This window comes from Anabrus simplex, chromosome 13, assembly GCF_040414725.1.
Source record: "Anabrus simplex isolate iqAnaSimp1 chromosome 13, ASM4041472v1, whole genome shotgun sequence".
Lineage (NCBI taxonomy): Eukaryota > Metazoa > Arthropoda > Insecta > Orthoptera > Tettigoniidae > Anabrus > Anabrus simplex.
Window position 1 is genome coordinate 74,122,433 of NC_090277.1, and position 1,153,433 is coordinate 75,275,865.

At 40.6% G+C, this 1,153,433-nt stretch overlaps 3 protein-coding genes and 1 long non-coding RNA gene across 4 annotated transcripts; 1 reads left to right on the top strand and 3 right to left on the bottom strand.

Moving 5' to 3' along the window:
- Positions 1 to 30,790: 30,790 nt before the first annotated feature.
- Positions 30,791 to 136,487, bottom strand: Nep4 (Neprilysin 4). The gene is made up of 12 exons (XM_067157399.2): positions 136,286 to 136,487; positions 123,672 to 123,932; positions 119,211 to 119,413; positions 77,803 to 77,982; positions 60,503 to 60,714; positions 58,154 to 58,376; positions 49,442 to 49,618; positions 46,192 to 46,354; positions 42,725 to 42,934; positions 41,243 to 41,349; positions 36,311 to 36,486; positions 30,791 to 30,906 (listed from the first exon to the last, which is right to left on the bottom strand). The coding sequence occupies exons 1-12, from the start codon at positions 136,485 to 136,487 to the stop codon at positions 30,807 to 30,809; spliced, it is 2,214 nt and encodes a 737-aa protein (XP_067013500.2). The 3' UTR covers positions 30,791 to 30,806.
- A 78,135-nt stretch (positions 136,488 to 214,622) lies between these two features.
- On the bottom strand, positions 214,623 to 232,918 carry LOC136885110 (uncharacterized). The gene is made up of 2 exons (XR_010861460.2): positions 227,346 to 232,918; positions 214,623 to 219,612 (listed from the first exon to the last, which is right to left on the bottom strand). It is a non-coding gene; the product is annotated as an uncharacterized lncRNA (long non-coding RNA).
- Positions 232,919 to 234,009: 1,091 nt separating this feature from the next.
- LOC136884946 (uncharacterized) lies at positions 234,010 to 769,900 on the bottom strand. Its single transcript, XM_068230060.1, has 9 exons — positions 769,694 to 769,900; positions 768,929 to 769,088; positions 483,814 to 484,034; positions 370,744 to 370,867; positions 336,898 to 337,047; positions 299,336 to 299,479; positions 271,480 to 271,713; positions 245,185 to 245,436; positions 234,010 to 234,362 (listed from the first exon to the last, which is right to left on the bottom strand). Exons 1-9 carry the CDS (start codon positions 769,898 to 769,900, stop codon positions 234,010 to 234,012), a joined length of 1,845 nt encoding a protein of 614 aa, XP_068086161.1.
- LOC136884624 (hemolymph lipopolysaccharide-binding protein) lies at positions 615,601 to 624,946 on the top strand. Its single transcript, XM_068230188.1, has 4 exons — positions 615,601 to 615,755; positions 617,587 to 617,707; positions 618,074 to 618,346; positions 624,618 to 624,946. Exons 1-4 carry the CDS (start codon positions 615,603 to 615,605, stop codon positions 624,767 to 624,769), a joined length of 699 nt encoding a protein of 232 aa, XP_068086289.1. The 5' UTR covers positions 615,601 to 615,602; the 3' UTR covers positions 624,770 to 624,946.
- Positions 769,901 to 1,153,433: the final 383,533 nt, after the last annotated feature.

The following is a 1,153,433-nucleotide window of genomic DNA, read 5'->3' on the forward strand; positions in this document are numbered from 1 at the left end:
TGGAGGAGCGGAAAGGAACTGGCCACCCTACCGCACGTAAACTCCGGCTCAGGAACACCTCTGCGGAGGTTCGGACCTGCCTTCGGGCAGAATAACCCTTACCTACCTATATATATAAACAATATGAGTAAAGGAGTGGAATCAGAGATAAGGCTTTTAACGGATGATGTTATTCTGTATAGAGCAATAAAAAAAATTCAAGATTGTGAGCAACTACAAAATGACCTCGATAATGTTGTGAGATGGACAGTAGGCAATGGTATGATGATAAACGGGGTTGAAAGTCAGGTTGTGAGTTTCACAAATAGGAAAAGTCCTCTCAGTTCCTCTCAGTTTTAATTACTGCGTTGATGTGGTGAAAGTTCCTTTTGAGACTCATTGTAAGTATATGGGTGTTAATATAAGGAAAGTCCGACTCGTTGGCTGAATGGTCAGCGTACTGGCCTTCGGTTCAGAGGGTCCCGGGTTCGATTCCCGGCCGAGTCGGGGATTTTAACCTTAATTGGTTAATTCCAGTGGCCCGGGGGCTGGGTGTTTGTGATGTCCCCAACATTCCTGCATCTCACACACCACACATAACACTATCCTCCACCACAATAACACGCAGTTACCTACACATGGCAGATGCCGCCCACCCTCATCGGAGGGTCTGCCTTACAAGGGCTGCACTCGGCTAGAAATAGCCACACGAAATTGTTATTATAATATCAGGAAAGATCTTCATTCGGGTAGTCACATAAATATGATTGTTAATAAAGGGTACAGATCTCTGCACATGGTTATGAGGGTATTTAGGGGTTGTAGTAAGGATGTAAAGGAGAGGGCATATAAGTCTCTGTTAAGACCCCAACTAGAGTATGGGTCCAGTGTATTGGACCCTCATCAGGATTACGTGATTCAAGAACTGGAAAGAATCCAAAGAAAAGCAGCTAGATTTGTTCTGGGTGATTTCCGACAAAAGAGTAGCGTTACAAAAATGTTGCAAAGTTCGGGCTGGGAAGATGTGGGAGAAAGAAGAAGAGCTGCTCGACTAAGTGGTATGTTCCGAGCTGTCAACTGAGAGATGGCGTGGAGTGACATTAGTAGACGAATAAGTTTGAGTGGCGTCTTTAAAAGAAGCAAAGATCACAATATGAAAATAACGTTGGAATTCAAGAGGACAAATTGGGGCAACATTTATAGGAAGGGGAGGTAGGGATTGGAATAACTTACGAAGGGAGATGTTCAATAAATTTCCAATTTCTTTGAAATCATTTAAGAAAAGGCTAGGAAAGCAACAGATAGGGAATCTGCCACCTGGGCGAGTGCCCTAAATGCAGATCAGTATTGATTGATTGATTGATTGATTGATTGATTGATTGATTGATTGATTGATTGATTGATTGGAGTTGTTTACCTGGTCTTTTCTTAAACAATATCAAAGAGCTCGAACATTTTCCTTGATAAATTATTCCAATCCTTTACTCCACGTTTTACAACGTACCTTGACACTATCTGCACTATGGAACTGTACATTGTATACAGAATCGTACGTGTAGTAGTCCACAGGTGGTGCATGGCTCTTTGCCTTACCCGAGAAACACCACAGGGTTGTCACCATGCGCCGTTCCTAATGTCAAGTCTGGGTTGCGGCATTTTCGTTATAATGCCTGTTGCCAATCACAATCGACTTGGCGTGTATTAACTTTCATTATAATCTCAGGCCCCCTTGACTGCTGCCAGTCATAATCGAGTTGGGGACTTTTCATTATAATGTCAGGCCCCCTCGCCTACTGCCGGTCACAAAACCAAGACAATGAGACCAAGGATAAGGCATGCGCTAAAAGACAATAAAACATGTTTCTTGAAAATTATTAGAGATACCAAGATCATTCATTTAAACGTTTCTCTAAAAGAGCGAATTTCAGTTGTTCTTGGTGTGGTTCACTGTTCAATGGGACTAGACGTTTAGGCGGCGTATTCAATTTTAAGAGTCTCGAGCGTACATTTTCCGCTAACTTACTTCATATTTTCTTCCGCTAGATAGCGTAGCTCACTTAAAAGATAGTGTGACAGAAAAGAGCCTGTGAATGAGCTATAACCTGCCAAATTTGGACTCCATCAGTCAAGTAGTTTTGACGTCAAAAACACAGACACGCAAACATACAAACTTTGAGATTTGTTCTTGCTGACATGTTTTCCTTAAATCACGGTTATCTCGGGAACCCTTAGATATTCTGGGATGATGCACACATAGCCTACGTTACCCTGAATAACATTTTCTTTCAAATGGTGAAATAAATTTCAAAATCGGTCTTGTAGTTTCTGAACTAAATTAATTACAAAAATGCCACATTTAACTAGCCTGATAAAGTACACAAATACGTAGCCGAGAGGCCGTATAATCGTCCCCATCTCCTCACTGTCTATATCCTTTACCCACCTCCTTAATCCTTCACTTATCCCCAACCAGCCTGAATCTCCCGGCTAGAGAGCGGACGTTACACTCTTTCCTATTTGCTTTACGTCGCACTGACACAGATAGGTCTTATGGCGACGATGGGAGAGGAAAGACCTGGGAATTGGAAGGAAGCGGCTGTGGCCTTAAGTAAGGTAATAAGGTATAGCCCCGATATTTGCCTGGCGTGAAAATGGGAAACCACGGAAAACCATCTTCAGGACTGCCGACAGTGGGGCTCGAACCCACTATCTTCCGATTACTGGATACTGGCCGCACTTAAGCGACTGCAGCTATCGAGCTCGGTGACGTTACACTGTAGGTGGCCCACATTTCCCCTTTAGGGATGGGAATGAAAATATTTAGACAGATAGATAGATAGATCACAGACTCTCTTTATATATTAGTATATATTAGGTTATTATCTTTGCTACGTTTAAAAAAACTGTATTCAAGCTCACTCGTCATTCCACGCCACTGACTGTTGGAAAGCACCCAGAAAACATCGTTTTACTTTCATTTGGATCTTTTTAAGTTCTCGAATCAAGTAAGCGCCCCAAACACTGGAACCGTACTCTACATCCTTAACATAATCCTGAATGTTGATTTACTTGACAAATAAATCATAAGTAGACCCTGGATGTGTAGGCAGTAGTATGTTAGAATACAAACGTACTAAAGCGAGTAACAAGTATTACACTAGCCTGCGCAACGGTTATGTAATGAGCCTTGCATAAACATTAGGGGTACGGCCCACCAGAACCCCTAGAATTTATGTTAGTCTCAATACATTACGAAAGAGCGGGCTAGTCGACGCTTGCTAATGACCAGATTAGTTCGCATTCTAACCTATTATTGCAAAAAAAAAAAAAAAAAAAAAAAAAATCCGGTGTCCTATAATAACAGAGTGTGAACACGTCGTAGTTGCAGCTGGAGTAGCAAGTTAGAAGGCGTGCATCTCTCTCATTTACAGGAGAGTTGACACGACTGGACTAAGCAGAACTTCACAACGCAGCGGCATGATTAACGGACTGGTGTAAAAACAAACGCTGTGTCATACGCTAGGAATTTCTCGTCATCGACAGCGGAGAGCGCTGATATCATTCATAGATGACGTTCAAGGTCTCTGCTCAATGATTCAAAAGAGGACGCACGTCAGTTTCCTCTCTCTGGCATTTCATAGATCCGAACGTCTGATTATTTAATGAAGAACTGCCTCGTGAACTTTCTGAATAGCTAGGGAGACACAAGGAGAAGGTAGAGCCGTAACTTGTTTTGGCTTTAATGATAAACATAACAAAGAAATTTAAAAAATAATTTTGAGATAACTTTTTTTGGTGGGGGGGTACAATTTGCTTTACGTCGCAGAAGCCCTCATCTAGCGGCGGAGATAGAAACTGTGCCGGCTGCCGAAGTCTGTTGCACTCTCCTGGGACAATGATTAAAGAGTGACATGAAATTATACTGGAGAGAGTTGCTGGAATAAAAGATCACTGGGAAAACCGGAGTACCCGGAGAAAATCCCGTCTCCCCTCTGCTTTGTCCAGCACAAATCTCGTTCCGAGTGACAGGGATTTAAACCATGGAACCCAACGGTGGGAGGCCGGCGCGCTGCAACCTGAGCCTTACGCGGAGTATGGGGGGAAATTGTTGTTGTTGTTGTTTTTGTTGTTGTTTGAGTCATCAGTCCATAGACTGGTTTGATGCAGCACTCCATGCCACCCTATTCAGTGCTGACCATTTCATTTCTACATAACTACTGCATCTTACATCTCATCTAATCTGCTTGTCATATTCATACCTTAGTCTACCCCTACCGTTCTTACCACCTACACTTCCCTCAAAAACCAACTGCACAAGTCCTGGGTGTCTTAAGATGTGTCCTACCATTCTATCTATCCTTCTCATTAAATTTAACCTAATCGATATCCTCGGACCAATTCGATTCAGTATCTCTTCATTCGTCATTCGATCTATCCATCTCACCTTTAGCATTCTTATGTAACACCACATTTCAAAAGCTTCTATTCTCTTTCTTTCGGAGCTAGTTATCCTCCAAGTTTCACATCCATACAATGCCACGCTCCACACGAACGTCTTCAGAAAAATCTTTCTAATTCCTATATCAGTGTTCGAAGTGAGCAAATTTCTTTTCTTAAGATATGAATGGTAATAATAATAATACAAGTAATAACACATTTTAAACGGATCTTTTTGCAAATAGATGCTTTTATTATTTTATTTTGTTTTAGAATCGTATTTATAACTAGCAGTTGTACCCGTTCTTCGCACGGGAATTTGCAATGCATTACATGTTTCCTTCATGAATTTATGCCAAGTTAAACGCCTGTATTCGAACGTTTAATAAGGCATGTTAAACAGATATTTTTCTACGAAAGCACGTAAAACTAATTGTATCAAAAAAAATTATCTCAAAATCATTTCAAAATGTTTTGTCATGTTTATCATTAAAGCCAAAACAAGTTACGGCTCTACCTTCTCCTTGTGTCTCCCTATAGCTATTCATAAAGTTCAGGAGGCAGTCCTTCATTAAATAAATTTTCTAGTTATAAACAATGGATAATTCTAAATTCCCATGGAGGGAATTAGATATTTTTCACCAATAGAGCATGTCAAAAACATATCAGACGTAAGGCTTTTCAGGCGTTTGCTCTATTAACCAGCGTTTCGTCTTACATCTGATATAGTTATAAACACTCAGAAAAACGGGTAGACACCGAATCTAGAAAAATGCAACTGGTTATTATTGGACCTGAAACGGACAACTACGAAAATTTCACCAAAATATTCAATGTAGGCTACAGACACACGGTCGTTACTATTTTATTTATACAGATAATGAGTACAAGCTCCTCATGGGGGGGGGGGGGGGGATATATTCCCATTTCACGCACGCCACTGCAACTAAGCAACCATCTTCTATTAACACTAATCAGGGAGAAACAATGAAAGGGGCCCGACACTTAGAAAAATGAAGGTATCTTACTTCTTCGGCTCATTCCTGAGGTGGTTTGTAGATTTAATACAGTTGTGAGCACACTGTTGTCAACCTAGAGACCATGAATGACATCCACTAATAGTCACACGGTTAGAAGAAACGCTTTACTATGCGTTGGTCATCGGAAGCACAGGCCAGCCACATCCGCAGCAGATGGGACGGGCAAACCTCTCCAAGCTTTGATTAGCGCTGTTATACGTAACCGAATACTAACCGACGTCAATCTTCCCGGGCTGACCCCTGCTACTTGAAAGCAGAGGTCATTTTTGATGTTAATGTGTGTGGCGTTGTGTTACAGTGTCCTCTTGTTACAAAGAGGTCACATGCAATTAATGGCCCCTTTTAAGGACCAACGACTTGATGTCATATTCGCTAACGTACATTCACGTTGGGCAATTTTCATCGCAAGCCCAGGAATCAGTAGCGCATTCAGGATCGACCAATAGGTCGGTTATAGTTACAAAATGATAATAGAACATATGAAGGTGTTGAATGGACCCCGTTCCCTCGTACCACTTTCCACCACTTTTCAAATTTCTTGGCAGAGCCGCGAAACGAACCCGGGCCTCCGGGGTTGGCAGCTAATCACACTAACCACTACACCACAGAGGTGGAGTTAAAAAATATCTTTACATATTCTAATTCACTACCATTATCTAATAAACTGCAAGTACTGTTCCAAAAGAAAATGACGGAACAGAAAATTACCGGTATAAGAACTCTTGTATAGTCTACAAAATAATTGTAATACGAGGATAATAATAATAATAATAATAATAATAATAATAATAATAATAATAATAATAATAATAATAATAATAATAATAATAATAATAATAATTTTTTTGGACATTTATATCGAATGCAAGATAGTAGATTAACCAGTAAGATTTTCAGATATTTGTGGGGTAAGAAATCAACGACAAGCTGGGTCAATGAAGTAAGAAAGGATTTAGAAAAAAACAATATAACAACAGAAGAAATAAATAATAGAGAAGGCTTTCGGGAAAAAGTATTGAAAATAGAAGGATTCCAAGGTAGGAAAGTAAAAAAGACTGGTTCAAAGTGGTCTGAAGACAGAAAGAAGAAACATAGTGAACAGATGAAAGCGTACTGGAAGAAAAGGAAAGAACAAAGAAGAAGGAATTGAAATTAGCACGTGGTCCTCTGGTGGCCCATTCGAAAGAATAATAATAATAATAATAATAATAATAATAATAATAATAATAATAATAATAATAATAATAATAATAATAATAATAATAATAATAATAATAATAATAATAATAATAAGTCAACCATAACAGGCCAGACATCATACTGGTAAACAAGAAAACTGGGACGACTTTCATTATTGACATCGCTATCCCCAATGACACCAACATTGACAGGAAGTACAGTGAAAAAATCTCCAAGTACAAAGAACTTGCAGAAGAGATAAAGAGGATCTGGAAGATGAAACTGGTACGAATAGTTCCTGTGATTCTGTCAGTCAACGGCTTCATTCCACACACACTTCACAAGAGTCTGCGAGAACTGGGTCTTCCACCGAACATCTACAAAATTATGCAACATTCTGTCCTCCTGTCAACATGCAACATTGTGCGATAATTCCTCTCGCAAGAATGAAGATCCCGTGATCTACAGTTTTGTATATACCTGTACATCAACGTTTGTATTATAATGTGTAAATAGTTTAATTATGTAAGGCACTTGGTGCATCCCGTGCCCCATTACTACCCATATTTCCTGTGGAGAAGTGTATGAATAATAATAATAATAATAATAATAATAATAATAATAATAATAATAATAATAATAATAATAATAATGGTGTCCGGCTCCATGGCTAAATGGTTAGCGTGCTGGCCTTTGGTCACAGGGGTCCCGGCCTTGATTCCCGGGAATGTTAATCATAAATAGTTAATTTCGCTGGCACAGGGACTGGTGTATGTGTCGTCTTCATGATCATTTCATCCTCAACACGACACGCAGGTCGCCTACGGACGTCAAATCGAAATACCTGCACCTGGCGAGCCGAACTTGTCCTCGGACACTCCTGGCACTAAAAGCCATACGCCATTTCTAATAATAATAATAATAATAATAATAATAATAATAATAATAATAATAATAATAATAATGGGATAACTAAAAATAGAACAAACCAAACCCCATGGTGCAACAGCCCCGAAGGGCCTTGGGCTACCAAGCGACCGCTGCTCAGCCCGAAGCCCTGCAGATTACGATGTGTCGTGTGGTCAGCACGACGAATCCTCTCGGCCGTTATTCTTGGCTTTCTAGCCCGGGGCCGCTATCCCACCGTGAGATAGCTCCTCAATTGTAATCTCGTAGGCTGAGTGGACCTCGAGCAAGCCCTCACATGCAGGTAAAAATCCCTGACCTGGCCGAGAATCGAACCCGGGGCCTCCGGGTAAGAGGCAAGCACGCTACCCCTACATCGCGGGGACGGCTTAAAAATAGGACACCTAAAATGAAAATGTGGTGTGTCATTCACCTAACCAGAGCCTGGGGCGTGGCGTGGCAGAGGGTCAGTGGACTGACTAGCCAGCTGGACTCGCGCCAAACACCTCGCATTCTATACTAGAGTAGAGAGAAAGCGGAACTTCATTAAGATAATTCCCATATTTCACGTTCCTAAGTATTTAAACAGAAATAAACAGAATCTGATGATGTTCTTTCAAGAATGAAACATGCCATTCAATTATCCTGGACAGTTTTCGGTAGTGACTTTCTGTGATGAACGTGAATACGAGGATTGGCAACACTGCTGTGGAGACGCTATGCAACGGAATCTAAAATTGTCGCTGATAGCACACGTTGGTCACATATCTACCTTACCTCAGAGCAAATGGACTCGCCCTTTCCACATCACCTGCGTGCGCACAAGCGAGAGAAACACAGTCACTTGTGAGCTGGCGGTCTAAAGGCCGGTCTCCACTGTTTAACATTTAACACCAACAGTTGACATGTATATTGTGATTGTGTCTTCCAACTGACTTTGCATGTTAACTCAGAATGTTGAGTTAACACTTTTAACATGTTGGCGTGTTTTATGTCAAGTCAATTCGTTGTTCGTGCGATGTCGACACAGCTTCGGCAACTTCCATGATGTTTCCATGTCAACACATAATCTAAACGACGCAAACGACGTGCTCCTCATGTAGTAGGATTATAATTACAACACTCCGCAACACTCCTTCTCTTTGTTATGAGCTACAAATACAGTACACGCACGTGTGTCGTTCTCTCTGCACTATACTAAAACGTATAGCCAGAAATGGAGTAGAGCAAGATTACTCTGGACTTAATTAATGATATAATAGAAAGGCCTTATTTGTGGGATGTCTCATCAGAGGAATACAGATATAAAGCGAAGAAAGCCGACAGTTTCCAGGAACTCGAAAATATCTATAATTGTTCCCGCGAGTAAATCGAAAGAAAAAAAAACTAGCGTCCCTCCGCTCCCAGTACAGTCGAGAATTGCAGAAAGTTCAGAAAATTCGGTAGTCGGGAGCGGACGAAGTTTATACTTCAAAGTGGTTTGCTTTTGAAGCAATGAGCAGAGTGAGGGGAGGAAATGTGCCTAATAAAACTGCATTTCTAAATCATAACAAGAAGCAACAGTGGCAATAACAAAGGCCAATTCCTCTTCATCTGATTCCATTGTCCTTATTTAAAAATATTAGACACCATCTAAATGTAATACCATAAATTGATATGATGAACTACCTGTATATAAACAAAGGATGTCAAGTTTAACATGTTTATTAAGTGTGGACACAATGTTAAATGAAACAGTTTTTGACATTTAACATTTAACATGCTGATGGTGTCACCAGTTAACATTTAACATTTTTAACATTTAACATGTTGTTGTTAAATGTTAATCCGTGGAGACCGGCCTTAACGTAGCGTTGTCACTATGTTTTCCAAACAGGAACAACGGAGTTGGATCAAGATTGAATGTGCCAGAGGTCGTACAGCACGACAGTGTCATCAAGGTCTTCAAGAGGCTTGCGGGGAATCTGCATTGCCTTGCAGAACAGTGGCACGTTGGCTAAAAGCCTCAACGATTGTCGGCAAACTGTGGTGGACATTCATCGGGCAGGTCGTCCTACGAGTGAAGAAGAAGTGCATGCTCTTGCCGCGTTACTGGACAGTGATCGAAACCAGACGATTCGTGAGCATTCGCTTCAGAACTGTTGCAGAGATTCGACAGGCAGTAGACCGCTCCATTCGCACCATCAACAGAACAGGCTCTGCTAAAGGTCTTCCACATCGATAGCAACGGGTTATACACAACGCTGGTGACTACATTGAAGGACAGTAAAGGTTGCGAACATGTAACTCTTTTGTATCTGTTGTAAATAAATAGTTGCCACTATTTAAGTTCCAACCTTCGTAAACTAGTGTCTTCATCTATACTAAGACTTCATGTGTCACACGGACGGGATTTCGTGAATATATCTTCCTAGTGTGAACATAGCGCCTTGGCTCTGACAAAATGGTCGCTGTTATACTTCTCTGTGCGGTAAATGAACGTGTGTGCGTATCCATCTATTGCTTAGGTTTTGAATAAATTTGTGTAGGTATATAAACTTCAAACACAAGCTGTGTGAGTTACTTGGTGCTCAGTTTTCCTTCATCCTGTTCCGTTCCTATTAAGGTTCTAGGTTCGTGGTTGGGAAAATTGCTTATGCAAGTCAAGTGTATCAAAATTGGTAAATATGGGTAATTTATTCGTTATGAAAAAATTACCAATCAGAGTTATTTATAAATTTGCATTGCGGAATGCGTTTCAGAGCTTACAGCACACTCTATCGTCAGGTAGTGAAATTGTGACATTTAATTGTTGCTCTATTTAATATACAGTTGTTTTCTAAGAATATTATACTATTTTATTGAAGCATCGCCCTCTACTATGACTGCTCTAATACGCCTTCTCATTCGCCCAGCCACACATGTAAACGAGCGAACACGGCGTAGTTACAAGTTCAGGCGCTAGGAGCGCTGAGAAGCTGGCATTAGTCTGCTTGACGAGACACACTCAGTGATCATTGCTAATAGTGCTGGAGTAATTTGAGCCAGTGTTTTCCTTATTTGGCTTGTTTCTTTGGTCGTGAACCGTTTTAATGTTTATGTTCATAATATTATTTACTACTGTGTGCCTTAATGTAAGATGAAAAGCAGATCGGCAAGTGGGATTTGGTTTCATGAATTTACTTTGAATGAGTAACGTCATAAATGGCTAAATGTTACTTCAAAACAGAATTTATCGTCGAATTTCAATTCAAGATCACCGAAACGATATGTTTGGCACAGGTGGTGGTGGTGGTGGTGGTGATTATTGTTTTAAGAGGAAGTACAACTAGGCAACCATCCTCTATATAACACTTATCAGAAGGAAAAATGGAAGGGATCCGACACTTCGAAAAATGAAGATATCGGCCAAAGGAAGACAACGGCCACGGAGGGCGTGAAGATGAAAGACTCACTAGCCCTCGCAAACCTAATAGCGTAGGGGGCCGAAAAGAACAAGAGTTGACCAAGGGAGGTCGGATAGGATAGATGAAAGTGAGGAGCCTGGCACAAGTAAGTGGAAGCAATGCCAGGACTCAGCTGGGGGCCCCGTGGTCACCAACCCACGCTCCAAAGTTCAGAGCCCCTGGGGCCTCTTTTAGTCGCCTCTTACGACAGGCAGAGGATACCGTAGGTGTTATTCTACCTCCCCCACCACAGGGCGATATGTTTGGCACACCGAATAAATCCACACTTTCACGCTACGTAGGAGATATAAACTGCGAGACTGGAGTAACACTCTCAGTAAAGGAGCGCCTCTTAGCAGAAAGTCAGCGCCTAAATGAAGCAGAGAGATTGTGTTTGTTGGTAGTCCATCGAACAGCAGTTGTTATATAAACTCGACACCTTCTTTCAACAGCAAGACGCTTCATTCCATGTTGAGCGAATAAATACTACTCAAGAAGATTGACGTGCTAGCGAAAGTAGAAATCGAATTACCCTAGTCAATAACCTTTTCTGTTTTATAATTTCTGCTGTGACTACAAAATAAAGGTTACAGCAGCATTTTTCTTGTTTAGGAGGCTTTTAGGTACAGAGCTGTATATTAACACTCAAAACAATAAAGAAATTCGAAGCTTGCAGTTTTTTCATGCTGCGCATTGTGAGTGACAATCGTAAGACTAATGTTAGCAGGATAAGAAGAATGTCTTCTTCAAAACACATTAAACCGAAGATCTGTTATCCTGTTGATAGTGAAATGCCTTTTGCTTTTGACAAATGGCACATTCTGAAAAGTAAGAAATCTCTCTCACACAAAAATATCTATGTTTGATGTTTCCCAGGATATAAATGGTGATTTTGTCAAGAAACTATATCAGATGCAATCAAATTAAACTGTGAAGTTTAAGAAAATGAATGTGCTGCGCCCGAAAGATATTTTCGAGACTGAAGTAATAACAGCCTTATAATATTTAAAAGACCATTCGTATACATATATTCACGATTTTTAATGCAGGTACCACTGTCAAATACAAGTTATCGATAAAAAATTGATTCGACATACGTGTCCGTAGCACAAATGTAGCAACATTGCAGGCGGACAAGATGCTTGATTCTTTTGACAAGACCAAGGTGCTCAACAGTGCTAATGGACTTGTGATTTATAAAAGAGATTAAAACAGCAGGCTGCAGTACCCATCTGATTTGCCACTGTGGATTTTGAAAGTTATTCATGATTTTGTATTGAAAGCACAACAATTTGTGCATAAAAATCCTCTTGCATCTATGAGTGACTATTTAGTGCCTGTGTTGCGTGATTTTCCTCACTTAAGTTGTTCTGAAATCGGACATTCATAGTTATTGAGTGAAGTTATTTTTCTTTCTGCTAGTTGCCTTACGTCGCACCAACGCAGATAGGTCTTATGGCGACGATGGGACAGGAAAGGCCTAGGAATTGGAAGGAAGCGGCCGTGGCCTTAATTAAGGTACAGCCCCAGCATTTGCCTGGTGTGAAAATCGGAAACCACGGAAAACCATCTTCAGGACTGCCGACAGTGGGGTTCGAACCCACTATCTCCCGGATGCGAGCTCACAGCTGTGCGTTCCTAACCGCACGGCCAACTCGCCCGGTAGCGAAGTTATTTGCGAGTGTGCTATTCCTGTATTCTTAAATAACATAGTCACATAAATAACAGAGATCTTTGAAAGATTTGAACGCGAGAACGTGAAACACTTCAACAGAAAATTGTGTGAATATAATTCTCTACAGTATTTACTACCAACCGTTAACATTATTTTGTACAGCTTCTCCGATGCGGAGGGGTACGTTCTTCACTGAATTTCTTTATTAAGGTGTAAGGTGTGATTCATATATGTTTTTTGAGTGATTGGCTATATATTTGAACAGAAATATACTAAACACTTAACGTGTGCTGTAATGAACAATCGTGTTTCAATGCCAGCGAAGCAGCGCTCGGTGGTAGGAATGGAAACTAGGCCCATATCGCTCATATTGCTGTATTGGGAAGGCGTATTAGCGCAGTCATAGTAGAGGGCGATGATTGAAGGCTAGGGGCTATGTACATCATTCATGTGTTACATCTATGTTGAGTTAACTATAGGTGTGTGTCATCTCAGAAATGTTCACTTGTTGCTGAAGCTTAGTTTTTTTTTTTTCAATTTTATCATTGAGTCTTTGTTAAGGATCTATTGATTGATGCCAATAAATTTCTAGAGATTCTAAAATGTTTTGTTTTATTCCTTTCGCGTGTATCTGTAAAACAGTGAGAGAAGATGCCTAATGTTGTGTCAAGTAGATGTGCAACAACTGCTGATATTTCATGCTTATGTAAATAAAATAAAATGCATATTATTATTATAAAATCACTTTCAATATTCGTAAGACTTAGAGGCGTAGCCAATTTGGCGGGGGGGGGGGGGGGGAGCTGGTGTACTGGGGAAATAGAACACCCCCTCCCGTGGAAGTTTTACAAAAGAAAATAAACTGACAATAAACAAGTGAAAGTCGACTCTATGTGTTGGCTCTTTTGAACGTTCACAGACCAACAGATATCTTGAATTTTCTACGAAGCCTCGAAGGATGGATTTTGGATTGTAATCTGAACATACCATTCGCTGTAAAACTGTTAACCTTGATCATATTGTTCTTATTCAAGGGCTTAAGTCGCATTGCTTGTAATACCTAAATATTGTCTACTAGCAATTTAATTTAAATTGTTTAAGGGGAGTGGGTATGTCCTATCCTATCCTTCCAGCATTACATTCCGGAATTTTGATGTACATTTCTCGGGATGTATTTCACTCAGCTCTTTCATATTTCATGCCTTCAGAATTAATTTAACACAGCCATTTATTTAGAAAATAATTTACAGATTTTTTTTTTCAAAATTTGAATCCCACCATTACATTCTTTTACTATTTTCTTATACATGTTCATTCATAAGAAATTTTCAAAATAAGCCGTGCTAAATCATGAAGTACACTTTCAACAATAGATACTGAAAATTTCAGCTTCTCATGTAAAATAGTTCTCCAGGTAAAGGATTTTACATGTCCAAAAATTACTTTCTTTGGGAAATTGCTATCAAAAGTTTTTGTCAGGTTCTCAGTATATGCCGGCACCATAGGAATCATCTTCCTCCATCTCAAATAAAATCTTTCTCTTCCGCATTTTTCTTATCCCCGATGCCTTGATTTGTAGCTCCCCAACTGTCCTGTCCGCCTTCTTAACCCTTTCACTGTCAACGGACTGCACAGCTTAACACATATAGGTTCCCACACTAACGATGATTTTATTGATCGCCTTGCATTTTCCAATGCAACCTTTGTTAAATGCTAAGATTGCGTCGTAAACACCAAACTGCAGGACTTATCTGCACAAATGTTGTCTTGGGGCGCCTCGACCATGGTACATTGTTTACGCTCTCATCGGGATTTTGCGTTTTACCGTGAAGGCATTTTCTCAACAATGCACTGTCTGAAAAATCTTTGAATATTGGTTTTATCACGTTCATTGTTCATATCTCCTTTTGAATTTTCAAAAAATGTTTTATACTCTTCTTCTGATGACTTCAGTTTCTTTTCAGAAGAACTGGCATGAGGATTCACTTCATATGAGGAATTGCTTAGCGATCCGCTGTTGAGGTTATGGATTTTCTGGGCACTCTTAGGTTTCCCAACATGGCTTCCTTTCTTAAAAACCTTCAGAGTACTTCTATGCATGGTGTCCACTAAAGTACGCGCAAGACAAGACGGAAATTACTCTGTATTTCAATGAAATTATAACACAATCAAGCCAGACACAAATTGGCGTGAGAATTCAACAGTTCCATGGAATCCCCTTCGAAGATGTAACTATGCAACTGAAAAACAAACAAATAATCTAAAGAGCATAGCTTACCACCGCAGTCAACTTCAACAAAGAAAAATACGTTCAAGTGTGACTAGATGGTGAAAGTGTTTTTTTTTTTTGCTTCCAAGCCATAGCCACTCCATTGTCATATGTCATTGTTTTTCAGAATTTAGTGTCGTTAGGAATGAGATATGACAAAATTACAGGTACCGTTTGAAAGTGCAAAGTCCACAAAGTAATTTGACCCCCATTTCGAAAATTTCGGAATTTTTGGACATACTCACTCCCCTTAAAGCGTAGGTATAACCAGTAGCGGCTGGATCTAAAGGGCATAGGGGCACGTGTCCCTCCAGCTAAGAAACTATTATTGTATGGTTTAAAAAATACTAACACTATGAATGATAATGCTTTCAGTTTTAGTACTAGCCGCAGCATGCAACCAGTGGGGAATGTTTTCATCTGACGCGTAGTTCGTTTCCTCTAACTTGCTGGCCGTGCATGCTGAGCCTCTGCCCTTCTCTGTAGACACTTTCGTAGTTGCGTTCACAAAATACTACTCTCCAACTGCGAGTAAACTCAATGTTCACTCTATCCGTTCACAAAAGTAAAGAGTTAACTCTACAAGGTGTTCAGAAAATACATTCGAGTTAACTCAGAGTACAGTATACTCTTTTTACTCCGCGTAAATAGGTGGATAGATTTAACTCGATATGCGCAGTACTGCATTCATTGGTGGTGGTGAAAACTATTAAAATGGGAGTATATTGACATGCAATGAATTAAAATTATTTTATAGTTGTTGACAAAGAAGGGCGTTATGTATTCGAATAAAGAAGGAGAAATCTTCGTTTAAACAGGAAAAGTAGGTACCAATTTTAGTAATCGGCTGAAATAACATGAATGAATTTTTATAATATTACCCATGTAATGAATGATCAGCTGATTTATTAACCTCAACTTTCTAAGATTTCCTTGGTAAATGTATAATACGTAACTTTTTAAAATTTTAGATGACCTTCTGAATGAGACCATTTAATTATATGATCAGAAATACCACACATAGCATAACAACACGAAACGGATCTGTACGAATCAGGTGCTAAGAACCGAATTACAACCAGAAGTTGCTTTCGTGGGTCTTGCAACGGTCTTCCTCGTTCCCCGATTTTGTGTTTAGAAAGTTTAGGGCCAATGACTCTGAGTAGATGTTCGAATGATGATCCGGGCAATCGGAAATGTTGTTTAAATTCAGTTTCGTCGTAGTTGTTAACAACATAATCTACATAGTCATTTGTCCTAAATGGCTTATCGTGCACCAGTACGGTGCCGATGTATTGGTATTCATCATCAATGTAATCAGATTGTTCCTACGAGATAAAGAATAACGGATACTGCTTTAAGGCACAACTTGGTGAGGGAAGTAGTAACAACTCACATAGCACGCTGCTACGAAGAAACTCACTTGGAAATTAGACATTAAATTCCTCCAAAATGAGGTTATGGTAAAACAAATAACCTTCCTTAATTGATTAGCCATATTTTGTTACTTTGTATTCAATCCAAGCGTTCACGAAATACCGTTACTCACAGTTAACCTTACTAGTTACTCGGCTATACTTTACTCTACTCCAATTCTACTCGGAGTCGTATTTTGTGAACGCAGCCCCTGGGTAAGTTTGGTTCGCGCTTGCGTAGAACCTACTACTTCTTAACACGCAGATAATGGGAGATTTGGGCACTGACGAAGCCAGCCCCTGCTAACGGAAATACACGAAGGCTTATCGCTCCGAGTTCAGTATGTGTTTCAAATGCAAGCGTTGCAAATCTGTCGTCTGAGAAGCGCGTTATGCTGGCTAATGAAATAAGCCAATATCCTATCACATAATATTTAAAGTGATTTAGCGATAATTGAATCTGTCGTATATAGTGTGCAGATACAGCAGCTCATTTAAAACGAGAACAAGTGTGACAATATTGTACCAGTAATGCGCGGTACATCTCCTATTTTTTTTTAGATAAATAATAATCATCATGCAAGACACTTACTGCGAGCTTGGTCTGTCTACGCTCGGTGAAGCGAGCCGGCTTGAGGCAGCTACAGCTGTTCGAGTGACGTCTGACGTTGACTCATTAGCAAGATAGGCTACCCGCTTGTTCCGCCACGTGCTACCCGGCAACAACTGGCGTGTTCTGGAAACAACGTCACACCTTCCTGAATGTTCGACTGGCAAATTTTCAAAACTCCTGTAATAATTATCGTATCAACTGGAGAGATGCGTCATTTTGTAGAGAATCATGTAAACGTCTCTAATAATAAGTTTCAAGTAAATCCATCGAGGGATTCTCGAGTAATTCCACTTCATAGAAATCATGATATCTGATGACGCGCACAAATCGTATATAAGACGAGCTCGACCCAACCAAGTCAGTCAGTCATAGCTGGGAGTCCAGTCTGATTCACCACGCTGCACCATTACTCTGTTCGTCGAGACAAAGTGCTGTCCAAATTTATCTTCAAATTGCACAAGTCTTATAGTGGACATCGATTCTGTCAGTTGATTGGAACTTACAATCTGTGCGCGAGTAGAAACTCCGATATGTGACAAGTCTGACAGTGGACCTAGATTCTGTCAGTTGATTGAAACTTAGATTTTGTGCGCGTATAGAAATTTCGACATGTGTCAAGTCTTTATAATTGTGGAACTTTGTTTCATACCACTTTACCATTGTGAAGCTTAGTTTCTTATCAACGAGTGTTGTAAATTTCGAAGTGACACACTACTACATTATATTATTAACTGTGGAATTTCTTGAAACTCAGACAGCCTATTTTCTTTCATTTATTAAGTAGAAGTAGTCATGAAAATGTTTAAACTTTTCACTACCATGAATGCAAGTGATTACCTATTACACAATTTATACTCGTGTGCTGCAACACAAGTGATTATGGTTAGGAGTGAATGATACTCAATGTATAAAGAATTGCATTTACAATTGTGTATAATAATTGCTAACTTCATTATTTTTTTCAAATTTTGGGTTAAAGTGAACGATACTTAATTCAAACTGAGTTGAATTTTGAACTGTGCAGAATAATTGCCAGCGTTTTTATTTCCTCAAAGTGTTTAATAATTTATTAGTGCATTACTGACAGCAGTGTCCGTTGGATAAACTCTTGAGCAGTCGTATGTTTATTCTAGTGTCAAGTGTGACCATATTTCTGTGGAAAGCAACCATGAACTGTGCATAATATGTGAACAGTCTTCAGTTTTGTTATTTCTAAAGCTTATGTTCATGAACTGTGATTTATTTGTTTTCTTAATTTGATGCTATCCGCATCTTCATCTTTAAATTCTATCGACAAGGGACTAGTGAAGATCGACGTCATATTACGTCAATATTAAATCAAAACGTTGTTGTCAAATAAGTGTCGGGGGACTGTGCAATTGTGTGACATTCGTGTGAGTAATAAAACGAGTGATTGCCCCGCAAGATCGTCGGAGAACGTCTGAGACCCTCTAAAACTTCAGAGGTACGAGTTCGATCTCCTGTCGGACAACGTGGGTATTCCAGCTCCATTCCATGGTGACGAGGAGGCCTGCAGAACGAGTTCCAGTCCAGTTCAGCATTGTGGCCTGGGGTACTACCTGATAGACGATGTTTAAAACGACGAAAATCCACACCAATGTGATATGCAATTCACCATGCATTTATTTGAATAAACTTCAGTTTTTAAAAGAATGTTCAAGTTTTCTAGTAGATAGGACCCTTCCTCCTCTGTATCAAGCCCTAGCTATAATTTACCTGGAATTTCCCTGACACATAACTCGTGCGATTATAAATTAATTAGTAAATCCGGGCTATATTTTACTGGTGCAATATAAAGGTGCGAATATCGGCGTAAATTCTAGCAAGGGTTGTATAGAGAACACGAATGCTTGTGTGGCTGGGAGTCAAATACTTAATGAGTTTTTCTGTTTTCCATGCATGTTATTCGAACTACTTGGACGAAAGCTGGAGTAACAGATCTCAAACACTTGAAAGAAAAAATTAAAAACACGACAATTCTTTACAACATATTAATTCATGCATGGAGTAAGTTATAGGAGTATGGTGATTCAACTGGATTCTGCTTGTCGCCAATCGATTAACAAACATAACGATAAGGTCAAGAAAAACAGAGTATGCATTTGTTTACTTGTGTGTGTTCAGTAAGAACGCAAATTTGTAAACAAGAAAAGTAATGCCCTTACTACTGCCTCCCTCAACAGCCGTTACTGGGTATAACAATGCTAAAATCATTTAATAGAAGGTTAGGTTTTATAAACTGCATTTAGTTCTACATTTAGCACTGGATTCTACTTTTAGCATTGTACTTATCAACAATAAAATGAACTGCCATAAATCTACATAACAAGAAGGAAGTCAAAAGCAGAACACACCCTCAGCTCGGAAAAATGAGTGAAACATACTCATGTATTCTTCGTAATAGTTACATTTTTGGTTAGGATTTTCGTTTCCCATAAGTTTCCCCTGCCCTCATTCGAAAGAAAGAAATGACAATATTGGTGTATAGTCACGCGTATAGTTAGCCTAAATATTCGTCGTGATGCGCACAACTTTCTGGCATTGTGGCAATTTATTTAAATTATTAACACTATATTTCCACAAAAATGTGCTATACGGAAAGTATTCAATGATTAGATTCCACGAGAAGCATTACGTTCCTTGAATTTACATTACTCACCACATGAAAATAACGTACCTAACCTACACTCTGAGGTCTCATTACCTATATCATTAAGAGCTCTTTATGTAAATTCTGATGCGATAAATTTAGAGAACAAGTATGCAATATACTTAAAAGTAAAGGTCTGCCTTTCAACGGCATGTTACATTTATTTATTTGTTTGTTAGTTATAGAATGTCCCAGTGAGCTAGTGGCTAAAGATGGGACTGCCCTTTACAATCACAGCTTGGCAGCTTTCAGTTTCAGTTAAGAGGTAAGATATATATACCAAGCAATGGTTTACAAATATTGACTTACATCATAATATCATTATTTTACATGGAAAAAGAAGATATTCAAAATAAACTAAACCTAGGTTGAAAAATAGGTACACAGTGGTTATCGATTTATTCTCCAACATACTGGTCAAGGAAGTATCGTACCTGCGTACAACTTATTGATTTGTTTCAATTTTGGAGGTAGATTGTTAAAGGCTGTGCTTGCCGAATAAGAAATGCTTTGTTGTCATTTAAGTCATTCTCCCAAACAATCTTGCAAACTGTCCGGAACTATTCTTGTAGCCTACGGTACCTCTGGAACTTTTATGTTATGTAAATGTAAATACTCTGTAATCTGTTCTTGTACCTCTGCAACTCTGTGTTATGTATGTGTACTGTAAACACTCCGTAATCAATTCTTGTACGTCTGCAACTTTTATGTTATGTAATAGTAAATAATCTGAAATCTATTCTTGTACTTCTGCAGCTCTTATGTTATGTAAATGAAAATATTCTGTAATCTATTCTTGTACCTTTGCAACTTTCATGTTATGTAAATGTAAATACAGTCTGAAATAATTATCTGTAATCCTCATATTGTTGATGTACATATTTTATATATTGGATGTTTTTATATGCTCAACCGTTTACTAATAATCTTATATACACAACTATATTTTGATATGTAAGTGCCCGCCAGCATGTAATGTCCTGTTCAATTCCTATGTATGAGCCTGCAGGCTCGTTGGAATTAATTGAAATGAATGAATGAATGAATGAATGAATGAATGAATGAATGAATGAATGAACATCATATTTGGTAGTGTTAGTGGAGTCTTTGTAAAACTGGTTTGCTGATCTTGTGTTATGGGTGTGAATATCTTTGCTGTATCGTAGTTCTGTGTTAACAGAAATTATATTACTTTTATACCTGAACATAAATAAAGCTTGAGTATATTTAATCTGGCATTGCACTGGTAATATGTTTGTTTGCTGAAAAAACTTCCACAGATGGTTTTAGAAAATCGTATCCATACATAATTTTTAAGGCTTTCTTTTGGTGTATTTCTAGTTCCTTTACAGCTTCCCGTGTACAATTTCCCCATATTAAATTCATGTACATAAGGTGTGAGTGTATGAGGGAGGTATATATGTTCTTAAGTGTTGGTGGTTTATTCCATAATCCTTCAATCTTTTTAATACCGGTACTCCAATCACACTAATAATTTTTTCTTTACATTTGAGATATGCTCATTCCAACTTAAGTTATTGTCTAAAGTCAGGCCTAAATATGAAAACTGCTTTACTTTTTCATTGGGCTCATGGCCAATTTTTAGTACATTACAGGTATTGATAATTTTTGTTGGTTTATAGAATATCATGTATTTTGTTTTTGAGGTGCTTATTACTAGATTTGTTTTGTTCAGCCATGATGTTAGTATGTCCAGATCTTCTTGCATATAATCCATAATCGTTTGTTCGCAACTGCCCTAATCGATCAGGTGATGGGCCAAGACCAACTAGAATTACAGGTATTGTAGTTGGTTTTGGTGGTACCGGTACATCTCTTGTTGTAGGCTGAGCTTTAGGGGTGTCAAAAATGACAAGAGAACAGTCTCTCTGACTCAATTTTGCTCTGAACAAAGTTCTCCTAGAGTGAAATGTAATTTACTTTATGTAATATGCAAATTTTGCACAATGAGCGCAATAAGATTTATTATTTTCCAAAAATGACAAGATCCCTTTTCGTGTATTTTGCAGCCCTCGAAACCTTTCTCATTCTTTACTCCCTGTGTCACACAGGACTCTACCAAAGTAGCAGAACAAGAAATGCTAAGTCTAAAGGATCGTCTTGTGTTAATTTGGCCGCAATACTCTTCTACGGGAACCATTCTCAATATAACCCGGACAAAAGCGAAATTTGAATTGTTTCACATTGCATTCCTTGCATTCTTACAAACTTGTCTATACACGGCTACCACCACCATTTGTTCGCTAATAAATCGTACCGCGAACCCATAAATATGTGTGATAACGTTTGGGAACAATAATACAGTTATATTATTAGTACATTTTTTCTTCAAATATTTATTTGTACATTTATGCACATTGAAGGCTACCGTCAAGGAATATATAAGAGAAATGCTACGATTAGCCAAATGGACTAGTTTGAATGTTGGCAACTCTGTGACATGCTGCTGTACTCTATATTCCGTGCTTAAAAGCACCAAAATGGCGGTGCTTTTAAAAGTTCGTTAGCACGATCAATGAGTCTGAATTTCTTGTAAAAATCTGTCTGGGTACGTAATCTCACAGTATAAAAATTAGCTATTACTTTCAATTCATGAATAAAAACTGCTCCTACTACTGCCTCGTACCATGCGGGGCGTGGTTCCATGTTATACATCCGTCATAAATCACTAGGTATTCCGAGCATGACAGTAAAAGATCCACATCCTTCTTTCTAAATATCTCTTTAACCTGGACACTTTTGCATACCCTATTATACGATTGATAATAAATAGGCTGACCGTAACAGTATAGGCTACTGGACCGGCAGTCAACAAACTATAAACCTAAAGAAATACCGGTAAGTCACCCTTATGTTTGTGCAGTCACATTAAGTAATTACGAATTGTTAAATAATTCTACGTAAATTGTACACACGAATAGATGTATAATTTACTCACGGTTTAGCCTACTATATTAAAATTATATCCAACCAGCTCCTTGGCTTCTGCTCTTAGCCTGCTATGCAACTCCATGAATTACTGTTTTCAAAAAACTTTCATGATGCAACCTCTGTTAGGATAGTTATTGGCCGAACATTGAATAACATGCATCAGTTTCTTATGTTGTATTGACTATTGTTTGGGATATTAAGTGAAATGCCAGTTGAGGTATGTTTTTCTGAAACTGAGCAAGTTGACTGCATGGCAAGTCATGTTGCATTCTAGATGTGGTGGCTTCAAACCTCATCATCGGCAGCCCTGAAGATGTTTTTCTGTACAGTACGCGCACCTTTTCTTGAGCCCTGGTTCCCATTCGTTACTATGGAGATCCGGGCTCAAGAAAAGGTGCGCGTACTATACTTTACCATTTTCACACTAGGCAAATACTTGGCATATATCTTAATCAAGGCCATGGCCACTGCATTCTGTCTCGGTCTCTCCTACTGCATATGTATTATTGTGGTGTAAAGCTGCTTTAAAAAAAGGGAAAAAAAAGTGGTGTTAGTTAAAAACACATGTGAACTCAAGCATGCCACGTATTATTCTGTTTAATGCGTTTTAACTATCGTATCCGAATTTTAGTGCTGAGGAATGTTGAACAACTTGATAAAGGGAAGGTGTTAAAGACTAGGAACACACAAGTGGACAAAAGGATCATAGCAGAGAGGAATAAACAAGGTAATAGGAAGAACACTCAATACTTCAATGATCTTTCCTAACCCACCTTCCAACTCTCATTAACAATATTAATAGGAGACAAGAGCTTGATATTGCATAAAGTTAAAGTAGGCTATATTCGAGGAGGGTGTAAACAGTCTCTTGAGGATAAGTTGATTGTGAAGTGGGTATACTGCCATTTTGACCCACGCCAACTTGGCTATGATCATGGACATTCTCTGTACGATACTGTACAATAAACACAATGGCAGGTCAGTAAGAAAAGAGGAGACAACGAGAGAGCTATCTTCACGTTTTCAAATAGATAGGTTTTACCTTCATCAGTTCCTGTTCTTCATCCATTTCTTCTCAGCCCCAACCAAGCTCTTTTTTATTTCTGAGCTGGATTAGGAGGAAGCATCTTGACAGCTCTTCAGTCTTGATGTGGAAAGTGGAAGATAAGTAGAAAGCTGGATAAGCACAGGTAAAAGGGAAGGTGGTAAAGACTAGAAATACACACATGGACAAAAAGATCCCAACAGAAAGGAATAAACAAGGTAATAGGATAAACAATCAATACTTCAACAATCTTTCCTAACCTGCTTCCCAACTCTCTTTAATAATATTAATAGGAGACAAGAACTTGAGATAGCATCAAGTAAAAGTATATTCGATGGGGATGTAGACAGTCTCTTAAGCATAAGTTGATTTTGAAGTGGTTATACTGCCGTTTTGACCCATGACATCTTGGCTATGAACATGGACATTCTTATGGTTTTCGATTTGGACAGTTGTTATTAGCAGTCTCTGTACCTGATCTTGTTATCTTTTGTTATGTTTGTTATATTTTATCATGAAAGTTTATACTTGTTAATTAGTCTGTTGACAATACAAGTGAAATTTGCTCAGTGTTGCTGTATCTTGTGCTTCGTGAACAAATAAATAAATAAATAAATAAATAAATGGCCCCTCAGTGAATGTTGATGCCTGGGAAGCAGAAACAAGTTCACAAGGGGCTGATCAGGAGAGAGCCAGTCCATGTGCCTCCTCTTTTTGTTGCTCTTCTCACACTTATCTATCATTGTGTAATATTAAAGTTTGTTTGTTCCTTTCCATGACCTGTCATGTTTATCCTATTATGTGTTCCCATCTTTCCACACTGACTTGCTAAGGAAAAATAACTCATGGTTTAAAACGCATAAAATCTAAAGTATCGTATGTCATCCTATTTGTGTCAGATCTTAGGAAACCATTATATGAAGATATTTTGCTTTACGTGTTCTGACTATCCAAACCAACTTATTTTCTTAGTGAAAGTTTTATTGAACACCTAATCAATACAAATTTTTTATTCTACTGGAACTAGTTTTGGCTGATGTAAATGGCCATCTTCAGATATTCATAGCAAGATAGTTTAAAGAAGGACATAGTGTCATTAAAATTGAAAGTCTTAATACAAACGTCAAGTAGAACTTAATCTTAAAAAGCTATAACTACAAACTTGGTCGCAAAAACACAGACTTGTACCCAATTAAAATATTCAGTATGGTCCATATACAAGGATTTTTATCTTGATGAACACGTGTTAATTAAAAATTACATTAATCTATCATCCATTGATGCTCATAAAAATTATAAGTTGTGGACATGCATTGAGGACATTAAAATACACTCCTCGTAAACACCAAAACTGCTGTGTTAAAATTATCACAGTGGTGAGCTTGAATAATAAGTTTCAACTATATAGTCCACTGAAAACACTTGCCAGGCTGAGTGGCTCAGACAGTTGAGGCACTGGCCTTCTGACCCCAATTTGGCAGGTTCGATCCTGGCTCAGTCCGGGGGTATTTGAAGGTGCTCAGATACGTCGGCCTCGTGTCGGTATTTTTACTGGCACGTAAAAGAACTCCTACGGGACAAAATTCCGGCAACTCAGCGTCTCCAAAAACCGTAAAAGTACTTAGTGGGATGTAAAACAAATAACATTATTGAAAACACTAAAAAATGTGCTGTGTGCTGTACATGTGACTGAAGTACTTGGATCAATCTTCTATTTTAAAAATATAACGTTGCCATATTACACTGAGGGATATCCTGATGTTTAAGAAACTAAGTCCGGTGGTGGTGGTGGTGATTATTGTTTTAAGAGGAAGTACAACTGGGCAACCAACCTTAGAAATTAAGTCCGTCTGTAAGGGTGATATCCCTCGAGGTTCCGGTAGTACATCTTGTGCAGCTGTTAGTGTTGTGTCATGAGCTCGGCATTCTCTTAGAATTCGACATTTTTCAAACATCCCTTGGTCTAATGTCTGTTTTCATTGGTGATTTATGGGATTTCAGCCTTTGTCTCCAGAGATCTGCAACATCTCTGTGGATGGGCAGAGTTGGATTGGACATGATCTTATCATATTCTTGAACAAGGGCTCTTGAACGTCACAGACTTGGTGGAGCAATGTGGGACAGGACTGCCAGCCAGTGCGTTGCAGTAGGCTTCAGAGTACCAGAGATGATACGCATGGTGGTGTTAAGTTGTACATCGACTTTCTTCACGTGGCAACTGTTAAGCCATACTGAAGAGCTGCAGAATACACGAGGCCAAGCGCCATACGTCGTAATGTGTCCGCTGAAGCACCCTATGAAGTTCCACACAATTTAAATAGAATATTATTACATGATCTCAACTTAGATCTAAGGTTTTCAAGATGCTTTCTATAAGATAGGGTTCGGTCAAGCGTTACCCCGAGGTACTTTGGATTAGGATTGTGCTTTAGCACTGAGCCATTGAAGCATACTTTGAGTTTTGTATTAGCCAACTTGTTGTGGACATGGAAGCAAGCAGATTCTGTCTTATTCATGCTGGGTTGTAGTCTCCAGTTTCGGAAGTAAGAGCTAAGTGTATTCAGGTCAGACGTCAGGATGGCCTCGGCATGGCTGAAATCTGGATGTTGAATGGCAATGACTAGGTCGTCTGCATAAGGGAATTTTACTGATTTTGTCTCAGGAATATCCGATATGTAGAAATTGAATAGAAGAGGTGCCAATACTGATCGCTGGGGAAGGCCATTTTTTTAGTTTTCTAAGACGAATAATGTCATCATACATGACAACATGGAAGAGCCTTTCGGTTAGTATATTGTTGATCAGTGTGGTTACAGTTTTGCAAGGGATAACTCGTTGCAGCTTCAACATCAACCCTTGCAGATGTTTTAGTACCCCTTTGAAAACCAGCCTCAATGTGAGTTGTTAGTGCTAGCACCTGGTCAACACAGCTTTGGTTCTGCCTGAATCCAGCTTGCTCTACTGGGATCACTTCATTAATGGCCGAACTAATTCTATTGTACACAAGTCTCTCAAGGAGTTTATAGCAAACACTCAGCAATGCTATTGGTCAGCAGCTATCGACTTGGTCTTCCGGTTTACCGAGTTTCAGAATTGCAATGATCTTGCTTACCCGGAATTCATATGGCAGATGTCCAAACGATAAGATATTAGAGTAGAATTTAGCCAACCAGAGCCTTGTGTTTGGACCACTATGTATCAGAAACTCAGGAAATATCCGATCAAAGCCAGCAGCTTTATCAGGTTTGAGGCTTTTAATAGCAGTATCTACTTGCAGATGTGAAAATGGTTCCGAGTATATAGAGTTATCCTGCAAGTTGCTTTTCTGTTGTTTGAGCAACTTCTTTACTTGGATGGTATGTTTCTTATCAGAGGGCGCTCGTGACATATTAACAATATGTTTAGCTACTAGTTTGGGGGTGACGCAACCATTTCTCTTGTGGCAGGTTCTGTTTCAGGTAAGTTTCCTGAGAAGACTCCAGGCTTTTCTGCTGGACTGTTTGAAGTCCATAGTCTCAACCATATTGTTCCACTTCTGCTGGTGAGATTCATCTAAACTCTGTAACAGAGCACTTGCTATTTCAGGATCTCCACCCTGTAAATATTCCTCCATCCAGGTATATACTCTTTCTGCAGCCCTCTTGAAATATATTTCTTGGCAACTGAGATAATAAGTCCAGCAAAACATTCGTGGTCATAGCTTTTTAAGATTCAGTTCTCTTTGACATTTGTTATTAAGACATTCAGTTTTAATGGCACTATGTCCTTCTTTATGCTATCTTGCTATGAATAGCTGAAGATGGCCATTTACATCAGCCAAAACTAGTTCTAGTAAAAAAAAAAATTGTATTGATTAGGTGGTCAATAAAACTTTCATTAAGAAAATTAGTTATGTCCATCAATGGGTCTAATAATGAAATTCATTGCTTATCCAAACCAACCATGGTATTTTAATGAAATGCTAGAGAAAAAGATAATGGCGGTGGACAAGTTCTTTCCGTTGCTCTTCTCACACTCACCTATCATTGTGCAATATCAAATGCAAGTTGTATGTCTTCAGCTGCTACATTTTAATTTGACACCATCTAAGCTACATGCTCGTTAGTTTCGATGTTCTGTTTTCTGGTAGAGAAAACCAAATCTCTGTTGGGCGATATATGGCTGGTAATGGTGTGACGAGAGCTATTTTACGACATGGAGTATGTGACTACCTCTGCCAGGTATGAACCACTGATCAGTGTTCATGTAAGGTTACATCTTTGATGACTTGCTAATTTACATTGCAGATAACCTATCGAACAACAGTAGTGGGTAGGCTGTAGTGTAAACAAGTAAAGATTAATTCCATACACAAACATTTACGGTATATTAATTTTTATTCAGGTACATAATGAGACAAAAAATACAACTAGGCCTGTTTTGATAGCAGATGATGTCTTATACAGAATTAAAAAGATAAATTTTCACATATTATACAGATTTAATGGTTCATATGTACACATTTTAAAAATAAAAGTTAATTGAACTTCATTCCTATGATTATTGAAAACAATTTCTTTTTAACTACACAACCTTCCTTCACATGTGTTTGGAGAACAGTATTCACACTAGATAATTCCCTAATCAATATATCTATTTTAATTTGCTTTTGTCTTATAGACTGAAAATTATTCTAGTCAAATTAGTTCTACAGTAGATCATACAGTTTTGATCGAAGATAGCTTACAGTATCAGTTGCAAGTTCAACTGCATGTGATGTTATACAAGTTGGTACAGCAAGTACAAGGATGACTTTTGATTATTTTAATTTTACATACTTGTATTGAGTGTAAAATGGAGTGGATTCAACATAGTTAATCATAGCAGGATTTTCTCCTGAAAGAATCTGAATATCCTGGACCACAAAATAAGTTTAATTTTGGGGTGGTGCACTGCTTTCCTTCTAAAGAAATAAATTTGACTATGATTCCAGTTTAGATCACATGACCGTTAGCTCAGCCAGCTGAAATGTTAAGAAAATATCAATGTTGACTCCAACATGATCTGAAGAATGCTGGTTCATCATCTTTCACTAACTCTAGGATCTTCAGTTCTCTCACATTCACCTACTGTGCAGCTATGCGAGGTTTGGTAATGTAAAGTACCAAGTGAAGTCAAAACATCAGCAGAATATTGATGTGATCATGCAGTTCTCTCTCACAGACATAATAAGTATTCACCTGGTCTAAGTGTCAGCTACATTTGTAAATACTTTGGTCTGATCTTCTTGTCCTTTCAGTATTTAACTCATTTTTAATCTTTCACTCTTTTTTTTAAAAAGTCATTTGAATGGAGTCTGTTACTTGATGTAATCGGAAATATATTTGTAAGAAGTAGTAGTTTCTGGGGGTAAAGAAGAAGAAAAATAGCTTAAACGTGGTAATAATCTTTGGAGAATATTCAAGGAAGAACCATGATTGATAACATTAGTGCTAGGATTGTGAAAATTATTCAGATTATTTCAATAACCCTCACTTCTATGTGTTACCATTGTCTGCAATGTTTATGGACCATGTGCTAGTGTTTGAATAATATCAATGAATGATCTCTGAAATTCACTTTTTGAAGTCATGAATTAGAAAACATATTTTGTGTTAAATACAACAGTGGAAGGAAATAAAATGAGGACAGATCATTGTGGTACCTGATTCTGTAGAAGGCAAACATGTTTTTAGGACCGCCATGGATGTAACTGATTATACGGAGAAGCTATCTATTGAAATTATGAAGAGTAATGTAGAATGTGAATGACCTGCCTAAGCAAAAACGTATCAGGAAGAAGAAGAAGAAAGAATGCAGAATGCTATTTATTTCAGTTTCAGGAATTAGATGGAACACAGTTCAAAATGAACAAGAAATATGAATTTTCATAATTTTCCTTGCTTTGGATAATGAGAGAGAGAGAGATTTTAGTAGAGTACAAGTGAGTGGAATGAAACTGTAGAAGAAGAGGCAGAGTATATCAAACAATGATACCCAGAAGAATGTACAAGATGGAAGCGGGCAGGTGACAGATGCGACTGAAGGAGTCTGTTTAGAAGAGAGAAGAAGACTGACAACAAAGTGTTGGAAACAATGGAGAGGCTTATAATCCAGACAGTGGCTTCACTGAACACTAAAGACTTATTCTAACATCTACCTCAAAGGTTACCTCAGTAGGTCTGTATTTGTTCATTATTTCCTTTCTTTAAGAAACATCCTTACCTCATTAAGTTTTTTCTGAAGTTTATTGTGTCAATATATTTGCTTATCTGTTTGATTATAATGCCTTTCAAGTAGTCATCACATAGCCTGAACAGGACTGGAATTGATAAACAAAGAATTCCCTCAAGACCATCGGAAGTTAACTTTGTGCACTGGACAATAGTGGAGCTAAGGCTGTCCAGACCAAAAAGAGTAGCATAAGAGAGTGAGGTACATAATAAAGAAGAGAATGCCCTTGATGAAAAAAGGGATGGAAATATATACAGAGGATTAACACAGTGTTAGCTCACTGTGTGTAGAAGTCACTGGAAAAAAAAAAAAAACAGACAAGGGCATAGGACGGAATGCCAATTTCATGGTTTTGTGTTTTCAAGATTTTATTATCTGCATTGTCAAATACTGCTAGTTAATTTTGTGTTCAGAACCTTGAAATTTTAGGACTCAATCTCATGAGGCTCTATTTAAGAATATATTTCTTAATGGCCTAAGGAGAACAGAAGTCAAAAGATTGAGTAGCAACCAAATGCTTTTTAAGATAATCTGTCTACAAGTAGAATTCTGCCGGGCAGACAAAAATGTCACGGAGTCAGTCACGCTCTCCAACTGTGAGAGATGCAGTAAGTCAGTGGTTTTTTTTTTTTTTTTTTTTTGCTACATTCATACATAACTGAATAGCTATTGTTCTGATACAGAAACATTGGTATGCTGAATGCTATCCTTATCTGAAGATCATTCCATTTCAATCCCAACCAGTGTTCCTGGCAATGAGAACCTGAAAACTAACTGTTAGACAGAAGTAACAGTCTTCAGTATTTGGGTTACACCACTGAAGACTGAGCTGAATTTATGAGGCAGACAATTCCTGGTCAACTTACAATTGTCTTCGACATAATGCTTCATATTTGTATTATTGTAATTAACTGTTATGCAAGTTCGAGATGAATGGCAGAAATCTGGTCACCACACCTCGCACTTCTCTATGGGGTTCATGGGTGCTCCAGGCTCACAGTTGAACACCCTAGCAAAGTCTTCTGAATTTGACAGTGTTCCAATCACCCTGAAAAGAAGAAACTTGCATAGTTAAATGGAGGCATTTTTTTTATGGAGTACATTAAAAGCAGTATGTTAAGCAGTTGTAGAGATTTACATATTCTCATCAAACCCTTTTTAAGAGTACCAAGGAGAACTAAAGTTTCAAAACTTATCTTTATTTCCCTAAAGAAAAGTATTTGTTAGATTCTTACATTTGAAAATTTTTAAATTTTAGCTGTGTGAGCTATTTTTAATGCTGTTTAATTATGAATCTATGGAGTATTTTTCTCTCCTAATCACGAACGATCAGGAACTAGGCAGAGAGTATTCATTCATTGTAATCATTATTAAAGGTATTTCAAACAACATAATGTTATAACAAAATTAAATATAATTTACTAGTGTATACAAGGGCTGGAAATAAAGTAGTGGCAATGTAGAACAGACACTCGCAGGAGATCGAGCGTGCGCAAATAGGACATGGGAATGGTCAGGTGGCGCTGTTGTTGATGTATAGTGTGCATTTGACGGGCATTCAGTTGGGAGTGTTGTTGCTGTGTGACGTTGAAGTGAAGAGTGTCAATTTCACCCTTCTAAACCATATGGCAAAAATGCATCAGAATGTTATCGAGGATTACATGAAGCCTGTGGCAAGAATGCGTATAGGATGGTTGCATGAAGGGGTCAAAGCATTCCGTGCGGGTCAGAATGAGACTACGGATTTGCACTGTACAGGTCGGCCGTCCATTCCTCAAGATCAGATTGACATTGTGAGTGGTCTCATTTCCATACACCATTAATAGACTGTCCGGGACTTATCCATAGAGGTTGGTCTCAGTCATCAAATGATGTGGCACATATTGACGAAATGTCTTAACATGAAGAAAATTTGTGTCTTGTTTGGTTCCTCATCAGTTCACCGACGTATCGAAATGGGACTGGTATCCACTAGCTGGCATCCACCTGGACAGATACTCCAACGAAGGAGACACATTTCTGCAGCTTATTGACGCCATTTTTGAGATATGGACACAAGCCTAAAAGTTTGAATTAAAGCGTCAATTGAATGGATGGCTTCACCCAGGTTCACCATGTCCACAGAAATTTTGGGTGAAGCTTATGCTGATTTGGCAAACAACTACGAGGGTGTTATTTGTACGCATACCAAGCCTGAGGGACAAACTCTCAACAGTGTCTACTGTTGTCAATTTTTGGAGCGACGTCTGCGTCTGGCTATGCGGTGCAACTGTCTGTATTTATTGCGAGACAATTACAGTACTGGTACACTGTCATGATGCATGACAAGGCATCTTGTCATGTCGCAAACAATGTCAAGGTCTTATTGCAACAGTGGCACTGGGAACTCCACCGTACTTAGCAGACATGAGTCGTTGTGACTTTGACCTGTTTCTGAAGTTGAAGGAAGCTGTCCAAGGCAGCCGATTTCCTGTTGTGGCATCTGTACTCTGCGCAGAAGGGTGCTCTGTGGCTGTCATCAACAGAGAACGTCTCCAACGTTTTCCAACACCTTCCTGACATTTGGCAAAAGGTAATAGACTTTGCAGGTGACTAAATTGAAGGAATGTAATGCAATTGTACTTGTTAGTTCATTAAATATTGCGTTCTATCAATAATGCCACAACTTTATTTACAGCCTTCATATAATATCCCAGGTCAAAAGAATCCAGAGAATCCTTCCCAATTAAACTGTTTATCAAGAAACTGACCCAATCACCAGCACAATGAAGAAGAATCGCTTTTTCTTTCACATCCTGCAGACGTTCTCAAGAAGAACTAGTCCGTGGTAAGGAGAGAAGCAGACAAGCAAAGATGAAGTCTCACCGTTGTGTTATTGTGTGTGGTCAATTAAGAAGTAGATGAAGAAGAGGTGAAAGAATCCTATTCAAATCCATGAAAAACTCTCCAATATCACAACTTTTCGAAAGTACAGTTTCAAGGTGGATAAAAATGTGAATAACTAGCTTACCTGCCTGCGCTGAAGTAAGAGTTAGAAATCAGACTTGAACACTATTGGTAGCAGTCCGTTAATAACTAATAAGTTACCTCTTTGTCATGTATCACCTCTCTCCCTAGCCTCTAGTATGTCAGTTCCCATAGCCAGGGAATATTACTTGCTTCTTCTAATAGAATAAATAGTACCTTTAAGAGTCCCAGACGTATACAGTGAATGTTCTAACAGACAACTCTGAACAGCGAACGCACATAAATGACTACATTTTAAAATCCCCTGGGAGAAATACATGGGGTTTAATGGCAATATTACTTCTAAATAACAGACGTGGGCAATGAAAACTTTCTCCCCCATGCAATTAAAACTTCCTAATATTGGAGAGCCTGAAAGAAAATGGTTCTGATTCCTAGACTAGGACACAATAACGATCAGTATTTTGAACTAGCATGTTGTTTCATGTTACTATTGAACATACTTCTTTAAATGTGCAGACAGTAGACAATATTCATTGTAGTTATCTTGAGAATGTATGCTACAATGTCGCATAAACACAAACAACTGACTTTAAAGGAAAACGCTAAAGTTGTCAACGTCTACGAGAAAGAAAAACTTAGTGTTCACAGATGAGTGACATTTTAAGAAACAAAAGAGACATCCTTAAAAAGCACTTGAAATCACTGGATAACGCTACATCTCACTGCAATGCTACTCTAACGAATGTGAGACTTGTCCTTTTGCTGCAGAACAATATTTCATGCTGCCAACCCTTGGATCAAGGGATTATTCATAATTTTAAAGTCTTTTATAGGCAGAAAGTACTAAGACATATTTTGTCTCTTGAGAAATTATAGGATTTAAAAATTAAATTTCCTTCAAAAATGTCCACATACATTTTCCTCCTGAAGCTAGCAATTTTCCAGGAAAATGTATTTGTCTCTTTTTTGATGTATGCTTTATCAAATAATAACCAAAATAACATGTAAACTGTTAGTCGTATCAAAGAAAGGAGCAGAAGAATAGCTTTTTAGCAGATAAGAGGTTGTCTCACAGGCATGTTGTTGCTACGAGCACAACAAAACCATTCAAATGTTAAGTTGTCGACTTTCAAGCCTAGTGTGATGGAAAAAGAGCATTCACCAGGAAGATTTTTCATTTCCAATCCACATTTTAAGGATGTCTCTTTAGTTTCTTAAAATGTTACTGATCTGTGAACACTAAGTTTTTCTTTCTCATACACGTTGACAATTTAATCTTGAATCTGCAGATGAGCTGGCAAAATGCACAGTGTATTGGATGTGATTCTGTGGATATTTTCTGCCTTGACTACAGACAGCAACTGCTTCAAAAAGCTGGATTTAACTGGAAGAACAATGTACCTTAACCCATCGATAACAGTGTCCAAGAACATGTCAACGAAGGTGATATTCATGATATACTACATGTGATTGGTGATGAAGAGGAGAACAGTGAACATGATGTGATGACAACAGTGCTGAACATGACTTCCCTGAAGAGGTGAGGAAGTTAAAGAATACTTTTTAAGAAAAGCACATGAACAGGGACTCAGTTTAGTATCTCAACTTGAACCACATTTTGAAAAGAATGTAAATAGAGTCATATTTACAGAGAATTTGGCAGTACAAGTGCACTTATCGGTAGGACGTTGCAACTGTTCTGGCCTAGATGTATGCACCTAAGGTTCAGAGAAAAGATATGATTATTTTGGACAATCTGGATCTGGTCAGAAATAGTTGAAGGCTATTGAAAATGAAAGAGCATTTTTAATGCAGTCATTTAGCAAAGAATTACACTACATGTACTGTACTGTACTTTCTTTTGTATTTTGTTCTTTGAATGTAGGGAAAAGACAAACCATTACATTTGTGAAGTACTGTAATAAGCTTATTGTATTGTGCAACATCCTACACTTTTTTATGAATAGTGAACAATTCTTAATAACAGACATTTATTATATCCTTGGGCCTGCCCTTTATAAGAGAAGTTTCATTGTATTTCCTTCCGCTTGTGCCACATTTTCTTTCACTGCTCCCCTCCCTGCCTTGCACCTTAACTTTTTTTTTGAAGGCTTGAACCACAAATGGATACCAATTTCATCCTAATCTGCCCAGCTTTACCATGTCTGTTGTGTGTATGCTAGAAATTCTCCTTTAACAAGTAAAAGCATAATTATCTGGCAAATTGTCTTAGTTACAAAGAAAAAGGAAATTTAATTTTAAATCCTATTCTTCTGCTCCTTTCTTTGATATGACTAACAGTTTACATGTTATTTTGTATTTTATTAGATAAAGCATACATCCAAAAAATAGAGAAATACGTTTTCCCAGAAAATTGCTAGCGTTGGAAGGAAAATGCATGTGGACATTTTTGAAGGAAATTTAATTTTTAAATCCTATAATTATGTACCTCTTTTAATATGATTAAGAGTTTACCTGTTATTTTAGATGTGTTTGGATAAAGAATGCACCAAAACACACAAAGGTACTTTTCCTGGAAAAGTGCTCGAGTTATGAAGAAAATGCATATGAAGTTTCGATTTCAAGTGGGTTTCATTTTTAATGGAACTAACAGCTTAGGCAGTGTATTCACTTTTAATGGTTCTGGACACATACTTGTTCTGTCTTGCTGCACATTTCTTATCTGGTAAGCTATGATATAGACTACAATAATGTGGATGAAATAAGCCTTTTAGTGGTGAAATAATTACTGAAATCAGTTAAATGGTTCCCGAGACTACCTTGCACATACAAACCAACTTGCAAACTTTCTCTCTTTGTAATATTAGTAGAGACTTGATCTCGTTATCCACACTGATCACCTTTTATACTCTTTAACTGTTTTTCATCTTTACTTTGTCCGGCTCCTTGGCTGAATGGTTAGTGTAGTCACCTTTGGTTCAGAGGGCACGGGTTTGATTCTAGATAGGTTGGAGATTTTGACCTTAAGTGGTTAATTCCTGTCTCAGGGAATGGGTGTTTGTACTGTCCCTAATTTCCCTGCAACTCACACACCACACACAGGACGCAGTTTACTAGACACAGCAGATGCCGCCCCTCCTCGTCAAACGGTCTGCCTTACAAGGGCTGCACCAGGCTAGCAATTCTTTTTATACAGCTTTTTTCCATGCCTATGGGGTCATGCCATTTGGATTTGGCCCTGTTTTATGGCCAGATGCCCTTTCTGATGCCAATCCTATATGGACGGGTGTAATCACTGTTTCTGTGATGGTTGCTAGTGTGATGTGACAATGTTCGGACAAATACACACATCCAAACCCCAAGCCAGAAGAATTAAACAGACACATTTCAAATCCCTAACCCAGCCAAGAATCAAACCCAGGGCTCTCTGAACCAAAGGAGTAGGACTGCAGCGGGCTTGCAATAGTTCATCTTGTCTTACATTATCAACACCATCCACATCCTGGTATAATGAAACAAACCTGAACTTGCCAGGAGCATGGACTGCCGTCTTCAACTTGTTGATTATGGCCTCAGGTCTTGTTTCTCCACACCAAACTTGGGCAAAGTTGATGAAGAACAGCTGGTAGTTGTTAACGTTGAAGTCAGGTAGAGTCTCATAGGCGTCTCCATGTTCTGTGACCCAGCGTTGGTAGGCCTGTACAACAAGGTTACATTTCTTGTAGTGAAAGCCATTTCTTTCCAGTTTCAATTCAGTCAATTTATAACTGTTAGGTTTTTCAGCCTGTTGAAACTATACATATATACAATTTAGAAAATACCTGAAACAGTAAATATATAAAACCTGATAAACACAACTTAATTAAAATGTCCTGCTTTTTAACTTATCCCGCTAAAAGTCCTGCAAAATATAATTTTAATTAAGCTGTTTCTTTATCAGGTTCAATCTTCTGTTATATGTATTATGTTCGTTAAGACTGCTCACGCCTCCCAGTCATATATGGATATGCAGTATGTATTCACATTCTTGGCTACTGTCATAAAGGGGAACTGCTTAGGAACATGGACGTCATAGGATCAGGAGTACTATTGCTGAATATCTGAAGAAATGTTATGGATATGAAATGTATGGAAAAGTACCCTATTTATTATCCAAAAGCTATACTAAATGTGTGGATATAATAATTATTTCCTTTGTTACATATCATACTGTATTTGTAAACTTGTTTTACAAAGGAAAATTTTTGTAAATTTGCCTTATGTTGATACTGTTTATTATTTTTCATACATTGTTAATACAATAATTTAGGGATGGTGAATGTCGAAATGGTATGGTGGTGGTGGTGGTGGTGGTGGTGGTGGTGGTGGTGGTGGTGGTGGTGGTGGTGGTGGTGGTGGTGGTGGTGGTGACAATATTACTGTTTTAAGAAGAAGTACAACTGGGCAGCCATCCTCTATTAATATTAATCAGAGGAAAAATGGAAGTGGTCTAACACTTCAACAAATGAAGGTATCGGCCAAAGAAAGGCAAGGACCATGAAGGGCGTGAAAATGACAGACTTCCTAGGCCTTGCTACCTGACACTGTCGGGGATGGAAAAGAACAAGATTAGATCAAGCGAGGTCGGATAGGGTAGATGAAAGTGGGGAGTCTGGCACAAGTAAGTGAAAGCAGAAAGGGGGTGGCCCCATATACAACAAGGTGTGTCTATCCCCAATTAAGTTATGTTTTTAAACCAAACTACAATAATAGGCTGCAAAATGTGCTTGTACAATCACCATATTTACATAACGTTATACATTATCAAGTAATTCTATTAACACACATGTGAATCTCCACATATAATCCAGTTAGGCTGACTCATTCACATTTCAAATCACATAAACATTCATCCACCCTCGTATGCATACAGAAACATTCACACAAGTAATAAAATTACCTTATGTACCAAAGGTTTAGTTGAACATACATTCTTTTTACCATGTTAGAAAATTTTCGGCCAGGAAGTTCTTTTTTCTGCAGCACTTTGATAAGGTGCTGTTCTTAGAAGTGGAGGGAAAGGGCTACTACACTTCGACCTCTTTGAACGGAAAGGTAGGTGAGCTGTAAAGTGGTTAAAAGGGTTGAGGTTGGTGTTTTCTGCGAGGCATTTACCCAGAAAAAAACAATATCTATGTATTTGTTTATGGAGAGCAGTTATGGGGAGCAGTAAACTGACTGTGTTGAGCAATTAGCAGTTCTGCTCAGCATTGAACTCCCTCTAGTTTCACCAAGTTCTCTACTGTAGGGGGATACCAGGAAGGAAGGCCGTATTAAAGTCAAGTAGGCCATGTAAAATGCTTTCTTTATAGCATCCAATAGAGATCTTCTAACACCCAGTAGAGGAGGAGGATGTAAATAATAAAGTCAAGAAACGTATTTTCACAGGTAGCTCAGTGGCGTATACTGGCATCAAGAAGTGGGCTACCACTAGACTTAGGTTACCCCTTTTCAATGGTTCGTTTAGTGCAGCCAATAGCCATTGGAGTAGCCTGCTGTGTTGTCAAGGCTGTCTCACAAGCTACTGCCCTGGCCTCTGCTACTGTCAATACTCCAACACCTGATCAGTGGAGATTGTAGCCTAAGGTTTAACAAATAAATGTCCTTGGCAAATTAAAGTCCGGCTTTGTGGCTAAACAGATAGAATGTTTGCCTGTGGTCCGATGGCCCCGGTTTAATTCTCAGAATCAATCCCCTCATACTCTTAATTCCCCTGGCTTGGGGTCTGGGTGTTTATCACATCTTCGCCATTCATTTCATCCTTATTAGGTCACCACCAAGCCTATACAGATGCCATGCACCATTATTATTAAATTCAAAACTTGAATTTTACAGCATTACAAGCGGTCATACCCATCATTCACTGGTTTGTTAGCTTCCTCAGGAGATCAGTGGTGGTGTCCGACCCATGATCATGAGTTCAATTCCAAACAACAAAAGAGAACACTAAACCTGAAAGATAGCATTTCATTTTAGCAGAATTACCTATAAAAAGAAAAGTGTATTACACCTATAACAGCAGCCCTGCAGTGTTTTCCTACAAGGATGTAGAAGTATACGGGAGTGAAATACCAGCACTCTGTTATCTATATAATTAAGTCAGAAGTATGAGGTGATGAAATATATACGATGAGTAATGCATGACTGTTAGTCAGCAGTGGTGATCTTACGGAACAAAGCCTAACATACTTATACCCCCTGGTCCCCGCACCTATCAGACATACAACAGCAAGCTGCACAAGGAGGGTCGAGGGGAGAGAGACGCAGAGCCTGGGCTGCAAGATCAGTCTCTGATGCCTTGCTCTCAGAAAGATGTGCAATGGTTTTTTCTCATTGCTTTCAGCTTTTGTAAATGGAACAATGTGTCAGATGCTCACATTATAGTGTGCTTTAGATTTCCAAATGTTCTCATTTGAGGTTTGGGCTTCACCGATAGCCTTGGTAGTCTTCAGTATAAGCCACTGGGGTTTCTTTTGAACAGGGAACATTTAGAAACTCACTGTATGTATTCACGTTCTTGGCTTCTGTCATAAAGGGGAACTGCTTAGGAACAATGGGCATAATAGGATCAGGAGTACTACTGCTGAATATCTGAAGAAATGTTGTGGATATGAAATGTATGGAAAAGTACACTGTTTATTATCTGAAAGCCATACCAAATGTGTGGATATAATAATTATCAATAGAAAGCAGAACAGCAGCTTAAAACTTGACCCAACATTAAGGTCTGAAAGAGAGAGCTCCTAAGGCAAAGAGGCTAATGGTGAAAAGGAAAGGGACTATGAATCTTGTTTAGAATATCTGGAGGCAAAGTAAGAAGCTGGGAAGACTTTTGTTTCGTGCTCATGGGTCAGTTCCAAATTCATCTATTAACTTTTAGAATGCTTTATGATTAATTCATACACAATACAAGAAGCATGTTTAAGAGACTCTCTCTCACCAGGCAAGTTGGCTGTGTGGTTAGGGACGTACGGTTGTGAGCTTGCACCCCGGAGATAGTGGGTTTGATTTCCAGTGTCGGCAGCCCTGAAGATGGATTTCCGTGGTTTTTCATTTTCACACCAGGCAAATGCTGAGGCTGTACCTTAATTAAGGCCATGGTCGCTTCCTTTCAACTCCTAGGCCTTTCCTATCCCATCATCGTCATAAGACCTATCTGTGTTGGTGCAACGGAAAGCCGCTAGCAAAAAAAGAGACTCTCTCTACATTGTACACTATCATCTGTACGGTTTCAGTGAAAAGTAAAGTAAAGCCCTTCTGTTATGGAGTAGTTGTCTTTAGATTTATCGTATATTATTAAGTGAACATTGGGCTGTACTTCATGGTAACCCTTTGTAAAGGCAACTATTGGTTGAGGATTCTCTCCGTCTATTTTCGAAATCACACTCTCTTGCTTCTATACATAATTATAGGCCTTATTCATCATTTGCCATTGGAGGTATGCAGTCTCTCTCTTTAGCAATACAGCTCTGCTGTGTTCATGGACTACCAGAGACTTTCAGTATGAGAGTTTTAAAGTGCATGAAAGTGCAGCTGTACTGGCCTAGGTTCATCATCAAAGCACGGGAGAGTGGGATGCTCCAACATCCTGTAGGTTTTCAGTTTCTGGAACATCTCAGGTGAAAGGTGAAGACCGCTCCCACTCCAGGGCCAGTCTCTATTTAATGTCCGGTCCTCTCTTGTGGAGCTAAACTTGTTACAGCAGTATTCACGTGATTGAGATGTTTCCATAGTTTTAACAATTTCTTATATTGGAGATCTTCTATAGAACGATATGTATGTCCAACCCTGATGATGGTGTCAGACCGTATTGACCTGATGCTGTAAAGATCATGAGAACAATGAAAAGGAATAATAGGATAGATGCAATGACAGGCCAGTGTGGGAAGAAGGAGCAACAGAAAAGAGGAGACAATATCAAAAATTAAAACAAAAAAGGATAATGACAATCTTCACATAGATCATTCCCAGTTGTTCTCATCCCCTGATGAGCTTGTTTATACTTCCCAGCTTCATCAGGAAGATGTGTAGATTATCCTTTTCCTGTTTGTCCTAGTATCTCTTCCCATAATATCCTGTCACTGTTACACGTTCCTTTTCTTGTACCTCTCATTTTATTTGTCACTTGTTTGTTCCTTTCCATTACTGATATACTTCCAGATGCACTCAGATGGGAATTTGCTCTTGCAGAAAGAGCAAGAGGGAGACCTAGAACAAGATGGATTGATTCATTAAAGAGGAGTCAAGAAGAAGAAACCTGGACTGGGACAAAATGATGGAATAGGAATGGTGGAAGGAGAGAGAGGAAGGTGGGGAAGTGCCATAAATGCCTGACCCGGCAGGAGCTGTATAAGGAGAAAGGAGGATGGGAAGGAGGAGGATGATGATGATGAACCCCTTACTAAATGACTTACTCTGAAAGCTTCCTTTATTCCTCCATTGTCTGCTATGTTCTCTCCTTGCGTGCTCATCCCATCAACTGCAACATCAACCTCCTCAACGACATAGCGGCTGTATTGGTCTGGAAGGAGAAATATTGTCATGCCTGGTCAGTAATGATTATCAGTGAAGGAAAATAATCTGGACTCATTCCATAAGGGAATATGTTACACTTGATTAACCTTACTTGGATTCTGAGATGAAAGAGCTCAAAATGTAATGAATTTTCCCTTTACTGGGGTCTCCAAAGACAACCAATTCAACATCAAAGAGCTGATTGTGTCTGTCTCAGGCACTGGTTGTTCAGGTTCAAGTCCCAAAGGCCTGTACATTTCTGGCTCTTTCATCTTAGAATCATGACTGCTTTAAAAGGAGCTATCTTCTAAAATCATTTCTAAGTTTACTCAATTGCTTTCCATCTGCCTATGTGTTAATATGAATTTGAAAGTGCAGTATAACTTAAGATTTATGATTTAAAATTCTTCATCTTGGGTATCTTCAGTGGTTAGTGCCGAACAAGCTCATTTCAACTTCCCAGCTTCATCGAGGGGGAGGTAAAGTGAACTCATGTCCTCTTCCTGAGGTGGTGCAGCTCTTTGCAGGCACATCCTGAATGGAGGTGAGCTGTATATACCACATATGAGCCCTCCTGCCATTGTTAAATCTCTAGCAGTACTGGGGATCAAACCCAGCCCTCTGAGGATTGCAGCTAATAACGCTAGATACTACGCTACAGAGGCGGACAAGGGGAGGTGCACACCTATAAGTGAGGCTATTTTCGAGAGGACTTCAGTTTTGATATGAGGAGTGTAAAATGAGAAGAAAGCCAGATAAACAAGAAAAGGAATAGGAAAAACAAAAGATAAAACAACTGATAAAATGAATGAATACAAGAGAAACATATGGCTCTAAACTTTCTATGTTCATATGTTTGATTTTTATAGATATTTTATTTCATTTTTTTATTTTCAAGAAGAACAAGAAAGTGTGTTTTGTACAGTTTTCAGACACACATATCTAAAATGACTTTATTGTGTTTTGTTGAGGAAGGGTAAGAGGCATTATATAGGACCTGTGCAGAAAAATAAACGTTAACTGAAGTGCATACTTTATAATATTATGAGACAAAATGGTCATATCTTAAACATATCCCCCTATCACCAAGTCAACGATTGTGACCTTTGTCCTTATTTAATTGAGGCAATTACTGGGATATTCTAGCTACCTTTATGTCATGTTAAGTATCTTTGCTGTTGCACTCATTGTCACCCAATTCAGCCATAGTATCTGTTCCAGTATGTCGGCTTTTGTTGCTCGACAGCAGCACATTTGGAATATTGAAACTGATAGGCAGGCCACTTAGATAGAACCTCTTCAGAAGATCTGCACCATATGATTATCATTATTTATTACTGGGATATTCTAAAGAATAGTGGCAGGCCATTTAGCTAGCTCACCAATAAGGCACTGAGCTCTCTCGTGGAATCTTGTTATAGCCTTATCATGCCACCAGCGGTGGAGGTTGCCGTCCTTGTCGAAGAGACGACCTTTATCATCAAAGCCATGGGTTATCTCGTGACCAATCACCACTCCAATTCCTCCATAGTTGAGACTACGTGGGAAGTACCGGTGGTAGAATGGAGGCTGCAGAATACCAGCTGGAACCACTGTGAACAGTTTAAGGTATTGATTGCAATTCGGATTAAAAGAAATGTACAGAATACATATCAGATTGTATAAAAAAGATGTAGAATATGGCAGGTCATACCTTAAACTACCTACTTCTTACCTTCATTAAGAATTTGTTACAACTTCACAGGTAGCTAATCTATTGACCAAGAATGTACATTCTTTAAGGGTCAGGAGGACCAAGATTGTATGGCAAAGAGATTTCAGGAACATTTGAAGTTCCGAAGGCTTTTATTCAATCTAGTACTAGAATGAGTCATTAGGTTTGCAAATAAATCTCATAATAACCATAAAAAAATTGAGATGTCTTCATTGTGTTGAGCCAAGATAAATAAGAGCTGACAGAGATGATTGCAGCTATCAGGCAAAAGTTTGTGTACAGTTCAACAAAAATAATACTAAGTACATGGTGATGTCAAGCTCCGATCAAGATCAGGTACATTATTTCAAGATAGAATGAGTTTCAAAACAGTGAATACCTTCAAGAACCTGGGAGCATGGTTGACTTATAATGATGTTACAGCCTGTGAAATAACCTGTCAATCAGCAACATCATCATTCACCTGACTGTATTGTATGGCTCCAAAACATGGACAGCTACGAAGAGACAAGCTCAATTTCTTCAAAAGGAAAGTGATGCAAGGAATCTTTGTGCTAATCAAAGATGTAGGAGAGACAGAGAGATACACACAGCAAGGGGCAGATGTTGGATCATAAACATCTTCAGAAGGAGATAGATCCAGTGGGCTGGTCTTGTGGCAAGGATGATCACAGGGAATACCACAAAAAACTTGACATCTCGGTAGACCAAGGCTGTGATGGGAGATGGGCTGGAAAGAGACCTAAAGCCATTGGGCATCATGGGAGAAGCATTAGATCAGCAGAGATGGTGGAAACCTTCAGGGCTGACTAGAGTTTACACTCTTACATTGTACATTTATGATGAAAAATTGCCATCGCATTCAGTAGCCTGTAACTCCTTGGTTAGTCTGGGTTGAACAGGAATGATCAGTCTCTTCTCAGGCCTAATGTTCTGAGAAGTGTGCACTTACACATATAATCATTATAAAATATCAAAGCCATTTCTTATTAACAGTGCTAATGTAGTTAATTTTATTGTTATTATTAATAATTATATACAGTCATATCAGCACACACTTTATTAAAACATAAGCGGTTTTCGGACACTAAGGTCCATCATCAGTGTTAAAATTTAAATTTAATTTCACATAAGTGTGTCATCAAAATTGGTTAAATTGAGTTTAAAATTAGGCCTGTTGACATCCTCGTTCTCAGGCTGTTGCTCGAGAACCAATTTTGACGATACACTTATGTGAAATTACATTTAAATTTTAACACTGATGATGGACCTTAGTGTCCGAAAACCGGTTATGTTTTAATAAAGTTTATGCTGATACGACTGTATATACCTTAGACACATACACGAGTAAGCAGGTGACATGATTCTTGCTTGGCATCCAAGAGTTATTTATGTTCAACATACCTTATCCTACACCGCATACGACAAAATTGAAGTTCATAAGTTATGATTTTTATTTCCATGTTGGCGTATAACTTATATACAGTAATAGGAATTAATTGAGGGATGTTCCACCATTCAACACAGTATATAATACATAATATTTATTAAGTGGAAAGTGGTTTCGATTCCCTTGGAATCATCATCGGTTCACAGTAAGTAAAAGTTGAATGATGGTATGGCCGCTAGAAAAGTAGGTGGTGCACTACTCGTCTGTGTCTGCATGGAGCTTATTGCTGGCTTTCAGAGGAGGGGGGGAAGGCCAGTTACTTGCTTTGGATTGGCTGTGGTGTAGAGGGGATGTGAGAGAGTGGGGGAGTGAAGTTTTGAGGAGATGACCTGCTGTGCTGATGGAGCTCCTCGAAGGCTGAGAAGAGATGGGGTGGGAGCCTGTCTGTTTGACCATGTGTGTCCTCATTATGTGTTTCTGTCTCTCTATATGACTTGACAATTGAAAAACATAGTAACAAGCATTATATAGGCTAGGAACCTGTCAGAAGGACATTTGATTGCTTTCAAGTCTTGCAAAAAGAAAAATGGAAGACCGTAACGGGACACATGGCCCAATACTTGGAAGAAAGATGATAATGATGATGATAGAATAAAGGGTAAGAACACAGAGCAGACATGAAAGAAGAAAAGTAGCCCAGTATGTCAATATAAGCCATAGAAAGGACAAATCAAAACAGATATGGAGATGTGAGAACTTGAAAAGCAACGCATAATAGGATAATGACCAGTCAGTTGAAAAGCAACACATAATAGAATAATGACCAGTCACTTTCAGTGTTCAACATTTTCTCCTCTTTCTACAATGACAGTGACAACATTGTAAGATATATAGAAGTAATAAGTTAGGATAAGAGACTTCTCTCTGTCTGGTCATGGCACTTCAAGGAGATGATGTTCTTACTCCGTAAAAGTTTAATAACACTGAGCGTGTTGGCTGTGAAATTTGGGTTACATACCTGTCAGATTGTATTTGTAGTCCACCTGGTGGCCATGATCATTAAGGCGTTGAAGTCTAAACGGTCTGACACCGTAGTTAGGTGTTCGAGTCCCGTTGGTCGAAAAAATTTTCACCATCAGAATGTTGGCTGGCAGGTTAGGAGAGGTGGTGGTATACAATTCCTGAACACTAGATTGTGTGCCAAAAGTCTGGATTAAATTCCAAACCTTTTTGCAGTGTTCATATGGGTGAGAGCATATGAAGCTGGTGATGGTGATTCATCCATCGGATGGGGACATTAAGCCTTGAGCAGACCTCTTGGTGTTATTTGACAGGAGTAGGCTATATGCTGGCACCGGGTTTCACCCTCTCCCTTCCTACTATCATATATCACATCATTCATTTCACCTCATTAACTCCTCTGATGAGATTGACATCAAGAAGAGCATCCGATCATAAAAACCTGATTCATTTCACCTCATACCTGACCCCATACAGAAATGGGACAAGGGTTGGACAAACAACCTGTCAGATTGTATTTGGGAGATGGTGGGTTCAAATCCCACTTTTGACAGCCTTGAAGATGGTTTTCCATGGTTTTCCACTTTCACACCAGGTAAATGTGTGCCTTAACAAGGCCATGGTCGCTTCCTTTCCCATCATTGCCATAAGACCTGCCTTTGTCAAGGTGACATGAAGTGAAGTTTGATAACACAGATCACAAGTGAACCACTGGGTATACTCACTGATCTGATTCTTGTTACGACTGTAATATGCATTCACAACCGCTGGAGCTGTGTTCCACGTAGATTTGTTCACCGTCTTCCCGAGACGATTCTGTTCTTTCTGAGTGAGGTACACCAGAAGGTTCAGGACATTCTCAAAATACTGTCTTGGGTCTATAGTCACCTGAAAGGAGACAGAGCACATCAGGTTACTGAACCCCAAGTTGAATAGTCTTGTAGAAGTGTTGCCATAGGACTTCCATTTTTACATAGAATACAAAACACATGTACTGATCAGGATTTGAACTGCAGCCAACTTGTTTTATTCTTCTTTCCCTAGCCTATAGTTAGAGGTTGTGTGGATTGACAAAGCTTACAGTAACATTAAAGATGGCACAAACATAATGAAGCATTCACAACTAAGACAACAAACCAGTATTGGAAAGAAACAACAATTATCAAATCAAGTCATGACTAAACTTAAATCATCATTAATTTAGATGAAACTGAAATGATATTAAAGCTACTGGTATAAATTTCTTTCATTTTTGTTTGTAGACTATGAACCCAATGAATTTCACTTAACTATACAAATGGTTCCTAAGGCTTCTTTGTTAATCAAAGTGCATTTCAGGCTGAACTTTTTACAACCTATGATTTCAACAGATGTTTTTCTTGATAGCCTCTACAGGCTCGTGTTCACTCATTTGCAGTCTAGTGAGATTCGAGAAAATGAAAGACAAAAGCAGCAGTCTTCCATGTTTCTCAAAGAGAACTGTTTGGGTTGGACCAGACAGTTAATATCTCCTTAACCCGCGAGGATTTGCATAACTGTCGTTTAGACCGGGCGCATACATTTTTAATTCTTTCTTAATAGTTTCATGCTTCCCCTCCTGTACCTTTCAATGGATCGTCCTCTGCACTTGTTGATGTTTGCTGTTCCCCCTTCCTTCACCAGCCAGTGGAGAGCTTTATCTGTAAGCCTGGTCGTTTCCACCATGCGCGACTCCTGATGTTGCTTTATTACCTGGTCCTTTTTTGTTTCATGAACATATTTTTCCTTAGTAATACAATGTGCTTTGCTTAAAAAACTGGTATTTTATACCCCTTTCAGACCCTACCCACACGTTTGTGTGGGTACGTTTCAACAGTTGGTACAATTCATTGCAGTGACCGAGAGCATTATGAACCGTTTAGTTTTAAAGCGTAGGTTTATGCGAACTATTTGATATGCATTAATTGGTGCTGTGCTCCTGTGGAAGACCTATGAAGTACGTTGATTCTGCTGGTTTTGGCGGTCATCATGGCAACTGGTGTATTATCAGGTAAGTCTGTTCATAACTACCTCATTTCGTTAGATATTGATATCAAACTGCATAATGTGAAACTAATACCATATTAGTATTTTTGATGCATAGATACGGTAATTATAATTTGTTTATTTTCCTGTAGAGCTTCACAAAATTTTACCCACACGTTTGTGTGGGCTGGGACTGAAGTGTGCTAACCTTATTCTTATTCCTCAACTAACAAATGGCCCACGGAAAGGAATATACGGTATTATTTCCTTAATGTATGAATACAGATTACAGTGTAATTAAATAACTGCTATGTTTGCAGCAATTATTTAACATACACCATAGTTTTGCTTTCACATAACCTTTAAATTTCAGAAATATATTGTTCTTCATCTATCAAGAACCCAATGTACAGGTCAAAAAATTATTTTGACAGACATTTCACAACTATACACCTTCTTGATGCCCTATGTGAGAAAGAAATCTATGGAAGTGGCACTATTATGATGAAAAGAGTGAAAAATAAAACATTTAAACCCGACCAAAAGATGGTAAAAGGTGAAGTTGAGGAGGTATGCCGATCAGATGATGGAATGTGTTTAATTTGATGGAAGGACTTGAAAGTGGTTGACCATGGCCTCAAATTTACATGGAGAAACCCCTCTTCATGAAGTAGAGAGATGAGACAAAAAGGAAAAGAAGTACATTAAAGTACCAATTCCAAACGCACACAAAAATAGAATGAAAAGATGGGCGATGTCGATACCTGCTATCAGCTGTTGGAAGAGTACCTGAACCTTCTTTAAAACAAAGAAGAAGTGAACACTGAAAACCACTATTCGCCTTATTGATCTGGCGACCGTTAATGCGTGGATGGAGTACAGGAAAAATGCTGTATGCAACGGAGTTGCGAAGAAAGACAATCTTGATCTAATGAAATTTTGATTAGCCTTAGCTGAAATACTTATTGCATCAACAGACTTAGTGTCCTTTCAAGAGGAGGAAGAACAAGAAAGAGATCCACCAATAAGAAGATGTGTGCACCACTCCCATGTGTGGACAAAATGCTCGAAGGTTTTGAGCACTGGCCAGCTGTTAATGAACTGCCGACGGCGCGCATGAGTCGCATGACCAACTGATTCAGCCGAACCAGAGTGCGATGTACTAAGTGTAACATTTACCTTTGCCTAACAAGTAAGAATAAATGTTTGAGGGAATTCCACAAGAAATGATGTAGTAAGCGTAAGCATTTTTCACAAATATATATTATTTTCTTCAAAATTTGGGACAATTTCTCACTGATTGCATTGTGTATATTAGATAAATAAATAAACAAATTTGATGTGATAGAACGTGTATATTATATCTACCTTCAATCTCCTTCTAGAAAAAAATTATTTCATTGCTACATTGATATTAATAAATATAAAGTGAACTTTACAAACTTTACTACTTCTCCACTATAACGACTGAGTATAGACCCAGCCCACACAAATGTGTGGGTCATAAAAACATCAATGGAATAAGATTTCTTTGCTGCAACAGCTTTTTTATGTTTCTGTGATCAATTGAGGTATTAAACAACGAAAATTGCCAAAAAAAACCCCTCTCCTCTGCTTAGTCTTGGGTCTGAAAGGGATACTCTCTAGTCAAATCAACCATGCGCGACCTATCACGTAATCTTTTTGACTTGACCCCTTGTGGGTTAATTTTAATGGTAATCATAATTTTGACATGAAATAAATGGAGTGTTATAATTAGCTTGGTGCAGTTAGTGGGTGACGACAGGGTCTACAACTTTTATGTGGAATCTAAGCTATCTACACTTGATGGCCAGTCTACTAAAGTCACATACATTGCCAACGATTTGAACTTGATCTTCCTAGAAACAACAGCATTAGATGGAATGTAAATTCTTTTTGATTGTTTAGTTTTGATGACAAGAAACTCGTAAGTTGTGCTATTACACTTACATGATAATATCTCTCGTCAAGTTTCTCCTTGTCCAGGATGGAGTCTGGATAGCCTATTCTCAGCTTCATGGCATCCACCTTTACATTTGCAAGCTTCTTTGTCTCTTCATCTATCCAAGTAGTCTGACTCAACAACTCTCGAAAAGATTCCATGATGTCCTCTGTCATTACAACTGTCTGCAAAGATTAGGAACAACTGTATTCATAATGATGTTATAAGTCAAGTAATATTTGAATTACAAACATTTCAATTATACTCTTCAAAACCATCATACCGACTTTGCTGTATGGAAGTGAAAGCTGGGATGCCTCAGGGTATCTTATTTATAATTTAGAAGTAGCGAGAATGATTGCTGGTATGAACAGGTGGGAACAATTGCAGGAGGATATTTAGAATGAGGCAATAAAGGATAAGTTATGAGAGAACTTTGTGAATGAAGCTGTACGCAAGAACCGGCTTCAGTGGTGGGGGTCGTGTGATACGAATAGAAAAGGATACTTTACTTGGGAGAATACGGGGATTGGCCATGTAGGGTAAGAGAAGTAGAGGGGGACCAAAGCAGCAATGATTAGACTCAGTTTCTAATGATTTAAAGGTAAAAGGTCACAGAGGTGGTTAAAAAAAAAAAAAGAGGATTTTTGAGGTGTTCAGTAAATTCACAGAGGCTTGCAGACTGCGTACAGTCTATAACGAAGGTGTATATGAGTAGTCCAGTTACAAACATGGCCACCTCCATTTCTTAAAATTTTTCAGGAGCGGCAAAAGACTGTTTAATACATTTCCTACTTACCTCCTGAGTTTTTGAATGCAGATTCTCAGCAACATCAGGATCATATTTACATAAATATTTTCATATGATATTCCATAGTTAAATAGAAAATCACTGTTGAAATATGGAGTTGGCCATGTTTGTAAGTAAACAATGGAGCTGGCCACAATTGTAACTGAACTCCACGCCTAATGCACTGATTTAACGTAGTAAAATGGTCAGTAATTCTAAAATTTATGACAGGTGCATTCAACAAACATGTAATATGTAAAATTGTCAATTTTAATGAAGAAAATGTGATTATTTTATAAATGAGACAAATATAAGAAAGTTGATCTTTCATACATTCTATGATAGTTTTCAGTTTTTTGAAACTACACAATCACTTCAACAACTTCAAAATCACCCTCAGTATTCTGAATGAGACATTCACAACAATCAGCCTCTGGTGTCATTTTTGTCAATAATCTTTTGAAACCATTTCAGTTTCTCATGTTTGTTCCACTCCTCTCCATAGTGTTTCTGAAGTAAATTTCTCACATCTTGTATCTTCAATGGCTTTACTCTGATGCCAGGAACTAGTTCTGTAGGATTTATATCTTTTGGTCGTTTACCTTTTTTCGTAACTGACAAAGACTGCGCAATCTCCAAATTATAGTTGAGTTCCCCACTAACAGTAATCAAGTTTGACTTCCTTGTAAGCACAAGTATTTTAATTTGTGAAATTTTAAAGTGAAATACTCCAGGATCTTTCACACATGTTTTAGCTTCAGCTTTCCAATCAAGATTATTCCAGTGGGTTTTCAGGAGCTTTACCATTCCATGTTTCCTAAAAACATCGTGGTAGTCTTCTAGTTGAACAATTGTCTCCACTTTCTTTAAATCTCTTTCAGTTGTTCCAAAAACTCTATCGCTCGGCATGTAAGAATGGCCAGTGACAGGGAAAACAATTTCCATCATCCGAATGTTTGGCAAGGTACGGAATAACCATGAAAGGTACATTGTCAAAATTGTAGTGTTTTTATTTTGTCCCGGGCAGTCATCCGCGACAAGACGGACAGTGTGTACGTCATTATTGAAAGTACCTGAATCTGCTTTACTCTGTAGTTCATTAAACACTGCGGAAGCCACTTCATTAGATGACTTTCTCATTTCGTGCTCCACCCACGAGTACATTGCAACATTCCCTTTACTTAACGCCCATTTCCCAGTAGAATGTCCAGAAACAACAGTCGAATTGTAACAGTATAACTGTCGGGAATAGTATGCAATTTGATCAGGCAACTATGGTATGGGTAAATTCTTCTGCATGTCGAATGATATGATGAACACGCCAGGGGTTTCCTGTTTTAGAAGCTTGAAAAATCCTTTTTTTCGCTAGGGGCTTTACGTCGCACCGACACGGATAGGTCTTATGGCGACCATGGGATAGAAAAGGCCTAGGAGTTGGAAGGAAGCGGCCGTGGCCTTAATTAAGGTACAGCCCCAGCATTTGCCTGGTGTGAAAATGGAAAACCACGGAAAACCATCTTCAGGGCTGCCGATAGTGGGATTCGAACCTACTATCTCCCGGATGCAAGCTCACAGCCGCGCGCCTCTACGCGCATGGCCAACTCGCCTGGTGAAAAATCCTTTAGCCTGCATTGTGTATAACGTCAAATCAGTCTGTAGTTTCTTCAATACTGCCTCATCTTTTTCATGCTTTATTTTCTCGGTTAGTTGTAGGCAAGTAGAACAAACATCTGTGGATGGTGCTTTAAAACTGCCGTTAAAATTGGTAACAAAAATTTTTCGGAACAGCGATTGTTTAACTTTTAAATCATTGGAGACTGTTTCTTGGTACATTTTCCACATTCTAACTATGCTCAGATTAGAGTCCAAATAAATACGGGCACTTCTTGACCTACAGTAATGCGATTCACTTCCTTTAAACTGTTTAATGAAACTTTTCATTGACAGAATTTTGCTATTGTAAACAGCAGTCTTTCTGTAACCGCCGTGGGTTTCAGTGGGTATAAGGCATCCTTCTTTCTTAAAACGTTTGAAAACCCCTTCAACCCGATGTTTTGTAATGCCAAGTACTCCTAAAAAGGTTTTTCTGCAAACTTGAATTCTATTTCCTGCGATGTTCTCAATGGAATATTCAAAAGTGTAGCCTTTCTCACCCCGTTATCTGGTCGGTGTCTAGCTGGAGAATTTGACGAACAGTACTTCGTTATGAACGCATCTTGACTCTGCTTTGTCAGTACAGCATAAAATGCTCTGTGGAATTGCTTTATGTCCATCAGTCTCAGGAGACTGCAGTTCTTCTTTCCTCTATGACCACAGCTTGGAAATACTGGTATTTTCTTTGGTCCATACTACACAAAAACAATTAAATTAAACAGTAACACAAACTCGTGATTCTACTAAACTATTACCATAATAAAAGTTAGGTGGAGCATTATTAATTTTCAAATAAATGAAACTACTAACCTCACTTTCTTTTCTTTTGCACGTTTCCATTCTTCTGGTCTGGCGACTTTCTTCCTGCTTTTATCAGGAGGAGTCTCTTCTACATTTTTCTCCGTATCACAAAGTAACCTTTTGATGTATAATTAATTCCTTTTACGGTACAATAAAACTATTAACAACAGCTAAAAATTTCTAGTACAGCAATCGTTCATATCACACAATATCAACAACCAGTCTACTCCCAGTTCCCACAAACATCTGTGCCAGTCACGTGATTAAATTGAAACTTATGATTGGTCAACGAGGAATTGGTCGATTTTGTTACCAATGCCATTAGGAGTTGGACGTTTATGTAACTTAGGTTGATTTTATAATGCTAAATTAACACTGTTATGGCTGATTTTGATACTAACTAATCTCGTAATTAGATTCCCCATATTCTTTACTCTATGAATCGGCAATAACCTCGATTTAAAAAAAAAATGGAGTTGGCCATGTTTGTAACTAGGCTACTCATATATTAAGAGCTTCATCAAGGTAATGATAAAAATCAAGTGTACAATTTAACTATATCTCTACACTTCAGATTTCAGCCTCATACTTTGTATGTACAGTATCTCAGATTAGGAATCCAAAAGTTGAAAATAGATTTGGTGCAATTTTTGTGTTTTGGGATGTTTGTGTGAACATAACTTAAGGCAATTACTCGAAATTCAGTATTTCAGTGAAGGGATATCTGGAGAGTTCACTAGTAAACAGCAGCATAGCAATAAGAGGACTAAAATATAAAATGTCAAATTTCTTCATTGATAAAAAATACATTTTGTTGCAAAATATCATTTCAGATCTTTCATATTCTTACCTTATGAATAATAATTATATATTTAAAATGATTCCAAAAATTCCAAATATTTTTGGAAATATCAGTTCTACAGTATCAAAAAATTGTTAATAGCAAAAATTGAAGTGTAACCATGAACAAGGGTCTATGTTGCATTTCAGGAGTCTTGTGAAAACACGCTCCAAAGCCATTATTGCTTGCTGAGTCGGAATGCCTGGTATAACACAGAAATTTATAACATATACCGTATATTCTTATTTCAAATCAATTGTAGGAATACAATACTTGTTATTTTATGTTTAATACTCAAAGTAATGCAAGAATGACTGAAAATTACTTAGGCCTGAAAATGTATTGTAAACCAAACATTTGAAGCAAATACATTCCTCAGCACTCTTATCTTGCTTGCTGATGTAACCCTTTAAGTATTCAGTAGCTGTTTTAGTTTGACTTCTGTCCCTGATCAGATTGCACGTTCAATTTGGAAATGAGAAAAATTTCACTTTCCAAAGATAGAATAACACTGGCTAATTATTGCAGAGTGGATTGTCGCTTGTGATTGTTGAAGCTTGGTGTGGGGGAAGCAGGCCTGTTACTTCCATGCTCAACATAGACCCTTGTTCTACCATTGTCTAAACACATTTCACTTCAGAATTTTCTGCCTAGTGATGTCATCTGTTTTTATATTACACGTAACAAGGTTTAACAGCTTCATTTTTGTTAAAAACCCATATTGACTATAAAATCACGAAGCGAATATTTAAGAATAAACTTAAATATGGTATTTAAGCGGTCTATCTATTCAATACATACATAATTTATTAAATCTAAAACATGTCTCTTCCCTTAAGGGTCATCATCAGCTAGAATATTTCACTAAATACATCAGATATGGACTTTTTCATCAAGAATTTTATGAACAATTCACATCAATATTATTCACAACATGACTTGGAACTTTAGTCAAGTTTGCAAATATTTTATTTTAAATGTCCTTGCATATGAAAGTGTATTTTAAATTATGTCTTGCCAATCTATTAATGTGATCAGTAGCAGCAATTACGGGGGGGGGGGGGGGGGGGGGGGGGCAGTTGAGCTGAAACTAGGAATTATAGTAATTATTAAGAAAAAAGCAATTTGTACAAGCCCTGTTGTCTTGTCAGCCAATTCTTTATTATTAGCAGAAATACGGGAAAAATGTCGTTCGTCGCAGCTAACCGATTTGCATAGCGCCACCGCAAGTAGCGAAGACTTTGCATGTGCTCTGAGAAAGGGTAGCAGGGGTATACTTTTTGCCAAGACTTGCTGTGCGCATTCGTCCATCTGGCAGTCTTTTTAGTGTCTGTTAGTTTCTTAGTGTGTAGTCAAATGTGAAATTATTTTTAATTGCATAGGCTAATCATGCCATACATCTATTTAATAAAATTATAATATATGTGTATATTGTTCCTTTGGTGAAAGTTTTATTCTATAGTCTAGTATTGAATCAATATCTCAAAAACTATTACCACACTTAAGTTAGTAAAACCTTTACCTCTCTGTGGAAATTTGCTCAGGGAGCATATAAAACTTACCATCAGATTTTCCCCCCAGTTTCCATGCATATACCCAGCCGTGCACACCCCCCAACCGCCCGCTATATCTGACTAACCCGGGTACTTTTTGTTGTCTGTACATTTTTTGCCCCTCCCCCACACACTTTTAATTCCCAATCGCCGCTGCTGAATGTGATTTTATATGGGATGTATTTAGTGAAGTAATCTAGCTGATGATGACCTTTAGGGGAAGATACATATTCTAGATTTAATAAATTGTATATGTTTTGAATAAGCAGACCGCTTAAATACAATATTTAAGTTTATTCTTAATATTCACTACTTGATCGATTTTTGTAAGCTAAAGTCCTTATGACACTGCTGATGATTATTAGTCAGTGTTGGTGTTATTCTACAGAAGTAAGCTATGTGCCGACACTAGGGTTCTTGCCCCCCCCCTCCCCCCGCATTATCATCATCATCCCATCCAGACATGCAGGTCACCTATGGCCATCAAATAGAAAGACCTGCACTCGGTGAGCTGAACATGTCCTTGGACACTCCTGGCACTAAAAACCATTCGATAAATAAGAGGACAGAAAAAGGCCTAGAACAAGGAAGGACGAGGCCATGGCCTTAATTAAAGTACAGCCCCAGTATTTGGCAGTATGAAAATGGGAAACCATGGAAAACTATCTTCAGGACAACCGATGGTGGAGTTTTAATTCACCGACTCCCAAATGCAAGCTCATAGTTGTGTGGCCTGAAATGTGCAGCCAGCTTGCTTGATAACATGAATATAAATCAATCAAATATACGAATGAGGATAGGAACAAATGTAAAGAATGGGGGAAATATTACATATCTATACACATAAAGTAAGAGTTTTGTCTGTACATTGCTCAGAATTTAAAAAGAATGGTATTACTATATCGGATGTGTCCACAGTAATAAGAAAATGCACTTTTTAATTTTCCGTCATTTCTGTTCGTCTGTGTGTGTGTATGTATGTATGTATGTATGTATGTATGTATGTACGTACATTTGCGTATCACGAAAAAATGGCTGAAGAGAATTTAATGAAAATCGGTATGTAAAGTCGGGGAATGAGCCACTACAATCTAGGCTATAAATCACTTTATTCACGCTGAGTGAAATTGTAGTTTAGGGGAAGGCCTAAAATGTAATTCTCAATTATTTATGTTATTAGTGGCCCTATCGATAAATACTACACAACTTAGATTATAAAGAGTTAAATTTCCCATCATTTATGTTTTATACATTTTTACTGTACTGGTACCATCTATGATAACAGAGATAACTTATCCATGAATTTGTATTTATGTTGCTAAGTCCATATCAACGCCGAGCCACGAGAAAATAGGTTAACAGAATTTAATAAAAATTGGTATGTAGAGTCAGGGAATAAGAAACTACAATCTAGGCTATAAATAATTTTATTCACCCTTGATGAAATGGTAGTTTTGGAGAAGCCACCTAAAATTTCATTTTTAAATGCCTATGTTATTGGTCCTATCGAAAAGTAGTAAATAACAAAAGTTATAGAGAATACAATTTCCAATCTTTTATATTTTATTCAGTTTTACCATACCAATTATGATAAGAGTGGTATTTCGGAGTCGGAAGGAAACTAAATGTGAAGGCCTACAATATTGAAAGCCCATAAAATTGATCAACAATAACATTACATTGGCCATTGTTTGTTGTGGTGTTCTTTGTCTCTTATGCTGCCATTCATCTCTGATAGATGGGATTACTGTTGCATACCGAGTATAACAGCTTGCCTGAATATAGGCGAAAAATAGCTGGGGAGTTAGATAACTTTCTTCGATAGCAAGCCATTACTTTGGTTCATACATTTTCTGATACTGCTGGTATATAACACACTGGTTCATCATAATATTTCAGCTGTTTGATTCCTACTCTGAGGCACTGATTGGAATGAGCAGTATGCACACTTTATGAAATAATGGCAGGGAGGAATGAAAACATTTAGTAGTAGTAGTAGTAGCAGTGGAGCCTCCGTGGCTAAGGCAGCGCGCCGGCCTCTCACCTCTGGGTTCCGTGGTTCAAATTCCGGTCACTCCATGTGAGATTTGTGCTGGACAAAGCGGAGGCAGGACAGGTTTTTCTCCGGGTACTCCGGTTTTCTCTGTCATATTTCATTCCAGCAACATTCTCCAATATCATTTCATTTCATTTCATTTCATCTGTCATTCATTAATTATTGCCCCAGAGGAGTGTGACAGGCTTCGGCAGCCGGCACAATTCCTACCCTTGCCGCTAGATGGGGGCCTCATTCATTCTATCTCTGACCTGGTCGAATGACTGGAAACAAACAGGCTGTCGATTTTCATTTTCAGCAGCAGCAGCAGCAGCAGCAGCAGCAGTAGTAGTAGTGTTCACAGCTGCCTGCGACCTGGTCATTCCAGCTCTGGAACTTTATCGACTGTTAGATTGGCAGCGTAGTACTGTTCATTAAAAGTGAGAAAATGTGTGGTTTTTAATTTGATCAAGTATTTCATTTTACAATGCTTTTAATCGTGACATTCCTACTGATGTCATTGTAATGACCAATGCTGCTTTCAGTTGGGAAAACCACAAAAACAGTCTTTCTGAGGATGTAAAAAGGCAGGTGGAGAGTGAGTGTCTGCCATTATAATGAAAACTCCCTAACTTGATTGTGACTGATGGTAGGCAAGAAGGCCTACAATTACAATGAAAATTCCTTAATTCAGTCTTTATACGAGAAAAGATGTATTGCGTTTCTGGGATAACATTAAGAGCTATGCAATTTAATACAATCTTATTCACAACATGTACGCTCCTTAACCTAGAATTCTGTATGCAATGTAGAATTCCGTAGCGAAGCACGGGTACATCAGCTAGTTCAAAATATAATTGCACTTTGTTGAAGTGTTACTAGTGTTTGTTTATGACAGTGAGGAGAGCAGCAGGCATGTCACTGTTTACAAAAAGTCTATTTTTATCTTTGTTTTGAGTGAAGCAGGCAAGTGGAGACTGTTGTGATGCATTATAATGGGCCTAACATCAAGATTATTGGTCCTTAAACTTAATAAGCCACACTTACATCATTCTTGCTGTTCTCGTCAAAATATTTCTGAACGAACATGGCTCCTACAGCCATTCCCATGTTGTTGTTGACTTGAGTCACACAATTTTTCCATCGTGGAGGGGATTGTTCTTGTCCAAAGAGAATGTAGTAGAACCTCTGTTTTGCATGCTCAAATCGGTCATCCAGGTTGTTCACACGATGTCGTACAAAGCGCCACATCAAGTAGTTGGAAACAGTGCTGCAATGACAAACAGTCACGGAACACTGAATTATGTGTGATATATGTAGAAAACTTGAGAAAGATTTGAAATTAATTTTAAATCCAGTCTATTCTATAACTGTATTGTGTTAGTGAAGGTGCTGGTACCTGTACTCTGTTTACCAGTGTCAGTCTCCATATCTCTGTTGTTTACACACAATCAGTAATAGGTTGCCCCAACCATCACCAAAGTGAAAAATCAAAACATGTGCATATGGTAGCTGAGCCTGCTGGGAGAGAGAGAGAGAGAGAGTGTGCATGCGTGCGTGTGTAGAGGCAAGTATTATGGCAAATACAAACATCCAGTCCTAAATCCAGATGAATTAACCAGACAAGGTAGTGAATTGAACCCAGGACCCTCCAACCTGAAGGCCATTACACTGATTATTCAGGCACAAGGTAGCTGTTGTCATACGATTATTATTACTATTAAAAGAGAAAGTCCAAATTAACAAGAACATTAAATTAAACTGACTGCATGCGATAGCTGAAGCCATTGGGGGTAAGAGAAGCCAAGAGAGACAAAGATGACCATTGTTAGACTCGGTTTTAATGATTTAAACATACAAGGTCAAAGAACGACTTGCAAATAGAGGACAGTGGCTAATTCACACAGGCTTGCAGACTGAACAATGAAAGGCATAACATTCTGTAATGGAAAGGTGTGTATGTTGTTGTTATTATTATTATTATTATTATTATTATTATTATTATTACTGTACCACAACTGTAACAGCTGTGTGTATATTGGGGATGGCCATTCCGAATAGTTTAATACCACACAGGGTGTCCAACAAGGGAGCGCACTCTCACCATTACTATTCTTTACTGTCACGGACAGTGTTCTTAAAAACCTGAAAAGTGAACAAGATGGAGAACTACTACGTTGGTGTGTGCTTACGATGTAGCTATCTGGGGAGAGAGAGAGGTAGGGGTACAAACTAGGCTATCAAAGGGTAGAGAAGGGTCCACCTATTCAGTACCATTAGCTGGATAAATGGGTAGCAAAGTTCTAACAGTATCAGATGAAAGCTAACACAACAAAAACTGTTACACTGAAAATGAGTAGGAAAAATACTGGCTGCCACATAAAGCATAAAGTGAAAACATTCATTGTGTACAGGCATTCAAATACTTCAGGAATATGATTTCCAGCAGGGGTACTGCAGGTAAAGAAATAATAAACAGAGTGTCTAGCAGTTAACTTCTACAACCTCGTAAGACATCTACTTCGGGATAACAAAATGCCCATGAGAACCAAGATGGCTCTGTATAAGTCATACTTTGTGCCCATTCTCACATATAGTCTAGAAACACATACACTGAAAGGGAGAGAAGTTATTAAATTTCAAGCATGTGAAATGAATTTCCTACAAACTACCCTTCAAAAAACACGCAAGGACCATGTAAGGAATGATGATGTCAGAATGGAATTGGAAGTGGAATCGATAGAGGAGAAGCTAAGGACTTTGAGACTAACATGGTATGGACATGCCACAAGAACACCACATGCATGACTAGAAAGAATGGTTGAAAGAAGAAGGCCAGTGGGAAGACCTAGGAAGAGATGGCTATACCAGCTGAAAGACGATGTGGAGAGAAGAGGAGGGAACTGTGAGTCAGTGGCGAGAGGAAAGCCATTTCTGGACAGACAGTGATGGCGAAGACTCATTCAACACCTCCCTACCCAGCACGCTGGAAGGATTCCAGAAAATCTTGAATTAACTTTCAACAATCTATTACAATACATTCAATTTCAATGAGATGGTAATATAAGGGAATCTCTTTGAAAAATATACTTGTTTGAAGGAAATTTAAACACAAAGTATCTTACGTTGCCCCGACACAAGTCTTATGGCGATGATGGGATAGGCTTGGACTAGGAGGGAATAGACCGTTGCCTTAATTAAGGTACATTTGCGTGGCATGAAAACCGTCTTCAAGGCTGCCACTGTGGGATTTATGAAATACCATACGTGATTCTTAAGCCCTAAATGACCTGCATAAGCAGAAACATATCATGGAGATGAAGAAAAAGAAGATTCTTAAGCCCAAAAGAATCCAACATAATTGACACAAAGTGTTTTTTTTTTTTTTTCAAATACCTGGGTGGAGTCCTCCCCAACAGTTCAACCAGATCCTGCATGTACTTAATGGCGAACATGACGCAGGGCTCAGAGGACGTGATCGGCTTAGGAGTGATGATGTTGAGGTAGCGGATCCACTCAATCTGCGGCACCATCTGGCGTAGTTCTCCCACGGTCAGCCGCTGGTATAAGTGACTAACGTTACGCTTCTCGTCTGGTGATGAGGTAATCTGTTAGCAGAGAGAGTACTGGTGAACACTAGCTTCTTACTTTCTGAATATTTGGTGATATGAATCTTACTGTAAGAGTACATTAAGATGATGGCAATACAACTAATCTGAAATCCGTTCTAACCTGAAGTGAATGCGAAGTGTAGACATTTGAAGTAATGGATGTTCAACCATATATTCCATATTTATGTGGTTATAATACGTAACATTTTCAACAAAATCTCTTGGAAAAATGGTTAAGAAGATTAGACTTTCAGACGAATTAATACAGTGGTCCCTAGAGTGTGTTCTGTGATGCTGCAGAATAGTAGTTTCCAGAGAAATGTAATAGGATGTAGCATCTAGCAGTCCAGGTACTGCCCCTGTAACTTGGGACTGCCCTGCTCTTTTACTTTTTACAACAATAATACTCTTTCACCGTGGAAGTGAATTTCATGAAATTCATAGTTTGTTAGGAACACTTTTTAATTTCTTAATTATTCTTAAGACGTAAAAACCTAGACATAAATTAGGCACTGTAAATGAATTATTTTCCTGACTGTACACAAAGACCATGCAATTGCACTTACTAGGACTAGGTTTGACCTGCAGCGAGCCACATGGTTATCACTCTCTCATTATAGTTGTTGTTAATGGAAGTAACAGCATGGACACAATGCAGCTGAGCTTTGGTAGCAAGTGCAGCAAAGAAGTAAAGAGTTTTGTTCAAGCTGCGATTTATAAGTGATCGAATATGAAAAGGAGTCTTGCACTTTTTTTTTTTTTTTTTGCTAGTTGCTTTACGTCGCACTGACACAGATAGGTCTTATGGCGACGATGGGACAGGGAAGGGCTACGAGTGGGAACGAAGCGGCCGTGGCCTTAATTAAGGTACAGCCCCAGCATTTGCCTGGTGTGAAAATGGGAAACCACGGAAAACCATTTTTCAGGGCTGCCGACAGTGGGGTTCGAACCTACTATCTCCCGAATACTGGATACTGGCCGCACTTAAGCGACTGCAGCTATCGAGCTCGGTGCACTATTTAAAAAAAAAATTCCAGGAATGAATTTATGATGTTCCAATGAATATTCTGGAAATGATTGCAATTTGGCAGTGTCAATAGCCACAGTTCACAAAACATTGCAGTAGTAGCACCATCATCACCAATCAATACTGGTAATAGCACTGATGCAGGTTTCCATCCATATGGTCCGATGGACAATGGCTGGAATGTAAAGAAAGATACAGGCTTATTCAGGTAAGATGTCCACTCAAATAACTTGTGAACAGTTGAAGATACCCACTTCCTGTTTTCACTTTCAGTAATGGTACCAAGGGGGGGGGGGGGGGCTCATAATTGGACTTGCAGTAATTTTCCAGGGTTTCAGCATCTGTCAAGATAATGGTACTAACTTCGTTTTCTCAAATATAACTACACTGTTTTGTACACTTAGAATTAAAGCGTAAAGTATTATAAATATATCGCCAAGATTATTTTGAAAATCGAACCAATACTTCTCGAGAAAATGTAATGTATTAAAAAATGCTTAATTTGCCAGTCGGAGGCTGCCCTGTTCAATTCACTTTACGTATGAAACATGAGCTAGCTGTTGTCAGACATATTTCTTCACCTTCTCCTGATAGCTAGGTATTCGCTCTACTATTCGAACTATGCCCATGAATACACTATGATAAAGTGTTTTTTAAATTAGTAGTAGTAGCAGCAGCAGCAGCAGCAGCAGCAGCAGCAGCAGTAGTAGTAGTAGTAGTAGTAGTAGTAGTAGTAGTAGTAGTAGTAGTAGTAGCAAATTCTCCACCATCAGAATGTTGGCCAGCAGGGTAGGGAGAGGTGGTGGTATACAATTTCTGATCACTAGATTGCGTCCCAGAAGCCTGGATTAAATTCCAAACCTCTCCGCAGTGCTCATATGGAGTGAGGGCATATGACGCTGTTCTTCCAACGACTTTGGACTGTACTGTTTTTGTTGTGGTTCCTCTGATGTAGCTTCCCAATTGTTTACTTTGTGTCTACTAAAGATGTATCTTTCTAGAATGTCTGTTGAACTTATGTCTGAGTTGTTATTATTATTATTATTATTCTTTCTTCGTTATACCCATTTACAGAGCGCATTGGAACTTGTTAGCTAGTGTCGTCCATTCTACAGATGTGGCCATAGAATTTCAATCGTCTCCTGCGTACGGTATCGATGAATTTGTCGATTGCTTTGTACAAATCTACAGTTTTCCTTTTGATCCATATACCATTTACATGAAAGGGGCCATATATTTTCCTAAGAATTCTCCATTCTTGTTTTTCAATTTCATCAATTATAGAGTGGCCTCCTAGGAATATGGTTTCTGAGGCGTACAAGGCTTCCGGAAGAACAACAGTCTTGTAATGCCGAAGTTTTGCATTTCGTGACATCACTCTTTTATTGTAGTGCTTCCATGTTATTCGGTATGCTTTCAGGAGTTTGGTGGCTCTTTCTAAATTAGATTTCCTGACCTTTCCGGATGGTACAATTATTATTATTATTATTATTATTGTCTTTATTAATGGCAAAGTTAGTGTTCCTAGCCCTCTCTTATGCTTAACCCTAACATTACAATTAAATTAATAATCTATTGTAGTTCCACCTATTCAATACACTATCTCAGTTCAATGCAGACCAAATGAAATTGTTATCATTCAATAACCCTAACAAAAAAATACATAAAAATATATCATGATAGTATATTAACAAACAAAAGTTTTAAACTTAACTACAGTAATAATTTTACATTACAAATGCAACTTAATTGATTTACTGTAACTACTGCAAGTATATCTATACTGTCTAAGTTAAAATCTTAAGAATACATATAACCATTTACTCATACAATGATGCATCACACACTCAGGTAGTTTTACAGTTTAGGGAATAATTTCAGCAAATAGATCTAAAGTTCTTAAAGTTTGTAGATTTTAATTGGAGAGTTCCAGAGTCTGGTACTGCACTGGAGGAGAGTTCCAGAGTCCGGCACTCGATACTTTGAACAACCGGTTGAAAATAGTTTTGTTGCTGGGAATGGCGATGGTGTGGGAGCAGAATGTGTATTATAGTCGTGCAAGGATGAAAGTTAGTTAAACAAAGAAAAAAGGTTATGGCACTGTCTATAAACTACAGTAGCTTGCGTAGTTCATTCATTTTTAACCACCCTAGTCTTTCTTTCAAAAGAGGGTGTCACGTGAGCAGAGTAATTTAATGAAAATATGAATCTTATATGTGAATTTAATGCTTTTTATAGCTTACTGGTCTGTTTAATGGTTGCATCAATAAGAACAACATCACAATAATTAAATAACGGGAGTGTGAGTGTCTGAACCAATCTAATTTTTAAATTTAGTGGGAGATAGGATTGCTGTATGGAATTATATGAATAGGAAGGAAAAAGTTTATACAAAGCTTATGAAAGAGGAAGGTGGAGAGTTGATAACACATCCAAAGGAAGTAAAGAGAAGATGGAAGGATTATTTTGATAAACTGCTGAATATAAGAAATTGTGCAGAGGAGACGGTAGTAATCACGTCAGAGGTGGAATTAGCTGTCTGTAAAGTGAAGATGGGGAAGGAACCAGGAATGGATGACATTAGTGTGGAAATGATAAAGGCTACTGGACCCATATGCTACAATGGGTGTACAGATTATTGAAGTGCATATGGAGACAGAAGTATGTGTCAGAAGATTGGGGAAAGGGAATAACAATACCAGTCTTTAAGAAGGTGGACAAAAAAATGTGTGATAACTATAGAAGAATCACACTCATTATCACAAGTGGCAACAATACTGGAAAGAATATTAGAGAGGAGAATGAGAAAAAGGTAGAAGGAAGAGGAACAGTAAGGCTTTAGAAGTGGATTATCTACAATGGACCCAATCTTCAGCATGAGGCAATTAAGCCTCAATTGGTCGCACCACGGTCATTTAGACTGGGCCTACTGTTTATTTCTGCTGTGTGTACTCGATTTGGCGCCAAGTCTTTCCACTTCCTAGTACCTTCCCTACAACCATGTGCATCTCTTATCAGTTTCACTCCACGCACTCTGTTGTTGCAAGCAAAAGCTTCAACATCCTGTATAAAGCTCCGTGTGCGACCAAGTGTGTGTGTGTCATTTTTACGGTCTAAAGTTCCGTGCGTGACTAATTAAGACTGTCAAATTTGTGTGCAGTTTTGTGTTTGTTCCCATCTTTTGACTGTTATTTGTGGTAAAATGGACACGAGAGAAGAATAGTGGATCAGGGAACTACTTTTGGAATCTCATTCATACCGCATACATTCTGCTGAAGACAGCGATGATGGAGAGGGAGACGAGGTAGGAGTAAGTGATCATAATACAGATACTGAGCAGTTGGAAGACGAGTATGAACATACTATCTCGATATATGATGTAAACAATCAATCCAATTTTATTTTGGGGAAGAACAATGAAACTAAATGGTATTTGTGCTCTCCACCTCAAACTGTGAGGTGACCGCCACATAGTTTTTTTTTGTATGCATTTACCAGGTGTTCCGAGGACCAACAAAAAGTGTAGTTCAGGTTTTGGGGTGTTGGAATTTATTTTTTACCAAGAAAAAGATTGACAAAATCATATAAAGGAATATAAAGATCGCAGACGTTAGGAGCAAGTATGACCAAAGGAGGAATGCCAAAGACACTAACTTCGCAGAAATGAAGGCATTTTCCAGACTTCTATACATGGCAGGTGGCAGGTGTCCTTTCATCATCTCACCTAAATCTTGAAGATCTGTATCAAACTCATTTCACAGGAGTCGAATATTTCAAGACGACAATGTCTCAACGGAGGATGAGATTCCTGCTAGGCTGTGCTAGATTTGACAACATAAACACAAGAAATGTCCAGCGTCAATATGATAAATTAGCACATTCGTGAAGTGTTTGAACAGTTTAATAATAATTGTAAACAGCATTACTTTATTGGCGAGTACGGAACAGTTGATGAAATGCTGGAGCTGTTTCGAGGACACTGCCCTTTCCGATAATATATGAAATCAAAACTGGCTAAATATGGTATAAAAGTGTACTGTTTGGCCGATGTAAAAATGTTTTATGGCTTAAATATGGAAGTTCACTGTGGGAAGCAACCTACAGGACCATACGAATTTAGCAATTCTGCAGAAGATATTGTTTTGAGAACAAATGATTCTATTTCAGGCTCAGGATGAGGGATTATGGAAGACAATTTTTTCTTTCAGTACCATTAGCTAATAAGTTGGCAACACAGCATAAACTGTCCACATTGCACCTGCTCACCTCCTGAGTCCCAGACTAGCCTTAATCTCAAGGTTGATCAGTTCGTAGAAGATGTTAAAAATTTTAATCAATAACAATAAAAAAATATATGTAGGCACACCAATGAACACAGGGATGAACGGGGCATGCCAATTAAGGTAAGTGGAATGGCTCATTCATAGATACTAATTATAGAGCTCCACAATAGGACTGGGAAGTGACAACTTAAATTCCATGGGCATACTGGACTAACTACAATAAAAAGATATGAAAACTGTTTCCTATTGAATTTGTAATAAGGAGCAATTTATTTACTTAATTCACAAACTGCAAGTGATGACAATTATTACACTTAGAAATTTCCATCCTGAAAAAGAATACATAATTAAGACATGTGCCGTCCGTGGGTTATTTCGCACATACCGCCAACTATCACCCACGTGGAAAACCAACATTTGGTTCCGACCAAATAGACACATGACGACTGTACCTATCATATCTTCCTATGATTATTAAATAATTATCAATATCATTATTTATCTGATCATTATCGTATTTTATGATTACCATTAATTATTTTATGATTATCATTTATTTCAATTATCATCCTATATTTGATCATTATCATTATTATCATTATTATAATTTTTCAAACGAAGGGTCGTGTTTCCTTGTAATAAATCTGCGCAAATTAATGATCAGTTACATAACAAATTATTATTATTATTATTATTATTATTATTATTATTATTATTATTATTTTCATCAGAGGAGATTATCATTATTGTATCACTTATTCATCATGGATTTAATATTTTGAATCTATTTCACCATAATTATTATTCTCAAAATAATCTAACAAATTCTACCTATTATTCTTCTTCGAATTATTATTATTATTATGATTATGATAACTTAATTTCACATGTTACAATACTGCTAACGATATTTATGGTTAATGCATAAGCTTTTACAATTTCGGTCTACTTGGGCACTAAGCAGTCAATTAAGACAAGATTTACTTGGATTATTATTAGCATTAAATTGAAAGTTTTATATTTTAATTTCCAGTCTTCAGAATTTAGTCACATATGTTGAGAGTCCCATTACGATCCACCAAGATCCGACTTACATCGGTCGGGACACCACGGTATTCGGAACCGCAACCTTCATTTTCGTACTGCCGTTAATTTTATGGGGACACCATGTCCTCCCAAGACACATCTCAAATCCTATGGCACATCGTGGCTGGGCAAATATATCCAATACCTGCGATTGCTAAATTATTCCTTCCTTTTTCATTTGAAGTCCATTTATTCCACTGGAACTCTTCAAACATTTAATTCAATAATTAATCCTTGGTGCATGGATTCTGCCACTCATAACACCAGAATCAGCATATTATATCATCTTAGGCCTCGAGATTTATCTATTTCATCATCAAAAACAGTACGGCTCAATTTTCACCTCATGCCAGAGTTTTGTCCCGCACGACTTCCAACATTAAAAATGGGCTCAAACCACTCTGGGCTTTCAACATATCATGACCATCCTATACACGTGCCTCTATCGCTTCTAAACAAATTTTTACGGTTATTATAGACTAGAGTCCAAAAATGTGAAATCAACAGTTTAAGTAAAAATTAAATTTACTGCCCGAATTAAAGTCTTTTACACCACATGTTATCTCTACATTGATTATTACTTTCACCAGCAAACTTTCACAGCATTATTATTATTTCCTTCACTTTAACTTGCAAATTCACAAAGCATTATTATTATTATTTCTCATGACCTTCTGTACCCAAACACATAATTTATACACTCTGGCTGTCTGGTAACAAATATGCCTAACTAAGGTACAAATAATCACCGCAGTGATTGAGAAATCAAAATAAACTGGGTTAGCATAAAAGAAAAATCTGACACTTGAAATGAACTTCAATCAAAGTATTTACAAACAGCATGCATTAATTGAAAGATATATTCCATAAATACTCAATTAATTAGTCTAACCCATAATTACATTAATGTAAATTAGTTCGTCTGTCTATCTTAAATAAATCATGGATTTGGGAAGCGATCCATGCGTTACGTTAAGTAACCATGATTAATTTACACCGAGTCCCGTCTTATCATGATAACATCCCCAAATATATTAAATTTGTGTACTCATTCCTGTGTAGAATTCCACTGTCTCGTGGCGATTGAGAAGCCTCATGGCCCCATAGTGGTTTACTCATTCATCTTGTGAAATTTTATAATACTAACTAAAAAACCACTCCTGGGCTTTTACCCATTATTAATACCTTAATTATGAATTTACAATGATTTTACAATAAAACACTTATAGGTGCCTAAAGACCCATGACACTTTCACAATTCCTTTCTTCACTTGCGCCTGGAACCAAAAGCTGTGACACTTTACGACGATGTGTTGTTTTATTCGACCTGGCGTGTATCCCGGTATTTAACCGGCACTTCCTGACGTATTTCTAGGCTATCTAGTGATCGCCTCGCTCCTACAGTTCCTTGCTCCGGATAATTGTTTCACCGTCTATCTTGAAATTATTACTTCAGGCTCCGCACACTGCTTTAAAAAAGTACTATCGGCGTTCCGTTAATTATTTATTTTCAATTACATGAAACCTTTATAAATGTTTTAACTCTCACTGTTCGTCTTCACTTTCATAACGACTCGCGTACTTTCAACTCTAACTGACTTAGAATGCGTCCCGGGGTACTGACTTGCAGAGTCAACATGTCAGAGTATCAAGCTATTTCAAACGACTGATGATGTGAGGTTCCACTCCCTGTTATTTGTGGACGATATGGTTTCCCCGCCTGGATCACCCGCGGTCATACGAGGGGGAGGGGAGTTGGTTATCCTAAATCGGCACTTGCAGGTGGATTTGGATCTCTTAACTTATCCCACTTAATAAACTGGCGATACACATTCACGTGTCGTATTCTGGTCTCATATCGTTCGGCGATCACGAAGATATTACTTGATTTCTGTCTTCCACTTTGTTGTGCACTAAGTCGGCGTCTATGCTGGTGCAATCTTGCTGACCAATAGCAATACAGCGTGGGTCTTTTCCTAGAGTTCATTATTTTAATTCATCAAACTTACAATTAATCAACATGGGGACGATATCTAAAAAATCCCATCTGTTCAATTCAGTGGTTGGAATATTTTAATTATTATTATCTGGGGAGATAACTGGAGTTCATATTGTATTCTGTCATTTTGGTGCATCTGGGAGCTCTTTAGAAATTTTATCATTCGCTGTCACTGCAGAGGTCAGTTTAAATATCTCCCCCTGACAACTTAACAACAAGATGCCTGGAGGCACGAGAAACTTTATTGCAACATTTTCTCTGTATTCGTGACGCACGGGCTGCCCCTTGTTCAAGAATAAACGCTCCCTGATTTCTTCGTAGCAATCAGCACTGTTGTTCTGAATGCTCGATTTAATCCTCTTAGCTTTCGACAAGGAAATATATCACCCATTATGACAGGCTTAACTCTTGGCGACAGATTGTCGCGAGCACACCTGACAATGTTGAAATCTTTCTGTCCACACCAGACTGACTATGTGTATCTTTCAATATTCTCATATGCCTTACTTTATTTTATAATATCAAATCATGATACCTATGGGCCATCTCATCCTGTTCAATATTAGGAACTTTAAGAAAAAACAAGAGAGAAATCCTTCCACAGTCAGTATACACCGAGCATAAGGAATAGCAATTGTACAGCAGTTTGTTTGTTTATGGTAAACATGCTACTCTTGTGTCATACAAGTTCAAACCAGATAAAGTGGTTTTGTTGCTGTCGACTGAACACCGTTCTGATTCCATAGGTGAAGAAAGTGGTGATGAATGTAAGCCCATAATTCTAACACATTATATTGGAACCAGAGGTGGCATAGACACCTTAGATAAATTATTGAAGGAAACCTATAATGTCACAAGAAAAACAAACAGGTGATCTCTTTCCTTATTTTTTGCTTTGATGAATATTGCTGGAGTCATCTCACATATTGTTTACCTTGGAAATATCAAACAAAACATTTGTAGATGTGAATTCCTAAAAGCTCTCTCACGAGAACTGTGCAAGGATTACTTGATATACAGGTCAACTCTTGAGAACCTTCCATGTCAACTAAAAGTCAAAATAAGACAGCTGGCTGGAATTGAAGAGGATCAAAGGCCCCGTGCTGCAGGTGCTGTTGTTCTTACTGTTCACGGCGGCAAAATCTCAAGACAAAGGTCACCTATTCTTCATGTTATAGGTATTTATCTAAAGAGCACACGACGAACATTTGTAACAAATGTGTCGCAGAGAACAGAGACGTTGAGGACAACGGTGATGCAGATTTGTGATTCAGCGAACCTGTCTTTGTTTCTACTATAATTAAATAGTAATTTGTTGGATGCTTAAATATTCACAGAAGAAACCAGCTATCACTCTCTGATTTTCAAGGTAATTTAAGCTTTAGAGGGTTACATTATTTCATTGCATTTTCTATTTAAAACAATATAAGTGATTTCTTTTACATAAATGCCTTTCAAAATAAACGTTATTGTCTCACATGGATAAAAAAAGAGGGATCAGTAACTCTAGCCCGCTTTTAATAATGCCAGGTCTTTTTGACCATGTGCGACCAAATACGTTTCTTTTTTCGCACGACTACACAAGGGTTAATGGAAAGGAGTTGGGAATATGGAACAGATAGGCCATGACATTCATAGATCTAACAAAGGCATATGATAGTATTTCCAGGGAGAAGGTGTGGGAAACCATGGTCAAAAAGAGACTAGGTACATGAACAATGTACAAAAACTGTCAGCAGCGTACAGACTCCGTTTGGAAAGACAGAATGGATTAGAAATGAAACTGGACTAAGACAGGGGAGTGTGATGTCGCTTTTTTTTTGTTTTTGTTTTTTGTTTCAATGGTTATGGACGAACGAAACATATGGGCATAGGGAGATGAAGTTGTACGTATGAACGTATTTGCAGACGATGCTTTGGTCTGGGGTACAAACAGCAAAGAAGTACAACAACTTAATGCACTGAACAAGAAAATTGAAAAGTATGGTATGAAAATCAGTGCAGAGAAAACCAAGATCATGGTGATATCAAGAGGAGAAAGATAGGGGAAAGGCATTGTGGAAATTGGTGGTTAAAGCCTTGAAATTGTTACAGTTTCAAATACCTAGGGAGTGAATTAATGCAGAATACAAGGCTGGACATGGAGATTAGCAAGAGGGTGCAACATGAAAGAAGACAAAAACAGATGATGGAGAGGGAAAGAGAGTGAGACCTAGAACAAGGTGGATCGATTCGATAAAGAAGAGTGCAAGAAGAAAAAAACCTGGACTGGGACAAAATGATGGAAGAGGAATGGTGGAAGGAAAGAGGAAGGTGGAGAAGTGCCATAAATGCCTCCACTCGGCCGGAGCTGGATAAGTGGAAAAGAGGAGGATGATGATGGTGGTAGGATTGTTGATATTTGAAAGGATGAAGAGAAGTACGCACTCTCCTGCATGCACTCATTATGTGTTTTGTGTTCATTCCAATTTAGATTTTCAGCCACAATAATACGGAGGTTTTTTATTGTGTTTGATGAAGTAATATTAACACCACTAGTTCTAAGTTGGGGATATTGCAGCTTTTGAGTTCAGTTAAGAGTCTAGTTTGTCCAAGAATTATTGCTTGTGTTTTATTTGGTTTAATAATCATAACATTTTTGCTGGCAAATCATGCTAAATTGTTGAGATCGTCATTAATTTGCTTGATTGCAAAATTGGCATTTTCAACTGGGGAATGATAGTGTACTTGGAAATCATCAGCATAAAGATATTTAAAACATTTAAGTAGTTATGAAATGTCATTTAAATGTATACTAAAAAGAATTGGGGCTAGGACACTGTCTTGGGGATTCCAGGTTTTTTTTTTTTTTTTCACTCCACTGAGATTTATTATTGTTAATGAAACATGTTGCCTGTGATTTGTAAAATTTGTATGATTTAACATTTTTAATATTGCTGTAGATATGAGGTAAAGGAAAAGTAGATATTTGATTGGTTTCCTATCCGCCTTCCCATGGTCATCCCTTGTTATTTTTTGATCCTGGTGGTATTAGGCTTGCAAAGCCTAGGGGGTCTTTCATTTTCATGGCCTTTGTGGCTGTCCTCTGTCTTTGCTCATTCTTCCAAGGATCGAACCAGTTCCTTCTGCCTTTCTGATTATTGCTAAGAAGGTGTGATCGCCCAGTTATACTTCCTAAAATGATACATCCACTATCACATTATTTTCAAACATTCAGTGTAATTTAAATTTCTTTCACACTAGGCCTTTTTAATGTTATGTTTATTAATGTTTTTGCTTCTTTCTCTGCCACTTTTACCACAACTTGGTGGGGATGCAGTTGTTCTCCGTGACATGCATGTTTATTTGACCAGTTTTACGACCAGATGTCCTTCGCATTAACTCAAGTGGGTTTTTGGCAATCATAGGATAGGGAAGCACTAAGAATGTAAAGGCAGTGGCCATGACCTTAACTGAAGTACAACCCCAGCGTTTGCTGGTGTGAAAATGTCAAACTATTTTAAACCATATTCAGGAGTGCCGATGGTGGGGTTCAAACCTATCATCTCCCGAATGCAGGCTAACAGCTACATGGTCTGTACCGTGCAGCTATCTTGTTCAGTCCTGTGTAGTTTAATGCCATGCGAGGATAATAATGTTGTCCCTTAGAGAGCGTCGCACATCCATTTTTCTTTTACCTGTTAACGCACGACAATATGAATTCTTTTTTTTTCAACCTGCTTTATGTCGCATCGACACAGATAGGTCTTATGGCGACGATACGACAATATGAAAGGTTGTATGTAATAAACTTCATGGTTGGTCTGTATTGAAAATTGTAAATAAATATGAAACAAGTAAGTTTATTGAAGTGGTCAACCTATTCAATACAATACATTCGTGTGAATGTTTATAACTTAAGCATGGCACTTAAACTGGGATATGTTTCACCCTCGTTGTGGGCATCGTCAGCCTGTCTCTCAGCCTCAAAATCAATTGATATCGGAATCCTGATACATTCATATTAAACCAACGTATAACTAAAATAGTAATATGGGTTAAAAATACCATGTGACGGTCCTTTACTGACAGGTGTAGTGGAGTTCTTGAAAGAGTCTTTGATTAAATTGTTAAGATATCTGGTGTTGGCACTTATTAAAATAATGATCATGTGGTTAGGCACTCTCAGTCTTATGAAACAATGTATAAGAATACATTAACACTTGATACAAAATAAAACACTACATTAAGACACTATGTACAATACATTAACACTGTCTGGCTCCATGGCTAAATGGTTAGCATGCTGGCCTTCGGTCACAGGGGTCCCGGGTTCGATTCCCGGCAGGGTCGGGTAATTTCGCTGGCACGGGGGCTGGGTGTATGTGTCATCTTAATCATCATTTCATCCTCGTCATGATGTGCAGGTCACCTACAGGTGTCAACTCAAAAGACCTGCATCTGGCGAGCCGAACTTGTCCTCAGACACTCCCAGCACAAAGCCATATGCCATTTCATTAACACTTGATATAAAATAAATACCATGTATGTTAAGACAATAGGTTATTGGAAATTTCCCTCTTCAAATACCCCTATAGTTTCCAATAACATAACTTTCCCATGGTTGCTCCACACTAACACGCTGTCACCGTCCAGGCTTCTCCAGTCATACTTTTACGCGATATCACTCGATATCAAGATTATCTGACATCGGCAATTATTTATATGACATATTTATTTTAACTTCAATCATTTGTAAATAAGGCTCTTGGAATCACATTGTATATATTAGAACATAATTTATTATTTAAATTATTATATTACGTAGGATAGGAATTCATTATGTATTGTAAATATGGTTAATGTTGAGACAGAGTTGTCATTTCATCTCATACTTGTGTGCACGGAAAAGTTATTCTTGAAGCGGGGAAGCTGGATGAGTCACTGGGTTAAACTCATGAGCAAAGGCACTACACAGCTACCCGCATGCAAGGCTAGCAGACTACACCATCGCCACACCTACTGGACTTGTCAAGAATAAAGAGAGGGAGATGATAATGTGATCTACGAATCAGATGCTTTGTTATACTGAGATTTGTTTTTTAGCGGTTATTAAGAGTGGGGAGAGCCTAGAGATATATTATCTAACACGGAGCAATCCTCGACACAACACATCACTACCAGAACGTCAACTACTTTATTGATTTTTGAAACAGTGAGTGGTCGCTCTGAGACATAGTATTGTTGTACAGTGTGTTGTCGCTTTGACACAGTACTTAGCTGCTGTGATGCTGTCGGATCTGCGTGAGACGAAACAAGCCTACGGCTTGTGAGATATTCAGTAATTATTCTGGATGAAGAACTACATTTAGTTCAAGTCCATGGCATTTGGTACAAGTCTGTATAGTATCAGTAGATGAGCTAAGTTGGATTGAGATTTCTGCTAACATGGAAAAATTCATATCTCTGAATTTTCTCCTCCTACGATCAACGCTGATCAATTTTCACAAGTATAGGGCCAATGTCTAATTTAAAGACTAGGCAATTAGGGAGTGCTAGTCCAGATAGCCCAATTCACATCACAGACAATAAGGAAGGATGTCCATGGAGCCAATTCTACAACGAGAAGAGGGGGGCGAGTAACCACGGAAAATAGATGACCTCAACGGAAACTGCAATTGGTGAGCTTCAATTAGATAAAGCAAGCAAGAGTTAATTTCAGTAACGTAAATTCTTAAATCCCTCCACGCTTAAAGGAACTTTTTCAATTCATCTAATTTTTTTGTATAATAAAATCATTTGTATTTTATATTGCGTTAATTTTCTTTCTTAAGCGATACTTAATGGTTAATTATTTAAAATCCTACCCCTGTGATTTAAGTATAAGTCTGTATGCTAGTAAATATACATTTTTCCTTACAGTTTTGTTTAAAACTGTAATGCTGGCGCCCAACATTACATAGAGAAATGGGAAACCATGGAATGATAATTAATTCTATTTGCGTGGCAATTTGCGGGCAAGCCACATATAGTTTATATTTATATTCATGTGTCCCCAGGTATTAACTTTCGTCTCCTCAATTGTGAAGTTAGGAGAGCGAACAGTTACAACGCCCCCACTGACCAACCAGACATGTGACACTCCGCCCACCCCTCCTACCCCTACCCACCCTCCACCTAAGAAGTCACACCGCTACAACACACGAAATATGAGAGCTGTAACTGTCAGTCAGGCTGGCAACAAGAATGACATGATGTTGCTACATACAACACAAGGAGGTAAGCAAAAAGCTCCATAACTTAGGTCTTTAAGTGATCAATAACACCTAAGCGGTCAATAACACCATCTTTCTATAAAACATCATTTTCAGTTTTGTTACAGACATTTCTAACAACTTCATTTCCTCGATGGATATTATTCTTTCGACTAAAAAGTTAGTATTTCGTGACTGTCTCATTCAACCAACATCAAGACAGTGGCCGACACCACACCTCGAACACTTTGAAACTATTGTCGTTCTACCTATCCTTATTATTCGCTTATTCTCTAAACCATTACAGTGTGCAAATTAGGTCGCCAGTCAACAATTACCATTTTTTTAAAATAGCATGAACCAAGGGCTTGACTACAACATAACTCACAACTGTTTCAGTACAATCTGTTGATATGCCTTTTGTAAAGAAGACTTTAACTTAAAATATCACCACGATTATAGAAACATCAAGAGTTTTTATAACATCCCTCGAGGATGATTACAATATGTTATCAGATATCAAACATTGTATTTAATAATCAGACATCTTAAATCTTTACCCTGTGACTGTACATAGTGTCTTAACATGGTGTTTATATTATATCAAGTGTTAATGTATTGTACTTAGTGTCTTAACGTAGTGTTTTATTTTGTATCAAGTGTTAATGTATTCTTTAAATGTTAAACATTGTTTCACAAGACTGAGAGTGCCTAACCACATGATCATTATTTTAAAAAGTGCCAACACCAAATATCTTGCAATTTATTTCAAAGACTCTTTCAAGAACTCCACTAAACCTTGTTCACTTGTCAGTAAAGGACCCTCACATTGTATTTTTAACCCATACTACTATTTTAGTTATATGTTGGTTTAATATGAATGTATCGGGATCCTGATATCAATAATTGATTTTGAGGCTGAGAGATGGGTTGATGATGCCCACAATAAGGGCGAAACATGTCCCAATTTAAGTGTCATGCTTAAGTTATAAACATTCACACAAATGTATTGTATTGAATAGATTGACCACTTCAATAAACTTACTTGTTTCATATTTATTGCATGTTTTGTTGTGTTAAATATGTGTCGGTTATTTTTATCTGACTTACCTAATTGTACATGCAAGTTGTAATTAATAGGGCTACCTATCTTCACCTCAGAGATTTGACTTCACTGATGAAGGGAATTCATATTGTTCGTGAAACATGTATGATAGAATAAATAGTTTTCAATCATTAAAAGTGTATTGAATAGGTGGACACAACAAACTATTTTTAAATAGTTTCCTTAATAGATTAACCAAAGATAGTAAGCACAAATAAATTGAATAGTTGTAGATTTAATACACAGGATGCATGCATGCACACACAGACACAGAGAAAGAGAGACAGTGAGAGTAATACTTAAGCAAATTCTTCTGAAATTCTCCTTCTTGACTGAGAATAGAGAACTCCACTCTTTTTATAAACAGGTGATATAAAATGCCTTGAATAGGTGTTATTTATTTACCATATAGATTTTAGTGCTGGGAATGTCCAAGGACATGTTTGGCTTGCCTGGTGCAGGTCTTTCTATTTGACGGCCATGGGTAACATGCACGTATTGATGTGGGACGATTATAATGAGGTAGAGAGAGGGTGAAACCTGGTGTCAGTACGTAGCCTACTCCTGTAGAAAAACACCAAGGGGTCTGCTCAAGTCTTAACGTCCCCATCTGATGAATGAATCAACATCAACAGTGTCATGTTCTTACTCCATATGAGCTCTGTGGAGAGGTTTGGAATTGAATCCAGACCAACATTCTGATGGTGATTTTTTTTTTTACTAATGGGATTTGAACTGGCTAACCACGGTGTCAGACCATATAGACTTGACACCTTATTGATCATGGTCACCTAGGGTGTTTTTGAATAGGTGTTATCATATTATATTACATACTCAAAATATGATTCCACTTGGGTGAAGTGGCGCTAGTGTTTATCGGAGGAGAACAGCAGGCATGTCAGTGGACCGAGTAAGCCTCACATTACCGACAGGACAAGACAAAATTTAGAGAGTAATTTGTGAGTGCTATAAATATAAAAACAATAGGACGAATTCAGACCATTGATCATTGAAGGGCAAGGAACCACTCTATCACCAACGATGGACTAACCGAGCAGTCGTAGATTCGGCGTGCTCCTGTCTGACAACAGAGCACCAGACTTAAACAAGCAGTAGTTCCTAGCATGGCTGAGTGCAATGTATTTTGAACACATAATAGCTTCATTTGTATTGTACAATAATTCTGAACTTATTCAAATAAAGCATTTAAGTTTGTAACAAATGTGGTTGATGGATTTAAAAAAATGATAATAGCATCCAAAAGCCCATGAGAATCAGATAACTTAATAGTCTTCAGACATATTTTCTATTTCAGCACTGTGCATTCTTCTTGATATGTAAAGATCACATACCTTTGCCAGTTCTGTCTCGAAGTCTATAATCTCATCTGCCACGGCTGTGGCCCGCATTAGAGGTGCCCCCATGAGGTTTGCAACTTCGATCAAGAAGTTCTTATAGGCGTCAAGAAACTTCTTATTTGATGTGTGGAGGTAGTAGTCTCTTGTAGGCAAGCCCAGGGTTGTCTGGTCGAACTGAAAATACAGCAAAATATTCTGGTGGTTTACTACATTGCCATGCGCAGGGGATGGGAAGAAAAGAAAAAGGTCAGTACTGTACGAAATTGCATGCCTAATTGGATCAAAGTCATGCTAGAAACACTCATACAATTACTTGATCCTCCACTTGTGTTGTTTCCACTCTTAGGTAATAGGAAGTTACTGAACATGAGAACATGGATTCTCATTTCTTGTTCCATTTTCTCCTGAAATCTCCATGTGGAGTCTCACTGAACTCCTTGTTTCTACGATAAAATTCTAAAAGAATTTAATTGTATAAAATCCACATTTTCAATACATGTGTGCCATTTGATAAATGGTCTATCTAAAATTCTATATAGGACATGTTTCAACCTAGCCTAGAGGTCATCATTAGCTAATTCCTTGTTATTTTCTAACACTGCAAGGTCTGGGACTCTTTCAGTTTTCTGTCCTCATGTTTCTTGCTCCCTCATTCCTTGAGAATTTAGAAGTCTTTGGGTTTTCAACAGAAATGACTTCACCAACAACAGAGTGATAGCCAAGTGGAAGATCTTTCATAGGTGGAAGAAAAAAAAAAAAAAGAGCAATTGTCAGCAGGTGTTGATGAGTTCAGTGTGGACACAATTAAGGCACTATGTCCAATCGGTGTGCAGTGGATGTACACTCAAGTGCACAAGAAATGGCCATCACAGAAGATGAGTTTATTTCAAAATCCTCTTGTTTGAAATAGGATACACATATTGAGTAGGTGGTAGGATTCCAGGTATGCTTTTGGCCAGTAACTATCCACAGTTTATGAATACCCTCGTGTTTTGAGAATTTATGAAATTAAATATAACCCTCGCTAGCTAGTTCTTGTGCAGTTGAGTGTATACATATTTACAAAGCTACAAGGATGGAGAATGTTGTACCAAATAATTGGAAAAAACTGTTGATAATTTCTTTGTTAAAAAAGTGGGGTAAGAAGGAACTGTTCATATTATAGAGGTATCTCATCTTTCCCATGTTATCTAGATCTATAAATCTGTATTTTCCTCACCTGGTCAAATGCCTGCAAACAGGCAGTGGATTATCAATATCAAATCTATAAGAGGAACAACATAGATTTAGACCTGACTGATCCATGTTTGACCTCATCTTTGCTTGTTTGATTCAAGCTGCAAGATGAATAAGTCTATAAAAGTAGTCTTTCTTCACACAGATCAATCCCTCCTGATTACATTTGGGTGAAAAGTAGGTGCTAGAAGACAATGTGGCTACACCAAGACACTAGCTGCTGTGTTCAAGTACAAGCATCTGTCCGGATGGTTTAAGACAAGAAGTGGAGTAGTCTTTTTATTGTATGGTAAGGGTGAGATCAGTAAAACAGTCAAGAAGACTGGATGATGTCATGATATGGAGTGAGAGAAAGGTACACCGACTGAATCGGTGAAAAGAGGATTTTGACAAGTAACCAAAACAGTGATAAGCAGAGGAAGTGAAGCAATCAAGCTGAGATACGGATAGCATTAAACTGAAATGGTTTAACATTTAAAATATCTTGGAAGTGTTCTGTCAGCTGACAACAGAGTTACGGTTCATATGAAATTAATAGCAGGGTTAAAGCCGGTGCAACCCAACTTTCCCCAAGAAACAGACGTGTCACCTACTTGCTATCCATTTGACCTATGGGCTAGATATTGCAACACTGACTAGTAGGGAAAAAAGAAAGTGCCTTAGGTTGAGCATACAGAAAACCAATGGAGTGTGCTTGATATTTGGCCACACAATGAGAATGCTCAAAAGAAAGATTAATGGAAAAAGACCAAGAGGCAGATAGGGATGGCTGTATGAAGCAGCCCAGAATAGGAGAAGACTCTGGAAGAGAAGTGGTACCAAGATATGGGGGAATCTTTTCATTCCCACCCCGGGCCTGCTGAAGTGGAGAATCGATTATGATGATGGTGATTAAAGGGGCTGATGGCCTTGATGCTCATGTCCCCTGAATGAATTGTCACTGGATCTCCCCTTGATATCAACTGATGTGTGATGCATTTAGTATGTCTTTTCAGATTTGAGTAAAATTTGGAGATTTGATTCTGAATTTCATTGTGTTACAGATTCTATGGTTGGTAAAATATTGTTGTAACCACAATTGTTGATTATCTCATCTGCAGGTTTCATGATTCCACTGGCAAGTCCAAGTCATCAGCATTTTCATTTCTCCTTGTCCAGCTCTTGCCAGATCGGGATGATAGTATTTCCTTCCACCATTCCTCTTCATTAATTGTATTCCATTCCAGTCTTCTTTCCTTAGGCTGCCTTCACATGTACCACTTTGCAACCACACCACAGTGGGTGGCTGTGGGCGGTCTCAAGCTCTTATGGAAATGCAATATTGCTTTCACACGTACCACACACTGCAGTCAAGTTCAATCGCTTTTGCAACCTGTGGGCAATATTATCCACAAAACCGTTACTGTCAGTGGTTGAACACAATTCTCCAGGGCAACACGCCAACCACACTCCAGTGATAGTGCTGCGAACCTCGCACTCACCTGCTCACTTCAGTCGTTCCCTTTGTTTCCAGCGAGTGGTACATATTTCCACTCCAGTGCTGCTGCAAAATGGCAAATGAAAGTGATACAGTTGGTATGGAATTGTTTCTTGAAGAGGTATGCAATTTACTGTACATTTGGGACTATGCAACTGCTCCTTATAGCAACCGAATAAAAAAGGCAAAAGCTCCTGTTTTCTATAATATGATAAATCCAATAAACTCTATTTCGATGATGCCATCTTCTGTTGATAAACTTAACCATAATAGGTATTTTATTTGAACCTCTATTGACAAGGTCGACCCATCAAACTATTTTAAATAGTTTCTTTAATAGACGCCATCTCCGTCGACATAACAAAAACCACAGGTACGCTTCCTCTTCAAAATCCATTTCAGTACTGTATATTTACGGGTGTAGAGTGGTTGGAAAATTTGTGGTCGATACAAACTTCAAATAACCACAAAGAACCACAAGTGCTCAATTATAACCACAGCTGAACCATTCAAGAATCACCGTTTTGCAGTTGCAAAGTGGTACGTATAAAAGCAGCCTTGTACTCTTCTTGACAGAGTCCATCCATCTTGGTCTGGTCCTCCCTATTTGCCCTCTTTCCATCCATCTTATCCTCCAACACTTATTTTGGTATCCTTCCTTCCTTCTTCCATCCTCATAACGTGCCAAAACCATCTCAATTTATTCTTCTTCATCCTATCATTCAGTTTTTCTATCCCAATTTTCTTTCCTGATCTCAACATTTCTTATTCTGTCTGTTCTTGTCTTCCCTATCATACTCCTCAAGAACTCATTGGCCTGAATTTCACTCTCATCCCTTGCTGTCAAAGTCCAAGTCTATGATGCATATATTTATATAGGGGTATAGTACATCTTGCACATTATCTTTTTATATTTCATAGGAATTTCTTTATTCCACACCATTCTAGTAGAATGTGTTTCCACTTGTGCCCTTCTGCTGATATCCTTGTCCAACCTTGCATCTTACATTATTTCACTTCCCAAATATTTGAAGCATTCAACAACCTCAAGGTTTTGACCCCTGATACTACCTATTTCTTCTCTTTCTCCTCTTGTCTTCAACACTGTTCTGCTTTTCTCCACACTAATTTTCATACCATATTTCTCAACATTGTCATTTAAAGCCTGTAGTTGGATTTGCACTTCTGTATTGTCGACTCCTCAGATCACTATGTCATCCACAAACAACAATATTTTCACATCCCCTCCAAACCATTATAAATTGAAATGAAGACAATACATTTTCCTGTTTTAGTCCAGTTTGGTTTCTAAACCAATCTGTTGTGCCCGCTGGGGTCTGGACACAACTGGAACCATTTTTATACATTGCTTTCACTAATTCCATTCACTGCTTTCCATATCTTTTTCTTTCCAGGGTTTCCCACACTTTTTCTCAATTAACACTATCATATGCTTCCATTAGAGCAAGGAATACCATCACCAGATCTTTTCCATATTCCCATTGATTTTCCATGAATACTCTCATGGTAAACAGAGGGTCTGTTGTAGACCTGCCCTGTCAAAAGCCATACTGCTCTTCTTCTAAATTTCTTTCCACCCTTCCTCTCATCATCTTATTATTCTCTCCAATATTTTGGCTACTTGTGACAACAGTGTAATTCCTCGATAATTGTCACTTACCTTCCTATCACCTTTCTTAAATATGGTATTGTTACACATTTACACCAATCATTTTTCCTCCATATATGCCTTAGCAGCCTACGTAACCAACGTTGTCCAATAGGTCCTGCTGCCTTTATAATTTTCACACATACATTTCATCCATCCCTGCTGCTTTTACTGTTTTAATTTGTTTAACAGCCATTTCCACTACTGCCATTGCAATACCACTCTCTGTTTCTGAATCATCCTCATTTACCACTACACTCTTCTGCATCATTTCCCACATTAAGGATTATATAATATTATTTATTTTATGTTCCACTAACTTTTACGATTTTCAGAGTAGTAGTTTATTGAAGTGATCTTTCCACCTATTCGTTATCTCCTCTGGGTCTGTTATTTCATTTCCACTCTCTTCCTTAACTTGTTTTGTGTAGATTTTTATTTTCTCTTTTATTTTTTATCAATCCATACATCTTTTTCCAACTCTTTTGCGAATCTCTCCCAATATTATTTTTTCTTTTCCTCATTTACTATTTTTTTAAATACTTTTAATTTACCCATACTTAATCTTACTTCCTTCTTTCCTATCCCTATTCCATTCTTGCCATGCTTTCTTCTTTTGTTTAACAACTCCTTTTCCTTTTCGCTCACTGAAGTTCAGCCACAATACTTCTCTCCACAGCTTACAAACGTGTTTTTGAATTTGGTCCAGTCTCTTCTACACTTTCCATTTCTGATATTAAGGGTGTGCTGTATTAATTCCTCCTCAAAATTTCTCCTGGGTTCGTTTATCTTTTAATTTCCATTCTTTCATTTTCTCTGTCTTATTCCTTTGACTCTCACAATTTTACCTATTTTCAATTTTGCTGCCATTACTCTGTGGTCTGCATCAAACGCCTCACCTAGTAGTGCTGTTACATCCATTGTCTGTTTCGATTTGTTTCCTAAATAAAAAAATAATCGATAACTGTTTTTGTCCTTCTTTCAACCCAGTGATCTTTCTACTATTCTTCTTTCTAAACCAAGTGTTACCCACAGTCACTCCCTTTCTTTCACAAAAATCGATCAACTTATCACCCTCGCTGTTTCTTTTTATGTATCCAAAAGGACCAATCACTTCTTCTTTCCCAACTCTCTCATTTCCAACCTGCACATTGAGGTCTCCCATGACTATCACTTCCATACCGGTGATTGCTTCCTCAAATGTCTCCAAGAATTTCTCTATATTTTCCTCACTGTTTCTAATTTTGGGTGCATAAACTTGGATTGAGTCTTCCATCCTTAGTGTACTGTGATGATGATGATGATGATGATGCTTGTTTAAACGGGCCTAACATCTAGATCATTGTCCCCTAATGGTACGAAATGAGACGAAATGCAATAACAATTTAAAAGTACAAAATTCATCCACTGACCAGAATTCAAAATGTGATTATGAAGAATGAATGGATGAATGTGAATTTAAAACAATCAGTGGATCCGACCTGCAATGCCTCACCTTCCCAGAAACTATATTACTGACCAAGGGACTGCTTCCAAAGCACAATCCTGAATCAATGATGCTTGTTGTCTAAAGGGGTTCAATATCCTGCTCAACGGTCTCTCATAATGGCATTTATCACTAGTAAAGTAGAACCATGGTATTTCTTAAGTTGCGGTACTAAGCAAAGGTAGTGTAAACTCACAGTGTTTCAAACATTATGGTACTACTCACAAGTATTATATGTCGTACAGGTAACACAGACCTATAGTGTTTCTCACATAATGCCACCACTTGTCGGCAGTGCAAACCCATGGTGCACCTCACAGGTGTACTAATCACAGGGACTCGTACTATCCCGTAGTGTTCCTCACATCATGGGTACAAATCACAGGCAACGCAGACCAACAGTTTTGCTCATATAGTGGTACTAATCACAGGCAGTGCCCAGACCCATGGTGTTTCTCACATAATGGTATAAATCACAGGCAATGTAAGCCCGTGATGTTCTACATATAGTGGTACTAATCACAGGTACTGGAAATCCAGAGTGAATCCAGTGCTGCTACTAATCACAAACATATTGTGTACCTAACATAGTGGTACCACTCACAAGTAAAGGTGACCCATTGCTTTCCCTGCGTGATGATACTAATCACAAGTAGTTTCATGGTTCTAATTTGACAGTCCCTTGGTCACCCCTTTTAGTTGCCTCTTACAACAGGCACGGGATACCGTGGGTGTATTCTTCGTCTGCATCCCCCACCCACAGGGGGTTGTACTGTGATGATTCTGTCACTAACATAGTCTACCTTATCAACATATTCATCCAGGGTTTTGCTAACAATCACGCATACTCCATTCTTTGCCTCACCTCCTCCACTCCAGTATACAGCAGGGTGTAACCTCTACTCATTTTCTTCACTCCCTTTCCCTTCCACTTAACCTCACTCAGTCCCATCATTGCAACAATCTTTTTCTCCATAAAGTCAATCAGTTCTTCTGCCTTTCCTGTCAGGGTCATAAGATTAATTATTCCCACCTTCATAATATTGATTGGTGGGTGCCCACTTATCACAGCTCCCCCAGCACAAGAACTGCGCTTCATTTTTGCAGGGTTTGCCCTAATCTTATCCGAGGCTGACATTTACCATCAGTTAGTTTAGGCTATTGTTACAATGGGGTTACCACTTCCAAAGGCATTTTAGAGCTACTGTGAGCAATTATTCAGGCCGCCCCTTACATGGAGAACAGACACCCTTGCAGCCACCCCTAACATGGGAAACAAACACTGCGGACGAATAGTGTGCTCATACTATTCCCTGAATATTGGACTGCCTCTTCCGCAATCTCCACCATTCTGAAGTCCATTTTCTCTGCTGTAGATTCTGTTGAGGTCTTCACTCGTAACCTTTAGCTGGGACCCTTACCAGATGATACACACCAGGTCAGTGTGCTCTGGGACTCGCATAGGCAGGGGCACCATTTCCTGTGCAGGGAGGGTCCCTACCTTCTACCTTAAACTACACAGCATTCATCATCATCATCATTTCCCTTTATCCAGCTGTAGCCGGGTAGGGGCAAATATGGTTCCTCTCCACTTTCTTCGGTCTTTCCACCACTCCTCCTCCAACACTGTGTCCCAGTCCAGGTTTCTTTCTATAATGCTGCGTTGGATGATATCCTTCCATCTCAATCGTGGTCGTCCACGGCCTCTCCTTCCTTGGATTTGCATTTTCATCACCTTTTTTGGCATTCTTTCGTTGCTCATTCGCTTTATGTGCCCAAACCATCTTAGTCGGCTCTTCTATTCTATCATTCATTTTTTCCACTCCAATTTCTTCCCGGATTTTCTCATTCCTTATTTTGTCTCTTCTACTCTTCTGTATCATACACAGCATTATCCACAATAAATACATTTAGGTAGCTCAATCATAAAAATAAGTGCTTTTCCCCTGTGCAGCTTGATTTTATCAATTAGGGACCGCATCACTACAAGACACTGTCCAGCTAGTCATGATTGTGACATCACTGCAAGCTATCCTGTGCTAAGCACAATGCAAATGGCAGATATGTCCCTCCCCTTGCTATATATGCCCTCGTAGGCTTCCATGATAAAAAACACTGGTACTCTTATGATTGAATTCCGTGAATTTATTTAATGTTCTCAGTCGGAAGCAATAAATTTAAGTTTTTGGGAATTTAATTTTTGATCAGTATTCGCAATACCCTACTGGCTATGACTGGATCTTGGAACCCTCTTGCTTTGAGGAACATTAAAACTTAAATGAAATGCACATATATAAAACTTAGGATATTCAGAAAATGTGATCCCTAGGAGACATTGATCTCTTTTACATTACCTATTGGGCGTGTGAAGTCCTAGCAGAAGTATGTACAGAAGGAGTTTAAAATGAGAAGGTTATTTTCTTAATAAATGCTTCCTCTTATTCTCATAGTGATGACAAAATGTAAGCATTCTAAATAATGGAAAGAGAATAGTATTTTTAAAATAAGTACAAGTGCAGTGTTGACCATGTTCATTCCTAACAGCTAGCATTCAGGCTCAGCAGCTGAGATTGTAGAGCAATGCAACTTATTCACAGGTACACTTTTCTGAGAAATTATTGTACCTATATAATGTTTGTTGTGAGTATCCACAGGGTTTGTATCTATTTTTATATTAAATAAAATTATGATAAGACATTAAATGTGAGGAACATCCAATACCATGTTCTCATTCCTTTTTACTTTTTTGTGACTATACCTCTGTCAATCATCAACAATCTGCATATAATCTGTGTATGGGACCCTCACCAGGATTACTTGATTCGAGAAAAGGAAAAAATCGAAAGAAAAGCAACTCGGTTTGTTCCGGATGATTTCCAACAAAAGAGTAGTGACCTAATATATACATATAGGTGCTGATTAGGTAGAACATCTTTTACTAATTTAAGTAAAAGAGTAGTGATACGAAAATTTTGCCGAGTTTGGGCTGGGGAGAGTTGGGAGAAAGGAGACCAGCTGCTCCACTAAATGGCATGTTCCGAGCTGTCAGGGGAGAGATGGCGTGGAATGACATTAGTAGATGAATAAGTTTAAGTGGTGTTTCTAAAAGTACGAAAGATCATAACATGAAGATAAAGTTTTAATTCACGAGGACAAATTGGGCAAATATTCATTTATAGGACGAGGAGTAAGGGATTGGAATAATTTAGCAAGAAACCAAACCCCAGTGCACAATGGCCTCGAAGGGCCATGGCATACCCAGCGAAAACTGCTCAGCCCAAAGGCTTCCAGATTACAAGGTGTTATGTGCTCAGCACGACAAATCCTCTCGGCCATTATTCGTGGCTTTCTAGAATGGGGTCACTATCTAACTGTGAGATAGCTCCTCAACTTTAATCATGTAGGCTGAGTGGACTTCAAAACAGCTCTCAGACCCAAGTAAAAATTCCTCCTGACCTGGCTGGGAATTGAACCTGGGGCTTCCGGGTAAGAGGCACGCATGCTATCCCTACATTGCAGGGCCGGCAATTTACCAAGGGAGATGTTCAATAAATTTCCAAGTTCTTTGCAATTATTTAAGAAACGACTAGGTAAACAACAGAGAAGGAAACTGCCTCCTGGGCGAGTGCCCTAAATGCAGATCAGTGGTGACTGATAGGGCTATTGCCCAGGTGGCAGTTTCCCTATCTGTTGTTTACCTAGCTTTATCTTAAACAATTTTGTACACACTGTTCATTGAAGGTTACCTAATGTTTAAATTTATCTTTACAGGTAGTGTGTAATGGAAGAACACATGAAGATCCCGCATCAAGCCATCACTTTCCTCCCCTAGATGTCAGGAACAGTTAGCAGTTGTCCACTTCAAGATGTGTGCCCTCTTTTAATTTTTTAGGGACTAGTAAGGAAGGATAGGTCAATGTTCTCCCCAGAAATTTTTGTCAGTTGGGTGGCAGGAATGAGTAGCCGGGCGGGGAATAGGCCCACTACATAAAAGTGAAAATAATAAAATTTCAGTTTCATCCCCTCAGGGCAATAACAATAATATTAATATCAAAATTGAACTATTTCAGTGTTATTATCATAAACAAGATATGATGGAATGTTTTCAGTTTTTCATGTTCTATTGCTCGTTCACAATCATGTAACATCGGAACTTACCACTCAGTTACTGTGGAATGCCATAGGGGTTTGTGACGTTGGGCGGAATCGAGTGCTCGCATGCGATTCCACACTAATCCAGACACTGCTCGTGCACTACACTATATGTTATTCAAACTAAACATTTAAACTCCGAGGTAATTGATGCAGTTATACTGACAATAACAAAGATTTATCACTTAAATAAACAGTTTTACAGCAGTTACTTTTTTAATTGGAACACCTAATTACTCAAATATATATTAATATTATGTAACTAACAGTTATCTAGGTTATGTTAGCCAAGTGGTCTGTAAAAACGGCAGGGCAGTGCACCCATTAAAAAGGTCCTGGGGAGAACACTGTAGGTTTAATAGAAAGCAGACAGATTTGTAATTACATAGCTATACCCCACATCAAGAGAACTTCACCCTCCACTTGCTATACTTGCATTTGGTCTGGTTTACGTAGCTGATAGGATGGTGGGGTATGCAGACAGACATCAGGCCTTCCTTACTAGTAGGATGACAGGCTTTATGAAGAAGGGATTGTGGGATGTAATCAGATATCCACATCTGATGTAATATTTAGGGCTAGCACTAATGTTAGGACAGTTACACACACATTCACATACACACATGTAATCATTGTAGTTCTGACAACCGAGTGGATCCTAACGGTGCCAACTAAGCTGGGCTGTCTAAAGAACTACTTTGTTTACGCCCTACACTAGCATCAAGAAAGAAGATTCTTCACATCGCATCGCTTTACTTCGTGGAACCTCAGTCGGTGAGTGAACATTGTGTTATAGCACTTGTCCTCCAGAACTGTTCTCTTCAAGAACAGTTTGATAAAATGTACCAGTTCCCCTTAGGAGCTGTTTGATACCTCTAATGCAGGACCTCTCAGGGTCCATGCACCAGTGCATTGCATGGTACAAGGTGCAAAAGGTGACTACGGCAAGTTGACCAGAGTGCAGACCCCCATTCCTCAATGTTAAGCAATAGCCCTGTCTTTCTTTCCCTACGTCTGTCTCACTCGCTCTGCCTGTTTCCCATTTCCTCACTTTCTCAACAGCACTCCACTTTCAGAGCAGAGTTGAGCCGCGCTTACCCGAGTCACCCCGAGACAAAACACTGGTACGAACCGAGCCAAGTCGGACCAATGCACGGTGCAGAAAACCTCTGTGCCTCAGTTTTCATGCATGAGATTTTGGGCATTTGAGAGGCCCTGGTGTAATGGTTCCCCTCAGGAATTGTCTGATGACTGTAACAGTTCCCCTCAGGAGTTCTCTGATGACTGTAACAGTTCCCCTCAGGAGCTGTCTGATGACTAACAGTTCTCATAACTGTTCCCATCAGGAGCTGTCTGCTGCCTGTAACAGTTCCCCCAAGAGGTGTCTCATGACTGGAACAGTTCCCCTCAGTAGTTGTCTGATGACTAATAATTCACCCGAGGGGTTGTCTGATGAATGTAACATTTTCCCTTAGGAGCTGTCTGATGACTGTAACAGCTCCCCTAAGAGGTGTCTCATGACTGTAACAGTTTCCCTGATGTGTTGTCTCATGACTGTAACAGTTCCCCTCAGGAACTGTCTGATGACAATAACAGTTCTCCTCAGGAGCTCTCTGATGACAATAACAGTTCTCCTCAGGAGCTATCTGATGACAATAACAGTTCTCCTCAGGAGTTGTCATCTGATGACTGTAACAGTTCCCCCACGAGTTGTCTCATGACTGTAACAGTTCCCCTCAGGAGCTGGCTGATGACAATAACAGTTCTCCTCAGGAGCTGTCTGATGACAACAACAGTTCCCCTAAGAGCTATCTCATGACTGTAACAGTTCCCCCTCAGGAGATGTTGCCTAATGACTGTAACAGTTCCCCTCAGAAGGTGTTTCATGGCTGTAACAGTTCTCCTCAGAAGCTGTCTGATGACAATGACAGTTCTCCTCAGGAGCTGTCTGATGACAATAACAGTTATCCTTAGGAGCTGTCTAACAGTTCCCCTCTGGAACTCTCTGTTTTACGTTACATTAGATTGCAGGAGGACTTGTGCTACTTAACAAAGTTTGTGGATGCTGGTGGAGTTGGTTGCCATCAGTCCCTACACACTTTGTTAAGCTTGTTGTAGTGGGATTTGTTGAGTGTTATTTTAAAGCACAGCATACACTTCACTAAATACCAATGTTTTTTTCAAAATAACCTGCTCATTATCGGGTTTGTGCTGTGCTCTGTTGTTTTATTGCAGCCGTGCAGATGAAGACAATGTCACTGATTGGTGGAGGGGTAGCAATAGCAGCGACACTGTTGAATCTGTGCCAACGAGGGACGCGCGGGTAGCAGTCCTGGATGAATGTGAGTCATAGTTGTAAGTCTAGAGAAAAAAACACATTAGAGACCGCGTACCCATAGCTCCGCGCATGTGTCCACTCCGCATGGGTGGCACCCATCGTTGTGGGGGGAGGGGGTCGACCTTTCCGCTTTGTTTCTTATTGGACAGGTGGCTTGGTCGTTAGGGTGACTGAAGCTGCATTCCCTGTGTTCTCGATAGGCCTGTCCAGAGTCCATCCAGCCCTAAAGAATGGACACCACTATTTATACGGCTGGGGTGTTGCTAACATCACTCCATTGTGTGTGGCTTTTGTCACCGTGGGGTGCGCCCTAACGCACCTCGTTTAGTAATATATTTCTTCTTTCTCCACAGGTCTGTTTGTTTGAGGACCCAAGGTTGGTTGGTTGGTTGTTGTTGGCACTGTGCTGACCTTCAGTGTATGGGTGGTGATTTAGTCTGATCATGCTCAAGTTAGGTTAAGTTAGACACGGAGTTATGTTCAGACTGTTTCTCTGCCTGTCTTGGAGCAACTGCTCAGTTACTCTCAACTCAGTGAACCTTCGTTGGGTCTCTGAGATATTCAGTAAGCTAACACCCAGTGTTTTCTTTTGCAGGAAGGCTTCGGTCGACACTTTCCACTTTGTTTCTTCTTGGTCGTGAACTTGTCATTAGGAACACTGGAGCTGTATTGCCAATGCCCTTCATATGCACCTCCTGCCCTGAAGAAACAGATATTACTATACAGCTGGCATGTTGCTATAGTTTGCCGTTTAATATTGTTGGGCGTGTACCGTAATACGCGTCCCTTACTAATATATTTCTTTTTCACATGTATATTTGTGTCAGGACCCAAGGTTGGTTGTTGTTGTAAGCACTGTGCTAACCTTCAATGTCTGGGCAGGGATTTATTTCATTCATGTTCAAGTTAGATTTAAGATATTCTGAATTATATTCAAACTGCTTCTTTGTCCGTTTTGGAGTGACCACCACTCTGTTTACATTCAACAACTCAAACCTTCTTGGATCCCTATGATCTTGAAAAGACTAATAGTGTTTTCTGTTGCAGGAAGTGTTCAACTCTTATTTATTGTTCTAAACAGGGTACCCTTATTTTCATCAACATCAAACAACTAGGAATGGAAGTAAGTATCTTGAAAGTATCCGTCTATTAAGAGCCTTGGATAGGTTAATTGTAATACTGTCTGTTCAATCTGATTCTACACATGGAAAATTCCACAGTTTTTCTTTTTGTCATTTACTACTTTTGTACACTTACTTTTAATTTCCTGATACTTAATGTTACTTTCTTCTTTCCTATCCCTATTCCATTCTTGCCATGCTTTCTTCTTTTGTTTAACAACTACTTTTCCTTTACACTCACCGAAGTTCTGTCACAAAACTTCTCTCCACAGCTTACAAATGTGTTTTTAAACTTACATTCTTCTTCTACACTTTGCATTTCTAATATAGGGTGTGCTGTTTTAATTCCTCCTGGGTTCCTTTGTCTTTTAATTTCCATATTTTTATTTTCTTCTGTCTTATTTCTTTTACTTGCACAATTTTACTTATTTTCAAATTTGTTACCACTACTGTGTGGTCTAAACGCCTCACCTGGTAGTGCTGTTATATCCATTAACTGATTATTGTTTGTTTTCTCAATCAAAAAATAATCAATACCTGTTTTTGTCCTTCTTTTAGCCCAGCCATCTCTAAAACCAAATGTTACCCACAATCACTCCATTTTTCACAAAAATCAATGAACTTATCTCCATTGCTGTTTCTTTTTCCTGTATCCAAAAAGACCAATCACTTCTTCTTTCCCAATTATGTTATTTCCAACCTGCACATTGAGGTCTCCCTCAGTTATCACTTACACGTCGGTGATTGCTTCCTCAAGTGTCTCCAAGAATTCCTCTCTATTTTCCTCATTGTTTCCAGTTTGGGGTACATAAACTTGGATGAAGTCTTCCATCCTTAGTCGTACTGCGTGATTCTGTCACTAATATCTACCTTATCCACATTTTCATCCAGGGTTTTGTTAACAGTCACTCCTACTCCGTTCTCCAGTATATGTGTATCCTGTACTCATCTTCTTCACTCCCTTTCCTTCCACTTGACCTCACCTCAGTCCCATCATTGCAACATTCTCTTTCTCTATAAAGTCAGTCAACTCTTCTAATTTTCCTGTCAGGGTCATAACATTAATTACTCTATTGCCATTTTAGTAAGTCTAAAAGTATTGAACTTAATTGAAGAACCAAACATCTTAACTTTGCTCGAGGCAGAATCAAGTTCCAAGAAGGATATTGCAGGAATCATTGATGAACAAATGGAGTGTGTATGTGAGGTCTTACAGAAGGCAAAAGTAGTCAGGAGTATGTAAGGATTGTTGGTTACAAAGATAATGTCCAGATAGAGGAGATGACTAATATTTATGAAGATTTGAAATTTACCTATGATAACAAAGACATTTATAAATGCCCGCCTGGTAGCCATGATCATTAAGGTGTGAAGTCTATATGGTCTGTTACTGTCCTTAGCCATTTCGAGTCCTGTTGGTTGAGAGAATTTCACTATTAGAATGTTGGCCGGCAGGGCAGGAGAAGTGGTGGTATACAATTTCTAATCACTAGATTGCAAGCCAAAATCTTTGATTCAATTCCATAACTCACCACAGAGCTCATATGGAGTGAGGGCATATGACGCTATTGATTTGCCCTGAGCAGACACCTTGGTGCAATTCGACAGGATGAGGTTATGTGCTGGCACTGGGTTCCCCCCCCTCTTCCTACTATTATGTATCAAGTCAGGATACTGGAAAGCAGGATAAGGTTGAGGGTTGAAAATCAGATACAGGAAAATTAGTTTAGTTTCAGAAGTGGAAGGTCAACAATAGAGCCCACTTTCATTATGAGACAACCAATGAAAAAGCAATGGGAGTATGGGAATGATATGGTGATGACATTCATTGACATTGAAAAGGCATATGACAGTGTCCCCAGGACTGGGGCAGTCTGGTGCAAAAAGCAATTGGACAGGGATTAATGAAAATGATCATGGCAATGTACAGGGAATGTTGTAGTTGCGTGCAAACACAAGTTGGCAGGACAAGTTGGTTCAAAATCACTAGTGGGCTGAGACAGGGAAGTGTTCTATCGCCAATCCTGTAATTACAATAGTAATGGATGGCATAATGACAACAGCAAAAGTAGCATATGGAGGAAGAGAAATGAACATCATGTTATTTGCAGATGATATTGTGATTTGGGGAGAAGAGGACATGAAGGTTCAAGAACAGTTGGATGTGGTGAATGGGAAGATTGAAGAAAGTGGATTGCAAATAAGTGCAGAAAAAAGTAAAACTCTTGTTATAACTAGAGGGGAAAAAGGAGAGAAAGGTCAGATTAGACTTGCAGACAAGCCTCTGGAAGTAGTGGAGACGTTCAAATACCTGGGGAGTGAATTGATGGAGAATGCTCGACTGGATGCTGAGATTAGTAAGAGGATTCAAGCTGGGAGCTGTTTTTATCATAGTGTAAGAAACATGTTATGGGACAAAGATGTGCCAGTGGAAGCGAAGGAAACTATGTACAAGATGTATTATGTACCCATAACGACTTACGGAGCAGAAACTTGGACACTGACAAAGAAGGATAAGAGTCTAAGAGCCGTTTTCCTCAAATGAGTTTAAACTAGGTTTATTTTAATCTGGTTTAAGTCTGAGTTTAAACTAACATTCATTTTCCCCATATTGGTTTAAACTTTGTATCAAGTTTAAACCTGGCTCAGAGTTAAACCTTCTATATTGTTGGTTTAAACTGCTGTTTATATTCAACCTTCTTGACATTTTATTAACGTATCTGTGATTTTCCTAATAGAAGGGTTAGTTTCGACTACCAGTACTGCAGCACTTTAATGAAAAACGTACTAAAATTATAACCTAGTATTAGCATTAGAAAAATGGGAGAATTTATTGAAGTCTTTGGTTAAATAGGAAATAATTTTGATGTGCAAGAGAGGTTAAGAAGCCGCGTTCCAACAAAAGTTTACAATCTTGGAAAATCGGATGTAACGGAGTTCTTTGATGGATTTATAATTCATAAGCGAACAGCAAGGATTGTCTAGTATCGAAGAAGGATTCATTTAAAACGTCAACTGCACGAAATAATGCTATTTCGCTAGAAGCAATGATTCTGGTTGCTTTAAGATGTGATGCGCAGGCATTTTTTTCATTAACAACGGGGACCACAGACCTTAAATTGCAGTCTCCTTATAATATTATATACTGTAAAATACTGTTCGTGGTATGAGTACTGTAATGTGAAGCATAAAAATATTCCTACATAAGTCGTGTAATACGTCCGCTCTTCATGCGGTACGTGGTGGCTGTGGTCGCTAAAGCATGAAGTCGGCATCGTCCGAATCCGTGACAAGACGGTTCGAATCTAATTTGTCGAAAATATTTTTACCATCAGAATGTTGACCGGCACGGTAGGAGAGGTGGTGGTATACAATTTCTAATCGCTAGATTATATATTTATAGGATCAGAAAAACAATAAAGTATTTCATGCTTGCTAGTAAACTTGTAATAGAATAGATTATAGTTAAGAATGCTTCATCGTATCTATTGCCAGCATACCAGCAATAGAAATATTAATGCTATAGGGAGAAGAGTATTATGCATACAGTACGACATATCGCGAACTTGGTTATGTTATAAACGAATATGGAATCAAGTAATACATCTCCAAATAATACATCCTCAGTGGTCTGTCTGCTGGATCCAAGGTTTGTGAGATTGATCCCGGCCGAGGGCGATGGATTTTGATAGGAGATAGATCCCGAGCATGCTTGGAATTTGTTTACTTGAAATTCACATAAATGTTGATTTTCTGAGGAAAGGAATACCGTAGGCCTATTGCTGAAAGACCAGGATTTTAATATTTCAACGTTCCCGTGTGTTCCGTAAGACAATAGACATCAAAAGACACGTATTAGGCCCACGGTACTTGTTTATGGTAAAGCATGACAGAGAAAAATAAGAAATAAAAGTGCGTTCCAATAAATTGTAGACAGCAATAGGTAGAATTATATGACAACACTTCGCACAAATGTAAACAATTTATTTATTAGTAAAGCTAATATCCCGCCGAATTTGTTCTTTATTCACTACGTACGATAGCATTAACTCGCCACAAACAGCTGATATTATTACAAAAATGTCGGTCATTGAATTACTTGGCTCTGATTGGCCAATTCCAATCGACCATGCCTTCGACTATTCCTTCAGTGCAGCCAACGTTAGCGCCAACGACAGCTCGCCCGTTTAAACTAAACGAGTGTCAGAAATTGGTGGAGAAAGTGGACGCAACTTTAAACTAGGTACTAAAGTTAAACGGGTTTAATTTATACCAGGTTTAACTCGATTTGGAGAAAATGGCCCTAATACAGGCAGCCAAAATGAAGTTCTTGAGGAGTATGATACAGAAGAGTAGAAGAGACAAAATAAGGAATGAGAAAATCCAGGAAGAAATTGGAGTGGAAAAAATGAATGATAGAATAGAGAAGAGCCGACTAAGATGGTTTGGGCACATAAAGCGAGTAAGTGATGAAAGGATGCCAAAAAAGGTGATGGAAATGCAAATGCAAGGAAGATAGGCCGTGGACGACCACGATTGAGATGGAAGGACACAATCCAACGCAGTATTATAGAATGAAACCTGGACTGGGACACAGTGTTGGAGGAGGAGCGGTGGAAAGGCCGAAGAAAGTGGAGAGGAACCATATTTGCCCCTACCGGCTACAGCTAGATAAAGGGGAATGATGATGATGATGATGAACTCCTCCGATGTGGATGACATTAGGAGGGGCATCCGGTCATAAGAACTCGCTATGAAGATTCATCTCACTTCATACCTGACCCCATAAAAATGGGACAAGGATTACACATACATACAGTCCTGACATAATAAGATACAAAAGTTGAAAATTAGTAAAGCAGCTGGAACTGATAAGATTTCTGGGAATATAGTACAAGCAGTGGGTTGGGATGTAGTACCGTATGTGAAATACTTGTTTGATTACTGTTTGCATGAAAGAGCTATATCAGATGAATGGAGAGTTGATATAACAACCCCCTGTATCATTCCATGTTTCCCTTTTCTGAAGTTTGTGGATGTTTCCTTTTTAATGGATACTGAGGCTAATGCTCATAGACGATCCTTAGTCCTAGAATTGCTTAAATACGTCTGAACTTGTTTCATGCAGGAGAAACGTCTTTGCACAGAAGCACTTGTAGCTGTGATTGTGGATAGTAAACAAAAATGATCTGAAAGCCTCTGGGAGAATTTCATTAACCCATTCACATCCTATTTAAATACCATAGCACTTCACTGAGCAAACACATTTAAATCCCGCACTACGGGAGTCGTCTGCACAGTAACTTTTTCAAAAACTTATTACTAACCCTGCTGTATTCACTAAATGTATGTACAACAGGGATATTGTCACTTTTTGTCTAGTTCCAGTCATTCAAGTTAGTCTGCGCCAAGATACGAACTTGTTTCGAAAGACTTGGCCCACCGTCGTCATTTGTATCACTTTCATGCCATCAGCAATATTAGACGCATCACTCAAACTCGAACTAAGACCTTCAGGGTCTATTTCATCGTCACAAACATCACTATCTTCATAATCATTCTCTAAAACATTATCTATTAGCTTTCGTATTCCATCTTCATCAACACCAACACATCTGCTTGATGCCATGATTGCAACTGACGTGAGTGAAATAAATTGAACAAAAATTCTTTTATCGCTTGTTCCAGAAGTGTGTGATAACCTGAGCACAGAGCGCAGGAAATAACCAAAGCCACACGTCTAAACTTCAGCTCAGAATGCATACAAGTGGCATCTGTGAGTTAGTAACTGAACTACATGTATTGATATACAGCAGTGCATCGCCGCGAGCTGAGCTCGTCATTGGATTCATATGCCATGAATAACTTTTGCGAGCTAGGGTTGTCAAATGATGCGACTGGGTTAAATTCATTTTGAATCTTTGCTTTATTAAGATGTTTCCCCATGCTGTGGCGAAAATACTGTTTCGAGTTCAGTTTGTAGTTTATCTTTATTGAAGGACTCACCATAGCTCTGTATCAATGAAATTAATGCTTCCAAAGGGAACTTCTGACCATATACTGAAAACTAAGTGGTATCACATGTTGAAAATCTAACTTCCGATTGGGTTATAATAGTGTCCAGTATTTCGTAATACAGTTTCTTAGATATGCCGGTCTTATGATGTAGGGGTAGTGGTAGTGCGCCTGCCTCTCACCCAGAGGCCCCAGGTTTAATTCCAGCCAGGTCAAGGATTTTCACCTGGATCTGAGGGCTGGTTTGAGGTCCACTCAGCCTACACGATTACAATTGAGCAGTCATCTGATGGTGAGATGGTGGCTCCGGTCTAGAAAGCCAAAAATAATGGCCGAAAGGGTTTGTCATACCAACCACACGCATCTCGTAATCTGCGGGCCTTCGGCTGAGCAACAGTTGCTTTGTAGGCCATGGCCTTTCAAGGCTGTTGTACCATGGGGTTTGGTTCCTAGATATACAGAAATGTACTTCCTTCAAATCAAAGCAAGAGATGGTACAGATCCTGTGGCCCTTTTGGCAAATTGAAGAAACTCGATGCATTTATGCTCATTTTGTAAGTTTATTCTGAAACAGAGGTAATACGCAACTGAATATCATTCAATTTCTTCTGAATCATGTTAAAGAGTATTTCACTTCTTTTCTAAATATATTCCTACCGCAAGAAATAAATTTCATAGTAAATCTGTATTGTCGGTCTCAATAAGAAATAAGTTCTAATTGAATGAGTGACTCCACCTTTACAATACAATACAATGTTGGAAGCCTGAGTACGTGAATATCTGATCAAATAGGGCTTGTTTGTAGGTGGAATAACTCAGTTGAATTGTATTCTATGGCTGGACAATTTTTGCAATCCATATATTATCTGGAAAATCTAAGAAGAAAAAGGAAGGTACGAGACTTTTACAGAATATTGAAATAAACAAAGTGTTTTTACGGCGTCTATTGTTTGTGTTTTGAAAAAATGATTCATAATTTCTTCAGAAAGGATGTAGTGAGTTTTGGAAATTTCATTTTAATTACTGTTGGGGTTAATTCTTTGATCAATGTTAATAAAGATATTTTCATATATATTGAGAAGAGCGCCTTTATTAATTATTTTTAAGATGGAAAGATCTTGTTCAATGTTGGAAAAAGAATGATTGTGTCAGATATGTGACTACTCATGGCTGAGAATTTATCATATTTTTGGCTTAAAATGTTCTGAATAACGAATAGAAAAGCTGCGTCTTGTTTGCCCAATATAGCTGGCGGGACAGTGGGTACAATTCAGTTTATAGACTCCTGAATTAGAGAATTTAGATCTGGTATTGATTTTATGATGATTGAAAAACAAAGTAGAATTATTATTAAAGGTCTTAAAAGCTATATTAAAGTTCTGTCTTTTAAAGAGATTTGTAATTTGATATATCTTATCCTTATCGTTCATCATCATCTTCATTTCCCGTTTCCAGCTTCCTGGGTCGGGTTGTGAAAGGACCTCCATCGCTGCCTGTCTCTCCAACACTCTTCTCCTTTTTTAAGTACATCTTCTGGTTTTCCCCCCCTCTTCCCTATGCACTCCCACACTGAATCTGTCCACCTCTTTTGGTTCTCCTCGTGGTCTCTTTCCTGTTAACTTCTCTGAAAAAGCTTTTTTTGGCACACTCTCTTCTCCCATTCTCATCATATGCCCATACCACTTCAGCTTTGCTGTTTCTATCCTGTCTTGAAGTTTCAAGATTTCTGTCCTTTTCTTTATCTCTTAATTTCTAATTCTATTCTTTCTGGTCTTGCCGTTGATACCTCTTAGGAATTTCATCTCCGCTGCCTGCATTCTGCGCTCCTCTCGTTTTGTTGTAGTCCACGATCCAGCTGCATAGGTTAGTATGGGTTCATAATAGGTTGAATATAATACTTTCTTACATTTCTTCGGGACCATCTTGGTTCCACAGAATACCCCTTACACTCTGGTAGAAGCTATTTGCCTGTTGTGTTCTTTTCCCAATTTCCTCGGTTATCTTTCCATCTTCTGTGATCACACTTCCCCAGTACTTGAAACTTTTAACCACTTCCAGAATTTTACCATTCAGTTTTATCTTTCCTCTTCCTTCCTTCCTTCCTTCCTTCCCCTTGTCATCACTAGAGCCCGTGGCTCAGGTGGCAGCGCGCTGGGTTCCGTGGTTCAAATACCGGTCACTCCATGTGAGATTTGTGCTGGGTAAAGCGGAGGAGGGACAGGTTTTTCTCCGTGTACTCCGGTTTTCCCTGTCATATTTTATTCCAGCAACACTCTCCAATATCATTCAATTTCATCCGCCATTCATTAATCACTGCCCCAGAGGAGTGCGACAGGCTTCGGCAGCCAGCACAATTCCTATCCTCACCACTAGATTGGGGGCTACATTCATTCCATTCCTGATCCGATCGAATGACTGGAAACAGGCTGTGGATTTCATAAAAATGAGAAATATGTACATAAATATGTAACTAAAATTGACAAAATACAGGGTGTTTACAAATGAATATCGGAGATTTAACGCCTTATAATATTGAATACGTTAAACTTACAGTTATACATTATATGTCAAACGAAAGAGCAACTCAAACAGTTTTGTTTATTGGCACCAGTGTGCATGTACGTGCAATGGTTTCGCCGCAATCCGCTAGACAGCGGTAGTAGTACGTTGTTATGCCAGTGAGGTGGCGCACCATCTTGATGGAAAATGAAGTTCTCTGGCTCATTTTCTTCCAACTGAGGGAAGAGCCATTGCTCTAGTGTATCGAGGTAAGAAGTACCAGTTACAGTACGTTCACCATAAAAGAAAGGCCCATAAACCTTTCGCCGGGATACGGCACAAAAAACATTCACTTTAGGGGAATCTCGTTGCATTTGTACCAACTCGTGAGGATTTTCTGAGCCCCAGATGCGCACATTATGAGTGTTTACATGTCCACTAAGGTGAAAGACAGATTCATCACTGAAAACAACACGATTCATAAACTCATAATCATGTAACAACATGTCGTTTGCGAAGTTGGCACGTAATCTGTGGTTTGCCGGCTCTAGAGCCTGTAATAACTGTTAACGGTAAGGACGTAGCTGTAAGCGTTTTCTTACAACTTTCCAAACAGTCGACGCAGGAAGTTGTAATTCATGACTAGCCTTCCGGACTGATTTCTTTGGGCTACAAGTAAACGACTCTCTCACTCGCTCAACTGTCTCTTCACTTAATCTTGGTCGTCCCTTGCTCTTCCCTTTACAAAGGCATTCGGTGTCTTCAAACTTATGATACCATCTGCAAATGTTATTATCACTTGGAGGATCACAACCGAACTTAATGCGGAACGCACGATGCACAGTAACTACAGATTCTGTCTGTGCAAACTGCAAAACACAAAAAGCTTTCTGTTCACTAGTCGCCATCTTTGCTACTACCGCTGTCTAGTGGATTGTGGCGAAACCATTGCACGTACATGCGCACTGGTGCCAACAAACAAAACTGTTTGAGTTGCTCTTTCATTTGACATATAATGTATAACTGTAAGTTTAACGTATTCAATATTATAAGGCGTTAAAACTCTGATATTCATTTGTAAACACCCTGTATGTAGTTAAATATGTAACAAATAAAAAATATTTAACTTGATATCTAAGCTTTATTTGTTGTATTCTTGTACACAGAAAAGTTAAAAATGCAGATGTTATTCAACTTCTAAATTTCATTTGGAGACACAATCACTGTAATAACTAAATAGTTTTCCAAATTTTCTGCGGTCATCGAATGCCTTCTGTCTGTTAGGATGTTCTTATATATAGAACAAGACCTTTCAACTTCATATGAAGTCACTGGCACGTATTTCAAATTGCCTAGCAAAGAAATATTTAATTGTAGACTTGCTCAAGCAAGGAAGGTCATTATCAAGAGCACAGAAATTTGATCTTATCAAACACAAATATGCTTATTAGAAAAATGTTTCTGAAGACTTTGTACGGAGCCCTTTATGGAAGTGAAGCATGGGCAATAACCGAAAAAGAAAGAAAAAAAGAAAGAGAAATGGCGCTTTTGACAAATGGCATTAAACTGAAGACTGACGAAGGGATCACAAAAGAACAGTCACTAAATCTGAGAGCAGAACAATGTGACAAAGTTTGTGCAAGGGAAGATAGATAGACACAGCTCAAGACTTCCAAGAATTGCTACATCAACACAGCTAAGGGATGTGATTCTTTGACAGCATACCTCACTTTAAATTGTTAAATTAGTTTTAGATGTTAGAGATGTACAGGCTTTTAAAACTATTTTCAAGTGTTTAATTAAAAAACTGAAATCAATGTAAAATTAGTGAAAAAGATAATTGTTTTGTTTCAAATGAGCTATATCCTTCAAAATATTTTAAAAATGTAATATTTATCAAAATATTTATTATGCATCAAAATATGTAAAAATATGTAACTTTAAACTCATGGAATAATGGTCCTTTTAGCGTGATTCACCGATATTTTTGTTTTTGTTGTAGCTACATGTATGGGAACAGAATATGTAATTACATATAATCCGGGCTGTAGTCATCACATCACTATTGTTTTACTTTTCTCTGTGCTTACTGTCATCCCAAATTTTTCTATCTCTTGATTCCATACATCTACTTGTTTTTGCACTTCCGTTTCATCCTCACCCCATATCACTATATTATCTGCAAATAACATGGCTTTTGTTGCCTCTCTTCCCAATCTCAGTTTAATGTTCTTATGAATTTCATCCATGACTATGATGAATAGTAAGGGGGATAGTACACTTCCCTGTCAGAGACCAGTTACAACTTTAAACCATTTTGTTCTTCCTATACTACACTAGTGTCCAAAAGTTAAGCATAATCTCTAAATGAGGCCATACCGCCTGATAGGAACAAACAGAAGCTGACTCACACAACATCCTGACACAACTTGTCCACAAAAACAGTGTCAGAAAGGTTCTGATAGCTAAGGTACACCTTTGACAACAACTAACGAAACTTGGCAATGTTTTCCACAACAAAATATGCTGTTACTAGGGTGTACGGTTACCCGTAACGGCCACACATGCTTCGTAGCATTGTGGCATGCTCTCTGTCAGATGGTCAAAGAACTCTTGTGGCAGTTGATCCGATTCCTCCAAAAGGGCAATGTGAAGGTCTTGGAGGGTCCTTGGTGGAGGCTGAGGGGATGCAATTCGCCTTCGCAATGCATCCCAGGCATGTTCTATAGGATTCAGATCCGCAGACCTCACTGGCCAGTCCTTGTGATGAATGTCTTCTCCAGCCAGAAATTCATCCACCAGAGCAGCACGGTGCGGTCGGGTATTATCGTCCATTAAGGGGAAGTCTGGACCAACCGCACATCTGAAGAGTCGAACATGTGGTCTCAGTACCTCATCTCTGTATCTCCGAGCGTTAACAGTGTTCCTCGGACCACCCATGAAAATGTGCAGTTCCGTACGACCATTCAACATGATGCCGCTCCACACCATGACACCACCACCACCATACTGGTCCCATTTCACAATGTTCCTGTGGTTGTATTGGCTACCCGGTTCTCTCCAGATTATAGTGCGACGAGAATCATTCTGCAAACTGAAGCGGGATTCATCTGTGAAGAGCACATGCCTCCATTCATTTATGGTCCAGTTTCGATGTTGATGGCTCCACAATAAACTCACACACCACTCTGTGCTGGAGTGAGCAGGACACACACCGCTGGACGTCGGGCAAACAGCCCTGCTGTTCTGAGCCTCCGGTACCCAGTTTTCCAGGAAACGGCAACCCCTGAGATGGCTGCAAGCTCCACCGACATTTGTCTTGCAGGTGCACTCAGATTTCGTCGGGCGGTTAAGGCCAGATATCGGTCCTGCTGTGGGATGGTTACCCTTGGTCGACCTGGTACTGGCCTACGACTAACATCTCTTGTGTCTTGAAATCATCTCCAAAGCCTGTAAATGACACTTTGTGGCACATTCAAGGATATGGCAACTGTGTCTGGCCTGCTTCCAGGCAGCCGAGTATTCTACCCTGCAAAATGGGGTCCACATGGCATTGTTGTGCCATTATGTTGTCACGTGCACCACAAGGCTACACTCCGCACACTATACCAGGGTAAACACGACTGAGGGAATATGGGGCGCAGGCACAGGCTGTGTTTACCTTGTGGTTATGCCGCTAGTCAAAGCAGGGAACAATCCTTTACTATACAGAGTGATCATGTAAGGTTGGTAGGTGCATATGTCGTTCGATTTTCGGTCTATTTCCTGTTACCTTGCTTACTCGTAACTTATGCTTAACTTTTGGACACTAGTGTAGTCTTCACACTACTAACACAATTTTTGTACATAGCTTTTATCATATCTTATAGTTATTGTAGGTAAATGTGATGTGATTCTCTCTTTTTTTTTTTTTCTTTTCGTTTTTGGTTGTCTTGTAAGAGTGATCATAGGCTTATCTCTGATTTTATTGATGATTTTGTCAATAAATGATTTATTGAAACCATTCTTAATACTTAGGTTATAGATTATGTTAATTTCCTTCTTTAAATTGCTAGATTCCAACATGAGATCACATCGACATTTTTCAAGTTTGAACTCTGATTTTAGCACACTATGACCATCTTTTCAATTCATTTTGTACATTAAAACTCAATGGGACTTTTACTATCCAAATAATTGGTTTTATGACTTACACGAACTGTGTTTTTTTATAAATCCATGTTTAAATGTGACAGATTGAGTCACCTTGACTCTTTAATATTTTGATATATGTCATCGTTTTTAGTATTAAGATTATCATGGGTTTTTACCTCTATAGCTTAGGCTGAAGATGTTTCACAATAGAAGAGACGAAACATGTCCCTTTTCTTAAAATAAAATAAAAAGAGAATATTGTATAGTTATAGTATTGTATTGTAAAGGTGGAGTCACGCAATCAATTAGAACTTATTTCACCGGGCGAGTTGGCCGTGCGCATAGAGGCGCGCGGCTGTGAGCTTGCATCCGGGAGATAGTAGGTTCGAATCCCACTATCGGCAGCCCTGAAGATGGTTTTCCGTGGTTTCCCATTTTCACACCAGGCAAATGCTGGGGCTGTACCTTAATTAAGGCCACGGCCGCTTCCTTCCAACTCCTAGGCCTTTCCTATCCCATCGTCCCCATAAGACCTATCTGTGTCAGTGCGACGTAAAGTCCCTAGCAAAAAAAAAAAAAAGAACTTATTTCTTATTCAATATTTCCTGAAAAACTGAGAGAAGAAATACAAAATTGAAGTCAAAAAGTCTATTTTTGTAGCCTTGTGTTTCTTGGACTGTTAAGGCATTTGAATATGCGCAGTTCATTAATTCAGTGAAAACGTGTATTAATTTCACTCTGTTAGTATGCACAGCAAAAATTAATTTAGCAATTGAGTTGCACCTTACTTCATAATGCTTGGGTATCCTTTGCTCTGCCACTATCCAGCACAGCAGGACATTTTGTTGATCGGTGGAAGAAAGCCATATGCCAGTAATAATAATAATAATAATAATAATAATAATAATGGTGTATGGTTTCCGATGAGGCCTGGTGCAGGTCTTTTGATTAGACGCCTTATAGGCAGCTGCGCATCTATAAGATGAGTTCTAATTCTGAAGTCGGCCCAAACATCCAGCCCCTGAGCCATAGGCTAAAATCCCTGACCTGACCGGAAATACCCCTTTGGGCCAGCAAGCTATTTAGCCATGAAGTAGGACATTATGCCAGTGCACCACATGGCCTCTGTGGCCAGAATGATAGGTATCTCTGCTGAAGTTGACTCCTAGCATGGGGTTCACTGGTTACTATGACAACGATGTCATGTGCATATTTATGAGTGGCCAAGCTTGGCCGTGCGTCTACAACGTCAGTTGTTTTAACTTTTAGAGACTTTACACCATCAATCAGCGTACATACCAGCCTACATACTATGTTAAATTACATCAAATAATCATTATTATACGAATCATTAACATACATATCGCATTGAACATAAGAAAATATTACTTTATTATTAGTTACACGGGAGGAATCTGAACAAAAGGGTACGAAATTTGGCTGTGAACTTCTGATAGGAAATATATTAGGTACTCCATTGGTTTACAGGAAAATCTGAAATGTGAAACAGGCCCGACCTCCCATGCTTCTGCCCAAAAACTGCCCTTGTCCTGTAATTATAAAGGGAGGAATTCCTCAAGGCAATATTATTGGAACTTTATGTTTTCTTATAATTATATACGTGTGAGTAAAGAAGTGAAATCAGAGATAGGACTTTTTTGCAGATGATATACTGAAGATTGTGAGTGACTGAAGAAAGAACTCAATAATGTTGTGACATGGACAACAGACAATGGTATGATATTAAAGGGATGAAAAGTCAGGTTGTGAATTTCACGTAGGAAAAGTTCTCTTGATTTTGATTACTTGGTAGATGGGGTGAAAGTTCCTCATGGGAATCACTTTTAGTACCAATGTGTTAATACAAAGGAAGATCTTCATTGGGATAATCACATAAACGGGATTGTAAATAAAGGTTGCAGATATCTTCATATGGTCACGATGGTATGTAGGGGTTGTAGTAAGGATGTAAAGGTTTTGCTATTTGCTTTATGTCGCACCAACACAGATAGATCTTATGGCGACAATAGGAGAGGAAAGGCTTAGGAATGGGAAGAAAGTGCCCGTGGCCTTAATTAAGGTACAGCCCCCAGCATTTCCCTGGTGTGAAAATGGGAAACCACAGAAAACCATCTTCAGGGCTACCGACAGTGGGGTTCGAACCCTCTATCTCCCGTATGCAAGCTCACAGCTGCGCATTCCTAACCGCACAGCCAACTTGCCCTGTAGGATGTAAAGGAGAGGCCATATAATTCTCTGGTACGGTTCCAGCATATGCGACCCTCACGCGGATTACTCAGTACGAGAACTGGAAAAAATCCAAGAAAAGCAGCTCGATTTGTTCTGGGTGATTTTTGACAGAAGAGTTGTGTTACAAAAATGTTGGAATTTTTGGGGTGGGAAGACTTGGGAGCAAGGAGACAAGTTGCTCGACTAAGCGATATGTTTCATAATTTATAGGCTTCAGGTTCTGTATTGATGGTGTATAAATAAGATTGGTGAATGTTCCTCCTAAACAATACAGTTTATATTTGGTACACAATATTATATAATGGTGCTAGTTTTGGCCCTCAGCCATATAACCATGAATATCTTAAAAATTAATTAACCTAAGCATAAAAATGTTTCTCAACATATACAATTAAAATCTTGTCAGTTTGTTACATTAGAGCTTGGTAAAATGAGTCTATACTTGTGGTGATGACGTTTAAAATAGTCTTGTACACTTTTTAACTCTTACAGTGTAGGTTACTTATGCTTGATGTTGATGACATGTAATTTATGTTATCCATATGTTAAAAAGATGAAAATTCACAATGTGGTACAAAAATATACGTAGGTATTGACAAATGATTCACATCATTGTATGGTGAGTGTCACTTCAAAAAACGTTTGATGATTAGGAGGGAACTTCATTCTCAATACTACTATTTGAGTTGATTGAATTTAACATGTAGTGTTATTGAAATCTGAGGTTGTAGGTCAGTTGTGTATATCTAGCTGAATGTACTGGATGTCTGTAAATACAGAGAATTTATGTAAGAAACTGGATACACAAGGTTAAATGTGTGAGAGGTATGTTAAGTAATGTATTTACTCTGCCTGGTTCATGTGGAACTTCTTAACACTGCGTTAAAGTCATATTGCCTGTTATCATCTGTGTGAGATTCGCTGTTAGGGGAGAGGCCTTGAGCGAGGGGAGGGGAAGGCGAGGTGAAGTTTGTATTCATGGTCAGGGTTGATGTATGTTATGTAGGTTGGAGAACTTTTTGAGAAATGTTTTGGCAATTAACAAGAGTGCAGCACAACATGAATGAAATTGCAGGCCCTACCACTTTAATAATCTTTGATTATGTTGCCATTGATTCTTTTTCTTCTTTGATTATTCTTACATTAGAAGAACATTAATCTATTTAAAAACGGTACATGTTTCATTTTCTTTTGAAAATATCTTCAGCCATGTTCATAGTTCAAGTATAGCAAATAGAAAGAGGAAGTGAGAGCACTTTGACTCGCTTCCCATTACAGCAATGGAGAAACTAGTAGCTATAGTGCGGAGATTTGCCACTGCAGCACAACGATCACTTTGGGTGAACAGATGGCATTGTTTATACTGGGTGCGCACGCTTTTACTTGTAGCAGGAGTGATTTTTTGAGTGTAATAACTATATTTTGGAATATAGTGAGTGTGAATATGCCATCGTGCTTTGTGCCAGGGTGTCGGTCTGCTTACAGGTCAGGTGAAGGTAAACATTTCTTCTCTCCATCTGAAAATGAGGAGCATTTCTCTCAGTGGGCTAGAGCGATCCCACGAAAAGACATGCAGCTTACGCCTAAGTCTAGGATTTGTGAATGTCATTTTTTGGAAGATCTTATTATAAAGGTAGACTCGTTTATTATTAATGGGGAGAAAGTTGAAATTCCTAGAATAAGGTGGGAGCTGTCCCTCACATTTTTCCTAACTTACCGTCCTATTTAAGCAAGTCCCTGAAAATTCGAAAACCGCCATTAAAATGAGAGTTACTCAAAGAACATGTTGGCAAAGACAATATTAACAGTAGTAGCTTAGAATGTGATGAACTAAATTTTCCCTCGACATCTAAAATACTTAATAGTGTCAATAATGTAAAAATAAAAGAACCTGGTCTCAGTTTGCCTTGTAAAGTGGCTGATAGTGACGTTGATGCTTCTCGAACTATTCTAAATTTGAGGAGTCAAGTTAAAAACTTCGGTAGGAATTTAATTAGAACCAAAAAGAAATTAGTTGCATGCAGAGCTAAATTAAAGCAGATTGCAAATAAAGTCAATGTGTCAAGCAAAGTTGAAGACAGTCTTAAGTAACCTTAGCAAGAAACAAAAAAATAATTGTGGACACAATGCTCAAAAAATGTAGCACCATCCCGAAAGGTGTGCGCTATTTTAATGAATTTGTATTAGATAGTTTGCTTTTGAAAATCAAATCCCCTAAGGGTTACAGACATTGTTTGAAGCATGAGTTACTTCCTCTTCCTACCGAAGCTCACTTGAAATGACTATGCAAAGGGTTCAAATGTAATTATGGTGTTAATGGAAATGCCGTGAACGCAATTAAAGAATTTTATTTAAACGAGCAAGATGGAAACAAGCGACTAGGTATAGTGATTAGTGATGAAGTGAAATTGAGAGAAGACATTAGATTTAATACAACTACTTTAACAGATTCACAACTAAGTATTTTTTATTTTCCACTTTGTCGATACATTAGCTGCTTAAGGCAACTTATTGGTTAAAAGTGGTACTTGTTTCATATTATTAACATTTTCAGCCACATAAAAGTGTTTAGATGAAAATTTCATATATTGACAAAGTATCATAGCTTTGAGAGAAAGTGTCCTTAAAAATAGCATAAGAATATTAAATGACAACATTAAAAACAAAATACTAATGAGAAAATATATACATTCTTTTTACAATTGAAAGCGGTTGTCAAAGAAACACTTGTACAATAAGCCCATAGAGAATATGTCCTGATGAATATTCTTTGCTTAAAAAGTTCATGTTAAAGATTTAAAAATATATATATATATATATTTTTTTTTGCTAGGGGCTTTACGTCGCACCGACACAGATAGGTCTTATGGCGACGATGGGATAGGAAAGGCCTAGGAGTTGGAAGGAAGCGGCCGTGGCCTTAATTAAGGTACAGCCCCAGCATTTGCCTGGTGTGAAAATGGGAAACCACGGAAAACCATCTTCAGGGCTGCCGATAGTGGGATTCGAACCTACTATCTCCCGGATGCAAGCTCACAGCCGCACGCCTCTACGCGCACGGCCAACTCGCCCGGTTATATATATTTTAACTTAAGCCAATTTATAAATTAAAAATTATACATTTTTTTTTAGTAATTGTCGAAATGAAGAAATCTAGGTTTCATAATGTGGCTCTTATTATTGTTGGAGATGATAATATCAATAATTCCTATTTGTCAATTCTTTTTAAACCTGCTTTCCTCTGGAACAGTATCTCTTGTCTTTTTATGGTCTTGTGTCTGGTGTAGTAGTGATGTGTTCTTTTTTGTTCAGGTACTTGAGGAGGTGGAGGAGCAGGGGATATTGGTGTGCCATTAACTTCCTTGTTGTTACCTTCTGCTTCAAAGGGGGAGAAAAACGTCGTAGGGCTGTCTGGAGGTGGAGAGATTCCAATTCTTTTTTTCATAATCTCTTTCAAGTATTTTTAAATACACCAGAATTTGATCATATAATGGTTTCTTATACTCTATAGCCTTATTAAGGTTATCATTATTCTTTACAAGTTGGTCTAGATGAATGTACAGATCTTCATATGTGTTCATTAAGCTGCCCTTTTTTAATATTTTTTATGATGGTGAGGTCTTGTTCTTTATGACCTGTCATGTGTGTTCCCATAACTGAGAAGAATCTTCTATGTTTTTCAGCATTCACATGTTCTAAATATCTTACTTTAAAATTGAGACTGGATTGTCCTATGTATATATTCTTGCACTCAAAGCATGTAAGTTTATATATTCCCGAATCAAAAAAAAAAAAAAAAAATTATCTTTTTCAGAGAGATTTACTGTATCATGGTTGAAAATACTCTGACTCATGTTGTTATTGGTGGAAAATGCGATTTTGAATTTTTTTATCTTAAATAAATCTGTTATTACATGTATGTTTGGATTATTATATGTGATTTGATGTATTTATCAGTTTTACCAGGTTCGATTGCTAATTTAGATTGTCGCTTCTCCGAAAATGTATTAATTATTTTATCCATCATGTTATTGTTGAAACTATTCAATAGGGATTTTGCAATCTAGCTAAAGATTTTAAACTTAGATCATCTCACACGACATGTTCGTTTGACATAACCGACATGTATACAAACATTCCAATCAACGAGCTAGAATAACATAGAGAGGCGGAAGCGCTGCCTGGGTGAAGCTAACAGAACGGACGTTCGTCATGTTTCCTGTGGTCACACAAGCAAGGGGGCATGGCCCTGGAATGGCGAAAAGTGTAGAAAATACGCAATTTAGAACCACTGGGGAAGAATTAAAGACTGTTGCCGAAAGCTTAAAGCATGATATAGATGTTGATTCCCATAGGGAATCTGAAATGAGCTAGCTGGAAAATTTATAATGTCCAATAACGGACCATTTATATTGGTATTATAAATTTGCTCATTCAGGACAAATATTTCAGATTCCCTATGGGAATCAACATCTATATCATCTGATGGCCAAGCAGGCATCAATTTTTAGTGATGAGACAAAGTCTCTTAGTGCATTGGCACTGCTGGTGGCTCCAGTTAGCCTACGCAGTGGCCTCCACGGTATGCACTAGCCAGCGTATTGGTAGGTGTGCTAGGTACCAACTGACGAGCCCACCCTAGCACACGAGGGCGAAACGCTGGCAACCAAGAATGAGCTAGCTGGAAAATTTATAATGTCCAATAACGGACCATTTATATTGGTATTATAAATTTGCTCATTCAGGACAAATATTTCAGATTCCCTATGGGAATCAACATCTATATCATCTGATGGCCAAGCAGGCATCAATTTTTAGTGATGAGACAAAGTCTCTTAGTGCATTGGCACTGCTGGTGGCTCCAGTTAGCCTACGCAGTGGCCTCCACGGTATGCACTAGCCAGCGTATTGGTAGGTGTGCTAGGTACCAACTGACGAGCCCACCCTAGCACCCGAGGGCGAAACGCTGGCAACCAAGAATGAGCTAGCTGGAAAATTTATAATGTCCAATAATGGACCATTTATATTGGTATTATAAATTTGCTCATTCAGGACAAATATTTCAGATTCCCTATGGGAATCAACATCTATATCATCTGATGGCCAAGCAGGCATCAATTTTTAGTGATGAGACAAAGTCTCTTAGTGCATTGGCACTGCTGGTGGCTCCAGTTAGCCTACGCAGTGGCCTCCACGGTATGCACTAGCCAGCGTATTGGTAGGTGTGCTAGGTACCAACTGACGAGCCCACCCTAGCACACGAGGGCGAAACGCTGGCAACCAAGAATGAGCTAGCTGGAAAATTTATAATGTCCAATAACGGACCATTTATATTGGTATTATAAATTTGCTCATTCAGGACAAATATTTCAGATTCCCTATGGGAATCAACATCTATATCATCTGATGGCCAAGCAGGCATCAATTTTTAGTGATGAGACAAAGTCTCTTAGTGCATTGGCACTGCTGGTGGCTCCAGTTAGCCTACGCCGTGGCCTCCACGGTATGCACTAGCCAGCGTATTGGTAGGTGTGCTAGGTACCAACTGACGAGCCCACCCTAGCACACGAGGGCGAAACGCTGGCAACCAAGAATGAGCTAGCTGGAAAATTTATAATGTCCAATAACGGACCATTTATATTGGTATTATAAATTTGCTCATTCAGGACAAATATTTCAGATTCCCTATGGGAATCAACATCTATATCATCTGATGGCCAAGCAGGCATCAATTTTTAGTGATGAGACAAAGTCTCTTAGTGCATTGGCACTGCTGGTGGCTCCAGTTAGCCTACGCAGTGGCCTCCACGGTATGCACTAGCCAGCGTATTGGTAGGTGTGCTAGGTACCAACTGACGAGCCCACCCTAGCACACGAGGGCGAAACGCTGGCAACCAAGAATGAGCTAGCTGGAAAATTTATAATGTCCAATAACGGACCATTTATATTGGTATTATAAATTTGCTCATTCAGGACAAATATTTCAGATTCCCTATGGGAATCAACATCTATATCATCTGATGGCCAAGCAGGCATCAATTTTTAGTGATGAGACAAAGTCTCTTAGTGCATTGGCACTGCTGGTGGCTCCAGTTAGCCTACGCAGTGGCCTCCACGGTATGCACTAGCCAGCGTATTGGTAGGTGTGCTAGGTACCAACTGACGAGCCCACCCTAGCACACGAGGGCGAAACGCTGGCAACCAAGAATGAGCTAGCTGGAAAATTTATAATGTCCAATAACGGACCATTTATATTGGTATTATAAATTTGCTCATTCAGGACAAATATTTCAGATTCCCTATGGGAATCAACATCTATATCATCTGATGGCCAAGCAGGCATCAATTTTTAGTGATGAGACAAAGTCTCTTAGTGCATTGGCACTGCTGGTGGCTCCAGTTAGCCTACGCAGTGGCCTCCACGGTATGCACTAGCCAGCGTATTGGTAGGTGTGCTAGGTACCAACTGACGAGCCCACCCTAGCACACGAGGGCGAAACGCTGGCAACCAAGAATGAGCTAGCTGGAAAATTTATAATGTCCAATAACGGACCATTTATATTGGTATTAGCTTAAAGCATTCCGTGGCAGAGCCGGGAATCGAACCCGGGCTTTCGGGGGTGACATCAGTGGCCCACAAGTACTGTACCACTATTATTGTTTAATGTATTTATTATAATATTGGGAGCATATCATGTTTTTCCCATTACCATATCATACTGGGAAGTTGTCCATTACGAAGTATAGCCTAGTTTTAAATACCAATACCGATACCAATGTGAATACCGCCACTTCATCACATTGTGACATGAGGCCATCACGATCAGTTGATTGTAGGGTAGTTCGAAATCATCGCACAGTGACATACGAATAGGCCTTGAAATTGGAACAAGAGTGTTACTCTGCTTGGCTGCTGTGGTTAACCATAAATTACAATAAAAACCGTGGAGTTAAATATTTATAACAGAAAGTCTTGAAATGATAGGGACCTACAATAGGTTACAACTTCATTCTGATCATATTTTTAAAAGTATTGCAAGCCTATGGGTACTGTCTTTCTTTCTTAATCTGTTTACCCTCCAGGGTTGGTTTTTTTCCTCTGACTCGGAGAGGGATCCTACCTCTACCGCCTCAAGGGCAGTGTACTGTAGCGTGACACTTTGGGTCGGGGGATACAGCTGGGGAAGAGGACCAGTATCTTGCCCAGGCGGCCTCGCCTGCTATGCTGAACAGGGGCCTAGTGGGAGGGATGGAAAGATTGGAAGGGATAGACAAGGAAGAGGGAAGGAAGCGGCCGTGGCCTTAAGTTAGGTACCATCCCGGCGTTTGCCTGGAGGAGAAGTGGGAAACCACGGAAAACCAATTAGAGGATGGCTGAGGTGGGAGTCGAACCAACCTCTACTCAGTTGACTTCCCGAGGCTGAGTGGACACCGTTCCAGCCCTCGTATCCGTTTTAAAATTTCGTGGCAGAGCCGGGAATCGAACCCGGGCTTTCGGGGGGTGGCAGCTACTCACGCTAACAACTACACTATAGTGGCGGCCCTCAAGTACTGTACCACTATAATTGTTTAATGTAATTATTTATTATAATATTGGGAGCATATCATGTTTTTCCCATTACCATATCATACAGGGAAGATGTCCATTATGAAGTGTAGCCTAGTTTTAAATACCAATGCAACTGACATCTACAATAAAGGCTGCATAAATTTCACAAATAGCAGTAAAATACTGTATTTGCCATACTTGGTGTACGCTTGACCGAAATAGATGACTTTTCATGGTTGCGTTTCCTTGGTGGTGGGTGCTCCATTGTCTTTGTTTGTAAATGTGAATGAAAATTAAATAGGGTGGGAACGGCATTTGCCAGCAATCGCCGTTGATCATTTGTTTCATACATGTACTTACTGTATCTTCAAAAGATACAGAGCATAAGCGACTGTATTGAGTGGGGTACCATTTATCTCTTTTCGTCCTCACAACTTATTGTTCTGTTAATTTCTTGTTCTTTAAAGGAAACCTGAAACATAACCTGACAAATAATTACCGTGGCTATCCGTACTTTTGCTGGGTAAAGAATAAAATGGGTTTAATTACAAACAGAAATTACAAAAAGTGATCTCGGCTATCATTCAGTAATACTTAAAATACGATATATCCTTGGTTTTATTACTCCGGTTAGTACAACCATACGCTGAGCATACAGCTGGCATTCTTGAAAGCAAGAATCTATCTTTTCACTTTTTAAAACTTACGGAAACTTAGGAAATTAAATTGGCATGCACAATCTCCCTGTCACCTCAACATTATGTTCTCGTGCCAATTCGCTTTGTTTTGACTACCGTTAACATGGCTGCCCCTTATCAACTTGCTTCTGCAGGTAGCGCTGATGTCAGGCATAGAGCCCCTCTGTGTTATTCTAGCTCGTTGATTCCAATAGAAGACACTATCAGAATCATTAAAATCTTCAATTTCTGGTATGCTTATTAATTTGTTCTTTATTAAATTCTTCTTAATGTTTTAGAATTTGTGTTACATCAAAATTATTTTACGTTTAATAACAAAATTTACCGGCAAAAAGGACTCTCAATGGGTGCCCAGCATCAGGAATATTGGCTAACATAGACTATTTGGAACACACAAAGATTATTAATCAAATAGAGGGATTGGATTTTTGGACATGATATGTGGACGATGTTTACGCTATAATAGATAACAGACTCACCGATAGTAAATTTTAAAAAAATATATTGAATAATTTGGGTTCCAATATAAAATTAACTTTAGAAGAAGAAGAAAGATCACTGAATTTTCTAGACGTAGTCTCGAGAGAAGAAAAAGGATTTTCTTTCAAAATACACAGAAAATCCACTTTCACACAGACCACTATCAGGAACAACTCGTTACACCCTGAGGCACAAAAAAAGATCAGCATTTTATAATTACGTTAACAGAGCGTTCAGTATACCATTGTCCAAATCAGAAAGAAATAAAGAACTATTGTTTATCCGACAACATGCCCTATTGAATGGTTTCAACAATAACATGATGGATAAAATAATTAATACATTTTCGGAGAAGTGACAATCTAAATTAGCAATCGAACCTGGTAAAATTAAAAATACATGAAATTCACATATAATAATCCAAACATACATGTAATAACAGATTTATTTAAGATAAAAAATTTCAAAATTGCTTTTTCCACCAATAACAACATGAGTCAGAGTATTTTCAACCATGATACAGTAAATCTCTCTGAAAAAGATAATTTTTTTGATTCAGGAATATTTAAACTTACATGCTTTGAGTGCAAGAATATATACATAGGACAATCCAGTCGCAATTTTAAACTAAGATATTTAGAACATGTGAATGCTGAAAAACATAGAAGATTCTCAGTTATGGGAACACACATGACAGGTCATAAAGAACAAGACCTCACCATCATAAAAAATATTAAAAAAGGGCAGCTTAATGAACACATATGAAGATCTGTACATTCATCTAGACCAACTTGTAAAAAATAATGATAACCTTAATAAGGCTATAGAGTATAAGAAACCATTATATGATCAAATTCTGGTGTATTTAAAAATACTTGAAAGAGATTATGAAAAAAGAATTAGAATCTCTCCACCTCCAGATAGCCCTACGACGTTTTTCTCCCCCTTTGAAGCAGAAGGTAACAACAAGGAAGTTAATGACACACCAATATCCCCTGCTCCTCCACCTCCTCAAGTACATGAACAAAAAAGAACACATCACTACTACACCAGACACAAGACCATAAAAAGACAAGAGATACTGTTCCAGAGGAAAGCAGGTTTAAAAAGAATTGACAAATAGGAATTATTGATATTATCATCTCCACCAGTAATAAGAGCCACATTATGAAACCTAGATTTCTTCATTTCACCAATTACTAAAAAAATGTATAATTTTTAATTTATAAATTGGCTTAAAATATATGTTTTTAAATCTTTAACATGAACTTTTTAAGCAAAGAATATTCATCAGGACATATTCTCTATGGACTTATTGTACAAGTGTTTCCTTGACAACCGCTTTCAATTGTGAAAAGAATGTATATATTTTCTCATGAGTATTTTGTTTTTAATGTTGTCATTTAATCTTCTTATGCTATTTTTAAGGACACTTTCTCTCAAAGCATTGATACTTTGTCAATGTATGAATTTTTCATCAAACAGTGTTATGTGGCTGAAGATGTTAATAATAAATGAAACATGTACCACTTTTAACCAATAAGCTGCCTTAAGCAACTAATGTATCGACAAGGTGGGGAAAAAAAACTTGTGAATACACTGACAGTTGACGGATTTGTTGATTTAGGAGATGAAACTCCCTTCGACAGAAAGAACGTCCTTGCCAATCACGCACTTGTATTTACGTTTGTCCCTTCGTTGCACAGCTGAATCCAGCCTGTAGCAGTGTACGAGTATGCTAGCAAGAATGCAACTCCTGGAGAACTATAGTCCAAAATAATAATTCAGGTCATAATTGAATTGGAACAAGCTGGGGTGAAAGTAACTGGTTTTACGTATGATGGAATTCAGTGTAATAAAAGGACGTGGATGAATTTGGGAATTTCAGGGAAGAATGATAAATTAAAATGCTCCATTGAAAACCCCGCAGATCATCGAAGATGAGTGTGGGCATTTTCTGATTCCGTGCATTTCCACGATAACGTTCTTTGGCTGTATAAAGGCAAAGAGGTGAATTACAACTTTTATAGACAGTTATATCAAATTGACACTTCTCCTGAGTTTGCTGGTCTTCGCAGTTGTCCTAAGATAACATCCTCTCACATAGACCCAACCTGATTTCAGAGGATGAACGCTAGGTTAGCTTTTCAATTATTCAGTAATAGTGTAGCCGACGCAATTAAGCTGTTTAGAGAAATCAAGCCTGATGAATTCAGTGATAGTGAGCAAACAGAAATTTTTCGCACGTGACATCAATAATCTTGCAAATGCTCGTAACTCCACATTGCCCGTAAAAGGGCTTTATAAAGGTTCTCCATCACACAAAATATTGCTTAAAATTTTAGAAAACATCACATCTCAGAAAAACACATTTGCATCTTCAAGAACCTTGGAATCATTAAGAGTAACCTTGAAAAGTACTCTGAAAATGGCAGACTACTTGTGAAGCAGAGGATATGTCCTGACAGCAAAATTTAATCAAGATCCTTTGGAGCGCCATTTCGGTACTTTACGTTCCCTTAGTTGTGACGATCACCCTTCCACTGTGGACTTTTTACATTTACACATGTTGCAGTCTGTGTATATACCTACCAAACTCGCTTAAATTTGACTGCAAATTGTGAGTCAGTGATAGATTCCCCTCTCACTTCATCTGTTAGTCACATCTGTGCAATGGTTAAAGAAAGTGAGTGTAAGAATAAAGAAATCAAAGATTTAGCAGAGGTCAAAATTAAAGAAAAAATAGTACTCATAGACTGGGAAAATGAAATAACTCTTCCTTACGAGGGAAACCTCACAAAACAGAATTTAGTGTTTCACTTGGCAGGCTACATAATAAGAAAAAGTGACAAATACGTTGACTGCTTAGATTGTGCTCGCACTCTTTGTAGTGAACAGGAACTTGAGCTTCCACTGGCAACATTTATCCTCATTAAAGTTTATGGCACGAAGAAAGGCTTGCGATACTTGACATATCCTTCACCGTGTGTGTTTAGGTTGCAAGTAGAAGAAGTTGTCTCAGAAAAATAGCGATCAGAACAAAATTTATGGGGTGATATATTTTTTGCATGTTCGGACAGCATAGACTCTGTAGTTGTCTGACCCACAGACTTTGGATGCTGCAGTAATCACAGATATGACCTTATGGGAAAATTAGTGTTTCATTACATTAAATGCTGATTCTTCTTCCGTACGAAGGAAATAAGGAAAGAGGTGCTATCGTCCAAATCAGCAAAATCGTCCCAGAATTTCTCCAAGGTTTCAAACAACTAACGCTTTCGAGGGTGAGTTAAAACTGTTTGTATATGTCTTAGATTATGTGAAATGCATAATAGTTTCAACTATATCTCAATACTTTGTAAGTCATTTCAGAATTACTGATGTTCAAATCTTTTCAGAGCATAACATTAAGCCATTAAATTAGTGTGTTTACCAGCTTCCTCTATTCAAATATTCCTGGACTGTACACACATGGCACATTAAAGGGAATAATTCAAAGGTCATTCTGGCAACTGGATGTCTTAGAAAATTTATTTCATGTACGTTTTGTATAGTGCCATGCCCGCTTATTGTATTAATGTGAGCAGCGCTGTTCACCCATAGTTACACTAGCGCAATCTGCCGCCACGCCTATTAACTATGAGAGAGTACTCACTTCCTCTTTCAATACACTATGGTTCAAGCATAAAATATGCACAAAGTACAGGTTTCATAGATACCTGCAATTAACAACACACTGTTAAGAACATCTTGTCCTAATTATGGAAAAGGCTTAAAAAACAATGGTCTTTGATTCTTGGAGCACGACATATCTTGTTCGTAAAGGCACATTGCTTGTGAAATCCACTTGATCTTTTGTCTTAAAATTTATCTTAATAACCTTCTGAAGAATGAAGCATTACAACTACCGGTATATACAATTATTCAGGAAAAGAGCGATCAGCAGGTCACTTGCTGTGAGTGGAAAGGGAAAGTTTTTTAAGCCTTTTCCACGATTAGGACAAAATGCTTTTAACAATGTGTTGTTAATTGTATGTATTTATGAAACTTTTACTTTGTGTGTACAGTATTTTAATCTTGAACTATGAACACGGCTGAAGAGGTTTTCAACAGTAAACAAAACATGTACCTTTTTAAAATAGATTAATGTTCTTTCGATGTACGAATAATCAAAGATTATTAAAGTGGTGGAAAGATGGAATTGTTTAACTTGTTAGTTGAGATTTTTACATAGGAATCTGCTTGTCGGGCAGACTCTTGAACCACCTAGCCACAAACTTCATTCCTTGTAAGTGTACCTGAATAATAAATTCTGAAGAGTTTTTGATGTCTGGTCCAATCCATTCTGAAATGAGGATATCGTTATTGTACAGTCGTAGCCTGGCCATGAGGTAGATCCAGTCGAACCTTGAGCCATCCCAGTTAGGCTCCAAGATAGGCCAACCTCCCAGCTCACTCAGCAGTCTCTTCAAGGGCTCCGATCCTCTCCTCTGGAGTATTTCTGTGAAGGCAAAATACAATTCACTTACATTTAGAAGTGACAAAACATCAAGTGATATACAGAAAAGGAACACGTAATACAATAAACGCAACGACAGAACATTTTCGGAAGAGGAGCCAAGGACATTTGGATTATCTCCACCAATATCAGTTCTTCTTGGTCCACTTCATTGTAGCCCATGAGAAGCTTGTTTCTGCTTCCCAGCTTCAACACTCAGTGAGGACCATCTTATGTGGGAACTCTAAGATAATTACATGTTCCTTCTTAGCATTTGTGTCATTACATGGGATCCCAACTATCTCTGGGATCACTGGAGCCATCCAGGCTCACTTGCAGATTTTGGCCAGAGGTTTAAGGCCAGATGCCCTTCCTGATGCCTTGTGATTTTTGAGATGAAAATCTCTGCCCAAGATCAACCAAGATTCAAACCTCAGCCTTCTGGGGGGGAAACCCGCAGCTAAGCCACTGAACTAATGACATCCCCCATCTTCACTTGATTTGTCACTTTTTGTTCCATTCCATTACTTGGGATCCTTTTCTCCTTTTGTGTTTGTCCTATGTTGTAAGTTTTTTACAACCAATATTCTTGTGTCTTCATTTCTTGTCTTTATCCAGCTTTCCTCCTAATCTACACTTCCTACATCAAAATTGAGCATGTGACAATGCTCGCTCTCCTGATGAAGATGGGAAAAAGAAACAAGCTCATCAGAGGCTTAGAAGAATAGGGCTTGATGAGGGGGACTTGAAGATGTGCAGATTGTTCATTCTTTTTCCTTTTGTTCTTGCCTCATTCTTCTGATGCTGCCCTGCCATTCTGTCTGTCTTATCATGCATTCCTTTTCATATACTGTACTTATATACAGAAAATACCTCTGTAGGAGATACACTAAACCACAGATTAATTAAAGCAGTTCGTGCTGAAACATTACTCTGGAGGAGATTCTGGAGATTCTTCTCATTCCCCAGAAATTATTTGCTAGCTTTGCCCTATTTTGAGTACAATTTGTAAGATAATTCAGAAATTACTGTAGCCAGGAAAAATTGTAATTAATTAGCCAAATCATATGAATTGGAGTTACTTATTGCTGGTATAAGAACAGAATACAACAGACTGCACTGAGCTGGACATGTGCTGAGTATGCAGGATAACAGAGCACCATTAGATCTACATAAGGGATCTCTTAATGGGAAAAGACCTTCAGAAAGACCCCAAAGCACCTAGAAGGAGGAGATCAACAAGGTATGCCGGACCCTCCAAATTGATAACTGGGAAGAGCGGGTTCAAGATCGAAAAGTATGGAAGAGGATTGTGAGATTTGCACAGGAACTTCACGTCCCTCAGAAGCCTATGGAGTGAGTGAGAGAGTGAGTGAGTGTGGTATACGAACAACATAAACCACATTTTTGTGTCAGAGTTACGGAAGTCAGTGGACAAAACCTTGACTCAAGTTTCCGAACCATGTGTTTATACTTGCTTTTTGTAACCTGGAGTTAGTAAATATAAAGTATTGATTTGGGCTTGAAAATATTCTGACATTGTCTACCAACTTTTGAAATGCTTAATATCCATACAAAGTATATGTACTGTACTGTATATATGTCTAGGAAAGAGAGTTACCATGTATGCATTGATAGAGTACATATAAAAGCAGCCTTGGTTGTCATTGCTGACAAAGAGACACTGTTGAGAGGGACACAGGTGATGTGTTCCCGTAGACCTGAACACCAGGTGATGTCCCATTTGAGGACAAGAGGGTGGGAAGTTGCAGGTTACACTGTAGAACAATAATCAAATATGATTTCAGATCCATGTTATGGGTTTTGCAGGTACTGTGGTGGTCGCAAATTTGTTTTGGTAGAGTGTTGATAATTAAACTGGGCAGTCTGCATTAAAGCTGGTAGATGATCTCAAATGAAGTGCGGTCAAGATGACATTGTTGGTGTTGTTGGTGCTACTGGCAAGTCTCACAGCAGTTGTGTTTGCAGGAGAAATTCTGCATGCACATACATAATTTTATTGCATTATAATAATCACATTACTTTAGCTATCGTGTGTCTGTGTGTCAATACTCTATCAGATGACAGGTGACCTACTGCTGAGTTTTAATTAATTTTGTTAATAATTGTTTATAGGAAGGGAAGTTAGGGATTGGAATAATTTACCAAGGGAGATGTTCAATAAATTTCCAATTTCTTTGTGATCATTTAAGAAAAGGCTAGGAAAACAACATATTGGAAATCTGCCACCTGGGCAAGTACCTTAAATGCAGATCAGTGGTGACTGAGTGAACACAGATTGCTTCATCCGAGATCTTTTACATGTTGACATTAAACGACATGATTGCTGGATGGACTCTTCCTGCTTCAAAAACTTGACCTCTAGAAATAAACTTGTGATCTTGGGATCTGGAGACCAACACACTGTCAATGATCCTCAGAGACAGGTGGTGTACTATATTTATTTAATCCTAAGGCAATCACACATAAATACAAATCTACTAAACTACACTTTGAGGTCCATATTCTGCAGTCAGGTCAGGGTGCCGAAGGCAGTGCTGGATAGACTATTCATCTAGACCACAGTTGAGCAGCTGTGTTCAGTCCGAAGCCTGCTGAGATGACACCAAAGCTTTCCTGGGAGATCGAAACCCTTTGGTAGGCATATGATCCAATGTTTTTATAGATCCCTCATCTTCCCAGTTTTGATTTAAATTAAAGCCATTCACAATGAGTTTGCCTGCAGTGACACAGGCTAATCTTGTCGTGATGGATGGCAGAAAGAAACTGACGCTGCATAGCACTTGTGGCTCAGCACAGGTAGCAGGTGTCAACACACTGTATCTCTCTGCATGTACATACAGATGCACAGTACTCAGCAGCCAAGTAGACAGGAAGTACCACAAAGTACTTAGATTTTCCCATGAGGCTTATAATCATGAAGTTTCAACCCTTTCAATATCACATATAATTTACAAAGTTTATGTAATCTTAATTCCATACGGAACCAATAATGAAATTTATAACTTTCAATATCACCTATATACAGTATATGTGTATATATATATATTTACCATTTTCTTTTGCATCACACCGACACAGGCAGGTCTTATGGCAGCAATGAGATAGTAAAGGGCTAAGAGTGGGTAAGAAGTGGCTATGTCCTTAATTAAGGCACAGCCCCAGCAATTGCCTGGTGTAAAAATGGGAAACCACTGAAAACTATCTTCATGGCTGTTGACAGTGGGATTCAAACCCACTATCTCCTGAATGCAAGCTCACAGCTGTGCCAAGTAAACTCAGTGTACCACCTGTATTAAATGGTTTAAAAGTTAAAACTGATGACCTTTCAGTTGCCAACCAAGGAGCATGCCAATTCTCTAATTTTCACTATACCGTACATGATTTTTGCAGATTTTATAACATCTGAAATAGACTCGATGATGGGCTGAACAAGGAAGCAGACAGGTCAAGAACAAGAGAGCTGGAAGTAGCGTACCAACTACAGTACAGACATCACAAACACAAGAGTCTTTCTGGCACAGAATGTACTATTGTATATGTACTCAATGAAAATAGGAGAAATAGAAACAGAGAACAAGGAGAGGAATATCCTGAGAAAAATACAGGGACAATAGAAAATGGAGAAAGAAGAGTTTAGGCCTAGGAGAAATGAAGATCTATACAAGGGCGAAGAAGACGAAAGGCTGTTGTACATGATTAGAAAGAGGAGAATAAATTTCTTCGGTGACATAATGAGGATAGATAACAACCGACATTTATAAGAGCAAGAATGGCGACCAGTAGATCTGTGGAATGAAAAGAGATCTGGTAGGGAGATGTAATAAAAACAGGGCAACTTTCAGAAGACTTCAAGGCTTTCCAGGAGGCGGAGAAGAAGCAGTACAGAAGAAACAACAAACTATAAGGATGAGGAGCTATTGGAAAGCAAGAAAATAATCCTTGAGATAAATGCTCAGGGTTACTTTTTGCAGTTCTCAGCTGATTAGTTTCCAGTATTAGGTGAATATTAAGGGACCCAGCTGGTGGTCATGATCAGTAAGATGTCAAGTCTTACCGCCTGACACTGTGGTTAGCTGGTTCGAGTTCCATAGGTGGATAATATTTTCACCATCGGGATGTTGGACAGGAGGGTACGAGAGGTGGTGGTATACAATTTATAATTACTAGAAATAAACTGTACCCATTATAAACCTGAAACTAATTGAAAAATTGAAGAAAGAATTCTTGTAGAACATACCTTGGTTCATACAGGACTGGTACAACTGTTTAGCCTTGGTGATTGCATCCCCTCCGATGCCTGTTGGCTTGTCGGACTCAGAACACTCTTCTAGCAACTCTTTGAGTGCCACATCAAGGTTCTCTCTGAGAATCTCGAATGTATCGAACGTACTCTGATCCTTGGGAATGGGGTTCTTCTTGGCCCAGTTGCCACAAGCGTACTGGTAGAAATCTTCACAAGGATTTGTGTTGTTGTCCATGTACCTCTTCATGTTCACAGCTGAAATCATTTAGCATTGATATAATGTTATCGATTCCCTCACAGTGGAGAAGTTGATCGTTAAGGCATCAATATGATCTGACAGTGTGGTGAACGAGTCCCTTTGAATGAAGAATTTTTTACCATCAGAATGTTGGTTGGGATGGTAGGAGAGATGAAGGTATACAATTTCTAATCACTAGATTGCGTGCCAAACACCTGGGTCTCTCTCCTGTGCACGATTGGGAATTAAAAGTATGCGGGGGAAAAAATGTACAGACAACAAACAGTACCTGGGTTTGTGGAATATACGTCAAAAAGAAAAGCTACAAAAGGATAAGTTTCTTATGCTCTCTGACCAAATTTTGACAGACAGGTAAAGGCTGACAATTTACCAATTTAAGTGTGGTAATAATAGTTTTTTTGAGATTTTGATTCAATACTATACAATAAAACTTTCACCAAAGGAACAGCATTACACATTTATTACAATTAAAAAGAAGTACGGTGTGATTATACAATTAAAATTATTTAGTATTTGACTGCACTCTAAGAAACTAACAGACAGTAAAGAGAGTATCAGACTGACAAATGCACATGACAAGCAGGTGAATCATACCTCAGCGTTCATGACGTTGGCAAAAAATTATAGCCTTGCTACCTTCCTCACAGCACATGCAAAGTGTCCACTACTTGCTGTGGTGCTTTACAAATCGGTTAGCCGGGACAAACAATATTTTGTACGTATTTCCGCTAATAATTTTGTTAATAGTTAAACAAAATAAAGGAAATAATTCGCTTATAAGACAACAGGGCTTCTACAAATTGCTTTAAAAAAAAAAAAAATTCATGTAATTCCTAGTTTCAGCCGGCCAAAATGAAATAAAAATGTAATATTTTCTCCAGAAAGTGGAGAGGCGACTGCCGCTACTGCTTCTGTGTTCATATGAAGTGAGGGCATGTGGAAACATTAAGTCTTGAGCAAACCCCTTGCTGTTATTTAGCAGGATTAGGCTATGTTCTGACACTGGATTCCATCCCCTCCCTACATCATCATCATCATCATTACCGGTCATTACTGGTCTGCATTTAGGGCAGTCGCCCAGGTGGCAGATTCCCTATCTGTTGTTTTCCTAACCTTTTCTTATCATCATCATTGTATAGTTCCAGTTTCCCGGGTACTGATTATGAGCCTCTTCCACTTCTTCTTGTCCATGTACAACGTGTCATAGAGAACATCATCCACTGTCCATCCCCTGGTAACTACACTGACTGACAGAGCAAATGCAACACCAAGAAGGAGTGGTCAGAACTTTATGCCAATTGCAGGGTAGACTGACGTCACTGAGGTATGCTCATGATGTGAAATGCGCCGCTGTGCTGCGCACATAGCGAACGATAAATGGGACACGGCGTTGGCGAATGGCCCACTTCGTACCGTGATTTCTCAGCCGACAGTCATTGTAGAACGTGTTGTCGTGTGCCACAGGACATGTGTATAGCTAAGAATGCCAGGCTGCCATCAACGGAGGCATTTCCAGCAGACAGACGACTTTACGAGGGGTATGGTGATCGGGCTGAGAAGGGCAGGTTGGTCGCTTCGTCAAATCGCAGCCGATACCCATAGGGATGTGTCCACGGTGCAGCGCCTGTGGCGAAGATGGTTGGCGCAGGGACATGTGGCACGTGCGAGGGGTCCAGGCGCAGCCCGAGTGACGTCAGCACGCGAGGATCGGCGCATCCGCCGCCAAGCGGTGGCAGCCCCGCACGCCACGTCAACTGCCATTCTTCAGCATGTGCAAGACACCCTGGCTGTTCCAATATCGACCAGAACAATTTCCCGTCGATTGGTTGAAGGAGGCCTGCACTCCCGGCGTCCGCTCAGAAGACTACCATTGACTCCACAGCATAGACGTGCACGCCTGGCATGGTGCCGGGCTAGAGCGACTTGGATGAGGGAATGGCGGAACGTCGTGTTCTCCGATGAGTCACGCTTCTGTTCTGTCAGTGATAGTCACCACAGACGCGTGTGGCGTCGGCGTGGAGAAAGGTCAAATCCGGCCGTAACTGTGGAGCGCCCTACCGCTAGACAACGCGGCATCATGGTTTGGGGCGCTATTGCGTATGATTCCACGTCACCTCTAGTGCGTATTCAAGGCACGTTAAATGCCCACCGCTACGTGCAGCATGTGCTGCGGCCAGTGGCACTCCTGTACCTTCAGGGGCTGCCCAATGCTCTGTTTCAGCAGGATAATGCCCGCCCACACACTGCTCGCATCTCCCAACAGGCTCTACGAGGTGTACAGATGCTTCCGTGGCCAGCGTACTCTCCGGATCTCTCACCAATCGAACACATGTGGGATTTCATTGGACGCCGTTTGCAAACTCTGCCCCAGCCTCGTACGGACGACCAACTGTGGCAAATGGTTGACAGAGAATGGAGAACCATCCCTCAGGACACCATCCGCACTCTTATTGACTCTGTACCTCGACGTGTTTCTGCGTGCATCGCCGCTCGCGGTGGTCCTACATCCTACTGAGTCGATGCCGTGCGCATTGTGTAACCTGCATATCGGTTTGAAATAAACATCAATTATTCGTCCGTGCCGTCTCTGTTTTTTCCCCAACTTTCATCCCTTTCGAACCACTCCTCCTTGGTGTTGCATTTGCTCTGTCAGTCAGTGTAGATCAACTTTGATCATGTCCATCCATTGGGTTTTAGATCTTCCTGCAGGTCTTTTCCCCTCCACCTGTCTTTCCAAACTTATTCCGGCTGTTCTTGTAGGCTCCATCCTCATCACATGCCCGTACCACCGTATCTGGACGTGCCAATTCGGTCTAATAGGGATGTCTTTATTCCAGCTTCTTTCCTCACTTCCTTATTTCTTAACTTGTCCATCTTGGACTTCTGGATGGTTGATCTAAGAAATTTCATCTCTGATGCATGCAATCTTGATGAATCTCTTTTTGAGAGGGTGCACGCTTCAATACCATAGGTCAGTATTGGTATGAAATAGCCGTTAAACATTATCAGTTTAGCCAGTTTTGAATCATGTCATCCCATAAGAGTGTTCTTACTTGTTGGTAGAATTCCAATCCCTTTTGCGCTCTGTTTGTAATTTCCTTTCCTACCAAATTATCACTGGAGATTACACTTCCAAGGTAAGGAAAACTATCCACACACTCTAGCTGGTGGTCTCCTAGTTTTACACTTGCTGGACGCCCTTCTCTGTTGACTGCCATCACCACTGTCTTGGTCTCGCTGATGTTGAGGTTATATTCCTGGAACTGGGTTTTCCATACGTTGAGTCTGGTCTGTACTTCCTCTTCTGTTTCACCCCAAATCATGATATCATCAGCAAAGGCCACTGCATCCAGTTCACCTAATTTTTTCTTGACGTTCATTATATTGTCCATAACAGTGATGAATAGTAGTGGGGACAAAGTGCACTTCCTTCTTGAACTCCACTCTTGGTCTCAAACCATGATGATCAACCTTCCCCAATTTGTACACAGCTAGTACAGTCTTTATACAACATCTGAATTTTCCTTACCAGTCCTTCAGGAACATTTCTTTTCCTCAGGCACTCCCAGATCTTATCTCTTATAACACTATCATAGGCCTTTTCTATATCCAGGAATACAATGACCACGTTCTTGCCTTTCTCTCAATACTTTTCCATCAGCATGCAGGTGCTAAAAATGAGATCTATTGTTGATCTGTTACTTCTGAATCCATAATGCTCCTCCTCTAACTGTGGTTCAATGATGGTTCTCAATCTTCTTTCTATGATCTTCTCTAGAATATTTAGGCCATGAGACATCAGTGTTATTCCTCTATAGTTGGTGGGTTTCCGTCTGCTGCCTTTCTTAAACAGGTGGATTATAATGCCCTTGCTCCAATCTGCAGGTATTTTATTGTCTGTCCATATGGCATTTAGTATTCTGTGCATCCATTGTATACCCTGGATGCCTGCTGCCTTTATCATGTCTGCATTCACTTCATCTGCACCTGAAGAGTTTCCTTTAGGCATAGATTTTAAGGCTGTCTTAGTTTCTGTCCATGTGATGGGAGGTTCCTCATTGTAGGCTTGGATTTCCATTTCTGTATTTTGTTCTTGAACTGGTCTGTTCTGAACTGGTCGAAATGGTTCTTCAGGACTTCTCTCATGTCACTTTCTGTCCTAACCAGATTTCCATTTTCATCTTCAAGTGCCTTTATGGTATTCATTGGTTTCCTTTTACCTCTGATAACACTATACAGTAGTTTTTTATTGCCTCTGCTGTCTTCCTCCAGTTTTTGAGTGAATATATTCCATGCCTTGGTCTTTCCTTTTGTAACTGTTCTTTTAACATCCAGTTTCTTGTTTCGGTATAATTGTTTGAGGTTTCTGATCTTTGTCTTGTCTCTAGTAAGATCTGGTTTATTTTTCTCCCGATCCCTTTCTTTCTGCAAGAGATTTGTTTCCCTGATTGCTGCTCTCACTCTTTTATTCCACTACAGTGTTTCCTTCCCCCTTGTTTTCATACTTGTCTTTCCACAAACTTCAGTTGCTTCGTTAACCATTGTGTCCCTTAGTCTGGTCCATTTTTCCCCTCCATTTTTTCCTTTCATCTCTTTCTTAAATGATTGCAAAGAAATTGGAAATTTATTGAACATATTCCATTCCCTTCATCATCATTACACATCCAGACATGCAGGTCGCTCAAGGGCATCAACTACAATGACCTGCACCCTGCCTCCCTAGAGGCCACATGACATGACTGAATATCACGGAAGAACAGTAAACATTAATGCTGATGAACTTCTCTAAGCTAAACAGGCTGGATTAATCTATCCAAGTCGGTTATACCTAGGCAAGTTGCACAGCTCAATACAAGTGGTCCATCTGCTAGTATGTAGTCCCACTTTCAGGTAGTCCATCACACCGTAGAGTGCGTTCAAGTCGCCCGTTGTGGGCCAAGTCAATGAATATTGAATTTTCACGACCGCATTGTCTTCAAAATCGGGAGGTTGTGGGTTCGGATCCCACTGGTGTCCAGTTGGCCATTTTGTTCTGTACTTAACATCTCTTCTACACGTACTAATTGTACGTAACGCGACCTAATAGGTTGAAAGTCTGTTTCGATGACAATGCGGTCATGAAAATTCAATATTCATTGACTTGGCCCACAATGGGCGACTTGAACGCACTCTACGTTATGATGGCAGTAGTGCCAGACCTGTAGCTTAGAATAACAGAACAAGGATGACCTAGGCCACCATAGCTCAATTGGTAGAGCAACCGACACAAAATCCGGAGGTTGTGGGTTCGGATCCCACTGATGTCCGGTTGGACATTTTTGTTCTGTACTTAACATCTCTTCTACATGTACTAATTGTACGTAACACGACCTAATAGGTTGAAAGTCTGTTTCGAAAACATATTCTGAATGTCGACAATACTTCATGTACTCTTGGAACTAATGACGATGTCATGTCTGATGTTCATTCAAGATGCACGAGAAGAACCAATCATAGAAACAAGCTTCGGATTGGAACCTTAAACATATGGCTCTAATAGGAAAATACAACAAAATCATGGATTTAATGAACCGTAGACATATCCTAGGGTTAAGTGAAACCAAATGGAAAGGTTGCAACACAAGAAGAATGTTAGAGGACGGATATAAATTATACTGGAGATTGTGAACGAAGAATGGTTCATGGACAGAACAAAATGGAAGGGGCTTGCATACCACACCTCGGAAACTGGAGTTGGTCAACGATGATTATGATGAAAGACATTGATAGTGTAACAGATGTCTCATTCATCAATGAGAGATTAATCAAAGCTAAAATATGCCTAAATGGAGAAACTCAAACTGTGATCCATGTTTATCCTCCCCAACAGGGTTGTAGCGATGACCAAAAAGCAAACTTCCTAGAAAAACTAGAGGACATCATTGATGAAGAGAACATAATGACAATTGGGGATTTTAATGCCCAGGTAGGATCTGATAAGTCAGGTTATAAAGGAATTATTGGTCCATATGGATTTGGTAATAGAAATGAGGAGGGTGAACTTCTGCTTGATCTATGTAAAAGAAACCAGCTTCTGGTGAAGAAACGGGATAGCCACAAGATAATGAGATACAGCTGGGATGGTCAGTATAGATCAGTGATAGACCTTATCATCACAGGCAGGTCAAGTGGAGAAAGTGTGCTTGATGTAAAAGTGATACCTAGTGAGAGCCTTGATAGTGACCATAGGTTCTCACTGCAGACCAAAGAGTCACCAAACCTATTAATAAAGTAAACAAGAAAAAAAAAAAAAAAAATTCAAGACTGGAAATTGAAAGATCTGGAAGTCAAACAGCAGTTTCAAGAGGAACAGAGCTAAAATACCAATAACAGACACAAAGAAAGGTAATGAAGAATAGAATGATTTTAAGGCAAGTCTGGTTGGTAGTGCAGATAAAATATGTGGAAGAACAAGCAGAAGAGTTAGACAGAAAAGAACATCTTGGTGGAATGATAAAGTGAAAGAAGCCATAATGAAAAGTAATAAAGCCAAAAAAGTTCTTGATGTGGCTAAGTCCGACAGAAGAATCAACATCGACTGAGTTTTACAGTGTCTACCCCCGTTCATTTTTATATCGCCTCTTCTACTGATCCGGACTGTACTTGATCTTTCATTTCCTTTTCCTATGCATTGTTTTTCATGTTTGAATCGGCTGATGATGACCTGGACTAGGGTCGAAACCGGTACCATTTCTACTTATTATTAAATAGGAATGTAATTCACTACATTTCTTATTCTTTTGTATTGAATAGGTTGAATCTCTTCATCAATTATTTCAATTTTAACTGAATAGACAACAATAAATTGGAAGACATGGCAAAAGAATATAGATACAGGAAGTTGGAAGTCAAGACAATTGTACAGGAAGAAAAAGAGAAAAGTTGGTAATAATTTACACTAAACTGGAAGAAGACAGTAAAGGGAATATGAAAATGATATATGGAATAGTTAAAAGTAAAATATCAGATAAAGAAGCAATTACAGCTCTGGAGACAGCAGATGGTAATATAGTTCGCAATATGAAAGATATCACAGATACAATGCGACAGTATTTTGACAAGCTCCAAAATGACCCTAATGAGATCTCTGTTGAGGATGTAGGACAGAAGACAATAGAGGAAGATATCCCAATTACTTGGACAGAAGTAGAGCAAGCTCTCCATAGGAAGAAAAGTGGTAAGTCAGTAGGAACTGATGAAATTACAGCTGACATGATTAAAGCTGCTGGTCCGCCAGGAATACAGTGGCTATATAGAGTTCTCAGAACAATATGGAAGGATAATGAAATACCTCTCCGACTCGTTGGCTGAACGGTCAGCATACTGGCCTTCGGTTCAGAGGGTCCCGGATTCGATTCCCGGCCGGGTCGCGGATTTTAACCTTAATTGGTGAATTCCTTCGGCACAGGGGCTGGGTGTATGTGTTGTCTTCTTCATCATTTCATCCTCATGACATGCAGGTCGCCTACGGGTGTCAAATAGAAAGACCTGCACCTGGCGAGCCGAACCCGTCCTGGGATATCCCGGCACTAAAAGCCATACGACATTTCATTTCATTTCATGAAATACCTGAATATTGGACAAAAGGGGGGATAGTCTTTAAGAAAGGGAGTAGAAGGAAAAGTGAAAATTACAGAGGCATTACCCTCTTATCACATGGCCTTAAAATTATGGAGAAGATCATTGAAGCCAGAGTAAGGGATATACTAGAGCGTATCTTAGAAGAGGAACAACATGGCTTTAGGGCTGGAAGGAGCACAACAGACTTGATATTTGCTTTGAGGATGTTGGCAGATGAATACTGAGAAAGAGGAAAAGACCTAATTATTGTGTTTATGGACCTTGAAAAGGAGTATGATAATGTTCCTAGATCAACTATTTGGAAAAGTCTTAGAAAACTTGGTGTACCGGAGTACCTTATTAGGAAGATCCAAATGCTATATACTAATTGTAAAAGCTGTGTCAGTATTGGAGATGGTCACTCTGAATGGTACAATACAACCAAAGGAGTACAACAGGGAAGTGCCTTATCACCTCTTCTATTCATAGCAGTTATGGATACCATTTTAAAGGAACTAAAAGGAAAAGGTAATAAAGATCTTCAGGCTCTGGTGTTTGCAGATGATGTGGCAATATAGGAAGAAATAATCTGAATGCATGTTGTAAGAAGTTTGATGATTATGGAATGAAATTGAACCCATCAAAAACAGTAGCATTGAAAATCAGTAGATATAATACAGAATGCAACATAAAAATACAGGACCACCAAGTTGAAGTAGTACATCAATTCAGATATTTAGGAAGCGTAATGACTAGTAATAATAGAACTGAGATAGAAATAACAAACAGAGTAACCAAAGGCTCTAACTTTTATAGTATCATTAGACACCTACTATGGGATGAGAAGGTCCCATAAAGAACAAAAATGACCCTGTACAAGTCATATTTCATTCTCATCCTTGCACATTCTGTGGAAACCTGCACACTAACAATAAAGGATTGTAGTAGGATTCAAGCCTGTGAAAAGAAATTTCTTAGAACTGCCCTCCAAAAGACATGACTTGATCACGTGAAAAATTATGAGATCCGATCTAAACTTAAATGGTTTGTGCGTGTTAAACGAATGAATAGCACAAGGTTACCATGTGCTTGTTTGGAAAAGAGAATAACAGGTAGAAGACCAGCCGGATGACCAAGAAGAAGATGGATGGACCAACTGAGGGAAGACATGGAAAGAAGAAGATGGAATTGGGAATCTATCATGGACAACAAAATCTTTTTGAATAGGCAACTTTGGAAGACGTTCAGTTTCAAACACCCTACCCGGCTCACTGGAAGGGCAAACCGATGATGATTATGATGATGATGATGATGATGATGTAATATAATACTGATTTACACAAAAACACATAAGCAAACCAATCTGAGGCAATGAAAGCAATTAATTTTGACAATTAAACATGATTTACAAGCAAACAATGTAACTTTCATTCAGTATCTTTATGAATTCATAAATGTGAACAAAATAAGCTTTAACATTCCAAGCTGTCCCCTTGGAATGAACGCTTGGCTGCCCAGCGTCTGACTGCATCAAGTTTGTGTTCTTTTTTCAAACACCAACAGTAGTCGGCCATTATTGGTTCATCCCACCTCCCCTGGTATCCTCTTTCTGCCTCCTTGATGTCCTGGTGGAATCTCTCTTCCATCTCTTCACTAACAGCCCCATACATTTCCGGAAAGTGATTGAGATGAGAATGAAGGAAGTGCAGTTTCAGCCTTATTCTACACCCCAACTCTTTCATATCATCCAACATCGTTTTCACTATTGTTTCGTATTGTTCATCCTTTACATTTCCTAGGAACTTTGTTATGATGTCTCTTATTGAATTCCATGCAGCAAGTTCCATGACATTCATCGCCTGTTCAAAGTTTCTGTCTTTCAGAAGCTTTCTAATTTGTGGTCCATTAAAAATGCTTTCCTTGACTCTTGTATCAGATAAATGTGGAAATTTGCTTGCAATGTACTTGAAACCAAACCAAACCCCACGGCACTTAACGCCCTTGAAAGGGCCTTGGCCTGCCCAGCGACCGCTGCTCAGCCCGAAGGCCTGCAGATTATGAGGGGTTGTGTGGTCAGCACGACACATCCTCTCAGCTGTTATTCTGGGCTTTCGAGACCGGAGCCGCCATCTCATCATCAGATAGCTCTTGAATTCTAATCACGTAGGCTGAGTGGACCTCAAACCAGCCCTCAGGTCGAGAGAAAAATCCCTGACCTGGCCAGGAATCGAACCCGGGGCCTCCGGACGAGAGGCAGGCATGCTACCCCTACACTACAGGGCCGGCATGTACTTGAAACAAGGGCTATTTTTGTCCAAGGCCTTAATGAACTGCTTCATGATTCCCAGTTTGATGTGTAGCGGTTGCAAAATAATATTTTGTGGGTCAACTAAGGGCAGCATTTGTAACATTTTTCACACCAGGTGTCAAAACTTGTCTCTTGGGCCTGGAAGGTGTTGACCAGTGTTTGTCCCTAGCTCTGCTGTCCCATCCGCATAAATAACAAGGGAATTTAGTGTAGCCTGCTTGTTGTCCTAATAGAATACTACACACCTTCAAGTCACTACACATTTCCCACCGGTGCTCATGATATTTGATTTTATCTAAAACAGTTTGCATTGTGATATAATTTTCTTTTAGTGAAACGGAATGTGCCACAGGAATCGAAGCTAGAATGTTTCTGTTATGAAGTAGTACAACCTTTAAGCTCCTCTTAGAGGAATCCACAAACAATCTCCAGTCTTCAGGATTGTAATCCCTCCCTAGCTGCTCTATCAATCCTGGAATGTCACAGCAGTAGGTCAGATCATCTTCCTCCTTTAAATACTTCCTGAACTCCTTATCTCTATGTCTACACCAAGAAAAGGTAGTTCCAGGTGCAAGAAGATTTTTTTCTTTCAGTCGTGACCCTAGCAGTTCACTTTTTTTTCCTTTGTGAGACCAAGGTCTTGTATCAGATTTCTCAACTCTGACTGTTTAAACAATTGTGGACCTACTGCATCTGCGGCAGGTGAAAAATCCATATCAACTTGCTCGTTATCAGAATTTGAGGAATCGTCAGAGTCAGGTAAACTGGTAGGAGGAGAAGGTATTGGAATGTCTGGTCCATGAGGAACAGGTCTCATCGCCAACTTTAAATTTGGGTACACAATACTGTCCTACTGAATCCCGCTATTTACACAGGCAAAAGTAACAATCCCTGGTATGGTCCTGGGGCTCACGTCAAACCATTCCTATTACAAATGGAAGGGCCTTACATTTCCCAATGCTCCACTGTCGTAGGTTTTCAAGGCACGTTTTATAAATTACGAGGGGAGCCCACGACTTGTCCAAGACTCCTAATTTTACCTTAAAAAATGCATAATATAAACGTTTTATTGATGCAGTTATTGGCCTACTCTGCTCCTTCATAATATAACACCCACACATGTAACACAATGACTCTGGCTTATTCACACATCTAATCCTGACACACTTGCCATTTTCACAACACAACACAGTATAAAAAGGTCAGACTTCCACCACACTCTCGACGCAAATGACTGGCCTCACCGCATTGCTGCTACCACGAGCTAAAAATATACTCCGTTATTTGACTAATTCAATGGATGGGACATAGTCGGTAGATGAGGTTTGGATTGACAAACGTACGCAACATTAACAAAGCAAACCACAGCCACTCTAACAACAGCCGATTTGCTGTTATCCCAAAGCAGCACTGCGCCACAATGACACATTTTCAGACAGTAAATGGCAAATAACACGAAACCTAGATGTGATACAATAGAACCAATGACATTTCTGACATCAGAAGACCTTATTTAGTTAAAATCACGTATCAGATGCTTTGCCGCAAAAATCATGCTGGGTAGTCTCGTTTGCTACCAACTCATAAAATTTCCATCCAACAAATAATTCAAAAAGGCTTTTCCTTAAACTCCCAGAAGGTAAAAAAAGGTGATTTGGACCAGCATTGTTCTCCCATATTTTCAGTTCATCAAAATGATAATCGTGACTCCAGCTTTCACTAGTAATATTTCTCTGAAGCCCTGTCCCTCGGTCTACACATAATATTCGTTCACAGTTTTCATATGTCTTGCAGTCATTATCACTACTGCATTCATCAGATTACAGTTCTGAACCAATACTAGAAACGAATAATTTGTAACTGGAAGATGATGTTCATAAACTAGGTCTGCTTGTGAAATACACACAGGAGCTCAGAGCTTACTTGGTCACGGGAATACAACGTGTTATGTGGTTCATAAGCAGAATATTCATCACTGCAATCTGTTTCTGAACCCGCTCCTCCCTATAAAATATCCAAGATATCACTATCATCGGGCCAGCATGAGGAAATGTGTGTACAGTAATACAGCTTACAATGCGACAGATTTGGCGCTCTCAGCACCCGGCACATCGAGTGTTTCAGTAGAGGTCACAGCAAGGAACAACTACCTTCTTTATCATTTAGGTTTCAAATTCCCAATAATTGCTACATTCTAGTGGACACTAGATAAACTACTATCTCCAAACAAGGGATGGGAACCATATGACCATATGGTATATGTACAGCTGCCTATAAACACGTGCGAAAATAACGCCCGTATGGTATATGGGTGCCATCCACAACCTGGAAAGCAGTGCGCCCATATCCCATATGGGAATAGTGTTGAATGCGTTAAAATGTTTTGGGCAACTTTTACTAGGAATAGATTGAAGCAATTTGGGCACTACAAGAGTTACTCACTTTGTTTCTTACGGAGGGAGTAAAACTTCTCCAGTTCTGTTTTATTTTCACTGGGAACAGTGTACGGTGACTCAGGCCTCTCGGTGGAACTGATCACGTCGTCTTCATCCAGGGAATCCAGAGCATTGATCTTCGAGGCCTTCTTCTTCTTCTTCTGATTCAGAGTGTTCAGGTACTCCTCATGCTTGAGGCTGGAAAACATACTAGCTTTGTAAACATGTCTTCAACAGTGAATAAGGTATGTTAGGATTTAATGAAGTGCTGCTATGCAGAGGGCGACAAGTGATTTGTATGAGCACATGTAGAAGGATCTGAACACAATGACAGATCAGTAAGTGAAAAGGAAGCAAAGAAAGATGAGACAACAAACATGAAAACACAAAAAGACAGGGACAAGATATATTGCTGTAGTTCTTTTCAGTCCCCAGTGAGCTACAATCTGCTTCCAAGCTTCATCAGGATAGCAGGCAACAACATTTACTGAGGGACATCTTGATGTGGGAAGTGTAGGATAATTTCAAGAAAAGGGATCATAAACAAAGGAAGCATTAAGACTGGTATATGTTCTTATTTTGCTATATCTGACTGGATTGTATGTTATCCTGCCGTTTGTAAAGGCTGATTATTGCAGACTACCTCCTTATGGTACTTCTTGGGTAAGAATTATACCTACTCACACGTTTCACTCATGAAGCAATGTTTTCCAGGAATGGAGTTCACTACTTTTATAACACTTTTTGTATTAAGGTGAGCCCAGCAATAATAAAACATAGATGTTCATGACCACTAAATGACATTATTTTGGGGATATTAGGTCATTTTATAATTATTGTATACTGACGCTTTTCCAATCTGCAACCAGGATCGTCTTCAGAGCCTACTCAGTATGTAATCGTCCCCTTTGTTCAAATGATTTGGGTGTTTAGCAATTTCTATCACCTCACAAATGATTCTAGGTGTAAAACATTTCTCTTTAAAAATGGCAGATTTTGCATAAAAAATGATTTTATGGTCATTATATAAGGCATACTTTGCCACAATAGACTTCTCTGCCTGGAAAAGACGTAAGTGACTGCGATGTTCCTTGGAACCCTCGTAGCTATGTTTCTATGTGTTTGGCCAATATAAACTGATCCACAGTAACAAGGAGTCATACTGAATCATACTGTATATACGTAATACAGTCATTAAGTTCTGAGACTTGGCGCCTGGAGGATAGGCACCCACACGACTCTGTATGTTGCCCACGATGCCGCATTACATGGCATACACCAATACAGAACCACAACCACCTTCAAAATAGTCACCGTTGGCCCTTGACCACTTAAACAGAACCATCTACCCTCAAAATAGTCACAATTGGCTGTTATGCACGTTTGCCAATGTTGTTATAGCTGCTGGAAGCACCGCTGAAAGCAGTTGGCAGGAAGGTCCGTATGGCTTCTCTTGTGGCCGTCATGACCTCTTCGGACGACTGAAATCTGCACCCATGTAGGCATGCTTTCAGGCGAGGAAAGAGAAAAAATTGTATGTTGTGAGATCAGGTGAGTACGAAGGGGGTGGCTAAACTGTCACCTGTTGCCTTGCAAGTTCCTCTTGGACAAGGACAGAGTGATGTGCAGGGGCGTTGTCATGTAGCAACAGTCAATTCTTTGTACGCCAAAGCCGAGGTCACTTATGGCGAATTGCTTCACGTAAATGGCCAAGGATCTCCTTGTAGCGGGTTTTGTTTACCGTTGCACCATCTGGGAGGAATTCCATGCTAACGATTCCATTTGAATTAAAAAACAGTTCCAGCATCACCTTGCCTTTTGACCTGTCTTGTCGTGGTTTCTTTCTGTTGTGGTGATGATGGCGTTTTTCAGGTGGTGGATTGTCGTTTCAGTTGCAGATCGTAAAGGAAACATCATGTTTCGTCTCCAGTTATTATCCGGTTGAGAAACATTGGATCATCGTCAGCACTACTGATGAGATCACCACAAATCGTCATGCGATCATCACATTGGACTTGCAACAAGATTCGTGGCACATTGTGCAGGGTAGGAGACATGTTGGTGACATGTCAAGGTCCGATTGGCGCATTCAAATCACTGTCACTACAACGCCCATATGTCTGCTTCCAGTGCATGCACTCAACTGTCTCTTGCAGGGACGAGAGACTGACACGGTACCATACCACGGCGCCACCTATGCGCTATAGTGCACTACAGTGCCATCATGTGGCCAGTTTCAGAACTTAATGACTGTACTATATATATATACTAGCTGATGTACCCGTGCTTCGCTACGGGATTCTCAGAAAGACTGACTTTGTGGTTTTCCTAACCTGAAATCAACATAGGTCATTACAAAAACGTAAGTATGAATGTAGTATGAATGCTATCATATAAAATACTCGATCAAATGGAAAGCCGCACGTTTTATCACTTTTAACGAACAGAGCTGCGGTTAGATTGCGGTGCCAATCTAGTAGTCCAAACTTCTAGAGTTGGGATGACCAGGCCGCAGATTGCCATTATTCCGCTAAATATGCACACTGTTCATTCCAATCAGTGCCTCAGAGTAGGGATTGAATAGCCCGAATGCTATGATGATCCAGTGTATTACGTACCAGTTGTATCAGAAAATTTATAAACCAGGGGAATGGCATGCTAAAGAAGAAAGTTATCTAACTCCCCAGCTACTTCCCATCAATATTCAGGCAGGCTGTTACACTCTGTACGACTGGGCGAGTTGACCGTGTGGTTAGCGGTGCGCAGCTGTGAGCTTGCATCCGAGAGATAGTGGATTCGAACCCCATTGTCGGCAGCGCTGAAGATGGTATTCCGTAGTTTCCCACTTTCACACCAGTCAAATGCTGGGCCTGTACCTTAATTAAGGCCTAAGACACTCCTAGCCCTTTCCTATCCCATTGTCGCCATAAAACCTATCTATGTCGGTGTAACGCAAATAAAATAAAAATACTCTGTACGCAGCAGTAATCCTATCTACCGGAGATGAGGGGCAACAGAAGACACAAAGCACATCACGACAAACAATGGTCAATGTAATGTTATTGTTGATCAATGTTATGAGCTTTCTATATTGTAGGCCTTCACATTAAGTTCTTTTTCGACTCTGTGATCTGTAAACCATAAATTCTAGTTTCTTATTCTCCGACTTTACATACCGATTTTCATCAAATATTGTTTACCCATTTTCTCGTTACTCGGCGCTGATATGGACTTAGTAACAAAAATCCAAATTCATGAATATCTTTGTGATTATAGCCAGTACGGTAACAATGTATAAGACATGAATAATAGGAAATTTGATACTCTATAACCTTAGTTATGTAGTATTCATCGATTACACCTCTAATAAGAAATATTTCAGAATTACATTTTAGGCCTTCCCCTAAACTACCATTTCACTCAGCGTGAATAAAATAATTTACAGCCTTGACTATAGCGACTTATTTCCTGACTTTGCATACCGATTTTCATCAAGATAGGACTACTAATAACAACAATATTTGAGAATTAAATTTTAGGCCTTCCCCTAAACTACCATTTTTCTCAGCGTGAATACAATTATTGATATCCTAGATTGTAGCAACTTATTCCCCAACTTTGCATACCCATTTTCTTTAAAATACGACCACTAATAACATAAATAGTTGAGAATTCAATTTTAGGCCTTCCCCTAAACTGCTATTCACTCAGCGTGAGTAAAATGATTTATAGCCTAGATTGTAGAGGCTCATCCCCCGACTTCACATACCGATTTTCATCAGACCACTAATAACATAAATAGTTGAGAATTCAATTTTAGGCCTTCCCCTAAACTACCATTTTACTCAGCGTGAGCAAAATGATTTATAGCCTAGATGGTAGAGGCTCATCCCCCGACTTCACATACCGATTTTCATTAAATTCTCTTCAACCGTTTTCTCGTGATGCGTGTACAGACAGACAGACAGACAGACAGACAGACAGACAGACAGACAGACAGACAGACAGACAGACAGACAGACAGACAGAAATTACGGAAAAGTAAAAAGTGCATTTTCTTGTTACTATGGACATGACCGATACAGAAATACCATTATTTTCAAATTCTGAGCAATGTACAGACAAAACTCTTATTTTATATATATAGATATATTACCAGTTTAAACCAATAGGATGTTTTGTTAAGAAGGAAGCCATACTTTCCAGTGTTGATTCATTTAAATGCACAAATATGAAGTTTTGAAGCTTCCACCTAATCAATACATATATTTATATATTATTGTTCTACAGTACCGGTTTCGACCTTGTGAAGGTCATCTTCAGCTGACAATCATAACATACAATTAAAACATCACAATAAGAATGTCACATGATATGGGTAAAAACATTGTCATTACAAATGTTCTAGTTTAAATAATCGTCTACATTAACTGATATAATAATTAAAACTTAACATTACTATATGTACATGAATGATGTTGTCTATGTTAAAATACATTTTTCTTAAATTATAAAGGTGTCACATAGTATGGGTAAAAATCAATTTGCAAATGTTTTTCGTCTTATCTTCGTCTACATTAATCGGCAATACTATTATGTGCGTAGGTGATATATATTGAATGTACAATATTCTTAAATTGTGAAGTGTCCACTGTTCCACATTAAAACTTATGACTAGATGAATAAAACATTTTGAAGTACAGATTAATTCTTGCGGCGTGTTGTATATGCGACTATGTTGTGATATATGATCAGCCATGTTCGTCTACTGGTGTTATAATAGTATGAGTTTCTTGAAGTAATATGAACACTTATGTTGAAATCAGGCAGTTGTCTGGTGTTTAGTGCGGGACTTCATCGATATATACACAAAGCTTATAGTTTATGTTAAGACTGGTTGACCATAAAATTTGATAGAATACGATATATAAATATAGATAAGTTGTCGTTTTAGCGACGTGCTTCCCTTAGTCTTTATGTTATTTGATTTTGTCAAATGTCAATATGTATTACTTGATTTCAACATATTCTGTGTTTTTTGGTTAGCGTGAAAGCTTCTTGCTTCACTTTGTGTTGTAGGACGTATTTTGTATCTGTAAATATTTACAACATATGTATATTATTGTTCACGAGCACTAGCATCAACTGATGTAATTCATAGCCATAAGATTCTACCAAGAAAGAAGAAGATATGTGCAAGACATAAACACATAAATTATTTGCTTGCTAGTTGCTTTACGTCGCACCGACACAGATAGGTCTTATGGCGATGATGGGACAGGAAAGACCTATCATATTCTTTTCGTAGAGATCTGACTAGCACACCTGCGGATTGTGCAATTCGACTTGAACAGTATTACATACGGTAGTAATAAAATGATCAATATAATTGTGAAAGATAGGGTCAAGCCTGATGTCTGTTACATAGCAGGCCACTCCTGACATGGAGTACAGATGCCATTTGTAGATGTCAACCTTGAATCAGAATCTATATAAAAGTGGTACTTTTCTCTTATTAACCTTTTCTGCCACTTCTGCTGTACTGAAGTCAACCTCCTTTAGTGTACCTTGGCAAAGGACCCTCACAAGCTACTACCAGTCAGATGTTACTCACCACTTTGTCCTGGCTTGTGACAGGTTCCCACACATTGGACCCAGATAGAAGTAGTGTGTTAATGTGAATTCTTTCAATGGCTTATAAGCCCTCTTCCAATTCTTTAAAGGTTTTCCATCATTAAACTCCTGTAAAGTCAACTTACTGTGAATATGTAAATACTGAAGACTAATATTCTCTTACCAGTTAATGTTGTTGCCATGAGTTTGCACCTTCTCCATGGTGGTCATCCCTTCAATGTAGTTCTCCCCATTAAGTAGCTCCTGAGGCATCCTGGCTTCTGGCTCTCGGAATGAGTGTCTGGCTACAAGCTAACGGGGAAGAAGAAAAATTACTAGCTAAAACTGCATATTGAAAGATTGCCATCTAATGGAAACAACCATAAAGGAAAAAAAACAAAAAATTCAAATTATAATTTTGTTTGTATGTACTGTTCAGATTTTGAGCCAGCCCTATGGTGTAGGGGTCTCTTACTCAGATGACCTGAATTCAGTTCCCAACTTAATACTGGATGGAGGTAGGAATAGGGTTCAATCAGCCTTGAGAGTTCTGACAAGAGAGGCAAGAGTCAAGAAAGAAAAGTGGTACGACTGAGGCTTGGCAGCAGTCAACACAGGTTTTTATCGTAACTTAATATATAGAGAGATAGGAACACATTGGCAGGTCAGTATGGACAATCCGAACTCAGTTTCTTGTTATCTATGTTGGGTGCTGATGAACACAGGTAGGACATCAGGGGAGATAGAAGTGTGCATTTGTCCTGTCTTTCTTTTTACTCTTGTTTGCTTTTAGTGTGTACTTACCCCACACAGTGGCAGAGTGGTATCTTTCATCTCACCATCATCTGTGGACTCCCTGATCTTGGTCCCCTTGGCTTCCTTATGGCTAGTGGAGCTCTCACTGTCCTGAAAATATGTTCGTTAGTCACTGAATGTCACTCTTATATGTATGTATCTTGTAGTTAATGTAACAAGCACTTACAAAGTCAGAGATTTCAAAACTACTTTCTCTGCTCCTACTGTACTGGTCCAGCAGAAATGCTAGTCGTGGAGGAACATACTTTGTTTGAACATCTGGTAGGACTCCTTTCTCCTCAAACTCTGGGCTCTCATATCCATATGTGTATTCTGAAGAAAAAAAAATTAAGTGTAAAAAAAATAAAAATAATAGGACTACAATTACAACTGGGAAATTTAACTGCTTAAATGTGGTCATGAAAAAACTTATGATCACTTCACTAACACCAATCAGAAAGCATTGTTTGTCGTGACACTTCTTTGCTTTGAGAGACCTGTAGGTTGGACATCAACTAATATTAAGATACATAAAAACAGCTGACATTAATATCACATAACTGGACCAATGTGTCTTGCTAAGTAAAATAAATCTTTCCATTCATATATTTTGAAAACAAATTAGTTAGAAAGTGGGAATGGGAAGCAAAACAAAAAAAAAAGGACATCATGAGCACCTCCTTGTGTTGTTTCCCTGGACATCCTAAGAACAATGCCGGCAGTGATTTCACACATTTTAAAAATTCCTCCTACTTCACCCCACTTAATTATCTTTCTGTACAACATTTCAAACTTATTGCATTAGTGTTTAATGAATCCCACAGGATGCTACTCTGACATAAATGTCTGGAATGTGGGTTAGGATATTCTTATCTGTAGTAAATTCTCTGAGTTTATGCAGCATCTTTACTACTTGAATCAAAATCATTAACTTACATTTACTCCCTAATACACAAAAATACATTATAACATGAAGAAGTAGCAATTCTCTCCACCCTTCAATGAACAGAGTCAATGCCCACAATACCCCCCCCCCCCCCCACACACACACACCTTTTCCCCCTCCCTCTCCATGGAACAGAGTTATTGTCTACAGAATTTCACCTCATCACCTTACTCCTAGCTACCAAGACTGGAACAAGAAAACTGGCTTCAGTCCAAATGCAGTTGTTGAAGGTAACATATGATTAGCAGCTTGGATAGATCATCATCATTTTACAGTTCTAGTTTCCTGGGTACTGTTGGTGAGTCTCTTCCACTCTGTCTTATTAAGATAGGTTCTGTTGTTAATGACGTCCTCCAGTGTCCTTTCCTGGTCTGTAATGTCCATCTTTATGATGTCCATCCAGTGGGTTCTTGGTCTTCTCACCATCCGTTTTCCTGCCACATGTCTCTCCAAGTTAAGCTGTCCTTGTTGGCTCCATCCTCATTACATGCCCAAACTACCTCAGTCTGGACATGCTGACCCGATCTAACAACGATGTTTCAATCTCAGCTTCCTTTCTAACCATGTCATTCCTTAACTAGTCCAGTTTGGTTTTTTGAATTGTTGACCTGAGGAACTTCCATCTCAGATGTCTGCAGCCTTGATGAGTCTTTCTTAGTGAGGGTGCAGGTTTCGATACTGACTGAACATCACCAGCTTTGATTTTGTTGGTACTTTGGGATCCCAGAGAAGAGGCACTTACTGGTACTTCTGCACTCTATTTGCCACCTCCTTTGTAGAGAAAAATTCTAAAATTTAGAAATGACAGTAGAGGACTACTACAATTATTATTTGTTCTTATTGCTCATAACATCACCAATTTACATTCATTGACAAGTTTATGCAATGTAAACAATATTGCACATATATATGCATGATTTAAAGTGATTTATAGAATCTGAGGATGTTTTTGTAGAACAAAACATGTCATTCTTTGTTTAACCCGGCATTACTCGCTAGGTCTTTACGTGCGCCATTACTCGCTGGTGAGCGCAGCGCTCACCTTTATGTTTGAAGGCTATAATATGTCCATATAAAGATGGAGGTACTTTTAATATGTCAATTTAAGATATTTTTTTATTTAGGAACACGGCTGAGTGGAGTGGCTATGGAGGCAAGCTCTACATTCGGGGGACACGTGAGTTCGATCCCCACCTTTAGATGTCCTGAGAATGGTTTTCTGTTTACGCTTCCAGGCAGATACCGGGGCAGTTTCTATTCATAGACTACAGCCGATTCCTTCCACCTATTTAGCCAAATTCATTCACCATCATTTATTTCATTTTTATTAGCTTCTCAACTGAGGTTGGCGTCAGGAAGGGCATCCAGCTGTAAAACAAGCTATGTATATTGAAACCACAGATTGCTATAAATGAAAGTTCCTCTCCTTCCTCAGAACTTGCAGACACTCTGAAGCAGAGTTATGATCACTTCCGTAAACCTCATCTGTTTCATTACCATCAGTCTCGATGTTCAAAACCTTTCCTCCTATGTTTCACACAATCATGAAAGTATCTGATCACTGGATACCACAATAACTTGTAAATATTGTCTAACAACAGCCACAGTATAAACATTTCACATTAAACACAAGCATAAAACAAACCCTGACTTATTACAACGAGCGAAATATAAGTAGCACAGTTCCTCGCTACTGAGCGCACTGCTCACCAAACATACACTGCCGTGCCTAATAATGAATTGCGAGTGTTTATTTTCAAAGATAATGAAAATGACTGAGACATCCCCTTCATAAAAATCTGTTACAAAGGTACAGGGACTTTCAAAGGTGGAGGTCTTGTAACATTCCAACAAGAAGCAATGTACTACGAAGGTGAGCGCCACGCTCACCATGCGAGTAACCACGGGTTAACAGTGAGTATTTATTTTTACAGTTATGTTATAGTGTTATAACTACTGTTTTTGACAGAGAAAAGCTTTAAAGTTACTGAAAAACTTGGGGCCACTGAGTCCTTCTTGAACATAAGACAATGCAATGCCCTTCCCTGTACTTCCTTCCTTGTCTACCTCTCACAATACATCTTAACCTACAACTTTTTCAACTTTTAAGGGACAACTTGTCCACCAGATTCAAGGCACCACTACGGGCACCTGGATAGCCTCCTTCTGTGCCAACTCTTCATGGGAAAACTAGAGAAAAAATTTCCTTGCTACTGAGCATCTCCAGCTTCTAGTCTGGTGGAGGTCAAGTGATGACATCTCTCTACTGTGGTACCATTAACCTAAACTGCACTGCCCCAACTAAAATTGTAGTGTCTAGTTCACTTGACAGATCTCTCGCACTTATCTCACTTTCACCTCTGTCTCCAGAATGGCAGAATTAATACCTCTGTACATCAAACACACCAGCCGTCAACCACTACAACAATTTCCACACATATTACGTGATACGGTCTCTACCATTCAACTTAGCTATTAAGGGCAAAGGGATTTGTTTAACCCCTAAAGCCTGTGCTTCCCACAACAACCTAAGGAAGGCCTTTACTTCTAGTGTTTCCCCACCCAATTTGTTGAATGCCAGATTTATCAAGCTTTGAACTCTATCCCCAACTCCCGAAGCAACCTAACCCAGTACCCTTCAAAACAACATATCATCCTGGTTTCCACAAAATCAATCACATTTGAAAACTAGCTTTCACTGTTTTCTCATCCTCACCCTACTCCTGTAATCTTCTTCCTTGAAGCCCCACAGTCACATTCAGGCACATGCCAAACCTCAAAAATATTCTCACTTGCTATGAACCACACCACCCCAAAACCCCTTCTTGTTCTTTACCCTGTGAACACAACCTCTGTAAGACATAGCACCACTTTCAATCAGCGGTACCTCCAGCACCTACAAGTCTTACCCCAGACAACTTCATCGAACAGCTTCATTGCAAACTCTGCTCTATTTTCTAGATTGCCTTAACTAACAACACTCTAAAATATATTAACATTTCTTTAATAATAATAATAATAATAATAATAATAATAATAATAATAATAATAATAATAATAATAATAATAATAATAATACATATGACAATCATATCAATCAATCAATCAATCAATCAATCAATCAATCAATCAATCAAGATCTGCATTTAGGGCAGTCACCCAGGTGGCAGATTTCCTATCTGTTGTTTTCCTAGCCTTTCCTTAAATGATTTAAAAGAAATTGGAAATTTATTGAACATCTCCCTTGGTAAGTTATTCCAATCCCTAACCCCTCTTCCTATAAATATTTGTCCCAATTTGTCCTCTTGAATTCCAACTTTATCTTCATATTGTGATCGTTCCTACTTTTAAAGATGCCACTCAAACTTATCTGTCTACTAATGTCATTCCACGCATTCTCTCCGCGGACAGCTCGGAACATACCACTTATTACATGTGATAAAATTCATTTTTGGGTCTGTATTGGAAGTATTTGTATTAAATAACACTAGTATGTTTTTATTATTCACCCACCTATTTAATAGAATACAATGTCGAGCAGTTCGTCTTCTTTCTACCAATTCTTCCCAGCCCAAACTTGGCAACATTTTTGTAACGCTACTCTTTTGTTGGAAATCACCCAGAACAAATCGAGCTGCTTTTCTTTGGATTCTTTCCAGTTCTTGAATCAAGTAATCCTGGTGAGGCTCCCATACACTGGAACCATATTCTAGTTGGGGTCTTACCAGAGACTTATATGCCCTCTCCTATACATCCTTACTACAACCCCAAAACACCCTCATAACCATGTGCAGAGATCTGTACCCTTTATTTACAATCCCATTTATGTGATTACCCCTATGAAGATCTTTCTTTATATTAACACGTAGATACTTACAATGATCCCCAGAAGGAACTTTCACCCCATCAATGCAGTAACTAAAACTGAGAGGACTTTTCCTATTTGTGAAACTTACAACCTGACTTTTAACCCCGTTTATCCTCATACCATTGCCTACTGTAAATCTCACAACATTATCGAGGTCATGTTGCAGTTGCTCACAATCTTGTAACTTATTTATTACTCTATACAGAATAACTTCATCTGCAACAAGTCTTCCTCTGATTCCACTTCTTTACTCATATCGTTTATATACATAAGAAAACATAAAGGTCCAATACTACTGCCTTGAGGAATTCCCCTCTTAATTATTACAGGGTCAGATAAAGCTTTGGCTACTCTAACTCTCTGAGATCTGTTTTCTAAAAATATAGCAACCCATTCAGTCACTCTTTTGTCTAGTCCAGTTGCACTAATTTTTGCCAGTTCTCTCCCATGATCCACCCTATCAAATGCTTTAGAAGGGTCAATCGCGATGCAGTCCATTTGTCCTCCTGAATACAAGATATCTGCTCTTGCTGGAATCCTAAAAGTTGAGCTTCAGTGGAATAACCTTTCCTAAAACCAAACTGCCTTCTATCGAACCAGTTATTAATTTCGCAAACACGTCTAATATAATTAGAAAGAATGCCTTCCCAAGGCTTACATGCAACGCATGTCAAACTTACTGGCTTGTAATTTTCAGCTATATGTCTATATCAGCCTTTCCTTTATACACAGGGGCTACTACAGCAACTCTCCATTCATTTGGTATAGCTCCTTCTACCAAACAATAATCAAATAAGTACTTCAGATATGGTACTATATCCCAACCCACTGTCTTTAGCATATCCCCAAAAATCTCATCAATTCCAGTAGCTTTTCTAGTTTTCAACTTGTGTATCTTATTTAAATGTCATTGTTATTATATGTAAATTTTAATACTTCTTTAGTATTAGTCACCTCCTCTATCTGGACATAATGCTTGTAACCAACAATCTGTCTGGCTCCATGGCTAAAGGGTTAGCATGCCGGCCTTTGGTCCAGCGGGTCCCGGGTTCGTATTAATGGTTGGTGCTAGAGAAACCATTCCTCTCTTTTTTGTGAAGTTCTGCAAATCATTCAATGGCTGCCTTGGTATATTCAATCCAAATTCTGAAGAACCATATATCTCAAACTTTTTGTCAAATGTGCTTACCGACCATCAAGTAATCATCTCACAATTACTTTTGAAATCTAACCTGTTTCTTTTTTTTTGGTATACTTTTTCCTCAGGGGCAATCTCCAGTTAGGAAAAGTTGAAATAAGTGAAAAATATTGATAAAATCCACTTATTCAATAGTAAAAGTAAAAATATTGAATGGGTGTATGTTATCAATATATTTTAATTTTTAGTCATTATGGAATGCAATATGAAATTTATTACGTGCATGGCCGAATTTAACTACTTTCAATGCCTTTGGGCCCAAGTAATTTTGTGCCCCCCTTTCCTTTAAACTTGATAAGACAAAACTGCAATTACTATTATTTTTACACCTAGTATAATGAATAAAGTAATACAGTGGAATGATAACCAAGGTAAAATATCGAACTATTAATACCATTAAATAATAATAATTCCAGCTGAGAGAGCAGACAGCCATCAACTATGCACAATTTACTACCCCGTCTTTTTTAAACATTACAGCATAATCATGATGAGAGTGGAAATGCTCATGTTCCGTTAACCGCTGATTTCAGTCTTTCCATTCATTTGAGCCAGTTGTTGCAAACTGGGATGTCCCTCAAAAAAGTTTACAAGTAGCACAAAAAACAGATCTTTGGCTCCAGGAATAAACCAGATATTCATGTTTTATAATTTCTCCATTTAAAAACATTCTTTTAAACAGCATTTTTATCAAAAATCACTAATTGCCTGTATACGTCTGCACAGAATAGCAAAAGTTGTCCTGATTCTGTTTCATTCCACTTTAGCATAGTAGTATCTAGCAACATTGTTCATAACCCAAAAATAGGGGTACAGTAATCGTTTGGTTGAAAAATACCTTCTCTTGGTACTAGATCATCTTAATGATTTTCACTTACAGTACCAACAGGAGACCAATGGAAACCCAGCTTAAAGTGGGCATACACTCATCAAACTTTCCTGTGCTAGTACCATCCTTTTTATTTTCATCATTGCATGAGAAGTTGTTTGAGCTATAGTTTGCAGATAACATGTCTAATTTTGGTGTTTGAGTGAACAATTCACTTTTCCTCCTCATCTTCTCTTCTGCTAATCTGCGATAATTTGCGTCACTTCATTTTAGACCATCCATGTTGTGTGCGTAACATGAAAAATACGAAATGAACTGGAAGAAAAAAAGCTTTTACAACCTTTTCCAGACCTCTTTGTGTTATGGGTAGTCTCTAGGTGGCATTGATTCCCCGCTCGCTTGATTAAGATGCAGCCCGAAGTCATCTTGATACCTGTATGCAGAACCAAGGGGGCTGTGTTTCAACATTGTGACAGTATTTATAATATTATTACCAACAGATCTCACATAAGTGGAACAAAAATTCCGTTATTCATGTCGAGAGCTTTTGCTTTTGAATACTACGAAAGTGCGCGCATTCTAAAAACTCGTTTACAAACTACTAGACCTTTTCATTTTTGTCGCTCTGGTTCCAGGCCCATAAGGCCGATGCCTAAATACGGCTCTGATTACATGCAATACCAACACTCTAGCCACCGGGCGAGTTGGCCGTGCAGTTAGGGCCGCACAGCTGTGAACTTGCATCCGGGAGAGAGTGGGTTTGAACACCACTTTCGGCAGCCGTGAAGATGGTTTTCCGTGGTTACCCATTTTCACACAAGGAAAATGCTGGGGCTGTACCTTAATTAAGGCCACGGCTGCTTCCTTCCCACTCCTAGATCTTTCCTATCTCATCTTCACCATAAGACCTATCTGTGTCTGTGCGACATAAAGCCAATTGTAAAAAAAAAAAAAAAAAAAAAACTACTCTATCCAAATGAAAATGCAGTCACTGAAGTATCTGAAAAATCCATAACATTGGTCTTTCTGTCCCCATTCACACCTGGCACCATCAGACCACATTTAACTATTTTTGCACTGCTAAAGTCATTAAATATTTACCCTCAACTTTTCACCCTCTTATCCTCAAATTGGACATCAAATGATGCTCAAGTCTATCATCAGCATCCAGCTTTAACATTAGATAACTATCCCTTTTTTCTATTACCTTTTCTCACCTATCTTCCACCCCTTCCTCTTACATCACAATGGCATCTTCTCATCAAATTCAAATATGACCATTATCATTCTTACTCTATCTTCCAACCGAGCTCGATAGCTGCAGTCGCTTAACTGCGGGCAGTATCCAGTATTCGGGAGATAGTAGGTTCGAATCCCACTGTCGGCAGCCCTGAAGATGGTTTTCCGTGGTTTCCCATTTTCACACCAGGCAAATGCTGGGGCTGTACCTTAATTAAGGCCATGGCCGCTTCCTTCCCACTCCTAGCCTTTTCCTGTCCCGTCGTCGCCATAAGACCTACCTGTGTCGGTGCGACGTAAAAAAAAAAAAAAAAAAAAACCAACTCTATCTTCCACTGACAAAGGCTGCAGCCAAATATTTTGAACCTCCTGTCTTTCTTTTACATGTTCTCTATCTACAGATGCTTACATGATGTCAAATTAATAAGGTGCCCAATTATATTGAGAATTCATCATGATTGTGTTGACTGACAGATAAGCTCAAGTTACTGTGTTATATTATTATTCACAATTATTTAAGAAATCCAGGTCCGTGAGAAAGTGTCACATTGTCGTTATAAATTTAAGGTCCTCTCTTCCATCTCCGCTCATCTTATGGCTCATTGCATAAAGTCATGTCCTTGTCATGTGTCCAATTTATTCTGGAGGTTCTTGAAATAAACAGCCAGGGAAATGTAGCAATGCAAAGTAGATTTAATGAAAAAAATGGGTGGTGCCCATGGTAAAGTATATTACTTTATGATACTCTGAACACAGATGATGTCCCTGAACTCTAACCTTTACCTCCATGTTCTATTCCATAAAAACAGCCAGTGGAGTTGAGTGGAGAAGCAGCTTCTGACTTCTTTACATATTAATAGTTTGAATTTTCAACATTCATGTTATTGTATGCTATTGCTCCTACCTGGACGATGATCCTTGTACTGGAGATTGTCCTCCACATACGACTGCTGTCCTTGCAGTTCACTCCTCTGTGTGTCTGCTCTCTTTTCCTTATCCACAGCCTCACTGTCCTAAAAGTGTGCAAAGAATTTTAAATCTATAAGAATAACCTGAAACAGATCTTGGAAGGACAAAGAAGGTGTGGAGATTGTCCTCAACATTTTATATTTTTATGTTCATCCTCATCTCTTCTTTTTGTTGCTCCCTCTCTCCAGACTGACCTGTCACTGTGTTTATCTTTTGTATTTATTCCTACCTTCTTCCCTGCAACTCAAGCAACACTAGAGTCTTTCTTTTAGTAACATTTTTGATTTCAAATTAAGTGTCCCATTAGTGAAGTTCATTACCACAATAAAATATTTTAAAACCTTTTCTTTTTGGTAGTTTAATGTCACACTAACACATCAAAGATTTTTGGCAACAGAAGGATGGAAAAAGGTTGCATTTCCCTGGTGTGAAAATGGGAAACCACAGAAAACTATCTTCTATGCTGGCAATGGAGAAATTCAAACCCAAAATTTCCAAAATTCACGGTCACAGCTACGTGACCCTAACCACATGGCCAACTTGCTCGGTTATTACATTTAAAAAAAAAAAAAAAACTCTTGTGAATCTAGAAGGTTGGCTGAAATTTGCTGTGGTATATTCTAGTATTATGCTACAGTTAGAAATTTACAAGGTAAGAATGACATGCTAGGTGCTTGTAAATAGTGTTCTGCACTATCCTTTCAGCCAGACTTCACACATCCAGTCAAGAACATGGCGTGTTGTTCTCAATATTATCAGAGTTGAACAATAGTCTAAAAAAAATATGTGTAATTTAAAATAATACTAGTGATTTCTGCAGTAAATCCTTCAAAACAATTCATGGTTTCAATGTATTTGGGGGAAACTACTGGTGGTCTTTAGCATCTAGTAATTGTTGTGAAAAGTCTCCGAGCTCTATTTCTCTCTGTAGGACCAATCATCCCCAAGCAGACATCGTGATATATTGATTTCTATATTAAATTTTATATAGTGAAGATAGCAATGTAAGTTCATAATAGGAAAGGTTCAAGCCACAGTTTGTAGTAACTTCACACATGGTGCCTAGTGGGAGACCTCAGAAGTAACTGCAGAAAATATGAGGAAATTAAGAAGGGAAAATTGTCACTCATAAAAAGAACTACTACTTTTCCAAGGACTTTCAGATCATACGCTTTAAAATGAGGAGTTACACATAGAAATCTGTTTGGCCATTTTTTTGCAGTTTCCATAACTGGAAAATGGCTGAATCATATTTTTTCCCTTAACAGATGTCACCCCATAGTGGGTGTACTTTAATTTACCCCTTAAAATTTTGAAAAAGATTCACCACTTATTGGATGCATTCCATTTTCAATTAAAATTGTCTTAGCAAGATGTACTCAATCAAAAAAAAGTGTCCGACTTGTTGACTGAATGGTCAGCGTACTAGCTTTCGGTTCCGAGGGTACCAGATTTGATTCCCGGCCGGATCAGGGATTTTAACCTTCAGTGGTTAATTCCAATGGCTCGGGGGCTGGGTGTTTGTGCTGTCCCGAACATCCCTACAGCTCACACACCGTACATAACACTATCCTCCACCACAATAACACGCAGTTACCTACACATGGCAGTGCCGCCCACCCTCATTGGAGGATCTGCCTTACAAGGGCTGCATTCGGCTAGAAATAGCCACATGAAATAATAATTATTATTATATATAAAAAGAATTAAGCATATTTGAAGTTCACCCACCAATGTCTAATGTTTATCATTTTGGTTAGGTAGACAGTACATTGTTCAAATCATGGCAACCCTGCCTTCATCACAGCTAGGGGCACTTGACCCACGACTGGTAAACAAATCCAGTACACTAGAGCTGAGGTGACGCTCAAGCACTAAGCACTAAAAGGCCTTGTCATATGCTGTCTGTGGCAGATTGCATCAAATCAGCAACCTGATGCAACAGAACATGAGACAAGTTGACATTGCCAACATTGTTTATGTGAATCAAAGTACTGTCTCCAGGTTGTGGAAAAAGTTCCAAGACAGCTATTCAATAGCGGATCGATATTACGTGGGCCGTCCATGCAAAACAATAGCAGCTCAAGACCGGTATATGTGCATATAGATACCCTGAATTTATCCTTTCTAGTAGCTTGATCATAGTTCTAGTGAATCTCATTTCTGTAAGAATTTTCAGGTAAGATATATAAATGATGATGGAGTTTAATTCCAAAAACCAGTTTTAACAAAGTGTGATCTCATTTCCGTAGCCTGAATTCTGCTATGGTCAATGTAATGAAAACTGAGCAAGTGGCTGTGCGATTTGGGTCACGTAGTGCACAGCTTGCATCCAGCAGCTCTGAAGATAGCAATGTAGCTGGTCCGTTATTGGACATTATAAGCTTTCCAGCTCATTCCTGGTTGCCAGCGTTTTGCCCTAGCATACTAAATTGGGCTCATCTGTTGGTATATAGCACACCTACCAAGACGCATGGCTAGTGCATACCATGGAGGCCAATGCGTAGGCTACTTGGAGCCACCAGCAGTGCCAATGCACTATGAGAGACTGTCTCATTTCCAAGAATTGATACCTGCCTGGCCATCAGATGACATAGATGTTGATTCCCGTAGGGAACCTGAAATATTTGTCCCGAATGAGTAAATTTATAATACCAATACCAAATATTTCACATACCTGCCAAGTATTCAATTTTTTTCCGTAAAATGTATGGATTTTGAGTGTGTTTTACGCTTGTACGGATGAACAACGTTATTGTATGGATTTTGAATATCCGCGCTTGTTTTTGCTTTCTGCAGTCAAATCGGATTTGTTTGACTTTCGATAGTAGCTGGTAATACGAGATGCAGAGTTTGAAATTCGACCGGTAAATGTATCGATTATCACCATGCTTTTGTCATCTGTTCGACCTCAACTGCTATTTCATTCACTGAGATGTTCTGAAACAAGTAGTAGGCTGTGATTTTGAGGAAAATAAATCAGTGAAAAGTAGCATAATAATAATGTTATTTGCTTTACGTCCCACTAACTATTTTTACACTTTTCGGAGACACCGAGGTGTCAGAATTTAGTCCTGCAGGAGTTCTTTTGCGTACCAGTAAATCTACCAACACGAGGCTGACGTATTTGAGCACTTTCAAATACCACCGGACTGAGCCAGGATCGAAGCTGCCAAGTCGGAATCAGAAGGCCAGCGCCTCAACCGTCTGAGCCATTCACCCCGGCATAAAAAGTAGCAGGCTGTGAATTTATATATAACAACTTTAGTAACTGTGTCATGCTTCGTAGCAGCTGAAAGGCTTTGTGTGTGGATGTGTGTAACATAGTTCTGAAACTTGTGCAATTGTGTGACGAATTTGTAAGTGATTTAGTATTTTTTAGTGGTGTTTGTAATGAGTTCAACTAAGAAACGATATTTTCAGTCTTTAAGCCCAAAAGAAGGCGTGTTTCTCTATTTTTAAAGGAGATTCTGTTACCTTCAGTTTTGAGGTGTAAGTATCCCCATAAAAATAATTCACTTTTTTCACTTCTTTTCACAATTCCCCCCTCCCCAAGTGAATTTTCCGGCAAAAAGTACTTGTTTCTTTAATAGTAAAGGATCTTCTAAATACCAATTATCACGACTCTATCATCTTCAGTTTTTGAGGTATGTGTCCCTCATAAAAGGAATTAAACACCTTTTCACTCCCGTCCCCCAAGATGATTTCCCTCCCCCAAAACACGTTTTTCTTTGTTTTTCCAAAAATACATGTTTACTTTTAAAGCATATTCCAAATACCACATTTCACGTCTGTAACATCTTCAGTTTTAGAAATATCAGTAACCTAATTAAAAGAATTTAACCCCATTTTCAGTCACTTTTACCCACCTCAAGTGGTTTTACCAAAAACAAAAATACACGTTTCTTTATTTTTAATAGAGATAAAAATACCATTTTTCACTTCTGTAACATGTTACATTTTTGAGATATACTGTAGAAATTCTTATTTTAAAATTTCACCCCCTTTTTAGTTCCACTTAAGTGGATTTTCCAAAAACAAATCACCTATGTTTCTTTTCTTTTACAGGAGATTTTTACGTCTGTGATATTTTACGATTCTGAGATATACTGTAGATAAAGTCTTTCTAAGAATTCACTGCAATTTGTCACTCCTGTTTAATCCCCATTAATTGGATTTTCCCAAAACAAAAAACAAAAAAAATATGTGTTTCTTTATTTTTAAAGGACATCCCAGATACCAATTTTCAGGCGTGTAATATCTTCAGTTTCTGAGATATAAGTATCCTCATTAAAGGCATTCAACCCCCTTTTCTTCCTTTTTCACCCCTTCTATTGGGATTTTCAGAGAACAAAAAATACATGTTTCTTTATTTTTAAAAGGGACTCTAAATATCAATTTTTTCATCTGTAAACTTTTAAAGTTTTGAGATACAGATACACTCATTTTAAAAATTCACCCCCTTTTCACTCCGTCCTCCACTAATTAATTTTTTTTTTTAAATTACGTGTTTCTTAATTTTTAAACGAGATTTCAAATACCAATTTTCACGTCTGTAATATCTTCAGTTTCTGAGATATAAGTATCGTCATTAAAGGAATTCAACCCATTTTCACCCCTTTTCACCGCTCCTATTGGCATTTTCTGAAAACAAGAAATACATGTTTCTTTATTTTTAAAAGAGAATCTAAATATCAATTTTTACATCTGTACACTTTTAAAGTTTTGAGATATAGATACACTCATTTTAAAAATGCACTCGCTTTTCACCCCCCATTATTTGGATTTTCCAAAAACAAAAAAATACATGTTTCTTTATTTTTAAAGGAGACCTTAAACACCAATTTTCAGGTCTGTAATATCTTCAGTTTCTGAAATATAAGTAGCCACATTAAAGGCATTCAACCCCTTTTTCAATCTTCTTCACCCCTCCTATTGGGATTTTCCGAAAACCAAAAGATATGTGTTTCCTTTTTTTTTAAAGGAGATTCTAAATTACCAATTTTTACATCTGTAAACTTTTAAAGTTCTGAGATATAGATGTACTCATTTTAAAATTTCACCCCCTTTTCATCCCCTTAGCAACGGAATATCCAAAAATCCTCCCTTAGCGAACACCTATATAGTGATATATATGTATCCTCAAAATTTCATTTCTTTATGTCCAATAGTTTTGGCTCGGCGATGATGAATCAGTCAGTCAGTCAGTCAGTCAGGACATGTTCTTTTATATATAGAGATGATCTTGACAGTTAGCATTTAAAAAAGTTTGAAAAATTAATATTGATACAAACCATGATTTACACTCTCTAAATAAAAATACAAAAATGAGTGCTTCTGAAATAAAGTGAAAAGGGAATTTAAAAAGGGTGCTAACGGGCTATTATAATAAACCCCTCCCATATCTCACAGACTTATTTTGTAGCACAATTACTTCACACTTCCAGCAGATGGAATTGTTTGTTCCTCATGGCACCTCCATATGGCCATGAACAGACCTGTCTTTTTGGGTCCTCACTGCCAATTTCTTCATGGATTTCAATTTTTCCATTGTTGACTGAGCTTCTCTTCTTGGTGTGGTACAAAAGTTATCAATCACCTTGTTTGCTAAAGTGCTGCAGAATTCAAAATTAGATTCTGGCTTTTCTTTGTTGTCCTTCAGTTGCCAAGTCTCCCTATACAAGACATACATTACTAGCACCTAGAAAGTAATAAAAAATCTTGAACTGAGCTCGATAGCTGAAGTCGCTTAAGTGCGGCCAGTATCCAGTATTCGGGAGATAGTAGGTTCAAACCCCACTGTCGGCAGCCCTGAAAATGGTTTTCTGTGGTTTCCCATTTTCACACCAGGCAAATGCTGGGGCTGTACCTTAATTAAGGCCACGGCCGCTTCCTTCCCACTCCTAGCCCTTCCCTGTCCCATCGTCGCCATAAGACCTATCTGTGTCAGTACGACGTAAAGCAACTAGCAAAAAAAAAAAAAAAAAAAAAAAAAATTATCTTGACATACCAGCTTCTCGATTTTCAGGTCACTGAATAATACAAATCTATCCACTGCTCCCATGAACTTATTACAGTCTTTTGTCTATGTCACCAACAAAAACCCATAATAATGGTATATATACTGATTAGACTACACATATCTAAGCAATAAGGTCCAATATTCATTGAAGAAGTAATGAAAATCAGCCGTTATATTTCCAGTACATGTATATTTACCAGTAACACTTACAGGCTTAAGGGAAAGTACATTCGGATAACCGCCCTTTCTTAACTCTAATGAGACCAACAGACAAGGAGAGTGAGGAGCCAGGCATAAGTATAGCCTCAGCTCTGAGCCCCATCTTGGCCTCCCCACAATCCCATCCCTTGGGGAGTTGTATGTTACGATAAGCAGTGAATACCGTAGATGCAGAGTGATCTGTTAGGGATGTTACAAAAATAAATATCAGCGGAACATAAACGACTTTGTAACTTGGTACACTTACATTTAAAAGTTACAAGTCTAGCCCTCTACTTCTACCATGGCGAACTCTGCAAACTTCATACCTTCCAGACAGATTGTGCCACCTGGACTCGAGGTTTTCTTGTGTGATTTGTGCAAACGTCTGTGTGATTTTTTTAAAATTTTTACAGATCTTGCAAATCCATTAATTTTTGGCCATACTTGATGTGTGGCGACTGGAGTGGGACACTGATGATGATGATGATGATGATGATGATGATGACTTGATGTGTGGAATTTCCCTTGAATTGATTGCACTATATGTGTCCACATGGCTGCTGATATGGAAGGTGGCTTTTTCAGTAAACTTCCAGCTATTTAGCTACTGCTCATCTGCCATGTCTTGCTCACACATCGTGTTGCAAAACATGTACCCGGCCTCGTAATTCCTGTTGTTTATTGTGGGCAAACATTGATAACAATAGGGAAATATCTAGAGATACTGCCAGATGTGGTGAAAGGTATGTGTTTCTTGGCTGATAGTAGTCTCTATGTCATCGCCTGTCGATGTCTTGTTCTCTGTTTCTGTCATGAACTTGTCCACCCATGTTCACCTCTTCATTATATCATGGTATGAGGGTACGCGATGGCATAAGACTCGCTGAGCTCACTACTGTGGAATGCAAAACATAGCAGAAAACCTCACCTACACAAAACAAGCAGCTCCATCATATTGAACCATCGTGTATTCCAAACCCAAACATTTTAATTTCATGTCATCCCAAATGGATCATCCTGTATTGCTTTGACCTAATTACACATAACATGATATTCTCTGCCAACTACACTACACATACCTGGGGATCAGTGCACTGTAAAAGGCGCTCCTTTGAGAACAGGAAGAAGGGATTTTTGATGGAGGTGGATTTACTTCTTTTTCTGAACAATGTTTTGATCCCTTGAAGACTGTTTTTCTGTATTTCATTGGATTCTGGAAGAGAATAAACAATGCAAATGTATATTCAAGTCTTCAAGATGGCTGTTTGTACTGCACTCTATCTACAAGTTAGAAAATCCAAATTTAGATATAATTCATGCAATTTTCTCATTAACGACCAGCATACTTTTGAAATCTGACTGGATGTTTCTTTTGTGTGGGAAAACAAGGCATTACCCAGCTTGAAACACAACACTGTCAACTCTTGACCTAACACTGTAGGTTGGATGATGATGATGATGATGATGATGATATTTCAGAGACCATGAAAAAGAGTAGGTTATAATTTCTCAGATGTTTGTACAGAATGGACAAAACCAGACTAACAAAAAAGTTATTTGATTACCTGTGGAACAAAAAGAAAATGACGGCATGGATTAAGGAATATCGTAAAGATTTAGTCCAACAGCCAGGAAGTTCAGATGTTAGTCAGGAAAACATTTTGGACCATGATTCAGAATTTGGAAGGGTTTCAAGTTGAAAGAACTGCAAAGATGGGAAGAGCCTGGACGGATGAACAGAAGAAGCAGCATAACACCCATATGAAAGAGTACTCGAGTAAGAGGAAACTTCAGACAAAGAAACAATTTCAGTATTTTTTTGTTTAAATTGAGGTGTCGCTAACGAGGGGTGTGTTATCTGCGTTAGGTTTCAAACATAGGATTTACAATGAGTGTAGTTTATATATTTGTCTTTATTTTCCCAGAACAGACAGGTAGCAGGTTTAGAAGACCTGATTCCAAGAGGGAGCTGCTGTATGGACATTTTTTAGCACATCTTTGTGGACAGGTCAGATTGCAACACTATACGCGTGAGCTCACGGAATGCGACGATAGTGTGTTTCTGCCTTTGAATAGGATGTCACTCCAGTAGATATATTTAACTGGTGTATTATCACTGATCGCGTCTTGGCACTTAAGATGTTTAATGTTAGTAATACTCTAATACTTGCTACCTATCCCTGAAATTCATGTCGTATTTGATCTTTTTTAGGTCATGTTTTATAATGTTTAGATCATATTTAGGTAGTTTTTTAGGGCATATTTGCTTGCACATTTTGTAATTCTTTAGGTCATAAACTTCCAAACAACAACAACAACGACGACGACAACAACAATAATAATACTGTAGTATTACTTTTGTAATAATAATAATAATAAAGTCCTGAAATGGTAATTATATTAATTGTACTTTTATTATTTTAATGGTATATTGCACACCTACCTTAGTCATCTTCAGAGCTGCTTCAGTCCTAATTTCCACTTTCTTGTAGGTTCACCACAAAAGCTTTGTTATTCTTTTCAGTATCCTGTCTTATACTCTATATTTATAGTGTGTTGAACACATTTCTCTCACAACTTAATTATCATATTGTCTACATTTTCATGGATAGCTTTTGCAAACACTAGAGCTTAATGGTGAAGTTTGGTTGCTTTTCCTAACTTCAGTCTTAAACATACCCAGATCATTTTGATAGGAATAAAAATACAGCATTAAGGGAACATCCTAAACACCTCATGTGTAATGGTTTTCCAATGTCAACTAATACAAATGCCCTTTTTAAGTTGGCATCCTTAATAATTGTGAGTAATATGAACTTCAACAAGATTAGGCTTGATACTTCTGTATTATGTTCAGGTACCTTCTTCCTTTGTAGACATGGTAGGAATTCAGAATTTTAACCTGGAGAGGTAGCTCACATTATCAAGAATATTACGCATTTCATGTCTTGAGGAAGATTTTCAGTAATGTAATTACAAACCAATTTTCAAACATATCGGTGTTCATTTCATCATCACATCCTTCTTTTGCACCACCAATGTTCTTTGCAGCCAGAAACAAGCAGCTGGGAACTCACACTGTGTTCTCCACACCATGCAATTCCATTATTCTTTTGCATCTTGACACAAGAACTTTGAGGGTGCATGAACACGAGCCATCGTCCCAACACTTTTCACATCATGTGTGTCATACCACATTTCATGTAAGTAAATAATGCAATGTCCTGCAGCCCTCAGTGAACAAATTTTTGTCAAATATATGAATCTCCAAGCCACAATTCATGCAGATTCCATAATTACACTCCTTTTGTTCAATGTGCAAATGTGAAATCCAACCTTCTGTAACAATTATTTCCTAAACATAGTCTGAGAAAAAACAAAACAAAAAAACAAAGGAAAAAACAAACAAAAAACACACACACATTCAGTAATTCTCCAAGAGATGGCAGGTGCCCTTTCGTGGAAAACATATACAGTAGAAGTCCGTTATAGCGAGATTTACAACAGTGGAACATTTACTCGCTATAGCGGATTGTCGTTATATCCAATTTTTGTATAAAGGTCGTAAAATTCCCCCCATACACATTAAAATTGGTGTAAAAATGCAACCAGTTTGTTCAAAACGTGCGTTTCCGTAGATGATATCCACACTACGGCTTATTTGTTTGTTATTTTTCGAAAACCGATACTACGTAAAAGTGTATGTTTAATTTCATTCTGAAAAAACTACAATACTGTACTTCTCCGAATCCAGGATGAACACCACATTTTCCTTCAAAAAATTTAAATCAGGCTCAAAAAGTGCTTTGTAAAATAATATGAGTGCCTTTGTTGTACAGTATGCATTTTTAGACAATTTTTAGACGCTGAACATCGGCTTTTGTTATACTGCATTTTTTGGGGCTGCACAATTATTCTTTATTTCCGTGGGTTTAATGACCATTAACTTAAAATTGGCATCATAATACCGAAGAGAACCCATTGAAAATTTGCCGGCAATACCTATTCCATGCGTCCCTACAATACGGCAATCCGTCAGGAAAGTATTCTTGCTGTCTAATAAACTGTTATGGTACTTTTACTCAGCATCAGATATAACTAGCCACCGCTACACCCACATCTCGCTTGCTGGGTTCGGCCAACTTCAGCGGCTAGCGATGTATAGGCCTAATCGCGGACGTTGAAGGTCAGCGAACTAGTTTATTGCGCCACGGTATGGCCATTCGACCCTTGCATTTTTTGTGCACATACCTCACAATTTCATTTTCGACTTCTTTAAAGCATCCTTGTTGCGCACCACTGAATGTATTTTTTGTTCAGTACACATTTTTTTTAGCTATCTTTGTCTTCACACTGACGCCAAATAATTGGCTTTACTTAGGCCTATGCCATATTTTCTTGTGGCTGCACAATATTATTCTACATTTCAGAGTGTTTAATAACAATTAATTTAAAATTGGCATCATAATATCGACGAGAACCCGTTGAAAATTTGCCGGCAATACCTGTTCCACGAACATCTTTATGACTGTCCTTCACGAAAATATTGCTGCTGTCTATAAAAATTTTACTAAGAGTCAGGTACAGAAGACATGTTATAACTCTGCCACTGAGTAGCCGTGGCCTTTCTAAGAATTCGAAGGCTCGCATGTTTTGATGCCATTCTGCAGATTTGAGAAACGTTTTTGTAGAGTCTAATAGAATGTAATTCTCTCTTCACTATTTCCCGAGATCCAATGACGTTACACACAGGCACCGTACAACCGGTTGTCATGGCTAGCGATGTATAATAAAGAGGCGGTCGTTTATTGTCAACGAATTTTGTGTGTTCATGCGCGTGCGGGGGTGAAAAGAAGCAGCATGGTTACTGCGGTAGTTGCCAGTAGTATTCATTACTGTTAGGCCGTGAATGCAAGACAACCCTTGATTTTTTGCATGAGATTCTGAGGAAAAAAACATCGTCTTGAATTCGGAGAAATACAGTATCACTCCAGAGTTTCCTTCTTCAAATGGCGTCACCTAACCTAACTGTAATTATATGTGTTAAAAAACATATTTGAAACGCATGTAAAGAAATGAGTTATCCTCGCTAAAAATTTACATGTGAATAGCCTTTCCGAAATTTAACTAGACACGAGAATATATGAACTACCCTCTGAAATCAGTGATGTACTCTGCCATATCTTGAGGTGTATCGCATTCTTAATTAATTTCAGTATATAACATTAAAATTAAAAGATCGCTTACTTCAGCTGTTATTTTTTGTTAACAACTACTGTCAGCCACGTTATCTACGCATTTATTATGAAAACTTGTTATCCTCCTTCATTTCAAACTTTTTTTAGAGAACAGCAGTCGTTGGGTATTACTAATCGACTCCGACACTGCCTTCGAATGTCAATGAGAGAACTCGCTAGTGGACATAGCGAGGAAACGATACCAAAGATGATCGATTGCATGCAACATAATCGCTGGAGTGCATAAATATCGGTACCGCAACGGAAAAAATCGTGCGCGCTTAATCGCTTGTAATAACGGATGCTCTCACTGTAATGGAAGGATAATACACAGTTTAATATGTGAATTTTGAAGGGACAGCAAAAGATTGTCGGCATAATGGGGTTCTCGTTATATGCCACACTCGCTATAGCGGACTACTGTATATGTTGTGCCTAATAACATCTGTAATATTATTATGATACCTCATGCTTGGGCATAATTTGTAACATGTTTTATTAAAGAATTTGGCCAATTATAGACCGCTTGGAACCTAAGACTATGGTACAGTATTTTTCTTTATTCTTTTCATCCCAAAACTTCTTCATACGTTGGCTGATGGCCTGCCTCTGTTCCTCTTGTAACACTTCCGAGGTTGATGTTGAATTTTCAAAAGCGATAAATCTGCAGAAGTGATCTATTGCTAGAAGTCCACTCTTAGTTACGATGTGATCTTCAGTCTTTGTAAAACCCATCATATCTCTTCCAGCCATCCGGTGGTGATTTTTAATTTGGCGATGTAATAAAAAAAATCATCTTAGTCTGTCGTTCATTCTGTTAAGGTGACCATCAAATCATAGTCTTCGTCTTCGTCTTTTAATTGTGTCTGTAATTTTCTGTGGTAAGGTCTTCACTTTTCTCTTCATCCAAATATCTTTATTCTTCTAGGACCACAAAATTTTCCCAAGTATTTTCATTTCTTTCTTTTCTGGCTCCTGTTCACCTCTTTTGTTCAATATTACATTCTGATCCATATAATACCTCTGGATCATTTACAGTTGTGTAGTGCCCAATTTTTGCCTAGAACAATATTGATCGATTGTTGTAATGGTGTTGAGTGAGTTTATAAGCCATGCCCATTTTTTTTCTATCTCCCTTTGCAGGTTGTGTTACGAGTCCATTTGATTGGATCCATTCTTATAGATATTTAAATTTATCAACTCTTTGAATAATGTCCATGTTGTGTTGTTAGGTACTTTTCTCTGTTGTGTCTATGTTCAATATTTTTAGTTCTTTCATATGAAATTTGAAGACCAGTTTTAATGGCTATGTCATGTAGAGTTTTCACCATTATTTGTGCTTGTAATTTGTTTTCTGAAATTACTGCTATATCATCAGCAAAGCCAAGACATTTAATCTCAAATCTCCTTTTTCCTTGCCCCAAATGGAACATGTAATCTAATTTCCTATTCCCTCATGAGTTTGTTTAATACCAAATTAAAGAGAATTAGTGAGGGTCCATCACCTTATTGAACTCCAGTCTTGATTTTGAAGGGATCTGAAAGTAATTTAGAAACTTAACTCTTGAGCTTGTATCTGTGAGTGCTTGTTCAATCAGTTTTCTAGTATTTCTATCTATCCCTAATTCTGCTAGAGTTACGTATTGTTCTGATCCTAAGTACTGTTTTAAGATTGAAAATCTGCTCTGGACAAAGATTGACCTTTTTGAAAACCAGCTTGGCACACACCGATGGTGTGTTCTGCTTGTTCTGCTAGATTGTGTAACAATGCTTTAGAAATAATTTTGTAACCTACTGGCTGTAAGGAAATACCTATATGGAATATGGACGAGTATAATTAAATTTGCTGATGATCAAGCAATTTTGGCTTGCGGTACATCATCCTTCTAGTGTGTGCGGTTATTTTTTGCTATTTGCTTTACATTGCTCCGACACAGATATGTCCTATGGAGACGATGGGATAGGAAAGGCCTAGGAAGTGGAAGGAATCGGCTTTGGCCTTAATTAAGGTACAGCCCCAGCATTTGCCTGGTATGAAAATGGGAAACCACGGAAAACCATCTTCAGGGCTGCCGACAGTGGGGTTCGAACCCGCTATCTCCCGATTACTGGATACTGGCCGCACTTAAGCGACTGCAGCTACCAAGCTTGGTGCTGTGTGGTTAGAGACGCGCAGCTGTGAGCTTGTATCCAGGAGATAATGGGTTCGAACCCCACTGTCGGCAGCCCTGTAGATGGTTTTCCATGGTTTCCCCTTTTCACACATGGCAAATGTTGTGGCTGTACCTTAATTTAGGCCATGACCACTTCCTTCCCACTGCTAGGCCTTTCCTATCCCATCGTCACCATAAGACCTATCTGTGTTGGTGCGACGTAAAGCAAATTGAAAAACTAAATGTGTGAATGTAGCAGGTTTTCCCAGTAATCTTCACCTTAAAGTACATGGAACAGATATTCAGCAAGTAAAATAATTTACTTAACTTGGTCAAAAATTCATGGAAGATGGTAGATGCTCAACTGAAATCAGATTGCCGGATAGCTCAAACCAAAAGGAGCATTCTGTGCACTTCCACCATGAGGCTTTGGCTACATCTAAGAGCATTTATCTTGTTTGTTTGTCCAACCCCTTGTCCCGTTTCTCTATGGGGTCGGGTATGAGGTGATACGAATCTGTCATGGCGGGTTTTTATGACCGAATGTCCTTCCTGATGTCAACCTCATCAGAGGAGTTAATGGGATGAAATGAATGACTTGATTTATGATAGTAGAAAGGGAGAGAGTGAAACCTGGTGCCAGCACATAGCCTACTCCTGTTGAATAGAACCAAGCAGTCTGCTCAATGCTTAACGTCTCCATCCAACGGATGGATCACCATCAACAGCGTCATGTGCTCTCACTCGATATGAGCACTGCGGAGAGGTTTGGAATTTAATCTACGCTTTTGGCATGCAATCTAGTGATTAGAAATTGCATACCACCCCCTCGCCTACCCTGCTGCCCAACATTCTGATGGTGAAAATGTTTTCGACTAACGGGACTCAAACTGGCTAACCATGGTGTCAGACCATGTAGACTTCAATGCCTTAACGATCATCGCCAGCAGGGGCGGGCTGCTATCTAAGAGCATTCATCTGGGCTGTATTGTTATATGCATCAGAAACTTAGGCATTAAATAAAGGCAATACCAGCAGACTTGGGGCATTTGAAATGTAGTGCTTCAGACGAGTGTTTTAACATTTCATAGCAGTAAAATGACAAGTGATGAAGCAGAGGAAATCACTACTCTAAAGAATTAAAAACCAACATCAAACATGGTGGGGCCATATTCTACAACACTCGCTAATGATGAAAGTTATAGCAGAGGGCTGCATTACTGGAAATAAACCAAGAGGAAGGTCAAAGAAAACAGCGATGGTGCCATCTTGAGAAATTTCATGGCAAAAGAACAGTCTTAGGGCTGAAAACAAGAAAGCAAAGGGAGAGAGGGTGTTCCAGTATTATAAAAGCCCCCAGGAACTGGACTGCCTCTTGATCCATGGCTCTAGTTCTGGAGTTGTCTGAAGTCCACAAATCTGTGGGCACTCTCTCTGCTATCTGGGAATGCATTCTCTAAAGGTTTACAGGCTAATGCATTGTAACAAGTACATTGCAGGGGTGTAATAATCATACTATTGCATATGGCAAATAAAATTGTCTATAGTGCTAAACAATATTCTTTTATTTGCATTTCTTTTGTGGAGGGTTTATGTCCCCTATTAACATATTAATTAACATTGCCATTAATGCTTTCACGGCCCGTACTTATAGACATGATGCTGTATAGACTTGTGGGCTTATGCCGTGTCAAGAAAATAAGGTGAAATTCTTAACGTTTTGCAGAAAACTGTGCTCTGCGTCCTCGGAAGAAATCTTGACTGACCACGAGAAAGGCTTCTTAAACAATGTCCCTTTGAAATTTTGAATGTTTTCCACTTCTAGTATAACGTTCAAAATGTCATTGTTTAAGAAGCCTCTCTCGTGGTCAGTCAAGATTTCTTCTGAGGATGCAGAGCACAGTTTTCTGTGAAACAATAAGAATTTCACCTTATTTTCTTGACACGGCATAAGCCCGAAAGTCTATACAGCATCATGTCTGTATTAACTAACAGTTGGTCTACTCGGTTTAAGAACTTCTGCTGTCTTTATAGTTGGCTGCTTGCCTAACGTATGTTCCTTAACGTAGTCATATGTATTGAACACGAACCTCTGAGACTGTTTGGATAAAACGCCTGTCAACATCTTTAACTGACCTGTGCAGTTTATTTTCCTCACTCTCTGAAGCAGACCTCGTACAATCATCTGATCTGCAGCCACTAGTTGAAGAAGTATGGCATCTAACACTACTCTGCAGTCATTAATATTAACATTTAAATGTTCATGTCAGGTGAAATTCTTTACGTTTTGCAGAGAGCCTACATCATGTCTGTAATTACGGGCCATGAAAGCATCAATGGTAACACCAGATCTGTTGTTACCCGGTTTCTTCTAAGCCACCTGTGGTTCAATCCAGCTCATTTTTTTTAATCCACCACTGAACCTTATTTTCTTGTCAGGTGAAGTTATTCCACATCACTAATAACAACACAGAACAAGTTAACAAAGAGTGCAAGCAGCGAGACTGAGCTCCATGCAACTGTGCAACAGTCGAGCCGACACCAGATAGCCATATATCTGATTACTGTTGTCGCATAGTATTTGAGTTGCCAGTCATTAAGTATTAATTGTAAGAACTTTATAAATAAAGGCCTGGAAAAATTCAACCACTTTGATGTTTGAGACATCTGTGGTAAGTGATATGAACCTGACTATAGAGAAATGAATATGAAGAATAGGAGCATCGTAGTTTTGGACCACCTCATACAAAACAAGCTAAAAGAGATTGAGCATTGATTAGTAGAAGCTTAAGACACTGTAAGGGAAAGTGAAATACAGTTAAGTCAAACTGAATAGTATATTCCAGGACACAACAAAGAGTTTACCATGTAATCTAGGCCTATATGTAAGAATGTCACTATGTTTGTTCAGAAATGAGAAACACCATTTTAAATCATTTTTTAGGCAGTTAACAGAAAAACTATTATATCATTTACTTCTTTGTATTTTCTGAGAATTAAATCATTAATGCATTGTGTTAGGCAAGTGACAAGCAGTGTTTAAGGCAAAACTCATTCTAAAAGAATAGAAGCAGACAAATGTAAACAAAGAAATCTCTGTGGTAGTGTGTGCCTTTCTTTTAGTTGTGCTTGTACTTACAGAAGGGAATCTCATTATTTAAAAACATGAGCTAGTGTAAATCCAGTAATTACAGGGGTATTATCCTTTAGCTACATGAACTCCAGAGGGAAATTGCAGTGGTGGATAAAAAAAACTGAGCTGGATTGAACCACAGGTGGCTTAGAAGAAACTGGGTAACAACAGATCTGGTGTTACCATTGATGCTTTCATGGCCCGTAATTACAGACATGATATAGGCTCTCTGCGAAACTTAAAGAATTTCACCTTATTTTCTTGACATGGCATAAGGCATATATCATAAGCTTATATCATGTTTATAACAGATCAGGTGTTTACTATAAAGATGGTGGAGAAGAAGAGAAGGAAGGATGTGATCTTTATATTCCTTAATACTGAAAAGGTTTATGATAGCATTCAAAGAGGAGAGAAATTGCACTATTCACTAGTGTTACCAACAGTGTTCAAACCAAAGTTTGACTGTAACTTATTCTAGTTAAGAACTTCCATACCTTTCATGTAATCTTTGTATGCTTTTGGTATGTGTACAAAATCATCTATACGACTTATTCTTTCACATTTCTCATCAATAGACTCCTCATCTGAGGGAACTTGCACACTATCATCAACACGACTTATTCTGTCACCATCCTTCACCTTGTCTGCTGTGTTTTCTTCTTTTATCTCCCTTGGTTGTGGCATCTTTTCTGGAAGTTGATTAGCCTACAACAACCGAAACCTTAATTAGAAGATTGAATTCATAATTACAGAATTTCAAAATCTAGCATTTTGAATTCATTTTTATATTCAAACTGCTCTTGATTTTTGATGTTGTTATAGGAGACTAATTCAGATGAAATGTTTTGTGTAATATAACTTCGAAATGAGAATTATTATATATAATTTCATAACAAACACAAAATTGTGAGAGTTCAGTACACCATACCACCTTGGGAGATGGCTCATTCTTCAGATCATAATTCAAGACCTCGGTAAAAGTAAAATTGTTCCTTTAGTTATCATATTTCCTGAAATAAATATGTACTGAGTTAAAACTTCTTCCTATTTTTTATTCAGTGACTAGCCAGAGGTGGTCTGGTGGAAGGGAGAATCACAGGAACACCTGATAGTTGACAGTTATCAAATAAGGTTGGTGGTGGCTGCTCAGTTCTCTTGGAGCTTTGCATGTATCTGCATTACCTGTGATTACTACCAAAATGTGAAGAAGGCTGGCAAAATACAGCAGTGTTCAGAATGACTGAGCATGGGATTCTTTTCATGCCACAAATAAAGCTAATATTAACCAACCCAAACATGTCAATATTCCATTTCCCATTAAAACTAGAATTTCCTATGATTATAAATCCCAAGGCCAGACTTTAAGCAAAGAAAAGTGGAGTCTGTTGGCCTACTGTAAGCTCACATGTATAATAATTTTGTGTGGCTATTTCTAGCCGAGTGCAGCCCTTGTATGGCAGACCCTCCAATGAGGGTGGGCGGCACCTGCCCCGTGTAGGTAACTGCGTGTTATTGTGGTGGAGGAAGTGTTATGTGTGGTATGTGGGTTGCAGGGATGTTGGGGACAGCACAAACACCCAGCCCTCGGGCCAGTGGAATTAACCAATGAAGGTTGAAATCCTCAACCCGATCGGGAATCGAACCCGGGACCCTCTGAACCGAAGGCCAGTATGCTGACCATTCAGCCAACGAGTCAGACAGCTCACATGTGATGTTCAGTCAAGTGAAGGCTCCAACAGAAGTACAAGTAGTGAGCAAGGTCACCATGCACAAACAAATATCACCATATGACCAAAAATACTGTTACAGGACCACCTTCTTTGCTGACTCTGTATCTTAATAAATAATGGTTTCTCACTCCATTGAGATGTGTTTAAGATTTGCAATAAATTAGCATATAGTAGTTTTCCCCCAAAAGCCACTGGTATAATAATAAACTCGTGTCCTCATACCGAGGTAATGCAGCTCTTTTCAAGCACATCCCCAATGGAGGTGAGCTGCCATGTACCATTTTAACCACATACCAGTACTCCTGCCATTCTTAAATCTCTGGCAATACCGGGAACCAAACCCAGGCCAGCTAATAGTGCTAACCGTTAAGCTACAGAGGTGCATACTGGTATAATATTGTTATTCTTGATGTGGGAAGTGAACAAATGAGTTCTCTCGCATATTCACCTCATTTTGTTTCAATTTATGAGCCAGACCACTCCTTTACCAGTGACTCTAACAGCCATATTGTTCAGGGATATGACTATAAAATTTTGCAATTCGCGGTGTTTTTTAGCAACTGCTGGTATGTGAAAGCTGTAAAATTGTGAATGGTGCATTTTATTGACTCTGGTGAGGATGATGGTGTCTGTCCCAGTCATGATCAGAAGCTACATTATAAAGGAAGTAGGAGAGTGATAATTACCACCACTCACTCTAGGCTATTGTTATGATGGGGTTGCCACTCCCAAAGGTACTTTAGAGCTACTGCCAGCAATTATTCAGGCTGCCCCTTACATGGGGAACAGATACTCTTGCAGCCGTCCCTAACATGGGAAACAAACACTGCTGATAAATAGTGTTCTCATACTATTCCCTGAGTACTGGACTGCCTCTTCCGCAATCTCCACCATTCCAAAGTCTATCTTCTCTGCTGTAGATGAGGTCTTCGCTCAGAACCCTGGGACTCTTAAGAGATGATACAGACCAGTTCAGTGCATGATGGAGAAGTGCCATAAACACCCGACCTGGCAGGAGCTGGACAAGGGGAAATGATGATAATGATGTGTAGGGAAGGGAAAGAAGACCAGGACAGTGTAATTTCTTACCTGTAAAGTTGGGCATCGTGACTTCCTCTGGAAACTCTGCATGATACGTGACCATCTTGGAGACATACACGTGTTCCTCAGTGGTAATTTATTACACATCAAATTGTGTTCTTCAGTTTCGATGTTATTTTCTGAAATTATGAATTATTCTCTTTACTGGAGAAATATTTCTGATAAGACAAATGCAAGATATATTTAAGCCTTTGTTTAAAGATCTTACAATTAACGCTCCAGTAACTAAGGAGAAATTGTTTCCATCACTAAATGTGAAAATTTCTGATTGACAGCCATATCCTTTGGCAGAATTTTTGTTATGATAGTAAACACTTCAGTTTTCCTAGTTTTTATTATACTTGAAGCAGGGTAGTGCTTTTGAATGTGATCAGTAAATCAGATCTTTATTTGCAGTCAGAGTTTGTGTCCTGGAGGCTAATTGCAAAACGAGAAGAAGAGACGCAAAATAAGAATTAGCTTGAATAAGAAAAACTCAGCACAAGACCTTGGGACTATTGGCCACAACAGAACTAGGAAGAGGATCTGGCGCTGCTCTTTCCAGTTGACCTGTGTGCCAAGGTGTGATGATGATGATGATGATGATGATGATGATGATGATGATGATGATGATGATGATGATAGGCACATTGCCTACTCCTGTTGACTAACACAAAGGGGTCTGCTCAAACATCTCCATCTGATGGACGAAACACCATCAACAGCGTCATATGCCCTCCCTGCATATGAACACTGCGGAGAGGTTTGGAATTGAATCCAGGCTTTTGGCACGCAATCTAGTGATTAGAAATTTTATACCACCACTTCTCCTACCCTGCTGGCCAACATTCTGATGGAGTACTTTTTCCAGTGTCGGGACTCAAACCAGCTAAACACGGTGCCAGAATATACAGACTTGATGCCTTAACGATCATGGCACCAGGTGGGCTGCCTAGTCAAGGTGGTAGAGATGTCCTCAGTTCACTCAGGAAGTTGAGAAATGAAGGGTTTAGTCAGCCTACACCAGGCAGTGGCTCAGTAGTGACCACTGGGGTGAAGCTAATGAAGCACCACTCCATCTGTTCATAAACATTTAAATACAAAATGTCTAAACTTTTTATTCCAGTATTCAAATATAGGAAGAGGGTGTAAAAGAATCCCTTAATGTATTCTTTGCCTTTAGCCTGCAGGCTGAATTTCTTTCCAAAGCCATGTTTACCATTGGTTGCCATGACAACTAAGGAAAGTTTCTGCTTGGCTAAAGTAAGTTTCAAGTTGAAGTGCATCTCTGTTTCCAGATCTTTCTGGGAGTTTCAGAAGCACATTGTAGCCTCCTTTAACTGTCACTTTCACTGACACAAACAAAAGCAAAGTAAAGGTACACTTTAAGCAACCCTTTCTCATTGTAGATATCTCAGTGAACCCTCAGAAGTTTTCAGTGTGTGATTTTCTTTTGAGCAGAGAGCTTAGTTTTCTACTTTGTTAAAATGATCTATTGTGCAGTGAAGTTTCTAAAGAACAATTTAACGTTCAATTGTGTCTTATTGTAAGTGGCAGTTTAATGTGAATATGATAATGTAGATGTGGAAAGAATCTGAAAAATGATGTGGTATGTAGTGTATTACAGACACCATTTTGATACTGGACTTGACATTCATACTATGTAAAGCACAATTTCAAGCAACAGTAAATCTTCTTCAGGTTGATCTTTATGCATATGAATGAATTCAGTTGGGGAGGGTGGGTGTAGAATCCCTGCTTCCTGTGGTTCAGCAGTCGGGTATAGAACTAAATACCGGTACTCTAGTAATGGTGAGGGCTTCTACTCCTCCAGAGGCCTTCATGCCTTGGCTTGCTAGGAGTATGCAGTTATCCACACAACCTGCAAGCAAAAGGCAAGCAGGAAGTTCTAACAATCTGCCAGCTTGGTGATTCTAACTGAACAGAATGCAGATTTGTAACTTACTAAGAGGATTCAACATTCTGTAGACTAATTCATTAGCTTTTCCCCAGTAGCTGCCACTGATGCACACACAAATGTTTGCAGGCAAGAAGTTTGTATATGTGACATGAAACTGAAATTACCAACAGAATAACCTGTTAACACATGTTTTACTCTTCTTCACCACCTTATCCCTTATCACAGCTGCAACAATGAGTCTCCTCTGTTTTTGTCTGTCCCTTATGTCTTCAAATCCTTTCTCCTTTAGTTCCTTTGCAGTCCTGTCCTTACATCACAATGAGCTCTTCCATGTTCTCTTTTCCACAATGGCCAGCAGTACTGGTCTTGTTGCTGTCCTGTATATTTTTACCCTTAGCACCACAGCCATTTTTCTATCACATACAATTTCTGACACTTCTCTCCATTTCATCCATCCAGTTTTGATCTGTTCTCTTCCTCATCTATGACTGATCAAAGATATACTGTACATGTTTCAGTAGTTCTTATTAGGTGCCGAATGATATGCATGTAAAGTACTCAGAATTAATAGATTCGTTTATCTATAATATGGCTTCAAAGATCACACCGTACAGAACATATCTGTACCAATTCTAACACACAGACTGGAAGCAGCAGCTCTGACCGGACCTGCAAAGAATCGCCTACAGGTCACTAAAATGAAGTTCCTTCATTCTTGTCTCCAAAAGACAAGGAGAGACAAAATAAGCAATGAGAATATCGGGCAACAACTTGTGTTGGACAAGAGTCTGTTGGAAACCTTAGAATTAAGCAGATTATGATGGTGTGGAATCAAGAAAGATGGCTCCAAATATGACCCAATGGAATGTTGCTGGTAAGAGGCCGAGAGGGAGACCTCATGATGGTGGCGAAAAGCATATTTTCAATGACCTTGCCAAATGTGATGTAAATTGGCAGCAAAAAGTAAGGTATCAGGATGAACTGGAGGAGGCTCATAAATACTTGTGCCTGCTTCTGGAGTGGAGAATTTTGATGATACTGATGGCATTACAATGGCGTATGACAAGGAGGTTTTATAGCCACTTATGGTGTTGCCAATAGAAATTCAGACAAGTCCTTATCTTATATTTGGACACAATGTGCTGAATAGTCTGTATGGTAGCACCACAGTTGTTCTAAAGAGAACAGCCTTGTACAGTACTTGGGATTCAGACCAATCATAGGGATTGGTTTATGTTTCTTGAATTTTCTATTAAACAAAGATTTTCTGTTGGGACTTTTTATTATGGACACTTGAGTTTAGGCGTTAATTACAAATGAACTGACAGTCCTATTTCAAAATGACAACAAAGACAAAGACACCTCCGTACAGGCCATGAAGGCCCTTGGAGGAGCGGAAGGTAAAGGCTTCCACCATTGTTAACCACGGCACATGATGGGGTAGAGTGGTTAGCTCTACGCCCGGCCGCCTTTGCCCCCAGGAATTAACCTGGTACTCATTTTTGGTGTAGGCTGAGTGAACCTCAGGGCCATATGCACCTCCGGAAGTGGAAATCTCGTTTCTTAAATTTTATGACTTCCTGATGGGGATTCGAACTCACATCCTTCCGGGCGAACCGAGCACGCCTTTACCGCCTCGGCCAGTATTTCAAAATGAGTTATACCAATATTTCCTTATTTGATTCTGCATTAGAGCATACAAGACAAATTGTTTTTGAAGCCCATTTTTTTATTTGTGGTTGTAATAAATATTGTCTGGGTGTTTGGCTTCTTCTCTAGGAACTGCTCACTCAAAAATATATACATGGACAACTACTTGTATAAGGGTACTGAAATTTTTATAAATGTTATAGCCACATGTATTCGTAGTGAAATACTCAAGTTACAATTTGTTTCAGCTACCCCAAGAAAAGTTCTTATCAATTTTTTAAAGCAACTTTTTCTCAGCCCAGGATAACGTACAATGTAAAAAGAGGTATGCAGTATCACATTGTACAGTTACAGTGGTTGTATTTTCTGACTGAGTGCTTCAAAACAAACCCGTTTCCTGTTGTATGTTTACCCTTGGCTGAGAAAAAGTTCATCATCATCATCATCATTTCTTTGCTCCAGCATGCCAGGTGCAGTTTGAGAAAAAGTTGCTGAAGAAAAATGATAAGAACTTTCTTTGGGGTGGTTAAAAATAAATAAAATTGTAACTTGACTAGTACACTACAAATATATGTGGCTATAACATAAAGAAATTTCAATACCATCAGATAAGTTCCATTTATATATTTTTAAGTTAGTGGTTCTAGAGAAGAAGGGTTAATAATTAAAGCCTAAACTCGAGTGTCCATAATGAAAAATCCAACAGTAGGCTGGGGTGCGCTTGTACCTTGCTTGGTTATCAGGGGATTAGTACTTTATTCAGAGGATTCTATCTGTTCATAGTGTCTTTTAACTTGATAAGCTAACTGTTATTTAACATAGACTGTTGATAAATATCTTCTGTAGAATTAGAGTTCTTCACACAAGCTATCTTGTCATTTATAGGCACAAAGAAGCCCCAAGTTGTTGATCTGTACTGTGAACAACCAATTCCAACATTCCCATGCAAAATAAAACTGAAGCTAATCTTACCTGTAAGATTCTGCATTGCAAGTCTCCTGTGCAGCAATGTGTGCAAAGCAGCAGTGAAAATGAGACCAAAGGTAACTATCACGATTGCAACCAGTATTATAGTCTGTATTCTTGCTGTGTGTGAGTAGACCGGGCACGGTGCATCTTGTAAGTCTGAATGCCTTCCACTGGAACCAGTACATGATAATATGTAAGTCAGTAATTCTCAGTAACACTACATTGTACAGTATGACCTTGGGAGATAATTCAGTATCTTATTGCTCCTCTAAGTATCAACAATAAATTGAGTGATAATCACTGGATGGATTTCATGGTTAATGGCTTGAATGAAAGCCCTGATTTTCATTATCAATTCAGAAATATTATTTTCTTGAACTCTAAGTACTGTGTTTTATATATGGAGTTAAAGTTTCTTCTGAAATGGATGGAGAACTTGAGTTGGTCGAGCTTGAGAGAGAATCATGATTGCCCGATGGTTGGCAGGTTTGAATTTAAGAAAATTAGAATCTATCTGCCTGTCAGCCCAAAGACTGGTTGGATCCTCAAATAGCACCGCCACGTGTTGTAGAAAAACAACAAAAGTTGATGGTGTCACCAAAATGAGGTGTACCTTGCAAGACAGTGAGTGAGGTAGTTTGCCATTGCTTTCCTCATTGGGCTAGGAAGTGCCATTGGAGCACGGCTCACCCTTTCATAACACTCAGACGCAGAAGTCGTTACTCTGTAGCGTCCATCCTGTCACAGCCACGGACGAGACTGAGACTTGAGTGGAAGCTACATTTTGCTCTGGACTATGCTTAAGCAGGTATGTGGTGTTCATAGTGAGCAAGACCAAGATGGCGATATGGCAAACATTGTGTACTCAACCAATGCTGACTTTATTTAAGAACCATTCATTTTATTGAAATATGTTTAAACATGCTCAATAAATAGGGGCTTTTGTCCCAACAGGCCATTTGTCTTACAGGGCTGCCCTGCAGTTACTTCTCCCCAAAAGCTTAATTCATCTTGTAGCAAAGTAAACAATCTACTCACTAAACAAAGCCATTTGTACTTGAAAGTAAATCTCGTAAAATGCGTTCCATTAAAAATGTATGCTTTGAACGTTATCGGGAGGATTATAAGAGGCTGAATAAAACTTGTAGCGGCAAGTTTGAGTCCAGGCATAGAATCTCAAGGATAATTTAATAAAACCACCTATTCAATACTTTCCACGTTTAATGTGGTTTGAATCTACATGAATTTATGTAGACTTATCAGGTCAGGTACATGTTTCACCCATTATTTGGGCATCTTCAGCCTGTAGACAACCTTTAGGTCAAGGTTTGGGGCCTTTTTAACCATATATAATATAATATACGAACGTTAATAATCTCTTAACACTAACATGCCAGGATAATAATTTTAAAAATGTGAACAAAACATAACTGTGGGTAACATAAATTAATGGTGTTTTAACACAATTAAAACTTGTCGGTCCTATTCTATCTAACTTAAAAATATGTCCAAAACTAAAATGGATCTTCTTCCTCTATCATAAGTCTTGGGTAAAGAGGATATTACATACCGGGGTTCATTTGACCCACCTATATCATTTCATGTTCTTGACGTACCGTAACTAATGTCAGAATGAGTTGTCAACCACATGGGGAAATTTAGAGCTGATTTTTGAATCAGTCATTTAAGAAAGGACACATGTCCAAATTGTCGATTTAAAAAAAATTGCAGATTAAAATTCTTCTCATCCTGGAATATATTTTCACAAAAGGAACGACACTTATCGAACCAGTAACATGCTGATATTTAAAGTTGATTTGTGTGTGTTTTGGAAGTAATTTAAGAAAAGGCACATGTTCCTGGAAGAGTGCCCCTTCTTGAATTACTTCGTTCTTTATAGAAAGGAACAGCTGCCCTACTCTTTGATCAAAACAACTGAGTACACTTTCACTTGTTTACTAACTTTAATTACAAAGATTATGGCATCGGTTAATGCAGGTTTTGAGTGTTCTGGTGTCTGTAAAAAGCGTAAGAAAGGCGACACTATTTCATAAGAAGGGAGGACTGTTGGATGAATCTGGAGGAAGCGGAGTGCTTACCAACTAAAAAATTTGTTTCCAGCCAGCATCTTTCTTGCACTTCCATTACTCTGACAAAGATACCGTACGGACAAAACAGCTTACAAGTAATAAACCTCATTGTAGACCATATTGGACATCAGATTATGAACATTAAAATAAGAATAATAGTTAACACCACCTTTCCAATACTTAACTTTCCTTATATTTAGGAAATAAACATTACAACAGGCGTTGTAAGATGGGACATGTTTCGCCTAACTGTCGTAAGTATCATCAGTCGAAAATAAATCTTAGCCTAAAGTTAGGTCAGGGCCCCGAACCTAGTGTCCTTAAAATATATGGTACCCTAAGAAACAACATTTACATTTAGAAAATCAAATAGGCTTAAAACTACATACATACATACATACATACATTATCATTATAGACTGTTATGCCTTTCAGCGTTCAGTCAGCAAGCCTCTGAGAATTTACTAAACGTCGCCACAATCCTCGATTTGCAACTAGTGTTGTGGCCTCATTTAGTTCTATACCTCTTATCTTCAAATCGTTAGAAACTGAGTCTAACCATCGTCGTCTTGGTCTCCCTCTACTTTTCTTACCCTCCATAACAGAGTCCATTATTCTCCTAGGTAACCTATCCTCCTCCATTCGCCTCACATGACCCCACCACCAAAGCCGGTTTATGCGTTATGCGTACAGCTTCATCCATTGAGTTCATTCCTAAATTAGCCTTTATCTCCTCATTCCGAGTTCCCTCCTGGCATTGTTCCCACCTGTTTGTACCAGCAATCATTCTTGCTACTTTCATGTCTGTTACTTCTAACTTATTCATAAGATATTCTGAGTCCACCCAGCTTTCGCTCCCGTAAAGCAAAGTTGGTCTGAAAACAGACCAATGTAAAGATAGTTTCGTCTGGGAGCTGACTTCCTTCTTACAGAATACTGCTGATCGCAACTGCGAGCTCACTGCATTAGCTTTACTACACCTTGATTCAATCTCACTTACTATATTACCATCCTGGGAGAGGCTAATTTTCATACCATACTCATTGCACCTATTTTCAAGTTCCAAGATATTAGACTGCAGGCTTTCGGCACAGTCTGCTATTAAGACCAAGTCGTCAGCATAGGCCAAACTGCTTACTACATTTCCACTTAACTGAATCCCTCCCTGCCATTTTATACTTTTCAGCAGATGATCCATGTAAACTACAAACAGCAAAGGTAAAAGATTACAGCCTTGTCTAACCCCTGTAAGTACCCTGAACCAAGAACTCATTCTACCATCAATCCTCACTGAAGCCCAATTGTCAACATAAATGCCTTTGATTGATTTTAATAATCTACCTTTAATTCCATAGTCCCCCAGCATAGTGAACATCTTTTCCCTCGGTACCCTGTCATATGCTTTATCTAGATCTACGAAACATAAACACAACTGCCTATTCCTCTTGTAGCATTTTTCAATTACCTGGCGCATACTGAAAATCTGATCCTGACAGCCTCTCTGTGGTCTGAAACCACACTGGTTTTCATCCAACTTCCTCTCAACGACTGATCGCACCCTCCCTTCCAAGATGCTAGTGAATACTTTGCCTGGTATACTAATCAATGAGATACCTTGATAGTTGTTGCAATCCTTCCTGTTCCCTTGCTTATAGATAGGTGCATTTACTGCTTTTGTCCAATCTGAAGGTACCTTACCAACACTCCACACTAATTTTACTACTCTATGAAGCCATTTCATCCCTGCCTTTCCACTATACTTCACCACTTCAGGTCTAATTTCATCTATTCCTGCTGCCTTATGACAATGGAGTTTATTTGCTATCCTTTCCACTTCCTCAAGCATAATTTCACCAACATCATTTTCCTCCTCCCCATGAGCTTGGCTGTTCCAACAGCACCATGATGATTTCCTTTTACATTGAGAAGATGTTCAAAATATTCCCTCCACCTCTCCAGTGATTCCCTGGGATCTATTATGAGTTCACCTGAATTACTCAAAACACTGTTCATTTCCTTTTTCCCTCCCTTCCTAAGATTTTTTATAACTGTCCAGAAGATTCAATTATTTTACTGTGTGATCAACGTACCAAGTGTATATTTGCATGATTCTATTGTATATCTAGATTAACATCTGTGCTGAGGTTTTGATGTGTTGCAATGTTTAGGGACTGGAATAATTTATTAAGGGAAATGTTTTTTTGTTTTTTGTTTTTTTGCTAGTGGCTTTACGTTGCACCGCCACAGATAGGTCTTATGGCGATGATGGGATAGGAAAGGCCTAGGAATTGGAAGGAAGCAGCCATGGCCATAATTAAGGTACAGCCCCAGCATTTGCCTGGTGTGAAAATGGGAAACCATGGAAAACCATCTTCAGGGCTTCCGACAGTGGGATTCAAACCCACTATCTCCCGGATGCAAGCTCACAGCTGCGCGCCCCTAACTGCACGGCCAACTCGCCTGGTAGGGAAATGTTTGATAAGTTTCTAAGTTCTTTGAATTCATTTAAGAAAAGACTAGGTAAACAATTCTTAGTCGGTACATATCGTTACATAAGAGCCGACGTCAAGATGCTTACAGTTTCATTCACAACAAGGTTCTAGACCAGTCTATATATAACAATCGGTTTTAACTCTCCACTAGTGTTTGACAACACATTTCAACATTAGTTACATCAAGAACATGAAAATAAAATATGTGGGTCAAATAAGCCCCAGTATCAATATCCTCTTTTCTCAAGACTTATGATAGAGGAAGAAGATCCATTTTAGTTTTGAACATATTTTTAAGTTAAATAGAATAGGACTGACAAGTTTTAACTGTGTAAAAAACACCGCTAATTTAAATTTATATTTTCATTCACAACAATCTTGACCAGCCTTGAATCGGTCATTTAAGGAAGGGCACATGTCCAAAAATCTAACTTTTCAGGAGGAGCAAAAACTGATTTAAAAGTCAGTCTTGCTATGTACATTAAATGTATGTGTTTTGACCATTAGTGTTAATGGTTGTGGCTAGGTTACTTGATAAAATATGGAGTAAAGATGAAGGACTTTATGGAAACTGGCAGACAAAAGAATGGATATGTGCCCTTTCTATAACAATGGCTGAATGGAAATCAGTTTTGCAGCAAAAACACATTGTTTACTCAGATAATTTTGGTACTCAATGCCGTTATTCTACAATAATAATCATTTGAATTATGACAGTCAATCAAAATCATCGTCAGTCACACAAACAGTTAGCCATACAACTATTTTGTTGAAGGAGTCTTTGTACTGCCCCAGAATGTACACTTCTATACACTTTACGTCATTCATCTTATTCCTGTATTAGAAATTGGTTCTTCATTGGCTAGTTCGTTAGGAAGCTGGATGTTGCTGTATAGTTTCAAATAGAAGGTGTGTTTAATAAGGCCATGGATAAACAGACCCCCTCGAACGGCTAATCCAACATAAGAGATTTCATTTCACGCACTTGGCATCTTATTTTTCCATTTCGATCGTGAACTCCCAATAAAAATGAAGTGGCTTCAGGCGTGATCAATTCCTATTTGAAGTGTTACTACTCCATGTCTGCTACAATATGTAATTTCTCTTGCCCGCCTCACATATGTATACAAGAGTGGGATTTAATTATATCTTCATTCAAAAGAATATAATCATCATTTTTTGTTATGGCGAACATTCTTATTAACTGACTGGCAGCTATGAATTTTATTATTACACTGCCAGCTCTGTGTTGTACCTTATGTTTTTAACCTCTGGCAACACGATTACGTGTTTTTTTCTCACTTAGGCATGATGAACACTTATATATTTTCACTCTTGTTTTATGTTTGAACATTCTGATTGACTGACTGGTAGCAATGATACCCTAATGATTTTAATTATTTCACTACCAGCCCTGTATTGTACTTTCTGTTTTTATCCTCTTTTTCAACACGATTGTGTGTTTTTCTCTTAGCCATGTTGTAATATTCTATTTTTTTTTTCATACTGATGGTTCATGTTGTGGGTTACTGTAGTCATGTCCTAGTTCGTGAACCATGGGCAACGGCTGAGTGGCCTAGTAAGTGGTCCTGAGAGTCGGGATACCAGTTGCTATGGAATGGGAGTGGGCATCTCGGACATATTCTGAGTCATGACCCTCCTTGTGCTCAGGCGGCTAGGACTATACAATTCACCGGTGGTCCATAACCCGTTAGAGGAGAGATCCTCACTTGGACTATGTGCAAGTAGGACAGCATCCTGCTTCGTGAATTTACCGAGCTCAGAACACTTTAAGCAAGCCTCGGACCTATGGGAGTAATGGAGTCCCACTCCCATTTGACAGGCGAGGGACTCCTTGGAAACAACTTGGCGAACAAAATGGAATTCGATGGGGAGCTATCAATATTAATGGGGCTTATGGAAGAAAGAAGGTAGAACTGGCTGAGTCAGCAAAGAGGATGCATCTGGATGTGCTAGGAGTAAGTGATATTCGGGTAAGGGGAGATAATGAGGAAGAGATAGGATTATAAAGTGTACTTGGCGGGTGTTAGAAAGGGAAGGGCAGAGTCTGGGGTAGGGCTCTTTATCAGGAATACCATTGCACGCAACATAGTTTCTGTTAGGCACGTAAATGAGTGAATGATGTGGGTAGATTTGTCAGTGGGAGGAATTAGGATAAGAATTGTGTCCGTGTATTCACCATGTGAGGGTGCAGATGAGGATGAAGTTGACAAGTTTTATGAAACATTGAGTGACATCGTAGTCAGGGTCAACAGCAAGGATAGAATAGTGCTAATGGGCGATTTCAATGCGAGAGTTGGGAATAGAACTGAAGGATACGAAAGGGTGATTGGTAAATGTGGGGAAGATATGGAAGCTAATGGGAATGGGAAGCGTTTGCTGGACTTCTGTGCTGGTATGGGTTTAGCTGTTATGAATACATTCTTCAAGCATAAGGCTATTCACCGCTACACATGGGAGGCTAGGGGCACCAGATCCATAATAGACTATATCTTAACAGACTTTGAATTCAGGAAATCTTTTAGGAATGTACGAGTTTTTGGGGGATTTTTCGATGATACAGACCACTATCTGATCTGCAGTGAACTAAGTATCTCTAGGCCTAGGGTAGAGAAAGTGAAATCTGTCTGCAAACGAATAAGGGTAGAAAATCTCCAGGATGAGGAAATTAGACACATGTACATGGATATGATTAGTGAGAAGTTTCGAACAGTAGACAGTAAGCAGGTTCAGGATATAGAAAGTGAATGGGTAGCATACACGGATGCTGTAGTAGAAACAGCAAGGGAATGCCTAGGAACAACTGTGTGTAAAGATGGGAAAAGGCGAACATGAAGTGAGAGCAGCCTGTAAACGTAAAAAGAAGGCTTATCGGAAATGGCTCCAAACAAGGGCCGAGGCAAACAGGGATTGGTACGTAGACGAAAGAAACAGAGCGAAACAAATAGTTGTTGAATCCAAAAAGAAGTCATGGGAAGATTTTGGTAATAACCTGGAAAGGCTAGGTCAAGCAGCAGGGAAACCTTTCTGGACAGTTATAAAAAATCTTAGGAAGGGAGGGAAAAAGGAAATGAACAGTGTTTTGAGTAATTCAGGTGAACTCATAATAGATCCCAGGGAATCACTGGAGAGGTGGAGGGAATATTTTGAACATCTTCTCAATGTAAAAGGAAATCATCATGGTGCTGTTGCAAACAGCCACGCTCATGGGGAGGAGGAAAATGATGTTGGTGAAATTATGCTTGAGGAAGTGGAAAGGATAGCAAATAAACTCCATTGTCATAAGGCAGCAGGAATAGATGAAATTAGACCTGAAGTGGTGAAGTATAGTGGAAAGGCAGGGATGAAATGGCTTCATAGAGTAGTAAAATTAGTGTGGAGTGTTGGTAAGGTACCTTCAGATTGGACAAAAGCAGTAAATCCTTCAGTTCTATTCCCAACTCTCGCATTGAAATCGCCCATTAGCACTATTCTATCCTTGCTGTTGACCCTGACTACGATGTCACTCAATGTTTCATAAAACTTGTCAACTTCATCCTCATCTGCACCCTCACATGGTGAATACACGGACACAATTCTTATCCTAATTCCTCCCACTGACAAATCTACCCACATCATTCGCTCATTTACGTGCCTAACAGAAACTATGTTGCGTGCAATGGTATTCCTGATAAAGAGCCCTACCCCAGACTCTGCCCTTCCCTTTCTAACACCCGCCAAGTACACTTTATAATCCTATCTCTTCCTCATTATCTCCCCTTACCCGAATATCACTTACTCCTAGCACATCCAGATGCATCCTCTTTGCTGACTCAGCCAGTTCTACCTTCTTTCTTCCATAAGCCCCATTAATATGATAGCTCCCCATCGAATTCCATTTTGTTCGCCAAGTTGTTTCCAAGGAGTCCCTCGCCTGTCAAATGGGAGTGGGACTCCATTACTCCCATAGGTCCGAGGCTTGCTTAAAGTGTTCTGAGCTCGGTAAATTCACGAAGCAGGATGCTGTCCTACTTGCACATAGTCCAAGTGAGGATCTCTCCTCTAACGGGTTATGGACCACCGGTGAATTGTATAGTCCTAGCCGCCTGAGCACAAGGAGGGTCATGACTCAGAATATGTCCGAGATGCCCACTCCCATTCCATAGCAACTGGTATCCCGACTCTCAGGACCACTTACTAGGCCACTCAGCCGTTGCCCATGGTTCACGAACTAGGACATGACTACAGTAACCCACAACATGAACCATCAGTATGAAAAAAAAAAAATAGAATATTACAACATGGCTAAGAGAAAAACACACAATCGTGTTGAAAAAGAGGATAAAAACAGAAAGTACAATACAGGGCTGGTAGTGAAATAATTAAAATCATTAGGGTATCATTGCTACCAGTCAGTCAATCAGAATGTTCAAACATAAAACAAGAGTGAAAATATATAAGTGTTCATCATGCCTAAGTGAGAAAAAAACACGTAATCGTGTTGCCAGAGGTTAAAAACATAAGGTACAACACAGAGCTGGCAGTGTAATAATAAAATTCATAGCTGCCAGTCAGTTAATAAGAATGTTCGCCATAACAAAAAATGATGATTATATTCTTTTGAATGAAGATATAATTAAATCCCACTCTTGTATACATATGTGAGGCGGGCAAGAGAAATTACATATTGTAGCAGACATGGAGTAGTAACACTTCAAATAGGAATTGATCACGCCTGAAGCCACTTCATTTTTATTGGGAGTTCACGATCGAAATGGAAAAATAAGATGCCAAGTGCGTGAAATGAAATCTCTTATGTTGGATTAGCCGTTCGAGGGGGTCTGTTTATCCATGGCCTTATTAAACACACCTTCTATTTGAAACTATACAGCAACATCCAGCTTCCTAACGAACTAGCCAATGAAGAACCAATTTCTAATACAGGAATAAGATGAATGACGTAAAGTGTATAGAAGTGTACATTCTGGGGCAGTACAAAGACTCCTTCAACAAAATAGTTGTATGGCTAACTGTTTGTGTGACTGACGATGATTTTGATTGACTGTCATAATTCAAATGATTATTATTGTAGAATAACGGCATTGAGTACCAAAATTATCTGAGTAAACAATGTGTTTTTGCTGCAAAACTGATTTCCATTCAGCCATTGTTATAGAAAGGGCACATATCCATTCTTTTGTCTGCCAGTTTCCATAAAGTCCTTCATCTTTACTCCATATTTTATCAAGTAACCTAGCCACAACCATTAACACTAATGGTCAAAACACATACATTTAATGTACATAGCAAGACTGACTTTTAAATCAGTTTTTGCTCCTCCTGAAAAGTTAGATTTTTGGACATGTGCCCTTCCTTAAATGACCGATTCAAGGCTGGTCAAGATTGTTGTGAATGAAAATATAAATTTAAATTAGCGGTGTTTTTTACACAGTTAAAACTTGTCAGTCCTATTCTATTTAACTTAAAAATATGTTCAAAACTAAAATGGATCTTCTTCCTCTATCATAAGTCTTGAGAAAAGAGGATATTGATACTGGGGCTTATTTGACCCACATATTTTATTTTCATGTTCTTGATGTAACTAATGTTGAAATGTGTTGTCAAACACTAGTGGAGAGTTAAAACCGATTGTTATATATAGACTGGTCTAGAACCTTGTTGTGAATGAAACTGTAAGCATCTTGACGTCGGCTCTTATGTAACGATATGTACCGACTAAGAATTGTTTACCTAGTCTTTTCTTAAATGAATTCAAAGAACTTAGAAACTTATCAAACATTTCCCTACCAGGCGAGTTGGCCGTGCGGTTAGGGGCGCGCAGCTGTGAGCTTGCATCCGGGAGATAGTGGGTTTGAATCCCACTGTCGGAAGCCCTGAAGATGGTTTTCCATGGTTTCCCATTTTCACACCAGGCAAATGCTGGGGCTGTACCTTAATTATGGCCATGGCTGCTTCCTTCCAATTCCTAGGCCTTTCCTATCCCATCATCGCCATAAGACCTATCTGTGGCGGTGCAACGTAAAGCCACTAGCAAAAAAACAAAAAACAAAAAAACATTTCCCTTAATAAATTATTCCAGTCCCTAAACATTGCAACACATCAAAACCTCAGCACAGATGTTTATCTAGATATACAATAGAATCATGCAAATATACACTTGGTACGTTGATCACACAGTAAAATAATTGAATCTTTTATATGATGATGTCATCCATTCAGTTGATTCCGACTATCAGTGATTATGAATTAGCGCTCTCCAAGTTGTCCTGTTCCACACTGCCTCCTTTAGTTGTTCCAGGGTGAGGGTGGTGCCCGTTTTAATTGAGTATGAATGTCCTCTGGCGACTTGATCTACTAGTACTGCTGATCATTCCTAGCACGATTGCTTTTTCCCATGCATCTGATCGCATAACGTGACCAAATTTTGCTAGTCTCAGCTTCATAATCATACCAACCAATGATATACAGGGCTTGATGCACTCTCTCATACTGCCTTATTGCTGAACTTTGCACTCCATGGTATTCGTAGAAGTCTTCACCAACACCAGAGCTCAAAAGCATTGATCTTCCTCTTGTCTGCCTGTTTCAGTGTCCACCTCTCACATCCATACATGAAAAGTGGGAATATTATCACATTGACTAATTCGTACTTGGTAGCCAAACTGATATCTCTGCTCTTCCTGATCGGGGACATAGTCATCATAGTGAATCGCCCAAGCGAAATCCGTCTTTTAATTTCAGGACCGCAATCTCCAGTTTGACTTATTGTGGCTCCCAAGAAGATGAAATCCTCCACAATCTCTATCTCCTCCCCATTTAGCTTTAGACCACACTCATCCGTAGCCACAACTTTGGTCTTTTTAATATTGAGATAGAGGCCCATTTTTTCACTTTCATCTTTGAGGCAGGAAATTAAAAACTTTGGATCTTCTTCTGTTTCTGCCAGCAGGGTTGTACTATCAGCATATCCCAAATTGTTTATAGTTCTTCCTCCAGTCTTCACACCAATGTCGAGTTCCTTTAAATTTAACTTCCGCATAATTATTTCTGCGTACAGATTGAAAAGGAAAGGTGAAAGAATGCAGTCTTAACGGACACCCTTTTCAATTTTAAACCATTCATTGTCACCATATGGCATGCAAACTGCTGCGTCTTGTTTTGTATAAAGTGAATGTACCAACTGAGTCAGATGTAAGGGTACCCCCAAATCCAGCATGGCTTTCCACAGTCTGTCATGCTCAATACAGTCAAAGGCTTTTCTGTAGTCAATAAAACACATGTATACTGTTTTCTGATATTCACGTGCTTTCTCCATGATCCACTGTAGATAAGCAATATGATCGTGGATGCCACGACCTCGACAGCAACCATCTTGAACATCAGGTAACTGAGTTTCAAGGATAGGTGCAAGACGTTTCTGCATGATTTTTAGAAGAACTTTGCTAACATGTGGAATTAGAGCTATAGTATGATAATTAGAGCAGTTACTGACATTTATTTTCTTAGGCAGTGGGATAAAGATTGATCTTTTCCATCCCCAGCCACCACAGAAACACAAAATAGTGGGTAGCCCAACATACCTCCATATAGGGTTGGCGTCAGGAAGGGCATCCGGCCGTAAAATAAGGCCAAATCCACATGTGCGACGCAATTCGCACCCGCGATCTCACTGGTGTGGGAAAAAGCGGTAGAAAAAGAAGAAGATAAGTTGGACTGAAATGAAGAGCAATACCAAAGTCCATAGAATGATAGCAGCAAAATGGAATTTGGTTATTGAAATTGAAGAAAGAATTTTTTTTTAAAAAAAAGAACATTTAATGATCACATTCTTTCGCAAAATCATTCAAGGAAGAATTCCCAGGAAAAGAGAACGGCATGATCCAGAGTGTCTTACTTGCAGAACCTGCTTCTGAGGATTAACTGCAAGACTTACGCCGAATTGAATAGACTGGCTCAAAACACCTCCGTCTGCAGAGACTAACTTTCAGCTCAGTCTGCAATGAAATTATCTAACAAAATATTTATTTAAAAAATTAGCAGTACTTGTACCTGGTAATTCCAAACCTAGCTGCACTCCTGGTAAGTTACTCGTATGGGTGTTTTGAGGCTCATGGAAAGTATTTAATTACATTTTTGAAAAAGTTTTGTAGATTTTGGTCCAAGTCACACACGTTTCGATCTTCGTAGAGAAACCTTGAACAAACACCTTAGTACAGTAACAATACTTGTGTTTAACATCCCTTCATCTGCTATAAACCGAGCTCGATAGCTACAGTCTCTTAAGTGCGGCCAATATCCTGTATTCGGAAGATAGTGGGTTCAAACCCCACTGTCGGCAGGCCTGAAGATGGTTTTCTGTGGTTTCCAATTTTCAAACCAGGCAAATGCTGGGGCTGTACCATAATTACGGGCACGGCCGCTTCCTTCCCACTCCTAGCTCTTTCCTGTCCAGTCGTCGCCATAAGACCTATTTGTGTCGGTGCGACGTAAAGCAAATTGAAAAAAAAAAAAAAAAAAAAAACCGCTATAGGTACAGGAAGGGTGACCTGAAGAAATAAAGATTATTACTGATGTATGTATGTATGTATGTATGTATGTATGTATGTATGTATGTATGTATGTATGTATGTGTCTTTCAGTCCTCAGCCCTGAAGGTTGATTGCATCCTCAACAGCTCCACCATTAGCTGTCATAGATAGTCTAAGAATCACTGAAAGGGCATATTAGGGAAATGAGGAGTTAGATAGTTTCCCGTTCCTTTCCTCACAATGCCAGAAAATACTATTACATATCAATCAGTCAAGCCAACTGAAATGCATGCACCAACCGAATGTATGAGCAACATTTTCACGCCGTTCATAGCAGGGACTGGCTACATTAGAAATCGTTACTCATACCTCAGTCACGTTCATAGCCAAGGATAAGACTGTAGCAGAACAGTGGAAGTAACATTGTTCTAGCCCATACCAGAAGACATAATGTCACTGTAAACACTAGGTCTCGTACCATTTAAGCTCTCTTACATACTAACCGATTGTACCCATATTCGATTTAGCATCCTTCTATCCTTCTGGAGAAGAGGCAAGACACTCGTTACAACTACGGAAGTAGCCATGTAGGACATAAAATGACCAATACGGTACTCAAAGTTATGTTATGTTATTTTCTGTTTTCCACGACTCGCTCTTTTTGTGGCAGAATATATTTCCTCTATATTGCAGACACAAATTGTAAAAAGCAGCGGAAGACACTAAAAATATCGATGTGCTGTTGTATTATTGCATTTATACACTAGTTACTCACCAATGACGAATTCTTGGTATTACATAGGTCCATTTAGGCTTCGTAAAATGACCTTCTTCGTCAAGATTTCCTTGCATTTTAAAAGATAAATACAATTCTGAGCAGTTGCAAAATTAATGGTAAATAGTAGTACCAAATGACTGGACTCTGTGGGGAAACTTCACTAATAAACAATATACTGAATGACTGCCCAAGAATTGCAGAGAACGCACATGCTCACTGCCGCCAAGTTACACGTTTACTATATAATTATAACGGTTAAGCGTATATTTGAGCGAGCATGATATTGGTAAAGATATCACAATCACAGGTTCTCATAAGTAAAACAAAACTTTAACTGCGATATAAAATTCCGTAAATTATAACTCTCGCTACGGAAGAGTACTTCCATTGTTTGTGACTACAATAACAATGTGAATATCGCAATTCTTGGGACCAATCACGTTTCGATATTCGCTTCTTATCAAATTCAAATTTAAAGCTTATAGTATTATTTTAAAATCTCCATTCTTTCGAAGATGAAAAATGGAATGTTTCTAATATCTCACAGTCAAAAATTCAACTATTACATTTCGCACCGATACAGAATATATTTCTTCTCCATTTCCCCTTGACGATGCCCATAAGCACAGCTGCTAATAAACAATACAGTTGTTCGTTCATTCTGAAAGTAAGTCTGAAATATTTGTACAGCCAGTTATAGTGGCTCTTTCCCGTAGTTGAAGAGGTCCTACTAATCGCCGGCCCACGGCTCAAGTCACCAATGTTCAGGCAGCAGCTGGAGATAAAATTCTACGAACATCGAAAATTATGTTCGCATTCTGACTTTGTAAAGGTGTTGCGATGAATACAGTGCGAATCATACTTCCGAGACCTCAATTGATCCTTGGCTTCAACTTGGGTCTCATGTTTCAGTGATGCTACCTAAAGCCACGTCATAACCAAAATAAAACCTATTTTATTTCTCGGAGTTGTTCGATTCCTGACGATAATTGTGATACGAATACAGGAAAAACACTGACGTCAGAGAATTATCAAATTTCATCAGATTCTAGGCCTGAATTCCACCCCTATTTACAACAGAGTTGGGCGCCAGGAGTTACCGATCACGCGCCATTTGCAAGAGAGCAGAAAACTCTGTCGAAGAGAAAGCCAAAAACAGACAACTACAACACACTTCCTCGAACTTGCATAGTCCAGGAAGGGACAAACTTAAAAGAGTTTATCGGAGTTATTTGTTCTTTGATTAAAGATTTTTCGAACTAATTCCAAGATTTGTCAGCTGATACCAACTTTTGATTTGGTTGTCCAACCATTTTCTATACCGGGTGGGTATCTGTTTAAAGTCTGACACATAATTTTCGACGGCGGTACTTTAACTACTACTTAGGCATAACACTATACACTGAAGTACATGTTCCACTCAACGTATGTTTTGCAAAGTACCTATTAAGTATTAATATCTTCAGTGTTTTTTTTTTTTTTTGGTCTGTTTTTATTCTTAAGGAGGTGATAGCTGTTGCACAGTGGCGAATATAGAATATATTTTTGGGGGGGGCCAAGATTGACGTAAGGTTAGATTAAGTAATTTTTAAGAGGTCAGACGATTTAAAACACTTTAGAACGGAAAAAGGAAACATTGATTTGGGTTGATACATACAGTACATACATACATACATACATACATACATACATACATACATACATACATACATACATACATACAGTACACCAATGGTTACAAAACGAAGTCCAGGTTTCTTGGGACACTTGCAAACTTATCAAGAACTTCTTCATCACTAACTATAATGTCTCTGTGGATAGAGAGTAAAGCAAGCCCGTTAAGCCTACTTTCAGATGTGCTGTTCCTTAAGTAAGTCTTCAGTCTCCTTAGGCTAGAGAAAGTTCTTTCTACGGTTGCGATAGAAACAGGAAGAACGGCGAGTAATTTGAGAAGGGTATAAATGTTGGGGAAGAAAGTCTTGTCACATTTTTCTAGAGAACTTACAGCAATTTTGGGAAGATTTGAAGGATTTTCCTGACTCCACTTTTCTTTCCACAACATAAACTCACTTTGCACAATCTCTTTATGTGACTGATCTTCTTCGTAGAAGCTAAAAGCAGCCTCCAGTGAACCGAAATCTGTTACGATACACAATTGTGGAAGGATGTTTTGTAAGGATGCAACTATTTCCTTGTGAGATTCAAAGCATTATTTTAGTGAGTTACAAAAATCGTCCAGGTATGGCACATAAACTGCTAACTGTTGGCTCGGAATCTCAACAACGATCGAAAATTCCCATCATTTTGGTCCGGTTCTTCAAGGCTTATACACTTTTTCGGGGGGGGGCCCAGGCCCCCTGGGCCCCCCCCTTATATACGCCCCTGCTGTTGCATCAGTCATTATTCTACACTGGGAACAAACACAATTATCTGTTGGATTGCCGAATTTTGTCTTTGCTTATATGTTTACTTATATTTTGTGGTGAAAACCCAACGACATTAAAGATATAATGTCGTCGTGAAAACCATGCATCGCATATCTTATAATATGGCTTTGTTCTTGAAGTTCTTTGGTCCAGTTACGTTCGATCGTGACGTCACTGTCGTACAATTCACGGTCTGTCTCAGCGCGTTTTCTTAGTCGTTGCCTACGGGATGGGCTACGTTATACACCGTTGCCTACGTTATAATAAAAGGCCTGGAAATAGAGCCCGTAAAACGCTATCGAAGTGGTCACTCTGAAGTTCAATGCCTGACCGCTAGGATCGCTTTCTTGCCCCCTGTCTACCAGGTTCGCACCTTTAAACGTGTTTATAAACTGAGTTGGTTGTGAATGTATTATGTATTCGTCTGATGTTAAGCATTCGCAGTTCCGGTCATGGATTATTCACGAGAAATTAAAGGTAGTGGAATTTCGTTTCACAAGTTTCCAGTGAATGTTCAGTATTCGAAACATTATACAGAGGAAGTATTACGCATGAGATACGACTTCATGTTGATGAAATTAGGCCTCTGTTCCTAAGTTTTGATCCGAGTTACGTCATAAGAATCGGGCGATCCCAAAATTTGTCACTGGACTTTTTTTTGTAAACAATGCTACCGTGACCGGCGATCATTTGAGAGGCCTCTTCAAACTCAGAAATCTTAAAATAGAAAACCAACAAGAAAAATAATTTGCCTAACAAATTTGGAGAAAATGAATGTAACAAGAACTAAAAATATTGTATTTTCCCCTGAAACAGTCTCTGGTTTGAAAAATATGGAGGTGGTTTGTCCCGAGAGCATTAAATACAGTTTAAAATAAACCATTTGTTTTATGGAGCATTTTATGAAACTGCTCGATGCGCATGACGTCTGCAACACCTCACATGAGACATATTCCAGAAATGAGAACAAACGAGCTTCTTTTAGCCTCAGTTGGTTAATTAATGATTTCCTGTCATATATTAAGAACATTCAAATGCATTCAGAGAAAGTAAAAAAGATTCATGAGAAAAATGTATCTGGCATAGATCTTGACTACCCAATCCACTGTGGCCTGCGTAAAATACTTCGTAAGTATACATTTCCATTATGTATTGACGAGGAACCTAACAAGCGATGACATCGAGCTCTTCTTCAGCTACCTAAGACGCCAAGCGGAATACAATGACATTATGGTTCGTGTGGCAAAACAACAAACAGACTGTAAAGGCTATTTAGAACATCTCTTCCCCAGTTACTCGAAGTCCAACATTGTGTCTTATTCGTTTTCAAGATCGAGGAGCCCTCAGAATCATCGTCTGTGGCACTTCTGCAGTGAACGACGGAATTTTTCACCTCCGCTACGTAGTACTTGCCCCGAAGAGAGCTACTAAAAGGTGTACGTTTTTTTTTTTTTTCGAAAAACATGTTCAACAGTGAAATTAAGTGTAAAAAGTGTAAAGACAAAAAACCACCTCTTTTTCTACTACGAAAATTTGTGAGACCACTATTGGACAACATTGCTTCGAGCGACTCAAGTAGACGAGAGAAAGTTTTGAAACTTGATAAGAAGCCTCTCAAAGGGAAAGTTTTGAAACTTCGATGACATATCCAAGCCAATGCAGCACCGCTCTATAAATAAAGTACTTTATTATTTATTTATCGTATGATGAAAGGAGGAATATCAGCTATTTACAAAATATGTACAAAAATACACACTCTCAAGTTCCTAAAATTATTCACAATACTATGTCCAGATGGTTAATCCACTCAACGGCTTCTTGTGTTAGGTTGTGGAGATCCTTCATTGAGCTTCTAAATGCTCTGAGGGGACATTCGAGCACTATGTGATCCATGGTTTGCTGTTCTTCAGCGCAGTCGCAATGAGGAGAGGACTTCCATCCCCACTTGTACAGTAATGCACCGCATTTCCTTGGCCGGTCCACTGTTGCTCACGTCCGCAGAATTTACCTTTTCATTACTCTGCACGTGTCCCCCGGGTGGTGCTAAGCGAGCAACAATAATCACGATGAGACCGAACTGTATTAAACGACCTCTCGGTCAAAGATTAAGGAGAAATAATACCCGAATAGGTCCTTCTCAGGACCCTCAAGTTCGTAAGATTGGACCATTTGTAAAGTACTTTCAATACTCGCAAAAATATTGTTCTTTTTTTATTTAGGATATAATTTATGTATTGGCATATACGGCCATGCGAACACAAGGGGGCAAGAACGCGATCCTAGCGGCTGAATGGTGAACTAGGAAGCAACCCGTTTCCATGAGTACATTTAAAGCCCTTGTATTATAGCGTAGGCTACGTTATACACTCACAAGGCCGTGAAACAGCCGTTTTGAAAAGCGGCCCGGCGTTGTTTGGGAATGCACCGCTAGATCGCATTGTTTAGACCTGTTAACCGTAGGGTTTTGAATTGAATTAATGCATATAGCACATTTATGGGAATAACAAAACATTAACTTCACCTTTTAATAAATAGCTGTTTTAATGATAGGCGTTAAATACCTGTAAATACTCTTGTGCAGTTTCCGACTTAAGAGGCTTTGTCATAAAACTCTTCATGAAATCAGTGTCATTTGTAACATTTCTTGCATATTTGTAAAATATTGGTTTGAGGAACTTCGTTTCAATAATGTCAGGGAGTGGCTGCAGATTACATTCCTCACATATAAATATTTGTATGAATTTGGGAATAACAAACACTTTCAGTTTTTAAAGTAAATTTTCATTTTGTACATATTTTATGGCATACGAAGTGAATTTAAGAACATTTCTTAAGAAGAAAACAAACTTTCTCGATGGGTAACGCAATGCGCCTCGGTCTTGTGCCTTAATTACACACATCAAAGGGCTGTTGGTATTGATATTGATTCCGGGAAGTTACTCTAGACAGAACGAACATTGTGCGTTTTCCTCGGCAATTCGAACCAAGTATCTACGTATCATAGCCAATGATGCCAGTTCTATTGAGATTGGGCATTCTGCAAAATACAAGTTATGGATTGTTTACTTAATTATTTCTAGCTAACAGATAAGCAACACATCTTCCAGTGATAAGTCAAGCAACTCTAAAAATAGCCTTGGGCAGATAATTTGAGTTAATTTTCTGCATCTCTACCTAGGCACGTTGTTGTTTGATGGCATGTAATGTCTTGATGTACCGGTATTCCTTTCGCATTACTTGTATTGAACGTATTTATCCTGTCGATTTTTAATGTTGTTTCCATTGCATACAAGTATGTTCTAATATCCATCATGTCATTAAATCAACCTTTCCTTTGTAAATTACTGAAGAAGAGTTCAATGTCATCATTACTCAAGTTGGGACTTGAAATGTAATAGAAACCAATTGACACATTTTACAGTCGAATTTATTGTCTGTTGGATACCTTCGTGTGTTTCTTAGCTGTTTTTGAATGTTTGGTCTGCATAGGTTTGAATTTTTTCAATAAACGGCAGAAAGGTCTCCGTTAACCACATCAGCTTGTAATCGTCTACTGCGGAGAATATTACTTTGTCAGAATTTCGTGAAACATACGACTGTTTTATGGTATAGACTTCGTGTATGCCATGCTACTTGCGGACTATGTCTAAAAATGTAATTGTTTTCTGGAGATCGGCTAAGGATAGCTTTTCCCAAATAATTTCGATACCAAAGGTAGCAACACGGTTGATTACAGCGTGAAATAGTGTTAGTGCTGCTCTTATAGACAGTTTATGGAGGTTTCTAATTTTAGATATTACTCTGATGGATGCTCCCTTATGTGTATCCCGAGGTAACTGAAGGAATTAGTTAATTTTAGATCTTTACATTTTAGAAGACAGGAAGGACCCACTAAAATGCTTTGGAGAGCTATCTTCACAATGTTAATTCTCGACAAGGACAGGACTAAAACCTGCCACCTAGCGGCAGAAAGGCATAATAGCTGTGCCCGCTTTTTTTTCCTTTCTTTTTGGCTTGAAAAGACCTGCATTTCACGGCCTTGTGAGATAAACGTAGGCAACACGTTAGTAGATAGATTGCAACGATAGGTTGAGTCGTAGTTCTTCAATGAAATAAGTTTCGTGGGCCCAGGGGCGTAGCTTTAGGACCTGAAATACAGGCGGGCCCAGGCTTTTAAGGAGCCCAGCAGATTCCTTGAAAAAAAAAAATATATATATATATATATATATCTGGTGGATTTTAATTTATGACTTGATAAATTTGGTGATCCAAGTAGCCATAAACACTGACATAGCGCTTCGCGTAGGCGCGTTATGCAATATATTAATCTACGCATTTGCTAAGTGCATGAGTCATTCACACATTCGGAGCCTGAGTTCATATTATTTATGAAAGGGTTACCAGAGACCGATCGTCCCACGCACACACGTCCTGTAAGGGAAAGGGGATAGGTAATTTTAATTTTCCCGGTGATGTTGATGAGTTGATGACAACATTTGGATGTTCTGACCATGTCAGCATCAACTCTCCCGCATGCAATTGGAAGCCTTACGGGGATTATTTCACATATAGAATTGCACTTAAAATCGAATGTGCCTATAGTTAGGCCCACGAGAGTTGGAGAAAACATGTAGGCCTAACGCAATTCAATAAACTTTGACCCGTTCCTAAGCTCATGCTAATAATTCCAGCGTTTAAGACAGAACACGCCATTGCCGATAAATATGAGATTTCATAATCACTAAACTGACAATAACCTCAACAAATGCACTGTAAAATAGAGAATAGAACTGTACAACTAGCCACTGATTAAGTTACAAAAGAATAATAACAACGAAAATAATATTCGGGAAACTAACATAAACCGGCAACAACGAACACAGCTAACACGGTACTAGTCCGAATAATATCTACCGTATCACAAAAGCGATTGAGAGCAAGCCAACCCGCGTGGCGATAGCTTCCTTAAATGTGGCATCTCTGTTGTCGTTGCCATAGCAACAGACCATTTTCTAGCAGCGTTAGTAAAGTTTTCCTCGCCGGTAGCGCTAAACGTCAGTCTCCAACTCTCGTGGGCCCAACTATACATCGTAAATTAACTGGTACCTAGCTTGTAGTGGCATATACTGAGGGCTACCAAGGCTATCGGTGAAGCCCAAACCTCAATTGAGAATGATGGAAGTCTAAAGCACATTATAATATAAGCATCTGACACGTTGTTCCATTTACAACACTTGAAAGCAGTTAGAAAAAACGTCGCACGTATTTCTGAGAGCTAGAAATCGGAGACTGATATCGCAGCCCAGACTCTCGTCCCTCTCCCCTCTACTCAGCTCTTGCAGCTTTCCCTTTCTTCATACTTTTAAGGCTCTTCTCTATCTCCAGCCATGTGATTGGTGGCTCCATATTTTTACTGGGCTCTTCACTTTTCCCAGATTCTTCTCTGTTTTGAATTACATTTGATGCCTCTCCATTCTGGAGCTTGTCAAAGAAGGTCTTGAAATCTCTCCTGATTCCATCTTTCTCTCATACTACTGATCCACTGTCCTGCTCTATTACCTAGGTTATTCTAGGTTGTTTCGCTTGTTTTTAATTACTCCGTAAAGAAGTTTCTTGTTTCCTCTGCTGTTCTCTTCCAACTTTTCCACAAACTCATTCCATTTTTTCTCTTTCTCTTCTCTTACTATCCTCTTAGCTGTAAGTTTTTTGCCCTGTCGAGTTCCTGTAGTTTAGTTATTTCTTGGCCACCTGGATCTTGTGCATCTCTTTGTTTTTCTTTGTCTAACATGTTTTCTGCCCAATTTCTCTCTTTTATAGCTAATCTGACTCTGTCATTCCACCAAGATGTCTCTTTTTCTTTCATGGTCGATCCTGTTACTCCACACAGGTCTTTAGCTTCACCCGCCGAAGTATCCTTAAAAATTTTCCATTCTTCTTCTACTGTATTCATTTCCGCTTTTGGCAAGTGTCTCTGTATCCTTATTTTATATTCTTTCTTCAGTTTGGCTTCTTCTAATATCCAAGTCTTCACTTTACGTTTTCTTTTTTCTTTTCTTCGGGGTTGTGTTAGCCACATGATTTAGGTCTGCGATCACTAATCTATGATCACTGTCCATACTCTCACTTGGGATAATTTTGACATCAGTTACATATTTCTCTCCTCCTTGGTTAGTGATGATATAGTCGATGAGAGACTTATGTTTTCCATCCCAGCTATATCTTGTTATCGTGTGGCTGTCTTGTTTTTGGAAGAAGGTATTTTTGATGGTCAATCCATTTCTTCTGCACATATCAAGCAGTTGTTCGCCTTCTGCATTTCTGTTCCTAAACCCATGTGGTCCAATGATTTCCTCATAACCAAGTCTGTCTGTCCCAACTTGTGCATTTAAGTCCCCAATGATGATGACATTTTCTTCATCAATTAAATCTTCTAGATCTTGACAGAATTGTTCCTTCTCTTGTGTACTTCATCCAACCTGTGGTGCTATACCTGCACTACCGTGTAATTTGTGGACTCTAGCTGCATAGATAATTTAATGATCCTATCATTCTTATAGGATACTTCGGTAATGGCGTCCATGTCTTTTGTTATCAGGAAAGCTACACCATTTCTGGCCTCTTTCTCGCGTCCACTCCATACTAATTTGTAGCCATCTCTGAGAATCTTGCTAGCTACCTTTCTCCATTTTGTTTCACTCATTCCCAATATGGATAGATTTTTTCCTCTTCATCATATCAATAAGTTCTTGAGTTTTTCCAGTCAGGGTCAAAATATTCATAGTCCCAATTCTTACATTGTTCTTCGGACATATCTGTCTTTCATCAGAGCCATGTTGGCCGTCATACCTGCCAGATCTGCTCGAAGACTTTGTCAATTTCAGTATTATTTTTGATCTCCATCTGAGGCTCGTTTGATTGTTGAAAGCAATTCGAAGATGCTACCACTGGCTTGCTAGGCCTACCATGGATCTTCGTGTTGATACTTTGTTATGCACTAGATGGTCAGTGCCTGACACACATTTCCTCATGTCAGTTAAGTCTATGGTTTATCCGCCAATACTCGGTCACAATTGTTTAAATTATCAACCTAATGACTCATCCATACAGTTGGAGAAGTTCCAATTTAAGCTTTGGTCAATTTGTAGTCAATGTGAACACATTTGTATAAACTATCAACCTAATAATTCATCCATTCAGTTGGAGAAGTTCGATTTTACGCTTTGGACAATTTCTAGTCATTGTATGATAATTTTAATTGCTTCCCTGTCACAAATTTGGGGTTTTAACTAATGCACACATTGTAAATCTATGTAAATATCACTTAAGCACAACTTTTTGTAAAAAAATTTTAAGCATAAGACCATAGTATTTAGTTTTACGTTCTAATGCTTAATTGGTTTAAAGACTTGACCTTAAGATTATTATTAGGCTGAAGATGTCCAAAACTAGGGCAAAAAATGTTCCTAATTAGTATATCTAATACATGTAGGATTTAATCACTGCAGAATATAATTGCATTGAATAGGTGGACACAGTAAATTTTATTCTTGAAAGAAATTGACTTACATACCACTTAGTCGAGTAGCTCGTCTCCTTTCTTCCAAGTATTCCCAGTCCAAACTTTGCAACATTTTTGTAATGCTACTCTTTGGTCAGAAATCACCCAGAAAAAATTGAGCTGCTTTTCCGGATCTTTTCCAGTTCTTGAATCAAATAATTCTGGTGAGGGTCCCATACACTCAAACCACATACTCTAGTTGGGGTCTTACCAGAGACTTATATGCCCTCTTCTTTACATCCTTACTGCAACCTCTAAATACCCTCATAACCATGTGCAGAGATCTGTAGCCTTCATTTACAATCCCATTTATGTGATTACCCCAATGAAGATCTTCCCTTATATTGACAGCTAGGTACTTACAGTGATCCCCAAAAAGAACTTGCACCCCATCAATGCAATAATTACTACTGAGAGGATTTTTCCTATTTGTGAAACTCACACAACTTGACTTTTAACTCCGTTTATCATCATACCATTTGCCTACTGTCCACCCCACAACATTGTTGAGGTCATTTTGTAGTTTCTCACAATCTTCTAACTTATTTATTACTCTATACAGAATAATAACATCATCCACAAAAAGCCTTATCTCAGATTCCACTTCTTTACTCATACAATTTATATATGTAAATCATTTGAAATCATTTAAGGAAATACTAATAGTAATGGATGACATCATGAGAACAGCAAAAGCAGAACATGAAGAAAGAGAAGTGAACATCATGTTATTTGCGGATGATATTGTGATTTGGGGAGAAGAGGGCATGAATGTTCAAGAACAGTTAAATGTGGTGAATGGGAAGATCAAAGAATGTGGATTGAAAATAAGTGCAGAAAAGAGTAAAACTCTTATTATGACTAGAGGGGAGAAAGAAGGGAAAGGTCAGATTAGACTTGCAGACAAGCCCCTGGAAGTAGTGGAGACATTCAAATGCCTGGAGAGTGAAGTAATGGAGAATGCTCAACTGGATGCTGAAATTAGTAAGAGAATTGAAGCTGGAAGCTGTTTCTATCAAAGTGTAAGAAACATGTTATGGGACAAAGATGTGCAATGGAAGCAAAGGAAACTATGCACAAGATGTATTACGTACCCATAACAACTTATGGAGCAGAAACTTGGACACTGAGAAAAGAAGGATAAGAGTCGATTACAGGCAGCCGAAATGAAGTTCTTGAGCAGGATGATACAGAAGAGCAGAAGAGACAAAATAAGGAATGAGAAAATCCAGGAAGAAAATGGAGTGGAAAAAATGAATGATAGAATAGAGAAGAGCCAACTAAGATGGTTTGGGCACATAAAGTGAATGAGTAATGAAAGAATGCCAATAAAGGTGATGGAAATGCAAATGCAAGGAAGGAGAGCCCGCGGACGATCATGATTGAGATGAAAGGACACAATCCAACGGTATTTGAGAAACAAACCTGGACTGGGGCACAGTTGGAGGAGGAGTGGTGGAAAGACCGAAGAAAGTGGAGAGGAACCACATTTTCCCCTACCTAGCTACAGCTGGTTAATGGGAAATGATGATGATGACTAGGTTAACAACTGATAGGGTATCTCACACCTAGGCAACAGCACTAAATGTAGTCCAGTGATGATTAATTGATGAAAAACAAATAAATAACTAAATTTGAGGAGGATTACCTTAACGTTTGCTGGCAGTTTGTTCTTGCAGTTGATCGGCACCTGTCTCAAATTGTCATATATGGTATATCAAGGTCAAGTTTCAGTGATTCATCTCCATGACCATTGAGAAGAGCAATAGTGTTTATACAATCTTACCTCATCATAGACTGGATATAAGTTTTCACCCTCCGCAGACAAAAAATTGATCAGTCATCAGTATAAGGCATTAATGGAACAGGCACCACTATTCATATGGCACTAGTTTTGGCAGTATGTTAATAGGTATATTTCTTTTTTTCAAGTATGTTGCTATTTTATCCAAGGAACTAACATTTGCGGAATCACTACTTTGGATAATTTCGTAAACATGTTTCGATGGAGGAGTAAACATTTCTTGACAATGTCTGATTCATAGAAAGATAAAATATATTCAGAATGTTAGTGATCACCAAGAATAAATTGTCTAAATCAGCTTGCAGACATGAACAATGGAGTACTGAAGTGTGATTTCAAGAAGCTGAGGGATAAATCCATTGTTTTCTAGTAAATTCTTCTGTATTTACCACACACTTCAGTAAATGAGAATTGTTGGAGTTCATATTTTGTAGGATTTTTTCTTTATGAGATAGTTTGGGTGAATCAACATCCAGGTCTACATTTTGCTGTTGTTTCAATCCAGAATCATTCAAAATTATTTATCAGAAGTTTAATCAATGTTGTAGCAGTCGAATGTCAAACCATACACATTATATACGGTTCTGCAAAATTTTTAAATGAACATTTTTTATTATTAAATGTTCAGATTTTGTGTGGAAAATTATTTTTTCTCCTGTTTGAACATACCTAATTTCCTGGACATGTATGTCGTAGCCTCCATTTCTACAGGGGACTTCCTAGTTTGGAATGTTGTGATTCACCTTTGAGTTGGTTTCAGATTAACCGATGAAGCGCCTGAATAATATAACATGTGGGATTTTTCTATCTCACTCTGCAGCCGGGATTACCCTATTTCAGACTTTATCAACTGTGGATCTCGTAGTCAGTAGTTGTATATTTGTCCACAGTCACACTCTTGAATCACCCCACATCAAACTCCGTCAATTGTTTCATAACCAGTGTGAAGTGTGGTGTAACATCAAACAGGTAACAGTGCAGCGTCTGGTTGTAAGTCTTATGGATAGTGTGATTTCGTTAAACGTATGAATAATATTGTGATGTGCTTACAAATTCTTTTGCATCACAGTGCAGTGCTTCAATTTCTTGTTGGTTAGCTTACTATGTATTAATTAAGTATATATTATTTTCTTTGGCGTTATTTTGAATGGTAAATAACTAAGGATGCCGTTAACTTCTGATTCCAAAAATAAAGTTGGTCCCTTACACTCAAAAAATTAAAACTTTCTGTTAAAACACCCTGAAGGAGACAAAAGTACAGGAAGTCGTGAGAGAGCATAGACAGTATATGAAGTGGCTGCGTCCTGATCCAACATGTAAAGAAAGTGCAAAGTGTACATGTTTAATTTTCTTACTTCTAGTGATATATTTCAGTTAAGTATTCCTATTCGATATTATTGCTGCTTGCTATTATTCCACACATTCTACTGAATTTTAGTGTATTTGGGTGAATATAGTATTGTACGGTTTTACGATAAAGAATTCGTTTTCTTTGAGTTTCTGTGCGGGTTTTCAATATTCGGAGGTTGGCAACGTTGGTTGTAAGGGTCAAAATAATCTTATTGGTCTCTGCAAAGTGTGGAGACTTCCTCTGTAGTGCATGTTCAGTGTACGATTGTGGCTAGACAGTTTTACCAAAACGGAAAACTTGAAAAAGAAATCAAAAAGTCTGCATATGAATTAAAAAGCTGTTTGCTTTGGCTCCAGCATCTAAATTGTCACTTTCTGACACATTTAGAGACATTGTTTTGAAATTCTGTTCAGCTGGATAAAACTGAAGAAGTTGCCAAATATTTTACTGCCCACATTGTAGGACAGAATAGTTTCAAGTTTGTAGAATCCTCTGCCTTTGTGTGAACAAATAGGCCTAGTCTTTCAGGTGAATCTTAAATCTTAACACTCAATACATTTTGACATTCTGGGATTACTTACACAGTTAGGTTTAAAGAGTGTGCAAGGCAGTCCACAAATACAACTTTTTTCAATTTCAGTCAATTTTGCTTGGGCATCATTGTATAATCCAGCCATGTTAGTTGAACCATCAAAGCAATGTCCTCTGCAGTTAGATAAAGGCAGATCAAATTGCCGTAAGATATTCATAACAATATCAAATTGAGCCTTAGCTGTGGTGCTTTCTGTTCAATATAGCCCTAAAAATATTCTTCTATCTCGGACTAAACATAAAAAAAATCTCATGGAAACACCAAATTGTTCTTTGGTGGCTATGTCTGTTGTTTCATCTGCTATGATTGCAAAATACTCAGCACTTTTGATGTAGTCTAACAATTTTCTAAGAAGTATATTGCTAAAAATAGCAAATATTTCATTTTATATCTCATGTGATATTATCTTATCCACTTATAAGTTTTTCACTGTAAACACATTGAAAGGTCTTGTCTATCCTCACACCGAAGGTGCAATAAATTGTTTGAAGTTACTTGTTTCCAGTAGGCCCTTGTAATGCAAGCCCCTACACAGCTAAGTAATGAGGGAGGATTTGTTTTTTTTTTGCAATCAAACTCAGTTTTTATTTGTTTGTTTCAGTTTTCCTCATGAAATGTAGCTAAATACATTAAATACAGTCCTTCTTCCTCATCACCCTCTTCTCAGTAGCCAACCAGTAAATAATAATAATAATAATCATCATCATCATCATCATCAATGTCCCACTCCACTGAAGCCAATTATGAAGCCTTCCTCATGCAAAGAAAAGCTACAGCTAACACCATCCGCAGTGCCAAGAGAAATTACCTCAGGAACCTACAGTAATGCAACAGGCTGAAAATAATTTTCAGAGAAACAACTCAAGAGACCTGTACAAAGGACTTAAGAAGCAAATGACCCAGTACACAGCTCCTACCCTCATCCTTCACGGACTAGATGGAAAACTTCAACTTTAATTTAATTTCGTGTGGCTATTTCTAGCTGAGTGCAGCCCTTGTGAGGCAGAGCCTCTGATGAGGGTGGGCGGTATCTGCCATGTGTAGGTAACTGCGTGTTGTTGTGCTGGAGAGTAGTGTTATGTGTGTTGTGTGAGTTGCAGGGATGTTGGGGACAGCACAAACACCCAGCCCCCGAGCCACTGGAATTAACCCATGAAAGTTAAAATCTCCGACCTGGCCGGGAAAACTTCAACTGAACAATAAAGACTGCATCAAAACTCTTGCAGATTATTTCCAGAAGCTACTAATGCAGAGAAACCCAAAGAGAAGCTTATTTTCCATGAGCCTTCACACAGGAACCCTAATTCTCAACCACCTACGAGAGTTTTTTTTTTTTTTTTTTTTTTTGCTAGGGGCTTTACGTCGCACCGACACAGATAGGTCTTATGGCGACGATGGGATAGGCAAGGCCTAGGAGTTGGAAGGAAGCAGCCGTGGCCTTAATTAAGGTACAGCCCCAGCATTTGCCTGGTGTGAAAATGGGAAACCACGGAAATTCATCTTCAGGGCTGCCGATAGTGGGATTTGAACCTACTATCTCCCGGATGCAAGCTCACAGCCGCGCGCCTCTACGCTCTTGGCCAACTCGCCCGGTACCCACGAGAGAAGAAATAATGGACATCATCGGTAGTCTCAAGAACAACAAGGCTTCAGGTGAAGACGGCATAGTTGCCGAGATGTGGAAACATGCAGATGACCAGTCTTTGCAGAGCATCCATCAAATCATAAAAGACATATGGACAACAGAGTCCCTACCCGAAGGATGGACGTCCGCCGTGATTCATCCCCTCCACAAGAAGGGAAGTAAGACAGACCTCAACAATTATAGAGGTATTTCCTTGTTACAAATTACCTACAAAATTCTCTCTGTAGCCCTGCTCAATAGTCACCACACAGCTAGACTCACAGTTAGGTGAATACCAAGCTGGTTTCCGTAAGACTAGATCTTATAATACCAATATAATGGTTCGTTATTGGACATTATAAATTTTCCGGCTAACTCATTCGTTGGTTGCCTGCGTTTCGCCCTCGTGTGCTAAGTTAGGCTCGTCAGTTGGGACTTAGCACACCACCCAAGACGCAAGGCCAGTGCATACCGTGGAGGCCACTGCTTAGGCTACTTGAAGCCACCAGCAGTGCCAATGCACTATAAGAGCTATGTCTCATTTCCAAAAATTGATGCCTGCCTGGCCATCAGATGATACAGATGTTGATTCCCATAGGGAACTTAAAATATTTGTCCTGAATGAGTAAATTTATAATACCAATATAATGGCAACCAACGAATGAGTTAGCCGGAAAATTTATAATGTCCAATAACGGACCATTATATTGGTATTATAAATTTACTCATTCAGGACAAATATTTTAAGTTCCCTATGGGAATCAACAACTGTATGAGACTAGATCTTGTCCGGAACAGATACACAATCTTAAGACAGTTCTCAATTACAAAAGCTGAGGTGGCCATCCCTGGGTAGTGGTCCTAGTAGATTTTCAGAAAGCTTATGACTCTGTGGACAGAGACACCCTTTTCTCCATACTATGGGAACTTGGTCTGGATGGGAAGATCCTACGATTATTTCAAGCACTCTGAGGAATATGACGTCCAAGGTCAGGTTCAGAGGTGAACTATCCGAAAGCTTTCCAATCAGAACAGGAGTTAGACAGGGTGATGGTCTCTCCTGCATTCTCTTCAACTTTGTCCTGGAAAAGATCATTAGGGAATGGAGAATGATGCTACCACCGGGAGGTGGACTGAAGCTTGGGTACAAGAGAGACAACCTCATTGTCCCGTGCCTAGCCTTTGCCGATGACCTCGCTCTACTGGCAAACAATATAGAAGAGGCTACCTACAAGTTACAGAGTCTTTATAGTGTAGCAGTTAAGACTGGTCTGAAGATCAACATCCAAAAGACTGAATTTATGACCAATATCAAGGAGTCCCCTTCTACAATTCCTCTCACAGACGCTACCATATGAAAAGTACCTGCAGCTAAGTACTTGGGAGAATGGATCTCTACTAATCAAGCGAGAACCTAGCCATAGGTGCCAGATGTACATAGTTTGAAAGAGCTTATCACTCGTGTCGTAGTATCTATTCATCTAAGTGTCTCTCCAAGAACCTCGAACTCAGACACTACAACTCGGTCGTCAAACCATTTGTTCTGTATGCTTCCGAGTGCCTTGTAATGGCCGGGAAGGGCCCACTAAGAAAGCTGGAGTTAAAAGAGAGGAAGATCCTGAGGAGGATATTAGGACCAATCAGAGAGGAAGGAGGCATTTACAGAATCCGCCATAATGATGAACTGTATGAACACCAGGAGGACATCGTCACATCAATAAGGAAAAGGTGCCTGACCTTTTATGGACACTTGGCCCGTCTGGATTCCGAAAGACTCACCAACAGGATATTCACAGTAACAGGAAGAGGCAATGCTTATAAGAACAAATGGATCATGTCAGTTAAGTCGGATATGGAACAACTAGATATCCCACTGGGACAAATTCATGACCGACTACTGTTCCATCAAGCCATCAGACACAGAGTTTTCCCAACGTCCCTTACAAGTAAGAAGACTACAGGAATCACGTGGACAGAGGAGAAAAAGCTGGCTCATAGTCAGCAAATGAAGGAGTATTGGAAGAAGAAGAAATCAACAACTTTACCGAAGAGTAGATACGAGCCCCGTGGTCCTCAGTAGGCCTAAACGACAAAGAAGAAGAATGTCCCACTCCAGTCGCCCGGGTGTGGTTTACAAGCCTCCTCCACTCCTTTCTGTCCTTCTACTTTTCCCGATCCATTACTTCCGCCACATCCAATCCAGCTTCTCTAATGTCCTTCCAAATCGGATCCATCCAACTGGTCTCTTTCTCTTAACTTCTCTTTCCAATTCCCTTCTTGCTACCCGTTCCTTTCCCATTCTTTTTACATGTCCAAACCATCTCAGTCTTGCTTTCTACCAGTAAACAAAGTTTTAAATTACCTGCGACAATAAATAATGGGGTGGCATGATTGAACTAGCTAACAATATGTGAACTTATTTAAAAATACTTTTGTTTGGAATAATGTTTGAATAACGAGTATTACTGTTACGAACACTTGTTGGCAGTTTGGTGACTAAATTCAGTTGTAGTCAGTGAATGTTTAATTACATATATACATACATTATCATTATAGACTGTTATGCCTTTCAGCGTTCAGTCTGCAAGCCTCCGTGAATTTACTAAATGTCATCACAATCCTCTATTTGCAACTAGTGCTGTGGCCTCATTTAGTTCTATACCTCATATCTTTAAATCATTAGAAATTGAGTCTAACCATAGTCGTCTTGGTCCACTTCTACTTCTCTTACCCTCCATAACAGAGTCCATTATTCTCCTAGGTAACCTATCCTCCTCCATTCGCCTCACTTGACCCCACCACCGAAGTCAGTTTATATGTACAGCTTCATCCATCGAGGTCATTCCTAAATTAGCCTTTATCTCCTCATTACAAGTACCCTCCTGCCATTGTTTCCACCTGTTTGTACCAGCAATCATTCATGATACTTTCATGTCTGTTACTTCTAACTTATTCATAAGATATCCTGAGTCCACCCAGCTTTCGCTCCCTCGAAGCAAAGTAGGTCTGAAAACAGACAGAGGTGCCAGAATTTAGATCCGCAGGAGATCTTTTACGTGCCAGTAAATCTACTGACATGAGGCTGACGTATTTGAGCTCCTTGAAATAGCACCGGACTGAGCCAGGATTAAACCTGCCAAGTTGGGGTCAGAAGGCCAGCACCTCAACCGTCTGAGCCACTCAGCCTGACAAGTGTGTAATTTAAATGTGTGATATAACTGATAAGTCAAGAGTTGTTTTAATATTGGAGAAACAAACAAAGAGCAAAACAGATTCTTGAAAGTAAGAAATTAATATCCACTAGGAAACGTGCCAAGAATATTCAAATGTGGCAGGGCATAAGTGAAAAATGCACCATATTGCCACTGTGTCATGTTTTAGATGAATAGTATGGCAAAAATACAGCCTCGCAACTGAATGAACGTTTAGAATCCGTTGAAGCTTCTAAAAATGTTATGTGGAAATACTGCAGAAGAAATCACACTGAATGATTTAATTGTAAATGAAGTGAATTAAGAAAATTTCATTTTACAGCACCTTTAAATTAGCCTACTCTTTATGCACTGCTGTACTCTTATTGTTCAGTACAGACATACTCTTTGTTTTACTGAATTCACATAAATTATATAAAGTGTTAACCAGTCAGTGCTTATTTAACTTACTTTTAATATCTTGTAGCCGGCCGCATGGTGTAGGGGTAGCTTGCCCGCCTCTTACCCGGAGGCCCCGGGTTCGATTCCTGGCCAAGTCAGGGATTTTTACCTAGACCTGAGGGCTGGTTCGAGGTCCACTCAGCCTACATGATTAGAATTGAGGAGCTATCTGACGGTGAGATGGTTGGCCCGGTCTAGAAAGCCAAGAATAACGGCCGAGAGGATTCGTTGTGCTGACCACACGATACCTCATAATCTGCAGGCCTTCGGGCTGAGCAGCGGTCGCTTGGTAGGCCAAGGCCCTTCAAGGGCTGTAGTGCCATGGGGTTTGGTTTTAATATCTTGTAGATCCTACCATTGCTAATCATGTAATGAAACAGACTTCTTCCTCGATTCAAAAATTTTGTAATTTTAACACCACAAGGGTGATGGTTTGGTTATTACACGGAGGACCAAGAGGGGCTTCTGAGGCCCATTCTGAAAAATATGTAATAAACCTGAATTTACTGATATAAATTATGAAACAGCATTTAATGAATCATTTGTAAGGAAAACTTCAGTATAAAATATTAAATTCAAAATTCAAAATTCAATTTGCCCACATATTGGTCACAAAATTGAGCCTCCGTGGCTCAGATGGCAGTGCGTCGGCCTCTCACCGCTGGATACCGTGGTTCAAATCCCGGTTACTCCATGTGAGATTTATGCTGGACAAAGCGGAGACGGGACAGGTTTTTCTCCGGGTACTCGGGTTTTCCCTATCATCTTTCATTCCAGCAACACTCTCCATTCTCATTTCATAGCATCTGTCAGTCATTAATACATCACTTAGGGAGTGGCGACCCCATCATACTAATAGCCTATATCTGCTTCATTCATTCCATTCCTGACCCGGTCAATAACTGGAAAACAGGTTGTAGGTTTTCATTTTCATTGGTCACAAATTTAAATCAATCACAAATATCTTTCTTGTCGGTCAGCGTTATTTCCGGGCTCATATTTTAAGGAGATTATAATTTTGTTGCTTCTGTCACAGAGTTACCTGCCAAGGAATGTGTCTCATTATCAATCATTTTTATTATTAATCTCGATTGACCCCAAAATTAAATTCACCCATTTATTTGTCACAAACGCAAACCAGACATAAATTTTTTCGTCTGAAGAATCAAAATATTTTGCTCCACATCGTCCTCCTCTTCCAACATTCTTCTTATTTCTTCAACACAAAATTTCATGTTGACTCACAGCTTATACGAGTACATCACCTAAGGAACGATACAGAAACAGACTATTTTATCTGTAACATTACAAGCACACACTCAGTAGCGGCGATTAGGGGGGGGGGAGGGGGGGCAGTCACAGTTCGTATTTTAGCCGGCTGGAAGTAGGAATTAGAAGAATTATTTTAAAAAGCAATTTGTATGAGGCCTGTTGTCTTATCAGCAAATTCTTTCCTTTATTTTCTTTATTTATTAACAAAATGATTAGCGGAAGTATGCACAAAATGTTGTTTGTCCCAGATAACCAACTTGTATAGCGCCACAGCAAGTAGTGGAGACTTTGCAAATGCTTGTGAGGAAGGGTAGCAGTGGTATTTTCTTCTTTCGTTTCATCCTCTTTGGGGTACGTCGAATCGATCATTTCTGTGTGTTGTTCTTTTCTTAGTACCCAGTATTCTTCATTCTTTCTGATCTTAGCTTCCTCTCATCTTCCGAGATAATGGATTTGGTTTATAATGTAGATTTGTCTTGGAATCTTATATTTTTGTCTTTAGTTATTACCTTAGCTGTTTGCTCGAATAGTGAATTTTCTGTAATTTTCAGTTTCTTTGAACCAGTTGGGTTTTGCGGTTACGAAAAAATTAAAAAAATCAGGAGTATATATATTTATTTGCCAAGGTCATGGACACTGAGGTATGATTAACCCGCTTGCCGTGCGCATTCGTCAGTCTGACAGTCTCTTTAGTGTCTCTTAGATTCTTAGTGTGTAGTCAAATAGTAAATGATTTTATTGTATAATCATGCTGTACTTCTATTTAATTGTAATGCGTAATATTGTTCCTTTGGTAAAAGTTTTATTGTGTAGTATTGAATCAAAATCTTTAAAAACTATTATTACCACACTTAAATTGGTAAATTGTCAACCTTTACCTCTCTGTCAAAATTTGCTCAGAGTGCACCAAAAAATTTATCATGTAGGTTGCTTCTTCAGTTTTGATGTATATAACCCCCCACCCCCACTTCCATCTGCTATATCCCGTAACCTGGGTAGGGCCTACTGTTTGTTGTCTGTATATTTGTTTGCCCCCGCACTTTTAATTCCCAATCGCCACTACTGCACACACTAACTGTTAATCTAACAATATCCATCTTGTTGCTTCAATAATCTGGTTGTTGTCATTCTTAATTTTCTTGTTGTCATTTTTGTGTCTTATTAGAAACTACTTGGGCAAGGCTGATGAGAAAAAATCAATGGTATTAATGTAGACAAATTGGTCTTCACTTAGATTAAGGGAAGGCCTCGCAGGCCCATAGTGGTTTTGATTACCATTTTAAGGTAAGAAAACAGCTTCAGAATAAATTAATTCACCAATTGTGTTTTTATCAGAAGAGAATTTCTATTCCTTCAGTTAGAGCCCTTGTCAATTTACAAGCCTTAATGGCCCACTCATTTATAATGCAAACGATAAGATCATCAGTATTCTTGTCACTGGCTAGTATGAGATTGAGTGTGTTACATGTCAGAGAGCTCCACATGTTCATTTCATAAGCAGTGACCAGCAGAGCCTGCAGTTATGATGTAAGAGTCAGTCAGACACACAGAGTCTGGCTGAGTAGGCAGGGAAGTCATACTATACAGGCACATTTGAATGGAGATGGACCAGGCTCAGACACACTCTCCACTATTATATAGCACACTAGTTGTCACCGGGTAGCAAAACAATTGAGTCACTCATAGAAAAACGTTAATCATTACCTTGCTGCAGCATCTACATATTCATATGCTTCGACAGCCATGGCTGTTAGTTAGCATTGAAAATTATGGTATTCGAAATGTTTAAAAGCAGCAGTGGCATATGAACAAGTACTAAACTGACATTCAGCATTAAAAATGGCAAAACATGTATAAAAATATTCAAATAAATTACTAAGTAGTGACTGGCACATGAATCGTTCAACTTTATTATTTAAAATAAAAAATGTGGTTTGTCTACAGGAGTGCTTTTTTCAATCAATCAATCAATCAATCAATCAATCAATCAATCAATCAATGAATCAATCAATCAATCAATCAATCAATCAATCAATACTGATCTGCATTTAGGGCAGTCGCCCAGGTAGCAGATTCCCTATTTGTTGTCTTCCTAGCCTTTTCTTAAATGATTTCAAAGAAATTGGAAATTTATTGAACATCTCTCTTGGTAAGTTATTTCAAGCCCTAACTCCCCTTCCTATATATGAATATTTGCCCCAATTTGTCCCCTTGAATTCCAACTTTATCTTCATATTCTGATCTTTCCTACTTTTAAAGACACCACTCAAACTTATTCATCTGCTCATGTCATTCTACGCCATCTCTCCACTGACAGATAGGAACATACCACTGAGTCGAGCAGCTCGTCTCCTTTCTCCCGAGTGTTCCCAGTTCAAACTTTGCTACATTTTCATAACGCTACTCTTTTAATACACAGATATATGATAATGTTTTTATAATTCTGCCAAAAGACAAGAAATAAAGTATCGATTAGGTGGTGTTTTAAATTAATTTCTTTAACACGTTGGGTGCCACGTGACGCCATATGGTGTCACACTGGTCTTCAAATTTGAGATGGCGTGACGCCATATGGCGGCTCACAGATCTTGAAATCAGAGTTGGCGTGACGCCATATGGCGGCACAGCAGAGTTTTGGGTAATGCGCTGTAGAAAATCAGCTGTGACATCTATGCGTGTAAAATTGATACTACGTGAAGTGCAAACTACAGGGTCTATTCCAGCTATGTATTGCTACTATGTGCCACCATATGGCGCTACAGTATTCTTCCAAAATCACTGAGTGGCCAGTGATCATTCTCACAAGTGAAAGTGCCCCAGGCCTTGTTTTTTTCCTTGTTTACATGCGAATTATCATTCGGTTTTTATAGCTGTGCAAAAATATAAAGAAATGGCAGATATTGGTAATATTCTTGGTAGAAATGATAAGTGACTTACCAAGAAGAGAATTAGTGAATTGGATATTTGTGAATTACGTATGGATTCTGATGGAGAGAAAGATGTAAGTGTTGATGACAGTGAATACAACGCTAGTGACGATGAGTGCCCTGACAGCACGATGGATGTATTGAGTGATGTGGAAGACAGTGGCGATACTGATAGTGACTTTATAGGTGGGGACGATGCTGGTGCAAATGATGTACACAATCATGTGAACAATGATGACTGAGGTCCTTGTGTAGGCACACAGAAAGGTTTTCCATTTACAACCCAGGAGCACGTGCATCAGGAACTTTGAATCAGTCTACAACTAACCCTAAAAAACATAAAGAGCAGACTGATGGCAGGAATTACCTGTGGATGTATTCAATCCTTCCCAACAACCGTTCCCATCCACAGGCGGTCCAACAGATGGTACCAAACAACAATTCGTGTCCTAGGCTGGGTATACCGGGTCTGTATTCTTCATCTGCATGTAATATACGGACTTGTTTTGCATTTCAGCAGGTTTTCATAAATATTGTGTTAGTTTGAATTATTACATAACTTTGACACATTTGAAATTTGTGTTGTACATTCCATATAAAGCATTGAGGCATTCTGTGACACCGTATGGCATCACGCTATATTTTATGCTTAGTAAAAATTTATGTGACACCATATGGTGTCACACATGACCTTGGTATGATGAGATAAAGCTTACTTAGTACATCACATTAATATATCCCAAGATTATATAAACAGCCTACAAGACGTATAATTGCTGTGGCACCAGTGGAATACTATTTAAATTCATGCCTGGCACCAGTGAAATAGTGTGCTACAATCTGTTTGGCACTCAATGTGTTAATAATTTGTTGATTGAATTCATCGATACGGTCATGAAGTGGACAGCTTGCAATATGCTACTCTTTTGTCGGAAATTCACCCAGAACAAATCGAGCTGCTTTTCTTGGGATTTTTCCCACTTCTTGAATCATGCAATCCTGGTGAGAATCCCATACACTGGAACCATATTCTATTTGGGGTCTTACCGGAGACTTATATGCCCTCTCCTTTACATCCTTACTACAACCCCTGAACATCCTCATAACCATGTACAGAGATCTGTACCCTTTATTTACAAACCCATTTATGTGACTACCCCCAATGAAGATCTTTCCTTATATTAACACTTAGGTACTTACAATGATTCCCATACGGAATTTTCACCTCATCAACGCAGTAATTAAAACTGAGAGGACTTTGCCTATTTGTGAAACTCACAACCTGACTTTTAACCCCATTTATCATCATACCATTGCCTGCTGTGTATCTTACAGCATTATCAAGGTCATTTTGCAGTTGCTCACTATCTTGTAACTTATTTATTACTACTCTATACTGTTTTGCCTACTCTAATTCTCTGAGATCTATTTTCTAGAAATATAGCAACCCATTCAGTCACTTTTTTGTCTAGTCCAATTGCACTAATTTTTGCCAGTAGTCTCCCATGATTCACCCCATCAAATGCCTTAGACATGTCAATCGTGATACAGTCCATTTGACCTCCTGAATCCAAGATATCTGCTGTATCTTGCTGGAATCCTACGTACAAGTTGAGCTTTATAACTGTCAGGTACATGTGGAAGGGAGTGGTTGGTAAATAAATATAAAGACTTTTATTATAATGGGTTCCTGGAAATGTTATTTAACCAAATACGTAATATCCATAGTTAATTGTACATAAATAACTCGGTACCATGCAGTTCGAACAGGAAGGCGTATAACAAAGAGAATTGTTGAACTGTTTGTCTTATTTGGCTTGTAAGGCATTTCACCATTTGACTATACAAATATATAATGTTCCAATATCACTTAACATTGACAATATAATATAAATAAATTAATTATAATAATGACTACAAATCATACATAAAATACAAGGCCGAATCAGAAAATTCTTTTAATAAATTTGAGACATTTTCATTAAACATGTTCTCACCCTCCAAATTTGGTTTCACAATATTTACTCCATGGGACAAATTATCAGCTTTTTGAGGGTGTTTTCATTCTACTGAGTGGATCAAAATGATGGTGAACATAGCTCTAGTATGAAGCTTAATTGTCAGGCATCAAGAGGATAACTTTTGGCGAGATTGAAACATAAGTGCTACTGTGTCATGATTTAGATGAACATTATGGCGTAAATGCAGCCTTGCATCTGAATTATAATAATGTTATTTTGCCTTATGTCCCACTAACTACTTTTACAGTTTTCAGAGACACGAAGGTGCCAGAATTTAGTCCCACACGAGTTCTTTTACGTGCCAGTAAATCTACTGATACAAGGCTGACATATCTGAGCACCTTCAAATACCACCAGACTGAGCCAGGATCGAACCTGCCACGTTGGGGTCAGAAGGCCAGTGCATCAACCGTGTGGAGCCACTCATGCCGATGCATCTGCGTGAATGTTAAAATCATTTGAAGCATGTTCTACTAAATGGGCACTGCCCGCTTGGCTAATTATTTAGAAATGAGCACCATCATGAGGTCACACACTGTCAACATTTCCTATGATGGATGTTGGTAAGTTTATGAGAAAGTTCATTGCCTGGCTTCAGAAGAAAGTAGAAGAAAAGCTAACATTATAGCTCTAGCTACGCAAAGACACCAATAGCATGGCTAGAATTAAGCCAAAACAGCAATAGCATGTGAATCTTGAGAAAGAGTCAGTTTGCTTGTCAGTGTCCTCATATATCAAGGAAAAATATCAAACTAAGAGAGTCACTGTTTATGATTTATTAGTAGGTGTGAAAGAAACTGTACAAATGTTGATGGTTGATATCTGGAAGAAATTTCAATTAAAGGAGAGCTTCCTATCGATGATTGCAAAGGGTCTGCCTACTTCCGAGAATATACACCTATGCACAGCAATACATTTGTTTTAAATTGGTTTCTTTAAGGAAGAGTGATATGTAGAAGCAGTACAATTTTTGTCTTGGTAAATCAAAGGTAGTATGTCTGACTCGTTATCCAAATTCAGAGGTTGGATTCCGTTCTTAGCCATGAAGGTTTCTCTCTTTAAATCACAACCTTTTTGCAGTTACACAAAATATTCTTTCATGGACCAATAAGATTTACCACTAAATAGACAAGGTGAAGTGTTACAGGCATTTTCCCAATGAATAACCAGACAACTTCTATCAATGCCCCAACTGTTTTCTATTTTAAACAAAATACTAACCCACTTATTGCAAACATATGAAAAGTATTTTCTGATTCAGTTTCTGAATAGCACATTGAGTAACTCTGTTCTTACAATATTAAAATGTAATATCATTGTCAATTACACATAACATAGGATAGTTCTTAAATGTACACAGCCTGCGAGTTGCACAGACTAAGACAAAGTCAGTTGTAGAAAAAAAAAAAAGTTAGTGATATTTTGTCTTTTACCAGTCCCAGTGATATCTCATGATTATGACTGAAAATCCAGAATATCCACAGTCTGAGTTGGAAAATTATGCCAGATCAAACTGAATTGTCTTACATGCAGACACAGTTAACCTGGGATAGGAAGTAGTGGTATTGGGCTTACTGTTAGCTTGGAAATGACACCCTCTGAATGCACAAAGCAGAAACAAAAACTAAACAGCTTACAACAAGGATGTTTTGTGGAACTTGACATAATGTAAATATTCCAGTCATATTTTACAATTTGTTAGTATATGAACAGACTCATAATATAAAGTACTTCAAAGAGTGGCATAGGGTTTATACTAATATAAAATATAGAACAAAAATGCTCATAAAAAGTATTGAAAATAACAAAACAACATAAAATCAATCTACATATCTTAATTCTGTTTAGTTCTTTCTGCATTCCATGATTTTGTAAAATCTTAACTCAATACAGCATATATTATTAGCTGTATAAAACCTAAGAAATTTATTAAGAAATTACAGTAACATTTTATATATTTTAAAAAAATTCAGTGGTTCACTGGGACTGATAAATATTTACCTTTGAGAACAAGTTCTGAAATATATGGGAACTATTGGATTCTTTACCAGGGTAACCATAATTTAACAAGAGGTTTGCTGCTACCAATACTGAGAAAAACAAACCTGATTTGTTGTTCTCCATGCTTGATACCCATTTGGAAAAATTCTCATAATTCGTGCCGTTATCATAACCTCATGGTTTTTTGACTAAAAGAAAATATACTTAGGGTCTCTTAGTCTCAGCAAGTAGTAGTAATGCCACTACTTTTGACCTGACTGAATGTTCATAATTTTGTGTATCAACCGTTTTGCTACTGTGATTGAGTTTACACAATTCACGCTAAGTGGTCTGCCAATGCTGCAGTCAAGTTAACTTGATTTGCTCTTGCGCTGTAATTGAATAAACTTCATTAACTTGGAACATGATTGTATTCTGCTGCAGTCTGTTGGCTACATTTTCAAATACTTAATTTCTTTGTTGAGTAAATATGTTTAGCTTCTGTTACCTAGGCATAAACACACTACTGTGCATCATCCCTTTCACATGCGACTGAAGTACGCACCCGGGGGTAGATATTTTAAAAGAAATGAATTTGGATGTGAATTTCAGTAGTAGTAAAAGTGATGAGCTGAAGTTGGGGAAACTATAGAAAATAATACTGTCAACAAAGTGCTATGGGTTAAGATGATAAGTGGTTGTGCAGTCCAGGTACCTTTCACATGGTCTGACTGAGTTTGTACCAACTCCCATGAATGTCTGACAATAACTTGATTCCAGAATCCTCAAAACTAGAGTATTTTGAGATTTCTGTGATCCAGAAAATTTTAATGAATGTCGCTGACAAAATGAATAAATTTTTATAAACAGACATTTGTGGGTAAGCAAAAAGATCCAGCTGTTGGAATGCATGATCCCATCTGAGAATCCAACAGTGAAAAGGTTTACTCAGCTCACTAATTAAAAGATTACTGAAGTCTTTAAAGGTCACTAGTAGAATAATTTGCTGCCGTGACATTGATTTTCATAACATTGAAGATGGCTTAGTATGTTAAAGTGGAATATATTCAATACTAGAATAGCACTCCCTTGGATACTGTGATTGAAAAGCTCAGAGTTTAGTAATTTAAATGGCAAACACTTGGAATTTTATTTCTGTTTTAAGAGTGATTATGAATAATTTAATTACTGACATTTGAGTTTGTTGGTAAATTATTTTACTAGAGGCTACTTAAGGAGTACTATTGGTCCCTGTATCACTTCACAATGATGCAATGTGAAAGAGAATATATACTTATTAGAATTATGAGTAGTAAAAAACAGAAAATAAAAGGAATATCTATTTGCCCTTTAAAACATAATAACTGTTTGTGGTCTTCCAGCTTGGCATTTAGGCTTCCAATTACTTAGGTTCAAGTCTGTTGTTTGCACAGAGCACACAGATTTTCTTAAAATGAATTGCTCTCTGTGTGTACCTCTGCTAACTTATACCATGATGAAATGTGTTGGAGGAAGTTCAAAAAGAAACTGATAAAAGATAAGTGAGAAATTCAATATCCAACCAGAAAAACAGAGTATTATTATGTCCAGATGAAGAAGAGACAATGGACAAGAAGCACCTCAAGATAAGCATTCTGAAAATAAGGAATATGGATATGAAGTAGGAAAAAGCAAATGACAAAAAACAAAAAGTGAGAAATAGAAATGTCAGTAAAATTCTATTTTCAAATATTATTACGGTACATCTCTTGAGAGCATTTATCTTTTTTTCAACACACACTGCAATTTCCCTTTTAAATTATGCCAGTAAAAAGAAATGGACTACAAAGTGTAAATATATTTCATAGCCTGGCAGTGAAATTTAATTTCTGTTTACTTGTTCTTTGTCTTCATGGCAGAAATCTACTCCAGTGACCAGGAAATGCTACTTTCTAGACTTATGTTGCCCAAGAGTTGCCAAAGACTAAAATGCTGGCATTAATTCACATTGTTATTACAAAAATTATATGCTGGGAGAGTTCTGATAAACAGAATTATGGTTCCAGTGTAGAGGACCCTCGCCAAGATTACCTGAATCAGGAACAGGAGAAGATCCAAAGGAAAGCTGGGCGATTCCTGACAAAATAGTAGTTACGAAAATTTCAGAAACTTTGGGCTGGGAAGAATTGGGAGAAAGGAGACGACCTGCTCGACTAAGCGGATGTTCTGAGCATTCAGTGAGGAGATTGTGTGGAATGACATTAATAGATGAAAAAGCTCGAAATGGAGTTTAAAAAAACAGAAAAGATCACAATAAGAAGATAAAGCTGGAATTTAAAAGGACAAATTGGAGCAAATATTCATTTATAGTACGAGGATTAGGGATTGGATATTCAATAAATTTCCAACATCTTTTAAATCATTTAAGAATTATCTATATGAGCAATTAACGGGGAATCTGCCACCCGGGTGACAGTCCTAAATGCAGATCAGCAGTCATTTAATGAGCGAGCCATAACAGCAGGTTTACTTCTAACATACGAACATTAAGAGTTAAGTTGATGAAAGAAAATGTTTAAAATTTCATAAAGTGTTGTCTTGTGCTGCATGAAGAACTCTGTGCATGGGAGTAACCAACCTCTTGTTAATACTCATTTCAATCATCATCTAGAACTCGACCATCTGGAAACACAACATATGTGTAAGAATTAAAATAAGAAACATATTCTTTGTACTGTTACAACATCTAAAAAGTTATGAGCTAAGACATTGACCCTAGGAATTGTTTGAAAATTCTCAAAAAGGGTCAAAGGAATTCAAATTGTACCAAGTTCATAAAATAAAATATAATTACATAATTTTATGGCACCTGAAGACTGTAGCAGAAGAAACTTAAGAAATGATACACATTTATACACTACCAATTATAAACATTCAGTTGCTCAACAGTGCCATAAATACACATTAGCTGTTGCTGTCCTGTTGACAAAAACGGTCTGCTATCTTGACCAACTGCAGGTCACCAAAACAGAGATGGATTGTGCATTATGGAATTTCCCCAGATTTTGACGGAATGATCTGTCAGTTAGCTGATAGTTCTAGCATAGATCATACAGGTGGGTCTGATGATGATGATGATGATGATGATGATGATGCTTGTTGTTTAAAGGGGCCTAACATCTAGGTTATTGGCCTCAGAAAGGTCAGTCTCATCTGAAGTGAACACAAACTAATATTGGTAGAAGTGGTACAAGCATAACCCCCCAATGGAAATGAGCTGCATATACCATTTTAACCACATGCCAGCCCTCCTGCTAATCTTAAACTAGTGGCAATAACGAGAATCAAACCTGGGCCCCTGAACGCTACCTGTTACAATACAGAGGTGGATGCTACCACTGGTAAAAGAATTTGACTAGAGAAGTTCTTGGGATTGAATAAAAATTTCTTGTTACAAGATATTAAAATCATGTATGACTAATATTATTTCATCTAAAGATGGAGTATGGATTGAATAGGAGGACATACTAAATTTCCTTTGTAAAGTAAACATTTCTTGTTCTGTTATCACTGTCTAAATAGTTAGTGGAAATGGTATGACACAGAATAAGGAATAGTGGTAGAACTAACAGGGGCTGCCTGGCCGAGGCGGTAAAGGTGTACTCGGTTCGCCCGGAAGGATGTGGGTTTGAATCCCCGTCAGGAAGTCGTAAAATTTAAGAAATGAGATTTCCACTTCCGGAGGTGCATATGGCATACGGTTCACTCAGCCTACACCAAAAATGAGTACCAGGCTGGGGGCAAAGGCGGCCGGGCCTACTCTACACTCTATCCCATCAAGTGGCGAGGTTACGAATAATGGAAGCCTTTATCTTCCACTACTCCCAGGGCCTTCATGGCCTGTACAGAGATGACTTTGCTTTGCTTTGGTAGAACTAACACAATTCCTTTTCCTTTCTTTTAATTACATTTCTGATAGCTTCAATAAATTGCGAGTGCAATTGTGCTAGATGAACATAATCTCTTGTGCTCAAAAATCTCCTCCAGTTGGAAAGGACAATAATGTTTAAGGTACTGTATAGCTGATAACACATCTAGTAATCTTAGTTCAGAAAAGCCCCAAACTTTGTTAAAATGGAAGTTATATTAACTGAGTCAATGTTGAAAAAGAATGGCTTCCTTATTAACAAAACAAAAAACATATTAAAATGGACCAAACATTTCTGTTGTATTCTGGAGAAGTGTGTTCGAGGACTGGAGTGGATATGTCCGCAAATGCGAACGTAAACTTCCTGTTCATTGTCTTTAGAATACTCTGGAGTTTCTCCATCTAGAGCAGAATTCTAATGACACAGGTATGATTGCACAAGGCAACTAGTGTTCATCAAACAGAATTAACAGCTAAAGAAAGGACCAGTTTCATTTAGAAGAAATAGAGGAACTAGAGAGGTCATAATTAACATAAAGAGTACCGGTAGACAAAATGCTGGACTTGAGGTAAACACTATTTATTACATCTGTGGATCTAGGAAAAGCATTTGATGTTGTAAATTGGAAAAATTCTTGAAAATTATGATGAATGAACAACTTGGCTTCAAAAAATAAAAGAATATTGCATAAATTACATGAAAACCAGAGGGTCATAATTAACGTAAAGAGAGAAATACGAGAGGCTTGCTTACAGAAAGGAGTGAGTCAAAGGAATACCCTCTCACTAGTTCTCTTTAACACACTTAGTCCAACCCCATATTTTGTACCTATTCCCAGAATTCAAGAAATTTTAGCGATTTAAAAAGTAATCCTGCTTCTTACCTTCTCAGTGGATTTTAACTAGTGATTTACCATCTAAACCTGCAGGCTTTTAGAACTGACAGCATTCAGACGTTCTTAAAAGTGCTTAAATATTGTAATGTTCTTTATTACTATGTAAACTGAAAAAAAGTCATTTCAACTTATTTGTTTTTCTATTTATGTTAAATAGGGATTGTGAAAGTCATACAAGCAGCACATGAACTAATTCACAAGCTACCATATTGTTTCTTGGTGTGGTAAATTTTATTCCTTATTGACATTCTTATTATAAAGCATAGACCTGAGCTTTGAAATGTTTGTTTCAAAATGCTAGGATTTAAGCTTTCAAAAAATTATTTACAGTACATAACCCATAAACACACAACCCTCCCAAGTCATCCATTTTTCTATAGGGTTGTCTATATTACCTTCTGCATTAACTATTTCATATATTTTGTCTTCTCTTAGCATTTCTCACACTTATAATCATAGATGCATTCTTGGTTTGTGAAAAGTATACCCTAATGTAGACTGCTATCAAGTACCATCTAGTGCAGAACTTGTTGCTACATACTCCATTTCTGTTTTACTCACAGATAATCAGTTATAAGGAACAAATTATATATTTTTGTTTGTATTTTTACAATATTTACACACATTGTGGAACAGTTTTGTCAACTTTCCGAGTTGACAACATTCCTTGAGAAGGAAGCCCACTACTCTTGGAGATAAAGTAATATTTGACTTTTTTGAATCTCAGCAACTTGCACAATCCCATCCATGTTTTGGTGTTCTGAGATGTAGTCAGTTGGATGAGGATACATTATGACTGACGAGTTTTTGTGAAATTCACCATCCTCGACAGAGAGGAAGGTGAGAGTGCGTGTGTCTTATATCATTACACAGAGGAACAACGAGGCTTGCTAGACGTTAAACCTGTTGTCAAGTTACTGAGCCCCTGGCCTTGTAGTAAACAGTTACTCTCGTACACGATATTTTGTAATAAACCAGTAGCTGCAAATTTGTCAGTCTATGTTCTGAACTCAGCCTGTTTCCTCCAGAGACTCAGTATACTTGACAAAATGGATTTCCAGTCATGTGAATTGAAGTTAAAATTATGAATTGTGCTTTCTTATATAATAGAGATATCAGGAGTGAGATGTGTCTCCTATGTCTGTCACCAGTTTTAACACTTTGAGCAGAAAGGAATAAGGTTAGCAAAAAATTAACCGAGTTTGATAAGTATTCTCAGAAGCCTCAAAGTTATTTGTACGTAGACTTGATAAGATATGGAGATAAACATTCTGCTCTTCCGTTCCTTTGATATCTATAAACACAGGAGAGGATCAATAACTAAAGCACATCCTTCTCTGACACTTTTCCCGTAAGTTGAGAAGCTATTGTACTTCACAGTATTTACAAGTGAATTGTCCTCCCTGGGCCGTGGTGATTGCAATAAAAAATGTATACATGCTAATATTTCTATGGTATGGTAATAGTTGCTTGTCACTATTTTGTTATTAGTGACAAGTAAAATTGTAACATTTTAATGCATAATACAGATCTGATATCTGCCATCAGAATGCTAACAGAGAAGCACTGGGAATATGGTAAGAAGTTAGTGATGGTTTTTATGGACATTGAGAAGGCCTACAGCAGTGTGTCTAGAGAGATAATCTGGGAATGCTTAGAAGGTATAGGTGTGCCAAACTTCCTGATTGATAAAGTAAAGATGCTCTATCAAAAATGCTTTAGCTGTGTCCAAGTAAGGGATGGAAGATCATATTGGTTTGAAACCAAAAGAGGAGTCCAGCAGGACCTTGTCACCACTCCTGTTCATCATTGTTATGGATCAGATCATAAAGTCTATTGAAGACCATTGCAAAGAGCCTAACACTTTAATATTTGCAAATGATGTTCTGATCTGGGGAGAAATTGAAGCAGTACAGGAGAAACTAAATCTTTGGAATGGCAAGTTTAAATAATATGGATTAAACATCAGTAAAACAAAAACAGTTTAATTGACTGTCAAAAAGAAAGGCATAGTTTCAATCATTTTCTTGAAGGGAACTCTGTTGCAATTTGTTTCTAACTTCAAATACCTTGGAAGCATCATTTCAAAAGATAAAACAATAAACTATGAAATACAGTGAAACCTCGGAATGCGAGTAACTTAGTCTACGAGTGTTTTGCAAGACGAGCAAGCATTTTAAATAAATTGTAACTTGATAAGCGAGTGAGGTTCCACAATATGAGCGTCACGTGTGCCTACGTTTTCCCCTCCCCTGTGAATTTGTTGAATGGATGAACGAGGTCTTTGGTCCTGTAGTGAAGAAATACGTTTCAGAAAATAATCTGCTGGTTATGGATAATGCTCCTGCTCATCCTCCAGGCTTTGAGACCTTGAGGGCGACTTACTGACGGAGGAATTCAAGTTCGTTAAGGTCAAGTTCCTTCCTCCCAACACTACTCCAGCCTATGGATCAGCAAGTCATTTCGAACTTCAAGAAGCCATACACCAAAGCACTATTTCAGCGATGCTTCGAAGTGACCAAAAGAATAAACCTTACCTTCCGTGAGTTTGGGAGAAATCATTTCCCCATTGTGAACTGCCTGAAGATCATTGATAAAGCCAGGGATGGAGTCACCAAGAGAGCTCCACTTCTGCTTGGGGAAAGCTGTGCCTGACTGTGTTTTTGGACGTGACTTTGACGGGATTGTTGGTAAAAATGAGCCACCGATTGTTGATGAAATTGTGTCCTTAGGGAAGACTATGGGGCTGGAGGTGAATTACGTGGACATTCAAGAGCTGGTGGAAGAACATAGCCAGGAACTGACCATCAACGAACTGATGGACCTACATCCCGAACAACAGGAGGATGCTAGGGAGGAGATCTCTTCCAGGGAAGAGGAGGAGGAATAGTCAATGGAATCTCTCACTTCAACTGAGATTCAGGAGAAGCACAAAATGTGGGAAACGGTGCAAAATTTTGTAGAGAAACACCAGCTGAATAAGGCTGTAGCAGTGCGAGCGATGAACCAGTTCAATGACAATGCAATGTCACATTTTCGTGAAATCCTCAAAAAGAGGCATTGTCATTGGACAGGTTCCCCGTTAAAGTTGCCCAAAAAGAAAACAATTCAAATGAGCCAACACATAGCAGTGATTCCGTTCGTGAAATTTGTGCTACACAGTAAGTTTTCTCATGTCATCTCTCGTCTCCCTCACACCAACAGTAATTCAATGGTAAGGTAAAGTGCACTTTAATTTGTTTTACATTATATTTTGTTTTAAGAAATGGTATGCGAATAAATATTTTTGTGTTGTAGACGAATCATCTGCGTTTCAATTGTTTCTTATGGGAAAACTTGCTTTGATATACGAGCGCTTTGGATTACAAGCATGTTGCCGGAACGAATTATGCTCGCAATCCAAGTTTCCACTGTACTTAATAGGACTTCGAAAGATTCTCAATTTTATTTTCAGGTGAGAAATCAAGTGAGAAAAGCAAAACTGACCAGGTTTCATACTCAGTTCATTCCAGTTCTCATCTATGGACTTGAAACATGTACCCTGCATATCAAGGCTAATAGTAAAATCCAGTCAACAGAAATGAAATTCTTTAAAACAAAGAACCAAAAGACCAGGAAGGACAAGATTGGAAATTAAGCAAACAGGAAGGAGGCTGGCATCAAAATACCTGTTACTGAGCTTTTAGGAAGACTTAAGGCTACAATGGTTTGGACAAGTTATGAGGATGGACAGAATGAGAACAGCAAGGAATTACTTTGACAGAGAAATGAAAGGGGAGAGGCCAGAGGGAGATCAAGAAATTGATGGATAGATACAGTGAACTCGGAGGTGAGCAAGAGGACTGTCAAGTGGGTGGACATAGAGCATCAGAAACTATACTTTGACAGTAAGAAGTGGCGAGTGCTTGTTCACCACACCCAGGAAACTGGAGCTAGAAAATGATAACGAATAATGTAATTGGAGAACAGAAGACTACTTTGAACACAAAAATTATAATTGAAAGTTATACAGAACATTTATTTACAAAATAAGGATCCTAGAAGGAAACCATAATTTAATTTCATTCATTGCAAATGTTAAAAACATTTAAGTTCTTTAGGTTTTTTCTACCATAAAATGACCAGCGTTTTGCCCCAGTGTAGCCGTGGGCTCATCAGTTGGAATGCTACACCTTTCCACGACACTGGTAGCTAGTGCACTGTTGAGAAAATTTATTTACAAAAAAAATTACATTCTGTTGTCTGTCATAAATTATGTTCACTTTACAGCAAGACATGTTAGTATACACGTACGTGGTGGAAGTCTGTATTCATAATGACTAATGAATCTGAATTTCATTAAAGGTGCTGTTCACAAGGTCAGTTGGGCTGTAATAACACCTTCTGGTCTAATGAAAGACAATGCTGAACTACCTCACTCCTCATTATGGCAGTGGCATGATCCTTGCAGTTTATTTACTCCTAACCCCTTGGTAGTACCAGCCTCCAAGCTGAAGAGTAAAGATTTAGAACTTGTTGCTTGTTATATTGAGTGGCATACCAGGTGTATGCATACATCTTTCCAGTTTCACCAATAGATGGTACCTGCGAACAATATGCAGCGTATGAATTTGACACATACGTCAGTTTGTTTGTCTGACATTAACCTACCAACACATACAAGTTGAGTCTGCCAAACGCTAGCTTGTGTGTTGTATTGTTCAGTGATCATGTCAACGTTTGTGCCTGAAAAGGAGCATTTGCAGCACGCATTGCATTTCTTATTTGATCACAAGAAAAATGCTGTGGAAAGTCATCGCGTGCGGGTAGAAACGTACGGTGAACACGCTCCATCAATTAGAACATGTGCAACATGGTTTAGACAATTTAAATGTGGGGATTTCAATGTGAAAGACAGTGCACTCTCTGTATTATAAACTCTTGAAGCCCGGTAAAACCGTTAATGCACAACGCTATCACCAGCAAATGATTAACTTAAATCATGCATTAATCGAATACCGACAGGAATGGGCCAGAAGACATGGCAAAGTGATTTTGTTACACGACAATGCGCTGTCTCACACAGCAAAACCAGTGAAAGACACCTCGAAATTGCTTGGATAGAACATTCTTCCACACCCGCCGTACTGCCCCGACCGGGCGCCATCTGACTATCACCTCTTCCCATCAATGGGTCATGCTCTCACAGAGCAGCACTTCAGCAATTTTGAGGAAGTTGGAAAATGGTCGGCGAATGGTTTGCTACAAAAGGCAAGCAGTTTTTCTGGCATGGTATTCACAACTTACCCAAAAGATGGGCGAAGTGTATATAAACCAATGGCCAATATTTTGAATAAACAATAATGAATTTCCCTTGAAAATTACATGTTTTCCTTATCACAAAAAATGGCAAATACTTATGCATACACCTGGTATCTACGATCCTATTGTAAGTTTTATATAGGCTAGCATAAAAATAACAGGGCTATTACCATGCAACAATAATTAGCTTGTATATTTTTTAATTGAGTTCCTGAGGCCCAGGTGTGATATTTCCCTTCTTAGCATCACAAATATTACAAATTCGATTCTGGTTCCTCTTCATTTCATACCTGTTCAGGTTGTACTGGTGACAGTGGATGTCACCCCTGACACCTCCCATTCTCACTCGGAAGTCGTGTTATTCTCCTTCGCTGTTACGTTATGGCCCCTATGCAAGTCTAAACATGTAAAAAAGGAAGAGAAACAAAAGGGTTATTAAACTGGAAGTTTCTTGTTCACTATTTTATAAGATGATTAACCCCCCCACATTTGGTTTATTGCTTCTCCACAAACCAGCAGACTAAGTCTGATTGATAAACTCGTTCTTGTGAAGAACGTCTCATAAAGTTGGTTGAACCACGTACACACACTCGCATACACACTGTCAGTTTTTTGTGATGAAACACAGATTATTTATTTATGAACTGTCTCATCCGCTGTGTGGACAATACAGAAAACAATGGACACTGAAGACATTGTATGTCTCTGGAAATGACTCCAGTCTTTGGCTGCGAGGAAATGCTACCCAACACATTGTATCACATGTAACATATTTGCAGTAGGAAGCAGTGCGACACATTGTGAACACCCTCGACCACAGTCACCATCAAGTTTGTCTGTTCGTTGTTCTTAAAGCCGTCCTTCACCTGAGTTTAGACTGAGCAGTTTTCACAACAGAGCAGAAAGAAAGTATAATATTCTATAAGTAATCATTTTTAATGCTTAATTTACAAACTTCATAACATATATTATAGGTACACAAGTCACCACATTGGATCACATTCTGATCTGAAGACAACGGAGGTGCTCGGAATAATAATGACAGATCCCAACCAACATTCATTTTGAATAAAATGATATTTTATGTTTAGTTTTGCAGCTCAGCTCCATCTTTTCAGGATTTGAAAAATATGGTGTTTAAATATTAACCCATTAAATCTTGATCCCTTGCCTTTTGTAGTTTCTATGTTTTTGTGCTGTTTAGTTAGAAGGAATACATGGAAGTGAAGGAAATTAGATAATGAATCTTTGTTTACTTAACATACCAAATTAACTGGCTCATTTCCGTGTTTCCACACTGTTTTGCAACATCAACTCCATCATGAACAATATATTTCATACACAGTCGTAGATAGGTGATATGTATTTCAATATTTTCAGCAGACCTTTTACTGCACCTTTCTTTGCTCATTGCACTTATGCTCTGACAAAAATATTGAAAGATCTAAAGTTTAATCTCTCTTCCAAAAATTAACATTTTGATGCAGTTTGAGTATACCATTTATTCACTGAGGATGTTTTCTTTCCCACTTTGGACAAATTTTCAATATTGAATGTAAAAGCTCTTACATATCTCAATTCACTTCATACTTAAGCACATGAAAGGTTTATTACAGGATTGTACAGTCCTACTCTTGCCTAAGGTTCAATAGTGGTTGGGATTTTCTACTATTATTCTGAGCACCTCAATCTGAAACTCAGAGTAGTGTGGTCTGTAAAGAAATGTTTTGTTATGTAATGATGTGAGAATATTCTCTTTTCTGCATGTTCTGTGTTGTGGTACAAGATGCTGTTTACTGTGGTAAGCACTCAGTTAAAAAAGCTAAGGAAGCCAAAAAGGTTCCACCCATTCAATACTTTATTAGAATGTTTTAGCTTTTACATTACTAATAAAGTATTGAGTAGGTGACAACGTTTTAGCTTCTTTAGCTTTTTTAATTGCCTTTCAATACGAATCTTCGAAAATCACTCCTTACGATGTATTACGCATTCACGTAATAAATTTACAGTATCATGAATGTTGTTAAGATGATCACAATCTCCTCCTGATAGTTTGTTTCCTTCCTTTCATAGGTATTCCTGGATTCTTGTACACTTTTAAATCTCTTCCATTGACTATTAAAATGTAGCTTGCTTCTCGTTCCATGTCTGAGTGTATAGTATTTGAGTTGTTCTGTGTTTAGTGAGAACTGAGACTCCTATTATGTGACAGGTGTAGTTCTAAAAGTTGGTAAACATTGACACAGCTCGAATGGTGCTAGTTTGTGTATGTTGCAAGAGGGATTAGGAAAACCAGGATTCAAAAGGGAGGTAGGGCAGACATTTTTTACAATTCCTCATTTTATTCTTCCTCGCATTTTCCCTGGTCATCTTCGATCTGCTTTCTTAATCTTGACTAACTATTTATTATATTTCTTTGAAATGCATCTTCTTTACCAAGATCCACATTTTTCAGTCCCCATGGACTGTAGTCAGGCAGGTAGTAGGTCTACTTCCTCTTTGTTTCTTCTTAATGATGGATAAACATTTCTTCATGATTTTATTATTGGGTTTGTGTATATGGAACATGGTTCTGAGAGTTTATCTTTTATGGGTGCTACTTTTAGACTTCCCCTGCTATATCGTTAAAAACGACCTCACTGGCCCACAGGAGCATGCACATTTTCACATTGTAAAGTTTATGTTCATTGATCTTACTACCATACAACCTGGCAGGCCTCACAGCTGCCTTTTGCTCAAACAGGCATTCTTGTGTTGCATAAAACTCTCGTTAGTGAGTGGCATTTGCTCCAGGTTGTAGTTACTTTGTGCGTAATGTCAACATCCATTTGTTGCACTTTCTGTAGCTGGTCAAGGGTCTTGAAGGTCATTTATTCTCCTTCCTCACCACCAAACTGGAACATGAATCTGATAATTTATCTGTGATGGGAGCGGGAAATGTGTCTCTACTCACTGAACATGGTATAGCTAAGATTGGACATTGCAAAAGAGAAAGATGATTTACTGTAAAAACCTTATTTATAGGCAGCCAACAATGGATTATACAAACACTGATTTACATATACCGTATTCATATAGCTAACTTCAAGTGTTAAATACAAGTTTTTTGTGATTTTTCAGTGAACCAGGAATGACAGCTACTAAAACATGTAGCAAAGTCGATACAGTACCGCACATCCCTAGCATCAGTTTAATTGCTTCCATTTCCTGAAGATTGTACTAATGTAGGAAGAGGCATCCAATTAATCTAGCTCCCTCTATTTATGGCAGTATTCTTTCCCACTAACTATTTATCAATATTTAGTTTCTGCAAGAGATTTAAAATTCCTTTGTCATAGCAATTGCATACAAAACTGACTGGACCTCAGTTTGCATTGTGGTCTTGTCACCAACAGTCTCGCATCATATCCCTTGTCTAGTGTGTTTGGCAGTGGCAACACTAATCTGCATAAATGTCCTCAGAATCCGATTCTTACACTAATTATTCATACATATTATGCTAACGTCGAGAAACGTGGATCATTGGTTTTTGTTGTTGTACAGAGGATTTATTGAGGCAAGTTTAGGTGTATAAAATATTAATCTATGACAAAAGAGAGCCGAACAGAGGCAAGTTTAGTGAAGGAAGTCAAAGAAGGAACAGCTATCCAATTGCTGTACTGATGGTGGCTATTCTGAAGAAAGATATTCTTCTTCCAGTTTTTTCCAAACATTCACCAGAAGAATGCTTCGATAGACAGAATATAAGTGATCTGGGTCATGATGCTGGGCAATAACAGCTCAATACTGCGCATGCTAATGTTCACATATCATTTCTAGATTCCTCAGCATTGTTGTTAAAGAGTTAAAGAAGCTCTTGGTACACAATAGTGCCCTTAGATATACAGTACACAGAGAATACAGATTTTTCTCCATTGATTTGGGAATGAACTGTGATGGAAAATTTAGATTTTACATTTTATAGTGTTGATTACAGCATTGACTTGGCAAATTTGTGTCAATAGGAACATTTTCCTATAATTATTGTTGGAATAAATCTTCTTGCATCATCAAATGCAATTCACTAGGCCTATGTCACAGGCTGTTGGCTTACTGTTGAATGTTTAGGAATGTTATTCAGTAGGCTGTATTAAACACTTGTGAAATAATGTTCTTGCTATGTCTTTTCCACTATCTGCTAAGAAATAAATTAAACATGAGCTGAAGTAATGATAATTAAAAATATATACACATGCGAGGAAGCTGCCAAACTGAGGAGGTGAAGGTGTGCTTGATTAAGAGGGATGTGGGTTCGATTTCCTTTCAGGTAGAAAAAAGTTTAAGACACCAGATTTGGACTTCTGGAGAGGCACGAAGTCCTGCAGTTCACACAGCCTACTCTTGAAATGAGTACCATACCAAGTTAATTGCTGGAGGCAGAGATGGCCTGACATACAGCTAAGCTTTCTGTCCTTCATAGTGCCCAGGTTGTGTAGGTCTCCAAGGATCATGTCAATAATGTCATTGGTTTTTGCAGACGTCAAAATGCCGGAATTTTGTCTCGCAGGAGTTCTTTTATGTGCCAGCAAATCTACCGACATGAGGGTGGGGTATTAGAGCAACTTCAAATATCACCAGACTGAGCCAGGATTGAGCCTGTTAATTTAGCACAGAAGACCAGTGCTCTTCCGTCTGACCTACTCCGTCAGGGATTCTCATTGTATGTACTAATATGGCTTTGATATTATACAGGGGGGGGGGGGCTCAAAATTACGGGTTTGTACAAACTGCAGGGCTGTACATGAAACAAGGAAAAACTCCTGATAAAACATAGGTCTACAAACCAACAGTTCTTGAGATAATTACGCTATTCCAGGAACCAGGCTCCACACCAGATGTCAACAGCATCTTATAATTGTACTGCATTTGAAGCAGTGGTCTTGGCACGTCCATTCATGAAATGGAAACACATGAGTTAAAATGATACCTGCTTCAAATGACGCAACAAATACAAGATGCTACCGGTATCCAGTGTGCAGCCTGGTATTTGGAATAGAAAGTGGGTGCACCATTATATGATAAGTCGTATCTCAGAAACTGATGGTTTCCCAATCAATGTTTATTAGGAGTTTTCATTGTTCTCTACTCCCCCATGTAGGTTGTACCTATAATTTTGAAATACACTGTATGTAAAAATAAAAAAAGTAAATTCCTAGATAATTTCAAATTTTTCCTAAAAAATTATTTCCATCGGCAGAGATGACGTTTTGATAATTAGGCCGACAAGACGAGGTTGCAAAGAAATAAGCTTCACTCATGTTTTGACATTTTCATTGGAAAAGCAATAGGTAAACTTTGTTCCCAACAGATGTTAAATATCGAATACCGGATTTCAGGATCTCACCGTATAGATCGTAGGTCCGATTAGGCAAAGTAGAAAGAAGGAGCGTGTTGAATTACGAAGAGTAGATTAGAACTACCTACGACACTGCGATGGGAAGACTGAATTCTGAAGTTCTACAGACACTTAACTAAATACGTCAAGTCAGCAGACTTAGCATTTTGTAAGCTTTTGAAAACTAAAAAGGAATCTTGTAATTTTGCAAATCAAACCCACTTGCAGGGTTTACTTCCTAACAGCGATCACTTGAGGAAAAAAACGTTAAGCTAATGAAATGAGATCTAAACATATATTTTCATGCTTACCCCTGTTGTAAAAGGTAAATTAAAAATAGACAACTTCAAACCGTTGCACGTTTAAATTCCCACCGGCGACTTTTAATACGTTCGAAAATGAGTCAAATTCTTAGTCGACAGCACTGCAGTTCCCTGGTTACGAATATTCATGATACGAAATTATTATTACGATCACGCGAAATCAACGCAGAACTGGAGAAGGTACGGTAAGTCATTAAATGAAACTGAATTAATTCCAGTAGAGATGGAAGTACTGTTGTTTCTTAATTTCGACTTCGCTGTATTTATTGTTCTACTTTGGAGATCATAATTTTCTCTTCAGCTAATGTACATTGATGATTTATAATGTCCATGAAATCAAGCGTGTCTCGACATTTGTGTAACAGATATAAAGCCAACACTTCCAGCAATTTTTATGAGGTAGGCCGATGAACTACCTACCGTATTATTTATTATTTAGGTGCATATTTTCATGTAGACTCACATAATACCGTACACCATTATTAAGTTCAGTTATTGTTCCCAGTGTCATGGGAAATTCGCCCCTCGCGAATCCTTCGTGCTAACCGCGGCTAGTAGTGTTTTCCTTGCGAATTCTGTACTTCCTGTAAACAGAACTTGGAAGAACAATCACATATAGGCAAATACTATTTTTGTAAAATTCTCGGGGTGGGTGCCAATTCAGTGCCGTGATGAAAGTTGGATAAAGCATTTAACTCCCTTCAGTGGGTATATAAGGTTAGACTTCGTTCAGCTGTGTGCGTGTATTAATTTACCACCATTGATCTGTTTATGGGATATAGTAGTAAAGTGAAGAATAAGGGGTTTAGACTTCGTTCAGGTGTGTGCGTGTATTAATTTTGCATCATTCATCGAGAAAAAAAGAGGTTAGACTTGTTCAAGTGTGCGTGTGTGCCTACATTTAAACATCATCGTTGATCCAAACGGGTAACCAGTGGTCGGGATGCCAGACAATATTTGAACATTTGCGGATATCAACAGCCACTACTGCGACTGAATCCCGATCTTGGGTTTTGGAAGTCTGTACTCAAACATGGGACAAGACATGGTGCTACAATGTTGGCAACGTCCTTTGAGACCCTCCCACGTGCCAGGGGACTGACTGCTTCCTTCTTCACTGTGCCTGGAAGCTTCCTGTTAGCCAAAGAGTTAGAGTTCAGTGTTCATGGAGCACTGCTAGAAGCAGTATGTGCGTGTTCCCGGGCAGATGCTGTTGCTGGGTTGTTCGTGGGCTCTGGGCGAGCCCGGAACTCCTCGTCAGCCGTAGTAATACTGGCTGTTCCCGCCGCGGTTCAGACTCCTGGGGGCGTCCTCTGGCGGGCCTCGTCTTACGGTGCCAAACCGCACCACCTCCGAGATGCTGGCCGACGGTGAATGTACCGCCACCACGGGGACGGGCGTTGTCAGGTCGATGTCGGCCTCCGCCTCGCTGGCGTCGTCCGCGAACCCGTTGGGCAGCGTCTGCTCTGGCGGGACGGGCGCGTGGAACTTGGTGTCTCGCCGGGCGCGGTGCCTCTGGACCAGCAGGCGGCCTATTACCAGCCCCAGGAAGAGCACCAGCCCCGCCGCCACACTCAGTATAAGGTACAAATAAAACTTCTCCTGATTCTCTGCAACATCAGACAAAATTCTGTTAATATTCCTCAATTAAGACCTAAGATTACAACATTACATAGACAACATAGCAATTATTCACTGTAGGCAACTTATTTTAAGAGAAATAAATAATTAAACATTAATGAGTAGTCTATTTCTGAAAGAAAAACCAGTAAGTAACTTTGCTTATTTTATCACTCCACGGTGATCGCCGGCACAAGTTCCACTACCAGGTAATGCAATCGTCAGTGCAACAGGACCTAGCTGCAAGGATAACAAGAAAGTCAAGAAGGAAGAACAAAGGCAACCTGTACAGATTACGCGTCAGGTGCTTATGAACTCGAGGCCTGTTCTAAAAATAACCGAACTTTGAAAATTACTGTGTAGGGGGATATCTGGAATCTAGTTAGCTTTGTCTCCCTTATCTATAAATACAACGCTTCCAACCCCGTTTCCACTTATACGAGCAGTCTTGATCGGGAATTTAGGGTTCGCGCACAGTTCTGCCTGCAATTTTAGTTTGATTTCTTCAAATGCAGGGTAAATTTCAGTCGGAGAAATAGAAAAAATTCTGCCGGGGCTAGGTCAGGTGAGTAGGGTAGATGAAGAAGCACAGTTATCTTCGTGTTGGTAAAAAATTCACTGATGCGCGAGCTCGCGTTTCGTCATGGTGGTAGCTCAAGAAGTTGTTTCTCCACGTACGTTCGCAAACCAACAGCTGCTGATGAAAAATAATTGTTTCAGATTACAATTTGCTTTATGTCGCACCGACACAGATGGGTCTCTTGGCGACAATGGGATAGGAAAGGGCTGGGAGGGGGAAATAAGCGGCCGTGGCCCTAAGGCACAGCCCCAGCATTTGCCTGGTGTGAAAATGGGAAACCGCGGAAAACCATCTTCAGGGCTGCCGACAGTGAGGTTCGAACCCACTATCTCCTGAATGCAAGCTCACAACTGCGCGACCCTAACCTCACGGCTCGGTAATTGTTTCAAAAATGCGTGGTAAATGGTAAGCTCTTTAGGAAGTACCATGGGCGCCCACATGACAGTTTGTGGGGGTGGGGGTGGGGGGGCAGACCTGGGGTTACGTAGTATTTTTAATATTTTGGAAGATAAATGGCGACTTGTATTCTGCGGTAGAATAACCCACGGTATCCGCTGATTGTTGGTAGGGGACGGTACTACCGCTTTTACGTAATATTGACTTTTAAATCATTTCCTTGAAAGGAAAACACCTGACTACACTCGATTTTTGCCTTTCCCTGAGAGCTGGGGGGGGGGGGGCACCTTGTCCCCGGGTATGGGCGCCCTTGGGAAGTACACCACTAAAGAGTGCCACTTATCGGAAACAGCTAAGTCTTAGTATTTTCAAAGTTAGGTCATTTTATGAACACGCCTCACATACTATGGAAACACGTCAGTGTCTGAACAAAAACACCATATAAAATGATCAGAGAAGTCTTCGCATTTCATCTTTTTTACAGTCCTTCGGAATTTTCCTGGACATATCCTGTTTTTTTTATGGTGTTCGGAAAAGTCCAGGGAGATTTCCAGTTAAATCTTATTTCCTTTCTAAAGAAGTGTCCTTATACCATGCATATATAAGCTATTTATTTTCTGGGAATGTGGGTTGATGGTTTTCTTTAAATAATAATGTTGTAGTTAAAGTTGGCAACAACGAGTGATTGCGAAAAACAAAAAACGTCATCCCCGCTCGTGGAAAAAGGGTGAAATAGCTGCCGAATACTGAAGCCAAGGAATAAACGGAAGCTCCGACTGTGGTCAGATTATTTCTTGGAATGTCCATCTAGAGTGTTAAGTTCAGAATTGTTAGAAAATCATTCGTCTTTTTTTTTAATTCCAAGGCAGGACGGAGGGCATACTTTTGCGACTGAGTTACAGAGTTTTATGACGCTGCACAAGTTGAACTGAAGTACCTTAAACCTTGAAATATGTCTCATGGAAACAGATGTAAGGAGTGGCTCAGGAAGTTTAACTTTGGAAATAGATCGGGAAGAAAATTATTTCTCTCAACAAATGGGTAAAACATCCAGATGTTTCATTTGTGGTATTGTAATATAGAGCAACACTATAAAACTAAACGTTCTACACCGCATAATTTAATCGAAGGAGATTGGGGGCCTGAAGACAGCGTTGTTAATTCGGAACCACAGAGATTCAATTCGTTTAACATAATTTTATTAATTGGTCCCACCTGTTCAAAACTTATGGTGATGATAATACTAAAAGTTCTTTAAAACGTAAGGACATGTTTCGGCCCATCACATTTGGCCATCTTCACTTGTATTCAAAATTGATCCGAACACCGAAATGTAATTACAATGATACATATTAAAAACATACTAACACTACTCACTGATTAGCAATAAAATGAGTGTCCACATTTTTACGGGCGTTACTTTACTGATTTGTGAGATAGAGAATGTTCTAGTAAAGTCTTCCTTGCAAATCGAATGATACAATGTAAAGACGTCAACTGTAATACATTTCTGGCATGATGTTGTGATGAATGCCAGTCGTGATTTGACTGGAAGCATTGGACTTTTAGAACATTGACAAGTTTTCTGTGGCAATGTATTAGATTACGTTGCCAGTTGGGAACTTGATGGCATATTGATTAAATGGGTAACTTCTAATAATATTGATTTTTGTCAAATGTCCTGTCTTCCAGCCCTCGATGTTGTTATTGTCAAATGAGGTGGTCATCTCACAAATCAGTAAAGGAACGTCCGTAAAAAAGTGGACACTCATTTTATTGCAAAATCAATGCGTAGTTTTAATACGTTTGTTTTGATATGTATCTTTGTAATGACGTTTCACGTTTTAAAGTGTTCAGATCAATTTTGATTACTGCTGAAGATGGCCAAATCTGATAGGCCGAAACATGTCCTAAAGTTTTAAATAACTTCTATTATAATCACTAAGTATAGAACAGGTGGACCTATTAATAAAATTATTTTATAAGAACTGAATTTCTGTACATTATACTGTTAGTAGGCTACGGAACCAACATGAAATTCATAAGTTGTAATTCGGAAGCATTCAAGTAGATCGATCACCATTATCAGTCAGTTCAATTAATGGCCACTTAAATTCTGTAAGGAAGATAATTATGTAATAGTTCTTTCCAGGAAGCACTGCGATACAATTGCTAATGATTACTCGCGGAACTGCGGTTCGAAAGACTGAGATGGCAGTTCGTCCATAGTAGCGGCGCCAAGTCTATCAGCCAAGAATTTCCCCGTCTCCCTACAGATCGTCTTCCTTCCTTTCTCCCGTCGAGGATGAGCTGGAGCACGGCAACTAGAAAAGAGACGGTAGGTGTCACGAGACGGATGCGCAGTAGACTGGCGTGGTTGTGACGTCACTGGACACCCTGTGGGTGGGGGCGGTAGAATAACACCCACGATATCCCCTGCCTGTCGTAAGAGGCGACTAAAAGGGGCCTCATGAGCTCTGAACTTTGGAGCGTGGGTTGGCGACTACGGGCCCCTTAGCTAAGTCCTGGCATTGCATCCACTTACTTGTGCCAGGCTCTTCACTTTCATCTATCCTATCCGACCTCCCTTGGTCAACTCTTGTTCTTTTCAGACCCCGTCGGTATTGCGTATGGAGGCCAGTGGAGTCTCATTTTCATGCCCTTCGTGGCTTTTGTCTTCCTTTGACCGATACCTTCATTTTTCGAAGTGTCGGACCCCTTCAATTTTTTTCTCTCTGATTAGTGTTATATAGAGGATGGTTGCCTAGTTATACTTCCTCTTAAAACAATAATCACCACCTGACGTCACTGGACTCTCTCTCTCTCATTACACTACGCATGGTTTTGCGCGTTTATGTTAGTTTATGTACTCTTTGGCGTCAGTGTTTTCATTCTAAGCAGTGAAGTTCGATGCACTGCTGTTCGACTGCGATCTGCACATTGTTTCTTTAATTATTTAATTACTTTCGAATTTTGCGAATGTTTTAAAAGTCGTGAACTCGTGCGTATCGTTCGTGAGTGAAGTGAATTTAATTGTGTATGTCAATACAATCAATACAATCAATACTGATCTGCATTTAGGGCAGTCGCCCAGGTGGCAGATTCCCTATCTGTTGCTTTCCTAGCCTTTTCCGAAATGATTTCAAAGAAATTGGAAATTTATTGAACATCTCCCTTGGTAAGTTATTCCAATCCTTAACTCCCCTTCCTATAAATGAATATTTGCCCCAGTTTGTCCTCTTGAATTCCAACTTTATCTTCATATTGTGATCTTTCCTACTTTTATAGACGCCATTCAAACCTATTCGTCTACTAATGTCATTCCACGCCATCTCTCCGCTGACAGCTCGGAACATACCACTTAGTCGAGCAGCTCTTCTTCTTTCTCTCAGTTCTTCCCAACCCAAACATTGCAACATTTTTGTAACGCTACTCTTTTGTCGGAAATCACCCAGAACAAATCGAGCTGCTTTTCTTTGGATTTTTTCCAGTTCTTGAATCAGGTAATCCTGGTGAGGGTCCCATACACTGGAACCATACTCTAGTTGGGGTCTTACCAGAGACTTATATGCACTCTCCTTTACATCCTTACTACAACCCCTAAACACCCTCATAACCATGTGCAGAGATCGGTACCCTTTATTTACAATCCCATTTATGTGATTACCCCAGTGAAGATCTTTCCTTATATTAACACCTAGATACTTACAATGATCCCCGAAAGGAACTTTCACCCCATCAACGCAGTAATTAAAACTGAGAGGACTTTTCCTATTTGTGAAACTCACAACCTGACTTTTAGCCCCGTTTATCAACATACCATTCTCTGCTGTCCATCTCACAATATTTTCGAGGTCACGTTGCAGTTGCTCACAATCTTGTAACTTATTTATCACTCTATAGAGAATAACATCATCCGCAAAAAGCCTTACATCCGATTCCACTCCTTTACTCATATCATTTATATATATAAGAAAACATAAAGGTCCGATAACACTGCCCTGAGGAACTCCCCTCTCAACTATTACAGGGTCAGACAAAGCTTCACCTACTCTAACTCTCTGAGATCTATTTTCTAGAAATATAGCAACCCATTCAGTCACTCTTTTGTCTAGTCCAATTGCACTCATTTTTGCCAGTAGTCTCCCATGATCCACCCTATCAAATGCTTTAGACATGTCAATCGCGATACAGTCCATTTGACCTCCAGAATCCAAGATATCTGCTATATCTTGCTGGAATCTGTTTGTGCTGTTAAAATGCCGTGTGTGCGATTACAGGTTGTATAAATCATCCTAACAACGCAAAGAAACGGTAAGGTGTCCTTTTTTAGTTCCCAAAAGAACAAGCAGTGGGTAGATTTTTGTAACATAAAAGATTGTTAAACTATGAAATCAGGGGCGCGCAGCTGTGAGCTTGCATCGGGGAGAGAGTGGATTCGAGCCTCACTGCCGACACCCCTGAAGATGGTTTTCCGTGGTTTCCCATTTTCACACCAGGCAAATGCTGGGGCTGTATCTCAATTAAAGGTAACGGCCGCTTCCTTCCCTCTCCTCGCCTTTTCCTATCCCATCGTCGCCATAAGACCTGCCTGTGTCGTTGCGACGTAAAATAAATTCTGAAAAAACAAACTAAAATCGCACGTATATGCTCCGAACATTTTCTGCCCCCTGATTTTGAAGATATGAACTGTTAGGCACTTGCTGAGAAGAGGAACAGTTCCTTTCCAAAGCATTCCCGCACTTTCTGCATCACCAGAAAATTCAGATAGTAAAACACATGCATAGGGCATATATTTTAAATTCTTTCAAGTAACTGGAAGTAGTAAATACTAACATTTCCGGTATACTGGAACATTTAAAATTATATTAGAACAGATTAGCAAAAGGTTTCACTATTCTGGCTTTCAAAGTACTGTAGGTCTGCAATATTTACAAAAGCATACAAAGAAAATAATGTAACGAATAGTTTATATGCAATGTCTTAGTGGTTTTCATGTGAAAATATTACAAAATAAACGTGTTTGTGATGAAGATAAGGGGGCGCTCGACACACTGATTTGCAGTAAGTTACAGCGCTTGGCAGGCTATGAGTCGCTGACGTCATATGCTCCTGGCCGACTGCGCGTGACACCTACCGGTGAGTTGGAGAAGCTCATATCGTTCCCCTCGCTTGATGTGCCCGATACATCTCAGTTTTTGCTCCTTGATGGTTGTCGGAAGTTATTTTTTTTCTTATTGAACAAGTTGACAACTTCCTTATTGGTCTTCCTTTGTAGCAAGGATATTCGGAGCATTCTTCTGTATATTTCGAAAGTTTCAATCCGCTCTCCAGCAAAGGGTTGAGCGTCCATTCTTCGAACCATACTGAAGGACAGGGAAAACATTGCATCGCAACATCCGAACTGGGAGCTAAAAGGTTGAGATCTCTCCTAGTGAATAGGGCCCTCATAATGTTGAACATATTTTTGGGTTGCCCGATCCTGGATAATATTTCATCCTTGGAATCACAATGCTCGTTCACTAAAGTTCCAAGGTATTGCTGAACGATTGTGTTTATGTGCAGGGAAGCCTGTTTTCGAAAATACAGTCAGTTTGGTCTTGTCACTAATCATGAACAGATCAAATGCCGCACTGATACCTACCATGTTATTACTAATACCATCAGCAAAACAGAAAACATCGACATTGATCCTGCCAACGGCCGTAGCCGTGTTGAAACACCGGATCCCACGAGATCTCCGAAGTTAAGCAACATTGGGCGTGGTCAAGATTTGGATGGGTTGCCACGCGCTTTTGGTGGAGGGTAAGGGAATGGCCTTCAGGCAGAATACAGTCTTACCTTCACACTGATCCCGATGCCTAAGTTAACATTGTCGACAGTTGTTAAAAAGAAAAGGGGAAAGGATATTAGTATATTTATGGTTCCCTCTATTTCGGTTCCAGTAGAGCTGAGTTATGCCTTTGCTGACAGGACCTAGTGTTTACAGTGCACTATGTCTTCTGGTATAGGCTAGAGCAATTTTATTACTTTCATAGATCTGTCTCTGTCTTATCCTTGGCTTTGACAATATGAAAGTGGCTGAGGTATGAACGATGCTAGTAATGCCAATCCTTATGCAGCCGGTCCCTGCTATGAATGGTGTGAAAATGTTGCTCATAGGGTCGGTTGGTGTATGAATTTCAGTGGGCTTGGCAGACTGATATGTAATAGCAACTCTGGCTCGGTGAGGAAAGCAACGGGAAACTACCTCACTCCTCATTTCCCTAGTACGCCTCTTCAGTGATGCCTAGGCCATCTATGACAGCTGATGGCAGAGCTGTTGAGGATCCCACCAGCGGAATCGCTGACGGGCTGAACATACATACAGAGCTGAGTAATGATACGTAGATCACCAGTATTAACAACAGTAGTTTTTAAAATCTCCTACAACAATTTCTGCTTGAGATATGCAATCGAAAGCTTTTCGGTATTCGATGAAGCACACGTAACGTCGACATTCATGTCCAGGCATCTTTGAGTAAGCGCAGTCAAAGAGAAAAGAACCTCGCGAGTTCCCAATTTCTAAAACCAAACCGGGCAGGACCAACTTGGCGTTCACAATTCGCTTAGATACGAATGTGGATGATACGCCGGAATACCTTTAAGGTATGAGACATTAGGCTGATCGTACAATAATCATCACCACGTAATGATTTGGACTTTTCAGGTAATGTAACGAAGTTGATCTTAACCAGTCAGATGGAGTTCTCCCAGCCTTATATCCTACGTTGAATGGTGCAGTTAGCAGGTCTAGGCCTCTTTTATCACCTTGAGCGACGAGTTTATAAGTTTCTGCTTGTATCTTGTCCGGACCCAGAACTTTAATATTATTCTAGAGCTTGGTTGCATACTATACTTCCTCTTTTGTTATGTCAGGACTCGCTTTGTTGCATTCATTTTTACAAGGTGGTTTGTCTGGCCGCACATCTTTAAACAAGACTCTCGACATACTCATTTCAGCATTCCATCTTTTCTTCAGCTCCTATTGGCATCCCTCAGTATAGCTCTATATGACTTGCGATTATTTCTCCGCTAGTTCCTTGATTTTCCTATGGAGGTAAAGCGAATCATGTTTCTCTTGGGGATATTCTATTTCTCCACAGTGTTCCACCAATGCACAGGGATAGATAGCAGCACGACTCAAGAAACAGACATTGGATATTCAAGCGGCCCAAAGAAGCAGCCATGGATAACGGATGAGATATTACAACCTGTGAAAATTTAGATTTTATAATTTATAATTAAATGTAATTTAATGTAGTCTTTGTAATAAAGACAATTACAGTATTGTAAGGGTGGAATTATAAAATCTAAATTTTCACAAGTTGATACTTTGACAATACGGGCTCTAATATGAAATTTATAACGTGCAATATTACAACCTATAAAAAAACACTGTCGTGTGGTGAGAAGCCATTCTGCTACCACGCCCCAAGAGTATTTCTTTTATTAGGACATTTCAAAGGATAAAGGGGCCAAATCTAGAAATGCAATTTTTTTTTCCAATCTCTGCCTCTCCCCGTAAGTATCTTAACCAGAATCGCTCAGATGGTTAAAATGAGGCGAGACAGTGAATCAGTTTAAACACGTAGTCGTTTAAGCGTTTCATTTTCAAATATCCTTTAGGAAGATACACGAACCCCACCCCAGCAAAGGGCGGCTGCTTTAAGGTACCCAGCTGATTGTATTAAAACAGTATTTTCTCACAACGAATGTAATGGAGCAGAAATATTACAATATCAGAGGGACCTAAAATGGAGAGCATAGTAATACCATATTTATATAATTATTTTATTTGTAAAAATATGTAAAATTCTTATTGAGACATACATACTGACCAGAATTACAATTAGTAAAAAAGTGCCATCAAATACTGACCAATAATAATCTTAGTGGAATACACATAAGTAAATACATGAGTTACAATATCTTTGGCTGTGAGCTCTGTATTGGTACTAAACAATCCTTGCTAAAAACAGCACAATTATTTCTTTGTATCAGTTTTTTTAACCCAGTATTACTGTTTTGCTTATATGCACTACATCATGAAAATATTTTCTGAAAGATTTTTATTTGCACATTTCTTCCCCCAGTTCAGTAATGCAGGCGGTGCTGTTCCGGAAGTGTTCAGTGACTTGCCCCAAAATAGATGTCTACCTCCATAACCTGTCATTCATGACAGGTCGTTTAAGAGCACGAATATTTTGCCTTTCAATGATTTCTTCCGGCATCCATTTTATAGGTTAAGTCGTGGTTAAAACTGAAATGAGTCAAAGGTCTTCATGACTTGATAAAATTAAACTCATTTCATAGAATAAGTAGCACTAAATGACTATGCATTGCAGGAAGTTCAGCTCCATAAAGGTTCGACTCTATGAAGTGCATCGCTGTCACGTAAGACTTATTTGCGCCGAATATGGAATGAAATGGAGATTTAAGTTCGACTTGAGCGCACACTGGATCAGTACTCGTACTAAATTACGTCGTACGAACACGCGCCAATATGTAGGAACAATCCCGACGCTAGCAATGCTATGTGGGCTCGCACACTGCAAACGAGTTACTCGTGCGTTTAGATACGACGTCCAATCTTGTTCCCAACTTGTTGGGATTTTGCCGGATCTTTACGTACGAACTCCGAACAATATGGGTGTTTGAAAAGTTCATAACGTTAATATACGAACGAAAATATTTGGGATCAAAGTGATTGTAAATATTGTGATTGCAAATATTGCGTGACTACCGACGTAATTCATGCAAAGAAATCTCTGAAGAAATGGATATGCCTGCTAATTGGTAATTACATTTTTCATTTAGGCCTACACTTGAAGTGATGCACATTTTTGTACGTACACAAACAAACAAGGTTACTAGGTCTGTTGTGAAAGTTATGATACAGTTTTTATTGGTCATTATATACTTTGTTTTAATATGTCATAATGGTAGAGAAGGCTCTATGGTCGTATTGTAATTGCTTTGTCCGTTGTCCAAGTAATATTTGCATGCTTTGTGACGCGAAGCGATTTTGTTCGAGGTTGGTTATTATCTTCCCAGATGTGATGGAAGTCCCCTAATTCTTCCCTTTTCAGATATATTTCATTAAACCCCTCAGTTCTACAATGCCGTTTTCTGCGACTCCGAAGATAATCCTCCAACAAAAATGGGTTATTTATGTTGTTGACAGTGGAAGACTAAAGCGAATGTTGAACGATTGCATTGGACGAGCTCGCAACCAATGTGCGAAACATACGGAGCCAATGTGCGCTCAGCCTAAGTATTACGGTATTGAATGAGTCTATGAATGCCGGCGTATACATATTTCTACACCCTGTACCCATTATAAAACGTGGTCTTATGCTATTATTATCACACAGGTATATGCTACATTTCATAAGCAATACAGTACGTTGACTTGTTCAAGTGAATCTTCCCAACATCAGAGGAAATCAGAGCCAGAGATATTGCATTAATACCAATAATAATAATAATAATAATAATAATAATAATAATAATAATAATATGATTATATAAATTCTGGAACAGCACACCCGAAGACCTCCTGAATTATATAAGACACAAACAAGATTACACTAAAATGTACTGTTATTTAGTAAAGATGCAAAACACAAAAAACAAACACACATCAAAACTTGGGTTATGAGAGATTTAAAACAACTGTGAGAACAACATCTACTTACAATATCATTGTTACGTTAGCTACGAAGTTGAAGTATTAGTTGAAGGGAGGAAACCAAACCAAACCCTATCACCAACCAAACTGCAGAACTACTTACGTGAAATAAAATTGTACGCATTAATCCACTCGGATATGAAGCCAATGACGTGCGTGTTCTCCGTGCTATAAATGGTTGTGGTGGTTGTGGTGGTGGTGGTGGTGGTACAGTTGGTGCTATTGTCAACCACTTTCTCATCTGAGACATCGTCTCCCTGCATTTCTTTGGTAGTGGCGGGGTCCACAGGATAGGCGGAGGGTATGTGGTTATAGGGGAAACGAGAGGTGGAGTGGGGGCCAAACTTTCCTACGTCTGCAATCAAAACAAAAAACCAGTCTCCTTTTTCAATTATGCAAACCAAAGAAATAAGAACTTACGAATTCTATAATCTCCAGAATAATGTTCTCTCTAGATACCAAAATTTAGTGAACTTTCAGTGCAGGAGAAAAAAATAAATAAAGAAAAGAGGGTTACTTACACTAAATGTAAGGAATTTAATATATATAATTGTCAGCAAAAGTCAATAATAGTTTACACAACTATTTGATGAGAGGAAATTTCTCCATTTGATATCAGTTGTCTGTAGTGGTCTGTAGATTCGTAATCTGTTAGAGCATTTTTAGAACATATTTTTACCGGGCGAGTTGGTCGTGCGGTTAGGGACGCGCAGCTGTGAGCTTGCATCCGGGAGATAGTGGGTTCGAACACCACTGTCGGCAGCCCTGAAGATGGTATTCCGTGGTTTCCCCCCAGGCAAGTGCTGGGGCTGTACCTTAATTAAGGCCAAGGCCACTTCCTTCCCATTCCTAAGCCTTCTCTCCCATCGTCGTCATAACACCCATCTGTGTCGGTGCAATGTAAAAAGCAAATAGAAAAAAAAAAAAAAGAGAAGTTACCAAGTTAGGTTCACTGCACAGACACAGAAGACCGTTTCACCTTTTAACCTACTATTGGATGCAATATTGTACCATTGCTAGTGGTTTAACGTCGTACTAACGCAGAGATGGGGAAAGTGGTCGTCTTCGCGAGTTCTCTAAGCCTAATCTACGAGCAGTAACATGATGTTTTTTGTGTAAACAATATCACTTTATATTTTAAATGGAAAACAGGTACTATATGTTTAGTGAGCTGCTGCTGTGGATAGGTGGTAGAGTGTAGGCTTCGGGATCATGGGTTCAAACCTGGCAGAGGAAAACTGATTGTTGAAAGCTGAAAAAAAGGTCACCATGTCGCAGGATTTCGGCATGTAAAAGTTCTCTGGTGACACACAATGTGTTTATACGACAAAATGAATTAGAATAATAATGTTATTTGGCTTTTAGCCCCTCAATCAATCACTACTGATCTGCATTTAGGGCAGTCGCCCAGGTGGCAGATTCCCTAGCTGTTGTTTTCGTAGTCTTTTATTAAATTATTGCAAGGAAATTGGAAATGTACTGAACATCTTCATTGGTAAGTTATTCCAATCTCTAAATCCCCTTCTTATAAACGAATATTTGCCCCAGTTTCTCCTCTTGAATTCCAGCTTTATCTTCATATTGTGATCTTTCCCACTTTTAAAGACACCACTCAAACTTATTCGTCTACTAATATCATTGCACGCCATCTCTCCACTGACAGATAGGAACATGCTACTTAGTCGAACAGCTCGTCTTCTTTCTCCTAAGTCTTTCCAGCCCAAACTTTGCGACATTTTTGTAACGCTACTCTTTTGTCGGAAATCACTCAGAACAATTCGAACTACTTTCCTTTGGATATTTTCTATTTCTTGAATCAAGTAATCCTGGTGAGGGTCCCATACACTGGAACCACTCTATTTAGGGTCTTAAGAGATTTATATGCCTTCTCCTTCACATCCTTACTACAACCCCTAAATACCCTCATAACCATGTGCAGATATGTACCCTTTATTTACAATCCCATTTATGTGATGAAGTTATTTCCTTACATTAACACCTAGGTACTTACAGTGATCCCTATAAGGAACTTTCAACCCATGAACGCAATAATTAAAACTGAACGGAATTATTCTATTTGTGAAACTCGCAACCTGACTTTAACCCCGTTTATCATCATACCATTGCCTTCTGTCCATCTCACAACATTGTCAAGGTCATTTTGCATTTGCCCATAATCTTGTAACTTATTTATTGCTCTATACAGAATAACATCATCCGCAAAAACCTTATCTCAGATATCACTTCTTTACTCATATATAAGAAAACATAATGGTTCAATAATACTGCCTTGAGGAATTCCCCTCTTATTGCCCTCCTTTTAGACGCCGACCTGCTAGAATTTTACTCTACCGACACGAGACTGACATATTTGAGTGTCTTCAAAGACTACCGAACAGAGTCGAACCTACCATATTGGGCTCAGAAGAAGAATGTATCTACCGTCAGTGTCAATCAAGCCGGAAAAATGAATTAAAACTCAGCTATGCAGTCCGGTTTCTCTGCTGTTTGAGACAGTTAAAGATCCGCAGTCAGGTCTCAGTAAACATCTTTATTCTGTCTAACTTTCAGTTTGTGTGTACAAGTTTGGTCTAAACTGAAAAAAAAATCACTACCATTCTGTTCTGCAGTTTTGCAGAGTTTAAAACAATAGGCTACTGTTAGAAAAGAAGAAAACGAGCAAATGTAATTGTAAAGCGGTATTCATCACCAAGAAATGGAACGATTAAATAAGCAGTATAATATTCCCCTTTTGATGATGATGATGATGATGATGATGATGATGATGATGATGCTTGTTGTTTAAAGGGGCCTAACATCTAGGTCATCGGCCCCTAACAGCATGAAATGAGACGAAATGTAAGGACAATTAAAAATCCATAATCCTCCACTGACTAGAATTCAAAACGTGAGGACGAAGAATGAATAGATGGATATGAAGTTAAAACAATCCGTGGATCCGACCCGCAATGCCCCACATTCCCAGAAACTAGCGATAAACAATAGTATTACTGACCAAAGGACTGCTTCTAAAGCACAGCACTGAAATCGATGATGCTTGTAGTCTAAACGGGTCCAAAATCCAGGTCATCGGCCACTTATCGCTAGGAAAGTAGAACCATGGTATTTGTCATGTTGCGGTACTAATCAAAAGTAGCGTAGACTCGCGGTATTCCACACATTATGGTACTACTGACAGGTAATGTAATGCGCACATGTAACACAGACCTATGGTTTTCGCACATTGTGTCTCTATTTACAGGCAACACAAACCTATGGTGTTCTTCACATAAGTGGACTAACCACAAGGACTCGTACTATCCCGTGGTGTTTCTCACATAGTGGGTACTAATCATAGGCAAGGCAGAACCGTGGTGTCGCTCAGATAGTGGTACGAATCACAGGTACTGTAAAATGCATCCTGAGCACGCACTGTCGCTACTAATCACAAATCTACTGTGTACCCAACATAGTGGTACTACGCGCAAGTAAAAGCGACCCATGGCGTTCCCTGCGTGGTGTTACTTATTACAAGTAATTTCATGGTTCTAATGTGATCATCCCTTGGTCGCCCCTTACGACAGGCAGGGGATACCGTGAGTGTATTCTTCATCTGCGTCCCCCACCCACAGGGGGTTGTGTGTTTGTTCCGCGAGATGAATTTTATTTCCCTCAAGTCCGCCGGCAAGCCGGTGAGGACCCCCCTATCCGCCATCTGGGGCGCGCCACGTGGGAGTATCACCTCTCCCCCTGCTACTATTCCCCTTTTAAAATGCTGGTCTGCACTGTTATTAAGTGCCTTTTGCAAACTCAAGCCTGTCATTTCGAAAATAAAAATACAAATTGCTAAGAGTAAAGGGCTACTGTACTCCGGCAGAATAAAGATTTCTTGCGCTGTAGATTACTGACATCCGATATTCTCTGTACGTTGCTTCTGTCATTATGGGCTATGCGGTTTGGATCACACAGCTGCCAGCTTGCATTCGGGAGATAGTCGGTTCGAACCTCACTGTCGGCAGTCCTGAAGATGGTTTTCCGTGGTTTCCCATTTTCACACCAAGCAAATGCTGGAACTGTATCTTAATTAAGGCCACGGTCGTTTCCTTCCTATCCTATCGTCACCACATGACCTGTCTGTATCAGTACAACATAAAGAAAAACAGAAAAAAGTACATTAGTGTTATTAGAGGATGATTGTCCAGTTGTATTCCCACCAATATAGAGACAAGCAAGCTTATAGTTTTCCGTGACTGTTCATAGCCAGTAGCCACAGCACCTGCAGGATCAATTAAATGCAAGCTGCGATATATTATAAACAATCCCAAAGATTGGGAATTATTCTGTACTTCTATATTTCCTCCGACTGTTTTTACATGATACGCCAAGGTAAAAAAAATAAAAAAATACAACTTGCTAGTGGGAAGGAAGCGGTGGTAGCCGTAATTAATGTACAGCCTGGTGTGAAAATGAGAAACTACAGAAAACCATCTTCAGAGCTGCTGACAGTACGGTTCGAACCCACTATCTTCCGAATCCAAGCTCACAGCTGCGTGCCGCTAACCACACAGCCAACAGGCTCGGTACACAAGGTTTCAACCCTTCCACTAGCTCAGTGGTTGCGTATCTGTTTTTTTTTTTTTTACTTGGGGGCACTAGGTTCGTTTTCCGCCTAGTCTAAGGCGTTTAACCCCTGCTCTATATAACCATTTTTCAATTTTTATACCCCCCGTGAGGGAAGAGATAAATTTCCGGACCCAATGCTAGAAGCGCTGCTCTTCCGGTCGTGTAAAGTGTGTCTTGCGCCGTATTTTTATTTATTTAATTTTTTTTCTAAGTGGAAACTGCCCTTGAGGACAAAGTATACAGAGCTACATTTTGAAAGTTTACCTTTGAGTTTCGATGTGTGCGTGTTTGTGGTTGGTATTCTCTCACAGTACCTGTGTATTTGATGTCTCACGGTTATCCCATGTGAGAATGTTCTGTAACCAATGTATCACGACGATGACCAGGTGCATGTGTCTTATCAACCGTATGAGACAGCTTAGTAGTCCTCCTTTAACAACATTCCGTTCTAATCACATTTATTTTCAACTGCGACGAAAACAGCTTCGTGATCACTTGAATTTCTCTATAGTTCGGTTTTACCAGCAGCACGTTTGGGACTCTTATTCCCTCTGGTTTCATCACTTTGTGATTGAGCTGTCCTTCCCAGATTAATTTATTTACCATTGCTTAGAAGTGGAATCTCCTCGTTATCAACTCCCATGCCTGGTTCTCAGCTAGGACCGACAATTTCCGTCTCTGGATCCATTCCCAAGTCTGACTCTCTCTCTCTCTCTCTCTCCCTCTCTCTCTCTCTCTCTCCATTACCGTACTTGGCTTGTGTTTCGCTGACAATGAGCTTTTGAAACTCAGTTTGAACAGTGTCGACTGGGGCAGCGTTAGTCCATTCTTGAGTAAGAAAAAGCTTCGTCGACGAACTGTATGTCTATTTACAGTTCCAGAAGTGAAAGTCAACTTACGTCACAAGATAAACAAAACAGCGTCAGTCATGAACATTCCAGAACAAAAGGGAAATTTACAACATTTTAAAAACAGCTTTGCACATTCATCTGAACACCAAGGCAAGTTGGGTTAAACTTCTCAGTGTGTTTCCTTTTTGAACTAGCTTCTGGTTACAGTTAGTCTTAAGAGGGAGGTACAATTTCATGAATCAAAAATTACATTCATCAGTTGGGTTTTTCATTGTGGAATATATTCTCCTGTGTAAAGTGTAAAATCTGAAAAAAAAAATAAATTGGTTTTTTGACTTTGGACTTTTATGTACAATGTGGTGTATAATTTTTATGAAAATTCCTATAAAAGGTATTTTTAATTTAATTTTTTCTTTACATCTACGCTAGACGGATCTTGGTTTCACGTTGCACCAATTTGCATTTTCGTTGATATATCAGGAAGTTCTCGATCTAGAAGGCTGTGGTTTGGCTCGTTTTAAGCCTCCGGAATTTATTCTGTTGCGCTCTAAGATAGCTGCGTACTGTTGTTTACGAACATGTATTTTGTGTTGAAATTATATATTTTTTATTGAATTCTTGTTGTGGTTTCACATTTCCTTTAATTTTTTAAATTAATTTCCAATGCCATGGAGTACACGTGTGTACAAAATATGTAAGAACAAAGGTAATAGATTCTGCAAAATAGATAACTGTGAACCATGTGTTAATAAGATGCTCGATGTTTCTAAGGAAATAGATATTACTAATGATAGTGAAACTGTAGCCACGCCCCCTAGTGCTTCTGAAAGAAAGCTTCCGCCTGAAGGATATTTTGAAGGCAGTAAATCTTATTCTGTTAATTAAAACAGTAATAGATTTAACAAGTTTAAGTGCTGTGTTGATTGAATGTGTATGTTGTAGTTCTATGAGTCTAGGAAATAGTGTAGGGCAAGTTTACGTTATTTTTTTTTTCATTCTTCCACTTAAAATCTGATTTTCTCGAAACTACAAAATATCCCACTTTATCTCTGAGACCAAACAACATAATGTCATGTACTTTTAAGTAACTTAACGTGTAATACACCGGCAAATCTACAATCAGGCAATTTTGACAAATACATTTCGACTTATGCCTCATATTACATTATTTTTTAATTATAATTTAGCTTTTCCAAAACAAAAAGAAATACTCCCTCACTTTTTGAAGTAGAGTATCAATTGTAGATCGCAGCACTTAAGAAGAATTGAGGAATGTAAATGTAATTTTCAAATACTGATCTTACGATTTCTAAGAAAAAGGAATATAAATGATAGAAAATTAACATTGGTAATAGAGGGCATTCGGTCTCCCTTAATCAAGTGAAGAAAAATAAATATCTCCACTTCTTCAAAAGACATCGAGTGTAACAAAATTTAACACTCGAAATTCGAGGAAGTATGGAAGTGACCAAGAAAACGTGTTTTATTAATTAACTGTAGGTCGTTCATCTGACTTTTCTGTACGGGGACAATTGAAGAGCCTGGTGTATGAGACTCCATTTGAATCGGAGGAAGAGCACATCGGGTTCTTCTACAGCAAATGCTTGGACATCTACGACAAGCAATGGTACGTCATTGCAGAACTTGTACTGCAACAGGAGGCCGCACATTTGAACAGTTCTTGTGAAGGATTGTAATTAAATTGAAATTCTCAATCACTCCAAAAACGATTTCAATGATAAATTTCCGACCTATGGTTTGTTTTCGTCTCTTCTATCGTCCCTAGAAGTTCGTGTAAAATTTATATCCCACTGCCACAGGCTTGTTGCTTATTTTCTCAATCACTACTGATCTGGATTTAGGACAGTCACCCAGGTGGCGGATTGCCTATCTGTTGTTTTCCTAGCCTTTTCTTATATGATTTCAAAGAAACTGGAAATTTATTGAACATCTCCCTTGGTAAGTTATTCCAATCCCTAACTCCCCTTCCTATAAACGAATATTTGCCCCAATGTGTCCTCTTGAATTCCAACTTTATCTTCACATTGTGATCTTTCCTACTTTTAAAGACACCACTCAGACTTATTCGTCTAGTAATGTCATTCAACGCCATATCTCCACTGACAGCTCGTAACATACCACTTAGTCGAGCAGATCGTCTCCTTTCTCCCAAGTGTTCCCAGCCCGAACTTTGCAACATTTTTGTAAAGCTACTTTCTTCTCAGAAATCATCCAAAACAAATCGAGCTGCTTTTCTTAGGATTTTTTCCAGTTCTTGAACCAAGTAATCCTGGTGAGGGTCCAATACACTGGAACCATACTCTATTTAGGGTCTTAAGAGACTTATATGCCCTCTGCTTTACATCCTTACTACAACCCCTAAATACCTTCATAACCTTGTGCCGATCTGTACCCTTTATTTACAATCCAATTTATGTGATTATCCCAAAGAAGATCTTTCCTTATATTAACACCTAGGTACTTACAGTGATCCCCATACGGAACTTTCACCCCATGAATGCAGTAATTAAAACTGAGAGGACGTTTACTATTTGTGAAACTCACAACCTGACTTTTAACCCCGTTTATTGTCATGCCATTGCCTTCTGTCCATTTCACAACATTTATCGAGGTCATTTTGCAGTTGCTCACAATCTTGTAACTTATTTATTACTCTATACAAAATAACGTCATCCGCAGAAAGACTTATCTTTGATTCCACTTCTTTATTCATATCATTTATCTATGTAAGGAAACATAAAGGTCCACAACTCGTTCACGATTCTCACCACAATTCGAAACCTATAGAAGGTATTTTCATGGTAGTGTGTTTTATATATATAACATGCTCTAGCTTGTTTCTTTGACAGAAGTGATTTAACTTACGAAAATTTAGTAATACAAAGAGTTGAAAATTGATTTGAAAGCAACAGTACTTTCCGAAGGAATATACAGTACAAAAAATTCCAAGAGTATGATGTTAAATCGTTTCAGCAAAAGAATCGTGCAAGTATTCAATGGATTGTAGTATTTACTGATGAAACACACTTTAACCAAACCCAAACCCCATGGTGCAACAGCCCCAAAGGGCCATGGCCTACCAAGAGACCGCTGCTCAGTCCGAAGACCTGCAGATTATGAGGTGTCGTGTGGTTGTTAGCACGACGAATCATCTCGGCCATTATTCTTGGTTTCCTGTACCGGGGAAACCCTCTTTAGTCAATGAAAATTAATATAAAAATTGAACCTTATTTCGTAACTGGTAATATAAGCAGGCAAAATTTCGTTTAAGTGCATTTCCTTGTTGCTGAGCTAAAAAAACAAACAAACAAACAAAAAACCCAATAAATTAAGTCTAGTGAAAGGTGTGCGTCCTTCCTCAATGGGAAGTCGTTTCTCACGCTCTGTTTCGTTGTTTGTATGTCTGAAAGTGTGTTTCATTTATCATGTGAAGTTTTCAATGCATGAAACAAAATTAATTTTATGGCAAGCTTTGAGCCCCAGTCCCAGAGTCAGTTCTCTGAAAATCTTTGTTACAAGTATAGTGAGCTGAGGTTCTTTTCATTAGTGAATGTGGAGGAAGATCATGCAGCTTCCCATCTCTATAGTGGAGCTCGGCTACGAACAAAACCTTTACAGAGTAGTAATCAGAATAATAGATAGAACTATATTTAAACTATTTCAATAACAGGTAAATAACACTGAGAATTCACTAAATTTCAGTAAAATCTGTTAGATTTTTACAGCATAAAAACAGTCGAGTACAAACTTTCATTTTCAAAGAACTTAAATTATTTCAATGCGCTATTTACAGATTACTAGTTTATTACTAAAGCTCAAAAAACAAGTAAGCAATAATTTACAAATTTTGCTTGCAGAATAAAAGAACAAAGTAAAATTGCTGTAACTTGACAAACAAAAATAAACAGAAGGAAAGTTGCTTTGAAGAGATCACCCGAACCTCTTGTTATGTACAAGATATTTACAGTACCAAGGTCACGTGAATAAGTCTTGGCATCAGTGTGAGAGTGCAACCGTTTTGAAGTTGAAGATGGGTAAAGATACGTAAACAAAACATGGAAGTGGGTACAATCTGAAGGTAGAGGTCTCGTTGTAGGTTTTTCACCAGGTGGGAAATACAAACCTTTCTTACTCTTTTGGGACGACAATACTGAAAGGGAACTGTCATTCTGTTTAGGGGGAATCCTGCTGAGTTACACTTAATGTAGCCAAAAGAACATTTGGCCTAAATTGGGCAATTCGTTTTGGAATTATGACTTCTTTTTCTAAAGAGTATATTATTTTTCAAAACGCTTCAGGCGGACCAATGGTTTGTTTTCTAGTTTGAAACTAGGTTGTTAAGCTTTAGAAAGAAAAATACAGTATTTTTAGTATTATGAGGCATAGTATTTTAAAAACAGTCAATTTTTCTTGTACTGACTCACAGTATTTTTGAAAAAAGCTTTCAACCGTTTAAAAAATGGATTTTACAAATGATGAAAAACAGGTTTGTACAAAGTCTGAAGCTAATCAGGTTAAAACCGATTTGTCTGGAGCATTTTAAATTCTGGACGAAAGTTTATTTCGAGAAAAATCAAAGCTAATGGACGTGCCCAGTTAAAGGGAGGCGCGGTTTTTTCGCAGGACCTTTAATAATGGCTGCACATGCAAACAAGTGTTCCTATGTGTGCTCTAATGTTTGTTTCTGGCCTGTCTTCTAGTACCAAAAGGTCATTTTCAGTTTTTTTGCCACTTTAGGTCCAAATCTCAGTAGAATGGCCCGTTAAAGATCATCTCCTTCATGCCTGACACAGTTCTGACGAATTTCGGGCGTCCGTAAGATTGGTTAAAGATTACGTATTAATTTAATGACGTCTACCTTACCTCCTCTCTGGCTCACACAGACGATCTAGCTCTCGTAACATGACGAATGCTTAACGAGGCTTTATGGACTGTGCTTATGCTGTTTCAGGGGTTTCGGACATCTTTTGTCATCCCGTGTTTGATAAGCAGTGCAGTAACATGTGCTATTGCGGGGTCTGCAGTAGCGGCTGGAATTGCAATGATTTAGGCTTAGTGTAGAGTTAAGTGTACAAGAACTTAAAATAGTCGTTGCACAAGCATTTCTCTGTGTCGTATCTACTGCCATTGTGTGTGGAGATGTGTTGTAAGGATTCTTCGGACTCAGGGCATCGAGGCTTACACACGTGGAGAGGTGGCGAGCCAGCCTTCTTACCTGGAGTGTTCGGGCTCGAATCCCGGCCGGCCCAGGGGTTCTAATTGTGGTCCGAGAGCTCAGCCTCGCGAGGAGCTGCCTAATACGAGAGGTAGCGGACCCGGTCACAGTGTTCTTGCGTATGAGATCCACCTCGCTGGGCAATGCAATGTTATATTATTTTCTGCAACCAATAGGCGTGTGTGAATAACTTTGAATTACCGAACGACTAAGACGTTATTTTTACGCCTTTCATTTCCCTCTCTTCTTACCCGACGAAGTCATTCTTCAAGGGGACAGAATATTCACTTGTATTTCCCTAGATCCAACGCTGATAACCTTGGCGTTAATTAGTTTGACAATCAATCCGTCATAGCATCTACATTCTCCAGCTAGCTCAGTCACTCAATTTTGAACTCCAGATATAGCAATGGAAGCTAACTACTATCTGAGAGCTTTACCTTACAAAAAGTTCAGTGCCTCGGGACGACTTTTTTTCCTAGCATTTAGCAGTCGTCGCTATCACATAATATGAAATAGTTCTCCGACATAATTTGACAAATTTTGATGACAGAAAAAACAGGAGCATTTCAAGAACGCAGAAGTTGAGCCACAATTCCATGACCGCGTACAGTTTATCTGAGAGCGTCTCTTCTAACGTTTTATTACATTCCTCCGCCGTCGCATTAACAAATTACTGCATGTCCTTGTCTGCACTCCTAAGTAACGGGCCCGCATTAATTCTTCCCCAAGTTTCTCAGATTGGTCCTCATCGCATTCCATTTGTCGAAGAAAGCTTGTTATCTTGGCACGCTCATTCCGGAGATATTTCCAACAACTGCACGGCACAGTAAAGAATGCCAGTGTGGGTCGCAACGTACATTTTCCGATACAAAAAGTTACGTACACGAGATGTGCATCATGTATTGTAAATATAAATAATAAAGTACACATTTTCGTATTCTTGTATTTGTTCTTGTTAGGGTCAGTCCATAGACTGGTTTGATGCAGCTTTCAATGCCTACCTATTGTGGTAAACTTTACATTTCTACGTCACAACTACATCCTACATCTACTCTACTCTGTCGTATACCTTGGTCTACCCCTGACGTTTTTACTCCCTACACTTCCTTCAAAACCTAACTGGAAAGACCTGGGTGTCTTAAGATGTGCCCTATCATTGTGTCTCTTCTTCTGGTCAGATTTTGCCAAATCCTTCTCCTCTCGCCAATTCAATTCAGTATGTCTTCAATATTCGATCTACCCATCTCACCTTCAGCATTCTTCTGTAACACCACATTTAAAAGCTTCTATTCTCTTTCTTTCTGAGCTCAATATCATTCATGTTTCACTTCTATACAATGCCATGCTCCAGACGAAAGTCGTCAAAAACGTCCTTCTAATTCCTATATCAATGTTTGAAGAGAGCAAATTTATTTTCCTTCCTTGTGCTAGTCTGCATTTTATGTTCTCCTTACTTATGCCATCATTAGTTATTCTGCTTTATTTCCTGATTAAAATTTCCTCCATCACCAGACTTCATTCGATTTCACTCCATTGCCTTTGTTTTGGATTTATTTATTTTTATCGTGTGCTCCTTCTTCAAGACTCTCTCCATACCATTCATCAATTTCTCCAGATCTTCTGCAGACTCTGACAAAATAACAATATCATAGGTAGATCTCAAGAGTTTTGATTTTCTCTCCTTGGGTTGTGATTCCTTTCCCAAATTCTTCTTTGATTTTTTTTTTATCGCCTGTTCTACGTAAACAGTGAAAAGAAGACGGGACAAACTGCAGCTTTACCTCACTCATTTCTGCTTTCTTAAATATCTTTGATTCTCATCTCTGCAGACTGATTTTTGAAGTTTGTAGATATTTTTTTTCTCGGTATCCAGTCTCGACCACCTTGAGAATCTCAAATAGCTTGGTCCAATAAACAACATTATCGAATGCCTTTTCTAGATCTACAAATGCCACGTACAGTACGCGAAACTTTCAGTGATACTTCATTTTACGGGGGCGAGGAGTAAGGAGGGAACTACCCCGGTTCAGGTAATACTGCCAACTGAATGGAAATTAAATCTGAATTGAATCGATAGTATGATCGATCGATATGAATTTTCTAAACCTTTATTATTTTAAGTCAACAACTGTGTCACACACACATTATATAAAATTTCTCGATTCGAATCTTGTTCCTAGCATGAATTCTATATTTTGGCTTTGCTGTGTCAACAACAACAGTACTAGTACGTAAAGTGTACGCCAGATGTCTCACGGCGATACATAATCGATTCATAGTTCGTGTGTCAAAGGTTGCCAATACGAATCTCGAAGACGACCGAGGTCTACCGATTCAGCACTAGCGAGCCGAAGTATCACTAAAAGTTTCGCGTACTGTAACGTATGTTTGTCTTTCTTAATTCGGTCCTCTACGATCAGACGTAAATTCAGGATCACTTCACGTGTTCCTACATTTCTTCTGAAGCCAGACTGATAGTCCCCCAACTCAGCTTCAGAGAATATCATAAGATCTTTTTATTTATTAATTTAAATTTTCATTTGCTCAATTTTAACGATTGTCAAGATGTTAATGAAGGGTGGTGAATGAGGTGAAAAGTAAGAGATGTATTTGTTTTTACAAGAGATCAGCACTGCAGTCTCATACGTTCTGCAGATGTACTTTTAGCCCTACTGAATTCCTCCTGCATAACATTCTGTCCGACATTTCGACACTTTAGTAAAATATGCCAAAACCTTCAGTCACGAAATAATATGAACTATGAATAAATATCAAAATAACTATAGTTGGAGAATTTTTTCAAAGAATATTATATAGGCCTTGAATTAGGTGGTTCTTTATTTCCATAGTGTCGTAACAAACTGCTAATATCACAGCACATATACATTAATTCTTTACGGTCCGATATTCGACACACATCAAAGTCATACACCCACCTACACCTGGGGTAGAATTCATCACAAACGCTTGTGATGGGAACAGGGAGATTTCACTGGAAATCGAAATGTATGGTTTCTGTGTCATTCTCATCTTCTGTTGGCATTCGATAGTGGTGCCAAGTAGTGAGAATATTTATGGAACTCGCTAACTCCATGGAATAACTTGCTTTGTGATTTCCACGAAGTAAACAAACAGCTTGTAGCTGACTAGTTACATTCGGATTTAGGCGTTTTTGCTATACATGGATAGTAGGCTATGCTTGCAATATTTTTCCATCATAACATAGAAAATTACAAAAAGTTCAGTTAGGTGGTTTTTGATTTCCATGAGTGAATTACATTTATAGGGAACCTGATTCTTAAAGTTTAACTTAAACATCCGAGAGAATTTTCAAAATCAACACGAATGGCCCGAAATTGGATCTGTGGGGAAACGGAGGATATGTCGGGACCAACATTCTTGGGCGTGCATGGAATCAATGATTTGATCACTGCTCTTCGCGAAGGAAATATTTTACCAATGCGGCTCCACGTCTTACCACACCACTAGTCATTCCATACAGGAGGTTCTATTTATCATGATCCGAAATAGTTTGACATATGTTTGATGATGCTTGTTGTTTAAAGGGGCCTAACATCGAGGTCATCGGCCCCTGACATATGTTTAAAGATTCATCTGTGAAGAAATTAAGTTTGTGTTTAATGATTTTAAATTATCAAGTAAATGAACATAAATGACAAATTTATAATAGGTGAAGTTTGGAAAACGCTTTAGAGGTCGATACTGTAAGAGGGAACTGAAATTGTGATATCCTCTCTGCAGATGAGTGCTATAACCGATTTCAGTAGGACGGTAAGCATGAGATCGACACACTTAGCTCTTAGATGTTGAAATGACTGTCTTTTGAGACATTTCCCGAACAAAGAAGTTGCCATTTTTTAGGTATTCTGTGTCATCCAATTATTTTGGAACCGGAGTAGCGACTGGGAGTAACTAAACCGATAGCTGCGCGGGAGGGAGGGGAGTCTGTGTTTGTTTCATTTTCCAGTGAGTGTATGCAAAGTGAAGTGGATAGCTCCATTCCATACTGTGAGTATGTCCCATAAAGAATCTGCTCGTGCTGTTAGGAGATTATTTCAAGAGGAATTTCCAGGAGTTAGAGTCCAAGTCCTGGGGCGGTTCATAGATTAGTTAATACATTTCATTAAACGGGAAACAGAGGATAGCAATAGCACGAAGAATATTTACAAAAATGAAATCTTTCTTTTGCAAAAACTACTTAAATTTAAAACTTAGACAGAGGATGGTCAAGTGCTATATATGGTCAGCCTTGCTATATGGTGTGGAAACATGGACTCTCAAGAACATATCACTGAAACGCTTGGAAGCCTTTGAAATGTGGATCCACCGTAGGATGCTCCGGATTTCGTGGGTTGCACGACGAACGAACCAAGAAGTACTCAGAAGGGCAAGTGTAAGTCGGGAACTCGTTCAAACATTAAAGCACCGGAAGATCTCTTACCTTGGCCACATCCTTAGAAATGACCGTTACCTCATCTTACAGCGGATTGTACAAGGTAAAATACAGTGTCGGGAGGAGGCGAACGTCATGGCTTGGAAACATCAAAGAATGGACTGGAATTCACAGTGTTGAAAGACTTTTCCACCTAACAAGGTGTCGTACTGCATTCGCCACTGTGATCGCTAACGTCAGGGGGACCTGATATGGTACTGTGAAGAAGAAGAAACGGGAAATATTAATTATAAGAAGAAACTCTTGAAGACGTTGGATAACGCCTGAAACTTTCTCCTGTCTCTTAAAGGCCCGGTTTCACAGTTTGAGTTTAAGCCGAAGCTTTAGTAAGCCACGCACGCCGCTTAAGCAAGACTTACTCTTTGGCATAAACACTACGAGTTTCACAGTAGGGGGACCATGTGCAGCTTTACTAAGCAGAACATCTCCGAAGTTGGTAATGCTTGCGCATGCGCAATGATTCAATTCTCATCTTTGTTTACATCCGTAGCCTATGATTGATTGACTTGTAGGTTATACATCGTTTATCAGCCAAGATAATTTAGAAAAATGAACGGAAAATGTGATTCCAATAATAGTAACAAAAATAAAGTTTAAAAAAGGTCACTCGCCCGTCCTGCTGACACGTATTACCACTACAGTCTAAAATGGCCATAACTTCTGAACCATTCATGCAAATAATGTCCTGACAAGGTTATTGAAATCCTTATAAAATACTGGAGGAGGTCAAACAATTTATTTCGATGAGGAATTCGAGGATAATATCGAAATATTTATTTAATGTTAAGGAGTTGTATTTTTTTACCGCTGAGTATAGCATAAAATCGCTTCTAGAGGGCAAACGGTTGGAAATACGTATATACCATCACGGACATTTTTGTAGAGGTTTCTATGCTCTACAATTCGTACACTTACACTTGGGGTCTATCGTTGATGGTTCACGCAGCGTAAGCCAAGAAAGCAAGTGACCGACCGACATTTTTGTCTCTTTTTACTGTATATCGGAACACGGAAACTGTATTATTTCACGAGCGTCGAAATATATTCAGAAATATAAGTTACTAGCAAGATACCCGTGCTTCGCTACGGTATTATACTGAAATTTATAATTGAATGCTTATTGTTTTAGATATATAATCCGCCGAAATTCGCGATCTGACTCGTTCTCTGCGAGAATCCACCAAAATTCCCGATCTATTATTTTACGGCACGTTTCCTCCCATTTTTAAATCTTCCTTTCCAGCAATCGATTTCGTACTTCCCGGGTTAGGCTCAGGTATTCCTCCAGGTCAGTTGGGTCCGTAAATCTTTGCCATCTTTTCCTATAATATTTTTAATACGGATATAATCCTTCAGGAGATCCGGCGTGCTGTCATACTGGGTGCCTTGGCGGCACTGAACCCGCGACCGGACTGCATTCTTAGTCATTACCCCTCCAGGAGCCGTTTCCATCGCGGTCCGCAATTTGACGACGGTCCGGAATATTATTATTATTATTATTATTATTATTATTATTACTATTATGTGTTGCTGGAATGGCTGATGACAGGGAAAACCGGAGTATCCGGAGAAAAACCTGTCCCGCCTCCGTTTTGTCCAGCACGAATGCCACATGGAGTGACCGGGATTTGAACCACGGAACCCAGCTGTGAGAGGCCGGCGCGCTGCCGCCTGAGCAACGGAGGATCCTTATAAGTACATTAATAACAGTAAAATCAATTGGTCGCACCTCCTTCTACACCCCACCGCCGTTAAGTTTATTTACAGCCACCCCCCCCCCCTCGAAAAAGAATTAAAAGGATGCTTGTTTCTTTATGTTTAAGGGAGATTCTAAACACCAATGTTCACGTCTATTACCTTCAGTTTTGAGATATAAGTATCCACATAAAAATAATTTACTTTTTTTCACTTCATTTCACAATAATCTCTCCTCCCCCTAAATGAATTTTCCAGCAAAAAAATACTTGTTTCTTTAATAGTAAAGGATCTTCTAAATACCAATTGTCATGACTCTAACTTCTTCAGTTTTTGATTTATGTGTCCTCATGAAAGGAATTCAACTCTTTTACACTCCCGCCCTCCAAGATGGTTTCCCCACCAAAACGCCTTTTTCTTTGTTTTTAAAGGAGATCCAAATACGAATTTTCACGTCTGTAACAACTTTAGTATTAGATGTATGTATTCTCATACAATTAAGTCAACTAATGTTTCAATTCTTTCACCCCCCCCCCCCTTCATTGGATTTTCCGAGAATACGTGTTTCTTTACTTTTAAAGCAGATTGCAAATATCAAATTTCACATCTGTAACATCTTCATTTTTGAGATATCAGTAGCCTAATTAAAAGAATTCATCACCATTTTCAGTCACTTTTACCCCCCTCCCCGCCCTCCACCCAAGTGGTATTTCCGAAAACTAAAAATACACTTTTCTTTATGTTTAATAGAGATAAAAAAATACCATTTTTCACTTCTGTAACATGTTAAGTTTTTTAGATATCCGAAAAAATTCTCATTTTAAAATTTCATCCCTTTTGGGTTCCCCTTAAGTAGAGTTTCCAAAACAAATAACCTATATTTCTTTACATTTACAGGAGATTTACACCCACTTTTTACGTCTGTAACATTTTACGATTCCAAGATATTCTGTAGATATAGTCTTTCAAAAAATTCACCCCAATTTGTCACTCCTGTTTAACCGCCATTAATTGGCTTTTCCAAAACTAAAAAATACGTGTTTCTTTATTTTTAAAGGAGATCCCATATGCGAATTATCAGTTCTATAATATCTTTCATTTCTGAGATATGTGTATCCTCATTAAAGGCATTCAACACATTTTTCACCCTTTTACACCCCTCCTATTAGGACTTACTGGAAACAAAAAAATACGTGTTCCTTTATTTTTAGAGGAGATTCTAACCACCAATTTTTACATCTGTAAATTTTAAAGTTTTAAGATGTAGACACACTCATTTTAAAAAATTCACCCCCGTTTTCACCCCCCAATATTTGGATTTTCCAAAAACGAAAAAATACCTGTTTCTTTACTTTTAAAGTAGATCCAAAATACCAATTTTCAGGTTTGTAATATCTTCAGGTTCTGAAATATAAGTATCCTCATGAAAGGCATTCAACCCATTATTCACCCTTTTACACCCTTCCTATTGGGATTTTCCGAAAACAAAAGAATACGTGTTTCTTCATTTTTAAAGGAGATTCTAAATACCAATTTTTACATCTATAAACTTAAAAAGTTTTGAGATATAGATACACTCATTTTAAAAAATCACCCCCTTTTCACCCCCCCATTAATTGTATTTTGCACAAACAAAAAATACGTATTTATTTATTTTTAAAGGAGATCCCAAACACCAATTTTCAGGTCTGTAATATCTTCAGGTTCTGAAATATAAGTAGACTCATGAAAGAAAATCGACCCCTTTTTCAACCTTTTCCACCCTTCCTATTAGGATTTTCCGAAAACAAAATATACGTGTTTCTTTATCTTTAATGGAGATTCTAAATACCTATTTTTACACCTATAACCTTTAAAAGTTTTGAGATATAGATACTGTACACTCATTTTAAAATATTACCCCTTTTTTACCCCCCTTAATTGGGTTTTCCAAAAACAAAAAATACGTGTTTCTTTATTTTTAAAGGAGATCCCAAACACCAATTTTCAGGTCTATAATATCCTCATTTTCTGAGATATAAGTAGCCTCATTAAAGGCATTCAACCCCTTTTTCACCCCTTTTCATACCTCCTATTGCGATTTTCCGAAAACAAAAAAATACGTGTTTCTTTATTTTTAATGAAGATTCTAAATACCAATTTTTACATCTGCAAACTTTAAAAGTTTGGAGATATAGATTCACTAATTTTAAAAATTCACCCCCTTTTCACCCTCCCATTAATTAGATTTTCCAAAAACAAAAAAATACGGGTTTCTTTATTTTTAAAAGAGATCAAAAGTACCAATTTTCAGGTCTGTAATATCTTCAGTTTCTGAGATATAAGTACCGGTATCCTGATTAAAGGCATTCAACACATTTTCACCCTTTTTCACCCCTCCTATTGGGATTTTCTGAAAACAAAAAAATACGTGTTTCCTTATTTTCAAAGAAGATTCTAAATACCAATTTTTACATTTGTAAACTTTTAAAGTTTTAAGATATAGGTGCACTCATTTTAAAACTTCACCCCCCCTTTTCACCCCCTTAGCAACGGAATATCCAAAAATCCTCTCTTAGCGAGCACCTACATCTTAATATGAATGCATCCCCAAAATTTCATTTCATTATGTCCAGTAGTTTTGGCTCGGCGATGATGAATCAGTCAGTCTGTCAGGACAAGCTATTTTATATATATATATAGATTTAATGTTAATGTCATTGGTTTTACGTCCCACTAACTATGAATTTGAGCACCTTCACCACAGGACTGAGACAGGATCGAACCTGCCAAGTTGGGCTATAAGAAGACCAGCGCTCTACCTTCTGAACTGAATCCTTAGCTTAAACCTCAGTTTCATACAGCTTAAGCCAGCCCCAGATAAGCTCGGCTTACCACTTGCGCTCCCCACTGTGAAACTCGTCCAGAGTTTAAGCTCCCGCTTAAGCCCGATCCAAGGCTTAAGCGTATACTGTGAAACCGGACCTTAGTCGTCTTTCTCAGCAAACGGAAATTTCTTGAGGTTCTATACAATGGGCTACGAAGCTAACGAAGTTAAACCCCTATAAATGTACTGTGGTGCAATAACTTAAACATGGTGATTTTGACCCCAATCTTATTCCCTTTTCAGAAGAAGCGTTCTTCGTTTACACGTGTACGTAAATTCTCAGAACAGCCAATAGCGGAGTGCCATGCTCCTTGAGGAACCCCTTCATGACGAGAAATTACGAGCGAGTATTTTTAGAGGTGCATTAGAATTTATCAGGCAGTCATTCCAGCTTGCTGTCGTTTTTCCCGGACGGCGGGAAGCACTGTGTATTTTGTGGCATGCTGTATGTTTGATATCAGAGCTTGGCAAGGTGTTTTCATATTATGATTCCTCTATACTTAGTACGCAGTTCATGGATGTATGCTGAAAGGTAAACTTGACGATTATACCGAACTGGATACATTGCTATCCAACTGAAATTGAAACATTCTACTTCAGAGAAATTGTTGGTGTTTGGTAAGCAACATGCACTGTGACTCTACCCTACACTGAAAATACTTTCAAAATGATGAACAATGATGCCCATTTTGTCGGCAGTCATTAATGCTCATAGAAAAAATGTAGATGTCTTGTCGTAAACTAGTAAATGCCAAGGAAGAGACTAAGCTACATGATGTTGTCCACCTTAAACTGAGAGAAGAGAAACATTTTTGGCACCAACCGCAGATTCACACTCGACCTTTGATTTCAACTTCAGGTATATTTATGAATGTCTGTTTGGTTTCAGTTGTCTTGTAAGAATTAATGGACATGGCTAATGCGCTAAGTGGATTTATTTTTAACAATTTTCACTATTGCAAACTTCACCTGTTAGAGAATGGACACGTTATTAATCTTTGAAGTTTGAATCACAATACAGATGTCAGTTCTACCTGTAAATAACAGACTGTAAACAGTAGACTTTAAATAAAGGGAATTATTTTTGAGATACCCGATCAACAGTATGATAATAATCGAAGTGCATTCAGTGATTAGTAACACCAGGAAACCAAACATTTCTACTGTACATTGAGTTGAAAGTATTTTCAGTGACTCTATAGTTTCTTCAAAATCGGCGTGTATACCTTGGATAGTGTCCCTGTAAGGTAAATGAAATGGCATATGGCTTTTAGTGCCAGGAATGTCCGAGGACATATTCGGCTCGCCAGGTACAGGTCTTTTGATTTGATTCCCGTAGGCGACCTGCGCGTCGTGATGAGGATGAAATAATGAAGACGACAAATACACCTAGCCCCCGTGCCAGGGAAATTAACCAATGATAGTTAAAATTCCCGAGCCTGTCGGGAATCGAACCCGGGACCCCTGTGACCAAAAGCCAGGACGCTCACCATTTAGCCATGGAGCTAAGGAGAAAAGAACAGATCGAACGAGTTGAAGCAGCCATTACAGTTTAAAGTATTACTCTTGTCAGACATCCTGCGCCACTATGTAAGAGGAAGGATCGGGGATAGGGCGACAGTATAAAGTTGGTAGAAAACAATCGACTCTTCACACACTTCAGTCATTTCTGGCCAAGAACGAACATACATGAGCTAGGCAGAGGTAAGACCGCGAAGTGTTGTGTCGATGAAACAAGAATATATGCACTGGACGCTTTGAACGAGCCGCTCGATAGACACTTGTAAGAGTACAGAATTCACGTGCATTCCCGGGATAAACCTAACCAACTTCATGTTACTTCGCTACATAGAGGAAAAAAGCAGGTATACTAACATTTCTCTAAAAGAAGGTTATGCGCTACAGTGAGCACTTGCTTTTCAAATGACGTATTTTGAAGACAGCTCTGTTTTAAGTTCCTGTTGTTGACAGTTAACTTCAGAAGCAGAAACTGCAATGACAGCATTTTGGCCAGCATTTCGAAAAGCTATTTCCTGGCGATGGAGCTTGGGAGCTATTTCGATCCTTATTCCAACGTTCAATATTTAAGCAAGACCAGAATATGTACGGTGCTGTTAGTAATGTATGCTTTGTAGACTACTTTACAGCTCTATGTATCGTAGTTACTATTCTAGAGGCAAGGGTTAGAGATGCAATTGAACTTGTAAATTAGAAAACGTCTCAAATCCACTTTTTTAAGAAATTAACTTTATAGCATACTTGGGATACATGTTTTTACATATAGAGAATATCTCAGCTCCGAAGTGAAAAGCTGTTCAGAATCGTTCTCAATTTTAGAATGTTCCATTATAATGAACTCGAAAGTAGCTTTCCCCTATCAAATATCACTGGAGCTGTATTGTTTTGTGACTGACAAAATGGAATTTAGTAGTGGTGATATGCATAATAATGAAGAATGTTCAGAAATTCAAGAAAAAATTGAAACGAAAGATGGAGACGTATTGTGGTTGCGTTCAGCATTTTGAAACTAAATCTGATGTCAGATTAACTGGGGACATGATACTTATTTTTAAAGTTCCCTTCAAACTCTATAACCAAGACTTTTTAACGGTTTTCGGAGGAAGAATGAAGAGAAATTTAAGGCGAGTGGTTTTCGCACATTTGCACAAGTATGAAGTATTGGTCACTAAAATGACGCCTTCCATTATTAGAATATATAACTTTCCTTTGGGAAAGAGTCATAATGAAATGAAATGGCGTATGGCTTTTAGTGCCGGGAGTGCCCGAGAACATATTCGGCTCGCCAGGTGCAGGTCTTCTGATTTGACTCCCGTAGGCGACCTGCCAGGGAAATTAACCAATGATGGTTAAAATTCCCAATCCTGCCGGGAATCGAATCCGGGACACCTGTGACCGAAGGCCATTACCCTAACCATTTAGCCATGGAGCCGGATGGGAAAGAGTCGTGTTATCCCAGAACCCGCTTCACAAGTTAAATGTTATGAAGCCAAATAGGGTTTTCAATTATAGCTAACACACATTCATTTATAAATAACCTGAAAGAAAGCAGGATATATAGTAATGATCATTTGGAATTAATTAAATTGCAGAAATCGTTTGCAATAAATATTAAGAAGTACGATTTTTTACTACATTTTGGTTTAAAAATGACCAACCGCTGTCAAAATATACAATATTTTTAGCAAAATGGCATATGTAAAGTAAAATCTGCCTTCTACACAAGTATGTTGAGAAGTTACTATTTCATTGCATAAATAAATTTCATGTTATTGCTACTGCCGGTTTTTACGTGTTTTTTTTTTTTTCACTTCTGAAAAATTATAGTCTCCAGGATTTTGGACATTTCTGAATTCACAAGTTCATTTTACTCTTTAAGGTATCACGAGGCGATTCTGAATACAAGATAGGCTATTTCAAAATGGCATTTTTGTTAGTTCCACGTTGATGGCAGTACAGATAAGTACAAAGTAAACTCGTGTCCATCCTTAAAGTAAGAGGAGGATATCAGAAACCTAACAGAATGATCTTCAAGTTCACCGACTCTTCAGAGGATTATTTAGATACATTAGAGTACATTTTATATTAACATAGATGTTAGTTTACAGAATTACATCGTGAAGTAAAGTCTAATATGAAGAAATCATGCACAGAGATTTAACTGAAATCACAGTGGTCTCAAAGTAGGGAGATCTCGTGTCCAACCAAAAATAAATATTGTGAGATAGATTCAAATTTCCTTATCGTGTTCTCAGAGCAACTGCACTCGTAGAACAGTCTTTTACCTTTTGTAGTCGCACGCATGAATGAATGATAGTGTTTGACCTCTTTGAATCGTAGTACTTAAGAATCATAACCACTGAACTTTATCGCACACTGACAAGTGTCCTACATGCCTATAGGAAGCATTTTGTTATCTACATTCAAAGATCGCAAGAACAAAGTGAACATTGTTATAGGAGAGCCAGGTTACTGTGCCATGTTACCGGTGTGATGGTAATAAAATGAAACTGAGTGCGAGTTCTTGTTAATAATAATAATAATAATAATAATAATAATAATAATAATAATAATAATAATAAGCCTCCGTGGCTCAGACGGCAGCGCGCCGCCCTCTCACTGCTGGGCTTCGTGGTTCGAATCCCGGTCACTCAATGTGAGGTTTGTGCTGGACAAAGCGGAGGCCGGATAGGTTTCTCTCCGGGTTTTTTTCTGCCATCACTCATGCCAACAACACTCTCCAATATACGTTTGTTTCATCTGTCGGCCATTAATCATTGCCCCAGAGGAACGCGACAGGCTTCGGCACCCGGCACAATTCTATCCTCGCCGCTAGATGGGGGCTTCATTCAGTCCATCCCTGACCCAATCGTATGACTGGAAACAGGCTGTGAATTTTCAATAAATAATAATAATAAGCCGGAGTGAGTAGCTCATACGTTTGAGCACCGGCCTTAGGAGTCCAACGATGGTGGGTTCGATCCCGGCAATGTGAGGCTGCTCAAATATGTCAGCTTCGTTTCGGTAGATTTACCGTCGCTAAAAACAATTCCTGAGGGACAAAATTTCTTGCATCTCGGCGTCTCCGAAAACCATAATTGTAGATAGGGGAATACCAACAACAACAACAACAACAACAACAACAACAACAACAACAACAACAACAACGGAAGTAACATTCTTCCTAGGTCTGAGAAGCAAGTAATTTCGTATGAAATGTGGGAAAATAATTCTTTATTTACGCTGAATGGACATACTTAATTACGCATTTTCCTATGTGTAGTATATAGAGGGACGATAGTTGGACACGAGCCTCGAAGTGGAAGTTCTTATTATTTGAAAGCCGTATCTCAGTGCTAACCAGGAAACGGGCACATTTGGAACGTCTCCTTCATTCCTCGTGGTAAGACGACAGTGAGAAGAGTGCAGAAGCGGACTACGGCTACTCAAGCTACACAGGCAACAGAAGAAGAGGAGAATGTACGTCAAGCATGTGCAAGTGTATGCCTGGACGACATGGAAGTGAACACAAGCTCCACTGGAGAGAAGGAAGAAAGAATATCAACATCAAAATTCAACACCTAGAAAAAACACTTACATACTGCATCATACATTTACATTGAATCTCATCTTTTGAAACAACACATCATCGCAGGGAAACACTTCATTATACATTCCTGTCTCTCACATCTAAATTTCCTTAACAGAGGTCCGGAAGCTATAGCATTTAACTAACAAATTACGGAAACAGGTCTAAGCCGCGGGGAGAAAATTTCGTGCTTTGAAGAAAATGTACAAATTATGATTTTACTAAGCCGGTACAATGCTTCTTTTGCCCTGTCTAAGCTACTGAACAAACTACTTTAAGACAATAATAATAATAATAATAATAATAATAATAATAATAATAATAATAATAATAATAATAATAATAATAATAATAATAATAATAATCTATGGCCTCAGCTACCATGTCCAGACATTTCAATTTGACGCCATCTGGCGGTCTGCTCGTCAATTTCGAAGTTCCGTTTTGTTCTATGCCTACTAGATGGCAGCCAAAGTAAACTGAAACCCTCTTGGGCGTCTATGGCTGAGATTTAATGAATTTTGTCGAGTAAAATGAAAATGTGTCACCAGAGATCTTTTAATGCCGCCATCGTACGACATGGAGTGTCGAATGGAAAATTTATGCCCTTCAAAAGTCAGACTACCTCCGCCGGGTTTGAACTCGCTATCTTGGGATCCGGGGGTCAACACTCTACCACTGATCCACAGAGGCAGTCCAGTTCAAGGTAAAGGAAAGACGATGAAACCACGATAGCAAAATATAGACGGCAATATCAAACATAAGTTTCAGGAGAGTAAAGTATGAAAAAATAAATCAGGATATCAAAGGTACAAAGACAGGGCAAAGTTGAGACAAGCAGTAGCTCATATAAAGCAAATATTTATAGCTTAAGATATACAGCTAGTGGCGATGACATTGTGAGCTAATAGCAGTGTTGAGGATGACCAGTAGGTATACATGCATCATGCGACTTCTCAGTTTTCGTTTCTGCGATAAAGAATTTAAATATACTAACGACTGCCTGACTCATTCTTTCAAAGCAAAGTAATCTCCGTACAGCCCATGAAGGCCCTTGGAGGGGTGGAATGTGAAGGCTTCCACTAGCTATAACCTCAGCACTTAATGAGGTAGAGTGTTTAGCTCTACGCCCGTCCGCCTTTGCGCCCAGAAATTAAACTGGTACTCATTCTTGGTGTAGGCTGAGTGAACCTCAGGACCGTATTATGCACCTCCGGAAGTGGAAACCTCATTTCTTAAATTTTACGACTTCTTGACGGCGAATCAAACCCACGTCCTTCCTGGCGAACCAAACGCGTCTTTACCACTACGGCCAGACAGACCCTCATTCATTCTTGTATAAGAACATATTCCTCTTCAAGAGGTTTCTCCGCTACCCGGATATTTAACTTTTAAAACTTTTAAAAAGACATTTTCTAGAGGCTCCATTTTCCTTACACCAACAGGCGTCACTTTTAGTCAGATGACTGAGGAATGTGCACCCTGTTAACAATGATGTGTTGTTTCTACGGCCATCAAGACCTTCTACTATTAGCTGGCTTACCTGAGCCGCCGCCTGTCACCTTGGCGTGAGGGGGCGGTCTAGGTGTTGTCCTGTGGGGCGGTTCCCTCGTCAGGTTACCACTGTCACCACGGGGGTGGCCGCCCACTACGTTTGGGGACGGGGAGAAGCCTGAGGGATCGTCGGGGTCGAAATCCTCGTCGTCATCGTCGGTGACGTCGTCTTCGTCTTCGCCTCGGCCTTCCACCAGGTGCTCCCGCAGGACCTTGCGTGGAACTGTGAAAAAAAAAGTAAACATTTTATCTGCCGCACGAAACTACGAACAAAATTATAAGTGCCACATATAAAATTAATTTTGGAAGATCTGACATAAGAAAGAAACAAGCTTTTAGTTTTACGTGGCTTCTGATATTGTGATCATAAGCATGGAAATCGGAATCAAACTATAATAGAGTTGGCCCTACTCCCTTCTCCCAGTACATATTAGAACCAAACTACCCTTACAATAGAATATTCCCTTTTCCTAATTTAGGACTAGAATCAAACTACAATGGAAAACTCCCTTCTCCTAATTTCGGATTAGCAGAAACTGAGAAGGGAGTATTAGTTTCTTGTAAACCAATTGTTTTTAAACGAGCACTTAATAATCATGCTGATTCTTCTTCTTCTTATTATTATTATTATTTTTCCCCGTGCGATCCACTTTTTGTTTAACCCTGTAGTTTGAAAATTGTGCGAAATTCCTTCCATTTTTGTGTTTTAACTTTGGATTTGCTATCCAGATAATTTAACTCTAGGAGACTATCTCCCCACAGATTCGTAACAATTGTTTTTCCACACAGAAAACACGTATATTCTTCAACTTTATTTTTGGCATATGTTCTTGTATATTTCCATTAACCACCACGTCGTATATCGAATCTGAACCACGAGAGGTGACTTTTCGTTTCAGAAGTCCCACATACATAGGCCGGGAGGAAACTCTGATACAATTCCATGCCCCAAGTACTCTCGTAAAAAAAAAAAAAAAAAAAGACTACACAGCTTCTAGAACACAAGAGAGAAAGAGACACTTATTCTTCAGAACAGCAGTCATCTCTGTCTAATGTTCACATAGTACAGAATACAGACTGATGGTGGTTATTGTTGTGCAACTGCACAACCATTCTTTCTTAACACTAAGAAAAAAAACCCACGAAGAGTTCCAACTATGAGCGTATAAGAAAAGAGAAGAACAGGAAGGCGTGAAAACGAAAAAATCTTTCGGTTTCGCAACCATAATACTGTCGGTCTTAAAAGAGAAGAAGGTCCACTAAGGTAGGGCGACCAGAATACAAGCATGAAAATACGGGGCACTTCGATTGCAGTAGGCGCTATTTAAGATAGACAGTGTGTACGTCAACCCACGTCCTGTTTCTCCACAGGGTTGGGTATGACGTGAGATGCATCTTCATAGAGAGTTTTTACGACTGGATGCCCTTCCTGACGTCAACCTCATTCGAGGAGTTAATGAGATTAAATAAATGGCGTCATATATGATAACAGAAAGGGATGGGGTGGAACCGGGTGTCGGCACACAGGCCACTCCCATCGAACAGCGCCAAGGCTCAAGGCTAAACGTCGCCATCCGACGCGCGAACCACCTGACTCCATATGAACACTGGGGAGAGGTTTTGGAATTGAATCCAGGCATTTGGCACGCAATCTAGTGACCAGAAATTGTATACCACCAGCTCTCCTGCTGGCCAACGTTCTGATGCTTGTGAAACATATTTCAACCAACGGGACTCGAACCTGCTAACCACGGTGTCAGACGATAAATACTCTAAATGTAAGTTCGATTTCGACGTAAATGTCGCTTTGAAGAAGTTAGTTCTTTTTATTTTTTTTATTTTGCAAGCGTACGAATAACATCGACGACATATGAATTTTTTCACACTTTGTAGGCTGTACTTCAGATAGCGAACTTCAAGTAGTTTAGAAGACTTCGTGTCGGGTCCCTTCCATTTTCCACCTCTGATTATTGTTTTAAGAGGAAGTATTAACACTAATCACCACCACCACCACCACCACCACGCACGCTCCAGGACACTGCCCTTGAGGCGGTAGAGGTGGATTTCCTCGCTGAGTACGGAGGAAAATCCAACCCTGGAGGGTAGAACGGATTAAATAATATAATACAGTTTACAAAGTCCGCCTCTGTGGTGAAGTGGTTAGTGTGATTAGCTGCCACCCCCCGGAGGCCCGGGTTCGATTTCCGTCTCTGCCACGAAATTTGAAAGGTGGTACGAGGGCTGGAACGGGGAGGTCAACTGAGTAGAGGTGGGTTCGATTCCCACATCAGCCATCCTGGAAGTGGTTTTTCCTTGGTTTCCCACTTCTCCTCCAGGCGAATGTCGGGATGGTACCTAACTTGAGACCACGGCCGCTTCATTCCCTCTTCCTTGTCTATCCCTCCCAAACGTCCCATCCCCCACCAAGGCCCCTGTTCAGCATAGCAGGTGAGGCCACCTGGGCGAGGTACTGGTCATCCTCCCCAGTTGTATCCCACGACCTAATGTTTCACGCCCTAGGACACTGCCCTAAAGGTGGTAGAGGTGGGATCCCTCGGTGAGTCCGAGGGAAAAACCAACCCTGGAGGGTTTACCACTAAAATAATGTGTGTATACCGTGTAATTCTCCTGTATTAGCCTTCTCATTAAATAATTAATAAGGGAACAACTGTTCTCCCAAGACTTACGCAATGTACCACACTTCGGAACTGACTACTGTGCGGAGAAATACATAACCTGCCCTCTTGTAGCGCTACGCTGAAGTAACGCCAGTTGTACGTAAGTACCAGCTCTTGGCCTTTCCCAGCGCCTAGCTACTTTGGCCGAGTGGTTTAGGTGTTGGTTATACGACTGGGAGGGGAGAACTTTCGAGGTTCGAGTCTCCAGATTTCCGTGTCGGATATAGCGGCCATGTATCCTTCATGGAAATCGCCGTTGTATAACCTTCTTCATCGGCCTGTGTGAATGTGTGTGTGAAAAAACCTCTGGGCGGTGAACCCGGGGATTACCTTTCCCTTTCCCCTTTCACCCTGGGTTCACCCTCAGAGGTTTCTCTCGAAGGAGAGTTTTGCACAATTTTAATAAGGTGGGATATAACCGTGAGTGTTCTTAAGATGCTGGTTGTCAGATCCATATTTTTGACAAGTGTATTTCTAAAATATGGACCTCTAATTGATTAAATTAAGGTGATAACAAAATGATGACAATATATTTTTATAGGGGTATAAAATAGTTCATTGGAAGTTAGGCTAGTGATGTAAATAAAGAATACCAAGATTAGGAATAGAATATAAGAAAATCAAAAGGAAGATTACATTATTCCCTTGGAAATCATACAGGTTTGTACAGGTTTGTGCAAAGATTAAGTTGTTAAGAAAGTTGAAGGTAAGGATTTTTAATTTATAATTCAGAGGGTAGTTTAGTGTAAAATATTAATTTTGGGGATTAATGAGAGGAATGTTTTTTCCTCTGAGTTTTAGAATAGATATCTTAATATTGGTTTACAAGAAGAGTGATCGTGATGGTGATATTGATCAAATGATTCTCGAAATGAGAAAGAACGTTCACTCGAATGACGTAACTTAGAACTTTTTATTTGCGCCTGCTATTTCATTCAATATTTCCATCTTAACATTCACCCCTCCTATGTGATGGACTAATCCAATCACTCCTTCAGAATGATGTGCTCCATATCCAAGGTCCTATTTTGGACAAAAAGACTGTCTTGTCGCAGCGACCTGCAATATTATGTATTTTTAGCATGCCCCTGTTGTTGACTTTTTCTATGTAGAAGGCAATTAGATATTGAGTTTCAATACAATTTGTTTTACGTCGCACCGACAAAGATAAGTCTTATGGCGACGATGGGCTGGGAAACCATGAAAAACCATCTTCAGGACTGTCCACAGTGGGGTTCGAACCCACTATCTCTCGGATGCAAGCTCACAGCTGCGCGCCTCTAACCGCACGGCCAACTCGCCCGGTAGATTGAGTTTCAGAGTATGACTAATTTCAAAACCTCTTTTCCTGATAAGAAAATGTAGGATATAGAATTTAATTTTCTTGGTGATTTTAGAACATTTCTGAAGGATTCGAAATCCTTAGTGCCTTATAGGCACACAAATCCAACAGAGGTCTGGTAGACTAAACGTCGAAACTGACAAGCAGGTAGCCTAAATGGCTTCCAAATCACACACACACACACACACACACACACACACACACACACACACACACACACACACACACACACACACACACACACACACACACACACACACACACACTCTCTCTCTCTCTCTCTCTCTCTCTCTCTCTCTCTCTCTCTCTCTCTTCATTTTCATTATATACTGTTATGCTGTTATGTCTTTCAACGTTCAGTCTGCAAGAATCTGTTGAATTTACTAACAGTCGCCAAAATCCTCTGTGACTAGTTCTGTGGCCTCGTTTAGTTCTATACCTCTTATCTTTAAATCGTCAGGAACTGAGTCTAACTATCGTCGTGGTGGTGATTATTGTTTTAAGAGGAAGTACAAGTAGGCACGCATGCTCTATATAGCACTAATCCGAGAGAAAAAAAAATGGAAGGGATCCGACACTTCGAAAAATGAAGATATCGGCCAAAGAAAGGCAAGGGCCACGAAGAGCCTGAAAATGGAAGACTCCCTTGGCTTCGAGTGTTCTAATACCGTCGGGGTTGGAAAAGAATAAGAGTTGATGAAGAGAAGTCCGATAGGACAGATGCAAGTGAGGAGCCTGGCGAAAGTAAGTGGAAGCAATGCCAGACTCGGCTAAGGGCCCCGTGGTCGCCAACTCACGCTCCCAAGTTGGGAGCCCCTGGGGTCCCTTTTTCGCCTCTTGCAACCGGCAGGGGATTCCGTGTGTGGTATTCATCCGCCATGTCGTGGTCTCCCTCTACTTCTCTCACCCTCCACGACAGAGTCCATTATTATCCGATGTAACCTATCCTCTGCCATTCGCCTCACATGACTTCCTTACGCTCCAACAAAGTAAGGAATGACACCACTCGAATTAATATAAAAACAATAGATATAACAATATCTAATATTATTATTAACACTTCTACTATCAATATGGCCGAACTGAGTGGCACAGACTGTTGAGGCGCTGGCCTTCTGACACCAACCTGGCGGGCTCGATTCTGGCTCAGTCCAGTGGTATCTGAAGGTGCTCAATTTCGTTAGCCTCGTGTCGGTAGATTTACTGGCACGTAAAAGAACTCCTGCGGGACTAAATTCCGGCACCTCGGCGTCTCCGAAAACCGTAAAAGTAGTTAGTGGGACGTAAAGCAACTAACACTATTTTATTACTATCAATACTATTTGCAATATTCTTACATTTTTGAATTCTAAATACAATGCACTATTATGCGAACATATTTTTAAAATATATTTTTCATCTTAAAATTTTTAAGATATTTTGTCCTTTCGTACTAAATAACAAAAACTATAACGATAGAAATCGACCTGCTTACACCGCTCTGAACTCAGATCATGTGAGGATTTTAAAGTTGAACAGACTTATTAAACTTCTACATCTAAATATATTCCTTTCCACTGTCGGCAGCCCTGAAGATGGTTTTCCGTGGTTTCCCATTTTCCTTTCCTGTCCCATCGTCGCCGTAAGACCTATCTGAGTCGGGGCGACGTAAAGCAACTTGTAGAAAAACCCATCATATTGCTTAATCCAAGATCGAGGTCGCATTTTTTTTTTTTTTCGATGAGAACACTCAAATATATTACGCTGTTATCCCTAAGGAAACTATCTTATAATGGCTAATAACGGATCAGTCATTCATAAATCAATATTCCAATTATAAAGAGTTAATTTTATCTTCATGTCATCCCAGCAAAATACGATAATGCAATTGTTAATAACACCACTAGTCCGCCTCTATGGTGTAGTGGTCAGTGTGATTAGCTGCCACCCCCCGAAGGCCCGGGTTCGATTCCCGGCTCTGCCACGAAATTTGAAAAGTGGTACGAGGGCTGGAATGGGGTCCACTCAGACTCGGGAGGTCAAATGAGTAGAGGTGGGTTCGATTCCCACCTCAGCCATCCTGGAAGTGGTTTTCCGTGGTTTCCTACTTCCCCTCGAGGCAAATGCCGGGATGGTACCTAACTTAAGGCCACGGCCGCTTCCTTCCCTCTTCCTTGTCTATCCCTTCCAATCTTCACATCCCCCCGCAAGGCCCCTGTTCAGCATAGCAGGTGAGGCTGGTTATTCTCCCCAGTTGTATCCCCGACCCAATGTCTCACGCTCCAGGACACTGCCGGGGATCCCTCGCCGAGTCCGAGGGAAAAACCAACCCTGGAGGGTAAAAAGATTAAGAAAGAAAGAAAGAAAGAAAGAAAGAAAGAAACAAAGAAAGAAAGAATAACACCACTAAATAAAACAAATACACCCTCATGTAACGACCTATAGGTTCTTTGACTCAAAAGTAAATTCTACGTATTATAAAGAGACATACCGCTGCCCTTTAATTTACGTTAGGGGGCATGCCCAATTAAACTCAAAAGGTCATGTTTTTGATAAACAGGCGAACATGAAATTTGCCTAATTCCTTTGCATAAATTAACCACCAAAGCCGGTTTATGCGTGCAGCTTCAGCAATCGAGTTCATTCCTAACTTCGCCTTTATCTCCCCCATTCCAAATACCCACCTGTTTATATCAGCTATCATTATCGCTACTTTCATGTCTGTTACTTATAACTTATGAATAAGATATCGTGAGTCCGAGCTTTCACTCTCATAATGCAAAGTTGGTTTGAAAACAGACTGGTGTGAAAATAGTTTCGTCCGGCAGCAGACTTCCCTCTTAGGATACCATGACGCGATCTCACTTACTATACAACCATCCTGGGGAGAACACATCCTAAATACTTAAAATGATCTACATGTTCCAGTTAGATTTCTTTAGTCTTTAGGGCTTGGAAAGGCTATTTTTTCAAGTTGTAAGATATTAGATTGCAGACTTTCAGCCAAACTGCTACTTCATGTCCACGTAACTGAATCCCTTCCTGCCACTGTGTACCTTTAAATAGATGTAAACTATGAACATCCAGAGGCGGATCAAGGAAGCAGTGTTTTCTTTTTGGCGTGGGAGAGGAGGAGGGGATGAACTTCGACCGTCCAAGACCCTAAACTGGCGGGTTCAAAGTCGGCAGAGACCTCACAGAGACTACCATTCATTTATAGAAAAGTAGTAATTATTATTTTATTATTATTATTATTATTATTACTATTATTATTATTAAAATAGAAGCGGTCCATTTCGAATTGATAACGAACGACTTATTTGGTTCTTTGGTGACCAAGGCCTACGGTAACGACTAATGTGACGTCACTTCCGTCATACATTTTGTCCCGTTACACACACTTTCAGATGACCCCCAGACATAAGACATTCATGTCAAAACAATGTTCAGTATGCAGGATAAGTTGCCATTTTTTAAACATTTTAGTACACCTGTCTCACTGATTTGTTACATTTAGTGCCAAACTGTACTTACTTTACATCACGTAAAATAAGGGACGTCTGGCCACCCTACACTAAGGGAGGTCGCCGAGGAAATATGCCACAAGTAATTGGAAGCTAGGGGAGAGCTATGCTCACGAGAAAAACATTCAGCAGGTAGATGACCTCGCTGTTTCACCCTGTTCATTTTTACACTGCCGGGCTGATTGCCCCAGGCGGTTCAGGCGCTGGTCTTCTGACCCCAACTTGGCAGGTTCGATCGTGGCTGTCTAGTGATATTTGAAGGTGCTCAAATACGTCAGCCTCGTGTCGGTAGATTTACGGACACGTAAAACAACTCATGCGGGACAAATTTCCGGCAACTCGGCGTCTCCGAAAACCGTAATAGTAATTAATGGGACGTAAATTTAACGACATTATAAACTTTTACACTATTTTTCTATACTTAGTTTAAAATCCTGGTCTTTTACGAGCAGTAGTCGTGCTCCGAATATCATCACCGCATGTCGCAAGAAGCAACTAAATAAGGTGGCTTGGAGATCACTGGTCCCCTACGTCACTTGCTTAAATCGGACTACCTCTTCATCTCTTCCGACCTCGAGGCCTACGGAGTCTTTCATTTTCACGCCCCTCGTGGCCTTTCCCTTCACCTTTGAAAGTTCTATTTCTACCTCCCTTAAAACAATGACCACTTCCACTTACTTTTAAGTTCGAGCTGTTTTCACCTTTATGCTGTATTTTTTCAACAACATATTACCCCTTAAGAAACTCCATTGCACTACAGCTTTGATGTTGAAATGACCCCTCCTCAGCCTGAAGGCCTACACATTACGAGGTGACACGTGGTCTACACGACAAATTCTTTCTGCCTTCTAGACCGGGCGACAATTACACTGGAATCTCGATATCTCGGGAGGTAAATTTGATTTCGAATTATTGAAATTTCGAAATATAGAGAATGCAGATTAGATTTTGAGCATGTGTAGCACGTAATTGAATCATATGTACCCGCGGGCTTATACCGAATACATGATTTTTAACAGTGTTTACGACATCACGTTAATTATAACACTTATTATAATAACTTCTTAGAAGACAGGATGCAGTACATACAGTAGTGAAACAAGAAACATACCTCGATCAACACCTTTGGAGAAAATCCGGTAGTCTCTTCTGTTTGTTACTGTTAACACTTCCTCCCTTCGCGTTGACACTTCTCGTCAATACCATCCAGCCAAGATTCGTAAATGGAGCTTGTCATCCGCGACTTCGGGGGTTGCTTTCGTAGGAGACCGGTAATTAATTCGCACCCGACAAACAGCAAGGCTTCGCTGATTTTCCGACCACTACAAGTTTTAGTTTTGCGGTTCCCGTCATATTAGCTCCCAGCATCACAGTAACCCTTTCTTTACTTATTAACTGCTCTCCACAAACAAATGCCGTATTGCACAGTTAATGTTACACAAAATTCGAGTTACAGATTATTTTTTTTAGCTTCAGGGGAGGAAATGTTTGCTTCCAGAAATCGAGAAATTCATCTAACCGAATTTCGAGTACTAGAGAAATAAGTACACGTGAAGAATAGTACAAATGACTGGGGAATTTATTTTTTTGCTAGTTGTTTTACGTCGCACCGACACAGATAGGTCTTATGGCGATGATGGTACAGGGAAGGGCTAGGAGTGTGAAGGAAGCGGCCGTAGCCTTAATTAAGGTACAGCCCCAGCATTTGCCTGCTGTGAAAATGGGAAATCACGGAAAACCATATTCAGGGCTGCCGACAGTGGGGTTCGAACCTACTATCTCTCGAATACTGGAAGTTACTTCGATATACTGAAAATTCGAGTAATCGATGTTCGACTGTAAATACCTGGCAACACTGTCAAATACGTTAGTTATCACTGGAAGGGAAAATATTACCGTACAGGCTACGGCATATTACCTCTGAGCGTGTCCAGCCAGCGAGATATCCAGCCACTAACTGCAGGCCACAAGTGTCTCACAAGGGCGTATTTACTAACACTAATGTCCTAACACGTCCTGTAAGTGACGTCACGGTGGAACACGATCCGCGGGGAATTACCGAACAAGGTCTCGGCAATAACAAGATTTGTTTACAGTCTGTAATACAATTAGGAACGACGAGGAGCTGGCCCATAATTATATTACGTAGCACAAAGGGAATGGATGCATATTATTCCCTGTGATCACGATCCTTCGTGACGTCACTGTGGAGCAAGGTTAATGCCTCAAAGAGCAAAACGGATTCTTTACGGCTTCGTGTTCACCCGGGTTCATTTACAACGGGTGGTGGATTTTCGCGATCGCGAGTTCCCCCAGCTTTAACCAAGGCACATCTATTCATAAGGAATAAAGCAGATGCAGCACCGTATATTCATCAACAGTATCGTCTTAATTAAGAGCACTGACAGAATTTCCTTTAGAGAATATTTCTGAAGGGGAGTTTATAACATACATATTATAGACCGTTATGCCTTTCAGCGTTCAGTCTGCAAGCCTCTGTGAATTTACTAAACGTCGCCACAATCCTCTATTTGCAACTAGTACTGTGGCCTCATTTAGTTCTATACCTCTTATCTTTAAATCGTTAGAAACTGAGTCTAACCATCGTCATCTTGTCTCCCTCTGCTTCTCTTATCCTCCATAACTGAGTCCATTATTCTCCTAGGTAACCTATCCTCCACCATTCGCCTCACATGACCTCACCACCAAAGGCGGTTTATGCGTACAGCTTCATTCATCGAGTTCATTCATAACTTAGCCTTTGTCTCTTAATTCTGAGTACCTCCTGCCATTGTTCCCACCTGTTTTTACCAGCAATCATTCTCGCTACTTTCATGTCTGTTACTTCTAACTTATAAGATATCCTGAGTCCACCCAGCTTTCGCTCCCGTAAAGCAAAGTTGGTCTGAAAACAGACCTATGTAAAGATAATTTGGTCCGGGAGCTGACTTCCTTCGTACAGAATACTGTTGATCACAACTGCGAGCTCACTGCATTAGCTTTACTGCACATTGATTCACTATATTACTATATTACCATCCTGGGAGAACACACCACCAAAATACTTGAAATTATCGACCTGCTCTAGCTTTGTATCACCAATCTGACATTCAATTTTGTTGAATTTCTGACCTATAGACAAATTTAGTCTTAGAAATGCTCATTTTCATACCATATTCATAGCACCTATTTTTCAAGTTCCAAGATATTAGATTCCGGCCTTTCGACACAACCTGCCATTAAGACAAAGTCGTCAGCATAGACCAGCCAGACTGCTTACTACATTTCCACCTAATTGAATCCCTTTCTGCCACTTTACACCTTTCAGAAGATAATCTATGTGAACTACGAACAACAAAGGAGAAATATTAAAGCCTTATCTAACCCCTGTAAGTATCCTGAACGAAGAACTCATTCTATAATCAATTCTCACTGCAACCCGATTGTCAACATAAATGCCTTTGATTGATTTTAATAATCTACCCTTAATCCCATAGTCCCTCCTCAGTATGGCGAACATCTTTTCCCTCAGTACCTCGTCACGTGCTTTCTCTAGATCTACGAAACATAACCACAACTGTTATTCCTTTCGTAGCATTATTCAGTTATCTGGCGCATACTGAAAATATGATCCTGACAGCCCCTCTGTGGTCTGAAACCACACTGGTTTTCCTCCAACTTCCTCTCAACTACTGATCGCACCCTCCCTTCCAAGATGCCAGTCAATACTTTGTCTGGTATACTAATCAATGAGATACCTCGATAGTTGTTGCAATCCTCCCTGTTTATATGATGATAATGATGGTGATGATGATAATAATGCCGTAAATACAATTCGATCATGCAATGATTAATTAATTTAATTCTGTCATTCATTCATTCATTCATTCATTCATTCATTCATTCATTCATTCATTCATACAGTCGTTGAATTAATTCATAATGTCTTTTGTAAGCTGAAGAAAGTCTAACTCTGTTCAGATTCGTGACATAAATACTTGCGCTAATACAAATTAATAAGGACTGGGTGAGTTGGCTGTGTGGTTAAGGGCGCACTGCTGTGAGCTTGCATCCGGGGGATAGTGGGTTCGAGCCCCACTGTAGGCAGCCCTGAAGATGGTTTTCCGTGGTTTCCTATTTTCACACCAGGCTAGTGCTGGGTGTGTACCTTAATTAAGGCCATGGCCGCTACCTTCCCACTCCTAGGCCTTTCCCATCCCATCGTCACCATAAGACGTATCTGTGTCGGTGTGACGTAAAACAAATAGCTTACGACAGACAGGCCGGTTCCCCACTCTTATGGGGAAACAAACGACTGGAAAAACTTAGACTATACAGAGAAAAGAAGAGAAAAAGTAAGATATCGAATGAGATTATCGGTAAAAGGAAGGGGATGAAAGACTCAACCAGTGGTCTCGTGGTCCCCTGTCGACGCTCCTAATTCGAGAGCCCTTCGGGGAACCAATAAGGAGGCTGTTCTTCTCATAACGTAACTGTCTCATACATTTTTTCCCCTGTGGTTGGTATCTCCTGCGTGTCTTAAGAGGTGACTACAAGGGAAACTAAGGGCTCTGAACTTGGGAGCATGGGTTCCCATAGTCAAGTGTGACACTGCTTCCAATTACGTCTACATTCTCCTCTATTTCATCATTCCTATCTGACCTCCTATTGGCTAGTTCTTGTTCTTTTGCGACTCCGACGGTATTACGTTTGCAAAGCCTAGGGAGCCTTTTATTTTCACGTCCCTCGGGGTCTTTACTTTTCTTTTTCCGACATCCCCATTCTTTAAAAGATAAGACCTCTTCCGGGTTTCCCTTCTGATTAGAATTAAGAGGGGATGGTTGCCCTCTTAGAACCACCACCATCACAATTTTAGCACTTATAAAGTTTTACAGTCTCTTCCTTCGTGAAGGCAATGCATTGTCACTGTTAGTGGGTCACTATTAGCAGCTGTTCATTTTATATCTTCGTAGGTCGAAGTTGTATCAAAGGAACACCTATCCAAGACATTTGTCACCAAGAATGTGTGTTCCTTATAGCGTGAAGTATTTTATATTCTGAAATGTGAAAACTCACCCCTCGAGCCTTTAAAAATTATTTGTTTATTTTTTCCCTAATTTGCCTTACACTTCAATGCTGAGGTTTTTTATGTGCCTTAGTTTACCTCTGATTTTGTACAAACCAAAAATAGCCCTTCCAAACCCCCAGTTTTTAAAAATTAATTTGCAGCTTAGTTTCCTCTGCTTTCTATCTTGAACTTAAATACCGAATTTCATAAATGTGTGTACCCCCATTCTCCCGTGATGGTGTTGGCCAGAGCCGTTCGATATTCCAACCCTGTTGTCATAAGAGCAATACTGGTTTCTTAACATGGAATGAGCCATAGTAGATGTCACAAATCCACATATAGTTGGGACGGGCAATCGATCCTCAGCTGGCAGTAAAGAAAACTGCTTACGTTTGATCTCCTGACCCCTCGCTTGCCCAACAGGGTGTGATTGATGACGGTACTGGGCTTTAAAACGGAAGTTTTCATTCTCCAACAGAATGTCCTCACAGTTCTGCTGCCAACGCACTTCTTAAGAATGTTTAAATAATCGACGCGATATATGACAACAATGCTCTTGACAGTGCTCACGACACGCGCCCCTTGTGTGCAGAGGAAGGAAACCGAATGACAACACTCATAACTACGGTGGGCCAGGTTTTGGGGCTCAGAAGCTGCCGCCTTGGGATACATTCGCCTTCCCAACATTACCTGTAGCTTCTAGATGAATTCCCGCCTTGTAACACCGGCATATACTATGCTGTGGAAGAGGAGGAGGTAACGCCACATGCTGGCATCTTGATGGCTGAGGGGATCAGAAGTTGACAGAGCAATGAAAGGCGGGAAATTGGAAGATTTTCTCGGCCTCACTAACTTAATACCGTCGAGATCGGAAACGAACAAGAGTTGACCAAGTTAGATCGGACTGTGTCTCCAATTCTTGTCCCTTTTCTCTGCGGGGTCTGGTATGAAGCGAGGTGAATCTTCGTAACGAGTTTTAACGGCCGGGTGCCCTTCCTGACTACAGTCTCATCAGAGGAGTTAATGAGTTGAAATGAATGACAGGAAAAATTAAAGTGAGGAACCAGGGACACGTGGAAGCAATTCCGTACTCAGCTAGGGGCCCCGGGGTCACGAGTTCTTAACTGAAATACCCTTAAAGGACCTATTTTAGGCCAGGTTTACTGTTGGGTGAACTCAGCACGTTCATTCATAAACTGCACACAACATACATATACACAGCGAAGATGACTGCTAGTACGAGCAGGTGGAAACAATGGTAGGAGAATATTCTTAAGTCATTGGAACCTTAATAAATTATTCGCATGTAGACCCACATACTTTCTATAATTTCTTGGGAAATGAAAACATATACTTGTAAAATTATAACACAACGTACTTAAAAGGCTATCTTTGCAGAAATCAATGTTAGTATTCTTTAACAGTGATCCAGACTACGGTAATGGCGTATTTCTGGTTGTACTGAAAGTGTTTGACAATTTCAACAACGCAGTCCCTGCTTCCAGCATTGTTAATATTTCAGGCAAGTTACTTCCAAACGTTCTATCCTAGTCTCTGTAATCATTATCGTCACAAAATTCGTCTTACTCTGGCATGGATTCATCGTTACAGTCATTTTTAGGCCACTTCTAAGTATCTTTAACATAAGCTGTCATATTTCGTTGTTTACTGATTGATGAACGTGGATCTTTTATTCTTAGCCTTTCTTTGCACATTAAAAATGTGTTCCATTTAGGAATCTCCTTAAATTGTTTGGAGTAAATTAAAACCGCTTGCCACATCTCACGCCAATGACATTTACTTTAAAAACTTATACCGAGTAGTTTCGTACGTCGGCGTCTTGTCCACAGTATGTAGACGGATACGGGACGGTTTCGTAAGGAAGCGTCAATGCGTTAAGGAAAATTTAATCGACTACTTAGCAAAGAGCACGTTGGAAGAACTTGCATCTTTGTCATGAGAGACGTATAGAGGATGTAAACGTGCTTAGAATAAATAAGGGTTTATCCGTGGAGAGTACGATTATTTTATTGTTAGCAGTTTTAAGGCGCACTAACGCAGACAGACGATAGGCTAAGGAAGGGCTAAGACCGTGGGGAAGCAGCTGAAATCTGAATTAATGAAAAGCCTCAACATTTGTCTGTGTGAATATGGTAAACCACTGAAAACCATCCTCATCCTGCCGATGATGGGGGTTCCCACGATATCCCAATGGATATCCGAGTGGATGTTCAAATTTCATTCACACATGCTTGCATATTGAATACTGAAAGGAATAGCATTCCATTATAAAAATGAATGTAATGTCTGGTGTATTTCATTCTCAGTAAAATAAACAACTGCATATGAACGTTAAAACAAATAAAGACGTAAATTAATTCCATGTCCCTGTTCCATGGCGGCGACGCAGTATAAACAAAAGGCTGACGCCAGAAATGGTATTTTCATGTCGAGCGGTTGTTCTACACAATGGTATTAATTTAAACTTCCTTACTTGTGTCAAACAAGAGCTTGGCACGACGTAAATATAGACTGAGTTGTTGCTATGGACCATACGAGACGTATGCAGTTCAGCAGACGCACAAGACGACCGAGAAAATAAATTATCCGTACTTCAATCTACAGTGTATCCCTACACATTTTCATCCCATTATTTGTACAGCAATTCGAAACAACGATGAACATTCCTTCGCAGATAAAATACTCGTTTTGTTGTATCTTGTTGTCCTATTGTGTTAATATTCTTGTTCTTATTGTTAATAACTGCCGTAACCTCCGAAGATCTTGGTGCAGGTCTTTCGAGTTGACGCTCGTAGGCGACCTGCGCGTCTATGAGGATGCGGCCCGACCTACAATAGATTATAATGTTGACAATCGCACGAACACCCATACCCGAACCAGATGAATCGGCCAATGAAGGTTAAAATCCCCGATCCGGCCCGGAATCCTACCCGGGATCCATGTGACAAAAGGCAGCACGCTAACCTTTTAGCCATGAAGCCGGGCGAAGGAGGAGGAGGAGGAGGAGGAGGAGGAGGAGGAGGAGGAGGAGGAGGAGGAGGAAGTTGCCCAGCTGTTATTTTTCTTAAAACAATAAGAACCACCACCACCTCATTGTACCGCTCAATCTACTGCAAAATTGTAATGTTTAAGATTGAAAAAATTAACCTCTTCTGAATCTCCTAGAAATCTCCAGTCTATTCAGAGATTATGAAATTATATGCTTTAAAAATACCTGGTACCGAACTTTTAAGGAAGATGCAGGGTGCAATGGTTTGGGCATGTGAGGCTGGACAGAACAAGAACAGCAAGGAATTACTTTGAACGAAAACTGAAAGGGAAGAGGCCAGTTGGGAGGCCAAGTAATCGATGGATACACACAGTGAAATCAAGAGGTCAGCAAGAGGAATAACGGATTCGTATCTTAAGGCCACGGCCGCTTCCTAATCCTCGCCTTGTCCGATCTCATCGTTAAAACCCTGCACGGATGCGGATATCCGCGGATAAATAACGACGCTCATTGGTTTTCAGTCAGGTATGCTCTTATTTTTGCTTGTGGTTAGGCGACTCTTGGCAGTGGTATGGGAGAATGGTGACATATGAAGAGCCTTGAGACCATAAAGCCGTAAATCTGCCCGCAGTTAATGGAAGGAAGGAACAAAGGTCATTACGTCGGACTACATTGCAAGAGAAAATCCCTCATAAACCTGTGACTGTAGGGGTTCTGGTGCCAGGTGGCAGGCCTATTGTATTATGTTAACAGATCCACCCTGGGTGTAATATGCTGTAGTTAAATATTTACAATATCCGCGGATAGCCATTAACAGATTCGGATAAGCATTTTGTATATCTCTACTCATCGTCGGCGAAAGGCCTATCTGTGTCGGAGCGGCGTAATACAAACAGTAAAAATGTACTTAATTGCTTCCACTTACTTGTGCCAGGCTCCTCACTTTCATCTATCCTATCCGGTCTTCTTTGGTCAACTCTTGTTCTTTTCCGACCCCGAGGGATTCTTTCATTTTCACGCCCTTCTTTGGCCGATACCTGCATTTTCGACGTGTCCGACCTCTTTTATTTTCTGCCTGACTGACGTTAAGAGGGGATAGTTATCCCTCTTAAAACAATAAGGTGTGTAGCCCTGAGGCTAGCTCGCAGCACCCATCTCTGCATTCATGAGTCATTCTTCCAGCTATGAATTCTAGTTTTACCCACCGAGCGCCGCCCGTGAAATATGCCCTGCCCAGAGTCATAAATCAATGGTGAAACACCTCTCGGCCTATTACGGCCGCTAAGCGCACGTCGAACATAGAAATTCCAATAATCCTCGTCTTTATCTGCCGCCACTCGTCCTGCACAACCTGCCTACCAAGCAGTCTCGCCGGCTCGATGTTCAGTCGAACTGTTTGCAAGATGCTTGAACTATTTAACTAGTAATAAGACCCCTATTTAAATCTTGTCTGTACACTCGGAATCTTTAGTATCTCGTGGCCAGAAATTTTCATTTCAGGCAAGAAAACAGTACAGCCCTCAGAACCAGCCAGTACCTGCTTACACACTCTCTCTCATTGGTCACATCCATTAGACGCGTTAACAGATGCACACATCTGAAGAGTGAGGTGAGGTAGAGAAAACTGAAATACGAAGATATCCAGCATGAACGAAACACACGCGGAGGGGAAGATAATTCCTTCGCCGCCTGACCACACGTCCCACTGGCTCCACAATGAATGTAATGTGTATGTCAACTCACTGAGGGCCAAATTCTCCAGTTTCTTTGTGATTCTTATGTGCGAGGTCTGGCTGAAATGTTAGCGGTGTCGACTATGACTTCATTATGAAATGGCATCGCGCTCAACCACTGTAAGAAAGAATGAAAGAATGACCCTTATTTTCGCCAATAAAAATAAAAGATTAGTTCAGTTTAAATGGAAGGAAATTTCGTTATTAACCTTTTTTCTTTGCTATTTGCTTTACGTCGCACTGACACAGATAGGTCTTATGGCGACGATGGGATAGGAAAGGCCTAGGAGTTGGAAGGAAGCGACCGTGGCCTTAATTATGGTACAGCCCCGGCATTTGCCTGGTGTGAAAATGGGAAACCACGGAAAACCATCTTCAAGGCTGCCGACAGTGGTACTCGAACCCACTATCTCCCGATTACTGGATACTGGCCGCACTTAAGCGACTGCAGTTATCGAGCTCGTTATTAACCTAAACTAAGCTTGTCTTGTCACGACTTTCGTACGGTTTGCATACTTAGCCTTTATGCATTCTTATCGACATACAACATATGCACATGTAATATTTCCTTGTGTGTATTATTACAGCCTGCTTTAACATCCGACAAGTAGTAGCAAATTTCAAGAAAGGAGCCGAATTATTTACACCAGCCAAACACCGAAGAATACGGTTATAGTAATGCATATATCAAAAGTAAGGCAGAAATTAAATTGAGTGAGTGTCAGAGAGAGTGTTTATCATATATATTATTTCAGTAGTATAAATCCGTTTTGCGGTGCTCGCAAGTAACCGATTGTAACAGATTAGCATTAAAAAGAAAGAGAATAGACAGTGGCAGTGACAAATTGCACTCTCACTTCATAAATACGGATAATTTATTTAAAACATGAGTTAAAAAAATGTACGAAGTGTGCGATTTGCAAATACTGTTGCTGTAGGGAAACGCGCCGTCATTGCTGTCCACTTCACATTTTGGCCGCTGAGATGCTTGTTTCCTTAATTCCTTCCTGAGCTTGAAATCCAACTTATTATGAATATCTTGATTAATCCTCCATTGTTGTTACTTGCATTGAGATTAGTTTGTTAATGATGATGTCTCGTGATTTAAATATGAAACTATTCAAGTTGGCAGCAGTGATAAGCCATGAAAAGACAGGGCGGCGACATTTGCTTTTTAGTGTATAGCCTTACGTAACGAGTACTCTACACTGGATGAGGAGAAATCCAAACGTCTGATCTCCCAGCTCTTTTGCGATCTCAACAATCCACGGATTATTTAAGAGTAGAATGTGGGAAGATATTCAATTAAAAAGCACTCCACTGAAAATCCCTTCAAATAATGTAAAACGTTGTCCTCGTCTCGCGAGAAGACGTGCTAAGAAGTTCTCAAGAAACTTTTTTCTCTTTCAATAGAGTGTATTTTTTCCTTTTATCTTTTTGTGCTCGCGCCTCACCGCGAGTTCGCTCCTCTTCTCAGAGAGCGTTTGATTTTGAATAAATTCTCGCAGCGCTCGAAGTTCGTGACGTCACAAAGGTCTCTTGGTGGGGCGAAAGGGGAGCAGCTCTGCAGCGCAGCCAAGTGGCCGAGACCGGCTCGTAAATCTCTCCCATGACGACGCAAGTCTAACAACAAACGTGCATTCTAGGAGGCCATGTCTCGAGAACTTTTGGATGTCAAGCAGAGGAGACGCGTCTCATGAACCTCTCGAGACAACCAACAAGCAGATCTGCTGCAGATAAGTCAAGACTATGCTCAACCAAAATCTTACGGTGCAGTGTTGCCAGGTCATCCGAAACTTGGAAACAAATCTGTGGGTGGGGGCGGTAGGATAATGCCCACAGTATCCCCTGTCTGTCGTAAGAGGCGACTAAAAGGGGCCCGGGTACTCAAATTGGAAGCGTGCGTTGACTACCACGGGGTCCTTAGCTGAGTCTTGGCACTGCTTCAACTTTCTTGTGCCAGGCTCCTCACTATCCTGTCCGACCTCCCTTCCTCAACTCTTGTCCCCCCCTTTTTTTTTTTGTTTTTGCTATTTTGCTTTAAGTCGCACCGAGACGGATAGGTCTTATGGCGACGATGGGACAGGAAAGACCTGGGAATGGGACAGCCCCAGAATTTGCCTGGTGTGGAAACGGGAAACCATGGAAAACGATCTTCAGGGCTGTCGACAGTGGGACAAATCCTATTTAAACAAAATATTGCATGCTTGATACAGTATATACATAATGTTCAAAGGTCTCCGTGTTCGATTCCCGGCCGGTTCGTGGATTTTTACCGTAATTAGTCATTTTTTCTCGCTTTGGGATTTCTGTGTGTGTCTCTCGTCGTAGTTATTAACAATTATTAGCGGAAATATGCACACAATATCGTTCGTCGCGGCTAACTGATCTGCATGGCGCCACAGCAACCAGCGGAGACACGCTCAGTAGCGAATACCATGTGCTAATCGCCGCTCCTGGACATGCAAGTCGATTTTAGGCGTCAGTTCGGAACACCTACACAAAGCATCTCCGGAGACCATACGGTATTATTATTATTATTATTATTATTATTATTATATATTTGTCGTGTCTCATTTTAGCTTCGAGTTTGATATTTACACAATCGACAACACTATCCGAGATCGAACCCGCTATGTTGAACGCTCGAGGGCTGCCTCGCAATAACCACCACCAGCACCACATCACCTCAGAGCAGTATTTTATAATCGTGTGGTCGTGAAAGGCTCTCATTACACGGGAAGACGAGAGAAAAGCTGACCTAAGATGACGTCACCACGGTTTAATTACTGTCGCTATGGTAACATGACTTGTGACAGCTGCAGTGATAATGAAATTTTATTAAAGTTCACCGGTGAGCGGAACCTCTCACACAATCAATACCTGCTGAAAGAGGACCTTACATTAACGTGTTCTCAGTCCGCACTACTGACACGCAGGAAGAATTGCCTAAGCAGGAGGGGGTTCATACAAACCTTCCTCGATAACCCGTCACAAGACTCACATGAACAGAAGATAGGTTGAATCCCCTCCTGTTCCACTCTCATCTCTCATGGAAATCTGAAGAGTCAATGAAGAGATGTACAAATGAGTCCGTTTCGCTTCCTTACATACAGTATCAGTCTGTCTAGTCCACTGCAAGGAGTATAGATGTCGAGATTTCCTTGGCTTTGCGAACCTAATATCGTTGGAGTGGGATGGTACCGCAACGAGAGCCTCGTACTAGTGTGAGGCTTAGCTCGGGAACCCAAGTTTAAAGCTCCTGGAGGTTCCACATTCGGGTCGTCGTTTACGACAGGCTGGAGATAGCCCGCCCTCCCTCACCCACAGAAAGTACTGATCAATAAGTTCTTAAATATTATTAAATATAAACAACTTATTACCCTGTTATATATTATTAATCATACGCTGTTATGTGTGCGGTGTAGGGTTAGCGTTACTGCCTCTTACCTGGAGGTCCCGGGTTCGACTCCCGGCCAGGTCAGGGATTTTTACCTGGATCTGAGGGCTGGTTCGAGGTCCACTCAGCCTACGTGATTACAATTGAGGAACCATCTGACAGTGAGACAGAGCCCTTGGTCTAGGAAGCCAAGAGTAACGGCCGAGAGGATTCGTCGTGCTGACCACACGATACCACGTAATCTGCAGGCCTTCGGGCTGAGTAGCGGTCGCTTGATAGGCCATGGCCCATCGGGGCTGTTATGTCATGGGGTTTGGTTTTTTAGACTGTTATGTTTACAAGCCTCTAGTTCCACACCTCTTACCTTTAAATGATTTAAAACTGACGTGAAAATAGCTTTCTCTTTTTAAAAAGAAACACTTTTTTGTTTTCGGAAAAAGCACTTAAGAGGTGGAAGATAAAAGGAACTGAAAAATGGGTTGAATGATTTTTATGGGGATACTTGTATCTCAAAAACTGCAGATGTTACAGACGTGGAAATTGGTATCTCCTTAGAAAAAGGAAACTTGCATTTTTTGTTTTCGACTTGAGAGCGGGACAGTTTCTCACATGCACAGGTCTATGTCGTATGATCCAGCAGCCTGGTCATCTTAGCCCCAAAAGTCAATACCACAAACGTGGTTTGCAAAGAGCTACTAAGGTAAATGAAACTCAATTTTTCGGTGAGTTTTTTCACCTTAGAAATTTTCAGAAAATGTCTTAGTGTAGTAGCTAGGAACGATTACTTTTATCGAATTTCGGAACACACGCGAGCAAAGCCGCGGATAACAGCTAGTCTTTAAAACTTAAAATGGTCCAGCTGTTCCAGTTTTGCATTCCCGTTTCTTTACTGCTGATATCACTTTATTCTTGGAAATGTTAATTTGAATATACTCGCTGCTCCTCTTGCTTCTGTGCGAGCCAGGAGATTAGACTGCAGCCTATTTCACCCATTAATTAAAATATTCAGAAGCTTGGATGGCAGTAACTCTTGGGGATCAGTGTACGTATCTAGGGGTCAACATCAACTGTCTTGCTTTAGTTGATTTAGCGACCCTTTATAGAAACACCGATGCAGTTGTAGAACAGATAAATCTTTTTAGGCATTAATCAGAAAAGGCTCGACTTAGGATCTCCTTTAAAAAAAAGTACTTAATTAGCATTGCCACAGCTCCCCAAAACTAAAGACAAGGTATGGTAAGATTGAAAGAGTTAACAGCTTCAAATATCTCGGTGAGAGGGAAGTTAACAGCAATAGGCGAAATAGAATAGGATGGCCGCAGCGTACGACCTGTACAAGAAAAATTGCAAATTCAATGCAAGCTAAACTCAGACATTACAACACGGTGATTAAATCCGAATGTCTCTATGGAAGTGAATGCCTCCGAGTTACTGGAAAGGCTGGTCTGAGAGAAGCTGAGAAGTTTGAGAGGAAGATCCTCCTGAAGATAATGGGCCCCAAGATCGTGGCTGGACAATACAGGTTGCGAAGACGAGAGGAACTTTATCAGAAAACCGAACGACTGATGGAATCCATCAAGAAGCGGCGACTCAAGTTTTATGGCCACCTGTTTAGGATGGATGACTAAGAACATGTTTACCGTACTCAATAGAAGACCTAACACATGCCATAAGCGGTTCAGGGAGGTGAAGAAGGAGCTGAAAGAAATTGCACTAAATCGTGAAGACATTGTTAACAGAACCAAGTTCAGACACCAGATCAATAACTTCAAAGGCTTTCGTGAAGAAGAACAGCGGAACAGCGGGGAAATAGCAGAAAGGAGACAGGCTGCCGGAGAGAGAATGGGGCGATATTGGGCTGCAAAAGAGGCTGTGTAAGTGTTGCTTATTGTCGTCTGTAATGGCAGTAAACGCGCAAAGGTTACAGTTCTCTGCATATGGTTATGAGGGTATTTAGAGGTTTTATTAAGAATGTAAAGGAGAGGGCGTATAAGTCGCTGATAAGACCTCAACTAGAGTATGGTTCCAGTGTATGGGACCCTCACAGGGATTACTTGGTAAGAGAACTGGGGAAGATTCGTATGAAAGCAGCACGATTTTTTCTGGGTGATTTCGGACAAAAGACTAGCGTTACAAAAATGTTGCAAAGTTTGGGCTGGGAAAACTTGGGAGAAAGAAGATTAGGTGCTTGGCTAAGTGGTAAGTTCCGAGCTGTAAGTGAAGACATGGCGTGGAATGACAATAGTAGACGAATAAGATTGAGTGGGATTTTAAAAACTAGGAAATATATTATTTTGAGGACAGTGTTGGAGTGAAAGAGGACAAGTTGGGGGAAATACTCGTTTAAGGGAAGAAGAATTAGGGACTGAAATGACTTAACTTCCCTTGATAAATTACCAATTTGATTGAAATAATTTAAGAGAAGGATAGGTAAACAACTGTTACGGAATCTGCCACCTGGCAACAGCCTTAATGGAGATCAGTGGTAATTGATCGGGTTGAGACATGCTTAAGGATGAAAAAACTTGCGAGTTGAAGGGTTAAAGAAATGCATTTATTGGTAGCAATAAGAAAATAATGGTATCGTGGCAGCTATCAGCTGCAGTTTCGACTTTTTGATTTACTTTACCAGATGCAGCTGATCTCAGTCTGTTGATCTATGCCAGAGTTTTGATTCATTGTGGCGGGTTAACACCAAATTGACACCAGTGATCTTTCACATCGTTTGTTGTGGAATGTAGAATGGACCTGTTTTCTGCCTACTTTTGAAGCCGCGATCTTGGTATTGGTGTGTCGACACTTTCAGTGAGGGAGTTGGTAGGAAGTGTAATTAGCGCCTCTACTGCTAACGCCTCCTTGCCCTAACAGTCCAGTGAAGTTTAACAGAAGTGTATGTTGAGCTTTATTAAATCGAGACTGTATCAACACTGTTTGAAAAGGCCCTTCAACAATTCCAGAGGATGTTTATACATCGATAACTAGTAAATTGTACTTTGCAGAGCCCCTCAGCTGTCCAAACAGCTCCCTGTTTGTTTTACACATTTATTGACAGACTATTTAATATGAAGCTGATATTACACAGAGATTAGTTTATCTCTCTCTTTCTCCCTCCCTTGTGTCACAATCCGATCTCTCCGTCTCACTCCCATTGTCAGTACAATGTGCGGAAAGAATACAGTGCGTTCCACTCACAATAACAACGAAAAATAATAACACAGATATCAAGATTAAATGTGATTGACATTACTGCGGATGACATCCTGATTCAATAACCTTCCACGCCTCAATTAATAGATAAACAGATGCGCATGGCGGTGACATATCCCCATGCGTTGATTATGTGACCGTCATGTAAAAGGGGGAGGAGTGGATTGTCCATGGACGGACGGTGTCTCGTACTTGTCCTGAGATTGGCCCTCTTTTTTTAAAAGAATTTGCTTTACTTCGCACGGACACAGAGAGGTCTTATTGGGATAGGAAAGGGCTACGAGTGGGAACGAAGCGACCGTAGCCTTAATCCTTTTCTAAAAGCGGCTCTCAACTTGGAAGCATGGGCTTACAACTACGAACAGGGTTCTTTTTCCTCTACCGGAAACTGTACACAGCAGAGCTCTATATGGTATCGTTGCGATGATGATGTTTGTTGTTTAAATGGGCCTAACAGCTAGGTCATCGGCCCCTAATGGTACGAAGCGTAATGAAATGCAAATTAAGACTTCAAAATGTATCCACTGACTATAATATAAAACGAACTGTGATTAGAAAATGACCGTGAAACAAACACAATCAATGGATCCAATTCGCAATGTCTTAATTACTGAGATGATGCTTATTATCTAAAGGGGTCCAAAATCCAGGTCACCGGCCCATCATATTGGTACCAATCACAGGTAACGCAGGCCCTTGGTGTTCCTCACACAGTGGGACTAATCCCGGGCGCCGGTATTCTCGTGGTGTTCCTCACTTGGTGGTACTACACTCAGGCAACGCAAACCAATGGTCTTCATGACATAATGGTACTAATCACGGGCGCCAGCCAAACACGTGGCGTTTCTCACAAAGTGGGTACAAACCACAGGCAACGTAAACCCATGGTGTTTCTCATGAAGTTGAGTAGGTAACGGAGACCCATTCTGAACAGAGTGGAATCGACCACTGGAACGCAAATGATGACCATTATCACAAGCAACACTCAGATCCATAATGTTCCTGTTCCTACCATGATTTTCCTCACAAGTAACGCCTCCCATTGTGCTCCGCACGTAATGGTACCAATTACAAATCATCTCATGGTTCTAATGTCATCATCCTTTGGTCACCCCTTTTAGAAGTCTCTTGCAACATACAGGGGATACCGTGGGTGTAGTCTTCGACTGCGTTCCCCACCCACAGGGGTTTGAGCTCGTTACAATCTATCCATGCATGTTTCTCTCGGCACCCTCTGATGCAGCAGATCCAGGACCTGCTGGCCGGGTGTTAAAGTGCTAACACCAGAATCACTCACGTTTTTACGGCTCCCAAGCTACATGGGTATAGGAAAGCGAGTTAAGCTGTTAAGGCTGTCAAGGACGCGGTCACATTGTCTCCGTTAACTTACAAGGTTCCAGTCAGTGATATTCGTTCTCAGCTCAGACATTTAGTGATGTCCCATCGGGAGATGGCGTAGCAGGCCACCCCTCTCCGAAATAACCTGAGGACGATAGGAGCTACGAAACTATGGAATACTTCCCTTATGGTTTCACGGAGAGAAGCAGTGGTATTATGTCGTGTTAGGATCCACCACGGTATCGCACCGCACTCCTACGTACTGAAGGGAGAAGTCCCCCGGTGTGTACTTGCGGCGTGGTACAACATCCTTATGGAGTGCGAGGACCTGGCCGACCTGCGCCGTAGTCTAAAACTTCCGAGTACAATCTCCTTCATTCAACGAGATGACGAGGAGTCAGCAGACAACATCCGTTCGACAAAAAAATGCTCTCCTCAAAGAGTTCAAGAAAGTAATGAATAATTTCCAATTACCAATAATAATCTTTAAATCTCTATAACAATGATTAATTGTTAAACAGTATCCTTATTATTCAATGCATTATGGTTAACTTGAATAACAAGGCTTATATGAGGAATGACGAGCAGGCAGGAGCGTAGCGATGGGGGCGGGGTTTTACATGGTAGAACACAATGAAGGTGCGTGTGTGATGTACGCATGCGTGAGAGTCATAAGAGCACTGAGACAAGTGAATTATGTTGATATTCAGGTTGCAGTACACTACAAAATATGTAAGAACAATACCATCAAGTATTTAAAGTTAAACATCTCATTATTGTTAGAGAAATATACAAAATTAAATAGAAGGAAGGATCCACCTTTCAATAATCCGTTGTTAAGTTGAACCAAATAGAAGTTACAACCTGTTCATTAATTACTGCATTGATGGGGTGAAAGTTCCTTTTGGGGATCATTGTAAGTATCTAGGTGTTAATATAAGGGAAGATCTTCATTGGGGTAATCGCATAAATGGGATTGTAAATAAAGGGTACAGATCTCTGCACATGGTAATGAGGGTGCTTAGGGGTTGTAGTAAGGATGTAAAGGAGAGGGCATTTAAGTCTCTGGTAAGACCCCAAGTAGAGTATGGTTCCAGTGTACGGGACCCTCACGAGGATTACCTGATTCAAGAACTGGAAAAAATCCAAAGAAAAGCAGCTCGATTTGTTCTGGGCGATTCCCGACAAAAGAGTAGCGTTACAAAAATGTTGCAAAGTTTGGGCTGGGAATAATTGAGAGAAAGAAGGAGAGCTGCTCGACCAAGTGGTATGTTCCGAGCTGTCAGCGGAGAGATGGCATGGAATGACATTAGTAGACGAATAAGTTTCAGTGGCGTTTATAAAAGTAGGAAAGATCAAAATATAAAGATAGAGTTGGAATTCAAGAGGACAAACTGGGGCAAATATTCATTTATATTAAGGGGAGTTAGGGATTGGAATAACTTACCAAGGGAGATGTTCAATAAATTTCCAATTTCTTTGAAATCATTTAGGAAAAGGCTAGGAAAACAACAGATAGTGAATCTGCCACCTGGGCGACTGCCCTAAATGCAGATCAGTATTGATTGATTGATTGATCGATTGATTTGGGACCGGTTTCAACACATTTGAAGTGTCATCATCAGCCAATGAGCAAAGCAGTGCAAAAATTAAGTCACAAAGGTCTAAAAACAACTAACACAATGATCATAGTCAGATGTGTTGAAACCGGTCCGAAATGAACAGGTTGTAACTTCAATTTGGTTCAACTTAACAACGGAGTATTGAAAGGTGGATCCTTCCTTCTATTTAATCTTGTATAATACCATCAAGGTCAACAGTTTTACAGCGAATGCTATGTTCAGTTTACAATCTACAATCCAACTTTCGAGGCTTCTTAGAAAACAGATTCCATGCGGGGGATAGTGGGTTCGAATCCCACTGTCGGCAGCCCTGAAGATAATTTTCCGTGGTTTTTCATTTTCACAGCAGGCAAATGCTGGGGGCTGTACCTTAATTAAGACACTGACCGCTTTCTTCCCACTCCTAGGCCTTTTCTATCCCACCGTCACCACAAGACCTATCTGCATCGGTGCGACATAAAGGCAATTGTAAAAATATAAAATAGATTTAACAGATCGGTTGGTTCTATATGTCTCTGAATTTGTATTTAATTTATTGTCAATTTCTGTTTATTTTATTTTCGTAAAATTTCCATGGAAGGGGGTGGATTCTAACCCCCAGTAATCCTGCATTGACTAAGCCCCTGCGAGCAGGTTATGGACACTTGAGAAGTAATGGAAACGCGAAGGAAGGTAAGATGGGGAAGATGTAGTAAGAACTCGGTGCAGGAGAGACAAAGTAAATGATATGTGCACAAATATCCACTCTTGTCTTAGGTGATTTTAAATATCAATTTATTAAGTATGGCGAGCCTTTTAGAAAGACGTAAACATACAATCAAGACGAAAAGACTTCAACGCTTTACAGAACATGTGTCTATTAAAATGGTTTTTCTTAACATAAGGTAGAGAAACACTCACTGTTGTAATTTGTACAGGTTTTGGATGTATGACAGGGTACTCACCGCAGGTGTAGACGACCTTGAGGTACATGCGAGACTCTGGCCTGCAGGGGTTCCCGAAAGTCTGCGCCCCCGCCGTCAAGGCACATCGTCTCTTGCCGTGGCATATCTGCATCACCGTCTCCGTGGCGTAGCTCACCAGGCACGCTGTAAGAAGACAAGGTCACTTTACATCCAACAAGTGTGAGTCGACACCCGCTAACGTTACCGGTTTGTGAGAAAATACCACACAAGTTTGTCACTTAATACCACGGATAGACAGACTAATAATAAGAATAATATAACAGGGGGAAAATAAGACTTCAAAAACGCTCATGACTCGCAGACACTCTTCAATGTTTTGGAAGAATTTGGAACTGATGGTAAAATAAGGGCAATTATAACTCAAACTTTAACGAAAACCATTTCCAAAGTTAAATTTCATGAGAAAATCTGAGAGACCTTTAGATTAAGACAGGACTCAGGGAAGGTGACGGATTATCACCGATTTTGTTCAACATTGTCGTAGAAAAAGTCATGAGAACTTGGAGGGAAACCATGAAGGAAGAAGGGATATAAGGAATCTATTTAGGTACAAAGAAGCAGAATATTAAGGTGGATTGCTTAGCATTCGCTGATGACATGGCATTGCTAGCAGAAGATAAAGAAGTAGTCCGAGACATCGCAGAGAAAGGAGGACACAGGATCTCATAGGAAAAGGCAGAGTACACAGAATACAAACATAATGAAGAAAAGCATCTGGAAACAAAGTATGGGAAAGTCAAGAGGTCAGATAAATTTAAATATATTTGTGAATGGATCCAGCGCAATGGCCTTGATAAATAAGCAAATACGTGAAGGGCGAAAGATGGAGTTAGCCTATAGATTAGTAGAGAATAGATACAATAAAGGAATGATATCTTACAGGGTAAAGATCAGACACTCTACCATGGTTATAAAGCCAGAGGAACTTCACAGTTCAGAATGTCTGATACTGAAGAAGAAAGGGGAAATAGATGAGATAGAGAAGAAAGAAAGAAATATCTTGAGAAAGATTTTAGGACCCCCCCAAAAGAAAGAATGGTGCAAAGAGGAAGAAGAGAAAAAAGATCTATACAGAGAGATAGAGAAGATCACAGATACCATGCATAAGAGGAGACTGAAGTTTTGTGGGCACCTCAGAAGAATGTACGAGAGCGGAATAACAAAGACAATCTTTAACTACATCAAATTAAAAGCAACTACCAAATGGGTAGAAGAAACAAGAAAGGATATGTTGGAAATTCGCATCAATCCAAAATAAATCGTTCATAGAGATATGTTTCGAGTTAAAATTGATAGAACCACAGCGACATGATGAAGTTCTGGGGTAAGAAAACAGGACTAACCAACAAGTCAATTGTCCAAAGTAGGCCAAAATCGAAATAATAATAATAATAATAATAATAATAATAATGTTTGAAGTGTTCGCTCCGGAGAAGCCTTGGCGACCTGCGTGTCTGGGGATGTGGAGGGATAATAAGTCAGGGAGGAGGTGAAACCGGGTGTCGGCACACAGCCTACTCATATCAAATAACACCAATGCCTCTACTCAAGCTTTAACGTCTCCAAGCAAAGGACCAATGGCCATCACTTTCTTTTGAACAGAATCAACGAAGTAAGCAAGGAGTTGGCCTTAAAATAAATATGCTCCGAATAAAAAACATGGTCTTGGCGATTTTCCTTATTCAACACTGAATAGCAAAACACCTTTGAAAGTGTTTCGCATTTCAAGTACCTAACACAAGAATAGGATCAGGATACATAAATTAAAACCAGAATCAGGTATGTATGAAGCGTGTTTCTGAAACCAAAACTTGTCGTGTTCAACCGTGAGCTCCTAATGGAAACTCGCGGGCGTGTCGTCAAGTGCCGTGTGATGCCGATGTTGAAGGGAGACTTCCTCAGCGAGCCGACTGCAGACCTTTGAAGAACGTGGATGTATCGCAGATCGCGTCACCAACGACGTCGTGCCGGAAAATCACGTACAGGAGATCGCATCTTCCGAAATGGCAAACACAGATTGATAAGAGTGATATATAGGTCGTGGGCAGAAAATACTATATTGGACGCGGAAACTCCGACAGTGGTTCGATATGGTATCGAGGAAAAAAAATACTCCACGATGGTAGACAGAAGAAGAAGAAGAAGAAGAAGAAGAAGAAGAAGAAAGGAAATGCCATTTCAATTGCGTGTGCAGTCCAACGAAGTACGGTATTCTCCGATCTCATTATCTTTTTTCTCAAGAGCATCGGAGCGACATCTTTATTATTTGCTGGTCTGTGATATTCTCTATAAACGATGAACCGCTGCAGGTGATCGTCTCAAAGAATATATTGTGCCATTAACATAAAAAGAGCTCCTGAGAAACGAAGTAGTCTATTACAAAAGCTTTGCGGGTAATACCGGTACTGCGTATGTTAAAATGAATAATGATGAGAGGCCTGATGAAGGTCTTCCGAACTGACGTCTTATAGGCGAACTGTGCGTCTGTCATCACGGGCCCCTCACTCAAATTAATTCGAATGCTGAATGAATATGATCCATCCACCTTCTTCTCGTGCTTCCAACTGGTCTCTTTCCCTTAACTTCTCTTTACAATTCCCTTATTGCTACCCGTTCCTTTCCCGTTCTTTTTACATGTCCGAACCATCTCAGTCTTGCTTTCTGTATGTTCTGTACTAACAGTTCTGTATTTAGCTCTTCTCTGATTTTAATATTTTGAATTCTATCTCTTCTTGTCTTTTAGCCGATGTTCTTAAAAATGTCATTTCTAATGCTTGGATCTTACTATCTTGTCATTTATTAGTTACCAGCGTTTCTAGTCCGTATGTTACAATTGGTATGAAATACTGTTTATCTAATGTTAATTTCGTTCTCTTGGGTACTTGGTTACCCCATAAAAGCTCTCTGACTTGATGATAACATGTTGTGTTGATTTCATGACTTCCATTAATAATGCTACCCAGATATGTACACTGTTCTACATTCTCTAACCGTTCTCCGCCCATGTTCACTTGGCTTCTCTTTTTCTCTTTTTCACCGTGCATGACTACAGTTTTCTTTTTGCTAATTACCATTCCAAACTCCTTCAGATTTTCATTCCAAATGTCCACTTTCTTTTGTACTTCCTTTTTGCCCTTTCCCCAAATCACCACATTATCTGCAAATTCACTTCATCACTACTGATACTCTGTTTTACACGTTTTATGATTTCATCCATCAATATAATAAACAATAATGGCGACAGTGCACTTCCTTGCTTGAGACCTTTTTTGTATAAAATGTTTCAGTCACCACTCCCCACCCTCACGATACAACATTTTTATCTTGTTAATTAATTATTTTGGTACATTCCTTTGCAGTAGGCATTCCTATACATGTTTTCTCTTAACTGTATCATAAGCCTTTTCCGAATCCAAAATTATGAAGACGATTTCCTTGCTCCTTTCTAGATGTTTTTCCATTATCGTTCGCACTGTAAATTAAACGTCTATTGTTGATCTATTCGGTCTAAAGCCATATTGTTCTTCCTCAAACTGTATTTCTATTATATCCCCCAGTCTTTTGTCTATGACTTTTTCCATTATTTTCATCCCATGTGATAATAGGATTGTACCTCTATAATTTTCACATTTCTTCCTATTTCCTTTATTGAACAGTGGTACAATGCTTCCTTGTTGTCAACCTTCTGGCATCCTTTCATCCTTCCTTATGGCATTGAGGGCTCTGTATAGCTACTGTAGTCCAATGCTTCCTGCTGCCTTAATCATATCAGCATTGAATTCGTCTTTTCCACTTGCTTTACCTTTGGTCATTGCTTTCACTAACCTTTCAATTTCCAACCATGTTATCGGGTTCTCTTCTTTTTCTCCGTCTATTATTTCCATTTTCTTATCTCCTTCTTCCTCCTAGCAGTCATCCTTATTATAAAGTTTTTCAAGATACTTTGCCGTCACTTTATGAAGTCCCTTTTCGTCATGTACTATGGATCCATCTTCTCTCTCTAATGCCTTGATTTTTTCTTTTCGATTTTATTACTCTGTATACTAGTTTCTAATTTCCTCGGCTATCTTGCTCAACTTTGTTGGTAAACTCTCCCCAACATTTCTCCTTTTTTTCCTTGATACTCCTCTTGTAATCTCAATCTTTTGTATTCCACATGTAACCTTTGTATCTTATTCTTATCCCTCTGATATGTTTTTTTGCTTTTCTTTATCCATTTCTTTCTTCACCTTGTTCCTTTCTTTTATTCCTTTTTATTTCGTCTGTCCACCACTGTGTCTACTTTCCCTTAAGTTTTGCTTTTGTTTTCCCGCATACCTCAATTGCTGTTTCCACAAATGTCTGTCTTAAATTGTCCCATTCTTCTTCTCCACTTCGTATTTCCATGTTAGGCACCTTCTTTTTTATAAAATCTTGGAATGCCATTCTTTTATTCTCCTCCTCCAATTCCCAAATCCTGATCTTTGGTTTCTTCTTGAATACAATCTATGATCACCTTCCATATTTTCACTGGTGATTATTTTCGTATTCATGACGTATCTTCCCCATCCTCGGTCTGTTATAAAATCGACAAGTGTTCCATACTATCCATCCCAACTACGTATATCGACTGATCTTGTGGCTATTCCTCTTCATAAAATAAACCATGTGTTCTTTATTACCAGGTTATTTCTGATACAAAAGTCCAACAGTTTCTATCGCCATATCCATGTGAGCCCAGAACATTCTCGTACCCAATTCTATCAGTTCTCTCATGAGCATTCAGATCTCCCGTTATCATGATCCTATCTCCAGCGATATGTGTTTCCAGTTCATTGAAGAAATCTTTTTCTTCCACGCTACATCCTGTCTGTGGAGCATACACCTGTATTATCTTCAGTAGTTCCTTGCTTACATGTATGTGCATTATTATAATTATTTCATTTACATACTCAACTTCCGCTATTGGTTCAACATTCTGATTCACTACAAATACCACTACATTTCTTTTCTTTTTACTGTTACCCATCCAGTACAAGGTGTACCCATTTCTTAGTTTCTTCATTCCTTTCCCTTTTACTTCACTTAATTCCAGGATGTCGAGTTTTCGTCTCTCCATTAGGTCAATCAATTCATTTTCCTTCCCATTTATTGTTAAAATATTTCTCGTTCCAAATCGGGTTTTGTTCTCTGATCTAACACTTGCACGAACATCAGCAACTTGTCAATTCCAGTTCCATTTTTAAACTTCCATCCGAGGCATGTATTATAGTTGAAAGCAAATACAATTTTACTCCTCTGCTGACCTGCTAAACTTAACGCATCTGATGATTTTCTTTCGGTGTTTACTCCCTTAGCCTTTGAAGATCCCTCTTCTCCAGAACGCAGTGGTTTCCTCTTCTAATTTTCACCAGAGAGGATGGGTTGCCTCATCCACCATATTCGCCATTCCGAAGGTCTCCATCTCTGCCTAAGATGCTGTTAAGGTCTTCACCCGTAACCCTGGGCATGGGTTCCATGTTATACCCTGTGAGACTGGGTCCCTGCCTGAAGTTAGCTCTCCTTCACACCGGCATACTTATGAGGAAGATACCCACCCCCGCAATGTGGATGCGCCAGACAAGAATTACTCAAGTGAAGGATAGGGAAGATGACCCTATCTCCCTTGAGCCGGGTTAATGGTTGTGTATGATGCCACAACCAATTCCCATTGCAAAAATCCCTTGTGCATTAGCTGAGATTCGAACAGTGACCGCGTTGGTGACAACTCAGTGAGAATGTCACTCTATATGGGGGAGGGGGTTGGATTTTCATTATAATAATATTTTCCTTGGTTAATTTTATGTGAGGCGTAGTTCTACTTTTTTTATACAGTCCATTTCCTTGGTCAGCATCGGGTCTTCGGTTCAGAAAGATTGCCATTCGACTTCCGCCGGGTCGGGATTTTGTCGGGTTCTGGAGAGTTGTTCTGTGTTTGTGTGTGTCACAATATACATCTCTTCATAAACACAAACACCACTCTATCAACCGCTAATACTGAAAACATTCCTCCACAAAGGGTTGGCGTTAGGAAGGACATCCGATCGTAAAATCGGGACAAGTCTATGTAAAGAACACAGATATTACAAGGGCAGAATAATAATAATAATAATAATAATAATAATAATAATAATAATAATAATAATAATAATAATAATAATAATAATAATAAGAAATCTATTTTGCAAGATAAGCTCTAGGCGGCTTTAAAATGTTAATATACAGATCATCAAAGCCGTTATGGAAAGTTCTCTTTCCGTTTGGCCGTTTCTTTACTTGGATCACTGTGCCACGTAATGAGAGCGGTCTTGCTACTTTGTTAGATTGCTCCCATACTATGTTCAGAACTACGGCGGGTGGCTGTTGGGCACACAGGTACACACATTTGAGCTTCTACTAAATTAATATTAAATTCCTCCTGTTTTGAACTTGTTCTAATCTAACTAGAATGAAACTACACTTCAGACATTCATTTGCAATTAAGAACGAAACATACTCTCCGAACTAGAATTTCAAATATAAATAATGGGATTAAAATGAATGACTCTGTTTGAGAAACACAAGGTTTGTAGTATCAGTCTAAAATTTTTCTTTGTGTATTCCTAGGAACTTTCTGTGTGTAATAACATAGATTTACTATCGTAGTACCAGCCTGAATTAATAAGTCAAAGAGAGCTTTTCTGTCCGGCAGCTAATATTATCATCTTGATTACGAAGCAATATATGTACTTGTCATGGAAAAACGTAGTTTACAAAGAAGGCCATGTTAAACCTCGGTGTTATTTCATGACCTCCTGTGTTACCTGTAAACGAGATTTTAACCACCTCCCGTCGTCAATAACAACCAACTACAGTGAACACATCCTTCTAGCACACTTTCTGCAGTGTCTGTCCAACCCTTGTCCCCTTTCTCTACGGGGATGGGTATGAAGCGAGATATCTTTGTTGCCAGTTTATACGACCGGATGCCCTTCCTGACGTCCGCCTCATCGGAGGAGAGTGCAGTTCTTTCAAGTTTACGCCTGTAGGCGACCTGCGCGTCTGGCGCCTTACTTATGATGAATTCTAATGATGAGGACGGCGCACACACCCAGGTCTCGAGCCATCGGTATTAACCAATGAAGGTTAAAATCCCTGACCTGGCCGGGAATTGAAACTGCCACCCCCTGACCACAGGCCAGCACACTAACCATTTAGCCATGCAGATGGTCAGAGGAGTTCATGGCATGAAATGAATAACATGATGTATGACAGTAGGAAGGGAGAGGGTGAAACCGGATGCCGACACATAGCCTACTCCTTTCGAATAGCACCGAGGGGTCTGCTCAAGGTTTGGCCAACCGGACGCCAGTGGAATCAGAAATATCTCCAGTAAATACTTGAAACCATTGCCTGAACGTGCAAAATGGCTTCAATTCCAATATTCAAATCTGTGACTGGGTGCGGTAGAATACATACCCGTTATCCCCTGGTTGTTGCAAGAGGCGGCTCCAGGCTATCAGGCTGGCGACCACGGCAGCCATAGCTGAGTCTGGTGGAGTTAACAATTACTTGTGCCTGGTTCACGGGTTTCATCTTCCCTAGCCGACCTGTCATGTTCAACTATAGTTCAGAACTGGCCGTCACGTGAAATTGGATATGCAACAGATATCTACAGTAGCACGGCAGGCAGTATACTACACAGGAGCCAGCGTGGATGAGAGATATCTCGTAATAGATTCAAAGCATCATCATCAATATTTTAATAAGGCCACCGCAAATTGTTGATGGAAACGAATAATTCCGTGCTGGTGTGCATGATATTGACCTCGGTTAGTCGAACTTAGAGGGACAATTTGTGGCTGAGCTGAAAGACCCACGGAAGAACAAAAACCCTTCAGACAAAATATTTAATTCGGACTCTTTCCTAAATTTCTCCTGCAACGGCAAAATTTTTCTCAACAAAACTATCCTACAATTTTCTGTAAGAATGAAGTCAGCTCCCGGTCTGTTTTCAGACCAACTTTGCTTTATGGGAGCGAAAGCTCGGTGGACTCAGATTTTCTTATAAATAAGTTAGAAGTAACAGACACGAAAGTATTTGGCATGATTGCCGGTACAAACAGGTGGGAACAATGGTAGAAGGGTACTCGGAATGAAGAGATAAAGACTAAGTTAGGAATGAACTACAAGCTGTACGCATAAACTAGCTTAGACGGTGGCGCCATGTGAGGCGAATGGAGGAGGATAAGTTGGCTAGGAGAATAATGGACTCTGTTACGGAGGGTAAGAGAAGTAGAGGGAGACCAAGGCGACGATGGTTAGACTCATTTTCTAACGATTTAAATATACAGTAAGACGTGTAGAACTAAATGAGGTCACATCACTAGTTGCAAATAGAGGATTGTGGCGACGTTTAGTAATTTCACAACCGCGCTCGATAGTTGCAGTCGCTTAAGTGCGGCCAGTATCCAGTATTCGGGAGATAGTGGGTTCGAACCCCACTGTCGGCAGCCCTGAAAATGGTTTTCCGTGGTTTCCCATTTTCACACACAGGCAAATGCTGGGGCTGTACCGTAATTCAGGCCACGGCCGCTTCCTTCGCACTCCTAGGCCTTCCCGATCCCATCGTCCCCATAAGACCTATCTGTGTTGGTGCGACGTAAAGCAACTAGCAAAAAAAAAAAAAAAGTAATTTCACAGAGGCTTGCAGACTGAACGCTGAAAGGCATAACGGTCCATAATGATGATGTATGTATGTATGTATGTATGTATGTATGTATGTATGTATGTATGTATGTATGTATGTATGTATGTAACTATCCTCGTACCGGGCAAGTTGGCCGTGCGGTTAGAGTCGCGCGGCTGTGAGCTTGCACCCGGGAGATAGTGGGTTCGAATCCCACTGTCGACAGCCCTGAAGATGGTTTTCCGTGGTTTCCCATTTTCACACCAGGCAAAAGCTGGGGCTGTACCGTAATTCAGGCCACGGCCGCTTCTTTCCCACTCCTAGGCCTTCCCGATCCCATCGTCCCCATAAGACCTATCTGTGTCGGTGCGACGTAAAGCAACTAGCGAAAAAAAAAAACTATCCTCGTGAACTGAAAATTTCAATTTACTTAGTTTTATTTTATATTTTAAAATTATTTAAAGCGATTTCTAAAATATGATCAGCATACTATCCCGAAGCTGATGAAGCAGTTTGTTTTTAGATTATCTTAGAGATACCAGGAGGAACTTGACGGAGAACGCTCTGCCTTACACACAGACTACGGTCTGACATTTCTTATCCAGTGCCTTGTATTGGGCCAAATAGCATGCAGGAGGAGCGCAGTGGACAAATGCACTGTGAGCTATTGGTACAATAGACGCGTTATAACTCTGCCTACGGGTAGCCGTGATCTTTCTAAGAATTCGAAGAGTCAAACGTCTGGCACCCTTGCTATTCCAATTCGAATGACATTCCCTGCGCAGCTGGGGCTCGGGAGCGTGTTACGGTCGACCTTGCCAGTGTAATGATACCAGCTCACCTCTGCCGTTTTCTTCCTGGCGTTTGAACTCCGCACACTGCTACTGCTAAGGGAATGCTGCCAGCTGATCGACTGTGTCAGACTCAGACGACGTCATCGCCTCTCTACTCTACTTTTGGATATTCTCGAAATTTCCAGCGCCGTGTGCCGTGACTTCCCCTCTACCTCTCCTTTCCAACTTGCCTACATAACTAGCTTGGTTTGCCTTGTAACTTGAGGCGTTCTTCGGCTATTGGAGATAATGGAACGCCTTTGTGTTACGCTGGTGTAAATTTTCACCTCAGTATGGGACTTTAGTATTCGACCATAAGGTCGCATGGTTGTGTTTTCGAGTAGCTGCATTCGATCTTTATCGATAACCGAGCAGGTGGATTTCTAATTCCTTTAACTTATACGCCATTGGAATTTATGTGAAGATGAATATTTTGTGAATAAGCTCGAAAACCTTTTGTACTTCTGTGCTGTAAATATGTCTCTACTTTGAAGATTTTTATGCTCAAGTTGTGGACTGGTAACTTCACCCTATTGCGCTAAATACATCTGTGCTTCAGGGAGTATTTTCTTGAATTTGTTATTCGCAATATCGCTTATCTTCTAGTCAGGCGTATGCCCGGACTTTGTAATTTAAAATGTTGTGCTTTGATTTAGTCTCCATTGTTTTCCTAATACCCTACCCTTTTCTTATTACTATTTGTACAGTTGATTGGGAAACGTCTGTGCTGTTTATTGTATGTATTTGTTAATTTTATTAGTACGAGTATAAAATCCAAGTTAAATTGCTGTAAAATTCCTTTCTCATCTGCTGTGAAACGAGTCGTAATGTTTCTATTCTGTTCATATCCTTTAGTTGCCAACTGTTTGTGTTTATGTGAGAACACATCTGTTTTATTCACCCGAAGTTGGCAATTGTTCATCCCCCAGTGTCCTTGCATTTTCCTAACAACTCGTACTTATTGCTATTTTAATGTTCCCCCTTTGTACTATACATTGTTATCGTCTCCTGATCTATTCTCTATAAATAATATATAAAACCTTCCGCAACTTAATACTAACACTTGGCAATCGAGTAATGATTTTATGTCGCTCCACGGATTTGAGAAACGTTTTTGAACAGGCTAGTAGGATGTCGTTCTCTCTTCACTCTTCAGCGAGAACCAGTGACGCTGCACAGAGGCAGAGTTATAATGTGGGCACTGTATCTCTACTTCGCGATAAAATAATAACCACCATCACCGAACTTAAACACACTCGTGGGAAATATAACTGACAGTGCATGACTCATTCATGGAGTATACTGTGAACGCTGTCCTCCACCTTGCTGACAGCTGAAATAAAATTCCACATCCTCCTCCTGTTTATAGGAAGCGACACCATTTATGATAAGAATTTCTCGGTCACGTTCCTAGCAGTACGACCGACAGCAACTCGTGCAATACGAGCTTCCATTACATTCCCTTCCCAGTTCACTTCGCCGTGACGTAAAATTGTATATGCAACACATCGTCCACGAGAGCGCAGCAGGCAGCATACTACGCTCTGGATTAGACATATCTGGTAATAGGTTCAAGGTTCGTTGGAATGAAAGTACCCCGCTATCACGGAAGAAAGCTCCGCCTTGTACGTGTGCGAGATGCGTCACCTCACAAAATTTGGTCCTATTTACATAGACATGTGCAGGATGTTTCCTAACGCGTTTTGTTATTGAACGGGTGTCATGTGAACCGCACCTGTTCTTATAAAATGGACTGTTACCACGTCCCTTCCTTATCCGTTTTAGTGCCAGAATGTCAGGATTGTATGTCCAACCCTTGTCCCGTTTCTTTAGGGCTGGGTATGAAGCGAGATGAATCCTCGTAGAGATTTTTTACGAAAGGATGCCCTTCCTAACGTCCCCTGTGGGTGGGGGCGGTAGAAGTAACACCCATGGCATGCCCTGTCTGTCGTAAGAGGCGACTAAAAGGCGTCCCAGGGTATCTTAACTTAGGAGAATGGGTTGTCGGCCACGGGACGTTTAGCTGAGTCCTGACATTGCTGGGGCTGTACCTTACTGAAGGTCACGGCCACTTCCTTCCCATTCCTAGGCCTTTCCTATCGCATCGTCGCCATAAGACCTATCGGTGTCGGTGCGAAGTAAAGCAACAAAAAAAATCTACTGCAAAATTTCTCTGCCTTGTAATTATTATCCTGGATATAAAGAAGTATTTTTTTGATATGTTTAGAAAATTTCACATTCATTTCTGGGCAATTAATATTATACTACTCGCAATCAATCTTTTAATTGTCACTTATTTTTCGCTTGTTCCTTTAATGCATTTCTTGTTAATGCTTCTTTCCTTTTCTGAATTTTCGTGTTTTGACATCATTCCTGGTAATATTTTGTTTTCATGTCATTGTTCGGCGTACTTTTTTATTACGTAATTGAAGTTTTGATTGAATTTCACTGCTGTAAGCAGGCATTGCTACTGGGATGTGTCCTAATTCAATGCATTTTTAATACAGTAAAAATCTGTCTTCAATGGAATTGCAAGGGACCGGGAAAAATTTCCACTGTTCATAGTACCAACTCACCTAAGTATTAAACAGCTTACTGAAAATACACACTAACCCCAGTCCTTGAAAACGGGTTCTGTTGATTTTACTGGGATAGAAGTATCAACACTGACAATAACACGTAATATACCAGATATTGTGTTACTTGATAACATGAAGGAAACCTGCTACAGCATGCGCTAGTTCCCATAAACTACAAGCAACATACGCGAGTACACTGATTTTTCGGTGGAAATTACAGCAACGTGGAGAGCCAAGAAAGTCACCAAAGTACAAATGATCATAGCGTGCAACGACAACTCACAACAGCCTCAAAATTCTCAATCTACACCTCCCCTCAGCTCCTAAATATAACTACAAAAATCAGTCATATTAACCGCCTGCCACATCGTCCGGAAGTGAATGATCAGTAGTTGTTTGTATATACAGTTATATACAGTGCCTCTTCCTTGTATTTGGTACCGAAGAGGTATTCTGTAATAGTAAAATATTGTGAAAATAATATGTGTAGTAGGTCTGAGTGAAGACAACTGCGTAACAGAATTACCTAGACACAACTCAAGCGTTACTTAATTTTACATGCGACCAGTGCTAACAACGTCTACTTTATAAAATGGTGAGGTGACTTCCTCCCTGGTTGGAATTTATTTTCTTTCTTTTCCTCTTCCACTGTGAAGTGATCTTTATTGGAGGGTGAAGAATTGTAACGACCCTACATGCACAGGGGGTGGAATTACAACAGAATTATTTTACGGCGAGAAGAAATTTATAGGAAGCACAAGTTAAATCCTTACGTGACTTGCATGTAGCGACATTCAGGAAGAGAACGCGGGCAGATTTAATTGTTTGCACCAAGCTCGCTGTAATTCACTCTCCATTTTTCGACACTAACGGTGGCTTTTCAAACCGCAACAGATACCGAAAACCTGCACGCAAGCTGAATAATAAGAGTAATATAGCTGAGCTGGTGCCATGTGACGGCGCACGGAAATTGCAGTTCGCTCGCGTCGCCTCTGTCTTTTTTTGGTCGTCCTACTTGCCATGTTGGGCGGCAGATGGCTCTGGCGCTATGGGGGAGTTGACCACACAACATGAAACACACAAACTAGAGGATGGAAACAAGACTAGTCCTTTTTAGAGAACACACACCACTGTCGCTTTTAATTAACGTGGAAAATAACAATATAATACCAACGCAGCGTGTACAAAACGAAAATGAAGAGTTACGGAACAGGTGCCTGCGACACAACTGCGGCTTTACAACTTTACAGAACGCGGGTTTGAATTCAGAAGAGGCAGTGTATTTATTTTTGGATTCCGGAAGGCCCCTGGTTACGTTGTCATGGTTACTTCTGCCGTGCACTTTGTGTTAAGTGACTGACTGTCACTCAACAATCAGCTGAAGGTGGCGGCTGCGAAGAGAGCAAGACTATGGCCATAGTGAAACTAATCCAAGAATAAGAGGATGGTAAAAGTAGGGAAGGAAATAGAGAAAATTCACTCGAAAACTCCAATACCGTTGAAGTAAAAACAAAACTCGCCTGAGGCTTTTTTATGAATACAGTTTCTTGCATCTGTTTCTTGGCACAGGACAGTCTGTCTCATTTATACTTGTGACAGTATGGAAGCTGTCGAGTAGTGAGTCTAGATCCCGGAAATTTTGGCAGTAATAGCTTGCAATGCAATGTACTTTCGTTAGTATGTAGTTGGTATGTGAAGTATAGCCCGCTCTTTCGTAATGTAGCGGGAGTAACATAAATGGTAAATCTATACCAAACTCTCACCAGCGGAGGCATTGCTGTTTGATATTTATTTGTCGCTACGGCCGTACGTAGTTCCTTGCGACGGCTACCAATTGAGAGGGATGGGCGCTGGGCGAACTCGCTGTTTAATGCATTCGTTACTATATGAGTATTTATTTAGATGTGAGTACGAAATAATAATTTAGCATTCGTCTACCCTGGACCAATAGTTCTACTATTTAGAAAATTATGGCTAACCCTGGACCATTCACAGATGTTATTATTCCTCCGGTAATATATATATTATTTTCATCATTTCCCTCGTAACTTTTATAACAGTGACATCAGCGCAAGCTATAATTCACAGCGTCGAGATTTTAAATTAATCACACGGTTCGTTTTTCCTTGACCAAACATTATAGATAGCCCCGCCGGACCATTTAAAACTATTACAATTTATCTGGGAATGCAGCACTTTTTCGTCACAAAGCCATTGGTCTGGATTGGTTAGGTTCGGTTAGTGACAAAACCATTGGAATGTGATCAAGGGAAGGGAGTCTGGGTCTGGGAGCGTAAGCCCCAGGTTAGACTAGGCCTCTTGACACCAGCGCAATCTATGCCTCACAGTGTCCAGATTTCGAATTACACACTTAGTTTTTCTTGGACCAAACATTACGGTTATCCCTGGATCATTTACAAATTTTGTTACTTCTGTACAAATACGTTACTATTTTTATCATTTCTGTGTCATGAGTTAGAAGAGTGAAAAAAGCGCAATCTATGCTTCACAGTGACGAGATTTGAAATTACTCGTACGCTTCTTTTCCCCTGGACTAAACATTATGGTTAGCCCTGGACGATTTAAAAATGTCATCATTTCTCCTTCAAAACTAATTACCACAAGAATGACAGTAGCGCAATCTACCCATAACAGTGTTCATTATTGTTATTAATGAAATGTGCATATTCTTTCCATTTTTTCTCCCGACCACAATGATTAGTGTGTCTTAAACATTGCCTCATCGCTTTAGGACTTTTTATACAGCTTAAGTTGGTCATAACATTTCAGTGTCTTGAATTATGGGAGTGACATTTCAATGGGGAAATCTTCAGCCAATCGCTGAGCCCGTTGGCGCCAGCCATGACTATTATTTTCTTGTTGCCACTGATGCTTTCCCGCCCCGTACTTATAGACATGATACTGTATAGGCTTTTGGGAAGCCTTTCTCCTGGACAGTCGAGATTTCTTCTGAGGACTCAGAGCACAGTTCTCTGCGAAACATAAAGAATTTCACCTTATTTTCTTGACACGGCATAAGCCCAAAAGCCTTTACATTATCATGTCTATTATTTTCTTTATACTGGTCAGAGTTTCGTGAAGATTTGCCACATAAATTCTAGGAGTTCTGATGAACTGCACCTCTGATATTTATGCAAATCTCATAGCACGACCGTTGTGCAGGCTAGAGTATACTTGTGTTTCAGCGCCATAACTCAAAGCAGGAAGGAAAACCATTCAGAACCGCCATCCTCCGCAAATTGGCAGACTCATTAAAATGAGATTAACAGAACATGGCAGATGGGCAGACCTCAACAGGGATTAACGTAGTTTGTCAGCTCCTGGGGGAATTACGTCAATTAGACACCCGTGCGTTCTCGTTTATTAGACCAGGTTTTTTTTTTCATCAGCTGGAATTATCAGGTGACGAACAAACCCACGCAGGTCAGCTTGTGCGGCTGTATCTCTCTCTGACACGGACTGGTGCTATCGTGCACTAAGTTACCATACCCTGAAGATCTCCCAAACTTTGAGAGGTGACCATAGGATCTTCCTTAGCCTATCGACTGAGTAGCCAAATTAGCCAGGTGCTCGCCTGCTGCGCTCGACGTTGCAAAATAGTGACCCAGCGGAGTCAGCTTAGGTGCGAGAGAATTGTGTCCGAAGATTTCTTAGACAAGTCCTATCCATTACTAACCGTGAGTTCTTAGGTTCGCCTCTCGAGGCCGTTCCTTTACTGGAAGGAACCTAGCTTACAATTTAGTCAGTTTGTAGCACGGCTGCCTACCTGTAATTGAAGTACGCCACCGAACAAGGCTGTATGGCACATTTTCCATTTCGTACAGTAGAGGCAAAAAACAAGAAATAATAAAAATAAATAATAATTTAGTCCTTATATCAAGGAAGCAGGCACGTTACATCATCACAGTGCATATTAACTCTTAATTATCTGTCTTTAATCGAACGTTTCTACATCGAAGTATATTTAAAGCGAATATGAGCCGAAAAATTATGTATGTTACTTAGTAGAACAATGCTGTATGTTATTTATTGACAAACTTGCTAATAAGACATGGATTTCTAATCTTATAAACATAAAAAACAAAGAAAAGCCTCAAAAATAGCATAACAGATGTAACATTTTAAGGTTATGAAGCATGTAAGTACCGTAATTACTTGTGGAAGCACACACTCCTAAATCAAAACCAAATTTTGCAAGCACATCACTTCAAAACTAATATAACAGTTTTAACATATTTCAAAGAGTACACACTTTTTCTTCAAATGTCACAAAATGGTAAATCAGTTGGCAAGTAAGGACCAATTCGTATCAAAAGTGCAGACCGGTGATTCAGTCTTGGTCAAGATCGACCCTGCGTGTTTTAAATGGAAGTGTTCTCAGTAGACCTTCCCTGCCGTGGAATGTTGACCGTCCCGCCGCCTTCAGCTCCTGGATATAAACATTTTGCCTTGTTTATGGTTAATTATCAGTACATATGAACAATAAAACAGGAAATAAGAAGAACCCTTCTTTCGTTCGAAAGTCGTCAAATGTAGTGTGGCAGCTACCGTGTTATAATTATAATCCATCTTTCACAATGGTGCCTACGTCCGATATCAGTCGTAACATTTGAAAAGAACATAAATATAGCACACACATTAATGTATAGGAACACGAATGTCATAAATTGCAATCTGGAGACCGAAAATTGTTGTATGCATTATTCGTACCTTCCAGTGACTTTCCCATGTGTAAGACATGCCATACTTCAATGTTCCATTAAAAACTCAACTTCACCAAAAATGTGCCATAGAGCGTTGTTCGGCGGCGTATTTCTATTTTTTTCTGGATAGATGCAGTATCTCATACCTGCCTCTGGGCACAGAGCGGAACAAAATGTGACTTTAACTCACAAAGAATATTCGCAACTGCCTCACTGATAATGGGTTGGCGACCATGGGGAACTTAGCTGAGTCCTGGCATTTCTTCCACTTGTGCCAGGCTCCTCACTTCCGTCTATCCTATCTGACCTTTCTTGTTCTTTTCCGACCTCGAAGGTATCAGGTTCGTGAATGCTAGGGAGTCCCATTTTCACGCCCTTCGTGGCCCTTTTATTTCTTTGGCCGATACCTTCCATTTTCCCCTCTGGTTAGTGTTTTATAGAGGATGGTTGTTGAGTTGTACTTCCTCTTAAAACAATTATCACCACCACCACCACGACAACGTTCGACGAACTTCCTTTAATTACCTAGAGATAATATACATGGAATGGTTTAACAAGGGAACTTACACCAGGTTGAATGGTTTTCCCTGTGTGTGTGTATTCTGAATTACGAACAGATTTTGTTCATGGAGTGAAAATGGACAAGTCGGTATGGGCAGCTAAAACATACGTTATTGCCATCTAGTGGGTCATTTATGTACATTTACTGAAGGAGAGATAAAGCCCGCCTAGTGGCCAAGATCGTTAAGACGTTGAAGTCTAAATGGTCTGACACTGAGGTTAGCCAGTTCGAGTCCCGTTGGTCGAAAAAATTGTCGCCATCAAAATGTTGGCCGGCAGGGTAAGAGAGGTGGTGGTATACAATTCCTAATCACTAGATTGCTTGTCAAAGGCCTGGACTGAATTTCAAACCTCACCGCAGTGCTCATATGGAGTGAGGGCGGAGACGTCGGATGGAGACGTTAAGCCTTGAGCAAACCCCTTGGTGCTATTCGACAGGAGTAGGCTATGTGTCGACACCGGGCTTCACTCTCTCACTACTATCATACATCACGTCATTCATTTCATCTCATTAACTCCTCTGATGAGATTGACGTTAGGAAGGGCATACGGTCATGAAAACCCGCCACGATAGAATCATCTCACCTCACACCCAACCCCGTAGAGAAACAGAACAAGGATTGAACAAACAAAACAAAACAAAACAAAACAAGAAACAAAACAAACCAAACCAAACCAAGGATGAAATAAATGCGCGCCAGGTACTTCCTTGCATTTCTCAGTGTCGTTTATGTCTGTCACTGTACGGAACTTACCTAGGTATGACTGGTGTTGAGTAATGACTTACACAGTACCTTCTGGCTCACTGAGGAGCTACCTCACTCCTCTTCATGCCTATAGAGCCATAATCGGGTTTTCGGTTTTCTTATAACTAGAGTCCGGGTGTTTAGGCATTTATAGGTTAGAATGCATATTTACTGAGGCGAGTAACAAGTACAACACTTCTCCTATGAGATTTGCATAAAAGTAAGGGGCCCGGCCTCTTAGATACCCTAAACGTTATGTTACTCTTGTTACATTGCCGAAGAGCTGGCTAGAGAGTACCTCCTTCTCGACACATAAGTTTGCAAACAAACCTATTACTGCCTACTTATAACCGCTGCTATTGGAGGATTCAACCAGCCTATGGGCTGGTAACTTCACGGTCATTGGCACGGCTCTTTGAGTTCTCATATCTGTAGTGAGTTTAGAATAAGCCGTCTACGAATAATATCTTCATAGTGCCGGGCTGAATGGCTCAGACGGTTCAGACGCTGGCCTTCTGACCTCAACTTGGCTCAGTCTGGCGGTATTTGAAAGTTCTCAAATAAATTCGTCAGTCTCATGTCGATTGATTTACAGGCACGTAAAAACTCCTGCGGGACAAAATTCTGGCACCTCAGCTTCTCCGAAAACGGTCAGAAGTAGTTAGTGGGACGTAAACCATTGTTTTTATTTCCGTTTGCGGCAGCGGCACCGGCCTTAATGAAGGTATAGCCCCAGCATTTGCCTGGTTTGAAAATGGGAACACGAAAATCCAGTGGAAATTCAAGGCTGCCGACAGCGCGGTTCGAACCCACTCTTTTCCGCACTGCCACTTGCTCGGTCCTAAACGTCTAATAGCACATTTCAGTGCCTTACTTTCTCGGCACTAGATTTACCACTACTACTCTCTTCTCAGCTGCCAGGTATAAGCTAGCAGAATGCAAGGGCAAGTTGCGGAATTCGGGTGGGAAGATTGGTGGATACTTCCTGACCTTTTCTGACTTGCGCAGTTCATGTCCGTCCATTCTTTTTCCTTTGATAAAGTGTTTGATTCTTCTACTTTTCAGAATTTCAATTTCTTCCCCTAAATCCTCGACGTCTGGAAACTTTATTACTAACTGATCACCTCGGTTATTACCATTGAGGGAACGGCAGCCTCCACTTAGTCAACCAGCAGTGCACTGGCGGCCGGTGGTCTCTCAGGTCGGGGGTGCGGCCACAGTTCTTTTCCCCCCACAACACTTTCTTTTGCTTCTGACCAGTACCACCGCACTCATTCAAGTCTTCCGCGCGAAAACAAACTAATTCACTGCTGCCAACCCTCACAAAACGCGGGATACAAGCCGAGGCCCAATTTGAATCAAAATTACTGGTCTCAAATCTTACACATCAATACAATTATCTATTATTTTCGTTCTTAAAATATAAATAATATGGCAAACAAGGTCATAAATTATTGTTTAATTTTATTGCATGCGACCATGGAGATTTGGCTGGCGCATGCTCGTATAGGGGTTTGTGGGGACATCTTTACTGCTACACTACTACGGATTCTGCCCAAAGTGAAAGCCTCTTCCCGCAAACTTCCCCCCCCCCTCCCCCGCCCTAGAAACCGTCCACTGCCCGATTTCTCCTTACATCTCAACCCCCTCACCTACATTATATCCTCGGACGGAAACTCGAGAGTCCGTGCCTTATCTTCAACCCGAAAACATTCACCAGTGAACTGCGCGCTGAACGTCAGTCACCTAAGTTTGATATTATCAAACACTCCTTCCTTAATGATGAGAATTTACAGTTTTACAATGAAATGTACTTTTTAAAAGCATTATTCGAGTCCAATATTTGACTTCAAATGTCGAGAGAAAATAAAAGAACCGTTTCGTTCTCTAGGGAGGACACCGTCCAGGAGTCCTTAAGGGCCGGTTGCCACTGCAGCATTGCAAACAGTGAGAAGACATATGAAATGATTAGAAAAGCTTTTCTTGGAAACTGTCGCCCGAGGAAACCTCTAGGAGGAAATATGGGAATTTCGCACTCTGTCAGTTGAACAGACGGAGCCCCAGTTAATAGAGAATGCACATGCAGTTAATTAGCAAGAGCACACAGGTAAATTTAATTGCCCTAAGAAGCTAGGGCATTCCCAAGTGATGAGGTGGCAGGTGAGACGATGACATCACGTCATTATAGTGAGTACATGTAGGTGTGGTTGTAATAATGTAATGTACCACGAGATGCGTGTGTCAGTGACATGACTGGTGCTAATTTTAGTATATGTGATAGTGACTTCATGTTTTATGACCTCCGTGAATGACATTTATAAACTGAACTTTAGCGATAAAACGCCGAACAGGGTACAGGTTTTACTGCTATGGTATATGACCTTCCTAGCTGTTACCTGCGGCTTTGCTCGCGTGGAGTTTTTAATTTATTTGCTAGCTGCTTTACGTCGCTCCGACACCGATAGGTCTTATGGCGACGATGGGACAGGGAAGGGCTAGGAGTGGGAAGGAAGCGGCCGTGGCCTTAATTAAGGTACAGCCCCAGCATTTGCCTGGTGTTAAAATGGGAAACCACGGAAAACCATTTTCAGGGCTGCCGACGGTGGGGTTCGAACCTACTATCTCCCGAATACTGGATACTGGCCGCACTTAAGCGACTGCAGCTATCGAGCTCGGTGATTTCATAATTTGATAAAAGTAATCACTTCTCGGTACTGTACAAAGACATTTTCTCAAAATCCCTAAAGTATAAAAACTGACCGAAAAAAAAATTGAGTTTCATTTACCCCAGAACCAATTTGTAAACCACGTTTGTAATATTGCCTTTTGGGGTTAAGATGGGCAGGCTACTGGCAGAGATAACTCTGAAACATGTGACATGTGAGAAACCGTTGAAAAAAAAAAAAAAGTGTTTCTTAATATTTTTAACTGAGATTCCAAATATCTATATCCTCGTCTGCAAAATATTCATTTTTTGAGATATAAGTATCCTCATAAAAATAATTCAACCTCCCCCTTTTTAGTACTTTTCACCCCCTTTATAAATGGATTCTCCGAGAACGAAAAGTAAAAACTTGTTTCTTTATTTTAGAGGAGATTCCAAATACGAATGTATACGTCTGTATCAAATTTAGTTTTTGAGATAAGCGTCTCAAAGGATTCAACCTCTCTTTCAGTCCTCTTCAACCCCTCGCCCCGCTGCCAATCACCGCTCTATGTAGATATTCCGAAAAAGAAAAGTACATGTTTCCTTGTATTTAAAGGAGATTCCAAGTACAAAACTTTTAGGTCTGTAACATTTTCAGTTTTTAAGATATAAGTATCCTCATAATAATAATAATAATAATAATAATAATAATAATAATAATGTTATTTTCTTTATGTCCCACTAACTACTTTTTATGGTTTTCGGAGACGCCGGGGTTCCGGAATTTTGTCCCGCAAGAGTTCTTTTACGTGGCAGGAAATATCCTCATAAAAGGGACTGAACACCTTTTTCACTTATTTGTAGCCCCCTTAAGTGAATTTTCCGAAAACAAAGAAATAAGTGTTTCTTTATTTTTAATGGACATTTCAGATGCCAATTTTCACGTATTTATACTGTTAAGTTTTTGAGATATAGATATACTTCTGAAAATTCACCCCCTTTTCACCCTCTTAGCAACGGAATATCCAAAAATCCTTCCTTCATTTCTTTATGTCCGGTAGTTTTGGCTCAGCGATGATGAATCCGTAAGTCAGTCAGAAAATGTAATTTTACATAGATATTTTAGATTAAGAGTATGTAGCCACTTCGCTTTAGCGATAAATTGCCAAACCTATAAAAATCAAATTATTCGTATTAGCTTTCTATTGATTTCTTTGTATGAAATGCAGTCAAGAAAAATCCATAACTCTCCCTAAGATTTCAGGTTGTCTTGATATACCATCTGCGAGCGACATTTAGTCCTCCTATGGGTGGGGGCGGTAGAATAACATCCACGGTGTTCCCCGTCTCTCGTAAGATGCCACTAAAAGGGGGTCCCAGGGCCACTTAATTCGGGAGTGTGGGTTGGTGACCACGGGGCCCACAGCCAAGTCCTGGCATTGCTTCCACTTGTGCCAGGCTCCTTACTTTCATCTATCCTCCCTCAGTTCACCCTTGTTCTTTTCCTACCCCGACGCTATTGGAGCACTCGAGGAGTCTTTCATTCCTCGCCCTTCTTTGGCCGATACCTTCATTGTTTGAAGTGTCGGCCCCTTCAGTTATTTCTCTCTGATTAGTGTTAATAGAGGATGGTTGCAGAGTTGTACATTCTCGTAAACCAATAATCACCAGCTGTGGCTTAAGCGATAACTTTATATGTATGCTCAAAAAGTTTTGGATATTAACCTTTGTGCGAGATATTTAGCCATTTCGCTTTAGCGATATACTGCGAAATATTTGAAGTTACGAATCTTGACTTCTAGAACGTCTACGTGTGGTATTAAGTCATTTCGCTATACCGTAAAAGTAAAGAGTACAACTTAAGATTGTTTATTATACAACCTTTGTGCGCGGCATTTCAAATTTCACTTTAGCAATACAATGCGAAATATGCCCAAGAATTGCAGGTTATGCATCTTCTTATCTGCGTATGAAATACAGAACTCACCCAAGGACTTACGAGTAATGTTTCTTCATGGTTTTTGACATCTGTGTGTTTCATTTAGCCATTTCGCTTTACCAGTGGAATGACGATTACGCTGTAAAGGGCGAACTTTTCCCGTCTTCAGGTTTTATAACCTCAGCGTGCGATATATTTAGCCTTTCCGCTTCAGCGAAAAAATAGAAAGAAAGCTGTAAGAACTATAGGTTTTAAGTCTTCGCGTTTTATGAGCGTAGCGCATGACATTCAGCCATTTCGCTTCTGCGATAAAATGGAAAAATATGCTCATAAGCTACTTGTTTTACTTCTTTGTGCTTACGAACTCTGTGAGAGACATTTAGCCACTTCTCATCAGCGGCAAATGCAAAGTTTGTGCAATGCATGTTCGAGTTATATGATGTGAAACTGAGCCACGTCGGTTTAAGAGATACGTAAGATGCTAAATATGACGAGAAAATAAGGTTATTTGCCTTCCTGTTGTGAAATTTAGCCATTTCGGTACAGTGAAAGAAATGCAGAACTCGTTGTGAGTCTTCAGGTTTCCATATTTCAGGACATTCGTGCCTTCAATTCGGGAAGGCCGTGGAGACCAGAGCGGGAAAATACTGTTATAAACCCTTTACACAATGAGAGAAATGAATGAATAATGGATGGAAGAGTGATACGAACATAGATAGACGAACAAAGAAAGAGAGAAAGAAAGAAAGGGAGATATTGTACTGAATCGAAATTGGGTGGTTGAAACCAGTGAGGAGGAGAAGAAGAAGAAGAAGAAGAAGAAGAAGAAGAAGAAGAAGAAGAATTACTGGGTACTAACTCAGGGAAGAGACTGTGAAAGAGGTGTTACGTTATAGAATTTGAGTAGCATATTGGCTTTGCCGCAAAACTTCCTATGACTAGGAGGCCCTGCGGTGTAGGGGTAGCATGCCTGCCTCTCACCCGGAGGCCCCGGATTCGATTTCCGGCCAGGTCGGGGATTTTTACCTGGATCTGAGGTCTGGTTCGAGGTTCACTTATCCTACGTAATTCCAATTGAAGAGCTATATGACGGTCTAGAAAGCCAAGAATAACGGCCGAGAGGATTCGTCGTGCTGACCACACGACACCTCATAATCTGCAGGCCTTCGGGCTGAGCAGAGGTCGCTTGGTAGGCCATGGCCCTTCGGGGCTGTTGCGTCATGGGGTTTGGTTTGGTTTGGTTAGTTTTCTATGACTTCATTCTATGTACATTGTTACTCTTTACTTGATCGAACATGTTTGTAAAATTACATTGTGGTGATATAGCTAATATCAGACAGTTGTACAATCATAAATATGTGTCGCAGTCGTGGCCATCCATCAACGGCTGCCAATTTCAGATAGCAACCAGCCATAAGACATAGCCTGCACGGTTGCTAGGTAACAATACCTTACATCACAGCCTGCACGGTTGCTATGGTTATACTTCCGTCAAACTTTGTGACGCTAACTTCCGCAAGATTTTCAGATGAGCTCCAGCCATAAGACATATTTATTTTAAAACACTGCAGCAGCATCTGCTTTTGTATTGTGTAACGAGTCGTTGGAACTGTTGATCGAGGAATGAAGGAAGAAAGGAAGAATATAGTTAAGAGGCTAGATGCACGAAAAACAGGGACCTTCTGCAAATATCCTATTAAAGTAAACTCATGTCCTCATCCCGAGGTGGTGCAGCTCTTTTCAGGCACACCTCCCAAGGAGGTGAGCTGCATGTACCATTTCAACCACGTACCAGCCCTCCTGAGCCTCCGCCAGCATCTCACCGCTGGTTCCGTGGTTCAAATCCCAGTCACTCCATGCGAGATTTGTGCTGGACAAAGTGGAGGAGGGACAGGTTTTTCTCCGGGTACTCCGGTTTTCCCTGTCATATTTAATTCCAGCAATACACTCCAATATCAGTACATTTCATCTGTCATTCATTAATCATTGCCCCAGAGGAGTGAGACAGGTTTCGGCAGCCGGCACAATTCCTATCTCCGCCGGTAGTTGGGGCTTCACTCATTCCATTTCTGACCCGGTCGAATGACTGGAAGCAGGCTGTGGATTTTCATTTTCACCAGCCTTCCTGCCATTCTTAAATCTCTGGCACTATCCGGAATCGAACCCGGGCCCCCGAGGACGGCAGTTAATAGTGCTAACCGTTATGCTACGGAGGCGGACTGCAGGTATCCTAGGAGAGCTATTACATCAAGATGCTCATAGTTGTAAAGAGGCTTGTCGGATGGGAACGATAAGCCTTGACCAGATCCCTTGGTATTATTCGACAAAGCAGGCTATGCGCAGGCACCGGATTTCACGCTCTCGTAGCCGTTGTCGTCACACGGCATAGGTCGCTTGTGGATAGACCTACATCAGGAATCAATCAATATCCACGAACTGAGACGCACCCATTATTCACGCAATGACAACCGCCATTCACTGCTCGCTGGTGTAAATCACTCTTTTTATTCATACAGCAGTCATTCCTTTTTGTCTGTCCAGGCCAGGTGTTGACTATCCCTCGAGTCATTCGCGACCTATCCAACACACATACTAATTCACCTGACTAAAGTTAAGGAAGCAGCGCAACGAAGACACGGTTTGTTACTGTGTGGTAGCAAGGTCCCCTGCGGGATTCAAAACAACGGCATTGCAGTTCTCATAACCTCACTTTTCTGGCACTGTTCTAAACGAGATAGACGGCACTGAAGGGTGTGATGTATATTCCCCAAGAGGCTCGCAAACTGCCAGTGTAAATGTAGCAAGCCTGTCACTTACCCGAAGGCTCCAGGTTTGATTCCCGGCCAGTCCAGTGGATAGGGATGGAACGGTATTCATTCTGCATCGTGAGACGAACCGAGGAGCTGTTTATACGAGAGGTAGCGTGTAGTGGTCTTCGATTCCGAAGGCCGTACGTTCGATTCCCGAATGGTTTGGGGAATTATATCTTAATGGTTAATTCCCTTTGGCCCGGCGACTGGGGGTTTGTGCTGTCCACAACATTCCTGCAACTCATACACGAGACACACAAATATCCCCCACCACACAAACACACAGTTTCTATACACGGCATCGACCTAGGTATAACCACATAACATTATTATTATTATTATTATTATTATTATTATTATTATTATTATTATTATTATTATTCTTTTATTACCAGCAATCATTCTCGCTACAATCATATAGGACTCTGTTATTTCCTACTTACGAATAAGATATCCTGAATCCTACCCAGCAGTCATTTCGAAACAGTCCAGTGTAAAGATGGGTTTCGTTCGAGAACTGACTTCTTTCTTACAGATTATTATTATTATTATTATTATTATTATTATTATTATTATTATTATTATTATTATTATCATATTATTAATGGTATAATAATAAACGGGGTTAAAGTCAGGTTGTGAGTTTCATTAATAGGAAACGTTCCCTCAGTTTTAATTACTGCGCTGAAGGGGTGAAAGTTTCCTATGGAGATCACTAAGTACCTTACAAGTTTTTTTTTAACATGGCACCGATACAGATAGGTGTTTTGGCGGCGATGGGAGAGGAAAGGGCTAGAAGTGGGATGGAAGCGGCCCTGGCCTTAATTAAGGTACAACCCCAGCTTTTGCCTGGTGTGAAATTGGGAAACCACAGTGCGGTTCGAACCCACTATCTCCTGAATACTAGACACTGGTCGCACTTAAGCGACTGCAGATATCAAGCTACTAAGTACCTAGATATAAGAAAAGATCTTAATAATAATAATAATAATAATAATAATAATAATAATAATAATAATAATGCCGGGATGAGTGGCTCAGACGGTTGAGGCGCTGGCCTTCTGACTCCAACTTGGCAAGTTTGATCCTGGCTCAGTCCGGTGCTATTTGAAGGTGCTCAAATACGTCAGCCTCGTGTCGGTAGATTTAGTGGCACGTAAAAGAACTCCTGCGGGACAAAATTCCGGCACTTCGATGTCTCCGAAACCAAAAAAGTAGTTAGAATATTATTATTATTATTATTATTATATATTATTATAATATTATATATATTATTATTATTATTACTATTATTATTATTATTTTTGTTATTATATTGCTGTCGTAGCTTAACGCATAGTGAAAATGTCCTGACAGTCCTTCTGCGGTCTGAAATCACATTGGTTTTCATCCAACCAATGAGAGCACCCTTCTTTGCAAAATAACTGAATACGTTGCCTGCTGTATTGTTGAATGGAATACCTCGATAGTTGTCCCTATCCTTTCCGTTCGCTTGCTTTAATGAAACACTGACACTTATTTCTTGCTGTCTCCATTAATATACTCTATACTTCATAATCCCTTCGCTACATTTAAGTCCGTCAAAGAAGAATGAGCAGTTATCTGAAAGGGAGAAACTTGAAGTTTTCTTAAGAATATTGTTAGTCTTTGATGAGACTTCAAATTAGGGAAGAGGCGAGGCTCGTCAAACACAATGGCATTAGTCCTGGAAATCCTCTTGTAACGGAATAATTAGTTCCCTTTTGCTCCCTCAGGCAGCGCAGCGAACATCATAAACTTCAACGGCATTAATTTTACAGATCGCTGGAGTATTACTGCCTCCTCCCACGTCAAAGAATATCGGTACTCAAACATTTGTTCACTGTCAAAATTATTAAGACTGAATGACAGGATTATATAGATTGGGTCGTTTTGTCTGGATATTTGTAACTGTCAGTCTTGAGTGCTGGCCATGCCAAACAGCAAACATAAAATCTGGATGCGTTTCGCCTTTTAACGTAGAGTTACGCTTTTAGTGTTTGGGTAGGATGCGTATGTCGCCGAGAGAATTTAAATAAATAAATAAATAAATAAATAAGAAACATATTTTTCATGAAATAGTGCTTCAAATAAGGCAAAATTAGTGCTAAATATGTGACTTCACACACATACTCTGTTGTAAGATGGCGCTGTGTTGACTCGCGCGCTCAGCTGGAGGTTAGCTGAAACAGCGAAACGAATTTAAGTAAAGAAGTCTATGAGACCCTCAAAGCCCTTCCGCCGTTACAATAGTGACAACCTACTGCCAATTTCTTGTTGTTGTTGTACTAGTTTTCGCCCTCTTCATGTAACGTCCCGTTGGACATAGAAACACACGTTATGATCTTAGCTTCCGAGGCAAGAAGGTTTTGTTTTGTTTTGATTTGATTTCTGCTGTTTGTTTAATGTCGCACTAACTCACGGAGTGTTTGCAAGGACGGACGGATGGATGGGAAAGGGCTAGGACTGGGACGGTAGAGGCCTTCATTGAAGCAGAACCCCAGTAGTTGCCTAGTGTAAACATGGGAGTGCCCTCTATTGTGTAGTAGTTAGTGTGATTAGCTGCCACCCTCGGAAGCCCGGATTCGATTCCCGGCTCTGCCACGAAATTTGCAAAAGTGGTTCGAGGGCTGGAACGGGTCCACTCAGGTGGGTTCGATTCCCACCTCAGCCATCCTCGAAGTGGTTTTCCGTCGTTTCCCACTTCTCCTCCAGGCAAATTACGGTACGGTACCTCACTTAAGGCTATGGCTGCTTCCTTCCCTCTTCCATACCTGTCCCTTCCAATCTTCCCATCACTCCACAAGGCCCGTGTTCAGCATAGCACCTGAGGCCGTCTGGGTGAGATACTGGTCCTCCTCCCTAGTTATATCCCCGACCCAAAGTCTCAGGCTAGAGGACACTGCCTTCGAGGCTGTTGAGGTATGATCCCTCACCGAGTCCGAGGGAAAAACCGACCGTGAAGGGTATACGGATTAAGAAAGAAAGAAAGAAAGAAAGACAGAAGGAAGGAAGGAAGGAAGGAAGGAAGGAAGGAAGGAAGGAAGGAAAGAGAGAAAGAAAACATGGGAAACAACGAAAAACAGCCTTCAAGGCTGCCGACGATGGTATTGGAATCCATCATCTCCCGAATGCACAAGCCCACAGTTGCGACACGGCCATTTCACTCGGCGAGGTAAGGAGTTGAACAAAAATAGTGTGCACAAATAAATTATTGCAAATCGTCCATCATCGCGGATAACGGATTATTTTTTTGCTAGTTGCTTTACGTCGCACCGACACAGATAGGGCGACGATGGGATAGGAAAGGCCTAGGAGTTGGAAGGAAGCGGCCGTGGCCTTAATTAAGGTACAGCCCCAGCATTTGCCTGGTGTAAAAATGGGAAACCGTGAGCTTGCATCCGGGAGATAGTAGGTTCGAATCCCACTATCGGCAGCCCTGAAGATGGTTTTCCGTGGTTCCCCATTTTCACACCAGGCAAATGCTGGGGCTGTACCTTAATTAAGGCCACGGCCGCTTCCTTCCAACTCCTAGGCCTTTCCTATCCCATCGTCGCCATAAGACCTATCTGTGTCGGTGCGATGTAAAGCCCCTAGCAAAAAAAAGGGAAACCACGGAAAACCATCTTCAGGGCTGCCGACAGTGGGATTCGAATCCAGTATCTCCCGGATGTGAGCTCACAGCTGCGCGCTCCTAACCGCGCGGCCAACACGCCCGGTAGATTAGTATTATTATGTAAGGAACACCATGGAATTGTGTTGCCTGTGGGCGTTACCATAATGTGTGATGCACCGTGGGTCTACATTGTATTTAATTACGGCACCTCACTAAAAGTCCAGAATAATTGGATAGTCAAAATTGACAAAAATATTCAAGATATCAGCATAACAGATGAAATTAAATGGGACAGGACTAACTTTACAACGTTGGTGAACAAACATTTTGCTGAAAAACCCAAGATGAGAATTACGATTGCATGGACAGAAGAACGGAAGAAAAAAATACAGCGATAGGTTGAAGAAAGTCTGGGAAGAGACGAAAGCAAATTCATCTGCTAAATAAGTTCAATCGCGCTCGTTAGTTGGGCACAACGTTGTGAAAAAGAAAACAAGATAATAAATATTGCTCTGACGCTCCTAAACTGCTTTTACGGTTTTGAAAGACGTCACGGTGCTGGATTTTTTTTTACATGCCAGTACATCTACGGCACGAGGATGGCGTATTTGAGCACCTTCAAGGACTCGTCTTCTAGAAGAAAAATCAATCTCTCTCTCTCTTACTTTCGATAGCAGGTGGCCAAGAGTGTTTGTTAGTATATAAGGTGGCCATGTTGCCATGACGCCCTTAATCTGGCGTGACTAAACAATAATTCCTGATCTTTTTCTCTTTTAGTGGGGTTGGGCGGATTCGGCCCATTTTTACGGTATGATGCCCTTCCTGATGCGAACCCTATGTGGAGGAATGTATTGACACGTGCTTGTTTCTGTGGTGGTTTGTAGTGTGCTATGTTATGTGTATTACGAGAAAAACCCAGTGCCCGAACCATACGAGTTAACCATAAGCAGTTTCAATTACCGACCCGACCGGGAAAAGACAACTCTTGACCGAAGCCCAGCATACTGATAATTCAGCCAGGGAGATGAAAAAATGAAATGGCGTATGGCTTTTAGTGCCGGGAGTGTCCGGGGACATGTTCGGTTCGCCAGGTGCAGGTATTTCTATTTGACTCCCGTAGGCGACCTGCGCGTCGTGATGAGGATGAAATGATGAAGAAGACGACACACACACCCAGCCCCCGTACCAGAGAAATTAACTAATGATGGTTAAAATTCCCGACCCTGCCGAGAATCAAACCCGGGACCCTGTGACCAAAGGCCAGCACGCTAACCATTTAGGCATGGAGCCGGACCGCCAAGGAGATTATACACTGAGTGACCAGAAGTCACGGCAAGGGCTGTCCCATGTGAAAATGTGCCGTGTATAATCCCTGAGCGGCAGTCTGTCACGGGCACCAGTGTTGTTAAGACGGCAACACGTCGCGAGATAACAGACTCTGAACGTGGGATGATCATGAGCGCACAGCGCATGGGCCATAACATTGCGGAGATTACACGCGAATTGGGGTTTCCCAGATCAAGAGTATCGAGGGTGGATCTTCAATATCGCAGAGAGAACGTTACCACCCGCGTAAACCGCCGCACGGGAGCACCGGAGGTGTTTAAAGAACGGACATCACGTCGCCTCCGCACAACCATACTGGGTGCTCGATGGGCTACTGAGAGTCAGATCACCGCCCAGTTCAACGTTCGGAGTCTGCTATCAGGAATGCAAGGAGGCAACTGCACTGCATAGGCTTCACCAGCCGACATCCAAATCGTGTCCCTTTGCTGACACCTCGACACAGAGCTCAACATCGGCAATGGACCCTGTAACAGTGGCGGCGTGTGGTATGGTTCGATGAAGCCCGGTTCCAGTTGTATCGAGCTGATGGGCGCGTGAGAGTGTGGCGTATGCCCCATGAAACTATGGATCCTGCGTGTCAATAAAGTTGTGTCCAGGCGGGAGGTGGCTCAGTTCTGGTCTGGGCGGCGTTCTCATGTTCGCAATTAGGCCCCATTGCCCGACTGAAGGGAGCGCTGACTGGTGCATGTTATATGGACATTCTTCCAGACCATCTGCGTCCTTTTCGCAGAGTACGCTGTTGGAGATGCCATGTTTCAACAGGACAATGCGCCATAGCACCGCTCTGTGGTGGCACGCAGGCGGTTGGAGGAACACTCCATTGAAGTTGGATTGGCCCTCCAGATCTCCCGATCTTAATCCTGGTGTCGATGCTGGTGTACGCTCCAAGAACCTCGCACCAACTACACAAGACAAACTGTGGGTAGCAGTGCAAGATGGGTGGGTCCAGATCCCTCCAGAACGATTGCAACACCTTGTAGAGTCGATGCCTCGCGGAGGAGCAGCTCGTTATGAACGTCATTTTCAAGTGTCTTCTCGTGACTATTGGCCACTCAGTGTAAGTTGGTAGTAAGCTACAAGCCGGTGGTTGTGTGGGTGAACGTGAAAGTTCGACGAAAGAAGGAATCTGTAAATCAAGTGTTACGTGAGCATTTTATAAAACATTACTTACTGCAGTATAAATTAAGATCGTTTACGTGCGAAAAACTGTGAAATAATCTACTTTGGGTAGTCGTTGATTTTGAAAATTTGTAGTGCCAACCTAAAGCTTTTTCAAGGAAGAATTGAAGAGTTAGATATCGATATTTACACAGATACAATGATACCAACAGACTCTAGTGCACTGATTGACCACACTGACTGTAAAGCGCTAGTGTCGTATAACTGAAAAGGCTCGTAAGATAAATGCCACGAAGAGGCAGAATTTAAAGTGCGGTCAGTTTCTCTTAACTTCCAGCGATGAGGGAAGTGTCATCTGCAAAGCGCAAGTTGCTAATTTTTCTGTCACCAATCGACATTCCGCCATTCCAGCCATCGAGAGCTATCTTGATGAGACACTCTGCATATATGTCGTAGAGTTGAGGTGATAATATACAACCTTGCTTTACTCAATTTCTCACACTGATAGTGTCTGAGATCATGATCCACCTTTATGGTTGCTGTACGTTTTTGTTATGGAGGTCATTCAATTTCAACATTAAATGCAGTAGAACCCTAAGTTTCTATAGCATCCTGCCACAACTTTTCCCCGTATAACACAATCAAAGACCTTTTTATAGTTAAGGAAGCAAGAAAAGGCAGATACAGAAAAAAATAATCAGTAATGCAGATAAATGCCTTTGCTGGCGCGAGCGAGTGTTTACAGTGCACTGTGTCTTCTGGTGTAGGCTAGAGCAATTTTGTTACTTTCATTGATCTGTCTCTGTCTTATCCTTGGCTTTGACAATATGAAAGAGATTGAGGTATGAGCGATGCTAGTAATTCCATCCCTTGTGCAGCCAGTCGCTGCTTTGAATGGTTTGAAAATGTTTTCATAGGGTCGGTTGGTGAATGCATTTCAGTGGGCTTGCAGACTCATATGTAATAGCAACTTCTGGCTCGGTGAGGAAAGCAACGGGAAACTACCTCAATCCTCATTTTCCTAGTGCTGATGGAGGAGCTGTTGAGGATCCAGCCAGCCTTAGGGCTGAAGACGGAACATACACAATGGAGATAATACACAACCTTTTCTCTCATGTATTTTTATTTATATTTCTCTTAAAATCATAATCAGTTTTAGCCTGTTTACCAGCGGTCACCACTGGTAAAGTAACGACAGTACCGCACGAGTTCGTCAACATCTGCAGCAAGTCCACAGAGAGAGTCTCGGAAGGTAAGAATAAACAAGCGCTCCCGGCGGGGAGAAAAGTGAACTAATTATTCCATTGTAAGAGGATTTGGCAGACGTTGTCGCTAATACCACTGCGTCTCTCTGAGGAGACTGAACAGCTCTGTTCCGCCTTGTTTTTACAGTCTTTGTATCTTAGACAACCACGAGCCTTGGCTGCTGAAAGGGGCCCTTCTCTTTTGTGTAACATTCTTTTTTGAGGCTCAGTGGAAGAAGTGTAAAATGAAGACTTGTTTGTCGGTCTCTTAAGGATAAGTGTGTTCAATAAACTGGAAAGAAATCAGATAAAAATACAGTTGTATATTTCATTTACCGCAGAGCTCATATGAAGCTGGCTTTGCTTCCACTTGTACTATGCTGCTCACTTTGATGTATCCTATCCGACCGCGCTTGATTAACTCTTATTCTTTTACGACCCCGACGGTATAAGGATGCGAGGGCTAGGGATTCTTTAATTTTCACGCCCTTCGCGGCCCCTGTCTTTATTTGACCGATACATTTCATTTTTCTTTCTGATTGCCGTTATATAGAGGATGATTGCCTGGTTCTATTTCCTCTCAAAACAAGAGTCACCACCACTTCAGCTTATCCTAGTCTAGAGAACTGACAATTTAATTCGTGTTAGTTTCATAGGCCAGGATTTAGTTTCACGGGGCGAGTTGGCCGTGCGGTGAGATCTGGAAGATAGTGGGTTCGATCCCCACTGTCGGCAGCACTGAAGGTGGTTTTCCGTGGTTTCCCATTTTCACACCAGGCAAATGCTAGGTCTCTACCTTAATTAAGGCCATAGCAGATTCCTTTCCACTCCTAGGCATTTCCTATCCCATCGTCGCCATAAGACCTTTCTGTATCGGCGCGACGTAAAGCAGGTCATAACAAACGAAAAAAAAAGAAAAATCATTATGTAGTGTGTGCTTTCAAAACAGCTCTGAATGGTTGGAATGGCGGAATCTCGATTGGCGGCGGAAAAATGAGCAATCTACGCTTTGCAGACGGCACTTCCCTCATTGCTGGAAGTGAAGAGGAACTGATCGCACTTTAAATTCTGCCCCTTTTTGGCATTTCCCTTACGAACCATTTCAGCTATAAGACACTAGCACTTTACAGTCAGTGTGATCAATCAGTGCACTAGTAGTCTGTTGGTATCACTGTATCTGTGAAGATATCGATATCTAACGATTCGTTAGATGCAAATAAATTAATCGTTGTAAATTTGAGTTTCATTTCTTGAAAGACATATTTACTGTCATATGATTTCCAATTACACCCTGTATGTTGCTACCTTCTGTGGGGAAAAATATGTATTATTAAATAAATGAGTAAATAACGAAATATAATCTATATATTAGAAGAGTTTACTAAAAATAGCTTTGGCATATCCACCCGTCCGCCCGTTCTACTGGACCGATTTGCTTAATTTTTGTTTCATTCTCTCCGGAATTACCTGCCGGTGAATCGCGAGGTATTAATAGGTTTGCTGAGTAATATGTATTATTAAATGATCACTCCAAGAATTGCAGGCGAAGGCTTACCCTAACCCACAATGCATTATGTACTTAGCAGGTTGCTAAGCGACTAACACTTTAATTAATACTCTGACTTATACTATTTTCATCCTTAGTAATGTCATTGTATGCAGCCATGTTTGATTATTACCTGTCAAGGCAGAGAGTATACATACTTCCTCTGATCACGAAAAAGTACTATTCCCTGCTAGATGCTCTTTGATTGTTTAAGCTTTTGCAGCTTCCAAATATATTCAACAGATGGCAGAGCGTTCCTAATAACTCACATGCTGCGAAAAGAAAAAAAAGTATACGTACAAACAGACACCATCATGATGTACGCCTTAGACATTACCTGGAAACACCTATCGAAGAAAGAGTGAAGGCCATGAATCGTAGAAAAGTTTTCTGCCTGGCAAAAAAAAAAAAAAAGTTCCTTCGATAGTGGACTATGAGCTGACAAGATAACTGTTCAACTGTTCTATATAGAGTATCCCCCTGTGGTTGAGGGGGCGGTAAAATAACATCCACGGTATCCCCTGCCTGTCGTAAGAGGCGACTAAAAGAGGCTCCAGGGGCTCTCAACTTGGGAGCGTGGTTTAGCGATCACGAGGCCCTTAGCTGTGTCCTGGACATTGCTTCTACTTACTTGTGCCGGACTCCTGACTTTCATCTATTCTATCCGACCTACCTTGGTCAACTCTAATTCTTTTCCGACCACGACGGTATTAGAGCACTCGAGGCCTAAGTCTTTCTATGGCCGATATCTTCATTTTTCGAAGTGTCGTATCCCTTCCTTCTCTCTGATTAGTGTTCTTTAGAGGATGGTTGTACTCCTTCTTAAAACAATAATCACCACCACCAACTATAGAACTGCGATTAAAAATAGCGTTATCTTCTAGTAGAGACGTCATCACGTAGTTGCTCTAGGGAGCCGGTGTTACTTGTTCCGCTCGGGACGGCTGTTTGTCACGTGACAAGAGAGCAGCAGCCAGGCGGGTTGCATAACGTGGCCGTACTGTACTTGCGCCACTGGCCTTCAGCACATATAGTACTACGTCATGCACTTCCCCCACTTCTTCCCCTACTTGCTCGCTAACCTGCTCTCGTTCCTCGAGAGCGGGGAGCAAACTGGCTCCGAAGGCATTTCGCTCTCTATTGACGGTGCCTGTTCTAGTAGGACACAATACCAAGCTTCACATCAAGAACTGCAGGATAAAAAAAGTGAATATATGGATAGACTTTTACCAAACAGACGGCATTGACGTCAGAATGGATGAATTCTGACTACGAACTGCGGCATAGCATAGCGCGCTTCTTATTAAATGTTCATAAAACCATTGTAAAGGGCAGGCAAAACACTATGACCACGACAGACATATCAAGACGAGTTATCTGACATACTTATAAGGAATGTTATGGACCAGCACGGGTCCTCTAGTTTATTATTAAATAAATATAGGTTTAAAACAAAACTGTGACGACCTCCTGCCAAGAAGATAATACCTGTAATGTTTTATTCACGACTGCGTTAAATGACTTTTACAAAACAGACATTTTATTATCCAATACGATTAAACATATTAATTAATAATTCAGGGACTGTAATGGTCAGACTGGGAGTTATTAGCAAGTGATATGAGGGGCATGTACAAAAAGTAGCGGCAGACGCATTATATGTGTCAACAAAAACAGAGCAATCGGTTGGTACAAGTTTATTAGCGCGTGGAGCTCTGCAGCTGTGTTGAATATTCAGGGGACATATTGGCTGACTGGGGACAAGCGCAACATGGTTCATTTCTGGTGGCGGACGCGATTTATCGTATCGATAGCACGACAAAACATGTGTCCGTTTTGGTAAACTGGAGTGGAGCACTACTGCTGCTACTGGCGGAGAATCTTCTTTAATTTGGGGGCAAAACAGAGAGGCTAGCGTAACATGTAGTGAGAAATAGTTCCGGCAACAGTTGAGTGACTAGGTTTAATAAATTGGAGTGTAGCGCTATTGTTATTCTCTTTTAAGGAGGGAAGAACCTGTCGTAAAATGAGAGGGGGAAATAGTTTTGACAGCTCAAGGAACGACCTAAGAGAAGGAAGGTTTATCCTTTGTTTGCTACGAGGGTAAGTCAATAAGTATATGGAATTTTGCTCTAATTGTCTGTAGGTTGGCTCTTTGGCGTTGTGTGCTCACCAGCCTCTAGGTGGCCCGTTGTCTGCGTCTGTGGTAGGTTTCAGCGAGCTTGCGCTGCTGGGACGTAAATATGTCCTCGCCAATCTCTGTTTGCGCCAAGTTAAAACAGCGTTCCGTAATCCGTTTTTTTAATTTATTTTTAATTGTGGTCTGAGGGTGAGCCAGGAGCGGAAATTCATACATGACTTTCTGAACAAAATGGGGACAATGTTTTGCCACAGCGAAGTGTTTACCAGTAGATTGAGCAGTTCAAAAGGGAAGGATGAGGAAAAATCCGGGAATAAGTGCGTGATATGATTCTGAATAACAGACGAGCGACTGTTCTGTGCATTTCCGTTCCTGGTACATCCTTCGACCACAGAAAACGGATTACGGAACGCTTGTTTTCCTTGGTGCAAACATAGAGTGGCACGGCCATTTTTACGTCGCAACAGCGCAAGCTGTACTGATCTGATAACGATGTAACCTTCCACATACGTACACAATCTAGCGGCTGGTAAGCACACAACTCAACAGAACCAACCTAAAAGACCTGGGAAGACTTGGGTGAAAAGAGACAAGTTACTCGACTAAGTAGTATGTTCCGAGGTGTCAGTGGAGAGATGGCGTGGAATGACATCAGTAGACGAATAAGTTTGAGTGGTGTCTTTAAAAGTAGGAAGATCGCAATATGAAGATAAAGTTGGAATTCAAGAAGACAGATTGGGGCAAATCTTAGTTTATAGGAAGGGGAGTTAGGAATTGGAATGAATTACCACGGGAGATGTTCAATAAATTTCCAATTTCTTCGCAATCATTTAAGAAAAAGCTAGGAAAACAACAGACAAGGAATCTGCCACGTGGGCGACTGCCCTAACTGCAAATCAGTTGTGATTGATATCACATCCTGATATGTATGCAAACAGTATAACAGGATCGCTATGCGGGTGGAGGATAACGTAAGCTGTACTCACTCTCCTCGGGGACTCCCTGAGGCTGTGGACACTGGATACTCTCGTACTCGGTGCGCCCGAAGCTGGCTGAGTACACAGCGATCCTGGCGTTCGGGTTACACTTGAGCTGCACCGTGTCGTCCTCACAGGCGACCTTGCTGCGGAACTCGTCTGCAAACAAATCACAAAAAATATCATGAACATCACATCACAAAGTGAATGAATCAATGATTGAATAGAATACCAGGTGTATGCATAAGTCTTTTCCGGTTTCACTAAGAGATGGCGCCAGCGAACGGTACGCAGCGTATGAATTTGACACATACGTCGGTTTGTTCGTCTAAAATTAACCTACCAACACATACAAGTTGAGTCCGCCAAACACCCTCTTGTCGACGTTTGTGCCTGAAAAATAACATTTGCGGCACGCATTGCTTTTCTTATTTAATCGAAAGAAAAAATGTCGTGGAAAATCATCGTTTGCTGGTAGAAACATATGGAGAACACCCTCCATCGATTACAACATGTGAGACATGGTTTCGACAATTTAAAGATGGTGATTTCAATGTGAAAGACAGTGCGCTCTGGTAGACCACAAAAATACAATTGCAGGCGTTACTGGTTGATGATCCAACTCAAACTCAACGCTATCGCCAATAAATGATTAATTTAAACAATGCATTGATCGAAAGACGATCGGAATGGGCCAGAAGACATGGCAACGTGGTTTTGTTACACGACAATGTGCCGTCTCACACAGCAAACCAGTGAAAGATACCTTGAAATCGCTTGGATGGGACATCCTTCCGCACCCGCCGTACATATCCCTGACGTTCACTCCTTCGCATCAATGAGGCACGCGCTCACAGAGCAGCACTTCAGCAGTTTCGAGGGAGTAGGAAAATGGCTCGACGAATGATTTGCCGCAAAGGACAAGCAGTTTTTCTGGCATGGTATTCATAACTTACCTGAAAGATGGGCGAAGTGTGTAGAAGTCGATGGCCAATATTTTGAATAAACAAAAAATGGTTTTCCCTTGAAAATGACGTGTTTTATTTGCCATAAAACAGCCAGAAACTTATGCATACACCTGGTACAAACTTAGCACTTTAGGTACTATCTAGACCTTAATGTCACGGAGTCAAGGATACCTCCATGAACATGTTCTTACTACAAGATATATGAATCCTCTTAATTTTTTCCCCGCATACCTCCTATAATATTACACAGTTTTATCTAATCTCCTTGCTGTCTTCCATTCTCTGTTTAGTAACTTAGCAATAGTGTGAAGTTTAGGTTCATTTTCTAGTTTACTTAGCTCTTTCGCATCTATATATTTCTCTCTGATTTTTCTTGTTTACTTACAGTCTTTTAGCAGGTGAGCCACTTCCATATCTTCATTGTATAAAATGCATCGATTTTCCTAATTTTTTATTTTAAAGCTTTATTCTTATGTACTCCCATCAGCCACGAAATTATCCCTCCTCCCATTTTTTTAACATTTCAGTCCTTACTCTCATATTTTAACTTTACAAGTGTTCTTTTGTTATTACATTCTGTCCTTAATATTTGTCTTTCAATGTCTTTCACTCTCGGGACTACCGTTTTACACGCTTCCACATAATCCCTAGATATATTTCTTTCCCAATAGTACTCCATTCTTATGTCATCTAGTAGTTTCTTCACCACATCGACCAAGTAACCCTTATTTTGATGTTTCGTTTGGTGCTGGTATGCTATCCTTAGAATTTCACCCCCTCCCCTCGTCTTTAGCCTCAACCAATATTTCATTATTCGTTTAATAATTTCCGCCCTATACTCATCTCTTCTCACACATCTTTCTCACTCTACTGTTTGCAGTACAGCTTGGCAGCCCCATTATTATTTCGGCAAATTTACTTACAACTCTATCTGATGTTACGATACCCTATATTTCTGCTCCATACAATAACTTGGTTTTAACTATTGAATTAAATGCATTTTCCTGAACATCATATTCGATGTTCGGCATCTTCCTGTCCAATATTTTTATACTAGCCAGAGCACTTACCTAATGTTTGCTCTTTTTCTCTGTTGTGTCCATCTGCCATTGCTGCTTATGATCGTCCCTAGGTACTCAATTATGTTTTAGAAACCTCTAATTTTGTCTTGCCCATCCCCTACTGTTCACTTTTTGAGAGTTTGTCACCCCTTTTACACACCATAACTCTTGTTTTCTGTGGATTTATCTTTAGATAACACTTTTTACATTAATTTACTATCCCATTAATGCTATTTTGTATTTTGACAGGTGTTAATGTGAGCAGTAGGATTATTATCTGCGAAGGTTAGACCCGGAATATTATTTCTCGAGATATGGAGAAGCTCCTTTCTCAAAGCCTGACATCACAAAGTAAAATTAAAACTCTCTTTCATGGGTCCACACTAAACTTCAGCTCAGCCCAGTTATTTCTGGGGTTGCTCGAGCCACTCAGATTTTGGTTTTGTTATGTGCGCGGGTTTAAGACTGGATGCTCTTCATGGTACCACGTGATATTGAGAAGAAAATTTCAACCCAGTACTGACTGGGTTTCGAACCTCAGCCTTCTCTGTGGGAAGCCAACACTCAAGCTACTGAGCTTATCATAATCCCGCCCCATTATTCACTTACATTGAGACTCTTATTTCTAGAGCCATGATATTTTTACTGTAACTGGTTAGAATACAATCGTATGTGGCAAATTGCCAATCATCCAGCCCGCTTTACCATTGTGCGAGGAGAGTTGCATATATTTCAGAGGTTCGAAATTGACGACCAGACAGCCAGCTGGCGTCAAATTAAAATGTCTGCACACGGTAGCTGAGGCCATACGATTATTATTATTATTATTATTATTATTATTATTATTATTATTATTATTAAGGCTGTTCATCTAATGTTTATGCAAACTCGTTGAAGAATCGTTGTGCGGGCAAGAAGATTCTTACTGTCGCTTTTAGTAATTTTTCTATTCGGTTTACGTCGCACCGACACAGATAGTCCTTACGGTGACGATGGGATAGGAAAGGCTTAGGAATGGGAAGGAAGCGACCGTGGCTTTAATTAAGGTACAGCCTCAGCATTTGCCTGGTGTGAAAATGGGAAACCACGGAAACTGCCGACAGTGTGGTTCGAACCCACTATATCCCGGGTGCGAGCTCACAGTTGCGCGCCCCTTACCGCACGAGCAACTCGCCCAATTTAAGTAAGTTTGCAATGCAGACTACTACTGTATATAAGGCCCTAGTCAATTCACATTTTTCCGTTCGCTCGCATTATATATCCACGAAACATACAATGGACTTCGAAACCTCATCACCGGGCGAGTTGGCCGTGCGGTTAGAGCCACCCAACTGTAAGCTTGCATCCGGGTGATAGTGGATTCGAACTGCACTGTCGGCAGCCTTGAAAATATTTTTACGTGGTTTCCCATTTTCACACCAGGCAAATTCTGGGACTTTACCTTAATTAAAGCCACGGGCGCTTCCTTCCCACTCATAGGCCTTTCCTATCCCATCGTTGCCGTTGCCGTAAGACTTATCTGTGTCGATTCGACGTAAAGCAAATTTTACAAAAAGAACCATCATTTGTAACTAAATATCTCCAGCTAATTTGTAACATTCGCCAGCAGGACCAAACTTCAAAAGCCAACACATGTATTTTCATTTCTGCGAGGGTTGACCAACTTCCACATTTGAATCGCTTCCGAACTTCGAGGCAAAACATTTCGATGTTGAATGGAGTTGGTTTTATTGCAATACACTTTTTGTACGTTTATCAGGGAATTTATTTCTCTTGAAATCTTCCATTTACTGTCGTTTCTTTCAGATCTTTGAATTAATGAAAGACATATTAGTAAGAAAATATCATCTTTGAAACAAAATCCTCTACACAAGGACAAGACTTCATGAGATTTCTCCAGCTGGTTTCTACTTTGAGGGTGGGGAAGTAACATTGCACATAGTGTCTTCTTTTCCTACCGCTTTTCCCACACCTGTGGGGTCGCGGGTGTGAACTGCGTCGCACGTGTGGATTTAGCCCTGTTATACGGCCAGATGCCCTTCCTGACGCCAACCATATAGAAAGAGATTGCGTGTTTCTGTGGTGGTTGTTAGTGTAGTATGTTGTGTGAATATGAAGAGGAGAGTGTTGGGACGGACGAAAACACCCAGAAGAACGAGCCAGAAGCGATTAAAATCCTCGACCGGCCGAGAATCGAACCCGGGAACCTCTGAATGGAAGGCCAGTACGGTGACAATTCAGCCAACGAGTCGGACAATGTATCACATAGTGTGTTTGGTGAGAAATGAGACTCTTCCCACTCTTCTTTTCAAACGGTTCTCACGTTAAGAGTAAGAGAAAGGGAACAGAAAGCCGTCGTCACGAGAAGGTTCTCTGGGAAAATGAAATGATCATAAAAATGTCTTATGGCGATGATTGGTCAAGAAATTGATAGGAGTGCGAAGGAATCGACTGTGGCCTTGATTAAGGAACGAAGCCAAAAGTTACCAGGCGTGAAAGTAGGAAACGACAGTTATCCATTTTCATGTCTGCCGCCAATGGCGTTCGAACCCACTATCTGCAAAATGCAAGTTGATAGCCACGTGACCCAAACTGCGCGCGATGTTACCTAGCAGGCTGTGATGGATGACCATGACATACAGATCCACGGCCTGTGCCGCTCTCAAGGTACTGTTGCTAGGTAACATCCTGTCACACATTTTGTTACACAGATTTTCCGGTGACCCCAGTTCCAAGATATATTTACGTCAAAACTGGTAAATGTTTACATGGCTGGAATACTGGCAGATCACGATCAGCATAGGTTTGTAAGAAGGGATAAGGAAAGCCCAAGACCCAAGGCAGGCAGAACAGGAATTTAAGAGCTCTTACAGGTGCAAAAGTATCTTGAAGGTCATTCATACTCAACCGCCACCACTAAACTGCATTGAACTTTAGGTAGGAAGGAGACTCTTTATTCGACAAACAAGCTATAAGACAAATTCTTCGGGACGTTTACTGGTCAATAATTACGAATATACTGCAGTGCTCTGATGGGAAATATATAATGGTAAGATCAAGCGAACAACTGAGACTGAAATAAATACATGTTAATTCAAAAATTGCGTAGGTGAGGCAATTTGATCTCGAAAACACTGTCGCCGGTGATAACAGAAGAATCCCTGAAGTGAACAAATAACATTCGTGGTTAAGAAAGCCTCTGTTTGTCCAACCCTTGTCCCGTTTCCCTACGGGGTCGGGTATGAGGTGAGATGAATTTGTCGTGGCGGTTTTTTATGCCCTTCCTGACGTCAACCTCATCAGAGGAGTTAATGAGAGATGAAATGAATGACGTGATATATGATAGTAGGGAGAGGGTGAAACCCGGTGCCGGCACATAGCCTACTCCTGTCGAATAGCACCAAGGGGTCTGCTCAAGGCTTAACGTCCCCATCCGACGGACGAATCACCATCAACAGCGTCATATGCCCTCACTCCATATGAGCACTGCGGAGAGGTTTGGAATTTAATCCAGGCTTTTGGCACGCAATCTAGTGATTAGAAATTGTATACCACCACCTCCCCTACCCTGCCGGCCAACATTCTGATGGTGAAAATTTTTTCGACCAACGGGACTCGAACCGGCTAACCTCGGTGTTAGACCGTTTTTAGACTTCAGCGCCTAAACGATCATGGCCACCAGGCGGGCTAAGAAAGCCTCTCATAGCAATAAATATCTACTAGGCAGTAAGCACATAAAAATGGAAACAAGGAAGGTATTCGTGAACACACTCATAATGATGTTAAAGTAGTGTACTGGGGAAAAATGAAAGACAAGAAATTTAGAAGCAACACTGATGTGGATGTTAAGAAGCATGAGCCGAACAAATTGGACACAGAAGAGAAGTTACACCCAACTTATTCAAGAACTGCGTGAAAGAAACAGCTTCATTAAAGAAATTGAAAGAGGAAACGATGACCACCTCTGCAGCATTTTCGAAGGAAGAGTTGTTGGCGAAGGGAAAGAGAATGCTATTCCAAAATATTGGCCAAAATAATGATCTGCAACGCTTATTTAAAGTTACAGCGGCAAACCTTTCAGAGTATGAATGTGATATAGTTACCTCTTTGATAAAAATGAAGGTGCCATTAAAATGGTGTGAGGCTTTGAAAAGACCATCTTGTGACGTCCATCCACACCTAGATCCCTTCCGCTTTGCAGACTGTCCACGATTATTGCCAATGAAGTCTGTTTACGGAGGCAGATGCGCATCTCAGATTACTCTGGAGATTGAGAGCAAGTTCGGTAACAGACCCGGCCAGAAGTGCGCTCTGTCTGAAAGTTGGAGTGAGAAATTGGAGAAGTTTGAGTGTCTGACCGCCAGAGCGTGAGTCTATTATCACAGCGGAACAATAACGAGAGGGCACTGCTCCAAGACAGCAAGGTGGCAATTTCCTACAATAAGGCTGCCTCATGATGTAGGGTAGACCGTTAGCCTCTTGGCCGGAGGCTGGGGCTCTATTTCCGACCAATCCAGATACAGTCAAAACCTGTCCTCAGCGGAAACTCAAGGGACCGGACAATTTTTCTGCTGAATGGAAGATTCAGGTTCATAAAGGTGGTTGAAAAATAAAATAAAACCATAAGTACATACTTTCGTTCCATAGCCCAGGAGTAGATTTGTAATAGTATTATTTTTGGGCGGTAGTAAATGAAATTCCTATGTTAATGTGGCTTGTTACTGTCTGCTTAATAGACAATTCGTCTTTATTTGGTTAGTTTCTAAAACCTTAACTTTTGTGTTCAAATAGTCTACCCCGTTCTTCCGTAATGTAGCGGGCGTAACATAAATCGTAGGGGTTCTGCTGGGTCGCACCCCTAATGTTTATGTAAAGCACTTAGCACGACAGTTGTGCAAACTCACTTCGGTAAGTTTGTATTCTGACATATGACTGTCTTAACATCCCAGCTCCAGTTAACACAACGTACCATTAGTGTCTCTATAACAGTACCTCTCGGAGGAATATTGTTCTTGAATTTTATACACACTTCAGCAGAGTATTTGTAAAATAAATCACCGTTATTTTTGAGACAACCCTTAGTAAATTATAGAATAAAGGGCGGTCGGAAACAACGTGAACCGCGTTAGAGAGTTGGTCATACTGATAAATAAACAATTGGATGAAAATAATTCGATTGTCGTTTTTTTCGGCTGCTGAAGTTAGAGAATCAGATGGCTTTGCACGTGACATAAGCTTGGCTCGAGAGAACCAATCGAAGAAGAGAAACTTTGCCACTGGAAGGTTCTGAGCACGGACCTCCTGGCTGACAGGATCGCGCCTCAGCATGGTATTTTTAATCGCAGTGCTATATAGAACGGTTGTCTTGCGAGTTCATAGGTTAGTCACGAAAGAGCGTTTTCTGCCAGGCAGACAATTTTTTTAACATACATGGTCTTCAGTCTTTGGAGCGTAGCTAGGTTATCCTTCGAAAGATGTACCAGATATTTTTTTTGCTATTTCCTTTACGTCGCACTGAGACAGGTAGGTCTTATGGCGACGATGGGATAGGAAAGGCCTAGGAGTTGGAAGGAAGCGGCCGTGGCCTTAATTATGGTACAGCCCCAGCATTTGCCTGGTGTGAAAATGGGAAACCACGGAAAACCATCTTCAAGGCTGTCGACAGTGGGACTCGAACCCACTATCTCCCGATTACTGGATACTGTACATCATCTAAGTTATTAGGAACGCTCTGTCATCTGTTGAATATATTTGGAAGCTGGGAAGGGTTAGAGAATCAAAGAGTATCTAGTATTCTTCCGTGATTAGAGGAAGTGTATACTCTCTGGCTTGACAGGTAGTATTCCAACATGGCTGCATGCAGTGACATTACTTCTTCTTCTTCTTAATCTGTTTACCCTCCAGGGTCGGTTTTTCCCTCGGACTCAGCGAGGGATCCCACTTCTACTGCCTCAAGGGCAGTGTCCTGGAGCTTCAGACTTTGGGTCGGAGGATACAACTGGGGAGAATGACCAGTACCTCGCCCAAGCAGCCTTACCTGCTATGCTGAACAGGGGCTTTGTGGAGGGATAGAAAGATTGGATGGGACAGGCAAGGAAGAGGGAAGGAAGCGGCCGTGGCCTTAAGTTAGGCACCATCCCGGCATTTGCCTGGAGGAGAAGTGGAAAACCACTTCCAGGATGGCTAAGGTGGGAATCGAACCCACCTCTACTCAGTTGACCTCCCGAGGCTGAGTGCACCCCGTTCCTGCCCTCGTACCACTTTTCAAATTTCGTGGCAGAGCCGGGAATCGAACCCGGACCTCCGGGGGTGGCAGCCAATCACCACTACACCACAGAGGCGGACAGTGACATTACTAAGTGTTAGTCGCTTAGCAACCCGCTAAGTACAGAATGTATTGCGGGTTAGGGTAAACCTTCCCCTACAATTATTTGAGTGATCATTGAACGATTTGGTTGTATGATTACTCAAAGTTGGCTGAACTTAGAAACCTATCAATGTCTCACGATTCACGGACACACAATTCCGGAGAGAATAACACACAATTGAAGCAAATCGTTCCATAGAACGGACGGACGTATTTGTCAAAGCTGATTTTAGTAAACTCTTAATATATACATATATTATATTTAATTGCATTAAGCTAGGTAATATCAAGTTATGATTATTAATAACTTTACTATATATGTAAGGAGTGCTGCTGCAATAGGCATAATTTATTGGCAGGCAGTAAATTGAAATTAATTCAAATTAAATGATGGGGGATTGGAGGATGGAGCTTTGCGGAGGTCCAACAGGAATGCTATAGAACGTTCCATTGTACATATCTTGTGTACACAGACCTCTGTGGGGTTGGAGAATAAGCTTTCCCGAACGAGGGTACTATGTTCAGGCAGGCGGACAGCTTGCCCAGATCGGAGTGATTCCTTAAAACAAACGTCAAGAGTAAAACGCAAGAAGCAATGGAGTACGATCATCACTGGAGTAGAAATCTCATACATAATATCGAACAGAGAGGCAGCTTTTTTCTCTCAGATGTATGTACATTTCCTGCGAGGGAGATACCAGTTAAAGTGTGCGTGGAGGTGTAATTTGCATGAAAAATGGCCGCTATCGAACGAGCCAGGGCGGGATCAATGGTGCGAGGGCGAACATATTGCAGCATGCATCACTGGCCCACTCATCTGTTTGGAACCAATTTCTCAAGAGCGTACACATCACGAAATATCAATACATATACTTCAAGAGGCAGATTCTCAAAGCCAGAACGACAAAAGAACGTCACAGATGATAACTTCGCCACGACTGAGCTCCATCTCTGGATCAGTATCGGAGTTTGAGTCGCAAGAACGCGGGTTTAGATCAGGGCGTAAAAAGAGTGGGTTCGGCACTCTGCACCTGCTTATAAAAGTTATTTTTTCCCAAGTCGCTTTACGTCGCACCGACACAAATAGGTCTTAATGGCGACGATGGGACAGGAAGGGGCTAAGGCTGCGTGCACACCGAGCGTGCTTCGCATAGTGTGTCGCGTGTAGCGTGATATGCTATGCATAGCGCGAGGCGTGCTTGCTGTTCACACCGAAAACTCTACGCCGTGTTCTCAGCTTAGTTTAGCGCAAGGCGTTTTAGGGTGCTCATAAACTAATGCCGTTGTCCAAGTACACTAGAAACAGTTGAAAATTAGAAAGAAGAATCGAAAGTGGGTTCATGAAATTAATGAAGAACGAATTACAGTACTTTCGGAGAATTCCATCGTTTGTACGGAGATGCAAGATTTTATCGCGATAAATTTTGATTACTTAAGAGTGACAAAAAATACTTTTGACCTTCTAAACCCTGCAACTGAAATGTGGCGACAAGTAGCAGAGAAGTATTGAGAAAAATTCAATTTTCCAAATTGTCTAGGAGCACCGGGCAGCAAACACGTGGAAATTAAATTTCCGGCTAAATTACGCTCTTTATATAATAATTATAAATAGTATTTTGCAATATTGTTACAATTAGCATACACAATTTTTCATCGTAGCAAAGGTGGAGTAAATGTGTGACAAATATAATTCATAAACAGAAATATTTACTTCCAAGCACACTACTAGCCTGCAGAGTGATATTCTTCACGTTACCACCCTCCATTGGCAAAATTATAAGCCGATATGACAGAATTTTAGAGATTCTATGCACTTTGTCACAAAGTGTCCGGCTACATGGCTAAATGGTTATCGTACTGGCATTTGGTCACAGGAGTCCCGGGTTCGATTCCCGGCAGAGTCGGGAATTGTATCATAATTAGTAAATTCCATTGGCACGGGGGCTGGGTTGTATTTGTGTATTCATAATCATTTCATCCTCATCACGACGCAGGTCACCTACTGGCATCAATTCAAAAGACCTCCACCTGGCAAGCCGAACTTCTCCTCGGACATTCCGACACTAAAATCCATACGCAATTTCATCCTGTCACAATGTTAAGCCCAGTGAAGTGTGACGGTAGAAGTAATATTACTGTATGTGTTTACTGTAGGAATGCGATAAAACTGTTGTAGATACTTAAGTCCACTTATTTTGCAAAACAGTTACATTTTTATAGTTTTTGTGTGTTGGGTTCCATATTTCTTCTCTTTGAAACACTGCATGAATTTTTTTCCATGGCTTCAGAACCAGCTAGGTAACGCTAAGCAATTAACCAACACTGCGCGTTGTCTGGCGCTTCGCTTAGCTGTAAGGTAGGCGTTCAGCGCAGCAAAGCGCGGACGGTGTGAACACCTGGATTACAAACAAAGCACTGGTTATGCTTAGCGTGACGCTTAGCGTTGAGCAACACGCGACACACTATGCGAAACGCGCTCGGTGTGCACGCAGCCTAAGAGTGGGAAGGAAGCAGCCGTTGCCTTAAGGCACAGCTCCAGCATTTGCCTGGTGTGAAAATGGGAAACCACGGAAAACCATCTTCAGGGTTGCCGACAGTGGGGTTCGAACCCACCATCTCACGAATACCGGATACTGCAGCTATCGAGCTCGGTATAAAAGGTCTCAGGCGACATTTTGTATTTGCGTGACAAAATTAATTAAAACTCGGCCATAGATAGCACAACTAAGATTCGTTTCTCTGTCATCTTGTGGAATAATAGGAAACGTCAAAATGACACACAGGCTGCTTAAATGGCGTCAAAGCAGCTGAGCTGACACGATGATGATGATAGATTCGTATATCTCTTTCTCTGCCAATTTTGTGGGGAACACACTTACAAAAGTTCCAGGAGGTGTCACCTGGTCGTAAGGGGCGCATATATGGGGGTCGAGGGGCGTAGGTGCGAGACCACGGTTTACCCGCTGTATCTGGCATTCCTCCTACTTACTCGTGCCAGGCTCCTCACTTTCATCTGCCCTATCGAACCTCCGTAGGTCAACTCTTGTTCTCTTCCGACCCTGACAATATTATGTATCGAGGCCTACGGAGTCTTTCGTTTTTACGCCCTTCGTGGTTCTTGTCTTTGTGATTATTTTTTAATTTTTCGAAGTGTCCCGGACCTCTTCTCCATCTTTCCCTCTGGACAGTTTTAACAGAGGACAGTAGCCTAGCTGTACTTCGTCTTAAAATAATAAACACCACCACCTGAAAATTGGTCACCCGGCGCAATAAAGGGATGCACATTTGTTCTGGCTTTTTTTCTATGTATCTTGAGTGATGTATCGAGTATTTCTGTGCTGTTGGTAGTGCGATGTGTTGTGTGTGGACGCCGTGCTGGGCTGAGTACCTCAGCCGGTTGAGGTACTGGACTTCTGACTCCAACTTGTCAGGTTCGATTCTAGCTCATTCCGTTGGAATATGAAGGTGGTCAAATGCTCCGGCCTCGTGTCGGTATATTTACTGACACGTAAAAGTACTACGGGAGAAAATTTCGGCACCTCGGCGTCTACGAAAACCGTATAACTAGTTAATGTGACCGGTAGCGGCGATTGGGAATTAGAAGTGGGGAGGGCAAAAGATTGTACAGAAAACAAATTTATCCGAGATTGTGCGATTTCGCGGACTGGCCCGGGGGGAATGGGGGGGGGGAGAAAGGAAGGCACAGGGAATTTCAACAGAGCGGTAAAGGTGACAGTTTACCAAAAGTACTGTATTAATAGTTTGAGATTTTGATACAATAAAACTTTCACCAAAGGAACAATATTACACATGTGTTACTATTAAATAGAAGTACGACGAGATCATACAATTAAAAATCATTTAGTATTTGACTACACACTAAGAACCTAACAGACACTAAAGAGACTGCCAGAGTGACGAATGCGCGTGGCAAGCGGGTGAATCCTATTTTGGTGTCCATGACCTTGGCCCCCCTGCTACCATTGCTCACAGCACATGCAAAGTATCTACTACTTACTTTGGCGCTATACAGATCGGTTAGCCACGACGAACGACATTTTGTGCGTATTTCCGCTAATAATTTTGTTAATACTGAAAGAAAATAAGGGGAAGAATTAACTGATAAGAGAACAGGGCTTGTACAAATGGCTTTTATGCCTACAATTCCTAGTTTCAGCGGGCTGAAATGGAATAAATATTTAACGTTTTATCCACAAAGGCGGGGCGGGGAGGGGAGCGACTTCCCTCTCCCCCCCTAATTGCCGCTACCGAGTGGGACGTAAAAGTATTATCATTATTATTATTATTATTATTATTATTGAGCTTTATTTCTTTCCCATTTTTCCTTCCACTTTTTGCCTGTTTTCAACTTCAGCTTTTCTTGGAATCGCGGGTACGCTCGAACTTTCTTCTGGAGAGGAACACGTTTCTGGATGGCTTCATGTGTGATCCCTATTTCTTGAAGGACTTTTTCAACTTCCGTGAGCCAGGGTCACTTGGTTTTCTTGTTTACAAAAGTGGAAAGTATGCGCTTGGTCAATCTCTGCGATCTCAAACGTGTTCCGTGGCCATAAAAATTATTCTTCCGTTTCCGAATCGTGACCGTTATCCTTTCCATATGCAGGTACAGTTCACTGTTAAGCCGTCTCATGTCTGATTGGTACTAGGAGCTTCCTGTTCAATGCAAGGCATCCTGCTGCATACAGGGCTTCTGGACGAATGCTTCGCGTTGATCGACACTTGATCTTTTGTTGAAGATATTTCTACTTCGTGGGTATGCCACTTCTATCTTAATCCTAGATATGAATGCTACTTTCACAGAGTTGTTAGGTACTATCCCCTCACCTAAGTACTCGTTTCATTTCCCCCTGTTCTAGAATTAACTCTGTACGAGCCGGCTTGATATAAGTTATAAATTCAGTTTATTCAAAGGATGTTTGGAGGCCAGTCTATGTTGCTTGGGTTTTATGTTGTTTGATTTGTTTGACAGCAGAATCCAGGGAATCAGAGAATATCGCAAGATCTGCAAATGCTATGCAATCTATTATAAGGACAGTTCTCTTGTACCCTATTCGAAGTCCAGTGTCGAACTCTTCCTTGCACATCTCTTTGCGACCTTCGCGAATGATTTTCTCTAGTTCGACGAAATATCCGCCCTGAATTTCATTCTAGAGGTTGTGTTGGTTAGAGTCTGTTGTATAATAAAACTATCACAAATACCTAGTCCCCATCTAGTGGGCCTAGAGTATAACGGAACGTCGAAATTGACGAGCAGACAGCCAGATGGCGTTAAATTGAAACGTCTGCCCACGGTAGGTGAGGCCATACGATTATTATTATTATTATTATTATTATTATTATTATTATTATTATTATCATCACCTAGTCCCCAACCTAGAGTATTGAGGATGGTTACCAAGTTTTATTCCCAACCTTGGACCCTCTAAACTGAAGGCTGCTAAGTTGATAATTCAGCCAAGGAATTGGACGGACATACGTCTGGAATATGTTCGGAGCGTCCGTGGCCTTAGTTGACGTACAGTCGCAGCATTTTCCTGGTGTGCCAACAGCGGAAAACCATCTTCAGGGCTGTCGACAGTGGGGTTCGAACGCACTATCTCCCGAATACTGGATACTGACCGCACTTAAGCGGCTGCAGCTATCGAGCTCGGTGATATGTTCCATGAAATACATGGTGACCTGTTACTTTCTTAACCATTTCTGCTTCAACCCAGTGTTGCGGATTTAGGGTGTATGTTACCGAGTAATAAAGTTAGTGTTTTCAAGTGCCACTACCTCTATTCAGGTTTTCAGAAACGTTGATGTGGCGGAATTTTCTCTCCCAGGAGTTCTTTCACGTGCCAGTAAACCTACCGCCAACAGACTGACGTATTCCAGCACCATCAGATTGCAGTACGCTGAGCCAGGATCGAGCCCACTAATTTTGGAACACAAAGCCAGCACTCTACTCCCTGACCCTAGTCATTCCGGCTGCCTGATTCTTAGTCGGAGGCTCTGGCTTCGATTCTTGAGCTCGTTCAAGGACAATGATCCTGATCTTCGGGCTGGAACAATGTTCACTTAGCCTTGTGAAATAAAGAACCGGACTGTTCGTGTGAGAGGAAGGGAATCTGGTCAACAAAGCCAAGCAACATCAATTAAGTCGTCTTCTTTATAAATACATGGAATTCCAGTATCAACACCTGTTCTGGGTGCGCAGTAGTCGCCTTGAGCTGTAGGTGTCATAATTCACATTTCTTTATATACGAGGTATAGGAGGTGGCGGTTAGAGTGCAGAAGAGCTCTCACTTTTGCTAGCAAGTACGAACAGTCCTCTGGAATCCGAAAGTAACCAATAAAATCAAAGCTGGTGATGTTCAGTCAGTTTCGAAACTTGCACTCTCACTAAGAAAGACTCATCAAGGTTACAGACATACGATATGGAGTTCCTTATATCAACAATTCAAAAAACCAAACCGGACAAGTTAAGGAATGACATGGTTAGAAAGGAAATTGTGATGGAAAGAAACATTATTGTCAGATCGGGGCAGCTTGTCCAGATTGAGGTCATTTGGGCATGTAATGAGGGTGCAGCCAACAACGACAGTTTATGTTAACTTGGAGAGACATGTGGCAGGAAAATGGACGGTGGGAAGACCAAGAACCCACTGGTTGGACATTGCAGATCGGGGAAGGACACTGGAGGACGTCATTAACAACAGAACGTATTTCAATAAGACAGAGTGGAAGAGGCTCGCGAACAGTCCGCGGGAAACTTGAACTGTCTAATGATTATGGTGTATACGACTCTGTCGCATTCAGTTTCCGAGTCGTTAATCTTAATCTTCCCATATACAGTAGATAGGGTACGCACTTCCTGTGGATTTCGGACAGTTTTACGATCGTATGCCTTTCCTGACGCCAACCGTATATGGAGGAATGTATCGACTACTACGTATTTCTGTAGTGGCTGGAAGTGTGATGTGTATACGAAGAGTTATTATATATTTAGTCGAATAGAAACGAACCTCTCGCTCTACACGTTGGTGTTGGGAGAGCTGCGTAATTGGTGGTAGTTCTACGGCGAGGGATTTCGTGTCGAAATAGGTTAGTATGCAAACACATTTCCTCACTCGCTCACGGCAGTTTTGCTACGAGATTTGGATAGATATTTGGGGTACAACCTGTTTTAACCCCTACTATTTCTGCAACTCTTTTTACACAGCCATACTGCGTGCAGCAGGAAATTTGAAACTCGTTCGCACTAACTTGTTTCTGCACGACAATCCCCCTCCTTGATAGGTAATTTGCATTACTACTCCTAAAATATATATTCTTCATTGCACGCAAGGCAATTTCGGTATTTACAACAGCTGAATATTTAAAAATTAATCAGAAGCCGCGCGAGTAGAGCAAAGAACATTCATTGTTCCCAAGTCCTAAAGAGCTTTTGCAACTTTTTTCTTATTCATCTTTTCATAGAAATATTTCCGACGAGATCGCATGTTAAGAAGGAAGGGGTTTAGAAAAGTTGTATCAGAATATAAACCGAATTAAAAGTTGCAGAATATGAATGGCTTACATTATTACATCTTTCTCTTTTTTATCATGTTGAATTCATTTCGAACTTTATTCTCCTTTCTCGTCCCCTTTCTTCCCCTTTCAGAGAGACTGAGGGAAAGTTCAGGAGGCTTATGTCCGCCACTCCATTTAATACATCTCTCGAAGAGAGTTTATTTCTATTAGTTCTTGGAATACAGAAAAATGCGTATATATAAAACAGGGTCACCGAAAAGTCCATTAACATTTGACGAGGCAATACTTCGCGGAATATACAGGCCGAGTTGGCCGTGCGGTTAGGGGCGCGCAGCTGTGAGCTTGCATCCACGAGATAGTGGGTTCGAACCCCACTGTCAGCAGCCCCGAAGATGGTTTTCCGTGGTTTCCCTATTTCACACCAGGCCACGGCTGCTTCCTTCCCGCTCGTAGCCTTTCCTGTCCGATCATCGCCTTAAGACCTATCTGTGTCGGCGCGACATAAAGCCAATCCATCAATCATCACTGATCTACATTTGGGGCAGTCGCCCAGGTGGCAGATTCCCTATCTGTTGTTTACCTGGTCTTTTCTTAAATAACTGCAAGGAATTTGGGAATCTACTGAACACCACTCTTGGTAAATTATTCCAATCCCTAACTCCCCTTCCTATAAACGAATATTTGCCGCAATCTGTCCTCTTGAATTCCAAATTTATCTCTGTATTGTGATCTTTCCTATTTTCAAAAACACCACTCAAACTTATTCGTCTACTAATGTAACTCCACGCCATCTCTCCACTGACAGCTCGGAACATACCACTTAGTCGGGCATCCCATCTCCCATTTCTTCCCAGCCCAAACTTTGCAATATTTTCGTAACGCTACTCCTTTGTTGGAAACCATCCAGAACAAATCGATCTGCTTTTCTTTGGATTTTTTCCAAGTCTCGAATCAAGTAATCCTGGTGAGGGTCACATACCTCTAATCGACGTCTTACCAGAAAATTATTTTCCCTCTCCTTTACATCCTTACTAAAACTCCTAAATACCCTCATAACCATGTGCAGAAATCTGTGCCCTTTATTTTAGCCGTTTATGTTACTATTCCAATACAGATATTTCGTCATATTAACACCTACGTACTTACCGTGATCCCCATAAGGAACTTTTACTCCATCAACGCAGTAGTTAAAGCTGAGAGGACTCTTCACAACCTGACTTGACCCCGTTTATCATCATACCATTGTCTACTGTCCATTTCAGAACATTATCGAGGTCATTTTGCGGTTGCTCGCAATCTTGTAACTTATTTATTACTCTATACAGTACAAAGTCATCCGCAATAAGTCCGACTTTCATTCCAATTATTTGCTCATATCATTTATATATTTATGATAAAATATAAAACATATTTTCTCACATAGGTATATAAATATATATAAACATCCATTCTCTGATCAAGGAAAAATATTGAGTTGGCCGCGAATCGACCCGAGGACTTTCGGTAAGAGACGCAGGACGGACAAGTTCAACGAAACTTCATCTAACAGTTACGATGAAACGGTACATGCTGTATATATGTGGCCTTCAGTTTCTCGTGGTTTTTGCTTTGGAAGGTTAATTTTTTAATTACATCTTTAAAAACACCCCTGCAATAAAGTATTTATGTGTTCTAAGAGTTCTCAAACATTATTTTACCCTCAATGCGCAGTGTTCCTCCTGAGACCCAAACCCCTTTTCAAGCCATAATCTTCACATTTTGTAAATATATTTTTTAAAAACTATTTTTCCACAAATTAGTACATTATAAGTAATAAAATATATTTTTTCATCAAAATTTGAAAAATTGCGCAGTGAAGGGTTAACAGCGCGCGAACAAGAAACTCAATCTTTCGTCCTGATTAACGGAGTCGCTAGCGTGCGCTAGCCTTTCTCGCTTGTAGGACGATCGCCGTCCCGAATTCGCAGCTGTAAAACACACACGATGCTGTAGTGAGTGGAAAACAATACACGAAGACGATGGGCGTTACACTTGCCAAATAAATACACTTGAAAACGAGGTTGCGTAAATTACACAAGCACACAATAATTTATCCTAGGGGAGGAGTATTGACCTCGGATTGGTCAAAAATACGAAGAAGTAAAAATAAATTGGAAAATCGGAAGACGAGGTAAAAAACGGAAAGTTTCCGGGTAAATCGGAAGGGTTGGCACGTATGCAGACCGAAATAGCTTAAAAGAAAGGCTCACATAATTATTAAACAAATATGGTGTCCTCGTCCTGCTCTTCATCTTCAACTGCACTACTGGAGACAGCAGAAGATGCACTAGCAGTATTAGAGGCACCCGCTGCTGCGATGACAATTATTTTACGGAGCTTGTATGAATGGCAACAGCTATTGGTTTTTCTGGGACCAAAACGTACGAACAGAATGTGATCTAATGTTTATGTGATCATCATCATTCTTCATTTTGATTTTACAACATTAACGTGGCCAAAGACATCAGCATTTTAATATGGTAGTCTTAATAAAGGAAATGCCAAGAACACAAATTCTTGACAGGGATTTTCTTCACCATCCTCTACCTCAAACCGAAACTCTGTTGTATTCAAGTATTTTGCTATTTGGTGTAAGTAATATTTCTTCCACTGGATTTCCAGTAAATCTGCAACATCAGAAACACCACCAAGATCACGTGCATTATCAACAATTGAAGGTTTCAGTACTTTCAGGGTTTCACCAGCAACAACAAATCTTGTCATTTGCGTGGTATTTATATTGTGCCGAAGGTGTGACCGCAGTTCATCGCTCAATTGTCCATGTTCGGCGTACAATAAACTCATTGTGAGTTATGATACTATGCCTGGTCACTTGCGAGTAGAGCACAATGATCTGGCACAAACATTTTACCTTCCGCCTAATGAACTTGCAGTGTTGAAGTCTGTTGTTCGTTGACGCAGGCTCGTGAAGGGACCAGCCGTGTATGTGATCTTTGACTTTATTCCAGACTTACAATATAAAAAAGTCCATGAATCAAGTCCCCCTGTGGATGGGGGTGGTAGAATAACACCCACGGTGTCTCCTGCCTGTGTACTAAGATGCGACTAAAAGGAGTCCCATGGGCTCTGAGGCCGGCCCCGTGGTGTAGGGGTAGCGTGCCTGCCTCTCACCCGGAAGCCCCGGGTTCGATTCCCGGCCAGGTCAGGGATTTTTACCCGGACCTGAGGGCTGGTTCGAGGTCCACTCAGCCTACGTGATTAGAATTGAGGAGCTATCTGACGGTGAGATAGCGGCCCCGGTCGAGAAAGCCAAGAATAGCGGCCGAGAGGATTCGTCGTGCTCACCACACGACACCTCGTAATCTGCAGGCCTTCGGGCTGAGCAGTGGTCGCTTGGTAGGCCAAGGCCCTTCAAGGGCTGTAGTACCATGGGGTTGGTTGGTTGGTTGGTTATGGGGTCTGAACTCGGGAGCGTGGGTTGGCAACAACGGGGCCCTTATCTGAGTGTGCTAGGCTCCTCACTTTCATCTATCCTATGCGACCTCCCTTGGTCAACTCTTGTTCTTTTCCGACCCCGACGGTATTAGATTTGCGAATCCTAGGGAGTCTTCCTTTTTCACGCCCTTTGTGGGCGTTTTCTTTCCTTGGCCGATACCTTCATTTTTCGAAGTGTCGGAACTCCTCTATTTTCTTTACGATTAGTGTTATATAGAGGATGGTTGCCTAGTTGTACTTCCTCTTAAAACAGTAATCACCACCATCACAACCACCACCACTATCACCACTGATAAAACGTAGCTATGAGGTAAACTCAAAATTTTGTAGCAAATGTTTTTTCGAAACAGCAATAAAATGGATGAATTGGCAAGACTGGATGGGGTGACATTCCAGACTACAGTGGATTAGATTTCCCTCAGCGTTCCGACCGCCTGTTTTTGAATGGAATACCGGCCAGGTCAAAGGTATGACCCATATTAGAATGAATGAGATTCCACTCTGGTCCGCCAGGTGTTCAGAGAATAGCATTCCGCTCAGGCAGGCGGCGGTGGAATGTAACCCTACCGGACTGTGAGGATGGCGCGTGCCAGAACAGAGAGAAATGGAAGAGAAGCAACTATTCAGAAAGGAGTGAGGAAAGGTTGGAATTTACCTCCCCCCCCACCTAAAGATGTATAATTATGGAAACGTAAAATATACTCGTTTGTTTAAGTCTTCCCAATCTCTAAGCAATGTGTTATTTTAAAATACTGCGTGCAACACATTCTGCTCCTGAATTGGTACATAGAGCCGGTTAGAATATGTCCAGCAAATTTCTCGTCAAATGAAACAAAAGAGTGAACGAATACACTCACGGGAAACATGAAAAAACTCACAAACATAGAACGAAACAAACACAAAAACACACAGAAATAAACAAGCTAGCAAACAGAAACAATACAAACAAACAAAAACCCGTATTATGGACTACTGCAGTCTATATCTAATCTGAGATTAGTATAAGTTACAAACAAAAATAACCGAAAAGACACACACTACTAAACCATGGGTAGTGAACTAACGATGGCAGAAGTTTTTTGCTAGTAGCTTTATGTCGCACCGACACAGGTATGTGTCTTATGGCGATGATGGAATATGGAAGCCTAAGAGTTGGAAGAAAGCGGCGATGGCCTTAATTAAGGTGTGAGAATTAGAAACCACGGAAAAACATATTCAAGGCTGCCGAGAGTAGGACTCGAACCCACTATCTCCCGGATGCAAACTCACAGCCGCGCGCCCCTAACCGCACGGCCAACTCGCCCGGTGATGGCAGAAGTAAGGACGACATAAAATGCAGACTAGCACAAGAAAGAAAGCCCTTTTTTCAGACAATAAATTTGCTCTCTTCGAATATTGATATAGGAATTAGAAAGATGTTTTTGAAAGACTTTCGTCTGAAGCGTGACATTGTATGGAAGTCAAACGTGGACGAACACTAGCTCAGAAATGAAGATAATAAAATCTTTTGAAATGCGGTGTTACAGAAGAATGCTGAAGGTGAGATGGATAGATCGAATCACGAATGAAGAGATAATGAATCGAACTGGTGAGGGGAGAAGGACTTGGCTAAATTTGAACAGAAGAAGAGACACAATGCTAGGACACATCTTAAGATATCCAGGACTTGTTCAGTTGGTTTTTGAGGGAAGCGTAGGCGTAGACCAAGGTCTAACAGTAAATAGGGGAGTTTCTACTTAATATTAAAAGGGCTCACATTTCTGTTTCCTCTTCATCCATGTGATTTCACTAGGAAAGTGGCAACGGAAATCAACATTGAAATAGTTCGATGATTTTTATTTCCATCAAGAGTTTGCTGAAAATCTCGAGAAAATGCTGAATGGTATGAACTTAGTATTTGAAGCGGGTAAACTACAAGACATAATGCCTAATTTGCACGATGCCAGTTGATGTCAGAAGACACTGGCTTACAGTTACTGGCTACGTGTGAAAACTTCGGTCTAGTTGTCTAGGCGACTGCCCTCACAATCGATTGTCTCCAGGAGCAGACTGAGGACAACCAACTGGGCCTAGCTGCAACCCCCACACTTTGTTCTAGCGCCTCTCATGCAGCAGCCGTCATCGTCTATGTTCGTGCACGATCGTCGTGGCAGAATATTTAGCCACAACCGCCCTCTGCTTGAGCTTTTCAAAACTAAGGATTGCCACTTTCCACGAGCTCACTGTATTGTGAACAGAATTACAGGCTCAATGATATAACTGAACGCTTACAATGCTATTGCGTGCTCAGTTTATAATCGGTTCTAATGCCGCTTGGTACACATTCATCTTTTTAAATAAAGTTCTAAGGGGTCCACTGTTTCTTCAAATACTTATCCGACTTAGGTCAACGCAAGGCCGTACCAGTGGTTTTTAGCTTTCGTGTCTGACCGTCTGTTCTACCATCACGGCGAAACGGTTGGGTAGATCTCGACCAAACTTCATATATAGAGTACTAGCAAAACCCGACAGACGTCCTGCCTGTGCACATTTATTTACCTCAGCATATACGATACTAATATCGGTCGTTTTCGATTACTTCTACATTTCATTCTCTCACCTTGGGTTGGGAGGGATGTCCTGCCCCCCACACTATTTGATAACAGCAGAAATAAGTTTTAAGGAACACATCATAATCTTCACATACTGTTCCGTAGGCAACCCGCTGATCGGACTTGTCTTGCGATTTTCTTATTTTCTCCTATTTTATTTTTCACCCCTTAATGCCGAACTACCAATCAGATTTCGTTTAAACCACTTCATAATCCCTCTCAGATCTAATAAGAACAAACTGTGAACATTTCAGCGAAATTGGTCCAATAGTTTTTGAGTCTATAAGCTTCAAACATACCAACATCCAATTTTATATATATAGATACTCATCCAAGCGAAGGTTTATATATGCATATGATTTTAAAATCACTGAATAGAATGGGGGTTTATAGGGATCTCTATTTTCTCTTATACTATTGATTTTCTGCAAAATCCGTGGAGTATACGTGAAACGTCGCTTCATATTAAACGAATTTTGTTACGTACATAATTTCGATTGGTCAGTGGACACTCTTTCCTTTGAGGGAAAATGCCCGGCTGTTCAAATGCATTACTTTTAGGCCCCGGAAAATATCGAAATATGGAGGCAATTTCAATGACGGCGCAGACTATCGTTTCCTGGTAACTGCTTTTTAAACGGCAAGTCATTTCACAAAGCAGATTACACAATTTCTGCTCAGTTTGGAGAGATCTTCAACTTTTGTCCTATGCTTTATTGTCGTATCTCGATTCTTTATACTTTAGATAGCGCAGCATTTCTCGATTATAATCAGATCGCTCCAACTCGATTGTGTCTGGAATTGGGAAAAAGGGTCTGTCATTATAATGAAAACTCTCTATCTATTGTGAATGGCAATAGTAAATGTGGCGTGCCATTATCATAAAACATTCCCCAACGTGCACCTTACATCAGAAACAACGTACGGGGTCCTCCCCGCTTTGTTTCTCAGATAGTGCTAAGAGACATGCAATTTAATGTAATCTTACTTACTGCGTGTAAACGAAGTCAGTCCAAGAGAGTGACACCCGCTGACCATCGCGGCATCCGCATTTACGTTACATGCATTTGCTGATCATGCTTCTTTTGCCTTGTCCAACGCTCGAAGCCGTTATTCATTACTATTTTAGAATTAAATAATACACTATCTTAATTAATCATTTCACTCCAAGATTCTCAAAGAATCGAAGGTGAACGGCACTTGTAACGACACGATGCGTTCGGCGCAATGACCCGAGTGACACGGAATATAGCCTCTAACGGCTCCTGAGTGCCAGTCGCTGCACGGAAATCAACCCCCACCTCCCGGAGCTCAGAACTGTCGAGACAACTGGCGCCGTGTGAACGTGGCAGACCAGTAGCTGTACTCTGTATTTAATTTGTGCTAGTTCCCTTGTGTCATCCGCCTGCGTGGTCTTGATAATTTAAATGCTTTAATTTTGAAAATACTTGTAGCTTGTTCACGTAATTATGACTCCAAAGTGGGGTCACGATACTAATGTCGCATCCGTTGATCTTTATAGGGAACGATGATGTTTCTAGGATCAGCACGAAGACCTGTACAAAGACAACAGTGCTCTTAAAGTGGCACTTTCTGAGATTCCTATAAAATTAACATTCAAGGATTCGGTATGATTGAGGTCAAAACTTTGCATGACTCAGAGTTGCCGAGCCTCTTCCATTATGTCTTATTGAGATACGTTTTGTTGTTAATGACGTCCTCCAGTGTCCTATCCCGATCTGCAATGTCCATATTTACGATGCCCAACCAGTGGGTTCTTGGTATTCCCACCATCCGTTTCCCTGCCACATGTCCCTCCAAGTTAACATATGCTGTCCTTGTTGGCTTCATCCTCATTACATGCCCAGACCACCTCAGTCTGGACATGCTGACCCGATCTAACAATGATGTAACAATCCCTGCTTCCTTCCTAACCACATAATTCCTTAACTTGTCCAGTTTGGTTTTTTGAATTATGGTACTGATTGAACATCACCAGCTTTGATTTTGTTGTTACTTTGGGATCCCAGAGGAATGTTCCTACTTGTTGGTAAAAGTAAGAACTCTTCTGCACTCAATTTACCACCTCCTTTGTGGCTAGTGTATCTCGAAATACTACACTGCCGAGGAAATCTGCCACCTGGGCGACTGCAGATCAGTGATTGATTGATTGATTGATGTAAAGCTTTCCGCACTTTTTAGTGGATGGTTTCCTAGCATTATGTTCGCGGGTCGTCCCTCTCTTTTTCAGAATCGCTTACCTTCCATTCATTGAGTCTCGACTGTACTTGTTCTTCAGTTTTCTCCCCAAATCATAAACATCATCAGTGAAAGCCACCGCATTTAGTTCACCAGAGGTTTTCTTGATGTTCTTCATTATGTCACAAACAATAAACAATAATGGGGAAAGTGCACTGCCTTGCTGGACTCCGCTTTTGGTGTGGAACGAGGATCGATGTCCGTCAGCCAATCGCACACAGCTCATACAGCATCTGAACTTTCCTTTCCTCACCAGTCCCTCCGTCACATTCCTTTTTCTCTGGCATTCCCATTTCTTATTTCCTGCAATGCTGTCATATGCCTTCTCAATGTAAAGGAAAACCATGGACAGATCTTTGCCTTTTTCTCCAATATTTTTCAATTAAGATACGTACACTGAGGATTAAGTTTTTTGCGGACCAGTTAGTCCTGAACTCTTCAAACTGTTGCTGATAAACTCGCAATCTGCTTTCTAAGATTTTCTCAAGAATCTTAAGCGCAAGGAGTGTTATTGCTCGGTAGTTGGAGCATTTTCGGCGATTTGCTTTCTTAAACCGGGGGATAATGATACCCTTGATCCAATCGGTAGGTATATTTCCAAACTGCACTGAGCATATACAATTACAAAATAAATTTAATTCCTCACGGGACAGTACAGACGCGCGTACTCAGCCATTTCTCGTCATCTACTGCCGTGGCAATAGCTTCCTCGTGTGAACGGGTACTCGTTGAACTGGACTGGTCAGCGACTGTCGCGCAGTAATTAGAGAACAACTGTCTCATCCACTGGCATCGTGTGAACTAGGCGTAAGTAATGGAAAGTAGGCCAATGAAGCATGGCGACGTGGAAAATATTGTTCTGAATAATGTTACTAAGAGAGAAACACGATCGCTTCAGTTTCAGGTGTTTGATACGGTCGGGTATGAATTCTAGATAGGTCTACAATTTGTTTTTCGTCGAACCGACACAGATAGGTCTTTTGGCGACGATGGGAAAGGAAAGGCCTAGGAGCGGGAAGGAAGCGGCCGTGGCCTTACTTGAAGTAGAGCCCGAGCATTTGCCTGGTGTGAAAATGGGACACAACGGAAAGGTATCTTCACGGCTGCCGACAATGGGGTTCGAACCGTCTATCTCCTGGATGCAAGCTTACAGCTGCGCGCCCCTAACCACACGGCCAGTTCGCTCGGTACATGTAACTAGACATAGCTAAGTTCTACGATGTGTCCTCCATCCCGCCCTCTTGCCTTTAACATTACTTGCTCTTCCACTCCATCCTCGCTTTATTACTTCTGAATATGATTCTGCCTTGTCTCATCCCATGAGGAATGCCGGAGCAGATCCTAGAACCGCGGACGTCTCAGACTCAGGAAAGGAATTTCTAATAACGTCTGTTAAGAAGAAGGCTTTATTAAAAAACACTGTAAAAGGTACCGTCTGCTGGATGTACAATAATAGATGTTCTGAATATCTTATTGCATTTTTACAATTCTTTAAAGTCGTCCTTAACTTTCTAGAGGTGGAAGAAGCATCTCTCCGCAGTTCCTTTAAAAAATTCAAATTTTGACCTCACTCGATAAATGACTCTTTCTTATTGAAAGTTCCAACCTAGTTAACAAACGACCCCCTGTGGTTGAGAGTAGAGAATGTCGTAAGAAGTGACTAAAAGGCGACCCACTGTGAACGTGGGACAGTGTGTTGGCGACCATGGAGCTCATACCTAGTGTTGCTTGTTGTTCGGCGTCTAATGGTACGAGGTGCTGTTAAATGAAACGATAGTAAAAACTTCAAAATATATCCACTGACTGCAATCTAAAACGAATGATGATGAATAATTATCATGAATCCAAAACAATCAGTGAATCCAATTCACAATGCCTCATTTTCTGAGACGATGTTTGTTGTCCAAAGGGGTCACCGGCACCTCCTAATCACACCCACGGTGGTCCTCACATAATGGTACTAATCACAAGTAATCTCATGGTTCCAATTCGATCATCCCTTGGCCTCCCCTTTTAGTCTCCTCTTACGACAAACAGGTGTATTCTTCATCTGCGTTCATCACCTACAGGGGGTCTGGCCGAGACTGCCATTGCTTCCACTTTTTTTTTCTTTTAAATGCTATTTGTTCGGGGCGTCGATCTACAAAGATCTTTTGTCCCTTACCTTCCACTTACTTACACCAGGTTCCTCAAATCTTTCTTATCCCACCTCCAACACCTACGGTGTCCCCTGCCTGTCGTAAGAGGTGAGTAAAAGGGGTCACAGGGGCTCTAAACTTAGGAGTGTGGGTTAGCGATCACTGGGCCCTGAGCTGAGTCCTGGCATTGCTCAATTTACTTGTACCAGGCTCCTCACTTTCATCTATCCTATTCGACCAGCTTGGTCAACACTTGCTCTTTTCCCACCCCGACGGTATTAGGTATCGTCGCCTAGGGAGTCCCATTTTCATGCCGTTCCTAGCTCTGCCATTTTCTGCCCATACATTCATCTTTCCTCTGACGAGAGGATGATGATGATGATGCTTGTTGTTTAAAGGGGCCTAACATCTAGGTCATCGGACCCTGATGGTACGAAATGAAATGGCAAATTAAAAGTTCAAAATCATCCACTGACCAAAATAAAAAATGTCCATGAAGAATGAATGGATGGACATAAATTTAAAACTATCAGTGGATTCGACCCAAAAACTATCACAAAAAGGTATTACTGACCAAGGGACCACTTCTAAGGTACAATCCCGAATCGAGGATTCTTGATGATGAAAGGGGTCCAAAATACAGGTCAATGGCCCCTCATAATGGTTTTTATCACTAGTAAAGTAGAACCATGTTATTTGTCATGTTGGGGCACTAATCAAAAGTAGCGTAGACTCAGGGTATTCCCCACATGATGGTACTCACAAGTATTGTACGTCGTACAGGTAACGCAGACCCACGGTGTCGCTCAAATAGTGGTACTAACCACAGGCAATGCCCAGACCCGTGATGTTTCTCGCAATAATACTTGTACCGGGCGGTACACCTCTACTCTGTTTATTTAAAAGTTGCGCCGGTTGAAACTCCTCTTCTGGAGGAAGGTTGAACTTTATCTATTCTATTAATTCTCTACTTTCTCAGAAGATGTCACCACGTGGAAAATTTTGAGTTTTTGAACTGTGTCACTTTTGAGGTGTTTTTGTTTCGCTTGAAGTAAGAAGTGTGAACTTTCTCTTCTAGAGGACACTACTGAAGATCAACAATAGTGCGACCTAGTGCGGAGTTAAAGAACTATTTTGTTGGAGAAATTTTTATTTCAAGAGTTTGTTCTTTGTTAAATTTCCTTCTGTCATTGTTTAAGTTGGCTGTATACCCCTCTTTTCCCCCTTAGTTTGGATCTAGCCAATCCCGAATTTCTTTAATTAATTTTCCACCAATAATGTGTTTCTTTTTCCTCTATGTAGGGGTTTCTTTTCCCGAACCAATAAAGATTTTGTGGGAGGGTGTTTTCTTTCCCCTAACGCCTAGAATCTTCCGCGAGAGGATATAAACTGCTGATTTTGGGGTCTCCGGGCCACTTCTGTTCCATCTTTCAGTGTATTAAGTACATAGCAGGAGGCGGGAAGCGCCTCTTTCTTCTTCAGCCGTTCAACACCAGGTAATGGCCTATTAATAACTTCTTTTCTTGCTAGGTCGGCAGTTTAACACTCGCGGCGGGTTCGAAGCATTTCCATCATGTAACTTTTTCCTAAAATGTAATTACTCTTTTCATCTTTTTCTTGTAAGGCTACATATTGGGATAGAGAGTGCTAACCCTCTCGAGCTCCCACTCACATTTGTTTTGAGGTGAACTTATTTTCTCAAACTATTCTTCGTTTATGTAATGTAAAGTGTTCTTCTCTAAGTCACCTCTGTAGTATGGGATTAGCCCTTGCGTTAGTGGCCCAGAGCCAGATTAGGTTTTAAAAACAAGGTGTATTAGGAGTGCAAGTTCGCCTCCTCTCAAATTGTTATTTTAGAGGTCATGTAATCAACCTTCTTTTCATGTAATAGACCTCCGTAGTTTGGGTATTTTACCCCTGTAAATACGTCCTTAGAGGACAGCTTGAAGGTAGAGTTTGGTGTGGCCTTGTGATAGGCTTACAATTTTGAGAGCGGATCGCGCTTTGAAATTTGTTTCTGTATGCCTCGTGCAGGCTTTATGTGTAATGTTTGGAGCCAGTGCTCCTGGGAATGAATGGGGTTTTCTGCCCCTTGGCTAAATTTTTTTTTTTGGAGTAAGGCGGGGCTGATTGCCCAAGAGTTATGAAGTAAGGGCACTGAGCCCGAACCCAGTAATATTGTACCTACATTTGTGCTACTCTGTACCTGTTATGATTGTTATCTCTTGTCTTTGAAAAGAAAATATAACCTAGTTAAATTTTAAATTAATTTTACATTGCACGTTTATTTCGTAGCTTGAAACCCATTCACACCCGCACCTTCTTTCACCTCTACCTACCACGGATATCTCCGTAACAATACTAATCACGGGTACTGGAAACCCACAGTGAATCCCTCTCTGCTGCTACTAATCACAAACCTATTTTGTACCTACAGTGGCACTACCCGCAAGTAAAGGCGACCTTGGTGTTCCCCGCGAAATGGTACTAATCAAAAGTAGTTTCATGGTTCTACAGTCATCCCTTGGTCGCCCCTCACGACAGGCAGGGGATATCGTGGGTGTATTTTTCGTTTACATCCCCCACCCACAGGGGGTAGACAGAGAGAAAAAGGAAAAGAATGGATCCGTCACTTCGAAAAATGAAGTAAAAATGAAAGACTCCCTAGACCTCGTAACCTAATAGCGTCGGGGTCGGAAACGAACTAGAGTAAGGTGGGATAGGATAGTTGAAACTGAGGAACTAAGTGGAAGCAGTGCCAGGACTCAGCTAAAGATCCCCGTGGTCACCAATTCACGCTACCAAGTTCATCTGAGGGCCCTTTTAGTCACATCTCATGACAGGCAGGGGATACTGTGAGTGTTATTCGACCACCCCCACCCACAGGGAAATTTTGAAATTTCCACCTTAGAGCTTTTATGAATACTAAGGAATGTTATTTATGTCCCACTAACTACTTTTCACGGTTTTTGGAGACGCCGAAGTGCCGAAATTTTGTCAAGCAGTTCCTTTACGTGCCAGTAAATCTACTGACATGAGGCTGACGTATTTGACCAACTTCAAATGCCACTGGAATGAGCCAGGATCGAACCTGCCAAGTTGAGGTCAGAAGGCGGGCGCCTCAACCGTCTGAGCCACTCAGCCCTGCTAGTACGGATCTAATATCACATTACCACTTACACGTTTTCCGTGACGATGGGAAAGGAAGTGCCTAAGACTGGGGAGGCAACCGTCGCGGCTTTTACTGAGATGTTCTGAGCTGCTGAACTCCTGAATGATAACACTTCGGTGGCCCCGAAAACAGTACAAATGGTTAGTGGAACCTAAAGTAAGTGGCAATTATTTATAAGAAATATAGCCTTATATTTACCTGGCCTGAAAATATGAAACCGTGGGGTTCGAACCTACCGTTTAATCCATACTTTCAGGTGCACAACCCGTATCGCGTACCTAACTCTTTCGCTGCCCAAATATAAACTCGGAAAGAGAGAGTATTCGCGTTTCTTGATGGTATTAATGAGATTCGTTTTTCCTCCTTGTAAATACGTTTTGGTTTTCGGAGACGTTGACATGTCGAACATTCTGTCACACAGGTAAATCTACCGACAGGAGCGTGGCGTGTATGAGCACTTTCGTATGCCTCCAGACTGTTCCGGGATCGAACCCTTCACCTTGGGCTCTGAAACTCATCGCTCTACCATCTGAGCCATTAAGCCCATTTGGCTGTGTTTGACTTAGTCTCATACCTTGTTCAGCCGCTAACTAGAACTCAAAATGAATCCATATGCACACACCGGACTATTTAAACTGCACAACCAAATACACTCCAATCATATAACGGTGCTTCGAACATGAAAATAAAAAAAACAGACAGTGAATTACAAAATTTAATGTGCAGCAATCTGATAAAAAAGAGTTCTCAGTTGAAACACACAGAGGAATATAAATATTTAAAGCGGTTGTAATATTTTCATTATTTTTCTCGTGAAATATGCTATTATTTTTTGAGCTCTGCAGATGCAAATTCAATTGAGAGTTACGGTACTGTGTCTTCATAGTCAGTGACCTGAATAATTACGTGAGTATCAGAGAAAGTGGAGTAGCGCGAATTATTAACCTAGTGCGGTCAGCATTTTATTCTCGGCTCCGGTCATAAATTGCAAGCGACAAGAAATTGGTTTATAAACGCACGTACGTACGGTTGAATTTCAATAGGGAAGCAGAGTTGTGTAGCGATATATATCCTCCTGAGTTACCGAGCTAGTAACCTTTGTTTATTGTGAACGAACGCTATTTCCCGGATATCGAAGGATATGTGTGAGTGTGCATACGCGGACAATCCCATTTGGGTAATGGGCAAGCGTGGGGGCGCCAGCAGCTGCATTGCAGAGCAGGCTCAGCACGCGGAGCGTCCCCACAACAATGGGCAGGTTTAAATTATTGCAAAGTAGGTGTCGATAGTTTTTGACAGTTTCCTTGTTCGTCGGTGGAAACTTTATGTGCAACACGTTGTGGCACGTACAAGCGGACCTCGCTGGAGAAACCAGTGGTATTACGTTACTGTTTATAAGGCGATCAATAATAATATGTATATATTAAAAAATGATAAAAACTAAAGTCAGTCAGTCCGGCCATTCTATCCGATCGATTTACTTCATTCTTTTTTTAACTGAAAGGTATTCATGCACAGATTTGTTATCAGGTACTATAAATCACTTAACTTCCGCCTTCCTCAAATTATTTGATTTGTTCAATTTTTGTCTCTTCAAAGCAGTCATCTCTTTGGTTCTAATTGAGGTACGGAGTTCGTTTTGGCCTAAGAACACTCAGTGGATCAATCGCTTTCCTTTGAGGTAATAACTACTTAAATGGGTAGATTGTGAGAAAAGTTATGAGTACATTTGTCTCCATGACGAAGATCTTTGAAGGACTTTTTAACAGTTCGGCGCGTAGTGTTATTCGAAGGAACGTTTAATTCAATTTCTTTGTGTGATGTCTTTTCAAGTGTTTTGTTGACATACTATTACATTCTATTACCACAGCAGATCATGTGTTTTATTTCATTAACTCGAAACTTTGCAAATACACTCGTGAGGATAGTAACGAACACCACCCTACTTTGTACATTGTGGGCGGAGCCAGCGAGAAACTGCTATAATAATAATAATAATAATAATAATAATAATAATAATAATAATAATAATAATAATATTGTCCGCTCTGTGGTGTTGCGTGATTAGCTTCCATACCCGGAGGCCTGGGTTCGATTCGCGGATCTGCTACGAAATTTGAAAAGTGGTACGATGGCTGGAACGGGGTCCACTCAGTCTCGGGAGGTCAAATGTGTAGAGGTGGGTTCGATTCCCACCTCAGTCATCCTCGAAGTGGTTTTCTGTAGTTTCCCACCACTTCTACAGGCAAATGCCGGGATGGTACGTTACTTAAGGCCACGGCCACTTCCTTTCCTCTTCCTTGCCTATCCCTTCCAATCTTCCCATCTTCTACAAGGCCCCTGTTCAGTATGGCAGGCCAGGCTGCCTGGGCGGCGAGGGACTGGTCCTCCTTCCTACTTGGATCCCTACGTCCCAAAGTCTCACGTTCCAGGACACTGACTTTGAGGCGGTAGAGGTGGGATTCCTCGCTAAGTCCGAGGGAAAAACCAACCCTGAAGGGTAAACAGATTAAGAAATAATAATAATAATAATAATAATAATAATAATAATAATAATAATAATGAGTTATAGGTATCGGAGACGCAGATGACTAACAGAAGACGTAGAAAAGCAAGCAAGGAAAATTCTCAGAAAAAGGTTTCGCTCCAGTCTGCGCAGAGTGGATATCGATGAAAATGAACCGTCATTAGCTATATCGGCATTCTAAAAATATCGCAGACACTTTCAGAAAAATGTTACTGAAACTGTACAGTAATCTTCCCAGCCTGAGAAATGACAGGCTGACCAAAAGAACATATGACTAATTGAAAATGAAAGGTACATAGCTCGATAGATACAGTCGCGTAAGTACGTCCAGATTCCAGTTTTCGGGAGATAGTGGGTACGATCCCCAGTGTCGGTAGTCCTGAAGATGGTTTTCCGTGGTTTCCCATTTAAAACCAGGCAAATGCCGGAACTGTACCTGAATTGATTGATTGATTGATTGATTGATTAAGGCCACGACCTCTTCCTTCCCACTCCTAGCCCTTTCCTATCCCATCGTCGCCGCAAGACCTATCTGTGTCGGTGCGCCGTAAAGCCACTTGTGAAAAAATGGAAGGGGACCATGACTATTGACCGAATACAAGCTCACAGCAGCCCGCACATAACCGCACGGCCAACTCAATCGGTATAATGGAGAAGTTCTGAATAACGCAGCTGAGAACAACCCCCACGTTAGCTCGCGAACCACAGCACATGATCTAAACATCCGCCTGGCGTCTGGACTGCACGAACGAGAAGACGTCTGGTTTTCTGTCCAGATTCACTTATATTCTCTCGCTGTGGACAGCCTGTATAGCAACAGCGAGGGATGCCTAATGCCTACTTCACACCATGATAGTTGATGAGACAATTGTCAGAAGACAGTTAATTAGCTTACAATTACTGTCTACGTGTGAACACCTCGGTCCAGTTGTCTAGGCAATCGGTTGTCTCCAGTAGACTGAGGTCAACCAACCGGGCCCAGTCGCAACTCCCACCACCCGGAGCTCAGTATTGTCGGGACACTTGGCGCCGTGTGAACGTGCCAGGCCAGTAGCTGTATATTTATTTTGTGCCAGTTCATTTGTGTCAACCGACAGATCCAACCGCCTGCGTGGTCTTGTTAATGAAAATACTTCAATTTTTAAATTATTTACAGGCTGTTCGCGTAAATCTGGTTTCAAAGTGGTGGTGACGATACTATCGCAAAATTCGTTGAGCTGCACGACGATGTTTGTGGGACCAACACGAAGACCTTGTAGAAAGACGAAAATGCTCTTCAAGCGGCACTTTCTGAGATTATTGATAAAATTGACATCATATGATTCGGTGTGACTGAGGTCAAAACTTTGGGTGATTCACCAATGAATTACCGGCACATAACATTACAAAATACATTTAATTTATCACGGGACACTACAGACGCTGCGCACTAAGCCATTTCTCGTCATCTACTGCCGTGGCAATAGCTTCCTCATGTGAACGGGTTCTCGTTCAACTGGACTGGTCAGCAAATACCCGCATTACTTAGAGGACAACTGTCGCCAACAATTGTCTCAGCAACTGGCATCGCATAAACTAGGCGTAAGCGTCCATGACCCGCTGTACGCATTTGCCGAAAGTTTTGCGTAAGCCCCAGGGTTTTTGTGCTGTGGGCAACAACTTCTACAGAATTGAAATGCGGGTTACATAACCATGAGGGCTCATACTTAAATCACTCCTTACTGCTAGTGTTAATACTCACATGGACGGCACTTGTAGGCAACTTCCACGTACTTGCGGACGCCAGGACACGGGTCACCACCGAACGTCTTGGGCGACGTCTGGAACTTACATTGGCGCTTCTTCTGGCAGGCCTCCACGACAGTCTGCAACAGAGAGTACTAAGCACCGTCACTCAGGATGGCTGTAGGGTGGCCTGGTAGGGGAGGATTGGCAGCAGTATGGGGTGGACGGGATATTGTGGGCGGGTGGCTGCACTGCTGGGGAAGGAGACCAATCCAGTCAGGATGGGGAAACGTTAATAGCATCGCGCACAATAACATATACTAGGACGATAATTTTTCTCCAATGTTAGTTGGATTGTTTGGACTGTACACAACCATGAGGGACTAAGGTAACGGTTAGTCTAGATTGAAAAGTGACTGTTTCAATATCTGTAAAAGAAGTATTAGAAGTTGCGTAATTTTCTCCTCGTTGAAATGTGTTTGGTGCCCACAATTAAACTGACTGTGTTTAAGTGCGGTAAAACGCGGGCTGTATTCATCGTATGAGTCTGAAATGCGCTCGCCACAAAAATATTAGTTCCACGTCTTGCCACCAGGCGAAATATGGCGTTCGAAGCAATAGTAGGGTCGTAGAAAAAAGGCATGAAAGATGAAACACATGATAATGGAGGTTTTGCCATGTTTATTAAGACGTATGGTTACACAAATGTTCAATATGGCCTCCCCACTCAGCAACATAACACGGCATGGTCGACAGTCGCCCGCAGGATATCGGGTGAAATCAGAACGACATGTCGTTGTATGCTAACCTTTAGATCAGGCAGAGACCGGATATGTCACTGACAGACACGATCCTTCAAATATTCCCACAAGCAGAAGTCACATGGATTCAGGTCGGGGGATCTTGAAGGCCACGCATTTGGAAAATGCCTAGTGATGATGCGGTCGTTACTGGAGGTTTCTCGCAGCAGAAAGGAATCAATATGCGTCACAAATAAACTGACCGTCAGAGTTAAGAAATACTGCACCTTATGGTACCGGGGGAGTTGGTCGTACGGTTAGGGGCTCGCAGCTGTGAGCTTGCATGCGGGAGATAGTGGGTTCGAGCCCCACTCTCGGCAGCTCTGAAGATGGTTTTCCGTGATTTGCCGTTTTCACACCAGCTATGTGCTTAATTAAGGTTACAGCCGCTTCCTTCCCACTCCTAGGCCTATCCCATCGTCGCCATAAGACCTATCTGTGTCGGTGCGACGTAAAACAAGTTGTAAAAATGCACCTCTGACTGCTTACGGCGCCATATTCTCGCCTGGTGGCAAGAGTTGGAACTGATATTTTTTGTGGCATAATTCGTGAGCGCATTGGTTTGTTAGCATATCTACGAATTTTCAGACTCCTACGAGCAGTACAGACTGCGCTGTGCCCGCTCAACCCCGTCTGTTTAATTGTGGACACCCGGTATGTTGACTACGCAGCCCGAAGTTTGGTTAGATTCTCAACACCTTCACAATCATCTGTCACAGATGGCCTCTTCGTCACTGAAGAGGTGCACTAGAGAAATGAGGAGAGAAACATTTTTCCGTTTCTTTCCTCACAGAGCCAGAAGTTGTTATTGCATATCAGTCTGTCAAATCCACTAAAATGCACGCAACAACCGTCCCTATGAGTAACGTTTTGACACCATTCATCACAGGGTCTGCCTTCATAAGGAATGATACTACCAGCGTTCATATCTGTCGCTTTCCTATCGTCAATTCTAAGGGCAAGGCTGAGAAAGGTACACATTGTTCTAGCACATATAGTTTACTGAATTACGTTATGGTTATTGTTTCCTGTCTGTATTGCGTTCACTTTAATACGGCATTGGCACCTGCCTATAGTGCATCGATATTGCTCCACGTTCGGTTGACGCACTCACCTACGTACTACCTATTATCGGCACACTTTATCTGGATGCATTTTAGTACGGGGGTGAGGAGTAAGGAGGGAGCTGTCCCAGTTCCGGTAGTGATGCCAACTAAATGAAAATGTAATCTGAATTGAATCGAGAATATAAAGTTTCTAAACTGTTATTATCTTAAGCCAACAACTGTGTCACATACACATTATATAACATAACATTTCTCGATGCGAATCTTGTTCCTAGCATGAATTCTATTGTTTGGCTTTGCTGTGTAAACAACAACAGTAATAGTACGTAAAGTGTACGCCAGATGTCGCACAACGATGCTTAAGCGATTAATAGTTTGTGTTTTAAAGGTTGCCAGTACGAATCTCGAAGATTGCCGAGGTCGGCCGATTCAGCACTTGGGTGAAAATGCATCCGGATGAAGTGTGCCGATAATCCACTTATCACTCGCTCAGCACTCTGCGTCCTTTCACTCAGTCATCCATCCATCCATCCGTTCATTCATTCATTCATTCATTCATTCATTCATTCATTCATTCATTCATTCGGGCAGTCAGCCAGTCAGTCAGTGTATCATTCATATACCAGGTAGGTCGCAAGCGCCGTACTTTCTAATTATAAATGCTCCGCATGCACAAATGATAAATGGGATGTCTACTAACTGATTTCACAGGGGTACTACTGCCAGCAGGCAGATTACGTTAGAATATAAAGAGATAACAACCGGACGGTCGCTCGCAGCATGTTCCTAAGCGCTTCGCGTCTAATGCAACCCCTTGGATTAGTAAACCTCGTTTACGACCGCATAGTACTAAGCTGGTGTATGTACTAGTGTACAGCAGCACTACATTTGCTGTCTGCATATCGGCAATGGCTGTTGTGTTCAGCAACGACGAATACACAGATATCATTTTGATCCATGGAGAATCTAGTCGGAGCTCCAAACAGACGTCCGACTTCAACACACGTATTTCACCGCACATTATTAGCTTTTGTTTCATACAACAACTCCTTTATAGAGTGGAATGTCTACACGTTATGGAACATGCTCAGTAAAATAACTGCTATTTGTTTAACAACATTCACAATACAGCACATTGTAGCACTCCTTCGAAAAAAGCGATTAGGCATCCCATGCAGCACTACTGCATGCGGGACAATTGTAAGTCGAAAGTACGACGCTCATGAGTCGCCTGGTATAAAGGTAAGGTATAATTCTGTGAGACTTGTGGCACATTAGTAAGCACTAATTAAACTACGCAAAGGGAAGATTACACGTTGTCCTAGACTGTATAATAAAAATAGGGCTTGGAAGTTGATGGAAAATCCTTTTTGTGTGTGTCAGAACAAGAGGTCCAACTTAATATACATTCATTCTGGGTGATTGCAGGCAAGAAAATTGTGGGTTCTATTTGCCCTTTCTTCCTTTTTCGCCGTTCTTCGCCTTGGTCATTTTTAGCCTTTCTTAAGGCCTTAATGCTTTTTTGCAACTTCATCTTTCGACTACATTTTTACTCTCCATTCTCAACTCGAATAATTATCAGTTTATCCATCACCTCTTGAACATCTTTACTCTAGTAAATACATATATATGAATCCTATCTGAAAATAATGTAAATGAAAATGAAAAAAATGAAACTAGTGTTTGAAACCACCAGGGGTATCAAATTATGTGCAAGATAAGTAAAATATTGAAAGGAGAATATTTTTATGTCGGTAAAATCTCCACTTTTGGAATTGCATCTCCATGGGGAGTACATATTTATGTAAACGGAGAATTCACTTCTCCTGTAGCGGGTTAGCAATCTCTACTTGCTAACACGGCGGGACCACGTACTTAGTCTATCCACCCGGCCAGAGAGAGAGGGTGTTGCCGTCTGGGTGGCCCGCCTCATCCCTTCAGGGTGAGGAATGAAAGCATTAAAGGAAAAGTAGGAATGGAGACATGGCTGGACCCCACGGCTGGCTCAAACCGTCGGCTGTCCTGAGAATGGTTTTCTGTGCTTTTCCATTCTCCTGCACCAAGACGAATGCCGGGTAGGCCACGGCCGCCAACCCCCTCACCTTCTCCGTGCATCTTCTTCAGCGTAACAAATCTTCCGGCCTGAGAGACGGCGTTACCGTCTGCCACTGCTCGGCAGAGTCTAGGAGGGGCGTGTCAGCCGACTGATGAGCCCAAATGGCACCTCTGCGCGAAATTCTGCAAACGCACATGGCCTAACCACCCAGAAGATGGCACTATTCCCGATATTTTAAGATCTGCGGCCGTGACAGCCATTTTTGAACCTTCTATGTGAGTGTTTTTGAAGAGAGAGATCTTACTTGCTTCAATTATGAACCCTTATCATCCGTTGGTGTGGAGAGAATTTTATCGAGGTTTGGCAAGGTGGTGTCTGAAAAGCGACGATCCTTTACACCTAAGAACCTGGAGATGACTGTTGGGACATACTGCAAAACCAATTCCATTTATACCAATTTCAATTTCTTTCTCCAGGATGTCCATTACGGATTCCCTGAATTCATTCTAGGCGGAAAAAATCCGCAAGTACTTTTATTTTAAAGAACAAGGAATTACTTTCTTTAAATTATGTTAATATAAAAATATATCATATGTCTAAATGAAGAAATATTTCACTCATATTTATGCACTGCATGCTACATACCACCGGAATTTTGTACTTTAAAACATTATGTTCCTTCAATAATTATATCATTAAAACTAAAATTATGAATGGATTTGGATCGAATTTGACGTCCTTTTTGCCGGTGGTTAGGTCCTTTTTCCTGGACATTTTTAGGTCTTGTTATAGAGGATACGGAAAGGTCAAATTTGTCAAAAACACTTTTATAGGTATTTTATGAATCTCTGAACTATGATCTTTAAAATGCTGGGCAATACATTATAGTTTAACCATTAAAAGTTGCTACAATTTAAATTTAAATTTGCACTAACAAGAGAAAATCGTCAGTAATGGCTGTGAAACTGAATTGAATTACAATGCCATAACTTCGCGCTTATGAAAGGCTAGGATGTAGGGACTTTTTGCAACCAAGAGCACTTTCTTTACCATTTAATTCTGTGGTGGCTAGACTGCACTGTTTTTGATTGTCTTTTGTTTAATTCTTTGTGTATTCCTTGACATGTTTTTTATGGTTAATACTTAGAGGTTTTTATTTTTGATGTGATTCGAGGTAATTAGCTGTGAATATTCAGTAACTTAAGTTATACCAAGAAGTAATCTTTTTTTTCAAGAAAAGAAAGACACATTGCTAAATGCATGGTATTATAGGAGTTGGGGTTGAAAATTGGAAGGAATTGTGTAAATGCCATGAAGGAGATGGACCGAGAAAGACTATAGAAAGCAGAATGAACGGATCGGGAAGTGCAGAAAAAGTCTAGGCAATCCAGGGACAAGGTTAAACGGAAGCTAGAAGACCTGTACGAATCACAGGAAGATCCAGATTCTCCTGCTTAACATTGGTAAGATAGGCGGCTCCGTATCCCCTTGGCAATTTATAGATATTAAACTTCCGAGTCCTAATAATAACACTGTTAACGTCTAGGACAAAATAAATAATACTTAGTGTAGTAAAATGATTGTAAGAAGGGGAATGAATTGCATGTATCGAATTTAATGAATTGCAATAAAAGAAGGCTCGCTCCCTAGTTTCAGGCGATTCGGAACTAGGGGATGGAAGTATTCTATTCCATACGGTTTATTGTAAACACTGGGTCTCACCAGGAGAGGTAGATTTATTTAATATTACGTGAAACACTAAAATGCCTGCAAGGCGGTAGCGGAGGACATCATCACCAGTGGCGTGCGGTGAACACGTTCGTTACCCCAGCTGCAAGCAATCGTAGCCCGCACTACACTCTGTAAAGTGAACATCACCATTTTGTAAGGCTGTACTTTTCGTGGAAAGGTCTACCTGAGAAAGGTCTTTCAAGAATATTTTCAACCACCCACTCGCACATGTTTCCGAATTGAGATGCACGGCGGTGACACCACCATCATAAGTTACTCTAGAGCAGATTTTAAACAATGTACTTGCACAGTTTCACTCGGCGACGCTTCGTGGTAGTACAGTCATAGTTTTCACAGAAATACACTGGGACTACTTGTTTTTAACTTAAAAAAGCCTAACCTAAACTGAATCAGCAAAATTTGACTGGTATTTTACCGTCGCGGAAATGTTATGGTTTCACTCGCTTACTGAGTGTACGCGCGTCAACGGCAGACGAGGGAAAGTATTCGTCACGACACACGTTATATTAATGAAGAATGCCAGAGAACTCGCGAAACCGTTATCTATAATCCAAGAGGAACACTACAAAAATTCACTATATACCACCATCCCAGACAACCAAATACAGAATTATTTTAATTCGACCGAGCTCGATAGCTGCAGTCGCTTAAGTGCGGCCAGTATCCAGTATTCGCGAGATAGTAGGTTCGAATCCCACTGTCGGCAGCCCTGAAGATGGTTTTCCGTGGTTTCCCAGGCAAATGCTGGGACTGTACCTTCATTAAGGCCACGGCCGCTTCCTTCCCACTCCTAGACCTTCCCTGTCCCATCGTCGCCATAAGACCTATCTGTGTCGGTGCGACGTAAAGCAACTAGCAAAAAGCTATTTTAATTCGCGCTTAACTCTTTGTTCATGCTGGGCAACCTAAATAGTTTTCTGCGGCTATCGGAGAACATATTCTACACGTACCATCAATGAATCGCTCGAAAAAACTTTATACATTCCGAGTTCCAAACATTTATCTTCTTCTGTATTACAATTGATTTCATAAACGGGCTCTATTTTTATCAGCAGGGCGATGTGCAAGTGGCTATACCGTTAACATGCTGATATTCTTCTTGTAGCCTCTAGCGTGTGGCGCTGAATACTTCGAGTGTCAGGTATTAAAACTAACATGCCTTATCCAAGCTATCTGGCCTGTCGCCGTAAATTGCTGTCTGGGGAGGATCAACAGCCCCGCCCCGCTCCCAAGACAAGGAAGCTTCAAGTCCATGCGTCAACCAAGCGACTTAAATTTCGCTTGGGTAGCTCTCTTTTGCGCCAGCAAGGAAACCCAGCTCGCTGGAGAAGCTGAATTGCGGCAGTGCGAGCGGATTGTCGAGATATCTGTACTTGGCTTGGCTTAGATGTTCGCAGTTTTTAAATTTATGAAAAGCTTTCTAAGGAATAATAAGAAAAATGTAATACTTCCATCTGACTTGTGCCATTAGAAACCTACTTCAAAATCGAAGTTTCTTCGTTGAGTTCCAGGGAAAAAGAAGCAGGTGGAGGATACAGAAGAACGGACTACCTCAGGGAAGCGTGTTGGCACCAATGCTTTTCAATATTTACACAAATGATCAGCCTCTTCCTGCCGGGACGAATAGTTTCATCTATGCTGATGATTGTGTCATCACATCTCAGGGGGATAACTTCGAGGCGATTGAACAAACATTGTCCACAGCTCTAGACACTCTTGCTGGCTATTACATGAAGAATCAACTAACACCAAACCCAACTAAGACGCAAACCTGTGTTTTCCATCTAAACAACAGAGAAGCTTCCCGAACTCTGAAGGTCACTTGGCAAGGCATATCATTACAACACAATCCTACCCCGAAGTACCTCGGAGTCACTCTGGATCGTGCCTTAACCTACAGAAAACATTGTTTGAACATCAAGCAGAAAGTGGCTGCTAGAAACAATATTGTGCGGAAGCTAACTGGAACATCTTGGGGAGCACAACCAGACACAGTGAGGACATCTGCCCTTTCACTCTGCTATTCCGCAGCTGAATACGCATGTCCGGTGTGGTACAAATCTTGCCATACCAAAGCAGTTGATGTAGCACTCAACGAAACCTGCCGCATTATTACTGGATGTTTGAGACCTACACCTTTGGAAAAAGTGTATTGCCTTGCAGGGATAGCACCTCCCGATATTCGCCGTGAAGTGGCAGCCAAGAAAGAAAAGAGAAAGGTGTTGACATCGGAAGCCCACCCTTTGTTTGGATATGAGCCACCACGCCAGCGGCTTAAGTCTAGGAAAAGCTTCTTGAGAGTAACCGAAACACTTGCAGGAACAGCGCAGCAAGCAAGAATTCTAGAATGGCGCGTCAGGAGTCAACATACGAGGATCAGTCAATGGATGACCCCAAAAGAGGAACTCCCTCCTGGCCATGTCACAGATTGGGTGAATTGGAGAGCACTGAACAGACTGCGCTCTGGTGTTACGCGGTGCAGGGTAAACCAGAAGAAATGGGGTTTCGAAGTGGACAGTACCTTGTGTGTATGTGGAGAAGAGCAGACCACAGCCCATTTGCTGCAATGCAGTTCATGCCCATTCAGCTGCACAACAGAAGACCTGGTTAAAGCGAAGCCAAATGCACTTGATGTTGCAAGGTTTTGGGCTCACATAGTTTAATGTGGCTCTTCGCCATTGGAGTATTTATGTTATGTTTTACGTTTTTCCTTATGTTTAATTTTAAACTTATGTATGCTTCTGACACGATATAAATAAAATATAAATAACCATCATGTGATGAACACGAACTCAGCTCTCGACCTCTATTCGAAGATTGTTCGTACTAGCGTCCCAAACTGTGTTATAAAGAACGGAAGAAATCACGAAGTTATTTTATCTTAGTCACATTGTAAATATATTGGATCCATAGCTCGTGAAAATGGGGCAGAAGATGTCGTTTAAAAAGGTCTTAAGTCTCATAAAAGCGAAGCAGAAAAATCTCCTGACTTTTTGATTGTTGGAAGTGGAATGGCAGTAAGGAGTACTCCTCCCCAATCCAATCTATCACGACTCTAAGTTCTTGTCCGCGAAGACGAGCACTTAACGGAATTTCTGTGTTCTGCCGTTGAGCAAATGAGAGCCGGTCACTTCTTGTACAAAGTAAAACTTGCGTAACATTTATCAGCGCACACTTCTTGCAGTTTAGAGGACAGCCGATGGTAGGCTGGTCGCTGCTCTGCGCGGCTCGATCTCATATGACCTGCCCACATAGATCAGCCTGTCGTTGGTGTAGGGTGCCCGGAAAGCAAGTTACTAAGTACTGCAGTGCTGCGTTCATAATATTGTCGGGGCGCTTTGTACCACGCATGTCAGGCCTGACTACCATGTCGACTGCGATCGACCGATCGATTACAGAATTATTATTGGGTCGATTGTTTAAAGTATTGCGACTTTGTTTGCCTGTGAAATCTGTCTGAGATACTAAGTTCTCTAATGTAGAACTCAGAAGACTATCAGAAAGGGCATTCGGCAGTAAAGCGGGGCTAATCCCCATTAGTGGCGATCCAAGAATGTGGGAAAATGCTAGGAAAGTAGAGTAGAATGTAAAATAGCAATTTTCTCTTTTTGCCGCCCTAAGAAGCGGGAAGTAAAGGTTGTAACTCACGGCTGGTCTTGTATATCACACCTTACAACAAGTTGGCGAGGCCTGATCTATGCCAAACGTTCCATAACTGGTGATGGAGGAAAACAAAAGCCTCTCCTGAAATCAATATATTGCTGCCGAAATTTTCAGATGTTCTTCTAAGAATCCCTAGAGACCTCCTTCTGGCATTTTCTGACTTAGCTTTATGGACAGCTTTGAGCATTTCTATCATATCTCTCAACGCTCCTTTCCTCCTTATTTTCCTGATTTGTCACTGTGTAATTTCTTCCCCCCCCCCCCTTTTGAAAACACTGCTGCAAAATGAGATAGCACAGAAACATTGCAGCCATCCAGAAGTGATTGATGAGTTGAGAACCAGAATATACTTCGCAAAACCTCCTTAAGGTTGGCGCAGTATATAGTTTGTGTAAGTGATTAGTTTGAAGCAAGCATAACGACGGCGATGATTACTGTTTCGAAGCGCAACTAAGGGGAAGAGAAACGGAAAGAGATCCACTCTACAAATAATCAGAGTATCGGGAAGAGCCGTGAAGAGCATTGACTTCCTACGGCTCACAAACTATATTCCCCCTCTAGGTGCGGGAGGTAGAATAACACCCACGGCATCCCCTGCTCTCCGTAAGAGGCGACTGGGGCTCTTAACTTGGTGACCACGTGGTCCATTGCTGAGTCCTGGCATTGTTTCCACTTACTCACTACTCACTTTCATCTACCCTATCGGACCTCCTTTAGTCAACTCTTGCTCTTTTACGACCTCGACGGTATTAGGCTGTGAGGCCTGCGGAGTCTTTCATTTTTATGCCCTTCGTGACCCTCGTCTTCCTTTGGCCGATACTTTCCTTTTTTGAAGTGTGCGATCCTTTCCATTTTTTCTCGCTTATTAGTGTTATGTAGGATGGTTGTCTAGTTGAACTTCCTCTTAAAACAACAATCACCACCATCCCGACTACCGCCACTGTAATGAAATAGTTTAATTCTTTCTTTCTTTCTTTCTTTCTTTCTTTCTTTCTTTCCTGAGAACCGGCCAATCTTAGGACCACGCCAATACCACTTCACTTCGTTCTTATCATCCCTTCTTCCTTCCTCTTTCTCCACAGTGCCTTCATTCTTTCAGAATGTTGCGCTCTTTTCTCTTCAGTCCATCTTCCCCCTCTGCTTTCTTTCTTTTCTTCCACAAGAACTTTTATGTTGGAAAGTCTTTTCCTGAATTGGTCTCTATCACGACATTCTTCATCTGCAATTTCTAACCTCTCGAGTTCTTCCTTCATCTGCTTGGCCTATCCCCCCTGGCTCTTCAAGTAGTATATTTTATTAAAAAATTGTTTATTTAACCTTGCTGGATCCATTCCGACCATGTGTCCATAGAATCCCAGCCGTCCTTTCCTTATTGTTGTTTCCAGGTCTTCTCTTCTTTTGTATATCTCCTTATTTGATCGTAATCTGTAGTTTCCCTCTACCACTCTTGGGCCGTAAATATTCTCATTTCAATCTTTAGTAGTTTTTCCAGGTTCGTTAGTGTTTCTGTTTCCACCCCATACAGAATCACTGGTTTTACTACAGCATCATAATGTCTTAGTTTGGCATTAATGGAAAGATTCTTCTTGTTGTAAATGGCTTTGGTGGCAGTGTTTAGCCTCTCCTACTTAAGTCTCCTATTTTCCACGGCCTCTTTATCCATACCGTTGCTACTGATCATCTCTGGGAGGTATTTAAACTGCTTTGTGACCTTCACTTCGCCATATTTCGTCTTCATTGTTCTTTTCACATAATTCCTGTGCGTGCTCATCATCTTGTTTTTATGAAGGAGATTTTTAAACCTGTTTTCTCGGCTATCTCCTGTAGTTCATGTATCTGTGTTATTGCTTCCTGTTCTGTCTCAGCGAAAGAGTGCCAAATCATTAGCAAAGGCCAAAAACACTTGGGTTTGACATGTTTATTTTTAATGTCACCCTGGCTCAGAGCTGTTTTTATCTGGAAGGGTTTGCTGATCTCTCCTCGAAATTTCACTTTGGATATGGTGTTTGTTAGTGTTAAGTTAAGCAAGTTGAGTGTTTTTTGATCAATGCCATATTCTCTCAAAATGTCCATCAGTGTTTAATTCATTATTATTATTATTATTATTATTATTATTATTATTATTATTATTATTATTATTATTATTTCGATGAACGCCAAAATATGCCATTACGAAGCTTTTGTCAGACCACAGTTCTTATATGCCGCGGATACCTTATGGATCAACAAGAAAGGCGCCATGGACGACTTGGAAAAAGGTCGAAAGACGTACCCTCCAGAAAATTCGTAGACCAAGAGTGCTGCCGAACCGACTGAAAGAGAACTCTGAACTGTACCAACAGCTGGATACGGCTAACACTAGCATGCGACGGAAGTTCTACGGGCACCTTCTGAGATTGGACAACGGCAGGCTTAGGCTAAATGAAGTAAAAAGCAACAATAATTTAGCTTTCGCTGGAATTTCGGATACTGATGTCTCAGACCGCCCTAATTTTTGTAAAATGGTAAACTCGAGGTCTCCGCTACCAAAAGTTGTTAAATCTCGCCAAACACTTTCACAGTAAAGAAACGAATGTCTAATAACAGGACTCAAGAGGTACTGGGAAGGGAAGCGAGCATTCAAAAAGAACTAGTCATCAGCGCTCCCTAGTAGGCTTAAATCAATAGTGATTATTACAGCCCTGATCACAACATTTTCTGAGATATGCCATCTTGAAGGAGACCCTTGACATCTTTAGTATATTCTCGAAGTTATTCCTTATTCTGTAAAAGGGCCGTACTTTTTTCTTTTGCGAACAACAGTCGGTGACGTGTGTGTGGCGGGCTGCTCCTCAGGTCGATTTGCAGACTCAAAGAGAAATTTAATTCGTTTGTCTTTCTTGCCGTATATTTACCCAATAACTTGTGTGTTTGTTGGGGCGCACTATAATTCTATCTCTCTTGTGCATCAGTCGAGGCACGCCAGTCACTGGATTGGAAACCCAAAAGGTGGGGTTATAGATCAAAGATCAAGCAGATGCTCTTGTGGAGTATGTTATGTTGTTCTTGGTTCGTCGTTAGATGTGAGCATGGAAGCCTTCGGTTCAGAGGACCCGCATTCGATTCCTGAGTGGGTTTTTAGATTTCTTGAAATATCCTCTATATATTCATCCATTCACAACATGTAACGCTTCAAACCACCGCATAAATACGGCGTAGTGACTAGATCGTTCCACGTAGAGTTGCGTTCAGACCATAGAACTGAGCTTGCTGCATATTAATGATGATCCCAGACAACTGTAGAAGGGAAAATGAAATTGCGTATGGTTTTATTGCCGACAGTGTCCGAGGACAAGTTCGGCTCGCCAGATGCAGATATTTTGATTTGATTTGACGCCCGTACGGGATCTGCGCGTCGTGATGAGGATGAAATGATGACTAAGACGACAGAGACAAACACCCAGGCCCAGTGCCATCGGATTTAACCAATTAAGGTTAAAATTCCCGAACCTGCCCGGAATCGAACCCGCGACCTCTATGACCAAAGGCCAGTACGCTAACTATTTAGGCATGGAGCCGGACATAGTCTTCTTCTCCTCCTAAGTGTAAAATCTGAATTTACATCTTGCCGATCTTTTGCCTTAAAACGAAACCCCATCGCGCAACAGCCTCGAAGGGCCATGGCCTACCAAGCGACCGTTGCTCAGCCTGAAGGCCTGCAGATTACGAGGTGTCGTGTGGTCAGCACGACGAATCCTCTCGGCCGTTATTGGTTTTCTAGACCGGGGCCGCCATCTCACCGTCAGATAGCTCCTCAATTGTTATTGTAATCACGTAGGCTGAGTAGACCTCGAACCAGCTCTCAGATCCAGGTAAAATTCTCTGACCTGGCCGGGAATCGAACCCGGGACCTCCGGATAGGAGGCAGACACGCTACCCCTACACCACGAGGCCGGCATCCTTCGACTTACAGTTTTCCAAAATAGATTCAGCTTTAAAATGGAAATAACTGTTGATTTTCCGGCTAAAATGTTCAAGAACATCTTATGTTTCTGATTGGCAAGGAACAGATGTATATACAGGGCGGTCGGAAACAGCGTGAACTGGGTGTACATGCGTTACAAGGTTGGCCATACTGATAAATAATTTGTCATTTTATCAGCTGCTGAAGTTAGCCAATCAGATCACTTCGCGGTCGAATAGACGATCTAACACCACATTGGTTTCCTTCCTGACCTCTTTTGAAAATGCCAGTGAAATGCCTTGATTTACTATGTTCGTCCAATCAGAAAGTACCATCGCTTTGCGAGGTGGTGTTGCTCAAGTCCGGCTTGAGAGCCATGCCGAGAAACACACCGTGGGTGTCAGTGGCGCGATCCTCTCACATTACCTGCTAACTTTACAAAACCAAAAATCAGGAGATTTTGATATGAAAATCAGGAGAAATCACGAGAAACGATTGGTCAAAACTGCTTACTTATTCTACATGTCTTGCATAATACGGGAGTACTATGGCATATATTAATACTTATTGTCTGAAAACCCGAATGTTGCTGTACGAGGCTACAAGGCTATTCCCTCACAGGAGTATGGGAGTGAGATGATCAATCTCGGATAAGCCTTCCGAAAATAGTATGAACTCCTGCTCCACACATGTGAATCAGTCAAGTACTTAGATGACATTACTTTGCAAATACATTGATTCATGAATTGAATCACGTGAAGCGCAATGCTATTTTTACCAAGTAGTACATTCAAATTCGTCAGAATTGTCTCCAAATGGCTCCTAAAATCTCTAGAAAAGTCACTAGTCACTATTTTTGAAATTCTGTCACTAAATTACTAAAAATACTACAAATCTAGCGAACACGAACATAGAACGCGAAAACAAGAGATTGACTCCACAAAGTAACACTTTGTGTCCATGGATTTTCAGCCACCCAGCAGGTGCAATTGCGTCGACTGTTGTAAGTATTTAACTTAAAGGTAGGCTCATCACTCTGAACAATTTTGAACATTTATGAAAATGCAGGGGGCACTAGACCTTTTTTCTGGACTGTATTTCTTTAATTTACTGCATTTGGTCATGTTTAATTTCAATGAATCCATTAACATAGTATCTATATTAACAAACGTTCGAATTTATTTGTCGTGTCAAAAGTAGGGTTACATATGAAGATGTACAAAAAATGTCTATAGAAAATAAATAAAAATAAACTGGGCTCCAGAAATGAGCAACGTATAGTCCATTCTTTGTCGCCTCAAGCAGCTCTTGCTCCGTACACGTGGCAGGACAAAGATGACAATCTAGCAGATGGGCCGTAGTCTGCACTTCACCACAGCCACACAAACCAGAATCCACAGAATATCCCCACTTGTGCACATTGGTCTTGCACCTAGTAACACCCTAGCGTAGCCTATTTAGTCCAGTTGGAAATTCTTCACGAAGTCTTTTCCATTCTCAAAGATGTTCAACCCTAGCTCTCCACGAAGTGAGTCTTGCGTGCTGTTGTGTTCCTTCAAATTTCTGCGTGATCTTCAAGAAACTTTTGCGTGAACTTAACTGTGATGGTGTTCGTTGGAGTCCATACAGTGGATGAGCTTGGGATTTTAATGTACGTTGAATTTATTGTCATTCCAAGACTGAATACCCTTCTTTTGGGATGTCTTGTATTTACTTATTTTAAATTAAATATTTATTGTAAATAATTATGACTCGTCGCCACCCATGGCCGTGGCAAGAAGTACGTAAACAAATGATAAACGAGGAGGGAAAATTGGTCCAATCAGAGAAGCTGTTGGTATGTGTACCTGATTTCAACCAATAAGAGACGCTTTAAATAAAAGTGAACGGAATAGTAGCTACAGAAGCATAAAAGGTCATTCTCCGTACACTTTTGTATGTGGAAAGAAGTCAAATTCGTCATAGTATGGAATAAAATGAATGATTCATATGAATAATTTCAAACATTTTTTGCAAATTTCATATTAATGTTATTTCTTTGAAGTTTAAGCTCATATATTTGTATGCTCCACAAATTCATTATTTTTCAGACCTACTGCTTTTTTATACCCTACATACAGTATTCCTATTTATCCTATACAAGAGACTACTTATTAAATGTGACTGACAAATAGTATTGGTATTAACTAGAGTCCGGAAATTTAGGCAGTAATAGGTTAGATAATATGCTGGTCCGGTGGTGTAGGGGTAGCGTGCCTGCCTCTTACCCGTAGGCCCCGGGTTCGATTCCCGGCAGGGTCAGGGATTTTTACCTAGATCTGAGGGATGGTTCGAGGTACACTCAGCCTGCGTGATTAGAACTGAGGAGCTATCTGACGGCGAGACAGCGGCTCCGGTCTAGAAAGCCAAGAATAACGGCCGTAAGGATTCGACGTGCTGACCACACGACACGTCGTAGTTTGCAGGCCTTCTGGCTGAGCAGCGGTCGCTTAGTAGACCAAGGCCCTTTAGGGCTGTAGTGGCATGGGGTGAGGTTTTGATAGGTTAGAATGCAACCTTATTGAAGCGGGTAACGAGTATAGTCTATCTTGCACAACGGTTGTGGTATGAGTGTTGCATATACTTTAGTGGTAGGGCTCATCAGGACCCCTGGGATTTATGTTACTCTTGCTACATAACGGAAGAACGGGCTAGACGACACTTCTTATGAACCAAATTAGTTTGCACTCTGACCTATTACTGCCTAAAAACCGAAACTAGACTAATAACTACATTATATATGCAAGTATCAATTACATTTACTCTACCATTACAAAACAGTATTACATCATGTCTTCGTTATATATACATTCTGGCATGGGCTAGAATAAATTTGTTTTCATTGACCTGTCACAGTCTTTGCCAATATGAAAGTGACTGAGGTATGAGCGATGCTAGTAATGCCAATCCTTATGCAGCCAGTCCCTGTTATGTTGGTGTGAAAGTATCGTTCATAGGGTCGGTTGGTGCATGCATTTCAGTGCGCTGATATGTAATAGCAAACTTCTGGCTCAGTGAGGAAAGCAACGGGAAACTACCTCACTCCTCATTTCCCTATTATGCCTCTTCAGTGACACCTAGGTTCTCTATGACAGCTGCTGGTGCGGCTGTAGAGGATCAAACCAGCCTTCGGGCTGAATACCCAACATACACATACATTACATTAAAAACAATTTATTAAGGGACAGACTGTACTCACTATGTTAAGATACAAGTCGAATAGCAAACTGGAAATGTAGAATCTGAAACTAAATATCATTTCAGACGATAATCTACACAAAATCATTCCATAAATTCTAAACAACCGTGTTGCTGAAACACAGGGAACAGCAATTGCCATCGCTACAAACGAATTTGATAAATGCAAGCCGCTTGAAGCTACTGTGAATACAATGGGTTGAATTGAAGTGTGCTTGTTTTCTCAAAATTGTCCGGCCGGAATTTACAAACTCGCTGGGGAAAAGCCTCTAGGTATGTTCCTTATTACATTTACAAAGCACAAATAAACGTTTGTATGAAAAAAATCACATTTAACAGCATACTCTTTGTTTAATCCCGTGTTTGTTTACTTCATATTAGCTCAAGCATGAGGATCTTAAGAGGAAGGTACAGATAAAAAGTGGCTTTTATATTTTTCTCTCTACGTAATATTCTTTTCTCTTCAATCTGGTTGAATTCTTTCATTAATTATCTGCACTTCTTCAAAAGATACACATGCAAATGTCCATGGTATGCCACTTATTAAATTGTACTATGTAATATGATTGGGACGTACTCCATCTTCACTTACTGTCGTTGATCATACACAAATATAATTTTACAGGAGGATGGAAAAACCTACCAAGGAATCATTGTACATCTGATTAGTTTTCAGAGGTTTTAGCACAGAGCATATTAACATCTACAGTAGTGGCGTGCATTTTTCGAACTTGAGACGGGTAACCAAGACTGAGCCAAGATTTGCCTTGCTGCGTATGCAACCACCATCAGGCATGAGTAGGCTTGTATTTTAAAATGCCCGAGTTTGCTCCAATTCGTTCGAGAGGGCATGTTCCAATTGAAGTTGGCTGATTAGGGACAGATGATCTTGCTTACTTCAATCAATCAATCAATCAATCAATCAATCAATCAATCAATCAATCAATCAATCAATCAATCAATACTGATCTGTATTTAGGGCAGTCGCCCAGGTGGCTGATTCCCTATCTGTTATTTTCCTAGCCCCACTGACGTTGCAGGCATCGTGGTTCATTCAGAGATGTGTAAGCCCTTGTGTACAAAGAGCGAAGTCCGGGAATTTGGAGGTGTAAAAGGATGATGGAATCGTTGAGCTTACTTTTGAGCTGCTACATGGATCGACGGACAGCGTTATGGCTACAATTCAAAACAGCGAATATAAACTAGTGAAGAGAGATGGGCTCAGTTCCGATGTTTAGAAGAAGTTCCTGCTTGTGGTTGCTGCAGACAGTTAGCAGACAGTGTATGTTTGCTGCGAAACGTGAAATACACTCATTTAAGGAAAACACGCTTGCAAATTTATTCTACAGCGTATTGCCAAGCATTGCCCAGTAATACAAAGTAAACCATAACTAGTGCCTGTGTTTTCATGTGTCTCAAAGATTTCTGATCGTTGAACACGGTTGCCGGGGAATGCTTTAAAGAACTACGGGAAGAACTGATTAATGTCAGTGCTAATTTTGGCAAAGTAGATATTTTTGTTCTTCGCTGGTTCATTACAGAGTAACTGCATTTCGTCTAGTTTGTTGCCACAATTAGCTTTCGGAAGATAGTGCGTTCGAATCCCACTGTCGGCAGCCCTGAAGATGGTTTTCCGTGGTTTCCCATTTCCACACCAGGCAAATGATGGGGCTGTATCTTAATTAAGGCCACGGCCGTTTCCTCCCTATTCCTAGGCCTTTCCTGTCCCCTCGTCGCCACAAGACCTATCTGTGTCGGTGCGACGTAAAGCAAAAAAGAAAAAAAAGCTTCCTATTTGCATTACACTGACAATTATAAATGCTAGTTCTTGCCAAACACCGGGGTGTCGGAATTTTGTCCCGCAGGAGTTCTTTAACGTACCTGAAACCAACAGTGCCGTGGTCGACATTTTCAACAATATCTGCAAGGGAAAAGTTCTGCATTTTTTTTACGTACTGTACATTACAGTAAATTGACAGAACAGATTGAACACACTGTGGCAAAAGTGTACATGTTTCGTCTGAGGGTTGATGCATTACTCTGTGTTTTATATTGTACATTTTGGTTACTGCATATTACAGAATGTTTCACTGATATGATGGTTTGCCCCCCCCCCCCCCCCACTTTTCAACGCTTATGTAGAACAGACAGCAAAGGAAATCAAAGAGGAAGGTAACCACAATCCAAAGAGAGGAAATAAAAACCCTGAGATTTCCTGATTATATTGTTATTTTATCTGAGACTGCAGAAGATCTGAAGGATTTGATGAACAGACAGAGTCTTGAGTAAGGAGTGCAAGATGAAAGTAAGTCCAAAGCCAAAGTAATGGAATGCAGTCAGGTGATGCAGGAAATATTAGATTAGGTAATGTCTTAAAGGAAGTAGATACTTGGTACTTGTGTAGTAAAATAAATAACTATTGCAGAAGTAAGAAGGCTATAAAATATAGATTAGCACAAGCAAAGAAGGCATTCCTTAAGAAAAAGGTCGCTCACTTCGAACACTGATATAGGAATTAGAATGATGTTTCTGAAGAATGTCGTATGGAGCGTGGTATTGTATGGAAGTGAAAGGTAGACGATAATTATCCCAGAATGAAAGAGAATATAATCTTTTGAAATGTGGTGTTACAGAAGAATGGTGAAGATGAGATAGATAGAGTAAAGATATACTGAATCGAATTCGCGAGAGGAGATCTGTTTGGCTAAATTTGACCAGAAGATGAGAGAATGATGGGACACATATTAAGACACATGGACTTGCGCAGTTAGTTTTTGAGGGAAATATAGGCTGTAAAAACAATAGGGGTAGAACATGGTATGAATATGACAAGCAGAGTATAGCACATGTAGGATGCAGCGGTCACGTAGAAATGAAATGTTTAGCACAGGATAGGGCGGGCGGCATGGAGTGCTGCATCAAACCAGTCTATAGACTGATGACTCAGACAAAACAATGAAGGTATTTTCACAGAAATAAGACTTTTTACAAGTTGCTTCACGTCGCACCGACGCGGACAGGTGTTATGGTCACAGAAATAAGGATGACTGGGGGTAATAAATCGAATAAATCATAATTACGTAACGACCCATCGGAGACCACGGGTCCCTTATACCAATATACTCACAAAGTATCCCTGAACAACCTCTTAAAGTTGGTATGTGCCGTTCGCTTCACCCTGTATATTCTTGTAACACATGGAAAATGCACCTGTAAATCAAACATACTTACCGGAATAATACATTTTACAAAAATGTTATTAACATTGTACTTTACAGTCACGAGCGCTGGATACTCATTCTTCTGCGGGATGCAAAAATTGTCAAACTCAAAGGAGCGTAATTCAAAAACTGGTTTGGTATGTTTGTGTGTTTGAATTTTGTACTCATTAACACTTTTTAACTGCAGGCTAAGGACTGTCATTGATCATGTTTCAAGGTTTTTGACCTATAAATATTTATCAAAGATTCAGCAGGGTCCTTTTTTGTACTAAGTCTAATATATTTCAAATCTCCGTAAAAATTACGATCTTAATCTTCTTGTCAATGGCGAATGTAGAAAGTGCAGCATAGGCAATCTCCCTTACATCTGTTCCAGGAAGAAAGCCTACTGTACCATCCTGGGCAGACTGTGCACTTGGTAATTCAAGAATAACACACTGTGACTGTGATAACTTCATTATGATAAACTTGGTGAATAAAACAGTGCTAGTGGATATTAGAGCTCGTGTGTGACTGACTGTCCACAGATGCCCGTGATGTGAAGCGGTGTTTGGTATTGAATGCGAGTCACTCTCTGTTTTGTGTTGGAGCGTGGGCCATGCAGTGAATTGGAGATTGGTGTTCCTATTCACAAGAGTGTACAATGTCCAACCAACCACAAGCATGCACAATAAGGTGTATGAGCACGTGACTACGGGTATACTGTAGCTACGAGAGAGAGAGAAGAGATTCATATTGAACTAACTAGAAATAATAATAATTAAAAAACTAGAGACACAATCTGCTTTGAGACAAGGATACACAATTAAGCGCTCTAGTCTAAAACAATACAACAGGGAGCCTTTACCGACGTCAAATCCTACCAACCTTTAAAGCAAAAGGCATGTAATAAGAAGCCAGCCAGCTATGTACACCAACAATGATAGCAAGAGGATGATCTAACACCCCTACAGCTAAGAGAATACATTACAAGATCACGAAACGAACTGAAAATGATTTAGAAATTCGCGAAAAGCTGGGCTGAATTTTGTTATTAAATATATACTAATTAAAATATAATTTTAAGAAATTTCAAACTGATGATCGTTTGTTATTCGATATTGTATTTTAAAAAGTTGGCAGTAAGTCGTCACTATTGTAACGGCTGCAGGGTTTTGAGGCTTTGCTAGATTTACTAATTAGAAATTAAAGACCAATATTACGCGGATAATAAATTTAATTCGTAAGAACGTGGTGCACTTGGAATGTTGGTAATAACTCGGTGTAGTACGGGTCTGTGATATGAAAAATAAGATACGTTATTTGAAGAGATCGGAAGTAACATTACGAGCACGATGTATTCACAAAGGCAGTTAACCTCCAACTAAATGCGCGAGTCAACACAGCGCCATGTTATAACGGAGTATACGTGTGATGTCACATATTTAGCAAAAATGTTACCTTATTTTAAAACGCTATTTCATGAGAAGTACGTTTCAGTGGTTTTTTTTTTTTTTTACAACAGATAGTCTCCTCTACTGAAACACTAAAAGCGTCTTAAAATATTTATTTCCAAGAACCCGTTGTCGAGGAATGTAAGTCTACGTTAAAAATGATGCTCTTCAAAACAAACCCTAATGCTTACAGTTTGGTTTGGTTTGGTTTGTGATAACCTTTCACCGACCAACGTTTCTTTTTGCTATTGGCTCAATATCGCGCCGACACTTTGAGTGTGTAGGGCGATGTTGCGATGGGAAAGGGATGAGTGTGTGAAAGTGTGAAACCACGGACAACCATCTTCAGGGCTACGGAGATTGGGATGTGATTCTAACACACCATATTCCGAATGCAAGCTGACCGTACACGACCCGACCAAGAGATGCAGCTTCAGAAGACGTGATGGAACTTATTCTGTTGTAATCACTAATTTAACACCATACACGCAGCCTTGGGGATAAACAATAAACGAAGGCTTTGTAGCTAATGATCATATTGATTTTTAAATTCTATCCGTATACATTCTATTAGGATATTGGAAACGAGTTCTTTAAGAAAAGATACACCCTAAATCTAAGAATTAACGAGAATTTAATTCCTGACGCCAACCTTATATGTAGGGGTGCATTCATGCGGAGTTTTTTTGTGGTGGTTTGCAGCGTGGTACGTTTTTTACAATGAAGATGAGTATCGTTAAGACGAGCACGAATAAGCAGGCCAGTGCTGGAAAAGATAAGAAAAACGGTTGGGAATCGAACCCGAGCCCGCCTGATTCGAAGGGCATTCAGCCCAGGAGACGAACTGTGTGTTGCATATCATTGATATACACAAGTTAAAAAAATACTAATGAATTGACTTCCAAGGTGGTTGCGAAAACCAAGTGTTATATTGATTCTTCTTGATTTAAAAATATGTTCTGTTGAATGGTGACGTTAGCAGGAGGTTATTAACTCACGATTCATTCGGAGTGAGAGAGGGTTTTTTTTTTTTTTTTTTTTTTTTTGGCTAAACCACCTTTTGTCAGAGTGAAGCAGTCTTCGAAGGAATTCTTGTTCCCATGAAGATTCCTATCACTGTTTTAGAGAATTTTCTGGGCGAATTCTGAAACCATCCTACAGCTCATTCTTATTCGAGTGCCATAAATTGCTATTCTCTGAGTAAGTGAACTCCTGTTTTTTCCAGACGAAATGGATGGATATGAAGTGGTATCCCTGCATACATCTGAATCTCCTAATTTTAGAGTGAAAATAGTTTAGACTCGATACATTATCATTATTTTATAATATCATGGAACCTCAGAGTATTGGAAAACTTTGAGATTTACGATACTTCGACAAAATTCAGTTATGATGTTATGTAACTAGTTCGTTGACATCGAAGATAAATGAAAGTCCCTTCGACAACGACCACGATAAGGATGTAAATTTGACTACGTGTACAAGTTTATTATGAATGTTTCTTACTTAAGAATGGGATAAAATCACTGATGCATTTGTTTCATTGACGGCTGTTAAATGAAGGATTTATTTAGAATATTTCTGTGTTGATAATCTATTATTGATAGTCAGGTTTGTTAGAGAAGCAGAGTTAAATAATACCTACGAAATAATACTGAATTACCGCACATACCAACGTTACAAACAAAATTAATATACAATCAGAGTCGGGAAGCGGTGTATTTTACATATCTGTACACATTATTGTACGTGAGGTAGAAACTGATCAGAGACATTTTTAATTGATTTAGATAATACGTATTTATTTATAACGCAATGGAATTCAAATATTAGAATTTGTATGACTTCAGCCCAGCGATTTTTAATAAAAGAGAAATTAAAGGGAACCAATTTATCAACTTGTTTTATCTGCATCAAACGCACAACTAAAATTCTAATCTAATGACGTGTGCACTGAGCAATTTGGTTTCAGGCTGCCATGAGCCAACAGCAAAGAATACAGAGAGGAAGATATGACACTTACTCGACCCCATGTGCCTTGCGGAACAGCCTGCCATTTCTCCTGAAACAGCAATACAGGCATTTTTTTTACAATACACAGAAAAACTCATGGTAAAGGATACGCGACAGGGAAAGGAAATTATCAGGGAAACATGTCAAGTTGTCGCTGAAGAGTCAGAATGTGCTTGGGATTTCACAAAGCATGGAATGTATTCATGAATGTTTCCTTTAAAATATGCCAGTATATATGTTGATGTTAAACCAGCATTATGTTTTAGGTCTTGATATGACATTTTGGCGTCACAATAGAGCTAATTTCGAATTCCCCTCCCCAAGTATTTACTGTAATAATAAGTGTACTTTCTATTAAGGCTTTGGATTCCTCAGTAAAAATGTCATTCACCTAGCGAGTACGGGGACTTTCGTGGCTGTGGCCTATACATTAAACTACGTGAACATCGGGATTACTTCCGAAATGAGAGGTGCAATTTGATGTACTGTTTTCGTAGACTTGAAGTAGGCTCACAGATGTGCGACAGATAGTAATAGGCCTTCCAATAATAATAATAATAATAATAATAATAATAATAATAATAATAATAATAATAATAATAATAATAATAATAATTGTACCGGGCGGTACACCTCTACTCTGTTTATTTAAAAGTGGCGCCGGTTGAAACTCCTCTTCTGGAGGAAGGTTGAACTTTATCTATTCTATTAATTCTCTACTTTCTCAGAAGATGTCACCACGTGGAAAATTTTGAGTTTTTGAACTGTGTCACTTTTGAGGTGTTTTTGTTTCGCTTGAAGTAAGAAGTGTGAACTTTCTCTTCTAGAGGACACTACTGAAGATCAACAATAGTGCGACCTAGTGCGGAGTTAAAGAACTATTTTGTTGGAGAAATTTTTATTTCAAGAGTTTGTTCTTTGTTAAATTTCCTTCTGTCATTGTTTAAGTTGGCTGTATACCCCTCTTTTCCCCCTTAGTTTGGATCTAGCCAATCCCGAATTTCTTTAATTAATTTTCCACCAATAATGTGTTTCTTTTTCCTCTATGTAGGGGTTTCTTTTCCCGAACCAATAAAGATTTTGTGGGAGGGTGTTTTCTTTCCCCTAACGCCTAGAATCTTCCGCGAGAGGATATAAACTGCTGATTTTGGGGTCTCCGGGCCACTTCTGTTCCATCTTTTAGTGTATTAAGTACATAGCAGGAGGCGGGAAGCGCCTCTTTCTTCTTCAGCCGTTCAACACCAGGTAATGGCCTATTAATAACTTCTTTTCTTGCTAGGTCGGCAGTTTAACACTCGCGGCGGGTTCGAAGCGTTTTCCATCATGTAACCTTTTCCTAAAATGTAATTACTCTTTTCATCTTTTTCTTGTAAAGCTACATATTGGGATAGAGAGTGCTAACCCTCTCGAGCTCCCACTCACATTTGTTTTGAGGTGAACTTATTTTCTCAAACTATTCTTCGGTTATGTAATGTAAAGTGTTCTTCTCTAAGTCACCTCTGTAGTATGGGATTAGCCCTTGCGTTAGCGGCCCAGAGCCAGATTAGGTTTTAAAAACAAAGTGTATTAGGAGTGCAAGTTCGCCTCCTCTCAAATTGTTATTTTAGAGGTCATGTAATCAACCTTCTTTTCATGTAATAGACCTCCGTAGTTTGGGTATTTTACCCCTGTAAATACGTCCTTAGAGGACAGCTTGAAGGTAGAGTTTGGTGTGGCCTTGTGATAGGCTTACAATTTTGAGAGCGGATCGCGCTTTGAAATTTGTTTCTGTATGCCTCGTGCAGGCTTTATGTGTAATGTTTGGAGCCAGTGCTCCTGGGAATGAATGGGGTTTTCTGCCCCTTGGCTAAATTTTTTTTTGGAGTAAGGCGGGGCTGATTGCCCAAGAGTTATGAAGTAAGGGCACTGAGCCCGAACCCAGTAATATTGTACCTACATTTGTGCTACTCTGTACCTGTTATGATTGTTATCTCTTGTCTTTGAAAAGAAAATATAACCTAGTTAAATTTTAAATTACTTTTACATTGCCCGTTAATTTCGTAGCTTGAAACCCATTCACACCCGCACCTTCTTTCACCTCTACCTACCACGGATATCTCCGTAACAAGTGGTAGCAGAGCGTGGTTGAATGGGTCTCAATTTAGCCCCTTTTGACGGCTAAACATTGCTTTAATTCGAACTCTAACAATTTTCTCAGTTGCTGGAATTTTTTGAGTTTTTCAAAATTGTTCTGTCATCATGCCCGGCCCTCGCGATGTTCTCCTCCTTAACTACTTGCGCAAAGAGGAGTTGATATATGAGTTAACTATCAGAAACGTTCAATCTGGAGGCACGGTTGCAATAGATACTAACAAGCTTAGAGAGTCCCTTGATTTGCCCATTTCCATCCCCAATTTGGGAGAGAAAGAAATTGATGACTCTCTTTCCACGATTGTCGAGAATATTACTGGGCTAGCATCGGTAGTCAGCTTTTTTGATGAAAACGATCCATCTCCTAATCAAATTAAGCGTGTGCAAGGCAGGCTGTATCACTTTGCAAATAGAGTTAATGATCTGTTGTCTCTAAAGGTGAATGACGTTCAGAGGAAGGACGCTAATACGCTCCTTGAAACTATCTCTGAATTGTCTAGTAAAGTCACTCAATTGTTAACTGGGGAAGTTCCTCCCAAATCTGATCAGCCCACCATAGTGAATGTATGTAGTGAGGAAGAACCTGCTAAGGGAGAAGTCAATAGGATAACCGTTGCTGCTCAAACTATCTCTGCCCCATCGAACAACGAATCTGAACGCCGTGCGTCATTGAGTAACATCCGCTCTGAATTAACTTCTTTGCCATTGAAACCTTTAACGACTATGTCACCTGGGTTCAGCAGCTTGCCTCATCCATTGGCAATGTTGCTTAGAGGTATCTCTAAGTTTTCCGTCAACACCACCAGTGACGTAATTTCATTTTTAAGATTTCTAGTGGAATTTCAGGATCATGCCCTTGTGTTTTCTCTTTCCCCATGTCAAATTTTGCAAATTATCTATCCTTATGCTATTGGTGTCCTATCTGACAAAATAGTTAGAGCCATCGCCGAGCAATCTTCTATTGAGGATTTCCATGCCCATTTGCTAGCTAACTTCATCCCGGCTAGGGCCAGGTCCTCCCTTATTCAGAAATACTATTATCGGGTACAGCGCTTGGATGAAAACCTGGCAGACTTCATCCAAGATATTAAGTTTTATACTAGGGTGTTTGCTCTCCACTTCCCTGAGGATCAGATCGTGCAAGCTATTGTCGAAGGGATTTCACCACCCTACAGGTCATATTTGTGTTTCGCGGCGTGCCCGCAAACCTTCTCTGAACTGGAAGCATTAGCCGTCTCTGCGGAAGGAGTTAGGTATGCCGATTCCTTGCGTGTGGCGAAAGAACCCCCGCCTTGCTTTAGTAACACTCGGCCTCCACCTCGCCGACCAGTCAATCCCCGTAAATGTTATGCTTGTGGGTCGCCTGACCATCTGCGGAATAAGTGTCCTCTGATCAAGTCAAGTGGGACAAGGAATGGAGCAGGGTCATCACAAGGCTGTTTTAAGTGTGGGGCCTTCTCACATATCGCCAAGAATTGCCCAAACTCAAATAGCACCCCCTCCTGCTCAACTTCTGGTGCAAATTCCAGCTATGCCAATAATAAAAAGTGACTAGTGGCGTCGGCTGAGCCGACTAATCCATATTCCCGAGACTCAGCCCCTAGTAAACAGGTTGTAAATGCAGAGAACGACCAGCCTTCAAATTCATCTTTTGAATGCCCTAAAGAGTGTCTTAGGATTGCGGCGGATACCCCCGCACCTGTTCCTTTTCTTAAGATTGAGTTAAATAACGAGCCTATAACAGCTCTCTTAGATTCAGGCAGTGTTTGTTCCATTATTTCGGCTGATTGGTATTCTAAATTGAAATCTGTTTGTAAACTCCCTGACTATGTCTCTTCTCCTGTTCAATACGTTTCGGCTAATTCATCTCCATTAGAAATTCTAGGTTCCTTACTGGTCAAAATTCGTGTTTTTAAGTTTACATGGAAAGTTAAATTGTTTGTGGCCAAGCAATTGTCTTGCCCCATTATATTGGGAGCTGACTTTATTTCTCACACTGGTCTTGTGCTCGATCTCCAGAGTAGGTCGTGCACATTCAAATTTGCGTCCAATTGTAGAATTCCCTTGTTAAAGTGTAATTCTGTATCATGTTCATCTATTTCGCCTACCCAGGATGAGATGTTGTTAGACCTTAGACATCTACCTGAGGAGCAGGCTGATAGTATTCGCAAACTGTGTCAGTCGTTTCCCGAGGTGTTCTCTGATACTCTTGGTGTTACTGACCTTATTGAATACAAAATTGAGGTTACGGATTCGATTCCTGTCCGTTTTCCACCGTATAGGCTATCTCCACCTAAAATGAAGGCTCTGAAAGAAATCATCGATCAGATGTTGAAGGATGGTATTATTAGGCCCTCTACGTCAGCGTATTCTTCGCCTATTTTTCTAGTCCCGAAACCCCAAGGAGGCTTCAGGCCTGTCATTGATTACAGGGCTCTCAATCGGAAGGTGGTGTTGCAATCTGTGCCCCTTCCCGACCTTCATTCTTGCTTTTCATGGTTTCGTAAGGCCAAGTTCTTCACCATCTTGGACTTGAATCAGGCCTATAATCAAATTCCCCTTGCCGAGGAGTCTAAACATCTTACAGCGTTTGCCACGGACTGGAACTTATACGAATACAACCGCGTGCCTTTCGGGCTCCCCACGGGGGCAGCTGTGCTCACTAGGCTACTAGATAGGGTCTTCTCCGACATCAAATTTGAGTACTTATATCACTACTTGGATGATGTCGTCGTATTTTCCGAGACTTTTGAAGAACATCTAGATCATCTGCGAGAAGTTCTGAATCGCCTTCGTAAGGCTGGGTTAACTGTCAAGTTGTCCAAGGTTGCCTTTGCTAAGCCCTCTATGTCATTCCTAGGGCATATTGTGTCACCCGATGGGGTAGCTGTCGATCATTCTAGAACACAGGCCATCCGTGATTTTAAACCTCCTAAGGACATCAAAGGTATCGCTAGATTCATTGGTATGGTGAATTTCTTCAGGAAGTTTATTCCTAACTTCGCTAATAGAGCGGCGCCCTTAAACCTTCTTCGTAGGAAAGGCATCAAATTCGAGTGGGGACCTTCTCAACAAGCCGCTTTCGAAGATCTTAAATTAGCTCTCTGTAATGCCCCTGTACTTGCTATGCCTGATTTCTCGAAGAAATTCATCGTCCAAACGGACGCGTCGTCGTCAGCTGTAGCTGCAGTCCTTCTTCAAGAGACTGAACTAGGGAGGCGTCCCATCGCCTATGCATCTAGGACTCTATCGGTTCAAGAAGCCAAGTATTCCATCTATGAGCTCGAAGGGTTGGCAGTCTTATTCGCCTTAGAAAAGTTCCGTCTCTATCTGGAACATGTCAAATTCGACCTGGAGACAGATAATCAAGCCTTAAGCTGGGTCTTAGGTAGGCCGCGTCGTACTGGTCGTATAGCCCGTTGGGCCATCCGTATTTCTGCCTTCCAATTTGATGTACGACATATCAGAGGTACCGAAAATGCTGTTGCTGATGGACTCAGCCGTATGTTTCATAACGACGTCGAAACCCACGAACCGGTCGATAGTTCATCACCTTCCGAGTCCATACTATCTGGTGTTAATGCCATCTTAACAGATGCTCCCATGCTTTTTAGGGATATTGAGAAATACCAACGTGAAGATCCGACGCTGGCTCCTATAATGGAAACCCTTTCTTCTGGGGAACATGCTGTCCCTTATGTTCTGAGGAATGGTGTTCTATGTTGCCCTTCGAGGCATGATAAGTTGATGAAAGTTGTTGTTCCAGCGGTTCTTGTACCTATGATCTTCAAATACTATCATGAGACCCCATTGGGGGGGCATCTTGGAATCTTTAAAACTCGTGAAAAGATTCGTGAAATGTTCATATGGAAAGGTATGGACGGTGAAATCCGTGAACTTGTAAAAGCTTGTAAATCTTGTTTGCTCAGTAAACCCACCATGTCCACTAAAGTAGGCCTTTTGTCTTCTCATCAAGCGTCGCGCCCCATGGAACGCCTGTATATTGATTATGTGGGACCCTTCCCCCAGTCAAAGGGCAATGCCAACAAGTTCATCTTTGTGTGTGTAGATGGTTTTACAAGATTTTCCTGGTTATTTCCGACTAAGCTGGCTACCGCTCAGTCTACAATTACTTGCTTAAATTCTATTTTTGCTTCTTTTGGTCCGTGTCAATATATTGTATCTGATAATGCTAAGGCTTTTACATCTAATTTATTTCGTAAATTCTGTTTTGACTTGTCCATCTCTCATGTAACTACATCTGCTTATTATCCTCAACCATCTCTGGCTGAACGGGTTAACCGTAATCTCAGGTCCGCACTCATTGCCTATCATCATGAAGATCCTTCCAGGTGGGACACGTCCCTGCATTGGTTAGCTTTTGCTTTGAATTCGGCGGTTCATGAATCTCACAAATTTACTCCAGCTTCTTTGATGTTTAAGTTCGTTCCCAACACGCCGCTCTCTAACCTCTGGTCTCTGAATGACATTCTGCCCGAGACAATAGATCCGGACAACATTAAAGATCTTTGGAAGAAGGCTAAAGCTAATCTTAAAGTATCTCATGAAAAGGTTAGGGAAAGGTATGATCGTGGACGGAGACCCACCACCTTGAAGGTAGGTGACCAGGTTATGGTCAAAAATTTTGTTCCCGCGGGCAAGCTTGCCCCCAGATTTCATGGGCCTTGTATCATTCTCGATTTTCTTACGCCGGTTACCTTATTGCTAAGTAATCCAGCCACCGAGAGGATATTTAGGGTTCACCTGTCCCAGGTGAAACCGGTGTAATTTCTGTGTTAACTTGCTTCATATTATTTTGAAAGGATATGAAGGTTATATTTTTTTTGAGTTTCACTTTTAAGGCATTCTGCCCCTTCTATAGGATTTTGTTTCTTATGTAAGCATGTTTGTGAAACCTGCCCCGACCCATTAAACTGCCATCCTGTCTTTGCCACGGCCATTACCACGCTCCCGTCTCCTGCTCCACTCTACACAGTGGCTTAATGAATACCATGAATATCTGCACGCCGCTGGCCCCTCACTCTCTCTACAAGCCTGTACCCTCAAAGAAAATGATTGTCCAACACAATTCTGCCGCCTAGCTTTAATGTTTCAGCGCCCCCGCAGCCGCGCAGCGCCGTGCAGCCACTGGGGAGGGGGATGGGCCCCCTCCTCTCCAGCGAGGACGACATGTGCACGGCGAGCCGGAGCTCACCTCCCGGCCAAGGCTGATGTGCGGCGCACGACCTGCTACATGCCCGCAGCCTGTATCTGTTCACCGCGGGCGCGGCGTACTTCAACACCTCTGCTCCCCTCATAGTGCGGGCGAGCGGTATCTCAGGGTACTTGAGGGGTCCGAGCGGCCTCCGTTGGACGCAAGCTGCAACGGCCGGTCCGGCCATTCGACTCAATCTACATCAACTACATGGACAGTCACCATAAGCAATAACTACACTTGGGAATTCAACTACAATATTTGGTGGACATTGCAAAACTTTTCTTCACTTTTAAGCATTAAAGGTTTATCTTCAGAAATTCAACTATTACAACAGGAAAACTTTACTGCACCGGCAACAACAAAATTTTGAAATTGCAACCAACCAAATTACTAAAATCTTATAAATGCTTCCGCAATTAATCTTAATATCAACATCAAAACTTGGACCTTATTTTGGAAACAAAGCTTATGTTCTTCTGTGTTACCCCTTGGAGGAACTTTTGGGGGGGGAGGTCTGTACCGGGCGGTACACCTCTACTCTGTTTATTTAAAAGTGGCGCCGGTTGAAACTCCTCTTCTGGAGGAAGGTTGAACTTTATCTATTCTATTAATTCTCTACTTTCTCAGAAGATGTCACCACGTGGAAAATTTTGAGTTTTTGAACTGTGTCACTTTTGAGGTGTTTTTGTTTCGCTTGAAGTAAGAAGTGTGAACTTTCTCTTCTAGAGGACACTACTGAAGATCAACAATAGTGCGACCTAGTGCGGAGTTAAAGAACTATTTTGTTGGAGAAATTTTTATTTCAAGAGTTTGTTCTTTGTTAAATTTCCTTCTGTCATTGTTTAAGTTGGCTGTATACCCCTCTTTTCCCCCTTAGTTTGGATCTAGCCAATCCCGAATTTCTTTAATTAATTTTCCACCAATAATGTGTTTCTTTTTCCTCTATGTAGGGGTTTCTTTTCCCGAACCAATAAAGATTTTGTGGGAGGGTGTTTTCTTTCCCCTAACGCCTAGAATCTTCCGCGAGAGGATATAAACTGCTGATTTTGGGGTCTCCGGGCCACTTCTGTTCCATCTTTTAGTGTATTAAGTACATAGCAGGAGGCGGGAAGCGCCTCTTTCTTCTTCAGCCGTTCAACACCAGGTAATGGCCTATTAATAACTTCTTTTCTTGCTAGGTCGGCAGTTTAACACTCGCGGCGGGTTCGAAGCGTTTTCCATCATGTAACCTTTTCCTAAAATGTAATTACTCTTTTCATCTTTTTCTTGTAAAGCTACATATTGGGATAGAGAGTGCTAACCCTCTCGAGCTCCCACTCACATTTGTTTTGAGGTGAACTTATTTTCTCAAACTATTCTTCGGTTATGTAATGTAAAGTGTTCTTCTCTAAGTCACCTCTGTAGTATGGGATTAGCCCTTGCGTTAGCGGCCCAGAGCCAGATTAGGTTTTAAAAACAAAGTGTATTAGGAGTGCAAGTTCGCCTCCTCTCAAATTGTTATTTTAGAGGTCATGTAATCAACCTTCTTTTCATGTAATAGACCTCCGTAGTTTGGGTATTTTACCCCTGTAAATACGTCCTTAGAGGACAGCTTGAAGGTAGAGTTTGGTGTGGCCTTGTGATAGGCTTACAATTTTGAGAGCGGATCGCGCTTTGAAATTTGTTTCTGTATGCCTCGTGCAGGCTTTATGTGTAATGTTTGGAGCCAGTGCTCCTGGGAATGAATGGGGTTTTCTGCCCCTTGGCTAAATTTTTTTTTTGGAGTAAGGCGGGGCTGATTGCCCAAGAGTTATGAAGTAAGGGCACTGAGCCCGAACCCAGTAATATTGTACCTACATTTGTGCTACTCTGTACCTGTTATGATTGTTATCTCTTGTCTTTGAAAAGAAAATATAACCTAGTTAAATTTTAAATTACTTTTACATTGCCCGTTAATTTCGTAGCTTGAAACCCATTCACACCCGCACCTTCTTTCACCTCTACCTACCACGGATATCTCCGTAACAATAATAATAATAATAATAATAATAATAATAATAATAATAATAATACGTAGCAAATAGGGTACCTACTAGGAGCAGGAATCGACTCTCTGTATCCCATCATACGAGGATTTTTATCACGTCTGAGTCGGGACTCAGCACCACTAGTGCGTCTCTTTATACCTCCAACGCGATCTCCAAGCGCACCGAGGAACACTGTTCGAGCCAACCACAACATACAATACTTTCTGGACAAGCACAACTTGCAGATCATCAAATTGACAATTCTCTTTGTTGATTCTCGGGAACTAAAAGTTTGTCCTTGAATGGAGAGGGCACTACAAACTTACCAGAAACATTCCACATTTGAAAGCATTCGGATTTTATTCTAAGAAATCATTTGTATGATTTTCAAGATTTCTAAATAACACAGCAGAATGTTTTGTTTTACTACATGAAAAAGTATATTTTGTATTTTGTGTTTGTAACTGGCCAAGTTACAAAATGAAGTAAGAATTATGAAAAATAAATTTAAATTTATCGTTCCTGCGAATAAGTCTTACAGATCTCTGTCGAAAAGACATCGTATATGAGAAAATCAAGACATCTCCTAGATGCATGACTGGTTAGATACTGGGCTGACGGAAAAAGAATCAATGGGAGATCAAATAAACAAAATGTAATCAGCATACAAACTAAATATGAACGTCTACAATACGAAGAATATTTCGATTAATGAAAAATTGAGACATTACCAGACTGTGATCCGCCGTGAAGCCTTAAAAGCAGCAGAAACTATTAAGCTAGTAAAACAGGAGTACGTAAGGGATTAGAAATGGTGGAACGAAAGATTATCAAGAAGATATTGGGACCGCGAAGAACGGAGGACGGTCAATTTAGAAGACGAGCGAACCAAGAACTGTACACCATGAAAGAGAAAATCTCGAACGACATACGGGAAAGGAGCGTGTTCTTCGGACACATCCTGAGAATGGACCAGGGGAGGTCAACACGGCAAATAATACCGTGTCCTGTGAACAAGAGAACCGAAGTACGCTGGATCTAAGAGGTACAAAGGGACCTAGAAGAAATAGGAATACAGGAGCCAGGGATATACAACAGAGTGATTTTTAAATGAAAAAACTGGTTTACATAGGTTTTCAGGACAGAACTAGGCCAAGAACAAAATCAAGGGCAGAAGAGCGAAGAAGTTTGCAGAAGAATATTTGGCAAATAGAAAGTAAGAAGAAACGAAGCTGATACAAACTAACGTGGTCCTCTGATGGCCACAACGAAAAGAAGAAATGAAAGATTTTAAGAAAAATGTTGAAATAATGATAATTAAATTATTATTTTCATCAATGTACTTGTATTATCTCGAGGGACTGTCAAAATGGTTTATCTATAATCTTCCACCTCGTGTGGTCAGATATTTAAGCTGGTTTTCAAGTTCAAAAAATATGTATCAGTGCAAGGAAGAAGAGAACGATGACGATAAATCTGTCACGGCCTCCTACGTGAGTAAGACTAAGCCGCCATATTTCACGGGGCATGTCAGCGGGCGTCATGGCTAACGATTTGTTTAGAAAATGCAGCCGTTCCCAAAGGGGTTGTAAATCAGAAGAAACCTCAGGAGAGAACACAGATCGCGTCTACAATTTATCTTAGAGTCCTTCAAACACATCTGATACCATGTAAGGAAATAAATCTTACATAGACACATTAATCATACGGAACGATTACACGATCGGTCCAACTGTCTCACTTACAGCGATGTTAGGCTGTCTCAGGTAGGAATTTCTACCTGTCGCTCAGGGTCATTAGGCGATAATGATAGGGAGGAAACTCTTTCCATACTTTATTACTAGACATCGGGTATTTAGTCAGTAATAGTTTAGAATACAAGCTGATTTGGTTAGTAGGAAGTGTCGTGCAATCCGCTCTTCCATAATGTAGCAAGAGTAACATAAATTCTAGGAGTTCCATAGGCCGTACCCCAAACGCCTATGCAAATCTCATAGCATAAGTGTTGTAGAGGGTAAAATATAGTTGTTGCCCGGTTCAGTAAGTTTGCATTCCAACCTAAAATTCCGGACTTTAAATCATGGTCTTCTGCGTCGAAGACGACTCATATACACTGGAGAGGTCATAGAGAACAGGACTGGGTTTAAAACTATATTTTTAAAAGATCTGGAGTAAAGATAAGGAGAGCGTATATTGGGCATATTGGCCGATTGCGCAGCTCACCTGCGTTGATATTCCACGTTGTGTGACTTGTAATTTCCATAGCAAATGGAAGTAGATGGGTTCAAAGCATAAATAAGGTGGTGTTACGATACTTGTAACAAGACAAAGTTATTTATGAAGGCTTTTTGCAAGAGATATATCATTTTTACCTAGTTGGCGATTCATTTCAACAGGACGGACTCACAACTGGCGAGTTGGGTATTTATGCATTCCATTCCTTCTATTATTATTATCATCATTATTATTAACAACATTATTATTAGGGAATAAGCCCACTAGGATTACGCAAGATACTTAGCGGTGTGTTTTTGCCTTCCTTTTTGCCCATATTTCTTTCATTGTTCTACTGTGAGCTTCCTTTCTGCCTTCAGACCGGGTTCTTGCAGTATTATCATTTGGTCTTTCCTCTTGGTCAGCTTGATATTTGTGAATTTTGGATCTGAAGATTACCCTGTTCGGGACAACTGTTGGTGAAATTCCTGCCTTTTTCAGATCGGTTTTGCTTTCGCCAATCCATTTCATTGTCTGTTTTGGTTTTACTCCTGTTTTCATAGAATTCGACTATTTGTTTAATAAGTCTGCCTGCGCCCGTTCTTGTACTGTGTTCATAGAATCTCAACCTTTGTCTTCTAAAGTCGCTGTGAATATTTGTGTACTGTTTCATTTCCTGTCTGCCTCCGATTCGGTATTTTCCGTCGGCGAGTTTTGGGCCTAGAATTTTCGATATCATCTTGCATTCTTTTAAAAAGAAGTTTTCAAATTCCGCTTTCCTGTTCAAAATTAGCGTTCTGATCCTTAAAGGCATTCTAGTTTAATGACTGTAATGTCCTAGTTTGTTGTACTTGGAGATACAATTCTGTTGGAGATATTTTGGGTTATTCTTTATGCAGTTTCCATCTTTTGGCGTGTAATTTCGGTGGCTATTGTTTGGAGAATATTGTTCTGAATTTTATCACTAAGATATTTAAATTGTGATATTCGTTTAATTTCCCCATACTTTGTCTGCATGAGTTTTGGTTATTGTTTGTTTCAGGTGTGTATTCTGCATTTTCGAAAGATACCTGGTGGCAGACTTTTTCTGGAATTGCTTTCAGGAGTTCAGTGGGAGTTTGGGCTGTTGAAATTTGTCCAGGTATTATTATATCATACCACCAACTACTTTTATGGTGTTCCTCCTACGAGTGACACTCTACACTCATCGCGCAATAATAGAAACGACAAATCGGATGCTGCCGTGCTAACGATAGCTTCAAAGTATACGAAGAATGCCCAAGTGTAGATCAGATTGTTTAACAACACATCAACACAGACAGGTGTTATGGTGACGATGAGCTAGGACTGCAAAGAAAACAACTGTGGATTTAATTAAAGCACCGTCCCAGCATTCACGTGGTGTGAATATGGGAGACCACAGAAAATAATCTTAAGGGGTTGCTGACGTTGTCGTTCGAACCCACCACCTCCCGAATGTAAACTCACAGCAACGTGACACAAACCGCGTGGTAGATAATAATAATAATAATAATAATAATAATAATAATAATAATAATGTGGCCTCAGCTACCGTGAGCAGACATTCTAATCTGATGCTATAAGTTGCCAGCGCGTCTCTTCGAGTGTGACAATCGTCGTTTTCGTCTCCTACTTCTCGTACCCGCCATGGTCGAGTCTCTTATTGTTATAGGTAATTTATCCTCCTCCATTCACCTCACTTTACCTTATCAGAATTTGGAGTAGTCAAATTTACACGTCGTCAAATGACATCGACCTAATCGCAGGTCGAGCTTGCTATAATGGGAACAGTACCACTGAAATCGGCCATCAAGAGGATGCAGTAACCTGCTGATCGTGGTCTCACGATATATAATTTAACGTGGGCGGTCTGCTCCAGATGCTGATACTGCGAGCTACGGTCGTGAATCAAATGAAATCGGGAGAGCGTCCGGGAGGGATTTATCGCCTGTGATGCTGGAACGCCACCTGCGGGCTGTGTCAAAGTGTCTGGAGCACAGTGTCAACAGATTACCGCCGCGTCCTTATTTACATGAGCTGAGCTCTTCTCCTTCATTACTTGCCATTTGTTTCTGTTCCGCTCTACCGAAGCAGGTGTTTTAGACTACCCAAGGCGTCATTTTTTAAATTCATTAGGTTTCAGTACTTCACGATACAAAAAGCTGTAGGATAAGGTTGTGTCCTTTCAATGAACCCTTTGATCTTACACTTACACTTACGAGACCTGGTTTTTTGTGTTCTGTAATCGGACATTTCGAATTTTTATTTGTACATTTACACTGAGTGGTTAAAGGCCAGGGGAAGGAGTGTCCTATTAGAAAATGTGCCGTGTATTACCGCTGAGCGTTGCGGCTACCTGCGGTCTACCTGAGCAGTCTGTCACAGACACCAGTGTCGTGAAGACGCCAACACGTCGCGAGTTAACACACTTTGAACGTAGGTTGATCATCGGCACACGGCGCATGGGTCATAGCATTGCGGAGATCACGCGGGAATTCGGGTTTCCGAGGTCAACAGTGTCGAGGGTGGGTTCTTCAATATCGCAGGGAAAATGTTACCACTCGCGTAAACCGCAGCACCGGAAGACCACCGGTGATTAATGAACAAACATCCCGTCGCCTCCGCAAAACGATACTGAGCGCTCGACGGGCTAATGTGAGGCAGATCACTGCCCAATTGAATGTTCCGATTCAGCTACCAGGACTGTAAGGAGGCAACTGCACCGCATAGGATTCACCAGCTCAACGACGTGCATGGGCCCGCGAACATCGCCAAAGGACCCTGGAAGAGTGGCGGCGTGTGGTATGGTTCGATGAATACCTGTTCCACTTATATCGAGTTGATGGGCGCGTGAGAATGTGGTACATGCCCCATGAAGCTATGGATCCTGCGTATCAACAAGGTTGTGTCCAGGCGGGAGAGATGGCCCAGTTGTGGTCTGGCCGGCGTTCTCTCGGTCACAATTATGCCCTTTTGTCCGGCTGTAGGGAATGCTGATAGGTGCACGATATATAGACATAATGTTTTAGACCATCTACGTCGTTTTCTGACCATAAAGTAGCCTGATGGAGAAGCCATGTTTCAACAGAACAATGCTCCATGTTGCCGCTTTGTGCTGGCATGTAGGTGTTTGGAGGAACACTCAAGCGAAGTTACGACCATGGACTGGCCCTCCAGATTCACCGATATTAATCCAAATCGAGAATTTATGTGATGCTGTAGATGTTGGTGTAAGCTCCATGGACCCCGCACCAACAACACTAGACCAGATCTGGGTAGCAGTGCAAGATGTGTGGGTCCAGATCACTCCAGAACGATTCCAACACCTTGAAGAGTTGATGCCTTGCCGTAGAGCAACTCGTTATTAACATCACATTCAGTGTCTTCCCATGATATTTGGCCACTCAGTGTGTAATTTTTGATAGCTGTAACTAAGCGTTTTATTGGGTTCTGAAGAAAAAGCAACATAGAATGTGAGTTGATTTTAATATTTGTGAACTGTTCGTGGGAAACAATATACAGCACGTAAGCTCACCGGACGAAAAAAAAGAAGTCACTCTAGTGCGCACGTACAGATGGATCGTTAAGCTTGTATAGATGGCGCAGCGAACGAGTACTGTGCTCAGCCGCACACGCACGGCCTAAACGTGAGCGTAAGGCAATCAGTGACACATTATGTTTGAAGCGGACAGTGTACGTCAACGTGGGTAGCTGTAAGGATGTGACAGAGGGCCGTGCCCATGGCCATATGGTGCGTGAAGTTGCTGGCGTTACGCAGCGGACTGTTGAACGTGTACTACATGTGGCCATGGAACGCGACGTCAGAATTGTGGTCGGGAAAAGATCCTGACTGGGAGGGACCAGAGACACGTGAATGCACATGCTACAGAAGCGAGATATAGTAGCGGCATAGTATTCCGTAGTATTCTGGTTCATAATTGTTCTTAGAAGTGTTGAGAATATTTGGCCCTATAAAATAAATACCTTTCATTTGATACTTCCTTGCTAATGGCAACCTTGAAAGTAGTTTTTTTTGGTGCCCGTTGATTACAAAGCATGATGTTCGGCACATTTTATACAAACGCCGTGTTGAACTCGCTTGTTTATGTACGTCACACGTACTGTCCGGAGTATCGTCCTGGACTAGCGCCCATGAACGCAGCTCGTGACTTTGACATCCCTGCTCTAAATTCTTTATTGCGCGATATTTAGAATTGCCCAAAGGGCATACGCAACGGTTAAAATGATCAAAATCATTATATTTTATGAATCCCTGAAGTATGCCCTTTAAAATTATGAATAATGCATGATATTTTAACCATTAGAAACTGCCATAAATTTAATTTAAGCATGCGCTAGCAATAAGAAAATTGCCAGCAATGCGAAGGAAAACGAGATGAATTACACTGCCATAATAACTGGTGCAAATATCTAAAATCAAAAAGAAGGACCTTCCTGTTGCCTATATGGAGGAAATGAAGCCCATTTTGAGAGATCTGTCCAATGCTTTGGAGTTCTGGACACAGTGTCCAATTTTAATAAAGGTAACATTGTCAAATATCTGGTGTTGCAGGAATTCGGACTAAAAGTAGGAAGGAATTGTGTCAATCCCATGAAGGAATTGGTCCGAGAGAGACTACGAAAAGCTGAAAGAATTGCTCAGGAAGTGCAAACAAATGCTAGGGAATCCAGAGACAAGGCTAAACGAAAACTAGAGACTTGTATGAATAACAGGAAGATCCAGATTTTCGTCCGTAAGGCACATGGATGCACTAAGATATGAACACGTGAGAGAAGTTTTAATTGCAGTTTTCTCAGTTTCTTATTTTTTAAAATGTATGTTCCTTTTTCTGTATGACTATTTACCGCAGAGCTGTGTAATTTTTAGCATCAAACTGTCTTATATCGATTGGAATTTTAATGGAGGTATTTCTTTATTTAAGAAAAACTCTTTGAGATTTGGTTGTTTATTTTAAGAAAAAGTAATTAAAATTTGGCACTTTAAAAAGAAATATTTTCTGACTCACCTGAATCCCAATCAAATAACGGCCGTGTTAATATGTTAAGTTAGTTATGAACAAAAATGTGAAAGAAATTTCATTATCATACCTTTATTAGATGCTGAGGAAAAGGAACAGAAAGTTAAATTTAAAATTGGCGAGATAGGCGGTTTCGTATCCCCTTACGGAAAACATATCCGACTGACATCAAACTCACACTATCGGGAACAGAGTTGACCCGTCTTTTGTATCGGATGACGGACACAGAGTAGCGCAGATCAAGAGCTCAGATACAATTAGTTTCGCTGATGACATACCAATAACAGCGGAGAGTAAAGGTCAAGTAACGACAATGCCGGAAGTAATGGACAGTACTTCCACCTATGGACGTAACATGGCAATAAATTCAGACAAAACGAAAGTAATGATGATAAGTAAGCAACAAAGAAAAATAAAGATAGCTCTGCGTGGGAACCAGCTCAGTAATGCAAAATAACAACTGATAACCGAAGTAAGAAAGATCTGGTCAGCGGAATTAACCAGGCAAAGATAGCCTTCAATGAAAGGAGAAAGCTCTTCACATCTTAAAACTATTAGTTTAAAACTGAGGAATGTATTTCTGTACGGAAGCATACCTGGACACTAGGGGTGGGAGAGAGGAACAATGGTGCTGTAGACGAATACAGAAAATTCCTTGTACAGATAGAGTTACAAACGAGGAAGTACTGGAAAGAGTCTGAGAAACCCCCAGCTTGTCAATGAATGTGAAGAAAAGAAGAAATATATGGATAGGATATATAATGGGGCATGAGAGTTTACTAGCCTCCATCTTGAAGGGCTCAGTGGAAGGATGAAATTGTAGGGGAAGGCCTAGATTGGAATATATTGGTCAACTGATGGAGGAGCTGGGATGAAAATCTTATGTAGAACTGAGGAGAATGGCACAAAACCGGAACCTTTGGAGAGGTGCTGCCAGCCAACCTTACGGCTGTAAACATTAGTAACAGATGCCAGATATTGAGGAAGTAATACGTTAATAATAATAATAATAATAATAATAATAATAATAATAATTGCTTTAATAATTTCGTGTGGCTATTTCTAGCCGTCTGCAGCGGCATCTGCCATGTGTAGGTAACTGCGTGTTATTGTGGTGGAGGATAGTGTGCCATATATTGGAGTGGGATTACATCGTGCACACTTCATCGCAATTAAATTACAGTTAATCGTTTTCCTTGATTAGGAAAAACCAGTATAGCCAGGATGTTTAACTATAGAAACATCTCAATCAGTTCCCGAAATAATGGAGTTGGGAGTGACCTCTGAGTGCGCAACGTCTCAAGCCACACCTCCTGGATGACGAACACATGTGACGTTGCCTTGGTTACTTCTCCTTCGTCCTCAGGGTTGGCCAAAACCTTCGCCCAAACGTTACCTTTTGCCTTTTCCACCTGGTATTCTTGTGATCGTGATTGTTCATATCAGTACCTGGTGGAAATTCTCTCGAACTGGCTTTAATACCCGACATTTCAGCATTTCAGACTTCTAACAAAGGTCGTAAGCGAGCACTCATGATAATGCTAGTTGTTTAAAGGGGCCTAACATCTAGGTCATCGGCCCCTTATGGTACGAGGTGAGACGAAATGGGATGACAATTTAAGATTTCATCCACTGACCAGAATTCAAAACGTGATCGTGAAGAATGAGTAAATGATTATGAACGTGAAACAATCAGTGGATCCGACCAACAATGCCCCCACCTTACCATAAAATAACTTAAAACCATGGTATAAACTGATCAAGGGATTGCTTCCAAAGCAAAATCCTAAATAGATGATGCTTGTTGTCTAAAGTTGTCAAAAATCCAGGTGATCACAAGCAACGTAGACTCACGGTGTTCCTCCTATAGTGATACTAATGGCAGGCAACACCCAGACTCGTAGTATTCCTCACATAGCGGTACTTATCACGAGTACTGTAAACCCATAGTGATCCACCCCCGATGATACTAATCACAGGCCAATGGTGTTCACTTCACATTGTGATACTAATCGCAAGTGAAGTCTATCCATGGTGTTCCTCACGTATTGGTGCTAATCACAGGTAATCTTATGATTCAAAAGTCGTCATATCTTGGTCGCCCATTTTGGTAACCTCTTACGACAGGCAAGGGGTGTAGTCTTCATCTGAATCCATAGGGATTAATCGAGCACTCAGAGAGGTGATCTCGTAGGGTGGTTTTTTCTAGTTGCTTTACGTCGCACCGACCCAGATAGGTCTTATGGCGACGATGGGGCAGGAAAGGGTTAGGACTGGGAAGGAAGCGGCCGTGGCCTTCATTAAGGTACAGCCCACCCAGAATTTGACTGGTGTGAAAATAGGAAACCACGGAAAACCATTTTCACGGCTGCCGACAGTGGGGTTCGAACCTACTATCTCCCGAATACTGGATACTGGCCGCACTTAAACGACTGCAGCTATTGAGCTCGGTCGTAGGGTAGTGGTCGTGAAGCTGGCTCCAAAATATGGTGAAATAGTAAGGTTGTAAATGAGAGGGCGTGTGGGTCACTGGGATGACGCCAGTTAGAGTATGGGACCTTCACTAGGATTACTTGATACGAGGACTGTAGAAGGACCTGAGAAAAGAAGCACGATTTGTTCTGGATGAGTAGTGTTACGAAAATGTTGCACACTATGGGCTGGGAAGATTTGGAAGTAAGGAGACGAGCTGCTCGACTAAGCGGCATGTTGCAGGCTGTCAGTGGAGAGACGGCTTGGAATGACATTAGTAGACGAATAAGTCTGAATGAGGGTTTTAAAGGTACGAAAGATGGAAGGATGGAATGTTTTACCAATCTGGATGATCGATGAATATGAAATTTATTGGAGACTTTTTTGGGAAATGTAAATAATGGACAGGGAATCTGTCATCTGGGTGACACCGGCCTGAATTCAGAACAGTCGTAAATGAATATAACGTCACAGGTTCCGGATGCCTGAAAGTCTTTTTAATGGGATGTAAAATAATTGCTACGGGACATTTAAGATCATTAGCGCTAGTGTAAAGTGAAAAGTAAAAGTTGTAAAATACGGACACTGAATTTGTGATTTTCTGCTTGATTTAGAATGTGAAAGTAGTAGTAGTTCTTGTAGAATTCTCTTTCCAGGATTTTTTATTGTTGTACTCATGTTGTAGTTGGGTAATTACCTATTTTTTAAATTTTTTTTGCTAGGGGCTTTACGTCGCACCGACACAGATAGGTCTTATGGCGACGATGGGAGAGGAAAGGCCTAGGAGTTGGAAGGAAGCGGCCGTGGCCTTAATTAAGGTACAGCCCCAGCATTTGCCTGGTGTGAAAATGGGAAACCACGGAAAAGCATCTTCAGGACTTTATTATCACATTAGTGTAAGTGACTATTGCCACAGGGATAATTCCCAATTGCGATGTAGTTGTTAATAATAATAATAATAATAATAATAATAATAATAATAATAATAATAATAATAATAATAATAATAATAATAATAATAATAATAATAATAAATTCCAGCCTCGCGGCATCTCCGAAAACCGTTAAGATAGTTTCTGGGATGTAAAATTGTTATTATAGTATTTCAAAATTAGGTGTATTCCTTGCTGTCGATTTTAACAGACTTTTTCCATAGTTATGGTCGTACTACTACTACTACTACTACTACTACTACTACTACTACTACGTTTTCATCCTCCCTTGAAGGGAGAGGCGGCCCTCTTAGACGGTGACGCCGTCTCTCGGGCCGCGAGATTTGTTACGGCGAGGGACATTCACGGAGAAGGTGAGGCGGTTGGCGGCCGTGGCCTATACTAGGAACCGTCCCGGCATTCGCCTTAGTGCAGGAGAATAGAAAACCACGGACAACCATTCTCAGGACAGCCGACGGTTGGGGAAAGCCATGAGCCCTGTACCGTCTCCCGAATGCAGACGCGCAGTGCCACGGCTGGCCGGTCGGACTGCAGAGCTGTTGGACCACAGATCAGCCGTGGCGCAATCTTCATCAATCGACGTACTAATAATAACTGGTCACCGAGCAAATGGCTGTGTGGTTTGTGTCACTCAGCTATCAGCTTGCATTCGGCAGGTAGCGGGTTCGATCGGCAGCACTGAAGATGCTTTTCCGTGGTTTCTGATTTTCACATCAGGCAAATGCTGGGGCTGTAACTTAAGGTCCCGGTCACTTCCTTTCCACTCCTATGCCATCGTCACTATAAGACCTTTCTGTGTCCGTGGCACACAAAGAAAATGGTAAAAAAAATGATAGTGAACAACTGGCCATGTTTTGTTTGGTGCATAAAATAAATGTGGTAATTTTTTAAGGAAACTGCCTAAACCTCGAGAAAATTGTGTTTGTTTCTCTCCACTTTTACCTAAGGCACAGAAGATTGAGGAGCTGGTCTTCTGACCACAACTTGGCAGGTTCGATCCTAGCTCAGTGCGGTGCTATTTGAAGGTGCTCAAATACGTCAGCCTTGTGTCTGTAGATTTACTGGCACGGAAAACAACAACTGCGGGATAAAATTCCGGCATCTCTGCTTCTCCGAAAACCGTAAAAGTAGTTAATGGGGCGGAAACCCAATAACTTTATTATACTATTTGAATGTGTTCCAACGGCACTGCCAGCATAAGGTCGGACGCTGGCACAATCAATGTTGAGTGAACCCAGAGTACAGGAGGAGAGGTAAGGTTCCTTCATGTGGTGGGAAGCTTGCAGATATTCCTTCTCACTGACTTCTACGCTGTTCAGTTTCGTACTCTTCAGAATTACAGACGAGCGCTAGGATAAGCCGCGGAACCCAGTCAGCCGGTGTCCGAGGTCAGGCTGTAAATCCTTGGAAGTGTTGCCTGTGAGTGCAACAATAGTCTGTAAACAACAAAGCGCATGACGAACTCATTGGAAGAATGAATTTCTATGAGAAATAGGGAGGCTAGCAAGAAAAAAAAAAAGTAGTTCATGATCGTTAAGTTCCTTCCTCAGTCTGATTACAGCACGCAGTCCTTAATTAAGTTCTATCTACCTGCGGTAGGTGACCTTTAATGAGTCTGATTAGGGCCAAACTAGCAAACCGGTCCTGGGAGTGATGACGTCACTCTAGTTGCCATGGTAACGCTACTTGCTGCACTGTGCGGTGCGCTTCCGACTATGGAAGATTAAAATGTGAGCACTCTAAACATTTGGTGTGCGCATATCATTGGACTGCATGTCCATTACGGCACTAGAGAAACCGTTTCATAGGATGAATAAGCAAAAATAAATGAGAAAATTCTAGTTTATGATCTGTAACCCATTTCCTAATGAATTTAAGGCTCCAGTTAAACAATAACAATAATCCTGGCGGGTGGGGTTAGACCAGTGGTATTAATACTTTTTCGATGGCGTACCCCCAAAATCAAATTGTTTTATCTTATCTCCGACGTAAGAGTATCTTGCGATTATACCAGAAATGACAAATGATTGTTGCTGGATGCGAAATAATATTAACTATAATCACCATCATCCGCAGCTTAATCCGCTTCCACAGGGTCCTTGCGTACACTAAGGCATGAAAGATTTGTGGTGGTGGTGGTGGTGGTGGTGATTATTGTTTTAAGAGGAAGTACTACAACTAGGCAACAATCCTCTATATAACACTAATCAGAGAGGAAAACTGGAAGGGATCTGACACTTCGAAAACGAAGGTATCGGCCAAGAAAAGACGAGGGCCACGTAGGGCATGACATTGAAAGACTCCCTAGCTCTCAAATGCTCTAATATCGTCGGGGTCGGAAAAGAGCAACAGTTGAACAAGGCTGGTCGGATAAGATAGATGGAAGTGAGGACATTGGCACAAGTAAGTCGAACCAATGCCAGGACTCAGCTAAGGGTCCCGTGGTCGCCAACCCACGCTCCCAAGTTCTGAGCCCCTGGAGGGGGAAAAGAGTTGTGTCCGGAGATTTTAAGGTCGCATATCCTTCCCGACACCACAGAATTTTCAATTGAAAATCCCACCAGAGGAACAGTAGGAATCATACCACGGTCGACGAGATGAAAGACAAGCAGCTATACCACCCTCTTCCCCAATAACAATAATGTATTGTATCGTCGCTAGGGAAAACAAACCTCGGAGTAAAGTTTACAGAAGGATCCAAAACTGAGCGGTCAACAATGGCCGCAGAACTGTTCCCGGCATTTTCATTGTTTAACGACAGCCTAGTTATTCTATCACTTTAGTATTCTCTTCCCTTGTCAGGCAGTGCGGCAAGCCTTCAAGAGACAGACGGAGAAACGTGGCTTTCTTATGAGTGGGATTACGCGGTTTTGATTGCCTAGGAACGATTTATTCGAGTATTTTTAATGCAACAATTACTATTGTATTATATCCTGCTACTGAAAGAATTGAAGTGAATGAGTGGATTTCGAACAAACAAGAGTAATGTAACTCAAGTACCAGCTGTATGCAGAAGTTTTGGGTGGGTTTTGTGGAAAAGAAAACACGTAATTTTCAAGAGAAATTCATTTCGTTGAAAATATTGGCCATCGGCGGTTTGTATACTTCGCCCATCTTTCAGGAATACCATGCCAGAAAGACTGCTTGCCTTTTGCGCCAAACCATTCGTCTGGCGATTTTCCAACTTCCTCGAAATTGCTGAAGTGCTGATCTGCGAGCGTCTGTCCCATTGATGAAATGGCGTATGGCTTCCAATGCCGGGAGTGTCCGAGCTCACCAGGTGCAGGTCTTTTGATTTGACTCCCATAGGCGACCTGCGCTTCATGATGAGGTTGAAATTATGATGAAGACGGCACATACACCCAGCCCCCGTTCCAGCGAAATTAACCATTGGGGGTTAAATTTTCCCGACCCTGGCGGAAATCGAACCCGCGACCCCTGTAACCAAAGGCCAGCACGCTAACCATTTAGCCATTGAGCCGAACATATGCGGACATTGTAAATATTTAACAACAGCATATTACACCCAAGTTATTGAAACTGATAGATCTGTTAACATAATACAATGGGCCTGACACCTGCCACCAGAACCCCTACAGTCACAGGCTTTTGAGGGATTTTCTCTTGTGACAACTACCGTCGTATTGGCCTTTGTTCCTTCCTTCCATTAATTGCGTACGGGAGCCAGTTAGGCTTAAGTCAGATTTACGGCTTTATGGTATCAAGGTTCTTTGTATATCACTGTTCTCCCATTCTAACGCCAAGGGTCGCCTAACCACAAGCAAAAATAAGAGTGTACCTGAGTGAAAACCAATAAAAGTGATTATTTAGATATTATCACTGCCATACGGTTTGTATCCGCCAAGAAAATAACTTCGGGGATATCCGCGGATTTTTGGATATCCGCATTCGTGCAGGGCTCTAATAACAGGTGGTGCCAGGTCGGGGCAGTACGGCGGGTGCGGAAGGATGTCCCATCCAAGAGATTTCAATGCATCTTTCACTAGTTTTGCTATGCGAGACGGCGCATTGTCGTGTAAAAAAATCACTTTGCCAGCCTTATGGCCCATTCTGGTCGTCTTTCGATCAATGCGTGATTTAAATTAATCATTTGTTGGCGATAGCGTTGTGCATTAACGGTTTCGCCGGGCTTCAAGAGTTCATAATACACAATACCGCTCTGGTCCCACCAGACACAAAGCACGTGCCGATTAGAACATGTGAATCTATGCAGCGTGTTCACCATATGTTTCCACCAGAAAACTATTGACTTTGCACAGCCTTTTCCTTTTGATTAAATAGCAAAAGCAATGCATACCACAAATGTTCTTTTTCAGGCACAAACGTAGACATGATCACTGAACGGGACAACACAGACACTAGTCTTTGCGGACTCAATTTTTCTGTGTCGGTAGGTTGATGTCAGAGAACTAACTGACGTATGTTTCAAATTCACACGCTGCGCCATCTCTTAGTGAAACCGAAAAATACTTTTGCATACACCTGTTAAGCATTCTTACATGCCTAGTCGGTGGGAGTTACAAACTGACACAAATTTTACAATTAATAGTTCCTACTCCAAGATACGTCGACTGATGTTACAACAGAGAACATCTCTAGCAGATATCAATACTTCACGGGGTGTAATAATTTTTTTAGATTTCCGCGGAGTAAACAAGATTCTGACGGAACATTGATTAGATTTGCGCGACAACATTCTGTATTTGTGTGCCTCGAGGGTAAAGAGCTTCGCAGGGAATTGAAAATGCGCCCAGCCAGAGGTCGCAGTGATGATAAATGCTCCTGGCAGGAGGGCCAACCAATAAAGTTGGTGGGAAATTTGTCTCCATACGTCTTCTTCCCGACTGCTCCTGCAGACGACGGGATTACAACCAGCTGCCCGCGGCACTCAGGCGGCTTCTCGAAGGTATAACTGCTGGGTGCATGTTGCGTAAAGTTTCACGCATCGAACTCTAGGAGGATTTCTTCTTCTTCTTCTTCTTCTTATTAAATGCAGTAACACTCACACATGACGGAAATAAACAGCGGTATGAAAAATTAGTTCTGGAAACGATTCAAATGAGAACACCCCGTGTGGGTGGGGGATGCAGACGAAGAATACACCCACGGTATACCCTGCCTCTCGTAAGAGGCGACTGAAAGGGATCCCAGGAGCACTGGCCCCAGGGGCTCTGAACTTTGGAGCGTGGGTTGGCGACCACGGGGCCCTCAGCTGAGTCCTGGCATTGCTTCCACTTACTTGTGCCAGGCTCCTCACCTTCATCTATCCTATCCGACCTCCCTTGGTCAACTCTTGTTCTTTTCCGACCCCGACGCTATTAGGTTTGCGAGGGCTAGGGAGTCTTTCATTTTCACGCCCTTCGTGGCCCTTGTCTTCCTTTGGCCGATACCTTCATTTTTCGAAGTGTCGGACCCCTTCCATTTTTCCCTCTGATTAGTGTTATATAGAGGATGGTTGCCTAGTTGTACTTCCTCTTAAAACAATAATCACCACCACCACCTCCCAGGAGCTCTCAACTTCGGAGAGTGGCTTGATGACCACGGGTCTCGTAGGTGAGTCCTAGCATTGCTTCCACTTACTCGTGCCAGGCTCTTAATTTTCATCTATCCTGTCAGACTTCCCTTGGTCAACTCTTGTCTTTGTCCGGTACTTCATGTTTCGAAGTGTCGGATTCTTTATTTTTCAACCCCTGTCGTTACAGGCGAATAAAAAGGGGCGACCAAGGGATGATTGAATTAGAAGCATGATACTACTTGCAATTAGTACCATTACGCGATGAACACCATAGGTCGACTTTACTTGCGATTAGTACGACTACATGTGCCTGGTTATGCTCCCCTTTAGGGCAATAATCACTACTACTTGAGGGACACGTGCCGCTACAGCCTCCAGCTGGATCTTTGGTTAGTATTAATCGGGAGAAGATTACTATACGAGTAGTACCACTATATGAAAAACGCCATGGGTTTGTGTTTGGTGGCTCAGGTGCTCTTAACTTGGGAGCGTGGGTTGTCGACCACAGGGCCCTTAGCTGAGTCTTGCCGGGCTGAGTGGCTCAGACTGTTTAGGCGCTGACCTTCTGACCCCAACTTGGCAGGTTCGATCCTAGCTCAGTCCGGTGGATATGAAGGTGCTTACCTTGTGTCGGTAAATTTACTGGCACGTAAAAGAAATCCTGCGGGACTAAATTCCGCCACCTCGGCGTCTCCGAAAAGCGTAAAAGAGTTGTTAGTGGGACGTAAAGCAAGTAACATTAATTACTTAATTATTAGCTGAGTCTTGGAATTGTCTCGACTTACTTGTGCCATGCTCCTCACTTGCATCTATCCTATCCGTCCTCGGTTGGTCAATTCTTGTTCTTTTCCGACCCTGACGATATTAGAGCACTCGAGGTATAGGGAGTCTTATTTTCATGCCCTTCGTTGCCCTTATCTTCCTTTGGCCGATACCTTCAATTTTTGAAGTGTCGGATCCTTCCATTTTTTCTCTCTGATCAGTGTTTCATAGGGGATTGTTGCCTAGTGATACTTCCTTCTTAAAAACAATAATCACCACCACCATCTACCTCTAATTCCTCTTTGTCTCATAGTGTGATGTGGCGAGATGAATTATATGGCTTGTTTTACAGCCCGATGCCCTTCCTGACCTCACTTGGGTAGTTAATGAAGATGAAATTAATTATGGTGGCTGTTACTTGGTAAGGAGTTGGAAAGAATCTGCTGTCGCCTGTTAATAGGGACTGAACTGGCATTTGCCTCGCAGTGCAAATGAGACAGCCCAGAAAACCGTTCTCAGGACAGCCTGGCGGTGGGTATAATCTGGTGTTAAATGGTTTCTGGCATAAATCAACAGTTCCCGTGCAGCTACGCATGGAAATTGACTTCTCACATTGTGAGCGTTAAGTGGTGACCACTTAACCCCAGCTGAGTCCGTCATCGCTTCCACTTAATTGGGCCACGCTCTACTTAATATTTTCTGTCCTACGTCCCTCCGATAATTTTAGAGTTCCGTGATCTCTAGGGAGTCTCACACTCACGTCCTCTGAGGCTGTTCTTTTTCTTTTTTTAAAGGCGATACCTTCCTTTAGGCAGTAATAGGTCAGAATGTCTACTTACTGAAGTGAGTAACAACTATAGTCATCCTTCACAACGGTCATGGTGAGAGTTTTGCATAAACTATAGGGGTATGGCCCCTCAGAACCCCTAGAATCTATTTTACTCTCGCTACATTACGAAAGAACGGGGTAGACGACATTTCCTAATAACCGAATTAGTTGATATTCTAACCTATTATTGACAAACTCTTGGGTCTACTTATTAAATTGATATTCTCCTAATGCACTAGGCTTGAACATAAAAATTACTTTAGAGCACTCCCTCGCGAAATGAACAACTCTTTCATCGTTCAGTCATTCAATGTGATGGATTTTTTTCCTCTGTTATGAACATTTATTTCCTGCCCCTGGTGTCATCAGTTAGGTAATGAGTTTTTGTACGCCATATTTGTGTGATTCATAGTGGGTCACGTGCTGCGACTTGAATGAATGGGGGCGACATATTTCTCGCAGTGACACCGACACCGAAAACGTTTCAAACCATTCATTTTGGGATTAAATTGAAAGTGCTACAAAATAAAAAAAACACAGATAATGGTGTATTTGTAATGATTTTTAAAATATCACGTTTGTCAACGTCATAACGAGTAGCAGGCCGGATAAATCAACAAACTGGTCCGAGGTGAGAAGCCATCTTATTTTCACGAACTGGACGAAAATATGTACGGAAACTTTCTCAAGTCTTGGGCAGTTTCCAAGGTTTCACGAAGGTACCGTCATGTAGTAGTAGTAGTAGTAGTAGTAGTAGTAGTAATTCTTGCATTTCGTCATTGAAAATATTCCGATCACAACGTTAACAGAGCATACATACACTGAATAAAATCGTGCTCTTACAATCTTTGATACGCGATGCTATACACAGGGGTTCAGCAAAATGTAGACACTCTTTGATAGCTAATATCTTTGGAACAAAATGAATGCCATTCCAGCTGATGAGTCCAAATGGCACGTCTGGACGAAACTCTGCATTATGCACACGGCCTAACCACCCAAAAGCTGGTTCTATTGCTGTGATTATAAAATGAAATATGCTTACAATTCTTACACGGTAGCGTAGTACATTGTTTTATCAACAGATGATGAAGGTTACGCGAATGGAAATGAAAGATTTTAACTACAACAGGATGGCGCGCTCCGCCTCACTACCACAGAGATATGAGAGCCTGCTTGGATGGAAACCTACCTGGACGATGGATAGGTCGAAGAGGAGCTGCTGAGTGCCCACTACTGTCTCCAGACCTTACACCTCTTGACTTCTACGTATGGGGGACGCTGAAATATGAACTTTATCGATAGAAGCCAGCTACACTGAACGAGCTACGAGAAACTACCGAGGCGTCCTGTGCGGCTAATCACAGGGGCAACAGCGACAGCAGTTCAGCTGCATCGACGTTGTTTGGCTGCAAATAAGGGACACTCTCAGCACATAAAATAACCTTCACCCGTGCAAGAAGTGTAACGGTATGTCAATTTGTTACATTAATATTGACTATCAAAGAGCGTCTACATTTTTCTGGACCCCTTATACAGCGAGAAACTGGCTGTGTGTTTTGGAGCGTGCAGCTGTGAGTTTGCATCCGGGAGATGCTGGGTTCGAATCCCACTGTCGGCAGCCCTGAAGACGGTTTCCGTGGTTTTCTATTTTCACACCAGCCAAATGCTGGGCCTGTAGCCCGTTGTTGCCATGAGACCTATCTGTGTGGGTGCGACGTACAGAATATTATTGTGAAATAAAAGTTTATCTTCTCTCCTTCTACCGATTTTCCTACATGTGTGGCGTCGCGGGTGCAAACTGTGTAGCACTTATGGATTTCGACCTGTTTTACGTCCGGATGCCCTTCTTGATACAAACCCTTTCATGGAGCTAGGTGATCGGCATTGCGTGCTTCTGTGGTGGATGGTAGTGTAGTGTGTTGTCTGAATATGAAGAGAAACGTGTTGTCGTAAATACCCAGTCCCCAAGCCAGAAGAATTAGTCATAAGAGACTAAAATCCCCTATCCGGCCGGTAACTGAACCCGGAGCTTTCTGAACCGAAGGCCTCAACGCTGACCATTCAGTGATTTAGTCGGACGAAATAAAAGCTTATATATAGAACTGAAATAATTTATGCGATGTTATTTTTCCGCTGGTTTAAGATTTCTCTCATCCACATTCCTTCACCTCCCTCTTTCGTTCAGTACGTCCTCTTGACGAATAGCTCCCCCTTTCCTCTTTGTCTTTGTGCGTTCGTTTAACAGTTGCCTCATTGTTGTCCCCTGTGGGTGGGGCGGTATAACAACACGGACTGTATCCCTTACCTGTCGTAAGAGGCGACTAAAATGTGCACTAGGGGCTCTCAAGTAGGGAGCTTGGGCGAGGGCAGGTTGCGTTCTATTTCAATACGTCAGAGGTGTTTGCGCTGTCATCCTCAACTGATACGGTCTGCATACAATATAGGTTGCCAATAATTCGGATATCTCTACAATCCACGCCCATGTCAGATAGGATATTCCACAATGTTTCACGTACTGTAGGATCGAATATTACAGAACGATCTCTTCGTTTATTAATGGCTAGAATATCTACTCTTCCCGTGCTAATCAGTTCACTTCTTCATGTACTTCCCACCCGTTATGGCGAAAGGCTTTTGCAGTAAGGCCACGAATTGTTTGATGGCGAGTATTCCTAAGCAATGAGCCGAATGGACAGTAGCCGAGAACATGGCCCAAAGTTTCAATGTCACCGCAGGCACTTCTGTAGCGGTTGTTCTCCTGGCTTCTGCTATACAAACTTCTGCCATCATTTTGATGCTTTCAGTCCACTCTCATAATGAAAAGCCTACCTTTTGTGCGAACCACTTAATTCCTTCAGGGTGCTCTGCGAAGAGGACAGTACCTTTACCCCCCCCCCTTTTTAAGAAGGAAACACCATTTCTTGAACTCCTCGTTTCTTAGCCTTTCGCTAACGGCTTTGCTATTTGTTTTTGTTTTCCTCGCAGTAATGTTCAAATTACCGAAACAGTCCGCGTTTTCTTTCTCAGTATTTCCCCATGCAGTGTGCATAAACTTTGTTAGATTTTCGAGAATGTTTACCACGTTAACATATTCGATAAATGCTTCCCATTGGGCCTTAACTTACAAGGGGAATGGCAGAATTAGGAATAATCAGATACGGAGTGACCTGCAGATGAGCCTGTCCTTGGAAGAAAGGCTGAGTGTTGTTGCTAGGACACGTTGAGCGGATGCGGCCTACTCTTATTCCAAGGCAGCATTTTGAGAAGACCATTCCGGGACGAATACCGTTTGGACGCTTTAAGAAAAGGGTGGTTAGATCAGATTACAGAAGACTTCAAGAAGAGAGGAGAAACATGTTATCTTCTAGAGAGAGAGAGAGAGCAACAGCATAGCAAAACCGTAAAAATGTGGAAGCACTTGGTTCTAAAAGAATCCTACCCGGCTCGCTGAAAGGAATTACCGATGATGAGCTCAGTCGTTGGCTACTAGCGTGTTCAAATACTTCTGGGGAGTCAAAATTCCGTAACCTCGGCATCGTAAATGGGCGTTAGTGGACGTCAAGCCGGAGTGTACAGGGTGTTGACGGAACCACACAATGTGAGTGGGCCAACAGCGAGTAACGTAGTTTGGTTGATCAGTATACATACTGGTTTCATGCTGCCGTCCATGCCACCCTATTCTGTGGTAACCTTTTCATTTCTACGTAACTATGACATGTAATCTAATCTTCTTGTCGGGTCTACCCCTGCCGTTCTTACCGGCTACACTTGACAAAAAGTGAAGTGCTGGGCGTCCTAACATGCTCTCTCCGCTTCTCGTCAAATTTAGCCAAATCGTTCTCTCACCAATTCCATTCAGTATAATTATCTTCATTCGTGATTCGATGCACCCATCTCACCTTCAGCATTCGTCTGTAACACCACATTTCGAAAGCTAATATCCTCTCTCTTTCTGAGCTTCTTATCATCCGTCATCCCTTTCCATACGCGCTACTCTCTCTAATTCCTAAAATAATGTTCCAAATGAACATATTTTTCTCCCCTGTGGGTGGGGGCGGTCGAATAAACCCAAGGTATCCCCTGCCTGTTGAAAAATGCGACTAAAGGGTTCTGAACTGGGGAGCATGGGTTAGTGACCACGGGGTCCTTAGCTAAGTCCTGGCATTCCTTCCACTTGTGCCAGGCTCCTCACTTTCATGTATCCTATTTGACCTCACTTGGTCAACTCTTGTTCTTTTCGACTCCGACGGTGTTGCTAATTCTATGGAGTCTTATTTTTTCATGCTATTCAAGGTCTTTGTCCTACTTTCATCGACATATTCATTTTTCGAAGTGTAAGATCCCTTCTATTTTCCTCTCTGATAAGTATTGCATGCAGGATGGTTGCCTAGTTATACTTCCTCTTAAAACTATCACCACCACCTGTGCACATTTTTGTTTTGTTTCGGAATACATTTCTTCCTTGCTTGTGCTAGTCTGAATTTTATGTCCTTACTTCTGCCATCGTTAGCTGCTTTACCACTGAAGTAACAATATTCATCTTCTTCGTTTAAGCGTTCATTTCCTAATCTAATATTTCCTGCATCACTGACTTCGTTCGACTGCACTCCATTACATTTGTTTTGGATTCATTTATGTTCATGTTGTACTGCTTCTCCAAGACTGTGCGCATAACATTCAGTGAATTTGTCCAGATCTTCTGCAGACTCAGATAAAATAACAACATGATAGGAAAATCTGAGAGTTTTAATTTCCTACAAAGTGGTGAAGTGGGTACTTGACCGTTAATTCTTGCACAGTCTGACAAATTACATACATTCATCTCCCATATAACACGTAAAATAGTGGGAGGTGGAACGTTAAATATTGGAAGATGACGTTTGTAGATTGTCTCTCTTCAAAATATTTCGAATATACACATAGTTAAAAATTATTCCATTTTGTCATCTGAAATGTACGAGTTTCTAAAATCGAATGACGCAGAAGCCGATGGTTTGTAGAGAACAAAAATGCATTCTTTATGTTGTTAGTTTGGTATGGTAACGTGATTTGTGGTATTTGCTTTGTAACTCTGTTTTCTCTGTAACAGAATTATTTGAATGCAATTTACAGCATTTGTCATTGTCATTTGTGTGTGTGTATTTTTTGAACTGCCGCATCTTTGATGTTTGAATTTTTCAGACAAGCTAGAAAGGAATGACAAAGAGGTAATGGAATTAAAATAATTCCAAACGGCTTCTTAGTGCCTAAATAAACCCCATTTTCCTGTTAAAACTGAATTAAAATTAAACAACGTTTAATTCTAAACATTCCACTGACTGAATTCTGGTTCAGTGATCTTAGATTACAAAGGCCCGCGTACTTAAGCAGTTTTATTTCTAAACTAGCTGCACTACCCGTCGTTGACAGGGCAAACATATAGCAAATGCGAAGTAATCTAACCTCCCATCTATCGGAGATGAGTGGCAGCAGAAGAGAATGTGTAATGTTATTGTTGATCAGTTTAATGGGTTTTCGATTTTGTAGGCCTTCACATTTAGGTTTCTTCCGACTCTGTGATATTACTGCATCTAATATAAAGGGAGACCTTCCCACTTGTCTTATAATTTCCGGGCGAGTTGGCTGTGCGATTGGAAATGCGCAGTTGAGATCTTGCATCCGAGAGATAGTGGGTTTGAACCCCACTGCCGGCAGCCCTGAAGATGGTTTTCCGTGTTTTCCCATTTTCACACCAGGCAAATGTAGGGGCTGTACATTAATTAAAGCCAGAGTCGCTTTCTCCCCACTCCTGGCCCTTTATATCCCATCCTCGTGTTGGTGGGACGTAAAGCAATCTTCAAGCAATCGTTGCTTTTCGTATTTTTCTCATTATATATAATCATCTTCAAAATTTTCTTCTCGATACGGACCGATGACCATGCGGTTTTACATCTTAAGGCAATCATGACAGAAATCATCGACAGTTAATACAACAGAACAATATTTCCACGTTATCAATGCTCGGCGTTGTTATGGACTAAGCAACAGAAGTCGACATTCATTCATGAATATCCCTGCTGCCCTAGCTGGTTCGGTAAAAATGTGTAACATATAAATGATCGGAAATTTAATTTTATATAACTTTAGTTTAGTATTTATTAATAACAAATATTTGAGAATTACATTTTAGGCCGTCCTCCAAACTACCATTTCACTCAGCGTGAATACAATTATTTATAGCCTAGATTGTAGCGCATCATTCATTAATTCCTCTCCAGCCATTTTCTCGTGATACCCGTACAGGCGACGGAAAATTAAACAGTGGATTTCCTTGTTACTGTGGACACAATCAATACAGAAATAATTTCTTTTTATATTCTCTGCAATGCATAGAAAAAATACAGTTATTTGTATATAATAGTGTTTAGTGCCGGGAATGTCCGAGGACCTGTTCGACCCGCCTGTTGCAGCCCTTGATGGTAGACCCTCCAACACGGGTGGGCGGCATCTGCCATGTGTAGGAAACTTCGTGTTGTAGTCGAGGATAGCATTGTGTGTGGTTTGCGAGTTGCAGGAATGTCCCTTCCCGAGCCAGAAGAAATAACCATTCAAGGTTAAAATCTCAGATCCGGACGGAAATCGAATCCGCGGCCATCTGAAACGAAATATATTACCCTGTTCTTTCACCCAAGGAGCCGGACATTTCAGCAGTGAGAAGTTAGAATGTAAATGAATGTGTACTAGCAAATGTCAGCTAGCCCGTTCTTCCGTATTGTAGCGGGAGAACATACATTCTAGGGGTCCTGATGGGCCGTGTCCCTGATGATTATGTAAAGCTCATAGCCTAACCGTTATGCAGGATAGGCTATACTTGTTACTCGCTTTAGTGAGTTTACACCCTAACCTTCTCTAGATTACATTCCAGCAGATGCTGTATATTTTTCAAAGTTGTAGCTGAACAATATCTAGTGATACAGGAAACTCATATATTAGACAAGTTCTATACATCAAAACCGTCTTTTTTTATTTTTTACAATTTGTTTTACGTCATACTGACAGAGATAGGTGTTACGGCGACGACGGTATAGAAAAGGGATTGGAGTGCGAAAGAAACGTCCGTGGTCTACATTAAGGTGTAGCCCCAGAATTTTCCTGGTGTGAACAAGGAAAACCTCGGAAAACCATCTTCAGGGCTGCCGACAATTGAGTTCGAATCCACTATCCCCCAAGTGCAAGCTGACAGCTACATGACCGAAACCGCGCGGTCTCTTGTCTGGTAAATCATTTGTATTACCGTACGCTCCAAATAAATAAATAAATAAATAAATAAATAAATAAATAAATAAATAAATATCGAATAACAGCAATAAAACCTGCTGCCAGCATTGGTGGTTCATATTTTACAGTTTGTTGTTTACTTCCATTTAATTATTATGCATTTTTATTCCATTTTTACTTTCAAGCTCCCTGATTTCTTTCCTTTTGTTTGTTGAGCTTTTCTTCCTTCATTGAATGTTCTATAAATCCTTTATTTAGCTCAGTTGTCTTTGATTTTGTAGTATAATAGTATGCTTGTTATACTGTAATATACGAAGTTAAAGCTAATGGTGGGCCACGAATCCCAACTTCCCCTCTGGCTAATGACACAATTTTAAAATATGCGTTTTATGGAGACGGCTTATTACAATTAAGGGAGCGAGTTTTGATCATGAAAAATTCTGTCGAAGATTGTTGCTATGAAGTGTCAACACATTAAATTTACCTTTTACGGTTAATTTATACTTAATCACATCATCATCATAAATTTCTTAGTATAGAGTATACGGTATGAATTGAGCTGAGATTACGAATAAACTTAAATTCTATTTTAAATTTAGCAAAAGGAGGTTTCAGGTTGCGTAACTACTGGGAATAGTTCGAGGTTTTCCTTTGAGTAACTGGAGGTGGAAAGAGCTCAGGAAAAACCTACTTCACTTATGTTACCTTTCTTTCTTTCTTTCTTTCCTAACCCGTTTATCCTCCAAGGTTTGTTTTCCCCTCGAGATCAGCGAGGAATCCCACCTCTACCGCCTCAAGGGCAGTGTCCTGGAGCGTGAGACTTTGGGTTGGTATACAGTTGGGAGGAGGACCAGAACCTCGCCCAAGCTGCTTCATCTGCTATCCTGAACAGGGGCGTAGTGGCGGGGTGGGAAGATTGGACGAAATAGACAAGGCAGCGACCGTGGCCTTAAGATAGGTACCATCCTGGCATTTACCTGGGGGAGAAGTGGAGAAACTACAGAAAACCACTTTGACGATTGCTGAGGTGGGAATCGAAACCCCTCTACTCACTTGACCTCCCGAGGCTGAATGAACCCCATTCCAACCCTCGGTCCACTTTTCAAATTTCGTGGCAGACCCGGGAATCGAACCAGGGCCCCCGGGGGTGGCAGCTAATCACACTAACCTACACCACAGAGGTGGACACGTGTTACCTTTACTTCAATGAGAGTATTATTACTAAGTTTCATAAAAGTCAGAACCGGGAAAATCGCGGGTTTCCCTTCTATCAACCTCGGCTTTCCTCGTCAAACTTTAACTCAAAAGGCCTTCGTTTATTTCGTCCGCAGCACTGTTCACTATCATGCCCGCACACAGATTGTCCCCTGTTATCCGGCCTGACGTCACTATGCATCTAGACTGTTGCAGAATGCGATTTCCTGCGTGTTGTTTCTCAGTGCTTTCATAAATCGAGGAATAAGCACCCCTCTCAGTGCGACTCACTAATCTAGTGACAGTGGCCGGGGGGTGACTCTCACATTTAATTCCCTAATTCGTGGAAACTCTTGATCTTTGGAGTGAGAGGGAGCTGATCCAGATATGCAATATCGTTAACAAACCCGTCAATTAGAACAGTGTGGATTCTGGCAACTGACCTTGGGTTCTCAGGGTCCCGGTTCGATTCCCGGCTGGATCGTGGCTTTTAACTACGGATAGGTAATAATTTTTGCTCGGAACTGGGTGTTTTTGTTCACCTTAATACAGTCCTCTTCATCTAAATACAGCACACCTCACTCCAGTACCACAGAAACAAGCAAAAGTGAATAAAACGCTTCACATCGGGTTGACGTTGGGAAGGATATCCGACCGTAATACTAGCCCAACTCCACATGCAGTTCCGACTGCAATAACTGAGAAATTGGTCTGGGTGAATAATTAGAAGAACGTGACATAGTTTTAAACTTCTCTTGATTTCCTGAGACATGCCTCTCGCAAATTAAAATCAATGTTGAAAATAAATAAATCCTACTTCGTATAGTCAGCCCCTTTGATATGCTAATAATAACCAGTGATTGACTGGCGCATCGTAAAACACAGTGCCGCAGATGATAAAAAATACAATGCCACTCCAAAAAAGCTTCATGCGCTTAAAATGAATTGAAAGGTAGACGCTTTTTTGTTGGCTGGAAGTTGATAAAAATTGTATAAAACAGGCGAGACTACACAAAAATTGATATTAAAAAATTGAGAACTCTCGCCGTGGGACTGTTATTGAGTTTGTACAGATTCCCGATCCAGTAGTCTATGATTTTGTTCTGTCGGTGGAATGGCAATTGGAGGGAAATTATAGGAGAAACGAAAAGCTTTCTCTCACTGCGAAGTGCGGGACCGCAGTCTGACACAGGTGACAGATCTCCTATTAAATAGAGGATGTAATTAATTAATGGCGTATGGCTTTTAGTGTCGGGAGTGTCCGAGGACAGGTTCGGCTCGCCAGATAGGTCTTTTGATTTGACAACCGTAGGTGGCCTGCGCGTCGTGATGAGCATGAACTGATGATGAAGACGACACATACACCCAGCCAGCGAAATTAACCAATTATGGTTAAAATTCCAGACCCTGCCGGGAATCGAACTCGGGACCCCTCTGGCCAAAGGCCAGTACACAAACCATTTAGCCACGGAGCCGGACAGAAGATGTGATGTTTTTTTAGCGATGAGAGAAAGTTTGACTAACAGATATTCATTGCGTAGGGAACTGAAGCTGAAAGACATTCGTGCAGTGAACTATGATTTCCTTTTTTAACATGGATGTGCTCTTTCTACCTGGAATTAGTGCCATACATTTTGTGCGGACAGAAAACTCACAGTGTGGTAACCAAGCAACCCGTGTGCGTCGTCTTCCTCGAGTTATTATCGTGCGCCAGAACACTGCCTTCTATATACAGTAGGTACAAGTGGCGCCGTGTTTTAAACGAGTTTCCACCGATTTTGAGTAGCGTTTGGTCTAAGTCACAGCAAAACCCCTCATAGTAAGCATCTTGCTTATACAGGGTGTCTCATATAAACCCACACCGAACGCACGGTGTTTGTACTCTGCGCTACGGCAGCTGCAGTATGGAAGCCGCGTGCAAAGTCCTTCACCTTGCAAGCAGCTTGCACATGTTCGACCTGACATGCATGAGTCGCCAGTCTGAATCTTAGCTGTTGACACGGTGAGAGAGTTTGAATCACCGTATTTTAGTATGTAAAAGTTCTGGTTTCTTCTTAATGGTCATGTGAACAGTCATAACTCTTGCTAGTGGTGTGCAGAAAATCCTATTGGTGTTTATGAAGTCCTTCATTATGATAGGAAGGAAGAGTGGTGTTTGGTGTACTGTTAGTGCAAGACGAAAAACTGGGACTATTTTTTCGAGACGACAGTAAATGCAGAGAGGTACAAAGATGGCATTTGGACGCCATTCATCCATCAGTTAACGGAAGAAGAAAAATCGCGTGGGTGGTTTCAACAAGATTCATCCCCTGCTCAAACAGCAGAAGATTCCCTTCTTGCAATATCATAAGTGTTTGCAGACAAGAGTGATCAGTGCTGGTCTATTTTCCCCTCGTTCTCTAGATCTAGATTCTTAATAATAATAATAATAATAATAATAATAATAATAATAATAATAATAATAATAATAATAATAATAATGTCGTAGGTACGACATCGTAACTGGTGTAAAACCTTCGATTAGTATGTTTAATATATTTTAATTATAGTTTATTTAATGCTAAATTATCTTTTATTAAGTGTTAAACGTAACTAGTATATGGTTCTGCTGTAAATATGTAGAATAAAATTGTATAACCTCAAATACGTATTGTTTAACCTCAAAATCTATATGGTCCAAAGCCGTAGAAAATTCCATAATGTTCGTATGTTAGACTTATTGCATTATAATTTGGTATATATGAAGGGTTCTGGAAACTTACTGTAAGGTTTTATTATCCAGATACATGTAGAGACATAACGAATGTTGTAGGATGGTTCGAGTACCCATTCGACTCGCTGGTCGATCGATGTTTCGAGTGTGTTCCATTAGAGTGTTGTAAGAACTCTTCCATAAGTCGATCATTCTAGATGGTTGATCGAATGGTATCGAGCTGTCAGTCAGTGAATGCAGTTCTTAGTTCTAAGTTTGCAGATCTTGTTTCTTGGAACTCAGGCAAGTGATGGACTGGGAGTGACTGTTGGGCTCCGAGGTGGAGTCTGAGTACTGGACTCAAGTGAGTCAGGCGTTGAATTCAAAGAAGAGAATGTTATAGTGCGCGCGTCAGTGTTGTTGATATCTGTACTTGTCAGAATCGACTTCAGGGCACTCCGCTATTGAGTGCTGTATATAGTGTCATTTGCGACTGTGTAACAATTGTGTGTTGTGACGTACAGTGTAAATAAAGTAATTTATACAAGGAAGTGAACGTGTTCTCGTGTGATATTTATTTACATTCAATAAAATCGCAACGTAGAACGGTAATAATAATAATAATAATAATAATAATAATAATAATAATAATAATAATAATAATAATAATAATACTAATAATGCCATTGGATTTACGTCCCAATACATTTTCTGGTCTTTGGAGACGCTGAGGTGCCGGAATTTTGTCCCGGAGGCGTTCTTTTACGTGCCAGTAAATCTACCAACACGAGGTTGTCGTATTTGAGCAATTTCAGATACCATGGGACTGAGCCAGGCTCGAACCTGCCAAGTTGGTGTCAGAAGGGCAGCGCCTCAACTGTGAATCACTCAACCCGGCTAGTGTTATTTTTACTTGTGGGGTAAACTGAAAGAAAAAGTGTATCGAACAAATCCTCACACATTGGAGGAACCGAAGGAAAACATTCCAGTGGCAGAGCTCACTCGTGTCAGCCAGAATATCGTTACCAGGTACAATGCCTGTATAACCCAGGAAGGACGACATTTCCAGCATCTTTCATAAGGTAGGACTTCATATCAGATTGTATACAGGCTTAAAGCAGTGCGGCCGCGCGCGACGTAAGTTCGGCTGCGGCAGCTGCCGTAGCGCAGAGTATAAGCACGGCGCTGCTCGAGACTCGTTTGTGCTCATTCTTATCAGTAGAGGCTGGATTTTTAGGCAGTAACAAATTAGAGAAGCCTCCGTAGCTCAGGCGACAGCCTCTCACCGATGGGTTCCGTGGTTCAAATCCCGGTGACTATGTGAGATTTGTGCCGGACAAAGCGGAGGCGGGACAGGTTTTTCTCCGGGTACTCCGGTTTTCCCTGTCATCCTTCATTCCAGCAACACTATCCACTATCATTTCATCTGTAGCACATCAAACCGGCCGTTCGCTGGGGTCGCGATGCCAAAGAATGTCACAGACAGCTCGTGGAAGTTATGGGGAGTAATGCGCTTCCGGAACGAACCATTGCGAGATGTGCAGCAGCATTTTAGCACGGACATGAAACAAGTAGCGAAGTGCAACGTTGCGGAAGACGCTGCTAGTGTCCGGACTGATGTGTCACATGCAGGGCGCGGACGTGGTCAGGCCGCCTCCTCCATGACAACGCCAGACCAAATACTTTAATACACCAATACCGGACAGCTGTATCTCAACAGCATTGAGTGGAGTGCGAACAGCGATGGTGGTGACATCTAGCGTGTTGGTGTGAACTGCATACTTGTCTATGCTGCAGCTGAGCGGAATGCACCACACTCATTGAAAATATTTTAGTTAAAATAATTGAGTAATCACAATAATTAAGAATGAAATTTTAAAATATGAAATTCCTCCTTCATAAACCTCCAAACGAGCATTATGTTAGCCGTGCCTTTCGCTATGTCTTAAAATTTATAAAGCAGAATCTGTTTGAGGATCCACCCAGCCTCTGGGGAAATACTTAATAACTACACTCTCCTCTTCTTTCTAACCTTTTCTCAATTACCTAGCGCAGGATGTTGTATGGACTTAGCCTAGTTTTCCAGCCGGATGCCTTTCATAACAGGAATCGTATGTGGAGGGTTATATACCGTATTCACTAGTGTTTTTGTGGTTGTTTTTTGCATGATGTGCTGTATATACTTGAAGATGCGTATGAATACGAACACAAACCGTAGCCCTCGATCTACAGGAATTAACAGACGCGATTAAAATCTCCGATTTAGCCAGGAATCGTACCAGGGCCCTCTGAACCGAAGGTCAGTACGCTGACCATTCCGTGGTGGTGATTATTTTAAAAGGAAGTACAACTGGCCAGCCATCCTCTATTAACACTAATCAGAAGGGAAATAGGCCAGCCCCGTGGTGTAGAGGTAGCGTGCCTGCCTCTTACCCGGAGGCCCCGGGTTCGATTTCCGGCCAGGACAGGGATTTTTGCCTGGACCTGAGGGCTGGTTCGAAGTCCACTCAGCCTACATGATTAGAACTGAGGAGCTATCTGACGGTGAGATAGCGGCCCCGGTTTAGAAAGCCAAGAATAACGGCCGAGAGGATTCGTCGTGCTGACCACACGACACCTCGTAATCTGCAGGCCTTCGGGCTGAGCAACGGTCGCTTGGTAGGCCAAGGCCCTTCAAGGGCTGTAGTGCCAAGGGGTTTGGTTTTAGAAGGGAAATGGAAGAAGTCCAACACTCCAAGAATAATGGTATCAAATGGGGGGGGGGGGGGGCACGAAGAGCTAATCAATCAGCCAAAGAGCCAACGGGGACAGATAACCTAACAACATCCATGATTTATTAAGATTTTGGGAAAGAGAAGAAGCTGTAATTTAGAAACAGTAGTTTGGTCCATTATTTTGACTTCTTTCTTCTTCTTCTTCTTCGGTACGGCCAATCTTTCCGAATTCTACAGAGCAACTCAACCTCACGCTGACATCTCGCTTTTGCCGTTCTTTGAATTTTCTGTTTTACCTCTGAAGACAAAAATACATAATATATAACACATATTGGGGTTACGTGAGTGAACTACGATGTTCATGACAAGGATGAAAGGTCCAGAATTTTCTCAAGTCTCTTTCACAAATTAATTCATGAAGAATTACCATACACACGTTTTAAATTAATTGGACTGGTGCTCAAGCCTATGCCAATAATGCACTGAAATAATTTTCTTACGCCGGGCTGAGTGGCTCAGACGGTTGGTGCGATGGCCTTCTGATCCAATTTGGCAGGTTCGATCCTGGCTCAGTCCGGTGGTATTTGAAGGTGCTCAAATACGCCAGCCTCGTGTAGGTAGATTTACTGGCATGTAAAAGAATTCCTGCGGGATTATATTCCGGCACCTCGACGTCTCCGAAAACCGTAAAAGTACTTAGTGGGACGTAAAGAAAATTATTATTATTTTCTTACAGTAAAAGAAAAGGTGACTGGATTCGAAACTCATGGCTTAGAATTTTCAATTTCAAGACTACCACGATAACCATTACGCTACAGACCCGCAAGTTTTCGATTGTGACATTTATGGCACTGTTTAACAATATGGACCCTCAAGCTTGAGTATACTAGAGTTGCATATTTGTTAATATTATTGGTTTTACGTCCTACTAACATTTCAGTAGGGTATTTGATTGAATTTCTTAATATAAGGGGCATAGAATGTAACCTCAACACAGATGGAAGGTCATTACTTTTTGTAATACTTGCGGTCCTTATCATTTCCCACGCCCATTATCTTGCTGGGTAATTTGTTCAGCGCATAACACTTTTCTTGGAATATAACTGCAATGTAAGATTATTTAGTGACAAACACTGATACATTATAAACAACACGGCAGTGCGCCAAGAATCATGCAGATGGCAATATGTTTTTGACAACGAGCTAGAATAACATAGAGAGGCGGAAGCGCTGACTGGGTGAACCTAATAGAACGAACGTCCGCCATGTTTCCTGTTGTCACACAAGCAAGGGGGCATGGCCTTTAAATGACGAAAAGTGTAGAAAATGCGCATTTTAGAATCGCTGGGGGAGAATTAAAGTCCGTTGCCGAAAGCTTGAAGCATGAAAGCGAATACCGCCACTTCATCATATTGCGGCACGAGGCCAACATCACGATCAGTTGATTGTAGGGTAGTTCGAAATCATCGCACAGTGACATACGAATAGGCCTCGAAATCGGAACAAGAGCGTTACCCTGCTTGGCTGTTGTGGTTAAGCGTAAATTAGAATAAAAACGATGGACATAAATATTTATGACAGGAAACCTTAAAATCATAGAGACCTATAATATGTTACAACCTCATTCTGTTAATATTTTTAAAATTATTGTATCCTCATGAGTACTGTGTTCCTTTCTTAATCTGTTTACCCTCCCGGGTTGGTTTTTCCCACGGACTCAGCGAGGGATCCCACCTCTTCCACCTCAAGGACAGTGTTCTGGAGCTTGAGACATGGGGTCGGGGGATACAACTGTGAGGGAGGGCTGCACCTGCTATGCTGAACAGGGGCCTTGTGGGGGGGAGAAGGAAGCGGCCGTGGCCTTAAGTTAGGTACCATCCCGGCTTTTGTCTGGAGGAGAAGTGGGAAACCACGGAAAATCACTTCGAGGATGGCTGAGGTGGCAGTCGAACCCACTTCTACTCAGTTGACCTCCCCAGGCTGATAGAATCCCGTTACAGCCATCGTGCCCCTTTTCAAATTTCGTGGCGGAGCTGGGAATCAAACCCGGGCTTCCAGGGGTGGCAGCTGCTCACGTTAACCAGTGCACCACAGAGGCGGCCCATGAATACTTTACCACAATAATCGTTTAGTGTAATTATTCATTATAATATAGGGGGGTATCATGTTTCTCCCATTACCATATCATACTGGGATTACTAGCTTGAAAGTTGTCCATTATGAAGTGTGGCGTAGTTTTAAAAACCAAGGCAACAGACATCTACAATAAAGGCTGTATAAATTTCAAAAATAGCAGTAAAATGCTGTATTTATCATACTTGGTGTACGTTTGAAAGAAATAAGTGATTTTTTGTGGTTACGTTTTCTTGGTGGTGGGCGTTCCATTTCCTTTATTTGTAAAAGTGAATGAAAATTAAATAGGGCTGGAAATGTACAGAGCATAAGCAACTGAATTGAGTGGGATACCATTTATCTCTTTTCTCCCTCACAACGCCTTGTTCAGTTAATTCCTTGTTCTTTAAACGAAATCTGAAACATAATTCGACAAATAATTACCGTGGCTATCCGTACTTTCGCTAAGTAAATAATAAAATGGATTTAATTACAAACAGAAATTACAAAAAGGAATCTCGGCTATAATTCAGTAATACTTACTTAAAGTACGATATATCCTTGGTTTTATTATTCCGATTAGTACAACCATACGCTGAGCTTACGGCTGGCATTCTTGAAAGCGAGAATCTATCTTTTCACTTCTTAAAACTTAGGGAATTAAATTGGCAAGCACGATCTCCCTGTCACCTCAACATATGCTCTAGCGCCAATTCGCTTTGTTTTGACAACCGTTAACATGGCTGCCCCTTATCAACTTGCTTCAAGCAGGGAGCGCTGATGACAGGCTTACAGCCCCTCTATGTTATTCTAGCTCGTTGGTTTTTGAAGAGTTGGTCACACCAAGCCATGTAGATAGCAGCACTATCGGCTTTCTCGCTGAAAACAACAAGCTGTCCGGTATTACCGTATTAAAGTATTTGGCCAGACTACATGCTGTGGAAGGAACTTCGTCGGCTGGTAGTGGGATATATAGGAACACCCGCCATATTCACCCAACCTGTCTCCGTACGAACAATATCGTGGGAGACGGTTTGGTACACGAGAGGACACTGCGAACGCTGTGAAACACGAGACTGGAAAATTCACACATGGTGAAGCCACTGATATCAGAAGTCCCCAGCAACGTGTTGTGGACAATCTAGGGAGTACTTTCAGGGTTTACCGTATAGGTTGCTGTATTCTCTGAGAAAAAATATGTAGCACAAGGTTTCCATGGCTGTCAGATTCCTCCCTTACACCTGGTAAACCAATTCGGCGTTTTTTTCGTATTTTGCTTTACGTCGCACCGACACAGATATGTCTTATAGCGACGATGGGATAGGAAAGGCCTAGGATGGGAAGGAAGCGGCCGTGGCCTTAATAAAGGTACAGCCCCAGCATTTGCTTGGTGTGAAAATGGGAAACCACGGAAAACCATCTTCAGGGCTGCCGACAGTGGGGTTCGAATCCACTATCTCCCGATTACTGGATACTGGCCGCACTGAAGCAACTGCAGCTATCGAGCTCGGTTCGGCATTATTCACATATTCGTCATACCCTCACACACACCCCACTACTATCTGTATATTTCCATTTGTGTTCTAGATTCCTGCGAAAAAGAATGATGATGATGATGCTTGTTGTCTATAGAGGTTTAGCATCTATGTCATCGTCCCTTAATGGTACGAAATGAGACGAAATATAATGACAATTTGAAAGACCAAAATCGTCCACTGACCAGAATTCAAAACGTGATTAAATGCCGTGTGGCGTGCGGAGAGGCCTGGTGCAGGTCTTTTGATTTGACGCCTGTAGGCGAGCTGCACTTCGTGATGAGGATGAACTGATGAAGACGGTACATACACCCAGTCCCCGTGCCAGAGGAATTAACCAATTATGGTTAAAATTCCAGGACCTACCGACAATCGAACCCGGGACCCCTGTGACCTAAGGCCAGCACGCTACCCACTTAGCCATGGAACTGGACCAAAACGTGATGATGAAGAATGAGTGGATGAATAGGAATTTAAAACAATCAGTGGATCCGACCCACAATGCCACATCTTCTCAGAAACAATCTTGAAACAACAGTATTACTGACCAAGGGACAGTCCTGAATTGATGACGCTTGTTGACTAAAGGGATCAAAAATCCAGGTCAACGGCCCCACTCAGTTGTACTTACGCTAGGAAAATAGAACCATGGTATTTATCATGTTGCGGTACTAATCAAAAGTAGGCTAGACCCACGGTGTTCCAAACATTATGCTGCCGGGCTGAGTAGCTCAGACGGTTAAGGCGCTGGCCTTCTGGCCCCAACTTGGCAGGTTCGATCCTGGCTCAGTCCGGTGGTATTTGAAGGTGCTCATATACGTCATCCTCGTGTCGGTAGATTTACTGGCACGTAAAAGAACTCCTGCGGGACTAAATTCCGGCACCTCGGCTTCTCCGAAAACCGTAAAAGAGTAGTTAGTGGGACGTAAAACAAATAACATTATTATTATTAAACATTATGCTATTACTCACGAATATTCTACTGTACGTTGCACAGGTAGCGCAGACCTATGGTGTTTCTTCTATAATGGCGCCACTCATAGGCAACGCAATCCAATGGTGTCAGGGATTCGTACTATCCCATGGTGTTCCTCACATAGTGTCTACTAATCACAAACCTATCGTTAGAGCCCTGCGAAGTTAGTGTCTTGGCGGATGCAAACTGTATGGCGGTGCGGATAATTTTGCTGATAATTTCTGAATAATGAAGTTTATTAATTTTCACTCAGGTGTATTTTTACTTTTGCTTTTGGTTAGGCGGCCCTTGACGGTGGTATGGTAGAATGGTGATATAAAATAGCCTTGAGATCATAAAACCGCAAATCTAACCTAAGCTTGACTGACTCCCCCCCACAATTACTGGAAGTAAGGAACGAAAGTCAGTACGTCCGTTGTTGTCGCAAGAGAAATCCCGGATGAACCTGTGACTGTAGAGTATCTGTTTCCAGGTAACAGGCCTATTGTGTTATGTTAACAGATCTATCCGTTTCAATACCTTCGCTGGTGTAATATACTGTAGTTAAATATTTACACTATCCGCGGATAACCATGCGCGGATGTGGATAATATTTTGTATATCCACGCAGGGATCTACCTATCGTGTACCTATTACAGTGGTACCATTCGCAGGTAAAGGCGACTCATGGTGTTGCCTGCGTTATGTTACTAATCACCAGTAGTCTCATGGTTCTAATACAATCATGTCCGACTCGTTGGCTGAACGGTCAGCGTACTGGTCTTCGGTTCAGACGGTCCCGGGTTAGATTCCCGGCCAGGTCGGGGATTTTAACCTCAATTGGTTAATTCCAATGGCATGGGGGCTGGGGTTTTTGTTTTTTCTTCATCATCATCATTTCATCCTCATCATGACGCGCAGGTCGCCTACGGGAGTCAAATAGAAAGACCTGCACCTGGCGAGCCGAACCCGTTCTGGGATATCCCGGCACTAAAAGCCATACGACATTTCATTTTCAATACAGTCATCCCTTGGTCGCCCTGTCAGTCGCCTCTTACGACGGGCAGGGGATACTGTGGGTGTATTCTTCGACTGCGTCTCCCACCCACAGGGGGTGCGAAAAAGAATAGTGCAACAACCCTCGTAATTTTTGTATACAATACAACCTTCAGCGGTAAAGATACAATTTACAATATCTGAGTCTATAAGCAGCACGCCTATGTTCAAAACCAACTCCACTTTTTAATTTAACGCACAAAAGCGTGCAGTTTGGGAGCGGAGTGTTAGAAATGCGGTTTTTAACATCCGAACATCTCAGCCAGCCCTAGAGCGAAACACAATTGATGGACTGGCAACACTGTAACAGGCTTCATTCCCATGAAATGAATAAATCACATTAGTTGCTAGGAAGCTTATAAACATTAAATGTTACCCAAAACAACAAAAACGCGACGCTTGAATTGAAAGGGTGGAAAAGGCATTAAAAAATCGCGAGCTGTTGATTTAGCCCCGGCAGTAGAAAGAGGCGAGTTATTGAATCACCCGATCTGTTCATTCAACGCACGTGCCGCACAGTTTGAAACGTAATGTTGTTTACTTACCGCTCCAACTCGGTACGTATGGAAATAAATTCCTTTCTGTCCTCTTCCATTGTCGAGGAGAGCAGTTGTCATGGTGACCGCACTTGCTGCGAGCTTTAAGAAGCGACCACTCAGAACATAAACCCTGTCTAAATAACAGTGACAAGTGTCAGGCCTGTGTTTTACCGTCCATATATTGTATTGACTTCACGTCACAGAGGAGTGTGTTATAAACTTATGCAGGCGATGCTGGTCTTTTTGTGCTCTTTCCTCATAGGATTTTTATTTATTAGGCTTGGTTTGCTTGGTGTAGTTAAGATTATGAAGTCTTTTGTTACACTAAACCAATGCTAACACAATTACTTGGAACTAATGAATCTTAACCTTACTACGAATTAAACTTACAAAACATATAATATTAATAATAATAAACCAGAATAACTTCATGGATCAGAAATTCTAATTTTGAACAGAAAAGCAGATATTGAAAACTATGAGATAAAGGAACGTAAAATCATAAGAAAAATTCTAGGCCTAAAACTCACCGACGTACAATACCGACTCAGAGGCAGACAGGATATCAAGCAATACACAAATGTTCACGGTGACATTAGAAAAGCCAGGTTAAGATTCTATGGACACATTAAAATAATGCATAAAGACAGACTTACAAAACAAATAGTTGATTTCTATGAAAACAGCAATAAAGCCAAATCAGACAATTAAATGGATTGACGAAATCAAAACTGATCTGAAACAAGCAGGAATTACACCACCAGATGTCCAGAACCAAGTAATCTTCAGATCAAAAGATCAAAAATAGCAAGTTGACCAGGAGGAAAGGTCAGAGAAGAAGACTGGAACAACTTGGTCTGAAGACAAAGGAAGCTCACAGTAAAAGAATGAAAGAAATGTGGGCACAGAGGAAGGCGAATGTACGCCTGTAAGTACTCTCGGTGGTCTTAATGAGACTATTCGCAAACATTTAATAATAATAATTGTTACGGAGTTTCCGTGGAACAGATAGAGGTGAAAGAAGGTGTGGGCTGGAAGAATGGGTCTATCTACGAGAGTCAAAGATTCATTTAAAATTTTAAAATAAAGGTTATATTTCTTTTCAGAAAATTAAATATTAACAAAATATATTTTCCGGTACAGGTAATCAGGTACAAAATAGCAATTTAGACACAAGAATAGAAAACCTAACGATAGGTAATTTACAAGTTTTCTAAAGTCGCTAATTTTGCGTTTAGATTGATAAGGAGAGAAATCTCTCAAAACATAATTTTCTAGAGCACTTTGCTCCAACGGTAACAAATCTGGCCTTCCAAAGGCTCCACTCAATAGTACACAGAAATCTATTACCGAACTTTACAAGAGCTTACTTGCTCTACAATTTTTACCAAGTAGACTGCGCTCCGAAACTCTTATAGCCTACTCAAGGCAACTTTGCACAATACCTTTCAATTTATGGCCTCTCTAGGCACAACCTACAATTTACAATTTAGATTACACAGGGGAATCTAGTACCCATCCTACTGGGCGAACACTTGCACTCTTTGACAACCAAGTTTAAAACTCTACTTGGGCTCGCGGTCCGATGATACAGAGGCTAATCCCAAACTACAGAGGTGACTAGAAGGACATGTTAATTAAAGATTTACAGGAGAAACATAGTCACCTCAAGATAAATTTAAGGGAAATTCGAGAGCATAGCGCACTCTCTATCCCCGATTTACAGTTCAAGTATTTATGAAATTCTACAGGAGAAAGTTTACATTTTAGAAAACAGGCGGTTACATGATTAAATACTAGAACCTGCCCCTTGGGTCAGATTGCGGAGATAGCTACAGAGATAGAAACCTGGTGCCCATTATCTGGGCTGATATTCTGCCTGCCGAAGAACGAGGCACCCCGCCTCCTCTCTTAACACACACACTCAGTAATTCGACGATCTATAAGACAAGTTGACTTGAAAAAGCCGCAGCTTTTATACCCGAGAGGAGGGTTCAAGAAGACGCTGGACTAAATCCGGACACACCCTCTCATTGGATAATCAGAAAATTACAAGAAACTTACGATTGGCCGAAAAATAATTACAGGGAATTTACCATTGGCCAGACTCGAAAGCTGGTGGGATGAGGAGGAAATTTCTTTAAATCACTAATTTTTCCACCTTGCACCAAAGTGCATGACCTCAGTTTTTAGTAGAGACATCTATGGAGAAGAGTGCGAACTTCTGGATGTACCGCAAAACAAAACCAAAGAAATCCAGTCAGTTTAGGAAACTTTAAAATAACATATTACTGTGTTGTTTAGTGGTGACATCATCTTATCAATGTCCCAACTTCATACGCTAGCTGTTTCAAGAATCGTTCGATAGATAGCGTTCCTTAAGGCGCTTCTTTTAAATCTGCGGGGTTGAGGTGTACCTCCCGGCACAATAATAATAATAGAAATGATAATACCGAGAGAGTTGACCGTGCGGTTAGGGGCGAGCAGCTGCGAGCTTGTATTCGGGAGACAGTGTGTTCGAACCGCACTGTCGGCAGCTCTGAAGACGTTTTTCAGTGATTTGCCATTTCCACACCAGCGAATGCTGGGGATGTACGGTAAGGACATGGCCACTTCCTACTCCTTTCCTATCCCATCGTCGCCAGACGACCCATCTGTGTCGATGCGACGTAACGCAAATTGTGAGCAAAAACATATGATTCATCATAAAAATAGTCTGCAAGCCGATTACAACAATGGGCGACGAATCCTGTGTTCTCAAGCCTGTGTTGTTGTTGCTGTTGTTGTTAGTGACCAAATACATACCAGGGAAGTGCAAATAAAATATTTATTGTCAACCTATCACAATGTTTTCATACTATACTGATACTATTAATATTATTTTCAAAATTGCGTCATAGTTAATAATTACTTCTTAACTTCGTTAAATGTGAACGTTAAGAAACTGCAAATTATTTGCGTCGAAATTGGTTGGGCCTTAAATTTAATTAACCATCGTCTCTTTTATATAGGTTTCTATTGAAGCGGTGAACAACAAGCAGAATCACTTGCGACCGCAGAATGAGATATCATCTAATTTCAGAAAAGAAAACCACATTTCCGTCTGCGAAAATCAAATTATCATGAATATGTTTCTCAGTCACGGCTGCTAATTTCAATTTACCACTAGCCATAAGACAGCCTGCAAGGTTGCTAGGTAACAATACTTCACATCGCAGTCTGCACGATTGCTAGGTTACACTTGTCACGCTAACTTCCGTACCGCAAATTTTCAGATGACCCTCCAGCAATAAGACACATTTATGTCAAAATCTACTGTAGAGTTATCCACTATTGCTGCGAAAGCTGGTAGACTATGACTGACACAGAACGCCAGCTGAGACTAACGGAGATAAAAATGCTGAGGTGGACAGAGGACACCACTAAATAAGATCACGTTTCCAACGACGGCATCAGGAAACTGTTTCGCGCTCCATCAATCCCATAGGAAATGCGCGACAATCGTCCCGATGATTAGGGCATGTTTTACGAGCAGGAGCCGGCACTATTGGCAAGAGGGGCTACGACCTAAAGATCGTCGGCAGAAGATGAAAGGGACGACTTAACCAACGTTGGGTCGACTCCGTACGTTAAGACCTGAAGAACGTCACTACCCATCCAGATGCGGCCCGAAATAGAGACAGCGGGTCCATTTAGCGAACCAGGCAACCAGGCGGGATAAATGATACAGAAAAAAGCCACTTTTTCCTTTGCGAAAATCGAATAATTATAAACATGTCTCTCGGTCATGGTCGTTCATCAACGGCTGCTAATTTCAGATGACTGCCATTCATAAGACATTTCCAGCTCAGTTGCTAGGTAACAGTACTATACATCACAGCCTGCACGGTTGCTAGGTAACTTTGTATGGGAATCCGTACATACCTTACATCAAAGCCTAAACCGTTGCTAGGTTGCATTTCCGTCCCGCATTTTGTGGTGCTAACTTCCCTAACGCAATTTTTCAGATGATCGCCAGCCATAAGACATATTTACGTCGAAGGAAAAAAAAATAGTGTTCGGATTCTAGTGTTTAGAACGGTTCTGACAATTCAAGTGCGAAGTCGGAATAATTACTTTCATAACTTGCCAACTTTCCGCGAGGAGATGGGACCAGAATTATTATTTTATTCCCAAAATGAATAAAAATATCACCAGCAACTCGTCTCTCAGTAAAGGATAGAACCTATTTGATATGCAATGTAGCTGCTTAGTGCGTGACATTCTCCGGGACAGAAATACCACCTGGCCGTCACGTTACCAACCTGGCGGACATTCAGGGATTAGGCCGAGATCACTGGCCATTCATCATGGCGCTGCATACATTTTATCTCGCTCACAGGCGTCCATTGTAATGAGTTTCTCTACGTTATATAATAGATGGCATCGCTGACAGCGACACTGAAAACATTTCAAACCATTTATTTGGGATTAAAACTGAAAGTGCTGTGAGGCACACACATTCACGCACTTGTGAATAAAATATATTAATGAGTGCTAGTGACAATTTTTATATATACGTGTAAGTCGTGATGAATACAGGACAGTTCTCTGTTCCGTCAACATTGATTTGCACTGCTAAAGAGTTTTTGAGCACCTCTGGTTTTAGGGTAAGAGTATTTTTCTAAATAAACTAGACCAGTCCAGAGCCGCGCTAAGAGGCGCTTGGCCTTCTGACCCCAACTTGGCACGTTCAATCCTGGCTCAGGCCGGTGGTATTTGAACATGCTCAAATACGTCAGCCACGTGTCGGTAGTTTTGCTGCCATGCAAAAGAACTCCTGGGGGACAAAATTCCGGCACCTCGGCGTCTCCGAAAACCGTAAAAGTAGTTAGTGGGACGTAAAGTCAACATCATCATCATCATTATTATTATTATTATTATTATTATTATTAGACAGGGAACTTTGGAAGAGGAATTTTTCCAACTTGAGCAAGTTGACTACTCTATCTGGGTCGTGTAACTGTAAGCAAGGCTCAAAAACTGAAGATATCTTTCCGAATTTTGTGATTTTTAAATTCCTAGAATTCCTTTGGCGGCGACTGTAGCTATTGTCTTCGAAGTGCATCAGTGTTGCCATTTATGATTTCTTACCTGGCTGAACACATTTCATCTAGAACCTGAAACATGATCATGACAGAGACATATACATACCTGCCAACTTTCCCGATTTAGGTGGGAGACTCCCAGATTTTTGACAGTTTTCTCTGCCTCGCGATTATTCTATTATTTCTCCCGATTTTAGCTTATTTTTTGGTGAAGCTCAAATATTTCTTTTCAAATCCCATCATTCCAGCATTGTACGCCAGTTGCGGAAATCCTTTGCTCATTGGCCGCTCTGAAATGAAATATCGACCTTTTAATAATACGAGAAATGCGCGCGAATGTGCGATGTTTATTGAAACCAGTAGGCCCTATATCGCGATGAGTACATCGATTGTACATCTCTCGTTCTCGCGTGGTATGTTCGTGTTCGTTCACATCATTGAATCGTTGATGCTTTTAGTCTAAAGAACTCCAAAATCCAAGTCATCGGACCCTCATAATGGTACTGATCGCTAAGAAAGTAGAACCATGGTATTTGTCATGTTGCGGTACTAATGAAAAGTTGCGTAGGCTCGCGGTATTCCACACAGTATGGTACTACTCACAGGTAATGAAATTCGCACATGTAATATAGACCTATGGTGTTTCGCACATTGCGGCTCCATTTACAGGCAACACAAAACTATGGTGTTCATCACTTAAGTGTACTAACCACAGGGACTCGCGCTAACCCGTGGTATTCCTCATATAGTGGGTACTAATCATACGCAAGCCAGAACCATGGTGTCTGTCATATAGGGGTACTAATCACAGGTACGGTAAAAGCCGGCACCGTGCTCTTTTGCTACTAATCACAAACCTATTCGGTACCTAACATAGTGGTACTACGCGCAAGTAAAAGCGACCCATGGTGTTCCCCGCGTGCTGGTACTAATCACAAGTCGTTTCATGGTTCTAATTCAATCATCCCTTGGTCGCCCCTTTTAGTCGCCTCTTACGACAGGCAGGGGATACCGTGGGTGTATTCTTCGTCTGCCTCCCCCCACCCACAGGGGATTGTGTGTTCGGTTCGCAAAAGGTATTTTATTTCCCTCAAGTCCGCCGGCAAGCCGGTTAGGACCCCGCTATCCGCCACCTGGGACGCGCCTCTCCCTCTGCTCCGCCAGCGTTCGTGGCACAAGAAATGTAGGAACACGTGAAGCAATCCTGACTTAAAGTATGATCTTAGACGGTCGAATTAGGAAAAACAAGCTCACGAACATGGCGTTCGTAGATCCAGAAAGGAATTCGATAATGTTGATTGAGACTCTGAAGGTTATTAGGATCAGTTTCCATGGACGAAGAATAACCTATAATCTGTGCAAGACTCACTCGGAAATCCTATGAATCGAGGGCTGTGAAAAATCAGCAATCCAGAAAGGAGTGAGGCAAAGATGCAGTTTGTCCCGCCTCCTATTCAATACGTATGTGGAACAGACAGTGAAGAAAAGAAAATAGGTATCTGGAAAGGGAATCACAATTCAAGGAGAGAAAATCAAAACTCTGAGATTTGCCGATGATATTGTTACTTTATCTGAGACTGCAGAAGATCTGAAAAAATTGCTAATTGGTATGAACGGAGTTTCGGGTAACGAGTACAAGAGGAAAATAAATAAGTCCAAAACAAAGGTAACGGAGTGCAATCGAACGAAGTCGGGTGTTGCAGGAAATGAAATGAAAGGGGCCGGGCGAGTTGGCCGTGCGGTTAGAAGCGCACTGTCAGCAGCCCTGAAGATGGTTTTCCATGGTTTCCCATTTTCACACCAGGGAAATGCTGGGGCTGTACCTTATTAAGGCCACGGCCGCTTTCTTCCCACTCCTAGGCCTTTCCTGTCCCATCGTCCCCATAAGACCTGTCTGTGTCGGTGCGACGTAAAGCAACTAGCAACTGCGTAGTAAAATAACTAACCATGGCAGAAGTAAGGAAGACATAAAATGCAGAGTTAGCACAAGGGAGGAAGGCCTTTCTTAAGAGAAATTTGCTCGCTTCGAAGACTGAAAATTATCTTGTTAGATTCAAATAAATTAATTTTTATCAATTTAAGTTTAATGTATTGCATAGGAAACTGTACTGCTGAGTAGGGAGTTATATCCTTCAATTGTGAGCCTCCGTGGCTCAGGCGGCAGAGCGCGCCGGCCTCTCATCGCTGGGTTCCGTGGTTCAAATCCCGGTCACTCCATGTGAGATTTGAGCTGCACAAAGGGGATGCGGGACAGGTTTTTCTACGGGTACTTCGGTTTTCCCTGTCATCTTTCATTCCAGCAACCCTCTTCAATATCATTTCATTTCATCTGTCATTCATTAATCGTTGTCCCAGAGGAGTGTGACAGGCTTCGGCAGCCGGCACAATTCCTATCCTTGCCACTGGATGGGGGCTTTATTCATTTCATTGCTGATCCGGTCGAATGACTGAAAACAGGCTGTGGATTTTCATTTACATTTCATCTTACAATTGGTCATGTGATATTCGAGATCATATAGGCCTATTTTACTTTGAAACATGACATGAAGAGAAAATGGTTTGAGAAGATCCACAAAATCACAGATATAAGCGTCTTCAGTACTAATTTTGAAGCTTTCGAAATAGCACTTAAGGTTCCATGGCAGGAGATGGTGGTGGTGGTGATTGCCTAGTTGTACTTCCTCTTAAAACAACTATCCTTTATATAACACTAATCACAGAGAAATAATGGAAGGGATCTGACACTTCGAAAAATGAAGGTGTCGGTCAAAGAAAGGCAAGGGCCACGAAGGGCGTGAAAATGAAAGACTCCCTAGCTTTCGAGTGCTCTAATACCGCCGGGGTAAGTAAAGTACAAGAGTTGACAAAGGGAGGTCGGATAGGATAGATGAGAGTGAGGAGCCTGGCACAAAAGTGGAAGCGGTGCAAGGACTCATGTAGGGCATCCCATGCTCCCAAGTTGAGAGCCCCTGGAACCCCTTTTAGGCGCCTCTTACAACGGAAAGGGGATTCCGTGGGTGTTATTCTACCGCCCCCACCCACACGGGGACATGGCGGGATAGAAACTGTGTGGAAATGAACTCTGACACTAATGTTTTGCAGTTGAGTTGAATGTAGACATCGGTAAGGAATAGTTCGGTTCCCTTATTACTTGAAGTAGGTATGTTTTCACCTGCGTAACTTGGGAATGATTTACTGTAGCTATAAACCTTCAGGGTACGCCTGTTAGGACACCCAGAATATTTCCCTATAGAACTGTCGAACAGGCTAGACGATACTTTATACTCAACAAGTGAGTTCTTTGATGAGCTAGACCCCGGATATTTAGCAGTAATAGGTTAGGATGCAAACTAATTTGGTTATTAGGAACTATCGACTAGCCCGCTCTTCCGCAACGTAGTGAGAGTGGCATACACACGGTATTTCCCCTACACAAAGACGTGTCCTCTAACAACAATGAAATACTGACGCAGGTTAATTCAATTAATGATATAGGAGTAGGCATCGCAAACAACTTGTCATTTAACTCACACAATTAATGATGCCAACAAAAACTGGGCTTCTTAACCCAACACACAAGAGACCTGAATAATATCCAAGCTCTCAAATGTTTGTTCAATTCACTGGTGAGGCCCAAACTTGAGTCCGCGTCGGTAATTTGGTTGAAATGCAAGTGTACCGTTACTCAGGGAACGCACGTTCCCTATCGATTCCTTAGTAATTTTTCGGCTAAATTCAATAATTTTTTGTTTTTTTTATACTTCGTTTCCAAATCCTTTCGTTGAATAAGTACTTTCCAATTAATTTGTTCAGAGAAGATGATTACCTAGTTGTACTTCCACTTAAAACAAAAATCATCACCACCCTCCCCTGTATAAAACTTATCAAAACCATGTGGAGAAAGTCCAGAAACGTTTCTTACGTTGTTTGGAGTTTAATAAATATAACTGGTTTGTCCTTACAGGCATAATTCACTACAAAGATCTCCATAAAAAAGAATTTAACTGCATTATTAAATATACGTGTAATAAATGATGAAACCTACCTCCAAAGGGTTACCAATAATGTGGTAGATTACAATTACTTTCTACAACAAGTCTCGCTGAAAAGAAGGGTTATGAGTAGAGTCCGGATTATTAGGTGCTGATAGGTTAGAATGCAAGCTTACCCTTCACTGTACAGCGGTTATGCAATGAGATTTGCATAGAACTCCTTTAATTTATGCTACTCTTCCTACATTATGGTACAACAGGTTGCATGACACTTCCTACAAACCAAATTACTTTGCATTGTAACCTATTACCACCTAAAAATCCGAGGTATAGTTATGAGTGGGAAAGAAGCGACTGTGGACCTAATTAAGGTACAGGCGCAGACACATGTAATAGCAATAGAATGAAACGTTTTAATATGCTACGTGTGTTTTGTAAGAAGGATGATGAAGGGATTAGAATAGAATCCCGAAACAAGTACTGAACTAAATAAAATGTAAATAACAATTTGTAGTCATAAATAGGTAGTGACTAGGCGGACCCGTAGAGCAGATTACTATATTACGGTACGCAGTTTTGTATCTCATACTGAGAGAGTATAATACGCAAACTGCCTGCAATTGCAGAGTGATTTCTGTTGGTATAAATAAATAAATAAATAAATAAATAAATAAATAAATAAATAAATAAATAAATACGTCTCTAGGGTTTCTGATTGGCCGTACCCCTAATGTTTATGCAAGCCTCACAGCATAACGGTTGTGCAGGCAGACTTCACTCGTTACTCGCTTTAGTAAGTTTGAATTCTAACCTATCACCGTCTAAACATCCGGGCTCTAATTATGGTAATACTTTCATTCTACTCCTAAGATTAAGTTAACCTTTCAGAAGGAAAGTAGGGACGAGAGGAAGGTGAGCGAGACAGAAGAATATCACGAGTGAACTCATTTTCTACGCATACACTTCCAGTAGAGATTGATGTGTCCGCACTTCTCGGGTTATTCATTTCACCTCGGCGGCGCCATTTGTTCCAGATCCAGGACCATTATTTTCTTATCCACAAGAAGTGGTCTCCGCATCGATTGAAAGAAACTAATTACTTGGATGTGCTCAGTTTCTTGTGCGCAGGCAACCCAACCAACACCATTAGTCACCGTCCGCGATGATAGAGTGCGCGCCCCGCGTCACACACGTGTTTATTAAGTTAAAAGAAACAGGCTGTATTAATCCAACGAAACGGCTCTCTGTTTGTGTGGTCATAAATTCTGGGCGGAACGGCGCGTGTCAGCCATGTATCACATCCACGGTCTCTGTGTTACAAGAAATGAATTTCACGAGTAATAACCGGGAAATTGTCCTCACCGTCTCGATTTCAAAACGAATTTAAGGAGTTATAGCTTTAAGTACATCTTATTAATCCGGATGACAGTTTGGAAAGTTGAGCGACACGAAGGTGGGTAAGATTTGAAAACGTAATGAAATACTGCGTGCATCAGTGGCGGCGATTAGGAGGGGGGGGGGGGGGCGGGGCGGGCAGTCCCCCCTTTGTGAAGAAAACAGTGTAATTTTATTCCATTTTATTCTGCTGAAGCTAAGAATTACAGGAATATTTTAAAAATCAATTTGTACAAGCCCTGTTGTCTCATCAACTAATTCATTCCTTTATTTTCTTTAATTGTTAACAAACCCGGGTACTTTTCATTGTATTATTTTTTCTTGCATTTTAGGAATTAATTCGTAGCGCAGAGAGAAATGAAATGGCATATGGCTTTTAGTGCCGGGAGTGACCGAGGACATGTTCGGCTCGCCAATGCACGTTTTTGATTTGACACCTGTAGGCGATCTGCGCGCCGTGACGAGGATGAAATCATGATTAAGACTACTCATACACCCAGCCCCTGTGCCGGAGAAATTAACCAATGGTGGTTAAAATTCCCGACCCTGCTGGGAATCGAACCCGGGATCCCTATGACCAAAGGCCAGCACGCTAACCCTTTAGCCATGGAGCTGAACATGCAGAGATAAGAAAAATATGTACAGTATGTGAATTTCCCCACTAATCGGAAAATCGTAGAATCGCGGATATGTTTTTGTATACAATCTTCGTATCCCCTCTTAGTAGCCTGTTATGACACGTAGGGGTACATGTATTGCATCCTTTCGACTCCACCCACAGGATATAAAGAAATATATAACATCACGATCTATGCCCAACAATATCGCAGCTGATCGAGCACACAACATTCCCATACCATGTCACAAGATGGCGCTACCTGTCAAGATCTACGTCCAACAAAATGGTCGCTGATTTAACACACGATTTTCTGGCCATACATATGCGCAAGATACGTATTACGTGAACATTTTTGCGATCTTTGGTGACGTTACCGTGTGTAAGGGGATTGGCTGTGGCTAGTCAAAGACGGTGGAAACTCGTTTAAAACACTGTATATAGAAGACAGTGTTCTGGCACACGGGAATAACGCGAGAATGACGAAGACTTAGTATAGATCTAATCATTATACAATTTCTAAGCCATTATATTCAAAACAGTGATGATAGTTGTATTGTTAAGATCTAACAATCATATCAGCACACAAATATTCACTTCATAACTATTTTATCGGACACCAAGGCCCATCTTTAGTGAATTAAAACGTGTTTAAAACATGTTGATCCACCTAGATGTGTCGTCCTCCTTTGAGGGAGATCAACCAGCGGATGTATCTTGGCGTAGAGAAGGTGAAAAAAATTTCAAGCAAGACATGGGGTTGAGAATCAGGTGGGGTGGTCTATTTAGCTCCAGAAAGTTCCGAGAATGTTTCACAACTCCACGTCTATCATCGACTTTTGGGTCCATGACATCCCCTCTACCCTGAAATTTCTAGAATGGAAATACTGCGTTTAATGACTTTCGCGATATCATACCTGTGTGAGTGTACAAATGAAAAACCACAACCTGTTTTCAAGTCATTGACTGGGTTAGGGATGGGATGAATGAAGCCCCTAACTTGCAGCGAGGATAGGAATTGTGCCGGCTGCCGAAGCGTGTCGCACTCCTCTGGGGCAATGATTAATGACTGACAGATGAAATGAAATGAAGTGATATTGGAGAGTGTTGCTGTAATGAAAGATGAGAGGGAAAACCAGAGTACTCGGAGGAAAACCTGTCCCGCCTCCGCTTTGTCCAGCACAAATCTCACATGGAGTGACCGGGATTTGAACCACAGAACCCAGCGGTGAGAGGTCGACGCGCCGTCGCCTGAGCCACGGAGGCTCCCTCAATGAAAGTAAATATTAGTCTTAAATTATACGATTAAAATCAAACATGGTATCATCCCCAAATTCTGTTCTTGTTTATTGAATGCAGTATTATGTTATGTGGCTAAGGGACATGCAAGCGATATGCTCAGGGGGCTCAGAGACAAAGCGTTTGGGAAACCCTGTCTTAAAGAATTAAAAGCCAGAGACATGAGTGTGCTGGGAAGGACGATGAGGTAGTGAAGTCACCTTGATTACGGGTCTCGCTAAACGACGGGCGCAAGGAGCTCTGTTGACGAGTTCAAGTGTTCTATTCAAACGGCCACTTCTCACTCTCAACGTTGCTAACACACATACCGGTACTGCATTTATAGCTGCTTAAATTAGAGAAATATCCGATAGCACTAATTTGATTTTTATCTTAGTTATGTTGTTATAACTGAAATTCGTAAGCAGCAGGAAAAATCTCAATCGTTTTGTAGGAAGGGTTGCATAAATTAGGGTTTTTAATAAGCCGTGCACCTTACGCTTATGCAAATCTCATAGCGGCCATGCTCTGCCTGCTGCAGCTCCTTATTTCTATTAGCTTGCATCCTTACCTACTAGGGCAGACTACGTGCTGTAACACACAGGCAATATAACTTAATTATGAACCATTATTCCTTTCAACGTATCTCTGTAAATTAATTAAGACCCTCACAATCCCATATTTACAAGCAGCTCTGTGGCCTTGTTTAAGAAGAAGTAAGAGTCTAATCATCGTTGCCTTCGTCTCCCTTTGCTTCTCTTACCCACCGTGGTTGAGTCCACTATTCCACTACTCTCCTCCATCCTATCTACATTACCCCACCACCGACAGCTTCTTCCATGGAGTTTTCTTTATTACTAATGGCTTTAGGCCTCGCAAGACGATGCGGCCAGCATTTACAGAGTGAGCATACATTTATAGTACACACATTTCGTGGTTGAAAAAAAAAGTCTTATATATTAATACTACAATCTGATAAATACTGGCAAATTAGAGCGCATAATTGTGGAGTTAGGTTTGATAACAAGATGCCAATTGAAGTTAGCAGTGGAATATTTAACTTCTGCTGTCTTACATGACAGTATGATGTTGTTCAAGCCGACTATTTCTCCAGGGTCTTCTGCGGGGTATCCAAGACTCTGATCTTGTGTAAATGAATCGGATAGCATCCATGACCCAGACGCATTCTTATTAAAGATGAAAGGTATCTGCGAGTTAGTTTCAATTTCTTGAACCGGATTTGCGTTTGTATGGTGGGCTGAATTTTAGCATAGAGCTTTCCTGTTTTATAAGCAGTGACATTTTCCAGTACCCAGAGCATTCCCTGTAGATCTGTTGTTTGATTATGGGCAGGAAGTCCGAATATGGTAACTGTTTTTAAAGGCGAAATTCACAAGTTGTTGCTTCTTTCCTATATGGAGTTCATTCGTAACTTAGCCGTTCTCTCTCACTGCGAGTACTCTCCTAGCATCCTCCACACCTACTTGTACCGGCAATTCTTCTCACAGTCACCTGAACCTGAGGTCCTTAGTCTACACCAAAAATGAGCATCAGATTACAACCTCAGTGAATCATAGCTACCTATTATAAGAACCACAATGTGATGCCATTCGTTGTCTCTAACATGGGGCTATTAAAACGTAGGGCACCATTTTAACTTATTTGTTGCTTTCTCTTACGTCTTGTTTTCCGTTTTATATTTTATCCCGATGAAGAAAGGCGCGTTGAGTGTGTTTATATAGTTTATTACAGGCACAATCTCAAACTTTTACATCATGAGTAGTTACACGGGCCGAGAAAATATAAATTATAATGTCTACATTCTTTATCTTTAATTGGGCTAAAAACTTTGCTCAAAATTTTAATTTCTTTAATTTCTAATTTTTTATCAGATCCATGATCACGTTTTTCTATTATATTATTATTATTATTATTATTATTATTATTATTATTATTCTTGTTTCGTTATGCCCATTCATAGAGCGCGTTGGAACTTGTTCAATGGCTTGGTGACGTTCGCTCCCTATTCCTCCAAAATCTCTTCAAAAACTCGCCGTGTTCTTCTGACCACTTTGTACCAGTCCTCCTGCTAGTTTTGACCACAAATGTGTGTCCTGAAGACTTCGCGATTTTTCATTATGTCTTTCCCAATGTTTAATTCATTCATGTCTTCTCTTGTTTCCTCCAGCCAATTTATTTTCTTGTTTTGGGAATTTATCACATTGGATAAACGTTTTGCTAGTCTATTATTACCCATCCTAAATATGTGTCCAAAAATTTCAAACTACTTCTCTGTACAGTATTGATGAAACTATCTGTGTAACTATAGAGTTCTTCAGTTTGCCATTTAATCCAAATTCCATTTTATTTTATGGGGATGAAAATGGTTCTAAGAATTTTCCGTTCTTGTTTTTCAATATCAAATGAACCGATGCATATAGAGCTTCCGGTAGAACAACTGTTTTGTAATCTATCAATTTAGCATTACGTGACATTACTCGTTTATTGTAATGATCCCATGTCAGTCTAAATGCCTTCTGAAGTTTTGAGGCCCTTTCTGTATTAGCCAAACTGTCTAATCCCGAAGGAAGAATTCTTTCTCTAAGGAATTTAAAAAAGATAGGTTTGAAATTGTCCCATATGAAGCTTAATGTTATCTTTCTTGCACTTTTGCTCAAAATTCTGCATATAGTGAACTTGGTTTTTTCGAATGATATCTGAAGGCCTGCCTGTGATGCTATTCTGTGTGTCATTATTATTATTATTATATTATTATTATTATTATTATTATTATTATTAGTATAGAAAAATTACAGTAGATATCGTGAAGTAGTAGGGACACCGACAGGTAGCACGAGCAAGCAAGTTGAAGCACAACTCCGTAGCGAGCACTTCGATCCTCTTCTGTCTTTCTAATCTCCCTCCCTCCAGCCGACAAATTGTAGCAAACCCACTCTGTATGCAAAAGAGGTAAGAACTCGTAGCGCTGAACGATATTGGAGCAAGGACTTGATTTAGCCTCGCCAAACACAAGTGAATATAACCGGGACGCAGAGACAATTATTTTGCCGTCAAGACGTGATGATATTGAACCAAGAGTTCATCATAACTATGAGCTCTTTGTTTATTGTGCTAGGATTAAATTGAAAAATAATAAGATTCATTATAGGCCTCTCCACAGGTGATGGGAGGGCGAATAAGGTATATTCTGAGACACAAGAAAGTGATCGAGTGAGTACAAGCTGGACCGAAAAGAAGGATGGTTCATCAGCCCCTTGATACGCAACCCATCTGACACAGATGCTCTGTACACTCTCACTTGCTCAACAGCAGGCGTCGAGCAAGCTTCTGCTCATCCCTCCACGTCTCCAGGTCCCCGCTATTCTTAGTAGTGATGGGATTTTCGTTTCATTTTATTGAAACGATTAATTTGATTCCGTTCATGTTAGTGAATCGATACAGTGATCCCATTCACGGCACGTTGGAGTCACCGTTCCTATTATATCTGTGTAGTATGTACTGATGCGACAGCAGGAACAGCATTCTATGCTTACTGCTGCCATCTGTTTTCATTCTATGAACTGCTTTCCTATGCGTCATCGAGCTTTCAGATTCAGGTTTCTCCTGCAGCCAACTCCTCGCATCAAGTTTGATGTTACAAAGCCTTTCCCCTAATTAAATAAGTATTTTAGAAGAAAACCTTTGTACACACAATCATTGATGGTCTGCATTTAGTGCTGTCGGCCACGTGGCAGATTGCCTATCAGCCGTTTGCCTCGTTTTTTCTTAAATTACTTCAAAGAACTTGGAAATTTCACTGTATTCACGGTTTTCTGATTGAACGTCTTTTTAGCTAAGTTACTGCGTCAGTCGTTTCACTTACTCACTGTCACGTACACCGATTATCTTGTGATACGATGATTGAAGTCTTGTGCAATGTGACCATGACCCATTGTCATAGGGGAGGCTAGAGATCTGAATTGAATTAACTCTCAAATATCAACTAAGTTGTAATACTAAGTTTCAAAGTTTCATTAAACTAATACATAGAATAACCAAATAGCCTACTTACCGGCTACTTTGGAATTATGTTTTCATGAGTGGTACCTTTTTAACACTGCAAATTAGTGCAACTGTTGTTTAAAACTCCCTGTAAGAAGAGGACAGTGAATGCAAGTGGATATTATTTTTAAATGGGTTGAGAGCGGGTCCGTTATAGCGTACGATTCTTTCAGTATGCCATGGCTCTATATGTCTCGCCCGCAGCGGGAGTTCTGCTCCCAGCGAATGTCCAATGTTCAGATAATGAAGCGTGTGTGTGTTTTTTGTGTCTCACTGATCCGTGAGTGCGCTGTTCAGCACTGTTCGCAGCGAGTCAACTGAAGCGTGTGCCGTGTGATCGCCGTTACTGCAATTCGATTCACTCGGCCAGTCGAATGAATCGACACACTGCTTCGAATCATACATTCAGTAGCCAACACTAAATCTCAGCACCTGAGCTATACCCCAAAACACTTTCCCCTCAACCACTACTTCAACTCTGCTTGCCCAAGACTTCCGAACACACAGAGCCATTCCTTGCACTATTTCTTGTCTGGCATAACAAAATTCGTAAGATAATAATGAACAATAATGTTGTATAAGCTCTTTTCGAATCTGTACAGTCGATACTGGTCATTACGACGCCAAAGGGAACTTTAATTAACGGTCGTTATAGGCGATAGTCTTACAATCCGGTATTTAGTTGTATTTCGTATTGGAGTTAAAAAAAAAAAAGTAAGTGAAATAAGTACAGTATTTTCAATACAATGAAGGGTGACCCAAACGTCCGTTAACATTTGACGAGACAATACTTCACGGAGTGTTGGAGGTAGAGCGGTAATGACTGACACACGTGACTGGCATGGCATGGAGTTTCATTGACACCAAAATAAAGTACACCAAATGACCAACAGATGGCGATTCATAGGATAGATAAGCAATCATTAGCATAACAATCTGGGTTTAACAAAGACGATGTTTTTCAGAACACACGCTTCACACGTCGGCCGTCATTCATCAACAATACCTGTAGTCGAGGGACAATGTTGTGAACAGTACTGTACGGCATATTCGTAGGTATGGTGAGAAATTGCCGTCGGATGTTGTCTTGTAGCACCTCTAATGAGGTCGGACGATCCCGGGAGACTTGCTACTTCACATGGATTGAGGTCGGGGGACGCGATGCAGGGGCATCTGACGGACTCTCTCACGACAGCTCCTTTTATACCGTACTGAGTCTCATGCGGCATCACTGGCGTGTTACTGTCCAGCGCCAACTGTTGGCCTGTTTGTGCACTCATTGATGGTTTCTATAAAACCCTATGCTATGCCAATTGTGTGTGTCAATTATTATTACCCCTGTACGTCCAATATTCCGTGAAATGTTACCGGACTTTTGTATCATCCCGTATTTGTGGAGTCGGACTGAGTAGAAGTTTTCGTCTAATGTTTACACCAGAATTGCTCAGCTGGGCACCCATTGAGGCTAGCCCAGTGCGGCCGCGCTGGCGTGACGTAAACGCGGACAGCTTACGTAACAAACATACGTCACAGTGAAGCGAGAGAGAGCGCGTACACTTTGCAGGGAAGCGAGGGAGCATTGACGTTCAGTTGTGATTACGAAGCTCTCCTCCACTACTCCCGATTGGGATGCAATATTCAAAATAAAGCGCTATAAGCGCAAAAGCTCCATGGCTAAATGGTTAGCGTTCTGGCCTTTGTCCACAGGGGTCCCGGGTTCGATTCCCGGTAGGGTCGGAAATTTTAACCATCATTGGTTAATTTCGCTGGCACTGGGGCTAGGTGTACGTGTCGTCTTCATCATCATTTCATCCTCATCACGACGCGCAGGTCGCCTGCGGGTGTCAAATCAAAAGACCTGCACCTGGCGAGCCTGTCCTCGGACACTCCCGGCACTAAAAGCCATACGCCATATAAAATAATACGCGGGGAAAGTAATAGCAACAATGTAAATTGAACAATAATGTCGCACACGGTCTTGGCTAGTAGATGAGATGTTCTCTCTGTCCTCACAATTTGTAGAAATCGTTGATTGTGACACACACAGTTTGTTCGCGATGATGACGTTTGTTTCCCTTTCTTTCTTTCGGCGAGGCTTGTCTCGACTATTTTACAAACTGATTTGAAATGTACAGTACACTGAGAATAAGAGTTTGAAAAAAAGCTTTGCATTGTTATCAGCAATCGCCGAACGCGTAACAAAGAAAAATCGGCATTGGGCGTGGTAGTCTTCACACTTCGCCGAAAATGTGATGAAAATACGTCGTATACTATGTCGTATTAAGCGATTATTTTTAAATGCATTAGACTCGGCCATTAGATTTCGCTGATATCTGCAATTCATCGTTAAAAACGATGTGGCAATAAACTTGAAAATTCCTTGAAAATTGTATGTACAATAGTGTAAATGAAGGGTCATTAAGCGAGAGAAGATATGGAAAATTAGGGAAGGCAAGGACTCGCGGTTATGATCAAGGTGGGGAGGAAATATAGTTCACGATGACAGGTCAGAGATGGGAGATTAGTTCTCCGTGCTCGCCGAGATGCGTCCGACTAAATACTGGTCTGCAACTTGCAACACCTGCCAATATTCCAGTCCGGCACAGACTCTACGTGCTTCCAATATATCTTTTATCGATATATCTACACCGAAATAATCTTGTTTACATTCTTCGCATTTTTTCATGAGTAGAACCGTTTCCACTATAGCATATAATAAAAATAGAAAGGGCGATCATCTTGACCATCTCTACGGCAACGAACCCCCAATCTGTCTCCTGGTGGCTGAAAACTTACGAGATTACAGCTCAAATTGATATTGTTTTCATATATTTGAACCACTCTTTCATCATTTCTGTGACTTACGTTAGTATAGACAAGTACCGGTATGGGAGATATTTCAGTGAATAAGTTGAATTTTTCTTTGCTTTTAGTTCCTAAACTCAGTTCATTGTGTGTTGTGTACTTCAAGCATGTATCTTGTGTGGCTTGATTAATTTAATAGTTCATCATGCCGTACTGTTTTGTGCCTGGCTGTAAGTCAGGCTATGGTAGAGTAGTTGATGATAATGCGTTTTTTTCACCGCCGAAAGATAGAAATAAATTTGAAAACTTGGGCAGAGCTATTCCAGGGAAGGATACCGAGTTAACGCGTAATAGCAGAATTTGTCATGTTCATTTCTCTGATGATTTTATAGTGAATGGTGAACAAATGGATATCTCTCGTGTGAGATAGAAATTGCGTCCAGGAGAAGTGCCTCAAATTTTCCCTAATTTGCCGAAATACCTTTCAGGTGAGATTAAGTCCCGTGCAACTCCCAACAGGGAAAAGAACCTAGACACCATCAGGAAAACAAGACAGAAGATTGAAGACGAGAGTGCAACAGTGAATGAGGAATGTTAGCCCGGAATGTGGAAATACATAACAAGACAGAGAAACAAACAGTCGAAACTTCCATTAAGCATAAAACTGTAGTTCAAGATGCAGTAAATATCAAAGACTGGGAAAGATCTGTACTTGAATTTGATAGCGTAGTTCAAAGCTATTCGATTGAGAAGTGTTTAGTGTACCGTATGGCTGGGTACGTTGTTACTCACTCTTATTGATTAAGTGTTCGATCTGTGCCCATTATCTACGCTAGAGTAATCGAGGTAAATTTTAAATTCTCACCGAAATAAAAGATTAGGGTTCAAGCAACAATTAAGTGTTTTTAATACCTCCTTCGAAAATTGTATGTGGCATTCTTTTCCAGACCGAGGAACTAATTAACGAAAAACTGTACTCAAAATCGATGTGGGGCGAAATAATTCTTTATTGTATCGATTCCACAGAAAAAATTTCGGTTGATCCTTCAGAAGCTGGCTGTTGTATTCAGCATGTTATGGACATAATCCCCAGATTTATCATCATTTGAAGTGCCGATTTTTCTTCAGAACAAAGGAAATCCGGCGATATTTACGATGTCGAACATCTTCCAAATCTTCACGCAAACTTTCGAAAGTCCAGTAAGCGACAGATTGAGTTGGTAAGTAGAGAATTACCTTTAAATATTTCATAGGTGTTTGTTTTAATATGCTGGGAGTTATGTGCTTTCTCTCTGTATATGTACACTCCAGTAATCTGTGCTTTCCGCAACGTGTGATGAAGGCTGTACCTCTTATTTTCATGTACGATTTTTTCCATTGTACCCTGCCGTGGTATTTTAATTGGAATATCTCCAGCTGACCAGCTGATCGGTATTGTGGAGCTTACCCACTCTAACACTGCCCGGCGGGGCGCGGTTGAACTCGAGGAATCCTCACACTTGTTCTTATATTCGTCATGTTATTAGGTTCTGAGGGCTAGGGAGGGTTTCATTTTCGCGCCCTTCGTGGCCCTGGTCTTTCTTTATTCGATAGCTTCATTTTTCGCAGTGTCAGATCCCTTCCATTTTTTCTCTGTGTTATTATAGAGAATGGTTGTCTAGTTGTACTTCCTCTTAAAAAATAATCACCCCCACCACTATCTCTCTCTTCTTTTATGACTTCTATTTTGCAACTAAAGTACTATTTACTATTCTGTTTCCAGGAACAGTGGTGGACATATCCTTTCTGGGGGTTAGCCGGGGGACTGGATATGTGTGAATTAGTGGTCGTTGGATATAGTCAGCAGCGGAGACGGAACTGAGAGGCAAGCGATGGTGAGTCGAATATGTTTTAAGTTGTTACAGACGTTGCAAGTAGTGTGAATTATTGTGAAAATACTCTGCATTTTATGAAAGGCGCTATTCATAGGGCTCCAATAGCAATTTGAACTATCTCACTCTTTATCTTACCTTGTATGCGCTTCAAGATACCACAATTTGTTTCTGCAACTTCCCAATAATATGAGCATTCATCCAGCTTCGAGAATGAAAACTTAGCAGACCGAATCTCTTGAATACGGTGTATAGAGGGCGCATCAAAATTAAACTGCACAATTACAGGAATGACTTCCTGATAGAGATTATAAAAAGTATAAAAGTGAGGGTATATATATTTATAATTACAGAGCGCATATTTACTGAGTGCATAGAGACACGTCCTGGTTGCCAGAATAGAATGAGAGACTCCAGTTACAATTGTGACCCACCGAGCGGGTTGGCCGTGCGGTTAGGGGCGCGCAGCTGTGAGCTTGCATCGGAAGATAGTGGGTTCGATGATAAATTTCTTTTGTTTCCCATTTTGCACATCAGATAAATACTGGGGTTGTACCTTCATTTAGGCCACGGTCGTTCCCTTACCACTTCTATCCCATCGTCGCCATAAGACATATGTATCTGTATAACGTAAAGCAACCTGTAAAAAAAAAAAAACTTTGAATTTTATCACATTCAAACTATTACTCCGATTGATTAGATTAATTTTAACGATATTAATGTACCCGCTTTCTAATTTTGGGGAGACACATACGAACATTTGTCTGTGAGAAACTGTGTGTGAGGTACTCTTATGACAACATTAAACTGTGAATGTCTGATATTTATATATAAGTTGAATGAAAAGGTGGCAACTCTGTCCCTTGCGGAACTCCTATGGTTGACACAAATATGACTTCCGACTGGCGAGTCTTCTGAAATTAGGAATACAAAATATATAACGCGACGTTACCTAGCAACCGTGCAGGCTATGTTTTATGGCTGTCGGTCATTTGAAAATAGCAATAGAAAATGTGTAACGCGATGTTACCTAGCAACAGTTGATAGATGGCCATGACTGAAAGACATGCAATACGTATTTATGTTCATTTGATTTTCCTAAAGGGGGTATTTGATGACATTTTTTCGTGAGAGTGCATAAAGCTGGGCATTACGTCACTGCTCGTCAATGCTTTCAAAGACATAGCAAGGTCAGTGATAAATTGGTCCATCGCCATTCTACGCTATTCCTTACATAAGTCTGAGGATTGATATAAAATCTCTTTTTTTTTCCAAGTAGCCTTTGGAGTTCTACTGCAGACTTCTAGGCGATGATGTTTGACGTGTATATTGGAGGCGCTAGTTTTTCAGAAGACACAGTGCCTCACAAAGCGAAGGGTATTACGCTAGAAAGACGCGAAGAAATTAAGCTCGTTACAGTACAAACTGTTACAGACTTCTTCAATTATTTCCGTCCTATTTAGGCGCGAGAAGTCCCCATTACGAACTGTTTCTAAACGGAAATAAATCTTAAATGATAAATTCCTTCCGCGATTTCTGACAAAAGTGCATAGTTAAAAAGGAATTAGGATAAGACGAGAGATATTAAGAGCGATTCTTCATCTCGGAGAAGGGAGGAGATGTCTGGCGTTGGACCAAGCGACACTTTTCCACGTCATTCGCTCCTGGTGTTTGGGGATGAGCGGCTCCAGTGTGAAGCGCGAGGAGAGGTTGTTTTTGTATCTTATGTTGGCAACAACATGATACTCAGAGAGAGAGAGAGAAAGGGCATGGAATGTGAACCCTACACGTGCCTCAAGCATGCCTTAGAGTCACTCCTTCATATCTGGCCACTATTGATCAATACTTACTCTCAAAAGTGCTCGGATATTAGGTTTTCCTTTACTTATTAATTAGGGCGATATTAAAGGTTTAAATTATACAAATCTATCACACACTGGGCGGCTGAAGAGTTCAGACGGTAGAGTGCTACCCTTCCGAGCTGAAGCTGCGGGTTGGATCCCGGCTCAGTCCAGTGGAATTTCAGAGCGCTGAAATACGACAGATTCGTATCTGTAGGTTTATCGGTATGTAAAGGAACAGCTTTGGGACAAAATTAGGGCATCTCGATGTTTCCGAAAACCGTAAAAGTGGGACCAATATAATATAAGATCTCTCAATGTTTTCAGGGGCACAGTAGAGTGAATAGCTATCAGTCAGAAGAAGAACTGTGCGTAGCCCGTTTTCAGAGATTCATTCCAAAATGGGATGAAACCTGACAAGTGTCAGTCTTTTTAATGTTTAGGGTTTCAATCCACCTTAACTTATTAATGTACAGATCATTTGCAAAATTATGCTTTTTCTATCCGATATTTTAATTGCTTAAATAGAATATTTCTTGAAGTACAGAGACATTGGTAACAATGCAACTATTTCTGCGATATGAACAGCGAAACATGAGCCTTAGCAACGTCCCTGTTTTAAAACTACTAGTATACTGAACAGTCAAGTAAGACATCATTGCTTATATGTGCTATATTGGACTCCTTAGACACGTTTCTGGATTCCTTTCTGTCACTAAATGTTAGAATCAAATTCTTCGCCACGGAATGCATTTCGAAACCAGTAAACAAAAATCAGCTGCCACAACGGACCGGCTGAGTCACAAATATCCACTGGCGGTTGAGCCAGAGGCATCTATTGGCGAAAATGAAAATCTAAAGAAAACACTAATATCTGACGGAAATATCAACGAACAAGTATATTCACGCTTCTGAATTATATACACAGATCTGAAAGGTGTATTTCCGAGTATACTCGAACTCCTGTCATTCCCGTCCAACCGGTTAACCTACCAGTTCGACCCGGATGTTGTCATCGAGTGATTAGGTTACGCTTTGTTGCCATTTGTATTCTAACGCCCTTATTTGATAATATATATATCTGTCTTGACGAGACCTGGGATTTATACGTTGTATAAATCACCAAGCAACTATGCTGCAAAAACTAGTGAAATACGCATTTAATTATGCACTTATTTTCAAGCCCTGTGATCACTGAGCATCCTATTTCATACTCCCTGTATAAAAAGGAAATTAGGACCAGCTTATCCGGTGCCAGTTGAACTTCAGTGCAACTTCACGAAACAGGCAATTTGGACACTTATTTTCAGTATACATCTGGCTAATTTCTAGTTAGTGTTCTGTCATGCAGATAGAACTGTGGACTGCACACATAATTTATGTAATTGTGCTTCTCTACACATGAGATTATAAAGTTCAACACTCATTGCCACTAAACAGCTATGAATTGTACGAACATCATAAAGTAATTTAAAAGCTGAGGTGTTTTATTATTGTAAATCACTTGGAATGTTCTCCAGTCTGATCGCTTAATGTAGCACAATCTACGTTAGGACCACAACAAGAGATAAATCTCGCTTAAAACTGTTTATGGACGAGAGGTTTTTTTAAAGCGGCCGACGAACTTTATGACTTTAAAACTAGAGCAATATCTGCAAGAATTAATGTGCCGCACCAGCAGCTTATGAATAATTATGTGCACTATATGAGATTTACGGAAATTTATTTATTGTGCTGGTGGATACACTCGTGAGCCGTTTAAACTGTGGTGGAGCGATGAACCTCGATGCTGTGCTACACAACCGTGCCAGGCATCTCCTGACCAAACTCCTCGGTTCGATATCCAGGTTGTCAACTACATAGTTTGTAGGCTTCCAGCTGTAAGCATATATTGCGGAGATGGTGGGTTCGAATACCACGTCGTCGACCGTTTAAATATATTTCTGTAGTTTCCCCAATTCCACACCAGAAAATGCTAATACTGCGCCTACATTAAGATGATGATGATTGTTTCTAAAGGGGCCTAACAGCTAATGGTAAGAGATACGACAGGAAACGAGAATTAAAACTTCAAAATGTATCCAGTGACTAAAATATAAAACGACCGATGGTGAAAAAATGACCATGAACCCAAAACAGTCAGTGGATCCAATTCACAGCATCTTATTTTCCGAGATGATGCTAGTTATGAAAAAGCAGTCCAAAATCTAGGTCGTCCGCTCTTCATAGTGGTACTAATAACAGGTGAGGCAGACCCATGGTGTTCCTCACGTCAGGGCACCACTCGCAAACAACGCAGACCCATGGTGTTCCTCACGTCAGGGCACCACTCGCAAACAACGCAGACCCATGGTGTTTCTCACGTAAGGGCACCACTCGCAAGCAACGCAGACCCATGGTGTTCCTCACCTAAGGGCACCACTCGCAAAGAGCGGAGGCCCGTGGTGTTCCCCACATAGTGGTACTACAGATAGGGAATTCAGACCCATTCCAGCGCATGGACATTAGTCCGCGCAGCCGACTGCCCACTCCACCCCTCCCCCCCCCCCCCACGGCCCCTGCCTCGGTGGGATACACACGATGGTTCTAACCACAGGCAACGCCGAGACCTATGGTGTTCCTCAGATAGCGGCACTATTTGCAAGTAGTCTCATAGTTCATCATCGCTTTGTCGCCCCTTTTAGTCGCCTCTTACGACACGCAGTTAATAATGTGGGTGTATTCTTCCTCTGGGTCCCCCTCTCACAGGGGGTCCTACATTAAGAGAACCTGGAATCTTTAAAAATAGAAAAACTGACATTTTACCCCATAAATAAATACCGGGTGTCTACAATTAAACTGACGTCGTTCATCACGGCCTGTAACGATCGTAGGAGTCTGAAATTTCGTAGATATGCTAACTAAGCAATGCGCTCGCGAATTATGCCATAAAAATTATTAGTTACAAATCCTGCCACCAGGTGAAAATATGGCGCTCTAAGCAGTGAAAACTTGCTGTTTTCCGTAACTCTGACTCAGAATGTTCTTCCGGTGGAATTACGTTGTGTCAGTTCCTTCGTTGTTGCAGTAACAAGTGTTGCATTGAGACTGGTGTGGTTTTATAAGCTCCTGCATTCTTGGTCCTTTTTTCTTTGAGGAAATGACCTTTCGTGTGCCTGTTAGGTGTACAGTGGCATCTTCACGTTATGGGGACCTTCTTGTGCAACATGTGATTCCATCTTTGCAAGAACTCAACTGTGACCACGCCGTTATTTTCATCCAAGATGGGGCAGCACCACATGTCGCCCGTCAGGTGAAAGATTTGTGACTTCTGGTTCTCGGGATATTTGAAGGATTCTGTCTATCAAGGACATATCAGGTCTCTCTCTGATCTAAAGCCTAGCACACGACGACATGTCGCTCTGATTTCACTGGATCTTTCGACAATGCCGTGTTACGCTGCAGCATGTTGCCGAGTTGAGAGGCCGTGTCGAACGGTGTTTGTATCCGCAAATCCTAATAAACGTGTGAGAACCACTGTTGTCATGTGTTCGATCTTAGCCTTAGCCCCTATCTCCTTATTCCAAGTCCATCCTGCCATTGTTTGTAGGCCTACCTCTTTGTACCAGCAATCATCATCCCTACTTTGCTGTCTGTATTTCGTGTCATGATTGTATAAAATTAATTCAATTTTTGCATTGGAATCACTACCTAAATATTTAAACCACATTAAGGCTGTTTCACTGCATGCTCTGAACAGAACTAGTGAGTTTGCCGTGCTGTTTAGGGGTCCGCAGCTGTGAGCTTGCATTTGGGAGATAGTGGGTCCGAACCCCACTGTCGGCAGCCCTGGAGATTGTTTTCCGTGGTTTCCCATTTTCACACCAGGCAAGTGCTGGAGCTGTACCTTAATTAAAGCCACGGCCACTTCCTTCCCACTCCAAGCCCTTTCATATGCAGTCGTCGTCATCATAACACCCATATGCGTCGGTACGACGTAAAAGCCAACTGTAAAAAACAAAAGAAACTCTCAACAGATGTGCCTCTTCGATTATTTCTCCACATATCAAACAACAATTCTCTTCAGGATTTTATTTTTGACCATTATTCTTACCCATTAGTCACCACACCATTCCTCTTATTTCTCTATTCATGAGACTTTCTTTCTTTCTTTCTTTCTTTCTTTCTTCGTTGACGACCTTTTTGCTGATTTCATGCAATTCTAGTAATTTTCTTTTAGTCGTACATCCTGAAATGATCATCTGCTTCTCAATAAATTTCAGTCGAACAGTTATTTTCTTATTTGGATTCTTTTCTTCGTTCTTTTTATCTCTTTTATCTTTTATCTCTTTATCCCACCAGTCTTCCATTCCTGTTGTATCATGCTTTTCACCTTGGTTACGCAGTAACTCCCTCATTTCCACTATTGTGACGCGACTTATAGAGACGCAGATTACAATGTGCTCAAAATTCGTGTGTGAGATATGACCAAGTGACTCCTTCATATAACTAGAAATCCGTCGCAGTGTACATGCTCTATGCCGTCTCCATAAAATACTTGATTCTTCACAGCTTTTCAAATACCTCTCGTCTTATCACAGTCTTAACGCTAGATCTAGTAACAATTCCATCCTTGCTTTGCCTAATCATAGAACTGCCATCTACGATAATTCATTCTCAGTTGTTGCATGCCGTGAGTGGAACGTCCTTCCCGACAGTATCAGAGGGTTAAGCGCTATTCGCACTTTAGAGACATTTTATGCTCCAGTAAGAATCATATGAAAACTTGATGCTGCTACTCACAACCATTCTATTGTCATAGATGCCCTGGTAGAAGATTCGTTTAACATTCTTAACAGTGTTTTTTTTAAATTTTATTAAATTTTATGCAGTAACTCTTTATTTCCACGTAGGATATTAGTTTTAAAAATTGTTCCCTATATTATATTTAATTTATTTCAACTTAATGTAATTTCATCTAATTAGTACGAAGTAATACATTGCAGTGTATGTATATTTCAGTGCCTGGTTAGATGAAAGAGAAGGCCCGAAGGCCTTAATCTTGCCAGGTAAAATGAAACATTACAAATTATCGTGTACATGTTTCATCTGATGTTGGTATGCTAACTTCAATATGTACCTTCCTGTCATCCCCCCCTCCCCTCTTTAACACAACAAATATTTAGTTACCTCTTTAGCTATATATGCGTGTATACTTTAACTGTATATTTTTCATAATATAGGCATTACGTAGGGAAGTAGGCCTACCTGTTCCTTGCTGTAAAACTGTAGCAAGAACGGAGTTTGAACCTGAAAGACTTTTCAATTCCCCAACCCCCACTAAAATATACAACTTCCCTCCAGTCCTTCACGTTTTACTACCAGGCTACACCTTGGAACCGAGAGTCCGATTCAGTGAAGCAGCTCAGTTTCTGGAGCTTAAGAGCTCCGAGTCTTGCTGACAATCGTCAGTAACGGCAGACTCTGATCCGCAAGCCGGGACATCAAATCATGTGGCGAGTAGTCTCGTCCGGCAATCCCCAGTGGTAATTGATTTCCCTCCCCCTCCCTATCAACAAGAAGGTCTTAAGAATAAGGCGAGCGCTGTATCAGCCTGGCAAGAGCAATCCGATTACGTGGAGCGAGGTACGGCAAGTGGACCTTCTCCGACTGAAGCTCGTATCAAGTCTTAATAAGTTGTATTAAGAGGACATACTGGCTCGCAAACTCCGTATCTATTCCAACTTCTCTGTTGCTCTGTCTCCGTTCGCCCAATTTACGAGATCAGAACTAATACCATCCTCCGAGAGACCTGCAACTTGTTTGACTAGTTTCAGGTTTTCAGTAACGATCGAGGACTGAATACTCCATCTCCCGAATGCAAGCTCATAGATACAAGACTAATGCCACGTAGCTAAAACTAACAACTTCACTGTTGTAGCCAGGGTGAATGGAACCTCTTTTCACAATAAGTCAGAGTCAGAGTGTTCAGAATATCTCCATGGGATGTGATCGTGGAACTACAGGTCGTCTCTACCTGGCATCCATGGTCAGATTTTGCAGAGTACAGTTAAGTGTCAGGAGGTAATACACTGCGTTACTTGCTAAGGCTGTACGGTCATAAGAAAATGTGTCACTAGGATGGTGGATAACATACGTCATGTAATAATAATAAAACGACCTAGCAATCTTAACTCGAGACGTATCAGACTGAACTCCGGACAGAGGTCACGTGAACGAATTGCATCCATGATATTTGATTATAATTTTTGTCCTGAATGGAGAGTAATTGCTGCTTTCACGCAAATCAGCAATAAAATTAGCGGTAAATTTATAAATACCATTGTTGCTAGAGAAATATAGATACGTAACTACGAGGACAATTTCGCTGTAGACAAGACTCTCTTCTGTGGCATTGCGCTTCATCGTGCCGTCTTTTGTTTCATTCCCAAGGTCCGGGGCTAGCAAGGACGAATGGGAGTGCTACCTCTGTGAATTCTCAGTATCTTTGTCCAGCGCGGGCAGTTCAAACGGGAAAATGGAGGTCAGAAGTATATCGTAAATAACAGAAAAAAATATTTTTGTTGAAAGAAAAATAGCACGATCCCTGGACCAAAATTGTTTTAATAAGTAATGGGCACAACTCAACAAGTCGGCCCACCAAGTAACATCAAGTGAAGCAAAGCAAAGAAGTTCAGTGAGCAAAGACTTCACTCACAAACGTATTACATAAAGAAAAGACGCTGTGACTTAAAGTAGTAGAATTCATACTCGTAATGTAGCAAAGTTTGTGTGCATAAATTTCTCTAGTAATAATTGCATTTATTAATTTTCGCAAATTTTACTCTGAATTTCCGTAAAAGCAATTATCTTCCATTTAGGACAAAAATGATCATGAAATTTCCGTTCACGTGCCCCCCTGAAAGAAATTGCGAAAAAAAGTGGGCCTTTTGAAAAGACAATACATGACGTGCAACAGACAAGCAGCAAAATTAAACGAGTATCACAATTTAAATATCTTGGTTCAACTATTCAACATTTAACACCATAATCAACAAGAACCTGCGCCATAAGCGCCGAGTTCACAAACTGTTTCCTCGTCACACACACGCAACGAAGCTGTGCGAGGGCAATCTGGCAGGAGAGAGGTGGAACAATGTGGTGACAGACGAAGCATATGTGTACCTTCGTGGTTGTAACAAACCCCTCTCGAGCTAATACCGTCCTAGAGACAAAAAAAATGAAACATTGTATAAAGAATGCCAGGAAAGTTTTCCAAGGGTTTTCATGATCATCGCTGGATACTGTTACAATGGCAAGTTAACCATTGACCGTGTCGCTAGTAATGTGAAGGTGAACTCTACATACTAACATCCATTTACAACACAGATATCCCAGCAGTGTATGGGAGGGCGAAAAATTTGGTCTGGGTACATAAAGATAAAGCATCCAGCCACACCTCTCACTCGACTAGTCTGTTCTTAGAGAGAATGGAGATGGAAACTGGAATCCGTGCAATTCCCTTTACTGACATTCCGGTGAAGGCACCCGTCACCCGCGGAGTTCTGTGCGTTTGGACTCCTAAAAGGGGCCTTAGGAAATAGATATCCACGTACTATCAATGGCATTTCGAAAGCCTGTCAGGAGGAGTGGAGTAAGACAGCTCTACCAAGAAGTCTGCTGCAATGGATATTACGTTGTTGGCTTATAGCTAGAAATGCTGGCTTTCCAACTGAGCATGACCATCCTTGGAGACATGGCTTTTCATAAGGTAATTACTTTTCAAACTTTGTCCCCAGAGACTCCGAACAACCTTCTGTATTCATTCCTGTGATTCAAATCATCCCTTCGGATATACCGTTTCAATTTAGAAGTCAGCAGTTCCCCGTTTGAATTTCGTAAGCGCAAGGACAATCGCTTCAAGTTGTGTGACGTACCCACTTGGCCCACAGATGTATGACAAAATTATAACGTGCCGAGTCACTTTAATATTAAAATAAATAAATGATATGTCATTGTTTCTCCATAAACAGTATCCCAAGGGCGCCAGTCTTCAAGCTTATGGCTTGAAAACAAAAGTAGATAATAAATAATAATAATAATAATAATAATAATAATAATACGTAATGAGACTCAAAAAACTCCCAGGGGTGGGGTGACGGGACACAAATTCATTAAGTACACTAACTTGGAATTTAAGGATCATTAATAATAATTTCATAAAATACAAATTAAAACAGCTATTTATTAAGATGAAAAACGTGACGTAACGGCGTTTTAACGAAATCTGAACTTACGGAAGCAAAAGAAAAATTGAATGAAATTAATTTTAAAAATGAACTGTTGCGCGAAGACTTGCAGTAACTTATGCCATAAGCTCACCATATGTAGACTCTGTTGTCTTGAAGCTGAACAAGGGTGGATCTCTCGTACCGGCTGCCTCATCTGTTGTTGGATTCCAGTCCTACTTCTACATTTCCTGTCTTTAATACTTCCTACTGTACTCCTTACATAAAGTGGTAATGAGTCCTAATTTTAAATGCAAAACCACCATGGGTTATGTTCATGGAGAGAATACATTCGTATTCTTCCGTATTACGGAACAGTAGCATAGCTAAATTCATAATAAAAGTTCTCCTCCCCTAACTAGTCAAAACCGGTCTCCCGTTGACTACCTCTCGTCATTGAGATAACAAGTCCCAATGAGAGTAACTTTTGAGTAGAATATACTCAGATGCGAAGTGAACTAAGTTAAAATCTTCTCCGACGTGCAGACGTAGAATCGTAGTAAGAGTCTCTTCCAAGAGTGAGAATCAGAATGTCCAATAAGAATGTGAATCTGAATCTGAATAAGAATGCTAATGAGAGTGCTAATAAGAATGCTAATAAGAATGTCCTCTCCAGCTCTTGTCGGTGGTATATATCGGTTCAAAAGTCTCCTTCCATCAGCCATATCACATGGTCCAGTAAGATTCGAGGTCTCATCCCTTCTCCGATGTATTGCTGTGAATCCATCACGTTGCTTCATTACGTTCATTCACATAGGCTGAACTTTCCCGCTGAAATAAAGCGTCCCGAAGCGGAGTTTGAAAAGTGGGTGTTAATAATGTATCAACTGTCTCTTCATGAGGTAGAGAGGGTAAGGTCTCTCGTAACCTAGATGACGTACTTTTCTTGGAATTGGGCTGAAATTAGCCTGCTGACTCTGGTAACCTCACAACGGCTATTGGAAAATTTACTGCAAGTTATGAATATGCATGATGTTGAAATACTTTACCCAATAATTTGTTCGTTCAGAATACGTTATAGCCGCGATACAAAGAAATGAAATGATGATTGAAATGGATGATAAAACCCTATATATATATATACATATTAATTTAAACATGACCTAAAAGTGATTAAATATACACATCTTATCAATTAATTACATAGTTCAATAATTAAAACCATTGTAGGAATCGATCTTCTAAAACCGGCCTTCTTCCGTTGTCAACTGTACGTGGGTTGTTCAAGTGCTGGAAAGACAAAGCCACTATACATCTAAGCTCCGAATGGAAGAACGCTTCATATAGTTTATTCGGAAGATCTATAAGGAAAAAATTAGTTTTTTTAAAATACATTACTGCCTTTTATATTGTTTTAATATTATTTGCACAATCTACAACCCGATTTCTTAAGCATTGAAAGTAACAATATAGTTAAAAATAATGCAATCCATGCCATTTATGCAAACACGGTCTGTGTTAATAACAATGTTCATTTTGCTTTTAACTACATGGTTTAGAAACAGTTCAGGATTGAATTCATTAACGCGGGTGGATACGTGGTAGTAGCTAATAATTACGATCCGGTTAGGCAATTTTTAAAAATATGAACTTTTAATTTTATTTCCTTACCAGCTATTATAGAGCTAATTTGCGTATTGAAAATAACCCATTTCACTGATTTAATGACACCACGGCAATATGATATCAGTCTTTGAAAGCGACTCCTGTAGATAAAAACCTTTAAGGGAAGGTGATATGGACATTTCGAAAGAAGATCTGAGGAATGTGTTCCGAAAATATTCGAACGGTTGAAGGTTAAGTGCTAGCCAGCGACGACTAAGGAGATCTAGGGAGAGCACAAATTCCCAAGGATAACGTCTAAGACAGGATATACATTCCATTTCTTCTTGGTTCGAATTGGCCTACTTTGGACTAGGCTTGTTCAACTGTTGGCGTTTGATCTTTGCCCAGTATTCTAGCACTTTCTGCCGGTGTAACTCCTTTCTTTCATCTGTCGAGGGGGTACCTTTCTTCCGGGGTTTTCCCTGAAATGCATGGATTTCTTTCAGGGTATATCGTGAAAATGAACAGGCGATTGGTCAGTCTTTTGGAAGACCGTCTTACTATACGGCAACAGAAAACCACTTTTCCCAGCACAGTCTGAGAACCTCTCTCTAGACCTATGTTCGTAGAGCTCGGAATTGTGCCGTCTACGAAATTCCTCATTTTCCTTTACAGGACCTGACCTTAGATTTTGCTGAGAACTCTCCTGTCTCTGACTTCCAGTTTCCCTTCAGACCTTTTTGCTTCAGTGAAAGACGCCCCATGCCATACAGAGCTTCTGGTCGCATGACGTGTAGTGCTTCAGTTTCAGGTTGTCTGACAGGCATTTCTTGTTATTGTGTGTCAGTTTCAACATGAATTTCTTCTTCTTCTTCTTCTTCTTATTATTATTATTATTGCATGTAACCAAGTTTTAGGTCCTTCTAGCCTGGCGGTCGGTAGCGTACGTACCTCCTCACCAGGAGCCTCGGGTTCGATTTTTACCTGATCTGTGAGGTGGTTTGAGGTGCACTCAGCCTACGAAATTACAGTTGAGGTGTCTGACGGTCAGATGGCGGCCCCGGTCAAGGAAACCAAGGATAGGGACCGAGAGGATTCGTCGTGGCGAACTCATGGCACCTCGTAATTTGCAGACCTTTCAGTTGAGAAGCGGTCGCTTGGTAGGCCATGGCCATTCGTGGCTGTTGTGACACGGGGCTTGGTTTGGTTTTAGCCATGTTGTAGAGATCCGAGTCTTTCCTTTTCGCATTTAGGAAATCTAACTTTCTGACCCGACTGCGTACTTTTGGAACACACAAAATATGCAGAAATGGATGTTCTCTTCTTTCCATGACTTAATTTTCTTTTATGTAATCTAGACCCCGGATGTTTAGGCATTACTAGGTTCGAATACAGTGGTGTTCAAAGTGTGGTCCACGGGGTTATTTCTAGGGGTAGTACAGAAACGAGTTGAATCTGCTCATTTTCAATAACATCTTGTTTTCATTTAGTGTTTTTGTCTACCACTACAGAGTCCCCTTTACGAACTATTCATTGTAAAATGTGCGTCAGTTTGTAGCTCTCGTTGGCTAGGTATGTAAAAATGCTTGCTTACGCTGCATTGCCATTTTTAAAATTTCTTGTTTCGAAATCCACTCATTCACTTCAATTTTTTTCGTTATCATTATATATAGCACAAGAGTAAATTGTTGCATTAATAATCATACTCGTTCCTAGGTAATGAAAACCACGTTTCTCCAGCTGCCTTATGAAGGCTTGCCGCGTTGCCTGAAAAGGGAAGAGAAGACTCCAATGGTGGAATAAGAGGGCTATAGTTTTCCGGCCATTGCTGACCGCTCAGTGTTGGACGTCTTCCGTAAACTTTAGTCCAAAGGAATTACGAGTTTTTTTTTCCGGATACGAACAATTTGACGGTGTAGTCCGGCTCCATGGTTAAATGGTTAGCGTGGTAGCTTTTGGTGACAGGGGTCCCGGGTTCGTTTCTCGGCAGGGTCGGGAATTTTAACCATAATTGTTTAATTTCGCTGCCAAGTGGGCTGAGTGCACGTGTCGTCTTCAACATTACTTCATCATCAAGACGCGCAGGTCGCCAGCGGGTGTCAAATCAAAGGACCTGCACCTGGCGAGCCGAACTTGCCCTCGGACACTCCTGGCACTGAAGGCCGTACACCATTTCACTTTTTCAGGGCGGTGGAGCGGCTTAGCTGCTTGCCTGTCATCGCGTCGACTGTAGTTTGGTTGCTGGGGTGGGATTTTCAGTTGAAAATCCGGTGGTGTCAGGAATGGTATGCGACCTTTAATCCCCGGCCACAACTCTTTGATGCCTCAGTGCGTGCAGGGAACCTGAACAAGCGGGATAAGCTGTAGATCCACCAACAATAATTTTCTATTTTTTGGTATAATCGCAGTATACTCGTGCTTCGGGCGTACGAAGGCAAAGCCTTTGGATTTTGGGGGTACGTCAACCAAAAACTTTCAATACCACTAGTCTAGCACGTTCTTCCGTAATGCAGCGAGAGTAACATTAATTTGAAGGGTTCTGAAGAGCCTAACCCCTAATATTTATGCAAAACTCTTAGGATATTCGTTGTGCAGGATAGACTATACTAGAGACCCGCTTCTGTAAATTTGCATTCTAACCTATTACTCCAGAAAAAAAGAAAAAAAACAGGTCGTAGTAATCTACAACGACGTAGAGAGACCTCCGGATAGAATCAGATGTATCTCAACTTTATGAAAGTTACAGAAGATTAATTATTCGATTTTTCATTTCTTTCTTATGAGATATCTTGTGCCATACTTCTGTGCGATTTAGTAGTGACTTATGATTAATGGATGTCTTGTCTCAAGCGCTTAGCTACAGTATCTCGAACAGTGTTTTACTTCAGATTTGTGACAAGTGTATGTTATGTTTGTTTTGTATCAAGCTATCTAGCGGAAGGAACATTAATGTGTTTCAGAACTAGACAAGACTTTAAGGAAGGATTTCTCTTTTTTTCTTCTGCCTTTATAGAGAAGTTAATGCGTTAAGAGGGGAACAGGAAAGGTCGTGTTGTTCCCGCTAAAATCTGTCCGAACGTAGCAACGCCTCGCTCCAATATGCTTCATCGCCTTCCACCCCAAAACCGAGAAGTGGTCATCGGAGCATGTAATAGCAACTGTAGGGCATCCTACTGTGAAAGAATGGAAAACCCGACTTTATAAACGAGCAATAATTACAAGAGGGTAGAACAGTGTATGAACTAACGCTTGTTTCTGATTCAATGTGTGGAACAACACGTTAATTTCAACTTGAGTTGCTCTCTTCTGGGGGGAACAGAAAAGCTCCTTCCAACATAGCGGCAACTAATTTAATTAAAAGCACAGGCTGTCTCCTCAAGTTGGAGTTTACAGATGACTACGCGCATTTTGACAGCTGTCCTGCACCATCTCCCATACCGCCAAGATAAGACCTGTCTTCAGTAGGACATTATGGAACACAGGAATAATTGGGGTATGCCACTTTCTCTCTTTCCCAATCTAATATTTCCTTCATGTCTATAATACACTTCATTCCAATTTTTAACATAAAAAATCAGTGGCGCGCGCCGGGTTTTGAGGGTGCTGCAACTTACAGTCCGGAAAGCGGGAAAATGTCCAAATGTAACCTTCAGAGAAATGCAAGTTTTTGATCGACAATATGAACCATTGTTACAAGGCGCTCTTTCAACAATATGAACCATTGTTACAAGGCGCTCTTCCAACAATAATGAACGAGTAGAAAAGAAGTTCACATAATTCCACATACACTCGACATTACATTCACATAAAAGGCAAAGGTGTGTTTTAATAATGAAAAAGTAAGCGATTTTACATTTTAAAATACAGTATATGTGAATTAAAAAGGTGAAAGCTGAAGAAATGCAAACAGTGTCTCTAACGTCTTAAGCTTTAGTCTACTAACATGGAAAAAAGTACACACCACAGCTAATACGTTAAAAAACTGTTTTATCCTTTGTCCCACATAGAACAAGTTGCACCAAAATTTCAGATTATTTTATTTAATTGTGTGGAGTAGAATTTTTTATCGTACCCAGTTAAAATGTTAGCCCAGGCTGAACAAAAAGAGTGCCGGTATTTTTTCCATTTCTGACGGAGTGCTCACTTTGAAAATTCGTAACTTCAAACATATTACCCTGATCGTTACCAAACTCGAATATGTCTTAAAGTAACTTATTGTTGATCTGTATACTAAGTGTTTATTTCATCTGACATTTGTGGAGAAGGTTGTCATAAATTTTATGAAACAAAATGTTCTCATTTCTGGGTGATCATAGTCGAAAAATATTCGCCTTGTTATGAAGCTCGTGAGAATGTCAGGCTAAAATTAAAACTGTTTTTTGCCTGCATCCATTTGTTGATTTTATATTGATTTACATTTAAGTGAGTGGTTTTGGATCGTATCGGCGGAGCGGTGTTGCCCAGTTGGCCTGTTTGCCGCGCCAACTGAACTCTGTCACTGCTCTGCATCAGCTTTGAGTCATGAAGAGCTGCTTAGCAATGAATGCGTAGTGAGGTGAGAAAGTGGAATAAGGAACGTGCTAGATGAGGAGGAGTGGTATTTCACACACCCCTCCTCCCTCCCATCAACCCAGAACTTTAAAGAAAAGACTTTTCAAGTGTTGAACGTATCCCACCATTACTAGTGATACCGTCCGACTCGTTGGCTGAATGGTTAGCGTACAGACGTTCGGTTCAGAGGGTCCCGGGTTCCATTCCCGTCTGGGTCGGGGATTTTAACATTCATTGGTTAATTTCCAATGGTCCGGTGGTTCTCAACATTTCTGCAACGCACACACCACACATAACACTATCCTCCGCCACAATAACACGCAGTTACCTACACATGGCAGATGCCACCCACCCTCATCGGAGGGTCTGCCTTACAAGGGGTGCATTCGGCTAGAAATAGCCACACGAAATTAAAAACTAGTGATACCCTGAAGAAAGGATACACTACAAATAATTTCAATGACCTGACCAATAATCGAATCCGGGACCCTTATATGCGAAAACCAACACGCACACCGTTCAGGTACGGAGTCTGAAGAGTACAGCAGGGAACGCCCAACTGATGTTCAACCCGGCAACGTCGCTAGGGTTTCCAGGGCCAACTGCATTATTCTCGCCGGCCGATAAGCTGCTTTCTTCTCACCCACCCATCCTAGTTCTATAAATGTATAATTGGATGTTGGTATATTTGAGATTAATAGACTCGAAAAGTACTGTACTGATTTCGATGAAAATTTCACAATTTGTTTTTAGTACTTCTGACAGGGATTATGTGGTAGTTTGAACGAATTGGGTAGACAGTTTTATTATTATGAGTAATTTTATGAAATTTCATTAAATTGCAAAGCCGCCCCAAGATTGGATCGACTTGATCGAAAGATTGTCGCTAGGCGACAGCAACGTACGCTAATCATCATAGTCCGGTAATTATAAAGCTGTGTACAGGGGGCCGCAAAAAAAAAAAAAAAAAAAAAAAAATCAAACATAAATGATCCGAAATGTAATATTTTAGTTACGTAATACTAATAACAAATATTTCAAAATTATATTTTAGATCTTCCCCTAAACTACTATTTCACACAGCGTGTATAAAAATGTTCATGGCCTCTCAGGGTGCAAACGACTTCGCTTGGTTGACCAGAGTGCAGTAATTCACAATGAAATAATAAATGATCAATAGTTTGATCACTGGCATATGGGACTGTCCAAAATTTTAAATTTTAAAGTTATGTAAATAAGCTCTTAACTGTCCATGACCCGTTATGGTGAAATTTGGCGTAACATAAATATGTTGGGAAAGTCTGTCCATTAAACTGGGGAAAGAAAAAATATTTTGTCACTGAACCCTTTTTCATTTGATCCCATTCACTCTGTCATTTTCTTAATCGCTCAATTCCCTAATCAAAACACTTGGGTTATTGCTGTAAACACCTACAGTTCTAATTTCACTGTCGTGCGCTGCTTCCTTGGCCAGATGATCCCCTACTTCGTTACCGCATTTCCCAGCGTGGGCCTTTATCCAGGTGAACTCTATTTTCCACTTGTTGCTTTCAAGAATCTTAGTTTTGATGATTTGAAGAATTAGGTAGTTATTAAATTTTAATGAGTCTACTGACATGTTACTGTCAGTGTATATCTTGGCTTTCCGCGAGATATTTTCCTTCAATACCAAGTATTACAATTGATTCTCGTGCTTTCAGAATTGCGAACTGTTCTGCTTGATTATTCGAACATCTTTTATGCAGTTTATACCCTGCCTGTCATAAGAAGCGACTCAAAGGGGCACCAAGGGCTCCGTACTTCGTAGCGTGAGTTGGCGAACACGAGACCCTTAGCTAGTTGCTTTACCTCGCACCGACACAGATAGGTCTTATGGCGACGATGGGACAGGGAAGGGCTAGGAGTGGGAAGGAAGCGGCCGTGCCCTTAATTAAGGAACAGCCCCAGCATTTGCCTGGTGTGAAAACCATTTTCAGGGCTGCCGACAGTGGGGTTCGAACCTACTATCTCCCGAATACTGGATACTGGCCGCAATTAAGCGACTGCAGCTATCGAGCTCGGTAGGCCCTTAGCTGAGCCCTGTCATTGCTTCCACTTACTTGTGCCAGGATCCTCACTTTCATCTATCCTATCAACTCTAGTTCTTTTCCGGCCGCGACGATAAGTGTACCTAAAATTAAAGTTTTAGCAGGAGTAGTGAAGATTAAAAACGAGGACAATCCTATTTACGGGGTATGAACCCATTAGCTTATATTTAGCTTACCTTTTTATTAAAGTTTATAAATATATCTAGGTGTATGAAGCACGAAAGTTTTTGATACTTTAGGAAATAGTTTAAATCTATTAGATATAATTAGTGTTAAACTGATTAATTAAAAAGGAATTTTTTTGAAATATTTTTTTGAAAAGTGCGCATTTTTTGCATTTTTGGTAATCAAGGATTTTTGGAAATTTTGAGGTTAGTGAAAAAATGAAGGCCTAATTTAAGATTGTTTTTGTTAATAGTAAGAAAATTTTAGTGGTAACGAAATCTTTATAAATTCCAAAATAAAACGAACCATGTTGTCATTATTGGGGGAGGGTTATGATTAACACAGGCATGTGAAATGAGGAGAAACTATTAATGGAAACGATAATAGAGCTTGTTAAATATAAATCTATATAACATTCGCAATTGCATACAGGAAAAAAGTTTTAATTTTAACCTGACATTGTCCCTTATTCCCTTATTATTTCTTACACTTCTCAGCTCATTTAAATGATAATGAACGTTTTGTAAGGTTAAACAAGGAGTTGCAAAACTCTCTTTCGAGAGAAACCTCTGAGGGTGAACCCAGGGTGAAAGGGTAAAGGGAAAGGTAATCCCCGGGTTCACCGCCCAGAGGTTTTTTCACACACACACATTCACACAGGCCAATGAAGAAGGTTATACAACGGCGATTTCCATGAAGGATACATGGCCGCTATATCCGACACGGAAATCTGGAGACTCGAACCTCGAAAGTTCTCCCCTCCCAGTCGTATAACCAACACCTAGACCACTCGGCCAAAGTGGCTAGGCGCTGGGAAAGGCCCAAGAGCTGGTACTTACGTACAACTGGCGTTACTTACTAGCAGCGCTACAAGAGGGCAGGCTATGTACTTCACAGACCAATAGCTGGTACATACGTACAACCGGCGTTATTTCAGCGTAGCGCTACAAGAGGGCAGTCTATGTATTTCTCCGCATAGCAGTCAGCAGTTCCGAAGTGCGGTAGAATAAGTAAGAATTGGTAAAATAGTTATTCCCTTATTAATTCTTTAACGAGAAGGCTAATACAGCCGAATTATATACACATGATATTATTTTAGTGGTAACGAAATCTTTATAAATTCCAAAATAAAACGAACCATGTTGTCATTATTGGGCGAGGGTTATGATTAACATGAACACAGGCATGTGAAATGAGGAGCAACTATTAATGGAAACATTCCTATATAATAACAATATTCACAGACAGAACAATAATAGAGCTTGTTAAATATAAATCTATATAACATTCGCAATTGCATACAGGAAGAAAGTTTTAATTTTAACCTGACATTCTCACGAACGGCTATGAGCACCCAGCCAGGAAAAAATATTGTTTCGCAAACTGTCCGAAACCTTTTTCATAAATATCAGATGAAAAAATACCTGGGTATACAGATTAAGGCGTACTAAAGTTTGGTAACGATAATAGCGTCCGCCTCTGTGGTGTAGTGGTTAGCGGATTAGCTGCCACCCCCGGAGGTCCGGGTTCGATTCCCGGCTCTTCCACGAAATTTGAAAAGTGGAACGGGGTCCACTCAGCCTCGGGAGGTCAACTGAGTAGAGGTGGGTTCGATTCCCACCTCAGCCATCCTCGAAGTGGTTTTCCATTTCTCCTCCAGGCAAATGCCGGGATGATACCTAACTTAAGGCCACGGCCGCTTCCTTCCCTCTTCCCCACAAGGCCGCCTGGTCATTCTCTCCAGCTGTATCCCCCGACCCGGAGACTGAAGCTCCAGTACACTGCCCTTGAGGCGGTAGAGGTGGGATCCCTCGCTGAGTCCTGGAGGGTGAACAGATTAAGAAGAAGAACAACGATAGGAGCAATACTTTTAAAGCGCTCCGTCGGAAATGGAAAAAATACCGGCGTTTTTTGTTCAACCTGTGTTTAAATTTAAACTGGATACGATAAAAAATTTCTACTCCACACAATTAAGTGTAGAATATAATAAGCTAAATTTTGGTGCAACTTGTTTCTATGTGGGACAAAGGATAAACTTATTGTTAACGTATTATTTTGAGTGCTTATACTTTTTTTTACCACTACAGTACTTTCTCATAGAATGATAGAAAACTCAGTTTTTAAAAGTAAAATGCATGAAGTTTGGTGCTTATTATTAGTATTATAATAATAAACAGTGCTTTTCTTCTAAATAATTAAAAGGGGTATTCTCAGTTGTCCTAGACAAAACATCACTATCTTAAAATTTTCGGCAATTATGCATAGTCCGGTTACCACTTTTCGGGCTGACATGTTTATAGAAAGATTGATTACGCTATTTTATTTGTGGACAAAATGTTAAAATGGTAACTGCGTTTAGTATTTTTAATCATTTTACTTCTTTACTTAATCTTTTTGCTTAATGCCGAGTTGCCAACTGAGAGGAAGTAATTCGATAGGTCGATTTAAATCGATGATTACTCAAAATCTTCTCCAGTTGTTGTGAATAGCGCGTTGGCGCAAGTTAATCGATGAACTTTCAAGTCGGAAGTTATATTTGACGGACTAGATAACAATTTACCAATATTTTTTCTTAAACAGCCTTCAGATGTTTAAGGGGTACGAGTACGTCCGCCCCCCCCCTAAAAAGCCCTGATAATAAATGGAAAACTGGAAGTCTCAAGTCTTTAGAAGAAAATTCAAAATCATGTCAGTGTTTTTCAGGCTTGTAGGCCGTGGTCCAGGACCATCACATGCTCCCATGTACAGACTTAGCAACAGCGCCTCGATAAGTCCATTTGAACTCGCCCGCGAAGCGATCTCATTGGCTGACTTCGGCAACTGATAAAATATGTGTGTGAGATATCGAATTATTTCTTTCAAATTATTTATCAGCATGACCAACCTTCGAACGCTGATATATCTGGCTCACGCTGTTTCCAACCCCCCCACCCCCCGTATAAATATTCCCTTCCCGGTGAACTTAATACTGGAAACAAAAATTAAGGGGTGCACTGTAATGTATATTGCATATCAAGACAATGTTACACTCTAATAGTTAAGGTTACAAGTTACAGTGGGCAGTAAGGTGAACACTAAGAGATGTAGAGCTAAGAGACTGACCTGGAGGGCTTGAGGCCAGAGGCACGTTGAGTTGGGTCCCATGTCGACGGAGGGCGGCACCTGTCGACCACTGGGCTGAGGACACAGGCTCTTGGATGGTGCCGACTTGCCGTACTGCGCCACTTGCACCGAGATGCTGGTCCCCTGCGGGCACTTGAGGGTCACCACTTGATCGTCACAGCCTGCGCGCTGGTACGTCCGTAGCGTTCCTGACAAGAGAGCTGAACAGTAGCGCGGCGTCGGGACGTCCGTCACATGGGGGCAGAGAGAAGAGAGAGACGCCACAAGTGAGCAAGCACCGCCACCAACCAAGTACCAACAGAGATAGCAATGAGTGGATAGAAGAGGAACATAAACAAGGACACTGGTGGGAGATTTGTCGGACCTAATAGAATGGAAGTTCATTAGTCGTTGGAGGAACGACCATGCATTATTTGTTCTGACCAAATATAAATTGTCGTCCATTCATCCACTATATGGGCTGCCTATCCAAGGTCGAAGTTTCTGTGGGTGGGGGTAGCAGAATACATATTCTCTGCTTGTCGTAAAATGAGTCTAAAGTGGGAACCTCCTGGGCCCCCTACTTGGCACCGTAGGTTGCGACCATAAGGCACCTGTGTGAGTCTGGCATAGCCTCGATTTTTTCCAGTCTTCTCGCCTGGAAATTTCCTTTCCGACCTCCCTTGGTCAGTTGTAGTTCTCTTCCGACCCCGATGGTATTAGAGTTGCGAAGCGTCCCATTTTCACACTCTTCCCTTTATTTTGCTGATATCGTTATTCTACAAAGGACTGGAACTTTTCCTTTTAACCGTCTGTAGTACAAGAAATGAATTTCATAGTTAGTCCGTACCTTAACAATTTAGGAGTTCTTAATTTTCATTGGGGCAGCCACATAAATAGGATTGTAAATAAAGGGTACAGATCTCTGCACATGGTTATGAGGGTATTTAGGGGTTGCAGTAAGGATGTAAAGGAGAGGGCATAAAAGTTTCTGGTAAGACCTCAACTGAGTATGGTACCAGTGTATGGGACCCTCACCAGGATTACTTGATTCAAGAACTGGAAAAATCTTAAGAAAAGCAACTCTATTTGTTCTGGGTGATTTGTACTAAATGTTGCATAGTTTGGACTGGGAAGACTTGGGAGAAAAGAGACGAGCTGCTCGACTAAGTGGTATATTCCGAGCTGCCAGTGGAGAGATGCTGTATTGACATTAGTAGACGAATAAATTTGAGTGGTGTTTTTAAAAGTAGGAAAAATCACAATATTAAGGTAGCGTTGGAATTCAAAAGGACAAGTTTGGGGCAAATATTCGTTTATAGGAAGGGGAGGTACGAACTGGAATAATTTACCAAGGGAGATGTTCAATAAATTTCCAATTTCTTTGGAATCATTTAAGAAAAGGCTAGGAAAACAACAGATAGGGAATCTGCCACCTAGACGATTACCCTATATGTAGATCAGTAGTTATTGACTGTATAGTATTATAAGGTCGAATTCAATGTTGCTCTTTTTTCTATTTAAAAAGAGACGTGTTTCGTCTCTCTTACATGAGATAACTTCAGCCTTAATACAATTATAGTAAAAACACATAATATTCCTGATAACAATTTAAAAGAATGACATCCATAAACTTAGGAGTCAATATCACTTAGTGAAAACATGACAAAAATAACTACAAGCAGTTCATGTTGTTAAAATATCTTCTAATGAAAGTATTATGTCATGAAGGTAGACTGCTGGAAATTGTAAGTAAGTTCCACTGGATTTATATTTCTTGAATTAAAAAGTTTGACATTAGAGTAACAATGTTCTCAATACAATAATATTATATTATCAAATGTGACTAACTGAATTCGTCACAGGCTTACTGGTGTTTAATAATAATAATAATAATAATAATAATAATAATAATAATAATAATAATAATAATAATAATAATAATAATAATAATACAGTAATAATAATAATAATAATAATAATAATGTTATTGCCTTTACGTCCCACCAATTACTTCGACGGTTTTCGGAGACGCTGAGGTGCCGGAATTTAGTCCCGCAGGAGTTCTTTTATGTGCCAGTAAGTCTACTGACACGATGCTGACGTATTTGAGCACATTCAAGTGCCACCCGACTGAGCCAAGATCGAACCTGCCAATTTGGGGTCAGAAGACCAGCGCCTCAACCGTCTGAGTCACGCAGCCCGGCTTTCATTGGTGTTTTGAAGGAAGTATGTTTGTAGTGGAACGAGTCTTATTTTATCTACGTGACATACCAATTCATTAGTTACATAATACTACAATATTATTGTATTGAGAACATTGTTACTCTAACATTAAACATTTTAATTTAAGAATTATAAATCCAATGGAACTTACAATTTCCAGCAGTCTACCTTCATGACATAATATTTTCATTAGAAGATATTTTAACATGAACTGCTCTTAGTTATTTTTATGCTTGATTTGACTCCTATATTTGTGGACAAGTCATTGTTTTTGATTATCAGGAATGTTACGTATTTTTCACTATAATTATATTTGAACTGAAGACGTCTCACAAGGAAGACGAAGCATGTCCCTTTTTAAATAGAAAAAGAAAGGAATAAAATTGTGTAGAATTGTAAAGGTGGAATTACCCAACCATTAAGAACTCCTAACTTGTCATATGAGTAATGTTAATAGAGGATGGTAACCCAGTTCAATTTCTTTTAAAACAATAATCACCACCACTACTAACCGTGTTCTATTCTCTCGAAAGGACGTCGTTCTGGAAGTCTGAACATTTATAAACGAGATTTCGACTCCTGGAAACGCATATGACCCTGAGGTTTACTCATCCCACAGCAGAAATGAGTACCAAGTTAATCCCTGGGGGTGATAGGCGTCCAAACCTAGAGCTAACCACTCCAACCTAGTGCCTAGTTTACGGGTACAGTTAGCCTGTACGGAGATGTCTAAATCCGCTATATCTCGTCACGTCCCTGTCCCGACCAATCCTTGTTCTCTCTCAACCCTGATGTCTCGTCTTGTCTTTCATATATCTTCCCTTTGGCTAGCCACATCCTCATTCTCTTGTCAAAACTCATCGTTTTGTAATAATTACTTGTAAGTGGAGTCCAGTGTCATTGTTATCTCTTTATAGACAATTCCAATCATTATTATTGAACGTTAATTCACAATATCTAAAATTAGGGACTACTGGAGAATCTCCAAGGGCACTATCTAAAGTCCTTAACTATAGACTAAATATTCCAAGCTGTATACACTGGAAAACACAGGCTTCAGTCATTATTTTACCCCTGTACGACGACTATCCTCACTAGAACAGGACTAGGTGTTTATGACACCGAGTTGATAATTTTGGCCTCAGTTTTCCTCTCGAGTCGGAGTCAACTCAATTCACGAGGTTTTAAATTTAATGTAGAATATCCCAAGACTACAGCATAATCCGCCATCCTCAAATCGACGTAAACTGTCGTTACAGTGATCGTGATTAGGAACCGGATATTTATGCAGTAAAATGTTAGAATGCAAGCTTTAGCGAGCAGGAAGTATCGTTTAGTTTGATCTACGGTTTGTGTGAGAAAAGTTTCTAAAAGACTGTTCCCCTAACATATATGTAAATCTCATTGCAGAATCGTCATGTACGGTAGAGAATGTATTATTTGTTAAAATGGTTTGCATTCCAACACACTGATACATATAAGAAGGTGCGATTGCTTTGATCTTCGATGAACCAGGAAGTGTGATAGGCTCAAAAATATAAATTTTCGTTTTTGAGCTTGCAAAAATCTCCTACCTTTCCTGAAGAATTGGGCGTATAAATTACTGTGCTGAAGTTATATGTGAAATAATAAAATTAGGTTTAAACATCAATCTGCACGCTCAGTATCATTAGATGCCAACTACCAGTCAAACATTATTTTCGGATTTTCCGTGTGATATTTTTTTTTGAAATTCTGTGAACATTTTTCTCAGAAACTATCACATCAATGTATTTGAAACTTAGTAGTCTCTTGGACACTATATAGATCTGCTTGTTGAAGTCAATTTAATCAGATATGTTGATTAGTTAATGGAGGCCAGCTTGAAGAGCGCTGGAAATTATACAAAAAAATTTCAGTTTTCAAGTAGGATATAAAAGCATAATTCTCAACTCATATAAATAATAAGACAATAATTTTAGTTCAGAAGCTCAAAATGGGGTTATATATTATGCATGCAAAATTTCTTGGGCCTGGTTTGACAATTTTCCCAAAATGAGGTACATCAGTAAGGGAACTTAACAATTTTTTAAAAATATTATATTTATAATGCTCCTTCTAACCCAAAATATTAAACACAGAAGCTTCATATTGTTCCCAAATAATGATGAATATATTCTGAATATATGAAAAAAATCAAGGAAATACCTCGTATAGTTTCTGAGAAATGTAACTAAACATCGGAAGTTTCACACTTTGTGGTTCCCTTCATTGCCTAGGATCAAGGCACATGCGGTGTTTACTGGAAATCTACTCAACTGAGTACAGCGATTCTTAACAGCTCGTAACTTCCTGATAATGAATTACTAGGGTGTTGCGCCTGGCTTCGTTACACCATTCTTCTTTCGCAGAGGATGGTTGTACGGTGTCTTCGGACAATAATAACCACCACCTTCTCTTTCCTGGATAGGACGAAAATGAGAAGGAAAAGAAGAGATAGAATATATAAAACCAAAGCAAGCAGTGCCAACTAGGAGTCAGTGAAACACCACCATGTTTAAAACTAGGGAGATATGAGTGGGAGACAAGGAACATTGAGGTCACAAAGAAAGAAGCACACACACATAGATTTGAGAAGAGCAGAGCATACCATCACAAAGACACAATGAAATCATCATCATCATCTTCATCAATAATAAAAATAATGCAGGATTAATGAATGTTTCGTGATCCTTTACATCCCGGTGGTCAATAATTCCTGTTGCCTTATCTTTAATGAACATTTTCTGTCGCAATCTTCTCACATTTTTGTTTTGTTTTCAACGTTCACTAGGTTCAAAAGAAATTAGGGAGAAAACTCTCAGTGGCCAAATAATTTATTACAGAGGTTGAAGAAATAATGCCGTCCAATAATAGCGAATTGTCATTAAAAGTACCAACACATTTTTTTTCCGACTGAGATCTTATGGCGATATGAAATGGCATATGGCTTTTAGTGCCGGGAGTGCCCGGGGATATTTCCTAGCAGTCAAATTAGTTTGCATTCTAACCTATTACTGTCGAAACATCCGGACTGTAGTTATTTTCTAAATATATATCACCTGCCATGAAGGTATACTATAATCACACGGCGAATGCTCAGAACAAACACATCTCTAAGATCAATTGCTGTGTACCTGCGAAGAACTTCTACAATAATCCTTTGGTTTTTAGCGACTATACTTTTGATTTTATTCGATCCGATATTGAGATACTTTACCCCTGAACAGGTTTTCTATATATCTGGACAATTCCGCGAAGCATGCCAATTGTTTGTTCTTCTTCCAATACTGAAAGTTGAAAAATTCAAAAATTAATCCACTGACAAGAACTCGAAAAGAAGATGAACAATGAGTATGAACTTACAACCTTCCCAGAAACTAATTTAAAACAATTGTAAATACTGACCAAGGAGCTGCTTTCAAAGCACGATCGTAAATCGATGATGCTTGTTGTCTAAAGGGGTCCAAAATTCAGGTCAGCGGCCCCTCATAATATTTCTTATCGCTAGTAAATTAGAACCCTAGTATTTTTCACTTAGCGATACTAGTCACAAGTAACGTAGACTGACACTGTTCCTCACATAGTGGTACTACTCACAGCGACCCGTATCCCGTGATGTTCTTCACATAGTGAGTACTAATAACAGGAACTCGTACTATCCCGGGTTGTTCCTCACACAGTGGGTACTAATTACGGGGAACGCCTAGACCAGTGGTGTTCCTTGAAACGCAGATCCATGATGTCCACAACCAGACGCTGAAGTACCCCAGCGAGAATAGCCAACTGAACCTGGACAGAAGGTAGCCTCCGTCTGAGTGGCGTATATTATAAATGGGTACTCTAAGCCCATAGTGATCCACCCACAGACCCATGGTATTCCTCACACAGTGGTACTAATTGCAAGAAAAGCGGATTCATGGTGTTCCTCGCGTAGTGGTACTAATCACAGGTAATGCCATGGTTCAAAATTTATCATCCCTGGTCGCTCTTACGACAGGCAAGGGATACGCCGGTGTATTGTTCGTCTGCGTCCCCCACCCACAGGGGATTTGTAGCACAGTTCTAAGCGCTGAGGCAATTTCCAAATTAGATGCAGTTCAAATAGTGTCAGAATGTACAGTATTTCCCTGGACATTTCAAATGAGAACAGAGCAGAGCTTGGGGCGCACCGGAGAGCTGGTGAAAAGTTAAAAGGGAACTCGGCAGGCAACAAGTCACGCTAACACAACTTTAATGGATATCTGAGTGACGGAATAATGAAGCAGCAACGGATATTAAATAAAGCGGACTATGAACAAGAGAGGTACGGAATTACAAGCAGCGTTTCGTGTATTTTTTTCCTAATTTAATCCTTCCTAAACCTCACTCAGCCCTTTCAACTGTAGCACATATGCCCATTGGTGTAATATTTAACTCACGAGCTATTGGTGAGCTTTGGGCAACTTCTGGCATCTCTTTTATGGGTGGAACACTACTGAAATATTGCCCCATATACGCCCCGTCCCTCCCTCCCGAAGAGAGATTTCAGTGCAAGTAGGTTCTCCGAAATCTCCCATATTTTTCTTCGTAATAATAACTTGATGTCGAGGGTTCCACTAAGCCTCGGATGGTCAACTGAGTAGAGGGTTTGATTCCCACCCTCAGTCGTCCTCGGTAGTTGTTTTCCGTGGTTTCCCACTTCTCCAGGCAAATGTCGGGATGGTACCTAACTTAAGGTCACGGCCGCTTCCTTCCCTCTTCCTTGCCTATCCTTTCCAATCTTTCCATACCTCCACAGGGTCCCTGTTCAGCGTAGCAGGTGAGGCCGCCTGGGCGGGACACTGGTCGTCCTTCCCAGTTGTATCTCCCGACCAAAGTCTCACGCTCCAGGACACAGCCCTTGAGACGGTAGTGGTGCGATCCCTCGCTGAGTCCAAGGGAAAATCCAACTATGGACGGTAATCGAATTAAGATGTAAAGAAGAAATAAATAAAAAATACTACTTTTTATTGGTTTCCGTCCGGCAAACGAATTTTTATGGTTTTCGGAATCGCGAAAGTGCCTAAATATTGTCCCCCAACTGCTCTAGTGCACAAGGCCGCCGTGCGTGAGCATTTTAAATACTACTGGACTGATTCGGGATCGAATCACCATCCTGAGCTCAGAAGCAACCCAGCCGGGCTATTCTTGATTAGGGGTGCTATTTCTAAAATGTCCCGTGTAGACGTTCAAATCAAGCCTACCAATTTGAAAGCTTTCTGTGTTGATAGAAGATTATATGTCAGGCTTTTCAAGCGTTCTCTCTATAAAACCTGAGTTTCGTCCTTTTTTTCTATGGTATATTGGTGTGAAAATTTAATTCCCGCATCCAAAACGTAGCCTGTCCATAAGCAATATGTTTTCTTATCAAAATCGCTGGAGGATTTGTCAGGGAGGAGAAATCAGAAGGAATAATGCCAAACGCAGAGCGTTATGTAAAATTTGAAAAGTTCTCAAAAAATTTTGAGACAATAATAGTTTAGAGTTCAATCGGGTCTGCAATGGAATGAATGAACCCCCATCTAGTGGCGAGGATAGGAGTTGCGCCGACAGCTGAAGCCCGTCACAATTCTCTGGGGCGATGATTAATGACTGACAGATGAAATGAAATATTGGAGAGTGTGGCTGGAATGCAAGGTGATTGAGAAAACCGGAGTGTCCCCAGAAAACCCTGTCCCGCCTCCGCTTTGTCCAGCACAAATCTTACATGGAGTGACCGGGATTTGAACCACGGCTCCCAGCGTTTAGAGGTAGGCGCACTGTCGCCTGAGCCATGGAGGCTCTACGAATTTGTGATATCTTTATCTCAAATATGAATGTCGCGATGTGCTTCTTAGTGTGGCAGAATCTTTGTTATCTGATGTGAGACATTTATAGTGTGTTATATTAAATCATTAGGTGATATGCAGCATCTTGCTCCTTGGGAGAGTGTATTGAGATTGATTCTGTCGTATTCACAAAGACGCACACACGAGACGCTGTCAGTTGTGTAAACTGTTTTACTTAAAAATCATATACACGTTAATGGTTCCACATCAAATGAACCGCCATATTGAAGTTAATCGACTACGGAACACTTGACAAGACCACATGTGGTACCAACACGACATAACCATTGCAACAACAAAACCACAACATGAGTTCACATAATCGACTAACGCCTTCCACCAATAACTCAACTAAACAAGGTCCAAGTACCAAGGGGGAAGTTTTCATTCCCCTCCCCGAAGGGAAGGGGCGGGCCACCTAAAAGGTTACGCCTTCTCTCTGGCCAGGAGATTTGAGGGGGGTTTGGGGATTTGATGGGATTGGTAGAGAAGGTTGGAGATTTGCTAAGTTGTAGGAGTTTGGAGGGGGTCTCGACCTCTTGGCTAAGTATTTATTGATCTTTTCAACATGTACAGTCTGGTTATAATGTTTACAATTTTACAATTTTAGAGTTTTACTGGTGTTTTTACATTGAGATTTTCCTTCATGTGTTGTTTCATTTTTTTTTTTTGTTATTCCTTGATTATTTGTGATTCCCACAGTGTTTTCAAATATATCCCAAAACTAACCAACCCAAGACTGTTCCTTTATATACTTTGCCTGGCCAGCCTTTCAGAAAAGTATGACACAGCATGCTTTCTTGTGTCTTCCCGAGTCTCCAATAACCTATGTACAAATGATAAGAACATTTTGTGATACTCGAGTGACAAAGGTGCGTTGTGTTACACAACACTACATCGGATTTATAAATCATATTTACAGGTAATAATAAATTATATACTAATTAGTTACGTGTTATTACATTAAATAAAGTCATATTAATAGACACACAGTGAAGTATCGTGACAATCTCACATGTTCTGTTACACAATAATAATAATAATAATAATAATAATAATAATAATAATAATAATAATAATAATAATAATAATAATAATAATAATAATCGTATGGCCTCAGCTACCGTGTGCCGCCATGTGGCTGTCTGCTCGACAATTTCGGCGTTCTGTTTTACTCTAGACTCACTAGATGGCAGACGGAGTAAACCGGAACTCTCTTGGGCGTCTATGGCTGAGATGTAATGAATTTTGTCGGGTTAACACCAAATGCGTCACCATCTCGCCAACATCGTACGGCATGGAGCGTCGAATGGACTTTCTTCTGCCCTTCAAAAATCCCACTACCTCTGCCGGGTGTGAACGCGCTATCTTGGGATCCGGAGGCCGACATTCTACCACTGATCCACAAGACTGATCGTACAAGAGAAAAACAATAAATGGTACGAGCAGATTTATACCAAATAAAGTCCGTACGTAACTACGTAAATAATAATAATAATAATAATAATAATAATAATAATAATAATAATAATAATAATAATAATAATAATAATAACTTATTGAGTTCGATATTTTCACTATTTACCCATGGGTTTAGATAATTGTTTCCAAGTTACACTAGTCCATTACACTCTTGCATCACTAGGTAAGTGCCCAACAAAGTATTTCATAAAAAGAAACACACACACACGTGGTGCTGTAGCCCCTAAGCTCCTAGGCCTGCAAAGAAAAGTGCTGCTCAGACAGTGGTCACTGCTTCTCGTATCTGCTCGGTTCGTCTCACAAGGCCGCATGAACCCGATCCATCCCTCAATCTGGAATTTAAATTCGTGGGTACACCCGCTAATTAAGGGGCATACACGCTAACCTTACTAGACGGGAGCTGTCTGTGGGTGGGGGTGGGGGTTGAGGTAGAATAACACCGACGGTATCCCCTGCCTGTCGTAAGAAGCGACAAAAAGGACCCCAGCGCCTCTCAAATTTGGGGCGTGGATTGGCAACCACGGGGCCTTTAGCCTAGTGCTGGCACTGCTTCCACTTGTGTCAGGCTCCTCACTTTCATCTATCCTATTCGACCTCACTTGGTCAACTCTTGATCTTTTCCCACCTCGAGCATTGGAGGTCTAGGGTGTCTTTCATCTTCACGCCCTTTGTGGCCCTTGTCTTTCATTGGCCGATGTCTTCATTTCTGATCCTGTCTGATTCTGTAGAGGTGGAATAGTTTCGAATGCAATGTGTTTGAACGAGGCGCAAGTAGCATCTAGCCGCTCTACCTTTATGTTGGTGAGTTGCATAAATATCAGGAGGTCTGATAGTTCAGATCGCTAATACACTGGTTGAAAAAAAAAATCCGAACACCAAGAATGGGTTGTGCTAGATTAACGAACGTTGGTAGGCGTATTTATACATCTGAAAGATGACGATGATTCAAATTTCCCTTAAATCGCAGTAGCGTGGCGCAAGTAGAGGCCCTATTACGTTGCACATCAGGTTTGCTTTAAATAAGGGCTGTACTGTGTGAGAGCGTCAGTTACCTGTGAGATTGGACGGAGTGACTGAGTGGGTCAAGAATGCCTGTACGATGACGAAGAGACCGTTATCAACAGCCCACTGCGGTCGAACAAGGCCGCATATTAGGGCTACGTGAAGGTGGATTTTCCTTGCGCGCTATTGCAGAACGACTTAGTAGGAATGTCTCCACTGTGAATGCGTGCTGCCAGCAGTGGTCACAAGAAGGTGCGCTCGCAAGAGGACGTCCCCGTGGCACCACCGAGAGGGAGGACCGCCGTATGGCTGTGCCGTCTGCAGCACCAATTCGAGCGGCAGTTGTCACCATAGTGACGCAACGAACTGTTCGAAGTCTGTTACTTGAAAGACTGCTCCGAGCCAGACGCTCTGTTGCGTGCATTTCACTTACCCCAAACCACCGCCGTCTGCGATTTCAGTGGTGTCAAGCGAGAGCTCATTGGAGGATGGAGTGGAGGTCCGTTGTGTTTTCCGATGAAAGCCGGTTTTGACTTCGCACCAGGGATGGCCGTGTGTTGCTTAGGAAGAGGCCAGGTGAGCGCCTGCATTACAGCTGTCTGCGGCGTCGATACACTAGACCTACACCGGGAGTTCTGGTCTGGGGAGCAATTTCTTATGACAGCAGGAGCAATCTCGTGGCTATCCCACGCACCCTGACTGCAGATGTGTATTTTAATTCGACCTGTTGTGCTGCCATTCATGAACAGCATTCCCGGGCGTGTTTTCGAACAGGATAATGCACGCACCCACGCCGCTGTTGTAACACAACGTGCTCTACGGTGTGTTGACGTGTTGCCTTGGGCTGCTCGATCCCCCGATCTGTCCCCAATCGAGCACGTATGGGACATCATTGGACGACAACTCCAACGTCATCAACGTGTGCATGCCTGCATTCAACAGGCAGGAGACTGCACCGGGCATTAATGGACCAGCGAGGCACATTTGCGGTGGCTTTTCTCGCTCGGATATTAACCTGTAGTCTCAGACCTTTAATCAATTAAATACATTGCCAACATTTCTGTATTGTGCATTTCTTATCTGATGGTGTTTGGATATTTCTTCCGCCAGTGTATTTATGCAAATCTAAATGCTGAACCGTTGTGCGGGTAGAATGCACTTGCGCCTTGGTTAAATACGTTTGCATTCTAATTTATACGTGGCTATAATTCCCATCTTTACTGCTTAGTGTTACGTAGAGGGTGGTTGCCTATTTGTACTTCCTATTTTTTTTAAAAAACCACCACGAAGCTAAGCAGGCAAGATATCCTTTCAACAACTTACGGCTGATAGTCTTGCAATGTGGAATGAAGAGAATTAGACGAATGGAAAATTTATTGTTCTAAGAGATCGTAAACAAACTAACAAAATGTACAGTTTTCTTTTCCATTGAATACGAACCGAAAGAAGATGGATTCACTTTTCCGGGTAAGCATTTATTGGGCACTGAACCTCGGTTGTCTAGCTCATGCTACTGATTGCAGTTAGAAAGGGGAAATTGCCAAGCGAGGAAACAGAGCCAGGTGAATAATCTCCGAGGTGGGATATTTCTGAACTCAGTGCCCCTGAGGACGTAGGCCACTTAGCATTACTGGGGTGTGTAAAGTGATGTCCGCGTCGAGGAGGCGGCCCAGAGGGAGAATATTATCACGATATACAGGGAGCAAGGAAGTGGGCTATTTTATATTCGCTTCGATAAACAGCGTTCCTGTAGTCTGGCGTTCTGAAAAATTAAAGAGAAGCAGCACAGAACAACATCTCATGTTTAAAAAAAAACCAAGGCCAGGAAACTTTAGTGAGTACTTGACTGACGGGATTACAAAGTAGCTCCATGAACTAGGCCAGTACTCTAGGAAATTAAAAGGTAGCAGAAATACTTCACGTCCTTATGAACTCTTATCTTATAATCCTCGGAACACATCTCCTAAATGAACCCACTCTGTAATTACTAACATAGGGGGATGTAACACGCAGAAAAATGAAAAAAATCACTGAATTAGGGCTCATATCAAAAAGTGCTGCAGTATTCTGAGAGTATGTTTTGTAACGATGGTGAAAAATGTATTGCAGTGGTTGTGAGGTTACGTAGCAGAGTGTTCAACGGATTACAAAACATATCGATCGAACTGTTCGATTTGAAATGTCACCCGCGGTATCATCTGAGGTCAATGAGGAGAAGAGACAGTGTCGTAACGTTATGGTCTGAAATGCAGGCGAGCCTGCGCCTTTAAGGGGACCCGCAGACTCATGACAAAATAATAAAAATAATAATATATACATTATATAAAATAATATGATTGCTTCAGTGACAACAGTCATGACTGTTATCCTCTGCGACATATTCGTCCGCCTCTCTGTATCAATGTTTCTGTCCACTCCATCGCTTCAATCATCTCCCTTTCTTCCCTCAGCAGGTGTCACCTCTGAAGTATTTTCTACGACCTCATTGGACTCTGTTACTCCCCTTCCCTCATGCCTCCCCTCACCGGGAGGGTTTCCATCATCCGGCCTTTCTCCCGCCTGTTTCATATTTTCTTCTAGGTCCAGTAGTTTGCTCACAGTCCAAATTCTTCTCCACATGCCATTTGACACTACTACTTGCTGTCCCCGGATAAAGGCTTTCAAACCTAGGTGTCTAGCCCTTATCAAATGTTTCTTAAGAGTTTTAGCATTCTTGATCCCTTCCCTTCGCATGTCTCTCTTAATCCAAATTTTTTCCCTCTGCATGTTACCCGCATTTCTAATCACTATTTCCGCCATCAAAGTGGATAACAGTTTCACTTCAAAAGGTATATTTCCTTCTACTTTACGTGTTCTCTCCATATCGTCTATATCTACTTCGCTAAAATTGGTTTTCATTTTCCCCTGGATTAACTCCACCACTTTATGAATTGTAAACACTTTGTCCTCATCTTCTCCTCTGACACACCGTATATAAATAGGCATTTCTTTCTACGATTTTGACTACTGGCTTCTACTTCTGATTTAAGCTTCAACACTTCTTTTTCTAATCATCTTATTTTCTCCCTTAATGATACATCTTCTTCAGCGTTGTTTCTTGCATATAAAATAATCCAGCAGAATTTTAATTTCTGACTTGGTAAATTAGGTGAGGTAAGTAAATGCCAGCATTGCGGATGATGGATTTGCTAAGGAATGGCATTGGAGTACATGACTCATTATTTTTGGAAAGCTTATCAGAGATCGATCGCACCACGCACGCGTCCTGTAAGCCTGTCAGGGAATGGAGGTTGGTAATTTTAATTTAAATTCCCTGTGATATTATTGATGAGTTGATAACATTCGGATATTCCTACCAGGACGGAATCAAGCTAGGATCCAATTGTAAGACCCATAATTTTTTTTGAAATCTTGCAATACTGAATAATCCCTTTGTTTACATAAGTTTACAATATATTGCATTAATTCTTTCTGCTGTTATTAAATTTGTATTAGTTATTCAAAGGTTTTGCGGTCATTTGGTACGCCACGGCTCTTCGCGATTGTTGTGCGATGGAGCTTGGTTATATTCATAGATTTTCATTTCATTTGCAGGGGCCTCGAATTGTAACTTTTGTAGGCCCCTATAACATTCGTTACGCCCCTGAGAAGAGAGACAGGAATGAGTCATCTATAGCACATTTTCTAGGCAACTACCATCTACACAGCATCCGAGTGCCTGGTCTCTCTATTGCTAGACCGTATACAATCTCAAAATTTTTCGTGGACTTGAGAGGACTGGGCAAACTCACAGAAAAGTTACAGGACGAAATCGTGTCAGTGTTATAAATAGGAAACGAATTAATAGGTTAGAATTCAATGAGTCGAAGGCGTACTCCATCCCGGAGCTAAGTTCAGTGAGAAAAGTTGCGTAAATGTTATGGGTTTTAAGGTCCTTGCCCCTGATGTTTATGCAACTCTCGAATCATAAGCTTCGCGCGGCCTTTAACAAGCCTTTTTCTACTTGTTGAAATCTAACCTATTACTGCTTACATATCCGTTCCCTGGTTATACAACATTCTGTAGTAATCCTACGCAATTTTAATTAAAATGTGATCTTTTTTATATTGTTATACAGCTTTACCGCAATATAAACCATCATTTATATATTTACACAGATTGATCTCGGTTTTACAAGGAAAATGATGGTTGGCTTGTGCGGTGTTTTTTGATTCTAAACATTGAGATTGATGCTGAAATGTTCATACTGTCTCAGGAATATTTCAGACAGAATTCCAGGCAATACAACGGGCAGTTTAATAGATTAACAGGACAACTGTAATGTACGTACACTGGCCGATTCTCTGCCTGCTTGTAACGTTATTCAAGACTAACATAACCTCACGGGTGGGGGACGTAGACGAAGAACGCGCGCCTGCTTGTCGTAGGAGGCGACTAAAAAGGGCGTCCAATGGATTATGGGTTTAGAACCGGAAAATTACTTGTAATTATTACCATTACCAGATGGAACCAGGGGTCTGCGTTGCCTGTGATTAGTTCCAGTATGTGAGGAACACCAGGGGTCTGCGTTGCCTGTGATTAATACCACCATGTGAGGAACACCAGGGGTCTGGGCGTTGCCTGTGATTAGTACCACTATGTGAGGAACACCAGGGGCCTGCGTTGCCTGTGATTAGTTCCAGTATGTGAGGAACACCAGGGGCCTGCGTTGCCTGTGATTAGTTCCAGTATGTGAGGAACACCAGGGGTCTGCGTTGCCTGTGATTAATACCACCATGTGAGGAACACCAGGGGTCTGGGCGTTGCCTGTGATTAGTACAACCATGTGAGGAACACCAGGGGTCTGAGTTCCCTGTGATTAGTACCACCATGTGAGGAACACCAGGGGTCTGCGTTGCCTGTGATTAGTACCACCATGTGACGAACACCAGGGGTCTGTGTTACCTGCGAGTGGTGCCATTATCCGTAACATACTATGGATCTACATTACTTATGATTACTACCACCATTCGAGGAACACCGTGATTCTGCTTTATCAGTGATTAGTACAATTATGAGGGGTCGGTGACATGGATTTTGGACCCCTTAGGACAACAAGCATCATCTCAAAAATGAAGGCACTGAAAATTGGATCCACTGATTGTTTTGGATTTATGGTCAGTTTTTCATCAGCATTCCTTTTAGATCCTAGTCAGCTGACACATTTCGAAGTTTTAATTATCGTTTGGTTTCGTTGCACGTCGTATGAATAGGGTCCGCTGACTTTAGCTGTTAGCCCCCTGTAAACAGCAATCATCATCATCATGATCATCATTTTATAAAAAGAGGATTACAACATTAAACATTGTTTTTCAAAGGTTAAAAGTCTGAAGAAAAAGATTTTATCTGTTGTACATGCCATTCTCTGACAAATAACATTCTAAGCTCAGCTCTGTCTGGCTCCATTGCTAAATGGTTAGCATGCTTGCGTTTTGTCACTGGGGTTTCGGGTTCGATTCCCGGCAGCGTCGGAGATTTTAACCTGAAATGGTTAATTCTGTAGGCTCGGGGACTGGGTATTTGTTTTGACCCCAATATCCCTGAAACTCACGCACAACACAGAACACTATACTCTACCACAATAACACGCAGTTATGTACACATGGCAGATGCCGCCCACACTCGTCGGAGGGTCTGACTTACAAGGGCTTCGCCCGACTAGAAATAGCCACACGAAATTATATCTCAGCTCTGAACTAATTTTTATTTATAGTTTGTGTTAGTCCGATTGCGATGTTTTAATATTCTCACTGGAAACAAATTCGCCCCTAAAAGCACGGATCTCATTCAGTCATATTTCTATGAGGACAAATTGAAATACTTGTAGCAGAAATTGCAAACAAGGGAGCAGAAGTAAATTACCAGATGCAGATTGTGAATGCAAAGGGAACAGATGGAACTCTAGAAGATTGCAAGGAGCAAAGAAGGGATTGTATGTAAAATGTATGAAGAGCAAAATGAAAGAAAGTGCGTGTGAAGAAAATTCAAAGGAATACAAAGTAATTCCAGGAAGCACAAAGTGAATTTCCTTGAAGCTCTAAGGGAATTTAATACATGAAGGATGTGATGTGTTGGGAGTGCGACGGCTCTGTGCAAAAATAACCTTTAAGTTTCTCAGTCCCTCGTACACAGGGTGGAAATGTATTAAAAAACTGCATATCTAGAAATTTGTATTAATAATAGAACGGCGCAGGTCCTTCAGTAAGTTCATCCTCAGATTCTGTCAGATTAAATTAACATCTCACTCATTCATTCCCCCTGTGGGTGTGGATGGTAGATTAACACCCCCGATATCCCCTGCTGTCGTAAGAGGCGACTAAAAGGACGCCAGAGGGGCTCTGAACTTTGGAGAGTGGGTTGGCGACAACGGGGCCCTTGGCTGAGTCCTGGCATTGCTTCCACTTACTTGTACAGGGCTCCTAACTTTAGTCTGCTCCAGTGTACGCACTCTGGTGTAGCGTAGTTGACTTGCAGTCTGTGCATTGAAGTGTTCCCCGTGAAACATGCCTCGAAGACAGAGAAGACCAAGCTATCAACAACTGTCGCCGTTTGAGACGGCTCGGATAATTGGGCTGTGTGAGGCTGGATTATCGCTAAGGACTGTCGTTGCACGTGTTGGCCGACAGGCATCTACGGTACAACGTGTATGGCAGCAGTGGTCAAATGAAGGTACCCACACTCGTAGACCTGGCACAGGCCCAGCGCGACGGACAACTGTGAGAGAGGATCGACGCATCATTCGGATGGTCCGGATGGAACCCCATGCAACAGCAGCGCAAATTCGAGCAGCTGTGGCACTCCACGTTACACAACAAACAGTTGGTAATCGCCTGCGTGCAGCTGGCTTACGAGTCCGTGTCCCTGCAGAAGGCGTTACATTGATCCCACAACAGCGACATATAAGGCTGGCCTGGTGTCGAGAAAGTTCGACGTTGGTCGACGAATGGCATAGGGTCGTCTTAAGTGATGAATCGCGCTTCTGTCTTGCCCGCAGTGATCGCCGGAATCGTGTGCGCCTACGTACCGGGGAGAGGGGCCGCCGAGATTTTATTGTCGAGAGGCACACAGGGCCAACACCAAGCATTATGGTCTGGGGAGCTATTGGCTTTAATGTGAAATCACAATTAGTGCTTGTTGAGGGCACTATGACTGCTCGACAGTACGTCGATAGGGTACTCAATCCAGTGGTTGTCCCTATGATGGCGAACATTGCTAATGGGATGTTTCAGCAGGATAAAGCCCGGGTTAACACTGCACGCATATCCAGAGAAGCTCTCCACGACATCACAACCTTAGAATGGCCCGCCAGATCCCCGGACCTCAGTCCTATTGAGCATTGGTGGGACATAATGGGTCGACAACAGGCCAACCGTGCTCAGACACCCACAACTATGGAACAACTGACCCGTGCAGTGCAGCAAGCATGGGCCACAATTCCTCAGGAAGCGATCCAGGGCCTTATTGACTCCATGCCTCGACGAATTCATCAATGCATTGCAGCTCGTGGTGGGCACATTCTGTATTGATTGTTGTCCAAACTTGCGGTCAGAGGGACCTAAAAGTGTAATCATCGAATCACAACCGAACACTCGTCCTGCATGTTCAATTGCTGCAATGTAGCACCACTCCTTCTGGGTGTTGCAATTTCCATCCGCAGAACGGCCCTGCTGTCAGATTTGCATAAACTGTAGGGGTACGGTCTATAAGAACTCCTGCAATTTATGCCACTCTAGGTACATTTCGGAACAACGGGCTAGGCGACGCTCCCAGTAACCAAATTAGTTTGCATTTGACCTGTTACTGACTAACAGTCCGAGCACTAATAATATGTATAAGCCCACCTGGTAGCAACGACAGTTAAGGCGTCAAGTTTCTACGGTTTTGATACCATGGTTACCTGGTTCGAGTACTGTTGGTGGAAAGAAATTTTGCCATCAGAATGTTGGCCGACAGGCTTGAAGAGGTGGCGGTATACAATTCCTAATCAGTTGACTGAGTGCCTGGATACATTTCTCATTCTCTCCGCAGTGTTGATAAGAATGAGGGCATATGCTGTTGATCGCGATTGGTCTGTTGTGTGGGGATGATAATGGTGAGTCGTGATGAGGATGAAATGATGATGAAGATGACACATACACCCAGCCGCCGTGTCAGCGAAATTAACCAATTATGGTTAAAATTCCCGACCCGGTCGGGAATCGAACCCGGGACTCCTGTGACCGAAGGACAGCACGCGAACCATTTAGCCAAGGAGACGGACTTAGGAAGCGATAATCCCATGCCACTGGGAGCAAGGTGATCAGTAAAGGTAAAATTCCAGACCTGTTCACGCAAGCTTTATAAGAAGATGAAGGTAGAAAAGATCCAGAAATTACGTGGAATTCCCTTTAGAGAAGAGAAGTGTTCATTGCCAACAGACCACCCTCAGATGTACATTTATTTTTATAACCTAATGAAGAGTAGGAGCCTACACTGCTATTGGCTAACATATAATGGGATAAGATGTCCGACTCGTTGGCTGAACGGTCAGCGTACTGGCCATCGGTTCAGAAGGTCCCGGGTTCGATTCCCGGCCGGGTCGGGGATTTTATCCTTAATTGGTTAATTCCTACGGCACGGGGGCTGGTTGTATGTGTTATCATCATTTCATCCTCATCACGACACGCAGGTCACCTACGGGTGTCAAATAGAAAGACCTGCATCTGGCGAGCCGAACCCGTCCTGGGATATCCCGGCAATAAAAGCCATACGACATTTCACATTTCAATGGGATAAGACGTCATATTGATCAGAAATTCATAGCGTTACCAACCCGCGCAGGCAAAACAGAGGAACTGAATCAACAATGGACAGATGCACTGCTGTCTCGATCTCGAGGCGCTATCACTAAGAGCAATTGAGTACGCTTTGTTCCTCTCCGATCTTAATAAATAAGCTTGTGACCACTAGCAAATAAAATATATTTCATCTTTTCACCACTACGCTACATAGAACGCGATGCTACCGCACGGCAAATAAAAGGCCGGTAAGAAATAAAAGATCATTTTGGTCCAGGGCCCACCAGCCGGAAAGAAGAAAGTGCTGATATAAATTAATTTGCGTTTTCACCACTAGGCCATATACAATGCGCTGGTATCGCCGACAAGAATAAAGGTAATTTTGGTCCAGGTCTGACCAACCGGTAAAACAGCCGGAAGGAAACATGTGCTAATACAGATTAATGCAGCCTTTCACCACTACTAGCCCACGCACAATGAACGCTGCTATCGCACGGCAAGAAGGAAAGTATTTTATTTGGTCCAGGCCAATCTGTCATTGGCAGCCTGTCATTAGAACACACTTCCTTCAAGGAAAAAGGTCATTGCACTCCGTTTTAGTTCTTGAGTTCCTTCTGCACCGTGCGATCACGTTGCCCGCGAGAAATTAACACACACGGCAGTCATACTGCGCGAAGATATTGGCGATGCAAGTGAAGTGGTGACCAATTGTCCTAATGTTGCGTGAACAGGACTGGAGGAATGATATCAGTAAATCAGCCCTGTGTTTCTCCTAGAGAAAAGCCAGTGTTTTAACGAGAAACAGGACAATGTGGATTTTTTTTTTTTTTTTTTTTTTTTTTTTTGCTATTTGCTTTACGTCGCACCGACACAGATATGTCTTATGGCGACGACGGGATAGGTAAGGCCTAGGAATTGGAAGGAAGCGGCCGTGGCCTTAATTAAGGTACAGCCCCAGCATTTGCCTGGTGTGAAAATGGGAAACCACGGAAAACCATCTTCAGGGCTGCCGACAGTGGGGCTCGAACCCACTATCTCCCGAATACTGGATACTGGCCGCACTTAAACGACTGCAGCTATCGAGCTCGGTCAATGTGGATTTTGGCTAACGGGTAGTACGTATCCTATCACACCGGTTATTTTTAAATATAGTGGATCATACAGAGCCCACCACCGGTCTCATCACGCTGGTGTATTCTTCTGGCGGCTCAATTTAGAAGCTGTCATCAAAAATCGTTGACAGCCAAACGAGAAGAGAATGTCACGGCTCGTCATAGGTAACTTTGCGAGCCGGTATCCATCAATCTCCTGCCACACCCTAGCGCGTTATCTGCGTGAAACATGAGCACGACTGCCAACATGACTAACTTATGTATCACTGCAGCAAGTGCGGCTGCCAGATAGAACTGGGGAAGTTTCGAAAACTAACGTTATTAATTCCGAGTCATTTGTTGTCGCCGTTTGACGTGCACGCCGCTGCGACGCATGATGGTGCATAGGACATGAACTGGAAAGGCAACACTACAGTGCTTGCACAGTGGCGGGAGCGACCCGCAACAATGGATCTGGAACACGAGGTGCATCTAAACTGTATTTATTTATTTATTTATTTATTTATTTATTTATTTATCCGGTTTAGTGATCAAGTCAGTGGGTTTCGGGTTTAGACGGTCCTGAATTTGAGTCCTGATAAGACGTACGAATAATTTATTTTCTTGCTAATGGTTTAACGTAACACAAAGTTAGACTTGTTTTCGGCCACGGCGGAGTAAACATAATGTATCTTAGAGCTTATACTGCATAGATTATTTTAAACAGTATTTAAAACATACAAACTACTTTACAGCATCACTTTTTAGAAGTCCAGGTACAGTACACAGAGTTAACACGTTTGGAAAAATATCCGTTAGTCTCTTCTGTTTGTTACTTGCCTCCCTTCACTTCTCGTCAATACCACGCAGTCGAGATTCGTAAATTGAGCTCGTCATCCGCGACTTCGGGGGGTTGTTGCTTTCGTACGTGACCGGTAATTAATTCACAGCAGAGGCTTCGCCTGTTTTCCCATCACTGGAAGTTTTGGTTTTTCGGTGCCCGTCATATTAGTTCCAAGCATCCCTGTAACCGTGTCTGTACTTGTTAACTGTTCCTCACAAACCACAAACGCCGTATTGCACAGTTAAGGTTACACAGAATTCGAGTTAGAGTATTTTTTTGCTTCAAGGGAGGAAATGTTTGGGCCGGGCTGAGTCGCTCAGACGGTTAGGGCGCTGGCCTTCTAACCCCAACTTGGCAGGTTCGATCCTAGCTCAGTCCGGTGGTATTTGAAGGTGCTCAAATACGACAGCCTCGTGTCGGTAGATTTACTGGCACGTTAAAGAACTCCTGCGGGACTAAATTCCGGCACCTCGGCGTCTCCGAAGACCGTGAAAGTAGTTAGTGGGACGTAAAGCAAATAACATTAATTATTAGGAAATATTTGCTTCGATAAATCGAGAAATTCGTGTAACCGAATTTCGAGTAGTAGATAAATAAATACACGTGAATAACAGGACAAATGGCTGGGACATTTAAATTACTTCGAGATACTGAAAATTCGAGTAACGTAGGTTCGAGATATGGAGGTTTGACTGTATTTACATGGAAATCTCATATGTATGATTTTTAGGATTTTCAGTCTAAAATATGGTAAATAACTTATCTTTTCTGGGCTAAATTTATTACCGTGATTAATTTAATATATTCGGAGTAGTAAGCAGCTTATCTTACTCAGTTAAAGCTATTTTGAACATGGTACTCTTTTTGGCTTGAGAGGACATCACAACATCCGCCGTTGCGTGGTTTACTAAATATCAGATCTACAATGTTAGTAATGGCTCGCGGTGTGATTTAGGAGGTTCTGTTTCTGTTCGCAGTCCCATTCTCCTAATGGTGTTAATATGCTAATTGCTACACCGCCAATAACGGCCGCACCTTGATTGGACACCACTTAAGGACGAGCTCATTTACATGACCATTAGTGACGAGACTCGCTTAAATGTAAACAGACAGACAGCTGGGAGAAATGGTGATTGTAAGACAGCTTGCTCACGATGCCATGACACAATATGAGGGAGGTCCAGCGCCCTCTCCCTACCCTCTCGTAGGATATGATCCTCCTTGCTTTTCGGGTAGAAAGAACAATTACTAAATAATCACATATAATGTATCATATGGTTCTATTCTGCTAGTCCCAGTGCTAAACGCAGCAGTCGGGCGCAACCCGTCTGTGACTGAAGGAGCTATGTATAAGGAAACCTTTCCGCTACTCTGCCGCTGGGCATGTGGAGAGAGCGAGCACTGCAAACATTACGGGAGCCTCGGTCACAAGCTCACCACGACTGGCACTGTGGTTTCTAACGGTACTATCTTTTCACCCTGAAATGCTGTTCGAAGGCTAAAAACTTTCTGTTGTAGTCAGTGTGTTAATAATTGTGAAAGCAAGTGGGAGAGTTCTGTGTGTGATATTTATAAATCCAACAATTTAATCGTTATATTTAGTACATCTTCGTAAGGAAGAAAACAGTCCGAATGATGATATTCTCTTTAATTCCAAGCCAAACTCTATGGCGCTACAGCTCCCAAGCGACCGCTGCTCAGTCCGAAGGCCTGTCGATTTTGAGGTGTCGGCCTTTATTCCTGGCTTTATAGATCGGAGATGACACGTCACTGTCAGATAGCTCCTCGATTGTTATCACGCAGGCTGAGTAGACTTCGAACCAACCCTCAGATACAGGTAAAACTCCCTGACCTGGACGGGAATCAAGCCCGGGACCGCAGGGTAAGAGGCAGGCACGCTACACCTATATCACGGGTCCGTCTTTCTTTAATTCAGCGTTCATTATTTACTATATACAATTATTATTATTAGTTTCGTCATCTATATCTTTGAACTTTACAACAGTGTTATGAATAAACAGAAAAGTGAGTTGGAATGCACAGAATAGAGTACGTTGAGTAGTAAATAGTCACCTAAATACACTAGGTACATCGTGTGGAAAAAGTCCGTATACCTCTACTTTTAATTTCTATTGTCAGATAACCAAATTATTGACAGCGGTATGTTAGAATTGATGATCTGAAAAATGCGTTGCGCGAAGCTTTCCAGACAGTGACCCCAAGGATGCTGCTTAATATGAGCATCAGAACATGGCGGCGTATTCAGCTATTCAGAGGCCATGCAGGGACACATATGGTTGTTTTGAATTCCTAAGATGTAAGTAGAAATACATAAATAATGAGTATGTGTATGTTTAGTCCTCACACGAAGGCTGGTTGGATCCTCAGCACCTCCGTCATCAGCTGTCATAGATGGCCTAGGCATCAGGGAAATGAGGAGTGAAGTAGTTTACCGTTGCTTTCCTCATCGAGCCAGAAGTTGCTATTACATATCAGTCTGCCAAGCCCATTGAAATGCCTGCAACAACCGACCCTATGAGCAACATTTTCACACCATTCATAGCAAGGACTGGCTGCATAAGGATTGGCATTACTAGCATCAGTCATACCTCGGTCACTTTCATATTGTCACAAGAATAAGACAGAGACAGATCAATGAAAGTAACAAAATTGCTCTAGCCCGTACCAGAAGACATAGTGCACTGTAAACACTAGGTATTCCGGGAGATAGTAGGTTCGAATCCCACTATCCGCAGCCCTGAAGATGGTTTTCCGTGGTTTCCCATTTTCACACCAGGCAAATGCTGGGGCTGTACTTTAATTAAGGCCACGGCCGCTTCTTTCCAACTCCTAGGCCTTTCCTATCCCATCGTCGACATAAGACCTATCTGTGTCGGTACGACGTAAAGCCCCTAGCAAAAAAAAAAAACACTAGGTTTTGCCAGCAAAGGCATATAAATAATGAGTATATGTACTTTTATATCAGTTTGAGTTAAATGAATATACTAAATACAAGCTGCGCGCGAAGTCCGTATGGCCCTATATTAAATTAGAGTATTTACTACTCGACATACTCTATTCTCTGCATTCATAACAATGTTTTAAAGTTAAACGATAGATATAATAATAATAATAATAATAATAATAATAATAATCATCATCATCATCATCATAGGCTGAGTATTTCAGACGGTAGAGCGATGGCCTTCTGAGTTCAAGTTGGCAGGTTTGAACCAGCCTCAGTCTGGTAATATTTGAAGGTGCTCAAATACGCCAGCCTCGTGTCTGCAAATTTACTGGCTCGTAAAACAACTCTTGCAGGACAAAATACCAGCACTTCGGCGTCTCCAAAACTCGTAAATATCTAGTGTCGCCTCATGAGGTATGAATTTATTTTATTTTTATTTATTTATTTATTTATTTATTTATTTTAGTTCTGCTCTCGTCTATGTGATCCCCTCCTTCAATTCAAACTCACGAGATGCCATTGGTTCTGAGTTAAATTATATCGTCTACCCGGTGAGGTGCTCCCATGTCAACAAGTAGCAAGAATCTACTTCTACAGAATTTGCGTTTTTAAGTCAGAATAAAGGTAGGGTATGAGATGACAGAAGAAAACAGAATTGGAAGTGGCGTGTCACAAGGATGGTCTCTATCTCTCATAGTATTCAACGTTTACCTGGAAATCATAGAGAAATCATTGGGAGGAAGAAGAAGAGTACGTATTGGTGACATGAGACTAGAGCGTATTCGATCTGAGCAATATGGAATGAAAATTAAGAAGAACAAGACAAAGAGTATGGTGATAAGTGCACGAGAGAACAAGGCAAACGTCAAGATGAACCAGAAGGATATTGATCAAGTGTCAGCTCTGAAGTATCTAGGAAGAATAATAATAGGCCTAACGGATGATATGGGGAGTGGTAGGAAGGTCCGAACTCTCACTGCCATCGCTAAAGACGACTCCATGTCGACACTTGGACTTGAGGTTAAGGAAGCAGCATGCGAAATGGTTCTTAGTACCGGGCGAGTTGGCCGTGCGGTTAGAGGCGCGCGGCTGTGAGCTTGTATCCGGGAGATAGTGGGTTCGAATCCCACTGTCGGCAGCCCTGAAGACGGTTTTCCGTGGTTTCCCATTTTCACACCAGGCAAATGCTGGGGCTGTACTTTAATTAAGGCCATGGCCGCTTCCTTCCAACTCCTAGACCTTTCCTTTCCCATCGTCGCCATAAGACCTATCTGTGTCGGTGCGACGTAAAGCCACTAGCAAAAAAAAAAAAAAAAAATCTTAGTTGGAGGAATGGCTCCTATTCAATCGCTACAATATACATAGACTCGGGATTTTAGGCAGTAATAAGTTAGAATACAGCCTCCGTGCCTCAGGCGGCATCGTGGCGGCCTTTTATGGGTGAGTTCCATGGTTCATAACCAGGTCAGTCCATGTGAGATTTGTGCTGGATAAAACGGAGTTGGGACAGGCTTTTTCTCCGGGTACACCGGATTTCCACGTCACCTTTCTTTTCAGGAACACGGTCCAATATTATCTGTCAGTTATTAATCATTGCACCAGAGGAGTGCGGCAGGCTTCGGTAGCCGGAACAACTCCTATCCTCGCCGCTAGATGGGGGCTTCATTCATTCCATTCTTGACTCGATCGAATGACTCGGAACAGGCTGCGGATTTTCATTATGTTAGAATGCATGGTTATTAGGAAGTGTCGTCTAGCTCGTTATGCTGTTATGTAGCAAGAGTACATAAATTCTAGAGGTTGCCATGAGCCGTACCCCCTAAGGTTTATGCATAACTCATTACATAACCATTATGTGGTGTAGACTATACTTGTTACCCGCTTCAATAACTTTGCATTCTAACCTATTTCTGCCTAAAAATACGAAGCCTAATAACAACTGAATCCCTTTCTCTTCTGCTATTTCAAAGCCCGTTCACATATTACATGGTATCTAGAACACTGCGCCGGTAAAAAATACAGGTTTTGTTATAAACACCCTGTTAGCTCGTACAAAAAGCAAACGAGCAAAGGTGGGCCCTCGAGTCCATCATAGACTGGAGGGAGTTTATCAGCATCGCAAATAAATCCATTTGCTGCGTAATTACGTAATGGTGATACGTATTTTTAAAAATTGTAGCAATGGAGGCCAATGATTTATAAATTTATGAATTCATATGTTTGTATTATATTTTACTTATTTCTCGAAAGTCAATATTGAAATCCGAGGTAAAACCTCCGTACTGCCTGTAGAACTAGAGTAGTTGCTGGTAGAAGTGTTCAATCACTTAACGCGAATGTCATTTCAATCTACACTAGTGGATCCCTGCTGCTGCGCAACATTCGTTATAAATAGGTCAGATAACTGGTCCTGATATTCCTGTCCTTGTGCTTCGACCATTCGGGCGTTTTTTAAAACGATCTCGCCCGAGAAATCGCAACACACAATTGGTCGTAACTGAATAGTCCTTTGGGTAAGTAGATAGTAGAGTTTGTCCTTGAGCTTTACTAATTGTCACACATAAGGCTAATCCATTTGATATCTTCCCGTCTGTGCGTACGTCGACGGTTTTCTTTTACCACCATGTAATTTATTAGGAACGTTCTGCCAGAAGTTGAGAAAGGTCAAAGAATCAAAGAGTATCTAGCAGAGAATAGTATTTTTCCACGATCAAAGGAAATGTATACTCTCTGGCTTGACAGCTAGTAATCAAGCGTTGGTCGCTTAGCAACCAGCTAAGTACAGAATGTATTGCGGGATAGGGTAAGCCTTCGCCTGTAACCACTGGAGTGATCGTTTTATCATTTGATTTTAGGATTACTCAAAGTTGTCTGAACTATTCCTATTTAGAGAAAGGTATTTCAACCACCCTCTGTTTTTACAATTTTTACAATTAGCTTTACGTCGCACCTACACAGATACGTCTTATGCCATCGAAGGGATAGGAAAAGCCTAGGAGTGGGGAAGAAGTGGCCGTGGCCTTAATTAAGGTAAAGCCCAAGCATTTGCCCGGTGTGAAAATGGGAAACCACGGAAAACCATATTCAGGGCTGCCTTTAGTGAGGTTCGCTCACACCTGCACGCCCCTAACCGCACGGCCAACTTGCCTGGTAGTTCATGCCTTAATATTCCTCATACGATAATACATCGTCCCTATTGCGATTGAGTTCAGTAGGTTTGAATGTTGTGGTGACAAGCCAAAATTTTTTCTGTGCGTTTATTAGCTAATTCTTGTTTACTTGATACACAATGCCGTTGTGTGTTCTATAAGCAATTTCAGATACAATCAGATGCGCTGGCTACATGTGGCCCAGCGATATCACTGCCTTAATGAAGCACCTCCAAACGAAGCTAATCTACGGAAACTAGAGATGAAGACTTTCTTAACCCTCTCTTGCGCACAAACCTCACATGGTGTCGCTAATAATTATGTTATGCAATACGCCCTTTGCAATTCCCTTTATATCTCCTGTGATGTGTATCACCATTTCCAGCTAATACCAAGGGAAACATTCTGGGGTCCCTCGAACTGTTGTCTTATATGTTAGTTAATTTAGGGAAGTAAACGTGTTGTCTATAGTAGAAATATACCTGGTGGTTCTCCAGCCCCACATGCACTGATGTTGACTGGGATGCCTAATCACTCGTTTACTAAGGAGCGCAGCACTGTCCTGTATTTCGGGAGTGAAACAAAGAGTGGTCATTTTACTACAAACGTTCTGTAAAAGGATGCATTTTGGTATGTGCCTTGAACGATCCGTTAGGTCTTAATTTCAACTCTGTTCGCCAGAATACGTGTATAATAAAAAGGCAGGGGGCTATTTGGAAACTCCTGCGAGCTTCGGATGCAGTCCGGCCGTGTCTTCGTCGATATGTTGACAGTGTTGCTGTGCCGATGCCAGCCTACTAAAACGAGGCTCACTAATGCAAGGGGGCCGCATTACATGGACACCGCCGGGCAGAGGGGCTCAGACGGTTGAGGTGCTGCTCTTCTGACCCCAACTCAGCAGGATCGATCCTGGCTCTCCTCCGCTGGTATTTCAAGGTGCTCAGATACGTCATCCTCGTGTCGTTAGATTTAATGCGATGCAAACGAACTCCTGCGGGACAAACTTTCGGCACCTCGGAGTCTCCGAAAACCGTTAAAGTAGTTAGTAGGACCTTTAAACAATAATCAGCGCTACCAATGGGCATAGGGGTCGCCACGTTCCACACGCCTCGGGGTGAAGTCCACTGTGCAAGCAGCGAGCTTACATTCCATTGAAGTTGCCGGATTTTCTTGCAACAGTGAATGCTTCATATCGGCATTTACTTGGGCACATTGTTGAACCGTCTAAGTTGGAGTTAAAAAAAACTGTCGTTACTTTTAATGGAAAGGCGAAGCCGACAAAGTTTGAAGTAGAATGAGCAGTCGCGGTCCTACAAGAGGCTTACCAACTTGGAGAACATTCAATTCCACTCAACGCGCCCAGCTACTTAAAGATGTCGCGAACCCTCTCTGTCTTTCTCCTTTCGGGTCAGAAAACACAAGTAATTCACTTTGCAGGAGAAAGAAGGAAACATCACGGAGCTTACGCAGGTCCTCCTGACAACAGAACACACAGCTTAACTGGAGAGACACCACGATCATCAGCAACTTCCTTACCGTGCGGAGAAGATATAACGTGTATACACTTCCGAGCAAACCTGTTTCTCACAGTCCACTGCTCGCTACTCGTATCAGTTTTTCTCTTACCAGAGTATCGTCTGCAAATCCCGAAAATTCGCCACACTTTTACAAATACAGGAAAGCACGTATCTCATCTCTCCTCTTGTTTTATACTGGGACGTACGACTTCTTCGCGAATGGATCACTTAGGACCACGCGGAAGTAGAATTTGTTGACCTTTCTTCATTGCCCAATAGTTCTTCGTTTTCATCGATTATTGTAATTTCTGCTCCTCCGGCCAAGTACGTCGTGTTGTTTCTTCTTGTCTTCCTCAAATCCTCTTCCGTGAACATTTTTCCTGATTACATATCTATCCTACAGATTTGGTGATCCTAATTCGGTTAGGTCTTTCCCTACTACGTATAGCATTTTCATCTCGTACGTTTGAAGTCTGTTGTTATTCATTCTTTCCACATGGCTTTTATTTTTTTGCTAATGGCTTTACGTCGCATCGACACATATAGGTCTTATGGCGACGATGGGATAGGAAAGGCATAGGAGTTGCAAGGCAGAGGTCGTGGCCTTAATTAAGGTACATCCCCAGCATTTGCTGGGTGTGAAAATGGGAAACCATGGAAAACCATCTTCAGGGCTGGCGACAGTGGGATTCGAACCCACTACCTCCCGGATGCAAGCTCACTGCCGCGCGCCCCTAACCGCACGGCCAACTCGCCTAGTCAAATGGCTTATAAAATGAATTCGTCGCAGCCTCATTGTATCAGTAAGTTTAGATTTTTTAAATGTATTTCTGAGTTGGGTTTGGGACAACTTATCCCCCTAGTTGTTCGATAACCCGTCACAACGAGTGGTACAGATAGTTGCTTCATATAAACCAGTTCCAAGGGTCTACAGCCCGCATTGTCATCCTGTAGGGAGAGTTGCATATGCAGCCGAGCTTCTAACAGAATGCACTCCGCATATTAATGCAAATCTGTACACATTACAGTTAAAATATACACGTTTGTTGCCACACTCCTAACATTTAAGTGAGGTTGAGGGCAGGTGCTGCTTGTAAATTAGTATCGAAATTTAACCTTTTAGCGAATAAAATTCCGATATAAGGTAATTAAATTACAATGTAAAAATAATGGAGCAATTTATATGGAAATTAAGGAAATTACTTCTATTTGGAATATATAAATACAATTATTAATTAAAATCGGATTTAATAGGAATGTTAACGTTGAAATTCCCACGCATATGACACCAACCTAGAACCCCGTGTGATCCAGCCAGTGTGACTTTATCGTCGACATTGTTTTGCTGTGAACCTCTTGCAATATTCTCTGTATACTCGCGTACATAGATCCAGCTTTTTAGGCAGGGATAGGTTAGAATGAAAACTAGGAAGTGTCGGCTAGTACATTCTTCTGTAATGTAGTGAAATTAACAAATTCCAGGGGTGCTGTAAACAGATGCAGGATGACTTACTTCAGTAAGTTTACATTCTAAACTACTACTTACCGAGCTCGGTAGCTGCAATCGCTTAAGTGTGGTCAGTATCTAGTATTCGGGAGATACTGAGTTCGAACCCCGCTGTCGGCAGCCTTGAAGAGGAATTTTACATGCTTTCCCATTTTCAAACCAGGCAAATGCTTAATGAAGGCCACGGCCGATTCCTTTCCAGCCCTATCCCTTTCAGTCCCATCTGTGCCCGTCCGACGTAAAGCAAGTTGAATAAAATACTACTGCCTTAAAAATCCGGTCTCTAGCGATTACCTAACGCATGGACTAATCTTAAATTTGATTTCTACGGACCATTCCTTCCTCGCAGTTTCATGGAGAGACAGCCGGTTAGAATTGAAAATTGTTAGTGAATACGAGAGCTATGGCCAGCCTACTGATCTTCAGTTCAGCGGGCCACGGGTTCGATTCTCCGCCAAATAACGGAGTAAAACGCAACGTCCAAACTGGCACTCACGCAGCTTAAATTACGTTATACCAAGGCGTCAGCAAAACTATCTTGAGTCGTCTTTCCTGCCAGACTTCAGTCCCACAGGATTTATTGAACGTGACAACTGTCACTGTTGCGTAGCTTTCGTCTTACAATATCCTGAACGACGTCAACGGCCTTAGTAGTTCAAACCTGTTTTCCTGCGACCACCTGTGCGACTTGTTTACCATCCTGTACTATGTAATCACAGTCCGAGATAAAACTGAAAGTTAAGTCTCTCTCCAGTTTAATTCTCTTGCCGCTCCCTTTTCTAAACGAATCACTCCACTTTTCATTCGGCGCTGTGTCCATCCGCTGCGTCCCATTAGCGAGTGTAACAAGCAGAAGAGAACGAAAAACCCTGTCCATTGAGAGGGTCGCCCATCAGTCGAGCTGGGAATGTTACAATCAGCGAACATGCTCGCCAGAATTAGTCGTGACACACTAATGGCACACAAATTGTACGACAAAGGGAGAGAGAAAACGTGTGAAAGCGGCATAAAAATACCACAATGGCCTCGATATGAAACATCACCTCGTACTTTACGTTGTTGTGACGACCCGCAACAATGAGCACTACCTGTGGTATCCATGGCAACAGGCGGACTGAATGAGCACACATAGCGGTAAACATATACGAGATGAAGACATTGTTTTGGGGGGCCGTGACAACTGACTTCTCATCAATGCAGCCACAGCTCGAATTTTAATGTTGAAAACATTTCTTAGCAGACAAAGTACGGGTCCCCAGACTATGAAAAACGTTACAAGCAATTTTCTCAATTGTCCCTAAAGTTTAAGTGCTAAAGTCTTGGATAGTTATATCAAACTAAAAAAAAAATCCAAAATCACTCCCGCCCTAAATGCAGTTCCGAAAAGAAAGAAGCCTAAAATAGCTGGTTTCTTTAGTTTTCTTTTTTATTCAAAACCTAGGCAAATTAACTTATATATAAAATTTTCCGTTATGTGTTCCTTGGTTCAATATCTTCAGGCGTTTTTTGATTTTTGAAAAATATCTACACCAGTTGTAGTTACAAGGGCTTAAGTGAAAGAGTGCATTGACTCACATTAGCGCTCTTAGTAGAAAAAGGATAGCGTTGATTATGGAAAGGACTGTAATTTTTAGGAATAAATAAAGAATATACTCTCATGCTTTATTATACTGTATTTACCTAAAATTCGTAGCTCATATCCCTAGGATGTCTTCAACATTCAGTTGCCTGCCGGAAGACCTAGAACTGTAGATTTTTGAAATCAAGTATCACATTCGGATGGTTAGGATTGTGGTTGCGATTACTCTTTTAAGAGGAGGTACATCAGGGTAAACATCCTCTACTAATACAAATTCCAGGAAAAATTGAAAAGGAATGAACGTATAGCCACAAGAAATGGAAGAGATTTGAATTATTGAACGTCAAGGATTTCCTTTGTCGCGCGAACCTAATACTGTCCACGTCGGGTGAAAACCAGAGTTGACCAAGGGAGGTCGGTATGAAACACACAAAAGCGAGAATCATGGAACGAGAAAGTTAAAGTAAAGTCTTACTCATCTAGAAGCCCTGCAGTCGCCAATACAACTTAGTGCCCTTTTAGTCGCCTCTTACAACATACTGTCCAGAGATGAATAAGCTTAACTTTTAACACCGAATAAGAGCAAAAATCTCGTCTGGTTAATTATACATTTTCTGGCATGTACTAGAGAAAAAATTCTTCTTCGTTTTATTATTATTATTATATACGCTCCGTCTTCGTCCTGTGTCTACTAGAGTCTCATCATTGTCACTGATTTCACATAATGGCCGAAACGTCCGACACTTAAGAGAACCAAATTTTATTCACTCTTATGCATGCTCATTGTTATCTAAAGGGGTGCAAACTCCAGTTCATCGCTCCTCATAATGGTACTTATCGCGAGTAAAGTAGAGCCATTGTATCTCTCATGTAGGGGTACTAATCACAAGTAACGTAGACTTACGGTGTTCCCCACATAGTGCGTACTACTCACAGGTAACGCACACCAATGGGGTTTCTCACATGATGGCGCCGCTCATAACCAACGCAGGCCCATGTTGTTCCTCAGATAGTGGGTACTAATCACAGGCAACGACCAGATCCGTGGTGTTCCTCGTAACGCAGACCCATAATGTCCGCAACCAGATACTGAAACACCCCGGCAGAGGGTGAGCCTCCGTCATAGTGGCGGATGCTATACACGGGTACTGTAAACCCACAGTGATCCACCCACAGACCCATGGTGTTTCTCACATAGTGGTACTAATCGAACGAAAAGTCTACTCATGGTATTCCTCGCGTGATAGTACTAATCACACATTCTCATGGTTGAAAATTCAGCATCCCTTGGTCGCCCTTTTTAGGGAATAGAATGGGTGTGTTATTCGTCTGCGTCGCTCACCCACAGGGGGTTTTACAAACTAGAGAATACTCATTCGACAACTAGCCAGCCGGGAAAGCTAGTCGTATCTCACTGTGCTGAATATTGTGGGTCACAGTTCACTCTGAGCTGGAGGGATCAGAGCCCGTTATCCAGTCCATTGTTTCCAACAGGCAGGGAATGTGCGCACCCCACCGCTAGGGGAGAGAGGACATATTTTCCTCCACCACCACATAATCAGTTAATGAACGCTTGTTCTCCGGGGAGTCCGGCTCGCATTCTGGTGGTGAGGGATTGTGGAATGAATGCGTAACAGAGCCATGTTTACGATGCTAAAGTTCAGCAGGTGGTGACATCTCTAAGTGGCCGCGATGGTTATCTGTCGTAATTACACCGGGGGAGAATTAGCGATAACATTAGTGTTGGCATAAAGTTAACACGAGTGCTGCTCTCCAACTACTGGCTCGAGAAAATAATAATAATAATAATAATAATAATAATAATAATAATAATAATAATAATAATAATAATAATAATAATAATATGTTTAAAGGGGCCTAACAGGTAGGTCATCGGCTACTAATGGGACGAAGTGCAACGATATGAAACGACAACACTGGATATGCATTTCAATTTTTTTCTGCTACAAGGAAAAATATTAATGATTCTTGTTACTTAAAGTGGGTTGAATCCATATGTGTGTTCAGATTTTCTATATCAAGTCATTTTTTTTTGTCATTTTGACAAAAAATCGAAATACATCAAAATTGGCAATGTTAATTATTTAAAAAATGTTCATATAATTTAATAAGACAATATACCAGAAATGACTGCTTAGGTATTGAGGAATGTAGAATGAAAGTCTGTATTCAGATTTTTCTAACATGCCGTATTTCATGTAATTTTTAGAAATAAGAAGGAAAGACTTCAAAATTTGAATAATAATGAAAAAACGTAAAATTACGTACATTCGTTTTAAAAACGTGTTTTAACACCGCAATATAAAATTAGAAAGTATAAAATTAACTACAAAACATTGAATTATATTAATAAAAAGTACTTACAGCCACTCAGATATTCAATTTGTCGGTCGAAATTTTGCGCCGTGTTGTTTCCCTGCCGTGTGACTTTAAGATGTACTCCTCTTTAAAGCGCGAGCAATAATCCGCTAACAATGCTTCATTCCATTTATTCAGTTATCTTACTTCCATTGTTATAGTGTATTAATGAAATCTTTCACTCTGCTCCTCTCTCATTGCACCAAGATTTTTGGAGAAGTTGAACTAGAAAATTAAGTTTCACACTCATGTCAGACTCATGTCGAAGTCAGCTAACATTTCCTTGGCGATTTCCTAGTAATTTTCAGATTTCCTGTCACCTAGGAAGTTTTCTGTCGAGCATTTAAGTGAACGCCATGCACGATTTTTTGTTTCATTCTTCGACGACTGAAAATGTAGATCCTTAATAAGGTCGCGTATCTCCGGTCAATCAAATACACCAGCTTTACATTTTGCTTCATATTTCTCCAGAAATTTCAGTGTTAAATAAACAAAAGAACAACGTATTTTATGAACACATTTTATTTACTGGGCTGGGTGAATGCACTAAATGAATGAATATACAATTAAGGCTTACACATCCCAGTTTCAAGAATAGCATTCGTACGATGCACAATGCCGTGGTGTTCCTCACATAGTGGGATGCCGCGCGCCCAGGCTCGGTGACATGGTGAGAGTTTGTCGCATCTGGTGTTGTGCAATATTTGCCGATTAGACACAAAGGCAAACTGCGCTTTGACAAATATATCGTATGGCTAGGAGTCACCTTAAAATTATGAGACTTCACTTCCCAAGGATGACTTCTAAATTGAGTGTTGGAGTATCCTTTTATGGTAGCGACTGTGTTGCAGAAGGCCATTTAAAGCGTTCCTTAGGATCACGCACATTTAGTGAGACGCCCCACTTAGATGAGTAAAATTTTGCTTAACTTTAGACTAGATCGTATCCGGAAAATGGTTCTTTTTCTCAAATCGACCGATTTGCCGTCATACCTTAAAGTTTGTACCATCATCAAGGATACGCCCTGTATATTCATTACTGATGCATTTTAATATACCAATTTTCTAACATTAGTAGCATTTCCGTTTCTTCGAGAACAAATCATTTCTAACAGTTAAACCGCGTTATAACTACATTCAATGACAATATATTAGAGTTACTCATAAAGACTTGAAAGGGAATAAACTCTCCACAGATTGTATCCTTAATTTTATAGCCAAATATTTAACCCGTTTCGTTCCAGTGAAAAGCAAACATAGAATAAGCATTTCGCACTACGCGGACGGGATTGAAATATTCTTTCAATTTGCTTTCCTGTGTACCAATTAGCATATCATTCTGAATATTGGTTAAGCTTTCCAGTCCATTAGATTGCCATAACATGAGCTCGTTATACTCTGGCAAAGAACCCTAGGGAGATGCTAGAAACGGATAATGCGTTAGCACTGAACGCGCCAGAGGAGTTTTAACATACCATTAAAAATATAGTAGTATTTTCAGGAGACATCAGTTCACAAACCGTGAATGACCACAAATATATTCATTTTTAAAATTTAGACAATGATAATCGAAAATATTAAAATGAATGCACAGAAAAGAAACACTAAACGGCATATCATTTAGGATCAGTATAATATTCAAGTATCTTGCTTCCACAGTAAGTTGCTTTAATGATGTTTCAACTGAATTTAAGATCTGGCTCGTCTCAGCATATAAGGTATGCAAGTTATTCCGGTCACAACTTCTCAGCCGCCCAACAAAACTTACTATTTATAAAACCCTTGTTAGACAAGTCCTCACTTACGCCTCAGAAACGTGGCTCTTGATTGACACCGGCAAAACGTTGCTTGACGGATTTGAGAGGCAAGAGTTCTGAGGAGGATAATTAGTCCCGTGTATGATAAAGAACGATGGAGAAAAAGGTGCAATGCAGAATTGTACACTATATACAGCGATCCAGAAACAAGTGAGGTAAGGCTGCAGTTTGTCCCCTCCCCCTCCTTTTCAATATTTACAGAGAATAGGCAGTAAAGGAAATCAAAGAGGAATTTGCAAAGGGTATCACAATCCAAGGAGAGTAAATGAAAACCCTTGAATTGCCGATGATATTGTTGTTTTATCTGAGACTGCAGAAGATCTCGCGAAGTTGCTGAATGGTATGGACGGAGTCTTGGGTAAGCAGTACAAGATCAAAATAAATAAGTCCAAAACAAAAGTAATGGAGTGCAGTAGAACGAAGGAAGGTAATGCAGGTAATATTAGATTAGGAAATGAAGTCTTAAAGGAATATTTTTACTTTGGTAGTAAAGTAACTTACGATGGCAGAAGTAAGGGCGCCATAAAATGCAGACTAGCACAAGCAAGGAAGACGCTTTTCAGAAAAGAAATTTTCTCGCTTCGAAACTGATATAGGAATTACTAAGATGTTTCTGAAGAATTTCATCTGGAGCGTTGCACTGTATGGAAGTAAAACATGGACGATAACTAGCTCAGAAAGAAAGGGAATAGAAGCCTTTGAAAATGTGGTGTTACAGAAGAATGCTGAAGGTGAGATACATATATCGAATCACGAATGAAGAGATACTGAAACGAATTGGTGAGATGAGATCGATTTGGCTAAATTTGACGAGAAGAAGAGATAGAATGTTAGGACACACCTTAAGACACCCAGGACTTGTTCAGTTAGTTTTTGAGGGAAGTGTAGGTGGTATGAACGGTAGAGGTAGCCCAAGGTATGAATATGACAAGCAGATTAGAGCAGATGTAGGATGCAATAGTTGCGTAGAAATGAAAAGGTTTGCACGGGATAGGGTGGCATTGAGAGCTGCTTCAAACCAATCTATGTAGACAGATGACTAAAACAACAACATACAATGATGCTCCAGTAACGAAAATCATACGATCAGGAAGGATAAGGTGGGCAGGTCATGTGGCAATAATAGAGGAGGCCGAGGTGACAAAGATTCCGTTTGGAACCCAGGAGGATAGAGAAAACGAGGAAGAAGATCTATGGGAGCAGGAATGCATAAACTGAAGGAGGGCACCATGTAACCGTGATGGATGATGCTCGTTGGAAAGACCAAGCTTCACCCTGGATTGTAGCGAAGAAGAAGATAAGATTCTTTAAAATAGTCACTGAATCTTTTGAAATGTTCAGTATAATTATTTTTTTCAGTGCTGTGTGCGAGATCCGTAACTTTTTGAAGATTTTCCATGTATGCTTAGGTGCACTGACTCTGCTTCTGTATGCGTCTACTCGACTGTACGTAAACCAAGGACAAAGTTGGATCCAAGAACGAAATATAAATTTAACTTAATATTAGTTTAACAGTGTAGCCTCCGTGCCTCAGGCGCCAGCCCCTCACAGGTGGGTCCTGTGGTTCAAATCCTGGTCACTCCGTGTGAGATTTGTGCTGGACAAAGCGGAGACAGGACAGGTTTTTCTACGGGTACTCCAGTTTTCCCCTGTCATCTTTCATTCCAGCAACACTCTCCAATATAATTTCATTTCATCTGTCAGTCAACCATTGCTCCAGAGGAGTGCGACAGGCTTCGGCAGCCGCACAGTGCACAAACTCGCTTCAAAACCTGGACATAATATAGAAAAACGGATTTAAAATCCTAAAAAAAGGTTGTTTTAAGATTTCTTCGATCCCTGATTACGAATTCGACGTCGTAATAACAAAATTCAATATGGCGGTTTAATATGGCGGATCAAAAATTATTAGTTTGGCGGATTCGAGTTAAACTTCCATTATAAGACATTTTGAGGTCGCTGATAACGAATTAGAAGTCAGAATTACTGTATTGATATGTTTATTCGTTACTTTTACATCGAAATTGTATTCACATTCGTCGCTTGCGTCATTATCACCATCAGAAGGGTCTCTGTCGGGTTCGAAACGAAGATCTTTTACCTCAGGTGGAATCTGTTTATCTTCTTCAATTGCCATTTTCTGGAAGCTCGAGATAAGTGGATCCGAAGATGCCAAAAGCCGACGGAATAAGTCATGCATAGTTTTCTTCCGTGAATATTTGTGCGTAATTATTAATTATTGTGCATTGCTGCACAATAATTTGCACAATTTTGTGCATTATTGCATTTTCTACCGCGTGGCATTGCCACAAAGTAGAAAAATGGCTGTCCACTCAAAACGGGCAAATACACATTTGAAATCTGTAACTATACTATTAAGGTAGTAGGATATCGATTTACAAAGGTGGATAAATGGGGTCTTCATCCATTCCATTCCTGTGTGCATTTTCACTTTTCATGAGTTTAACATGCCGCTGAAGCTTCATCTCTAGGACAACTCCACTGTGTTCTATACCTTAATTCCCATTAGGTGTCGTATGAGGAACTAATTACTCCAAGAGTACAATAAAAAGGCTGAAGATGGTGCTGTGTTAGAACCGTCAACACAGACTTGAGAGAGCAGTGTCTACTCCCAGATTAATAGAGATTTCCGCGCGAAGACAGTGTGTAACGATATTAGCGCTCCAAGTGACTGACAGCTCCTTCACTTGCAATAATTGGCAGAATCCCTCGGGGATGACGGTATGTAATATGGAATTAACCCGATGAGGACGGCGCAGACAAGACAGCTTTGTAAGATCAGCAGGGCGAGGAAACTACTCGATCTCTCCGTGGTTCAAACCCGGATATTTGAAGGCAAGAAGGAAGTGTATTGACGCTCCAGGTCGTATGAAGTCTACATGTAAAACATCTTCAGTGGCACATTTCTTGTTTACGCTATGGAATGAATTAGCTATGGATCGCCCGGTAGCCTCCGTGGCTCAGGTGGCAACGCGGCGGCCTCTCAATACTGGTTTCCGTGCTTCAAATTCCCGTCACTTCAGTTTTCCCTATCATCATTAGATGATAATGATAATGATGATTGTTGATTAAAGGAGCCTAACACCTAGTTCATCGGCCGCTAATAAGACGAGCTCAAACGATCATTTAATGTTCCGTGGTTTCCCATTTTCACACTATGCGAATGCTTGGGCTGTACCTTAATTAAGGCCACGGCCGCTACCTTCCAACTCCTAGGCCTTACTTATCCCATCGTCGCCATAAGACCTATCAGTGTCGGTGCGACGTAAATCCACTAGCAAAAAAACAAAAACAAAAAAAAACAAAAAAAACATTGAAGTTCAAAATCCACTGACTACAAGCTAAAACTAACGATCATGACTGCAAAACAATCAGTGAATCAAAATTCACAATGCCTTCTTTTCTGAGATGATGCTCGTAATAGAAAGGAGTCCCAAATCCAGGTCAGCGGCCCCTCATAATAATACTTATCGCTGGTAAAGTAGAAGCATGGTATCTCTCACATGGTGGACCTAATCAGGCCACGTATATTCTTGCTGGCGCTCACCTAGTAGTACTAATCATAGGCAATGCAAACCCAGGGCATATCACACTTTATGGCACCACCCATAGGCAACACAGACCCATGCTGTTCCTCATATAATGGTTTTAATTTTAATTTCGTTTGTTCATTTCTATCCGTGTGCACCCGTTGCAAGGCAGACCCTCCGATGAGGGTGGGCGGCATCTGCCATGTCTAGGTAACCGCGTGTTATTGTGGTGGAGGATAGTGTGGTTTGTGAGTTGCAGGGATGTTTGGGACAACACAAATACCCAGCCCACGAGCCACTGGAATTAAACAATAAAGGTTAAAATCCCCGACCAGGCCGGGAATCGAACCCGGGACCCTCTAAACCGAAGGCCGGTACAACACTGACCATTCAGGCAACGAGTCGGACACATAGATAACGGAGATGTATTCTGAACACAGGCCAACAGCGTACGGCACCTTTTCTCGCATGGATATTAGTCAGTGCAGCCGAGTGCCCCCCGCCGCCCCCAGACCGCGCCACGTTGGGGTATACCATAGGCAGCTCCCAGACCCATGGTGTTTCTCATGTAACTGTACAAATCACAAGTAGTCTCATGATTGTAATTTCATCATCTCTTGGTCGCCTCTTACGACAGGCAGGGGATACCGTGGGTGTATTCTTCGTCTACGTCCCCCGACCGCAGGAGGTATACTTAGCTATAGATAGGACAATAGTCTCCATGGCTCAGGCAGCAGCGGGCCGGTCTCTCAACCCTGGGTTCCGTGGTCCAAATCCTGGTCACTACATGTGAGAGGCGGGACAGGTTTTCTCAGAGTACTCCGATTTTCCCTGACATCACTCATTCCAGCAACAGTCTCGAATATCAATTAATTTCATCTGTCAGTCATTAATCATTGTTCGAGAGGATCGCGATAGACTTCAGCAGCCGGCACATTTCCTATCCTCGCCGCTAGATGGGAGCTTCATTCTATTCCTGAGCCTATCGAGTGACTGATAACAGGCTCAGGATTTACATTTTCAATATAGATTCCCCAACAGACATTCGCTCTTATTAATCTTCTAGAGTGAATCTAAATGTTGAAATTGAGAAACAGGTAGAGTAAATGGCGTTGAATTACAAAGCATGGGCACTTTAATTAATTAATTAACATTAATTAGTGTATCCTCCTCTGCGAACCATGTGACCTTACCGCGGTGGGGAGGCTTGCGTGTCCCAATGATGCCGATCCGCAGGTGCAACCATATCGGATGGGTATCTGTTGAGAGACCAGACTAACGAATGGTTCATCGAAAGGGGGGTAGCAGCCTTTCGGTAGTTGCAAGGGCGGCAGTCTAGATAATTGACTGATACGGCCTTGTAATCATACTCAACATGGCTTAGCTGTGTTGATACTGCTACACGGCTGAAAGCAACGGGAAACTACAGCCGTAACTAACTCCCGAGGACATGCAACTCTCTCTGTATGAATGATGTACTGATGATGGCTTCCTCCCGGGTAAAATATTCCGGAGGTAAACTAGTCCCCCATTCGGATCTCCGGGTGGGGACTACACGAGAGGGGGCGATCATCAGGAAGATGGATACTGACATTCTGCGAGTCGGAGCGTGGAATGTTAGAAGTTTGAATCGTTGTGGTAGGTTAGAGAATCTGAAAAGGGAGATGGATAGGCTAAAGTTAGATGTAGTTGGTATAAGTGAAGTACGTTGGCAGGAAGAACAAGATTTTTGGTCAGGCGACTACCGAATTATCAACACAAAATCAAACAGGGGAAATGCAGGAGTTGGTTTAATAATGAATAAGAAAATAGGGCAGCGGTTAAGCTACTACGACCAACATAGTGAAAGAATTATTGTCGTCAAGATAGACACCAAACCAATGCCCACCACAATAGTGCAGGTCTATATGCCTACTAGTTCTGCGGATGATGAAGAAATCGAAAGAATATATGAGGAGATAGAAGATTTAATACAATATGTAAAAGGTGACGAGAATCTAATTGTCATGGGAGACTGGAATGCAGTGGTAGGCCAAGGAAGAGAAGGTAGTACAGTAGGAGAATTTGGATTGGGACAAAGGAACGAAAGAGGAAGTCGACTGGTTGAATTCTGCACTGATCATAATTTAGTGCTTGCTAATACTTGGTTCAAACACCACAAACGACGGCTGTATACGTGGACGAGACCTGGAGACACTGGAAGGTATCAAATAGACTTCATTATGATTAGGCAGAGATTCAGAAACCAGGTGTTGGATTGCAAAACTTTCCCAGGAGCAGACGTGGACTCTGACCACAACTTGTTGGTCATGAAATGCCATCTGAAGTTGAAGAAATTGAAGAAAGGAAAGAATGCAAAAAGATGGGATCTAGACAAGTTGAAAGAAAAGAGTGTGAGGGATCGCTTCAAGGAACATGTTGCACAAGGACTAAATGAAAAGGCTGAAGGAAACACTATAGAGGAAGAGTGGAGAGTCATGAAAAATGAAGTCAGTAGGGCTGCTGAAGAAATGTTAGGAAGGAAGAAAAGATCAACTAAGAATCAGTGGATAACTCAGGAGATACTAGACCTGATTGATGAACGACGAAAATACAAGAATGCTAGAAATGAAGAGGGCAGAAAAGAATACAGGCGATTAAAGAATCAAGTGGATAGAAAGTGCAAGGTAGCTAAGGAAGAATGGCTGAAGGAGAAGTACAAGGATGTTGAAGGCTGTATGGTTCTGGGAAAGGTAGATGCTGCATACAGGAAAATCAAGGAAACCTTTGGAGAAAGGAAATCTAGGTGGATGAATATTAAGAGCTCAAATGGAAAGCCACTTCTTGGGAAAGAAGACAAAGCAGAAAGATGGCAGAAGCATATCCAACAGTTGTATCAAGGTAAAGATGTAGATAATTTGGTTCTGGAACATGAAGAGGCTGTTAATGCTGATGAAATGGGAGACCCAATTTTGAGGTCAGAGTTTGACAGAGCTGTGAGTGACCTCAATAGGAACAAGGCACCTGGAATTGATGACATTCCCTCTGAATTACTGACTGCCTTAGGAGAAACCAGCATGGCAAGGTTATTTCATTTAGTGTGTAAGATGTATGTGACAGGAGAAGTCCCATCCGATTTTCGGAAGAATGTTGTTATACCTATTCCCAAGAAAGCCGGTGCTGACAGGTGTGAAAACTACCGCACCATTAGTTTAGTATCTCATGCCTGCAAAATTTTAACACGTATTATTTACAGAAGAATGGAAAAACAAGTTGAAGCTGAGTTGGGAGAAGATCAATTTGGCTTCAGAAGAAATGTAGGAACACGTGAAGCAATCCTGACTTTACGTCTGATCTTAGAGGATCGAATCAAGAAGGACAAGCCCACGTACATGGCATTCGTAGATCTAGAAAAGGCATTCGATAATGTTGATTGGACCAAGCTATTTATGATTCTGAAGACGGTAGGGATCAGATACCGAGAACGAAGAATTATCTACAATCTGTATAAAAATCAGTCTGCAGTGATAAGAATCGAGGGCTTTGAAAAAGAAGCAGCAATCCAGAAAGGAGTGAGGCAAGGCTGCAGTTTGTCCCCTCTCCTTTTCAATGTTTACATAGAACCGGCAGTAAAGGAAATCAAAGAGAAATTTGGAAAGGGAATCATAGTCGAAGGAGAGGAAATCAAAACCTTGAGATTTGCCGATGATATTGTTATTTTATCTGAGACTGCAGAAGATCTCGAGAAGTTGCTGAATGGTATGGATGAAGTCTTGGGTAAGGAGTACAAGATGAAAATAAATAAGTCCAAAACAAAAGTAATGGAGTGCAGTCGAACGAAGGCAGGTGATGCAGGAAATATTAGATTAGGAAATGAAGTCTTAAAGGAAGTAGATGAATATTGTTACTTAGGTAGTAAAATAACTAACGATGGCAGAAGTAAGAAGGACATAAACTGTAGACTAGCACAAGCAAGGAAGAGCTTTCTTAAGAAAATAAATTTGCTCACTTCAAACATTGATATCGGAATTAGAAAGATGTTTTTGAAGACTTTTGTGTGGAGCGTGGCATTGTATGGAAGTGAAACATGGACGATAACTAGCTCAGAAAGAAACAGAATAGAAGCTTTTGAAATGTGGTGTTACAGAAGAATGCTGAAGGTGAGATGGATAGATCGAATTACGAATGAAGAGATACTGAATCGAATTGGCGAGAGGAGATCGATTTGGCTAAATTTGACGAGAAGAAGAGATAGAATGATAGGACACATCTTAAGACACCCAGGACTTTTTCAGTTGGTTTTTGAAGGAAGTGTAGGTGGTAAGAACGGTAGGGGTAGACCAAGGTATGAATATGACAAGCAAATTAGAGCAGATGTAGGATGCAATAGTTACGTAGAAATGAAAAGGTTAGCACAGGATAGGGTGGCATGGACGGCTGCATCAATCCAGTCTATGGACTGATGACTCAAACAACAACAATTAGTGTATTTATTTAGCGCATGGATTTCAGTGTCAGAAGTGTAGTTCAGTTCTGTCGCTCAAAATTAATTGTATGACCAGTATTTTGGTCACATCATTCGAAACGAAAAGTACACACGGATGCTTCTGATCACGGAACGCAAGATAGGACGGAATCGTGGATGTGCGCGCAAAACATTATCCTAGGTGTGAACCCCGTACAGTTTGTAACCCTGACACCGGAAGCACAAAATAGGAAAACAAACTCCATGTAAAAGATATTTCCCTACCTGTCAGTTGCCGTATGCATATTCTCGCTTTTCTTGGAGCACTGCGCAGCCCGCGGACTGCCAAGTACATTACCATAGTAACCCCTCCTCTGCAGCGGTCCCTCATTAGCGGCTGACTGGCCTCAGCACGCTCCAACGGAGATTTACTACACACACACATGAATATGCTAATCTGGAGTCGAATACATGTGCCGCCGTCGCCGCAATTCGGACAACCACTTAGCGTTCGACAATACCACCAATCTCGATATTAGAGATTTGCAATAACGTCTTCATTTTTAAGCACGGTCATATTAAGTCACAAGAAAGAATAATAATGTGGTGTTTGAGTTGTTCGGATTCCAAGCCTGGTATCGTGTGTAATTGCAGCTGTGCTGGGGTAATCAAGGATTATTCCTTTTCATTGAAGAGGTTGGAAATTGGAGGGCAGAAAACGTAGGGATTAAGAGCACATATATATTTTAGACTAGTACAAGGCAAAATACAGGGTCGAAGAGGTGTCGGGAGGAGGCGAACATCATGGCTTGGAAACATCAAAGAATGGACTGGAATTCACAGTGTTGAAAGACTTTTCCACCTAGCAAGAGATCGTTCTGCATTCGCCACAGTGATCGCCAACGTCAGGGGAACCTGATACGGTACTATGAAGAAGAAGAAGACATTTTCCACGCCAACACACACCACTACTCTACAAGACCCAGGATGGTTAGTACACCAGTACCACGTCTTGCCTTTTTACTGAGAAATGTCGCATTCGACATATAACATGTCTTATGGCTGGGGATGATCCGAAAATTTACATTACGAAAGTTAGTGTGACACGAGGTATAACCGCCTCGAATCTGGCTGACTTATCATACACTAGCGAGACGGTTGGCTCACCGGTCCGCCAGTCTGTAAGTACACCCCAATCTGGGAAGTTCTCTACGACCGAAAATAATACGCGCATTGCCTAGATTTTCATTATCACCCAAGTAAAGAAGCTGTAGCATCATTGTGCGTTGATGAAGAAGAAACGCGTATGGAATGGTTGAGAGCTAAACCACGATTTTCCCATGAGAACTCTGCCTGCAGATGACAACTTTGTGCGTATGGACAACAGTTTTACGAACTGTCCAGAGTTGTTTCGGCCAAACATTTGAGATAGAGACTCCCACGAGAGATACCATCAATGCTGAAGAAAGGTTAATTGTAACATTGCGATTTCTAGCGACAGGGAAAGGACATAAAATTTAGCAGTGTAATATCACCTCAGCTATTAGGAAACGAAGACTCCCGCGGTACATTTCAATAAATTCCTTCCAGAACTGCTTATTATAAATTTCAAATATATTTTTATTTGTGTTAAATAACATCACAAATTAACTCATTCAGAAATACTTGAAAACTACATGGAGCTACCGACAAAAGCACACACACTGACGGCCTGGCGCACCGGTCTGGTTCGCCGGTTTATCTGTAAAAACCCCAACACGGGCCCAACATCGAGCCCATTTTTTTTTGCTAGTGGCTTTACGTCGCACCGACACACATAGGTCTTATGGCGACGATGGGATAGGAAAGGCCTAAGATTTGGAAGGAAGCAGCCGTGGCCTTAAGTAAGGTACAGCCCCAGCATTTGCCTGGAGTGAAAATGGGGAAACGAGGGAAAACCACCTTCAGGGCTGCCGACAATGGGATTCGAACCCACTATCTCCCGGATGCACGCTCACAGCGGCGCGCCTCTAAATGCACGGCCAATTCGCCCGGTAACATCGGGCCCAACCACGAACCACCCCGCATGCACATTCGAGCCGGTCAGTGCCACTAAGGTCTTATGCCGTTCCTACAACTGCTGGTTTTGTTGGGCCGGAACCATTTGGTGACCTCACACCAGGTTTCTATGCACGTATGGGAAACCTCTGGCAACATGTTACCACACATTCATTCATTTTCACCGAGTAGTTATGTGCTATGTTGCCTCATCCATCTCGTCTTTAAATTTCGCACAGTAGTGTAGTTTTACTATGCTCTTACTCCTCATGTAAAAACATTTAAACCTCGGACTTGATTACGTAAGCAATAATACACTCTCGCGGACATCGAAACAAAAGCGTAGGGAAATGAAACAACGCCTTGGTCAGGTTTAGCAAGCACGAGCCAAGTGCACTGAGAGCTCATTCTCAATTCCAGGGAGTGAAGCTGCCGAGACTTGGCGAGCCGGTAGACGGTTCCGGTCGGCGGTGAGAGTAAGTACAATATAGGGTGGTCGTAAACAACGGGAACCGAGTATCTGAGCATTATAGCGTTGGTCATACTGATGTGTAATTAGAAAACATTACGTCGCTACCTCGCACCGTTGTCATTTTATCAGCTGCTGAAGTTGGCCAATCAGATCGCTTCGCGGGCAAATTCAAATGAGCTTTGCGAGGCGGTGTTGCTAAATCTACATGTGGCCTGGTCGGGTTTGAGAGCCCTGCTGAGAAATGAGCATCAAACACTGACACACAATGCCACCGTAGCGTGCTTGTTGTGGGCCGAGCCTATTAACAGGGAGGTCCTTGTTGAAGTCCCTCCCCTGGAGAAGTTTATTACTTCTATTGGTGCTGTCACGCCGGTCATAAGCCACGTGCAGATTTAGTAATACAGCCTCGCAAAACCCATCAGAAGTCGCCCGGAAATAGATCTGATGGTTAACTTAGCAGCTGACAACAGCGGTAGATACTTAATTACATTTTTTCAATTATTTTTCAGTATGACCAACGCTCTAATATTCACGTTGTTTCCGATAACCCTGTATATGTAGCGGAACAACGAATGAAAATGACGGATAAACACACTGTAATGCAGGGCCTCTCAAACGACCAAAATCTCACGCGTGCATCGAGGCGCAAGAGCTCCGTGGACTGTGCATCGGTCCCGTTCGGCTCGGACCAACACTTCGTCTCTCGGCTACTCGCCTAAGCTCGGCTCAACTCGGCTCGGATTTGGAACGCTACGGAGCAAGTGAGGAAGAGGGAGACAGGGGGAGCGAGCGAGACAGGCGTGGGGAAAGAGAGAGACAGCGCTATTGCTCCAAATCGAGGAGTAGGAGTCTGTACTCTGGTCAACCAAGCGAAGTCATATTTTGCAGCGTGCACAGTGCATGCACCCTGAGAGGCCCTCCTGTAATGTAACGTTACAGTTAAAAAAACATTTTCTTTTGACTTTATTTGGGCGTTGACTCATAACATACACACCCTGAGAAAACGCCACTGCTACCCCTACACCGCGATCAAGCACAATACAGTGTGCTTTGAGAGGCTAAAGAACTGGTTGAAAATTTATACAAACTACCTTATCAGCAGCTAAATCGCGAGCACCCGTCACGTTAACGGCGGTGAACGCGTGAATTATCAACAATAAACTGAAGTTTCTGCTCGTAATCACGTAACCAGTGGAAGGAGGTAGATAAATTTAAAGTGTTCATATTCTGGAATAATCCTTGAAGTGAAAGTTGGTAATTTAATTGGAGCGGGTGTAAAATCCGTCGCACTTGCTAATATCGTACAAGATTGCGTCCTTCTGCCAATAATTAACGGCAGAAGTGCTACCTCACAGTTTTACTGCATACTGTAAAGATAAGAAAATGAACTTGGCGCAGATATGAGTCGCTCGTTAAAGTCTCCACATTATTTCAGACGTCAATAAATGGAAACGGGAGACCAAGATATTGTGCATAATAACAGACCAATGCAATTAGATGCCAAACAAAATGTAAAAAGCAATTTGACTCAAGCACAATATATACAAGACAAATGTATTTTGAACCGCACGAAACTAAGCGTTAAAATACGGCCATTAGACCAGAGTATATCTCTATCATTTTGCTGAGGAAAGTGGGCATATAAAATGCTGAGGGAGAAGAGTGTAACTGCATAAAAAGTGTCGCCTACTAACCCAGCGCACCTGAAAAACTGTGAATTCAACTCTAATCTTGGTCAATTTGGACATTTCCTTTCTCACCCATCTCGCCGATGGAACTTAAATGGCATCCAATGTGTCACAATTCATCACAAAATGACACCCAAAAAGTTTTGATTTGACAGTAATACTGCTAGTTTTCCATTATTTGTGGCCTACATGTCACTCCCTCCCGCCGCAACAGTAGGAGTGCTAGGGGTGTCTTACCCCGCAAGTGTTTTACTGCAGGTAATAAGTCATCTGTGCATTCGATTGAGAGCTAGGTTGAAAAACAAAAGCACACACATAATCTCGGTCATTTTGGACATTTTCTTTTTCACCCCTCCACACTCCCCAAGCCGATGGTGACTGACCTTGGTCTTAAATGCCATCCGGAGTCATTATTCGTCTCATGACTACGAAAAGTATAGGTTCAGCACTACTAAATGTAGTTTTTTTTATTATTTTTACACGCCACTCCATTCCCACTCCAACCCTAAAGGTACTAGATGTCTTACTCCCACGGTATGTCTATCTAGATAGTATTAAGTCCTATTATTATTATTATTATTATTATTATTATTATTATTATTATTATTATTATTATTAAAGCGACTTCATTGTGGCGAAGTTAAGGCTCCCGGCCCTATGTTACACTTAACCATTTCATGCATATAAATGAGTACTAATCTACAATATATAGTTTACAATTTTACTATTTAAGAATTTCAATAATTTACATTTTAATATTTACAAAACAAAGATAAAAACCGAAATGACCTCATTTAAACATATTAAATATATACAACCTAAAGTATAAAGTAAACTAACTAAAGTAGGTAAAGTATAACCAAAGTATAAACTGGAACACGTTACAATATACAACCAAATTCCCTCTCATTCGGCCATCCCATGCGCACTGAAAAGACTGGAAGTACTTATAAGATGATGCTCGCAGAGGGTTTTAAACTTTCTTAGATTTAGCGTCCCTGAAGGTTGCAGTTCGATGTACAGGAATTTCTAGCTTACAGCCTGTACCGAGATGTGTACCACGTTTGGTTGACATTGCAGGTTTGCCAACAGTCGCCATCATTTTTAATCGTTTATCTTCGCCGGTATCTGTACGTAAAGATATTGCTCCTTAACTGAATGAAACCCGCTAAGAAGAATGTATTGCGGCGTAGGGTAAGCCTTCGCCTGCAATTATTGGAGTGAACATTTAATGATTTTATTCGATCATTTCTCAATGTTCGAGAGTTATCAATGCCGCATGATTCACCGGCAGGTAATTTTTGGAGAGAATAAAACATAAATGAAACATGTCAGTCCAGTAGAACGGACGGACAGACAAAGCTGTTATAGGTCAACTTTTAAAATATACAGATAATAATAATAATAATAATAATAATAATAATAATAATACTAATAATAATGCTAATAATAATAAATATGAAGTAGGATATATTAATGACCACTCATTGAAGTCTCTACTTACGTAAGGCAACAGGAATATGTTTAAGGACCACGGAAAGTATCTACCTGTTTATGTTCAGTAGATCCGTCTTACCTGAAACAGAGAAAGATAAATACGAGTCAATAATCAGCATCAACTCTGTCAAAATGTCTGAAACTGGAGTGCAGATATATGGTATGGTGCGTAACAGGCTGCTGTGCTCTTAACTAGCGTGACAGTTGTTCCCGTTCTTGACGGGATTTTTTTTTGAGACATCTAAGGTTTTGTGTGCTATTACTATCCGATCACTGTGGATACATTTCGAACAATTATAAGGGAAAGATTTATGCACTTAAAGTAAATATTACCGAGCGGTCAGGAGCGCGCGCCTGTGAACTTGCATCCTGGAGATAGTGGGTTCGAATTCGACCGTCGGCAGCCCTGAAGATGGTTTTCCGTGATTTCTCATTTTCACACCAAGTCCTACGCCTTTCTTTTCCTTATCCTATCATCGCCGTAAGACCTATTTGTGTCGGTGCGATGTAAAGCCACTAGCAAAAAATGATGTAAATATTAGATACAGGAGGTGGTAATGAATATCCTTTGTGCGATTTGTAGAAATATCGGTTATGTAACGAAGGCGTTACGTTTGTGAATGACGTGACATCTGTAAGGCCTAATATTTACTTCACGTTGAATTTAATAGAATTGAAACCATTTGGAGTATTATTCACTGATGAGTATTACACGAGGCTGACCTTAGAAAGGAGTTCATGGACTGTCAATTAGTTCTGGGACTCAATCACCACCATAAGCGGAGTCATTAATGAAATGTAGCGATTTTTGACCAATCGAGGGCTTTGAAACAGAAGCAGCAATCCAGAAAGGAATGATACAGTTTGTCCCCTCTAATTTTCAATGTTCATATATAGAACAGGCAATGAAGAAAACCAAAGAGGAATTTGGAAAGGGAATCAGAATCCAAGGAGAGGAAATCAAAACCCTAAGATTTGCTGATGATACTGTTATTTTATCTGAGACTGGAGAAGATATGCAGAAATTGCTTAATGATGTGGACAGAGTCTTTGGTAAGGAGTACAAGATGAAGATAAATAAGTCCAAAACAAAAGTAATGGAGTGCAGTCGAACGAAGTCGGGTGATGCAGGAAATATTAAGTTAGTAAGTAGATGAATATTGTTACCTGGGTAGTAAAATAACTAACGATGGCAGAAGTAAGGAGGACAAAAATGCTAACTAGCAGAAGCAAAGAAGGCCTTTCTTAAGAAAAGAAATTTGCTTATCTCGAACATTGATATAGGAATTAGAAAAATGTTTTTGAAGACTTTCGTCTGGAGCGTGGCATTGTATGGAAGTGAAACATGGACGATAACGAGCTCATAAGAAAGAGAATTGAAGCTTTTGAAATGTGGTGTTACAGAAGAATGCTGAACGTGAGATGGGTAGATCGAATCGCGAATTAAGAGATATTGAATTGAATTGGTGAGAGGAGAACGATTTGGATAAATTTGACCAGAAGAAGAGATAGAATGACAGGACACATCTGAAGATACCCAGGACTTGTTTAGTTGGTTTTTGAGGGAAGTGTATGCGGTTAATAACGGTAGGGGTAGACCAAGGTATGAATATGACAAGCAGATTAGAGCAGATGTAGGATGCAGCAGTTACGTAGAAATGAAAAGGTTAGGGCAGTGTGGAGGGCTGCATCAAATCAGTCTACGGACTGATGATACACACAAAAACATTTGGATTTTAACCTAAAAATCTCCCAAATCTTTCTCTTCAAGTGCCATGATCAGATTTTCCTCAGCGGTATTTTAAATATCTAAATGCTGTGTTTAAAGGGTGGCGGTTAGAGCGCACAGCTCTTTCTCCCACACTGCCAGACAAGGTTCTTTCGGACTGCCATTTCAATAATCCCGCTGGAATGTATTTACCTTGTAGTAGGCCTACTCTGTAGCCTAGGAGGAGAAAGATGTCTGAGGAAGTAACTTACAGTCCAGGAGAGTTTTAATCCAAATATGTTTCTTAAAAATTTGAATTGCTTTTTAACTACAATATTTAGCTCTTTCCAATGCATAAAATGCTCCTGGCGACAGAGTTCTTATCAGATTCAAAGAATGCTTGAAAATGTACAGTAGTTCTGTATTTCACTATCAGTTCAATGTTGCTCTGATATTTGTTTTACTACTTGCTTTACGTCCCATCGGCACAGGCAGGTCTTACGGCGACGATGGGATAGGAAAGGCCTTCGAGTTGCAAGGAAGCGTCCGTGGCCAGCATTTGCCTGGTTTGAAAATGGGAGATCATGGAAAACCATCTTCAGGCCTTCCCACAGTGGGGTTGATTACTGTGAAATCATCTACAGTATATCCACCACCACTTTGAAATGCCATACACTTTTTTCGTGTATGACTTGCCCATTTTCTTTTACAAAATACAATGTGTTATGTTCCTCTATAACGTCACCCTTTTAAACTCGCATCAAGAGCAGGATGTTTATACTCTGCGCTACAGCAGCTGCCTCAGCCCAACTTACGTTGCGCGCGGCCGCCCTGCTGTAAGCGAGTATAAAATCCTACCTAATAAACGGTGCTGAAGTGTCATCCTTCGTAATGAGGGACTTCATAAACACCATTAGGACTTTCTCCATACCAACAGCGAGAGTTAAGACTGTTCCGACAACAATTAAGATGAAACCAGGCCCCACAAGTTGTGGGTCGAATAAACGATCATTCAACAATGCAAGGTAGGTAAGGGTTAGTCTGCCCGAAGGCAGGTCCGAGCCTCCACAGAGGTTTGCCTGAGGCGGAGTTTACGTACGGTAGGGTGGCCAGTTCCTTTCCGCTCCTCCATTCCCTTACCCCCCCCCCCACCAACAGCGCGTGGCAACCCATCCAAATCTTGACCACGCCCAATGTAAAAATGCAAGATGCCACTATAATATCGCACTCTTTTGGCTGGATCAGCAGCTTTTAAAACGATGGGCCCGTTAAACCTGGAAACAGCTTTGTAGCTCAGTTTTCAGAGCAAATCGAAACCTCTACTTTTTGTGTTAATTTCGTGAGTGATGTATTTGGTGACCGTTCAAGATTCGCTCCAATCTCATCTAGCTTTTCCTCTGTTAAAACTGTTCGTGTGTGAGCACTGAGCCAATAGTTTCAAATGTAAATCTGTGCTCATGAAGGTGGCACTTCACCAGCAAATTGCTGAACAAATGCATCGCGTACTCGTCGAGCCGACTCGAACTTAAAACTCTCTTACCATGTAAACAGCTGAGATTCACACTGGCGACTGATGCTTGCCAGGTCGAACACGTGCACGCTCCTCCCGTACAGCTGCTTAGGTCTCGGAGAGTAGAAACGCCGCTGGACGGTCTTTACAGTAATTTATAATGTGGTTTCTTTATGAGCGTGCAAAAACCTAAATTTTGGGATTTGTCAGGGCTTCGAAAACCCGACCCTCAAACAGTGACAATCCTCAGTGTCCCCTTTCTGATTCTGACATCAAAGCCTCTCCATGTAAATTTTACTACGATGATTTGGTACAGAGAAACTAATATTTATTATTAATCCGTCTATTTACAATTGCATTGATATATATGCGATGTGCACAGGAACATTCCAGCTGCTGTTCAAACATAGTATCTACCCCGGATTACATGTTGGAGGATCATAAATAATTCAGTTATTATTTTAATAATGTAATTTAACATTCCATATCATTAAGAGCCCCTGCCCCTAATTGCGGTTGCAATATGTGATACGCTATCCGCTGGGCATTGCTGGCTGCCGAGGGATGATTCAGGAAACACCGTGGGAGGATACCGCACCTGCCATGTATTGCACTGTGTATTACTGAAGTACAGGTTCATCTCAATGTAAAGGAAGTCTTACAAAAGGCAAACATAGATTAAGCTAAATTTTTGTCAGTTTATTTATTACGTCTCTCGGCAGTAAGATTAGGGATAGCCCGGTTGTTCAGGGTAATTGGGAGATAAGTACAATTAAGCCTACAGAAGAAATGAATGACTGTCCGTAGTTCGTAATTTTTCATGTTACTTTGGCGAATAGGTTTGTGCGAGGGTGGAACCTAAAGTAGAGTGCAATGTGCATGAGGTAGGTAGTAGCTTCGTTTGCGCCTAGGCTTATACCAGCCTCCGTGCCATGCTTCAGGATGTATTCTGCATGCTTAATGTGATGTGGCAGGAATGTATGGTGATGACTTTCTTATAAAGTTCTCAATAATTTTATTAAGGTTGTTTCATTAATTTCGCTGGTTTGCGCGTATCATTATTGACGTTTCCTTCTTATAACGCTTTTCGCCACACACCTGTGGGGTCGCTGGTGCGAACTTTGTCGCACATGTCGATCGGGCCATGTTTTACGGTCGAACGCCCATTATTTAGACGCGATTAAAATCTCCGACCGGACAGGGAATAGAACCCGCGACCCTCCGACCCGAAGGCCTCAAATTTCACCATTCATGCAAGGAGTCGGACGGGTACAACTATTGACTTATGACTGAAAAATAAGGAAACAATGAATAATTATAGGATTGTTGCTATTTGCTTTACGTCGCACCGACACAGATAGGTCTTATGGCGACAATGGGACACGAAAGGTCTAGGACTGGGAAGGAAGCGGCTGTGGCCTTTATTAAGGTACAGCCCCAGCATTTACCTGGGAATCCACGGAAAACCATCTTCAGGGCTGCCGACAGTGGGATTCGAGTTCACAGCTGCACCATACGGCCAACTCGCCCGGTAATTATAGAGTTAACATACTAACACACATGTTCGAAATTTCATAGCGAAATGGTGACATTTATGCATATTTGGTATTAGGCATATCAATCAATACTCACGACAACAGGTAGTGACGTTTTCTTTTCTGGTAGTTGTTCTTTCATCTAAATCAGACCACAGAGGGGCTGTCAGGATTAGCTTTTCAGTACGCGGCAGGTAATTGAAAAATGCTACGAGAGGAATAGACAGTCATGTTCATGTTTCATAGATCTAGACAAGGCATATGACAGAGTAGCGAGGGAAAAGATTTTCGCCATATGAGGGACTATGGGATTAAGGGTAAATTATTAAAATGAATCAAAGGTATTTATGTTCATAATTGAGCTGCGGCGAGAACTGCCAGTAGAATGAATACTTGGTTCAAGGTAATTACAGGGGTTAGACAAGACCAAGTTTTCAGCATAGACGGGATTCCTTACTACATTTTTTCGTAACTGAACTTCATCCTGCCACTTTATACCTTTCAGCAGATAATCCATGTAAATTACGAACAACAAAGGTGAAAGATTACAGCCTTGTCTAGCCCCTGTAAAGTGGTGTAGGTGGGGAAGTTACGCTCGTATCGAGTCAAGGCCATTCAGGAGCTGAAGCCGCCTGATTTAGAGAAACGTCGCTGCTACTGCCAGTCGTTCTGCACCTCCATACGAAAGGTAGCCATTCTGAAGAATACTTTTTCACAGATGAAGCATGGTTCCACCTCAGCTGATGCATTAACTCCTAGAACACCAGAATTTGGGCAACGGGGAATCCTCATGCATTGCATGTAGTACCGCTTTATTCTGAAAGAATCGGCGCGTGGTGGGCAATATCGCGCGAAAGGATCGTTGGACCTCTGTTTTTTGACACAACAGTTGGTGGTGCCGGGTACTACGTACAGCAAGACTGTTCGTGGCTTTATTCGAAGAGGGTGAGCACTATTCCTGGTTAGTGCTATGTCTGAACATTTATTACTCTCAACACTTCTAGAATACTCCACCGGAGTTTAAAAAATATTTCTCTTCACTTGAAGGTATGTAGAAATATTGTGTGTAATCACTAGATTTGTTTGTGTAATAAAACTTCAGAAAAATAATCATAAATATTGAGTCTGGTGACTTTATCAACACATTTCTTCACAATAGGTTCTCAGTGAGCTAATTCGAGAAAAAAAAAGAAGGTGAACTGAGATTAAAGATTGGATCTGATATTAACCTGCGATTAGCAGAAACGAATATTAATGTTGCGCAGTATTTCAGATCACTAAAATAATTATCTAATACATTTTGTGTAGGAAATGAAAGATATAACATCTTTTCACGAGTGATATTTGCAATTGCATAAAAATATTTAGCAAGCTACACCACTGAATGAAACAAGCGAGATGGCGACCTCAGTCTAGAATGACGAGAATAAAGGCCGAGAATATTCGTCATGCTGACAACAGGATACCTCGTAATCTGCAGGCCTTCGGACTGAAGAGCGGTCGCTGGGTAGGCCAAGGCCCTGTCACTCACCATGACTGCTGGAGTTACAAAATATACCCCCTTAACGACAGATACGCAAGGGTTTATAACAATAATATAATGAGAGAAGGTTTATCTGTTTGCTGGTTTGTTGAGGGCAATCTTATGAACTACTCTACCGATTTCAATAGTAGAGCCCGAATAATTAGGTCATAGTAAGTTAGAATGCACACTAATTTGGTTAATAGGAAGTGTCGTCTCTCTTTCGTACTACAGCGAGGACAACAATTCTACAAGTTCTAATTGGCCGTACCCCTGAGGCTTATGCAATCATCGTAGCAGATATGCTGTGACATATCGCTATTGCATTCCAATGTCTAAATATCCCGGCTCTAATAATAAGTTTCGCTGTTAGAGAGACAACTTTCTTTAAAATTGTCACAGGTTATAATACGTCGTCATGCTAGCCTCAACGCAATGCTCTATGACGTACCCTACAGGCCAATATTCTGCAGCGGTCACTTCAACTCCATGTTAAATTTCACTTAACAATTGTTATTAATTCAACACCAGTTTCACGAACGCATTTCCAAAATTTGTTACGACACAACTGCTAAAGACAAATCAACACGTTTCCGTGACATTTCTGAACGCGTTTGGCAGTGAGTATCTTTTGTTTCCATACATAGAGTGGCTGTAGAGTAGTATCTTGTCACATATGGTTGACATTATTACAGGTTATGGTTAGCGGAGACCGCTAAAACGTAAACAATTCAAGTAAGAGGCAACAAAAGCTTTATTATGACGAATGCGAGACAAATGTTTTAGATTTAATTTGAAAGTATGAGACTCTGCTTGAAAAATTAAAGAACGGGCTGTTATATCTTATGTAAGTGATTTTCTGCCTCCTGTCATTTCTTGATGAATACAGTACTTTTGCGTCCATCTCATGGCGCAGGCCAGAGCAAAATGTGATGATTATGATGATGATAATGATGTTTAAAAGGGCCTAACATCTAGGTCATCGCCCCTAATTGTACGAAATGTAATGACAATTTAAAGGTCTAAAATAATCCACAGACCAGAATTCAAAACGTGATGAGGAAGAATGAATGGATCGATATGAATTTAATACAATCAGTGGATCAGACCCGCAATGCCCCACATTCCCAGAAACTAGAGTTAAATAATAGTATTAATGACCAAGGGAGTGCTGCTAAAGCACAATACTGAAGCGATGATGCTTGTTATCTAAAGGGTTCCAAACCGGGCGAGTTGGCCGTGCGCGTAGAGGCGCGCGGCTGTGAGCTTGCATCCGGGAGATAGTAGGTTCGAATCCCACTATCGGCAGCCCTGAAGATGGTTTTCCGTGGTTTCCCATTTTCACAGCAGGCAAATGCTGGGGCTGTACCTTAATTAAGGCCACGGCCGCTTCCTTCCAACTCCTAGGCCTGTCCTATCCCATCGTCGCCATAAGACCTTTCTGTGTCGGTGCGACGTAAAGCCCCTAGCAAAAAAAAAAAATAGGGTTCCAAAATCCAGGTCATCGGCCCCTCATAATGGTACTTATCGCTTGGAAAGTAGAACCATGGTAAAAACATTGAAGCTTTTTGACTTTTTTCAATCGTGAAGTTACCAGAATTTCGCCCCAGTCTAGCAGTGAGATCATCAGTTGGATTGCTACACCTTTCCAAGACGCTGGCGGCTAGTGCACCGTTGAGAACACCACTGCAAGCCTCCTGTGTAGGACAACGCAGTGACGGTGCACTAGGGGAAGAACCATGGTATTTGTCATGTTGTCGTACTAATCAAAAATAGCGTAGACTCGATATATTCCACACGTTATGGTACTGCTCACAAGTAATGTAACACAGACCTATAGTGTTTCTCACAGTGCGGCGCCCTTTACAAGGAACGTAATACAATGGTGTTCCTCACAAAGGTGTACCATTCACAGGGACTCGTACCATCCCGTGGTGTTCTCCCGATAGTGGGTACTGATCATAGGCAAGGCAGACCCATGGTGTCTCTCATATGGTGGTACTAATCACAGGTAGTGTAAAACCCACCCCATTTCATAAGCTGCCGCTACTAATGATAAACCTGTTGTGTACCTAACATAGTGGTACTACGCGCAAGTAAAAGCGACCCATGGTGTTCCCTGCGTGACGGTACTAATTAAAAGTAGGCTCATGGTTCTAATTCGAACATTCCTTTGTCGCCCCTTTTAGTCGCGTCTTACGACAGGCAAGGGATACCGTGGGTGTATTCTTCATCTGCGTCCCCCACTCACAGGGGTTAGAGCAAAGTATAGCTTCCACTGAAGTCCAAGTCTCAATCATGAATGTGACAATATGGAAGCTGCTGGTGTATGGGCGGTGCTGAGTAATGACAATAGAGCACAACCAGTGCGTCTGAGTGTCATGAAAGGTGTTGCTCAGAGGGTTCGTTGTGCAACAACAGCCCTTTATAACCCAGTGAGAAAAGCAATGGCAAACTACCTCACTCTTCGTCTTGCCTAGTACGTCTCATTTTGGTACTGTCATTGTTTTTGTGATTTCCCTATAATTGCACAGCCTTTGTTGGCGCTATTTGAGGATCCAATTAGCTTTTGGGCTGATGACGTAACAGACAGACATAAATGCAATCTAAGGCTCCTACAACACCGAGAAAATGTGATAGTTGATATGCCTTGAGTGATTTTTGAGTATATCTAAGAACTACAAGCAACTGGTGCAATGGATTCAGTGAAAACTTGTAAACTGTGGCAAACTCTGAGATACTTCCCAAGTACCTTCTTCATTATGACTTTGGTGATCAGATATCTTTGCAGAAAACTTCCTTCTGACAACTCTAAGAGGTCGTTTATTATTAGTATGGGTCGTCCTTTGCCTTCTTCAGTTTATAAATAGCCTTCATGCAACAGTAAAGCGTCAAACTTACGTCATCTATATGATGCCACTTTGAAATTCTAACAGCTGTTAAGGGGTTTAACACAATGTATTAACAATTTGTTAAAGTTAACAGGTCTTGACGAGACGCCTATTTTGTTATATTGTGTTTAAAGTTAACATTCGTTTAAGAAACTAAGCCTGTTTCATTCAGGTTTATGCTTGGTGAGGGAGGCAGAATATGAGAAAGGTAACACAAGGTCCGAACTTCCTTCTATTCCTCCCCGTTATTTGCTGGCGGAACTATTATGCGTTTCGCTTCCACCAGCTTCCGGAACACTGACAAGTTTTTTTCTTGCTGGTGCTTTACCGTCCCATAAACCGACTGGCTCTCGAGCGACGATGGGATGGGAATAGCCGTGGTGCATTTGTCTCAAGTGTAATAACGAACTTCTGCTAAATTTAGAAATGGAGAGTTTCGAATATCGGAGACAGACAGGGTTAAGCTCATTCGCAAATTGATACTGTATTTTTTTTTTGCTTCAGACAGGTATAAACCTAATAATGTAAAACACTTATACTATTCATTAAAAGAAAAAAAATCAACTTAAAATCTGCTATCAAAGTCCCTCAAAGATAAAGTCACATATGAAATAGCAATACACTCGTTTCAGCAGCATGATACCATTACAAATAATCAGTTATAAATGCACAGAATGTAATATTCTTGTCCTTCTGAATTTCCATGTGCCCAGCCAAAATTCGTAAATAAAAAGTTCAGAAAATTTGCCCTTCAAAATTCACCCCTTTTCAGAGTATGTATAACAGCGCATCTGAAATAATACTGTCTTGGTTTCAATATTTTAAAAAGAATTCGGGGATAGCATTGACAAATAATTTTGATTCAGCACTGTTTGTACGTGTACATTAAACTATTTTGGGAGAATGTGTTGTAAGCCCAAGCCCATAATAATAATAATAATAATAATTTTAATTTGATTAGATTTAATTATATAAGGTTAGGTAACATTAAGTAATAATTATTTGTATTTTTATTCTGTGTTACAAGGGAAAGAAGGAAAGAAAGAAACAAGGAAAGGTTAGAGATCTCTGCACATGGTTAAGAGGGTACTTGGGTTGTAGTAAGGATATAAAGGAGGGCGTGTAATTCTCTGGTAAGATCCCGATTTAGAGTTTAGTTCCAGTGTATAGGACCCACACCAGAAAACCTTGATACGAGAACTAGAAAGTATTCTAGAGAATGCAGCACCATTTGTTCTGGGGGATTTCTGATAAAGGAGAAGTGTTAATAAAATGTTGCAAACTTAGGGCTGGAATGACTTGACAGTGAGGAGACGAGATGCTGGACTACGGGGTATGTTTCGAACTGTCAGTGGAAAGTGGCCTCGATGCACATTAGTAGATGGATAAGCTTCAGGGGATGTTTTAAAAGCAGAGATGATCATAAATAATATGAAGACAACGTAGGAATTTAAGAAGGCAAATGCGGACAAATGTTCATTTACAAGACGAGAAGTACGGGATTGGAATAAATTATCAGGAAGTTGTGCGATAAACGTTCGATAAATTTCCAAGTTTGTTGTGAACGTTTAAGAAAAAGCCAGGTAAACAATTGTTAAGGAATCTGTCACATAGCCGACATCCCTAAATGCAGATAAGGGATGACTGATGGAAAAATGCTGCTGTAATTGGAATAAAATTCTTGTAGCATTCAATAAATTAATATAAACCGACCGAGGGGTCGTGCAGATGTCAACTTCCATTGGGGATTTCCCGTGGTTTCCCATTTTCACACGAGGCAAATGGTGGAGGCTGCAGCTAATTCCTCACCAGCTTCCCCAACTCGCTCACTCAGACCCTTCAGATCTCCAAGACTTTCTGCAATTAGTAAGGGTCGTCTGCAATCCTTAGGTTGTTTCATTAACTGTGATTCTTGCCATTCTGCCAGAGATGATTGGATTATTTCTTCTGAGCTCATGTTGAACATCAGAGGGGCAATTACAGATCCTTGTGGCACACTGGATTCCTTTCTTATTGTAGCTTTCTGATAGTAATAAAGAAGATATCTTTCAAGTCTACAATCCCATGATTAGGAATATATAATTGACGTAAATTTACAGTTACGAAGGGACATGTTTAACCATTTTGACCATTCAGCCAAGCCCCTGTCTAACACATCACAGTGCACTGCCCGGGTATCAAGTGCGACTCGGTGATGCTAAACTCCTGTCGTGTGAAATATCTAAATGAGCCGCAATTTCAAATCGCATTATTTAATAGAGCTTAATAAATAATTCAAAACAAAATAAAAGCCCCGTGCGCGCACATTTAATGTTGGCCAACTCCATGTCAAAGTACTTTGTGCCATATTTAAATACTCTTGGAAAGAGTCAAAGTAATTCATTCTCGTCCAGAACTCATTTATTTCGCATTTTCCATCGGTAAACGATAACTATATTTTTGTACTCAATTACTCTGTTGCCCATTTATTTATAATTTTTTTCTGAAATCCAGTTATTTATGCAATGAGTCTTTAATAGGCTTTGTTTTTAATGGTATCCGCCATTCGACCATATGGCTATCAAAAGCATTCATTGGCAGTTTGTGCTGGATTGTTTGTTGATTTTCAGTTGGTGGCTTGTGTTACGGTTTTAAAGTGGATTTCTCTTTATGGGCTTGAGCCTGCGAACATGTGAACGTCGAAAATCATAGCTGTATTACGCGGGGTATGTTCCCTCTGGGTGGTCGTTACCAGGCATACCTCGCCATCCAAATGGTCTGAGTTGATTCACTCACTACCTAAATTGCTAAAGTGATTATTATTTCTTTTGTGAATCTCAGAGCAAGCGAGGCACGCATTAAAGACCTAGCACTTTAAAAGGGGTTGACTACGACGAACGTAATACTCCGATTAATTTAACGTACGGTCCACAAACGTACAATTTTGCAGGCCTTTATTAAGAGATACGTATTTGCTAGCGGGACTTAGTGTTTACAGTGCATTACGTCTTCTGGTATGGGATAGAACAAAATATTCAAACTTTCAGGTTGGCGAACCCCCAAAACCCAATTGTTTTACCCCAAAGTAACAGTATATTGCGATTATAACACAAATAACAAATGATTGTTACTGGACGACAAATAATATTAACTACCATCATCATCATCCGCAACTTATCCCGCTTGCTCAGGGTCCCCGCACTGACTGAGGCATGGAAGAGTTGAGGTCGGGGATTTAAGTTTGTATGCCTTTCCACGGGATTTTCAGATGAAAATCCCATCCCAGCAACACCAAGAGATCGCCGGGATGACAGGCAAACAGATAAGCCGCTACACCACCCTGTGGAAATGAAAATTCGCAGCCTTTTTCCAGTCATTCGACAGGGTCAGGAATGGAATTAATGAAGCCCCTTCTAGCGGCGAGGGTGGGAATTTTGCCGGTTGCCGAAGCCTGTCGCACACCTCTGGGGCAATGATTAATGAATGAATGAATGAATGAATGAAGGATGAATGTGTTGCTGGAATGAATGATGACAGGGAAAACCGGAGTACTCGGAGAAAAACCTGTCCCGCTTCCGCTTTGTCCAGCACAAATCTCACATTGAGTGACCTGAGACGCCTGAGCCACGGAGGCTCTCGACGCCACCATGTTCCCTAATAATAAAGTATTGTATGTAATCGCTGCTGTACAAAGGAAACCTCGTTTCTCCTTAGGCGCAAAATTTACAAAAGAAGCCCAAAACTGATCGGCCAGCAATGGCCGGAGAACTGCTCCAGGCATTTTCATATACGTATTTGCTACTGAGACTTAGTATTTATTCGACTATTGAAGTCTTGTGTTCCCTCGTCAAGCAACGAAGCAAGTCGTTTTCTCGAGGTTTTCATTGACTAGCAACGAATATATACGGTACGAGTATTATTAATGCAAAAATTACTATGATACTACACACGGCTACTCAAAAAATTGCAACGAATGAGTGGATTTAGAAACAGATAATTAGAAAAAAGAGCAATACAGCAGAAGTCAGCATTTGTACATACCTAGTCAACGGGACCTACAAATTGACATATTTTAGGATGAATAACTCGGAAAGGGGATTCTGTGTAGTGGTAGACGAAAACACTAAATAAAAAATATTGAAAATGAGCAGGTTCAGCTCATTTCTGAACTGCTCACTGGAAACAGAAGCTACCACACTTTGAAAACCAGTGGCCTAGAACACTGACCTGCCTCAGTCTTATTCTTGGCTTTGATAATACGAAAGTTACTGAGGTATGAGTTTACCGGTAATGCATTTACGTATGCAGCCTGTCCCTTTCATCAATGGTGTGAAGATGTAAATCAAAGGGTCGGTCGGTCCGTAAATTTCAGTAGGCTTGGCGGACAGATATGTAATATATACTTCCGGCTCGATTAGGAAAGAAACGGGAAACATTCTCACTCATTTCTCTAGAACACCTCTTGAGTGACGCCTAGGCTACCTACGACAGGTTTCAACCAGCCGCTGAGCTGAGCACTCAACCGACGACGTAGTAAGAGATGTGATGGTGCACCATGCCTAAACGCCATAATTCATTCTCCCCCACCCCCCCCACTGGAAGTAGTGTACAGAGTACTTTTGTTATTACTGTGACGCAAGGACGTTAACACCTTTGAGAATGAGTGTCGGTGAATGGGATGCTGTGGCTAATATTCTGAAAACTTGATTTAATAAACCACCGCGCTAAATTTTACTACATTTTCAGTAACTGAGACTTTCCTAACTGTCTGACTAAATTTACAAATATTATATATAAAACTGGATTAAATTGAAAAATCTTAATATCTGCATTTAAAATGGAAATTATGAAAATTAACATTCATTAAATAAAATACACACTCGTCGGACCTTGTACTCAAACTTACTTGTTACCTGCTTACTTACACATACGTTATTTGAAGGGCGCCAGCTACCACTCAGTGCAGCAATAATAGAATGAGACTTTTGACTATCTCTAGGGTGTGGGGTAATAAGCTTACTTTTGACAACATACCATATAAGTTCTGGGAAAAGGAGATTGGCGTTCGGTTTCCCCATTAATTTTGAGGTTAAGATATTTTACTGTCAATGAAATAAAACTATGAATTCGTTTGATAGAACAATATATATTCTTTAAATAATATATCAAAAAATAGCGAGTCTTGTTACGATAAAACAGATGAAAATATGAAATTATGACATTGCAACTGAAAGAAACTAGGCATGAATTTGAATTCTTCTTGACCGGACATTTAACAATTTATACGAAATATTTCCCTCACTGATTCACTTGACTGTACCTTCAACACTTTGAGTGTAATTACGACGTATTCCTTTGATCTGGTGTTTACTGTAGATGTGTCACGCCTAACTTGGTGATACATCCTTGTGACTGCTTCTTCTCCATATCATCTGAATTCTTTGTACGTCAATATGGTATTACCTCTTGGCAGGTCCAGGGTTGCCCTCTCTGACTCCATGGTAAGCCTTGCATCCGTGTCTTCAACTAAGTGACCGACCAACTTTGTCCTCACTCTCTCAATGACCAATAATTAATGGCTCACTGAGTCTTCTCCATCTCTCGTTCACTCTCGTTGACTGACCGACTGAGGCCTCTTCATCTAGTAGACTACTTCACTGTTCAGCTTCCGTTTAACTAATGACTGACGCTACAATGTGCATCCACCTTTTATAGACGTTGGTTGACACAGCTACGTAATCTCCAGAAATAACAATGACATACTCCCACAACGCGGCAAATATTACATACAGTTGTGAAACCGCCGCCGGCTCGTTGGGTTTCTCAAAGAAAGTGAGCTCAGTGCTAACTAAATACGATGACGTAGCCATGGCGTAGCAATGACTTGGCAGAATCGCCAGTAGTATAACAATATAACGACGTCACATCCACATCTGATACATCGAAACTCTCACTGTACAGGTATTTAATTATAATCTACATATACGTATATATGCATACACTCAATTACAAATACGCATGCGACAAGCTTTGCGTACTGGAATTGAATAATAATTATAACAAAATAATAGTAATCTCACAGATAAAATAATAATAATACGGACATAATAATAATAATAATAATAATAATAATAATAATACAGATAAAATAATAAAATAATAAAAATACAGATATCATCTTGTAACGGGATTTGAACCGTTACATAACCTTATTGCCAATTCAATAAAAAAAATGCTTCTGCACCTTCCGCATAACAATACCGCAGTTAAAATCATTTCGTACTACGCCAGAAAATATTTAACTTCTGGTTTGCAAACCTGAAGCCTATGTAGCTGGCTGTTTATCTGACAGTCGTAGTACAGGTCTTAAAAATAATGATTATTATTTATTTTATGGTTATTAAATGAAATTATAAACACTCCGAGATCAAGACTGAACTGCGTAGAAGTACATAATCCTAAGCAAAGACATGTTCTCTGCTTGCACTCACGTTGAAATCTCCAGGTAATCACAAGCTTCGACAGAGTAGTGGAAATGTTAATCGTGGAAGGACGGTATGGATATAAACTGCATTTGGAGAGGCGAAAACTCTGTCATTACACTGATGATTACATCGACCAGTTTTAATTGATCAACCAGTACGTGATGACATGTGTGGGCAATTGAAAATTAGTGGTGGAAGGGACAAAAGATATCAATGGAAGGGCTGTTTGGTTGGAAATTGAACAGCTGCGTCGAGAGCAATATCCTATTTGATCCTCATTCACAGCATTATTATTCTACAACCAGTCTACGTAAATTGAATCAATCATTAAAGAAATAAACAACTAATTGCAATTTTGCACTCGAAATGCGGAGATTACCGCTTGGTATCGATATATCCTGAAATAACAGTGATAAACAACTCGGTAATGTATAATTCTCGTTAGAGCGCTTAGTATTTTGTGGGTCTCACACATTGTCAGTGGAGTGTGCCAACCACGGGAATTGTAGCTATCTCTCGCATTGATTCAGTGTACCAGTCTACCAACCTATTCACCCTAATTTTCCCTACACAGCCTCTATTAGTCAATACTTACTTTCATCCTTTCGGTTTTAGATTTGTGAAGCCTTGGGAGCCTTTAAATGCCATGCCCCTTGTTACCCTTCCCTTCCTTTGACCAATGCCTTCATTCTTCGAAGAGTCTGACCATTAACTGTAAACTATACGACTGAAGCAAGTGACTATTAGCCCCTTGGTCCACGAGTGCAACGCAACACAACTTAAAACCAACTTGTTTACGACAGTTGTACGAGAGTTGCGTTGCACGTTCTTCGTCCATTGACGCAACTTTCGTCTGGCGGTCAAATCAAAAGTTTGTCAGTCTGCTACAGGAGTCTACAGTCCTATTCTCATCCTCAAATTCAATGGCAGCTGGTATCTCCCATTATTACTCTAATTGCCTCATTTAATAAATTAGCTACGGACTATGGCATTGATATGCTTTCTTTCTGATATAAACGAATTTAGTAAATTGAAACATTCTGGTGTGTTTCGTTTGTACACGTAAGTTATAAATCGTATTAAATTTCTTAATGAACTTCTGTACGGTAGGATAGGACCAGTAATGACAGATACTTGAGAAATAAATTTTAGACCTTCCCCCTAAACTACCATTTTACCGATACAAAAATACCAATCTTATTTAATTCTCAGCAATGTACAGACAAAACTCTTATTTTATATATATATACGCCATACGATTTAGCACCCAATTGTAGAAGAATATTAAACACAATATAATGTACTTATCACTCGTATCTTCTTTGGCTACAGCTTCCCATGCCTTTTCTTGAGCGTTCTTGTTTGAGTATGGGTGCTTTTCCACTGCTTCTACAAGTTGCATACACAACTCCTGATCACGATTTAGCATAACAGAATTCAATTCTTCGAGTGGTGAATCATGAAAAATAGCCGAGTGTCTCAGATGGTTGAGGCGCTGGCTTTCTGGCCCCAACGTGGCAGGTTCTATCCTGGCTCAGTCCGGTGGTATTTGAAGGTGCTAAAATACGTCAGCCTCGTGGCGGTAGATTTAGTGGAACGGCCAAAGAACTCCTGTGGGACTGAATTCCGACACCTCAGCCTCTCCGAAAACCGTAAAAGTAGTTAGTGGCACGTAAAGCAAATAACAATATTGAAAAACAGCTGGAGCATCTGACTAGAGTAGCGCCACGCAATTGGTAAGCCAGTCGTTTGTGAGTTCGTCGTTCGTGAGTTGACCGACGAGTGCGTTTCAGTCGCGCAGGTGGACGAAAGGCCTTAGACCCTCCGCACACGGATCGACTGTTTTGCAACGCGAGTTTCAAACCGTTTGGCGACCCTTCACTTTTAGGAGAGTGGGTAGCCTCACATGGGTTCACGGAAACGGGACCAGTTTGAAGTGTTTCGAACTGGTCACATGCGATAGTGCTTGCAGGGTTGTGAAACAGTTCCAGTTACACGGTTGCGTTGTAGAATATTGTTGAAGACGTGTTACTGCAGTGTTGTTATTGGTTATATCCCTGATAATCGGGCGAGTTGGCCGTGCGGTTAGGGGCGCGCAGCTGTGAGCTTGCATCGGGGAGATAGTGAGTTCGAACCCCACTGTCGGCAGCCCTGAAAATAGTTTTCCAGATTCAGTCGCTTTTGTTTGTGGACGGAGAACATCAATCGATTGCAAACCGGCTGCAAAAAAGTTACATATGCAACCGGTTTCAAACTCCCGTTGCTGAACAGTTGACTCGCGTGCCAAGGGCCTTAATATCAAATCATAAGCCACAAGAACACGTACATGAAACTGAACTTCTGAGACCTACATCTTCCTGCACATTAACCATAGCCATTGCGGTCAGAAGTCAGCGAATTAGTACGATATTACGCACAATATATAATATGAAGATTACAGACGTTCAAAGTACAATCATTACGTGTGATAAGCGCAGTAGTTCACCTGCATACCTTCCAACGTGCCGGTTGACTCTATCGCCTCATCCACAGGGGATAGAATGAGTTCCCATACAATTTATCGAATATTATCGTGATGTTTTTATTATCTTGAGGGTGAACTTATTCCGCACAGGTATAGAGAGAATTCCAAGCCCTCGCCGCTATAAAAGACTTGAAATTTAATACCGTTTGGTACGGAATGAATACGAGTTGATCCGTGGAGATTGGACAGGGAAAAGGAAAAAAACGGAGCTTCAGAAACTCTCAGAAGTCATTGGGAGTTTCCATGACAATATAAATCGTTTTGTTCGACCCCGACGAACGTTCTGAATTAGCGGGGATAACAAGCGACACACAGTTTCTCCAGAGAGGAGAGTGTTGACTGCTGCACACGAGGGAACGCAGCGCTCATCTCTTAATGAATGAATTTTAGATGCCGTTCGCGTGACGGGATTTATCTGTCACTTCAGGAGATTCGCTGGATTAATTCTGACACAAAGATGACGGGTTAGTTAGAGATGCAATTATCAGATTAATGAGGAGATAGTCTTACGATGCACTTCAAATAGTAATGTAGGTTGTTATCGCTGACTGCAACAAGTTTAGATCAGTTTACGAGGTTCTCTTTGATTTCACAATTAATATTCTAGAAAATGCTTAAATTTCTTATGTTTTTACAATGCCAGCAATCTAGTCAGTGTGGAAGAGGGATGCCTCCTATTCATCCGGAAAGGAGCATATTTATAATGGAGTCACAATCAGTGCCATTTTAGTGTAATGACGAACACTAAGGCCACTAATTTATTTTTTTAAACAAGCCACTTTTCCCTTTGCGTAAATCAAATTATCGTAAATATATCTCCGGGCCATGACCATCAATCAACGGCTGCTAATTTCAGATGAAAACCAGCCATATTACATAGCCAGCACGGTTGCTAGGTAACACCACCTTACATCACTGCCTGCACGGTTGCTATGGTTACACTTCCGTCACACGTTTTGTTGCGTTACCTTACACAGATTTTTCGTATGACCCCCAGTCATCTTCTATGTACATCAAATACGTATACTGCTTGTCATTCACAGAGAAAAAGAGTATGTTTTAAGAGCTGACACTGGTACCAGTTATGGATGTTGCGTCTTATTAACCAGAAAACTGCAACGAACCTTTTACGACCACGACGTTTGCACTTTAAAGATAAAGTACGTTTCTGTCAACGAAGTTATTGTTTCATCGCCACGATGACGTAAGTACAAAGCTATATCTATCGGAATGAGTTCGAACTACGTGCATCCTGACTTCCGTTGCCTTCCAGCTGGCCATATATGGGGTACAAGACCAATTCAATGCTGATCATCAAACTTTTTAATGCAAATTACTATATTTCAATAAAAATTAACTTTTTCCATTTTAGGGCATGAAAGCACATTATCTCCATCAGTAAGCACGAAAGTAAACAGCCATGGTCGTTAAGGCATGGACTCTATATGGTCTAAGAACCGTTGTTAGCTGGTTCGAGTCCCACTGGTTGAAAATATTTCTATCATCAGTATGTTGGCCGACAGGGTAAGGAATGTCGTGGTACGCAATTTCTAATCACCCGATTGCGTGCCAAGAGCCTGGATTAAATTCCACACCTTTCCGCAGTGCTCATACGGAGTCAGGGCACATGACGTTCTTGGTGGTGATTCGTCCATCGAATGGGGACGTAAAGTCTTGAACATACCCCTTGGTGTTATTTGACAGGAGTAGCCTCTTCTTTTCTAGTATCATATATCACGTAATTAATTTCATCTCATTAACTCCTCTGATGAAGTTGACGTCGGGAAGGGCATCTAGTCGAGAAAGCTCACTTCATATCCGACAAGGGTTAGACGTACAAGCACAAGATAAAACACTTTCTGCTGAGTTTGAGGAATGACATCTCCACAAATGTTTGCCTTCGATGCTTCGTTGAAGATGTTTCTATGGTCTATGGTATAGATATGATTAGGCTGAGATGGAACTTCGTATGCTTGTCTTTTTCTCGACAAAATAGCTCTCAATGAACAAGGTGAAGTTGTCATTTTTACGTTTGGAGAAAGATGAGCATTGAGTTAATGACTAAATTCGCAGACCTCAACATCTAACACAAGAATTTCAGAAGATGCGAAGTGAATGAGACAGGCTAAGTTAATCATACAGGACGCGGCAGCCATGGTTCCCCATTACGCTCTTACAGTGAACAGTTCCTCACTATTACAGAACAGCTGTTACCCAAACAAGTTTTAAATAGTCTACTTTACGGCCCAAAATTAAGATCTAACTTCACCGAATGGCTTCTAAAACTCAGAAACTGAGTACTAGAACAAATGGCACTATCGAGATTCCACAAAATCGGATTTCAAAAAATATTGTATGAGATTCGCTTGGTTTCTTTTTATCCAAGTGAGAGGACAATGTTTTACAAAGTAGCAATAAGTTTGCCGAAAAAAAAAAAAACGAACAAGTGAACTTCATCAAACAATAGGTTCTCAGGAGATTGATAGGTAACCAAATAACGTACATTAGCATTGACTCCATACTGTAGGATAATGGTAATGAGGTTTATGAATCTGGTTTGTGCAAGGGAACGAGAATAAATCTAGGAAATCCATACAAAAATATCGTTCATGCAGAAATTCAGACGGGCTCGGTTCAGGAAGAAAGAGTTTTATTGCAATAATAGATTTAGCACCTGTGAATTCGGACATAACATACATTTTTAAATAGAGGCAATTTCCTGTAAAAGAAGACTCGGCCAACTTGGTTCAAGGAGGTGACGAGGGACCTACAGGAGATCGGGATCACATATGAAGATATACAAGAACACAACTCACTCAAAAGGAAACTGAATGACAACCAGGGTTTTCAAAGAAAGGCCCAAGTTAAAGACGTGGACAGAGGAAAGGAAAAAGCAACACCGGTAACAAAGGAAGGAGCAGTAAGCAAAGATCAAAGCCTGGAGAAGACAGATGGAATAGCGCGGTCCTTAGTAGGCCGATAAGAACTAATAATAATAATAATAATAATAATAATAATAATAATAATAATAATAATAATAGCGGAATGTGACATCACAGCAATCGAAGTCCTCAAGGAATGCGCTAAAAAATTGAGCTACAAATTTCACTTGAGAAAAATAAGCTCATTTGTACTATATTCAGAATTCAGGAAGTAACACAAACACGGACAGACAAAACGAGTTCCACACTTCAAATATGTTGGAAAAATTGTAGAACGAACAGGGTTAGAAAAGGAAGCACAGAAAGTTCGCCTGCACGAACTCAAGAGAACGTACTGGAGAACATAAGACAATGCATGTCCACAAACACAAAGATCAGGCACTGGAATACTGTGATCAAACCTGAATTTTTGTACGCGAGCGAAACGCTGGTATTCAATAGAGAAGGAGATCTAGAGAACATTCTCAAGGAAGAACGAACGATCATGAGGAAGATTCTTGGTTCAGAAAAGACCGAAGACGGACAGACTGAAATCCCGCAAAGGAACGGAGAAACTGGCCAATCTGGCAGCAGATATTAGAAAATTAAGACTCACAACAACAATGTTTACACACTAGATCTTAACATACAGCAGAAAACTGAAGAGTCCAAGAAGTCAAAAGTGGATCTGGAGAAGGCTCAGGTAGATATATCAGAAAAAGTAAACAGCGAGATGAGGAACCAGGTGGACTGAATCATTGTTAAGTGGGCGGACTGGCAGGCGATGAGCGCAGCGTACGCTATTCAAGCACAGTGACTACAGGCCGTGAAGGATTGGGGAGGTTCTCCCAGTCACTCTCGATCACTATTCCGATGGAGGCAGAAAATAATGAAAGAAGGAGGGCAGAAATCCCCGTCATATTCAATTTACGTTATAAGAAAAACGCTATTTATGTTCACTGCGGTTCATGTATTTTGATTACGTGCGCACCACTAACTCAGACACAATTGTACATTAAATGTGTTCTATCTCGAAAACCACCCGGAACAGGGCTTATGTCCATATGAAGTGCTATGCATCAAATGTTCTTTCCTGTCATATCCCTGAACACTGACCATTTCTCCGGGGAAAGCCTGTATTTTTCTACAAACAACAACAATATTCCATTTGACCATTTACTTGCGTTTCACTTTTGTGGCAGTGTTCCCATTCTCTGGTTCTGCAACCAGGATATTTTTAGTTTACATTTCTATTGACTCGATCTTGTTGGCAAGGTCTTGCCTAGTAGACTTTGGAAAAGGGAAGTATCCGGGCCGCAGACCATCAAAGGAATGAAAACCGCGACCCCATTTTATCGCTCTGACTATTAATTCTTCATGCTATTCGATCCAGTTGACGGGAACGGGAATTTAATCTAGCTAATTGAGTGAATAGGACTACAGTTCAAATAATTCTGTTGCAGGAGTTTCCCAGTTCGGTCCGAGTGAACAATTACTGTAACTTCAATCAGCTTATATCCAGACACGCTGTTCATCAAGCTTTGAACTCGCATGGCGTCTGTATTAATAGTGGAGTTGCTTTAACCACGCTTGGAGTTGTGACAGTCGCTATTGCGACGACTCCGCTTTTATGCTAACCACGGATATTACGATACTTCTGTACTACGCATCGCTGGCCAATTATTGAACAACTGACATTCATAGGGTGTGTTCCGATTGCGGGTGTTTATTATTCATGTAACGAAGTAGTGTATGCCACAGAAATGTAACCTAGCAACCATGCAGGCTGTGATGTACAGTACTGTTACTTAGCAACCGCGCAAGATGCCCAGACCTAGGCTATATCTTATCGCTGGCGGTCATCTGAAATTATCAGCCATTGATGGATGGCCACAGAGTTGCCAACCGTACATTCACGGCTTTCAACTCTCTATGTACGGTGTACGATTCGAATGTTGTGCGAATTTTTATTATTTTATTATTGCAAATGTTCACCTTGCGAACGACCTGGAAAGCTTCTAGGTACAAGTTCACCTTTACTTTCTACGGGGGTCGCATATTAGTCACTTTGAGCACCTCCGTCTTCCCCCTCCCTTCTCTGACGCACAACAGGCAGCGGCTGGCTTTCTGGCACAGCAAACACGGCAAGTTGAATCATGCGCCCCCAAGTAATCTTAAGAAACATTTTCTCCGCCAATCCGATTTCACCATCGCTCTTAACATAACACGAAGAGCATCCCTGATTTTTTTCTTGTCGGTATAGCTCTGTTATACGCTGTATGTAACACACTACAGAAATGAGTAGTGTAACGTGCTCCCTAAAATCGCTAATATATATATTTACCTACTCAACACTCTCGTACAACCGCCATCTTCGCCTCCCAACTACCTACTAAGCATGTTGAGCTTCCATCGGTTTCTCTGACATGTTACTAGTGACGTCATCGAACTTTCTTGAAGCTACTCCAGCCTTGCACTTTTCAAAGACATTCCATATGTCCTCCTATAAATATGCCAGTTGTTTCCCTGTCATTTATTTATTATAAATAATAATAATGATGCTATTTGCTTTACGTCCCACTAACTACGTTACGGTCTTCGGAGACGCCGAGGTGCCGGAATTTAGTCCCGCAGGAGTTCTTTTACGTGCCAGTAAATCTACCGACACGGTGCTGTCGTATTTGAGCACCTTCAAATACCACCGGACTGAGCCAGGATCGAACCTGCCAAGTTGGGGCTAGAAGGCCAGCGCCTTAACCGTCTGAGCCACTCAGCCCGGCATATTTATTTATTAAAATTCACTTAAACTGCATACTAATCAGTTAAGCAATATCGGGCGTGGTCACTCACTGGATGGGTGGCCAACGTCCGCACTTTTTACACATCTCAAATTTCTCTTTTCACTAATAACTAACAACAACCACTAAAACACACTATTCCATTATATATTTTCAACTAAATATTATATTTCCGCTAAACGGCTGGGTGAGGAGTATTAAATTGCTCCGGTACCAGCAACTCTAACCAAACTCTCAAGTCAGTCCGGCTTTCATAGCAGTCTGGTGTGGAGGGCAGACGTGCGTATCTTGAGCGCGTTCTTCTTAATTCCGAGCAACTGGAAATGTGGGTGAGCCAAGTGTTGTCTTTATTTGAAGCATTGAACATTGGGAGCTTGTTTCCCGTTTTGCCCTTCAGGCTTTAACTTGAACTACTACTACTACTACTACTACTACTAAACGTTTTCATTCCTCCCCTGAAGGGGGAGGCGGGCCTTTTAGACGCTAACGGCGTCTCTCAGGCCGGGAGATTTGTTACGGTGAAGGAGGTGTGCGGAGAAGGTGAGGGAGTGGGCGGCCGTGGCCTATACTACGAACTGTCCCGGCATTCGCCTTAGTGCAGGAGAATGGAAAACCACGGAAAACCATTCTCAGGACAGCCGACGGGTGAGACCAGCCGTGAGGTCCAGCCCTCTCCCGTCTCCCGAATGCAGAGGCGTAGAGCCACGGTAGAGCCGTGGCCACCTTTGCTCGGTTGCCCGGTCAGAGTACAGAGCTGTTGGACCACGGACCAGCCGTGGCCTCTTAAGGGACGAAACCCACTCATCTACCGACGTGTTAACTTGAACTCTTTTTGCTTTCTTCATCTAATATTACACTCAATCTTCTATAGTGAGAACTTGATCTGCAATCATCTAAAATTTATTTCTGTGGAAGTCATAGTGCAAAAACAAGGACCTGTTTTCTATACTACTACACCAAATCTTAAACACTCAACTGTGTTATATTGCGTCTCCTTTGGTTTAATTTAATGAATACTGATGCAGGATTCGACCTCATCCCCCCCCCACCCAAGTTGCTCTCTTCCTGTTCCCTACTTGTTGCTTTTAGGTAATTCTTTCTGGTGTGCATCTCCGCTGGTAGGAAAAGCTTTAATTGACACGCTTGCGTTTTATTCGATTGTAATTCTCTGTAGCCGATTTGATCAATTGTGTAACCTCCTTTATGAGCATCGAATTCTCTCTTTGATTCATGTTGTTCTATCGACTTTAATGCTATTAATTTTGTTACTGCCTGTTGTCTTTTAAATACGTGTTATGTTTTGCTGTCGAGATTCGTGTATATTTTCTCTTTTCCTTTATATTCGCATATTTCTGTACCTACCACGCATCAGCAGCTTCCTGATATTCTGCTGTTAAATACTGGATCACCGAGCTCTATCCAGTATTCGGGAGATAGTAGGTTCTAACCCCACTGTCGGCAGCCCTGAAAATGGCTTTCCGTGTTTCCTCATTTTCACACCAGGCAAATGCTGGGGCTGTACCTTAATTAAGGCCACGGGCGCTTCCTTCCCACTCCTAGCCCTTCCCTGTCCCATTGTCGCCATAAGACCTATCTGTGTCTGTGCGTCGTAAAGCAACTAGCAAAAAATACTGGATCGGCTCTTTGAATGACGGAGCATGGCACGGTCATGGGTTTTCTATTGGCGTGTTTGAAAATATAATCTCTGATGATCTTCTGAAATTCCACCGTACGTAATAGTAGCAGGAACTGTATGTTTTCCTGACAATATTGTTAGGAACATCAAAGACAACACAATCAATTAGAAATACAGGTTTCCTCCAAGTGAGCTAAATCACCTTACTGAATACACGTGAGTGCTGAGCGGGTTATGGATTTATGCATTAAATAATTATGGCTTTGGAATTAGATATCATCTTTCTCACAGTAGAGTTTAAAACAGTGAGGCAACACCTCGTTGAATGTCTACGTGTTAACATGGATGTCATGTCGCCGACATGGCGCACTCCACCATCCCCATACGGAAGGGCGAACGGTCCGAACGAGAGTCGAACCGCGACCTCTCAGTACGAAAGAGACATGAGAAAAAAGGATTTAAGAAAAGGGAAACTCAATCACAAGACCTACGACAGTGTTATAGTGAACTGCATAATCAGTAAAAGTGAAAGTATATAGTGTTCCGTGTGATGAAGAAAAGTATGTGAGAATAATTTAATTATTACTAGCAGTTTCCCGCTGGTTCCGCCCGCAATGTACAAAGTATGGTGTTGTTCGTTACTATCCTCACGAGTGTATTTGCAAAGTTTCGAGTTAATGAAATAAAGCACATGATCTTCTGTGGTAATAGAATGTAATATTATGTCAACAAAACACTTGAAAATACATCACACAAAGAAATTGAATCAAACGTTCCTTGGAACAACACTACGCGCCGAACTGTTAAAAAGTCCTTCAAAGATCTTCGTCATGGAGACAAATGTACTCATAACTTTTCCCAGAATCTACCAATTTAAGTAGTTATTACCTCATAAAGCGCTTGATCCACTGAGTGTTTTAGACCAAAACGAACTCCGTGCCTCAAATAGAACCAAAGATATGATTGCTTCAAAAAGACAAATAATTGAAAATATCAAATAATTTGAGGAAGGTGGAAGTTGAGTGATTTATAGTACCTGATGACAAATCTGTGCATGAATACCTTTCAGTTAAAAGAAAAATTAAGGAAATCGACCGGATGGAATGGCGGACTGACTGACTTTAGTTTTCATACATTTTTTAATATATAGATCAATTTATTACATATATGGAAAACCATGAAGACAATGCAGTTCATGAAGGCTTGGGACAAGCCAGGGCATGGCAAAATATTAGGACACATCACAGGATTGTTGTGCCAGCCTTATCAATGGTACGTAAATATTTTAAGATCAGTAGCTGGGAACTTCAAAGACGCACGTAGGCAATGGAAATATCCATGTTCTCAATATTTCTAGAAAGCGCGATAGTAATATCCTCCCTTGGTGAGGGAAACGTCAGCCAATGAGGAAGGGCCAACTCAGAATCACGAGCAGGGCGAAGTCGATTCCCAAATAGTAGATTAAGAAAATAAGAGGTTATTTAAGGAGGTGCAGAGGACGAAATAAGTCAGTCACAGTTAGTCAGAACCTTAGAGTTAGAGAGGTTGGTCGAGTGACGGTCCATGGAGGGGACTGAGAGGTTAGCCTACAGAATTCACGGAGATAGTTCGAGCGAGGTCCACGGGAGGTCGATCTCAGAACTTTACGCGAATAAGCTCAAGAGAGAAAGAATGACTTGTCCGACATAGCACGGGAAGCTGGTGATGGGAAACCACGGATAAAGACGAGAAGTTCAAGTAGCAACAGACGTAGAGAAGTGAGAGTCCAAGTTTATTGGGAATTCGGACCTTTCACAAGACAAGTGAATTGTGGCTCTAGTAACGTATCTTTCAGAGCCTCTTGAAAGAAGTTATCGCAGTTCAAGAGGGAGAACTACAGACGACTACTACTACGAGATTAGTCTGACAGCAACCCTGGGCAGGTGAAGGCAGCCTACAACAGGGAAGAGTGCCGTAACACAGGAAGGTGAACCGAACGACAGACTCCGAGTTTAAAGGAACTGCATTCCCTTGACGGATAGCGAGGTATGAAGTGCTGAAACGCTCGAGCGCCAATGCGTACAAGAGGAGCGAGGAGAAAGAAGAAAGAAGACACCGCAAGGAAAACATCCCTCTCGGAAGACAAGTATTCACTGAAACAGACATTTTGAGGAGCAAAGGGAACCAAGGACTTCTTAAGTAGCTTTGCAGTGTTGTAAGGTTAGGAAGTTCCCTTATTGAGAAGAGAGAGTACCGTACATTTATACCTAACGATGTACATTTCTGTGTATATGTATATTGTATAAAACTTCTTGGTGATTCTAATATAACTTCGCTCGGCAGAAGGCCATCTGACTGGTGTCATTTTCGTTTAATATAATTGTGTTCCGAACCCAAAAGTCCTCAACCTGTCTCATCCTTAGGATACGATATGGAATCGTAAACAGATTTCTTTGAAAATCCATTGCCTGCTTCCAGTTTCAGCGGGATGAGAAATGGAATGAATGAAGCCCCCATTTAGCGGTGAGGATAGGAACTGTGCCGGCTGCCGAAGCCTGTCTCCCTCGTCTGGGGCAATGATTAATGACCGACAGATGAAATGATATTGCAGTGTTTTGCTGGAATGAAAGTTGACAGGGAAAGGCGGAGTGCACAGAGAAAAACCTGCTCCGCCTCCGCTTTGTCCAGCAGAAATCCCACATGGAGTAACCGTGATATGAACCGCGAAACCCAATGGACAACTACCGGCGTGCTGCCGCCTGAGACACGGAAGCACCTAAACAGATTTCTTTGTTGTTGTAAAAACAATTTTGTTTCATTTGTCAGAGGAAGATTTATTCCCACCATATCAGCGGAACCCTTTGTTGCCTGAATAGTGAAAAATAATAAGTATACTTGATTTTTTCACCTTATTCTAATGGAATATGTTCAAATAGTAAAAGCTAATAGTTTCAAATCATAATTTTAATTCTTGGTATGTTTTTGCGGCTTGGTACTTTTAAGTACCGTCAGGCATATAGGAGGCTTCATATTTGGGTAGATAAGAATGTTCACATTTTGGAATTATATCACATTTATTGTCTCAACATATTAGTAGAACATGTTTTTCATACCTAAAACTATTACAAAAATGTAAAAGCAAAATTTAAAACAAATATGTGCAATAAGACTGAAGTTCCCTAATATTATTGTTCATATGTAGAACATCTTGCATACATCCTATACAGCTGACACATTATGATACTCTGCAAAGCAGTTCTTTTTTTCATTGCAGCAAAGAAAACACTACATGTAGTACACTTTGAATGCGGTCTTGACTGCACCTTCTTTCTCGAACACACCTAACATCGAGCACGGTTTTTTACAAAAACAACAAAATGATTTCCACGATTACTTAGTCCGACATCGCTGGGCACGGAATATTCTGTTTTCCTCCTTTTTGGTAGACAAGTTTGCTCTGGTGACTTTGGTGACCTCATATCACGTGAGAGTTTTCCTGGAAGAGGAATTTCTTTCTGGTTCATCAGTCCTAGGGCCACATTATGCCGGAATGCCATTAGAGGGACTTTTTCATGCAAATTACAGTATATGATGTAGGCATTGACAAATGTTATCTCAATCATTCCCCAAAATAATCTATGCCACCATTTTTGGATCGACGGTCTAAACCATATACGCCTCGAAGTCTATCAGCATGATCCACTCCACCCGTATGTGCATTATAGTCTTGCACAACAACCGGGAAATCAACAGTAACATTACTTCCATCCTTCTGTTTCCTAGAAACAGTTGTGGCTTCTGTTCCATGGAAATTAGATGCTTAGCACACACCTTTACTGTCTTTCCCTAGAAAAACACTGATGTCCATCGAAGGAAAGCATTATTTTCGGTTTTGGATATGACTAACATGAGACCCTCCATATGGCCTGACGGTACTTCTAAGTACCTCGCCATTTACTAGCTATATATCCATACCAATTGCAAATTTCATCAATTTGAGTATTTTATTGCATTACAGAAGCATACTTACATGTACTAAGATCACTCACAGGTCGAATGTAACAATAGGAGCTATGAATTAATCAATCAAAATGTCATTTGTTTACAGTGCTAACACTATGACTACACTCCTAAGAATAAAACGATCTCCCGCGTTTTTCATCAATACCAACACCAAAAATGAAATATCTATGTTTCAAAAATTAGTTACTTGAAAGTACCATGAGGAAAATACAAGGGTAGGATTTACTGAATAATTCCAAAGCCATGAAATATGAGATGGTACTTTAAAGTATCGTCAGGCAACAAAGGGTTAAGGCTGTAAAGAACACATTACTTTCGGCTCAGAAAGCCACTTGAGCCACTGAATCTAGTACCTCCAGTTACGCGTGGAACGAAGACCACAGGAAGCAACTTCTCATCTCAGAAATTACGCTATGCATTAGTGGGGATTTAAACAGTGAAATGGAGCATTCTAGATTCTCTTAAAAACAGAACAGTTCTATATACACCATAGCAAGTGATAAATCGACCCTTGAATTTTGCCCCAGTGATTTACTTACAGAATAAGCATCCAAATGCTCAGAGTTTAATGGACAAGAAAAGCTGTTCTCAATTTTTTCTCGGTTGCGAGGTGATGGACGTAAAGGCAGGGTGGTACACTCTCTGTTGGGCGAGCCGTGTGATGGAGCATCGGTCCTGCTAGCGGGCGAGTGGGTGACTAGAGCGGGAGGGGGCGGATCCTGGAACTGAAAAATCACCCTGCGGCAAGAACAACCCTCCAGTCAAAACCAGAAATGAGCGCGAGCGGCTAATGGTATTTTTAAAGGACAGAAATAAGCCGAGAGGATCACAAGATACATTTCGCTTTCAAGTGGCTCTCCTTTGGGAAAACAGCCCAGCAATTTACATAGGGCCCATCGGCGTTCCTAACTGACTTTATATTTTGTATCTGGAGACCTGAATTTACATAGAACATCAAACAAGGAAGATACGTCTGTTTCAGAGTGGCCATATCTTTTCTCGGACCAAAGGGGCACATTTACGAACGCACACTGACTGTATATTTCAGAGCTTTTCACACTTCTGTATGTTATTCGGATTGGACAGAACATTTACTAACCCGGTGGCTGTAAACGGTTTGTTTAATGAATGACCTGCGGAAGAAAACTGATCTCCTTGTATTGCAGAATCTCTGTTAACCGGAAGAAAAAATGGGGCGGGGAGGGGGGAGTGGTCGTATAATAATGACAATATCGGATAATAATTAAATTATCGTTTTTTAGTTAAGCATTTCTTGATGTTTTAGATTAAATTAAATGAAAACAATGCATATACAGTGCTAACAAAACATTTTAATAAACCAAACTACTGTACATGTTTAGACCAAACCATGAGTGTATATGCTTAGACTGTAGAGGAAGAGTGCCAAATACGGAAAATGCTCCTTATATGGAATACCCCAACTTCTGTTGTGTTAAACGTGGCATCGCTGCATGGAAGAGGTAGAAGGTTGTAAAAAGAAGGGCTCTGAGTTCGCAAGTTGAGGGAAGTCATTGGAGTTGAGTTATTTGTCTGTGACAGTCGACCGATTGATTTTCACCCTCCAAAAAGTTTCGGGAAGGTAAGAGTTGCAGGCCTTTACAAATCAAAGTCTTACCTAAACTTTAAAACGCTTGTTAGCTGTGCGTAGATGGTGAACCAACCATACAAACTAGATAGAAATTAAATGCGGCTGGGTGTTCCACTTATGGAATAGTATTTTATATCAGGAGCCGGGGTGGCCGGATTAGCTCAATGGCTGTATGTATGTATGTATGTTTGCGCATCAAGAGAAAACAGCTGACGATAATTTAATGAAAATCGGTATGTAAAGTAGGGGAATGAGCCACTACAATCTAGGCTATAAATCATTTTAATCTCACTGAGTGAAATGGTAGTTTAGGGCAAGTGGCTTAGCAGCTGGCTTCCCACCCGGAAGGCTGAGGTTCGAATTCCGGTCAACCCTGGGTCAAGATTTTCATCTCAAGAATCACGTAGTGTCAGGAAAAACTTTAAACACCCAGCCAAAACAAGCCAAGGCGGCTCCAGCGACCCGAGAAATAACTGGGATCAGCTGAAGAAAGTTTTATTTCATATCAGGAGCCATACTTTTGCAGTATGCATAGGCAGTTTTTTCTCCTTCAGAACCATGGCCGGTCCGAAGGACAGTTCGCGGGGAAAGGTACGGAAGACGTGGAAGGAAGTAGACATGCAACAAGCTGTCACTGCAAAACGGACAGGCAATACAGGGTAAAAAAAAATTGCAACAAGAGCATATGGTGTACGAAAAAAAAAAATGTTTCGTTTGGGAACAAAGAAAGCGACAACAGCAGAGGAAAGATACTTTCTTCAAAGAAAGCTAGATGTACAAATGCGACAAGAGAATACATTCAAGAACTCAATGAACCATCGTGCAGTGCTTTTAGCAGATCCAAGCCAACGCGAAAAGGAAAGAAGAGAACAAGGCACGACAGTTCATCTTCGGATAAAGAATCAATCGGTGACGAATCATCTGATCTCGATATAGAGGAACATGGAGAAGTGGTCTCAAGTGACGAAGATGCCACATGCTTCCACTGTGACGGCAAGTATTCCAGAGACAGAAGGTTCGAGAAATGGATTAAATGCTTAGAGTGCACTTCATGGTGCCATATCAAGTGTTCGAACGCAGATGACCTTTTTGTGTGTAAATATTTGCAAATAATTGTCTAATATTTTGAATTCTATTCACGAGAGTCTTATTTTAAAAACGCAGACTGCGAATTTGCATTAAAATAAGAGGCTTAGGAGTAGAATGATAGTATTTGATATTAGGGACACTTTTTTTCAGAACAAGAAAAGCACAATTTCCATTGTATGTTGTAATTTACAAAAGTATTAAGTGTTAATGAGATTGAAAACCAGTAGCTGGAAAGTGGACAGATTTTAACAAGAAGACACACATTTCACTATTTTGAATAAAATTTTGTAATTTTTGTTAGCTCGAATATCTCTACCAAACCCCGTGGTACATCAGTTCAAGCGACGGTTGCTCATTCGAAAGGCCTGCAGATTACGAGGCGATGCGTGGTCAGCGCAGAGAATCTTCTCGGCCCTTATTCTTGACTTTCTAGACCGTATAGCTCGTGAATATTTCTCAGGTAGGCTGAGCGGACTTCCAAACATCATTCAGATACCAGTAAAACACACAAAAACCTGGTTGACGGCAAATCATATGAATATTTTCCGGCCTCTCAATAGGCTCAATTTTGTTTTATCATCCCGATATAAATTCCGCAGTTCTTACTCGAACAGCGCGATTTAGCTTTACGGCTCAACCAGACGGGGGAACCCCCACTGAGTGTATGTGGCACGGCTCCTCATTAATGGTCTACCAGACCCCAACAGAGATTTAGCGGACATGAATATGCTAATCCCTAACTCGTACCCGACTCAGTTCAAGGCGAGGTTCACTTAAGAACGAAGGCAGGCCGGCCACTAAGTTCTCACTCCCCATCTGCTTCCCTGTCATTCTGTTAGAATCCTCTCCCGGTTTATGGGCAGAGTGAAAGCGGTCAAGTGTTTGTTCACATTTCTCAAAGAAATTATATTGCTTCGCACAGGTATTTCATCTCGGATATCGCACTTTAATGCAAGGCAATGGTACACTCATATAGCACAGGGTCACTAAATTACAGCCACACTTGCTGTTTGTATAAATTTGATCCATAGAAAATTTCTTGAAGATAACGACCACGTCCCTACGATGACAAGCAAAATCTTTATTAAGGACTGTTGTGACTTTGTGTTCAGTCTGTAAGCCTCCGTGAACGAAATAAGCACCTCCCCAATCCTCTTTGCCACTAGTTCTGTGGCTTGGTCGAGTTCCACACCTACTGTAATTAAATCGTTAGAATCTCAGTGTAGTCCGCCTCTGTAGTGGAGTGGTTAGTGTAATTAGCTGCCATCCCCAGAGAACTAGATTCAATTCCCGGCTCTGTCACGAACACGTGGTACGCGGACTGGAACGTGGTCCATTCAGCCTCGGTGGTTTCCCAACTTCTTCTCTAGGCAAATGCTGGGATGGTACCTAACTTAAGACCACGGCCGCTTCCTTTCCTCTTCTATTCCTTCCAATCTTCCCATCCCTCTGTACAGTCCTCAGTTGTATCCCCGACTCAAAGTCTCACGCTCCAGGACACTGCCCTTAAGGCGGCACAGGTGGGATCCCTCAATGAGGGACGCTAAACTGATTAAGAAAGAAACTCAGTCCAACAACCATCCTTTTGGTCTTCCTCTGCTTCTCTTACCATCCATGGCAGAGTCCGTTCTTTTCTTTTTTTGCTATTGGCTTTACGTCGCACGGACACAGATAGGTCTTATGATGACGACGGGACAGCAAAGGGCTAGGACTGGGAAGGAAGCGGCCGTGGCCTTAATTAAGGTACAGCCCCAGCATTTGCCTGGTGTGAAAATGGGAAACCGCGGAAACCATATTCAGGGCTGCCGACAGTGGGGTTCGAACCTACTATCTCCCGAATACAGGATACTGACCGCACTTAAGCGATTGCAGCTATCGAGCTCGGCCCGTTCTTTTAGCTAAGATATACATCTCCATTCGCCTCACATTGTACCACGATCGAATCAGTTTCATCCATCAAGATTAATTCAAATTAGCCTTTATATCCTGATTCCGAGTACCTCCCTGACATTGTTTCCACCTGTACCAGCGATTATTCTTCCTACCTTCATGTTTGTTTCTTCCAAGATATGAATAGGATGTACTGAATTTCCCTACCCAACTTTCACTCTTGGGCAGCAACGTCGGTCTGGAAATACATCCATTGATACGTTCTTTTGTCCGAGAATTAATTTCTTTGTCGCGAAATACCTCTGATCGCAACTGCAAGCATTAAATTTAGTGCCCCCATATTTAGTATCTTCGAAGAACACACTTCTCTGATGCTTGAAGCGCTGGCCTTCTGAGCCCAACTTGGCAGGTTCGATCCTGGCTTAGTCCAGTGGTATTTGAGGGTGTTCAAATATGACAGCCTCGTGTCGGCAGATTTACTGGCACGTAAAAGATCTCTTGTATGACTAAATTCCAGCACCTCGGCGTCTCCGACAAACCGTACAAGTAGTTAGTGGGTCATAAGCCATAATAATAATTATTAAAACACCTTCCTAAGTAGGCATACTTGAAATGACCTGCCTTGTCCAGTCCGCATCCGTCACTGCATCGTCTTAGTTTTCTTGCCACCGGAAGAGTTGGCTGTGCGCGTAGAGGCGCGCGGCTGTGAGCTTGCATCCGGGAGATCGTGGGCTCGAGCCCCACTGTCGGCAGCCCTGAAGATGGTTTTCCGTGGTTTTCTATTTTCACACCAGGCAAATGCTGGGGCTGTACCTTAATTAAGGCCACGACCGCTCCCTTCCAACTCCCAGGCCTTTCCTATCCCATCGTCGCCATAAGACCTATCTGAGTCGGTGCGACGTAAAGCAACTAGCAAAAAAAAAGTTTTCTTGCCTACCGACATCTCGAAGACCCGGATAATCAGGCGCACTCCCGGAAGTAACGAAGTACTATAATTTTCTCTCAAAGTAAAATTTGCTCCGCCAATCCGATTGTACCATCGTTCTTAATATAGGACGAAGAGAATCCATAAAATTTGTCCCTGTAGTTCTCATACATCCTGTATATAAGAGTGCTGAGAATTAAGAAAGGAGGGTATTTCTGTATCGGTCGTGTCCACAGTAACAAGGACATTCACTTTCATTATTTTTTCATCTCTATCTGTCTGTATGTATGTAGGCGCATTACGAGAAAATGGCTGAAGAGAAATGAAAGTAAAACTGTATATAAAGTGGAGGAATAAGGCACTACAATATAGGCTTCAAATAATTTTATTCACGCTCAGTGAAAATGGTAGTTTAGGGGAAGGCCTAAAACCTAATTCTCGAATATCTATTGTCCTAGAATTAAATTTATGATCGTTTATGTCTTATAAATTTTTTACCGTAAAACAGAGATATTCATGACATTCGATTTTTGTTGCTAAGTTCAAATCAACGACGAACCATGAAAAAATGGGAGAACAGAATTTAATGAAAATCGGTATGTAAAAGTCAGGATGAAATGGTAGTTTAGTGGAAGGCGCCTAAAATAAAATTTATCGAACTCGATAGCTGGAGTCACTTAATTGCGGCTAGTATCCAGTATTTGGGAGATAGTAGGTTCGAACTCCACTGTCGGCATCCCTGAAATAGGTTTTCCGTGGTTTCCCATTTTCACACCAGGAAAATACTCGGGTTGTACCTTAATTAAGACCACATCCGCTTCCTTCCCACCTCTAGCCATTTCCAGTCCCATCGTCGCCATAAGACCTATCTGTGTCGGTGCGACGTAAAGCAACTTGTAAAAAATGTATGTAATTTTTAAATAACTATGTTACTGGTGTGATTGCTGCCTGGGTGACTGATTATCTGGGATCGAGTAGGAGTATTTCAGTCGCCTTGACAAGGAATACTGCATTATATTCGAAACGTCGGCAAACTGTCTGGAATGTACAGAAAACAACAACATGGTTCGATCCGGACACAACGCGGAAGCTTCACTTCTAATAATAGAAAACACGAATTTAAACTTATAAACGCGGAGCATTGCTGACATAGAAATATGGCTCAATAGTGTTAACTGGCGATGGTTTTTGTCATGACTGTCTTAAGGCGTAAAACCGCGTGGTTATTGGTCCACATCGACAAGGAAAACTGTCAAGACTGTTGTATACAAGGAACTTGGTATACAGTAACACAACATAAAGTTTATTCCTTCAATAGTTTTATACAGTATTTACAAGAAATATAATGAAACTTGTCTTGAAGCTTGATTGATGGCACGCAGTTAACGCTGTTATTAAATGCTAGATTGAAGGTCTGTGGCACAAATATAGATTTACAGAGAGAGAGAGTCCTATATACACATTCACACCTATCTTGAGGAGATAGTCTATTTCACTGGGAAATGTCCTTGGATAGTCGAAAACTATCTGTTGTGGGATAACAAGTGTAACTTGTAGGAAGAGTCGCGTTAGTAGAATGTTAGTATTGGACTTAGACTTGCAAGGAACTTGCATCAATATCTTAATTCGCAGAATGCTAAGATAGTTGTTGGAGCACTGGTGAGGACTTGAGAGTGTAGCAGAATGTTTGACTCGGGGCTCGACGTGGCTACGGGAACCAGGGAAGATGAGGCAATGTCCGGAGGTGAGACCTCACGACCAGCAATCAGTCCACCTGTTCAATATACATTTATAAGAGGAATGCTTACCTTTGCTGGCGGGACCTAGTGTTTACAGTGCACTATGTCTTCTGGTATGTTCTAGAGTAATTTTGTTACTTTCATTGATCTGTCTTAGCTTTATCCTTGGCTTTGACAAAATGAAAGTGACTGAGGTATGAGTGATGCTAGTAATGCCATTCCTTCTGCAGCCAGTCCCTGCTATGAATGGTGTAAAAATATTGCTCATAGGGTCGGTTGGTGCATGCATTTCAGTGGGCTTGGCGGACTGATATGTAATAGCAACTTCTGGCTCGGTGAGGAAAGCAACGGGAAACTACCTCACTCCTCATTTCCCTAGTACGCCTCTTCAGTGATGCCTAGGCCATCTATGACAGCTGATGGCAGAGCTGTTGAGGATCCAATCAGCCTTCGGGCTGAGGACTAAACATACACACAAGAGGAATGCCTCCGTGTTTGACTTGCGGTGTGGGCTGGCCGTTGGACACAGGGGTAGTCCTCGGTAAGGCGAGGAACGTCCCTCCTTAATAGGAGACTAGCATGCCAGGCGCAGTGCAGTCCTCTCGTAGGCTCTGGAAACATCGGTGATGCGGCGGGTTGCGGAGCTTGTAGGCGCGGAGCTGAGCGCGGAGGACACACACAACAAAGATGATGATAAAACAATTTCAAATTCATGATATTGTATAGGCTTTTGGGCTTACGCCGTGTCAAGAAAATAAGATGAAATTCTTTACGTTTCGCAGAGAACTGTGCTTTGCCGTAACAGAGGAAAACCTCGACTGTACACGAAAAAGGCTTCTTAAACAATGAGCATTTGAAATTTAGACGTTATAATAGAAGTGGAGATGATACGTTCATTCGTCACCAGATGGCTCCCCGCACGTGGCACAGTGCTAGCGATCGAAGCGGAAGCTGACCGAACCATCAGAATCAGTCTAAGAGGGTCACATAGCATGTGTACGTAACATATGGCATTGATAGGTGTATGACATTGACACAAGCCTGGAATGAAACATATGGCGATGAGGAACGTACGAATTTAGAAAACACCGAGACGAATTAAAAATTCGTAAGTGAATGATCGCTTGAAGAGTAAGACAAAAGAGAGTAATGAAAGAAGTCAGCACTAATATCACAGAGTCGGAAGGAAACAATGTTAATGCGTACAATCTCGAAAGTCATAAAACTGATCGATTGACCATTGTGGTGATGTTATTTGTCTCTTCTGATGCAGGTCACCTCCTATAGATGGAATTATTGCTGCGTTCCGAGTCAAACAGCCTGCTTGAATATTGGCGGAATGTAGGTGGGGAGTTAGATAACTTAGCACAACCCATATGTTTGATGCGTCAACTACGTGTACTGTAGCTAGTAAGCTCTGAACTTAACTAGCTATTCTGAAGATAAGCACGTTATCACAAGTTTTAGTACCCAGTTTCCGAAAAAGCCACTCACAGAAACAAACTTATGACTAGAGATAGGAATTATAGACACTAAGTCACAAAGCAAACGTATCTAACCAAGGCGCAAGAGTTTTCTACTAGCACAATGGTTGTGCGGTGAGATTTGCATAAATAATGATCTGAACAATCAGAACCCCTACAATTTATGCAACTCACCGGCTTAACTATAGAGCGGCTAGATCATACTTGCGCCTTGTTCAAATGCGTTTGTATGCTAACCTATTAGTGCTTATAATTCCCACCTCTACTTATGTCCATTGTTGTTCCAAACTTCCAATTGAACTAGAAACAAGAACAACACTATAAAATAATCTAATACAGTCTCCATAGAGACCATTTCCAACTTCGTTACAGCCATCGAAGTGTCCTCTTCTAGCAATAATACTAGTGTTACCACCCGTCAATATTCGTTAGTAGTATTACAACGAACACACATAATTTGAGAACATAACGATTTAGCAGTAAACAAAATATTTGACAAATATAATATTGCAAATGGCAGAGATGTCAAGTGGATAAATCGTCAGGAAAAAGCGATTCATCCTCTAGCAGTACGATGATAGATCAATGATTAAAACAGAGGCCAGGCCGATAATGACAATCCCATGTATGAACCCTGAGCCATCAACAGAATTACGGGTCGTTGGTTCGGTGATATCTGTCATGGTTCACTCAGTATCATATTACCACATTTCACGATAAAAACGTTGAACATCCAGTCCATCTGCTAGATAAATTGTCAAAGCGAATGTACACAGCGCACAGACAGATGTTAACAAAGCGGCTATTTTTAAATACATGTATTGATGCTTGTTTGTATGGTATATGTTGAAATTGAGGGTTCCTCACGGAGTATGGTTAGGGCCTTTCTTACTGATGATAATTCGATAATAATTTTCGTACAAAATCACCATAGCCCCTTCAGATGATGATGTATAGAGTAATAAATATGTCACAAGTTTATGAGCAACCGCAAACATACCTCGACAATGTCGTGAGATAGACATCGGGTAATCACTAACTGGAAAAGTCCTCTCAGTTTTAATTAATGCGTTGATGGGGCGAAAGTTCATCGTGGTGGTCACTGTAATTACCTAGGTGTTGTTATAAGCAAAGTTCTTCATTGTGGTAATCACAAACGGGATTGTAAGGAAAGGGAACAGATCTCTGCTGTCACAGACGTATTTTTCATGAGTTATTTAAAAATGTATAACAATTAATTACCTTCGAATTATTCTCCAAGACTCAAAGAAATTTGCACACACTTGAAGTGCGCCTGCGCTATGGTTTACTGGTGTGTTATTTTCTGTTTCCCATCCTGTTCCTACACCTTCCCTTCTCTTCCCAAGCGTAGTCTACTGTAGGTGGCTGGTTGTGTCCAGCGGTAGACATTCATTATTATTTGTCACTTGATCAGAGCATCAACTCAGGGGGCATTCTTTTCGAACCCGAGGCTGCTGGGCTGCGAGCATCGGAGTGTAAGTCGTGAGTGTTATGTTGTATGTGTATATTGAGTGAAAGTTTAATGATTGTGGCAGCGAATGGGCGTGTAATTGGGTGAGAGTTGTGCTTCTGTGTGTGCTGTGCTGTTGGCATGTGCTGGGCTCGTAGCTAGATGGAAGCCGTTCCTTTTTAGTATTTTGTATATATTTTTTTGTACTACATTCACTTGGTGAAATACGTTCTTTTCTGTTGTAAATCATGAATCATACGAGGCAGATTGAGGTTTATTGGTGACTGTGATTGCTGTAAAGTGCTCCAGCAGTTTCGCGTTCGTAAATATTTTGCTATCTTGCTAAGTTTCTTTTTGATGCGTTATAATAAATGAATTTGCAGATTGTACACTCCCTAACGCCGGTTCACCTCGCTTCCCTCTGGGTATTTTCCTTCTCCCTAGGCCCTAACGCTGGTACCTTTCCACTGCACATGATTTTACGAACAATGAATTACTTTTTACGATTTTAGGAGACGCCGCGGTGCCGGAATTCAGTCCCGCATGAGTTCTTTTACGTGCCAGCGAATGTACCGACACGAGGCTGACGTATTTGAGCACTTTCAAATACCATTGAACTGAGCGAGGATCAAACATACCAAGTTGGGTCAGAAGGCCAGCGTCTCAACCGTCTGACCCACTCAGCACGGCATGAGGGTATTTAGGGGCTGTAATAAGGATATAGAGGGGGGAAATAAGTCTCTGGTAAGACCCCAACTAAAGTGTAGTTCCAGAGTATGGGACCATCACCAGGATTACTTGATTCGAGAACTGGAAATATCCGAAGAAAAGCAGCGTAATTTGTTATGTGCGATCTTCGACAAAAGAGTAGCGTTACAAAAATGTTGCAAAGTTTGGACTGAGTAGACTGGGAGAAAGGAGACGAAGTTCTCGACTAAGTGGCATGTTCCGAGCTGTCAGTGGAAAGATGGTATGGAATGACATTAGTAGACGAATAAGTTTGAGAGGTGTATTTAAAAGTAGGAAAGATCACAATATGAATATGAAGTTGGAATTCAAGAGGGCAGATTGGGGCAAATATTCGTTCATAGGAAGGAGAGTTAGGGATTGGAATAATTTACCAAGGGAGATGTTTAAAAATATTCCAAATTCTTTTCTAATACTTACAGACAGGATAAGCAAATGATAGGGAATCTGCCACCTGGCTGACTGTCAACGGTGATAGATTGTAAACGCATGCTCAGCATTACAGATATCACGTATCAAGTGTGGGAGTGTTCTGCTTGGAATTACCGGCCCAAGGATTTAAAAACCAGGTTGGCAGTCTCAATTGAAGACGGGTATCATAATCATCAATTTACAACGCTCTGAAGCTAGAATTATCTGTGATAATGTTTACCAACTTCCGGCAGTGACTGAGACAGTAGCCAATAACATCGCTGTGGGCGGGCTAACAAGGACCAATCGCGAAGTACGCGACTGATCAAACACGTTGGAAATTTAAGCTGAAGTGAAAGCTTACTCTACCGATTTTAGATGTCCATAGCGGTAAATAAAATTGTTTATGACCTCGATAGAAGTCGATTGGAAACTCAGCTATGAATGATAATTATTCTACTAGTTTTAGCTGTCCTTGCATATACTTACACATGTTTGTGGTTCTCGAAGTAGAAATGTATAAAGTACGAAACGGGAAACATATTTCCAAAATATACCTAATCCAAAAATTTCAAAATATAGATTATGGAAAATATGCGTTGGCAGAAAGCTCCATGATATTAAGGGAAAATAAATCGATGAAACAGTCCAAATGCATGTCAAACAAGGAGTTGAAAACTACATTTGATGGCAATAAGTACCAAATTCCACGGGGTGAATCGGCCCAGGCCGCCTCTGTGGTGTAGTGGTTAGCGTGATTAGCTGCCACCCCCGGAGGTCCGGGTTCGATTCCCGGCTCTGCCATGAAATTTGAACAGTGGTACGAGGGCTGGAACGGGGTCCACTCAGCCTCGGGAGGTCAACTGAGTAGAGGTGGGTTCGATTCCCACCTCAGCCATCCTCGAAGTGGTTTTCCGTGGTTTCCCACTTCACCTCCAGGCGAATGCCGGGATGGTACCTAACTTAAGGCCACGGCCGCTTCCTTCCCTCATCCTTGCCTATCCCTTCCAATCTTCCCATCCCCCTACAAGGCCCCTGTTCACCATAGCAGGTGAGGCCGCCTGGGCGAGGTACTGGTCATACTCCCCAGTTGTATCCCCCGACCGAGAGTCTGAAGCTCCAGGACACTCCCTTGAGGCGGTAGAGGTGGGATCCCTCGCTGAGTCCGAGGGAAAAGCCGAACCTGGAGGGTAAACAGATGATGATGATGATGATGATGATGATGATGATGATGATGAATCGGCCCAACTACAACGTACGTATCCGTGACCCCCTGTTGGTGGGAGCAGTAGAATAACACCCATGGTATCCCTGCCTGTCGTCGGAGGCGACTAAAAGGGACCCAGGGGCTCTTAACTTATGAGCGTGGATTGACGACCACGGGGCCCTTACCTGAGTCCTCAGATTGCTTCCACTTACTTGTGTTAGGCGCCTCAATTTTATCCATCCTATCCGACCTTTCTCCGCGAACTCTTGTTCTTTTCCGACCCCGAAGCTGTTAGGTTTCCGAGGGCTCTTCGTGGCCTTGTCTTCTTTTGGCCAATACCTTCATTTTTCGAGGTCTCGCATCCCTTCCATTTTTTCTCTCTGATTAGTGTTAACAGAGGATGGTTGCGTAGTTGTACTTCCTCTTACAACAATCATCAACACCACTAACGTATCGATGCAGCCAATGAGGAACCATTTCCATGGCGCGTGATCAGCTGTAAGGAACACTTTGCTTAATCTATATGTTTGTGTTATATGATTTCCTGTCATCTAATCGATATCTTCATGGTAAATAACTTAACTTTGATCATTGTATGTTTAAATAGTCAGTTTTCGGACGGAAACATTTAACGTTTCAGTGCCAAGAAGTTCCAAATCCATAGGCTTCTTTTTCCTCGAATAATTCTTAAACTGCGCTAGTCTTGGTGGCTCAGGTGGCAGCGCGACCGACTCTCCCCGCTGGGTTCCGTGGTTCAAATCCCGGTCACTCCAGATGAGATTTGTGCTGGACAAAGCAGAGGCAGGGCAGCTTTTTCTCCGGGTACTCCGGTTTTCCTTGTCATCTTTCATTCCAGCAACACTCTTCAATATCATTTCATCTGTCAGTCAGTAATCATTGCTCCAGAGGAGTGCGACAGGCTTCGGCAGCCGGCACAATTTCTATCCTTGCCGCTAGTTGGGGGCTTCATTAATTCCTTTCCTGACCCTGTCGAGTGACTAGAAACAAACTGAGGATATTCTTTTTCACTATAATTTAATGTTTGGTTTAATGAGAACAAGGGAATTTCAGATTAATTGGGTGGGGGAGGGGAGTTCTAATCTACGAACATTGAACATTCTATTCCGACCGCGACGCTATTAGGTGTCTGGTGCCCAGGAAGTCTTTCATTTTCACGCCCTACGTGGCCCTGTCTTTCTTTGAAGGATACCTTAACTTTTTGGAGTGTTGGATCCCTTCCATTTTTTCTCATTGTATTGTAAGCTATACCTCACTTGCACTAATGCCATCTTTGTTCACTTTAGCGCATATATGTCCAATGTTTCATTCTCCTTTCTACCGCGCTCCCTCACTCTCTCTTAAAGTACTACTTGCTGTGTCTGACTCGCGTCGCGTCAACAAATCAGTATCGCTCGATCAATCCCTTTGGTTCCAATCTTAGATCGAAAGCCTCATCTTGACTTGACAAGCCATTTCCCTGTATATTTTCTGGGCTTTTATTTCCCGTTTTCCCCCCCATAAAATGCATACCCTGTCGTCACTAAAGCAACGACTTTATTTCGGCTGATGATTAGTCCCATGCATTCAAATCCTTCTAGTCAAAGATCGACTCGAGATATAAGAGATTAATGAACTACGTCTCGGAACATGCAATCATGCACGAACATAATGCTGAAAAAGCTATGCGAGATTCGGAAGGTCACCGGATACCGAAAAGGAAGAATTATGTACCATCTGTATAAAAATCAGTCTGCAGTGATAAAAATCCATGGCTTTGAAAAAGAAGCAGCAATCTAGAAAGGAATGAGACAAGGAAGTAAGGAAATCAGAGGAGTTTGGAAAGGGAATCACTATCCAAGAAGAGGAAATCAATACCCTGTTATTTGCCGATGATATTTTATCTGAGTCTCTAGAAGATCTGGAGAAACTGCTCAATGGTATGGACAGGGTTTTGTGGAAGGAGTGCAAGATAAAAATAAGTAAGGAGGACATAAAATTCAGGCTAGCAGAAGCAAGGAAGGCCTTCCTTAAGAAAATAAATTTGCTTCGAACGTTGATAAAGGAATTATAAATATGTTTTTGAAGACTTTCGTCTGGAGTGTGGCATTGTATGGAAGTGAAACATGGACGATAGCTATCTCAGAAAGAAATGTAATAGAATCTTGTGAAATGTAGTGTTACAGAAGAATGCTGAAGGTGAGATGGAAATATCGAATCACACGTGAAGAGGTACTGAATAGAATTGGTGAGAGGAGATGGATTTGGTTAAATTTGACGATAAGAGATAGAATGACAGGACACAGTTCGGTTGATTTGTGAGAGAACTGTAGGAGGCAAGAACGGTAGGGGTAGACCAAGGTATGGATATGACAAGCAGATTAGAACAGATGTAGGATGCAGCAGTTATGCATAAATAAAAAGGTTAGCACAGGATAGCATGGCATGGAGAGCAGTCTATGGACTGATGACTGAAACATCTTTGAAAATTTACTTTGAAAAATAATTTTTAAAAATAAATCCTCAAACAAGAACACTGGGATTGAATGGGTTAAAAATAAAGAGAATTCAATTCTCTTTCTTTCCTCTGGCCGTTTATATGGTATTAATACTTCAAGTTCACAGCCGTTATTTTAATTGATCACACTTCTTTACAAAATTCGAAAGAAAATAGCTGGTAGTTAAGTCAGAGTATTGTAGTTAAAAACATTCAGAAAAGCATGGCTGGTTTAAAATAATATTTAGCAAGTAAGTTGGCAATACCGCTTGGAGTTTCAACATAAACCGGTAATGAAATCATATTTTTCTCGCGATGAAATCCTTTTTTGTTAGAGAAGTGGAGTTTATTTAAACCGTGTATCCAGCATGTCACAGATGGCGCTCAGTGGAAGTTGTAGCATTGCGGAATGAATCTCAACTTCCACGGCAATGAGCGAAGTTTGTAATTTCATTTGTCGACTCGACTATTGGGTCGTCATATCCCCGCCAGCCACTCTGTTTAATTGTCAATAACGCTCAAGATTGTGGAGTTCCCGATATAATCCAGGCTTAATGGCTCGGCGGGGTTGGGATATATATATCACTACCTAATAATGCTCCTCATATTTCTCTGCGACCTGTGGACGTAAGAAGTCGCGCTGATTTGATGATGATCCCTACAGCTCTGGTTTTAGGCAGTGACCGATTAAAGTACAGACTGATTTGGCTAGTCGGAAGCGTAATGTTCTAATAGGTCGTACCCCTAACGTTTAAGCAAATTTCACAGCGGGGACGTTGTGCGCTTGGACTACATTTGTTATTCGCCTCAGTAATATTGCAATCTAACCTTCGTGACTAAAGTTTACTCAACGTTTGAGCACATATCGCAACTTGCTGTTACCAAAAATCAAACCAATTAGATATTGTACAGGAAATTGAAACTCTGGCTGATTTCGTACGTAGTAGAGTCATTAAGTTCGGGGACTGACCGTTTAGTGTCACTGTGGTGCAATACAGCGAAGAGTTTGCACCAAAGGGCGTTCCCTTGACAGTTCTTCGTTGGTCCCAGCTGCAGGAAGTTGCGGGCATAGAGTAGAAACAGAACTGCGGTCTCTGTTGTGAATAACAGTTGAATGTGAACAGCGGAACTTGAGAATGTCGTAATTTGAGAAACGGCAAAATTTCGAGTTCTGCCAAAAATCAAGCAAACAGCTAGCGAAACGTTTGAGGTGCTCAAGTCGTAATCGCTCGGAACACTGCGGCGGTAAAAAGACAGGCCAAACATTTTTGATCGTTCAACTGTTAAGCGCCAGTCCACGAACATATTGACTGCGATACGTACACAGGTGTACACTGTGTTGCCTACATTGTAAACGCCGGGGAGCAACCTGGTGACGAATGAACGTACCATTTCCACTTCTATTATAACGTCTAAATTCCAAGTTCATTGTTTAAGAAGCCTTTCTTGTGGAAAGTCGACATTTTCTTCTGATGACGCAGAGCACAATTCTCTGCAAAACGTAAAGAATTTCACCTTATTTTCTTGACACGGCATTAGCCCAAAAGCCTTTATCATGTCTATAAGGGAGAGCTTTCTTAAGAAAAGAAATTTCACTTCGAACATTGATATAGGAATTAGAAAGATGTTTCTGAAGACTTTCGTCTGGAGCGTGGCATTGTTTGGAAGTGAAGCATGGATGGTAACTAGCTCAGAAAGAAGGAATTGAGCTTTTGAAATGTGATGTTACAGAAGAATGCTGAAGATGAGATGGATAGATACGAATTACGACGTACTCAATCGAATTGGTGAGTGGAGATCGAATTGGCTGAATTTGACGAGAAGAAGAGATAATATGATAGGACACGACACCCAGAACTAGTTCAGTTAGTTTTTGAGTGAAGTGTAGGCGGTAAGAACGGTAGGGGTAGAACAATGTATGAATATGACAAGCAGATTAGAGAAGATCCATGATGCAGTAGTTACGTAGAAAAGAAAAGGTTAGCACTGAATAGGATGGCATCGAGAGCTGCATAAAATCAGTCTATGGACTGCTGACTCAAACAACAACGTTATTATTATTATTATTATTATTATTATTATTATTATTATTATTATTATTATTATTACATTGATTGGAGACACCTCGTTACAAGGAAGTATAGATGAGACATGACTTAAAAGAACTTACTAAAACCCCTCCCAACGTGTAGCAGATAATCACTAATGACAGCATGCAAAGTGACTCAAGAGGACTGTTCGCCACATCTGTTTGTAGCCGTCTAGTCTGCTCAACTTACCTGCAACAAACAAGAAAAAAGACCAGTTTTAGGGGATGAACACTGACATGCAGCAGCCATAAGGTTAATTGCCTTATGTCTTGTCTGAAAATAGCTTGAGGGACTGTTTATGTTCTCCCTCGTTCCAAATATTATCAAGATGGAGGAGGGTGTCCTCAGTAAACAGATGTGATGAGGAGGGCGGTATGCTCGCAGGGTGATGGGGGAGCGAGATAATGATGACTAAAAAATAGATTATGGCATAGGGGGAAGAAAACAGATGGAGTGAGGAATGTCGGAAGAAGGGACAGAGGAATAAGTGGATATAACACAAACATACACTTTCTTAGAGAATGGACTTAAGGAAGCGGACAAATAAATCAAGCGAGTGAAGAAAACTGCGCGGTTGTCAGATAGATCATAGCGCCGTCCTCTGACAATGTAAATTGCAACGTCGCTTTGCCTACATCATACGACAGGCCGGGCCTCCGGACAGAACACGAAAGAGCTTGTATTTTCTTTTATTTGATTTTGACCTTCATTTTTCGGACTAAGCCAGGGATCCCACCTCTAGCGCCTCAAGGGCAATGTCCTGGAGCGTGAGAATTTAGATTCGGGATATAGCTGCGAAGGAGGATAAGTACCTCACCCAGACAGCTTCACCTGCTATGCTGAACCGTGGCCTTGCGGGGGGATAGGAAGAGGGAAGGAAGCGGCCGTGACCTTAAGTTAGGTACCATCCCGACATTTGCCTGCAGGATAAGTGGGAAACCACGGATAAGCACTTCGACGATGGCTGAGATGGGGACCTAATACCCCTCTACGCAGTTGACCTTGCGAGACTGAGTGGACCTCGTTGCAGCCCTCGTACCACTTTTCAAATTTCATGGCAGAACAGGGAATCGAACCCACGTTTCCGGGGATGGCAGCAAATCATGGTATCTACTACACCACAGAGACGGATTTCTACTTTCATTTAATCGGTTTATTGGAAAGAAATTCAGGGAGATGGATTGGGATGTAAAGGAGAGTACACATATAAATGGCGTCCCCCTGTGGATGGGGGAGTAGAATAACATCCACGGTATCCCCTGCCTGTCGTAAGAGGCGACTAAAAGGGGCTCCAGGGGTTCTTAACATGGGAGCGTGGCTTCGTGACTATGGGGTCCTTAGCTGATTCCTGGTATCGCTTCCACTTACTTGTGCCAGGCCCCTCAATTTCCTCCATCCTATCCGACGTCCCTTGGTCAACTCTTGTTCTTTTCCGATCCCAACGGTATTTGAGCATTTGAGGCCTATACTCGGAGTAGATTTAAGTCCTAAGCGGTGATTTAGATGCTATGTATGTTATATATAAGCCGCTTACATAACCGGCAGGTTCAGGAAAAGAACCGTGGTGCAGAAGGGGAAAGAGGGGATGTGTTTACAGACGGAAGGATATTTTCTTCAGTTCTTCAGTTGACGCCGACTATAGGGAGTCTCATTTTCACACCCTACGTAGCGCTTTACTTTCTTTGGCTGATACAATCATTTATCGAAGTGTCGAACTCCTTTTATATAGTTTTGTTTCTCTCTACCTGGTTGAGGCGTTGGCCTTTTGACCGCAACTTGACAGGTTCCATCCTGACTCAGTGCGGTGGTATTTGAAGGTTCTAAAATAACTCAGCTTCGTGACGGAATATTTACCGGCAAGTAAAAGAACTCCCGCGGGGCTAAATTTCGGCATTCGGCGTCCTCGAAAACCGTAAAAATAGTTAAGGGGACGTGAAGCCAATACAATTATCGTAGTGGTAGTAGTAGTAGTAGTAGTAGTAGTAGTAGTAGTAGTAGTAGTAGTAGTAGTTTGCCCCAGAGTAGTGCGGCAAGCTTCGGCAGCCTGCACAATTCCTATTCTCGCCGGTAGATGGGGGCTTCATTCATTTCATTCCTGACCCGGTCGAAAGGTTAAAAACAGGCTGTGAATTTTAACTTCATTGAGAAGAATATTGGATGCAATTGAAACTGATTCTGCGCAGAAATTCTTCGTCGCGAACTTAGGACTACACGGAATCAAAATCTATTGGCTTTTTTCTTTTAGCCGACTCTTCCTTCATACGTAGCGAATGGGCGTGTTTTCCTTACAGGGACAATACAAATCGGTTGGTCTCTCTCTCGTCATCCTCAAAACCCCGCGAGTGTGATTTTTCAAATTTCATCTCGGTCCAGTAGATTTAGTGATCTGTTTGTATGAATTTGATATGCGTATATACGAGTTTTGTCTGTACATTGCTCCGATTAAAAAAGAAGGTTATTTCTGTATCGGCCGTGTTCACAGTAACAAGAAAATGAAATTCTGAGTTTTCTGTCATTTCTGTCTGGAATAAACTTTTAAGTAAGTCGATTTCTGAACCGAAGTTCGTTGATATGAAGATTGTAACTTTCTGGAAGTGCGGCCTAATTTTACTCTCCGCTTTATTTTCCACAAGCGTCTATTGAAACTGAGAAATGTATTACAGTGAGTAAGAGCTGAAACAATAATTCACAGCACGAACAGCACTGGAAGTGCATCTTATTATTATTACTTTTCTTTTTGCTAGCTGCTTTACGTCACACCAACACAGATAGGTCTTATGGCGACGATGGGACAGGAAAGGGCTAGGAGTGGGAAGGAAGCGGCCGTGGCCTTAAGGTACCGCCCCAGTATTTACCTGGTGTGAAAATGGTAAACCACGGAAAACTATCTTCAGGGCTGCCGACAGTGGGGTTCGAACCCACTATCTCCTGAATACTGGATACTGGCTGTACTTAAAGAACTGCAAGTACAACTTAAATTTGTTGTGTTTTTATATGCGATACCTAGCATTAGCAGACCGTTTATACTTAGTGACTTTCTACCTATATTTGAGGTGATTCCTCGTGACATATGAGCTTGGCGTGTTGGCAACACTGTTGAGAGTAGGAGCGGAAGTGGTAGCTATACTCACTGTCATGTACGCCTGTACACTAAGGGTACAATCTTGTACATTCTCGCCTGTTAATACTGAAGGTAGTGATGTATAATTATTTTGTAATTCTTGGGTTCGATTCAGTGTCACTAATCGTACAGTTAAGGGACACTACTCGCCGAAACGACGTTTTGCAGTGACAGTTAATCTTGCATGTTGGCACACTGTAGTAATGATATTTTCGTGACTTGTGCGATTTACATACTGACAACGCCGTAGTGTGAAGATCGCTAGTCTTACATTTGCGGGTATAAGGATTTTATTTTTCTGTACGATTAATACGGTCTTATTTCGTCCGATTCGTATGAATAGAACTCTACTAGGATGTATAAGAAGAAAAAAATCTTCTTGAACTCCACCAAAAAGGAAACGAATGTTCAGTGGAAATGGAAGGACATTTCGGCATCAACCTAACCTAACCTTGTTTTGTCTCGTCTAGGTGCGACCTTTGCACGGTTTGCAGCCTTAGCGTTTGTGTATTGTTATCGTGTATTATTACTCTGCGGTTTCACTTCGGTCGGACACGTAAAAGCAAATTTCAAGAAGTGAGCTGAATTATTTACACCAAGCAAACACCGGAAAATACGGCTGTAGTCATGCGTGTATCAGAATATAGGCAGACATATATAACAAACAAATTGAGTTAGAAAATGGAATTAATTATAAATATCTTGATTGATAATTTACTTGCGTAAGGAAACCTTCATTATTGTTATATTAATGTTAGTTATTGACGGTTATGTTTTGGGATTTTATTATGTAACTAGTCAAGTTGGCAGCGGTGATGAGCCATTAAAGAAAAGAGAATAGGGTGGCAATATTTGCTTCTAAGTGTACAGCCTTAGGTGCCAAGTACTACAGAATCTGGGCATTCCTCCCCCAGTAGAGTGTTCAAGGTTGGTATCTCCAGTGGCAGCCGAGGAGGACGGACGCCCTCATTATCGCGCTCTGCTTGTCGGAAGATTTATGCAAGCTCATGATAGCGGCTCCTCCATTTTTTTTTCACGAGAGACACTCCACGTTATATTAAATAAAACACGGCTAAGGAGGAACGGAATTGTGCAAGTCACACTGTAGACCTATTTTGCGCAACTGGGCGAGTTGTAAGCAGTACACTCGTAGAGCTAGCGTACAACAAAACAGAACAATGAATCGGGGGTTAAAGTATGAAAATGGTTTACGATAAATCCTGTAAATGTAGTTTTGTTTAAATTTCAGTTGTGTAGGATGTACAGAGCAGGTTTATGCGCAATCACGTGGAAAGGGAGTCTGCGATCGAGGGATAATTTAAAATGTTCTAGTAGAAGATCACATAAAACGCATACACGATGGTACAGCATTCGCACACACTAATTAAGTAGAGTGAAAGAAAGATCGAGATATCATTGGATAAAGCTGCGAACGGCTATGGTTGCGCAGCTGTTACCTTTCACTCCGGAAATAGTCGGTTCGAACCCCACTGTTGGTAGCCCTCAAGATGGTTTTCCGTGGTTTCAGAATTTCACACCAGGCAAATGTGACTACGTTAATTACAGCCACGGCCGCTTATTTCCCACTCCTAGGCGATGGGATGCATCGTCGCCATAAGACCTATCTGTCGGTGCGATGTAAAGCAAATTGTTAATTACGAACTCAGCAAGTGCAGATTTATGCGAACAAATTTAAACGAGCTTGGATAGTCGTTCATCAATCAACAGAGCGGAAAAACATTATCGGAGGATCACCTATTTTCTATTTGGAACATTCTGTGTAATTAAAATTCCATTGTAAGTCGTTAAAAATGACAGTACAGGGACAACATGTACCAGATGCATTTCATTTTGACAGAGTAGAATACAAAGGAAAACAGAAAACTTTGCCAAAGTTAAAATTCAGTTGCTAGAAAGTTCAAGTTGGCGGTCTCGATCCCAAATTAGTCTCGTGGAATTTGAAGGTGCTTATTAAAGGCCAAGTTCGTGTTAGTAAATTTTCTGGCCTGATTACAAAAGTGAAGAATCTTTATTATGGTGTAGACCAAACAAATTTAGATACCTTACATTTCAGGGTAATATCCTTCTTCCTAAAATACGTCACTTCCTGATGCACTCCTTTCACTGGAACTGAGGTTGCAACCAGTGGCAACGGGAATAAGGAAGGACTAGGATAAAAGAGAGGGAATCCACTACCTGGGGACAGTCGTAAATGCATATTAGATTTCTCGTTAACCCTCGGTTGGGCACGTTAGAAACTTACGTTAATGGGCACTTCGGGCCTTTCATGACCCCACTAATTTAATTTAGAAAAATACGCATCATTCTATATTTTGACTAAATTCACATTTAAAATGTATTTACAAGCATTAATAAACCTTAACACTGAAAGGAAATAATTAATGATTAAGCTCTTTTACATACATGGGATTTTATTTTTTACATTTATTGGAGCGTTTTCGAAAAGAGTTATTATTTCGGGATCCTCTTAGGTCGGGATCAGGAAGTGGACGGAGTAACAATAAGAGCATTGTTTCACTGACCTACAATTGGTTCTGTTTATTTGTTAACCCCTTCAGTGGCACGCCCGAGAAATTCTCGGGTGGCGCACGCCTGCCCATAACGTCACCGCCCGAGAAATTCTCGTTTAGCTGCAGTGTTCATTTTGCGATCGCCCAATAATTTCTCGGGTACTCTAATCGTTTGGGAAAATGTTTTCAAGTATTCTCAACAGATGGCGGGAGGATTTCCAGCTGTATTCACGTAGCGTCTGGCTTAAAATATGCCTTATCTTCTCTACTTTACATATACAACCTCTGGCCAGCTGACGAGGTAAACAGAAATGGCGAGCGCGAAACGGAAGAGAAGTTTGTCTGAAGACAAAATAAGGAACTACATCAAAGATGAATCACTAAGTGACATTAGTATTTCTGATAGTAGCTATAATGATTCTATTGATTCTTCAGATGATGACCTTAGTAATTCTAGTGAAAGTGAAGAAGATATTACGTCAGACGGTAAGGTGATGGTAGATGTTGAATATACATTCGTTTGGAAAAAGTGTAAGCCTGGGGATAGTGTGTGAACTAATTTTATTCAATTTACGGGAAATCCTGGTGTGAGGCTTAGCTTATTACCAGAGGTGAGTGCGATTGACTGTTTTGAACTGATTCTAACAGATGAAGTTGTAAATTTGACAGTGACCGAAAAAAATTCGTTGGCCCTATGCTAAAAGTGCATTGAAAACCTTGTAAATAAATCTCCGCATGGAAGGGTACAGTTTTGGAAAAAAGAAGCTCTTACAAAATTTGGCAATTTATTGCGTTAGTATTGCTGATGGGAATAATACAAAAGCCTGAAATAAAAATGCATTGCTCACAGGACAGTATAGGCCCTACTCAAAACACCAATATTTTATGAAACTATATCACAGGCCTACTCTAAGAAGTGTAAATAGAGTGTAAAGTAAGTTTTTATTAACCTTGAATAATATATGAATGTGTTCCCTTAATAATTGTTGCTCATTCCTTGCTTCCTAAAAATAAATAAATGGCTCCGAAAAAAACCTCACTTTTCTGGCACAGGAGGTCTGCCAAAACCCGCCACCGAAGGGGTTAAGGCTTATTTTTTCTAGTGGTTTAAGGTTTTTGGCGACGTTCCAGGGAACATTGCCTTAAGCTCAGGAACACGAAGGCTGTTCAAGAATAACAAAAACTTCTAAATAAAGAAAAAGGGTTACTAATTACACTGTTCTATAAAAAAGTCCTATTTTTGGAGGAAATATGTTGAAGTGCTGACATAATGTTTTCACTTTTTAACAGGCATTCACAGAAATGTTTATAAATGTTTACAAAAATGGAAAATATGGACAGAAATTTGCCACCAGAAAATTTGTGTGTCTTATTTTTTCCTTTTGAATTGAGCTTCCTTCTTGTCCCGAATTATAGACCAGCAATAATCTGCTAACACTGTGGGCATCCATTTCCCTTCATACCGTTTGTCCATGATAACTATGTCTTTACGCTCATCTGATACATCGCTGCAACTCTCCGGGAAGAAGTCTACATGAGAGTCCATGAAACGCACTTTCAAGCACATATTGCATCCCAAATCTTTGTAAGCATTGATCATTTCTTTCACAAACTCCTTATATTTAGGGTCACTCCTATTTCATTGGAAGTGTCGTGTTTCTTTATTGAAACATACCGATGATCGATGTCAGAAATACTGAATAAAAATACAAAAGAAGAGGGTATTCATAGAAATACTCACTTGGTATATCTGAAGGAGGCAAAAAAATAAATACATTTTAAATTTGTACAAATCGTTACATTCCCTCTGTGATTTTGAGGTTCACATGTCGCACTATCTGAACAATAACATCAATTCTGAAAAATAATCAGGAAGAGTTAAGTTAATGTTGCCAACTTTTTTTTTTTAAGTGCCATATTGGCCGCAAACTGATACCACATATGATATATGCATACGTTCAGATTAATGGAAAACTATCATCGATAGCGAAATTCTGATTTCAGATTTGAATGTAGCAATATAAATTCCTTTAGAATTACGTATTACGTATTTTAATCCCAGAAGTACAACCTTTGTAGAGCAGTGTACCGAAACATTTAAAGCTCATTACAACATTTTCCGTGTGAACATTACATATACATCTTCCACACTTGTTTACTGTTGTCTTTATATTTTTGTCTAAACTTTGTTTACACAAGTTTTGTCCTTGTTGTATAGGATGAATTCCAGCTGGAAGTTCATAGTCGTATCCAAGGACAAGAAGACCACCCTTCTGAATAAATCTTCTTTCCAGAAACCGACTGTCTATGTGGGGATAAACTAGTTGTGTTCCTAGCTCCAGCAGAAACTTTCTCCTCTTCTGGGTGTAATGTCCCAGACAACAGTATCATGGCAGCAATCGCTTCCACATCTCTAACTTACTGTAGAACGAAACAAGGGGTCAGCGTTTGGTGCTGCGGTTTACAGTGCATGTGTCTGCCATCTGACTCAAGGTGTTGTCAACACCTCCACTGCTACATTCCTGGCTAACTTACTGTACTTGTTCAATGACAAGATTTGTAAGTTAAGTCAACAAAGCAGTATCTATTAATCCACAGTCCAACCAGCAACGAAGCTTTCTAGTAAGTCACCACAAGCACACAACAAAGAAAAATACCTTGGGGTCCTCAGAGGCCCCATGTGCCCGTCATAGGGCAACTTGAGAGTTTTGCCTGTACATTACAGAGAATTTAAAAAGAATGGTGTTTCTATATCGGCCGTGTCGACAGTAACAAGGAAGAGCAGTTTTTGACTTTCCGTCATTTCTGTGTGTATGTACGGACATCACAAGAAAATGGCTCAACAGAATTGAATGAAAATCGCTATGTTAAGTCGGGGAATGAAGTGTTACAATCCAGGATATAAATAATTTTATTCGCACTGAAATACTGGTAGTTTAGGGGAAGGCCAAAAATTGAATTCTCAGATATTAATGTTATTAATGGTCTTATCGATCAAAAATAAAGTTATATAGAATTATAAATTTCCTATCATTTATGTCTTATACATTTCTACCGTACCAGCTATGATAATAGAATTCATGAATTCAGACTTTTGTTGCTTAGAGGATATCAACGCCAACCATTGCCGACATGGAAATGTTGTTCAGTAGAGTTAACTGGTGATGGTTTTGTGACGAGCTTGTCTCAAGGTGTTAAACCGCGTGTTCATCGGTCCATATCGACAAGGAGAAATGTAAAGATAATTATAAAAGGTGAGAGAAATCATGAAGGAACGATCGCTGGAAGAATAAGATAAGAGAGAGCCATGAAAGAAGGAAGGACTCCCTTTACATTAGATGCTCTAATATCACAGAGTCTGAAGAAAACTCAGTGTGAAGGACTACAACATTGAAAGCTCATAAAACTGATCAACAACAACATTACATCGACCACTGTTGCGGTGGGATTTGTCTCTTCTGCTGCCATTCATTTCCAATAGAGGCGATTACTGCTGCGTTCTTAGTGGAGTAGCCTGCCTGAATATCGGCGGGAAGTAGCTGGGGTTGTCCCACCAATGTCACAAGTATAGATCTTAGCAAGTAAATGTCGGTCTACACGTGTCGTGAAAAATACGTGGGGTCTCTAAAGAACCCTCATGCCCAGCCGACGGAACAGTGTTATGAACGTGTAAGGAAAAGTGTCAAAAACGCATTCTTTGGAGCTCGTTAGCTGACATGGACCTCCGCTGGTAGACGAGGACAGTGCGCGAGTAGTATCATGTGATTGGTCGCCTTGAATCATTCTGGACAGTAGGTGAATAGTGAATGTTCCAGCAGAATGCCTTGTGACAGCGGCTTACTGCACATTTCACAATCCCGGGCAACCCATAGCCCGTGCGTTATGAATTATTCAATTATTTTAATAACATTATTAAAAATTCCATATCATGAAAACGGCTCCCGCTCTAATTGAGCTGCATTACGCACCTGATGCACTGTTCCATGCACTTGGCGTTACTTGTTCATGATGAGCGACCTCTCAACTAGTGAGCGAGAAAAAAGGAAACCGCTTCTTCCTTTACGAAAATCAAATGATCATAATAATATCCTCCATCAACGGCTGGTACTTTCAGATGATCGCCAGCCATAAGACACAGCCAGCACTGTTGCTAGGTAACAATACCTTGCATCACTGACTGTATTCTTGCTATGGTTACAATTCCATCGCACATTTTGTCGCGTCACGTTCATAAATTTTCGGATGACCCCCCCTGCCGTAAGACATATTTATGCCTAAGGGAGGAATTTCTCCATGAAAGCCCCGCAGAATCTGACTGCATTTATCCGAATTTATCAGCTCAGAATGCAAAGCGAGGTAAAGACAGACAACTGATACCACCATTGGCTTTACATCAATGTGTCCGTGATTCGCAAAACGACACATTCCCGAGGTACGGATACGACGTAAAACTTGTGACCTAATCAAACAAACATAAAATCATCCACTAAAACGAAATAGTAGAATCTGAAGTAACAAGCGCTGGTTTTTAAAATTCATCTTTACAAGAAATTTCTTTTAAATTCCGAAATTGATTTATCTCTTCCTAAGTATCTACACGAAAGGAGATTAATAATAAAACACAGTACATAGACTCCAAGGACACAAACGTGGGATCACTTGCAAGCACGAACGACAAGATCACACAAGAGCTTTAAAACCCCATGCCATGCCAGTAAATTGTTAATTACTACCTCTCTACCTCCAATATTGGATGAAGTATTGTCTCGTCAAATGTTAAGTGACGTTTGGGTCATCCTGTATATAAGCATTAGGGGACTGCCTATCTGAAACCCCAAAAATTATGTTACTCTCACAACATTACTGAAGAGCGGGCTAGACGACGAGAGAAATTAGTTTGCCTTCTAACTTATTACTGCCTTACAAGGACATCGTTCAATTTGGTTCTCTTAATTCTTTCCTTTTTTCTTATAACTCCCATGATCCGAAATTTAAAGAACTTCCATATAATTTCAAATCGTTGTATTCTGAAATATATATAGAGGTATTTCGATATGTTTTTATATTGATAATTTAACTATCGATACTATAAAATATCGATATGGAATCAAATATCGATATCTCTGATGGACGTGATGACGCACGCTCGTTTCGAAGTGCCACAGCACATTCCGCCACAGTGGAACACAGACTAGTAGAGACACTATCGACCTATCGATACGCTGACTCATTATAAGGACCGTGTTTCCCTCTACCAATTACAGTGCCGATATTTGGTTCCGGCTTAACATTTGTATGCTTTCAATAGCAGCACAGTTCCATGGACGTAAAAGGGAAATCAGGTTAAGGGTGCAACAGGCCGGACAAATTAAAAAACCAGCAAACAAACACGCACACAATGCAAATTCCTTGAAAGCAAGAACGTCACTCAGGAACGATCAGGGCACAAGTGATATAAATACGATGAAACTGTCCCCATATCAAGGTACAAACAAGAGGCGAGTCAGGTGCACTCTCACCTACGAGTACAGAAACTCTCGGTGTATATTGATTGTTTCTACCCCATATTCAAAGAGCTTGACAATATTGCAATTTGCTTTACGTAGTACCAGCACAGATAGGGTCTTAAGCGAACAATGGGAGAGAGAAGGGTTAGGAATAGGAAGAAAGAGACCGTGATTAAGGTACAGCCAGAGCAGTTGCTTGGTATGATAATGGGAAATCGAACCAGTTGTCCGTGCGGTTAGCGGCGTGCATTCGAGAGATAGTGTCGGCAGCTCTTAGGATGGTTGCGCATGGTTTCCCATTTTCACACCAAGCAAATCTGGGGCTGTACCTTAATTAACGCCACGGCAACTTCCTTCCAACTCCTAGGCATTTCCTATCCCATCGTCGCCATAATACCCATCTGTGTCGGTACAACGTAAAGCACATTTCAAATAATAATAATAATAATAATAATAATAATAATAATAATAATAATAATAATAATAATAATAACGGAAGAAGCAACAGAGGGCGATTTTTTAGAAAGGGAGTGTTAAAAATGGAAGGATTCCAGGATCGCGAGGGAAAGAAAACAGGCTCAAAATGGTCCGAGGAGAGGAAAGGGAGGCAAAGTGAGCAGATGAAGGAGTATTGGAGGAGGAAAATGGAAGCATTGAAACTGTCTCCTGGTCCCTAGAAGACCCTAAGGAATAATAATAATAATAATAATAATAATAATAATGGGAAATCATGGAAAAACATTTCCAGGACTGTCGACAGGAGAGAGAGAGAGAGAGAGAGAGAGAGAGAGAGAGGGGGGGGGGATAAAGGGTTATTTGCGACTGGCATCCATCTTCCCTCAAATCAGAAAACCTACAAATTCAAATAATTTGCATAGATAGTTTATCACTTATATTAAACATGTTTTAGTTATATTTACGAACAACGCACGAGTGAGGTATCGGGTGTTTGAATGCGCATAGAAATGGTAACCTCAAAATGTGATCAGTGAACACGACTGTAGGGTTATTTTCCGTGCAAAATTACGCATAGGATCAAACGAGTTACTAACATCGTGCTCTGACGTTAGGTCTCAATGTAGAAGATGGCATGTTGCTTCACAAAGTTCTATACTTCGGTAAATTCGCATTAGTTAATCTACAGAATTACTAACGTCTTAAACATGATAATTAATTCCTCGTTTTCATGTCCTACTTACCACTTCTATACGGATTTCGGAGATGCCGCGGTGCCATTATTTTGTCTCGTAGGAGTTCTTTTACGTGCTAGTAAGTCAACCGACACGATGCTGACGTATTTGAGCTCCTTCAAATCCCACTCGACTGATTCAAGGTCGAATCTTCCAAGTTGGGGTCAGAAGTCCAGCGCCTCAACTGTCTGAGCCACTCAGCCCGGCCATTTGGATAATTATTTCGTATACAATTCTAAAATAAAATTGCGTAAAATGTGCAGAAAGTTAAAAAATACTCGCAATAAGGACAATACGTTAATGTTTGAAGAGTCTTATCGAGCAAGAATCCTCGTCCTAACAAGGAGTCTATACATCAAAATGTTCGCAGCTCCTCAGTTCACATATTCACATCATAATCCGTTCCAGTCCATTGGTAGCAGCACGACTGAACTTGGAACTTCCAATAATTACGTTTGTTTCGGCTGTACACGCTCTCCAGTCCGCTGCTACTCCTGCACGGTGTAGTGGTTAGGCCACCCATCAATCGGAAACCCGATACTGGTTTATAATTACATTGAAGAGCCAATCGCTCGAGAGTGATGACATGCGTGCCTCGATTAAAAATTAAACGGTAGTGGCTAGAAAAATAATCCATATAAAAAAGACTTTCGTGCGTAGAGAGTTGAAATTGATTAACCAAGCTGGCCGTAATATTTAACTAAATACTCGTTTAACACTATGGTTTTTGTGCAATTATCTGCGTAAATCCACCGGCCTGTAAAGGAATATTCTAATTGCAACGTACACATTCAAACTGCGAAATTCCCGTTTTCCGTTTCGCAGGATACAGCGCAAAATCCACCACAATATTAGTAATAATCAAGTAAGCACGCATAGTAAAGAGGGGAGTGGGGATAGTAATCCCAAACAACGATATATAATGAGGTGCACAGTATCGAGCTGTTACAAGCCATTAACACACGAAATGAAGCTAAGTACTGCAAATTCTGAAGCTAACGGACGGCGAAGATAAACGTGCATTTAGCCTTGTGTTCTAAAGGAAGAAATGTAGTACTTACAGGACTCGTAAACATATTTTAAAACCGTTCGTTAAGTTTTGTAAAACTGAAGTGTTCACCCTTCAAGGAAACAAAGTCAGGCCACCAAGGGTGGAAGATACAGTCTGCTACTGGCATCATCTTCTAAGAAAATATTTTACATCCTCAGCGTGAATTATTATTGAATGCTACGATCAGGGAACCCTTACCCACTGAATTTATTAAAAGCAGAATAATTACACTCCCCCAAAAGAGGAAATGCATGCGATTGTTCGAATTATAGAACATTAGCGATCACGTTTCTAAGATTGTATTTATCATTAAAGGCAAATTTGGACGAAAACAGAACAACTGGATAACGATCAATATGGCTTTAGAACACAGAAAGGAAGTAGGGAGGCTATATTAGCATTACGTCAAATTTTGGAAAGAAGGATAAAAGTCAACAGGAAATCTTATGTAATATTTATTGACTTAGAAGAATTGTTCGATAATGTTGAGTGGAAACTGCCTTTTCATGTAACGGGGAATATGGGACTTGACCGGAAAGTCAGCCGCCTTATTCTGAATTTGTGTAAAGCTGTAACCACGGAGGTTAATATTAATGGAAGTACAAGAGAAGCAAAAATTAGAAGAGGAGTGCTACAAGGCTGCCCGCTGTCACCATATCTCTTTAACCTGACCTTAGAAAATGCAGTTAGAGAAATGGTAGGGCATACTAGAGGGGTGAATTTTAATGGTATTCAGTTTCTCAGTATCCGCTTTGCAGATGATATTGCTCTCTTAGGTAATTCTGAAAAGGATTTGAGTAAGATGCCAAGGACATTCGATAAATCCTTAGAAAAATTTAAACTAAAAATAAATATAAATTTCATAAAATTCATTATAGTAGACAAAAAGAAGCCTACCAAACCAAACCCCATGGTGCAACAGCCCCGCAGGACCTTGGTCTACCAAGCGACCGCTGCTCAGCGCGAAGGCCTGCAGATTACGAGTTGTCGTGTGGTCAGTACGACGAATCCTTACGGCTGTTATTTTTAGCTTTCTAGACCGAGGCCGCTATCTCATCAGCCCTCACAACTAGGTTAAAATCCCTGACCTGGCCGGAAATCGAACCCGGGGCTTCCGGTTAAGAGGCATACACGCTACTCCTACACAACGGTGCCGGACAAAGAAGGCTGCAGGTATGAAATAACACGCCGATAGAACAAGTCACAAAATTCTCCTATTTGTGTAGTGGTGTAATTACCTCTGATAACATATCCCTTTCAGAAATCAAGAAAAGAATAGTGGTAGCAAAAGACGCCTTTTGAAATAAGAAAAACGTATTGCTAAACAACCTTCTCAATTTGGCGACCAGAAAATCATTTCTCAAAACATACTGTGCTACTGTATGGATGCAAAACATGGGCATTAGGGCAACAGGGAGAAACAAAACTTGAGGCTGTAGAAATGTGGTTTTGGAGAAGAATTACAAAAACAAGTTGGATGGATTAAAAAACAAATGTCTTTGTTTTAAAGAACGTAAAAGAGGATCGATGTTTATTAAATAAGATAAAGAAGAGGAAAGCAAAATTCCTTGGACATGTACTAAGACATAACTGTCTTCTCCACACCGTCACTGAAGGTAATGTACTGGGAAAGAGACCCAGGAGACGCTCAAGAATGTCATCCATCAGGAACTGGCATATGACAACATGAAGAGTTTGGCACATGATCATCAGATGTGGCGATAGCGACAAGGCAAGCAGATGATGTGCGTGAATACGCATACATATTCTTACTTCTTTCTTTCTTTTTCTTTCTTTCTTTCTTTCTTTCTTTCTTTCACTGCCATCCATTTGCGAATTACGGAAAATTCTATTAATGTTCTTTTGTTCTTAGATTCTAAACAATACGAACATTAAAAACCTACAGTTATTCACCCTATCGCACCGTTAGATCACACGAATCCAGAGTTCAGCAATATAACGAGGTTTGAACACATTACCCCGTACGTATCACAATTCAGATATTACTGTCTAGAACATTTGCTGCCGTAACAAAAATAAAAACAAAGAGTGCAGTATTCTCTAGGGGTGGAGAATAATTATATTTTTACAATACATGCACAGCACCAATGCTATTCTCCGAGGGCAAATGTTCAACTGTTGTCGGACTGCACAGAGAACAGTTTCCATTTATCGTGAGACACCTTGTTCACTAGAAATGTCCTATTATTTATAGAGGGTGGATCATTTGACTAAATTAAGGAGTACCCAAAAGAAAAAGATTCGTTTTGTACTCCGAAGAATTGATAATTAGAATTACATGCAGCAGTCTTAAATCCAATCCTAAACACATATTTTGGAAAGGCTCCAGATGGGTATTCGTCTAAAAATTGAATATTCATATACATCTCCATTATTACCCGTCGTACAATAAATAGGTATATGGCAAGGAATAGGAAAGTGCGATTCCTATAAAGTTAGTTATATTGCTTTTTTTCAATAGATGTAATATTAACACGGGTAATAAATGATAACTAGTGGACACGCTCTGTTCTGCAGCAGGTCAGGTAACTCGTCTTGATACGCCTGTCGCTGTCATAATGTTTTGCCTGTGCTTTTCAATAGTTTTATGAGCAATTAATACCGGTAATGTAGTTTATAATATTTTCGCTGCTTCGACCATTTAAGCGTATCTGTACCTTAACATTTTCAAACGATCTTCCTCGAGATATTGCAACTTGGCTGTGGCTGGGTACGTAGACGCCCACTTTTTCAATAGTTTGTCCCTGCGCTATACAGAAGGCTGGCCGACTTGATACCTTTCCATCTGTACGTATGTAGATAGTTTTTCTTAGCAACATGTAAGTTATTACGAACGTTCTGCCATCTGTTGAGCATACATATATGTATATTTACAATTTATTTTATGACATGCCGACGCAGATAGGTCTTATGGCGACGATGGGATAGGAAAGGCTTTGGAGTGGGATATAAGTGGCCGTGGTCTTAAGGTACAGCCCCAGCATTTGCCTGGTGTGAAAATGAGAAATCACGGAAAACCATCTCCAGGGCTGCCGACAGTGGGGTTCAAACGCACTGCCTCCCGGATGCAAACTTACAGCTGCGCGCCCCTAACTGCACGGCTAACTAGCCCAGTTGTTGAGTATATTCAGAAGTTGTGTAAGGTCAGCCAATCAAGCAGAGAATAGCAATCTTTCATCATCGGAGGAAGTTTATACTATCTGACTTGACAAGTAGTAATCAAACATGGCTGCATGCAATCACATTATTATTAGAATATAATTGAGAGTGTTAGTCGCTTAGCAACCTGCTAAACACAGCATGTATTGCGGTTTAGGGCAAGCCTTCGCCTGCAGTTACTCGTGTGACCATTTAATGAATTACACAAAGCTGGCTGGACTCAGAGACTCATCAATGCCTCATGAATAACCGGCAAGGTATTCCGGAAGGAAAAAGAGAAATTAAGCGAATCGGTAGAACGGACGGACGGATTTGTCAAAGCTGTTTTTAGTAAACTCCATGTGACAGCCTTGAAGTCACATGCACCCTATAATACAACTCTAAAAGAGAAGATTCCAATACAGAGTTCGGGTAACTTTTGTCCAGCCCTTTCTCAGTTTTAGAAACAAGACACCAAACGTTCAGATGCTCAGTGTAACGTAGGTATCAAGGAATTTTGCTGAAATAATAAATGCAGACACGCATAACCCTTGTAAGGACAAAGACATTGAATTATTGCTTGAACAGGAGTGAAGAGCGGACAAAAGAATCGCGGTCTTTTAAACAAAATGTTTCTAGAAACGTGTTCCACAATGAATACTGAATTTTTATGACCCCATTGTATTCGAAATAAACTTTCAACATTTACAGTTTGCATTCACTGCATTTTAAATTGTTCCTGGAATATATGTTTTGAGAAACTTGACAACAGGCAAAGCCTACTGTTTTTACATACTACTGCAAGCGAAATGTCACTGCAGGTCGGTAACCATGGCAACACTATCGACAGTGTTTATTTCGAATGTTTCACATTATTTCATTTCAAACTGTTAGCCATCTTGACATAGGAAGGTATTTCATGTGAACAACACACAACGGATGTACTTCCGCAGAAACTTAATTTATTCCCTCCCCTGAAAAGTGAAATGAAGTGCCGATCCAATGTTCTTTTCAAATTTGAAGTTCTGCTAAAACAGTGTGATTTGAATGAATTTCAGCAAGCAATGGCTGATAAAAAAATAAGTATTGTTACGTGCCCTGTGGTAGCCCCTTTCGGTACTTCTTGGAAGGGACTAGTGAACCAGCCGACTGGGGAGTTCTCGGCCGGCCTTGAGGGCATGGCTGGCATTTTCGTGTATTGTTCTCGTCGGCTGGCTTACCTCTGTGTTTCTTGGAGATTCAACGGGAATATTCCGCCTCTAGCCATCTCGAGAATGTTCTGGTTCACGTTACCCGAGGTGTAAAAAGAGAGGCTAGCCGCGGATAGTCAGAGTTGAGGTCCGTGGTGCAGTTAGTGAGACTTCGTGTGTTGGGGTTCGGTGGCTGGGCTGAGGGTGACTGAGGTTTTCAGTGTCGCTAGTGTCCTACTGAGGTCTGAACAAGGAGCTGTTGTTGTGGTGTCAGAGAATCCAGTGAGTAGGTAGACTGTAGACGACGTGCGGAAGGGAAAACTAACAAAATTTAAAAAAAATGTTATTTGTTTTACATCCCACTAACTACTCTTTTACGGTTTTCGGAGACGCCGAGGTGCCGGAATTTAGTCCCGCAGGAGTTCTTTTACGTGCCAATAAATCTACCGACACGAGGCTGACGTATTTGAGCACCTTCAAATACTACCGGAGTGAGCCAGGATCTAACCTGCCATGTTGGGGTCAGAAGGCCAGCGCATCAACCGTCTGAGCCACTCAGCCCGGCAAGAAGGGAAAACTTGTACTACCTGAGAGTCCTGTGTGTTTGTGTATTTCTGTGGACTGATGATTGCCGTTAATGTTCGCTGTTGTGAGTATCGTCCTGCTGTTGAATACTGCTGAGATGTTTAGTTGTTCACTGAATGTGACTGTGTGAATTTCAGGGCTGTCTCTGGAGTAGTCACAGCAGGAATAGTCATCGCATGTTGTGTAATCAGTAACACCGTATTCAGATCCAGCGGTCTACACACGGCTGCTGTATGAGGTGATTGGACTTGGGGAGGTCAAAGTAAGGATTAGGCGTCCCCAGATAATAGCAACGGGCCGGACCGCCTGCTGTGCCGTACAGGAGAGAGACTTGTAAATATACAACAATTAGTGAGTTTGGCCGTTCATGGTTGATTAGAATTGTGTGTCTGCTTTTACTGAGTCATCCTGAAATAAATTATATGAATCAAACAGACGAAGTTTTATTCGAAACAGTAGTTTTCAGAACTTTGATTTTTACCCTCTTCTAGTAACTCGATTACTTGATTTAAAGCAGGTCAAAAGGAACTATTCAGCTTTGAACTTATTTTATTATGGAGGTTACGCCAATTATATATATATATATATATATATATATTAGATTTTTAATACGATTTTCTATATATAGCCCTGGGTCCTAGGTATTGCACTAGACTACTCTGGTAACTGCATATGGCCATCAAAGCGAACTCTTTGTTCGGTCTGACAGTAAATGAAACTTCTGTTCGAGGATGGTTTTGTCTCTTGTTGACATGGGGTATGTTAATTCAATGCTTGCTGTTTTATAGTTCTATGTGCAGAACGTTGCTGCCAACGCGGTTTGCTTCTATTTTGTTTATGCACAGTAATATGATGCTAGGACTATAGAGTTATTGAATTTCCATGATCGGATATTGGGACCTGATTTCCCACCCTCTTCCCCCGAGCAACACACTGTGCCTGGTATATCAAATTCCATATCCGATAATCATTATTTGTGCCACGTATCCGATGGCCATTTAAAGACGACAACGGCCTCAATCTGTGTGTTATCATTAGGGCCGCATTCTTATGTGATTACATATTCCATTCCTTTACTTGTAGACATTGTTATACCTGTTTTTCAATTTACAATTTTTTTACATATTCTTAGTAACATTACATACTTTTACATATTAAGTTAAGAATTTTTTTTTGCTATTGGCTTTACGTCGCACCGACACATATAGGTCTTATGGGGACGATGGGACAGGAAAGGACTAGGAGTGGGAAGGAAGCGGCCGTGGCCTTAATTAAGGTACAGCCCCAGCATTTGCCTGGTGTGAAAATGGGAAACCACGGAAAACCATCTTCAGGGCTGCCGACAGTGGGATTCGAACCTACTATCTCCCGAATACTGGATACTGGCCGCACTTAAGAGACTGCAGCTATCGAGCTCGGTTAAGTTAAGAATATTACATTTCTGTACATATCTAGGCACTTATTCAAGAAATGAAAAATTGTGTCAGTTTCTTTAATGTTCAGATTCTAGTAACATAATTAGTAAATTCCATTTCATGTTGTGTGTTTAGAGTCATAGACTGGTTTGATGCAGCTGTCCATGTCATCCTATCCCGTGCTAACCTTTTCATTTCTACAGTACGTAACTAGTGCATCCTACATTTGCTGTAACCTGTTTATCATATTCACACCATGCGCTAACCCTACCGTTCTTACCGACTACACTTCCCTCGAAAACCAACTGCACAAATCCTGGGTGTGTTAAGATGTGTCCTATCATTCTATCTCTTCTCCTCATCAAATTTATCCAAATCGATCTCCTCTAACCAATTGGATTCAGTATGCATTCATTCGTGATTCGATCTATCCATCTCATCTTCGACATTCTTCTGTAACACTACATTTAAACAGCTTTTATTATCTTTTTTTCTGAGCTAGCATGTTTCACTTCAATACAATGCCACGTTCAGACGAAAGTCTTCTAAACATATTTCTAATTCCTATATCAATGTTGCAAGACTGAAAATTTCTTTTCTTAAGAAAGATCCTCCTTACTTCTGCCATCGTTAGTTCTTTTACTATCCAAGTAACACTATTCATCTACTTATTTTAAGACTTCATTTCCTAACCTAATATTGCTTACATCACCTGACTTTGTTTGACTGCACTCCACTACTTTTGTTTCTGACTTATTTATTTTCATGCTGTACTCCTCACCCGAGACTTACCTATACCATTCAGCGTTTCTACAAATCTTCTGTAGTCTCAGATAAAATAACAATATCATCGGCAAATCACAGGGATTTGATTTCCTCTCTTTTGACTTCTCTCTGACTTCTTTTACTGCCTGTTTAATATGAACATTGAAAAGGAGGGAGGATAAACTGCAGTCTAGCCTCACTCCGTTCTGGACTGCTGCTCCTTTTTTTTTTCAAAGCCCTCGTTTCTTATCAATGCAGACTGATTTTTGTACAGATTGTAGATAATTCTTCGTTCTCGGTATTTGATCCCAACCACCTTAAGAATCTGAAATAGCTTGGTCCAATCAACATTATCGAATGTCTTTTCTAGATCTACAAACGCTATGTAAGTGGGCTTGTCCTTCTTAATTCGGTCCTCTTAAAATCAGACGTAAAGTCGGGATTGCTTCACGTGTTCCTGCATTTCTTCTGAAGCCAAATTGATCTTCACGGGAAGGATCGAGAAGGCAGTGACTGATGATGTTCGCGAGTAATTATCTTACTAATGTTTTGCTATACAATAGAGGTTCGTAATTGTTCATTAGCCTACGAGTGTCAGAAGAAAATATCTTTATCACCTACTACATTCTTGTAAGTAAGATACCTAACATTATATCCGTGGTCTTTGTGAGAAGTGAAAAACTGTACAGATAACCTAAAACTCTTTGTTACCGAGCTGGATAGCTGCAGTCGCTTAAGTGCGGCCAGTATCCAGTATTCGGGAGATAGTAGGTTCGAACCCCACTGTCGGCAGCCCCGAAAATGGTTTTCCGTGGTTTCCCATTTTCACACCAGGCAAATGCTGGGACTGTACCTTAATTAAGGCCACGGCCGCTTCCTTCCCACTCCTAGCCCTTCCCTATCCCATCGTCGCCATAAGACCTATCTGACGTAAAACAAGTAGCAAGAAAACCCTCTTTGTTGACGCACTCAGAATGGCCACCTCTGTTGATAGAGGTCGGCCTTTATCGAATTCAATGAATGAAGAAACCAATAATATTTTCCTCAACAGACACCAAGTAAGCCAACAAATAACACCGTAAATAACCCTGCACATCCTAACAGTGCATCAAGTAACCAAATGGCAAGCGTCACAACTTGTAACGAACGTAATTCAAGGTTAAGCTATTCTGCCGCAATACAGTCGTACCCCTCCAAAGAACAAGCTATTGTAATCGAATCTCATGATGGGATCAGTATCGAGGATTATGTGCTAGCTGCAGGGAAACTTAGAACCCCTAGCAACATTCGGTTTGTTTCAAGTATGTCGAACGGAAGGATATGCGTCTTTCTTTCTAGTAAGAAAACTGTTGAAGATCTGATATTGACAAACCCTAAGATCTTATTAAACAATGTATCACTGGAAATACGACCCCTTCTAACCAAAAACAAGCGTATTGTATTATACAACGCCTGTCCTGTGATCCCAAACTACGTTATTGAAGAGGAATTGTTAAAGCTCGGTGTGAAAAACATGTCTAGTATTACCCCAATTAGAGCAGGCTTGTCGATTCCAGAATTCTCCCACATGTTAAGCTTTCGAATACAAATGTACATTCAAAATGAAGACCTTGATGAACTCCCTGAATTCCTTAATATTGAATACGATGGTACTAACTACTGGATTTACCTATAATCCGACTCGCCCACTTGTGTTCCTTGCCATACCGAAGGACATCTGGCCAAAGATGAACCGTCTTCCAATCACTTTCCTCAGCTCAAAAAGAATTCACAAAAATCCGAGATCGAAAACCCCAGAACTGTCATCGGTACTTCTAGCTCCCTCCCAAAAGATAAGCCATTTCACTGATCAACCCTGACTTAGCACTTAGCCCAGTCTGTAATGCTCCTACCTTCTCCGGAATTCAAATTGAGAGAGAAATTGATGCACCTATGGAAACATACTCCACAGTGAATTTTCCTGGATGTAAAAGGCCAATTTCACTAGCTAGTAGTGAAAAAACTAATCCAAATCCTCCTGACAGCAACAAATCCATACTGCCCTCTCCTGAACAAATCGAAAACCGGAAGACAAATCACACTTCCAAGAAACCCAGGACAGACACGCAAAAATAAACAATAAGTGATATGCTCCTGCCAGTAAAACAAGTTCTGTAAGCCGACCCATCACCATTCCCCCTCAGCTACCTACAGCTTCAATCGTTCTTAGAAAATACAGTGCCCTAAGACCTATCTGTGTCGGTGCGACGTAAAACAACTAGCAGAGAGATAGAAAATACAGTTGGTGCCAAGGACATCTCAGCAATTGCTTCCAACAACACCCAAGCCGTAGAAGGTCTTGCTAAAGCCCTACAAAAACTCTATCCTTACTACACCGATAAAAGCATGAAAAACAAAAGCAATGGAATAGTAAAAAAAAACTACTGAAATCCGCCAGTCAAAGTGAAGACCCAACCCATATCAATGTAAGGCCAGACTATTTCAGTGACGACAATTCCTTCCCAGTATAATGTCTACATAGTTGCTTAGCAACGCGACTTTCCCTTTGAGGCACTCGGCTACAGCTTGAAGAAGTTACCAAAACAATGATGAACGATGTTAATGAATGATGCCATTTTCTTTACGTCCCACCAAATACTTTTACGGGTTTCGGAGACACCGAGGTGCCGGAATTTAGTCCCTCAGGAGTACTTTTACGTGAGCACCATCAATCGGACCTGCCAAATTGGAGTTAGGCCAGCGCCTCAAACGTCTGAACCCCTCAGCCCCGCAATGATGAATGAAAGAGAGAGAATTTGAGGTGTAATTACTTTTTAATTACGGTAATTAATTAATTGTTTATTAAATAGATGCAGCCGATGGAGGGCCATATCCCACTAATGAGATAAGTATAATAACTACAGCCCGGATTTTCATGCATTAATAGGTTAGAATGCAAACTTCCTGAAGCGAGTAACGAGTATAGTCTACCTTTACAACGACCATGCTATGGCGTTTGCATAAACATTAGGGGTACGCCCATCAGAACCGCTGTAATTTATGTTACTCTTGCTACATTATGGAAGAGCGGGTGGCCGACACTTCCTACTAACCAAATTAGTTTGCAATCTAACCTGTTACTGCATAAAAATCCGGGCCTTAATAATAACTATAGGTAGGCTATAAACAACAATATTAAATATGAACATTAAATTAATAATAAGTAGAGGACTCGTGTAAAATAACTCGTCTTGATATATCTGTCGTACTCATGTAGTTTTGCCTGCGCTTTTACGAACATTTAATAAGAAGCGCGTTATGGAATGTCGCAGTTCGTAGTCAGAATTCATCCATTCGCCATACATTACCTTTTTTAAATCCTGCAGTTCTTAATGTAAAGTTTGGTATTGTGTCGTAGAAGGGAATGGTATTTTGAATCGCAGTTCTCCTATAACGAAGGATTGTCTTTTGAGCTTGAGGAGCGCTTTTTTTTTGACAGGCAGTGCACTTTAACATACATCACCTTCACTCTTTCTAGTGTAACTAGTTTATCCTGGGATAGGTGTTCCTAGATAATGATGGGGTCTGTTTGTACATAAAGTGTTTTCTCTTACCAACATGTAGTTATTAGGAACGCTCTGCCATTCGTTGAATATATTTGGAAGCTTGGAAAGGTTAGAGAATCAAAGAGTATCTAGCAGGGAATAATATTCTTCCGTGATCAGGGGAAGTGTGTATGTTCTCCGGCTTGACAGTTAATAATCAAACATGGCTTAATGCAATGGCATTACTAAATATATTCGAATAATAATGAAAGTGTTAGTACAGATGTATTGCGGGTTAGGGTAAGCTTTCCCTTAGAATTATTGGAGTGATCGTTTAATGATTTGATCTTATGATTACTCAAAGTTGGCTGAACTTCAGAGACCTATCAGTCTCATGATTCACTGCCAGGTAATTCCGGAGAGAGTAAAAGAAAAATGAAGGAGATCGGTCCAGTAGAACGGACGGACGGATTTGCCAAAGCTGCTTTTAAATATTTTATTTAATGCGCACAATGTGCAAAGAATTACTATAAAAAATATCTTCGTTACAAAATTTCACCAGTGATTCCGATCGCTGTTTACAACTTAAAACATGGTACCTAGTACAGTGTGCACCACATCTTGAACATACACAGTTCAAACCTGGTTCATGATAACGCTTTATATTACATAGTTTATAATGGAACCCATGAACGGAGAACCTTGTCAGCAAGTGTCGCAGTTCATATCCACCTTGAACCCACTCGCGATTTAGCATGACATCGGTAGAGTAGAAATCTTCCCAGATGGCATCCTTCTTCGATCGTAGTAAACTCTTAATATACAAATGACAATGTACAAGGGGCGGTTACGGAGTTAGCAAGAGGAAAAGTGATGAACGGAAGAATATGGAAACCTAGAAAGGAATTCAAAGGAATCTTTTATTTCTTGTTTGAAGGATGCTAAGAATATGAATATGCCAATATCGAGTAGTGAGTTACCAAGAGTTGGGAGACGATGGAAGATAAAGCGTTGTTGTAAGGTTAGACCCCGAAGGGATACATGAGGAGTATACCGGTTGCGTGTTGGGGTGGGGAAACTTGTATAGGGGCGTACGTTGAAGGAGTATTTCGTTTGGTACAGCCATTGATTATTTTATGAAGGTAACATAATATATGACATCTCAGGTCACGTATACCCAGGTAGTTCGAGATATTGTGTTCGAAGTAATCTCTGTCCCTGACCTCAGCGAGCACAAATACTGTAGATTTTACTTTATTATTGGTCGTCTTCTATTAGTTTTATACTTCATCCCCCTTCAACCCCCCCGCCCAAAGGGGTGTTTTGGATGTCTTTCAAAAACAAGCCATGTGTGTACCAAGTTGGGTTGACAGCTATGTTGAAACATACACACATACATCCGTAATCTCAGCCATTTTGGACTTTTTCACCCCTTCTCACCCGCATACTGAAGGGGGATGAACATGGACTTAAGCGACATCCGGAGTATTTCCGTTCATCTGAGCTACCGCGAAAACTATGGATTCGACACTATTATCGATTATTTTTATATGCCACTCCGTCCCCACCTCCCCCCCCTAGGGGCGCCAGGGGAGACTTGCCCCCACATATGTTTCCTCCAGATAATTAAGTCATATATATACCAACTCATGAATTTAAAATGTTTGAACAGAATCTTTTGTAAATACCGTAAATGCAATTTATAATGATCATCGTAATGATAGTATGGACACGTGCTGATAAGAATATGGGCAAGTTGTTCCTGAAACAATAAGAATGAGTTTGAAATGTTAAGCAGAATCTGTCCTTGGCCTTGTCTACACTCACGCACCTGCATAACTCTAACACCAGGCCTCTATTCCACTCTAGAATCCTTGCCATGATTACGGCCGGTCATTTCTTCATCCAATTCCTAGGACGGTGGTAGTGTGGTGGCAGTATATCTATAACGGCTGGTTTTAGGGCTTTAAAACACGGTTGTCGGTCCCAGCGACGCTTAAAATGGGCTTTGTCTCGTCTTTGCACGACAAATTCCATATTTCGCCTATATTACCCTGTGTAATTACGCCATAGAGCCTAAGTCTAAGCGATGCAGAGGTTTGTTCAAATTTCTTGAATGCAGGGTTACCCGCAGGGTCCTAAAAGGCAAGTATGCAACCTCTGATTCAGGATGGTGGAGCGGTATTGATTTTTGTAAGGAACGGACACTCTGCTTTATATATAGATTCCACAACAGCAAGTGATCTGAATAACAGGTGGCCTTGGCTAAAGCGGGTTATGGTAAGGCTACCTTTCCTCTGTCAGACTCAATAGGCCGTTGTAATTAGCATGACATGTGTGTGTGTCGGAATGTTCCTATAACTAGTGGCAATATTTTAATTGTAATATCTTGGTTTCAAAAGCGCTGGGTTTCATTCCCGTCATCCCGTGAGAGTTTGTAGCATGTCTTCTCATATAACACTAGTAAAAATAAAGAAAAATCAACCCTTAACCTACTTTTACAATCGTGATTTTTTTTGACAGACAGTGCGAGCTAAAGTTGTCCATTTCCAAAATTAGGTCACAGACATTAGTCAGAAAGACTATTGTTAATTTAACGACGCAATTACTATATGTAGAGTCTTGGTAATTCTCAGTACACCATACGCATTTCTAGCGAATTTATTTGGCAACATTTCCAAGTATTTGAAAAACATCTGAGTTCATGTATTAGTTTGTAACGAAACGAAGTAGATATGAAAATCATTTCGGGTAAAGAGAAAGGGGAGTTGAATACCTTGAATAGTGAACTAATTCTTGGGCACTGAGACTCTAGTTAGCAATCTTCACAAACGAGCGCTTCAGTTCATTTGTATTCCGCACTAATCGTCCGTGTGCAAGTCTACACGGAGCGCCTCTGATATCTCCTGCTGATTATGCACACTCTCCTACACATATGCAGAACGGGGTGAAAGGCGCTTGAGAGTTGAATGGAAAAGATTGCAAATTACCCTATTGCTACCTTGAAAAATCCACTGCTTGTTAATTACAGGCGTGGTCTCAAAGACTAGATTTGTAAAACTTCTAAAAACATTCTATATTTAAAGTACCTTTACAACAAGAAGAGAACTCGCGGAATTCTTCCAGCAGAGCGGCAGCAATCTTCGTTAATCACTCTGACACGCTCACAAGGTTCTGAAAGGAATCCTCCCACTCAGCCGTGTTTTCAATCGCAGGCCAAGTCAACCGAAAAAGCTTTGAGGGGAGACGTCGACCGCAGCTTTGTAAAAAGAGAAAGAGGGTTGAATTTCCATCCGAGTGCTGTCAAAGACCATGTATACCCTTTGGAATGACAAGTATATGCCGCAACACTGTTTGTTATATTGCTAGTGAGCAGTAAGTAAGTATTGCTAATAATAACCTCTGCTACACTACGTATTCGCTATATTTTATAGTGTTCTTGCTGTCTTATTTTTATTACTTGCTCTTCTGCAGCTTTTCCCACACATATGTCGCACTTGTAGATTTGACCATGTTTTACGGCCGGATGTCCTTCCTGACGCCAACCCTATATGGAGAGATGTAATCACTATTGCGTGTTTCTGTGGCGGTTGCTAGCGTAGTATTTTGTCTGAATATTGAGAGGAAAGTGTTGGAACAAACACAAACACCCAGTCCCTGACCCAGAAGAATTAATCAAACACGGTTAAAATCCCCGACTCCATCGGGAATCGAACCCGGGACCCTCTGAACCGATGGCCTCAGCGCTGACCATTCAGCCAATGACTCGGACCTATAGTGTTCGTACTATAATTTTTGAAAACAGTGACAACCAAAGCCTACTGCTATTACTCGTGTAAAAGTAGTTAGTGGGACGAGCAATTATTATTATTATTATTATTATTATTATTATTATTATTATTATTATTATTATTATTTTCTTTTAGTAGTATATAAGTTATTAGGAATGTTGTGCCATCTATTGAGTATATTTAGAAGCTGGGGAAGGTCAGAGAAGCAAAGAGCATTTAGCAGAGAATAGTTTCTTCGATGAACAGACGAAATGTATACTCTCTGGCTTCACAGGTAGTAATCAAACATGGCTGAATACAATGACATATCTCAGAATATTAATGAAAGTGTTAGGCGCTTAGCAACCTGCTAAGTACACAATGTATTGCGGGTTAGACTAAGCCTTCGCCTGCAATTATTGGAGTGATCATAATAATGATTTGATTTTATGATTAGTCAAAGTTGACCATCGATGTCTCATGATTCATCAGCAGGTAATTCCGGAGAGAATAAAACAAAAATTAAGCAAATCGGCCCTGTGGAAAGGACAGACGAATTGGCCAAAGTTGTTTTTGGTAAACTCTTTTGATATATAGGTTGTACTTGTAATATAAGAGAACTGGTGGTAGAAATCATTCCTTGTAAGTACGTACGATTGGTCATACTTTCCATTTTGGGGGTCACACTTAGCTATTTTTAATAGCATTTCAGGTCTTAAAAATCCGGGGTCTAGTTATTACATACTACAAGTGCAGTTATCCTGCAAGTCTGTAACCATAGTAACAGTGCTGTAAGCTTCTTACGTAGCTTCACATCTCCAACAAAGTTAAGATCGTTTAAATGGCTGAAGATTACATCTTGAGTGTCTTCTGAGGACAAGGCTAGAATAACATCCAAAATAGTTACACGTCAAGATATAATAACAGGGGGTGCCAACGAAATGCATACGTTTGATTTTGGGGTACAGTCACATAAAAAATAATCCTTAAAATCAATGCTTCGTAAGATGAACTCTACTGAAGTCTATACCATTTTTGCGATGAATGAATTCCAATATTCATTGTCTAATCAGAACTATGCTCTCGTCTACAGGAAATTGTATTCAGATTGTCCTTGTGATGCGGCAGGTTAGTTCAGTCCCAACCTTTTCCTTTGTGGTTCACGGGGGCATTTTCTACAAGCCAACTGAATGTCAGCTGAGCACTTTCAGCCAAGTACGTGGCCTTGGGGGTATAGAGCGAAGGTGCTGTGCGAGAACATCTCCAATTTTCTGGCTCTTTCAGCTTTTATGCACCTAAGCTACTACTTCATGCAACCATAAATAGGGGTTTATGCACCAAATATCCACTTCAAACTACTAAAATTATGCTAACTGTAATAATGCAATTTTTAAAAATCAAGTATTATGACATAGCCTACTTGACAAACACTGTAAACATTGTGGTCAGAAGTAGTTTCGCCGCCGGACAGAGCCGCTCGAAGGTCCAATATATCACCGTCGTGTCAGTAGATTTACTGGGACGTAAAAGGAATCCTGGAACGCAAAATTCCTTCAACTCTTCGTCTCCGAAAGCTATAAATATGTAGTTAGTTAGACCTAAAACCAATATTGAAAATCCACAGCCTGTTTCCTGTCATTCGACCGGGTCAGGAATAGAATGAATGAAGCCACCATCTAGCGGCAAAGATAGGTATTTTGCCGGCTGACGAAGTCTGTCGCATTCCTCTGGGGCAATGATTATTGATAGACAGATGGAATGAAATTGTATGAGTGTGTTGCTAGAATAAAATATGACAGGGAAAACCGGAGTACCCGGAGAAAACCTGTTCCGCCTCCGCCATGTCCAGCACAAATCTCACATGGAGTGAACGGCATTTGAACCATGGAACCCAGCGGCGAGAGGCCGGCGTACTGCCGCCTGAGCCAAAGAAGGGCTGCTAAAAGCAATATTATAATTAATAAATAATCTTAAACTGTTTTATTAATCCTTAAATTATATTTAATTGATTGATTAATTCTAATGTGATTTGAAGCGCTTAGAATCTCTTGAAATGTGGCGTTTCTGTAAAGTGTTAAAATTGCATGGACAGATAAGATGGCAAATATTGGCGGTTAGCGTTGTGTTCAGCAATATAAATCTGAGCTGAAATTTAACATGGATTCGTCAGCATCAGAGTCGAGTTTCTACTGACCCCTGTTCCCTTAGGCTACCACATCTTGAAACACCTGGAACGTACCTTTCTCTCGGCAGTCACCTGGAAATTGAGTGTTCGTCTTGTATATTCATGCTCTGACCTGTATATTGGCAATCTGCGTATAATAAATAAATAAATCCAAGAACTGCCGATTTTAAGCCGGCTTTTAAATTCGCACCGTCCGTGTGTTTATTGATTTCTAAGGACTCTTGGATTTTTCTTTCGAGATTCCGCGTCTTGTTTCGCGGGAATTGTTAGCGTATGATATTTCCGTGTCTTATTTCTTGCTGAAGAGGGGTACAACATCAGTCTCCTTGACAAGTAATAATGCAATATATTCGGCAGAGTGCACGTAAGGCACATAAAACAACAACTAAGTTGAACCAGCAAAGGAAAACAGAACTAAGTATCGTATTGGTTCGCATACAGTGAGTAGAGATTTTATATTAAAGTCTCGCATTGCCGTTCTTTATAATGTTTTAAAGAAAAGTTTTCCAAGTTCTGCGACAAGGTAGACGCTCTGATCACGTCATGATTCTATTGAGTTGAAAAGTTCTTCTTTGATCGGCAGGAAGTAGTGCGAGAACAATGCTGGCATAGCGTGAGGCAGGCCGACAAGTGTTCAGAGCAGAGCACGCGAGATGTCGATCACAGCAAGTACTATAAGAACAAGTGAAGGTCTGTCAATAGCCTGTGCGCGTTTCTACCAGGTGAGTGTTAGTTCTTTAACGGTAGGTGGTCATTATAAGAATGGTGTAGTTAGAGAGAGTGATGATCACTCGGTGGACATCTTAGAACATCACATAAATAAGTCCTATGACTGGGGGAATCCAAACATTTGTGTAACATGACGTGGCAAAATTTGTGACGAAACTGTAACCATAGCAACCGTATAGATAGTGAGGTAAGGTGGTGTTGCCTAGCAAGCGTACAGACTATGATGTAAGGTACTGTTACCTAGAAATCGTGCAGGCTGGTTGTCATCTAAAATTAGCTGCCGTTGATGGATCGCCATGACTGGCGGACATACTTTTATTTACGATCATTTAATTTTCGCAAAGAGAAAAGGGGTTTCTTTTTTTCTCTCCGCCGGTTCAGTGATATTAGGGTGTTCGGAATGTTTCTCAATTCTCTCCCCTCATTCTTAATCCAGAGATCCTTCGCATTTTCCTCCTCATTTCTTCGTAGATAATTGACCACTCTATTTTGGAGCCTACAAGAACAATTACGGCAACAGTCATTTCTCTACCAGGACAACTGAACAAAATTTCCACACAGACGATGCTCGATCTTGTTGCAATTCGTGATAAAAATCTGGAATCTCCATTATATTATACCTTGTATAGTAAAGGTGCGTCTAAGATAAAACGTACCATTTCCATTCCTACTTCTATGATAACGTTCCAAATTCAAACGTGTCATTGTTTAAGAAGCCTTTCTCGAGGACAGTCGAGAATTCTTCCGAGGACGCAGAGCACAGTTTTCTGCGAAACGTCAAGAATTTCACCTTATTTTCTTGACACGGCACAAGCCCAAAAGCCTATACAATATTATTATTATTATTATTATTATTATTATTATTATTATTATTATTATTATTATTAATCGTTTTCGGAGAGTCGAGCTGCCTGAATTTTGTCCCGGGAGCGTTTTTACGAGGCAGTAAATCTATCGAATCGAGGTCGGCTTATTTGACATCTTCAAATAACACCGGTCTTAACTGTGATCAAACCCGCGAACTTCACCTCAGAAGGCTCTATTACCTGAATTACTCGGCTCGTCCTTCATGATTGCAGACGGTGGGTGTTCAATGATGATCTATCATCATCATCATCATCATCATCATATGCCGGGCTGAATGGCTCGAGTGGTTAATGCACAGGCCTTCTGACCCCAACTAAGCAGACTCGATCCTGCCTCAGTCCGGTGCAATTTGAAGATGGTCATATACGTCAGCCTCGTGTCAGTAGATTCACTGGCACGTAAAATAACTCCAGTATGACTAAATTTCGGCACATCGACATCTCCGAAAACCGTAAAGTAGTTACTGGAACCTAGAGCAAATATCATCATCATCATCATCATCTCTTGATTCCTAGAACATGCCTACACGACTGGTACCGCGAAGCCAACTCGCTCAGTCTTATCAACTGGTTTGCCCAAGTGGTACCAACCTTGAAATGGTGTTATATGGTTGGGATGAAATTTATAGGTACGAACAGGTTAGACAGGAAACGTATTTAAACAAGGCGCAAGTGTAATCTAGCCGCTCTACAGTTGTGTCAACGAGTTGCATAAATGTTAGGGGTTCTGATAGTTCAGATCGCTAATATTTATGCAAATCTCATTTCAATACAGTTGTGCGGGTAGGTGACACTTGCGTGTTGGTTGAATACGTTTGCATTCTAACTTGCCCATCCTTATATACCACGAGCAACTACGAACTGGATATACCAGCTGTTAGAGCCTACTGGCCAAGTTCAGCACTCTCGACAAAATCAGGTTACCACTAGTCCAATCCAACCCCATCCTCCTCCAAAATAGTTTTCAATCAGTCGCAAACCAAGGCCAGTTTAGGTCGGTGGACTGAGCAGCTGAGCGACTTGCAGTCAAAAAACCCCGTCCACAAGCCAAGATTAACCCTTTCCTCCTCTAAATACTGCAAGCTCCCAAAAAACATCTCCCAAGTACCGCACCTTCCGAACCCAAGGACGTGCCAACAGAGGCAGTAAACCCATAACCAAACTAATCCCATCGAAAACCCCCCGAAATTACAAAAGCTACCAAACGTCAACGCTCTACGAGCCACGGGACAAACACGTCTGTAATCTGTCACTGTACCGCAGCTGCCGCTCTCGGCGAGGCTCAGGCTCCAGGTGCTCCAGACCTTGTCACTTCTATAGAATTGAAATTCACGGCATTTGCTCTGTTCGCACTAAGATTACAACCCTGGCTTCCAGACTGCGTAGCTTGTTAGTGATTGAATTCAGACTATTTCCCCACCATTGATCGGATTCGAACGTCGGGACGTATGATTGTGTAGCTCCTTAGCAGCAGGGAGAGACTAGAATCGAACGAGGACCAATCGGTTGGTAAGCTGATCCGGTAACCCTTGCGGTGCAGGAAATGGAAGCCATGCAACTGGGCTTAGAGCTGGAGCTGCTCGGACACCAGACGCGCAGAGTATTACTGCATAAAAAATGGAAAGAGGATTTCCGGAAAGGATGGAGAACGCAAACGAGGAAAAAATAAACCGGGTTGTGGGAGTAAGCTACTGGATAAGGAATTTTAAAAAGAGTGAGAAAGGTTTTAAGTGTGTAACACAGGGAATAAAATGAAGGGATTACACGAGATGAGGGGAACAGTGTCGAGGATATTTGGAGAGGAGCAGAGAAATTGTTATTTATTATGAATGGAGCAGAAAAGCTTCAAGTGACTGCACAGAACAACTGTAATTAGCTCTAATTCGGGGGTGATTGAAATTGAACTTTTATACATATTTATATTGAGACAATTAAGAGGTTTTATAAATTTAAAAACTCTTTTTGTGTTCATCTAATACATCATATCTTCCTTTTTCTCACGGAATAATTTCCTTTTTTTTAATCTTTTCGTAAATAGTTCTTTGCTCGAGTCAGAACTCGAAAACATAACAGTTCTATTACTGGTCGGAGGAAACAAGGAGCAACGGTATTCTGACGCAATATTTAAGATCTTAATTTCATAATTTACAAAATTCTTTAGGCGCAGATATTATTCAGAATGAATCAACATGGTCAAATGTAATTAAAAGAAACTTCTCCCTTCGCGAAAAGGTAATGATCCTGAATAGGTATTTAAATAAATCAAACTCAAATACCGACAACGATAGCCGTAGCATCTTTGATGACCAAGGCCTACGGTAACGACTAATGTAACGTCACTGACGGTACACTTTCTATTTCAACACACACTATTTATACAAATCCACAGCCGTAGCATCTTTGGTGACCAAGGCCTACGGTAACTACTAATGTGACGTCACTGAAGGTACACATTTTGTCACGTTACGTTCCACACATTTTTAGGATCCCCCCCCCCCCCCAGTCATAAAACATATTTATATCAAAACTGAAGGTCTTACGGATGAAAAAGGACGAATAATACTATGGTTTAAAATATTAGTATTAGAATTTTATAACAAATATATATGCGCTATCCGCCAAACTTTTATTGACCCAGCGCCAGTTTGTTGTGCGGTGAAGGTCACAGAGCTTCGAGCGTGCATTCGGTAGATAGTGTGTTCGAATCCCACAGTCAGTAGCCCTGAAAATGGTTTTCCGTGGTTTTCCATTTTCAAACCAGGCAAATGCAGGAGGTATGCCTTAATTAAGGCCACCAATCCTAGTCCTTTGGCATCCCATCGTCGAAAACCTTCGGATGTGTTAGTGCAACGTTAAACGACAAACAAACAAGAATGTATATTTTACAGGGTGAGGAATTAGTCTCAGGTTTAACGCTCCTCCATTGCTTTGAGTTGGGATCGGCAGATTAGAGCAGCCCCAAGAAAATGGTGGATCCGTGATTCGTTCAAATGTTTAGATGATGACAAAAAGGATATTCAGTCTTAGTAGAGATAGTTAAGGAAAACCGAGTGAGGTGGTTCGAGCTTGTAGAAATATAACACGAGGAAGAGGAAGTATTACATAGACCAGAAAGAGATGTTTGGAGTAAGTGAAGACTGATTTTACGACATTAGGAACGCAATTAAGACTCAAAGCTTGCACCGACAATGATAGACAAAGGTTATGAGACAGGTCAATGCTTTGTAAGAACTGTAACAACACGTGGTGAAAATTCTCTGCACCGGAACAACCACACGTGAAATGGAGTGAGTTATTTATGTAATAAGGAAGTTCAAGTTTAAGACACAGTTATGTTTTTAATGGAGACTTTTGATCAATTCGGGAACGTCATTTTCAATCTCCTCCGAATTATTTGTGCATTATTTTAAATAGTTTCTTTACATCTCATGGGAAACCACGGAAAACCATCTTCAGGTCTGCCGACGGCAGTGTTCGAACCCACTAGATCTCCCGTATGTAAGTTCACAGCTGCGAGCCCCTAACCACACGGCCATCTCGCCCGGTAATTTTGAATAGTCGTGTGGCAATTTCCTTGGTAATGTTTACGTTTCATTCGCAGAATGTGGTTGCTCAACACAGCTGTGCTGCTCGGCTGTCTACTGGTCGCCTGTCCTGGCGAAGGCAGCTCCAGCCAGTGCGGCTCGACGACCAAGAAAGGCTACAAGATCTCGATTGTCAGCCATCACAATGAGAGTGGCTACCACGTTGAGGAGGTGAGATGCTTATTTTAATATTGTTATTAATCGAGTCAGCCGTCTGAGAGTTTGGAAGAAGACAGTATTTCGTTCCTTTCCTTTCCACCAGATATACTGCAGTCTCTGATTTCTACTTCTTAGCCGCTCTTCTCGAGGGAGTTTCTTCAGCAATGTGACTTTCGCATGAATATCACTGTTCCAGAAAGCTTCCGTTGTGGTTTTCAATCTCTTCATAGAAATATGTTTTATGGCTGAGGGTCATCCGAAAATCTGTGTAACGTTACGCGACAAAGTGTGTGACGGAAGTGTAACCATAGCAACCGTACAGGCAGTGATGTAAAGTATTGTTACCTAGCAACCGTGCAGGCTATGTCTTATGGCTGGTTGCCACCTGAAATTAGCAGCCGTTGATGGATGACCATGACCGGGAGACATATTTATGATCACTTGATTTTCGCAAATGGAAAGGTGGTTTCTTTTTAATTTCATTATTTCTTTGCGTTTACTCTTCCTCTGCTCTGACTAGACTTCTTGGCCTACTTATTTTGCTTTTCCCGGAACCCGATGAATTTATCAATCTTATCCGGAAACTTTTTTTCTCTATACCAGATCTCTGTAGGATTGATACCAACTTCCTCCATGTCCCTTCCTGTTTCTTATACCCATTTGGTAGTTTTGAGATGATGATGCTTGTTTAAAGGGGCGTAACATCTAAGGTCATCGGCCCCCGTTTGTAGTTTCTGTTACCTTGATGATGTAATTTTCTTCTTTAGCTGACTCTCGTTCTTTCTCGCGAGGTGTTCATAGAACATCAGCCTTTTCTTAGGTCTGGTATCTGATCTTTTCTATCTGTACACATCTTCATTTCTCCTCTTTCTCCACTACCATATTTGGACTTTTCAGGTCCTGTCTTTCTCAGTATTTTCTCTCTTCTTCTTTAGATCCTCCGTTCCCCTTTCTGTTTCACTATCGGACATTCTGAACCATCAAGTATCTCTGATTTGACAACCGTGTCTAATATTTCCCCTGATTGATATCGTTCTCTTGTATATATTCTGCATTAATCTATATAATATAATACCTTTATTTCCTCCTCGATCTATATGGATTCCTCCCATATAGATGCTTACTCATTTGGAAAACCAAGGTATAAATGCCTGTCTATGTCTTACTTCTTCTGAGGGTGTGCCTGCATGGGTGTAGACACCTTTCCCCCGTTGCGCATAGCCAACAACCTGGGGGCACATACCCCTCTTAAAATCCACCAGTCTTCTGTCATAACAGTAACCTGCCTTGTATACCTGCTGGGAACCTCCTCCCGATCCACCACACTATAGCGCTAGCCTCCCCCTCTACCCGTCCTAAGCACGGATAACCAGTAGCTGAAGAGGCCATTCTTATAAAGTGCATGACTGGCACTAAAAGTCCTTCTACCTACCTCAACATTACGATTGTAACACCCACTGCTATTTGCATTCTTCTGAACTTCTATTAGCATAGGTAGCTTTACTGGCTAATATGACCCATGGATATTCCAACATTCCCCCGCTCGGATAGCCAACCTTTGTCTTTTGTGCTGAGTTAAAGTACCCCTATTTGTTTTTACATACTACTTTCGCTCTATTCTTCTCTAGCTTCTATCTGTGCTTCTCCTTTAACCTCCTTACACTCATCTTTCTAACTACATCTAAAATTATACTTATATTACTAGTGTTTTTCCATTCTTTTATCGTCCAATCTATGATTTCATGTTCGTTATTTTCCTGAACGTTAATCTATACGCTGGATACCTTACTTTATATTCTTCTTCATTATTATTATTATTAAAATAACTTTGATGTGGTCGCAGGTGGTGATAGAAGACTCTTCGGGGAAGCCCCTTCAGAAGAACCTATGGAGCATGAACGTGAAAGTCGGAAACACCTCTTGTCTGGGCAAGACCTGCGCCCTCATAAAGGCTCACCTCTCCCGTAAGTATACCTTACTGAATAAGAAGCAAGTGGCCTGTAAACTGCAATGGTGTTCTGTAAAGACATGACAAGACATGAGAGTACATCGTTTAGGACTCCTGCAATTTATGCAACCCACGCTGCATACCCGTGGGGCGGGTAAAAAAATACTTAGACTGTTCGTTGTATCTTATTCCCGTAAGTAATTTAGTTATTAGGAAGTGTCGCCTAGGCCGCTCTTCCATAATGTAGCGAGAGTAACGTAAATTGTAAGGGTTCTGATGATCCGTTCCCCTAATGTTTATACAAACCTCATAGCATAACCATTGTGCAGGCTGGTCTATACTTATTACTTCCTGAAAACAGCACGTGTCCTGCTGTTCACAGCTGTGTCTGCTGTGTCCCCACCTGCGGGCTACGTGAGCATCCAGGATCTGGGCTACTCCTACAAGTTCCACTACGAGAAGAGGACGTGGGGCGAGGCTAAGATGATCTGCGAGAGCGAAGGCGCACACCTGGCGGTGATTGACGGCGAGCTCGACAGGTACATCATACTGGCGCTCTACCAGCGGTACGACGCCAACTCGGCGGCCAACAACAAACCGCTCATGGTGGGCTTCAGCGACGTCATCAAGTCCGGAGACTATCGCACTGTTCTGGGTAAGTGAGGATCAACTGCCTGCAGTGGTAAATTATTAGTTATGGTAATATAAACTCAAGACCGCCTACTCCGCTGAATGGTCAGTGAACTAGCCTTTGGTTTTAGAGGATCCTGGGTTCGATTCCTGGAAGAGTCGGTGTTTTAATCTGTGTATGGTTAGTTCCTGTAGCTCAAGGACTGGATTTTTGTTTCTTCTTGATACACAGTATGTGTTTACCATACTAACAACCACAGCAGTAACTGGTGATAGTGAATGCGTCCCTTCATATACGGTTGGAGTCAAGAAGGGCATCACCGAAGTCGATAGCTTCAGTCGCTTAAGTGCGGCCAGTATCCAGTATTCGGGAGATAGTGGGTTCGAACCCCCACTGTCGGCAGCCCTGAAGATGGTTTTCCGTGGTTCCCCATTTTCCCACCAGGCAAATGCTGGGGCTGTACCTTAATTAAGGCCGCGGACGTCTCCTTTTCACTCCTAGCCCTTTCCTATCCCATAGACGACATAAGACCTATCTGTGTCGGTGCGACGTAAATCAACTTGCAAAAAAAAAGAAAAGAAAGAAAGAAGGGCAACCGACGATAAAATTGGGCGGACCACCCCATCCTCCTGAAATTGGGGGGGAAAGTCTAAGAAGATTAAGAAAAAGCAAAACAAAGCCCACTGCGTCATGGACTTGGCTTATGAAGCTGTCATTTCTCAGCCTGAAAGCCTGCAGACTACTGGAAGAGGCGTGGTCTTCGTGCTGAATCATCTCGACCATTATTTTTGATTTCAAGATTTTGGTGGCTGACTCCTCAATTTTCTCACATAGGTTAAATGGACTTTCAACTAGCCTATATACGTAGGTAGAAACCTTTGATCTCCGAGATTCGAACCCGGTGCTTCCGAGTAAGAGGCAGATATTGAGCTGCCACATCAGTCAGGTAATAATAATAATAATAATAATAATAATAATAATAATAATAATAATAATAATAATACCAACAACATTGAGAAAATGGAACGTAAAATCACAAGAAATATTTCTAGACCCAAAATTCACCGACGGACATTACCAACTTAGAGGCAGGCAGCAAATCAAACAATACTCAAATATTCACAGTGCCATTAGAAAACGCAGGTTAAGATTCTATGGACACATTAAAAGGAATGCATCCAGAACAGACATACCGAACTTTATGAAAACAAGAATAAAGACAAAACAGACACAAGGAAAGCGATTGGCGAAATCAAAACGAATTTGAAACAGGCAGGAATGTCTAGAACAGGGTAATGTTCAGATCCAAAATTCACAAATAGCAAGTTGACCAAGAAGAAGGACGAAAGGGGAAGAATAGAACAACCTGTTCTGAAGACAGAAAGGAAGCCTACGGTAAAAGAATGAAAGTAATATGGGCCCAAATGAAGGAAAATGCACCTCTGTAAATACTATGCGTAGTCTTAATGGGGTTACTCGCATATAATAATAATAATAATAATAATAATAATAATAATAATAATAATAATAATAATAATAACCGTGCCCGGTCAGCTTGCGTGGGGTCTAGCTCAGACCTGAGTAGGAGTTAGGCATAACTCTATGTAAGACACTGGGGTGGGGGCCCTCAACCCCGACACGGCGCGTCCCAATGGCTGATAGGGAAAGTTCCTGTAGATATGCAGGACAGGTGCGAATAAGGCATAGCCAAATAAGCACCCGCGGATCAACTGAGGGAACAAGGAAAATGGTCAACGGCCTCGACGGCATAAGAGGATTCATCCCGATGGCGGAGAGGGCGGAAGAACTGACTGAAATCCACTTCGCGTCTGACTTGCAGCAAGCGGCAAAGTGGTCAGCGTCTGTTCACCAGAGGTGCGGCTGGAAATGTATGTTCTGGAACTATCCACTCCAGTCCTATGAAACTGGACTACGGTCCAATACTTGGATAATCAAGTACCATGAGGCGTGGCAGAAAACAAATTTGTACCCCAGGTGGTAACCAATCCACTGCTGACATTAGCAGCACAACCAGACTATCGGATTCTGGGGAGTCTGGCTGGACACGCAAACAGAGGGAGTCGGAGACCTCTGGCAAACTTCGCCCAAACAGCAAAACATTTTTCGGAACACTGAACATAAATTCTCTCTTGCGGGCAGGGAAGTTGTACGAACTAGAGCAAACCCTACATGATCAAAAAACAGAAATACTGGCACTCCAAGAAACGAGGCTGACTGACGAACACGCAATGGATTTCGGGAACTACAGACTCTTCAAAAGTAAAACAGACAAACGGATTCTCAAAAACACACCCCATTTAGGAGTTGCATTTGCAGTCAAGAAGAGCATACTTAACTCAGTAATAGGTGTGAAATGTGTAAACAATAGGCTAATGACAATCACCCTAAAGTGTGCAAACAAATCATACACACTGATCAATGCACATATGCCAGTCAATGAAGACAATAAAACAGATCGCGAGAAGGTAGACAAATCCTGGGAAATACTAGAAGAAACAGCATCAAAAATTCCTCAAAACCACGTCAAAATTCTGTTAGGAGATTTCAACGCTCAGCTAGGCAAGGAAAGGAAATACAGGAAAACAGTTGGAAAATTCCCAGCACATAAATGGACGAACCAAAATGGACGGAGATTAGTCGAATTCTGCAGGGCATTCAACCTTAAAGTCATGTCGACTCACTTCAGGAAGAAACCTTCTAAACAAATGACATGGAGATCACCCAACTCCCTCTTGGGCGAGTTTCAAATTGACCACGTGGCAATTTCGTACCCAAACCACAGAGAAATTATGAATGTCCAAGTAAGGAAGGGTGCAAACATAGACTCAGACCACTATCTGACAAGAGTCAAACTACAGTTGATACCCCAAAGGTTCAGAAGAAGGAAGCAAATAATTCCGAAATTTGATACCAGTCGGATCCAGCCATCTCTCACCGAAGAATTAGAGAAAAAGCAGTCCAACAATTGGCAGCAACTCAAGACCAAACTAATTGAAACAGCACAAACACTGATTCCTCTGCAGAAAAGAAAAAAACACCCTTGGTGGAACGCAGACTGTGAACAAGCCATCCAATCCCGGCAGAATGCATACAATAAGTGGAACAGCAAAAAGACCGATAAGAATCACAAAATGTTTTTGGCAGTCAGGAAAGAGGCAGCGAAATTAATCCGACAGACCAAAAGGAAATTCGAGAAAGATCAACTACTGGAAATTGAAAAGGACTTCGAAAAAAACCACACACGAAATTTCTACAAGAACTTCAAAACAAAGCTAACAGGGTATCAGCCACAAAACCTTTGCTTTAAGAAAGTAAATGGGCAATTTGCACTGAACAATCAAGAAAACTGCACCGAACTTGCAAGGTATTTTGAAGAACTGCTTAACTGCCCAGAGCCAACACAAAGATTTCCACCGCAGGAACCTGACTTCACAAACCCAAATTCAGTACCACCGGATGAAGAAGAAATTACCAGACAGATAAAACGACTTAAAATGAATAAAGCTGCAGGTGAGGATGGGATCATAGCAGAAATTCTCAAATCAGCAGGCCCAAATACTATAAAAGAATTCACCGGTATCATCCAAGAGATTTGGGAAACAGAACAAATTCCAGAAGATTGGAAAAGTGCACTAATTCATCCTTTACATAAGAAAGGAGACAGAACAGATGTAAATAACTACAGAGGAATCTCATTGGTATCTGTTGCCTACAAAATTTTATCTCAGTGCCTTCTCGATAGAGCCCAACAGCAACTAGAACCAAAAATTGGAGAATATCAAGCAGGTTTCAGACCAGGCCGTTCATGTCCAGAGCAAATTTTGAACCTAAAGTTAATCCTAAGGCATCAGAGAATTTGTAGCAAAAATGTAGTTTGTACTTTTGTTGATTTCAAAAAGGCCTATGATTCAGTTGATCGACAATCACTGTTTCAGATATTAAAAGAACAGGGTCTAGACCGGAAAACACTCGCAATTGTAAAAGAGACATTGACAGACACAAAATCTAAGGTTAAATTCATGGGGAAATCTCAGACCCTTTTCGATCAAAACAGGAGTAAGACAGGGAGATGGGCTCTCTCCACTACTCTTCAACTGCGTCCTTGAAAAGGTAATACAGGAATGGCGCAAACAGAAGTCTGCCCTCAAGATTGACCAACCAATCACTCTTGGTAGGGGCAAATTAGCAGTAGACTGCCTGGCATTTGCGGACGATCTGGCAATCTTAACTCGTGACGTTTCAACAGCCATAAACCAGATCGAACTCCTGAAAGAAACAGCGGAAAAAGTCGGCCTCCAAATATCGTTTGAAAAAACTGAATACATGACCTGCAGCAAAGAAGCCCCTAAATTCATGGAGACAAAATATGGCAAAATAAAACGGGTCCAGCAATTCAAATATCTCGGTGAAATAATTCAGGAGAATGGAATGGAAACAAAAGCCAATGAAGTTAGATGCCAAAAAATGGAAACTGCGTATAGACTCACCCAAGATATCTATAACAAAAAGTGTCTCTCCAAGCATGCTAAACTAAGACACTATAATACAGTTATAAAACCAGAATGCCTCTATGGATCAGAGACACTAATTTTGAACAGGAAAACTGATCTAGAAAATATTCAGAAAAAGGAACGCAAGATCATTAGAAAAATTTTAGGCCCAAAACTCGTAGATGAACAGTACCGCCTTAGAGGGAAACAGGAAATCAAACAATTTTCTAACATTCACAGCGACATCAGAAAACGCAGATTAAGATTCTTTGGACATATAAAAAGGATGAACCCAGATAGACTTACCAAGCAAATAGTAGAATTTTATGAAAACCGAAGTAAAGCTAAAACGGACACAATAAAATGGATTGGCGAAATTAAAACAGATCTCAAACTGGCAGGAATTACACCTGAAGACATCCAAAGCCGGGTTATCTTCAGAACCAAAGTTCATAAGTGGCAAGTTGACCAAGAGGAAAAACCAAAGAAGAAGACCGGAACAACATGGTCTCAAGAGAGAAAAGAAGCACACAGCAAACGAATGAAGGAAGTGTGGGCACAAAGAAAGGCAAATGCCTGTCTCTAAGTACTTTGCGTAGTCCTAATGGGCTCATTCGCAATATGTATAATAATAATAATAATAATAATTCGTATTATAGTTATAATCATAGCACCTAGGGATATGGTAAACTTAGAGGCATGACTTTTTCTCACAATAAGAATAAAAGCCGTAACAAATATATCGAAGCGATTTCGAGATATCTTAACGAGCCCTGTGATTCTGGTTAAGAAATTACTGATTTTGTTTTCGCGAATTACAGCGAATTAAAGCGACAAGGCCAGTTTAAAACGAAATGTAGTTATCTTGCGATAAGTACGAAAATACAGCGAAATTCATGGAAAGTAACGAGCTTGAAATTATATTCCAATATAATGTGGCGAAGGGAAAAAGAAGACAGGTTAAGGATTTCTCATTTCGACAGAACTCTCTCTTCGTATTAATACTGTATAAAATCCCTCAATGGTATGCGTGAAAGGGTAATTTATTATGTAATCTTAATATAGGACTATCTTATAGTTCTAATCGAGATTACGTAAGGAATACTGAATAATGATCACTTTCACAAGCTGCCTCTGTGGATCCGTGGTAGAGTGTCGGCCTCCGGATCCCAAGATAGCGGGTTCAAACCCGGCAGAGGTAGTCGGATTTTTGAAGGGCGGAAAAAAGTCCAGTCGACACTCCATGTCGTACGATGTCGGCATGTAAAAGATCTCTGGTGATACATTTGGTATTTACCCGACAAAATTAATTAAATCTCAGCCATAGACGCCCAAGAGAGATCCGGTTTACTCTAGGTCCGCTAGATGGCAGACAGAGTAAACCGGAACGTCGAAATTGACGAGCAGACAGCCAGATGGCGTCAATTCGAAATGTCTGCAAACGGTAGCTGAGGCCATACGATTATTATTATTATTATTATTATTATTATTATTATTATTATTATTATTATTATTATTATTATTATTATTATTATCACTTTCACATAAATAATTGACAAATTTCACGAATTAAACTTTTTTGAATAACGTTAGGAAAGGAATAAAGCGAAATTAAAGCGATGGGTTCAGCTCTATTTCGCGAAATGACGCGAAAAGTTGTTTCTTTTTCGCGAAATCGAACATAAATTAGTGCGCAAAAATCATGCCTCTAGGTATACATATTCACGAATAACCACTCGTTGAAGTCTCCAAATATTTATACAAAGTTTTGTTATTGTTTTCAGGAGAACCCATCTCCTGTCTGGGATACAAGACGTGGGCCAGTGGCCAGCCTGACGCCACTGCAGGCAACTGTGGAGCTATCAACGGTAAAGGAGAACTGACTGTCATAAGCTGTGGCCTGCAACTTCCGTTCATTTGTCAATGGCAAGCATAAAAAAATAAAATATATCCATTCACTCCTACTGCCTCTTCCGACACATTGAGAATCCTAACGGAAACCTGCGTATCTCTGAAGACATGGAGGTTATAGTATTTACTGTAAAATTACCACGTACATTTCAATGTCATGTAAGAAACTTAAACCACGAATTAAATAAGGTCCAAAGTACAACTCTGGAATTAATTCGCATTTTTACCCAGCCCAGTATTACTTCCGAGCGCGGTGCATTCTGTATTATTATTATTATTATTATTATTATTATTATTAACAAATATATCGAAATTGGGAAATATCTCGGGGGCAATGGACACTTACAGTAGTGTGATAATAAAGTTAAAGCATAATTACCCAACAACAACAACAACAACAACATGAGTACAACAAACGATTCCCTGGAAAGAGAATACTAGAAAAATACTACTAGTTTTTAACTTTCTACATCAAGCAGAAACTCACAAATTCAGTGTCCGTAATTTTCACTTCACACTAGCACTAATGATCTTGTTAAATGACTTGATACCGGAAGGGAATCTGTGAAAAACTGCTGCAGGTAGTTTATTACAATCCCGTATGGTCCTGTTTACGAAGGAAAAATTTCCCTCCTCCATATGTTGGTTTCTGGCCCTAATTTTATGCTTGTGATCATTTCTCGGTAAGTACGAGGGAGGTTCCAACCTATTCCTAAAACTACTCCAAGGAGTCCTTCCCGTATAGCTCTTATAAAGACCACACAGGCGAGCTCTAGTTCTTCAAGATTCAAGACTTTGCCAATTAATAGTACTCCTCCTACTCCCGGTTACGAAACGCATCGCTCTTCTTTGAAGTTTTTCTAGAGAATTTATTAAACCTACCATGTACGGTGCCACTTCACTGTTCTGAGAATAGAATTCATTGGAGTTAAGATGGTCGCAATTGTCAATAACAAATTTAAGCAGAACGTATAAACTCGATAATATATATATCAAGGAGATACGATATAGTAAATACGAATTAGTAAAAATCAACATGGCAGTGGCTGAGACAAAACAAGACTCAGAATTGTTAAAGACAGTACTATTGCAAAATTATAAATGAACGAACCATCGTAGAGAACGGATGTATTAATTCGAGGAGGCTAGACACGAATTTGTAAGTTCATAACTTAGAAGATCATCAGAAAAAGAGGGATTTACAATGTTAAAACTAACTGGAAAGCTTATAAATATAATAGCAGTAATATAATCTGCGAGATAAGAATATTATAAAGACAATACATATATTGGAGTTCATTACGGTGAAGTAGGCCTTGATTCAGTCAGAAGAAAAGGGAATTCTTTATGAGGCAGCAATAACTAATTGAACCTTAAAAACAGTAATACACGATATATATAAAGCTGAAACAACGGCAGATATATTGGAGATCTGCAACATTATTATGATAAAATTCGAGCTAAAAGAATTATGATTGAAATTGTAATGTTAGAATTCAACATAATGTCACAACTAACTTCATACAACTACCTTTATATTCCTATCGCGCAAGACCTAGCCGCCTTGCAGTTCTAAGGAGACTATGGGGATATTGTCTGGACGAGGCCAAGCTGAGATGACGGCAAAGAAGGACCACATATCCGAGAACATCTCGATGACCAGCGGCGGACTATGAACGTCAAGCCAAAGTGGCAGATGACGATGCACAAGTAATCCAATCCCGGAGCCGAAGGAAAAATTTGTTTTCATTAAATTAAGGTAAATGTGTGTCATATAAATTCCAAAGTAGACATCTTATAGACATCTTAGTTGTTTATAAATATATGTTAGATCGTTAATATCTTCGAGATGATTGCGTTATGTTAGATTCTCGCGAAATAGTTTCACATTTGTGTAAAAATACATGGAGATGGGTAGTTATCCTAAGGATAGGACCAATTCTAATTAGAGAGTGTGAAGTGAGCAATATGTTAGTGGGATTATAATGAAACCAAAGAATATTGGAATGCGCAGTGCAGAGTGGCAGAATATGTTAGGTTATATGTGAAGTGATGATTATTTGGAATATGAAGGTTAGATATTGCCATAGGAAATCAGAGTAGGATTATATACATGGATATGAGAATAAATCGAAGACCTGTTGAGAACAGATATGAAGATATTGATACAATGAAGCGAATAATTGGTAATGAAATGATTTTAAGCATCAAGATGAGTTAAATATCAGGACTATTGGAATAAAAAGGGAAGAAATGTGATATGTGAGATGAAGGTAATATTATATGAGTATAATGAAGAATGGGAAGATAGAATATATGTTGCTACGTCGAGGAAAGAAGATCCGTGGTGTTCATCATGTAAGGGTACTACTCCCAGGTAACACAGATCCATGGTGATTCTCTCAGGGTGGTACCAATCGCAAGAAAAGTCGACCCTTGGTTCTCCTCATATAATGGTACTAATCACAAGTATTCTCACAGCTCTAAAATCATCATCCCTTGTCGCACCTTTTACTCGCCTATTACGACAGGCAGGGGGATATAGTGGGTATATTCTTAGTCTGCGTCTCGCACCCACAGGCATATTTATTCACGCGTCACCCTATAGATATGATTTACACGATTTTAGCTGTCAATGAGACGGTCGTCAATCAGCCGAATGAATCCGATAACATTCGTTTTCACTCCCCGTCTCTCCAATAACTACAGGGGATGAACTTGGAACGGAATCTTGAGTGTCAAAATTCATTTCAGCGAGCCCGAAATGTATGGAGTCGACAGTAGTGTTCGTCGTCTTCGATTATTTTTACATGCCACTTCCTCCCTACTCCATCCGTAGCGCTTCTGGGTGAGTTTTACTTACAGTATTTATCTCCAGATAGTATTATGTCCTGTGTACCAAATTTGGTAGGACTTCCTACAGTCGCTGTCATTTTAAAGGTTAGCGTCGCCGATATCCTTTACGTGAAGATATTGCTCCTTAATGGTTTGCAACCCGCTAAGGTCAGAATGTGTTGCGGGTAGGGTAAGCCTTCACCTGCCGTTATTGGAGTGATAATTTAGTGATGTGATTTGAGGAGTACTCATTATTGACTAAACCTAGAGACCTATAAATGGCAATGGTCTACCGGTAGGCAATTCCGAAGAGAATTTTTTAAAAAAATCTGTACAGAACAACGGGTGGACAGGACAAAACTGTTTTTGTAAACACTTATCATATATTTAAATGCAAGGCTAATTTTGTGTTTCTCCTGAGCGCAGGGTCCTGGAGGTAGATGGTCGACGCCCGCCGGTCACCCCCGGGTTAGATTAATGTCTCCGTTTCTTGCTGCTGGCCTGTTATTAATGTTCCGCAGGTCTCAGCTGTGCTCCATCAGTCGGAGCCCGTGATGAGTCGCCAGGTGGCGAGGCAGTTAGCGGTGACAAAGACTTAACCATTAGCTTAATTAACAATATCACCTGTGGGCAGGGAAAAGAGCCCTCGCTGAAGACTGCCCATGCTACAGTAATCCTCTTAACGGTCTGCTCCATAATTCCGCTAATGTATCGAACTCAAACCAGAACAAAATCAAATTTCCCGGAAGCTCACCACATACAAGCAGAAGTATTGTTCCATTAAATGAGAAACAGTACAGATCAAAGAAACAGAAATAAACCTCGCACCTCTACGACTTTCTGCTGATCATCTTTCTTTCTTTCTTTCTTTCTTTCTTAATCCGTTTACCCTCCAGGGTTGGATTTTCCCTCGGATTCAACTGGGGATCCCACCTCTACCGCCTCAAGGGCAGTGCCCTGGAGCGTGAGAAATTGGGTCAAGGGATACAACTGGGGAGGAGGACCAGTGCCTCGCCCAGGTGGCCGCACCTGCTATGCTGAAGAGGAACCTTCTGGAGGGGGGTGAAAATATTGGAAGGGATAGTCAAGGAAGAGGGAAGGAAGCGGCCGAGGTCTGGAGAATTGAGAAACCACGGAAAACCTCTTCAACAATGACTGAGATGGGAATTGAACCTCTCTCTTGTCGGCTGACCTCCCGAGGTTGAGTGGACCACCACGTTCGAGACTTCTTACCACTTTTCAAATTCCGTATCAGAGCCGGAAATCGAACCTGCGCCTCCGGGGGCAGCAGCTAATCACAGTAACGACTACATCAGAGAGGACTCCTCGTGCAGACCATAAGAAAATACGTATTTTTAAATTATCGACTTTCGGGACCACTGCAGGTCGCGTTGCAACTGAGGTATCGGCCCTGTGTCATGAGGGTAGCGTTCCTGCCTCTTACCCGAAGGCCGCGGGTTCGATTCCAGGCCAAGTCAGGGATTTTTATCCGGATCTATGGGCTGGATCGAGGTACACTCGCCTACGAGATTACAGCTGAGGAGATATCTCACGGTGAGATGGCGCCCGATCTAGATAGCCAATAAAAACGATGATGATGATGTTTGTTGCTTAAAGGGGACTAACAGCTAAGTCATCGGCCCTTAATGATACGAGGTGCAACGAAATGAAACTATAATTAAACTTCAAAATATATCCACTGACTGGAATCTTAAACGAATTATGAAACAATGACCATGAATCCAAAACAATCACTGGATCCAATTTACAATGCCTTATTTCCTGGGATGATGCTTGTGTCCAAAGGGATCCAAAATCCAGGTCACTGGCCCCTCATGATAGTAATAGCAGGTTGTGTAGAGCCGTGGTGTTCCTCATATAGTGGTGCTCTTCATAGGTAACGCAGACCCATTCTGAATACAGTGGAACCAACCCATTCGAACGCAATGCTCCGCACCTACTCTCGCTAGATGCTAGTCTATGCAACCGAGCGTCCGCTTCCCCCACACGGTGGAATACACACGATGGTACTTATCACAGGCAATGCCCAGACCCATGGTTTTCCGCACATAATAGTACTGTTCCTAGGTAATGTAGTGCCATAGTGTTCCTCACATGGTGCTACTGATCGCAATTAGTCTCGTGGTTCTAATTTCATCATCTCTTGGTCGCCCCTTTTTTGCCGCCTCTTACGTCAGGCAGGGGGTTATTTCTTATTTAATTTACTGGTATTTGTATTATGTGATCATAAAATCTACCACTTAACCTATTTAAGTGTGCGCTTCTGAAGCGTATGTGTTGCAATAGTGTAGAATACATGAGGTGGTTAATGTACGTCCTCCTGATAGAAATTGTTTCACATCCACGCTTAATTTATTTTGTGTGTATGGTACTCGTATGAAGCAGCACTTCACGGAAGAAATGTGTAGGCTTATCAAAAGATAATCTGATATCTCGCTAATTGAGGATTTCCGGGCCCATGTTCCTATTATGTCTCCTCTATAGATGAGCAATCCAACCCTGAAACACTTCGTATATGAACCAGTATCTCTTCGTAGTTTTTTAATTACAGATTCTTTCGTATTTCACGGAACGTATGTGGATAAAGTTACAGCTTTCAGGAGAGAAAAAAATGACAAATTGATTGTAACTACAGTATTACGAGATTATAATCAAATTCTAATTAAATATTTATTTTCGCCTTTATATAATCATTGATTCAAACAGAACAAGATCCCTTTGCAATCTCCTTTGCATTGCAAATCAAATTCAGTTCTTCAGTTATTCGTCTATTACAACAGCTCTGTACACGGTGATTATAATCAAATGGCTCAACGAACCTGCAGCTCAACGCCGTGAAATGAAATATAAGGCAACCAGCTCTACGAAAGTGTACAGCGGTCTGCAGGCACAGAGGATGCAGGCGTCTTTAATGAACGTATCAATGTGGTTGACTAATCACGACATCCGGAGTACTGTTTCTTGTTAGGATATTTATTATATTTCCTTCGCAAGGAGTTGCGGAATTGACAGGGTATTAATCAATGTGTACGGCAAACTGAAATAAAGGAGAGATCAAACTCCCACTGTGCTCAGTCATTTTGATTTGACGCTATTCATTCTGCATGTGAATCAATTAGTCGAACTATGGGCAATATCTATTTTTTCCGATAAATAAGAGGAGTTTTTCTGCTTGGTTTGAAGCCACGATAGTGCGATCCAGAGGTCGCCATCCAACTAACGGTGGGAACAATGGCAGAAGGGTACTACGGATGAGGGGACAAGAACTGAATTGTGTGTATAAACCAGTTTCAGTAGTGGAGCCATGTGAAGTGAATCAGGAATGTCGTTTATCTAGAGATATAAAGGACTCTGCCATAGAGGGTAGGACAAGTAGTGGGAGATCGGGGTGATTGTTGTTCAGATTCTAATGACTTGAAGATACGCGTCGTAGAATTAAATGAACTACAGGAGTAATCACAAATATAGATTTGTGGAGGAGAAAAATATTTTAATGAGTCTTGCATACTTAACAATTAAAGGCGTTAACAGTCTGTAATGAAGAATGACCAATTGTTTGCCAAACGGATGTTTACCATTACTTTTTCCGGCCATAGTGGTCAATGTATAGTTCTATAGTTTATATAGCACTTGACTATTACAGAATTTTGTCAGCGAGATTTGTCTGCTTTTGCATTTTATCACATGGTATCTACCACATTGGTCGCCACTGGCACAATTCACTTGGATCATGGGAGGTATCCCTCTTGCAGATTTTGTAGTGGAAACCATGGACCGCAAAGCGAGAATGGTGTGCCTCAGTTCATCGTTAGCCGTTATCCATTCCCTGTTGATCATCGCGTCTGTGGTCTGGATTATTGAGTACACGTAAAAAGAAGGGTCGGTGTATGTGATCACTGTATCAGCAGTCACGTTGAGACTATAAAGTTACTTGCTAACTAGTTTTGTCTTCCGTCCGCTTCGCTCCACGCACGGTTCTTAGTATTTGTGTTCATTATACAGTGGCGCTATCACTTTGCAGGAAGGAACTAATTGACAATGCAGCTGGACGGGAAAGAGGTCATTTTCCATCTAGAGACTGTGTCGTGAAAGCTTGTTTTATGGACGAAGAGTTACTTAATGAGCCCGATACCGTCCACAACACGCAGTCGAACTCACCGCTTTACTCTTCCTTAACACGCGAGTGTCCTCGCAGAGTGGTTTGAAACAACAACCTCTAGATTACAGGGTAGCTTCAGAAAATCCACGCAATATGTTTATATCTCGAAATTTAATAGCTAGGGGTACATTTTCTATGCGTTAATCGAATAGATTGCATTAATATTTTATCTCGTGTTACGGGTCCTTCGGCCCGCATTTAAGGGGTGTTCTGGAGATAAATATATTTGCCTATTATATAGATCTGCACGAAATTTTCTGAAAATCAAAAGAGTTATTCTCAAAACCAACTGGAAATATAATTTCAAACAGTCCATAAAAATAGCATTTATTTGAAACAATCCACTCTTCGGATAAGTCCCATCGCGCTGTTAATGAAAATGCTGAATGTATTACTTAATTAAAGGAATAGCACTTTTACGGACACGTTACGTCTGTACTTCAATTCTTGCTATGTTTCTTCTTCTTCTCCACCCACATCTTTCATTCGTTCTGATCTCTGTTTCCGGAGATGTTACACGGCTGTTTTCTTTTTTTTCTTTCTTGTTCATCGCTGAAGATCACTTTTTGCATTTTGTCCCTAAAGAACTTCCTATTATGTGTATCCTTAATATCAATGTTTGCTTCTTCGAGATCATTTAATGTCCGTAAACCATGCTGGTTGTACTTCAAGCTTTATGATTTTATTAGAAATTTGGTTTGTTAGTCTGTCATTATTCATTCTCTTCTGAAACGACAATCTTTTTTGTGTACTATATTCTCCACACGTACGTAGATTTATTAGATCCTGCCATGTTGTAATCTTCTTCTGTTGTCCGTGGGCTAAGAATGTTTCTAACGAGCATTTTTCTTCGGAATGTCCACTTAAAGGGAAGGGTGCGTAAAGAAGTGAGAAAGGTGTTGAATTATTTTTATGAGGATACCTACCCCTCAAAGAGTAAGGATGTTCGTTCGTTCGTAATAGGTTTACCCTCCAGGGTCGGTTTTTCCCTCGGACTCAGCGAGGGATCCCACCTCTACCGCCTCAAGGGCAGTGTCCTGGAGCTTCAGACTCTGGGTCAGGGGATACCAGTACCTCGCCCAGGCGGCCTCACCTGCTATGCTGAACAGGGGCCTAGTGGAGGGATGGGAAGATTGGATGGAACAGGCAAGGAAGAGGGAAGGAAGCGGCCGTGGCCTTCAGTTAGGTACCATCACGGCAATTTGCCTGGAGGAGAAGTGGGAAACCACGGAAAACCACTTCCAGGATGGCTGAGGGGGGAATCCAACCCACCTCTACTCAGTTGACTTCCCGAGGCTGAGTGAACCCCGTTCCAGTCCTCGTACCACTTTTCAAATTTTGTGGCAGAGCCGGGAATCGAACCCGGACCTCTGGGGGTGGCAGCTAATCACGCTAACCACTACACCACAGAGGCGGACGAGAAAGGTTCTGAATTATTTTTATGAGGATACCTACCCCTCAAAGTGTAAGGATGTTACAAACGTAAAAATTCGTATTTGGAATCTCCTTTCAAAATAAAAAAATCTTTTTGTTTTGGAAAATCCACTTAAGGGGGGACGGGGGGTGGAAAGGAGTGAAAAGTCTAGCGAGGCGCACGCAAATGTGAGCTTGCATTCATTGAAGAGATAGTGGGTTCGAACCCCATGGTCGCTTCCTTCTCACTCCTGTACGTGTTATATCCCATCGTCGACATAAGACCAATCTGTGTCGGTGCGACGTAAAGCAGATTTTAGCAGTGAAAAATTGCTATATTTTTTAAAAATTAACGATATCGATCCATATATCTCTTTTTTTTTTTTTTTTTTTTGCTAGGGGCTTTACGTCGCGCCGACACAGATAGGTCTTATGGCGACCATATATCTCTAAATGCGAAGGTGTTACTCTACGGATGTCAATGTATCTGCCGTCCTGGACTCATTCGCAAGGGACGCTTTACCAATGTTCTGTATGCTGGAGGAAGTTTCCTCTAAGACAGTACCTAACAGTGATATGGAGATACGGGGTGTCGATGGATACTAAGGGTAATTCAGTTCACTGTTTGAAATCAGCTTTCCTATTGGAAGAAATTATGAATGCCACCACCAGTCCTCAACGGACAAGGCCTACAAAGGAACCACACAATTGTAGGACTGATCAGACAGTCACCAGATAAGTACGCAAGTTTCATAGAAATCTATGCGAGCTAAGAAAGTACTAACTATTCCTCTCGTTGTGTCGTCACTGTGAATAAATATCCTTGAACGGAATGTGGTAACAGACTAACCTGAGGCTGCTCCATCAATTGAGCCGATACAATTACCCTTAACACAAAATTAGTTTGCAGTGAGAACCTAAACGACGTTTTCTGTTGACGCTGGTATCACATGACTTGCAGGATGATCAGTCATAGTTTGGGCTGTCTCTAGCTACACGTTACAAAAAAGAAATGGAGATATCTTCCAAAGCACCAGAGAAAAGGCGCCTGATGACTCGTAGGCGACACCCGTATATAAATTGGGTTGCCTAGATCATTACATATTAAGAAAAAACGTAGAAGAATTTTTATTTCGATGTGTCTAATCTTAGGGGTGAAGAGGATTGGAGTTCCTCGGACGAGGGTTCACTATCGCATACAAAATTACCGAAAAAACCCACGATATTTCAGACAAGTGATGTTTATGACCTCCAAAGCCCTTGGTCTTTAGAACTTGCACAGCGGAGCACATATTGTAGGGTAATAAAAGTAACACTAAAAAAGTGTTCGGTACGCGTCGTAAAGTGCGGACTCGGGTCGTCTCTGATTAAAAAGAAAATTACGAGCATACACCGGATATTTAAAGTGATTTGTGTAGATACATATTTTTCCTTCCTTCGTTTTTTGTCTCTTTGTGACATAAAAAGGAGCGAGTGCTAGGTGTTAACGGTGCATGCGGAGGAGGACGAGGGCTTGCCAGTTGAGCGGAGACACTCAAGAGCGAGCTACATCTCACTTCCAGAGCAACATGCCCGACCTGAAACATGTGCACAAGATTCATAAAAGTTACGTAGTAAAATGTATCGCAGTTTAACGGATTTTGTGAAGTAGGGGCCGAGTAATCTCGCCCCAGCAGTGCTACAAGTACTAGCAAATTCATGCGGGAATTTTGATGTGAAAAGTCATGTCGCTACCATCCGGGATTAGACATAAAACTGGATTTTATACCGCTGTGATCGATAGAGCTCTGATTTTAAGGCAGTAATAGGTTAGGATGCACACTAGTTTGCTTAGTAGAAAGTGCCATCTCGCCTGTCCTTCCGCAATGGAGTGAGAATAGTTCTAGGAAATCTGATGTGGCCGTACCCTTAATGTTTATGCTAACCAAAACCCTGTAATTTATGTTACTCTCACTACGTAACGGAAGAACGGGCTAATAGGCATTTCCTAATTAACAAATTAGTTTGCAGTCTAACCTATCACTGCCTAAACTTCCAGAGTCCTCACACAACATACACGGAACACACATAACTTGCCTACAACTACAGTTTGACTGTCTGTCACAACGAGCCACGGCACTGTCGGTCGTACACTACAAACAGCGTTTCTCATAATCCCGCTCTGCACACAAAAGACAGGACACAACACTCGAGGGACTCACAGACCGACTCGACTTCACAACAGGTAGAAGGAGAAATCAACTCTAGGACAGACAACTACTGACCGGCTGCCTGGCTCTGGTTTTTAAATTTCCTTTACGTCGCACCGACACAGATAGGTCTTACGGCGACGATGGAATAGGAAAGGCATAGGAGTGAGAATGACGCCTCCGTGGCCTTAAGGAACAGCCCCAGCATTTGCCTGGTGTGAAAATGGGAAAGCACGGAAAACTATCTTCAGGGTACCGACAGTGTGGTTCTAACCCATCCTTCACTATTATGTATGCGTCACTTTAGTTCGTATCCAATAGGCGAGAAAGTTTACAGTTTATCTCACTAATTGAAAATCAGAATATCAACTGTGGAAGACAATATGGTAGCCTTCTCTAAACAAGCTATTAATTTCCTTCATCCCCCATTGATCTCCTGTCGAAAGGCGAGTATAAGCATCAGGGGTTTTGACAAGCTCGGCATACATGTAGAATGCTGCTGTTAAGGTGAAGAGAAGAGACGTGGAAGAGCGCACACCGCATCATTTTCTAAGAGCCACAAAGTGGGATACGATCCACTTTTGATACATTCTCTCAACCCGTGAGCTAAATATGCACCACCTCTCTAAAAATCTCAAATACTGACGGCCTGAATGGCTCAGTTTACTGAGCCCAGATGTGATCTAGGCTGAGTCTGGTGGAATCTGAAGGTTTTACACGCCAAGGAAGTGATACGGGGTAAAATTCATGCAATCCATCGTTTCCGATAAAAGTGAGAGTAGTAATTTGTACGGACATATCGTCGTCATCGGTTCTCTAACTATCAGAAGGTTTTCGCATGCATTATCAAAGCCGATCTGTCTTCTGCCATCCTTTTAGTCTTCCAGTATCTTCCATTAATTTTCACACTGTCCATTATCCGATACCTCTTCCTTCCTCTTAAACTCCTCACTGTAACTTTTCCTTCCAATGCCTGTGCTAATAAATGTTTCCTTCATAGAAGTGACCTAACCAATTCTTCTTTCTCTTTTGAATGGTTTCCAGTATTATCGTACTTTTTCACCTACTCTTTCCAGTACTACTTCATTCCTTAATTTGTCTTCCCAGTTGATCATCTCCATTTTTCTCCATACACACATTTGAAAAGATTTCTATCTTCTTTCTTCCTCGCAAGTCTCGGACCTATTAAGAGCAACGCTCCATACCAAGCACTTCACTAACCTCAGTGGCCCATTCATGCTTCAAGTATGCTTCCTTGGCCATTGCGATTCTGCTCTTCACCTCATCCAAACAATGTATATCACTTCTGATTGTGCTTCCTAAATATCTGATTACAGACACTTGTTCTATTTCTTGAGCTGAAAAAACTATCTTTGCTGTTACATCCTTCTTCTTACTCATGATAATTGCGTTAGTCTTCTTTCTGTTAATTTTTATACCAACGTTTTCACATGATCCGGTCAAATTTTCCGGCATGATAATCATTTTTTATTTGGAGCCCACGGTACATGAACTATTTTACCTTCCTGAACGGCATCTGCCTAGAATGCACGCTTTGTATCATTCTGGAGCAGATTCATAACTCACTTCAGCAGTCAAAATTAAGTAACTGTGGGGAAGAAGTATTTCTGTTCTACGCTCCCTCGACTTGCTCCTGCACAGTGAATGACAGCCTTGATTTTTATAGTAAGAACGATTTAGAATCCACATGTTTCTTCACTCGCATGAAGCTGGTACACCCAGGATTTAGAGAAAGATGTCAGAACCTTCATACAACTGCATACGCCTCCACTGATACTCCTGAGAGTATAGTCCACCTGTACTACTCCGAGCCACATCCAGCAATATAATTCCACGGCGCTACATGCAGACTAGAAGCCAGCAGACCGAGAAGGGAGCAGTACGTGCTAACGGAGTGTATACCGCGACGTCCCGAGCAATAAAATCTTGGCCACGTCGTAAAAAAAGAAAACAGACCGAAGTTCTCATGTCATGGCACAGTCTCGTTTACGACATCTCTCAATTCTATTCTAGAAAGATGTGTCCGAGGAAGGAGATTATGAAAATAATAAAGTTGGAACTGCGAAGACGTTACAATATTTCTTTTATAAAGTAACTGGAACACTGGTGGCACTTACAGTCAGTCAGAGTTTTGAATAGCGCTACAGTGTTCAACGCCTGAATGTCGGCAACACTCCTCTCATACCAGGGAAGTTTGTAGTCTTATTATTGTTCCATTAAAATACACGAATGAGATTTACAATAGAGAAGGGTAGAATTATTCTGTCTCCTGCTCGCGTATTCACTGCTCGCAAGGAACTGTATAAGTAATTAAACTTTACGGGGAGTATATATGGCCTATCCCGCTAATGTTAAATTTGCTAAATTCATGACCCATTTTCTCAAGAACTACTTCATGGAAAGTGATGAAACTTTTACAGGTTAGTTATACCTGCTTCGTGTACTTAATCCTCTAGATTGATTGCAGTAAGCTGGATATTCTACGAGTTAGGATAGATTTTTCCTGTTGTTTTTTATACAAGTTTTCCTTACATTATACATTTTACTGCAAATGTACAAGCTATCTTTTCCATTCCAGAGTTATAGTATCATAAGGGTATTGTAAATGAACTGAGTAAAAATTAAGAATATCTTCTATAGTTCCTGAGAAAACAGGGCCCTGTTCCACGAACGAACTTTGCAAATTTTCACTTTGCTCTTTGCACTTTTCAGTTCAGATTTTGTTCCATCATCACTTTTCAGATTTGGCTTGCAAAGTGAAAAGTTAGGAATCTTTTCACTTTTCAAGCCTGTTATGTTCCTCCATTGGTATAGAAATGCAGAGTGCAAAGAAATGAAGTGAAAAGTTTTCATAAATCTTATGAAGAGATGATTCCCTTTTCATATGTTAATTAACAAGTATGTACACTAGTTTCTCGGCGTAGAAATTTGTTTAGTGATATGAACACGTTACGACGTGAGCTTTTGTTAGCATCAAGTGAGGACAGTGATGAAGAATACAATAAGCGAACGTACAAAGACGAGATTAATTTTCATAACCTCTCTTCGACGGACTTTCGCGAGTGATTTCGTATAACCCCTCAACAGGCTGACTATATTCTTGAAATTATCGGTCAATTATTGAAACATGGAAAAAAGAAGTAAATTCCTATCCGAAAAAGAACAAATTCTTATATGCTTATATACATTGGTTAGTAAATGGTGCCCAGCTGCACGGTGTAGTTGCAATGCATGGGACATCAAAATCAATTATTTCCAGAACTGTTACCAAAGTCGTAGATGTTATAGTAAATGTAATATTTGCTAACAGTACGTTGGCCAGATAATCCACATAATATACCGACGGGATTTCTAATGAAGTGTGGATGTGTTGACGGTACTCTCGTTAACACTGATGTGTGTCATCATTTGAGAGGTTATCTTTAAAGTTGTCAAAAAGGATGTCACGTTCCTCCTTGACAAGTTCCAGCACAGCCAGCTTCTTGCAATACTAACCTTTCTTTCCGATGATAAAAACTTTAACTGTACGACAATTATACCGTCAAATTTGCCGCGAAAAGTAAAGCATTAAAATCATAGAGTATTAGGCCTATACAATTTGCTCATGGAATAAACTGGATCGGATTGAAAAATACAACCTAGATCAAGGTGGAACAGAAAGACTTTGCACTTTGCAAGAATTGAAAAGTGAAAAGTGCAAAGTTGAAAAGTTGCGAAGTTAGTTCGTGGAACAGGCCCCAGGGTATTTGTCAGAAAAAGTAAGTTTTTCAAAAATTGCAATTAAAAGTATATTTAAATTAAATCTCGCATTTTAATACAACAGCTAAACGTGCCAGCACTGCAGTCTTCATCACCTTGTACATTGTCCGAGTGCGTTCTCATCCTACTCAAAGAGTTTTTGCAGCAAAAACAGCAAAAGAGAAAATCAGAAAGTGGCGGAAAAGGAACACGAGTACAAATTTTAAGTGTGCATTTCTTTCATTATTTTGCTGTCGTGCTAGTGTACTATTGATCTTGTATGTTGATTATTACATTTGATCATGACAAGAGCAAAAGGAGGGTTCGAGAAAGTAAAAAGAAAAGGAGATCGGTACTTCAGAACTTGTGCTGGTATATCAGAGGTTGCGAGTGAGGCTAGGAATGAAAGTTCACCCAGTACTTCAGCTCCACACACACAATTTCACATGAACATCTTAAACAAGAATCACAACTGTTATGCCAGTGCTATCAACTTCTGATGCAAGATTTCCACTGGAATTTAAATCAAACCACAGCCTTCTAGGCCTTATGGTTCTCGAGATATCAATTGTCAATTGCCCAATGGTTTATGATATCCTAAAAAATTAAATTAAACTAAATTAAATATAATTCCAGTCAACCGAATTTAATAAATCATACATCGAATTAATGAACAAATTCCAAATAATGTTTCTGCATTTAAAAAAATATATACAATTTTCAATGGCCATTTATACTACCCTCAATTTACTTGTAAGGACCCCTCGAGTCTATCCAGGAAATGTCTTGTAAAGGATCATTATGTTCAGCATAGGAAGCTTCTTAGTGGTTTTAGTGGTGGGGTCTTGGGAGGCAAACGGAGAAGACTAGGAGAATAACGGACTCAGCCATGGGTAAAAGCAGTAGTTGGAAACCATGATAACGATGGACTTATTTTTTAATCATGGCACGACATATGCGATGATGGCAGTGATTACTGTGCTGAGAGAAGGTGAAAAAGACAGTTTTGGAGTCATCTAAGTTTCACTGAAGAGGCATGCTAGCGAAATGAGGAATGTGAAGATGCCTTATATACCAGTCTGAAAATAATAGTTAAATATTTAGGACCTGAATTGAGACTATCCGATAAACTTCCAGATATGTGGGTTGCAGGTTTGCAATCTGAAAGATAAATATTTACTTGCATACTACCAAGGGATTTTAACTACAGTATTGTTATGCGAAAGGTTTAGGAACATTTGTACTGCATTGGCAATAATATTACTGAAAATGTAGTGACATTTAGCCATGTAGTTTATCTGATGATGATGTCTGTTGTTTAAAGGGGCGTAACAGCTAGGTCATCAGCCCGCTGTAGTCTATCTGTTCCCGGGTGTATTGTTTGTTTAGCGCTATTTATTTCGAAATCGTGTTAGACACCAATGTGGAAGTTCAAGCCAACAAAAAAATTAAGACTAGAATCTACACATGTGAAAAAAATTTAAATTGAATAAATCTTGAAATACATAAATTGTTGTTGAAAATAAAAAGACTGCAAATGTCACGTGGACGCAAAAGGTAGTATTCGAGTTATGCATCTTATTGAAATAATTTGTACTACACGATATAATTCTTGTTTTTCTCTAATAGGCCTACTGATTAGCAGGATACGCGTTAGGATGAAATTAAAGTTTATCTTCATAATCAATAGAGTCCGGATTATTAGGTACTGATAGGTTAGAATGCAAACTTGCTTAAGCCGGTAACAAGTATACCCTACACTGTACAACGGTTATGCTATGAGATTTGCATAGATATTACGGGTACAGCCTATAGAACTCCTTGAATTTATGCTACTCTTCCTACATTGTAGTAGAACGGGTTGCATGACACTTCCTACAAACCAAATTACTTTGCATTCTAATCTATTACCACCTTAAAATCCGAGGTATAATAATCTATGCCATCAGTTTTGTGAAGATGTAAAATCAATTGGAAAACAAGTACAGGTAAACCCCGTTATATGCGAATTCGTTATGTGCGATTTCGCATAGACGCGATTTTGTTTAGTGCTGCCATCTGTTAATAGTAAGCTTAAGTGGAAGCTGTAATGCTTTAATGCAGATAGACATGTGTTCTGAACTCTGTAACGTACACTAGATTGCGCGCCAAGGTTAAACGGGGCAAGCGCATTTTCTGTCGTGTTTGTCGAGACGTAGAGCTATGAAGTTGCACTTGAGAGGTTTCGTATTTAAAATGCCGGGTACAAAAGAAAGAAGCGTATACGAAAGTCGCATTTGTTAGAAGTAAAGTTACAAGTTTTAGATCGCTATGAGAAAGGTGAGCTTATTGTTGACATTCAGCGTGCTTTGGGACTCCACTGAAAAGCACTATTCGTGGCAATTCGCAATCAATTCGAAAAACTGCTCGATCTTCCACTAACATAGCTGTGACTAGAGTGACCAAATCTTGCTCGGAAGCGATGAAGAGAATGGAAAAACTGCTAAGCCATTGGACTGAGCATCACTACCTCTGCTATTCCAGCTAAAGCAAGAGCTTGTATGCAGAGTTTAGTTTATAATTGTGTGTTCCAGTGTTAAATTTTTGCATTAAAATGCATTTCAGAAACATGACAATGGGTATGTTTTTTAAAAAAATACTAAGAATCTCTGCTATTTTAAACTTAATATGTGAGTAAACTGAAACGTAACCCTGTATTTCACATATAAAGGACCCACGATTTACACGAATTCGATATGTGCGACAATTCCGCGGAACATAACTATCGCATATAACGCGGGCTATTTGTAGCACGCGGTGGGGGGTCGGTTATTGTATTATTAATTATTCGCTTCATTGTTGCAAATTCAAAAAAAAAAAATTATTTTAGTTTCTTCCAAGACAATGCTAGCGTAATACCTAGAAAGTGCCATAAGAGCGCCGCGGAGAGGTCGGGAAACGAAAGCACCTATTTTTTTTTTTTTTGGTTGAAAGTCATTTCGTCCACGCTGTGTGAAACTGTAGCCGGCTCCGTGGTGTATGGGTAGCGTGCCTGCCTCTTACCCGGAGGCCCCGGGTTCTATCCCCGGCCAGGTCAGGGATTTTTACACCGAGCTCGATAGCTGCAGTCGCTTAAGTGCGGCCAGTATCCAGTATTCGGGAGATAGTAGGTTCGAACCCAACTGTCGGCAGCCCTGAAAATGGTTTTCCGTGGTTTCCCATTTTCACACCAGGCAAATGCTGGGGCTGTACCTTAATTAAGGCCACGGCCGCTTCCTTCCAACTCCTAGCCCTTTCCTGTCCCATCGTCTCCGTAAGACCTATATGTCGGAGCGACGTAAAAAACTAGCAAGAAAAAAAAATGATTTTTTTACCTAGACCTGAGGGCTGGTTCGAGGTCCACTCAGCCTACGTAATTAGAATTGAGGTGCTATCTGGCAGTGAGATGGCGGCCCCGGTTTAGAAAGCCAAGAATAATGGCCGAGAGGATTCGTCGTGCTGACCACGCGACACCTCGTAATCTGCAGGCCTTCATGCTGAGCAGCGGTGGTTTGCTAGGCCAAGGCCTTTCAAGGGCTGTAGTGGCATGGGGTTTGGTTTGTATGAAACTGTAGTTTAGAGGAAGGAGTCTAAATTTTGATTTACCGAGCTCGATAGCTGCAGTCGCTTAAGTGCGGCCAGTATCCAGTAATCGGGAGATAGTGGGTTCGAGAACCTTTGTCGGCAGCCCTGATGATGGTTTTCCGTGGTTTCCCATTTTCACCACACTGTGTCGGTTTTACGTAAAGCAAATAGCAAATATAAATTTCCCTGTAGTACAGACCCTTATTGGAATGACGGTGACAGGCTACATTGCCACGTATTGATTTCACTTTGAAGGAGCCTAATAACCTGACAATATTATTAACTCCCTTCGATAGAATTGTGGATGTAATATGAATTTTGCAAGTTCGAAACGCTCCCTGGTGTGCACGGACAGACTCTACAGCACGTCAGAAAGCTTATAGGGAGAGAGATCTTTAGGGCGGTACACCGAGGTCTACACAAAGGACAAAGGTTACCACACAAACACCACAAGTATTCAACAGAGAAGTTCCTGTGTCACTTGCACGAATATTTAAACAAAAGTTCTCGCGAATGCCATCGCCACAAAAGAGTGTGTCTTTTTTCTCTAAACTTCCTGAGCCTTTTGATCGCGGAATAAAACAGAGAGGAAGTCGTTTAAACTCTCAAGTCAGGAAGCAGGTTTTGATAAGAGAGATTAGCTAGTTCCATTCTTACCGAGGTGTGCACCGAGCGCGTCACTAAGCGAATACATTAAGGAACAAACACTCCTCACCGATATTCTCACTCTTTGTGAAACAGTCAGGTGGTTCTTGTAGTAGAAAGCAACAAAGTGCCACTCGAACGAACTAAACGGCGTTCACCAAGTCGACCGGGGTGTGGTAGCTACCTTCTCACCAGGGTGACTACGGTTCGAATCCCCACCAGAACATATAGGATATATGAAAGGAAACAATCATCAATGATCTACATTTAAGGCGGTCGCCCAGGTGGCAGTTTCCCTATCAATAATTTACTTCACATTTACATTTATTTATAATTGTTCACCTAGCTTTTTCTTAAATAATTTGGAAATTTATCGAACATGTCCCTTGATCATTGATTCCAATCCCTCCCTCCCCGTTTTATATAATTGAATATTTGCCCCGATCTGTGCTCTTGAATTCCAACTTTATCTTCATTTTACGATCTTTTCTACTCAAGGTTATTATCCAACGTAAGTCACTCAACGTCAAATCTCCACTGACAGCTCGAAACATATCACATAGTCCAGCATCTCGTCTCCTTACTCCCAAGTCTTCGCAGCCCAATGTTTGCAACATGTTAGAAACACTGCTCCTTTGTCAGAAATCACCCAGAACAAATCGTGCTGCTTTCCTTTGATTTTTTTTTTCATTTCTCGTACCAAGTACATTAGACCCGGTGACGGTCCCATACCCTGGAGCCACAGTCTAATCGCAGTCTTGCAAGAGACTTATACGCACTCTCCTTTACATCCTCAATAAACCGCCTACTCCCATAACCATGTGAAGATATGTGCAACCTTTCTTAACTACCTTGTTAATATGAATACCCAAATGAAGGTCATTCCTTATATGAACACGTAGCTACTTACAGTGTTCACATGTGGTACTTTCACCCCATCAACACAGTAATTAAACCTGAGAGGACTTCTCCTCTTGGTGAAACATACAACTTGGATTTCCATCCCATTTACATTCATACCATTGCCCGTACTGTTGTTTTTTTAATTTGCTCTACGTCACACCGACACAGGGAGGGTCTTATGGCGACGATAGATAGGAAAGGGTTAGGAATGCGAAGGAAGTGACCGTCGTGTTAATTAAGGCGTTTGCCTGGTGTAAACATCAGAAACCACGGAAAGCCATCTTGAGGACTGCCGACAGTGGGGTTCGAACCCACTTATCTCCCGAACTGAAGGTCACAGCTGAGCGCTCCTAACCGCACGGCGAAGTCGCTCGGTCTTTTATTGTTCATTTTCAAGTCCGCATTCTCCTAGGTAACCAATCCTCCTCCATTCACCTCACATGACTGAAAACTAACACGCCATGAAGTTCATTGCAAACCTGGCCCTCCTGCCACTGTCTCCACCTGCGGGTGCCTGTAATCATTCTCACAGCTTTCAAGTCTTTTACCTCATGATTTTATGTAAGATAATCCTCAGCCCACCAGATTTTCATTCACGTAGAGAAAGTAAGCTTGAAATTAGAGCGGTGTAAGAAAATTTGTCGTTTCGTAGAAAGAAAATAGTGTTTATCAGAAACACTCCAAGACCGTGCTTCATTTCTCCTTACTACCTGAAAAATACGAACACGAAATACATATGATAATTCATCTGTTCCAATTCTCCTCGGAATTTAGGTGGTTTCACGATCGACATCGATTTCGTCTTCGGAAAGCTCGATTTCACCATTATTTAAGCAGAATAATATGGACTAGTCCATCTAATAGCTTCATATTCTATGCTACTACATGCATGTTGATGGCACTGCATTCATTCTTTACACGTAAATGAAAATAATTGCATCTCCTAAGAGCAGCCGCCTCCTTCGGTATTCTCAAATACTTTGTTCAATATCTACAACTTAGATAATATTGATTTTATGTCCCACTACTTACAGAGACGCCGAGGTGCCAGTATATTTTCTGCATCACATTAAATCTACCGACACGAGCCTGATGTATCTGACCACCTCCAAATACCACACAGGACTGAGACGGAATCACAAGGCTAGCACCTTAACCGTCTAAGATACTAAACCAGGTGACAACGAATTTAAATTTATAATGTTCTAATAAGCACAAATAATGGTAATAAAATTATTATAAAATGGATGTTTCAAATCAATTTTTGCTTCAATACATTAATAGTATCTCCTTAGTCCCCGGTGTTGCGAAACTTGGGGGAAGGGACAATTGTATTAATTTTAGGGGTTCAACAACTTAAAACCCCTGAAATATATGCAACTTTTCGTACTGAACTTTAGTGCAAGTTGGAGGACCCGTAACACCGGATAAAATATGAATGAAAATCGATATTATAACTGCACAGAAATCAGCCCCTACTGATGACATTACAGTGTGACCTTTTCAGCCATTCTGGCAGTAAGTAGGTTATCCTTAATCGAAATCGAACACAGACAGACGTTGGCCCACGACACGAACCACGTGAAATCCATTCTAGTTCACGTCCGACAAGGTAGCGAACAGCTCCCTTGAGAGCCGTAAACAGGCTTTTTACCGACAAGGCCATAAAAATACACACAGTACACCGTGGTAAATTTGTTCTCGGCCATAACCACGAACACAGCAGTAAGTCTGGGCGAGACGGACATTAGCTTTAATTTTTACTTGGGTCAGACACACCGTGCGATGTCTTCGTGCTCCTTTGAATCAATAAATATGTCACACGTGTGCCTTTAATGAGGAGATGGTTGACTGCTATCGCAAATTTTAAGCTTATATTTAGAGCCCCGAATGTTAGGCAGTAACAAGTATACATGAGCCTACACAACGGTTATACAATGAGTTTTGCATAAACATTAAGGGGTAAGGTCTATCAGAATCACTAGAAATTATGTTACTGTTCTTACATTACGGGAGAGCGGGTTGTATAACACTTCCTAGTAACCAAATTGGTTTGAACTCTAAAGTATCACTGCCTAAAATTCCAGAGTCCACTTATATTGGAGAAACAGAAAATCTGAACAGAGAGACGGACAGAAACAAATTAATAAAGGAAGTTGTATTGCATCTCAGCATCATGTCCCCTATATCAAACTAGGCAACAGAGTATTCATCTTGTATTGGTAATAATTAGCTGAAAGCCGTCAAGACTTGACGGACAATGGAATAAATATTTACTTTATATACTTGCAATTTTCTCTTCGTTGCACCGACACAGGTGCGTATTACGGCGACGATCGCGTAGGAATGGCTAGAAGTGTGAAGGCAGCGACCGGTACAGTCCCAGCATTTGCCTGGTGTGAGTGGTGGTGATGATTATTGTTTTAAGAGGAAGTACAACTAGGCAACCATCCTCTATATAACACTAATCAGAGGGAAAATATGGAAGGGGTCCGACACTTCGAAAAATGAATATATCGACCAAAGGAAGACAAGGGCCACGAAGGGCATGAAAATGAAAGACTCCCTAGCCCTCGCAAACCTAATAGCGTCGGGGTCGGAAAAGAACAAGAGTTGACCAAGATAGGTCGGAAAGGATAGATGAAAGTGAGGAGTCTGGCACAAGTAAGTGGAAGCAATGTCAGGACTCAGCTAAGGGCCCCGTGGTCGCCAACCCACGCTCCAAAGTTCAAAGCCCCTGGGGCCCCTTTTAGTCGCCTCCTACGACAGGCAGGGGATACTGTGGGTGTTATTCTACCACCCCCACCCACAGGGGGACCTGGTGTGAGAAATGGGAACGGTGAAAAACCATCTTCAGGGCTACCGACAGTGGGGTTCGAACCCACTATCTCCAGATTACGCAGCCACTTCCGCGATGCATTCTTGTTGGCACTATTGCAACATTTAACTGGCCATGGCTGAAGGCTGACTTAGGTAAATAGAGACCTTCACGTCCCGTGAGATTTCTTGATGTGATGCCAAGGGAATAGGAAATAGATGCTTCTTAAAAGAAAACCGGAGTGTTTTATTGGATGTTGTTAAATCAGTTCGAGGGGTTAGAGCTCCCATCCAGGTATATCTCCCTTTATTATTTCAAAGTTCTGAGCGCAATGCCATATCAGAATGCTACATTTTTAAAATAATTGAACACTTATCGGCAAGAATGTTTTATGCTTTTAAAGATACTTTGCATACGATGTCAATCGATTAAGTTGTTCTCTCGAACTTGCGATCATAAAAATCAGCCTATTGTTTTATATAATAATAATAATAATAATAATAATAATAATAATAATAATAATAATAATAATAATAATAATAATAATAATAATAATACTCGACCTGCTGTGGAGACGTTATTTCAGCCGTTTGCATCCCTGAGCTTTAATTCTTCCTCAGTATTCCCACTTTCGCTTTCAGTGATTCTCATTTCTATCATCAGTCCAGTTCTTGCCTGTTTCCAAATTTAGTTTTTCTTGGAATCGCTGGTATTTACCAACTTTCTTCTGGAGTGGAACACGTTCCAGGATATCTTCATGTGTAACTAATCCCTATTTCCTGATGGTCTTTTTCAACTTGGGTGAACCGTGGTCCCTTGATTTTCTTGTTTACAAAGTGGAAGGAGATGCGGTTGGTCAATCTCTGCAAGCTCATACGTGTTATGTGGCCATAACATTTAGTCGTCCTCTCCCGAATGTTGTCCGTTAACCTTTCTACGTGCACATACAGTTCATTGTTCTACCGTCTCCTGTACTCACAATTTTCTCTGATTGGTTCCAGGATCTTTCTCAGAATTGTTCTTTCTTTGGTCTCTGTTATTATTATTATGACACAAAATGAGAACGATATACAACAAATACCTGCGTTAAACTGAATATCGTTCAGGATAGTGCGCAAGCGCGCAATTGGATTCCAAATACGCGAGTCCTAGTTTCGAATATGTGTGGGAAATAAATACATGTTCATTGCAGACTGTTATGCCTTTCAGCGTTCAGTCTGCGCGTCTGTATGACTTGAATAACTGCCGTAACAACTGTACCAAATCCTGAAGTATTGCCAATTCTAAAAATTAAGATGACTAAACTAGCTTACTGCTCGCTCTAGGTTCGATTTCAGAATCGTAAGAGCGTTCTAAACCACCAATGATTGTTGTTTAAAGGGTCCTAACAGCAGGTCATCGGGCCTTAATGGTAATAGGGGAAACGAAATGACATGATAATTAAAACTTCAAAATATATCCACTGACAAGTATCTAGGACTAATGATGATGAAAAATATGACCATGAATCCAAAACAGTCTGTGGATCCAATTCACAATTTCTTATTATTAGAGTTGATGACTTTTTATCCAAAGGGGTCCAAAATGCAGGTCGGCAGTCCCTCATACATGTACTTATTACTGGTAAAGCAGAACGATGGTGTTCCTCCTACTAATCATAGGTAATGTAGACCCATGGTGTTTCTCATACAGTGGTACTATTCACAGGTAACGCATAGCCATTTTGAACACAGTGGAACCGACCGGTGGAATACACACGATGACACATATGACAAGCAAGCCCACACCCGTAATATTCCTCGTATAATGGTACTGCTCCTATGTAACGTAGACCGACACTTTTCCCTGCAAAGTGGCACTAATCACAAGTAGTCTCATGGTTCTAATGTCATCATCCCTTGGTCGCCCCCTTTAGTCGCCTCTTACGAAAAGCAGTGTATACAGTGGGCGTATTTTTCATCTGCGTCCACCATGCACAACGGGTACAGAGAGAAAGAAAAAAAGAAGAGATCCGACACTTCGAAAAATGAAGTACCGGACAAAGAAAGACTAGGCCACGAAGGGCGCGAAAAGGCCTCGAATGCTCTAATACTGTCGGGGTCGGAAAAGAACAAGAGTTGACCAAGGGAGGCCGAATAGGATAAATGAAAGTAAGGAGCCTGGCACAAGTAAGTGGAAGCAACGCCAGGACTCAGCTAAGGGCTCCGTGGTCGCCAACCCACGCTCCCAAGTTGAGAGTTCCTGGGGTCCCGTTTACTAACCTTTTACGACAGGCAGGGGATACCGTGGGTGTATTCTTCATCTGCATTCTGAGCCAGCGGTCGTATATCATATTTTTCCATTTTCTTCTGCCCGACAGCTCGTTAATACTCGGTATAAATTGGAGTGAAGGCTTCGGATGGCCGTATTCCCATCAGATTTAATGAAGTTCAATGCATATATTTGTAGCAGTTTGCGTTATAATTACAAAAATACTCTGCATATTAGACATCGATCAGAGCGGTGGGTCGACCGAATATAGGAACTAATACCCTGATACGTAGATATTCCTGCCCCTCGATCGCGACAGCCAGCAGCTCTCACAATGAAAGCCAATGGAACGAACATTTATATAATACTAGCGAATGTACCCGTGCTTCGCTACGGTATTCTACATTGTATTCGAATATCGAAGTAAATAGTGTACATGCAGTAAATAAGATTGTTTTAAAATTGCATGTCTCTTAGCGTTATCCGAGAAAGAGCATAGGGAGGTCCTCGTACGTTGTTTCCAATGTAAAGTGTTTGTTACGGATTTGTGATATAACGGCAGGCTCACTTGCGTACTGCCATTCACAATCGAGTTTTAAACAAAACTGCATGCTCACTTGCCTTCTGCAAGTCAAATCGAGAAGGGAAATATTCATTACAATTGTAGGCCTTCCTTACTAATGACAGTTACACAGGAGTTGGAGAAGGAACCCTTTCCTACTGCCAGTCAAAGTCGGTGTGGGGAGTACTGATTACAATAGCAGACCCACCCTTTCTCGATCGTTAAAAATCGACATCAGTGAATATATATATAGATAGACATACGAAAGTATATGCGTGTTTACAATATTGAAGACCTTCATTTACAGATTAACTGCTACTAAACGCACGTCATATCGACAAAGGATTATACCATAAGACACGCCGGATTTAGTGGCCTAAATGGCTGGTCCTATGATATGTCGTCTATTCTTGGGTCAGATTGAGTTAGAAGCGTGGACCAGGGTAAAGTTTTTGTAAGATTATCTCACATTACATTACTTTTCGGATAATTATGTGACAGCTACGTACATAGCATTTGGCTCATATATGGCTACTGGGTGGGCCAATTTTCGTGAAGAGTTTGATGATTCTGTATTTCATATAAGTAAATGAAAGTATGAATTATGCATGTGAAAATTCCAAATTGATTTAACATCGATTAATAGAGAAAAATCAAACGTAAAAGAGATACAGATACGGCAAAAAGTCATAAGACCAAGGATGTAGATCATTCTAAATTGAACGGAGATTGTGCAATCCGTTATGTGATAGGAATTTCCGAAGGTGTGCACCATCATTAAAACTGCCTGCATATTTCGATATTCTTCTGAGATAAAAAGTGAAAAAATTAATGATTTTGGTAGTTTTCCGTTAATTACAGGCTAAAACGTATAATTTTGTCAAATTTCAATCATCTTCTTTTTCTTCTGGCAGATTATGCCGCAATCTGGATTTTGGGCGAGGCGGGTAAAAATTAGGACTTTCAGGAAACTAAACCAAAAAATTATGCAGATGGTCATTATTACCCATTAAACGGAAAGCTGTACGAAAATTTCGCCAAAATAGTCAGTGTAGAGGCACACAGTCGTTACGATTTGATTTATATAGATAAGGAATCTGCTCCATGTAAAACACCTTTTGGGCTATGTCCGCTGGACTTAACCTGCAAAAGTGACCATTCATGATATCTCCCTTATTAATCGTCCTGACGAAAAAATGCACATGAAAGAAAGGTTCAGAGGTGGAATTCCATCACGTTTGGTCGATTTCCAGTCAGGTTGGTCTTGTTCTGTATATATTGTGGAAGAGTAAAATCACCATTTCGGTTCCCTATAAACCACCAGTCCATTCCGGAATATGAAATGTTATTTACGTTTAAAACCTACCTTTGGACAGGTGGATGCTAAATATAAATTTTGGTTCGAATGTCTTCAGTAGTTTTCAAGTTGTAAGGAATACGCTTTACACGCACCCGCTCGTGAGTTAAGTCCGATGGGACTTGTACAGAAAAACGGTCCGTTAATGATATCTCCCTTATTAATCCTCGTATCGAAATGATGCACATGAGAAAAAAAGGTTTAGAAATTAATTTCTACCAAGGTAGGTAGATTTCCATTAAGTTTGGTTGTGTATATTTTGTGGAAGTGCAAAATCACTGTTTCGGTTTCGTCAAAACCCCCAGTCAGTTCAGAGATTTAGAAACAATATTTGCCCTAAAACCTATCAAGGACAGGTGGTTTCTACATACGAATCTCGGTGAAAATGCATCCAGTAGTTTCTAGCACTCATGTACATATGGCGTAATTAAGGAAGAAAATAATACAGTTAAGAAAGTTGAAACTAATAGAAAATGGATTAAAACTGAGGACAGCCGGATAACGACAAATATGTAAATGCCAAGTTAATGTATTGGAAAATCAAATGCCCCTCAATAAATTATGCTAGTGTGAGTTATGGATATAATAAAGCGGTAACAGAGGAGAAATTTAGGTCCAGTGATTCTTAGGTAAACAAATAAGAAGACGACTAATGGTGTTATTACTTAATCTATTCGAGGGCGGTTATAACCTCCAACGATATTCCGCCAATATCCCGCAGATGGGCCGATTGACGCCTCTCTTGCCATCTACCCAAGGAACAACCACTAATTTAAAAGCACGATAGGAAAATGGCAATACGTTACTTCCCTACTGGGATGCAGTCAGACGTTGCCATGGTAACCTGTAGGTTTGTTGTCGGTCTGTCGGTCACTAAATGCAGAGCATGATACCAGCAGAAAATTGTAAATTTCTCCGTCATGTGAAGAGTAAGGTAAATTATGAACATAACGAAAGTTGTTTATAATGAAGAGAGGTTTCACGTACGGTAAACGAAGTTTACAGAAAATCAATAGTATAAGAGAAAATGGAGGAAAACCATTCTGGTTTTCCTATAAACACCCTGTCTATTCAAAGATTTTAAAATTATATGCATACCGAATCCTTCCTCGGGATGAGTATACTCTAAATATGAAGTTTGGTTGAGATCTATCCAGCCGTTTCGACGTGATGGTGGAAAAACTTTCTGGTTTTCCTATAAACCCCCCGTCTATTCAAAGATTTTAAAACGATATGCATATCGAAACCTTCTCCGGGATGAGTATACTCTGAATATGAAGTTTGGTTGAGATCTATCCAGCCGTTTCGACGTGATGCTGGAAAAACCATTCAGGTTTTCCTATAAACCCCCCGTCTATTAAAATATTTTAAAATGATATGCATATCGAATCCTTCCTCGGGATGTGTATACTCCAAATATGAAGTTTGGTTGATATCTATCCAACCGTTTCGACGTGATGGTGAAAAAACCATTCTGGTTTTCCTATAAACCCCCGTGTATTCAAAGATTTTAAAATGATATGCATATCGGAACCGTCCCCTGGATGAGTATACCCTAAATATGAAGTTTGGTTGAGATCTATCCAGCCGTTTCGACGTGATGGTGGAACAGACAAACAGACAGACAAACAAACAAACAGACACGAAACGTAAAAACCACCGATTCGGTCTTGAGTTGACCTAAAACGGATAAATATCTGAAAAATTGGCAAAACAAAAGAAATTACAGACAGCGGACCCCCTACAATTTTATTTATATAGATAGTTCTCTTATATTATGATATTAATCTTAAGTTAGAAACATTTAGTCTTCGTTTGTATGCATATCGCGTTGTGCAGTCCAGAGAATGTGGTGGGAGGCACCGCAAAAAAAAACACACACACTCTCTCTCTCTAAATTCCCAACAGCCATCCACATGCATAGATTTTAGAGTAACAATTAGGGAAAAAAAATGGTCACTACACATCCTAAGGAAATTCTGCATTTCAAGAAAGTGTGGCCTGCAGTACCTCCTGTAAGGTACGGGACCCATATCTCGTCCTTTTAGCAGATTTGGACTTGTAGACATTCAGGAATATTACGGACAAGACTAAAAATTGGAATATTCTGTATGTTACTGAATATATTCTCCACTAACGGGCAAGTTACATTGAAACTGCTATAACGTAAATTAGTCAATATTTGACATAAACATAAGCACTATAAAGACTAGACTACCAAAAAAGGTGTTCGTAATTTCGTCCCCCGCCTAATGTATGAAAAGTAAAATTAATTGTAACATACTATTCCTTTCCAACCTTACCAGACACTTTCCCTGTAATGAATTACTTAAGGACCATTTATGAAAAATGTTTTCTTGGTATTCTTTTTAACACAGCCTTCCAGCGTTGCTCGTGGGATGTTACGTATCGATACACGAAGACTGACTTATAGATAGAATCTGTTAATTTACGTTCAAAAGACCAGGGTTCATAGTATGTCATCTGAGCCACTCAGTCTGACAGGAAATCATCTCATTCGAGTGTCGAACCCTTCCTTAAACGCACGCGTAATATAGATTCTTTCCGTACGGTTAAAATAAACGTTAGGTGGTTTTACAATCTGGTGCTTGTCCAGGGAGAATGGTATCTAAGCTGTAAGTTTATGAGGATCAGCTGCCTGGTTGTGTCATAACGGCCTTTGTTCATAAGATTTGTGGCAGTGCCCATTACAGTTTTATGCAGTGAACGCGATAATAGGGACAAAAATGAAGAGTTATCCAGCTGTTAGGTCGTTATCTTTGAGTAATAACAGCTGAAGGGTAAAATTGAAGGAGATTATCTCAAACCTCGGTTAGTGGGCATCATGTTTAAGGGCGCTAAACGTGCCGAGCCAGTTAAATACCTTATTATCCCCATTGAAGTTGGTGGATTCTTTCAGCAGAGAAAATACGAACTGCAGAGTCTTGTAAGCTTGTAATTACACTGTCAAGATATTAAGAACATATGAAATATTGCTCAACATATTTCCACCTAGCTTAATCCAATTCTATAATTCCTCTCTTCCAATAAAGTGGTTCTTTCATGAAAGTGCTTTTTTTTTTCAAACCCTTCCTCAACTTGGAGGCTGCCTAGGACAAAGAATACACAAAAACAATTTCATTCAAGAATTAAAAAAAGTAAGTACATTTTGTCTTAGTCTGGTGTCTAAGCATCAGAAAAGAACCCCTGAGCGCTTTCAGCACACACTCTATCAACTCCTTGGAACTGATGCTGAAGGTCTTCCCTCACTTTTACATCGTCCAGCTCTTAATACGTCACTGTAGGCAGGTAGATAGGCTTGTCTGTCTGCTTTGACTGGTTGGTCAGAGTGCGTTTCAAATTCTACTGTGGGGTCTAATATATATCTTTTCTTCTCTTCAAAGGCGATCATGTCCATCCTTCACGTGCTGCCACCTACTCCGATGCCATAGACTTCAGCCATTCATTTGAAATCCTTTCTCAAATAATGCCTGTGCTATGGACGACCTAATGTTGTGATGTGTGGTGTTTCGAAGAGCTTCACCGAAGGCACAGTCTCACTGCATCTTCTGCAGCAGTTGCCATCAAGGGACCTTCCCGGTACGGCTCTTACAGCTGCAAGGCGTCTTTCCACTCCGTGCTAAAAAGGCCATCGTGGTTTGCGGGAATAAACTCCTCGTACAGACACACCTTCGCTTCTAAACTGGCACCATTTCTCAAATTCAGATTCTCGTAATTTATTTCTGAGTTTCTTGGTCTCGTACCCAGTGTGCCTGTTCTTCACATCCTCAGTTTTATAATTTACGTTTACCTCAGTTAAGTATCTGTTACTTTCTTCAGCTACATTTCTAGTGGCTTCAATATATTGGTTCCTCTCCCATTTCAGAATGTTGCAGCTGTTTACGTGCTAAAGCAAGGCTTTGCAGGTTTCCCTAAAAACACCTAACCCTTTGTATCTTATCTGACTAAATCATGGAATGTAGAGTGTCAGTAGGAATATCTCCTTCGGTGTAATCTTAAAAGTTTATCAGTGAAGAGATACTCTTAAGTCAACGTAGGGCAAATTGAACAATTTAGAATTGAAAATTTCTGATCCGGATGTAGTCAGAGGAAGGATGATAACAAGGTGAGTTTCTGCCAAAGGAATGGCGCTGTATTCTTGAAATCAAATAACATAGTATCTGCGTAATTTACCGCTGACTATTTGACACATTCGTTCCTCGAAATGCACTTAATCTCCATACCTTTATCGACTGTAACGAGCCCTTCGTTTATTTCTCCTCTACTTGATATTAATAACTTTAAGAATGTTAAGGGTTTACTCTTAGCTGAGTTTCACCAAACCGTTTGTAAAGCCAGTTTCGTCAGTTCTGCTAAAATAACCATATCATATGCGAAGCCCAATATTGTTAGTGGTTGATTTTTTGTTTGCAAGAGAATAAAAATGCATGCCGCATAGTTCTATTTCACCGATTTATCGAAAAATGCGATCTGATGTGAGATTTTATAAAACTGGTGACAGTGAAGATCCTTACATTACATCAGCTCAGTTCTTCCTGAGCGCTATTCATGGTGTCTCCCTAAACTGTAATCACTTTTGCATGCGACATAAAAGCTCGTCTCCAATTTGCTACAATGCCAAATTGTGTTTACTGGTGTGGGATTTGATCCATTGATTAATTAAATCATTTGTTCCGTTCACCAGAAAGTCGATAGTGCACTGTGGCATGTGTGAAATGTGATATGGAATGTAGGAGATGTATCGTTAGCGGAGTACAGATTTCTCCGCCTGCATTCTCCGAATACTAACTGTTCATTAACGGGACACTTGTTCGATCTTCTGGTGTCACTGTTGGTTTTAATGCCACTTCCACTACATATTGTGCGGTTATTGAGTTGCGAATTACACACAAGAATGGAGGAGACCCCGCATGCATGAGATAATATGTTGTAAATAGAGCCGGGAGTTTGAAGCACTCATAGGTAAGAATGTGAACTAACTTATCCAGCAGGAAGTGTCGTCTACCCGCCCTTCAGTGGTCTAGCGAGAGTAACATAAATTGTAGGGGTACTAATAGGCCGGGATGCTATTATTTATGCAAATCTCATAGCAGAACTGTTGTCCGGGTAGAGTATACTTATTATAAGCTTTAGTACACTTGCATTCTAACCTATTACAGCATAGACATCCTGGCTCCAGTTATAAATATTGAGACAATTAAGATGATTAAGGGAGTGATTCGATTTCAATATCAGGGATACCAACCTTTGACACACGTTTCATTTTTACTAAACTAAACGTAGCAGATAGTGATGGAGGAATAAGGAGAAAATATGGATTTGTCCCAGTTTTACGACCAAATGCCCTTCATAACCCCAACCTTATGCAAAGGAATGTATTCAATACTGCATACTTTAGTGATGGTTGGTAGTTGGTGTGTTGTGAGTAGATTTAAGATACGTGTTAATGGCGAGTATAAAAGATGGTACCAGTAAAAAAGGTTGATTTAAATTTTTTGTAGAAAAATATTATTTGGAGTTTCCTATTTAGTTTGATACAAATTTCACTGATTTTGGATGACTGCAAGTATTTATAAATTTAAAAATAATGTCTTACTGCACAAGCCATTCCTCCAGATTTCGTGAGCAATTTTTCAGTTAAAGTTATCTCTGGAACTATTTGCACTAGAAGGCGCTTGATAGTCAAAATCCTGCTGCGTAAGTTGGCTACATTGGCTGGTAAGATATCAATTCTTTGGTGTTTATGTGATAAGAAACATGGTAGCATCCACGTTTTGAAAATTGTATTTACCGAGCTCGATAGCTGCAGTCGCTTAAGTGCAGCCAGTATCCAGTATTCGGCAAATAGTTGATTAGAACCCCACTGTCGGCAGCCTTGAAGATGATTTTCCACGGTTTCCAGTTTTCACACCTGGCAAACGATAGGGCTGTGCCTTAATTAAGCCCATGGTCGCTTCCTTTTCACTCCTAACCATTTCTTTTCCCATCGTCGCCATAAGACACATCGGACAACCACAGCAAGCACAACAGAATGACAGTCTTCAAAGCGTTCTCGTTTTTCCATGTATATCTGTGTCGGTGTGACATAAAGCTAATTGTGAAAATAAAAAAATAAAACAAAAAGATGGCATCGCACTTAAGTTTCATTTCTTAGAAACTACCTTTTTCCCCAATGTTTCCCATTTTCTCAGAAACTACTTAAGGTAGAGCTCTGGAGTTTGTACCTCTCATTAACAGCATTATTGTTTTATATGGACGTACAACGGTAGAGGTAAAACACATATTTTGATCATAAATAATTTTAAAAATACTTAAATAAATTTAAATTTTCAAAACTTTATTTTTAAAAATCCATATCTTCATTTCTTATAAAGATAAAACCAAGAACGCAGATCAGTGGATGTATTAGATATGAGTCTACATCGTGTCAAAATTTCGTTTTGTTACCTTGGACAGTTCCAAAGAAACCGCTGTGTAAATATGTTAAATTTAACATTATCAAGGTAGACCAGTGATACTCCCTTTAACATTAATACAACCCATTAGTCCCCGAGCCAGATGATTTAACTTTAAGCAGTCGAATCCGAGACCTGCTAAACCGAAGGCTTGTATCCTGACCATTTACGAAAGGAGATGGCTAAATAATAAACAATATATCACGAACTATATGAGCCCAGAAGCTTCTACTGTGATAATATGAGTAAGAGTAAGGCGATCAATGACTGATCAGAAAACAGCTCGACCAACTGCGCAATGCAGCGTTCACAGGTCATCTCTTTGATATCAAAATATTGTCATTCGACCTCGCTGACAAAGGACACCTTAGACTCCCTAACGCTTTGATGATGATGATGATGATGATGTAAAACTCGTGTCATCATCCCGATGTGGTGCAGCTCTTTTCATTCACACCAGCAATGGAGGTGAGATGCACTGTATTGTTATACAGTATTCTGCTTAGTGGTAGGTCCGTGCCTTCGTACAGAGAATTTCTGACGCCAATATTCCCAGTTTCCAGCTCCAACCTTCAGTCTGCTGTATCTCCTCCCATCTTTCATATCATCCAGATGTTGAATTCCTCTTCTTCCTCGTCCTGCATTTCCTCTGATCTCCCATTCGATGACGTCGTGTATGAGTCCAATCCAGTTGGCCTATCTCTGTACCATTTTAACCTCCTGGCATTCTTTAATCTCTGGCAGTACCGGGAATCAAATCCCAGCCTCCGGAGATGGCAGCAAAAACAGTTACGTTACGGAGTCGTACCTGATGTTGATAGAGTGAACCACATTATCTTTAGCACGGAGACACAAATCACGGAAATATAGATCACTTATGCAGTTTTGCGTAACATTGACATTGGGGTCAATCACACGACAGATGTGAGCAAGAATTCACCAGAAAAGTATGTGCGTTATACAATAACGCGTGCTCATCCCACCGGCCTGAAAGTTTTACCACACTGAAAGAGTTCCATTTTTACTAGTCCTTACAAGGTTTCATTTTTCAGAGGCTTCTCATCAGTTTGTACGCTTGTTACTTTTAAACCATTAAAATCTCTGGGTAAGCATTGCCTCCTAGTTATATGTATGCGTCTCATACCCCCTATTATTATAGTTATTGATAATGTATTTCCCATCTTACAGCATCTCATATGAACTTAGTTCAACTTTCAACACATTATTTATGTAAACGATAACCCGTGATTAGTTTGAACTACTACCGATAACTCCCTCTGTAGTTTGACTGTCAACACTGTCGTCTCATATTGCTATTTGTTTATGTCACGCCGATTCAAACAGGGATGGAAGCATCCGTCGCATTAATTAAAGTGCAGTCTCAGCATTTGCCCGGTGTGAAAGTAGGAATTACCCTCGATCCCATAATCCCTTACTGTCACCAACATCAGAAATTTATATTTCTATCCACTTCTACGAGAGAGAGAGAGAGAGAGAGAGAGAGAGAGGACCTCAATTTCACCACAAACATGGATAGCTGCCTTAGTCGACGATGAGTAGTGGTTTGTAAACTCCTGACACGGCCGCAACCCTTCCAACAAGACTGTACTGCTGGCTGCGGGATCCTGATGACTCGCAGGAAGGATGGAATTTTATTTATTGATTTATTTATATAATCCTGAGACATAGTTTTACTCCAATTACGACAATCATTCGGTCTACATAGTTGATATCACAATAACGCAATTTGGAGAAGTAACACAGAAATAAAGAGTAGATTTAAATAAATCGACGTACACAGATCAGGATAAGATTTTACTTCGAATCTACAAGTATTTATTATTATTATTATCATGCAAGGAAGCTGACTTTATTTGACCTAAAATTATGTTAGGGCTATAGTTTATAAGTACAATATTAAATGTTATTAATGCTTTAGTTAGTAGAAGAAAATACTGCAAATAATATTGCGAGTTAAAAACAATGTCTAAAAGCAGAAAAAAGCTGAATTGCAACACCTATTCCCAAATATCTCAGAAATTCGCGGGGAAAAGTTTACATTGCAGTAACTCAGATGTCCTAACAAACTGTGTCTTTTGATGGCGTGTAGTGAACAAGAGAGCATCAAAAGAGCTGCGGTTTGTTCTGATTGGCACTTACCAAGGTATCCTTCTGGTTATGTTATTTTAAACAGTTGAAATGGACTTCTAAATTTACCATGTCCAGTAATGAACTGTGAAGTATAAAAGTGGTTCGAAGAAGTTAAACGTAGATGATGGTTTGGAAACAACAACTCCCGTGTGAAATGTCCCTTCATGCTATTTGTCGATACAGAGTTTCCACTCTCTGCCATTTCACTTCTAAATATCTTCTTCATATGAGATACAGGACACGTGGGGAAGCTGAAGATGTTGCTAACATGTCCGCCCTCTCATCTCCAACAGTGAGCTTTTACCCAACTAAAACAAGTATGAAAGTTGCCGGATAAGATTAAATTCGTAATGTTTGGGGCCAGTGGCTGTAGGTTATATTTGCCTCTTATGGCGGTGATGGAAGATTGACTATTACGTCTGTAAGTTACACAATATACAGTATGTATCAGAGATATACCGACAAAAAAATCAGGGATGTTTTTTGATTTTATGTTAAGAGGACTGGTGAATATTTTCTTTTTCGCCGAGAAAATTAGCTTACTTTGTTACTTCCGGACGCGCAATTCAAACTGACGAGCCCGCTACCTGTTGCTGTGCGTCATAGGAGGGAAGGGAGGGGAAGTGGGAAGTGGGAGACAGAGGTAACAATTTTCTCGTTCGTTTCGCATTGTCAATTCCCAGCTCCAGTAGGCAGTGTACACTGTGTTCTGAACATACTGACTACTGTACGAACCTCGTAGAAAGAGAAGACAAACATTTAACAAGAATGCAGGCAGCTTTCCGGGTCGTTGGCAACACACCACACATCCTGAGCTACACCGTTGTGAACTGTGCATCGGAGTAGGACGGGGAATAGTGAACATTTACTGTAACAAAACCATAGGGCGTATTGTTTCCTTCAGTATTTCATTCCATTTACAATGTTGTGAGTGAACGAATACACAACCATGACGCATCTTCGAGCATTTTAAGTAATAAAGAATGTTACTGCGACCAACAGACGAGAGGTGAAACGATCTGGTGCATTCCTTGACTGACAAGTGTGTCTTAATTACAGTGTGTTCTTGTACTCTTGTGTTTAATGACCGAACTGGGGATATTGCCTGTAAGGAACAAGCACAATCTTGTGCGAGTCGAACGAGGAAACTTGTGCATACGCGCGGAACATTATCTCTGTCCGCATTAGAACCCCTAATGTTTATGCAAACCTCATAGCACTACCGTCGTGCAGGTAGACTCTACTTGCATTCTATCCTATTACTGCATAAACGTCCGGGCCCTACTAATCACAAACCTATTTGGTACCTAACATAGTGGTACTACGCCCAAGCGAAAGCGACCCATGGTGTTCCCCGCGTGGTTGTACTAATCACAAGGAGTTTCATAGTTCTAATATAATCATCCCTTGCTTGCCCCTTTTAGTCGCCTCTTATGTTCGTCAGTTTGAATCGCATGCCCGGAAGCAAAAAGTTAACCTCATTTTATCGAAAAGAAAAAAATATCTCCGCCAATCCGATTGCACCGTCCTTCTTGACATAACACGAAGAGCATCCCTGATTCTTTTTCTCCGTATAGTTCTGAGGCAGCCTGTATATCTATAAGTATGTTTATATGTGCAGGCACGGAGTGTTGAAGGCAGATGAGGTGCATAGTTGATTAATTTAATTAAATAACATACGAATGATTACATAATGTTGAAATTCATTGCGATGAATCTGAATAAATTTGTATTAGTTTCTTTTAATCTATGTTGTTTTGTAAAGAACTTATTTATATTTCCTGAGATTACTTAGTAGACAGATTTAGAACTCTGACAGGGATGTTGAGAAGTCAAAGTCGTGGTTTTTAACTAGCATATTAATGCCAGAGCACATCCTTAATAACAGCTAACTTCTGTGAATTAATATATATTAGATACGGGATTGTAGAAATATTTTAGGCTACGCAATTTTGATTAATTTACTATAAAATGAATTCTGGGAAGCAAGACACCACAATCTATGCTGGCACTTCCTGCGTATTCTTCATGTGGGTATTTTGGCTAGACTGCAAGCAACTGTCATGTCGCACGGTATCTGCCTCAATATAAATATCGTTTCCTCGGGACTGGCTTCCCGTCTACAAATTGTGAACAGGAGAAGTCAAACAGAAAAGTGCAGAGATGCAATGGCTGTGACCGGACCTCGGTCGTATTTCGTGCCTGTACCGGGCGCTGGCCTCCTCTGGGCAGAAGCCAGGAGCATCCTTCAAGTGTGATTTATGTCCGCACAGAGATTGCGGGATTGTAATGACAAAGTGCTTGGATTATCGCGGACCAAGTACAAGATATAAACTGCGGACTTCCAACAATGCTGCATTCTCCATCATTCTTGTAGCAACCACTAGCACTGCATGTAATGCGCCAACTTGTCCCTTTCTCTTTACCACGTTCTTTGCTGGAACAAAAGCCACGTCATCTACAAGATTTGTGCTCTGTTTTAGTAACGGGAACGAGACGTAATTTATGACTCTTAAATTGAGTGTATAGCGGAGATTGTAGAACACTTTGCCCAATCCTTTCTGAAGCACGAATTATCGGCTAATTGATGTGTTTTGAAACATCATTTTCTAGTTCTTATTCATCCCGTTTCCTGATACGGGGTCGCAGATTAAATTATATGCCATGTTTTGTGACTGGATGTACTTCCCGTCGCAAATCTCAGTTAAGGAGCTAATTAAGACGAAATTAAAATGATGAAGGAAATTGGGTAAGCAGGTGAAAAGAACCGTCTGTGGTTTATGGATGGGGACTGTCCCAGCATTTGCTTAGAAGTGAAAAATGGGCAAACCACACAAAATACTAACACGGTTTCTCATATAAACTAAGAACGTTCAACGAGCGTTTGTACTCTCCGATGCGTGAGCGCGCATATAGTTCTCGACCTTGCAAGCAGCCTGCAGGTGTTCGACCTAGCAAGCGTGAGTCGCTACTCTGAATTTAAGCTGTTAACATGGTGAGACAGTTATCATTGCAACACCGTATTTTCGTGTGTAAAAGCTATTTTAAGTATGAGTCGGCTCGACGCGTACACGATGCATTTGTTCAGTAATTTCCTGGTGAAGTGCCACCTTCACGAGGACAGATTCAGGTAACTTACATAATTGTAAATAAATTTGAAACTACTGGCTGAGTGCTCAATAAAAAAAAACATGCGTGCACACGAGTAGTTTTAGCAGAGGAGAAGCTAGATGACACTGGTGCGAATCTTAAACGGTCACCGAACAAATCACTCACAAAAATAGCACAACAAGGAGGGGCTTCTACTAGAGAACCCATGCTCTCCGCAGTATTCATTATAAATAGGAAAAATAACGCGTCTTGATATGAAATTGTTGCCCTGGTACTCTTTTAAAAGTTTATTCGTAGGATTTTTATTACCTGTTAATATGTCAAGTTAATTTTTTGTGGATATTTTAACGCGACATTGATTGATATTTTACAAAGATTTTCTACTTTTAAAATTATTGTTGTGTGTTGAAATTGACGTTTTATTTATTTGTTAAGTTCTTAAACTTTTAGATTGTCTGTAAATTAGAAGATTATTTCAGACAAATAATAATAACTTAAGTGCGGCCGGTATCCAGTAATCGGGAGATAGTGGGTTCGAATCCCACTGTCGGCAGCCCTGAAGATGGTTTTCCGTGGTTTCCAATTTTCACACCAGGAAAATGCTGGGGCTGTACCTCAATTAAGGCCACGACCACTTCCTTACCATTCCTAGGCCTTTCCTATCCCATCGTCGCCATAAGACCTATCTGGGTCGGTGCGACGTAAAGCAAATAGCAAAAAAAAAAAAAAAACTTAGTTGATGGTTTTGTGTGTTTACGCGTTGCGCAGTATGTATGATGTACACGATTCCAACTGTCATTGGGACTGTCACTAATTCGTGTAGTCAACCCGAGAACAAATCTTCACACATTGCAGGAATTGGAGGAAAACATTACGAATGAAATCAGAAACATTACAGTGGCAGAACTCACTCGGGTCAGCCAGAATGTCTTTACGTCACACCGAGTCAGATAGGTCTTATGGCGACTATGGGACAGGAAGGGTCTAGGAGTGGGAAGGAAGCGGCGTTGGCCTTAATTAAGGTACAACCCGAACATTTGTGTGGTGTGAAAGTGGGAAACCACGGAAAACCATCTTCGGGGCGTCCGACAGTGGGGATCGATCCCACTATCTGCCAGAATGTGGTTATCAGACACTAGGCCTGTCCAGGCAGGAGATACTACCTTTCATAAGGTAAGATTTCATATAAGTGCTCATGCTGGCTGCAAGGGGCACCAGTCCTTAACTACTGGTCACGTACCTACGACACTTTGGTGTGCCGGACGAGACCATTGTCAACTGGGCCATTCAAACACTGCAAGCCTCGATAGCGATCTTGAGCCATCACCTCTATGCTCCGCCCACTTAATTTAATCAATTAATGTAATTTATCTGCTGCTTCTTTGTTTTCTCTACATTTTCAACAGAATGATTGTTTTTTACTCTGTATTGTAATTCGATTAGGTACTAAATTTATATTGTTTGATATTCTTTGTCGGTTTGGCAATTTGGCAATCCCAGTCATTGGAGGAAGAATAAATATTATGTTATACGAGGGGTTACCCAAAAAAACGGAATTATTGCTAAAAGCTGTATATTTTCAATATTTCTTTGCAAAACAACCTTATCACTTTCAAAATACTCTGCATTACAACTAATAAATTTGTCTCACCAATGATTCCACTGTTCGAAACATTTTTTGTAATCATCTTGAGAAATGGCTGACAGCTCCTTCCATTAATAGCCAAAAATTGTGTAACAGAGATGGCTGTGTGTGCAGGTGCGTTGCGGTGGTGGTGGACGAACCAGTCTCTTGTCTGCCATAAATCGGGCCCTTTTTGATGAATTTTCTTAAATCCTCCCAATAAAAGGGTGTCACGTTGTTCACTTAAAGTTGCCGTCATAAAAAAACGAAACAAAAACAAAACAGCGCTAGCAAAAAAACAATTACTGCAGTTGAACAGAACAAGCCACGTCGACAACAATGGCGGCAATGAGTTGCGCTGTACACGCCTAGCGGCAGAAATGCGTACTACACAAGCTTCGTCCACGCCAGCCAATGTTATTCCGGTTATTTTTGGGTACCCCCTCGTATTTACACGCTTAAAGCAGGGCGGACGCGCACGGCATGAGTTCGGCTGAGGCAGGTGCCGTAGCGCAGAGCATAAACACTGTGCGTTCCGTCTTAGTTTATATGAGGGACCCTGTAAATGTAATTGTTCTCCGCTACACAGAATCATGGATATGTTTTGTGGCTTACAAGACGAGAGAGTGGACGCAGGATGTCCTTGTGTTTTCATCACAAATATACCGTACCCACAGACACAGTGGTGACACATAGGGGCGGGAACCGGAGCGCAGTGCATTGCCGAATTAATGTCCACCATGTAGGAAGCGCTTCTTCGTCTTTTGTCATGTACGACATGCCACGTTATGTTCTTGCCACCACGCAATCATCATTGAGCTCAAACTGGATCGAACCCACACTCTGAGGTTATGAGTCCAACGCGCTAAACACGCACCCACCCACCAGCCCTGGCTATCACAAACACAACTCGATTACCTGAAAAACAAAGGTATCATTCTAACACGCCTATATTGTTGGAGTGTAACTAGAACATACGACTTCAATACTAAAAACGATGACGATGAATAATTAAAAAACGAAACATTTTAGAGTGTATGTTCATAGTAATTTTTTCCTTGTATTGGTTTCTTCAAGTATTCCTGATAGAGTTGACCAAGTTAGGTCGGATTCGATAGATGAAAATGAGGAGGCCGGTACAAGCGGAAGCAATGCCAGAACCCAGCTATGGTCACCTTTTAGTCGCCTCTAACGGCAGGCAGGGGATACCGTGGGTGTTATTCTAGTGCCACCACGCATAGGGGGAAATATTGTTTTGAGAGGGAGTACAGCTAGGCAACTATCCTCTATTAACTATAATCGGAGAGAAAAAAATGTAAAGTGCACAACACTTCGTATAATGAAGATACCTATCAAAGAATGACAAGGGGCACCAAGGGCGTGACAATTTAAGACTCCCTAGGCCTGCACACGTAATACCGTCGGGATCGGAAAAGAACAAGAGTTGACCAAGGGAGGTCGAGTAGGATAAATGTAATGGAGGAGCCGGGCACAAGTGGAAGCAATGCCAGTGCTCATCTAAGCGCCGTATGGTCGTCAACCCACGCTGCCAAGTTAAAAGCCCCTCGGGCCCCTTTTAGTCGCTACTCACCACAGGGGGTATTTCCAATGTATCCTGTATATCTCTGGCTATTTTATTTTTTATTTTGCGACTTTAGAATAGGGAAGTGTCCTTGCCTGGGGTGAAAATGGAAAACGACGGAGAACATCCCCAGAACCGTCGGCGGTGGTGTTCGAAACTACCATCTCCAGAATACTAGACCATTGTCACGCAGCTCCTCGGAGAGGTGAGGATTAATCCCACTGCTAGTATCTTGACAATCTGTCTGGGTAACTAAACAGAGCGGCTGCGAGGAGGACAACGGACGTATTGGCGGGAGAGAGAACTCACCGGAGCAGGTGCGGCGGCGCTTGGGTAAATGTAGCCAGTAGTAGTGTCTTCTCATTACCATATTCCATTGGTTATGCAAATTACCAGCCACTTGTAGCGCTGTGTGGGCCCTTTAATGGACTGCAAAGCGACCTTATCATCCCTACGACCGCCTTCCCTTCGCATCTTTGAAACTAATACAGGAGTAATCCACCCTGGTGCACATTCCACTTGTAACTGAGTTAGAAAACAACTTTCCTACTCCCTATAATTCAGAAAAAGGTTGGAGATATTTAAATGAACATCCGCTCCTTTATACCAGTAAATTCACATTTCTTGCAATATTATTCTCAAGTGTGGCCATCTCTGTTAAGGGGAGTTAGGGCTGAATCATGAAACAGTTTTTATCCGATTTTAACCAATTACAGGTATGTGGCTGCATTCGTTCAAATGTTATTTCAATTGTTTATACTTAAAAGTAGTCCCGTAAAAATCGTTTTGATGATGATTACGATAATGATGCTTGTTGTTTAAAGAGTCCTAACATCTAGGTCATCGGCCACTAATGGTACGAAATGAGACGAAATGTAAAGACAATTTAAAAGTCTAAAACTCATGTACTGACCAGAATCCAGAACGTTATGATGTACAATGAATATGAATGTAAAAGAATGAGCGCATCCAGATCGCAATACTGAAAGCTAAAAATTATTTCAAAATTAATCCACTGACTGGAATTCAAACAAAGACACGAACAATGATTATGAACTTAAAACAATCAATGGATCCGACCCGCAATGTTACTGATAAAGGGGCTGCTTCCAAAGCACAATCCTGAATCGATGATGGTGCTTGTCTGAAGGAGTCAAAATCCAGGTCACGTCCTCTCATAATGGTACTTATCGCTAGGTGAGTAAGAACCATGGTATTTCTCATGTAGCGGTACTAGTGAGTAACGTGGACTTGCGGTGTTCCACACAGTGTGATAATACTCACAGGCAACGAAAACCTATGGCATTCCTCACGTAGGTTCACTAATCATACGGACTCTTACTACCCCGTGATGTTCCGCATATAGTGCTACTAATGACGGATACTGTAAAAGCCATACTGATTCACCCACTGTTGCTAGTAATCAAAAATCTATTTTACCTTACATAGTGGCACTGCTCGCAGGTAATGGTGACCCATGGTGTTCCTCCCGTGATGGTACTAATTACAATTAGTCTCATGGTTCTAATTCAATCATTCCTCGGATTCCCCTTTTAGTTGCCTCTGATGATAGGCAGGGGATACCGTGGGTGTCAGTAAATGTATTAAGTATGAATCTATATATCCTTTCAAAATTTGATTTTATTACCTTGCACATTTCCAGATAAACCGGGATGTAAATCTGTTAAATTTAACACTACCGAAATAGGCCTTTGATAACTTAAAATTTTTATTTCCTTGTTCCCGTTGTTGAGGAACGTACGTCTTCGTTAAAACTGTTTGTTGAAAATTAAATTCGTTTGATCCTCCCTCTCAAAGGAACAATCACCGGAGAGGACGATATCATCGCGGCTCCGCTGCCTCGTGCAACTCGAACCAGTGCAGTGTTTCAAAAAACGTGCTTGCTAAGCAACACTTGGCTTGTTTTCCTCTATCGCTGCCCTCTAACGAATACTGGCTGGCTCAGGTGGTTCGGTCTGCGCCGGAGATAAAAACTCGCGCTACACACACTCAGTAGATATATCACGGGGCAAGGAGCGAGAGAGATAAATCACGACCTCTGAGAGAATAGCATCTGCTGCAGTCCACTGCCACCGCAGCCAGTGATACGACGTTTAGTGGCCTGGCTGCTTACATCCACTGTTGGTTTCTAGGGGGCGCCCGTTGTTGAAATACCTTTTTTTTTCACTTTGCATAGAAACGTTCCTCAGTGGTACAGAAATTCTGTCTGCGGTATAACGAAGGATAATAGTGTTTTTATTTTGCATTATTTCGTATTTTTTGCCGATTTCAGATGAAAGGTTCTATCTCACTTTTCAAAAAGGTTTTTAGATCAATATATAGCATTCTCAAGAATTTTAGAGTATTTGTTTATTTTAAACATGTGTTCTCTATTAACAGACTGACAAAAGTCCACTGGTGACAATATAAAAAAAATATACATCTTTGTTATGTCTTTTTTTAATTTACAATTTTGTTTAATGTCGCACCGACACAGATGGGATAGGAAAGGGCTAGGAGTGGGAAGGAAGCGGCCGTGGCCCTTAGTTAGAGCCCCAGCATTTGCCTGGTGTGAAAATGGGAAACCACGGAAAAGCATCTTCATGGGTACCGACAATGTGACTTGAACTAGGGCGTAGCCAAGAAAATGAACAGAAACTTAAAATAAATAAGTGAGAGTCGACTGAAAGTGTTGTCTCTCTGAAAATTAACGGAGACAAAATTGAAAATCCAACAGATCTCTTAAATATATTTTCTAAGAAACCTCAAAATTTGGATTTTAGATTGTAATCTGAACCTACACTGGAAAACTATTCACTTTGATCGTATATCTGAATATCAACATAATTTACTCGTGTAGTGTCCTTATGTCTCCCGCGCATGCGAGCATCACACCCGCACAAGCATCTTCATTATGTTCTATCATAATTGTGTAACTCTAACACCCCTCCCCCCACCTCCATTGGTCATTTTGACTACTGGTTCGAACCCATTATCTTCGGATGCAAGCTCACAGCTGCGCGGCCCTAACCGCACGGCCAACTCGCCCGGTTACATGTGGTTAAATTTGCCAAACATCTTTCATGGCCAAGTCTTGTGTATGCAAGATATGTCCAGAAACATAACACAGAACTATGATAATTAGGAGAGAAAGTACAGGGTGATCCAAAAGTTGGATAACATTTGACGAGGCAACACTTCGCGGAATACTGAAGGTAGAGAGGTAACAACTGACACACACGATCGGCATGACATTAAGTTTTATTGACATCACAACTCCCCAACAATTAAAGAAAAGGTATAGTAAGATTGAGAGAGTTAACAGCTTCAAATATCTCGGTGAGATTGTGCAGTGAGATCTGATGAAAGAGAAGCTAGGAAGAGTAGGCGAGATAGGCTGGCCGCAGTGTTTCGTAGTACAACAACACGGTGATTAAACCAGAATGTCTCTATGGAAGTGAATGCCTCCGAGTTACTGGGAAAGAGAGAAGCTGAGAAGTTTGAGAGGAAGATCCTCCTAAAGATAATGGGCCCCAAGATCGTGACACAACAATACAGGTTGCAAGAGGACAGGAACTACATCAGAAAACAAAACGACCGATTGAATACATCAAGAAGTGATGAGTCAAGTTGTATGGCAGTCTATTTAGAATGGAAGACAAGCGGTCGACCATACTCCATAGTAGACCTAACACATGTCCTAAGCGGCTCAGGAAGGGTCCGAAGATATTGTTAACATAACCAGGTAGAGACACCCGATCAGTAACTTCCAAGGGCTTTCGTGAAGAACAGCAGAACAGCGGGGAAATAGCAGAAAGGAGACAGGCTGCCAGAAAGCTTCCAAAAATGTGTGAATTGTGGTGTCTGATGGCCGTGAACATCTATAATAATAATAATAATAATAATAATAATAATAATAATAATAATAATAATAATAATAATAATAATAATAATAATATCTAAGTTATGAATTGAACTAAAGGAACTAATATCTGTGATATGATCACGATATCTGTAGTCATGTAGAGCAGAAGTTCCTTACTAGCTCCTGATACAGCGGTCAGAGAATGAGTGGCACCTGTCGAGTATGCAACTGAATATGCAAGGAGAATATAGGGACAGCATACCTATATTAATACTAGGGGCTGCCTGGTCGAGGCGGTAAAGGTGTCCTCGGTTCGCCCGGAAGGACGCGGGTTCGAATCCCCGTCAGGAAGTCGTAAAATTTATCAAACGAGATTTCCACTTCCGGAGGTGCATATGGCCCTGAGGTTCACTCAGCCTACATCAAAAATGAGTACCAGATTAATCCCTGAGGGCAAAGACGGCCGAGCGTAGAGCTAACCACTCTACCCCATCACGTGCACAGGTTAACGTTCCACTCCTCAAAGGGCCTTCATGGCCTGTACGGAGGTGACTTTGCTTTGCTATGTTAATACTGAAGTAGTTACCTACAATATATATATTTTATATACTGACTTAAAAAGCAATTATTTTGAGTTTACATATGCAAGGAAAATGAGTTAGTTTACGTTGATTTAAAACATTTCAAAGTAGGCTATAACATGTTTTGTATGAGATGTCATAAGAATACTTGTCTGTTAGGTCATCAGCCCCGAGGCTGGTTGGATCCTCAAATAGCACCACCAAAGGTTATGCGGTTATAAGGAAATCCCAAAGACCAATGGCAGCACCAAAATGAGGCGTACTAGGCAAGATGAGGAGTGAGGTAGTTTGCCATTGCTTTCCTCACTGGGTCAGAAAGTACTATTGCAGCACGATTGACCCTATGAGCAGCACCTTTCATAACACTCAGATGCACTAGCCATGCTCTGAATGTCATTACTCAGCACTACCCATACCCCAGCAACTTCCATATTGTCACAGCCATGGATGTTGACTGGTACTGCGGTGGAAGCTACACTTTACTCTGGCCTGTGCCAAGAGATGGATGCAAAAGTACTGTATCCATCAAAAAATGACAGCAGGCAGAAGAATGGCCAAGTTAAAAAAGGGGGCGATCCACACTAAAAACTAGTATAACTTTGTGGTTGGAAAGTTAGTCGTGGGTTCCCATTGAAGGTGAAAATAAAAGAAGTAGGGGAGATTTGTGCTCGTAGGAGAAGTTTTGACATGGCGAGAGAGCGGAATTGTGTTCGTAATTTACAGGAACGAAAACAAGAACTCTAGAAATATCTAAACAAAGCTGCTACATGTGGGGCAGCGCTGAATGCAACAAAACATGAATTAGACCGCACGTAAATCAGGGCCAACAAAGTTCTCAGCTCTGTTCGCCAACAGTTGCACGGTAGAGAAGACTGGTCTGTTTTTGTTGGTTTCGATAGCAAACGAACAGCGTATGGAGATGGGATGTGCGAGACGCACCGTGCACGTGACACATCTACTTGTTGTCCACCTATTTCATACACAGCCGTCTGTCTGCAGCATGTGCCTCTGATGTACGGCCGCAATTAACCTGAGCAAACTGCACAGTGCTACTCTGTGGCATCACAATTATTCTGCGTGGCATGCAAGATCTTCACCGCTACTTTGGTAAAAAGGAACACAATATTCACCGAACTTAATGATTCACGAACGAGATAAATAAAAGGTCAGGTTAGTGGCACCTTAGTCTTTTCCACACACAACCAGTAAACTGCTACCAATCTTACAAGTGTATGTGTTACATTCCATCTCAGTTATTTGTCTTCAAGGAAACACAAAAGTCCATTGCTATTATTATGTCAAGGTCCGCCTTGTCAATACAGTTCTAGTATACGTACTAAACTATCAAATACGTAAATATACGTAGGCAAGTCAATAATTATCTGCAATTTTGATCTAGTTTTCTTACTAGCCGCTAGATGGCACCGTTGTCTACGTCTGTGGTAGGTTTCAGCGTTATCAAATTTGTACAGATTGCACTGTTGCGAAGTAAAGATGGCCGCGCCACTCTGTGTTTGCGCTAATCAAAGAACACCGTTCCGTAACCCATTTCTTGTGGTCTGAGGGTGTACCAGGAGAGGAAATGCATAGATGCCTTTCAGCACAGTACGGGGACAAACTTTTGCCACAGCGAAGTGTTTACCAGTGGAATGAACAGTTCAAAAGGGATCGCACAAGCGTAAAGCATGAGGAAAGATCCGCGCGTCCATCTGCAGCCGTAACTGATGCCAATATTGAAAAAGTAGTGATATGATCATGAATAACAGACGACAGGACACTGATGTCGTGGAAAACCATATGCACATTAGCCATGGTTCTGCATAAGAAGTCATGCATAACAGGCTTAACTTTCACAAAGTCTGTTCGAGATGGGTTCCTACACAACTCAATGAAGATCAGAAGCGCATCCTGCGTACAATACCCTCGCCCCGCCGGAATACCACCTGCTTTGTCCACTTAAAAATGCTCTAATGGGTCGTCAATTCAGTTCCGATGAACAGGTGAAGGAAGCGATGCATACGTGTCTTGCTGCGCAACCCAAAACCTTTTTTTCAGAGGGTACCATAAAGCTTGTGAAAGGTGAACCAGATGCATTGAAAAGCAGGGTGACTCTGCTGAAATATGCTATCAGCAAAAAGTGTGCACTCTTTTTGTATTAAATTATAAAAATTGACTAGGATAATTATTGAATTGCCCTCGTATGTAAGTAGATGTTTCGAGAGTTAAAATTCTCTTCTTCAGCTTAGAGATTAACATCACATGGATGTAAAATAGCTTATTTAAAACGATTGTATGTCCTAACAAAATACTGGATAAAGATAAGAATACAATAACATTAAAAGTTCAAACATGTATATCATTCATGTAAGAAGTGTGTATATGGTACTAAAATTGAGCTGGTTAATTATCTAATGTTATTGTGGTGTGGCATCTTTATAACCATAGTCCCACCACCCTGCATGGGTCTCATGTTGTTATACTTGTCTGTCTGTTAGGTCATCAGCCCAGAGGCTGGTTGGATCCTCAAAAAGCACCACCAAATGCTATGCAGTTATAGGGAAACCGCAAAAACCAATGGCAGAGCCCAAATGAGGCGTACTAGGCAAGACGAGGAGTGAGGTAGTTTGCCATTGCTTTCCTCACTGGGCCAGAATGTGCCACTGCAGCACGACTGACCCTATGAGCAACACCTCTCATAACACTCAGATGCACTAGTCATGCTCTGAATGTCATTACTCAGCACCACCCATACCCCAGCAGCTTCCATATTGTCACAGCCATGGATAAGACTGGGACTTCAGTGGAAGCTACACTTCGCTCTGGCCTGTGCCAAGAGATGGATGCAAAAGTACTGCATACACCAAGGAATGACTTATTGAAGTTAAAATGGTATGGGTCTGCTTATACCAAAACAATATATCGACGCATCTAACAGAAATGATTATATTATTTCTTGGAGATCAAGCCTACCAGGTTCAATTGGACTCTCTTTGTTTTGTATGACAAGGCGGATCAAGTCAATACGGACCATTGGTGGCCATCATGGTCAAGCTTATAGATACAAACGTCCGGTTACATTTGCTGAGGCAATACTTCCGGAATTTTAGAGGCAGAGAGTTAATAATTGACACAAATGATTGGCATGACATGGGGTTTTATTGATGCCATAATAAAGTACATAAAATGACTGCGGTGGAATTTAATTGTCCCGTGCTCTACTGGACACTCCCCAACAAAGCAAGAAATGGAGCTCAGGAAAAAGAAAAAGCTGATGGAATTATCACTGGAGTAGATAAGAAGGAATTCTGAAGGGCACGCTTTTTGTACAGGATAATTCATGTTTTCTTTCATAAAAAGAGTCCCTTATCATGGAATTTTTGTCTGTTGTAGTGAAATTTTACAGATTAGTAGTTAGATAGTTGGTGCATAAATGACCATGTCCATTTTACAGTGGAAGGCGATTGAAAATATTTTTGACCTACGAAAGGTTTTGTGTGCGCATTTTTAAAAAATTGAACATTACATTTTTAAAAATTCTACATGCCAGTATATTTGTCAAATAAACTTGACACTAATTTGTTTGAGACAAAAATTGAAAATCCAGGGACGTTTTTTAATGATGCTGATAAAATGGAAGTAAACAAATGCCTACTCAAAAAGTTTGATAAGTACAATATTGAAAATTTGCAACACTACTGTATGTGAGGAGGTATAACACAGAAAAAATTCATTGACAAATATAGAAGTTAGATATTTCACTATAGAGACTTCTTAAGGGTGCATTGTCTCAAACCCCTCTGCTATATGTAATTTTCCATACAGAACTTAATGCTGGCTAGAGAACCTGCACACCAGGTTAGACATGAATGCAGTCTATCCTGTAACTGGATAGATAACCACCCCGCTGGGAATTTCGTAACAATGACTCACCTACGTGGTTGTTATACCGTAACGAAATATTTAATAAAGTCATACAGTAAATCAGATCACGGACAAAGTTTCTTTGTAAGTCAGTGGAGCGCCTAATGGAAACAGCTGCTCGCCATTGTGCGAACTAAAAACACACACCGCATCTCGTGGATTTCAATAGCGTGCTGTAACATTTGGACGAAACAATATTGAGAGATGAAAAAAATAACAATAATAGAAATACAACCGACACAATGTGGGAGAGATTAAACTTGCTGAATACCGTTGATGTCAAACAAGCGCCACTGGTTGTTCTGGAGGGTAACTTTGTGACACTCTGAGAGGATTTACCCCGAGCAGAGCGAGGGAAACATTTCCTAGCTTCTGCTGAACAAAAGGTGAGGCAATTCAGCTCTGTATCTAGCTATACAAAATAACATGTCCTGGCTGATTCGTCATAGCCAAGCGAAAACTACTGGACATAAAGAAATGAAATTTTGAGGATATATTTATATTACGGTGTAAGTGCTCACTAAGGAAGGATTTTCGAATATTCCTTCATTGAGGGGGTGAAATTTTAAAATGAGTAACTATATCTCAAATACAGAGTTTTAAGAGGTCAAAATTATTTGGAATCTCCTTTAAAAATAAAGGAACACGTATCTTTTGTTTTCAGAAAATCCACATAAGGAGGTTGTTGTGAAAAGGACTTGAGAAAGGGCTGAAGTATTTTTAAGAGGATACTTGTCAAAAACTAAGGATGTTACAAACATGAGAATTTGTATTTGAAATCATCTTTGAAAATAAAGAATTAGCATTCTCTTGTAACTTATACAATTACTCACAGAAATATGAGCAGATTAACTATTGCATTATCATGGTATTTTTGGGCTATTTAACACACGTAGCACCTCGCAATTTATGAGTGCCCGAAAAGGGAATAAACACCAGATGCCACTGATACTCGCTGACAATTTGGAAGACCTCAACCCTTTCGGCAGAGCCTTCATGGCTCAGGCAGCAACGCGCCGGCATCTCACAGTTAGGTTCCGTGGTTCAAATCCTGGTCACTCCATGTGAGATCTGTACTGGACAAAGCGGAGGCGAGACAGACTTTTCTCTGGACAGTCCGGTTTTCCCCTGTCATCTTTAATTTCAGCAGCACTCTCCAACATAATTTAATTTCATCTGTCACTCATTAACCATTGCCCCAGAGGAGTGCGACGAGCTTCGGCAGCCGGCACAAATCCTATTCTCCCCGCTAAATGGGACTTCATTCATTCATTCATTCATTCATTCATTCCATTCCATTCCTGATACGGTCGAATGACTGTAAATAGGATGTGTAATTTTAATAGCTTTATTTTTTTACACCTTGCTTTACGTCGCACCGACACAGGTAAGTTTATGGCGACGAGGGGAAAGGAAAAGCCTAGGAGTGGGAAGGAAGCGGCCGTGGCCTTAAGGTACAGATTCAGCATTTGCCTGGTGTGGAAAGTGGGAAACCACAGAAAGCAATCATCAGGGCTGCCTATAGTAGGGTTCAAACCCCCTATCTACTGAATGAAAGTTCAGAGCTGCGCGCCCCTAACCGCACGGCCATCTCGCCCGGTGACCGTAAAAGTAAGAGGTGGGACGTAAAACCGTCGTAACCATTATTATTATTATTATTATTATTATTATTATTATTATTATTATTATTATTATTATTATTATTTCCTATATCTCCAAGTACACAAATCCTTAACGAGGTCCTGATGACACCCCCTTCCCCACTATTGATCCCAACACGGAGCAGACCGACGGCTCGCCTGAGATTAGAGGTGACAGCCTCACCAGGAATGTGGGTGACATCCCGGGAGGGTAGCAGGTGGGGTGGGGGCGGACACGGCTGAGATATTGGATAGGGCTAATAACACAGCTGTCACTTGGATTTGGGACGACATGTGCTAACACGTAGAGTGCGGCCGCTCGCAACCACATCTCAGATATAATAATAATAATAATAATAATAATAATAATAATAATAATAATAATAATAATAATAATAATAATAATAATAATAATAATAATAATAATGTTCAAAACTTTTCACAAAGACGCATCATAGACCTTACCATAAGGTTTGAGGCATACGTCAATCAGCCCGAGGAAGCCAATGCACAGAAGAAGACTAACAAAATCTATCAACCTATTGCTGAATATTTCAAGGTAGAGGCGGAAAAGTATCGATAGTGCTATCGATAGTTATCGATAGCGACCACTATCGTCTGATATCGATAGTCAGTTGCGTACTATCGATAGTCAAGGATAGGTTTTATTTCCCTCATTGGCTTATTTTATACCCTAATAGAAATTGTACCGCTATTTGCAATTAACTGGTGAGGAGTTTGTTCCAATTCAAAGGTGTGCATTTAAGTATCTCTGTGTACCTGCGACTTCAGTGCCGCCAGAAAGACTATTTAGCATTTCGGAAGGTGGGATTCTCCATTCAACCTAACCTTAGTTGAGTTGGTACCAATACGGGACGAAAAATGAGATTTATAAGTTGTCAGAGATTGTATGTTGGCGAGAAAAGATAAGGCACATTTTAGGTCAAAGACAATGAAAATAACTGAAAACTCTCCTGGCAGCTGTTGAGAATGCTGTAAAACATTTTTCCAAATATATTACAATATCCAAGAAAATGTCGGGCGATCGCAAAATGAATACTGCAGCTGAACAAGAACGTTATGGGCAAGCGCGTGCAGCCCGAGAATGTCTCGGACGTGATTTATGAGTGATTCCGATTTGAATTTCAGAAATTACATGGCATGAAATTGTTGTGCTTTGTAATGATTTTTTGTAGATTGTGTTTAATAAATGTTCTATTTTCAGGCATAATGGTATGATTCGCTCCACTTTTTGAAAACTATCGATTTTTTAAATGCTGTTCGTTCTGGGCGTCGGCCTATAGAGATCTTTTGCCCCTACTTGCACTATGTGATATGAACCTGCGTGTAATCGGAATGGAGGAAATGTAGAGTGTTGAATGTGAGGAAAGGAACGTTAAGGACGACACAAACACCCGGTCCCCAGACCAGGGATATTAATCATTTACAATTAAACACCCCTGACCCAGCCGAGAATCGAACCCGGGTCACCAGGTGACAGGCGGACGCGTTGCTCCCTACACCGCGGGGCCGGATAAACTATCGATTACTATCGATAGTAGAGCTCATAATACCGGAAAATATCGATGGCAATTACTATCGATAGTTTGCCGCCTCTATTTCAAGGTAAAGAATCACTTCACAGATGTATCAGCCAGCGGTTTGATCATCGGGACGAGAAACACTGTCCCCACAACTTTTGTAGACTTCCTAAATCAGTTCGGATTTGGCAAACCTTCATCACTGCCATAGCAATTAGTGTATTTATATCTCCATGTTTAGGAATCGTGCGTATGAACCTTAAAAGTTATCTATGGTTTCTTTGTTCCTTTTGACATGAATGTGTCTTACGGCTGGGTGTCATCCTAAAATATGTGTAACGCGATAAAATGTGTCACGGAAGTGACGTCACATTAGTCGTTACTGTAGGCCTTGGTCGCCAAAGATGTCTTGTGAAATGATGCAGATCGTTCGTTATCGGTATTTAAGTTTCATTTGTTGAAAGACATATTCATGATCCTTAGCTTTTCGCAAATAGAGAAGTTCCCTTTTTTCTCTCTGTCTTTCTTTGATTACTAAATTTATGTAAAGGATAGGGTCATGCTTAATCTAACCCAAAGAAGAGCAGGTCAATTTGTTCTGGGTGATTTCGAACAAAAGAGTAGCGTTACTAAAATGTTGGAATGTTTGGGCTGCAAAGACTCGAGGAGAAGGGAGACGAGCTGCTCGATTAAGTGGTATGTTCCGAGATTCGGTGGAGAGATGTCGTGGAATGACGTCAGTAGACAAATAAGCTTGACTGGAGCTTTTAAAAGTAGGAAAGATCATAATATGAGAATAAAGTTGGAATTCAAGAGATCAAATTGGGGCAAATAATCATTTATAGGAAGAGGAGTTGGAAAAACTGGAAAAATTCACAGGGGAAGATGTTAAAAAATAATCCGATCTTTGCAATCATTTAAGAGAAGGCTAGGAAAACAACATATAGGGAATCTGCCACCTAGGCGACTGCTCTAAATGCAGATCATCGGTGTTTGTTTGTTTGTTTGTTTGTTTGTTTGTTTGTTTGTTTGTTTGTTTGTTTGTTTGAACGTGAATTAGTGAGGTGTTCTTTGTCACTGTGGCTGCCTTTAGATCGTGTACGAAGATTTTAAAACTGTGTTTTGCAGAATGTTGGATTTTTCTAAAGTCTTCAGAGATTTTGTGGTGGAGTCCTCTCAGATTACTTGATAAAATTGAATTCCAAATTGCACATGGTTTCCTTCCTGCTGATGTGCACAGTAGTACAATAGATACCGCAACACAGGTCTAACAATTTTGGGAACTGAACTACGAGATCCATAATGAAGCACCGACGACTGCGAGCTTAAAAACAGAACTACTGTATGTTGCCTCTTAGAGTACGACCTACAACTTTATTTAGTTTAAGCGTGCCCTCTTTGTCAGCAATAATTCCTTAAATTTCTTTCCACAGATTATTATTCGGTCACACTTTCAGTCTTCTCAAAATATCTAAGTAGAACAATCTTCCTTCTTTCCTTCAGTTATTTAAGCCCTCTGCTTCCCAACTTCTTCTTATACTCTTCTTGTGTTCAATGGCCCACCATACCTCACCTTGATTGCTTTCCTCTCTAAGCAACCGCACTGGATCATCTCACCGAGAAATTGCTTTTTTATTTGGTTGTCTTTCCTTCTGATGCGTCTGGACTTTTAGAACCTATTTAATTTATCAAATGAGATCTACAGACTGAATCTTCATAACCACTATTGTTTCGTTTCATTTCCGACTCGAAGCTAATCGGAAATACCGGGTGAACAGAATAAATGAGAACCGCTCCATCCTGTGCACGGGAGTTCTTGGGTGAGTAAGTTGGCCGGTGACGAAACGCAATACCGGGTGTACTGAAGGCCGCGCTACCGCGCTAGGTTTCAGTCTTTGCAAACATGGCAAGTGTTTCGTTGGTGACATTAATACACTGCGTGTGAATTCAGTGAAATGGTTCAGGTGGCTCAAGTCGGGTATCGGTAATCTGTTCCCCAAAGAGTACGATTCATAAATCTGTACAGAGAGTGCGAGGTCCGTAAGGAGATTTCAAGAGAAGTTTCCTGATGTTCAAGTTCCAGGTCGGGCTTCGATTCATAGATGAGTAAATAAACTACGTAAACTTGGTAAGAAACGTAATAAACTTCTAAAAATCATTCGTCAAGAAATTGCTGCCATTTCTCAGAGGAAACTGCAGAGGGTAATCACTGTCGGGCTGCGGGACAGGTTCTGCTTTATGTTGCTCATCCTGTATTACCAAATCTTCTGCAGAGGAAAGCCACTTCATGTACATTCAGTTATTCTTTTCCCAAGGTATTTTATGTTATTTTATATTCCGTTGTATTAGTAACATGTAATCCCGATTTCCTGCCTTTCTTTTGACTGTCTATTGGAAGAGGATTTGTGATAGGCTATCTCCGCCCGTAAATCCTGACTTAATTTGGAAAATATACAATACTATTATTTTTCGCTTCGGCCATGTATGGAACACACTTTCCAGCCTTTACTTCATGTTTCTCCTATTCTGCAGCATATAGGACATTTTCTTGTTTATCGGCTCCTCGCACGTCTCTCACAAATCGTCTGAACTCCTGTATTTGTTATGTACATTCATCCGGTGTGTTATTCTTTGACTCCGAAATTCTATAATAATAATAATAATAATAATAATAATAATAATAATAATAATAATAATAATAATAATAATAATAATAATAATAATAATAATAATAATAATAATTATTATTATTATTATTATGTTTTTACGTTCCACTAACCACCTTTGAAGATTTTTGGAGACTCTTAGGTGTCGAAATTTTGTCTCGCGCGAGTTCTTTTACGTGGCAGTAAATCCACCGACACGGGGCTGACATATTTGAGCTCCTACAAATACCATCGGATAGAGCCAGGTTCGAACCTGCCAAGTTGGGGTCAGAAGCCTGATCTTCTTCGAAGTCAGTCACATTTCTCGAAATCACTTTGACCGTGTTTTGCATTTTCATTTTTGGGTCCATCTGTTTTCTCTCATTTTGAAGAGATTTTCTATTATTATTATCACCATGACAGTTCCGTGATAGTGTTTTGTAAAGTAATGACTTGGGCGCTGCAACATTGGTTCTCAATAAAAGCGCTCACGCTTGCACGAAGCCGACAAGCGGCTTTGCGTGTTGCGTAGCAACGTCGCGTCGCCCAATGTCAAAAAGTCCGCACGTAGCTAAAGTGACAGCCAGAGATCGAAGGCATTATGGGAGCGTCAAAAAGTCCGCACGTAGCTAAAGTGACAGCCAGAGATCGAAGGCATTATGGGAGCTACTAAATGAACGTCATTAATAATTCCTGCCGATGGGTGACAGCTGGTCGCCGCTAAGCACCTGATTTCCATTTCCGGCCTCGTGCGCGCCACCTAATGGCAATTCGCCCCTCTGATAGGTTCCGGTCACTTCCACAGTGGAATCAACGAACACGCAGTAATGTTTTGGTCGTGGGTGGGGCACTGCGATCTTGATAATGTTTGGACGGCACATCCGTCTCTCTATCGATCCTGCTTTTCGAACAACATTGAGTTTTATACTATCCTCCTTAACGAGCGGTACATAAAGCGACCCAGGTCCGCGCCATCTACCGAGTTCCGCAGAGTTCCTAATACGCTCATGTGATTGTTAATCAGAAGTCTAAACGGAAGACAGTTGGTTTCCCGTTCTTAACTGATGAAGACAACACGCTGACTGTTCTTAAGACATTCTACGATACATGGACCGTTCAAAAGGCATTCACTGACGAAGATTCAATGTCCATCCTTCGACATCCTAACTGTACGTGAATATTGGTGCATTTATATGCTAGAGCAGCCATTTCCAAACTGTGGTCCACAGACCCCTGCAGGGGGGAGGGGGCCAACGAATACCGAAGGGGTCCGCAATAATAATGTAAGTTGTAAGTACTTAAAGAGCGAAATCTTAATTGTACGCACACACTTCATAGATCAGTATACTAAATTTAGTGACTATGTCTTCACTGTCCTATAACTTACATGCAGTATATGTGATAGCAAGGCAGCGTAACTGATGTAATTGTGACACTCTTGGTATTGCTAGTATTTTACCTCATGCCACATGCCACATTTTCCGCGTCTGGTTGAGAAAATATCGTGGGTCAGAAATCTCTTCTTTGAAACTGAACATAACTGCCCTCCCTTAAGGAATAAAAACTAGCCGAATTATCTTGACTGATAGAAAGTGAAAAATAAATTGAAGTATGATATGGGTGGAGAATCAGATGTTTACCTCCAGGAAGTTCCATGAATGTACCACAAGTCCACGTCTATGATAGAATTTTGGAACCATGACATTCCCTATACCCTACAATTTCCAGAAAGTAAATAGTGCGTTTAATGACTTTCATGACAACATACGTATGTGAATGTACCTTTTCTGCTCTCACACAAATGAAAACTAAGTATAGAAAAAGGAGCTATTTTGAGGCTGATCTTCGATTCGATTGGTTACGTTTGTAAAACGTCTGGTCTTTGGAAAAGAACACCATCCATCCGATTGACCCAACAACCGAAACACGTAATTTTTTGAAGTACGTTTCCTGCCGGGCCGAGAGGCTCAGGCGGTTCAGGCGCTGGCCTTCTGACCTCAAATTGGCAGTTTCAATCCTGGCTCAGTCCGGTGGTAATTGAGGGTGTTCAAATTCGTCAGCCTCGTGTACATTTAATAGCACGTAAGGAAACTCCTACGTCACAATTCCGGCATCTCGGCGTCTCCGAAAACCGTAAAAATTAGTTAGTGCGACGTAAAGATAATAACGTTACTACTAGTAAATTTTCATCTCGACTGTTGTATTAGCCAAGTGTGTCAATGTTTTATCCTTTTTGTGTGCATCTATAAACCATCTTTATGTAAATGAAGTTAAATTTAATTTTTCAAGGAAAGTAAATATTAGTCCTAAATTATACGAACAGTATCAAACAAGGTATCATTAGAAAAACCTGTTTTTTGTTTACTGAATGCAGTGGATAAGGGCTCCTTGTACATGCGTGCGATAAGCTCAGGGGCCTCAGAGACAAAGAGTTTTGGGAAACTCTCGAGTTAGAATGTAAAGTTACTGAAGCGAGTAACAAGTATACTGCTCAACAGTTCTGCTACTGGATTTGCATAAACTGTAGGAGCCTGGGCAAATGAGAACCCCTAGAACTTATTCTAATCTCGTTACATTACGGAAGAGGAAGCTAGCCTACTAGGCAAATAAGCGTTTACATTCTAACCTATTACTCGCCACACATCCGGACTGTAGTGATAATACACGCCTACGACTTATCGAAAGTCATGGTTGCACACAAGATATTTAAATTTTAAAGTCACAGTTCGAACCTTGCCGATTCTGGGTTTAAAACTAGCTGTGTCGGTGTGACGTAATTCAGATTGTGAATGTAAATAATATCATCATCATCGTATGGCCTCAGCTACCGTGTGCAAGAATTTTAATTTAACCCTATGTGGCTGCCTTCTTGTCACTTTCGACGTTCCGTTTCACTCTAAGCCTACTAGATGGCAGAGTAGAGAGAATCACACCTGGACGTCTATGGCTGAGTTTTTAATGATTTTTTCGGATCAACACCAAATGTGTCACCAGAGATCTTTTACATGTCGACATCGTGTCGAATGGACTTTTTCTCGCTCTTCAAAAATCCCATTGCCTCTGCCGGGTTTGAACCCATTTATTTTATTTCCTTAGCGTTTGATGTTTTTAAAAATAAACTGAAGGTCTTCTAAATGACGGTGCCTTTTATGTGAATTTCTAATGATCTTTTTTATCGTGGGGACATAATACTCCATTCCACGATGACCCCAAAATAACTGCGGATAACGCCAGTAAGATAATGACAAAATACTTCACTCGCATTGCTTACAAAAGCTCCATTCAAGAACCTGTTGCAGCGTCCGAACTTATTTCGAATTGACATTTTGTTCATGTCAAAAATTATATCCTGTTTATATACACAGCAGAACAGATATCACTGTCACACTGGCCCTATAATGAGGCACCGACAATCTTAAGTTCAGAGATGTAATGCTCGCGTATGCACTTGCTGTTATAGTGGTCGCATTGTTTCTCGCAACCCACATTCAGTAATTAGGAAATAAATCTAGCATCACAACGCTGTGTAAATCATGAGAGCGCCTGATGGAGACGTGATCAATATTTTAGCCACTGGAGATTTATAACGAGCTGTTAGATTACAGCAGCTCACACTTAGACTGATTACTAGCCACCGTGTCCAACCGCTAATTAACTTGTACTATTTAACATTCTTCTAAAACAGATATACTTCTAAAATTACACCACTTTCTGACACGGTTTACAGAGAGCACTCTGGATATCAAGCGGATTCTCTGTAACAGCTTGATAGTGTGTCATCGCCACCAAAACGACCGGAGTTCGAATCCCGGCCAACGCATCAGAAATCTTTAAAAAGGAAAAGTCACCTTGTTGTGGGCTAATTCTACGTAAAGCAGGACTTACCGCGGCTCTGACCACGTTAACAACAATCACGGCAAAATGCGAAGTTACTTTTGGATTCACTGATATTAAGATAAGATGTTTTACTTATCCTGCCAAAGTTAGGGATGCATTTCCTTTCTTTCACTTGACTAATCTTAACGTAGAACACTCTTATTGAACACATGAATATTAAATACTACATATACTAATTAAAAATAACTTGTCCAAATATAAATTTCAAGAAGATACCGAAATATCGCTTTCAATTGTGAGCTTTAGAGAAGGAATAGTACAAAGAGGAAGAAAATGATCTGTGAAAATAAGATCGAAATAATGAAGAGGTAATACGAAGAGCATACGATTCATTTTCATGTTTACCTAGTATTTTGACACAGACTGGTTTAAATCCGAGTTTCTACACATGGTTCTGACGTCCACTTGTAGGAGATTGCATTGTCTGGCTTCGATAAGCCCAGATTGTTGTTCTGTGTACAGGAATGGTTAAATACAAGGTGATGTAGGATCGGGTATTAGTCCTACGGTACACGATTAATGTCCCGAATAGCAGTTAATTGAATTTGAAAGAACTGAATGTGATTCTCTTGAGACTCGATCATCTTACTGTAAACGGATGATGTACCAATGTAGAGGGTGCCGAATTTCGGTCAGAGCTCCCAGGAGTAATATTTATAATAAAATGCGTTCATCATAGCATTAATATCGTATCCCTGCATGTGTAACCTCGTACTACGATCCTAACTTACCTAGTTTTGCATAACCGTTAGAAATTGAAATGAAAATACGCCAGTCTTTCATACAACAAGTCTAACAGAAAATCAGTGCGGGTTACAGCCCCCAAGACAGAATGCATGGACAGAACATTCTTCTCACGGATGGGATACAGGGAATTATTGCACTCTACACAAAGTATTATTATTCCATTTGGTGGGGTGTCAGACATTTCTCCTCCCGTGATCCACAGTAGGTCCAAGCAGCCGATAATTAAAAAATGATGACCTAGCTCAGGCAGGAAATGAGCCTCCATACACTAGTTCCGCTGTGATTATTTCACCATTGCGATCGGCAATACGCAGTGGAGCCTACTTTATCCGCAGTAAATGGAGTGTGAAATGGTGCGGATGAACGAAAATCCACGCAATCCGGTGATTGAGGGGTGGGGTTGGAATAAAATATGAAACACGCATTACTAGGGTTCGGTTAATTTTTTTTTACAGCACATCACATTGACTTTTACAGGAAAATTTAACTCTCAATTAATTATGAACATGTGTATGCCACGCCTCCCCCCAAATACATGCATTCCATTTCGTATCTACCGGGTGTTTTTGTGATGATTATACAGAATCGGTATATAGAGAGAGCGATATTTCAGCCCGTACTACGATCATGTTCGTAGATTTGCATAAACCGCAGGGAAGTGAAATTACCATATGCTAGTTTTTTAAAGAAAAATGTTTTACATATTTACAAATGTTCCCGGACAAGTGGGTAAGAAAAGGTTGTCCTGTTGCTTGGCCGCCTTGTTCGCTTGATCATATACCGCTCGATTTCTTCTTGTGGGGGTCATGTGGAGAGAGTTATCTACGAGACACATATAGAGACGGAAAGGGAGCTCCGGGCAAGAATCCTCTCTGCCTGTAACCTTGTTAAAACGACGCCAGCAAATTAATGCAATGTTTCTACCTCTTCATCGGAGCTGTAGTACGCCTGTTTCAACTGTTGTAAACGTGTGTGTGTTTAGCAGACAAAGGTATTGCATCACCAAACAAACATTATTAACGTGTTTTATCTTACGTTCATAGGTTCGCGAAAGAAATTTTAGCTTAAACCGAGGCGTTTCCGGATCGGAATTCCCTATTTCAAACTGATAGCAAGTTGTACCCCAGTCCAGCATCCCTAAAAGCCTCCATCCTCCTCCTCATCATCATCATCAGAAAGTACCTTGTACTGGCTATGTATGTTCCAGGCTATCATCAACTTAGTGTTGTAAATTTTTTGCATGTCTGGTCCTTGAACGAAGAATAGTAACCTTTCTTGCTTTACGTCCCAGTGAACTACTTTTACGGCTTTCAGAGACGCCAAGGTCCTGAAATTTAGTCTCGCAGGAGTTACTTTACGTAAATACCAGTAATTCTACTTTCACAAGGCCGACGTATTTGAGCACATTCAAAAACCACGGACTGAGCCTGCCAAGTTGGTGCCAGAAGGCCGCCGACTGTAGGTGTAAGAGGTGCAACTCCCTGGTCTATGCTGTTTGCTAATAATATCGGATCGGTATATGAAAACAAGAAGAAAGTGGAGAGAAAGCTGGAGCAGCAGAGAATGTTGTTGAAGAAGGGGGACTTAAGGATAACAGCGGGAAGACTGAATAGATGTGGTTTGGAGAAGAGATAAATTGAAATGTAAGTATAGTAGAAGATAAATTATCACGAATGAGGGAGTTTAAGTATCTTGACGCATACACCATGGAGAATGGAGGATTGGACAGAGAAATCAGCCACAGAATTCAGGCTGGATGGAGAAATTGGAACAAGATGAAAGGTGCCTTAGGTGACTAGAGGATTGGGAAAAAGATGAAAGGATCATTGAAATCGGTTGTATGGCCAGCCATTATACACAACAGTGAAACATGATCAGTGAGAAAAAAGTCCTAGAAAAGCTAAATGTAGTGGAAATTCTGATACTGAGGTCGATGATGGCAGAAGACACGCAAGGAGACGATACGGAAGGAAAGGATACGAGAGGTGTGCGGTGTATCGAGAGAAAAGACAGCTGTGGTTTGAATATGATGGGAGGACTGCGGGTGATGGGCCGAAGATGAGATGGAAGGACAGAGGACATGAAAGAGAAGGGAGTACACGAGGAGGACGCACTCGACAGGAACAAATGAAAGAGTAACACAGACCAATAATTAAAAATAATGAAAAATTGAACAGGAAAATTATTATTATTATTATTATTATTATTATTATTATTATTATTATTATTATTATTATTATTTGTCTTTACGTCGCAGTGACACATATAGGTCTTATTGGCGACGATGGAATATGAAAGGGCTGTGGAAGGAAGCGGCCATCTTCAATTTCTTCAACAGGGTTGAAACTGCATATGAAGGGTGTGAATATGCAGTCGGAAATTACACGACCAAAATTGAACTAATCTACTTCAAGTTACCGACATTGGTCCAGTATTATTGTAATCTCTGACGGTAACAACATTGGATGCAATATCGATCATCATCTAGCAACGCGGAGAAAGTTGGTAAGCTTGCTCAGGAAGTGGTCAGCGCCTCCTGACAGTTCAGTTGATGCGCTGTACAGACTTGAAAGAGACGTAATCAAGCCGAGTCTTTGATCTCCATGGCAGCGGATTGCCACACCGAGTTCGGAAACTGCATAGGGCAGGGTAGCGGAAGATTTCACCTCTTTTGACTACTCAGACGTGAAGTTGATCTGAACACGATATTCTGGCTCATCGGCCGGCTGGATGTAGAGAAAAATACAAGGCAGGGCGCAAACTTTCAAACATTGAATATTTTCCACCTTCAGATTGCCTGAAGCGCCCTACATAAATTCTTTAACACATTGCTTTTAATGTTAAAAAGATTTTACTGTTTATTGTTAAAGATTAAAGCGAAGTTATCCTCTGTTCCATCAATCAATCGCCTCGAATTCCAACGACGAACACTACACAGAACAACAATGTACACGAAATCATTGATCGTTACCGCAGCCCGACAATGGAATCACTTGCCAGTGGACGTCAGAAGCTCGTCTAGCAGCTCACTTTTAAACAGGCCTGTATCGAAATACTCGCTAAACATGCATGAATCATCAAATTTTGACCTAAAATATTATTAAAATGCACATATTTTCTAAACTTTCCTTAAAGGGGTGTATATATAGAACCGTATATATTTTAATGTAATCTACGTACAATGTGTATTTTATAGATGATATGATTTGTTTTTAAGTATGACTATTCCTTAATATCACTACGTTTGATTATTTTATTAATAATATTACTGTTATTTATTGTTATTATTGTTTTCATGTTATTGTCATCAGTAATATTATTATTAACAGTATTCTAGGATAAGACTGATTAAGTGTAAGAAAAGGAGTACATCCATAATTTTGCAAGAATAAATTTATTATTATTATTATTATTATTATTATTATTATTATTATTATTATTATTATTATTATTATTATTATGTCCTTACCGCAACATTATAACAAGAAATAGCTTGTGTAATTATATATTTCAAAACAGGATTAGTAGGTGAGTACATTCGAGTACAAGCATAAAAATGACAGCAGTTTATACAGGATCAGAGGCAGTGAAGGACATACCGTGAACGTGGGGCATATTGTTCCCTGTCGAGGTCATCTGCTAACGAAGTGTCGGCAAATTATATACGCTCTCCATGCAATAATACTGTCGACATGTTTTAAGACCTTAAGGGAAGCACTCATTTTCGACCTGATGAACGAAACTACTCGCAATCTGTAACAGCTAAAAGAGAACACAGGCATCCCTTCACTTGTAGATGGTAAATAGCAAGAGCATGCTATTCACACCAAATTCAGAATTCACTTTGGTTAATCCGACATTGGATTATTCAAAAACAGGATAATAAATCATAATAAACGTTTATTATGCTTCAAATTCCTATTATAATCAAAGCAAGACAATTGTATTTAATTCGAATTTTTGAAGCTTAAATTTGGACAATTCGTAGTAAGAATTTTATCGTGAGTTACATTTGTAAGGGTTCCACGAATTGACGCATTCGAATAATTCGCAGGAAATTATATTTTTATTGTATCTTCCTAGTGGTGGTCAGGTAGTGGCTATTGTTAATAGACTTAACCTTCATCTGTGCAACTGTCAATTAGTGTATTCGCGCTGTGGATGGGACCGGTAGAATAACACCCACGGTATTGCCTGACTGTCGTAAGAGGGGTCCTAATTGCTCTTAACTTGGGAACGTGGGTTGGTGACCACAGGGCTTAGCTGAGTCTTGGAATTGATTCCACTTACTTGTGCCAGGCTCCTCACTTCCGTCTATCCTATCCGACCTCCCTTGGTCAACTCTTGTTCTTTTCCGGCTCCTACGGTATTAGAGGCCTAACGAGTCTTATCTTCACGCCCTTCGTGGCTCTTGTCTTTCTTTGACCGATATCTTCATTTTCCAAGTGTCGGATCCCTTCCATTTTTTCCTCTGATTAGTGTAATATAGAGGATGATTGCCTAGTTGTACTTCCTCTTAAAACAATAATCACCACCACCTTATTGACTGTAGGATCAACATGAACTTGACCATCGCTTGTCTATGGGCATTCGCATTTGGCCACCGGAAATCTTCGCCTTCCCCCATTCGGAAATCGTCAACCTTGGAATAAAGAAAGTAATGCAGAACATGTTCCAGAAGAAGTAGAAATGCATGTGAAACCTGGGCGTTCGCAATAAGTAGTGACGTATCAGTTACGACGTGTATGTGATGCTGAGTAACAGTATGTGGAGATCTGACGAGAGAAGAAATCCATCCAATGACGAAGAGGAGAGCCTGCATCGACCACGTATGAAGCTTAAAAATTGTAGGAAGTTTAAGAAGATTTGTTGAAGCTCAGTCAAATTTTAATGTTGGCACGTTTGAAGCTTTAAATGAAATTGAAGATTTTGTCTACTCATGTAAATATTCTCCTCCGTAGCGCACCGTCTCCATACGAAGGTTGGCGATCCAGTTGATTATGATAACTCTCAAAACAGCGGCTCAAAAGATTTCAGTGGTAGTTCGCCCATACCAGCGGCGCAGGACTTTAAGCCACTAAACAAATCCAAAATAACAAATATCACAAACTGTTTTTAAGTGAGCAATGGAATTAATGTATTGTTACGTGTGCTAAACTGTGTGTTAATGCTATTTCACTAGTGTTTATACAGTATATTTTCGTGTGAAAACTTTCATCCACAGTACAAGAAAACACGGCAGCTGTTAAGGTACGGTAGAATGAACAGTACTGTAATAATCATTCATGATAATTAATTATTATATTTTATATATTTATACAGTACTGTACTACTTTGGGAGACGCCAAGGTGCCGGAATTTGGTTCCGCAGGAGTTATTTTACATGGCAATAAATCTAGCAACACGATGCTGACGTATTTGAGCACTTTCAAATAACACCGGACTAAGCCACGTTCGAACCTGCCTAGTTGGTTCCTCAACCTTTTTGCTATTTAAAATTTAATTTCAAATTATTATTATTATTATTATTATTATTATTATTATTATTATTATTATTATTATTATTATTATTATTATTACCACATAGTATCTGAACTCTTCTTGGCAGTCGCAGGCTTGTATTATGCTGTATTTGCCCCTTGTCTTCTTAAAAATGGGTCAAACATCAGAAAGGAAGGCTTAAGGGTGGTTGGGAGACTAAAATTCTGATCTTTTAATCCTTGTAGATTTTCAACGCGCAATTAAATGTGTATTTTTTCTGTTTAAATTGGTGTAATCATTATTACGAAGTTCCTTCCAGAAATAAGTTCGGATGTTTATTATGTGATAGCTCTGCAGGCTGTTTTCTCAAGCTTTTCATGGAAAACTTCGCACCGAGAAAGTTGGCCGCGCGGCTAGGGTCCTGTAACTATAATCACGCATTCGGGAGGGGGTCGGTTCGAATCCTACCGTCGGCATCCGTGAAGATGATTTTCCAAGGTTTCTCATCTTCACACCAGAAAATATCGGGGGTGTACCGTAATTAAGATCATGCCTGCTACTTTCCGAATCATAGTCCTTTCCCGCCCTTACGCAATAAAAACCTATTTGTCAATCCGACGTTATAAAAGTAGAAAAAATGAACACCCTGCGCATTTTAAAAATCTAAGTGTCACGGATAGCCTTGAAAGTAATAATGCGTAGAAACGATTTAATTATTTTCAATTACAGCATTGTTCTAAAATATGGCTTGGTCTGTAGCTCAGTGTTCCATCGTAAAAGTGCAGTGGTGCGCGGCTGTGATCGGAAGTTCATATGTTACAAATTACATCTCCTCTGTGAACAGTTATTGCTACTCTCAGATTTTCGCTAGAGTGAAACAAGTTGCCCTTCGCCAGATTACGGTCCTCGCAACCGGTAACATTTCAGAGTTACTTGTGATATTAAATCTTCAGTACCTTTGAGTAATTCAAACACAGGGTTAAACTGTTGAAATTAGATGTATTTTAGATTGAACTGTAATTTACAGTTCTGATTTTCTTTTCTTGATAATGCGCATAATTTTATAAACGATCATGCATTATTATACATTCGTTGCAGTTTAATTTTTATCATTGTTTCTCTATTTCTTTATAATCTTCACCTGACTCTTAATATCATAATTTGCCTGTCATACTAATATATTGGGTCCGTACTATTCCTTACCAGTTTTTAAGGTACAAAATTGTTATCACGCTCCTCAATAGTTGGCCTAAACCTATCCCATAGGATCTGTATATTTTATTTTCCATTTATCATTAATTGATTTTTTTTTAAATTTTCCCCAAGGTTCCCTAATCAACCATATAGTCCCACTTTCACAACATTCCTTTGTATCGCATTCCTTTTTGTAATTATTTCGCACCGGCACAGGTATGTTTTATGGCAACGATGGAGAGGAAAGGTCTAGGAGTGGGAAGGAAGATAGCATTGCCTTAAGGTACAGCCCCAGCGTTTACCCGGTGAGGTTCGAACCCACTATTTCCCGGATGCAAGTTCAGAACTGTGCGCCCTTAACGGCACAGCCAACTTGCCCGGTTCATTTATTTTTATCTACGATATAAAATAGGTCCATGATCATTTATGCCATCCATCACTTCACTACAGAACTCATATGGCTTTGTCAGCACCACTTCTATAATAATTTTCCCTCTACTCAATTCCGTTACTTTCTGATTCATGTGTAGGACGAGGAGTACAGACTGGAATCATGTATCAAGGGAAAAGTTCGATACATTTCAAAGTCCTTTGAAAACATTGAAGTGAAGGCTAGGGAAACAATTCACAGGGGATCTGCTACCTGGGTGAAAATCTTAAAAGCAGATCAATGATGAAACATTTTTGAGCGCTCTTCTCAGGTATTTCTGAAGACAGGGCAGCCACTCTTCCTCAATTTGGATTCGTCTAGGAATTAAATGGAGGATGCGTCGCTCCCTGACGCACGTCATTTTTCACGTGAAAATCCGAACACATCGTGTCACAGGTACTCGAAGCTTAACCATCCAAGTGCGAAGTTAGCAGCAAAGTCGCTGTGCTATCATGCCTTCCATTATACTATTATTATTATTACTACGACGTCCGGCTTCTTGGATATACTGTCAGTACTGATACCTTCTGTTCAGAGGGCCTGGGGTACGAATTCCAGCCGAGTCGAAGATTTTACTCTTAAATGGTTCATTCCCTTGGCTCGGGGACTGGGAGTTTATTTCTTACGATCTCTGTAGGACCACGGGCAGTTTTGTCATGGTTTGTTCTTGTTTTTCTTCTTCTCCCAGAACCTCTTCATCCTCTCTCTGCTTCCCTCCCGTTCTTCAGCTCATATTTTCAGTACGTTGTCTCCTCCACTGGACCTTCTCTATCCTACTCCTGTACCTCTCTCTGTCATTGAGCTCTGGCATATTGCTTGGTGTGTATTTACTTCCCCAGTTCTCTGTCCCTTCCACCTTGATCCCCATCTGAGTCCAGACAGCCCACTTAGCCCCGTCTTTACTCTCGTCCCACCTGTCATCTCCCATACTATCCATCTCCATCCTAATCACATGTCCAGTAAGTCTTGCTCTTTTGAGTCTTATTTCTTCTGAGATCGTCCTTACCAATTTTCATTGACCATCACTCATTACCTCCTTAACTGAGATTGCTTTTTTTTTTGCTAGGGGCTTTACGTCGCACCGAACTGAGATTGCTGACAAGCAGGGCATCCGGGCTTAAAATACGTCAGACATTAATAATAATAAATAGTACACGCCAACAACAGCTCTGCTATGAAATTTGCATAAACATTAGGGGCTCGGATCTAGAAGTTATGCTACTCTCCATACATTACGAAAGAGCGGGTTAGCCTACTAACCAATTGTTTGCAATCTAAGCTATTATTGCCCAGGCTCTCATAATTAGATAGGTACAAACAGAAGATTTCTTGAGGTTTTTCTTTTTGTGAACAGCGTAAGTAAACGACAAGGAAGGAAGGAAGGAAGGAAGGAAGGAAGGAAGGAAGGAAGGAAGGAAGGAAGGAAGGAAGGAAGGAAGGAAGGAAGGGTGAAATTTACAAAAAGGGGGAGCAGGACATAAGAAGTTTCCGGGCCACTGGTTACGCAATGCGTTACTTCGACAAAAATTGTTGACGTATGTTACTTTTAAAATGATTAGGTGCAGTCGCTCAGAAGGAAAGTATTAGAGTATGGTATTTTATGTACCTCACATTTAATATTTTGATCAGACTTAATTATCAAAGCATAATTCACCTACATGTAGATACAATCCCTGTGGATATCCACAGCAAGCATATCCGTAGGTTCAGTTGTTTCTGCAACTTTTTGAACAACTGTACCTGTGGCTTAGTAAATGTCTTTGATTTCTGAAAGTTTTCTCAGCCATCGCTCTTCTTTCCCTCCCCTCATGAATACTTCCGTTGCGCTGACAACAGTGCTTCCGAGAAATCAAAACTGGCTTACTTGCTCAGTTTTTGGATTACCAATTTTAATTTCAACTTCACGTATTTGGTTGTCCTTACTTACACAACCACTGTCTTCTCTGTTAATTTTGAGGTCCCACCTGAAGAGGATTTCAGCTATTTATTGCCTTTTTTGTCGGCAACTATTGTAAATGTCATTCGCGTGTCTTATACATACAATGCACCTGTTACCACTTAATCAGTTCTTTCTGTTTTCATCACTGCTATTGCCTCTCCTGTGTAATTGCTAAGAGAGATTTAATTATTTAAGAATTATAGATAAGTGGATCTCAGAGATATAGGATCATTAATTTAGTCCTTTAAATATTTATTACCGAAGGCACTGAAACTTCCTTAAATAACACATTTGTGAAGCTTTAGGTTAAGAACAAGTTGATATGAAGGATGGCGTGATAACTTGTGGAAGGAATGCGAGATAACAGAGCTAGGGTAAACGAAAATCCACAGTCTGTTTCCAGTAATTTGAACGGGTCAGGAATGGAATGAATGAAGCCCCAATCTGGCGTTTAGGATAGGAATTGTGCCGGCTGCTGAAGCCCATCGCACTCCTCTGGGGTAATGATTAATGACGGAGATGAAAATAAATATAGGAGAGAGTTGCTGGAGTGAAAGATGACAGGGAAAACCGGAGTACCCGCAGAAAATCCTCCCACCTCCGCTTCGTCTAGTACAAATCTCACATTGAGTGACCGGGATTTGAACTACGGAAGCCGGCGGTGAGAGGCAACCTGAACCATGGAGGCTCAGAGCTAGGGTAAACTCCATATGAAAGTATTAGAAGAGCGAACATCTCCATGAACGTATTTTTTCCATAAACAAGATGGTAATGATTTGTTGATGTCTAGGATGGACATAAAATCTATATTTTAAACTGATCACTTCAACATGCCTCAGGAAGATCGTGTGCTAGTAGCAGAAGTGTTCTTCCCACTTAGCTTCCCGGCCTGAAATTCACCCCACTTTTCTCTATTAAGGGGAAGGAGGATGCTCTTTAATCCCAGCTCAGCTCGGGAGATTATAATGTCAGAGCTCATTTGGGGCGCTATCCATCCTCATAGTATTATACACATAACATCCACTTCTTATTAAAAAGTCACTTAGAGAAGCATTAAAATGATGGAGGAGAAAGTTAACACTGTGCAGCCGCTGCGGCTATTTTGGAAGTTGAAGTTTACCTTCAACTGGTCAACAACCTTGAGTTTCTTACCGGGAAGATGCTGGTTATGTTATTTGTTTTACAAATGCTGTGCACGTTTAGGCATGAACAGATAAGGATGTAAACTTATCAACCGAGTAACAAATATACTGTATAATGGACAACAGTGCTGCTATGAGATTTGCATAAACGTCAGGGGCACGCCCTGTTAGAGCACCTGTTAGAACGTTACGGAACAGCGGGGTAGACAACAATTCCTAACAACTAGACTCCGGATATTGATACAATTAAGACGGAGTTCTATGCATGAAAAGGCCAGAATGCACCATGATTTAAGATTCAATAAAGAAGGGTCACTATGGAAACAATAGTGGAACACTTCGTACCTCAAAAACAATCACCAAAACTCTTAAGAAATGTATGCTACTGGATGATAAGTAGACTCTTGATTTTTAGGTTAGATTGCAAATTTACTGAAGCGGATAACGAGTATAGACTACCTTTTTTTGATTTTTTTCGGGGCGTCGAACCATGAGGATCTTTTGCCCCTACAGGCACCATATATAGACTGCCTTACGTAACGGTTATGTTATGAGTCTTGCATAACTTTAGTGGTCATGCCCATAAGGTTTCTAGGACATTTCGTACCACGTACATTTCGTACCACTTGGCCGGCTGGTTACCTGCGAAGTGTCAGTTAATGACTTAATATTTAGGAGAGGACATTCCGTACCACTCGAGTGAGAAGTATTGCGAAGTAAAAACGATATCCTAATTAATGTGTTCATTTGTATATCAATTGTCCACTAGCGGCGCAGAAGCCTCCGCACGATGTGACCACTAGTGATGTTAACCTCCCGTCGGGCGCAACTGATCTGACTGGCACACGTCTTAATTCTTATCTCGTAATCACCATTCACAGGGACCTAACTACTTCCACCTTCCAGTAATTTCCTGTTTCCGCGTGACCTTCAGCTCATGCATTAACTATTAGTGACGTCGAAGGCAGTAATATGTCTGGAGATTTCGGTGCCGCAGGTCATTGAGGATATAATTCATTGCAAGAAACAGTTGAATATTTCTGCTATGATGGTGATCGTTTGGAAGTTCCTGATTTACTAATCGGTCCGCAAAACAGTGTACTCAAAAGACATCAGCCTAAAGATACGCCACACCTACACTGTCACGTTCAATTGTTCCTTTCTTCAATGTCTATTCAATAATTACGTAAACAGAATTATATGGCCTGGCAGCAGAGATCGCGAAAGATATGTTGTAGATATTACAGTTATGTAATGGTATAGTGAGAGAGAGAGAGAGAGAGAGAGAGAGAGGAAAATAATTTCAAAGTGAGAAAGAACGTAAATTTTTTGATCTCAATTTAGTATTGTGTGGAGAAGGGCTCATGAGTTCAGTTTACGACGGACCTGCATTCGAACCCGTATCAGCAATAACAACTATTGCTTCTTACTACTTTTTAAGGTTTGAAGACGCAGCTGTGCCAGAAATGTGTCCCGCAGGAGTTCTTTTAAATGTCGATAAAATATTGACGTAGTGTATATGAAAACATTCACCTACCACTGGACTAAGCAAAAATGTATCCACTAACTAAAATCTAAAACGAATGATGATGAATGAATGACCATGAATCCAAAACAATCAGTGGATCCGAATCACAATTCCCCATAATATGAGATGATGCTTGTTGTCCAAGTGGGTCCAAAATACAGGTACTAATCACTGGCAAAGCAGATTAATTACGGGCGCCGGTATTTCCGCGGTGTTCCTGACATACTTGAACTAATCACAGGGCAGGTATACTCACGGTGTTGCTCACATAGTCGTACTAATCAAAGGCAATGTAGACGCACGGCGTACCAAACATTATAGTACCACCCACAGGTAACACAGACCCATGGTACTAATTACAAGTAGCTGCATGGTTACAATTCCATCGTCCCTTCGTCGCGCTTATAGTCGCGTCTTACAACAGCCAGGAGATACTGTGGGTGTATTCTTAGTCTGCGTTCCTCACCGACAGGCGGTTGTGATGTTTTAACGTTCCTTCAACTGTCATACTTTAGGAAATGATGGAGTGCCGGAATTTTCTTCAAGTGTTTAAACGAAGTTCAATATCAATTAAGGACCAGCCCAGCAGAAGCACAGAAGGCGTATTTGGTAGAACGTGGATTCGAAAAAAGTAGAAACGTGTGTTTTATTTTCAGAGATGTATTGCTTTGAGATTCACTCAGTCTTCACACAAGTGAGTACGCGTTTGTTCCTGGGGACAGCTGCGTGCAGAGATAACTATTTCACTCACTGTAATGCCGAGGGTACGAACAGTGGAATCCTTTACCATCAGTATCGAAGAGTAATCGTGGCCTTTAGGGAGACGGCTGTGCCCCTTTATAGTATGAATCCACTGTCCCAGAATTCGACACCGGAACTTTCAGCAAACGTGAATTGTGCCCAGCCAATTATGTTACACAGTTGAAAGCAAGCGATTTTGCTCGTATATATTGTGATGAACGGTTGTTTGCTTGACCAGAAAGGAATTGCTCAGAAGAACTTGTGCTGTACGCTAACCCACAATGCCACTCCGGCCGACGTTTGACCCTTACTGAGCGATCAATGAGACCTCTCATACGCTAAGTTATGAGAACTCGCGGAACAGTCGAGTTCCTGGTCTCCCGAGAGTTGAGATACGAAACTCTGTGCTGCGTCTTTGATCTCCATAGCAGCGCTCAGCTGCAAACATATAGGCCGCAAGCATGTCGGTAGTTGGAGAATTGGTTCAGCCAGCACGAATTGAAGTCTCTGTACAGTTTACTTACCCGCACTGGACGGATAATGGCTGCCCTCATAACTTGGAGAACCACATAATAACGGGACACCACAGGTGACTTACTTAGGTCCATAGGTAATTTATATTTGTGTAGAATATTGTTTGGTACTCTATTCTGTCTTTACTTGTACTGTTGTAAGGGTGGGTTTTTTGGGGGTGGCGTGGGGTGGGGTGAAAAGGCGATGGCTTTCAGATACCTTGAAACTGCACCAAAATTTTCATCATAATCATATTCAGGGACGCAATGCCTTTTTCTTGCACAAAATGTTAAATGTTCGTTGAACATGAAAGTTCACTGACTTGCATGAGAATAGCATTTCCTTGATGTAATTTTTGCCCATAATCTCCAAGAAAGTATTCACTTAAAACATGGAGTCGCCCATCACATCCTCTGCATTCTTCTCCAGATCCACATCTCAATTGCCTATAGTCTTTTCCTTTCCTATTCTCGTATGTCCAGCTTTCGCAACAGTACAGAAGCACGCTACGTACAAAGGTTTTCCCAAAGGCCTTCCGAGTTTGAATATCTATATGTTTGTTGGCCGGCAGATGCTGTTTATCTTGCTAGGCCTTATGATAGGCTCCGATTATCACTCGTCATTAGGGTTCCTAGGTATGTTAAATTTTATCATCGCAAATTTCGATGTGTATTATGTTTCTTGGATCTATATAGTGACATGGTTTTTGTTTTCCTTCCATTAATTTTGAGGTTTCATTTGCCTGAAGTTTCTGCTAGTATGTAGATCATTCTCTGCATACTTTTGCCTGTTTCTGCCAGTTTGGCAAAATTATCAGCAATCTTATAGAATGTATTTGTTTACCATTAATTTTGATCCCAACTGTATCTCCTTCATTACTATGATGGCTTTCTCGATGCACATAATTTTTAAAGAGATAAGGCGAAAGTTCACATTCTTGCCTAACTCCTTTTAGTATTTGTCTTTTTCCAACTAATTTCCACATCATTGTTCTGCATTCTGTATAGATTTAGTATATATATATGAATGAAATAGACTGTCCTGGACTTTAAGACGTTTACAATCAGATAGTAACAGTGGAAGTTTTATATCACATTGTGATTCGTTACTAGTGCTAGCCAGTGGCAAGCGGGCTCCCTCAAGAGAACATGTAAACTTCCGTAACGATCGGCGGTTCTCTCCGGACTTGAGAATCACGACAAGGCTTTGATTTCAGCAGGATCGCTCAGCTCCAAGATGTGGGCGGCTACCAGATAACGAGTCTGAAGCCTGCTTCGGACAGGGAGAATTAAGTTCTCTGAGCTGTCCTCGCTATTCACGCGTACGATGGCTGCGATCGAAGTTCTCTTGCGACAGGCAAGTTCTCGTTTCTCGTGAGGCATCCCTCAAGGGACAGATCTGGGGCCCAAACTATTTTATATCTTAAAACAAATTCTCTGAAAACTGCTTTATATTTTTATCACTCCACGCAGTGCTATAATGCGGTAAAAATAACGATACAGTTCAATGCCGAATTTTGTCGATTTATATCGAATAACATCAGAAGAACGATGATAGCTAACACTGCTAACAAAAATAAAGGAAGTGAAATTAAAAAGGCAGCGAGGCGAGAATGATGTTTAAAGTTGAATGTTTTAAATTCAGACTTGTAATGTTAAAGCTGTAGAAAGCGGAGACAGAAAGAGGACGAGCACAGTGTTTACTGAACGGTACAGTTCCTTGTCCGAAGATGTGCGTAATTCTCCGTACTTCATGGTTACGTGTTGTGGTTCATCAGAACACCGGGAGTGGCGCTGTGCCTCAAGTGTCCGTTTGTTTGTCTCAGTTGTTATAACTGGAAACTATTTGATATACTTCTACCAGACTACATATTTACAATAAACCTGCTCTTGAGCAAGTTTTGGGGCCAATATTGTTTTTAAATCCCCGAAGTGACTGGAGGTTTATACGAAACTGAAACAGTGATTTTTCACTCCCACAAAATATACCACGAAACTTAATGAAAATCGCCCTACCTTAATGGAAATAAATTTCTAAAACCTTTTCCTCATGTACATCATGTCGATAGGAGGATTAATAAGGCAGATATCACTACCGGACCTTTTTTCAGTCTAAGTGCGAGCGGACTTAGCCTAAAAGCGGGTCCCTGTAAATCATATTTATTTAACAGCAAAACTACTGGAAATGTTTTAGTCATATTTCATGTTTAGCATCCTCCTGTTCAAATGTAGGTTTTTGAGTTCTGTAGCATTTCAAATTTCCGGAGGGGACGGAGGATGTACAGGAAACCGGAACGTGATTTTACTCTCCAACAAAATATACCAGACCAACTTGTTAGGCACTCTGCACAGCTGCCCCTATATCTCATTAATGCCAATCTAGTTCTTTTTTGTGTAATTGGCATTAAAAAACTGTGGTATTTTCCTAAAACGAAGTGTGAGTTTTAATCCTGCCCGAGTAGGTCTTTTATACCAATAATTGTGTTTACTTTGAAATTGCCTCATTACGCCTACAGGTGACTGCAGTTTCGCTTATGCACTGTCTCTCTCTCTTAAAAGAAAGAAACAAAGAAAGAAAGAAAGAAAGAAAGAAAGAAAGAAAGAAAGAAAGAATTCGTGGAACTGATAAAGTTCTTCATACGTACACTTTCCAACGAAACAAATCGACCGATATATGTGTGTCCTGGGTATTGTATTTACATGGTCCGTTAATTATATTCCGATAATTAAGTGTAATAAAATATTAAAACAATACCATTAGCTCCTTTTTTAAAGTTGCTATTCCTATGTAGAGATAATTAGAATTTTTGAAGAAAATCTTATCCCCTTCTATAATGCATAATGCAGCCCTTCCAACAGAGGCTTTGTGCGGGTTGCAGCTCTTTCAAGATGATTGCTATCTAATGTTCGCTGTTACAGCAGCCAAGTACCACGCCCACTCCCCAAGTTTAGATAATAAACTCATTACTTGCTGATAGTGTAACTCGTTTACAAATCAATAATGGTTACTCCCACTTGTATGTGTGTGGGTCGATAAACTCGCATTAGCACGAGTTTTACAAGAAATTAAATGAAGCGCCCGAGCTAATTCAAACGTAAGCTTTCATTTACAAACCAATTTAAATTTAATTACAACTTAATACAGGGTGCAAGCTCTGATTGGTGGGCTCTCTCGCCACCCCGTAATGTAAACATTCATTCTATTACGGACGGAAGTTCCGCTTATGTTCATGATCGTGTACCGAGGGGAGATTTTTCTGTATCCATATCGCTTGGGGTTAGTAAACTGTGAATGATAGGCTCGCGTACTGTGAGGGTGGTTATTGGAGCCCCCCTCCCCCAGTTCATAGTGGTTTGTTAATTCAGAGATTGTTCAAATGCCTCATCTCGTCTGCTACTTCCACATACATACAGTATATTATACACCGTTATGTCTTTCAGCGTTCAGTCTGCAAGCCTCCGTGAATTTATTAAACGCCGCCACAATCCTCTATTTGTAACTAGTTCTGTAGCCTCACTTAGTTCTATACCTCTTAACTGTGATTATTAATATTATTATTATTATTGTTGTTCAAAGGGACCTAACATCTAGGTCATCGGCCTCTAATGGTACGAAATGTAGTGACAATTTAAACATCCAAATCCCATCTACTTACCAGAATTCAAAACGTGATGAAGAACGAATGGGAGAATATTAATTTATAATAATCAGCGGATCCAGCTCAAACTATTGAAAGTTGGAAATAATTCGAAAATTAATGCACTGACTAGAATTTTAAAAAAATAGACGGTGAACAATGAGTATGTACTAAAAACAATCAGTGAATCCGACCTGCAATACCCCGTCTTTCCAGTAACTATCTTATAACAATAGTATTACTGACCAAAGCACAATCCTGAATCGATGATGCTTGTTGTTTGAAGGGGGTTCAAAATACAGGTCAACGGCCCCTCAGAATGGTACTTATCGCTAGGAAAGTGAGGACCATGGTATTCCTCATGCAGCGGTACTAATCAGGAGTAACGTGGACTCACGGTGTTCCACACATTGTGGTACTGCTGAGAAGTATTGTACGCCGCACAGGAAACGCAGACCTTTGGTGTTACATAGGTGTACTAATCACAGGAACTCGTACTATCCCGCGGTGTTCCTCATAATGGGTACTAATCACAGGCAACGCAGACCCACGGTGTCGCTCATATAGTGGTACTGTAAACCCATACTGATCCACACACTTTTGCTATTAATCACAAACCTATTGTGTACCTAACGTAGCGATACTGCTCGCAAGTATAAGCGACCCATGGTGTTTCTAGCGTGATTGTACTAATTGCAAGTAGTCCTATGGTTCTAATTCAATCATCCCTTCGTCGACCATTTTAGTCGCCTCTTACGACATGCAGTTGATACCGTGGTTGTATTCTTCGTCTGCGTCCCCCACCCATAAGGGTCGTGAATTTATTAAACGCCGCTACAGTCCCCTGTATGTAACTAGTTCTGTCGCCTTAACTATAAATCTTTAGAGACAGTCTAACCGTCGTCGTCTTTGTCTCCCTCTACTTCTCTTACCCTCCAAAATCAAGTCCATTCTCCTAGATAACCTACCCTCCTCTATTCGCCTCACATGACCGCTACAGCGAAGCCGGTTTGTGGGTACAGATAGCGGGCTAGACGACGGGATCAAGTTAAAGAACTGTCAATTTCATGTTCCTGTATCTCTGTAATCATTGCAACTAGAACTGTGAAATTCATGACGCTGCTTTTAGTATTTGCTTGAATTTCACTGAACTAGAATTATAGGAATATATTTTCTCTTCACTTTCGATAAAGTTTCAGGCTCATTGACTTGACGGTGAAGCGACTGCCCCTTCGGTTAAGAGAGCCCCACGTTCGATTCCAGACCGGGTCGGGGATTTTAACTGCATATACTTAATTTCTGTGTCTCGTGGACTGGGTGTCTGTGTTTTCCTTAATAAACATCTCTGTTATCACAGAAAGACGTAATAGTTAATACATTACTTAGTAGTGAAAAAGTCGAGTGTTACACGGAGCTGAACTACGGGGGGTGAGATGCTGAATCTGGTAATGAGCAAGTTCTGTAAAATTATAATAGGGTTACCAAATTGTATAGCAAATTGCAGAGTTAAGATTAAAATGTGAAGAAAGTATTCAAGTTGACGTTCTTATAATATTTTTTAAATATTAGTTGAAGTTGAAAAGAAGAGAGAGTGGCCAGCTTCTGCAGACAGCATGATTATCAACACCAAAGATACAATATTCGGGGAGAATACTGGTTAAATAAAGTGAAAATTATACTAGAGAGTTTGGAATTCGTAAATTATTAGGAAAAGTACATGGAGAGGTTTGAGGTGCATGCACAATTCAGTCCTCAACCCGGAGGCTGGTTCGATTCTCAACAACTCCGCCATTAGCTGTCATAGATGGCCTAAGCATCAATGGAGAAGCGTACTAGATAAATGAGTGCGGCAGTTTCCCGTTGCTTTCCACATTGCGCCAGAAGTTGATATTATATATCAGTCTGCCAAGCCCACTGACGATGATGATGATGATTGTTGCTTCAAAAGGGCCTAATAATAATAATAATAATAATAATAATAATGTTATTTGTTTTACGTCCCACTATCTTCTTTGACGGTTTTCGGAGACGCCGAGGTGCCGGAATTTAGTCCCGCAGGAGTTCTTTTACGTGCCAGTAAATCTACCGACACGAGGCTGACGTATTTGAGCACCTTCAAATACCACCGGACTGAGCCAGGATTGAACCTGCCAAGTTGGGGTCAGAAGGCCAGCGCCTCAACCGTCTGAACCACTCAGTCCAGCAAAAGGGCCTAACAGCGAGGTCATCGGCTCCTAATGATACGAGGTGCAACGAAATGAAACGGTAATTAAAATCTCAAAATGTATCACAGAATAAAATATGAAACGAATGATGATGACAAAACAATGACCATGAAACGAAAACAATCAGTGGATCCAATTCACGATGCCTTCTTTTCTGAGATGATGCTTGTTATGAAAAGGGGTCCAAAATCCAGGTAACCGGCCCCTCTTAACACTAATCACTGCTAAAGCAGAACCATGACTTTCCTCCTATAGTTGTAGGCCTACTAATCACAGGTAACGTAGATTCTTGGTGTTCCTGGCATGGTGGTACTACTCTCAGGTAACGCAGACACACGATGTTCCTTAAATAGCGGTAATAATCACGGGCAACAGCCAAACGCGTGGTGTTCCTCACATAGCGGTACTAATCACGGCCAACAGCCAAACCCATGGTGTTCCTCACATAGCGGTACTTATCACGGCCAACAGCCAAACCCATGGTGTTCCTCACATAGCGGCACTAATCACGGGCAACAGCCAAACCCATGGTGTTCCTCATATAGCGGTACTTAACACAGGCAACGTAGACGCGTGGTGGTCTTCATACAGTGGTAACGCATAGAACACAGGGCATCGACATATCCAACGCAGCGTACGGCAATTTTTCTCGCATGGATGGACAATAATCCGCGCAGCCGAGTGGTGTGCTCCTCCTCTTCACCCCCCCCCCCCCCGCCTCCTGGCTCGGTGGGATACATACGATGGTATTAACCAGAGGCAACGCCCAGATCCGTGGTGTTCCTCACATAAAGGTATTACTCTCATGCTATTGCTCACATGGTGGTACTAAACGGAAGTAACGTCGACCAATTGTAATGGTTACTAATCACGAATAGTCTCATGGTTCTAATTTCTTCATCTCTTGTTCACCCCTTTTAGTCGCCTCTTAAGACAGGCAGAGGATACCGTGGGTGCATTCTTCGTCTGCCGTCCCCAACGCAATTCCAACAGAATATTAGTGGTATTAAGATCAATTTGATACAATATAACATTTTAAATTATTAAATTTGGAAGAAGCATGCTTGGAATTTCTTTTAATAAATTGGAAATCAGCAACTGTTGGGGAAAGCAATTTTGAGAGTAAATGTATTGTGAAGCATGGATTGGGAAGAACGTCCCCCAAACAAATAAAGAAACAAGTAAATTTTAAAAATATGGATACTCTCACGATGACCTGATTAAGAGTAATCATTACAAGACATTAAGTTCTCCAGCCAAATAAGTGAACTTTCCTTCACCAATGTACTTCAGGACCAGGGCGGAGAAAAATATGGAAACAGATCTATTAGTTCGTTATGAAACTGCTGGTGGATCTGTTTGGGACATTTTACATTCCCGACACGGAAGACATTTATGTTTTACCCGTGTTCGAATGCTAGATCTACTTTCCGTTGGAATCACCTATATGGATTCCTTATTCATCACTACATACGCCAGAGTAACAGACGATATCAATTGGGAAATTGATTTCATTCTAGTAGAGCTTCTAAAGCCAATTTTCTTGTAGTAGAAATGAAAGCCGCGGGTTTGGGGATGAAACAATACCGTTGACTCTTACGTAATGAGGAAATGGAAGCACTGCCCTTCTTAAGAAAACAAAGTGACATTAAATACTTACGGAAGATTTATGGGTAAGGGACCTAAATTTAACCTCAAGGGGAGGTAAAATTCCAGTCGGTCACGAAGGTAATAAAGGGGGAAGTGACTCATCTCAATAAACAAGTTTAAGTATTTTGAATTATCAAAGGGGAAAGCGAAGGGGAAGAATTGCAGTAATCAAGTCTGTAATTTCAGTCCAGGTCGTCGTAGATAGGTAATTATTGACTGAGAGCAGGATAGTAATTCGAGTTCGGCTCATTGCCTTTTGTTGAATGTGTTTTTGTGTTCGTCGTAACATGTTCAAACATTGCATTAGAAACCACCAGAAGGAACATGACATTGTGAACATATCCCTAAACATAAGGTTGGCGTCTCGACCGACAACCGGCCGGAAAACTGCGCTACTAGTTCGAATTATTTCGAGCAGTCAGTGAGGTATCTTGTGCAATACACTTGTGAATGAAAGGTTGCATAAACTACTCGGCGTACATAATTCTATAACACGCACTGATAACGCTAAATATGAAAGGCATAATCAGCGTGTGTTTAACGTAGTCGAGCAAACTCCAAATCTGTCATCAGAAACCTTTATATGACGTTACCAAAAGACGTGAAGTGCATTGTGAGAACATTTTCAATAGTCTAATTACCTGTGACAGGTATGAACTAGAGATCTTGAGAACAGAAAGCCGACAGTCCACCACTGATCATACGAATGTAGCTTTGACAATAAGAGAGTGATGGGCGGTGCTAACTTCTGAGGCAAGTCACAAATGATGTGCAGGTGTCATTCTTAGGATATTGGTGTACTTGGCAGACTGGTTTTCAACAGCGCGTTCTGGCTGGGTAAGGAAAGCAAAGGGAACTCGTTCACCCCCACACTGCACTAATATACGTCCTTTATGGTGCCTAAATAGTGGGATATCCAACTAGCACCCACAGAGGATTAAGGCAAGGTACTCCTACCGAATAGGCAAACTTTTCTGCATCAGTGTGTTTTAGGAGCCACGAAAAGAAAATTGTTACGTGGATTTATAAGGAATCGAACCAGCTTCATTCTGATAAGGTAACAATATTCCTGTTGGTAACAAAGATTTTCACATTTGTATATTGCAGGAGCTCGAGGACAAATAAAAGTGACCTACTTGTTCGCTGTGAAACGGCCTTAGCTCTGATAATATTATTGGCTTTACGTCCCACTAACTACTTTTACTGTTTTCGGAGAAGCCAAAGTGCCGGAATTTTGTCCCGCAGTACACTAATTCTACCAATAAGAAGCTCTCATATTTGGGCACTTTCAAATAGGACCGGACTGAGCCAGGTTCGAACCTTCCATGTTGCACTCAGAAGGCCGGTGATCTAAAGTCTAAGCTACTCACCCCCTCCTTTCGCCCTGAGAACACAACACAGCGGTCCAAAAAGGCTTCCATTATGATGTAAAACTCAGGCGGAATGCGCGTGGCAGAGCAAGCAAGAAGAGCAGATAGCTAACCTGTGTTTGGTGCTGGAGTTCATTAAATTTAAATTGAATTGCTTTCTCTACGATAGGTTGGGAAACGTTTCCTCAACGATGTCCGAAGAATTCTACACTAATTCGTACCCACACATTTCCGAGCGGCGAGTGTGGTTACTCGGAAGTACGCTGAAATAACGAAAGAGAACGTACTCCTAGTTATGCAAACATTCCTACACTGGTGTACTGCAGGAGAGGGATAAAGCCGCTCACTAATTATGGCAGTAGGTACACGGAAGCCAAGCTGAGAGTAGTGATAGTGGGTGGACGGACGAATTAATTATTGTAAATGAGTATTTAGCGAGATAAAAAGGGCCGGAGATTTAACATCACTCTTGGGTAATGAATTGCCGGATATAAGACAGCTCAGTTCCTCCCCCCAGTTATCTGGCGCTCCCAGCAGCTCTTGTTAATTAGTTCTCGTTTAACCGTTATCAGGAACGGTGACAGCGCCACAAAGAATCAATATTCTCCTCACTTCCGACGTAACGCTGATATACTCAAGCGCGCCCCGTAATTCAAATCTCGTACTGAGATACGGTACCGGGGACAGGAAACGGTCGCGCGTACGAACCGTGATTATTACCAGATCCAGGGGAGTTCTGAGGAGCTGTTCGGACACTATTGAACACCTTGTTCATGCCGATTGGTCGTAAGAACGCCAAGTCTCATGATATCAGATGATATCAAGAAAATTATCCATGTAGCCGAGAAAATGTACATGTGCAAAATTTCTTTCAACATGATTTATCGATGATAATAATAATAATAATGGTTTAATGTTTCTTTGTCGGGACGGGTCGTTCAAAAGGTAAAGCTCAGCATTCTGAACCTAGATTGGACGGTTCCATCTCAGATCAGTCAAGTGGTTCTTAAAGGTGCTGTTATACGCCAGCCTATTGTTGGTAGTTTTACCACAACGTAAGAAATCCTGAAACAAAATCCCGGCTCATCAACAACTCCGAAAACCGTCACACTAGTTAGTGGGACATAAAATAAAAACTACGGCTATTCTTCTTCTTCTTCTTCTTTCGTTTCACCCTCTTCGCGGTACGTTGAATCAATCATTTCTTTGTGTGTTGTTCTTTTCTTAGTGCTCAATATTTCTTCATTCTTTCTGAACTTCGTTTCCTCTCATCTTCCACATTATAGGTTTGGTTTTTAATGTAGATTTGTTTGAATCCTTACATTTTCGTCTTCAGTTATTACTTAAGCTGTTCGATCGAAAAGTGATTTTTCTGAAATTTTTAATTGTACTAGGTCTCTTTCCGTTTCTTTAAACCAGTTGGGTTTTGTTTTGCGGTTACGGAAGAAGTCAAGGTTTTGTTTGGTAAATTTATTAGAGTTCATTCTGAGAAGATGACCGTAACAATGTGTCCTTCCTTTTTGCAAAATATTTGACACAGCTTTTCAGTTTTCTTGTAGAGTCTTTCATTCTTGATGTGAATTATCGTAATATCCTGAAATTTAGGTCCTATGATCTTTCTTAACTTTTTCCTTTCTTTTAGCTCGAGTTTCTCCATCTGGCCTTTGAACTTCACGTTTAGAGTTTCTGCTGCATTATAGGCTTCTGATTTAATCACGGTTTTTTGTTTCATTTTGGACCCCCATAAAAGGGATTTCTTGTTGTGTTTTTTGTAAGTTGGAAGGCCAGTTCAAGTTTATTTTTCCTGGATTCCATTTCTTTTTTGCATTCCACAACATTGAATTATTTTACTATTCTAATCTTTTGTTGTTGGACTTCGAGGTATTTGTGTGGGTGTTTATATATTTTGTTTTTTCGAAGGAAATGTAAAGACCTATTTTAGCTGCTTATTTTGTTTGTTCCCTTCTTCCTTTAATTTTTTAAATTAGAAAATGTAATTGAAATATTATTAATAGTAATGCGTGTTTAACATGAGAAGCGTTAAGTGTAATAAGTATTCTCAGACTTAAAGATTCCTAACCTGTGATTTGAATATGTGAGTATTCGATCCTTCTACGTTGGTCGTAGGAGGCGTGTGCCTTACCATCACCCCGAGGCAATCGGTAGAACTGAAATGTCATCATTTTCCTTCAACATGTGAAATGGTTGGTACTTAAAGTCGACTCGGTCTGGCCATACAGCATCGATTTTCCATATCGCAAATTCGGCAGTAATTTCAGGTTAGTAATCGGAGAAAAGTGGCTGCACCAGCTCGAGTTACTGTTCAATCACATAATGGACTTTTCTCTGATCTGCAGTTTACGAGAAGAAGTTAGAATCACCCGACCCGGCTAGCTACAAATTTAGACAGCTAACAGCTCGTGCGTGAGTACAGAATGCACACCTCAGATATTCGAGGTTTGCATCACTGCGAGATTTCATCTTTTCACGACTCTGGAAGAGTTCTTACGCTAAGAATACTGTGCGACCCCGCAACATCCCTTTGAAATAAGATGCATAAGCAGCAGGGAGTTTGTTCTACTGGGGCTGATAATTCATATATGAACTTCCTGTGATTTTATCCCGCACCAGTTACGCGTACATTCTATATTCCAAACATCTTCTGGCAAAAGAGGACTTCCTTTCCTGGAACCCTTATCTAATCTCGAGAAGAACCTGTGGTATAATAATGCTATTATTTACAAGTTCTTTCTATTAGTAGCGGTCTTTGCTGGTACCGGAGACGTACCTGAAAACAGATTCTGACGTTAGTAAGTGGCTACTATCTGAGACAAAAGCCATCCAAAGACAAAAATTCTCGTGTTATTTAAAATAACCTTTTGAATCTGTAACTGATTGAAGAAATTACTTCACATTAGATAATTGAAAATTATTAGGCCTTTTACATGGTACAGGGTCTTCGGGATGTACGAATTGTGGTTTTATTTTTAACTGGTAATTACATAAGGTTCAGTTCTCGCCTCCAAATTGTAATTTAGGTTATGCATAAAGGCAGTGCTGCATATACCGAATGGTTCACCAGCCCCTTATCTTTCCGAAGGTAGGCAACCCAAATAACGCACATAAACTAAAGCTCCTCTTAGTTTAGTTTTACGAACAACAAATAACTTGAAATATCTCCTCATTGTTGATATGGCTCTCCCAAACCTGTGTGTCATCACGTTAAATTGATACAAGGACCTAACAAACGGAGAACTACTATGCAAATTCCACGCCAAATACTAAGGACCATTGTGCAAACATACGATTTATTGCGCGTTGAAATAACTCTGGTGCCCGTGATACGATCGAATTAATAGGTTATGCCACGTGCTCTGTAATGTAAAGAAGTTACATGAAAACTGAAAAGCTTCGCTGAAGACTTTGGCACGGATATTAACTTTAAAGGTGGAACGGCCGTACTTAAGTAATAAACCTCTAGCACGCATTATGTATGTTGACATCGCGGCTGATCGGTTACGGGCTGGAGCGCAAAGTGTTTGAGTATCGACAGCGTAGTGGCAAATTCTTTGAACGACAGAGGTGCTCAATTTTAGCGGGGAAACAATAATAATATATTTTTGTTATTGGTTTTACGGGGTGCGCTCTGATATGACGTCTTTCCCTTAAGGATGGTTGGGGGAAGGATTGGGAAGGAAGTCGGCCTTGCCTCGTTTGTTTAGGTGCCGACCGGGAGTTTGCCTGGTCGTGGGAATGGAAAACCGAGGAAAACCATTTACAGGACGGCCAGCATGGGATTCGAATCCACAAACTCCCGAGTCTAACGCTCAAAAATAACAATCCATACCTACCGTGATGATGATGATTATGATGATAATTGTTGAAAGGGGCCTAATATCTACGTCATCGGCCGACACATCTACCAGGTCACATCACAGCACTTATTTATTTCCTCACGATGCATTCTTATGAAGAGTGCGTTGAGTTGTTGCCTTTTATGGAGAAAGTACGGTCGAATTAATTAATATGTATGCCACGTGCTCCGTAATGGTAAAATGTTAAATAAACACCGTAATGAATTATTGAAGACTTCGACACGGATATTAACTTTGGATGTGGAACAGCCGTAATTAAGTAGTAATCCTTCAGCGATTGTCTTGTATGTTGTCTTAGTCGCTGAGTCGGTTAAGGGTCGGTGACACAAAGTGTGTGAATACCGGTAATGTAGTGGTTCGATTCCTGACCGATAGATCGTGCCGCATGTTAACGGACACACATTGTTTATGCACACTTACCAGGTCGCGTCACAGCACATATTCATTCAATCACGATGTTTTCCAGTGACGAGTACGTTGATATGTTGCTCGTTTATGGAGAAACAAGACAGAACGCAGTCCAGCCTCAACGTCTCTACCACGATCGTTTTCCTGACTACCGATAACCTTGAAGGAAGATTGCGGCCAACTGATGCACTGGTCCAAATGAAGAGGCTGTTTTGGACGCTGTCCAGAATAACGCTCTTCTTAATGCACGGAAACTTGCATAACAGACCACCATCGGCCGGTCATCAGTCAGCGCGATTCTTCATTATCTTCTACTGCTCGTTCCCATTTTTCATCTGATGTGCTCGAGATAAGTTTTCCTAAGTCGAGCAGCCCCATTCTTCCCTAACACTCTCCTTTAGAAAATGTTAGTGATAAAGTCGGTGTCGGCCTTTGTTATATGCAAGTTAATTTTAAAGGATTTCCTAATTTCCATGTCTATGTGCATACCGGTCAAAATGCTGTCTGTCATCAAGGCCTCGTTTGTCGGTGATTTCCTTCCTTTCGTTCCATTAGTTCAAGTGTTGACGTTCGTATTTCATTTCTCAGATAACAATCTATGTATTAATTTTTTTTTTATGAAAACTGAAGTCAGTCATTCCGGCCATTCTATCCGGTCGATTTCCGTAATTTTTTTAGCTGAAAGGTATTCATGCACAGATTTGTCATCCGGTACTATAAATCACTTAACTTCCGCCTTCCTCAAATTATTTGATTTTTCAATTTTTTGACTCTCTGAAACGATCATATCTTTGGTTCTAATTGAGATCCACAGTTCGTTTTGGTCTATTACCACTCAGTGGATTAAGCGCTTTCCCTTGCGGTAAATTGGTATATTCTGAGAAAAGTTATGGGTACATTTGTCTCCATGACGGGGATCTTTGAAGGATTGTTAAACATTTCGGCGCGTAGTCTTGTTCCAAGGAACGTTTAATTCAATTTCGTTGTGTGATGTATTTTCAAGTGTTTTGTTCACATAATATTACATTCTATTACCACAGCAGATCATGTGCTTTATTTCATTAACTCGAAACTTTGCAAATACATCCCTGAGGGTAGTAACGAACAACACCATAGTTTGTACATTGCGGGCGGAGCCAGCGGGAATCTGCTAGTACTAGTACTTCTTTATTTTGGTGCCATTGATCTGTATAATGGTTTTGATTTCTCGGATATGCTTTACTCCATTATATTTGAAGATAATATTTTAGACGTATAGACAAGGAGACGACTTGATATGTATAGCATTTTTAGATAGTCATAGGTTAAAAACAGACCTCTATAGTTGCAGTCGCTTATGTGCGGCCAGTATCCAGTATTCGGGAGATAGTAGGTTCGAACCCCACTGTCGGCAGCCCTGAAAATGGTTTTCCGTTGTTTCCCATTTTCAAACTAAGCAAATTCTGGGGATGTACCTTAATTAAGGCCACGGCCGCTTCCTTCCCACTCCTAGTCCTTCCCTGTCCCATCGTCGCCGTAAGACCTATCTGTCTGTGCGACGTAAAGCCACTAGCAAACAATAAAAAATGGACGAATACTACTATCTGCTAGATACTCTTCGATTCTCTGACCTTCCCCAGCTTCTGAATATTCTCAACGGATGGCAGAACGTTCGTAATAACTTACATGCTATTGAGAGACAACAGTCCACGTACGCACAGCCTTCTGTATGACCATTAATACAGCGCCGGGGCATACTCTTGAAAAAGGCGGTGTCTACTTACCCGAACAAATATTCGATCACTGCCAACTCTATGTTGCACTATAACGGGCAACGTCGTTTGAAAATGTTAAGATCAAGATACGGCCGAATGGTTGAAACACAGAAAAAGTTGTATACAGAGAAGTGCTTTATATTGCATCACGAATGAAACCGTTATTATGTACCGGTATTAAATATTTATTAAACTATCGAACATGGCAGGCAAAAAGCACGACTGCGAGAGGCATATGGGTTATATGACCCATTTATAAGGAAATATGCGGAAAAGCACTCGTCCACGAGTTCTCTATTAATTTCTTTCTCATAGAAAGGAGATGGGAGTAAAGTAATCAAAATAATCCCATTGTCCCATTGTTCAGAAAATGTATATTGTGTACGATGACATTTCTCTAGTACTGTCGGAAATGAAAACGTGTTTCTATAACGGAAGGTGGAACGCGATTGCAGGTGTGTGACAAGTTGTGGTGGCGGAATAAACAAACAGGCAATGGCAGTTAGGTTGGAAATTTTACTAGACAGCGGAGCAGCATAACGGAAGAATTATTTTGGGAGGGAAAGAACAGCGCAGGTATGAGAGTATGACAGGCTAATTCACAATGGTCAGGACAGCGAGGGTTATTTATTTTAGAAGGTTAATTGGAAACAGAGTGGCCCGACACGTAGATTTAAACAGGGCGAGTGCAGCAGGGTGTAACTGAGGGTGACGTCCAGCGCTTGGCACAGCAGTGTAAGCCCGCCTCTGGTTGTGGCACAGTTTGCGTGGGAGTTTTAAATCCCAATGCTACCTCGTTTGACATATTAAATTTGACTTTTCAGCAGTCCAGATTCTATTAAATCCACTGAAATACTAGTGACAAACAAATAATATAAAATAAACGGAGTCGCTGATAAAGAGCAGTTTCTCGAAAATGTTTCCTTTAATGTGCTTGCATCGTCCAATTTCCTACAGAATTGACTCCTTGTCACTTCACAAAACCACACCTGTTTTAAAAATGAGTGGACAACGGACTATCTAACTGCGAAATGTCGTCTAGCCCGTACTTCAGTAATGTAGGGAGAGTAACATACGTTGTAGGGGTTCTGATGGACCACACTGGTAATGTGTATGCGCGAAGTTAGCCTTCATAACAAAATTTGTTAATGAATTTCTTTCTGAAAGTAAGGAGATGGGAGCAAAGTAATCAAAATTAACCCACTGTTCATAAAACGTTTTTTTATATGATGACATTTTCTACCATTGTAACATTTCGACTGACAATTCGGCTAACGAGAAATTTAGATTAGAAAATGAGGTGTTAAAAGAAGTATATGGGTAATGTTGCTTGGGTAGCAAACTAACTAACGATGACAGAAGTAAGGACATAAAATGAAGACTAGCACAAGCAAGGTATTTCTTAAGGAGATAAGTTTCCTCACTTCGAACTTTGTTATAGGAATTAGAGACATGATTTTGAAAGAATTTCGTCCGGAGCGTGGCATTGTATGGAAGGGAAACGTTGACAATAACAGAAAGAGAGTAGAAGCTTTTGTAATGTAGTGTCACACAATTCTGAACGTGAGAAGGAATCGTGAATGAAGAGATACTGAATTGAGTTGATGAGTGGAGAACGATTCTGAAAAATTTGACCAGAAGAAGAGATAGAATGATAGAACATACCTTAAGACACTCAGATCTTGTTCAGTTGGTTTTTAACGGAAGTGGAGGCGGTAAGAAAGGGTAGACCAAGGTATGAATATGACAAGTAGATTACACTAGATGTAGTTACGTATAAATTAAAAGGTTAGCACAGGATAGGGTGGCATGGAGAGCTACATCTGACCGGTGTATGGACTGATGATTTAAACAACAACACGAGATATTTTATAAAATAAATAGTACCACGAGAGATTGACCATAGCTTTATAAGAAAACACAGCGACGGTAATGTTAAATTAAAAGCGCACATGTAAACATTTTTATTGTTTTTACCCTGCGTTTATTGTCCTGTCTTTCTTGTTTCACTGCTATTAGTCAAGGAATTAGCAATTATTATTTAATCATTATTATTGTTGTTATTTATAATGGTGTAATAATTAAAATTTGTCAATCTGTACATTGTCTGAATGTTTTAACTATCGAAGACTTCAATATAACTGATGTAGATTTATACAGGTTCATTGACTTCATATTACATTCATATTCTTCGTATTCTTATTCTCATTATTAAAGTCCGGATGTTTAGGCAGTAATGGGTTAGAATACAAATCAACTTGTATGGTAGGAAATATCGTCTACCCGCTCTTCCGTAGTGTAGCGGCAGTAACATAAATCGCAGGGGTTCTAATAGCTCGGGACCTATACTTTATGCAAATCTCATAGCAGTACTGTTGTCCGGGTAGAGAATACTTACTTACTTTAGTATGTTTGCATCCTGACCTATTACAGCTCGTACATCTGGACATATATTATTCTACGAAACACTAGTGAGGTAGCGGATACTAACTATTTCGCAGATGTGGTCCTGTTTTATGACAGACAGTCTTTCCTGACGCAAAGCCAATGTGGAACAATATTGTCTGTCAAGGTTGGTGATCATTGTTTTGTCTACATGAGGAAGTGTGCATTGAGAAAAACGCAACCACTCAGCACCCCAGTCAGAAGAATTACTCAAACGCTGGTAAAATCCGTGAAGTGACCTGGAATCGAACCCTGAGTCATCCGAACTATATGGCCGGACAATGAGTCGCAAGAAGCCAGCGCTCTGCTATTTCCGAGGGCTGCCTGATATTGAAAACTGACGCTCAAAAGACGAGTAGAGAAACGAGACAGGTTCACCCGATGTTAAATTGAAGATTTTCAATAGTTAAAGATCGATATTTTAAAAGGGATAGATTTCTATTTCATCAGAGAAATAGCGGGTGGCAGAAAATTCCCACGGGTCATCTGCTTTAACATGCGCGCTAGAAGCATTAGCAGGGGCTTTGGAATGAGAGAGAGTTGCGTACAATGCAGGGAAATCACATCTGGGGAATTACATCTGAAAGCTGTTACGTGTTCGCTCCGTTGCATTCAAAAGGCGAGTGACACACACTGCCGGATATTATTATTTACCTCCCACGTCTGTTTGCTTACACGACCACCAAAGTGGCACAGCAACCACCTCCACAGCAGTTGCCTTCTTTCCGCGGATCTGACGTTCGAATCTCAGCCCTCACAAAGTGACTTCTGGCGAGTGCTGGCAGAGAGAGACTATATATCGTCGCTATCAGTACAGCCTTCAATGACGTCCTGTCTGCATAGCGCCTAATGACGTCACCACCAGCAAAGAGCTCGTGAATAGAAACTCTGGGCAACAAACGTCACGTTCCAAAGTGGATAAGCATGCGAACTATACAACCGCCCGCAACCCCTAGAATAGCGTCGTGAAAAATTGCCACTGGTGGTGTTCGCACTTGTTTTGCCACAAGCGTGTTTTGACAGTTATTCATTGGCTAGACTTCCGTCAGTCCTTTCGCCACGGCAGTAAGTGGAAGGTAACACTGCGTCAATATTGCCGTATGTTCCGGTTTCTCGCAGTAAAGGGAATATAATTACGTGATTATTACTGCTGTAGGAATAATGATAATAATAAGTACCCCCCCCCCTCAATGTCGTCAACAGCCTTCTCCGAGGGTGGATGAATGAATTGAGGTCAGAGCACCCTCTTGTCCTTGGGGTGAGAAATTGCCCCAAAAGGCGGATGAACCTATACATATTGGTCAACGGCATGGAATGGAGAAGGCAACGGGAAACCACTTTGTTAATGATCCTAAGGATATCCCAAGTAGAATGCAACCATGGAAGCTGACATTAATGAGGAAACGTTAATTACTGATCATGTATTTCGGAACCCAAGATCTGGCAGGAGAGGTAAGAGGGCTTCTCAGGTCATTAGCAAGCGAAACCCCTCTAAAACCGCCATGAAGATGGGAACATGGAATGTACGAACGCTATTGAAAGCGGGAAAACTGGATGAAGTGAAATTCCAGATGAGGAAGAATGAGATAGATATATTAGGTATGTGTGAGACAAGATGGGAAGGAAATGGAGACTTCTACAGTGATGAGTTTAGAGTAATTTAAAGTGGTAGAGAGAAAAGAGAAAAGCATGGAGTGGCAGTTATAATAAGAGGAAAATTGTCAAATAATGTTTTCAGTACCTACCATGTCAGCGACCGGTTAATGAGGGTGAAAATTAATAGTACACCTGTGGACTTAGTAATAATTCAGACATATTTCCCAACATCGGCTCATGACTTGGAAGAAATGGAGACTATGTATGAAGATACTGAAGAACTATTAAAACTAACTGAAGAAAAAAAAATGTAATAATTGGCGATTTTAATGCAATAGTGGGATTCCATACAGGCAATAAGACAGTAGGAAATTTTGGTCTGGGGGAAACAAATGAAAGAGGTGAAACGTTGGTAGATTTCTGCAGTCAAAATGATATAGTTATTACAAACACATTATTTGAAGTTCCTCTTAGGAGAAGGTACACGTGGGAGGCGCCGGACAAAAGACGATTTCAGTTAGATTAGATACTAATGAAGCAAAGATACAGGAATCAGATACTGTGAAATCATGCCACAGCTACCCAGGACCTGATATAGATAGTGACCATACACTTGTGTTAGCCAACATTAGATTTAAAAGAACCAAAAGATCTATCAAAAAGAAGTGGAGACTAGAAGGACTGAAAGAAGCAGCAACAAAGGCGGTTTTTGAAGAACGAACCAATAAATTAGATAATGGAAGTGAAGAGCCAATGCAGTGGAATAACATGAAGACAAGGATAATTGAAGCAACAAATGAGCTTTTAGGAAAAAGGAAATTGGAGCCCAGAAGAAATACTAAACCTAATTCAAGAAAGGAATAAGCTCAGGAAGGAAAACAATGTAGATGACTACAAAAGGATTAAAAATCAGATCACAACCAAATGCAGAGAAGAAAAAGAGAAGTGGACCAAAAACATTGCTGACGAGATAGAAGAAGATATAAAAAAGGGAAAAACAGGATAAAATTTATAAGAAAATCAGTGCCCTTCAGTACAAAAATAGAACCAAATCTGCAGTAGTAAAAAAATAAAGAAGGAATGTTACTGATAGACAACGATAAGATATGTGCTCCATGGAAAGAATGCATAGAAGAACTGTACGATGATAAGGACTTCATGAATGAAAATAAGCTAATTGAAGACATCAATGAGTGTGGAAGAGAAATTCAATGTCCTCCAATCATGAGACATGAATTTGAACATTCCCTTCAGAGTCTGAAAGAAGGAAAAGCAACCGGTATAGATGACATCCAAGCAGAATTACTAACAAATTTAGGTATCAGCATGAAAGACCAGTTATTCAGAGTAATAAATGAATGCTACAAAAGAGGAATCGTGCCAGAAGACTTCACACAATGCAGAACCATTACCATACTTAAAATAGGAAAGGCAGTTGACTGCACCAATTATATAACATTATCAATATTAACACATACCTCCAAGATACTCATTAACATAGTTAAGAACAGAATAAAAGGAAAAGTAGATAAGTATGTTGGAGAAGACCAATTTGGATTTAGAGAAGGCAGAGGAACAAGAGAAGCAATTCTGGCCTTACGCATGTTATTGGAGAGAAGGATGGAAATGAATAGAACGACTTATCTTACCTTCATTGACTTAGAAAAAGCTTTTGACAGTGTGAACTGGGAAGTACTGTTTAGAACTATGAGGAAAATAGGACTGCACTGGAAGGATAGAAGAATGATTAATCAACTGTATCTGAACCAAAGCACAAAAATAATCATCATTCAGCTAGAAGAAAAGGCCAGGATTAGAAAAGGAGTTAGACAAGGTTGTCCCCTATCACCGAATTTATTTAATATGTTCATTGAGGAAGCTATTCAAATCATGAAGGAGAAGACAAAGGGAATAGAAGTCAATGGTGAAAGAATACATTGTATCAGATTTGCAGATGACATCGTATTAATTGCAGACTCGGAAAAAGAAATGAATAGAATGCTGAAAGTCCTCTCAGGCACTCTTAAGACTATGGAAATAAAAAGTAAACAAACGGAAAACGAAAGTAATGGTAGTACGGAAAAATATGGAAGAAATTAAAACCAATATAAAAATTGATGACTTCAGAATTGATCAGGCGAAATAATTATGTTATGTTGGTAGTATGATAACGGAGTATATTAGATGATTCATTGAAGTAAAGAGAAGAATAGCATTTGCAAAACAGGCATTTATGAGCAAGAAAAGACATTTTAACCAGAACACACATGAATATAGATGTCAGAAAATCCTTTGCAAAATCATTTGTATGGACTACACTTCAGTATGGAAGTGAGAGTTGGACTCTGTGTAAATTAGAAAGGAATCTACTTGAAGCTGCTGAAATGTGGATATGGCGGAAATTGACCAGATCGAGCTGGATGGAAAGGAAAACCATCCTGGAAGTCTTAAGGGAAGTTAAAGAAGAGAGAAAATGTTTAAACGAAATGGAAAACAGGAAATTAAAATTTATTGGACATGTCATCAGACAATACTTTCATCACTAACATACTTGAAATGAAAGTGCTGGGAAAGAATGGGGGAGGAAGACCTAGGATGAAGTATTTGGACGACATCAAGTAGAGGTTAGGTTGTGTCAATTACATGGAACTGAAACGAACAGCCAATGAAAGAAAAAGTGGTTGCATCGACAAGGCATTAGCCTTTAGAATATTATTATTATTATTATTATTATTATTATTATTATTATTATTATTATTATTATTATTATTATTATTATTCAAATATAGCATAAGTTTAAATATATCCAATTACTAGCTTTTGTGTTTATGTTTATTGGTATGTATTCACTGTAAGTTTGTTTTACAAGGGGTCGCCAATTAAATGTACCTGCTGCACTGATAAGCTTTGTCCCTACTCTTTAAACCTGCTGCTGTTACGTTACCTGCCCGGAATTTTCAGTTCCTCAGAGGTACGAAAATGGCATGGCGAGAGATCTGGGCTGCAGAGAGTTTGTTGAATACTGTCTCACCCAAATCTCCGAAGCGTATTAGCAGTGAGATGTTTTCATGAAGAAGGATACTTTATAGCACAACTCACTTTTTAAAACGTGTCTTCATGGCGCTGTGCTTTGACCGTGGCACCATGTTCGAGCTGAAGAAAGACATTAGTGGACATCAGTTTACATCAACATGTAATGGGCAAGAGGCCTTTTACGGTCATGATACAACAGGACGACATCCTCTGGGCAGGTTTTGTAACATCCCTTCTCCCTCTGCTCACAAGGTCCTTACAGTTCTTTTGGTATTATCCTACGAATTTTAACATGGGTTCTACCTTCAGTTCTTTCATCACCTATTCGTTCCTCTTGTGGTAGCGCATATCAGTGCAGCAGCAGCAATTTATTGCCTACACCATGTAAAACTCTCTTCCAAATGTTTTCTGTAAATACATTCAAATGATTGGATTTAGATGCGGTTCCGTCGATAACAGCAAGCTTTTTCAAGAATGGGATCGATCATCTTATCGGCTAGTTGGATAAATACGTATATCAACAGTTATCGTGAGTGCATTTAAGGAACGGCATTTTCTACAATAATATTTGAAAGGTGACCCGTTTCCACTTGACTGCCCTTCATAACTCTGGATTAAGTTATACTGGACACACATGTGGGTCTGTCTGTTAGGTCATCAGCCCAGAGGCTGGTTGGATCCTCAAATAGCACCACCAAAGGTTATGCTGTTAACACGAAACCGCAAAAACCAATCGCAGCACCAAAATGAGGCGTACTAGGCAAGACGCGGAGTGAGGTAGTTTGCCATTGCTTTCCTCACTGGGTCAGAAAGTGCTATTACAGCACGACTGACCCAACGAGCAACACCTTTCATAACACTCAAATGCACTAGTCGTGCTATGAATGCCATTACTCAGAACCACTCATACCCCAGCAGCTTCCATATTGTCACAGCTATGGATGAGACTGGGACTTCGGTGAAAGCTACACTTTACTCGGCCATAGATCATTACATCTACTTGAATGTTTCTTTGGACCCAGCTATTCTGTTTAGGATTCCCGTTTATTCCCTCATTTAAGTCTCCGACCTCTGAGAACAGCCTACGAGGCAGCCTTTCTTTCGATGGAGAAATGTACCTCAGAAATGTCTTGTCTCCATTCAGCTCCAGACCAAACGTCTAGCTGGCCAGGGTTCATAAACACTTGTATGCCCTATACTTCTTCTTAGCTAGAAAGTTATCACTGTACTTGACCTATCTTAGTCTCCTCTCGTCCTTGGCTTTGGCAGTGTTTGAGGTTTTGAGTGATGCTAGTACCACAATTCCCTCTAATGAATGCTGTGAATTTGCTGCTCATAGGGTTGGTTAGTTTGTACATTTCAGCGGCCTAGTTAGACTGATACGTAGTACTACATTCTGGCTCAGTGAAGAAAATAGCAAGAAGGTGCCTCATTCCTCATTTTACCTCTTATTTCTATGACACCTGACGATGCATCTGTTTATATTCCAACTAGCGTTCGGCTAAGGATTCATAATATAGAAGCCCTCTGTGGTGGTGATTATTATTTTAAGGTGAACAACCATGTAACTATCTCCTATTAGTAGCAATCAGAAGTGCAGTAAAGAGTAGGTTTGAATCTTCTAAGAATGAAGGTTCCCACAAAAAAAAAAAGGAAACGACTTTAAATTACAATATAATTCCGAACTCACGAACTCTGGAAAGTAGTAACAGAACAAGAGTTGAACAAAGGAGGTGACGGAGTGAAGTATCTGACAGGTAGGATCAATGGCAGACTAAGCCACGTGGCCTAACAGCCTTGCTCTCTTCTCTCAACTTGAGACGAATAAATTAGACGACTTACAGGTGATTCATTAACATCATTTATCAAGGATAGTGACTATATAAGAAAATGTTTTACTATTGTTTTTTTCAGATACCTACTTCAATAATTTTCATACTGATATAGGTAGAACTGATCCAAAGGCAGAGGTGAGAAACTTGTCCGCCCTCACCATAAGACATACTTCACTGTGAATATTTCACGAAAGATTGGTCTAGGCCATAGGTGCTCACGCTGGGCATTCTGTGCCGTGGGCGCCCAGCACTGTAAGTGGACCGGCAGGCAGGCGATGAGCCACGGTGACATGTTACATCACAAGCCGTGAAGGTTGGGCCAAGTTCTCCCGGTCACACTGCGGCGATACACGAGTTTGAAATGGAGGCAGAAAATAATTAAAGAAAGAGGGCAGAAACCCACGTCATGTTCAATTTACTTTGTAGGAAATAAGTTATTTATGTTCATTGCGGTTTATGTATTTTGACCGGATAAAAATAAACAGGCCTACAACCTGAACTATGTTTATAATGTACGTAATTAATTTTAATTTTCACTATAATATTTTAAGATGTGCTTCAGAAGCATTTCTAATATAATACGAAGTCAAGGTGGATAAGCTATGACTTCTGGTTGCTTGGGTTTAAATTATCCGATAAACTCACCAGCAATGCAACTCTGCTTACCGGGAATAACATCAGTTAGGCTATTTCTCTGAAGGCATAGTGTACATCTGTTTGATAGATACATTTAAATTGTTGTAATTTAATCATGGGTAGTAAATATCTATGTCCACATTCGTGATGAATAGAGCCCGGATTTTTATGCATTAATAGGTTAGAATGCAATGTTTCTGAAGCGAGCAACAAATATAGTCTACCTTCACAACGATCATGCTATGGGGTTTGCATAAACATTAAGGGTTCGGCTCATCAGAACTCCTGTAATTAATGTTACTCTTGCTACATTACGGAAGAACAGGTGGCCGACAGTTCCTATTAACCAAATTTAGTTTGCAATCTAACCTGTTACGGCATGAAAATCTGGGCTTTAGTGATGAAACTTCCTCGCTATTTAGAGGCTACCTACTATCATCAGACGCCTGAAAAGTTTAAAAAACTATTTTCAAATTCAGTGAACAGGGAAATTCAAACAACACTGTGAAAAATCAAGCAGTAAAATTGTTGAATTATGTAATTACTGTATATTACTTTTCGCTTAATGAATAACATGAATTTTACTTTTTAACACATCGATATACTGTCATTCCCATCCAAGGAATTGTAAATCGTAGTTTGTACGTTTAAACCCTGGACCTTTGTAAATTATAAAAAGAATTAAAACGTGATAGGTTTCTTTGAACGTGTAAATATAAGAAAGTAAAACTGGTTTTTTATATTGAGCGCAGTATATATCAAACCGGTATATCTTGGAAAGGTTGGTTTTCTTGCGATTATAGTTTCTTTTCATTTCGACGAGGAGTAGAGAAGAGCTTTCTTAATGACTATGGAACGTCACTGTTCCCTTCCTGCAAAGTGTGTTCGCTCTCCCGCTTCACTGTGACGTATGCTTGCTATGTAAGCTGCCCGCTTTGACGACACGTCATCCCGGCCGCACTGGACTAGCCTCAACGGGCGCCCAGCTGAGTACCTCTGTTCTAGGCATAGTAATGTCACAGTTTACCAATGTCCACCACCACCGGGACTGCTATGCCCTCCCTTTGAATCCTTAAACGCTACTTCAGCCATATAGATAGAATCCTTGTTTTTTCATACGAATTGTACGCAAGGAGGTGAAATTGCTAAATTGTATTCCTTACATAAATTCACTTTAGTTTTATATTTGAATCAAAGTGAACAAATTGCAGACAGTAATTTTCCTCCTTTGAGCACGGTTGCAGCCCACATATGATAGAGGTCGCATTGCCCGAGGAGCTACATTACATTAGATCAGGCTGCGCACAGGTAACATCCAATAAAGCAGCTATTACGAGGAGCAGCAGTATGGAGATAACAACGCTATTGTGGTTAATGGAAACAGAGCGAGTTAATGGTGAGTTCAATACAAACCACAAACCGTCAAGTAACTGTTGCACACAAATCGTAATGCACATCGTGGGCGTGATTTTACTTGGATATTCCTGACCAATAGTCGACGTAATATATAAAACTACCTGTTACCCGCGGCTTCGCTCGCGTGGATTTTGTAACTTGATAATCGCAATCGTTACTCGGTGCTGCACTACGACATTATGTGGAAATCCCTTAAGTATAAAAACTCACCGAAAAATTTAGTTTCATTTACTGCAGAATCTCTTTGTGAACGACGTTTATGTTATTGCATTTTGGGCTAAAATGACCAGGCTACTGGCAGAAATAACGTCTGTTAGGTTTTGATATATATTCATTCAAAACATTTACCGTCACATTTTCCAAATCTTTTCACCCACTTCGGTACATTTTCCGAAAACAAAAAGTGCGTGTTGCGTTAATTTTAAAGGAGATTGAAAAATATCAATTTTTACGTCTGTAACATGTTAATATGTTGATATACCGGTACACGCAAACCCTTATTCACTTCTTTTCACCCCTCCCCCCCCTCACTTCAGAAAACAAAAATACGTGTTTATTTTTAAAGGAGATTCTATGAATCAATTTTCACGTCTGTAACAACTTCAGTTTTTGAGATATAAGTATCCGCATAAAAAGGAATCAATCCATTTTCACTTACTTTTACCCCCTTAAGTGGATTTTCCGATAACAAAAATACGTGTTTCTTTATTTTTTAAGGAGATCCCGAATATCAATTTCCACGTCTTTAAACTGTTAAGTTTGTGAGATATAGATACGCATTTTAAAAATTCAACTCCCTTTTCACCCCCTTATCTATAGAATATTGTGAAATCCCTCTTTATTGAGCATCTAAACCGTAATATAAATGTACTTCTAAAATTTCGTTTCTTTATTCCCAGTAGTTTTGATTCGGCCATGATGAATCAGTCAGATAGAACATGTTATTTATATATACCAAAATCGAAGTTTTGCCTGTAAATTGCTCAGAATTTAAAAAGGATATTTCTGTATCGGTCGTGTCCCAAGTAACAATGAAATGCAGTTTTTAATTTTTCCATCATGTCTGTCTGTATGTATATACGAACACCACGGGAAAATCGATGAAGATAATTTAATGATAACCGATATGTAAAGTCGGGGAATTAGGCTCAACAATATAGGCTATAAATAATGTTATTCACACTGTATGAAATGGCAGTTTAGGGGAAGGCCTACGGAGGAATAGTGATATTTAATCAGAAATTTCGACGTGAGTCTTGGGAGAGTTGTCCCGTAACTGGCCGTGACACTGTCTCAATTTCGATTAATTTCCGAAACTGGTACCTTGGGTTCAGAGCTGAGACTTAACTAGAGTCCACAGAAAACGTCAAGTGGGAAGTCGTTAGAGATGATAGTTTATTTAGAGTTCCAAGTATATGTCACTATCCGCACCCGAAATACGTAAGAAGCATTAGAGTTTGAAGGGGAAAAAAGATCAGAGTTTTAAGTGAAACTTTGTAGTGAACAAGATACAAGCAGCAGATGTTACGGTTCACTCACCGTGTTGATAATTTTACACCGGGCAAGTTGGCCGTGCGGTTAGGGGCGCGCAGCTGTTAGATTGTATTCGGGATATAGTGGGTTCGAACCCCACTGTCGGCAGCCCTGGAAGACTGTTTTCCTTGGTTTCCCAGTTCCACACTAGACAAATGCTGGGACTGTACCTTAATTAAAGCCACGGCCGCTTCCTTGACACTCCTAGGCCTCTCCTATCCCATCGTCGCCATAAGACTTATCTGTGTCGGTGCGACGTGAAACAGATAATAATAATAATAATAATAATAATAATAATAATAATAATAATAATAATAATATAATTCTACAGGTTGAAGTCGAACTCCACCGACAAACTTTAGGAGGTGGCTCAGGGATACTCAATGTGTGGTGCGCGCACCACTAGCGGTGTGCAAATTTATCGTAGCTTCTGTTTCCAGTGAGCAGTTCAGGAAAGAGTAGCGCCTCGTTATTTTCAATAAAATCTTGTTCTGATTTTGTGTCTTTGTCTATCGCTACAGAGAGTCCTCTTTCAGAACTATATATTCTGAAATACGTGTCAGTTTGTAGATCCCATTGACCAGGCACTGCTCATTTTAATTTTTTTTGTTTCGAAATCCACACACTTAGTAGCACTGTATATAGTACAATACCCACCTGTGTGTGGGGGCGGTAGAATAAAACTCATGGTATCCCCTGCCTGTTGTAAGAGGTGACTAAAAGGGGCCCAGGGGCTCTTAACTTGGGAGCATGGGTCGGCGGCCACCGGACTCTCCGCTGAGTCCTGGCATTGCTTCCACTTATTTATACCAGGCTTCTCACTTTCATCTTATTCTTTTCCGATCCCTTCCATTTTTAAAAAATCTGTGATTAGTTTTACATAGCGGGCGGTTGCCTAGTTGTACTACCTCTTAAAACAATAATCACCAACATTAGTACAGTAGTAATTGTTGCATTAACAATCATACTATCGTTATTAGGCAATGGAAATCTCGTAATTCCACTCAAGAAAAAGCTACGTTTCTCCATCTGTCTTGTGAAGGCTTGCCGCGTTGCCTGACTTCAATGGTCCAATAACTGGCCAATCGTTAAGCAATGAAAAGGACAGGAACAGTTCTCCGGTCATTGCTGAGGGCTCAGTTTTGGGAAACTTTTGTAAACTTGACTCCAAAGGAGGATTCCTTTGCCTAAGGACGATTATACTCAATACGTTATTATTCGTGAACAGGGTGGTGTAGTGCCTGTGACCACGGCGAGCATGGTTTGATTCTCGGTGTTGGTGGGGTAAGATTTTTAGTAGATCCCATGGTGTCAGGAAGGGCATGCGACCTCATATCCACAACTTCAACACTTTCATGCCTCAGTCCGTTAGAGGGCCCTGAGCAAGTGAGATAAGCTGCGCAGGATTATGGTCATTATAGTTAATATTCACTACCTCACTCCTCATGTCTCTAGTATGTCTATTCAGTGACGCCTAGGCTGTGGCAGCTGTTGGCGCAACTGTGGAGGATCAAACTAGCCTTCGGCCTGAATACCCAACAACATAGTTAATATTATTTGGCATCCAGCAACAGTCACTTGTTATCTGTGGTATAATCGCAACAAACCCGTACTTCAGCGGTACGAAGGTAAAACGAGTGAATTGTTGGGGGTGCGCTAAACAAAACGTTCACCGGGCGAGTTGGCCGTGCGCGTAGAGGCGCGCGGCTGTGAGCTTGCATCCGGGAGATAGTAGGTTCGAATCCCACTATCGGCAGCCCTGAAAATGGTTTTCCGTGGTTTCCCATTTTCACACCAGGCAAATGCTGAAGCTGTACCTTAATTAAGGCCACGGCCGCTTCCTTCCAACTCCTAGGCCCTTCCTATCCCATCGTCGCCATAAGACCTATCTGTGTCGGTGCGACGTAAAGCCCATAGCAAAAAAAAAAACAACAATACGTTCGAACACCACTGTTATAAGAAACCGGGGACTCGTTACAGATTAATAATGTTAATTACGTTTCTTTGGTTTGTTTCCCAAATCATCGTTGTTTTTGTGAAAAAGCTGTAATATGCAATAACCTAAACATACGACACGAAACAGAGTAATGCAAAGTCTGTAATATGCATTACCAACGGCGGACTTTGCAATAGGAATTGGGAGATTGTGCGCTAGACAACATGCGGATTTACTACAGAAAATTAAACGAAATTATAACATCACACACAAGTTATAAATCAATACATTCTTCAGTGTTCTCCCTATCCCCTTTTTAATGGCCGCACCCCTCTCCCGTTTTTACAGACCACCTGACTATCATAACCTACATATGTGTTACTTACATGATACTGATATATAATTGAGTCATTGGGTGCTCAAAATTAACATGTAAATACTGTAAAACTGTTAATTTAAATTACAGATGATAATTCTCAGCAAAATTGCATCAATTACATAAGAGATCAAGTGTTTAGCTTGATCACCACATAGTGTCGTGCACGAGCGGGGTCTCGATTTGCGGGGAATCGCATGCGTGCCCTCTATTCCGCATAGTGTCACAAACTCGTATGGCAATCCACATATCTACAGCAACGGAGTGGTAGGCCTAAGTCCCCTGTTACATGATCTGGAACGAGCAATAGAACACTAGAAGTTCAAAATACTGTGTTATGTCTTGTTCGTGATAGTAACACTAAAATAGTTCTATTTTATTCTACCTGTCTGATATTGTTAATGCCCTGAAGGAAATGGATTTTTTGTTTTTTTATATTGAAGATTTACATAGTATTCCCCCGCCCGGGTACTTATTCCTACCACCCTGCTGACAAAAAATTTCTGGGGATAATACTATTCATGAAGTATTTAATATGTGGACGGAAGCGGCGCCTCGAACACATCTATGGGCACTACGCGCCTGTATCCCATATTATCATATGCTGCAGAACTTCCGGTCGCTGAGACTCACAATGCAATATGCCGTATTGAGATACCCCACCAAGTGTGAGCGAAGTTTCCTCCCGAAGAATGTACAGGAAGAGGCGCCGGTGCTATCTACTACCCACAATGCAGTACAGCTTATCGGGAAGCCTACTCCTCGGCGCTGGCTGGGACAAGAGCCAACTACGAGGCTGCGGAATGCGAGCCACGTCTCGACTGTAAACACAAGACTACAGGACGACTTGGAAGTAATGAACTTGTCTATGCAGCCAAGACGAATTACAATCCCTCCGCAAAGAAATTAAGTTGTGGACTGCTGCCATGAGATGGGGCGGAAACTCCATGCGGTAAGAATTCCTCGGTGGAAGGAATGAGTTTCTCTGTTTGTACTTCCTACATTGAGACAATTGTGGGGCTTCTACAAGGAGTAGCTACAGGAAAGATGTGCTGGGAGAAAAATCGCATTAAAAGGAAAAAGACGTCTCCTTTCATATAAAGTTGTTGCGAATATTTTTAGAGGCAACATCGTGAAAAATACAACAAGACAAAAATAGAACGAGAAAAGATGGGAACACGTTTTCATTTTATTTTCATTTTTTAATAGTTTAACGTCGCACCGACACAGTTGGGTCTTAATAATGTTATTTTTACTCCCCAGTAACTAGTTTACACGGTTTTTGGAGACGCTGAGGTGTCGGAATTTTACCCCGCAGGGCAGTGGCGTATGCTGGTTTCAAGACGTGAGCTACCACTAGGTTAATCGTTTTCTATAGTTGATTTCGTGAACGTCAATCCTTGCGTTTTGAGCTGCAGCCAATAGCCAACGGAGTAACCTGGTCTGTTGTCAACGCAGTTTCACAAGCTAGTGCCCTGGCCTCTGCTACTGTCAATAACCAACATATGATCAGTGGAGATGGTAGTCTAATGTTTAGCGAATTACAGTAATGTCCGGCTTTGTGGCTAAATGGATAGAATGCTTGCCCTAGGTCCGATGGCCCCGGGACTGCGTGTTTTTGTTTACTTCGCCATTCGTTTCATCTTCTCTAGATAATCACCAAGCCTACACTGATGCCATGCATTATTATTATTATTATTATTATTATTATTATTATTATTATTATTATTATTATTAAATTAACATTTGGAATTTTACAACTTTGCCAGCAGTCGTCGCCCCGGTCCCCGCACCTATCAACATTCCGCAGAAACCCGCATGAAGTGAGGCGAGGTGAGAGGGATGCGGCGCTTGGTCTGCGATATCAGTCTCCGATCGGCGCCTTTCCCTCAGAAATACGTGCGACGTTTTTTCTCACTGCTTTCAAGGTTTGAAAATAGAACAACGTGTCAGATGCTTACATTATAATGTGCTTTATATTTCCATCGTTCTCATTTGAGGGTTGGGCTTCACCGATAGCCTTCGTAGCCCTCAGTATACGCCACTGGTGCAGGAGATTGTTGACGTGCCAGTAAATCTACAGACACGAGGCTGACGTATTTGAGCACCTTCAAATACCACCGGACTGAGCCAGGATCGAACCTGGCAAGTTGGGGTCAGAAGGCCAGCGCCTAAACCGTCTGAGGCACTCAGCCCGACGATACGTAGTATGGCAGCGATGTGATAGGAAAGGGCTAGGAGTGGGAAGGAACCGGCATTGACCTTGATTAGAGGACAGCCGCAGGATTTGACTGGAGTGAACATGGGAAACCATGGAAAACAATTGTTAGGGCTAATGAAAGTGGGGTTCGAAGCACCATCTCCCGAATGCAAGCTCACAGCTACGTAACCCAAACCACGCATCCAACTCGCTCACTGAAATGAAATAGCGTATGGTTTTTAGTGCCGGGAGTGTCCGAGGACAAGTTCAGCTCGCCAAGTGTGGTTCTTTTGATCTGACTCCCGTAGGGGACCGGCGCTTCGTAGTGAGGATGAAATGATGAAGACGACACATGCACGAATGATAGTTGAAATTTCCGACCCTGCCGAGAATCGAACCCGTGAACTCAGTGACCAAGGCCGCAGCACGCTAACCATTTAGTCATGGAGCTCTGTGAAAGAATGAAAAGATATAGGTAGAGGGATAGTAAGGCTCTAAACAAAGCAAAATAAGAGACAGACAAATTTGTATGACGAAACACAGATCCTTGGAGTCCTATTTGGACACTATCCGGTAAAAGCTCTGTGTAGCCCGAAATATGTAGCAATTGTGTACGGAGCGAGTTGGATGCGTGTCATGTGCGGCGTAGATGTTAGATTTCACTGAGGAGATCGTGGCTTCGAGTCCCACTGTCAGCAGACCGGAAAATGGTTTTCCGTGGTTTCCCTTTTTGAAATGTTGTACCGTAATTAAGGCTACGTAGTTTCCTTGTAGCCCTAGCTCTTTGCATTGTCACTACAACATTTCTCTGACCTGCTGCCACTAGCAGACAAGACAAGTGTTTTAAAATGATGTTGAATTTTTACGCCGACCATAAACTGGTGACCCTAGTAAAATGACAATTATAATTTAACACGTGTAATACCTTTCAGGGAATTATAGGTATATTATTGTTGTTGTTTGAGTCATCAGTTCATAGGCTGGTTTGATACGGCTCTACATGCCCCAGTATCATATGCTAACCTTTTCATTTCTATGCAACTGCCGCATCCTAAATCTGCTCTAATCTGCTTATCATACCCAGACCATGGTCTACTCTTACCGTTCTTACCCCCTACACTTCCCTCTAAAAGTAACTGAGTAAGTCCTGGGTGTCATAAGATGTGTCCTATCATTCTACAGAGTGCGCACGAAGTCTGTACACCCCTACTCACTTGTAACTACTGGCAGATACCCATTGTTATAGAGGTCAATTGTTGACAGCCAAGACATTGAAAGAATGGCTGATACAAGTGATTATATTATATTGAGGAATGATTGCTGGCTACTGCATGGATTCGTGAGCGTAAAATTAGTGGGAAATCAATTAAAAATTCAGGGGCGATTTCGTTGCGCGGTTTGTGAAAGCAGCATCGACAAACGACGTTAGCGTGGGAACAGAAAGCCTTTTTAACGAGCAGTATTCGCGACGCGCCGAGAAGTGGAAGACCATCCACCAGACTTTAAATTTGTGCTGACGTGGAAAAATTCTGTCGAACAGTCTCCGGTGAAATCAAAACGGAAACGTGGCTCAGAGTTGGGGATAGCGGAATCAACCATGATAAAACACATACGGATGTATTAAATTCCTACGATGCAAGACGTAAGTAGAAATACTGCGCACTGTATATGTACTTTTTATCTCATGTCAGTTTGAGTTTAATTTAATGTAGGAGTACACGGACTTTGTGCGCACCCTGTATCTCTCCATTCGTGACCACCTGTATTACCCGGCGCTGCTCCGGCACTTTACTGGTTGTTTACTTTTAGCTATTTTATTACCTGTTAATTATGTGTGAAGCGAATTTTTGTACATTTCGTTATTGTGCTTTGGCTGATACTTCTCTTCCCACCCCTGCCCAGAGAGGTGCACACACATAAATCCATAATCTGGGCCACTGTGGACTTTTTCACCGCTTCTCCCCCCCCCCCCGGCCTCATGTCGATGGGGAATGAACTTGGACTTAAACGACATGCCGAGTGTCACTGTTCATTTTAGCAACCCCGAAACAATAATTTCGATTATTTTTATATGCCATCCCACCCCCACCTCCACCCATAAGGGTGGCTTACCCCCGCCGTGATTTTTTCGAGACAGTGATGTGTGTAGTAGAATCTCTCCTTGGTCTAGCCTATATTTACGCACGTGCCTACTTCGATCCGCAGGCCTGCATTCTACTGTGGAATCCATGAGCTGACGTTGCCATGGTTACGGCTGGTCATTTCTTCATCCGATTCCTAGAGCGGGTTAGTGTGATGGCAATATCCCATTAACGGTTGGTTTTAAACCCTTAAAACATCATTATCGGGGCCCGTAGGGCCTTACCGGGTTTTGTTTTTCTCGTCGTGACGCTTAAAATAAGATGTCTCGTCCTTGTACACAAATTCGATATTTCCTCTATATTGCCCTCTCATGAATTTTATTGGCAAATTTTTGGTACCGTGAGTTACATTATTTCAATTTTCGTAGGGATCTTTAAAGCTGTTTTGAAAATAAAATATAGCCCATGTTACTCAGTGATAATGTAGCTTTCTATAGGTGAAATAATTTTTCAAATAGTTTCAGTAGTTTTTGAGTTTATCCATTACAAACATACAAATCTTTTTTTCTCTTTATACTATTCGTATATATTTTGTCTCACCTTCAGCATTATTCTGTAACGCCACATTTCAAAAGCTTCTGTTCTTTTCCTTTCTGAACTAGTTATCGTCTATGTTTCATCGGAATATTATGTTTATGAAATCTTGAGAGATCTTCACTACTTTCCCAGTAAACTCAAGAAGATGCAGTAGATACGTTGCCGTCATCGTCGATTCAGATGTAACATCGATCTGCGACTTGCTTTAGCTTCCTCGTATGGTGGAGATGTTCGAACAAGGTTACACACTCAGTATCGATTTATCTGAAGTGGACCCGAGGGTTTGCCGCAACAGACGACTTCAATTATCGTGGACATCGTCCTCGTCATAAAACAGAAACCGTCTTCTGCTTATAATGTTTCAATTATGTAATTAATGAAAAGCGGCACAAGAGTTGGTATGTGAAGCAAATGTGTGCATTTGGTCATCAATAATTCGAGCGTATCAGCAGTAACTTCGTCTTCTTCTTCTTCTTCTTCTTCTTCTTCTTCTTCTTCTTCTTGTTATTACCGAGCTCGATAGCTGCAGTCGCTTAAGTGCGGCCAGTATCCAGTATTCGGGAGATAGTAGGTTCGAACCCCACTGTCGGCAGCCCTGAAAATGGTTTTCCGTGGTTTCCCATTTTCACACCAGGCAAATGCTGGGGCTGTACCTTAATTAAGGCCACGGCCGCTTCCTTCCCACTCCTAGTCCTTCCCTGTCCCATCATCGCCATAAGACCTATCTGTGTCGGTGCGACGTAAAGCAACTACCAAAAAAATTATTATTATTATTATTATTATTATTATTATTATTATTATTATTATTATTATTATTCTACGACTCATTGGCTAAATGGTTAGCATTGAGGCCTTCGGTTGAGAGGGTCCCGGGTTCGATTCCCGGCCGGGTCGGGATTTTAATCGCGTGTATTCCATTCTTCTGGCTCGGGGACTGGGTGTTTGTGTTTGTCACAACACTTAACTGTTCATATTCGGACAACAAACTGCACCACTAACCACCACGGTTACACGCAATAGTGATTACATCCCTCCATATAGCGTTGGCGTCAGGAAGGGCATCCGGCTGTAAAACAGGGCCGAATCCACATGTGCTACGCAGTTTGCACCCGCGACCCCACAAGCGTGGGAAAGGCTGTAGAAGGAGAAGATTATTATTATTATTATTATTATTATTATTATTATTATTATTATTATTATTAACAGTCCACTATATTATTACATAACCGGTTTTAGGACTCGAAGGTACGTCATCAGTGTTAAAACAGATTGAATTCAAATGAGTTTAAATGGAGCCCTGTTGAGATAGTAATAATAATAATAATAATAATAATAATAATAATAATAATAATAATAATAATACATATTCTGATCAGCAATGGCTTTGATATTTATATTGATTATAATCACTAACTACCTCGTTTTTTACTTATAAAGCCGCTGCCACCGTCGTCGTCCTCGTTCTGATTTAACCATTCAACCGTTCTACTTGTCCAAACCTCCTTAGGCATATCTGGATCACCCTGCTTTCGTCCCCATATTTACTGGCCCTCCAGTGCATTAATTCCTTATTTAATCCCTCCAGCCATACTTCTCTGCATCCTCTTTCACCGAATTCCAATATCTCTTCTTGGGCTCGTGTAAGAGCAATGATGCCAACCTTCAAATGTAGTAGTCAGTAGTATCATGGTCTATTGGCCCAATCCTGTTCCTACAATATATTGACATTTCCCGCACCAACAATATCCACACAGCCATTCACGCCGACGACACGATCATTGTAGCCAAAAGCAGAAAGACTCAGACTACAAGAATACAACGAGCTAGACGGCATATAACCTCATACACAAATGTAGCAGACTATCACAAAGAAACGTAGAACTAATCTACACCACACTAGTACGACCTGTACTAACATATGTAATCCCAGCCATTGGCTTTATTACCCGCTCCACTACACAAAAATTCAAGTTATTCGAAACTCGGTACTTCACCTAACAGTTAAATACTACACCATCCACATAGTACAGTTACATGACAACGCAAAAGTACCTACATCCTAGATTACGCCCTGACACTCACCACAAACTCTTACCACAATCCCACACAACACAGTAACACATTACTACGAAACGTAGGCCAATACGAACCAGACCAACGAGATAAAATGAATAGTCACCCCAAATACATATTTTAAATCAAAGACATCCATGAACCCTGAACGAACAGACCCCACTCATTGCACACAAGTCTTAACACACCAAGCATAAATTCTCCAAATAAACCACAAATAATCCGTAATTATCCGTAAACTATCAAACCGACCATAAAGATGAGAGCCGTTTTTACATCGTCTGCCCCCTCACCACCACTGTCCTCTCAAACAAGATGCTACACATTAGCCGAGGCGAAGGGCAACAACAGTTGCAAGCAAAAAGCTCCCTTGAAATAACATCCGATATAACTGATTTAGCTTCTGCAAAACGTAAGTAGCGCAAATTCACGGTGCAGTCTTTGCAACCCTAAAGCAACATTGGGCGTGGCTAGTACCTGGATGGATCACCGTTCGGTACTACTGCACCGTAAAAACTAATTCACTGTGTCAGCCATACCACAGCGAGCGAGCTTTGATCCCGACAACTCAACACACACACATAAATAAACGCAACTTAAACGCCTTACTACACTCAAAATGTTAACACAAACTAAATTTACCTTAAAATTTAATAAAACCTCAGCAGATTAATAATTCACACGCATACACGATCGACAGAGGAGTGCCAGAAGCGCACCCAGAACGGTACCACTCACACCACGAATCTCTTCGGAGATGGGCGACACATTCGAATAACCAGAGTTTCTACACATAAGGGAAGGTTCTGCTAAACCAAAACACGCATTAAATAACATTCATTGCGTTTAACAATGTTAGGTTTACTTTTTTGCTGTAAAAGGGACTAGCACTTCTTTCATTGCTCTTTTTTTATATCCGTACACATAAACGTTTTTCTTTTACATGGCCGGACAGTGACTGCGTGCTCCACATTTAATGAACAAAGTAACACCTGTATGTTTCACAAAACACACACTTCTGTGAAATATTCGATGCTGCTTGGGATGAAAACTCTTCCGCATACTGCTTTCGGTAATACTGATTCGCTGAAGTTCCTTCTTGTCCACGGTCACTCGGCCTTTTAATGTTCTTAGGTTTACAGATCATCAACGCATTTTGTTTAACGTTACTCTTCTTCTTCTTCTCCTCCTCCTCCTCCTCCTCACAAGGAAACCCTCCCAAATGTAAGTCTCCGATCTCATTGAGATTTTGTACGACGACTTCAGCCATATCAAAATTAAATGTCCAGTCGTGTATTTAGCTCCTGTTTTGGGGTGTCAAAGTTTGCTCATTTAAGCACTGCGCAGATAAGAGTGAGCGTCGGGAAGCATGTAGAGGTGGGGCAATAGTGAGAGAGCGAGAGTGACAGCGTGAACCTGACTGCATTGTTGGGGATTTTATCAGCCAATTTAAACGCAAACAACCACAAACCACAGCTTATCAACCTTAACTGCGTATTACATTATATTATATTATTATATTATATCTGTTTCTAAATCATTCATAACGTACGTTACAAAAATATTTGATTTTTTATACCTAACCCTTTAGCTTATTCGGTCAAAGTACGAAAACTGCAATGAACACCGAAAATGACGTGGATGTTCGCACTCTTTCCTTCATTATTTTCAAACTCTGGTATCGCCGCTGTGATCGGGAGTGACTGGGAGAACTTCGCTCATCCTTCACGCAACGACGTCACAGTCGTGCCTGCCCGCCCTCCCACTTACAGTGCTGTGCGCCCGCGGGGCGAAATGCGCAGCGTAAGCACCTCTGGTGTAGAGGATATAGTTGTTTATTGTCGAAGTGTTGTATTTTTAATGAAAACCACATTTAACTATAGCTTCAAAAATTAATAAGTGGTTACAATTTTTTAGTAATGTTATTTTGTAGTTACTTACCAATACAACAATGTAAATTGAATCGTGTATTGTCTCGTTTACGTCGGCATTACTGAGTTTCACACCCGGCTACATTAGCTACCCACACAACACACTCTTTATATCATGTCTTTGCATCAACATAACGAGTGTTTACTATCTGTTGAAGTGAAATGAATGGAAACATTGAAAGTGAGTTCTTCCTACTTTTCAATCATGTTTGAGCATGGTAAGGACACCAAACTTCCAAGACAAATTGATGTCATATTGAAACATCAAGTGCAAACAAGGGGCCCGCTCATGCACATCCAATTCATTACGAAGGCATGTCAACAAATATCGAACACTAGTGCAAAAGACTTTGCAGACCGTGTTTGTTATTAATTGAGTACACAAAGTGCATGTTGTATACAAACTAATAAATGAAGCTTTTAGGAAATTAATGTGTAAACGTATGACTCACATCCGGCCCTCATTTTCACACCGCTGTGTATTTGTTGTCTCTGCCAGATGTAAATTTCACCGAAAGGGCTTAGTTAACAAGAAAACAAACTTCCGGTCTGTCTTCAGTGTTGAGAGTAACAATCCACGACGTAGGTAATGCCGAGTTAGAGTTGACGACCGCTATAAACAGTTGAGCATGTTTGACTTTTATAGGCTGTAACATTAGGTTACTACCACTTCACCATAATCTCCCGGTATCTATGCAACTGTTCTTACAGTAGCGTTGTGCTGTTTTAAGACATCTCAAACACATTCACACCGAATCTACTCCGTTCATGAAAACAGCGGAGTTCGACAAGTTAAGCCTAGAGTGATAACGTAAATAAAACTTTCATCATTGATAACGTTGGGTCTGTGAGACTCATTTTGATTTTATGCTCTAAAATGAAGCGAAACAAATATAACCGGTTTTAACTCACAATTGTATAAAGCACACACAACTAAAAATATGATTAAAACTTTTCTTTCTCAATCCGTTTACCCGCCAGGGTTTGTTTTTCACTCTGACTAACCGCGTCAAGGGCAGGGTCCTGGAGCGTGAGACTTTGGGTCCGGGCAATACAACTGGGAGGAGGAGCAGTAGCTCGCCCAGGCGGCCTCACCTGCTATGCTAAACGGGAGCCTTGTATTGGGGATAGGAAGATCGGAAGGGAAAGAGAAGGAAGAGGGAAGGAAGCGGCCGTGGCCTTAAGTTAGGTACCATCCCAGGATTTGCCTGGAGGAGAAGTAGGAAACCACGGAAAGCACTTCGAGGATGGCTTTTCAAATTTCGTGGCAGAGCCGGGAATCGAACCAGGGCCTCCGGAGGTGGCTGATAATCACGCTAACCACCACACCACAGAGGCGGTCTATAAAACTTTTAATAATTATAAAGATCATCTTTGAAAAACTCAACATAAACTATTTGGAATATTTATTGCTATATTGAAGGTTTTTAATGAAGTCTATTCTAAAAACAAATACATGCATACTTCTGAATAGAGGTTAATTGTACATCACGCATATCAAGTGATATTTATGGAACTGTTAGCTTGATATAACATCACAGCACTCAAAAAGTTGTCTTGTGGCAACGATGGAAAAGGAAAGGCCTAGTAGTTGGATGGAAGCGGCCGTGGCCTTAATTAACGTACATCCCCAGCAAATGCCTGGTGTCAAAATGGGAAAACACCTTCAGGGCTCGAACCCACTATCTTTCACCCGTCTTTTGTTGTATTTACACAGACATCAGCGTCCTCTCTTCCCTTGCTGGGGAACTGGTAGACCGTATTTTTCCAGGGTCCTTCCACCCAGTCTAGCAGCTGCCCTTCTCAGATCCACAGGACTGTGTTTGTTTTGTACCCTTTCGCGTAGCTGATCTTGTACTAACGACTTCGCCAGTTCTCTCAGATACTTTCGCCTTTGCAGTTTAGTACTAGTGTTTACTGAATGGGTAAGTCCATTTATTGCAGTCACATTCAAGCTATGGTAAAATAACACCATGGGCCGAGCCTCCGTGGCTCAGGCGGCAGCGCTCCGGCCTCTCACCTCTGTGTTCCGTGGTTCAAATCCCGGCCACTACGTGTGAGATTTGAGGTAGACAAAGCGGAGGCCCAGGTTTTTCCTGTCATCTTTCATTCCAGAAACACTCTCCAGTATCATTTCAATCCATCTGTCATTCATTAACCATTGCTCCAGAAGAGTCCGACAGGTTTCGACAGCCAACACAGTTCCTGTCCTCGCCCCTAGATGGGGGCTTCATCATTCCATTCCTGACCCGGTCGAATGACTGGAAACAGGCTGTGGATTTTCATTTTATTTCAATACCATGGGCCGCTGTCTAGTATTTATACTAGTATTATGTTCCTAACGCATCTGGTCAACAGAATCCACTCCTACTTTTGTGTCATTGTACATTATTATCTCCTCATATTTTAGCTTGTCTCCAATAGTGCAATCAGCGCAAGACACCTGTTTTACTTCGCAGTATAGTACAATGATCTTGAGATATTAATGCTAAGATCGAATCTTGGTAGAAGAGAAGATTGTACTTGTTTACCTTCATAGAAAGCACCTCATATAAATAAGGCGTCGAGTTCCAAAGTCCACCTGTGTTTATTATTTACGGAATATAGTACAAGCTATGGAGATCACCGCATAAGAAACTTCCTACATCCATGTGCGTTTTGTTAAGCACCCGCACACCACAACGCTCGACTTAGTAGCTTCTATGAGAGTGAAATATGGTTAATGGCGAATGCAAACGAAAGATAACAAAGTTGTAAAATGTGTAACTACGCCTTTAACAGTATAGGGTATTTCAGTAAATTTAGAGATCAATTATTTTAGTGCATTCTTTATTTCATATCTTGTATAACCATTTAGTAGTCACAAATGTTTTGAAGGGAAGTAGCACAAAGTATCTAGGTGAAATTATTGAACCAGCAGGATTAAATCAGCAAGCTAACAAAGAAAAAATTGCAAAACTTCAAAGAGTATACAAAATTACGTGGAACAAAAACAATAAAAGAACTATATCACAAATGTCAAAATTATGACATAACACATTTTCCATCTAAAACTATGATTTGTGGCAAATTTCGAATAAGAAAGATCGAAAAACAAGAAAGGACACTGCTCAGAAAAATCTTAGAATCAAACGGTGAAAACGGAATTTGTATGAAAACGAAATCACATGAGATCTATCACATTACAGACAAAAAAATTACGGATACAATCAGAAAACGGCGATTGCAATTTGATGGATAATAACAGGCTCACAAAGAAAATTTTTAACTTAGCTTTATCATTGAAAAATCACAATAACTGGCTAAAAGAAATCAGTGAAAACCAAAATGAAATTGGTATTAATGAAGAAATGATTCAAGACATAACAAGCCCGCCCGACTAAATAAAGGATTGGCTGAACAACGTAAAATGGAACAGTGACAAGATGAAGAGATATTGAGAAGATAAGGAAAAAAGGAAGTGCTAATAAGTTCAAACGACCCCCTTAGTTGGTAATAATAATAATAATAATAATAATAATAATAATAATAATAATAATAATAATAATAATAGCGGATCATCTTCTACGCCCAACGTAAGACAAAAGGGGCCTGGTTCAGTGAAGTAGAAAAACATCTACAAGAGGTGGGCATCACACATGACGACATCCTGGAATTCAACCCACTTAAGAAGAGACTTCAAGAACACAAGAATTTCCAAGAAAAGCCGAACCCGGACAGAGAATGTGGGAACTGAAACAAGAAAGGAACCACACGAATGCGGCAGTAGTGGGCAAATGCTAAAGCCCGAGGAAGGAGAAGTGCCCCTTAGTTGTCCGAAACGACATGAATAATAATAATAATAATAATAATAATAATGTAGCCAGACTCTGTGGTGTAGTGGTCTTGCACTACGGAGGCCCGGGTTCGATTCCCACCTCAGTCATCATCGAAGTGATTTCCGTGGTTTGCCACTTCCGCACAGTAGTGTTGGCTACTGAATGAATGATTCGAAACAGTGTATCGATTCATTCAAGTGTCCGAGTGAATCGATTCACAGGAACGGCGAGCTCACGGCACACGATTCAGCTTACTCCCAGCGGACAGTGCAGTGGCGCACTCACTGGACGTTGACGGGGAGCCGAGCTTCCGCTGCAGCGAGACATACAGTGAATCATGGCACACCGAAAGAATCGTGAACGAGCACGGCTCAGTGAGACACAAGATACACACGGCTCCTTATCGGCTCACTGGACACTGACGGGTGGCGGAGAGCCGAGCTTCCGCTGCATCGAGACATACAGTGAATCATGGCACACCGAAAGAATCGTGAACGAGCGCGGCTCAGTGAGACACAAGATACACACGGCTCCTTATCGGCTCACTGGGCAGTGGACACTGGCGGAGAGCCGGGCTTCCTCTGAAGCAATACATACAGAGCCATGGTACACAGAAAGAATCGTACGCTAAATGGACTCCCAAGCTCAGCTCATTTGAAAATAATACCCACTTGCATTCACTCTCCTCTTCTTACAGGGAGGTTTAAATACTAGATGGATTTATTTTCAGTGTTAAAAAAGTAGTCAAAACATAATTCTAAAGTAGCTAGTAAGTAGGTAGGCTATTAGGTTATACTATTTATTAGTTTAATGAATCTTAGTATTATAACTTAGTTGACATTTGACAATTAATTAAACTCGACTCTAGCCTGCCCTATGACTATGAGTCATGCTCATGACCACTCAAAGGTACCTGTTTTATATTGGCTCATTATTCTTTCAGTTCATGTCACATCGTTGCACAAGACTTCAATCATATGTGGACAGACGCAATAACAGTATATTGAATCAGAAAACCAGCGGGCTACTGTACACCTCGCGTAGCCTATACAAAATATGACGATTTAAAAAAATCCTCAGCTGATAGAAAAATACATATTTTCAAAAATGACTGAGCGAGTTGCCGTGCGGTTAGTATCGCGTAGCTATGCGCTTGCATTCGGGGGATGGTGGGTTCGAATCCCACCATCGGCAGCCGTTAAGATGGTTTTCCGTAGTTTCACCAGGAAATGCTGGGACTGTACCTTAATTCAGGCCAGGGCTGCTACCTTCCTAATCCTTTCCCACCCTGCGTCGCCGGAAACCTTCGATGTGTTAAGAGTGACTAGCATTTTTTTCTAAGAAAGAAGTTCATAGTATGAAGACCAGATGGCAGCTGCGAGCACTGAATGCTGTTGCTGCTGTCTTACCAGCACATACTACACAGATGCTGTAGGAGCGGTGACTAATGTGCCGTGAATCGGATCACTGTATCGATTCGGTAACGTGAACGGAATCAAATGAATCGATTCAGTAAAATGAATCGAATGTCCCATCACTACCGCACAGACGGTGCCAACTAATCACACTAACCACTGCATCACAGAGATGGACTACACTACTGTTGTTATTTTCTTTACGTCGTACAACACACATATGTCTTACGGTGACAATGAGATAGGAAAGGGCTAGGAGTGCGAAGGAAGCGGCCGTGGCCTAAAGGTACAGCTCCGGCATTAGCCTGATACGAAAATGGGAAGCACCAAAAACTATTTCCAGGGCTACCAACGGTGGGGTTTATTCCCCCAATCTCGACATTGCAAATTCAAGGGTGCGCGACCCAAGCAGTGGTGATTCATTTAAAAGGAAGTACAAATGGTCTGCTACGAGAACGAAACCGCGCAGCCAAATCGTTCGGTAAGGGAAATTCCTTTCTTCCAAAAAATGGTCTCCCAAATTATTATTATTACTATTAATAATAAATCACTAATCGGCCAGCTAGAGTTCACGGTAAGTTTCATTAGACATTCTGGCGTTTATTCAGCTTTCCCTTGATCCAGCAGGTGTTCATGAGCTTGCTGTGTCGAGCGCGGCGTTCATCCGACCACTTTGCACCACTTGTCCAGTGCTCATCCCGGAAAGTCCCAAAAGTCACGATGCTTGTTCTGAAGATGTCTCGTTTGTGTGAGGCATCTGGTTGTAGGTCCATTTCTTAGAGGTCTTTCTTGACGTACCTGTGAACTGTAGTTTTTCATTTATAGACAAAATTCTTAAAATACATTTTGTCCATCCATCCATCCATCTATCTATTATTATTATTATTATTATTATTATTATACTTTTTCACCCTTCACTAACTACGTCTACGGGGATTTTGGAGATGTCGAGGTGCGGTTATTTTGTCCCGCAGGAGAAATTTTACGTGTCAATAAATCTAGTGACATAAGACAGACTTATCAGAGCGTCTGGCCCGGATTCGAACCTGGCATCTCAAGCCTAGAATGCCAGCGTTCTACTTTCTGAGCCATTCAGACCAGCTCCATCCATTTACAGCAGTAGCCAATCTCATGACGACCCTACAGAAATGACTGTTGGAGTGCCATGTAAATTATCAATAATCCTGGTTGGGTCTCTCTCGATGTAATTCGCACATTGTTAAAAATGTATTCGGAGGCGACTTTCCCCCTGGAGGGTGATGAGCCTATTAAAGCCGGATGACATCCACTAAACCGATTACCAGCTTCTCCCCTCCCTGTGTGCCTGCTGCGTTTTCCCTCCCCTAAGAAACTTCTCGACATAAAAAGCTGTCGCAACACGCCGTTACACTGCCCTCGAGCTCGTAAGATGAAAGGGAGGCCCCCGACAAACTAGAGTAGCACCGAGTTTAAAAATACCTCAGATCAGTTCCACGGTCAGCAACCCGTGAAACGCCGCGGTGAACAGGGGGAAGGGGAATAAAGGAGATGCCTGGATTCTAGTGCTTTTGCATGTGAATCTAATATGAACAGCACCACTACATATGCCTACACACATATACTCATTATGTACCCTTACCCTTTCAGCCTCCAGACCCTGGTCTCCCTAATATACAGTGCTAGGTACCTCACGTAACATACTCTGTTGAAGGTATCCGTAATCGGTTTTCATATTCTTAAAAAAAGAAGTAGCCTAAGAGAAGATGGTTTTATTTATTGCCTTTCGACATTGGAAATTTTGCCGTTGTAGTGTTAAAACAGTGATTGTAATTCTATACTAAGGTTTTTCTCTATGTCGAAACGAATTCAGTATATCATTAATTTAGAAAATGCCTGAAAAATCAACCATTAATTAAAAAATGATACGTTTCGTTCTTTAATTAAAGGGCATCATCAGATTTTATGAAATCAGTTTTTTAATATTATGAAGTGATGAATATTATTAAGAAATGTAAAAACGTTTATGTTTAACTATGCTTTTGTGTTGTGTGTGTTTCATCAGTCCATAGACTGTTTTTTTTTGTAGCCTCCATGTCACCCTATCTTGTGCTAACCTTTTAATTTCTACGTAACTGCTGCATCCTACATTTATAACTTGGGCTACTCCTACCATTCTTACCGCCTACACTTCCTTCAAAAAACAACTGTACAAGTCCCGGGTGTCTTAAGATATGTCGTATCATTCTATCTCTTCTTCTGGTCAAATTTAGCCAAACGGATCTCGTCTCACCAATTCGATTCAGCATCTCTTCATTTGTGATTCGATCTACGCATCTCACCTTCGGCATTCTTCTGTAACCCCACATTTTAAAGGCTTCTATTGTCTTTGTTTCTGAGCTAATAATCGTCCACGTTTCACTTCCATACAATGCCACGCTCCACACGAAAGTCTTCAGATACATATTTCTAATTCCTATGTCAATGTTCAAAGTGAGCAAATTTCTTTTCTTAAGAAAGGCCTTCCTTGCTTGTGCTAGTCTACATTTTATATCCTCCTTACTTCTGCCAGAGTTAGTTATTTTATAACCCAAGTAGCGTGGAGTTGGATGGGTTGCCACGCGCTGTTGGTGGGGGGTAAGGGAATGGAGGAGCGGAAAGGAACTGGCCACCCTACCGCACGTAAACTCCGGCTCAGGAACACCTCTACGGAGGTTCGGACCTGCCTTCGGGCAGAATAACCCTTACCTACTCTCTCTTTACTAGTCCCGCAAAGAGCGCAAGGTGATCTGTCAGCCGGCTAACATTTCGGTAACTGCTGCACAACGATTTATATGAAACATAACAATTAATTATAAAATGGTTATTTACAAGATTATTGTTCTATTTTGGTTTAGAATATCTCTCATCACCAGTTCCCTTTCGTCCAAGACGTGCTCTTGTCTAGTTCTTCCATCTACCTTCCTCCTTACCAACGTACTCCTATAAAATGTGTTCGATTTTCTCTTCACTTTCTCCGCAGATTCTGGACTTGTTTTCATATTCATTACCCCAGTACCTGTTGGCCAGAGCTTCGTCTCGGCAGCTGAATCTGGCAGTTGTTAAGATGTCTCGTTTGCAGCATTGCCTACATATTACACATTATATCATTATATCAGGATCAAGTTGAAAGAGGTTCAGAAAAGTTTCCTACGGTATTTTTACTATAAAATATTTCCCTACCAATCACACTACTAGTTACAGTGATTCATTAATCCCCGCTACAATCCGCCTGTGGAATTCTCTGACGGCTGAAATTGGGGACATTCCTAGCACTCGGTTGTTCAAAACATTACTTAAATATAAGAACATAATCTATACCACATATCAATGATAATTTACTTTCTTCATGAAAATATCAACCGTAGGCTTTCTGTGGGTGCTGTGCAGTGTGCATGCGCCGGGCTCGTTGCTCCGGGGTCTAGAGCCCAGAGCCATTAGTTTTTAATATTGTGTACTACATTCATTTGGTGAAATACATTCTTTTTTGTTGTAAATCATGCATCATACGAGGCCAACAGAGATTTGTTGGCGTGTGTAATTGCTGTAAAGTGCTTCAGCAGTTTCGTTTTTGTAAATATTTTGCTACAGTGTTAAGTTTATTTATTTTTATTTTTGATGAGTTAGAATAAATGACAGATGAATTTACAGATTAAAAACTCCCTAACCTTGGTTCACCCCGCTTCCCCTCTGGGTATGTTCCTTTTTTGCTAGACCCTAGTGCTAGTACTTCCCATTACGGAGAAGAAAGCAACTGGCCATTAGATTAGGAAGGGTAGTAAGTTACTATGTCGTGACACTTTACGAATTTCGCACTTCTGAATATCATTAGTTTATCAAATGTTCACCGTTTGATTTTGTTTCCGCCGTACGCTTCGAGAACTCACTTCGAGTGAGCGAACTATCCCTTCCTTCCACGCAACTCTTCACACAGAGGCGAAGAGCTCAGTTCATTACCGTAAGGAGAAAACAGAAATCCGTTCTTGTGAACCCTTCTCCTAAGTTTAGAGATCCAACACGTTGTAGAAGAGGGTGATAAATCTTTCTTGCTTAGCAGGAGGCACGGCTGAGTAATAATGCTGGCATGCAGCGTTAGGTGGGCCGAGCCAAAGTAAGATTTAGCAAGAACTGCCAGCCGCCGTCCTCGCGTGACGTCAGAGACGTCTGTCTCACGTAAGCGTGAGGAATGTTTCTTCGTGCGTATCGCTGTAGCGACGTTTAATTGCGGTCCAGACCGTCAGACGTCTGACTCGCGGCGATCTCCTTAAGAGCGGAACACAACGTTCCCCATAGTTTCTACTGTTATAGTACCGTTCGTATATAAACACCCCCTTGTTACGCCTTGGAGAGGAAATTCACTGCATCACCTCCTCTAAGCCAGTATTCCAATATAAATCTTAAAACGACTTAATAAATTATTCATCTCTACTGAATTCGGAAAATCGTTTTTTTAAATTTGCTTTACGTCGCACCGCCCGCTTTGGGTGGGGGTGGTAGTATATCACCGACGGTATCCCCTGCCTCTCGTAAGAGGCAACACTTGGAGAGGATGGTGACTTAGTTGTACTTCCTCTTAAAACAATAATCTTCACCACCACTACGTCGCACCGACACAGATAGGTCTTATGGCGACGATGGGATAGGAAAGGCCTAATTAAGGCAGAGCCCAACGATTTGCCTTGTGTGAAAATGGGAAACTACGGAAAAGAATCTTCAGGGCTGTCGACAGTGCGATTCGAACCCATTATTTACCGAATGGCAGGTGACAGGTGTGCGCCCTTGACAAGGGAATTAGTTCTAACGAATGCTGTTTTATTTAATGTAGTATTTTATTTATAAGAGCAGGATTCCGCTTTGACGAATGATTTGCAAATGGTACCAATGACAAAGGCTCCTGAAAAAAAACCCTGAAGTGGCAGACATGAAAACGCTGCCATGGGCATGTGGTGTGTCAAGGAAGGATGGAGTCAAAAATGAAACTATAAGGAATTGGGTAAAGATGACCAAGACAAGATCGGGGAGTCATGGTTTGACAAATCATGAGGAGAGGAAGAAGCCTCCTCCCGGGAACAGAAGAAGAGGTCTGAAGACTGAGGGATATAAGGTCACTAAAAACATGTCTTCCAGACCGTTGTACGCCGCTGCATTTTTCACGTCCGTGTTGAAATGCTGCTTGCCATCTCGCAACGGCATTACTACCCACAGATTTTACAAGATCTCTGTAACACTGTTTGCCATTGATACCTCGGCGAACAACCAGTAACTCGCTGTCCTTGCCTCTTTACATCCACTGTGCACGGAGCCTGACTCACTAGTGCAGTCCCGTCGCCCCGCACAGTACTTGTCCAACTCACCGCCATCTGGTGCTATGCTTTCCAGCAAGTGTGACCATTATATGGTAACACCCTGTGAATGCAAGGGAAATATAGTTGCCATGGTTTATTTCCCAATTATTATTATTATTATTATTATTATTATTATTATTATTATTATTATTATTATTATTATTATTATTATTATTATTATGTCCGCCTCCGTAGCGTAACGGTTAGTGTTATTAACTGCCGACCTCGGGGGCGCGGGTTCGATTCCCAGTACTGACAGACATTTAAGAATGGCAGAAGGGCTGGTATGTGGTTGAAATGGTACATGCAGTGTGGTGGTGTGCCTGAAAAAAGCTGCTCCACCTCGGGGGATGTTTGTGCTGTCCCCAACATCCCTGCAACTCACACACCACACATAACACTATCCTGCACCACAATGACACGCAGTTACCTACACATGGCAGATGCCGCCCACCCTCATCGAAGGGTCTGCCTTACAAGGGCTGCACTCGGCTAGAAATAGCCATACGAAATTAAAAAAAAAATATTATTATTCTACCGTCTTTCCCACATCTGTTGGTTGTGGGTACGAACTCCTGCAGATTTGGCCCTCTTTTACGGCCGGATACCCCTCCTGACGCCGAACCTATCTCCAGAATTGTAATAATTACCATTGCGTATTTCTGTAGTGGTTAGTAGTGTGGTGTGTTGTCTGAATATGAAGAGGAGAGAATGTTCAGACAAACACAAACACCCAGTCCCGAGCCAGAAGAAAATCCCGAACCCAACCGGGAATCGAACCGGGGACCCTCTGAACCAAAGGCCTTAACGCTGCCCATTCAGCCAAAGAATTTGGCATTATTATTATTATTATTATTATTATTATTATTATTATTATTATTATTATTATTATTATTATTATTATTATATCTTTTTTAATATATACCTTGAGGAAATAATTGGAAGCTGTTATGAACGTAAGCAAGGTTTTAAAGTGGAAGGAAGGAAAAGTGAACGCATCAGATTTACTGACGACATGGTGGCCCTAGCAGACAGTGAGAAAATGGTTAATATCCTGCTGGTAGAAAAATTGGTATGAACATAGGTATGAAAATTAACGGAAAGAAGACTAAGACAATGATCATGAATAAGAAGAAAGGTAGTTCTTTCAGGTGAAGAAGTAGAGCAGGTATCTGGATTCAGATATTTATGAAGTCCTGCGCGTCGTGATGATGATGAAGACAGCACACACACCCAGCCCCCGGGCCATTGGAATTAACCAATTAAGGTTAAAATCCCCGACCCGGCCGGGAATCGAATCCGGGACCCTCTACACCGAAGGCCAGTACGCTGACCGTTCAGCCAACGAGTCGGAGAGGTATCAGATGATGGACAGTGTGAAAAATTAATGGACGATAGGATATGGGAAGACTAAAAGGAACCGAGCTCGATAGCTGCAGTCGCTTAAGTGCGGCCAGTATCCGGTATTCGGGAGATAGTAGGTTCGAACCCACTGTCGGCAGCCCTGAAAATGGTTTTCCGTGGTTTCCCATTTTCACACCAGGCAAATGCTGGTGCTGTACCTTAATTAAGACCACGGCCGCTTCCTTCCCACTCCTTGCCCTTTCCTGTCCCATCGTCGCCGTAAGACCTATCTGTGTGGGTACGACGTAAAACAACTAGCAAAAAAAAAAAAAAAAGGACTAAAAGGATTGCAGAAGACAGATCAGCTTGGAAAATGCATGCGAAAACCTGCTGAAAGTCAGAGACCTGATGATGATTTTTTTCTTTGTTATGCCCAACTAAGGAGCGAGATTTAACTTATTTAACTGATGTCGTTCCCTTTTTCGTCTTCCGAAATATCTTTATCTTCTCGCTGTGGCCTTTCTTGCGATCTTTTGACGAGGTTTCGTTGGCGGTGGTGCTTGTATGATGATTGAACTGAGATTGAAATAATCAATAAGGTAATTCAACCTATTCAATACAAATAAATAAGAAATGTAGTGTTACATTCCTATTTAATTATAAGCGGAAGCGGTACCGGTTTCGACCCCAATCCGGGCCATCATCAGCCGAATAAAACGCAATAAAGAATTCATAGGTAAGAAAGAAATTATTGTTTAACGTGTGACGAAGGAAATGGATTGTTTTCTTGCGTTTTATTCGGCTGATGACCCGGATTGGGAGCGAAACCGGTACCGCTTCCGCTTCTAATGAAATAGGAATGTAACACTACATTTCTCATTTATTTGTATTGAATAGGTTGAACTACCTTATTTATTATTTCAATTTAATTGTGATACAGTTCAATACGGAACATCATGAAATTTTTATCTTTAAAGCTGAGATTGTCAACTAATTTTCTGAATTTAGATCTGTCTAACACTATGTCATCTGTGATGCCTATTTCCTAGAGATTTTTTCCAACTTCGAACAGCCAGTTGTTCTTTACTGTCATTGACAGAGCAAGATTCAAAATTATTTTGGTCAATTTCAGATTACTTTTTTTTCTGCTTTACGTCGCACCGACACAGATAGGTCTTATGGCGACGATGGGACAAGGAAGGGCTAGGACTGGGAAGGAAGCGGCCGCGGCCTTAATTAAGGTACAGCCCCAGCATTTGCCTGGTGTGAAAATGGGAAACCGCGGAAAACCATTTTCAGGGCTGCCGATAGTGGGGTTCGAACCTACTATCTCCCGAATACTGGGTACTGGCCGCACTTAAGCGACTGCAGCTATCGAGCTCGGTTTTCTGATTACTCATTCTGATAATATGCACATAAAATTTCATACATCTTTTGGTAAATGTATGAGGTTTTCTCTGTGTTTTCGTACAGATCATGATATCAAATGGCGTATGTCTTTCAGTACCGGGATATGTCCGAGGACTTCGGCTCAACAGGCGTAGGTCTTTTGATTTGACGCCCGTAGGCGACCTACGTGTCGTGATGAAGATGAAATGATGGAGACGACACACACACCCAGTCCCCGTGCCAGAGGAATTAACCAATTCGGTTAAAATTCCCGACCCTGTCGGGAATCGAACCCAGGACCCCTGTGAACAAAGGCCAGCAGGCAAACCATTTAGCCATGGAGCCGGACAGGTCATGAAATCCCCTTATCCAAATTCCCCCTATAATTTTCCACAGTATATTTCCTTCTTGCTTTTCTACGTCTTTAATCAATAATCTGCCCTCAATGATCAGTATTTCAGATCCATATAATGCTTCAAGGTTGATAACAGTGTCATAATAATAATAATAATAATAATAATAATAATAATAATAATAATAATAATAATAATTGGAGGGGATTATTAGTCAAGGAAATATTGCAGTATCGCAGCCGACGATGACGGTAAATAGTGAAGGAGCAGTGGACTACATAAAGACTGAAGTCTTGAAAGGAAGAAGAGTGTCGATGAGATGTGGAACCTTCAATCGGGAACGAATGGAGTTTGGTGCAACAGGAGGAACAGTTTGTAAGGCAACATCGAATGTTCTTTTGGAAGATAAATCTACAGCCGGAAACGTATGTATTAATGAAATTCATAATTATACATTATGCGGTAGAACAAGATTACGAACATTGTCTGATCAAGAAGACAGACAACATGCAAGGTGAGGACTGCAACACATGTCTAACTGAGCATGTGTTCAAAATGTGTCCTCGCGTGTCGCCTATTGTTCATACCTAGATCCCGAATGTTAGGCACGAACAGATTAGAATATAAACTAATTTGACCAGTAAGCTAGTCCACTCTTCCGTACTGTAGTGAGAGTAACACAACCTTGAGGGTTTCTAAGAGACTGGGCCCCTAAAGTTATGCAGACCTCATAACAGAACTGTTCTCAGGTGTAGAGTATACTTATTAGCTTCAGTTTGTATTCTAACCGATAAGTGCCTCAACATCTGGACTCCAGGTTGCGTCAAAGACCCCAGAATTAATCCTCTCCCGTAATTCGGGAGCATTCTTTAGAGCGTCATATGACCGGAAAAAAGGAATATTTCGGCAACTGGGAGAGTAAGATGCAAGGAGTTTGAAGGGCGCGAGAATTCTGTTCCACAGAAATTAAGCTATCTTCAAAGTGTTGTCGCCGAAAGATAAAGTGACCCGCTTGAGATACGGGCGTGTTTCTGGCGATTTATTAAACTGAACAGTAAAGCAGCAAGGAAAAGGTTGTCGCTACATAAAGACTGAGATCTTGTATAAATTAATTAATAATGTTATTGGTTTTATATCCCACGGTTTTGGGAGACGCCGAGGTGCCGGAATTTTGTCCCACAGGTTTTATTTTGCATGCTAGTGTCAAGTTAATATCCGAAGGCTAACTCCTTAGCCGTCCAAGCCACTCAGACCGGCAATTAACAGGAACGATTTTGAAAAAAACTGAATTTCGATTCTTCTGCCAGAAATAATATAACATTTTCTGGGTAGTCGAAGTAACTTAACATGATACATAACGGATTGCTATAGTTTATGAGTTAAGAAAACGCACTTACTTTAAGTTGTTAGCACGAAAGTAATCGCTTGTAGACTGGAGAAGACAGGACATCAGTGTTTGAGAGCTATAAAGAAGATGAACCGGACATCGACTTACCTGCAAAGAAAGAACAACATTTATTAGAGAACTAGAAACAAGGTTTAAATCTAGAACAGATCTAAAATGACAATGATAGAGAACAAACTCAAAATCAAACCATGAATGTACAGATTTGTTTTGTGTATATTTTTGTTTAATGTTGTGCAGTTATGAATAAATTCTGAAATTTTACTTGTCCAGACAAGGGCATTGTGTATTTTAAGTAAATCGGTTATGACGGCGCAGTGTTGCCCTCTCTCTATGAAGCTCTCTGTTACGACTGTTGTGAAACCGTATACTGTACAGAGTGAGTTTAGGAAGTTCGATAGCAGAGAGGATATAGAAATTACAGACAACTTATGTTTAGTCATCTTCAAAGTTCTGTCAGTTCGCGTCAATACATTTTTCGCCGGAAACTGGCAGCAAAGGCGTGGTTTGGAACAGAAAAACTCAACGGAAATATCCGACGTTAAAATAGTGCTTGGTTGCCCAAGTAGATCGATACTATGAGGGATGAATATGCACACAATGCATTTCGGCGATTTCTTTCGTGTCAACCAAGTACCTTTTTGATATGTTTTGCGGTATCTGGTTCTTCCTTGATTCCTTCAGAAATTCCTTGACGGTGGCATGGAACAATGAATGTGACACGCGCTCGGCTAAGAGTAAAACAACCTTCGTTGAAGTGAAAGAGCTTGTCAAACGCGCGCACACCTCAAAGGTTACTCGCATCTCTCATTACCGGAGTGAACACTTCCTGCTGCGAATGGCACAACTCGGCATTGTCGAATGCTTACAGCTTGTGGTTACATCAACTGAATTTACAGTTAGACAAAGGCGTCACGTACGACTACTGTGGGGAACATAACTTGGATACAACACAGAGCAAACCCTTAGGCTATGCAACAAGGTCTAGCGTGTCGCCAGGCCTGCATAATTAACGGAACTGAAATATATTTTTATAAACATGAAATATTTTATTCATAACATCATCCATATACATAAAAAAGTGAAATTCAAGACGCGTGTGGCCTCCGTCACCGCGCGCAGATATTTTTCGCTGGACGCCATTTAAACTGCGTGCGTGTCAATTTCGACGTTCTGTTTTACTCTAACATAAAAGTGAACACACTTCGGCTCAAATACCAAGTGAGTTCGCCGTACGGTTAGGGTGGCGCAGCTATGATCTGAATTCAGGAGATAGTGGATTCGAACCCCACTGACGGCATGCCGGCATCCCTGAAGATGGTTTTCCAGGTTTCCAATTGTTCATACCAGTCAAATGTTCGGGTTGTATCTTGATTACGACCACGGTCGCTTCCTTCCCATTCCTAGCCCTCGTCCAACAAGGAGTGCCTCGATCGTGCCGGGAAATCAAAGTGGCATCACAACTCTCGCAAAACGCAGGATAGAACCGAAACGTCCTTGCGAGTGGACGAAATTATCCTGGAAACCGAAACTCAACATTAGTTCGAATCCAAGATACAGCCGTTCTGATACGAGAATTTATTTACGTAACAGCTACGGAAAATGATCATTTGTGTTACGAGTGAAAAGTTCCGAAACGAGTAATGTAAATATACCACTTTAGCGGCTATTTGTAAATATTTCATTTGATATTACTGCGTAATTCCCTTCTTTCCGAACTGAAAAAAGAGTGCGGAAAAGGCCACTTTACCGTAATGTAATCTTTCAGCACTCACTGGAGTACAGAAAACCGAGCTCGATAGCTGCAGTCGCTTAAGTGCGGCCAGTATCCAGTAATCGGGAGATAGTCGGTTCGAGCCCCACTGTCGGCTGCCCTGAACATTGTTTTCCGTGGTTTCCCATTTTAACACCAGGCAAATACCGGGGCTGTACCTTAATTAAGACCACGGCCGCTTCCTTCCATTTCCTAGGCCTTTCCTATCCCATCGTCGCCGTAAAACATATCTGTGTTGGTGCGACGTAAAGCAAAAAAAAAAAAAGATTGCGGAAATTGCCACTTTACCGTATTGTAGTTACTTTCAGTACTGTTTGGTTAGAAATCGTCTCTGAATAGTTGACGTCCGATTCACAGTAATGTGAGCAAGGACAGTCAGAGATTATGAATCAGCGAACACGAAATTTAATCTTTTTTAGAATTGTTTTTTCACCTGACTGCAGCACCCATCTACACCAAAACTGGCGTCTCTGCATTCCCAGCTCGGGTAATCTACTGCCATCACCATTTTCGGTATTGACTACCTTAATACGTCTCCGACAGATGAATACCACTAAGTTGGTATTACATTAATTAATCCAGGACCGGATGACAATGTTTGCGACTCTGGCTGCTTAGTGGACTGACTGTTCACTGCTTCAAATAAAGTTAATTTTTATGTTTCGTTACCAAATAACTCCAGGTTAACACCTCCTATTATTATATCAGCACACAAACAACAAGAAATATCACAGCACGACGCAATACAATAGTCAATATTTAGAGCTCAGGTGTTTAGGGTTATGTATCTTAAAATGCTGGGGCTGTACCTTGATTAAGGTCACGGTAGTTTTCTTCCCATTCGTAGCATTTTCATATCCCTGTATGGTGCGCCGTAAAGCAAATTGAAAACAATAAAAATAAAGGTCGATCATACTCTAGCCCGAACAACAGTTGTGCAATGAGATTTTCATACGCATCAGGGGCACGCTGCTAGAGCACCTTGAAGTTATGTTACTAATAATAAATATTATTTATTTTACATCGGAGTTCGTTTACGTGCCAGTAAATTTACGGTCGAGAGGCTGACGTATTTGAGCACCTTCAAATACCAGCAGACTGAGCCAGGATCGAACCTGGCAAGTTGGTGTCTGAGGCACTCAATCCCGGCAGTTATGTTACTCTCGTTACATTATGGAAGAGCGGGCTAAACATTGGGGATCTATGAATGAGAGCGCTGTGCTAGACTACCACACTTTTTTTTGGTTAAATTCCAACCATCACAGTAGTTATTGTTCCTGTACTTGCCTTTGTTACCACATGCTGTGCTTACTACCTTTCTATGATCCAAATCTTCTCTTTGTGCCTGTTCATTCCTATAAATAAAACATCAGATAGTCGTTATGTTATAAACCAGGCCATAACCCTCTCTTTGTTTGCCAGGGGCTCTTCTCTATGGATACAGAACAAATACAAACACGCGTCTGATCAGAAATGAATCCCGCTCAAAAGAGGATAACAGACGAAGCTGTACAGAACGTATTATGTGGAAGATTTGCGTATCGTTTACTTTTCTCTCCATGTTTTGCAGTTGGCTGAACTGCAGCTCTCTCGTGAGAGGCAGCACAGTGAAAGAATTACAATGCTTGCGTATAGCAAAGCTAATAAGAGGTGTTCTTGTTTCATCCGGTAGGATGTGAGTGTACGAGAGACTTCTGCGGTGCTGTGCAAGCCTACCATTCTTTTAGTATTAAATTTCAATCATCACAGTAGAGTTAGTAAAAAATACACTAGAGGTAGCAGCGGCGCCACCGTCTACGAGAGAACTATTGCAGCGAGCGGAGCTTGTTAAAGTCTCAGCTGTTTGGCAAGAAACTCGCTCCGGTATACTCATCAATGCAAATAGGGGACTTTTAAAACTGTGTGGATATTGATATGGTTTAAAATTCTTACATGTAAACATTTTCAGAGACTACAGTATACTTCCGACGTTTCTCGCCGGTAGAAATAAAGCCAAAAAAGAAGAACTACAGGACGAATGCTTTATAAGAGAGGACGGTGCTCAATTGCAGTTGAGTAAACAAAATGAATTTACTGTTCATATTGAGTCTTCTAACAACATATTTTAAAATGGGGGCACAATTCTGCTCAACGACCGAAAATATTCCCTGTCGTACGATTCGAATAAGCGAGTTTTTATTCCTAAAAGCGTTGGCGAAAATTTACAGCAAAGTAGACAAAATATTGTCATCGACAGTTAAGGCCCTTGCTTTCTGAGCGCAAGTTGGCAGGTTCGATCCTAGCTCATTCCGGTGATAATTTGGTGCTCAAATATGTTAGCCCCGTGTCGGAAATATGCGGGCACGCAAAAGAACTCCCATGGGAAAAAACATTTCACCACCTCGGCTTCTCCGAAAACCGTAAAAATAATTAGTGGGACGTTATTATTATTATTATTATTATTATTATTATTATTATTATTATTATCAACATCATCATTGTCCGCTGTTTTCTAAGCGTGATTACAAGTGGAAATATGATACTCGGTTGTGGTTTCAGTCTGTTATAGAGTTCTTATTTACCTTTTCGTGAAATGTTTGATTTCTTTTAATGGGAAGTTAGAGTGGTAAATTATATGATTGAAGAGAACCGAAAAATCTTTACAACCATGTTTTGTTTGTTTTGAATTCGGTTTACGTCGCACCGACGTGGACAGGTGTTATGGCTACGATGGGATAGTAATGGGCTATGAGTGGGAAGGAACCGGCCGCAGCCTAAATTATGGTACAGCCCTAGCTTTTGTCTGGTGTAAAAATGGTATACCACGGAAAACCATCTTCAGGGCTATCGACAGTGGAGTTCGAACCCAGTATTTCCCGAATGCAAGCTCACAGCTACGCGGCCCAAATCCCGCAACAACTCGCTCGGTATCGTGCACATCAGTGGCATTACAAGAAAGGGAATTAAATACATCAGGTTAACCTCTTAACAATGAGAAGCCAAATTTATACCTGTCAATATAATCAGCGCTGTAAGAGATATGTTGAGAAATCAACATGACTGCCTGATTATAATGAAGACAAACAGTGTACCAACCAATTGGCTACGAAACAAAATTGTCTCTGTTGACCTACTTATCTTTTTTTAAATATTAAATTTGCTTTATGTCGCACCGACAGAGATATTTCCTATGGCGACTATGGGATAGAAGAGGCCTAGGAATGGGGAGGAAGCGGCCGTGGCCTTAACTAAGGTACAGCCCCAGCAATTGCCTGGTGTGAAAATGGGAAACCACGTAAAACCATCTTCAGCGTTGCCAACAGTGGAGCTCGAACTCACTATCTCCCGGATGCAAGATCACAGCTGCGCGCCCCAAACCGTACGGCCAACTCGCCCGGTAAACCTACTTCTAACATTGGGCTCATGCATGTATGATATGCCAACACGATGTATACATAGACCTATATTCGTATTCGTATACTCATTCACTGTATTTTCTGGATAATCGCTTTCAAAGACTTTGCCATTCAGTGAAAGAAAAATGTCTTTCATTATATTTCCTAAAACATTAATTTCAGTCCTCATGGTAAAGTCCAAAGAATCTTCTTCATGCCAACAGGGAAGGAAACCGAGAAATCAGCGGAAGTAGGCAAATCCATATGACGATAAGTGTCACACAAATTATTATTTTATTCGCACGAAAATTAATTTCAAATATACATACTTGTGCAGTGATACGCCATTGCCCGTTATGAACCTCCCTGTGCAGCCATACGCTGCCTAGGAGTCTGACATTTTCCTTAAGAGAAGTATAATACTTCAATTTATTGAGAAACTCCAGTAGGGACGGTGCCAAACAATCCAGCTTTTGCCATACAGCGCACTCGTTCAACTTCGAACGCGACTGCAGCGCCAGTGCTACCTCTAGTGTATCATTTACTAACTCTATGAGTGTGACCACATGGCTTTCTGTCTGAATGTACCTTAATGTCACGGCCGCTTCCCTCGCGATCCTACCCGTTTCCTATTCCAGCATTCCCGTTAAGACGTACCAAATACAGGATGTATTAAAAAATCAATACTCCAACGTCTGGAGATGATTAGTGACCGAAACAAACTTTCTTTAGCAAATAACGATGGGTCTGAAACTAATTACTCTACCTGCACAACGGTTACGCTATGAGGTTTGCATAAACATTAGGGGTACGGCCCATCAGAACGACTGCTGTTCGGAGCTCACTTAGTTAATCAGCTGAGGAATTTGACCACCGGAATCGCAGCGCCAGCCAGTCTAATTGAAGCGTAGCAGTATCTGCAATCCTAAAAACATTGTCTGGAGCGTGGCATTGTATGGAAGTGAAACACGAACGATAACTAGCTGAGAAAGAGAATAGAAGCTTTTGAAATGCGGTGTTACAGAAGAATGCTGAAGGTAAGATGGATAGATCGAATCACGAATCAAGACATACTGAATCGAATTGGTGAGACTAGATCGATTTGGCTAAATTTGAGAACGGTCGGGGTATGAATATGGCAAGCAGATTAGAGCAGTAACAGGATGCAGTAGTTACGTAGAAATGAAGAGGTTAGCACAGGATAGGGTGCCATTGAGAGCTGCATCAAATCAGTCTATGGACAGATGACTCAAACAACAACAACAACAACAACAACAACAACAACAACAACAACAACAATATGAACAACTATCACCTAAATGGTAGGAAGTTCAAATAAGTCTACGCTAAGTACCTGAGGCCGTGGATTATTATTATTATTATTAATATTATTATTGTTATTATTATCTATATATTAAGAGAGTTTATTAAAACAGATTTGGCAAGTCCGTCCGTTCTACTGGACCGATATGATTCATTTGTTTTTCATTCTCTCCGGAATTACCTGCCGGTGAATTGTGGGGCATTGACAAGTCTCTTAAGTTGAGCGAATTTTGAGAAATTATAATAGGCAATGTAGACCCACGGTTTATCTCACATTGTGGTACCACCCACAGATAACACAGACCCATGATCTTTCTCGCATAAAGGCACTACTCACAGGAAATGCAGACCCATGGTGGTCCATGCATAGTGGTACTATTCACCGACAACGCACAATCCCGTGGTGATTTTCACATAATGGCACTGTTCACAGGTAATGCAGACCCGTTCGGAATACAGGGGAACCAATAAACCGTGGGTGTATCCTTCGTTTGTGACCCACACCCACAGGGATCTAGATAATTTCAGTTTTTCTACTGCCTTTATGGACGTCGTTCATTGTCCGCAACAAGCTATTCTCCATTCAGCAGTCCAGATTGTAACGTGACCTTGAAAATGAGCATTTTTCTTTACTGAAATCTCCCTCTCTGAATAGTTGTAGCCAGATTATGCATGAATTGACTAAATATTTATTTCTTCTTAACAGATCATTCCCCCCAATTAAATTACACGAGTTAGTACCAAGTAATTACTGTAAAACAGATTCCCCTGCAGTATTATCGCTAGTGGATTTAAATTCCCCTAGTGGCATTAGTATTCTCCCCTTACCGAACAGACTGAAGTCCTACATGACCAGTAAGGGACGTAAATCCTCCCGATTATGCAATCTTTTATACATGAATGCTATGGGGGAATCTTTCGTTCGTTAGTTAGAAAGGCAATGCGTAGCATTAACCAATGAAAGCCGAAGTTCAGTTTTATGAACCGTCCTAAGGTCTAAAATACGTGCCTATTTCAAAATTCTTGTATACTTTTATCAAAATCTAGTGCGATTAACGATTTGAAAATTTTATCTGTATAAATATCGTAACGACAATTTTGATGAAGTTTTCTTTCAGTTATCTGTTTCAGGCGTAATAATGATCACCTGCTTATCTTTTAACTTTGGTGTCTGTCTGTTTGTCCGAGTTCTTATAACATGAGAACTACTGGAGATATTTTAATCATACTTCATATTTAATATCGACCTGTCCACAGGTAGGTTTTACAGTCCACAAAATTTCAAATTCCCGAAAATGACTGGGGGTTTGCACAAAACCGTCACCGTGATTTGGAAGTTCCACAAAATATACACAACTCATCATAATCGACATCTACCATCCTCAATGGAAATCAATTTCTAAACCTTTCTTCTCATGTGCATATTTTAGGCATGAGTATTAATGAGGGGGATATCATTAATTGACGGTTCATCGGACTTAGCTCAAAAAGGGGTACAAGGGGATTGTGTTTTCAGGTGCATGTGACGTCAAGGTATCATGTAAAGTTAGCGTTTATAGGAAGATTATTCCCAATAAATTATATATTTGTTAAATTTGGTCTATCCAAATACTGTGCATAACGTTTAACGATATGTTATTGCCGTTATGTTGTGCATGCATCGTACAATGTAAATAATGGAGATGCTTATGACATTTTGGATTTTTAGTCCAAGTCCCATGGAACTCTTAGTGTGTGTCCTTTCAAGCTGGGTTAACAGGAATAACTGAAGAGTCATTTTACTCTCTTCGATTGAATGGATAACAAAGGAAGTTATCATCAACGATGGGTTTCATGAGTCTTCACCTATAGCGCCACTACAGTGGTCAGAGAACCAGCAATGTTTTACCGAGAATCAAGTAGAATTTCGCACAACTTCGGAACAGACACTGTAACTCTATAATCATCCTCATTCATTCTCGACTTCGTTCATCTTTATCATAATTCACGTTTAACATGTCGCCTAAAGGTTTGAATACTGCCATGTCAATTCGCATAAATTCATGAAGAAAATCTTTATTCCATTACAAATTCCCGGGCGAAGAACGGGTACAAATGCTAGTCTGTAATAATTAGGGTTATTTGCCGAAACCAAATAATTTTTGTATGCATTTTTAGAAGTACAACATTTGAACATAAAATATGCCAAAACTACTTTCATTTCTTTTATGTATTAGTGATATAGAAAAGTCTCCGTTTGGTTCGGTGTTAAGTATTTTCTATCTTGCATTATGGTTCCGGGACTTTGACACTAAGAGAGAACACGACCAAAAAAGTTCGGTTCTTTGAGATGTGGTCCTGCCGACACCTGCTCGGAAGATCATGGGTTGACAGAATACGTAACAACGCCTGAACAAAGAGATAGACGTAAAAAATAAGAATCCTGAGTACTTTGGCCATATCATACAAATTATAAATATAGACTTATTCATCTTATCTTATAACGTAAAATTGAAGAAAGGAGAAGTAGGGGAAGACGGACAATATCTTGGGTACGGAATCTACGTAAATAGCATGGGCTCAGTACTCCTTTCCGAGTTGCTGAGAACACGAACCAGATCGCCTTGATGACAGCCGACAAGTGAGGATATGGTACAAGAAAAGGCAATACAATAAAACGATATCAGAACTTTCCATGATTACCAACATGCAGATTCCTCTTTACTGAGTAGGACGGAAGCGAGTTCAAAAATTATAGACTCAAGTGTAAAACTCTGTAAAAGTGGGCGTTTCCTTCTTAAGTGCACCTTCGCAACTAAACTAACGGCGGATCGAGAAGGCAGTGACTGATGATGTTCGCGAGTAAATACCTTGCTCAAGTTTTGGTATTTAATAGATGTTCATAATCGTTACATTAGTGTAAGAGTGATCAGAAGTAAATATTTAGATCACCTACTACATTCTTGTAAGTAAGATACCTGACATTATTTCCGTGGTCCTTGTGTGAAGTGACGAACTATAGAGATAACCTAAAACCCTTTGTTGACCCACTCAAAATGGCCACCTCTTTTGATAGAGGTCGGCATTTATCGAATTCAATGAATGAAAAAATCAATGATATTTTTCCTCAACAGACACCATGCAAGCCAACAAATAATAATAACAACACCGTAAATAACCCTCCACATCCTAACAGTGCATCAGGTAACCAAATGACAACCGTCACAAGTAGGCCTAGTAACGAACGTAATTCAAGGTTAAGCTATTCTGCTGCAATACAGTCGTACCCCTCCAAAGATCAAGCTATTGTAATCGAATCTCATGACGGGATCAGTATCAAGGATTATGTGCTAGCTATAGGTAAACTTACAACCCCTAGCAACATTCGGTTTGTTTCACGTATATCGAACGGAAGGATATGCATCTTTCTCTCTAGTAAGAAAAATGTCGAAGATCTGATATTGACAAACCCTAAGATCTTAATAAACAATGTATCACTGGAAATACGACCCCTTCTAACAAAAAACAAGCGTATTATATTATCCAACGTCTGTCCTGTGATCCCAAACTATGTTATTGAAGAGGAATTGTTAAAACTCGGTGTGAAAATCATGTCTAGGATTACCCCAATCAGAGCAAGTTTGTCAATTCCTGGATTCTCCCACATTTTAAGCTTTCGAAGACAAATGTACATTCAGAATGAAGACTTTGATAAACTCCCCGAATCCCTTCATCTCGAATACGATGGTACAAACTACTGGATCTACCTATCATCTGACTCACCCACTTGTTTTCTTTGCCTTACCGAAGGACATCTGGCCAAAGATTGTCCTAACAACGTATCACTTCCAAAAGATGAATCCTCTTCCAATAATTTTCCTCAGCTCCAAGAGATTTCACAGAAGTCACAGGTCGAAAACCCCAAAACAGACATCGGTACTTCTAGCTCACTCCCAAAAGATAGGCTTATTCAAGAAGCCACTTCAATGACAAACCCTGACTTAGCACTTAGCCAAGTCTGTAATGATCCTCCCTCCTCCAGAATTCAAACTGAGAGAGAAATTGCAGCACCTATGGAAACACACGCCACCCCTACAACAGTGAATTTTCCTGGATGTAAAAGGCCAATTTCACTAGCTAGCAGTGAAACAACTAATCCAAATCCTCCTGATGGAAACAAATACATACTGGCCTCTCCTGAACAAATAGAAAACCGTAAGACAAATCACACTTCCAAGAAACCCAAGACAGACACGCAAAAATCAATAAGTGATATGCTCCTGCCAGTAAAACAAGTTTTGGAAGCCGACCCATCAATATTCCCCCTCAGCTACCTACAGCTCCAGTCCTTCTTTGAAAATACAGTTGGTGCCAAGGACATATCAGAAATTGCTTCAAACTACACACAAGACTTAGAAGGTCTTGCTAAAGCCCTTCAAAAACTCTATCCTTACTATACCGATAAAAGCATAAAAAACAAAAGCACTCGAATAGTAAAAAAACTACTGAAATCCGCCAGTCAAAGTGAAGACCCAACGCATATCAATGTAACGCCAGACTATTCCAGCGACGACAATTCCTTCCCAGTATAACAATGGAGATAAACCTCGTTCTGCTTTAGATCATTATTATGGCAACATTACTCCAATGGAATCTTAACAGTTATCGATCACAGTTAGAATATCTACAACTCCTAATAAACAAACACCAACCATCTGTTATCTGTCTCCAAGAAACAAACTTTCAGAACGACTTTGCTGCCAATCTAAGACTCTACAGTGTCTACCACAAAAATAGAACTAATGTGAATCATGCGAGTGGAGGAGTAGCTACTTATATCAAAAACAATATCTATGCAAAGGACATTACTGTTAACACTAATTTGGAAGCTGTAGCAATTTCAGTCCATCTACCACCTTCTCTATGTATCTGCAATGTTTATATGCCAAACAGTTATTTGTTTCAAGGTGACGATCTACGAAACCTTATCCACCAACTACCTAAACCATTCATCCTAGTAGGCGACTTCAACAGCCACAACACGTTATGGGGTAGCCATAGTTCTGATGCAAGAGGAAAAGAGATAGAAAAGATACTTGATGAATTTGATTTAATTCTAATGAACTCTACTGCTCCAACTCGCTTTGACATAGCCCACGGCACCTGTAGTAGTATAGACCTAACCATCTGCACACCGGACGTAGCAACCCTTTTCAACTGGTCTGTTTATTCAACACTCCAAGGAAATAGTGACCACTTCCCGATACTAATCAATAATGAAAATTCTTCTGTCAACTCCTCATTTATTAACAACTCCAAATGGAACTTAAATAAGGCAGATTGGACGAAATTTAGGCAGACAGTCAATAATCACTTAAAAGACTTAACCCCTCCAAATGATTTCCCTTCTAAGCACATAAATATCATTGTTCAAGATTTCACAGAAGTTCTTGTTAAATCTGCAGACATTAGTGTTCCAAAAGTAACCTCAAACTCCTTTAAGAAAACAGTACCTTGGTGGAATGACACTTGTAAGGAGGCTATTAAGAATAAGAATCGTGCTTTCTACCTCTACAAAAGAAAACTCACACCTGAAAATAAAGCCCAATTTCAGAAATATAGAGCAATCGCTCGAAAAGAAATTAAACTCAGCAAAAAGAATTCATGGCTATCATTTGTCTCCTCGCTAAGTTCCCAAACCCCACAAAAGGAAATGTGGAATAAACTTCAAAGAATAAATGGCAAATATAATCACTTCTACATTACTTCCCTCAGAAACTCTGTTGATGGAACCTTCATAAACAAACCTCAAAACATCGCTGATAGATTAGCTGACACATTTGCCGAGATCTCTAGTGACAAAAATTATGATCCTGAATTTCTCCATACAAAGAAATCCAGTGAATCCGTTGATCTAAGGAAAGCTATCTCTGACCCTAACTATAATCTAAACGATACTTTTCAACTGCATGAAATAATTACTGAACTTGACAAATGTGGCAAATCTAGTCCTGGCCCAGATACGGTCCCTTATGAATTTCTAAAACAGCTTCCACTAAGTGCAATAAATTATCTTCTGGCCATTTTCAACCACATATGGAGCTCTATGACATTTCCTGACCAATGGCGAAATGCCATTGTAGTTCCAATACCCAAACCAGGGAAAGACAACTCAATTGCAGAAAATTATCGCCCTATTGCTTTAACTAATGCGATGTGTAAACTCATGGAGAAAATAGTCAACAAAAGATTACGCTGGTATCTCGAGCACATAACTTTCTTTAGTAATGTGCAAAACGGGTTCCCTAAAGCACACTCCACAACAGACACTTTGATAAGTCTGGAATCTGAAATACAGGAAGCGTTTCTCAATAACCAACACCTAATAGCAGTCAGTTTAGATATTAATAAGGCATATGACATGGTATGGAAAGACTATGTAATCAAAGTTCTAATGACACATAATATATCTGGAAATATCCTATATTTCATTTATAATTTTCTCCAAATGCGCCGAATTCAAGTTAGAGTAAATGGAATGCTGTCAAAGGAAGTAGTAATCAACAATGGAGTCCCACAAGGATCAGTTATCAGTGTAACACTGTTTCTTGTGGCAATTAATGGCATAGTCTCTAACATCCACTCACCAGTTAAGTGTTGCCTTTTTGCTGACGATTTGATAATCTTCTGCCCAGGGAAAAACATTACAACGACTCAACTCCTATTACAAGAATCAATTGTAAATATTCAAAACTGGACTAAAACCACAGGATTCAAATTTTCTAAAACTAAAACCAAATGTATTCTCTTCTCCAAAAATAAACATACTATCGCTAACCCTGAATTATATATGGAAGACCATAAAATTGAATCAGTTAAAACTATTAAAATTCTAGGACTTCTATTTGATAACAAGCTCACCTGGACCCCATACCTTAAAAATCTTAAAGACGAGTGTCAAAGAAGAATGAATATCATGAAAATTCTCTCAGCAAAAAACTGGGGAGCAGACTACCATGTCCTAATGAACACATACAGAGCCACAATCAGAGCCAAACTGGATTATGGCAGTATAGTATATTGTTCTGCCAGACCATCTACTCTTAAGATCCTTGATACCATCCAATATTCAGCTCTTCGAATTGCCCTAGGAGCCCACCGCACCAGCCCCATAGCTAGTATAGAGATTGAAGCCAACGAACCACCACTTGAAATCAGACGTAAACAGCTGAGTTTGACATACGCACTCAAGATAGCTGGTACAAGTAACCAACACTTGAAAAACACCTAATTTCAAAGAGACATAAAGGAAAACTAACTGGATCTCAACCCCAACCCTTTAACATCAGAATATCCAATCTTCTCAAAGAAATAAACCTCAGCCTTCCACCCATTTTATTTCCACACAACTCACTAGATACCCCTCCATGGAAAACTCATTTGCCTCCAGTCAACTGGGAATTGAACAACAATCTTAAAGCTCAAACTGACACAGCAAAATTCCAACAGTTATTTAATGAAATTTGTAATAGATACTCATCATATAGTGCAATTTATACTGATGGATCAAAATTCAATGAAAGAAATGGTTGTGCAGTGAAATATAAAGACTATAGTAAGCTATACAGATTACCAGATCTTTTCACAGTGTTTACAAGTGAACTGTATGCTCTTAAACAGGCCATGATTCATATTTCAAAAGCAAGCTACAACAACTCATTCATAATATTCTCTGATTCCAAAAGTGCATTAACTTCAATACAAAATCCATCAACAACACACCTACTTGTTAAAGAAATTCAAATGCTGTACCACAAGATCAAGATCGCAGGAAAAAATGTTATTTTTATGTGGATCCCATCTCACAGAGGAATACCAGGCAATGAATCAGTTGATCAAGCAGCAAAAGAAGCTACTAGTCTCCCAATCAACGACCGTCAAATTGCCACGCCACATTCTGATATCATCGCTTATATCAAAATCAAACTACACGAACAATGGAAAATGAACTGGCTTAAAACTTCCACTAGCAACCTCCAAAAAATTAAAATGATATTTACAAGAACATATCCTCTCCAAAACCTCACCAGACATGAACAAGTCTTAATCTCCCGACTAAGGATAGGACATACGAAGATCACCCACAACTATCTCCTAGAAAAGAAACAACCTCCCACCTGCAGCAAATGTAACTGCTCTCTCACTGTCAAGCATATCATCTCAGAATGTCAACTGTATGACCATTGGCGCCAACACCACAACATACCTAAAGGAATGGAACTGACACTGTCTTCTCCAGCACTGAGTCATCAAGTCATCAACTTCCTCAAAGACACTGGCTTGCACTCCAAAATGTAATTACATTATACTTATTTTTTCTTTACATTTTTATAATTACAGTATTATTATTATTATTATTATTACCATTATTCTGTAATCATATGTAAGAGTCGCGATAAGACCTTGGAGTTAAAGCGACTATAAACAACCCTAATAAAAAAATAAAAAAATAAACTAAAAAAAAAAAACTAACTTTTCAAACTTTGTGTGTTCTGTAGATTGTAAATAATATCTAAGTACGCCAAAAATTTCCATTTCTGTTTTTTTTTTCGTAGTTTAACGCAATTTTGCAAATGTTTCGAGGTCTTAGGTACTGAATATTTTGCTAAATTCTATATATATATATATATATATATATATAATAATAATGTTTAGATGCTATTTGCGATGGTAACTGTGTTTGTTTGTCAAAAATTAGGACGGAATTCAAGAAGACTGTGATTCTGTAATATCCTACTATTTTTCTCATACCTTCAATAGTACAAATTTAGTAGTTGTGGACAGATAAGGCAGAAATGATTCGGGCTTGCAACCTGACACGAGGTGATCCTCACAATGAAAATCCGCAGCCTGTTTCCTGACATTCGGCTCGGTCAGGAATGGAATGAAGCTCCCATCTAGCGGCGAGGATAGGAATTGTGCCGGCTGCCCAAGCCAGTCGCACTCCTCTAGGATAATTAATAATGACTGAAATGAAATGAAATTGGAGAGTGTTGCTGGAATGAACGATGGCCGGGAAAAACAAGAGTACCTAGAGAAAAACCCTGTCCCGCCTTCGCTTTGTCCAGCACAAATCTCACATGCAGTGAGCGGGATCTGAACTACGGACCTCGGCGCGGTGCTTACTGAGCCACGGAGACTGAGGTGAACCTCACGTAGCCCACAAAGTGTCTGACTGTACATGCAAGCACAGAAATGGTGTCCCGACGTAAACAATCAACACTGCCCCACTCCAGTACTGAAAGGTGGCGAGGGAGTGAAGGGGTAGTGTCGAAGGCCACTCCAGTACCGAGAAAGAGGGGAGGGAGAGAACGGGTAGTGCTGAATGCAGGGTGTGTGTATTGCTATACATCCACCACTGTGCCCATTTCAATAACAACAGTCTTGTAGCGGGCTGTCTACCTGCAGCAATGCTTTAAGCGTGGAGGTGGGGGTATACCATGTTTTGTTTATACCGGGAAACCATTTCTGTGCTCGCATGTACGTTCAATACTCACTGTCTGCGCGTCGTCACGTACGGGTGAGGTGGTTTGTTGGCACAGTGAAGTTCTCGCACCGTTCATTTTTAACAACACGTGGAGAGGATTCGGGTGATATTAAACGTCGTGGGTGTTGCTGACATTAGAACACACAACGAAACACAGACAGGTACTCACCGTGTTACGATTCTAGAACAATTCTAGAAACGAAATGATTTCTACCTCATAACACAACGGACTGTGTTCCAGAAATAGAGACGCACTTATAAACAGAAAGAGCGAGCAGGCTGCTTCGGGGTTCGGGTCACGAAGCTATCAGCTTGTATTCGGGAGACTGGGTTCGAACCCCATTGTTGGCAGCACTGAAGATAGTTTCCCATTTGTACACCAAGCAAATGCTGGGGCTGCACTTAAATTAAGGCCACGGTTACTTCCTTCCCACTCACAGCCCTTTCCTAGCGCATCGTCGCCATAAGACCTGTATGTGTCGTTGTGACGGAAGGCAAATTATTTTAAAAAAATAATGTTTCCATACACGAAAGAGAAAAACTTGAGTAAAATAGAATGACAAGATGAGCAGATTTCAACAGAAATAAAGATAAAGGTTTATAGATTTCTAAACATTCTTGAGTGTGATTTGTTAGAATCTGACGGTGTTCTTGCAAGAACGGAACATGTCACTCTGTTTTAATTAACTTGTTTTTCGGTTAGTTTATAGATGTATTTACTAAAATTAGTTTCGGCAGACCGAAAAACCTAAGTTACTTTTACTCCGTATTAAGTAAGATGACCAGTCCAACTAGACACTTTCAAACATCGCTAACAGAAACTAACCATAATGAAACCAGGAAATGGTCCGAAGATGAAGGATTACTGGGCAAACAACAGGAAAGTTCAAGGTGTCAACATCAAAGTAGCCGCAACGCCCACACCAAGTACACCAGAAGCTGCAAACGACAACAACAACAACGAAAAGGACCTAGCTCTGCCAGGTAGCCTGGCGACAACCTCATCAATATTGTGTGATCAGAACCGCTACATCTCTTACAAGACATCTCTCCTCTACTGGACTCACGAAACTGAGTTAACCATATTTGTAGACTCTGTTAAGAATTAAAATCTTTGGACTGACCGGGAATCGAGCCCGAAGCTCCGGGTAAAAACCAAGCACACTATCATTACGAAACACGGTCGACAATTTAAGTACACAATAAAACTAATTTGGGCTTTAAGTACTTTACCTAGTGGGTCCTCGCGATAGACCTCCTCCGCCAAGGAGATGGAGAGTGCCAGGCACGTCACGACCAGGAACCGGACGTGCTGTAGGAGAGCCATGGGACGAGCTGTCACATAGCGAGCGAGCAGGTACACAACACAATACACCCGCTTCCAGTCTGCACTCTAATGTGGAACACGTTCACTCTCTCGTATACTTTGTGTATAGCAATTTTGTTTTGCTTTCTTCGCGCACTATTGTCTTTCCCTAGCTTCGTAAAACACTTTGCACTCGGTCATGCAACACGTTACATAAATTAATTCACTCGTTCACGCAAATATATTTTGTTTAAATTTGTATTTGTTCTATTTTGCACTGCGCTCCACTTTGCAAATAATTACTTTGTATCTGTTGCACTCTTTCACACTTGTTACACAGTAGAACAGAGCAGGTTATCCCCTGTTTCCAGCTTTGTGAAATCGTACCACTTTCCTACAAGCATTAAACGTGCTTCATGTTTTCACTTACACACTCCACCACGGAATAGTAAATACTGCACTCTTTGTTTATTATTTGTACCATTTATAAAAACACAAATATCGCTTGAAAGAATAAGGACAGTGCGCGAATTTTTGATGGAATTTCTGTATTTTGTACTTAAGGTTTAGTTAAGATATTTTAGATGGAATTGTAGTAGACTTGAATGAAATATTCCCTGAGAAATCTTGGAACAGTTTTGTAAGTGACTACATTGACCTTGCGAGAGGCGCACCTGCCATCTGGTTCAGACCATACGAGTTGCAATTTGGAACACGAGCGCACCTGTTATGATCGCCATGCAGATTATTCCTAAGGATAACAAGGTACACTCGTGGATGAGGAGTTGCTCCTCGGCGTCCTGGTATTCCTCGCTGTACTGCTGCACGGACGATGATTCACACATGTCTACCGCGGCGACCGCTGATGGTACACGGCACTCCCAGAGCGGGCTCACCATGCTGCTACTTGCCACGCCACGTCTGAAGCGGTTCGCGACTCCATTGAAACTCGCATGCCTGGCTGGCTGGCTGGTTCAGCGTCAGCAATCACCACAATTTATCTTGGGACAATATTCGAGAGTTTGGCAGTCTTCTTGTTACACTTATATATTAGCGCGCGATGCCAAGGAATGTTTCTCAGCCGAGAGCGGCGCCAGATTCTCAACACAATTTAAAAATAGAACGCGCGCGCATTCACCGCCATGTGTGTTTTATCAGCCTTCTCCTTCCCACTTGTGATAGAGCCTACTCCCCCCAGACAGCGCTTAAAGTTATTATTCCAGCAGGAACAGAAAAGGAAAAGGACTATAAATATTTGGGTTAAACGAAGCTGTTTATTAGGTCACCAGCAGATCTTAGGAATCCTCAGAGTAGTTGTGATCTTTATGGACGGAAATAAGCGAGATATTTCGCTGATAAGTTTACAGATATAAGTTCACATCACGATGCAATTGACCTTCAAACCTAACTCTCTTGAACTTCAGCTTATCGGCAAAAGCGAGGTTGTATTTTAACGTGACTATATCGTGATCATACGGTAGAACCTCCGTGGCTCAGGTGGGAGCACACCGGCCTCTCACCACTCGGTTCCATGGTTCAAATCACGATCAATTCATGTGAGCATTGTGGCAGACAAAGCGGAGGCGGGACAGGTTTTTCTTCGGGTACTCTGGTTTTCCCTGTCAGCTTTCATTCCAGCAACACTCTGTAATGCCATTTCATTTCATCTGTCAGTCAATAATTGCGACAGGCTTCGGCACAATTCCTATCCTTGCCACTAGATGGCAGCTTAATTCACGACATTTAGATACGGTCGAATGACTGGAAGCAGGCTCAGGGTTTTAATTATATAGAGATCATAGCCACAGGATCTCCGGTTTAAAGTGGGAAATCCAAACGATATACCTTTTCATTCCAGAAATCTCATACAATGGCAAAGATACGAACCATGACAGTTTTAGTGAACAGACATTCTGCGGCAGTGTGGGCGTGCGTAACCAAAGTGCCTCAGGGGCGACCCCACCACTCAGACAGAGGAGGTTCGAATCCATTTGGAGCGCCTTCCTCCGAAATCCAAATTGATTCACGGTGATTTCAACGTCCCCGCAAACACCTTGAATGAGCTGAACAAATAAGATAAGAGAGCGCTGATACTGCGCCCACCACGGAAAATGCAGGTATTAGTTAAAAAAAGTAAAGTACATGAAAGTGAGGAAATCTGCTGTTAACAACAATGATGATGTTATTCGCCTTACGTCCCACTACTTTTACGGTTTTCGGAGACGCCTAGGTGCCGGAATTTAGCCCTGCAGGAGTTCTTTTGTGTGCCAGAAAATCTACCGAATACGAGACTGACGTATCTAAATACCTTCAAGTACTACCGGACTGAGCCAGGATCGAACCTGCCTAGTTGGGGTCAGAAGGTCAGCGTCTCAACCGGCGGGCTCCTTTTAGTCGCCTCTTACGACAGGCTTCCCACCACAGCGGGTACTAAGGACACCATTCCCATCGCGGAATTTAATATTTTATTACTTACGAAAATGCTGCCGTTCCGATTCACTCTGAAAGTAAAAACAAGAAATGAAAATTCACTAGATGGTGATTTTATTGAGTCATGCGCATTAGGTCAGCTACCCATCATCATCGGCAATGATACTGTAGATTAGATTGTTTTCTAGCCCGCTCTTTCGTAACGTAGTGAGTTTAACATGACTTCTAGGGGTTCTAATGGGCAGGGCACCTAATTTTTATGCAAACCTCATAGCAGAAGTGTTATCCGGCTGGAGAATTCTTCTGAGCTATACTACTGTATTTATTGTATTCTGAATTGTTATATGAGAATGAAAGGGATTCGAGGCTTAGAAGAATGAAAATTTGGATATGAGAATGGCAAATGCCAAGAAGGGCATGAATATATGAGACTCCCTAGGCCTTGCAAAGCTAATACCGTCACGGTCGAAAGGGAACAAGAAATTAACAAGGGGAAGATGAAAACTTGGAACTTGGCGCAAGTACGTGGAGGCAGTAACAGACACGGTTGAGTTCTAAGGATATTAGCCCCAGGTTAGTTTACCTCTTTTATTCACCTCGTATATCAGACAGCCAGCCCCATGTTGTAGGGGTAGCGTGCCTGCCTCTTACCCGGAGGCCCCGGGTTCGATTCCCGGCCAGGTCAGGGATTTTTACCTGGACCTGAGGGCTGGTTCAAGGTCCACTCAGCCTACGTGATTCGAATTGAGGAACTATCTGACGGTGAGATAGCGGGCCCGGTCTACAAAACCAAAAATAACGGCCGAGAGGATTCGTCGTGCTGACCACACGACACCTCGTAATCTGCAGGCCTTCGGCATGAGCAGCGGTCGCTTGGTAGGCCGAGGCCCTTCACGGGCTGTAGTGCCATGTGGTTTGGTTTGGTTTGCATATCAGACAAGAAATGCAGAGTTTGCTGGTGAGCACAATTCAATAATCTCTGATGTACTCAGGGCTGAATATCCAAGATCAATTCGGGACATAGTACTGCCCAAATTTATGAGGCAGTAATACGTTAGAACGCAAACTAATTTATTAGGAAATGTCGACTGTCCCGCTCTAACGTAATGTAGGGAGAGTAACATAAATCCCAGGGGTTCTGATGGGCAGTACCCCTAAATAATATGAAAATATTTTAACCATAATTGTTGTGCAGGATGACTGCACTTGTTACTCGCTTCAATAAGTTTACATTCTACCCTATTACTGCCTAAAATTCTGCACTGCAGTTAACACACGGACTGACCACAGGGGTAGGCACTCGTTCCACCAACCACACCAATTGCTTCATTAGTTAGGATCAACAACCACGTAATTACGTTAACTCTCGTATTGATGGACAATGTGAACAGTGTTCAATGGTTCAAATATCGAGGCCTCAGTTTATAAAATTTACACCGCAGAACATCCCACCTAAGAGAGAGTTTCACCTTTCGCCAGCTTAAATGTAATAATATTCACACTTTTATGATGATGATGTTTGTTGTTTAAGGGGGCCTAACAGCTAGGTCATCGTCCCATAATGGTACGAGGTGCAACGAAATGAAACGATAACGATAATTAAACTTAGAAATGTACACACTGACTAAAATCTAAAACGAATGATAAAAGAATGACCATGAATTCGAAACAATCCACGGATCCAATTCACACTGCCGTATTTTCTGAGATGATGCTTGTTGTCCAAAAGTGTCCAAAATCCAGGTTACCGGCCCCTCATAATAGTACTAATTACTGATAAAGCAAAACCATGGTGTTCATCGAATAGGGGTACGTATCACAGGTGATGTACTATCTGCGCACTTTTTAGTGATAGATTTGTGTATGGGTGTGAGGAGTAAGGAGGGAGCACTTCCGGTTCCGTTAGTACTGCCAACTGAATGGAAATGAAATGTGGAATGAATCGATAATATGATCGATAGATATGAATTTTCTAAATCTTTGTTGAAATGGCGTATGGCTTTTAGTGCCGGGAGTGTCCGAAGACATGTTCGGCTCGCCAGGTGCAGGTCTTTCGAGTTGACGCCCGTAGGCGACCTGCGCGTCATGATGAGGATGAAATGATGATGAAGACAACACATACACCCAGCCCCCGTGCCATTGGAATAAACCAATTAAGGTTAAAATCCCCGACCCGGCCGGGAATCGAACCCGGGACCCTCTGAACCGAAGGCCAGTACGCTGACCGTTCAGCCAACGAGTCGGACTAAATCTTTGTTATTTTAAGCCAACAACTGTGTCACACACATTATATAAAAATTTTCGATGCGAATCTTATTCCTAGAGTGAATTCCATAGTTAGGCTTTGCTGTGTAAATAACAACAGTATTAGTACGTAAAGTGTACGCCAGACGTCGCACAGCGATGCATAAGCGATTCATAGTTTGTGTTTCAAAGATTGCCAGTACGAATCTCGAAGTTTGCCGAGGTCGAGCGCTTCAGCACTAGGGTGTAAGTCTATCGCTAAAAAGTGTGCAGATAGTAGATCCACAGTATGCCACACACAATGGCAACAACAGACCCATAGTGTTCCTCACACAAGGGTGCTGCCCACAAGCAAAGCAGACCCGTGGTGTTTCTCATAAAGACATATCATAGACAATGTAGACCCATGCTGTATCACACAATATGGTACCTACCACAGGTAACGCAGACCCATTTTGAACACAGTAATAATAATGGCGCGTGGCCCGCAGAGTGGCCTGGTGTAGGACTTTTGATATGACGCCGGTAAGCGATCTGCGCGGCGTGATGTGGAAGAAATGATGATGAAGACAGCACGTACACCCAGTCCCCGTGCCAGGGGAATTAACCAATTATGGTTAAAATTCCCAATCCTGCCGGGAATCGAACCCGGGACCCTTGTTACCAAAGTCCAGCACGCTAACCATTTAGCCATGGAGCCGGACCTAATCACAAGTAGTCTTTCTGGCGCATCTACTTTGCGGGCTGGGTATCCTCCACCTCAGTACGCCGGTGTGAAAGAGAGCTAAGTTCAGGCTAGGAGCCAGTCTCACGGAGTATAACGTGGAACCCATGCCCAGGGATACGAGTGAAGACCTTAACAGCATGTTAGGCAGAGAAGGAGACCTTCGGAATGCCGAAGATGGTGGATGAGGTAACCCATCCTCTCTGGGGAAAATTAGAAGAGGAAACCACTGCCTTGTGGAGTAGAGAGATCTTCTGGGTAAGGGAGTAAACCCCGACAGAAGATCCTCAGAGCGTTAGGCTTAGCAGGTCAGCAGATGAGTAAATTTGTACTTGCTTTCAACTATAACACAAGCCTCGGGTGCAAGTTTAAAAAAATTATAATGTTATTTATTTTACGTTCCACTAACTACTTACACGGATTTCTGAGACGGCGAGGTCCCGGAATGTTGTCCGGCAGGAGTTCTTTAACGTGCCATTAAATCTACCAACACGAGGCTGACGTATTTGAGCACCTTCAAATACCACCGGACTAAGCCAGGATCGAACCTGCCAAGATGGGGGTCAGAAGGGGCCAGCGCCTCAACCGTCTGAGCCACCGGTCTTAAGCGAAGCACAGGCTTAGCAACAACGCCTCGCAAAGCCAAGCGATCTGATTGAAGAAGTTCGGAGCTGAAAAAATGAGAACGACGTGAAATCTCGAATTATTTCCTGCACAGTGTTGTGTGACTTTCCTTGTTCACTGAATTTCTGAAAATAGTATTTAAAACTATCAACTAGCCTCTAAATGGCGAGGGAGTTTTATCACGAGTGAAGACATAGATATTTACTGTCCAAGATGACAGTACAACAACGACAAGAACAATGTAAATATATCTACCAAATAGATATTCAGTATGTATTCAAATAAATAACCTAACTGATGTTATTCCCGGTAAGCATGATTGCGTTGTTGGTGAGTTTATCAGATAAACCCAAGTAAACACAAGCTTCCACCTTAACTACGTATTGTATTAGATATATTTCTAAAGCACTTCTTAAAACATAATGTTGAAAATTATAATTCATTACATACACTACAAAAATATTTGATGTTGTTGACCTAACTGATGTGTCCTTCAAAATACATAAATTGCAATGAATATAAATGACTTACTTCTTGCAACGTAAATTGGAAATGCCGTGGATTTCTGCGCTCTTTCTTTTATTATTTTCTGCCTCCACTTCAAACTTTGGTATCACCGCACTCATCGCGAGTGCCTGGGAGAACTTCGCCCAGCCTTCACGGTCTGCGATGTGGCTAAATAGCATACGCTCATCGCCTGCCCGCTTACAATCTTGTGTGCCCGCGGGACGAAATGACCAGCGTGATCCAGAATGATAGGACACAAGTTAAGACGCCCAGGAGTTAGTTTTTGAGGGTAAGAACGATAAGGCCCGAAATTGGCAAACAGGTTAGAGTATATTTAGCATGAAGGAATGAAAAGTTTAGCGCAGGACAGCGTGACACGGACCGCTGCATCATAACCAACCTATGGGTTGAAAACCCAAACAAAAATAAAAAATGTCCTCTGCGACAAAATTCCAGTACCTCAGCGCAATTAGTTAAACGGAAAATTCAATAGATTTATCGTCATGCGATGTAAATAGTCAATCCCTGTAGATATTACTTCTATGTAGTGATAACATTTATTATCAAATACACAAATAATAATATGTATAAAGGGCAAACTTTGAAACAGAGCAATAAAAACATTAATAGAGGTAACATAAAACTGAGCTTGGAGCATTGTGATATATCAATAAACTACAGCAACAAGGGAGTATAGTGTTACCAACATATTGTTTTATCAGAAATGGATACAGTGCTACAGAACAGAATTAAGTAGAAAATTAGGTCATGTGCATGAGCAAAGGGTTTATAAACAGAGTTAAACAGTTTCTCTGATAAAGCAGCTAGTCCCATTATGGATATTTACATAAATAATAAACTTGTTCGGGCTTTGATACGGTTAGATCAGTTGTGTGTGCAGCAGATCTGTCTCCTGTCTCTGACAAACTGTATTTCGTTTGGCATTCGATACGTCAACAGTATTAGTACCTTACATATCATCTGCTCGTACATAGTTTTCGTCGCTAGAGGTGAAGCTAGCTTGATTATGTTTGTTGTTTAAAGGGGCCTAACAAATAGGTCATCGGCTCCTAATGGCACGAGATGCAACGAAATGAAACGATAATGCAAACTCCAAAATGTATCCACTGACAAAAATATAAATTATAAAACGAATGATGAAGAAGAATTGACTGTGAACCCAGAACAATCGGTGGATCGAATTCACAATTTCTTTTTACTGAGATGATGCTTGTTGTCCAGAGAGGTCCAAAATCCAGATCGCCGCCCCCTCGTCATTGTACTAATCACTGGTAATGTCGCACATAATGGCACAACTCGCAGGGAACACAGAGCTATGGTGTGCTTCACATAATAATAATAATAATAATAATAATAATAATAATAATAATAATAATAATAATAATAATAATAATAATAATAATAATAATAATAATAATGGCGAGTGGCCTCCGGAGAGGCCTGATGCAGATCTTTTGATTTCACACCTTTAAGCGACCTGCGCGTCGTAATGAGGGTGAAATGATGATGAAGACGACACATACACCCAAACCCTGTGCCAGGAGAATTAAAAAAATTATGTTAAAATTCCCCACCCTACCGGGAATCGAACCCGGGACCCCTGTGACTAAAGGCCAGCACCCTAACCATTTAGCCATTGTGACGAAGCTAATCACGAGTTGTCTCATTGTTCTAATTTCATCATCCCTTGGTCGCCCGTTTAGTCGGTTCTTACAACAGGCAGGGGATACCATGGGTGTATTCTTCGTCTGCGTCCCCCACCCACAGGGGCTTGTGTGTTTGTACCGCCGGAAAGCCGGTTAGGGCCCTCTATCCGCCACTTGGGACGCACCACGTGGGAGTATCACCTCTCCACATGCTATGACAGCGTAGTAGGTTCGTGGCATACAAAAGAGTGTCGTCCAATAATTAGCAGACAACAAAAAAGTTATAAAATTATAGAGTGCAAAAGTTTGTAAAATGGATTCCTCACAGACGGAGAAGAAAATTAGTTTGTGTGAAAATGGATCTGAAAATGCTTAGTTCCAGGGTTATCCAACTTTAAAATACAATTTTAGTGTATTCTAGCAGTATATGAGAGTATCAACGACGGTCCTCTTGTTGAGAGAATTTAGTCCGAATGTTTGTTTGAAATTTCGGACAAAAGCTCAGAGGCTGTGCAAATTCTGAAATCTTGTCCTGATTTGAAATGCAGTTCTTCAAGTTTTGACAGAGAGCCCTCTCTTATAACAGTGAGATACTGGAAGAAAACAAAAGGAGCCCACTCTAGCCAATTCATTAAACAAGTAATGCTGGTACTTATTACTTTAATTATCAAAATAATGTTACATTAAAAAGCGAAGTTCATTAAAAATTTTTACCAGAGTTATTCGGCTACTCTTTCTAAAAGCACACAAGGGGATTCTTTAACTGGCGAAGTGTAAATAAAGATAGTCGAAGTTATACTCGAAGACAAAACTATTCAGCCGATTGTATTAGATTATGTACATATTCATATCTTATTACAAGCCTTCAAAATAATGTATTGGCATTTCTGTTTCTTCTTCTTCTTCTTATTATTATTATTATTGTGTTCACTATTCGTCTATGTATAGTTGTTTTAAAAGCAACGAGTGTATGGTGTCTTGTATACCTCGCATATGTTGATTTGTCCCAGTTTTAAGACGGGATCCCCTTTTCGACCTGACGCCATCTTAATATGGGGGGATGTAATTTTTATGGCGTTGTTTCTGTGGTGGCTTGTCTGAATATGACGAAGAGAATGTTGGAACAAACACGAATACCCAGACCCCAAGTCAGAGACGCTGTTCAAATCCCCGACCCAGCCGGAAATCGAACCCGGGATCCTCTAAACCAAAGGCTTCAACGCTGACCATTCAGCCAATGATTCATAGCAACTATACAATTGCGAGGAGGAAAAACTGAACAGCTTCACGTCACACAGCTATAGAACTATGTTTTACTCGTACAGTACCTAAGTACAACTGACAGTATATTAAATGATTTTGACGTGGAATACAAACCAGTATCTTGTAATTGGCAGTGAAACTCGGTAATAGTGAACGTTAACCACAACAGATTTGAAATCCCCTAGACGTAGCGTTTGCAATGACGTGTTGAAAGCAGCTTTCCAACATAAAAGTCTCGTCTTGTAAAACACGTGCTCAACAACTAGATGAAGTCCTCAAGGCTATTTTCAGTCTCTCCAATGGATCGTCTTTCAACGAGGATCAAATTGTAGAAGCACACACTGTTATGACGTGATCATTTGGTGTGTCAAGTGGTAACGGCGCCTGTACGGTGAGACTCTATATGTAGTCATTGAAGCCTGGATGTGTAGGCATTTATAGGTTAGATGACAGCATGGACAACAGCTATGCAGCTATGCTATGAGGTTTGCATTAACATTAGTGAAGCGGGCTATTAAAACTGCTAGAATTTATGCTACTCTGACTATATTTTAGAAGAGCGGGCTAGCCTTGTAGACGAATTAGTTTACATTTAACCTATTTATGCCTAGACATCCGGAGTCTAGTAGTCCACGGCTAGGGAGACAAAACTTACGACCACGATAACCTTAGCTGAGTCTCAGATTATTTTCACAAACGTGGCCATGCTAATCCTCCACTTGTTTCTCATAGTTGTGTTGCCTTAAAAAGTCTTCTATCCTCCATATCTGGCAACTACTAATATTTACAAAGTGTGGCTCTGCAAACTCAATTTTCTTATCAATGAACTATGTTCCAATCTGTTGAGAACACACAACTCTTACGATCCTCATACCACACTACGGTACATCACTCCCATTTCCTGTCAACAGCAATAAATACATTTCGAAATAACTGAAAAAGATGCCACTAAAACCCGTCTTAAGACAGAACTGTGTTGTCGTATCTAGAAGTTTGGAGGATTAAAGGAACTCATCACAACTTGTCACAGCCAGAGTTCGGTACACAAGTACAAAATGTCATACAGTTATAGTGCGTTTATTGTGGTGGTGATTATTGTTTTAAGAGGAAGTACAACCGGATACTATCCTCTATTAACACTAAAGCGAGAGAAAAATTCAAGGAATCCGACCTAGAAAAACACCAGGTCTCGGCTAAACACTCCGTGGTTGCCAAAACATGTTCCCAAGTTTTCAACCCCCTAGTTCTGGATCGCCTGAAGGTGGAGAGAGAATAATCGCTTAATGCAATTCATTAAACTCGATACTTGCATTACATTCTCCTTCTTACAGTTATCTGACTATTACTACACTAAATATTATTTATTTTGTCCTAGACGTTAACAGTGTTACATAGCCTAGGACAACATGTATCTTCCCCTTCCTTGGCTTATTATTTTAGTGCTTACTATTGTGTCACAAGACTTACAGAGTTATTCTACAATTGCGACATACATTACGACTGAATTGCATGAATTAGCGAATGAATGATTTCAATATTCTATTGTGGTCGTGCATGAATGAATGAGTGAACGAAAGAATGAATAAATAAATCAATGAATGACTAACACACACTCGACACGGTCCTCGATAGCTACTAACTAGGGAGAGAGCATTTGTTGATGAGTGACAGTGATTTTAATGACTGAATGACTTTATGAACTAAATTTAACATTCCATTCTGAATTAGTGATATGCCGACTGTCTAAAGGAATTAATGAATGGATGAATGAATGACTGAGTGCACGAATGAATTGATTGGATAACAAGTCCTCCTTCCCAGACACGGATAACTAGGCTGAATTATAAAATCGGTAAAATAAAGTTCAAATGAGATGTTGATTCGAAAGTGCAGTCTACAGGGAGACTAAGACCTGTTATGGTATATTTCCTGGGACTTCCAAATTTATTTCCACTAGCATTGTTTATGTTTCGACCGAAGAGTTCTCTGTGGATGAACCAGAGAAGTCAGAGACATGAGGTGGAAGGTTTCTGCTACACGCAAGTGCTCCCTCCTCGGAGTAAGATCATCTAATTGGAGGCGCCACTAATGAGGTTGGTCAGCTCCTTTCACTTTCTCCAGCTCTGCTCTCTAATGGGAGGATTTTAATTCGTGTCCTGCGGCCTGGAATTTACAAACACTTGGGCTTCCTTTATTGTTACACGTAACCCAGAGACCGGGTGGTGACAAAGGACATTGAAAATCTACTACAGGCAGCAGAAATTACAGAATATAATGTGAAAAGGGAAGGGAAGGAAATTAAGGCGGGAAAACTCGGCTGATAAAACTGATTTAAACAAATTAATGAACAGGATACCTCGGAGTTCTAGGCAGCTATAGTTTACAGTGCGAATTAATTTGGTTAATATGAACTGTCAACCAACCCGCTCTTCCATATGTCAGGGGAGTAACAAATGCTAGGGGTTCTGACAGGCCATACTCCTACCGTTTATGCAACTCTCATAGCATAATCGCTGTGCAGTTTGCACTCTAGCCTCCTGCTGACTATGATCTGGGCTTTAATTATCAGGGGAAAATAGAAAGCTATTATGGTACCTCTCATATTTATGCAACCCTCATAGCATAACCGCAGTGCAGTTTGCACCGTAACATTCTGCCGACTATAATTCGGGCTCTAATAATCAGGTAAATTAGATAGCTATTATGGTACCCGTAATGTTTATACAACACTCATAGCATAACCGTTGTGCAGTTTGCACTCTAACCTCTTGCTGACTATGATCTGGGCTTTAAATGATCAGGGAAAGTTGAAAGTTATTATGGAATTACAAATGAAAGAACAGAGAGTAGAAGAAAATCAGATCAGGCTGGTGGATAATGTTTTAAGAGTACAATTGGGCTATTCTCATATTATTACCCATCAGAGGGAAATATGAAAGAGTTCTGACACTTCGAAAAATGAAGGTATCATGGAAGGAATGGGAAAGACCACGAAGGACGTGAGAAGGAAGGCTTAACAAATATAATAACCAGCTCGGGTGTCCGTGGTCACAATCTCACGCCCCCAAGTTGAAAACCTCCGAGGATACATCTTTCAGTTACCCTTTTATGACAGGTAGAGAATAACATGGCCCCATTCCATCCCCGATTCCTACTCACAGAGAGAATTCAGACTGCGATGTTGAGCATCCAAGAGAGGTTTTAATTCAGTGGAACACTTCAGGCAATCTACTAAACTTCAGGACGTCTTCCTCCTCCTTCCATCTTTGTGGACATATTTCTTACGAGTGTTTTGTAAAGATTCGGAGATGAGTTTCGTAAAGAATAAAAATATAAGCTACATTCGTAGTTTTACGTGAACTGTTGCAATCGTGGTGATAACCACTGGATTTCCGAACCACATAAAATCAACAGGATTTGGACCCCACAGTTTTCGTAAGAAGGCTCCAAAGGTATATGATTTCATGCCCCATTAAAATGGTAGTGATTTGATGATAGTGATGATGTTTGTTGTCTAAATGGCCCTAACAGCTAGGTCATCGGCCCGTAATGGTAAGAGTTGAACGAGACGAAAATGAAAACTTCAAAATGCATCCACTGATTAGAATCTAAAACGAATGATGCTGAAGCAACGAAAGCAAGTAGTGGATCCAATTAACAAAGCTTGAATTACTGAGATGATGCATTATAATCTAAAAGGGTCGAAAATCCAGGCTGCAGCCCCACATAATGGTACTAATCACTGGGAGGTGGAACCATGGTGTTCCTCCTATAGCGGTACAATTTGCTAGTTGTTTTACGTCGCACCGACACAGATAGGTCTTATGGCGACGAGGGGACAGGGATGGCCTAGGAATGGGAAGGCAGCGGCCGTGGCCTTAAGGTACAGCCACAGCATTACCGTGGTGTGAAAATGGGAAACCACGGTAAAACATCTTCAGGGCTGCCGATAGTGGGATTCGAACGGCCAACACTTTCGATAGTTTCGGATTTGTAACTTTAGCAGAAACCATAGAATTATATCTTCTCTCTGCTTTAGATGAGAGAGAGTTCATGTACGGATATTCTTACGTACGAAAACAGAAAAACATTTGTAGCTGAACAGCTGTTCAATGAGACCAATACTATATTTTTAATTCAAGAGGATATTTCTTGAAAGTAAAAGTACAAATTAAACATTACTCGCATTTTTAGAGCCGAAGGGAATTTTTAAAAGCGTTTTGTGTTTGACAAGGAAAGATCGGAATTTTAGAAGTGCATTTAAATATATTTATTTCATTTATATAATGTGCGTCGATATAATCAATATCTACTCAATGTTTAACAGTTTGTAGCAACATTTCCTATGTACTGAAAATAAGTTATCTACTTTGTTAATTCATTTTGCTTTTCTTTTGCGAACAATCACAAAAATACTCTCATGTAATTGGCCAAATCCGAGACATTTCTCAGACTTACCTGATTTACTGTCCTAGTCTACCTCTATTTAAGTATAAAGTACAATTCCAAGTTCTGATTATACTAGCAAATTAAATGTGTTTTTTGCTTCTTGTTTACGTCGCACCGACACAGATAGGCCTTATGGCGACGATAGGATAGGAACGGCCTAGGAATGCGAAGGAAGCCGCCGTGCCCTTCATTAAGGTACAGCCCCCAGCATTTGCCTGGTGTGAAAATCGGAAACCACGGAAAACCATCTTCAGGGCTGCCGATAGTTAGGTTCGAATCCACTATCTCTCGGATGCAAGCTCACAGCTGCGCGCTCCTAACCGCACGGCCAACTCGCCCGGTGAATATATTTTAAAATTAAGTATTAATTCATTACTCACTACTTGACAACCTTTATTTTGACCATATTCTACAGTTATCCAGAGCCTCCGTGGCTCAGGCGGAGGCGCGCCGGTCTCTCACCGCTGGGTTCCGTGCTTCAAATCCCGGTCACTCTATGCGAGATTTGTGCTGGACAAAGTAGAGGCGAGACAGGCTTTTCTCCGGGTACTCCGGTTTTCCCTGTCATATTTCATTCCAGCAAGATCCTCCTATATTATTTCACTTCATCTGTCATTCATTAATCATTGCCCCAGAGGAGTGCGACAGGCTTCGGCAGCCGGCACGATTCCTATCCTCGCCGCTAGATAGGGGCTTCATTCATTCCATTCATGACCCGGTCGAATTACTGGAAACAGGCTGTGGATTTTGAATATTTATGCAAATCTCACTGCAAGATCGTTGTGCGGGTAGTGCGAATAGGAAACACTTGCGGTACGTTTGCATTCCAACTTACTCCTGACGAAAATCCTTTGCCTAGTGATAACCACATTCAGTTTTAAACACAATCATGGACGTGACATTTAATTTCAAAAATTGCACATACATTGTTGAGATTCGAACTGCGGCTACCATGATGAGAATCCAATGGCAGTGTCAATAGTTTATGGAGCCTAGAACTTGAGTGGAAATTTAACAGAATATAAAGTATTTTCTAAGCCGCAGAACGGTTGACAATGATGCTTGGGTTAATTCCTAACGTTTATGCAACCCTGCCAACATTAGCGTGGAGCAGGTTGCAGGACACTCCTTTACGAAATAGTACTGCAAGCTATTTCCCCATAAAAGAAAGGGAACTAGGTATCACGGTCCGGCTCTATGGCTAAATGGTTAGCGTGCTGGCTTTAGGCCACAGGAGTCCCGGGTTCGATTCCCGGCAGGGTCGGGAATTTTGACCATCAATGGTTACTTCCGCTGGCACGGGGGCTGGTTATATGTGTCGACTTCATCATTATGTCACCTGATCACGATGCGCAGGTCACTCCCAACATTAAAAGCCATATGGCATTTCGTTCAGTTATCAAGCCCCACAAAACGCAGGTAACTGAACTGATGAGGTGACCGCACAGTGTTCCAGTCGACAACATATTACTAAGTGAAGTTTCATTTTAAGCGAGGTGTCCACCCTTAACTTTGTGACCGTGACAGTCGCTGTTTCGCTCCCCAGCAGGGAATGGAGAAAGAAAAACATTTGCCGCTACAAATCGGGCAGTAACACAAGTCACTCTTCGATTTATCGATTCTATTTCCCTGTTGGGTGCAGAAGACACATACACACGTACGGTGTCGTCACATCAATAGGTCGGCCGAGCGGGAATACTGTGTGAGACGCAAGTACACAGAGCACGCCCGCCGGGTGACCTCTGTTGACCTCCGGTGTTAGGTCGTCCAGACCTGTGATACGGTTAGCTTCAAGATTTGTGGTCAGAAGTTCGAAATAATAATAATAATAATAATAATAATAATAATAATAATAATAATAATAATAATAATTATTATTATTATTATTATTATTATTATTGGAGCCTCCGTGGCTCAGGCGGCGGCGCGCCGGCCTCTCACCCCTGGGTTTCGTGCTTCAAATCCCAGTCACTCCACGTGAGATTTGTGCTGGACAAAGCGGAGGCGGGACAGGTTTATCTTCGGGTACTCCGGTTTTGCCTGGCATCTTTCATTCCAGAAACACTCTCCAATATTATTTCATTTCATTAATCATGCATTAATCATTGCTCTAAAGGAGTGCGACAGTCCTCGGCAGCCGGCACAGTTCCCATCATCGCCGCTAGAAGGGGGCTTCATTCCATTCCATTCCATTCCTGACCCGGTCGAATGACTGGAAACAAGCTGTGGATTTTCATTATTATTATTATTATTATTATTATTTTCTGAAAGGGAATTTTGATATGTCCTGTAATAGAATGCTGGTCGCTATGTTACCTAGCAACCGTGTGGGTTATGATGTAGAAGTATCGATGGATGGCCATGAGATACAGATTCATGGCCTATGCAGCTCTCAAGGTACGGTTGCTAGGTAACGTCGCCCCACACATTTTGGTACTTGACACTGTTTCGTTACACAAATTATCAGATGAGTTCCAGATTTAAAGATATATGAATATCAAAACAGAAATTAAATGTACTGGTTATTAATAAGCACTGTCTTCTTAGGAACTGCTGTGCGATGTTAGCTTCTAGCAGTATAGTAAGTTTGTATGGTTACATAACTATACTAGTATTATTTTTCTGGGAAAATATCGCTTACTATTCTTAATACATTATTTTTATAATACTCGCACTCAAAATGTGTGTCTACTACTTACCCTAGTTTCGTGATATGAGGTCAGGGTTGAGTAAATATTAAAATATAAGGTATGTTTTAACGTCCGGATACCCTTCCTGACTCCAACATCAGTTTAGGAGCTAATGCAGGTTGAATGAATGAATGATGATGAATGAATTGGATAAGGATGTGGTAGTTTTGACTGAATCCACATACTCAGTGTACATCCTTGAGACGTGTGACTTGGGAACGGACTTCAGAGATATGATTTGCCCATACTTAGGTCACGGAAGCTCTGCTGCGACCAAATGAGCTGAGATCTCGTGTCTAACCCACAGTGAGCCGTATCCTACCGGCCCATAATAATAATTGGAATATTATTTGACCAAACATGTGAAATTTATTCATGAAAGTTACAGTCTTAACATGTGAAAGCATCGTATCCTAAGATAGTTGATACCGGATGTTGAGCAAGACAGTGGTTCGCTGGATGCTGCTTCATATTTCCGTATGACCGTGAGAAAGGATAGCGTACCCAAGCGTTGGCAAGGATCGACACGTGTATTAGATGCTGACCAAGCAAGATATTTCAGCCAATGGAAACTTAGGGATTTGGCAAACCTGGAGGCTATACCGCGCCAAATATTAATTCCAGGATGACCAACGTGCTTTGTGGATAAAGTCATTTTCTGAAAGAGATCGGTTTTCCACAGTTTCTGAAGTCAGATATATTTGGAAATGTATTATATAAATTGGTGGAAGAGATTTGCTAGTGTTTGAGCTGTGTTTGGTAAATATATTACAATAAGTATTATGTCATCATACATGACGAACTCTCTGATTGGTGGTTGGTTCAGACACCCGGGAACCCCAACATCATTGGCGTCACCGAAGCCTCCTCAGTAACCCTTAGCTCTGGAGAGCGTCACTCTGCAGTAAGGATTTGAGCAGTACGGTTGTACTAACTTTGGACTCTGTAGTAAGGATTTGAGCAGTACGGTTGTACTAACTTTGGACTCTGTAGTAAAAGTTTGCACAGTGCGGATGTATTAACTTTGTGACTGGCGTTATTTCAGTAATAGTAACTGGTTATCATTGATACTGTAAATTGTGCAGTCGCAATATTTACTGTACTTCAGTAAATGAAATAGTACAATTTTGGCAGAGTTTACTTTCAAGTGATAAAGACGGTGTTCAGTAACCGCTGAGTAACAAGTGTGGTGGAAACGTGCTATTGTTTCACTATTTCGCGACGGGCGCGTATTCGCGTGGAACTTCCGTACCGAACCGTGGGCTGTTTTAAAAACTGTGTTTTTACCCTTTAAGTGAAGTGTGTTATATATATATGTGAATCAGTGTGTTAGCTGATCTGGTAAAAGAAAGGGTATCTCGGCTCGCAGCATTAAGCAGTGAAGAGGTTATTAATAATAGTCTTCTGTGTTCCAGTGAATTGTTTTCCAGCAAGATGATGGATATACCTGTAGAGGAAGGAAGTGCATTCCCACATGTTAATGCTGTGATTAACATGGAGTAAACACAAAAGCAGTGGGGATGTAAGCTGCTATCCTGGTTTCCCGAGAGTCACGTAGAATGTAAAGTAAGACGCATGTATTATTTACCGCATGATATGTAAGTTATGTTAAGGTACTAGGGCAGTGTAGATAGAATTTTAATTTTCATATAAAGTAAGCCTGACGGCATGTGTTTGTTTAATTTTGTTACTATGGTAGATTCGGATACGAGATTAATGCATGTTTATTTTATTTTCATTTTGATTTATGAGTAGATGTTTGGGAAAATGAGGGATTGATAGGATCAGTTATTGTTGTAAATATAGTACTTAGTGTAGGATATTCCGAGTTTTCCTTAAATATATAGGCTAGAAGGGCTAGATCGACAGGTTCATTTTTATATTACGTCAAACACGTATCAATTCATTTTATTTCGGTTATTCAGAGAGACAGGTATAGCTATTTTGCATGATGCATGGTTTTACAGAAGCTGCCAGAAGGAGCTGCAGAACGTCGTTGTTGGATTAAGATCTTTGAAGTTAAGTTGGATTTGGTTTGCCTGATGGTCTGCCAAGGACTCGAACTGCGTCTCATTATGTGGAAAGGCCAGTGGGATTCATGAGGAATAATGAGATAATAATTGCATGCTGAATTATAATGTATTGGTGCAGGCTGATGGTATGCCTGACAAGATAAAGAATATTATGCAGATGTGTGTGCCTGCTTAGTGTCTTCTGAGTGTATATTGTGATCAGAATGGACAGTGTTAATTCCAGACTATTGAGTCTGATGTTGTTAAATGGCCCAAGCATGCTAAGAAGCAATGAATATACGGGAGTTTCCGTGTAGTTGATGATGGGCGTTATCTCATGGCAAGCAGATTCCTGGCCTGTGTTATCGGCATGTGTGAAAGAGACAGTATTTCCTTGCGGCGGCCACGGGAGACAAAATCCAATCTTTAGCGTAGTGGAGTTCTATATTTCTTTACAGCTCGTAATCTACCCGGAAGTACATGACGGATGACCGCGCTGTTGAGCGCTTAAACGCAGCAGAAGGAGGCAATGTTGCCCATTGCTTTCTTCATGATATCAAGGATTATTTATATCTTTTTCTCTTACAGGATGGTTTTACCTTATTATTTATGATTGTATACCCTGTCTCGTTGTTTTTTTAAAGGGAACAGCCCGAGTGCTGAAGTATTGTTGGTTTATCTAGTTCTGTCTAGATCTTTTGTAGTGAACCGGGATTCACATTAGAAGCAGTGTAGCATTTAAGACTTTACTCGATATCCGATGTACATATATGTTTAGTTTGATTATTTGATTTGCTGTAAATATAGTGTAGGATTTGCCCCTAGTATTTTGCATACCTTACATAGCGTCCGGTGCGTCTTAATTATTTTTCTTTCCGTTGTAATTTTTCTTATTATGTAACTTTTATTTTACGGAAATAGTTTGACGACTCTCGGGAGTAACTTAGTTTTGAAACCGTATCGTTGGGATGCGATAGTGTGAAACTCCATACGGAAATAACACATGGCAGTGTTTGCGTACACTTGTTGCCATATAACATAAACATTGGACTATAGGAAGAAACTCAATCTTGATTTATATTAATGTTCTTTGTTGAACTTGTTTTTCTTTTTAATGGCAAATTTGTACAAGTATTCAATTAACGTTTCTGATTTCGAATTATTTTTACACTTTGAGTTTATTTTTCTTTTACAAAATATTTATTTTTCTTGATTCAATTTATTTTCGTGTGATTTGATCGGGGATATTTGTTAATAAATCCATCTTACCCCCTATGATTGTTTCTCATTCGTGTTATACCTCCATTTCCTGTCATTGATTGCTATTTTAGAGTAGAACTTTGACTTTTATCCTGACCCAATCGACAACCAACCCACACTCTGCCCAACCCTGAGTTAGTCGGATGTTCATACAGGAATGGAGGCATCGTCCTAGAGGGTATTTACCCCTGGGTACGGTACAACAGCATGCGCAGGTGTTAGTTACACCGCCAGTTCGAGGCATTACGACATCGGCAATTATATTCCAACAGCAGCTCTTTCTAATTCAAGTGCTTATCTGTGTACGGAACTCTTACAATTTTCAAAATTATGAAAGCTTAAGTCGCTCAGTAGTACCCCAATGTTTTAATTTATGGCTATTCTTGATACATTTAGAAAATTATATCTTGCAATAGTCTTAACTATGATTTTATCTTTTTTCATTATCCTATACCTTCCATTATATCAATGTTCTTGTCCACTGATATATCACTTTGGTCTAACACGAAATATTATGCTCCCTCCATTTCCCATTCGTGGTTAAATTATTTGCTACGATTGTTACGAGAACGTCAAGGGAACTATCATACTTTTTAACATAGAACGCGTTGTGTTATTGCATTGTTTATTCAATGCTCTATTGTGCTCTGCTATATAATCGTGCCACCCACTATATGAAAAGCGGATTGTGTACCGTACACCGAATAGGGGCTTCACAGACTTTGTATATAGTACAGAATTAACCCGGGAGTGGTCGCTATATGAGATTTTCTCTCACATTATTTTGTGTTGTGTGAGTTTACTTCTCCATGATGCAAGGGAGGTGTCTGTTCCCTCTTCTAGCTGAGTTGATAACTGTAGTGAGTTACGCAATTCCCACTTGAAGGGTAATCATCCCCTCCTCTAGTCGGAACAAAGATTCGAAGGAGTTCGTGCGCCCTGTGTGAGATGTTTTTTTTTATTTATTTTTTTTATAAGTTTTTTTTGGTAGTTGCTTTACGTCGCACCGACGCAGATAGATCTTATGGCAACGATGGGACAGGGAAGAGCTGGGAGTGGGAAGGAAGCGGCCGTGGCCTTAATTAAGGTACAGCCCCAGCATTTGCCTGTTGTGAAAATGGGAAACCACGGAAAACCATTTTCAGGGCTGCTGACAGTGGGATTCGAACCTACTATCTCCCGAATACTGGATACTGGCCGCACGTAAGCGACTGCAGCTATCGAGCTCGGTATGTGTGTGAGATGTTCTCTCATCGCGGGACCAGTGGCGTTGGTGTTATGTTGAAGTCGAGAGGGAAACTTTCTCCTGTTGCAGTTACTGATAAATGAGTCTTCAAAAATTATGATTCGAGGAACAGTGCTGGGTAATAAGCGCTGTTACAAACTCCAACTAACCCAAATGTTAGAGAGAAGACCTATTATACTTTAATCTTGCATTCGTATTGCGTCTGTCAGAAAGTTCGGTATTAATAACAATGTTATTAGTTTTACGTCCCAATAACAACTTTTTACGGTTTTTGCAGATGCCGAGGTGCCGGAATTTTGTCCCACAGAAGTTATTTTTACATGCCAGTAAATCTACGACTGACTTATCTGAGCACCTTCAAGTTCCACCGGACTGATTCAGGATCGAACCTGCCAGAAGGCCAGCGCCTCAACCGTCTCAGCCTTTCAGCCCGGCACTCTTGTGAATATTACGTGCTGACATGTGACTGAACTAATCACTAATTTTCACTGAGTAGTAATTTTTTCTGTAATATATGGTCAATCATTTAATTTTTAAAAAATCTAAAATGTATAACGCAGACTTTGCGTCTCGTTTCAGTAATTCATTTCACTTTTACGGCGCGACAAACTGTGGAATATTTATTTTAAATGCATTTTAATGTCGCACATGCGACCACTTGCGGGTTAAGCGAGCAATTACAGAAAGTTTCGACGCAAACATCTCGAGAAAGCTTTCGAAAGAACATATGTTCTTTTGCTTGTTCATCCCACTGTCAAGGTTTTCAGAGACATCGGGGAGCCGGAGTTTTGAGTCTGAGTTCAAAGGTACGGTCATAAACAAGCATGCCAATTTTTTACACTACCGGTCAAAAGTTCAGAACCACATAAAAAATGAAATGTCATCTAGAACCTAAATTTGTGCCACTAGACCTCTGTATTTTGTCCTGAGCTCTCGCATTCCATATGACATGCGTTACTTGATTTCACTGGGTTAGTCCAAAGACTGTAGAAGTTACGAATTTTTAATTATTTGAAGGTCGCACGAAAAAAACTCAAAAGTTTTCGTAATATAATGAACAGTATTCTCTTTTGTAGACTTAGCAATAAGAGGGGGTCATTTTAGTGTAAATATAAAAATTCCGAAAAATGCGCCACCAATTTTTGTGTGATTACTTTTTCAAACCAGCGCTAAGATGGATTATTTTCCTTTTTCTTGTCATAGATCTCAGTGTGAGCTATCTGCATCAGAAATGTTCTCTGGGATGCAATCTGCAGGGTTCAAATGAGACTATCAGGGCAGATAAGTTTGACGCCAATAGCTCGCCCCGAGAATCTGAGCCATACAAGACAAAGACAAAGAAAAATCAACCACCTTAGCGCTGTCTCGAAAAATAACGATGCTGCATATTTTTGGAATGTGTATAATTATACTAAAATGGCTCGCCCCCTCCTATTGTTAGACCTACAGAAAATCTTAGTAGTGATACTCGGAACCAATTAAGAGGATACTGTTCATTATATTACCAAAACTTGACTTTTTGGTGTGACCTTCCAATAATAACTTCTACAGTATTTGGACTAACTCACTGAAATAAGCGAAAGTCCAAGAAGAAAATTACAGAGGTCTAGTGGCAACATTTTCGGTTCTAGATGACATTTCGTGATTTCTTTATTTGGTCCTAAAATTTTGACCTGTATTGTATATACATTTTGTACGGTATAAATACCTGCCAGTTGCAAAAATGCACACGACAGATATTATCTATTTAAAATATATCTAACATAATATAGACGTTACAAAAGTAGAATAATGTTGTTACTCTTTACTTCCCACTTTTGGTGCTTTTCGGAGATGGGGAGGTGTCAGAATTTTGTCTCTCAGGAGTTCTTTTACGCCCCAGTAATCTACCGACACAATGCTTACGTATTTGAGGACCTTCAAATACCACCGGATTGAGTCAGGATGGAAACTGCCAAGTTGGGGTCAGAAGGCCACCGCCTGAACCGTCGGGACCACTCCGCCCGCGTGTTCTTTTTCTAACGTGCCCCTGAGATCTTTTCACCATCCAGCGATAGCGAGCCTGCATCTTCCTCGGAAGACCCCGGTTCGACACAATTCCCGGCCAGTTGGTTATGTCCAACTGAGACGTTATCTGACGGGGAATATACAAAGCTAAGAATGATAGAAGTCACCCTGTTAAGCAGCAGTCACGTGGCTCATCAAATCTGAGGCACCATCAGATCTTTTACGTGCAGCTAAATCTACCGGCTTGAGGGACTGTAGGATTAAGAAAACTGAAACCTTCAAGCTGAAATCACTGATCCTGGGGTTCATGAGGGTGATGTATTCTAGACGAGTAGTAGTGATGTCTGAAGTAGCTGGCCTCACGCCCAGATATGTGGAATGTTCCACCAATATATATTAATATCACTCCACAATGCACCTGACCCACATCCCTGAACACACTTTCTCCAGTAGAGTTAATTTAGGAAGCATTTTCAGAATCTCTATTCCTTAGAATTCTTCACATATTTTTTCCTTTGATCATCTTTCTGTTAAGTTCTAAAATTCTCTTTTAATTTTAATAGCTGCGGGGGGTGAAATGAGGTCGGTGGTATTCCTTTAATATCGTAAAGTTGTATAGAATTAAGCGTTGAGCGCTCGAAGGTTATCTGCTCTTTCTTCATTACTTGTAACTTAGTTCAAGGATACAGGAAAAACAATGGGTTTTCGTACAATAAAATAAGTGCCAGATAAATCCAAGAATCTTCAGATTTGTAGTTTTCATTTTCAGTATTGTTGCTAGTTTTCTGCTAAACTAAATTACTGAATAAAATATGGCTTGAAAGTTTTATTAGAGCAGGATATTGTCCAATCTTGGACTGCATGGTATGTTTAAGACGGTTAAGTTGCAGTAGCTATGGGACTGCTATTTAGCTGGCTTTGTTCTCGGTGTGCTGAATCTTGAAAATCTCTCTCCGAACTCCATAGAGTTTCTTTCTAATTATAAAACATTGTGTTGATTCATCTTTCACACTCCATTTACATCATGGAGATTTTTCATCTAGGTTTAAAGACGCTAGAAGTTCAGGGGCCCATGAACTGTATGCGTATTCCAGCCAGAAACAACGTGCTACTTAGCTTAGTTCAAGTCCAATATTCAATAATCACAGAATCACAGCCCCCAACAACTTAAGAAATGAAAGAGATAATCCAATCGCTCAAAAATAATAAAGCCCCTGGGAACGATGGCATAACTGCAAAGATGTTGAAAATGGGAGGAGATGACCTCATCAGAAGAATTCGTACACTCTTAACAGAAATATGGGAGATCATGATGATTCCTAAGGACTGGAAGAATGCCATTAACCATCCGTTACACACGAAAGGCGATCGAGCGGACCCCAACAACTACAGAGGCATATCCCTTTTACCAGTTATGTACAGGATTTTATCTAAAGCGCTATTAAACAGAGCAGAACAACAAACAGATCATTTGATTCGTAAATACCAAGCAGGCTTCAGAAAAGGTAGATCGTGTTCTGAGCAAATTTGGAGTCTGAAGACGATATTAAGCACACGCCGCAGTACCACGACATTTGTCACCTTCGTGGACTTTAAGAAGGCGTAATGACTCTGTCGACAGACAAACTGTTGTGGACACCCTGCGAGAGCTCAGTGTGGACAAGAAGACCACAGAATTCATCCGCCAGACTCTCACAGACACATCATCTCAAGTGAAGTTTCTAGGTGAACTATCAGAGCCTTTTGAAGTGCATACAGGAGTTCGACAAGGAGATGCCGTCTCCCCAATCCTTTTTAACTTAGTGTTAGACAAACTCATCAGGGAATGGGGAAAAGAAATAGAAGGTATAAACATTGGTACTAGGAGACAAAGAATCAATGTGAACTGCCTAGCTTTCGCTGATGATCTAGGTTTCTTTACCAAGACTAGTAAAGAAACCACGTATGCCATAGAGAAGTTACATGAGATAGCATCAAAGACAGGCCTCCAAATATCGTATGAGAAGACTCATATCATGGCTAATGCGCACCAGAATATCCAAAGATCTCCACTACAGATAAATTATAGAATAATCACACAGGTCGCTTCCTTCAAATATCTAGGAGAAATCATTGTACCATCCGGATTATACACGAAAGCTAATTTAGAAAGAGCCACCAAACTCCTGAAAGCATACCGAATAACATGGAACCACTACAATAAAAGAGTGATGTCACGAAATGCAAAACTTCACATTACAATGATGTTGTTCTTCCAGAAGCCTTGTATGCCTCAAAAACCACATCTCTAGGAGGCTACTCTAAAATTGATGAAATCGAAAAACAAGAACGAAAAATGCTTAGGAAAATATATGGCCCCGTTCATGTAAATGGTATATGGATCAAAAGGAAAACTGTAGATTTTTACAAAGCAATCGACAAGTTCACCGATACCGTACGCAGGAGACGGTTGAAATTCTATGGCCACATCTGTAGAATGGATGACACCAGATATGCAAAAAGCAGCTTGGTATAATTAAATCAAAGAAGGTAAAAAATAAGCTGGTTAGAGGAAATAAAGCAGGACTTAAAAGAAATGAATATCACAGAAGATATCATCAGGGATCGCAAGGCTTTTGGGAATCTGGTTGCAAAGCACATGTTCACGGAAAAGGCTAAAAGAACCACAGGAAAACAATGGACGGAAGAACGCAAGAAACAGAATAGCGAGTTCATGAAGAGATTTTGGGAGAAGAAGAAAGGGAAACCATCATCAAGCTAACAAGTTCCAACGCGCTCTGTAAACGGACATAGCGAAGAAATAATAATAATAATAATAATAATAATAATAATAATAATAATAATAATAATAATAATAATAATAAATGATGGGCTCGAAAATGATGTGAGATTGGGTTACAAGAACAGGGATCTTTCAAATGATTGCCTAGATATTGGAGATGATCTAGCAATTTTCTCTGGTTCCTCAGACATGTCTACAAAGCAAACCAACCACCTCAAGGCACAGGCGGAGAAAATCAGCCCTCAGGATCTCTCTGGCGAAAACAAAATTCATAACAAACATCACGCCAGCACCAAGAGAGCTAAACCAGGGAGCAATCAAATTGACATAAAATTTAAAATATCTTGGCTAGTGGATAGTACCAAACATCCCTTAAAGAAAACAAGCTTTCACGTCGCGCATGAATAAAATGGAAATGTCTTATCAACTGACCAAAGACGTTTACAACAAATAGTCCAAGTCATGAACGCAAAAATCGGACATTATTGCACTGCCAAAAGACCAGAGGCTTTGTATGCAGCGGAATACCTTGATATGAACATGAAAGGCGTATGGCTTTTGTGCCGGGAGTGTCCGAGAACATGTTCGGCTCGCCGCATGCAGATTTTTAGGTTCGACGCCCGTAGGCAAAGCTGCGCGTCGTGATGAAGACGACATATACACCCATACACCCAGCGTCCGTGCCAGCGGAATTAACCAATTATGGTTAAAATTTCCGATTATGGCGGTAATCGAACCCGGGACTGCTGTGACCAAAGGCCAGCACGCTAACCAGACGGACTTACTATGAAGAAGGAAGGCTCGGAAGAAATGTTGGAAAAGTAAAGAAAGAAATATGTTAAGGAAAATTCTTGGCCCAATTGAAGACAAAGATGAATATAGACATCGGCATAACCATGAGCTGTATACTCGTGTCCAGAAGATCTCTGATGTCATGCGGAGAAGGAGAATTGCATTTTATGGCCACTTGCTAAGAATGAAACCCACATGATTATCGAACCGGACCATTACTTATATTATAGATAAGAAGACCCAGCCAAATTGGCTCAAGGAGATGAAAAGGGACCTACAGGAGATGGGCATCACTAATGAAGATATACAAGAACGAGTTAGAACTAAACTAAGAAAAACTACCAGGATTTTCAAGAAAAGTCAAAGTTGAAGACGGGAAAGGCGTGGACGGAGGAAAGAAGAGAGCAACACGGGCAACGAATGAAGAATTGGGCAGAGATCGAAGCCCAGAGAAGACAGCTGAAATAACGTGGTTCTTAGCAGGATGATACGAACAGATAATAATAATAATAATAATAATAATAATAATAATAACAATAATGTTATTGGCTTTACGCCCCACTAACTAATTTTACGGTTTTCGGAGACGCCGAGGTGCCGTAATTTAGTCCCGCAGGAATTCTTTTAGTTACAAGAAAATCTACCGACAGGAGGCTGACGTGTCCAAACAACTTCAAATACCAGCGGTCTGAGCCAGGTTCGAACCAGCCAAGTTGAGATCAGAAGGCCAGCGCCTCAGCCATATGAACCACTCAAACCGGCCACAGAAGGTTTGTCCGGAGTATTATTATTATTATTATTATTTTACAAGGTGTTTTACGTCTTTTGGGAAGGACGGGTTAGGGAAGGGCTAGGAGTTGGGAGGAATCGACCGTAGCCTTAATAAAGGTACAGCAGTTGTTTGGTATGACCACCCCTAGGGTTGCCGACAGTGGGGCTCGAACCAACTGTCTCCCAAAAGAAAGATCACTGCTGCGCACCCCTGACCACACGACCGACACGCTCGGTCAGCGGTTTTAAGACATTAATATGCACGTTCGTTCGTTTCTAAAAAGCCTTTAACTATGTAACAAATCTCAGCATTTGATTTGTGTCGATTTAAAAGCTAATAATAAATAATGTTATTGGCTTTACGTCCCACCAACTGCTGTTTTAACGGTGTTTGGAGAAGCCAAGGTGCCGGAAATTTCTCCTGCAGGAGTTCTTTTACGTGCCAGTAAATATACCGATACATGGCTGACGTATTAGAGCACCTTCAAATACCACCGCGCTGAGCCAGTATCGAACCTGCCAAGTTGGGCTCAGAAGGCCAGCGCCTCAACCGTCTGAGCCACTCAGATTTAAGGACTGAAGATGACTTAATTAAGTTGGAACTCCAGTACCAAAAATGGAGTAATTCGTGGAAAATAGTACACCCGAAACCCAACATCATGACCAATTTTCGGTTTGCCGTTCGGTGGAAATGGCGTACTGTCCAAAGCAGCGGTAGATTTAGTATGGAAACCCTATATGCATTGCAGGAGATCAATACTATACAATGCCATGAGCAATGCAGGCCAAAAAAGACGTACGTTCTCAAATCTAGTACCATAGCCGAACATGGGTGCGTTCCAAGAACCTCTTATTGTAATTTTCTCGCATTTTCCCCTATACATTTCTTATGCTAGAAATAAATAACGCCTTTTGAACACACACTCCAAAATTGTACTTTATATTCTAAGCTCAATCAATCAATCAATCAATCAATCAATCAATCAATCAATCAATCAATCAATCAATCAATCAATCAATCAATCAATCAATCAATCAAGTCACCACTGATCTGCATTTTAGGCAGACTCAGGTGGCAGATTCCCTATCTGTTTTTTACGTAGTCATTTCTTCAATAATTGCAAAGAATTTGGAAATTTATTGAACTTATTCCTTCGTAAATTATTCAAATCCTTAACTCATCTTCCTATAAATGAATATTTGTCCCAGTTTCTCCTCTTGAATTCTAACTTTGTTTTCATATTGTGATCTTTCCTACTTTCAAAAACACCACTCAAACTCAAACACCTCACTGTCTGCACATCTCTCCAATACCTCATCAGCCACTTCGCTACTTGCTGGCTGGAGTGTACAGAGCCAGCCCGCATGGGATCACAAGGAAGCCTGGCTGGCTGTCTTTAGTCTCCGCCGACTTGATTGGCCAAGTCAATAACGAGCTCAAAGCAAACACCGAGCCAAAAAGAGATCCACGGTGTCGAGTGAAGGTCAACCAATTAACAACAGCACAATCACAACTGAAAACTACGTATTTCAATCTTCCGCGATGGCACTACGGGTCATAATTCGAAATCTCACCAAATAACTGAGAACAATCACATTTAAATACTACTAAATGATACCAAGCCAATCTAGCAATTATTTTTAGAGGTCGTATGTTTAGGCAGAAATAGAACTTGCCCCTAATGTTTATGCAAATCTCACAGCAAAACTGTTGTGCAGGTTACTCGCTTTAGTAAGTTTGCATTCTAACCTAATAATGCCCAAATATGCGGGCTCTAATAATAATAATAATAATAATAATAATAATAATAATAATAATAATAATAATAATAATAATGATGTTATGCACAATGGAACTTCAAGGAAAGAAGCGGCAGGGTCAAGGATCCTGGACAAAATGACCACTTAAGAAACTTGAGATTATGAATAATTTGTTTGCTCTTTCTTTTCTGTTTCTCTTTTCAAAAAACAACCACCACCAACAATTAACAACAAGAAAAAGGGCTTTAGCAATGATAAGTAACAGTCTTCTACAAAGCTATTTTTAGAGCTTCTTTAATAACAGGGAGAACAGTTTTCCAATTCACACGGTAAAACAGATCTTTGGTACCGTATATAGCACAGTTATTAGATACGGTCAGTGACGGCTCGTGAGGGTCACGTTATGGTTTAAATGTAGACATGGATATGTCTAAAATACGCACACATATTTACACATGCAAGTATAAACATTCAATACAATATGTCAAAACCCACCTAGATGTACCTTATAATTAATGTTAAATCTTTATTTGCAGCAAATCTCTCCATTTTGTGCAACGCATGCCTTTGCTGGCGGGACCTAGTGTTTACAGTGCACTACGTCTTCTAGTATAGGCTACAGCAATTTTGTTATTTTCATTAATCTGTCTGTCTTATCCTGTCTTATCCTCAATCTTTGATTACTCACTCTGGGAATAAATATCCTCACAATTTCAAACCTCTTTTTCTGAATGCGTCTGAGATTTTCTCTTAGTGTTTGTACACGTCATGAGATTTCCTTATTTAGATTCTTCCTGTACAGACTGGTACGAATGTTTTCCTTAATATTTTTCTTTCTTGCTTTCCACATCTTTTATCAATGATCTTCCCCCAATCATCAGTGTTTCAGATGCATGTAGTGCTTTAGGCTTGATTACAGTGTTGTAACGCCTTAAGTTTGCATTTCCGGATATAGATTTATTATTACATCAGTTTCAAGCGAGTCTGTCTGCTCTTTATACTTCAGAGATCCTTTCTTTGTTTACTTCACTATTCACTCCTGGAGTTTGGATGACTTCTCCCAGGTATTTGAATTTATACACTTGAGATATTTTACCATATTAGGTTGTCATTGGTTGTCCATCTAGGACCCGAAGAGATCCTTCCATGTGGTGAGTTTTCTGATATGAGATCTGGATTCCGGTTCTGGATGCAATTTCATGGAGTTTTTCAATGGATGCAACCGCTTTGTGTCTGTTATTGGACAACACCGCTAAGGCAAAACACTGTAAATTAATCTGCCAACAGGTATTCTTTTAACTTCTTTTTCCGAAGTCCTATAATCACTTTTATCCGAAACAAGATTAAACAATAATGGGGACAGCCCATCTCCTTGTCGGACTCCTGTTTTAACCTCAAATATCATTATATTATTATTCAATCAATCACTACTGATCTGTATTTAGAGCAGTCGCCCAGGTGGCAGATTCCCTATCTGTTGTTTTCGCAGCCTTTTCGTAAATTATTGCAAAGAAATTGGAAATTTACCGAACATCTCCCGTGGTAAGTTATTGCAATCCCTAACTCCCCTTCCTATGAACGAATATTTGCCCTAATTATTATTAACAAATACATCAGAAATGAGAAATATCCCGGTGGCATTGGTCACTTACAATAGTGAAGTTAACATAATTACCCAACAACAAACGAACGAACAAACTACAAGAGTACAACAATCAATTCTATGGAAAGAAAATATTACAAGGAATACTATGAGTTTAACATTCTAAGTCAACGATCATCATACACAAATTCACACACAACTTAAGTATTGATTTCCAGCATTATCTTCACATTGTGATATTTCCTACTTTTAAAGACACAAATCAAACGTATTCGCCTATTGATGTCCTTCCACACCATGTCTCCACTGACAGCTCGGAACATACCACTTAGTTGTCCAGCTCGTCTCCTTTCTCCCAAGTCTTCCCATCCCAAACTTTGCGACATTTTTGTAACGCATCTTTTGTCGGAAATCACCCAGAACAAATCGAATGGTTTTCTTTGGATTTTTTCGAGTTCTGGAATCAAGTAATCCTGAAGATTACTGAAGATTGAACTATACTCTAGTTAGGGTCTTACCAGAGACTCCTTTAAATCCTTACCACAACCCCTAAATACCCTCCTAACTATTATATTATCATCATTACCATCATGGTAAAGGGAGTAGCAATTCCTCAGCGTCTTGCAAGTGACGGCCTGAATTAGACCGTCAGTCAGCAGGGACGACGCCGGTGCGTGTTCCAGGAACGTAAACATGGTCCTTACCACACCGTAACCAATTACATGTTGTGAGGCTGCGATGAGTGACGGAGATGCCTGTCTGTACGACAGCTGAAGAGCGCGCCACCGCCTTCTTTTTTCTGCTCTGCTCATCTTCAAAGTATGTAAGGGAGCCTCTGTTCCCCTCCCTAGCAGGATATGAAGCACGTCTACAGCATTCTTTAGCGCAGACGTTGGGAACATTATTAGATCTGCGGGCCACATATCAGGATATTATGTACACCACAGGAATAGACCGCACGAAATAGGGAGTTCCAAATCAAATTTGAAAGTTCGATTATGTCTTACCTTTTTTTTATTTCTTAATTGTTCGACGTTTTACTAACACATCCCAAGTAAGGAAGGTAACCGGAGAATTACTGTGGTGAAACCAACGGATCGAACAATCAGACGTGTGATCTACGTGTTTGGTCCTATGACATTTTTTCCTAGCTCGTCTATTTATACCATAGATGCAGGTAAATGTTTCCAACTAGAGGAAATTTCGTACGTTTTGCACGAGGTGAGAATTGATTTTGCCAACCGAACAGACAGCTGGTCTTGAAACTTGCCAGGCGTATCGAGGATGAAATGATTTACAATTTTGCTTCTTTGACGCTTTGTCGTACCTTCATCCGGTACACCTTAGACTGTTTTAGAAACTTTTATTAGGCTGAACTTTGAGTACAATCTCCACATATTCCTTTAATTTTTCGTTTTTTCCATACTCGAAAGGCAGCTAGAATCATAAAGTTTGGCTTGCGTCTGGCCCACGGACATGCAAATGAGGCTGCTTATTTTCATGATTCGATCAATTTTAGAAGCGTCTTAATCAGTAAAATTATTTACAGTATACATAACATACAAATTTGACGTAAAATCATAAAATGCACCTCTATCTAAAGTATAAGGGTTCGAGATACGGTTAAAAGTCATGGGACCAAAGTGTTACATCCCTTCATGATGGGTGCCGAATGTGTTGTCCATTTTGCGATACGACTTACCATTTAGCGAAAAAATGTCTCGAAACAATGGCCTGCACCGTTCTTAAACTTGCCTATATATTTCGGCAGCAAAAACTTAAACATTGTAACTTTTTGGGATTTCCCGTCTGTTACAGGCCAAATTTCAATTTTCTAGCGCACCTGGAACATTGCGTCCGCTATTTTGTTTGGATGGCGGCTCAAAATCAATTTTTATGAATTTTTCCGTGGATTATAAGCTAATAACAACCTGGCTGCCAAATTTCAAGTTTATTTTTTTATTTTTGCTAGTTGTTTTACGTCGCACCGACACAGATAGGTCTTACGGCGACGATGGGACAGGAAAGGGCTAGGAGTGGGAAGGAAGCGGCCGTGGCCTTAATTAAGGTACAGCCCCAGCATTTGCCTGGTGTGAAAATGGGAAACTACGGAAAACCATTTTCAGGGCTGCCGACAGTGGGCTTCGAACCTACTATCTCCCGAATACTGCATTTCAAGTTTCTACCTCATCTGGAAGTGGGTAAACAAAGTCAGTCAGTCAGTGAGTTCGCCTTCTTGATTTATATAGTACAGCAATGAAGATAATGCTCAGATAATCTAAAGTTGTGCTCGATTACCTTGCTTGAGTACAAGGATAAAATACTGGGTGTTCACAATTAAACTGAATGTGTTCAGCTCGGGCTGTAATCATTGTAGGTGTCTGAACTTCCGTAGATATGCTAAGTAAGGAACGTGCTCGCGAATTGTGCCACAAATATTATTAGTTCCAAGTCTTGCCACCAGGTTAAAATATGACGCTGCAAGCAGTGGTAAGGTCGCAGAAAAAGGCAGGAGAGTTCGAACACATGATAACGGTGATTCTGGCACGTTTATTAGAATTTATGGTTACAAACACTGTTCGATATGGCCTTCCAAGTCAGCAACACACTGCATGCATAAACCGTAGCACAAAGGGTGAAATCAGAAAGACATCCTGTATGCTTGCCTTTAGATCAGATATGTCCCTGACTGCCAAAAGTCACGTGGATGAAGGTCGGGGGATCTTGAAAGCCGCGCACCTGGAAAATGCCCAGAGGTGGTGCCATCGTTACTGAAGGTTTCTCGAAGCAAATCTTTCACCTGGCGAGCGACATGTGGTGTTTCCTCATCTTGCATGAAAATAGCGGTGTGGTTAGAGTTGCGTCCTTGAAAAGCTGGAATCACGTGTTGGACAAATAGATCCCTGTAAGGAGCACCTAACAGGTCATCTCATCAAAGGAAACCGCAGCAAGAATGAAGAAGCTGTAAAACCAGAACAAACAGTCACGTACGCTGAATGCAATGGATGTCGCTGCAACCACCAAGGAACTGACACAACGCAATTCCACGGGAAGAATATTCTGACATCAGAGGTTCGGGACATTGCACGTTATGACTTCATGCAGCGCCTGGTGGAAAGGCTTTAAACTCAGTTTTTGTGGCATAATTCGCGGGCGCATTGCGTAGTTACGCAATTTCAGACTCCTACTATCATTACAGTCCGTGCTGAACACTTAATTGTGGACACCCGCTACATGGAATTCGCAAGTCTAACTTCCACTACAACTAAGTATTGCCAACTCTTTCATGAAAAATAATCCTGTAGTCGTACTTCTCCACAATACCGAAGAATTACTATTACAAGCAACTCGGAAATACAGTATTAAGGATTTTTGGGTTCATGTTCAGTAAACCGCTCATAACTTTCATAGATTTCACGCTATCGTTGGCTAAAATATCAAGGCACTGTGCATATTCCTGGTTTTCCACAAAAATGTCTGTAAATCTAGTTTGAAGTTATATCATGGTATTTATTTTACGTTTAATATTACCGGTGAGGGCAGAAGCACATGCAGTAGGGCGTACATCGACTAGATTTGCAATCTCATTCTTTATTCACAATTTTCGAGAGAGGATAGTCACTCAACGAATCGCTGTCAAGGGATCGTTTTTGAACACTGTGAATTAGCCAGTTGATCTTTCTTAATCGCAATAATCTTGGATAACTAATCAGTAGGCACACCAATCCACCTAGATTGTCTTCTGTTTCCCACCTTTGCACTAAATGACAGTCTGAAAAGGTACACTCCTGCATGCTTCGTTGTATTGACAATACAAGGATAGCAATAACCGTTGATTTAAGAGATCAAACTTGTAACATTACATGAAATTTTGATCTTAGCCACGCCCCACTGTATTACTCTCCACGCCCCCACCATTCAATATGGGACACTGGCAACTTAAATGGCATCAAATTACAATGCAAGCACACAACAGCTAAGCTTATTAGATTATTATTATTATTATATTATTATTATTATTATTATTATTATTATTATTATTATTATTATTATTATTTTCTGTTCCATGGCTAAACGGTCAGTTTTCTGGTCTCTTTGGATGAAAGGTCCCCGGGTTCGATTCCCGGTCGGGTCGGGGATGTTAACTTTCATTAGTTAATTCTTATGGCACAGGGGTTGGGTGACTGTCGCATTTTCAGCATTAGATTTCAACTTAAACAAGGCCCCATCATCACGGGCGCGCAGGTCGCCTAAGAGAGTCAAATCGGAAGACGTGCAACACGCCTCTCCGGAGGCCACACGCCATTATTATTATTATTATTATTATTATTATTATTATTATTATTATTATTATATTGGCTTTACGTCCCACTAATTATACTTCTAAGGTCCTCGGAGACGCCAACGTGACGGAGTTTAGTCCCACAGGAGTTCTTTTACGTGCCAGTAAATCTACCGACACGAGGCTGACGTATTTGAGCAGCTTCAAATACCATCGGACTGAGCCAGGATCGAACCTGCCAAGTTGGGGTCAGGAGGCCAGCTCCTCAACCGTCTGAGCATTATTATTATATCTTGCACAAAGAATTTTCGGCGAAAGGCTGGAAAACTTTTCGCTTTAATCTATCTTGAAGGCATTCATGGCCATCCATTTTCAGGTTCGTAAATACGTTGGATACGGTCTTTACGTACTGTTATGACTTTCAGCCTTCAGGTTCAAGTCTCCTCCGAAGAAATAAGCGCAGCATATGAAATCAAACTACAGACGAAAATCAGCAGCTGTGTACTGTGCCACTGAAGAAGAGCTCTGTAAGACAGTAAAGCAAGGAAAGCATGCGAAGAATTCGCTCGTTGTTCGTGTACATATTCCTCGATGAAATTAATATAATGCATAGTCGAGAATTCAAAAAGCAGCCGTATCATTTAGAACATAGGGCAACGTATGTTTAAAACCACGTCTAATGAAACAATTGTCTTACACAAACCACCCATGCAAGTCTTAGGGAGGCTGTTCAGATCCTTGAGTAACCCCCTGTAGCCCGCTGCAGACTAGAAGACATCCGGGCAAGGGAGAACCGATAAAGAATCATTATCAGCTAGAGCGAGCTGTATTATTTGTGGATCGGACGTAGATGCCCAAATTAAGTCTCCATGTTTATAGTGTTGGTTAGTGGCGTTCTGGGCGGTATTGAATCCGCGACCTGCTAATAAACACTGCTTAAGCAAGACGCGGAACGAGCCTGTGAATCATCGTCTTTAATACACGTTCACTCGCTCCCTCAGAGTCGAGATTAAATGTGGTGCCAGCTTCAAGTCTGTACACACGCCTCGGGTATTGAAGATATAAATGGAAGCGCATAAACAACGTGAACATTCTTATCAACCAGCAGCTAACAATACATTAGAATAAATGACATTCGCTGTATATTTCCAACGAGGAACAGCAGCGTCATCGGCGGTCATTACTTTGATGAAAACGAGAGGTATGTATTGTATCGTGGCTGGTGGGGGTATTAGAATAAAATTATAATTAGAGGTGGAATATTTAGGCAGTCCTAGCTTACAATAGGAACTAAGTTGGCTGAAAGGTATTGTACTTTAATAGTCGTTTAACGTCACACTTCCGCCTACTGCCATTTTGACATGAACATATTTTATGTCATTCGAAAATTTATGTGTGACAGAAGTGTAACCATAGCAACTGTAGGGTATTGTTACCTAGCAACCGTTCAAGTTATAATGTAAACTATTGTCACCTAGCAACCGTGCAAGCTGCGTCTTATGGCTGGTTGCCATCTGAAATTATCTGCCATGACCGGGAGGCATATTTTTGATCTTTCGATTTTCACAAAGGGAAAAGTGGGTTCTTTTCTTGGTGGATGGAGTACTTTTCTACATGCCTTCTGGCACAGGCCGGAGAAAAATGTAGCTTCCACCTAAGTGCCAAACTCGTCCATGGCTGTGACAGAATGAAGGCTGCTGCGTACTGTTAAGTTATGGCACCCGGAGAAGTACCAATGCGTCTGATTGTTATGAAAGGTGTTGCGCACAGGGTGAGTCGTGTTGCAGTAGTACTTTCTGGTCCAGCGAGGAAAGCAATGACAAACTACGTCACTCCTCACCTTGCCTGATATAGGCGCATTGCGTTTTTCCCATAACCGGATAACCTCTGGCGCAGCTATCTGAGGATCCAATCAGCCTCTGGGCTGATGACCTAACAGACATAAGGTCGCACTAACATATCGAAGGATGGGAAAGGGAAGGTGGCGACCGTGACATTAATTTAAGGTGGTGTTAAAATGAGAAACCACGCAAAACCATCTTCAGGGCTGTGGAAGTCGCACCCAACATATCCCGAATAGGAAGTGTCGCTTAGCCGGCTCCTCGGTATAATGACGAAAGTAGCGTAACATCTAGGCGTTCTATGAGGCCCTAATATATATGCAACTCTCCCAGCATAATTGTTGTCCTGGCTAGAGTACTCTCTTTGTTACATTTGCATTTTATGCAATAAGAATATTGAAGTGGCACATCTGCTAAATGACTGGAAAGAAACAGAAAGATCAGTCAAAAATACACAGATCGGAATTAGATAGATAAAACAGAAGATGAGCTAACTTTATACTAATAATCTCATTGAATGGACGGAAAGAATTTGCAATATCAGAGAAAAGAAATCAAAGAGACGGATGTTGCTATAGTACTAGTCACGTAATACTATACGATAAAAGGCAAATATCTGCGCCTTATTATATTTTTTTAATGGCTCATCACTGCTGCCAACTTGACTAGTTACATAATGAAATCACGAGATATGACTATCAAGAAACTAACCTCACTGTATCAGTAACGGAGGCTCCGATAACCAAGTAAATAATGGATAAAGATATTAAAATAAAGTCAGTTTTCAAGTTTAATGAGGAATTAAGGAAATAAACACGCTCTCATCCTCACTCAGTTTAACGTTATATATTTCTACTTGTTTGTTGATATTCGCATTATTACATCCGTATTCTTCGGTGTTCGTCTGGTGTAAATAATTCAGCTCCCGTCTTGAAATCTGGTGTAATTTATCATAAGATGAAATCAACAAATTCAAAATCTAGTGAATGACATGCTCATTGGGAAGAATGGATGCGAATGTAACGGACAATATTATTCTTTGGCTCTTTGGTCCTCCTTAAAGCCAAGATGTAATATCGGTGTACGTTAGCTACAGGCAGTGGTGGAGTTGAAATAAGTGCTGTACTCTTTCAGTACTGGCGAACTTGGAGAAAAACTAAATTACAATTCAGTTACACATTTCACAGCTTTTGCAAGAAATTTAATTTGCATAACCAATTCATTAAGGATATTGGGTTAGCAGCCCTGAAAGGATCGTTAGCAATAGTAAAAAATCATTTATACTCCTAGCTATATCTTTGTCCTATGAGGAATTGATCATGGATTTCATAACTATTGACTGATACAATTTTTTATTATTTAGGCTTTACTGTAGTATACCTATTTATAGATACATTTTAAACGACCCTTGCAATTACTAATCAAAATTTTTATGTAAGCTTCGTCTTTTTGGCAGCCTCCAAATGGGGGAAGCAGAAATAAATGCGTTTTTATTATTATTATTAAACATTACATTTGAAAACATAAAACCTCGCACATTTAGAGTCTTGTGAAAGTCTCTTGTAATTTGTCTTACGCGTGTGTCTGACCATCATTTTGACAGTGCACAGTACCATCAAAATATGCTATGTATGGAATACGTTCGGTATGTGTGATTATCTACAAAGCATGAGTTATACAGGACATCACAGTGAGTGGCACACCGTTTTCTGTGTAATAACTGCACATCGGAAACCCTAAGATATCCCCAAAAGTACTCGTATGATTTACAAAGTAAGGACATCACCGAATTTGTCGCTCAATTGGGTGAAATTAGTTTAGTCCCACAAAAAAAAAGTTGCTACCTGTTTCTCAGTTATTACGTAAGTGATTGAGAAGAATAGGACAGTACTTAGTGAGTCGCTTAATTAAATTTAAGAATTTGAAAAGAGAACGTGTACATCTTTAATGGATCAGGAGATATTTAAGGTGGATAACTTGAAGTCAATAAGAATACACTAAGGCTAAGTCTGCAAACCGTACCCAAGTTGTGACAAGACGGGGTTTGGTTAAGTGAATAACGAAATGTCCTTCCATTTGAGCTGAACAGATCTTTATAGAGGACGTAATGTTGCTTTGCTTTGCGGAGGAGTTCCTGAAGCCTTTTCTTGCTTCTTAGACATCCTAATCGAATTCTATACGTAAGTATTGGACGAAGTAAGACTAAGTAATAAATTGCTGCGTTCATCATTTCACATCAAGTACGTCATTATTCGAACATGCCACAATTCTACTTGCTTGGTGTCACGCGAACAGAATTACAATCCCACAGAAAAAGATAATATGCTTTAATTATACTCGCAAATGTAACACTAGTGATTTTAACAATACCGTAGTGGGAATAATACTCGCAAATCACGAAATAAACCATGACTATAGTGCCAACGTGCCAGATTAACAGTAACCGAAAGACGTCGTATCAGCAAGTGGGGTCCCTAAACTGTATGGTTGGCGACACTGAATCGAACCGAACAGTTAGAAAATAACTAAAAATAACTACCTTCTGTATTAACAGGGGAGAAAGAGTAAGGTTGTACCGCTTTTCCCATTTTGTTTTTGCTAGGGACTTTACGTCGCGCCGACACAGATAGGTCTTATGGCGACGATGGGATAGGAAAGGCCTAGGAGTTGGAAGGAAGCGGCCGTGGCCTTAATTAAGGTACAGCCCCAGTATTTGCCTGGTGTGAAAATGGGAAACCACGGAAAACAATTTTCAGGGCTGCCGATAGTGGGATTCGAACCTACTATCTCCCGGATGCAAGCTCACAGCCGCGCGCCTCTACGCGCACGGCCAACTCGCCCGGTTTTTTCCCATTTTCACACCAGTCAAATGCTGGGGATGTACCTTAATTAAGGCCACGGCCGCTTCCTTCCAACTCCTAGGCCTTTCCTATCCCACCGTCACCATAAGACCTATCTGTGTCGGTCGACGTAAGGCCACTTGCAGAAAATATAAGTCAAGGTAACTCAAATATGTTTACAGTGTAGGCCAATATAACGCTAAATCACTAAATCGTACATGATCGGGAGTGTGTAGACAGCAGGTGTGGATACACATGACGAGACTACTAATTTCTGCTACTGACGGCATTTTAAGTTCTAACATCGCTGCTATAAATGGATGTCGCCGCTCGTGATGTAGTGGGAATGACGTCTCAAGAGTATCTAAAATATTCAGGGCACACAAACGGTTGCATAAAACTATTCGCAGTAAGGATCGGTATTTGTTGCTTTCAACACATCGGACGCCCACTGCTCTAGCGAGCTCGTTCCGCTACGATCTTCGCAGGGTCAGATAGGACAGTTCTAAGTCAGCTGCACGGGGGACTAATCTCAAGGTCATTTGTGCCGAAAGACTTTCTTAAATCACGCCATAGTGCAGATCGTGTGAGGTAGGCAACAACTCACAGCCCATGCCATCTTTTCTGATGAGATCACCACAATCTTGCACGCGAACAACAGGAGGAATCGAGTCTCAAGACGATTCCATGAGATATGAAAAGGGGGATTGCATCAGATTTTTGGTGAGTGATCAAGTGTTTGACGTACACCTATCATATGCAGTGTCACATGACTGGTCTGGTATAGGGACAACGTTCTTCAACTTGTGGTTAAAAGATTTGTCCATATTGTAGGCGGGGACTTTACACGAGTACATAATAATTAGAGCGCAAGCCTCTGTGGCTCAGGCGGCAGTGCGACGGCCTCTCCCAACTAGGTTCCGTGGTTCAAATCACCATCACTCCAAGTAAGATTTCTGCTGGACAAAGCGGAGGCGGGACAAGTGTTTTCTCCTGGTACTCCGGTTTTCTCCGTCATATTTCATTCCAGCAACACTCTCCAATATTTCATCTCATCTGCCAGTCATTAATCATTGCCCCAGAGGAGTGATACAGACTTCAGCAGCCGGTGCAATTCCGATCTTCACCGCTAGATGGAGGCTCCATTTATTCTGGTCCTGACTCGGCCAATGACTGGAAATCGGCTGTGGTATTTCATTTTCAATTAGAGCCTACATGTTTAGGCATTAATAGTCCAGGATGCAAACCTACTACTGAAGTGAGTAACAAGTATTCAGCTGCCCGGAAAACAGTTCTGTTATGAGAGTTGCATAAATTTTGCGGTACTACCTACTAGAAGCCTTCGACGTTATGTTGTTCTCGTTACATTACGGAAGAGCGGGCTAGACGTGACTTCCTATTAATTAAATTAGTTTGCGTTCTAACGCGTTACTGCCTAAACATCAGGACTCGTGTCCATTGAACAAGAGTAGTCAATCACTCCTTGAGACGCATGGCATGGAGGGAATAGTGTGAGCGGTATTTCCACTGACATGAACTGAAAACAGGCAAAACTATACAGTCCGCCCCGCAAGGTTAGTAACACGAAGAAGCACCACGTGGCGCACGCGAAGTGACTGTCCTTTGTTTAATAATTAGGTTTCCACTAGTAGCATTTTATTTTATTTTATTTTATTTTTTTTGCTAGTTGCTTTACGTCGCACCGACACAAACAGGTCTTATGGCGACGATGCGACAGGGAAGGGCTAGGAGTGGGAAGGAAGCGGCCGTGGCCTTAATTAAGGTACAGCCCCAGCATTTGCCTGGTGTGAAAATGGGAAACCACGGAAAACCATTTTCAGGGCTGCCGAGAGTGGGGTTCGAACCTACTACCTCCCGAATACTGGATACTGGCCGCACTTAAGCGACTGCAGCTATCGAGTTCTTTTTTTCTTTTTCTTTTTTGTTTCTTGCCGCCCGGACAGTATGTGCCGCGGCGAGAGAAAAGAGCCTCTCGGAGGGAGTGTGGCCCCAGGGGCCACTGTTCTCATGACAGAGTTTGGCCCGGATGTGCAAAAATACGTTAGAAGCTAAGGTTTTGTCCCGTTTCTCTACGGGGTCGGGTATGAGGTGATATGAATCTATCGCGGTGGATTTTTATGACCGGATGCCCTTCCTGACGTCAACCTCCTCAGAGGAGTTAATGAGATGAAATGAATGACATGATATAAGACACTAGGAAGAGAGACGGTGACACCCGGTGCCGGCACATATCCTACTCCTGTCGAATAGCACCAAGGGGTCTGATCAAGTCTTAAGGTTCACATCCGACGAACGAATCACCATTAACAGCGTCATATGCCCGCACCCCATAAGAGCACTGCGGAGAGGTTTGGAATTTAGTGAAGACTTTTGGCACGCAATATGCCGACCAACATTCTGATGGTAAAAATATTTTCGACCCACGGGACTCGAACCGGCTAACCTCGGTTTCAAACTTCGCGGGCCTTTTAGTATTCTTTTATTTTCCTGTGTTTGGTAATGTCGACCAATGCCCGTGATCCTTGGCAGAAGCAATCGATAATGGCACCTGGAACACGACCTTAGGTTATAAAAGTTAATATACTTCTAAGGGAGGGGGGGGGGGGTGTTGGACCCTGGCAGGCGTAATGAACACGTTTCCCCTCCAGAATAATTTCTAGATAAGAGTAGCCGCATTGAAACTAACATATTATGCCATAATCCTTGCGGGGCGGGCTCGATATGTCAATCCTGAAAACGTACTGAAGTGCTAATATTCCTTAACTGAGTTAAACTGCTATCCAAGAGTGCAATAATCGGTCGCAAAACAAGCTGGATTCATTGGTGCTGATTATGCCTCGTCGTGTACCCAGCCAAGTTGAGAAAGTACAAAGGAAAGCTAAAGTAGACGGGGAGAAGTGGATTTAAAACAAAAGAAGACAAGGAAGTGGGAAAGTAATTATGTCTTTCGATGATACGAAATTCATCGTTCCGCTCACTGGAGACATGAGGTGAATAACCTCAGTGACAATGTTTGCTGAGAAGGAAGAGTACTAATCATCTTGTAGACGAGAACACTAATATTTGTCTGAGAGTATACACATTCCACGGGACATGAGGTTAATGTCGCTGCCTGGTCTGGGGCTGCAGAGTGCGTGACACGTTACTCATTTGTCAAGCGAACATCTGGAGAGGAAGAAGCAGCAGCTCTTAAGAGAGGAAGAGATTTCAGGTCACGGGGTCATCGAGTGACAAGCAGCAGGCCTCCCCTCTGCGCGGCGGGGGGAAAATTGCGTTAAATCTCAACAGATCGCCAGCGTTAAAATTGAACGCAATGCATTTATCACTAGTAGCGGAAGATTAGGAGGAGCGAGGGGAGCAGTTTCCCTCCCACTATATGGAGAAAACATTTCATTTTTATTCCATTTTGGCCGGCTGAAACTAGAAATTATAAGAATTATTTTTTAAAAACAAAGTTGTCTTAACGAATTCGTTCGTTTATTTTTTAATTTTTATCAAAATTATTAACGGAAATTCGCACAAAATGTCGTTCGTCCAGCCTAACTGATTTGTATAGCGCCGCAGCAAGTAGTGGAGACTTTGCACATGCTGTGAGGAAGGGTAGCAGAACAATATTTTTTCCATGGTCGTGGACATTGAGGTGGACATTCATCTACTTGCCCTGCGCATTCATGAGTCTAGCAGTCTCTTAAGTGTCTGTTAGTGTCTCAGTGTGCAGTCAAATGCTAAATGGTTTTAACTGTATATTCACTCCGTACTTCTATTTAATTGCAATACATGTGTAATATTGTTCCTTTGGTGAAAGTTTTATTTATAGCACTGAATCAAAATCTCAAACAAGAAAGCCGCACTTAAGTTTGCAGTCAACCTTGCCTGTACATTTTCGCCCCCTTCCCCGCCACTCTTTATCACTAACAATCCCCGGGCCATTGAAGCGAACTCGGTAAAAAAAATACCGGAAATATTTACATTACGGAATATCATGCCAGTACCCACATACGGTTTCACATAACGCGTTTCTGATACAATTACAAACAGAGAGTTTAGAAGACCGAGGTGCGGCAAAGTTCATTCACAAAAGAATGTTGTTTGTTTGTCCAATTCTTGTCCCGTTTCTCTATGGGGTCGGGTATGAGGTGAGATGAGATGAGATGGATCTGTCGTGGCAGGTTTTCATAACCGGATGCCTTTCCCGACATCAACCTCATCAGATGAGTTAATGGATGAAATGAATGACGTGATATATGCTACTAGGAAGGGAGAGGGCGAAACACGGTGCCGGCACGTAGCCTACTCCTGTCGAATAGCACCAAGGGGTCTGCTCAAGTGTTAACGTCTCCATCCGACGGACGAATCACCATCAACAGCGTTATATGCCCTCACTCCACATGAGCACTGCGGAGAGGTTTGGAATTGAATCGAGGCTTTTGGCACGCAATCTACTGATTATAAATTGTATACCACCACCTCCCCAATCCTAGCGGCCAACATTCTGATAGTGACAATTTTTTCGACCAACGGGACTCGAACCGGCTAACCACGGTGTCATACATTTCAGTGTCTTAACGATCATGGCCACCAGGAAGGCTTATTTATCACATAATAAATTCAGAAATACCATTATTTTGAGTTGAAATAATACACTATATTTACATTATGAAAACTTATCTTGTTCATTTTAATTTAAGTAATAATGGTAAACTTAATAATTTAAATTCGTTCATGTAGGAAACTGGGGTCTCACCACAGGCCTAAGGCAATCCCCATGAGTTAACGTGACCCCTTCAACATAGTAATTAACAGTGGGGTGAAATCTGGATGCCAGTCCCAGGGCTATAACTTCATTAACGCTATGGCTGAGATTTGCGATCAGAGTTATCAAGATGTGTCTCGCGTCCACCTTACAACTTCAAAATATTGTTGTAATCGTTCACAATCCTTGTAACTTCTTTATCTCTCTATACAATGCAACACCATCCGCTAAAAATGATTCCAGTTCTTTACTCATATAATTTATATATATACAAGAAAACAAAGGTCCAAGAAGAGTGCCTTGTGGAGACCCTTCCCTGGATCATCTTTGTATTGAAACTATTTGGGATGCAGTCCACAAATCTGTCGGCTTCTTCACAATAACAGAGTTACGTGAATGTAATACTGAAGACAACTGAAGCATTATAGCAAGAAGTTGTTATACGAAACGGGTGCTTGAAAACCACCAGAAACAACTAGCACCCCGTCCCCTCTTTAAGCGTGGTTCAGTCACGAAAATACTATATCTACATGAAGATTAAGTATAAGGTTAAAAGTATTCGAAATATATTTCACGGTGAACTCATCTCATAGCCCGGTACCACTGAAATATTTTCCTTACACTTCGATATAATGCAAAGAGAAAGAAGCAGGAGTAGAAACGAATGTCTGATATGTTTTCGCGCTCTCTGGTTGTGATACTTCGTTTGGTAGCTCATATGGCAGCATTGATTGTTTATTCTCGAAACTACCCGAATCGATAAAAGCAAATTTTTCATTTCGGGTCTCATTCTATTTTTGGGTTTCGAATGCTCTAATGACTCAAGAATCTCTCCAATTGAGCATTTGACAACGGGAATACCACTCGCGACATTGCAAATGTTGCTAGTTCCTGAAATGGATTGTTGTTAACTTCACCGCATTATTTCATAACTTTACGCCAGAAAATAACAGTGCCCAGGGTTTGAGATAATTTTGTAAATACAATACATTTTCCATTTGCTGTACCGGTATTAATCTTGCCCTGGTGTCCAAGTTAATGATTCTTTTTTTTTTTTTTTTTGCTAGTTGCTTTACGTCGCATCGACACAGATAGGTCTTATGGCGACGATGGGACAGGAAAGGGCTAGGAGTGGGAAGGAAGCGGCCGTGGCCTTAATTAAGGTACATCCCAGCATTTGCCTGGTGTGAAAATGGAAACCACGCAAAACCATATTCAGGGCTGCCGACAGTGGGGTTCGAACCTACTATCTCCCGAATACTGGATACTGACCGCACTAAAGCGACTGCAGCTATCGAGCTCGGTAAGTTAATGATTCAAGAAAAGGAATCAACGACTTGATACATTTATTTCACACTTGAAGTAACATTTCACTACTAACTAAAGAAAGAAAGAAAGAAAGAAAGAAAGAAAGAAAGAAAGAAAGAAAGAAAGAAAGAAAGAAATATGCCCTAAAGCCTTCCTTGCTTTCTTATTTTTAAAGGGATTCCCCTACTTCTCGGCTCAGATCTTCCCTGGCTCTCTATTTGAAGGCATAACGACTATACGTGTCAAGAACTTTAACTTGTACTCTTACATTATTATCACACTGTCTATTACATAAATTTCGGGTTAAAAAAAACACCCAAAATATCCACCGACATAAGCATGAAAAAGACTACAGGGATATTATTTTATCTGTTCGGGGGATTCTCACTCGCCCGGATGCCTGCGCTGCGAGCCTGTCTCCCGCCAAGCACTCTGCCGTAATGCGGCCAGCGCGTGTTTCCGCACAAGATTTCCTGTATTCTGTGAAGGTACTATGTACATACACTCGCTTACGTAATAGAAATAGCATTAGAACAACGCACTGAACACGTGAACACTTGACTAAACCTTACTCTAATAAAGCTCTCGGCAGACTGCAAAGGATGGGAACTTGGGGCGCCGAGAAGCGCATAACGGCAAAGTGCTTTGCGGGAGACAGGCTCGCACTGCAAACGACCGGATGAGAGAATCCACAGAATAGATAAAATAATGTATCCGTAGATTCCCACTGTGCACCGTGTGTCAAATTTTGATCACCGAAGAAGAGTATAAAAACTTAAATTTAGTTGGAAAAACAACTTACTGGCAACACTGTGTGCTACTTGCACGTCCGGGTAGGTTTTATTATTATTATTATTATTATTATTATTATTATTATTATTATTATTTAAAAGAAGCACTTGCCTATACAATTAGCATTTCGGAACGAGAGTTTCATTGGATCGCTGCAATCAACGGGCGTTGGTCGTGTGTCCCCGACAATACAGGGTGGTCTGAAACAACGTGAACAGGGTATTGACTATGGACGTTGGAGGTTTGGTCATGCTTACAAATAATTCAAAAGAAATAATTCAGTATCTCCAACCGTTGTCATCTTATCACCTCCTGGAGTTAGCCAATCAGTTCCCTTCGCGGGTGAATCCAAATGGGCATTGCGCGGCGCTATTGCTAAATCTGCAGGTGGCTTAGGAACGGCTTGAGAGCGATGCCGCACAGTCCGTGTCACTGTAGCGCACTTGCTTTGGCGTGATCCTGTGGCGAAGGTTTATTCTCATGCCGGTCTTCAGCCACGTACAGATCTGATTGGCTAACTCAGCAGGTCATAAGATGACAACTGTGGGAGATAGTATTTATCAGCATGACCAACCATCTAACGCTCATACACGCGGTTCATGTTGTTCCCGAGCACTCTGTGCCATGTGTTACAACTAACGTCCGTCAACACAACCCCGGTGTAAGACTTGGTGCTGACGCGAAGTAATTGCAGGCGCCTCCCGGTCCGGAAGTGTAATTATAGAGCCCCAAACAGGAAGGAGTAAAGAGCCTGCGTCGTCCTCATATTTAATACATTGTCTGGCTGGAGAACATCATCTGAGGCTGTTTGTTTCTCTATCCAGGTGTTTGGTAAACACGCTGTCGAGGTACACACACGGGGCGGTGAGCACGTGTCCTGGGGGTGCCGCTGCAAGACACGACAAGAATAGCTCTCTTTACACTCCACCAGAATTACAAACAGGCTGGCATAACATATTTACTTTTAACCTCCTTTTTTATCCTACTTTTTTCTGAGATAGCTACAGACGCCAAGGCTTCCTTGGTTCCTGCCTACTTTTAAGGCTTTCCGAGCGCCGAGTTGTCGCAAATTCTCCCGCAAGAGTTCCTGTTTTAATGTTGAAGTCCTTTGTTAGCAGACAAACTACTACTATGAAAACATAAAATTAAGCAATTTCTTAAACTGTGCCAAAAGTTGGAGTGTTAAAGGGCCGGGAAAGGTTTAAAATTTTGAATCTTGGATAGCTCTATCAAAACTTGGAAACAATTCGAAAATCACTTCCGGCTTATAATTTATGAAGTTTCGAAAAAAATCCTAAAATCGCTTCTTTCTTTACTAGTTTTCTTTTTGATTCTTTTTGCTCAGGAACACCTCTGCGGAGGTTCGGACCTGCCTTCGGGCAGAATAACCCTTACCTTACCTTATGGAGGGTAAGAGGAGTACAGGGAGACCAAAACGACGATGTTTAGACTCAGTTTCTAGCGATTTAAAGGTTAGAGCTATATAACTAAATGAGGCCACAGCACTAGTTGCAAATAGAGAATTGTGGCGACGTTTAGTAAATTCACGCAGAGGCTTGCAGACTGAACGCTGTAAGTCATAACGGTCTATAATGATGATGTATGTATGAACACTTGTAAAATAAGTCTTATAATCATTTTTCTCCTTTTCAGAATCATTGTATTCATTTTTATCATATCTTCTATTACAGCTCTTTATTTCTAAGATTCTTTTTTCCCCGTCACGTTAAGTTATCACTTATCAGTATCAGCCGATATCGTAAAGGAAGGCGAGCGGGACCGCCAAATTTTAGTGCATTTGAAACTGAAATTCTCACACACTTGGTTTATTTCTTGGCGGAACAGTAGTATTTCTATGAGTTGGGAACTCGATTTGGTCACTTATTAATTGTAACAAGGATATCACAGTCTCTTTCTCTCTGTTCATCATCCTCAAGATAGTGCAGATATACGATAGGTGGTGCCAAATCCATTCTAACAATAACACCACGGCACTTTGGATGCGCGCACTCACTCACGACCGGTAAACTTTTCAGCTGGATCACGACAACTTTGATGTACGTAATATACACTCTACTCGTGAGGTTATATAGGGTACGTAGGACTTAAAGGCTCGGTTAGCTGCTTAACCGCTCGCTCACGACTGGTTAAATTTCAAGCGCGGTGAAACGTCTCAGATTTCAATAATGGGCTTGATGCAAGAGAAATTTTAACTTAACAATGGTAAGCTATCCATTTTACCACGGTTAACTCGTAACCAAGGTTGACGCACCCGGGCATGAATCTGGAGAAGACCTTTCCTTAAGAAACTAAATCGCCGCTCCTATATGGGGCCACGTGCTTTTTCTCTTATTTTCCACCAGGTGTACAAACAATAAACATACGGTCCAACCTGGTCAAGGAACGTACACTTCCGGTCAGAAATTCAACATCACCAGACACTAAGTTTGCAGGTGATATTCCACTGTACTCCAAAGCAGTCGTAGAATTTTCGAGCACACTCCCGAGAGGAAGCGACTTATATGGATGTATCTCCAGTGACTTGACGATCTCCAGTCTAGTGACAGTTTGTTTATCCCACGTGTTTTACGTCTCTACAGTTGGTAATAACCAGCGCAGCTCCTCGCAAGTGTAAAAGAAACCTCTCCGGACAGATGCTCACACATGGCGCCGCCCAACAACAAGCCCTTAGTTAGCTTCTGGTTTTATGGGGGCAGGGATCACCAAAGTGGACACATTTCCAGCTATTTGAGTAGGGGTTGCCAAAGTTTAGACAGGCACTCAACTTTTTCAGCAAGGTTCACCTAAGTGGATTCGCTACGATCTATTTGTGAAGGGCGTACTGATGTGAACTCTCTCACTGTTGTTAACCTAGAATTTCGGATGTCTATGAAGAGGCTAACAAAGTGGATACAATCCTGGTTCCCTTTTACGATGGTGATGATGATGATGATGATTATCACTGTTCAAAGGGGTCTAACGACTAGGATATCGGCCCCTAATGATACGAGATGCAACAAAATGAAAATTCAAACTTCAAAATGTATCCACAGGCTAGAATCTAAAAGGAATAGTGATGAAAAAATGATCTTGAAACCAAAACAATCAGTGGATCCGATTCACAATGTCTTAGTTACTGGGATGATCCTTGTTTTCTAAATCCAGCTCACCGCCCCATCATAATAGTACTAATCACAGGTAATGTAGACCCATGTTATGAAACACACAATGGCACCACTCACAGGGATCACAAACCCATGGTGTTTCGCACATAAAGGTACTACTCTCGGTCTCAGGCAACGCAGACCCATGGTGTTGCTCACATAGTGGTACTAATTACAAGCAACGTAGATCTGTGGAGTTTCTCATGAAGTGGTACTGCTCATAGGTAACGCAGACCCATTCTGAACACAGTGGAACCGACCAGTGGAATGTACACGATGACATTTATCTCAAGCATCGCCCAGACCTGTAGTGTTCCGCACGTAATGACGCTCATCACAAGTAATCTCATGGCCCCAATGTGATCAATCGAACACAAGCTCACCGCTTTTAGTCGCCTCTTACGACAGGCAGGGTATACTGTGGGTGTAGTCTCCGTCTGCACCCCTCACACACAGGGGTTCATGTTTCCCTTTGCAGTGTTCACAGAATTGCAATGAATCCCGCATTGTTTATGCAGAGGGTATATCATTTGACACGGTTACGCCTGAATAGCATACTGTTGAGTATTTGACACTCCTTACGGCTGGCGGTCATTTGAAAATGTTCGTCACGAAATGATCAAGTCAAAATGTGTAACGCGACGTTACCTAGCAACCGTCAGTCAGTGAAGTGAAGTATTAACATATGGCCATGACAGAGCATAGAAAGCTCTGTACCTATGTGAAATGAAGCAAATAAATTCATTTATTGAAAGACATATTTATGACCACTTGCTTTTTAAAGTGAAATTTGACAACTTTTAGAAATCATTAGTTCTACTCGACACAAGGAATTGAACAGCTGGCCCAAGGCAATGGCTATGAAGATGGAAGGTGTTGGCTGATCCAAAATTGCTTACCTACTCTATAAATTCTCCTACTGTCTGTACAATACTTGTCAATCAGTCAAGCGATTGGTTTGGTGTATATATTTCCGTAAAGAAGGTCTTTGTAATGAAACTGGACGCTGGCATTCACTCACCAGCAATTTTTTAAACTCTCCACTCTCCACTCAGTTCATGGACGATTTTACAAAATCCAAAAAAATGCGTATGGCATATTTACAAGTAACGTATAACCTATCAGACTGGTGTAGTAGGTTAGTGTAGGTGTCACGTCCCATTAATAATATTTACGGCTTGCACAACGGCAAGGTACCGGAATTTTGACCCAGAGTAGTTCTTGAACACGGAGGAAGCCAATGAGACAGTGTTCTAATAATCGAACACAAATTCCAGAACCAAACCAAATTCAAAGACGCCACAGAAGCCCGTAGATGAGTGGAAGAGTATGACATAGTACAAAGTGATAATGATTATTATTTTGAAATATGGTGTTACAGAATAATCCTACCGGGCGGGTTGGCTGTGCGGTGAGGGGCGCTCATCTGTGAGCTTGCATCCGGGAGGTAGTGGGTTCAAACCCCATTGTCGACACCCTGAAGATGGTTGTACGTTGTTTCCCATTTTCACACTAGGCAAATGCTGGGTCGGTACCTTAATTAAAGCTACGACCGCTTCCTTCCCACGCCTCCTGTCCCATAAGACCTACCTGTGTCGGTGTGACATAAAGCCAATTGTAAAAAAAAAAATAATAATAATAACTCTGAAAGTGGGATAGGTAGGCTAGATCGAATCACGAATGAAGAAAGAGTCAGGTTGATATGGCATATCTTAAGACACCCAGGACTTGTTCAGTTACTTTTTGAAATAAATATAGGTAGTAAGAACGATAGGGGTAGACCAAGTTATGAATATGACAAGCAATTGAAGTATAAGTAGGATGTAGTGGTTACTAAGAAAAGTTTAGCACAGAATAGGTAGCCTGGAGCGTTGCATTAAACCTGTTTAGAGAGACATGAACCAAACAAAACATTACTATTACTATTATTATTATTATTATTATTATTATTATTATTATTATTATTATTATTATTATTACTACTACCTAGGGAGTTGACCGTGCGGTTTGAGTCGCGCAGCAGTGAGCTTGTGTTCGGGAAATAGTGGGTTTGAACTCAGCTATCTATAGCCTTGAAGATGGTTTTCCGTGGTTTCCAATTTTCACACCAGGCAAATTAAGGCTGTACCTTAATTAAGGCCACGGCTGCTTACTTCCCACAGCCAAGCCTTTCCTATCCCATTGTCGCCATAAGAATTATCTGTGACGGTGCGAAGTAAAGCAGTTGTATTTTATGTTTGCCCACTAAATATGATGCGCATACATGTACGTTCAAAATAACCAATGAGTCAATAAAACTTGATAAAGTAGGGCAAGGCATGGATTAGAAATAAATGCATGAATTGAACTATTTTTAAATATTATATTTCCCTTTCAGAAAATCAGTTGATCATAAATATGTCTTTCACTAAAGTGTCATGTTACCTAGCAACCGTGTCGGGTGTGATGGGAAGTATTGATGGATTGCCATGACATACAGATCCATGGCCTGTGCAGCTCTCAAAGTAGTGTTGCTAGGTAACGTCACGTCGCACATTTTGCATTGCTAATCTCGAGACGTAAAATTTTCAGATGACGTCCAGCAATAAGAGATATTTACCCCAAAATTCGAATGGGACTGTGTCGCATTCATTGTAAGTTTTATTGTAAGATCTAGTCAGAACTGAGTATGAAATTTTATTGACATTTTGTTTCTTAATTCTAAAACTTACAAATCTTCTAGACAAAGTCGATCAGGCCAGGTAATTAGTATCCACCGTGATATATCACACTCCCGCATTATATTTATTATTGCGTCTATTCTAATGCTAAATTGTTCACTTCATATGTTAAATGTAGAAGCTGGAAACGTGTGCATAGTAGATTATACATTTCAGCAGTATGTGGGGAAATCACGTCTAACAATAACCTAAAAATTTACGTATTTATTTATTCAATTATTTATTTATTACTTTTCTGTATACGGCGCACCTCACGCTATGCCAGCCACATAATTATAAACCTGTATAGACTGAATATTATCAGCAATATCGCTATTTGATAGTAAAAGTAAATTTAATATGATTTGAAATGAACATGAAATGTAATTGAATTGAAGTTTAAATTAACATGATAATTTACATTGATTAAAATGTATCTAGTTATTACGGTTAAAGGACATTTTTAAACTGTAATGGCAGTGAATCTTCGTTTACATTATATTTATCTAATAATGTAACTACCGAGCGAGTTAGCTGTGAGGTTAGGGTCATGTGTATATGCGAGCTTGTATTTGGATTCTACCGTCGGCAGTACTGACGTGTTTTCCCGTGGTTTCATCATTTTCACAACGTACGAATGCTGGGGCTGCACCTTACTTAAGGCGTGGCCGCATCCTTCTCAGTCCTAACCCTTTCCCATTCGATGTGTTAGTGCGAAGTTAACCATTCCCATCCCACGTCCGAATTTATTTGGAATTGACCGACATTCCACAGAACCAACCCTGAGTTAACTCGGTTTTCAAATTCCAGTCCCGAATTTGGTCTAACGGTGCAGTTCCGCTGTTTAACACGAGGTAGCATCATCTGACAGTGCCTCATTAGGACGACGGCCGATTCGATTTAGCTCTTTACAGTGTTCTTACGAAAAATTCTATACCTCGTGTTTAATTTCCACAGCTGTCCTCTGTCTTCCTCCGCACATGTGCAATGAAAGGATGATGAACGATGATATTTTAGTTATCGTCGGGAATATTTGTCTTATTATAAATAGTGAAGACAAGTTTGCAGTGAATGAAGGTATGGAAACTAATCACACATTTGTTCCGAGCCGAGGGACAACTTTTGTTAATAGTTTCCTTCTATGATTTGTCTGTAATTTTGTAAGAATAGTAATAAAAAATAATATATTCAAACTATTGTCCATACATCTAGAAATAACCCGGGTTCAGGGTGAATAAAACTTGGTATAGAATATGTTAAACCACTAGGGACAGAAAGAGGAGGGGGGAGAGGTAACTTTAGGAACGTACATACAACTTCCATCACTTTCTTTCGAATAGCTTTAGGTTACTTATGTTTCTAATTTCAGCCGGGATAGAATTTTAAGTTCGCATGGTCTCCGGTATATAGGCTGCCATACACAGCTAAACTAAACCATAGTAGTCAGCCGTTTAAATAAATGACAGATGAATTGAAGACGAGGATATTTTTTATTTTATATTTTTTATTGGGCGCTGTCGTGGAACATGAACGAAGAGGCAGAAATAGAAAGACGAGAATACTTCATGATTAATTTCATAATTTTATTCGAGCACTGTATAGAAATGATGAATTAAATATTACTTTCATCTAAATCAGGAACAGTTTCATGAACGTTTCTCTATTACTGAGGCTTATATCAAGAAAAACTGAATATGGAGTACCCAAATTATAGAATGTAGTGTGAACATGTATGTAAAATCAATAAATGATACGTGCAATCGATTTCCGAGTTTCATTTATTTCTTGCCAACAGTTCTCTTTCATGATTATCTTTAATCATTTAACAGACAAGTATATTTCTGTATCTCTTCAATCAGTCTTTTATCCTTTGGTCTGCCTTCCATGATAATTAACAAACACAGAAACAATTACGCAATATAGTAGCTACTCTATTGAGGTAATTCAAGAAAAGACACTCATGAAACGACTGTTTGCTAGACACCGGGAAAAAATTAATCCTGCGCATGCGCGAAGCCAGGTACAGCTATGAAAATCGCCTCCTGTAGAATTTAGCTTGGCATTGCTTAGGCTAGCGTAGCTTAGGATAGCAGTCTGTGTGTGCCATTCCATACAACTTTATTGGAGCATTTCTTGTCGTTGGGTTCCGTAGCCTAGTTTAACTTACTGTGTGTTGTGGCATTAAATGTTTCCTTGTACGCTCATGCACAGAAATTGTGTTCCGACATGAACAGTCAACCCTCCAATACAGGAAAGGAGGGGAGGGAGTAGTACTGAAGGCACAGTGTGTGTATTGCTATACATCCACTACTGTGCCCATGTATCTCACAATAGTCTTGCAGGTAGCTGTCTACCTGCAACAATGGGTTAAACGAGGTGTGGGAGGCCATGTTTTGTTTATATCGGGACATCGTTTCTTTGCAAGCGTGTACGTCCTCCTCTGATGAGTGGGGATGGACAGTAAGGGTGGTAGTGTTCAACTTGCGTGCTCTACCTGAAGAAGAGAGGTAGCTGAAATCTAGTCTGAGGTAATGAGGTTTGTCTGTTTGCAGTATTTTATGAAGAAGAGAAACAGCAAGGTACTTATATCAACTAATCTTCACCAGGATAGATGACGGCGGAGGGCGCTAATGTGGGAATAGCGTGGAACATTTAGAAGCAATCGAATGCAGGGCGAAGCGAATAACACGCTGTTACAGACTATAACCGTAATATTGAAAGAAGCGCTTTGACAGATAAGGCTGGAGGGAGGAAACTTGCACGTGCCATTACAAGGTGTTGCAACGTTCCTGCATTCCCGTTCGCTTCCAGATTTGTTCATTCAGACCTCTGTGTTCTGTTGTACGTAACTCAGAAGTGAAAGATTTTGCAACTCACACCAACACGAGCCGGCCAACAGATTTGTCTCCATGGGAACCACTGTGGATCTGACCTCGTTTCCATGGCAACCCCACCCAGGCAGGCAGTAAACTATTCTTCCTCTAAGAACTGTCCGAAAAAACTTTCAATATTACGACTATACATCGCTTCAATCCAGTATTGGAAGCATTAGATCTTATACAAGCATTTTGCAGGTGTTGAGTGGTAGAAAGTTGTTCATTTTATGAATACACGTTGACAAACTTTTGTTAGATCCTATTATAATTGTTTGTGATTTTAATAGCAGTAGCCATTCGTTAATGTTTGATATGTCTTCGGAAATAATTCAATGCTATCAGAGTTTTGGGCTTGGCAACTACGTAAATTGAGATCCCTGGAGCAAGCCATTAGTAAGCGCGCGGAATCTCTCTCTGAACTGGGCAGCTCTAAGCCACGGTGTGCAGGTCATGACAAGTTGGAGCTCCACATAAAGCTTGAATTTGACGCGGTCCTGTGTCATTAATCAAGGGGTCAATCAATGAATGATCTATTATCTGTTGTATGTACAGTGTTCGTGGGCTGTCTATGGTTCAGTCTATATTGGCTCCTGTCTGCTAGCTGATACGTGACGTGTGTTGGTGAATTGCTACCGTCCATGGCCTGGTTTCAAGGCGTGTCGTAAAAGAGGCAACGCCTGCTTTTTGAAAAGTGAAAAGAATGATTAAAAATGTGTTAAAATCAGTGAGTGGCTACAAAAGGCAGAGGATAACAAAGGTGACCTGAATACACATGTCGGCGAAACTATCCCTCAAAATGTTGTATATTGCACAAAGTATTGAAGTGTGTTGTCGGCATCAACATTGTTCGCCTTTTTTACCATTATTACAAATGGCAGTAAGTCGTAATTCCTGATTTGCCACGCATTCATTTCAGATTTAGACTTGTTTTCATACACAGTATACCCTATATTTAGGTCAAATATTTAAGACGCATTCCTAATACGAAGAAGAAAATTATTTCTCTCTATATCAAGCAGAATATTATGTTCCCTATACAAATCCATACCGTTCCACCAAACAATCAAATTTTATATATTTACCATTTAGGACCCTGCGGGTAACCTCATCTACAAAAATTTTAACAGCCATTCATTACACGACAAACTCGATATTTCGCTTTTACTGGCCCATGTTAATGTCAAGCATCCTTGGCGACCAAGGCCTACGGTAACGACTCATGTGACGTCACTGACAGTGCACTTTCAACTTCAACACACACTATTTATACAAATCCATAGCCGCAGCGATTTGTAGAGACATAATTTGAACTAGATTTGCATTTATTTTGAGTGTTTACCGTATAACTTCAAAATTTAATTAGTCTTATAATAAAAGTGCACAAATATTGAGGAAATCAAATGCCTAGGTATTCATAACATGTTCAGAAAACAAAACTTTCAACGCGATAATACACTAACTTTTGCATTATTTAAACTCTTTGGACGGGGACTGCAAATATGTCAGCGACCAGCTTCATGAGATTAACACACTTTCGTAAATGTAATACTGAAGCCAAAGAATGTATAAGACTGTTCGCGCGATTTTCTGATGAACTTCAGTAATAAAAAACACAGACCGAGCAAGTTGGCCGTGCGGTTAGGGTCGTGCAGCTGTGAGATTGCATTCGAGAGACACTGCGTTCGAACCCCACTGTCGGCAATCTTGAATACGGTCGTCAGTTTCCTTCCCACTCCTAGTCCTTTCCTGTCCCATCGTAACCATAAGACCTACCTGTGTCGGTACGACGTAAAGCAACTTGTAAATAAAAAACACCGAGTATCGTCTGAACGGCGGCAGGTGTTTGCAGGTGAGAACGTCCTGGACGGTGAGAGAATCTACATTCACAAATCAGTATGAAACAAGTGCTCACTGTTCTATTATCGTACGGAAAATGTTGTGATGGCAACATCTCGGACTTAAGAGACAGGTTTTTAACAACACCCCACAAGGTCGGAGGAGCGGAGGGGGAGGTCAAATAGCATATTTAGCTTGTATCTTGCAAGGAATGTTTATTTAGGTTATAAAGTCACTTAGTGTGTTTGCTATTTTTGTTTGTCTATATATTTAAAGTATTTACTAAAATAACTTTGGAAAGTCCGCCCCTCCGTTCCACTGGACGGATCTGCTTCATTTCTGTGTTTTTCTCCCTGGATTACCTGCCGGTGAATCATACGACCCTGATAGGTTCAGCCAACTTTGAGTTATAATAAAATAAAATCACTAAATGACCACCCCAGTAATTGCAGGCGAATGCTTACCCTAGCCCGCAATACATTATGTACTTAGTAGGTTGCTAAGCCATTGCCACTTTCAATAATATTCTGATATATGTGATGTTCAGCCTTAGTACTATATCTGCATCCAGCCATGTTTGATTACCACATGTAAAGCCAGAGAGTATACACTTCCCCTAATCATGGAAGAATACTATTCTCTGCTAGACACTCTTTGATTCTCTGACCTTCCCCAGCTTCTAAATATACTCAATAGATGGCAGAACGTACGTAATAAGTTGCATGTTGCTGAGAGAAATCAGTCTACGTACACACAGACGGGAAGGTATCAAGTCGACTAGCCTTCTCTATGACCACTAACAAAGCGCAGGGACAAGCGCTTGAAAAAAGTGGGTGTCTACTTACCCGAACCAGTATCCAGCCACGGCACTATTTCGGGCAAGATCGCTTGAAAATGTTCAGATCCAGATACGCCCGCGTGGTCGAAGCACAGAGAAAGAAATGTTTTAAACTACATTTCGAATTGATCTGTTATGTACGGGCATTAAATGTTCATAAAGCCATTGAAAAGAGCAGTCAAAACAATATGACTGCGAGAGGCGTATCAAGGCGAGTTATCTGATCCATTTTAACGAATGTAGCGGAGAGCACGACTCCACTAGTTAACTATTGTATTAGCCTGTCTAATTACGCACAATTTGACACCGACACTGATCCAATAGATGACCCGTTCGCTCGCTGCAGAGTTTCGAAGTTACTGAATCATTCGCAATCAGAGGTCCGCGATGCAGCTCCCACCGCGACCTGTTGACCCCAGCACGATAGAATCTCTTATGAAGTATTTAGTCCAAAGAACGACCTGTGCTATGGAGTCGAGAGGAACAGATGAGCGCACGTGCAGTGATACGAAATCGAGAACTGTTTCGAGTAATACAGCTGTTGATTGGATGAAGTTACTGATATACTTTTACCGGGATGGTCACTGGAACACTGAAGAAAAAAGTCATTAAGCCTCTTTCTTAAATTAGATAAGTTCACCCTTTTACCTTCCTTTCAGTGGATCAGTTAAAGCAGAAAGAGTAATGTTGAATATTATTACTTCTCTCTCCACAAATCTTGTACTTTCACTTTATGATTAATAAAATAGTCGAACTTTTACCAACAATGGTACAAATCAGTTCTGCAAAGGTCATCGCGGACTAAAAAAAGGAACGCTCCAGGAAGTAGTTGCAATATAATACAGCTGTTGGAATGGAGTCCAATGCGCTTGCGTAAATCACACAAGTGTGTAACAGATTGTTGTAACGAGCTCGTTATAGCGACGTCGACGTCGTTGCAGCCACTTGCGGCCGTTAACGGGCTGGTCAATATCCTCTAACGATCAGAGCGTGACCCACATTCATTGTGAGCTACGTGAAGGTCCTCCTCAGGGACACTTCTTGGTGCCTCCGAAATTAATGACATATTCACAATCACATCTGCGATTTCAATTGTTGGAGCAATTTAAAAAACAAAAAACAAAAGTCTATCCATTCTTTGAGCCGTTTCTACAACTGCTCGAAAATGAAACATAAAGGAAAGGCTTAATTTGAGCCTTCTCTAAACCATGAGGATTTTATGAGTATGTACAAAGATGCTTTCTCACTGAACTAAGAGTTACACAATATGATCAAAGGAAAACCGTTGTGCGCAGCCGTGAAAGAAGTTGAGAGTAAGAGTACGTCAACGGATGTGCTTACACGCAGATAGGTAGAGAAGTGGAACTGTTGCTTAAAATAGCAATTTCTAACTACTGGGTGGCGAGAAATAACAATGTCTCAAGTTCTGAATAGTGGCACCAGGAAGTCCTCTTTCTAGGTGCATCTCAACAAAAAATACTGCAGACATCGCTTCAATTTCATCGCACCCAACCGGAACGCAGCTTTCTTGGAGGAGTTCTAAATCATATTACTCAATATAGGGGCATCAATTTATTATGGAGGCACTTTCAGGCACCATATAAACTTTGAAAATTCGAAGGGATCTCTGCGAGTCTTACGTACCGTGTGGTGGGTTGGACAGTCGTCTTCCAGTTTATTGGTATCGGCAACAGAAGGGGATTTGGTACTGCTTTACGGCCAAATGCCCATCCTGAAGCCAAACGTCTGCGTGTTTATGTGATGGTTGGGGCTGTGGTATATTTTAAGTAGATGAGAAGTTTATCAAGACGAACCAAACGTCCAGTACCCGGACGAGAAAAATTAACCATACACAGCTGAAATCCTCTGCCCTAGTTTGACTATAGTTTAGATCTACTGAAAGTACTAGAAAGAAGTATCATGAGAAAAATCTTAGGGCCAATGAAAACAACAGAACAATGAAAAATAAGAAAATACAAGAACATAGAAAATGTAACAAAAAGGAGATTGTTATTTTTGACACATCTATAGAATGGATGAAAATTAACAGACTGATAAAGCAGATATTCAAGTACCTTTGGAGAAAAAGTCAACAATGAGCTGGATACAAGAGGTGAAGAAAGATTTACAGAGAAATAAAATAAGAGAGAAGGAAACTGTAGAAAGAGATATCTAAAAGGGAAGTTTTAAGAATGGAAGGATTCCAAGGGAGAATGAAAAGCAAACCCGGACCAAAATGGTCTGAGGAGGGATGAATAAAGCATAGTGCAATTATGAAGGAATACTTGAAAAACGGAAGAGGAAACAAGGAAGGAGGAATTGAAATTGACACGTCGTCCCTAGCAGGCTTCATCGTAAATAAATAAATAAATAAATAAATACACGGTTTCATTGATAATAAGATTTTACATTTGCAAGCATTTCTTCAAGGGAATCGCGACGAGTCTGCACAGTGAAACACACGAATCCACCTGTGAATTCAAACTATGCACATCTTCCACATAGGTGTTCGGTTCTAGATCCACCGTTGAGATCTTTATGAGATCATCACTCAGAACTCGTCATGCGTAGCCCTGAATTCAACCAAGAACAATGTTTACGATACAGCAAAGTGATGGACATCCATTTGAAGCGTGCGCCATTTCTGCTACTTCCGCCAGCGGACGGTATTTGAGAATTTCCTGCGGGAACAATGATTTACAGCCGTGGAGATACCTGCACTTGTCATCCATTTATCACCTGTCATGCGGTTTTCACTAACAATGTGCTGTCACGTGTCAGTCGCTATCTGAAGAAGAACCAAAGTGTTCAGGACACCAGTCTGTAGCTGCAAAGTTTATACTGGGTTGTTATAATAATAATAATAATAATAATAATAATAATAATAATAATAATAATAATAATAATAATAATAATTTCAACAACCTAAAAGTAGCGATTACAGAACTTCCATCATTTCATCAAGTTCTCTGCCTCTTTCGTGTTTCGCATCCGTTCGCTTCGTGTTCGTTCTTCTGCCGAGAATACTATGTTATTTTTCTTTTTCTCGTTGGGCAGATGCTTCACCTCCGCAAACCCTTTCTTACGTCTTCTTCCCTGATTCCACAGTTTCGTACATCCCAATGGACTTCGTTCACCGATGGACTTGCGTTTTCCTGTTTTCCTGGAAAGGTTCGCAAGCATTTCTGTTTCCATCTTTTTAAATATGTCCACAGAAATTCAGACTTCTTTTCTTGATTGCGGTAGTGATATCTTCAAATGTTTGGTATAGACCTTGGTTTGATCTTAGGCGGAAAATAAATACATCTGTTGGTTTCCTGTTTCCAGGAATCTTTCTAAGGAACTTCCATTCTATCTTCTCCAGGTTTGAGAGGCCCTTGCTGGCTATTGTCTCAGCTGCATATAAGCATTCAGGTTTAGCTACAGTACGGCAATGCCTGCATTTTGCCTGATAAGAGTAATTTCCTGTCCAGAGCTGAATTAACCGCTCTGTAGTACTCATGCGACAGGATTCCTTATACAAATATAATATTCTAAGTTTGTATATAAATTAAATCAGTACGGGAGAAAATGGATAATCCATGGCATGCATGCAGAATATTTACCTTATAGTATTGTTACCTTAAAACATTGTGTTCCATCGATCTAATTTAATTCAGGATGACCCGCTTAGTAAATGAGAATGGCTGACAACAATTGCCGCTCAGTAGCTATTTAGAAAGTCTCTGTCCTCCTCACAGCAGGTAGTCTGGTCGCTGGTACTACCAGAAACGGGCGATGATCCTGATTGGTAGGCCTCACTTTGCTAGTTGCTTTACGTCGCACCGACACAGATATGTCTTATGGCGACGATGGGACAGGGAAGGGCTAGGAGTGGGAAGGAAGCGGCCGTGGCCTCAATTAAGGTAGAGCCCCAGCATTTGCCCGGTGTGAAAATGGGAAATCACGGAAAACCACCTTCAGGGGTGCCGACAGTGGGGTTCGAACCTACTATCTCCCGAATACTGGATACTGGCCGCACTTAAGCGACTGCAGCTATCGAGCTCGGTGGCCTCACTTTCACTTGGATGCACACGCTCAGTCACCTCGCACAGCAGCTGCACGCTGGCAGGTTCGACGACACAATCTGTTTACAATCACGGTGCACGATGACTGTTTTTTGGTAGAATTCCAGATGAGTCCGGTAACTCACTTAATCAATACAGTCAAGTAAATGCCTCTGCTCCACACAGTGAACTATTCAGAACTGACAATCTAGCATAAAAAATCAACAGTGCTAGCCAAGTACTTTCAAATATTTTTAATTACCTATATTGTAAGACTGAGAGCACTTGGTAGCTCCAGCGACTGAAGTGGACGTACGACGAGAACTCAGTGAGGCTGAGAATAATGACTCCTTAGTGGAAAGTCTTCCTAGAAAGGTAATGGCTGTGAGTGGCAAAGGGCGGATCTGCGCAGTACTGATACTGTAGGAGCTCCAGTTAAGGCACTACCTGCGGGAGCCAAGTCATTAGTAGCAATATAGTGTATTTTGTCTCCGTCTCTAGCAAAATCGATCTTATTACATCTCAACGCGCCACCACTCACGAGGGGAAGTCGCCATGTGGTTTTCTAGAAAAGTGTTCGAATTTTGAGTATTTGCCCTTCATTAACAGAAATTTTTTAGCCGTGTTCGAGCGTTTTGCCAATGGACGTTAGTCTGTTCAAAATACAACGTGGCCGTGCAATTAGGAGCGCAAAGCTGTGAGCTTGCATCCGGGAGACAGTGGGTTCGAATCCCACTGTCGGCAGCCCTGAAGATGGTTTTCTGTGTTTCCTATTTCCACACCAGGCAAATGCCGGGGCTGTACCTTAATGCCATAGCCACTTCCTTCCCATTCCTAGGCCTTTCCTATCCCATCGTCCCCATAAGACCTATCTGTGTCTGTGCGACGTAAAGCAAATAGCGTAAAATCTCTCCTCAAACTTTTGTAGTCTTATTCCCGCAGATATTTCTAGCGAGCTGCCCTTGTCGGTACTGTACACTGTCATATAAACTCACAGTCCTCCATAGTGACCTAACATGTCATTGCGTATCTTTTCGTTTGCAAGGGTCAGTGAAAGGAAGGTAGCATGAAGACAATGAAGGCAATCAGAAGGGAACGGAAGTTGACCTCAGGAATAATAACAACAACGACAATCGCATAGACCAGGGGTTTCCAAACGATGGCCCGCGAGCCGCATGCCGCCCACGAAGCCATAATTTGCGGCCCGCGAGAGCATTTTAATAAATAACTGGAGGACCCTACACGCTCCGCAGCATTGGTGATAAACAGGTCAGATAACTCGTCTTGATATGTCTGTCGTAGTCATATTGTTTCGCCTGGTTTCAAGAACATGTAATAAGAAGCACGTTATGGTATACCTCAGACTTCATCCACTCTGACGTCATCCGGCCGTCTGTTTGGTAAAAGAAAACTATCCATATGTTCGCTTTTCTTTACCCTGAAATTTTTGATGAAAAGCTGGGTATTGTGTTGTAGAAAATGGTATTTTTAATCTCAGTTCTTCTATATAGAACGGTTGTCTTGTGAGCTCATAGGTTAGTCTCGAGGGAGCGTTTTTTACCAGACAGAGACATTTTTGAAGATACTTGGCCTTCACTCTGCTTAGTGTAACTAGGTTGTTCTGTGATAGGTGCTCCCGGATAATGTCTAAGTCGTATGTCATGATGGGGTCTGTTTGTACGTAGACTGTTTTTCTCTTAGCAGCATTTAAGTTATTAGAAACGCTCTGCCATCTGCTGAATGTATTTGGAAGCTCGAAAAGGTTAGAGAATCAAAGAGTATCTAGCAACGAATATTCTTCTTCTGTGAGTAGAAATAGTGTATACTCTCTGGCTTCGCAGGTAGTAATCAAACATGGCTGCATGCATTGACATTTCTAAGGATGAAAATCAGATACAGTATATCAGAATATTAATGAAAGTGTTGGTCGCTTAGCAACCTGTATTGTCGATTAGGGCAAATCTTCGCCTGCAATTACTGAAGTGATCATTTAATGATTTGATTTTATGACTGCTCAAAGTTGGTTGAGCTTAGAGACCTACCAGTACATCATGATTCACTGGCAGGTAATTCCGGAGAGAATATACTAAAATGAATCAAATCGGTCCAATGGAATGTGCGGACGGATTTACAAAGCTGTTTTTAGTAAACTTTTAATATATAGAAGTCAAGGAGATTGATAACACGTATTTAATAGCTCGTTCAAAATTGAATTAATTTTTATACCCCTTATTAGCCCAAAGTCACAACTAATTAATACTTTAATATTATTTCCTACTAACAGTTACCCGCGGCTTCGCTCGTGTGGATTTCGTAATTTGATAAAAGTGATCGTTCCTCGTTGCTGTACTAAAACGTTATCTAAGTATCCCTAAAGTATGAAAATTCACTGTAAAACGGAATTTTATTTTCCCCAGAAACTCTTTGTAAACCATGTTTGTAGTATTGCCTTTTGAGGCTAAGGTGAGCGCGCGACTGTACATGTGAGAAACAGTCTTTTCTCTCAAGTCGAAAAGAAATACGTTTTACAGGAGATTCCAAATACATAATTCCACGTCTGTAAGATCTTCAGTTTTAGAGATATAAGTATCCCCACAAAACGAATTCAACCCCTTTATCAGTCCTTCCCCCACTCCGACCTACGTGGATTTTCCGAAAACGAAAAAAATACAAATACAAGATTCCAAATACCGACGTTCAACATCTTCAGTTTTTGATAGATCTAAGTACCATATCCTCATACAAATAATTCTACAAATTTTTCAAATCTTCCAGCCCCTTAAGTTTTTTTGAAACCAAAAGAAGACGCGTTTCTTCATTTTTAAAGGAGAATACAAGTATCAATTTTCGCGTCTGTAACATTCAGTTTTTGAGATATAAGTATCCTCATAAAAATAATTATTTTTTCTCTTCCTTCGGCCCTCCCCCGTAAGTGAATTTTCCTCATAAAAATTCTACTCATTTTTCTCCCCCAGCCCCACGTTGATTTTCCCCTAAAAATGCGTCTTCTTATAAAGGAGATTCCAAACACCAATTTTCATGTCTGCAACATCTTTAGTTTTTGAGATATAAGTGTCCTCCTACAAAGAATTAAAGTAATTTTTCAATTCTTTCATCCCCCTTATGTGGATTTTCCGAAAACAAAAATACGTATGTATTTGTAAAGGAGACTTCAAATACAAATTTTCACGTCTGTAAAGTTCAGATGTTGAGATATAAGTATCTTAATAAAAATAATTCAACCCGCTTTTCAGCCTTTTTAACCCGCGTAGGTGGTTTTTCCGAATACAAAATATACATGTTTCTTTGTTTTTAAAAGAGATATAAAGTACCATTTTTCACGTCTATAACATGTTACGTTTCTGATATATACTGTAGATAGAGTCGTTTAAAAAATTCACCCCTTTGTCACTCCTGTTCACCCCCACCACCCCGTCATTGATTGTATTTTCCAAAAACAAAATAAATATACTTTATTTCTAAAGAAGATTCCAAATACCAATGTTTACATTTGTAAATTTTAAAGTTTTTGAGATATAGATATAGGGCCTACACATTTAAAATTCACCCCCTTTTCATCCCTTAGCGATGGAATATCCAAACATACTCCCTTAGCAGCACGAACACTCGAATACAAATATATCCCCAAAATTTGATTTCTTTACGTCCAGTAGTTTGGGTTCGACGATGATGAATCAGTCAATCTGTCAGGACATATTATATTAAAACCTACAACCCGTCTTCCATTCAACGACCGGGTCAGTCGGAGTTTCCTTTCTTTTCATCCTCACTTATCCTTATTGTACTGATCCTCCTTTTTACCCTACCCCATCCTCTTTTATTAGGTGTATATGCTTTTTATATTAGGGCGCCCTGGAGGCGTTTTCGGCTTTGTTTTAGTGTGGCCAAATATTTCTTGATCTTCATAGTAAAAGTGTACTTGTTCCTTCCAAATTTGATTAGATAATAATATTAATAAATAATCATTTGAGGTGATTGTGTGTGTGACACCTCCCTTTTCAAAAAAAAAATAATAATAGAGAAACTGGTTTTGTGATCTAGTTCCATTATATGGTTGAGACTCACGCTGACATAGTGTTCTATGTAACGATGTTTGTAATTTTGTCAAACTTATCTGTGGGTTAGTCCCCTTTCGAAAACTTTTCGTCTTAACGGGGACTCGAGCTATTTTGCCTTTGTAATCAATGTCTGGGATTTTTACTCGGACTTTATCTCCTTGGTTAACAAGATGTGTACTGTGATAAACTTGTTTCACCAATTTTATTGACACACACAAAAAAAAGAGTTGTTCTTTCAAAGGTTTAGAAACTCTACTTAAGAAATATATCATCTGAGATGATTATCTGTATAACTTTGAAAAAACTGTAAAAAAAAAAAAAAAAAAAAAAAAAAAAAAAAAAAAAAAAAAAAAACTGAGCCTGCATGGCAGTTCATTTTTTATCTCTTATATATATTGGTCAATTTAATTCTGTAGGGGTTAGCTTAATTATCCCTTTGGTACTATTCCTTAAATGTCCAGGGTATATTTGAGGATCTATTTTCTCCAAATATGTTAGTGTGTATTGTATTCTCGTTAAAGCTCCTGTTCCAGTACATTTGGTCATCTAATTTTTTTTCGAAAGGTGGTGTTCTTTTTGATGTTTGGTACCTACCACGGTAAACCTCTCCTACTACCCCCCCCCCCCCCAGTACTGCTTCCGCTCACTCTGCTTTTTTTCTTGGTTGATGTGATCGACTTCTCGGTGCAGTGTTGCCTATGCACAGACATCGTTCGGTAGCTTTTTCTTACAACCGGGATGGAAAGATTAGTTTTGGATAAAGCTCTCAAGATATCTTAACTAAATCGCACAATTCACGTTACAAAATGAAGCCTCCAACTTGCGGCGAGGGTAGGAATTTTGTCGGCTGCCGAGGCCTGACGCACTCCTCTGGGGAATGATTAATGACTGACAGATGAAATGAAATGATAGTGAAGAGTGTTTCTGGAATGAAAGATGAGAGCGAAAACCGGAGTACCTGGAGAAAACCTGTCCCGCCTCCGCTTTGTCCAGCACAAATCTCACATGGAGTGACCGGGATTTGAACCACGGTATCGAGCGCTACAGAAGCTCAGGATATATAATAGATTGTTTAAGTATTCGCTCGATCTGAATATATGTTTATTTTAAACATTTAAAATCCAAATGAGCACTTACTAACCGGACACCCCTGGTATAGACTCTCCTACCATGTGAATGAGTTTCTTTTATTTTTCGTCATTTAGCCTGCCTTACTGTCCGTTTCTAAGTTTGCGTTCCACTCTCCCAGAGTGTAGGGAAAACTAATCTCGTTCCTGCGGCCGACTTTTTAAATATGTATTTCAGGCAAATAGTTGAATGTGAGACCTTTCGAAAATCGAACTGCATCAGTCGGGTCTGCTCCCAACGGCTGACTCAGTACCACTGACACACGGAGAAAGCTAAGATTTTCTGAAAGGCTTACCTTAGATTCTTAAAGCTCTTCAATAAACGAAACAAATCGTTGGCGGTAGAATATCCGATTACTTTGAACAGGCCACTGATTGGAAATCGGTAAGCTTAACTATTCCTTATAGTGCCAGATTAGGAATACTAAGACATGTAGAATAGAACAGACAATTGGGAGTTACTTCAAGGATAAGCCTGTTCGGAAGGAAAGACTGCTGGAAATTTCTCTTCAAATTCCCTCATAATGAGGAAACAATCCGCAGAGGAGACTAAAATAAAGCGGCGTGTACAAGAAGAAACCTCTTCTCTCAAGTCTCTCCCCACTTTGTTTAAACAAAGCAAGCCAACGTCTACGTCTTTTTCCCGAGCACAAACCCTAATAGCAGTCTTCCAATGCAAGCTCTTGAGCCAGCACAAACAAGCATTTAGCTCGTAAAAGCTTGTTTGTGTGTGAGAGAGTTCTTTCCCAGTCGATCCTGCACTAGTCTGCAGATCGATTAAAAATTCATGCCTCTCGCTTTCCGACATCATATAAATTACTGCTGGGAAATATGACGAATTACTGCAGTGTGAGAGATTTTAGTTTTCCTTTTTTCAATTTTTATTTTTCAAGAACAATAGAGGGTGGATATGGTATTTGAGCGCTTCTGTCGACCAGAGCGCATCGACCTATCGATCGCTACTTAACCTCCCCTTCACTTTCATTAGGCTCTTTCCTCCGACCATGACGTGACGTGCGTTGGGACCACACCCAAAACAAGAAGAGCAATCTCGGGAATTGCTACGGTTATTCCCAGCTCGGAAGGAAGCCGTGATTCACAAAGCATTACTCTACAGAGGGCGTCACCGGCGGAGAGTGACACACCGCTTCGTTCTGGAAGTCAAATATAATAATAATAATAATAATAATAATAATAATAATAATAATAATAATAATAATAATAATAATAATACCATTTGAACAGTGAGAAGAGGTTTTTAATTGAATGCACGCAATCCAGTGATTAGAAATTGTATATACAAACTCCCCTACTCTGCCGGTAAACATTCTGATGGTATTTTTTTTTTTTTTTTTTTACACTCAAACCAGTTAGCCACCGTGACAGGGCAAATTAAAGACTTGGCGCCTTAACGATAAGAACCACCAGGCGGGAACTATTTTCACCAGTGAAACTTAAGAATGATGTTTAACTTTGTATTTGAAAATTATTTTTTGACCTTTCACATAAATTCTTTCACCTTTCATTTAATTCTTGGGGTGATAAAAGTGAAACTTCCACTAGCAACCTCCAAAAAATTAAAATGATATCTACGACAACATATCATCTCCAAAACCTCACCAGACATGAACAAGTCTTAATCTCCCGACTGAGGATAGGACACACGAAGATCACCCACAACTATCTCCTAGAAAAGAAACAACCTCCCACCTGCATTAAATGTAACTGCTCTCTCACTGCCAAGCATATCATCTCAGAATGTCAACTGTATGACCATTGGCGCCAGCACCACAACATACCCAAGGAAATGGAACTGACACTGGCTTCTCCAGCACTGAGACATCAAGTCATCAAATTCCTCAAGGGCACTGGCTTGCACTCCAAAATCTAATTACATTATACTTATTTATTTTTCCTTTATATTTTTGTAATTACAATATTTTATTATTATTATTATTATTATTATTATTATTATTATTATTATTATTATTATTCTGTGATCATATGTAAGAGTGACGATAAGACTTTGGAGTTAAAGCGACTGTAAACAACCCTAATAAAAAAATAGAAAAGGTGAAACAAACACAGAGTTGGAGTTGGACACAGATTACAACGCACGCCTTCTTCGAGTGGTGCTGCTAGGCGGCTTTTTTTTTTTTTGCTGGTTGTTTTACGTCGCACCGACACAGGTAGGTCTTACGGCGACGATGGGACAGGAAAGGGCTAGGAGTGGGAAGGAAGCGGCCGTGGCCTTAATTAAGGTACAGCCCCAGCATTTGCCTGGTGTGAAAATGGGAAACCACGGAAAACCATTTTCAGGGCTGCCGACAGTGGGGTTCGAACGTACTATCTCCCGAATACTGGATACTGGCCGCACTTAAGCGACTGCAGCTATCGAGCTCGGTTGGCGGCCTTTAGCCACGTACAGATTCAGCAACACCGCCTCGCAAAGCCCGTTTGAATTCGTGCGTAAAGTGATCTGATTGGTTAACTTTAGCAGCTGATAAAATAACAATGGCGCGAGATACTGAATTACAAAACTGATTTATAATTATGACCAACCTTATAACGCTCATATGTGCGGTTGACGTTGTTTCCGACCAAATCAGTGCATGGACCTGTGAGCATGACATTTGAACAGGATTGTGCACAGAGGTCCAGAGGTAGCCTACAGTACGAGTCTGGCTGTTAGGCAGAGGTTTCAGCATCGGTCGTTTTGCGACATTATTCTTCCTCACTTCACCCTCTTCTCGTTCATTCATTCGTCACTACGGTCATCTATGTGCCACGTTTACACAATCTAGCTGCCCGTGCGTCTCGCAGACTAATGCCCTTCTCTTTAGACTCCGGCCAAAGATCCTTAAGTCTTTCGATTCTGCCTTCTCGTTCTTCTACTGAGACGTTCCATGGATTTTAAGGTGCATCCCTCAATCCTACACCATTTTTATCTAAATGTTGTTCTGTCCTGTATCTCTTCCTCCTTAAAATCAACTTCTGCAAGGTCTCTGTACACCTGTGTAAGCCACCCAGGCTGTGTTTTCCACTTTTCTTGTAAAAGGAGTATTTTGTTGGCCAACCTCTCTTGATTCATCCTTTCAGTGAATCCATAAAAGATCACTTATTTACCTCATCTTCTTCACATTTTCCGTTGGTCTTATAGAGTTCCTGGTTCGATCTCAACCGGAAAGTATTATTATTCTGCATATTCTTTAATGGGCGATGGCAACCACACTTTGCAATTCTGTCCATTTAGTTTCTCCTCAAGGCATGTCCACGCATGCTGCTTTCCTCCTTTATATTCAGTTCTCAATCTACATTTAGAGTCTACAGTATTTTTAGCATCCTTTGGAGAGTCCACAGTTCAATATTCTTCGTTGTAGTTATTTTGGCATCAACCCCTCAACAAAATACGAACATAAGAAACAGATGTAACAGTTCAAAAATCGTATCTTAAGTTTGATGTCCAATCTGTACATGGAAGCACTACGGACATTCCAAACAGCTGGTACACAAAAAAACAAAAAAGTTGCTCCCTACACTTTCAGTCAGAAACTGAACCTCACAAAAAAACACAATCCATAATAATATGTATTTTTCTCCTCGTATTAAAATGCGATGTGCGATTGTTTACGTTCATAATAAATTCAGTGGATTTTGTTTTCGGCTAAACTGCTGCATCAATTAACTCAGCCCGAATTATTTACAACATTCATCCCCCACCACCACCACTCATAAAATGTTTTTTTAATACATGCGTATATATTAAATTGCTATGAATATACAGTGATTTATATTTAATCATAGCACTACGTTAAACAATAAATCTGAGCAGCTGAATTGTATTCCAGTATATTGTGGGTTGTTTTTATACAAGGCGATCGTAAATATGCATTTGTTTTGTCGAAAGAACGAAATAATTTCTGACATATTGTTGTCCATAAGCTATTCTGTAAACATAATAATGTAGTCCTTCCTAACACTTGTCTCAGTAAATATAGGATAGCTAGACACAGTCCTGAAACTGGAATGCTTCTACAATCGCGGAAAAAGAGAGTAGTTCTGCACTCGAGTGAGATAGCGCTTCACGTGAAGTATTGCTTGATTCATCTAAGCGATTTCTATAATAACACAGTGAAGAAAATTAGTATCAAATTTCCCTCCGGGAAAAATCAAATGATCATAAGTATACGTTACATGTTTCTCGCTCATGGTCATCCATCAACAACTGCTAGTCCGACTCCATGGCTAAATGGTTAGCGTGGTGGCCTTTGGTCACAGGGGTCTCAGGTTCGATTCCCGACAGGGTCGGGAATTTTAACCACCATTGGGCTGGGTGCATGTGTCGTCTTCATCCTCACCACGACACGCAGGTCGCCTGCGGGAGTCAAATCAAAAGACCTCCACCTAACGAGCCGAACTGGTCCTCTGACACTTCCGGCACAAAAAGCCATACGCCATTCCATTTCAACGGCTGCTAATTTCAGATGATCGCCAGCCATAAGACATAGCTTGCACGGTTGCTAGGTTACAATACTTTACATCACAGCCTCCACGGTTGCTAGGTTACACTTCCGTCACACGTTTGGTTACTGACAAGACTTCGTTACAGAAATTTTCGGAGACCCGCAGATCTAAGATATTTATGTGAAAATAAAATGGTGAAAATTTGAGAAAATTTGAACAAGAAGAAATGCGAAGCAAGTCTTCCTTTGACGATATGTCGTGATATATGGGCATATAAACTGGTTCAAAATGATCCAAAACACAGTCGGAAGGATCACAACGGTTGTTTGAAGAGAGATTACTTTTCTCATAGCCTATTTTGTTTCCTTTATGTTTATAAGGAACATGGCGGTTTGCTACAAAAGCGATATAGTATTCGGCAGTATTCTGCTTCATAATCGTTCATAAGAGTTGAGCATGTTAAGCTCCTAAAAGTAAAGGCTTGTTTTTACTTCGTTGCTTATTAAAACCTTTGAAATAATTATTGACGTAGCTGGTACACGGTAATTACAAGGAATGACTATGTTTGACACATTCAATTTAAAAAAAATTAAATTGGATTTTAGTGCCGGGAGTGTCCGAGGACATGGTTGGCTCGCCAGGAGCATGTCTTTTGATTTGACGGCCGTAAGCGACCTGTGCGTCGTGATGAGGATGAAATGATGAAGACGACATATACACCCAGCCCCCGTGCCAGCGAAATTAACCAATGATGGTTAAAATTCCTCACCCTGCCGGGTATCGAACTCGGGACTCCTGTGACCAAAGGCCAGTACGCTAACCATTTAGCCATAGAGCCGGACATTAAATGCAAAAGTTCTGTTGAACACAATTATGTACGTCCTTAAATGAAACGGAATATTGCAGTAATGTACACCGCTCGAGGCTTGCGGTGTGTCATAACCAGAGAGTGGATTTGGGCATATTTGCAGGCCTTGTTTTTTTCTACATATACTATGCTCATAAGAAGTAAAAGCAATTCATACTATTTAAAATCGAATGGCTGTTTTATCGCTCACATAAATGCATGATTGAATTTATTATTATTATTATTATTATTATTATTATTATTATTATTATTGTTATTATTATTATGTACACAACAACATACAATAATGTTTATTTACATCCAAGTCGGTACAACAATGCAAGTAAACGAACCGTGTTGTTGCTTTCTGTATATTAGCCTACATACAGTTTGCGGACTTTTCGAATACATTGCAGTATTCGTTGTCAAGGCCACTGAAATACCCTACTCGATCCTACGTAATCACATCTTACCTCGCAACCGTGCAAGCTATATCTCATGGCCGGCGGTCATCTGAAATTACTAACAAGACTTCGTTACACACATTTTCGGAGAGACCCAGATCTAAGATTTAAATGCACTGTAATATTAACAATATTAACAAGAGCTTGACTATGTGTAACTTCTTTTCGGTGGCGTTTGTATTCGTTTCAGGAAGTTGGAATCGTAAGAAAAATATTTTTGACGATACTTGAAGTAGCAGAGAGGAGAGATCCTTCCTCAATAATTAGCAGCGATCAGCAACCCATCCCCACCAAAGAGTATTCTTATTTACATAGAAGAATGACAACAGAAACAGCCTGAAAGTAAATAGTTCCACCATTTCCTGTGTTCCTATAGGCTTGTCTCTGGCAGGACCTAACCAGTCCACCTATCTTCACCGTGTATCTGTGGTTAATGCGGCAACGTTGGCAAGCCTGTTTAGTGCATTGCGAGCACGCCGGAGCCGGCACTATGTTGGATCTATAGCCTACACTTTCATTTCTTCGTTGTATGAGGACCAGTAACTACAAGAAAAGAGGAGATAAAATAAAAGTTGATATTTAGAGAACCACATGGAGGAAAAACAAGCATTTTGCAGAATATGCAATAGTTGCTGTTCTTTGTGCACAGACGCACGCGTATTTTACCGTTTTACGTGCATATGAATCCGCCCTCTTCTGATAACGTGCAGGTCTATTTCTCCTAACAGCTGTTTCTCATGCACGTAGAACTGTCAGCGAGCTCGTAACCTTGACGAGTCTGTTCCAGGTGAATCAGTCTTCTGGACTCTTCTCGGCTGCTAGACCCGGCCCATATAAGGCGGACAGGCAGCGAGTCATACTCAAATCAGTGGCGTGGTGGAGCTGAATGTCATGAGTACTGGGTAATGTCGTTTCGAGTACTGAGCATGGTGTGTGTAGAGCCGTGAAGCGAGTGCCCAAGTTGTGTGTGTCAGGACGCAAACGAGGGACATTAGACCGAAACTGTTGGAGTGTCCGACTGACAAACAGGTGACAATGTGTAGCTATGGTCGCTTGTAACTGAATGAGAATGCAAGCTGAACTAATGTCTGTTAGTGTGTAAGTACTTATAGGTAAGAGAAAAATCGTAGTCGTAGAAATAAAACATATCACAAGAGTTCTCGAAGAATTGATGGTGGTGGTGATTATTGTTTTAAGAGCAAGTACAACTAGGCAACCATCCCCTATATACAAATAATTAGAGAGAAACAAGGGAAGGGATCCGACACTTTGAAAAATAAAGGTATCGGCCAAAGAAAGATGAGGGCCTCGAAGGGCGTGAAAATGAAAGACTCCCTAGGCTTCGAGTGCTCTAATACCGATGGGGACAGAAAAGAACAAGAGCGGACTGACTGGGGTCGGACAGGATAGATGGAAGTGAGAAACCTGACCAAGTAAGTGGAAGCAGAGCCAGGACTTAGCCAAGGGGCCCCTGATCGCCAGCCCATGCTACGAAGTTACGAGCCCCTGGGAGCCCTTAGAGTCACCTCTTACGACAAGCAGGGAATACCGTGGATGTTATTCCACCGCCCGAGAGTCCGGATATTTAGACATTTATAGGTTAGAATTCAAACATATTCAAGCGACTAACAAATATTCACTTACACTGCAAAACAGTTCTGCAATGAAATTCGCTAAACTTTCAGGGGTGCGGCCTATTAAAAACCCCTGGAAATTATGTCACACTCCCTACATTAATGAAGAACGGGCTAGACTACACTTCCTACTAGTGAAATTACGGTCGTAATACTGAAAGATGTATTCTGATTAAAGAGGGAGGTCCGTTTACTGCATGCCTGGGGGAGGGGTATATTTGCCATGGAAACGAGGACGGGCCGACTCCGGTTGCCATGGAGATATGCCTGCCGGCCGGCTCGTGTTACTTGCAGCTGCGAACCCTCTCACTTCTGAGCGGTCCCAACGAACAAACGAACGAACGAACGAACGAACGAACGAACGAACGAACAAGTGGGCCGAAAGCGAGCGGAATAGAAAGGAATGTGGCAACTCCGTGCAATGGCACGTGTATTGATCGTCCTTCTGCCCTCTCTGTCAAAATGCTTCTTTCAATATTACCGGCACAGTTCGCATTCTAACTTATTACTGCCCAAACATTCGGGCTACAGATATTCCCTACCGTCACATTACAAAATTTTACGTCAAAACTTGCGGGTTTGACCCCGAGACGGCCATCTTTGATTACTTTCGTAGGACCCAAACTACGGGGAAGTGCCTTCCCACTTCAAAAATCTCTGATGCATTGGCCGGGATTCGAATAGCGGCCGCCTTGGTGAGAAGCGAGTGACTATGCCACTCGGCTATGATGTGTCCATTGGTAAGCTTCAATTAATATTTTAACACTTCGCAGGGAAATTAAATGATGAACAAAATCTGCACATCGAAGGAAACGCTAAATCGATTGGTGGGACAAGGAGTCACTTCCACAAACTTTTATTGGACCGAAGAGAATTGAATTTAAGTTAAGAAAGTCGACAATAGATCGTACCTATCATAGAAAGCAGTCCAAAGAAACTCTAGAGTTGTTCAAGACGTGGAGAAGTTTAAGAGAGACAGAAAAGTGTGTGATGCATTGCTCGGGTTCTGACGGGGCGTCAAATTCACACTCTGCACTGCAACAATGAGCTGCTTACATCCAGGCTTCTGAGAGATGGACGGAATAGCTCCTGCATGTGTTCGGTGTTTCTACAGCTTCGTTACTCAGTAAACAGTTCCATGAGTTTACAGGTAAAAAGGAAACAGAGGTTTTAAACGACTTGCTATCTCATACATCGTTTCTATCCGACAAATTAACCTACAATAAAATCTACTCCAGGAAGAAGGCGCTATAATGTATTAGAAAACAGAATGCCGTTCCCGATGAACCTAGCTCGCCTTTACCGCCTCGGCATAATAATAATAATAATAATAATAATAATAATAATAATAATAATAATAATAATAATAATAATAATAATAATGCCCAGGGATTAACGATCATACTCAGCTGTTTGGTTACTGATGCGAATTTTATAGTCTAATTCTCCCTCATATTTGGCCACGTCCATTGTTCTTATAAGTAGTGAATGATTGGGACAAAAAAATTACAATTAATTTTACAACGCTGTGGAACCTGAAAACTGCACGATATACAGCTACGTATTGTCAAAACTCAGGAAAATGCCTTAAATTCCGCGATCCTTCCACTTGTTAAACCATCTAATTTGTCACTAATTAAATTGTTTCTAAAATGTTAAAGGAAATTTTATACATTCCTAGATAGATATTTGATTTTAATCTTAATTTATTCTCTTCATTGCGTTAATTCAGTTATAGCGGCAGTTAGGTACAGTCAAAAGGACCTATCGTCCTACTGGTAATTAGCTTTAAATAAATACATTTCTCAATTCTAATCTTACGTTTTACGGAGATGCAGCAATTTTATTTTACAGGAATGATTTTACATATTGGAAAATCTATCGACTCGAGGATGCCTTATTTATGAACCTTCTTCCTTACCATCGGACTAACTTGGAATCGAACCGAGCGCTTTTGCTGCTCGAGTTACTCAGTCCAACTCAAAGTGTCCGACAGGCATGAGTGTAATTCGAATCTTAAAGATCCAGAAAAATCGAATTAACCACGAATATGAATTAAAGAATGTCTCACATCTTTGTTATACATGTTAAAAGTACGTCAATCCGTCCTAAAGTTAAGAGATTTCAATACACGTATAAGGCAGAATGGAATCTTATCTGTCTAGTTATAAGGATATTCTATCCTGCACCAAGATACTCCAGACACATTTCCATACAAAGAACGGGGAGAATCTTAATGCAGTTACAAATTACATTCCAATAGTATTAAGTCGGCATTAAGTTCTAAATGTGCTGTAATCCACATTACCGATATGGCAGGAGATTTGCATAAACGGAAGGGGTCTCACTTGCTGTGCACCTTACTGCTTACGGATCTCCTTCCTACAAGGCTGTAGTATGGTCTGCATCGCTGAGAACTAAATAAGCCTTTTTTTTCTATTGGCTTTACGTAGCAGCGACACAGATAGGTCTTATGGCGACGATGGGACAGGAAAGGGCTAGGATAGGGAAGGAAGCGGCCGTGGCCTTAATTTAAGGTACAGCCCCAGCATTTGCCTGGTGTGAAAATGGGAAACCACGGAAAACCATCTTCAGGGCTCCCGACAGTGGGGTTCGAACTCACTATCTCCCGAATACTGGATACTGGCCGCACTTAAGCGACTGCAGCTATCGAGCTCGGTAGAAACTAAATAAGTAGGACCGAAATTTAATCAAATACTACTGAACATTCATTTTCCTATACTGTAACGCAATTTGTCATGATTTAAGGAAATAGTAATAATTGATTATTATTACTGTTATTATTCCTGTCCTGCCCAATCTCCCGGACGATGAAGACGAATGTGAACAGAGCTTTCAATCTTCAGCGACACAATATAGTTCTTCAGTGCTTTATACGCCTGTCGCGCGTCGAATGAACTTAAAACATGAAATTCGCCTCCAGCATACTTTGCACTCGTCAATTTTCCCTTATGAACCTGCATATTACGGCGTCATCATACAGCGAAGACTTCATTTTCTTGAACAATGATCTTGCAGTGTCTATTCGGTTCCTAATTTCCACGTCTGTTGTCGAACAACTGAGATATTTAAACAACAGAGTTCAAGGTTGAAATTGTAATGTTTTAAAACTGGAACTGTCATTAATCATAAGTGACTGACGTCATGAATGTAATGACTAATTCGTTGCCGTATTTTCTGAATATTAGTGATCGGTTGCCTTAATAAGCTGTACCTAATAAAAGAAAAGAAAGGAACCATTTTTCCCTTAGAGAACATCAAATGATTATAAATATATCTCTCGGTCATGGCCATCCATCAACGTCTAATTTCAAATGATCGCCAGCCGTTAGATACAGCCCCACACGGTTGCTAGGTAACATTACTTTACATCAGAGCCAATTGCGTGATATCGCGGAAAAAACGCATGTATCCTGAATATCTTCGAGATTCACTTTTCCCGCACATAAAATTAAGTTTCCAAAGAATTTGGAGTTTATCATTAACACCAAAATATCAGTCCTCTAATGATGACTCAAACATCCATCTACTGAATTGCCGAGAAGTTAACTTTCTTGTATATAAATTAATTATATTAAAACTGTCATTGCTAACATTCTATACATGGTAAAATTAATTAAGGCACACAAATATATTGGACCATGAAAGTTATTTTCCTATATTATTAAACTATGCGATAGATAACTAGAATAATATCAATAATAATTGCAATATTGGTTACGGAGTTTCCGTGCTTCACAGAGGGAAAAGAAGCGAGTGAGCTGAATGCCTGAAAAAGGAATTAACTAGAACAGAACTTAAGGCTTACTTTAGACTCGAGTGACTAGACTGAAAGTAGAAGATTGAAAATATTGTCATTTTAAAATAGATCAGTCAGATGTGTATTTGCAGGCAAGTCCTTGAATGTTTGTTTAGGAAGCCTTTTTCATGGACAGTCGAAATTTCTTCTGGGGACGCAGGGCACAGTTCCTTGCAAAACGTAAAGAATTTTCACCTTATTTTTCTGACCGGCGTAAGCCCAAAAGCCTATACAGCATCATGTCTATTTAAATTTTAGTCTGTATGGCCAACAATACTGTAAGCAAACAGAAAGTCTGCCATTAAAAGATAAGAAATTTATTACGTCAAATGTCGACGGGGGTACTTCATGCCTACTCGTGTTTGAATGCGTCTGTACCACCTTCTTCAGACGATAACAATTAGCAAACCAACTACACTACTCGGTATCATTGTTACTAACAACAAATAAACTTCACAGCCTTGAATTTGAAATATTAAACGAAACAGAGGAATAAATAGTACCCCCCCCCCCCATCGTTGGTATTCCTAGGGTTAATACTCTCTTCTTGACGTAACATGCCAGGGTACAGTTCGACTGGCGTAGTAAAATGCAGGTAACAACAGATCAAATATTTGGCAAGTCCCACCAACCCGCGGGCTGTATGAGGTGAGCATATCTTTGTGTTCATTCCACGAGCTTGCAAAATGTTCCCCCACACCACAGCCTTTCAGCTCTGAGGACAAAAGAATATCACAGCAAAGAAAGACATGAAATATCGACGCCTTTACTTTCACCTGCACGATAGCCATTTAGTTTTGTCTCTGAACAGAACATGCCCTCTCGAATGGAAATATTTCCCCCTCCCCTCTAGGACACTCCGCATATCATGCATAAAACATAAAATGTGGGAGTACATTGGAAATCGATCGCAGACGAGCGGGAGAGTGTTTCAAAAAGTCGGCGATGTGGAAACTGTAATAGCCAAGTTATTTCTGCTGCAGGGACTGGATTTATCACGTTAATAATTCACCAATAACTGGACACATTTATAAACAAAAATACGAATTTACTCAATAAACATGGGCAGGGATAATTCAGATTCGTGCGGACAGATGAGGTGCTGTTTAAAGGAGAGGCACTGGAAAGTAATGCAGTACGCCTCTTTTGGGGCATCTCGTTGAACGGCAATCACTTCGACGGGTCTGAATCCTTAACGGCTATCATTCATTATCAGAAAACATGCAATATGTCTGCAACTGTCTACTAAGGGATATCCTGCAAATTAGATCCGTGTCAATCAATCAATCAATCAATCAATCAATCAATCAATCAATCAATCAATCAATCAATCAATCAATCAATCAATCAATCAATCAATCAATCAATCAATCAATCAATCAATCACCAGTGATCTGCATTCAGAGCTGAGGCTCAGAAGACTAATTTCCTATCGGCTGCTTACGTACACTTTTCTGAAAAGATTTAAAAAAGCGACATTTGCCAAACATCTCCCATGCTAAGGTATTCTAATTCCCAGTTGCTATTCGCCCCAATTTTGCCTCCTGAATTCCAAATGTATCTCCATAACTAGACCCCGGAATTTTAGGTAGCAAACAGGTTAGAATGCAAAACAATTTGATTATTAGGAAATGTAGCCTACCCCGTTCCTCCAATATATAGCGAGAGTAACAAATTCTAGGGGTTCTTATGGGCCGTACCCCTATGTTCATACGAAATGTATAGCATAAACGTTGTGCAGGATAGGCTATACTTCTTACCCGGTTCCGTAAGTTTGCTTTCTAACACATTATTCAAAATCCGGGCTCTATTAATAACATATGTTGAACTTTTTTAAACACTCCTCAGATTTAATCGTATACAAATATTATTCCACGCCATTTCGCCACTGGGAGCTTGGAACATATCGCTTAGTCGAGCAGCTCGTCTCTTTATTCCCGAGTCTTCCCAGCCCAAAGTTCGCACCATATTCACTGTTCATTTCTCGGCAGTCACCCAAAACAAATCGTGCTGCTTTCGTTTGGGTCTTTTCTAGTTCTCGAAGGATAAAAAGTAATTCTGGTGGGGATCTCGTACACTGGAAGCATACTGTAGTTGCGGTCTTGTACCGACTTATACGACCTCACCATAACATCCTTACCATAACCCGTAATACATCACTTTTATTATTGAGCGATTCTTGTAGTGTGATTTAATGCGATAAAATTGAGGATTTGATAAACGTTTTCCCGAAAGCTTTTAAAACACAATGTCTCTAAGTGTACAGCAATATTTTAACTCCTCTAGAGAATGAACTACCGTTAAATTGACAGGTGCATTTATACAGATATTAGAAAAAATAAACTAATTTTCTGAACTATGTAGTATAATTCTTGGTGGTTCTTCGAATATAACCGCTTCAATTTTAACATAAGTATGTCTTATGGCCCATGGTCATCTGAAAATATGCGTTAGAGAAGTTAATGTGACGGAACTGTAACCATAGGAACGGTGCATTTTGGCGGTAATATGAAATTAGCATCCGATGTTGGAAGGCCATGACATATTTGTGATCATATGATTTTCGGAAAGAGAAACGTGGTTTCTTTTTCAATATTGAAAACAATTCTTAGCCGACAAAGCTGAGGTCCCCATACTACGAAAAACTTAAAATTATACAACTTCCTGAACTGTGCCGAAAGCTGAAGGGATAAACGGTCCGGAAATGTTTCACATTGTGTCATGGATATCAAAATAAGAAACAAATTTCGAAAATCACTTCCTGCCTAAGTGCAGTTCCATAAAACAGCCTAAAATCGCTTGTTTGTTCACTCATTTTCTTTTTATTCAAATCCTTCAATTCCTTGGTTCAATACCCTAAGCGTTTTCTGATTGTTGAACATTTTCACACCGAATGCAGTTATAAGGGCTTAAATGAAACTCTGCATTAGACTCACGTTAGCGCAGCGGTAGAAAAAGGCAAACTGTTAATCTAATCGACCGGATAACGATGATTAAGAAAAATATTAAAATTTTTAGGAATGCATAAAGAATATATTCTCATAATTGATTATATTTTATTTACCTGAAGTCCGTAGCTCATATCCCTGGGATGTTTTCAATATTGAGTTGCTTGGTAGAACTGTGGATTTTAAAACTAAATGCGACTATTTTGGTTCATACAATTAAGTCATACTATATGAGGTTAGTATAACTCGACTCTTTGTTTAGTCAAGAAAGAAAATAACAATTCAAACAATGAACGTTATGCTGGGAACAAATCATTGCTCTGGTCAAATGCCGCCCCCACACCCTTCAGCAAATATCAAAACCACAGTACTTGGAATTTTTGAATGAAAATTGGTACATACGAGCATGAAAATATTGTTAATGTTAAAAGGTTCAGGTTAATACCCGGGGAAGTTGCTCGTTCATGAAATGAGCTGAGGACATCACGATCATGCACCCTCTATACTTAATGTGTATACCCGATGACTAGAGTTGGGATTTTTAGGCAATAATTGGATGAAATGCATACTAATTTGATTATTATGAAATGTTGCGTAGTCCGCTGTTCAGTAATGTAGGGAGAGTAGCATACATTCTAGGGATTCCGATGGAGCGTACCCATAATGTTTATGCAAAGCTCATAACAGAACCGTCGTGCAGTTTGCATTCTAACCTAGTACTGCCAAAACGTCGGTTCTCTACTGATGACGTTCTTGGTTATTCTAGAAAAATTGAAGAGTAGGACGGAGGGCGATCGTGCTCGCTAGGAGTTGAGACGGGAATAACTACGTAGGCCTAATCTCTTTCTAGAAGAGTTCGAGCAAACAAGCTTTTATTTTAATGAGACTTTCGATGTAACGACCACAGCCATGGGACCTCCAGTTTTACGTGGAAGACAACATGCAATGGCTGGGATTAGATATGTGGTCGTCTTGGTGAGAAATCACTGACTATGCCACACAGCTTTCACACTCGAAACGTATGAGGCAATAAAGCCATCACACAGATGAAGTCTTCAATAGTTCAGGCGAAACGTCAAACTACGCAAACCCACTGCAGTACTGCCGCTACACTATTCTCTAAAGACTAGTAACGTGTAACGCTGCCAAGGCGTTCACAGTCTTTCTGTAGCCACGCAAGATGTGAAGAACTCGAGACCGCGGGCCACGTGTTACGCTACTCCTCCAATGGAAATTTACAGAGGAACATTCGCCATCGCAAGGTCACTTCTTACTTTGCGACGGCCCAGAGGAAGGCAAAGTGGGAAGGTTCATGAGGAAGTGGAGTTCCTTCAGAAGATGGACCGACCAGGCGAGTGGATGTTACCGCCATCAACCATCAGGAAAAGAAATACTTCCTATTGGACCCCACCATACGCTTTGATGTCAACTTGGAGCAGGTGAATAAGGAAAACAGAGCCATCTACTACCCATGCCTCCCTCACTTAAGTGAGACCTATAACACAATTGGTTATGCATGGGGAGTAAAGAAAGTTCTCTTCGGAGCTACGAGAACTTCGTTTGAGGACACGAGTTCTTATCTCGCCATTATCTTGACAGACGTACATCATCATTCCTTAAATATTTTTCAGGATTTGTAGACAATATTAAACCGCAATTCATATTCTTGTCATTAGATAACAATATTATAATTCTATTATACATTTAAGCAGTTTTATTGCATTCCGAATCATTGTGGTCACCCGGAATTGCGGACGGATGTCGGTTAGGTTGAGAGTTTTTAAGAAAGACAATTACACATTCTCTCCTACCTTGTAAAGAAGTCCTCCAGTTGTTATCATTCGCACTCACCTGTAATGAAATAAAAGGAATAAGAATTAGACGATTCACCGCCAAGTTCAATAATAAGCCATAAATAATAATAATCATAATAATAATAATAATAATAATAATAATAATAATAATAATAATTTGTTAGGAGTCTCACAAACTAGTACTAAATTTAGAGATAAAATTGAAACAGTGATTAGTGCTCAAGACGTTGAGTGCGGAAGTGAGTTATATCATAAAATAGATTAATGTGACATCAAAAATGGGAGGAGCCTCCGTGGCTGAGGCGGGAGCGCGCCGGGCTCTCACCGCTAGATACCGTGGTTCAAATCCCGGTTACTTCATGGGAGATTTGTGCTGTACAAAACGGAGGCGGGAGAGGTTTTTCTCCGGGTACTCGGGTCTTCCCTGTCATATTTCATTCCAGAAACACTCTCCAATATCATTTTATTGCATCTGTCAGTCATTAATCATTGCCCCATTGGAGTGCGACAGACCTCGGCAGCCGCCACAATTCCTATCCTCGCCGCAAGTTGGGGTCTTCATTCATCCCATCCCTGACCCGGTCATTCACTGGAAAACAGGTTGTAGGTTTTCATCAATAACGGGACAAAATACTGACTGAATATACAAGGTGTATCATAAATAATATCGCAAATATTGGAACAGCTGACAAGTAGACGATACTAGAAGAAAATTCTTAGAAAACATGGATTCACAAACGAGCCGTTTGCGGGATAATTTATAATTTGTGATTACCAGCGTAAACGTCATTCTGGTTAGGAAAAGGTACCATTACAATATTAAGAAAAGTTATTAACAGAGCCCGGAATTGTATGCAGTAGTGGGTTAGAACGCAAAATTACTGAAGCGAGTAACACGTTTATTCTACCTGCACAACGGTTATGCAATGAGGTTTGCATGACCATTCGGGGTACGGCCCAACAGAACCCCTATAATGTATGTTACTTCGCTACAATGCTGAAGAACGGGCAAGTCGACACTTGCTAATAACCAAATTAGTTTGCATTCTATTCTATTACGGCACTGTTTTCCTATTTTGTTTTACGTCGCGCCGACACAGATAGATCGTATGGCGACGTTGGGATGGGAAAGGCCTAGGAATGGGGAAGGAAGCAGCCGTGGCCTTAAGGCACAGCCCCAGCATTTGCCTGGTGTGAAAATGGGAAACCACCGAAAAACGATGTTCACGGCTGCCAACAGTGGGGTTCGAACCCACTATCTCCCGGATGCAAGCTCACAGATGCGCGCCCCTAACCGCACGGCCAACTCGCCCGGTATTACTGAATAAAAATGCGGGGTCTAGTTACTAGGTACTTTGGTATAAGTGCAGTTGTTTTTTAATTAACTAAAACAGTCATAGTATGTTACAGTACTAGTAGCTAAAGGAAGTACCTGATTCGCTATGCATAACCCACGGTTCCGCTTAGCAGTTGCACGTAGTTCCCGCAAGGTGCGAAACACAAGACAGCTTTCGCTCCCCGCTCAGCAATAAGGAAATGCCAGGTAGGAATGACCGTAACAAGTAGCGGTGGTGACCATATAACTGCGTTTATCTGATATTACTCGTGTAGTTACCACCGATTAACACAATATTTTATTTGACTGGGCACCATCAAAGCCACAGAACATGAAATTTTATGAGGATTCTGTAATAAGGGACATTGTTATTCTTCTTATATTCATTCATTCGATTAGGCCTTCTTATGATCTTCCCAAAACTGTATCCTTTCTCAGTGTTTTCTTCATTCTCTCCATTTCCTATTTTCCATTTGTTTTGTTTTAATGTTAAGTTAAGTAATTCCAAATCATCTTCGGCTTCATTGAGTGCCTAGTTTGAATTTTTACATTTGGATAGCGTTCAAAAATTTAATTCGTTAATGTGTCTTTTCTATTTGGTACAGTTGCCCAAAGAATCTTTAACCTTTTTCTGAAAGCATCCCTATATTTCCTATGCTCTGTATGAATCTTGTTCTAGTCTCAATTTCTATACAGAATTATGCCATTCTCCTAAAAAGGTCCCATAATTTGTCTTAGGATTCTCTTTTCTTATTTGCTTATTCTTGTATGTGAGAAGGTATTCAAACACAGGGTTTAATTTAAGTTGCTAGGAGGATTAGAGTTCTGTGGTGTCAATTTAAGCGTTCCTGGATACTAACGTTTTGTTGTATATATTCACTGATGCATGATGAACTTTTCTTGTGACTTCGTGCTCTTCTCTGCCACTGTTACTACTTCACTGTTAATTCTTTTTTAAATCTTTCTGATATTTGAATTTTGGCCGGTGTATTGTTGATACTAGTGGTCCATTCCGTTTTTCTTAGGAAATTTATAATCATCATCATAGTAGTAGTAGTAGTAGTAGTAGTAGTAGTAGTAGTGGTAGTGGTAGTAGTAGTAATAGTAGTAGCGAATTATCCCGTTGTTGGAATACATTAAGCAAGTAACTCAATCATTTCTTTTTGTTACAATAGGCTTTCATTCTTTCTGAGAAGGCTTATTTACGTTCTTTCCACCACGTTGGTGTGTACTGTTTTTGTTGTGGTTGCTCCGATGTACCTTTCCAATTGTTTATATTGTGCCTAAACGTCTCTCTTTCTAGAACGTCTGTTACACTTATGTTTTCATTTTCGAAGTCCTTACGAAGATCGTTCAACCAGAGTTTTGCGTCATTCGATTTTCTGGTAACCTACTGACTTCAACGAAAAATTTAATTCGTCTTTTACTAATGTCAGTTTCGATGTTTGAGAACTTTTCTGTTTTGATTGATGTAAGCTGTAACCGTGTTGGGTGTATCTCGCTCGTAAGATTTTCCTAATTGTCTTCCTTCTTTTGATTTCTTTAAGTTCTTATTTTCTGTTGTGTGCCAGCGTTGGTTTTATGACTCTGTTGTAAGGCCAAATTTTTGTATGTCTTGACATGGATTTTTTGTTGTAGATGTTTTGGACTAACCGTAGTGCATTTTTAAAGGTTTTGTAAACGAATTTGTTGTGAAATATTATTATTTCTATTATTTGAAACTATTAAAGCTAAGGTCTGCTACTTACTGGAGGGTAATTATCAGCACTATTATGACGGAAGCCTCACGGTATAACAGTTAACAGATTACTGCACGTTTATCTGGCTTCAGAACGTAATTTCCCGAGAATCTGCCCAGTGTATATTGGAGGAAGCCAGCTCATGTTAATTAAATGTAGAATGGTATAGATTACCAAATGCTATTACACGTAATCTCTACACGCAAGACTATTAGAAGGATTTAACCAAAGGACGCGTTAGCAGTAGTAAGACAGGTTTGCATCAAAAGACCTACAACAACATCAACGGGAAAAGAGACAACCTGTGCATTACCACTGGAATATAGTGCTCAACATCACTTCAACTGCTATTGCCAGCAGAGTACCGAAATTTTGCGCTAGAAACAGTTGCTCAAAGCGCCACTAAATCCACTAATTCAAGTGTCCTGATCATCATCGTCATCATCATCATCATCATCATCATCATCATCAGGTCTCTGCCTATCAGCAGATTTTCTCATGCATTTTCCAAGCTGATTTGTCTTCTGACATCCTTTTAATTTTCATGCTGTCCATCATCTGATACCTCTTTCTTCCTCTCAACCTTCTCCATGCAACTTTTTCTACTATACATCACTACTACTGAAAGGACAAGCTATAGCGTCAGAATTCGATCCGACGAAACTGAGCATAGAAATTGAATATGTAATAGAATACTCAACTTTCAAACCGAGTGTCCGAGGTTCAGGTCTTGAAGATTCATAATTATTTTTAATTGGACCATTATTTATCCTTTGAAATGGTGACGACTTGGAAACAAATTTACAACATTTAAGAAGACAATGAAATGAAATGGCCTATGGCTTTCATTGCCGGGAGTGTCTGAGAACAAGTTCGGTTCGGCAAGTGCAGGTCTTTTGAGTTGACACCCGTAGGCCACGGAGCCGGACAAGACGACAATGACCGGCGCGCAGCTGTGAGGTAGCATTCGGGATATAACAGGCTCGAACCCCACAGTTGGCAGTCATAAATATGGATTTCCGTTATTTCCTATTTCCAAACCAGGCAAATGCTGGAGCTGTACCTTAAGGTCATGGCCGATTCCTTCCCACTCCTAGCCCTTCCCTATGATATCGACGCCGTAATACCTATCTGTGTCGGTGCGATGTAAAGCCACTTGCAAAATTTTACAAAATCGCATTTTTACATTTTCTTCGCTATCTGAAAATCACAGAATCATGGACACACTTTTGAATTTGTAAGACAAGAGAGATCTCTCGCCACCACCTCTGTGTGCTAGATCTGCTCGTGCTTCTCTTATCCTTCATTACGGAGTCTTAAGGCACCTGCTTCTACTTCCGGAACTATTCCGAAAGCGTTTGTGATAGAGCAGATGCTGACATGCGCAACTGATGCATATGCACTTTTAAACACATGTAGTTTGCGTGACAGGCAGGAGATGGGCTTACACAGCACTTCTAATTCATTACATACAGATGTCCGGAGTTGAATACCCTCCTTCAAGTTCAAAGAAGGTATATAAAAATGATCAACACTCTAAATTTTTGAACAATTATGGTACCTAGTCAGAGGAAAATTTCTAAGTGGCTTGAATAGGGTGGATGATGATTCCATGGCAGAGAGAAACTAATTTATAACAGAAGTGTTTACAGTAAGAATACTTTGTTAAGAAGGAAGCCATATTTTCCAGTGCCGACTTAATTAAGAGCAACTTGAACGCCTTTCAGTCTGTTGAATACACAAGTTAAATAATACACTGTAAAATACATGTAAAAGACACACTATTAAACAAGGAGTAAAAATAAAGAAAATAAAATAAATAAAGGGCAAACCATTAGATACTATTTATGAACTCTTGCGCAGGTTTTAAAAAGAATTGCAATACGAGAAATAATAATGATAGCAACAACAATGACAATACAAAGGGAACACTAGGGGTAAAGCACCTGAAGGAAAAATGCAGTGAGTCATTGACCCGACCAGCCTGGGAGGCGTGACGTAATGAAGATCAACGGCCTGGCGGCCGGTTGGAATCGAGCCAATGAAAGGGCAACGGTTCTTCCAAACACCTCGCATTTCATCCTGGAGTAGGACTTCATTAAGGTAAGTTCCAAATTTCAAATTCCTAGGTGTTTGGACAGAAATAAAATATTGAGGTGACTTGATAAAATCTGATGATGTTCTTTAATTAAAGAACGAAATATTACATTTCTTTGTTTAATAGTGTGTTTCTTACAGCAATGTTACAGTGTAATATTTATATTGAACTTACGTGTTCGACGGGCTGAGAAACTTTTTTTAAGTTTTAATAAGAATAAGTTTATTTGAAGTTCAGTGACAGTTGCAACGTAAGTAATATCCCTGTATAGGAATGACCAGGAACTGTGGTATGGAAATGATGGAAAATTTCTAGCACAACAATAAATATATCAAATTTCCATTCATTGATTCACCACGTAGAATTTAAAGCACATTTCCGTAGCAATGAAACATTGTTCTATGCATCAAACACATTTGGAAAACTGTGTTACCAACATGCTAAATTACTTTATTGAGGTGCCTTCCCTGTAGTGAACATAGGAAAGAAAGAAACCCTAGCGGTTAGAAGTAAATTTCTCCGTAGTAATGAAAGGCGTATGTTAAGTGAGGATGAGAATAGCTGTACAATTAAAGGGATAATAATAATTTCGTGTGGCTATTTCTAGCCGAGTGTAGCCCTTGTAAGGCAGACCCTCCGATGAGGGTGGGCGGCATCTGCCATGTGTAGGTAACTGCGTGTTACTGTGGTGGAATATAGTGTTATGTGTGGTGTGAGAGTTGCAGGGATGTTGGGGACAACACAAACACCCAGCCCCCGGGCCATTGGAATTAACCAATGAAGGTTAAAATCCCCGACCCAGCCGGGAATCGAAACCAGGACCCTCTGAACCGAAGGTCAGTACGCTGACCATTCAGCCAACGAGTCGGACATTAAAGGGATAATAAGCAAAGAATGGTACAAACCTAGTAATCTCAGTAGGTTATTACTTGTAATTATAAATTCGTACAGAAGAAAGCTGCAAGATCCTGTGATACATGGATAGTAGAATAAGGCTTGATAGGTATGTTTAAGCCATGAATCTGTTAGGACAAGAATCTGTCAAGAGTGGTAATTCGCATAGTGAGTGTTAGCATTATTATCGTTGTAATGTTGTTGTTGTTGTTGTTGTTGTTGTTACTCCTTAATGTAATTATTAGATTGCATGTAATCGGTCAGGGCTCAATATATGGAATGATTCTTTCTCAGCTGCTGGTGTTCCGTAGCTGTAGAACGAGAACATTCATTCATTTAATTAACTCATGCGTAATGTGCGTTGAATGTGTAGGAGGAGTATGTACAGACTTATGACAAATAAATAAATAAATACTAAGTTATTTTATTAAAAAGAAAGAGGGGGAGATTTATTGGTCAGTATGCGAAAAACTAACGCTCCAATGGGTTAAAATCCAATCAAATTTCTTCACCTGCTTGAACAAAATCGAGCAGAGACGCCACTACGCCGGACTTTTTACTTAGAAATGTCCATAACTTCTCCGAGACCAGCATGTCTGTCATACTCAGCAGAACTCTTGTGTTGATCCACCGCCAGAAAGTCAAGTAATGTGAGAGATTTATTTCCTTCGCGCCCGCTGACCTCATCCCCAGGGAGGACTCTCAAAGTCTCTCAGCTGAATTAAACATGTCTTCCAACTCCATCCTGGGATGGATTTCTTGAAAGTCTCACACAGCTGTGTGTCACGGTAGACATCTCTGTCAACAAAGTTGCATACATGCCAAGGCGCACACGACCGAGTAGCTGAAGAGACAGCCTGCTGTCGCCAAGAATCTGGCTGGCTCCGGAGGAAAAGTAAGAAGAATTGATTTTGATAAATTACCCAATCGTTCCCTGAATGAATCAGATACATTCTATCTATTGGACAACTCCCACAATCTAAAAGAATAGAACAATTAAACAACGAATATGTTTTCTCAATGTTAATGATTTAGGGAAAATATTTTTAGACACTAATAAGTTAGAATGTAAACGTATTTAACCACAACGCAAGTGGTTTCTACCCGCACAACGGTTCTGCAGTGAGATTTGCGTATTAGTAATCTGAACTATCAGAACTCCTAAAATTTATGCAACTCACCGACCTTATTGTAGAACGGCTAGATCATACGTGCGCCTTGTTCAAATACGTCTGCATTTCGTGGTTTCCCATTTTCACACCAGGCAAATACTGGGGCTGCCGCTTCCTTCACACTCCTAGTCCCTTACTGTCCCATCGTCGACGAAAGACCTTTCTGTGTCGGTGCGACGTAAAACAAGTTGTTAACATTCTCACAAGTGTTGCCGTCCCCCCAGACAAAGCCGTACAGTAACGGTGAAAATCCTTTATATGGAAAAGTATAAAAATCTTATTTTTATTGCGCCCTGCTAAATTCTTTTAGAGTTTTCGGAGATGCCACTGTACCGGAATTTTGCCTGAGAGGAGTTCCTTTACGTGCCAGTAAATGTACAAACACCTTCAAGCACCACCCGGAAAAAAAAACCTTTATCTCAGAAATCCAACGTGTGATAATGTTAGCTACTCATCCCACCATTTAAATTATTAAAGGGCTTGTCACGCAGCAGGGATTCAAAGCAGGGACTATCAACAGAGAATGCTAAGCCGTGGAAAGGATAGAATTAGAATTTCAAATAGAAAACAAAGATTTGCTTGATCATTAAACTGGGAACTACAGATTCTTGGCAAATGATGCAGGTTTAAAAAAAAATGAATACGGCAACTTTGCACAGACCGATGAACTATACACTAGCTTTCTAGTGAATTCTTAATGTTAGCGGGATAAGAAGGAAATTAAGTGATCGTCTGCCGTAGCTATACCATCAATTGTCTGTCAAACTTTTATCTCTTAAGGAGGACAAATGAAACCGTTCCTAAGCTGCCTTTCTTACTTCCCTTGTATTTAAATTTAAATTACTCCTCCGTCTCCGAGAAGAGAGCGGGGCGGGCCCTGCGACCTTAATTAACTGTTAGCGTTTACATTTTCAGAAAATTAGTTTGGTAACGTTTATATAAAGTTCACAGAGAGCGCGTTGGAGGAAAGATGAACATGTCAAAGAACAGCCGGGTCTTGACATTCGCTTCAGCAAGCTCACGTGCAGGAAGAATAATAATAATAATAAGAAGAAGAAGAAGAAGAATCACGGCTAGGATTTATATGTAATAAAATGGCTAAATATGTACATAAATATTGACTAAAAATTCAAAATATGGAGTCAAACATGGACTATATTTTATAATAATTATATTATTTATTTTACGTACCACTAACTACTTTTTGTGTTTTTGGAGACGCCGGGGTACCGGAATTTTGTCCCTCATGAGCTCTTTTCTGTACCAGCCAATCTACCGACACGAGGCTGACATATTTGAGCACCTTCAAATACCACCGGACTGAGCCAGGATCGAACCTGCCAAATTGGGGCCAGAAGGCCAGCGCCTCAACCGTATGAGCCACTCAGCGCGGTCGAAGATGACTTGGAACTAATTAAAGCTAAGAAAGAACAATTTGAAAATAGAAAATAATTTATGATAGCAATTTTTATGTTTAATTTCCAAAGAAAAACAAAGAAGAAATCGAGCAGTAAACGAACGGAATAATGGTAACACCGAGAAAGGATGAAAGTATTTTGGAAAGAGAAGAGAAAAGCTGTTCCATGTGGACTTAAGATGGCCTAATCGAACTTATAATACGGTAATATCTTTGTGTGATCATACAACACAGCGAAATCAATAAAGATGCAAACTAGGAGAGAGCCAAGAAAATGGAATTTCCATTCCACCTCACGAAGAACGCTTATAACATAAAAGCGATCTCGGTTAGAACTAAGCTTAGAGAGAGATCAAACCAAAGAAGCTATATGTTTCAGATTGCCAAAGATTAACTACGAGAAAAGACATCGAAGAAATCAACATGAAAAAAGAAAATCTTCGGGTCCAAAACATGCGCCGACACCGCATGTAGCAAAGTATTATACATACAAAACATGCGACAGGTTATCAGACGTCATACAAATAAGAATCTCCCGACACATTTAGAGAATGAATAACGACAGGATATACAAGGCGTCATTAAGATTACTTGACGGTCAATTTAGACATTCTAGTTTACTCCGTCAGATGGCAAAGTGAACCAGATCTCTCTTCGGTGATTATGGCTAAGTTTCTATTAATTTTGTCAGGAAAACAAAAAAAGTGTGTCATCCTTTACAATCCCAGATTTTTACGACGTGAGGTCCTTCAAGAATCCGACCATGTCTGTCGGATTAGAACCCGGAATATTCGGATCCAGAGACCGATGATCTAGCTCTGATCCACAGCTGCAGCCAATTTTATACAGAGATATCTGTATTCATGAAATGTTAGTGGCGTCTTAAAATTAGATTCTTTGGTGCTAAATGTAATTGTCTTAATTTTTCAGTTCCTGCTTTGTTTCAAAGAAATGCAAACAAAACACATGTTTTTCTAAATTTTGAAAATTACTTTTTTAATATTCGCCCCTGCCCACACATCAGTATCAATCGCTTCCGCTTGTATTCATTGTCGGCGATATTCAGCAGACGGTGACAAACACCTAAACAAAACAAAATGGCTGTAGCCTGTCACTGTTGTAACGGCCGCAGGTTTTGAGGGTTTTGAAGACTTACTTATTAAATTGTCTTCGCTGTTTCTTTTTCTCATAGTAACTGCTATTGCTCTCTGTTCGTTTTCTTTGTTTTGTTCCTTAAACACTCACTTTTCTCGTTTCAACTTTTTTTGCAGGGTTTTGCTGAACCTTAATCAAATCTTTCTTTTCCACTATTATATTTGTTATTCTACACAACTGACCACGGTCTATTCACAACTACAGCTAACCTCCATCTTATAACAGAGTGTGCGTGTCACGTCACATATTTAGCAGATATTTAACTTCCTTTGAAGCGCTATTTCATAAAAAATACCTTGCTTTTCTGCAAAAGGTAGCCTCGTCTTTTATCTGTCAATTTAGATATTAGACATAATCGTAATTTAAACACTCTCGGCGACACACGCGTTCTACTCAAACACTAAAAGCGTCTTACATTTTTTTCCTTATGCCCGTTGTTTGAGGAATGTAATCCTACGTTAAAAACGCAACGCAGGCGGTACAGTGTCTTATTGGCCAATCATTCGCCTTGCGTGACGGTGAAAAAGTCATGGGAGAACACAGTAAGAGTATCCTGTCGATTACTAGACTTGCGAAACATCACATGCTCTGAAGTTCCTTCACAGACTGAAGGCGCAAGGACATAAACACTTCACCCGAAATCAGTCCTGAACTTTCGACCAGTGAAGCTATCGAGTATACGAGAAGAAAAAGGTCAAGGCAAGTGGGAAAGTTAAACCATGGTGAATCTGGATCTGTGAGAGACGTGGAGAAGACCGTCGGAAGGTTATTAACTACAGGAAGAACCGTGTGTAGTAAAATTTAAGAGAAACTTCTAGTAACGAGTTCACAGTGTACCTTATCCTATGTACCAATGTTTGCTTAAAAGGTCAGGCGTATAGCTTCTTATAACGCCTGCTTGTTATGCAAACTTTCCAGCAGAACATTATTGTTATTCTACAACATTTTCAACTTACCATACACAAGATGGTCGGAAACAACATGAGCCGGGCAAATGTGCGTTTGAAGTTTGGTCATACTGATAAATAATTAGAAAAAATCGATATCTCTCGCTTTTGTCATTTATCAGCTGCTGAATTTAGCGAATCACCACGTTTCGCGGGCAAATTCAAATGAGCTTTGCAAGGCGGGTAGTAATAGGTTAGAGTGGAAACTAATTTGATTAGTAGGAAGCCCGTTCTTCCTTAATGTAGCAAGGGTAACAAACTTCAGGCGTTCTGATGGACTCTACCCCTACCGTTTATGCAAAACCCACAGCATAAGCGTTTTGCAGGATACAGTTAATCTGTTACTTCGTTCAGTAATTCTGCATTAATGCCTAAAAATTCGGGCTCTAATCATGAGTAGGAGAGCCTGAGGTTGCATGTGAGCTATGAAGTTGGCCTGAAAACAGAGCGACGAACGTCCGAGAGCTCTCTTACTGAAAATTGTTGATCTCAATTGCGATCTCACTGCAACACCATCGCTCCACTTTTGTTGTACTGTATTACCATGCTCAGATAATGCACGTCCAAAATACTTTGATTGAACCACGTGTTCTGGTTTTGAATTTTCTACATTACATTGAATCCTCTTCGTATTTTCCTTGGTCTTCACAACGTTCAGCCAACATTACTCTAATTAACAAATACTTAGCCCGTATATTTAGCTGGGTTGCTTGACGGAGGCGGTAAAAGCGTGCTCGGTTCCCCGTGAATGACGTGGGTTCAAATCCCCGTCAGGAAGTCGTAAAATTTAAGAAGCGAAAGTACTGTGTCCGGAGGTGGGCATGTTCACTCAGCCTACACCAAAAATGAGTATCAGGTCAATTCCTGGGGGCACAGGCGACCGGGAGTAGAGCTAAACATTCTACCCCACCAAGTGTTGAGGTTACGGATAGTGGAGGCTTTTACATTCCACCCCTCCAAGGGCCTTCATGCCATCTCCTTAGCTGAATGGTCAACGTTCAAGATCTTCTGTTCAGAGGGTTCCAGCTTCGATTCCCTACCGGGTCGGCGATTTTAAATCACTTGTAATTCTTCTGCTTCGGTGACTTGGGTGTTTGTGTCAGTCCCAACACTTTTCTCTTCATATTCAGACAACACGCCACACTACCAAATAGAATAGAAACACGGAATAGTGGTTACACCCCTCAACATATGGTTGGCATCAGGAAGGGCGTCCGGCCGCAAAACAGGGCGAAATGCACATGCGAGCCGCCACAGATGCGATAAGAGCAGTAGAAGGAGAAGTATTCACTCAGTGTGCGCACGATGCCGATGACCACATTTTCCCCATCTCACTCCCTCGAAGCAATAACATGTAGGTAATGAAACTCATCACGAATCCAAGCGTGATATGACCAGCCTTGTTTGCACTTTCATGTCCGGGATATGGGGAGAGGGGAACTTTGAAATGCAATTATCTTCCCTTTGAGTTCAGTTTTTCAGTATTTTTATTTGGTAACCTATCGGAGGTTGTGGCGGACATCCACGGTGGTGGAGGGGGGGAAGCAACGTGTCCGCGCATTACGTTATTACATTGGCGGTCTGGCTGTGGGCGCGCCGCAGGTAGGCTAGATACAGGGGTGGTTTGCGCGACCTGACAATGTTACCAACACTAGTGTGTCTTGCACTCCCAGCGGCTCATGAAACCGTATTTGAGTCAGAGATAATGAATCTCATCGTAAAAGCCTGTAAGTTTGAACTCATTCTGCGAAATAATGCAGATATTTCTTATGGCTGGGGGTCATCTGAAAATTTATTTACATAACGTAACGCGACAAAATGTGTGACGGAAGTAACAACCGTGCAGGCTGTAATGTAAGGTATTGTTGCCTAGCAACCGCGCAGGCTATGTCTTATGGCTGGTGGTACTCTGAAATTAGCAGCCATTGATGGATGACCGTGACCGGGGGACGTACTGTATTTCATTTCTGGACAAAACGTTCGACGCAGTGGTATCTACACCTATACTAGGGCCCACGCCTAGAATCGCGTATCAAACTCGCTCTGTAGTTTATTAGTTTCTTCTAAATCTAACTAGAGAGCCTATCAATCACCGACAATCAAAACCGAAGTATGGGTGAAGAATGTGCATTACCAAAGACCGTGGTACCGCCCTCAACTTGCAGTTGAAAGAACAAGAGCATCTTGTGACAGCACCAATAACTAAATGAAGTGAAGTGTTTCTGGCAAAAACAACCAAAGTCAAGAAGTGCCACAAAGTGATGTATTTGTAGACTAGGAATAACAGGATGCTCATCTCTCTATGCACATTACACATTCAACAAAATGAGCCATTGTGTGCGAGTTACAGGGGTATAGAATACTGGTCCTTGACTGTAACGACCAATGTCAGTTATGATTACCAGAAAGAATGATTATATTGAAATGACATTGTTTTTTTTTTTTTTTTGCAAGCCGTAAGATTTTCCACCACATTGTGTTCGGGCAATCTGTTGTTACTGTTGCATGATGTCGAAACTTGTCAGGGATTCTGAGTTCAATGCAGTATGGCCAATAACACTCTTATATAAATACTGTTCCTCATTCATCAGCAAAGTTTAAGGACTTAAAACAGTAGTATGCATTCCTTGAGAATCCCGGAAGTAGGCTGTTCTACACACAGCTGGAAGAGAGCCTACAATGTATTTCTGGTGGTGATGTTAATGTAGACAACGACAGTATTTTCTTAATCGTTAAGGTTTGTTGAATACACGGTGCCTAAAAACGCGGCGCGGTCTCATTTCTGTTCCTTCATTACTCTGAATACTGCTCTTTCTAGAGAAAATTATTCACAAGAGAATTTAAATGACAAAAAACACTCATAAACTGTCATCTCCGGTGATAAATTTTGTGTTTACCTAACAAAATCAATTACAACTAAGCCATTCTTCTTTATCTAGAGACCTGGTTTACGTTGACAATTGTAAAATGCATGTAGGAAAGAACTGCGTTCTAGTCATTTCATCATCATATGCAGTTTCCAGCTGTTGGCCACGTCTGCTTGGAACATAGGACGCTGCATCTCCTCTTGTCTTCCCATCACTTCTTCCTCTTCACTCTTTCCCAGTCCTCTCTGCACACACTCTTCCACTCCTTTTATCCACCTAACACTTGGTTGTTTTCCTGTTATCTCAATTTCGTGCATACTCCTGGGTACGCTTTCCTCTGTCATTCTCTTCATGTGTCGATACCATCAAGTTTAGGTGCCTCTAATCTGTCCTGTAGTGGCTCTTCTTTGACTATATCTCTAACCTTCTCATTTTTCATCCATTCTTGTCACTGTTATCCTGTTTCTAAGAAATTGAATTTCACTTGCCTGTATCCTAGTCACAGCTCTCTGCCTCATTACCCAAGTTTCTGCTGGATACATGAGAATAGGTAATAATTACGTCCTGTATATCACTTGCTTCTCTGAACGACATCCTTGCTCCAAAACAGGCTTCTGCAACTTTTCAGGAACGCTCCTGCTTGTCTTCCATGTTCGATTATTTCCTTATAATATCTTCCACTTTCCTCTATGATACTTTCCAGGTAGGCACTTGAAATTCTCTACCTTCCTAAGCTGTTCCCTTCCAAGCATTATCCGTCTCATAGGTCTCTTCTTTTCTAGTTATGATCTCTCTCTTTCTCTTTTGTGGTATTACATTTCATTCCATATTTTTCCAGCTCATCTTTCCATATATCTAACCGTTCCTGGATATTCTCTTCCATTTTTCCCCAGACTAACAAGTCATTCGCAGACATCGCGTTCATTTTTACTTCCCCTATTTTCCTTGCCACTTTTGTCATTAGTTCGTCCATTACTACAATGAAGAGAACAGGTGACAGAGCACTTCCTTGTCTTAATCCAATTTTTTTCACTCAAACCGGTCTGTTTTCTCTCTTCCTACTTAACACAACTGACACTCCCATGGTACATCTCACACACTCTTTCTATTGTCTGCTTTTCAACACCTTTCTGTAAGGCTTCCCATACACTATTTCTGCACACACGAAGTCCAAGAAGGCCAATAAGGGATCGAAAAATTCCGAAAGTGCATCTGCAAAACAAATGAGAGAGCTTCGCGTATGTCACAAACTGGAGCCTTGCCTCGTAAAAGCAAACGACAAACAGGTAAGCACTGCAGTTTGAGATCAGCCGCTGAGGAGACGTGAATTGGTTCGTAGCCACGTAGAATTGGAAGTAAGAAAGGCGCGTGTTTAATTATACGAATTAACTTTGTAAGAAACGTGGATGTCCAATGTAAACCATGCATATCTAAATTTTCAAATAATTCACAACTGCACGATAGAATTTTGACTAATTACTAAAACTTGTGCAAACTAAGTTTTAAACGAAGAAAAAGAACGATGTGAAAATTTCACCTTTATACAAATTTTAATTAAGATAGACGGCTGTAACACCTCATTTATGATTGATGAATATCAAGAAGCGCACATCAAAACTTAGGAGGAGAGGAAACTAACAGAAAAAGCAATTCTTGTTAAATATGAACCGAGAGAAGAACGCAGTACAACCCCACAGCAGGGAATTAGGTATATAATGGGAGAACACAGATGCATCTCCATAGTAACGAATCACTTTGTGAGGACACAGGTACATCACCATAGCAACCATCTAATATGAAATGAGAGAGTCTTAATCAATGTTCTGTTTTCTTCATATTTCAGTAGGTTACTTGTTAAGGGAGGTTCGACGATATATTCGGTGCACTAAGCAAACACCGGGAGAGATTAAACAATGAGCGGTAAATCATGTCAAGTCAATGGTATTGTTCTTGGTGACAAAGGAGGTGACAGCGTTCTCACATGCGCGGGCATTTCCATAACTTGGCATAGGAAAACGTCGTCGGTGGGACTCAAATGAAGAACACAAGCCAGTTTGGAAGTCAGTACACAAAGAGAGCGATCCCAGAGTGATGTAGTAGATAGGTAACGAATCAATAAGGGTGACAAACGTAGTTCGTTTCCAAATAAAGACAATACTAAAGCGTGATTAAGGTCAATTACTTTATATCGTACCGACACATATAGGTCTTATGGTGACGATGGGGCATGAAAGGGGTAGGAGGGTTAAGGAAGCGACCGTGGCCTTAAGATACAGCCCCAGCATTTGCCTTGTGTGAAAATGGAAACCACGTCAAACCATCTTCAGGGCTGCCGATAGTGGGGTTCGAACCGACTATCTCCCTAATACAAACGGATAGCTACGTGCATGGGAGGTAAAGGGCTCTATAGTGCAAAACGTGTTTTTCTATGTTTCACATTCATACCTTTTTATTGAAAATTTTCTTAAATTTATTTTACATAACAATGCAAACATTGTTATACGTACTTTCCTTACACAAAGTTTTAAAATTGTGGTTTCTGTTATTTGTTTCTGAAAATCCGCTAGACATGCTGCACAACATAGAAGGATTAAAGGACATAGAAGTGAAAATACGTGGCTGACTGGATCCAACCCAACGGACTGGATAAAGAGGCAAATAAGGCATGAGCCACAAAATTAGATCTGGCCTACAAACTAACACAAACTAATACAGAACTGCAATGCCAAAATCCGATATTATAACTCGGTAACAAAACCGGAAGGATTGTACGCTTCAGAGTGTCTACTTTTAAATTTTATAAAAGGCAGCTGCAAGAACTCAAGAAGAGAGAAAGAAGATTCTGAGGAAAATTCTGGGACCGCAGAAGACTATTGATGGGTCTTGGAAGAAAAGAAGGAATGAGGAGCTCTGCACTGCACTGAAAATATCACGAACACAATGCAGAGTAGAAATGGACGGCACATGCCAGACCGAAAATATCTTCAGATACATCATGGGTTTAAAGACTACCCCGGAGTGGGTAGAACATTTCAATAAGGATGCGAAATAAGGTGGTATTACACTAGAGACGATCCATAATAGAAGAGAGTTCATAAGAACAGTCGACAGTCTAAAATCATTTGAAGGGTAACCAGTAAATGTAGACCCAAACGGATCATTTCCGGAGAGGAGTAATGAAATGTCGTATGGCTTTTAGTGCCGGGATATCCCAGGACGGGTTCGGCTCGCCAGGTGCAGGTCTTTCTATTTGACTCCCGCAGGCGACCTGCGCGTCATGATGAGGATGAAATGATGATGAAGACAACACATACACCCAGCCCCCCTGTCATTGGAATCAACCAATTAAGGTTAAAATCCCCGACCCGGCCGGGAATCGAACCCGGGACCCTCTGAACCGAAGGCCAATACGCTGACGTTCAGCCAACGAATCGGACTGCGGAGAGGAGTGAGAGAGATGAATAGCGAAGGAATGAAGAGGTTCTGCGAAGTGGAAGAAAGAAGCCTTACGTTCTACGCGGTACATTGTTGGCGAAATTTGGATGGGAAATTAAAGATGAGATACTATTTTGCATACCGGAAAAAAAGCACAGACTCAATTTTGTAATTTAAAAAATGGACACAGTGCCCTTTACCTCCGATAAACAGATACAGTAACAAGTGATTTGAAATTAAAGAAACTGTCTAAGGAAACAGAAAACATTTTAGCAAATATGAACTGTTTACGCACCAGTTTCTTATCGCAACTCTTTGAAAGACATAATGTCAAAGAATTCTCTCTTCAAGAAGAGTGAAGTATTATCAAATATCTTACTCCTTCACGAAGTCCATAAATAGGTCCCTTGGGAAACCCAAAATCTCAAACTTGTTGCAATGAAAATTTCCTAGGTATACAACTTTCCACTAGAGAGGTGTACTAGGCAAATGAGGAGTGAATTGGTTTTCCGTTGCTTTCCTCACTGACATAGAAAGTCTCATTATATATCATCCTACAACGGCCACAAATACACACACCAAACAACTCTATGAGCGCCACTTTTGCACCATTGGTCGCAGTGGCTGTCTGCATAAGATCACTTACACCTCAGTCACCTGCACACTAAAGACAGACAAAACAGACAGATCGATGAAAGTATGAAATTAACAAATTTGTTTTAGCCCAAATCGCAAAATATAGTGCACGAGGTCTCGCCAGAAATGGCTGTTCGCTAAACATGACAGCAGAGCAGTGGAAGAATGTACTGCATCCTCGTTTATCATTTCAGAATATTTTTTCGTAATACTTTTCTGTGCATTGTTAACTTGTTACTTATACTCTGCTGCATCTATTGCTCGATTTCACGCTGCTTGCTTCCTAATAATAGAGGACTCCTTGTCATTTCACAAAGGAACTACTTATGTAGCCATTTCTGGCAAGACATTGTGATGACAAGGACAGAGGAGTGGAATTAACGACGGAGGTACAAATTGTTTATGCTAGAGCGTATTCCTGAGAGGAAATTGTGTACTTGAAGGAAATTAAAACTGGTAAAATTAATACGGAGTGCGTTCCTGATAAGTTAAAAATTCTATAATTTAAAGAAAATGCTTTCCGGCGAAAGCATGAATAAAATATTCAGTTTTAACAGGAACACGCACGGTTGCGAGGTATCACTACATTACATCACAGCCTGCACTGTTGCTAGCCAAATTAAATAAAATGGCGTATGGCTTTTAGTGCCGGGAGTGTCCGAGGACATGTTCGGCTCGCCAGGTGCAGGTCCTTCGATTTGACGCTCGTAGGCGATCTGCGCGTCGTGATGCGGATGAAATGATGATGAAGACAACACATACACCCAGCCCCCGTGCTAGCGAAATTAACCAATGATGGTTAAAATTCCCGACCCTGCCGGGAATCGAACCCGGGACCCCTGTGACCAAAGACCGGCACGCTAAGCATTTATCCACGGAGTCGGATACTGTTGCTAGGTAACAATACCTTACATCAGAGCCTGCACTTAGTCGCGTCACGTTACACAAGTGCTCTCCAGGACATGCCATTTGGACTGACATTAAACCATTAATAAAACACTCTGCTTTAACAGGAACAGTCGCTCAAAATTGGAATGAAAGAGTGGTATTGTATAAGCTCTTGGCATGTACAAATCTTCAGCAATAGCTGAACCTATCGGGGGGAGATAATCCACCTGATAGATGCCCCTATTAAGAAATCGAAATCATTGGCCTCCTAATCAGTTCATATGAACAATATTTAAGACTTGAATATGTCTTATGGTTGGGGGGTGGGGTTATCCGAAAATTTGTGTAACGTGACGCGACAAAAAGTGCGACGGAAGTTACGTCACATTAGTCGTTACCGTAGGCCTTGGTTGCCAAAGATGTTGCGGCTGTTGATTTGTATAAATAGAGAGTGTTGAAATAGAAAGTGTACCGTCAGTGACGTCACATTAGTCGTTACCGTAGGCCTTGGTTGCCAAAGATGTTGCGGTTGTAGATTTGTATAAATAGAGTGTGTTGAAATAGAAAGTGTACCATCAGTGACGTCACATTAGTCGTTATCGTAGGCCTTGGTTGCCAAAGATGTTGCAGATGTAGATTTGTATAAATAGAGTGTTGAAATAGAAAGTGTACCATCAGTGACGTCACATTAGTCGTTACCGTAGGCCTTGGTTGCCAAAGATGTTGCGGCTGTAGATTTGTATAAATAATGTGTGTTGAAATAGAAAGTGTACCGTCAGTGACGTCATATTAGTCGTTGCCGTAGGCCTTGGTCGCCAAAGAAGCTCTGAAATGATGCAAATAAACCGTTCGTTAACAATAATTGAATTGAATTCATTGAGAGACATATTCAGGATCATTAGCGTTTTGCAAAGGGAAAAGTTTCTTTTATCTGTTTGGTTTAAAGCGGGGTTTGAGTGAGAACTCGAATGTAAAACTGTCAAAAATGAGGCGAATTTTCCCTTTCGGATTTTATTGGAAAAAAGAAAATCCAAAAGAGTGTGTTTGAGTCAGGACGTACAAATTGTGTCTAACAACCGCCAACGAATTTCTAATAATAATAATAATAATAATAATAATAATAATAATAATAATAATAATGCTATTTGCTTTACGTCCCACCAACTACTCTTACGGTTTTCGGAAACGCCGAGGTGCCGGAATTTAGTCCCGCAGGACTTCTTTCACGTGCCAGTAAATGTAACGACACGACGCTGGCGTATTTGAGCACCTTCAAATACCACCGGATTGAGCCAGGATCGAACCTGCCACGTTGGGGTCACAACGAATTTCTAGTAGAGAGTCCGCTAGGGGTCAGGATGATTGTGTCCGGATTTTTATTTTTAGGAAGTTGAGCGTCTCCTTTGAAATTGTCCATCTAGCGCCAATCGTAAGCACAATGACTTACCATGCGTTCCTTGTGGGTATCCATAGGATTTGCATTTACATGGGATGTGAATTTAATATTTTTTTAAATCTGATAAAATAGCAAATGCAAGGAATACATTATGTCATGCGCTCATTCATTCTTTGAGCAGCTATAAATCATATATAATTGAATTTAAGAACTAACTTATCAAAGACGGTTACAACGACTAGTTATTAATAAAAGCGAAAACATAATGGGTGTACATTATTTGCACGCAATACGAACCACATTGAAACGAAACTAATGTGTACAGTCGCTAAAAAATATAAAAATTGAAATCATTTTTCATTTTGCGAAAATAAAATGATTATATGTATCACTCCTGGTCATGGCCATCTATCAACTGCTGCTAATTTCGGATGGCACCGAGCCATAAGAAATAGCATGCACGGTTGCTAGGTAACAATACCGTACATCACAGCCTTCCGGTTGTTATGGTTACACTTCTGTCACAGATTTTGTCGCGTCACGTTACAGAAATTTTCGGATGGTCCCCAGCCATGAGACAACTTAGCCTGACGTGACTGCTTTTTTAAATTCCTTTCACATCGCCTCGACAGACAGGTCTTATGAGTTAGGGAAGGGCTAGCAGTGGGAAGGAAGTGGCGTTAGCTGGTGAGCATTACCTGGTGTGAAAATGTGAAACCGTGGAGTATTATTTTTCATCATAACCCGAAGGCAAGCTGGTAGTCGCATGCTATAAACGGCCTAGCCAATTCGCTCAGTACTTGACTATTGATATCGTGAGTATAGCCGAGGTGATTCCAGTTTTCCATTGAATCAAAAGCACCCGAACCCGATAACTTGATAATAAAAATTCTAGCAGCCTCAATGGATCAGTGGTAGAGTGGTCATTCGATCCTGCCTGAGATGAAACACTTTTGAAGAACACTCAACGGGGTCTTATTTAGCGGCCATCCATGAACGACTGCTAATTTGAGATGACCGCCAGCCGTAAGACATAGCCTGCACGGTTGCTAGGTAACAATACTTTACGTCAGAGTCTGCACCGTTGCTATGGTTCCGTCACACATTTTGTCGCGTCACGTTACGCTTTCTTGTTTTGACGGGTGACGTCACAGAAAGTGTTTTGCTGTGAAGAGTTATTCTTTGCAACGATATATAAGTTTTGTGACGCCTGTTTCAGTACTAGTACACACCGAGCACCGGACCGAAAAGAAAGACTTTTTGATTTCAAAAAATAGATAAACGGTTCCATGACAAGACGGCACTTGGAGAAGAACCGTTGAAATACAAATATTAGGTTTCAGATTGAATCTATTCAAACTGGAGTTGCAAACAATGTTTCAGAGCACGATATAATAAAGTCATAGCAACAAGTTCCTGATGAGAGTTAAGACGTTTGTCTGTTAGTAATGGTATTGAACAGTAATTGTGGGAATTTCTAGCGGCTATCTGCGTTGCTGATCTACACGAGTAATAGCGCCCGCGTTACGAGGTTAAATTGAAAAAGGACGTTACTGAACAATCTCGTGACCTCTTATCACGAGCGTGCGCCATATTCATAGTCCGTTAATTGCAAGGCAACGTGCGTGTAATGTGGCGAGTGATTCAATTTCTTGTTCCCATGCAACGTCAACAATGAGCTTGCAGCACATGGACTTCCTGTGTAACAGCCCGGCTCGGTGAGTGGTATTCGATTTGAACCTTGGAAGAATAATTCCAATTCTTAACTGGGAGCTGGAATGAGGTCTCTTGAGACAACTGAGGATACGATAGTTAATGAGCCCGGTCAAGTCATTATGATCAGTGATGGGAAATCGAATACTTTTAATATTCGAATAACCTCCTTCCCATTATTTAAATAATCGAATGAGTTTCAAATATCATTCAGTTGTATCGCATAGAATGTTCGGGTGCGCCATGAATCAATTGTCTGGTTTAAGTGTGTCGAATGGATACTCGATTGAAATAAGCGAATAGATGAACTCTTATGAAAAACAGAACTACGCCTTTATCCAAACGTATATCCAAATGTTGAAATTAAATGAGTGAATTGACTGTCTTAATAACATCACTTTTCCCTCGATTATTTCGAAAGCATTCACTATTCAATTGCCTCATTCATTCGAATGAATAATGGAAAAAAGTAATCGGATGGAAAAAATATTCACTATTCGATCGAATGGGAAAAATAGTAGAATAATCGAATAAGCGATTAACTTGTACTCAATTATCCCATCACTATGGTCACAGTGACACTACACAGCAGTCACCTTCGCAAGCTAAGACCCCAAGTCATAAGCTTATTTCGCAACAGAAGCGCTGCGTTTTATTGTTACAGTGTTGCAAAACTCCCAATTTTACACCTCATTTGTCGTCTTTACTTCAATTTTTTTATTTCAATAAACCTAACATATATTCCAAAATATGTTAAAATCAATAATCTTTGCTCGTTTGATATACCAAATGCTTCGTACTGGACAAATAAACGATGCCGGCTTCGAATCAAACTCAGGGGATTTGCTTTCCTACGGCAACTCCCAAGCGGTAAGCCTAGGACTGTACATTGCGTCAGGATAAAGTGCGGATCCAGGAACAAGATATACAGGAAAGAATAAACTTCAGGAAGAAAACTGCGGGAATGTACCGGAGAAACTCGGGAAGTCACGCAATATCTCTGTTGCTGAACAGCGACAAAGGAGAAGTCGAAGACTAATGAACATCTGGAAGGAGAGCAAAGAAAAGGGGCAATGTTTGAAAGATAGAAGATCTGGTGGATTGTGTAAACGTGGCCTATAGATAACCTTAACGAATGAAATAATCATTAACTAATCTGTGCCTTCATTGTAAACTAATTTTGATTATCTTATATTTAAATACAGTCAATTTTCTGGTGACTGCAGTAACATTTATGACTTCCAGATAGAAGTGTTTAGAGTTCCAGTATCAAAAAGTACCAAATCCATCATTTTTCCTTGAGTATACCTGAGCGTAATATAAAAGTACTAAAGTGAATTTTCAGTTTAAACTCTACACTCTTAATTTTTCCTCTCTCGTATAAAATTTTACTTATGCATTTGGTACACACATGCAAAGGAATGGTGTCGCCCGGACTCCTCACTTAATGCACTGTTGCAGGTAGACAGCCCGCTACAAGATTTGGTTGTGTCTGAAACGAGCACACACCGGGCGAGTTGGGCGTGTGGTCAGGGGCGCGCGGCTGTGAGCTTGCATCCGGGAGAAGGTAGATTCGAATCCCACTGTCGGAAGCCCTGAATATGGTTTTCCGTGGTTTCCCATTTTCACACCAGACAAATGTTGGGGCTGTACCTTAATCAAGGCCACGGCCGCTTCTTCCCAGCTCCTAGGCCTTTCCTATCCCATCGTCGCCATAAGACCTAACTGTGTCGGTGCGACGTAAAGCCACTAGCAAAAGAAATGTGCACAGTGGTGGATGTATAACAATACACACACTGTGTCTTCACTACTACTCGTTCACTGCCTCCCCTCCTTTCCAGTACTGGAGTGTTTACTGTTAATGTCGGAACATCATTTCTCTGCATCCGTACACGTTTTGGAATTAACCTTCTCAAACGGGTTGTAGACCTACAATTGTTTTCTTTCCTCCTCTGTAGGGGGAGGCGGGCCTCTTAGACGGTGACACCGTCTCTCAGGCTGAGAGATTCGTTACGGTGAAGGAGATGCTCGGAGAAGGGGAGGGAGTTCGCAGCCGTGTCCTGTACTAGGAACTGACCCGGAATTCGCTTTAGTGCAAGAGAATGGAAAACCATTCTCAGGACAGCTGACGGTGAGGGCTGATGAGCCCCTCTCCGTCTCACGAATGCAGAGGCGTAGAGCGACGTTAGAGCCATGGCCAGTCGTGGGTCGAAACCCGCTCTGCATCCGCCGACGACGCTATAGGCACCACAGCAGCTGCTCGTTTGAAATACAGTTGATTGTAGCTTAACTGAAGAAAGAGACTCTCAGCATTCGTGGTGACTATTTGAAGAGGAAGTGCTGCTGCTGATGATGATGCTTGTTGCTTAAAGGGACCTAACATCTAGGTCATCGGCCCCTAACGGTACGAAGCGAGACAAAATGTAACGACAATTCAAACTCCAAAACTCATCCACTGACCAGAATTCAAAACGTTATGATGAAGAATGAATTGATGAATAATCAGCGGATATTTAAAGTTAAAAATAATTCCAAAATTAATCCACTGACTAGAATTTAAAAAATAAGACTATGAACTTACTTTAAAACAACAAGTGGATCCGACCCGCAATGCCCCACTTTCCCAGAACTAACTACCTGACCAAAGAGCTGCTTCCAAAGTACAATCCTGAGTCGATCATGCTTGTTGTCTAAAGGGGTCCAAAATCCAGGTCAACGGCCCCTCATAATGGTTCTTATCGCTAGGAGAGCAAGAACCATGGTGTTTCCCACGTAGCGGTGCTAATGACAAGTAACGTAGATTTACGGTGTTCCACACAGTATGGTACTACTCACAGGTAATGTAATACGCACTGGTAACGTAAACCTATGGTGTTTCTCGCATAGGTGTACTAATCACGGGGACTGTAAAACCAACACCGATTCACCCTCTATTGCTGCTAATCACAAACCTATTGTATGACTCACATGGTGGTACTACTCATAAGTAAAGGCGACTCATGGTGTTCCTCGCGTCATGGTCCTAATTCAATGAACCATTGGTCGCCCCTTTTACTCGCCTCTTAAGACAGATAGAGGACACCGTGGGTGTATTCCTCATCTGCGTCCCTCACTCACAGGGGATTGAGTGTTTGGTCCCTGAGAGCTATTTTATTTCGCTCAAGTCCGCCGGAAAGCTGGTTAGACCCCCCCGCCACTATACACCACCTGGGATGCACCACGTGGGGATATCACCCACCGTCCGCTATTAAACTAACTAAAGTTAATTTTTCAATTAATTAAGATGAAAATCCACAGTCTGTTTCCAGTCTCCAGACCGGGTCAGGAATGGAATTAATGAGGCCCCCATCTAGTAGCGGGGAGGATAGGAATTGTGCCGGCTGCCGAATTCTGTCGTACTCCTCTGGGGCAATGATAAATGACTGACAGATGAAATGATGTTGGAGAGTGCTACTGGAATGAAAGATGACTGGGAAAACCGGAGTACTCGGAGAAAAACTTGTCCCGCCTCTGCTTTGTCAATCACAAATCTCACATGGAGTGACCGGGATTTGAACTACGGAACATAGTGGTGAGAGGACGGCGCGCTCCACATGAGCCATGGCGGCTTTTTTTTTATATGCTTTACGTCGCACCGACACAAATATGTCTTACGGCGACGATGTGATAGGAAAGGCCTAGGAAGGGGAAGGAAGCGGCCGTGGCCTTAATTAAGGTACAGCCCCGGCATTTGCCTGGTGTGAAAATGGGAAACCACGGAAAACCATCTTCAGGGCTGCCGACAGTGGAGCTCGAACCCACTATCTCCCGATTACTGGATACTGGTCGCACTTAAGCGACTGCAGCTATCGAGCTCGGTCATGGCGGCTTCTAATTAATATGAAAATGAAGGAAAGGATTAAGAAACTTATTTTGATGATGATGCTTGTTGTTTTAAGGGGCCTAACTTCCAAGGTCATCGGTCCGAAACTTATTTTAATTGAAGTGAAATGGACACAAACATATGAGCAGAACACCTGAAATGTGCATGCGCTTTATCAATATACTCTCACATATAAAGTGAATAATGATATCAGCAGTATTCTGGTTATTTGCTAGTATGAGTTCCAGTGTTTCCTACCGGTCTTAGATCAGAGAGATTGGCGCACTCTGTCCTGTCGGAAAGTGGTGCACCACATTGCGGGTTCTTTCCTCTTTAGGACATAAGGTCGCGTAGATCTTCCATGACCTATCCCAGAGCCTATGAGTGTTCATGCACCGGTGCATTGCGCGGTACAAGTTGCATAAGACGACTTCACAAGGTTCACCAGAGTGCAGAACCCCCACTCCTAGATTTTAAGCCCGGATGTTTATGCAGTAATAGGTTAGAATGCTAACTTCCTGAAGCGAGTAACAAGTGTAGTCTACCTGCACAACGACTATGCTACGGGGTTTGCATAAACAATAGGGGTACGGTCCATCAAAACCCCTATAATTTATGTTACTCTTGCTACATTATGGAAGAGCGGGTGGCCGACACTTCCTTCTAACCAAATTAGTTTGCAATCTAAGCGGTTACTGCATAAAAATCCGGGCCCTAATGATATCAATTCTCTGCGAACTACCATTTATGGCCAGTCCGTGTACCTCCTCATGTACATTGAATCCCTTCTTTCTCAGTTCTTCGGCAATGAAGGATCTGATCTGGTGGTGACGCGTGTTTCTTAGGAGCTCCCCGTGAGCAGAATCCCAGAACATAACCAAGAGTTTCTTTCTCTCCCTGGTAATGCCGACAGAGGTGGTTGTCCAGGGATCTGCCTGGCACCGAGCGCACCGCAGGAACATTAGCAGTCATCTTTATAGCCTCTCTCCACTCGTTACAAGACAGTCCGATATGATCTCGCACCCAAGAGTTTGCTGGTGTGTTATCCTTGTAAAGTAGTACTCCGAGTCCTTTTTGCGGTACAGCGATCAGAGCACAGTGTCTATATGCGGTGGAAACCATGACTAGGGTAACGGATCCGGTCACTGGAAAGAGGGAAGGGAGATTCATTAGGAAAGTATTAGGTCCAAAGACGTCACTAGATCCACAATCACTGTTCCGATTGAGACGGAATCGAGAACTTTAAAGCTGAGAAGATAACAATTACTATGAGGAAAAGAAGACCATCATTTTATGGGCGTATTAAGGGGGTGAATCCAAAGATACTGACACACAGGATACTTAGTCTGCAAGAAAAATTGAAGGCACAACCTTTCTGCCTTAGGGACGTTGTCAAGGACTTGGAGGAAGAGGGGAGGTGGTGGTGGTGATTATTGTTTTAAGAGGAAGTACAACTAGGCAACCATCCTCTATATAACACTAATCAGAGAGAAAAAATGGAAGGGGTCCGACAATTCGAAAAATGAAGGTATCGGCCAAAGGAAGACAAGGGCCACGAAGGGCGTGAAAATGAAAGACTCTCTAGCCCTCGCAAACCTAATAGCGTCGGGGTCGGAAAAGAACAAGAGTTGACCAAGAGAGGTCGGATAGGATAGATGAAAGTGAGGAGCCTGGCATAAGTAAGTGGAAGCAATGCCAGGACTCAGCTAAGGGCCCCGTGGTAGCCAACCCACGCTCCGAAGTTCAGAGCCCCTAGGGCTCCTTTTAGTCGCCTCTTACGACAGGCAGGGGATACCGTGGGAGTTATTCTACCGCCCCCACCCACAGGGGGAAAGAGGAAGAGGGGATCCAGGAGGGAGATATACAGGCGAGAACAACCTTGAGGAAGAAAATTGCAGGAATGAAGGATGCACAGGAGAAAAATAATGATGTTTGCTGTTTAAAGGGGCCTAACAGCTAGGTCATCTGCCCCTAATGATACGAGGTGAAAGAAACGAAAGTTAAAACTTCAAAATATATCCACAGGCCAGAACCAAAACGGATGATGACGGAAAAATGATCGTGAAACAAAACAATCAGTGGATCCAATTCATTCCTGGCCGGGAATCGAACCCGGGGCCTCCGGGTAAGAGGCAGGCACGCTACCCCTACACCACGGACTCAGTATTTAAAGGGGACCAAAATCCGGCTTATCGGCCCCCAATAATGGTACTAATCACTAGTAAAGCAGAACCATGGTTTTCCGCACATAGTGGGACCAATCACAGACCACGTACTCTCATGGTGTTGCTCACACAGTGGAACTATTCATAGGCAGTGTAGACCCACGGTGTATCATATATTATGGTAACGCCCACAGGCAACACAAACCCATAGTGTTCCACACATGATACTGCTACTCTGGGGCAACGCAGGTCCACGGTTTTATTCACATAGTGGTAGAAATCACGGGCGCCAGGCAAACCCGTGGTGTTTCTCACTTAGTGGCACTAATCACAGACAACGTAGATCCATGGTGTTTGTCATAAAGAGGTACTACTCACAAGTAACTCAGACCCATTCTGAACACAGTGGAACCGACCGGCACAATACACACGATGACCATTATCACAAACAACCCCCAGACCCGTAGTGTTACTCACGTAATGGTACTGCTCCTATGTAACGTACACCCTTGCAAGGTGGCACTAGTCGCAAGTGACGTCGACCGATGGTGTTCGGTTCTAAATTCACCATACCTCGGTCGCCCCTTTTAGTCGCCTCTTACAACATGCAGGGGATACCGTAGGTGAATTCTTCGCCCGGAGAAAAATGGTTAACGCCGCACTCCGACAACTTTTCGACAACGATGAGTTAGCAAAGCAACCGTCTTATGACAGAATGCCTGCATTTCTCTGGTGTGAAAGTGAGAAAGACGGCGAACGATCTTCAGCTTCGTTGAACCTATCACCCAGCGGAAGCAACCATAACTACACGACACGTACCGCGCAGGCAACTGACTCTAGGAGATAGTAATATAAGTTCCGATCACATGGCGAAGAGTTCGTCAACGAAGGAGGATGAAAGTCGAATGAAGGCTGGAACTACAGTCAAAAGGCGCAGCAGAATGAGGAAGAGAAATTGTTGCCCTGGAGAAAACACTACTTTTAATTTTCAACATATTGTTTAATTTTCAGTTTCGATTCCATCTTGTGTCAAGAAGCAGAAGTAATAAGAGAGTCCCGCAGAATTAATTCCCGAGCCATGGAACTTCTAACTTGATGTAACATTTAAGAATAATGAGACAACCTCTCTCTCTCTCTCTCTCTCTCTCTCTCTCTCTCTCGCCCGTTCTTTAATTAAAAGCTTACTTTAAAAATCTATTTTCATCCTGCGCGCCCTCTCGCGTCTTGTTTGTAGACACGCCCTCGACATTGTTGTGAAAGCGTTCCAATGTTAATTATCAGAGGCGGATCTGCAAGTGGTCCAATTTACTTAGGGAAAGACAAGGCCTAACACTTCTCAGTCCTAATGTGCAGCGTTGTTAGAATCCACAAAGGCAATGAAAAGACATTATATAACCCTTGGACTCTAGATAAAATATACACTGAACCACACACAAATATTTAATTTTATACATTCACGAAACGCGAAGAGGAGCAAGAATTTTGTGCTCACATTCATAGACTTCAAGAAAGCCTATTATTCAGTAGATAGACGAACACTGAACCAAATTTTAGAAGAGATGAGTTTGGGTATAAAAACTAGTGAACTGATTAAACAGACCTTAAGCAACACAATATCCAAGGTCAAGTTCAGACGAAAGCTGTCAAGATTACAACCGGAGTCAGACAGGGAGATGAGCTCTCCCCTTTGCTCTGATAAGGTGATCAGGGAATGGCTACGAGAATTTAAAGGAGTGGGTGGAATACGATTGGGGTGCAAGAAGAAAGGAATACGGGTAGTGTGTCTAACATTCGTAGACGATATTGCGATACTGTCAGAATAATTAGAAGAGATGGTTAAGCAAACCACGCAAACGGCTATAGAAGGTCTACAGATCTCTATCGAAAAGAGACAGTATATAACAAACACCATGGAAGTTCCTAGATGGATGGCAATAGGAGAGAAAATTCAGAAGGTGGAGAGATTTGAATACCTAGGAGAATGTCTCATAGAAAAGGAAGGAATGGGAGTTCGAATGAAGAAAACTAATTTAGCGTACAAACTTGCTATGAACGTTTACTATTACAAGAATGTTTCGATGAAAGCAAAATTGAGACAATACCAGTGATCCGTCCTGAAGCCTTATACGCAGCAGAAACAGGAGAACTTAAGAGGTTAGAAATGGTGGCACGAAAGATTCTCAGGAAGATATTGGAACAGCGAAGAACGGAGGACAATCAGTTTAGAAGATGAGCGAACCAAGAACTGCATATCAAAAAAAGAGAAAATCTGGAACTACAAACGGAAAACAAGGAACGTGTTAACACTGCAAATAATAGAGTTTCTTGTGAACCAAAGTACGCTGCATCCAAGAGGTGAAAAGGGATCTAGAAGAAATGGGAATACAGGAACCAGATATAAAACAGAGCGATTTTTAAATAACAAATTCAGGCTTGCACAGGTTTCCAGGACAGAACTAGGCCCAAAACAAAATCAGAAGAACGAAGGGCGTTGCAATATATGAGAATGAAATAATATTGGACAAGGAAAAAGACCAGAAGAAACGAAGCTGATACGAATTCACATGGTCCTCAGATGGCCAACAGGAAAATAAGAAAAGAAACGCGATGGCATTCGCCAACTGTGGACGTTCTCTTTCTTCTTCTTCTTCTTCTTCTTCTTCTTCTTCTTCTTCTTCTTCTTCTTCTTGGTAGAACGCCGTATTCCTACGAAAGTTGGCGATCCGATGCATTAAACTCGCGAAACAGCGGCTCAAAAGATTTCCGTGGAAGTTCGTCTATTCCAGTGTCGCAGGTCTTAAAGGCAGATATGACTGAAATTTAGAACTTCTAAAGTTTACCACCCCCCCCCCCCCTTGTCCCAACCATTTTTTTTTTTTTGCTTTACGTCGCACCGACACAGCCATGTATCATGGCGACGATGGGATGGGAATGGCCTAGGAATGGGAAGGAAGCGGCCGTGGCCTTAATTAAGGTACAGCCCCAGCATTTGCCTGGTGTGAAAATACGAAACCACGGAAAACCATCTTCAGGGCTGCCGAGAGTGGGGTTCGAACCAAAATTTTAAACACAAGCATATATTAATAAGATACAGTCACAAAAATTGGAGTAGATTAGTTAATTGGTTGCAACGTTATTGACAAATAATAATTATGTTGCATGGAAACTCCTTGCAACCGAGTTTTCATTTTTTGGGGCTATTATTTGGCAGATTAACTCCTGGTTTTGTAGTCACACAAAATATTGTAGATATAATATACATAATTATTTTCTTTGTTTGGCAGTGTACATTTCAAAAGCTTCAATCCGCCTCTCCAGTAAAGGGTTGAGCGTCCAGCCTTCGAAACCATACAGAAGGGCAGGAAAAACATAGCACCGCAACATCCGAAGTGAAGTGTTCTAGGGAACAGGGTGAATAGTATGTTCATGCTATTTCATAACAAAGGGGATTTTGAAGGAAAGTCCTCTTCTACGACGGCCAACTCTTGTGCTGTTGAGTGTACATTTTCTAGAGTTGTAGTTGGCTTTATGTCTGTAAGGTGGGCTAGCTAGCTGAGGCCCTAAAGGCGTCCTCGGTTCATCGGAAACGGCGTGGCGTCGAAAAAAATTAGAAACGAGAAGCATATGGCCCTGAAATTCACTTACATCAGTACGGTCAATTCCTGGGGGCAAAGATGGCCTACCTCAGAGTTAACCAATCTAATCACAATAACAAGGGGAGGCGACAGCTTAACCAAGAGGGGAAGTCCTCTCAGATTCAATTACTGTGCTGATGGAGTGAATTATTCCACGGGGATGGCTGTAGGGAATGATCTTCATCGGGGTAATCATATAACCAAGATTGTAAATACTAGCAGTTAGGATGTACAGCCGGCCCCCGGTTCGATTTCCGATCAGGTCAGGGATTATTATTGGAGGTCCACTCAGCCTACGTGATTACAATTGAGGAGCTATTTGAGGGTGAGATGGCAGTCCCGGTCTAGAAAACCAAGAATAACGGCCGAGAGGACTTGTCGTACTGAACATATGCATTTCAGTCTGTAGGCCATCAGGCTGAGCAGCGGTCGCTTGGAAGGCCATGGCCCTTCTGTGCTGTTGCGCCATGGGGTTTGCTTTGGATTGGTTAGTAAGGATGTACAGGAGAGGGCGTATACGTCTCTGGAAATACCACAATTAGAGTATGGTAATACACCAGAATACTTGATACGAGAACTGGGAAGGATCCAAAGAAAGATGATTTTCAGTGGTTTCCCATTTTCACACCAGGCAAATGCTGGGGCTGTACCATATTTTTTTGCTAGTTGCTTTACGTCGCAACAGCCCCAGCATTTGCCTGTACCATAATTTTTTTGTGCTAGGGGCTTTACGTCGCACCGACACAGATAGGTCTTATGGCGACGATGGGATAGGAAAGGCCTAGGAGTTGGAAGGAATCGGCCGTGGCCTTAATTAAGGTACAGCCCCAGCATTTGCCTGGTGTGAAAATGGGAAACCACGGAAAACCATCTTCAGGGCTGCCGATAGTGGGATTCTAACCTACTATCTCTCGGATGCAAGCTCACAGCCGCACGCCTCTGCGCGCACGGCTAACTCGCCCGGTGTACCATAATTAAGGCCACGGCCGCTTCCTTCCCACTCCTAGGCCTTTCCTATCTCATCGTCGCCATAAGACCTATCTGCGTCGGTGCGACGTAAAGCAAATAGCAAACAAAAGGTATTATAAGGCGTGATCAAAAAAATTTCGTTTGAGGGCGTTGCTGCGGAGGGCATGTCCGATGCGGGTACATAAGCATGGACATGTAGGCAAAGGGATTAGTGTAGCGGTCGTGTCGTGCCGAGGTGCGTGAGTTAAATGCGGCCGCGTGAACTTTGGCGACGTTATTACCAAATGCGTCCAAACAGGACCAACGTGCTCGTATCTGTTCTTGGCTACCAAAGATCGGTAGACATCCATTGGAGAATGAAGACTGTATATGGAGCAGCATTATTGTCGAAAACCACCGTTGTGGAATGGTGAACCAAGTTCCATGCAGGTTACGTTTCGATAACAAGATGCCGGTCGATGTGGGAGACCAGCCTCAACTCAAGTGGGGGACAGTGGAGCACCCGCCCTATAGTCCTGATCTCTCCCGATGCCATTATCTCGCCTTCAGTCCACTCAAAAACGCCTCGAAAGGTCTACGCTCTCTGTGGGACGGGGATGTGCAGCAGGCGGTTACGGACTTCTTCACACAGTAGGACACGGTGTTATATCACACGGGGATTTATAACTTAGTGAAAAATGCCATATGGCTTTTAGTGCCGGGAGTGTCCGAGGACATGTTCGACTCACCAGCTTCAGGTCTTTTGATTTGACACCCGCAGGCGACCTGCGCGCCTTGATGACGATGAAATGATGATGAAATCACATACACCCAGCCCCCGAGCTAGCGGAATTAACCAATGATGGTTAAAATTCACGACCCTGTCGGGAATCGAACCCGGTGTGTCGGCGGGATGGATGCCTCAATGCTCACGGCGATTTTGCCTTTTTGGCATCTCGATTCAGGACTATACGGCGTCGAACGGGAACCTTTTGATGGCCCTTATAAATCAGACGTAACCAAAAAGCCTCTTTACGAGAACTAGGCTTTTATCCTTCAATAAATGAGCAAACTCCGTAAGTAAACCATATTAACACAAACGTAATAATGGCATCATTTGTGGTACTAAACAAAGAAGAAGGTCATTTAATAATTGGGTAATGTCCATAGAAAATTTAATTCATGCGGATGGTGATATGCATCAAGTACTGATTCTTAAATTGTAATGTAGTTAATTATTATTAATATCCTGATATCGTTGCCACATATCACGGCCAAAATAAAGTAAGACTGCAACGGAAATGTAAGTATTCCTTAAGTAAATGCAAGGCACAGATTAACTATGAATTCCACAATCCGTAGTCGATCCCCAAGGTGGTGGTGTTCCATATAGGCCTATATTAAGACTAACACGCTCCAGGGGTTGCTAGAGGCCAGTAGAGACAACTCGGGGTTTACGTCCACACAGTCCATTTGCTTGCCCTCAGGCCAATGCTCTTGTCAGTGTATATGTACGAATGCTCAATAAAGTATTTCAAGTTTTGTGCGCTCTCGAACATGCCGCCTCTTAATTTGCGGACGTTAGCAATCCTTTATCTGACAAATATGCCTTAATGGATGGAGGTCATCTGAAAAATTACCTTCACAAACTGCATAATGGAAGTGTAACCTAGCAACCTCCAGGCTGTGATGTAAAGTATTGTTACCTAGCAACCGTGTGAGCTATGACTAACAAACACAGATTATCGATGTGATCTTGCAGGCTGTGACGGCAAGTACTTATGTTAATGAAAGACATAGGCTATTGATGATCATTTTATTTTCTCAAAGGGAAAGTTAAGGTTCTTATTATTACTTGTGACGTTGTCCGAGACGCGCTACTTTGGATTTCTAAACCATCTTTTTGCGAAAAATCAACGGAAATTTTACCAAAAACTATGAAAACCGATAATAATAAGTCACGGAATAACTTAAAAATTCCCAAACCATCAGATTCGTTTGACTCACTGGTATATGTAATCCCTCTCGCAAGGGATCTTGAACGTCTTGAGGTTTTTTTTGCAAGCTCCTTTACGTCGCACCGACACAGATAGGTCTTATGACGACGAGACAGGAAAGGGCTTAGAGTGGGAAAGAAGTGACCGTGGCCTTAATTATGGTACAGCCCCCGAATTTGCCTGGTGTGAAAAAGGGAAACCACGGAAAACCATCTACAGGGCTGCCGACGGTGGGGTTCGAACCCACTATCTCCCAAATACTAGATACTGGCCGCACTTAAACGACTGCAATTATCGAGCTCGATCGTCTCGAAGTCCGAATTTTACAGTCCCTGGTCAATTTCTCCCTCCCTCCCTCCCTGAATCCCTAGTTTGATACGCCAGTGTTAATTCCTTTAATGGGTAATACGAGATAGCTATTATCTCTTAACTCTAATCATTCATTGGAGAAAAGTGAAAGCCCACCGAGGGAGTGAAAAAAAAACCCACTTCATTGGCCTTATGAAAGGAGCAACATTGGGATTAGACGAGAACAAGATATTATAGTAGAAGTTGAGTAAAGGATGAGAGCGAGCTACGGCAGACACGGAAGACAATTCCCACACTCGACTCACTTCCTTAGGAGAGAGGACAAAATGCTACCAACTGTTGAAATAAACCCCGTCAAGCATTGATCTGCGCAGGTTATGGACAGTGACAAAAACATTGGTCTAAAACGTCAGGGGTGTTCAGTAAGTGTTTCGCGACAGACCATTGGTCTAAGGAAGAATAACAGCCCACACATTCACAAGTACTCTTCACAAAATTTTTAGTGTTCCAGCGTTGGTAATGAAATATTTCATCCGTGCTAAATTAAGGGAGTGATGTCGTATTAAATGCTTTAAGCCAATAACAGCGTTCCTTGGAAAATGTCTTTCGTTGCGCGATTTTTTTTTTCACTGTAAAAGTAAGATACAATGAAAAGCCTTTTCTTTTTAGACGCCAGCAGTGGCACTGAAGACTCCTAACATTCCTACGTATGATACGAGGTAATATTTATAATATTCCACTTATTACATTGTGCAGTTAACCTCCGCGACTGTGGCTGGCGGATAGGAGAGAGAAGCATTAGGAGTCGGCTACACAGTTCTTCAATCAATCAATCAATCAATCAATCAATCAATCAATCAATCAATCAATCAATCAATCAATCAATCAATCAATCAATCAACCAACACTAATCTGCATTTAAGGCAGTCGCCCAGGTGTCAGATTCTATCTCTGTTGGTTTCCTAGCCTTTTCTTGAAAGACTGAAAAGAAATTGGAAATTTATTGAACATCTCCCTTGTAAATTATTCTAATCCCTAACTCCCCTTCCTATAAACGAATATTTGCCCCAATTTATCTTCTTGAATTACAACTTGATCTTACCTACTTTTAAAGACACCACTCAAACTCATTCGTCTAGTAATGTCATTCCACGCGATCTCTCCACTGACAGCTCGGAACATACCACTTAGTCGAGCAACTTGTCTCCTTTCTCCCAAGTCTTCGCAGCCACCACTTCGCAACATTTTTGTAACGCTACACTTTTGTCGGAAATCAGTCAGAAAAATCAAGCTGCTTTTCTTTGGATTTTGTCTAGTTCTTGAATCAAGTAATCCTGGTGAGGTTCCCATACATTGGAACTATACTCCAGATGGGGTCTTACCAGAGACATATGTATATCTTACTACAAGCCCTAAATACCATCAAAAACATGTGCTGAGATATGCACCCTTTGTTTGCAATCATATTTATGTGATTACCCCAATGAATATCTTTGCTTATATTAACACCTACGCACTTACAATGATCCCCAAAAGGAACTTTCACCCAATCAACCCATTAATTAAAACACAGGACTTTTCCTATTTGTGAAACTCTCGACCTGACTTAAGCCCGTTTATCATCATACTATTGCCTACTGCCCACCTCACTATATTATAGAGTTCATTTTGCAGTTGCCCACAATCTTGTAACTTATTTATTACTCTGTTCAGAATAACATCTGTAAACAGCCTTATCTCTGATTCCACTTCTTTACACATATCATTTAAGGTCCTATAATACTGCCTTAAGGAATTCCCCTCTTAATTACAGGGACAGATAAAGCTGCGCCTACTCTAATTCTCTGAGTTCTATTTCCTAGATATATAGCCACCCATCAGTCACTCTTTTTCTAGTCCAAATGCACTGATTTTCTCCAGTAGTCTCCCATGATCTACCCTAACAAATGCCTTAGATAGGTCAATCGTGATACAGTCCATTTGACCTCCTGAATTCAGGATGTCTGCTGTATCTTGCTACAGTTATTGGAAACAATGCCAGGATCAGATATGGGCCCCGTGATCGCTAACAATATGGAAATAATAATAATATTGTTTTCCGTTCCACTAACTACTTTCACGGTTTTGGAACACGCCGAGGTGCCGGAATTAAGTCCCAAAGGAGTTCTTTTACGAGTCAATAAATCTACGGACACGAGTTTGACGTATTTCAGCACCTTCTGGTACCACCGAACTGAGCCAAGATCGAACGTGGCAAGTTGGGGTCAGAAGGGCAGCACCTGAACCATCTGAGCCATTCAGCCCAGCAATAACATGGAAACACTTGGCGAATCTTCCTCTTTCAGTCGCGTCTAACGACAGGCATGTGACACCGTGAATGTATTCTACTGTCCCCACCTACTGCTGAAACATGGTATCTGCAGCAGGGTACTCTAGGGAAAGAAAGGGATGCAGATGATCTGAAAGAATGTCCACATAACGTTTACTTGTCAGCGCTCTCTACAGCCAGAATAGGGACCTAATTGCGACCACGAGAACGCCGTCCAGACCAGAACTGAGCCACCTCCTGCCCGAACAGAAACTTGTTGACACGCAGGATCCGTAGCTTCATGGGACATACGCGACACTCTCACGCGCCAATCACCTCGATACAACTGGAACCGGGATTCATCGCACCATTCCACACGCCGCCACTGTTCCATGGTCCATTGTCGATGTTGTACGTCGTTGAGCTTTGTGTCGAGGTGTCAGCAAAGGGACAAGAGCTGGACGTCGGCTGGTGAAGCCTATGCGGTGCAGTTGCCTCCTTACAGTCCTGGTAGAAATGGGTTCCTGTCTTCCAACATTCAACTGGAGGTCATATGACTGACTGTAGCCGGTCGAACGCCCAGTATGGTTCTGCGGAGGCGGCGTTCAGTAAACACCTTTGGTGTTCCTGCGCGGCGATTTACGCGGATGGTAACAATCTCTTTGCGATACTGAAGATCCACCCTCGACACTGTTGACCTCGGAGACCCGAATTCGCGTGTACCTCCGCAATGCCCTGATGATCATCCCACGTTCAAAGCCGGTTATAACTCGCGACGTGTTGCCATCATCACAACACTGGTGTCTGTGACAGAACACTCAGCTACCCCGCAGGTCATACACGGCACATTTTCTAACGGGACGTGACTTTAGGCCACCCATTGTATGTAACAATGTTAACGCCTAGGAAAAGGAATAACAATTTTAGAAACTACACTTTAGAGAGCGGGTGTACTTTAGTGAGGAGACATAATTGTAACATTTAAGGTAGTAACAGGTAGATTACTTGTAACAAAATGATTCATGTATCAAAGAACTTGCAGTAAATGATTATTGTCTCTCCAGTTCCTGGCGGTCCGGAACTAGAGAATGCGAGTATTCTATTCTGCTTCTTTACTGCCTTCTGTAATCCTACCACATACAATGTTCTGGATTTTACGAGCAACTTTAGAGTATTTTTATGCAGCTTATATTCAGTATTTGGCATCTTTCTCTCCAGACAAATCTCCCAGTACATGCACAACCGGAAAGCACAGCACATTATCAGAGATTTGTTGGCCAATCTCTCTGCCTATAAAAGAGCGCACTTGTATGCTTTTAAAAAGAGTTTAAATGACATAATTCGCTAGAGATTCTTCCAAACACCCAGCCTCGGTTCCGTGATTTCAATCCATGCGACATTTGAGCTGGACAAAGCGGAAGACAGGTTTTTCTCCAGGTACATTGCTTTTCCCTGTCATCTTTCATTCCAGCAACACTCTCCAGTATCATTTTACTTCATCTGTCAGTCATTAATCATTGCCCCGGAGGTGTGCGACAAGCTAAATGGGGGCTTCATTAATTCATTCCATTCCTGACCCGGTCGAATGACTGGAAACAAGGCTGTGGATTTTCATTTTTCTAAATACTGATTATTATTATTATTATTATTATTATTATTATTATTATTATTATTATTATCAGTATTATTATTATTATTGCTTAAAGGTGCGTAACAGCTAGGTCATCGACCCCTAATGGCACGAGGTGCAACTAAATGAATATGAAAGTTTCAAAATATATCCACTGACTAGAATGTAAAACGACTAATTGAAATTCACAATGCGTTAAATACTGGGATGACCGGGCGAGTTGGCCGCGTGGTCAGGAGTGCGCAGCTGTGAGCTCGCGTCCGGGAGATAGTGGGTTCGAATCCCACTGTCGGCAGCCCTGAACACGGTTTTCCGTGGTTTCGCATTTTCATACCAGGCAAATGCTGCGGCTGTACCTTCATTAAGGCTATGGCCGTTTCCTGTCCCATCGTCGCCGTAAGTCCTATCTGTGTCGGTGAGACGCAAAACAAGTATCAACCAAAAATTACAGGAATGAAGCTTATTATCTAAAGGGGTCCAAAATCCAGGTCACCGGCCCCTCATAATGGTACTAACCACTGGTTAAGCAGAACCATGGTGCTCCTATAGCCTGTACTAGTTACAGATAACGTACACTGATGGTGTTTCTCACATGAAGATACTAACAACAGGTAACGTAGACGCTTAGTGTTCCGCACGTAACGGTAGTCTCATGGTTCCAATGTAATAATTCCTTGGTTACCCCTCTTAGTCACCTCTTACAACAGGCAGGGGATACCGCGGATATCGTCTGCGTCCCCGACCCACAGGGGGTGTTCTGAATATTACTTCTCACTTTCCTATCCGAACGAAGCTACAGAAGACAATTAAGAAGCTCTCGACATAGATCATGGAACCCCCCTACGTCCGAAACGACCATACACACATTTCGACGGAGTTCTGTCGTACGCCCCATGTCTTGTTTGACACCATGTGGTGCTTTATTAGAAGGGAAAAAAAGATGATTTTTTATTACGGAAACCCCGCCTGGTGGCCATGATCGTTAAAGCACCAAATCTGTATGTTCCGACATCGGGTTAGCCGGTACGAATTCCGTTTGTCGGAAATAACTTCACCATCACAATGTTCGCCGGCAGGGTAGGAGAGGTGTGGAATACATTTATAATCGCTAGATTGTGTGACAAAAGCCTGCATTCAAATTGCAGACCTCACTGTAATGTTCATACAGACGCTGCTGATTGAGATTCGTCCATCGGATGGGAATGTTAAGCCTTGAGCAGCTCCCTTGGTACTACTGGACAGGAGCAGACTCCGTACCGGTACCGAACTCCATTCTCTCGCCTCCTACTATTATACTGTATGTCACGTCAGTTCCGACGTTCACTCTCACACATTGCCATGCTGCAGACTACACTCCATTACATTTGTGTAGGACTTATTTATTTTCATCTTGTACTCCTTACCTAAGACTATGTCCATACCGTTAAGCAATTTATTCAGATCTTCTGCAGACTCATGAAATAAATTTAAATTATTATAATAATAATATAATTATTTCTTTCTTTCTTTCTTTCTTTCTTAATCCGTTGGCTTTTCCCTCGGACTCAGTGAGGGATGCCACCTCTACCGCCTCAACTTAAGTGCCATGGAACGTGACACGTTGGGTCTGGCATACAACTGGGTAGGCGGGCCAGTACCTCGCCCACGCTGCCTCACCTGCTATGCTGAGCTGAGGCCTGTGGGGAGGGTGGGAAGATTTGAAGGGATAGACAAGCAAGAGGGAAGGAAGCGGCCTTAAGTTAGGTACCACCCCGGAATTTACCTGGGGAAGAAGTGCGAAACCACGGAAAACCACTTCGAGGATGACTGAGGGGAGAACTGAACACCCCTCTACTCAGTTGACCTCCCGAGGGTGAGTTGACCCCGTTCAAGTCGTCGAAGCAAGTTTTGAATTTCGTGGCAGAGCTAGGAAGCGTACCTGTACCTTAAGGAGTGGCTATTATTATTATTATTATTATTATTATTATTATTATTATTATTATTATTATTATTATTTCTTCCTTCGTTTCACCTTCTTTGGAGTACGTTGATCGAACATTTTTCTGTGTGTTATTCTTTTCTTAGAGACCAGCAATTCATTCTTTATCAGCGTTTCCTCTCGTCATCCGAGATAAAGGTTTGTCTTGAAACCTTGTATTTTCGTTTTTAGTTATTAGTTATTACTTCAACTAGTGAATTTTCTGTCATTTTTAATTCTACTAGGTCTATTTCAGTTTCTTTAAAACAGTTGAGTTTTGTTTTGCGGTTACGGAAGACGTCAAATATTTGTTTGGTAAATCTATTAGAGTTCATTCTGAGAAGATGACCGTAAACATATATCCTCCTGCATTTTCGCATAGTATCAAAGACTTTTTTTAGTTTTCCTGTATAGTGTTTCATTCTTCATGTATAGTATCTTATTATTCTTAAATTTTGGTCCTATGACCTTTCTTAAAATTGCCCTTTCTTTTAGCTCGAGTTTCTCCATCTGGCCTTCGAAATTCATGTTCAGTGTTTCTGCTGCGTGTAGTGCTCATGATTTGATCACTGTTTTATAATGTTTAATTTTGGGCCCCGATGAAAGGTATTTATTGTTGTATGTATCTCTCGTTAGCTGGAAGGCCAGTTCAAGTTTATTTCTCCTGAATTCCATTACTTTGCATTCCAGAGCATTCCACCTAATCCATTCTCCGAGATATTTGAATTCTTTTACTACAGTATTTCAATCTTTTGTTCTTGGACTTCGAGGTCTTAATGTGGGTGTTTGCTGTTTGTCATGATTTTGTTTTTTCGAAGGAAATGGGAAGACATATCTTAGCTGCTTGTTTCTCTAGTTCAATTACTATTATTAATATTATCATTATTCGCAGAGCCCTTTGGAGAGTTCGATACACCAACTTTGATAACTTTCCTTTGCATTTAACTTTCTTCGTTTCCAAACTTCGTTCATTTTCTGAGAATGTTGTTCCTCGTCCCCGTGAGTCCATTTTCGTCTAGTTGTTAATTTCTTTCTCTCCTGAAATCGTGCCTTTCAAGTTACTTCTATGCAACGTGTTCTCTTTTCTATAGTATCTATTTTAATTCCAGCGTTTTTAATATCCTTTTCAATTTCGATGAACCACGTTGGCTTGGATTTGTAACTGTTCAGTACTGAAGATTTGTTTAGTTAAGTCTATTGTTATTCATTCTGCAAATGTGTCCAAAAACTGGAGTCTTCTTTTCTTCAGTAAAATTGTCAGTTTTTGAACTTTTAAATACAGCTCTGTTTGATCGTAGTCTAAATTTAACATTGTTTTTCTTGTAGGTCCCAGTTTTTCTCAATTTTTTTCAACTTTTTCTACTTTTAAAAGATCCCCAATTCTTGTAACTTTAAGAGTTTCTGCTGTATATAAAATTTCTGATCGGCCACTGTTTCATAATGTCTTAATTTTAAGTTCCAGGATAGAGATTTCTTATTGTATATATTTTTTGTCATATCAAACATCCTTTCCATTTTGTTTAGTCATATCAATAGCTATCTTTTCTTCTGTGTTGTTTGTTACCTATTCTCCCAGGTATTTAAAGCAATCTGTCCGAGATATTATGTTATTGTTAATTGTGAAATTTTGAGAGGCATTGACTTAATTGTGTTTGTCACGAACTTTGCTTTTAATGATATTTGCTATCCTATTTTGGCCGCTTGTTTTTTTTATTGTTAATATTATTTTACGTCATTCATTTCATCTCTATAACTCCTCTGTTAGGCTGACGTCAGGAAGAGTATTTGGCCGTAAAAACTCGGTTCGAAAGTTCCCTTCATTTCATACCTTACCCTGTAGAGAAAGGGAGGCACACACCATGGGATGCAGTACAAAAACTTTGACGTACAAGAATTCGCGAAGTTTGTGTGTAAGACAGCGCACATGCGTTTAGCGTTAATTAAGCAATATAAGGAGTAATCCTTTTCTTAATGATGGATTTTCTCCCAGATTACTCGCCGCCTTTTCTTCTCATCTAGATGTTCGTAGTCGACGAGGATTATCAAGGTGCGCTATACCTGTCTCTTAGACGCAGGGGAGAAACGTTTGGTGTGCTTTAAGTCGAGCGAGATTCTTTATGATCAAAGGTCTTAACACCAGGTAACTGGAGGCTTGCCTTATGCTATAATTAACATGCAAATCCCTTAATTAAAATAAGTTATAAGACGGGCGCTGAAAGAGCTCGAGGCGGGAAGGGTCCTCATACATTTCCCGCTGGAAGAAAGTTCTTAACAAAGCAGCAATATTTACGAACGGATTCACGAAATTTGACTACATTACTCCTCACGTAAGGCTATTCACTAAAAGGCATAATTGCCGCCCTATTTTTAATGGCTCCTACTGCTGCCAACTTAACTAGTTAGATATTGAAATCACCAGACTATAACCATCAACAAACCAACCTCAATGTAAATGATCAATGAAGATGTTCATAACTAACGGCCCCTCATAATGGTACTTATCCATAGGAAAGTAAGAACCATGGTATTTTTCGTGTAGCAGTACTAATCACAAGTAACCGAGACTCACGGTGTTCCTCATATTGTGGTACTACTCACAGGTAACGCAGACCTATGGTGTTTCTCATACAGTGGTACTAATTACAGACAAGGTCCAGACCCATGGTTTCCTCGAAACACAGACCCAGGACGTCCACAACCAGCTGAAACATCCCAACGAGGATGGCCTCTTATCTCCTTGGGGTGTTCAACGGAATCTCCATCATAGTGGGGGATACTATACGTGGGTACTGTAAACCCATAATCCACCCACAGACCCACGGTGTTCCTCACGTGATGGTACTTATCACATGTAATATCATAGTCCAAAATTCAACATCCCTTCGTCGCCCGTTTTAGTCACCTCTTACGACAGGCAGGGGATACCGTAGGTGTACTCTTCGTACGCGTTCCCCACCCACAGGGGTTGAGTGTTTTGTCACCGAGAGCTATTTTATTTCGCTCAAGTCTGCCAGCAAGCCGGTTAGGATCCCTGTATCCTCCACCTAGAAAGCGCCACGTGGGAGTATCACCTCTCTCCCTGCTACGACAGCGTGGTACGTCGTGAACAAGTCTATGGACTGATGACCCAAACAACAACAACAACAACATGTGTTATTTAAGATGAATTCATCGATAACTGCAGTGATTTCGCCACTCTATTCAGAACGACTTTGTTGTGTTAAATTCGGGGACTCAGGCTAATTTACTAATTGGCGGAAGGTAACATATTAACGTAGCGAGAATGATTGGTGGCACAAAGAAATATTGTTATTGCCCACGTAGTACTATTGCGATTTTCGTGGACGCCGATGTGCAGGAATTTTGTCCCGTTGGAATTCTTTTACATGTTGGTAAATGTACAGGCGCGACGCCGGCCTCTTTGAGCGTCTTCAAATACCATCCAACTGAAATTAAATGTCGTATGGCTTTTAGTGCCGGGAAATCCCAGGACGGGTTCGGCTCGCCAGGTGCAGGTCTTTCTATTTGACACCCGTAGGTGACCTGCGCGTCGTGATGAGGATGAAATGATGATGAAGACAGCACATACACCCAGCCCCCGTGCCATTGGAATTAACCAATTAAGGTTAAAATCCCCGACCCGGCCGTGAATCGAACCCGGGACCCTCTGAACCGAAGGCCAGTACGCTGACCGTTTAGCCAACGAGTCGGACACCATCCAACTAACCAGTAACGAAACCTCATGAGGCTAGCGCTGCACCGCGGGAGTCCAGCTCATTTTACACACATTACCTGATGAGATTTGCACAACTCCGAGGTTTTAAGAAATCTATAATCTGATTACTTGCTCTCTCTTTTCCCCGCGGCTGTCGTAGGTATTCTGATACGAAGCGCTCTTAAACCACTTCCCTCGGTTAAATCATAACAGCCTGTTTTGTTGAGAGATTACGTGTAATGGGATCTGATAACTTATACCATTCCACATTTAATTAACATGGGAAAGCTTCCTACAAGATAAACAGATAGTCAGGGAATTATGTTCTGAGGACGGATCAACATATAGTGGAATTGGGTTAACTAATACACCGTAGTCTTCCGTAGAAGAAGAAGAAAGAGACTGCTGTTTTATGAGGAAATACAACTAGACAGCCATTATCTTTTCAGCTTAATTACAGAGCCCGCCTGGTGAGCTATAATCTCGGAAAGGAACCGAGTTGATCAAGAGAGGTCAGATAGGAAATATGAAAGGGAGGACTGACACATAAGTCAAAACAACGCCACCCAGTTAGGAACCTAAGACGAGAGATCATCACGGGACGGCTCATACAGGAGACAAGCGATAATACTGTTGAAGAAACATATCTGAGGTGGATACCAATTTCTTATTCTTTTAACAATTTGTTTTACGTCGCACCGACACAGATAGGTCTTATGGCGACGAGCGAATACGAAAGGGCTAGGAGTGGGAAGGCAGCGGCCGTGGCCTTAATTAAGGTACAGCTCCAGCATTTGCCTGGTGTGAAAATGGGAAACCACGGAAAACCATCTTCAGGGCTGCCGGCAGTGGGGTTCGAACCCACTATCGATTATGATGATGAGTATTGCTGTTTAAAGGGGCCTAATATCGAGGTCATCGGCCCCTAATGGTACGAAATGAGACGGGATGACAGATTAAAAGTCCAAAATTCTCCACTGACCAGAATTCAAAACGTGAGGACGAAGAATGAATGGATGGAGATGAATTTAAAACAATCAGTGGATGCGACCCGCAATGCCTTACATTCACAGATTCTGACATAAAACAATATGATTACTGACCAAGGGACTGCTGCTATAGCATAACATTGAATCGTTGACGCTTGGTGTCTAAAGCGGGTCTAAAATCCAAGTTATCGGGCCCTCATAACGGTACTTACCGCTAGGAATGTAAAACCATGGTATTTGTCATGCTGCGGTACTAATCAAAAGTAGCAGAGACTCGCAGTATTTCACACATTATGGTACTACTCACAGGTTAGGAAATTCGACATATAATACAGACCTATGATTTTCTCATTTACAGGCAAAGCAAACCCATGGTATTCATCACATAAGGGTACTAACCACAGGGACCTTCCACTATTCCGTGGTGTTCCTCATATAGTGGGCACTAACCATAGGCAAGGCAGAACCATGGTAGCTATCATCCCATGGTCCTGCTCATATGGTGGTACTAATCACAAGTAGTTTCATTGTTGCAAGACAATCATCCCTTGGTCGCCTCTTTTAGTCGCCTCTTACGTCGAACCCACTATCTCCCGGATACAAACTCACAGCTGCACGCCCCCTAACCGCACACATCGCATGGAGACGTTAAGCTTTGAGCACACCCCTTGGCAGTAGCCGTGAAGTGCGAGGGGGGGGGGGGGGGAGGGTTGTACAGACAGCAAAAAGTAGCCGGATGCGTGGGATACACCGGGCGGTGTAATTCACCAAAACCGAAAGAAAAAACCTACAAAGTAGTTCAGTTCTGTTATGCCTTCTGAGCGAATTTCGAAAAGAGGTAAAGTTTGACACTTTACCAACCTAAGTGCGGTAATAATAGATTTTTGAGATTTTGATTCAATACTATACAATGAAACTTTCGCCTAAGGACAATACTACACAAGTACTACAATTAAATACAATTACGGTGCTGATTGTACAATTAAAAACCGTTTTATTATTTGAATACACGCTAAGAAACTAACAGACACTAAAGGGACTACCAGACTGACGAATACACACGGCAAACGGAAGAAACATACCTCAGTGTCCATAACCTTCGTAAAACATAATACCCCCACTGCCCTTCCTCACAGCACATGCAAATTCCCCACTAGTTGCTGTGACGCTGTACAAATCGGTTAGCCGCTATAAACGCCTTTTTGTGAGTATTTCCGCTGATAATTTTGTTAATAATTAAACAAAACAGCTGATAAGACAGCAGGTCTTGCACAAATTTTAATAATTCCTGTAATTCCTACTTTCAGTCGGCTAAAATGGAATAAAAATGTGATGTTTTCTCCACAAAGTGGGGAGGCGACTGCCCTCCCCCCAAATCGCTGCTATGACTCCTTGGTGTTATTCGACAGGAGTAGGCTATGTGCCCCCACTGGGTATCACCCCCTCCCTACCTCATCATTCCACACGCAGGTGCGCAGTCACCCATGGGTGTGAAATAGACCTGCGCCGAATATCTCGGACACTCAGGCATTATTTAAGATAGGACACTTAATATAAACACAAAATTAAATAAATTACGAGTAAAACCTCATGAATATCTTAAGCTGTTTAGTGTTAGCTACACTGAGTATGATTCGAAGCAGGGTATCGATTCATTCAACTGTCCGAGTGAATCGAATCGCAGCAATGGCAAGCTCACGGCACACGATTCAGCTGGCTCGCAGCAGACAGTGCTGAGTGGCGTGCTCACGGATCAGTGAGACACAACACACACACACGGTTCTCGGAACACTGGACAACTTCCGCTGTGGGCGACACATACAGAGCCATCGTAGCTCACTCAGCTCATTTGAAAATACTGTAATACCCACTTGCATTCACTGACCTCTTCGTACAGGGAGGTTTCAAATAAGTACTGTGTTAAAATGGTTGTCAGCACATAATTCCGAATTAGCTAGTAAGCAGGTACGCTATTAGGCTATTCGATTTGTTAGTTTAATGAACACCGAGCGAGTTGGCTGAGCGGTTAGGGCCGCGCAGCAGTGAGCTTGCATTCGGGAGATAGTGCGTTGCACCCCCCCCCCCAAAGTCGGCAGCCCTGAAGATAGTTTCCCCTGCTTTCCATTTTAACACCAGGCGCATGCTAGGATTGTAACTTAATTAAGGTCACGTTCCCTTCCTTCACACTCCTAGCCCTTTTCCTATCCCCTTGTCCCCATAAGACCTATCTGTGCCGGTACGACGTAAAACAATTCTAAACCAAAAAAGAATCCAGTCTGCGCACGTTTTCAGATAATTATTTTAAATTTATATCCGATTATAAACCATGAACCGCCCTGATCTGTCCAGACTTTTATATGGTTTGACTTCCCGAGAAACCTGGTAGCGAATGAAGGATGGGCAGATAAAATCATTCGAATTCCCAACCACTTTTATGACACGTGAGTTAATGCGTTAAGAAGCTCGCTGCAGAGTAAACATGCATTAACTTGTGAACTTCCTTCTTAAGATCAGAGTTGAGGAATTTTTAATGCGGGTGAAGTTATTGCAGTGTCGTGCCTCAGCATACGCACTCCTTGCTGTTTCTGAATTCAGTGCACAACACGAAAAAAAAGTTAAAATAGATACATAAAACTTTTAAAGATATTCAGAAGACGTTTGTTGACACTACTGTGCATGGCGCTACAGTCAAGGAAATACAACGCTACTGGAATTGTCAATGATTCACGGCTGGAACGAACTCTGTTAGTGCTTACACGCTGATACATTATAATGTGGGAACAGAAGCTCGTTCCTTCCTAAGTTACAGTCGAATGAAAAGCAGGTGCTGTATTTCGCACATGTTTGCAAGTTAACCAACATCTCGCGATAGGAACTGATGAACGGCGTGTAACTCGTCAAGTGTGACAGAGTAGCAGGTATGAGTTTAAAAATAAACAATCCTCCAGAGTGTCATCGGGAATTATACACAAGAATTTGTTCCGTACATTCCCACGGCTGCAGAACCACAGCTGTCTCCAGTCATGGTCGGGTTGTGCCGTATATCCCGTAGGTAACGGTTGTGCGAACTGCGACAACGCCAGATCAATGCTGAACATCAACTCAATCAGTCAATACTGATCTGCATTTAGGGCAGTCCCCCAGGTGGCATATTCCCTATCTGTTGTTTACCTATTCTTTTCTTAAATGATTGCAAAGACACTGGAAATTTATTGATGTCCCTTGGTAAGTTATTCCAATCCCTAACTCCCCTTCCTATAAACGAATATTTGACCCAATTTGTCCTCTTGAATTCCAACTTTATCTTCATATCGTCATCTTTCCTACTTTTAAAGACGCCACTCAAACTTATTCGTCTACTAATGTCATTCCACGCCATCTCTCCACTGACAGCTTGGAACACACCACTTAGTCAAGCAGCTCGTCTCCTTTCTCCCAAATCCTCCCAGCCTAAACTTTGCAACATTTTTGTTATGCTACTCTTTTGTCGGAATTCGCCCAGAACAAATCGAGCTGCTTTTCTTTAGATTTTTTCCAGTTCTCGAATCAAGTATTCCTGGTGAGGGTCCCGTACACTGGAACCATACTCCAGTTGAGGGTCTTACCAGAGACTTATGTGCCCTCTCCTTAACATCCTTACATCCTTCCTATATCTGTCAGTGTTGGCCTGCGCCTGCACATAAATATTTAGGCGATACACATTATTTCTTCTTCTGTATCGCACATGTGGGTTTGGCACCGTTTTACTGCCGGGATCCCTTCCTGACGCCAACCTTTTAGGGAGGGACGTGAACACTATTGTATGTTGTTGTGGTGGTAGGTAGTGCAGTGTATTGCCTGAATATAAAGAGTAAAGTATTGGGACATATTTCTCGCTCATAAAATCCACAGCCTGTTTCCAGCAAATGAATGAAGCCTCCATCTTGCAGCGAGGATAGGCAATGTGCTGGCTGCCGAAGCTTGTCGCACTCCTCTGGGGCAATGATTAATCACTGGCAAATAAAATAAAAGCCGGCCCCGTGGTGTAGGGGTTGGGTGCCTGAAAATTGACGGAAAGTAGCTGGGGAGTTAGATAAATTTCTGATACTACTGATACATAACAAACTGGTTCATCATAGCATTCGAGCTATTCAATTCCTACTCTGAGGCACTGATTGAAATGAGCAGTGTGCATATTTAACGGAATAATGGCAGAGAAGTGTTCAAAGCTGTCTGCGGTCTCGTCATTGCAGCACTGGAACTTTTGACTGTTAGATCGGCACCTTAGTACTGTTCGTTAAAAGTGAGAAAATGTGCGGTTTATTAATTTGATGGAGGATTTTATATAACATTGATTTTAATCACTACATTCCTTCTGACGACTACAGGTAGGAAAACTACAAAGACAGTCTTTCTGAGAATCCCGTAGCGAAGTACGGGTACATCAGCTATTTGATATATAAATTGTTTTCATTTTCAGAATATTCAAACCAACAAAACTATCCGTACCGCAGAATTAATATACATCACGAGGTACACACCTACCACGAAAAATTCTTAGAAATGCATGATGTCTCCTACTGTTTCTTCTATATTTATTAATTAAGATACATTTATCTGACGTAAAAGTGGGGAAACGTAGGAAAACAACTTTTTTTTTTTGCTAGTTGCTTTACGTCGCACCGACACAGATAGGTCTTAAGGCGACGATGGGACAGGGAAGGGCTAAGAGTGGGAAGGAAGCGGCCGTGGCCTTAATTAAGGTACAGCCCCAGCATTTACCTGGAGTGAAAATGGGAAACCACGGAAAACATTTTCAGGGCTGCCGACAGTGGGGTTGGACTCTACTATCTCCCGAATACTGGATACTGGCCGCACTTAAGCGACTGCAGCTATCGAGCTCGGTAAAAAAAAATTCAGGACTCTCGAGCATGCGATTCAAAACACATCATCTCCCGAATGCAAGCTGCCAGCTAACTTGTTCCGCACCTATGATCCTTAATTATTTACACACCAGTAGTATTTTTAGAAGTTCTGTACAGACAGAGTTAATAATAATAATAATAATAATAATAATAATAATAATAATAATAATAATAATAATATTTTTTTGCTAGGGGCTTTACGTCGCACCGACACAAATAGGTCTTATGGCGACGAAGGGATAGGAAAGGCCTAGGAGTTGGAAGGAAGCGGCCGTGGCCTTAATTAAGGTACAGCCCCAGCATTTGCCTGGTGTGAAAATGGGAAACCACGAAAAACCATTTTCAGGGATGCCGATAGTGGGATTCGAACCCACTATCTCCCGGATGCAATAATAATAATAATAATAATAATAATAATAATAATAATAATAATAATAATAATAATAATAATAATAATAATAATAATAACAAAAAATCTCTTACGAAAAAACACACTGCATTGACTCCTCAAGAGCCCAAAGTTGGCATTAATTGCAACCAAGGTATGGCAACATCACACAAGTTAAATATTTCAAGTACCTAGATGAAATTATTGCAAGCTCAGACAACGAAAGAACAGCTAATAGAACACGTGCAGAAAAACTGCGTAAAACCTACACTATCACCTGGAATATGTACAACAAGAAACCGCTTTCCACCAAAGCCAATCTTACCATATAGTCGTTCTTAGAACAACACTCTACGGAACGGAGATCGCATCATTAACTATCAACGTCGAAGACGTCGAGAAAATAGATCGACAGATACCGAGGAAAGTATCTGGATGCGCAAAAGCTCACAAGAACTGTATTCGTTGACTGAACGATTCACCTCACTTGCACGGTCGTACAGCACAAATGGAAACGCTCGCTGACCGACAAAATCCTTCACATCATGAACGGAACAAGACAATCCAAAGTACCCTGGCTGGCGATCTCAGAGAAACCGATAACGACCCACTGGCAACTACAGGGACTGCATACAGGCAGAAAATTAATACACGTCGTAAATTCATACCCAAGAACCCACAAGAAAGGATTCTGAAACTCGAAAACGCATGGACACAAGGAAGACAGGCCCAAACTGAGAGTGAGGAATTTTTAGGAGGATAAGAACAAAAAAAAAAAAAAAAAAAAAAAAAAAAAAAAAACTGATCAGTAATGGTTGTGCGTGCTTCTTAGAGGGCGAAACTCAATGTAATAATAATAATAATAATAATAATAATAATAATAATAATAATAATAATAATAATAATAATCTTTCTCTTAATCTGTGTTTACCTTCCAGGGTTGGTTTTTCTCTCGGACTCAGAAGGGATCTCTCCTCTACCGCATCAAGGGCAGTGTCCTGGAACTTGAGACTTTGGGTCGGGGATACAACTGGGGAGGAGGACCACTACATCCCCCATGCGGCTTCACCTGCTAAGCTGAACAGGGGCTTTGTGGAGGGATGGAAAGACTGGAAGGGATGGACTAGGAAGAGGGAAGGAAGCGGCCGTAGCCTTAAGTAAGGTACCATCCGGGCATATGCCTGGAGGAGAATTGGGGAACCACAGAAAACCACTTCCAGAATGGATGAGGTGGGAATCGAACCCCCCTCTACACAGTTGACCTCCTGAGGCAGAGTAGACCCCGTTCCAGCCGTCGTACTACTTCTCAAATTTCGTGGCGGAGCCGGGAATCGAACCTGGGCCTACAGGTGTGGCTAACCACTACACCGCAGAGGCGAACAATCATGATAGGTCTTACTGCAGCAATGGGATAGGAAGGGTTAGAAGTGGGAAAGAAGCGGACATGGCCGTAAGGTACAGCCCCGACATTTAGCTGCTGTATAAATGGGAAACCGCGGAAAACATCTTCAGGGCTGACGGCAGTAGGGTTCGAACCCACCATGTCCCAAATGCGAGATGACAGCTGCGCGTCCCTAACCGCACGGCTAACATATTTGGTCTAAGATAGTTCGTGAACTGCGAGAGTTATAGAACATCTCTACTCTTTCAGAAATGTTACAAATGGATTCATAATCGAATTTGCAGTACTATGCCAGGTGTTGATACCTTCTGAGATAACTATACACCTACTGCTTTTTTTAATGCAACAACATTCTTTTCTACGCTTAAGTGTTGTCGGCACTGTAAATTGGGAGGTGTGATTGTTTTTAAAATCCGACGAACACTTCTCGAGAAAATGAAATATCCTCAGACATACTTAGGCTACTTCGATTGGTGCCTTATTTGAGAGTATATACAAATGTAAAAGTCATATGCTCGGGAGTGTTAACGTCAGTTACGACTTAATCGTGGTAAAATGGATAGCTTACTATGGTTAAATTGATTCTGTTGCATCAAGCCCGGTTTTTAAATTTGTGGCGTTTTACTGCGGTGAAAAGTTCACCGGTCGTGAGTGAGCGAAAGGTGGTGGTGGTCATTATTGTTTTAAGAGGAAGTACAACTAGGCAACCATCCTTTATATGACACTAATCAGAGAGAAAAATGGAAGGGGTCCGACACTTCGAAAAATGAAGGTATCGGGAAAGGAAGACAAGGGCCACGAAGGGCGTAAAAATGAAAGACTCCCTAACCCTCGCAAACCTAATAGCATCGGGGTCGGAAAAGAACAAGAGTTGACCAAGGGAGGTCGGATAGGATAGATGAAAGTGAGCAGCCTGGCACAAGTAAGTGCAAGAAATTCCAGGAATCAGCTGAGTGCCCGTGGTGGCCAAGCCACGCTCCAAAGTTCAGAGCCCTGAGGCCCCTTTTAGTCGCCTCTTACGACAGGCAGGGTGTACCGTGGGTGTTATTCTATCGCCCCCACCCACAGGGGAAGTGAGCGAAATAACCTCACATTGCGTGCATACAAAGTGCCGTGGTGTTATCGTTAAAGTGGATGTGGAATCACATATCGTATATCTACAGTACCTTGAGGATGATGAACAGAGAGGAAAAGACTGTGACGTCCTTGTTACAATAAACATGTGACCAACTCGAGTTCCCAACTCATAGAAATAATGCTGTTTCCGCCAAAAGTAATCGAAGTGAGCATTTCAGCTTCAAGTGGACTCAAATCTGGCGTTCTCGTTCACCCTTCCTCTTCCATATCAGCTGATCATGATAACTTAACCTAAACTAACCTAACGAAACGAAATTAATTCTTCTTAGAAATGAAGGGCTGTAATAAAATATATGATAAAAGTGACTACAATGATGCTCACAAAGAGAAACTTGATAACACTTTTTTATGCACGTATAAAGTAATTTAAATAATAGTCGTCCTAGACATTACAAGACAGCTGACGATTCCACACAAAAAATAAACAACTGGGAATTGCATAAATTAGAGACACATGACTGTCGAAAATATCACTGCCTTCCGGATAAATTAAAGACAAGTGACTGTCGAACTCATCACTGCCTTCTGAATTACTTTGAATTACTTCCGAGGGGAATAACAGCGAGAAAGACGAGCGTCAAGAAACCAATAGTGGAACAGGTTAATGACAATAGCACGGTCTCGTGACGTCTGATATTCACCGAGAATGCTGCACCCAGACCTTACAATTAGTACGTTTACATGCAGGATTCAGATCGAGATGAGTACACTTCCCGTATGTACACGAGAACTCAGTTCAGACTTAGTCTCAAGGTCGATACGGTAAAATCTGAGTTCGTATCGTTCGTAATATAATAAGCCAGTACATATTTTTAACTGTAGAAATGATCAACACTGCCATCATATTATAAGACGGCCAGCTCTTGCGATTAACAAAATCACGATAACCTTCTGTTGGGGGTAAAATTGGAATGTGCGTTCCACCTATTGCACCAATGACATTCGGAATACCACACATACTTTCAAAACTAAAAGTTATCTCCTGGGATTCTACTGCATTTAGCATTTTTAAATTCTAAGAGGTGATATACATTTTACTACAATTCTGCATCGTTCTTATACGTCTATGTTACCTGATGGATTCAATACGATAAGTGTACTCAATTGCCTGCTGCCATTTCTTGATGGATACAGTACTTTTGTATCCATCCCTTGGCACAGGCCAGAGTAAAGTGTAGCTTTTACCGAAGTCCCAGTCTCATCCATGGCTGTGACAATATGGAAGCTGCTGGGGTATGGGTGGTGCTGAGTATTGACATTCAGAGCACGATTAGTGCATCTGAGTGTTATGAAAGGTGTTGCTCATAGAGTCAGTCGTGCTGCAATAGCACTTTCTGACCCAGTGAGGAAAGCGATGGCAAACTACCTCGCTCCTCGTCTTGCCTAGTACGCCTCATTTTGGTGCTGCCATTGGTTTTTGCTGTTTCCTTATAACCGCATAACCTTTGGTGGTGCTATTTGAGGATCCAACCAGCCTCTGGGCTGATGACCTAACAGACAGACAGATCTGTACCCAAATCGATCTCAATGCCCATGTAAAAGTACTAAATGATACTTAAGGACACACTAGACCGAATCCGAAACTGTCAGACGATGCGCGTGTCTGGCTGCCTAATATAACCCACGGATGAATGAAGCAGGGTTGACATTGCATTTTCTGACATTGTCGGTTTTTGGCAATAATTAGGCCCCGAAAATTTCAATATCCATAACTCCAACGGTAGGTGTAGAAAACCGTGAAGTTCAATTTCAGAAAAATATTGTTCCTATCTCAGTAGTTATGGGCACCCTGGGAAAAAAAAGCACAACATTCCATTATGAACCTCTTGGTAACAAATGGAAATGAAAACATATTCTCGATATCGTTAATGGTTTTGAGTTATTCGAGGTAAATATTTTATATAATATTTGTACATTTTATTATTATTATTATTATTATTATTATTATTATTATTATTATTATTATTATTATTATTATTAGAGTTTCCGAGGCTGAGGCGGTAGCGTACCGGCCTCTCACCGCTCGGTTCCGTGGTTCAAAGCCCGGTCACTCCATGTGAGATTTGTACTGGACAAAGCGGAGGCGGGACAGATTTTTCTCCGTCTGCTCCGGTTTCCCCTGTCATCTTTCATTCCAACAACACTCTCGAATATCATTTCACTCCATCTGTCAGTCATTAATCACTGCCCCAGAAAAGTCCGATACCGAGCTCGATAGCTGCAGTCGCTTAATTGCGGCCAGTATCCAGTATTCGGGAGATAGTAGGTTCGAGCCCCATTATCGGCAACCCTGAAAATGGTTTTCCGTAGTTTCCCATTTTCACACCAGGCAAATGCTGGGGCTGTACTTTAATTAAGGCCACAGCCGCTTCCTTCCCACTCCTAGCCATTTCCTGTCCCATCGTCGCCATAAGACTTACCTGTGTCGGTGCGACGTAAACCAAAAAAAAAAAAAAAGTGCGATAGTATTCGGCAGCCGGCACAATTCCTATTCTCGCCGCTAGATGGGCCTCCATTTATTCCATTCCATTCGAATGACTGAAAGAAGCTGAGGATTTTCATTTATTATGATTATTATTACCATCATTAATCCGTTTACACTCCAGGGTTGATTTTTCCCTCGGATTCAGCGAGGGATCCCACCTCTACCGCCTAAAGGGCAGTATCCTGGAGCGTGAGACTTTGGGTCGAAGGACAAAACTGGGGAGGAGAACTAGTACCTCGCCCAAGCTGCCTCACTTGCTATGTTGAACAGAAGCCTTGTGGAGGGGATGCGAAGGTTGGTGATGGTGATGATGATGCTTGTTGTTTAAAGGGACCTAAAGTCTAGGTGATCGGTCCCTAATGGGACCGGATGAGATGAATTCTAATGACAATTTAGATGTTCAAAATCCTCCACTGACCAGAATATGAAACGTGTTGATTAAGAATGAATGGATGGATGGATATGAATTCAAAACAATCAGTGGATCCAAAACGCAATGCCCCACCTTCCCAGAAGCTATCATAAACAACAGTATTATTGACCAAGGGACTGCTTCTAAAGCACAACCCTGAATCGAGGATGCTTATTGTATTAAGGGGTCCAAAATCCAGGATCGGCCCCTCATGATGGTACTTATCGGTATTTGTCATGTTGCGGTACTAATTAAAGTAGCACCGAGCTCGATAGCTGCAGTCGCTTAAGTGCAGCCAGTATCCAGTATCCGGGAGATAGTAGGTTCGAACCCCACTGTCGGCAGCCATGAAAATGGTTTTCCGTGGTTTCCCATTTTCACACCAGGCAAATGCTGGGGCTATACCTTAATTAAGGCCACGGACGCTTCCTTCCCACTCCTAGCCCTTTCCTGCCCCATCGTCGCCATAAGACCTATCTGTGTCGGTGCGACGTAAAGCAACTAGCAAAAAAAAAAAAAAAAATTAAGTAGCGGAGTCTCACGGTGTTCCCCACATTATGGTACTATTCACAAGTATTGTACGTCGCACAGGTAACGCAGACCTATGATGTTTCTCATATACTATCTTCGCACTTTTTAGCGATATATTTACACCCTAGTGCTGAAGCGGTCGACCTCGGCAATCTTCGAGATTCGTACTGGCAACCTTTGAAACACAAACTATGAATCGCTCATGCATCGCTGTGCGACGTCTGGCGTACACTTGACGTACTAGTACTGTTGTTATTTACACAGCAAAGCCAAACTATAGAATTCACTCTAGGAATAAGATTCGCATCGAGAAATGTTATAATATGTGTATGTGAAACAGTTGGTGGCTTAAAATAACAAAGATTTACAAAATTCATATCGATCGATCATATTATCGATTCATTCCAGATTTCATTTCCATTCAGCTGGCAGTACTAACGGAACCGGAAGCGCTCCCTCCTTACTCCTCAAATCCGTACACAAATCTATCGCTAAAAAGTGCGCAGATAGTAATGGCGCCATTCATACGCAACGCAAACCCGTGTTTCTCACAATGGTACAAATCACGGGGACTGTAAAACCTATAGACTCACCCTCTGTCGCTACTAATCACAAGTGGTTTTATGGATCTCCTTTTAGTCGCCTCTTACGAGAGTCAGGGGATACCGTGGGTGTATTGTTCGTCTGCGTCCCCCACCCACAGAGGGTTGCGAAGATTGGAAGAGAGAGACAAGGAAGAGGAAAGGAAGCGGCCGTGGCCTAGAGTTAGGTACCATCCCAGCATTTGCTTGGAGGAGAAGTGGGAAACCACTTCGAGAATGGCTGAGGTGGGAATCGAACCCCCCTCTACTAGGGTGACCTCGTTCCAGACCTCGTACCAGTTTTCAAATTTCGTGAATTTCGGGAATCGAACCAAAGCCTATGGGTGTGGCAGCTAATCACTCTAACCACTACACCACAGAGGCGGACATCAGTATTATTATTATTATTATTATTATTATTATTATTATTATTATTATTATTATTATTATTGTCCCACTAACTACTTTTGACTGTTTATGGAGACGCTGAGGTGTCAATTTTGTCCCCCAGGAATTATTTTACGTGCCAGTACATCTGCCGATGCGAGGCTGACTTTTTTGAGCATCTTCAAATACCACCAAAATACCACCGGACTGAGTCATGATCGAACGTGCCATGCTGGGGTCACAAATCCAGCGCTTCAAACGTCTGAGCCACTCAACCCGGCATAATTTATTATTATTATTATTATTATTATTATTATTATTATTATTATTACGTCTGAACAAATCACAGTGATGTTGAATGATTCTACGTGGTTAGGATTGTATTACGGGTTATTCCCCCCCCCCCCCTCGTCAGTAGTCAAAAGACCGTCACAACTAAGGACCGTTACAACTGGATACTTGCCCTGCCAACCAGAACTGCTGCAACGGAAATCGCGATCTTTTTAAAGGCAACGTGCGAGTGTGCACACGATTATCCAAATGCATTTTACTATCCTAGTATTTTTTTTCAAATTCACTAGCCATCGGAACAACATATATTTAATACAGAATAAGCAGCATTCTATATCAATCGTAGGTATCACTTATCCTAGCCAGTTAAATCATATTTAATTTTTCAATACTCAAAAAATATAAACATCGTATCAATTTGTACTCACTTGAGGATGATACCAGCAATGAATCCTTTACGAACACGATTCGCACTACGAACAAGTAACTTAACACCCCGACACTTATCAGAACATTCAACACACACGCACACCGCACCAGGTACAAGCCGACACTAGCTCACGCTTCTGCCGTTCTCTGTTCAGAAGTGGGATTTGCCCACAGGTCAAAGAACATCACTCATCAAAAGGAACCAGTCAAATTTCATTTGTATAGGCAATCGGTGATAAGGCCTTGGCTGTGTAAACGAGTGGTGCGTCTTGCCAAGGCCACCTACAACCCTCCCCTGCAGCAAATCTAACCGTTAAATGTCTTTTGATCATGACGCTCTGGGAAATTTCCCGTGACGTGTCACAGAGCTTGCCAACAACAGGCACGGACGGATCTTTAAGATGAAATCTCTCAACGGAAGGCAGTTTTGTTTATTGTACTTCCCACGTTATTAAATACTCTTTATATAATATGAGGGTTTGACTACAGTATATAAAATAATTAAAATGCCAGACTCATAGAGGAAATATTCATTTTTGGATATCAAAACATGCACAGGACTCGGAATTTTCTCAGTTCAGATACCAACACTTTACATTCATTACCTGACAATGCTGTTTTCTATAGTTTCTTGAGGCAAATGTTGTTCAGGTACTTCATTTTAAGACAGCAATCATTACTGATGTTAAGATAATTCTGCAGATCACACAAAACGATTATGATTGCCTCAGATGATAGAGCAGAAGATAGCGGTTCTATTCCGAATCACAAGGGACATGTTAGGGCTGAACAAGATATATTTAAGTGAATGACTAAATAATAACGGAAAAAAACAATAATTAAAACAAATATAGCGAATTGCAGAAAATGACTAAATAATAAGGCAAAGCAAGAAAAGGACAAAGTAATTGTTGTTGTTGTTGTTGCTATTTGCTTTACATCGCACCGACACAGATAGGTCTTATGGCGACAATGGGATAGGAAAGGCCTAGGAATGGGAAGGAAGTAGCCGTGACCTTAATTAAGGTACAGCCCCAGCATTTGCCTGGTGTGAACATGGCAAACCACGGGAAACCATCTTCAGGGATGCCGACAGTGGGGTTCGAAGCTACTATCTCTCGGATGCGAGCTCACAGCTGCGCGCCCCTAACCGCACGGCCAGCTCGCCCGGTGGACAAAGTAAAAAAAATGGCAAAAAACGACGAAATAATTCCTTAATAACCACGCGTTCCTGTAATCAAGGGGCCATGATCAGTTATCAGTGTGTATGACACATGATAATATGTCGTCAAAATCTCCATGCTCCGACCTCACAGCTCACACCCCTCACTTGCTGTCTCCCTACACCCTCGAGAGTCCAAGGTCACCCCGGGCCAAGCAAAAAATGACTTAGAATGCATGAAAAAATGACCTAATGAAAATGAAAACCTACAACCTGTTTTCCAGTCATTGACCGGGTCAGGATGGAATGAATGAAGCAGATATAGGCTGTTAGTACGATGGGGTCGCCACTCCCTAAGTGATACATTAATGACTGATAGGTGCTATGAAATGAGAATGGAGAGTGTTGCTGGAATGAAAGATGAGACGGAAAACCGGAGTACCCGGAGAAAACCCTGTCCCGCCTCCACTTTGTCCAGCACAAATCTCACATAGAGTGACCGGGATTTGAACCACGGTATCCAGCGGTGAGAGGCCGACGCGCTGCCGTCTGAGCCACGGAGGCTCACAAAATGACCTAATATATGAAGTAAAATATATAGTGTTGTGATTATCGTTTTACGTTTTAAGACGAAGTACAACCAGGCAACCATCCTAATAAATATGTGCACTGTCCACATTACTTTAAACTCGCAATGCAGCGAATACAATTAATAAGTGTCATCTAACAACAAAAGCAATACGGAAACACCTGAGAGAAATATTTAAGTCCTTTTCTTTCTTTCTTTTTTTTTTTGTTCTACTAGTTGCTTGAAGTCGCACCGACACAGATAGGTCTTATGGCGACGATGGAACAGGAAGAGGCTAGGAGTGGGACGGAAGCGGCCGTGGCCTTAATTAAGGTACAGCCCCAGCATTTGCCTGGTGTGAAAATGGGAAACCACGAAAAACCATCTTCAGGGCTGCCGACAGTGGGGTTCGAACCCACTGTCTCCCGAATACTGGATACTGACCGCACTTAGGCGACTGCAGCTATCGAGCTCGGTAAGTCCTTTTCGACATGCAGTTCATACAAGCGATAGGATTATTAGGATGTAATGCAATCGCTGCAATACAGTGACATTCTTGGTAACCACGTGTTCGTCCAGACCTACATGTTTCTGAATGGTAATTATTTCATGGCTGGGGGCAATGATCGTTAAGGTCTTGAAGTCTACAGGGTCTGATACCATGATAATCCGGTTCGAGTCCCGTTGCTCGGAAACATTTTGACCTTCAGAATGTTGGCCGACAGGGTAGTAAAAGTGGTGGTATAGAATTTCTAATTACTATATTGCGCGCTTAAAGCCTTGATTATATTCCAGATCTCTCCGCAGTGTTCAATCAATCAATCAATCAATCAATCAATCAATCAATCAATCAATCAATCAATCAATCAATCAATCAATCAATCAACGACGATCTGCACTTAGGGCAGAAGCCCAGGTGGTATATGCCCTAACTGTTGTTTTCCTAGCAAAGAAATTGTGAATTTATTGAACTTCTCTCTTTGTGAATTATTCCAATCCCTAACTCACTTTCCTATACACGAATATTTTCCCAAATTTGTCCTCTTAAATTCCAACTTTATCTTCATCTTGTGATCTTTCCTACTTTTAAAGACACCACTCGAACTTATTCGTCTACTAATGTCATTCCACGCCATTTCTCCATTGACAGCTCGGAACATACCACTCATTCATATAGAGTGAGGGCATATGACGCTGTTGATGGTGATTCGTTCTATCACAATCATCCCACATCTAGACGCGCAGGTTACCCATGGGAATCAAATAGGAAGACCTGCACCAGGTTAGGTAAATATGTCCTCGGATACTCCCAGCACTAAAAGTCATCAGATAAATAAATAATAATTGGCTGGGGGCCATCCGAAAATTTGTGTAACGGAACGCAACAAAATGTGTGACGGAAATGTAACCATAGCAACTGCGCAGGCAGTGATGCAAGGTATTGTTACTAAGCAACCGTCCAGCCTATGATGTAAGGTATGTAGCAAGTAATCCTGGTGTGGGTTCCATACAGTACAACCATACTCTAATTGGTGTCTTACCACAGACTTACACTTCTTTACATCGTTAGAACAACCCCTAAATACTGTCATAACTCCGCTTGGCGGCATTCCGCCTCCTCAGCATGTCCGAAAACCATGAACATAATTCGTGGGACATACATATTAATATTGTCACAGCCACACAAATGCCGATATACCCCGGCTATACTGAAGCCACAATCAAAATCGTCTCTTTATCTTCCTCTGAGAGGAAGTCGTTTCCATTTGCATAAGTCTGGAAAGTTGTTGTGAAAGGAAATATTAAGAGACGGTTAAACTTTGTTTAATAGTTTGAAACAGGCAATGATAATTTATTCAGCAATGTTCCGTGTTCTTTATTCTATTTTAAAGCCTTAGTCATTTATTCCGTCTTACGAGTTTTGGTTGTATATCTGAGATATCATCTGGAGGCTTAACTTTAAGAAGTGGAACGAGAAAGATGAGAATATTTCTCAGATTGAGAGCGAGCTTCCACCGTTATATCTTTGCTGTAGGTTTTCTGATTGACCTGAATACAAAATAATAATACTAATAATAATAGTAGTAGTTCACACTTTGGAAGAGATAGCAGTGAAAACCGGCCTACACGTATAGTTTGAAAAGACACATGACATGACCAACATTAAAGAAGTCCCAACACACTTAATGACAACAAAGAAGAATAAATAAATGAAGTTGATAAAATTCAAGTACCTTGGTGAGACAGTACAGCCCAATGGGTTCGATAAAGAAGGAAACCGCGAGAGAGTCAGAAAAATAAACCTTGCATTCCACTTTACGAAAAAACACATACAACAAGTAATAATAATATTTGCTTTACGTCTCCCTAACTACTTTTACAGTTTTCGAAGACGCCGAGCTGCCGGAAATTAGCACCGCATGAGTTCATTTACGGACTGAGATAGGATCGAACTTGCCAAGCTGGGGTCAGAAGGCCAGCGCCTCAACTGTCTGAGCCACTCAGTCCGGCATATACAACAAGAAAGCCGTTTCTGTTAGGACTGAACTACGACACTGTCAGGCAGTAATCCAACCACAGTGCCTGGATGCTTCAGAATGCCTAGGATTAACAACCAGAAGAGATACTGAATACATCGAGAAGAAGGAAAAGAAGGACCAAAAAAGATGTGCTGCGAAAACCATTTATGCAGCAACAAAGAAGTATATAAAGCATGCAGCAGAATTTCAGATACAATATTCAAGAATGCCCTAGGACAAACAGACTGAGCGAGATTTGTTTTAACATTTCAACATACACAAGAGTGATTAACGTTTTTAACACCAAAAAAGGATCTGCAAAAAATGAACAACATGGATCAAGGCGTCCACAAAGAACGACTTTCAGATACAAGATACAGACATTTGAGGGGTTCCTAGAGCCAGAAACAGCGACCAAGAATTAACAACATTTGATGGTTGAAAAGAAAGAAGCCATAACCAAGAGAATGAAGGAATATGGCGCAAAGGAAAACTGAAGTCATGAAGAGTTATTTACGTGGTCCATAGCTGGCCAAAATCGATTATGAATTAATAATAATAATAATAATAATAATAATAATAATAATAATAATAATAATAATAACAATAATAATAATACAATTATTTCCCTGGTGATTTTGTACACAGTTAGTTCATGTTTTCTATTATTTATGGCATAAAATAACATTTCATAACATGTTAAATTATGAATTAGGGAGAACCTGACACTAGGTAAAACCTACAACTATTGTACACAGTGGGGCTAAACTGTTCATCGTTTCCGTTTTCCGCACACATCTCGTGGAACCATTTCCCGCCTTGCCCACTACATTGTACCCATGCCTCATTACGGTTGTCGTCACTTTCTGCGCAGTAATTCTCAGAGCAAAGAAGACTGCTTGAGGAACTAGCTTCCCCTTTGCACACTCCGAGTTCTCGTTGTTGTGCTTCGATTTGAAGGATTCTTTTCATTTTCGCGTTTCCTATTCTTTAATTTTTCCCGATAATCCTGTGAAGTCACCGTGGCGGATTCTTGCGCTCTTCTTCCTCTTCCTTTTCCAGATGCGAGTCTTAACATCGGAAAAGGAGACAATTCTTGACTGAGCAACTGAGAGGTGTTAATGCAGGTGAAGCTTCATGTTCCTGTGATAATGTAGGACTATTGGTATTATCTTCTACAGTAATTTTTTCTCCAACGTGTACATGATTTGAACCATCTCCGTCCAGCACAAGGTCATATTAAAAAATGTCGTTTTGGAGGATATCGGGATTGTACGGATAAATGCCATATTTCCGAAATCCGCCGGTAAAATTTCCTGTCGTTGCCGTTTTGTCCCGTGCCAGCTTTAGAAGGTCTCCAAAATTATCTTTAGTGATCCCTTTTCCCGGATGTGCGCGAACACACTTCCTGGTGGTCTCATTGCAAAAAAGTTTGAAGCTCTTGAAGTTAGACACATCTAGCGGCTGGCAGCGGTGAGTACTGTGTGGGGGGGAAAGCAACACATCTCTATTCATAAAGCTGATGCATTATCAAGCACATCCGGATCCTTGCAGTGCGTTAAGTGTCCGTCGATTATCAACCGAATCCTGCCCCGAGGTTTGTAACGGTTTAGGTGATCAAGAAATAATGAAAATACCTCAGTGGTCATATACTCTGATTCGGACATTTTAAGAACTGATCCACTGGGCATTCCTTTTGAGTGTCTCTTTGTCTTACCCCTTTCATTATAACAAAGGGTGGTATAGCACATCCAATAGCAATAGCATTACCACACACCATTACTGTTACCGTACATCCTTTTTCTGACGTGGTGCTGTGAAACGCGACTTTCTTTCCTTTTTCACTGTTAATCTGCCTTAAATATGAGCTGAACACCAGTTTCATTGGCTCTGAAAATAGTACCAGGCTCTTGAAAAACCCAGCCATATCCAACCATCGCCTTTTGTTTTTTAAATATGCTTCTTAACACCATTCCTTTGAGTGAACCTAAAAGCCAGTTTTCGTAAGTCGGTCATTGTTCGCCCAAACCCTTTAGAATCGAGATGAAAAAGATGGTTGACTAAATGGTCCTCCATAGCTTTGTCAATTGTTCCTCCTTTATCCAGTTTTCTATTGGTAGATATACAAGGTAGTATTCTGGATCTGACTGTATTCCTTGGAACACTGAAATACTTCGCAGCTGTTCCCAAAGTAGTTCCATTTTCTATCACGTCCTTAATAGCAGCAGCCATATCTTCTGCATTCCATCGTCCAAGCAAACATTTGTACACATATTTCCGTGGCATGCTCCACGTATAACCAGTTGGATGCAAAACTATGTTTTTTTTTTTTTTTTTTGCTAGGGGCTTTACGTCGCACCGACACAGATAGGTCTTATGGCGACGATGCAAAACTATTAATGCGAAACTTCTACTTTATCATCAGTCCCCAACCTTCGTAATTTGCGTTTAACTTAACAAAACAATACAAACATGATTACAAAAATATCGCATTAAAATATTATAATAATCCTAATGTACTTCATTGTCATCATTTATTACTCCTACTAAACTGTAGTATTAACGCACCATTAAACCCTATCCCCCAAAATGTCGTGTATAGATCTCTCCGAGTTTCATTCGCAGGCAAGAGGTCGCAACACTTACTAAGCTCAACGTTTGGCGATTTCGAAATGACATGACCGCTTCTCCGAAACTAGCTTTGTGCGCCTAACCTAAAACATTATCATAAAAGTATCGCATATCTACCTATTTCGTTACACAACCTACTCATCTTATTATAGCAAGTTACTTTTAAATCATATGTCACTTAGTCACCTTCAGCTATTCATATACCTTGTATTTATAGTGATAATCTTCAGCTAACAGGATGACCATGAGCACAAAACCATACGGCTCCAGTAAATGTAGTTGCAAGTTTGACCTATGCAGTGCTCCGGTTGCCAGTGGCGCTAAGCTTAAAAGTGTCGAGTTCTCCCTAAGTCACCTTATGTATGTATACCCAAGAAATAAGTGAAAACGGAGAAACCTTGTATCAGGATTTGAATAAACGTGGAACACTTCAAGGAGAGTGAAACCACAATCAAAATATCTTCTAAAAAATCGTAGCACTCTGATAGTTCGACCTAAGTAGGTCTTATGGCACCGAGGGATTTAGCCGTGCGCTTAGTGTCGGGCAGATGTGAGCTTGGATTCGAGAAATAGTTGGTTTGAATGCCACCACCGGTTGCCCTGTAAATTGTTCCCCATTTTTACTCAAGGCTGTACCTTATTTAAGGCCAAGACCTACTGTCGGATTTTTTATTATGGACACTCGAGTTTAGGCTTTAATTACAAACGAACCAATAGGCCTATTGAAATTCGAGTTATACCAATATTTTCCTTGTTTAATTCTACATTAGAGTATATAAGACGCATTGTTTTCGACGTTCATTAAATATTTTTTATTTGTGGTTGTAATAAATATTGCCGGTGTTTTTGGCTTCTTCTCTAGGAAGCGCTCACTTAGGAATATGTACAAGGAAAACGACTTGTCTGATTCTAATGAAATTTTTATATGTTATAACCACATGTATTTGTAGTGTAATACTCAAGTTACAATTTTTTTTCACGACCCTGAAAAAAGTTCTTATCATTTTTCTAAAGCAAGTCTTTCTCAGCCCAGGATAAACGTGCAGCAGCAAACTTGAGCTTGTTTTGAAGCACTCAGTCATTGTTATCAGAAACTACAACAACTGTAACCGTACAGTGTGGTACCGAATTTATGAAGAATAATATTCAAAGGAAGTTTTGTGTACGCCGGACCGTGTGATTAACAGCAGGTGGTGTAATCGGGTGCAGTGTTGCCGCGTTCAGTAGTATTCACGCGCGCAACGAACACAGCTTTTCGTTTACTTTCAACCTTTAATTTTATTTCCTCTTATAAATTCCACTTCCCATCACCTTTCCTCATAAGGGCTTTGGACCTTCAACGGCTGGTTTAAAAATGGTTAACTTCCTAATTTAGAAATATCATACTGTACAATTTTTACAAGAGTTATTTGTATTATTATTTACATATATTTACGGTATTTAATTCTATCAATTTTCTTCGTCTGAAAAATCACTGTGTTCCGAAGAATCGGTGCTACTGTCATTAATGTTGACATTTGCAGACAGTCCATCTTTTTCCCAGTAGTGGTCTTCAATTTTCTTCGCGTGTTTAATACATTGTTTCCAGAGTTCAGGGGTCACGGTACGTAAGGCTTCTCGGCATAAAGCGTAAATTGCTTCCATACCTCTACCATTTTCTAATGTGTTAGCCATATTTGTTCTTGCTATTTTCCCTTTTACGTAAGCTCAAATGAGCTCGATTGGATTAAGCTCGCAATGGCCCACTGGTAACCAAATAATCTGTACATCTGGTCGAAGTCGTTTAGGCAGTTGTTCCAGCTTCTTTACCGACGTTTGAAACTAAGGCCTGGCAAGGACAATCAGCTCTGATTTAGTTAATTTGTTATAATCGTCAACTCCAGGTGGTAGTCAAATATTATTTGACATCCAATGTATAATTTCACGTTTCAGCCATGACATGTTCGGGTTTTAAGATGAAGGATCGACCCTCGTATGATCTATAACGACAGCCGAACTTTGGAGGCAATAAACTCAGTACTTTCATGAACCATTCTTCATAATGAGTCGAGTTCATCTCATTCTGGTAATCACCACTACTTTTCTTGCCAATAAAACAAAGTTCTGCACCGTCAAGAAATCGTTCTTCACTTCTGATGTGTAAAATTATGACCTGGATGACGTATTTCCATCATTCTCCTTTGAAGCGGCTCCTACTCTCTTCACTGACGACAGCGATAATCCAAGACAACCTGCCACCTTCTGGTACACAGGGAACCTCTTGTCCCCTACTTTTCCCCCCTCACATTGAAAGAAAATATAGCACTCAAAATCATTGCAAACCGGGTGAGTTGGCCATGCGGTTACGAACGCGCAACTGTGAGCTCGCATCCGGGAGATAGTGGGTTCGAACCCCACTGAGGGCAGCCCTGAAGATGGTTTTCCGTGGTTTCCCATTTTCACGCCAGGCAAATGCTGGGGTTGTACCTTAATTAAGGGCACGGCCGCTTCCTTCCCATTCATCGGCCTTTCCTCTCCCATCGTCGCCATAAGACCTATCTGCCGGTGCGACGTAAAGCAAATAAAAAATCATTGCAAGTTCACCCTCTGATAACGGCGGTCTGGGAGGCATCTTGAAGTGACGTGGTCAACATGCAGAACATAGGAAAACTGAAAATAACTTCCGGACAAACCAAGGTCACGGGCATTCCGTTTCACAACTGCCCGGGGCGAGTGTACTGTGTTCGTTGCGCGCGTGAATACTACTGAACGCGGCAACACTGCGCCCAATTTCACCACTCGGCCTGCTGTTAATCGCACGGTCCGGCGTGGACAAAACCTCCCTTCAATATTACTCTTTATAAATTCGGTACCACACTGTACGGTTACAGTTGTTGTAGTTTCTGATAACCATGACGGCGTGCTTCAAAATAAGCCCAAGTTTGCTGCTGTATCTTTATCCTGGGCTGAGAAAGACTTGCTTTAGAAAAATGATAAGAACTTTTTTCGAAGTGGTTGAAAAAAGTTATAACTTGAGTATTACACTAAAAATACATGTGGTTATAACATACAAAAATTTCATTAGAATCAGACAAGTCGTTTTCCTTGTATATATTCCTAAGTGAGCGCTTCGTAGAGGAGGAGCCAAAAACCCGGGCAATATTTATTGCAACTACAAATAAAAAATATTTAATGAACGTCGAAAAAAATGCGTCTTATATAAGCTAATGTAGAATTAAACAAGGAAAATATTGATATAACTCGAATTTCCATAGGCCTATTGATTCGTTTGTAATTAAAGCCTAAACTCGAGTGTCCATAATAAAAAATCCGACAGTATACTATCCCATCGAAAACACAACGCCTATCTGTGTCTGTGCGGTTCATCTGAAAAAAAAAACCGATGTAAAATGTGTGATGCGATGTTACCTAGCAACCGTGCAGTTTGCGATTTGAACTATTGATAGATGGCCATGACAGACATATCATCACAGAGGGGCGTTGGAGTACAGATGGTCGATGTGATCTTGCAGGCTGTGATGTGAAGTATTGGTGGATGGCCATGACAGACGTATCATCACAGAGGGGCGTTGGAGTACACATGGTCGATGTGATCTTGCAGGCTGTGATGTGAAATAATGATAGGCGGCCATGACAGACATATCATTACAGGGGGGCGTTGGAGTACACATGGTCGATGTGATCTTGCAGACTGTGATGTGAAGTATTGGTGGATGGCCATGACAGACATATCATCACAGGGGGGCGTTGGAGTACACAAGGTCGATGCGATCTTGCAGGCTGTGATGAAGTGAAATGGCGTATGGCTTTCGGTGCCGGGAGTGTCTGATGACAAGCTCGGCTCGCGAGGTGCAGGTCTTTTGATATGACGCCCGTAGACGACCTGTTCGTCGTCATGAGGATGATATGATGGAGAGGCCACATACCCCCAGCCCACGTGCCAGAGAAATTAACCAATGATGGTTAAAATTCCAGACCCTGCCGGGAATCGAACCCGGGAACCCTGCGACCAAAGGGCAGCACGCTAATCATTTAGCCATGGAGGCGGACTGCAGGCTGCGATATGAAGTATTGATGGATGGCTATGACAGAGACATATCATCAAAGAGGGGCGGGCGATAAGACTACAGATGGTCGATGTGATATTGCAGACAGGTCTTATGGCGACGATGGGATAGAAAAGGCCTAGGAGTGGGAAGGAAGCGGCCGTGGCCTTAAAGCGCAGTCCCAGCATTTGCCTGGTGTGAAAATGGGAAACCATTGAAAGCTATCTTCAGGGCTGCCGACAGTGGTGTTCGAACCCACTATCTCCCGGATGCAAGCCCACAGCTGTGCAGCCCTAACCGCACGACCAACTCGCCCGGTCAGACATATCATAAGAGTACAGATGGTCGATGTGATCTTCCAGGCGGTGATGAGAAGTATTGATGGATGGCCATGGCTAAGAGACATATTTAAGGCTCTTTCATCAAACAAACCTGATTATTTCTCTCGTGGTAGTTCCACGGTCTCTGAGTCAGTTCCCACTTTCGATGCCCTGAATACTACACTTGTCGACTCAGCATTCCGTACAGGTGTCTCTCGAAAAAGAATTCGTTCGATACAAATAAATTAATAATTATCCATTTAAGTTTCATTTTATGAAAGACATTTTATGACCATTTGACATTCCCCACAAATAACTCCATTTCGGGGAGTTTTACACTTGATTCGAAGTCTTCCTCAGCTTCTGCACTGTGAAGATTTGCCGTCAACTCTGCAGATGGCTGTGGAGGAGTTAAGTCCCTGAACTGAAGTAATATGTGATATAAATTACACCTGAAACTTACCATTATGACTAACTAACACACCATCTCTGGTACAGCCATTAAATTAGCAGCATTTTAGTACTCACGAGAGCACACACGGTTGTCAGAATAGACGGAATACGATATAATTAACTACAGTGTTTACAGGACCGTTATCCGCATGGATTACTTAACATTACAACCTACAGTACATACAATTTCCCAGCGCATTCACTGATTGTGCTAGCACGGCAGGGTGAAATATCCACTGTTAATTACTAAGTGTTTCTGAACGAGGCTGTATATGGCGATCGCAAATGAATAACCCGTCCAGCACGCGAGTGAAGTGTCAAAGTTCATTACCCATATTCTCGGGGTACAATATATACAAATTACGACCATTACTTATAATCTTCGCACCCTATTTCATAAAAATTACTTCCGTGATATATTTTAACATAACTATGTCTTATGGTTGTGATTCATCCGAAAATTTGTGTAACATGACGCGACAAAATGTGTGACTTAAGTGAAACCATAGCAACCGTGTAGGCAGTGATGTAAAGTATTGTTACCTAGCAACCGAGAAGTTCATCTGAAATTAGCAATCGTTGATGGATGTCTATGATTATTTGATTTTCGCAAAGGGATTTTTTTCTATTCGTGCGAGATGTCTTGCAATTCCATACGAATGTACAGTGAATAAAATAACAAGTAAACTACAGCTTCCAACTGCAGGAGTAAAGAATGAACAATAGGAAGGGCGAATACGTACAGCAGAAGCCAGATTCTACAAGATCGAGGGAGCCCAGTGCTACCAAATAGACAAGAATACCAGAACAACAGATCTACCGCACTACCTACACAGAAGAGGACAGAAGCAAGAGCAAATCATCATTAGCGTATTCATGTACAGAAACGAACCTTGGCAAACAGGTACCGGGCTAAAGAAGATAAATATAACAATTTCCCGTCTCGAAAAGCTAATGATCAAGAATGTATCTTTCAATAAATGAAACTCAAATATAGATAGCGACAGCCGCATCACTGGCGACCAAGGCTACAGTAACGACTAACGTGACGTCACTGACCTTACACTTTCTACTTCAACACACATTATTTATACAAATCCACAGCTGCAGCATCTTTGGTGACCAAGGCCTACGGTAACGACTAATGTGACGTCAATGATGGTACACTTTCTATTTCACACACACTATTTGTACAAATCCACAGCCGCAGCATCTTTCGTGACCAAGGCCTACGGTAACTACTAATGTGACGTCACTGACCTTACACTTTCTATTTCACACACACTATTTATACAAATCCACAGCCGCAGCATCTTTCGTGACCAAGGCCTACGGTAACGCCCAATGTGACGTCTCTTCCGTCACAGATATTGCCGCGTTACACAAATTTCGGACAACCCCCAGCCATAAGGCATATTCAGGTCAAAAAGAAATGGAGAAACTGCGGATAAAGTGGAAAAGTAATGAGACACAAGTTTCACGAGTTGAATGAAGAAATAATAATAAGAATAACTAATAATAATTGATTCTGGACTTATATTCGATGTCCGTTCGTGTCGTGAGTCAGCTGTTTGTAATCGCAACAATTTGGCACCAATGTCTGACTTCCGGCTAACTCAAATTTCTATAAAATACTTTCCCGCCTTGTATTGACAAGGCGGGAAGGTATTTTATAGATTTTTGAATATAAGTCAATACGGACAGGAAACACCAACATGGTGAAAATAATCAATTCCGGCTAACTGTCAAGTCGAAACTCACAGAAACGGAACTATAGGAGTACGGGGACTTCTCAGACACACTGTACTTATAGATGAGATATCTTAACACCCAATTTACACTCACAAACACCATTATCACTACCACCGCCACGTGAGCAATGACTGCAAAGATCTCCTAAATATAGAGGATATCGGTACGTGAGTTTTGCGAGGTTTAAAATAGGAAACCTTCAACCACAGTAATAATTGTGAGTGTTGGCAGTTGTGAGGTGAATGGTGTCACGTTAAATATTTTGCCTGTCATAAATCAGATTCTATGACGAAATTCAATCCTGATATATCGTTTCCACAAGCCGTGTTTTCAACCACTGCAGCACTAAAGTCACCTGCGAGTGACGTATTGTACACGAAGGTGTACCCGGATATCATCATGTCACTGTGCGGGGAAAAATCCATTTCATGTAACTAACATTTAAAAAAAGAGGTATCTAACGCTCCGCATTCCAGCGGTGAACATTTCCAGTCTAAAATACAATAATAAGAAGGGAAATTAATTGTTTCTGTACGCTCTAAAAGAAATTTGGTCCGTGTGTATTCGAAGACTTGCCTATCTTGTATTATTTTAGACGAAAGCGTAGTTGAATGGGTCCCTAAATTTGTAGAAAATAGAACTCAGACAGTTGGAATAGGTGAAGTGTTATCTGATCCTGTAATGATTAAGAGGGGGTACCGCAGGGTAGTATTATTGGACCTTTGTTTTCTTATATATATACTAATATTATGAAGAGGAAACATTTGTATGTTTGTTTGTAACGAATAGACTCAAAAACTACTGAACCGATTTAAAAAATTAATTCACCTATAGAAAGCTACATTGCCAGTGAGTAACATGGGCTGTATTTTATTTTCAAAACAATTCGAGGTGAGGGGCACGGGGGGGGGGGGAGATATAAAAATAATAGGCTAATATAGGAAAAATATAGAATTTGTCGTGTGAGGACGAGACAAAGCTCAATTTAATCCTCTTGACGCAAAGAACAAAACTCGGTAAGCCAAACGTGCCCGAAAACCATGTTTTAAGGCCCTAAAACCAACCGTTACAGAGATATTGACACCACACTACCCCTGCTCTAGGAATCGGATAAAGTAATGAACTGCCGTAACCATGGCAACGTCAGCTCCAGGATTCTACAGCAGCTAGATTATGCATGTACGTTTGGGCATAGATGCCAACCAAAATTGATACACACATGACTTACCATCTGGAAAAAAATAAATTGTTGTGTAATACGCTCATAGCACTCCTTTGGGATGGAAAGGAACTTAAATGTAAAAATAATAGCCCCGGAGATCTCCGTAGTACAGCGACCAGCGGTTGCCGACGGCCCTCCGATTTTACGTAATGGCTTAGGTTTCAGCATTTTGCGGAGTCTGTTACCTACAGTTTAAACTATTTCGTATCAAATCATGGAGTAGTAGGATCACTGACGTTATTAGTGCCGATATTTTGGTCCACTTTTACGATCATTGTAACCATGAAAACAACCTATATACTGTACACAATTGTCAAGATGGTGCGCCCATGACTTGAAAAAAATTCTCAACATTTATACTCAGATTCATTATATGATATGCGACATGAGTGACAAGCCCTGATAATTATAATTCTTGACAATTATAGTAATTTCTTTTATGCATCGCGTATTTCCTTGATCATTTGTAATAGTTACGAAATGTCGGATCAATCGAATACATTCAATAATAATTATATTTGTGGTACTATCTAGCGGAAGTATACTTACATTAAACCTGCAGCTTTGTGAAGGGAGCAGTTATATCTCGGTGAGAATGAAGGAAAAACACGGTACCAAAAGATCTTAGAGGTCGACGCTCATTAGGGATTAATATTTAGAGGCCCCCATGAAGAAAAGGAGATGAAGATACACTATAATTCCAAACATGACAAATAATTTCTACGTACTTAAGTAAATAACCAGTGATATAAATATCTAATGAAGTCAGTCACACCGATAGTATGAGTAACGAATGCCAGTTTGTGATAACCCGTACGAAGAACGGGTACTTCTGCTAGTATATATATATAACTGATATGAGTGAAGAACGTTATACTGTTAAAAGGTTGTGAATAATAATAATAATAATAATAATAATAATAATAATAATAATAATAATAATAATAATAATAATAATAATAATAATAATAATAATAATAATAATAATAATAATAATGCTATTTGCTATACGTCCCACTAACTACTTTTCGGTTTCCGGAGACGCCGAGGTGCCGGAATTTAGTCCCGCAGAAGTTCTTTTACGTGCCAGTAAATTTACAGACACGAGGCTGACGTGTTTGACCACCTTCAAACACAACTGGACTGAACCAGGATCGAACCTGCCAAGTTGTAATCAGAAACAAGACGGTGAAAGACTACAAAAAGACGTAGACAATGTTGTGAGATGTTACGGGATGGAAAGTCAGGTTGTAAGTTTCATCAAGAGTCCTCTCAGTTTTAATTACTGCATTGATCCAGGGAATGAACCTTACAGGGATTACTACGTAGTCCTACTTGCTCCTTTAGATGGGGGCAGTAAAATAACACCCACGATATCCCCTGCCTCTCGTAAGAGGTGTAAAAAGGGTTTCAGGTGCAATTGGGGAAAATATTCCTTTATAGGACGAGGAGTAAGGGGCTGGAATAATTTATTCAGAGAAATGTTAGATAAATTTTCAAGTACTTTGAAGACGTTTAAGGAAGGACTAGGAAAAGAATTGATAGGCAATCTGGCACCTGGACGACCGCCATAAGTGCAGATCATTGATTGGTTTATTGAATAATAATAAAAGTTACAAAAAGAAAATAACTGCTGTTATCAGAGATCATCGAATCTGCTATCATACAAGGTAACACCTTGGAAGAGATACAAGGGTAAACCAGCTTGTACACATATTTTCAAAAGAAGAAATTCATGACGAACATTAACGGAATCCAGAACCATATTATGATTAATAAATGAAGTCGTTAATTTCAAGTAACTTTGTGAGATCATACAACACAACAGACTCGATAATGATGCAAAGCGTGAGAGAGTCAGGTAAACGGACCTTGCATTTGACAAGAGGGAAGCGATCTCATTTAAGTGTACGCTAAGGCACTATCAGACAGTGATCCCACCAAAGTGGCAATAAGCATCAGAATGCACAACCAGACAAACTTCGAAAAAATACAGAAGAAAGAAAACAGGAACCACTATTTCCTTTGTGAAAATCGAATTTGTCTCCCGGTCATGGCTATCCATCCACGGGTACTCATTTCAAATACGAACCAGCCATGTACTCTGCACTGTTGCTGGGTAACAATACTTCACATCACATTCTGCACAGTTGCTAGGTAACAATACCTTGCATCACAGCCTGCACGGTCGCTAGGTAACAATACCTTACATCACAGCCTGCACGGTAGCTAGGTAACAATACCTTACATTACAGCCTGCACGGTCGCTAGGTAACAATACCTTACATCACAACCTGCACGGTCGCTAGGTAACAATACCTTACATCACAGCCTGCACGGTTGCTATGGTTACACTTCCACACACTGTTTGTCCCGTCGTGTTACACACATTTTTGTATGACCCCCAGCCGTAAGGCATATTTACATCAAAAGAGAGATCCTAAGCAAAATCCTCGGACTCAAAAAATTCGCTGACCCTTACAGAATACGCAGCATCAGAGAATTGTACAAACATGCAGCAGGACATCAGCCATCTTACAAAAGCGGATTAATCCTGCGGACATATCTCGAGAATGAGCAACGACAGGCTCAGCATTGTAACACGTCCAATAGGAAAGGAACGCAAAATGGTCTATTTACACCAAAAATATATCCACGACAGGACGACATTGGACGGATGAAAAGAAAGGAGTGACGTGCAAGAAAATGAAGGAATAGTGGTGCCAAGGAAAATGAAAACATACGCAGGGATTTACGAAGCCCAAAATGGATGATAATAATAATATTAAACAGTTATTTTTGAAATAATGAAGCAAGAAATTATTAATGTGTTAAAAGAATTACCAGAACAAACATGCTTGCAGATATCGTTTGAAAAGACGCAAGTAATGTCTAACATGAAAGAGAACCTGACTCAACCAAATACGAAAGATTGAACAATAAGCCGTGTGGATAAGTTTAAATACTTTTGTGAGTGGATTCAATCAAACAGACTAGATACAAAGGCCTTAGCGGGCAGAGAGGAAAAAGAAAACAAGGATAAAAAGTAGCCGGCACATATTACAAAAGCCGGTATCTCTATAAGCGTCACATTGCCTTATCCTGTCAGAAATGAGCGCTCGCAAAAGGAAAGAAAGATTCTCTACAGCATTTCTGGCCCAAACTACAGAAACAATATACATAAGAAAATCCAAACAAGAAATCTACTCTTAGGTAGGGAAAATGTCGAACACAATGCATAAATGCAGGACTCGCTTCTACGCTTACCTACGACGGATGGGCGACTCTCGATGGACAAAACGCGTTTTTAACAATTTCTACTGAAAAACCAGAAAAAATTCCTTAATATGTTAACGTCAGGAACGACCTCGAAGAAATGCGCCTACAACCAGAAGACGCACACACGCGAGACCTATTCAGAACAAGCATCGTGGGATAAAATTAAATAATAATAATAATAATAATAATAATAATAATAATAATAATAATAATAATAATAATAATAATAATAATAATAATAATAACGTTATAGGCTTTAAGTACCACCAACTACTTTTGGTTTTTGGAGACGCCAAGGTGCCGGAATGTAGTCACGCAGGAGTTCTTTTACGTGCCAATAAATCTACCCACACGAGGCTGACGTACTTGAGCACCTTGAAATACTACCGGTACCGGACTGAGCCAGGATCGGATCTGCTAAGCTGGGGTCAGAAGGCCAGCGCCTCACTCGTCTGAGCGGCGAAAATTGAATAAATGTTGGAATGTATAATTAAACATATCGGAGTACCTAGTTGGCCGATTACAGAATAATAGCTGTGTAGGTAGACATCACCTCAACAGCATCACCTTGCCTGTTGATGAACATTTAGCTATAGGAAAGATATATGCAGGATGAAGGGTATCGATAAATTGTTCCAAGAGTTTGAAAAATTATTATTATTATTATTATTATTATTATTATTATTATTATTATTATTATTATTATGCGGCTGAGTGACCTAGTAAGTGGTCCTGAGAGTCAGGATACGAGTTGCTATGGAATGGGAGTGGGCATCTCAGACATATTCTGAGTCGTGGCCCTCCTTGTGCTCAGGCGGCCAGGACTACACAATTCACCGGTGGTCCATAACCCGTTAGAGGAGAGATCCTCACTTGGACTATGTGCAAGTAGGGTAGCTTCCTGCTTCATGAATTTACCGAGCTCAGAACATTTTAAGCAAGCCTCGGACCTATGGGGGTAACGGAGTCCCACTCCCATTTGACAGGCGAGGGACTCCTTGGAAACAACTTGGCGAACGAAATGGAATTCGATGGGGAGCTATCAATATTAATGGGGCTTATTTAAGAAAGAAGGTAGAACTGGCTGAGTCAGCAAAGAGGATGCATCTGGATGTGCTAGGAGTAAGTGATATTCGGGTAAGGGGAGATAATGAGGAAGAGATAGGAGATTATAAAGTGTACGTGACGGGTGTTAGAAAGGGAAGGGCAGAGTCTGAGGTAGGGCTCTTTATTAGGAGTACCATTGCACGCAATATAGTTTCTGTTAGGCAAGTAAATGAGCGAATGATGTGGGTAGATTTGTCAGTTGGAGGAATTAGGACTAGAATTGTGTTCATGTGAGGGTGCAGATGAGGATGAAGTTGACAAGTTTTATGAAGCATTGTGTGACATCGTGGTCAGGGTCAACAGCAAGGATAGAATAGTGCTAATGGGCGATTTCAGTGCGAGAGTTGGGAATAGAACTGAAGGATACGAAAGGGTGATTGGTAAATGTGGGGAAGATATGGAAGCTAATGGGAATGGGTAACGTTTGCTGGACTTCTGTGCTAGTATGGGTTTAGCTGTTACGAATACATTCTTCAAGCATAAGGCTATTCACCGCTACACATGGGAGGCCAGGGGTACCAGATCCATAATAAATTATATCGTAACAGACTTTGAATTCAAGAAATCTGTTAGGAATGTACGAGTTTTTCGCGGATTTTTCGATGATACAGACCACTATCTGATCTGTAGTGAACTAAGGATCTCTAGGCCTATGGTAGAGAAAGATAAATCTGTCTCCAAACCAATAAGAGTAGAAAATCTCCAGGACGAGGAAATTAGACAGAAGTACATGGATATGATTAGTGAGAAGTTTCGAACAGTAGACAGTAAACAGGTTCAGGATATAGAAAGTGAATGGGTGGCATACAGGGATGCTGCAGTAGAAACAGCAAGGGAATGCCTAGGAACAACTGTGTGTAAAGATGGGAAAAGGCGAACATCTAGTGGAATGATGAAGTGAGAGCAGCCTGTACACGTAAAAAGAAGGCTTATCAGAAATGGCTCCAAACAAGGGCCGAGGCAGACAGGGATTTGTACGTAGATGAAAGAAACAGAACAAAAAATAGTTGTTGAATCCAAAAAGAAGTCATGGGAAGATTTTGGTAATAACCTGGAAAGGCTAGGTCAAGCAGCACGGAAACCTTTCTGGACAGTAATAAAGAATCTTAGGAAGGGAGGGAAGAAGGAATTGAACAGTGTTTTGGGTAATGCAGGTGAACTCATAATAGATCCCAGGGAATTACTGGAGAGGCGGAGGGAATATTTTGAACATCTTCTCAATGTAAAAGGAAATCATCATGGTGGTGTTGCAAACAGCCAAGCTCATGGGGAGGAGGAAAATGATGTTGGTGAAATTATGCTTGAGGTAGTGGAAAGGATTGTAAATAAACTCCATTGTCATAAGGCAGCAGGAATAGATGAAATTAGACCTGAAATGGTGAAGTATATTGGGAAGGCAGGGATGAAATAGCTTCATAGAGTAGTAAAATTAGCGTGGAGTGTTGGTAAGGTACCTTCAGATTGGACAAAAGCAGTAATTGCACCTATCTATAAGCAAGGGAACAGGAAGGATTGCAACAAATATCGAGGTATCTCATTGATTAGTATACCAGGCAAAGTATTCACTGGCATCTTGGAAGGGAGGGTGCGATCAGTCGTTGAGAGGAAGTTTGATGAAAACCAGTGTGGTTTCAGACCACAGAGAGGCTGTCAGGATCAGATTTTCAGTATGCGCCAGGTAATTGAAAAATGCTACGAGAGGAATAGGCAGTTGTTTTTATGTTTCGTAGATCTAGAGAAAGCATATGACAGGGTACCGAGAGAAAAGATGTTCACTATACTGGAGGACTATGGAATTAAAGGTAGATTATTAAAATCAATCAAAGGCATTTATGTTGACAATTGGGCTTCAGTGAGAATTGATGGTAGAATGAGTTCTTGGTTCAGGGTACTTACAGGAGTTAGACAAGGCTGTAATCTTTCACCTTTGCTGTTCGTAGTTTACATGGATCATATGCTGAAAGGTATAAAATGGCAGGGAGGGATTCATTTACGTGGAAATATAGTAAGCAGTTTGGCCTATGCTGACGACTTGGTCTTAACGGCAGACTGTGCCGAAAGCCTGCAGTCTAATATCTTGGAACTTGAAAATAGTTGCAATGAGTATAGTATGAAAATTAGCCTCTCGAAGACTAAATTGATGTCAGTAGGTAAGAAATTCAACAGAATTGAATGTCAGATTGGTGATATAAAGCTGGAACATGTCGATAATTTCAAGTATATAGGTTGTGTGTTCTCCCAGGGTGGTAATATAGTAAGTGAGATTGAATCAAGGTGTGCTGGGCTGAGTGGCTCAGACGGTTAAGGCGCTGGCCTTCTAACCCCAACTTGGCAAGTTCGTCTGGCTCAGTCCGGTGGTATTTGAAGGTACTCGAATACGACAGCCCCGTGTCGGTAGATTTACTGGCACGTAAAAGAACTCCTGCGGGACTAAATTCTGGCACCTCGGCGTCTCCGAAGACCGTACAAAGTAGTTAAGCAAGTAAAATTATTATTATTATTATTATTATTATTATTATTATTATTATTATTATTATTATTATTATTATTATTATTATTATTATTATTATTCATCAAGGTGTAGTAAAGCTAATGCAGTGAGCTCGCAGTTGCGATCAGCAGTATTCTGTAAGAAGGAAGTCAGCTCCCAGACGTAACTATCTTTACATCGGTCTGTTTTTCAGACCAACTTTGCTTTACGGGAGCGAAAGCTGGGTGGACTCACGATATATTATTCATAAGTTAGAAGTAACAGACATGAAAGTAGCGAGAATGATTGCTGGTACAAACAGGTGGGAACAATGGCAGGAGGGTACTCGGAATGAGGAGATAAAACCTAATTTAGGAATGAACTCGTTGGATGAAGCTGGACGCATGAACCGGCTTCGGTGGTGGGCTCATGTGAGGCGAATGGAGGAGGATAGGTTACCTAGGAGAATAATGGACTCTGCTATGGAGGGTAAGAGAAGTAGAGGGAGACCAAGACGTCGATGGTTAGACTCGATTTCTAACGATTTAAATATAAGAGGTATAGAACTAAATGAGGCCACGACACTAGTTGCAAATCGAGGATTGTGGCGACGTTTGGTAAATTCTCAGAGGCTTGTAGACTGAACGCTGAAAGGCATAACAGTCTATAATGATAATTTATGTATGTATGTATGTATGTATGTATGTATGTATTTATTATTATTATTATTATTATTATTATTATTATTATTATTATTATTATTATTATTTCTTCAAAGAGGTTGATTAACTTGTTCGTTGGCCTGATGGTTTTCGCCTTGTTATCCTCCCAAAATCTCTTCGTGAATACACTGTATTACATCTTGCGTTCTGAGGACCACTTTTTCCCAGTTTTCTCGTTAGGTTTCTCCACAAATTTGTGCTAGGCTAGTATTGTACTAAAGGCTCCATGATCTTCGATGACGTCGTCAGTTATATTCATTTCTTGGAGGTCCGCCTTAATTTCTTCTAGCCAGTTCATTGTGTCCTTCTTTAATTTGTTAACTTTAAATAATCGTTTGGTGAGCTTGTCTCTGTCCATTCTATAGATATGAGCATAGAATTTCAGGCGTCTCTTGCGTGCGGCATCAGTGAACTTGTCAGTTAATGAGTAGAGGTCCACTGTTCTTCTCTTAATCCAGATTCTCTTTTCACTCGTGGGGCATACATTTTCCGGAGAGTTTTCCTGTCTGTAATTTTAGCGTGAATACCAAGGGATATGGTTTCTGAGGCGTATAAAGTTTCCGGCAAAAAACTGTATAATATTGTCGTAATTTTGCATTACGTGTTATAGACTCTCTTGTTATAGTAACGCCATGTTGTTCCGTACACCTTACGGAGTTTCGTGGATCTTTCTACGTTGGCCCTTATGTCTAGTCCCGATGGTAATATGATTTCTCCAAGGTCTTATTACTATTATTATTATTTAAATTATCTTGGAAGGAAAACAAGAATGAAGAAACGAATAGCGGGGCTATCCTTTCAGTACGCTCTGTGTGGAGAGGGAAATATTACACCTGCAATTATTCACGAGGTAGTTCACGCACGGCTGACCTGGTTGAATTCATGAACCATTTTGACTTCTAACAATGACCAGAGCAGAACAGTGGTTGCCATGACTACGAACTGTGGAGCGCCGTCTTGTCGCGATGTAAGATAGGCAGCAGCAGGCCTCCCGCCCACAATTCATCACGAGGAATGAGTGTGTTCTGTTTTCTCCAGACACCATACATCCTGCCTCCATTGCTCCCAGATGTATGCTGATAATTTCGTAATATTCCCCACGAGAACAATGCTTACATTCAAGTGTTACTGCTTCTTCCAGCACTGCTGCAAAAAATCTCTCGAAATGTATCTACAAACCTCACACAATTTCGCCAAGTTCCGCTATCCACGTAATCAACTGGTTCATTTAATACAATATAATATAATAGCAAATATAATAGGAATATAATAGAAATATAATAGCAAACTCCAGCGTATTCAGAATGCCTGTGTTCGATTCGTCTTCAATATTCGTACAGACTGTCACGTAATATCTTACTACAAAGCCGCAGAATGGTTGAAACTCAGGGATAGACGATCATACTCAGCTGCTTGTTTACTTCTGAGAATTTTAAAATCTAATGCTCCCTCATATTTGACCAAGTCCTTTGTTCAGATGAGTCAAGTGCATGATCGGGACAATAGGTTTACAGCTAACACCCTTCAGGTTCCACAGCATCGTACGGTCAAGTGCAGTAAGTCGTTCATTGTCACTGCCTCTCAATTATACAACGATCTTAAACTATATGAAATTCAGCAAAGTAGTGTGTGAACTCTCTTAAATACCGCTACCTTTCCACTTATTAAGCCATGTAAATGAATTTTCACCAAATTAATAAAATAGTACGAAATATCATAACCCCCTAGATACATTTTAGATGCTCAGTTTTACTCTCAGTTCATCCTCGGCTTTAAAATTATTAGGTTTCTCTTTCGTCTTCTCTTCCTTGTTAGTACGTTAATGAAATGTTAAAAGTATTATTGTAATCTCCTAGATGTTTAGTTTTTAATCTTATTCTTATATCCTCAGTAGGAAAATGTATCTTACGCTTTTTATGTATTCTTTTATTAGATTTTGTATGTTAGGTGATGTCCGCCTCTGTGGTGTAGTGGTTAGCGAAATTAGCTGCCACCCCCGGAGGCCCGGGTTCGATTCCCGGCTCTGCCACGAAATTTGAAAAGTGGTACGAGGGCTGGAACGGGGTCCACTCAGCCTCGGGAGGTCAACTGAGTAGAGGTGGGTTCGATTCCCACCTCAGCCATCCTGGAAGTGGTTTTCCGTGGTTTCCCACTTTTCCTCCAGGCGAATGCCGGGATGGTACCTAACTTAAGGCCACGGCCGCTTCCTTCCCTCTTCCTTGCTTATCCCTTCCAATCTTCCCCTCCCTCCACACGGCCCCTGTTCAGCATTGCAGGTGAGGCCGCCTGGGCGAGGTACTGGTCATACTCCCCAGTTTCATCCCCGACCAAGAGTCTGAAGCTCCAGGACACTGCCCGTGAGGCGGTAGAGGTGGGATCCCTCGCCAAGTCCGAGGGAAAAACCGAACCTGGAGGGTAAACAGATGATGATGATGATGATGATGATGATGATGATGATGATAGAATCTACTGAGAATCTAGTTCTGACAGCCCCTATGCTTCTTCTACCACTTTTCTCACTCCTTGGTGGGGTCGCGAGTGCGAACAATGACACACATGAAGATTTTCGCGAGTGCGAACAATGACACACATGAGGATTTTGTGCCTGGATGTTCTTACTGACGCCAGCCGTATGTGCAGGCCGGTGGGGGGGGGGGGTGTAGCTCTACCCCTTCGTTCCATATCCTGCTACGGGACCGGGATGAGGTGAGATGAAAGATAAAGGTGATTATTATTATTATTATTATTATTATTATTATTATTATTATTATTATTATTATCATTGCTTAAAGGAGCCTAGCATCTAAGTCTTGGGCCCCTATAATCACCATGTACTGGTAAAAAATAAAAAGAAATGAAATAATGTTTTAAAAACTAGCATACAAAAATTAAAAGTCCAACATATCAGCCGTGATTCAAAAGTTTCCGTTTGAGGGCTTTCCTGTAGCGGGCATGCAACGTAGCGTGACTCCGATGCGAGTATATAAGCACGGACATGTATAAAAAGGGATTCATGTGACAGCGGTGCTGTGCCGAGGTCCGTGTGTTAAATGCGGCACGTGAATTATGGCGATGTTATTAGAAAATGCGTCCAAACAGGACCAACGTGCTGTTACTCTGTTCTTGGCTGCCGAAGGACAAACACCGGTGGACATCCATCGGAGAATGAAGACTATGTATGGGGCAGCATGTCTGTCGAAAATCACCGTTCTGGAATGGTGCACCGAGATTCATCCGGGTCGCGGTTCGACACAAGACGCTGGTCGATCTGGGAGAATAGCCTCATCCATTACGCCAACTCAAGTGCGAGACATTCGAGCACCCGCCGTATAGTTCTGATCTCTACCCATGCGATTATTACGCCTTCGGACCCTTCACAAAGACCTTGAAGGGTCGACGTTTACTCTAAGACAAGAATGTGCAGCAGGCGGTAACGGACTTCTTCACGCAGCAGGACACGGGGATATTCAACCTGGTGCATCGGTGGGATGAGTGCCTACATAATCACGGCGATTTTACCTGACTGGCATCCCGATTCAGGACTGTACGGCCGTCGAACGGAAACATTTGATCGTCCCTTGTAGATTATTATTTGTCCAGTACGGTATAAGATCCAAGCATCAGGTTAAGTTTTATGAAGTACAGACAATAGGTCTACTTTAGTTTCAATTAATTACTTATGCTAGGGGCGTATAACTGGATAACATCGTCTTTGGCATCTCAGCAGACAACCAGCAGTGAATTCGAAGCAATATTATGTGGGATTTTCTTGAACCGAACCGTCACATCCCTGCTCTTTACATTCCACTTGAAAGTACAAACACTGTATCAAGAAAAACGTATAAATACAAGGTAGCTTATGTAATTACAAATGTTACCGTAAGGCATTGGGAAGGAAATAGTTGCAGTTTCCACGGAAACAGTTCTTATTCTTTGAATAGTATTGTTATTCATATCGTGTTTATTTTTCGACTTTGAAGATTCTGAACTAATTAAATAAAATTTGCTTAGCGCTTCGTGGGACTTAATAATGCATGGTTATATGACAATTATACTATGATAAATAGTAACATAAGAAAAATGATACTTAATAGTAGAATGCAAATAAATGCCGAATAGATTTACATTCAGTTTCAATGAAAGTCCACCATGTTCTGTATTTATTTATAGTATTTACTGCATAGTGGGATATATTTGTTCAGAAATAAAATAAATGTCTGACACACAAAATGGTGCAACCCTTGAAAGACCTTCTTCTCTGGGAACATTTTACATCCGAAGTAAATAATAAACTTATTACTGCCGTGTTCACTGTACGGTACGAACCTTGGCTTAAAAGGAGTACGATTTTCAACAACGCAACATGCCAATAATGTCATACGAAGTATTATACATACATTGAGTGCTTAGGGGGCTTCTCCATGTCGGAAGTTTCACTGCTGTTAGGAGAAGAGCCATGTCAGCGAGGCAGTTTCATTTCTATAACCGAACTCCTTCGGTAGCAGGACTGCCGTATGCAACCAACGTCCTCGCAAGTTGTTACCAAGATGAACGTAAAGTTGACTGACTATGGACATCATCAGATTTTGAAGTCGCCATCTGGACCATCAGACGATTTTGGAGTATCCAGTTTATCAATAAGGAGATTTTGGAGTCGCTAGCTGACCATCAGGAGATTTTGCAGTCGCCAGCCAATCATCGAAGAGTTTGGAGTCGCCAGCCGAACGTCAGAAGATTGTGGAGTGACCAGCCGAACGTCAGAAGATTGTGGAGTGACCAGCTGTCCATCAGAAGATTGTGAATTAGGCTAAGATGTGTGTGTGTGTGTGTGTGTGTGTGTGTAGGTTTGTGGGTGTATGGGTGGGTTTGTGGGTGTATGGGTGGGTTTGTGGGTGTGCGGGTGGGTTTGTGGGTGTGTGTGTGTGTGTGTGTGTGTGTGTGTGTGTGTGTGTGTGCGTGCGTGCTGGGGTTTACCGGTTGTAATGTACGAATGTCATTATGTAAAAAATTTCATACTGTAGGATATTAAAGGGCGGTTAGAGTGTCTGGCTGCTGTATGGGTGGTCCTGAGTTCAGTTACGAGCCCTGTACAGGGTTCTTCTCGGCTAAGGTGTTGCCTGCTGGGCAGGACTCACACAGCCCAGAATAAATAACTGAGGTACCACTCCATACAATCGGTACAGAGCTCCAAGGGCGAACAGTGTAGAAGGGTATATAATAAATGTATTTATTTGGGGCTGATGACCTAGATGTTAGGCCCCTTTAAACCATCATCATTATCATCATCATGAAGAATTACCAGCGAAGGATAGCTGCAGTACAGCGCAGATCAGCTTTAAGAATTGCAGAAGCTGGCTTACGGCAGACGAATGGAACGATGGCAGCAAAGATGGCAGGAAGATCCACGAGGGATATGGACTAAGCGACTGGGTAGCACGAGCACAAGGTGAAGTGCAGGTCTTGACAGGCCACGGATACTCCAGAAGATTTCTACATAGAACAGGCAGATCTGAGAAGACTGAAACGAAATGTAATATTCTCAATAAATCTAATGTGGTTTTTACATGTTTTGCGTTGTGACAATAAAATTGATTTCATAATTTAACAAAATGCATTTTTATTTTGTATCTAACAGATTTATGTGTAATTAATTCGTATAGAGAGGATCACATTTACTGTTTAAATAACGTGGTTGATGACACAGAATATAAATGCAAACTTTGATACTTTGAACGAATATCGATAGCTTACTTCTAATAACACGTATCTGAGAATGTACTTCCTATCCATTATTTTTCTTAAAACTATTCACACTAGTCTATCAGAACAATTTTCGTTGTGTTGCTTTTTCTCTGCAGACGTGGAAATCCTTGAAATTGTACAGGTTGGGAACCACAAATCTATAGCAGTCAAAGTAAAAACAGGCGTAGTTTAGGATTCAGTTATAGGACATTTTCTCTTCCTCGTGTATATAAATGCTATTGTAAGTAATTTAACCTGCAGGTCAGCCCTCTATGAAGATGATATCGCTGTCATAACAAGTGGTAAGGAGTTAACAAATGTGGAAAATAAAAGGTTAGAGATGTTACACAAATCATTCAATTGGTTGCAGGCTGATAAACTATTCCTAAATAGTAACAAGAAGGGAGTTATTTCTTTGCACTTAATTAAACGAACTTATGATGAGAATGAACATAGTTCTGTCAGCTTATTGGGAATACATTTGGATTATAAGTTAACCTGGTATACTCACGAAAGTTATATAAAAGACTGTCTAGATGTTTACTTTTACTTCGAAGAGTGAAAGAGTCAGTTAATAGTAATCAGATGTTTTGTGCATACTATGCTTCCTTCCATTCACATTTAACATACGGTACCATATTATGTGAAAATTCGACAGACGTAAAAGATGTGTTTAAGTGGCAAAAGAAGGCAATACGATGTATAAAAGGAAAGGCCAGCAGGAAGTCATGCAGGCGTGTGTTTCAAGATCTCCCTTCACTATACATATTTCGTTGCATTCTTTATTTCAAAGAAAATCTCGATGATGTGACACCTCGTAGAAATATTCAATCACACGATACACGGAGAAGGAATTATTTAGATTTACCACATGTTTAATTGACAATAAAATTACAAATATAATGGGATTAAATTGTTCAGTAAGCTGCCTACCGAATGAAAAGATATGCCTAAAGTAATTTCAAAACATATCTCGAAATGGGTGTTGTTAAACAGTTTCTATTCACTATCAGATTATGGAGAAAAAATAAGGCTACTGTCAAGCGGCGAATATGAAAGTTAGCACCTTAATAATAATAATAATAATAATAATAATAATAATAATAATAATAATAATAATAATAATAATAATAATAATATCTTTTAATGTTATCTGCTTTACGTCCCACTGACTACTTTCACGGTTTTCAGAGACGCCGAGGTGCCAGAATGTGTTCCCGCAGGAGTTCTTGTACGTGTCAGTAAATCTACCAACACGAGGCTGACGTATTTGAGCACCTTCAAATACCACCGGACTGAGCCAGGATTGAACCTGCCAAGTTGGGGTCAGAAGGCCAGCGCCTTAACCGTCCGAGCCACTCAGCCCGGCCCTTGATAATAAAACAGTGGTAGTTTTGATCCGCTCCAAGGTTACTATTCAATAGACAAATAGCCCAAATCTTTCATTTCACTTTCCATATTCGCCGCTTGACAATAGCGTTACTTTTCCTTCATATTCTGATAGTGAATAAAAACTGATTAGTAGAGCCCGGATTTTTGTGCATTAATAGGTTAGAATGCAAAGTTTCTGAAGTGAGCAGCAAGTATAGTCTACCTTCACAACGATTATGCTATGGGGTGTGCATAAACATTAGGGGTACGACGCATAAGAACTCCTATAATTTATGTTACTCTTGCTACATTATGGAAGAGCGGGTGGCCGACACTTCCTATTAACCAAATTTAGTTTGCAATCTAACCACTTACGGCATGAAAATCCGGGCTTTACTGATTAGTAACAACGAATTATTGAAATAAGTTATAATGTTTCTTAAGGCCATATCCTTCCATTGGGTAGGCAGCTTATTGAACAAATAAATCCCATTATATCTATAATCTGTATGTAGTGCTCTGTTTAATGACATTTAGATGTATTTATACAGGGTGATCGGACACAACGTGAATAGAGTATATGAGCATTAGAGCTTTTGTCATACTGATAAGTAATTTTGGAAATGTTACGTGGGTATCGCGCGCCTTTGTCATTTTATGAGCTGCCGGCGAATTCATATGGGCTTTAAGAGGCGATATTGCTAAATCTGCCTTGCGAGAAATGCGCATCAGACACTACACACCGTGGCGTGCTTGCTATGGGCCGAGCCTATCAGCAGGGAGGTCCTTGTTCAAGTCTCTCCCCTGGAAAAATTCATTTCTCCTATTGGCGCTCTCAAGCCGGACGTAAACCACGTGCAGATTTAGAAACACCGCCTCGCAAAGCCAATCTGATGTCTCCCACAAAGCGATCTGATTGGCTGACTTCACCAGCTGATAAAATGACTACGGCGCGGGATATTAAAAAAAAATTCTATCATTCATCAGTATGATCAACCCTGTAACGCTCGCAGAGCCGGTTCCGACCACCCTGTATATTTTAACTGTAACTTGTGTACTGTATTGTATTTGACTTTGTTTATTGCAACTGTATGTTGTCTAATGGCAATAAACTATATTATTATTATTATTATTATTATTATTATTATTATTATTATTATTATTATTATTATTATTATTAGGAATTGTAGGAATGCATCTCTGCACGACGTATCTACGCACTCATACAGTATAATGTATTTAAGATTATCACTTGTACCCGTTCTTCGCACGGGAATTTGCAATGGATTACATGTTACCTTCAGAAATGAAAAATGAAATGGCGTATGGCATTTAGTGCCGAGAGTGTCCGAGGACAAGTTCGGCTCACCAGATGCAGGTCTTTCGATTTGACACCCGTAGGCGACCTGCACGTCGTGATGAGAATGAAATGATGATGAAGACGACACATATACCCAGCCCCCGCGCCAGCGAAATTAACCAATGAAGGTTAAAATTCCCGACCCTGCCGGGAATCGAACACGGGACCCCTGTGACCGAAGACTAGCCCGCTAACCGTTTAGCCATGCAGTTGGACATGTTTTAGATAAAAATGAAATTTTTAGCTGTTTATTAAAGACACAAATTACTACTTAGAATAGCATATGCAATGCTCATAAAAAAAACTCATATAGTGACCACTCGCGGGTTAATTTGCTGCTGCTGCTCAAACGCAGAAGTGGAGGAACCGCAAGCAAGACAAGAGACATTCCTTTCAACTTCCACTGCATTCTAGTGGCTGCTCATGTAAGAACATTTCCGTACGTTCCTCTGCGGCTACTCATCGCTACGAGTCATTTACTGGATATGGCTCGTTTCCTCCACAAATGAAGAATCTCCGTCAGGCGGAAACACGCGCGCTACACGGGATTCTCTTCCTTCCTGCGCCAAATACCACAGGTAATGAACGAGCAGGACGAAGATGGTATGTGAAGGCGGTTACGGGGACTTGTACGTGAAGAACATCAAACAAAATGCTCCAATATTTGCTTAGGTTCATGGTATTCCTACTATGGAAGTTTAGAATACACTTTTGTAATTTTCAATAAATTTTTGTCACTTTTTGGGTTCGCACATATATCTCAGAAACCAGCAATATTACTGGAATGACGCATTTCACAGATGCTCACCACAATCTGGTCTTCAAAGTAGACATGTATTGCATTTATATTGTGTTAGAATTCTACAGTGTGAAGTTTTATATTTAAAAGCAAAAAATATTGAAAATTTTCAGTGGTTGGTCCTAAGTAAATATGCTCAGTATTTCACCCAAAACCCTAAAACATTGTATATATTAATCTAATACCTGCCTAAGAGTTCTTTACAAAAGTTCAGCTCTCTATCTTCAATAGTTTCTGAGATACATGCAGTCTGTTACGGATCCGGTGCTCCTACTCTCCCATGTGTAGCTGTGAGGAGCAAGGCTCATGCTTGAAGAATGAATTCGTAATTGGTGATCACGTATGAGTACAAAGGTCTGGAAACGCTTCCTGCTCCTACCACCTCCTGTACGAACCCCACGGTTTCCCTGTCAACTTCTCATATCCTTCGTTCTATTACCGATTTCGTCCTGTAGGACTCGGGCTCAGAAGGCCAGTGCTTCGACCGTCTTAACGTAGGAAGTAACGTATGGGACCCGTATTTCGTTCCCTTAGCAGAACTTCAGGAATATTATGGACAAGGCAAGAAATTGGTATATATATTACTGAATATATTCGCCACTTACGGACAAGTTGCAATGAAACTGCTATAACGTAAGGTATTCAATATTTGACATAAACACCGCAAAAACTAAACCACTAAAAATGTGTTCGTAATTTCGTCCCCACCACATTTACGAAAAGTAAAATGAATTTTAATACGTTTTTCCCCTCTAACCTTGCCAAACACTTTATCTATGGCGAATCAAAGGCCATTTATGAAAAATATTTTCTTGGTATCCTTTTTAACGTAGCCTATCAGCGTTTATTTTGGACGTTAAACGCTTTACTTGCGCGTTTGTAACCCAGTATCTTGACTCTCACTGGGTTAATAGCCTTTTTATAGCCTCCTTATCCCACTGCTTGTGTTTTCCTAGCTGAAGACAACAATTAACTTCATAAATAACAAATAAAATAAAGGGGGACGAAATTACGAACATTCCCTGTACTATTAGAATGACCATTACAGTAACTCACGTTAACCATCTCAGTGTAGCAATTACACGCCAGGAACTGCACTACACAACTGAAATGCAGTTCAGTATTTCATACCCGTTATCCTAGGAATAACAGGATCTGCACTAACTCAGCTCATCATGGAAAATTAATCCTCCTTGTACACGGAAACTAAATGTGGTGTACACAACTATCTGTCACAAGACAACGAGATGAGGCTACGCGTGTCCGCACGCCTAAACGTTAGGTACCAACTATGCAAACTGGAAATCACTCGGGGGGAGAATTTAGGTGCGAGAACGGAATTTCGCCCGCCTACCTAAGTTTAACTACAGATTTGTTTACTTGAGGTCACAGTGTCCAAGCATCCTAACGCTTTTCACAATTTTCCGAACCGTATCTTCTTTCCAGTTCTTCACATACAATTGGGACGAATATAGTAGGTTTTGTTTTGAAATCCAACATGTGAAATTGAGCATGCACCTTGGGAAAGGTTTGACGGAATATGTTAGTTGCGAAACTAAATTAGGTGTCTAATAAGTATGGTTAAGAAGGAGTTTGCCGGGCTGAGTGGCTCAGACGGTTGAGGCGCTGGCCTTCTGGCCCCAACTTGGCAGGTTCGATCCTAGCTCAGTCCGGTGGTATTAGAAGGTGCTCAAATACGTCAGCGTCATGTTGGTAGATTTACTGGCACGTAAAAGAACTCCTGCGGGACAAAATTCCGGCACCTCGGCGTCTCCGAAAACCGTAAAAGTAGTTAGTGGGACGTAAAGCAAATAACATTATTATTAAGGAGTTTCGCGATAAACGTCTATGATCTGCCTGTCAGCTTAAGGAAAACTCTCAACACTCTCAACAAAGGTGACATTAAGAAATTAGAAGCCTTTGAGATTGAGATATGGTGCTGGAGCAAGGTGGGGAAATTTAGGTAGAGAATAGGATAGAAACAGCTATGCTAGGTGGAGTAAGCGAGTAAGACAGGTGATAAAGAGCAAGAGGTCGTCATAGATGGGGTACAGACTACGAAATGACTGCCTGCCCGAGAGGGTGAAATACCTGGAAATCGCTTTCATGGGAACGTACTTCACTGGTACGAACCTGAAGAACAATGCTGCAGTCGCTTAAGTGAGGTCAGTACCCAGTATTCCGAACCCCACTGTCGGCAGCCCTAAAGATGGTTTTCCGTGGTTCCCCCATATTCACAGTCAAATGCTTGGGCTGTACCTTATTAGGGCCACGGCCTCTTCCCTCCCACTCCTATCCCTTTCCTATCCCATCATCGCCATAAGACCTATCTGTGTCGGTGCGAGGTAAAACAACTTGAAAAAACAACGTGTGTATGACCAACCGTTGTCGCGTTTCTCTACGAGCCGGACATGAAGTGTGATGAACCTTCGTAGAGAGTTTTTACGACCGGATGCCCTTCCTGACGTAATCCTCATTTGACGAGTTAATGCGCTGAAATGAATGACGTGATATGTGCTAGTACGAAGGGAGAGGGTTAAGCCATGTTCCGGTACGCAGCCTACTCCTGTCTGCTCAAGGTTTAACGTCCCCATCCGACGGACGAATCACCACATCACCAACTCACCCTCACTCCATATTAACACTGCGGAGAGGCCTAGTGCCGTACAGATGACCTGCGAGTCTATGGGGATGGGGCTCTACCTATGATGAATCCTAGTGATTAAGGCACCACACACACCCTGCCCCCTAGTCATCGGAGTTAACCAACGAAAATTAAAATACTCGACCCGACCGGGAATCGAACCCGGCACTGCACGCTAACCATTTAGCCATGGAACCAGACAAGAAGTGTTTAGAAATAATATGCTACCATCTCCCTTACCCTGCCAGGCAACAGTCTGACGATGACCATTTTTTCGACCAACGGGTCTCGAACTACGGTGTCAGACCATATAGACTTGACGCCTTAACTATCAAAACTACCGGGCAGCTTAACCTGAAGAACATGGAAGATGCTGAAGGGGCAGCTCAAGACAGACTCATTTGGACGGGTGTGATCGTAGAGCTAAGACTGGATGATGATATTCGTAAACCTCTGTTTAGAACCAGCTTCGAATCCCGAACAAAACCATTCACCTAAACGCTGGCTCATTGAAATGCGCGTAGTTCCGTTCCTCTTCATTGCCGGAGAGTTCTATTGTCGTCACAACAATGGACAAGGTGTGCAGTGAGGCGCGATCCCGCTCCTAGTTCTCCATTGTTTGAGAGGTGGTCGTTTGGAAAATCCACCTTTGTGTGTACGTGAGCGGAGTTTGGAACTATTTACTTTTTCGATCCTAAGTATAGCGTTTACCAACATAATGTAAGTGTGTTCCGTGACGTGTGCAACTCAATTATATTGTTAACACAGTGCAGATTGCTAACTAATTCCTATTGTAAATCCAGTAGCTTAATCCACGAAACCGAGATTTCGAGACCATTACACGAGAAACCTTCTTTTTCTAATTTAAAGGGATCAACTCTTAGTGTACAGATTCACAAGTCTGGTAGAAGATGGTATTTGAAATTCAGTTGTACTTTCTTTTAAAAATTATAGGTCCACAGCCCACCATCGTGAAAACGACCGCCTGATGATATTTTGCTAGTGAATCGCCGATGTCATAAACCTTTAAATTCAACCTTTTATTTAAAAATACCGTTTTGTTAATTTCTGTGAAAAGGGGTAGTTTTCTGAACAAATGAAAACTTTATGTCGAAATATCAATTTCAAACATTATTATGGGTTTATGAAAGGTGAACTTTAATATAGTCTACGTCTTGGTCCGTTTCACTTCACCACCTTTTAAACGTCTGGTCTTTCTGGCGCACTTTCATTATTCACTGATCGCTGAAAGGAATTCATTCACTATTCAATCACTCTTTGCTTTTCTTATAACATTATGTAGGAAATCCGTAATTTGATCAACTGTATTGTCAGTTCTTGAAGAAAAGTATTTACACAGAAAGTACAACAAAAATACAAAATTCTTACTTCTGAGAAAAGAGGTTTTTACAAGAAGAGGAATGAAGGATTGGAATAGTTTACCCAGGGAGATGTTCGATATATTTGCAGATTCTTGTAATTATTTCAGAAGAGTTTACCGTAGGTAAACAATTGACAGATAATCTACACCTGGACGGCAGAAAACCGTTAGAGACCGGATTTGAAGTCTATAATATGTTAGAATGCAAACTTATTGAAGGGAGTTGGGGGTTCGGCCCACCAGAATCCCTAGAATTCATGGTACTCCTGCGACATCACTGAAGAGCGGGCTAGTCGACACTTCGTGATAACTAAATTGCTGTAGTTTGCATTCTAACCTATTGCTCCATAAAATTCCGCGGCCTGGACATCAGAATATAATGATATTCAGTCTTTTATTGGCGAAATCTGCTTTCAGCATAAGAATATGTTATCAGTGAACAAGTTCTTTCATAGTGCGGTCCCTTGGTTGAGTATGACGAACATCTTTTCTCTCGGTACTCTGCCGTATGCCTTCTCTAGGTCTACGAAACATAATAGTCTATTCCACTCGTATCACTTTCAGTTACCTAGCACATAATGAAAATCTGATCGTAACAGTAACCTTTGCCGAAAAAATAGAGTATTTGAAACAGTAGCGTACGGGCAGTGTGAAAATGTTTAAATCTAAAATACTCACTTAGCGTCGTCTTGTGTGTTAACCCACTATATCGTTTATTTTGACGATTTACCCACCGTAAGACATAATATTTCGTTAAATAAAATGCTTGTTATCCCCTGTGCACACAAGTTTTAGGAAAATAACGGACAACTCTTTAGTTAATGGCCATGAGGTATTTTCTTTACGAATTTCATGTCTTTCTGGTCTCTATCCCACTAACCAAGTGATTAGAGCCGAATATGCCAGTTACGGGTTAACCATCGACCTGGCGGAAGAAGAGCAGTGGGTACACCCGGTCCGGAAGAATTCCCACTCCCCCTCTAAGGGGGAAACTGGAAGAATAGAAGGGGCGAGGGTTTCTAAAGGTCTGCGAGCTTGCAAGTGAGCCGACAAAAAACTTCAGAATACTTATCTTCACACGAATCTACAGGGACGCCATGTATTAAATAAATACCTTGTTTATTAGGGGCACAAACTTTTTTTTTAACTATTGGCTTTACGTCGCACCGACAGAGATAGGTCTTATGCCGACGATGGGACAAGAAAGGGCTAGGAGTGGGAAGGAAGCGGCCGTGGCCTTAATTAAGGTACAGCTCCAGCATATGTCTGGTGTGAAAAAGGGAAACCACGGAAAACCATATTCAGGGTTGCCGACAGTGGGGTTCGAACCCCTGATCTCCCGAATACTGCAGAAACTTTTATAGGGACAATAAAATGTACTCGGGTGGCCTTGAAATTACATTTTCTTCAAGAAACGCCATATGCATTTTCTTCGTAACTATAACCGTTATCGAGAACATTCAGCTTCCTTGATATTTTGGATGCAGTCGCTTTCACGAATGAATTGGCAACTCATTTCCCGACTGAGCTCACTGGTGTAACAATTGAACAACGAGCGCTCCATTCTGCGGAAAACAGTTGTGTTGTTGAGAGTGCTAGGCGTGCTCATCCCTATTTGAGAACTACTGTACGCTGTTGTTTATTTATTGAGCCACTTTCATTATCGTCATCGTATTCTATTTATGTTCTATATTTCTATCTTCACAATATTGTATAGGTTTAGAATTCATGTTTAGCAGATTTAGATTTAACTTTTAATTTCGCCTAGTTTTAGCATTCACTTATTTTTGACACAAATAAAGGTAGGTGGGCCACTTTCCATCCTCGCACCTAATTTCGTCCCCCTCGGGATTTCCAGTTTGTACAGTAGGTACCTAATGTTTAGCCACCCGCACCCGCATAGCCTCATCCCGTTGTCTTGTTGTGAGAGTTGGTTGTGTGCACCACGTTTTGTTTCCGTGTACAAGGAGGATTCATTTTTTATACTGAGCTGAGTTAGTCCAGCATTCAAATTACGAGCCTTCTATTGCTAGAGTGAGCAGTGATATGTGTAGTTCAGTCGTGCGGTGTAGTTCCTGGCGTGTAATCACTACAGTGACGTGGTTGGCGTGAGTTACTCTAGCGACCATTATAATCAATAAGGGAATGTTCGTAATTTTGTCCCCCATAATTTTATTTCTTATTTATGAAATTCATTAATGAAATTTATTATTATTTTCAGATGGGAAAAAGGCAAGCAGTGGAATAAGGAGGCTATGAGAAAGGCTAGTAAGACAGTGAGGGACAAGATGATGGGTTACAAAAGTCCAAGTGGGCGGATGACCTTCGATGTTAGGCCCATTAAAACAATAATCATCATCATCATCATCATCATCAAAAGTCCAAGTAAAGCGTTTAACACCCCCACGAGCAACGCTGAAAGACTATGAAAAAGAATACCAAGGAAACTGTTTCTTAAATGGCGTTCATTTAATTATAGGGAATGTGTTTGGTAAGGTTAGGAAGTAAAAATATATTAAAATTAATAGAACTTTTCATAAATATGGTGGGGGACGAACACATTGTTGGTAACTTGTTTTTTTGCAGTGTTTACGTTTATGTAAAATATTGAGTCCCTTGCGTTATAACAGCTTCATTGTAACTTGCCCGTATGTGGAGAATATATTCAGAGATATAGATACCAATTTCTAGCCTTGTCCATAATATTCCTAAATTTCTACAAGTCCAAATCTGTTAAGGGAACGAAATATGGACCGTATCTGTTATGGCTGGGGATGATTTGAAAATCTGCGTTACAGAAGTGAAACCCTAGCAACCGTGCATGCTGTGATGTAAAGTATTGTTACCTAGCAACAGTGCATGCTGTGATGTAAAGTATTGTTACCTAGCAACCTTGCAGGCTGTTTTATGGATGGCGGTCATCTCAAATTAACAGCCGTCGATGGATGGCCATGACTGGGAGACATATTTATGATCATTTGATTTTCGCAAAGGAAAAACTGGTTTCTTTATTATTATATTCTTTACAGTCTCCCGTTTCTCGTAGTGAAATATTTCCCAACGTTTTACTGAGAAATGTGGTGTGACTACCATGGGCCCCGATAAGATTGTCGTAAGAGCTATTTTAAGCATCCATATACTTGCAGGCCACCTTAATTACACGGCTGAAAGCAACGGCAAACTACAGCCGTAACTACCTCCCGAGGACATGCAGCTCTCTCTGTATGAATGATGTACTGATGATGGCTTCCTCCCGGGTAAAATATTCCGGAGGTAAACTAGTCCCCCATTCGGATCTCCGGGTGGGGACTACACGAGAGGGGGCGATCATCAGGAAGCAGGATACTAACATTCTGCGAGTCGGAGCGTGGAATGTTAGAAGTTTGAATCGTTGTGGTAGGTTAGAGAATCTGAAAAGGGAGATGGATAGGCTAAAGTTAGATGTAGTTGGTATAAGTGAAGTACGTTGGCAGGAAGAACAGGATTTTGGTCAGGCGACTACCGAATTATCAACACGAAATCAAACAGGCGAAATGCAGGAGTTGGTTTAATAATGAATAAGAAAATAGGGCAGCGGATAAGCTACTACGACCAGCATAGTGAAAGAATTATTGTTTTCAAGATAGATACCAAACCAATGCCCACCACAATAGTGCAGGTCTATATGCCTACTAGTTCAGCGAATGATGAAGAAATCGAAAGAATATATGAGGAGATAGAAGATTTAATTCAATATGTAAAAGGTGACGAGAATCTAATTGTGATGGGAGATTGGAATGCAGTGGTAGGCCAAGGAAGAGAAGGTAGTACAGTAGGAGAATTTGTATTGGGACAAAGGAACGAAAGAGGAAGTCGGCTGGTTGAAATCTGCACCGATCATAATTTAGTCCTTGCCAATACTTGGTTCAAACACCACAAACGACGGCTGTATACGTCGACGAGACCTGGAGACACTGGAAGGTATCAAATAGACTTCATTATGATTAGGCAGAGATTCAGAAACCAGGTGTTGGATTGCAAAACTTTCCCAGGAGCAGACGTGGACTCTGACCACAACTTGTTGGTCATGAAATGCCATCTGAAGTTGAAGAAATTGAAGAAAGGAAAGAATGGAAAAAGATGGGATCTAGACAAGTTGAAAGAAAAGAGTGTGAGAGATTGTTTCAAGGAACATGTTGCACAAGGACTAAATGAAAAGGCTGAAGGAAACACAATAGAGGAAGAGTGGAGAGTCATGAAAAATGAAGTCAGTAGGGCTGCTGAAGAAATGTTAGGAAGGAAGAAAAGATCAACTAAGAATCAGTGGATAACTCAGGAGATACTAGACCTGATTGATGGACGACGAAAATACAAGAATGCTAGAAATGAAGAGGGCAGAAAAGAATACAGGCGATTAAAGAATCAAGTGGATAGAAAGTGCAAGGTAGCTAAGGAAGAATGGCTGAAGGAGAAGTGCAAGGATGTCGAGGACTGTATGGTCCTGGGAAAGGTAGATGCTGCATACAGGAAAATCAAGGAAACCTTTGGAGAAAGGAAATGTAGGTGCATGAATATTAAGAGCTCAGATGGAAAGCCACTTATAGGGAAAGAAGACAAAGCAGAAAGATGGCAGGAGCATATCCAACAGTTGTATCAAGGTAAAGATGTAGGTAATTTAGTTCTGGAACATGAAGAGGCTGTTGATGCTGATGAAATGGGAGACCCAATTTTGAGGTCAGAGTTTGACAGAGCTGTGAGTGACCTAAATAGGAACAAGGCACCTGGAATTGATGATATTCCCTCTGAACTACTGACTGCCTTAGGAGAAACCAGCATGGTAAGGTTATTTCATTTAGTGTGCAGGATGTATGAGACAGGAGAAGTCCCATCCGATTTTCGGCAGAATGTTGTTATACATATTGTTACCGTGTTTTGGTGGTAGGTAGAGGTGTAAGAAGGTGCGGGCGTGAATGGGTCTCAAACTACGGAATCAAAGTTAATGTAAAAGTTAACAAGGTTATATTTCCTTTTCAATATTAAGTAATAACAAAGAACAGGTACTTAGTAGCCGAAACACAATTTGAAATGTACAATTACAGGGATTACAGAGTTTGGGCTTCGAGCCCTGAGTTCACAATTTTGAGCAACTAGCCCAACTTTCCGATATACACATTTTAACAAAGGGGCAGAAGACCCCAATCAAACCCTGGAGCCCTTGCTCCAAATTACACAGTAAAGCCTCCTCGAGGCATACAACACTCCGTTTCCAAAAGAGCCACACGCTCTTTAATTTAAGCCTCTCCTAGGCCACACCAAACTCCACCTTCAAGTTGTCCTCAACGGACATAAACACAGGGGTAAAATACCCAATCTACTGAGGTCTATTAAATGAAAAGCAGGTTAATTAAATGACCTCTAAAACAATTTGAGAGGAGGCGAACTTGCACTCCTAATACACTTGGTTTTTAAGACCTACTTTGGCTCTTAGGCCACTGATGCAAGGGCTAATCCCATACTACAGAGGTGACGTAATAGCAATTTACATTACATTACGGAAGAATTGGTTGAGAGAATAAGTTCACCTCAAGACAATGTGAGTGGGAGCTCGAGAGGGTTAAGCACTCTCTATCCCGATATGTCGTTTTAAAATAGAATAGATACCAGTTGTTTTTACATTTTAGGAAAAGGTTACATGGTTGAACGCTTAGAACCCGCCCCGAAAGTTAAACTGCTGAGCAAGAAAAGAAAGAATTTATTAATCGGCCATTACCTTATTGTTGACCGCCGCCGAGGAAAGAGGCGCTTCCCGCCTCCAGCTATGTACTTAATACACTGAAAGATGGAACAGAAGTGGCCCGGAGACCCTAAAATCAGCAGTTTATATTCTCTCGCGGAAGTTTCTAGGCGTTAGGGGAATGAAAACACCCGCCCACAATGTTTTTATTGGATAGGACCCCGCAACAGATACAAGTTGGGGGAAGATACACCAGATTGGTCAGGAATTACTAAAAGAAATTCGGGATTGGATAAATCTAAAACAAGGGGAAAAAGAGGGGTATACAGCCAACTTAAACAATAACAGAAAGAAATTTAACAAGAAACAAACTTTTGAAATAAAAATTTCTCCAACAAATAGTTCTTTGACTCCGCACTAGGGTGCGCTATTGTTGATCTTCAGTAGTGTCCTCTAGAAGAGAAAGTTCACACTTCTTACTTCAAGCGAAACAAAAACACATCAAAAGTGACACAGTTCAAAAACTCAAAATTTTCCACGTGGTGACATCTTCTGAGAAAGTAGAGAATTAATAGAGTAGATAAAGTTCAACCTTCCTCCAGAAGAGGAGTTTCAACTGGCGCAACTTTTAAATAAACGGTGTAGAGGTGTACCGCCCGGTACAGACCTCCCCCCCCAAAAGTTCCTCCAGGGGTGACACATGAAATCAGTTTGAAACAAAGTCCAAGTAATGATGTTGATACGAAGATAGATAGCAGAAGCATTTACAAGATTTCTTAATTCAGTTTCAAAATGTTGTTGTTGCAGGTGAATGAAAGTCTTTAAGTTTGTAGAATTTGAATTTCTGAAGATAAACTTTTAATACTTAGAAGTGAAGAAAAATTTTTTGCACGGTCCACCAAATATTGCTGTTGAATTCCCAAATGTAGTTATCTCTTATAGTAACTGTCCATGTAGTTGATGTTGATGAAGTTGGATGGCCGGACCGGCCGTTGCAGCTTGCGTCCAAAAGGAGGCCGCTCGGACCCCTCAATTACCCTGAGACACCGCTCGCCCGCACTATGAGGGGAGCAGAGGTGTTGAAGCACGCCGCGCCCGCGGTGAACATATACAGGCTGCGGGCCAGTAGCAGGTCGTGCGCCGCACATCAGCCTTGGCCGGGAGGAGAGTTCCGGCTCGCCGTGCACTTGTCGTCCTCGCTGGAGAGGAGGGGGCCCATCCCCCTCCCCAGTCGCTGCACGGCGCTGCGCGGCTGCGGGGGCGCTGAAACATTAAAGCTAGGCGGCAGAATCGTGTTGGACTATCATCTTCTTTGAGGGTACAGGCTTGTGGAGAGGTTGAGGGGCCAGCGGCGTGTAGATATCCATGGCATTTACTATTATGAAGCCACAGTGTAAGGTGGAGCAGGAGACGGGAGCGTGGTAATGGCCGTGGCAAGAACAGGATGGCAGTTTAACGGGTCGGGGCAGATTTTACACAAGGCTTACATCTAAAACCAAAATATTACAGAAGGGGCAGAATGCCTTAAAAGTGAAACTCAAAAAAAATATAACCTTCATATCCTTTCAGAATAATATGAAGCAAGTTAACACAGAAATTACACCGGTTTCACCTGGGACAGGTGAACTCTAAATATCCTCTCGGTGGCTGGATTACTTAGCAATAAGGTAACCGGCGTAAGAAAATCGAGAATGATACAAGGCCCATGAAATCTGGGGGCAAGCTTGCCCGCGGGAACAAAATTTTTGACCATAACCTGGTCACCTACCTTCAAAGGGGTTGGTCTCCGTCCACGATCATACCTTTCCCTAACCTTTTCATGAGACACTTTAAGATTGGCTTTAGCCTTCTTCCAAAGATCTTTAATGTTGTCCGGATCTATTGTCTCGGGCAGAATGTCATTCAGAGACCAGAGGTTAGAGAGCGGCGTGTTGGGAACGAACTTAAACATCAAAGAAGCTGGAGTAAATTTGTGTGATTCATGAACCGCCGAATTCAAAGCAAAAGCTAACCAATGCAGGGACGTGTCCCACCTAGAATGATCTTCATGATGATAGGCAATGAGTGCGGACCTGAGATTACGGTTAACCCGTTCAGCCAGAGATGGTTGAGGGTAATAAGCAGAAGTGGTTACATGAGAGATGGACAAGTCAAAACAGAATTTACGAAAAAGATTTGATGTGAACGCCTTAGCATTATCAGATACAATATATTGGCACGGACCAAAAGAAGCAAAAATAGAATTTAGACAGGTAATGGTGGACTGAGCGGTAGCCAGCTTAGTCGGAAATAACCAAGAAAATCTGGTAAAACCATCTACACATACAAAGATGAATTTGTTGGCATTTCCCTTCGACTGGGGGAAGGGTCCTACATAATCAATATACAGTCGTTCCATGGGGCGCGACGCTTGATGAGAAGACAAAAGGCCTACTTTAGTGGACATGGTGGGTTTACTGATCAAACAAGATTTACAAGCTTTTACAAGTTCCCGAATTTCACCGTCCATACCTTTCCATATGAACATTTCACGAATCTTTTCACGAGTTTTAAAGATTCCAAGATGCCCCCCCAATGGGGTCTCATGATAGTATTTGAAGATCATAGGTACAAGAACCGCTGGAACAACAACTTTCATCAACTTATCATGCCTCGAAGGGCAACATAGAACACCATTCCTCAGAACATAAGGGACAGCATGTTCCCCAGAAGAAAGGGTTTCCATTATCGGAGCCAGCGTCGGATCTTCACGTTGGTATTTCACAATATCCCTAAAAAGCATGGGAGCATCTGTTAAGATGGCATTAACACCAGATAGTATGGACTCGGAAGGTGATGAACTGTCGACCGGTTCGTGGGTCTCTACGTCGTTATGAAACATACGGCTGAGTCCATCAGCAACAACATTTTCGGTACCTCTGATATGTCTAACATCAAACTGGAAGGCGGAAATACGAATAGCCCAGCGGGCTATACGACCAGTACGACGCGGCCTACCTAAGACCCAGCTTAAGGCTTGATTATCTGTCTCCAGGTCGAATTTAACGTGTTCCAGATAGAGACGGAACTTTTCTAAGGCAAATAAGACTGCCAAACCTTCGAGCTCATAGATGGAATACTTGGCTTCTTGAGCCGACAATGTCCTAGACGCATAGGCGATGGGTCGCCTCCCTAGTTCAGTCTCTTGAAGAAGGACTGCAGCTACTGCTGACGACGACGCGTCGGTTTGGACGATGAATTTCTTCGAGAAATCAGGCATAGCAAGTACAGGGGCATTACAAAGAGCTAATTTAAGGTCTTCAAAAGCGGCTTGTTGAGAAGGTCCCCACTCGAATTTGATGCCTTTCCTACGAAGAAGGTTTAAGGGCGCCGCTCTATTAGCAAAGTTAGGAATGAACTTTCTGAAGAAATTCACCATACCAATGAACCTGGCGATACCTTTAATGTCCTTGGGAGGTTTAAAATCACGGATGGCCTGTGTTCTAGAATGATCAACTGCTACACCATCGGGTGACACAATATGCCCTAGGAAAGACATAGAGGGCTTAGCGAAGGCAACCTTGGACAACTTAACAGTTAACCCAGCCTTACGAAGGCGATCGAGAACTTCTCGCAGATGATCTAGGTGTTCTTCAAAAGTCTCTGAAAATACTACGACATCATCTAAGTAGTGATATAAGTACTCGAATTTGATGTCGGAGAAGACCCTATCTAGTAGCCTAGTGAGCACAGCTGCCCCCGTGGGGAGCCCGAAAGGCACGCGGTTGTATTCGTATAAATTCCAGTCCGTGGCAAACGCTGTAAGGTGTTTAGACTCTTCGGCAAGGGGAATTTGATTATAGGCCTGATTTAAGTCCAAGATGGTGAAGAACTTGGCCTTACGAAACCATGAAAAACAAGAATGAAGGTCGGGAAGGGGCACAGATTGTAACACCACCTTCCGATTGAGAGCCCTGTAATCAATGACAGGCCTGAAACCTCCTTGGGGTTTCGGTACTAGAAAAATAGGCGAAGAATACGCTGACTTAGAGGGCCTAATAATACCGTCCTTCAACATCTGATCGATGATTTCCTTCAGAGCCTTCATTTTAGGTGGAGATAGCCTATACGGTGGAAAACGGACAGGAATCGAATCCGTAACCTCAATTTTGTATTCAATAAGGTCAGTGACACCAAGAGTATCAGAGAACACCTCGGGAAACGACTGACACAGTTTGCGAATACTGTCAGCCTGCTCCTCAGGTAGATGTCTAAGGTCTAACAACATCTCATCCTGGATAGGCGACATAGAAGAACATGACACAGAATTACACTTTAATAGTGGGATTTTACAACTAGAAGCAAATTTGAATGTGCACGACCTAGACTGCAGATCGAGCACAAGACCAGTGTGAGAAATAAAGTCAGCTCCCAATATAATGGGGCAAGACAATTGCTTGGCCACAAACAATTTAACTTTCCATGTAAACTTAAAAACACGAATTTTGACCAGTAAGGAACCTAGAATTTCTAATGGAGATGAATTAGCCGAAACGTATTGAACAGGAGAAGAGACATAGTCAGGAAGTTTACAAACCGTTTTCAATTTAGAATACCATTCAGCCGCAATAATCGAACAAACACTACCTGAATCTAAGAGAGCTGTTATAGGCTCGTTATTTACCTCAATCTTAAGAAAAGGAACAGGTGCGGGGGTATCCGCCGCAATCCTAAGACATTCTTTAGGGCATTCAAAAGATGAACTTGAAGGCTGATCGTTCTCTGCATTTACAATCTGTTTACTAGGGGCTGAGTCTCGGGAAGATGGATTAGTCGACTCAGCCGAAGCCACTAGTCACTTTTTATTATTGGCATAGGTGGAATTTGCACCAGAAGTTGAGCAGGAGGGGGTGCTATTTGAGTTTGGGCAATTCTTGGCGATATGTGAGAAGGCCCCACATTTAAAACAGCCTTGTGCTGAACCAGCTTCATTATTTGCCCTACTACTTTTGACTAATGGACATTTATTGCGAAGATGGTCAGGCGACCCGCAAGCATAACATTTACGGGGCGTGACTGGTCGGCGAGGTGGAGGCCGAGTGTTACTAAAAGAAGGCGGGGGTTCTTTTGCTACACGCAAAGAATCGGCGTATCTAACTCCTTCCGCTGAGACGGCCAACGCTTCAAGTTCAGAGAAAGTTTGCGGGCACGCCGCAAAACACAAGTATGACCTATAAGATGGTGAAATGCCTTCCACAATAGCTTGTACAATTTGATCCTCAGGGAAGTGAAGAGCAAACACCCTGGTATAAAACTTAATGTCTTGTATGAAATCAGCCAAGTTTTCATCCAACCTCTGTACTCGATAATAGTACTTTTGAATCAGAGATGACCTCGCGCGGGCGGGAATAAAGTTTGCAAGCAAGTGTGCATGAAAATCTTCAATAGATGACTGTTCAGCTATGGCTCTTACTATTTTGTCGGAGAGAATACCAATAGCATACGGATAGATAATTTGTAAAATTTGACAAGGGGAAAGCGAAAATACGAGGGCATGATCCTGAAATTCAACTAAAAACCTTAAGAAAGAAATAACTTCACTGGTGGTGTTGACCGAAAACTTAGAGATACCTCTTAGCAACATTGCCAATGGATGAGGCAAGCTGCTAAACCCGGGTGACATAGTAGGTAAAGGTTTCAATGGCAAGGAAGTCAATTCAGAACGGATGTTACTCAATGATGCACGACGTTGTCCAATGGGGCAGGGATAGTTTGAGCAGCAACGGTTATCCTATTAACTTCTCCCTTGGGAGGCGCTTCCTCACTACCTGGATTCACTATGGTGGGTTGATCAGATTTGGGAGGAACTTCCCCAGTTAACAATTGAGTGACCTTATTAGATAATTCGGAAATATTTTCCAGGAGCGTACTAGCTTCCTTCCTCTGAACGTCATTCAGTTTTAGAGACAACAGATCGTTAACCCTATTCGAAAAATGATCTAGCCTGCCTTGCACACGCTTAATTTGATTAGGAGACGGATCATTTTCATCAAAAAAACTAACTACGGAAGCTAGCCCAGTAATATTCTCCGTGATCGTGGAAAGAGAGTCGTCAATTTCTTTCTCTCCCAAATTGGGGATGGAAATGGGCAAATCAAGGGACTCTCTAAGCTTGTTAGTGTCTATTGCAACCGTGCCTCCAGATTGAACGTTTCTGATAGTTAACTCATATATCAACTCCTCTTTGCGCAAATAGTTAAGGAGGAGAACATCGCGAGGGCCGGGCATGATGACAGAACAATTTTGGAAAACTCAAAAATGCCAGCAACTGAGAAAATGGTTAGAGTTCGGATCAAAACAATGTCTCGCCGTCAAAAGGGGCTAAATTGAGACCCATTCAACCACGCTCTGCTACCACTTGTTACCGTGTTTTGGTGGTAGGTAGAGGTGTAAGAAGGTGCGGGCGTGAATGGGTCTCAAACTACGGAATCAAAGTTAATGTAAAAGTTAACAAGGTTATATTTCCTTTTCAATATTAAGTAATAACAAAGAACAGGTACTTAGTAGCCGAAACACAATTTGAAATGTACAATTACAGGGATTACAGAGTTTGGGCTTCGAGCCCTGAGTTCACAATTTTGAGCAACTAGCCCAACTTTCCGATATACACATTTTAACAAAGGGGCAGAAGACCCCAATCAAACCCTGGAGCCCTTGCTCCAAATTACACAGTAAAGCCTCCTCGAGGCATACAACACTCCGTTTCCAAAAGAGCCACACGCTCTTTAATTTAAGCCTCTCCTAGGCCACACCAAACTCCACCTTCAAGTTGTCCTCAACGGACATAAACACAGGGGTAAAATACCCAATCTACTGAGGTCTATTAAATGAAAAGCAGGTTAATTAAATGACCTCTAAAACAATTTGAGAGGAGGCGAACTTGCACTCCTAATACACTTGGTTTTTAAGACCTACTTTGGCTCTTAGGCCACTGATGCAAGGGCTAATCCCATACTACAGAGGTGACGTAATAGCAATTTACATTACATTACGGAAGAATTGGTTGAGAGAATAAGTTCACCTCAAGACGATGTGAGTGGGAGCTCGAGAGGGTTAAGCACTCTCTATCCCGATATGTCGTTTTAAAATAGAATAGATACCAGTTGTTTTTACATTTTAGGAAAAGGTTACATGGTTGAACGCTTAGAACCCGCCCCGAAAGTTAAACTGCTGAGCAAGAAAAGAAAGAATTTATTAATCGGCCATTACCTTATTGTTGACCGCCGCCGAGGAAAGAGGCGCTTCCCGCCTCCAGCTATGTACTTAATACACTGAAAGATGGAACAGAAGTGGCCCGGAGACCCTAAAATCAGCAGTTTATATTCTCTCGCGGAAGTTTCTAGGCGTTAGGGGAATGAAAACACCCGCCCACAATGTTTTTATTGGATAGGACCCCGCAACAGATACAAGTTGGGGGAAGATACACCAGATTGGTCAGGAATTACTAAAAGAAATTCGGGATTGGATAAATCTAAAACAAGGGGAAAAAGAGGGGTATACAGCCAACTTAAACAATAACAGAAAGAAATTTAACAAGAAACAAACTTTTGAAATAAAAATTTCTCCAACAAATAGTTCTTTGACTCCGCACTAGGGTGCGCTATTGTTGATTTTCAGTAGTGTCCTCTAGAAGAGAAAGTTCACACTTCTTACTTCAAGCGAAACAAAAACACATCAAAAGTGACACAGTTCAAAAACTCAAAATTTTCCACGTGGTGACATCTTCTGAGAAAGTAGAGAATTAATAGAGTAGATAAAGTTCAACCTTCCTCCAGAAGAGGAGTTTCAACTGGCGCAACTTTTAAATAAACGGTGTAGAGGTGTACCGCCCGGTACACCTATTACCAAGAAAGCCAGTGCTGACAGGTGTGAAAACTACCGTACCATTAGTTTAGTATCTCATGCCTGCAAAATTTTAACACGTATTATTTACAGAAGAATGGACAAACAAGTTGAAGCTGAGTTGGGAGAAGATCAATTTGGCTTCAGAAGAAATGTAGGAACACGTGAAGCAATCCTGACTTTACGTCTGATCTTAGAGGATCGAATCAAGAAGGACAAGCCCACGTACATGGCATTCGTAGATCTAGAAAAGGCATTCGATAATGTTGATTGGAACAAGCTATTTATGATTCTGAGGATGATAGGGATCAGATACCGAGAACGAAGAATTATCTACAACCTGTATAAAAATCAGTCCGCAGTGATAAGAATCGAGGGCTTTGAAAAAGAAGCAGCAATCCAGAAAGGAGTGAGGCAAGGCTGCACGTTGCCCCCTCTCCTTTTCAATGTTTACACAGAACAGGCAGTAAAGGAAGTCAAAGAGAAATTTGGAAAGGGAATCACAGTCCAAGGAGAGGAAATCAAAACCTTGAGATTTGCCGATGATATTGTTATTTTATCAGAGACTGCGGAAGATCTCGAGAAGTTGCTGAATGGTATGGATGAAGTCTTAGGTAAGGAGTACAAGATGAAAATAAATAAGTCCAAAACAAAAGTAATGGAGTGCAGTCGAACGAAGGCAGGTGATGTAGGAAATATTAGATTAGGAAACGAAGTCTTAAAGGAAGTAGTGAATATTGTTACTTGGGTAGTAAAGTAACTAACGATGGCAGAAGTGAGGAGGACATAAAATGCACACTAGCACAAGCAAGGAAGAGCTTTCGTAAGAAAAGAAATTTGCTCACTTCAAACATTGATATCGGAATTAAAAAGATGTTTTTGAAGACTTTCATGTGGAGCGTGGCATTGTATGGAAGTGAAACATGGACGATAACTAGCTCAGAAAGAAAGAGAATAGAAGCTTTTGAAATGTGGTGTTACAGAAGAATGCTGAAGGTGAGATGGATAGATCGAATCACGAATGAAGAGATACTGAATCGAATTGGTGAGAGGAGATCGATTTGGCTAAATTTGACGAGAAGAAGAGATAGAATGATAGGACACATCTTAAGACACCCAGGACTTGTTCAGTTGGTTTTTGAAGGAAGTGTAGGTGGTAAGAACGGTAGGGGTAGACCAAGGTATGAATATGACAAACAGATTAGAGCAGATGTAGGATGCAATAGTTACGTAGAAATGAAAAGGTTAGCACAGGATTGGGTGGCATGGAGAGCTGCATCAAACGAGTCTATGGACTGATGACTCAAACACAACAAACAAACAATCTTTGTTGATAAATCCGTACGAAGAAAGGGAAAATATATTACGTAGTTACAATCGGAAATGTATCAGCATTGAATTTGAAGATACGACAAGATGAATGTTGTCAATATGCGATCATCTGCTCGCAAATCACGTAAAATGCTGTCAACATCGGAGATGAATGATTGTGTATCGGCAGGCGAGGTCTCTTCGCTTTAAGGAGGGCAACGCAGAGTGTAACCCAACAGTAAGAAAATGACTATAAATCACTAGCTTCAGAAGTAATGAAGAGTTTTCTTCCTTACGGAGCACTGTTACTAGACGTACCACGGGTGCAGACCACCCATTAAATCTGAAGGCCTCTGTACAGCGAACATCCAGACTTAAAGAGTGAATATTTATCATTGATCTGGCGCGTTGTTTTTACTCATCTCGTGCCCACACACGATTACGTCAGTACTTCTTTCTTTCATCGCTATCACTTGTCGGGAAATGTTTATTCGAGTGGGACATGATACTTTTTGTGGGTCATGTTCCGGGAAGGCAGTTATCAGATGATGGAACTGCATGGTCTGGTGAAGTTCTGATCAGCTTACAGTACACCAACTAGTGGAGTGACTAAAGAGTGCCATCCAACCAAATAATAATAATAATAATAATAATAATAATAATAATAATAATAATAATAATAATAATAATAATAATAATAATAATAATAATAATAATAATAATGTGAGTCTTACATGCCTATCCCTTAGTCCCGTTCCCTGATATGGAGTCGAGGACGAGGTGAAATGAAATAAGGCATGTTTACGACCGGATGCCTTTCCCGACGCCAATCCTATATGGAGAGATGTGTTAAATTTAATGTGTTATGTTGTATGTAAAGGAAGAGAAGTCAATTTAGACGAACACAAAAACTCAGTCCCCGAGACAGGGGAGTTTATGCAGCTGAATTCCTCGGGCCAGGCAAGAATCGAACATGGGACGCTCTAAACCCATGGCCAGGACGCAGATCATTCAAGCAAGAGTTACAATCGGGAAAATCAAATTATCATAAAAATGTATTTCAATGAAAGGTGTGAGGCGATGTTACCTAGCAACCATGAAGACTGTGATAATACGTATTGATGGATGGCCATGACATACAGATCCATGGCCTCAAGGTACTGTTCCTAGGCAACACATTTTGAGTATGCAAGCTTCCAATTCGATTTTCTAAAAATCTGTGGAAGGGAATGTGTGCAGATCCCTTCTTAAGATCCCTCCGTTGAGGATGACCAAAGAGAGGGTGTTATACTTTAGACGGCCAAGAGCTTTTCATAGTCTTTCGTTTACATCACTTTTATCTTTAGAAAGGCTGAAACTCATAATTCTACACGTACATTTACTTCGGGGGTTTGATTATTAAGTTGTTTTATTCATTCAGACAGTCGCTACATGCACTGAGTAAACATGGCCCTCTCCTCGATTACATGACGGAACAGTATGCACACTTTGCGAGGGTTGTATCCACGAATATTTGAATACACAGTGCAGCGAGCGTCTAAATCCACTAAACTGGGTGCTACGTGGGGTATTTATTAACACTGAATAGTAACGCAAAAATTATGTCAAACAGGTTGAATATGTAACGTGTTCTTCAGTGAGGTGCGATGAACTGGGGATATCCATAATTTATGAGAGCTTTGAGCGGACGGGACACTTGCAATGCTGGATCTTCCGTATAGTCCGCAAATATTGTGTTGAGACCACAGCGAAAGCCTCCCAGGTCTCTCCTTTAAATTATGTACCTGCTACATTCTGAAATGTTCTGGAATTAGCTTGAAACAAGGTTCTGTCTGTTAATCTCGTGATCAATAGTCCTGAGACCTCCAGGTTATTGGAACACTATTGATCATATCAATCGGATATCACACAACACAAGAAATGAATCACCACCGTCATTATTGAAAATTTCATGAAGTTTGGAGAAGAATTCAATTCGGACCGTATAGCGTCGATGTTTTTGTTTGGTTCACCAGTCCATAGAATGGTTTGATGAAGCTCTCCACACCAACCTATCCTGTGCTAATCTCTACATCACTACGTAAATACTACATCCTGCATCGGCTCTAATCCGCTTGTCATATTCAACGTTTTACCCCTGCCTACACTTCCTTCAAGTAGTCCTGGGTGTCTTCTTCTCGCCAAATTTCGTCAAATCGTTCTCGTCTCACCAATATGGTTCAGTATCTCACATTCAACAATCTTCTGTAAACCCACATTTCAAAGGCAAAAGTTATCGTCCATGTTTCACTTCTATACAATGCCGTGCTCCAGACGAAGGACTTCTTTTTAATTCCTGTACCAATGTTCGAACTGAGTAAATATCTTAAGAAAGATCCTCCTTTATTGCGTCACTCACTAATGTTCAAATATTATTTATTTCTTAGCAAGTTCCCCATAGCTTCACAAGGTAGCGAATTAAGTCTGTGTCACACATCTGGACTTGCGCAAATTCTACGAGCGAATGTCCTTCCTGAGGTCAAAGTTATGAGAAATGATCTATTTCATTATTAAGTCGTTCTGTGGTGTTTGCCTGAGTGGGTGAATGTCGGTGTTTGGAGAGGTGTGACGAAGACAGATGAATTAATTAGACGTGACTAATGCACATCCCGATCCGGAATCGGTGCAAGGTCCCGCTGAAACAAAGATGGCTCCGCTTTCCAACCAGTCAAGTAGCCGGATATATATGTAGCGTATACACTAATAAATGGAAGTATAGCGATGTCTTGCTGTTTGACTGAAAATTCGGCGTAGTTGCCCTCGGTTCGATTCCCGACCGGAACAGGGACTTTAAGCGATCTGGTTAATTCCTCCCTCGGGGCTGGGTGTTCGTATTAGTACATAAATTCATTCACACAGAACACACCACACTCCCAATAGTTTCTGAGAGGACTGTATCATAACCTCAATTTTGTTTCAGTGACTATACGCGTAGCTAAGTGTTGGGGCACTGCTAGTTTATATTTTTATTCATTTATCATTGTGTTACAGTGTCATCATAACTATGACATTGCCTTGCACTTACTATCTCCTTAACGAAATATTAATTAGCTTAGCGACCGAGCTGACCGTGCGGTTAAGGGCGCGCAGCTGTGATCTTGCATTCGGGAGACAGTAGGTAAAAACCCCTCTGACCGAGCTCGATAGCTGCAGTCGCTTAAGTGCGGTCAGTATCCAGTATTCGGGAGATAGAGGGTTCGAATCCCACTGTCGGCAGCCCTGAAGATGGTTTTCCGTGGTTTTCCATTTTCACACCAGGCAAATGCTGGGGCTGTACCTTACTTAAGGCTACGGCCGCTTCCTTCCCACTTCCAGCCCTCTCCCGTCCCATCGTCGCCATAAGACCTATCTGTGTCGGTGCGTCGTAAAACAAATAGCAAAAAAAAAAACCCTCTGTTGGTAGCCCTGAAGATGGTTTTCTGTAGTTTCTAATTTTCACACCAGGCAAATGCTGGGGCTGTACCTTAATTAAGGCGACGGCCGGTTCCTTCTCAGTCCTATCCCATCGTTGCCACAGGACCTATCTGTGACGGTACGACGTAAAGCATTTTAGAATAAAATAATAATTATCTTCATCGGGTATCTACAACACAAAGTGGATTACAAGCTGAAGACTGACGACTAGTTTGTGGTACTACGAAACAGAGCGCCATCCAATAATTATCGGAAGTGCGTTCGTTACGGGTCTGCAGAAACAAATGCAATAACGAACCGTCTTATTAGTCAGTGCGGTTTAATCTATTCAGGCCAGAGCGAAGCCTTTTTTAATGAGATCGACTTGATTCATCGGCCCCAATAACGGCACGTGCTGGTCCGTGCGGAAGAAATGTATGGTACAAACAGGTGTGTGCGCTGTGAAAATTGGCAAAGTGTAACTTTGTTCTGTGAAAACTAGGTCACTTGTTTCAGTTACATGAATTAGTTAGTGGCTTTAAAGTTTCAATCTTCTAGCCTCCCCCAGTATGATGTACGTTTTCTGTGGTGGTAGTGGTGGTAAGGATTACAGTTTTAGCGTGTAGGAAGCCAGCGTCATGCCGCGTGTAACAACTAGCCCAGGGCTCCCCTACAGGCCTTGGTCGCTGCTCAGCTAGCAGATTACAAGGTGACTGGTGGTCAGCACGATGAATCTTCCCGGTCGTTATACGTGGCTTTCTAGACCGGGTCCACTGTCTCACCGTCAGATAGCTCCTCAATTGTAAACAATTAAGGGAGGATTTTTCCAGAAATGCCTATTTTATCCACAACCCGGAATTGTAGGCTAATAAGTCTAAAATCTGTTTCAGTTGATTTGTGAAGGAAATACATGCGTTACATGCGTTACATGCGTTTTATTGTGTCAATAAATGCCTATTTCGTGCATTAATGCGTATTTTGAAGATATTTGCATGTAAAGTGCCTAAACCGCCAAATATTAAGTTTTCAAATGTTATTCTTTCATCACCAATCTCTATTTCGTTAGTTTTCTTTACCAGATATCCTCTGAAAGCTGACATTCTTTGCAGGCAACTACCAAAGACTTAAATGTGTTTGAAGGACAACATCGTTCTTTCTGGCCTCAGATTCTGCTTGGAGCGAGATGCATTGGCAAACTCCAAGATTTTCAGTGGTCTCACACTTCTTCTAAGTTTGAACAGCTACCTTCCAAAATAAAGCAGCTGGAAGAGAGAACATTACCTCTTGTGAAGGATGAAGGGGTTATTCGTGAGGTGGAGGCGACCACTGCTAATGTTAATGGAGTGATAGTTGATCAGAGGACCGGCTGGAAGGCAAAGGGAAAGGTTTCACCGCAGCAGAGCTAGCTGCTCTTACATATTGTACCCTGACCTTATGTGAATTGCAAAGGTCGTTTTATCATTTAAAAAATATACTAGCCTTCAATAGGCACAGTTTTACTGTTAAAAAATTGGAAAAATATCTCGTTGTCCATTTAATATGTGCCGACTAAGATTCATTTGAAGTGTTGTGCTGACATAATTATTATCTGGAAGAGATAACAGTATCTTCAATTGTATTATTATTAGTAATAATAATATAAATCATTGTTATCATTAATGCTTTCACGGCCCGTTCTTGTAGACATGATATGGGATTGTGGGCTTATGTCAAGAAAATAAGGTGAAACTCTTTAGGTTTCGCAGAGAAATCGGTCCGCGTATTTATAAGAAAAAATCTCGACTGTACAAGAGGAAGGTTTCTAAGTAATGAGGGTTTGAATTTAAGAATGCTTTACCGTTGGAGAATTGTAGTGGTACACCCGCTCGTCACCAGGTGGCTCGCTGTATGCTGGCACAGCGCTCCAAGCGGGAGCTGACGGCAATATAAAGCTCCAATATGACGTAACACATAACACACAGCTTGGGATGAACCAATTGATGATGAACCTACGAATATGGAAAGCTCCGAAACGAAATAACCAGGTATTACTTAATTGATAGCCAGTGTTCCTGTTGAAATTGTTAGGATTTCCACGTATTTCCACAGCTTCCCGTATCATTCTAGACCTGTAGTGTTTAGTGTTGATAAGAGCTCGAGTACATCTTGGAACACAACATCATGGCCCGACGATAGGACGTGCTCAGCTCTGGCTGGTTGAGACGGATATTTCTTTGGTGCTCCTTAATGAGAGTCCCAATGGATACCTTGCCGCAAGTTCTTTTACATTTTCCTGATTTTGATGACCGCTTGTTCCTTGGCGTAAAATCTGTAGCTCAGAATGCAGTGGCATGATTCACATATTGCGAGTAATTTTAAATGCTAAGGGTATGGTATACTGGAGTCGATTTTAAGTGCATATTTGCCTACCTATTCTCGGTATTGTTAGTGTCTAGTAATCACTTAGGCTGAGTTGACCTCGAACCAGCCCTCCGATATAGGTACAAATCCCTGTTCTGACCGAGTTTCAAACCCGGATTTTTCTGCTAGTAGGCGGGTTCCCTATACATAGATCGCTGAAAGCTATGGAGAGCACGCAACATGGATAAATATTTCACTCATTGTGCACAGTTCATGGCGCAGATGGCAAATACAGTCGCTGAGTGGGTTATGAGACAGTTTGATGATGGATAATTCATGGCGAACGTTCTTGACAGCGAATTGTGTAACGATGTGCCTTAGATTGTGATTCGTTTCTTTCCAATCCGACGTTGGCAGAGCTCGCTTTTAATGCCCTTTCTGTTTAGTTTGTTTTCATTTAGGACCTTGGGGGTGTTTCCGGTAGATGGCAGGGGTATTTTCTTAAGGGAGGATTTTTTTTTGCTAGGGGCTTTACGTCGCGCCGACACAGATAGGTCTTATGGCGACGATGGGATAGGAAAGGCCTAGGAGTTGGAAGGAAGTGGCCGTGGCCTTAATTAAGGTACAGCCCCATCATTTACCTGGTGTGAAAATGGGAAACCACGGAAAACGATTTTCAGGGCTGCCGATAGTGGGATTCGAACCTACTATCTCCCGGATGCAAGCTCACAGCTGCGCGCCTCTACGCGCACGGCCAATTCGCCCGGTAAAGGGAGGATTCCCTTGCTAATTCATACGGCAATAAACTTGAACGAGTTTATTGACATGAATATGTCTTATGACTGGGGGACATCCGACAATTTGTGTAACGTAACGCGTCAAAATGTGCGACGGACGTGACGTCACATTAGTCGTTATCGTAGCCTTGGTCACCGAAGGTGTTGCGGCCTCTGACGTACAGCTGCATTTCTCCTTGATATAACATTGAGTTTCATTGATAAAATACATATTCATGATTATTAGCTTTTCGCAAAGGGTTTTTTTATAGGCCAAAGGCAGCTTTAAACCTTCTCTATATTGGTTGAGTCACTCACTGGTAATTTAAGCCAGATTATTTCAGGTCCGTAGTTCAAATCCCGGTCACTCCATGTGCGATTTATGCTGGACAAAGCGGAGGCAGGACAGGTTTTTCTCCGGGTACTCCGGTTTTCCCTGACATCTTTCACTCCAGCAACACTCTCCATTCTCATTCCATAGAATCTATCAGTCATTAATAAATCACTTTGGGAGTGGCGACCACATCGAACTAATGGCCTCTATCTGCTCCATTCATTACATCCCTGACACGGTCAATGACTGGAAAACAGGCTGTAGGTTTTCATTTTCATGTTAGAATCAGCCTTATCTTGGCGTAGAACAGGTCATAGCTGATTCAAAGCAGCTGATTGTTCTTGATGTCGTGTGTTCTGTAGTGGATCTCTGTTTCATGTGGGATTTGAAGTCTGTGGAGTACTGCCGCGAATTCCAGAGGGTTACAATATACTATGAGTGGTCGAAGATGATCAAAACCTGGTCTAAACTAGTCCCATACACCACTGTGATGTATAATTAATCACAGAATACATTATATATTGATTAGGTGGGTCCTTTCTCTCACATTGTAATGTTTCAATACGGACCAAAATTAAAATAATATCATATGATATTCAAGAGAGTTGCGCAGTGTAACTCTTCTGCAAGTCCTGAAGCTGAAAGCTAATCTTCCAGTTACCATGACAGATCTCGACATTCCATAATTTGTAAGTAAGGACATTCGGTGCAGAATAAATAAGCGAGTAACTAAATTAGGTCGGTAGAGACAAGATTCTCATTACTCATTTCTGTTACGAGTAGAGGAATGATGTTTTGAAGCAAAATTTTCATTTTCAACGCAGCAATAACTTTTTCATTACCTTGACTTGGTGAAAGAAACAGTCACGGTTTTATAGCGCCTATTTCCAACAGCGTGTAGAAGTAGATTTTATTCTCGTCAAGTGCACAGTTTGATTTACGATATTTCGAGACTCCGCTGTGTGAATAGCGATACATTTTTATGTATTTTGTTCCTGTTCATGATGTATTGTGTAGAGTGAATGAAAAGCTTCCATTACATTTTATACTAGACTTAAAGGAATGAACTAATTTCATGTAACACACTCACGACGAGAAATGCGTGTCAGAGCCACCTGAAAGTGGGAAGGCTCGACAATACGGTTTCCATGGCAACAGCAAGTACAGAAACAGAGGGGCGTGCAGTGAATGCACACGGCTCATCGGGATACAAGGGTGAGCCAGCTAAAATAACCCGTAAACCGCTGAAGATACATAGAGCCTGTGTGCACTTTGAGTAACATCACCAGCGGGTTCATAATTGAGGGGGGTGGGGGAGAAGGGTGTTCACAAAAAATGACATATAACATATAAATTTTCAGGACATATGTTTTTTAATTAACTCGCAAGTGAAACAAAGTATTTTTGCAGCTAATATCAGTTTAAATAAAAGTATTTAAATTAAATAGTGGATATTTTACATGTTTTTATAACTAAATACTGTCTTTAGAAAAACCTGAAAAATAACATATTTCTACAAAACTCAACACCTAAACACTTCTATTATCAGTTTCTAAACTTTTTAATCAAGGTTTTCAAGAAAAAATCCTACGACATTTAAAGCATATTGTGTAGTGTAAGAAAGAAAAATCTCGTTCAGATGTACTATTGATTCTTTTTCCAGAAATATCGTCAATAATTAAATCCTAAAAATAACAGGGCACTTCACTGATAAATAAAATATTATCAACTCCGCACCATTCATCTGACAATCTCGGCACTTTTTCGTAATATTTAAAAATATGCGGTCTGGGGGAAGGTAACTATGACCTCGGATGGGAAAAATGAAGAATCTTCTTGAAAACAGTAGAATTATCAACTATTCTTATGAGAACTGACAAGACTATAGAATTTTTCCCCTGTGAGAGACATAAATGTGAGAAGAGCCACAGGATAAGGTTCTTTGTCTTTTCCTTCTTCAAATGGTTTCCCTGTTCAGTTATGTAGTGGTTCAGTGCAAATGCGATTTCGTTTTAAATATACAGATATAAAGTTTCAGTGGGTGCAGTGTAGATGATCAGTTTTGCAAAAAACCGTCGCCAGTAAATGTCAAGTTTTGTGAAAACTCAGTAACTTAATCCACCTTTTACGTCCGCAGATGTTAAGTTTAGCTAAATTTCGACTACGCCAATGAATTCAGCTGGTGCTAAGACATAAGGATATTTGTATATCTCAAAATTGATAATTTTGTAGATGTTAAGTTTTGTGAAACCTCCGCTTAATTGAAATGACTGTACTTTTCCAGGATCTGCCTTGCAAATTCAAGGATGTATTTATTTTTAAAACCCTAGAAAAACCGAAATGTCTTCAAACATTCATCCTTCGTCAGCCATCGGTCGTCCTCCTCAAATGAATCATGAACCAGGCGGTAAGGACACTAGGTACATCATCATCATCATCATCATCATCATCATCATCATCATCATCTGTTTACCCTCCAGGTTCGGCTTTTCCCTCGGACTTTGCGAGGGATCCCACCTCTACCGCCTCAAGGGCAGTGTCCTGGAGCTTCAGACTCTTGGTCGGGGGATACAACTGGGGAGAATGACCAGTACCTCGCCCAGGCGGCCTCACCTGCTATGCTGAACAGGGGCCTTGTGGAGGGATGGGAAGATTGGAAGGGATAGACAAGGAAGAGGGAAGGAAGCGGCCGTGGCCTTAAGTCAGGTACCATCCCGGCATTCGCCTGGAGGAGAAGTGGGAAACCACGGAAAACCACTTCGAGGATGGCTGAGGTGGGAATCGAACCCACCTCTACTCAGTTGACCTCCCGAGGCTGAGTGGACTCCGTTCCAGCCCTCGTACCACTTTTCAAATTTTCGTGGCAGAGCCGGGAATCGAACCCGGACCTCCGGGGGTGGCAGCTAATCACGCTAACCACTACACCACAGAGGCGGACCACAAGGTACATACGGAGGTATTTTACTTTCTTCTGACAGCCAGGTATTCGCTTCAATGAACACGTGATGGTACTTTACGATTTAAAAAAATCACTATCGGGGTGGTAACTGGTACAGGTAACTGAATGGATAACTTGTGGGTAGTAACTGTCAAGTCCAGTAGCAATGTGTTCTGTTGTACATTGCGCCGGCAGTCCAGTCGGTGTGCGGTGGGATGAGGGGCTTCTCTAGCCCGTAACTGCTACACCTGGATCCTTGGGACCCAAGGGAAATTTCGTTTTTCCATTGCCGGAAGGTGTGTGGTAGAACTGACCCTGTACTCAGCCCACAGCGTTGTTGGAGGTGTGTCTGTGTTAGTTTTGCTTGTATAAACGTGGTCGGGTCCCACGGACCCCGGCGTACGACCAGTCTTAACATCGCTATCAGTATTTCACATCAGTTCCACTAGACTGCAGAAAAATGAATGAAGAGATTATAGACGCTCTAGATGGACCAGTGGACAGTGATGAAAGTCAACATGATCAGAATTTCGATATGTGATATTCTTGACTCCCTCTGAGATTCCAGAAACGTCCCAAGCTCACAAGTAGCTCAGTGCGCCCATCTAAGAGAGGAAAGACGGGAAAGTATCACGAGAGAGTGACAGATGTCGAGCAAACTTGTGCTGGGACTCGAACCCGGAACATTTAGAAATCCACGACACTAACCATTCAAGCCAAAGAGATGGACGATGAGCATGTTTGATATCATACAACGCTTGTTGATTTTCTGTCAGTTCTGCATCCCGTACATTATATGTGCTTTTCCGATAAGTTTACTCCCTTCCTCGTTAAGACAATGGTTTCAGTCATAAAGGTTGCACTTACTGGTTAAGAGTCCACAATTATTCCCGCCGCCCACTTACGCCTGACTGCTCTATCCTGCACAACGGATGCGCTATGAGTCTTACATAAACATTAGGGATATCGTCCATGCGAACGCCTAGAATGTATGTTATTCTTGCTAAATTACCGAAGAGCGGGCTTAATATTTTAATGCCAGAATACCCGAAGTCTAAATATGAGCCATGTACTGAAGAGTATTTTTCAAATCATTTATAATAGACTCTAAAGAAGAAGTGTAGAAGAGAGCAGTTTTGTCTCACGAATGAAATAGTGCAAGAGATGCATTCTTTACCTTTCAGTTGGTAGAAAAAATTGTTTGGATCAATAAAAGGACATATTTATCTCTTTTGTAGATTTAGAGAAAGCCTTGAACCATCAACATTTTCAGCACAAAGTTACTCCAGGCTTTTCCCGATTTTCAGCATTGGCTGAAATGGGCTAAGCACTTGAAAAATATTACAAATATTTACAGGAAAAGAAAACACTAACAATTTTTATCACTGTAAACGCGTCTTCACTATCATAATAACAGAGGCACTTCGTCGTATTATCCTTCATTACGCCTGGATATATACATCGCGCAGTTCAAGCTTTATAACATTATAAGCAAGTAGAAATTACGCAATCTTAGGAGAAATTCCTTTCGGAGAAGAGATGTGTTTATTGCGATGTCCAGGAACCCACAACACCGCCCCCACAAGTACATTCTCTTTTATAACCTAATAAAGAGCAGCAAATGGCATTCTACTTTGCATAAATAGCTACTAGAATTGCTATTGGCCAACGTAAAATGGGATGTAACGTGTAACGTCATTCCCAGCAATAATCAGAATTACATTCCTCTAACAACACCCGCTCAATAAAACCAGTAGTAAATATAACTTTTAAAGAAGTACATCAAGAAAAAAGATGTAATTAACAGTTTCACCACTAGCTCACATAGAATCCGCTGCTAGGCCAATCCCTCTCATAAGAACACTCGTCGCGGCGCATACAGTCCGCATTGCAAGCAAAAAAAAAAAAAAGTCATTTAGTCTCAGTTCCTAAGTAGACAGGTTGGCAGCCTTGTGCACCTCCCGTTGCCCTCGAGAAGTAAACATACGACAGTCATTCCGCGCGTAGATGTATGTGATACAAGTGTTGACCTTTGACACTAACGTTGAGAGGCGTGGGATTTTAACCTTCATTAGTTAATTTCTCTGACTTGAGGACAGAGTGTTTTTGCCATTTTCAATATTAGATTTCATCGTAGGCAGGGCATCATCCTCACTGACGCGCAGGTCGCCCATGAGCGTAAACTCGAAAGACATACACCAAGCCTTTGCGCAGACTACACGCCATTATTATTATTATACTATTATTCACAGGGAAATGTTAGATTATACCACCTCGCGTTGAACGTCATAACTACAGGTCAGACTAAAATCGCGACTGGGAAAGAGTGCGACTTTTGAAATTCATGTTAACTCGTGGTTGGGACAATGGAAAATGTGTTCATTTCCGAGTTAATCTGGCGTAGGATGGAAATGGTTAATGAGAATGAGAAGGCACAAGGCTTCTGAAGAATCTCTACTCGCTACAGACGGCAAAATTAAGAGCGACAGGAATCCATAGAGGTGCACCTCAAGGATGTGTTCTGCACCCACTTCTATTCAACATATACTCAGAGCTGATATTGGGGGGGGGGGGGATTTCCTGAGAATGAAACACTGAACAACACGGAGCTTCTTACAGATTCGGATCTAGGAATTCAACACATCGTTAGGCCGCAGCAAGTTGGACTATCACTACAAATCAAGTCGTAATATTCCATTACCAATTGAAAGAAATGTTGAAATACTCTAAAAGAGTGAACAGATTCAAGTACCTTGGCTGGTGGATCGACCATTGAGTTAGCGAGAGGAGGGTTCATGCGAATGAAACTGTTACTCCGTGACTATGATTAATTTAAATCTATGAATTATATTTGGTCTCTTTTCTGTCTCGTAGAATAATGGACTCTAAAAGTATGGAGCATAAACTCAAAAATGTGGGTGCATCGACGCACGCTGAAAATACCTTGGACGGTATGGAACTAAAACTGCGAAATTACGAGTGTCAGGAATCCACAGAGATGTACCCCAAGGATGTGTTCTGCACCCACTTCTATTCAACATACGCTCAGAGCTGATATTCAAAAAGCAAAGCAAAGTCAGCTCCGTACAGGCCATGAAGGCCCTTGGAGAAGTGTAAGGTAAAGGCTTCCACTATTGTTAACCTCGGCTCGTGATGGGGTAGAGTGGTTAGCTCTACGCCCGGCCGCCTTTGCCCCCAGGAATTAACATGGTACTCATTTTTGATGTAGGCTGAGTGAACCTCAGGGCTATATGCACCTCCGGAAGTGGAAATCTCGTTTCTTAAATTTTACGACTTCCTGACGGGGATTCGAACCCACGTCCTTCCGTGCGAACCGAGCACGCCTTTGCCGCCTCGGCCAGGCAGCCCCTGTTGATATTCAAAGGAGGATAAACAATATTGAACGACTTCGCGCCACTAAAAGAAGAAAAACACAATATCTTGACCATGTTCTTAGGCGCACGGTATGAATTGCCTCTGCTCATCATCGGAGGGAAGATTGATGGAAAGTGTCGTAAAGGCAGGAGAAGCAATTGCTGGTTCCCTGACATACCACAGTGAACAACAGCTGATTAGAACAGTTCAGGACAAATGTGCGTGCGCCATAAGCATAATGACCGCAACAGGCCGGGAGTCGATTACTCGCTCTTCCGCAGTATAGCGAGAATAACATAAATTGTAGGGGTTCTTACAGGCCGGGGCCCTAATACCTAAGCAAAGCTCATAGAAGAACTGTTGTACGGGTAGAATATACCTGTTACTTGCTTTAGTATGTTTGCATTCTAACCTATTACAGCTTAAGGAGACGGCACAAGAGGAACACAAAATAATTCTGTAACTAAAGGGGATTCATAGGTATGGTCGTTAAGGCATCAAGTCTACGGTCTGACACCGTGGTTAGGTAGCAGGCTGAAAACACGTCATCATCTGAATGTTGGCTGGCAGGATAGGAGAAGTAGTGGTAAAAGCGCAAGAGCTTCGAGAGGCCTTGGCCCACCAAGCGACCGCTGCTCAGCCAGTAGGTCTACAGATTACGAGGTGTTGTGTGGTCAGCACGAAGAACCCTCTCGGCCGTTATTATTGGTTTTCTGGAGCGGGCTCTGCATCTCACCGTCAGATGGCTCCTCAATCGTAATTGTTGAATGGACCTCGAACCCACCCTCAGATCCAAGTAAAAATCCCAGAATCTGGACGGGAATTGAACCCGGGAAAGTGACAGGCACGTCAATTCTACATTTCGGGGCCGGCAGAGGTGGTGGTATACAATTTATAATCACTCAATTGCGTGACAAAAGCGTGGATTCAGTGTTATTCGACTGGAGCAGGCTATGTGATTAAATCTTCGTCATTCATTTCATCTGATTAACTCCTCTGATGAATTTGGCGTCAGAGAGGGCATCCGGTCGTAAAAACTAGCTACGAACATTCATCTCACTTCGTATCCGACCCCGTAAAGAATCGAGACAAGGCGATTCAGACACAGAGGTCAGAAATTATCCCGCACCACTCTAACATTACTCTAGCAAACGTTACCTCTCTTTCTATGACAGTCAGTAGCACTTATGTTACAGGAGTCATGCGGAAGGTACACAGCAACTTATAAGCTCCATGTTCTAGGCAACCAAACCACAGCTTATTCAACACACACTTGTTTTTAGTCATGCGGAGCATTGGACTAAATTCTTGGAACACAATCTGAGACATACTTCCAGCCAAACTGATAATTTATGGTGCGAACTTCCCTGTTTACAAACATATCAGGCATAAGTTCAGCAACTGCGGCACTGTTGCAACACGGACATCTAGGTGCGATTGCGCTGTCCGTTGTTTCTTTCTCGCAGAATTCTCGCGGTCAACTTGATTGTTTGGTGCACAAGGCCGCCAACTCCTGAACTTAAAACAAGCAACTGTTAGGCTTTTAAGCATTCCGTAGGGCGACAGCAGCGTATTCTATATTGGACAGTGAAGAAAACCCGAATTAAATTATCATTCGGGCTATTGACAAAGCCGATGGTCTGGATTGGTTAGATCCACCTAGTGACTAAACCATTAGTTGTGTTTTTATTGTGCGCGGGTTGGTAAGGGAATGCATTTGACTTGACTGTTGGGAATGACGTCATTCCGATTGCGTCTCAGCCAATGGAAATGCTAGTGCGTGCTTCGGCAATGAAGAATGGCGTGTGCTAAATTACGAAGAGTTTTATCTGTACATTGCTCATAATTTAAAATGAATGGTCGTGTTCAAGTAACAAGGAGAAGCACTGTTTAATTTTCCGTCATTTGTGCCCGGCTGTATGTATGTACGCGCATCACGAGAAAATGGCTGAAGAGAATTGAATAAAAATCGGTATGTGATGTCCCGGAATGAGGTACTACAATGTAGGCTATAAATAATTGTATGCACGCTCAGTGAAATGGTAGTTTAGGGGAAGGCCTAAAAGTCAACACTGAAAAATCTGTTAGTGTTCCCATCCATAAATTCTACATAACTAAAGGTACATATACAGAATTAAATTTCCGATCATTTATGTCTTACAAATTTTTACCTTACCGGCTATCATAACAGAGATATTCATGAATTTCGATTTTTTGTTCCACGTCCATATCAATGCCGAGTCACGAGAAAATGGGTGAACAGAATGTAATTAAATCGGTATGTAAAGTCGGGGAATAAAGCAATATGGTCTAGGTTATACCATATTTACGCTGTATGAAATGGTAGTTTAGGGGAAGGTGCCTAAAATTTAATTTTTAAATACCTTTCTTATTATGCAGTTTAATAAAATCTTATTCAGAACGTGTACATGACTTCATCTAGAATGATGTGTACAATGTAGAATTACGTAGCGAAGCGCGGGTACAACAGATAGTTACGTTATAAAAGTACTAAAAAAATGTATTTGGCTTTTGGTCCCATCCACCATACAGACAGCGAACCATTAAAAATTCAAAAGTTACACAGTAACATATATACATACGCTAGACAAAGGTTAGAAATGATAGACAGAAAATATCAACTGAAACAGCCTCTTTCACTCCGCAAACTCACTGGATGTTCTCATATTCAATTTTTTCAACCTGACTAAAATCAATTCATGTCTGATAAAACAAGAGCGATAAAAAGACACAAATTTTATATTTAAAACACTATTTTTGAGAACTTAGGGTAAAATCGCTTATACTCTCTGTTTGACAGGAAAAAGAAGAATTTTCACGCTGGTTGGAAATGGAGTTCCAATTTTAATAAATTTTGAGAGCAGCACAGTACTTTGAACAAACAAATACAACGTGGTTCAAATCTGCGACACACGGAGGGTCATACTCACACGTAAGGTAAAAGTAAATGTACTTCTGGGGGCTGGTGGGTGGATCCCTGGCTGACAGGTGAACACATCTCCCCTCTACAAGGTATTCTACGTAAAATTAGTACTATTTCAAATCCATTACATTATCACGAAACTTGTGGTACAGTGACTGGATTTGTACCAGATATTTTCTTCGCAATCATTTCATTGCTTTTCATGAAAGGTGCCGGAGCACGGAACGACCTGGACAGTGCATGATAAGAAGTTAAAACAGATATCCTTCACTCGCCAAGCAAATGAACTTTAAAGAACATTTTCCTTAAAGGAGGTCAATCAGAGTATTGCGACATGTTGCTGAGCGGAATATGAATATGGATGAGTGTAATGTGTTTTGATGCCGTAATTATCAGTTGATACATATGTATGAGTTCAGGGTTCAGCACCACCTGCACTGCGTATGTGAATGCGAACAGGTGACTAGTGTGCAGGTCGCGCGATTATAGCGCCGTAACACGGCGTTCCCTGCACAGCCGGATCAGGAACAGTGCCGGGGAAATACTTTCAACTTGTAGGCTCACAGCAGATATACAGTGGATTAGAATAAGAGTTTCCTCACTTGAATGTCTTCGACCGAGCTCGATAGCTGCAGTCGCTTAAGTGCGGCCAGGAGATGGTGGGGTCGAACACTACTGTCGGTAGCGATGAAAATGTTATTCCGTGGTTTCACATTTTCACACCAGGCAAATGCTGGGGCTGTATGTATTAAGTCCATGGCGGCTTCCTTCCCACTCCTAGCCATAAAACAAATTGTAAGCAAAACAAATGCCTTCAAATTGATTTCGATGACTTGAGAATCGCTAGGGGGCGCTCTCATTCTCAGGTTATTTAAGCTCCATATCTTACAATGCCGGCATGTAATATAATCTCCAGGGGACGATGACCTCGATGTTAGGCCCCTTTAAACAGCAAGCATCATCATCATCATCATCATAATCATCATCATCAATATAACCTCCGGTGCACATTTGGTGATTAGCCGGCAAAATTAATTAAAACTCAGCTGTAGGTTGCCCTGCGATGTTTCCTTGTATCTGGCAAAATAAAATGCAAGTTGCTTTACGTCGCACCGACACAGAATGGTCTTATGGCGAGAATGGGATAGGGATGGCATTAGAGTGGGAAAGAAGCGACCGAGGCCTTAATTAAGGTACAACCCCAGCATTCGCCTGGTGTGCAAATGGGTAACCATCTTCAGGGCTGCCGACAGTGGAGTTCGAACCCACTATCTCCTGAATGAAAACTCACAGATGCATGACCCAAACCGCACGACCAACTAGCTCGCTAAAGTAAAATGCGACGGCGAAATTGGCATGCAGGCTGCCTAAATGCTGCGAAATCAAAATGCCTGCAGAAGGTAACATGTAATTATTATTATTATTATTATTATTATTATTATTATTATTATTATTATTATTATTATTGATTCGTTTTGTACAACTAAGTAGCGCGTGTGAACTAATTTAGCACAACGTTTCTTCTTGTCTTCCCAAAATCTCTTCATCCTTTCGCTGTGCTTCTTTTTGCGTTCTTCCGTCCACCCTGTAGCTTGTCTTTTAGGTTGATCAGCAAATTTGTGTTTGTTTATGAGATTTCCGACTTTTTTCTGTCTTGCAAGATTTCTTCATTTATACCAATTTCCTGAAGACCTTTGTTTATTTCTGTAAGCCAGTTATTGTGATTTTTTCAGAGATACTGCGAGATTTAGTATTTTATTTTTTAGCCTATTGTTATCAATCCTGATCAGGTGACCATGGAATTTTAATCTTCTTTTCCTAATGGTGTCTGTGATTTGTTCTGTTGTTTGATAGATTTCCTGTGATTTCCTTTTCTTCCCAATGCCATTTTCGTATTTAGGTCCTAGAATTTTCCTCTCTTGTTTTTCGATGCATTTTATTAGTGATCTGTCACCAATTATTAGAGTTTCTGATGCATAAACGGCTTCTGGTTTGACAACTATGTTGTCGTGTCGTAATTTGCATTTTGGGGTATAGATTTTTGTTGTTGTATCTGCTCCTGACAATTTTGTATGCTTTTTTGTAATTTTGTAATTCTTTCTTTGTTTGATTGCTGATTTATCCCGTTTCGTTGAGTAATTTCGGCTAGGCATTTGAATATATCTACTTGGGACATTTTCCCATATCTAGTGATTAGACTATTAGATCCAGATTATTATTGTCATTGTACTTAAGGCAAAGATTCATCGTTGCAACCACTTCCCTCTCTACACTGCCGCTCTCTTGATTTTCTTGTAGTCCTCTAACATCATCACCTTCTCCCGCTCTTCGAAGTATCATTTTCTGGCTCTTCCTCCGCTTCTATTTTCCAGTAATTTTCCTTCAAAAATATTTTCAAGGACTTGTGATGTCACAGAAGATGGCCTAGAAGGTTTATTTTTATTCATTCGATTTATTTAATGAGGGTCCGTTTTCAACATGGACATGTCTCTGGAATTACAGAAGCAATCTAGCGAAGACAGGATACCCACAGTATGGTAACCAGGCAACCGGTATTGGTCATTTCCTTCCTCACGTTAGAATACCGCCTTCTATATACACTAGGTACAAATGGCGCTGTGTTTTAAACACATTTCCACTGACTTTTACCGGAGCTTTCCCTAGGTCACAGCTAAGCTCCTTACACTCGGTAACGTCACTGAAGAGAGCAGAATGTTCAATCAATCAATCAATACTGATCTGCATTTAGGGCAGTCGCCCAGGTGGCGGATTCCCTACCTGTTGCTTTCCTAGCCTTTTCCTAAACGATTTCAAAGAAATTGGAAATTTATTGAATGTCTCCCTTGGTAAGTTATTCCAATCCCTAACTCCCCTTCCTATAAATGAATATTTGCCCCAGTTTGTCTTCTTGAATTCCAACTTAATCTTCATATTGTGATCTTTCCTACTTTTATAAACGCCACTCAAATTTATTCGTGTACTAATGTCATTCCACGCCATCTCTCCGCTGACAGCTCGGAACATACCACTTAGTCGAGCAGCTCTTCTTCTTTCTCTCAATTCTTCCCAACCCAAACATTGCAACATTTTTGTAACGCTACTCTTTTGTCGGAAATCACTCAGAACAAATCGAGCTACTTTTCTTTGGATTTTTTCCAGTTCTTGAATCAGGTAATCCTGATGAGGGTCCCATACACTGGAACCATACTCTAGTTGGGGTCTTACCAGAGACTTATATGCCCTCTCCTTTACATCCTTACTACAACCCCTAAACACCCTCATAACCATGTGCAGAGATCGGTACCCTTTATTTACAATCCCATTTATGTGATTACCGCAATGAATATCCTTCCTTATATTAACACCTAGATACTTACAATGATCCCTAAAAGGAACTTTCACCCCATCAACGCAGTAATTAAAACTGAGAGGACTTTTCCTATTTGTGAAACTAACAACCTGACTTTTAACCCCATTTATCAACATATCATTGTCTGCTGTCCATCTCACAACATTTTCGAGGTCACGTTGCAGTTGCTCACAATCTTGTAACTTAATGTTTCTCATAATACGTATCTTGTAAATATTTATGGTCATTAAATTTTGTGCTAAATCAGCGACCATTTTGTTGAACATAGATCATGATGTTACGATTTATCGGAGCTCTTTATGTCCCCTGATTCAAATAATTCAAATAGAGTCAAATGATTCATTATCTGTACCTGCTGCACATCGTAAGAGGCTACTAAGAGGGTAACAACCAAAGAATCTGTACTCGTTCTCCCGTCTACTAAACCCAAAAGGTTATCTGTGATTCTATGCTTGTTCGTGTAGTGGAGACATTTACATACATCGTTTTAATATATTAATAAATACATTTTGTTTATTTATTTGTTTGTTTATATTATCATGTCTGAATCTCGAGATGTGCCGAGCCTGCCTGGTCAACGACCCGCCCAGTACAATCTGCAGGGCGCTGTGAGTGTAGATGGCTCTGGAAATAAAAAAGACAAACGACTGACATGTACCTGTGTGCCAGCCAGCCTGCCGCGATTCACGAGTGATACGAACGAGGAGAGCCGTCCGTAGCACGCAGCAGTCTGTATAATGGAATATTCTTGTGTCACACGAGTTATTGTGCTGTTGTCGGGGACGGAATAGCATCTACAACTAAGTCTGCTAGTGGCACCTGCAGGTCAATAACACTTCGTGTTCCATATCGACCTACATCTTTCTAACGCCCGGGGTTTCACCATCCTTAACACTGTGTCTTCATATTCTCACCCACTTCTGATGTTTCTCAAATATGAACTTTAAACAATAACTCTGGTTTCTTCTGGTACCGAGCGGAGTGAAGGGCTGGGGTTATGGAGACGAGTGGGTTCGAAACCCGACGTCGGCTGTCCTGAAACTAATATTCTGTGGATTCGTATTTTAACTTTCAGGCACACGCGAGTACAGTTCCTACTCATAGGTCACAGCCGATTCCTTCCAGATCCTTATCCAGTTTCACTCGTTTCGCCTTCAGCAGCTTCTCAAACAAGATAATTAGACCATATAATGTTAATCCTACCTTATCCCTGAGCCCGCAGAAACGGAACGACGAGGTAGATATGGTGATTTTTGTTGGATCTCAGGTGAAGGTAAATCTCTGACACTTCGGTGAGTCGTAATATCTTGCTGAGTAGCCTTCTTTCCTGTTTCTCGATCTTAGATCTTCTACTGTGGCAGTGTGGTCGAACTACTGTACGGTAGGAGAAAGGAGATTTGTAAGTTCCATGGCACAGGTCAAGGGCTATTTTCCATTGAATATATTATTATTATTTCCTGGAAGAGATGAGTGAGTCAGACTGGAGATCTCCCAGCCGGCCTCTACTTGTATTGTGCATTTGTATGGCGTCGGCGTGGATCTTCTGGAAGGTGAAATTCGAATATTTATTCTGAGGCGGAGCCCCGAAGATACAAGTACTTCCTTGCCAGTGTGAGTGGTGGATAATTGGAGAGGACTGTAGCGTTGTGTCGTTGAGTGTGTCGGAATGTAGTGTTCGCCGCGTTGTGTTGAGTAGTACGTTGTGTGGGAGCAGAGCGACTTATCGGACTTGTCTGGAGTCGAGCCGAGTGTACAGTTGTGTGTTGTGATGGCGCGAGTTAATGTATTGGGACCTTGTCTGCGAGGAGTTGCTGTTTGAAGATAGTAGTCCCTTCGTAGAGCTGTCGTTCAAGATAATGGGAAGAGTGCTCGTTCGAGGTAAAGACGGCCCAGGTGGAGACCTGCAGTACGTTTTGTAAACCGCGACTAACTGTGTGTGTACTGAAATTAGATCAATAAAACAGTGTTTTATATGTAACATATTTTTACATGCAACCTGACTACTTAGCATCTCGCTACACCTTTATTTATTTTTATTTATCTGCAGTTTCCTTCGGAACAGCCACATCTCGAAGGCATTTATTTTTCTAATGGTGTTACATTTCAGAGTCCATGTTTCAGCGCCGTACAGAAGCACTGAATATACACAGTATCTGACGAAGTTGTAACTTGTCTCCAATCTGAAGCTTCTGTTACACAGTAGATTACTCATTTTTAGAAAGCTAGCACGAGCCATTTCTATTCGTACATGGATCTCTAAATCCTCAGTAATCAGGCTGCTGCGGTACTTAAAATTCCGCACTTGTTCAGCTTGCTCCCAAGAAATTTTCATACGATTGTGCGTGTTACGTGTTCTGTTAATTTCTAGTCTGAACAACGCCCGTAATCTTTCTGAGGATTCTTCTTTCTAAGACCACTAGCTTCTCCAACGTTTGTTTCATGAACAGGCAGTCACTTTGATACAGGCATCCTCTTTTAAGCACGGTGTTTTAGAGCTTTGTTTTGGCATTCCATAACATGCACTTCTTATTGTAGATTTTTCTGTTAATCCATGTACTCTCTCTATTGTTAAAGCATTATGCGCAATGTGGAGCGCGATATAAGTTATTTAGTTCATGCTGATTTTTTTTCTTCTCCCAAAATCTCTTCATCTGGACACGAATTATTAGTCCTAGTATTAATTTTCTCAGCAAAGTGATGGTTTGATCGCTTGTTTGATCTGGAGTCGACGTTGAATAGTTTCCTGTTTGATACCAATTTCCTGATGATGTTTTTCTATTTCACTAAGCTACTTATTCTTGACTTTCATTGAGAGAGAAGGTTGGGAATCCTTTCGGCAAGCCTATCATTGTTCATTCTGGGAATGTGGCCACAGAACTTTAATCGCCTTTTCCTGATGGTGTCTAATCTTTTCAGAATGCTCATAAAGCTCCCGAAAATTCCCTTTCATCCAGATTCTCTCTGAGAAGACTAGACCAAATATTTTCCTCTCCGGTTACTCTGTGCCTTTAATATGTGATCTGCCTCCAATGATCAACGTTCCCGAGGCGTATAGTGCTTCAGGTTTGATAATCGGGTTGTAATGCCTTAATTTTGCCTTCCTAGATATTGAATGTGTGTTATGTCTGTTCCAGATGAGTCTATAGAACTTCTGTAATTTAGTACCCTCTCCGTATTTGCTTCGCGATTCAAGCCTGATGGCTGAATTACTTCTCCTAGGTACTAGAACTTATTCACTTGATTAATTTTTCATCCATTATTATTATTATTATTATTATTATTATTATTATTATTATTATTATTATTATTATTATTATAAACTCTCATTCTCTGAGCTATGAGAGAAAAGCACACGCTCCATAGAGCTCCGAGCTGACGACGTATGCCTTAGATCACCCTCGTCTTTGTTGCGGAGCGGGAAGCAGTTCCGGATGGTGTAGTGTGTGATGTACAGCATCCTTGTGTGGTAAGGAGGATACTTACCGGAACAGAGCGGCACTTCATCTGCCCTCTGCCTGTTTGTGGGGCTCATAGCTCTTAGCCAACCACGAGGCTTCTCTTTGAACCACAAGTCTCTCCTCTCCAACCCTCGCAAGATGACGACCTCAGACATTATATCGATATCCTAATATAGAAGTAGTTAGCGTGTCCCAAACATGGGTGCACAATAAAACTGTAGAAGCTAGAAAAAATATATTATTTCATACTACGATATAGTAATTGCCTTCTTTCGGCACTGTGTTATTAGAAATCGTTTCTGACTGGTTGAACTCTGTTACAGTAAACACGGATAGATCATGAATCAAGGAACAGCAGACTTAACCTCCTTCAATTGTTTTTCCGCCAGATTGCAGCACTGTGGTTCCGTACTCATTTAGACCAAAGAATGGCTTCTCAACATTCCCAACTCAAGTAATCTGCCACCATCACAATGCTGAGTAATGTGTAGGTTAATCCATTTCCAACAGATAAATATCGCATGTTCCCAAAGCCTTCGTTGAACCACGACTGGAGCACCATGTTTACGCCTCTGGTAGCTTAGTGGACTGTTCGCTGCTTCAAATAATATTAATGTTTCTTTGTCGTTTATTACAACATAACCCCATGTACATACGTCTTGTATCATTCAGAGCGAGACACGAACATCAAAACAAGAAAACGTAAATGCACGGATAAAGCATGGACAACTTGCGTCGCCACAAATCCATATTATTTATAATTAAATTAGTATAAATGAATAAAAAACATTGTACATTGCAACCACTGAAGTGATAAGTTTACGTTACTCGTTTCAAACACCACCGCTGGCAGCCCTGAAGATGTTTCCCGTGGTTTCCTATTTTCATACCAGGCAAATGCTGAGGGCTGTACTTTGATGAAGGCCGCAGTCCTACCTTTCTTTTCCTCTCCTAACCCTGTCCTATTCCATCGTTGTCAAAGTACTTGTCCGTGTGTCGGTGTGGCGCAACACTAATCAAAACATGCCGCAAAATTTCCCTTTGAGAAAATAAAATCCTCATGAATATATCATTCAATAACTAAGGAAAGCAATGGCAAACTACCTCACTCCTCATCTTGCCTAGTACATCTCATTTTGGTGCTGCCATTGGTTTTTGGGGTTTCCCTATAACCGCATAACCTTTGGTGGTGCTATTTGAGGATCCAACCAGCCTCTGGGCTGTTGACCTGACAGACAGACAACCAAATCTGAAATTGATATTGATTGCATGTCAAGATTTTTTTTCGATAAACGTTTGTATGGAATGTGCAGTCGACAAGTATAGCATTCAGTGTATCGAAAGGGGAAAACTATGATAGGAAACTGCCACGAATGAAATAATTAAGTCTCTAGTATATGATGAAATGAAGCCTCTTTTATAAAAAGAACCTTCCATATATCTGAGACTAGCATACTGAAAGTTCAATGTATACCTTTTATGACCCTGTAGAAAAAAGCGACGGATGAGTCGTTGAGAAGCTTAGTCTAAATTTAGCTCATGAAGGTAGTTTGCTCGATCGAGCTGACAAATTTAACCTTGTTTAGGGCGTGATATATCTAGCGAAAGTTAAACATACTGTTCGGAGCTCCATTTAAAGTTTGTCCGATGGTCCAACTTCTCCGTGTGTCCGTCACTCGCAATGAGATCCTTCGATCCCTAAACCTTGTTGGGAGTTTGTAATTGAATATCTTGCAGTCGCTGGACCATTTAGTTTCCTCTTCAATTAGTACACTCCTATCGGCCGTCTCCTGAACTTTCTGGTGACCAGGAGGACGTTCATGTAAGATTCCACATCTGTTTATCCCGTAATTTACCTCCGATTTAAATTATTTTCCTGTGAACTTTAATGACATATCTCACGTTTGATGATAACATTTTCCAGTTTTTGCAAAGAGTCAGAAATTGTCAAGTGCTTGGCTTTCGCTGATGATTTTGCGATACTTTGAGAAAACCTAGAGGAAGCGGACATGCAGATCAACCTCCTAGAAAAGATCGATAGCAAGACGAGACTTAGGATCTCGAAAGAAAGGACCAAGTTCATGATGAATGACAAACATGGACCACAGTTCCTAGAAATAGAGATTGGACGGATTCAGAGGGTTAAGAAGTTCAAAAACCTCCGTTAAATCAAACAAGATAAAAGAGAGAGAAAGCTGCCGTAGTCGATCGTATCTCAAAAATAGAGAGAATAACTAAAAACATTACAACAAGAAGTGAATCTCAAGCAATGCTAAAATAAGGCATTACAGCAATGTAGTAAAAACAGAGCCAGCGAATGCCTCTCGGTGAATTTGAAATTCGAGAAGCTCGAGTTCCTAGAAAGAATGCTACTACGGAAAATCTACAAAATGTGGAGAAAATTTCAGAGACGATGAAAACAAGGAGGTTATCATTCCTCGGACTTTTGCACAGAATGGACTAAACCAGACGAACCAGAAAGTTATGCTAGACAAGAAAACATTTCGGATCATGATTAAAAATTTAGGTTTTCAAGTCTAAAGAACTGCAAGGGCGTGAAGAGCCTGGAGAGACGAAGAGAAGAAACAGCGTAGCGCCCGTATGAAGGAGTACTGGATTAAGAGGAAACTTCAGCGAAAGAAAAAGTGAAATTGTAGCGTGATCCTAAGGGATCAATTCGCCAATAAATAATAATAATGATTTATTTCTTCTTTTGAATGAATCTCCTGTCGAAGTGAAAAAAGGATTTAGTAGAAATTCAGATTAGGAAAGGAAAAATTCTAGGCAGGCCTACATTTCGCAATAAGATTAGGAAGTTCGGTGGTTTTTGCAAAAAAAAAAAAAAATATACGAAAAGCGTGCATGGCTGAAGGAACAAAATATTCAAGTGAAAGGATGGTGAAATACTAGAGAGACAGGTAATCAAGATAGGAGACAAGAACACAAGGAAGTTACTTTACGTGTTCTACAGCTGGCCGACATTGAAGAAAGAATATTTTTGATTGATTGCTGTTGCAGTGCACCTCTTCGTAGATAACGGAAATGGGCGGCCTGTACGACTGAATTTGAGATGATAATGTGGCATGCAGAGTAATAAAAACCCGTGCCGGCACATAGCCTACTCGTGCCGAATTGCGCCAAGGCTTACTGTCACCATCCGACGGACGAATCATCAAAAGGGCCATATACTCTCTCACTCCATATGAGCACTGCGAAGACGATTGGAGTTGAATCCAGGCTCTTGACACGCATTCTAGTGATATTTCTAATCACCATCTTTCGTACCCAGCCGGATAACAATTTGCTGGTGCAGATATTCTATTTATAGCGGAACCAGGCGGCATTTAATAATAATAATAAGAAGGAAAAGAAGAAGAAGAAGAAGAAGAAGGAGAAGAAGACCAGAAAACAGGATAATTAACCATGCCAACACTAGCAGGCACCACTTCAAAGGTTAAATTCTTAGGGGAATCGTCTGAGCCATTTGGTGTTAAAACAGGAGTCCGACAAGGAGATGGGTTGTCCCCTTTATTGTTTAATCTTGTTTTGGAAAATTGATTAGGACTTGGGAAAAGGAAATTAAAGGAATAACGCTTGGCAGATTACGTCAACACAGAATTAGTTTACAGTGTTTAGCCTTCGCTGATGACTTAGCAGTATTGTCCAATAACAGACAAGAAGCGATTGCTTGCAATGAAAATCTCCGTCAAATTGCATCCAGAACAGGACCCAGATCTCATATCAGAAAACTCACTACGTGGAAGGATCTTTTCGGTACCTACGAAAACCCAATATGGGAAAATATCCCAAGTGTCTAAATTCAAATACCAGGGAGAAGTCATCCAAATGTCGGGAATGAATCGTGAAGCAAAGAAAGGATCTCTAAACTACAAAGAGCACACAGACTCACTTGGAGCAGATATAATAAAACATCTATATCCCGAAATGCAAAATTAAGACGACATAATACTGTAATCAAGCCTGAAGCACTAGATGCATCTGAAACACTGATCACTGAGGGTGGGGGGGCGGATTATTGATTGAAGATGTAGAAAAGCAAGAAAGAATAATCTTAAGGAACATTTTTGGATCCGTCCCTACAGCGGGAATCTGGATGAAAAGGAAATCTCATTATATGTACCAATATTCAGAGAAAGATCTTAGACACATTTCGGAAAATACGCTTGCAACTCTACGGACATATTCTCAGAATGAGTGGTCAGAGATTGACCAAAAGAATTCTGAACTTTGTCCCACCAATGAAAGTAAAAAAAAAAAAAAGAAAAAACAATTGGTTGCTCGGAGTTGGAAAAGAACTTGAGGAAATAGGCATCACGGATTACATCGTGTTAAACAGATCTAACTTCAGGAAATTAATCGACACTCACCGCTTTACTCACCATCCAAGCACTACCATTAACAAAATCTGGTCAGAAGATTGCGAGGAAGTCGCAGCGAGATGAAGAGATTTTGGGAGAAGGAAAAGGCAACGACATGAGCAAAAAAACGCTCAGTCGCGGTCCTTAGTTGGGCATAATGACGAAAGAGGAAGAAGAAGAACAGAAGAAGTGGTTGAAGTGGTGAGAAAGAGGAGGTTACAGTGCTAGGGACACTTGTTGAGGATGGACAATAATAAAATAACAAATATAATTTTGAATTCATCAGGAGGAGGAAGACAGAGCTGGAATTGTATAAACTATGCCCAGGGTCCAGAGATCCGAAAGAAGTACCGCAAGGCCTTGACCTTACTCCTCCCTTATTCCTCTCTTATCATAACAAGAGACATTCGAAATCCTAATGAGATAGGGAACTCCTATATAGAAGAGCAGAAGAAAGAAATAGGAGAAAGGATGAATAAAATACTGGGAGAGAGTGAAGGCAGAGAAGACTAAAAATACTGTAAACATTGTAAAAACCATAATAAAGTAACAGCAACGACAACAATAATAATCAGACAGTCAACTCTGAGCACCACTCAAACACAAACTTAGAGACAAGTTCATCAAGAATAAGTCTTAACTCGACTGAAGCATGTCTATTCTGATGCATGGAAGAAAGCACACTCCGAAAGGAGGAAAACCTGGTGTGCCCGCAAGAAGGAAACAGTGTGAGATCTCGCGGTCCTTAGTGGCTAAACGACGAATAATAATAATAATAATAATAATAATAATAATAATAATAATAATAATAATAAAACTCACGCACTACACCAACTGCGTTTACGGTTTTCGGAGACGCCGAGATTTCGGAATTTTATTCCAAAGGAGTTTTTTTTAGATTGCAAGATATCTACCGACACGAAGCTAAAGTATTCGAGTACATTCAAGTACTACCTGACTGAAAGAGGATCGAACACGCGAACTTGGTCAGGGAAGGTCAGTGTTCTTACCAAGAGAATTCCAGGTCATGAACCCCATGGTCACAACGGACGGAGCCGTGTTTTAATGAACTATCTAGGATGATTGAGTACGTGATGAAAATAACCATTGTTAATGAACGGTGCGATCATTCATTACACCGAATGAATAGGGAACGAAGTAGATTATTGGTGGGAAAAAATGTATGAAATTATTTGGAAGAGAATAATGGAGCTAGAAACAAAAATCCGGTAACATACAGAGAGTAATAAATGAATATGGGGACTCAGCCGTGCACACGAAATACAATTCATTCATAGTCGTAATACAGTATTTTGACTGTTAGCTGTAATACCACCGTGTGTAGCAGGATGGAGGGAAGGTTTGTCAACGGTTAGAATCGACACGGCTTTTGATCGGAATTAAATTCTAGCTTACACGAACGAATATTTAACAAAGACCATCCCGAGGTTCTGTACAATGGTATAAACTATGCCCAGGGTCCAGAGATCCAAAAGGAGTACCGCAAGGCCTTGGCCTTACTCCTCCCTTATCATAATAAGACATATTCGACCGGGCGAGTTGGCCGTGCGCGTAGAGGCGCGCGGCTGTGAGCTTGCATCCGGGAGATAGTAGGTTCGAATTCCACTATCGGCAGCCCTGAAAATGGTTTTCCGTGGTTTCCCATTTTCACACCAGGCAAATGCTGGGGCTGTACATTAATTAAGGCCACGGCCGCTTCCTTCCAACTCCTAGGCCTTTCCTATCCCATCGTCGCCATAAGACCTATCTGTGTCGGTGCGACGTAAAGCTCCTAGCAAAAAAAAAGACATATTCGAAAGATATATATACGTAGGAAATGTGCGTTTTTTGTGAGCAAAAGTTAAAATTATAATTAATTATATATGTAACAAATACGTGTATGTAAGTACGATAACTGTATATAAGCACATTCTGTAACTATAATTGTATTTTTTAATATTGTAATGTTGATTTGGCATGAAGGCACATTTGTGTGTGGGACTGTGTCCTTTCTCCATTCACCATCACTAAATTGTATCTACAATTTTTGGAAAAATATATGAAATGAGTTAACTACAAACAGCTTTGGCAAATCTGTCAGTCCGTTCTACTGGACCGATATGCTTTATTTTTGTTTTGTTCTCTCCGGAATTACCTGCCGGTGAATCATGAGACATCGATAGGCCTCTAAGTACAGCCAACTTTGAGTAATCGTAAAATGAAGTCATTAAATAATCACTCGAATAATTGAAGGACAAGGCTTACCTTAACGCTCAATTTATTCTGTACTTACCACGTTGTTAAGCAATTAACACTTTCACTAATATTCCGATATATATGATTTTCATCCTAACTAATCTCATTGCATGCAGCCATGTTTGAGTACTACCTGTCAAGCCAGAGAGTGTACACTAACTCTGATCCCTGCTAGACACTCTTCGATTTTCTAACCTTTCCCAGCTTCCAAATATATACAACAGATGGCAGAGCTTTCCTAATAAATTATGTACATACTGCTAAGAGACAAAAGTCTACGTTTAAGGAGTATTAATGCTCTTAGGTACAAACAGACCCCACCATGATATGCGCCTTAGATATTATCTGGGAACACCTACATACGAACTTAGGCAAGACAACCGTTCGATATACAAGACCTGCGATTAAAAATACCGTTAACTTCTACGACGATGTTGTATGTCCTCCGCTCTCTTCGCTCAGCGCCAGCCAACCGCACGCACGCAAGTGTGGATCATTCGAGACTCGACGCGCAGTCTTCAGTGCGCGTGTCTGTTACGTCGTGTGCAGTATATAAGGAGCTCCCTGTCTGTCACTCATGAGGATTCTCCCCAGTGTCCTGCTCCAGAATACACTGAACGTGGAACACGGAGGCTACTCCTCTTAAAAATGTGTCTCGACCAGGTGGACGGAATTCTGGTAGTATGAGGTTTCACCTCAGGTCACTACTCCACTTTCCCGTTCCTTCATCCATGTCGAGCCCCGATGTTGTATGCCACACATTCCCAAGCTCACTCAAGCTCCGACACACACATTAGATTCTCTAATTGTGAACATATCTTTCATTTAGTACAAGCTTATGAACTCAGACACTTCAAGTTAGAAGGAACTCTCTTAGCTAATCTATGCTAGTGCAAATGATAGTTGAAAACTATCACGAACTATATCTTTCCCAAGAACTATCTTTTCAAGATAGCAGTGAGTGTAAATACATTCAGAGTATACATAGTGTATAGAAACAGGAACTCTCTCAAGATTAATCATCTACTTTGCTTCAAGACAATTTTATGTTTTATTGCTGTACATACTGTAGAATTCTGTGTGAAGCAAATAAATAAGTTGTGTTCTTGTAAACCTTATCTTGTTTACAACAGACGAAATACCAATATTTATATAAAGAAAAATCAAGGGAAATGGATAGAGGTTTACAAAACACACGACATGATGACGTCAGAATGGGTGAATTCTGACTAAGAACTGCGGCATACCATAACTCGCTTCTTATTAAATAGTCATAAAACCACTGACAATGGCAGGCAAAATAATATGATTACGACAGGTTAGCAAGGCGAGTTATCTGACCCTCTATTAATAATAATAATAATAATAATAATAATAATAATAATAATAATAATAATAATAATAGCGATAATGACACCAATAGCACAAGAAGAAATGCTTATCTAAAAATCTTAAAATAAGGCAATACAATGCAGGGGTGGAATATGAATATCTTCACGCAAGTGGATTTCTAGATTTGAAGTATAGTTTACAGTAGATAAACTGGCAGTAATAAAAAGAAAAATTCTGAGAAAAATCTTACGACCAATGAAAACAACAGAACTATAGAAATTAAGAATAAGGAAATTTACCATAACATAGAAAGTATAACAAACAAGAAGAAAAAAGCTAGACTGCTATGTTTTGGACATACCAATAGAATGGATGATAACAGATTGACAAAACACATTCTAGTAGCTTTGGGAGAAAAAGTCAACAAGGAGCTGGATACGAGAGGTCAAGGAAGGTTAGAAAGAAATAAAATAAGAAAAGAGAGAACTATAGACAGAGATATTGAAAAGAAAGTTTTAAGAATGGAAGTATTCCACGGTAGAATAAAAAGGGAACCCGGTCCAAAGTTATCTGAGGAAAGAAGAATATTGCATAGTGAAATGATTAAGGAATACTGGTAAGAACGGAAGAAGGAACAACAAGGAACGGGCAGATTATTATTAATTATGATCGATATTCTATTATATTATATTGTTATTAGATCCCGGATGTTTAAGCATTTGTAGCCAGTATACTGCAGCCTGGGTAACAGTCCTGCTGTGAGACTTGTATAAATATTAGGGGTCCAGCCTATTTGATTAGACACACTCAAATGATCAACATCTCGCGCGTGCAAAACGAGACGCAGAGGTTCTATGCAACGTGCATCGGTCCTACTCGGCTCTGTTTTTACCAGCGTTTTTGTGTCGGTGCGACTCGGTTAAGTTCGGCTCGGATGGTGGACCGCTGCAGAGCGCGTGAGGAAAGAGGAAACAAGCGGAGCGAGAGAGACAGAGCTATTGCTCAAAGTCGAGGCGTGGCAGTCTTCACTCTGGTCAACCTTGCGCCGTGCAATGCACCGGTGCATGCACCCTGAGAGCTCTGCCCTAGAAATTATGTTACTCCGGAGTCTAGTATTCACGTAGGCTGACTGGATCTTGAACAAACACCAGGAATAATGCTTGCCATGACCGGGAGTTGAACCCCGGGCTGCCAGTTAAAACATCCAGGCTATCTACCCCTAGACCACGCAGCCGGTCACAGTTCTCGAGGTTAGCCTACACAATCACGGACAGGTACTTGCAGGACACTACATCTCATAATATGTACGGTTTTATAGATCGCTATGCATGAATTACTGTATGTATGTATGTATGTATGTATGTATGTATGTATGTATGTATGTATGTATGTATGTATGTATGTATGTATGTATGTATGTATGTATGTATGTATGTATGTATGTATGTATGTATGTATGTATGTATGTATGTATGTATGTATGTATGTATGTATGTATGTATGTATGTATGTATGTATGTATGTATGTATGTATGTATGTATGTATGTATGTATGTATGTATGTATGTATGTATGTATGTATGTATGTATGTATGTATGTATGTATGTATGTATGTATGTATGTATGTATGTATGTATGTATGTATGTATGTATGTATGTATGTATGTATGTATGTATGTATGTATGTATGTATGTATGTATGTATGTATGTATGTATGTATGTATGTATGTATGTATGTATGTATGTATGTATGTATGTATGTATGTATGTATGTATGTATGTATGTATGTATGTATGTATGTATGTATGTATGTATGTATGTATGTATGTATGTATGTATGTATGTATGTATGTATGTATGTATGTATGTATGTATGTATGTATGTATGTATGTATGTATGTATGTATGTATGTATGTATGTATGTATGTATGTATGTATGTATGTATGTATGTATGTATGTATGTATGTATGTATGTATGTATGTATGTATGTATGTATGTATGTATGTATGTATGTATGTTCACTCCTCAGGCCGATGGTTGGTTGGATCCTCCACAGCTCCGGCATCAGCTGCTATAGATGGCCTAGGCATCACTGAAGAGGTTTACTCACCGAGCCAGAAGTTGCTCTTACAAATCAGTCTGCCAAGCCCACTGAAATGCATGCACCGACCGACCTTATGAGCAATATTTTCACACCGTTCATAGCAGGGACTGGCTGCATAAGGAATGGCATTACTAGCATCGCTCATATCTGAGTCACTTGCATATTGTCAAAGCCAATCATAAGACAGAGACAGATCAATGAAAGTAACAAAATTGCTCTAGCCCATACCAGAAGACATAGACACTACCTCCTACAGGCATCATGAATTACTATAAGATATATTCGTACCATTATTCCAAATTATTCCATTGACTTGGATTTCGCATGCATCTCTGTACTTTTATTTCCCATTTAAATTGTTACGGCCCGTGTAATCAGCAGTACTAAATCTCAGTACCTCTACAATCGATAGAACGTTCCATTTTTAGCATGATAAAAAAAGAGTCTGCAAGTTATATCGCAAGAACATGCCGTAAATTCTTTGATAATAAACCTGCTTCTGAAGCTGGAAAAATATTCTCAATTCATAAACTTTATTCCTTTTTTGTTGTTGTTTGTTAATCTCGTTCACAGTAAAGGAATCTTATTAGGAGAAAGTTCAGCCGATAAATCGCACGATCATCTCCAGTTGATGATAGCTGAGCGCGCTACAAGAGATGTAATTCTTATTTATGAGTAAAATGCAAGCAGTACTATGTATCCCAAACAGTCATGATATACACCCAGTGCCCTGTGGAGCGAATAATTCTCACTTGAGAAACACAGGAAAATTTTTAATTAACACTGTTGTATTCCACAGGCAGTTATTCACTGTTCTTACAATAATAACAATACAGGAAACAATCGAGATCATCAGATCGCTTAAGAATGAAGTCCCTGGAGAGGATGGCATCACCACGGGAATGTGGGAGCTAGGAGATGACCTCGTAAGCAGAATTCATGCAATCGTAAAAGAAATCTGGGAAAATAAAACAACCGCGCAGGACTGGAAGTGCGCGTTAATACACCTATCGCACAAAATAAAACGTGACAAGGCGGATCTAAACAACTACATATCCCTACTACCGGTCACATACAAAATTATTTCTAAAGCTCTCTTATACCATTTGGTAAAACAGACAGATCGCCTGATCGGCGAGTACCAAGAGGTCGATCATATGCTCAACAAATATGGATTTTGAAGACGATATTAAGGATACTCAGAGCTTATCGGCACGACCGTCATTTTTGTGGACTTTCAGAAGACGTATGATTCTGTGGACAGAAGGACCGTTTTTGATACTCTACTAAAGTAAAAATGGACAGGAAGACCAGAGAAGTAATCCGGCAAACTCTCACGAATACGACTCCTAGAGTGAAATTCCTTCAGGAAATTTCTGAGCCTTTCGAAATATGTACGGGCGTTCCTTAAGGTGAGTTACATCTCCACTATTCTGTTTAACTTACTTGTGGACAAAGTTATTAGAGAATGGGAAAGGTATGTCAACGGTGTGAGCATCGGAAACTTGGGGGAAGCATAGTCAAGGTGAAATGTTAGCTTTTGCTGATGATATAGCAATCACCTTTGAGACGAGAGATGAAACCAGATACTCCGTACAAAGATTACACAATATAGCATCAAAGACAGCCTTTCAGATATCGTACGAAGAAACCCAGTACACGGAAAATCTACATCAACATAGCAAAAATATTCCGCTAGAAATGGAAAACGGCATAATTTCATAGGTGTCCTCCCTCGAATACCTTGGATAAATCATACTACATCGGGACTAGACAGTAGGGCCAACATAGGAAGAACCACTGAACTCCATAAGGTGTACAGACTAACGTGGAATTACTACAACATGAGACTCATCGCTTAACGCAAAATTACGACATTACAGGACAAGTTGTTCTGCTGGAAGCATTATACCGCTCAGAAACCGATAGGAAGTTTGCGAGAGTGATTGTTGTTAGAATAATAATGCTATTTGTTTTACGTCCCAATAACTACTTTTTAAGGTCTTCGGAGACGCCGAGGTGCCGGAATTTAGTCCCACAGGAGTTCTTTTACGTGCCAGTAAATCTACCGACACGGGGCTGTCGTATTTGAGCACCTTCAAATACCACCGGACTGAGCCAGGATCGAACCTGCCAAGTTGGGGTTAGAAGGCCAGCGCCTTAAACGTCTGAGCCACTCAGCCCGGCAATTGTTACAAACACGCGGAGAGGATAATAGGATGGTATACGGAACGAGTTAAGTTAGGAATGAATTCGATGAGTGGAGATGTACGTATAAACAGACTTTCAGTGGTGGGATCATGTGAAGCGAATGGAGGATAGGTTACATTATAGAATCTGAAAGGCTGAGTATGTTTCGCATTACACATAAATAAGGCATCAATAAATACATACGTTGAACAAACAGTGGAATTTCAGATAAGAAATCCATGTTAAAGCTAAACAAGCGGGAAGTATATTCAACAAAATAAATAAAAATAATAAAAAACGTGGTTGTCTTGCTAATTGCAGGCGCTAGAATTTTGTATATCCTTCTTCTTCTCCTCTCAAGTGTTTATTCCACGTTTTTGAGAAAATTACGAATGATAGCTGTACGCAGGGAAACACAGATAAGAAGAAAGTAACACCCCGGAATAGAAATGCAAGAACTGCATCATGGTCTCCCCAAGTGTTTCATACGTGAAAGCGTTTATTATTATTATTATTATTATTATTATTATTATTATTATTATTATTATTATTATTCCTCTTTGTTATGCCCATTCAAAGAGCTCGTTTAAACTTGTTTGATGGCCTGATGGTTTTCGCCTTCTTGTCCTAGCAAAATCTCTTCTTCAATGCACTGTTTTGCATCCTGCATTCTGTGGACCACTTCCTACCAGTTTTCTTTTTAGGTTTCTTCACGAATTTGTGCTTGGGTACTATCGTACTAAAGGCCCCACGATATTCTATGACATCGTCCGCGATATTCATTTCTTGGAGGTCCGCCTTAGTTTCTTCTACCTAGCGTAATAGCTGCAGTCGCTCAAGTGCGGCCAATATCCAGTATTCGGGTTTTCGGTGGTTTCCCATTTTCACACAGGGAAATGCTGGGCTGTACCTTAATTAAGGCCACGGCCGGTTCCTTCCCACTCCTAGCCCTTTCCTCTCCAATCGTCGCCATAAAAGTTATCTGTGTCCATGCGATGTAAAGTAACTTGTAAGAAAAATAGTTCCTTCTAGCCGGTTTATTTTGACCTTCTTTGAGTTGATTACTTTAAATAATCTTTTGGTGAGTCTGTTTCTGTCCATTCTATACATACGGCCTTAGAATTTCAGACGTCTCTTGCGTCAGTTAATTAGTAGAGACCCGTCGTTCTTCTCTTAATCCTCATTCCATTTTCTCTCGTGGGACCATACATCTTCCTGAGAATTTTCCTTTCGTGCTTTTCAGTTTCTATAAATATTAGAGTGACCTGCAAGGGATACGGCTTCTGAGGCGTGTAAATCTTACAGCAATATAAATGTCTTATAATGTCGTAATTTTTCATTACGCGATATGACGCTCTTGTTGTAGTAATTCCACGATAGTCTGTACGTCTTATGGAGTTTACTGGCTGGCCCTGGCTGTCTTGGCCGTACTATCTGGTCCTGATGGTAGTATGATTTCTCTAAGGTATTTGATGCAGGACACCTTTCAAATTATGCCGTTTTCCATCTCTAGCGGAGTTTTTTTGCTATGTTGATGTAGCTTTCACGTGTACTGTCTTTTTTCGTACGATATCTGGAGGCCTACCTTTGATTCTAAACTGTGTAATCTCTGTACGGCGTCTCCGGTTTCATCTCTGGTCTTAGATACTGATTGCTAGATCATCAGAATGCCTGTCCTGGCAGGACGTAGTGTCTATGTCTTCTGGTATGGCTAGAGCAATTTTGTTACTTTCATTGATCTGTCTCTGTCGAATCCTTGGCTTTGACAATATGAAAGTGACTGAGGTTTGAGCGATGCTAGTAATGCCATTCCTTACGCAGCCAGTCCCTGCTATGATTGGTGTGAAAACGTTGCTCATAGGGTCGGTTGGTGCATGCATTTCAGTGGGCTTGGCAGACTGATATGTAATAGCAACTTCTGGCTCGGTGAGGAAAGCAACGGGAAACTACCTCACTCCTCATTTCCCTAGTACGCCTCTTCAGTAATGCCTAGGCTATCTATGACAGCTGATGGCAGAGCTGTTGAGGATCCAACCAGCCTTAGGGCTGAAGACTGAGAAGGCTAAACATTTCGCCTTGACTTTGCTTCCCAAATTTCCGATGCTCACACCTTTGACGTCCCTTTCCCATTCTCTAATAAGTTTGTTTAGAACTATGTTAAACAGAATAGGGGAGATATTATTATTATTATTATTATTATTATTATTATTATTATTATTATTATTATTATTCATCGTTAGCGCTACTAAGCACCGCGAGATCGCAACTGATTGTTTTCTTGCGGGCACACCAGGTTTTCCTCCTTTCGGAGTGTGCTTTCTCCCATGCATAAGAATGGATATGCTTCAGTCGAGTTGGGACTTCTTTTTGATGACTCTGTCTAAGTTTGTGTATGAGTGGTGCTGGGAGTTTAATGCCTGCTTCTGAGATTTCATACTTTAGATGACCTTTATCGATCTCCACCTCTTCACCAACCAAGGAGGAATCGTAATAAGTAGGATAACAAACGTTCACAGATTCTTTCAGCTGACAATATGAAGAGGTAACCGTAAAATGTTATCCTTTTCCGGATTACGCTTGATATCTTTCCGGTGTGGGTATATATTTCTAAGTTGCTCTGAAGTTTTTAAACAGCATCTTTAAGGCTTGGACGAATCATTTTTCGTATAAGAATCTTACTTATTAACCGTCCTTTCCTTAACTGCCAGTTTTTCAAGCAGGGTGTGTGTTCGAAGCGTTAAACATTCTGATGCATATAATGCTTCAGTTCTAATTACAGTTTGATAGTGTCGAATTTTTGCATTTCGAGAAATAGGATTTTTTGTTATATATGTTTTGAGTGAGTCGGAAGGCTGGTTCAAACTTGCTGACTCGTGTTTAAGCGCCGAACTTAAATCTTTTAACTTTCAAGATTCTACCGTGGGTAGTCAGAAGATGTGATGGAGCACGAATCATGTTAGAAATGAAGTGGGTTTTGTTATAGGCGATTTTATGCCCAATATTAACAGCGCATTCATGCAGATGATTGATTTGTTGAGTAGCAAGTTTAGGAGAGGAGGTAAGGGGAGTTAGGTCATCTGGAAAAGCAAGGCAGTTATTATTATTATTATTATTATTATTATTATTATTATTATTATTATTATTATTATTATTATCATTATTATTATTATTATTATTATTATTATTATTATTATGAATAGTGGCAATCGTGCCTTAGACTAAAAATAATCTAAAGAGAAGTAAGTAAGCATGTAGATATATGAACATCGGCTCATCGCAACGACGTACTCTAAAATGGCTGAGAGATGACGCAGGGTTCGATCTCGAAGCCAGTACTTGAACAGTTTCGCAACACAACGAGCTTGAATATTATCAGTACCTCCCTGCTATATCGTGGGTGTTCGTGGTGACCTCTATATGTCAGAAAACTAGGAAACAAAGGTGCAGATTTGTTTTCCTTTCCTTGAACGGGAAAAGTTTCGGAGAAGTCCTAGGAATGTACGCGGAAAGGCTATGACAAAGACACCATGTGTATGTGTGAGCTGTTCAAGGACTTCGCAATTAATTCCGCGAGTTTGAAGCTGAGCGAGGAACGGCTCCATTCTCCAGGGAGGGAAACTGGCGGAATAACTTTGTTACACCTCTACTGCTTCATCGAATGGACTTGCAGTATCCGAGCATTCCGTGAGTTCTAATGTGTTTGATCAGGGAAGAGTAAAATTATTATAACACCTTCCAAAGAACTGTATGTTATTAATTTCCTCTCGAAATTTCTCATAGACGTTTCGGTTATATCTGAACTAACACGGAATAATTACGTAGCATCTGTGGAACAATGTCCACAGTTCTAGCCCTTCAGGTAAACAAGTTAATGTTGAAAACACCCTAGGGATTTGAGTTACGAATTTTAGGAAAATAAGATTTAATAAAGTATGAGAATATATTCTATATTTATTCCTAAAAATTACAAACCTTTTCTTAATCGTCGTTAACCGGTCGATTAGATTAACAATTTGCCTTTTTCTATCACTCTGAGCGCTAATATGAGTCAATGCAGAGTTTGAATTAAGCCTTTATAATTACATTCGGAGTGGCCATTTAAAAAAAAAAATCAAAAAGCGCCTGAGGGTATTGAACCAAAAGACACATTAAAGACATACTTATGCAAATAAGTTAATTTCGCTAGGATTTGAATAAGAAATAAAACTGTTGTGTGTGTGTCCTCCGCGCCTACAATCTCCGCAGCCCGCCCGACACATGGATGTTTCCAGAGACCACGAGGCAGACTGCAGTGCGCTGACGTGATCGTCGGTGACGTCAGCCAGCGCTATAAAAGGATCAACGTTTCTCGCATCTCCAGGACTACCACAGTGTCCTACGACCAGACTACACCGCAAGTCAGACACGGAGGTACCCTCTTAAAAATGTGTTCTGAATAGGTGGATTGATTCCTGGCCGTGACGTTTCACCTCTGGACATTGCCTCATTCATCCTGCATCCCGTAGCCACGTCGAGCACCCATCCAACATTCCGCTACTCACTCAAGTCGCCTAAAGTGCTCCGACTCCAATCATAGCATTCTGCTAATACGAACTCTCTCTACAAGTTCCACTTGTTATTATACAGGACCGATAGTTTTCGACTATCAAGAACATTCTCTCATTTGAACAGACTGTCTCATCAAGACAAGATTGAATGTATATAGGAATCTCCACTTATACTAATGTAAATAATATTCAGGCCCTCAGCCTAGTACCTTATATTAACATTAAACGTGTGCAACTCAACAAGCTTCAAGAAAAGTTTCGTTCTATTTTATGAACATATTGTATAAATGTGTTGAAGCTATAAACTTTTACGTTGTGCCTTGTATACCAAGCTCCTTGTATACAACAAAACGAGCAAAGAAACAAGCGTTATTATGCCCTTTTTCCGGAACTGCATTTAGGCCGGAAGTGATTTTCATAACTTGTTCTTTTAGTTTGATAGACTCACAATTGGAAACCTTTCCGGACACTTCAACCCTTGAACTTTCGGCAAAATTGAGGACATTGTTTAATTATACATTTTTCGTACTATGACGGCGCGTAAATGATTCCAACATTAAAAGTTATTAGTTCCTAGTCTTAACACCAGGCGAAAATATGGCGCTGTGAGCAGTGGTAGGTTCGCACAAAGAGACAGGAAAAATCAAACAAATGACAAGGGTGGTTCTGCCGCGTTTATTAGGATTTATGGTTATAAACACTGTTCAATATGATCTCCCAACTCAGCAACATCCTGCATGCGTAAAATGGCCGACAGTTGCCAGTGAATTCAGAGCGACATGTCGTTGTATGTTAGCCTCTAGATCAGACAGATACCGGACATGTCTCTGATATCCCCACACCGTCGCCATAAGACCTATCTGTGTCGGTGAGACGTAAAGCCACTAGCAAAAAAAATATCCCCACAACATGAAGTCACATGGATTCAGGTCGGGTGATCTTGGAGGCGACGCTTCTGGAAAATGACTAGAGATGATGCGGTCCTTACTGAAGGTTTCTCGCAAATGGAATGAATCAATATGCGTAACCAAGGAACTGACGTCTCAGTTACGGATTATTGCTCGTTCTCTCTGCCTACAACGCCATATTTTAACCTGATGGGAAAATTTGGAACTAATATGTTTTTGTAGTATAAATCGCGAGTGCATGGCTTAGTTGTTGTTTGAGACATCAGTCCATAGACTGGTTTGATGCAGTCCTCTATGCCACCCTATCCTGTGCTATCCTCTTCATTTCTACACAAGTGCTGCATCCTACATCTGCTCTAATCTGCTTGTCATATTCATAGCTTGGTCTACCCCTACCCTTCATACCACTTCCTTCAAGAAACAACTGAAGAAGTCCTGCGGGTCTTAAGGTGTGTCCTATTATTCTATTTCTTCTTCTCATCAAATTGACATAAATCCATCTCCTTTCACCAATTCCATTCAGTATCTCGTCATTCATGATTCGATCTATCCATCTCACCTTCAGAGTTCTCCTGTAACACCACATTTCAAACGCTTCTATTCGAAGATGAACTATATGAACGAAATTACAAAGTGATTGTAAAATTCACATATTGACGTCAAACTATAAATCGAATTACGAAATTAAATTAACGATGTCGTAATGTCGAAGATATTCAGTCACACATTCGGTGTTCATCCGACCAAATTAACGAAGACTTAACAATAGGGCAAGTGCCAGGTGAATCTGAATAAGAGAGAACAACACTGTGCATGATTTGGAAAAACCTATATCAGTATTGTTGCTTGAAAGTCTGAAGGTATGGCGTTTTGACAGAAAGACAAAGGATATTGAATGAAATAAGTGACTCGCGTGAGGCGTGCGAGGAATAAGGATTGAAAGTAAATAATGGGAAAATAAAACATTTGATGTCGGAAGCGTGAAATACATGAGGAAATAGAAGAGTTGGCTTACTTCAAGTATCTGGTAATCTGGATATTGGGGACATGCAATGTGGATAACAAATCAGAGTCAGTATATCAATGGGTAGAGAAGCATTTAACGGACTCATTTGTGGGAAACTGAATAAAGAACTGAAGAAACCTGCCGCGAATTGGTTTGTGTGGAGTGTTGTCATGTATGAAGCAGAAACCCGGTGCGATGAGCAGAGACAATGAGAGAAGAGCGTTTGAGATGTGGGTTTGGCGAAAATGGTAGTGGTGGTGGTGATTATTGTTTTAAGAGGAAGTATAACTAGGCAACCATCCTCTATATAACACTAATCAAAAGAAAAAATATAGACGGGATCCGACACTTCGAAAAATGAAGGTATCGGCCAAAGAAAGGCCAGGGTCACGAAGGGAGTGAAAATTAAAGACTCCCTAGGCCTCGAATAACCTAAAATCGTCGGGATCGGAAAAATCAAGAGTTGGCCCAGGAAGCTCGGATAGGATAGATGAAAGTGAGGAGCCTGGCAGGAGTATGTGAAAGCAATGCCAGAACTCAGCTAATGGACCCGTGGTCGCCAACCCACGCTCCCAAGTTGAGAGACCCTTGCGCCCTTTTTAGTCGCCTATTACGACAGGCAGGGATACCTATCACCCCCACCCACAGGGGGATGTGGCGAAAAATTGAGATTAGCAGGACTAATAGAGTGAGGAATGAAGAGGTACGAGAGAGTCGGAGAGGAAAGGAGCATACTACAGATTGCGAAGGACAGAAAAGTAATTGGATATGACAAAATTCAAAAAGGGAATGCTTGCTAGCGGATTTAGACGTTGCATAATAGCCGATTTAAGAAGAACTCTAGAAAAGAATGAAGAGGTAGCCAGCAAAGGTGAAAGGTGAATGAGTGGAAACCTGTCGCTAGATGGTGTCGCAGACAGATCATATGGCCTGGTGTGTAAATAGAGAACTAGGGAAAACCATCTTGAGGGCTGGCGACAGTCGGCTTCGAAGTCACAATCTCCCGATTGCAAGCTCAGAGATACGTGGCCCGAACCGTGCAGCAAGCTGCTTTGTAACAGCATCGCTTGTTTTAGGGGAGTGTATAATTATTAAAGCACTCTGGTCACCACGGCCTCCCGGGTTTAATCCAACGACGTATTTCTATTGGAGTGCTGAAAAATGTGCGCTATATGGAATAAATCCAAAAACAGCTGATCCCCATAAGCAACCGATTACGCAAGAATTATTAGGTCCGGACCCACGGTGTAGGGGGCAACGTATCCGCCTGTCACCCGGCGGCCCCCGGTTCGATTCACGGCCGGGTCAGGAGTTTCTAATTGTAAATTATTAATATCCCTGGCCTGGGGACTGGGTGTTTGTGTCGTCCTTAATGTTCCTTTCCTTATATTCAACACTTCACACTTCCGCAATTTCCATATACACGCAGGTTCATAACATATGATGAAAAGTAGGGGCAAAAGATCTTTCTAGGTCGTCGCCCTGAATAAATACCATTAAAAAAAGAAATAAAATATTAGAGAAAGTCTTGGACAATATGAGTAATCGGAGAACGTGAACAACAATTCCATCATCTGTCATGATTGTGCTGAGAAAGAGATATTACGGTTTGATTTGTATCAAGCGCGAGTTCGTGTCATCAGTACAAATGCTGTTACTAACGCTCTGTCCAGCGTAATATTTTTACATTACAGCAGGTGCTGTACTGTGTTCTCTACACCACCTCTCATTTACGCAATAAGGATTGCATATGTACCTGGGGTACGGATCTTTAGGGCTTCTGCTGCTTCAGAAGGAATTGGCTGTACACCACGAAAGCTAATCATGCAGAAACAAATTAAAAATCCTCATTCACTGAAGAATACAAAAAATCCAGTTTATCTTTTTGATAGTCTTCAAAGACTGACACAGTATTGCCGACCACAGAAATGAGCACTGTGTGTATTTAATATTTTCAAATGTATCTCCATTTATATTCAATGCTGGAGATGATTTTATAACCACACATGTCTGCAAACTGAAGTCCGCGGTAGCATTGATAAGGAATTTTTCAATCTCGTAATTAAAAATACTACTGTGTGTATCTGAAAGACGCGACGGCCGGGTGTGGTGTGGTGGGATGGGTTGGGGGGGGGGGAGGGTATCATTTAACTGGAAACCTTTCAAAGCTTTAATTTCAATCAGGCAGGAAGTATTCCTCACTGTTGCGCATTGATATCTCTAAGCCGACGGTGATATTTTCTGTTAATTACTCTCTGCTGGATTATAGGAGTGGGCCCGCTGTCTCATATTTTGAACAATAAAATCGTTTCTCTGCATCTCTCATTTTTGACGGGGCAATTCTGCAAAGTGAAAGAGGAAAGGCTAAGCCGTGAAATGTGTAAATATACAAAGGTAGCGAAAAAAGCAAACGCCATCAAAATGAATTTAAAATATTGTTGGTTAGTCTGAATGTTATTGACTACACATATGGGTATTTAGCATTAAGCTGTCATATGATACGGGAAGTCAAATGAGCATTCCTCTGGAGTATAAAAATCAAGAGGCGTCCTTACAGCAGTGAAAGTCCATTTCCAGGCGAATTTTCTCGCATCTCTAATCTATATAAATAAAGTTGTAGGTGGTCTGCTGTCTGTAACTTCGTTTATTATGTCAATTTTTCATATATTTACCCGTCTTAGGTCAACTAAAGACCGTATCAGTGGTTTGTAACTTTCCCGTCCGTCTGTCTGTCCGTCCGTTCCAACATCACGGCGGAACGGCTGGACAGATCTCGACCAAGTCAAATGAGCATTCCTCTCTAGTGTTGAACATATTTGACCTCACGCTCCATCAGTTTCGTATCACCGCTGAGTTTAAAAAAAGTCCACCAATAGAAAAATTACAAAATTTGTGAGTGGAGAATTCCCAACATCTATACTTTTACCCTTAAGTTTCTAAAGGTTTTTTGCGCACGATTATATAAATAATATTGCAAACGTATTTTTTTTACAAGTTGCTTTACGTCGCACCGACACAGATAGGTCTTATGGCGACGATGGGACAGGAAAGGGCTAGGAGCGGTAAGGAAGCAGCCGTGGCCTTAATTAAGGTACAGCTCCAACATTTGCCTGGTGTGAAAATGGGAAACCACAGAAAACCATCTTCAGGGCTGCCGACAGTGGGGTTCGAACCCACTATCTTCCGAATACTGGATACTGGCCGCGTTTAAGCGACTGCAGCTATCGAGCTAGGTCAAACGTATTTGAACAAGGCACAAGTATCATCTAGCTTGGCAACAGTAGTGGCGAGTTGCATACATTTTAGGGGTTCTGATAGTTCAGATCGCTAATAGTTATGCACACCTTACTACACAGACGTTGTGCGGGTAGAAAACACTTGCGCCTTGCCTAAATACTCGTACGTTTGCATTCTCTGTTTTTGCCTAAAAGTCCTCCCCTTCCCATCAGTACTTAGACTCCACTCAGGAATCTCTTTTGAAAGCAAAAGAAACAGAATATTTTTTTTAGACCTCTACTCAGGATCGTTTCAGAAATGTTCAATCCAATGCACTTCTATTCCGTGTTCGACGCTTTGTGCCGACCTGAAGATAAGAAAAGCTTTACCTCATCGTGCAAAGTTTGTTACCAATTCTCGTATATTTTTTCTCCCTTCCTAACCTTGTCGCCTTGTTTTTGAATAGCCGTTAATTCATTCCAGTTTGCGTAGCGGAAAGACCTACTTAGGGACGCTAATTTCCGCGACACAGCCTCCCAAATTTCCTCTTACTTTTTTTATTTCCACATCCTGTCTCCCTCCCTCTTGACAGAGAAATACGCAAGTGGCTGAATACTTAATCACTCTGCAGTCATGCGGAAAAGAACTCGACGCAAAGGAAGCTGTGAAGAAAGTTGGGAGCACGGGCGCTTAACAAATCATTAGATTACAAGTACGTGGAGCACTGTTAACTTTGCAAACGGAAGAGGGCGTAAAGAAACTTGCGTCTGTATTCTTTGCATATTGTTGGTGAAATTAGAGACCAGCAAAATTCACATTTGAGATCAACAGTATTTAACAGTAATTTTCGAAATAATATTTTGAATTTATTTCATGGATAATGAAAAGTTTCTTCCGTCTTGCTATTGTAATACAACGAAGTCGTTTGCTCCTTTCAAAATGAACCTCGGCTGTTAGTTCTAACCGTTAATCATCCATGACTACCTGTCGAAGGGTAGGTTTTAAGGTCCATACCATTTCAAATTCGCGGAACTGACCAGCGGATTATAGGGAATAGAAACAGTGATTTTACTCTCCCACAAAATATACAAGACCACCACGAGTGGAAATATACCAACCTTAACGGAAATTTATTTCTAAAACTCTTTCCTCATATGTATGCACCTATTTGATAAGAAGATTATTAACGGGCGGTACTACAGGCTAAGTCGCAGTGGATATTGACCGAAGGTGCTGCACGTGTTGCAGATTTTGTATCTATATATTAATAAAATCGTAACGACCAAGTGTCTGTACATTGACTATTTTGGCGAAATTTTCATACAGATATCCGTTTCAGATGTCAAAATAACAATTTGCTTACATTTTAGCTTTAGTTTCCTGAAAGTCCTAATTTTTACCCCCTGCTCCCAAATCAAGATTGCGGCGCAATTTGCCAGACGAGCTAGAAAATTGAAAATTGGAAAATTATAGGTTTTAGCCTGTAACAGACAGAAAATTTCGAAGATATTTAAATTTTCATACTTTACCTCCGAAAAATATCGAAATAAGGAGGCAAATTTAATGACGGTGCAGACTTTCTTTTCCAGGTAATTCGTGGCTAACCGGTAAGTCGTATCGCAAAACGGATGGCACAATCTCGGTTCAGTTTGGAGGGATCTACAACTTTGGTCTTATGACTCTTTTTGTCGTGTCTCTATCCCTTATACGTTAGATTTGTCTCTATTTCTCGACTGTACGTAAATTTTTCACTTTTGACACGTATAATTCACAGCTTGAATCACTTACAGGAAAGATGGAATCATCAAATTCTACACGAACATTAGCCCACTCAGTAGCCATATGTGAGCCAAATTCTGTGTTGGGGCCGATGCCCTAGATGTTAGGCCCTTTTAAGCAAGAATCATCATTATTGTACCGGGCGGTACACCTCTACACCGTTTATTTAAAAGTTGCGCCAGTTGAAACTCCTCTTCTGGAGGAAGGTTGAACTTTATCTATTCTATTAATTCTCTACTTTCTCAGAAGATGTCACCACGTGGAAAATTTTGAGTTTTTGAACTGTGTCACTTTTTGATGTGTTTTTGTTTCGCTTGAAGTAAGAAGTGTGAACTTTCTCTTCTAGAGGACACTACTGAAGAATTACAATAGTGCAACCTAGTGCGAAATCAAAGAACTATTTTGTTGGAGAAATTTTTATTTCAAGAGTTTGTTCTTTGTTAAATTTCTTTCTGTCATGGTTTAAGTTGGCTGTATACCCCTCCTTTTCCCCTTATTTTGGATCTAGCCAATCCCGAGTTTCTTTAATTAATTTTCCACCAATAATGTGTTTCTTCTTCCTCTATGTAGGGGTTTCTTTTCCCTAGCCAATAAAAACTTTGAGGGAGGGTGTTTTATTTCCCCTAACGCCTAGAATCTTCCGCGAGAGGATATAAACTGCTGATTTTGGGGTCTCCGGGCCACTTCTGTTCCATCTTTCAGTGTATTAAGTACATAGCAGGAGGCGGGAAGCGCCTCTTTCTTCTTCAGCCGTTCAACACCAGGTAATGGCCTATTAATAACTTCTTTTCTTGCTAGGTCGGCAGTTTAACACTCGCGGCGGGTTCGAAGCATTTCCATCATGTAACCTTTTCCTAAAATGTAATTACTCTTTTCATCTTTTTCTTGTAAAGCTACATATTGGGATAGAGAGTGCTAACCCTCTCGAGCTCCCACTCACATTTGTTTTGAGGTGAACTTATTTTCTCAAACTATTCTTCGTTTATGTAATGTAAAGTGTTCTTCTCTAAGTCACCTCTGTAGTATGGGATTAGCCCTTGCGTTAGCAGCCCAGAGCCAGATTAGGTTTTAAAAAACAAAGTGTATTAGGAGTGCAAGATCGCCTCCTCTCAAATTGTTAGTTTAGAGGTCATGTAATCAACCTTCTTTTCATGTAATAGACCTCTGTAGGTTGGGTATTTTACCCCTGTGAACACGTCCTTGGAGGACAGCTTGAAGGTAGAGTTTGGTTTGGCCTTTGAGAGGCTTAAATTTTAAGAGCGGATCGCTCTTTTGAAAATGGAGTGTCATATGCCTCGTGGAGGCTTTTCTGTGTAATTCGGAGCCAGGGGCTCCTAGGGATGAATGGGGTTTTCTGCCCCTCTGTTAAAACTTGTGTTTGTGGTAAAACTGAGCTGATCGCTGAAGTCAGGGCGTGAAGCCCAAAACCTGTAAATATTGTATCTCCCCTTGTTTTGCTACATTGTACCTGCCATGTCTGTTATTGCTTGGTTTTTGAAAAGAAAATATAACCTAGTTAAATTTTAAATTACTTTTACATTAACTTTGATTCCGTAGTTTGAAACCCATTCACGCCCGCACCTTCTTACGCCTCTACCTACCGCTAAAACACGGTAACAATTATCATAATCAAATTCTATGTTTGTAGCTGTAACGTAAGTATATACTTTCGTATGTCAACGTATATATATTCATTGAAGTGGATTTGTAACGATCTAGAAAGGGTGCGTCTGCCATTGTAATTAATAGGATACTTTACAAATCGATAGTGATTGTCGGCAGGAGGGCGTCTGCTATTATAATCACATCGACTTTGATTGTCAGTAATAATTTCGTGTGGCTATTTCTAGCCGAGTGCAGCCCTTGTAAGGCAGACCCTCCGATGAGGGTGGGAGGCATCTGTTATGTGTAGGTAACTGCGTGTTACTGTGGTGGAGGATAGTGTTATGTGTGTTGTTAGTTGCAGGGATGTTGGGGACAGCACAAACATCCAGTTCCCGAGCCAAAGGAATTAACCATTTAAAGTTAAAATCTCCGACCCCGTCGGGAATCGATCCCGTGACCCTCTTGACCAAAGGCCAGCGCACTAACCATTTAGCCATGGAGCCGGACTGACTGTCAGTAGGAATGGGGCACTTCAACTCCTACGTAACTGGCATTAGTAAGGACGACCTACCATTGTAATGACTAATTCCCATGTCGATTTGACTAGCAGGAGGCAAGGAAACATACAGTTATGTTCAAAACAACTTACCAGATTGTCTTTGGCAGTAGGAAGGGGTGCACGCCGTTAAAAACAAATTCACCCTTTTAAAATGTGGTTGGCATTAGGCATAGCGGCCTGCTGTTATAATGGAAATTCACGAACTCTATGTGAATGGCAGTAGGCAAGTGAGCCTGCCTTTATCATCAAAACTCCGCAACTCGCACTTTACATTTGAAACAACGTATGGGGACCTCCCCATGCTGTTTCTTGGATAACGCTCTATTTCCTTCTTGTATGAATGTGGGATCTACCGACAAACGGCTCGAAGTATTATCATCGAAACTTCAAAACGTCAAATATTGAGGAGAAACAAAGGAAGTTTAAATAAACGCTGTAAATCCAGTTAAATTACAATCTGATTGAAACTTCACAGATGAACATTCAAAAATGAACGAATTTAACCCATAGTTCCCATTGTTCTCATTTTGAACATAATTCCTATATTTTTTTTTACAGGAAAAAAGAAGAGTGAGCGACTTCGACTTTGATTCTCGTATGGAGAGAAAGGTTGTGGTCAACTGGTGGTTTGATTATTCCCTCTTTTTTGACAACCGGAAAATAGTGAAACGTAGCGTCAAATGTTGACATTCCTGTGCTGCGTCTTTCTGCCGCACTTTCAAGTGAAAGGCAAAGTAATTACATTTTACACGGTTGATATTGTGATAGTTTAGTCCTACGTAGTCGTCTTGATATATAGGAATAAACGTAGCCTGAGTGCAAGAAAGGTGTTCATACATCAGTAGAAATAGCTACATTTTTATTGTTAGCAACTAGCAAGAGTGGGAACAACGGATATCAAATCCACCAATATTTTGTGTGTAGCTAGTTCGATCAAAGAAGTCAGGACAAACGTTATTATTTTTGACGGCATTCCTTCATATGAGCTTGGAGCCTCCAAGGCTCAGGTGGCAGCGCGCCGCCCTCTCACCGCTGGTTTCCATGGTTCAAGTCCCGGTCACTCCGTGTGAGATTTGTGCTGGACAAAGCAGAGTTGGGACAGGATTTTCTCCGGGTACTTCGGTATTCCCTGTCATCTTTCATTCCAGCAACACTCTGAATTATCATTTCGTTTCATTTGTCAGTCACTAATTATTGCTCCAGAGGACTGCGACAGGCCTCGGCAGCCGGAACAATTCCTATCCTCGCCGCCAGATGGGGACTCCATTTCATTTCTGACCCGGTCGAATGACTGGAAAGAGGCTGTAGATTTTCAATTTCCTTCATATGAGCTCTGTGATGTGAGGAAACTAATTGCCATAGTGAGCAGTATTAATCATCACCATCATCATCATCATCATCATTGTCCCCGTTTTCGACATTGTCGTACAAATACCAGGTAGTTTCTCTAACGACACACCATGATACAGAGTACCCAACTAATCAGGGCAAGAGATACAGCCACGGTAAAAAGAAGCACATTCAGGTTGAACAGCTTCGCCCAATAAACAAGTACCATAAGCACGCGGGTGGCGTGGACTTTGTTGATAGTTTCGTATCTCAACACAAGCCAGTAATAACTTCCGAAAAGTAGCATTGGCATATTTTCATGAACGCGCTCAATATTGTGAGAGTAGTAGCGTGGAGAATATGTACCACTCTTGAATCTAACATGAATATCGATCAGTTTTAATTTTAAAGGCACACTGTTAAAGCACATTCACGCACAGTCAAACTGGCCCAGGATATGGACCCTGTGGTTCCCTTTCCTTCACGCCCAAGGAAGGGCCTGGGCATCATTTGATGTCAGCTGGACGTAAGGGACGATATACTATGCAAGATGAGCAATCCGCTCAGTGTTTAAAGCCTTGCTGCACATTCATTGTTCACCAGAGTACCATTCGTAACTTGTAAGAATATACATTGGTTGTAAATTTCCTCCTTTTTTGGAAACTGATTTTACCTTAATTAAGATATAAATGTATGAAAAAATAAATATTTTCATAGGTTGGGAACAAATGGGTTAAATGTTGGCTCTAATAATTTTCAAAAGAACTTAGCGAACTTACAATGACTTATCTGGAGATATGTGCAAGCTTTTTGGATCGTAACTAGTGCTATATGGGCTTTCTGTTTCTCATACATAAAAACACTGTCAGTTGTCGACGTCAAATTTCTCACAAGAACACACTCATTCATGAGCACTTGATATACCACCGCCACCGTGTTTTCGTGTATCGGTCAGTGTTGAAACCAAACTTTGATGTAAGTGATGATAGCAGTAGGAACTTCTGCTCGTTGATCGGTAGAAACCCATGACATGTCGCAGGATGATGACTGCCTTCCTCTAGCTCTCTTCTGGGCAAAAAATACACTTTGCTTCTACCTCGTAAATGTACTTGAAGGTCACTTCGTATTGTTGCCTTCTAAGACAGACTTTTCCCGTACTTTACTCAACATCACGTTATTTTTATTGGTATCGTACATCCGGTTTTGCCTCTGTACCACATTCTTTAAGTCGTATATAAGTCCTGAGTCATTTCATGGACTGTTTAAGGCTTGCTGATGACCTTACTCGTCCTAAGTAATGTGAGCCACTGATCCGGAAGAACAGTTTGGTTCTTATTTCAATCGGGGCATGCATAGAGCCCCTTCGTTTTATTTTTATCACTGATAAAGAGAAAATGATTACTTACTGTCAACACTAGTCGTAGGGTTGTCAACCATAGCAATGATTTTTAACGTTCGACTGGAGTACTTAACAGACAGGAGAAAAGCATAAATAGCAATCACGGAACCCGTTCTTAGTGAAGGCACCGGTTACACTAATACTGGTGACCGCGTTTACTATGCGTCCATGGCTATTGACGACCCTAGATGACAGTGATCCTAACTACAAGCAGAATGATAATAGTAGATGGACATCACATTCTTTACACATTGAACGTACGGCAGTGTTTTACTGGGTGTGCGAGCTGCAAACGGTAATCTTTTCCGTATACAAACATTGCAACTACATTTACGATTTTAATATCTCCCAGGAGAAATATCGTAATATGAGGGGGAAGCAAATGTCGTCCAACCCGATGTACGGAGAATTAGGCTGTTTCCCTAATGTGTATGCAAATCTCGTTGTTCAACTGTCCTCCGGGTTAGATGACTCATAGCCTTTGAAATCTATCCTGTATCTATTTCTAAATCCGAGCTCTAGTGAAAAGCGACAGTGAAATAACCTAAGGTTGCATTCCCGTCAGGTGAGAGTTCTCAGGATGCCGTAGGCCACAGTACCTATGTGTCTGAAGCTTTGCATACATGATAGGGGTTTTATAACGTTCCACCTGTATTGTTCATGCAAATTGCAAAGCATTCTGAAATTTCATTAAGTAAGTTTGTAATTTAACCGTGTTGCTGTATATGAATACTCTATTTGTAAATCTTGTTTGAGATGGATTGAGTGATAACACTAATGTTCAGACAATAATCGCTCGCCGAGGATATAATCTCTCCACTAGGCACGGATTAATTCCTTTGTTTCAGTATCTCAGAATCGGAACATGTTGCTTATCATCTCTGCATGTTTATTACCATATAAAATCTGGCTAATAATCTGAGTTTCTTCCGTGCGCTAGTTTCCAGTAATTGCAAGACTTTACCCGCTGTTTAAATCATTATCATCATTCCTTACATTTCGGCATAATTTGGACCACGGTACAGAATTCACTTGTTGGTTAGTCCTTTATTCTCACCCCACAACTTCATTTCCCTGTGGTTCCTCTTCTTCTCCTCTGATATGTTCTTGGACTTTTCATTTTATATTTCCTGGAACCCGTCGAATGTATCAATTTTACCTCGAAACATCTTTATTAAATATTTATTTTGGATTGATGCCAAATTCCTTCATGTCTTTTCTTGTTTCTTGCTCCCATTTAGTAATTGCCTTTAATTTGACGATGTAGTTAGAGATTTTCTTTTTTAGTCGAATCTCGTTCATTCTTTCGAGATGCCCATACACCATCAGTCTCCTCTTACGTATAGTGTCTGTGATCTTCTCTATCTGTCTGTATAGATCTTCATTTCTCCTCTTCTCGCACGTAAAATACTTTCCTTTTTATCGGGTCGTAAGATATTTCGAGATTTTTTCTTCTCTAGCTCACCCATTTCCCCTCTCATATTCAGCATCTGACATTCTGAACCGGAATGTCCCTCTGGCTTGACAAACGTGGTATAGTGTCTCATCTTTGCTCTGTAAGATATCGTTCTTTTGTTGTACCTATTCTGTGCTAGTCTATAGGCTAACTCCGTCTTTCTGAAACTTCCATTACGTGATTCCTTATCAAGCCCATTCGGTTGGATTCATCCACCAAGATGTTAAAAATTATTCGACCTCTTGACTTTCCCACACTTTGTTTCCAAATGCTTTTCTTGATTATGTTTATATTCTACGTACTCTGTCTTTTCATATGAGATCCGGAGTCCTGCTTTCTCTGCACGATTTCATGTAATTTTTCAAGCATATTTGGACTTCTTTATCTTATGCTAGCAATGCTATGTCATCAGCGAATGCTAAGCAATCCAACTTCACATTCTCCTTTTTTGTACATAATTGGACTCCTCCTATCCATTATTCTTTTATGGTTTTCCTCCAAGTCTTAATCTCAAGGGACTCATAAATTTGCTCATGATATCTAAGTTTGGAAATGGTTTCCGTCAGTGTTTGAGTTATATATTAGTGTTATTATTATTATTTTATTATTATTATTAATAATAATAATAATAATAATAACTCAACAATTAAAAACCCTATTTTACATATGGTGTATTAGCGTAATAGATATCAAAATTGAATTACTACATGAAATAAATAAAACTCAAAACTAGAAGTATTTATGAATAATAAAATGGAGAAATTTAGCATACACATTATAAGAGAAACTTCTCTGAAATAAAGCATTAAAAGGTTCTTGATATTGTATATTATCACACACATTGAAGTGAATTACTAATTGAACTACTTTCGAAAATGGGGCAGTCAAGTAAAGAATGGTAAACAGTTCGTGGCATTTCTGAAAACTGTGAAAGTATTCAGTAGAATGTAAAAGCTGTAATATTATTAGACTCCTTGGATTCTTACAGTAAAGTAATTCCGTCATCCCATTTCGATAGGAAATAGACTGAGAAATTGCGTTACTTAGTTTCACTGGCTACACGGCAGGGGAAGTTGAAGCCGTGAGTTTGAATTCTGGAGGTGACTAGATCCAACCGCACCATCGGAACCACGCCCTGTCTCTTAATTAGAACCTCCTACCGTCGCTCTGACCATTTATAATTGATTAATCAATCACTAATGATCGCCCAAATGGCAGATTCCCTATCTCTTGCTTCCCTAGCCTTTTCTTAAATGATTGCAAAGAAATTGGAAAATTATTGAACATCTCTCTTGGTAAGTTATTCCAATCCCTAACTCCCCTTCATATAAACGAATATTTCCCCCAATTTTTCCTCTTGAATTCCAACCCACCGAGCTCGATAGCTGCAGTCGCTTAAGTGCGGCCAGTATCCAGTATTCGGGAGATAGTGGGTTCGAGCCCCACTGTCGGCAGCCCTGAAGATGGTTTTCCGTGGTTTCCCATTTTCACACCAGGCAAATGCCGGGGCTGTACCTTAATTAAGGCCACGGCCGCTTCCTTCCACTTCCTAGGCCTTTCCTATCCCATCGTCGCCATAAGACATATCTGTGTCGGTGCGACGTTAAGCAAATAGCGTACGGAATTCCAACTTTATCTTTATATTGTGATCTTTCCTACTTTTTAAGACTCCACTCAAACTTATTCGTCTACTGATGTCATTCCACTGCATCTCCCCACTGACAGCTCGGAACATACCACTTAGTCGAGCCGCTCGTCATCTTTCTCTGAGTTCTTCTCAGCCCAAACTTTGCAACATTTTTGTAACTCTACTCTTTTGTCGGAAATCGCCCAGAACAAATCGAGGTGCTTTTCTTTGGATTTTTTCCAGTTCTTGAATCAGGTAATCCTGGTTAGGATCCCATACACTGGAACCATACTCTAGTTGGGGTCTTACCGGAGACTTATATGCCCTCTCTTTTACATACTTACTACAACCCCTAAATACCCTCATAACCATGTGCAGAGATCTGTACCCTTTATTTACAATACCATCTATGTGATTACCCCAATGAAGATATTCCCTTAGATTAAGACCTATGTACTTACAATGATCCCCATATTCACCCCATCAACGCAGTAATTAAAACTGCGAGGACTTTCCCTATTTGTGAAATTCACAACCTGACTTTTAACCCCCTTTATCATCACTGCCTACTGTCCATCTCACAACATTATCGATGTCATTTTGCAGTTGCTCACAATCTTGTAACTTACTTATTATTTTGTACACAATGACATCATCTGCAGAAACCCTTACCTCTGATTCTACTTCTTTACACATATCATTGATATATATATGAAAATATAAAGGTCCAATAATAATGCCTTGAGGAATTCCCTCTTAATTATTACAGGTACAGATAACGCTTCGCCTACTCTAATTCTCTGAGATTTATTTTCTAGAAACTTAGACACCCATTCAGTCACTCTCTTGTCTAGTCCTATTGCAGTCATTTTTTGCCAGTAGTCTCCTATGATCCACCATATCAAATGCCTTAGATAGGTCAATCTAAATCTGCACTTGCTAGTGTCACGTTAAACCGCTAGCAGAAAAAGTGCTGGTGCAGAGGGTGTGAACTCGCGATCTCTATACGAGGATGCGAGAAATTAATGAACTGTTCTGGCAAGCTGACCGTATGGGGAAACTGCTGAAGAGACATGGATGTCTTATTACTGAAGGGGAAACGCGCCGTGGTAAGATGAGCCTTACAGCTGACGATTAGGATCTCTAAAGGGAAAAGAGAGATTGGTCATTTTTTTTCACGAAGTAATAGTCTCTAGAATGAAAAAGAACTGCTTCTAAAGAAATCTACAATTCAACTTTATTTCCTGAATTTATCAATTTTCCAACTTTTAATTGGTCAAATGGAAACTTTCGAACGGAGAACGAGTAATTAATGGTAAGCCCTGAGCTCCAAGCTGACTACTTTGTTTAGTGAAATGGTTACCAACTTGGGAAGTATGAGATATTCACGAAGGGAGGGAGCCGTGTAATAATAAAAAAAAAAGAAACATGAAAGTGAGTTCAGGTGTGATGTAAACCGTATCATCCATCCCATTTTAATTAAAATTGAGGAGCTATCTGGCGGCGTCGGTCTAGGAAGCGAATAATAACGGCCGAGAGGGTTCGTCAAGCTGACCACCTTTCACCTCGTAATCTGCAGGTATTTTGTCCTACCAGCGGCCACTTGTTAGGCCACGGCACTTCGGGGCCGTTGCGCCATGGGGTTAGTGATAAATGAAATGAATAAAATATTATGAACAGTGATCCTTTGACATTTTATGTATGTGTTATTACAAAAGAAAAGACCTTCGAAACGGCACAAGTTTCATTACATTGTGAAGGACAATTACAACACACATTAAATTTAACCCTTTATTGCATGAATTACTTTTCATTTCCGTTTAGTGACGAAAGTCTTAAGTCTCAAATTACCGCCCGAGTTCGCCGTTAGGGGCGCGCAGCTGTAAGCTTGCATCCGGAAGATAGTGGGTTCGAACCCCACTGTGAGCAGCCCTGAGGATGGTTTTCCATGGTTTCGCACTTTCATACCGGTGAGTGCTGGTGCTGTACTTTAATTAAGGCCATGGCCGCTTCCTTTCCACATCTAGGCCTTTCCTATCCCATCGTCGCCACAAAACCTCTCTGTGTCGGTGCGATGTGAAACAATTGTAACAAAAAAAAGTCTCAAACTGCATTCAATGTCTTCGACTCACCGACAATTCTTAAGTGGGGCTACTACAGTACCTTAACACTCGTATGTGATGTAATAATAATCGTATGGCCTCAGCTACCGTGTGCAGACATTTCAATTTGACGCCATCTGGCTGTCTGCTAGTCAATTTCGACGTTCCGTTTTACTCTAGGCCCACTAGATAGCAGACAGAGTAAACCGAAACTCTCTTGGGCGTCTGTGGCTGAGATTTACTGAATTTTGTCGGGTAAACACCAAATGTGTCACCAGAGATCTTTTACATGCCGACATCGTACGACATGGAGTGTCGAATGGACTTTTATCCACCCTTTAAAAATCCGACTACCTCTGCCGCGTTTGAGCCCGGTATCTTGGGATCCGGAGGCCGACACTCTGCCACTGATCCACAAAGGCAGCTCGTATGTGATATGGTTAGCCACAATGGAATTTATATATATGATATTTCGCAATTTTTCGCTAAGCTTTTAATATTCAAAGACCGATCATTACTGCCTACTGCCCATGGGTACTTATTGCAAGACGCAAGCGTATTTGCACGACCGTAGGTCGGTAATGTCTTTGAGGTTGAGCCAGAGGTACTCGTGTGATGGGGAGGGCCAACGGAAATTTAACGGTGGTTGGTACACGTGGATGTTGACGGGATGAAACGAGTACCTACTTTTGTAGGAATCTTTTGTTGTCCGTTATGCATAATAATAAAAAACAAAGCATCACTGATATATGTGTTGGATTGGCTGTACCATGGGTACAAGAAAATTACAGTACCAGCTTAAAGCAGCAAGCTAGAAAATCATACGATTCGTATATGAATCACTATGCATTTAGGGTTAAATACCGCAGAAGTACATAAATACGGTTTGTTAGTGAGTGTGTTCTATCTAATACGTAAGTTTTGATTTCATTCACACGTCATTCACTCTTGCATTCATTCGAGTCGACTGTATGTACTCTGGAAGAATTTACGGTAGGCTGTTTGTTATGTATAATATAGCCTGTCATCAAAATATATCGAAAATCAGTAAGTTTGCATTTAAGACACTTTCAAAATAAGCTCTTCAAATACTGTACAATGTTGGTGTTTTTCTGTTCACTTGGCAGTAGAGTTTGCTGCGCTGTGGATATCGGAGGCCGGCCGTACTTTTAAAAACTCCGTCCTCTCGAGCTCGCAGCAGCCTGAAGCAAACGTCTCGTATAATTACCTGTCTTCTCTCACGTTACACCGCCCTTAACGAGGACAGACACAACCTGAAGCGGGGGAAAAACTTTCCAGCCCAAGAATTGTCGCTCGTCGTCAAAGATTTACGGCTGCTGCAAGCAGACAGGATAGGATAATATTCCCAGTACCGAAGCCGGGTGCTCCAAATTCACTGTCTGTTCATTACGTCGCTCTAAGCAATACTTCTAACGTGTTACTGGATCCTAGCTGCAGCCGCAACAGTTTGAATGACAAGTAAATAAATGAACATTAAGTAGTCTTTTTAAAACAGAAATGTAACATGTATATGCATTTTGGACTGAGTCCAGATACCGTGATCAATTTCCGGACCCCACTGTAACCTGGTGGTGGTGATTATTGTTTTAAGAGGAACTACAACTGACAAAACCTCCTCTTTCTCTCCTGATTATGATGATGATGATGATGATGATGATGCTTGTTGCTTAAAGGGGCGTAACATCTAGGTCATCAGCCTCTAATGGTACGAAATGAAAAATGTATTTACAATTTGAAAGTCAAAATTTCTTCCACTGACCAGAATTCAACCCGTGATGATGAAGAATGAATCGATGAATATGAATTAAAAATAATCAGCGGGTCCAACTCACAATACTGAAAGTTAAAAATAATTCCAAAATCAATCCACCGGCTAGAATTCAAAACAACGACGATAAACAATGATTATGAACTTAAAACCATCAGTGGATACGGTCCCCAATACCCCACCTTCCCAGAAACTACCGTAAACAATAGTATAACCAAGGGACTGCTTCCAAAGCACAAACTGATCGTATCGCTAGTAAAGTAGAACCGTGGTACTTCTCATGTTAGGGCACTATTCAGAAGTAACGTTCAGTCACGGTGTTCCACACATTATGGTAATACAGGTAACGCAGAGAGGTATTTCTCACATAATGGCACCACTCACTGGCAATGCAAACCCATGGTGTTCCTCACATTGTAAAACTAATATCACAGGTACTGTACACCTCCAGTGAACCACTCTCTGTTGCTGCTAATCACAAATCTATTGTGTACTTAACATAGTGGTACTAGTCTCAAAAGCGATCTACGGCGTTCCCCGCGTGATGGTACTAATCACCAGTTGGGTCATGCTTCTAATTCAATTATTCCTTGGTCGCCCCTTTTAGTCGCCTCTTAAAACAAGCAGGGGATATTGTGGGTGTATTCTTAATCTGCATTCCCTACGCATGGGGTTCGGCATTATCTCACATATCTGGATGTTGTTACGTTAGCTAAATTTCACGGTACGATCGTATTCTTGTTTCTATGTCATACTCATAAGAATGCATGCTCTTATCTTCTGGGGCCTTACTACGCAGTTGAGTTAATCAATCGATCTATAGAAATTAAAAAGCTATCTCCCATAAAATAATGTCTAGGTCTACTGACTGCTCACTTTGTGAGTGATGATCATATTGGGAGGGGCATTTAAACTAGGGGGAAGGTAACCCAAGCAGCGCAATCTATGAGGATGTACAGAATGACTGAAGAACTTTCCAACTACATAAGCAATGTCTTCTCTTCTCATGAAGTTGAATACCATGACCGAACAAAATCTTCCTCCATATTTTTGCTGTCACCTTTATCACTCTCACCCTGCTAAAGAGAAGGATGTCCTCACTCTCGTACTCACAATAATGTATTATTGCAAAGCACTGCTCAGAGGGTGCACCATAAACTGGGAATTTGTAAGGCGAAGAGGAAATATGGGTTCCTTGTTCGAAGTCTAATCATGCTCTAATCATGTGCAGAGCTCCTTTATTAAATGCTAGGAATTCAATATTAGGTTTTATTCTAACTTATCCGCAGAATATATAAAATCGTCTATCCCGCGCTATGTAGCCTACATGTAGGAGAGAGTTGTATAAATTGTAGGGATCCGAACGTATATGCAAATCTCATTTCAGAACTGCCATGCGAGCTACATAATACTATTCACCGAATTATATTTGATTATTTCCCCTTACTGCGCTGTTAGTGATCAGTGTTTAAATAATGTCTTTAGTTTTGTATACAATATCGTAGCTTCATGCGAGTGTTTATTTCGTAGTCATAATCACTGGACCTTCAGTTTTGAGTGGAATCCGAACCACAGATATATGCGCTGGGCGGGATCCGAGATGCATTCGCCTTCGTGACGCCCCTGTTACAAGATCGCCCAGTTAATAAACATCCATTATAAATAAATTTAAAAAGTTTTGAAAAATATAAGAGAACAGATACATTTACATATCTTCGGGCATGGATCTAACAATCAGATATACGAAAAGCCAAAAAGGTAGACCTAGCGAACAGGTTAATGTAACATAGATATAACAAGAGAACAATATTATTATGATTATTATTATTATTATTATTATTATTATTATTATTATTATTATTATTATTATTATTATTCCAAATTGTTTTACGTCGCACCGACACAGACAGGTCTTATGGCGACGACAGAATAAGAAAGGCCTAGGAATGGGAAGGGAGCACTCGTAGGCTTCATTAAGGAACAGTCTGTGTGAAAATTGGAAACCACGGAAAATAATCCTCAGGGCTGCCGACGCTGAGGTTCGAACCCACTATCTCCCGAATATGGATACTCGCCGCGTTTAAGCAACTGCAGCTACTGAACTCGGTGAAAAAAAGAAATGGCGTATGGCTTTTAGTGCCGGGAGTGTCAGAGGACATTTTCGACTCGCCAGGAGTAGGTCTTTCGATTTGACACCGTTGGTGACCTGCGCGTCGTGATGAAGATGAAATGATGATGAAGACAACACATTCACCCAGCCATCGTGTCAGAGAAATTAACCAATGATGGTTGAAATTCCCGTCCCTGCCGGGAATCGAACCCGTGACCCCTGTGGCCAAAGGCGAGCGCTCTAACTATTTAGCCATGGAGCCAAATACTGAACTCTCTATTACATTATTATTATTATTATTATTATTATTATTATTATTATTATTATTATTATTATTATTATTATTATTATTATTATTGTTGTTATTATTTCGTCGCCACAAGACCTGTCTGTGTCGGTGCAACGTAAAGCAAGTTGCAAATTATTATTATTATTATTATTATTATTATTATTGGGGTGGAATTTTATTTCTCTCATAAAATATTTCGATTGTGTTTAACTGAGCCATATTTGGTATTAATTACGGTAGTGTTACCTTTGATTCTATGTACACTAATTGTTTTAATGTAAGAGAAGGCCTAACGGCCTTAACTACGCCAGTAAAGACATTTCTCTATCTATCTACTCCCGTGGGGTTCCTCACATAGCGGAACTAATCACAGGCCATGTATGCTCTTGTTGCCCCTCACCTGATGGTACTAATCATAGGCAATGCAAACCCACGACCTATCACACGTTATTGTAACAGCCACAGGCAATACAGGGCCATGGTTTTCCTCAAATAATGGTACTGTTCCTATGAAACGTAGGCACATGGTTGTCCTCGCAAGGTTGTACCAATCGTCGACCCATGATGTTCCTCACATAGTGGCAGTAATCACAAGTAATTTCATGTTTCTAGTTTTATCATACTTTGATTGCCCTCGTTTAGTCGCCTCTTACGATAGGCAGGGAATACCGCGGGTGTATCCTTCATCTACGTCCCCTACCCACAGGGAGTGAAAGAAAAATGAGAAGAAAAAGAGGAAAGGCAAGAAAATTGAACACAATGGTTACAATTATTCATTTTAGCCTTTGTTGTTTCAATCATTAATACCACATCGTCAGCGCGGTAGTTACGAGTGAATGGCTCAGTCAACTGTAAGCGAAAGTGTTCTATTATTTAAAATTTGAATTCATTTCTCGATCACGTTCATAATTTCACAGCCGTTAGCCGCTCGTAATCGCCGTTGTTAATTAGAATGTGCTTGCTTTTCAATGATTCAGTAGTAATTCATTAGAATTGATTTGTATTTCAAAACACTTTGTCCCTTTCTCCTTTCATACAGCCCCTGTGCGTTCAACTGCGAATCTCCGGGTAATTCGTTAAACAGAACCTGCCTCCCAATTGTGTATTAAAATTATTGTAATGTTGTGAGTTCTCAATGTTATGCAAATTGCTCTACACCTCTCTAGAAACATTTGCAGCTAAAATGTCAACGCAACGCTTTAAGAGATTTTGTAACATGCACATTCACTGGCAAAATAGTTTACTGAAACTAGAAATAACTAAATATATTGTAATATAATATACTGAGTCATCAGTCCATAAACTGGTTTGATGCAACCCTCCATATCACCCTATCCTATGCTAACATTTTCATTTCTACGTAATTACTGCATCCTGCATCTGCTCTAACCTGCTTGTCATATTAATACCTTGGTCTACCGATACCGTTCTTACTGCCTAAACTTCCCTCAGAAACCAACTGTACAAGTCCTTGGTGTGTCCTGTCATTCTTTCCCTTCTTCTCGTCAAATTTAGCCAAATCGATCTCCTCTCACCAATTCGATTCAGTATCTCTTCATTCATGATTCGATCTATCCATCTCACCTTCAGCATTCTTCTCTGACACCACATTTCAAAAGCTTCTATTCTCTTTCTTTGCGAGCTAATTACAGTCTACGTTTTACTTCAATACAATGCTGCGCTCAAGAGGAAAGTGTTCAAAAACATCTTTATAATGTTCGAAGTGCATTTGATGTCCTTATTTCTGCCAACGTTAGTTATTTTAGTACCCAAGTAATAATATTCATCTACTTCCTTTTAAGACTTTATTTGCTAATCTAATTTTTTCCTCCATCGTCCGACTTCCTTCGTGTGCACTCCGTTACTTTTGTTTTGGACGTATTTATTTGCATCTTGTACTCCTTACCCAAGACTCTCTCCATACCATTCGGCAATTTCTCCAGATCTTCTGCTATCTCAGATAAAATAACAATATTATCTGCAAATCTCAAGGTATTGATTTCCTCTCATTGGATTATGATTCCCCTTCCAAATTCCTTTATTGCCAACAAACAAAATGAATTTATCGCACAAACTAATTATGGACAATTGAGACGTCACCAGACATTGATCCGCACTGAAGCCTTATACGCAGCAGAAACTATTAACACCGGGCGAGTTGGCGAGTTGGCCGTGTGGTTAGGGTCGCGCAGCTGTGAGCTCGCATCCGGGAGATAGTGGGTTGGAACCCCACTGTCGACAGCCCTGAAGATGGTTTTCCGCAGTTTCCCATTTTCACACCAGGCAAATGCTGGGGCTGTACCTTAATTGCGGCCACGCTTCCTTCCCATCCCAGGCCTTTCCTATCCCATCGTCGCCATAAGACCTGTCTCTGTCAGTGCGACGTAAAGGAAATAACATCAGAAACTATTAAACTAGTAAGAACAGGAGGAACTTAAGAGATTAGAAATGGTGGAATGTACGATTCTCAGGAAGATATTGGGACCTCGAAGAACAGAGGAAGGTCAGTTTAGATGACGAACGAACCAACAACTGTGCACCAAGGTAGAGAAAATCTCGGACACATTCTGAGAATGGACCTGGGGAGGTTAACACTGCAAATAATACAGTTTGTTGTAAACAAGAGAACGAAAGTACACGCTGGATCCGAGAGGTACAAAGGGGAATACAGCAACCAGAGATATACAACAGAGTGATTTGTAAATTTTAAAAATCAGCCTCGCACAGGTTTTCAGGACAGAAATAGGCCCTGAACGATATCATTGTGGTCAGAAGAGCGAAGAAGGTTGCAAAATATGAGAAGTAAATAATTTTGAACAAGGAGGAAGAGGCCAAAATGAACATATATAATAATAATAATAATAATAATAATAATAATAATAATAATAATAATAATAATAATAATAATAATGGAAAATATTCGACAGAATTTTGGGAACAGGATTGGTTTGAAAGTTGCAGAAATGACACAGAAGAAGAAGAAGAAGAAGAAGAAGAATTGTAAAAATAATGTCGAGCGACTTGGCCGCTGGCTTTTAGTCACGTTTTCCGTGGCTTCCCATTTTCCTTAAGTAAGACTCTACCCTTTCCTGTCCCATCGTCCTCAATAAGACCTATCTCAGTCGGCGCGACGTAAACCAAATAAATGGCGATGATCATATCGTTGATGATGATTATGATGATGTTAATACGCCGTGGACAGCTACACAGCTCACTGGGAGCTAGTAAGACGACTGATGTCCAACCGGGTAGCCTGCAGGTTTTAGTCTGTCACCTGATCAGGGTAACGAGCTCGCTTATGTCCTCAGTCAAGAGTTTAAATCCCTGGATTAGTCAAAGGTCAAACGGAGGGTCTCCATAAATGTGGAAGAAAATTCCACCTGCACACTATGGGGCTGGCTAATAATAATAATAATAATAATAATAATAATAATAATAATAATAATAATAATAATAATAATAATAATAATAATAATAATAATGGGCCACACTATACGATGACCATCCGGAACATTACATTGTTCGCTACTGAGACCATGATATTGGGCGAAAGAGCTTGTACTCGATTGGAAAAGGAAGAAAGAAAGACCCTAAGATATATATGGGGTATCAAAAATCAGGGTAAAATATGGGTGCATACTTCAAGGCAGGAGTTACATGAGAAAGTAGAACCAATTTTAAGTGTATTACGAAAAAGAAGGTTGAGTTTCGTGGGACATATGAAGCATCAAGATATGGAATGCGACAAGCTTAACGGGAAATAACTGGATGAAGGAAGTTAGGCAGGATTGAAAGGCTGTTGGCACTATAGAAAATTATCCACTAACTGTTTAAGAAAAACTCGTCGAAAGTCACAAATGGATCGATACTAACATTCAAATCAGAGAAGCGAACAGAAATAGAAGGAGTGAAAGACTGAAGACGTGCTGAACGCGTCACTAGAGATCCTAAGGATCGAAACGAATAAAATAAGTAAATAAATAAATAAATAAATAAATAAATAAATAAATAAATAAATAAATAAATAATAGCCTAATAATAAAAATGCCAGCGGGAGTGACCTAGACGTTCGAGTGATGGTCATCTTGGACCAAGTTGGCGCGCTCCATAACTGCTTGGTTCGGTGCTCGAACATAGCAGCTTCTTGCAGACAGATTTGCCGACACCCAAAATAACTCTTGAGGGACAAAATTTTGGGTTTTTTGCGTCTCGGAATTCCCAGAAAAAAAAACAGTAACATTTAAATTTATACAGCAGATCTTTCTCTACGAAACGTAAAGAATTTCACCTTATTTTCTATACAGCATAAGGCTGTATCTCAAATTTGGAACTTAAGTTTTATTTTTGAAATAATTCTCTACTTTCACGTCATTGATGATGATTGTTGTTTAAAGTGGACTAACAGCTAGGCCATCGGCCCCTAATGGTACGAGGTGCTACGAATTAAAACTTCAAAATGTATCCACAAAAATCTAAAACGAATGATGATGAACGTTCAGTGGATCCATCTCAGAATGCCTCATATTCTGAGATGATGCTTGTTGTCCAAAGGGATCCAAAGCCAGGTCACTGGCCACTCATAATAGTACTAATCACTGGTAAAACAGAACTATAGTGTTCCTCACATAATGGTACTAATCACAAGTAATCTCATGGTTCCAATTCCAACACACCGTGTTCGACCCTTTTAGTCGCCTCTTACGACAGGCAGGAGTTACCGTGGTGTATTCTTCGTCTGCGTCCTCCACCCACAGTGGTACACAAGGCTCTACCAATTATAAACAGTCTTTTAAGTATCTCCGAAACATGGTGTACAGGTTCAATTATTATTGAGAAATGTATATCTGTAAACAAACTTTTATAATACCGAGAACCCATTCTTATTTTTGGGTGGCTGTACATCTCCTACCGAATAAGTTAAGTAAGAGGGTCGCTATTTTTAATTTCCAGCCAATGACATCATAGGCTCGAGGAAGGGAAAATACGACGAATAAGAAATGTTCTAACGGACCATCCTACGCAGGGTTCTAATGAACGGTGATGAGACCAAGCGAACAGCAAGGCGGGGGGTTTAAAACAAAGGGCTAAATGGAACAAAGACAAGGCGTGTACAAGACCTGTGAGAAGATCAAACAGCACAAATTAAGAGAGACAGGTACGTGAAATGAAAGTAAAAAAAGAGAGGAAGCACTGCTTGGTTCACGGAAAAAGCAGAATTTCGTAAGATGTACAGATCTCAATATTAACGTAGCTTTAGTCTCTGTCATATTACAAACGAGCTCCTCATGACACAAAAAGTGATGTAACTGCAGTTCCTCAAAGTTCCATATGAGCATCCATAATCAGAGCCACGCATGAATTAATAATAATAACAAGAAGAATAAGAAGATATGATATCAAGATCAGTTGCTTGGCTTTCTCAGACGACCTAGCAATACTAGGGGACAGATAAATCATGGCAATTAAACAGAAGTCCTGAAGGAATGTGCAGAAAAAGATGAGCTACAAATTTCATTTGAGAAAACTAAGTTCATTTGTACTAAATTAAACATTCAAAAATTAGAACACAAAATACACGGATAGATTAAAATTGTTCCACACTTCAAATAACAGTGGTGAAAGTGTAGGACCAACAGGGTTAAAAAAGACAGGAAGCACAGAAAGTTCGCCTACAGAAACTCAAGAGTGCGTTCTGGAGAAAATGCGACATTTACTACTAAAAAATGCATGTCCACAAACACAAAGACGAGGCAGCACAGTACTATGATCAAAACGCTGGTACTCAATAAAAATGAGACCTAGAGAACATTCTGAAGGACCTACGATAGATTCTTATTACAGTTTATTATTTTGTTAATCGCTAGGCTCCAGGCAGCAGTTATCACTACAGGAGGGAACTATTATCTCTATTATTACAAATTTTTATTATCGTCGTGAGTTTCCTCGCGATTCCATGGCAATCGCCGAATACATCGTGCTCCACCGGGCAATCACCATTGCGTGGAGGGCGCACTATACCTACCACAGCTTGTTTATTACTTATAACTAGGGCCCGGATTTTTAGGTTTTAAACTATTTTATTCCTTGCTAGCGAACTGCAGTATTTCAACTTACTTATCCATTTCATTACCATTGGAGTAAATTACTCGAATCTTATAAAACCTAAAAATAACTAAATAAGACGTTAAAACCTTAAAAAACTAAATGGGCTATTCAAGACAGTATTACGTTATTTTGAAATAGAAGTACCAAATATTAATGAAATTGAATGATTTTTTAAAAATAAACATTATGCACGACTTTTTGAAATGACTTCATGGTTTGGAACTGAAAGTGGTTTGTAAGTAAAACTAGTGAGAGCGAAACAACGTGATTCGATACTATTCCACTAGGGTACAGCACAAAACAAGAGACAACCCCCTGGCGTTCACTGACCTGTATCTAGCAGGTACAAGCCCGCCTAACTTGCCAGCTTCAGTGCATCTCTCATTGTGTACGGTCGACTACCGCCCGCTACGGCTGTTTAGCTCTATACACACTATTATGCGACAGACTAAAATTAATTTTCCCTATAAACCAAGTTATTATTGAAGACAGTTTCAGAAGCTTACGCTTCTCAGAAGTAGCCATGCCTAAAGGCAAGTCATCATTTGCTTAACGTCTCACCGATGCAGATATGTCTTATGGCGACGATGGAATAGGAAAGGCCTAGAAATGGGAAGGAAGCGGCCGTGGCCTTAATTAAGGTACAGCCCCAGCATTTGCCTGGTGTGAAAACCACGGAAAACTATCGTTAGGGCTGCCAACAGTGGGGTTCGAACCCACTATCTCTCGATTACTGGATACTGGCCGCACTTAAGCGACTGCAAAACAAGTTTGAATGAATAGTATAACTTTAGTAATGATTGAAATAATCATTAAAACTATTTCAGGAGGATAAAAAACAAAAAAACTATTTTGAGCTATTCAAAAACTAAAACGGGTTTTTAAGAACCTAAAAATCGGGGCCCTACTTATAAATGTTATATTCGATTTAATTTTTTCACCACTAACAACACCGGGTCTAAGTTGGAGGAGATCTCTGAATGAATAAATAAATAAATAAATAAATAAATAAATAAATAAATAAATAAATAAATAAATAAATAAATAAATAAATAAATAAATAAATGAATGAATAAATAAATAAATATTCTATGTTGATTCCATCATGCTATCAAAGTATTGGGGACATCGATCTATGTCGGTGTCATGGTTACAACTGAAGTAGTGAGCTTCAGAGGTTGCTGAAGATGTTCGCGAGCTGTGCCTGTTTTTGGTCCGCGAGAGGTATTTTATTTCTCTCAAACCCTCCGGACAAGTCCGGCGAGCCTCCCGATCCGGCACCTGGGACGCGCCCAATAGCGGAACAGACTGAAACCCGCACGGTGGTGGATCTTTAACCAAAGACATTGAGAAACAAGAAAGGAAAATTTTACGAAAAATTTTTGGCCCAGTTTGTATAGATGGAGTAAGGAGAAAAAAAATCATCCCAGGAGATATATTGTCATTCAGAAAAAAAATCTCACACTTTTCGGAAAAGACGATTGAAATTTTATGGACACATTATCAGAATTAACACTTAATAGGGTAACTAAAAGAATTTTCAAGCTGGCCCTTTCGTCTAAAACCAAGAACAGCTGGCTTCGTGAAATTGAAACAGATCTCCAGGAAATCAACATCTCAGAAGACATTGTACAGGACAGATGTAAATTCAGAACTAAAATCCACAATCACCACTTTGAAGACAAACCCAACACCAGAGCTACTATAACTTGGACAGAAGAACGAAGGAAGAAGCGTAGCGAGAGGGTGAAGAGATTTTGGGAGGAAAAGAAGGCCAACACATCAGCTAAGCAAGTTCAACCGTGCTCCTGAGTAGGGCATAACGATGTAAAAATAAATAAATAAATAAATAAATTAATTAATTAATTAATTAATTAATAAGTAAATAAATAAATAAATTAATTAATTAATAAATTAATAAGTAAATAAATAAATAAATTAATTAATAAATTAATAAGTAAATAAATAAATGAATAAATAAATAAATAAATAAATAATTTAACTTTAGGAGGTCATTCTAAAATTCCAGGTATTAAAAAACAAGAAGGTAAAATCCTTAGGATAATTTCCGGCTGCAAACAAGAAAATGGAATTTGGATTAAAAGGTGAACTGCAGATCTGTCTAGTCACACAGTACTGCACGGAGGAGACGTTTGGCATTTTTTGTATATATATTTTTGGGATGGATAATAATAGACTCAAAAAAGGTTTGTTCATTGTAATTGGAATTTCAGACGGAACGAGGTCACAATTTCAATTTCATCTCTTAGGAGGCATTCAAGCTGGTTGATGTCTGTAAACATCGAGCATAAAACCTCCCCTAAGGGGTGGTAATGAATCACACTTTCGCAATATTATCTGGTCCCAACGGAACATTCCTCTCGATTTTATTACCAGCCAGACTTTATGAAAATTTCTCTCAGCTCCGTGCCGTATCGTAAATCTCCAACACGTTCCCCATCCTTCATTACATAATCTGTGATCGTATCTGAGCTACGACCACAACGTGGCCATAAGTTCAACTCGCGCCAAGTATTTCTCGTATTAAACACAGCCTGATTCATGGAGCGCTCGAACGGTACACGACCGAAACATAAATATCCGACCAGTTCTCTAAGAGCGACAGAATGTGATATAGTGCGAGTCACCTCACCAAAACCCGCAAATTATATCAGAACATGAGCTTGGTAGAAACATAAATATAAATTCATTTTCTGCACCTGATATTTTTAGAAACTGTAAGGTTTTTCATTGAGGCAAAACTTATGACTATATTTATTGTACCGGGCGGTACACCTCTACTCTGTTTATTTAAAAGTTGCGCCAGTTGAAACTCCTCTTCTGGAGGAAGTCTGAACTTTATCTACACTATTAATCTACTAATTTCTCAGAAGATGTCACTACCTGGAAATTTTTGAGTTTGTGAACTGTGTCATTTTTGATGTGTTTTTGTTTCGCTTGAAGTAAGAAGTGTGAACTTTCTCTTCTAGAGGACACTACTGAAGATCAACAATAGTGCGACCTAGTGCGGAGTCAAAGAACTATTTTGTTGGAGAAATTTTTATTTCAAGAGTTTGTTCTTTGTTAAATTTCTTTCTGTCATTGTTTAAGTTGGCTGTATACCCCTCTTTTTCCCCTTATTTTGGATCTAGCCAATCCCGAATTTCTTTAATTAATTTTCCACCAATAATGTGTTTCTTCTTCCTCTATGTAGGGGTTTCTTTTCCCTTGCCAATAAAAATTTCGTGGGAGGGTGTTTTCTTTCCCCTAACGCCTAGAATCTTCCGCGAGAGGATATAAACTGCTGATTTTAGGGTCTCGGGGCGACTTCTGTTCCATCTTTCAGTGTGTTAAGTACATAGCAGGGGGCGGGAAGCGCCTCTTTCTTCGGCAGCGGTCAACAACAAGGTAATGGCCGATTAATAACTTCTTTCTTTGCTAGCTCAGCAGTTTAACTTTCGGGGCGGGTTCTAAGCGTTCTACCATGTAACCTTTTCCTAAATGTAACTACTCTTTTATATATTCTCTTTTAAAGCTTCATATTGGGATAGAGAGGGCTAACCCTCTCGAGCTCCCACTCATATTGTTGTGAGGTGAACTTAGTTTTCTCAACCTATTCTTCGATAACGTAAAACAATGTGTTCTCTTCTTAAGTCACCTCTTTAGTATGGGATTAGCCCTTGTGTTAACGGCCTAGTGCCAAGTAGGTCTTAATCAAAGTGTACTAGGAGTGCCAGTTTGCCTCCTCCCAAATTGTCATTTTAGAGGTCATTTAATTAACCTTCTTTTTCATTCAATAGACCTCAGTAGGTTGGGTATTTTACCCCTGTGTATATGTCCTGAGAGGACAGCTTGAAGGTGAAGTTTGGTGTGGCCTGTGATTGGCTTACACTTTGAGAGCAGATTGCGCTTTTGGAATTCAATTTTTGGATGCCTCGAGGAGGCTTTACTGTGTAATTTGGAGCAAGTGCTCCAGGGTTTGATTGGGGTCTTCTGCCCCTTGGTTAAAATTTGTATATCGGAAAGTTGGGCTAGTTGCTCAAGAATTGTGAACTCAGGGCTCGAAGCCCAAATTCTGTAATCTCTGTAATTGTACATTTCAAATTGTGTTTCGGCTACTAAGTACCTGTTCTTTGTTATTACTTAATTTTGAAAAGAAAATATAACCTTGTTAAATTTTACAGTAACTTTGATTCCGTAGTTTGAGACTCATTCACGCCCGCACCTTCTTTCACCTCTACCTACCACCAAAACACGGTAACAGTTGGTAGCAGAGCGTGGTTGAATGGGTCTCAATTTAGCCCCTTTTGACGGCTAAACATTGTTTTGATCCGAACTCTAACTATTTTCCCAGTTGCTGGAATCTTTTGAGTTTTTCTAAATTGTTCTGTCATCATGCCAGGCCCTCGCGATGTTCCCCATCTTAATTATTTGCGCAAGGAGGAGTTGATATATGAATTGACTATTAGAAATGTACAATCTGGAGGCACGGTTGCAGTAGACACTAACAAGCTTAGAGAGTCCCTAGATTTGCCCATTTCCACCCCCAATTTGGGAGAGAAAGAAATTGATGACTCTCTTTCCACGATCGTCGAGAATATTACTGGGCTAGCTTCTGTAGTTAGTTTTTTTGATGAAAATGATCCGTCTCCTAATCAAATTAAGCGTGTGCAAGGCAGGCTATATCATTTTTCGAATAGGGTTAACGATCTGTTGTCTCTAAAACTGAATGACGTTCAGAGGAAGGAAGCTAGTACGCTCCTGGAAAATATTTCCGAATTATCTAGTAAGGTCACTTTATTGTTGACTGGGGAAGTCCCTCCCAAATCTGATCAACCCACCATAGTGAATGCAGGTAGTGAGGAAGCGCCTCCCAAGGGAGAAGTTAATAGGATAACCGTTGCTGCTCAAACTATCTCTGCCCCATTGGACAACGAGCCTGAACGCCGTGCATCGTTGAGTAACATTCGTTCTGTATCCTCTTCAGACCCGAGAGCAAGGAAGTTGGGATATAAATTATTTCTTTGCTTTTTTGACTTAAAAATGACCTCAGTAAGTTATATTTGGTGGTAAAAAGAAATATTCATTTTATTCATAAAATATACAGAAGGTGCACATATGTGCACCTCAGGTCACAGTTCAACTTTCTTATGAGATAGTTCTCAAAACAGTTGTTTTTCATTATGCACAAATACACTTTACAATTCACGCACGTAACTCGTGGTCTTGACTTGCATCCTGGAAAACGGCATTTTGAGGCAAAATTGTCGTCATTGTAGGGAATAGGTGTTCAAGACCGTCTGTTCGAACGTCAGCATCGGGTTGTGGCATAACTCTTCTTTGCTTCCTTGGTGTTATGTCAGCCTCTTGACCCGTGTTGATCTTCAATACTGATTCTCGGCTTGGTCGACCTCACTTAGGTACTAATCCAGATTGATGTGGAGTTCCCCCTTCATACTGAATCATAGCTCTTGCGACAGCCAGACAGTAAGCAAGGAGTCCAAGTAGGTCTTTCTTCGGAATTTTTCTTGTGCACAATAGCGCTTCTACATAAGCCAGCAGTTTACAATTACTAGATAAGTGAAGTGGCTATATACTCTCACTGGCCATTTGCAGATCCACACATCAGTTCTGTAATAGGCCACAAGCCTATCACACAAGTCTGTTCCTCCCATTGAGACGTTATAATCTTTTACAATCGCTGGTCGTGATACATCAATCTTCAAGTTATCTTTCTTTTATCACCATGGGAACGCGCCTGCTGGTCTACTTCCCACAATAGTTGACAGTAGCACTACGGACTTTCTGTATTTCCATTTTAGAACACACATATTTTCGTCCTGTCGAACTCTCTCATCCCATTCTCCCCTGTTCATATCTTTGTCGCTCTTCAGTTCCTTCAATACAGGACCAGTCCTGTTTGTAGTAACTGTACAAGTAAAAGTCAAGTACAGTACCATCTCTTGCCACTAGAACAAAGTTTTTCAGCCCGATAGGGTTTGGTTTTGATGGCACGAACGGTCTAAATTTGCACCTTCTGGAGAAAGGAATCATCTGCCCATCTATGGAGAGATGGACTGTTCGAGGTAAGGAATAGCACTGCTTAGAACACAGTCTAAAATCGGTCTTACGTTCAATAGCTTATCTTTACACCTCGTTGTCATGAAAATGGAGATAATTTCTCAGTTCAAAGTATCGATCTCTTGTCATAGCCTCACTTATAAGTGGAACTGCCAGATCTTATGACCAATACATTCTACTTTGGGGAAACTTCAGTGTTCCCATTAGCACTTGGATTCCAGTGAGTTTCACAATCTCCTTCACTGTAGTACTCACAGATCTATGACTGCGCTTTTGCACAGAATTTAGGTTGGTCTAATCTGCTACTAGTTGCCAGAACTGTAAAATGAAATATTCAAAAATTTGAATAATCTGAATCTCGAGGTAGCACCTCATCAGTAGTCACTCCACGGGGTGTCATTCTGGAACAACAATGCGCTGTGTTACTATTACACAAATTATTCCTTCATAACAAATTAATTAATTTCCTATTATAACTTGGGAATTTTGCACATGAATCAGCATCAAATTATGTCATTTTAGTACCTATGATTGAAGAATGATTTTTTTCTAATTCTAATTTCTAATTTTTCTAGTTTTCTGACGAGTTTACTCCAATATTGCAACAATATTATAGAAACATTAATAAACTCTGAAGACTTACTCTGCAGAAACCCATGGCAATTCTCTAGGAGACGTTGTAACACTGGAATAAGCCAAATCATTTCTACCTGGATCATGACTTATTTCTTGTTCTGATTGAACTTCTTCGTTATTTGGCACCTCCAGGGGCTCATTTATGTATTCCTCATCACTAGAATCTGAAAATTATCCATCACTATTGTTCAGAAGGGCATTAATATCATCACCACCTAAGCCAGAATCTGTAAGAATAAATAGGGAGATACAGACATTTTCTGTTAACTTGAACCTGAGGTGCACATATGTGTACCTTGCAATTTTTGCTCAAATAGTGCACACATCAACAAAAATTGTGTGAACTTTTAACATGAATGTGATAATTAGTCATGTAATAAAGTTTATACATTTTTTCCTGGCTGAAAATAGGTAAATATATATTGATTAAAAACGGACTTACCAGTAAGCGAGGTTGGTCATGCCGCCATCTTGGTAACTCTGCTTTCTTTCTTCGTCTGCAGCAAAAGCTTGTTCAACGCGCTGCTGCAATCTGGTGTAGATTTAAAGAACCCAATGGTACACAAATGTGTATGCGAGGTCAGAATGCAGATAAATCAAATCCCTACACTGTCAATACGTAATAACCGAAGGTGCACATATGTGTACCCCAGGTCTGAAGAGGGTATTAACTTCTTTGCCATTGAAACCTTTACCTACTATGTCACCCGGGTTTAGCAGCTTGCCTCATCCATTGGCAATGTTGCTCAGAGGGATCTCTAAGTTTTCCGTTAATACCACCAGTGATGTAATTTCTTTTTTAAGATTTCTAGTTGAATTTCAGGATCATGCCCTTGTGTTTTCTCTTTCTCCATGTCAAATTTTGCAAATTATCTATCCGTATGCTATTGGTATTCTCTCTGATAAAATCGTAAGAGCCATTGCCGAGCAATCATCTATTGAGGATTTCCATGCCCATTTGCTAGCTAACTTCATCCCGGCTAGGGCCAGGTCCGGCTGATTGGTATTCTAAATTGAAATCTGTTTGTAAACTCCCTGACTATGACTCATCTCCTGTTAAATATGTTTCGGCTAATTCATCTCCATTAGAAATTCTAGGTTCCTTACATGTCAAAATTCGTGTTTTTAAATTTACATGGAAAATCAAATTGTTTGTGGCCAAGCATTTGTCTTGCCCCATCATACTGGGAGCGGACTTCATGTCGCACACTGGTCTTGTGCTCGATCTTCAGAGTAAGTCGTGCACATTCAAATTTGCCTCTAATTGTAAAATCCCTCTATTAAAGTGTAATTCTGCATCATGTTCATCTATTTCGCCTACCCAGGATGAGATGTTGTTAGACCTTAGACATCTACCTGAGGAGCAGGCTGATAGTATTCGCAAATTGTGTCAGTCGTTTCCCGAGGTGTTCTCTGATACTCTTGGTGTTACTGACCTTATTGAATACAAAATTGAGGTCACGGATTCGATTCCTGTTCGCTTTCCACCTTATAGGCTGTCTCCTCCTAAAATGAAAGCTCTGAAAGAAATCATCGATCAGATGTTGAAGGATGGTATTATTAGGCCCTCTAAGTCAGCGTATTCTTCGCCTATTTTTCTAGTCCCGAAACCCCAAGGAGGCTTCAGGCCTGTCATTGATTACAGGGCTCTCAATCGGAAGGTGGTGTTGCAATCTGTGCCCCTTCCTGACCTTCATTCTTGTTTTTCATGGTTTCGTAAGGCCAAGTTCTTCACCATCTTGGACTTGAATCAGGCCTATAATCAAATTCCCCCTGCCGAAGAGTCTAAACATCTTACAGCGTTTGCTACGGACTGGAATTTATACGAATACAACCGCGTGCCTTTCGGGCTCCCCACGGGGGCAGCTGTGCTCACTAGGCTACTAGATAGGGTCTTCTCCGACATCAAATTCGAGTACTTATATCACTACTTAGATGATGTCGTCGTATTTTCAGAGACTTTTGAAGAACATCTAGATCATCTGCGAGAAGTTCTCGATCGCCTTCGTAAGGCGGGGTTAACTGTTAAGTTGTCCAAGGTTGCCTTTGCTAAGCCCTCTATGTCATTCCTAGGGCATATTGTGTCACCCGATGGGGTAGCAGTCGATCATTCTAGAACACTGGCCATCCGTGATTTTAAACCTCCCAAGGACATTAAAGGTATCGCCAGGTTCATTGGTATGGTGAATTTCTTCAGAAAGTTTATTCCTAACTTTGCTAATAGAGCGGCGCCCTTAAACCTTCTTCGTAGGAAAGGCATCAAATTTGAGTGGGGACCTTCTCAACAAGCCGCTTTTGAAGATCTGAAATTAGCTCTCTGTAATGCCCCTGTCCTTGCTATGCCTGATTTCTCAAAGAAATTCATCGTCCAAACGGACGCGTCATCGTCAGCTGTAGCTGCAGTCCTTCTTCAAGAGACTGAACTAGGGAGGCGACCCATCGCCTATGCATCTAGGACTCTATCGGCTCAAGAAGCCAAGTATTCCATCTATGAGCTCGAAGGTTTGGCAGTCTTATTCGCCTTAGAGAAGTTCCGTCTCTATCTGGAACATGTTAAATTCGACCTGGAGACAGATAATCAAGCCTTAAGCTGGGTCTTAGGTAGGCCGCGTCGTACTGGTCGTATAGCCCGTTGGGCCATCCGTATTTCTGCCTTCCAATTTGACGTCAGGCATATCAGAGGTACCGAAAATGTTGTCGCTGATGGACTCAGCCGCATGTTTTCAGACGACGTTGAGAACCCTGAACAGGTCGACAGTTCATCACCTCCCGAGTCCATGCCATCTGAGGTTAATGCCATCCTAACAGATGCTCCCATGCTTTTTAGGGATATTGAGAAATACCAACGTGAAGATCCGACGCTGGCTCCGATAATGGAAACCCTTTCTTCTGGGGAACATGTTGTCCCTTATGTTCTGAGGAATGGTGTTTTATGTTGCCCTTCGAGGCATGATAAGATGATGAAAGTTGTCGTTCCAGCTGTTCTTGTGCCTATGATCTTCAAGTATTATCATGAAACCCCATTAGGAGGGCATCTGGGTATCTTTAAAACTCGTGAAAAGATTCGTGAAATGTTCATCTGGAAAGGTATGGACGGTGAAATCCGTGAACTTGTAAAAGCTTGTAAATCTTGTTTGCTCAGTAAACCCACCATGTCCACCAAGGTAGGCCTTTTGTCTTCGCACCAAGCATCGCGCCCCATGGAACGCCTGTATATTGATTATATAGGACCATTCCCCCAGTCAAAGGGTAATGCCAACAAATTCATCCTTGTGTGTGTAGATGGCTTTACTAGATTTTCCTGGTTATTTCCGACTAAGCTGGCTACCACTCAGTCTACCATTACTTGCTTAAATTCTATTTTTGCTTCTTTTGGTCCGTGCCAATATATTGTATCTGATAATGCTAAGGCTTTTACATCTAATTTATTTCGTAAATTCTGTTTTGACTTGTCCATCTCTCATGTAACTACTTCAGCGTATTACCCTCAACCATCTCTGGCTGAACGGGTTAATCGTAATCTCAGGTCCGCACTGATTGCCTATCATCATGATGATCATTCCAGGTGGGACACGTCCCTGCATTGGTTAGCTTTTGCTTTGAATTCGGCGGTTCATGAATCTCACAAGTTTACTCCAGCTTCGTTGATGTTCAAGTTTGTTCCCAACTCGCCGCTCTCTAACCTCTGGTCTCTGAGTGACATTCTACCCGAGACAATAGATCCGGATAACATTAAAGATCTTTGGAAGAAGGCTAAAGCCAATCTTAAAGTGTCTCATGAAAAGGTTAGGGAAAGGTATGATCGTGGACGGAGACCCACCCCTTTGAAGGTAGGTGACCAAGTTATGGTCAAGAATTTTGTTCCCGCGGGCAAGCTTGCCCCCAGATTTCATGGGCCTTGTATAATTCTCGATTTTCTCACGCCGGTTACATTGTTAGTAAGCAATCCAGCCACCGAGAGGATATTTAGGGTTCACCTGTCCCAGGTGAAACCGGTGTAAATTTTGTGTCAACTTGCTTCATATAATTTGAAAGGAATATGAAGGTTATATTTTTTTTTGAGTTCAACTTTAAGGCTTTCTGCCCTTTCTATAATATTTTGGTCTTATATGTAATCCTCTTGTAAAACCTTCCCCGATCCGTTAAACTGCCATTCTGTCTTTGCCTCGGCCATTACCACGCTCCCGTCTCCTGCTTCAATACACACTGTGGCTTAATTTGAGTAAATGCCATGGATATCTGCACGCCGCTGACCCCTCGACCTCCTCACCAAGCCTGTGCCCTCAAAGAAACATGATGGTCCAACACAATTCTGCCGCCGAGTTTTTATGTTTCAGTGCCCCCGCAGCCGCGCAGCGCCGTGCAGCAACTGGGGAGGGGGATGGGCCCCCTCCTCTCCAGCGAGGACGACATGTGCACGGCGAGCCGGAGCTCTCCTCCCGGCCAAGGCTGATGTGCGGCGCACAGCCTGCTACTTGCCCGCAGCCTGTATATGTTCACCGCGGGCGCGGCGTACTTCAACACCTCTGCTCCCCTCATAGTGCGGGCGAGCGGTATCTCAGGGTACTTGAGGGGTCCGAGCGGCCTCCTTTGGAAGCAAGCTGCAACGGCCGGTCTGGCCACCTCACTTCATCAACATCAACTACATGAACAGTTACTATAAGTAATGATTACACTTGGGAATTCAACAACAATATTTGGTGGACATTGCCAAATTTTTCATCACTTTCAAGTATTAAAAGTTTATCTTCAAAAATTCAACTTCTACAAACTGAAAGACCTTGCTTCACCTGCAACAACAAATTGTGAAACTGAATCACACAACATTCTGAAAATCTTGTAATCTATTTTCATATTCACTTTATAACTTGGAACTTGTTTCAAACTGATTTCATGTGTCACCCCTGGAGGAACTTTTGGGGGGGGAGGTCTGTACCGGGCGGTACACCTCTACTCTGTTTATTTAAAAGTTGCGCCAGTTGAAACTCCTCTTCTGGAGGAAGTCTGAACTTTATCTACACTATTAATCTACTAATTTCTCAGAAGATGTCACTACCTGGAAATTTTTGAGTTTGTGAACTGTGTCATTTTTTATGTGTTTTTGTTTCGCTTGAAGTAAGAAGTGTGAACTTTCTCTTCTAGAGGACACTACTGAAGATCAACAATAGTGCGACCTAGTGCGGAGTCAAAGAACTATTTTGTTGGAGAAATTTTTATTTCAAGAGTTTGTTCTTTGTTAAATTTCTTTCTGTCATTGTTTAAGTTGGCTGTATACCCCTCTTTTTCCCCTTATTTTGGATCTAGCCAATCCCGAATTTCTTTAATTAATTTTCCACCAATAATGTGTTTCTTCTTCCTCTATGTAGGGGTTTCTTTTCCCTTGCCAATAAAAATTTCGTGGGAGGGTGTTTTCTTTCCCCTAACGCCTAGAATCTTCCGCGAGAGGATATAAACTGCTGATTTTAGGGTCTCGGGGCGACTTCTGTTCCATCTTTCAGTGTGTTAAGTACATAGCAGGGGGCGGGAAGCGCCTCTTTCTTCGGCAGCGGTCAACAACAAGGTAATGGCCGATTAATAACTTCTTTCTTTGCTAGCTCAGCAGTTTAACTTTCGGGGCGGGTTCTAAGCGTTCTACCATGTAACCTTTTCCTAAATGTAACTACTCTTTTATATATTCTCTTTTAAAGCTTCATATTGGGATAGAGAGTGCTAACCCTCTCGAGCTCCCACTCATATTGTTGTGAGGTGAACTTAGTTTTCTCAACCTATTCTTCGATAACGTAAAACAATGTGTTCTCTTCTTAAGTCACCTCTTTAGTATGGGATTAGCCCTTGTGTTAACGGCCTAGTGCCAAGTAGGTCTTAATCAAAGTGTACTAGGAGTGCCAGTTTGCCTCCTCCCAAATTGTCATTTTAGAGGTCATTTAATTAACCTTCTTTTTCATTCAATAGACCTCAGTAGGTTGGGTATTTTACCCCTGTGTATATGTCCTGAGAGGACAGCTTGAAGGTGAAGTTTGGTGTGGCCTGTGATTGGCTTACACTTTGAGAGCAGATTGCGCTTTTGGAATTCAATTTTTGGATGCCTCGAGGAGGCTTTACTGTGTAATTTGGAGCAAGTGCTCCAGGGTTTGATTGGGGTCTTCTGCCCCTTGGTTAAAATTTGTATATCGGAAAGTTGGGCTAGTTGCTCAAGAATTGTGAACTCAGGGCTCGAAGCCCAAATTCTGTAATCTCTGTAATTGTACATTTCAAATTGTGTTTCGGCTACTAAGTACCTGTTCTTTGTTATTACTTAATTTTGAAAAGAAAATATAACCTTGTTAAATTTTACAGTAACTTTGATTCCGTAGTTTGAGACTCATTCACGCCCGCACCTTCTTTCACCTCTACCTACCACCAAAACACAGTAACATTTATTATTATTTTTTCGCTAGTTGCTTTACGTCTCACCGACACAGATAGGTCTTATGGCGACGATGGGTAGGAAAGGCCTAGGAGTTGGAAGGAAGCGGCGTGGCCATAATTAAGGTACAGCCCCAGAATAATTATATCTGAAGAAGAAACAACTTAATTAGAACAGAATGACAGGTTTCGTCCTTGAAAGATCATCATCAGGTCCTATCAAATGACACTCAAAAAATATTTAGAAATATATAAATATTTATGTTTAAAATCTGTTAAAATCCGTAAATTTTTCAATTTTGGAACTTGTCTTATTGAGATGTCTCTCCACATTAGCAGAAAATTCAAGTTAGTGTGCAAAGCAAGTCATCTTTCAGTTTTAATGATTATATATAATCATTTATGTTTTTCTTACATGCCAGCCCTATCGTGGCTCGGTGACAGGATTTTCGCGCTCATAAATCCCGGCACACACCCCCCCCCCCTCACCATTAATTTAGACAAGAACTGGGAACTTTCGGGATATTTTATAACTAAGACTTATCTGATTACCAGCCCCTAGCGGCGGAGTTTGCACCAAATATTGGTGTAATAGTGGTGAAAATCTTTTATTCATAAAAACGTGATGTATTTGTGGTGATAAGTTGGTGCAAAAGCGACATTGTATGCACTGATTTAACACCAATGATAAACGCACCAAAACTGAACCGAAATTATACCACATATATTTTCACGTTAATTTTCGCACTTTTAACACCAACCAAGTTGGTACAGGAGAAGCGACATTTTACACCATAGTTATACAAAAAATATAGTATTTTAATCAGACAACTTCTGCACCAAGTTCGCGCCGAAAAATACACCAGAGGTTTTCCTTCAACCCTCTTTATTGCCAACGCCACCGTTGAAGCAAATCTGCTTCAAAAATACTCCAAAGTTACACCAAGGATTTGGGTGCATTTGTGAATTCATCTCGCTGTCATTTTAGTGCAAAATTCGTGTCATTTTCTTCGTATTTACCCCACAAAAATAATGGTTCAAAACCGGCGTAATCTTGGTGTATTTTTGCTGTATATTTAGAAGGAAGCATTATGGTACATTTGATTTCATCTTCTTAGGAGCAAAAATCAGTCAAAGTGGAGATTGCCGTCCTGATATCAAAAGACGGATTTCGCTTCAGTGTATCGGTATGAGTATGTCTCCGATCTGGAAGAGCAGAGGTATCAGTTTGGCTACCAAGTTCAGATTAGTCAATGCGATTATATTCCCACTGTTCATGTATGGATGCAAGAATCTTACGAGTAGCATGGACTGCAAAAATCACCAATTAGGCAGTTTTACAGCGCATCAAGTACCGTATGTCATTGGTTGCTAAGTTTATGAAGCTTAGACTAGCTCACTTAGGCCACGTTATACGATCAGATGCATTGAAAAAAAAACAATCATTCTAGGAACGATCAGCCGTACAAGAAGACAACGTCGCCAGAGGACTCGTTGGTTAGACACCATTAAAACAGACACAACCCTCACCCTGGAACAACTAAAGGAGGCAGTCTGGAACAGGACAACTTGGAGAGCGCTAATTCATAGAATCGCCGATTGTTGGATTCGACTGAACGGATGACATAATCATCACATTTGTAGAGTAACCTTTGTGCCACCTTGTTGCAAAACTGGTGCATATTCTTTCGTATTTACCCCTAAAATAAATGTTTATTTTTAATCCTCTTTTGGGCCCGAGCCCCGGGTGGACTCGGGCCCCTGGGTATATGCCCCGCTGCCCCCTCGCCCCCTTTTCACCAGCCATGCTAGTGAGTCAAGACGACCGGGCATGGCTGGCCTTCGTTTAGTTTCCCCACAAGATTCTGCGACGTGCATCGATAATGCTCCGTCTTTAGGCGCATCGCGAATACTCCGGTACACATCACCCGAGCTATACAAATAAGGCTAGTCGCGAACAGTGAGTGAGTGTTGAATTCAGAGATGGAGTCGGGTTTGGACTCTGTGTGATGGGTTTCGGTGGCTGGGCTGAGGGCGAAGGTGGTGTTGGCTGTCGCTATTGTTCCATCGTAGTCTGAACTAGGAGTGGTGGTTGTTGTGTCGGAGTAGCGAGTGTGCAGCTCAAGTTGGACAGCTGTTGACTGCCGTTAGTGTCCTATCGGAGTCGGAGAATCGTAGCGAAGGGAACGGAGGACTATTTACTGTCTTTGTACAAGGCATGCACATAAACAATCAACATTGCCCCACACCAGTACTGAAAAGATGGGAAGGGAGTGCACGGGTAGTAATGAAGGCACACTTAGGAAATTGCTTAATTCCATTCCTCTGATCTCACAACCGGATCTAATAAGGGTAATAAACTATCTGAATATACTACTACTACTACTACTACTACTACTACTACTAATAATAATAATAATAATAATAATAATAATAATCACTTTACGTATTAGCTGCACGAGTACGCACGACAGACGAGAACAATTGTAGAATAAAAATATTTCCTTATCTCTTTATGAGAATGTCCCAAAGAGAATAAACACCAGAAAATATAAATTCAGGACGTTTTAAGTACGAAGTAAGTACTATACAGGATAAGAATTACAGCGAAGAGCTCGATTTAGCCGACAATTGCGATCTTCAACAGAATGTAGTCAAGAGTGTGAACATAACAAAGCAAAACCTTTTAATTCTGTATGGTTGTAATCACAACTGTAAAGAATAAGAATTGTAGCCTCAAACTAATGAATTCTACAAAGTACCTTCGAATTCAGTCGACGTTACGAAGACAAGGATAATCAATACTGCCAGGCCGAAAGTTACGTCATCACTTCAGGGCAGCTTGCACTCACATTTTCATGGAATATGTAAGAAGGCAGGGCAATGCGCTTGTATGTAAGCGTGACAGCGAGCAGGAAATGAAACAGATATATACATGAATATTTTCTCAGTATTTCAAGAATTTCCATCAACTTCCAATAGTTTTATAATTATTGAGGAAAATGACAATCTAGAAGGAATATAAATGCAAATTTTAAATTTTCTAAGCTCATCTGTAAGTTGGTAAAAACTCTTAAACCGGCCGAGTTGGCCGTGCGTTTAGGGGCGCGCAGCTGTGAGCTTACATCCAGGAGATAGTGGGTTCGAACCCCACTGTCAGCAGCCCTGAAGATGGTTTTTTGTGTTATTTCATTTTCACACCAGAAAAATTCTGGGGCTGTAACTTAATTACGGCCACGGCCGCTTCCTTCCCACTCCTAGGGCTTTCCTATCCCATCGTCACCATAACACCTATCTATGTCTATGCGACGTAAAGCAGGAAATAGCAAAAGCTCTTAAGACAGACAGGCCACAGTCTTATAGACAATATAATATTTAGAGCATTGGTCCCGGGTCCTATTCCCGTCGTGAGAGACAGCGGACCCAATCAAGAAGTAATTCTCACGATGCCATCACGTTGTCCAGCATCTGATTGGTTAGCAGCCGTTTTGGCAGGTAAAATAGGTTAGTATATAGAGGATAAGTGAAGACGAAGTCCACCTCAAATACCTCTACATCCATTAAAATATATAGTCATTCTGCTTTCACATTCTTAAATGGTCTGAATGGGATATAAATTAATATGCTGGGTTTATGCTGGGTTTTATTCCGAGGGAATATGAATTGCTGTCCGATTTCTTCTATGTAATCCTTGAAGAGCACAAGGGGAAAAAATTGCAGAGCTGAATAACTTCTTTCAGGATAGGTGCTTATTTTTCATAGCCGTCAATTTTTATCACTGCAGAGCAACTTGTATTTGCCATGAGAAGCTTCCTGAAAACCACTGAAGTCTTACAAACCACATCGCCCTTGAGAAAGCCTCCCACCTGGGCAGGAACAAACTTGGAAATCGCTTAATCGTCTTCGTTCTGGAATTGGAAGATCCAAAAGTAATCTCCATAAATGATACGCCCCTGTCGACAACGTTAGCTGAGATTGTGGAGAACTCGAGACCATGGAACATCCTCTGGATTGCATGCTTTGCCCTGCACCTTGTACAGTAGAAGATCTACTGCTACTACTACTACTACTACTACTACTACTACTACTACACGTTTTCGTTCCTCCCCTGAAGGGGGAGGTGGGCCTCTTAGACGGCAACGCCGTCTCTCAGGCTGGAGGATTTGTTACGGTGAAATAGATGCCCGGATAATGTGAGGGGATTGGCGGTGGTGGCGTAAACTATGAACTGTCCCGAAATTCACTTTAGTGCAGGAGAATGCAAAACCACGAAAAAACCATTCTCAGGACAGCCGACGGTTGGGGCCAGCTGTGAGGTCCAGTACAGTCCCGTCTCCCGAATAGAGGTGTAGAGCGACGGTAGAGCCGTGGCCACCCAGCTCTGCTCCGTTGGCCGGTCGGAGTGCAGAGCTCTAGGACCACGGACCAGCAGTAGGCAGCCACTTATGAGCCGAGACCCCACTCTGCACCCACCGACATAGAAGATATTCTCCTCGCGACACCAAACGCTGTCGAGGTTGCACGTCGCATTTGAGTATCTGCATGTAAGGAACAGTCAAACGAAAACCGTACATCCGCTATAACACACATTCGGAACGAAAGTTGGCAACACTGTTCTTCCGTATCGATAGTGCCGTCGCTGTGGTGGCAGAACTGCATAGTGACAACTCACAGTTGTTGGGTTATGTCTTTGTTGGTGCGCGGACTGGTCTAGTGTGTAGAAATAGAGGCAAGCAGAGAAGTGTGGTTCGTTTTCTGGTGGCTGAGGGTGCTGTCCGCTGTGTATGGCGAACACTGCACGTCCATGACGAGAGTGCATGAGAATCATAGAGCACATAACTGCAAGACAGGCCTGAAGAGCCATTACTCCTGTTGTGATAGGGCGGTTTGATGGCCTTATCTGGGAAAAGTGAAGAATCACTGAGGAAGAAAGACATTCGTTGACGAGGAAGTGCAAGAGTGGGTGCACTTTTGGATCCGTCGGCGACCTCTCTCTTTGTACAGAATTGGAATTGATCGTCTCGTCTCCCAGTGCGATACAAGTATTAACACTTTTGGCTTTTACTTTTGAATAAAAGCACTCTATGGCCACCTTGTATTGGGTATTCGATTTTCATTTGACTGCCCCTTACATTTTATTTGTTTCTGACTGGAATTAATAAAATCTTATTTTACATCGCACCGATAAGAAATGGGGACAATGGGATAGGAAAGTCCTAGGAGTGGGAAGGTAGTGACCATGGTCTTGGTTAAGGAGCAGCATTTGCCTGCTTTAAAAATGGGAAACTACGGAAAATCTTCTTTAGGGCTGCCGACAGTGGAGTTCGAACCCAGTATATTCCGAATGCAAGCTGACAACTACATGACCAAAACTGCGCAACCACTCGATCAATATCGACTCAAATCGAAAGTGAACACTGTGCAGCGATTAAGGCTGGCAATGCAGTGTCTAACAGCCCGAACTTCTCCAGCGTGAACCCTGTTTCTCTCTGCAATGCTTCTAGCAACATCCATAGTTCACGTAACTTCCTCCCCCTCTCTCAAAAGAATAGTGAAGGGTAGCACTCACACCTCCCTCTCAGAGATCTTATCCACCAAACAAGGATGAATCGTTTTGAGACTTCTGAAGTAGGATAGTAAATGTTTAAAGATTGTTACAATTGGTGAGTCTTTTCCGGATAACGATTGATATCTGTTCAGTGTGGGTGTATATAAGTTGCTCCAAAATCTGTAAACACCCTCTATGAGACTGGGACCAAGAATTCCCGTAATTGCCAGTTTGTCAAGCAGGCTGTGTGCTCGAAGTGTTAAACATTCTTGTACATATAATGCTTCTGGTCTAATTACAGCTCAATATTGTGTAATTCCTTCATTTATTATGATTATTTTTCTGCTATTTGCTTTACGTCGCACCGACACAGACATGACTTATGGCGACGATGGGATAGGAAAGGCCTAAGGATGGGAAGGAAGCGACCGTGGCCTTAATTAAGATACAGCCCCAGCATTTGCCTGGTGTGAAAATGGGAAACCACGGAAAACCATCTTCAGGGCTGCCGACAGTAGGGTTCGAACCCACTATCTCCCGATTATTGATTGGATACTGGCCGCACTTAAGCGACTGCAGCTATCGAGCTCGGTCATTTATTATTATTAGAGCCCGGAATTTTATGCATTAATAGGTTAGAATGCAAACTTACTGAAGCGAGAAGCAAGGATAGTCTACCTTCACAACTTTTATGCTATGGGGTTCGCATAGACATTAGGGGTGCGGCCCATCAGAATCCCTATTATTTATGATACTCTTTCTACATTGTGGAAGAGCGAGTGGCCGATATTTCCTACTAACCAAATTAGTTTGCAATCTAACCTACTACCGCATGAAAATCCCGGATTTATTATTATTATTATTATTATTATTATTATTATTATTATTATTATTATTATTATTATTATTATTATTTCTTCTTGCGTTCGGCTGTCTAAGGACCACGTTACAATTTCAATTGTTCCTCCTTAGTTGTTCTTTCCTTTTCTTCCAGTATTCTTTCATTGTTTCACTGTGTTTCTTTTTCCTGTCTTCAGTCCACTTTGTGCCTGTTTTCTTTTCCCTGCTCCCTCCCTTGGAATCCTTCCATTTGTACGACTTTCTTCCTAAAAATATTTCTTTCCAATAATTCTTCTTCTCGTATGTTGTTCCTTTCCAGGTCTTTCTTGACTTCTTGAATCCAGGTGGTAGTTGATTTCTTTTCCCAAAGGTACTTGAAGATTCGTTTAGTTAGTCTATTGTCATCCATTCTGTAAATGTGTCCAAGAAATAGCAATCTCCTTTTTCTTATTGTTTCTGATATGTTTTCTACATTCTGGTAAATTTCATTGTTACTTCTTAATTTCCAAAACTCTGCAATTCTTAGAGGGCCTAATATGTTTCTTATAATTCTTCTTTCTAATATTTCTAATTTATCAAGCTTGTAGTTCAGTGCTAGACATTCACTGGCATAAAGGCATTCTGGTTTCACTACTGTGTTGTAGTGCTTTATTTTATGTCTTCTTGATAAGCACTTTTTGTTGTAAGTATTCTTAGTTATACCGTACGCTCTTTCCATCTTTTGTATCCTCTCCTCTGTAGCAGATGATGATGATGATGATGATGATGATAATGATGATGATGATTATTATTATTATTATTATTAGTATTATTATTATTATTATTAATTCTTTCACTCAATGAAAGTCGAGACAAGCACGGTCTACTGTAGTTTGACTTATCCCGCAGACAGTGCACGTAACGTGGCTCCTCAGCTCCTAGAAGGCGCTGGCTGTGTGGTCTGGACTACGTATTCCCCGTCCTGACGCTAAAGCGAACGAATGCAAGCCGTATGTGTACTCTCGAAATGAGACTGCAGTGCGGAATTCTGCGAATTAATAACTCGTGAATTAGATTATTCTGATCAGTGATGGAACCAAAAATAAAATTAGTGTAATTCGTGCTGCTGCTGAGTTAACGGTACAGTGTAATTCGAAAGGCCATTAGGACTGCACCCACACACTATCCAGTTAGAAGAGAAAATTAGCTTCCGTATGAACGCAACAATTATGAGGTTATTAGCTTACGGATATTAACAGTTGATTGCGTTTCATGATGGGGAATGGCCCCTTAGGGGATACAGAGTACACAAGGAGAGCTTACACAGCACAGATGGAAACATCTGTCCCAGGTATAAGTGTAGGGAGCGTTTTTCTAATTGCCAGCCTTTAAAATGCTTTTAAAAGCGTGCCTCAAGTGCTCTTAAACCCGCAGTACAATGGTGTATAAAAGAGAGTATAACCAACAGGAGAGCAGTATATGTTATGGTGTTTGGGTTTATGCGATGTGAAACGAGGTACTGTAAATAAATGTAGCTCGGATATTGAGCCATTGAAGTTTTTACTCAGCTCGTATTTGGCTCTGGTTCGAATGTGACCTAGGGCTTGGCTGAACGTATTCTGTAAAATCGCTATGTACATACATTGGCTGTGTAGAATATATGTTATGCGTGGGGGGAATTACCACTAAGGGCATGAATCTGGAGCTTCGTGGGAAGTGTGAGTGTGTTCGTTATCAGTTTGAGCTTAATGTTACCTGGACGACAAAAGTCATCAACGATTTAAATTTAGGGTTTTCCACTTCCTCGAATACAGTAAGCTATATGTATCTTTAGTGCCAGAACTGAAGAAAGTCAGCCAAAAGTCGCTGCATTTCAGGACATTAATTTGAAGTTCTACTTTTAAAATTTTTATTCTTTTTACAAGTTACTTTACGTCGATGGCGACGACGGGAGAGGAACGGGATAGGAGTGGGAAGGAGAAATGGCCGTGGCCTTGTTTAAGGTACAGCTCCAGCATTTACCTGGTGTAAAAATGGGAAATGCCGACAGTGGAGGGATCCAACTAACTATCCCCAGAATTCAAGCTGTGTAACACAGGCGAGTGTGAGTCTGTTGTAGTTGTAGTTCGGTAAAGCAGAGGTCCATCCCCCATCCCACAGCACTTTAATGGCACACAGGGTCATAACCAGTGTGCGGCGGTTAATACGAACTAACTCTCTCTGTATCACAAGACTGGAGATATTACAGTGCTAGTCATGGTCTGCTGTTTGAGAAAGCAGTAAGTTGGCAGCAGTCAGGCCGGATCATTGACACGACTCGAATAGGGAAGGTAAATGGTATGTGACGTGTCGATAGTCGCGAAGTTTAGTGAACAGTGCAAGTGTACGTGAACTACAGGTGGCAGTGCGATAGAACACTGGTGATAATGTTCAATACTAAAGACGAAGTTCCATTGAAGGAGTGTGTTTAATTGCACTATATCCTCAATATTTAGGTATTAACAGGTTAGAATGCAAAAGCGAGTAATAATTACACTGTACTCTGCATAACAGTTGTGCTATGAGGTTTGCATTCACATTAAGGGTACTGACTATTAGAAATCCTAGGAGTTATGTTACTCTCCGAACATTATGGAACAGCAGGCTAGACGACACTTCCTACTAGACAAATTAATTTGCATTCTAATTTGTTAGTAGCTAACCGTTCCGGCCACTGTGGAGGTGAAGCATTAGGTTAGAAAACAAACTTTTGGTGTCTGGCAAGTGTGGTCTAGCCCGTTCCACAGTGATGCAGGGTGAGTTGCATACGTTGAAGGAGATTTAATTGACCATATTCATTATGTATATGCAAGTCTCATGCCATATTCATCATACAAGAAGATAATATTGCTACTAGCATAAAAAGGCTGCAGTATAACCTATTTCTGCATACAAATCCGGTTTCTAGACGGGAGATATAAAGCGAAAACTTCCGCCGTGTTTATCGAATTGTGTTCATATCGCGACACTGTACGTGATTTGAGACAAACTTCGTGTGACTGGTTCAGTTCAAGAAGTGGCAAGCGTACGATTTTCATGGCCGAAAGGAACTTTATTATATCTCTGATATGATGTTGCCGAGGCCTACAATGAAATGTGCAAGGTGACACAATTGTTCGGAATCTCTCAGGGATAGAAAATTAAGCTCTAATGATACCCCTATAACATCATCGTAATGAAAACAGAGTGATCAGGCGAACAGCCTTGTAATCTGTGAATGGTTGGTGCTGTTACCAGCGGCCTCTCCAGGGCACCGCATTGCCCATCATCGTCAACTTCACTACAAAATGAACTGTTCACGAGCACGGAAATGATCAAATTGAGAAACACTCTGTAATGACCACCTGACCTCAAAAATATGAAATACAAATATTAACACTTTGTGGTAAAAAGTTGTAAATTTGCAAAGTCGTGCTGTAATTCTCGGACCAGCAACAGAGAATGACACAAATTAATTGCTATTCTCTCGATTCATTTCTAAGAGAGACAAATGAAACAGGACAGGAATGTTGACGGGTTCTTCCGAAAACAACTACAGAATTCAATTCATCATTCCAAACAAATCCTATCTCTTAACTTCACGATGTTTCGATATAAAAGTTACTTGCATGTAATTTAAATGTAATGAAACGGTTCTTAAAATGAATGTTCAAACAAGGGAAAAAATTGTTCCAGAAAACCTCAGATAATATTTTACTGCAAGTCTCTGTGAATTCATCCAATCCTTTCACTATCCTCTATTTGTGGATCTGTAGCCTCGTTTAGTTCTGCACCTGGTTAGAAATTGAGTCTAACCATCGTCGTCTTGGTTCCCCTCTACTTCCCTTACCCTCCATTGCAGAGTCCAATCCTAATCTATTTACCTCTTTAAAGTAGGATTGTGCGTACTGCTTCATTAAGCGAGTTAATTTCTTAGGTTTTATCTCCTAATTTCGAGTACCCTCCTGCCGTAGTAACAGGTATAACTCTTGCTACTTTCATGTCTGTTACTTCTAACTTACAAATAAGATATCCTGAGTCCACCCAGCTTTCGCTCCCGTAAAGCAAAGTTGGTCTGAAAACAGACCGATGTAAAGCTAGTTTCATTCGGGAGCTGATTTCCTTCTTACAGAACACCGTTGATCGCAACTGCAAGCTCACTACATTAGCTTTACTGCACCTTGATTCAATCTCACTTACAGTACTGCCATCCTGGGAGAATACACATCCTAAATACTTGAAATTACCTACCTGTTCCAGCTTTGTATTCCCAACAGGACACTCATTTCTCTGAGATTTCTTACCTACTGACATCACTCTGGTCTTTCAAAGGCTAATTTTCATATCACACTCACTGCGCATAATTTCAAGTACCGGGACATTAGACAGCAGACTTTCAGCACAAATTACTATTAAGGAAAGTCGTCACTGAAGCGTTTCAACTCTTGACAAAAATCTAATTTTGAATTTTGACCTTAAAAATCCCCACATTCTCCTCTTTCAAGCCCTGTTACCAGTTTCCCTCTAACGCCATTTTAAAGCTCTCAATGACGGATTTAAAGGGCAGTGATTCGGCGTGAACAGAGCAAGCTCATGCCCCTTTCTCCCACACTGCCAGACGAAGTTCTTTCAGGCTACAATTTCAATTTTCTCAATAAAAGATTGACACCTTCACTACTCGAAACTTCAATAATACCATCCTCTAACATAGCTTCAATTTCATTGTCTACTGCTTTAGCATACCTATGTGGTATCGGATATCTCGGTCCAGCGAATATACTTACCTGGAATATATTTACTTTCTAGTATATCTACCGTGTGCGAAAAGGTGAAAGATACCCGACGGGGTAATTTACAATCCAGGACAGTTTCAAAAGAAAGCTTATTCCTTAAAAACGTTTGCTTTTATCTGCCTTAAAAATTTTTCAGCTCTTTGCCGTGCATAAAATGTTTGTTCCGAGATAGCACTTATCGGATTCACCCGGAAATTTCAGAGAATGTTTGACTCTGTACAGGAATTAAAAGTAGTTCCGTATTTTAGCGTCAGTTGAGTATTACTTCTGAAGAGACACGGAACCAGGTTTTTGCCCATTGAATTGAAAAAGATTATTTCTCCAATAGTTTATACCTGACGGCATAACTCGGATCTGTTCTTAAGTAGCCCAAAAAATGAAAACTGTGCCACAAAGAGCATTTTTCATACAAAAAACAAAAATATTAGTTAATAATTTTGCAACCAACTAACTAATCAACTCCAATTTTTGTTATGGAGATGCATCTTGGTAGTATATGCTTTTGTTGTAAATTTGATTTTGATAAGTACAGGGTCTCTCATATAAACTCAGACCGAACGCACAGTGTTTGTACTCTGCGCTACGGCAGGTGCCTCAGCCCAACTTATGTCGCGCGCGGCCGCCCTGCTGTAAGCTTGTATACAATCGTTTATGAAATCTCACCCAAAAGATGCTGGAATTGTCGTTCTTCCTGGGTTATAGAGGCAACCACATTCTGACATTTGGCTCTGTAATGTTTCTGGTTTCATTCATAACGTTTTCTTTCATTTCCTACAGTGTGCGAGGATGTTTTCGAAACCCTTTTCTTTCTTTCAGTTTACCCCACAAATAAAAATTACACGCTGTTAGATCTGGAGAACGAGGAGGATATAAACCAGCACTGATCACTCTGTCTGCAGACACTTCCGAGATTGTAAGAAGGGAATCTTCTGCTGTATGAGCAGGGGCTGAATCTTGTTGAAACCACCCACGCGTTTTTCTTCTTCTGTTAACTGGTGGAAAAACGGAGTCAAAATGGAATATTGGTACCTCTCCGCATTTACTGTCATCTCGAAAAAAAAAAAGATAGGCCCAATGAATCGTCTTGCACTAACAGCACACACGAGAGTTATGACTTTTCACTAAGATGAATATAGAACTTCTGCATAGGAAAATACTGTGTTGCAGTGATAACTGTCTCGCCACGTTGACAGCTGAGATTCAGACTGGCGACTGATGCTTGCCAGGTCGAACACGTGCAGGCTGCTTGCAAGGTCAAGAACTTCACGTGCGCCTCTGTTTATATGGGAGACAACCTGTTTTCCAGTCAGTGACCGGGTCAGCCATGGGATGAATGAAGCCCCGAACTTGCGGCGAGGATAGAAAAAGTGCCGGCTGCCGAGGCCGGTCGCACTCCTCTGGGACAGATGAAATGAAGTAATAGTGGAGAGTGTTGCTAGAATTAAAATGACAGGGAAAACCGGAGTACCCGGAGAAAAATCTGTCCGGCCTCCGCTTTATCCAGCACAAATCTCACATGTAGTGACTAGGATTTAAACCATGCTATCCAGCGGTGAGAGGCTGGCGCGCTTCCGTCTGAGCCACGGAGGCTCATTTATATGGGATACCCTGTAGTTAATTGTAGATGTTCTGAATTTCAATCATGACTTCCCTTAGGACCAAGTCGACGGCATATATTGCTACTTAATTTTATCCCTCCCTGCCACTTAAACGTAATTTCATGGTTTTAAGCGACATCGGAAAGAATTTCGCGGGCGGATTCGGACTGTAGATCAAATATTCTTTTCTCGCTACACACTGAACATAAGGCATGAAACTCTACCCTAAATGATTGACAAGTATAATGTTCCACAGCGCGATATATATTAACAATAGGATGTTCTAACATGGCACTTATGTCATAGAGAATAAGACATCATAAATGATGAAAGAAGAGGAAGAAACCCTAACAAGTGTTACAGGGTTCTTTTAGTGAACTTATGAGCAATAGATGATATCTCCCTGCAATCACCGTGGACTGCTCAAGGCTGCAGGGAAAATGTGACACTGAAGTGATAAGGAGGTCCCAGTTATGAGCCACGGCAACCAGCAAGAATTTAATTTTGCTGGAATGGAATTTCGCGATAAGGATATAAGTGTTCCGGAACGCGGCAGCAGAAGTGTGTGTGTACAAGTCATCTGTTTGGGTGCGATAAACACATCTGTATCGTACGTCACATTGAATGAGTTCCAACAAGAACTTTCACTCAAAATGACATTCCTTGACTTCTGCAGCACCTCCTCTTATTCACATATAGCCTACTTGGGACACATTATCTCATTCATCGCCTTGTTCCATTCCACGTCCTCACTGCTTGTTCTAAATTCAATCCATCCAGAACTGTCTGCGACTTCTTGGTCATTTTCGTCTCCTCGAAGTAAAGGATTAAACAGTAAAGACAATTTTAAAATAATATGTGTACATATTTATATGTTTAAGACTTATCTTCTGCCCATTATTACGTAGAGTCTGGAGAGTTGCGTCATACATAAAAGAGAAGTAAGTCAACTTCAAGCTGCTGAAATAGAAGTACTTTAGATCAGATGTACAGAAAACAAGGAAGAACAGACTTAGGAATAATCAGATACGGAGAGACCCCCAGACCTTGGAAGAAACGATGACTGTTGCAAGGCTGAAGTGGCTAAGACACGTTAAGCGGATGCAGGTGACTTGAATACCCAGGAAGTATTTTGAAAAGATCATTCCGGGACGAAGACGAATTGGATGCCCTAGAAAAAGATAGTTAGATCAGATAACAGAAGACCTAGAGAAGAGAGGAGTAGCATAGCATATACTAAAGAGAAAATAAGCATACCAGGCCGTAATAACAATGAAGGCACATCGTTCTTAAACATCCTACCCAGCTCACTGGAAGCAATTAATGATCATGTTGATGATGATGATGATGATGACGTATAAATCATTCCAGAAACATCCAAAACAAGGACCCACAAGAGCAGATATAGGAAAAATTTCATGACCAGCGAATTTAGGGTGTAGGCCAATTAAAAGCTACAAGAATAAGTCTAAGATTAGGAGGAAGAAAGAAATAAAGAAAGAAAGAAAGAAAGAAAGAGAAAGGAGAGGGTTATCCTAACAAGTACAAAAAGGGGCAGATATATAACCCATAAAGCAGTAATGCCCGAAATAAATGTTAAATTTTCCCTCAAAGGCAAAGATTAACAGAAATATCAAAAGAAGTAGATAAGGTTATGTTCTGGCTCGCGAACACACACACACACACACACACACACACACACACACACACACACACACACACACAAATCTTCAAACAAGACCATCCTGAAGAGCGTTTGAAAACAAATACTAGTAAAAAAAAAGACGCATATTCCTGACTATTATCACAGAGAGGAACAAGTCCTTTAAATACTTAACTGTAAATTAGACTGCCCGAGTCAGGATGGGAGTACGTTTATGACTGAACTACACGCAAGTATGCTGATAAATACACGACACGGTATCTCTCTTCCGACAAGAGTCCAGCTCACAAAAGAATCTTAAGATTTCTTAAGATTCACAACACTAGAACAAGTAACATTTTCCTTTGAGAAAGGAGTCCCGCACATTGGAGCAATGTTAATCAACTTCATTGACTTCATAGGAAAAACAAGTGACGCACGGTGAAATTGGTTCCATACCCATAGTTCAAGGCGTTCAGTTCAGAACAAGGATATTATTTACTTCGTGCTATGACGTAATTGCCTTCTTCCCACACTCAAAAGAGTACGGAAAATGCCACTTTACCGTACTGTTTTGTTACAAATCGGATGCAAGGTTGCGAAGGGTACGGGAAGGGCTAATGAGAGAATTTCAATGTGTATGTAGCAGGGCGGTGATTAATTTGAACATTTTAATAGACTTTTCAGGAGATAAAAATTCGATCCCCTGCAGTCTGTACTAGCAGGCCACCAATTCCACCGCGTATTATCCATTTGTGAATCAATGTGATAATGTGTGGAATGTATACACATAATATTAGGTTTAAGTATATTATTTAATCTAGTAGCAGATAAAATCTAATGCATGTATCAAACAGATGAATCGTAAGAAATGAGCGCGCACTCCCCATTTTCAGGTGATGTGGAACTGGGGGTTTCTATTCTATCCAACTGCAGGCTAACAGACTCGTACCGAAAACACCCGAAACCAACGCACAATGTTGCCAACCTCAAACGCAAGCAGCCGCACACATTCTATTTTCTTTCTTTCCTTCTGTCAATCGATTTACCCTCCAGGGTTGGTTTTTCCCTCGGATGCCACCTCTACCTACCCAAGGGCAGTGTCCTGGAGCCTGAGATATTGGGTCAAGGGATACAACTGAGGAGGAAGATCAGTCCCTCTCCCAGGCGCCCTCACATGCTATGCCGAGCAGGGGCCTTGTGGGCGGTATTGAAAGATACGAAGGTATAGACAAGGAAGAGGGAAAGAAGCGCTTCTGGCCTTAAATTAGATATCATTCCGGCATTTGCCTTGAGGAGAATTTAGGAACCGCGTAAAACCACGTCGAGAATGGCTGAGGCTGAGTAGACCCCATTCCAGCCCTCGTACTACTTTTCAAATTTCGTGGCAGAGCCGGGAATTGAATCCGCGCCTCCGGTGGTGGCAGCTAATCACATTAACCACTACACCATAGAAGCGGATATATCCTACTTTACTAGTCGATTACACAGAAAATGCTGTGATGAATTACGCTTCCAGGGTACCTGGGCGAAGCTGAAAGATCGAACCTGCCAGACATGACAGCGTATTTATTTGTATACAGGATGTATAAAAAATACGCAGCATATTTTCAGGAATAGATTCCTCACATACAGATAAGGAAATAAGTATAGTCTCTCTCATATAAACATAGACCGAACGTAACGATTTATTCAATAATGCTCGTATTTCCTTCCGAACAAATCACCGCAACCACCTACTTCGCACTTCCATATAAGAGGTTTCATATACATCACCGACTGCAGAGGAATGATCCCCACCCTTTATGCAACCATTTCTACGAAAGTGTATGCGGAAAGTAGAAAGCAGTAATCTACTGAATTACAATACTCTCTGGAAAAAGCTCTTTTGTAGCACCATTTCAATGGAAATTGTACAAAAACATTCCTCTATTTGAACCGAAATAGCCTTTTATACTTTCGTAATTTACTCAGCGTGTAGTAAAGCTTCATTACACTGAATCACTGAGTAATTTATCAATGTGCATATTCTCTTTATGGGCTAATTTCACTACAGCGATTTCAGTACAAATAGCGAATAGAGAATGAAGGATTAGCAGTTGTTCAATATATGTATAAAGGGTTGCGTTTCCATAAATATAAAGGGATAGGGAGTATAATCAATACAATGAATACTTGTGAAAATACGTCATAACATGTTCGCTTTACCAACAAATATATAACGCGGGGAGTGGGTTTTAAATTCGGCAAAATTCATACTGTCCGAACTAAGGTATATTGGTAAGTTGTGTTCTACCCAGTCTACAGCTACACTCCTGATAGAACTTTGAAGGACTTAAGGGGCTTATTACACTAAAAAGAAAAAAACACATTTCGCTTTGCGAAAATCAAATGATCCTAAATATGTCTCTCGGTCATGGCCATCTATCAACGACTTAACTTCAGATGACAATCAGCCATAGGGCACGGTTGCTAGGTAACACTGTCTGACCATCCATCCATACCTTACATTACTACCTATAGATAGCAATTTCCTGTTTGAGATCGTCACCTAGGTATCTAAGTTGGAATGTACATTTACTTTCATTTAGTGAGAAATGTAATGATTAGGGGTGGCACCTCTTCATCTTTGGTGACTTCTAATGGTTTCACCTACTGATCATTATTATTATTATTATTTATTATTCACCATCTAAATATTAAAAGTGTTTATCAAAAACAGGAAAGCCTCCATGGCTCAGACGGCAGCGCGTCGTCCTTTCACCACTGGATACCGTGGTTCAAATCCCCGTCACTCCGTGTGGGATTTGTGCTGGACAAAGCGGAGGCGGGACAGGTCTTTCTCCGGGTTCTACAGTTTTCCCTGTCATCTTTCATTCCAGCACCACTCTCCAATGTTATTTCATAGCATCTATCAGTCATTAATAAATCACTTTGGGAGTGGCGACCCCATCGTACTAATAGCCGGTAAAAGACTGGAAAACAGGTTGTAGGTTTCCATTTACTCCTCCAAGAACAGCTTTGGCAAATCCGTCCTCCGTTCTACTGGACATATTTGCTTCAATTGTGTTTTAATTTCTCCAGGATTATCTGCCGGTGAATCATGAGACATGGTAGTCTCCTAAGTTCAACCAACAGTGAGTAACCATAAAATCAAATTACTAAGTTTTGACTCCAACAATTGCAGGCGAAGAGTTATCTATCCCGCAATACATTCTGTACTTAGCAGGTTGCTAAGCGACTAACACTTTCAATAATATTCTGATCTAATTATGTGATTTTCATCTTTAGTAATGTCATTGCCTGCAGCCATGTCTGATTACCACCTGTCGAGCCGGAGAGTGTACACTACTCTGATCATGGAGGAATACCATTCCCTGTAGATACTATTTGATTGTCTGACCTTCCCCAGCCTATAAATCTACTCAACAGATGGCAGAACTTCCCTAATACACTCATTCGTAAAGGTATCAAGTCGACTAGCCTACTGTACGACCATTAATAAAGCGCATGGACAAAAAAAAAAAATGGGTGTCTACTTGCTCCAACCAGTATTCAGTCACAACCAACTGTATGCTCATCGGTTGAAAATGTTTAGATCCATTTACACCCGAAGGTCGAAACACAGCGAGTACTGTTGAAAGAAGAGTTATAAACTACATTACGAGTGAATGAATGCATTATTATTTACCGGTATTAAATCTTCATAATATTGGAAAGGGCATGTAAAACAATATGACTACGAGAGGCATATCGAGACGAGTTACCTGACCTATTTATAACGAATCCAATAGTACTGATCGCTAGTAAAGTAGAACCATGGTATTTGTCAGGTTGCGGTTCTAATGAAAAGTAGCGTAGACTCGCGATATTCCACACATTATGGTACTACCCACAGGTAATGAAATTCGCACATGTAATACACACCTATGGTATTTCGCACATTGCGGCGCCATTTACAGGCAGCGCAAGCCTATGGTGTTCCTCACATAAGTGTACTAACCCCTGGGACTCATACTATCCCGTGGTGTTCCTCATATATTGGGTACTAATCATAGGGAAGCCAGAATCCTCGCTCACCCATGGTGTCGCTCATGTAGTGGTGCTAATCACAGGTACTGTAACAGCTGACAACGCACTCTGTTGCTACTAAACACAAACCTATTTTGTACCTAATATGTTGGTACCACGCGAAAGTAAAAGTGACCCATGGTGTTCCCCGTGGTGGTACGAATTACAAGTAGTCTCATGGTTCTAATTCGATCATTCCTTGGTCGTCCCTTTTAGTCGCCTCTTACCACAGGCAGAGGATACCGTGTGTCTATTCTTCGTCTGCATCCCCCACCCACAGGGGATCATACCTTCTTGAAACGCGACAATGTTCTTAAAGGGCCGATGGCCTAGATGTTAGACCCCTTTAAACAACAGGCATGTGACATTTGGAATCCTATTTCCTGCACAATATGTACATCGTTCAACAACCATATTTTGAAAGAAACTCGTCTTCTGCGACGACAATAGTTTCTTCGGTTGACTGTAACTTTCACCCCATAAAGATGCCCGATAGGATACATTAAATTGTTCTCTTTCGCTTCACGTCGCAACGCACAAACTTTATCAATAGGCCTAAGAGCTCACCTCAAACATCAACGGGACAGAAGTTACAGCTTACCTGAAAACAAAAGAAAATAATATTTCAGTAAAGAACATTGGAAGGAGAATTGTTCGCGCTCCAGGTTTGACAGCCATGGTCGGCGAGGGGTGTTATAAAATTCAACTTACGATTCTAGGGATGATAGAAAATACAAAAACAAATATGTTTTATTTAAAAAATGACTTATCTTTTGATGGGATTGAGAGTGAACTACAACATTTCCATTTCATTCTAATTTCTTACAAAAATTTTCAAAAGTGGACCTCGTGCTGCAGTTGAAGTTCAGGAAAAACGTGCGATTACCTGTCATGCACGTAGAAAGACTAAGCAAGCGCAAGCACAGCAGTGACTAGCTCTTCCTCCGATTCAGTTGCTGTCTCATGCGCCAGTCCTATCAATTGTCCCCAGACAAAAAAAGACAAACAGGTTGAGATAAGGAGAATTAGAAGACCCTTCAATGGATCTATCGGAACTTTACGAGAAAAGAAGAAAAGTTCAATCGCCATAAAGTACACCAACTGTCATTTTACCACGAACGGTTATTTAAAAATCATATTTGTTCTGGTCTCATTGATCGTCTCTAACAGTTCGAGTGTTGAATTTCACTACACAAAGTTTCTATACAAACAGATTATACGCACACCAGCAAAGAAATACATAAAATTAACAGACCATCATCATCATCATCATCAATAGAGACCAGATGGATGTTTATACATTTATAGGTTGAAATGATTACTGAAGCGAATAATAAGTATAGTCTAGCCTGGACAAAAGTTCTGCTAGTTGATTTGCTTAGACATTAGGGGTCCGGTCCATTAGATCCACTATAAGTTATCTTACTTTCCCTACATTACCGAGGAGCGGGCTAGGCTACTAGCCAAATAAGTTTGCATTTTAACCTATTAACACCTACACGTTCGGGCTCGAATGATGATAATTATCATCACATCATCGTCATTATCATCATCATCATCATCATCATCATCATCTCTGAAGTCTTTAAAAGCAGTACCACCGGGCGACTTGGCCCTGCGGTTAGCCGTCACTTCGAAAACTGAAGTGCCAGACAAAGAAAGACAAGGGCCACGAAGGGCGTGAAAATGGAAGACTCCCTAGACCTCGAATGCTCTAATAGCGTCGGGTCGGAGAAAACAAGAGTTGGCCAATGGAGGTCGGACAGGATAGATTAAAGTGAGTAGCCTGGCACAAGTAAGCGGATGAAATGCCAGCACCCACCTAAAGGCCCTGTGGTCGATAACCCACGCTCCTAAGTTGAGAGCCCCTGGGGATCGTTTTAGTCACCTCTTACGACAGGCAGGGGATACCGTAGGTGTATTCTTCATTTGCGCCCCCCACTCACAGGGGTGGTTGCTGGTATTCTGTCGGAAGATTTTACACATTAGTTCGGACCTATTTAACGACCCTCGTATATATATACCAAATAGAGTGCAGCAGAACATGACAGAAGCACCATCAGATATCTGTGTTTCCCAACAACATTGCTATAATTCAGTTACATTCAAAGGATGGCACGAAGTGTCTTTCTCCTGACAGTGGCTTCCCCTAGCAACAGCCATACCACGTTCTTTTACTCCTGTACACACTTGAGTGCTACATGATTATCTCTTAAGATTGCTTCTTTAATGTTTCAGGACGTGGAACTCCCCGCAGGTGTTTCTGGACCTTGTACAGTTTTATTAACAATTCCGTTTGAAAATGTAGAAGGTGCATACGATGCAGTGACCCCACATTAATATTGCGAAACTCAGCACGGAACGAGCTCGCCTTTGCAAAGTTCAGGCTGCAAAGATCCATTTCACAAGGTGGTTGTGGACAAGGTAGATATGCGAATCCTTGCAACGGAGAAGAACAATGGGAATATAGGATACAAGGAACGGAACCTGAATGTTATTGCCGGATAGAATGAAGTGATTGATGGATTGTATAATGTTAGCTCTCCTACATTGCTACTTCTCGACGGACTCAGTAGTTTTGCGCAGATCAAAGTAAAGCGTATCATCCAAAGAGGTCTCAGTTTTTTAATGCGTAGACCCCGTTTTATAAGTAGTAATAGGTCAGAATTCAAACTAATTTTGTACTTAGGAAGTGTTGTCTAGCCCGCTGTTTCATAATGTAGCGAGAGCAACAAATGCTAGGGGTTCTAATGGACACTACTCCTATGTTTATGCAAAACTCATAGCATAACCGTTGTGCAGGATGGACTATTCTTGTTACCCGCCTCAGTAAGATTGCAATGACTGAATCAGTTTGAAAGCTATCGAGGTTCTGGTGGTGTTGAGTAAGTACATTCAGAGCGAAATTAGTAAATTAGTTATAGGATCAAAGGTGCTGCAATATACTGTAGTACTCAATTCATATTGCCTAGTACGCGTAATTAGAGCACCGCTAATGACTTTTCTGTTCCTGTATAACATGACCACTGGTGGTGTTATTGAGGATCCAAGAAGCCTTTGGGTTGGTGACTAGACGGACAGGGTTCCCTACTAGCGAACGCTTTAATTCTTCGCAGGATATAAGTAAGCGTTCCCTGCGCCCACCGTTGTTTCATTTGGTACAGACACTACCATGTTGTTACTGGGTGTTGATCTGCACCATAGCTTTCTCTGCAGATCAATGGTATGATATCAAGATCACATGATAGCGGATTCAAACCCGGTAGAGCTAGTGGGAACTACTGAAGGGTGGTAAAAGATACAATCGGCGGTACCTGTAGGGGACTGAATGGAGTTTCATTCCCTAAACCAGTTCTAAATTCGTGTATGGGCCAGGAACAGAATCCAGGTCACTCAGATCTCAAGTCATGGTCTTAAATTTCAGAACAAAAACTATTCACATACGGAGGTGAATTGAGAGAAGAGAGAGGTCAGTACGGACTTGTATGCCTTAGCATGTTAAGATTCTAGTCGTAGTTTTCAGTAACAAGTGTCGTCTAGATCGCTATTTTGTTATTTCACGGCAGTTGCATAAATTGTGCGTATTCTAATTGGCCGTACCCCTGATCTTTATGCAAGTGATCATGCAGAACTGTTGGGCGGTCTACAGGCTACTCGCTCAAATCATGTTGCATTCTAGGCAAATACTGGCCAATATTCCGCGCTCTATTGTTAACCAACGTTTTTTCGTGTTCCTGATGTGATGTGGTAATGTTGCATGCTTACAGATCTTTAAAATTTTGTTGGTCTTAAAACACGCCTAAGTAACGAAATTCTGATAGCAAAACTGCATTTTAATCATTCAAATTAACCCGTAAGGAGGCGCGTATGGGTAAACATAATAATAATGTTATTTGTTTTACGTCCCACTAACTACTCTTTTACGGTTTTCGGAGACGTCGAGGTGCAGGAATTTAGTGCCAATAAATCTACCAACACGAGGCTGACGTATTTGAGCACCTTCAAATACTACCGGACTGAGCCAAGATCGAACCTGCCAAGTTGGGGTCAGAAGGTCAGCGCCTTAACCGTCTGAGCCACTCAGCCCTGCTATGCGTAAACATTACCCGGGAAAATTGGAATGTATTTCATGTAAACTTGCCGAAAACAGCCCACATACTACAAAGAACAATTGTCTAATAATAATTACTGCACTGTTCGTGCGTAAGAGTATAGCAGCTGACAATAAAAAAGAATGGTCATTCTGAATTAATGTACAGAATGAGCGCAACTGACAATGCCGAGCAGCTGATTCAAGGTCATGGCATTTGGAAAGTTTCACTCGAAAGGTACTGTGGAATTTTAGCGAATTTTGAAAACTAAAAATTTATCACTGTATGATGCAGAGCGATATTATAAACCTTTTGCACCCAAGGACGACAGCGATATCGTGACTGGTGATGCCTGTTGTTTAATGGGGCCTAACATCTAGACCATTGGTCCTTAATGGTACGAAATGCAGTAACAATTTAAAAGTAAAAAACTCATCCACTGACCAGAAATCAAACCGTGATGATGAAGAATGAATCGATGAATATGAATTTTAAATAATCAACGGATCCAGCTCGCAATATTGAAACTTAAAAATAATTCCAATTCACTGACTAGAATTAAAAAAGAGACGATGAACAATGGTTCTGAACTTCAATCAGTGGATTCGACCCGCAATACCCCACCTTCCCAGAAAATAATAGTATATACTGACCAAGGGGCTGCCTTCAAAGCTCAATCCTGAATCGATGGTGCTTGTTCTCTAAAGGGTCCAAAATCCAGATCAACGGCCCCTCATAATGGTACTTACCGCTAGGAAAGTAGAATCATGGTAGTTCTTCTGCAGCGGTACTAATAATGAGTAAAACGTACACTTACGGTGTTCCACACATTGTGGTACTACTCACAGATAACGCAGACCTATGGCGTTTCTCAAATAGGTGTACTAATCACAGGGACTCCTACTATCTCGTGGTGTTCCTCACATAATGGTACAAACAACAGTCAACGAGGCATTAATCATGGGTACTGTGCAAAGTGAACCCATAGTGAACCGGCCACTTTTTCTAATCAGAAACCTATTGTGTACCGAACATCGTGCTAATACTCGCAAGTAAAGGCGATCCACGGTGTTCCGCGCGTGATGGTACCAATTACAAGTAGCTCATGGTTGTAATTCAATCATACCTCGGACGCCATTTTTAGTTGCCTCTGACGACAAGCAGAGGATACCATCGGTGTATTCTTCGTCTGAGTCTCCCACCCAAGCGGGTTCGTGACTAATGATGACTGAGAAAATAACGGACCAGGAGTGAACTCTGATCAAGTCTGATACTCGAACACCCTGTACAGTTCTTACCCCTCTGCTCTTCCCTCTAAACCCAATGGCGGTTTATATGTCAAATCAAATCAAATCAAATCAAATCAAATCGAATCGAATCGAATCGAATCCAATCCTATCACTACACTACTGATCTGCATTTAGGGCAGTCACCCAGGAGGCAGATTCCCTCTCTGTTGTTTTCCTAGCCTTTTCTCAAATGATTTCAAAGAAATTGTGAATTTATTGAACAACCCCCTTGATAAGTTATTCCAATCCCTAATTTCCCTTTCTGAAAACGAATATTTGCTCCAATTTGTCCTCTTGAATTCCAGCTTCATCTTCATACTGTGATCTTTTCCACTTTTATAAACACCACTTGAACTTACTCCTCTACTAATATAATTCCACAGCATCTCTACACTGACAACTCGGAACATACCACTTAGTCGAGCAGCTCGTCTCCTTTTTCCCAAGTCTTTCCAGCCCAAACTTTGCAACATTTTCGTAACGCTACTCTTTTGTCGGAAATCACCCAGAACAAATCGAGCTCCTTTTCTTTGGATCTTTTTTCAGTTCTGGAATCAAGTAATCCTGGTCGGGGTCCCATACACTGGAACCATACTCTACTTGGGGTCTTATTACATCCTTACTACAGGTCCTGAATACCCTCATAACCAAGTGCAGAGATCTCTACCCTATATTTACAATCCCATTTATGTGATTACCCAATGAAGAACAACTGAATGATGGTGGGGTGTGTCTAACCGTTATGAGAACACGATTATTTCAATATTCATTCTTATAACAAGTTTAATATTGCCATGATTACTCCAAAATGATTACAATTGATTTTTAATACATAAATGTTTCATCATTTGCATTTAGAATTAAGGAGGATTTTTGCTTGTGGGGTACTTTTCAAACAACGCGCGTCCTTGTGCATCGAGAGAGAGCAAGCGTCTTACCGGATAAAAGTCCAGTGTCAGGATTCGAAACGGATGCTCAACAGCCGCGGAAATATTCATTAACAACAAGTGAAGATGGGCTGCAGGGTGCTGCTGCTTTGCTTGTCTCAGACCACGTTCGGTTCCACTGTACGGTACCACCCCGGTAGGGAAACTTAATGGCAACATTTTTGTTCAGCTAGTTACAAAGCCACTTGAGAACAAAGGACCAGTATTACCACTTTGACTATATAAAGATAAGAGCGCTGAATACAGAACGCTTCCACTATCCGCCTCATTAGTTGCACGAGTACAAAGACGTCGTCTCCAATTTTATAAAGTGGGCTATTAAAGCGCCTCAGGTGATGCAACCCTTCGAACAAGTTGTTACTTGAAATAGACGTGTTTTAGGTATTGACGTGCATATTGGTGATGGTCGTGATGATCACTGGTTGAGGAGGATTTGGCTAAACATTTATTGACATTGAACAGAGTAAAAAGGAACGATTAAGCTTTTTCAGGAATGAGAGATCGGCAAATGGACAGGATCGGGCACTAAGGCTGAAGAGCGTGGAAATGAAAGACACCTATACGGAAGAGAACAAGAGTTGATTGAGGAAGGTCGTATAAGAAAGACGAAACTCAGAAGTCTGGGACAAGTAATTGGTAGCATCGCCGGACTAAGCAATGGGTCACGTGATCACCAATCCACACTCCCTAGTTTAAGAGTTCCTCTTTCAGTCGCTTTCTACAAGAATCAGGGAACACCATCGATGTATTCTATCACCCACACACACTGGAGAAATGCATTCTTGTATACATTTTACAATTTGCAGAGAGGTCTTATGGCGACGATGGGATAGGGAAGGGCTAGGAGTGGAAGGAAGCGACCGTGGCCTCAATTCATACATAAACACACAGGTTCTTAAAAATTACCTTCTAAATTCTCATTGATTTATGAATTATTCTGGCATGTTTGAAGGTAATTGAAACCCTATTTTCTAGATAAATAATGTCATCTGCACTGCAATATGTTTATGTTTAATGAATTGCAGAAAATTAGGAGTACGTTCTTTCGAAAGTCTTATTTCTGCTACAACTGTCCATTTTGAATTTGAACGGAGAGTAGCGAATATTTTATTCTTTTACCATGACCCTACAGTCACCTTAAAAAAAATGCAAAAATGCACATAGTATTAATAACGGAAAGCAGTGGACGGAAGAACGGAACAAACACCACAGAGAATTCATGACGATATTTTGGGAGGAGAAGATGGAGAATAAGAAGCCGTCAGACCAAGCTAACAAGTTCAAACGTTCCCTTTAAATTCGGCACAATAAATAAATATTAATTAAATAATAATAATAATAATAATAATAATAATAATAATAATAATAATAATGGATATGCATCCAGTACATACTGATACAAAAACGAGTCGGTGAGAATGGTCTCACAGTCTCTCGAAAAGGAATTGAGGACATGGTAATATGTACATTCTCCGCAATAGAATTTTCTAAGTTTCTTGTTATCACACTGATAATCCAACCTTGTGGATCTGCCTTCTAATCATTTCCTCAGAAAAAATGGTTATTAAAACCTCGAGATTATATGTCTGAACCTGCTCGGCGTGTGCCTATCAGCATGAGCTCTCCATTTGGGAGAGGAGTTGTTTCGAATGCCACCGTCGGCTGTCCTTAGAATAGTTTTCTGTCTTTTCCTACTTCGACTTCCAGGCAAATGCAGCAACCGTGCAGGCTATGATGGAAGGTATTGGTACCTAGCAACCGTGCAGGCAGTGATGTAAGGTATTGCTACCTAGCAACCGTGCAGGCAGTGATGTAAGGTATTGCTACCTAGCAACCATGCAGGCAGTGATGTAAGGTATTGTTACCTAGCAACCGTACAGGCAGTGATGTAAGGTATTGCTACCTAGCAACCGTACAGGCAGTGATGTAAGGTATTGTTACCTAGCAACCATGCAGGCAGTGATGTAAGGTATTGCTACCTAGCAACCGTGCAGGCATTGATGTAAGGTATTGTTACCTAGCAACCGTACAGGCTATGTCGTATGTCTGGTTGTCATCTGAAATGAATGGCCATGTCAGGGAGACATATTTATGAACATTTGATTTTCGCCTTGGTGCACGATGTTACAGATTCTAGCTCGGTCCTCTGAGGGTAAAAATTAAGTCTGAAACAATATGAAATGCAAGAAACATACAATACCGTACGCTCATGTTTCTTAACCGATTGTCATCGATGTGACGCATCCAACTACTGTATAGTAGTCTTCAAGTGTGCGGAACGCACCGCATGTTTGTTGTGACACACACCAACCCTTCACTACCTCGTGCTGCTGATTATCCTCGTGTTTTTTTTTTACGTTAAAATGACCACCACGAAATTGTTCACTGTACATACACCTATGCAGTCACTATAGGGCTGTACATTGGCAGTGCCACTTTTGGGTGTGCGTACCTCCCTCACTTCTTGAATACTTTCCACCTTTGGACGGTGGCGTGCAGGGTGGCTGTTCATAAATAAATGAGCGTGCGATGTTGGTCAGGGCAGGAACTTCCTCCTCAGCGGGCTAATTCTTTGTAAAACAAAAATAAGCAGTTCGCCTTCCGGAGGAAGCAAAGCCTTTTATTCTGCCAGCACAAAGGAGTGACTTCTAGGCTCGTAAATCAAAGCTATTTCGCTTTCTTTCTGAATAAAGTGCAGCGCCCCCACATTTGATTGCCAATTTCAAAGTTTACAAATAGACGGAGGTCTCCCTTAACTCGGCGAGCCAGAACAAACTTGTGTTTCGTTACCCCGAATAACCCGATGAAAGAGGAGATAGTATGTTGTTATTTCAGAAAAACGTTTGCCAAAACCAATATTACGTAACAGTACATCTAAAGATTTTAGCATAACAAAGAAGCCTTTATTTTGCTATTTATTACACACACGCACGCCTCCCTTTGAGAATGTAATACCTCTTAGAATTACGTCTGCAAGAGTGCGGGAATGAACTAAATGCTGCACAATACTAAGTTTACTTTTTATATTTTAATTTACAGTTTCAAACTTCCCATGAGATTATGGTCGTATTAGGGACATTATCATACAAAGCTCGCACTGATTCGATATTTATAACAAATTAAATTGATGTTAGTACACAGCTTAGACCTACAGTACCATACATAAAATTTAAATATAAAATACAACATTTTTCAAGTATAGAATACTAATGTTAAATATAAACCGAGTCATACAGCTGGAAATAAAGCCTGATAAGATCATACAAATAGGTTAAATTAAAATAAGATGTCACATTTTATTCACAAGTATTTTTCTTAATATTTCTTTTGAATTTGCTGAAATTTTGGCAAGCATTTAGCGATTCAGGAATGGAATTAAATGCTGTTATAGCCCTATACGTCCGCCTCTCTGCTGTAGTGGTTAGTGTCATTAGCTGCCAACCCCTGAGGACCGGGTTCGATTACCGGCTCAGCCACGAAATTTGAAAAGTAGTACGAGGGATGGAACGAAGTCCGCTCAGCCTCGGGAGGTCAATTGAGTAGAGAGGCGTTCGATTCCCACTTCAGCCATCCTTGAAGTGCTTTCCCGTGGTTTCCCACTTATTCTGCAGGCAAATGCCGCGATGGTACCTAACTTATGGCGATGGCCGCTTTCTTCTCTCTTCCATGTCTATCACTTCCAATCTTCCTATCCCCTAACCCCCCTCCGCCCCCATAAGACCCATGTTCAGCATAGCAGGTGAGGTCGCCTGGTCCTTCTCCCCTCCGCAATTGTGACATCGACCGAATGTCTTACGCCCCAGGACACTGCCCTTGAGGTGATACGGGTGGGATCTCGCGCTGAGTCCGGGGAAAAACGAGCCCTGGAGTGTAAATGGATTTAATAATAATAATAATAATAATAATAATAATAATAATAATAATAATAATAATAATAATAATAATAATAATAATAATAATAATAATAATAAGAGATTTTACCTAAGAACTTAACGCAAGGAAATGGTAAGGAGAAAAAGAGTATAGCAAATGGTGTGCATTAAGAATTTACGGCAAGGGAGCCATCCTGTATCAGGAATACACACCGGCTAACCGATGGATCGACACCCTAATTGGGCTCTCCGAATGAGAGTGGAAAGACGGGCTGAAAATGCAATAAAACGTGGTTCCTGTACGGGCCCTCCCTGGACGGAGCCGGGATGGAGTCCACTGCAGACAATGCAGTGAGCCTGAAACCCTGCCTCATGATGTTCTTCGTTCATGTCCACGGGGGGACTTCCTTAGGAATGCTAGGCACAACAGAATAAGATCTAGAATTGTAGCAGCATTCATCCAGAAAGTTATGAGGTACATGAAGAGGTGCCATGTGTTTCTGACGGTGGAAGTAACCGTGGGATATAATCGCAACTGAACGAGATAAATACTTTGCATATATTCTGGTCCCAATTATTAGATATGAGGTCAACTCAAGTCAGCGAGCCATGTATGAAACAACCATCAGATACTTGTCCGGCTCCATGGCTAAATGGTTAGCGTGCTGGCCTTTGGACAGAGGAGTCCCGGGTTCGATTCCCGGCAGAGTTGGGAATATTAATCATAATTGATTAATTTCTCTGGCACGGGGGCTGGATGTATGTGTCGTCTTCCTCATCATTTCATCCTCAACACGACGCGCAAGTCGCCTACGGGAGTCAAATAAAAAGACCTGCATCTGAAGAGCCGAACATGTCTTCGGACACTCCAGGCACTAAAAGCCATACGCCATTTCATTTCGTCAGTTACTTCAAAGAATCATACATCATCGGAGCAGGAGAAACCATATCAAAATTCTTAGAGTTGAGTTCTTCAAAAGTGTGGGTAGTTCCAAGAATCTGTACTGTGATTTAGCTGTCTTAGCCATTAAAGACTAGGCCCAAATTGTTAGAAATCACCGCCATAGTACTGCATACGAGAAGGACTAACTCAAGAAAACTCTTCATGGTTACAAATACATTCTATATTCAAGTGTTATGGTATATTTTGTCAGATTTAGGCAACTTGTCATTATAGGAATTATAAATAAACAAATAAATAAATAAATAAATAAATAAATAAATAAATAAATAAATAAATAAATAAATAAATAAATATAGTAATAATAATAGTATAGCCCTATACAATACACCGTTAAATTCATACTTCAGCATGTTCGTTTTTAGGACATGTAAGCTATCGGGTCATGAATTGATGAATCTGAGCTTTATATTAGCGCGAGCTCGATTATGTTTCATTTTGAATTCAATAAAACAAACGCAAATGAAAAGAGCGAGGAAAATTAAAGAGTGTAACTAAACCGAAGAGAAGAACGTACAGACAGGCACAGTAAGATAAATACAGATATGACACATAAGTAACAATATAGCACAGTAAAAAATAGTCGGGCTCCATGGCTAAATGGTTAGCGTGCTGGCCTTTGGTCCAGAGACTCCCGCGTTCGATTCCAGACCGGGTCGTAGGTTTTAACCTTAAATGGTTAATTCCCTTGGCTCGGGGACTGGGTGTTTGTGCTGTCCCCAATATCCCTACAACGCACGCACCACTCACAACACTATCCTCCACCACATTAACACGCAATTACCTACACATGACAGATGCCATCCACCCCTCATCGGAGGGTCTGCTTTACAAGGGCTGCACCCGGCTAGAAATAGCCAGACGAAATTAATCATTAGTAAAAGATAAATAAATATTACATTATGTGCAACAGAGGGGACAGCATGAGAAAAAACGAATATGAAGGAAGAGAGCTAGGTTAAGTTAAGGAAGAACCTATTAAAGGAGTCATACGAAGAAGAAACGTCCAAGTTCCTTGGGAGGTTTGGAATGCGGATAAATGACATTCTTTGAACAAGAGAGAGGCGGGAATACAGAATATGAAGCGGTGGATTTATCCTGGTTTTACTTGTGGGGAAAAGAAGAAAGCTGGTTCAGGAGTACGAAATTAAACGTTATCTCTAAAGAGTCTGTTTTTGTCTCTTCCATCATTTCTAGAAGTTAAGAGTATTGCATTCTGATCCACTCCGTAGAAACCAATTTAGGCTACTGAAACGAGAAAATGAGATATAAAATTAGCACCCATGTTCTGATTTACAGCTCAGGTCGAAACACATCCACCCCGACAGGAGGACGATATCCTGGCAAAATTAAACGTCTTTCCAGTAAGTATATGGGGCGTGGGAGCAGAGTGGCACTGTCACCGGTTCGAATCCCTGCCAATGAATCTGCGATTCCTTAAATAAAAATGACATCCCTGTGATTCTAATTCTAAGTAGAATTACTAAATTACTATCGTGCTTGCTTGCCTTTTTCCTTCCATATCATCTTTTTTATTCTACCTCTTTTGCTACCCCCTTTCTTCAATCATTCCTTGCCTTTTTCCTTTCATTCCCTTCTTCCTTCAATCCATAACTGCCGTTCTCCCTTTTGCTTCGATACATCCTTACAGCATTTGTCACCTTTTCCTTCTCCTCTTCCTTCAGTCCTTCTTTGTTGATTTCCTTCTCCCTTAATTCCCTTCGCTGCACTTTTCTCCCTTCCTTCAAAAGTAAGGCTCAGAGCTCTTTATCACTGAGCTATTGTATTATTAATCCGCAGATGTCTGGCTTCCAGACTATCGACCCTCCCTCCAGCAAGTCGACGAGGGGATTAGGCTGCTTAAAGTTCTCTTCCGGTAATTGCAGAGTATTTAAGGTGTATGAGTAGCCGGTGGTCCGCAGCTCGTTATGCTAATGAACTTTCCACTCGGCTGGCGGGCGTAATCACTTGTCTCCTAACAATAAAGCTGCTGTCAGCGGCAGGCGGAAACCTCAAGTCCGAAGTCTGCGCCTGTGGTTAGTTTACACACACAACATCCGCTACCTGCCACGTCGCGCTCTGAAGTCGGCGGTTAGGGAACAGAAAAGACGTACTGCTCGACAGTATCTAGCCCCTGTTTCCTCAAGTTACATCAGATGTTTCATTTGGAAAAGGAAATAAATAATATTATTTATAATAGCTTCTACTTCCGGAACTTTTTAGGAAATAAACTAGCAATATGGATTCTGAGTTGGCTTTATCTCCGTGTTTTTAGAAGACCCTATTAAGGGGGACCTACACCTTTGAACATAGATTATGTTACATTTATTTTTCCACAGCAATAGGAATGAATACTATAGGGAAACTTAGTATGACAAACTTACTATTCCTCAATAATATGCCTACATATTTAGAAATCATATAAACCTATGCGAGCCTCCGTGGCTCAGACGGCAGCGCGTCGGCCTCTCACCGCTGGATACCGTGGTTCAAATCCCGGTCACTCCATGTGAGATTTTGTGCTGGACAAAGCGGAGGCGGGACAGGTTTTTCGCCGGGTACTCCGGTTTTCCCTGTCATCTTTCATTCCAGCAACACTCTCCATTCTCATTTCATAGCATCTATCATTCATTAATAAATCACTTTGGGAGTGGCGACCCCATCGTACTAACAGCCTATATCTGCTTCATTCATTACATCCCTGACCCGGTCAATGACTGGAAAACAGGTTGTAGGTTTTTCATAAACCTATGCCATTACATATACAGTAATTAGTTATTAAAATTTTGGTGTATCATGACCACTATTTTGTCGTTGCCCTGATAATTTGGAAACACATGAATTTTTTTGCGATTCTTTCTTATTATGATTAGTAATGTTATAGCTACAACATGTACTAGAATCAGTAACGTCCATCATATACAAATATTTTTCATGAAGTTAGTTTCAAGTACTCAATTCCTTCATTACTTTTCATTTCGAAATATTTATTTAAACTTAGCCAATGAGTACAGCTCAATAATTATTGTACATATTCTTCTCCTTCTCGATGAAATATACTGCATGCACTATTTTATCTTAATATCATAAAAAACTTTGAGAGTTATCAGGGAAACGGTTCAGAAAAACAAAAGTTACAGGAAATGAGCAACAAACTTACCGATAAAGGGCTTGCATGGGTGACAGGCTTCACGTTTCTGGTCATAACTCAGAAAGTATTGGAGATATTAACAAACATCTTGCACTGATATAAAGAGAAAAATTAAATTTTAAACGAAAGAAAATGAAAAATGTAATTTTTGGTCGGTCAAAGTTGTCGGTCCCCCCTTAAATCTACATCATACGTATAGACGATGAAGATGATCTACACAGTTAAATAAAATGTATTATCTTGCGTATATTACATGCATTTCTCGTAACATTTCGATCTGTTTCACAGCAGCAGTAATGCAACTGGCCTTAAACAATTACACAATGCAGTACCGAGTGTTTCAGAATAACTGGGAGGAAATTAAGTTTAAATACAATAAATAAACTGGGTTAACATTCCGTATTTAAGAAAAGTAAAGCTTTACGTCTTAACTCCACAAACTTCATAGACAGATGAGTTTTAAAAATTCATAGGTTACTTTTCAAGTATTGTATAAATTCCCGTCGTGTGGAATACAAGATCAGATCAAGAAGTTCCCGGGAGACCTCTATAGTCCGCCAACATTGGCAGTACAATGTGCAGCGAAACACCGCTGTGTTTATACTTCGTAGACTGAAAGCATGAGGCATATCAGTCTATAATTTACATGCATGTATGAGGATTTATTTGAATACTGTAGTTCATTGTGATCGAGTTTGATAGTCGCACGTTCATAAGATGAAAAACTTGAAAAGGCCACTCAAAGGAAGTTAGTTTCTAGTTACTCCTCCGGGTTCTCTAAAATTTTCTATCCTGAGAATCTTATTTCAGGTACTGAAAGCTTCTCCCTTGCTTCACATCTGTTAGCATTCCAACACCTCCTTCTTCCTCCTCCTCCATCTGCTCTTCCCTCCATCACCCTCTGTTGAAGACAATTTATACGTAAGATGGAAGTATACGGATGGAATATATGCCCTGAAATTCCTAACTTAATGATTATATTCCGCAATGGGTAAGCATCAACTTTTATTCCGTTCACCTTGCGAGATAGGACTAACACATCCTACATATTCTAATCCTTCCATTTGAGTTCGTACTCCAAAGGAACGCTCAGTTACTTCGAGTAGTTAAGTCTCGAATATTCTACGCAGAATTATTTTATTTTCTCAAATTCATGTACACTTTTTCATAGGAGTGACACGAAGTCACCTGCAAACAAAGGTGGCTATTACGTTTGAGATCGTGCTAATGGGCGACAATGACAGCCTCACACTGTGCACAGTAGTTTATCGTTTCCATGGCAACAGCGCTCATTAGCTGCGCCCAATGCTCGGTGACGTCACCAGAGGACTCTGAATATGAAGTGCGCTGTAGTAAAAGAGAACAGGTGAACGATTCGTATAATGAAGAATGAGAATGTAATGTCGAACTTGACCTGGAGTCAATAGAAGGGAAAATATAACCCGTTATGTCACACCAGACTATGGCTGCTGCAAAATACACGAGCGATACAAACGAAGCTGTTCCGAATTCAACAAATTTCAGGGATCACAAAATGATTACTGTTATTGAATTCTCAGAGATATTGATGGGAATTATTTCTTCATTACTGGTTTGATGTCTCTCTAATTTAGGTAAGTTTATGCCAGGACTGTCAATGTTTTAGATGTCGCCTCCATTCATTTTTGTTTTGTTGTTCTACCGTACGTACTTAGAGGCCCGTTTCCTCTTATTGCATGGCCGATCCAGTTGATTTTCCCCTTTAAAACAGTATTGAAGAGAGTTCTGTCTTCTATGACTCACTTTACTTCTTCGTTTTTTGACTATGCACCCAATTACGCCTTCAATTCTCCACCAAAACTACATTTCAGAATCTTCAATCCTAACTTTACCTCTTTTTTCAGTCAGTTTCTGACAACCGTACTAAAGAACACTCTATGTGAAACATTTCACAGATCTGTCTTTCTGTTTAAGTCCATTCCACTGTGTAACACGTGGTTTTATTTTTACTGAATGCTTCGTTTGCCGTCGCTACTTTAATTTAGAATGCGCCCCAAGTATCGATACTGTTTAAGGGCTGTCATGAATTAAATTTGGAACTTCTAAAATTTAACACTTATCCCAACCAAATTCAAAATATCAGCGTGCATAAATAAGATACAGCGCCACGCAAAATTTGAAGGTCATTACATAACTTGTTGCAAAGTTATTAACAAATAATATTTATTCTTTATATGTTGCTTGGAATATGCCCCTTGAGGCACAGTGTTCATAATTATAAGTAAGGGTTTCGCAGGTAGGTATATACTGTTCGAGATATAATTTTTTTCAGTTTTTCATAATTCATTCAATAGGAAAAAATATAGTTCGGTTCTATTTTAGGAACAAAAATATGAAGGTAATATTGAATTGATAATAAAATGGAGAACTACTGTACATATTGAAACTTTATCAGAAAATTGGGTGAATGTGATAACTCTGTCTCCAGGAGCATTTTAGACATGGCAATGAGCTTATAATATTTTAGGGTAGAGAAAATACAACTGAAAGTTTAAAGAAATACACTTGCTTTAAAAATGCTGTGGACTGTAAGCTACTCCCTTAGATTTCTGTCTGCTCCTATGCACAGTGTAGACTTACTACAGCGGTATAACTGAAAAGGTAATTCGAAAATAACTTTGAAGCCAATATTGTCTGATAACGTAAGAGAAAGCGGCGTATGCTCCCTCGATATACGGCGAGTCGCTACCCTTTGAATCCCAAATTTAGAGTTTAAAAAACGGTGCTAGGCAAAAAGTGATAGCGGGATTTCAAAGAGACAAAATTGTGGGATTATTAAGCTTAAAATTCAAATTTCTATATTTTGGTAAAAAAGAAAAGATTCCGACATTTCAGTCATGTTATCACCTTCATATCTTCTCATGATCTCCGTCTTTTAACGTATCTTCATTCCGTACGCTTTCCTTTCTTCTTCTAGCTTATGTTTCATCGGCAAGAAATACCATGTCACCTGCAAATTTGGTACAAGTTTTTTTCGCTAATGGTTTAATGGCGCACACACATCGATGGTTTTCAGTGACACGCGGATGGAAAAAAGCTAGGGTTGGAAAAAGAGTGGCCGTCGTCACCACATCCCAAGCATCTGCCTAGTGTGAAAATGTGAAACCACGTAAACCACGGAAAACCATCTAGAGGGGTGGTGACAGTGGAATTCCAGTGCAAGTTCACAGCAACCCACTAAGTGCTAGAAATGTAAAACTAATATTATTATTACAAGTTAGGATATACTGCAACTGCAGTATTATATGATGAAGTCTTGAAGGTATATGAATATTGACACTTGATAGTGCAAAGCATAATGGCGGCAGAGGTACTGTAGACTAGCGTAAGCAAGGGAGGAACTCCTCGGGGACAAAATTTCGGCATCTCGGCGTTTTCCGAAACCATAAAAATGTAATTAATTGAAACAATCATCTTATAATGTTGTGTCCAATGGCATGTCCCAGACACCTCACGTCAAACATGCAAATAAACAGGCTTTCTCATATTAACTAAGACCGCACGCACAGTGTTTATACTCTGGGCTACGGCAGCTGCCTCAGGCTTGCTCTGCTTTGAGCGTGTATACAATATTATATGAAATCATACCTTATAAAAGATGCTGCAAATGTCGTCCTTCCTGGGTTAAACAGGCAATGTACCTGGTAACCACATTTTGGCTGACGTGAGTGAGTTCTCCCACTGTAATGTTTCTGATTTCATTCGTAATATTTTCTTTCAGTTCCTCCAATGTGTGAGCACTTGTTCGATACACTTTTTCTTGCAGTTTACTTCACTACTAAAAATCATAGATCTGGAGAACGAGGGGGAAACTGACCAGCACTGATCACTCTGTTTGCAAACACTTCCGAGATGGGAAGAAGGGAATCTTCTGCTATATGAGCAGGGGACGAATCTAGTTGCAACCGCCCACGCCTTTTTCTTTCTCCGTTAACTGATGGAGGAACGGCGTCAAAATCTTATCTTGGTACCTGTTGTCTCTAAAATAATACGCACAATTCTTTGTCTTGCACACCAATCACCAATCTTCCTATCATCATGAAATGCTTAATAAACACCATTAGGATTTTCTGCACACCAACAGCGTGAGATGTGACTGTTCACTAAGATGAAACCAGAATTTTTACAACGAACATACGGTGTTGGAGCGATAACAGTCTCAGCATATTAACAGCTGAGATTCAAACAGGCGACTCATGCTTGGCAGGTCGAACACGTGCAGGCTGCTAGCTGCAGCTGTCGTAACGCAGAGTACAAACACCGTGCGTTCGGTGTAGGTTTATACGAGACACCCTGGACATATTAGAAATATGTTTTTGAAGAGATCATTCTGAAGCGGTGCATTGTATGGAAGTGAATCAAGGACAATTAACCGGCTCGGAAAGAAAGATAATATTTTGAAATGTGGTGTTACAGAAGAATATTCAATGTCAGGCAGGAATGAAGACATAATGAATCAAATTGGTGACAGGAGAAAGATTAGGTGAAATTTGACCAGAATAAGTAGTTCAGTTAGTAATAGTAGTGATCATTATTTTAAGAGAAAGTACAACTAGGCAAACATCCTGTATTAACAATATTCGGAGGGGAGAAATGGACCGGGTCGGACACTTCGAGAAATGAAGACATTGGCTAAAGAAAGATGAGGGCCACGAAGGCCTCCTCCACACGTAATACCGTCGGGGTCAGAAAATAAGGGAGGTCGGATTGGATATACGAAAGTGAGAATCAACCAATCAATCATTAATGATCTCTATTTAGGGCGGTCATCCGATTACTTGTTTACCACATACCTACATTTATTTTCAATTGTTTACTAGCTTTTTCTTAAATATTTTCAACGAACTTGGAAATGTGTCGAAAGTTTTCCTTACTCCTCATCCTATATAAATGAATATTTTCTCCAATCTGTCTTCTTGAATTCAAACTTTATCTTCATGTTATGATCTTTCCTACTTTTGAAAGCTTCAGTCAAGATTATTCCTCTACTTATGTCATTCGACGCCAACTCACCACTGACAGCTCGAAACATACCGCTTACCCAAGCAGCTCGTCTCCTTACTCCCAAGTCTTCCCAACCCGAAGTTTTACAACAGTTTACTAACACTACTCCATTGTCGGAAATCACCCGGAAAAAATCGTGCTGCTTTACTTTGAATTTTTCCAGTTCTCGTATGAAGTAGTCCTGGGGAGAGCCCTACACACTGGAGCAATACTCGAACTCCTGTCTTGCCAGAGACTTATACGGCCTCTCCTTTACATCCTTACAACAACCCCTAAATACTCTCACAACCATGCGAAGGGATCTGTATCCTTTCTTAACAACCTCGATAATATGATGGCCGCAATGAAGATTATTCCTTATATTAACACCTAACTAATTACATTCCTCCCCACCGAGCTCGATAGCTGCAGTCGCTTAAGTGCGGCCAGTATCCAGTACTCGGGAGATAGTGGGTTCGAACCCCACTGTCGGCAGCCCTGAAAATGGTTTTCCGTGGTTTCCCATTTTCACACCAGCAAATGCTGGGGCTGTACCTTAATTAAGGCCACGGCCGCTTCCTTCCCAGTCCTAGCCCTTTCCTGTCCCACCGTCGCCATAAGACATATCTTTGTCGGCGCGACGTAAAGCCAGTAGCAAAAAAAAAAAAAAAAAAACATTCCTCCCCATGAGGTACTATCACGCACAATAATTAAAACAGAGGACTCTTCCTCTTGGCGAAACAACTTATCCTATTTACATTCTTACAATTGTCTCACTACATTGTTTATGTCCCCCTGCAATCGCTCACAATCCTGCAACTCATTTACTATTCTATACAGTAGAACATCATCAGCAAATAGCCATATCCATATATTTACTAATATCTTTTTTTTTTGCTAGTTGCTTTACGTCGCACCGACACAGATGGGTCTTATGGCGACGATGGGACAGGAAAGGGCTAGGGATGGGAAGGAACCGGCCGTGGCCTTAATTAAGGTACAGCCCCAGCATTTGCCTGGTGTGAAAATGGGAAACCAAGGAAAACCATCTTCCGGGCTGCAAACAGTGGGGTTCGAGCCCACTATCTCCCGAATACTGGATACTGGCCGCACTTAAGCGACTGCAGCTATTGAGCTCGGTACTAATATCATTTATATATATGTATAAGAAAACACAGGTCCAAGAATACTACCCTGGGGAACCCCCCTCTTAATCATTACAGGATCAGATAACACTTCACCTATTCTAATTATCTGAGTTCTATTCTCTAGAAATGTAGCCACCCATTCATCCACTCTTTTGTCTAGTTTAACTGCCCTAATATTCATCAGTAATCTCCCATGATCTACCCTATCAAAAGCCTTGAATAGGTCAATAGCGATACAGTCTATTTGACCTTTTGAATCTAAAATATCTGCTATACCTTTCTGGAATTCTAAAAGTTGAGCTTCACTGTAATAAACTTTCCTAAACCCGAACTGTCTTTTCTCAAACCAGTCAGTAATTTCGCAAAAGTGTCTAATACAATCAGAAAAAAAAAATGCTTTCCCAGAGCTTACGAACTACACATGTCTAGCTGACTGGTCTGTAATTTTCCTTGCACACTGGGGCTACCAGCACAAGAAAGTGAAAACAATGCAAGGTCTCAGGAAAGGGCCCTGCGGTCGCCAATCTACGCTCCCAAGTTAAGAAAACTTGTTCAGTTAGTTTCTGAGAGAAGTGTAGGGTTATGAATGGTAGAGGTGGTCGAAGGTGTTGATATTACAAAGAGTTTAGTGAAGATGTAGGATGGAAGAGTTACGTCGCTGAGGATAACACAGGATAAGATGGTAGGGAGAGCTGCAATAAATCAATCCATGTACTGATGACCGAAACAAAAGAACAAATACAACAACAAAAACATGACAGATTTTCATGTCTTCCTCAGCATAGTGTCGTCCGTCCCCCGCAGCACACTCCCCTGATGTAAACCAACAAACTTCAGCTTCCACTCTCGGTTCCCCTTTACTTTGCCGTGGGGGAACTAATTACGTGCCACACTGTACTTCTGGAGAGCTGCCAAGTGGGCTGCCTCACTGCCAGGCGCAGTCTCTGGGCCCTGGTGGAGATCAAAGGGGATTAGTTTCTCCTCTCTCCCACATCCACAGAGCCACGAAAACGATCATTACCTCCTGCAGGGTTCGATCACGAGAACCATAACACAAGAATGATCGAAGACGACAGTAGAATTAAGCACTTAAAACATCAAACTCGTACATTTTCTCTGCTTCACGGAAAATCATGAATATGTTTTTGAGCTTACTAGACAAGACAGCAAGCAGAGACTCTTTGCTTGTTCCCTTCTTAGCAGCCCCTTACGACATGCAGCGGGTGCTATGCATTTTTAGGGGCGAATTCATAAACAGCACTTACACGTAACTGTCCCTTATAAGCTAGGTTTCAATTCATATTATCATTAATTTCATTTGCAACAACGCCAAACCTTCTCGCCCAGGAAACGCCACTATTTACAACTCTGCCATTTTAAAGAAAAACATTTCTTCCTACCATTATCGAAGGAAGTTAGCTAAAAGTATTATACGATTTGAAAGATTAGTTATTGAGTTAACTGGCAATGATTATGAAAACATCTTGGAACTTGAAAATAGATGCAATGAGTATGGTAAGAAAATTAGCCATTCTGAGACTAAATTGAGGTCAGTAGGTCATAAATCCAAGACAACTGAATGTCAGACGGCGAATACAAAGCTGGAACAGGTAAATAATTTCAAGTATTTAGGATGTGTATTCTTCCAGGATGGTAGTACAGTAAGTGATATAGAATCAAGGTGCTAATGCAGTGAACTTGCAGTTGCGATCAACAGTATTGAATAAGATTGAAGTCAGCGCCCGAACCAAACTATATTTACATCGGTCTGTTTACAGACCAACTTTGCTTTATGGGAGTGGAAGCTGGCTGGACTCAGGATATATTATTCATAGTCTAAAAATAACAGACATGAAAGTAGCGCGAGTGATTGCTGGTACATGCTGGTGGGAACAATGGTAGTAGGGTACTCGGAATGAGTTAAGTTAGGAATGAACTCTATGGATGAAGCTGTACGCATAAAGCGGCTTCGAATGTGGGATCATGTGATGCTAATGGAGCAGGATAGGTTACCTAGGAGAATTATGGACTCTGTTATGGAGGGTAAGAGAAGAAGAGGGAAACCAAGATGACGATGCTTAGACTCACTTTCCGACAATTTAAAGTTAAGAGGTATAGAACTAAATGAGGCCACAGAACTAGTTACAAATGAAGGATTGTGGTGGCGACTAGTAAATTCACAGAGGCCCGCAGACTGAACGCTGAAAGACATAACAGTCTATAATGAAGATATATGTATGTATTTATATAAAAATAATGTCTTATTTTACTTATAGAGAGCGTGGTGGTGCAGTAATGTTGACTCTTGAGTCCTAAATCGCCCATCCTGGGTTGATTTCATTTTATTCTGTACTTTTTATTCACATTAGTTTCTAAAATGTAACACTGTCCGAAAATAAATATTTAATTTCATATATTTTCGTAAACTATTGATATCTGGTGCCGAAGAGATGATACTTGGAATTCTACAACCCACACAATGTGTTCATCTCATTTCATACACGACGATATTGAAAGAAAGACACCCGCGCCAGCCAGTGGTTGAGGGTAACTGGTTTTGTGTTAATAAATTACACAATTCTTTTTGATACACTCTCCGCGCCGCCCGGTAACACTGCAACCCTCTATGTTCGTCCACCGGTCATAATCAATGCATTATTTATAGCAACCGCAATCCTATGGGGAATATGGCCCTCTCTATCAGGTAGGATATCCACCACCCCAGAACGGCTGTTCTATGGCGATCCAGCAGGCCTTGCTTGCTGATAATCTGAATCCTCGAACAGTTTTGCTCATTATTCGTCTTCTCAATAACAAAGTCCTGATATTGAAGAAAACAGTTTGATACTCAAACTTTCTATTAAAATAATTTCTATTTTAATAGTCTCTATATTATGGTGATTTTAATACGGAAAATTAACGCTATGGAGCTTGGTAATACCTACTATGAGAGAGATTTTGCTTACGTCAAAGCAAAGATTGAAGACTTGCTTCGTATTGCAGCATCTGGAGCTATGAATAATAATGATAATAATGTTGATAAGGAAGAAGTCATACACCTTGGTATTTTCGATTCTCTTTTAATTCTAGGCCACTCTTTCAATTTTCCCCTCAGTATTTTGACTACTTTAACGATTAAATGCTTTCTTTCTTTCCTTCTTTCTTCGACCTTGGCCTACTTTGTACCACAGTAAACAACTGATTTGCTGGTTATTCCTCTTCCTTTCTTCTGGAATCCCTTGAATTTATCAACTTCAGCTCAAAACATCTCCATTAAATATTCCTTTTGTATTGATGCCAACTTCCTCCATGTCTTTTATTGTTTCTTCTCCCCATTTAGTAGTTGCTTACAATTTGATGATGTAGTTAAAGATTTTCTTTGCTAGTTGACTGTCGTTCTTTCTCGTGAGGTGCCCATAACACTTCAGTCTCCGCTTACGTATGGTGTCTGTGATCTTCTCTGCTGTCTGTATACAGGGTGTTTCAAAAATGGAGCTCAGAATTTCAGGTATGTATTTGTTATATGTAGACAATCAAGATAGTTCATTACAACACGTGTCCGGAAATGCTTCGTTTCCGAGTTATGGCCTTCACAACACTGAACTTCACCCGAACGTTTTCTTTCCGCAGGTCATTGTCATTACAGAAGATGTTCAAAATGTCCACCTCCTGCTTGAATACAGACCTCACACAGATGTCTCATTGACTTGGATCGAATGTTTCCTGATCGATGGATAGGTAGAAGTGACCCGATTGCTTGGTCTCCACGCTCACATGATCTGAAGCCTCTCGTTTTCTACTCGTGGGGCCATTTAAAATCATTGGTGTATTCGTCTCCGCTGCCTGATGTGGAAACCCTTCGGAATCGAATTGTGGCATCGTATGAGGACATGCGCAATACTCCTGGCGTTTGGGATCGTGTTCGCAGGTCAATGAGACGTCGATGTGAGGTCTGTATTCAAGCAGGAGGTGGACATTTCGAACTTCTTATGTAATGACAGTGACCTGCGGAAGAAAAACGTTCCGGTGAAGTTCAGTGTTGTGAACGCCATAACTCGGAAATGAAGCATTTCCGGGCACATGTTGTAATGCACTATTTTGATTGTCTACATGTAACCAATACACACCTGAAATTATGCCCCCTATTTTTGAAACACCCTGTATATCTTCATTTTTCCTTTTCCTCCATGTACCATCCTTTTGTTTTTAGGGTCCTAGGATCTTTCTCAAGATATTTCTTACATTCCAATCTATCTCATCCATTTCCCCTTTTTTAAATTCAGACTTAGACATTCTGAACTGCAAAGTCCCTCTGGCTTTATGTCCATGGTACAGTGTCTGATCATTTTTTCTGTAAGATGTCGTTCTTGTATTCTGTACTAATCTTTACGCTAATTCCATCTTTCTGGCCCTTCCCTTATTGTCTTCTTTATTAAGCCCATTCGGCTCGATCCATTCAGTTTTCAAGTTACTTTCTCTATGTACGTTATTATTCAGCAATTGTCATGCATTTACGTTGGATGATCACCGTATCTGGGAAATCATGGGAGGTTTAAATAAACAAGAATACTCGACCATCGGGAGACGTACCGGTACATTTGATTTTTGAAAAGGGAAACTAATTGTGGCCTTCCTAGTGAAGGACATCGATACGGGTTTCCGTACTTCAAATGCCAATTCCACTACATTTTAAAGGCGCGTGTTCTCTCTAGAATGTTATCAGCCATTATATTTGACCCCTTTAAGTCTAGACATATTATCAGACTCATAGTCCTTCAATCTATCTCGTTGTTCAGAAGCATCTCATAGTGTCTGTGAGAGCAACTCCTAAAACAATCACAACCAAGGCCCCCTCCTGCGACAAGGAAATGACTTGTAGTCATGACAACGGCACTGTTCATTACCTGATGTCCTGCGGCGGTATAAACGTGGACGTGGTGCAGAACATGATTAAAGGGAGCTTTGCTCAAGTTCTCAGAAAGTAAAAGAAAAATGAGTCGTAGAAAACTTTCCCGCTAAATTATGTTAGCTATTCATTTCAAGTTAGAGATCTTCAGGGAAAGTTGAACAGATGAACTTCAACTCCACTGAAAATGTTGATGCATTTTATAGACACAGCGCAGGAATATACGATATCTCTGGTCGGAAGGCGGAAAGTTGAATTTCATACGTGAGTTATCGGCTACATCTAATTCAAAGCACTCTGTCTTCCTACATCAATCTCCGTTTCTCCTTTTTACGCCAAGAATTTCATTTTGTAACGGATTAGAATGCAAGTATATACTTGCCCGCTCTACACCCATGTAGGGAGAGGTGCGTAAACAGTAGGTGATATAATATGTTGTACCCCAAATATACATGCAAATCTCATGGAAAACAATCGTGCACACCTGATACTGCTTGAAGTTCGTGGTCCAACTTATCAGAATACATGGACTTTTAAGAGATCCTTCAATGGGAAGAGCGTCGTTCTGTGGATTACAATACCGCAGTAGATTGTAGCTTTATAACATAAACTCGCTTTCGCTCCATGGGGGCTCCGCCCCCAAGCCCCCGGGAACTCTGCATTAGAAGGGGTCGTTTCGAAATAAACTGTAGCGAAACGGTATGTCGTAACGACAAATGGACTGTGCCACCAGACGGCCCTTTTAGTGGCTTAAATGTTTGGACCGTATATATTTTCTCGTATGCTGAGAATTTATAGTATGCATAGGAGTAAACGGTTCAATCTGGGGCAAATTTCGTACGTTTTTCACAAGATGAAAATATATATTATTCCCTAAATTAACAGCCAACGTCTTGAAACTTGGGAGGAACAAGCTCGATAGCTGCAGTCGCTTAAGTGCGGCCAGTATCCAGTAATCGGGAGATAGTAGGTTCGAAACCCACTGTCGGCAGCCCTGAAGATGGCTTCCCGTGGTTTCCCATTTTCACACCAGAAATATGCTGGGGCTGTACCTTAATTAAGGCCACGGCCGCTTCCTTCCCATTCCTAGTCCTTTTCTATCCCATTGTCGCTATAAGACCTATCTGTGTCGGCGCGACGTAAAGCAAATAGAAAGAAAAAGAACTTGGGAGGTGTAGCGAGGATGAAACGATATTCAGTTTTGGATCCTTGACGTTTTGTCGTATCTCAATTGGGTACACCATAGATTACTTTAGAAACTTTTATTAGCCATTTTGTTCGGCGAGGGGGAAAATTTTAAATATAAATTTTTTGGAATTCTTACTTAGGGTTTACCCTAATACCTATTAGTTTGACGAATTTCAAGTTTGTAGCTCACCTGAAGTGGGTAAACATTAATGAGAGTGAGTCAGTCAGTCAGCCTTGTGGCTTTATATAACAGAAGAGGTAAGATAGCGGGAAAATGTGCACACGTGATGGTACATTCCTGCATTTCGAAATTTACTGTGGTGGAAGGGTATGTCGTATCGTCAAACGGACTGCCTCATCAGACTGCCCATTTAGTGGCCTACATGTTTGGTCCTAAGACATTTTGTGGTATCTCTGACATCTATATCATAGATAGAGGTCAATATTTCGATCTATGTCAAATTTCGTATGCTTTTCAAAAGTTTGATTTTGGCAACTTAGCAGACAGTAGAAGTCTTGAAACTTGGCAGGAATATCAACGTTGAAACGGTCTACAATTTTGTTTCCTTGACGTTTTGTTGTATCTCCATCGTATTCTCCTCAGATTGTTTTGGAAACTTAGATTGGGCTGAAAGTGCAGTACAGATTCCAGGTATTCCTTTAGTTTTTCCATACATGTATGGAAGCTAGAATAATGACATTTGGTTTATGTATGGCCAATGGTCATGCCAAGGCACTTACTGAATTTCGTGCTTCTATGTATCTTACAAGTGTGTGAATCAGTCTAATATTGTATTAAAAATAAACAAAATTGACCAACACTGGGAAAATGAAGCTCAGTCTAAGGTAGAAGGGGTCGAGATACGACAAAAAGTCATACGACCACAGAGTTAGATGTTTTTACTTTAGAAACAGAAAGTGCAATCCGTTTGATGATAACATACTGTTTAGCCACAAAATACCTCGAAACGACGGTCTTCACCGTCCTGCAATTTGGCTGAGTATTTCGATATTTTTCGAGGGTAAAGTATTAAATATTTGAAAATGTCGCAAATTCTCCGTCGGTTACTGGCTGAAAGCTATAATGTTATGAAATTTTTCTTTTCTAGCCCATTGGATGATTGCGACCGATATTTTGTTTTGTGGGAGGAAATAAAATTTAAAATTTGAACTTTTTTGAAATTTTCCTTAGGTTACTACCTATTAGCTTTTAGTTCGCCGAATTTCAATTTTCCAGCTCATATGCAAGTGGGTAAAAATTAATGTCAGTGAGCCAGTCAGTCAGCCTTGTGGCTTTATATAACACAGACGACCGAGCAAATTGGCCGTGCGGTTAGGGGCGCGCAGCTGTGCGCTTGCATTCGGGGCAGGAGTGGGTTCCAATCACACTCTCGGCAGTCCTGAAGATGGTTTTCGGTGGTTTTCCACTTACACACCTGGCAAATACTTGGGCTATACCTTCATTAAGACCATGGCCGCTTCCTTTCCGGTCCTAGCCCTTTCCTATTCCATCGTCATATAAGTCTTACCTGTGTCCTCCAAGCAAATGCCGGAATGTACTTTATACTTAAGGCCACGGCCGCTTCCTTCCCACTTCCTTGTCTGTCCCTTCTAATCTTCCCATCCCTCCCCAAGGCACCTGTTCAGCATAGCAGGTATGGCCGCCTGGGCGAGGTCCTGGTCATCATCCCCTGTTGTATCCCCCGACCCAGAGTCTGAAGCTCCAGAACACTGCCCTTGAGACGGTAGAGGTGGGATCCCTCACTGAGTCCGAGGGAAAAACCGACCCTGGATGGTAACCAGATTAAGAAGAAGAATAAGAAGAAGAAGAACAGAGAATACTGTCAAATTTTCACGTTGTTTGCCTGTAAAATTTATATTTTGCAAACTAAGGTACAAAGAATTATTGTTCTGTTTTCTATACCAATAATTTAGATTTAGTTGAGTTTTTTATCAATTATATTAATATTTGGAAGAAATTTCAACAATTTTCGGGTTCAAAAAGTTATACTTTGTAGTTCTGATACTTTATGATTGTAAATCGAAAGAAAGTTAGAATAAAGTCATATGCATACGAAGCTATAAACTGCGAAGTTTGGCAATATTTCATTAAACACTTTCTAAATATCGTTACCTCTGGTACACTCTTCTAGCTGAGCAAAGGCTTGGCTGTGTCGTCATGGTTTACTGTGTGTGAAATTCATTAACTTCACTCAGCTTTGTCGCTCTCACTGCCAGTCAAGTAGTATTCGTTGTCTTTCGCCTGTGAAAGATGGAAGTACGAGGGCAAATCAAAAAGTAATTTACACTTCCAAGTCATGGCCATCTATGAAACCACATACACATAGGCTGCACTGCTATGACAACATACAATGTAAGTTCACTTTTCCACATAGTCCGCAAGAGACTGTAAACACTTCTCGGAACGGTCAACCAACATTTTTTTTCCGGATGCGGAGAAATCACCTCCTGCGCTATGTAACCACCTGGAGACAGCTGCGTTCAGCTTTTCATCGTTTCGGAATCGTCACCCACCGAAATCCTTTTCAGCTGATAATCGCATGGCGCTAAGTCTGGACTGTATGGAGAATATTGCCATACCTCCCACTTGAATCGTTGCAGAAGTTCGGACGTTTGGCGGGCCGTGTGAGGTGATGCGTTATCGTGCAACAAAGTTACGCCGGCGCTCATTTTCCCCGCTGCTTTTCTTTAATTCTGAACAACAATAATCGTACATCCGTCGACACGAATTTGGCATATTTGAACACCTTCACCTATGACGGGATTGAGCATAATTGATTGATGTATTTATTTATTTATTCATTCATTTATTTATTTAGTTATTAAATATCCTGACAGTTGGAATCCTATTATACATGAGAATATTAGGGTTATAGTTTAAATCAGTTTGTTTTAATTTCTTGGTCCTTGACACAAAATTAGGAAACTAAATTATTGAAGATGTGGTGAGTGAACTTAAAGAACTATTTGTATCAGCGGGATTTCCTAAATAGATGGTATAATGGCTTTGGAAGTTGTTCAACATTACAGTTGTTTAGGTGACAAGCAAGTTCGAATCATGTCCTTTCAAACATCCGATAGTCGAATAGTAAATTGTCCACCGTTTGTGAAGATCGAGTTTGATAGATTTAGGATATACTGGAGGAATGTGAAAACTAGCAGATAAATATTATTATTATTATTATTATTATTATTATTATTATTATTATTGTACTGCGTGTAAAGCGTTCCCTAAATTTTAATTGAGAAACAAGATATTGTGTAAATGGTCTGCTGACTTAAATCAATAGATAGTAAACAGTTGGAAAGAAGCCCTGTAAAAATGCAAACTGACTGCTGTAAGATTCTATTTCGCATCCTTGAACACAGGAGACGAACTCCATTATCATCTAAGCTATGAAATCCGTTTGCTTTGGAACAGAATAAAGGTTCACGACAAAAGAAGAAAAGAGTTTCTGAAGGAGACACCGTTCAAAACAGAAACACTGAAGTACGTGATAGAACAGAATTAGAATGTAACAAATTTTTCATTCCTGTGGATGTATTATTCTTAATAATAATGTTATTGAATTTACGTCTCCCTAACTACTTTTACGGTTTTTCAGACCCGAAGGTGCCGGAGTTTAATCCCGAAGGAGTTATTTTACGTGCCAGTAAATCTACCGACAGTAGGCTGACGTATTTGAGCATCTTCAAGTTCCACAGGACTGAGCCAGGATCGAACCTGCCAAGTTGGGATCAGAAAGTCAGCGCCTTAACCGCTGAACCACTCAGCCCGGTGATCTGTTATTCCTAAAAGTATATCAGGTGACCTTCAGTTACGGTACTTGCAAATCCCAACCAATGGAATCATAATCATCATCATCTGGAACAGTTTCCAACCACAGGCTGGATCTTCTCGGAACCATAAGCCTCTCCATCGTTTCCTGTTCATCCACCACTTCTCTCCTCTCACCGTCGTCAAGTTTCCTCCTCTTGCCTCGATACTCTTCTTTGCACTTTTCAGCTATCTGTCCCTCGGTCTTCCTCTAGGTCTCCGTCCCTTCAACTCCATGTCTAACGCCTTTCTTGGCATATTCTCTTCTCCCATTCTATCAACATGTCCATAACACTGCAGCCTATATTTTTCTATCGTTTCCTGCAGTTGTACTCATTTATCATTTCCCGGACTCTCTCCCCCTTACTCTGTCCATTCTTGCTAAAACTACTGGACAGCTTTAAAACTTCATTTCCACTGCTTTTATTCTACTTTAATACTTCTCTTCCGTCACCCAAGGTTCTGAACCATATGTCAAAATTGCAACAAAATAAGTCTTGTAGATAATTACTTTACATCCCTGTTCCGTATCAATCTTCCCACATTGTTTAAGAATCCATTTGTACACCTTCAGTGATTTCCATCCCGTTTCCTCCATTTTCTTCAATTACACTTCCCAGGTATTTAAACCTTTCAGTTCTTTTCAACCGGCCTCCTCCCAATGTCACGCCATTATACCAGTGGAATGTGAATTTACGTTTTCACTGCCTCCCTTTCGGTGTTTATATCACAATATCTACCGCGAAAATCTATGAATATACTCTGAAACCCTCCAGAAACACTCGCTGGCAATCAGGAGATTGTATTAAAAATGCAGACGTAGGGCTGGAACATATCGAGATTGCTATTGATCATTGGTAATGAGAAACTGGGAACAGTAAGCGGATATGCTAATAGCGGACTGAACGCTACACGATAATAGGGGTCTCAAATTAACTATGATTGTTCTTTAAACTTGATGTCTCCCTAAATCTATCGATAATAAGCCATAGGATCTCTACTGATGTGTGGAATTTGAGCAAAATTAGTATTATTTTCCAGTTTGAAAATCACTCACGTATTAATCGAGGACGCCATGCGCCGTATGATTCACTAGTTATAAGAAATAAGCGCTGATACGGTTCTCCAAACATTGCCAAGCTTGCTAGCTCGTTATTCCAATACGCGAATATCCATTGCAGTGTTCCGTAAACAGGCTCATGGTACAACTCACAGGCTGAGACTTTTTTCAATCCCACTGTTCAGAATCACAGGAAGAGTTCCTTTCATCACCATTTCAAATATGAAGTGAATTGGTAAACATTCAACTAAATCTAACTTTTTGATATAGGAAATAAGAAAAATTCAATATCTACCTTCCTGGAAAAGCTATAGAAAATTGTTTTATCTTTCATAACTTAGTTTGCAAGCGAATGCTGGAATCATACTTAATAAACAATTAATTACGAATGTGCAATCATCCACATTTTTGTTCCAATACAATTCAAACCTTACACTACAGTTGAATATTACATTCATTCATGTGAAAAATAACAGTTTCTTCCAGTACATGTTTGAGTCACCACCGCGTCAGCTAATTTGAACATAGTTAAATAGTATTAGGACTACCAGAACTGAATGAATATCAATGTACAGACTGTCACGGTAAATTGCATTCTTTATGGTTGTAATGATGACCATCTGCATATCTTTTAGCTTTGGCGTCTATATATTTTTTGACTTCTTATAACTTGAAAACTACTGGATATATTTCTACCAAACTTCATATTTAGAATCCAACTCTTCTTGGGTTATTTTAGGGCCAAAATTATTTCTAAATCCCGAAAGGGTTTATGTGAAACCGACGCGTGATTTTGCACTCCCACAAAATATACACAAACAAACTTAGTGGAAATCTACCTGCTTAATTGGAATTAATTTCTAAAACTTTCTTCTTATACGCATGATTTCGTTTCGAGGATTAATAAGGGAGATACCATTAACGGAACGTTTTTATTCTAAGTTCGAGGGGACCTTTTTTTTTAGCTTTTTGTTCGATTTGTCTGTTAGTCCGTTTGTTGAGTTCGTATAATCGGTAAACTAATCTACATATTTCTACCAACCTTTATATCTGTCCTTGGGTAGGTATTAAGTTCAATATTATTTCTAAATCCAGGACTGGTTTATAGAAAGTTGAAACAGTGGTTTTACCTTCCCACAAAAATTCATGACCAACCTTAATAGAAAAATACCAGCCTTAATGAGAATCAAATTCTAAAAATGTTTTTCTCATTTACACTTTATGGATGGGAGGATAACAAGGGAGTTATCATTAACGGACTGTTTTACAGGTGACATGTCATTTCAGGTTGGGTTAAACGGGTTTACTAAAGATCCATTTTACACTTTTCTACAGAGCAGATAATAAGAGGTTATCATCAACGATTGGTTTCATGAACCTTCAGCCACAGTGTCACTCCAGAGTCCACACGAACAACAATATGTAACCGAGAAGTAGGGAGATTCACGGACAAGTTCGGCCCAGGAACTGTATCGTTCAATAAACTCTGTGACCTACCCCACTCTGTCCCCACTTTGTTCAGCTTTACGGTACTTCACGTTAAGTTACTGCCAGGAGCTTCCGCAGAAGGATATCAGTTTAACATACCGTATTAAACGCTTCAAAACAGGCACGTAACTTCGCATAAACTCATTAAGCAATCTTGAAATCGATTGCCAATTCCCGTGCGAAGAACGGGTACATTGGCTAGTCTTGCTAAAAACTTATCAATATTATTGCAGAATGTTGTAGTTGCAAAATGGGCCGAATATTCATCCGGGTGAATTGTGGGGAACTCCTTTTGTTTAAATGTTGTGGATCCATTGTTTTTAACTTCTAGGACAGAACTTTTGATGAGAAATGTCAACATGGAAAATCAAGTGTCAGAATTACTGGCAGTTCGTATGCCTGTTGTGAGTCTAGAAATAAAATAAAATAAAATAAAGGAGTATGTTGCTAGAAAAAGACAACACAAGGCTAAAATAAATTGAGTAACTGATAATAATGTGTACTTACTTCCCGTCCTTCCGAAGTAAGAACGTACTCTAGTATAATCACTTACTCCATTTCCGATATAAGTATCGACTCTGGGTGATGGGACACGTACGTAAGTGAATCCAGACCTGATTTACTTGCGAGACTATGCACGTCTACGAAGTATCAAAGTGACCGCCCGATAAGAGGTCTGTCTGTACGACCAAAAAGCCGTGTGACCTCTGGTTTAACTAGCGCCGGTCACGTAGGCAGCCCGCATTGCCCGGCTGCTGCTCGCTGCCCAATGCAAGCAGCCATAGCACACAATTAAAAAGGTGGAGAGAGTAGCAAGAAAGTGATGAACTGTGGCCTACTTTCAAGGGGTACAAGAAGCTTTAGGAAGTGTGAAACTATCTGTTATCTGGAACAGCAGATATGATTACTGTACTGTTCTTCCAGGGTCGACTACGTCAACTTACAGACAGAATTTGAATTATTTCCTCAAGGCATATAATAAACAAGGTTGGTGAAAGATTACAACGTTGTTTGACCTCTTTTTTCAATTTTGCTTTTTTTTCGACAAAAATTGACCTACTGTTACTTTCTTCTGAAAAATCGGAGATGACTTGTGCCAACCACTAATATTTTGGTCAGTTCTTCCCTGTAGCATTTAGGAAATAGAAATGATTGTACAGAGTTCGATTGCTCTAGCTCTAGTGGATCTAGAGATTTAAAAATCGACAGTCGAGTGGTGGCACCATCTGTAAACTCATCACAGGTTCTTCTCCTCCTTTTTCTTCTTTATCTGTTTACCTTCCAGGGTCGGTTTTTCCTCGGACTCAGCGAGGGATTCCACCTCTACCGCCTCAAGGGCACTGTCCTGGAGCTTCACACTCTTGGTCTGGGAAACAACTGAGGAGGATGACCAGTACCTCGCCCAGGCGACCTCACCTGCTATGCTGAACTATGGCCTTGCGGGAGGGATGGGAAGAGGGGAGGAAGCGGCCGTGGCCTTAAGTTAGGTACCATCCCGGCATTTGTCTGGAGGAGAAGAAGGAAACCACGGAAAAGCACTTCGAGGATGGCTGAGGTGGGAATCGAACCCACTTCTACTCAGTTGACCTCCCGAGGATGTGTGGACCCCGTTCCAGTCCTCGTACCACTTTTCAAATTTCGTGTCAGAGCCGGGAATCGAACCCGGACCTCCGGGGGTGGCAGCTAATCACGCTAACTACTACACCACAGAGGCGGACCATCACAGGTACATGCATATATTTTTGAATTGTAGAAAGCTTACCCCAATAAGGTAAGGGTGTATTCTGCCCGAAGGCAGGTTCGAACCTCTGTAGAGGTATGCCTGAGCCGGAGTTTACGTACATTAGAGTGGCTAGTTCCTTTCGGCTCCTCCATTCCCTTACCTCCCACCAACAACGAGTGGCAATCCATCCAAATCTTGACCACGCCAAATATTACTTAACTTCGGAGATCTCACAGGATCCGGTGTTTAAACACGGCTACGGCCGTTGGTTTAGTCTAATAAGAGAAGTGCAGAACTAGAAACCTTCTTCATCCACGTGCCGTTTAAATCAGAAAGAAGCCTTCTTGTCGGTGAATCTTACATGATACGAATAAATTATTATCAACGTCATCAATTTCGGTCCCATTTGCGTACCCGCTGCTAGAGATCTTACATTCAGCTACTTCCGAGGAAGACACGTGACGACGTAATAGAATTTCAAGTTCCCAATCCTCTTAACACTTTACTCAGGGATCACTCACTGTTATGCAGATGAGGTGCTCGTTCCAAGTTACTCGCCTAGCAGGTTGACAACCAACATCACAGGATAGACGGAATTCATCACCTTAGGGTAATCTTGAATACAAATCAGCAATTCCATTGTTTGCTTGTGCACGCTGTTAGAAGAAAATAGCTGTTGCACCCGTAGTTGATGGGTCATAGATTCAAAAAGTATACATCATTAATGTCATTGCGAGCAACTACAAAAAGAATTCTACAATGCTGTGAGGTGTACAAACAAGAATGGTATGATGTCCAGCAGTCAGGTTGTGAGTTTCACGAAGTAGAAATGTCCTCTCGGTTTTGATGCCTGTGTTGTTGGGGTGATGGTTCCTGCTCGGGATCATTGTAAGTACTTACAGGGTCTTTCCTATAAACTCAGACCAGACGTACGGTGTTTGTTCTCTGCACTACGGCAGCTGCCTCAGTCGAAGTTACGTACCGCGTGGACGCCCTGCTTGAAGCGTGTGTACCATATTGCACGAAATCTGACCTTATAAAAGATGCTGGAAGTGTCTTCCTGGGCTATACAGGCAATGCACCTGGTAACAACATTCTGGCTGCAGCGAGTGAGTTCTTCAATTCCTCCAATCTGTGAGGATTTGTTCGATACACTTTTTCTTTCAGTTTACTCTGCAAGTAACAATCACACACTGTTAGATCTGCAGAACGAGGGGGAAACAGACCAGCACAGATCACTCTGCCTGCGAACACTTCCGACATTCTAAGAAGGAAATTTTCAGCTATACGAGCAGGGGCTGAATCGTGTTAAAGCGACCCACGCGATATTTCTTCTTCTGTTAACTGATGGACGAACGGCGTCAAAATGCCATCTTGGTACCTCTCTGCATGTACAGTCGTTTTAAAAACAACAAGTCCAGTTATTCGTTTTGCACTAACAGCACACCAAACGGCAATCTTCATATCATAATGAGAGACGTCGTGAACACCATTAGCGAGAGTTATGGCTGTTCACACGACCATTAAGATGAAACCAGAACTTTTACATACGAAAATACGGCGTTGCAGTTTCACCATGTTAACAACTGAGATTCAAACTGGCGACTGATGCTTGCCAGGTCGAACACGTGCAGGCTGCCTGCGCCTGCCATACTGCAGCTGCTATGGCGCAGAATACACGCATATGGGTTTATACGAGATACCTTGCAGTTGTTAATATCTAAAATGGGTTTCATCGGTGGACTCATATAGACGGGACTGGAAATAAAGTTTACACACCTCTTCATATACTTATGAGGGTATTTAGGGGTTGTAGTAAGCATGTAAAGGTGAGGGCGTGTAAGTCTCTAGTAAGACCCCAATTGGGGTATGATTCCAAAGTATGGGGCCCACGCCACAGTAACTTGATTCGAATCTGGAAAAGGAGATCTATCTTTTCTGGGTGATTTCCGACAAACGAAAAATGTTACAATTTTCGGACTGGGAGAACTCGGGAGTAAGGAGGCGAAGTGCTCGACTAAGCGATGGTTTTAGTCCCTATTTCATGACGTTTACCTCTGCATTGTATTGTTTTCTGTCTACTGTGTGAAATGACTGCAAGTTCACCTGCAATAGAGCAATTTGAAAAGGGAATCACAATCCACGGAGAAGAAATCAAAGAAGTGAGATTTGACGATGACATTGTTATTTTATGTGAAACTGCAGAAGATCTGGAGAAACTGCTGAATGGTGTCGACAAAGCCTCGGAGATATAGTATAAGATGAAAATAAATAAGTCCAAAACAAATGCAATGGAGTGCAGTCGAACCTAGTCAGGTGATGCAGGAAATATAAGATTAGCATATAAAGCCTTAAAGGAAGTAGATAAATAATGTTAGTTGAGTAGTAAAATAACTAACGATGGCAGGAGTAAGGAGGACATGAAATGCAGACTAGCAGGAGCAAAGAAGGTCTTTCTAAAGAAAAGACATTCGCTCACTTCGGACATTGGTATAGGAATTAGAAATATGTTTCTGAAGAGTTTCATCTGGAGCGTGGCATTGTATGGAAGTGAAACGTGGACAATAATATTGTGCTGTAGAAGAATGCTGAAGGTGAGATGGGTAGATCGAATCACCAATGAAGAGATATTGAATCGAATTGGTAGGAGAAGAAGGGATAGAATGACAGGACGCATCTTAAGACACCCAGGACTTGTTCAGTTGGTTTCTGAACGAAATGTAGGCGATAAGAACGGTAAGGGTTGACCAAACTCTGTTTACTTTACAAGTTTCTTTACGACGGTGGGAGAGGAATGAGCTGGGAGCGGGAAAGAATCGGCCGTGGTTTTAATTATGGTACAGCCCCCAGCATTTGCCTGGTGTGAAAATGGGAAACCACGGAAAACCATCTTCAGGGCTACCGACAGTGGGATTCGAACCTGCTATCTCCCGAATACTCGATACTGGCCGCACTTGTTTTGGAACCTTATATTTTCCTCTTCGTTTATTGGTTAACTGTTCGATCGCATTGTGAGTTTACTGTAATTTTTAATTCTGCTAGGCCTTTTTCCGTTTCATTGACCCAGTCAGGTTTTGCTTTGCGTTTACGGAAGAAGTCGAAGATTTGCTTGGTTAATCTATTAGAATTCATTCTGAGAAGATAACCTCAAAAATGTATCTTTTTTTTTTTGCGTAGTATCTGATTGTGAGAGTTCTTCTATTTCCTTGTAGTGTGTTTCATTCTTGATGTATATAAGCTTATTTTCCTAAATTTTTATACTATGATCCTTCTTAAATTTTGCCTTATTTTAGCTTGAGTTCCTCCATCCTGCCTTTGAACTTCATGTTTAGTTTTTCCTGTTGTGTATAGTACTTCTGATTTAATCACTGTTGTATGTATCTTTTGTTAGTTGGAAGGCCACTTCAAGTTTATTTTTCCTGGATTCCATTGCATTCCAACTAATCCATTCTCCGAGATATTTGAATTCCTTTACTATTTCATTATTTTGTTCTTGGACTTTGAGGTATTTATGTGGGCGTTGCTGTTTTGTCAGTATTATTATTATTATTATTATTATTATTATTATTATTATTATTATTATTATTATTATTATTATTATTATTTAGTGATATATTACTCCCCTATTTGATTCACGCCGTTCTCACGATTTATCAAAGATAACTAACACACAAGGCTCCATGAAAATCTCCGAGTTCCATCTAGCATTGTTTTCAAATGAAAGAGACGAAGATCTCGGGTGTTCCTTGAAGATAAATGATTCAGCTGACAGCGAGGGGATTTCCTCTCTCTGTCTACTTGTTATCTCCCGGCTGAACAACAGATAACAATATGATGAGACATCGCAGCGCTTTGTGAAGAATACCTGAAAATCACAGAGAGAGGAAAAGACGTGTCGTACACTTCGAGAACAAACTATTTCTCGTAATCACTGATTCTTCAACTGGCCATGACTGAAATAATAATATTTATTTATGTTTTCGCTTAAACCTTACGTGAAAAAAGTAAATTATACGTACAATCGATTAGTTTCTGTATGTCCGACCCGTTAGCTGATTGGTCAGCCTAGCAGCCTTCAGCTCAATTGGTGCTGGGTTCGATTGCTAAACACCATTTCACACACTTCAAAGAAGCACGCAGTCTATCGGTACTATTAATACAAATGATATGCTGTTTGGTTGTTTGTTCGGGATAGGCTCGGATGGGAAAATCTGTCATGCAACTGTCTTTTTAGAGCCGTAGGCTGCCAAGACGTCTGCTGCCCACCAAGGCGGTCTGAGGTATTGGAATATACATGGTCAGCATGAAGAGAAAATCACCTATTGCTTGGCTTCCGCGACCGGGTCACTGCTTCTCATATCATACAGCGCTTCAGTGGGTTTAATAAGACCGAGTGATCCCTGTTTCAGAAGTAAAATCCCTGGAATGGCCAGGGATCCAACCTGGGGTCTCTAAGTATGAATTAGGCGTACCTCTCTACACCACGGGGCTGGCACAAAGTGTGCTAAGTAGATCCCCGATGTTTATGCAATAAATGGGCAGAGTGCAAACTAATTTAGTTATTAGGAGGTGTCGTCTAGCCCGTTCTTCTTTAATGTAACGGGAGTAACATCACTTGCTACGGAGTTCTCATGGAGAACCGCTAATGAATATCAGAACCGTGGTAAAATTAGCAAAGCACTGGTCGTACACTTCGAATCCGAAACATTGTTTCCCTAGTTCGTACTGTGTAATAAACAGAGGTAACATACCATCACGACCTTTACGTGGTTCTCTCACCTCGAACTTTTGACTCTCTGAGTACAAGTTACAATGTCCCTTCAGAGAAAGTAGGATCACTTATCGTACACTTAGAAAGTAAACTCTCGCCGACCTCAACTCTTTGAAAGCAGGTGAAGAGAGGTGCTCGAGAGAGAAGTTTCCTTTTTTTTCCTACTGGAAGTGCCAATTCCCCTGTTCACTTGCTATTCTCCGATAGCATCCAAGTAAGAGACTAGCCGTCCTTTTCTCCCATTGTATTGAAACGGTGGAAGAGATTACATGGTTCACTGGGTGATGTGAAATGCAGTGAGGCACGGAATGTACCTTTGAGAGTTATTGGGTCATCCACCGAACCAATGGTGCGGAAGATCATCCAAGTCAAGAGCGGGAGGGTTGGTATCAATGCTCAGCAAAAACAAGTCATTACCATGGCGTCACAATTCACACGATTTATGTCCTTGATGTCAGGTAGAAAGCAGATTAAAATATTCATAAGGCACGTGATATTAAAATGGAATGTTTCAATATTTATGATCTGCTGGAAAGAGCTGTCAACAACAAAATCCGCCCTCTGAAATTTTTATAATATGATGAGATATTAGGTGAGGGTGATAAATGAGATGCAGCATAGGAGACAAAATGCCTGTCAATATGGGATTTCCACAAACAGTTGGTTCTTATTGATAACTTGCTTTCTCTCCATACATCTTCCTTTTCTGTGGTTTCGTTTTGATTCTACTCAGTGAGGTAAAATAAGCTTAACAGAATAAATCTCTCCTAAAAATAATGAAATAGGATGTGTTTAGAAACAGTAGTGAATTACAATGAGATCCTCTTTGAACGCGGCTGAAGAGCCCTTCCAATAATTAACTGTCGAATTTCTCAGTCTGAAGATTTTCACTTTATCCCCTGTCGATTATACAAACCATGCTACATGAACACTGAGCGTGACCTAACACGCCAGGATCTGTTTCACGATAGTGCAATCCTGTTTTGACTTTCTGTAATGTTAATAAGAGACTCGTAACAGAACTGTATTTCTTCTTCAAGGTGTTGAGATATCGGTGCTTTGCATTTAAGGGAAGTTATGACTGAAATTTGGATTGGATTAGTTAATTTGTTGAAAAGTTAACAAATAATGTTTATTTTTATAATTATGTTGTATGGAAAATGCTCCTTGCGGCAGAGTTTTCATTATTGGACTATAATTTCGCAGGCTTGTAAAACATAATCATATGCGCAATAATAACTCTGGGTTTTGTAGTCAGGTGTAAACCGTTGGAGATGTAAGTTTTACCATTATTCCTACAATAGGCAAAACTTCAGTTTGGTGCTATTTTACGAACAAAAATATAAAGGTAATGTTTAGTTAAGACAGGATATCTCGGGAACTATTTGCTCTAGAAGGCGGTAATTTATGTTGATTTATAGTAAACATCCTGTTGCACAAGTTGGCTACATTGGTTGCTATATTCATGTCTTGTGTTTATGTGGTAAGACACGTGTTACTGTCTACATCTTGTAAGTGGCATTACACTTTCACTACTGTAGACAGAGCTTCGAAATACTTCGCTCTCATTTACAGCAATATTGCTTTTTATATGGATCTACAATGGTAGAGATAAGACACATCATTTGATCATAAATATTGTTAAAATAAGTAACTTTAGAAATGTATGAAATTGATTTTAAAAATCCATATCTTGGCTTTTAATAAAGATAGAACCAATAAAGTAGATAATTAAATGTGTCAGGCATGCATAGCTACATCATACAAAAAATATTTGATAAAGTAACGAATATTTAAGATTAAATCGAATATTATATTTAAGTCGTCCGCCAATTCAATACATAATTTACTACATCTAGTACTTGTTTCGTTCTCTAATGGACATTACCAGATAGAGTAAATTACAATAATAGATATATCATAATACAAAAAATACATTATTAGATTGGAAAGACAAATTAAAAACAATTTTATATGCAAGGACATTCAAAATAAATTATTAGGAAACTCATTTTTTTTGCTATTTGCTTTACGTCTCACCGACACAGATAGATCCTATCGCGACGACAGCCTGGTGTGAAAATGGGAAACTGCGGAAAACCATCTTCAGAGCTACCGACAGTGGGGTTCGAACCCACTATCTCCCGAATACTGGATACTGGCCGCACTTAAGCGGCTGCAGCTATCAAGCTCCGTTTAGCAAACTTCGCTGTAGTTGCAAGTCATATAGCCAATAAAACTGGTTGACGTGTTCTTTAAACTCTTGATGATAAAGTTCGTGGGAATTAACAGTTGTATTCATAAAATCGTATTGATCGTTGTTCTAAATACAAACTTTTGATTTAAAATCATTCTTGATAAAAGATCCGAAAATTAATCTATTATAGCTTCTTACATGTAATACTTTATTACCTTGGACAGTTCCAGTAAAACCGGGACGTTACTACGTTAAAGTTAACATTACCAAGATAGGACTTTGATACTCATCTTAAAACTGTTCTGGAATGCAAGTTATTCCCTATTTCTCCTCTCATGCAGAGCGGAAGGCTAATACAAGGTATATATATTCCAGCGTAATCACTGAAATGTTAGTCCAAAAAACTTTGAAGCCAATATTGTCTGAGAGAAAGGGCGGTAGGCTTGCTCTATATACGTCGTGCCGCTATTTCTTGGATGTGGCTTTTAGAGCTTTAAAAAAGCTGTTGAGTCAAAACATAACGGGATTTGAAATAGGAAGAAGTTCGGGGATTTTTAAGGTTTTTAAGATTATTTCGGTAAAACTCGTAACATTTCAGTGAGAACCTCCCCCCCCCCCTGCTTAGTACATCTGGCCTGAAAGTTAGAGGCATTATAGGTACAGTGCTGTGATTATTTTGAAAGTCCAACTAAAATTACCAAGCTCTATAGCTGCAGGCACTTAAATACGTCCAGTATCCAGTATTCGGGATATAGTGGGTTCGAAACCTACTGTCAGCAGACCTGAATATGCTTTTCCATCGTTTCCCATTTTCATACCAGACAAATGCTGGGGCTGTACCCTAATTAAGGTCTCGGTCCCTTCTATCTGTTTCCTAGCTCTTTCCTATCCCATCGTCACCATAAGAGCTAACTGTGCGACGCACAGCAACTTAAAAGAAAACTAGAACTTCTCGAGAAAATGGAATTCACTGAAACATGCTCAATTCGCTAGCAGTGGGCTGAATCACAAACCAAATGTCCAAAAGACGCGATACGTAAGAAATATGAAATGTTTGCATAACAGTTCCTTCACCTTTTTCTGATTATCCGATCTGGTGTGAGAGTTAGAATCACGGATGGTTTACAAAGCGAGAGTGTGTGTACCGATTATGTGATTGTTTCCCTCCTGGTATCTCCTTACGACATTCAGCGGGTACACTTCACTTCACCCACATGAGACATAAAGAGCTCCGAAAAATCGAAATAAATAATTTTCTCTTCCTTCCGCAGTGTTCAGAATTTAAATCGATATTTTCTCGTTAAAATTATTCGATATTTATTTGTTTACAGCCTCTCTTTATGGGTCTAATACGTCCACCAAGATGTCGTTCTTCCATTCATATGACGCACATTGGTTGCCTGGTTACGGAGTCGGTTTTCTATCGCCGCTAAATTGCGTACGCTAATACTCTACAGACCAAAAACACATCCATATTACAACGGATGAGCAACGGATTTCCTTTGCAGTCTGAATTCCCTCCGTCAACTCTTGTTCTTTTCCGATCCTGACGGCATTAGGTCTGCAAGTTCTACGCAGTGTTATTTTCACTCTCTTCGTGGCCTTTCCATTTCTTTCGTCAACGAGGCGATTTTCATAGCTGTAACTGGCTTCGCGCATGAGCACAATCACATTTTTGCCCGGCGCCTAGCATGTGTGTGTGGCGTTCGTGAATTACCTCAATGCAGTAGCTGTTATATTGCTTTCTTTTATGCGCGAGTTTGATAATTATCTTGGAAAGCAAACGAAAAGAAACAGGACTGGTTGAAGATATACAAAAATATCATTGTCTATAAATTATTTAAATGTAACACTGAAATATAACTACTGCCAAGAAATACACGAAACTCTGCAAATTCATTGTGCGTATCATTTATTGAGTTTACATAAATTTTTGTACTACATTCTATAATTTAGGCACTTCATGTTCCTTTTTAATAACATCTCCGCTAATAGAGGGAAGTTCATGAAACTGTTCCTGATTTAGACGGAAGTAATGTATAATTATTCATCATTTCCCCGCAACGATTTAATCAAATTATGGAATTCACCATGAATTATGTTCCTTCCAATGTCATGAAGAGAATTTTCTCCTCTTTCTCCTTTTTTCTATTTCTTCAACTTCCACGGCAGCGTCCAATAAGCCTCCACTTCAATTAATCCGTCATCCGTAAACGGCTGCCAACCATACAGCAGTTTAGCTTAGTTTCTTACTCGTGACACAGCACAACATAGCTCGTCACCGCTTAGCTTTCTGTGTGTGGTGGACTTTCCTCCCCTTGCTATGCCTTTATTCTGTTTATTCAGGATTCTTATTTCTACCGAGCGAGTGGCTCCGCGGTGCGGGTCACGTAACTCTTGCAGTTCGGGAAATACTGTATTCGAACCTCAGCCGTAAAGATGGATTACCGTGGATTCCCATTTTGACACCAGGCAAACGCTGTGGTTATAATTTAATTAAGGTCACATACAGTTTCTTCCCGGCTGTTTTTTCTTATCTCATTCTAGCCATAAGACCTGTCTGCGTCGACGCAATATTTAACAAACAACAACAACAATTTGTAAATATTTCAAACTTATAGATGAGGAAGTTTCAAAGATATGGGGTGATCTTTTTTTTTTTTCAGTTTAACTTCCTACATACATAACTGAACTCGGCGCAAGGAAGCCGCAGTACAATGCTGAAATGTGGGCCACATAACTCGCAGGGGGCGCGGAGTATTTTAAGCTCACCCTCGCTTTCCCTTCATGTGATAACTGCAGCAACCAGCACGCGCTCGCTAATTTGCTGATCAAAGCTGCACCAGTAGCCCCTTCCCCTAGCAACTGCAGGCGTCGCTGGTATTTTTACAGAAGCAGGCAGGCATCGATACGGCCCGCTAGTCAAAGTGCACCTCGGGGTCACTCGCCTGTGTGCACAGAGTCGAGTAATGTTTTCTTCCTCGTAGCAGCGCTGGCTATGGTATTGATCATTGGAGCCGCGCTACGGCTGTTCTCCAGTGGTAACTCAGCGTGCCTCGCGAAGCATTGTGCTTCACTACGTACTGTAAGGTCATCATTTACCTCATTCATACCTAATCCTCGATGTCGTTGACACAACCAAAGCAAAACATAAGCAATCCGTTACACGTCGAACTTCTGTTCTCAGTACAACGTGTTCGATCGCGGGTGAGGTCGGTTCCACTTGAGGATTTTCAGTCCCACACCTCCGTATTGTTGCCTCATAGAACATTAAGTATTTTTTGTAGGATATTATTATTATATGCGAATAAGCCCATTAAGACTAAGCAAAGTTCTTAGAGCCTTGCATTTGACTTCCTCTATGCCATATTTCTTTCATTCTTTTACTGTGGGCTTCCTTTCTGTCTTCATACCAGGTTGTTTCAACTTGGTCAACTTGCCATTTATGAACTTTGGATCTGAAGATTACCCTGTTTTGGACCCTGCTGGTAAAATTTCTGCATTTCAAATCGGTTTTGATTTCACCAATTTGTGTGTGTTTTGGCCTTAATCCTATTTTCATATAACTCGACTATTTGTTTGGTAAGTCTATCTGGATGCATTATTTTAATATGTCAATGGAATCTTAGCCTGCGTTTTCTTAAGTCACTGCGAATATTTGTGTATTGTTTGATTTCCTGTCTGCCTCTAAGTTGGTATTGTCCGTCGGGTAGTTTTGGGCCTAGATTTTTTCTTATGATTTTGCGTTTCTTTTTTCTTTTTCTCAGTGTTTTCAATGTTTGCTTTCCTGTTCAAAATTAGCGCCTCTGGTCCATAAAGACATTCTGGTTTAATGACAGGATTGTAATGAAGTAGTTTTGTGTGCTGGGATATACATTTTTGTGATAGGTATTTTGTTTCCATTTTCTTGACATCTAATTTCTTTGGCTTTTGTTTCGAGTCCATTTTCCTGAATTGTTTCACCATGATACTTAAATTGTGACACTCAATTTTGCCAAATTTTGTCTCCATAAAATTTGGTGTTTGTTGCATGTCATGTAGTCTGTCTTTTCAAAAGTTATCTGATGGCCGACTTCCTCCGCAATACCTTTCAGGAGTTTAACCAGATTTTTGGCTTTTCAAATGCCTCTGGTTAATATTGCTAAGTCGTACGTAAATGCAAGGCAATCTATCACAGGTTTTCCTCTGCCTAAAGTGATTGGTTGGTGAATATTGAGGACCACTTTCTGCTTGCAACATTATTATTATTATTATTATTATTATTATTATTATTATTATTATTATTATTATTATTTTGAATTCTTCCTACTATGCATCACATAGAACTTAAGGCTTCTTGGCCTTTCTTCTCTTATCTTCCAAGAACCTCTTCATTCTTTCGCTTCTCATCTTTCTCTCTTCTTCGGAAGTGATCCCTTTGAGCCTTCGTTTTAGCGGTTTCTCCTTGAATGATTTTAGCCTGTCGATACTTCTCCTGAACTCTCATCTACTGTGGATCATCTGGAGTGTAATTCCAATTTCTACTGCATTCCTCTTGACCTCTTCTATCCACCTGGAGGTGGCCTTTCACCCCATGATATATCGGAAGATCTTTATGGTCAGTCGTCTGTCATCCATTCCTACCAGGTGTCCGTAGACTTTCAGTCTTCGTTTCCGCATTGTGTCAGTGATACTTTCAGTGTATTCATTTCTACTTTTATTCCAAGTCCTATCAGTAGTCTTCTGCGGTCGAAGAATTTTCTTCAGAATCTTCCTTCCCTTCTTCTCGAGTTCGTGCTGCTTTCTTTTAAAAAAATTAAAAATAACACACTCTGATACGTAAAATCATGTCGGTTTTATTATTATTATTATTTTGTTTCAAAATGATGGTGGTGGTGATTATTGTTTTAAGAGGAAATACAACTGAGCACCAATCCTATATTAACAATAATAAGATGGAAAATGTGAGAAGGAATCAGACACTTCGAAAAATCAAGATACGGGCCAAAAGAACATGAAGGCCACTAAGGATATGAAAAGTAAAGTCTCCCTAGCATTCACAAACGTAATACCTTCGGGGTCGGAAAACATGAAAAAGGGAGTTCGGGTATGATAGATGAACGTGAGGAGCCTGGCACAAGTAAGTCCCAGGTAAGTAATAAATATGCACATACATTTTTCATTTCCCAGCACATGGCCTCGTCCCTCAGTGACTCTAATTCATACTTTGAATTTCTTTTGAACTTCGTCATACTGAGCACAAGATATAAATGACTAAGGAAAAGACCTTGACAGTAATAACAAACATGAGGAATATGGGCAAACGTTCGTCCATTGAGTGTCGAAGGGAAGTCATTTATTTCCCAATTTCAGATTTTCTCAAAGAATTCCTCATTTTGGAATCACCGTGGGAATTTTCGAACATTCTATCTCAAAAATATGTAATATTTCTTTGTTCATTTTTGGGGTTCCTCAATTCTACCCCTCTAGTGAATTCTTGAACCCAAACTGTCCACGTGCGTTTCCTTAAAAGGTATCTAATGCACGAAAAGTAGAAACTTTTTATGATAACAGAATGGACTCCCGTGAAAATACATTTCTCTTTGGAATACAATTGTTTTGGGGATTCCTATGACAATTATTTGTCGGTACACTCACCCTCCACTTTTTCTTAAAGTAATTTATACAAGACGATTCTGCATTCTAGTAACCAAGGGGCCTCTTCATGGTTTGGTAGAAAATAGCTTGGTTCCCCACCGTCTTCCCGTCACTGAAGCATCACATCAATGAGCTAGATACTGAAAGTTTATTTCTAGAAGAAGTTTTGGTAGCAAAAGGTGAGACTTTCCTTCATATTTTAAACTAAATATTTGAGAAAATGTGTGTGGAAGAAGAGAAATATTTCAGTGGGTACCTTCCCAGATATGGATTTGAAGGTGAATTGCATTCTCTACAACTTTACAGCAATCAAGAACTCGTAATTTGGACACGTTGATGACGAGGCCGTAGGATATATCAAGTGACCTAGCAGGTTATATTATAATCGAACGCCTTCTACGAGCCCTTTCAGGCGATTTGGCAAAATCCATACGTAAAAATAAGGGTCCAGAAGTAAGCGGGGCTCTTCCAAATACATTTGCTTTCCGGACGGGAGTGAAAAATAGCCCGATGAGTTGAGCGGAGAACAAACCCGCCGTACGGAGGGAGAAGTGGTAGTTGAAGAAAGGAATGCATTCGCGCCGTTCCACCAACAGGATTGTTCCTCCGCACAGTCGAAATGAAGCATTTGTGTTCGTTATGGATTTAGGTATTATTCAAAACATCAAGTTGAAGATTTCGAATGCAAGCTTGGTCCCTGTTTATGAGATAAATCTTCAAAATAATTAACGCTAATTCCAAAATAACTTGTGAATTTTTTCCCTTATTCATGACCTCTTGAAATAGCATTCAAAAAACCAAAAATACACTCCGTCTTTCAATCACCAGACAAACCTACAGTTCGCAAACAAGAAACAGACGGCCACAAACACAACTTTTCAACAGGCTTCGGAAACATTTACTTTTTTCAGTTCATTTGTAGAGATTTTTCTGTGTAGTTACAGAAAAAGCGCTCTAAGGTATGTGTAGCTAGTAAGACGTTCTTGTTGGAAGAATTCCAGTTACTAGATAAACATCGTGCGACGTTAAACGACTCCGAAAAAGCAGATTAATTTTCCAGTTGTTCTTGTTATTATCCTGCAGTGATGAGGTGAATATTAACGGGAGATCAATAAGCTCTTAATCAGACCAATATTAACTCCCTGCTCAAAAGCAGGGTTTTCTCTTTTCAGTTTGTCATGGCTTATGATCACTCATTTGCCCCCGTGCTGTCATCCACCCGGAGGGTGTAACTAACAGGGATGTTAAACACGCAAATTACTACACTGTGGTCATAGGCCAGAGCAAACACAGTGGGGTCCTGCCTGCCCCTCGCCCGGTATTTACAAAACAGAGCCGCTATTGCACGATCTACAAACATCACCCGCTGAGCTCCTTGATGGTGCGACAATCATGGTCGAAAAAATTGTATTGTTGCTGTTGTGCATTTTAGGGTGATGACGGCCATACGCTCTTATACACTTCCTGCCAAAGAGAACTGACCTCCCGAAGGTACTTCAATATCTGTTTTGTCAATCAGATATCGCATACCTGCATTCTATTTTAACTCGTTGTAGGAATCTTGGGGATCTCATGAGCCACAAAGCTCAGAACTGTAGACAAACTCAAAGCAAGTAGTTTGCGAGCCACACTGTAATGCAATGAGGGTGTTTAATTTATTGCATGCACCAGGAACTTTATCTCAATTACAACACGAATGCTTCTGATACAAGGTATAATTACAAATAATTATTAATTAATATTACCTATGCTAATGTAATTTAATCAAACCTGGACTAGTTGAATGTAATCTAGCCTAATATTATGCGTTTGGGCTTAAAGGATATTGTTTCAGGAAATTCCGCTTAATATAATAGTTTGCTTCATCTACATGTTATCTGTCGAAGGTAGTAGTGAATAATTTTAAATATATCTGTACTTCTTCACTTGAATCAGGAGCATAATTCACTCATCCCGGTAAAAAAAAACAGATAAGTCTCTTTTCAGGTCTTTTAATTTTTGCAGTAATATACTAAGATCAATGATCTCTATCTTTTCACAGTCACAAGATAAGTAATCTGGTCATTATACTGATGAAATAGGCAAATTTCATTTCCAGATTATTCAATAATACAAAACAGTCACTGATAGCAACCAAATGAGTATATATATATATGAAATTCCTAATTGTGTCTGCCATTCAAATCGATATTGAGAAAACGAGCAGGTTTCAACAGTTGAAATTGGTATTAGTTATAGATTATCGTGTCTTGTGTCCGCCTCTGTAGCGTAACGGTTAGTGTTATTAGCTGCCGTCCTCGGGGGCCCGGGTTCGATTCCCGGTACTGCCAGAAATTTAAGAATGGCAGGAGGGCTGGTATATGGTTGAAATGGTACATCCAGCTCACCTCCAATGGGGGTGTGCCTGAAAAGAGCTGCACCACCTCGGGATGAGGACACGAGTTTACATCGTGTCTTGTTAACAAGAAAAATGCAATGTACCTCTCACGAATTTTGAACTTTTTTTGAAGAAAAATACGTTCGTCAGCGAAGTGGTTGTCGCAAATTTGCCTTTATGACGCTGACAGACAGATATATCTATCGGCATAATGTCGAACTACCTACATCCTGGATTCTTTTGCCTTCTACAGATATATTTGAGACTTCAACTGATACCAGTTGTGAGTTAGAAGAACAATGCAATGATGACCATCATACTCGAACTATTCAGCGAAAAATATTTATTTATTTATTTATTTATTTATTTATTTATTTATTTATTTATTTATTTATTTATTTATTCCTGACTTACATTTGTGGCGAAATTAGGGCTGACGGCCCTCTCTTACACTTAAGCACTATAAACAATAAAATTTAAGTGTAAACATAAAAGTAAGACATAGAAATTCAAAAAAGAAATAATAGTACGGACAGATAATCCTCAGACTATGTTAGGCCTACATAACAGTACAGCAATTAATGTGACAATAATAATAATAATAATAATAATAATAATAATAATAATAATAATAATAATAATAATAATAATAATAATAAATGAAGAAAACCCATTCACACAACATACACACAATGACTCACACAACTCAGTTTTATGTTCCCAGGAAAAACTTTCGGCAGGCAGATTTGAATTTATGAGACGAAGTAAGGTGCCGAATGTCCATTGGGAGTGTATTCCAGAGTCTCGATGCAGTAACTAAAAAGGAATGATTGTAGGAATTCGTTCGACTTAGTGGAATTTCAAGTAGGGAACCAGAACGGGTACTAATTTCATGGAATGAGGAAAGGAAAGATGAATGATTTTTTTCTCCATTCTGGGATTTATCACCATCGATAAATATTTGAAAGAGAAGCTCACATGGTGGTTCGTGGCCGTCTTATGGTTCGGCGCCGTGGTTAGACGGTTCAAGTCCTATTGGTTGAAAATGTTCTTACCATCAGAATGCTGGTCGACAGCGAAGGGGAGGTGGTTTTATGGTATTTCTAGCCCCCAAAATGCGTGCCAAAAGCCTGAATTAAATTCTAAATCTCTCCGCAGTGCACATATGCAATGAGAGCCTATGGCACTATTGATGGTGATAGTTTTCGACAGTTGTATGTAGTTTACTCAAGAGTCCACAGATCCATAGGTGTCAAAGTACAACTCCGAGCTGCAACTGCGCTCAATACGTTTTGTTACGAAATACTACAGTATCTGTTTTGATTCCATTCGAATACCATATAAAACCTGGAAATTGTAACTTTTATTCATAAGATATAATAATAGACCATTTAGAATTTCCAATTACTTTATAGAGAGTAATTACTACTGTCCGGACAGGCTTACGTACTAGTTGTTAATAGAAGTGGCTTCAACCAGATAAGTCACTTCGCCTTGCGAGTAGTGTATTTTCAGCTGGTGTTGTGGACATGGACATTTTGTCTTGTAAATGAATTATTGGAAGTGAATTTACAAAGATATCTCCGTTAAAGTGAATACTGTTAAATCTTGCTAGCTAACAAAACACAAATGAGACTTACACCACTTCAGTTTTGACCGCTCCACATCAGAAAATAATAATAATATTTCAGATATTTAGGAGAAACTATTCAGCCCTCTGGTTTAAACCGCGAAGCAAATAAAAAAAATTCCAAGTTACAGAAAGCTTACAGGATTACTTGCAACAGGAAAAAAAAATCAATATCTCAGAGAGCAAAACTTAATACAGTAATCAAACCTGAAGTGCTATATGGTTCAGAAACCTTAATCACTGGTGGCGGATCTCTAACCGAAGACATAGATAAACAGGAAAGGACAATTTTAAAGACAATTTTTGGTCCAGTTTTCATGGAGGGAATATGGCACAAAAATTCATCCCAGGAAATATATTGTCATTCTGATAAAGTATCTCACACTTTTCGGAAAAGTCGACTGAAATTTTATGGACACATTATCAGAATGAACAGTAGCAGACTGGCTAAAAGAATTCTCAGCGTAACCCTTTCATCTAAAACCAACAACAGCTGGCTTACAGATCTCCAGGAAATCAACATCTTGGAAGACATTATACACGACAGATATAAATTCAGAACCAAAATCGACAATCACTAGTTTGAAGACAAAGCCAACACCAGAGCCACTATAACTTGGACAAAAGAAAGAAGGAAGCAGCTCAGCGAGAGGGTGAAGAGATTTTGAGACGAGAAGAAGGCCAACACATCAGCTAAGCTCCTAAGTAGGGCATAACGATGTAAAATAATAATAATAATAATAATTTTATTTGCTTTATATCCCACTAATTACTTTTATGGTTTTCGGAAACGCGGAGGTGCCGGAATTTTGTCAGTAAATCTATGCACACGAGTGTGACGTATTTGAGCACCTTCAAATACCACCGGACTGAGCCACGATCGAACCTGCCAACTTGGGGTCAGAAGGCCAGCGAGTCAACCGTCTGAGCCACTCAGCCCCGCACTTTCACTTCTTTGACTTATCTCGTTATTCCCTAGGATCAGTGAATTTTTCCGAGGTACACCGATATAGTCCGTAAAGTGGTCAATTATGTTGGCTGATATTTAAAGCTTTTTACCGGTATTTAAAAATCGTTCTCCGCTACAGGGAAAATCATAGAATCATGGATATGTTTTTTCGCTTAGAAGACGAGAGAATGAGTACAGATTGCTTGGTTGTCTTCTCCATCCAGAGAGGAGATAAATAGTTCCAATAAACCAAAAGAAATATCTATCAAGATCTACGTCCAACAATAGTTCGCTGATTTAGCAGACAGTCTTATGGCCAAAAACATTAACACTGTACGTATTTAAGAAACATTCTGCTGTCTTCGGCGACCTTACCGCGGGTAAGGGGCTTTGCTGTGACCCATACAAATCGTCAATCAATCAATCAATCAATCAATCAATCAATCAATCAATCAATCAATCAATCAATCAATGGTCTGCATTTAGGGCAGTAGCCCAGGTGGCAGATTCCCTATAATTTTTACCTCATATTTACATTTATTTATAATTGTTTACCTAGATTTTTCTTAAATATTTTCAACGAACTGGGAAATGTATCACGCATCCCCTTTTATAATTTATTACTCCTCGTCCTATAAATGAATATTTGCCCCAATCTGTTCGTTTGAATTCCAAATTTATCTTCATATTATGATTTTTCCTACTTATTCTTCCACTAATATCATTTCACTCCAATTCACCACTGACAGCTCGAAACACGCAACATAGTCGAACATCTCGTCTCCTTACTCCCTAGTCTTCCCAACTCTAAGTTTGCAACATTTTAGTATCACTACTCTTTTGTCGGAAATCACCCAGAACAAATCGTGCTGTTTTCCTTTGAATCTCGTATCAGGTAGTTTTGGTGAGGGTCCCATACATTGGAGCCATACTCTACTGCGGTCTTACCAGCGACTTATACGCCCTCTCCTTTACATCCTTACTACAACCCCTAAATACTCTAATAACCATGTGAAGAGATCTGTAACCTTCCTTACTTCGTTAATATGATTGCCGCAATCAAGACGTTTCCTTATATTAACACCTAGGTACTTACATCGTTCCTCATGAGGTACTAATCATCTCGTCAACACAATAATTAAAACTGACAGGACTTTTCCTTTTGGACAAAATTACAACTTGACTTTTCATCCCATTCACATTCATACCATTGTCGGTTGCCGATCTCACAACATTAAGTCCCCTGCAGCCGCTCACAATCCTGCAACTCCTTTACTACTCTATACAGCGTAACATCATACACAAATATCCTAATCTGTAATTCCAGATCTTTACTCATATCATGTCAAAGAGAGTGTAAATTCGTTTTAAAAAATCTGCGCCATCTGTATATACTGTATATAGAAGGCAGAAATCTGGCAGACCGTAATAACGTGAGGACGAAGATGGCAAAGACTTAGTATAGAGAGATGACGAACACTGGTTGCCTGGTTACCACACTCTCTGTTTTCTGTCCACGCTCAATTGTTGATCACCATCATTAAATCATACGGCTATCCAATATGATCCAACAGAACAACTCAACTACCTGAACGTGCCGACCACCAACGTATGTCCCAAGCTATCAGCGAGTAATTCTCGGAACTCAGTTTGTGAGAGTGATAAAATCAGATCCGCTACACTTGATTTATAAATGAAATGGGATTACTATGTATCTTCCCTGGAGTTGGCTCCAAGTTTACTCAACTTTACGGCGACACACATAAGCGCTTTATAGAGTAATACTAAGTTTGTTCATTAAAGGAACTTAGACCGTAACTCTCCTTCAACAGCTGGCTCCTCATCATTACAGACGCTCCCTCACAGTACCGACATCCCCCGCTGCACTCATTGAGTTTTTGCCGTCCTCGTCAGTTTCAAATAACAATCGTTGTTCGTGTTGCCTCTTACTGCAGCCTAAATCATCGTCTTAACAATGCACAATACTATTTAAAACATTGTAAGGTAATCGAAATATTTAGGTATGTACGGATGTCTACCCATAAATCCCATTTATTGATACGGGTTTGGGCATACGGTAAGATGAATTTATATGGCGTGATTTTATGGCTGGATGCACTTCCTGACGACAAACTATGGTGAGGAACTAATGAAGAAGAAGTGATGGTGAATGGAAGAGCTCTGTATTATCTTAGTGATAAAGTAGTTAATACTTAGTGAAATGTAGTTAATTTTGTGTGTGTGATTCATTGCTGTTTAGTATTTATGTGTAATAATTGAGATTAGTGATATTTATTTAAATTTTAAATACAGTAATTCCGTAGACGTCCGATAGATTACGTGTTGCAGGTTGGGTTTTGCTCTGTTTCAATTTTGGTCTGGGGGAAATAAAATATAACATTAACTTTTTATTATTTAAATATAGGTAGGTTTGTTGATAGAACACTTACAAAGACAGGATAAACTTTTAAGTTACGGAGCATTTACATTCATACAGGCGCTAGACCCAGTATCTCCACGAACAATTCGTCGTTTCCACATTTCACAGAACATAACACAAAAGTACAAATCTGACTTTATTCTATTACATTACAATGTTTTAAATATTCTCGCACATTGTTAGCCTTAGGCTGGCAGTAAAAGGCAATAACAACAAGGAGTGTTATTTGAAACAGAACGACTGCTTATCTCAATGAGCGCTGCAGGTGGTGTCGGGCCTGTGAGGGAGCGTCTGTAATGATGAGGAGCCAGCTGTTAAAGGAGAATTACGGTCTAAGTACCTTTCATGAACAAACTTAGAGGTGCAACCAATGAGTTGTGGCTTATGAATAGGCACTGACCCAACTTTTTCCCATAAGTGGAAAATGGGAAACCACGGAAAACTATTCTCATGACAGCCGACGGTGAGGTTCGAAACCAAGAGTATCTAGAATGCAGAACTTGTTTTCTGAGCCATAGCGTGGGAAGACGCGCATTCAACCACTTGGTAAATAAAGTAAGATAAAGTTGCTAATTAATCTTACAGCTCTTTACCAAAATATTCCCTGTTGTCCAGTGCAGTTAGGGAAAGAAATATGATTTACGTAAGCTCTAATTATAAAATAATTTCGGGAATATGATGTCGAGGAACAGAATATTCTTGAGATTCTGTATTTCTGAAAGTACTTGACGAGAAGAGAATGAGAATTTCTAGAATTTATTCTTCTAAATCTATATTATTAAGAAAATACTAAAAAAATATTTGTTCAGTCCGTACGGCCGTCCTACAGGACCATTATCAGAAAGGGTCTGCATCTGTATCCTTACAAATTTACTGTTGTGCATTTGTTAAAGCTTCCAGACGAACCTTCACGTGTTGAGTTCTGCCGGTGGTTTCTGAATGAAATGGAGTCAGGTCGTTTGGATCCTCAGTTCTGCACTTTTTCGGATGAGGCCATTTCCAGAATCTTTTGTGATTTTCATTAACAAGGGCCAAACCCGGTTCAGTGCTGTTGTGAACATTTTTGGGGCCAGTTTCACTTTGCCTACACAGTATTAACCATAAATACATTTTTACAAAAAAAATTACGGCACACCGACACAGAAATTTCTTATAACGACGATGGGATAGGAAAAGTTTAGGAGTGGGAAGGAAGAGGCTGTGGCCCACAAATAAAACCCCGATGGATACAATACCAATCCCTGAGGGCTCTGACACCGGCTGAGTTGTTTTGTGGGATCGGATAAGAGTTCGCAGTTTTGAAAACTGTTTCCAGACTTTTATCATATGACTCTGTTGTATTTTTCTGCTCACGTATTAAGTGCACCACCACATCTACCTCATGTATTATGTACTCCCCCATCCCCCTGCCTCATATTTCACAGAGCACTGCAATACAACCAAGGATATGTTCCCACAATACGCAGAGAAAAGTTTCACTAAGTGCTACGTATTGTGGTTGGGGAATATTGATGTGCCTCGCTTCCAGAGAGGGGGACTCCAGTTTTTTAACTTTAGTAGTAAATAACCTAGTTCGCTCTTGAACTCTCGATGGAGATAGTCACATACTGAGGGTCAGTGTGGCTCAGGGTAAAATCACGAGCTGCAGTCGCTTAAGTGCGACCAGTATCCAGTATTCGGGAAGTAGTAGGTTCGAACCCCACTGCCGGCAGCCCTGAAAATGGTTTTCCGTGGTTTCCCATTTTCACACTAGGCAAATGCTGGGGCTGTACCTTAATTAAGGCCACGGCCGCTTCCTTCCAACTCCTAGCCCTTTCCTGTCCCATCGTCGCCATAAGACCTATCTGTATTGGTGCGACGTAAAACAACTAGCAAAAAAAAAAAAAAAAAACTGTCAAGTATCTCCGTCAAATGGCGATTGCCAAAACTTGCTTATTGACTTCTGTAAGCCGTTTCTGTTCCATAAATTCATATAATTAGCTCCCTGCCATCTTTACTGACAAATAAATGTTGGTTTTTCTGAGTATTGATCTTAAGTTTGTAACATTTCAATATATCACACAGAACATTCAACATTTATGTTAAGCATAAAACGATAAGCTTTTCTTTCTCCCGGTCTCGTTCAATATAACAATTAAAACAGCTACAGACAGAAGCAAGAGACTTTAAAACATTTCGTGAAAAAAAAAATACAGTTGTATCTGGGAACTGTTTGTAAGTATCTGAAACATCGAAGAATTCAACGTATTATGAAACGATACTCTGTTCATCAGCTCTTTTCTAGAAACGCATTTTTAGCCAAGAAGTATATCTCACATACTAAAATGCATATTAATGGAAACTCTCGGTTTGCGCTTCAATTTCATGGAGAGGAGCAATTAAGGATTGGTGTCTTACACGCACAGTAGACATGAGACTTCACACAGACCGGATAATTGAACAGGAAGGTAACGACATGTACTCTGTACGTGCGTCCCTCAACCCCCTATCCTTACCGCCAGCAAGAAATGCGACGCCTGTTCTATTTCAGTATTGATGTGTCTCAGTTTCGTAGGGCGCATGGTAGCAGAGTGGTGTTGCCACTGGCTCCTTATCAAGAAGTCGTGGTTAGTTTTTGTTTGCTAGTGCCTTTACGTCGCACAGACAGAGATAGGTCTTGCGGCGACGATGGGATAGGAAAGGCCTGTGAGTTGGAAGGAAGCGGCCGTGGCATTAATTAAGGTACAGTCCCAGCATTTTTCCTGGTGTGAAAATGGGAAACCACGCAAAACTATCTTCAGCGCTGCTACAGTAGCATTCGAACCCACAACCTCCCGTATGCAAGCTCACAGCCGCGCGCCCCTGACCGCACGGCCAATTCGCCCGGCAGTCGTGCTTCGAATTTCGAGCATTGCATACGGCATTATTCAAAGAAAATTACACGAACTTACGGGCACATAAATCTCTAGGTCCTCTGGCTGTTTTATCAAGAGTCTCGTAAAACTGCACGCTTACAGTTTCTCAGGGTGGTGTCAGCTCGTATTTCGCAGGTATATTTTGGCCGTGGAGAGCAGCGACATTACGACTGAGTGCGTGGCTGCGAACGAAAGTGTAACTGCGTGGAAAATGGCAGTGATCAGAACTGGCGTGTGATGATCAACCAACCACTAATCTGTCCCGTGCTTAGGGACTCATCTTGTGCATGGTTAATTGGACGGGCTGATTAAATACAGATTTATGTAGTGGAGTCGCTGTGCGGTGCGGAACATTAACTTGAAAAGGTTTAGAATAACTGACGTAGAATTTTACTTGAAATACCTGGCTTACTACCGGTTAAATTCAAAAGGAGTTGCATGTAAAGCAAACGAGGACCTCAATTTTGTCTCCAGTATGGAGAGGAAATATTTTTGATTAGGAATGTGCAAAGTGAAGCAGTAAGAATATTTCATGAGAAGGTGTAGAATTATAAGTAGGCAATAAAATATTTACGAATTATAGTAACATCTCAAGGAATGTGGAACGAAGAAATAAGACGAGCAGAAATTAAATGGACGGCCGCTCTATCTAGCATGAAATATTTGGTGAATAAGATCCCAAATAATAAAATATTTTAAATGTGTTTGAAAATTAAACAGCATGGTATTGAGGTAGATAGAAAAGAAGTAGTAGGCGTAATTACTGCAAAGTTAAAATGGGTCCATCGGAAGGTATAACGTACAGTGGATTGAAAATGCTAGGTGAAGGTCAGATTAAGAAGGGGAAACTTGAGAGGAAATATTTAATTTAGCAACAACCAAAGGAGTTGTACTCTCTCTATTAAGCCAATAAATATTCCTTCATTCTATGCTCTCAAGAGTGGCGCATAAAATATATCAGTAAGAGAGTGTTTTATTGAAAACATCCAATGTACTGAACCCATAATTCTACGGTGAGAAAAATTTTTATTTTTCCCAAATATTTATTTGGTATTCAGAAACGACTGTATGTTTGAGGGCAGCCATTTTGCGCTCCCAAGAGCCCGATGTTGCGTGGGAAGGTTCCCGCAAGGCGAGCTCGTGGATTGCCGGGACACCTCGGTGGAACTCGAGTGCCCGACAATTTTCTAAATTAATGAATTCTGCACAACGAGGGATTTTGACAAGATAGTAAAGGAAGAAATAAATAAGCAAAATTATTCATACACCCTCTGTGACGGTAGTGACACCAGGGACAATTTTAGATGCAGTTAAGCCCAAGTGTGTGTTAGCGTGAGAACAGCGAGCTAGTTACACGTGCCAAGGTCGTGGGCAGAAGAAAAACGCGCGAAACGCACGGGCAGAAACAATTTATTTCTCATGTTGTGAGTGTAGAAAAATTATAAAATTAACACCTAACATAAGTGCAAGTCTGTCCGGAGTTCTGGGACAAATCTTATCAAAATTGGTCGATTAGAAGCAAATTTGGCAGATTTCACAACCAAGCCTCATAGAGGGGATAGCGTCCTTCCGGAAATTATAAAAGAAACCCCCCACCGTAGATTTTTGAGTGTCGATCTGGAACTTGAGGCCGCGGGAGCTCGTGCCCGTCGTCATTAGAATTTCGCGCCAGATTGACCGACAATATTTCAATACATGTTCGTGGCTAAAGTCCATATATTTAGTAAGAAGAAAAGTGAATTGGAGAAGCTGTGAACGTTTGCAGACGAACTGGGAAGGTGTAGGCTGGTTGAAAAATACACAGCAGATTTTATTTTTATCATTTCCTGTACTCTTGTAAGTGAAGAAGGTCTGGGGGAAGCGATTCAAAATAGTTCGACTCCCTTATCGGCCGAACACCTGTTCTTGTTGAAACAACGGGGAGAGAAACCACTCTGGGAGACGCATCAGACAGTTATAGCCGACTGCAGAACGAGGGAAGTTCGTGGTGCAAGTTACAAAGAAAGTGCATTATTTATGGTAATTTTTAATCTCGTGTGTGTGTGAAGGGTAGTGTTTGGATGAGTGAGTTTTAAATATGAAAATGTTATCTGTGAAAATGAGGGGCTAAGTGCGAGGTTGCTGGAGATGATGTAATCAGAATGCTGAGAATGTCACCAATGTGCAGGTCTGTCTATTTTATATTATGTTGTAGTTAGTTTAGTTAGTTACTGTCTGTCCTAACCAAATTTCCAGATGATTGTCGGGTGATATGCGTAATTATCAGGCGAAAGGCGTTGTAAATTTTGGTCAGCGTGTGAAAATTTTCAGTGTGTAAAGTTCATGTCAAGAACGGTAAATGCGACGCTTAAAATTTGGTGTTGAGATGAGATATCATTCAAAGTGCGGATTTGTGAACGTTATAAGTGTAAATTTGTCGTGGCGAATATTGTAATTTCAGGTGTCAGTTGCATTCAGAAATGCTGGTCGATAATAATAATAATAATAATAATAATAATAATAATAATAATAATAATAATAATAATAATAATAATAATAATAATGTTTACCGCGGGATAAGGAAATTCCTCTCTGTTAAATTACATTTAACCAGTTATTTTTACAAGGATCGTAGGCATATTTAGATAATGTCAAGAAAATTTGTTAGAGTCACAGTCATTAATGGGAAGAAAATTTTGAGACATCGTGTATACCAATGTTGCGAAAGGTCGATGCGTGCTCTTGGATTTTTGAGGTTCGAAAGTCGTAATAATAGTAAAGTCAGAGATGTGCTTAATAATGTTGTCGTTTTCACCAGGGGATCGATGTATGAAAAAGGGTCTCGAAGGAAAAGGGATTGAAAGCGATGGATTTATATGTACGTGGAGATGAGAGAGAAGTGTTACCGCTGAAATAAAGCGATGAGAAAGAGTGTTGAGACATTTTTGTAGAGGAAGTATTTAGGAACAGGCTGTGTGAAACAGGCTGTATTGTTTTCCGCAATCAATCCGAACTTGAGACGACTATGATGTGAAGCATTGTAAATTGATAGAACGATTCCAAGTGAAAACGACTCTAGTAAAATGTAAAGGTCTGGGTAGTAAACATCCAGTGATTTTTGTTAAGATAAGGTACGGCCTCCAGGATTAAAGAGCACTTTGGACACACGGTTGGGTTATATTTAATTTGTTCATTGGAGAGGTCATGGATAAGATGGTTGGAATTGATGATAGGCGATCTGAGAATTTCGAATGTGATGGTGATGATTATTATTTTGAAGGTATCCACTAAAAGGGAAACGTGTGTTGGGAATTTTCATTGGCAGCCCTGACACTTCAGTGCACAGGCTGAGATTGTGTTCGAGGTGGAGAATCGTTCGTCACGTCTATTTATTTTTGAGTTCACATATTATGATGAGGTAGACACTTACTGTACTTTTCGAGAGGTAGGCACTTACCGTGTTTCGACTTGCATTCTTTTGATAAGAGACGTAGTTCCGTCGTGCGTATTTTTTTTGTCTGACCAGATTCAGTGTTACTGTTGGAGGTTTGTTGGAAATTGCGGTTCGCCTGATATGTTAAGGGAGACGTGGTGCGACCCACTTTGACGCCCAACGATAGATTTAGGACGTCACGTGTTTATTCTTGGAGTCATTGATGATGAGACGTCCTAGGTCACGCCCGACGATAGGATTTGGAAGGCATCATGTATATACTGATTAGGTTTAGGGTGTACAGATTTCAAGTGAGCCCGACGATAGGTCTGGGATGGTAGCTGTACACGCTCAAGTCTCGGTTTAGATGTTCTCTTTTGTTTGTTCTTTTGTGGAAGTGGCCTGGGGGAAGGTAGCAGTTACAGTACGATATGATTTATTGTAGAGGGTCTATGCGAAGCTCTCATTGAGATAACGGGACTGTTGTTGATAAATGAGGGCTGTCCAAGTGTGGGACATCGACCCGATCTAGATTAAATATTTTTACTGTGTTTCTTCGTGCGTGTTAAGCTGTATGACTTCAGAGATGTTAATTTATTTATTTTTACGAACTTCATTGTTTCTCGTTTGACGTCCGTTTTTCGTTTGATGGTGTGCATATTGACACTCAGTGTTTTAGAATGAGACTTGAGTTGCGAATGCGGTTTCGATTCGTCAGCCAGTATTTTATTTTATTTTCACCTTGTCGTATTTTCATTCGTAGTCATAGTAAGTAAGTAAGTAATCACTTTACCAGTAGTGTGTTGGGACAGACAGTAAATAGAGAGATCTGTACTGGTAGCATTGTTGTCAAGGGAAAGAATTCCTTAAATTTGTAGTAAATTTTAGCGTGGACTGGTAATTTTATTAAGTATAACAAACCCATTTCTAACCTGAAAATCGGTTCAATAATAATAATTTCAAGTGACTTTTCACTTTTTGATTAACTTCAGTGTTTGGCATTTCTTCTAAATGCATGATTAGTAAGTGTTTCCTGCATTTCGCAGTTTTGTTCCTTTAGAACGACTTAACGTAAGATCCTCTCGGATCATGTTGTTGTTGGTTCCTTCCGAACAGTTGTTTGGGGTGATGCACCGTTAGCATCGGGATTAACGTATCACTTAAGGGTGTCATGAATGACAAATACATGGTGGAATTTTAGGTCAATTGTGAATGATGCTGTTAACTTGTAGTGAACACCATGCTTTCCCATAATATTTCGCAACCTATCTAAAGCAACTGATAGTCAATTTGGTTCGATTAAGGGTCCATTCGGCGGATGTTCCGTATCCGTGAAGGGTATTTGACTGGTGGATAACCTTAATTAAGAGAAAATCAGGCGTTCTAATTGTTGAAAGTCAGATTTTCCACGGATCGTGTGGATTAACTCTCAGTTCTTGTTTGGAAAAATAGGCGCCCGGTTTTCAGGTCTTCCCCTTTTCAGTTTTTCAGTTTCGCTGTCCACTAACATATTAGCTTCTCCGAAGCAAATCTTCGACATTTGAAGAAACGAAGTGACGTTATGTAATGTGACTGTGTTTGGAACATTCAAAGTCAATAATTTAATTTTGTTTTATTTTTGTGGCAAGAATGCATATTAAATTAACGATGTTATCGTGCTCTTTCAGTTTAATAAAAGTTAGTAAGCACATTTTTGCTCCTCATTTCAAGTAGTTAGGCTCTCTTCTGAACCCCATCGTTTGGTTAAGATCGTGACCGAATTTATCCCCGCAACGACCCAAGATTTAAGAGTTCTAAATTGTTCTACTATAGCAGCCGTGGCCGACCAACGATGGAATGGTAAGTTCAAGGGTTCAGTAGAAGTGGCGCCATCAACTTTGGGGCTTTAATGTCACGATAACGATGAGGAGCCCAAAGTCACGATAACGATACGATGCCACGATAACGATAATGAAATTATCCATTGAAAATAAATGTTAGAAAAATATAAAATAATGTTGAGGCTTAAGCCACATTATAAATAATACAAGCGGGTGAAAATTATGGCTGAGCCACAGTTAAACGAATTATGCCCGATGAGAGTGCTAGATATTAACACGTTTAATGAGGAGCGTAACTACTTGGTAGATAATAATAATAATAACAGTCACAATGCATTTTAGGAAACCAGTATTTGAAGCTGTATTGAAGCTTATGTCATGTTGCCAATATAAATTTTGGAAGTGGTAACGCTGAATTACATTCAAAGTTTATGCGTTAACATGTTCTTTGTTTAATTAATTTACGGAAGCGAAACCATTTGGGATATTTATCCAGAGTAACTTATTAACTTTAGAATTTTCTTTTCATTAAACAAGTTTGTGATACCAGCCACCTAAACAAAATTTTATGAGACAACTGTTGGAATGTTGTCAGTTTCGGTATTAAATTATAACAGCGTTTGTATGTGAAAACGCAGTAGATAGTGAATTCTTTCCTTAGTAGTTTGGAGTATTCTGGTTGCATCGACAGCCAGCGTACTCATTATTGTATTCTTTGTGGTATTGTGAGATGGAAGGTCAGGCGACCTTGGAGAAGTTAATGCAGATGATAGAGGACATGAAAGTCCAGAATGAGAATTTTAGGGAGGACACGAAAGTCCAGAATGAGAATTTAAGGGAGGATATGAAAGTTCATAATGAGAATTTAAATAGTAAGATAAATGAGAACTTGAATAGTAAGATAGACAGTTTGGATAGTAAGATGGAGGACGCGAAAGTCCAGAGCGAGAATTTGAGAGAGGACATGAAGGCTCATAATGAAAGTTTGGATGGTAAGATTGAGGAGTTGCAGTCTAGTTTGAAAGACACTCGTGAGGAGTTACAGAATAGTATTGAGGATACCCAGGCTAGGTGTAAAGAGTCTAGTGATGAGTTGAAGGCTGGATTGAAGAACGTAGTTCGTGAGACATACACTATGTGCACCGAACTTAAAGAGGAAGTTAGGGGTGAGATAGGTAAACTCAACCAGCGTTTTGATGATAGCCGAGTGGAAATTAGGGATGAAATTGACAAACAATTTGCGGAAGTGCAAGTCAATTTAAAGAACGATTTTGATAAACAATTTTCTAAAATCCATGACAGTTTAAAAACCGATATGGACAAGCGTTTTGACGAAAGCCACGACATGTACAGTAGGTTATGCGATAGTCAGGAGGAGATGAGGAAGGAACTTGACAAGCATTTACTGGAAAGCCAGGCCGCGCACAAACAGCTGATTGACAGTCAGGTTGAATTTAAGGACGACATTACACAACAGGTCGTAGAGATGCGGATCTCCAGTGATAAGGAAAAGGGGAAAACGCTAACCATAATAGAGGAACAACGTCAAATATTATCTGCGGACATTCAGTCACTGAACAATAAGGTAGATAAAATTAGTGTGGAATTGGAGAGTCAGGTATTGTCAAAAACCGAAACCATGGAGAAGAAACTGTTGCAAGTTAATGAGGAAGCAATTAGTAAACTCCAAGCGGCTAATGAGGACTCCGAAATTTTAATTAAAGAAATTCAAGAGGAGCTAGTTGAAATGAAAACTGAACATACCAGGGAATTCAATGACAGGCAAATTAGTATAGAACAGGATTTAAGGGAAATTACGTCAGCCCAGGAAGAGACAGACAAGAAAGTTGGGTTCATTAAGAGCGAAGTGAGCAGTTGGATTAGCAGCGTGGTAGATATGCAGTCCAAGGTGGACAAAGTATTAAGTCAAACCTCGACAGCTGTTAACTCTAACCTCAGTGGTCAATTGCCAAATATCAGTCATGTGAATAATAACGGTCAGAGCTCAAATGTAGATACTAGTCGATCTCAAGGCTCAGGGGTCACAAACGTTATTAACATGATCAAGTTACATGAGGACCAGCCTAAGAAATTTAATGGAGGTCCACATACCACGCCGAAGGGATTTCTTAAGGATCTCAGGGAGTACATCCGGGACGCCAAGATTCCTGAGGAACGTCAGTTGAGGGTAGCTGAAAGATATTTAGAGGGGGCACCACTTTTATGGTTTAAAGGCTTCCGATACCACTTTGATACCTTTGATGAGTTCCAGAGGGCGTTTCTTAATAAATTTTGGAGTACGGAAATTCAGCAGAGTCTTAGATTAGAGCTATACTCACGTCGGTATAATGCAATAGGCCCTACAAAGTTCAGTGAATACTTTATTGCACAAATGGTAAAGTTCAGAGAACTTGAGGCGCCGCCCTCGGAGCAAGAGCTGGTACAGGCCATCCAGAAGCAGTTACCTCCCGAAGTACAAAGGATGCTCATTGCATCAAAGGTAGAGACCCCCATGCAGGCAGAAATGATCCTTAGGCAATTGGATCATACCCATAATCAAATAGCACCCAGAGGGGGACGATCGCACGAGCAACATGTAAACACTGTTAGCCAGGTTCCAGAGGGAAGTCCAGAGGCACCTGAGCAGGGGAAACCACAGTCGATTGAGCGGAGACGTGAGTTTCGCAATAACTGGGAACCCTCGCATCCACGAAATGAGGATTGGAAAAGACGTAGGGGTAATTGGAATTATCCACAAAGGAGGAACCCTTACTGGAGGCGATACGATGGGGACAGAGAAAACCAGAGGAATTTCAGGAATGGACTTAATAACCGCAGGGACTGGGGAAATAATCGAACCCAGAACTTCCGCCGTGATGAGGATGAACGGTACCGTGAACGTGTTCAGTACACCGACGGGTTAAGGAAGGACCACGAAAGGAAAAAATGGCAGGGGGCTATACAGCGCCAGGACGTTAACACCGATTGTTTCGGGGCTGAAAGTTTGGAGTTCCAGAAGGCACATAGGCAAGACCAACGAAACTCCGGTCTGAACCCGTTTGCGCCGAATTTCGAGCAAGAGTCAATGTCGACTCTTGATAGAAAAAAAAAACTTCAAATTCCCAGTAGGAAGTTTTTTAGAGTCTGTCATCCCAGATTCTGAAGAAGAAACGTCAGATGAGTGGGTGGTCGCACAGATAGATTCGTGGATCATTACCTCTGATGACTTGGTGGAAGACCACTTAAAACAGGAGAGCAATCAAATAAAGAAACTGCCTTTAATAAATGTCCGCATCTGTAATTTTCATGTCAAAAGTTTGGTAGATACCGGGGCCAGTATCAGCATCATCTCCCAAGCTCTTTTCGACGATTTGAGACAACGAAATAAATTGCCAATTATTCCGGTGTCAAATGTAAAAATTCGAGGGGTCATTCCTGACAAAATTGCTGTTTGTAAGGTACAAACTTATTTGGACGTACAAATTGGAAATTCAACTTTCGCTCATGCATTCGTAGTCATGTCCAAAATGCACTACAATGTAATTTTAGGGGCTGATTTTATCCGTGAGACCAACGCAGTCATTGATTTGAGCAGGAACCAGATAAAGTTCAGGAAAGAAGAGGGAGCAGAAGTCATTACACTAAACGAGGAATTGGGAGAAGATAGAACATTAGAATATGGCGAAGAGGAGGCCCAATGTGTAGACTTTGTAAATTCATTGGAGGGAGTCGCTGGTGAAATTGACAGTGTAGATGACGAAGGGATTCATCATGAAGAGTTACATGACGTCTTGGAAGCTGAGGTTGACACTGATTACGAGGCCTTAATTGGGTTAAAGGTCGCGGAATGCCCTGGTACTGTAGAAGAGAAGGAAAAACTTAGAGCTCTCTTAATGGAATATATATCTGTGTTCGATTCCAAACCGGGTCTAATCCCTAATTTCACATATGCACTAGCTGTTACGGATTGGACACCGTTTAAGAGGAGACCGTACCCTATACCGGACAAGTATTATGCTCAAGCTGCAAAAATTATTAAGGAAATGGAGGAGAACGGGCTAATCTCGAAGCAGCCCACTCCATATTTGAATCCGTTGGTCGGGGTTCAAAAACCGGACGGGTCTCTGCGCGTGTGTTTGGACGCTCGTGCCCTCAACGAACGCCTAGTCCCCGAGCATGACCATGCCCCTCCTATTAAAGAGGTTATCAAACGTTTCAGAGGAAAATCACGTTTTATTAGCGTAGATTTGACGTCCTCATATCATCATATCGGTTTGGAACTCAAGTCTAAATTGTTTACTGGCTTCCTTTTTGACCAACAGACGTATGTCTTCAATCGTCTCCCATTCGGGTTGAAAACCGCCGGTGCAGCTCTCATACGCGCCCTAGATCGATGTCTAACTGATGAAGTTAAAGCCGCTACAACTCGGTATGTCGATGACATCTTGCTAGCTTCATCCAGTTTTGAGGAAAATATCAGGGATTTGAGGAAACTACTGGAGAATTTGAGGGCATCAGGTTTCAAAATCAACTTGAAGAAATCACATTTTTGTCAAAAGGAAGTCCTATTTCTCGGCCATGTCATTGATGGTGAGGGAGTTCGCCCGAACCCGGTGAAGCTCCAAGCCATAGACAAGTTCCCAAGACCGCTCAAAATTAAGAATGTCAGGCAATTCCTTGGAATGTGCAACTTTTTTTCGGACCATTGCATGAATTACACGGAGGTTGTAGCCCCACTGCAGAGCTTGCTTCACAAGAATAACAGGTGGAAATGGAGTCCCGAGCACGAAGAGGCCTTCAGGAAGACCAAAGAGCTCTTGCTAAACAGCGTTAAGCTAGGGTATCCGGATTTCGAGAAACCCTTTATCGTACAGACTGATGCATCGACCGTAGGAATCGGGGCACTCCTATATCAGGAATGTTTGGACCAGCCTCACAATAGAAATTATTTATCTTTCTACAGCCGAAAGTTGAGATCACACGAAGTCAAATACAGCGTGACCGAGTTGGAAATGTTGGCTATTGTTCAGGCATTGCAACATTGGAGGAAAATGATTTATGGTTTTCACATAATCATTAAGACCGACCACAAGGCGCTGACCTTTATAATGAAAACAGCAGTCGCTAGTGAACGAGTGGCTAGGTGGGCCCTGTTCATACAACAATTTGACTTCGAAATTGAGCACTGTTCCGGAAAATCGAACATCTTGGCAGACCTGTTAAGCAGAAACCCTAATGAGGAAGAACACGTCGTGAATCACTTAGATTTGGTCCAGGAAGACCACGATTTCTTATCAGAGTTGAGACAATTGGGAGACTTGCAATTGAGAGATCCTTTCTGCGGAAAAATGATTTCTTTCCTCCGAGGGACACTTCCGGCGGACGATCCACGGTACTTTGCCATCCAGAAATTGTCGAATAACTACTTGTACGTGAATAACATGTTGGTAAAATTCGTGGACAGCGATCACGTGAAATCCCGAATTTTGGTACCACCGCAGCTGCGGAAGGGATTAATCTGGCACGTACACAGGGTTATTGGTCATGGAGGGATTGATAAGGTTGTGTCAACCATTCAAGAAACGTTTACCTGGGTAAATCTGAGGGAAAATGTCCGAGATATCATCATCACCTGCGATACATGCCAACGGGTCAAGGCAAACCCTTATCTGATCAGGCAGGCGCCTATTCCTCTCTTACCTTCGCAACCTAAAGAGTTGTTCGCGATGGATATCTATGGGCCGCTCGTGAAAGGAAAGCGTGGGAACAAGTTCGTGCTGGTAACCATTGATGTTTTCTCCAAGTATACGACTCTATTTCCCATGCAAAAAGCTAACACCAAGCTAGTCTTGAGATGTATTTCCCGCAATATCATTCCGGAAATGGGCACACCGAAATTCCTTCTAACAGATCATGGTCCCCAGTTCACCTCTGCACAGTTCAAAACTGCCCTTCAGAATATGGAAATTCACCACATCCTGAGCAGCGTGAGACATCCTGAGGGAAATCCCAGCGAAAGAGTAATGCAAGTAATTGCAAAATTCTGTAGAATCTACTGCGCCCAAGAGCATTTCAAGTGGGTGGATGTGTTACCCCTGATAGTAACTTGTGTAAACAACACCATACACGAATCTATTGGGAGGATTCCCTCTATCGTGCACTTCAATAGGTATCCTGTGAGATCCTGGCATGGTGTCATCCAATGTCCCATCGATCCCCGCCCGTCACAGGAATTATGCATTCAAAGTACGGCAGAGCATCTACGTCGACAGGCAGACCGCCGATTACGCAGGGTGAGGAACCGGAGATTCCACCGTCCTTTAGAGGAAGGCGAATTGGTGCTTGTTAGGAGACCCATGATGTCAAAACCGCAGGAAAACATCTATGCTAAATTTGCTCCCTTATATGTTGGGCCTTTCAAGGTGGTCAAAAGTTTCAGGAATAATTCCTACAGAATTCAGAGTCTGGATGGCAGTAGCGAAGCTATATTCAATGCCGCCAACTTAAAGGTTTATCATAGAGCCGAAGAAAGAATTCCACTACAGGATGACGCAGCCTTACCAGCTGGGGAAATGGTCACCGAAGAAGAAGAAGAAGAAGAAGAAGAGGTACAACCAGTAAATATGATCGTCACGTCGAGAGGAAGACAGGTCGAGGCACCACTCCAAGGACAGGCAAGCAGTGGGAGTAAAGAAGAGGAAGACGCTGAATGTTTACAATGTTCATTCTTAAGAGAAGACTTTGTTGATGACATCTGTAACGCAATCCTATTGTTGGAAGAAGAAAACAGGGAAATACGTGAAAATAACAGAGCCCTACGTCAAGAGTGAGATCGGCTGGGAAAGTTTACGTAGAATCATGGTTCATCTGTATCAAAATTCCCATGTACACTTTAGAATTTTGAAGGAATATATTTGTTTAAATATTTCCCCTTTCTGGGTAAACATTTCGTGGTTGTAGGTGGATTATGAACCCATAATTCTACGGTGAGAAAAATTTTTATTTTTCCCAAATATTTATTTGGTATTCAGAAACGACTGTATGTTTGAGGGCAGCCATTTTGCGCTCCCAAGAGCCCGATGTTGCGTGGGAAGGTTCCCGCAAGGCGAGCTCGTGGATTGCCGGGACACCTCGGTGGAACTCGAGTGCCCGACAATTTTCTAAATTAATGAATTCTGCACAACGAGGGATTTTGACAAGATAGTAAAGGAAGAAATAAATAAGCAAAATTATTCATACACCCTCTGTGACGGTAGTGACACCAGGGACAATTTTAGATGCAGTTAAGCCCAAGTGTGTGTTAGCGTGAGAACAGCGAGCTAGTTACACGTGCCAAGGTCGTGGGCAGAAGAAAAACGCGCGAAACGCACGGGCAGAAACAATTTATTTCTCATGTTGTGAGTGTAGAAAAATTATAAAATTAACACCTAACATAAGTGCAAGTCTGTCCGGAGTTCTGGGACAAATCTTATCAAAATTGGTCGATTAGAAGCAAATTTGGCAGATTTCACAACCAAGCCTCATAGAGGGGATAGCGTCCTTCCGGAAATTATAAAAGAAACCCCCCACCGTAGATTTTTGAGTGTCGATCTGGAACTTGAGGCCGCGGGAGCTCGTGCCCGTCGTCATTAGAATTTCGCGCCAGATTGACCGACAATATTTCAATACATGTTCGTGGCTAAAGTCCATATATTTAGTAAGAAGAAAAGTGAATTGGAGAAGCTGTGAACGTTTGCAGACGAACTGGGAAGGTGTAGGCTGGTTGAAAAATACACAGCAGATTTTATTTTTATCATTTCCTGTACTCTTGTAAGTGAAGAAGGTCTGGGGGAAGCGATTCAAAATAGTTCGACTCCCTTATCGGCCGAACACCTGTTCTTGTTGAAACAACGGGGAGAGAAACCACTCTGGGAGACGCATCAGACAGTTATAGCCGACTGCAGAACGAGGGAAGTTCGTGGTGCAAGTTACAAAGAAAGTGCATTATTTATGGTAATTTTTAATCTCGTGTGTGTGTGAAGGGTAGTGTTTGGATGAGTGAGTTTTAAATATGAAAATGTTATCTGTGAAAATGAGGGGCTAAGTGCGAGGTTGCTGGAGATGATGTAATCAGAATGCTGAGAATGTCACCAATGTGCAGGTCTGTCTATTTTATATTATGTTGTAGTTAGTTTAGTTAGTTACTGTCTGTCCTAACCAAATTTCCAGATGATTGTCGGGTGATATGCGTAATTATCAGGCGAAAGGCGTTGTAAATTTTGGTCAGCGTGTGAAAATTTTCAGTGTGTAAAGTTCATGTCAAGAACGGTAAATGCGACGCTTAAAATTTGGTGTTGAGATGAGATATCATTCAAAGTGCGGATTTGTGAACGTTATAAGTGTAAATTTGTCGTGGCGAATATTGTAATTTCAGGTGTCAGTTGCATTCAGAAATGCTGGTCGATAATAATAATAATAATAATAATAATAATAATAATAATAATAATAATAATAATAATAATGTTTACCGCGGGATAAGGAAATTCCTCTCTGTTAAATTACATTTAACCAGTTATTTTTACAAGGATCGTAGGCATATTTAGATAATGTCAAGAAAATTTGTTAGAGTCACAGTCATTAATGGGAAGAAAATTTTGAGACATCGTGTATACCAATGTTGCGAAAGGTCGATGCGTGCTCTTGGATTTTTGAGGTTCGAAAGTCGTAATAATAGTAAAGTCAGAGATGTGCTTAATAATGTTGTCGTTTTCACCAGGGGATCGATGTATGAAAAAGGGTCTCGAAGGAAAAGGGATTGAAAGCGATGGATTTATATGTACGTGGAGATGAGAGAGAAGTGTTACCGCTGAAATAAAGCGATGAGAAAGAGTGTTGAGACATTTTTGTAGAGGAAGTATTTAGGAACAGGCTGTGTGAAACAGGCTGTATTGTTTTCCGCAATCAATCCGAACTTGAGACGACTATGATGTGAAGCATTGTAAATTGATAGAACGATTCCAAGTGAAAACGACTCTAGTAAAATGTAAAGGTCTGGGTAGTAAACATCCAGTGATTTTTGTTAAGATAAGGTACGGCCTCCAGGATTAAAGAGCACTTTGGACACACGGTTGGGTTATATTTAATTTGTTCATTGGAGAGGTCATGGATAAGATGGTTGGAATTGATGATAGGCGATCTGAGAATTTCGAATGTGATGGTGATGATTATTATTTTGAAGGTATCCACTAAAAGGGAAACGTGTGTTGGGAATTTTCATTGGCAGCCCTGACACTTCAGTGCACAGGCTGAGATTGTGTTCGAGGTGGAGAATCGTTCGTCACGTCTATTTATTTTTGAGTTCACATATTATGATGAGGTAGACACTTACTGTACTTTTCGAGAGGTAGGCACTTACCGTGTTTCGACTTGCATTCTTTTGATAAGAGACGTAGTTCCGTCGTGCGTATTTTTTTTGTCTGACCAGATTCAGTGTTACTGTTGGAGGTTTGTTGGAAATTGCGGTTCGCCTGATATGTTAAGGGAGACGTGGTGCGACCCACTTTGACGCCCAACGATAGATTTAGGACGTCACGTGTTTATTCTTGGAGTCATTGATGATGAGACGTCCTAGGTCACGCCCGACGATAGGATTTGGAAGGCATCATGTATATACTGATTAGGTTTAGGGTGTACAGATTTCAAGTGAGCCCGACGATAGGTCTGGGATGGTAGCTGTACACGCTCAAGTCTCGGTTTAGATGTTCTCTTTTGTTTGTTCTTTTGTGGAAGTGGCCTGGGGGAAGGTAGCAGTTACAGTACGATATGATTTATTGTAGAGGGTCTATGCGAAGCTCTCATTGAGATAACGGGACTGTTGTTGATAAATGAGGGCTGTCCAAGTGTGGGACATCGACCCGATCTAGATTAAATATTTTTACTGTGTTTCTTCGTGCGTGTTAAGCTGTATGACTTCAGAGATGTTAATTTATTTATTTTTACGAACTTCATTGTTTCTCGTTTGACGTCCGTTTTTCGTTTGATGGTGTGCATATTGACACTCAGTGTTTTAGAATGAGACTTGAGTTGCGAATGCGGTTTCGATTCGTCAGCCAGTATTTTATTTTATTTTCACCTTGTCGTATTTTCATTCGTAGTCATAGTAAGTAAGTAAGTAATCACTTTACCAGTAGTGTGTTGGGACAGACAGTAAATAGAGAGATCTGTACTGGTAGCATTGTTGTCAAGGGAAAGAATTCCTTAAATTTGTAGTAAATTTTAGCGTGGACTGGTAATTTTATTAAGTATAACAAACCCATTTCTAACCTGAAAATCGGTTCAATAATAATATTTTCAAGTGACTTTTCACTTTTTGATTAACTTCAGTGTTTGGCATTTCTTCTAAATGCATGATTAGTAAGTGTTTCCTGCATTTCGCAGTTTTGTTCCTTTAGAACGACTTAACGTAAGATCCTCTCGGATCATGTTGTTGTTGGTTCCTTCCGAACAGTTGTTTGGGGTGATGCACCGTTAGCATCGGGATTAACGTATCACTTAAGGGTGTCATGAATGACAAATACATGGTGGAATTTTAGGTCAATTGTGAATGATGCTGTTAACTTGTAGTGAACACCATGCTTTCCCATAATATTTCGCAACCTATCTAAAGCAACTGATAGTCAATTTGGTTCGATTAAGGGTCCATTCGGCGGATGTTCCGTATCCGTGAAGGGTATTTGACTGGTGGATAACCTTAATTAAGAGAAAATCAGGCGTTCTAATTGTTGAAAGTCAGATTTTCCACGGATCGTGTGGATTAACTCTCAGTTCTTGTTTGGAAAAATAGGCGCCCGGTTTTCAGGTCTTCCCCTTTTCAGTTTTTCAGTTTCGCTGTCCACTAACATATTAGCTTCTCCGAAGCAAATCTTCGACATTTGAAGAAACGAAGTGACGTTATGTAATGTGACTGTGTTTGGAACATTCAAAGTCAATAATTTAATTTTGTTTTATTTTTGTGGCAAGAATGCATATTAAATTAACGATGTTATCGTGCTCTTTCAGTTTAATAAAAGTTAGTAAGCACATTTTTGCTCCTCATTTCAAGTAGTTAGGCTCTCTTCTGAACCCCATCGTTTGGTTAAGATCGTGACCGAATTTATCCCCGCAACGACCCAAGATTTAAGAGTTCTAAATTGTTCTACTATAGCAGCCGTGGCCGACCAACGATGGAATGGTAAGTTCAAGGGTTCAGTACTTCGGCCAGGATTCGAACCAGTTTGTGAAACCATTCACTAAGCCACTAAGCTATCACGACAGCTGCCTACGCAAATGATGTTAGACTGAACAGCCGTCAGTAGCACGTACTTGCATAGAAATTGACATTTCTTTTCTGAATTTGTCGACTTCTATAAGCAAATCTGGAATCGATCGTACATCCTTTGCAGTCTCGTCTAGGTGGATATAAAACGCGGTTCGAGTGAAGTCGCCAGCTCTAGAGATGAATGTTTGACTACGTCGTTTAATGGCCTGAGAGGTCCAGCTGCCGCAGAAGGCGGTTACTGGAGCGACTCCTATCGACAGCTCGCCTAACGTCACTCCTTGTTATCGCCCCTTATTTGTCACGTGTCACTTGCGGCACCGTGTCGGACGGCCTGTGAAGAATTCAATCTGCCTGCCAGCGCTCCGTCTCACTTGTCTGTAACACCCCGCCTTGTGATCCGTTCGTGATTTGGAATTCAAACTTCTCAAGCGGGTAGCAAATGTTCGATGTTCGTCAAGAGGCTGGTGTATTTGAGCACCGAACTGAGCCAGGATCGAACCCGAATCCTTCAATTTAGGACAGTGGTCTTCCGTATAAGCCGCCGAGTCCGGCTGATGATGTCATAATTTGCCTTGCACGAAGATAGTTCTAATTTATCTTCAGGTTTCATCTTCAATATTTAGGTGTCACACCACATTTCACACACTCCTATCTTCCCTAATCTGCAGTTATAGCACGTATGTATGTTTACCGGGCGAGCTGGCCGAGCGCTTAGAGGCGCGCGGCACTGAAATTGCTTCCGGGAGATAGTAGCTTCGAACCCCACTGTCGGCAGCCCCGAAGATGGTTTTCCGTGGTTTCCATTTTGACACCAGGCAAATGCTGAGGCTGTACCTTAATCCAATCCTAACCCTTCCCTATTCTTGAATCAATGAAAACCTCCAATGTGTTACGGCTACGTTAAACCATTAGAAAAAATCAAACCACTTTTCCCTTTGCGAAATTCAAATTGTCATAAATATGTCTCCCGGGCATGGCCATCTATGAACGGTTGTTAATTTCAGATGACCACCAGCAGTAAGACACAGCCTGCACGGTTGCTAGGTAACAATACCTTACATCACAGCCTGCTGGTTGCCAGGTAACAATACTTCACATCACAGCCTGCACGGTTGCTAGGTAACAATACCTTACATCACAGCCTGCTGGTTGCCAGGTAACAATACCTTACATCACAGCCTGCTGGTTGCTAGGTAACAATACTTCACATCACAGCCTGCACGGTTGCTAGGTAACAATACATTACATCACAGCCTGCACGGTTGCTAGGTAAGAATACTTTACATCAGAGCCTGCACGGTTGCTAGGTAACAATACTTCACATCACAGCCTGCACGGTTGCTATGGTTACACTTCCGTCACACATTTTATCGCGTCAAATTGTCGGATGATCCCCAGCCATAATATATATTTATGTAAAAAAATGTTTTAATTCTTAAACAATTCAAAACAAATTTGGACATATTCTAGACCATGAGTTACAAATCATTTTTCACCGGGCGAGTTGGCCGTGCGCGTAGAGTCGCGCGGCTGTTAGCTTGCATCCGGGAGATAGTAGGTTCGAATCCCACTATCGGCAGCCTTGAAAATGGTTTTCCGTGGTTTCCCATTTTCACACAAGGCAAATGCTGGGGCTGTACCTTAATTAAGGCCACGCCGCTTCCTTCCAACTCCTAGGCCTTTCCTATCCCATCGTCGCCATAAGACCTATCTTTGTCGGCGAGACGTAAAGTCCCTAGCAAAAAAAAAAAAAATCATTTTTGACCTAGCGGCAGTAGATGTGCTGGCTGCAGAACTCGATGCTTGGCTGCCTTAAATCTGAGACGTCATCGTTTATTCTTCTTCTTCTTCATGTGCCATGTCCTCGCAGAACGTTGGCGATCAGTAGCATGATCTGTTGTTTGTTCATAGCTGTTCTGAACAGAGTAAGCTTTGTCACCCCAAACCACTGGCTCAAGTTGCCGAGCCATGATGTCCTACTTCTCCCCGGACCACGTTTTCCATTCATTTTCCCTTGGAGTATTACTTGCAGAAGGTGGTATTTAGAGTTCCGCATCATATGACCAAAGTATTCTAGTTTCCTTCTCTTGATGGTAGTGAGAATTTCTGGTTCTTGGTTCATACGGTGCAAAATGTCTATATTGGTCATTTTAGCTGTCCAAGGTATCTTCAGCATCCTTCGGTACGTCCACATTTCAAATGTTTGCAATCTCTTGCACATGGTCTCAGTTAGTGTCCTTGCCTCAACGCCGTACAACAGAATGCTGAAAACGTAGCACCGGAGTAGTCGTGTCCGTAGTGAAATGGAAAGGTCATGGCTTGTCAAAAGTTTCCTAAGTCTCTGAAAAGAAGTTCTGGCCTGCTCAATTCTGCATCGGAGCTATGACGAGTCGCTATGTTTTCTCGAAAGCATTTTCAGTAATTCCTAAGCCATTTATTATGTACAGAACCTGTATGTTCAGTTAGCAATAGGTAACAATGCTGGTATGAAATGCTGTCAGTCTAAAAGTAGCCAGAGTAACGTAATTTCTAGCGGTTCTTATCAGCCGCACCCCTAATGTTTATGCAAATCCCATAACAGATCTGCTCTGCAGTGTAGGTATACTTGTTACTTCACTGTGATTGTTCTCATAATAATAATAATAATAATAATAATAATAATAATAATAATAATAATAATAATAATAATGTTATTTGCTTTACGTCCAACTACTTTTACGGTTTTCGTAGACGCGAGGTGCCGGAATTTAGTCCCGCAGGAGTTCTTTTACGTGCCAGTAAATCTACCGACAAGAGAGTGACGTGTTTGAACACCTTCAAATGCCACCGGACTGAGATAGGATCGAAGCTGCCAAGCTGGGGTCAGAAGGCCAGCACCTCAACCGTCTGAGCCACTCAGCCCGGCTATGATTGTTCTAACCTAGTAATACCTAAACATGCGGGTTCTAATTGATATAGGCCGACGACGAGACATTTTACAAAAGAAAGACATTCTTCGCACTACTTTCCACACTTTTTTTTTCAAATGGTCGCAATTTGATAATTTTGCCTTAAACTCACAGAAGGCACTGAGAGGAAACTAAAAGACACATCGCTCTCTGCCGTGAGGCGTGTAACAGCGACGTCAATCTCAGGTGCGCTGGTCATTCCTCAATCGCACGTGTTATTTAGAAATTATTTCCATTTCAAATCATTCCAGGCTAAAATACGGTTCTAGAAGCACAAAAAACAGAACAGCTCTCTGTACATCAACCTCACAAACTATTATCAATCTTAAGCCAACGTACACTTTAGAGAATATTCAATATCTGTAAAATTATTTAAGAAATTTTCCTGAAATGTGGTTCCCAAGTACATCATTAAAGTTTCACCCAGTGTGATGAAAAGTGATTCTTTATGATGCATTCGGTTATTATTGACTCTCCAAACCTTACTTTCCATAATTATCACGAAATACAACACCCCAAAAGTGAACAAGAAGGGACTCTATTTCATTCCCCTTCAAAGCAGAAGTTGTTCCCTGGAAGATGAACCGCCGTGAGACAACGATAAAATTCAGTATCATCAGTACATGGATAGTGGCACAATAAAGAAGTCTAAGTCCCTCATCAGAGCTTCTGATAAGTCCACCTGCACAGAACCGGCGTCAGTAGGGCCTGACTTATCTCACTCTGATGTGTACACCTTGTACTTTTATGCAGGAATAGCTTAGATTGCTTTTCCGTAATGTAATGAAAGTAACAGAAATTCTAGGGGTATGGACCGGCCGAATGTTTATGCAGATCTCATAGCATAGCCGTTGTGCGGTGCTCGCATCACTAAGTTTGCATTCTATCCTATTACTGCACACACATCCGGGCTATACTGATGAGTTTAATGTCAGATCTAAGACGAAACGTCGGTTTATAGAACAAACGCCTAAAAAGTTTTACATGTAATTCACAGCAAGTCTCAGAGCTATATTGATTACCGTTTACGAATTCATATTTGATTTAAAATCTACAGGATTATCCCCCTACTTTCTGGATTGCTCCTGCTTTTTCATAGGCCTCGATTCTTAGCACTTAGGACCTATTTTGTGCACAGATTGTAGAAAATTCTCCTTTCTCCGTATGTGATCCCAATGGTCTTAAAAATCTGGATTTAAGGAGCGGATGATGATGATGATGATGATGATGATGATGATTGTTGTTTAAATGTCATCGGCCCCTAATGGTAAGAGATGAACAATACGAAAATTAAAACCTCAAAATGTATCCGCTAACTAGAATCTAAAACAAATGATGATGAATAACTGATCGTGAAACAAAAACTACCAGGGATAAAATTGACAATGCCTTAAATAGTGGGATGATACATAAGGGGATACAAAATCCAGGTTACCAATCCCTCATAATGGTACTAATCACTGGTAAAGCAGAAGCATGGTGTTCCTCACATAGTGGGACCAAACACGAGCGCCAGAATTCCCGTAGTGTTTCTCACTTAATTGAACTAATCACAGCAAAGCAAAAAGCAATGTCATCTCCCTACAGGCCTGAAGGCCCTTGGAGGGGTGGAAGGTAAAGGCTTCCACCATCCGTAACTTCGACACTTGATGGGGTAGAGTGGTTAGCTCTACGCCCGGTCGCCTTTGCCCCCAGGAATTAACCTGGTACTCATTTTTGGTGTAGACTGAGTGAACCTCAGGGCCATGTGCACCTCCGGAAGTGGAAGTCTCGTTTCTTAAATTTTACGACTTCCTGACGGGGATTCGAACCCACGTCCTTCCGGGTGAACCGAGCACGCCTTTACCGTCTCGGCCAGGCAGCCCCTGAACTAATCACAGGCCATGAATATTCATGGTGTTGTTCACGTACTGCTACTAATCATAGGCATTGTACACCCCCGGTGTATCACACAATATAGTAACAGCCACAGGTAACAGAGTCCCATGATTTCTCATATAATGGTGTTACTCTTAGGCAATGGAGACACATGATCTTCCTCACATAGTGATGCGAGTACTAATCATGGGCGCCAGTCAAACCAGTGGTACTACTCATAGGTAACGCAGACCCAGTCTGAACACAGAGGCACACGATGAAACTTATCACAAGCAACGCCCGGGCCAATAGTGTTCATGGCACAATGGTACTGTTCGTATTTAACGGTTTTTCTCGCAAGGTGGTCCTAGTCGCAAGTAACGTCAACCCATGGTGTTCCGCACGCAATGGGACTAATCACAAGTCGTCTCATGGTTCTAATGACATCATGTTTTGGTCGCCCCTTTTAGTCGTCTCCTACGACAGGCAGGGGATAGCGTGGGTGTATTCTTCATGTACATGCCCCACCCACAGCGGGTCAAGGAGCAATGAAGTGGGTGAGTCGCAATCCTAAATTTAGCTGTTCACATTCTTCTATCACGCCCTGACGTTATTTCTCGTAGATCGTGGATATAAACCGTGCAGAAGATAAACATGTTGTGGGAGTTAGGATGAAGAATAGATCGTTTATTGCCCAAAGTAATGACAGTAACGGACCTCATGTAGCTACAGATGCGCCCCTCCCACAGTGAGTCACGTCATGTGGCCATATCGATTACGTGGGGCCGCAACAGCAGGTCAACATCGATGGTGCTGGGAGGGTTGCCTTAATTAGGAAAATATAATATACTGCTATCGAGCACTGAAGACACACCTTATGGCGAGACAAACTTCATTATGCGGGCATATAATACAGCAGGTTACTCCTCAATCAACGACTATCAAGCACCGTACTGATGGATAAATGGTAGCTTATTTATGCACAGATTTGTGCAAATAATTAAAACACATTTCTTTTATTACTTATTACAAAATTTTCATAGATATATCCAAAAATGTGTATTGATCATGTAGTAGTGATTTAGAACATTTTAATTACAATTATTTCGCTCCCTGTAAAGATTTCTGACCTTTAGTGTATGGCGTTTAGTGCTAAGAGTATCCGAGGACATAGTGTACGTCCTTCAATTCCCCGCCCATGAGCGACCTGCGCGTCCGATTGCCAATATATAATGACGACGACGATGATGATGATGATGATGTCAGGAGAGGTGAAATACGATATCTTAACATAGCTTACTCGTATCTGCTAAATGCTTAACATCTTCATCGGACGGACGAACCAGCATCAACAGCGCCATATGACGTCACTTCACAGTAACACCGGGAAGAGTTTTGGAATACTCAATGAAGGCTTTTGACACGCAATCTAGTGATTAGGAATTATATACTACAAGATCTCCTTCCTACTGGCAAATATTGAGAAATAAAAATCCACAGCCTGTTTCCAGTCATTTGACCGGGTCAGGAATGGAATGAATCCCCCCATCCAGCGGCGTGGATAGGAATTGTGCCGGCTGCCGAAACCTGTCGCACTCCTCTGGGGCAATGAATATTGACTGACAAATGAAATAAAATTATATTGGAGAGTGTTGCTGGAATGAAAGCTGACAGGGAAAACCGGAGTGCCCGGAGAAAAACCTGTCCCTCCTCTGCTTTGTGCAGCAAACATCTCACATGGAGTGACTGAGATTTGAAGCACGGAACCCATTGGTGATGGGCAGGCGAGCTTCCGCCGGAGCCACGTAGGCTTATTATTATTATTATTATTATTATTATTATTATTATTATTATTATTATTATTATTATTATTATTATTATTATTATTATTATTATTCGGTTCGTTACGACCCCTGAGGATCGCGAGTGACTTGTTCGGCACGTCTTCTTACTTCCCAATACCTCTTCAATCTCTCACCCCTCCTCTTTCTCTCTGCTTCCGCGATCTGAATCTAGATCCTCGTGTCCGGCCATCTGTGACCTTCCACGAGCTTTCTGTATTTGGACCTATCCTGTACTGTCCTCAGTGGATGTTTTTCCTTTATGCCAATAGTCTCCCAATCTTCTCTGACTTCCTTCATCCACTTATTTCCAGTTAAGCAGGTGGCATCCCATATCTTCTTCGTCAGCCTACTGTCATCCATCCTCATGAGATGTCCAACAAATCCTAACATTCTCTTTCTTATCACCCTCGAGATTGGTTCTATACTCTCATGTAGTTCCTGCTTTGATCTGTGTACAATTTAGGAATGGTATATGGTGAAAGGGAAAGTCCCACATACACGGAAGTGCCTCCATCCCAACATGTATATGAACATAAACTCTACTGAATATTTACATATAAGTAGATAATTTTAAATTTACATATTTACACTCCAAACACTGTACTCTTACAATAATAATTATCTTATTACCCACTCATTTATACCCTCACTCTTACCCCTGTATACACACTCATTCACAAGCACTCCCACACGCGCACACATTCGCCTACATTCAACTGTACTTGCACCCATCTTTCTTGCAATTCTAATTTATACAAGTTATATACATCACATATGGGTTTCTATTTACATATACAGTTTCTTAACTGCGCGGAGGAAGTGAGGAAGAGGAAGCAGTTTTACCTCAGATGATAGAAGATTCCAGATACGAGCAGACCGGGCGTAAAATCCATTTAAATATGAGGTTGTTCTGGCGAGGTTAGGGACAGGAGTAACTCCGTGGCCTCTCTTAACAGAGCAGTAAATATGCTGCAGGCGGTGGAAAAAGGAGAGGTGTGTGTTGTCTGTCAGGGATTTCTTTAAGGAAGGTCACGTCGGTGGCTAATATTTTGATGGTGAATATCTATTCCACCAATGGGACTCGAACTGGGTAACTACGGTATGAGACTATTTAAGTACTGGATGCCTTAATGATGGTGGCGAACAGGTGACCTGTTTATCTATTCATATGATAATTTGTTGATTAGGTACGTGCTAACACTGAACACAAGAAGTTATTCATGTTGTTATTGTTCAACTTCACGCACAGCACAGGATGAGACTACTACTACTACTACTCCTTCTCCTCATACTTCTTAATATTCTATTATTATTATTATTATTATTATTATTATTATTATTATTATTATTATTATTATTATTATTATTATTATTATTATTATTATTATTATTATTATTATTCAGTCGATTTGGAAATCTCAAGACCAAATAAAATTAGTTTTCGTCTTCTGATCTCCCAAAAAATGTTTAATCGTTTCTCGGTGTTTTATTCCGTCCATTTTCAGCCTTATTATCCTTTCTGGCTTTCTCTAGAATTTTACTATCAACTATTACTTTCCTAAATCCTTTCTTCTTTTTAATGTTGATTAGTTCCAAATCACGTTCGGATTCTTTGAAAATAGCTGCTTTAGATTTTTATATGCATAGTGTTCAAAAATGTGTTTTGTTAGTCCGCCTTTGTCCAGTTTTGTACAGGTGATGGAAGAATGTTAATCTTCGTTTTCTGAAAGCATGACCTAATTTCTGATGTTTTGTGCAAATCTTGTTCTGGTATCACTTTGTATATAGCTGGCTGTGCGGCTTAGAATAGTTAAGGTGCTGGCTTCCTGATTCCAAATTGGTAGGTTCGATCGTGGCTCAGTGAACATGATTGAATATATCAGCCCCGTGTCGGTAGATTTACCGGCACATAGGAGAACTCCAAATGAACAAAATTCCGGCACCTCGGCGTCTCCGCAGAACCGTAAGTGGTTAATGGAGCGTAAGCCTAATAGCATTAATATGTACATGCCATTCTCTCAAAGAGATCCCATAATTTTCCTTACGATTCTCTTTTCTCTTTTTCTAATTCTTCTCTCTCCTTTATTTTGTCGTTCTCTGTCGCTGTTACTCATTTTCCTTCACCTAAGTATATTAATTTATTGACTGTCTTGATTCTTTTGTGTCTGTATATTTCAATTTCTGCAGGTGCAGTACTAGTGATCCATTTTCTATAGGAAACTTGTAATCTTATTTTTGACGGCGCACTTTTCAAGGTTTTCTAATTTTATCCTGCCTTTTTCTGAGGTTTTTGATAATATGAATAGATCTGATTATTATTACTATTTTTTTCAGAACGTTGTAAACGACTACAGAGCGCGACTGAAGTTACTTAGCAGATCAATTTGCTTTCTTCTTTTCCCAGAATCTCTTCATCCTCTGTGTTTTTCTTCCGTTCTTCCGTCCATGCAGTGTTGGTTCTCATCTTGTTTGTTCACCAACGTTCTAAAGCTAGACTCCCTTATAATTTCACGTGTAATACTGATTTCTGGAAGGTCCTCTTCAATTTCGATTGGGCAATTATTGTTGAATTTTAGTGAAGAGGCATAATTAAATACCTTTTTGAAAAGTCTTTCATTGTCCATTATTCGAATATGGCCAACATATTTCAGTCGTATTTTTCTAACAGTGATTGATATTTTTTCAGAATGCTAGAATTATTCACGAGAGCTTTTCTATGCATACTGGGCCAAAGATTTTCCAAAGGATTTTACTTTCCTGCATTTCTGAAGTTTTAGTTAGTGATCTGCCTTCAAGGTCAAGGTTCAGTCTTAATTATAGTGTTTCAATTTAGCGTTCCCTGATACTGATTTTTTATTGTGCCTGTTGCATGTGTTTCTATAGGCGTTTGGTAATTTACAAATTCTCTCTCTATTTTCTTTGTGATTTAATCCGAATGGTTGGATGATTTCCCGTAAATATTTGATATTATTGCCTGAGGGATGTTTCCAAACAGTTGTTGTTTGAGTATCGAGGAGATCCTTCCACGTGTCGGGTTTTCTCATACGAGATTTGGAGACCTCTTTTAGATGCAACTGTATTAATTTTTCCAAGGATTGAATTGCTTCTTGCTTATTCTAGGATATAATTACCCGACAGTCTGCGAAAGCCAAATATTTGATATGAATTTTATCTTCAACTAGCTTGCTATATTAATTTCTTTTATTCATTTCGCCAGATTCGGACTACTTTCTCTAGCGCAGAATTGAACACTAACGGAAATAAGGCATCTCCTTGTCTGGCCCCTGTTTTAATATCGAAACGTTCAGAAATTTCAACCAAGAACTTAACTTTCGATGTGGTGTCAATCAGTCTGATCAAATTTGTTTTCTTATCTACTCGAAATTTTTGCAGTACATCAGCAAGTGTTTGTCTTTCTAAGAAATGTTTTTGAAATCTACAAAAAAGAGTCACAACTTGTGTGCTATTACCTATTTGTAAGATGGTTCTCAGATTTCAAATTTTTCTACACATCATCTTCCTTTTCTGCAACCTCCCTGATATTCAGCTATTAATTGTTCTGTTTGAAATCCAAGTATATTATTATTATCCAGTGATGTAGAGAACATAAATATGAATATACGACTTTAAATAAACATCGCCTGTTAACGACTGGCTGGGACAATCCCATTTGGACAACCCCTTCATTGGCTACTTGGTACTGATCAGATTTCAGGTTTTCCTACATCCATACTCAGTCCTTTCGAAAGAGCTTTCTTACTATTATTGAATTACACTAAACAACAACGCGAATGTCTGGATATAAACGACAGAAACTTCTCCTGCAGTACATGCAAATATACGTACAGCAATGTAGTGTGGGATGCATGAAGCTCTAGAAGTCGTTCTCGGTAATGCATTACACAATATATAATTTAGTCAGGGTGTTTTGAATTACGTAAACTCTTGGTCTCTACGAGAGCTATCTGGAAGTGAGAAGCGTTCACTGCAAACACTCCGATATTATCTGAGGAAGTTTCTAGTGAAACATTTCCCGCAATTCGTCAAGTTGGTAGTTTCTCTCATAATGACGCCCGCACGTACCTGCTATCACGGCGAGAGAGAGCACATTAAGAGCTAAAAAGGACAGCTTTGTTTGTATCGCGGAGTAACTTTTTCTCTCCAGCCTGCTCGTTCATCTTCAGTAGCGTCATTTTAATGTTTCACATTCATCTCCACGATTACAGGAGCTGGGATCTACAAAAAATACTTCCGTTTAGGGCGCATAATCTTCTCCTGGAAACTAGACAACCAGTGAGGCCCGGCAGACGAAGACGGAATGTAGAATAAGCAAAAAAGATGTGTCTGTCTGTACGTGTTAAAAATGAATGATAATCAGGTTACAGAAGTTTCTGGTAGTTTACTTTACGCCACACTGACGAGGGCAGTTCTTACGGATACGATGGGATAGGAAAGCGATAAAAGCGTGAAGGAAGTGACGTGGCCTTAATTAAGGTACAGACCCAGCATTTGCCTGGTAACAGTAATAATAATAATAATAATAATAATAATAATAATAATAATAATAATAATAATAATAATAATAATAATAATTGCACGATTCACTTAGCCTCTTCGGTGATGTATCACCGCCAGCGGTACTTCTGAAAAGAGCTTGACTATCTGATGAAAGAAGATTTAAACTTACGCGGACAGATGCCGTTACTGCAAGTTCTCTAGAGCCATCTAGTGAAGAGAAACTGAACTCTCGGAAGAAATTAGTCAGTCTTAAGACCGTATTGGTATGTTCTTTCGTATGGGTTGACATTATTGCTTTTAAAATTTTAGGTAATCACCTTGTGTCGTCCCGTTTATCTGCCACCGAATCTGATCTCTCCCCTCCCACTTTGTTCCAGTATTTTCTGCCCGATAACCATATAAGGGTATGGGTCTCTGTATCTAGTGTCCTGTTTTCCGGAGCGTAATCTGTGCAGCGTATTTGAGAGGAGATCCCGTCTGCGTATGAGAGCCCGGAGGAGGTGGGGGATATGAGCAGCTTTATAACGGAGTTATGAGGTAGGCAGAATACCTGTCGTGTAACAATTTTGTAAGGTTCCTCGCGAAGATTTCTACGTCGCCTTTAGTATGTAATTGTTCGGTGTTTGCTATTAAATTCTTATGTAAGCCCCTGATAACAGTCTTCGCATTTTAAAATTCCCACTGATGGGACATTGTAAAATATAAGGAAGCCCGAGTGTGGTCCCCACGTTATGCGTTGTCTTAATTTAAATTTTGGTGACTCAAGTTTCTGAACCTTCTAAATTTAAATGTTTCCTTTTAATGTTTATTCTTTCCTTACATAGTCACTTTTAGTATGAAATAGCCTCTGCGTCTTCGAACCTCACGCCCACGTAGGTTACTGTCAAATCTTTTAGGTGTTCCGGCTTTTGGACTCCCTTGCCTGTGATAAGCTCTATCTTGGTCTTGTTCTATTTATAATTCTTGTGGGACTCTCTATTCCTTTTGTGAACTTCTGATCCTATTTGCATATTACCTTCTCGAGTTAGTAACGAGTGTACCCTAATGTTACGTGCAGACTTGTTAATCAGTGTATGTGCAAGTGAAACATATCAAACAGACAACTGCGATTAGACCCGTTTGCTAATACGTTGCAAACTACGACTTCGTAGGTGTATAGTTCTTAGAATATCAATACTGTAAAATATGGGCCGGCCTAAAACTTGAGCTAGGTAATTTTGTAAAATATTCTGCTCCCTAGGGGAAATGGTTCTGAATCCCTAAATCTTGTAAATCGTATTGAGTCTGGCGTTCATATTTTGTGTAATATGCTATATCTCCAGTAATGTAATTTTGATACCTGAGGACTTGGATTCACTTTTATCTGTCTATTAAACTCCTTTTGACGTTCCTATGTATTTATTATGTGGAAACGATAAAAATATAAGAAATTTAAAACGTATGACAATTTTACCGATGTTTTGGGTATCCTTTTGTTTCTTGTTGTCCGCCTATTTAACCCTCACTCTTCTTAAACCTGTTAGCTCCACGAAAACTCCAGTAAAATAATAATAATAATAATAATAATAATAATAATAATAATAATAGTAATAATAATCCTATCGCCTTAGATACCGTGTGCAGACATATTCATTTGACACCATCTGGCTGTCTAGTGGTCAATTTCGACGTTCTGTTATTTTCTTGGGCGTCAGTGGCTGGCTTTTAGTGAATTTTGTCGGGTAAACACCAAATGTGTCACCAGACATCTTTTACATGCCGACATCGTACGATATAGACCATTATCCATCCTTCAAAAATCCAACTACCTCTGCCGGGTTTGAACCCGCTATCTTGGGTTCAGGAGGCCGACAATCTACCACTGATCCACAGAGGAAGCTATTTGCATGGTGTGGAAATGAGAAACCATGGAAAACATTCTTCAATGTTGGAAATCAGGGGAATTTTTATATTTACTCGGCTAATAACATTGTTTATCCCACGGCGCAGGATTAATGATTCCGCAGTACAAAGTTAACAAATCGATATCAATAATGCGCATTAAGCTCAAAAATGTAACCGAATTGTAACTGTGATTTATTTTCAAAATATTTGTTATAATTATAATACTAAATTCTATTACCGCTCGAAACTTAGCAAGTTCATCCGTAGGGATACATTGCAGGTGGAGTCCTCCGGATACTGCTAGCTAAAAAAACAATTTTTACCTTTCACCTGACAATTTTTCCATTCAAGCTACAGAATAATGGACAAATTCTCGAATTTAGGTTTTAATTCGTAAGTCCATCAATGTCGAGCACTGCCGACACAAGTGCAATTGCCATGGAAACGGTCTTCCTGGAGGAGACACAGTGCAGTTGTCATAGTAACGGACTGCGTGGAGGTGATGGTGATTGTTATCATCATCAAACGCTGCTGATCAAGAAGATAATGAGAAAGCAAGGGATAAGGAATAAGGGAACCAAGAAAAGGGAGGATTGAGAGCGCTAATATCATAGAGCAGAAATGGTGACGGCCTATTTTTGAATTGTTCTGGTGTCACTCATCCCCGCTAGATTGCACCACTGCTGTACATACATGATACAGCCGGACTACCAGGAGCACATATCAACTAATATTTCTTATATCTCCTCAGTAGTGTGGAATTGCGCTCTTAACTGAAAGCCAGGAGAAATCAGGAGTGATGCATTTAATGTACTTTTTTCACCTGTTTCCGAAGCTCGTACCCACAATATCGGGCGGATCTTCGAGCCCATCTACAGAGCGCTCGATAGATAACTCCAGTCCATGTTTGCTCGGCCACTGATCTGTTTTCTCTGAACTCGCGGCACGTTCGTCAATTAATGGCCCTGCTTCATCGACCCCAACAAGACTAATGAATCCCAGACAGCGGAAGGAGCAGAAGTTCCTTTATGTGGCAGCTGGGAAAATTTAAAGATGTTTCTGAGAACGGGGTGTAGCAATAGAAAGCCAAAACAATTTGATTATCATAAGTTACAGTAAATAGATAGATGGATGATCCACCTTGTCAATACATCAATATCAATACTATGTGGATCCATCTCTCTATTTACTGTGATTAAGTCAAGACGGACCCGATACTTGCCATTATGGTCAAGATTACTAATAGTACCATAAATTAAGAATGAAAAACCTATAACCTGTTTTCCAGTCATTGGCCGGGTCTGGGATGAAATGAATGACGCCCCAACTCGCGGCGATGTTAGGAATTGTGCCGGCTGGCGATGCCTGTCGCACTCCTCTGGGGCAACGATTAATCATTGACAGATGAAATTAAATTATGTTGGAGAGTGTTGCTGGAATGAAAGATGACAGGGAAAATGGGAGTAACCGTAGAGAAACCTGTCCTACCTCCGCTTTGTCCAGCACAAATCTCGCATGAACCAAGGAACTCAGCCGTGAGAAGCCGACGCGCTGCCTCCTGAGCCGCGGAGGCTTACCATAGCGATCACGCACAGTGAATAACTCTGCCGCACAACTTAAAGAAACCATTTAACAATTCACAACGATAGGGGAAACACGAGCGGGTCAGTATCGAGCAACCGGGAGTTTGTGACTTCGGCAGCCTTCAAGACTGTTTTCCTTGGATTACCATTTTGACCAGCGGGCAAATTCTGAGGCTGTACCTTAATTAAGGCCACGGCCGCTTCCTTCCTACACCTGCCCCTTCCTGTCCCATCGTCGACCTATCTGAGTCGGTGCCATTTATAAAGCCAATCTGCGAGAGGCTCACCAGGTACCCCAAGGGCTAACCACATGCAACGTAGATGACAGAAATATCATCCGAATAAATAAATAAATAAATAAATAAGTAAATAAATAAATAAATAAATAAATAAATAAATAAATAAATAAATAAATAAATAAATAAATAAATAAATAAATAAATAATCGCTGAGTCTCTATTAACCGGTTCAGTAAGTTTGCACTATAACATATATTACCGTCTAAAATTCCGCAGTCTACTGATATTTATCTCGTATGGTCCAAATTTCACAGTCGTGTAACAGAACGCTCCAAATGAAAATCTCCTTCCAATAGCTGTTCCCTACTAGCAAATGCACGTTAAGCCAAACCTTTAGTTCTTTTATTTCTGCAATGCATTCCTGACATTCGGTGAGAGTACATCCTTGAACATGCAGGCCGCAGTCAGGTATTACAGACTCAAAAGATTCACACCTACAAGTGCTGAAAAATTTACCGTTACCAACAAACGACATGTTTTTATCTGAGTATACAGTACATAACACAATTTTAATTGATAATATTTATTTATCCATAATGCATTTATTTTATTTCCTTATGCATTTTAAATACACCATATAACGCACTATAGTTAGATGTAACGTATAATTAATGATGGAACAAAACACAGATATGTACACAAACAAGCTGTATCCTATAAAATATTCAGTATGACATATGAACACGGATTTTATTATTATATAATAATATAAAACTTAAAGGTTTCCTTTTACATTTTACCGACCTTTGCTTGAATTAGCTGGCCTCCCACAATTTAGGGTTAGCGTGCCTGCCTCTTACCCGGAGGCCCCGGATTCGATTCCCGGCCAAGACAGGGATTTTTGTTTGCATCTGAGGGCTAGTTTGAGGTCCACTCAGGCTACGTGATTACAAGAGGGGATTCGTTGTGCTGACCATACGACACCTCATAATCTGCAGGCCTTGGGCAGAGCAGCGGTCGCTTGGTAGATCATGGCCATTCGGGGTTGTTGCGCCATGGGGTTTGGTTTGGTTGAATTACCATTTGGTCGTCACATACATCAATTTACACTGAGCAATGTAGAAAATCTTACAACACGTATTACTGCAGCATCAACGTTCCACTTACATTCTATTCCTATTTTAAAGAATTCGTGTCCATATTCAGTACAAGTAGTTCGCACCACATTTTAATTACACTTTATATTTTAATACCACGTGATTTCAATTTTGTTTATTAGTGTTACTAGAAATTCTATTCTTTTTACATCCAAAAGCAAGGAAATAAAGTGATAAAATAGAAGCAATGACATGAAATGGACAACATTGTGGCGAGAGACTGTTGTGGATTGAGCAAATTCCTAATATACAGGATTAATTACTGGAGTAGTGAGATGAATAGGCAAATACACGGGATGTTCAATTCACTCGGGCGTAACCTAAATTAATCATCAGATTACCACATTCATCGCCACGTCTGCTGCCAACTATTTTGTTCTGGAACCCAACTGAATCACAAGACAGTAAACAATGAAGAATACAACGAGAGAGTGCTTTCCCGGTATGAGTTGTGCACCAGTAAGCTAGAAGGGCTGAATCACATCCTTGGCAGCCCTGAGAATGACTACATTATTTCCACCTATTGACGCAGTTTGGGTCCCATCCCTGTCACTTTGGATTCGAATCCCACCATCGGCAGCAGTGAAGATGTTTCTCTGTTGTTTCCCATTTTCAGTCAAGGCAAATGCTAGGGTTGTTCCTCGGCCTCTTCCTTCTCAGCTATAGGATTCTCTTATCCCAACTATATTATAACAGAGAAGTAAAGAGAGTAAGGAGGTGCAGTCTGGAATGTAGTTAGTGTTATATGAAGACGCTACATAAAGGGGATTTTCAGCCTCAGTGGCATGTAAAATATCAATAAATTCAATTCAATACCTTCTCTCCCGTTCTTAAGCTGATATGTTCAGTGTCCCCTTCTCTTATCTCCACCACTGGTACTTCTCTATCCTATTCCTGTACCTTTCTCTGTCATTGACCTCTGGTGTGTATTTATTTCTCCAGTTCCTTGACCTTCCCCATTGATCGCCACCTCAGTCCATAAAATCCACCTAGTTCCAGTCTTTCTAGTAATATAATAATAATGTTATTTGATTTACGCCCCACTAACTACTTTTACGGTTTTCAGAGACGCCGAGGTGCCGGAATTTAGTCCCGCAGGAGTCCTCTTACGTGCCAGGCCGTCGTATTTGAACACCTTCAATTACCACCGGACTGAGCTGGGATCGAATCTGCCAAATTGGGGTCAGAAGGCCAGCGCCTCAACCGTCTGAGCCACTCAGCCCTCAATCTTGCTTCTTGTCCTACTTGATATTTCCCATACCATCCATGTCCACATACGCAGCAAATCTTGCTCTTTTGAGTCTTATTTATTCGGAGATCGTCCTTATATCTCGGTACAGTTCGTACCTTCATCTTCGTTCCCATCTTTCACCTCCTCTTTTTGGTGCCAGTATCTTCCTCACAATGTTTATTTCTTCTTTCTCCACTTGCTTTGCCCCATGCCTTACTCTTGTCGGATGGGAATCCCAACAGCTAACCACAAAGGGTCTAAAAAAAGTGTAAAATGCTAGGTTTCGCCATCACACGTGTCTTCGAAATAAAAAGGCAGAACTTATAGGTAATGCGGTCCTCTACTAATGGTTTTGAGTTGGATGTCTCGTCATTGTGTGCGCGCCTTTAATGTAGGCACACCCAATTACTTCTGCTAAACGGCGAAGTGCACTTGCAGGCTTCGTAAAGGGATATGCTTAACTAATTACATCTGTGTGTGCGGTGATTTTCAGTACGGCGTGTTTGTTTTAATACCCATCACTTCGTTAACACACAACACTAATCCCGGAACCAGAGGAATTAAACTGGCCAAGCTAAAATCAACGTACAGGATGGAAATTGAAGCCGAGGCCCTCTGAACTAGGGGGAAATTCACTGACCATTCAGACAAAGAGCTGGACTTAATTATATATTAATTAATCAATTCCATCACAACATTGGTTGCGTGCATGTTCCTCAATATACACTAGTTCCAGGTATCGTCGTTATCAGCTTCTGATGTGAGAAACAACTGTCCTACTTGACAACGTAGTACCATAATATAAAATATAAAATAAGACGCAAATAATGTCATTTTAAACAATCCCGCGTTGGAGTCTTCGCGTCGTTAACAAACATCTCTTTCGAGCTCCTGAAGAGTATACTGCCCCTATATTCTCCTTGCATATTCGGTTGCATACTCGACAGGTGGTACTCACTATCCGACCGCTGTATCAGGAGCTAGTAAAGAACTTCTGCTCTACATGACTACAGATATCGTGATCATATCACAGATATAAGTTCCTTTATTTAAATTCGTAACTTAGATATTATTCCTATTATTATTATCATCATTACAGATTATGCCCATCTATGATGATTTTTTCTTCTCCCAAAATCTCCTCAACTGGACACTGAACATTTTCCTCCGCTCTTCAGTCCTTGATTTATTGGTCCTGGTATTAATTTTCTCAGCAAAATTCTGGTTGTTGACTGCTTTTTCGAACTGGAGTCGATCTTCAGTCATTTCCTTTGGGATTCCAATTTCCTGAAGGTCTTTTTCTATTTCACTAAGCCAGTTGTTCTTGGCTTTCATTAAGAGACCAAGGTTGAGAATACTTATGGTGAGCCTGTCGTTGCTCATTCTGAGAAGGTGGCCATAAAACATGAATCGCTTTTTTTCCTGATGGTGTCGGTGATCTTTTCAGAATGCTGATAAAGCTGCCGAGACTTCCGTTTCATCGAGATTCCCTCTGAGTAGACTGGACCAAAGATTTTCCTCTCCTGTTTCTCTATGTCTTTAATAAGTGATCTGCCTCTAATGATCAAGGTATTCGAGGTGTATGGTGCTTCAAGTTTGATAACTGAGTTGTAATGGAACAGTACGTCGCCCAGGAGGCCTCACTTGTTATGCTGAAGTGGGGCCTTGTACGGGGATGGGAATATTTGAAGCGGTAGGCAAGGAAGAGGGCAGGAAGCGGCCGTGGCCTTAATTTAGGTACCATCCCGGCATTTTGCTGGAGAAGAACTGGGAAACCATGGAAAACCACTTCGTGAGAATCGACCTCCCCTCTACTCAGTTCACCCTTCGAGGCTAAGTGGATCCCGTTCCAGTCCTCGTACCACTTTTCGAATTTCGTGACTGAGCCGGGAATCGAACCCGAGCCTCCACGGGTGGCAACTATACACATTAACCACTACACCACAGAGATGGACGTATTCACATTTAATTTCTAAATATTTAGAAGCAATAATACTAAGATGACCTCGTGCATAACCAACATCAAGATGGCACCTAAGCTGTTAAGAACGACACATGGAAAATTCGACAATGTTGACAAAATTGAAGTACCTCGGTGAAGAAATTTAATTTAATGGAGTAGACAAGGAAGCTAACAAAGCAAGAAGGAAAAATGGATCTAGCATGCCAAATGTCTAATAGAAAGAACCTTTAAAATAAAATTAAGCATCTTGATAGAGTAATAAAGCCAAAAAGTACCCGGCATTAAATCACGGGAAACTTAAGAGATAAGGTAAAGGAAAATCCGGAGAAAATTTTGAGACTACTGAAAACATATAAAACAAAGAAAAAATATCTCTAAGAGCGAAAAAAGCCAACATATGTCAGGTAGAATAAGAAAGAGGGGAGATAACTTTTGGCCACATGCTCAGGATGGTCGGCAACAAACTCGCCAAACAAATGTTCAAACTTGTTTACAGG

Excerpts from the sequence above, each read along its gene's own strand:
- Nep4 (XM_067157399.2), bottom strand. The coding sequence starts at position 136,487 with ATGTTTTCCAGCCTCAAGCATGAGGAGTACCTGAACACTCTGAATCAG. Across the intron at positions 119,414-123,671 it reads CCAGTCCTGTATGAACCAAG|AAATACTCCAGAGGAGAGGA; the intron begins GTATGTTCTACA and ends TTGCCTTCACAG. Across the intron at positions 46,355-49,441 it reads TTGACGAGAGATATTATCAT|GTGACTATAGACCCAAGACA; the intron begins GTAAGTGTAATA and ends GTCTCCTTTCAG.
- LOC136884624 (XM_068230188.1), top strand. The coding sequence starts at position 615,603 with ATGTGGTTGCTCAACACAGCTGTGCTGCTCGGCTGTCTACTGGTCGCC. Across the intron at positions 617,708-618,073 it reads CATAAAGGCTCACCTCTCCC|CTGTGTCTGCTGTGTCCCCA; the intron begins GTAAGTATACCT and ends TGCTGTTCACAG. Across the intron at positions 618,347-624,617 it reads AGACTATCGCACTGTTCTGG|GAGAACCCATCTCCTGTCTG; the intron begins GTAAGTGAGGAT and ends TATTGTTTTCAG.
- LOC136884946 (XM_068230060.1), bottom strand. The coding sequence starts at position 769,900 with ATGGTGAGCCCGCTCTGGGAGTGCCGTGTACCATCAGCGGTCGCCGCG. Across the intron at positions 484,035-768,928 it reads CTATCGCGAGGACCCACTAG|CTCTCTTGTCAGGAACGCTA; the intron begins GTAAAGTACTTA and ends GCTACTGTTCAG. Across the intron at positions 299,480-336,897 it reads TCAGGGAGTCCCCGAGGAGA|CGTGCCTGGTGAGCTACGCC; the intron begins GTGAGTACAGCT and ends GTCTTCTTACAG.